This window comes from Schistocerca cancellata, chromosome 8 (assembly GCF_023864275.1).
Source record: "Schistocerca cancellata isolate TAMUIC-IGC-003103 chromosome 8, iqSchCanc2.1, whole genome shotgun sequence".
Lineage (NCBI taxonomy): Eukaryota > Metazoa > Arthropoda > Insecta > Orthoptera > Acrididae > Schistocerca > Schistocerca cancellata.
Window position 1 is genome coordinate 282,410,536 of NC_064633.1, and position 1,153,433 is coordinate 283,563,968.

Consider the following 1,153,433-nt stretch of genomic DNA (forward strand, 5'->3'; position numbering starts at 1 on the left):
TTTCAAAAATGACTGCCTTGTTGAAAGGCAGCAGCATGTTCCCACTAGTGAACTGTGTTTCTGGACATTGTCTGCCTTTTCCCCACCCAATTCAATGATTACAAAATCGCCAGACTATTAATTTCAGTTTTTCGTGGACATTCATAGCTGTGCGATCTGTGCCTGACAACACTACAGATTAAAATTTTGACCACCAGAGGGGAGAGCAGCAGGCTACAACAGAACAGTCTTTCTGCAGAGGGTTATATTTTTATACATAATCCAACTTCCACACTCAGCAGATGATCGTAACCACACTTCAGATTACTGTACATGTAACAGTAAAGCTCCTAGTGATGCATCATGCTGCCAAAACATGTTGTGCCAGTAAATATTAGTAAAAAGTCACTGAAACGATAAAAAAAGACAAGTGTGAGTAGGACTCTCACTCTAAGGGTTCCGCACAAACTTAATTATGTATGTAGATGATGATGATGATGATGATGATGATGATGATGATGATGATGATGATGATGTGGCTCAATGCTTGTACAAGTTTTCCAATTGAAGTCCACTTTGGCAACTTCATTGCCCCTAACTTACCTCAGTTATCCAACTGGGGAAAGGGGACCTACAGTTTAACATGGAATCCAAACTGTATGTTGTACCTGGAGAATTCTCACATCATCAGGATTTGAAGGCTGATGAGACTGAAAAAGTCCATGGCCCAACTGAGATTTGATTCTGCGACCTCTGTTTTCAGGCATGTGCTTTGCCTCGTAGACCACCAGGCCCAACACGCATGTAGATAGTTCATCGATAGTTCTTGATGAGTGTGTTTGAGAGTATCAAAATATGTGACGTTTATGGCGGTACCCTTTGATTGTGTTGACTTACAAGCTTAAATTACTTACACCACCAAGGGACTGTAGACTTTAGTATTTCACATAAACTTCAACATGGTACTGCTATGCTACCCCTTCCTAAAATTGTGTCCTGAAATGAGGTTCTTTCTGTAAAACATTTTGCCCACAACACCTAGAATAGATTTTTGTCGCCCTGCCAATTTTTGCGGTATCCTGAAAAAAAAAGGGGGGGGGGGGTGTCTTAACAGAGAGAAAACAAAGGGATCCTGTTAGGTTCTGTTTTCACCAGTTGAGGTATGGAGCATTAAAAATTATTTCATAAACATGTAATCTCTGGTGAAGCCCCGTTGGTAGATCATCTACTTGTAGAACAGATAGTTTTTTCATAGTGCCACATATTAAAGGCTTTTTATCTACTTTTACAACATGGTCTGTTTTTATTTAGTTCTTAATGATGTGGCACTTTTTGTGCCATCAAGATTTAGTACCTTCAAAAACTAGAAAAATTCATTCCTAGATTTATGATACTGCCCTCAGATTATATGTTATTAGAAAGTCAAGTAAAAGGTATGCAATATGTACTTATTTTTAACTGTCTTCTTCATTGTTCCTCTTTTTTAATGGAAAAAAAAACCTCTGCATGTTGAGGTTACTCGTACTACTTCTGGCCACAGTTCGTACCTATTTGGATTACATCAGTGACCTTACTTTTAAAATATGACATATCTGTTTGGATAAGTGAGCTTGACAACTGTGCAGTAGGGTAAAGGGGTGCTTATATTTTAAAATTGCACTTCATACCACACATTATCTATCATAGGAAAAGTATTTTGTAAATAATTCTTGAAGAATATTTTCATTATGTGCTGTGATTTTAGGATTGTGCAATTGCCTGATGATGTTACTTGGAACCGAAACTAGTTGTCATTAGATAAAACAAATTGCAAGTGCAGGACAAAGCAAATAATTATTTTCTGATGGAATATCTACTTACGATATCTTACATCATTAGGTTCTGCGGCCCCAATCCTTCTTGCCATGTCTAGAAGTATGGCAATATTATCTTGGAGAACAGCTTTCTCATGGTCCAAGTTATGATTTGGAGGTTATTCAGCTTGACTCTCAGCAAGAGGAGGAGGCTGAAGCTGCTGATGGAATTATCAACAAATCAGCTCGTAAAGTTGTCACTATGGGGTAAGTAGCATCTAGAACTTACTTTTTCAATAGTAGGTTCCAATTTTATGAGTTCTTCCTTAACTTGACTACTTCCTCATGCCTGAATTTCCTCCTTGGTGATTGAATCTGTAGAACATATCCGAAAGAATAATGTAATAACAATGGAAGTTCATGGATGGGGGGGAGGAAAGGTGACCACTTACAGGAGACTGGTGTATGGTGCACAGGAATACACAATATAAAACAATTAACTGTAGCTTTTGAGCTCTTGCGCGAACGCGCGCGTGCGCGCACACACACACACACACACACACACATACACACACACACACACACACACAGTTTACCTGGATTGATGGAAGTGGGAGAGGTGATGCATGAGGCAAGGTGGGGATGGCGGTGTATAGGCATGGGAGAAACCAAACAGTTAAAACTAATGATGATATTTTAGTTCCGAAATAGTGGTAATTTTAGTATTTGTTTGGTCTCAGTTATAAATGGTGGTTCTTATTTTTTACTAATAACAGAGTAAAAATAATCAATTAGCCATAGCAGAAGTGCTAAACTTGTTAATTTTTAAATAAGCATTTTTTTAAAAAAGAAGTTTGAAATATTGTGTCATTATAGGAAACAGGTTAGTGATCTGTGCTATTTTAATAACAATGCTGACAAAAAGGAGCAACAAGCCCATGACAAAAGAATTCATAGAGCATTGCTGAGACAATAAGGTCCCTGTTGCTGTGTGTCACGGCTCTAGGTTAGGTATGCATGTACATGCAGTGTGTAAGATTTGCTCCTACATGCTAGTTCCTTGCTGTTATCACTGAATATCTGTTGTATTGGAGAATGGCACCATTCCCAGTCTGGAAACCCCCTGCGGGTCAGGGGGTAATAATAGGCCCGAGACATTCTTGCCTGTCGTAAGAGGTGAAAGGAGTCTCACTTGTTTCAGCATTTATGTTGATGGTCTCCTGTAGGGTTTGACCTCCATTTTTCAAAATTTTCCCAAAGAGCGAGCCAATTGGGGAAGGGCGCCTTACACGGTGCATTGTTGTCCATCATGTGCTCAGACCTCTCACATCCTTCATCGACATGGATATGCACTTTTGCTCATTCTCCAACTGTTGGGTGAGGTCACCCTCCTGGGTGCGTATTTTTCCATCAATCTGTGCAGTATCGTTTTCTTCACTAACAGTGGTAATGGTCTTGTTTACTTGGTTGCACCTGATATCCAACATGGTAGCCAGTCTGTTGTGGTTGGGCCGCCATGTACCCTGTTGGTTGCAGCCCCCCCTAACCAACAAAGGGATCACTCTGCTGATGCCTGCGCCGTTAACTCCCCACGTATGCCAAGGAGTAGATGCCCGTCCCTGTGGGGCATCAGGACTCCTGGCAATGGCCATCCTGCCAGGTGGCCTTTACTGTGGCTGGGTGGTGCCCTTGGGGAGGGCCCCTGGTTGGAGTGGGTGGTATCAGGCAGATGACACACGATGAAGTGTAGTACATCGTCCCTTGCTGGTGGTCCAGCAAGCAGTCGAGTTCTACCTTCTAAGCTGTCGAGTTCTACCTTCAGTGCTAAGAAATACGACCCCAAATCGTTACCCCTCCCAGGCCACTCCATGGAGGAATGCCAGACTAAGAATGGTAGTGAAGGTTATTCGCCTCGGTACCTTCGTATGTACGAGAGTTGTTGGGGAATGTTTCACGTCCTGGAGCTCAGTTTTTATGGAGCAGTTAGAGGACAAGTTTGGGGAGGTGATGGGCTTGTCCAAAATGTGGTCAGGGTCAGTCTTGATAAAAATGGAATCCTCTGCACTACTCTTTTTGTGACAACCTGGGGGAATGTTTCTGTTACCATCACACCCCATAAGACCTTAAATATGGTCAAGGGTATCATATTTCACAGGGATCTTCTTTTGCAGTCTGACGATGAGCTGCACTCCAATTTAGAGCGGTGAGGTGGTCATTTTGTCCGGCGCGTCCCTCTGGGGTCTGAGGGATAATCAAGTTGCCACCTAGTGCCTTCATTTTGGCCTTCAAGAGTGACACATTACCCGAGGTCAAGGTGATGGTCTATCATTGTGATGTGAAGCCATATATCTGTCCCTCAATGCGGTGCTTAAAGTTTGGCCATGTGTCTCCCTGCTGTACTTCCAGAGACATCTGTCGGGATTGTGGACATCCATCACATCCCAATACGCCATGTGCCCCGCCTCCCATCTGTGGAGAGCACCATTTGCCTTGCTCGCCAGACTGCAGGATTCTCCAGAAAGAAATGAAAATAACGGAATACAAGACCCTGGATCAACTGACCTACACTGAGGCTAGGAGGAAATATGAGAGACTGCATCCTGCATGTATGACATCAACCTACATTGCCACTGCGACACCGGTTCTACCGTATTCCATTCCGCTGCATACAGTTGGCTCTCAGAGCTGCTAGACTCCATCTGCCCCCTTGATGGTGGGGGGGCACATCCCTCCCTGTTGTTCCTGCACCACCTACTTCAGGAGCAACACCCCTCTCCCCCAACCATTGGGGACGTCAGTCCCCACTTCTCAGCCGGAGAAGCGTACGTCTTCTTCGACTCCTCTCACTAGGAAGGGGTCCCTTGGGCCACTCCCTTCCCAGGTTCTACCAGTGGTAAAGCTGACACCTGCCAGTGGCTGAAACAACCGAAGGTAGCTGGTCGTTGGACTTCACGGTCCTCCTCACTCCGTGAGACTGAATCAGTGAAGCCCTCCCAGCCGGACAAACGTAAGGGGCAGTGAGGAAAACCAAAAAAGAAAAAGACCCCCAAAACCCAAGCCACTGTGGTGGCACCCACACCACCGCTACCTACAAGCTCTGCATCTGAGGATGAAATGGCAGATTCTGACATCTGCTGAGGACCTAGATCTCGCTGGGCCCTCAGACAAAATAGATGTTGATCGCACAGGTACTCGACTGGTGGCAGCAGGTGACCTCAGCTCATCCTCCAGTGGAATTACGGTGGTTTTTTCCATCACCTGGCTGAGCTATGGCAACTGTTAAGCTTTACACCTGCTTTCTGCATTGCCCTCCAGGAAACCTGGTTCCCGGAAATGCGGACCGCCGCCCTTCGTGACTACAGGAGGTATCACAAGAACCGTAGTGAATATAATAGTGTGTCAGATGGAGTTTGCGTCTATGTCCTGAACTCAGTACGTAGTGAACCTGTGTCCCTTCAAAGTCCTCTTGAATCTGTGGCTATCAGGATACGGACAACGCAGGAAATAACTGTCTGCAGTACCCCTGAACCGTATTGGCTGCACTGATTGATCAGCTCCCTAAACCTTCCCTACTTTTCGGAGATTTTAATGCCTATAACCCCATTTGGGTGGCACTGTGCGTACTGGTTGAGGTAGAGATGTCGAAAATTTACTGTCCCACCTCGATCTCTGCCTCTTAAATACAGGTGCCCCCACACATTTCAGTGTGGTACAGGACACATATTCGGCCATTGATCTCTCAGCCTGCACTCCTGGCCTTCTCCCTTGTATCCACTGGAGAGCTCATGACGACCTGTGTGGTAGTGACCATTTCCCCGTCTTCCTGTCACTACCCCGGCATCATGACCACGGATGCCTACCCAGATGGGTTTCAAACAAGGCAGACTGGGTAGCCTTCACCTCTGCTGTCACCATTGAATTTCCCTCACATGGTTCCATCGATGTTGTGGTTCAGCAGGTCACTACAATGATTGTTTCTGCGGCGAAAAATGCGATCCCTCTTTCTTTAGGGTGCCCCTGGCTAAAGACAGTCCCTTGGTGGTCGCTGGTAGTCGCTCAGGCAATTAGTGTGTTGGTGAGCTCTACAGCGATTTAAGTGGCACCCTTCCCTAGAGCACCTAATAGCCTTTAAACGGCTCTGTGCCCGCATTTGGCAGCTTATAAAACGACGGAAACTGTAGTGTTGGGAGCGGTACGTGTCGACCATGCTGTACATCACCTTCCCAAGTCTAGGCAAAGATCAGAAGTCTTTTTGGGTACCAGACCCCAGAAGGTGTCCCTGACGTTAACATGAAGGGCATGTTATGTACCAATGCAAACGTGATTGCCAAGCACTTCACTGAGCACTATGCTCGAGCCTATGCATTGGAGAACTACCCCCCCCCCCCCCCCCCCCACACACACACACACACACACACACACACACACACACACACACACACACACTCTCTCTAGCCTTTTGCACCCTCAAACGGCGGATGGAAAGGAAAGTCCTCTCGTTAACTACACGCCACAGTGAACCCTTTAATGCCCCATTTACAGAGTGGGAGCTCCTCAGCGCCCTTGCACATTGCCCTGACACTGCTCCTCGGCCCAATCGTATCCACAGTCAGATGATTAAACATCTTTTGTCTGTCTACAAGCGACATCTCCTCATCATCTTCAACCAGATCTGGTGCGATGGCATTTTCCATCGCAGTGGTGGGAGAGCATCGTCATCCCGGTACTTAAACCCGGTAAGAACCTACTTAATGTGGATAGCTATCGACCCATCAGCCTCACCAATGTCCTTTGTAAGCTGCTAGAATGTGTGGTCTGTCGGCGGTTGGGTTGGGTCCTGGAGCCACGTGGCCTATTGGCTCCATGTCGGGGCAGCTTCCACTTCCCTTGAGTCTGCCATCCAAACAGCCTTTTGCAGATGCCAACACATGGTTGCCGGCTTTTTTGACTTACGTAAAGCGTACGACACTACCTGGCGACATCATAACCTCGCCACATTGTATGAGTGGGGTCTCCGGGGCGCACTCCCGATTTTTTTTTATCCAAAACTTCCTGTCGCTCTGTACTTTGTGTGTCCACCTTCTTGCCTTCCATAGTTCCCCTGTATTCAGGGGAATGGCATTCCACAGGGCTCCGTATTGTGTGTCTATTTTTAGTGGCTATTAACAATCTAGCAGCAGCCGCGTAGTCTTGTGTCAAGCACTTCTGTCGATGTCGTACCATTCATCCAGAACCAGAACTTTATGCAGATGACTTCTGCATTTTGTATTGCTCCTCCAGTACTGGTGCTGCCAAGCGGCACTTACTGGGAGCCATTCACAAGGTGCAGTCATGGGCTCTAGCCCACGGCTTCCAGTTTTCAGCCGCGTAGTCTTGTGTCAAGCACTTCTGTCGGTGTCGTACCATTCATCCAGAACCAGAACTTTACCTTAATGACGATCCACTCACTGTAGTGGAGACATACTGATTCTTAGGATTGGTTTTTGACACCTGATTGACTTGGTTACCTTACCTTCATCAGCTTAAGTGGAAGTGCTGGCAGCACCTCAATCCCTCCACTGCCTGAGCAGCACCAAGTGGGGTGCAGATTTCTCTACGCTGCTGCAGCTCTACAGAGCCCTTGTTCAATCCCGCCTTGACACTGGGAGCCTGATATATGGTTCGGCGCTGCCCTCAGCGTTGCGTTTACTCAACCCAGTGCACCACCGTGGCGTTTGCCTAGCGATGGGAGCTTTTAGAATGAGTCCAGTGCCAGTGTCCTGGTGGAGACTGGAGTCCCTCCATTGCAGATCAGACATGCACAACTGCTCGTCATTTATGTTGTACACATTCATAGTTCTCCTGTGCATCCGAATTACTGTCTCCTTTTCCCCACCCATGGCGATTCATCTCCTGGATCTGTCGCCCAGGTCAGGGCTCACAATTGCTGATCGCGTCTGATACTTTCTCTTTGAACTGGAGTCCTTCCCTTTACCACCTCTCCTCAAGGTCCATTCATGTGCACCTCCATGGTGTAAACGTTGGCTTAAGCTTCGTCTGGACCTTTTACATGGCCCTAAGGACTCCGTTAACCCTGCGGCTCTCCGCTGTCACTTCCTCTCGATTCTCAACATGTACTGGTGCCATGAAGTAGTTTACACCACTGGCTCGGTGGCTGATGGTCATTTTGGCTTTTATGTTCATGGAGGACATATTGAACAGTACCCCTTGCCAGATGGCTGCAGTATTTTCACTGCAGAGGTGGTGGCCATATCTCGTGCTCTTGAGCACATCTGCTCATGCTCTGCCGACTCATTTCTCTTGTGTACTGACTCCTTGAGCAGCCTACAAGCTATTGCCCAGTCCTACCCTCACCATCCTTTGGTAGTGACCATCCAGGAGTCCCTGTGTGCCCTGGAACTGTCCGGTCGTTCTGTGGTGGTTGTGTGGATCCCAGGCCATGTCAGAATCCAAGGAAATGAACTTGCTGACTGGCTGGTGAAATAGGCTACACGGAAACTGCTTCTGGAGACCGGCATCCCTGTAACTGATGTGCAATCATTATTACACTGCAAGGTTTTTCAGCTTTGGGAGACAGAATGGCATGATCTCAGTATCCACAACAAACTGCATGCAGTTAAGGAGACCACGAATGTGTGGAAGTCCTCCAGTCAGGCCTCTCGCAGGGATTCTGTGCTTCTCTGTTGGCTCCTCATTGGCATCGCTTGGGCGTCTCACAGCTACCTGCTTCGCTGTGAAGACCCGCCTCATTGTCGGTGCGGTGTCCGGTTGACAGTGGCCCATATTCTGGTACGCTGTCCTACTTTGACTGCCCTGCAACGAAATCTTAGGTTACCAGACTCGTTGCCACTAATTTTATCTGACAACACCTCATCGGGCTGATTTAGTTTTACATTTTATTTGTGAGGGTGGGTTTTATCATTTGATCTAAGTTTTGGCACATGTCCTTTTCCCTGTGTGTCCTCCACCCTAGAGCTTTCAGGGTGGAGGTTTTAATGTGTTGCAGAGTGGCTGACTGGCTTCTTTTTATTCTTATGGTCAGCCAGCCATGGTAACCTGCTTTCTTGTTTTAATATCTTCTCCCTGTTTCTTGTATCTCTGTGGTTTTATTGTCCCCGTTTGTCCATTTAAGTGTTTGTTGCCTTTCTGTCATTCTTGTGGTTTTTTTCTTTCTTTTGTTTTGTGTTGTAAGTTTTGTTTGTTTTCTTCTCACACTTGTGGCATTGTTTTATTCGGAACAAGGGATCAATGAACTAGCAGTTTGGGGGGGAAAGTAAGGGAGTAAGAGAGAGGGCTGGAATAATGGGGGAGGACGACACACACACACACACACACACACACACACACACACACACACACACACACACACGGGAAACAGGTTAGCGGAGGTTTAGACCAGGAGAACTGAGAGAGTGCAGATGTGATTGAGAGACAGTTCCCATCTGCATAGTTCAAAGAAACTTGTGATGGAGAATCTAAATGGTCTACACAATGAAGCAGTCATTGAAGCAATTAATGTTGTGATGTGCAGCATGATCGGCAAGTAGATAGTCCAGTTTGGTCCACTTACAGAAAAGACCTCTGCCATTGTCATGCCCACACAGAATGCTGTATAGTAATTGCCTTATAGCTGATACAAGATGGCCTGCCTTTTATTGGATAGAGCATGCCTGTGACTGCACTGTTCTAGGAGGTCATGGGTGGATGTGTGAGACAGGTCTTGCACATCTGTCAACCATGGATGTGGAGTGCAGGATTGTGAGTAAGATTGGAGTACCGTATTTACTCGAATCTAAGCCGCACTTTTTTCTGGTTTTTGTAATCCAAAAAACCGCCTGCGGCTTAGAATCGAGTGCAAAGTAAGCGGAAGTTCTGAAAAATGTTGGCAGGTGCCACCACAACTAACTTCTACCGTCGAATATTTGTAGCGCTACACAGGCATGCTTTGCAGGCACAAAGATAAATACTGGTGCCAAAACCTCTGCGACAGTAAACAAATTAAAAAAAAAAAGGTGGAAGACGAGCTTTTTTCTCTGCCCCGAGTTTCGACCACTGCATTTTCATACATTATCCAACGAAGTAAATACAAATTCCGTATTGTTCATCTTCGAATGTAGCAGCCTTTCAATGTACTACGAAAATCCGACTGGCAAGACTGTTGGGGATGTTTGTCAATATGGACAACCCCACGTTCTGAATTTTTTCATACCTGTGACAAGAGATGGTTGCTAATAGGAACTTTTATGAATTGTGAATCACATGCAGTATTCTCTTCGCCATATGAATAATACGAATGTAAACATTTTGCCATGTATTCCTACGTGTTTCCTGCTATCTCATTTAAATCCTGTCTTCCTAATAAACTATGAAACTAGAGTGAGACAACAGCAAACGCGGAAGAATATACATATCATGTCATGTTTATATTCGTATTATTCCTATGCTGAATAGTGATACAGTCAGAAATGAAGCACGGCAACTGACTAGATTTTTAAACCTAAGATGACTCTAATTTATGTGCAGAATGTAATGTAATAAAGAGGCGTCTGCAAAAATTTTCGCTAAACTTTCGTTCAGAACATCTATCATACGCAGTCTATTATTTGGTCCTTGTTGATCATTATCAAAGAAAGTGGCAGTGTAAGTAACAACAAATAGCAGTATCTTGCCATTGTTTCACTAATGATGCGATTCCTCTCCTTTTTTTTTTTTTTAAGTGGCAGTAGCATGCACAAAAGCAAGCCGTGCCACGAGCGGCGACAGGCCGTAAACATGCATTATCAGAATGCGACAAACAATGCATGGCACAGTACAATAAGCAATTTGGGCGTAGAGTGACAGAAACACCTATAACAAAGATAACGGCACTTATTAGATCAAAGAAAAATAAGCAATCAATTCAAACCAGACGAAGCACGTGAAAAAGGCTCTCTAGTATAAATACGAACAGAGCGCCTGACACATAGCAATGACTACGTGGTAAAGCTTAACTGCTAAGTTTACCACACGCACCAAACTACTGTAGCTGTATCAGCATTCATTCGACCGAAATTGTCTCATATTACAATGGGCCAACTTTGTTTCGGTTTGGAGGTGCGGTCTAAAACATTTCTCCCCCTTGAATTTAGAGTCTCAAATTTCAGGTGCGGCTTAGATTCAGGAAATTTTTTTTCCCTTGATTTCAAGTCTCATTTTTCAGGTGCGGCTTAGATTAGAGTGCGGCTTAGATTCGGGTAAATACGGTAGGTATGAACAAGGATATTCTGTTGGTTGGGTGAGTGACAGAACACTACTTTGGGTGATTTTGGTGTGATATCTCTCTTCTCAGTGCATAATGAGATGTAGTTGAAGCTCTGATGAAGGGTATAGTTGAACCTTTCAAGATCAGGGTGATACTGAGTGATTAGAGGATTGCTAGTCGGTAGCTGGTTAACAAATTTATTGGTGTCAGAGGAGGAGATGCCATGGGAGACCTATTCATGGACAAGCTAGATAGGATATTTTCTGTCATGGTTCTGGTAAGGTTATCAGTATATTTCGACAACTCCTGCTTTCCATTACAGATGAGGTGTCCACAGCTTGTGAGGCAATGTGGAAGAGACTTTTTGACATGGAATGGGTGACAGCTGTCAAAGTGGAGATGGAGGTACTATTAGTGGTTGGTTGTGCTTGATATGAAGGGACACATTTATGGAGCCATATGAGAGGTGGAGATCAACATCTAGGAAGGTGGTTCATTGACTTGAGAAGGACCAGGTGAAGCTGATTTGAGAATAGGTGGTAAGTTTATGGAGGAAGGAGCACAAGTTGTCCTTTCATGAGTTTAGATCATGAAAATGCTGTCAATGAATCTGAACCAGACAAGGAGTCTCAGATTTTGAGTGGAGCGGAAGGATTCCTCTAGATGGCCCATAAATAATTTGGCATAAGAAGGTGCGATACAAGTACCCATGGGAGGACAACAGATTTGATGTGGCTTTCGAAAGTGAAAAAATTGTGGGTGTGGATGTGGTTGGCAAGGAGGATAAGGAAAGAGGTGCTAGGTTTGATATCAGGAGGACATTAGGAAAGGGATCACATCCTCAATGATCAACAAGAAATGTGATGGCAACAGGACAGGAACAGTGAAAGGCAGTGAGGGAATTGTTTCTTGAATGTTGTATGGGAGATTAAAGACAATGGTCTATAGCTGTTGGTCAACAAAGACAGAGGCTCTTTCAGTGGCAGCATTGTACCCAACCATACTGGAACAACCAGTGGGAGGACTTATTGGCCTGGGTTTGCGTAATTTGGGGAGTAGAAAAATGTTAGGAGTGTGGTTGGGGGGGGGGATTGCTGGTGTGAGGAGGGAGCTGGATTCAGATGTCAAGTTTTCGGCTGGACCTAAGGCTCTGAGGAGCTGCTTGAGGTCCTGTTGGACTTCTGGTATGGGATAATGGTCACAGGGTTTGTATGCTAGGTATTGGGAAGTTGGCAGAGACCGCCAGTTACATAGTATCTATGGGTCTGGACCATTGTAGTGGAGCCTTGTCTGTGGGGAGAATGATGAGATCTGGATTAGTTTTCTGGTTACGGCCATGACTTTAGACTCAGTGGGGAGGGATTTAGAAAAGGAAGATCAGCCATGTTAGAAGTGAGGAGTTCCTGAAAGAAAACCAGGCAATGACTAGGTGGAAGGAGAAGAAGATCAGGGTTGAAGAGAGATTGAAATTGTTTCACACAAGGCTCTATGTTGGGTTTTGGTTGCCTGTTGTCAGTGGGATGTGTGACAAAGAAATGTTCCCTCTACAACAGGTAAAGGAAAGAAGATCCTTCCCTGGTTATTGTAAACCCATGTGGACATATGGCAGCAATAGGTGGGGCAGCTTCTTCAGATGGTGCTGGGATTGCTGTTCCAAACTCTGAAGGCCAAGAGTCTCAATTGCAATAATAGAATTAAGAAAGCTGTGGTCAAAGAATAAAAGAATTTTGTAAAAGGTGTAGCAGTCATCAGATATAGTTTTAAATAGGATTGTATGATTACGAAGGACCAGATGGGTGAGGGAATGATGGAATGGGAAAAGATGAGGACATTGTTAGCTGTAACATGCAGAAGACGAGCTTTGTTGGTGTTGCACTGTTTAGCGATTTTGATTACGATAAACTTACATTGCAGTATTCCTCCTTGGTGCACCAGTGTAGAAGTGTGCATAAAATCAGCTAAGTGAAAAATCCATGCAATACGCATGTTTGTTTATTTGTAACAGCTGACTTAGGAATTTTCCCTTATGTGAGACTGCGTGTACAAGATCGGGTGCCGATTTTAAAGTTCTAGATTCTCATATTTTTCTGCTCATGTCACTTCTGTGTAATCTTTAATTGATTGTATCAATATCCGTTTGTATTGTGATATATTGTGAAATTTTGAACAGTCACGAGTGTTGCGATAAACTAATCCTGTCATCATCAGTACTAAAATGTGCTCTTTAAAAATATTTTCAGAACAGTAGGTGTATCTTTGTTCAAAACAATTGTTCTCTCATTTCACTTTACAGTTTCATGAGAAATATTTTAGTTTGAGAATTCTAGGATGCTTACAAAGCTATATTTTTGTAAGTTACCAGTGTGTGTGTGTTTTGGATATGTAATTTATTTGGTAGCAAATCAGCATTCTGGATTACGTTTCAGCCAAAGAATATATCACCCTCGAATTTCATTGTGTATCTACACAAATAAATGTGCTTTCTTGAGAATTTTTGGAACCTACCATTGTCCTTTGCATAATCTACAAGCAATTTGTAGCAAATTGGCATTTGTGATTTAGTAACTGTAGCAGATTTTCCAATTAACATATTGTGTTACATCTGCACTCATGCTCATAAATTGAGGATAATTGCAGAATGTGGTGCCACACAACGTGGCAGTGCACAAAACTGTTGCTAATAGCATAGGCACATAGGGAACACACACGACACAGATCTGTAAGTCCACAGTATTGGTGATAAGTTGAGAAAACTGTCTCGAAACACATGTGCTACAAAATGCCACTGTTTCCTGCGCATGTACGCCAACATCAATATGGAATATGATGACCATGCGCGCGCGCGCACACACACACACACACACACACACACACACACACAGGCCGCAGAACAGGTTGGCATACTCTGGATCAGGTGGTCGAGCAGCTGCTGGGGTATAGCCTCCCATTCTTGCACCAGTGCCTGTCGGAGCTCCTGAAGTGTCATAGGGGTTTGAAGACTTCAGCGATACGTTGACCAAGAGCATCCCAGATGTGCTTGATGAGGTTTAGATCTGGAGAACAGGCAGACCACTATATTCACCTGATACTTTCTGTTTCAAGGTACTCCTCCACGATGGCAGCTCGGTGGGGCCATGCGTTAGCATCCATCAGGAGGAAGGTGGGACTTACTGGTGCAAAATGATGTCCTGATAAACCGACCTGTTACAGTTCCTCTGTCAAAGATATGCAGGGGTGTACGTGCACCAATCATGATCCCACCCCACACCATCAAACCACGACCTCCATACAGGTCCCTCCCTTTCAAGGACATTAAGGGGTTGGTATCTGGTTCCTGGTTCACACCAGATGAAAACACGGTGAAAACCACTGTTCAGACTATACCTGGACTCGTCCGTGAACATAACCTGAGACCACTGTTTCAATGACCGTGTACTGTATTCTTGACACCAGACTTTACAGGCTCTCCTGTGACCAGGGGTCAGTGGAATGCACCTTGTAGGTCTTCGGGCAAATAATCCATGTCTGTTCAGTTGTCTGTAGACTGTGTGTCTGGAGACAACCGTTCCAGTGGCTGCAGTAAGATCCCGAGCAAGGCTACCTGCAGTACTCCGTGGCCATCTGCGGTCGCTGATGGAGAGATATCAGTCTTCTTGTGGTGTTGTACACTGTGGACGTCCCATACTGTAGCGCTTGGACATGTTTCCTGACTGCTGGAATCGTTGCCATAATTTTGAGATCACACTTTGTGGCACATGGAAGTCCCGTGCTACGACCTGCTGTGTTTGACCAGCTTCCAGTCGCCCGAGCATTTTACCCCTCATAATGTCATCAATATGTTTTCTTTGAGCCTTTTTGATCACACAGTCACCATTAGCACATCTGAAAACATCTACACACTTACTCGCTGCACCGTACTCTGACATGCACCAACACACCTCTGCATATGTGGACTGCTGTCAGTGCCATCGTGTGACGACTACAGGTCAAATGCACCACATGGTCATACCCCAAGGTGATTTAAACCTGCAAACCGTCCACCAGACTGTTGTTTCACCATGTATCAGCATTATCCTTAATTTATGAGCATGAGTGTAGTTTGCCTTTAAAGAGGAGTAGCCCCATATATTATCTGCGTTTATCATAAATTAACTGTGTTTTTGAGTTCACTAACAGCTATAATTAACAGAAAAATGTTTTAGGAAACTAGTAATTTTTCCCACAGGTTTTTGCACTGCCTTAATAGAAATCTCTTTTTTTTTTGTATATCTGCTTCAGTTCGAAAAGGGAATTAGCAACTTTTCAGCTAACAGATTAAATTAAGCCTGTTGATTATCTTTTAAAGATATTTGTTCAGTGCCTTGTAATATATTGCACCAGCCAAAATGCAGCCCCACTGTGACTGCTGTTCTCAAATGCAGGATGAGTTGGTTAATGTTCTTAAGCAGCTGGAATTCACCCTGACTGCTGTTAAATGATCAGCAGCTGCTGCAAATCAGTGTGTTGGAAGAGCTTCCAAGAGTCGTGTACTTCTGATAACTATACCAGAGATATGTCTAGTACTATCCTCCCAGTGGATCCTGTCTCCTCTCAAGAATGTACAGGATCTGTCATTACCCATCCACTTAACCGTGAGTGGCGTGGCAAAGGTAGGTGCACTCAGTGTGTATGCTTGGGGGCCTCATACAGCATGTTGAAGAGGCTATTCCAGCAACAATTGAGGGAACAGGGTGCAACAAACTGCATATTGTGGCACACATTGGAACAAATTATGCATGTCGTCTGGCCTCCGAGGTCATTCTTGGGTCATTTCAGTGACTGGCAAAGTTGACAAGACCAGCCTTGTGCATGGAGTTTCAACGAAGCTCACAATTTGCAGCATTGTCCCCAGAACTGATCATGGCCCTTTGGTTCTGAGTCTGATGGAAGGAAAGAACCAGAGACTTCAAATGTACAACAACAAGCTAGGCTGCAACTTCCTGGGCATGCGCCATAGGATTGAGAACTGTAGGGTTCCTCTAAATAGGTCAGGTGTACACTGCGCATCAGAGGTTGCTACTCAGGTAGCTGACTGTGTTTGGGGTGCATACAAGGGTATTTTACATTAGGCAACTCTCCATCCAATCCAGATAACGAAAGCTGTAGGAAACCCAGAAGTGCGGATGGGGATGGGCCCAGTTCTTGGAAAAAGCCACAGGTCACACCTGTCTATAAGAAGGGCACTAGAAGTGATCCATAAAACTAACATCCAGTATCCTTGCTATCGATTTGTTGTTGAATCATAGAACTTATTCTGAGCTCAAACATAAAGAGATACCTTGAACACAACGACCCTCTAAATGCCAACCAACATGGATTTCAAAAAAAAAAATCAATAATGTGAAACCCAACTCACGCTTCTATCACATGACATACTGAAGCTATGTATCAAGGCAAGCAGGTAGGTGAAATGTTTCTTGATTTCAGAAAAGCATTTGACTTGGTACTATATGTACACTTATTGTCAAAAGTAGGATCATATGGGGGTATCAAGTGAAATTTGTGACTGGATTGAGGACTTTCTGGTAGGAAGGCCAGTCTGTTAACTTGAATGGAGAGTCATTGTTAAATGTAGAAGTAACTTTGGGTATGCCCCAGGGAGGTGTGTTGGGGCTCTTACTGTTGATATTGTATAGTAATGACCTTGCAGGCTGTATTAATAGTAAAATTAGGCTTTTTGCAGATCATACATTTATCTGTAATGAAGTACTATCTGAAAGAAGCTGCATAAATATGCAGTCAAATCTTGATAAACTTTTCTTCTCGTAATATTGTATCCTATGACTGTAATATCAGTGAGTCACTGTTGGAATCAGCCAACTCTTACAAATGCCTGGTTGTAACACTTTTTAGGGATATGAAATGGAATGATCACATAGGTTCAGTCGTGGGTAAAGCAGGTGGTAGACTTTGGTTTATTGGTAGAATACTGGGGAAGTTTAATCAGTCTACAGAGGAGATTGCTTACAAATCACTCTTGTGACCTGTTCTAGAATATTGTTATAGTGTGTGGGACTTGTACCAAATAGGACTAATGGGGGGAAATTGAACATATACAGAGGAGGTCAGCACAAATGGTCACAGGTTTGTTTAATCCATGGGAGAGTATCACAGAGATACTGAAGGAGCTGAACTGGAAGACTCATGAAGGTAGACGTAAACTGTCCCGAGAAAGTCTATTAATAAAGTCTCAGGAACCGGCTTTAAATGATGATTCTAGGAATATACTCCAATCCTCTACATATCACTCACATAGGGATTGTGGGGATAAGAGAATAATAATTACTGCATGCACAGAGGTATTAAGTCAGTCATTCTTCCAGCACCCCATATTTGAATGGTGAGTGGAACAGAAAGAAACCCTAATAACTGGTACAACGGGATGTATGCTCTGCCAAGCACCTCATGGTGGTTTGCAGAGTATAGATGCAGATGTGGATGTAGATGTTCTTGTGGGAGGATGGGTGACAGCCCAAGATGCTCATTTTAATGGTAAGCCCATTCGGTGGGATACCTAAGAGCTGATGAAAGACCTACCTCACACCAGCATGCTACCCCATCTTTGCCTCTTGTTTTTGGAATACATTTTTGTGTTTCTGCATCTTATTTATGCTGTTTATGATATAATGCCAACATTTAAGAACCAAGCAACATGTCTATAACCTGTCAACATTTGTTAATACCAAAACCCTTTTTAAAAACTGTTATTACTTGCTTTCTTGTGTATGTATATGTCTAGTGTATACATTAACTTGTATACATGTATTACAGGCCATGGAAGATGTTTCATGAGTAAAAAAACATTAAAAACTGGATGACTAACACCCAGATCTTTTATTTATCATGTATCTGGACAGGTAAAAAAATCTAATCATCAAGTGGCAGCAAGAGAGGACATGTAAAAAGGTACTGAAATTTGCAAGCTTTCAGCGTCATTTGGTCTTTCTTCCGGCAGGATGATTGAAGGGGAGGGAAGAGGGTTGGAGCAAACACTCTGACGAGATTTAAAAAATTGGGATAATTTGAAAAAGTTGCTGAGAATTGGGGATCAGGGGAGTCTTACCAGACGGGATGAGAAGGAAAGAGTGATTGTTGGAGACTGGTCTGAACTAGATTTGGAAACCTGAGAGCTCAGAGGGTGGAAATAGCATAATGTGCAAGACATTGATTACTGACTAAACATCATGCACATTTTGACAGTTGCCATCCTTTCCATGTCAGACTTTCCCTCCCATATAGTTTCGGCATTAGAGGCAAACATATTTGTTGAGATGCAGACTCTTTATAGCAATACACCACCAATCTCACCTCAGCCTTCACAGGACTTAAGTACCCCACCAGCCTAGTTCAAAAACCTATTTCCTGAGGCATCACATCCAACCCTGCTACAGCTGCCCCCTCCACCCCCCCCAAATCGCCCCCCCTCTCCCCCCTGCCCCAGAAAAAAGAGAGAAAAAACAGCTGAGGAGTAAACATCTTGTCACTCACAAGGAGCACCTTGACTGTGATGTCATAAAAACCAATGAGTTTTACAGCATTTAACACGGTACATATTGTTTACCAAGCAACCACAGTATTGGGTGCTGATGGCAACAGGGACGGGACTGGAGGTATCCATTGGTGAGCACAGCAAATAGTTGAATTGCTTAGTAGACAAGTAACTCACTACAGTGCTAGTGGTATTGATACAAAGCAGAGAAATGGAAACGATAAACAAAGCAAACATTGCATTATATCTAAAATAACCGTATCTTAAACAACTGTTGACAGAAAGGAACCCAAGGAATTCCACAGATTGAGAAAGAAGTGGCAGATAAAATATTAACGTTTCTGCAAGATGAGTCAGTGGAATGTGTGGTGTCATATACGTTAGACTGTGTGAACAGTGTACATGAAGATATGTGTTTAACAAGTGAAAGTGATATTGAAACAGCTACGTAGTTAATCTACAGCTTAGTAAAAAAACAATTACGAACAGATTTCAAATAAGTCTGCAGCAATTTCGCTATATAATACGTAGAAAAAACTACAGGCATTCAAAGGAGGACAAGGCACAGTGGTTATAAATACTGGTGTTTGCACATTTCGAGGATGTGTGATACAATTTACAGGATGTGCATGATAGTGACTGGCTACAAAATGCACATCAAACTACATGTGGCATTAATTTCAGTAATTTCAGTGGAAGCTGTGGATGGTTGCGTAAGTTCAAAAGTGCTATGATATTGGAAGACGTAAGATACTGAAATTTCAAACACGGCATCAACTTGACGATGCACAGCAAACTGTGGAATCGGTCCGAAAATTTCTAGATGAGATAAACAAACTTATTCCATTTTTCAGTAAGGAATTTGTTTTCATCTTTGACCAATTGGGATTCGAAGAGGAAATGCGTGTGAAAGGATTCCTGTAAATTAGAAGTACCAAGGTAGTTGTATCAAGATCAACTAACATCAGTGCTTTAACGCATTCGTATACAATTATGCCAACTGTTTATCTGGATGGTAAATTGGCTGGAAAGTTATTTTTATCATGCTGCAAGAAGTTGGAGGTGCTGTGCCCCATGCGATTCTGTCTCATGGGCGCAGTTGTGCGAGGACAGTAGGGAATATTTTGCCACAGCAAGCAAGAGTGGGAAAATGGGTGTAAGAGAAAAACTACTGGAGTATGAGCACAGCTTTTGGCCAGTAGTTGGTCAAAATAACATATTTTTGCTTGATTCCTGGTCTGTGTACTCCTTTAGAGCAAACTATCTGTCCTGAAAAGTGTGTGACATTACAGTTCATACCACCTCTGGACAAATTCTGCCTCTGGATGTTTACTTTTTCTATACCTATAAAACATGTTGTCACACTACCTACAGCTACGCCTTAAAAGATAGCCAGTTTCACGTTAACCTCCCCACAGACTTGCGCATTCAGTTGCATGCCATCTCATCCAGTTCTCATCACCCCTTTACACCAATATGATAGTGTATTTCTGAAGAGTGGATACCCAACTGAATGTCCTACATTGTTTGTTACTCCCAAGGCGTTTGCCTTCAATCTTGATGGTGTGAACTTTGTGCTCATGGTGCAAGTTCATGGTTTGTGTGGAATATTTCTTGAATGTAGAAGTTGTCTATTTTGTGACATGTAATAGATACATCGCATGGAAGGTTGATCTCTGCACCTTCCAGACATCCATTTTTTGTCACCCTCCTAATGCACGTGGTGAATCATTAGCAACTAATATTTTTCCTATCGTAATTGTTAATACAACAGTCTCAAATGAGCTTTACTAAAGATTGAACTTGTGACCTTGCACTTAAGGGGTTCCTTGTCAGTACTATCCAGATCTAGAATATGTTAATCAGTTACTTCAACAAGGCTGTGGTGTCCTAAAATCGTGCTTTGAAATGAGGTCCATTGTGTCCAACATTTTGCCATAAACACCTAGAACAGTTCTTTGTCAACACCAATCTCCGCAGTACCCTTGTCGGACACTATGCCGCCTTTGAACATGTTTCTGTACCCTATGGCTCCTAGCACTGTGACAGTCTCTGCTGTAAGACTTGCCTAGGCGCCATCCTGCCACCACTTGTACCAGCATTTACGTAAACGCTTTTTTTATATTGACATGGATACCCCCAACTTATCAATTAGGATGAATGGGCATAGGCAGAGGGTGTTAAGTGGCAACACACAATACCCTGTTGCAGAGTGTGCCCTACAACTTGACAGTCATGAGCTCAATGCCTTTTTCACCACACATGCCATCTGGATTCTTCCCCCAGACACCAATTTCTCAGAACTCCGCAGGTGCGAACTGGTGTCAAAACATGTCTTTTGTTCTCTCCACCCACGTGGCCTTAATTTACATTAATTTCTTCGATTGACAGTATTTCTCCTCGGTAAGAGTTCAATTCTTCATTCCGTTTTAGATTTTTGTACCTTTTATTTTCCGACCTATCTACTTTTCCCTGCCCCCACCTCTACAGTGTATAACACACTTAGCTTTCTGCTCTTAATAACTTTTGCACAATGTTTTATCAGTGTTCTCTGTCTTGCTTATTGCCCTGTCTTCCATCTTTAAGCTCTCAGGTTTCTCTGACCTTGGGTTCTGGGTGATTTTTCTGAACTCACCACACTTCCAAAACCTCACCAGTGCTTTTCCTTCCCCCTTCAACGCTTCTGCCAGGAGGAGGAGCCACTGGCTCCAAAAGCTTGCAGATTTCAGTGCCTTTGTATGTGGTTTCTCCTGTTGCCATTTGATGAGAAGATTTTTTAATTTATTCAATTACATTTTATTTTCAAAAACTGATTATTTTCATTGATAAATTAAATCTTTTGTTTAGTCACAGAGAGAACTTAAAAAAGTGAGTTGCAGCAGCATCAGAACTGATCTCACGACACTCCCTCCCCCCCACACACACACCAAAGCATTTTGTTAATGAATTAAAGGTTCTTTAGGTGCCTTTCATGCTAGCTTTCCTATGTGAAATAGGAATTTGATTTTACAAGGATTACCAAGATAAATCTGCAATGTAATTAATTGCTAATGTTATATTTTGGTTGTTTTCAATTATAGGTATGAAGATGTAGAAGTAAGTGTTCCAGATGCATTTTCCCATTTGTTGGAAGAGATACACAGGTTAGAAACAGAGCTTGGCCACTTACCACAGAAATGGAGGGTTTTGTGGGATAAACTTGAATTACCAACAACTGACTCCCTCACGGTAAGTTTTTATGCCACTGGAATTTTTAAGAACCAAATATGTTAAATAATCTTTTTATTATTGGAAAGTGTATCTGTTTCTTTATAGAGACATGCATCCTTCAGTACTCAATTGGTTCGTTACCATGGCCGGTTACTACATAAGCGTTCAACTCTAGAAATACTTATGCGTGGAAAGATGGTGGGTGCCTCAGAGGCTGCACACGTTTATTCTCATCCGCACAGATTTGAGCGGTACAACTATACGACACCCACATATTGTGATATGTGCACAAATGTTCTTTGGGGGCCTGTGAAGGTAATTTTATCAGATAACTAGCACCTTTTTCTGATTAATTTGAATAAAAGTTTAGATGGATTTATTTGATAATGTGTTTCACATTTCTCATTTTTATTATTTCATATTTTTGCAGACAGGTATGCGTTGTGTGGATTGTGGATATAGCTGCCATGAGAAGTGTGTTGAAAGTGTTCCTAAGAATTGCACAAAGTACAAAGCTGTTGCGGATGGTACATTAACGTCGCAAACCTTAAGCAGGACTGGTGGAGACAGTGGTTCCGGGAGCTCAAGTAAGAAGTAGCTCCTCATGTTTAATGCTTATTTGAGTTACTGTAGGCATTCACTGCAATTTTGCCAACCAAAGGGATTGGATTTTGCGGTAGAATGTTATTTTCTGCTCTGGATTGGTGACTGTGAGTACATGTTGTTAGGTTAGCTTGAATTTTATTTTGAAGTTAGTAACCTGCATACTGTCCAAAAGACAAGAAAAAATGCTGTTGTATGAGACACATTACCAACACTTAGGGTATAATTTAACTGTTTAAGTTATTTCAGAATTTCATTAATGTCATGTGGTGGAAATGTTATACACCACCTTCCATTGCTCAGGTTTCTGTTGTCTCTGAGAAAGATGGTGAATAGCTTAAAACTCGGAAGTCTTGTATGAGAGGAATAGGGTACAGATCCCTTTCCCACCATCGAGATTTAGATGTTCTGTGGTTTCCTTAAGTCAAATATTATATTGCCTTAGATGTTGATTCCCTTCCTCATCATTGACCAAACCAAGCTTGTGCTCTGTCTTTCAGTGCTTCGGCCCTGTCGTGATGTTAATTCCTAACGTTCCTTCTCCTCTTCCCTTTTTTTGTCATCCCTGAATGCAATGCAGATATGGCAAACACATGAGGTGTGTGGCATTCATATTCTGTGCTGAGGGATCTCGTGCTGTGCTGAGGGATCTAGTATGTGGAATGAAGAGAGTGGATGTGCTCTTGAGATCAGCAGTTTATAACTTATTAATGCATTATCGGGCACAGCTCAGTTGACTGCAGGCTTGGTGCTTTCGTGAACCATCCCTTCTTCGTGTGTCATTGATTACTTATCTGTAAACTGACTCATCAGTTAGACAAGGAATTTTCCAGTTGGGCAGTGAAGAATAACTTGTGATGATGAAAATGCCTGAGAGATAACAATAAAAACAAGTAATTAGTAAAACTATTATTGTTGGCAATTTCATAGGTTTGCCAGAAATATTTGCTAGCTGACCTCTTTTCTGTTACCGTTGTTGTGATACGCATGAAAGGGGGCGAGGGGGTTGGGGATTTCAGAAGGAAATGGGAGGCAAGTAGGAGGAGATATAATATCTCTTCTGCCTAACAGGGTTGCATTTAGCAAAAAGGATAAGCATTGGATAGTAGTTTGGATTTACCAAGAATTGTGTAGTCACTCTGTCCCCAAGAAGTGCACAATACCCAGCTGAAATTGAATATGGAAACAGTGCTGGTTGTGCTCACCCACCCATCTCTCTATACACACACACACACACACACACACACACACACACACACACACACACGAGGGGGGGGGGGAGAGAGAGAGAGAGAGAATATTTCCCTCAAGTGTTCAGATTTCTGCTGATATCAAAGAAAACATCAAGGTGGTATAATGTCGTAGCTGGAGATACATATAAATTTTGAAGCAAAAGGTTTCAGTGTGAAGCATTTAATGGGTGTGATGGGAGCTATTGAAGATTAATTTGTATCAAAAGTCATTCCTCTTTAGAAGTGTGGTTGTACAAGAGTGATAAGTATTAATACATTTATTTGAAACACTTCTGAAAGTACATTATGGTGAATTGTTCAGGTTGAAGCACATAACACAGAACACAGAGCCCATTTCTTTCCCTGCCTCCTCCCCACCCCCATCTACACAGGCAACTGCTTTTGATAATATATATATATGTGTGTGTGTGTGTGTGTGTGTGTGTGTGTGTGTGTGTGTGTGTGTGTGTCACACATCAATTAGCTTCAAGTGAGTGGTTGCTTTTCCTTATTTTCATTTATTCTTACTATATCCTGGTATTTCTGTTACTGTAACAACCAATCATTTTGTTAGACAATGAAATTATATTTTGGGTAAGAGTGCTTTATTAATTCAGGGTATTTGCATTTCACATCTTTTTACCTCTGGTTCAGTGACCTTATTTGAGTTGTCTATCATTTTCCTAAATTTTCAGCTTTCTTGGTCTTTCAGTTGAGTTTATGAATGTTCAACTTGTTTCCAAGATTCCCTCTCTGCTCTCAGTATCCTCATTTTACTACTTATGTCAAATGAAATCTTATCTGGGCAAATCCATTGATTTATCCTTTTAATTTGTAAGATTGCTTTTTGAATATTTCTTAAGGATGAATTTCCCATTCACCTTTGCTCTGTCCACTAATTTAACATTCCTTGCATTCAGTTCAGACAGTCACCGAAAGAGAACAGAAATTAGTTTATTATTATTAAACAAAGAAATACATTTACTGGCTTTCATTTTAATGAGTGTATCCTTTTATGCAAAATGCTGTCACTTTTCAATTTCCAGGTGTAACCACTATTCAGACATCAAGTCAGCAGTACTACGAGCAGTTCTCCTCCAATGTAGCAGAAAATCGAACACATGAGGGATACTTGTATAAACGTGGTGCTCTGTTGAAAGGATGGAAACAGCGTTGGTTTGTGTTAGATTCAATTAAGCACCAACTGCGTTATTATGATGCTATGGAGGATTCACACTGCAAGGGTTATATTGGTAAGATAATTGTGCTGATTTTCCTGCCCCTGTTTAATATCAAATACAGTCCCTTTTGTTCAATGTGCAACTTGTCATGTAGAGAAGAAGTAGTGTTTATCCAGTTTTTTATTTTTAGTCCCATAAGATTAGACAGAGTTTTTGTCCTGTGTAGAAATAAATGAAACATTAATCTGACATTTTCAGCTCTTTTTGTACTAAATTGCAACAGCTGTGCCCATCATATTGGCCATGTATCTTACTGGCAACTTCTGTAGGGAATGGTGTGCGTTACATATTCTTACAGTAAGTTAAGAATTGTGGTTGCAAGCTTATGCTTCCTCATTTGAACTCTTTAAAAATACTGACATGTTGAAACACATTGATATGAAACTTGCCCTTTACTTCTAACTCGAAAGTTGTGAATGATTATAGGATATGAGAGATTCATCCATAAAGCACTTTTGTCACTATTTGATGTAGCTGTATATGTGGATCACCCATGCTCCCAAAAAGGATTGTTGTTGAAAATGGAATGTGTTAGGATGTGCAGGATAATGAATTGTAGATTGACTGTAAACCACATTAAAGAGAGCTTTATAATTTATAGTTCGGACATATGGCTCAGATGGATAGAGCGTCTGCTATGTAAGCAGGAGATCCCGGGTTCGAGTCCTGGACGGGGCACACATTTTCATCTGTCCCCATTGACATATGTCAACGCTTATAAGCAGCTAAGGGTGTTCATTTCATTATAATTTCAGTCTACATCTTATTCTTCATGTGTACACATTTGCAGTCCTCTACCGCTAGAGGGGTCCAAATTTTAACTTGTAACATGGTGGTGTGTAATGTAATTATGACGGCACATGAGAAATAGCATGCTGTAATAAAATTTAGAATTTGAAGAGTTTGTACCCACATGGAGCACCCTATCCTTCAGTATGACGATACCAGACCACATATGAGTGAGTGCTGCAACAATCCGATATCTTGGATTCACTCTCATTGACCATCCTCCTTACAGTCCCAGTTTGGCTCCATCTGATTTTCAGTTGTTTCCAAAAGTTAAAGAACACCTTTGAGGACTTCACTTTGATGGTGATGGTAGCAGTGCAAGCAGAGGTGAGGTTGTGGCTCCATCAACAAAGTCAAACATTCTACAGTGACGGTATCAATAAACTGGTCTCTTGTTGGGAGACTGTGTTGAGAAATAAATATGTAGACATGAGCAATAAAGATGTAGACTATAAATCAATGTATGCATGTGAAGAAAACCATACATAAGAAGACATAAATGGTCCGCGTGTTTCTATATTTTTCATTGAGAAAGTATACTATAATGGTAAAACTGACTTGTTCCACTTCATAACTAGAGGTCACCATTGTGATCCACGAAACATGCAAATAACCAATGAAAATGTATTAATAGAGATCGTGTTCACTTCTGTGACAGAACAGTGCTAGTAGTACCATCACTAACATTAGAAACTGAACCACTCAATATGTTTCCGTGTAGCAGAGTGCCTGCTTTACGTGCTGCTAAGGATGTAGCTGCTGCTGTTACACATTATCATTTCACCATCATGCTAAATGGCAGAGTCCCACTAGATCAATTCAGGAATAAATTTCCTGTTTCATTAAACATGTTACATGCTTGTTTTTGAAGATCTGGTGAGCAACTCTTAACGTATACAAAACTGAATTATGAATGTGCCATTGATGTTCTGCTCAACATTCTGTAGCTGTGTGTGTAGATGATACAATAAGCTGCTGCTTCACTCCTAAAGAATATAATGAAGTTCGAGAATTCTGAGGTCAATTCAGAAAATCAGTCTACACATTGTCTGTCAGTGATCTTGTCTGTTTTACTAGGTGTAGTCCCATAAATTGGGAGAAGCATTAAAGGTAGATAACTTAGTAGTAATTGAGCAAATGTGCATTTTTTAGTGTGTCTTTCATGGAAAAATTTCCTTAAGCAGGCATTCTTCAGATGTTGAATCTCTGAATCTAAGTTGGCCTCTCCAGAAATTGTTATAGCTCTGTGTAGCAATGTTTTTAAAACTGCTTTCATCGTACACAGAATGGCCAAGTCACCAATCTGGTGCATGTAAAGTGTATAAAAATGGCAGATTTCCTTCTCCTTTTTCGTCAGCTGCGAACCTCGTATGATGATACATGTTATTCATATGATCAGTAGCTGCTAATCAGTCAAGATGCCATGTGGCCAGTATGAGAATTTGTCAACACAATGAAAGACAGAAGGCAGATAAGTGGAGTCATATTTAAAGCAAGAGAGTGATTTTCTGTTACAAAAAAGAGAAAAACCTATGATAAAATTTACTGATTACATGCAGCTAATTTTATGTTTAGAACTTCTGTTTTGTTGAGGTTGCTCTCACTAACATTCATGTAACAAATTCGAAATTTGTAGTAATTTGTGACAAATAAAGGTAATACACAAGGTGGTCAGAAACAGTCTGAAAAGCTTGTAAGGGTGTTGGGAGGGTAGGGTGTGCTGAGAAATAATTGTTAAGAAAAAAATTCAATATGTTGTGCCATTTCCAAGTTATTTGGCATTGTATCTTAGATAAATCTCGCAACACATGTCAGTAAGCTACATCACATTGTGTGGTATCACATATATATTCCTGAAAACAGAAAAATTGTGGGTACAATACTGGATTTTGGAAGGGATTATATTTTAGGCTGAAACACTCATGAACCATAAAATTTTGATTACTAATAATGTCCTAAATAGTAAGTTTTGAGAATGAGGGATTTCAGTTAAGCTATGTCAGTCTTCCAACAAACAAGCTCTGGTGGGGTTAAATTTGGATGAGCACAAAAGAAAAACTGGAAGTCTGCTTATAAATAGTAATTTTTTATGTATAATAATCTCTAAAATATAAGAACTTATTTCTGATGCTAATGTTGATTATAGTTCTGTTCTTAATCTTTTTATTCATATTTGTTACAGACTTGGCAGAAGTTGTCTCAGTAACACCTGCAGCTCCTACTCCTGGTCCGCCCAAGAAGACTGATGACAAATCATTTTTTGATGTGAGTTAATTGACATGAAAGTCCTTTTATTTTTTAGTTGAAAATATTTGTTCTAAATTCTACCATTATTTGATGCTTATCCACTTCTTAATGCTGCGCAATTTAAAATAAGTATTAGGTAGTGCATAAGTTTGTAGCATTTTTTCCATAAGTTTAATGAACATTACACACACAACACAGAGTTTAGTTGTCAGTAATATATTCTTCACTATTTGCAACAATCTGCCAGTGCTTGGGTAACTTTTTGATTCTGCAACTGTAGAAATCCCGTAATTTTGAGATGAAGAACTCATTGAGCCATTTTGAAGTGCATCTTCATCGGAAAGAAAGTTCTATGAAGATTGTTTGATAAAGAGCGGAAACGATTGAAAATCTGAGGGTGTTAAACCAGGTGGTAAGGTGGGTGTGGAATGGCTTCCCAACTGAAATCCTTTATATTGGTCTTTATTAGTCTGGCAGAATACAGGTGAGCATTATTGTAGAGTAGCTTCACTTCACGCAGTCTTCCTAGTCTTTGTTCTTGAATTGTGTCTACAAGACGTCTCAGTTGCTGACAATAAATGCAAGCAGTTATTTGTTTTGTAAATAAAACTGCCTTTTCTTGCTGCCACTTAATTTATTTATCCCAGATGCATTTAGCCTTTTTCTTGTTCTAAGACATCATCAGTAGGATCTATAATGATACAGTTTTGTTAGTTTTAGATTATTAAACAGTTCACGTTGCAATTTTTTATGTCAAAAAAGTAATTACTTACGATTTGCTGATCGTCGTTTCCTCTCATTTGGTCTGGAGGTCGCACTACCACTTTATTACTGACATATAACCACAACTTTGCATTCTGACCTCCTTCACTGTTCACCATGTTTCTCTTTCTTTTTGTGGTGTTCTGTTGTTCTTTTGCCACTCAATATAACTATTTCATTGCACATTGCTTTTCACAACGTAAATATTGCAACTCCATTACGTGTTTCCTCCTCTTTGGCGTGTTTACCTACTTGTTGCTAACTTAATGAAGTATATGTTCAAGACTTACTTCTATTCATGATGTTTATCCCTTGTGTGTGTATGAGAGAGAGAGAGAGAGAGAGAGAGAGAGAGAGAGAGAGAGAGAGAGAGAGAGAGAGAGAGCGCGCTGAGGACCATTCCAGGCATTTCCATGTGGTCTCTTCCAGAAATTCAGAAGACTTCGTCTGAACATCCATAAAACCATACAACACATAAAATTCAACAACATATGCAAATGTAACAATCTTGTACCTAAATATATCAATGTAAAGATTAAAAACAGTTCACCCAGTGCCCAAAAAGAAACGCAGGCTGCTCAAAAAATGTGGTTAAAATATGAAATTAAATCCCTGTACTCTAAATAACAAGAGCTAAATTACGTGTTGTATAAGACACTTTCACAACTCGCACACACAATTAATAATATGACAGTTTTCTCCCATCTGGTCAACAAGGTCGCAAAGCACACAAAAACTGCTCTACAAAGAATGGTAACAGTTCATGGAAGAAAGATCAACCAACTCAAAAAAACTCCAGTCACAACACAATACCTTTACACACAGCCAAGAAAAACACACACACACACACACACAAATTCTACCCAAGATTAGTGAACCTTACTGACATGCAGCTAAACAGTAAAGAAAGACAGCTGTTGGAGAAAGGATTAAAATACAATGTAAATTCAGAAATAGATGAAGATTACTTAGAAACTTTAATTATAGGAGCAGAAAGTGTTTTGTCAAGGGAAGATAGGAGTGAAAACAGCAGTGTCAACATTGGACTAACTAGAAAACTCGTAAAAAAAGAAATCCAGAATATAATAACCAGTTTAAAAACACAACACAAAAACACAGAATCTGCAACACTCAGAAAACTTAGGAGAAAACTTCAAAATGAAAATGTTATCATTTCAAAAGCAGATAAGGGGAACAAGTAGTACTGAGAGACGAAGAACAATACATTGAAAAAACACAAGAATTGGTCTCACAAAATAACATTACAAAATTAAAATCGGACCAATAAACAGATTCCACACAAAAGTACAAAAACACTCTGAAAAATATTGACATTGTACTGGATAACACAGAGAAAAGAAAGTTGACTCAGACCAATCCCACTGCACCTGTCCTCTGAAGCCAACCAAAAATCCACAAACCAAATCTTCCTGTTAGGCCAATACTGGATTTCAGAAAATCCCCCACTTAATAGATTGCAGGATACATGTTAAAATTACTGTCTGAAAATTTCAAAGTACAAGAAGACATAACCATTAAAAACACTACACAGCTAATACAACAAATAAGATATAAAAATCACAGACACAGCAACACTCCTCTCATTTGATGTAGAGAGCATGTTTTCCAACATACCAGTACCAGAAACAATAGAAATCGTAGATCAGAACCGGAAAACTTAGTCAACTCTCTGATAAACATATTAATGAAATACACACATTAATAAAGATCATAACAGAACAAAATTACTTCCAATTCAGTAATGAATTTTATTTACAAGAAGATGGATTACCAATGAGATCCCCAGTTTCAGGAGCCCTAGCAAATATTTTTGTAAACCACATTGAAAAGATCATTTTCAAAAAAACAGTAGCAGAAGAATATGACATATTATACTGGTTCAGGGATAGGGACGACATCCTTTGCGTAGTAGATGAACTACAAACAAAAATTGAAAAACTGCATACTGACATCAAAAAAATACATAAAAATATAAAATTTACAATTGAAAGAGAACAGAATAACCAAATTAACTTTCTGGATATAACAATCAAAAACCAAAGCAATAAGCATACGTTTGAAACTTACCATAAACCAACAGAAATGGACATTATCAACACATGCTGCATAGACTCAACATAGTTCCATTCACCAAAGAAAGCTACTAAAAAGAACTGGACAGAATAATGTAGATAGCACAAAATAATGGCTACAATAATAACAGTCACAAAGCTAAACCATAGACAACAACACAACAGAACCAAACACAAACATGCAATTCTATAACAACTTCGCACGATAATCAGAAAAAGATGAGAGAGAACACAAGATGGTATACAGTGACATACAAGCACAAACTCACCCATAAAATCACCAACATTTTCAAAAGACAGGGAATAAACATAGCATTCATGTGCTCCCTGTGCTCCCTGCCGCCATTGGATAAGCAGCTGCAGCAGCAAGTCGTATACTCCTAGCTCACTCATTTGTTACATAGTTTAATTCTTAATTTCTTTGCGTGTTTTTGGTACTTGCATTGTTTAATTCATAAATTTCGGGCGTGTTATAGTATTTGAGAGTTGTAGCATCGCGTTTTAGTACCTGAATAGTGTAAATTCGCGTAGTCGTCTGTCATCTGTTTTAGTTTTGAACGGCCAGTGTCGGTTGGTCACAGTCAGTGTGCTCCCTGCCGCCGTTGGATAAGCAGCTGCAGCAGCAAGTCGTATACTCCTAGCTCACTCATTTGTTACATAGTTTAATTCTTAATTTCTTTGCGTGTTTTTGGTACTTGCATTGTTTAATTCATAAATTTCGGGCGTGTTATAGTATTTGAGAGTTGTAGCATCGCGTTTTAGTACTCAAATAGTGTTAAATCGCGTAGTCTCCTTCCGCCGCCGAGCAGTGTGTCAGCAGTGCACAAGTGGCAGCATTACTGCATTTACTAGGCAATCTTGTATTTTAATAACCGTTTCAATTTTGTGTCGTTTTGTTTGCGCTCTCTGTAGATTAGTTCAGACGTTCTTTGCACAACAGTTTTTAGCATGGATAGGGACTGCAACTGCTGTGTTCGGATGCAGGCTGAGTTGGCATCCCTTCGCTCCCAGCTTCAGGCAGTGTTGGCTTCGGTCACACAGCTTGAGGCTGTTGCCAATGGGCATCACTGTGGGGGACCGGATGGGGGTTTGTCAGGGACGGCCAGCTCGTCCCACGCATCCCCCGATCGGACTACGACTGTGGTTGCCCGGGATACTGCCCGCATTGAGGCTGATCCCTCACCTGTGGTAGAGTGGGAGGTCGTCTCAAGGTGTGGCAGGGGGCGAAAGACATCCCGGAGGGCTGAACGGAAGGCCTCTCCAGTTTGTCTGACGAACCGGTTTCAGGCTCTGTCTCAGGCTGATACTGATCTTCGGCCTGACATGGCTGCTTGTCCTGTTCCAGAGGTTGCCCCTCAGTCTGCAAGATCCGGGCAGTCGCAGAGGGTGGGCTTACTGGTAGTTGGGAGCTCCAACGTCAGGCGCGTAATGGGGCCCCTTAGGGATATGGCAGCAAGGGAGGGGAAGAAAACCAAAGTGCACTCTGTGTGCATACCGGGGGGAGTCATTCCAGATGTGGAAAGGGTCCTTCCGGATGCCATGAAGGGTACAGGGTGCACCCATCTGCAGGTGGTCGCTCATGTCGGCACCAATGATGTGTGTCGCTATGGATCGGAGGAAATCCTCTCTGGCTTCCAGCGGCTATCTGATTTGGTGAAGACTGCCAGTCTCGCTAGCGGGATGAAAGCAGAGCTCACCATCTGCAGCATCGTCGACAGGACTGACTGCGGACCTTTGGTACAGAGCCGAGTGGAGGGTCTGAATCAGAGGCTGAGACGGTTCTGCGACCATGTGGGCTGCAGATTCCTCGACTTGCGCCATAGGGTGGTGGGGTTTCGGGTTCCGCTGGATAGGTCAGGAGTCCACTACATGCAACAAGCGGCTACACGGGTAGCAGGGGTTGTGTGGCGTGGGCTGGGCGGTTTTTTAGGTTAGATGGCCTCGGGCAAGTGCAGAAAGGGCAACAGCCTCAACGGGTGCGGGGCAAAGTCAGGACATGCGGGGACCAAGCAGCAATCGGTATTGTAATTGTAAACTGTCGAAGCTGCGTTGGTAAAGTACCGGAACTTCAAGTGCTGATAGAAAGCACCGAAGCTGAAATCGTTATAGGTACAGAAAGCTGGCTGAAGCCAGAGATAAATTCTGCCGAAATTTTTACAAAGGCACAGACGGTGTTTAGAAAGGATAGACTGCATGCAACCGGTGGTGGAGTGTTCGTCGCTGTTAGTAGTAGTTTATCCTGTAGTGAAGTAGAAGTGGATAGTTCCTGTGAATTATTATGGGTGGAGGTTACACTCAACAACCGAGCTAGGTTAATAATTGGCTCCTTTTACCGACTCCCCGACTCAGCAGCATTAGTGGCAGAACAACTGAGAGAAAATTTGGAATACATTTCACATAAATTTTCTCAGCATGTTATGGTCTTAGGTGGAGATTTCAATTTAGCAGATATAGACTGGGACACTCAGATGTTTAGGACGGGTGGTAGGGACAGAGCATCGAGTGACATTATACTGAGTGCACTTTCCGAAAATTACCTAGAGCAATTAAACAGAGAACCGACTCGTGGAGATAACATCTTGGACCTACTGATAACAAACAGACCCGAACTTTCTGACTCTGTAAGTGCAGAACAGGGAATCAGTGATCATAAGGCCGTTGCAGCATCCCTGAATATGGAAGTTAATAGGAATATAAAAAAAGGGAGGAAGGTTTATCTGTTTAGCAAGAGTAATAGAAGGCAGATTTCAGACTACCTAACAGATCAAAACGAAAATTTCTGTTCCGACACTGACAATGTTGAGTGTTTATGGAAAAAGTTCAAGGCAATCGTAAAATGCGTTTTAGACAGGTACGTGCCGAGTAAAACTGTGAGGGACGGGAAAAACCCACTGTGGTACAACAACAAAGTTAGGAAACTACTGCGAAAGCAAAGAGAGCTTCACTCCAAGTTTAAACGCAGCCAAAACCTCTCAGACAAACAGAAGCTAAACGATGTCAAAGTTAGCGTAAGGAGGGCTATGCGTGAAGCGTTCAGTGAATTCGAAAGTAAAATACTAGGTACCGACTTGACAGAAAATCCTAGGAAGTTCTGGTCTTACGTTAAATCAGTAAGTGGCTCGAAACATTATGTCCAGACACTCCGGGATGATGATGGCATTGAAACAGAGGATGACAAGCGTAAAGCTGAAATACTAAACACCTTTTTCCAAAGCTGTTTCACAGAGGAAGACCGCACTGCAGTTCCTTCTCTAAATCCTCGCACCAACGAAAAAATGGCTGACATCGAAATAAGTGTCCAAGGAATAGAAAAGCAACTGGAATCACTCAACAGAGGAAAGTCCACTGGACCTGACGGGATACCAATTCGATTCTACACAGAGTACGCGAAAGAACTTGCCCCCCTTCTAACAGCCGTGTACCGCAAGTCTCTAGAGGAACAGAAGGTTCCAAATGATTGGAAAAGAGCACAGGTAGTCCCAGTCTTCAAGAAGGGTCGTCGAGCAGATGCGCAAAACTATAGACCTATATCTCTGACGTCGATCTGTTGTAGAATTTTAGAACATGTCTTTTGCTCGAGTATCATGACGTTTTTGGAAACTCAGAATCTACTATGTAGGAATCAACATGGATTCCGGAAACAGCGATCGTGTGAAACCCAACTCGCTTTATTTGTTCATGAGACCCAGAAAATATTAGATACGGGCTCCCAGGTAGATGCTATTTTTCTTGACTTCCGGAAGGCGTTCGATACAGTTCCGCACTGTCGCCTGATAAACAAAGTAAGAGCCTACGGAATATCAGACCAGCTGTGTGGCTGGATTGAAGAGTTTTTAGCAAACAGAACACAGCATGTTGTTATCAACGGAGAGACGTCTACAGACGTTAAAGTAACCTCTGGCGTGCCACAGGGGAGTGTTATGGGACCATTGCTTTTCACAATATATATAAATGACCTAGTAGATAGTGTCGGAAGTTCCATGCGGCTTTTCGCGGATGATGCTGTAGTATACAGAGAAGTTGCAGCATTAGAAAATTTTAGCGAAATGCAGGAAGATCTGCAGCGGATAGGCACTTGGTGCAGGGAGTGGCAACTGACCCTTAATATAGACAAATGTAATGTATTGCGAATACATAGAAAGAAGGATCCTTTATTGTATGATTATATGATAGCGGAACAAACACTGGTAGCAGTTACTTCTGTAAAATATCTGGGAGTATGCGTGCGGAACGATTTGAAGTGGAATGATCATATAAAATTAATTGTTAGTAAGGCGGGTACCACGTTGAGATTCATTGGGAGAGTCCTTAGAAAATGTAGTCCATCAACAAAGGAGGTGGCTTACAAAACACTCGTTCGACCTATACTTGAGTATTGCTCATCAGTGTGGGATCCGTACCAGATCAGGTTGACGGAGGAGATAGAGAAGATCCAAAGAAGAGCGGCGCGTTTCGTCACAGGGTTATTTGGTAACCGTGATAGCGTTACGGAGATGTTTAACAAACTCAAGTGGCAGACTCTGCAAGAGAGGCGCTCTGCATCGCGGTGTAGCTTGCTCGCCAGGTTTCGAGAGGGTGCGTTTCTGGATGAGGTTTCGAATATATTGCTTCCCCCTACTTATACCTCCCGAGGAGATCACGAATGTAAAATTAGAGAGATTAGAGCGCGCACAGAGGCTTTCAGACAGTCGTTCTTCCCGCGAACCATACGCGACTGGAACAGGAAAGGGAGATAATGACAGTGGCACGTAAAGAGCCCTCCGCCACACACCGTTGGGTGGCTTGCGGAGTATAAATGTAGATGTAGACAATTCTGTACAAAAATACACCCCAAAATCGACAAAAAACAGGGACATATACCAGAAAGCAGTTATATATCAATTACAGTGTAACACTTCTGAAGGCAGATACAAAGGACAAACAGAACATTTGATATCAGATACAAAGAATACATGAGAGCCTGGAAGTCTGGGACAAACCACTCCACATTTGCAGAACACCTAAGAGAACATGATCACAAACCAACCACTAGAGAAGATGACATGAAAATAATTAGAATGAACAATGAAAAACACCTCCTAACCCTACAAAAAAATCACCACATATAGAAAACCAATGCAGAAAGGAAAACCCTGTTGAATGATCAAGTACACATGCCAAGCAATTCATTATTTACACTTATAAATAAAATAATAGAATAATGCACCCAAAGAGGATTAATATAATAATACTATTTAATATAATAATAATAATAATAATAATAATAATAATACCACCCAATATATTTTCACTCGGTTATCCATGAACCCTTCCACAGAATATTAAAATGAGAAATCAAATCAGCTGTCACCAAAACTTTCAACCACTCGTTAACAGATAGTACAGCACCATAAAATTCAAACCACCAACCGCCTCCCCCCCCCCCCCCCCCCCCCAAAAAAAAAAAAGACCCTCATCTTCTCTCTCTCTCTCTCTCTCTCTCTCTCTCTCTCTCTCTCTCACACACACACACACACACACACACACACACACACACACACACACACACAGGTATAAACGTCATGAATAGAAGTAAGTCCTGTTAGGTTGCAACAAGTAGGTAAACATGCCAAAGAGAAGCAAACATGTAATGGAATTGCAATATTTACGTTGTTAAAAGCAGCATGTGACAAAACAGTTATATTGAGTGGCAAAAGAACAATAATACACCACAAAAAGAAAGAGAAACATGGTGAACAGTGTGAAGGTCAGAATGTAAAGTCGTGCTTTTATGTCAGTAATAAAGTGGTAGTGCGACCTCCAGACCAGTTGGGAGGAAACAAAGGCCAGCAAATTGTAAGCCATTAATTTTTGGCATAAAAATCATGACATGAACTGTTTAATAATGTAATACTAACAAAACTGTGTCATTATAGATCCCACTGATGATGCTTTAGAAAACAAAACAGGGCAAAACGCATCTGGGATAAATAAAGTGGCAGCAGGAAAATACTGTTTTATTTACAAAACAAGTATTTCTATGATTGCTGTGGAGGATGGCCATGCAAACAAACTTGGAAGCAGTTACGGTTACACCTCGGGGAAGCCGTTCATAGTGCACGACACTGTCACTGTTCCATCAGATGCATAACATTATCTTTTGTGGCTGCGCACAGGGCTTTATGTGGGGAGTTGCTGCTTTGTTTGGGCTCAGCCATTCTTTTCTTTTCCTTACATTAGCATAAAGAGACCATTTCTCACCATCAGTAATGATACGGGATAGGAATGGTTGATGTTGTTAATGGACCAGTTGATGCTGAACAAGCAGACATGGACATATGGCCACCCACGGATTTTTGTGATTTTGATTAGAGCCTGTGGTATCCATACGCCTGATTATTGAACCTTCCCTATTGCATGCAAATGTTACGTGATGGTGGATTAATCACAGTTCATAATACTTGCCAGTTCTTGAGTACACTGATGTGGATCATTGTGGATTAATGTGTTTCAATGATCTTCGTCAAACTACGAAGGTCTTCCTGAACATGGATAGTCACTAATGTCAAAATGATCCTCCTTAAAATGAGAGAACCATTTTCTTGCCATGCTCTGTCCAGTAGCACTATCCCTACACACAGCACAAATGTCTCTGCCTGCCTTCACTGCTGTCACTCATCCATTGAACTCAAACAGAAGAGTATGTCAGAAATATTCTGATTTTTCCTTTTGGCTTTTCAGTTACTAGTGCCAACAGCTCCACTCACTGTATTTAAACTCAAATAGCAACAGTTGACTACAAATAAAAATGACAATCTGTAAATAAACCCGTAGAAAATGGAATACCAATATGCAAAACAAAAATGATACAAACTTGTGCACCGACCTAATTGTGTATCTAAAATAATTTTATCTGAATTTTAAATCTCTTCCTTTTCAGTTGAGAACCAACCGAAGGACATACAATTTTTGTGCAAGTGATGCAGCTACAGCACAAGAATGGATTGAAAAAATTCAGGCCTGCCTTCAGTGAAACTCGAGCAAATCTCACTAAACTTAACATTTGCTGTGATTTAAATTGATATTACTGTTGTTCTGTTTTGCTTTTCTCAGAGCTTACGTTCTCGTGTGAGCTTACTTGTGCTCATTTTTTGTATATTTGATGTATTATACTGTGAATAATGGCATAATTTTTCAGAAAACTTCATAAAATCCTAAAGATAATTGCATACTGTTTATTGTTAGAATTATGTTCAGCACTGAAATACAGTTTTCTGCCGATAATTAGGATGAACAAACTTTGTGTAGTGCACAATATGTGTAACAGCTCTAAATGCATGCAGAAACAATATGCAAGTAATGTATAACATTGTGTTGTGACATTGTGATTTTATTTGTTTTGCGAAAGCAAAAAGTTAGTTGCTAAATGTGTGTGTATATCTTGAACCAATTGTAGCTGCTTTTGACAAAAGAAATAGTGGGGGACCATAAATGAAGAATTCTGTTTGTCAGATTTTAGATTTTTTTAAAGTATTTGTACATACAAAGTATGTTTTGTGATAGCTTGAAATCCAGCAGGAATGCTTATTAGAATTTTAAAGTAAGAAAATAATGTTTATTGATAGTTGAAGCAAACTTGTTTATTTTACAGAGTATGCAGTTGTGAAGAGTGAATTTACAGTTGTGTTTCTTACATTTAAGTATCATTGTATAGGAAAGAAGTTGAATTCAACTGCCAAGTGTGTGTGTGTGTGTGTGTGTGTGTGTGTGTGTGTGTGTGTCCATGCGCATATCAGATATCTGTGAAATAAATGCTGCGTGTCTACCGGCAGTGGATAGCAATGTCGTGATTATTGTACTGTAGATAACTGTGCACAAAGTATAGTTTTTATCTGAAACTAATTCCTGTAAACAATCAGTGGCATTTAGGAAAGGTTTAGTGAATGCCACATAGAGACCCTCAGTAGACTCTAGAGTTTACAGTGAATATGACTAAAGTGTTGTGTGTGACTCCTTGTGAGTTATTGAATGCTTCCTCTTTTGCTCTGAAGAGCATTTTAAAAAAAGACTGCCATTACACAGCAGTGGTGGAGATTGTTAAAAATTATATTAGCTCTGCTAGTATTAGGTATCTGGATCAGTCAGTGCTCTTTTCATCTATTTTCTTTGATATGTTTAGAGATGCGTGTTTTTTTTTAAACTTGTTCCCTATGTTATGTGTTAGAGCAAAGGCCGGAATATATTTGACAAATAGGGCTGTCGTCTAAAAAGTTCTGCATTTCTCCCACCTCTTTTCAGTATTGAACATTTTTCTTTCCACTTAACAATTGCCTGTGGTAATGAGGCATATTTTACTTATGAGAATCTCATAAGAGGCACTATTTCTAAAATTGTTATATTTATTATCCATGATAATATTTATAAAAGTTGTATTTCTAATGCTTGTTATTGTTTTGTTATCTATGCAAAATGCATTATTGTGATTGTTCTGACATAAAATTGATGTTTCTCTGTACACATTTTGCAGTATTTGTTTAATTATCTGTCATTGTGATAGTGGTGATAATGTAACTCATAAAATAGTGTGCTGATGTTTCATTACACCCCCTTATAAAGACATACTCCGGCCATTTTTGGATAATTACAAAATATGTTGAAAAATCATTTAAATTACATTTTGTATTGCTACCGTTTTGTAGCGTCAACTGTTATGTTCATTGTGTCAAATAATGCAACTGCGGAATATGAAACCCATCACTTGTTTTCATGGTTTCACACTCTCTGTTACAAATACCATTTATTATTTGTTTGACACCAACTGCTTCTGTTTTCCATTATTTATAGATACTTAGCATGTGCTAATATTTAACTTGCAGAGTTAACGATCTCCAGGTATGTGGTTAAAGTGAGAATGATTGACTGATAAATATTTTTCAACTTGTAAATTGGTCCTTAGTGCAATTAAACATTTTAAGTACCTCATATTGTAAATTGCCAGTGATATTGCTGTTTACATCATATGAAATGTTCATTATGGAGCACATCACTGATATCTTCCTAAAGAGTTGGGGGAAGGGGGGCATAATCATTGTTAATAGAAACTGATGGTACAAAACTACCTTAATTTTCAGTGAATTGTGAACATAATTGGCTCATATATTGTTTTATTGTTGTAGCATAAAACATTTAACAAAAGTTGCATTGTCTATGTGAGACTGCTTGAGTAGTGCTTATGCAGCTTGTTAATGGCTGTCTGTTATCGTAATATTCATACTAAAACTCTAAATAATCACATTTATTTTCACATTTTCTGCACTCAGACATGGTAATCCTTATTTGACTTTACAATTTTCTTCCACATATTAAAATACATAAAGTTCCTATGTATTATTGTATTGCTACTTGATTCCCCTTGTTCTGTTTCAGTTTTTTAAATATACGACAGCACTAAAATGTATAAGTATTATGTTTTTATATGGGTAACAATATTTATGAATGCAAGAATTCATTCGAAATTGTGAAAATGTTAAGGCTTGATGTTATATGAGAACAGTTTATGTAATATTTATTGCCAGAAAGTGTGATGAAAGGAGGGGCCAATTTCAGTTTAATGACTGCTGGAGCAAATACATCTCTCTCTCTCTCTCTCTCTCTCTCTCTCTCCTCCTCCTCCCCCTCCCCCTCTTCTCCAACATTTTTTATCATTCAACATTGTACCTGTAACTCAAATATTTTATATTATAGTGGAGACAGAAAAGAAGAGTAGTGGCTTCTGTACCCTTTCTTAAGGGAAAAATCTATTTTATTGTTCACATAAATTGGTTGTAGAATACACTTGTTCTTTAGCCTCTGGAAAGAGAGTACCACTTTATTCATTTAGGTACAGCCTAAAAGTTAGTACTGAGCTCAAAGTGAACAAATGTGAATTTTGTGGTGCATTTTTATATTCAGGGATAGGAATTTCTTACAGTGAACAATATTTGTTTGTTCGTTACTACTGCAATAAGAAACAGGAAAGTTTACTATATTTTTAAGGAGTTTTCTGCTCTTGCAGCACTGTAGTCAATTTTATTTGTAAATACAGAGTGGCATTTTACAACTACATTTGAGAATGAACATGCACATACTAACCCCATTAAGTGCATTAAAGTGAGAAAGGTAGAAGTATTGTGTCTGTAAATCTGTTTACCCTTCGTTTGCATTCTTCTCATAGCTTTGTAGTGTTCTTCTGCATTGCTACATGGTGTTTCACATCATGGTGCATCTGATGATCATTTTGCATTTCTTTACCATGTTGCTCATTATCATATTCATAGAGTATTAATGAGGCAAATTATTCAGTGAGTGTGAAATATCTTCTCTCTCGAAACTCAATCCCACTGTTTCCTAGTCAGTAACAACTAAAACTGGCCCTCAGTCCTCTTTTCAAGCCATAAATTTGATAATTTACCTTTGCAGGAAGGGGTCCTTTTCAATTTTAATTCTGTTACAGGCAAACTGAATAACTATTAAAGAATTATTTGATAATTATGGTAACTTTATGTTGTTACGCATTGTAAACATTATATTGAGAATGAAACACACAGTGTGACCATTTTGTGTAATAAGTAAGGGTTTCAGAGAGATTGAATGGGGGGGGGGGGGGGGGGAGACACAAGACACATGTAAAAGATGATCCAATTTCTAAAAAAATGTAATACGTATTCATGTTGATTGAAGACATGGTGAAAATTCTCCATGAAAACATCCTTAATATTTTAACGTCTGCTCTCTCTCTCTCTCTCTCTCTCTCTCTCTCTCTCTCTCTCTCTCTCTCTCTCTGCATCACACTCAAACAGGAAATTATAAGACAAAGCAATATCTACTTTCTTTCTTTTTGGACTGTGTTTGTGTGCAGAAAATAATTTAAAACGGATGGCAGAGTTCAAATAAGAATGTAATTTATTTCTGTTGTCTGAGTACTATATGCATGCTCTAATAAAAATAGAAATTGTTACAATATTGAAGAAACTTTATTGTTTTAATACATTGTAATGTAGTTGTTGTCATTTTGTTGTGAGGGTATTGCCACATTTTATGATTGTAGCTTGAGATGTAACTATCTGAACCAGCTGGCCACAGCATATTGGATTCATTCATGAAGTGATGGATGAGCAGACAGCAGTTGGATGAGAATATGTAGCAGTTCTCTTGACAAAGTGTAGTTTTATCTTTTGTTAATCATATATGAAGCATAAAATTCATTTTAAATATTTTTGTACTAATGTGATAATTTTATAGGTTCCTGATGACCATATGCAATTAATGTTTTAAACTGATTATTTGATCGAATTTCTGTTTTCTTTACTAAGAAACAGTTTTAGTATCAGACCCGGTGTATTAATTTGCAATGGCACACAATAATGACTCTATTTGAGATATATCAGTTTAAGACAGAAAAAATCTCAGACATTTCTTGAAGTTTTCAGCATATTCTTCACAAAAGAAATTTGATCATATAATTTTTTGCAAGATTTTTAAAATTGTTTTAGCTTTTTATATACACAGTTATATTTGTACAGCCAATTTAATTATAGTTACCCTTAAGGGGTAAAAACTGCCAAAGGATACAGTGCCCATTTGTAAATCAATGTGAGTTGCACCAATGTTTTAGTTCTATTGAAATATATATATATATGTTGTTGAAATTCCTGTAAATAAAACATTTAAGATAAACTATTTGTACTTCTTAAGCATAATTTAACTTCTCATATACTTGACTCCTGTCAGGAATTGAATCTTTTTTAACTTCTGTGAGATACCCAGAGCCCTAGAAAACTTTTTTCATACGTCTGTTTTGATCCACACCCAATTATTAAAAGTAGCTTCCGATCATAATAGTACTACCCGTGTCACCTGTTTGCCAATAAGTATTCGTTGGACAGCTTTCTGCACTCACCAAAGTGGGACAATGCAATGGATACAGGTGAACTGTCTGCTGTGGAATGTCTAGTACACACTATCTGATAATGTTATACAGTAGGGCTGAGCACGAAAGTTGCCCACCTGGCAGCTGAGTTAGGCCAGTCGACATGAGAGTGCAATGTGTGGGCAGCATGTCTTCAGAGAAAGGTACCCCACCGACTGCAGCTGTTGCAAGTGGAAAACGTGTATCAATTTCAGCTCATAACCTTCATCCAGTCACTTTTGAAAGACTTAATACATGTTTAATATTATGTCTACAGACAAGCTCACACAAAGTAATAATAAAAAAACACACCCTATTTATTACGCATATATTAACATATTTAATTTATTTTTAAGTAATTCCATTCCACCTTGAATAGGTATGTGGAAATGGATATGGATTAATAATTGCTTGAATAATTGGAAAATATGATTGGAAAGAATAGTTGAGAAAATTTTGAAGATAATTTATGAATCTGTGTACAATTTGGGTGAACTTTAATTGATACCAATATCAACAGACCTTGAATATAATTACGTTCAAGGTCAATAAACATAATTTGCATTACGTACTGCTGCTTCCAGTAGTGTGCAGTACCAAATAATCACCCCAACCATTGAAATTGTCAATCTGTCTAAAAGTTCTTAAATGTACGAAGCACAATATTTTTAGTATAAGTAAACAAAGTTCAGTAGGTGCCTATCAATTCTTAGTCATTACCTTCACATTAATTCCATTGTGTTTAGTCTTGAGTGTGACAATGTCAATGCAGGAACGCTCCTCCTGATACGTCGTTAATTATTATTGTCTACACCAAATCTCTTGATGCAAGATCTCGGCGGTGAGTGAAATGATTCACAGATAGGAATTGAAATTATAACCGTGCGAATAAGTATTCATTTTATAATAACTTTTCATAATACTTTTAATGAACGGTTAAAATACACATTTTTAATAATGCTGGTACGATTGATCCAAGCATACGTTCATACACTAACATTTCTCGAAACAAAAGGGGTGAACTACATGAATTAATAAATTGAAGAGCGTGTTTCTTACTTTTCATATGGATATTTAACGATGTATCAAAACATTATCCTTGCCACATAACAACTCTTTAATTTACTTTTGGCAGTGTCTCTGGTTTATAGCTCATTCAGTTTACATATAGCTTATATATAAGAAAAAGAAATAATATGATTCGATACAATTTCCCCCCACTGTGCACTGACGTCATATGGAGTTTGCACAGTGCCTGAGCTTATATCCCTTTTTGTGGTTTCATAGTCCTGACCTGTATGGACATAGCTTTTATTTTCGGCCATTGGAGTTGTCCTGAATGGTTATCAATTTATTTGGGCATGTTAGCTTCTGTTAACACTTATAAGGTTTCACTCCTAACAAAGTGCATTCTGTAATCGCATAGTCCAATTATTGTCAGTCAGCATCTGCACAGTGTTTAGCTTTCAAAGTATGTGTGTGCAGCCCAACGTCCGTTATCATGACTATTCACGCTCACATGTCCAGTGTGAGGCCAGTGTGTCCATGTTGTGCATTTACAGTTGCTTTCAGTGCACAAATTTGTGAAGCTCCTGTTCAGTGGTGTGATCCTTTGTGAAATCTTCAGTGCGGTGATAACTGGTTTCCATACCAGCAGCCCGAGGAATGTACTTCACCTCGTCGCTCTCAGTTATTCGGTGGGGAGACCAGCCGTACATCCGATTTCCGTCGACAAGTAAGTTCCTTGCTTGTTTTATGACGTTGTCGAGCATAGAAAAATTAATGTTTCAGGAAGTATTGGCATTTTAGTTTACCACGTGCACACCCACGTTTTGTTTTAACACATGTACACTTAACACTTCGCAGCCATTTTCATATGTTTTTCACCGTCTTACACAGTTGCATTACATAAAGTTTCTGCAGTGTCCTTTCCACATACTGTACACATAACATAATAAAATTCAAATACAACTACAAAATACATTTGCTGACATGCAATTATCATCACTCATAAACATTGTAGTCTGTAACATTTTCTCTCCCATTTTTATATACAGGGTCATTACTTGTCATTTGGTTTTAGTACATTTTGTCAGATTTCATTTTTGTTACATTATTTGATTCCAATTATATGAGTACACTCTCATTTGGTTATACATGCTTCCTATAACATTCATACAATAACAGATTCTGTTTTCATTTATGGTATATATTGACATACATTTGATTTCAATTTACAGTGACTTCTTGTTGGAGCATATTTATCAATTCAAAAAGAATCGAAGAAGTAAACAATAGTCACTACAATAGATACTACATGCCACTCGGATAACTACGCATTACCTTGCCTGTTTAGCATTCTCCAGGAAGGATCTATGCACTACAAGGTTGTGGAAATTCCACATAAAGGCATTTATGTGCTCAGTTATGTCTCGTTAATGGATGTAACTCTGATCCCAAGAACAAAATATTTTGTTGTTTCTAAGAACAATTAAAATCTGACGATACCAGTCGTACCAAATATTTATTCGGAATTTAAAAGTGCAGCTCAATTTTATTTGTCATGTTCATTGTATAAAGGATAAGCATTTCATGTGCTGATGTTAACATAGTTGTATCATCAATATGATGTGTGTAATGAGCATAAAACATTGTTTACATAAGTAACAAATGATCATAAAAATTTCAATGTAATCCAGCTACACTTTCATGGGTAATCAATGCTTACAGTAGTTAGGTTTCGACCCCTTGATTATTTGGTAGTATTCAACCTTAGTTCATTTCTCACTATCACATACATACGTATCATAAACTTATAACCATATTTATCTCATGATGTGATCCTTTCTTATGTTTATACGGTAACTAACACTCTACAAGCATTTTATTTTTCTTCACTTTAGAATGTGTTGATGCATCGTTCCCTGGAAGAAAAAACAGCACTAACTTAAAACTAAATCTTCATAGTTACGTGTTTAGTGGCTCGATGGCTGCTAATACTTTCTCCATATATTCAACCACATACTCATTCACTTCAGTGTGCACTCGTAAAACTTATTTAATGTCACGTGTGCTTCTCTACTCACCTTATAAACCTGAAAGATGAAGTGTATTAGAGGTGTGGTGCGGTCTCTTATTCAGTTTTAATTTAGCATCCCTTTTCAGTGTATATAATCCCTTAGCTGTGTGTGTGTGTGTGTGTGTGTGTGTGTGTGTGTGTGTGTGTGTGTGTGTGTGTGTGTGTGTAGATAGTTGTAGTATACGCTCTTAAATTTTCTTTGTCTCTGTTTATTCAGTAGGCTTTACAAATGCTAGTGGTTTGTTTGTTTTGGGCACTCCAACACTTCCAGCTGTGCCTATCTGGCATGCAAGTGCTTGTGGTTTGTTGACTAGCTTGCTCCTCAATGTGCATGCGCTGCATCACTCTGATACCACTTGGGTTGCGGCGAGTTGTGTATTGCATTGCATGCTACCGTGTGTTCCACAAGTTCATTTATTTATTTCCAACTGGGTTATGCGCAAGGCAAAGCACTGCATTTAGAGTGTCGTCGTCTCTAGACACACAAAAGTAAAATTCTTCCTTGTTACAACCATCCATCTTATCATTTACACATCTGACATATAATTTTCCTTAACAACTAACAACATAAATTCTGGAATTTGACTTTCCAGCAGCCTAAATCTAATGTTACACGTATTTACAACTTAGAGGGTATAAGTCCTCCTTTCAATACATAAATGATTTTAGGTCTTTGTGTGTTCGTATCTTCCAATCTGTATGCTCCTGGATAGGCGATTTTAGTGATAATGTACGATCCGTGTATAGTAATTGCCACTTATGGTTCAGTTTTCCAGTTTTTATGGATTTGGGATGTGTTCTAAGCAACACCTCTTGTCCTATATGAAATTGTGTTATATGTTTCATCTTTCTGTCATAAATTCCGTTTCTGTATTTAGCCCAGGTTTCAAGGTTGATTACTGCTTGTCATATTTTATCATCCAGAGATAATTTCTATATTGGTATCTTGGGAAAGGTTTCTCCCACTTGTCTACTTGTTTGCAACTGAACATCAGTTTATTTGGTGTAAAGCCAGTTGATATATGGGGAAGGTTGTTAACAACTTGTGAGAAGGGAATGACATATTCGCTCCACTTGGTACGTTTACGAGATGATAGGTTCTTATGAATCTGTTGAATTCCTTAAACACCCTTTCTATGGAAGATGCTTCGGAATGAATTTTGGATACTAAAATATGTTTGATTTGGTTGGAATCCACAAACTCTTTCCATTTACATCCAGTAAAATATGATGCATTATCTGTTAACGTTACTTCTGGTTTTCCTGCTCTAACAAAATAGTCCTCTTTAATTCATTTTCTAATTGAACTGGCTGTAGTGTTCTGTATAGCATACAATTTTATGTATTTGGTGGAAATATCATACAGAGCTACTCAATACTTTATGCCATTCTTACCTCTGGGATATGGTCCAGCCACATCCAAAGACACCTTTTCTAGAGGTCTTTTTAGCCACAATGAGATGTAGTTCAATCTGTTTGGAGATGTTAGAATGTTTTGTTTCCTGGCAGACAATACGCTTTCTTACAACTCTTTGTTTAAAGTTGGGAAAATAATAATATTTACCTATTTTGTCAGTGCACTTTGCAGTGCCATGATGGCCCCAAGTATTGTGTGTGTACAAGATAAAATCATCCACATAGTCCTCTGGCAAACACACAAGCCATTGTTGTTGTTTGGGATGGTTCCTACAGAACAGAACACCTTTGCGATTAATGAAAAGTTTTTTTAACTTTTCATCACCATTTTGCATTAGTTTTGCTCTTACCTTACTCCAGTGTGTCTCTTCCAGCATTAGCTTTTACGTTCTGGTTTCCTTTGATGTACACTACTTCAAAATTGAATTCTTGAAGATACATACACCACCCGGCTCTCCGTTGGTGTAACAATGTACAAGTTAACAAAAGCGATAGAGACTGATGAGAACGGTATACTTTTGTGTGTTTACTCCAAAGAAAGTATTGAAATTTTTTAGGGGACCAAATTACAGCCAAACCCTCCAGCTGTGTAACTGAATATGAATGTTCAGCTTCAGATAAGGTGTGGCTGGCGAAGCTAATTACTTTAGGGATGAGTTTTCCCTCTTCTTCTACCATTTGAAAAAGGCATGCACCCAAACCTTGAAAAGACGCATTGGTGCATAAACAAAAATCCTCATCTATGTCTGGTTGAGATAAAATATTAGCATTTAATAAGGCTTACTTGATGTTCTCGAAATCAGTTTGACATTGCTTGTCCCATAACCAAGGTCTGTTTTTCCAGAGCAGATTGAGTAAGGCATCACTGTTCATAAATTGGTTAGGGATGAATTTCCTGTAAAGTGAGACTAGACCTAAGTATGGCTTTAATTGCCTCTTGTTCTGAGGAACAGGACAGTTCCTAATAGCATCAAGTTTTTTTATGATCTGGCAGTATGCCTTCTGAAGAGATTGTGTGTCCTAAAAGTTTTACCTTTTCTTGTCCAAAATTAGATTTCTTGAGATTTGCTGTTACTCCATGTTCGGAAAAGTGGTTCAATACTTGTTCAATTAATCTTAAGTGTTCTACCCAAGTGAGTGTGTTGACTGAAAGGTCGTCCACATATACTGTTACCTTGCTCAAAAGGTCCGATCCTAGCACTTCGTCCAGAGCAGATACAAATACACATGCACTTAAGTTCAAGAGCAGATACAAATACACCTGCACTTATGTTAAATCCAAACAGTAATACTTGAAATTTGAATCTCCTGCCCCCACGTACGAAGCCGGTATATTCCAACTTCCTTTATGTAGATTTATTTGCCAATAAGAGTACTGGTGATCGATTACAGTAAGAAATTTGGCATCATGGAATTTCATAAGCTGTTCCACTAAATTGTCTGGGTGTGTTTGCACTGGTTCAGTGATCTCATTAATGTTGTGTGTGTTGAGGATCAAGTGCACCTTGCCATCTGGCTTACTCAGAGTCAAAATAGGACTACAAGAAGGGGAAAATGATGGTTGTATTATGCCCCATTCAAGCATCCTGTTAATTTCTCTTCTTACTGCTTCCCCTCTTTGTCCATTGTATAGGGTATGAAGTAAAACAAAAAGTTTCGTGTGGATATACTTCCATTTTGCACACACAATCCTTAGTGATACCTGGTCATTTTTCAAATACATGTATATAAGCAAGTATCAGTTCCCTAAGTTCTGCTTGCTGTTCTTGAGACAAGCTCTTGGATTCACTTATCTTCGTGTTTATTGTGTCGAGGTTTATCTCTTCTAGCGCCGACTGTTCGTTGTTGTATGTGCTGATAAACATGACTGTGGGATTTACCAATTGAACCTCAAAGTCATGACTAACTTCAGTTTTACGTCTGTCAGTACTTCCCCTGATTAGGTCTATTGCAAATAATTTGTTATTTACTGCGAAATGAGATTAGCCCTTGCCTATATCAATTTGTACTTGGTATGTCCTAAATGTATCCATACCATTAAACAATCAACTATTAGTTTCTCTACTATCAAAAAATTGCACTATACAGAAAACTGTCCTAATTGGATGGGAATTAAAGCTTGAATTTTTACTCCTTTCGATCTCTGACCAGTCACAGTTTGTACCTTGCAATTTTGCACTGGCAAGGTGGGTATATACGCCCACATTTCTTCAGTTCTTGAAAGAATCCCTGTGACATCAAATTAATCGTAGCACCTGTATCAAGCATGACTGGTACATCAAGGTCAAATATTTTGTCTTTAGTAGTAGCTTGTACGTTGCCCTCTGTCAAGTTTTCATGTATATCCTCACTACTTTGATACAGATCATCTTTCACATAACTACCTTGATCGTATCTGATGAAGCAACTGTCGATCAAGCTCGCGCCCCCACTCTCCTCCCAGGTCACAGTATGGGGGCCTACCATGACTGGTTCAAGTTTTCCGGCATCGCGGTGTGATCGGTCTCTGGGTTAGGTGTAACTTCTACTATATGGACTGTTAAGTGTTTGATTACTCCAGTGTTGGTTTTAGATTACGCCAGTATCCTGTGAGGCTCTCGAATCAAATTCTCTCTGTTTTTGCGTGTTATTCGGCATATGTGCGTTACTTTGCTGGCCGAATTCTGCTATCTGTGGCTTATTCGGGTGTCTGGTATTATTTTGTGTTTGCCAAGCGATGGGCTGATTATTGCTGGGAGCTCGTGTCTGTATATGTTGTACAGGCTGGCCATACTCTAATTGCCCATTGTAGTTGTTTTTGTTAAATTTTTTCCCATTTCTTTTATATCCGCCCTTGAATTTACGGCTTTTGCCATTGCCGTTGTGATTAGCATTAACGGCAGTATAGATCTGTGTGGGGTAATGTTGCCATCTGTGTTGTACTACGAAATCGTTGTTCACTTATTGGGCCGAGCGGTTCTAGGCGCTACAGTGTGGAACCGCGCGACCGCACCTGCTTCGGGCATGGATGTATGTGACGTCCTTAGGTTAGTTAGGTTTAAGTAGTTCTAAGGTCTAGGGGACTGATGATCTCTGAAGTTAAGTCCCATAGTGCTCAGAACCATTTTTTCACTTATTGGTCCTTAAATCCCTGTGGCACTACTTGTGTATTAACAGGTTTGGATAGTACTGGTCTCTTTTCGTATATCAAATCTATTGAATCCAGTACAGATAGAAAGTATTCAGTGTCGTGTCCCGGAATGGTAATGAGTTTTACCCTAATGTGGGCGGGTAGACGGATTATTAAAATTTTCAGCACATCTACTTGAGATATTGGGTTTGTCCAGTATCAAGATTTATTAAAATATTTTTCAAAACAACCTCTTAAGCTTTCATGTTTGCTATTGAATGGAGCTGGGTTGTATACTTCACGTCTGAGCCTCACTTGTACGGCCTCAGACCAATATTTATCCAGAAAGGCTCTCTGATGATGATGTCTGTTTTGTGGGTCATCAGTGCCCGTACAAAGCCCCAATGTTTTCACAGTCCAATTTTTTTTCACAGTCCAATCCAGCCACTGTCACGAATGATGAGGATGATGATGAAATTATGAGGACAACACAAACATTCAGTCCTCGGGGAGAGAGAATCCCGAAGCCAGCCGGGAATCGAACTCCGGACCCCGTGATCCAGAAAGACTCTCTCAGACTGTTCATAGTATGGCAACGTTCCGACATGTCCGTAGCCCATAGCAGAACATCACCCTGTATGTTGTTGTTGTTGTTGTTGTTGTTGTTGTTGTGGTCTTCAGTCCTGAGACTGGTTTGATGCAGCTCTCCATGATACTCGATCCTGTGCAAGCTTCTTCATCTCCCAGTACCTACTGCAACCTACATCCTTCTGAATCTGTTTAGTGTATTTATCTCTTGGTCTCCCTCTACGATTTTTACCCTCCACGCTGCCCTCCAATACTAAATTGGTGATCCCTCGATGTCTCAGAACATGTCCTACCAGCTGATCCCTTCTTCTAGTCAAGTTGTGCCACAAGCTCGTATTCTTCTCCCCAATTCTATTCAATACCTCCTCATTAATTATGTGATCAACCCATCTAATCTTCAGCATTCTTCTGTAGCACCACATTTCGAAAGCTTCTATTCTCTTCTTGTCTAAGCTATGTATCGTCCACATTCCACTTCCATACATGGCTACACTCCATACAAATACTTTCAGAAACGACTTCCTGACACTTAAATCTATACTCAATGTTAACAAATTTCTCTTCTTCAGAAACGCTTTCCTTGCCATTGCCAGTCTACATTTTATATCCTCTCTACTTCGACCATCATCAGTTATTTTGCTCCCCTAATAGCAAAACTCCTTTACTACTTTAAGTGTGTCATTTCCTAATCTAATTCCCTCAGCACCACCTGACTTAATTCGACTACATTCCATTGTCCTCATTTTGCTTTTGTTGATGTTCATCTTATACCCTCCTTTCAAGACACTGTCCATTCCGTTCAACTGCTCTTCCAAGTCCTTTGCTGTCTCTGACAGAATTACAATGTCATCGGAGAACCTCAACGTTTTTATTTCTTCTCCATGGATATTAATACCTACTCTGAACTTTTCTTTTGTTTCCTTTACTGCTTGCTCAATATACAGATTGAATAACATCGGGGGTAGGCTACAACCCTGTCTCACTCCCTTCCCAACCACTGCTTCCCTTTCATGTCCCTCGACTCTTATAACTGCCATGTGGTTTCTGTACAAATTGTAAATAGCCTTTCGCTCTCTGTATTTTACCCCTACCACCTTCAGAATTTGAAAGAGAGTATTCCAATCAACATTGTCAAAAGCTTTCTCTAAGTCTACAAATGCTAGAAACGTAGGTTTGCCTTTCCTTAATCTATCTTCTAAGATAACTCATAGGGTCAGTATTGCCTCACGTGTTCCAACATTTCTACGGAATCCAAACTGATCTTCTTTGAAGTCGGCTTCTATCAGTTTTTCCATTCGTCTGTAAAGAATTCACGTTAGTATTTTGCAGCTGTGACTTATTAAACTGATAGTTTGGTAATTTTCACATCTGTCAACACCTGCTTTCTTTGGGATTGGGATTATTATATTCTTCTTGAAGTCTGAGGGTATTTCGCCTGTCTCATACATGTTGCTCACCAGATGGTAGTGTTTTGTCAGGACTGGCTCTCCCAAGGTTGTCAGTAGTTCTAATGGAATGTTGTCTACTCCGGGGGCCTTGTTTTGACTCAGGTCTTTCAGTGCTCTGTCAAACTCTTCACACAATATCATATCTCCCATTTCACCCTTGTATGTATCCAACAACAAATCTAATTTTCTGGGCTTCGGTCCAGGTACAAGGTAAAACATTTCAAAATGGTCTGATAAAGAACATGGGATTTGTTCTCTTCTCTTCGCAAGTAAATACCAAAAATTGTCGATGCCTTAGTAATCCTCATCTGCAAGTATTATTGACCAACATGCCACGCTGTCAGTGACAGGCGTGTTTATGTTCGTTTGTGGCGTAGCGCATGGCAACTGCGCTTGCTCTACAGGTATAGCTACCGGCAACCTACTATGGGTAACTAGTGAAAGTATGTAACTTCTCTAAAAGCATGGGTTTGTTTACTGTCAGATGTCTAGGTATGTCAGTAGTTTTAGCAAGACTGCATCATAACCTTTCTTCTGCTTCGTTTAAACCTGAATCTAGTTTAGCTAGAAATTGAGTTTCATTTTCTTTTAGAGCTTCTACTGTGTCTACATAAATCTTGCACTCTGATACTACCTTTTCAGGAAGAGTGCTGCCCTTATCCAGCATCCTGGCTTAAGATTTTTCAGTTACCGTATTTCCTTTACATCTGCACATATCTTATCTCTCTGTTTTTTGGCAAATTTTGACTCTAAACTTAACTGGTTCACTCTTAGACTTAAGTTTTGTACTTCTGTAGATAAGTTTTTGCACACGTCTTGCAGCTCGCTGACTGCGTCTGTCACTTTCTTACCGACACATCCATTTGGGAATGAGTCTCATGAATTTGAGAGTATGCTTCAGTAAGGTTTTGTAATGCACCTGCAAGTTGTTCCTGTTCATCGTCTACGGATGATACTCTTTCCGTTAACATATTTACATTGCGGGATATGTCGGTAATTATTTCTTGTTTTAGTTGTTTACCTTGTTCAGTCAGTTTCCAGCCGAGCGGTTCTAGGCGTGCAGTCTGGAACCGCGCGACCTCTACGGTCGCAGGTTCGAATCCTGCCTCGAGCATGGATGTTTGTGATGTCCTTAGGTTAGTTAGGTTTAAGTAATTCTAAGTTCTCTGGGACGGATGACCTTAGAAGTTAACTCCCATAGTGCTCAGAGCCATTTGAACCATTTTTTTGTGTTTCCCGGATAGTTCATCAGATAATTCAATGCGTATAGTTTTGCCCATCTCACTGAACTGTTGATTAATATTATTCTTGTAATCATTAAGTGCCTGATTTTGCTGTGTAAAATGTTGTCCTACTTTTTCTTGATATTTTGTCAAAAATGGCTCTGAGCACTACGGGACTTAACATCTATGGGCATCAGTCCCCTAGAACTTAGAACTACTTAAACCTAACCAACCTAAGGACATCACACACGTCCACGCCCGAGGCAGGATTCGAACCTGCGACTGTAGCGGTCACACAGTTCCACACTGAAGCGCCTAGAACCGCACGGATATTTTGTCAACTGGTAAGCTGTTGTGTTATTTGTTGCATGAGTTGTGTCAAATTATGTCTCTCACTAGTATTTAAATTGTTTTTACAAACTTTTTCCTATTCTTGTGTTCGCCATGTTGTGAGCAAGTAATCAAAGGAATTTTCGCTGTCGTGCCCTTCAGTTTCAGTGTTTGAGGAAATGTTTCCCGGTGAGAACTGAGAAATTGTCTCATTGAGCATCACAAAAATGGCATGGGGATTAGTTATGTTACCGGTGTCATCATTTCTTGATAGTGGGACGCTAACCTTGTTGTCTTGGTTGCCATCGACCAGCTCACGAGTTGGCGCATTACCTTCAACTGTTGCCAAGTTTGGATTTCTAACATCTTGGCATATTGCATTTTGTAATGAATATTCAATAATGGCCATTTCCTTTGACTCCATTGTGAATAGTTTTTAACAAAATTATGAATAAATTTTTTCAGAAATTATATTTTGTCTGTATCGGTACTTTTCAATTAAAGTAGGTTCAGCTGCGTATTCACTAATGAACCTGGTTATTACCTGATACAGTGTCCGCCTCTGGTAGCTAAGTGGCCCCTGGCACAGTAGCTCAACGTGTTCGGTCAGAGGGTTAGCTACCCTTTGCAATAAAAAAACTGAGCAAAAGGATCACCGAATAAACTGAATGGGTGTCATCGGATGTCCGCCCTGAACAAATTCTGCGGACTGGAAAGAGATAGAAACATGCGCATTGTTTTAAAATGAGCCCGCATTCATTGTCAATACGTCCCAGAGATGGCAGCACCGTACGGCAGATGGAACTGTTTTAAATACTTAAAATGGCGACGTTTTCCTTACTTGAACAGCGTGCAATCATTCGTTTTCTGAATTTGCGTGGTGTGAAACCAATTGAAATTCACCGACAGTTGAAGGAGACATGTGGTGATGGAATTATGGATGTGTCGAAAGTGCGTTCGTGGGTGCGACAGTTTAATGAAGGCAGAACATCATGTGACAAAAAACCGAAACAACCTAGGGCTCGCACAAGCCGGTCTGACGACATGATCGAGAAAGTGGAGAGAATTGTTTTGGGGGATCGCCGAATGACTGTTGAACAGATCGCCTCCAGAGTTGGCATTTCTGTGGGTTCTATGCACACAATCCTGCATGATGACCTGAAAATGCGAAAAGTGTCATCCAGGTGGGTGCCACGAATGCTGACGGACGACCACATGGCTGCCCGTGTGGCATGTTGCCAAGCAATGTTGACGCGCAACGACAGCATGAATGGGACTTTCTTTTCGTCGGTTGTGACAATGGATGAGACGTGGATGACATTTTTCAATCCAGAAACAAAGCGCCAGTCACCTCAATGGAAGCACACAGATTCACCGCCACCAAAAAAATTTCGGGTAACCGCTAGTGCTGAAAAAATGGTGGTGTCCATGTTCTGGGACAGCGAGGGCGTAATCCTTACCCATTGCGTTCCAAAGGGCATTACAGTAACAGGTGAATCCTACGAAAATGTTTTGAAGAACAAATTCCTTCCTGCACTGCAACAAAAACGTCCGGGAAGGGCTGCGCGTGTGCTGTTTCACCAAGACAACGCACCCACACATCGAGCTAACGTTACGCAACAGTTTCCTCGTGATAACAACTTTGAAGTGATTCCTCATGCTCCCTACTCACCTCACCTGGCTCCTAGCGACTTTTGGCATTTTCCAACAATGAAAGACACTCTCCGTGGCCGCACATTCACCAGCCGTGCTGCTATCGCCTCAGCGATTTTCCAGTGATCAAAACAGGCTCCTAAAGAAGCCTTCGCCGCTGCCATGGAATCATGGCGTCAGCGTTGTGAAAAACGTGTACGTCTGCAGGGCGATTACGTCGAGAAGTAACGCCAGTTTCATCGATTTCGGGTGAGTAGTTAATTATAAAAAAAATCGGAGGCCTTAGAACTTGAATGCACCTAGTAATTCGCAGAAACTATCTATTTCAACTTCACTAAAGAGCAAACTACTACCAACAGACACAAACACACTACCACCTACTTTATTTAATCTATCCTTTCTGAACACTGTTTTCGCATCTGTAAAAATTTCGGCAGAATTTATCTCCGGCTTTAGCCAGCTTTCTGTTCCTATAACGATTTCAGCTTCAGAGCTTTCCATCAGCGCTTGATGCTCTGGTACTTTTCCAACACAGCTACGACAATTTACAACTACAGTACCGACTGTTGCTTGGTCGATTCCCAAGACTGTCAACCTAAAAAACCGCCCAGTCCACATCACACAGCCCCTGCCGGGATGATTCCTTTGAAAGGGAACGACCGACTTCCTTCCCTAATTCGATGAGACCGATGACCTCACTCTTTGACTCCTCCTCCCCCCCAAGTCAACCCAACCCAATCCCAGAATTTGGAAGTCTGTGCCAAGATCCTAGTACGTTAACACTCTATAAGCATCAGTTGAGTGTGCCTCTAATGTTCACGGCAGCTATCTCCAACGGTGCGCATTGTTTGTCCATCCAGTAGAGGCCATAAGCGTAAAGATTCACTAGAATTTCGTTTCAAGCAACGTGACTACTAGTGAGCCGTTTTATCCGTAGTAGTTGTGTTTAGTACCACAAAGAAGACCTTACTCTGACGAACCAAAACATTATGACCACCTGCTTAATAGCTTGTTGGGAGATCTTTGTAATGTAATATGTCACCAATTCTGTCTGTCATCGATTCTACAGTTCACTGGTAAATTTGTGGAGTTACATGGCACCAGGCGTCTATGCACAAGTCATTTAATTCCCGTAAATAACTAGGCGGTGGTTTGTGTATGCGGTGATGGAACTAGATAGCAACACATGTGGGAAGCATTGGATTCCAATCAGGCGAATTTGGTGGCCAAACATTAATCGATTTCGCTATCATGCTCCTCAAACCATTGTAGCATGATTCTAGACTCATGCTTATAAATTAAGGATAATGCTGATACATGGTGAAACAACGCTCTGGTGGGCAGTTTGTGGGTTTAAATCACCTCAGGGTATGACCATGCGGTGCATTTGACCTGTGGTCGTCGCATGGTGGCGCTGGTAGCAGTCTTCATACTCAGAGGTGTGTCTGTGCACGTCAGAGTACGGTGCAGCGAGTAAGTGTGCAGACGTTCTCAGATGTGCTGATCAAAGAACACATATTGATGACGTTATGAAGGGTAGAATACTAGGGCGACTGGAGGCTGGTCAAACACAGGTCTTAGCACAGGCCCTCCATGTGCCACAAAGTGTAATCTCAAGATTATGGCAACGATTCCAGCAGACAGGAAACGTGCCCAGGCGCTACAGTACGGGACATCCACAGTGTACAACACCACAAGAAGACTGATATATCATCATCAGTGTCCGCAGATGGCCACGGAGTACTGCAGGTAGCCTTGCTCGGGACCTTACTGCAGCCACTAGAACAGTTGTCTCCAGACACACAGTCTACCTACGACTGAACAGACATGGTTTATTCGCCTGGAGACCTGCAAGGTGCATTCCACTGATCCCTGGTCACAGGAGAGCCTGTAAAGCCTGGTGTCAAGAACACAGTAAATAGTCATTGGAACAGTGGTCGCAGGTTATGTTCACAGAAGAGTCCAGGTATACTCTGAACAGTGGTTCTCGCCGGGTTTTCATCTGTCGTGAACCAGGAACCAGATACCAACCTCTTAATGTCCTTGAAAGGGAGCTGTATGGAGGTCGTGGTTCGATGGTGTGGGGTGGGATTATGATTGGTGCTCGTACACCCCTGCATGTCTTTGACAGAGGAACTGTTAACAGGCCAGGTGTATTGGGACGTCATTTGCACCAGTATGTCCGCCTTTTCAAGGTTGCAGTGGGTCCCATCTTCCTCTTGATGGATGATAACGCACAGCGCCACTGAGCTGCCATCGTGAATGAGTACCTTGAAACAGAAGATATCAGGCTAATGTAGTGGCCTGCCTGTTCTCCACACCTAAACGTCTGGGATGCTCTCGGTCGATGTATTGCTGCACGTCTTCAGACACCCAGGACACTTCAGGAGCTCCGACAGGCACTGGTGCAAGAACGGGAGGCTATACCCCAGCAGCCGTTCGGCCACCTGATCCAGAGTATGCCAACCCGTTGTGCGGCCTGTGTGCGTGTGCATGGTGATCATATCCCATATTGATGTCTGGGTACATGTGCAGGAAACATTGGAGTTTTGTAGCACCTGTGTTTCGGGACGTTTTTCTCAACGTATCACCAATACTGTGGACTTACAGATCTGTGTCATGTGTGTTCCCTATGTGCTTATGCTATTAGTGACCGTTTTGTGTAGTGCCACGTTGTGTGGCACCACATTCTGCAATTATCCTTAATTTATAAGCATGAGTTAGCTTGCAGATGTGAAAAATTATACTACTGAAAGATGACATCGTCATCAGGGAAGACATAAAGCATGAAGGAATGCAGGTGGTTCGCAGCGGACGTGATGTCTTCAGTTACCACCAAACGTCCCATGCAAGCACAAAAGAATGTCTGCCACAGCATAACAGTGCTCCCACCAGCCTACGTCCATGACACGCTGTACGTTCTGAGCAGCTGTTCGCCTAGTTGACAGCGTTTGTAGAGATGACCATCGATCTGGTGTAGCAAAAATGTGATTCATCCACGGCACCAACACGTTTCTAGTGATACACGGTCCAATCTCAGTGATCAATTGTAATGGACAATGTCATTGGACCAACATGTGATCACTTAGGGGTCGTCTGCTGCGAAGCCCCTTGTTCGACAATGTTCACTGAATGGTGTGCTCCGAAACACATGTGCATCTACCGGCATTGTGCTCTTTCTCCAGAGGTGCCACATTCGCCATGTATCCTACTTTACAGAGCAGACAAGCCTCCTAAACCCCACGTTCTTTGAAGTGTCGTGGACGTCCAACTCCTTAGCGCCTAGTAGTCGTTTCACTGCCCTTCTAACACTTTCAGCAGATGCTCACGACACAAGCACATGAATATTCGACAGGCTTCACTGTTTTTGAGATACTCCCTCACAGGCTCTTTGTAATAATAATCTGCATATTGCAAAGTCACTAATCTTAGTGGATTTCTCCATTTGCAGTGCATATCTTCGCTATGGTAGTCCCCCATCCGTCTCCGCTCAACTTACATACTTTTCTTACTACGTCACTTGCCCACTATGCCAACAGGAGGCATTCAACCATGGAGTAGTCAATGGTCATAATGATTTGGCTGATCGGTGTAATATGGACAAGGCTGTCGAAGCATCCTGGGAGGAAAGATGAAAGTGTTGACATGGCTATGTCAGCGTAATGGAACATATGGTATGAGAAGACACCACATGGGAAGAAGACTGATCTGCAGGAACATGCTTCAGTAAATGAAGAGTGGAAATGTCAAACATTCTAAGCGCAATTTTTGTCGCAAACGTGCTCTCCGTGCTATTATATTCTCAGTACTCTGTTGCATGTCCCTAGACTTTTTCCAAGTGTCGAATTGTGGAGGCAATGTTTCAAAAATCCATTACTAGATGGCTCATGGCCTTCCAGTGCCAAGAGTGCTTCCATCTGGAGGTTCAATTGCCATCTTCCATTTAGCTGGTGCACAGTTTGTGTGGTAAAGCAGAGTACAAGTAAGCTTTTGATTGAATCAATAAAAAATGTTTGTAATGAAAGGAGATACTTTGGGTTAGGAAAAAGCTATAGTCTTTTTCGAGTGCGCACAGTATTTTGAGCTGCACAGACATTTTGCAGTTATTGAGAAATGAGTGAACCCGGCAATGTTTCGCAATTAGTTAAATATGTGTGAGAACTGAATATATGTCCTAATCTCACACACACACCCCCCTCCCCCCTCCCCTCTCACCTTGAGCCTTGTTTACTTTTATTGCAACAAAATGTTGAGTGGGAACTGAAGTCGCTTAAAATTGACAGGTAACATGGTTGAGACCACTGGTATACAGGGTATGAGAGACGTCTCCTGCTGATGTATCTGTGAGAATAGTAGCCTCAATGCCAGTATTTTGCTTAGTTTCAAGCTAGAAGCGGGGAGGATTACAAAGTTTTGGATGATTCCGATTCAGCAGTAGTATTCTAGTCACAAACCAATAAGCCATAAATACAACTTTACTATTTTCTGTTAACACCGGCTGTGAGGAAGAAAACAAAACAGCACATAGCTGTGTGTAAATGTTTGGTTTAAAATTATGTGTGAGGGGAGAGAATATACATGCGACAGACACAATTTTTCCATTTGTTTAAATGCTTTGTTGTCGTAGTTAAAATTGACAGCGAGAAAGATGATGATTTCACACATTTTTACAGCACAGTATTTTCTTGTTCTCATTTGGTTGTATCAGAAACCTGTACAATGTTGTTTAAAAAATGTACAGCAAATGTCCGACTGTATGTTTATTTCAGCATCATGTAAAACATTTGAAGCAGTGGCAGCTCGTGAGCATGCATCCTGGGTATTCACAAATTTTTGGATTCAGAAAAATACGAGAATGTGAAATTAATAGCATCTCCTTTAGAATAGTTACACTTGTCAACATACTTACACAACTACAGCCATAATAATAATAATAATAATAATAATAATAATAATAATAATAATAATAATAATTTGTCTGCCAAAAAGAAAGAATTGCTTTTGGGTAATTTTTTTCTTTAGACATAATTAAGTACAGTTTAGGGCAAGGACGAAATAACGTGTAAGCTTTCGTTATTCTCCGTTTCGCATTTTTGTGTAAATGTGAATTTTCATCCTTTTTTTTTTATTTGTTCGGATGAATGTACAAAATCCCTAACCCAAGTATTCGTTTACGAATTAACTTGCAGGCTGAAAGCTGAACATTCTTACGTTCACCCACATGACAACTTATGTTTATTATAAGCTTCCTTGTTCGCTTGTAGTCATGCTTATTTGATTTTGTCACTTCCTCAGTCAATGGATCTGGTATGGGAGCTAATGCCTTTGCAGCTAACTTTCCCTGGTAATTTTCTTTTCTGCGAGTGATTAAAACTGACTGAACAGAGTTCATGTTGACACTACACACGAAAGCAGATTCCAGCACAGTAAACAACCAACCCCAAATACAAACTGCCGTTTGTGGAAGTAATTAAATTCAAGTAGCACTGTCTACCAACATGATCACTTGACTAGGATAGAAATGAGACGCTGAGAATCATAGAGGCCAAGAGCACACCGTCGTCTATCCCACATTTAACTGAATATCAAAGAAACCAGTGAGACAGCTATTCATAAATGTTCATATATACAATGTGGTCCTACAGCACAGGTAAACCTGACCCACCATAAGCTATACCGATATCAAAAGCATGAATAAATGCTACAGTCCCACAATCGATGATGATGTACTTTTTTATGGGTCCCGGTGTCTCAGATGGATTACTATATGATAAAATACAAAACGTAAATATATTATATCTCATTCATAATCCCACAAAATAGATTTTTCTGTCGGTAAAACTGTAACTTGTACTGATGATGTCTGGTCTAATTCTACTATGTAGTGAGTGAACTGGCATGTCTGAGAAGTGTGCTATTGTCTAGCGGAATTTATGCGAAGCGATAAGGAATAAAAGTCTGCTGCAGTGTGCTACCACCTGGTGATATTGACGTAAACCTGTAGTGGATTGGTATGGGCCGACCTGTGCACGTTGTTTATCAAACCTGTTACGTATTTGGCCCACAAGGCAATTACATCACACCAGTTGTGCATGCGCAGAAGCTCCTTAAAACTTAACAACTGAAGGCGTGCTCGCGACCCTGATGCCAAGTTTCGTGAAATCTAGAGGAGTAGTTATGTAGTATAACGCGGTAGATTTAGCGCCATGTACATATTACCGCTTCTACATTTTGTTTAGCAGCAGCGCTGATAACCACGCAGTTGAGCGCCCCACAAACCAAACCAAACTGTTTAGCAGCATTCAAAGAAAAATAACCAGTAACTCCGAAAGGTGTCAAAAGTTACGATGTTCACGTTCTCTTGTGCTCTTACACAACAGACGCCACTGATTTGATTCACACGTCACTATTTTTTAACACAAACAAAAAACCTTTTAATTGTTCTCGATTCACAATTTATGTGACGTTCCGTCACAGTGGGTTAATGATGCCATGGCACTAAAATTCTGCCCAACGCTACCATGTACGTGTCACACGATGAGAATGTTGTCACAGCCCCTCTTACCAACATTTCACCCGTTCTTTTGGTGTCGCTGCGATGTAATTCAGGACACGATACTCAACACTGAAATCGCGCCGTTTTCTTTTGAGTCGGCAGGAGGCAAGAGACAATAAAAAAATGCAGCAAATGAAGCAGGCAAAAGAGAATACAAAAGTCTAAAAACTAAGATTGACAGAAATTGAAAAATGGCTAAGTAGGAATGGCTAGAGGATAAGTGAAAGGATTTAGAAGCATGTTTCACAGAGGAAAGATAGATACTGCCAACTGGAAAATTAGATGTTTCCGAGATATCATATTTTGAGAAATTTCCACACCGGCACTTGTATACTAACCACGGTAGCACACACCAAAGAACAACACAAGTGCATACATTAGCTATGTGGATTCTGACCAGTAACGAGACAACTGACCATCACAGGTCGTGTTTAAAATGACCGCTGGGAGCGGCTTTACATGCTTCCAGTCCGATATGGAACGACTGCTGCACACGTGCTAGCATTTCAGTGGAGATGTCCGAGTAGGCTGCAGTAAAATGTCGTTGCATATCACTGAGTGTAATTGGTATGTCCTTGTAGACAGCATCTTTCAGCTTTACTCACAGAAAAAAGTCTACAGGTGTCAAATCTGGGGAATGGGTTAGTCAAGGTACAGGTCCTGTACGTCCAATCCAACGATTTGGAAACAGTTCGCGAAGGAGCTGTAATACTTCGCGCACTGCGGACTGGACAGCCATCATGTTGGTACCACAGGTTCCTCCTAGTCTGCAGAGGAATGTCTTCCAGCATCTGTGGAGGATGGTCTCCTAGAGGGTGCTATACTTGTGCGCATTCAGTGTTCCGTCTATGAAAAACACATATTTACACTTCATGGATGCTGACGCTCCAATGGACGAAACCAATGGGAATTGTCAACAGACCAGTAGTGCCTGCCTCGGCTGTTTACCTTATCATGATAGGTATATGTGGTTTCTCCACTAAACAGCATACATGATACACCTGGAGTATCCTGTATTAATGCTCATGTACAGAAGTTAACATGATTTCATAATCATTTCCATGCAGCTCTTGGTGGAGAAATGTGTGATAGGGATGGATCCTATGTCAAAGGAGAAAACGTAGGACACTTTCCTGACTCATGCCACTTCCTCGTGCGCTTGTACACACTTCAACAGCAGCAAGAACATTAACTTCCCCCTCTTCTGTCGTCACTTGCTTCGTTCTATTATGTTGTGTAGGTGCTTCACGACAGCTTTCACGTAGCTCGTTGAAGAGGTTGATAACTAATTGCCGAGATGGTTGACGTCTATTGGGGTATCTTGCCGCATACACCGTACAAGAACGACCTGCTTTCTTCCTACACTCTCCATACACCATGAACAGGTCGGATTTCCCTGCATTGGTAAATTCCATTATACTCTCACAACCTACTGCTTGGACTGTCACACACTGACTGGCAAGTCGCAATGCATTCAAGGAACACACAAGCACACTGTAAACACACAGAACAACATCGTACGGTACCTAAAAGGTACGCAGGTCGAACGGTACAAACAAATGACGGTGGGGAAACTCTTCAAAATACGATATCTCGTAAACGACTCGCACTACCAGCAACATCCACTACTGAGACGGCCGCTGTGACCGAGCGGTTCTACGCGCTTCAGTCTGGAACCGCGCTGCTGCTACGGTCGTAGGTTCGAATCCTGCCTCGAGCATGGATGTGTGTGATGTCCTTAGGCTAGTTAGGTTTAAGTAGTTCTAAGTCTAGGGGACTGATGATCTCAGATGTGAAGTCTCATAGTGCTTAGAGCCATTCGAAAACAATTTTTTGAACACTACTGATATTCTAATTTATCCTACCTATGGTTTGTTAATGTCAATAGGTAATGTTCCATTCAAAAAATGTACGTTTGCACAAAAAATACACTTTCTAAATATTATTAAAATCTATTTATTGGCTAACATTACGAGCGCGTGATTACCAATCCATTCTGTGAAAACCGCACGTCAGTAGCACTTTCCATTTCCACAATGTTTGCGGTGTAAGTTTCAGGTGATTCACCCTGTATATAATGGTGTTTCACAAATCACGTTACACACATCCAGAGGTTGAAGAGGGGACTTAGTAGATCAAGTTTTGCATAGGAACCCACGTCCGGAAACGCCATCCAACGACGCTACAGACTGTGGAAGATATAGAAGCCGACGCCCGTAAATGTATGCATATACGGGGTGATTCCGTGATGATGTTACAGCCTTTCAAGGATGATGGTGATGGATAAGTGTATCAGTTTGAGGTAAGGATACCTGGTTCGGAAACGAACGAGTCGAAAATTACAAGCGAAATCTTTCTGATACCTCTGACAGTCGGATACTGTTGTTGCCAAGAATGTAGGATATGTAACATTCAGAGACGAGAAAAAAAGTGAAGTGAACATAGGATCTAAAATACATATCTAAGAAGGTATGAGCACTTTATTTTCGCTAGTATGAAACACATCTATTCTATTGAACATGTGCTCATAGCCCCGCAGGTTTGCATTTTAGAGTCTATGTTTACCAGACATTTTTTCTTGTTTTGATCCATACTACCACCTCTGAAAGTTACCTACCCTACAATCATAACAACAACAGTACACCGAGCGAGGTGGCGCACTGGTTAGCGCACTGGGCTCGGATTCGGGAGGTCGACGGTTCAGACCCGTGTCCAGCCATCCAGATTTAGGTTTTCCGTGATTTACCTAAATCACTTCAGGCAAATGCCAGGATTTTTACTTTGAAAGGGTACGGCTGATTTCCTTCCCTATCCTTCCCTAATCCGCGCTTACACTTCGTCTCTAATTACCACATTGTCGACGGAACATTAAATACTAATCTTCTCTTCCTCTTCCTCCTTCTCCTTCTCCTCCTCTTTCTCCACCTCCTCCTCCTCCACTGTCAGAGGTATAAGAACGGTTTTTGCTTATAACTTCCGACTCGTTCGTTTCCGGCACAGGGACTCTTACCTCAAATTGATGTATTTATCTTTCTCCATCATCCTTGAGAATTTATAACATCGTCAAGGTATCACCACGTATACAGAGTGTTACAAAAAGGTACGGCCAAACTTTCAGGAAACATTCCTCACACACAAAGAAAGAAAATATGTTATGTGAACATGTGTCCGGAAACGCTTACTTTCCATGTTAGAGCTCATTTTATTACTTCTCTTCAAATCACATTAATCATGGAATGGAAACACACAGCAACAGAACGTACCAGCGTGACTTCAAACACTTTGTTACAGGAAATGTTCAAAATGTCCTCCGTTAGCGAGGATACATGCATCCACCCTCCGTCGCACGGAATCACTGATGCGCTGATGCAGCCCTGGAGAATTGCGTATTGTATCACAGCCGTCCACAGTACGAGCACGAAGAGTCTCTACATTTGGTACCGGGGTTGCGTAGACAAGAGCTTTCAAATGCCCCCATAAATGAAAGTCAAGAGGGTTGAGGTCAGGAGAGCGTGGAGGCCATGGAATTGGTCCGCCTCTTCCAATCCATCGGTCACCGAATCTGTTGTTGAGAAGCGTACGAACACTTCGACTGAAATGTGCAGGAGCTCCATCGTGCATGAACCACATGTGTCGTACTTGTAAAGGTACATGGTCTAGCAGCACAGGTAGAGTATCCCGTTTGAAATCATGATAACGTGCTCCATTGAGCGTAGGTGGAAGAACATGGGGCCCAATCAAGACATCACCAACAATGCCTGCCCAAACTTTCACAGAAAATTTGTGTTGATGACGTGATTGCACAATTACGTGCGAATTCTCGTCAGCCCACACATGTTGATTGTGAAAATTTACAATTTGATCACGTTGGAATGAAGCCTCATCCGTAAAGAGAACATTTGCGCTGAAATGAGGATCAACACATTGTTGGATGAATCATTCGCAGAAGTGTACCCGTGGAGGCCAATCAGCTGCTGATAGTGCCTGCACACGCTGTACATGGTACGGAAACAATTGGTTCTCCCGTAGCACTCTCCATACAGTGACGTGGTCAACGTTACCTTGTACAGTAGCAACTTCTCTGACGCTGACATTAGGGTTATCGTCAACTGCACGAAGAATTGCCTCGTCCATTGCAGGTGTCCTCGTCGTTCTAGGTCTTCCCCGGTCGCGAGTCATAGGCTGGAATGTTCCGTGCTACCTAAGACTCCGATCAATTGCTTCGAACGTCTTCCTGTCGGGACACCTTCGTTCTGGAAATCTGTCTCGATACAAACGTACCGCGCCACGGCTATTGCCCCGTGCTAATCCATACGTCAAATGGGCATCTGCCAACTCCGCATTTGTAAACATTGCACTGACTGCAAAACTACGTTCGTGATAAACACTAACCTATTGATGCTACGTACTGATGTGCTTGATGCTAGTACTGTAGAGCAATGAGTCGCATGTCAACACAAGCACCTAAGTCAACATTACCTTCCTTCAATTGGGCCAACTGGCGGTGAATCGAGGAAGTACAGTACATACTGACGAAACTAAAATGAGCTCTAACATGGAAATTAAGCGTTTACGGACACATGTCTACATAACATCTTTTCTTTATTTGTGTGTGAGGAATGTTTCCTGAAAGTTTGGCCGTACCTTTTTGTAACACCCTGTATATGTAACTGTAAAAGTAAGATAATTGGTAAATTCTAGAATTAACCGGTGAAACCTAAGATTTACCAGCGCTGTGTGGTAAAAGTCCGAAATTTCTCATTATATGCGTAGATTTCGAACTTTTAACAAGAGACTGCAAACTGGTAAAAGGTGGATCGAAGACTCCTGCCTCCGTCGTGCAGGTTCAGACAGGTTTCATTGTTGCCAATTTTGTGTTCAGATAATTTTCTTTGTTGGCAATTATGAGTTCTTAGCCCGTTCACCACTGCGTAGTTTCATTCAGTGTCGAGCATCGTGCGTGCGGTCACCTTTGCAATTCGTTTTAGTGTTGTTTCTTCTGCAGCTTTATATCAGAATAAGTGATGTTATGCGTAACAGATTTTAAGAAATTTTAATTGAATCAGTGAATGAGAAGAAGGACAACAATTTTTAGTCACTGCTGAGCAAAATAATATTCTGTTAAGTGAAGCGAAAATGCAAAAATCGTTTCCAATAAAAAAAATCTGTTCACTACAGACGTTTGAAGCGATATGATGTTCTCAACATCAGAGGTGAAGAGAATCTGGTAGCACTGGTGTCTGCTGGAAATGAAGAAATTCGTTATTACGTTCATTTTGATGAACTGTTTCACGTACTACATGAGACCTACATTTCTATAGGCCATGGCGGCCGGACACGGATGATTGTGGAACTGAATCGTAAGTACAAGAATGTGACTGTTAAAACAGTTATTACTTATTTTTAGATTACGTGACCCATGTCAGAAAAAGCAAAAAACATTGAAAAGGGGTGTTGTAGTGCAACCTGTCATACACAACGAAATGAATGCACAATGCCAAATTGACTTAAGCGACATGCAGGCAAAGCCAGACAATAAGTCGAAGTTCATACTTGTATACCAAGATCATTTCACAAAATTTGTTTTCTTTCACGTACCAACTTCGAAAAGGGCTGATGAAGTAGCTTATCATCATTTTTGCTTGTAACTTCGGACTCGATCGTTTCCGGCACAGGGACTCTTACCTCAAATTGATGTATGTATCTTTCTCTATCATCAAGGTAACACCGCCTTTGGTGCCCCGAGTATTCTTCATTCTGATGATGGCAAAGAGTTTTGTAACCGAATCATTCAACGATTATGTGGGTTTTGGAGTGATATAAAGATAATCCACGGGAAGCCTAGGCACAACCAGTCTCAGGGATCAGTCGAAAGAGCAAATCAAGATATCGAAAATATGTCATCAACTTGGATGGAAACAAGTGAAACTTCAAAATGGCCTGAAGGGCTGAGGTTTGGCAAACAATGAAAGATAGGGCTTATCATGAAGGGATCAGATGTTCACCATATGAAGCCATATTTGGGGTTCCAATGAAAATGGGCATTGCAACCTCAGTTGTTCCACATGATTTAATAGAAAATATAAACACTGAAGAAGACTTGGAAACAATGTTAAACACCACTTCCACTGACTCACAGGAAATTGAAAATGATGGCCAAGGAATTGATGCCAGTGAATCAATTACTGGAACAGAAGGAACGAAGGTAGAAAGAGCGGCTGCAGCAGGCGAGGAAGCACCAGAGACAGGATTTGAAAACAGTTAAGGACGAGACACCGGCACGAGCTGATGGTTGTGACGAGACGCTGACGACTTCTAACAGTATTAATAAAGTGAAACGGATCCGAGAAGCTGCCAAAAAAGGTCTTCAATTGCGGGCAAAGAAAATGAAAGCAGTCCCATGTAACAAAATTCCTAAACATTCAGCTTGACAGTATGTGAGAATTAAAGTACCGGATATAGACAAGGCAAAAATTGATGCAAAATCTATAATAGCAGTAGTGATAAATTTCAGGATGAAGAATTTTATCAACTTGGTACCAAAGCTGGTAAACTGAAGTCATTGTACACTAGGAACCAATTTACATTGTGCAAGGAAAATCTTATTAACATCGAAGAAGTGGCAAGAGAAGAAATTAGTGTACGGGAAGTGGTTGCCAAACAGTCTTTTGTTGGAGGACAAGTGTTCAAAAAGCGCAATTGCTTAAAAAAGTGCTCAACTAAAAAATGCTTGTGTAAATCGTCTTCCATATTATGTGATTCGAAATGCCACAATAGTCAGCCTTGTTGTAACAAAAATTAACGTTCACAAGGTAACATTTTTTACAACATTTTTCACTAATATGGAATATTGCTCATTATAATCACATTGGAATGCAGGAATGTTTAAAATACACAAATTTACAATAAATACAAGCTATTTCAATAAATTGCTGAGCTGATTTTTTTAAATGAATACCGTTTTACCAGTTGGTATGGCGGCCGCGGTGGTCGTGCGGTTCTAGGCGATGCAGTCCGGAACCGCGGGACTGCTACGGTCACAGGTTCGAATCCTGCCTCGGGCATGGATGTGTGTGATGTCCTTAGGTTAGTTAGGTTTAAGTAGTTCTAAGTTCTAGGGGACTGATGACCTAAGATGTTAAGTCCCATAGTGCTCAGAGCCATTTGAACCAGTTGGTATGGGTACATCCTAAGATTTACCAACGTCTCTTAGTAAAAGTTCGAAATCTGTGCATATAATAAGAAAGCAATATGTCTGCTTTCCTTAGCTCTAGGCATCGTTGAAACAGCGTCGTGTGCCGCCAAATGGGTAGACACACAACATGCTAGCCGAACTATCATGGTAGCAGGTCTGCAGGGCGACGTATTAAATGTTTTTGTGGCCTCAAGATAAATGAGAAGCCGAGGTGAAGTATTATAACCTTTATTTGAAAACAGTTACAAAAAGTGCCCGTAATTACACGCTCCTGCTTCAATGCAAGCCGTGCAACGACGCTGCATTGACTGTCGCATTCCTGTAAACGTGGAGATTGCATCAGAGGCTGCCATAATGCGTGCTATCAACTCTTCATCAGTCTCAATGGGTGTTTCACAGAAAACATACTTCAGGTGGGCCCAGAAGATCCGTGGGTGTCAATTGATGGGGATGTGCAAGCCCTGCCACCAGCCCACTGCGTCCTATCCAGTTCTCACCAAAGGTTTCATCCAAATGCTTTCGCACTGCATGTGGGAAGTGCGCAAGGGCACCATCATGTCGGGACCACATTCACTGTCACACCTTGAGTGGAACATGTACCAACAACTCTGGCAGAGTTTCTCATGAGTATCTGTTTGCGTTCAGTCGCCAGGGAACATGTATGGACTGACCAGATTATCGCCTACCTAGCTGGCCCACGATACAAAGGCAGTGTGTGGATTCTCCAGAACCTACATGTGTTGTTCGTGGCTGTTGAACATACCCACTAGTGTAAAGGATGCTTCATCTGTGAAAAGTATTCGGTTCGGAAAGTCCCGTTGAATGGAACACCTGACAAGACACTGCAGAATTCAATTTGACGTGGAAAATGGTCTGGGTTAAGGGCGTGCACCTTCTGAAGGCGGTTGGGGTGCAAATCTTCTTCATACCACACGTGCCAAATTGTGGAATGTTTTATACCCATTTCCCTTCAACACGCCGCGAGCTTGTTGAGGGCGTGTTTTCCAGCAGTGCTAACGCCTTCACTTCAAGCCCTGGTGTATGCACTAGGAGTTGACGACCGCTTCTGTAAGGCCTTCGTACCTGTAACACAAAACGAATACACCGGCTTTCGAAGTAGGTCTTAAATGCACATGCGGAAAACGTACCTTAAGTGAACCTCTCTCTTGTAGGGACCTGTGGATGGCAATAAATATGCGTTGATCTGGCACTCGAGGATTCGGAAATCTTCAAATATACAAACGTTGGGCAGCTTCAGCATTTCCATCCGCCGCTCCGTAAGCACAGTACATGCCTGCCTTGCCTCCCAAGAACAGCCCTCCACATCCTGTCGGTTCCACACAGTAACAAACACAAAAGTGTCTCCGTCTGGTGACAAACTGACGCAGGGCGAACCAGACTCCGCAGTGTGCACAGGTGCTGCCCTCTATGCAACACCTATCAGACATCTGCAGAGCCAAAAGCAACGCGTTTACGTCCCAGTAAGAGGCGGAAAACGCGTAGTGTTGTCCTGTTTGGGATATCTGCAACTATGTCAACTACAGCGTTTGCAAATAAAGGTCATAAAACTTCAACCTGACTTCTCTTTTACCTTGATGTAACAAATATGTTGAAATCGTTGCTCAGCAGACCTGGTACCATGATGACTCGGATGATGTGTTATGCGCCTACCTGCTTGGCGGACTGCGACGCTTTTCGACACTTAGAACCATACACTAAGGGGTGCGGATATGGGAGGGGCGTTTGAAAAGTCCGTGCAAAGTCCGAGAGATGGCACCATCGGCGCGTATCGAAGTCATGTTCAGTTAGTAGCATCTTTGGAAAGAACGCACACCAAGTTTTAGCCATATTGGTCGATTTCTTTGTGTTTGGCATTCGTGTGAATCAAGGAAGTCGAGTGATTGTCAAAAAATGGACGAAAAAGAGTTTTGTGTGGTGATTAAAGGTTAGTTTATGAACGACAAAACGCCTCAGGAGCCTAAAGAAAAGCTTGATAAACATTACAGTGACTCTGAACCTTCGATTAGAACAGTTTATAAATGGTTTAAAAATTTTCGGAGTGGCCGTATGGGCACAAGTGATGCTGAACGTTCTGGACGACCTATAGAGGTTACGACTCCAGAAATCATTGATAAAATCCATGGTATGGTGATGGATGACAGAAGAGTTAAGGTGCGTGATATTGCTAGTGCTGTGGTTATCTCGAATGAACGGGTACATAATATTTTGCATAAACATTTGGACATGAGAAAGCTATCCGCAAGATGGGTTCCGTGATTGCTCATGCTTGACCAAAAACAGAATCGTGTGAAGTGTTGCAAGGATGGTTTGCAGCTGTTCAGGAAGAATCTGCAGGACTTTAAGCGTCGTTTCGTCACTGTGGATGAAACATGGATACATTACTATACGCCTGAGACCAAACAAAAATGTAAACAATGGGTTACCAAGGGAGAATCGGCACTAAAAAAAGGCGAAGACCATTTCTTCGGCCGAAAGGTTCTGGCGACTGCCTTTTGGGATTCGCAAGGGATAATCCTCATCGACTATCTGGAAAAGCGTAAAACTATTACAGGTGCACATTATTCATCGTTATTGGACCGTTTGAAAACCGAGCTGCAAGAAAAATGCCGGCGATTGGACCGCAAAAAGGTCCTTTTCCATCACGACAACGCACCAGCACATACCTCAGCAGTTGTGGTCGCAAAATTATTGGAAATAGGATTCCAACTCGTTTCACATCCCTCCTATTCTCCAGACTCGGCTTCCTCGAACTACTATTTGTTCCCTAATTTGAAGAAATGGCTGGTGGCACAAAGATTTTATTCAAACGAGGAGGTGATTGCATCAACTAATAGCTGTTTTGCAGATTTGGACAATTCCTACTATTCGGAAGGGATCAACAAATTAGAACAGCGTTGGACGAAGTGTATAAATCTAAAAGGAGACTATGACGAAAAATAAAAAATAAAACTTTACCCCAAACACGTAAGCAGTTTTTATTTTTGCACGGATTTTTCAAACGCCCCTCGTACAAAGAGTGTAACAAAAATGTACAGCACAAATTACAGGACAGATTCCTCACACGTAGACAAAGAAATTATGTTTTGTGAACGTGGGTCTGAAAACGCTCCGTTTCCGTGTTACAACTCATTTTCTCCAACTCATTGATCATGGGAAAAACAAGAACAGAACGCACCAGCATACTATATGCAATTCATTCTCATAGGAGATGTTCAATATGCCTCTGTGGGCGTTGATACATGTTTCAAACTGCAATTGTAGTGAATCTCAGATGAGCTGATGTATCCCGGGAGTATTGCTTATGGTTCCGCAGCCTTCCATAACACGGGCGCGGAGACTCTGAACATCTTGTATTGGGGTTCCATACACAAGAGCTTTCAAATGCTCGCACAAATAAAAGTCCCGTGGGTTTAGGTCTGGAGAGCGTGGAGGCCAGGTAATTGGTCCATCGCTACCTATCCGTGTCCGCCCCCGGTAGCTGCGTGGTCAGCGCGACAGAATGTCAATCCTAAGGGCCCGGGTTCGATTCCCGGCTGGGTCGGAGATTTTTCCACTCAGGGACTGGGTGTTGTGTTGTCCTAATCATCATCGTTTCATCTCCATCGACGCGCAAGTCGCCGAAGTGGCGTCAAATCGAAAGACTTGCACCCGGCGAACGGTCTACCCGACGGGAGGCCCCAGTCACACGACAGTTGTAGTTGTTTTACCTATCCGTCACCGAATCTGTTACTTAGAAGTCAACGGACATTAACAATAAGATGGGATGGTGCTCCATCGTGAGCTTTGTGTACTTCAAGTACACGTTTTGTCACACAGCTAAAGACACGTCTACTAACAGATCAGGTACATCACTCTCTACAAAAGTGTGATAACTTTGTCCGTTGAGCCTCGGTGGAAGAAACTGAGGCCCTGCCAGTCACCAACAATGTCGGCCCAAACACTAACAAAAAATCTTTGTTGATGACATGCTTCAACAGTTGCGTGAGTATATGTGGCGATTGTGAAAAATTACTGTCTGATCTCGCTGAAACGACGCCTCATCTGCAAATAGCACCGTTGCACTAAAATTAGGTTGACACTTTGTTGAATAAATCGTTCGCAGAAGAGTACCTGTGCAGGAAAATCGGCTGCTAATAGTGCCTACACACGCTGTAAGTGGTGTTGATACAGCTGGTCCTCGTGTAACACTCGCCAGACAGTCATGTGGTCAACATTCAATGTTACAGCTACATGCCTTTGTATGGACACTAGGGTCCACAACAACCGCATGAAGAATTGCCGCCTCCCGTTGTGGTGTCCTCTTCCTACTAGGTCTTCCCCGGTCGCGAGTGTCAGGCTTAAATGCCCCATGTTCCCTATGACGACGATCAGTGGTTTCAAACGTTTCTCTGTTGCGGCACCTCCGTCCTGGAAATCTCGCCCAGTACAAATGTTGAGCGCGAGCGCCATGCCGTCAGCTAATCTATACATCAAATGGGCATCTGCCATCTCTGCGTTTGTGGTACACTGCCATTGCATGAGCCAAGTCTGTGATTCATTCTACGTGCTACTCAGTGTCCTTGTAACAGTCGTACTGATCGCTGAAACAGTTGATGTTACCTATAAACAAACAATGACGTACGTCGCATGACAACAGTGACATGTAAAACAAAACACTAGTGCTGCACAACTTAACCAAACGTCACCAAGAGTGCTTGTTCCCCACGCTTCTAATGTTTCGTTCTTGTTCGTTTCCCATGATTAATGAGCTGGAGAAAGGAGCTGTGTCATGGAAGGAAAGCGTTTCCACACCCATGTTCATACACTCCTGGAAATGGAAAAAAGAAAACATTGACACCGGTGTGTCAGACCCACCATACTTGCTCCGGACACTGCGAGAGGGCTGTACAAGCAATGATCACACGCACGGCACAGCGGACACACCAGGAACCGCGGTGTTGGCCGTCGAATGGCGCTAGCTGCGCAGCATTTGTGCACCGCCGCCGTCAGTGTCAGCCAGTTTGCCGTGGCATACGGAGCTCCATCGAAGTCTTTAACACTGGTAGCATGCCGCGACAGCGTGGACGTGAACCGTATGTGCAGTTGACGGACTTTGAGCGAGGGCGTATAGAGGGCATGCGGGAGGCCGGGTGGACGTACCGCCGAATTGCTCAACACGTGGGGCGTGAGGTCTCCACAGTACATCGATGTTGTCGCCAGTGGTCGGCGGAAGGTGCACGTTCCCGTCGACCTGGGACCGGACCGCAGCGACGCACGGATGCACGCCAAGACCGTAGGATCCTACGCAGTGCCGTAGGGGACCGCACCGCCACTTCCCAGCAAATTAGGGACACTGTTGCTCCTGGGGTATCGGCGAGGACCATTCGCAACCGTCTCCATGAAGCTGGGCTACGGTCCCGCACACCGTTAGGCCGTCTTCCGCTCACGCCCCAACATCGTGCAGCCCGCCTCCAGTGGTGTCGCGACAGGCGTGAATGGAGGGACGAATGGAGACGTGTCGTCTTCAGCGATGAGAGTCGCTTCTGCCTTGGTGGCAATGATGGTCGTATGCGTGTTTGGCGCCGTGCAGGTGAGCGTCACAATCAGGACTGCATACGACCGAGGCACACAGGGCCAACACCCGGCATCATGGTGTGGGGAGCGATCTCCTACACTGGCCGTACACCACTGGTGATCGTCGAGGGGACACTGAATAGTGCACGGTACATCCAAACCGTCATCGAACCCATCGTTCTACCATTCCTAGACCGGCAAGGGAACTTGCTGTTCCAACAGGACAATGCACGTCCGCATGTATCCCGTGCCACCCAACGTACTCTAGAAGGTGTAAGTCAACTACCCTGGCCAGCAAGATCTCCGGATCTGTCCCCCATTGAGCATGTTTGGGACTGGATGAAGCGTCGTCTCACGCGGTCTGCACGTCCAGCACGAACGCTGGTCCAACTGAGGCGCCAGGTGGAAATGGCATGGCAAGCCGTTCCACAGGACTACATCCAGCATCTCTACGATCGTCTCCATGGGAGAATAGCAGCCTGCATTGCTGCGAAAGGTGGATATATACTGTACTAGTGCCGACATTGTGCATGCTCTGTTGCCTGTGTCTATTTGCCTGTGGTTCTGTCAGTGTGATCATGTGATGTATCTGACCCCAGGAATGTGTCAATAAAGTTTCCCCTTCCTGGGACAATGAATTCACGGTGTTCTTATTTCAATTTCCAGGAGTGTATATAGAGGGCGAAGAAAAATTTGTGTACTCGAACTTCGCAGCGCAATTCCTCATATACTGGCGATACAAAAATGTCTGTCACAAAATTTCGTCCTGCGCGCATATTTCGGGCAGCAAATGGACGTTAAAGATCGACAATCTGGCAACACTGTAATCATGTGTACGAAGACTGTCTCTGTTAAAATATAGTAGTAGTCCTGTGCAGTTGGTGGAGTGGGTACCATTTTGGGCTATCATGCATGAGGTCGAGGGTTCGATTCTTGGTCGTGGATTATTTGTTTGTATTTGCTAAAGGTTGTCTGCGTGGTACGGCATCTGGCGTCTTAACCGTCATAAAGCGCCTACAGTGGGTCTTCTGCAAAACATTTGCAGTTACGTATTACGAACACAGAAATAAAAATACAATCGTTTTCATTGGTCAGCTTTTAAAGACGCCTTTTGTATATCGTGGACGCGAATTGTTTCGCACCACTGGATCTACTCAATTCGAAACCTATTTTCTGTGTACCCTCCCCCAGTGCTCCTATCGATTAATACCAACTATTATTCTTGCCACGTTCCGGTCCATTACAGTCCGTTAGAGCCCTACGTCACCAGTAGGGCTAGCAACATGCTTAGCAAGTAATTTCGATGGGACCGCTGGGGGAAGGGACACAGAAAACAGGTTTGGAAACTAGAAGATGCAGTATGCGAAAAAATTCGCATCCACGATGAGCCAAAGGCTTCTTTAAAAGCTGACCAAAGAAAACGATTGTACTTCTATTTCTGTGTTCGTAGTACGTAATTGCAAATGCTTGGCAGAAGACACAGTCCGCAGCTCGTGGTCGTGCGGCAGCGTTCTCGCTTCCCACGCCCGGGTTCCCGGGTTCGATTCCCGGCGGGGTCAGGGATTTTCTCTGCCTCGTGATGACTGGGTGTTGTGTGATGTCCTTAGGTTAGTTAGGTTTAAGTAGTTCTAAGTTCTAGGGGACTGATGACCGTAGATGTGAAGTCCCATAGTGCTCAGAGCCAGAAGACACACTGTAATCACTGTATGACGATTAAGATGTCAGATATCTTACCACACACATTACTTCTAGCAAATAAAAACAAATATACCCGAACCCAGATTCGAACCCCTGACCTCCTACCTGCCAACTCCCCTCCACCCCCCCAAAAAAAAATGTTCAAATGGGTCTAAGCATATGGGACTTAACATCTGAGGTCATCAGTCCCCTAGCGCCTAGAACCGCTCGGTCACAGCGGCCGGCATGACAGTATCATCAGCAAACAATCTAAAGGAGCTACTAAGATTGTCTCCTACGTCGTTAATATAGATCAGGAATAGTAGAGGGCATATAACAGCTCCTCGTCGAACGCCGGATATTACTTCTGCATTACTTGAGACAGGACAGTGAATAAATGAAATGTTCTCTTTTACACCATATGGATGGTGGTGTCCAGAAGCGTCGTCATACCCCACGGACGGTTGCTCGACGTATGTACAGCGCCACGGTCGCAGGTATGTGGGGCCAATATTAGGCTAAAGGGAACATTCATCTGGCCTTCCACGCGATCTGTGGTTGTAATCGAAGGCTGTGAGCTATGCGAACATTATTGCGGAACACTTGCATCCCTTCAGACTTGACATTTTCCCCGTCGGCAATGGCATCTTTCAGCAAGGTAACTTACCATTTCACAAAGCTTGAATCGTGCTACAGTGGTTTGACGAGCACGATACTGAACCGACGTTGATGTGTTGGACACCAAATTCGCCTTTTCTGAAACTGATGGAACATATCTTGTGCTGTATCGGACGTCAATCCGGCTTCCACAAATCACCCGTCCGTATTTTACGGAAATTGCGTGACCTAAGTGTTATTAAGTAGGGGACTAGAATTTTTGGCCCATCGTATATTTATGTAAGCACTTTCATTGGTCGCGCCTTGGTTAAGAATTTCAGTAGGAACACTATCTAGCAACACTGAATTGCGTGACTTTCAAGCTCTTGGTTTACAACCAATATTCGTCTATAGTGTACATCAATAACTCTCAGAGACTACTGGCTGCTATAGAATCTTTCAAACAGTTTGACTAAACAGCAGAGAACACCAGTTGAGAGAAATTTTTTGAATACTATGAAACGAATTTTCAAATGTTGTCATAAAATATATGTCACTCTTAATAACTGGAACAACATAAATTAGGATTTAATTAAAGTGTCGTATGTTATTGTACAGAAATACAACTTCCCTTACTTGCTGTTTTGTTGCATGTGACTGTTGACCCACTTGGTAACAGTAATGGCTGTTACATTTACAAAGGGAGTCAATTTCGGTTGAAAAAACTGGTGTATTTGTCATGAGACATTGTGGAATATTCTCTCTTCAGCCCCCATAATTTATATATATATATATATATATATATATACAGGGCTATTACAAATGATTGAAGCGATTTCATAAATTCACTGTATATATATATATATATATATATATATATATATATATATATTATACAAATTTGGCCGTTAAAGACCGTGAAAACAGTTATTTCTTGCGCTTCTGGGAAGTCTTCTTTCTCTCAGTCCACACTTCTTTCATTCTTGCGCTGAAGGCGGCTTTTCTCTCTTCAGACCATTTAGTTCCACAAGTCTTCTTAATTTTCACACCGAAACCCGTGAATGAATTCAGTTTTTTTCTAGAAAGGTTTCTGTTAAATATTGTTTCCTGATCTATGTCCATTTCTTTTAGATCTCTTTCTGTGTTGATAAACCATAAATTTTTATTTTTTAGATTTGCGATGTACGAAAATATTTGTTTTGTAAGCCTATTCGGGTTCATCCTCATGATGTGAGCATAAAAGGAGCATCTTCTTTTTCTAATTTCGTCTGTAATTTTGCTGCACTTCGTATACACTTCTTTGTTGCTTTTTAGTCTGTATACAGGCTTGCCTTGATCATCTGTTATTTTCCTGTGTCCAAGAATTGTCCTCACAATTCTTCTTTCACGATTTTCTATCTGTTCTGCATATGTAAAATTTGCCAGTGTTTCTGATGCATATAGTATCTGCGGTCTAATGACAGTCTGGTAGTGTCTGAGTTTAATGTTTTTGGATATACATTTTTTTGAATACATTTGTCTGCAGTAGTGAGTTGCTGTCTCTAGTTTTTGTATTCTAGCCCTGCAGGCTGGATGACCTTTTGCCACAGGCTGAATTAGTTCACCAAGATATTTAAAATGTTTAGATACCTGTATTTTCCCATATTTCGTAATTATTTTCTTTGGTGGATTTTTGATATTTGTAATGATTTCTGTCTTTTCAAATGAAATTTGCAAGCCTGCTTTTTCAGCAGTTTCTTTAAGTAATTCTATTTGTTTTATTGTGTCTTTTTGTGTGTAAGCTAAACAGGCGAGATCGTCAGCGAAGGCAAAACAGTTGGTTTCAATGACTTTGTAGCACTTCCCTCCAATTTGGACTTTCTCAACTCCATGTTTTTGCGTGAGTTTTCTCCATTCTGCTATGACTTTATCAAGAACACAGTTGAAGAGTACCGGGGACAGCGCATCTCCTTGTCTGACGCCGGTTTTGACCTCGAAATGCCGTGAAATTTCTCCTTGGAATTTTACTTTTGATGTTGTATTTGTTAATGTTTCTTTGATTATGGTGATTGTTGTTTCATCTATTTCATATTCTCGAAGTGTTTTGATGAGTGTGTCCCTATCTATTGAGTGATAAGCTTTTTTGAAATCAATTAATGTTATGAAATATTTCTTGCTCCTTGTAGATAAATAGTTCATTGTTGTTTTGAGGTTAAAAATTTGTTCGGCACAGGATCTTCCTGGTCTGAAGCCAGCTTGATATTCTCCAAGTTTTCTCTCTATAATTGGTGATACACGATTGAGCAGGGCTTTTGATAGAATTTTGTATGGGACTGGGAGAAGCGATATTCCACGATAGTTGTTAACATCCCTTTTGTCACCTTTTTTAAACAAAGGGTGAATTAGGGCAGTTTTCCAGTGACTTGGGATTTTCTTGGTTTCCCATACTTGTTCAAGTTCTTTGTGTAGTGCTTCTACTGATGTTTCTCCCCCAAGCTTGAGCATTTCTGCTGTAATTGTGTCTTCTCCACATGCTTTCCTGTTTTTGAGATTTTTGATTATGTTTGTGATTTCCTCTCGTGTCGGAGGTGTTGAAAGTGTTGGTAATGTTTCTGGTTGCGTAAAACTGAGAGTCTGGATGGGTGTTTGGCAGTTTAGGAGTGTCTCAAAATATTCAGCCAGGATTTCACAGTTTTCAGTATTGTTGGTGGCGAGAGTCTTATTATTTCTCATAAGGTTTAGGCAAGAGGACTGGTATCCTCGGAGTTTCTGGTTGAATGTTTTGTACCAAGCTGCCGTGTTGCAATTCTTGAAATTCTCTTCGATTGAGTCCAGTTGTTGTTTTTCATATTGTCTCTTGGTGTTGCGAATAGTTTTCGAGGCATTCTTTCTGGCTTGCTTAAATTCATCAAAGTTGTTTTCAGTTTTATGTGAGTTCCACTTTTTCCAGGCTTTAAGTCTTTCATGCAGAACTTCATTACAGTTGCTGTCCCACCACGGGTGTCTCGGTTTGCTCTTTTTTGGAAAGATTGTTTCTGTTGCCTCAATCAAGTTGTTCTGAAATTCTTGGAGGTTTTGTGAAGGGGAGAATGTCTTTAGTTTTTTCTGAAAATCCTTGAGGTTAGAGTTGGGCTTAAGGTTGTAATTTCTCAGGGTTGTAAGATCAAAATTTATTTTATTTCTGTTTTTATATTCACCGTTTCTGCTTTTCTGTTTGTTTTGTGGGATCAGTTTAGTTTTTATTTTCGTGAGATAGTGGTCGGAGTCGAGGTTTAGAGATTTTCGGACACGTGTGTTCAATATTTCTTTTTCACATTTGGAGGAGATGGCAACGTGATCTATTTGAAATTCTCCGATACTCTTTATCGGAGATACCCAGGTTTTTTGTTTTCTGGGAAGATGTTTAAAACGAGTTGACATTAGCTTGAGTTTAAACTGCTTACAGAGCATAATTAACCTTTCTCCATTTTTGTTGGTTCGTTTGTGTGCGGGAAAGTTGCCGACAATATCGCGGAATTTCTTTTCTTTTCCAATCTGAGCGTTAAAATCTCCTAGAAGTATTTTTGCGTTGTTTTCTGGGATTTCTGATATATGATCCTTAAGGTTTTCCCAGAATTCATCTGTTTCTTCCCTATTTTTAGCATTATTTTTGTCATTTGTGGGAGCGTGAACATTGATTAATGTGTATTTTTTATTCGCACATCGAAAAGTGAGGAAAGATGTTCTCGATGATGTTGACCAAAAATGTTCGACAGAGTTCAGAATTTTTGTGTTTACAGCAAAAGCTGTGCCAAGCTGAGGGCATTTCTTCATTACAATTTTTCCAGGTTTTCCTTTAAATATTCTGAATTTATTTGATTCAAATGTGTTTTCATCAGTGAAGCGAGTTTCTTGTAGCGCCACAATTCGTATATCTTCCGTGTGTAACTGGTCTGTAAGGTGCTTAAGTTTTCCCACTTTGAGAAGGGAGTTTATGTTGAGAGTTGCTATGTTCAAGATTTTTCTGGGTTTAATCTTGTTGGATTTGCATGGTGTTGCAGACTCCCCAGAATCCATGGGTCTGCTTGCGTCGTTGCCAACGGTGGATTGGCCACCTGGGGTAGTTTCGTTATTGAAAGACATTTCCATCATGCGTTAAGATTGTAACTGTTGAAATTCTTCAAAGTTGGGGAGATTACTTGCGTAACCTACCAGGAATACGACTAACGTTGTTAGCGTTAGAAGGTTTTCTTGAAACAGCCGCCTCTAACATGAGGAACAGACGCTGCCCACAAGCCGCCCAATCTGGGTACAGACGCTTGCAGTTATAGATTTTTGGTTCCTCCGCTCTCTCAGCCGTTGGGAGTTGAAAATTCCTCATCCGCCTATGAGACCGTTGACCGGTTTTCACCCGTAACCCTAGGCAGGGGCCCTCACAGGGTGCTACCATCCGGAGCCAGATGGACCCAGGTTTTTTTACGAGGTTGTTACTCCTCCCCCTCCTCCTCCCTCATCACTTGTAAGATGAGGATCCGGGCTTGGGACTGGCAATGGCGGAGTTATATATATATATATATATATATATATATATATATGGCTATTACAAATGATTGAAGCGATTTCATAAATTCACTGTAGCCCCATTCATTGACATATGGTCACGACACACTACAGATACGTAGAAAAACTCAAAGTTTTGTTCGGCTGAAGCCGCACTTCAGGTTTCTGCCGCCAGAGCGCTCGAGAGCGCAGTGAGACAAAAATGGCGACAGGAACCGAGAAAGCATATGTCGTGCTTGAAATGCACTCACATCAGTCAGTCATAACAGTGCAACGACACTTCAGGACGAAGTTCAACAAAGATCCACCAACTGCTAACTCCATTCGGCGATGGTATGCGCAGTTTAAAGCTTCTGGATGCCTCTGTAAGGGGAAATCAACGGGTCGGCCTGGAGTGAGCGAAGAAACGGTTGAACGCGTGCGAGCAAGTTTCACGTATAGCCCGTGGAAGTCGACGAATAAAGCAAGCAGGGAGCTAAACGTACCACAGCCGACGGTTTGGAAAATATTACGGAAAAGGCTAAAGCAGAATGCCAGGTCGGCATTTCTTAAACAGGAGATTGGAAAAACCGATGGATCGGTCGTGGTGGAGATCATGATCAGCAATTAATGTCATGGCCTCCACGCTCTCCCGACTTAACCCCATGCGATTTCTTTCTGTGGGGTTATGTGAAAGATTCAGTGTTTAAACCTCCTCTACCAAGAAACGTGCCAGAACTGCGAGCTCGCATCAACGATGCTTTCGAACTCATTGATGGGGACATGCTGCGCCGAGTGTGGGAGGAACTTGATTATCGGCTTGATGTCCGCCGAATCACTAAAGGGGCACATATCGAACATTTGTGAATGCCTAAAAAAACTTTTTGAGTTTTTGTATGTGTGTGCAAAGCATTGTGAAAATATCTCAAATAATAAAGTTATCGTAGAGCTGTGAAATCGCTTCAATCATTTGTAATAACCCTGTATGTATATATATATATATATATATATATATATATATATATATATATATATATATATATATATATATATATATGTGTGTGTGTGTGTGCACTGATTACTTCTGTGGACTCTGAATAATAATAGAATAGAGACACTTACTTTATATTTTGTATTTTTAAAGGATTAAGTACTGGATTTGTGAAATAATATCTATGTCGGCGAGTTCTGAAACCGCTACAGAAAAGAATTAGTAAAGAAAAACTCAAGAGATTTCATGACAATCAGCCATTGTATAAATAGTAGCGTAAGAATAATATTGTCGTTGTCGTCTTCTTGGAGTCACGTAGAGAGGAGGAACCTGTGACACTGTGTTTAACGCATAGGTAGCTTTCATTTGTCATGATTGTAAGCTGGACGCCATTATGCGCTGATTATAGAGAAAGTTGTGTGAACTTATTATTCGAGTTTTAAATATAGTTATTTAATGAGGATTCGTATGGTATTATTAGAAAGCTTGCCTGATGTTTTACCCATTTATTTAAGACATTTTCAGCTTTTTAAGTAGTGTTCGTGGTGCAGAGCTGCGACACGGCGGAACGAGCCGCCGCAGCGGCAGATTCAAATCTGATAATAAGGGCAATCATACCGCAATAAGCGGTCAGGTAAAAAGTGAATTTGAAATCATTTCTTACAGCAGTTCGAGATCGGAGTACAAAGCAGCAGATTTTACGTTGTGTTTCACAGGCGGACGCGGGCTGCTAATATTGTAAACTTTAACTGTGTCAAAGTTAAAATACTTTCATGTTTCAAAAGGAAATCTTGCTAAGCAAAAATTATGGACTGGTAAAAGTTACAGAAAAATAATTTTCTGGTTAATAACGATAGTCTCATGCTCTAGTGTTAGCCGTGGCACTGATTAATAATTAATGTTGACGAAAAATCCACTGCAAGGTTTGAGGTTCTTTAAGCATTGCGTCGGAAACTTCATTATTTTTGATAACAGAGATAATTTCAGAACATTTTTACGATAGTTGTAGCAGAGATGGAAATGTTGTGTATTCTACTGAGCTATAATAACAAAACTATTCATTTAATAAGAAGCCAGTTCCATTATACACTCCTGGAAATGGAAAAAAGAACACATTGACACCGGTGTGTCAGACCCACCATACTTGCTCCGGACACTGCGAGAGGGCTGTACAAGCAATGATCACACGCACGACACAGCGGACACACCAGGAACCGCGGTGTTGGCCGTCGAATGGCGCTAGCTGCGCAGCATTTGTGCACCGCCGCCGTCAGTGTCAGCCAGTTTGCCGTGGCATACGGAGCTCCATCGCAGTCTTTAACACTGGTAGCATGCCGCGACAGCGTGGACGTGAACCGTATGTGCAGTTGACGGACTTTGAGCGAGGGCGTATAGAGGGCATGCGGGAGGCCGGGTGGACGTACCGCCGAATTGCTCAACACGTGGGGCGTGAGGTCTCCACAGTACATCGATGTTGTCGCCAGTGGTCGGCGGAAGGTGCACGTTCCCGTCGACCTGGGACCGGACCGCAGCGACGCACGGATGCACGCCAAGACCGTAGGATCCTACGCAGTGCCGTAGGGGACCGCACCGCCACTTCCCAGCAAATTAGGGACACTGTTGCTCCTGGGGTATCGGCGAGGACCATTCGCAACCGTCTCCATGAAGCTGGGCTACGGTCCCGCACACCGTTAGGCCGTCTTCCGCTCACGCCCCAACATCGTGCAGCCCGCCTCCAGTGGTGTCGCGACAGGCGTGAATGGAGGGACGAATGGAGACGTGTCGTCTTCAGCGATGAGAGTCGCTTCTGCCTTGGTGCCAATGATGGTCGTATGCGTGTTTGGCGCCGTGCAGGTGAGCGCCACAATCAGGACTGCATACGACCGAGGCACACAGGGCCAACACCCGGCATCATGGTGTGGGGAGCGATCTCCTACACTGGCCGTACACCACTGGTGATCGTCGAGGGGACACTGAATAGTGCACGGTACATCCAAACCGTCATCGAACCCATCGTTCTACCATTCCTAGACCGGCAAGGGAACTTGCTGTTCCAACAGGACAATGCACGTCCGCATGTATCCCGTGCCACCCAACGTGCTCTAGAAGGTGTAAGTCAACTACCCTGGCCAGCAAGATCTCCGGATCTGTCCCCCATTGAGCATGTTTGGGACTGGATGAAGCGTCGTCTCACGCGGTCTGCACGTCCAGCACGAACGCTGGTCCAACTGAGGCGCCAGGTGGAAATGGCATGGCAAGCCGTTCCACAGGACTACATCCAGCATCTCTACGATCGTCTCCATGGGAGAATAGCAGCCTGCATTGCTGCGAAAGGTGGATATACACTGTACTAGTGCCGACATTGTGCATGCTCTGTTGCCTGTGTCTATATGCCTGTGGTTCTGTCAGTGTGATCATGTGATGTATCTGACCCCAGGAATGTGTCAATAAAGTTTCCCCTTCCTGGGACAATGAATTCACGGTGTTCTTATTTCAATTTCCAGGAGTGTAATAATAATTAATCTCACTTGTTCGCAACATACAATTAACCAAAGTAAACCAATGTACAGAAAAAATAGTGGAGCGCGAAACGCTTTACATAGCCTTCAAAATGGCCTCCGTAAACGAGGCGTGTTCCAAGCAGAGCTGTCACAGTTTCTTTTGGCAGAAAACTAGAGCATCAAAGATATTCTAAGGTGCTTGCAGAATGTCTACGGATACCCGGCAGTGAGCAAAAGCGCGGTGAACCGTACGAGGCGTCTGCCATCATCGCAAGGTCGCGCAAATCTGTCCGACCCCCGAGTGCCAACCGGCTCCACACAATAACGAATTCCGCAGTTGCGGACACACTCATTCGAGGTATCAATGGATCTCAATCAAACATTTCGCTGCATAACTGGAAGTCTCTGTTGGTAGTTCTGAGGTTCTGATGCAGCGAGACATTGGCTCCGAAGTCGACCAAGCGGGCGTACAGACCCTCGCAGTAACGTGGCTTAAAGCCGTCACATTGAACGGAGATTATATTGAGAAACAGTGTTTTGTAGCCAAAAGAATGAGAAATAATATTCCGTGTTGAAATCCTGAATAAAACAACCTGCTTCCAGAAGAAAAGGTGTGGCATTACTTACTAAACGCCACTCGTAGGTGTGGTCGTAACAGAACCATTTGTAACATTTTCACTTCACCCAAAACACGCTTTAATTGGCTATGATTGCGAAAAGACATCGATTCCGAAGTAATCTAATTAAAACTATATGGAAAAGGGTGCAACTAATCACCAAAACGACAACTGAATAGGACTACATTTTCCTAATAAAGACTTAGCGCAAAGTATTATAATTAAAATGTAAGTAAACTGTTTATTATTTCAGAAGTAATCGCCGTAACTGTAAGTGGGCTGTTTATGTTTTCTTATTGGCAACGCTACGTAGCGCTCTGTATGAAAATCACTGGCTGTGCGGTGTGCAGTCTGTGGCTAGTTTGCATTGTTGTCTGCCATTGTAGTGTTGGGCAGCGGCAGCTGGATGTGAACAGCGCGTAGCGTTGCGCAGTTGGAGGTGAGCCGCCAGCAGTGGTGGATGTGGGGAGAGAGATGGCGGAGTTTTGAAATTTGTTATACTGGATATTATGAACTGCTATGTATATTATGGTTTTTCAACACTATTAAGGTAAATACATTGTTTGTTCTCTATTAAAATCTTTCATTTGCTACGTATGCCTATCAGTAGTTAGTGCCTTCAGTAGTTAGAATCTTTTATTTAGCTGGCAGTAGTGGCGCTCGCTGTATTGCAGTAGTTCGAGTAACGAAGATTTTTGTGAGGTAAGTGATTTGTGAAAGGTATAGGTTAATGTTAGTCAGGGCCATTCTTTTGTAGGGATTTTTGAAAGTCAGATTGCGTTGCGCTAAAAATATTGTGTGTCAGTTCAAGAACAGTCGTGTACAATTTTTCTAAGGGGATGTTTCATATGTCGACCCTTAGCTGAGGATACCTCACTGGAATCTTCTGATTTTTTCTTGTAGTTTGTGTAATTAGTGTAGCTTTTGTTTATTGCTAGCACGTAATTGTAGAGAGAATCTCCTTTGTAGTTGCAGTCTTTCATTGCTGTACAGTAAAACAGTTGTGGCATGCATGTAGATTTGCACCAAGTATTTCGCAGCTGCGCTTGCAATTAACTAGATATTATTTTCAGTGCTATGTTAATGTGTTCCCCTATTTTTGCTCTTCAAATTGTGTTTTTATGTGTTGTCGTGTGAAATATTGTGACAATAATGGCGTGTGAAAAACGTAACACTAGGCTCCAAAGTAAACTGAGAAATAATAGTGACGACGAGCGTAGCTTATCAACACCACTGTGTAATGAATTAACAGACATTCGAAGTAGTAATTTGGTAATTGTGCATAGGGAAATGGAGCGGGCGGCAAACAATGGCGTAGGCATTGAAACAATTAGTGAACAGGGAAGCATTATCGATCGATCGCTTGGCAACAGCTCGCCTCAGGAATCCGAAATGACAGGACACAATTTTGCAAATACTGTAGATTCAGGTTTTGCGTCCTCACCGTTTTCTCAAATAAGTCAAGACACATTTTCTGCTTGTCAAAATGTGAATGTTGCCGGTGCAAATGCACTGCCGAAAAGCGTAGAGGAACAGATTCCAGACACTAATGCATTGTTATTACAACTAATGCAACAAATGGAACAAAATGAGGACAAACACAGCAAAGGCTTCAAAAGTTAGACACAATGGAACAAAATCAGAGACAAACACAGCAAAAGCTTCACAAGTTAGACACAATGGAACAAAATCTTCGGAAGTTAGACACCACGCTTGAACAAACACGTGAAGATTTAACTACTGAGTTACATAACATTGAATCGAAATGTCAAAAAGTCTGTAATGACGTAAAAACACAAATTTGTGAGCATTTTCAACCTATTTTTTCGCGGCATGAAAATGCATTACAGAATCACGAAGCAGCCATAAAAGAACTGCAAACCATTGTTCATGAAAATCATGAGACCTTGTGGGCTAAAATTGACTCAGTTGCATCTACCGATTCAGTTACGCAACTTGCAAAAACTCAGGAAAACTTGAAGGACACAGTAGATTCGATTTCAACACAAATGGACACTCTGAAACTTGGTTCAGAAAATCACACTGCGGAAATGTGTTCACTATCGGAGAAAGTAGCCGAACTTTCGGATCAGGTCACTAACTTATCTACAAAGGTAGATGATGATCTGAATGACACAAGACCCGTAGCCTTCACTGACACAGAAGAGTATGAACAAAATAGAAAATTCAAACAAAATCAAAATCAAATCAATACACAGTACAAAAGAGAAATCCGGGAACTACAAGATCAGTTGACGCAGGTAATACAGGAATTACATATTTCAGAGGACACTCGCGCTCCAGTACGGGAAGAGGAACATAGAAATACGGAACAACCACAAAATAATAACACAGGACACTTCGGAAATTATGAAAGAAATTGGCAAGGCGCATTGGATTTTGAGATGGAAACCGCCGAAACGAAGTAACAATGAGCGATGTGCGACTCGCCGACACGATGATTTCGACTATAAGCTGTTCATTACTACATGTAAATTCAAAACATTCAAGAATTCTGACAACGACATTCATCCACAAGCATGGCTTCATCAATTTTCTCATTGTTTTCCTCCCAACTGGTCATTGGAGCACAGGTTAGAATTTATGTGTGGCTACTTGGAGAATGAACCAGCTGTAAGAATGCGATCGGTCATTCACGATTGCCACAGTGAAGGAGAATTTTATCATGCCTTCCTCTCAGCGTATTGGTCTCAAACTACACAAGACCGAGTAAAACATAGCATCATAATGATGAAACATTTCGAACAATCTGAATTTTCCAGTCTTGTCAAATATTTTGAAGACATGTTGCATAAGAATCAGTATCTTTCAAACCCATACAGCCCCTCAGAACTCATCCGCATTTGCTTAATCAAGCTGCCTGAACATTTATGACATATTATTTTAGCAGGACGTTGCAAAGACGACATTGAAGCTTTTCAGGGACTGTTACAAGAACTGGAAATTGACACTGACAATCGCGGAACGCGAAAACAGGAATACAACAATTACAGGTCACATCTGTCACATTCCGTGATGACAGAAATAATAAATGGACACGACAAGACTATTCTTACAATGTAAATCGTGACCAAAACAGACACCACCCATATGACAACCATTGGCAGAGTAGTAATAATTACAGGGAAAGATCACCTCTCCGCGGTAATGACTATCACAGAGACAATCAGAGAAACAGACAATATGGGAACCAGAACTATTATTATCACGGAAGACAGAATAACTTCAGACGCAATGGTCCACCGTGCAGTGATAAATCAGGGAGAAATTCTCCAGCACTTAACCGACAAGAAAGAAACTACATGAACTACCGACATGATGACAGACGATATAATCATAACGACAGACCTGAATTGCATCAGAACTGATGAGCTTCAAACAGGGCAGGACCTTCTCGGCAAGGCGAATTTTTAGAAGTTAGGTCTCCTAATCCCAGTAACGACGCGCGCCAACAAAGGAACAGACAATGACTCGCACTGCAGGCTGCCGCGTGCGCCGGCTGGCTCAGAGAAAAATAACATAGACGCTAACCTTGAGAAAAATTCCAAGATTCCTTACCGACGTATACCACGTGATAATTGCGTTAAAGTAGAAATTCTGCGTACTAGGAAGAGCAAAGGGTTACACCACATTTCACAAGTAAAACCATTTATTGAGAGGTAATCTGTTTTTTTATTTAGTCTTTGCTATAAAATTTTTTACTTCACGTTACTAGTACTCTTTGTCACACTTACAAACTGTTAACATGCAACTATGTTTGAAAGCTAACTAACTATCCAGTCAAGAACATAGGTAACTTAGACAAGTAAATGCGAATGCATTGTTATAGTGAACAGACGACACAATGTTGTTATTTGTACATTGTTGCTTGTTAGTTGCACGATTACGTAACGACTATAAGGCTCACATACTTAGAACATTTACCAGTACTGCTAATGAGATTTTAATGCAACATTTTGGTTTACTTGAAAATACATTCTGGATTTAAAGTACTTTCTGTGAGATACCAGATGAGACCGTGGTTAGTTTATGTGACAGCTACACGATTTTATCACGACGCTACTAATGAGTGACAATTTACAATGTTGCTTTTGCGGTGTTTCTGTTTCATATCTGCACAGTTTTTCTGTATTATTCTGGAAAGTAAAACATGTTTTAGTAGTAACTTTTGTGGTATAGCTACAATGAGACAGCCTTTTCCGTAGCACAACAATACGTTACAGCACAGTACTTTCTTCATCACGGCAATAAGCATAATAACTAAGACATCTATACGCAAAGCATTTCACTTTTGTTTATTGCTGTGGCGTATGAAGACAGCCACGCCACTCGGAAGTAGCCGAAATGCATGCGTTAAATTCAAGCAGGCTTGCTGAGGTCTGAAACAGGATACACAATGAATGCTATAAAGAAAAGTACGTAGCTTCTTTAATACTTAACTTTAATCCATCATTTGTATACAGCATTCTTGATGATACAAGTGAGACTCTCTCTAGATATGGTTAATGGCGCCTTGCTAGGTCATAGCCATGGACTTAGCTGCCGGCTATTCTAACTATCTGCTCTGCAAATGAGCGAAAGGCTTCGTCAGTGTAGTCGCTAGCAAAGTCGTCGTACAACTGGGGCGAGTGCTAGTCCGTCTCTCTAGACCTGCCGTGTGGTGGCGCTCGGTGTGCAATTACTGACAGTGGCGACACGCGGGTCCGACATGTACTAATGGGCCGCGGCCGATTTAAAGCTACCACCTAGCAAGTGTGGTGTCTGGCGGTAACACCACATTTATCATGAGGTAAGTACATTGGCTTCTGCAGAACTTAGCTTTCCGAGGATAATAACTACGACACTTCCACAGAGATTATCTTACAGCAAGATGCACATTTAGCGCTACAGTACATGTATTTGAGTGATTAATTTTGTACTTAAAACATTTATTTTTAAAGATATTTGAAGTACAATGATACGAAGGTTTTCCGTGATACATTTCATTCCATTGTTGTAACCTGAGGGTATAATCACATTAATCCTCAGGGGGGTACATGCCTACTTTGTGTACCATGTGTGTGGCAAGCACAAGGAGCCCTAGCTAATATGGTATTTGCTTATACAACTTTACACATCGGTACCATATTTCTCTAACACAAATTACACTGCTATCTGAATATTTAACTGATAGAGACAAACTTTTTTACTATGGCAGTGACAGATGTTTACGTAATTACACCGTTGGATAACTTCACACTTATGAAATTGTATTTTCTTTGTGAACTGTTCATATTTTTTCGGGCCCATTGTGATATTATGAGAGCTTTGAATGATATATTTGGTATGGGATCACGATTTTTAAAGTACATTTGAGGCAGATGACACTTTTGACGTGAGCAGAGAATTTTTTTAATTATTGGAGGAAGCTACGACGATTGTGAGAGTTGACTGAGGTATTATGATGTTATTATTACGATGACTATGTGTATTATGCTGTTGCGGTAAGTTTATGATCAATAAGCTGATGCTATATGAGTTATTTGATTGAGCTACGTATCTGTTATGATTAAATATTGAAGAAGTGTCAACGAATAAGGTAAGGAATAATGAGTAGTGTTTAGGGACTCTGGTTTGTGAAAAAGCTTGTTGGAAACCAAGAATCGTACTTTAAGAGTTATGAAATGTGTGTAAATGCGTGAATGTATCACAATGCCAGCGAAAATTTTTTGGACACTGTTATTTATAGGATTTTATTTCTACAGATTTGTAACGCAAATTCTTGACCTGTGAAATATTTTTATATGAGACTGTCACTGTAGCGGAAACTGCTGTCGTAAATATTTCCGTAAGAAAGTTAAGTGACCACCTGCACGTAATGCGTCGTGGGCACCCAGCTGTGTCAGACGCCTGGAGAAAAAGCCATTAGGTTGTGCCTTTCCAGAGGCACAGGTAGAAAAAAAAAGGGAGGCCATTATCCTCGCTATTGACATTCCTTTGTAGAAAGCACCGCAAATACAACACGCTCATTACTTGGAAAGATGCTTACATCTGCACACCTGATTATGACAAGCGTCTTTCTCGAGAATTGAGAGAATTTTTACTGCCTTATGAAATGCCATATGGCTAATGAATGATGTTTCATGCCGTCCTTTGTACATATTTGCTCATTTTCTTTAATATCTAGTTTCTAGCTGCACTGCAGCATTGGTTAAAATAAAATTTTATGAATGTACTAATATAGATATTTTATGCCTACAGATCCAGTAAACAATAACTTAAAAAAAAACGAAGGAGCACAAAAAGACATTTCCCTTCACAGGACTTGCATACATAATTTTCTTTTCAACTACTTGGTAATATTTTTCGTAGAATAAGTTGTGTTGCACCACTTTAATTACATAGACATTAAGATGTATATATACATTTTTGCATTATTGTCTTTACTGTAATATTTTTTCTGCTTGAGCTATGTCATGTTTAGGTATAAGTTACTGCTGTTTGCCAGGCATAGTGCTACTGAATTTTAATTTGTGTTACTCTTCTAAGCTAGTTTTACTACTGATATATTTTTCTTGTTGCTGCACATTGGCTCATATTAGTTGTAATGTTGCATTGCTTGGTAATTTAGATTTATTGCAGCTTGCTTTGACAATTTGTATTTTTTTTGTCCTTGCTGTTTGTGTTAATTTGTTATGTGCTGCTGCATTGTCTCGTCCCTTGGTATATATATCTGAACTCAGTAGATTTAAGTTAGCTTAAGAGGGGGTAGACTATATAAGAAACTAACTATGATGAATTGGAAGAAATGAATTAAGAAGCTATAAGAAAATAGTTTGGCCAAAAAAGTAGTGCACAGTAGAAAAAAAGTATTTTGAAAGAGGATATGAACAAAAAAGTAGGGTTTATGGACAACAGGTTTAGGTAGGATTTTCTTGGAAATAAATGTTGAGGTAAGATAATGGTAAATAAATAATGAGGTAAGAAATATGTGAACATATAAACACAGAAAGCATGCTTGGATAGGATTTTTTTAATGGAAACAAATGTTGAAATAAGACAAAAGATCTATGGAATGAAGTTTTGGGTTGGACTGCAGTACCAAACGTTACACTGATAACAAACCCTGTCCTTTCCTTTTGTGTTATCCCACTATGTGTTTGTGTACCCTTGTGTATTTGTTTTCTTCCTGTCTCTGCGTAGTTTCATAGATTTTTTCCTTCTTCTAATACTAAGCTACATTCACTATGATGAGGAATACTGTTATCCTCAAATATAATTGGCATTAATAATATGTTATTTACCTTGTAAATATGCTTAGACATTATTTATTCTGTTTTGTTTTAATGCTCATGTGTGAAGTTGATGTTTCATTAATTATTCTGATCTTTTATGTATTTACTTATGTCATAATTCCTGTAACACTGATGTATATGTTTATTTCTATTCTGTTGTACTACAAATGTTATCTGTGTTGTTATGTTTTTAATGATGTATTTTGTACCTTTGTAATTGTATTCTCATGTTATAATATTGTAATTGACACCAGTTCATCAAATTAAGTAACTTGTAAGCATTCATTTCACTGCACACATTTCTGTTGGTCATAGCAATGCACAATATGTGAGAAGTTGGGACTGTTAGTGTTTGCACGTGTGTTACTAATTCAGCAAGGGACTGGATAACAGCATTGCTGGTTCTAAGGACAATTCCAAAAACTTTGTATGTGCACAAGTGGTGGTTTATGGACTTGCTATCTTCTCTGCAAGACTCTTCGATGGTGATTGTGCACCTGCACAGTCGCAGCAGATGGCTGCTGGCCATCTCTACAAGGACTACAGTGGGTCTACACCTTTGATGACCCACCAATACCATTATTTCTACAAGGACTGCAGTGGGTCTGCACCTCTGGTGGCCCACCAATACCATACTCTCTACCAGGACTACAGTGGGTCTGCTCTGTGATGACCTACCTACCAGTTCAAGAACAGTCATGTATAATTGTTATAAGGGGACGTTTCATAACTTACGACATTTATCCCATTGTGAGAGAAGAGGGTCAAGGCATTGACCGTCTTGTCTCACAATACCTCTACATCTACATCTACATCCATACTCCGCAAGCCACCTGACGGTGTGTGGCGGAGGGTACCTTGAGCACCTCTATCGTTTCTCCCTTCTATTCCAGTCTCGTATTGTTCGTGGAAAGAAAGATTGTCGGTATGCCTCTGTGTGGGCTCTAATCTCTCTGATTTTATCCTCATGGTCTCTTCGCGAGATATACGTAGGAGGGAGAAATATACTGCTCGACTCCTTGGTGAAGGTATGTTCTCGAAACTTCAACAAAAGCCCGTACCGAGCTACTGAGCGTCTCTCCTGCAAAGTCTTCCACTGGAGTTTATCTATCGTCTCCGTAACGCTTTCGCGATTACTAAATGATCCTGTAACGAAGCGCGCTGCGCTCCGTTGGATCATCTCTATCTCTTCTATCAACCCTATCTAGTACGGATCCCACACTGGTGGGCAATATTCAAGCAGTGGGCGAACAAGTGTACTGTAACCTACTTCCTTTGTTTTCGGATTGCATTTCCTTAGGATTCTTCCAATGAATCTCAGTCTGGCATCTGCTTTACCGACGATCAACTTTATATGATCATTCCATTTTAAATCACTCCTAATGCGTAGTCCCAGATAATTTATGGAATTAACTGCTTCCAGTTGCTGACCTGCTATATTGTAGCTAAATGATCAAGGCTCTTTCTTTCTATGTATCCGCAGCACATTACACTTGTCTACATTGAGATTCAATTGCCATTCCCTGCACCATGCGTCAATTTGCTGCAGATCCTCCTGCATTTCACTACAATTTTCCATTGTTACAACCTCTCGCTATACCACAGCATCATCCGCAAAAAGCCTCAGTGAACTTCCGATGTTATCCACAAGGTAACATATGTATATTGTGTATAGCAACGGTCCTACGACACTAGCCTGCGGCACACCTGAAATCACTCTTACTTCGGAAGACTTCTCTCCACTGAGAATGACATGCTGCGTTCTGTTATCTAGGAACTCTTCAATCCAATCACACAATTGGTCTGATAGTCCATATGCTCTTACTTTGTTCATTAAACGACTGTGGGGATCTGGATCGAACGCCTTGCGGAAGTCAAGAAACACGGCATCTACCTGTGAACCCGTGTCTATGGCCCTCTGAGTCTCGTGGACGAATAGCGCGAGCTGGGTTTCACACGATCGTCTTTTTCGAAACCCATGCTGATTCCTATAGAGTAGATTGAAAAATGTTTGATGTTTCCTGCGAAACTATGATGGTACCCAGGTGCGTACTTCTTCTTCCAAAGGAAATCGACGGCCACGAATGTCTTTCCCTGGGGCTCCAAAAATACGAAAATCGCGTGGGAAGTGATCGAAACTGTATGGAGGACGTGTAAGGACTTCCCAGCGAAACTTCTGCAGCTTACTCGAAACAACCTAGGCAACTTGAGGGCGGGGATTATCCTGCAACAGGATGATGCTGTCCGTCAACATTCTTGGGCGTTTGGACTGCATGCTACACTTTAACTTTTGCAAAATGTCCACATGGACGGTCAATGTGCTGCTGAGCCCACATGTTGCAAAGTTTGTTTCGACGACTACACTGCAGAAGATTCGCTGGGAAACCCTTACACATGTTCCCTACAGTTCCGATCACTCCCCACGCATTTTCCATATTTCTGGAGCCCTGAGCAAAGATATTTGTGGCCATTGATTTACCAGGGCGTGCAGAAAATTAATACATCCGAATTTTTGATTCTGTTCCCAATATCGTTTGAGGCATTACATATCATACTTTCCCGCTTCTACCCTTCAACAGTCCCAACACACCCTCCAAACCCACCTTAACCAGTTCACCACTTGGTGTAACCAGTGGTTCCTCCTTCTCAAACCCTCCAAAACCCAGGCAATCATCATAGGCCGCACCATCCGCTCCTTCCATCTCCACGATTTCTACTTCACTCTTTATGGTCGTCCCATCCAGCTCATCCCCACCCTGAGATACCTTGGCCTCACCCTTGACCGTCACCTCACCTGGACCCCTCACCTCCATACCATCCAGCAGAAAGCCCATTCTCGCCTCCTCCTCCTGAAACTCCTGTCTGGCCGGACATGGGGATTGCATCCTTCCACCACCCTCCACATCTACAAATCCCTCATCTGTCCTAGCCTCTGTGATGCCAGTGTTGCCTGGATCTCCGCACCCAACCACTTTTACAAGGCCCTCCAAATCCTTGAATGCCATGTGCTCCGCTTTGCCTTCCGTATCCGCCTTCCTTCCCCCACACGGCTCCTGTATGAACTCATCCCCTTCCCCCACCTCTTCCAGTTCCTCCCACATCTTCGCATTCTTTACATTCCCTGCAGGCTTGATTCCCCCCCCCCCCCACTCCCTGGTTTCCTGCTTCCTCTCCACCCCCGCCCATTGCCGCGCCTCTATCGCTGTATCACTCCCTCTCTCCAACTCCACACCCTCCATCTCCTTTATCAGGACAATTTCCAGTTACTCCCCCTCCCAGATGATGAACTTTGCCGCGACATATACCCTTCCTTCCAACTATAACCTGGCCTTGTTCACCCCCACCCCAGGGCCCCCTTTTTCCTCTCCCCTCCTTCTACCAGAGCGGATTTTCCTCCTTCCACCCCTTCCACCCCCCCCCCCCCCCGAGACCCTGCACCCGTCCTCACGTTTTTCCCTCCCACATCCCTCCCTACCTGGCCCTCTTCGGCGCGCCCCCCATCCATCTTCCCTCCCTCTCTTCCCCTCCCACCCTTCTTCCCTTCTCCCTCATCTCCTTGCACCTGTCAGATTCCCCATTTTGATCATCGTCATCAGTGTGCCACATCAGTGTTGTGTTTAGTGCTGTTCGCCTGTGCATCGAGAGGTGTGATTTTAATTGTGTGCAGGCCTTGTATATAGTGTTACTGTCAGTGATAGTTTTATGCTCCGATCATACTGCGCCTTGTGTTCTTTCAATTGTCCCAGTGTGTGGCTTTTTGTGAACGCTACTGTTTTACGGTTTTTATCTCCATTTTCCAGTCGCCCCTTTTTTGTCTATTGTCTTCCATGATGTTCACCCTTTTTTATATCTATGTACACCATGTTTTCTCCTTTATGTTATTTTTAAATGTCTTCTGTTGTTCGTTCCATGTCTTTCGGCTGCAGAGCAGCGCATATTCTGCTGCCAGCCCGCTCCGCAATAAAAAAAAAAGTTCCCTTTTCGCAGATGCAAGTTGCCAATAGTGGCTCCAAATTATAGCGTGTAACATGGCGGTGTGTATCGTAACTATGTCGGTGCGTGAGAAACAGCGAGCTGTAATGGAAATCCTAATCGCAGAAGAGTACTTTCACGTGTGAAGCACCCTGTCCTTCAGCATGACGATGCCATATCAGGCGCTATACTCTGTTCATCATAAGAATAAACCTGATGTAAACATTACGCCATGTATTCTTCCGCATTTGCTTGAAACTCATTGGATTTCGTTTCACGTGGAGCGGAAGCCAAGTTGTGACCAGTACAGTCACGTCCGATCATAAGGATACGCTTTATTCTGTGTTACACGCACATAGACTGAGCGATAATGTGTGGGCCAACAGCTTTACTAGTGCACTAAACTTGGACAGCACTGGCCAGCCAGTGGTCCAACTAACCTGAAATGACGTGAGGAGTTGCAGTTCAGACGGAAAAAGAGACGGGCAGAGGAACAATATAGCTTCGAATGTCATTTAATTTTTAAAGAGAATGATATACAGGGTGTTACAAAAAGGTACGGCCAAACTTTCAGGAAACATTCCTCACACACAGATAAAGAAAAGATGTTATGTGGACATGTGTCCAGAAACGCTTAATTTCCATGTTAGAGCTCATTTTAGTTTCGTCAGTATGTACTGTACTTCCTCGATTCACCGCCAGTTGGCCCAATTGAAGGAAGGTAATCTTGACTTCGGTGCTTGTGTCAACATGCGACTCATTGCTCTACAATACTAGCATCAAGCACATCAGTACGTAGCATCAACAGGTTAGTGTTCATCACGAACATGGTTTTGCAGTTAGTGCAATGTTTACAAAAGCGGACTTGGCAGATGCCCATTTGATGTACGGATTAGCACGGGGCAATAGCCGTGGCGCGGTACGTTTGTATCGAGACAGATTTCCAGAACGAAGGTGTCCCGACAGGAAGACGTTCGAAGCAATTGATCGGAGTCTTAGGGAGCACAGAACATTCCAGCCTATGACTCGCGACTGGGGAAGACCTAGAACGACGAGGACACCTGCAATGGACGAGGAAATTATTCGTGCAGTTGACGATAACCCTAATGTCAGCGTCAGAGAAGTTGCTGCTGTATAAGGTAACGTTGACCACGTCACTGTATGGAGAGTGCTACGGGAGAACCAGCTGTTTCCGTACCATGTACAGCGAGTGCAGGCACTATCAGCAGCTGATTGGCCTCAACGGGTACACTTCTGCAAATGGTTCATCCAACAATGCGTCAATCCTCATTTCAGTGCAAATGTTCTCTTTACGGACGAGGCTTCATTCCAACGTGATCAAATTGTAAATTTTCACAATCAACATGTGTGGGCTGACGAGAATCCGCACGCAATTGTGCAATCACGTCATCAACACAGATTTTCTGTGAAAGTTTAGGCAGGCATTGTTGGTGATGTCTTGATTGGGCCCCATGTTCTTCTACCTACGCTCAATGGAGCACGTTACCATGATTTCATACGGGATACTCTACCTGTGCTGCTAGAACATGTGCCGTTACACGTACGACACACATGTGGTTTATGCACGATGGAGCTCCTGCACATTTCAGTCGAAGTGTTCGTACGCTTCTCAACAACAGATTCGGTGACCGATGGATTGGAAGAGGCGGACCAATTCCATGGCCTCCACGCTCTCCTGACCTCAACCCTCTTGACTTTCACTTCTGGGGCCATTTGAAAGCTCTTGTCTACGCAACCCCGGTACCAAATGTAGAGACTCTTCGTGCTCGTATTATGGACGGTTGTGATACAATACGCCATTCTCCAGGGCTGCATCAACGCATCAGGGATTCCATGCGACGGAGGGTGGATGCATGTATCCTCGCTAACGGAGGACATTTTCAACATTTCCTGTAACAAAGTGTTTGAAGTCACGCTGGTACGTTCTGTTGCTGTGTGTTTCCATTGCATGATTAATGTGATTTGAAGAGAAGTAATAAAATGAGCTCTAACATGGAAAGTAAGCGTTTCCGGACACATGTCCACATAACATATTTTCTTTCTTTGTGTGTGAGGAATGTTTCCTGAAAGTTTGGCCGTACTTTTTTGTAACACCCTGTAATATACGGTAAAGCTCCAGCACTACCGCGCGCTTCTTAGGTGACTAGACGGACAGCATAAAATGCTCGCGTTCTCACCCGACATAGTATTCTAAATACAAACCAGAGTGATGCAAATTCCTAACTTAAACACAGGGTAATGGGATGATAATGAGATAGCGTAATCTCACTATAATCTGTACTGTTACCATTTCTGACAGACAAAGTTTTCCAAATAATTAAAATTCATTTCCAGTGCAGTTCACTTAAACGTTTATACTTCAAATCAGCAGTAAAATAAAATATCATGATGACGCTGGAATACGGCGGTCAAGACATCGGTAAAGAGAAATACCAAAATCACAGGAAATTAATAAATATGGTGAGATAAGGAGTAAAATTTACTATTATTTGCCTGATTCAATGGTTTGAATACTTCTTTTAAATGTTAATTTCAAAGTTCATCGGTAATTTGTTGCTCAAACGTTAGTTACTCCAATTAGTTAGTTACACTATGAGATTTCAAATTCAAGAAAAAAATTAGTTTTAGGCTCTAACAAAGCCATTGTCCTCAGCATTCATACTGGGACACTTTGAATACAGGACATGGGTCCTGTTCCAGGTACTAGTGACTTAGGTTAACGATGACTGTGAAGTTGTGATTAACGTTCACAAAAAATTATATTGTCCCACTCACTCAAAACACAGGCAGGACTTTTACAAAGCTAAAAGTCTCGAGTGGTTCTATCTGTTGGAGTCCCAAAGTAATAGCATGGGTGGTGGTAATGTTTCGTAATGATAATATCTCGTCTTCACATGCGGCTATTCCTTATACTTACTGTGGCCAAACAGTAATCTTTCTCTCATTCCTCTTGAAGCATGATTATAAGTAATCAAAGTTCTGCGACCATTGTAATTTCTAGTGCCTCTCTGAACCACAAGATTATGCGGGTGACTGTGAGTGAGGCTGAGAGAGAGTGAGTGTAATTGCATAACGCTTACTCTTACTTGTTTTATGGCACTTCACGCGTTTGCAACCACAAACAATTGCTGCACACATATTCGCAAAGCTACAGCCACTCACACTTGCGTTCTTACTCACTCGCGGCTCACTACTTCCCTGTTACGGCCTGTTGTCAACGACCGTCTGACTGTCTGCACTCCAAAGATTTCGTGTTAACCACTCAGTTTCATTAACTCCATGTAACACTAAGTTTTGAGAATGAAAACATAGTCAAAGTAGGCTGTAATCTGTTTATTATCCGTGCAATTGGCCAATTTCAACCGTGGGTCATTTTCAAACACATATTTTAAGCTTCACGCTTCATTTCACATTCTAATGCATACATGTGCTGGATAAGTCACCCACGATTGAAATTGGCCAATTGCAGGATAATAAAGAGATTACGGCCTGCTTGGACAATCTTTTCATTCTCAGATCACGTAGAAGGAGTAGACCTCCAAAAAGAATAAAAGTTTAAAAACACTACTAAGTCTCTCTCATTGCCGTTGTTTCTGCTGTACATATTTTACAGAATTGTGTCGATCACTTCAAAAAGATTTTATAGAAGAAGGAAAAATCTTCCTGCAGCATAAACCATCTGTGTATTTACTGTTATTTCGAAGTCAGTAGTTACTGAGTCTACAAGGATTGTGTAGCGTTCTGTATTTTTGTTTTGTAATTTATAGCTTAGCATAAAAGTAAATTTAAAATATTGCTGCCTAGGCCTTTTTTGCAATGAACAACTATTCGTTACAATAAATGAAAGCTATAATTGGGAAAACATGTTAATCTCTTTACCAAAATCAGCAAATATGGTGAACTTCGAATTCAGATGAGACTATTACTTCTTATTGACATTTTGAGCTGTAGCTGCACTTCTTATAACAATGTTGAAGCAAAGAACTTAAAACATGTTAGATTGCACGCAGGTTTGGTGACCGATGTGCAGTGACCAGTTTTCGTCCAAATCGCTCGGAGAGTTCATTCATTTGTTCGGAAGGGGAGGCTGACAGTGTTCGCCCCTTTTCGGCCGGTCGGCGATGGCAGAATCGAGGCGCAAGACCTGCAATCTGTATCAAACGATTTTGCAGAAACTATTTGCTAAAAAGTTTCATTTTTACGTTACTTATAGTTTTTTTAAGTTAGCTTCATGATGATCTACCCATCATTTCATAATTATTGTGATATCTGTATGTAAGTAAGACAGTGCGCAAAAGTTTGCAATGAAAACTAGAGGACGCTATGATTTTGCGTTTGGTGTGTATTACATAATATGTTGCTGCATGTGAAATGTAGCTCACATATTGAATTTTACTTTAGACTTGGGTGGAGTCTCCTTCTGTCACCAATTTCGAAAAAATTGTTCTCATGTTGTTGTTGTCTTCAGTCCTGAGACTGGTTTGATGCAGCTCTCCATGCTACTCTATCCTGTGCAAGCTTCTTCATCTCCCAGTACTTACTGCAACCTACATACTTCTGAATCTGCTTAGTGTATTCATCTCTTGGTCTCCCTCTACAATTTTTACCCTCCATGCTGCCTTCCAGTACTAAATTGGTGATCCCTTGATGCCTCAGAACATGTCCTACCAACCGATCCCTTCTTCTAGTCAAGTTGTGCCACAAACTTCTCTTCTCCCCAATTCTATTCAATACCTCCTCATTAGTTATGTGATCTACCCATCTAATCTTCAGCATCCTTCTGTAACACCACATTTCGAAAGCTTCTATTCTCTTCTTATCCAAACTATTTATCGTCCATGTTTCACTTCCATACATCGCTACACTCCATACAAATACTTTCAGAAATGACTTCCTCACACTAAAATCAATTCTCGATGTTAACAAATTTCTCTTGTTCAGAAACGCTTTCCTTGCCATTGCCAGTCTACATTTTATATCCTCTCTACTTCGACCATCATTAGTTATTTTGCTCCCCAAATAGCAAAACTCCTTTACTACTTTAAATGTCTCATTTCCTAATCTAATTCCCTCAGCATCACCCGACTTAATTCGACTACATTCCATTATCCTCGTTTTGCTTTTGTTGATGTTCATCTTATATCCTGCTTTCAAGACACTGTCCATTCCGTTCAGATGTTCTTCCAAGTCCTTTGCTGTCTCTGACAGAATTACAATGTCATCGGCGAACCTCAACGTTTTTATTTCTTCTCCATGGACTTTAATACCTACTCCGAATTTTTCTTTTGTTTCCTTTACTGCTTGCTCAATATACAGATTGAATAATATCGGGGACTGGCTACAACCCTGTCTCACTCCCTTCCCAACCGCTGCTTCCCTTTCATGCCCCTCGACTCTTATAACTGCCATCTGGTTCCTGTACAAATTGTAAATAGCCTTTCGCTCCCTATATTTTACCCCTGCCACCTTTAGAATTTGAAAGAGAGTATTCCAGTCAACATTGTCAAAAGCTTTCTCTAAGTCTACAAATGCTAGAAATGTAGGTTTGCCTTTCCTTAATCTATTTTCTAAGATAAGTCGTAGGGTCAGTATTGCCTCACGTGTTCCAACATTTCTACGGAATCCAAACTGATCTTCGCCGAGGTCGGCTTCTACCAGCTTTTCCATTCGTCTGTAAAGAATTCGCGTTAGTATTTTGCAGCTGTGACTTATTAAACTGATAGTTCGGTAATTTTCACATCTGTCAACACCTGCTTTCTTTGGGATTGGAATTATTATATTCTTCTTGAAGTCTGAGGGTATTTCGCCTGTCTCATACATCTTGCTCACCAGATGGTAGAGTTTTGTCAGGACTGGCTCTCCCAAGGCCGTCAGTAGTTCCAATGGAATGTTGTCTACTCCTGGGGCCTTGTTTCGACTCAGGTCTTTCAGTGCTCTGGCAAACTCTTCACGCAGTATCGTATCTCCCATTTCATCTTCATCTACATCCTCTTCCATTTTCATAATATTGTCCTCAAGTACATCGCCCTTGTATAGTCCCTCTCTATACTCATGTAGCACAATCATTTGCAATCGCGCTCTCCATCGATAAAGCCAAACTGAAGTATACACAACATTCCTCATATTTCATAAACGGTTTGAGATATCGAAATGAGATTTTGGAAAATGATGACATGCAAAGAGGAGTGTATTTTGCCATATAGTTATCAAGCAAAACTTCATTATTCCACTAACCACAGACTTTTTCGATGAAAGTATGTAATTTTTAAGGGCCATCTATAGCTGGTGAAACGAGAAATGCTGTGGGTTTTGGAACAGCATAAGTGAAGACATTACATGTTCATTTTCGTTCCGGGAATGTGCTTTTTCATAAGCCATTGACCTCAAAAATGGTTCAAATGGCTCTGAGCACTACGGGACTTAACATCTATGGTCATCAGTCCCCTAGAACTTAGAACTACTTAAACCTAACTAACCTAAGGACAGCACACAACACCCAGTCATCACGAGGCAGAGAACAATTACCTCACTTTCCCTCACTTAATAAACTTAATAAACCACCATTTCAGAATTCTCTCACAATTGTGTCTGCACAACATGTTAGCGAGGTGATGCTATGTAAACTCCGCTGTGTTTTGGCAAAAGAAGAAAATTTTAACAAGACAAGAAGAAGTATGTGTAGATTTTATTTAAAATTCGCCACTCATGATGCTTCTCTGAAAGTTTCACGTGATTAACAAGTCAGGCGAAAATAAATCGCTGCTTTAGTTGCATTTTCAGCAGAATTCTTTTTAGATACTAACCAAAGCAGAAGTGACAGTAGATCTTTTTGAATTGTCACCATGCAAATGTAGGTGTGGAGGGGCTTCACTTAATATTTACAAAAAAGTGAACATAGGCTTCAGTTTAGAATGGCACTTCCCCTCCAGTTCTTGGCATTTCCCCTGCACCGCCTGCCCGTAACCCCCACCACTGCCACTCTCTCCACGTGTGTCCTGCCGATTGTGCCTCTATTGGCCACGGTGTTCTGCACGCACTCTAATCTTCTATATCATCATCGTCATTGTTTGTTCCCCCTGCTATTGGCCATTCTTGCAATTGCTACACTCAGGTAGCGTATACCTTTTCCCTTTCAATATATCTTGTATTTTTTTTGTCAATGGTGATCACCTATTATTCGGGATATGCTACCTAACTGGGAAGTACGGGATACTTAGTGAAACTTTAAGAGAGCTGAAATGTGTCTGAGACAGCACCATCAATGAACTGTTCCGTTTTCAATTGCTCAGCATAATGTCCATCATACTCAAACCTTATCAGGTGAAAAAGAAATTTTATGTCCTGTAGGAAATTTTCCCGTTCTAGATTCTCAGAGGCAAGGCTTTTTATATGCAGACTACCAATTTTTAATTGCATCATCGTCAACAGTTTCAACTGTTAATTTACTTGAGGCTGTTTCCATTGTTATGGCATACTCTTCAAGAAGATACTGTCATGATGGCTCACCAACATATTTATAGTGTCTTCTCTGTCTTTTGGTAGAAAATTATACCTGTGTATGGGGAAATAATGTTTCATCTTCTTAAATCTCCCTGTTGATAAAAGTGTTAAACTAAAGTGAATCACTGTGTTATTCTTATTGGTTGTTGGAGAATAAGTGAAATTCATTTACAACTGTTGGGATAAGTTTCTGGATGTAACGATATAGAAATGAGCAGACTTCATTTTCACCTTTCTTGATTTGTTAAAAACATCGACCTGTAAATTTTCCAAGTAAAAGATAACCTGAACAGCAATATCTGACACAGTGAATTTTGCATGTAATCTAACTTAGTTTCCTTTTCACTGCATTCAGAAACGTCATTAATTTTACTGTAAAATATTTTGGATCTGCTACAATGAACCACTAACTGGACTGTTATAGTTTGTCAAATTTAACAAGAAAAAATTCACGTTAAAATAGCAACAAGCCACTAGTGTCGTTTGGTTACAATTGCAGACACTTCTACATAGTCCGCGCAAAATGGTCATGAGTCAATGACTACTGGAGTCACATGCAGTGACGATTTCGAACTCCCATAGTGATGCCATTTGATGATTGAGTACTGCTCTTATAGTATGTATTAATCTTTCCACCCCACATCGTCCAGTTCCAATATTTAACTCATTTTTGTAAAAAAAAGTTGACTCGTCGCCTTTCTGCAATGAATGATTCAACTGTTTTTAATCGTTTTATACCATACTACATTATAACAAGTGAATTTATCACATTGAGTCTACATTGTTATACAATAGTGAAACTGATTATACATCACAAAGAAATTAAAACAAATCATATTCGTGAAAAAGAATAACATTAAATATTTAAGTACTAATTCTGTGTTATGGTGTGGCATACTGTGTCGTAGTGTCACATGTTGTTTTGCAGTATATCACTGATAAAGATAAATGACTATACGAAGAAGGCAAAATTGCCATATCATGCGTTGGGTGCTTACGTCATTGAGGAGTCTGCAAAGGCCATAGCTGTATAGAATAACCTTGACCGTAGCCAGTCGTGGCCGCAGGAAGCGTGACCAGATCTCGCACCGGACGTTAGTGCAAAGCGAATCGGAGATGCCTGCGCACCACACATTCCGGGAACTGGGGGAAATCCTCGTCAGAAGAGGGCTGGGTGCGGTATATAAGCCGCCAAGGATGCCCGAAGCACGTATTAGACGCAGGACTTGTGAAAATGGCGAGGCTTGTAGCTGTTGTGGCGATTCTTGCCAGCGTTGGACATTCACAAGGTAGTAAAAATTAGAGATGTGTCTCTTTTAGGCCTATAAAAGGCTATAATCTAGACAAACACCATCAGAAAAGACTTACTAACACTTAAGTGTATTTTCGGTGTTAAAGTGTTTATTTCAGAAACGTTTTGCTTGATACTGTCATTCTACGTTGTATATCCTCCCTACTTCGACTTCATTAGTTATTTTGCTGTCCAAATATCAAATTCACCGGCTACTTTTAGTGTCTCATTTCCCACTCTAATTCCCTCACCATCACTTGATTTAATTCGACTACATTCCATTGCACTTACTTTACTTTTGCTGCTGTTTACCTTATAACCTGTTTTCAAGACATTGTACATTCTGTTCAGCTGCTCGTCCAAGACTCTTGCCGTCTTGTAGAATTACAATTTCATCAGCAAACGTCAACCCAAGCTCACCTTCCTTAACGTCGGCCTCTACCATATTTTCCATTTCTCTGAAACTAATTCGTGTCAGTATTTATCGCTGCCAATAATTACACCAAATGGAAATTTTGTCACCTCTTTCTACATCAAACGGCGATACGTTCCTATTGACAACAACATCGTCAGCGAACAATCTTGTAGTGCAGTGTACCGTTAAGAAGTTTAGTATTCCCTGTTTCTATTGAAAACTACTGCCCTTCTTCCCAAAACAAATTTTAATTACTGTGCGTACAGGTAATCTTAGGCATCCAAACATCTGATCTATACGTACATGGAAGAAATTCCAGATTACTTTAAAGAGATTGCTTGTACGTATATTATTTTATCTAGTCCTACTAAATACAAAAAACTTCGAAGTGTGTAGATTCTCTGTCTACCGTGAGCAATGATGTAATATGGTCTAACACTAATTACGCAAATTTGGTAAACCCTATAAACATATACTGCATATATTAATGTTCACCGGCATTGATATTTTAATACTGTAACGTCTGCTATACTAGCTGATAACTGCGATGAATCAGTAGGTTACTACAACTCTGAAGCACGCTGTGTGAACATCTATATAGTTCAAGAGATTGCAACCTTGACTTAATTGCTCTACACTTCGAGTATAAAAGTAAATTAAGTAGGCTCACTAATACGTATGGCTCACTATGAGTTTGGAATTATAACCATTCCTTGTAATGGGTAAATAAATAAATTTTTACATCATTTATAGCTCATAATGCAGACAAAAAAATGAAATGAAATGATCCTATGGCATTGTTGGCCGGGAGGCCCCATTCGGGGGAGTTCGGCCGCCGCGTTGCAAGTCCTTTTTAGTTGACGCCTCTTCGGCAACTTGCGAGTGAATGATGATGAAAATAATGATGAAGGACACACAACACCCAGTGCCCTGCTGGGAATCGAACCCGGGCCACCAGCGTGATAGGCGGTAACGCTACTGCTACGCTAAGGAGGCGGACAGTGCAGACAAATTACGTAGCTTCAGAGTAACCAAAACAACAATTACATTTCTGACATTGACTGGTATTTGCTTTTTACGCAGTCTTTCCGTGATAAGGACTTTATCTTGTCAAATGATATTATTAGCCTAGACAGAAGTCTGATATAGTAATTAATTTTTTATTTGCTTCCCTCGTTTACTTATATTAAAACGCGTTATTCTCTACGTTATGTTGTACGATTTTGCTATCAAGATAGCAACGACCTACCTAATCGTAAAATCAGCGATATAATTTCTATACTTCTTTAGTGTCTTTAACTACGATAAATATTTTTGCTTTGTGTTTCCTTCTTTCTTTTGTTTACTTATTTTTTCTAAAGACTACTTTTACACGGAAAAGGCTCAAACTATTCAGTATTTTCCTTTCTTTGAGATTTTGTTGAAACTCAATTACGTTAGTATGAACTAACTTGAAGATAAGGTTAAATACTATGCTGTGCTATAGATACTCTCTACAGATATTGCTAATACCTTTTCCTTCTAACCACTTTACGTCGTAGGTGAACTGACGAAATTTACATTTTTATCTATATTTCTTTTGCTATGCTATTATGATATTTCCTTCACTATTGCCTACAAATCGGTGGGACTAAGTACCAATATGAATAGATAAGTCGGGAGCTTAATTTGACTTTAACGTAGAGAGGTTTTATTCATGAAATTTTAATTTTCTTTACACACCACAGTTGCTGTGAACGGGTGCCAGTTTAACCCAAACTAACAAATCTGACATGCAAAGAGAGGTCTTCCTCGTTAAGCGTTGACGGCTATCTCTCTTTCCAACTACATTTTACAGTATGTATTGAGAATAAGAGTTCTGGAACATATGCATAATCATTTGTTGATTATTCTATAATATTGATTCTACTTTAGATCGTAATGAAGGTGATAAATCGTGACTGCTGAGACCTTATCCTACCGTTTGACACTCTATTTGCCATTGTGACTGTATGGATCTGCGTGATATTAATTTTTCTAGGTATTTTGTATAAGCACTGGTTTATGCACGCTCTTATTTTCTGAGCCATCAGCCTTCTGACTGGTTTGATGGTACACTTCGTGATATACTTATGGCAACCTCTTCTCCTCAAGGTAGCTCCTACACCCGAGGTACTCAATTATTGATTGCTGATATTCCAGTCTCTGTCTTCCGTTACAGTTTCTACCCTCTACTGCTCCCTCAAGCACAGTGGAGTTACTCCTTGATGTCTCAACACATGTTCTGTCATCCTGTCTCTTGTCTTGTCAGTGTTGTTTTCCTTCTCGGTTCTTGTTTATCAGTCCTCTTAAGTTTCGACATCCTTCCATAGCACCACATCTCAAAAGCTTTGATTCCCTTCTGTTCCAGTCTTCCCACAGTCCATGATTCATTTCCACGCAGTCCTGTGCTTCAGATATTTCTTCTTGAGATTAAGGTCGATTTTGGTACTAATAGACCTCTTTTGGCTAGGAATACCCTCTTTGTTTGAGCAAGTCTGGCTTTCCATGTCTTCCTTGCTTCGTCTGTTAAGTGTTATTTTGCCCTCAAGGTAGCAAAATAGTTCAAATAGCTCTGAGCACTATGGAACTTAACATCTGAGGTCATCAGTCCCCTAGAACTTAGAACTACTTAAACCTAACTAACCTAAGGACATCACACACATCCATGCCCGAGGCAGGATTCGAACCTGCGATCGTAGCAGTCGCGCGGTTCCGGACTGAAGCGCCTAGAACCGCTCGGCTACAACGGACGGCCGTAAGGTGGCAGAATTCCTTCAAATGGTTCAAATGACTATGGGACTTAACTTCAGAGGTCTCAGGCCCCTAGAACTTAGAACTACTGAAACCTAACTAACCTAAGGACATCACAAACATCCATGCCCGGACTGAAGCGCCTAGAACCGCTCGGCTACCACGGCCGGCCGCAAGGTGGCAGAATTCCTTCAAATGGTTCAAATGACTATGGGACTTAACTTCAGAGATCATCAGTCCCCTAGAACTTAGAACTACTGAAACCTAACTAACCTAAAGACATCACACACATCCATGCCCGAGGCAGGGTTCGAACCTGCGACAGTAGCGGTCGCGCGGCTCCAGACTGTAGCGCCTAGAACCGCTCGGCGACTCCAGCCGGCGAATTCCTTCACTTCGTCTACTTAGTGCTCCCGAGTTTTGATGTTAAGCTTATCGCTGATCTCATTTCCCTACTCTTGATTACTTTTTTTTTATTTGCTCTCATCCATCCTCTACGCTCTCTACAGCTCTCGCAATTCTTCCTCAGCTTTACTGAGGATAGCAACGTCAACAGCGAATATGATTGATATACTTTTACTCTGAATTTTAACCCCGCTCCTGGTCGTTCTTTTATTACCATCATTACCCCTTCGATGTACAGATTGACTAGTAGGACGGAACAGTACATCCTTGTCTTACACCCTTTTTAATTTGCACACTTATTTTATGGTGTTCCCATTTTATTCTACATACACCTAACCATATACAAAGTTCTCATGCCACGGTACGGTGCATGGTGGAGGGTACCCTGTACAAATACTAGTAATTTCCTTTGCTGTTCCACGAGGGAAAAACGATTATCTACACTACTGGCCACTAAAATTGCTACACAACGAAGATGACGTGCTACAGACGCGAAATATAACCGACAGGAAGAAGATACTGTGATATGCAAATGATCAACTTTTCAGAGCATTCACACATGGTTGGCGCCAGTGGCGACACCTACAACGTGCTGACATGAGGAAAGTTTCCAACCGATTTCTCATACACAAACAGCAGTTGACCGGCGTTGCCTGGTGAAACGTTGTTGTGATGCCTCCTGTAAGGAGGAGAAATGCGTACCATCAAGTTACCGACTTTGATAAAGGTCGGATTGTAACCTATCGCGATTGCGATTTATCGTATCGCGACATTGCTGCTCGCGTTGGTAGAGATCCAGTGACTGTTAGCAGAATATGGAATCGGTGGGTTCAGGAGGGCAATACGGAACGCCGTGGTGGATCCCAACGACTTCGTATCACTAGCAGTCGAGATGACAGGCATCTTATCCGCATGGCTGTAACGGATCGTGCAGCCACGTCTCGATCCCTGAGTCAACAGATGGGGACGTTTGCAAGACCACAACCATCTGCACGAACATTTCGACGACGTATGCAGCAGCATGGACTATCAGCTCGGAGACCATGCCTGCGGTTACCCTTGACGCTGCATCACAGACAGGAGCGCCTGCGACGGTATACTCAACGACGAACCTGGGTGCACGAATGGCAAAACGTCATTTTTTTGGATGAATCCAGGTTCTGTTTACAGCATCATATTGGTCGCATCCGTGTTTGGCGACATCGCAGTGAACGCACATTGGAAGCGTGTATTCGTCATCGCTATACTGGCGTATCACCCGGCGTGATGGTATGGGGCGCCATTGGTTACACGTCTCGGTCACCTCTTGTTCGCATCGATGGCACTTTGAACAGTGGACGTTACATTTCAGATGTGTTACGACCCGTGTCTCTACCCTTCATTCAATCCCTGCGAAACCCTACATTTCAGCAGGATAACGCACGACCGCACGTTGCAGGTCCTGTACGGGCCTTTCTGGGTCAGAAAATGTTCAACGGCTGGCCAGCAGATTCTCTAGTTCTCTCACCAATTGAAAACGTCTGGTCAATGGTGGCCGAGCAACTGGCTCGACACAATACGCCAGTCACTACTCTTGATGAACTGTGATATCGAGTTGAAGCTGCATGGGCAGCTGTACCTGTACACGCCATCCAAGCTTTGTTTGACTCAATGCCCAGTCGTTTCAAGGCCGTTTCAAGACCTGATTTCTCAGGATCTATGCACCCAAATTGCGTGAAAATGTAATGACATGTCAGTTCTAGTGTAATATATTTGTCCAATGAATGCCCGTATATCATCTGCATTTCTTCTTGGTGTATCAATTTTAATGGCCAGTAGTGTATATGCCTCCGCACGATCCTCAATTTCTCTTATATTTGTGGTTTTTACGCGAAATGTATGTTGGTGGCAATAGAATCGTTCTGCGATCAGTTTCAAATGCCGGTTCTCTAAATTTTCTCAATAGTGTTCCTCGAAAAGGACGTCACCTTCCCTGTAGGGATTTCCATTTGAATCCCCGAAGCATCTCCGCAATTCGTGCATATTACTCGAACCTACCGGTAACAAATCTAGCAGTCTGCCTGTGAAGTGCTTCGATGTCTTCCTTTAAGCCGATCTGGTGCGGCAACTAACATTTTTAGGTGGGAAAAAATGTGATTTCTGCGTAATAGTGAGTATTACAACATACTATACTCTTATGTGAGAAACGTCATGGGATACCTCCTAATATCGTGTCGGACATTCTTTTTCCGAGCATAGTGCAGCAACTCGCCGTGGCATGGACTCAACAAATTGTTAGAAGTCGCCTGCAGAAGGAATGAGCCATGCTACCTCTATAGCTGTCCGTAATTGCGGAAATGTTACCGGTGCAGGATTTTGTGCACAAACTGACCTCTCTATTATGACCCTTAGATTTTCGTCGGCAATCATGTCCAGCGGTCAGGCTGGCTGAACCATTTGCTCGTATTGTCCAGAATGTTCTTCAAACCAATCGCGAACAACTGTGACCCGGTGACATGGCGTATTGTCATCCATAACATGAAGCTCATGAATGGCGCTAAACGGTATCCAAGTAGTCGAACATAACCATTTCCAATCAATCATGGGTTCATTTGGACTAGAGGACTGAGTCCATTCCATGCAACCACAGCCCACACCATTATGGAACCAACGCCAGCTTGCACAGTGCCTTATTGACAACCTCGGTCCACGGCTTTTTGTAGCCCGACCCACACTCGAGCCCTACCGTCAGCTCTTACCAACTGAACCCGGGACTCATCTGACGAGGCCACTGCTGTCCAGTCGTCTAGGGCCCAAGCGATATGGTCACGAGCCCAGGAGAGGGGCTGCAGGCGATGTCGTACTGCTAGCAAAGGCACTTACGTCGGTCGTCTGCTGCCATAGCCCATCAACGCATGATTTCGCCATACTGTCGTAACGGATACGCCCGTCGTACGACCCTCATTGATCTCTGCGGCTATTTCACGCGGTGTTGCTTCTGTTAGCACTGAAAATTCTACGCAGACTCCCGCTGCTATCGGACGTTAACTGAAAGCCGGCAGCCACTGCGTTGACCATGCTTGGCAATGCCTGAGAAATTGGGTATCCTCGGCACACTTTTGACACTGTAGGTCTGGGAATATTGAATTCCCTAACGGTTTACGAAATGGAATGTTCCATGGGTCTATCTTCAACTACCATTTCGCGTTCAGGTTAAACCCGTCGTACGGCCATAATCACGTCGCAAACCTTTTCACATGTATCACCTGAGTACAAATGACAGTGACGCCAATGTACCGCCCGTTTATACCTTGTATACACTACACTACCGCCATCTCTATATGTGCATATCGCTATCCCACGCCTTTTGTCTCCTCAGTGTATATTGCACACAAAAATCCAGTTTTCATTACAAACAAAAATCATTAAATAGCGATTATGCTTATAAAATTGTATCAAGATTATATAATTTAAAAAATTACAAATTTTGTATTTTATACTTCATTTAATCTGATAGAACATGTATCTCGTTCAAAAATTTGATTCTACCAGCATTCGAATCCAGACCACCACGGCCTTTTCCCCTCCACCCTCCCCTTTAGAACTCAGCTAGCAAGCACACTACCACAGACCTATACTACTCATTGAAAAGTTTATACCATATTTTAGCATACTTATCGAGGTTGGGAAACTTCAAAGTCGATTTTCTCGAGAATTTTTGAGAGCTTTAGGAGAGGTATATTTTGAGTTCAGAACTTCACGTACCATAAATATAAAAAATTACGAAAATCCGATTGCCGCGTGGTCCCCTTGTTAGCTGAATTTGTGACAACACCCGTCTTTGCCGCAGGAACGAGCGTCTCGCTGCAGTCGATCTTCAGGAAAGCCACGAGCGGCGTGGCTCCTCCGGAGTTGGATACTGCCGACCTCACGAGGAACTTCACGGCGGAGGCCGTGCTGGCGTACATGAAGGAGCTGCAGTCGCGCCTTGACTTCAACGAGTACAACTCCGTCAAGGCCACGTCCCAGCCCACAACCAACCTTTTCAAGGGCGTCCAACACATAGCCCAGAACCTGGACGACTCTGCCTCGGCGACGGTGTTTGACGACATACTGAAGGGCTATGCAACTATCTATAGACGTCTTGCAGCTCTTGTCAAGGGCGGTGAGGACTCTGGCATGGCGCCCATCACACAGCAGGTACTAGGCTGGTAGATTGTTTACCAGAACATGGAAACATACCTGTAACTTATATGCTATTATTTTCCTACATTTTGAGCGTGATCGTGTTACTAATGGTTTCCTTAGGCAATTGGACTCAAAGTTATTTACTCGTGTCCAGAACACACCATAATCAGTATAGAGAAAAATGCAGAATTTGATATCATACAATGGAGGCTTTCACGACCGGATGTTTCAGCTGCCGAGAATTCTTCCGGGCTGTATGGCCGTGGTCCATGGAACTCTTCTATCCCAGATGTTTCGTCCAAAGGTACGTTGGACGTCTTCGGAGGTGCTCCTCGCTGTGCTGAGGCTTGCCGGCAAGACTCAGCACAACCAGGAGCACCTCCTAAGATGTCGAACGTAGCTTTGGACGAAACATCAGGGATAGAAGCGTTCCATGGACCACGGCCATACAACCCGGAAAAATTCTCGGCAGTAGAATTTGATATGATTTGTTTGGTCATAGACAGCAGTCACCACTAGTTGTTGAAATATAATATTATGTTCGCTAGTCCAAATCGAACATATATTTTAATTAATCCAGGCAGCTGTAAACTTTAAACTCAAACCTTCAATAAGCAAATTAAATTTCTTCACTGACGCCTTCACGAGAGAATATTTCGTGGAATGAAATCTTCTACATGTACACGGATAATCTGTAAATCACACTTAAGTACCTCGCAGAGGGTTCTTCGAACCACCTTCACAATAATTCTCTATTATTCCACTCTCAAACAGCGCGCGGGCTCTGATTTCCCATATTTTATTACGATTAGCGTTTCTCCCTATGCAGGTAGACGCTAGCAAAATCTTTTCGCATTCGGAGGAGAAAGTTGGTGATCGAAATTTTGTGATAAGATCCCGCCGCAACGAAAAACGCCCTTGTTTTAATGGTGTCCGTCCCATATCCTGTATCATGTCTGTAACACTCTCTTCCCTATTGCGCGATAGTACAAAACGTGCTGCTCTTCTTTGAACTTCGCTGCAGTGTTAATTTTGCTCTTTATTTTGAGTTACTAATTAATAAGGTAGCACTATCTGACGTTAACGATCATGTATTCAAATAACCTTGGTGATCCTGAATAAACCAACTTTTTAAGTTATCATGGAAGTTAACCTGCAGACCTACTACCTTTAAACATACAGGGTGTTCAGAAACAGTCTGGAAAGCATGCAGGGGTGGCACAGGGTAGGTTGTACTGAGATATAATTGTTAAGGAAAAATTCGATACGTTGCGCCGTTACCGTGTTAATTAGCACTGAAGTTATCCAGTCAGGCCGTTGAGTGCGCAAACTCAAAGGACTCGCCAGATACAATTAGAATCAGCAGTTCTCAGAGCGTAGATGACAGCGCACGAGACTGCTGAGCCATTGGCTCGGGTCCGATCCTTACTGCCGTCCCATGTCCAGTTTGTGCATCGCTCTCTTGTTCAGTTTTAGGAAACCAAACGAAGGACACGTTTGGCGACGCTGTCTCTGCCGGGCAGCTTGAATTTGGGCGCGCATCGGTTTGATTCGCTAACCTCATTCCTACACTACTGGCCATTAAAACTGCTACACCACGAAGATGACGTGCTACAGACGCGAAATTTAACCGACAGGAAGAAGATGCTGTTATATGCAAATGATTAGCTTCTCAGAGCATTCACACAAGGTTGGCGCCAGTGGCGACACCTACAACGTGCTGACATGAGGAAAGTCTCCAACCGATTTCTCATACACAGACAGTAGTTGACCGGCGTTGCCTGGTGAACGTTGTTGTGATGCCTCGTGTAAGGAGGAGAAATGCATACCATCACGTTTCCAACTTTGATAAAGGTCGGATTTATCGTATCACGACATTGCTGCTAGCGTTGGTCGAGATCCAATGACTATTAGCAGAATATGGAATCGGTGGGTTCAGGAGGGAAATACGGAACGCCGTGCTGGATCCCAACGGCCTCGTATCACTAGCAGTCGAGATGACAGGCATCTTATCCGCAAGGCTGTATCAGATCGTGCAGCCACGTCTCGATCCCTGAGTCAACAGATGGGGACGTTTGCAAGACAACAACCATCTGCACGAACATTTCGACGACGTTTGCAGCAGCATGGACTATCACCTCGGAGACCATGGCTGCGGTTATCCTTGACGCTGCATCACAGACAGGAGCGCCTGCGATGGTGTACTCAACGGCGAACATGGTTGCACGAATGGCAAAAAGTCATTTTTTCGGATGAATCCAGATTGTGTTTACAGCATCATATTGGTCGCATCCGTGTTTGCCGACATCGCTGTGAACGCACATTGGAAGCGTGTATTCGTCATCACCATACTGGCGTATTACCCGGTATGGTGGTATGGGGTGCCATTAGTTACCCGTCTCGGTCCCCTATTGTTCACACTGACGGCACTTTGAACAGTGGACGTTACATTTCAGATGTGTTACGACCCGTGGCTCTACCCTTCATTCGATCCCTGCGAAACCCTACATTTCAGCAGGATAATGCATGATCTCATGTTGCAGGTCCTGTACAGGCCTTTCTGGATGCAGAAAATGTTCGACTGCTGCCCTGGACAGCACATTCTCCAGATCTCTCACCAATTGAAAACATCTGGTCAATGGTGCCCGAGCAACTGGTTCGTCAAAATACGCCAGTCGTTACTCTTGATGAACTGTGGTATCGTGTTGAAGCTGCATGGGCAGCTGTACCTGTAGACGCCATCCAAGCTCTGTTTGACTCAATGTCCAGGCGTATCAAGGCCACCATTACGGCCAGAGGTGGTTGTTCTGGGTACTGATTTCTCAGGATCTATGCACCCAAATTGTGTGAAAAAGTAATCACATGTCAGTTCTAGTATAATATGTTTGTCCAATGAATACCCGTTTATCATCTGCATTTCTTCTTGGTGTAGAAATTTTAATGGCCAGTAGTGTAATTAACTCGGAAACGGCGCAACGTATCGAATTTTTTCCTTAACAATTATATCTCAGTACAACCTACCCTGCGCCACCCCTGCATGCTTATCAGAATGTTTCTGACCAGCCTGTATACGTAAAGGTAGTAGATCTGCAGGTTGACTTCCATCATTACTTACGAAGTTTGTTTATTAAAAAACATCAAGGGTATTTTCATACGTAAGCGTTAACGTGAGGGAGTAATACGTTGTTAATTAGTATCTCGTATTACAGAGCAAAATTAAACCTGCAGCGAAGATTTCAGTCCACGAAATATTCTCTCGTGGAGATGTCAGTGAAGAAATTTAATTTGCTTACTGAAGGTTTGAGTTTAAAGATTACAACTGCCTTGATGAATTTTCTTATCGATGTATCAACGTATAATTTTTTTCTTACCCTGCGACACCCTTACAACTTTTTAAGATTGTTTCTGATCATCCTGTATGTCCCATTAGTACAAAAGCACCTGAGTGGATATTTCTTATCACACACCAACAGCAAAATTATCAATAAATTTGAACATTTATCTCAAATTTGCCAACGGCCTTGTTACAGGCATGATATCACCGTAATTAAGCGCTGTTGGGCTTGGCTAGCTCTTGGATGGATGTCCGTCCGGTCTGCCTAGCGCTGTTGGCAAGCGGGGTGCACTCAGCCCTTGTGAGGTAAACTGAGGAGCTACTTGTTTGAGAAGTAGCGGCTCTGGTCACAAAAATTGCCAACGGGATAGCGGTGTGCTGACCACACGCCCCTCCATATCCACATTCAGTGACACCATTAGGCTGAGGATGACACGGCAGTCGGTCAGTACCGTTGAGCCTTCAGAGGCCTGTTCTGAGGGAGTTCAGTTTGTATTAAATTTATGGATAGTACTGACAGAATCACCTTATTCTCAGATTAATGCCTTTTTTATGGAATTCAAATTTGAGTTCACTATCGCGCAATAACTCACTTGAAATCTTTTTACCTTTACTCAATCGTTAAATTATTTCTTAGTCAATTGCTAATGTCTTAAAGTCTTCGTTATGATAAATTTTACGGTTTATCATTTTGATTATGGTGCTAAGATATGTTTTAAGATTCGAACAGGATCTGGTCAAAGGTAACAAGACCTGGATCAATAAAAGACTAGCAATACACGTAAATCAGTTATATCAATATGACACACTGACAAACTGACACACAATAAATACTGACTCATGCGTTTTTCCGATACTTATGAAAACAGTATACTGCGTGAAGGCGATGATATGAATCCATGCGTCGGCGTCGGCAAGTTTTACGTAGAAACGGTCTCAGCATTTACATGCCTCATATATGACTCTTCTCTCAGTTATCAGTTGCGATGAAGCCCAATACTAGCATTACATATCCGTAAATGCCGAACCAACATTTATCCGAGGCTCTAATTCCTTGAATTTGCTGAGACTTTGGCCTCGCATCCACACCGGGTGTTAAACAACTGAAAATTTCGAGTGTCTCAGGTTTTGGTGTTATGCGTGGTGAAAGACGGCTGTAAATTTTTAATGGAATTATAGTTGACTTATACATCATTTGTCATGTCTGTGACTGGATCTGATAGTGATAGACGATTGGCCACCCACGAGTTTGCTACCATTTTTATTTCAGTTCTGTGGCCCGATGGCTGTCCTGTACCTTTGCACAGTGAGAGTATCGTAACGAATGAGATGTATCCGAGGTGCTATTATTGCTAGTTGACAAATTTTGCTCGCCACTGCAAGGCAGGAAAGTCATGTATGCCATCTATCCGAGCCGTGTAAATTCTGTTCAGCGCATACTCGTATTTTAACTGTGAGCGCATTTCTCTACTCAGGCGGAGATGTGTAACCAGAACTGCAATTACCTAAAACAGTGTGGAAATTCGCTTAACAAACACTCTCATGCCGTCGGATGTACCAGGCTAACTCATCCCTGTTTCTATCACTTCCATGCACTCAAGACAGCATTCTGCGTGTTGTATCGTGCAAGCACATACGTCGTATATTATCACCACGTAGGGTAGCTTCCAAATCATCCCTGAAAATCTTGAAGCAAGCAGAAACTCTTTCATGTTTAGAAAGGTAAAATCTCACACAATTTACAGTGACTGGCGCATGAAATCTTTTCTTTCCTTACCGTATAACTCTCTCTCTGTGACCTACAATCAACAGAAAGATAAAATCATTGAATAGGGAATTAATTTACTTTTGCACATGCTGGAACATTATGGGATTTATTGAGACAGTAAAAATTATTCACTCGTTGTTTGATTTCTACGTTTATTTCAGGAAGTAACAGGAACAAAAAACGGGAAATCGGTTATTTCGGAAACCGGTTATTTTGATCTGTTTTAACCATCAGGTTAAACTGGCGTGAAGAAAGTTGATATAACTGAAAATCGGTTGTTTCAGAGATAACTGCCATCCCTGTGTTGCGTCTGTGACACTACATTTTAACACAGAAAATCGTCCACTTTGGTCACATATGTCTCATTGGTAGGAAACAAAATTACAGGCTTACTTACACTAATTAACATGATAAATTACAAAAAAAATTATTGATAATAAAGAAATTTTTTGAAGAATCTCCATCTCTTAGCTTAATATGGCCTATATAGAAGTTCGAATTTTAATCAAAGGCCTGTTCTCCGAATTGCAGTTTATTTAGACGAAGATAATGTGTTTTCTGTAGCACAGCCATCATGAACCCACCTTTTATATTCAAGACAGTGGACCCATTCCTTATTTCTTTTTATTGTTTTTATCGTTTTAAGCACTAAATACAAAGGCAATTTTAAAGTTCTTCATCAGACTACTGATGGTTATAAGAGAAAGGAGGAAGAAGTAGTTGGGACAATCGTTGCGATGGTGACTGCTTTCTAACAGAAGTTTAAAAAGGAATCATTTGTAAGAGGAGATTGGGAGGAAGGAACGGACACAAGATGATAGACGACGCAAAGGGAAGCGGAAATTACGTGGACCTGAAGATGACGGAAGAAGACAGGAGAGGATAGAGAGTAACCTTTGGGCAAAAGAGCAGTGATAACGTCAGACGTATGCTTATCCACATTTTTCCTTGTTCTTGCTTGTGGCAGCTTCTTGCTGTCAGTCCTTGCTCTCACAGAATTGATTTTTTATGCATGAGATTCAAAGGGTTCAAATATCTTTTTTTAGCAATTTCGGCCCTTTAACCTCCTGCACCTTCATTTTTTGGGTCCCATGCATCAGTCTGTAAAAACGGAACCCCTATAGAACCGCTTTGTTGTTCTTCTGCCCGAGTGTTAGTGAACCATTTTCTCAGGAACGGGTAGACGTATCCAAATTTATCTCACATACACTCCTGGAAATTGAAATAAGAACACCGTGAATTCATTGTCCCAGGAAGGGGAAACTTTATTGACACATTCCTGGGGTCAGATACATCACATGATCACACTGACAGAACCACAGGCACATAGACACAGGCACAATGTCGGCACTAGTACAGTGTATATCCACCTTTCGCAGCAATGCAGGCTGCTATTCTCCCATGGAGACGATCGTAGAGATGCTGGATGTAGTCCTGTGGAACGGCTTGCCATGCCATTTCCACCTGGCGCCTCAGTTGGACCAGCGTTCGTGCTGGACGTGCAGACCGCGTGAGACGACGCTTCATCCAGTCCCAAACATGCTCAATGGGGGACAGATCCGGAGATCTTGCTGGCCAGGGTAGTTGACTTACACCTTCTAGAGCATGTTGGGTGGCACGGGATACATGCGGACGTGCATTGTCCTGTTGGAACAGCAAGTTCCCTTGCCGGTCTAGGAATGGTAGAACGATGGGTTCGATGACGGTTTGGATGTACCGTGCACTATTCAGTGTCCCCTCGACGATCACCAGTGGTGTACGGCCAGTGTAGGAGATCGCTCCCCACACCATGATGCCGGGTGTTGGCCCTGTGTGCCTCGGTCGTATGCAGTCCTGATTGTGGCGCTCACCTGCACGGCGCCAAACACGCATACGACCATCGTTGGCACCAAGGCAGAAGCGACTCTCATCGCTGAAGACGACACGTCTCCATTCGTCCCTCCATTCACGCCTGTCGCGACACCACTGGAGGCGGGCTGCACGATGTTGGGGCGTGAGCGGAAGACGGCCTAACGGTGTGCGGGACCGTAGCCCAGCTTCATGGAGACGGTTGCGAATGGTCCTCGCCGATACCCCAGGAGCAACAGTGTCCCTAATTTGCTGGGAAGTGGCGGTGCGGTCCCCTACGGCACTGCGTAGGATCCTACGGTCTTGGCGTGCATCCGTGCGTCGCTGCGGTCCGGTCCCAGGTCGACGGGCACGTGCACCTTCCGCCGACCACTGGCGACAACATCGATGTACTGTGGAGACCTCACGCCCCACGTGTTGAGCAATTCGGCGGTACGTCCACCCGGCCTCCCGCATGCCCACTATACGCCCTCGCTCAAAGTCCGTCAACTGCACATACGGTTCACGTCCACGCTGTCGCGGCATGCTACCAGTGTTAAAGACTGCGATGGAGCTCCGTATGCCACGGCAAACTGGCTGACACTGACGGCGGCGGTGCACAAATGCTGCGCAGCTAGCGCCATTCGACGGCCAACACCGCGGTTCCTGGTGTGTCCGCTGTGCCGTGCGTGTGATCATTGCTTGTACAGCCCTCTCGCAGTGTCCGGAGCAAGTATGGTGGGTCTGACACACCGGTGTCAATGTGTTCTTTTTTCCATTTCCAGGAGTGTATTAAGGTTTATGGACCCTTGGCGGTGTAAGTCTTTTAAGCTTCTCAGTCAGTTAAGTCAGAAGACACGGCCATTTATGTCACGTGTTCTGATACTCGAGAACACAGGGTACCTTCCGTTGATCTAGAATCATGAATTTTGGTTAGAAGCAATGTTTCAAAGTACAAGTGAAGGGAAACATCCGAAACAGCTGATTTGTCACTATATCACACGCAAAGTATATCTTTTGTCATTTGTTATCAGACTTCGCACTTGAAAATAAAACATTCTCGAAAATCTTGGTATCCCTGGGACTGATACCTTGCTGGTATCAATGTTGATAACTGGGGTATCTCTGCTCTGTCAGTGCAAAAAGTGCATAAACGTGCTACAACAGAACTGCACAAATATGCTCCGTCGCCATGTTTGAATTAGTTTAGAAACTACAGCAGTAACTTTCTGGCTTTCAAATTATACATTTGTTCTTTGTAAAGAAGAATAATCTGCTGTTAATGAACATACATATATCTATTCTCAGTTATAAAAGGTAGGAGCTCAGATATTTGAGTAACAAAATTTACTCACCTTGCTCAAAAACACAAATATATTCTTGACGCTAAGACGTTGACTCATCTGGTGCCGTGAAGTTTATATGACCCCTCAGTAAGTGGCTACATTATATACTCCTGGAAATGGAAAAAAGAACACATTGACACCGGTGTGTCAGACCCACCATACTTGCTCCGGACACTGCGAGAGGGCTGTACAAGCAATGATCACACGCACGGCACAGCGGACACACCAGGAACCGCGGTGTTGGCCGTCGAATGGCGCTAGCTGCGCAGCATTTGTGCACCGCCGCCGTCAGTGTCAGCTAGTTTGCCGTGGCATACGGAGCTCCATCGCAGTCTTTAACACTGGTAGCATGCCGCGACAGCGTGGACGTGAACCGTATGTGCAGTTGACGGACTTTGAGCGAGGGCGTATAGTGGGCATGCGGGAGGCCGGGTGGACGTACCGCCGAATTGCTCAACACTTGGGGCGTGAGGTCTCCACAGTACATCGATGTTGTCGCCAGTGGTCGGCGGAAGGTGCACGTGCCCGTCGACCTGGGACCGGACCGCAGCGACGCACGGATGCACGCCAAGACCGTAGGATCCTACGCAGTGCCGTAGGGGACCGCACCGCCACTTCCCAGCAAATTAGGGACACTGCTGCTCCTGGGGTATCGGCGAGGACCATTCGCAACCGTCTCCATGAAGCTGGGCTACGGTCCCGCACACCGTTAGGCCGTCTTCCGCTCACGCCCCAACATCGTGCAGCCCGCCTCCAGTGGTGTCGCGACAGGCGTGAATGGAGGTACGAATGGAGACGTGTCGTCTTCAGCGATGAGAGTCGCTTCTGCCTTGGTGCCAATGATGGTCGTATGCGTGTTTGGCGCCGTGCAGGTGAGCGCCACAATCAGGACTGCATACGACCGAGGCACACAGGGCCAACACCCGGCATCATGGTGTGGGGAGCGATCTCCTACACTGGCCGTACACCACTGGTGATCGTCGAGGGGACACTGAATAGTGCACGGTACATCCAAACCGTCATCGAACCCATCGTTCTACCATTTCTAGACCGGCAAGGGAACTTGCTGTTCCAACAGGACAATGCACGTCCGCATGTATCCCGTGCCACCCAACGTGCTCTAGAAGGTGTAAGTTAACTACCCTGGCCAGCAAGATCTCCGGATCTGTCCCCCATTGAGCATGTTTGGGACTGGATGAAGCGTCGTCTCACGCGGTCTGCACGTCCAGCACGAACGCTGGTCCAACTGAGGCGCCAGGTGGAAATGGCATGGCAAGCCGTTCCACAGGACTACATCCAGCATCTCTACGATCGTCTCCATGGGAGAATAGCAGCCTGCATTGCTGCGAAAGGTAGATATACACTGTACTAGTGCCGACATTGTGCCTGTGTCTATGTGCCTGTGGTTCTGTCAGTGTGATCATGTGATGTATCTGACCCCAGGAATGTGTCAATAAAGTTTCCCCTTCCTGGGACAATGAATTCACGGTGTTCTTATTTCAATTTCCAGGAGTGTATTATATTAGATTAGATTTACTCTCATCCATAGTGAGGAGGTTCTCCAGGATGCAGAACATGTCAGAAAAACAATAATACATGACAAATATCTACAACTGAAACAAATAAACTGATGTACCTTCCACAGGTCCCAAGTGGAATGATCGTCTTTTTTTTTAATGAACACTGTATGAAAGAATCATTTTACAAACACTCATTTACTTAGATAGCTTTAACGCTCAAAATTTAAAATTAAAAAAGAATGTTTTTGTATTTATAAGGTAATAAACATATAATAGAACTACTACAACATTTATTTGCAATGAACACATTACTGCACTGAAATGATGCAGAAGTCAGATTGTAGTTACACACACATACACAAATCAGCTGATTCTACTGAGAAATTCATCAATGGAGTAGGAGGAGTTGGCCTCCAACAAATCTTTTAGGATTCTCTTAAACTGAATTTCATTGGCTGTTAAGCTTTTTATGGCTGCTGGCAAATTATTGAAAATGTGAGTAACTGAACAATGCACACCTTTTTGTGCAAGATTAAGTGGCTTTAAATCCTTGTGAAGATTATTCTTATTTCTAGTACTGATTCCATGAATTGAGCTGTTGGTTTGAAAAAGTAATATATTTTTAATGACAAATTTCATTAAGGAATAAATATATTGGGAAGCTTTAGTTAGTATCTCTAGTTCCCTAAACAGGCTTCTGCAGGATGTTCTTGAGTTGACACAACATATCACTCTTATTACACGTATTTGTGGCCAGAAAACTTAAGCCTCGCTTGATGAATTACCCCAAAAAATAATCCCAGATGACATTATGGAATGAAAGTAAGCTTAATATGACAGCTTTTTCATTTTTATTTCTCGTATGTCTGACACAATTCGCATTGCAAATAGAGATTTGTTAAGACACTTCAGCAGTTCTGCGGTGTGCTCCTCCCAGTTGAATTTATTATCTAGCTGTAACCCAAAGAATTTAACACTGTCCACTTCTTCTCTCTGCTTGTCATTGTATGTTAGGCATATACTCGTGGGACACCCCTTACAAGTTCTGAACTGCATGTAGTGTGTTTTTCAAAGTGTAGTGACAAAGAACTGGCTAGGAATCAGTGATTAATGTCCACAAATATTTTATCAGCCGATCTTTCTAAGACTACACTTGATTTGCTATTTATTGCAATGTTTGTATCATCGGCAAACAAAACAAACTTGGCATCTGGTAATGTTACTGATGAAAAGTCATTGATATACACAAGAAAATGTAAGGGCCCTAAGATGGAACCTTATGGGATCCCACATGTAATTAGTCCCCAGTTGGATGATGCCTGATAGCTTAATACATGTCTCTTTCCTAATAACACCCTTTGTTTCCTGCCAGAGATATAAGATTTGGACCATTTTGCAGCATTTCCTGTTACACCATAATATTCTAATTTACTTAAAAGGATATTGTGATTTACACAGTCAAATACCTTTGACAGGTCACAAAATATGCCAGTTGCCTGAAATTTTTTGTCTAATGGATTAAGTACATTTTCACTGTAAGCGTAGATAGCCTTCTCAATATCACAACCCTTTAGAAATTCGAACTGAGACTTTGACAGTATGTTATTTGTGATAAGATGATTATAAAGTCGATTGTACATTACCTTTTTTAAAATTTTTGAGAATGCTGGCAAAAGTGAAATTGGACGGAAATTTGATGCTATTTCTTTACCTTCCTTCTTAAACAGTGGCTTAACTTCAGCTTATTTCAACCATTCAGGAAATATTCCACTAATAAACGACTGGTTACACAGATAGCTTAATATGATACTTAACTCAGAATCATATTCTTTAATTGTCTTTGTCGATATTTCATCATACCCACTAGATGTTTTTGATTTTAAAAATTTTATGATGGACTTACTTCTGCTGGGGTAGTAAGGATCAAACTCATATTGTGGAAGTTACTTGAAATGTCCGATCTGAAGAATTCCAAAGCAGCATCTACACAATCTGACAACCCCATCTTTTCAGTACAGTTATAAAATGTTTGTTAAAAAGTTCTGCAACACGATACACATCTGTCATCAATGTATCATTTACTCTTAATGCTATTTGTCCCTCTTCATGTCTGGTTCTACCGGTCTCCTCCTTCACTATATCCCATATTGTCTTTATTTTGTTACCTTATATGTCTATCTTTTCCTTGTAAAATTTTGCTTTAATGCTCGTATTACAGTTTTTAATATTTTGCAATATTTCTTGTAATGTACTACAGCATCAACATCAGAACTGTTTTGGACTGACAAATACAGTTTTCTTTTTGTTTTACAAGATACCTCTATTCCTTGTGTAATCATTATCAGTAGCTCTCTAGCAAGAATGGTTCCTGAGAAAAGACTGTGCAAACGTCCACTATGGCTTTCCTAAGCATCGCCAGACGCCATTTTTCTGAAATTTCTAGAGATATTTTCGGTTCGACTTCTGTTTTATGTACTTGGAGTCAGTCCAAACAAATAATGGTCATCCGATGTTCATGTGAGTCTCATTGTCAATAGAAAACATAAAACTTCGTTACTAACGATTAATTTTCTGTACAGCTCCTGAAAAATTTGGTAGCACTAGCGCAGAAACGCGATGTATAGTCCGATTAAAATTTCTTGATAGTAGAAATCTGTAACTTGCTACTACAGTTTTGTCACATCGTCTGTCGGGTACCGCTCGGTCTTGGGTGACACAAAAAAACGGCGGGTCATTTCGCAAATGCTGTTAATGTGTAACGCGAAGTAATGTTGGAAACGCCGCCGCGGGGTATGACGGAGATGCGAGATGCTCTGTTGGCAGCTGATTTTAAGTGACCAATGACTGAGCTGTGGCAAACCGCAACCTCATGATGTGCGATGTATCCGAGAAAACGATCAACAGTCCACGGCAGAATTAAAATCACGATCGCTTTGATCATGGTGTTTACGGCTAAACTATACTAGCAAACTCAAGACAGAAAAATTTCATAATGTTTGTTTGCATACCCATCTTCCGCAGCAAACTTTAAGTTACAGAGATAAAACCAAACTATAGTGTCATCGGTTACCTGAAACTATCCTAACACTGGCAACACGACATATCGTGTTAGCAACAGATGAGCAATCCTCGTCGGCATTTTGTTGCAGATTATAGGCGACGTTAACGAATTCCAAACGAAAAAAATGATAGAAAGAAAAATAAGAGCAAATATAAAAGTCAATACGATGATGGAACTGGTGGGACAAAGTATTAGCAACAAAGAAATTACATTCAAACCAATTAATTGAATAAAAATGGTAATCAAAGTCTTAGTGTTAGATAAACAAAAAATTTAGTTGCATGTAATGAGAACTGAACCCTCTAACTCCTGCAGGTCAGGTTTATATTCTAACACTACGCCTCGTGTCCTAACACTGCAACAGGCTGTTGTATTTATTATTCGTGTGCCCCATTAATTCACAGTCTCCAAACATTCAGCTTGCAGAATCGCGTCTTGTGCAGAAGAAGCTAGTGTGTTTGTTTAGTGCCGTGTATGAAGCATTTATACTTCGTTAGCATCGTTGTATGTGTGTGTGTGTGTGTGTGTGTGTGTGCATCTGCGTGTGCGTGTGCGTGTGTGGGTGTGAGTGTTTTGATGCTGTTATCATGTGTGGTGAAATATGGAATATAAGGGCCGGACCCAGGATTGAGGATCCAAACCATCAAGAAAGAAAGCTGGACAAGGGATTGGAATTAAAGTTATTGTTGTGGCAGTTTGGCAATGACGAACGGTTAGAGGTGACATTGAGCGCCGTGATTGAAGGGAACCGGCTACAACACTTGAAGTAATTTTAACCAGTCTATAGTCGTGAGCACTGGGCGAGTCCATCCCAGTGTTCTTAAGGGGCGGCCACCCCAGTTGTCTGTCGCTTGCCAACCTGCACACTTCTAACATTCTCACTTCTGTCTCTTTACTACACAGCATGGCACCGCAGTCTTCACGTTCCATAGGTGCGGGGAAAGCTCTTCATAATCTGCATGTGTGGTTACATGCAATGCCATTAAACTTTTGCCAGAAGAGGCAAAGGGGTAACTTGAAATCTGATTAAAACCGCAGGCTACTACCGCCTTTGGAAAACTGCCCTCAGTGCCTAGTTAAACCAGAAGCCCCGCGCATGCATGCGGAAGCACATACACGAAGTACAGTGCCATGGCGCGGAAGACTACGTAATTCCGGTGGCGACTCGCAGAGAGCGCGGGGGTGATTCACACAGTGCCCTGGGAGATACAAAATTAAGTAGAATCGCTTCTCAGATTTTGACAAAATGAACGTGTTCTTTTTAGAGGGAAAGGCATATTTATTTTTGAAAATACGAAGTCAAATTACCAACAAAATTTACATTTTCACACACACCATGACCCTTACCTTCAGAGGGTGGAGGTAGCTGTTCCATTCACTCAATAAAAATAATTGATAAGGAAGGGGAATTGCAACTGTCCTATCCAGTTAACTAACACACTAGAATATCTTGGACTACGCCTCGACTGGCAACTACCGTGGAAACTTCACCTACTAACCCCAGCAGAAAGATCACAATAGACAAACTACTAACAGGCCATAGTTGGGGATTACATCCCTCCACTATTCTCGGCACTTACAAAAGGCTGATCCGACCCTCCTCTGCTATACAAATGTTGCATGAATCACAGCCCCACAAAATTTCTGTAAGTCCAGCCATATCCTCGAACGCCATGCACACCGTCTTGCTTTCTGCATCCGTTTTACCTTGCCTCACATGGACACTCTACCATCTCATCAAATTCCACCTCTCCTCACTCAAATCTAACGCCTCCACATCTCCTATACCATCCGCAAATTAGTTTCCAATCACCCCACTGTTTCCCCTCTGATCACCAACCGTGGTATGCTGGCACGCCTTCACAAACACATCCCTCCGTCGCTACACTTACACACACTCCACCTCATGTCCCAAGGCAACTTCGAACAACGCCCTTTCCCAGACAATGAGATCCGCCCCGACATACATCCTTTCTATCAACTATAACGCTTCCCAGCCTACCCCATTCCACATCAGGGCTCCTCTCTCCTTTTCCCTCTCCATACATCCATATCCTTTTCCTCTTCTAACCACTGCTCTACCCACACAACAAAGTACTCCTCACCTTCTGTCTTTCCCACCGACTGTGTTTACCACTATCCATCTCAGCTCTTACCTATCACCTCGACAGTTTTTCCACTTGACAGCCCTATCTACCTTCATCTCTTAACCCTATGGAACATACTCTCACCTCCGACTATAATTCTCACGCTGTGTAAGTCCAGTTTTTAAAACTACAGTGCTTCAGTAGTTCTACCTGAAGACTTTCACCTTGCTGCGAGGTGTTTTTAAAATCTACAAATTTTCGCTTTGTTAACTGTCCGTATTTGATTTTTAATTTGAAAGAGAAAAACAGCCCCAAAATTTGTTTTCTGTTTCTCATTATTTTTTTTTTAAGTTTCTTGACTGAAGAGCAGAGAATTTTACCTCTAACAGCCCATCTGCACCCATATGGGGTGAGATGAATGAAATGACAATAAAGGGAAAAATAGGAATGGGAAAACATAGTGTAAGTACTTCCCAACGCAACGTCAACCAACGCCCTTTATTTTGCATTCTCAGCATCGTAGTAAGTGCCTTCTGCTTTGCTACACTTTTTTACCCCTTTTTTATAAGATTTCGTCCTGGCAGCAGGTGGTCGATCTTGTTTTGTTATGGTTGATATTTTGTTTACACTGCTAGTTGTCTTTCACTATTCGAGTGAGAAATTATTGACTTCGGATTCTATGTTTGTGGAGATGTGGGCCATAAAATGACATAACCTTTTTGCAGACTAGCTAACTGTAGCTTACAAGTTATGTGAGATATACAGGGTGATTATAATTTAACTTTCGCTATTTGAGAGGGTCCCCATGAAAAACAAATGATAGTAGGACAATGACAACTTTCGGAAAAATTGGTAAGGACACACGGAAGAGAAATAACGAGTAAACCACTGAAAGATACACATTTAAATTTTCACGTGAGAGGGTAACATTTGTAAATTGCTTACCACGTTCATGTTCCAGGTTACAAACGTGGCTCAATATGACCACTATCTGCATCAACGACAACCTGGAAATTTGTACGGATACAGCGATCCAATTGTACGCAGCATTTTCCGAACGCTGAACCATTGAATATTCAGATATCGTGACACAGCCCGTACGCTGTTAAAAAATCGCACATTGCCTCTGGCATTCTCAGCCATGGCAACAATAACTGCTTCAACAATTTGTGGCGCAATTGAACGTCGGCCTCTCCCAGGAGCAATTCTCATATCGCCAGTTAATTCTAACTTGGGGAATCATGTTGATCAACCCCAGTGTAAAAAGAGGACCTCTCCGTTTTCCTTCAATGCACCGATACTCGCGAAAAGGAGCAACACTCTTTATGTTGTTTTGATAAAATAGATTTACGAGTAATGCCCTGCTCACCTTGTCCAGATCCATGTTGACTGCCTACTGTAATGTAGTCTACATTATGCTTGTGTTTCAACACTACGTCTCCGTACTAGTACCGGCGCCTAACGGGAAGTCATGACAGTAACACTTCTGACAAGCACTAACATTTCTAACAACGCAGATCTTGCAGTTCACAGTCTGAACGTCATTCCTAAAAAGTTGGGAACCCATACGGTAAATAGTTTTCCGTCTAAACAGGCTCAAGGTTTAATTATAACCACCCTTCACGTCTGTGCAGAGATATCAGCTGTCAAGCGCACCTCTCCTACAACGTGTTGGTCGTTTACAACATAGCATCCACCACTACCATTGTTCCTTCTCTCATCACAGCATCTGCGGTGGTATGGGGCCAAGTTATTTTGGGCGTACCTTGTGCAATTTACAGAGCAGCACAAAATACCGTAGGTTGTTTCTGTTATGCAGACAGAGACGAACATTCTTCTGCTTCTTCCAGCCATTGTTCAGATGTTTCATGATTTCATAATTATATATTTCTGAAAATTTGTGACCGGATGCTCTTCTTGTCACCATAGTCGTCTTTTAACCTACTGGAGGATACTCGTTTGATTGTGCATTATGTAGACTTTATACTGTGTGTTACCGTACTTCAAACTGGTTGTTTTCTGTAACTTTTTGGAACTAGTCTAATATTTACCAAAACGACCGAGCGATACTGCCTAAGAGCCATATTAGCAGTGGTTGCTGTGCCAGACTCAGTATCATTAAACTATCTCGTGCGTTCTTTATAGGTTTCGCTTACCTCCCTGTTTTTCAAGCCAGCGAGCAACGAATTAAGTTATAAGTCCCCACCTTCATAAAATTACGATATGATGTTGCATTTTTGAGAGTGTCACCTTGGTCTCACAAAAATCTTCCGCTGTCTGCAAGTGGTATCAAAATACAAAATACAAAATGGTAGATATCGAAATAGACGACAGAGGGATAGAGAAACAATTAAAATCGCTCAAAAGAGGAAAGGCCTCTGGACCTGATGGGATACCAGTTCAATTTTACACAGAGTACGCGAAGGAACTTGCCCCCCTTCTTGCAGCGGTGTACCGTAGGTCTCTAGAAGAGCGTAGGGTTCCAAAGGATTGGAAAAGGGCACAGGTCATCCCCGTTTTCAAGAAGGGACGTCGAACAGATGTGCAGAACTATAGACCTATATCTCTAACGTCGATCAGTTGCAGAATTTTGGAACACGTATTGTGTTCGAGTATAATGACTTTTCTGGAGACTAGAAATCTACTCTGTAGGAATCAGCATGGGTTTCGAAAAAGACGGTCATGTGAAACCCAGCTCGCGCTATTCGTCCACGAGACTCAGAGGGCCATAGACACGGGTTCACAGGTAGATGCCGTGTTTCTTGACTTCCGCAAGGCATTCGATACAGTTCCCCACAGTCGTTTAATGAACAAAGTAAGAGCATATCGACTATCAGACCAATTGTGTGATTGGATTGAGGAGTTCCTAGATAACAGGACGCAGCATGTTATTCTCAATGGAGAGAAGTCTTCCGAAGTAAGAGTGATTTCAGGTGTGCCGCAGGCTAGTGTCATAGGACCGTTGCTATTCACAATATACATAAATGACCTGGTGGATGACATCGGAAGTTCACTGAGGCTTTTTGCTGATGATGCTGTGGTGTACCGAGAGGTTGTAACAATGGAAAATTGTACTGAAATGCAGGAGGATCTGCAGCGAATTGACGCATGGTGCAGGGAATGGCAATTGAATCTCAATGTAGACAAGTGTAATGTGCTGCGAATATACAGAAAGATAGATCCTTTATCATTTAGCTACAAAATAGCAGGTCAGCAACTGGAAGCAGTTAATACCATAAATTATCTGGGAGTACGCATTAGGAGTGATTTAAAATGGAATGATCATATAATGTTGATCGTCGGTAAAGCAGACGCCAGACTGAGATTCATTGGAAGAATCATAAGGAAATGCAATCCGAAAACAAAGGAAGTAGGTTACAGTACGCTTGTTCGCCCACTGCTTGAATATTGCCCACCAGTGTGGGATCCGTACCAGATAGGGTTGATAGAAGAGATAGAGAAGATCCAACGGAGAGCAGCGCGCTTCGTTACAGGATCATTTAGTAATCGCGAAAGCGTTACGGAGATGATAGATAAACTCCAGTGGAAGACTCTGCAGGAGAGACGCTCAGTAGCTCGGTACGGGCTTTTATTGAAGTTTCGAGAACATACCTTCACCGAAGAGTCAAGCAGTATATTGCTCCCTCCTACGTATATCTCGCGAAGAGACCATGAGGATAAAATCAGAGAGATTAGAGCCCACACAGAGGCATACCGACAATCCTTCTTTCCACGAACAATACGAGACTGGAACAGAAGGGAGAACCGATGGAGGTACTGAAGGTACCCTCCGCCACACACCGTCAGGTGGCTTGCGGAGTATGGATGTAGATGTAGATGTAGATACTTCAATTTTTAAACTGATGTCTTGAATGAAATGCATTCAAAGCATTTAAAAACAATGTCCTGTTAAATGTCTCCTACCCTATCTGAAAGAAGAGAATAAGGAAAAATACGAGGAAAACCAGCTCTGGATGGTTGGATTGAGAGGGTTAGCTGATCCTGTCGATGTTTGACGTCGGCTTCTCCCGTGATCCAATAATAACTTGATGTGTGGCGTCATACATGTGCAAACAGGAAGAGATCACCACAGTGACTATCTTTTTGTTGCGTCTATAATTTTTGGAATGTAGGTTGTGGTGACAGACTTTTCTGTAGCGTAGCCCGATATTTAGGTTAGGTTGAAACGCGACAGTTTGGTTATGACGAGGTGAAGCGGTATCAGATGTTTCCTTTAATCGGCTCGTAAGATCCTTCTGAACCATGATGCGGGAGAAGACTCATCTGATTTGTTTTTATTTCCAGACGGCGCCTACAAATGAGTCGGCTTGGAAAACACTCTGGACGCCAGAAGACGCCTACATCAGGATGCCAGAAATCGTCACAGCCGAGTTGCACCGACTGCGCGACTGGATCGTCGCCTTCGTCGATGTCGGCATCGAGGCGGCCATTAGAGAGCTCCCTGCCATGCTCAGCGAGTACCGGAAGGAGGTGAGTCCACAACCGGCCATTATGTCTGTTTTTACCGTACAAATAAACCGGCAAGTTACTGAACGAAATATATATATGACGGTAGTATTTGTTCCCGAAAGAACAGTTACCGTTGATGACCATGCAGCTTTGCTAGAAATGAAATGATAATTAAATGGACATCCTAGCTGCAAATGGGCGTTGATGTACTTCATTGGGGACATGTTGAAAATGTGTGCCCGGACTGGGACTCGAACCCGTGATCTCCTGCTTACATGGCAGACGCTCTAGCCATCTGAGCCACCGCGGGCACAGAGGGTAGTGCGTCTGCAGGGACTTATCCCTTGCACGCTCCCCGTGAGATCCACATTCCCAACATGTCCGCAACACTACATTCGTAGTGCGCCTAATAGATGTTTGCCCATCATACTCATTACTCGTGGCAGATTAATCTACCAAGTCCCGTACGAGTTCGGGCATAGTGTGTGCGTTCGCACATGAAGGTCAATGGCCAGGAAGTCATATTTTAACTATATATGACGGTAGTATCTGTTCCCGAAAGAACAGTTACCGTGGATGACCATGCAGCTTTGCTAGAAATGAAATGATAATTAAATGGACATCCTAGCTGCAGCTAGGCAGGGTTCGTTTTTTGAAGGTGTTAAGTCAGTGTTAGGGAATTCTGTACCGTGCACTGCCGCTCGTTCGTCGCCACTTTCGTACCATATTCTGTGCTTGTATTGTTTCTTCGAGAAGGACGACGGCAGATTCATAACTCTAAAACAGTATGGGTTTCTGATGTGGCATGCAGTTGTTTCAAACTCTGCAGGATGCATAGGTGCTCAAGAATGACTTCATCTTAAGAAAACACTGTCGTATTGATTTCGTGACTAGTAATTCCGGCGAGCAATCTGGAAATGCAATTATCATTTTTTTCTGAATGTTGGGTTTTAATTTACTGTCGTACGACCAACAATCGTTACTTTTTTTAAAATCTTATTTTTATACTTATAATTCAGTATTTGATAATTAATATTTCCGTTTATTAATAAATATGGGCTTAACATAAAAATAAAAAAAAGTTGCTACTAGTAAGATTCGAACAGGGCCTTTAGCCGATCAGAGTAGTATGCAACTCAATTTTTTTTCAGACACGGTTGGAAATCATTTATAAGTTATTCAATACCATCCGGAAAACTGTAGTGTTCAGTTGATTTTCTCGGGGACGAAAGAAATGAATGGTCAGAAATGAGTATTTCAAGCCGCATGACGTGTTGAATGATTAAAGACTATGAGGCTTGTGTTCGTGAACTTTTTATATTTGCCGGTTTGACAGCGAAAACTCGATCGTCGATCACAATGGAGCTGACCATCCATCGTTTACCGCAGTTCGTGTCTCTTATTATCGACTATGGACTACTGCTGGTTAGAGGAACTTGTAGACACGCGTTAAATGTTTTGCCTAGAAAGGCATACCAAAGACCAAAGGAAAGTTCCTTAATAAGTGTTATCGTAATTGAAAGAAATTAACCATCATTGGTAGAAACGAACGTCCTTCAAGCTAAAGAGAGCTGACCAAGATGACAACAAAGGACTGTGAGCACAGTACAATTGTAGAGATCGTGTTGCAGGTAGTAGGAGAAGATTCATCAACAAGCAGTTAAGCACCATCAACTGGCCTGTGAAATGCTCACACTCAAGATTGCAGTGTGACGAGGGGGAGGGGCGGTGGGGAGCGGGGGACTGATGATGTAGAAATTAGACCCCTGAAACAAAGTGTGCGAGCAATGGAACCATTCTATCATAGTATTGTAGTGCTCACTCTGAGACCAGCGGCCGTCCTTTGAACAGTTGCTGTAACCTATGTTGTTGAAAACAGACATTGTGAGAACCGTGACAGCAGTATAATTATAAGGTTGAAGCAGAAACCAGCAACAAGCATGCTTAAAAAAAGTTTATCGAGATCGAATTTCTTAGAAATCCGTCTCCAGATGGCTCTAGCAGATTATCTAGTATCTCTTCCGGGGCTTCGTTTTGTAGTCGTTACTATGTTTTTGTTTTATTCGTTGGTATATGTTTTTGTGCGACACTTTTAAAACATTTTGGCACTTGCACTACATGAGTGCTGCTAAATGCAGGAAAATGTTTTTCTTACTTATGTGAATCTGGACCTTGTTTTGCAATTGCTGAACGTGTGTGCTACCGTAAAAAGTATGATGGTGAGTATTACAGCAGTTTTCCGAAATTTAACAGCACTCATATTGTACATGTGCCAAAGCGTGGAAATTTCGGAACACACGTCGAATGCGTGGTTCAGGAATATACACACTGCGCAAAATCGATAACGGCTACAAAACGAGGCTCCAGCAGGAAAGCAAGGAAGTCTGGAAGAGCCGTCTGAAGATTGTTTTGTAAGAAATTCGAAACCAGATATGTTTACATTTACAGAGCGTCCATAATTAAAGTTTCAAAACGCTGTAGAAAGAGAACCACTGCTCAGAATGACGTCTAATTTCATGTTATTAACGCAGGGCGAAAAGTCACGGAGGAAAAAAAAATTACCAATAGATGCCGCTGTGAGCATCTTCACGTAAATGGGGTCGGGTGCAAACGACAGATCGACCGCAATATTACGGCCACGGATTCAGTTCCACTTTACATCATCCGTACTGGTCAATGTGTATGACTGCTCAAGTTTGGCAGTCGACAGCTGCGGCCCTGTTAGTTACCTAAGCCCACCCACCACGGCTAGGTCGTACTACATCGGATGGTATAATCGGGTTTTAGTTGTCCTGAGACGGAGAAACAGCATAAAAAGCAAAATGGCATCGGTTTTTAATCATCGTGGCTCCGAAAACCGCTTTAAATCAAAACAACATCGGTTTCTAATTGTCATGAGACGGGCGCAAGACGTATTCAGTATGCTGTCCACCGTTTTCTGCCACAAGATGACATTGAGAAGCAGCATGTTCCACAACAGATCGGGATGTCTCGGGGATCACGTTCAGAATGCGTTGCGCAGTGTGTGCCTTCATTTCAGCTACTTTCATAATTGGAACACTGAACACAACATCTTTCAGATAACCCCACGGCCAGAAGTCACAAGGATTAAGTTCAGATGATTTAGGCCGCCAGTCTGCAGGAAAATGACGGCTGATAATGGTAGCATTTCCGAAATAATTCTGCAGCAGCGGCTTCACTGGCTGTGCAATGTGCGGGGGAGCACCATCTTGCATAAAAATGATCCTACCCCAACATCCACGCTGTCGAAAGTTTGGAATGACTCGCACAAAGTTTACCAGTGACGGTACAGGTAACAGGGTCCGAAGGAATCAAGTCCTCGAAAAAATACAGCCCAACAATAAAAGACGTCGTCAAACAGCACCACACAGTCACCTTTGCAGAATGTAGCGATACTGGATGATGTGCGTGCAGATTTTCCACTGCACGTATTTTGCAATTCTACGTATTGACGTGTCACTGCAAATAGGCTCGTCTGTCCATTCACTGTCCACTTTTGCGAGCCAGGAATTCCAAAACGAACTTTTGCCTTGCTGGCAGATCAGCGGAAGCAACTCCTGAACATAGGTTATTTTGTAAAGATAGTAATGCAGGGTGTTTTGCAGGATTTTGTGCATAGTGCTGGCAGGCATGTCCAACGTTCGGGCAATTCCCTGTGCACTGCATGTTAGCACACCACCGCTCGACCCCTCTTGCAATGGTGTGGCCACATCTTAAGACAGACGTCGTATCGTCTGCTTTCCTCCACACAGCACTTTAAATGAATCTGTCTTTTCGAATTTTGTATTCCTTTCCTCCAGACTTTCGCAGACATCTGACCACTGCTTTTTCATCACCCGGAGTCTCCAGAACTTTTGCAGGGGTCGCCGATCTTGCAAAAGATCCTTACCAGGAGCTCGCGATTCTTTATCGATATACACTACTGGCCATTAAAATTGCTACCCCAAGAAGAAACGCAGATGATAAACGGGTATTCATTGCACAAATATATTATACTAGAACTGACATGTCATTACATTTTCACGCAATTTGGGTGCATAGGTCCTGAGAAATCAGTACCCAGAACAACGACCTATGGCCGTAATAACGGCCTTGATACGCCTGGGCATTGGGTCAAACAGAGCTTGGATGGCGTCTACAGGTACAGCTGCCCATGCAGCTTCAACACGATACCACAGTTCATCAAGAGTAGTGACCGGCGTATTGTGACGAGCCTGTTGCTCGGCCACCATTGACCAGACATTTTCAATTGGTGAGAGATCTGGAGAATGTGCTGGCCAGTGCAGCAGTCGAACATTTTCTGTATCCAGAAAGGCCCGTACAGGACTTGCAAAATACGGTCGTGCATTATCCTCCTGAAATGTAGGCTTTCGCAGAGATCGAATGAAGGGTAGAGCCACGGGTCGTAACACATCTGAAATGTAACGTCCACCGTTCAAAGTGCCGTCAATGCGAACAAGAGTGACCGAGACGTGTAACCAATGGCACCCCATACCGTCACGTCAAATGATACGCCAGTATGGCGATGACGAATACACGCTTCCAATGTGCGTTCACCGCGATGTCGCCAAACACGGATGCGACCATCATGATGCTGTAAACAGAACCTGGATTCACCCGAAAAAATGACGTTTTGCCATTCGTGCACCCAGGTTCGTCGTTGAGTACACCATCGCAGGCGCTTCTGTCTGTGATGCAGCGGCAAGGGTAACCGCAGTCACGGTCTACGAGCTAATAGTCCATGCTGCTGCAAACGTCGTCGAACTGTTCGTGCAGATGGTTGTTGTCTTGCAAACGTCCCAATCTGTTGACTCAGGTATCGAGACGTTGCTATACGATCCGTTACAGCCATGCGGATAAGATGCCTGTCATGGTTCAATTGGCTCTGAGCACTATGTGACTTAAGTGCTGAGGTCATCAGTCCCCTAGAACTTAGAACTACTTAAACCTAACTAACCTAAGGACATCACACACATCCATGCCCGAGGCAGGATTCGAACCTGCGACCGTAGCGGTCTCTCGGTTCCAGATTGTAGCACCTAGAACCGCTCGGCCACCTAGACCGGCCATGCCTGTCATCTCGACTGCTAGTGATACGAGGCCGTTGGGATCCAGCACGGCGTTCCGTATTACCCTCCTGAACCCACCGATTCCATATTCTGCTAACAGTCATTGGATCTCGAGCAACGCGAGCAGCAATGTCGCGATACGATAAACCGCAATCGCAATAGGCTACAATCCGACCTTTATCAAAGTCGGAAACGTGATGGTACGCATTTCTCCTCCTTACACGAGGCATCACAACGTTTCTCCAGGCAACGCCTGACAACTGCTGTTTGTGTATGAGAAATCGTTGGAAACTTTCTTCGTGTCAGCACGTTTTAGGTGTCGCCAGCGGCGCCAACCTTGTGTGAATGCTCTGAAAAGCTAATCATTTGCATATCACAGCATCTGCTTCCTGTCGGTTAAATTTCGCGTCTGTACCACGTCATATTCGTGGTTTAGCAATTTTAATGGCCAGTAGTGTTGTCATGTTGGGCGCCTAGGACGCAAACTGAAAAGAGACTTGAGCCGCGCGTCTGTCGGTGTGCACATTCTGACGCTTACAATGCCATCTATTGGTCAAATTTTCGTTTTCTTTCTGTGCCCTGACGCTATCTCTTGCGACAATAACAGGGTGTTCAAATTTGACCTCATTCTGAGCAGTGCTTCTTCTACAACGTTTGGAAACTGGAAACTTAATTATAGACACTCTGTAAATAAACTTTTCTAAACCATACTTTGGGCTGGTTGCTGTTTCAAATTACATATATTTTACGTAGCTTTGACTTTAAGTTGCTGCCATAAGCAGTAAACTCAAGTGCCAATAGAGAAGAAAACATACATTTCGAACTATTTGTTCCTTATCTCAAAGTGCACTGTTTGGATTCGTCTACTATCTTCATAATTTTGACTCTAAAACCTCGGAACAGTCTATGGATACTCTAGGGCGAGAGAACCAAAAGTTTATATTAACTACTGTATTGGAGTGGACGGTGCCTCAGTAATACAGCGATTAAATTGCAACACCAGATAGGATACATCTAACTGAAATGAACTGCATGCCACTCATTAAGCACAGGACAATACGTAAATAACCATTATTAGCATTACGGACTTGTACAAGATTTCTAACTCTAGAAAATCAGTAGGGCATGAAGTCCACATGTGCTGATATCAGAAGCTCTGATCCTCACAGTGTGGAATCTCAAGTGGCATAGACACATTCCTGGAAAATCCCCCTCCATGTGGCTTATATGTAAGTCCGCAAAGCATTGACATTGGTTTTTGGGCGACCGTGGCGAATAAATTACCGAACCATCATAGCACAGACAATTTTGATGGACTGTGAGTAATGTTAAGGTGCAGTTCAGGGAAGCAGCCGTGCCCGTTGTGCTCTGACGAAAGCTTGCATAATGAGCCAATGTAGCCGAGCATTGTCCTGTTGAAATACAGTGTTCTAAAAAAAAAAACAATTTTCGGGCAGATAGCCATCGCTACATAAGAATCGAGATCTCATGCTGTATCGAGATCTCATGCTGTATCACTCCAAACCATCGCACTTGTTATTTGTCCTCAATGCAGCTCAACATTGTAGGTTGTCAGCTAATGGTCAGCGTGTTAGCTAACTTCCAAAATGCTGGGTGTATCAGCTGCCCCTACCGCTGTCGTTTTATGTAGCCTGCAGTTTTATAGATGATCTTCATAAGTTACATGCGGGATTTTCATATTCTCTCGCTCGCTTTGCGCAGACCATTAGTCAGACATCAAAACGAACAGGATTTTTTTGTAGGAAATTTAGTGTAGTTAAGTTTTGTACTGGGATACATTTTCGCAAGAATTTTACTGGGTCATGACAGGAGTCGCTAATCTGAAAGAAATATATTTTGATACATGAAGAGAACAATATTGTGTACGTCCTACAGGATTAATTTATTTAGTTAACCAGTCTAACTTGAGCGTCACATACCGCTGTGCAATATTTGACTATTTTTCTGCTTATTTATTGGCTGCTTTTGAGGAAAGTACCTGGCTTACTAGGTCAGGAAGAAGGCTCCGCATTTTCTGTTAGAAGCGAGCGGGCACAGGTATTCGTCCTGTCGTCCTGTCTGACGACAGGAGGGCAGTCACAAAAACACTAGAAAAGGGGCGTGAGTCCTCAGGGCACCGCAGTTTACGAAAGTTCTTTTGCGGTAAGGTCTGCTCCGCGCTTTGTCGGCAAATGCGGTTTTCTCCCTTGAAGACAGTCTGTGTGGAGCCATTGCATGAGAAAATTCGTAGCTCCACACTCCAGATTTTATTCCCCAATGAAAGGCATCTTACCCACTGTATTGGCGCTAAGAGATCAACCAATGAGTGGCATATAGTTAGCAGCTGATACCAACTCTTGCATTAAAGTACGTTCCATAAGCTAAGAATTGGAAATTTCTGCTTTCACATAAATAAAACACCGTTTCGGTGGTCACGTTGGCAGTAGCACTGAGTTACCCCTTTCACGCGGAGTTTTGTAAAAAGTGGGGAATTAGGTTTAGACGATAATAATTTCCCTGCCGTGAATGGAAAGAGACGTCTTGTCCTGGTATCGAGTGGAGCGCATGCTTGCTGACGCCGATTAGGTCAACCTTTATCCGATGGCGATACATGCGGTCTTGCGCATGTTTGCCAAGTGTGTAGTATTTCACGATAGCGCTATCCTATTTTTGAGCAGCTCAAAAGCTGCAGGATTTGATACGCAACTCGTGTTGCCTGAGTAATTGTAATATTTTGTGGCCTTGGACTCGTTTACTTTGCATTTACGAGCTGCACTGCTTAAGAAATCTTGTAGCGTTTCCCAAGTCTTCCGCGCAAATAAAGGTACCCTCCCATATTGATAGCGGGACATTCTTGATTAAATTGAGCTAGAGCGCTTGGTGTTTCAGTATTTTAGGTGGCTTTGTGCTCGTGGTTTTGGAAAAATTTCTGAGTCAATTTTATGACTTTACGTTCATTTCATTGAAAACTATTGTCTGTCACTTCAAAGTGGTACGTGTCGAGATCCTAGAGTAAATAAATAACTTATTAAACTCAGACTCGGTTTGAATCTCAGAACCAAACTTTTGTCCTACAACTGTTCTTGGTTAGGCGACTCTTAAAAAAAAAAGTAGTCACGTTATCTGCAGTTCTAATTTGTTTCTCCCATTGTGAAGCGGTCCCATTTCAATATGTGGTCAAAACTTTTGCTCATTCGGCATGTACACGGATGTTGTGATCAGTTGTTTGAATTAAGTATAACGACTATTACACTCACTTGCCTGGCACGCTTTTGATGACGTAAATAAAGACTGATTGCATAACTTATGCACCAGAGGGAAAGAGACGAACGATCATTTCATGTTGAGAACGATCCAGGATAGCGTTATGATATGATTTCTGTCGCGCGCATCTTTGGAAATGCCAAACGTCAGCAAACGGGTGCACGAAATAACTGTATCGTAATAACGAACCTAGGCTAACAACCACGTTTCAAGGTAATATAAGGACTCATCCCAAAACGCTACACTTTGTCAGTCATGAGCCCATTTGTGGCTTTCTTGTGTCCATTGTAGTGTCGGACGCTTCAGAGTTTGAAAAACAGAAGCCAACGCTGTGAGTTGCTTGGCTTCCACCCTACAACAAGTAACATCGAAAAAAGGTAAATACACCCGTTGCTGCGCCTCAGAGTCAATTTAGCGCAGCGTTACTCAGTGAGGTCCAGAACCCGCCTGTCGCTACATGCGGTCTTCTTCTGTGCAATGATTCTGCTCAAGTGTGACTGTTGTAAAAACATCCTCTATCCAACTCAAAATCTCCAGGTCTGAATGCAGCCACATGGTGACATTAAGCCCTGTGACGTCGACGAGACGTACTGGCGTTTGCTTTCACGTTCCCATTTTCTTTTACTGTTCTTCACCGCTTCAGTCTATAGAATCACTGACACCCAATCACACAGCAGAGACTATTACTGACTGTATTTGCACGCCATTAGTCTGCACTATTACACAGCCTCCGCGTTTAGATTCATTCGTGACGTTTGACGTTGTTTCTGGGCTCTGCAATTTTCACAGATCACTGTGCAGTCCCCTTTTTTTTCCAAGGAGATACCGCGCCAAAACTATTCCACATGGTACGGAAAATGTATGAGACAGGCAATATACCCTCACACTTCAAGAAGAGTGTAATAATTCTAGTTCCAAAAAAGACAGGTGCTGACAGGTATGCATATTATAGAACCACCTGTTTAATAAGTCGCGAGTGCAAAATATTATCACGAATTATTTTATTTACAGTAGGATGGAAAGATACTGAATCTGGCCTCGGGGTAGACCAGTTTATGTTTCTTTAGTTATACAGGCATACGCAAGGCAATACCAACTCTGCTACTTGTCTTAAAAGACAGAAGTTGAGCTCGGGGAAGATCAGCTTGGGTTTCTCTAGATACATAGGCACATGCAAGCATTTATAGCTTTTGTAGATTCAGAGAAAGCTGTTGACAAAAAATGGTTCAAATGGCTCTGAGCACTATGGGACTTAACATCTATGGTCATCAGTCCGCTAGAACTTAGAACTACTTAAACCTAACTAACCTAAGGACAGCACATAACACCCAGTCATCACGAGGCAGAGAAAATCCCTGACCCCGCCGGGAATCGAACCCGGGAACCCGGGTGCGGGAAGCGAGAACGCTACCGCACGACCACGAGCTGCGGACAGCTGTTGACAATGCTGACTGGAAAAAGCTCCTAGAAATTATGGATGTTCTGGGGATAAAATATTTGTACAGAACCATATTGCACTTGTAACAACGGAAAGGCATGATAAGGATTCAACAGTTGAGAAAGGAGTGAGACAGGGTTGTAGCATATCCAGGAAGGTATTCATTATGTACTTAGACCAAGTAGTAAACGAAACTAAGAATAAACGTTTTAAATGGAACTAAATTTCAGGGAGAAGGAGTTAAAAGTTTTAAACTGAATGGCAACGGAAATAGAACAAGGTGATGGAATGCAGTCATATTAAATCAGGGGATGCTGAGGGAATTTGATTTTTTTGATTTTTTTTTAACTTTGTGTTCCGCCTTGTCTTGGGGGAAGCTTCGTCAGAGAGGTCCACTACATGAGCGTCTAGGGAAGTGATTCCAATGGTGGTTTCCCATTGCCTTCCACTGATGATGATGAAATGATAATGAGGACTACACAACACTCAGTCTCTGAGCGGAGAAAATCTCCGACCCAGCCGCGAATCGAATTGGGGCCCCTTGGCGTGCCAGAACGCCACGCTGACCTCTCGGCTATCGGGGCGGACATTTGATTATTAAATGAGACTAAAAGAGTCGATGAGTTTTGCTATAAATGATTATGGCAGAATTAGAAGTGACATGAAATGCAGACTAGTAAAAACAACAAAAGAATATCCGAAGAAGAGAAATATGCTAACATCGAATATTAACTGACGCGTTTGCACGGATTTTCTAGAGATATTTGTTGGGCCAGTAGCCCTGTATGTAAGTGAAACGTGGACGATAAGCAGTTCAGACAAGAAGACAATGGAAGCTAGCTTTTACAACGTGGTGTGACAGAAGAAGATTAGATGGGTAGATCACATCACTAATGAGGAGTACTGAACCCATCTGCGGAAAAAATAAATTTAAGGCACAACGTGAATAAAAAAAGGGACCGGGTGATAGAACACATCGTGCGCATCAAGGCATCATCAGGTCGGTAATTAAGGAAAGAGAGTGTGTGTGTGTGTGTGTGTGTGTGTCTGTGTTTGTGTGTGGACGGAGGGGGGGGGGGTTGAGGATAGAGTAAAATTATAGAGGGAGACTAAAAAATGAATTCAGCAATCAGATTCAAATGAATGGAGGCTGTAGTTGTTATGCAGAGGTGAAGAAGGTTGCACAGGATAGATTAGCGTAGACAGCTTCTAACAACCCTACCACAACAAAGGTCAGCATTTAATAACGATTGTGGTGTTGCTCACGCTGCTAAATACTACATTTTCGGGCAACAACAGTCATATTATGTGGCAGGTGTCACTCATCTTTTTGTGTTTCCCACGCTGGTCTCGTTGTATTATCATGGCTCAATCGTTGAAAATCTAGGTGGTTATGATTCCAAGCGCGGATGCAAAGAGGCCTAGGTTTTATCCTGCTATATTCAAAGTTTTGTAGATGCGCTTCACAAAACATTCTTGAAGATTACACTTTTGCTGGACAATGGTGACGTAAAAACAATAATCAGCACTCCGAAATTAAGTTACACTTCCTTTTAATTGCTTTTATTGCAATATCACGTGACACACAAACATCACTTCACAATACAAAACATGCCTGAAAACATCTTCCTCACAGTCACTGTTAAAGTTCACATTTTATAAGCTGACGACAATATTCGTCTTTCCAACACGACGTCCAAGACTTGACTTTCTCAAGGTCCGACTCTCTAACAAGTTAACAACTAACTAACAATCGCTTACGCGCCCAAAAATCAGAGTTACAAGTACGTCAAAGATCATAGTGACAAAAGAAAGAATACACATAAGAATAATATCATTGCAATGTAAACATATCGATGTATCAAAAGTGAAATCAAATCTGAATGTTGTCTCAGAAATATGTTAAGTAGTTAACAGAAATACAGTAGAATATTACTGGTATCGAGAGGTTCAGGTGAGGTACCATAACGGTTACGTAATTCAAGTACCATTACAAGCTGCATCAGACCAGTTTTCGGACTGAAGTGCAGAATACAACACTATGCATAGAGACACGTCGACCATGCAGTCAGCAGACCAGATCAATTGCGTTTCCCTGCTAAGAGTAAATCAGTGACAAAAAAGGACAGCTCACGCTCTGTGGCCGCTGGCCGTACTACTCGGATGTTCATCTACATCTACATCTATACTCCGCGAGCCACCTTACGGTGTGTGGCGGAGGGTACTTATTGTACCACTATCTGATCCCCCCATCCCTGTTCCATTCACGAATTGTGCGTGGGAAGAACGACTGCTTGTAAGTCTCCGTATTTGCTCTAATTTCTCGGATCTTTTCGTTGTGATCATTACGCGAGATATATGTGGGCGGTAGTAATATGTTGCCCATCTCTTCCCGGAATGTGCTCTCTCGTAATTTCGATAATAAACCTCTCCGTATTGCGTAACGCCTTTCTTGAAGTGTCCGCCACTGGAGCTTGTTCAGCATCTCCGTAACGCTCTCGCGCTGACTAAATGTCCCCATGACGAATCGCGCTGCTTTTCGCTGGATCATGTCTATCTCTTCTATTAATCCAACCTGGTAAGGGTCCCATACTGATGAGCAATACTCAAGAATCGGACGAACAAGCGTTTTGTAAGCTACTTCTTTCGTCGATGAGTCACATTTTCTTAGAATTCTTCCTATGAATCTCAACCTGGCGCCTGCTTTTCCCACTATTTGTTTTATGTGATCATTCCACTTCAGATCGCTCCGGATAGTAACTCCTAAGTATTTTAAGGTCGTTACCGCTTCCAATGATTTACCACCTATGGCATAATCGTACTGGAATGGATTTCTGCCCCTATGTATACGCATTATATTACATTTATCTACGTTTAGGGAAAGCTGCCAGCTGTCGCACCATGCATTAATCCTCTGCAGGTCTTCCTGGAGTACGTACGAGTCTTCTGATGTTGCTATTTTCTTGTAGACAACCGTGTCATCTGCAAATAGCCTCACGGAGCTACCGATGTTGTCAACTAAGTCATTTATGTATATTGTAAACAATAAAGGTCCTATCACGCTTCCTTGCGGTACTCCCGAAATTACCTCTACATCTGCAGATTTTGAACCGTTAAGAATGACATGTTGTGTTCTTTCTTCTAGGAAATCCTGAATCCAATCACAAACCTGGTCCGATATTCTGTAAGCTCGTATTTTTTTCACTAAACGTAAGTGCGGAACCGTATCAAATGCCTTCCTGAAGTCCAGGAATACGGCATCAATCTGCTCGCCAGTGTCTACGGCACTGTGAATTTCTTGGGCAAATAGGGCGAGCTGAGTTTCACATGATCTCTGTTTGCGGAATCCATGTTGGTTATGATGAAGGAGATTTGTATTATCTAAGAACGTCATAATACGAGAACACAAAACATGTTCCATTATTCTACAACAGATTGACGTAAGCGAAATAGGCCTATAATTATTCGCATCTGATTTATGACCCTTCTTGAAAATGGGAACGACCTGCGCTTTCTTCCAGTCGCTAGGTACTTTACGTTCTTCCAGCGATCTACGATAAATTGCTGATAGAAAGGGGGCAAGTTCTTTAGCATAATCACTGTAGAATCTTAAGGGTATCTCGTCTGGTCCGGATGCTTTTCCGCTACTAAGTGATAGCAGTTGTTTTTCAATTCCGATATCGTTTATTTCAATATTTTCCATTTTGGCGTCCGTGCGACGGCTGAAGTCAGGGACCGTGTTACGATTTTCCGCAGTGAAACAGTTTCGGAACACTGAATTCAGTATTTCTGCCTTTCTTCGGTCGTCCTCTGTTTCGGTGCCATCGTGGTCAACGAGTGACTGAATAGGGGATTTAGATCCGCTTATCGATTTTACATATGACCAAAACTTTTTAGGGTTCTTGTTTAGATTGTTTGCCAATGTTTTATGTTCGAATTCGTTGAATGCTTCTCTCATTGCTCTCTTTACGCTCTTTTTCGCTTCGTTCAGCTTTTCTTATCAGCTATGATTCGACTACTCATAAACCTATGATGAAGCTTTCTTTGTTTCCGTAGTACCTTTCGTACATGATTGTTATACCACGGTGGATCTTTCCCCTCGCTTTGGACCTTAGTCGGTACGAACTTATCTAAGGCGTACTGGACGATGTTTCTGAATTTTTTCCATTTTTGTTCCACATCCTCTTCCTCAGAAATGAACGTTTGTTGGTGGTCACTCAGATATTCTGCGATTTGTGCCCTATCACTCTTGTTAAGCAAATATATTTTCCTTCCTTTCTTGGCATTTCTTATTACACTTGTAGTCATTGATGCAACCACTGACTTATGATCACTGATACCCTCTTCTACATTCACGGAGTCGAAAAGTTCCGGTCTATTTGTTGCTATGAGGTCTAAAACGTTAGCTTCACGAGTTGGTTCTCTAACTATCTGCTCGAAGTAATTCTCGGACAAGGCAGTCAGGATAATGTCACAAGAGTCTCTGTCTCTGGCTCCAGTTCTGATTGTGTGACTGTCCCATTCTATACCTGGTAGATTGAAGTCTCCCCCTATTACAATAGTATGATCACGAAACTTCTTCACGACGTTCTGCAGGTTCTCTCTGAGGCGCTCAACTACTACGGTTGCTGATGCAGGTGGTCTATAGAAGCATCCGACTATCATATCTGACCCACCTTTGATACTTAGCTTAACCCAGATTATTTCACATTCGCATTCGCTAATAACTTCACTGGATATTATTGAATTCTTTACTGCTATAAATACTCCTCCACCATTGGCGTTTATCCTATCCTTGCGGTATATATTCCATTCTGTGTCTAGGATTTCGTTACTGTTCACTTCCGGTTTTAACCAACTTTCCGTTCCTAATACTATATGCGCACTATTTCCTTCAATAAGAGATACTAATTCAGGAACCTTGCCCTGGATACTCCTGCAGTTTACCAATATTACGTTAACTTTTCCTGTTTTTGGTCTCTGAGGACGGACGTTCTTTATCAACGATGATAATGTCCTCTCTGGTAAGCCGTCAGGTATTTTATCGTTTCGCCCAAGGGGGGGTCCCTCTAACCTAAAAAACCCCCGTGTGCACGCCACACGTACTCTGCTACCCTAGTAGCTGCTTCCGGTGTGTAGTGCACGCCTGACCTGTCTAGGGGGGCCCTACAGTTCTCCACCCAATAACGGAGGTCGATGAATTTGCAACCATTATAGTCGCAGTGTCGTCTGAGCCTCTGGTTTAGACCCTCCACACGGCTCCAAACCAGAGGACCGCGATCGACTCTGGGCACTATGCTGCAGATATTAAGCTCATCATGTCATTTACATAACCGTTCTCCGAGTATGAGAGCTTCCAGCCCACGTCCCGAACGAATTCCTATAAAAGACTCTGTACTACCACCTCAACTATCCCAGTAGTCAAAGCACCACACCACAAACATGTAATCACCAAACCCATGGATACGACTATCACCGCCGAAACATCCACCCCGTCACGTTGATTTTTTTCTAACCTAGCCTGAACCCTCTGACCCCTTTCCAATAATTAGTAAAAACGTACAGAAATTTCGAATCTAAATACATCTATTAGGGGGCTAGGCACCGCAGGAAATAGTGGCCCTAAATGTGCTATGCAAAGTTACGATGCTGCTTTATACAGACAGACGTTCAAAAGGCACATTAGCACGCACTAGGCATTACGGAGACTACAAAGATATCAGGGGATATCGGTTAACACAACGTGCACAAGAGTGATGCGGGCTGTCTAACACGTAGGCAACCCCTACTTCGATCTCAATAGATAGAACGTGTTTTCTTCGATTACTATGAACGCTACCTTTCTTTCTTGTCTTCCGCAAGTCGTTTCATAGCACGTCATGTAAATTTCTTTGAAGGATTACACAGTTATCAGTAATTTGAACTGCGAAGCTTGTTGTGTGGTGACTTCGTAAGGTGACGAAGTGCTCGGAGGCGCCATGTCACGGACTGCGCGGCTCCTCCTGCCGGAGGTTCGAGTCCTTCCTCCGGCATGGGTGTGTGTGTTGTTCTTAGCGTAAGTTAGTTTAAGTATTGTGTAAGTCTAGGGGCCGATGACCTCAGCAGTTTGGTCCCTTAGGAACTCATACACATTTGAACGTGCTCGGACACCTCAGTATTTTTATTGACAAGGATTTATTTTAAATTTTTAACATGTAAAATAATACCTGAATTTGCCTCGTCGGTTTCATTCGTTGGCTGTAAATGTACAGTGGTTCAGAAACATTGTAATACGTAATCTCACCCACTATTGTGAACCTACGTAGGAATGAGAGTCAAGATTTAGTTGCTCACTTAGATGATTTAACTACTTTCGCATACCAAATCTATGATTACATGATTGAGGACGCTATCAACAGAAAGGTAACACATATGCGATGTAGTTCATTGCCATTACAAACCAATATACTCTGTGCAATATACAAGTATTAGATACACAGAGAGGCGCTGAATTTATGGAAGTGTGTGTGCATGTGGCTATTTTTATTCGATTTACGAATCAGATAGGGTTTCAAAATTGTATTTTAGAGCACTGCAGTTATATACTGACGGGAACAAATCGCAAATCCAAAATATAATAACTGTAGAAAAATGAAATTTCGGAAATAAATTTGTCTAGATGAAATATTTAAGTGATTATCATTGTAAGAGCACTGATTAAATGTAAGCACGGGATGAGACTTTGCAAATATGAAATGTTTGCGCATTAATAACCGGTGCAAACACCACAATGCTGAATTCAAGCATGCAAACATAGAAGCATTGTGTTGTACTGGTGCCGGATGTCATTTTGTGTGATGGAGTTCCATGCCTGCTGCACTTCGTTGGTCAGTACAGGGACGGTTAACGCTGCTTGTGGATGAGGCTGGAGTTGTGGTCCGATGATGTTCCTTATATACTCGATTGGAGGCAGAACCGGTGATTTAGCAGGTCAACGCAACAAGTCGACACCTTGCAGAGTATGTTAGCTTACAACAGCGGTATGTGGGTGAGCGTTATCCTGTTGGAAAACACCTCCTGGAGTGCTGTTCATGAATGGCAGCACAACAGGTCGAATCACGAGGTTGACTAAAAATTTTCAATCAGGATGCATGGGCTAACAAGAAGCATGCTTCTCCTGTCGTACGAAATCGCATTCCACACCATAACTCCAGGTGTAGGTCCAGCATGTCTAACACGCACACAGGTTGGTTGCAGGCCCTCAGGTAGTCTCCTTTTAACCAACACGTGACCTTCACTGGCAACGAGGCAGAACTAAGCATAGGCAGAAAAAACACAACAAACCTCCACATTGCCCTCCAATGAGCTCTCGCTTGACACCACTGAAGTAGCAAATGGCAGTGATTTGGGGTCAGTGGAGTGCAGGCTACAGGGCATCTGGCTCGGAGCTGTCCTTGAACTAACCGTTTTGTAATGCTTCGTTGTGTCACTTTGGTGCCAAGTGCTGCTCGAATTGCTGTTGTAGATGCAGCACGATGCGCCAAGCCGTACGCCGAACACTATGGTCTTTCCTCTCGGTAGTGCCATGTTGCCATCCGGAGCGTCTTCTTGCGACTGTATATATTCGCGACCACCGTTGCCAGCAATCACGTGCAGTGGCTACATTCCTGTAGTCGAATTAAGTCGGGTGATGCTGAGGGAATCAGATTAGGAAATGAGACACTTCAAGTAGTAAAGGAGTTTTGCTATTTGGGGAGCAAAATAACTGATGATGGTCGAAGTAGAGAGGATATAAAATGTAGACTGGCAATGGCAAGAAAAGCGTTTCTGAAGAAAAGAAATTTGTTAACATCGAGTATAGATTTAAGTATCTGGAAGTCGTTTCTGAAAGTATTTGTATGGAGTGTAGCCATGTATGGCAGTGAAACATGTACGATAAATAGTTTGGACAAGAAGAGAATAGAAGCTTTCTAAATGTGGTGCTACAGAAGAATGCTGAAGATTAGGTGGGTAGATCACATAACTAATGAGGAGGTATTGAATAGAATTGGGGAGAAGAGGAGTTTGTGGCACAACTTGACAAGAAGAAGGGACCGGTTGGTAGGACATGTTCTGAGGCATCAGGGGATCACCAATTTAGCATTGGAGGGCAGCGTGGAGGGTAAAAATCGTATAGGGAGACCAAGAGATGAATATACTAAGCAGATTCAGAAGGATGTAGGTTGCAGTAAGTACTGGGAGATGAAGAAGCTTGCACAGGGTAGAGTAGCATGGAGAGCTGCATCAAACCAGTCTCAGGACTTAAGACCACAACAACAACAACATTTCTGCAGTATGACTGCAAGAACATCCATTTTGCGTAGCCCTATCACACGACCTCGTTTCAAAAAAATGGTTCAAATGGTTCTGAGCACTATGGGACTCAACTGCTGAGGTCATTAGTCCCCTAGAACTTAGAACTAGATAAACCTAACTAACCTAAGGACATCACAAACATCCATGCCCGAGGCAGGATTCGAACCTGCGACCGTAGCGGTCTTGCGGTTCCAGACTGCAGCGCCTTTAACCGCACGGCCACTTCGGCCGGCCCCTCGTTTCAAGTCACTGAGTGTTCGTAATGGCGTCTTTGTCGCCTTAAAGGCATTCTTGACTAAAATCAGCTCGCCACGTCCAATCTCAAAGGTAACTAAGGCTTACGACCGTTACAGAGCGTATTTAAAGCGAACCTGATGTCCGTTTCATAGAGGCGCTACTAAGCCACTCTTATGCGACTGGCGCGAAAATTGAATAGAAATCAGTTTTAAGGTGTAGAAAAACGCCTACCAACTGTCATATATGTCGCGCAAACCTTCTTGGTGTTGCGATTTTTTTTCCTTCAGTGTACATTTTGCATATCCTGAAAGTATTATGGCTTAATTATCACTGCTTACGGGAATAGTCAATGCCATTTAGACACACACACACACACACACACACAAACACACACACACACACACACACACACACACACACACACACACACCTTTCAGCAAAGTCAGCCTTCTTTGAGATGTTTTGCGCTCCCAAATTTAATGTTGTAACTCGTATATCTGTTTCGCTAATTATTTGAAGAAGTCAGCTGTCTATGGGTTAGCGCATAAGAGTGAGACTCCCTGTACAGGGAAGTTACAATCCTAAAAACCTGTAGCTAAATACAGAAACACCTGCAAAAGACCTGCAGTGAGTCGACAGAATTAACTACGAAACGTAGTGAAGTGAGCATAAACGCTGGGAAAGACCCATTATTGTACGATTACAGGAACGGCCATCATTCACTGCGAACAGTCACAACACTCATGTGCGTTTCAACGAGTACTTGTACGAAGGTAGATGGAAGAATGAGATCACTGAAAAAATCCCAAAACAATGTAAATCACTCACCAAGTCGCAACCTTACGGAAGTTTCGTTTGACAGACTCTTTTGTATTTCTCATCTTTCCACAGTCAAATGCATACAGCCACGACACACTCTGGTGCAAAAATTGTCAGCGTTTGACAGCTGGAGCCACACTAGGGTTCCAAGCGGTCAGAAAGCAGACAGTCACGTGTATCGTAAGGATAATGTTTGTTTTTAATTACCTTCTATTTAATTAAAGAAATATTATTATATTTTTGCGTTCCATGCTTTAGTAAATCAGCAAGAGATATGAACTGTCGTGAAATACATGTAAAAGCAGCTGAACCACACTGACTCAATAACAAATTACAACTTATTCACGAAGAAATACTTTCGAATATGTGTATATTTGCAGCTTATTCCGCTGAAAGAAAGAGAATATAAAGATATAGTTAAAGCATGAGCAGAATATATTTCTGTTGTCTGTTTATTATTACCGAAGGCCCTTTCCTTGATACTTAAAACTTCTTTATGGAGTCTAATGAGTTGCCAATTTAGTATTTTATCCATCTTCAGCAACTTTCAGGGTGTATCATAATTAATGGCGTAAACGCATGCAGTTGAAAGTACACGCTACTAGAAGCAAAAGCGTCTCAGTAAACATAGGGTCAAAAATGCATACCTTAAGGGCTACGAACAATTCTTCATCTTCGATACTATGAAGCAAACCTCTTCTAATGAAAGCTCATTGCTTTCCATATTTTGGGAAGTGGCAGCATGGACCAAAACGAGAAAAAATATCGAGTAAACATGTGCTCTAAAATACATACCTTAAGAGCTATGAGCACGTGCTCATCTTCGCTACTTGGAAACACAACCCCTTCTAATGAACAATTGTTCATAACTTTTAAGGTAAGCATTTTAGAGCAAATGTTTACTGGGCATTTTTTCTTGATTTGGTCCATACTACTACTTCCAAAAATGTGGAAAGCAAAGGGCTTGCAGTAGAAATGATTTGCTTCACAGTATCGAAGATGAAAAATTGCTCGTAGGTCTATAGGTATGCATTTTCGACCCTATGTTTAGTGAGACTTTTTTGCTTCTAGTACCGTGTACTTTCAATTGTATGAGTTTATGCCATTAGTTATGATACAGCCCATATAATGAAATAATAAGCAACCAGTTGCATAAAAGAAATTTAATTTCTTTCTTTAAAGTCAGTACCGCCATTAGACTGTTGTTTATTTACAGTGTTACATTTACACTTACACAATCATGATTTCGGCTTCAAAGTGTCATTATCAAATGTTTTAAGTGTTATAAATTACCTAAGATGGCATACTATCGTATTAAAATACACTATTAGACACAATGTCTAAGAGTCGATATTTCGGGGAGAGTCTACTGATTTGTTTCATTACTGAGTACACCACGTAACACAGTAAATAAACATCAGTCTAATGGCGGTACTGACTTTAAAGAAATATATTATGACTGTAGCCCCGCATTATGAAAAAATTAGTGAATTTCTTTACCGATTTCGGACACTTAGTGCTCTTCTTCAGTAGGTTTTAACTACCGTAGACCGGCAAAGAAATTAAATTTCTTTTATGCAACTGGTTGCTTATTATTTCACTATGTTGTTGTTGTTGTGGTCTTCAGTCCTGAGACTGGTTTGATGCAGCTCTCCATGCTACTCTATCCTGTGCAAGCTTCTTCATCTCCCAGTACCTACTGCAACCTACATCTTTCTGAATCTGCTTAGTGTATTCATCTCTTGGTCTCCCCCTACGATTTTTACCCTCCACGCTGCCCTCCAATACTAAATTGGTGATCCCTTGATGCCTCAGAACATGTCCTACCAACCGATCCCTTCTTCTGGTCAAGTTGTAGATTCGCCAATTCTTACATTTCACTCGACTTTCTAATACATGATTTTTTTTAAATACAATTACTTTTGCTTCAAAAGCGAGTATGTTAAATATTCTTGCCGTTTGTGGATCGGATTTAGTAACAGTTATAGTACTGATTTCTTTCTGTGTTGGAAAAAGAGTTTTATTTCGTTTGACGATTTACTATGACGTTTGTGTGGTTTACCCTTACGCTGCATTTATGATAGAATATTTGTAATATTAAATAATGTAGGTATTACATTCTATTTAAGTTTCTTACATTCCACTTTCACTGATTTAGCTGAAAATGTAGCGATCACTACTCTGCTTTGTTGGGTAGATGTACAACGTCTTTCTGCAAAAGGTCAGGTCTTCTAGTGTTTGCTCGCAATTTTTTGTTATTAGAGGAAAACAGCATCATTCTGTAAATGTCTGTACATTACAAGAGATTCATAAAAAAATCTGTCAAAACTAAATAATGACAAATTGTAGATTTTTACGGGGTTACTTACACTCCAAATTGGAACAAATGTGTTACAAATCACTGTAAATGTTAATATTCGCAATCATCCGATATCGTTTTCAGTAGTGTCGCTTGCTGGCCGCTTGGAGCGCTGCTATCGCTATGGGTGACAAAACGAGATGGAGCGTCGAGACTGTTTGTTAGACTGTGGTCGTCCTACGGTCCTTACTAGGTGCAATTTGTAGAGGAGGTAGACAAGATCCGAGGAAGAGCAACGCGGTTAGTTTTGGGTTTGCTTAGCAAATGTGAAAGTAACACGGTGTGGTGTACTGGTAACATTCCGAGATCGCACGTTCCAAGGAGAGCGATGCAAGGCATTACTTCCCCCTGGATGCTTCTTGCAAAATGACCATGACGGTAAAGTTCGTGGCTACAGTGAGGTAAACCGGGAGTCATTCTTCTCGCGCACGGCGCGCGAAGGGAGCAGGAAAGAGGGAGATGATATACGGAAAGCACACGTCGCCATTTACAATACGGTTCCTTGCAGAGTATAATAATTCTGTATGAGATCGTGGTGGCGCACTGTACGCCAACTTGCTTCATAACCTGGACAGAATAGACACAGAAAAAGTCGCGCATTCCGACTTCAGTTCCGCGAAATCTCGTGTCGATTGCACTGGTGCAACGATGCTGCGGTTACATTCCAGTCACAAGTCGATGTAGTAGGTGCCATGATAATTGGCGGCAAACAGTGAATTGGACAACAACATATTTTTCAGATTTTGTTTCTGTGGCCTGCTTAAAATATAATAGCGATCCTGCCCAGTTTCCACGATAAAATAAGATGGTTAGGACTCCAGGAAGTATCTTTATGATATTTTTAACCGGTGGAATAACAAATATGACTTAAAACTAAAATATTACCGATATTATCCGAAATCGTTGGTTACAAAATTTCCTTTATGTGGCTCCACTTTCGTAAATGGCTCTCCTACCATCTTAAAAACATAGTTAACGCCTTCAAATGTATTTGCGTGAGCATTTTTGCGCATGTTTTGTGGACGGTCATTTTTCTGCCATGCGGCAGTGCCACACGGTAGACAATTTTGTGCTGCAGAGCAAAGTATTGTGCATCATACTCCGCAAGCCATCTAAAGGTGTATGGCGGAGGGTACTTCCGGTACAACTAACTAATCCCATTTCCCTGTTCCAATCACAAATGGCGCGTCGCAAAAGTGAGTCGGTAAGCCTCCGTATTAGCTCTAAGTTTTCGAAGTTTTTCACCGTAGTCATTTAGCGAGGTGTATGAGGGAGGAAGTAACACGTTATCCGACTCCACACGGAAAGTGCTCACGAAATTTCAGTAGCAAACCTCTCGGTGACGCACAACGCTTCTCGTGCGTCGTCTGCCACTGGAGTCTGTTGAGCATCTCGGCAACGCTCTCGCGCCGACTACACGATCCTGCAACGGAACGCGCAACTCTTCGTTGGATCTTCTCTATTTCTTCTATCGGTCCTACCTAATAAGGGTCCCAGATTGATGATCAATACTCAAGAATTGAACAAGCTCCTTGTGAGCCACTTCTTTCGTGGATGTGTTACATTCCCTTAAGACTCTTCCTGTGAATCTCACTCTGGCATCTGCTTTTCCTACTGTTTGTTTTATGTGGTCATTCCACTTAAGGGGCTCCGGAACGCCCTATACTTGCAATGTTAAAATAACGCTTATAAATTACATCTTTCCTCACAAAGTATTTGAGGTAGGAAGTTGAACTTTTTACAGATTATTTATTGGAATATGGGCTACAACTTAACACAGGAATTTTACAAAATTTTAGTTCAGTTATTAAAGATGATTTTTTTCAATTGTAATGAAAATTCACAACATTTTTTTGCAATTTTTTATTTATATATTCAAAAATATACAGTTTTTTGGAAAAAGGCTATGTTAAATTATGCAGAAGGTACTGTGTAACATTTACTGAAAGTTTGAAACAAATATGTTAGGAAGATCCTTAGAAAACATGTAATTAGTATGAGAAAATAAAAGTTTTGGGATTCGAGCGACAAAGATTGGATTAACTTTTTAGTGCATTCCAGGTCCATAGGATGGATTATCTTCATCCTCTGCAAACTCCTCCTCCAGCTTCCTCTTGTTCCTCCTCCTGTTTACTCTTGCTTGTATTTCTAGACTCTTTACAGCCCTGTCTGCAGCCCGAAGGCGTTCCTTGTCTAAAGCAAGCATCGCTCGTACCATGTTAGAATGTTATTATTTACAGTAATAACACATACCTTTGGCTTTCCAACATTTCTCCTTTTCTTAAAAGCCTTCAGAGGATTTCTAATAACTTTACTTTTACTCATTATTATACTTCAACAAAACAGAGACTCAAGAAACAGAATTAATTACGAATATTTTCGAGATAACGACAGAGTAAATAAACATGAAACAATCGACAATCACACCAGCGATATATATTGAACCATCACAGGTTAGCCACAACACATACTTTATCTCACATCACTAAAATGTACCTGATGAACACGGACGTTAATAATAACACCATTTGACAGCAGTTTAACAGCGCCACAGTGGGTCACGCCCATGTAGAACACATTTCAAAAAAAATTTAAAAATAGTTGTAATCTTCGGAATTGAATAAATTATATATATATTAAAAGGTAATAGTTTGCAGATTCAGAAAACGCAAAAAAGTAAAAATTGAACTTTTCATTCATTCTTCTTGTCTACATATTTGCAGCCCTCTGTCGCTAGAGAGCTCCCAGTTCTAGCCTTTCCGGAGCCCCTTAAAGGTCGCTCTGGATAGTTACTCCTAGATGTTTCACGGTATAGACTGTCTCCATCAATTTGTCATCAATAGTTAATTGATGGAGCGACAACTTCACCTCTTCTTGCACCACTTCATCACTATCAAAGTGAAGTCCTCGAAGGTGTGCTTTAAGTTTAGGAAACAGATGAAAATCGGATGGGGCCAAGTCGGGACTGTATGGAGGATAATCCATGACAATAAATCCAAGGCATCGCATCGTTACAGATACCGTATCGCTCGTGTGTGTTCTGGCATTGCTCTGCTGAAGTGGAGGGTATTCCATGTGTGGACGAACTCTTCGTATTCGAAAATCGATTACAGCACGCTGTTACTCACGCACCGACATAGTTACATTATACAACACCATGTTCCACGCTAGAATTGGGAGCTCTCTAGCGACAGAGGGCTGCAAATATGTAGACAATAAGAATAAGATGTAGAATGTTAATAGCATTTGTTTTTGAAAAAGCTTCAAGAGTTTTCACATAAAAAATTCGGAGACATTACGTTTCAGCACGCCCTCGTATATTACCAAACGGATAAGACGATGGCTGCTTATCTAATGATCTGTACAGGCAACAAAAATTTCATTTCCAATATTTTATATTATTATTGACCTATTTAAAAATTTAAAATACTGTGGTATTCTACTCATTAAAAATTATAATGTTACATTAAAAGTTTTAACAAAATGATCCAAGTATTAAAGCTAGAAACTGAGTTGTACGTCTTGAGACAGCAGAGCTCACGGGACGCAAATTATTCAGATTATATTCATCCAATATTTGGCAATGAGGGGCCTTAATAGTATCCAAAAAACTTTACATATAATTTCAAATCTTTTCGAAACTTTCTCTCTCTGCACTCCCCGCCCTCTGCCTCAAATAATAAAAGGAAACAGTTAATAACTTACTGCAATTTCATTGTTCATGCAATAAAAACTTAAGCATCAGGCATGGCGTTTTAATTTATTACTTTATTACTACCAACTCTAATCGTAACACAGACTGGAGACAGTATCCACACTGAATGTATATGCAAAAGTATACAGGTTTATTACAAATGATTGAAGCGATTTCACAGCTCTACAATAACTTTATTATTTGAGATATTTTCACAATGCTTTGCACACACATACAAAAACTCAAAACGTTTTTTTAGGCATTCACAAATGTTCGATATGTGCCCCTTTAGTGATTCGGCAGACATCAAGCCGATAATCAAATTCCTCCCACACTCGGCGCAGCATGTCCCCAGCAATGAGTTCGAAACGGTAAGGCTTCTGCTTTAGCCTTTTCCGTAAGATTTTCCAAACCGTCGGCTGTGGTACGTTTAGCTCCCTGCTTACTTTATTCGTCGACTTCCGCGGGCTACGCGTGAAACTTGACCGCACGCGTTTAACCGTTTCTTCGCTCACTGCAGGCCGACCCGTTGATTTCCCCTTACAGAGGCATCCAGAAGCTTTAAACTGCGCATACCATCGCCGAATTGAGTTAGCAGTTGGTGGATCTTTGTTGAACTTCGTCCTGAAGTGTCGTTGCACTGTTATGACTGACTGATGTGAGTGCATTTCAAGCACGACATACGCTTTCTCGGCTCCTGTCGCCATTTTGTCTCACTGCGCTCTCGAGCGCTCTGGCGGCAGAAACCTGAAGTGCGGCTTCAGCCGAACTAAACTTTATGAGTTTTTCTACGTATGTGTAGTTTGTCGTGACCATATGTCAATGAATGGAGCTACAGTGAATTTATGAAATCGCTTCAATCATTTGTAATAGCCCTGTATCATTGTATGGCTCATAGTTCAGGAAATAAGACGTCATAGACATTGAGATGTGTGGAACTGATGTTTTAAAAAGGTGAGTACGACTTTTTAAAGAATCGAGAATGGGGTATTACTGGTGGAAGATGATTTGCGAACACAGGAAGTCTGGTATCACGCGGTTAAGTTGTGATGAGAAACCCACACAGAATTGCTATGAGTGAGGTATAAATCAGAGCGACCGTTGTGTCGGGATTTTGCTATGTACGGAGAGTGTGTTGCATAGTGCATCTGTCAATGTCTTTCTTTCTCCGAGTTTTAACGTAGTAGTATCGCTCTCATTTCCTGCCCCCAGCAGTGGCCTATGTGCGAAATCGTCCCGACACGCGTTCAAGGACTCCGCGTCGCCGGCCGTGCGCCAGGCTGCTACTCCGTCATTCACTCGCTCACACCATTGCCATTGACCGCTTTAAGATTATTTAACCCTTTGACTACTATATTATTTGCGGAGTGAAAGACACTAATGTATGGTTATTTTAATGCGAAAATCAGAAGTCACAACTTGAAACAGGTTCTTCCCGCTCTTTCGTTTTCCAGCATGTGGGTGGGGTGGGACTTGCAACGTTATTCATAAATATAGTGCGCGCAGTATACCGTGGCCGGTAGATGGGCAGACAGCAGTGTACGTTTGGGGAGGGCTGTAGTGGTGGGGGTTATGTGCAGTTTCTGTACGGGAAATGCCGAGCTCTGGAGGCGGAGTGCCGTTCTAAACAGAAGCCTACGCTCATTTTTTATTTTTTTATTATTTTTTTGTAAATATTAAGTGAGGTCCATTCATGCACACACTTCCATATTGGTCATTTATAACGGTGTGTGACCTCTGCTTTGGATGGTATCTAAAAAGAATGCCGCCGAAATTGTAGCGATTTATTTTCGCCGGGCTTTTTGACCATTTGTAACTTTCAGAGAACCGTCATGAGTGGCGAATTTTGAGTAAAACCTACACATTTCTCTGGTTGTCATGTTACAATTTACTTCTGTTGCCAAAACACAGCGGAGTTTACAGTCTCACCTCACTAACATGTTGTGCAGATGCGGTTGCAAAAGAATTCTGAAAAAGTGGTTTAAGTTTATTAATCGAGGATCTGAAGAAAAGTAAGGTCAGCATCTTATGAAAAAGCACACCGTTGGTACAAAATAAACGTATAATGACATCACATATGTTGTTCCAAAACCCAGAGAATTTCTCGTTTCACCAACTGTGGATGGTCCTTAAAATTTACATTCTTTCAGCGGAAAAGTCTGTAATTAGTGAAATAATATTGTAGATAATGATGTTTTGCATAATAACTGTACGGAAAAATACTCTCCTCTTTGTGTGCTATTATTTGCCAAAATCTCATTTTGATAACTCAAACGGTTTATGAAATATGAGGAATGTTGTGGATATGTCACTCTAGCTTTATCGCTAGCGCAGCGCGATAACAAATGAGTGTGTTACTTCAGATCAATTTCCTCTGATTGATGACAGATAGTGGCCTCCACCCAAGTCTAAAGAAAATTTAAACATGTTAGCTAAATTTCATACACTGTAACGTTTTACGTAATATGCACCAAACGCAAAATCATAACGGCCCCTAGTTTTCATTGTAAACGTTTTCGAATTTCGCGTATTGCCTTACTTACAAGCAAATCGCCGACCGGCGGAGAGGTTTCAGACACAGTCGGCCTCCCTTTCCGAGCAAACAAATGAACTCGCCCACCATTTAGGACGACCAATGGTCACCGCGCATCGGCCATTGTATCCTTTGTGGGCTATACCTGCGGGATTTCGAAAGACAATTGCACAAAAACTACAAGTCATTCGCGAAGCTGCCACGCATTACTGGATAGAGCATATCTCCAAGCTTTTAACTCATATTGCAGGTGCTCAATACGGGAACCTTTGTGAAGCGGCAAACGTCAATAAGTACGTGCAATTCGTTGTCATGAATTATCGGGGAAGGCGAGACTGCAGCCCGCTTTGCAAATCTGTTTATTGGGTTGCCTATATCTGTAGGCGCGCGCTAATGCGATGCAATGATAAGGAGCGGAGCGGAACAGAGGGTTAACAATGAAACCTGAAGACAGTACAGCCTACAGGTGAACACTGTGATTATAAGAAATCTGCAAAACATTATCAGGCTCCCCATTGCTAATGAGACATTGATACGCAGCAATAACGTGCAGCAAATTTCCATTTGTTCTCCTATAGATTATCAGCGGATACATGCGTCAAAATCGTAGTCAACGGCTTAAATACAAATTACTGCCTACTTAACACCCTTTTATCTGTGTGATCATGAATCAAAATGTTCGTATTAATACAATGTAAATCATACAAAACGTGTCTGAAATGCAGCGAGAAAATTGAGTGCAGCGTTCGTCACCAAAGACTCCTCCCGACTCCCTCACAATTCTTGAGACCGACCACCGATGGATTTCTTGAATCATCTCATTGATGTAATACGTAGTTATCAAAATGAATGATAGTTGCTAAGTAAGATATTTTTGTCGCTACTGCTGTCATTAATACCCCCACTAGTTGCCTCATAATTCTTTAACTTGTTTTGTAGCTATCCCGACATCAAAAGGCACATTAGGTAGATTAACTCGCGACAACTGCATTGCTACGCTGTGCTGTTTGAAAGGATTGTGGTAGCACAAGAGTGCAATAATAGCTTAAAATCAAATTTATATGAAAGGTAATTAACGATTACTCCAAGGAAATGAAGATGCCTGCTTACTTAGGGAACAAAATAAATATTTGTGCAGGAAGTACAAATAATAGTAGTTTTCAGCTACATGGTAATCAGTATGCAACCAAAAACTGACAAAAAATGGTCGAAAATATAGACAATGTTTACGTCTCTGCAAATACGAATTTGAAATACCTCAATTAATCATCCAGCAGTTATGAACACAATGGTCACACAAATGAAGAATTTACTAACATTTTTTGTGTGCATATTAGAAAATAGATAGTTCTGTGAGAATGCTTTAGCAAGTGGCCCAGACTGAAGCACTGTTGTAGAAAGAATAGGACTGAATAGAATATATTTCGGTCGTACGTACCCTAACTTCTTTCTCGTCTGAAAATTACTTCAGGAGTTAGTTAAGGAATCAACCACGCGAGGAGTGTCTTACGTTTACTATTAATGTCTTAGGCTTCCTATTAATTAACGACGAGGAGGGAATCGGTGGTCAGAAGACCGCTACTATTTAGAAAGCATCAATGACTAACTTAGCTTTGAGGATCAGGATGTGGAACACAAATGGGTAAAAGCAAAAAGCATTGTACGATATGCCTTAGACGTGTGCCAATAAGGTTAATGATGGCTAGAAAAGAATCACTGTAGTTTAATGGTAGTGTTAGAAAGATGCTGCGATAGATAGAGACCTTTAGATCCGATTTAAGCGAAGTCAAAGCCTGGTACAGAAACAGATGCTGAATGAAACCAAAATGAGCGTGCGTAGAGCGATGCGGGAAGCATTCAATGAATTTTGTAGTAAATTATGTCAAACGATCTTAGTACAAATCCTAAGACGCTTTGGACTTAGGTTAAGGGGAGTACGTATGACGGAATTGGTCAAAAAGTGACATTTTTTGATTATCATCTCTTATTAATATTTGATCTCTCCTGAATAATTTGATGCATTATTTGTCGAAAAATTCCAATTGGAAGTGTAGTTTTTATCATTTCAAAGTTAATAGTGCGTGTGTAAAATTATCCGGTCGTTCTGCACTGACTTGCCTTAGTATCTCTATCTTTTGAACTATTCAATCTAGAAGACTGTGGTTTTCAGCTATTTATTACTTGAAATCATGCTAATGTTCGTGTTAAGAGGTTGGATGCACTGTGTAAACATAAATGGCGGTATAGCACATGCATTTTGTTTATTTACTTTGTAGTTGTCGTGTTTCATAAGTTTTGAACTGAAAGCATAGTGGCTTGGTGTGTTATTATACGCTCTTATACCTCTCTTCAACATGACGAAAAGAAAGGGTTGTTTTAAGAAGCGACATTTCCATGGAAATCAGCATATCACAAAATCTGAATCCAGTGTGGATCCTGAAATAGATTTTTCACAGACCCGTGATAAGAACACGCCTACTAGTGCTTCGAAGAGGAAACTTGGCGACCATGAGGATTTATTTATTGGCAAAGATCAAAATAGTTTAGGTTATGTTCTTTTAGATTTGAGTGTGTTAGGACAAGTTTTGCAAGATGCTGTGTCATGTAAGGTTTGTGGTGGGCAAATTAGCATCTCTGAGGACTCATCTGCAAGGACTGGACTGGCTAACAAACTTGATATTCAGTGCGAAGTTTGCAGGCTCTCGACATCATTTTAGACTTCTGAAAAGTGCAAGAATGACTTGTTTGAGAGCAATGTTAGATTCCTGTATGGAATGAGGTTTATTGGGAAAGGATTGACTGCAGCTGAAGTATTAGGTGCAACGCTGAACTTCCCAAACCCACCAACCAGATCAAGTAAGTACACAGAAGTAATTGGTGAATGTGTCAGCCGCTCGGAGTGGCCGAGCGGTTAAAGGCGCTACAGTCTGGAACCGCACGACCGCTGCGGTCGCAGGTTCGAATCCTGCCTCGGGCATGGATGTGTGTGATGTCCTTAAGTTAGTTAGGTTTAAGTAGTTCTAAGTTCTAGGGGACTGATGACCTCAGAAGTTAAGTCCCATAGTTCTCAGAGCCATTTTTGAATGTGTCAAATCTGTTGCTGTTGCTTCTATGAAAGCTGCTGCTGAAGAAGCAGTAGAATTAAATAACACTACAGACTTATCTGTGGCAGTTGATGGCACATGGCAGAAGAGAGGTCACACTAGTGTTGACACAGGTAAAGTTATAGACATTGAAGTGCTAACTAAATACTGTCATCAGTGTAAATCAGTTGATGAAACAAGTGAAAGCCATATAGTGGCTCTGAGCACTATGGGACTTAACTTCTAAGGTCATCAGTCCCCTAGAACTTAGAACTACTTAAACCTAACTAACCTAAGGACACCACACACATCCATGCCCGAGTCAGGATTCGAACCTGCGACCGTAGCGGAAAGCCATAAAACAAATTGTGCTAAGAATTATGAGGCAACTAGTGGGGGTATGGAGGCTACTGCAGTTGTTTCTATGTTCAGACGTTCACAACAGGAGAGAGGTGTGTGTTACACTGAGTACTTGGGGAATGGTGATTCAAAAGCTTACTAATCAGTAGTGGAACGCCAACCTTATGGTAATAAGCAGATTGTTAAGATTGAATGTGTGGGCCACGTTCAAAAACGGAAGGGAACACGTCTCCGAAAATTGAAGCAGACTAAAGGAAAAGAGAAGTTATCGGATGGAAAGACTCTAAATGGTAAAGGAAAACTTACAGACAGAAACATTGATGAACTCCAGCTTTATTATGGAATAGCAATAAGAAACAATACACATGACCTACAAGGGATGAAACGAGCAGTGTGGGCTACATTCTCCCACAAATCTTCCGCTGATGATACACCTATACATGGTCTTTGTCCACCTGATGCTGATTCATGGTGCAAGTACCGCAAAGCTCAGGCAGCGGGTAGCGAGGAACAATTTAGGCACAAAAATAGCACACCATCTGCAGTGATGGAAGCTATTAAACCAATATATAGAGAATTAGCTCATCCTGACCTTCTTTCCAAATGTCTCCATGGTCGAACGCAAAACCCGAATTAGTCTTTCAATAATGTAATTTGGACCCGCATAACAAAAATGTCTTTGTAGGAAGGAAAACTCTATGCTTGGGTGTTTGTGATGCTGTGAGAACGTTTAATGATGGTATAAAGGGAAGACTTGGGGTAGTAGAGGAACTTGGTATCACTCCAGGTGTCAACACGCTGCAAGCCTTTCAGGGAATGGATTGACTTAGGATCATGAAAGCCCAGCGTGCAGCAGAGGAAATGACTAAAGAAGCAAGAGGCAGGAAAAGAAGGAAGCTTCTAGGTTTGCAGGATAGTCAAGTACAGGATCCAGATAATGCTGATTATGGGCCTGGCTGTTTCTAGAAGCTGGCATGCCTCCATGTGTAAGTTAATATCAAATAAAATGTTTGAACTTGATTTGCCGGAAACGATATTTTGAAAATTATTTGACCCATTATCTCAGGAACTATTACAGATACATATCTCTAATTTTACACTATGTTACCACTTAGTATACTGCAGCTATTGAACCTCTCAAAAAATCCTTACCTCTAACAGTTTTTTACTTACAGAAGAAGAAGTGGACTTTTAAAAGAAAATATTGAACAACATTTTTTAAAAATCATAACTAGCTAATTATTTCTCTGTACATTTTGATTCTGGTTCAGCAATCAGAAAAGGAGTGATACTATACATCTCAAATATTTCACATCTCTATCTGTGACAGGTTCTGAGATAATGAGTCATCAATATTGCAGATTTAACCCTGTGGGTATAGGACGTACGTACTCCCCTTAAGTCAGTAAGCGGATGGAACTCATCTATTCAGTCGCTCAGTGACTATACTGACAGCGTAGCAGAAGAAGACAGAAAGAAGGACAAAATATTGATAGGGTATTCCGAAATTGTTTCACCGGTGAAGACCGTAATATGGTTCCTCCTTTCAACCTTTGGACAAATGCCGAAAAAGGAGATATTGAGATAAGCGATCCCAGAATAGAAAATCAACTAAAATTGGTCGGCAACTGAAGGCAACTTGACCAGATGAGATACCTGTGAGGTTCTGCAGAGAGTATGCGAAAGAACTTGATCCCCTTCTAGCAGTAGTTTATCGTATGTATTGAGGCAACGATAGTTTCCCGGTGATTTGTAAAAGAAAAAAAAGGCCAGGTCATTGTTGTTTTCAAGAAACTCGTCGGAGACACGTGCATAATTATAGATGTACAAGCTGGCAAACCCAGCCATTGCCCGGTTATTCATTTTGACAATTTTCTGTTAGAAATGAAACCAAAAAAAATGAACTGTGTTTCTTGTGTAATATAAGAAAAGTTTCATTTCCATGTATTCGTGAAAACATCTTCGGAATTATTAAACAGTCGTACAAAGAAATATGCATATTGTACAAATGGGTAATGACAACTGTTTCGCACGTCTAAATGCGATTGCATAAACGTCTCTATGGCAACTCGCCTTCATAGATCTATAGACGGTTATTGTTTTCCCCTGCAGTTGTTGGTGCTTCGTAATTGAAAGCTGTCAAAAGAGCTGTCAGATGTCAGAGATTTCCTGAAGTTGATTCGAATGCAAGAGTGTCTTAGTAGTAAAGAATAAATGTATTAAAATTTAATGTATGATGGGGCATTTTTCACGCAGCTTCGTGTTTTTGACGTCATATCTCCTGAACTATATGTCTTAAAATGGTAAGCACTAAAGGAAAAAAATCGCAACACCAAGAAGGAGTTTTGCGACATTAACGATAGTTGGTAGGTGTGTTTCTACATCTGAAAGATGATGCCTTTTAAATTTCACAGCTGTCGCATAGGAGTGACGCTAGCTGCGTCACAATGAGGATGAAAATCAGGTTTACTTTAAATATACGCTGTACCGCTCATGAGCGTTACCTTTGAAACTGGAGCTGGTGAGTTGATGTTGGTAAATAATGCCCTTAAGGGAACAAAGACACCATTATTAACACCTCATTGAGTTTTAACGAGGTCGTGTAATAGGGCTACGTGAAACTGGATATTCGTTCTGCTATACTGCTGAAAGACTTGGCAGGAATGTAGCCACTATACATGATTGCTGGCAGCGGTGGCCACTAAAATGTACTGTCGCAAGAAAACCGGGCTCCGGAAGGCTACGTGGCACTATCGAGAGGAAACACCATCGTGTACGGCGTGTGGCTGTGGCGCATCGTACTGTACCTGCAGCAGCAATCTGAGCAGTGGTTGGCACTACAATGGCACAGCGAACTGTTACAAATCGGTTATTTCAAGGACAGCTCCGAGCCAGACGCCCTGTGGCGTGGATTCCAGTGACCCCAAATGACTGCCATTTGCGACTTCTGAGGTGTCAAGTGAGAGCTCATTGGAGGGGAGCTGGAGGTCTGTTGTGTTATGTGATGAAAGACAGATCTGCCTCGGCGCCAGTCACGGTCGTATGTTGGTTGGAAGAAGGCCACTTGAGGACCTGCACTCAACCTGTCTGCGCACTAGACGTATTGGACCTACACTTGGAGTTCGTGATTTCACGCACCTTTACTGCAAAATAGTATGTCAGTCTGATAATTCGACCTGTTGTGCTGCCATTCGTGAACATCATTCCAGAGGATGTTTTCCAACAGAGTAACGCTCACCCACATAACGCTGTTGTAACCTAACATGGTCTACAGAGTGTCGGCATGTTGCCTTGGCCTGATCGATCGTCCGATATGTCTCCAGTCGAGCACATCATGGACATCATCGGACGGCAACTCCAGCGTCATCCACAAACGGCGTTAACTGTCCTTGCATCGACCGACCAAGTGCAACGGGTATAGAACTCCGTCCAATAAACTGACATCCGGCAGTTGTACAGCACGATGTATGCACATTTGCATGACTGCATTCAACATTTAGGCAGTTACATCAGTTATTAACGTACCAGCCTTTCACATCCCCATTGGCTTACCTCTCGCTTACATTAACCTATGATCTTACAATGTTAATCACTTAAATACGTTACCTAGACAAATGCATTCCCGAAATTTCATTACATTAATTATTTTTTGCTGATAAGATTTTTTCCGTCAGTGTACTGATGTAGGTACATTCAGCAGCGTAAGTTGCCATTATCTGTGACATTTTTTATGAAGAAAGTAAGTAGCAAAGAAGTAATAAATTTAAACGTCGTGCATGATGCGGTGATACGGCAGTTTTTCACGTGTCTCATTTTTCACGTATCTCATTGTACACTCCTGGAAATGGAAAAAAGAACACATTGACACCGGTGTGTCAGACCCACCATACTTGCTCCGGACACTGCGAGAGGGCTGTACAAGCAATGATCACACGCACGGCACAGCGGACACACCAGGAACCGCGGTGTTGGCCGTCGAATGGCGCTAGCTGCGCAGCATTTGTGCACCGCCGCCGTCAGTGTCAGCCAGTTTGCCGTGGCATACGGAGCTCCATCGCAGTCTTTAACACTGGTAGCATGCCGCGACAGCGTGGACGTGAACCGTATGTGCAGTTGACGGACTTTGAGCGAGGGCGTATAGTGGGCATGCGGGAGGCCGGGTGGACGTACCGCCGAATTGCTCAACACGTGGGGCGTGAGGTCTCCACAGTACATCGATGTTGTCGCCAGTGGTCGGCGGAAGGTGCACGTGCCCGTCGACCTGGGACCGGACCGCAGCGACGCACGGATGCACGCCAAGACCGTAGGATACTACGCAGTGCCGTAGGTGACCGCACCGCCACTTCCCAGCAAATTAGGGACACTGTTGCTCCTGGGGTATCGGCGAGGACCATTCGTAACCGTCTCCATGAAGCTGGGCTACGGTCCCGCACACCGTTAGGCCGTCTTCCGCTCACGCCCCAACATCGTGCAGCCCGCGTCCAGTGGTGTCGCGACAGGCGTGAATGGAGGGACGAATGGAGACGTGTCGTCTTCAGCGATGAGAGTCGCTTCTGCCTTGGTGCCAATGATGGTCGTATGCGTGTTTGGCGCCGTGCAGGTGAGCGCCACAATCAGGACTGCATACGACCGAGGCACACAGGGCCAACACCCGGCATCATGGTGTGGGGAGCGATCTCCTACACTGGCCGTACACCACTGGTGATCGTCGAGGGGACACTGAATAGTGCACGGTACATCCAAACCGTCATCGAACCCATCGTTCTACCATTCCTAGACCGGCAAGGGAACTTGCTGTTCCAACAGGACAATGCACGTCCGCATGTATCCCGTGCCACCCAACGTGCTCTAGAAGGTGTAAGTCAACTACCCTGGCCAGCAAGATCGCCGGATCTGTCCCCCATTGAGCATGTTTGGGACTGGATGAAGCGTCGTCTCACGCGGTCTGCACGTCCAGCACGAACGCTGGTCCAACTGAGGCGCCAGGTGGAAATGGCATGGCAAGCCGTTCCACAGGATACATCCAGCATCTCTACGATCGTCTCCATGGGAGAATAGCAGCCTGCATTGCTGCGAAAGTTGGATATACACTGTACTAGTGCCGACTTTGTGCATGCTCTGTTGCCTGTGTCTATGTGCCTGTGGTTCTGTCAGTGTGATCATGTGATGTATCTGACCCCAGGAATGTGTCAATAAAGTTTCCCCTTCCTGGGACAATGAATTCACGGTGTTCTTATTTCAATTTCCAGGAGTGTATATGACAGCACATCTCCCGATCTATGTGTCATACACTGATATTATTTTGTGGCGGCATGTGTTGATACTGTTTGCTAAATGTGCTGCGAATAGAGTTAGTAGCAAGGAAGTAATAAATTTAAATGTCATGCACGATGCAGCAGTTTTTCACGCATCTCAATGTTTGTGACGTCATATCTCCTGAACCGAGGCCTACGAGAAAGACAGGCTGCGGCGCGTACGTCATTAAGGTAGGCCGAGCTCGCTCACTTGCTGCCCCACTCGGCAGAAAAACTTCATTGCTACACCTGTTATGATAGAAAGTGCATAGGCCTACTAATAATTTGTTACGGCTATACTGGGGTACAATAAAATTAAAACCATGTCAAAATAATTATCAATTGCATGTTGTTGTTGTGGTCTTCAGTCCTGAGACTGGTTTGATGCAGTTCTTCATGCAACTCTATCCTGTGCAAGCTTCTTCAACTCCCAGTACCTACTACAACCTACATCCTTCTGAATCTGTTTAGTGTATTCATCTCTTGGTCTCCCTCTACGATTTTTACCCTCCACGCTGCCCTCCAATACTAAATTGGTGATCCCTTGATGCCTCAGAATATGCCCTACCAGCCGATCCCTTCTTCTAGTCAAGTTGTGCCACAAATTTATCTTCTCCCCAATTCCGTTCAATACCTCCTCGTTAGTTATGTGATCAACCCATCTAATCTTCAGCATTCTTCTGTCGCACCACATGTCTCTCTTGTCTAAACTATTTATCGTCCACGTTTCACTTCCATACATGGCTACACTCCATACAAATACTTTCAGAAACGACTTCCAGATACTTGAATCTACACTCGATGTTAACAAATTTCTCTTCTTCACAAACTCTTTCATTGCCGTTGCCAGACTACATTTTATACCCTCTCTACTTCGACCATCATCAGTTATTTTGCTCCCCAAATAGCAAAACTCCTTTACTACTTTAAGTGTCTCATTTCCTAATCTAATGCCCTCAGCATCACCCGACTTAATTCGACTACATTCCATTATCCTCGTTTTGCTTTTGTTGATGTTCATCTTATACCCTCCTTTCAAGACTCTGTCCATTCCGTTCAGCTGCTCTTCCAGGTCCTTTGCTGTCTCTGACAGAATTACAATGTCGTCGGCGAACCTCAAAGTTTTTATTTCTTCACCACGGATTTTAATTCCTACTCCGATTTTTTTTGTTTCCTTTACTGCTTGCTCAATATACAGATTGAATAACATCGGGGATAGGCTACAACCCTGTCTCACTCCCTTCCCAACCACTGCTTCCCTTTCATGCCCCTCGACTCTTATAACTGCCATCTGGTTTCTGTACAAATTGTAAATAGCCTTTCGCTCCCTGTGTTTTACCCCTGCCACTTTCAGAATTTGAAAGACAGTATTCCAGTCAACATTGTCAAAAGCTTTCTCTAAGTCTACAAATGCTAGAAACGTAGGTTTGCCTTTCCGTAATCTTTCTTCTAAGATAAGTCGTAAGGTCAGTATTGCCTCACGTATTCCAACATTTCTACGGAATCCAAACTGATCTTCCCCGAGGTCGGCTTCTACCAGTTTTTCCATTCGTCTGTAAAGAATAGCAGTTGCATAAGGCACCACATATTGTATGAAATGAGGACTGTTACGCAGAACAGACTAAAAACTACAAACAAGCCGTTATACCATTTATGTCGAGAATTGATCTTAAATTTTGTTGTACGTCTAGTAATCAGTAGGACTTCAAAATACCAGCTTCCGGCAGAAGATGCAGTTCTCGTTAGTACGTACACATCCAGTTGCGAGTTAACAGATTGAGAAACGCATTTTGTCTACTGAGTTAAGCGAGCGAGTAAGCTCAGGCCTACCTCCGTGACGCACGTGCCGCGGCCTATCTTTCTCGTGGGCCTCGTTCTAAACTGTGCTAAGTAGGTTTTTCTTTCCACCACAGCGATTTTTGTCTGACAGCAAGCGATGTGTGTACCAAGCAAATCGGTTTAGGAGGAGAAGTGGAACATACACACATAAACATACATACATCCATTTTTACAATATGAGTGGGTGTCTCCAGTATCAGCCTATTGTAGAATGCCTTCGCACTATGATATTCTTGTAGAACGAAAATCTACAAAAATCAGAATGGGTTCCGCAAATAGGAATCCTGCAAAAAAAAAAAAAAAAAAAAAAAAAAAAAACAGTCGCCTTGTTCGTCAATGAGGTCTGTAAACAAAGGATTTCGGATAGATTCCGTATTCTTTTTTTTTTGGAGTAAGACATTCGGTACAGTTCTGCACTGTCTTTCAGTGAACAAAATACTAGCTTACCGAGTATCGGAACAGATTTGTTATTGGATGAAGTACATCCTTGCAAAGGGAAGTCAACATGCCCTTTGTAGTGCAGCAAAATCGGGAAATGTAAAGGTAATTTTAGGAGTGCCCCGAGGGAGTTTTATAGGGCCGCTACTGTTCGCAGTTATGTTAGTGATTTAGTGGATAACGTTGGAAAGTTAATGTCGCTGGTCGAGGACGATTCTGTCCCAGCAGGACGTCTGCTAAGCCAGTAGGCTGTAGCGAAATGCGGAGAGCCTGCAGAAAGTCGATGATTGATGCAGAGACTGGCACTTCAGGTTGTACGTAAATAAATGTAGCGAATTGCGCATAAATAGGAGAAGAAGTCCATTATTGTTCGATTACACTGTCCGGGCCAAAGCAGTGAAAACAATGGCTACCGTAAAATACCTAGGAGTAACCATCCGTATCGACTTAAAGTGAAATGATGGCGTGAAACCAATAATGGGAAAATCAGTTGTCCGGAAGTGATTCATTGAAATTATTTGAAGCAAGTGTAATACTTCTTCTGTAACCTCTGTGTAATAATTTGTTACGTCAATATCGCTTAGATAGATAAAAAATATTCACATTACCGGTTTCGGCAAGTAGTTCCCATCTTCGGATATTCTTGAGCCACAAAAAGATTCGTACAGACTAACAAATAGGTAGGCGCTTTGAACGTAATAAAGTAATTTAAAACTGCAATGAGTGTGTATTAACGTCCTGCGATGTAATATATAGATATGAAGAGTGAGGGAGGGGGCGGGGTTGTACGAAGGTTAGGCGGGAAAAACATATTCGAAGTGGGAGAACAACAGCGCACTATGCAAACAGTTATATTTTCTCTGGTCAATCAAGTGAAAATGGTATTTATAAAAAACAACGCCAAGAACTCAAATTAAAGTTAAAATGCAATGTTTTATAAAAATGTTTTTAAGTAATATGAATAATTAAAAACACATGCAAACGTCGACTGTCATATCTTCAAATCATACAAGTGTATAGATTTCGCACGCCTAATTTAGCGATTAAGGCCAAGTTTCTAAAATGTGGGCTCATAAAAACGTCTGTGTATAACCAAATGATTAACAGAACCACGATGAACATTTTATAAAAATATTTATCATCAACGAATAAAATAATGAAATAAAGTTCATTAGAATAAAAATTACAAACTTCCTGGTAAACTAAGTATATGTAAATGTTCTTATGACTGTACAGTTTAGAAATTTGGCTCTAATTGCTAAATTAGGCGCGCAAAGTATATACATTTGTATGATTTTATATCACACTCGTTGACGTTTGCATGTGTTTTAATTTTTCATATTACGCTTAAATATTTTTAAAACAATTATCTTTTAATCTTAATTTGCGTTCTTTGCATTATTTTTTAAAATACTAGTTTCCGTTGATTGACCGCAGAAAACATAATTGGTTACTGAGTGGGCTATTGTTCTCCCACTTCGAATACGTTTTGCCTATCTACCCCTCCTACAACCCCCCCCCCTTTCTCTCTTCCGTACCCATATACAATGCATGTCGTTATTGTAATCTCCGTCTTTCAATACGTGACGATAGTCCATTCGTTGAAAAGATAAACGAATTTCTGATGTTCAAAACACCTAACTATTTCTTTGTCTGAATACAGAAACTACTTGCCGAAACCGGTAAAGCAAATATTTTTTTTATCTAAGTGATAGTTGACGTGATAAATTATGATACAAATTTGATACATTCACGAAAGCAGCGACCTACAAAACACTCTTTCGACCGATTTCGTTTGCTCGGTGGGAGATAATTCTGGACATGTTCAGCAAACTCTAGTGGCAGACTCTGCGAGACACCCTCTGTGCCTCACGGAGAGGTTTACTGTTAGCATTTTGAAATCTTAAGTTCCAAGAAGAGTCGGGCAACGTATTACTTCCTTCCTCCTGATACATCTCGAGAAATGATCACACCGAGAAAAATGAAGAAATTAGATGTCACACGGAGCTTTACCAACATTCGCCATTCGTAAATGGAACAGCGAAGGTGCTAGTAGGCAGTGGTATCATTAGTACCCTCCGCCGTGCATCGTAAGGTGGCTTGCAGAGTGTAGACGTGGATGTGGATGTATGTTTTGCTACTGAGTCACACCCTTACGTAACGCGAAATTGACCACTAGATGTCACCAGTAGCGGACCCGCCAGTATAAAAGTAGGTGTGGAGTATTTTGTTGTCAGTAGAGAAGGAGTAACGGCAGAACTGGTCGGTCAGGTGTACTCAGTGACTTCGAACATGGACTAGTCACTGTTTGTCACCTGAGTAATAAACCTGTCAAGGACATCTAACACATTTATAACTGCCTAAGTCGACTGTCAGTGGTGTCCTTGTGAAGTGAAAAGATGAAGGAACAACCATAATTAACCCTTCCCTCCCCGGTCCTCCTTCAGAGCACCCCCCACCTCATCCCCCTTTCTCTCCCCTCCTCCACGCCTCCTTTTCCCCTATCCCCATTTCCCTGTCCCCCTCCCCCCTCCTCCCCCCCTCACCCCCCCCCCCCCCCCCGGCAGATCCTCCCAGGTTTTTATAGTTATCAGTGTGATGCGTTAGATTGTGTTTCGGTGCCATTATACAGTATCCTCTAGTCACTTGGTTTTAATTATGTGCTCGACCTCTTTTTCGTCTATGACTGTTCCATGTTACGCCGTCCGTCACGTGGCTGTTTTCATCATTCCAGCGACTTTATGGTCTGGCCTTATTTTGCCTGGTGCTTTGAATCTAGTGTGTGTTTTTTGTGTAGCTTACTTTTAGATTTTTATCTCCGATTTACAGTCACCGCTTCGTATGCCTTCTTTTCTTCTGTTCCGCCTTTTTTGTTTCTGTATTCCGCCATGTTTTCTTCTTTATATTGTTTTAAATGTCTTCCTGTCTACTGTCTATTTATGTCTCTCGGCTGAAGAGCAGCGCTTATGCTGCTGCCAGCCCACCCCTGATGGGGAATGGAAATAACAACAAAGGAAAAAAAACACAACTAAACCAAGACAGCGCAGAACTCATCTACTGACGAAGAGGTGCCATCGAACAACGCAGAGCATGGTTGTACAAAATTGGATGTAATTAGGAGAAGGAAACACTCGTGAGGACGCTATCATTAGTCCAGCTAGCACAATGACTGTGCATATGGAGTTAAAAAGAATGGGTTACAACGGTCGAGGGGCTCCTATAAGCCATCCATTTCTCTAGTCAGTTTTGAGTGACGCTTGAGGTGGTGTAATCAGCGACGCCACTGGACAATGAATGACTAGAAACGAGTGATTTGAAATTATGAATCATTCTGTACCCTGTGACAATCCGATGGAAAGATTTGGGTTTGGCGAATGCCTGGGGAATGTCACCTGCCATCATGTGCAGTGGCAATACTAAAGTACGGAGGTGTTGTTGCAGTATGTGGATATTTTTCCGTGCTTAAGGTATGGACCCCTTACAGAGGTTAAGAGAATGTTAAATGCCGAAGGTTATGAACATATTTTCCATCACTGTGTGATGCGTACAGTAGAGGAACAGTTCTGGAACGATAACTGTTTCAGCATGATAACGCACCCTACCATAAAGTGGCATCTGTGAGGCAATGGTTTGTGGACAGTTACATTCCTGAAATAGATTGGTCTACCCAGTGTTCCGACCTGAACCCAGTGGAACACCTTTGCGATGAGATAGAAAGTCGATTTCGCCTGAGGCCCCAGCCTCCAGCATCACTACCTTCTCTGGTTTCGGCTTGTGAGTAAAAATGAGCTGCCATTCCTCCACAGACATTCAGATACATCATTGAAAGTGTACCCACTAGAGTTCAAACTGTCATAAAGCCAAACCGTGTACATACTCCATATGAATGTTCATTAATAGGTGTCTGGATAATTTTGATCATATAGTGTAGATCTATATTTTGTTATTGGATATGTCTAACATTTGAAGCGAAATCTTATTCTCAAAGGAAATAATTGACATGATAAATATATACCAACCCATAACTCGTTTGTTTCAGATTTTGTACCCCGAGGTGAAATCCGCCCAGCACACGGCCTCGACGTTGGAAGAGCGTTATGGGGAGGCTCTGAAGAGTTACTCCAGTCCCGGTGTGTGGTCTGACTACGAAGAAGCACGCAAAATCCTCTCAGCCATTCACCTAATGTCGCGGAGATAAGGCTACTTGTACTTATACCAGAAATAACAATAAAGTAATTTAATAAAGCACGCGTACTTGACTTCTACTATTTCCTGTGTACTTCATAACCATTACGTAATGCTTGAATGCAACGTCTGGTATTGGAATGTAATGAAGGATGATGAGGCATCAAAAAGTCCCATGAATATCATAGAAGAAAGAAGAAATAGGATGCAAACGAAATACCTTTATTCAACTTCATGGTAATCTCTATTACTTATTGTAAACTTGCGGCAACATTTATACAACCGCTTGAAATTACAAGCGAAACATTCTGGAAATGATCGAAGCATTAAAGTTAGCATACTTTGGATTTTCTTTGAAAAGTTATGCAGACAGATGTACACAGCGACTGTGACGGTTGCCTAATGTACAAGGGGCTGACAGGTGTTGCAAAGTACTTATACGAATTAGTTACAGAAGAAGGGAAACATTGTTAGACTTACTTTAGAAACTCAGATTGAAAAAAGACAAAACTACATTTATAGCTTTTGTGGAGTTAGAGAAAGCTTTTGATAATATTAATTGAAATACACTCTTTGAAATGCTAGAGCTAGGGTTAATAAGATAAGGGGAGTGAAAAGTTTTCATCGACTTGTTCAGAAACCAGACTGCAGTTATTAGTTCTTGAAGGACATGAAGGGAAAGCAACAGTTGAGAAGGGAGTGAGAGAAGGCAGTAGCCTATCTGTATACTGAACAAGCAATAAAGTCAGGAAAAGATAAATTTGGAGAAGAAATTAGAATTTAGTGAGAAGAAATTAAAAAAATGTTTTGAGATTGGTCGATGATGTAGTAGTTCTGCCAGATACTCCAAAGGACTTAGAAAATCAACTGAACAGAGTAGAAAATTTTTTTAAGAAGCACTTATAAGATTAACAACAAAAGTAAAAAAGAAGAGTAACGAAATATAGTCAAAATAAATCAGGCAATGTTGAGGGCTTTTGATTAGGACTCTAAAATAGTGGCTGATATCTGCTTTTTGGAGAGCAAACTAGCCAATGTGGCCGAAGCAGAGAGAACATGAAATGTACCCTGGCAATAACAAAAAAGGTTTTAGGAAGTAGAGAAATATACACTAGTGGCAATTAAAATTGCTACACCACGAAGATGACGTGCTACAGACGCGAAATTTAACCGACAGGAATAAGATGCTGTGATACGCAAATGATTAGCTTTTTAGAGCATTCACACAAGGTTGGCGCCGGTGGTGACACCTACAACGTGCTGACATGAGGAAAGCTTCCAACCGATTACTCATACACAAACAGCAGTTGACCGACGTTGCCTGGTGAAACGTTGTTGTGATGCCTCGTGTAAGGAGGAGAAATGCGTACCATCACGTTTCCGACTTTGATAAAGGTCGGATTGCAGCCTATCGCCATTAACGTTTTTCGTATCACGACATTGCTACTCGCGTTGGTCGAGATCCAATGACTGTTAGCAGAATATGGAATCGGTGGGTTCAGGAAGGTAATATGGAACGCCGTGCTGGATCCCAACGGCCTCGTATCATTAGCAGTCGAGATGACAGGCATCTTATCCGCATGGCTGTAACGGATCGTGCAGCCACGTCTCGATCCCTGAGTCAACAGATGGGGACGTTTGCAAGACAACAACCATCTGCACGAACAGTTCGACGACGTTTGCAGCAGCATGGACTATCAGCTCGCAGACCCTGGCTGCGGTTACCCTTGACGTTGCATCACAGACAGGAGCACCTGCGATGGTGTACTCAACTGTACTCAACGACGAACCTGAGTGCACGAATGGCAAAACGTCTTTTTACGGATGAATCCAGGTTTTGTTTACAGCATCATAATGGTCGCATCCGTGTTTGGCGACATCGCGGTGAACGCACATTGGAAGCGTGTATTCGTTATCGCCATACTGGCCTATACCCGGCGTGATGGTATGGGGTGCCATTGGTTACACGTCTCGGTCACCTCTTGTTCGCATTGACGGCACTTTGAACAGTGGACGTTACATTTCAGATGTGTTACGACCCGTGGCTCTACCCTTCATTCGATCTCTGCGAAAGCCTACATTTCAGGAGGATAATGCACGACCGCATGTTGCAGGTCCTGTACGGGCCTTTCTGGATACAGAAAATGTTCGACTGCTGCCCTGGCCAGCACATTCTCCAGATCTCTCACCAACTGAAAACGTTTGGTCAATGATGGCCGAGCAACTGGCTCGTCACAATACACCAGTCACTACTCTTTATGAACTGTGGTATCGTGTTGAAGCTGAATGGGCAGCTGTACCTGTACACGCCATCCAAGCTCTGCTTGACTCAATGCCCAGACGTATCAAGGCCGTTATTACGGCCAGAGGTGGTTGTTTTGGGTACTGATTTCTCAGGATCTATGCACCCAAATTGCTTGAAAATGTAATCACATGTCAGTTCTAGTATAATATATTTGTCCAATGAATACCCGTTTATCATCTGCATTTCTTCTTGGTGTAGAAATTTTAAAGGCCAGTAGTATATTAAGATCGAGTATATATTTAAGTGTTATGAAGTCTTTTCTGTGGATTTCGATGATTAACACCTCTGACAAGAAGAGAATAGGTTTTTTAAATGTGGTGCTATGGAAAAACGTTGGAGAAAGTAAATTTATGGCACAAGTTGACTAAAAAAGGTATCGGTTGATAGGACATATAGTGAGATATAGAGGATTAGTCAGTTTGATAATGAAGGGAAGTAGGCGGGGATTGGGGTAGGGGGAAAGTTGCAGGGACGACAAAGATTTGAGTGCAGTAAGCAGGCTCAAGTGGAAGTAAGGTATGGTAGTTACGCGGTGTTGACGGGATTATTTGCGTGTTTTCAGTCCGAAGACAAGAAAAACACTGCAGCATGAAAAATGAAATAAATATTCTTTTTACTAATTTCTTTTTTCTCCATTATCAATCCATTTTAGACAGCATCTGTCACAGTTACGGGAGCAACTCCCTGGTAAGAAAGAACTATTGTGCCATTATATGTATGTAGGCGAGTTATTCGGTAACTTAGAATTGATAGGAGGTTGTTGGCCAAGTGCTAACCGGCGGGCCAAGGGTGTGGCGTCTCCAGCCCAGCCGAGCAGGTCAGTCCATGTACAAAGGCGTCAGCGTGTAGCCCGAAGTGGGCAAATCCCAGAGCACGGAATTTGGACGGCGGGGTCTCTTATGGCCTCTGTGCAGTAGACGCCCCAAAAACAGCGGAGTTTAAGACAGTCTGACATATAGCTACTTAAAGTTGTCAGAAATTCAATAATAAATCACAGTTTTTCATAAAAAAGAAAATCTGAAAGATCTGCAATCTCAGAAAATTGAGTCATATCCAATGAGACAATAATGTTTTCAATATCTTAAAACTACGAAAGTAAATGTATTACAGTGACTGAATATTTTTACAGTGAACGTTATAATTAATAACTCTAAAATGCCTTATATGATTTCAACTAACAATATCTCAGATGATAGCTCTGCACTATAGCTACCACTCCTGAAAACTACTCATCTCTATCTAATTTATTTGTTGATTTATTACGTACCTATATCTTTTTCATTATGCGAATGTTATAACTTCGTATCTTTCACAATAACACTGCAGCTAAATGCAGTATGAATACCTCGTATCTTGACATTCTAGTGTAGTTATTTAATGAATAATTTACTATTTTCTCAGAAGCTTTGTTTAAATATAATTACAATCGATATTGAAAACTATTGCAATTTAAAAGCGTCAATCGCATGTGTTATGTGACACCACCATTGAAAAGAGTGCCAAAAGACTCTTCTATCGAGCGGACATAAGTAATTGTTTAAACAATATTTTGTGCTGATATCGATGAGGAAATGTAGCACATCTTTTGCCAGCACTGTCTTCCTTCAGTGCTGCGGTTCGATGCATGGTATGTGGTACGAACCCTCGATGTACAAAGTATGTAATATTCATGTCAAACGAAACCTAGTTAAGCTGTGTAGGGCCATAATATCGAAAATGAGTATATTTTTTAATATGTGTACTTTTATGTTAGTAATAGTGTGTTCTGTGCGTTGTTGTTTCCTTACGTTACATGAGTTCAAGGACGGTGGAGTAACGGTGGCGGACTTTCTGCAACAAGGTACGACGTCATTTCAAGCTGTTTATTATATACACGAAGCCGACTGCCGTGCCAAGCTGAAAGTCGTCGTCGTTTGGATAGTGGCCTTTGATTATTATTTTTAAAAATGCTACTATATAGTATTGTAGAAAGAAAAAGCTTTGTATGGTCTTAATTGATGTATCAGTTGTTGCCTGGTGGCCTTCACAGCATTAAGTTGCACTCACACGTGTGAGCAATCAGAGTTCCTGTTATTACATTGAGGATACAATCAAGAACGAATCAAAACTGAACAGAAGATTTCATTAAGGAAATTTAAAACCTGTGTTGGGAAGTTATTTGTTGCAAGAGTGTTTTTGCTAGATGCTCGTCGTATTAAATCTTATCCAGACATGTTATTGAACAGAAGACGAATCATTAACTGAGATAAAGGAAAGTGGACTCTTATCGAGGCTGAAGATTTTGGTGAAGTGACATTGTGTGTTGAAGGTAGAATTAACGCCCATGACCAATACTGGAAGGCTGTTACATGCTCTTTAAGTGGTCTAGAGTTTTAGAAAGTGAAAAGGGCCATGATTCTTTACATTGGCGTAACGCTTGCTCAGATATAAGAGTTACATAGTTGCGCTCGTGATTGATTAGATGAACCTGCTAGGATAGTGTACGTCTTCGGAGGAGGTGATATCGACCCAAACCGTATAAGTGGAAAGTTTGCAACATTCTCGCCAAGTTAAGGCCTTAGCAGGATGATCTTATTCGCCACAGTGAAGACTAGTAAACTGTGTAGACAATTGAAAGATCACTCTGGTCAACATATAGCATCAGAGTTGATAATATAGCTGGAAACGTATTGTTATTAGCGAGTTACACGGTCACGTCGATTGTCGACCACAGTGAAGAAATATCGTGTGCACGTCGACCCGCCAAAACTTAACATTTCGTTTTCATTTAACGTCAGCGCACATGCACAACAACGCTGGCTTATTTATTTATAAACAAACTGTTATTTATATTTGTTGTAAATGGGCTGACTGTTACTGTATGTTTATAACATTTCTTTATTAAATGTTGTTATAATATATTAATTTAGTATGGAAACTGGTCAAGCTGAGTTAAATCATGTCTGTAGAACATAATAATGATTTATTTTTGGATGGTCTTCAGCCAGTGGTGAAGCAGACAGTGGTGGAACACTACTGGAGTCAACTGGAAACACTTTGTAAGACGTCGTGGTCTCCTGACCTTCATTGCTTACATATTCCGCCCCCATAATCATATTCCACACATCAAGAAGCTTCATTCGAACCCAAACTCGAGAAGATAAAGTCTATGTTGTATGAATTCATGTAAATGATATGCAAATAACACGTAAATCGCAAGTGCGCACCGAGGTTGAAATACTCGAGGCTTGCGTACACACACACATTCAACACAAGACGGTCACAAAAGCTTTTATTTCTGGAGAGGCAAACCGCACACCAGGAGGCCGGTCCCTTCAGAGGACGAGTCAACCTATCTACGTCGGCCAGCGACCGCACTTAAAGCAGACAGAGTTTGCCCGAGTGGAAGGGAGAACGACCCCGTGTTCGGCTTAAAAGCAAATTCCACTACATTGTGTGGGAGCGCCCAGCCCATGCATTCTTTACAAACATAGCACACAGTTTCAGAGGTTTTCACAGGGAGACAGCAAACGGCAAATGCAGATGCTACAGATTTCCGGATTGGTCGCCTTAAACGAAACGTCATTCTCCAGTTTTAGAAGAGCAATGCTGATTGGCAGACGATATTCCTGACGCCTTGAGCTGAAGGAGTAATGGAAGAGACCAAAAGATATACCCCTTCACGTCTGGCGCGACAGGGGCCGTTCCGTTGGCGCTCTTGGAGCGAGAACACGTAACGAGAGCGTGTGCGCTTGTACGTGTACTCAAAGAGCGAGGAACAAGTCTCTCCTCAGTACTTCACTGGGAGAGCACCTCTGTCGAGAGTGAATCGGAGTGCGACTCTATATGAGTCCTTGCGATTAAGCGTTGTTCACTGTGTTGGCCGCCACACTTATTGTGCGGTGTGAACGGACAGAGCTACAGTTACACGCCTGCGAGCGAATTTTTGAGTGGCATCGTGGTGGACTGGTTATCTGACTGCTGTACCATGCCAATAGTTAGACTAGGGGCGAATAGGAGTCCTTGACTTCATCAAGGCATAGGGAGAGTTTGATTGGCGAAGGTCAATCCAGATAGAACGAGAGTTATCTTATTTGCCAGCAGCAAGCGGCGCAGACAGCAGTCATCTCAGCTTACGGTATTGTGCGCTACAGCTCTTGCGAGCCCCATATTTCCTCCACAACAGTACACTTCACTGCATTTCACACACGACAGCCTCGACCGTACCTAGCAACATTCTAACAGATAATTATTCAAGTTGAGTAGGCGCGGCTCTCAGCCATTCTGCCAAGTCAATAACAATCTTAAACTTTGTATAGAAATTTCATTGGCGAATCCTATCATTAAGAGGTAACTTCACATTCCGAAAAGAACCCAGATATAACTTGTTCAGTTCATAACTAAAAGTGCCATTGTGATTTCTCAGAATTTTTGCAAAAAAATAATAAATTTCGTTAGTTTCATGTTTTCCTTACACTAACTAGCACTACTCCAGTACCCAAGTATCCCACTAATTACGTAAGGAATTTTGTGAATTTTTGTGTCATTTCCTTACAGTGGACGACTCCAGAAGATATTTATTGCTGAAAGTTTTTCAGGCATTTCTCTTTAGAAAATTAGGAGCGTCTGTCTGACTTCTGTAGTAGTGTGGGGGTGGAAATTGTATCTTGCAGGAGCCACAGGGTAAAGGGTACATCTCAGATAAATCCGTTGCGCAGAATGACAGAATAGCACCCACACGTTCACCACAGAACTTTTTGAGTGGAATGTTCAAGGGAGCGATTCAGGATACTTTTACATTTGATCTGGAAGAGAGCAGACCTGCTAAAGGTAACGGATGAAATTCGGTCATATGGGTGATAGATTCTGGGTGGTGGAACGACCGCTAAAGTACTTTAGCTTTTGAAGGGACTTTAACTTTCGTGAAGTCTGATTGTGGTACAGTTCAGAACTAAAACTTTTCCGTTTGCATCACTACATTGAGAACAGAGTATGAATTCCTACTTGCTGTATCTCGTGAGTTAATGTATAAATCGTCATGCTGAACTCTGTATTATTTTGGCGAATAATTCGTGTGTTCTGATCAGACAATGGACTTGGATTCTCGCACATTTTGGATGACTACGTAGTAAGGGGATTCTGCTGCTGTTCTTGCTACGCACGTAACGCAGCTTTATTGCATTTTAATGTTACCTTTCTGTCTTTTTTTAATTGATAATTATAGGACCACTTTCAGTTTATTCCAGTATTACTTTCGTGAGTAAAACACTATTCAACAGATTATTCTAATGTCATCTACATCGATTTCAGACGTTATAGTAGAACCCAATATTTAATTATTTTTAATTATTCATTTAGCCTTTATTTAATATTTCTGTTTATTTTATCAAGTCGCAGTTCTAGCCAATGCACAGAATATTTTCTTGCAGGATCACAGCTACAACACGAGTTAGCTGCTGGGTATTGAAGCAGAAATGTTGTGATCACCTTTCGACTTCGCCGAGCCATTCCTTTGAACAGAGGCGTGCTTAACCCACTTACATAAAGTACAAGTAACTGCGGGTAAAGTCACAGCAATAACATTTTATGTTTTTGTTTGAGCTTCGTTTGGAAGAAGCTTATTTCGGTAACAATATTGTCGGTCGTATCCCTTTCCTAATACAGGCGGAAAATTATGTTGACAATGTTCACTGATGAATGAAAACTTTATGAGCAACTCCTACTGCGAAACTGAATCGTACATGGAGGCTATGCGGTCACATGGCGCGGCAAAGAAAGTATATAAACAGAGCAGAGGCAATGGGGGCTCTTTATAGTTACGATAAGGTTTGCATATAGGGAAATCTACGGACATGAGCGACTTCGGGAAAGGAGAGATTGTTATGAGCCGGCGCTTGGGAACGAGCATCTCGAAAACGGTATGCTGATCGGCTGTTGGCGTGCTACTGTTCTCAACATCTATGGTAAGTAGTTGAAGGACGGTGGAGTGACGAGTGGGTGATAACGTGTTGGACGTTACAGCTTCATCATAGAACAGGGTTGTCGGAGGTTTGCAGATCTGTAAAACATACCAGGCGACGATCTGACGACATAATGCAATGCTGGTGCAATCAAAAGTGTTTCACAGCACACCGTACAGCGTACGTGGTTGAACATGTTGAACGACGGTGCTCAAGTGCACTTTCAATGTCGGGCCAGGGCTTATCTCTCAGACAGCTTCAGGCAGAGAGTCACTGAAAGGAGATGCACAGCCCCTTGCCCTTTGTTCTCCCATGATCTCACCCCTCTTGACTTTTACCTCTGAGTTTATGTAGACTCCCTTATGTATTCATCACCAGCAAGAACAATACCTGAACTCATTAAGCGGATCTTTACAGCGTTTGATACCATCAGAGGGGAGCGTGGAAACTTACAGAGAATCAGACAAAGCAAGGCTCGTCGTTGCGCATTATGTACCGAGGTTGATGCTTCTCACATTGAACATTTACTCTGCAGTAGTGAAGCCCCAGACTCTGTTTACAGTATTTGATCGTATTCAACTGTGAATAAAAACTACAGTATTCTGGTGTTTCACTTAGTCAATCGAATTCGAAAAAAGATTGGCGATGCCACTATGGCTGCGGTACATTAGGTCATGTTTTTATAAAACAGATCTGAAGATGGTCATTATAGACCGAAACCGGTAGTCTGATGACAAAAAATTTGTGACCATAGACTTAAAGTAAAGTAAATATATTCGAAGAAAGTGCACAATGCTGTCGAAACATACTTCATATTTCCAGCTGTAGGTTCCTGATAGCAAAATATTCTGCAATTCATCCTCTACAGTCTCACAAATTTTTGATAGTTCGTGCTGTAACACGCTGTATAGACATCACTTTACTGACATATGACACTAGAAACCTAAAGAGTTCATCCTGCTAATGTTTGATTAAGGAAAAGTATTACACCATAAGTGGAAGTAGCGGTACTACTTTGAGGGATTAACAGAACTGATTCTGACGCCGTGTTAACTTCCTTGAGCTTCCTTTTCTTTTGTATTGTTTGAGACTGCTGTGTTCATGCACTCGTCGATAGTTTTATAGGTATGGCGCTTTGGAGAACAAATGCAGCAATAGGTTGTTCGATTCCTGAGTTTTCGCTTTTAAGGACAGTACTTACGACATCCAACTTTCAAATGCAGCCTTGAATATGTAAATTCATACGGCATCCTTTACCTTGGGTTATCGTTTGCATGGGTAGAATGTCTTAATAGGAATGTACGGTGTGCTTAGCAGACTATTATCCCGAACAATGACAGGGCACATTTTCATTGTTCAGTGTATGGTCCTGCTGTTCTGTGTACTGTTTGTGGCAGTACTTTGATCCATTTACGCGAAACAGGGGAATTAAATAGCAACCACATACGTATCAATATCTGACCTTCCCAGAGAGTCGCGCTTATGGGTTTCGGGATGAAGCGCATGCCCCAGCTCATATCCGCCCAGTGGATTAACGACGAGGGCCAAAGTGTCGTCCAACCTGGTAGTGGTTTTTAGGCAGTTTTTCACATCTGAGTACCTGAATGCTGGTTCAAAACTCCTGCCCCAGTTACACGATTTGCAAAGATTTCAGTAAACGTTCTCAAACTTTCACATGCGACAAGACTAGCCGCAGACAGGTGGGACGCACAAATTCATCTGGGACACTCTTACCACTAGCATTATCAAATCCAGATTAAAACGCCCACCACGTAAAGATACGGGCTAAGACCAGGAGGAAGAAGAATAAGACTCATCTTTATACAGGACGGGCAAAATAAGACTAACCCAGAATATATTTCATGCAAACCAACTCACATCATCTGCCCTGGGTAAGGTTGACGTAAGATGCGTGGTCTGTCTTAACAGACATGAAATATTTTTTGCGCCACTTGCACACTGTCCAGTCACGTTAACGCAAAATATTCTTGTCAAAAGTTTGAATAACCATCTTTTGGAGCGCGGACCGTTGCGATACGTGCAGGAAAAGAGTCATTATTGTTCTGAAAGGTACCGACAGGGATGCGGAGCCTCGCCGACTCCACTGCTTGCCCAGCTGCACTGGGTCTCTCGGTTGATCCATGGCGCGAACAACCCCATTTACGTCTCCTACAGACTCTGGATTGGATTTAAATCCTGGGAGTTTTGTGATGAGGGGAGCACTGTAAACTCATTCTGAAGCTCTTCGAACCACACACGTACACTGCGAGTTGTGTAACGCATTTCATTATCCTGTTGGTAGATGCCGAGGAAAAACAAACTGCATGAAAGGGTGGACATCATCCCAAACGATAGATGCTTCTTGTATTGATCCATTGTGTCTTCCAGAATGACGAGATCATCCAGGGATTGTCACGAAGACATTCCCCAGCCTATAACGCTCCCTACCCCCTGTAGGACGATTCACTCGATTGTTGCAGTGTAGTTGCTTTGAGACTTTTCACGCCGTAAAAGCCAACAGTCCGATGGAGTACAGAATGTGATTCATCTGAAAAGGTCACCTGTCACCACTCACTGGACGTCCAGTTTGCGGTGTTGGCGTGTGAATTCCAGCCTTCGTCACCGATGAAGAGCAGCCAGTATGGGTGTGTGGACCAGGCGCCTTCTGAAAGGTCGCTAAGGAGACACTGTTGGTAGCCACTTGATTCATCTTGGCGGTCAATTGCTCGAAAGTCGCACGTCTATTCGCCAGTATATATATCCACAGCCTTCGTTCATCACAGTGGTGGAGCGTGCAGTAGTGCAACAGAGTTATCTCGGCGCCTTTTTTGGATAGCGCCGTTTTGCCATGCGCTGTACACTATAAACACAGAGGTACGCGAACTATTTACAAATTTAAGTGTTTCGGAAATGCTTCCACCCCTGGCCCGAAAGGCAATAATCATGCCCTCTTGGAAGTCAGATAAATCGCTCCGTTTCAACATTACGATAGCGACGACACTGTCTCTCCGCGTCCCTACCCTCCCCCTTCCCACTCCCCCCACCCCTGACGTGCTTTATATACCCTCTATTGCTAATGCTGCCACCTGCTGTCTGTGCACGTTGACGTGCATGTGGCTGGAGCGTGTAGTCTGCCCACTTTGTAGTTATTTTCAGCTGCCCCAGAACTTACATATTCATCTGCATAAATGTTGATCAGTGGCGTACGTCTTACCTGCTCATCACTACTCTGAAATACGTGTTGTACAACACGCCACTGTAGTGAGTGTAGATCTGCAAACTGTAAACGACTACAAGAGACCTTCTATTGCAAGAACAACATATATCCTACTCTCCTAATTGGCTCAGTCCAGACCAATTTGCGTTATGTACTATAAACATCTAAATATAGACCTTTTAAATACCTTCCAGAAGAAGCAAGGTATAAGCATTCAGTGCTGGCAACAAAGGAAAATACCATTGGAAGGAAGCAATAGTAACACAAAGTTTCAGAAGTGTATCAAGAATGGAATTTGCAAACTGTAGAGGTATAAATTACTTAAATATGGCACACAAAATATATACGACAACAATAGTAAATAGAATGAGAAACATTGAGAGAGCGTCTTTCTCGAAGAACAAAGAGGTCTTTGGAAAGGAACATCCTGATGAGACTATACTTTCTCAATAAAACAAACAATAGAAAAAGGAGAATACAAATTAAAAACCTATGTAGTCTTTATAGGCTACAGTAAAGCTTCTGTTAATTTTGGCAGAGAAAACTATGGAATATTATGGAAAAACGTCGAACTCTACTATATCTGAGATAAGTTATTCGAAGTATATATACAGGAACACAGACCAATGTAAAGCTAAAATCTGGAAATACTGTCCAAGGAAATATTAATAAAGAGGTCAGTCATGGGTGTTGTATTTCACAGATACTTTTCAATTTATATTTAAACGACGTTGTGAGACGATAGAAACGATTGATTATAAAATTTAATAGAGAGAGCGACTTCAAAGGAAGAAATTTTATCAAAAGTTTTATGTTCGTTGAGGCCCAGATTCTAGTTGCCGATAACGAAGACAATGTACAGAGTGCTTTATGAACTATATAAAACAGCAAAGCAACATAATTTAAGCATGTCGACCAAATAAAACGAAGTCCATGGAATTCCAAGGCTCACAAGCATTGAGAAGTAAATTCGTATTATATGACAAAATGGTTAGCTATTTAAAACTGCTGATTCTTCGGATGTGACATATCATATCTCAGTGAACTTGATACTGGATGAAAGACTGAGACATTCAATGTGACGTGTGGTATCATCAAAAGAAAGCTCAGTACGGAAGCTGAGATGAGATTCTTGAGAACTGCTCAGGGAATAATAAGAAGAGACATTAAAAATGAGAGCATCCGGAAAAATGTAGGAATTTACGACTTAAATGAATAGATTAAGAAATAAAGAATAGAATGGAAAGAACATGTAGAAAGAATGGGCGATGAACGTATCCCAAACTGCTGTAATAAATCCATAAAATAATGAGAAACATTGGTGGACCTAAGAGAAAATGGATGGATTAAGAAATCGCAATGGACCATCTGGTCTAATGCTTGAGTGAGAAGATCAACATATACGTAAAATCGCAATTTGCTCCTGAATTTTCTCTGCGATCACCTTATTACGTCTCGTCAAGTTCTTTAATAATGATATGTCTTACAAGGGAATGGTCAGACTTATCATGTCGAAAGATGTGTCCACTTTTTCCCGCTGTGAGTCAACTTCGGAAAGACACCGTATTCAAATTTTTAACCGCTGACATGAACTAAAAGTCAGAAAAAAGTTAGGAAATGTGACATTTTTCGCACGATTACCGTGCTTGGAACTGCTCGGTGCACAGGTCTGGATTCTTATGCTACGAGATGCGCCACTCCGTGGTCACTGCTTCCATTACTTAAAAGATGCGAGTGCTTATTCGCCGATTGAAAGCCATCGAAACTTAACTTAATATTAAAGCGAAATACAATTTGTATTTTTTTATATAGCTTTTTTTCCAAATTGGTATGAAGAACACACACATAAATACGAAAATTCAAACACACTCACATTAATTTTTCTTCTAACTATAGGAAAAACGCGAAATATTGATGCTGTGATATAAACATACATTTTTTTCTGTGTACCATGGACATAAATTAAGGACTAAAGTATACAGTCGTTATAGTAATAGATAGGATTTGACGTTTTTGCGGAAAAGTGGGCGTTGTTGAGAACGAGTTCTGCTTAATATCGATATATTTTGAGGAATGCTGTGCAAATTTTACCAGATTTTGAAAATGAGGAGAGGAAAAACTAGTGTACGAGCGACTGCCATTTAAAGATGTTGTATTCTGAAAACTGCAGTGGTCCATCCGTAATAATTTTCAGTGTTAATGTTCTATAAAATGCTTTACTCTGACAAGAAAATTTCGATCGAACTGTTGAAGTTCATTCGTGACACCAGGTGGAAACTAAAATATCTCTAGGCTACATCTTTATCAGTGAGAGCTCGAAATGAGGCTGATAATTATTCAGAATATTTATGATCTGACCAAGAATGCAGAAGAAGGGATCTGTTTTCACGAAACGGAAGAAAAGCTTGACTCGTTAAATATGTGATATTTTCCTTTCCCATTTCTCCAGACCTTGATGTGTCCACCAGAGGACTTTCTGTGCAGAACATTGCTTTTTCCACATGTGGAGCAATTTTCCGGTCGTTTCTTGATGACAAACAAATAACAAAGGTAACACAGAACCATCCAGACGGTTCACGGGTATTATAATGTATGAGTATGGAGATGCAGACGAGGATTTCGCAGGTGCCCCGGAATGGTTTTCGCCTCAAACGAAGTTATTTTACCCCGTGTTTTGTTTTCAGAATTAGAATGATCGGCATTTTAAACGCAAAAATTAGTAACCCAACGATGTAATGCTTTGCAACTGTAACAACAATCTTAAGTCATTTAATAAAACATCCCTTTAATTTCGTCTAACGAGGTAATTTTAATTCCTGACTTTTCTCTCAGAGATAACTGTAATGAAATGTAACACTATCACTCACAAATTTTACAGGATTACAGCTACAGTTCTCTCTCTTTCTCTTTTTTTTTCTTCCGTTGGTGGATTTTCAGTACGTAACATCTCGTTTGTATCTACATGTCTATGCTATTTGAACGTTCATCTACAGGTTCAGCCAGCTTTTTGGACATGATTCTGTTAACATTTACTCATTTTCGCTAATTTTTAGAAGGTTCGGATCCTGAGTTATCAGTGCTAAAAAATCGTAAATAAATGTAGTTAGTTGTCTTTGTATAACCTTCACGCTTTTTCTGTTGGTGGCGTCTGTTCTACACCTCCATAGCAAGCGGTAAAAGATTCACAGGATTCTCATCACCTGCAAGACGAGATTCATAGTTTGGGGTTGAAAATGTGATTAGAACAATATGACTCCAAATTTTATCAGCAATTTAAAAAAGTCCTGCAAAGAAACAAATATTAGCTTCGGTATTTAACAAAGTGACATTGTAATTCTGTCAGAAACAGCAAAGGACTTGGAAGAGCAGTTGAACGGAATGGATGGTGTCTTGAAGGGAGGATATAAGATGAACATCAACAAAAGCAAAACGAGGATAATGGAATGTAGTCGAATTAAGTCGGGTGATGTTGAGGGTATTAGATTAGGAAATGAGACACTTAAAGTAGTAAAGGAGTTTTGCTATTTGGGGAGCAAAGTAACTGATGATGGTCGAAGTAGAGAGGATATAAAATGTAGACTGGCAATGACAAGGAAAGCGTTTCTGAAGAAGAGAAATTTGTTAACATCGAGTATAGATTTAAGTGTCAGGAAGTCATTTCTGAAAGTATTTGTATGGAGTGTAGCCATGTATGGAAGTGAAACATGGACGGTAAATAGTTTGGACAAGAAGAGAATAGAAGCTTTCGAAATGTGGTGCTACAGAAGAATATTGAAGATTAGATGGGTAGATCACATAACTAATGAGGTGGTAGTGAATAGAATTGGGGAGAAGAGTAGTTTGTGGCACGACTTGAGAAGAGAAGAGACCGGTTGGTAAGTCATGTTCTGAGGCATCAGGGGATCACAAATTTAGCATTGGAGTGCAGCGTGGAGGGTAAAAAATCGTAGAGGGAGACCAAGAGATCAATACACTAAGCAGATTCAGAAGGATTTAGGTTGCAGTAGGGAGATGAAGAAGCTTGCACAGGATAGAGTAGCATGGAGAGCTGCATCAAACCAGTCTCAGGACTGAAGACCACAACAACAACAACATTTAACAAAGCCTTGAAGCGATATTTCTGTTCAGCGAGCGGAGGCACCAAGCCACAAAATCTCGGTTTTCGTGGTTGTTTAAAGAAACTTCCAACATTTATCGGCAGTTAAAATTTGGCTTGCGTATTTCAACTGACGTTAACGTCGAGTGACAAAAAAATATAGCACGTTTTTACATAACAAGTCTGATAATTCCATTGTAAGTTGGCCTGTGTAGATCTTTCACAGCCGTCTTATAGTGTTACAAACTTATTTGTGACACTTTTCCGTAGGAACAACAGTCCAAATGTAGGCCCCCATGTACTATGCATTTTAACAGGATTTAAGATGTATGTTTCTTTTGTAACAACAAAAAGAGTGTTCTGTTTCTTTTTCATGTAACTGGCGATCACCGGAAGAATACGTGACGCTTCCGAAGGCCGAGATGTGCCGTGTGCCTGGTCACCACCTGCAAATGGGCCGAAGAACATCGCTCCTCGCAGAAGATGGTTCAAATGGCTCTGAGCACTATGCGACTTAACTTCTGAGGTCATCAGTCGCCTAGAACTTAGAACTAATTAAACCTAACTAACCTAAGGACATCACACACATCCATGCCCGAGGCAGGATTCGAACCTGCGACCGTAGCGGTCACGCGGTTCCAGACTGAAGCGCCTTTAACCGCACGGCCACACCGGCCGGCTCCTCGCAGAAGCCTCTGCGTAATGGATAACACTCATTTCACAACACTTCCGGCAGACGTGAAGTCATTTTGACGTCACACGCAATACTGACAACTGCAGAATTGCTATCAACTTTGTGGAAAGGAAGAACATGAATTTTATTGCTGCTCTTTTCAGTCATAGCAGTTAAAGCTGTCCTCTTAGCTTCCTGCCTAGCCACACACTTTGAAATGGCCACATATTCGGAAATAAACGGCGAAATATATGTGGCAAGGAAGAATATGAAGTCAGAATTTTCGGTCAAATGTCTATATTAGTGACAGAAGACTGATAGTGCATCACAACAACAAGGTCAAACAAAATGAAAAGTGGGAAGGAAAATGTTCGAAATATAAAAACACGCCTGTGTTTCGTAAATAGGGCGGTAGTGCGACCTCCAGCATGTGATCAGACAAGAGGAAACGCAGATGCCAAGCAAAAACGCTAAGAACGTATTTACCTAAAAAGCGAGAAGTGAACTGTTTTATAATCCGCGAATGAACAAATATCAAAACAAAAGTGTATCGTAACTGTATCATTATATTATCCCACTGATGATACCCTAAAGTGGAAAAAGGTGAAACGCGTCCGGAAGAATAAAGTACAGTGCAGCAAGAGAAGGCGTTTTACACTCCTGGAAATGGAAAAAAGAACACATTGACACCGGTGTGTCAGACCCACCATACTTGCTCCGGACACTGCGAGAGGGCTGTACAAGCAATGATCACACGCACGGCACAGCGGACACACCAGGAACCGCGGTGTTGGCCGTCGAATGGCGCTAGCTGCGCAGCATTTGTGCACCGCCGCCGTCAGTGTCAGCCAGTTTGCCGTGACATACGGAGCTCCATCGCAGTCTTTAACACTGGTAGCATGCCGCGACAGCGTGGACGTGAACCGTATGTGCAGTTGACGGACTTTGAGCGAGGGCGTATAGTGGGCGTGCGGGAGGCCGGGTGGACGTACCGCCGAATTGCTCAACACGTGGGGCGTGAGGTCTCCACAGTACATCGATGTTGTCGCCAGTGGTCGGCGGAAGGTGCACGTACCCGTCGACCTGGGACCGGACCGCAGCGACGCACGGATGCACGCCAAGACCGTAGGATCCTACGCAGTGCCGTAGGGGACCGCTCCGCCACTTCCCAGCAAATTAGGGACACTGTTGCTCCTGGGGTATCGGCGAGGACCATTCGCAACCGTCTCCATGAAGCTGGGCTACGGTCCCGCACACCGTTAGGCCGTCTTCCGCTCACGCCCCAACATCGTGCAGCCCGCCTCCAGTGGTGTCGCGACAGGCGTGAATGGAGGGACGAATGGAGACGTGTCGTCTTCAGCGATGAGAGTCGCTTCTGCCTTGGTGCCAATGATGGTCGTATGCGTGTTTGGCGCCGTGCAGGTGAGCGCCACAATCAGGACTGCATACGACCGAGGCACACAGGGCCAACACCCGGCATCATGGTGTGGAGAGCGATCTCCTACACTGTCCGTACACCACTGGTGATCGTCGAGGGGACACTGAATAGTGCACGGTACATCCAAACCGTCATCGAACCCATCGTTCTACCATTCCTAGACCGGCAAGGGAACTTGCTGTTCCAACAGGACAATGCACGTCCGCATGTATCCCGTGCCACCCAACGTGCTCTAGAAGGTGTAAGTCAACTACCCTGGCCAGCAAGATCTCCGGATCTGTCCCCCATTGAGCATGTTTGGGACTGGATGAAGCGTCGTCTCACGCGGTCTGCACGTCCAGCACGAACGCTGGTCCAACTGAGGCGCCAGGTGGAAATGGCATGGCAAGCCGTTCCACAGGACTACATCCAGCATCTCTACGATCGTCTCCATGGGAGAATAGCAGCCTGCATTGCTGCGAAAGGTGGATATACACTGTACTAATGCCGACATTGTGCATGCTCTGTTGCCTGTGTCTATGTGCCTGTGGTTCTGTCAGTGTGATCATGTGATGTATCTGACCCCAGGAATGTGTCAATAAAGTTTCCCCTTCCTGGGACAATGAATTCACGGTGTTCTTATTTCAATTTCCAGGAGCGTATATTTACAAAACAAATGTGAATGTTGTTGGTCCTCGTTTCACTCGTGGTAACTTTCCTTGTGCCGTTAATTTGAAATGGCATGTTGTTGTTGTGGTCTTTAGTCCAGAGACTGTTTTGATGCAGCTCTCCATGCTACTCTATCCTGTGCAAGCTTCTTCATCTCCCAGTATCTACCGCAACCTACATCCTTCTGAAATGGCATACTGCAAGTTATAATACTAAGGTGTTTAATGCTTGTTAACGATAACAGTTCACTTCTGAGAAAGCACTTTCAAACAAAAGCATACCGTCGATAAATCATTATGTGACGTTTTATTATAACAATTATTATAATAAATCATACAAAGAACGGCGTGTTTTTATATATCTCAGATCAGTGCGCATGAAGTTTTATGAGAGGTCCTTATCGAATGCTAACGAATGTCAATACCAGTTTTTGGGGTTGTCGATATTGCTCCTAACGTCAATATGACGTCACGTGTGCAGAAAGTCTTGTGAAATGATTGTTACCAGCCCATAATGTCCTCGGGTGTTCCGTTCGCGTTAAAAAAGCTGAACTATTATTTTATAATGACGATATTATATACATTTGATTGTCCTTTTATGTAGGAAAGTTATTTAGTAGTTATTGTTGAGATTTTGGGAAGAAATGATCAGATCTGCTTCAGAGTGAATGTAACTTAATGTTAATTGCGTATGGTGATATTTATTTCTGTGCAGCTAAATATTATCGCAGATCGGTTGATTAACATTACGAAGAATAAAATTAACAGATGATTTATTTCATTTATTCGTCTGCTGGGAGATTAAGTGAAGCCTTACCGAATATTACGACAGGAAGTGATTTTGGCGAAGTGTTTGATCGTATTTCATTGAGGGAGTGGATTTGCTTGCGGAGAATTTTTGGAAGATTTTGCAGATATACATTTTCTACCGATCTGAGGCACATACTGGTATTTCAACTAACTGACGACAGTATGCGTTGAAGAATTTAATCAACGTTGTCATTCCTGTTTTTCTCCTACGGATATTCTCTCTCGTGTTGACAAACTAACATGCAATAATAATTTGAAATTAATTTCCATACCAGAGAATCGCGTTTGGATAGGAGCTGAGAGCTTACATACAATGAAATTATTGACCTTCCTTGACGGACTGATTAATTTTCATGTGGGTTACAAAACACGGTCACTAAATAATTAAATAAATAACATACCGCAGTCTCCATGCGTCACGTACGCGGTGTCGACCTTGTTCGGAATTAACTATCGTCATATCACCGCTATGCACCGTACAAGGTACTAGAAGTTTTCACCTGTGAAAATTATTTGTTAGTGTGAAATATGCTAACCTGTACCGTGGTTCTAAATCACGTTAAAGTATGCATCTCATTATAACTGGCTGAATAAGTCCGATCAGAAGTAGGAGGAAGAAACGGGCATACCACTTCCAGTACGAACGTACTCACTGTGGTATGCAAACTACTCTTCTGGTAGACGAGAGCTTTAACTATTTTTAACCAAGTTTAGAATACCATTTATACCGTGTATGCATTATGCTCCCCACGGACGCTAGCTTAACGAAGCACTGTCCGTGCAGGCGGAGAGGTCTGCGTGCTCCGATGAAGCTGGGGGCTATGTAGGTGGTGACTTAGATGCTGGTAAGTCACTCTTGCCCGACAGACCCTGGCTGAGGAACCAGACGAAGCGTGTCCTGCAACGACCTGTCATTCCCTGCGCCTTTCTTCATCCTTGGTTATCCCTTTCCCATCTTCTTATTAAAGGGAATGAAGGACTATGAGGCGTGGTGAAGCCATAAGTGAAGAAAACCCTGTTGACAAATCCTGGTCCTGCTGTTTGGGAGTTGTGCAATGATCCAGCGTCAGTCCATAGAAAAAGACAGCCGGCTAAAATTCCCAGTAACATGCCTCGATTTTTGGGTGGTTTCGATGAAATTCCACAGCGGAAACGAAAATGGTCTCGGCATTTTGGTATCTGGAACGTAAAGGAAATCCTTAAGAAAAAAAAGAAGCTCTAATGGATAGAAAACAGCACAATATTGATGTAGCTGTGCTTTACGAAACAAAAAAGAAATGTGCTTGGTGTAAATATCTGCAGGAGTTCGCGCATTGTAGCAGTAAGGCGAGAGACCTTAATAGCACAGTAGGGAAAGAGAGGAATAGTAAGGCTATTGGGATATATGGGGAAGATGTCAGGAATGGGAATGGGAAAAGGTTGGTGGATTCATTAGAACTGTGTGGTTTACGAGTACAACATACATTTTAATTTAATCAACTGTGGGTTCTTGGTGAAACATTGTAAATTAACTGAACAAACACAGTTTCTAATCATGTTTCACAATTTATTATTCTTATTGCACAATCTAAGTTTTGGGTTAAAAGCCTATCTTCAAGTACATTACTGATTCCCAAAGAGGATAATGCACAGATAAACATGGTGATAAGGCAAAGATAATGATCTCAACTTAATGTACAGTTACATCAATGATGACCATTTTTAACAAATTACATACATTATTACACATTCACCAATTATACTACGACGACCGGACTAAAGTTATGCATCAGCCAAGTTTTTTTTTAACTACTATGGAATGGGGCGAAATGTTTTGCTTCTATCCCGGGGTTGTGATCTCATCTAGTAGAGGTGAATAATTGGATTGGATTTGCTCGTTTAATAATAGGTGTGGGGATATACACACCTGTTTTTTAATTTCTAAAATTTCTATTTTGTTCAGTTTGCCCCCCCTTTTCCTCTGTGTGTAGAATTTTTACATCTTTTGCGTATTTGTGGTTATTGTTCAGGCGGTGTTCTGCAAAGGCTGAATCCGGCTTCCTCAATCTCCAGCTTCTGTGGTGTTTTTTAAGTCAGGTACAGATTGGTCTCCCCGTCTGTCCAATGTAGCAAGACTGACACTCACGGCAGGTGATTTTATAAACCCCACTTTTTGTGATAGCTAGTTGTTTGTCTTTTGCATTGAACAAAAAACTACCTATTGTCTGAGGGGCATAGAAAAACACAGAGAAACCGTTTGCCTTCAAGGTGTTACTTATGCTATTTGATGTTTTCGCTATAAAAGGTAATCTACACCATTTTTTCCTGTTTATCTGTGTTTTTCATTGGAGACAGTAGTGACCTGGCTTGCTTCTTCGTATTTTTACCTAAAAATATCTTGGTAGTTAAAAATGTCTTGGCTGAGGCATAACTTAAGTCTGGTCATTGTAATATAATTAGTGAATGTGTAATAATGTATGTAATTTGTTAAACATGGTCATTGATTTAATTGCACATTAAGCTATGGATCGATACCTTAAGAAGTTGAGATGATTATCTTTGCCTTGTCATCATGTTTATTTGTGCATTATAAAATGGCTCTGAGCACTATGGGACTCAACTGCTGTGGTCATCAGTCCCCTAGAACTTAGAACTACTTAAACCTAACTAACCTAAGAGCATCACACACACCCATGCCCGAGGCAGGATTCGAACCTGCGACCGTAGCAGCTGCGCGGCTCCGGACTGGAGCGCCTAGAACCGCACGGCCACCGCGGCCGGCTTGTGCATTATCATCTTTGGGAATCAGTAATGTACTTGAAAATGGGCTTATAATTCGAAACCTAGGTTGTGCAATAAGAATAACAAATTGTGAAACAAGGCTAAAAACAGTGTTTGTTTAGTTGAGAAAATACATTCTTTGCTCACGAGGATATACACAAATTTACATCGTATGATCGTATAAGAGGGGTGAAATAAATTATTGATTGTGCAATCTTGAGGGAAAAGACTAATTTAAAAATTCAGGATGTCAGAGTTAAAAAAGAGACTGACTGTGGAAGTGACCATCATCTGGTGAAATGTAAAATTTTTATTCCCTACACTTTCAGAAGAAGTCACAAAATGCTGACTAGCTTGAGATCATAAAGTGTAACTTAGAAAGTTACCCGGTAACGGTATTTCTTCTCCTTTATCTTCGTCCTTAATAAGTTGTGTTGTTTCGCTGACGTGGTGTTAAAGTTGTTCTGTAATAGGTTTAAATGTTTTATTGAGTAGCTTTGCACTGTTCGCCCCAATCTTTGTTAGAATATTTGGTGGACGGTCTTTCAAGATTATATAACGGAACACAATGCTGCCACTGTTATAGCAGATATAGAGATCGGGATACTAAGCAGGAATGCATATTGCGTGCAATTTCATTTTGGTTTTTCTGAACGGATACTAAATCTAACAGGAAAGCGATTATTTTACACACGTCAATTTCGAGTACAGTTATTCGATCGTTGACTTTACTTATGTTCGAAAGGTATCTGCAGAATTTCTTTTTGTAGCTGCACTACTAAGATGATGACCTACAAAACAGATTAAAACAAACAGAATCTGTTACTCTGAAAGGAACAAACACCAGAGCACTCGAGACAGCAAGGCATTGCAGCAAACGGATACACGGATAATGTGTAAATTAGGGTCCTGGAACTTATTGATAAGGGTGTAGAAATTCTTTGGTTCTCGTCTGTAACCAACGTCATTCAAACTTTGTTTTGCCAATAAGTATGAAGTTTAATCTCAACCCTGTGTACAGATACATTTATTGATGAACAACTGACGGAGTCGCTAAGGGAAGTCCGTTAGCCCCTATACTAGCCAATTAGTTTATGGAAGATTTTGAAGACAATGGATGGCGCTTTTAAAAACTGACTGTCTCTGGAGACATGTAGGCAATACACATGAGATAGCAGCTGTCAACCGTTTCCTGGATTACTTTAATTGACTTCACCCCAGCACCAAGCTCACAATAGAGGTCTAAATGGGTGAAAATCTTTCGTCTTTGGACGTACTGGTGAACAGGAAGGACGATAGGACTTTGGGACACAGTGTTTATAGAAAATCAACTCATACGGGCCGGTAACTACATGCAAAGAATTGTCATCCACCGCACCACGCGTAGGGGCTCTCGGACGTTCGAAGGGAGGGTTTACACCATCTCGGATGCGGGAGGTTTGATACAAGAGGCACAAAACGTTAAGCTCGTGTTCAAGCAGAATGGCTACACTGACAGACAGATCCTCCGTGAGTTCGTCGGTACCAGAAGAAGTAGCATGTAGACCGGCTATTTTCCTTCCCCGTATTGGGGGCGTTTCTTCAAAGATTGGAAGGGTTTTAAAAAGACATAATATCAAAAGTGTATTTCGTTCACCACCCAAGATTAGAGCGCCCCTTAGGTCTATGAAAGATGATCTACAATTGAGTAAGTCCAACGTTTGCAAAATCCCTTGCCATTTTGCGGAAACGTATATTGGACAAACAGTTTGCATCATTCACAACAGATGTGTTGAGCACCATCACTACACACGATTACTACATACAACTTCAGAAAAGGGACACAGAATAATGTACACTGAGACACAAACAGTTGTCCCTGCATCTCGCTATTGAGACTGTGTCGTAAGGGAATCAGTCGAAGTTAGACTGACAGCAAACGTTGTAAACAGAAACAAGCGCTACCTTTTAAGTAAAATTTTGAATCCTGTTTTATACAAGGAGGTTTAATATGGTGAGGTGATGCTACAAATTTACGCTGTACTTCGCTTTGAAGTCTCCGCGCCATGTTAGTAGTATAATTCCTCTTCTGTCTTGGGAAAATGATTAAATGTTTACCGATCGAGGTGGCGCAGTGGCTAGCACACTGCACTCGCATTCGGGAGGACGACGGTTCAATCCCGCGTCCGGCCATCCTGATTTAGGTTTCCGTGGTTTCCCTAAATCGCTCCAGGCAAATGTCGTGATGGTTCCTTTGAAAGGGCACGGCCGAATTCCTTCCCCGTCCTTCCCTAATCCGATGAGACCGATCACCTCGCTGTCTGGTCTCCTCCCCCAAATAACCCATTAATTGTTATTTGTTCCATATTATTAGGAAAAAGAGAGAACACCATTACAGATTAGCACAATCTGTAATGGTTCGTTCGTTAGCAATTGAGTGCGCCAAGACCATGGAGAGAAATGTATTTCAACTATTAGCGTGAAAGAGCGGTGTTCCTTTAATGGATCAGAATTCGAAAATAAAATTCTGGAAATAGCTCGAGTTCTTTTATTGATCATGCAGTTTGCTTTTAAGGCGTTAGCAATGGCTGCCGACCAACAACATCATCCTTTTAGTAATATTAGCGTCGTTTTCTCTCCCAATAACAGTTCTGTGAAATACATTCAAGAAAAGCTTATGACAGGATTTATTAATAACGTTACAAGACGTTAATTCATGATTAAATGAAATGCTTTCTATACAGATAGATGATGCGCCAAGAGACAAGTGACGCAAGAAGAAATAATTCGAGAGTGTCAAGTGCTTCAGACAAAAACACAGCGAAACAATCACAGAGAATATAAAGTCTATGGTATCTGAGATTTTGGGAGGCTGTGGGTTCATTCTTCTTAATTTTTAACATCATCTTACGTAGTCCACTTGATTTCCGTGCCGGCCGAAGTGGGCGTGCGCTTAAAGGCGCTGGAGTCTGGAACCGCAAGACCGCTACGGTCGCAGGTTCGAATCCTGCCTCGGGCATGGATGTTTGTGATGGTCTTAGGTTAGTTAGGTTTAACTAGTTCTAAGTTCTAGGGGACTAATGACCTCAGCAGTTGAGTCCCATAGTGCTCAGAGCCATTTGAACCATTTTGAATTCCGTTGGCACAGTTTGTTGTAGCTGACTTGACGACACCATTCAACTAATCACCACTCAGCACATACACTTACGTAGAGGCGATCATTACTTTCTATGGTCTGTTACCATCACGGTTCATTTGTAGTCATAAGTAGTTTCGTTCAACATACAGGGTGACAATTATGAAACTATATGGAATAAAACTGTTATAACTTCTGAACGGTTGGCGTTAGAACCTTCAAACTGCATGGTTAGCCACGGGGCATGATGGGAATTAGTATGGTTTGGTTTAGCGATGAAGCCCACTTTCATTTGGATGGGTTCGTTAATAAGCAAAACTGACGTATTTGGGGGACTGAGAATCCGAATTTCGCGATCGAGATGTCTCTTCACCCTCAACGGATGATTGTGTGGTATGCAATGTTCGGTCACGGAATAATCGGTGCGATTTTCCTTGATGGTACGGTGACTATCGAGCGGTAGGTGAAAGTTTTGGAAGATGATTTCATCCTCATTATCCAAAGTGACCCTGATTTCGACAAGATGTGGTTCATGCAAGATGGAGCTCGACCCCATCGAAGCAGCAGAGTGTTTGATGTCCTGGAGGAACACTTTGGGGATCGCATTCTGGCTCTGGGGTATGCAGAGGCCTCTGGCACGGCCCTTGATTGACCGCCATATTCTCCGCATCTGAACACATGCAACTCCTTTTCGTGAGGCTATATTAAAGACAAGGTGTACGCCAATTTCCTACTAACGAGTCCTCAAGACTTTTTGCACTTCTCTTACACTGTTCCCGAGCCCTGGTTATATCAGGATGTAAAGTTACGTTTATTTTCATGTCAGCGTTTGACCGGTGTTGTGACCTCAAGTTGGTCGTTTTCTGTTAACATTCTAATAAACAGCTGTTGCACCTAAATAGTGTATAAGTGCCATCCTTTGTGTTTTATGTTGATTGCTTACCAGAAGCAACAACTCTATGTTTCGGGTATTACTACCCAGATGTTCTTCTTTGTTAAAGCATTATAAAGGCCACATCGACGATTGATGTTTTGTTAAAAACCCGAAGTAGCCATTTGACAGTTGGGCTTGTACCTGTGTCTTATTAATTGCAGCTAGGCTCTTAAATTAAGCATTTTGGGTTTTGGTTTGTCATGCTGTAAGCTAGTCAATATTTTAATATGTCATGGTGTAAATTAACTGTGATGTGCGTACTGTAAGACCTTCGGTACACACACCGTCAGATTATTTGACTTGTCGCTCTAACGAAGTAGGCGAGTGTCAGCAATATGTCTTGTGGTCTTATCGTGGCGTGTTTATCTTCTGCCGTCAGGTCGGACGATAGAAATGCCACTTGCACACTTAGAGTAGCAGATTGACGGTGACCAACTTTAAACAGATCTTGATTAATTTTCACACACATTTATTAAAATAATAACAAGAATAAAAATTACTTTAACTTGGTTGTGGATGCTATTTACAATTGACAATCTGAACTTCCTTTGATATTGGTACGTTAAACTTATTCTCACATATATCTCTGATACTTGACAAAAGTGTCTATACATTTATCTTCATGGCTATGTACAGGAATATGGTAATCTTATTAGGCGCAGACTGAAACTTGACTATATACTGGTACAGACAAATGTAGAACTCGTACAGACTAGAGATGGGCAAAACTGTTCTTTTCAGAGATTGGATCAGAACTGTTCACTCCCTGAAATGAAGTAGCTCTTTTTCATGACTCACCACTCATTTACAATAGAAAATAAATGGAAGGCACATTGCCCTTTAAACTTGGTTTATTCCAGTACTATACCTGTATTTTGATCTTATTTGATCCTATTTTGAAGTAACACAGATAATGAGTAAGAATTTTGTATTGTTTATTGAAATTTCCACGATATGACAAAGTTTTTGATTATTGATTTATTTTGCACTATCGTGGTTTTTTGGGTGATCGGAAAATGTTGTAACTTGAGATTTACATTAACAATATATTTGGCTATAATGTATTAAAATTTCATTAACCTCATACAAATACATCACAAGCCATATATTTTTAAAGGGAACGTTTCCTTCCGAAGACGCCTAAAATCGCGAAATCCGTACCAGAATAAGAAAAAAATATATAAATTTGACTGTAAAACGAAAGTGCTGCATATAGCCTTACGCAGAATAAAACAAGGAAAATATTGGTGTATCACATTTTGCGATACGTTTATCGGTTCGCTAGTAATTAAAGCGTAAATTCGAGTGTCCATAATAAAAATCCTATAGTAAGAGGAGTCGTCAGGAACCTAATCTAATCAGTTTAAACAAAGAAAAATAAAATAAAAACAATTGATGTATACATAACATAATAATGTAATATACATAGCGGTATTACTACGAAGAACAATATCCAGTAGAGATGAACTCCAATGCAGAGGCGCTGAGTCGAGCAGGTCGAGCCGCGAGCTGTATTACCGCGTGAGCTGAGACCGCAGAGACCAGAGTGACACCTGAGTCGCTTTTCTCAACGCTCTGGCTAGAGTCGAGATGGTGGGGCGAGCGTTGAGCTGGCGAGTTCCGAGGGTGGGGGGGAGCGGTGAACTCACCCGCTCCGAGACAAATCGTCCGTTCCCTTGCGAGCAGGTTGTTGCAAGTAGTTCCTATGTTATCCGCTAGGTGGCTCTCTGTCCTGTTGCTCGCATCAACTGCCCAGAGGGCAGGACGTGCGACTGAAACGACAATATATTTGGCTATAATGTATTAAAATTTCATTAACCTCATACAAATACATCGCAAGCCATATATTTTTAAAGGGAACGTTTCCTTCCGAAGACGCCTAAAATCGCGAAATCCGTACCAGAATAAGAAAAAAATATATAAATTTGACTGTAAAACGAAAGTGCTGCATATAGCCTTACGCAGAATAAAACAAGGAAAATATTGGTGTATCACATTTTGCGATACGTTTATCGGTTCGCTAGTAATTAAAGCGTAAATTCGAGTGTCCATAATAAAAATCCTATAGTAAGAGGAGTCGTCAGGAACCTAATCTAATCAGTTTAAACAAAGAAAAATAAAATAAAAACAATTGATGTATACATAACATAATAATGTAATATACATAGCGGTATTACTACGAAGAACAATATCCAGTAGAGATGAACTCCGATGCAGAGGCGCTGAGTCGAGTAGGTCGAGCCGCGAGCTGTATTACCGCGTGAGCTGAGACCGCAGAGACCAGAGTGACACCTGAGTCGCTTTTCTCAACGCTCTGGCTAGAGTCGAGATGGTGGGGCGAGCGTTGAGCTGGCGAGTTCCGAGGGTGGGGGGGAGCGGTGAACTCACCCGCTCCGAGACAAATCGTCCGTTCCCTTGCGAGCAGGTTGTTGCAAGTAGTTCCTATGTTATCCGCTAGGTGGCTCTCTGTCCTGTTGCTCGCATCAACTGCCCAGAGGGCAGGACGTGCGACTGAAACGATCGCCGACAGAGTGCGATGCGAAGTTACGCTGCGCCAGACACTGCAGGCGGCAGACGACGCACAGAGACGGCACGGCATATGTGAAACACAAAATCCAATGGGGCACTGCACAATGCAGGCAGCCAAGGTAGAAGCAGGGCAGAGGCTGGCGCTGGCTGTGTTGTGTGGCGTGCACTGTGCTCTGACAAGCAGAGGCGCTGCTGATATGCTCCGTCTCTCTCTCTCTCTCTCTCTCTCTGCCGTGGGAAACGTTTGGAGCTACCGTTCTTTTTTTCTGAATCACTGATTGTTCACTCCTTTGAAAGATGCAACTCTATGCATTAGTTCAAGAGCGGATCCCCCATCTCTAGTACAGACTGGTACAGACTGGTGCAGACAAATGCAGACTGAATAATCGGAGGTCTTATCACCGTGCGAGTGTGATCCGCGAGGAGAAAAGGTTCTACGTTAGCAGCAATCTCATTGACTGCATTACATATTAATACGCGGATCGGCGGAAGCAGAATTTGGTCCGTCTCTAAGGCAGCGCCATCTCGTAGTGCGGAGACCTACACCTGCGCTGTTGTGCTTAGTGGGATGCGCTCTAGTGGGAAAATTGTGTACACGCTGACTACGCGGAACTATGTACACAACCTTAACCAATGGTAATTATTACTGTGTGTTAGTTATAGAAAGTAGCAATTTCATTCTAAGTTGTCTCCACTGTTTTCTTGGAACTACCACTGTTTCTAATGAGATGTATCGGCTCGTGTAGGTAGATACTGTTTGAAAAGTCTGTGTGCCTGAGATTTGCGTTATTTGGTATTTGTGTATTTAATCTTTAGATTTTAAAGTGTTCACTAGGTGAAGTTATGTAATTATAGTTGCTCCTTTTAAAATCTGTCTACTGCAGTAACTTAACTATAGCGCCTTTTACAGGTTCTAATAATTCATGTAGTAATTACAAATCCATTCTTCTGGAATTGAACCACGCGAAAGCGGAACTCAGGTTTTTAACTCAGGTTTTAACTTGTATCAGAAGGATGTAGGTTGCAGTAGGTACTGGGAGATGAAGAAACTTGCACAGGATAGGGTAGCATGGAGAGCTGCATCAAACCAGTCTCAGGACTGAAGACCACAACAACAACAACAACAATAACCTAAGCTCTATGAAACTGATTTTACTTTTGAATTCTTCCTTTTCTAAGCTATAGTTAACGTTTCAGATCTGTAGTTTCAGCTTGGTTTCATGTGGATCACCATCAGACTGTCAAACAGTTATTTCTTGTAGCACAATGTCATCATGAATTGTAATATGAAGTACATAGCATGTGTTTTTCACCCTGTGAAAGTTAAAACAAGGTTTTTAGCTTTTAATGCTGAAGTTCGAATTTATGTGTAATAAGGTACTTTAAGCATAATGTGTAATGTAATTTCATCCTAGCACCTTATCACTTCCTCCCTACTCCTGCCACTACATTAGAAACATGTTTTAAATAAAAGCTGACAGATACAAACACAATATTTTTCCATCAACACTTCTACTTAAATAAAGACATATGAATCTCCTGCACATGTACTTGATACAACACAGCAACAATTACGATAGAATGAATGTAATAATCTATATAATAAAACCAATACTGCTTCATTGTGTTGTGCGAATGTGGAGGTCTTTTCTTGTTCTTCTCATTATGCAGGAACTAAAGAATGTGTTGTGATTTTGCTTGTTTTGATAATAGCTATGGTGCTATGCTATTATTCAGCACCTGGCTGATCATATTTGACTACATCATTTAACTTTTAATACTTGAAATGTTTGTAGAAATGTTATTACTTTTGCTGCAAAGTTTATTAGACGTGTCACGTTCCAGTGATTGTTTTGATATGCTTGGACTTGATCTACCACTTTTTCTTGGATCATTACAGATAATAAATGTTTGTAAGGATATCCATTTTTGTAAGTCTTAAATTCTTGCTGGTGTCCAGATTCACTCACTGCTGGCACATCTTCTACAGCTATTAAGGTACACCCCGCTAAATTCCCGTGTTAATCCCCCCTTTGTCGCCAAATGCATGATCCTTGCCAGTCGAAAACCTGGCCTCCAAACTGGTCCCAAAGCTTCTCCAACCTGACGAACACTTAAGTCGAACTTCGAAATATTTTCATCAATTGTAATTTATCTAGTAAATGCTTTAAGTTGTACACCTCCACTTAACGTGGCAGTTAGATGACTAAATAGACACATTCTGTAGCATCTTATACTGTCTTATGTAACATTAAGTACACTGTACATTGGTGTCAGACCAGTGGCCTAAAACAACTTTGCAGTTCTGTATGAAGCAGCATGAACTCAATTGAATTATCTAAAGAGAATTAAATATAAAATTAATGAAAATGATATTTATTAAGTGTCAAAATTAGCATAAACAATTTGAATTTGGACAAAACGTAGCCTTAAAGTTCCATTAAATGAGTGTCTGTTGCGCATCTGCAGTTATTTGAAATGCAGTCTAAGATATAAAAAAAAGGGTACACCACGAAGCAATTATCCGAATGGGACGGAAATAGGTAAATGTGATGTTACATGTAAAGACAAACAAATGATTACAATATCAGAAGTATCTACACTCATTCCAAATTAATAATATAAGTGTAGACCATATGTGGCTTAAATTCAAAGAAATAGTATCGGCAGCAATTGAGAGATTTATACCAAATAAATTAACAAACGACGGAGCTGATCCTCCTTGGTACACAAAACGGGTTATAACACTGTTGCAGGAGCAACGAAACAAACATGCCAAACTTAAACAGAGGCAAAATCCCCAAGATTGGCGATCTTTTACAGAAGCTCAAAATTTAGCGCGGACTTCAATGCGAGATGCTTATAACAGTTTCCACAACGAAACTTTGTCTCGAAACCTGGCTGAAAATCCAAAGAGATTCTGGTCGTATGTGAAGTACGTTAGCGGCAAGAAATAATCAATGCCTTCTCTGCGCGATAGCAATGGAGATTCTATCGAAGACAGTTTTGCCAAAGCAGAGTTACTAAACACAGCCTTCCGAAATGCCTTCACAAAAGAAGACGAAGTAAATATTCCAGAATTCGATTAGAGAACAGCTGCCAACATGAGTAACGTAGTGAAGCAACTTAATTCACTTAATAAAAGCAGGTCTTCTGGTCCAGGCTATATACCAATTAGTTTCCTTTCGGAGTATGCTGATGAATTAGCTCCATACTTTACAATCATATACAACCGTTCGCTAGACGAACGATCCGTACCCAAAGACTGGAAAGTTGCACAGGTCACACCAATATTCAAGAAAGGTAGTAGGAGTAATCCACTAAATTACATGTCCATTTCATTAATGTCGATATGCAGTAGGATTTTGGAACATATATTGTGTTCGAACATTATGAATTACACCGAAGTAAACGGTCCAATGACACACAGTCAATGTGGGTTTAGAAAACATCGTTCCTGTGAAACACAACTAGCTCTTTATTCACATGAAGTGTTGAATGCTATTGACAAGGGATTTCAGATCGATTCCGTATTTCTGGATTTCCGGAAGGCTTTTGACACGGTACCACACAAGCGGCTCGTAGTGAAATTGCGTCCTTATGAAATATCGTCTTAGTTACGTGACTGGATTTGTGATTTCCTGTCAGAGAGGTCACAGTTCGTAGTAACTGACGGAAAGTCATCGAGTAAAACAGAAGTGATTTCTGGCGTTCCCCAAGGTAGTGTTATAGGCCCATTGCTGTTCCTTATCTATATAAACGATCTAGGAGGCAATCTGAGCAGCCGTCTACGGTTGTTTGCAGATGACGCTGTCGTTTATCGACTAATAAAGTCATCAGAAGATCAAAACAAACTGCAAAACGATTTAGAAAAGATATCTGAATGGTGCGAAAATTGTCATTTGACCGTAAATAACGAAAAGTGTGAGGTCATCCACATAAGTGCTGAAAGGAATTCGTTAAACTTCGGTTACACGATAAATCAGTCTAATCTAAAAGCCGTAAATGCAACTGAATACCTAGATAGATATTACAATTACGAACATAGAAAATGTTGTGGGGAAGGCTACCCAACGACTGCGTTTTATTAGCAGGACACTTAGAAAATGTAACAGATCGACTGAGGAGACTGCCTACACTACACTTATCCATCCTCTTTTAGAATACTGCTGCTCGATGGGGGTCCTTAGCAGATAGGACTGACAGAGTACATCGAAAAAGTTCAAAGGAAAGCAGCACGTTTTGTATTACCGCGAAATATGGGAGAGAGTGTCACATAAATGATACAGGATTTGGGCTGGACATCATTAAAAGAAAGGCGTTTTTTGCTGCGACGGAATATTCACATGAAATTCCAATCAACAACTTTCTTCTCTGAATGAGAAAATATTTTGTTGACACCGACCTACATAGGGAGGAACGATCACGACGATAAAATAAGGGAAATCAGAGCTCGTACGGATAGGTATAGGCGTTCATTCTTTCCGCGCGCTATATGAGATTGGAATAATAGAGAATTGTGAAGGTGGTTCGATGAACCCTCTGCCAGGCACTTAAATATGATTTGCAGAGTATCCATGTAGATGTAGATTTATTCCAGCGAAAGAGTTTCACAAACTGGGCAAGTCTTTAATGCGTTGATGCACCTCTGGCCCTTATGCAAATTGTTAGGAGACTTTACATCGATGACAGAGTTGTTAGATGTCCTCCTGAAGGTTATCGTGCCAAATTCTGTCCAGTTGGTGCGTTAGATCTTCAATATCCCGAATTGGTTGGAGGGCCCTGCCCATAATGCTCCAAACGTTCCCAAATGGAGAGTGAGCCAGTGACTTTGCCGGTCAAGGTAGGATTTGGCAAGCGCGAAGACAAGCATTAGAAACTCTCATCGTGTGTGGGCGGGCATTATCTTGTTGAATTGTAAACCTAGGATGGTTTGCCATGAAGGGCAACGAACCGGGCGTAGAATACCGTCGATATACTGCTGTGCTGTCAGGGTGCCGCAGATGACAACCAAAGACGTCCTGCTATGGAAAGAAATTGCACCCCAGACCATTAGCCCTGGTTGTCGGGCCGTATAGCGGGTGATAGGTTGGTACCTCACCACTGTCCAGGGAGCCTCTAGACACGTCTTCGCTGGTCGTCGGGGCTCAATTCGAAGCGAGACCCATCACTCAAGACAGTTCTACTCTAGTCAATAAGATTCCAGGCTGAAAACGTGTCTGGAGACGCCGTGGACAGCGGTGGAATAACAACCTGGTTGTCGCCCCCCATGCGGCCCGACAACCGGGAATGATGATGTGGGGTGCTATTCCTTTTTTCCATTCTCGTTATCATGCATGGCTTCAATTGCCAAGTACTGCGCCCTTGCAGCTGTTAATCTGCAGCCACCACCAACGTTGAAGAAATGAAATTTGTCGACATACGACCAAGGTATAGTTTCCATTAAAATCATACTAAATATAACGAGTCTTCAGAGATCAAGTTTTGAACGCCCTTCCCAGCAGAACTGACACATAAACAAGGCAAGATAGCAATGCAGGCTAACTTTAAGCTTCGCCAAAAGATCCTTGATGTAGTGAGCAGGTCGAACACTCCTTCCATGTTTCCACAAGAAAACATGACTTTCGTGTTAAAAGATCCGTTAAATACAGTAACCAACAATTTTTCCACAATCACTAATAAAATCTGCGTAAATCCAAAACTTTAATTCAAATATCTCTGTCTAGAATTCTCCTCACTAAACTTTCCACATTACACAAATCTAAATCTTAGCTCCACAGCGAAATTAATATTTTACTCACAAAATAAAGTTTTGCTAAATGAATCACTTGTGCATGTCAACACATTAATAGTACATGATCGAATAATGTTAACCCAACAAAATTATCCACAAATATTTTTTCTCGACGCAGCATTGAAAATTAGCTTTATGCCCAACAGAATTCACGATCATCTTGAATCAGATTCCCTACATCCACGCACTTAAGAGACTAATTCCTCATTCATTTACCAAATGTTACAAATACCATTGAGTAGTACAATACATAAATATCTCATCTGACATGTCCGTAGCTCGTGGTTTCGCGATAGCGTTCTAGCTTCCTGAGCACAGGGTCACGGTTTCTATTCCCGGCGGGGTCAGGGATTTTCACCTGCCCCGAGATGACTGGATGTTGTGTCATCTTCAACATCATCATTCATCCCCATTACGGTCGAAGGAAGGCAACGGCAAACCACCTCCATTAGGACCTTGCCTAGTACGGCGGTGTGGGTCTCCCGCTTTCCCCTACGCTCTGTCAAAAAGCATGAGACTTCATTTCCATTTCCATGCCTAAAATACACTTTCATGCTTATATTTATTCATGTATCACTGTCTTATTTCACAATGTGCAACTCTGCCACCGTTTTCTCTCACAGCACTTTTTCTACAGTGTAAGTATCTTTTGAATATCACTTTTTTGCGCTTTTTGATGTGCTCAAATTCTAAATCTCTTTCTTCTCTGAAGAACAGACTCATACTTTTACACATAAAATTTTTAACTGCCGCTAGAACCCCACATTTCTTTCTTCATAAACATCGATCTTTGTACTTGTAGGTTGCACAGTACTGATTTTTGTCCCCTTTCTTTGTCGAGAGCCTGCGGCTCAGCCACTTCAACAGAAATAAAAGACCTGATACTTTCTTTCATCATACCCTTTCCAATAACGTCCAGCTCCACAAATAAAACTTCGTCATTTAAATTAACATCTCCGTCTCTCTCGATCAGCAGTTCACTTACTTCCGTCGACATAATCCACGTAGGAACATTTCTTCACCTACACCAGTTACTGCAAAGTACTCTCTCGGAATTCTCTGTACCTTCCGCTTCCATCAGTTTCCGACTGTCTTTCTAACACAAGACTTTCTAAACAAATCGTCACCGCGCCATCCTTCTTTTCTTTCACACTTACATCAAATACACTGAAGTGCCAAAGAAACTGGTATAGGCATGCGTATTCAAATACAGATACAAATACAAATACAGGCAGAATACGGTGCTGCGGTCGGTAACGCCTTTATAAGACAACAAGTGTCTGGCGCAGTTGTTCATCGGTTACTGCTGCTACAATGGCAGATTATCAAGATTTAAGTGAGTTTGAACGTGTTGTTATATTCGGCACACGAGTGATGGGGCACAGCATCTCCGAGGTAGCGTTGAAGTGGGGATTTTCCCGTGAGACCATTTTACGAGTGTACCGTGAATATCGGGAATCCGCTAAAACATCAAATATTCAACGTCGTGGAGAAGATCCTGCAAGAGCGGGACGAACTACGACTGAAGAGAATTGTTCAACGTGACAGAAGTGCAACCCTTCCGCAAATTTCTGCAGATTTCAATGCTGGGCCATCAACAACTGTCAGCGTGCAAACCACTCAACGAAACATTATCGATATGGGCTTTCACAACCGAAGACTCACTCATGTACCCTTGATAACTGCAAGACACAAAACTTTATGCCCCGGTTGGGCCCGTCAACACCGACAGTGGACTGTTGATGACTGGAAACATGTTGCCTGGTCAGACGAGTCTCGTTCGAAATTGTGTCAAGCGGATGGACGTGTACGGGTATGGAGACAACATCAGGAATCCATGGACTGTGCATGTCAGCAGGGGACTGGTCAGGCTGGTGGAGGCTCTGTAATGGTGTGGGGCGTGTGCAGTTGGAGTGATATGGGACCCTTGATACGTCTAGATACGACTCTGACAGGTAACATGTACGTAAGTATCCTGTCTGATCACCTGCATCCATTCAAGTCCATTGTGCATTTCGACGGACTTGGGCAATTCCAGCAGGACAATGGGACACCACACATGTCCATAATTGGTACAGAGTGGCTCCAGGAACACTCTTCTGAGTTTAAATACTTCCGCTGGCCACCAAAGTCCCCAGGCATGAGCATTATAACATTATTGAGCATATTTGGGATGCCTCGCAACGTGCTGTTCGGAAGAGATCTCCACCCTCGCGCACTCTTACGGATTTATGGACAGTCCTACAGGGTTCATTGTTCCAATTCCCTCCGGCACTACTTCAGACATTAGTCGAGCCAATGACACGTCTTGCTGCGGCACGTCTGTGTGCTCATGGGGGTTCTACACGATATTAGGCAAATGTACCAGTTCCTTTGGCTCTTCAGAGTATGTTAACTACAGATAAACTTTCAATCTCGTCATCGCCATCAAATAAATCAACATATGCTTCCATCCATTGTTTTTCTTTTTCCTTTTAAAGTTCTCTTGCCACTTTAATTTTCTCTCTTGCCCACAACTGATGTAACAACGCTCGCAATGTCTTCCCATGTGATCTCCAATCATTAATACCATGATCAAGTTTCTCCTTCACGTAGCATTCAGTATTAATACCTAACGATAGCTCGACTGTTTCCCTGTAGTCTCTCACAATATTTCCATGATCAGTCTCTAACATAAGCATCGAAATCTTCTCATCGACAACAGTCAGCTCTCTTCCATCTACATAAATGATTGCACTGATCACATTTTCTGAAGTATCGAATCCAGTAGCAACACTATCCATGTACTGTTTCATCCACGTCATAGTCACATGCCTTTAACACATAAAACCCACTTTCACCGACGCGCTATCAACTTCTTCAAAAACATGATCTCAATCCGCCGATACATTATTTGATTTTTCATAAAAATTGTTACCAACATCTGGCTATGTATTATAACACTCACCATTTAAATTAACATCACAAGAATTGTTGCTACTCACGCACGTGTCAACTGAGTTCAGTCAACACTCCAAATCCTCCACATTTTGATTTATTTTAGGTTCCGCATCCAATTCCAGTCCTCCCCTCCCCCCAATTTTTGCGATCATTAACACTTCTTCCCCTCAATAAAATAAACTTTGCTGTTCCATTTCATCGTCATCTAATATCTTATTACCTTTTCTCATTTTCATCACATTGCTTCTTATCTCTCCATATTTTATTCTAACTTTTTACCGCATGCATTTCCATTACGTACATCCTGTTTACCGATTTCCCTAATACTCTTTGATATGTTATACAGGGTTTATCAAAAAGAATCATCCGATTTGGCACATCTATATTTCTGAAACTAATAATCATATGCAATGAATTTTGTTTATGGGTGAACAGGAAACTCAAAAAGTTTTTTTCATGCCTTTGCATAGGTGTTCAATATGCTTCTCTTGAGATGCACAGCATATGTCAACGCGGTATTCAGATTGTTCCCAAACTGCAGCGAGCACGTCTTGAGTTACAGATTCCACAGCTACCGTTGTACAATGTCTCAGTTCATTCATTCATTCTTGTTGCTAACGGAAGCACATAAACAAAGTCTTTTATAAAGCCCACAAGAAATAATCACATACAGTCAGGTCTAGTCACTCTGGAGACCAGTAATGTAATGCTGAATCATTTGGTCCAGTGCGACCGATCCATCGTTCGTTGATTTAAAAATTCCAGCACTTCCAGATGCCAGTGGTGCGGTGGCCCATCCTCTAGGTAAGTGTAGTGGTTGCAGTCTCCAACAGTGGGAAAAGAAAGTTCTCAAGCATATTGATATATGTGCTTCCTGTAACAGTGTTCACGCCAAAGAAAAATGGACCATACACCTTTTTCCGTGAAACTGCACAAAACATATTAAATTTTGGTGAGTCCATCTCATGTTGTACAACTTCATGTTGTTCCGTACCCCATATCCTGATATTATGATGGTTCACCTTTCCATTTAAATGGAATGTTGCCTCATCACTAAACACTACGTATGGAAGAAAACTGTCATCCTCCACTTTCCAGAAACAAAATTACAGAACTCCACACGTTGTTGTTTGTCGCCTTCAAAAAAATGGTACAAATGGCTCTGAGCACTATGGGACTTAACTTCTGAGGTCATCAGTCCCCCAGAACTTAGAACTTCTTAAACTTAACTAACCCAAGGACATCACATACATCCATGCCCGAGACAGGATCCGAACCTGCGACCGTAGCGGTCGCGTGGTTACAGACTGCAGCGCCTAGAACCGCTCGGCCATTTCGGCCGGCTGTCACCTTCACGAAGAGCTTGCAGCAGCTGAATTTTGTATGGTTTCATGTGTAAGCGTCAACGCAACACGAAAATCGGGGGCATGTTGAGCTGTCGAGCTGCACCGAAAAATGGATTTTTGCGGACTCCTAGTGAAACTATGGTTCATGCGTTTGACTTCTGTGTCAGACGTCTAATGCTCTGTGTTGTAGGAGGATCCACACTACACCTACTACAAAAGTCACTCTGAACAATTATTACTTACCAGCACTGCGCAAAATGTAGAACACGAAATGCTTATTGTTGTCACGACACCATTTTTACTAGAACTGAAGTGGGCGCACGCTACTGCTACCTAGCGGAAATCATGTAAAACTTGAGAGTTTGCTCTTTCGAACAGTACATTTGAAACGCCCCCTTTGAAAAATTTATGAATTACTGTGCTGATAAACCTCTCACATTATTTGCTTTTCAAACAGCTGAGCAAAACTGAACGTACTCAAACATTCACTAAAGCGACACACAATACTTTTAGCGCAACGCAATCTGACTTTCAGTAATCGCTACAAGGAATGGCCCTGACTAACATTAACCTATACCTTTCACAAATCACTTACCTCACAAAAATCTTCGTTACTCGAACTACTGCAATACAGCGAGCGCCACTACTGAGCTAAATAAAAGATTCAAACTACTGAAGGCACTAACTACTGATAGGCATAGTTAGCAAATGAAAGATTTTAATAGAGAACAAACAATGTATTTACCTTAATAGTCATAATATATATAGCAGTTCATGACATCCATTCTGTACTCAAAAATCCGCCATCTCATTTCCCACATCCACCACTGCTGGCGGCTCACCTCCAACTGCTATGCGCTGTTCACATCCAGCTGCCCAACGCATTTCTATTCTTTTGTAAAGCCTGTATTACTACAAATGTTATCTGTATTATTATGTTTTTAATGATGTTTTCTGTATCCTTGTTATTGTATTCTCATGTTATAATATTGTAATTGACACCAGTTCATCAAATTCAGTAACTTGTAAGCATTCATTTCACTGCACACGTTTCTGTTGGTCATACTATATGGACAATATGTGAGAAGTAGGGACTGTTAGTGTTTGCACGTGTGTTAATAATTCAGCAAGGGACTGGATAACAGCATTGCTGGTTCTAAGGACAATTCCAAAAAGTTCGTGAGTGTACAAGTGGTGGTTTATGGACTTGCTATATTGTCTGCAAGACTTCTAAGGACAATTCCAAAAACTTTGTGAGTGCACAAGTGGTGGTTATGGAAATGCTATATTGTCCGCAAGACTCTTCGATGGTGATTGTGCTCCTACACAGTCGCAGCAGATGGCTGCTGGCCATCTCTACAAGGACTACAGTGGGTCTACACCTTTGCTGACTCACCAGTACCATTATTTCTACAAGGACTGCAGTGGGTCTGCACCTCTGGTAGCCCACCAATACCATAATCTCTACCAGGACTACAGTGGGTCTGCTCTGTGATGACCTACCTGCCAATACTCTTCAAAATTTCGACTGACTCTGCTGTGGGTTTGCTCTGTTGTGGACCAATACCTGTCTGCAAGTCAAGAGTCAGCACTGTCTTTCTGTTGAAAGGACAACACTACTTCTTCAAGACTGCATGGAAATCCACTACTTCCGTGTGCATTGTCTTTTACTGCTCAGACTATTAGAAAAGAAACGGCAGTTTCACTGTGATGAATGATCAGGACTGTCTTTATGGACTGTGAGAAAATTTTAGCTTTTGACCAACATTGTATCAGTAAGTGTGTGCATTTGATATCTTTGTTATTGCAATTATGAAAAATTTTATGAAATCATTATTGGCCACTGCCCAAAACAATTTGTAAAACTTTTTGTGGGGAGCGTGGGGGCTATGTAAGTAGGTTGTTCAGGTTTTTATATTGGTAACGCCACGTAGCGCTCTGTACGAAAATTACTGGCTGTGCTGTGTGCAGTCTGTGACTAGTTTGCATTGTTGTCTGCTATTGTAGCGTTGGGCAGCTGGATGTGAACAGCACATAGCGTTGGGCAGTTGGAGGTGAGCCGCCAGCAGTGGTGGATGTGGGAAATGAGATGGCGGATTTTTGAGTACAGAATGGATGTCATGAACTGCTATATATATTATGACTATTAAGGTAAATACATTGTTTGTTCTCTATTAAAATCTTTCATTTGCTAACTATGCCTATCAGTAGTTAGTGCCTTCAGTAGTATGAATCTTTTATGGGAAGGCATACATTTTCAATGTGACTCCCAGCTGGTACACACCAGCAGAAACATTGACAATGACCCTTAAATAAATATACAGTCCCCAAAAATACAAGAAAATCTGCGAAACACACAAGCGGAGACATTGACAATGACCCTTAAATAAATATACAGTCCCCTAAAATACATGACGAGCTGGGAAGGCATACATTTTAAATGTGACTCCCAGCTGGTACACACCAGCAGAAACATTGACATTGACCCTTAAATAAATATACAATTCCCCAAAATATAAGAAAAGCTGGGAAGGCATACATTTTAAATGTGACTCCCAGCTGGTACACACCAGCAGAAACATTGACAATGACCCTTAAATAAATATACAGTCCCCAAAAATACAAGAAAATCTGCGAAACACACAAGCGGAAAAATTGACAATGACCCTTAAATAAATATACAGTCCCCTAAAATACATGACGAGCTGGGAAGGCATACATTTTAAATGTGACTCCCAGCTGGTACACACCAGCAGAAACATTGACATTGACCCTTAAATAAATATACAATTCCCCAAAATATAAGAAAAGCTGGGAAGGCATACATTTTAAATGTGACTCCCAGCTGGTACACACCAGCAGAAACATTGACAATGACCCTTAAATAAATATACAGTCCCCAAAAATACAAGAAAATCTGCGAAACACACAAGCGGAAACATTGACAATGACCCTTAAATAAATATACAGTCCCCTAAAATACATGACGAGCTGGGAAGGCATACATTTTAAATGTGACTCCCAGCTGGTACACACCAGCAGAAACATTGACAGTGACCCTTAAATAAATATAAAATCCCCTGAAGTACAAGATAAGCTGAGAAACATACAATTCAAATGTGACTCAACTGGTACACACCAGCAGAAACATTTCCAATAAGCCTTAAATAGATATACAATTTCCCTGAAATACAAGAAAAGCTGGCAAATACAGCAGGCGGCTATCACAGCCAACAGACAACAACCAGGCAAGTTTTACAATGAGTGGAATTAGCTGTGACTGTGGATAAGAAGGAAAACCTCAACAGTTCAAATTGATATGTAGGTTAAAGATTTTAAAACTGAAGACGCTCCAGAAAACAATAAGGGTGTAAGGTTTAAACGAGTAGTTAAAGAACTTTGGGCTTGCAGAACACGCTTTAAAGCTTATGTGCTTGGTGAATCCACAATATTGATTGTAAGTGCTGCTGCTCCTGTGGCTGAGCTACAACCTAGACGAATGACACCAGGCCAAGAAGACATCCTGTGAACAGTGACTGGTGCCGCTGTGGTGCAGGCAGGAACTTCTGTAAGTCCTTGTCTGTAACAATAACAACAAAAACCAAAGTTAATTTATCACAATCGGTCAGAGTATCTGTAAAATGCAAATGAACCGAAGCAATAAACTGAGCTGACAAGAGTCATGGGATACAGCAGTATCGCGTACACGAGCTATAAAGGGCCAATGCATTGGCGGATCTGTCATTTGTACTCAGGTGATTCATGTGAAAAAGTTACCGACGTGATTATGGCTGCACGACGGGAACTAACACACTTTGAACGCGGGGTGATAGTTGGAGCTAGACGCATGTGACATTCCATTTCGGAAATCGTAAGGGAATTCAGTGTTCCGAGATCCGCAGTGTCAAGAGTGTGCCGAGAATACCAAATTTCTGACATTACCGCTCACCACGGACAACTCAGTGGGCGACGGCATTCACTTAACGACCGAGAGCAGCAGCCTTTGCGTCGAGTTGTCACTGCTTAATAGTGTGTGAAATAACTGCAGAATTCAATGTGAGTCGTGCGATGAACGTATCCGTTAGCACAGTGCGATGAAATATGACGTTAATGGACTATGTCAGCAGACGACCGACGCGAATGCCTTTGCTAACAGCACGACATCGCTTGCAGCGATTCTCCTCGGCATGTAACCATCTCAGTTGGACCCTAGACGACTGGAAAATCGTGGCCTTGTCAGATGAGTTCTGAGTTCAGTTGGTAAGAGGTGATGGTAGGGTTCGAGTGTGGCACAGATCCCACGAAACCATGGACCCAAGTTGTCAAAAGGCACTGTGCAAGCTGGTGGTGGTTCCATAATGGTGTGGACTGTGTTTACATGGAACGGACTGCGTCCTCTTGTCCAACCGCAAGATTCTATTAAATAAATTAGAAGCATTAGGAATAAGAGGGGTAGCTAATGACTGGTTTCGATCATACCTAACAGATAGGGTACAAAGAGTAGAAATAACACATACTTCAAATAGATCTAAACATTTAGTAAAACACGTATCAGAACCAAAATACATTAATATAGGGGGTCCCGCAAGGTAGCAATTTAGGACAAATACTGTTCCTGATATACGTCAATGACTTTCCCAGTAGTGTTACTCATGGTGAAAAAATTCTCTTCGCCGATGACAGCAATACTATAGTCACTGAGAAAACAAGAGAACTCCTTGCCGAGAAAGCAAATGAAACTCTCAAGGAAGTTTATGATTGTTCAATAAGCAATAAACTGACATTGAACATCAAGTAAACTAATGCCATGAATTTCAGTTCGAAGAGGAAAAATGAGAATGTTACATTAAATGTAGATGGCACCTCTATAGACTGTGTAACAAATGCAAAATTTCTAGGAATGAATATTGATTCTCAGTTGAAGTGGTGTGAGCACACAAAGGTACTTGCAAACAGAATGTCATCGGCATGTTATGCCCTTAGAATTCTGTCATCAGTGTGTAACATACAGTGTCTTTAAGTTACATATTATTCATATGTACACTCAATTCTTAGCTATGGCATTCTTTTTTGGGGTACAAATGCACAACATATGAACACAATTTTTAAAAAATGGTTCAAATTGGTCTGAGCACTATGGGACTTAGCATCTATGGTCATCAGTCCCCTAGAACTTAGAACTACTTAAACCTAACTAACCTAAGGACAGCACACAACACGCAGCCATCACGAGGCAGAGAAAATCCCTGACCCCGCCGGGAATCGAACCCGGGAACCCGGGCGTGGGAAGCGAGAACGCTACCGCACGACCACGAGATGCGGGCACAATTTTTAAACTCCAGAAAAGAGCCATAAGAGTAATAACTAAAAATACTAGACCAGCTCATTGCAAAGATCTGTTCAGAACACTGGGGATTTTAACTGCTCCATGTGAATACATTTACCAGTCAGTTGTACACATCAAAATCAACATTGGTAATTACTGCACAAACAGCTCTGTCCATGACCATGGAACAAGAGATAGACTCAACTTACATTTACCAAGAAAAAAAGAAACATAAAACGCAAAACAGCATTTTCTACCAAGGAATAAAACTGTACAATCAGTTACCAAAAGAGGTTAAAGAAATTGCAAAAATACACTTATTTAAAAAGGCAGCTAAAAAGTACGTGTAATGCAATACATTTTATACATTGAAGGATCACTTAGCTAAAACAGAGTAGGAGTTTGATAAAAAATGTTGGACAAATAAATAATACTACTACTACTAATAATAATGATTCTAAAATACCCAACATTCCACATAACACCTTCACTTTATGTTTTTTCTTTCTCTTTTTCCTTTCTAGAAATACTTACCCCCAAGCTATGTATAGGACAATACTAACACCTCTTCCTCTTTCTGAGCTCAACATCTCACTCATTGTGGAGAGATGCTTACTCAGTTTTTCAGGATAGCAAATGGGAAGTTGTGGTACAGAAAATGGCCCAGATACCACCAGTGTTTGTGTGTGTGTGTGTGTGTGTGTGTGTGTGTGTGTGTGTGTGTGTGAGTAGTGAGTGAAGTGTTATGAAACAATGTGTGTATAGTTTGCAGTGACTGATAGTGAAATATGAGTGAACAGTGTGGCATTACATTATTTAATAAGTTACCTGTAAAAAAGTATTGAAACTTCCTGGCAGATTAAAACTGTGTGTCGGACCGAGACTCGAAATCGGGACCTTTGCCTTTCGCGGGCAAGTGCTCTACCAACTGAGCTAGCCAAGCACGACTCACGCCCCGTCCTCACAGCTTTACTTCTGCCAGTACCTCCTAGGCAAAGGTCCCGAGTTCGAGTCTCAGTCCGGTACACAGTTTTAATCTGCCAGGAAGTTTCATAACAGCGCACACTCCACTGCAGAGTGAAAATCTCATTCTGGAAAAGAAGTATTGTATTCCAGGAATAAATCTAATGATTGTCTCTAACTAGAAGTCTGTAAATATATGTGTATACGAATTAGCTTATTTTAAATTAATCTAAATTTGTAAATACTTTGACATGTCCTATACCGTTGTGAAAAGAGATCTACGGATGACTAAAGCTGCTACTACTACTACTACTACTACTACTACTACTATTACTACTTCAACTACAACTGATCCGATCACTGACTGGAAATGGTTGCGTTCGGACTTCATGTTCGGACTTCATGTTCCCAAACAAACGATGAAATTTTTATGGATGACAGTGTGCCACGATATTAGGCCACAATTGTTCGAGATTGATATGAAGAACATTCTGGTTAATTGGAGCGAATTATTTGGCCACCCAGATCTTCCTACATGTGACATAATCGAGACCTTGTACCGGCAATACTTTCACATTTATGGACGGCAATAGAGGCAGCATGGCTCAATATTTCTGCAGGGGACTTCCCACGACTTGATGATTCTTGGCCAAGTCGGGTTGCTGCACTACGGCAGGCAAAAGCAGGTCCGACACGATAGTGTGAGATATCCCACAGTTTTCGTCACTACAGTGTATAACGTTATCACTACTTTAGAGCGATGTGACCCAAACACACGCAAAAGTTACGGGTTTTATACTAACAATAGCTATTTTATTATTGCAAAACAAATTGACACATACATACTGAGAGATTTCTTTTTCCCAGCTGATCGCTGCCGCTGCTGCTGTTCTAGTTAATGTCGGCACTTCACACCGGATGAACGTACAGACGGAAAAATGATGCTGCTTGCACACTCCAACTATCATCATCATCATCATCATCATCATCATTATTTAAGACTGATTATGCCTTTCAGCGTTCAGTCTGGAGCATAGCCCCCCTTATACAGTTCCTCCATGATCCCCTATTCAGTGCTAACATTGATGCCTCTTCTGATGTTAAACCTATTACTTCAAAATCATTCTTAACCGAATCCAGGTACCTTCTCCTTGGTCTGCCCCGACTCCTCCTACCCTCTACTGCTGAATCCATGAGTCTCTTGGGTAACCTTGCTTCTCCCATGCGTGTAACATGACCCCACCATCTAAGCCTGTTCGCCCTGACTGCTACATCTATAGAGTTCATTCCCAGTTTTTCTTTGATTTCCTCATTGTGGACACCCTCCTGCCATTGTTCCCATCTTCTAGTACCTGCAATCATCCTAGCTACTTTCATATCTGTAACTTCAACCTTGTTGATAAGGTAACCTGAATCCACCCAGCTTTCGCTCCCATACAACAAAGTTGGTCGAAAGATTGAACGGTGCACAGATAACTTAGTCTTGGTACTGACTTCCTTCTTGCAGAAGAGAGTAGATCGTAGCTGAGCGCTCACTACATTAGCTTTGCTACACCTCGCTTCCAGTTCTTTCACTATGTTACCATCCTGTGAGAATATGCATCCTAAGTACTTGAAACCGTCCACCTGTTCTAACTTTGTTCCTCCTATTTGGCACTCAATCCGTTTATATCTCTTTCTCACTGACATTACTTTCGTTTTGGAGATGCTAATCTTCACACCATAGTCCTTACATTTCTGATCTAGCTCTGAAATATTACTTTGCAAACTTTCAATAGAGTCTGCGATCACAACTAAGTCATTCGCATATGCAAGACTGCTTATTTTGTGTCCACATATCTTAATCTCACCCAGCCAGTCTATTGTTTTCAACGTATGATCCATAAATAATATGAACAACAGTGGAGACAGGTTGCAGCCTTGTCTTACCCCTGAAACTACTCTGAACCATGAACTCAATTTACCGTCAACTCTAACTGCTGCCTGACTATCCATGTAAAGACCTTTAATTGCTTGCAAAAGTTTGCCTCCTATTCCATAATCTTGTAGAACAGACAATAACTTCCTCCTAGGAACCCAGTCATGTGCCTTTTCTAGATCTATAAAGTATAGATAAATTCCCTGTTCCACTCATAACACTACTCTATTATTTGCCGTAAGCTAAAAATCTGGTCCTGACAACCTCTAAGAGGCCTAAACCCACACTGATTTTCATCCAATTGGTACTCAACTAATACTCGCACTTTCCTTTCAACAATACCTGAGAAGATTTTACCCACAACGCTGATTAAAGAGATACCTCTGTAGTTGTTACAATCTTTTCTGTTTCCATGTTTAAAGATTGGTGTGATTACTGCTTTTGTCCAGTCTGATGGAACCTGTCCCGACTCCCAGGCCATTTCAATTATCCTGTGCAGCCATTTAAAACCTGACATTCCACTGTATTTGATGAGTTCCGACTTAATTTCATCCACCCCAGCCGCTTTATTGCACTGCAATCTATTGACCATTTTTTCCACTTCCTCAAATGTGATCCTATTTCCATCATCATTCCTATCCCATTCTACCTCGAAATCTGAAACATTACTGATCGCATTTTCACCTACATTGAGTAACCCTTCAAAATATTCCCTCCATCTTCCCAAGGCATCCACAGGATTCACCAGCAGTTTTCCTGACCTGTCCAAAATACTTGTCATTTCCTTCTTATCTCCCTTTCGAAGACTGCTAATTACACTCCAGAATGGTTTTCCAGCAGCTTGACCCATAGTCTCCAACCTGTTTCCAAAGTCTTCCCACGATTTCTTCTTGGATGCTGCAATTATCTGTTTGGCTTTGTTTCTTTCTTCAACATAACTTTCTCTGTCTACCTGGGTTCTGGTATGTAGCCATTATTGATACGCCTTCTTTTTCCTTTTCCAAGACATTCTTTAGCCACTTCTAGTACTGTGTCCCTGTACCTTGTCCATTCCTTTTCCAATGACTGTAATTGGCTACATTCAACTAACTGGTACCTTTCTGAGATCGCTGTTATGTACTTGTGCCTGATTTCCTTATCCTGAAGTTTCCCCACTCTTATCCTCCTACATATGGACCTGACCTCCTGCACTTTCGGCCTCACAATCCCAATTTCACTGCAGATTAAATAATGATCAGTGTCATCAAAGAATCCCCTGAATACACGTGTGTCCCTCACAGCCTTCCTGAATTCCTGATTTGTTATTGTATAGTCAATGACAGATCTGGTTCCCCTGCCTTCCCAAGTATACCGGTGAATGTTCTTATGTTTAAAAAAGGAGTTTGTGATTACTAAGCCCATACTGGCACAGAAATCCAAGAGTTGTTTTCCGTTCCTGTTGGCCTCCATATCCTCTCCAAATTTACCCATAACCTTTTCATACCCTTCTGTTCGATTTCCAATCCTGGCGTTAAAATCACCCATGAGCAGAACACTGTCCTTGTCCTTTACTCTAACAACTACATCACTGAGTGCCTCATAAAAACTATCCATCTTATCTTGATCTGTCCCTTCACAATGCGAATATACAGACACAATCCTAATTTTTTGCTAGACACTGTCAAATCTATCCACATCAGTCGTTCGTTTACATACCTTATTGCAACTACGCTGGGTTCCATTTCTTTCCTGATGTAAAGCCCTACACCCCATTGTGCTATTCCTGCTTTGACTCCTGACAGGTAGACCTTGTATTCTCCCACTTCCTCTTCTTTCTCACCCCTTACCCGAATGTCACTAACAGCGAAAACGTCCAGTCCCATCTTACTTGCAGCCTCTGCCAGCTCTACCTTCTTCCCAGAGTAGCCCCCATTGATATTAATAGCTCCCCATCTCATTACCATTTGTTTGTCAAGTCGTATCTTAGCAGTCCCTGGTTTGTCAGTTAGAGGTGGGACTCCGTCACCTCCAAAGGTCCGAGGCATTTTTCTCTGATTGTTGCCAGCATCATATTTAAAGTACCAGGGAAGCAGGTTTAAAATTGTTTTTAGGGTGGGGACCGAATTTCCACGCCTTTGGGCTCTCTGTGTTTCCGTTAAACGCATAACACCATTGTTTACGAGGGGGGGGGGAGGGAAGAGTGGGGGGAGGAATAATTCTGGGAATAATGTAATTGCCCAAGCTCTGGATACTGACGTCGACGATTCTGGGAAAAGTCGATGCTGGTGTCAGTGGTTCCAGGAATGCTGATGTCAACAACTTTTGGTTCTGCAACAGCAGTGCCTATCTACTTACCAGCTACTCTCTTTTTATGTTTTGTTATAGTGATTAACAGGTCTCGATCCTCATTGCACAGTGATCGACTACAAGTTGTTTACTGCTAGACATTTGTAGCTTTGATAGGATCATACAAATGATTTTCACATTCATTGATGTTCTGTTATTCATACTATGCCTGTCATTTATTAAGTTGCGTGGTTTATGTAACCATCAGCTGCTCATTTAACATCGTTTTTACCATCGTAATCAGGTAACATTAATTAATTGATTATTTGGGCCATACATACATGCCTTGTTTATAAAAGGCCTAGTTTCATTACGACATGTCTTACATTAGCAGCTCAGTTACATATAGAGCAATCACCTTGCAACTGCGCGTTTTTTTTAAATGTGTTGATTGTGTGTGTTTGCTGTTCATAATATTGTCTATATGCAGTTTTTGGTGCTTATTTGTTTGGTGTGTAGGGATTTAACCTTACAGAGGCCACTTATATGTGCTCGTCTACGAAATTAAGTATCATTAGTAGCTATACCCATTATATATCACGTGATTGTTGACGAAACATTGCGTGTTCGATTCCCGATTGGTATTATACTTATTTCTCGTAATAACAAAATATTCCATGCAGGTAAAAAAAGTGTATCTTTCCATCGTCCTCATTCCACGCTATAGGTTTCTGGAAATGATGTATCTCGAACAGAATGACCTTTTCCGTGTCAGACAGGTAGGACCTCAAAAACACCAATCATGCGCTTTTCTTACACGACACCTTCAAAGCCATTGATAAAGGCAGTTAGGTGGATCTGGTATTTTTTGACACTCGAAAAACGTTAGACTAGGCACCACATCAAAATTTATTAACAAAAATAGAGTTATATGGGGTATCAAATAAAATTTGTACCTGGGTTGAGGATTTATTTGTAGTAAGGACGCAACATATTATCTTGCATGGAGAGTCATCGCAAAACGCAGAACTAAACGCAGGCGTGCTCCAGGAAACTGTGTTAGGACTGTTGGCATGGATATTAATGACCTGAAAGACAATATTTATGGTAACCTCAAACCTTTTGCATATGATGGAGTTATCTAACCGAAGTACTATCTGACAGCAGTTGCACAAATACCGGATAATAATTTAACCTGCGGAAAAATGCTTCTATCTAACACAAAATAGGCGAATATGTTTCAGTTTATTGCAAGACTCTACTGAAAAGGGAGTATCAGCCGCCTCATTCTACCTTCCAAAGCACCTTTAAAAAGTTTTCCAAAAATATTCGCCATTTCTTAACATGCTATCTTCCAATATGTGTCAGTTTTTCTTCTCCTTGCCACTACCACTATCTTCTTCTCTCTCAGGATAAAAAAAGCTTAAATATGTACTCACGCCAAAATTCTTGGGAAAATTTTTAAATGTGCTGAGGAAGGTAGAACGAGGCAGCTAGTACCCCATTTTTTAGGCACGATCTTTTTATAAAAGAGAGCATATTCGCCTTTTTTTGTGCTCAGAAAGGAGCATTTTCCCACTGGTACTCTTCTTTTCCATGATACAGCAGGACATGTCACTCATACGAAAACAGTTTTATTACTTTACTTATGAGAAATTGAAATAACGCCTAACTATATAATTTTACACCTCAGTCTGGATTTTATGTGGACAAAAATTTTGAATATACTTCAGTACTACAGCAACATGGGGTTTCCAGTACCCTTCAGCTGATAAGGGAGGCACATTACGGCATATTTCTGCGTACTGCGTCGTTTTATAAACTACGTTTCTGCCTTACACCGGATTTTACTTGTGCAAGTAGGGTAAATTTCGACCCCTATACCTAGGAAATGGATAAAGATGTCAAGAAAATTTTCAAGGTTATTCGAGATCGTAATTTTAGGAACATATCGTTAACATTTCAGCCGTTTGCTCTGCACAGTCGTCTTGGAATCTCCGGTTCGGTTTAGGTACCCAAAAATCATGTTTTTCGGGTCTTCTCAGGAACTGCCCATGAACTAAATGGTACTTCCTTAAGCTCCTTAAGGCGCACCGTAGACCACTTCTAATGCAAAGAGAACCAACCGATTTGCTCTTGGAAATGCTTAATATTCAAACTTTGACCCTGTGCTGTAGAATAGCTACAGTAAGACGATCCTTCTGTTGGGTTCACAAATGGTCCCTAGTCCAAGGGTTGTTCATTTTTGTAACACAACCTACGACCAGCTTAGAGACAGAAGTGAGGACACTTTCTGCAGGACCTGACCATCATTTTGCAGGACAGTGCTCAAGCACGTACAGTGCAAGCTGATTTGTTTGACTGATGTTGCTGCTAAGTGCTATACCATCGAGTGCACTCCTTTGACTTAAGCCCTCGTGACTTCAACTCGGTTTATAAACTGAAGAAAACACTTCACGGCATTCCCTTCAGAACTCCTACAAATTCATCGGGAAATAGATCGCGCCGCTCGAACTGTCAACACAACTGGCACTGCTAAGAATATCCTATGACTTCCACATCGCTGGCAACGGGTTATACACAATGCTGGTGACTACGTTCAAGGTCAGTAAAACTTTGAAACACATACGAGCTGTAAATAAATAGTTGTCACTATTAAAGTTCCAACCCTCGTATATTGCTGAGGACGAGCTGGAAAATTTACAACTGAAATTAGATTTAAATAGTCAAATAATGTTCCCAGTTCATTCTTCCCGTCTGTATCTTATGAAATCTACATTGAACTCTCCGCAAATTACTATTTCTTTTTGTTTAACAAATAGCTCAATAATTCACACAGATTTCTCATGAAAAGATGAAAGTTTCCTAGAGGGGATCTGTAGACCGCACACTTACCAGAGAAGTATTCTGCAGTAACAGTTCATCAGCACATGCTTCTAGGGTCTGATCTGATAGTTTGTTTCACATAATATTGTCGCAACTCCTCTGTTTTCCAAGTTAACTCTACATGAGAATGGTGCTAATCTATAATTCATTAGATTTCATTTTTCCGTCCTTATGGTTACATTGTGTTCAGAGAGGCATAGAGCATCTGTCACTTCAGGATTTTCCACATCTTCTAGGCATGCCTGAACTGCATCTATCTTTTACTCAACACCCTAATCTTCTGATGAAACAAATTCGATTTGCTGACGGAACAGTAATTTTTGATGATCTATTTCATCTAACTTGTGCACGTGGAGGCCAGTATCTGCTTTTAGTACATTGATGCATGGATAGAAGTGATTTACTATCTCTCTCTCTCTTCCTCGACCTCAGGTAAAATAAGGTAATTTGCTTTCTAATACTATTTTGAATATCTCTTGTGTGCCAATACAGATCTGCGACGTTGAATACCATGAACCGGATTTATTTCATCAGCCCATAAAGAGTAATTCATTCTGCATAATCATTTGCATCATTACAATGCCTATTGAGTACTTTTGACGTTCGCGAATTCATTATTTTATGTGCTTTCGTTTGTCCGTGGTTCCGGTCACGTGTCCCTCACCTGATCATTTTTATATCATAGTTGCTTACGGAAATGGGTCTAATTCTCGTACTTGTGTTACTTTCATGGGTAACAACACTTATTCATGAAGCGCATTTGCTAACGCCTTCCTTAGGATTTTGACAGCATTACAGGTAAGACTACGTGATGCAGATCTCCGAGGCACGCAGTTGCAAAAACATCGTCACAGTCTCTTCGCCACGCCAGCTCATAGATTACCTGATTTGTCATGCCTTGAGGGTTATAGATAGCAAGCACATTTGCTCTGCACGAATTGAGTCTATAAGTCAAGGCTTAATAGACGACGATACTTAGTTCTGCAGTGTTTGCAGTCAGTATTCAAACCTGAATCTACTTAACGTTTCACAATAGCTCTTTTGAAACATGTTCCACTTACGAAATATTATCTGAGTCAAGGTGCGGTTCAAGGGGCCCGTGTTCAATAATTTTGGAGTAGATTTCAGAGCAAGCCACGGTCAGACTTTTCATTAACGGCGATCTTTAAATTTTTGACATATGATAGAGTGTCAACTGCTTAGAAAACGCTAGTGTACTCCACCTTAAAATATGGGCTACTGAACATTAACAGAGTTTGTCCAATAAGGTGTTGCCACTAATATGGTAGTTCACAATTTTAAATTTTCTTTTGTTGCAGACTAGAGATGCCACCAGACTTACTTTGGAACCATCTTGGATGGAAGTGTTTGGGCCACCCTCAGTTGTTGTTGTTGTTGTTGTTGTTGTTGTGGTCTTCACTCCTGAGACTGGTTTGATGCAGCTCGCCATGCTACTCTATCCTGTACAAGTTTCTTCATCTCTCAGTACCTACTGCAACCTACATCCTTCTGAATCTGCTTAGTATATTCATCTCTTGGTCTCCCTCTACGATTTTTACCCTCCACGCTGCCCTCCAATACTAAATTGGTGATCCCTTGATGCCTCAGAACATGTCCTACCAACCGATCCCTTCTTCTGGTCAAGTTGTGCCACAAACTCCTGTTCTCCCCAATTCTGTTCAATACCTTCTCATTAGTTATGTGATCTACCCATCTAATCTTCAGCATTCTTCTGTAACACCACATTTCGAAAGCTTCTATTCTCTTCTTGTCTAAACTATTTATCGTCCATGCTTCACTTCCATACATGGCTACACTCCATACAAATACTTTCAGAAACGACTTCCTGACACTTAAATCTATATTCGATGTTAACAAATTTCTCTTCTTCAGAAACACTTTCCTTGCCATTGCCAGTCTACATTTTATATCCTCTCTACTTCGACCATCATCAGTTATTTTGCTCCCCAAATAGCAAAACTCCTTTACTACATTACTCCTTTACTACATTAAGTGTCTCACTTCCTAATCTAATTCCCTCAGCATCACCCGACTTAATTCGACTACATTCCATTATCCTCGTTTCGCTTTTGTTGATGTTCATCTTATACCCTCCTTTCAAGATACTGTCAATTCCGTTCAACTGCTCTTCCAAGTCCTTTGCTGTCTCTGACAGAATTACAATGTCATCGGCAAACCTCAAAGTCTTTATTTCTTCTCCATAGATTTTAATACCTACTCCGAACTTTTCTTTTGTTTCATTTACTGCTTGCTCAATATACAGATTGAATAGCATCGGGGAGAGGCTACAACCCTGTCTCACTCCCTTCCCAACCACTGCTTCCCTTTCATGCCCCTCGACTCTTATAACTGCCATCTGGTTTCTGTACAAATTGTAAATAGCCTTTCACTCCCCTCGCACCCTCAGTACCAAGAAAAATATTTCAACTATGGTTTCATAAGGATCCTACAACCCGTTTAACATTTCTGTGCCGGCAGGTGTGGCCGTGCGGTTAAAGGCGCTTCAGTCTGGAACCGCGTGACCGCTACGGTCGCAGGTTCGAATCCTGCCTCGGGCATGGATGTGTGTGATGTCCTTAGGTTAGTTAGGTTTAATTAGTTCTAAGTTCTAGGCGACTGATGACCTCAGAAGCTAAGTCGCATAGTGCTCAGAGCCATTTGCACCATTTAACATTTCTGCGCACCTGGCCTGTGACCAATGACTAAACAACCAGCGGACATTCAAGAAATAGTCGAACAGAAGATAATATCATAAACATTCAAAAAGCCAAGGAAAGTCAAGTACGAGATTAGCACTGTGAAACCGGAATCAGGGGGACAAAGTCTCAAGAGTTCTCCAGCTCGAGCTGGGAGTAAAGCCGCATCACATTTCGATGATGCGGACCCTACCTGGTGTTGATGAAATTGCTCATGTAAGAGCTACAGAAGTGTTATCAGATATGACGCACATAGACCCTAATGTTATGTTCTTTATGTCGAACGAAACCATACTTCATGTCAGCGGCTACGTGAATAAGCACAGTTGCGTCGTTTGGAGTACAGACAAGCCCCATGAACTAAGAGAGCACGCTCGATCCTCTCCGAAAGTTAATGTATGAAGCGGTATTTCGAAATGTTGAGTACTTAATCCATATTTTTTTTCAATTATCAGACTGTAACGGGAGATAACTACCTTCATATGTTGCAGAATTTTTTGTTGATAATCTTCCCCTCCGTAATATAAAATCAGCTTACTTCCAGCAGGATGGTGCACCACCACATTATTCCTTAAAGATTCGACATTACCTGTATGAAACATTTGGTGGATCTTTGGCTTTGCCACCAGGCTCACTTGATTTGATTCCATGTGATTTCTGGCTGTGGGGAATAGTGAAAGAACGCGTGTATGTTACAAGACGTACTGACATTAACGACACTGCAGAACACATAATACAGATTGCGCGCTCTATAGCTATGAAAATGGGTGAACGAGCTGTGGCCTGTATGGTGGAAAAGCTCTGCACGTGCTCTGAGAACCAACGAGTACAGGCCGAAGAAGCGCACTGGCTTCACTTGGACTTGTGTACATACCGTTCTTTATATTAAATAAATAAAATAAAACTAAGAAATGATAACATCTTTTTGGGCAACCCAGTAAAAAGAACGCTATCACGGAAAGACATGGAAATGCTCAAGAATCTGAATTGGCTGTCGCTTGAGGAAGAGACCAATTATCCCCCAAAAACCTACTTACAATATACTGGCAAGGGAACCGTGCGATCTTCCCCTCACCGGTTTGATTCATATTGACAGGGTGTGTAGGGCAGGACTAGGACTACAACATACGTAAACAGCAAGGCACAACTCTTAACCGTTTTTGAGAAAATACGGTTTGAAAATTTCAAGCCCGGTTATATATTCTGTTTGGTCGCAATTGTTCAAACAGTCGGCAACCGAGCGAGTAAGCGCGTAGTTTCATAACCGTATTGTCTCTGAATCGAATACCGCTGCTGGTACTTTTTTAAAAAGACTCCCACGTAATTCTCACAATAGATTCATTATCACTGTGCAGGTTATCAGTATTTGATGATTCATTTATTATTCACATGATATTTATCACGAAAAAAGGAGATAAAAATTTTTCGTAAGGAAAAAGGATACACAAGAACTTTCAACTGTATTCAAAAAGGATACACAAGAACTTTCAACCAAATCAGTATTAATCAGTTTTGTTTGTTTATTTGACTTCAATTCAATAGTCAAGCCATAGTGGCAGTAAATTACAGAAAGATTACATGACTAGTTTCGGCGAAGCTCTGTCACCATTATCAAATGTAACAAGCATGAAATAAGTCTGCTATTAATTATGTAAACCTGAAATACACAAATCAAAAAAAAGTTTGGCATCATATCGGTTCCGAGAGTTCCGGAACCTGTACAGAAAATTGGAATAGAGATCAACATAAACATCATTTCCGCACTGTAGGTCCAGATCGTCCCACTCCAACGGCGATTCGGCGTAGATTCCTCAGAGTGGTTGTTGGGTCACGTCGTCCTTAAACAGCCCTTTTCAGTCTATCCCAGGCATGTTCGATGGGGTTCATGTCTGAAGAATATGCTGGCTACTCTAGTCGAGTGATGTCGTTATCCTGAAGGAAGTCATTCACAATATGTGCACGATGAGGGCGCTAATTGTCGTCCATGAAAACGAATGACTCGCCAATATGCTGCCGATATGGTTGCACTATCGGTCGGAGGATGGCATTCACGTATTGTACAGCCGTTACGGCACCTCCCATGACCAGCACCGGTGTACGTCGGACCCACATTTAAGCCACACCAAAACAGCAGGGAACCTCCACCTTGCTACACTCGCTGTACAGTGTGTCTAAGATGTTCATCCTAACCGGGTTGCCTCCAAACACGTCTCCGACGATTATCTGGTTGAAGGCATATGCAACGCTCATACGTGAAGAAAACATTATGCCAATCCTGAGCGGTCCATTCGGCATGTTGTTGGGCCCATCTGTACCGCGCTGCATGGTGTCGTGGTTGCAAAGATGGGCCTCGCCATAGACGGCGGGAGTCAAGCTGCGCATCATGCAGCCTGTTGTGCACAGTTTGAGTCGTAACACGACGTCCTGTGGCTGCACAAAAAGCATTATTCAACATGGTGGCGTTGCTGTCAGGGTTCCTCCGAGCCATAATCCGTAGGTAGCGGTCATCCACTGCAGTAGTAGCCCTTGGACGGCCTGAGCGAGGCATGCCATCGACAGTTCCTGTCTCTCCTCCATGTCCGAACAACATCGCTTTGGTTCACTACGAGACGTCTGGAAACTTACCTTGTTGAGAGCCCTTCCTGGCACAAAATAACAATGCGGACGCGATCGAACCGCGGTATTGACCGTCTAGGCTTGGTTGAACTACAGACAACACGAGCCGTGTACCTCCTTCCTGGTGGAATGACGAACTGATCGGCTGTCGGACCCCCTCCGTCTAATAGGCGCTTCTCATGCATGGTTGTTTACATCTTTGGGAGGGTATGGTGACATCTCTGAACAGTCAAAGGGACTGTGTCTGTGATACAATATCCACAGTCAGCGTCTATCTCCAGGAGTTCTGGGAACTGGGGTGATGCAAAACTTTTTTTAATGTGTGTATAAGTAACATCTAACCGCAATACCTTTGCCATAACAAACAATACTGTGAAATTATCGTGTTTAATTAAACTCGTTATGTAGGAATGGCAAAGAAGTAACATCATTGCAATTGATCGTTGTGAAGCCTTTATCTATACAGAACATTAAAATTGTAACGTCGTATATGTTGGATTAAGATCGGCGTTGTACAACTACCTGCATAGCGAACCTGACAAGTGTAAAACTTGGTTTATTAATCTTAGCAATTTGTCGTTATTCTGAAACATACATCGCTTGAGTATGAGGTGGGATGGCTAATAGAAGTATGAAATGCACCTTATAATGAAATAAAAACATTCATGCATGAACACGGTATATTATTATCTGGATATATTGTTTCGCAACCAACTGGTCAACTATGAGACAAGATCTCCACATCTCAATGTCTTAAAGCTGAAAATACTCAGCTTGTAATCTTGAACACAGCGCTTTATAGTACTCATCATACGACTCATATGGTAACCTCGGCTGCGTATGTGTCGTCCAAGCAAACAGTTGTTTCTTGGACACAGTGCTACTGAGTACTGCAAAAGCTGTGTCCATCGTATTGATCAGTTGTGTGTTATGTCGGCTGTACATGTAGCAGCGTTACTCTTGGAGGACGAAAATAAAAAGAATTGCTACTTTTTTTTAATGTCGAAAAAGTGAATATTTTGGTGGGCCACTTGGCAACAGAATCAGGGATTGATTACACTATTATAATAATACACGTTGAGCGTTAAATACCTGAATAAGAGCAGCATATTGATATATATATTTGAGATCATTCGGAAGAAACATTATCATTTCTGTGCATTTTTATAGTCGCGATGTAGTCATTCTCGGATCAACACTAAGGGACCAGAAGATTTATAGACTTTAAAAGAAATGCAACACTACACAAAAAAGTTGGTTCAGAGATAATAGGAAAACGATAATGTTCCTTCTGCCACATGCTGCGTTCGGCCCATCAGCGTGATCGTAATTTCTGGTGATGAAGTAACACAAAATAATTATCCTTCAGGTAAATAAGGAGATGGAAATCATCAAGGTTAATTTACTAAAATAAGCACACTTATCTGTAACACGCGTTTTTTTAATGCTACGTACCTTTTCATATTAAATTAGAATAGATGACCATTGTGGTTAAATACTTTATACATAAATGTCAAAATGTCCTCTTGATGCTGTCTTTTCGTAATCAGTTACAAGAAACTACATGTTTTCTGGTTGGAAAAAATAACAATTAGCATATTCACTCAATATTTTCACATAAAATATAAAATACAGTTGCGGAACGCAGCAAGTCCGCGTCCGCCTTTCATAGACTACAAACAGTAAAAGGTGAGGCTCCAAATGCCTCATTTGTCTTGAAACAACAGAATTCTTTTTTTATATAATTAATCGATACATGTACGTACATAGAGATTTATAGGCACCGCGCAAGAACGGCAAAGATAAAGAATAATATACTCTGTCGCCGCTATGCGACGGTTCATTTCTTTTACTTTACAATTGTTCGATAACTTTAGGCCCTCAGGCGTTTACTGTTGTTGTTGTTGTTGTGGTCTTCACTCCTGAGACTGGTTTGATGCAGCTCTCCATGCTACTCTATCCTGTGCAAGCTTCTTCATCTCCCAGTACCTACTGCAACCTACATCCTTCTGAATCTGCTTAGTGTATTCATCTCTTGGTCTCCCTCTACGATTTTTACCCTCCACGCTGCCCTCCAATACTAAATTGGTGATCCCTTGATGCCTCAGAACATGTCCTACCAAAGGGTTCCTTCTTCTGGTCAAGTTGTGCGACAAACTCCTCTTCTCCCCAATCCTATTCAGTACCTCCTCATTAGTTATGTGATCTACCCACCTAATCTTCAGCATTCTTCTGTAGCACCACATTTCGAAAGCTTCTATTCTCTTCTTGTCCAAACTATTTATCGTCCATGTTTCACTTCCATACATGGCTACACTCCATATTTTATTATATTATTATATTATATTATATTCCATACATGGCTACACTCCATATTTTGCTCCCCAAATAGCAAAACTCCTTTACTACTTTAAGTGTCTCATTTCCTAATCTAATACCCTCAACATCACCCGACTTAATTCGACTACATTCCATTATCCTTGTTTTGCTTTTGTTGATGTTCATCTTATATCCTCCCTTCAAGACACCATCCATTCCGTTCAACTGCTCTTCCAAGTCCTTTGCTGTCTCTGACAGAATTACAATGTCATCGGCGAACCTCAAAGTTTTTATTTCTTCTCCATGGATTTTAATACCTACTCCGAATTTTTCTTTTGTTTCCTTTACTGCTTGCTCAATATACAGATTGAATAACATCGGGGAGAGGCTACAACCCTGTCTTACTCCCTTCCCAACCACTGCTTCCCTTTCATGTCCCTCGACTCTTATAACTGCCATCTGCTTTCTGTACAAATTGTAAATAGCCTTTCGCTCCCTGTATTTTACCCCTGCCACCTTTAGAATTTGAAAGAGAGTATTCCAGTCAACATTGTCAAAAGCTTTCTCTAAGTCTACAAATGCTAGAAACGTAGGTTTGCCTTTCCTTAATCTTTCTTCTAAGATAAGTCGTAAGGTCAGTATTGCCTCACGTGTTCCAGTATTTCTACGGAATCCAAACTGATCTTCCCCGAGGTCGGCTTCTACTAGTTTTTCCATTCGTCTGTAAAGAATTCGTGTTAGTATTTTGCAGCTGTGGCTTATTAAACTGATTGTTCGGTAATTCTCACATCTGTCAACACCTGCCTTCTTTGGGATTGGAATTATTATATTCTTCTTGAAGTCTGAGGGTATTTCGCCTGTCTCATACATCTTGCTCACCAGATGGTAGAGTTTTGTCAGGACTGGCACTCCCAAGGCCGTCAGTAGTTCCAATGGAATGTTGTCTACTCCGGGGGCCTTGTTTCGACTCAGGTCTTTCAGTGCTCTGTCAAACTCTTCACGCAGTATCGTATCTCCCATTTCATTCTCATCTACATCCTCTTCGATTTCCATAATATTGTCCTCAAGTACATCGCCCTTGTATAGACCCTCTATATACTCCTTCCACCTTTCTGCTTTCCCTTCTTTGCTTAGAACTGGGTTTCCATCTGAGCTCTTGATGTTCATACAAGTGGTTCTCTTATCTCCAAAGGTCTCTTTAATTTTCCTGTAGGCAGTATCTATCTTACCCCTAGTGAGATAAGCCTCTACATCCTTACATTTGTCCTCTAGCCATCCCTGTTTAGCCATTTTGCACTTCCTGTCGAACTCATTTTTAAGACGTTTGTATTCCTTTTTGCCTGCTTCATTTACTGCATTTTTATATTTTCTCCTTTCATCAATTAAATTCAGTATTTCTTCTGTTACCCAAGGATTTCTACTAGCCCTCGTCTTTTTACCTACTTGATCCTCTGCTGCCTTCACTACTTCATCCCTCAAAGCTACCCATTCTTTTTCTACTGTATTTCTTTCCCCCATTCCTGTCAATTGTTCCCTTATGCTCTCCCTGAAACTCTGTACAACCTCTGGTTCTTTCAGTTTATCCAGGTCCCATCTCCTTAAATTTCCACCTTTTTGCAGTTTCTTCAGTTTTAATCTACAGGTCATAACCAACAGATTGTGGTCAGAGTCCACATCTGCCCCTGGAAATGTCTTACAATTTAAAACCTGGTTCCTAAATCTCTGTCTTACCATTATATAATCTATCTGATACCTTTTAGTATCTCCAGGGTTCTTCCATGTATACAACCTTCTATCATGATTCTTAAACCAAGTGTTAGCTATGATTAAGTTGTGCTCTGTGCAAAATTCTACCAGGCGGCTTCCTCTTTCATTTCTTAGCCCCAGTCCATATTCACCTACTACGTTTCCTTCTCTCCCTTTTCCTACACTCGAATTCCAGTCACCCATGACTATCAAATTTTCGTCTCCCTTCACTATCTGAACAATTTCTTTTATTTCGTCATACATTTCTTCAATTTCTTCGTCATCTGCAGAGCTAGTTGGCATATAAACTTGTACTACTTTAGTAGGTGTGGGCTTCGTATCTATCTCGGCCACAATAATGCGTTCACTATGCTGTTTGTAGTAGTTTACCCGCGTTCCTATTTTCCTATTCATTATTAAACCTACTCCTGCATTACCCCCTATTTGACTTTGTGTTTATAACCCTGTAGTCACCTGACCAGAAGTCTTGTTCCTCCTGCCACCCAACTTCACTAATTCCCACTATATCTAACTGTAACCTATCCATTTCCCTTTTCAAATTTTCTAACCTACCTGCCCGATTAAGGGATCTGACATTCCACGCTCCGATCCGTAGAACGCCAGTTTTCTTTCTCCTGATAACAACGTCCTCCTGAGTAGTCCCCACCCGGCGATCCGAATGGGGGACTATTTTACCTCCGGAATATTTTACCCAAGAGGACGCCATCATCATTTAATCATACAGTAAAGCTGCATGCCCTCAGGAAAAATTGCGGCCGTAGTTTCCCCTTGCTTTCAGCCGTTCGCAGTACCAGCACAGCAAGGCCGTTTTGGTTATTGTTACAAGGCCAGATCAGTCAATCATCCAGACTGTTGCCCTTGCAACTACTGAAAAGGCTGCTGCCCCTCTTCAGGAACCACACGTTTGTCTGGCCTCTCAACAGATACCCCTCCGTTGTGGTTGAACCTACGGTACAGCTATCTGTATCGCTGAGGCACGCAAGCCTCCCCACCAACGGCAAGGTCCATGATTCATGGGGGGGAGGCGTTTACTATTGAGCATATATTAATGTTTGTGAGGCGAAAATTACTAATATTACACTGCCTCCCATGAGGAGGGAAGGAATACCGAAGGTATTATTTTCATCCTCATGCCCATTGGAATATTTGTAATTTTCGTGTGTAACATACAAGTTATTAAAAGTTTCATTTCACATTCATTCCATAATAAAAGAATTAACGTTTCAATTTGTAATTACTGACGGTGGGTCATTGTGAATTTGTTCTGTGTTTCTACACTCCTGGAATTGGAAAAAACAACACATTGACACCGGTGTGTCAGACCCACCATACTTGCTCCGGACGCTGCGAGAGGGCTGTACAAGCAATGATCACACGCACGGCACAGCGGACACACCAGGAACCGCGGTGTTGGCCGTCGAATGGCGCTAGCTGCGCAGCATTTGTGCACCGCCGCCGTCAGTGTCAGCCAGTTTGCCGTGGCATACAGAGCTCCATCGCAGTCTTTAACACTGGTAGCATGCCGCGACAGCGTGGACGTGAACCGTATGTGGAGTTGACGGACTTTGAGCGAGGGCGTATAGTGGGCATGCGGGAGGCCGGGTGGACGTACCGCCGAATTGCTCAACACGTGGGGCGTGAGGTCTCCACAGTACATCGATGTTGTCGCCAGTGGTCGGCGGAAGGTGCACGTGCCCGTCGACCTGGGACCGGACAGCAGCGACGCACGGATGCACGCCAAGACCGTAGGATCCTACGCAGTGCCATAGGGGACCGCTCCGCCACTTCCCAGCAAATTAGGGACACTGTTGCTCCTGGGGTATCGGCGAGGACCATTCGCAACCGTCTCCATGAAGCTGGGCTACGGTCCCGCACACCGTTAGGCCGTCTTCCGCTCACGCCCCAACATCGTGCAGCCCGCCTCCAGTGGTGTCGCGACAGGCGTGAATGGAGGGACGAATGGAGACGTGTCGTCTTCAGCGATGAGAGTCGCTTCTGCCTTGGTGCCAATGATGGTCGTATGCGTGTTTGGCGCCGTGCAGGTGAGCGCCACAATCAGGACTGCATACGACCGAGGCACACAGGGCCAACACCCGGCATCATGGCGTGGGGAGCGATCTCCTACACTGGCCGTACACCACTGGTGATCGTCGAGGGGACACTGAATAGTGTACGGTGCATCCAAACCGTCATCGAACCCATCGTTCTACCATTCCTAGACCGACAAGAGAACTTGCTGTTCCAACAGGACAATGCACGTCCGCATGTATCCCGTGCCACCCAACGTGATCTAGAAGGTGTAAGTCAACTACCCTGGCCAGCAAGATCTCCGGATCTGTCCCCCATTGAGCATGTTTGGGACTGGATGAAGCGTCGTCTCACGCGGTCTGCACGTCCATCACGAACGCTGGTCCAACTGAGGCGCCAGGTGGAAATGGCATGGCAAGCCGTTCCACAGGACTACATCCAGCATCTCTACGATCGTCTCCATGGGAGAAAAGCAGCCTGCATTGCTGCGAAAGGTGGATATACACTGTACTAGTGCCGACATTGTGCATGCTCTGTTGCCTGTGTCTATGTGCCTGTGGTTCTGTCAGTGTGATCATGTGATGTATCTGACCCCAGGAATGTGTCAATAAAGTTTCCCCTTCCTGGGACAATGAATTCACGGTGTTCTTATTTCAATTTCCAGGAGTGTATCAGTGTTTGCATGGATTCAGTCTTTCTTGATGATTCTTAAAATTAAGGCTATAAGTACACATATTTACAAATTTTATAAGGAAATAGTCACACTTCAATTTTCATTGTTGCAAAAGTAATTTGACTATCACAACTGGTACACAACTTTCTGTTTTGACTGTATTCATTATATTGTCATCGTCTTGTCAATTGATTAGCTTGTCCGTTATCGCACTTAATTATACATTTATTTTCGTCGCACATACACTATTTATGATACACTTGGATTGTAGAGCGGCCACTGGTGATGGCTTCGACAAGGAAGTCCATATCTTTCACTTTCAGGGCTCGAGTGTGGCTCTCCGAATTATTTCACATATGAAACAGAAAAAAATATCTTAGAATAGCTTACAAAACTAATTTTATATACATGTGGGATGGGATATAGGAAGGATCGGATCCTTTGACGTATTTTAGTGTGCTTATTTTCATTCGTATCGTGACTTCTCGTTAAAGTTTACATTTCAACAGTGTTCAGAGGTGACCTTGTGACTTATCTCTGTGTACAATCAGTCATTATACTTCAAAAATGGTTCAAATGGCTCTGAGCACTATGGGACTCAACTTCTGAGGTCATTAGTCCCCTCGAACTTAGAACTAGTTAAACCTAACTAACCTAAGGACGTCACAAACATCCATGCCCGAGACAGGATTCGAACCTGCGACCGTAGCGGTCTTGCGGTTCCAGACTGCAGCGCCTTTAACCGCACGGCCACTTCGGCCGGCAGTCATTATACTACTTACGCTAACTTTTCTATCTTAGAGTCTCTCAGAAGGTTTATGATACATACAGAAATGTCTTCAGTACTGGGTGTGAATGTTTTTGCTACAGAATGTAGCGCACAGCAACTGTGTTGGCGGTGGAATGTTTACATTATTTCGTCACATGGTGGCCGTCCGCCTCCACTGTTGCGAGCAATCTTGAAATTCATTCTGTTCGCGCGCACGTGACCAGAGCTTTCTTGCAGAGCGTTGATTTCGCGTTTGAGATGCCGTGCGTCGCTTTTGTTCGGCGGATCGTGGCTTTGTGCTTTTGGATTGCTGGAGGGAGCTTCTGCCACCGAAACTGCCTCACATCACTTCCTGTCCAGTATCCAATTACGGATTCACAGGTAAGTGGTAGCTACCGCTGCAACTGCATGTGTGGAATGACACTGATTATTACACACTGCACACATCAATGAATTTTTTTACACATATGGTGCAGTGGAATACTGCCACTGAAAATCGTCGAACTTTAAAACTTCACTTGCACTGTGGTGAGCGTCTGCGTGAACGGTGTATTTAAAGAAATTCTCGCTTCATAACATCACACGGTGTTTACAAGTTTGATTTACATACTAATATTTACAAGAGTTCATTTAAATCGAGAAATAATCTAATTGACCACTTTAAATTAGAACAATTGTTTCTTTATTAATCTTTTTTTTATTTTACTATTTATGCCTACGGTCACAGGTAAGCTATTATAAGTCCTTTTTCTTTGACCAAATTCATTCCAATCTCCTATACAAATTAATTTCATTCATAGTAATCTTTATCACGCTTGCTTATTCATTTTATAGGCCCGATACATTTTTTTAATGCTCATCTTATGTAGTGACTTGTGAGGGGAGCTTCATTTATGTCAAAGTTCCTCTCGTATGTGCTTGTCTTTAAAGAAAGTTCGAGGACAGATTTGAAAATAGCAATTCCGCCTCTGGGTTTCGTGTAGAAATACAAACAGACGAAAAAGAAAAGTGGGCAAAGCGGGCCTACTCGCGGATCGTCGACAGAATTTAAATTACTCCTCAACGAGGTCGAAAATTCAATTTACATTGCGCATTACAAAAGCAATTTGCGCGTCGCGAACTTACTCATTTTTATACGTAGTGCCTCACTTCCCAAGCACATGTGCATCTTTACAAGTTGATCCTGGGGAGTGGATAGGATCAAGGATCTTAAAGGATTTGCACTTAGGAAAGGGGTTCAATAATCACATAATCACAGAGAAAACAATAAATATTTCAGTACGCACTTAAAATGAAAGCTATCACTTCAAGCATGTATATCTAATACGTATTGCTGCAGCTTGCTTACTACTCTTTGTTCATTTCTTAGACTAAGTCAAGTTTATGCATTACGCATATGGGTATTAATTATCATTTGTATATATAAGCCTCTCACTAGAGTGTTGTTTGCTGCTGTGGCGACCTGTGAAGCTTGGGCGAGATTCTTATTCTATTTGTGAATTTGCAGTATCGCTAATGCTCAATAGTACCGTGAAATTGCCATAATAAACCATGTTACTCATATGTTCCTTTACTCAGCTTGTTTATAGTCTGGACTCGTCTTACTTTGCGTTATATAATAACTTCCATTTTATCCCGTCACGCTTTTACTTAAGGTTAACATCAGGTCTTTTTAGAACAATTGCACTGCGTTATCAATCTGTTCATGCTTAATCCTAGGTATCTGTTTACTTCAAAGAGATGTTATTTTATTGCTGGCACAGCACTGTGCTGGAACTTACAAGTTAAATCTACTGACTGTTTTGCGCTAACAGGTGGTGCCTTATTTACGTCACATTTGAAAATAGGGAATAACCTCATGGAATCGAATCTTTTCACACTACTTTCCTCTTTTGTCTGGACGTTTAAGTACTTCCTTTTAAAACAGGCCATTAATTTGTTCTCGATTAAATTTCACTTACTAATACTAAGCACATATAATCATCATTTTCATACTACTATTTAGCGAGAGAAGTGGATTATTCGCTCCTTCCTGCTCATTTTCAAATTGCTATTTAGCGAGAGAAGTGCATTATTCGCTCCTTCCTCTTTCCTCCTTTTAGTACCTCGGGGCTAATTAATACCTCTCGAGTACATCATTTTTCTTACATACCAACTTATAACTAAAGCTGAAAATCGCCTCTAGGACATGCCCTCCTGTTTACATAAAGATTATTCATGTAAATACTTGTCTACAACTTATTCTGTATTTTATCTTCCAGACGCGTTGTTTTAATACATAAGGTTTCCTTTTAGCACCGTTTAACGTCCGTAGTCAGTTCAGTTCAGTTCTTCTCACTCATTGGTTAATCCTGACCTCCAATACCTTAGAATTTTCTTACAGCTTAAATTAACTTAATTCCTGGCGTTATAAAATTTTCTTAAATCATGATGGTGGAACAATCCTTTGATTTTATTCGTGGCAGGGTCAGATCACAAATAGCTACCAATGTGTGGTTTCCTCATTTTCACAAAGGGACCTTCATAAATGTGTTGCCACTTACGATTCTTCTTTAACAACAGGGATGGTTTAAAGTGAGTCCTGACTAATACCTTTTCTCCTTCTTTGAAATCGATAACTCTGTTTACCTTCTTATCAAATGCCTTTTTTCGGAGGTTAGCACACGTTGTCAATAATATGAGAGCTTGCCTGATTTTTGCGTCTAGGTCCAATTCGTTGTCTTGTAACTTTGGAAGGGGGTCTATCCATTCATTCCTTTCTTTTGATCTTGACATTAACTCATGTGGCGGTTATCCGGTCGACATATGAGGAAGGTGGTTTACAATCTGTTCGAAAGGTGTTACGAAGTCTACCCACTTAGATTGCTTATTCGGAATGTACGTCCTTATAAATTTGTTAAATTCTTTGAAGATTCTTTCTGTCGGATTCGATTGCGGTCGAAACAGGGATATCAAAATTTGTTTGATTCCATGGCGAGCAAGAAATGCACGCCACGGGCGTGATGTGAAATTTGAAGCATTATCGGACAAGATTGATTCTGGAACCCCGAATCGTGGGAAATAATCATTTTCAATGCGACGAATTATCGGATTTGCACAAGAAGATTTCACTGTGTACAGTCTTACGTGCTTAGAAAAATTGTCCAGGATTGCTACTAAGTATTTAGCGCCTCCCCTACCGATGGATAGTGGACCTGCCAAATCAATACTAAGAAGCTGGTTTGGCCTTTCAGCAATTGTTGGATTTAGTGGGATTGAAGTGGAACTGTTTAAGGATTTTGCCTTTTGACAGATGACACAGTTTCTCAATAATTTATGGATTCTCTGATGTAGATTCAGAACATAACAGTAAGTCGAGATTTTCCTTTTACATTTTTCTGGTCCGTAGTGACCCCATGAAATGTGAGTGTACCACAGAAGATGTTCAATGAAATTTCGAGGGATGCAAACATACCACCTCTCAGATGACTCAGACGTCTTATGAAATAGCACTTGGTTATGAACTTTATAAAACTTGGACAACTTGTGGGCTGGATTTTCGTGAAGAATTTGTCTAACCTTTTCCCATTTTGGATCTGTATTTTGAAGAATCTGAATCTGCCTACACAACTGAGGAAAATACTTTCTGTGAATTGGATATTTCATTAACAAAACTTTATAATTATACATTTGTTCCACCAGTTCGCTGGTTTCTGGTAAGCCCTCAGGTGAGCGAGAAAGTGCGTCTGCTATAACATTATCTTTACCTTTTATATAAACAATGTCAAATTCATATTCCTTCAGGAATAAGCACCATCGAGTAAGACGAGGATGTTGCAACTTGCATGTAAGGGGGAATGACAAGGCTTGATGGTCTGAATAGACTTTAATTTTTCTTCCATAGATATAATAGTTAAATCGCCTATAAGCCCATACTACGGCGAGTGCCTCCAACTCCGTAATCGAATAAGACCTTTCACACTCAGATAACACTCGACTCGCAAAGCTGATCACTTGGATTTGCTCGTGTCCATTTACTAATTGAATATGGAAAAGACAAGCGCTGATACCCACAAAGGAAGCGTCTGCAGTAATATAAAATTCCTTATCCATCTGAGGATGATGGAGAATGTTACTGTTAACCAGACTGTCTTCAATTTTCTGAAATCCGTCTTGGCATTCCGGCGTCCAATTCCAATATGAATTCTTTTTTAAAAGGTTGTGAAGAGCGGGATTGTTCAATACCTGATTGGGAACAAAACGTCTGAAAAATGACGTAAGACCGATAAATCCTTTCAGTTGCCTTTTTGTAACAGGGGTTGAAAAGTTTTTTTTATAGCAGACAATTTTTCCGGGTCAGGTTTAATTCCTTCAGGGGTGATGATGTGTCCTAAAAATTTAATTTCACTTCTTCCAAACTTGGATTTCTTAAGATTTGCTGTAACACCATACTCTCTGAATCGTTGAAATACCTTTTGCAGAAGGGCCACATGATCTTCCCAATTTTTCGATGCTACAAGAACGTCATCCACATATACTGTTACCTCATCTAAAAGTTCAGGACCTAGTACATAGTCAAGGGCAGAAATAAAAATTCCGGAACTCACATTTAGTCCAAACGGTACAACTTTGAAATGGTAAGATCTACCTGCAAATATAAACGCAGTGTACTTCCCAGACTCCTGCGCAAGTTTTACTTGCCAGTAACTGCTTTTCAAATCAAGGGTGCTCAAATACATAACTCCATGAAACTTCTGCAGATGCTCTTCAAGAGCCTCTGGTCTCGTTCTTATGGGTACTATAATTTTATTGATTAATCTTGCATCTAGGACTAGCCTTACACTACCATCTGATTTTAGTACAGACAATAAAGGACTCGAATAAAGTGAATGAGATACTTCTATCACATTCCAGCGTAACATTTTCCTGAGCTAGCACTTGACAGCTTCGCGTCTCGCGTATGGAATGGAATAGCTTGTTCTACAGTAGGTTGAATGGGGCAGGACATCCATTCAATATTCAAAGCCTTTTGTTAGTCCAGGTTTCTTAGAAAATACTTGAACGTAATCTGTTAACAAATTGTAAAGCTCATTCTTGTGTTGTTTGGATAATTCAGTGGACTCACTAGCTTTACCGTGTAATTCATTCTGACCGGGAATTAGGTCTTTATACTCATCGTCATTAACACTTTCAAGATCTGTCATGTCTTCCGTCTGCCGTACTGTTGTCTTTTAGTCCATGGCCGTACTGCTATTTGAAGCACCCCAAAGTTTGTCTTCACCTTACTTCTTAACAAATTTACAGTTACTTGTTGCTGGCTCGCTACTAGAGTACAGATTCTACACTCGATGTCAATTTTAGCTTTCGTCTGCCTCAAGAATTCCATACTCAGGATACATGGCACTGATAGGTTTTTAACAATAAGAAAAATGCACGTTACTGAAATAGACTCTATCTGGATTTGAAGCTGAGACTGAAGATTTACACGTTGTGTTAGTGGACCAATTGCTCCCGAAACGGTGCAACCTTGAATTAGAAGTGATAAAACTTTGCATACAGAGGATATTTGCTTAAATAAACACAAAGATAAGACATTTATATTAGCTCCTGTATCTAAAATGGCTGTTACTGGTATGTTGGCAATTGATACTCTTAAGGCGGGTCCACACTGAGCGCGCCGCGCCGTGCTGCGCCGCGCTGCTGCTGCCCGCGCACAGCTGTAGCAGAGAGGAGAGCGCCGTCCGCGCCCCGCCGCGCCGCTCCGAGGCGCGCACTGTGAAGTTTGCCTCTTTGTCATACCTAATTGCTTTAATTTCGTGTGGACTAAGGGACAGGGTGCCCCAATTCAAACCTGCAGCATCCTCTAGGAGGCTCAAAGGTGCAGCTTTTAATTTTCCGCTCGACGCTTATCCTGCTGATTTATATTTCTTAAAGTTTCTTCCGTCTGGAACTGGTGTTGGTTTTGTGGTACGAACTCGGTTGGAAATGGATCTTGTTGTCCTGGCGTATTCGCTTGCGCATAATTAATTTGCGTATTATGCGGGCGTTTAGGCTTCAGACTTCCCGAAGGTCCGTTCGCTTGTTGCGTGAAGTGTGTATTTTGTGGCTGAAAGGTATTTTGCTGTGGCTTGTGTTGATTGTAACCGTTACTGAAAGGTGTACGTTGGTCTCCACCTTGATTATGCCATTTATTTCCTTTCCACTGACGATTTGAATCGTAAGACTGATCGTTTTGATAATTACCGTTGATCGGTTGCGTGTTTCCATATTGCTGGGGCTGTGTGTTATAAAGTGCATTTCCGTACTGAGGTGGTGACGAATTATATATTGGATTGTATCTCTGGCCGTTATTGTACTTATTTTTGTATTTACTGTTGGAGTATGTAGTGTGTTTATTTTTTAAACCGTTGTGGGGTTGGTACTGGCCGTCGCTGTGACGCGCTTTCGCTCGGCCACCATTGTTGCCTGCGTATACTGTATTGTGCTGGCCGCCTGCACTGAAGTGGGCGTTGCCAACATCAACTCTAGCGTCCTCGTAAACCAGATCTAACGAGCCTAACACAGATAGGAAGGTGTCCGTATCGTCCTCAGACACGTTTACTAACTTTTCTCTGATCGCAATCGGCAGCTTAGTTTTTAGAATCATAATAACGTCTTTGGCGGTGATCGGCGAATCCCAGAACTTGATTTTCGCTAAATACTTTTCAAAATATCTTCTCGAACTACCGCGCTTACTGTTAAACACTTCGACGTTGTAAACCTCTTTTCTCAGGCGCTGCTGCACACCAGAACTCCAGAATTTAGCTAAAAACATCTGTTCAAACTCTTTGTAACTTTTACAAGGGTCTACCATTTCGGTTCCCCATAAGGCAGCATCGCTTACGATAAATCCAGTAACGAATTGAATTCGCTGGCGGTCACTCCAGCTATTCGGGAAAATTCCTGAAAAATTTCGAAGGAACACTATAGGATGAATTTCTCTTTTCTGTGTGTGAAAGGTCGGAAAAACACTATGTTTGATCACGCTTTCCTCCTGCATCAAACTGACAAAAGTGGGTGGGCTGGTACTCTGCTTAAATTGTGCTTCTATAGAACTATGAGTTTGAGCGTTATCAAATGGTGAACGGTAATGTACCTGCTGTTGTTCATTACATCGTGGTGAATTATTCCGCTCTCCTGAGACGGGAGGTGGGGAATTTTCAACTTGACATTTTAGTGTACGGACTTCATCAACTATCTGTTGACGCCATTCAGGTAAATCTTGAGCTAACGTTCGTCTTCTCTGGCCTAATTCTGACATCACCGTGTCTCCTGTTTTTCCAGGGGCTGCCAATATTTCAAAGGTCACGTTTCTGACAGTTTGCCTGAGTTCGTTCTTGACCTTGTTTTCTATGAATCCGTCTTTGTTTTTAATCCACTCTTGGTAGTGGTCGGACAATGCTTCAGCATGTGCCTTAACAGTATTCTTTATTTGATCCTCTACATTAAGAGTCTCAATCTGTTTGGAAAGATCATCAAAAACATTCTCGATCGTGTCTACTGCGGTTTTAACTCCTTTGACCTCATCAGAGATTGCAGTATAATCTTCTTTTAAGGTCGCAGCTTATTTTTGATATTCCATCACTTTTGAATTTATCTCTTCCTTGGCTGCTTCGATTTTTTCATCTAACCGTTTTGAAATATCCTCTATTTTTGACTCTACTTGTGTGTCAATTTCTAGCCTCATGGTCGTGATCTGACTACTGATTTGGCTTTGGACATTACCCAACAGGGTATTTAAATCAGCTGTTATGTCTGCCTTTAGTTCGGCCTTTACCGAATTTAACCGTGTATTTAGGTCATTTATCTCCGTTTGCAGATCTGTTTTTACTAAATTTATGTCTGTTTTTACTGAATTTATTTCTGTTTTTACTGAATTTATGTCTGCTTTTACTGAGTTGCACAGATTTGTAAGGACCTGATTTTTATTATGCCGTCTTTCGGCCTTCTCTTTTTCTTCGCGGGCCTTTTCATCTAATTTTTCCTGCTTTTCACGTTCCTGTCTTTGCGCTTCTTTCTGTCTTTGACTTTCGAACTTCCGTTCCATTATTGCTTCGATCATTGCGGCCAAGTCATTTTTGTCAAAAGCGGGAATAGTTTGCACATTAGGACCAGCTTCTAAAACTTCGGTCGAGGCTGCTTCTGCCTCCGCTCGTGTACCTATCGCGCGTGATCGTAATGGATAGTGAGGTCCATTCGCATCACCGCTGTCGTCTGCTTTTGTTTGTGTCCGCTGTTTACCGTCAGCCATGTTCATGATTTATTTGTCAAACGTCAAAATGCTACAGATATTGTTTGTCACTGTCGTCAGTTGTTTGTCTGTGACGTAGTGCTATGGCTTACTGGGACCTAAGGTGAAATTTTAACTCTGGATAACATCTGACGTTCATGTACGCCAAGAAGACAAGATAGTTCATACTAATTACAAACAAATGAAATATCATACGTTTTACCAGTTTTCAGTGTAATTATCCGCCTTATTGTAAATTTTTGTTTTTTAATGCACTGACAACAATGGTACACTTTCACTGAATTTGACTACATAAGAATGGACTATGGACAAATTGAAATAAAGCTGTTTCAAGGCTAGGAAAGACAGGTTTACGTTCTGATCAACTCGAAAGATGCAACGTCACTACGAAAGCTTGGCTACTGCGTATAAAAATTTCACTTACTATGGCTGTCTTCATGGTGATATGGCTGGATACTCGCGTTTTTTGGTGATTTCATCAATCGTTCTTCTGAATTAACTAAAAGGTTTTCCCACTTCTCTTTCTCGGTTGAATTGCATCCACATGAAAAAATGAAACAATTATTAGAACAAGCACTGAAAAATTTTTAAACACATACATGAAATGATTTTTGATCAGGTCCCTATTCGGGCGCCAAGTGTAGCGTTGCTCTTGGGGGACGAAAATAAAAAGAATTGCTACTTCTTTTTAATGTCGGAAAAGTGAATATTTTGGTGGGCCACTTGGCAACAGAATCAGGGATTGATTACACTATTATAATAACATACGTTGAGCATTAAACACCAGAATAAAAGCAGCATATTGATATATACATTTGAGATCGTTCGGAAGAAACATTATCATTTCTGTGCATTTTTATAGTCGCGATGTAGTCATACCCGGATCAACACTAAGGGACCAGAAGATTTATAGACTTTAAAAGAAATGCAACACTACACAAAAAAGTTGGTTCAGAAATAATAGGAAAACGATAATGTTCCTTCTGCCTCAGGCTGCGTTCGGCCCATCAGCGTGATCGTAATTTCTGGTGATGAAGTAACACAAAATAATTATCCTTCAGGTAAATAAGGAGATGGAAATCATCAAGGTTAATTTACTAAAATAAGCACACTTATCTGTAACACGTGTTTTCTTAATGCTACGTACCTTTTCATATTAAATTACAATAGATGACCATTGTGGTTAAATACTTTATGCATAACTGTCAAAATGTCCTCTTGATGCTGTCTTTTCGTAATCAGTTACAAGAAACTACATGTTTTCTGGTTGGAAAAAATAACAATTAGCATATTCACTCAATATTTTCGCATAAAATATAAAATACAGTTGCGGAACGCAGCAAGTCCGCGTCCGCCTTTCATAGACTTCAAACAGTAAAAGGTGAGGCGCCAAATGCTTCATTTGTCTTGAAACAACAGAATTCTTTTTTATATCATTAATCGATACATGTACATAGAGATTTACAGGCACCGCGCAAGAACGGCAAAGATAAAGAATAATATACTCTGTCGCCGCTATGCGATGGTTCATTTCTTTTACTTTACAATTGTTCGATAACTTTAGGCCATCAGGCGTTTACTATTGAGCGTATATTAATGTTTGTGAGGCGAAAATTACTAATATTACATTGTGTTGTCCAAGAAAACAGTCGTTTCTTGGACGCAGTGCTATTAAGTGCTGTTCATGATTACAAGCTGAGTATTTTCAATTTTAAGATCTTGAGATGTGATGTTTTTGTCTCAGAGTTGACCAATTGGTTTGGAGTCAATATATACAGATAATAATATACAGTATTCATGCATGGATGTTGTTATTTCGTTAATTTCATCAAGGTTCATTCTGATACTTTAATTAGCCATGCCACCCATACTTGAGCGTTGTATGTTTCAGAATAACAGTAGAATTGCTAAGACTAATAACACAATATTTTCACTTGTTAGGTTTGCTATGCAGGTAGTTGGACAACGCCGAACCTAACCCAACATGTACGACGTTAAAATTTTAATGTTCTGTGTAGCTAAAGGCCTCTCAGCTATCAATTGCAATGACGTTGCTTCTCTGCCATTACTGCATAACGAGGTTTAAGTTAACATGATAATTTCACTGTTTTGTTTCCTAAGACAATGATTTTCTCATAATTAATAGCAGATTTATTTCATACTTGATGATGGTTGATCGAAACTAGTCATGTAAACTTTTTGTAATTTACTACGACTATACCTCGACTGCTGTACTGAAGTCAAATAAATTTGAAAAGAATTACATTTAGTCGCACTCTTTAAGACAGCCATTTCTAATTACAGACCAGTATAGTTATTTCATTTATGTTGTTGTATCTACATTTGTGACAAGTATAATTTGTAACCTATGGAACGCTGCACGAATCAGGATGATACTGATCGTAGAAATATGGTAAACAATAATTATAGCGACATACATCACGTGCGACAGTAGAGTCTCTATTATCCGACCTAAATCGGGCGCGGCAAGGTCGGATAAGCGGGAAGGTCGGATAACACGGAAAATAATATCAAAAACCACAAAAATTAAACTAAAGTAGGCCAAATGAGTTAAACATTTAATAGGATACATATCAAATTAGACTGAACAGATATTCTTGTATGAAGAAGGTAGTAACTGTCTTTTGTTTGCCTGCTGTTTGCCGTTTTTTTGCCGCTAAATCACGTAGTCTCTTAAGAATAAAACCTCGGTAGATGAGGTTTCCAAGTTGTTCTACATATTTTATAGCAGTTTTTAAGGCCTTGTGTCCTCCGTTGTGAGAAATCTTGGGCGCACTTTCCTCCAATACATCCACTTGTTCGTCCTCTTCTTTTTCGTTTAACATGTTGACTATTTCTTCATCTGTCACTTCAAATTCTTCAACTTGGACAATCCATCCATTTATGTCATCGTATGTGGCGTCACCACATTCCGGAACTTTTCGTAAGAATGAAAGCAGGATAGTATTTTCTGATTCGGTCCACTGGTGTAGATTTTCATCATCTGGAGAATTTTCTTGATTTTCCTGTAGCAAAATTTTCCAGGATTTTGCAATTGTATTTGCTCCAACACTCTCCCAAGATTGGGCTTCGTCATAAGCTACGTCTTTCAAATTAATACGGCGCAACTGCTCTAGCATGTCTTCTCCCTTGTCCATAGCATTAATTAAAGAGGAAAGCAAGTTTCTGCGGTAGTTTCTCTTCAGTGTCTCTAAGGTCCCTTGGTCCATAGGCTGACATAAGGATGTGACATTTGGAGGCAAAAAAAATGGCATTTATATCTTGATCTTGAAGTTCATCTTCATTAGGATGACAAGTGGCATTGTCTAGAAGCAACAGGCCGGCCGGTATGGCCTAGCGGTTCTAGGCGCTTCAGTCTGGAACCGCGCGACCGCTACGCTCGCAGGTTCGAATTCTGCCTCGGGCATGGATGTGTGTGATGTCCTTAGGTTGGTTAGGTTTAACTACGAGTTCTAAGTTCTATGGGACTGATGACCTCAGATGTTAAGTCCCATAGTGGTTCAAATGGCTCTGAGCACTATGGGACTTAACATCTGTGGTCATCAGTCCCCTAGAACTTAGAACTACTTAAACCTAACTAACCTAAGGACATGACACACATCCATGCCCGAGGCAGGATTCGAACCTGCGAACGTAGCAGTCGCGCGGTTCCGGACTGAGCGCCTAGAACCGCTAGACCACCGCGGCCGGCAAGTCCCATAGCGCTCAGAGCCATTTTTTTTTTTTTTTCTAGAAGCAACAGTGCTTTCCGGGGCAGTTGTTGGCTTTGAAAAACCTTTCAGTTTGTGGCATGAACTCGTTAAAAAACCATTCTTTAAAATTGTCTGAGCTCATCCAAGCATTGTTTTGGTTGTAATATTTCACCGGTAAAGCATTTTTAGATACATTTTTAAATGCTCTCGGTTTTTTTGGTTTACCTATCATAGAGAGTTTCATTTTCAAATTTGCTGTGGCGTTACTGCATGCAAGAATTGTCACTCTTTCTTTGCTACGTTTGTAGCCTGGCGCTGCCTTATCGGCCTTTGACGCTAATGTTTTTTCCGGTAATTTTTTGTAATTGAGACCAGTCTCGCCGCAGTTAAAAATTTGATCGTCTGTTACGTATTCCTTGTCCAATACCTTGTGAAGTTTATTCCTAAACAATTGAACAGCTTCAGAATTTGCTGAAAGCTTTTCACCACAGACATTAAGTTGCCGAATTCCGTATCTTTTCTTCCATCTATCGAGCCAGCCTACACTAGATGTGAAATAAGGTTCACCTTCGTTTAGTCCGTTACGGAAATTTAAGGCTTTTTCCTGCAAAATAGGTCCTGACATGGGTACACCTTTATCTGTATGTTGAGTAAACCATAGAACAAGCTTCACTTACTTTTTCATAATCACATTTTTTTCGTGGTTTTCCTATCTTCCAAAACAGCCGAGGTTGCTCACTGAGAACACCACTTCTTAATTTCAGTGCGGTACCTTTCCCAGTCTCCAACTGTTGTTTTCCCGACGTTATAATCTTGCGACACTTTTAATAAAGTTTCACCATTGTCTGTTCTTTGTAAAGCTTTATTTTTTTTCTTCCATTGACACGACCACCTTTTTCCGTTTTGAAGCCATCACCACAAATTTTTACAATAAACAAAGTGCAATACGCCCACTCCACTACAGATTTAAGTTATCACTGAGGAGTGAGGAGTAGCAGACGGCTACAATGAACTGAGTATCAACAAACAACACGTTAGTCACTGACCTGTCGTAGGCTGGAGCACCGCCGGCGCGGTGAAAGGGTCGGATAAAAAAAATGGTTCAAATGGCTCTGAGCACTATGGGACTTAACATCTGAGATCATCAGTCCCCTAGAGCTTAGAACTACTTAATCCTAACTAACCTAAGGACATAACACACATCCATGCCCGAGGCAGGACTCGAACCTGCGACTGCAGCAGTCGCGCGGTTACGGACTACAGCGGATAGAACCGCATAGGGTCGGATAACACAGAAGATCGGGTAAACAAAGATCGGATAATCGAGACTCTACTGTATTATTTTTTGAGGAATTTCATAATGTAGGAACAAAGTATATATTCCAAAATCTTACTGCAAATTGATATCATTGATTTGGGTCTATGATTCATTGAATCCCATTTCTTTCCTTTCTCGTGTATTGGTGTGATTTGTGCACCTTTTCCAGTCACTAAGAACGGATTTTCCAACTAGCAACCTGTTGTACATGTGTAAGGTGGCAGAATAAATGAAGATCAGATTCGCACCTTACATGGGAGCTTTATACATCGCAATGGGAAGTTGAATATGACACTTAACTTAATTTGGCGGTAATGAGCAAATGTGCCTAGCAGTATGCAAAGCAAAAAGAGATGACATTCAATCGACAGTAATTAACACACCGTTCCTATAATGCATATTAGAGCGGAAGGTGAAACAAGCAGCGAGAGATGTTTTAGTTTGGAATTCATAGGGACGATGCAGAGGCAAGGCCGCACTACAGGGGGTACCACGGAAAGCAATTAAAGGGGTGTCCCAGGTGGAAAGTCAACGACTGACCAGGTGACTCAGACGGGGAGAGCGAATGTAACGGCCCATCTGAGGGAGGACAGGAAAGACTGCTTTTAGAGAACTGCATTTCAGAATTCCAAATGGATACGAAACAAGACCAGTGACGCATTTTCGATCATGAGTCCAGCGAATGGTACACACGTGAGAGAGTCAATGTACGCATTTAGGCGTCTGGAACGGGCACAAAACGTCCAATTGGTGGAAACGCGCTAAGAAGGAGAAAAGAGCCAAAGTTTCGATGCAATTTAATGGTAGGGACCTTGCAATTAGTAGAGAGAGTTTCCACAAGTAAGAGGAATGCTCCTATTGGTCGAAAAAAGCCGTGACATGAAGAACGATAGAACCCAGGTTGGGAGACAGTTCGGCTATGAGTAAGACAAGACGGAAATTTTTGGGGACTCTTCTCTGAACTGGCGTCAAGTGCAGAATGGAGCGCATAATGCTCCGTACGACGCAGAGGAGTAATTTGTGTGAACACTGCGTTCACAGCGGCTGATATCCAGCTAGAAATTAGCCGTAGCACCGTTTAGCTCCAACTGTGGAGAAACGAACCAGCCAGTTAGTTACCTGTTCTTACGAGAACTGAGAGGGCATTATAATATGCACGCTGCTCCAACCATGCGCGTGTATATCGCCACAAACTAAGACAAGGGATGAGTACATGTTCTCTCGCATAACGAGAAACAGGGAAAGTTTCTGCTGAAAAATTCAGCAAAGGTGTAATTAGTTTTATAGGAATTTCAGCGGAAGAGAGCGGCCTAACAGACGACAGCTCATCACAGCTTAAGGTAAATAGCGCGTGCAGAGGCGTAAACTTGTTGGTTCACCAGCTTGGATCCATTGTGAACTCGAGCGACCATGGGTAATCTTTTGCTCAATTTGTCACATAACTAACCGTCCACCATAGACTTGATTGTCACCCTAAAAATAGTACCGGACATTGAACCGCAATCGGACGATTTTCCTAGTACTGACCTACATCATAAGATAAGTGTAGGAACAATTTTGTAAAGAAACTTCTAGTTAAACTTTGATATTGTCGTGTGTAGGATAATTTAACCTTCTGAGAGTTAATATTTAATATTAATATTGTTGTGTTTAGGATTATTTAACTTTTTGATATTGACGAGATGCGTTATCCTGGCAACTGTTTTTTGTTGTCACATGTAAAAACTGTGTAAAAGCGTGTATTTTGTGCTAATATTGCGACATTAAACATGTCATTTCAACTTATACAGTTGTCTTCAATCCTAGAATAAGTAAACCACAAATATTGCACCATACACACGATTACGAAAAAAAAAGGTTTCATCAGCACACTTCGAAAATAATGAGCCCTGTTCGTATTACGCTCTCCATCGGGAACCATTCTCTGGCTGTAATAAACGAAATAAATGAAGTAAATGAATAAAATCCATCTTGGAAAAGACAACCAGGCAGCAGAGATCACCGAGCGAATTGGTCTCACCTGGAGGGCAATTGGGAAACTTAGTTACATTCCCTGTAAGCAGACTATCTCTGTAAATCGGAAGATGTATAAAATACATATCCTGGCAGTAAAAACATGCGAGCTGGAAATAATGACACGACAAGCAGCGCAAATCGACTCCGGGTCTGTCAGAGGGCAGTAGAGACAGCAGTGCTTGGAGTTAATCTGACAAGGAACCCCTTGAGTGCGAGGTTGCATAAGGCCAGTGATGTTAACGGCATCCGATGCCCCACGTGTTGTCTGCCACGCAACCACAATGTTGGCTTCTATTGGGAACAGGGAACGGGACACGAGGCACGCAACGTTGAGCACAGCATGACGCTACGGAGCGTAGTTGAACTGTTTAGTCGACGAGTAACACCAGTGCCACCGTGTTAGTGGTGTTGATAAAAAGCAGAGCTATGGCAACGATAAACAAAGCAAATATTGCATTATATCTGCAACAATTGCCGAAGTTGACATTCCGTGAGAAAGGAACCCAAGGAATTTCGTAGAGTGATGAAGAAGTGGCAGATGAAGTATTACCGTTTCTGCAAGATGCGTCAGTGGAATGTGTGGTGTCGCGAAAGCTCGACTGTGTGAACAATGTCATGAGGAGTGCAATGATGACACGTGCTTAAGAAGTGAAAGTGATACTGAAACAGGTGTGGAGCCACGTAGTTCAACAACCACGTCGGATAGGGAGCCACAAATCCCGTCTCCAGGAGAACATCTACCTTTACATCTACATGGATACTCTGCAAATCACATTTAAGTGCCTGGCAGAGGGTTCATCGAACCACCGTCACAATTCTCTATTATTCCAGTCTCGTATAGTGCGCGGAAAGAATGAACACCTATACCTTTCCGTGCGAGCTCTGATTTCCCTTATTTTATCGTGGTGATCGTTCCTCCCTATGTACGTCGGTGTCAACAAAATATTTTCGCATTCGGAGTAGCAAGTTGGTGATTGGAATTTCGTGAGAAGATTCCGTCCCAACGAAAAACACCTTCCTTTTAATGATGTCCACTCCAAATCCTGTATCATTTCTATGACACTCTCTCCCATATTTCACGATAATACAAAACGTGCTGCCTTTCTTTGAACTTTTTCGATGTACTCCGTCACTCCTATCTGGTAAGGATCCCACAGCGCACTGCAATTTTGTAAACGAGGACGGACAATCGTAGTATAGGCAGTCTCCTTAGTAGATCTGTTACATTTTCTAAGTGTCCTGCCAATAAAACGCACCCTTTGGTTAGCCTTCCCCACAACATTTTCTATGTGTTCCTTCCAATTTAAGTTGTTCGTAATTGTAATACCTACGTATTTAGTTGAATTTACGACTTTTAGATTAGACTGATTTATCGTGGAACCGAAGATTAACGAGTTCCTTTTAGTACTCATGTAGATGGCCTCACACTTTTCGTTATGTAGGGTCAACTGCCACTTTTCGCACCATTCAGATATCTTTTCTAAATCGTTTTGCAGTTTGTTTTGATCTTCTGATGACTTTATTAGTCGATAAACGACAACGTCATCTGCAAACAATCGAAGACGGCTGCTCAGATTGTCTCCCAAGTCGTTTATATAGATAAGGAACAGCAAAGGGCTGAACGATGTTTTCTAAACCAATGTTGACTGTGTGTCAATATACCGTTTTCTTCGAGGTAAAAAAAAAAAAAAAAAAAATTCAGATGTCTCTGAGCACTATGGGACTTAACTTGTGAGGTCATCAGTCCCCTAGAACTTGAACTACTTAAACCTAACTAACCTAAGGACATCACACACATCCATGCCCGAGGCAGGATTCGAACCTGCGAACGTAGCGGTCGCGCGGTTCCAGACTGTAGCGCCTAGAACCGCTTGTCCACTCCGGCCGGCTATTCGAGGTAATTCATAATGTTCGAACACAATATATGTTCCAAAATCCTGCCGCATATCGACGTTAACGATATTGGCCTGTAATTTAGTGGATTACTCCTACTACCCTTCTTGAACATTGGTGTGACCTGTGCAGCTTTCCAGTCTTTGGGTACGGATCTTTCGTCGAGCGAACGGTTGTATATGATTGTTAAGTATGGAGCTAATGCATCAGCATACTCCGAAAGGAACATGCTGACGTAGTAAACGACAATCGTTATCCAAGGAGCGGGTACTAAACATAATTATGTAAATCGAAGATCATCCACATCATAATTAAAAAAAATTATGGACTCATTCCGAATAAGTCCGCAACAATATGACCGTTTAGTGCACAAGGAAAGCTACGGATATTCAAGGGAAGACTAGGAACAATTGTTACAAAAACTGGTGTTTGCGTTTTTCAAGGTCGTTCGATGCAATTTAGATGATGTATATGACAGTGACCGATGCAATTTAGATGATGTATATGACAGTGACATACTATGTAATGCGCATCAAATTGTGCGCGACATAGATCACAGGGATTTCAAGGGAAGCAGTGGATGGTTGCATAAATTTCAATAGTGCTACCGAATTGGAAGACGTAGTCTATCGAAATTTCAAATAAAGCGTCAACTTCACGATGCACAGCAAACTACGGAATCGGTCTGAAAATTCCAGCACTATTTGTATCTCCCAAGGAGTTCGCCTTCGATCTTGATGGTGCGAACTTATCTGATCACTGTGGCGCGTCACTTTTCATTCATGGTGCAAGTTAATGGTTTCTTCTGAACATTTCTTGAATATAGAAGTAGATTTTATGATGTGTAATACGTACGTCCCATAGAAGGTTGATCTCTGCACTTCCCAGACATTCATTTTGTGTCGCCCTCTTGGTGCACATGGCGAGTCATTAGCAGCTAACAATTTTCCTGTCGTAATTGTTAAGACAACACTTTCAAGTGAGCTTTACTAAAAATTGAACTTGTAACCTCGCACTCATGGGTCTCTTTTTGAGAGATAGGATAAAAAATGAAGAGATAAGGACAAGACTTCGTCGGGCAGATAGTGAGACAGAAGTAGCGTTAGACAGGATACTTGCTCAGGGACAACTTCAAATGGACCAAAACACTGATGCAGTAAAAGATGACCATTGGACGGACTTTGGCGAGATAGAGAAACGACAACGAACGACTTGAGGAAAAATACGAGATCGAGACCGCGATCAAGGACAGATAAGTAAATCTTTGGAAGAAACCTATGTCCAGTTGTGAATATCTAAAGGCTGAGGAAGAACAAGACCCCGAAAGAAACGTGATTGGTGTACAGAGTGGTTATAATTAAACTTCCTCTACTTGAGCCAGTTTAGGCGGAAAACTATTTACCCCATGGATACGCAACTCTATAGGAATGGTGTTCAGACTTCGCGCTGCAGGATTTGCGCTGTTAGGAGTGCTGGTTGAAAATGGTTCAAATGACTCTGAGCACTATGGGACTTAACTTCTGAGGTCATCAGTCGCCTAGAACTTAGAACTACTTAAACCTAACTAACCTAAGGACATCACATACATCCATGCCCGAGGCAGGATTCGTACCTGCGACCGTAGCGGTCGCGCGGTGCCAGACAGTAGCGCCTAGAACCGCTCGGCCACCCCGGCCGGCTAGGAGTGCTGGTGTTACGACTTGCCGTTTGGTGCCGGTGCTGGTACGGTGACGTAGGGTCGAAGGGCAGGCATCGTTCTTCATTACAATTGCAGTCAGTCAACGCGCGGCTGGACAAGGTGAGCAGAGCTTTGCTTGTGAAGTTGTTTTATCAAAACAGCAGTTGCTGCTCTTCGCGAGTATCGGCGCATTGAAGGAATCTGGAGATGTATCGGCGCATTGAAGGAATCTGGAGAGATCCTCTTTCCCCACTGGGGTCGAAGAACATGATTCGGAAGTTGGAATTAACTGGCGGTTTGGGAATTGCTCCTGCGAGAAGTCGACCGCCAATTGCGCCGCACGTTTTTGTTGCAGTTGCCACGGCTGAAATGCTGGACGTAATGTGCAACCTTCAAGTAGCGCACTTGCTGTGTCACGACAGTTGTACCCTCCATGGCCCACCGTTCGAAACGTTGTGCGAATAATTTGTGAAACTGTGTCTTTATTGCGGTTCCAGACTGTCGTGGGTGCAGATGGTCGTCACGATGCACAACGTTTGTAACACAACGGCCGCGCGGTCTGAGGCGCTGCAGTCATGGACTGTGCGGCTGGTCCCGGCGGAGGTCCGAGTCCTCCCTCGGGCATGGGTGTGTCTGTTTGTCCTTAGGATAATTTAGGCTAAGTAGTGTGTAAGCTTAGGGACTGATGACCTTAGCAGTTAAGTCCCATAAGATTTCACACACATTTGAACATTTTTTTTTTTTGTAACACAACGTAAACGTGGTACGTAATTAACAAATGCTACCCTGAAACTTCCTGGCATGTTAAAACTGTGTGCCGGAGCGAGACTCGAACTTGAGTCCTTTGCCTATTGCGGGCATTTGCTCTATCGATTAAGCTATCCAAGCACGATTGACCACCAATCCCCACCGCTTTAGTTCCACCATTTCGAGTCTCGCTCTGGCACACAGTTTTGCTCTGCAAGGAAGTTTCGTATCGGCGCAGACTTCGCTGCAGACTGAAAATTTCATTCTCGGAACGTTAATCTCTAATGTGGGAATTAAAGTGTGTTTCACTCAATTATTTGTTCGTAATTTCTCTCCCGCATGTCCTTAAAAATGTTTCCACACGCTCTCATTCTCCTATGATCACTGGTTTTTTCGTGGGGGCCCACTTAAGAATCGTCTAAAGGATTACAGAGAGCAGTCGAACAGTGCTGAACTTATTACAGTTTGTATTGTCCACAGACGAGGCCTCATTCAACCGCGATGGCATTCTCAGCTGCCTCAATAGCCCTGTCCATAAAAACGCTATTGGAAATTTTCTTCCGCGAGGTTCTTGACGTTATGTGCCAACTCCGCCACTTTTGAAGTGCGCAGTGGAATGATTGGAAGTTCGGTTCCTGGGCGCGGCGTGCCCACCTGTGGCTCCGCCTGCGTGCCGCAGACTGGTGGCTCAGCAGCCATCGCCGGCGGTTGCGCCAGGCTGCGCTGCCCCTTCCAGTTTCCAGTCTGCGCTGGGAAAGTGGCGGCCGTGACGTCACAGCCCACCTGGCCTCGTCAGCGCCAGTCGCGACCGAGCCGCTGCCGTGTGCGGCCATGACACGCACTCCCTGACGTCCCGCGCACGTTTCACTGCTGACTTCTGCTACAGCGTCGTCCTGCGGAACACTTGTGCGTCGCCGGTGCTTTCTGTTCTCCGAGACAAAGACACGTGTTTAGTTGCTGGAGGCGCCATGGCTAGCGTGTCGTCCGCTGTGCTTCGTCTCGCCGCGGCAGTGCTGCTCAACGCCTGCTTCATAAAGGTAAGGCGGCGACGGCAAAGTAGTGCGTTTTTCTCGTGCTAGACAGACCACTGCCCAGCACTATACAGATGAAGCGTCAGCTGTGTGCCGACTACGATCACAGCTGCTCTGCCGCGAGCCCACGTTGGCTTGTATCCACCACACTCCCAGTCCCACAGAAAGGACGCCAATGGCAGTTTCAAGACGAATGTGTGCTCTCCCTAGCACTGACGACGTAATTTATATTACGACGTGATGGCAGTGTGGTATTCAGGGTTTTATCACCTGAAGAGAACGATTTTATATCTCGCCTAACATGATGCTGTGAGTACTTTTATGAATATGATGACGGTCAGATGACTGAAACTGGTTGTATAAATATTTTACCAGCATCTCAGGGCGGTAATATGACATTTTTCAAACATGTAAGAGCTCTGGGGCACCACCTCATGAAAATATATTGCGCGAGTCTGCATTTATACCAGTCCAAGATAAATCTAACGTCATTATTCAACGCAAAACACAAATTGATTCATCTTTTTTTCTGTTTTGATACTATTATGAATGATTTAGTGTGTCTCTAACTTCCTTATATTGCGAAAGATCGCTCTCTAAAGTTAACATCACCAAGCCTTTTTTTGTGTGTAATAGGGGTATAACCTTTATTTGTATTTATAGTTCTTATTTATTTTGTAATCAATTGCTTGTTGAGGTGCTGCCGCGGGCAGACCATAGCAGGATAGAAGATGCAGCATAGCGGACAGACGTTTTTGTATCATAATTGAGATGCATAACGATGATTGCCCAGTTTCCACGTGATCGTATGGTATTGTAGAGGACTGAAATAGTGTAATGTAGAACTGTAATCGATTGCAAATGAAGTAAGACCTATAAACACAGCTACAGGAGCAATCCCTGCTACATAAAGATACAGCAGCAGCTGTAGTCCCGTGGTCTGTTATTGTAATCTGGTGTACGGAGATAAGAATTTCTTGTACGCTTTGTACAACATATCCTCCAGGGAGAGGGGAATGTGAATTAGTGCGTTTTTCTGTGAACTTCAGTACCCGCGATTAGCCACATAATATAAGCTATTCTCTATAACATTGTTTATCTTCACGAGATTAACTAATCTAGGATACCTCTCATGCTAAACGTATTTCCAGCAGTGAAGTTTTTTCACGTTAGTTTCCTATTTTTTTCGATGCAATTTCTCTTCTTTGTTTCTTTCGTTGTCTTTCAGGTGATAAAAATATCACACTATTTTAATTGTCTATCCTCCTTTCCCCGTTGGTGTGACGTCGCTTTCGAAAATTCTTAGCTAAACACACAAAGATGCATCTCTTGCCTCGGTTTATGCTTAGCACATATCGCTATGGAATAAAATACAGGGTGAGTAAGAAGGATAGGTACACGCTTAAAATAATTCTAAGCAAAAAACTTCATATGGACATACACCCTATTCCGAGTGGTTTCCGAGACAGAACAAATTTAATATCACATTTGTACGTTTTTCTTGAATCACGCGTAAACCGCACCCTCCAGCGAAAACGTGTCGCAGTACACAATTAAACTACGTTAAATTTCCTCCAAAATAGCTTATATTTCTCGCGCGATGCGCGTACTCTGTAGCTTAGGTAGATTTTATAGGCCAGTTTGAGAGAGTTTCCCGACTTGATGGACCAAAAGCCTCCTGTATCAAAATTTTCGCCTTAGCTTCTTCTACACTACTGTGGTACCTTGTAAACAATGACAATATTTGAATAATGCAGAAAATAAATAACAATGTATATATTTGTTCTATCTATCTTACAATTTAGAATAGGGCATATGTTCAACTGTTTTTTTTTTCTTTTCTTTGGTTCAGTCACTAATAATATCAGCCCTCAAAGCGTGTACTTCCTCCAGACTCATCCTGTATAACCTATGTGTATGGATCCAACCATGTACCTTCGCTTTCCCTTTAATTTCTTGGTCCATTTGGGACTTTCCCACCTTCAGGGTCCTATACAACACATGGTATATTTCTCTTTTCTGCTCTAAAGTGATTGTAACGTTAGTGTCAACTTACCACAATGTTGACCTGTTATTACGGTGGAGTACCCTGCCATTGGTTCAGATGGCTCTGAGTACTATGGGACTTAACTGCAGTGGTCATCAGTCCCCTAGAACTTAGGACTACTTAAACCTAACTAACCTAAGGACATCACACACACCCATGCCCGAGGCAGGATTCGAACCTGCGACCGTAGCGGTCGCGCGGTTCCAGACTGTAGTGCGTAGAACCGCTCGGTCACTCCGGCCGGCCATTTAATAAGAGTCTTACCTTGTGATGAGGTGTGTCATATTAACTATGAATTGCCTGCTCGCGTCTTATAAAGCAAAAATACCAAATAATGTTTATCTGAGGCACTACTTACGACTGATTGTATGGAAAAGAAACATACATAAGCAGTCAGTTTTTTGTCTATGTAAGCAGTTTGGGCGAGGTGTTTCAGTTTCCTTCCCATATCGCTGTTGTTATGTCAGCGACATTCACCACACTAACTTGTTCATCCATCTTAACATCGTTCTATCAAACGTGTATACAGCAGCCAACGTATATTACGACCTTCCGGCTTTTCACACTGGAGTGCTCGTGTGCCTGGTTCGAATTGTCGCTATCCTTCCGGGAACTGCAGCGATTCACACCTCGCGTGACAGGAATGTGAATGAGCGCATGGTTCTGTGAACTTCTGACTAATGCCCGTCGCAGACAACTCAATAGTTGCTCTCTAGAATAGTCGTCTCTTCCTAGGCGCAGGTATCAAATGTTTTCTTTCCCTTAATTCAATTTGTTTCGACGAGAAAATATTAATATTGCGATTTATTTGTTAGGGAAGGTTGCTTAAGGTTTTACGTCATTTTATCGTCGAGTACTATTACCGCCTCGGCTCATGGTGATACGCTACAACCAACGTTCTCTACATAAATTTTACTGTAACGGTGCCACTTTGGTGGAAAAGACTAGCGAAAAGAAAAACGGAAAAGTGCAAGTAAGACTCACGCTCGAGTGTTTCATAAAAACTGAATTATGTACATAGCTCATCTATAGGTTTTGACGCATGAGTTTGCGAGCATCAAAATATTTGACATATGGCCGTATCTTAGAGTGCACTTAGCTAAAAGATCAAATTTTTTGCACGGTCAAGGGACAGTAAATTTTAACTTCATAACTCTATCCGTTCCTGAGAGAGAAAAAATAATATCTTAACAGACTGATAAACTGACAACGAAGTGATCGTATAGGAGAAGCATTTCATTTTTTATCGATCTAGCCACGGAAAATTTGGCTTTAGGAATTTAAGAATTTCTTGTCACTTACTGTGCCTTTGATCTCTACAATACTATTCGCAAGTACCAGATGGTACCGTGTTTACGATTACAAGGTAACCTGTGTCCCTTACTCGAATTCCCTGAGCGAATGAGTATACAGGTAGGAGCAGACTATAACAAGTCATAGCTAGTAAAACGTGGCGGTGTTCAAGACATGCTTCGGACTCATGAGTGATCGACTTGTTACTATTACCGTCTTTAGTTTTAATAGCCGTCATTGTAACTGTTTAGTATGATTGCAACAGAGGAACGGTATTGCCAGACAAAAATTCTTTCCGAGTTTTAGTGCCCAATACGCAATGTAGATTATGCGAGGAAAAAAAGTTAGCTGTCATCTGTTCAAATGGCTCTGAGCACTATGGGACTGAACATCTGAGGTCATCAGTCCCTTAGAACTACTTAAACCTAACTAACCTAAGGACATCACACACATCCATGCCCGAGGCAGGATTCGAACCTGCGACCGTAGCAATCACGCGGTTCCGGACCGAAGTGCCTAGAACCGCACGGCCACCACGGCCGGCAGCTGTCATCTGTACTCCCGATCAGTTTTGTTTCAGAAGAATTCCTCGAATCGACGTTCACCATGGGACGCTGGTGGCAGTTCTATATATGACGCAATAATGTGCAAGTTTCGGATGAATTTCGTTTCACTGTTGCTTTGCCCGTGGCAAAAGTTGTGAATGTCTTCCATCACTGGCCTTTCAGCTTAGGAATAAGCCCTTCCCTCCCTCCTCCTAGCTCACGCTTCTGAATCATTGCAAAGCATAATAAAGTGCTCTTGTGATGTGTCATCTGGAGTGATGGGCCTTACTGACTCATCGTAGATGAGACTCATTGCGGTGCTGAGGTATGTCACATACGACACTAGCTGAGACATCGCACCATTCTTTTCGTATCTGCTCTGTAATACACCCATACAAATTTTACTTGGAATGACTTCGGGCGCGAAAGCTTGAGCACAAACGACACTTGTTTGACTACCACCCAGCAACAAGGGGCTTTGAAACAACTGAATAACATGTTCGTTTTGTGCTCTGCTATTTTTGCTGAAACTTACTTTGATATTTACCACTGTCCATGAAAAATGTCTGATTTAAAGGTTCAGATTCCATATTAGCTAAGTGTACCTCCTCTTCGATTGAATGAAACATTTTGTAGTCAAAATAGTACTACCTCTAGTAGCACTTCGTCGTGTTCAGACAAACTTTACACTCAACGAACACCGGTACAGATTTACCTCTAGTTGATGTCTTCACTTTGCTTTCTTTTCATACATTGTCGTCCGTGGTGAACACACTATATTAAGAGCAATATACCGCCTTTTGTAATGTCCAAGATCATAAATCGTGATGAGTTCAGTGTAATTATTGTCTTCAAATAACAGTGTCATTTCTGTTCGTCTCATTGCGTATTTCTTTCAGTTACCTTCTGTGGCATATGTTGCAGTTCTTTGTACGTATGGTCCAAGCTTCATCGAACTGTGTTACTTAGCAGTGACACACATGCCAAATATACTTTCGCCCGTATTTTTACACACCAGTGTGTAAAAGGCAGTTTCCTGGTTTTTAGTCCAGAAGGGCAAATGCGCTTGAAGAGCCAGAGAAACTGGTATAGGCTGCGTATTCAAATACAGAGATATGTAAACAGGCAGAATACGGCGCTACGGTCTGCAACGCCTATGTAAGACAACAAGTGTCTGGCGCAGTTGCTAGATCGGTTACTGCTGCTACACTAACAGGTTAACAAAATTTAAGTGCGTTTGAACGTGGTGTTCTGGTCGTTGCACGAACGATGGGACACAGCATCTCCGAGGTAGCGATGAAGTGGGGATTTTCCCGTGCGACCATTTCACGAGTGCACCCGGAATAACAGGAATCCGGTAAAACATCAAATCTCCGACATCGCTGCGGCCGGGAAGACATCCTCCAAGAACGGGATCAACGACGACTGAAGTCAATCGTTTAACGTGACAGAAGTGCAACCCTTCCGCAGATTACAACGCGGGGCCACCAACAAGTGTCAGCGTGCGAACTATCATCGATATGGCCTTTCGGAGCCAAAAGCCTATTCGTGTACCCTTGATGACTGCACTACACAAAGATTTACGCCTTGCCTGGATCCGTCGACACGACATTGGATTGTTGATGACTGGAAACATGTTGCCTGGTCGGACGAGTCTCGTTTCAAATTGTATCGAGCGGATTTACGTGCACGGGTATGGGGACAACCTCGTGAATCCATGCGCCCTACATGTCAGCAGAGGACTGTTCAAGCTGGTGGAGGATCTGTAATGGTGCTGCGCGTGTGCAGTTGGAGTGATATGGATCTGACAGGTGACACGTACGTAAGCATCCTGTCTGATCACCTGCATCCATTCGAGTCCATTGAGCCTTCCGACGGACTTGCAATTCCAGCAGAACAATGCGACACTCCACACGTTCAGAATTGCTACAGAATGACTCCAGGAACACTCTTCTGAGTTTAAACAGTACCGCTGGCCACCAGACTCCCCAGACATGAACATTATTGAGCATATCTGGCATGGTTTGCAACGTGGTGTTCAGAAGAGATATCCACCCTGTGGTATTCTTACGGATTTATGGACAGCCCTGCAGAACGTATGTTATCAGTTCCCTCGAGCACTACTCCAGACATTAGTCGAGTCCATGCTACGTCGTGTTGCGACGCTTCTGCGTGCTCGCGGGAGCCATACACGATATTAGGCAGGTGTACCAGTTTATTTGGCTCTTCAGTGTAGAACAGCCAACGGACATATGTGGAACAGCGAAAATATTAAAACTCATTAACACCTGAATCAGTTAGGCAAAGGTGTGTGGTTATGAAACGAAATACACTCCTGGAAATTGAAATAAGAACACCGTGAATTCATTGTCCCAGGAAGGGGAAACTTTATTGACACATTCCTGGGGTCAGATACATCACATGATCACACTGACAGAACCACAGGCACATAGACACAGGCAACAGAGCATGCACAATGTCGGCACTAGTACAGTGTATATCCACCTTTCGCAGCAATGCAGGCTGCTATTCTCCCATGGAGACGATCGTAGAGATGCTGGATGTAGTCCTGTGGAACGGCTTACCATGCCATTTCCACCTGGCGCCTCAGTTGGACCAGCGTTCGTGCTGGACGTGCAGACCGCGTGAGACGACGCTTCATCCAGTCCCAAACATGCTCAATGGGGGACAGATCCGGAGATCTTGCTGGCCAGGGTAGTTGACTTACACCTTCTAGAGCACGTTGGGTGGCACGGGATACATGCGGACGTGCATTGTCCTGTTGGAACAGCAAGTTCCCTTGCCGGTCTAGGAATGGTAGAACGAGGGGTTCGATGACGGTTTGGATGTACCGTGCACTATTCAGTGTCCCCTCGACGATCACCAGTGGTGTACGGCCAGTATAGGAGATCGCTCCCCACACCATGATGCCGGGTGTTGGCCCTGTGTGCCTCGGTCGTATGCAGTCCTGATTGTGGCGCTCACCTGCACGGCGCCAAACACGCATACGACCATCATTGGCACCAAGGCAGAAGCGACTCTCATCGCTGAAGACGACACGTTTCCATTCGTCCCTCCATTCACGCCTGTCGCGACACCACTGGAGGCGGGCTGCACGATGTTGGGGCGTGAGCGGAAGACGGCCTAACGGTGTGCGGGACCGTAGCCCAGCTTCATGGAGACGGTTGCGAATGGTCCTCGCCGATACCCCAGGAGCAACAGTGTCCCTAATTTGCTGGGAAGTGGCGGTGCGGTCCCCTACGGCACTGCGTAGGATCCTACGGTCTTGGCGTGCATCCGTGCGTCGCTGCGGTCCGGTCCCAGGTCGACGGGCACGTGCACCTTCCGCCGACCACTGGCGACAACATCGATGTACTGTGGAGACCTCACGCCCCACGTGTTGAGCAATTCGGCGGTACGTCCACCCGGCCTCCCGCATGCCCACTATACGCCCTCGCTCAAAGTCCGTCAACTGCACATACGGTTCACGTCCACGCTGTCGCGGCATGCTACCAGTGTTAAAGACTGCGATGGAGCTCCGTATGCCACGGCAAACTGGCTGACACTGACGGCGGCAGTGCACAAATGCTGCGCAGCTAGCGCCATTCGACGGCCAACACCGCGGTTCCTGGTGTGTCCGCTGTGCCGTGCGTGTGATCATTGCTTGTACAGCCCTCTCGCAGTGTCCGGAGCAAGTATGGTGGGTCTGACACACCGGTGTCAATGTGTTCTTTTTTCCATTTCCAGGAGTGTATATCTCAGTTACGATATGTGATAGTTATTTTTATCCGCAAGACTAACCGTATTAGTCTTCCGTTCCACTTCATGAGACCGTCGGGAGAAACTGACGACATTAAGTTATCTTCTTATTGTGTCGGTATAGAACGCGTTTCTCGTGAATGAAGTAGCGCTGTTTTGCTACAGAAAACACTTTCGCCCCAAACGCGACGTCCGTGTCAAGGTGCGCTGCCAGATCGCTTGCGTAACGCGGCAGTGCCGAAGGAAGGACGCACTGCTCTTGGTCCCGCCCAAGCCTGCTACACAGTAGTGCCACAGACAATATAGCGCAGTACTGTGCTGGAGTGCAACGCTCTACTTCAAAGTAGCATGCGCTCTAAAAGGTGCTTCGAATGTGTACACTGCTATCAGATTGCAACTACTATGACATGTTTCAGGGATCCCACCTATTGGTCCTGTATCAGCTGTGGGGATGGACAAATTTTTGTGCTTGATTATACACGGTATTTAAGGAAGAACAATATTTTTGAAAGTTGCAACAGTATGAAGCGGTCGTCTTAATTAAATAACCTCCGAATGAAACACCTAATTCGCAAACAGGATGGCACAGTGGTTTTTCTGCCACAGAATATGCTACTTAGTGTATTATATATCATCTCATGCCAGACTTGTAGATGCAGACCTCAACCTAACCTGTAGGCAGATTATAGGTATAAAAAATTAACAAACACCGTCTCAAACACAATTCTGTATTACCGACTACCAGTTCCAATCTGTGCTGCAGATCATCTTCCGGTACAATTTATAACACAAAGTTAGGCAGCAACAATAAAAAGTTAAAAAAGTGTGCTATTACAAACCACCATCAAACTGAAGATAACTGCCATTTATTGTTCCACCTCCGTTGTACATGTTTAATTAGATTACTATGTTTCGATCACACTGGATCATCTTCAGATCTAAGTAGATGCGTCAACAATGGATCAAAAAAGTACTGTCAAATCTATTTTGAACAGACAGGTTTTTTCTTTTTTTTCTCACAAGTGACATGAATGGACAAAATGCAAGAAATATTCTCTGTGGAAATACCGGATGCACTCAAGTTTTCCCGCGGCGGGGATACGTCACCAAGCTTCCTGCAGGGCCGGCTCGTGCTTACGTCATGAGCTGCACTTGACTTTCGTGTTGTTACCCTTCGTATCGTCTGTCGCATTCAGCGCAGGGCATGCTGACAATCCGTCTGTTTAGTTAGATGACCATTTGAGTCGTGCTGGTCTGTATGAAAGTCCATTGTCTTAACCACTAAGCCTCCTCTCGGTTGTACTAGCTTTCTGACACTGCGATTCAACGACGGCGGATTTTCCTCGTTTCTCGACCTTTCTCGGTGCTGACATCATATCTAAGACCAAGTATGTAATCACCTCATCGTCTGTAGGACCTGAAGCCATTATTCTCTCTTCATTTAAAAAATTGCTTCGAAACAAAGATAGTTCCATCAGAGATTTAAAAGAAACTAAAGAGCCTTATGGATGTGAACCATAAGTAAACAGACAAAGATCGACATAAAATTCCTTAAAAGCAGCAACCGCCTTCCACATAATCTTATAACAAAAGTAAAATACCATACACAAAAAGCCGTAGTAGAAGGAAAAGAAATAATAATTATACAGACCTACGCAAAGGAACGCACAGGGAAAACAAAAGAAAATTTTAATAAGTACCGTTTACCTAGGGACATGACGACTTGCAAACAACAAAAACTAAGTACAGACAAATTACATACACCCTTCTCACAGCACTCACCGACCTGCAAATCCTATCACAAGTAATATCCCTTCACAACATTTTCGAAAGCTGTTAACGCAGCAAACAACAGCTAAAAAGTTATTAACAGATCAATGTTGACAGCTGAACGTAATAAATAATTGTAGTAATAAAACATTACAAATCTAGAACATAAATAATAGTTTCCTTTTTTATAGCATTTCGGGATATGTATATAATATATCATTGAGGAATCCTGAGTAATTACAGATGACACACTATAGCAAAATATCAGCTGTTCAAAAATGGTTCTAATGGCTCTGAGCACTACGGGACTTAACTTCTGAGGTCATCAATCCCCTAGAACTTAGAACTACTTAAACCTAACCTAAGGACATCACACACATCCATGCCCGAGGCAGGATTCGAACCTGCGACCGTAGCGGTCGCGCGGTTCCGGACTGTGAGCCTAGAACCGCTCGGCCACTCCGGCCGGCTTATCAGCTGTACTACAGACGACAGACAGCTACAAAATAAGTATTTTATCATCATCATCATCATCAGTCATTTCTATCACTAAATGATGATGCCTCTCTAAGTACTAAGCTCAGGTGTCTGCAACTTCTTTTTACAAAATTAAAGGTCTTGGACGATATTCAACCAGTTGACTCCAGCGATCTTCCTATCGGTCTGATGATCGTCGTTTTGGACCCTCTCTATCTCTGACTCCATTCGAGCACCGCCTTTGTCTATTGGTCATTTATTGTGGCGACATGGCCGGCCCATTGGCGTTTCGTAGCGGATTTTCTCTCCAGGATATGCTTGACATCGGTAATTGATCTTACTTCTTCCCTTTTTTTATCTTTCCTTGTAAATCCCAACATAAATCTCTCCGTGTCTCGCTGTGTCGTTCTAAGTACCCATCTTGTATATTCATGAAGTGTTAAGGTTTCACAGCCGTAAATCAAAACAGGTACTGTCGTGCAAGCGTTAGTTGAGCAAAAGGCAAAGGTTGCCTGTGTCGTTTGTACGAAACTTCTACTGATTTTGCTAGTGTTTTTACGGACAAACTCAAGAGTTTTCAATTCACACAGGAGTAAACAAGGTGGTCCCAACTATCTCAAACTGATATGTACTGTCGGAAATGGCAGTGTCAAAACTGAAGTGAGAAGAAAACGGAATTAGAATCTATTATGTCTCCGTGCTCGTCATCAAATATGTGGAGTCTAGGAAGCCTGCTTACTCAGTTCGACAGACATACAATCCAAACAAGTCGTATTAATGAGTTCTATTACAAAAGGGAAAGATACAATACTTAACTGTGCAATTATACTGGTGTGTCGCAAGCAAAGGGCGACGTACGAAATATTAAATCTTCTTCAGTATAAACAATTCCAAGTATGTGCCACATAGAGTGGACAAGCGAAGTAACGAGCACTGACGATTCTGTCAGAGTCGCTAGTCTTGAAGCCGCTATTCAACTGGGGCGTCGCCAGTCTGTTGCGGCGCTTATGTCCTCTTCGCATAGGGGCCGCTGCTGTCTCGTTGTCGTCCTGGAGAGTGGTCGGTCAGCGTGCTATTGGCTGACGTCTTTTCACAGCCATCTCTTCTCTATCGTTCCCGAATGGCCTGTCGGCACTTGACTTTGCGCCGTAACAGAATCAACGGGAAGAGACTTAGGAACCATAGATTTACAGATGATATTGAACTACTGGCAAATGACTTTGAAGAACTACAGACGTTCGTATCGGATCTCGTCTTGGAATGTCAGGTTGCGGGACAGAACATAAGCCATCCTAATTCAAAAGTTACGTCTAATAAGTAGAGCACGATAGGAAACGTAGGACTCAATGTAAGAGAATACATCATCATGGCCGGCTTTTAGATGTGACGGGAGACATAAGATTGGAGATCTTTCCAACACATCAAGCTAGGCTGGCAAGCTTTCGAAAGACTTTCAGTTATTTTCAGGTCAAACATGGCGGTAAAACGGAAAAAAATAATTTTTAGTTAGTATTTAATATTACGGTATATGTTTTGTCAACAACGTTATACAGTAATCCCAAAACTCTATAAAGACCTGTTGTTACGAAAAACTTTTACCTGTTATTAGAGAGAAAATAAAATGAACTCACTGATGATGGTGAAACTTGACCGAAACATGGGAAGACAATTATGTATACTCTAGGCAGAACCCTGTTTCCGCAATTATGTATTGGAAATGAAACACGGACAGAAAGCGAGCCTCAATCACAAGGCGCCTAAGACTTCTTGATAAAGAAGCCATAATGAAGGTGAAATGAGCGTAAGAAAAGCAATGGTAAAAGTATTTCATGATTTCGAAAATAGAATTTTGTCAATCGATCTGATCGAAATACTGAGAAGTTTTGGTCTTACGTAAAGGCAGTAGAAGACCCATAATACTATCCGTCAAGCATCACAAAGTGATTTTCGGAGTTTGGAGGAGTTGACTCTAAGATAACTCTGCCTTTCAGCAGGATATCAGCTTCGTCACAGATATGTGTGGCCAGTAACACACCGTCAAACCTACCGCTTTAGAAGTCCCGTCTTTGGCGTTGGTTTGGAATTTAAATCGTCTATTACTGTGTGCCCTGTAGATGAAGGACTGAGAGACATGTATGCTGATAAGTGAAGAAAATAAGTGATACATAAAAACAAAGATGACCGATTTGAAAGAGTGGGTGGACTGTTCGTTCTAGAACCCTAACGGTAAAAATATTAAGCTTCCTCCACTGCTTCGATGATTTGTGTTTCCATCTGACAGAGGTACAGAATTCCGGAAAGTCCGCAGCTCGTGGTCGTGCGGTAGCGTTCTCGCTTCCCGCGCCCGGGTTCCCGGGTTCGATTCCCGGCGGGGTCAGGGATTTTCTCTGCCTCGTGATGACTGGGTGTTGTGTGATGTCCTTAGGTTAGTTAGGTTTAAGTAGTTCTAAGTTCTAGGGGAGTGATGACCATAGATGTTAAGTCCCATAGTGCTTAGAGCCATTTGAACCATTTGAATTCCGGAAAATGTGTGTTTCCGCTATTCCGATAAACGCCAAAAGTACAGATATTTAGTGATTGTGACGCACGCATGTCAGTATTTTACAGCCATTATATTCAGACAACAGAAAATGCTTAGCTACCTTAAAAACGAAGTACTTTAAGTTACTTATATTCACACTTCTACTCTTAATTGGTTATTATTGTTTTTCCCCCTTGAGCTTGTAGAGAATTACACCAGACGCGTTTCTACTCTTATAAATAAAAGCGAACAGCGTTTGGTGTAATTCTCTTTAATTAAGTTGCAGTAAGCTCATGACGGAAAACCAATAATAACTGATTTCAACAGCTGCTGCAGAAGATGGCCTTGCAGACAAACGTACTACTCTTAATTGTTTTGTAATACAATTGGATGGCCGGCCGTGGTGGCCAAGCGGTTAAAGGCGCTACAGTCTGGAACCGCGCGGCCGCTACGGTCGCAGGTTCGAATCCTGCCTCGGGCATGGATGTGTGTGATGTCCTTAGGTTAGTTAGGTTTAAGTAGTTCTAAGTTCTAGGGGACTGATGACCTTAGAAGTTAAGTCCCATAGTGCTCAGAGCCATTTGAACAATTTTTTACAATTGGATGTTCCTTTGGTTTTCTGAATGAGTTTCATGAATCCTTTTGTGTATGTCAACAGATTTGTAGAAGAATGGGATTCTAAAAGAACCAACACGATGGACTTGGGAAGGAATAACGTTATCAAACATTTCTTTTGTGTTCGACCAGGTTCTCCTAAACACACAGTGAAAGCGATTTAAGAGAAAATGTGGAGGGATTGAATAATATTTTACAATTTGCAAGAAAAAAAACTAGTAATAAAAGTAATGGAATAAGTAAATTCGTTTAAATATTTCGGGGCAAATACATCGATACATAATATTAACTCGGATGTGATGCAAAATATACAGAAACAAAGCGCTATAAATGGTTGTATAGGAAGGCACGTTGGCGGAGCTATAACACTAAGACTGCACAACGCGGTGGCTGAGCCTGTTCTTATGTATATTACGAAAACTGGATTCTAAGAAAAGGAAAAGAACAAGGACTTGAAGCACCTGGGATGAAGACCCTGAGGTCACTTCATGGATTAACGTCAAGAGACAGAGTGCGAAGTGTAGATATAAGACTGCAACTAGGTATGAACACGACAATGGTTCAAATGGCTCTGAGCACTATGGGACTTAACATCTGAGGTCATCAGCCCCCTAGACTTAGAACTACGTAAACCTAACTAACCTAAGGACATTACACACATCCATGCCCGAGGCAGGATTCGAACCTGCGACCGTAGCAGCAGCGCGGTTCCGGACTGAAGCGCCTGGAATACGACAATGACAGAAGAGATTAGGCACTACCCCCCAAAAAAAAGAAATCGTATGGCCACATCAGAAGAATGCCACCCGAGCGCCTGCCATGCTGAGTATTACATTTTAAGCAAACTGGACGGAGACAAAAGTTCTGTTAAATTCCTTCGGTTTCTGAACGGGTCAACGCCAAGCCCTTGAAATGAAAGATGAAGAAGAAGAAGAAGAAGTGGATGTTCATCTTCAGGCATTTATAAGTCCTTCGTATCACGACGTGTAATGTAATACGTGACAATTGCTTTGTAACTGCCTTTCAAGAGTTCTTTTTTTACCACATGGGGCTAATATCTTTACTCACAATAATTTTCAGAAAACGCTGTCGGGAAGTACGAGCGGTCCAGTCACGCAGTGAGAGTGTGAGGAGTTAGTATATAGGTGCTAAGAACTTCGGGGTAGTGCGGTTGCCTGCAGGCCTTGAAGGCGTTCTCGAAAGGTACTGTACGCCACGCAGACCTGAGAGGTGAGCATTAATTTGCGCACCGCGAAGTTGACCGACGGTGATACAAGAAAGTCATGCAATTGTTCGTGGGCATGCGCTGGAGATGGACAGGGATCGGTCAGATATGGGCTACAACCATTTTTTAGATATTACCTACAGTTACACACTACGAAGCTGACCGATAGTATTACAAGGAAATAATGTTTTTCATGTGCCGTCGACATCGAGATCATTAGAGACAATGAAAGAATGCAAATTTAATTCTGCATCGGGAGTTGTGTCGGTATAAATCATTCTGGCAGATCAAAAGTGTGCACCTGGCTGGGACTCGAGCCCGGAACGATACGTTCGCGGGCAGTGCTTTCACCGGCTGAACTATGCATGCACGATCCACGACCCGCATTTACGCCTCTCCTACCACTGATTTTATTTATTTATTTTGGCTTTAGGCAACAATAGGCTTACAGCCAGCAGTATTTATAACGGTACAAAGTTAGCATAAAAACTTTGAGTTAAGGCAAAATGAAGGAGTAACCTTAGCTTTGGGGATAACCAAAACGCTAAGGTAATTACATTACGTACAAGTATGGTCTTCAAATGTTTTCAGATGGAGTGACTAATTCAAGATACTTTGAGTCTACATATACAGAGATACCACTTCGTAATGTATAAATTATACAAGGGAACAATAGTTGGAATTCTTATATAAAATTCAAACCAGGCTGTCTTCTTAACAGTACTCGAGACACATGGTCTTATACACTCCTGGAAATGGAAAAAAGAACACATTGACACAGGTGTGTCAGACCCACCATACTTGCTCCGGACACTGCAAGAGGGCTGTACAAGCAATGATCACACGCATGGCACAGCGGACACACCAGGAACCGCGGTGTTGGCCGTCGAATGGCGCTAGCTGCGCAGCATTTGTGCACCGCCGCCGTCAGTGTCAGCCAGTTTGCCGTGGCATACGGAGCTCCATCGCAGTCTTTAACACTGGTAGCATGCCGCGACAGCGTGGACGTGAACCGTATGTGCAGTTGACGGACTTTGAGCGAGGGCGTATACTGGGCATGCGGGAGGCCGGGTGGACGTACCGCCGAATTGCTCAACACGTGGGGCGTGAGGTCTCCACAGTACATCGATGTTGTCGCCAGTGGTCGGCGGAAGGTGCACGTGCCCGTCGACCTGGGACCGGACCGCAGCGACGCACGGATGCACGCCAAGACCGTAGGATCCTACGCAGTGCCGTAGGGGACCGCACCGCCACTTCCCAGCAAATTAGGGACACTGTTGCTCCTGGGGTATCGGCGAGGACCATTCGCAACCGTCTCCATGAAGCTGGGCTACGGTCCCGCACACTGATAGGCCGTCTTCCGCTCACGCCCTAACATCGTGCAGCCCGCCTCCAGTGGTGTCGCGACAGGCGTGAATGGAGGGACGAATGGAGACGTGTCGTCTTCAGCGATGAGAGTCGCTCCTGCCTTGGTGCCAATGATGGTCGTATGCGTGTTTGGCGCCGTGCAGGTGAGCGCCACAATCAGGACTGCATACGACCGAGGCACACAGGGCCAACACCCGTCATCATGGTGTGGGGAGCGATCTCTTACACTGGCCGTACACCACTGGTGATCGTCGAGGGGACACTGAATAGTGCACGGTACATCCAAACCGTCATCGAACCCATCGTTCTACCATTCCTAGACCGGCAAGGGAACTTGCTGTTCCAACAGGACAATGCACGTCCGCATGTATCCCGTGCCACCCAACGTGCTCTAGAAGGTGTAAGTCAACTACCCTGGCCAGCAAGATCTCCGGATCTGTCCCCCATTGAGCATGTTTGGGACTGGATGAAGCGTCGTCTCACGCGGTCTGCACGTCCAGCACGAACGCTGGTCCAACTGAGGCGCCAGGTGGAAATGGCACGGCAAGCCGTTCCACAGGACTACATCCAGCATCTCTACGATCGTCTCCATGGGAGAATAGCAGCCTGCATTGCTGCGAAAGGTGAATATACACTGTACTAGTGCCGACATTGTGCATGCTCTGTTGCCTGTGTCTATGTGCCTGTGGTTCTGTCAGTGTGATCATGTGATGTATCTGACCCCAGGAATGTGTCAATAAAGTTTCCCCTTCCTGGAACAATGAATTCACGGTGTTCTTATTTCAATTTCCAGGAGTGTAGTATTAAATTTACATCTGTATGTTAGCTTGTTCCTGATATCAAACTGTACTTATTAGGGCGAATCGATACAGGTAGGAGGTAACACAGGTAGTAGGCAATTAGTTTCCTGTTCAGTATTTCTCGTGCTTCCTTGTTCTTGGTGCATGCCAGTATTACATACTTCACATCTGCCACGTCAGTTTGATCCTCGTCACAGTGTCTAGAGACCAGAACTTTTATAAAATATGTGGGGTAACACCTATGTCCCAGCCTTATGCGAAGGATTGACGTCACATGACGTTTACGTACTTAGTTTTACATAGTTGAACCACGGTATAAACGGTGCTGAGATAAAAGCCAATTGCGGTTCCATTTAAGGTAAGCAGCTTTCTTGATCGTAGGTTTGAAGTCAGTAGAGGTTCTAATAGATGCAATGATTTTTATTATATTTCTATAATCTTAATCAGTTTATTATTCGATGCAGATGCCCACCTGAAGCTGCTGAAGAGGCAAGGAATTGGCTGTACACAGTAATACACGGAACATTTTGATAGCCGGCCGGAGTGGCCGTGCGGTTCTAGGTGCTACAGTCTGGAACCGCGCGACCGCTACGGTCGCAGGTTCGCATCCTGCCTCGGGCATGGATGTGTGTGATGTCCTTAGGTTAGTTAGGTTTAAGTAGTTCTAAGTTCTAGGGGACTGATGACCTCAGAAGTTGTCCCATAGTGCTCAGAGCCATTTGAACCATTTTTGAGCCAACATTTTGATAACTAGTCATAAGAGGGATTGAGAAGAAGAAAGAAATGTAGAGATGAACAAAATGTGCAGGTTACCTCCCTTCTATTTAATTTTTTCGTACTTGTTAGAATTTCAAAACTTCGAGAACATGATCTGAGCACTGCAGCTGAAATCCCCCATTTGTTTTTAAGTTCTCTGTGGTTTCTGAGACAAGCTCAGGGGAAGTGCTCGATTGAAAAGAACATATTCGACTTCGACTTCCTTGCACATTCTACCCCAATCCACCTTGTACTGCATCTGATGATGATGATTGTTGTGTCAGCTACTGTGCGAGTCAGCATCGACACAAATAAGGAAGGAGAGAAGTTGGCGATGGCCGGTATCAGGAATCGAAAATGATTTGTACGTATCACATGTTGATTAATATAACATTTTATTTCTACAAAGAAAAGAGACTTAACTTCTTGATTCCTTTGTTTCCTGTGCCTCCCACATGCAAGTACTTTGACTATCCGTTTGCAACTACTTTAGGAATCTATTACTACTCGCAGAACGCAGGCTAAGAAACATATTCCTCTTACCCAGTGCTAATGCTCTAGAAGTCTGCTGTCGAACTGGGTCGACGAGCAATGGGCGCCTGGTTACATCAACGTTGACAGAGGGCGCTGAACTCTGTCTTGCTGGGGTTGTGGCCGTGCCTGCTCTTTCCATGACATGCGTGTCAGCGCCTTCTTAATGCCGTTTAGCGGCGCTGCGCTGGTCGGTGTGCAGTCGACGCTTTAGGAATGCACAGTGATTTAAAGAGATTAAAAACATATGATCATTAGTTCCTTATTCACTTCGCAGGACGGAACGTGAGTCGCCTCTGAGTATAGAGTAAGTCCCAAGTGCAAGAGTGAGACGTTTTTCTCACTGTTTGCGAAGCATGTATCTGAGACAGAACGAGGATACCAGCTCGGTATTTATCTAGTGGGATGTGGGAAAGAGCATAAAAACCAAACCCAGGCTGTACCATCTTACCAGGTAACGTTGTTTATCTGCGAGGCGGATTCGATCCGGATCAGGCGACGGGACGATAAGTTCTAAACTGACATACTGCTGTATTTGAAGGGCAATACTGGTTATCTTACAAGGAACGCCTTGAGTGGGAGGTTGCAAGTAATGTCTTTAGTAAGGCTCATTTGCTAGCCCACCCGGCTAGCCACGGGGTCTAACGCGCTGTTTCCCGAGCGAGCAGGCGTGCCGATCCCCGGCACGAATCCGCTCGGCGGATTAGTGTCGAGGTCCGGTGTGCAGCCAGTCTGTGAATGGTTTTTAAGGCGGTCTTCCATCTGCCTCGGCGAATGAGGGCTGGTTCCCCTTATTCCGGGTCAGTTACACTATGCTGGCGATTGCTGCGCAAACACTGTCTCCACGTAGGCGTACACCGTAATTACTCTGCCACGCAAACATTTGGGGTTATACTCGTCTGGTATGGGACGTTCCCGGGGGGGGGGGGGGGGGGCTGTTCCACTGGGGGCCGAACTGAACAATAGCCCTGGGTTCGGTGTGGGACGGCGGTGAGGTGGGTGGACTGCTGTGGCCTGTTGTGGAGTTGTGCACCACTGAGGGCTGCGGCGGGACGAAGCATCTCCGTCGTTTCTAAGTCCCCGGTACAATACACACAAAGCTCATTTGAAACTGTTGTGTTAATAATTGCCGGCCAGGGTGGCCGAGCGATTCTAGGCGCTACAGTCCGGAACCGCGCGACCTCTACGGTCGCAGGTTCGCATCCTGCCTCGGGCATGGATGTGTGTGATGTCCTTAGGTTAGTTAGGTTTAAGTAGTTCCAAGTTCTAGGGGACTGATGACCTCAGAAGTTAAGTCCCATAGTGCTCAGAGCCATTTGAACCATTTTATTTGTTAATAATTATGACAGGCAAAAATATTAGCTGCTAATGACTCACCATGTGCATCAGGAGGGCGACAGGAAATGAATGTCCGGGAGGGGCAGAGATCACTCTTCTATGGCATGCATGTGTTACGCTTCAACAAAATGCCCATCGCCGACTTCAAAGAAATGTTCAGAAGAAACCATTAACTTGCACCATGAACACCGAATGAATAATGGCGCGCGGTCTAGCGGTTCTAGGCGCTCAGTCCGGAACCGCGCGACCGCTACGGTCACAGGTTCGCATCCTGCCTCGGGCATGGATGTGTGTGATGTCCTTAGGTTAGTTAGGTTTAAGTAGTTCTAAGTTCTAGGGGACTGATGACCACAGATGTTAAGTCCCGTAGTGCTCAGAGCCATTTGAATAATGGCGCGTCACAGTGATCCGAAAGGTTTGCACCATCAAAATGTTAGGCGAACTTCTTGGGAGATACAAATAATGCAGGCCGTTTTGTTACGTATCCACTCTTAAAGAATGCGTACAGACTCATATTAGTGTAACTGGGCGATGAGAACTGATGGAATGTGATGGCATGCAGCCCAATGCGAAAGAGTCTGTCGTAGTGCTTATTGCGAAACAGTATCGTTTAAGGCGTAGCTGCAGGTAGTGCGATAATATGTTTTATAGGCAGGGAAAAAACAAATATCCAGAGGGCGAATTTAGTCAGTGGTTCTAGGTGATATGAAGTGCAACGTCATACACTTTTCGTAAGGAATACTTTGCTCTCCAGTAGTATGATTTTTATACGCAAACCAGGAGCCAAGCAAAAGCAAGTTATTTAGACCAGCTTTTGGGTAAAAGCAGTGCTTATACCACAGCTGTAGTGCTCTATGCCCGTATTCCCACTCTTGCTTGCTGTTACGTAAATATTTCCTACTGCCCTTTGCAAGATTACTCACACGAGAAAAAATCGTATTAGGTAGAGCACCTCCAACTTCTCGCAGTACAATACATAACTTTCCAGCCAATTTACAATACAGATTAACAGTGGGCGGAATTGTATGCGAATGCGTTAAGGCATTTAGGTTTGTTGATCCTGATAGAGCTATCTTGGTACATCTGATTTCCTGCGTTCCTTTCAAATGAATTTCCTCTTCAAATCCTGATCGGTCAGAGTTGAAAATGAATTTCTTACTGAACGTTGGGCTAAATTTTTTTGCCTCATTTTCAGGCCGATTCCGCAGTTTGCTGTGCATCGTCATGTTGACCCTTTGTTTGAAATTTAGTTATTTTACGCCTTCCAATTCTGTAGCAGTGTTGGAAGTTACGCAATCAGCTGCTGGTTCGCTTGAAATTACTGTAATCTATGTCGCGCACAATTTGATGTGCATTACGTAGTAGGTTACTATCATGCACATCCTCTAAATTGTATCGAGCATCCTTGAAAAGCGCAAACACCAGTTTTTGTAACAAGTGCGTTGTGTCCTCACTTGAATATCCGTAGTTTTTCTTATGCACTGTACGGTCATATTGATGTAGACTTGTTCGAAATCTGTTCATAATTGGTTTTTTTTTTTTTTACTATGCTGCTGAAGAGGACTTCCTGCTAGCAACTCCAGATGCTGTGCGCTGGATTGACGCACTGGATATTCAGTTATAAAGACAAACTTAAGTTTCTTGTGTGTCAGTATGTACATATGTATATGTAATTTAATTTTATGATATGTCTGTATTAGGCAAACGCTAAATAAAATAAAATACTATGCTGCAGATTATGTTTAGTACCTGCTCCTTGGACAACGATTGTTCTTTACTGCGTTTCACTGGAAATGGGATTTGAGGCTCCCTATCGGATGATGAACTACGTGGCTCGACACTTGTTTCAATATCAGTTTCACTTGTCAAGCATGTATTGTTATCGTTGTAATCATCATGTACATTGTCCGCACAGACGAGCTTATACATTCCATGTTCCACTGACTCATCTTGCAGAAACGCTGATATTTCATCCGCCACTTCTTTCTCAGTCTGTTAAATCCCTCGAATTCCATTCTGGCGAAATTTTAACTTCGGCAACTGTTGTTGTAGATACAATGCAATGGTTGCTTTGTTTATCGTTGCCACTGATCTGCTTTTTATCAGCATCACTGTTTATACCACTTTAGCACTACTGTAAGTTACTCGTCGACTAACAAGGGAACCTCCCCATCGCACCCCCCTCAGATTTAGTTATAAGTTGGCACAGTGGATAGGCCTTGAAAAACTGAACACAGATCAATCGAGAAAACAGGAAGAAGTTGTGTGGAACTATGAAAAGATAAGCAAAATATACAAAGTGAGTAGTCCATGTACAACATAGGCAACATCAAGGAAAGCGTGATCCCAGGCGCTCCGTGGTCCCGTGGTCAGCGTGAGCAGCTGCGAAACGAGAGGTCCTTGGTTCAAATCTTCCCTCGAATGAAAAATTTATTTTCTTTATTTTCGCAAAGTTATGATCTGTCCATTCGTTCATTGACGTCTCTGTTCACTGTAATACGTTTAGTGTCTGTGTTTTGCGACCGCGCCGCAAAACAGTGCGATTAGTAGACGAAAGGACGTGCTCTCCAATGGGAGCCGAAAACATTTGATCGCAAGGTCATAGGTCAACCGATTCCTCCACAGGAAAACATGTCTGATATATTCTATACGACACTGATGACAGATAATAATTGTATGAAAATAAAAAAGTAAACTCTTCACTCAATGGAAGACTTGAACCCAGGACCTCTCGTTCAACAACTGCTCACGCTAACCACGGGACCACGGCGTTCCTGTGAGCTCGCACGTTCCTTGATGTTGCCTATCTTGCACCTGAACTACTCAGTTTGTATATTTTGCTTATTTCTTTCATAGTTCCGCACAACTTCTTCCTGTTTTCTCTATAGATCTGTGTTCAGTTTTTCAAGGCCTATCCACTGTGCCAACTTATAACTAAATCTGAGGGGGGTGCGATGGGCAGGTTCCCTTGTAAGTAGTTCCACTACGCTCCGTAGCTTCATGCTGTGCTCAAATGGCTCTGAGCACTATGGGACTCAACATCTTAGGTCATAAGTCCCCTAGAACTTAGAACTACTTAAACCTAACTAACCTACGGACATCACACACACCCATGCCCGAGGCAGGATTCGAACCTGCGACCGTAGCAGTGCCGCGGTTCCGGACTGCAGCGCCAGAACCGCACGGCCACCGCGGCCGGCTGCTGTGCTCACCATTGAATACCCTCAGTCCCGCGCCCTGTTGCCATTAGCAGCCAATGTAGTGATTGCAGCACAGACAATATGTGGGGCTTCGAATGCCGTAAACATAATTGGCGACCTCGCTCTCACTGGTTTCCTTGTTATTAGCGTATACGTGCTATTACCGCTTCGCAGTTAAGTACTTGACTAAGGTGGAATTACACAGTTTGATGCGTTGATCGTCTGTATCACAGTTTTATAGCCCGCCTGAGTTGTAGTTCAGCGGAGTTATGATCTGCAAGGAATGTCAGACAACACTTGTGGCCTTGGCGCTGGTATGTGCCACGCTTGGTTTCCTGTTCACGCATCTGTCATAGCATCTACGCTGTGGCGGCTTCCGGAAATTGCTCAACTGTTTGCACAAGGCTGCGCGCTTTGTATGACTGGCTTCAGCAGAAATCACCTTTCCACGACTTTGTATCCAGAAATCAGTCGATAAATCCGCACTGTGCAGCATTTCATGCGATTTCTAGAAACTACAAGTAAGGGTTCCTCTGCCACTGGGGTTTGGCTTCCGTGATTAGCGCTATTTCAGCACCTACAAATGATTTACACATTTACATATAGCACACTTTTTTTGTAGTATTTATTGATTTAGAAAATTTTTGCAACGTACATTGGTCTAAAATAATGCAAAATTCTGGCGCGGTAAGTTGGATCACCCAGACGGGAAAATAAACCAGCGGCTATACATGAATTAGGCGGCAACTGTCAAAATAAAAGATAATGGCACAAAATTTGCAAGAGTAAATGAAACGCAGCCTTTCCTCATTACTCCTCACCATTTGCACTGAGGATGCGATATTAACGAATTCAAAGATGCATTTGTAGAATGGATAACTGTACTCTGTTAAAACATAAAAATTCTTTAATATGTAGCTAATGTGGCAGCGTAATCCACATCTGAAAACAGTATACAAAAGACCATAGAAGGAATGAACAAGGTATTTTCAGAAAATAAATGAGGAGAAAACTGAAATCCTCTTTCAAGACTTTAACCAACATGGTTTGGAGTGTCAGCAATCTTACTGTTGATAGTTAATTATGAAGAAACAGTCACGATCGCAAACTAATATTTATTTGAAATGACTGGTTTCAGCACATACAGTAGGCCAGCTTCAGATTGTATGCACTGTAAAGATTATAAAAGTCAATGCAATTAGGGAAGTCAGTCTTGCATAAAATGCACGAAGATTAGACTAAAAAGGCGTGATGTTTTATCCATTTGCTGTAGCTGGTGACGTGTTGAGAAAATAGGCAAAACATCGCGCCGTTTTAGTTTAATCTTGTACATTTTATGCAGGACTGACTTCCCTAATTATTATCCGCTTATATAATCTTTACAGTGCAATCAATCTGAAGATGGCCTTCTGTATGTGCCGAAACCGGTCATTTCAAATATTTGATATTTTGCGATCGTGACTGTTTCTTTGTGAGTAAGAAATCCTGTTTTTTGTTAAGTTCCAATAACAGCAAACCTACTTCTTGATGGAGACAATCTGAAATAAGTGACCAGCTTTATGCATTTGGGTAGTAAAGTAACAGAGGATAGCCAGACCATGCCAGGAGATTAAATGCAGAACTGCACAAGTTAAAACATCATTCAACAGAAGAAGCGTCTACGCATATCTAATAACATTAAATGTCAGGAAACAGTGTGTACAAACTTTTGCTTCGAGCGTTGTCCTATATGGCTCGGGAACACGAGCAGTAGGGGGACCAGAACGGAAAAGACTATGATTTTGAGGCATGATATCGTAGAAGAGTCCTAAAGATTTCAAAGACAGAGAGAATGACCACTGAAGAATTTTTCAACACCGATGGGTTGGGCACCTACAGACAAATTGTCTATCGATTCTGAAGTTAATAAAAGGAAAAGTGACTGGGAAGAATGCACGAGAATTGCTGCTGACCAAACTACAGATTGAGAACAATAGAAGAATATGCTTACGTTTAAAATTTTTCCCGCTTCATCATACACACAGAAATTAGAACATATGAATCAAATAATAATAATAATAATAATAATAATAATAATAAGTTTGGATGTAGCATACAGCTACATCCAAACGTATATATACAACTACAGAAATCTGTAATTATTGATACATGTTCAATTACCCGAAAGTTCCTAAATGCAATGTAACATATACCGTACAGTTAGAAGGAAGTCACGCTTGATCAAGGTCCGCGTCACTTTCCATTTTTAACCAGACATAACGTCTGAGAAAGGAGAGAAATAATAATAATAATTTAAGACTGATTATGCCTTTAGCGTTCAGTCTGGAGCATAGTCCCCCTTATAAAATTCCTCCATGATCCCGTATTCAGTGCTAACATTGGTGCCTCTTCTGGTGTTAAGCCTATTACTTCAAAATCATTCTTAACCGAATCCAGGTACCTTCTCCTTGGTATACCCCGACTCCTCATACCCTCTACTGCTGAACCCATGAGTCTCTTGGCTAACCTTGCTTCTCCCATGCGTGTAACATAACCCCACCATCTAAGCCTGTTCGCCCTGACTGCTACATCTATAGAGTTCATTCCCAGTTTTTCTTTGATTTCCTCATTGTGGACACCCTCCTGCCATTGTTCCCATCTACTAGTACCTGCAATCATCCTAGCTACTTTCATATCCGTAACCTCAACCTTATTGATAAGGTAACCTGAATCCACCCAGCTTTCGCTCCCATACAACAAAGTTGGTCGAAAAATTGAACATAAGTACTTGGAGACTGTCCACCTGTTCTAGCTTTGTTCCTCCTATTTGGCACTCAGTCCGTTTATATCTCTTTCCCACTGACATTACTTTCGTTTTGGAGATGCTAATCTTCATACCATAGTCCTTACATTTCTGATCTAGCTCTGAAATATTACTTTGCAAACTTTCAATCGAATCTGCCATCACAACTAAGACATCCGCATATGCGAGACTGCTTATTTTGTGTTCACATATCTTAATCTCACCCAGACAGTCTATTGTTTTCAACATATGATCCATAAATAATATGAACAACAGTGGAGACAGGTTGCAGCCTTGTCTTACCCCTGAAACTACTCTGAACCATGAACTCAATTTACCGTCAACTCTAACTGCTGCCTGACTATCTATGTAAAGACCTTTAATTGCTTGCAAAAGTTTGCCTCCTATTCCATAATCTCGTAGAACAGACAATAACTTCCTCCTAGGAACCCGGTCATATGCCTTTTCTAGATCTATAAAGCATATATACAATTCCCTGTTCCACCCGTAACACTTCTCCATTATTTGCCGTAAGCTAAAGATCTGGTCCTGACAACCTCTAAGAGGCCTAAACCCACACTGAATTTCATTCAATTTGTCCTCAACTAATACTCGCACTTTCCATTCAACAATACCTGAGAAGGTTTTACCCACAACGCTGGTTAAAGAGATACCTCTGTAGTCGTTACAATCTTTTCTGTAATAATAATAATAATAATAATAATAATAATAATATGATAAAATAAATATGTCAGATGAAATTCACAGTGTGACCATATTTTTCGCCGGAATCGTGGTCAACGTGAATCTGACAAGCGACTTCGTCCCACTGACTGATTTTTGCATAAGACCAAACTGTTTTGGTTTTTTTACTACTCAGCTGATCTTGCTGTAGAATTTATTGGTCGCTTCCCACATAGTTGTCCTTCCGATTTTTTCGAATCTGTTCAGCTTTTGTTTCTCTGTGACAGCTCGACTTTATTTAAATCTACTGTTCGGTTCTCTTCACCTTCTCAGTTATTATTTTTACTGAATGGTGGCGAGGCCTTACTATCCTCACTATCTTCCTGGACTTCAAAATATTTAGCACGTGGCTTAAAATACGACTGAATTTATCGTAGAGATCTCCACATTCTATTCCTGAGACCTGAATGTTCCCTGCTGACTACCAAGATAACTTCTAATCATTTCTGGGGCTGTATTCGGTAGACAGAAATTTCTACTTCCCTGTTCCCATTGCACTAGTGAGCAATAATTGTTTAATAGTTTTATGGTCACTGATTCCTACCTGCGTTTGAAAAGATCAGGCGTTATAGTTGCCTGCAGATCTGCCAACAGAGCCGCCGCCTCTTCACTAGACACAAACTACTTCTACTACTTCTAGCCACTAAGTTCTTTAAATGTGGGAAGAAGATGTAGTCAGAAGGTGTCGAATCTGGTGATAGCGTCATGTTCCAACGATTTGTGCCTCTAAACCAGGGCCGCACAAGGTGCATGCACCGGTGCATCGCACAGTGCAGAGTGCAGAAGACGGCTGCGCTATGTTGACGACGGTGCAGACCCCCCACTCCTCGGCTTTGCGCTCTCTCACTTCCTTAGCTTGTGTCGCTCGTGCCGCCTGTCTCGACCTGTTTCAAAGCTTTTACCCTGTTGTCTTCGTCATTGCCAAATACTAATGTACACTAGGTGGAGAGCTTAGTTTGGTGTACCGGAACAAGAGATTTATATAATAACTGTAATGGTAACAATTTTAAACTTGGTTTCAACACAAATGTATCTTCCTATGTGCTCTTTATTTTATTTGCAATTATGCTACTAAGATCTGGAACAAGAGATTGGCTGACAGCAATTCTGAGAGAATTTTTTAAATTACAATTAGAAATACTCGCACGCAATCTAGTTTTTGTACAAGACAAAACAGAAAAAAACCTTTCACATACACAAGTGGAACCAAACATAGAAATAATCTTCGCTGCTTCTCTGTGTAACTTGGGAAAGTCTTCCTTCGGCAAATTCTGGTAGAATTGCAGCAAACCTTTTGTATTGTAAAACACATCCTTTTGGTGAACATCGCTTTGCAAATCAATTAGTTCGAAATGTAAATCTGAAGGCGCACTTTCAATATCCATCGAAAAAGGTTTCACAAAAACATCGAGAATTGGCTGCAGGTAGGTAATTTCCTGAAACAACAACAAAGCCAATGTTAATAAATGAAAGTAATGTAAGCCGTTGTTTCGAAGTACTAAAATGCGATCGATTTTAATAAACATGTAATGTGTATATTGGTTTTAATGTAATGTTACACTTGCATATGTAACGCAATCTCCTTTATTTAGCTGTACGTCATATACCGGCACATTACCTGGAATCGGTCGTTAAACGCATTTTCAAGGGATTGTAGCACCTTGACATATTTTTCAAAGCGCGCTCCTTCCTGCACAGATGCTGTCAAACAAAAACATAGTGCCGGTTCGATTAGAGCGGTTATCAGGCTGTTTTAATAAAGGTACAATTTATATCTCGCTTACCTAGTTCAGGAAAGTGTTGCGTATTTTTCTCTGAAAGGTTGTTTTTGAGGAGCTTCAGTTTATACTGGAAAGCATTTATTTTGCTGATCATATCGTTGATGAGATTGTTTTCTTTTTGGAGTTTCAGACTTAAAGCATTTAGAAGAGCCATAATGTCTGCTAAAAATCCTAAATCAGCTACCCATTCAGGGTCATGAAAAAGTGGCTCCGGACGTCCTTTGCTCTCCAAAAACTGAGCCACAGTGTGGCGTAGTCGAAAAATTCGGGAAATCACTTTCCCTTTGCTCAGCCAACGCACCTCAGCGTGGTAGGGAATATCTGGATACTCCTCTTCAAAGGAAATCAAAAATTCTTTGAATTGACGATGAGTGAGTCCATGAGAACGAATGTAGTTCACGATACGCACCACTACCTTCATCACATCTTGAAGACCGATAACTTTCGCACAAAGAGCCTCTTGGTGTGCAAAACAATGAACGGAAGGTAAATTCGGCATGTTAAGTTTTTTCCGCAGCAGGCCAATAAACCCTTTAGCTTTACCGCACATTGCTGGTGCCCCGTCTGTGGTTACGGAAAACAGCTTTTCCCAAGGAAGTCCTATTACTTCAGCTGCCATTTCAACAGCTGCTAAAATATCCGCCCCTGTAACAGTGTCCTTCAACGAAATCATATCCAGGAGCTCTTCCGTTACATGTGGGTCGTCGTCCACGCCACGCAAAAATATTGCTAACTGAGCCGTGTCGTTAATATCCGTGGACTCATCAAGTGCGATGGAGTACGCTAGGAAGTTTTCAGTTTTGGCTGCCAGTTGTTCATGCAAATTCTCAGCAATGTCATTGATTCTCCGATGTATTGTCATTCTGGAAAGTGTTATTCTGCTGTACGCGGGAGCTAATGTGGGATTCATAGTCTCTACTACGTCCAACATAATGTTTTTTATTAATGGCCCGTCCATAAATGGCCTCCCAGCTCTTGCTAAACGTAGAGCAACTTTGTAACTAGCTCTGAGAGTCCTTTCGCAACACCCCTCATCTTCTTCACCCTAAAGTAGAGAAAAAAAGATATGTTAGAAATAATTTATGCGAAAACGAAAACTAAGGAATCTAAACAAATGTTATTTCGTTTCGCATGACCTTTAACCAAAATATACATGCTATAGTACTTGCAACAGACCTCATTTGTAGATACAGAATTCTCTTCTGCAAGACTTTGCAACTTCCGTAATTCTTCCTCTCTGGCATCCCCTGTTATATCACAATACTTTTCTGAATGCAATTTGCTGTAGTGCCTTTCAATAGACGATTTTCTGACACACGTAATTAGTGTACCGCAGATTAGACATTTGGCTTTATCGTCACAACGCACAAAAAAGTAGGAGAGTTCCCATTCCGGTTTAAATTGACTTTCGGCAATTTTCCCCTTTTTTGGAGCAGATGGTTCCGTTATTCCGGTAATTGTCTTGCGCTTACGTATTCTAATGCTGACTAAGCCGTCTGGCAGCGCATTCGGCAGCGCACAGCGTCGGCCCCACCTAGCAAGCCGAGTTGAGGCGAAGGATGCCGAGTTGATCCGATGCACTGTGCAGGCACTCGCTGCACCTCGCGCTGCACGCGTGCGGTTTTCCCTGTTTGTGCGGCCCTGCTCTAAACCCTCAGTTTCCCCATAATGCCGCGTTTGAAAGTCCGTAACGTCCACTCCTGTTGTTCATCGGAACAGCGTCGCAACGATCGCAGAAGTATTGGCGACCATAACACGAGACAGAATGGTCCTTACACTGTAGAAACACACGAATTATTTACAGAAAAATTGCTACAACCCGACCTCGGGGAAGATAAATTTTGGTTCCGAAAAATGTAGAAACATGCGAGGCAGTAGTGAGTCTACGGTGTATTCTAGAAGATAGGTTGAAAAAAGGGAAACCTATGTTTATAGCGTTTATAGACTTACAGAAAGCTGGTTCCGATGTTGACTGGACTTCTCTTTTTGAAATTTTGAAGGTAGCGGGGTTAAAATATAGCGAACGCAAGATTATTTAAAACTTGCACAGGAACCAGTTCTAAGAGTCGAAGGACATGGAAGAGAAACCTTTGTTGAGGTGACGAGGCATGGTTGTTGTAGATCCCCAATATTATTCGAATTATACATTGAGCAAGCAATGAAGAAAACCAAGGGAATTTTGGAGAGCTGACCGCTGTGGTCGAGCGGTTCTAGGCACTTCGGTCTGGAACCGCGCGACCGCTACGGTCGCAGGTTCGAATCCTGCCTCGGGGATGGATGTGTGTGATGTCCTTTGGTTAGTTAGGTTTAAGTAGTTCTAAGTTCTAGGGGACTGATGACCTAGATGTTAAGTCCCATAGTGCTCAGAGCCAAATTTGGACAGCGAATTAAAGTTCAGGGTGAAGAAATATAAATTTTAAGCTTTTCAGAAGAAACTGTAGTTCTGTCAGAGATGGTAAAGTACTGGCAACAACAACTGAATGAAATGGATAGTGTCTGGGAAAGGGATTTTAAGATGAACATTAGCTGGAGATTTTAGGATGAACACGAGATAGAGGATAGCTGAATTAAATCAGGCGGTGCTGAGGATTTACTTTAGGAAATGAGACTCTAAAAGTAGTAGATGAGTTTTGCTTTTTGGGCAGCAAAATAATTGATGTTGGCCGAAGTACAGAGGATATAAAATGCAAACTAATAGCAATAAAACCATTTCTGTCAAAGAGGAAGTTGTTAACATCTAATACAAATTTAAGTATTAGCAAGTCTTTTCCGAAGATATTTGTCTCGAGTGTAGCCTCATATAGATGATGACCATAAACAGTTCAGACACTAGGAGAATGAACTCTTTTTAAATGGTGCTATGAAAAAAAAATCTTAAGACTGGAAGGGTAGATTGAACAACTAATAAGGAGGTATTGAATCGAACTGGGGGCAAAAATAAATCTACAGCATAACTCGATTAAAGGAAGGAATCGTTGGAGAGAGCATATCCTGAGGCATCAAGGAATTGTCAATTTGGTGAAGGAATGAAGTGTGGGGAGTAAGCCAGTTCAGATTTATGTAGGTTGCAGTAGTTATGTACGCATGAAGGGGCTTGCACAGGATGGAATAGTGTGAAAAGCTGCATCAAACCAGTCTTCGGACTAATAGTGGTACATGGCGCTATAAAGCATAGCGACACGGCTCACTTTCTTTTTGTTAAACTGATGAAAAATGTGCGTGTGAGAAACGTGACTTTAATTAGCAGTAGAGTAAAGGGCATCTACTGTGCCTGGGTTTGTTGGAATTTATGTGCAGATGTGAGAAAGAAAAGTACAGTGTAGAAAGCGACGACGGATGAATAATTTGGACTGGCCAGTGACGGGTCACTTGCACTTTGCAGTCGGTCTATAGGGTGCTATGAACCCCCAAGAAAAAAGAGGCCTGACAGCGATCAAGCGCTAACGAAAAATGAAAGTTGTTATACCATGCCACACCGTGCTATCTGGAGTTAAATACGAACTTATAGCTTTGGTGAAGCATGGAAGCATGCATGAACATGTCTGAAAGGCTTGTTAATTATCACTTGTTGTGAGTTCATAACTTATCTGAATATAGAAGAATTATGGAAACAGTGTTTTGTGATTTCGTTGCGAGTTATTTAAATGTAGAAGCTCTCTTATAGTCCTCGCCTCTCTGCGATCGGAAACGAAGCCCGCGGTTAACATCAAGAGAGAACAGGAGAACAGGACGGCGATCGGGAAATTCGGGAAAGAAGGTAACTGTTATTACATGGAAACGAGTACAGACTTGGCATATCGCAATATATCGGTCACTTAAAGTCAACAAACAACAAGGAAAGCACCTCAGGCTGAAGACCACAATAACAAAAACGCAACAGCAGAAGCTCAGAGGACATTTTTCTCTCCTGACCGTTGTAGACGATAAGAAAAATGAAGAAGCATGATGTGTAAATCCCTAAAGCGTCGTTGTAGGGTGGTCTTTGTGTGGTGTCACCGCCAGACACCACAGTTGTTAGGTGGTAGCCTTTAAATCGGCCGCGGTCCGTTAGTATACGTCGGACCCGCGTGTCGTCACTGTCAGTGATTGCAGACCGAGCGCCGCCACACGGCAGGTCTAGAGCGTCTTCCTAGCACTCGCCCCAGTTGTACAGCCGACTTTGCTAGCGATGGTTCACTGACAAATTACGCTCTCATTTGCCGAGACGATAGTTAGCATAGCCTTCAGCTACGTCATTTGCTACGACCTAGCAAGGCGCCATTATCATTTGCTATTTATCTTGTGATGCATGTACCGTCAGACCGATGTTCACTAATTATGAATTAAAGTTAAGTATTCCAGTAGTTACTTACGTTCTTTGCTACTATAAATTCCCTTAACTGTTCCAGACCTCACGCCAGCCTGCGTGAGCTTAAACGCGTGCCTTTCGGCTTCCTCTCCTAGTGGCTTGGCTGTCTTGCCAAGTCACAACACTTTGGTCTTTTTTGAAACGAATTTTGGGATTCTTGGCCTGAGGAATTTGTAAGATTATGGGCGCAAAAAATTTGTTTTCGATAATATTTAATGGAAGGCAGGAGGGAATCGTATACAAATGATCACTTGACGAATACTTTAGTAAATTAATGGTTGCTTTAAGCGTTGCCTAACGAAAATGTTGAGATTATAGCGGGGAGCGTTTGCTGTAACCCGAAATACCGTGGTTTTGAAGGGTTTGCAGTCGTTTCAGATTAATGTCGAAGGTCATTGATTGATTCGAACCATACAAGATCGCCCTTTTTATCTTCTGACAGTCACTCTTAAAAGAGCAGGTACAATTGATAATGTAGACTGCAACCTTTGTTAGCTAAACTGGATACGTGCGAACCCCAAGTCAGTCCATAGTAAGTCCTAGGTATGTAACTGAACTAGAACAATGCAAGTCTGTCTCACCAATTACAAGCGTGAAAATAACCTTTCGAGTACGGTACCAATGAGAACAAAAGTTCAGAACTTGGAGCACGGATATGGTATGGCGGATACCAAACTAAATATAAAAAGAATTGTTAGAAATAAGCAAACCCGTCATACCAATGACTCGGCCGGCCGGTGTGGCCGTGCGGTTCTAGTCGCTTCAGTCTGGAACCGCGTACCCGCTACGGTCGCAGGTTCGAATCCTGCCTCGGGCATGGATGTGTGTGATGTCCTTAGGTTAGTTAGGTTTAAGTAGTTCTAAGTTCTAGGGGACTGATGGCCTCAGATGTTAAGTCCCATAGTGCTCAGAGCCGTTTGAACCATTTGAACCATTGACTCGTTATTTCTTGTTTTAGTGAATTACATAGAAAACGCATGAGTTTCAGGTTTTGAACATTAACGAAGCGCCGGCCGGTGTGGCCGAGCGGTTCTAAGCGCTTCAGTCTGGAACCGCGCGATCGGTACGGTCGCAGGTTCGGATCCTGCCTCCGGCATGGATGTGTGTGATTTCCTTAGGTTAGTTAGGTTTAAGTAGTTAAGTAGTTGTAAGTTCTAGGGGACTGATGACCTCAGATGTTAAGTCCCATAGTGCTCAGAGCCATTTGAACCATTAACGAAGCACTACACTGAGGTGAGAAAGTCATGGGATAGCGTAATGCACACATATGGATGGCGGTAGTATCGTGTGCGCAAGCTATAAACGGGCAGTGCATTGACGGAGCTGTCATTTGTACTCAGGCGAGTCATGTAAAAAGGTTTCCGACGTCATTATGGCCGCACTACAGAAACTAACAGACTCTGAACGCGGAGTGGTAGTTGGAGCTAGGCTCATGGCACATACCATTTCGGAAATCGTTAGGGAATTCAATATTCTGAGATCCACACTGTCAAGAGTGTGCTGCGAATATCAAATTTCAGACATTAACCTCTCACCACGGACAAGGCAGTGGCAGACGGTGCTCACTTGGCGACCGAGAGCATAGAGTTTTCAGTACCAACAGACAAGCAACACTGCGTGAAATAACCGCAGAAATCAATGTGGGACGTATGGTGAACGTATTCGTTAGCACAGTGCAGCGACATTTGGCGTTAATGGGCTATGGAAGCAAACGACCAATGTGAGTGTCTTTGCTAACAGCACGACATCGCCTGCAGCGCCTCTTCTGGGTTCGTAACCATGTCGGTTGGACTCTAGTTGACTAGAAAACCGTGGCCTGGTCAGATGAGTCCCGATTCCGATTGTCAAGAGCTGATTGTAATGTTAGAGTGTGGCGCAGACCCCACGGAGCCATGGACTGAAATGGTCAACAAGTCACTCTACAAGCTGGTGGTGGCTCCATGCTGATATGGATGTGTTTCACGAAATGGACTGAGTCTTCTGGCTCAGTTGAACAAAACACTGACTTACCATTTGAAGTCATTCATGGACTTCATGTTTCCGAACAACGATGGAATTTTTATAGATGACAGTGCGCCATTATCACCGGGTCACAGTTGATCGCGGTTGGTTTGAAGAACATTCTGGATTCGAGCGAATGATTTGGCCAACGGGATCACCCGACATGAATCTAGTCGAACATCTGTGGGACATAATACACTCCTGGAAATGGAAAAAAGAACACATTGACACTGGTGTGTCAGACCCACCATACTTGCTCCGGACACTGCGAGAGGGCTGTACAAGCAATGATCACACGCACGGCACAGCGGACACACCAGGAACCGCGGTGTTGGCCGTCGAATGGCGCTAGCTGCGCAGCATTTGTGCACCGCCGCCGTCAGTGTCAGCCAGTTTGCCGTGGCATACGGAGCTCCATCGCAGTCTTTAACATTGGTAGCATGCCGCGACAGCGTGGACGTGAACCGTATGTGCAGTTGACGGACTTTGAGCGAGGGCGTATAGTGGGCATGCGGGAGGCCGGGTGGACGTACCGCCGAATTGCTCAACACGTGGGGCGTGAGGTCTCCACAGTACATCGATGTTGTCGCCAGTGGTCGGCGGAAGGTGCTCGTGCCCGTCGACCTGGGACCGGACCGCAGCGACGCACGGATGCACGCCAAGACCGTAGGATCCTACGCAGTGCCGTAGGGGACCGCACCGCCACTTCCCAGCAAATTAGGCACACTGTTGCTCCTGGGGTATCGGCGAGGACCATGAAGCTGGGCTACGGTCCCGCACACCGTTAGGCCGTCTTCCGCTCACGCCCCAACATCGTGCAGCCCGCCTCCAGTGGTGTCGCGACAGGCGTGAATGGAGGGACGAATGGAGACGTGTCGTCTTCAGCGATGAGAGTCGCTTCTGCCTTGGTGCCAATGATGGTCGTATGCGTGTTTGGCGCCGTGCAGGTGAGCGCCACAATCAGGACTGCATACGACCGAGGCACACAGGGCCAACACCCGGCATCATGGTGTGGGGAGCGATCTCCTATACTGGCCGTACACCACTGGTGATCGTCGAGGGGACACTGAATAGTGCACGGTACATCCAAACCGTCATCGAACCCATCGTTCTACCATCCCTAGACCGGCAAGGGAACTTGCTGTTCCAACAGGACAATGCACGTCCGCATGTATCCCGTGCCACCCAACGTGCTCTAGAAGGTGTAAGTCAACTACCCTGGCCAGCAAGATCTCCGGATCTGTCCCCTATTGAGCATGTTTGGGACTGGATGAAGCGTCGTCTCACGCGATCTGCACGTCCAGCACGAACGCTGGTCCAACTGAGGCGCCAGGTGGAAATGGCATGGCAAGCCGTTCCACAGGACTACATCCAGCATCTCTACGATCGTCTCCATGGGAGAATAGCAGCCTGCATTGCTGCGAAAGGTGGATATACACTGTACTATGCCGACATTGTGCATGCTCTGTTGCCTGTGTCTATGTGCCTGTGGTTCTGTCAGTGTGATCATGTGATGTATCTGACCCCAGGAATGTGTCAATAAAGTTTCCCCTTCCTGGGACAATGAATTCACGGTGTTCTTATTTCAATTTCCAGGAGTGTAGAAAGGTCAGTTCGTGCATAAAATCCTGCACTGGCAACACTTTCGCAGTTATAGAGGTAGCATGGCCCAGTATATCTCCAGGAGGCTTCCAACGACTTGTTGACTCCATGCCAAGTCGAGTTGATGCACTACGCTGGGAAAAAGGAGATCCGACGCGGTATTCGGAGGTATCGCATGGCTTTAATCACCTCAGTGCGTAAATGACGTGTCACTTCAAAAATAGGAGGACTGGTTTTAAAGAATCTAATGACTAATAACGCCTCAAACTGTATTCAGTGTGTTGGTCGACGTCTCATCTCGTTCAGGGGTGATGGTCTGAAAGACGTTGGGAATCATTGTTGCGGAGGGGCCTGTGTTTTCCGGACAGACGTCATTACGATGTGGCTGGAACTGCGCCGCAGGCAGTGCGGACGTCCTCGGTGGTGCCCTCCGGAGGACAATCCGCGAGCGTGTGCGCTGGAGCGGCTTGCTTTCCGACAACCGGCGCGCTTCCGGGCTGTGGAAATCACCTGCTGATTCGCAGCGGCCGGCGGCGTGCTGTTGGCCCGAAGCCTCGATCTTTTCACATCAGGGGAACCAGAAGCAGATTCACACAGGATGATATTTTTCCACCGTGTATAAACTCTGGGGATTCATCGATGGGAGTATACGGAACAAAAAATGTCTAATGAACTTATGTCCGGAAATGCAAGGTTTCCATGCTAGAGACCATTTATTCAATCATACTTGGTTACATAGACTGTGGTCTAATACGCGGTGTACCATGCAGCCACGGATACAGTATGTGTTAAAAACCGTTTCCGTGTGCCTATGCACATGCATGAACGCGCCGTAGCGCGTTCTGTCACACACGTTCACATCGGCTAGGCTGCTTCCGAACAGTGTCAAAGGTAACACAAATACACTGGTCCAGTGTCTCAACATATGGAATGGGCTCTGCATATACGATACTTCTGAGATGGCTCCATAGCCAGAAATCTCACGGGTTGAGATCTGTTGAACGAGCATGCCATGGAACTGGACCCCCTCTTCCGATCCATCGAACAAGGAGCACACGATTGAGATGCGTCCGGACGTTGACGGCGACGTGGGCTGGAGCACCAAAGGACATCACACACGTCCATGCCCGAGACAGGATTCGAACCTCCGACCGTAGCGGTCGCTCGGTTTCAGACTGTAGCGCCTACAACCGCACGGCCACTCCGGCCGGCTCGAATCGTCAACGGCACTTCTTCCAGCAGGGGAGGCAAAGTCACCCACAAGAAACGTTGATAGTTCCAGGCTGTTAGGCAACGTGGAAGGAAGACTGAATACGGCCGCCAATTATCCCGGCCCACACATTCCGGCTGCACTGCTGCTGATGATTCGCTGTCACCACACCGTGGGGTTGTGCATACAATTTCACAGATGACTTATGAAAGTTGAAGATACCACTCCGCGTAAAGCAAGCCTCGTCTGTGAATAGGATGCATGACACAAATCCCGGAATGGTGGTAGCCTGGCGAAGAAATCAGTGATAAAACTGCTCCCGATGTGGAAAGTCTGTAGCTAGCAAGCCCTGCACACGCTGTACGTGATTTGAGTAGTAACAGTTGTCATGGAGAATGTTCCACACGGTCGTCTGGCTTACCCTGTACTGGCGAGCTAACTGCCTGGTACTGCACGGCGGTCGTCTTCCACAGTGCTAATCACATTTTCCTCCAAGTGTGGTGTCCGAACATTTCGGGTACGTCCATGATTTTCTGGTTCCTGAAACGTCCCTGTCTCAAACGGCGAAACACTGTTGCAAATATTCAATGCTGTGGTTGTTGTCGAGCCGCGCGGGATTAGCCGAGCGGTCTAGGCGCTGCAGTCGTGGACTGTGCGGCTGATCCCGGCGGAGGTTCGAGTCCTCCCTCGGGCATGAGTGTGTGTATTTGTCCTGAGGATAATTGTATTGTGTAAGCTTAGGGACTGATTACCTCAGCAGTTAAGTTCCATAAGATTTCACACACATTTGAACATTTTGTTGTTGTCGGCGGGGATAGATCTCCTGCTACAATCTTGCTGCCCGCCGCCTGTTGCCGTTTGCCTTTTCGTAAGCAAACACCATGTCGGCAAGCTCTCGATTCAAATACGGAACCATCGTGTACAACGCTGTATCACGTCCACTACAAGGTGAGTCAGGGAGAGAAGTGAATCGGACAGATTACGAATTATTATGGCGATAGAGGACGCTAGGGTATGACGTATAAGGAACAGTGCCACCCTCTAGGATGAAACTATGCATACTGTAACCGTGGATGCATGGTACGGCGTGTGTTAGATCGCAATATCTGTAACAAAGTATGATTGAATAAATGGTCTCTAGCACGGAAACCCTTCATTTCCAGTCGTAAGTTGATTAGACCTTTTCTGTCCCTTATCCTCTCAGCGATCATTCCCTAGAGTTTTTACACGGTGGAAAAAATAACTCTGTATAATGGAAGCGGCGTGCTACGTTACCCACTCACATTGTTACCATCTCTCAAAAGCCTCAATAACGACTTTCTGTAGCTCGGGCCACTGTGGGACACACAGGAGCCGGCCGCTGTGGCCGAGCGGTTCTAGGCGCTTCAGTCTGGAACCGCGCGACCGCTACAAGTCGCAGGTTCGAGTCCTGTCTCGGGCATGGATGTGTGTTGATGTCCTTAGGTTGGTTAGGTTTAAGTAGTTCCAAGTTCTAGGGGACTGATGACCTCAGATGTTAAGTCCCATAGTGCTCAGAGTCATTTGAACCATTTTGCTCAGAACCATCTGAACCATTTGACACACAGGAAGAGTGTCAATAAGGTTCTGGAACGTACCGACAGGGATGTGGATCCATACCGACTCCATTGCCTTGGCCAACTGCGCTAGGTTTCTCGGTTGATGATGAAGGTGGTCCCATATATTCTCTACTGGGTTTAAATCCGGGGAGTCTGGTGGCCAGGGGAGTACGGCAAACTCATCCTGGTGGTCTTCGAACCACGCACGTACACTGCGAGCTACGTGATATGTTGCATTATACCGCTGGTAGATGGCATCGTGCAGAGGTCAAACAAACTGCTTTGAACTGCCCATGATCCCCAAGGATAGCCGCATACCTGTGTTGGCCTATTGTGCCTTCCAGAGTGACGATATCAGCCACGGAAGGCCAGGAAAACATTCCACAGACCATATTGCATAGAGTGTGATTCCTTTCAGCCGGTTCACTCCATACACGCCAAAGCAATCTGTCCCATGGAGCTTAAAACGTGAGTCATTTGAAAAGGCCAGCAGTCGCCACGCAGCGGAGTCCAGCTGCGGTATTGGTGTGCAAATTCCAGCCTCGGTCGCCGATGAACAACAGTCAGCATGGGTACATGGACCAGGCGCCGTGCTGCGGAGGCGCAAAACGCTGCAACTGTTGGTAGTCCTTGGTTCATCTGAGCTGTCAGTAGGTCAACAGTTGCACATCTATTCTCCCGTACACATCTCTGAAGTCGTCCTTCACCTCTATCATCTATAGTCAGTGGTTCTCCACAGTTGCCTCGGCGCTGGTTTTGAAAAGCGCCATTTCGCCATGCTTGGTATACTATAACCACGGCGTCATGGGAACAGTTTACAGATTTTCGGAAATACTTCCACCATTGGCCAGAAATTCAATAAATACGCCCTTCTGGAGGTCAGATAAATCGCTCCGTTTCCGCATTACTACAACGACTGCATTATTCCCCCCCTTCTCTCTCTCTCTCTCTCTCTCTCTCTCTCTCTCTCTCTCTCTCTCACACACACACACACACACACACACATATACGCACTCTTATATGCCCAACATTCTTAGTGCTGCCACTTGCCTTCCGTGCGTTGTTATTGCACGTCTACGTCGAACACAGGCGGTGGTTCAAATGGCTCTGAGCACTATGGGACTTAACTTATGAGGTCATCAGTCCCCTAGAACTTAGAACTACTTAGACCTAACTAACCTAAGGACATCACACACATCCATGCCCGAGGCAGGATTCGAACCTGCGACCGTACCGGTCGCGTGATTCCAGACTGAAGCTCCTAGAACCGCTCGGCCACACCAACTGGCTCAGGCGGTGGTCACGTTAATATAATTGGACCGTGTACCTATGCTACACAAAACAACGTTTATCGTGCTAGCACAGAAGGCAGTAGGGAATAATACGCAACCACTCGCTCGACGACTGATCTCTACACATTCAGAGTGAGAAGTCTCATTGGTCACATCAGTACACAAGCAACGAAGGAGAAGCAGTCCGTTAAATTATAGACCCATGTAACTGACATAGATTTGTTGTAGGATTTTGGAACATACCCCGCCATGTAGGTTATGTTGTCAATCCGTTGACCCATAAGTGAATTTTTGCACTTTTTGGTTTTGCAGTAAGTTCATGTTGATAACACCACGTCTCGTCACTAGTGATATTTTTGTCCGAAAATAATTCTCAGCGTTTTGCGTTCGGCTTCCACCTGTTGTTTTTGTTCGGCAGTCAAGGTGTGCGGACAAACATTACACATACATTTATCTTCTTCCATTCTCGAGAATGTGTTCAACATTTGATGTGGTATTTGTAACACAGCTACTTTGGTACATAACGGTCGCGCGTTCACTACTCTACCTGCTCACAGCTGACTGGTCGGATGCACATCTGTTATTTACAGTTGTTAGTTCAAGCTGCTGTCGTAGTTAGCGCGCTAAGGATAAAATCAGTGTGTTCCAGCATTATGAAATACCTCTAACAAAATGTTCTAGTGATAAATAACCTACACAGATTCAGGAAGTATATAAAATCGGCGTGTTCTAGCAATGAGAAATACCTCTAAGAAAACGGTTTAGTGACAAATAACCAAACACGGTTTCAGAAAACATCGTCCTTGTCAAACACAACTGGCTTCTTACTCAAACGTAATAATGACTGGTATCGGCCAGGGAGCTCAATATTTCTACATTATCAGAAAACTTTTGATACAGTTCCGCACAAATGGCTTCCAAGCAAATAGCGTACCTGTGGAGTAGCGTCTCAGTTGTACGACTGGACTCGTGATTTCTTGTCAGGAAGGTCACAGTTCGCAGTAATTGACGGGAGGCATCTACCAAGACAGAACTGACGCTTGGCTTTTTCCAGGGAAGTGTTATAGGTCCTGTTATATACTTAATGTATGTAAACGATTTAGGAGACACCTTGAGCAGTCTTCTTTGATTGTTTTACTGTTTACTAAAGTCACCAGAAGATCAAAACGAATTGGAAAATGGTTTAAACAAAATACCTGTATGGTGCGAAAAGTGGCAATTGGTCTTAAATAATAAAAAGTGTGAAGTCCTCCGCATTAGTAAAAAAGTTTGTTATATTTCGGCTACATGAAGAATGACAAATTTAAAGGTTGCCGATTCAACTAAATATCGAGAGGTTACAATTACAAACAACTTAAATTGGAGTGATAAAGTAGACAATGTTATGGGGAAGGCGAACCAAAGACAGCGTTTCATTGGCAAAACCCATAGAATGTGCAACAAATGTATAAGAGGGACTGCTTACAGTACGCTTGTCCGTCCTGTTCTGGAGTACTGTTACACAGGATGGGGTCCTTATCAGATAAGATTGACGGAGAGCATCGAAAAAAAATTTGAAAAATGGCAGTTCGTTTTGTATTACCGCTAAATAGGCGATATAAAATGACTTTTTTTTAATATTATGAAATTTATATATATGTTTGGAGAGAGAGAGAGAGACTGATTTTTGATTGAGATTTTTACTGTTAAGTCGTAACTGGTAACTGAATTTTGGTTTCTGCCTACTTGAATGATCAGCTTCTGCACCAGTTGGTGACGTGTTACTATTGGGGGGAAGTTATGGTTCTTTAAGGTTTAAAATACGACTCTGTTAGTTACTTGGCCGTATTGCGGATAGCTTTGAGTCCAAGTTTTCGTTGCTTTTCATACCTAAGGGACCACTGTTATAAGTAAATAAGATCAAACAACAATCTGCTTTTCGTCAGTAAAGGAGATTGCTTAGCACACAAACTTCCTTCAAACTACACGCCCTGCTACATCAAAATTGGTCAGTGGAGTTCAGCACCATACTATTGCACAAGAACGTAATCCAATTACTGTAATTAAGAAATTATGAGAGGTTGTTACTTATTGAATGAAAACTATAGAGAATGCATTTCTTTTCCTGTATTTAAGTGAACTTTGTACACTTTCAATTCTGTCGATTGATAGACAGCGACGACAATGAAGTTCACCTCCTTTTCCAAAAACAAGATATTTCTGTGTTTCACTTCCAGAAAATTTGTATACGTAAATGTTTGGCAACTCTTATACATACTTTACTCGGTTTTATCACTAAAATATCAATTTTCATTCAATGTAACAATACGTTATGAGCGACGGCCTAGCAACACGTCCTCTTTCAACAAGATACAGATTAACAGTTCTCTTTTTTTTTATAAATCAATTGTCTTTCTTTTTTAGAGTCCATACTCAAAGATTCACAACTTCTATCGTTGCAGGGATTGCGCGCTAAAGAGTTTGTTGCTGTCCAGCTGCGCGTTACTTCGCTTCACGTACTTTCTGAATCAAATTTACATACATTACTGAGCTTCTCAGAATAAAATCAGGCACAAATTAGATAAAAAAGAAAAGCAGTGAGGCACACATAACATTGCAGGGAGAGTGTGTCATGGATATAATAAACGCGTTGGGGTGGCTGTTACTAAAACAAAGGCATCTCTTCATGAAATTTCAATCACCAACATTCTCCTCCGAATACCGAAATATTTTTTTTTGAATGCCACCTACATAAGGGGAAATGACCATCACAATAAAATAAGTGGAATCAGAACACACACAGAAAGATTTAGGTGTTCATATTTCAACATGCTATTCGTGCGTGGCCGGTAAAGAAACTGAAAGTGGTTCCATGTACCCCCTGCCAAAGACTTAAGTGTGAATTTTGTACAGTAACCGTATAGATTTATATGTAGAAGAAAGATTGAGGTTTAATGTCCTGTCGACAAGGAGGAAATTACAGGCGCAGCACGTAGCCGGATGTGACTAGGATAGTGCGACATGCAGGCTGTAATATTTTCAAAGGAAACAGTTTGGTTCAAATGGCTGTGAGCACTGAGAAAGAAAATCTATGCAGATTTCATTCCAGCAACAAGAAGCAGTGCGTATCGCTCTTTTTGATGTGAAACATCTCTACTAACATACCACGAACCGTACATACCGGCTTTGCGACGAACCGCAGCTGTACTCTGGGATGGAGGCGATCGGACGCATCTCCAGCGGCCACGCGCCTGTGACTCGTCAGTTCCAGAGAAAAAGCCGTGCCCGAGGTGAACAGCAGATTCGCGTGGCCAGCAGCGTTAGGTGAGGAGGATGTTGCGCTTTCTCCGTCTGTTGCGTAACCAGTGGTGTCCTGTGAGGTGGCTGTGCTTCCTTACTCTTCTGCCAGAATGCGGAACACGCGCTGGCGCTTCTGGCGGACGCAGAGCTGGTCTCGCACGCTTGTTCAGCTGTGGAGGAAGAGCGGTTTCACTTTTCCGTAGATTATGACACAATTTCTGCCAAAGTATACTGTACCTGTGCTACCTAGGTCCCCAAGAAGGCACGGAAGAAAGCCCCTTTCTGTTTATGGGGTGCATTCGACGCAGTAAGCGGTTGCACGATGAAGAGCAAATTAGTGTGACACTTGTAGTTAAATATTGCTAGTCACAGTCATCGGGAAAGGCTAAATTATCGCAGTTTGTACATATTAGGCTAACTATGAGACTTGGATGAAAACTATAATATGTGCATATGTCCGAGTACATCTTTATCCAGCAGCGAATATCTAATGACTGGCAGTATGGTATACTTCGTTATAATCTAACTTGTATTCATTACTGATTTGGAACTGATATATCCGAGAGAGAGAGAGAGAGAGAGAGAGAGAGAGATTGTCTCCGGGTGTTCCTGAATTCATCTCCAATCAGACATGAAATTTCATGCTTGTTTTCTTCGCATTGGCTGAGACTAATGTCTGATATCTAAGCTTCAGATTTTTAATGCGGTATTAACTCTCTTTGAGCTAGAGTCTTGAAACACTCAACATAGCTCAGAACAGGGTGACAATGCTAACCCACTTTCCTGCCTGATGTGTGGCAGAGGGTATTTTTTGTATCACTACTTTTTGCTCCTTTTCCTGTTCCACTTCCGAATGTTACGTTATAAGAACGGTTCCTGGTAAGCCCCCCTGGGAGCTCGATTTTCTATAATTTTTACCTTAGATGTCTTTTCGTGAGAACTGTAGGAGAAAGCAATGTATTGTTTGAGTTAGGTGAAGAGAAAGTGAAATAATTATGAAATTTATCACAAGTTTCTGTTGTACGCTCATCAAAGTGTTTGATGCTGATTGAAAAATTTGACACACACAAGACTAAATAGCAGAAAATAATTGTTTAAATAAAAAGTTTTTAATATGACACGTTTTGAAAATGGACTAAAAAGTATAAAATATCTCTTAGCCCCATACAGAATCCTGACTCCATACAGGTTTGAAAATTTCTGCTTCTCAGTTTTTAAAAGCCATGAAAATACTTTTAGATTTTAAAACAAAAAGGTGAGGCGCATGCAGTACATAATTGATGCATGAATAGTTCACCTACTTGCTATTGTCCATTGCGTGTGCCCCACGTTTCTAGTTTTAAATTCTACAGGTATTTCCATAGCTATCAAAAATTCAAAAGCGCAAATTTTCAGAAGTATCTGTATGGTGTTAGAAGACTGTATGGGGTAGGAGAAATTGTTTTATACCTTTTACAGTTTTAATCCTGGCTGTCAGACAGCAACCTTGCAAGAATATAATAGGTATAAATGTATATATGTAGCATCTGAAGGTGAGCTGCTAGGCAGCTCGAAACCGGTCATGGTTTACTGAAATACATCTATTTAAAAAGGCAACTGTTTGTGTTAATTTTTGAAAACTTTTTTATATTACAGTCGCAGTGTTCGACATCCAATATGGATAAAAGTTTTATTTTGAAATTTTGATGCAACAAAACATAAAAACAGAAAATAATTATTTACTTAAAAAACTTTTTAATGTAACACGTTCTTAAAACGGACTAAAAAGTATACAATAATTTCTCTTAGGCCCATAGAGATTCATAACCCAATACAGATAGTGCTGAAAATTTGTGCTTGTGAATTTTTAATATCCATGAAAACACTTGCAAAAATCAAAACGAAATACTTGGGGCTCATGCAGTACATAATTAATGCAGGAATAGTTCACCTCATTGTTATCTATTGCATGGGCACCACATTTTTCGTTTTATATTCTACAAGTATTTTCATCGCTATTAAAAATTCAAAAGCACAATGTTTCAAGACTATCTGTATGGGGTTTGGAAAGTGTATGGGGCTGGGAGAAATTGTTTTATACTTTTACAGTTCTAAACTTGGCTGTGAGACAGCAACCTTGCAAAAATATGATGACTATAAAACAGCCAACGGGTTCCAACAAAAGTTTTCTATTATCAAGTTTCGACACCGAATATGGATGTGTCTTCATGAGAAAACTTCACGATTACGTATAGTAACTGACGAACAAATTTAAGGGCAGTAATGCTTTCATCACATAAAATACTTCATTAAGAAGTTAATATGAAAACCACATAAAATTAAAGGCACTGAAACTGACAAAGCTGGTAACCGCAAGTAGAACTACAGTCGTAAGTCGTTGGAGGTGGCATCAGACTACATCTTCTAGTCCATTCTAAAATCACGTTACATCAGAAAGGTTTTTATTTAAATAAATACTGTGTCAGTTCAGTTGTTGTCTTGAATAACACTAATCGTAATATCTCGTCATCTTGCTGTGTAACATCGTTGTTAATTTGTACTCTTACAATTTTCTTTCCGACAAGTTGATAATACCGGGTGATCAAAAAGTCAGTATAAATTTGAAAACGTAATAAACCACGGAATAATGTAGATAGAGGGGTAAAAATTGACACACATGCTTGGAATGACATAGGATTTTATTAGAACCACCCCATATTGCTAGACGCGTGAAAGATCTCTCGCGCGCGTCGTTTGGTGATGATCGTGTGCACAGCCGCCACTTTGGTCATGCTTGGCCTCCCAGGTTCCCAGACCTCAGTCCGTGCGATTATTGGCTTTGGGGTTACCTGAAGTCGCAAGTGTATCGTGATTGACCGACATCTCTAGGGATGCTGAAAGACAAAATCTGACGGCAATGCCTCACCATAACTCCGGACATGTTTTACAGTGCTGTTCACATTATTATTCCTCGATTACAGCTATTGTTGAGGAATGATGGTGGACATATTGAGCATTTCCTGTAAAGAACATCTTTGCTTTGTCTTACTTTGTTATGCTAATTATTGCTATTCTGATCAGATGAAGCGCTATCTGTCGGACATTTTTTGAACTTTTGTATTTTTTTGGTCCTAATAAAACCCCATATCATTCCAAGCATGTGTGTCATTTTGTACCTCTCTATCTACATTATTCCGTGATTTATTCAGTTTTCAAATTTATACTGACTTTTTGATCACCCGATACATTGTGTTAGTTTTCTTGCAACGATTGCCAAACCTAATTTCAAGCTTGTGTCAGGTAAATTAAATAGATAGTTTTCACAATCTGCGGTTTGTATCCGATCAACAGTGTTGGGCATTTTTCCCACACGCGTACAAAGGGCCGCACAGAATGCTTGCCGCCGCCACCTGCCGACCCAATTCGCTGGCCCGGCTCGCAGACACCTGACAACAGGAGCAAAAACCACTCCACGGTGGCGTCCGGGCCGCCCCGAGACGGAATTGCCAATTTCTGCGACGTCCGACGCGCGTGGCGAATCCCGAGGCGACGGCGGACGGCACAGGCGGCAGATGAAGGGACGGAGTGAATGGCGGGCGGCGGAATGCTTGCGCAGTCCGGCGGTGGTCAGTGCAGCTCCCGCCGCCTTTGTCGCCGCCTGCGCGACCGTGGGAGTGCCGGCCTCCGCAGATTGCGTGGTCTCGCCTGTGGCCCCCCATCATTCCCTCGGAATGATCCCATCGCGGGCAGACGCGTCTGGGGAGGCTGGGCGAGCGGCTCTTCACGCCGGTACATGACGCAGCAATGTCTGGGAGTGAGCGCAGACGCCCAGCGTTATCCACTGGTAGCTCTCTTTACACGTCGGTTTTGTAGACGCATCACACCGATTATAGCCTCATAACATGAACTCAAACGGTTTTTTGGTTCTAAAACCTTGTAGGAGGCTTGCCCAGGAAGTAATGCACCGCATTTTTATTTTATTTTATTTTATTTTTTTGTCAGCCGAAAACAATGCTAGGAATGCGAACCGTTACGCATGTGTTATTTGAAATCTCTTCAGTGAGTACGCCAAGATTCCGTGACTTTGGACAGATAGCGTACCTGCAGGACAGTTTCAAACTGGCTGTGAGCACTATGGGACTTAACTTCTAAGATCGTCAGTCCCCTAGAACTTAGAACTACTTAAACCTAACTAACCTAAGAACATCACACACATCCATGCCCGAGGTAGGATTCGAACCTGCGACCGTAGCGGTCGAGCGGTTCCAGACTGTAGTGCCTAGAACCGCTCGGCCACCCCGGCCGGCAGGACAGTTTCAAAATGGCGTCTGTAAGTGATCTACGTTATAAGCAACGCACCGTCATTGAATTTCTCACTGCAGAGAAAGAAACTGTGCCGGCCGCGGTGGTCGTGCGGTTCTAGGCGCTCCAATCCGGAGCCGCGCTGCTGCTACGGTCGCAGGTTCGAATCCTGCCTCGGGCATGGATGTGTGTGATGTCCTTAGGTTAGTTAGGTTTAATTAGTTCTAAGTTCTAGGGGACTGATGACCACAGCAGTTGAGTCCCATAGTGCTCAGTCATTTGAACCATTTTTGAACCAAAGAAACTGTGGGGAATATTCACAAACGCTTATGCAAAGTCTATGGAGCATCTTCTTTCGACAGAAATACAGGCACGGCACAGAGGATGAGCTGATCAGAAGGCAGTTATGCGGAGCTCCACAGTTTGCAGCGGTCGGGGAGACCATCCACGGCCGTCATAACTGACATATTGCAGCGAGCTGATGTTGCCATTCGGAGGACAGACGCTTTATGACTCGGCAGTTGGCACTGCATCTGTCAATCAGCATCAGCATACGAAATGTGGATGCAATTATCCGCACTCTTGGATATTCAAAATTTTGTGCAAGATGGGTCCCGCGCTGTCTAGCGGTGGATCACAAATCGGATAGAAAAAGTATTTGTCTTGATTTTTTTGCAACGTTTTGAAGCTGAGGGGGAGGCCTTCTTGTCCCGGATTGTGATAGGTGATGAAACTTGGGTTCTCCATTTTGAGCCCGAAGCAAAACGACAGTCGATGGAATGGCATCATTCCCATTCCCCACGAAAGAAAAAATTCAAAGCAATTTCTTCCGCTGGTAAGGTTATGATCACTGTGTTCCTGGTCTGTGAAGGTGTGATTCTCATTGATGTGACGCCAAGAGGCGGCACCATCAATTCAGAAGCGTATGTTAACACATTAACAAAATCCAAGAATTCGGTGCCACAGCAACCCAGCAGATGTTTTACTGCGACACGACAATGCATGGCCCTACATAAGTCTGAGGACTGCTGAACACATCACAAAACTGTCTGTTACCCTATCCCCCCTACAGCTCTGACCTAGCCCCCTCGGACATCCACGTGCTTGCGCCACTATAGGAACCCATTCCTGGAAGACATTTCTAGGACGATGAGGAGGTGATTCACACAGTGAAACACTGGCTCCGCCACCAGGACAAGGATTCGTATCGACAGGGCATAAACGCCCTCGTTTCGCGCTGGAGGAAGGCCCATAGAACGGGATTGAGATAACGTGGAGAAATGGGGTGTGTAGATAAAACACAATTCTTTCGTGTGTGTAATTCTCATTATATTCAATAAAGAATTGCTGAAGAAAAAAATGCGGTGCGTTACTTTCTGGGCAATCGTTGTATCATTAATAAAAGGTCTTTATACTGTCGTACTACAACCATAAACGCAGATGAGGAATACTCGTGAGCTTTTCCCACATGAGAAATGGAGTCCGACTACTTCTTGGCGTATTAAGTGTGTGTCGGACCGAGACTCGAACTCGCACCTTTCCCTTTTGCGGGCAAGTGGTCTACCAACTGAGTTACCCACGTTCCACGAGCCGTCCTCACAGCTTTACTTCCACCGGTACCTCATCACCTACCCTCACAGAAGATCTTCTACGAAACTTGCAAGACTAGCGCTCCTGGAAGTGAGGATACTGTGGAGACAAAGCTTAGCCACACCATGAGGGATGATTCCAGAAGGAAAGTACCAAAGATTCATTCTGGAAACATCCCCCAGGCTGTTGCTAAGCCATCTCTCTGCAGTATCCTTTTATTCCAGGAGTGTTAGTTCTGCAACTTTCGTAGGAGAGGTTCTGCGAAGTTTGGAAAGTAGGCGATAAGGCACTGAAGGAAGTAAAGCTGTGAGGACAGGCCGTGATAAGGTAGCTCAGTCGGTAGAGAGCTTGATCGCGGCAAAGGCCACGTGTTCGAGTCTCGGTCCGGCACACAGTTTTAATCTGCCAGGAATTTTATATCTGCGCGCTTCCGAAGCAGAATGAAAAATACATTCATGAGTAAGGCAGGTTGTACATTGTCACCTCAGTTCTATAACATCTATGCAGTGCGCTGTATGGCTGAGATGATAGAACTTCAATTGGAGGCCCTAAAATCAAACGACACTAACCTCATTGCAGAAGCTGAGGAACAATTAAGTGATCAGTTCTGCAGAATGAACACTATTAGTTCAAATTTCGGTGTAAGGCAAGAAAAAGCCCACTCTAATGATTATTGATTAACAAGATGCAGAAATATCCAAATTTCTGATTGTTTAACCCACCTTCCAGGTTTTTTGTGTTTCAGTGATTATCACTGTACACTGCGCAACAGAATTAAAGGATCACTTTTTCGGAATGTCGTGATTCCCATCCATTGCGGCGCTTAAATTTGAAATTTGTCTCAAAGATGGGTGCAACTTTCTTCTGTAATGGTGTAAATGCATAGCGCTCTGCGACGTCACCCACAGGCTCGACGACGCTCCAGACAGCATGGCGTCGACACTTTCGAAAAACAAGGCCGCAGCTCAGGAGTTCATGTGACGTGTAAGGGTGGCTAATGATATCACGTTGCCACCAAATTTCACCACAATTGTACAAAACGCCACTGTCGACGTGTCACACGGTGGGGTGGTCGTCACAGCCCTTCTTACCTACATGTTACCCCAACTTTTAGACGCCTCTGAGATGGACAAACCACAGAACCCAGCTTTAAAATCACGATTTTTTTATAACTGGCCGAGAAACCATTCCAGACACACCTCCGCTCAGAAATAGCACGAAAAGGTCGCAAGGGGTTGCAAAAAGACCGTCAATGAGAGAACTCCTTCCCCCGGGGGAAGATGACAGTTAGCAGTGCGATGTGTAGCGGGAAGATGTTTTTCACATTCTTCGATCCTGCTGACGCCCTCGGGCATTTCAACCCTTCTCTAAGCAGATTGTGGGACAGCATCCGCAACGAACGTGATCACATCCATTCGGAGCGTAACGCGACCACAGCTTTTGCTCTCGTGTACAGGTTGGACCATAAGAGACCGTTCAATCCCATTCGATGAAATCTGAACGTGATCCAAAGCAGGTAAGGGTGCTTAGGCTTTTTCAGCACGAAGCAGTTTCATCATGGGGCCAAATAGCTGATCGCTGAAAACATGGGGGAACACAGATTAGCAACAATTTATAATAATTTATTAATAGAAGTGTTACACTAATTAACTTTACTCTGAGGGTGGTGCGTAGCAATAGTTAAACTGCACTGATCTAATCCGATCTGTATTTAGCTCTGGTGTACTCCTGAACCCAACGAACGACAACTGCGACCACTTGGAGATTGTCCAGTTTGGTTTTTAGTGACGCCTATAGACGGATGATACAGCGCGTACACTCTCTCCATCTGCTTATACACGCGTTTGGCGGATGGATGTTCCCTTGGGAACTATTAGTGTGAAATATTGTGAAGCATGAATGGCGCCCTCTCTGTGGACTGTCGTTTACTCAGTGGCACCTGAGTACATGGATACTTGGTGCTCTTCCGGAGGAAACTGCAGTAACTCATTATTCTCTATATATTTTTATGTAAAGAGTAGCTGAGTACCTGGCGTTGCCCAAGTATGTGTTTATTATTCCAATCGTTTGTTAGTCTCTCTCCTTCTTCCCCTCTTTCTGTCCACCTCATCCTTTCCCCTCTCTCTCTCCCCATCTCATTCTTCACCCCCTCTCTGTCCCTCTCTTCCTCCCCCTCTATCTGCCCACCTCCTCATCTTCCTTGTCTGTGTCCACCCCTCCTTCCTCTCTCTCCACGTTAGCACGCCCACTCCAATAGGGGGCTGGTGGTTCTTAAGACCGCAGTATTTGTTTCCAGATCGTAACTAATATGTCTACCAATTTTGATCGATATCGTTCCAGGGGTTTATGATGAGCTTTTAACCACCCCACCCACCTCCCCCCGACTCTGCCTGCGCACGCACGTGCCAAATATATTTCACATATATTTAACCCATTTCACTCACATTTCACCTGTTTCTTTACTGAATTTCGCACTGAAATTTCATTTTCACTCAGCTTAATTTCTATGACGTCGTATCCCATGATGTATGTGCTTCACAGTGATACAATTTTGCGGGTACATCTAGTAGTATTGTGTCTACTGTCTGCGAAATGTCTTATAATAGAGCTAGTAGTAAAGAATAATACATTAAAACGTAAGGCATGATGCTGCAGTTTCTCACGAATGTCATTGTTTATGACGTCATCTCCTGAATAATGTATCGGTGGGGTTGTCAGTGAGAAAAACTTTTCTAAAGGTTTGAAATTACGCTAAAATTTGTTACAAGTCACTATGTGCTCTTATTCTCAAATACTGGGGAAATGAAATATGGCTTTTAGCGCATAGTTGTCTTCACTGCTTTTCCACCCCCACCACTTTGATAGGTACGTGGTTCTTACGGGCTTCTTTCCAGACTGGAACATACATACATACATACATACATACATAATCTCCATTCTTATTATACACGGTGAAGATTAATAAAACCGACAAACTTCAGGAACGGATTCCTGACCGTAAATGGAGGAAACAAAGGGCTTATGGACATGTGAACAGAAATGAACGGTGTGCTTGCAACGACAACAAATGGTCCCGAAACAGAATACAGAGCTGCATCTCGTCCACGTTACAACAGATTTTCAAAGCGGCCTCCACGTAATGCAGTACACGCGTTCACACGTCACATCATGGATTGCCACTCTCTTTCGCATGTTCCGGCCTCTCTCCGAACAGCGTCACCGGCGTCGTGAACACGCTGTTGAAGGGTGTGCCCATTAGGGACCGGTTCAGCTTACACCACTCTTTTCAGACGCCCCCAGAGGTAAAAATCCAGGGGGACTTAAGCCCAGAGATCCAGCAGGCCATGATAACAGGGCCTCCGCGTCCTATACAACGCCTGGAGAGCATGATGTTGAGGTATCGGCGGACTGTAATGCGGAAGTGGGGTGCTGCTCCATAGTGCAAAAACCACATAATCTGTAGTATTGCTAAAGGCATGTAATGCCGGAAATGCATATCCTCCTATTTCCATCTATTGTACTATAATTTTTTCCTATTTTTGTTACCTGAATATATGACATTTCTGTGTCTTTACATATTGTAATTGTTTTACTATTTGTATATATATATTTATGCATTTATGTCGATGTTAATTGGTCTGTTTCGTAAATATTATTTGTATTTTTACGCTGGGTCTTGCCTAGGGAAAACTGCTATCGAACGATTACATCGACAGGTCGTGTGAAGAATCAAAGTGTGTAGGATCTTGGGTAGTGTTAACTCTGCCGCGTGGAGCGCGGGCAGAGAGGGTCTGGCTGGAGTAGCGAGTGGAGCAGGTGTGTTGTGAGAAGCTCCCGCGAGTTGCCGCGCTTTCGGGGTTTGGCAGCATGTAATTGCGCTCGACTTGCGATGATAGTTTCTGACATGGTGTCGCGGACGGGAAGCATTAGCTGGCGCACATCAAGAGCCCGTTTCGCTTGGTGACCGGGTCGAGAAGGAGGCGCGCCAACATCCAGCTTCTGCAACAGCGACGGCCGACAATGAGTGACTGTCGCCACCTCCTCGATCGACGGCTTCAAACCTTCAATCAACCAACAAGGAAGACTGGAAGCACGTAAAGTTTTAGAACTGTATGGCAGACCTCAGCTTTTAAAATTGTTCCATTTGCCTCGCGAAATTACAGCAACTTAGCACGAACCTTTGTTGCTCATTGTCCCAATTGCATTACCAAGCAGGGTCCCTTCCTTTCCCAGAACGAACCCGAGTGTCGTTGAAATTCAAATTCGATTTCACTGCTTTAATTTCAAAGTTCAGTTAAGGTATTCATAGCTGGCTGTAATATTTAGATTACACAAGCACAAATTAAGAGTGCGAGTTTTGTTACCGTATTTTAGCTTACCTGTGACTGCAGCTCAGCTTGGTACGTACTAAATTTTACTACTGTTAATTGTTCAGAATCATTTAATTCAAGTTCAAAGTTAAATCTCTTATTTCTAAATTGCGTAGATTCAAGTAGCTTTTGAAATGATTGTTGAGGTAGTCCAAGACTAACCGTATTTTACTGAATTTCGATGGGCTTCATAAAGAAAGCTCACTGTTAACTTCAGTCACTAAATTAACTTTCGATTATCCGGTTTTATTAATTCTTTTGCTAAATTAAGTCAGAGTGTAGCGAAATTTATTACTTCTGACAAACTTTCAGTTTTCACACTACACGTGTCAACCTCCAGTTGCCACGCTTCTAGTGCTAATTATATGTGTAATAACCTTTCTCTTTCAGTTACTATAGTAATTGTCCTTAGGACTGGCGACCGTAATTTCCCCCAAATCTCAAATATCTAATTACCGCTAGTTGATTGTTAACGTAACGGCCGCACATTTACTTTCTCTATTAACTTTACCCCTTTTCAAAATTAATTTCGACCAGTTTCATTAGCATTTTTCCTTTCATTCAGATGTAACCCTTTCCTCCCTCTTTACCGACAGATTAACTTCGGTAACGATTGCTTTTCCCAAATTTCCATTAGGTACACGCGGTTTAATTTTTCACTGTCGTTAAGGTCGATAAGTGAGGGGGAGGTTACAGGCACATTCTCAAGCAGCTCAGGAAGAATATTTCGCAGGAAGTCCAGGTACTTTCCTCCGTCGAGGTGTTGTGGAACAATAACTGATGCGATCATCTGTTCACCAAGAATCCGTATCCACACACTGACGCTGAATCGATGCATCGATGCTGGTGAGACGCCTCAACCATTCCCCGAGGATTGCCTGTAGCCCACAGATGGCGATTATGCAGATTGGTGATGCCAGTTTTGGTAATGGTTGCTTCGTCGGTAAAGACGAATGATGACAGAATCCCATAATTGCAATGGTCTTGAACAAAAACCATCGACAGAATCCTTTCCATGGAGGGAAATCCACTGCTGATACTGCTTGCACTGGTTCCTGGTAATAGAGATAGTGGCGGTTGTCACGCAAGGTACACATAGTCGTACTTTGGCTTACATTTTGTTGGCGGGCCACTTGTCTGGAGCTTGTACTAGGATTTGTCTCAATATCCTGTGCAACCCGGTCCTCCAAATGTGTACGCAGTCCGCCGGCTCCACTCACGTTCGTCTGTCTGAACTGACCCATGGTCACACAAACACCCGAAAAGGGCCTGAAATGTTGTGTGATGTGGTTGATGTCTGTTGGGGTATTTGTTGTAGCATAGCAATGTTGCCTCTCGACCATTTCCATCTGCTTGGCCCTACACAAACACCATCTCAGCTTGTTTTCGACATGAATATCGGACCATTCTGGTGCTTACAATATTCTGCGTCAATCACACAGCCTCCACAATACGAGGAACACACGGCAGGTGGTCACAGGGGCTTTCATTTGTCAGCGCCATCTACCGTGGCAACGATGCATTTCCGGACACATGTTCATAGAACCTATTTTCCTCGGTTTCCAGTCAGTAATCCGTCCCTGCAGTTTGTCGGTTTTATTAATGTTCACCTTGCATGAATGGATTATACAGGGTGTTTCACAATTCATGTTCGACGCTTCTACAGATTGCAGAGGGGACTTTGCAGATGAAGATTTACCTAGGAACACCTGTCCGGAAACGTCATCCAACGACGGTACGGACTGTCAGAGTTAAAGGCTCTGGGGTCTGTAAATGTATGTATATACAGGGTGATTCCGTGATGATGATACAGATTTTCAAGGATGATGGAGAAGAACAAATATATCAATTCGAGGAGATGGTCCTTGTACCGGAAACGAACGAGTCGAAAGTTATAAGCGAAAACTGTTGTGATACCTCTGACAGTGGAGTGCGAATACATGTACTGGTACTTTGTTGTTGCTAATATTGTAGGGTAAGCAACTTTCGGAGGTGGTAGTATGGACCAAAAACAAGAAAAAAATACCTGGTAAACGTGAACTGTAAAATGCATTCCTTAAAAGCTATGAGCTCTTGTTCAGTAGAGGAGAATGTGTTTCATAGTAGCGAAGATGAAAAGTGCTCATAACTCCTCAAGTATGCATTTTAGAGTCTGTGTTTAGTAGACAGTTTTTCTCGTCTTGGTCCATACTATCACCTCTGAATGTAACAGATCCTACAGTCTCAGCAACAACAGTACCGGTACATGTATTTACTGTCAGAGGTATCAGAAAGATTTTTGCTTGTAATTTTCGACTCGGTCGTTTCCGAACCAGGTACCCTTACCTCAAACTGATACTTTTATCCGTCTCCATCATCCTAGAAAATTTTTAAAATCACCATATATATATATATATATATATATATATATATATATATATATATATATATATATATATACCCCGGCGCCTATAGCTTCGACGCTCCGTAGTGTCGTTGGATGACGTTTCAGGATATGGGTTCCTAGATAAAACTTGACCTATTAAGTCACCTCTACAGCCTCTAAAAGTGTGTAAGATGAACTGTGAAACACCTTGTATTATGTTTGTGAATGCAACAGTGCCAACTTACTGTGAAAAAGAGCTGAAGCTATGGCAGATTAATTCCGGAGAAGGAAAGATGCAGAACGGTGACAATTTTCTGTCTCCATGTTAACGCACCATTAAGTATTGAAGAAGTAAGATTAGATTTTAACGTACCGTCTACAGCGAGATCAACAGAGACTGAGATTGGATGGGGAAGGAAATCGGCCGTGCCCTTTTCAAAGGCACCATCCCGACATTTTCCTTGAGTGATTTAGGGAAATCACAGAAAACATAGATTAGGATGACGGGCCGCGTCCTACCGAATGCGAGTCCCGTGTGCTAACCACTGCGCCACCTCGCTCAATGTACCACAAGTCACTCATTCGTAGCTCAGTGTTTATGTACGGTGCAAATCAGGATTGAAACATATTTGGCCGCGGCGTACCCACAACAAAGAATGTGGGATATCTCGTCAAATGGCACAGATTTGTCCGAGCTGAGTGCTGTGCAAGTAGGAGCGAATTGCAAGATCTGACGGCATGACTACTCCCAAAACGAAGCCGATTTTGTCTGGGCATCTGACGAGAAAAGGAAAGAGAAAACGAGGCCGGAGCGAAGTCACAGCAGGATGTGCTGAGAGCAACAATCTCGAGAAGAATTCCTTTCTTCTGGACGGGCAGGAACGAATGTGACTGCATTCCTTGTCTCAGGGCATACCATTAGCCGACATTCTCTCCAAACAGGAACACTCCCCCGTTGGGCCTTTTAGAAAACAAGCTCTCCGCTGCGATACGGCCATTCGTGCCTATCTCGTTCTCTGAGGCAGCTGCTCGTAAAACACCGTGGCTCTTGGTATCACAAAGAATTCTGCGTTGAATTCGGTACATTCTTTCACCATTTAGCTGATGGGATCAACCCCTGTTCATTGACACGCATTAATGTTGTGTACCTCCACTTTTCTTGCTGCTTACCAACACAATGGGAGAAATAAATGTTTAACTCCACGCAGTCCTTTCTCACTAATAATGCTCAATATTGCCGGCCGGTGTGGCCGAGCAGTTCTAGGCGCTACAGTCTAGAACCGCGCGACCGCTACGGTCGCAGGTTCGAATCCTGCCTCGGGCATTGATGTGTGTGATGTCCTTAGGTTAGTTAGGTTCAAGTAGTTCCAAGTTCTAGGGGAGTCCCATAGTGCTCAGAGCCATTTGAATTTGCTCAATATAAAAAAATGACACTGATGAGATGTCTCTGCAAACGGAAAACAGCTGTTGGCTTCTCATTTTCAGAAATCACGATACATTAATGAGACAATAAACTAGTTAGTAGCACTTCAAATTTGCCTTTTTTGTTTCATTAGCTACGAACTTTCGTGTCAGTACAGTACGAAGGCAATTTTTTCAATCTGTCGGTCGTGAAAGTAAAATTACATTGAAAATCCGATGACGTTTTGTACAGTGTTCCTGGTATGCCTGTCGATCGCGTGAAGTCACACTTTTCAGTTCTGAGTGCACAGTGAGTACGTAAAAATGCCGAGAAGAATAAATAAGTATTCCGCCAAGTGTGAAGTGTTTGCTGAGAGGTTGTGCCTGATAGCATGCAGTCCACATAACGTAACTGTCATGCGTCTCCTTCATGACAGTGCTCGGACGCTCAGTGCAGGCGCAACATCGACGATCCTGCAGCGTTTTCAGTGGGACGTGTTTGACCACCCACAATACAGCCCGAACTTGACTGCCTCTTAGTTTCATCTCTTTGCTTACATGAACTGCTGGCTATGAGGAAAGTATTTTGGCACAGATAGCTAACTGGAGACCAGCTAAGGGAACTGGCAGAAAGAACAGACGGCTGACTTTTATGACGCGGGTGTTCGAAAGCTGGTACCATCCTATGACAAATGTCTAAGTCAGAGCGACGGCTATGTAGATAAGTAGCTGGGAGGTGTAGGTAACTGCTGAAAATAAAAAATAAAAAAAATTGATTTTCAATGTGGTTTCCATTTCGCAACTGATCGGAGGTTGGGGAAAAAGAAAAAGCCCTCGTAGTTGCGTGATACTGCAAGGAACATTCTGATAGAGTAATTCCAAGGGGAAAAAGAAGAAGTCCTCGTAGTTGCGTGATACTGCAAGGAACATTCTGATAGAGTAATTCCAATAAATCTTCGTCATTTTCTCAAAAAGAAAACTGCCCATCCGCAATGAACAAAGCGTTCAGCGATGTCATGATACGAGATGTAAAATCTACAGGTTACTTATCGCCATTTCAACAATTTTGGTGTATTCTTCACCGAAAGTCTACTCCGCCGTTTTTGCTTTTGATGGAGCCCAAGAACACGTCTGTTATAGTCTCTTCGTGTGCTGTCACGGGGACGAACGCAAATGATGGAACGTGTCACTGCGTATTAGTATATTAGAAGGTCGAAATCTTTCGAGTAGCAGAACTTTACGAGAAAGAGTTTTTCAGTAACTCGAGTAAGCTCGTTTCTGTGGCGTCGATGTAGTACTAGGGCGTATCTTCTACTAGGAATAATTATAAAGTTTTAGGTATCACCCTAAAAAAAAGCAGCGGCCATGACGCCTGGTGACTGTGTCGGTCCACTTATTCACTCTTAAAAAAAAAAAAAGTGGTTCAAATGGCTCTGAGCACTATGGGACTTAACTGCTGAGGTCATCAGTCCCCTAGAACTTAGAACTACATAAACCTAACTAACCTAAGGACACCACACACATCCATGCCCGAGGCAGGATTCGAACCTGCGACCGTAGCGGTCGCGCGGTTCCAGATGTAGCGCCTGAACCGCTCGGCCACTCCGGCCGGCTATTCACTCTTCCATGCGACACATTTTTCGCAGCAACTGATACCTTCGCAGATACTTTTGTTGTAGAAGTCTGAAATTTGGCTGTTCAGGAAACGAACCACCTGAAAATCACGTCATCGTCATGCTTAACGTGGTTTCCACACATGGATTTGGCCGTCCAAGGGAAGAGGAATAAATCATTGGGCGCCATATCAGGTAAACACGAGGGGTGGGGCAAAATTTGATAGCCCAGAGAAGCAGCATGTGTAACTGAGTGCTGTGGAAAATGAACCGAGGGCTCACCGTGAAGCAAAAACACCACTTTGGACAGAACACCGTCACTCTTCATCTTGACAGCCACCCGTAAGTCGGAAGATTTCGGTAGTACGCTACTGGCGGTTGACCCATACGAACATAAAAATGCTCCGAAAGACGTTCTGCCTGATGATGTTTGAGTGTTCACCGTTCATGGTACGTTCCACATCATTACGAAATGTCGTATTCATGACCTATGGAACAAGGATTAATGTATGTATGTATGGTGAATCCACATGTTTCAGCTTCGGAGAAGGTTATTTGAGACGCTGTGGAAGTAGCCCTGCTTGCTCTAGCGAATAACTGCGAGAAACCTCATATTGAAGGTGAAACAGCATTTGAGCCTTACATACTGGAAGACTAATGGTGTGAAGTGTGCAACACCAAGCATCCTTGCGTGGGAGTAGGACTGTTGTGAATATCAACAGGGTTTTACATAGTGAGGTGGTTTCTTTTTACTATTCTACCGACAGGTCTGATGCGACCTGCTACAACAGTTCCTCTCAGAGACCCATTCCACAGTAGCACTTGCACATAAAGTTCTCAATTATTTGTTGGATATAGTCCAATCTCTGTCATCCCCTAGAGTTTTAACACTGTGTGGCTCCCTCAAATACCGCGGAAGTTATTTCTTGCTGGCTTAACGCATTTTCTATCATCCTCTCCTTTTTCTTGTCAGTGTTTTCTACGTACCCTTCTCCTAGTCGACTCCGCGGAGAACCTCCTCATTTCTTATAAGTCAAGCTAATTTCCAACATTCTTCTGTAGCACCATATCTCAAACGCTTTGATCCTCTTTTCCCTTTTCCCCACTGTTCATACAACACTCTGCTCCAAATATAATTTCTTAGAAACTCCTTCTTCAAATTAAGGCCAGTTTTTTTGAACTAGTAGACTTCTTTTGGCCAGGAATGCCCTCTTTGCCTGGGTTAGTCTATTTTTTGTCCTCTTTGTTCCGTTCGTCATTTGTTATTTCGCTTCAGTAGAATTTCTTCGCTTCATCTACTTCGCGGTCCCTATTTTTGACGTTACATTTATAACATATCTCATTCCCGCTACTCCTTAGTACTTTCAACTTCCGTTTACTTTCAGTCGGCAGTGTGTGCTCATCAGAGTGTTTATTCCATTCAACAGGTTCAGCAAGTGTTCTTCAGTTTCACTGTGGGTAGAAAATTTCATCAACGAATCAATCATCGATATCCTTTCATCCCGATTTTTACCCTCCTTCTGAACCTTTCTTTTGTTTACGACATTGCTTCTTCGATTGTAGATTGAACAGTACTGGTAAAACATTACATCCGTGTCTTTACACTCTTTCTAATCCGAGCACTTCGTTCTTTGTCTTCCGTTCTTATTTTCCCCTCTTGGAGCTTTTACATATTAACTATCTTTTCCCGTAGCCTACACCAATTTTCCTGAGAATTGTGAAAGTCTTATAGCCTAGGTCGAAAAAGTCCTATGAGAGTCTCTTGATCTTTCTTAAGTTCGTTTTCGTTATGAAGCACAACGTCAGAACTGCCTCTCTGTTGACCTTAACTTTCCTAATGCTAAACCAATCACCATCTAACATGTTCTCAATTTCCTTTTCCATTCCTCTGTAGCCGGCCGTTGTGGCCGAGCGGTTCTAGGCGCTTCAGTCTGGAACCGCGCGACCGCTACGGTCGCAGGTTCGAGTCCTGCCTCGGGCATGGATGTGTGTGATGTGCTTAAGTTAGTTAGGTTTAAGTAGTTATAAGTTCTGCGGGACTGATGACCTCAGATGTTAAGTCCCATAGTGCTCAGAGCCATTTGAACCATTCCTCTGTATGTTATTCGTATCAGTAACTTGTATGCGTAAGCTGTTAAGATTATTGTGTGATAGTTCTCGCACATATTTGCCCTTACTATCTCCGGGACTGTGCGCATAGTATTTTTCCGAAAGTTGCATGGGGGCTTAATTTAAAAGAAAGGACTAATATTAATGAATAAATGCAATAATTTTAGTAGCTGTGTGACCGGTTACGAAGTCTCGTAACCGGTTGGCCCTGACTAGTATTAGCACGCAATCTGACTGCATAAAATAAAAATAAAGAATGACAAGGAATTTCCATTAACACAATTGATTAATTAAGTCCCTTGCAACTATAAAAGCTACGAAACAACAAAGCACAGCTGTAACTGTTCTGTGTGTGGTAGTGTGACTCAACGTATATGTATCTGGCTCGGTTCTTTCTCAATACGATAAAATATTTTAAACCCCATTTACAATGAACTAGTTGAAAAACCAGAAATACGATAATTGCACATAGAAACCAGAATTAGAAATGTAATAAATGAACACGAGCCAGATGCTTTGTTGACTGTACCTGTGAGCAAGAGGTATTGTCATTAAAGAAAACTGTAATACCTTTTTACCTCATTATATATTGACGAAAATATTCCATTACACCAGCATCATAAATCAAAAGCCCATCTCCTTTCTCAAATATATTCTGACAATTGCAACTTCTTCCACCTATACATTACACCAACCGAACAGCGTCTGCTCTCTGGCCCAACAGAACAACAATTGCCCTCGACATCCTCTGAACTACTTCTGCCCGGTGGAGGCGGCGGAATAATAATCTTTGGCGCAATCTCTGGCGCTGTGACTCAGTGTAGCCACCTTTCAAAGTCTGGTGGTTTATCTCCAAAGTCATAGATTCCACAAACCAAACTGAATTACCATTTGGTTGCCACTTCCCACAGTGATTTTAGAAATTCCTAAAGAATATTTGCTATGCGTTTCGCCTATCTTGTAGCAAGCTTTGCAAAGCTCTGTTAAATTCAGACTTTAGTACTGCAACCTCCAGGTCTTGCATACTGACTTTCTTTACGTCTTGCATCAGAAATTTCTCCTTATCGTAGAGGCCTTCATGCGTAGCTATTTGAACTCTCCTCTGCGTTTAACTGTGGAATTTCTCTTGCACTCTTAATGTTGACATCTTGCCTTTTAATTTTATCGAAGATTGTTTTAACATTGCTACGTGCTTGAATCAGCCCTTCCGATGGGTATTTCATTTTCGATTTTTCACAGTTTTCCTGCAGTCATTTCGCCGTGGCTTCTCATTTGTTTCGCTCCTACGTGACTTACTGTATTCTTGGCTTTTCTTGCACATATTTGTACGTCCTTCTATCGTCGATGAAATGCAGCCTCTCTTCTGTTAGCCAGTGTGAGACTCACTGGCGTTTTTTGAGGCCATGTGGTATTATCACTCAACTCTGACGGCCCTTGTCCTCCGCAAGCGCTGCTACGGTCAGTCGCCTGAGAAAGCGCTCTTGACAGAAGAGCCGGTGCCCGCTGCACACGTCCTCGCCGAACACCTGCTCGAAACTCGTTCCGCGGCGCGGCGGTCCACCTCGAGTGAGTCAGCTGTAGCTGGCGTGCCTGCCCTCATTTGCGCCGTGACGGATTGCAAACTGCTGTGACTCGGACAAGGTGCTGCTCCCGTACAATCAGGGACGGCGAACGCTGTCACATAGAAAGAACTCCGACGGTCACCTCCAAAAGGTATGATTTTGGAGGATTTAACGTGACGCTATGTGTATATTGCGTTCTCGTTAACAGTTAATTTACAGTGCTCACCGGTAGTTCCTGAAAAATAAAATACACACTCGGAGGACGGGTATCATATGTGTTATATCCTCGTCGGACAAAATATTTGTGGGGTGTGCGTACTGTAAGACCTTCGGTGCACACACGATCAGATTAGTTGACTTGTCGCTCTAATGAAGTAGGCGAGTGTCAGCAATATGTCCTGAAAAATAAAATACACACTCGGAGGACGGGTATCATATGTGTTATATCCTCGTTGGACAAAATATTTGTGGGGTGTGCATACTGTAAGACCTTCGGTGCACACACGATCAGATTATTTGACTTGTCACTCTAATGAAGTAGGCGAGTGTCAGCAATATGTCTTGTGGTCTTCTTGTGGCGTGTTTATCTTCTGCCGTTAGGTCAGACGATAGACTTGCCACTTGCACGTTTAGAGTAGCAGATTGATGGTGACCAACTTTAAACAGAACCTGATTAATTTTCACACACATTTATTAAAATAATAAAAAGTATAGACATTACGTAACTTCATTCTGGATGCTGTTTACAATTGACAATCTGAAGTTCCTTTGGTCTTGGTACGTTAATCTTATTCTCACATATCTCTGATACTTGACAAAGTGTCTATTCATTTATCTTCAGGGCTATGTACAGGAATATGATAATCTTTTTACCAGCAGACTGAAACTTGACTGTAGACTGGTACAGACAAATGCAGACAAATGCACTCTGAATAATCGGAGGTCTTATCACTGCGCGAGTGTGATCCGCGAGGAGAAAAGGTTCTACGTTAGCAGCAATCCCATTGGCTGCGTTACATATTAATACGCGGATCGGCGGAAGCAGAATTTGGTCCGTCTCTAAGGCAGCGCCATCTCGTGCGGAGACGGACGAGCGCTGCGCCTGCGCTGTTGTGCTTAGCGGGGCGCGCTCTAGTGGGAAAGTTGTGTACGCGCTGACTACGCGGAACTGTGTACACAACAATTTGTCACCCATTAAAAGAGCCCACTGGTCGCTATGGAGCGCTGTAGATGGTTAGAACTAGTAGCAGGTGGTCGTCTGACCCTCCACAGTTGACATATATAGTCGAAGTGAAGAAATGCGTATGTTCCAGTAGGCTATGTGGAATAAAAGCAGTAGAATGGATCCACGTGGAAACGTGACAGAATGGCGTAAAGGAACTATCGTGTTTGGACTTGCGCGTGACCACAAAGTGAATTAAGTTGCCCCCGTTGTCAGTTTATCGACGCGGTCTGTCCAGCGCGTTACAAGGAATGGTGTAGCAACTGCGGTTACGTAACACGCCCTAAGATCAGTGGTCGTAGAAAGACAAGGACTGGACAAGAGTGTCACACCTTGCCAGTGACAGCTGTTTCAAATCCGACAGAAATTGCTGTTGTCCATGAATACAGGCCCATCTCAACTAGTTTGCGAGCGACCATTGCGAATGGGAGTCCATGTAACGGACATTTGGTTTTGGGTACTTCACAGAGGTACATTGCTCGCAATGGCTTGTAAAACTGCACGTGTTTAGTGCACCAAACAACACAGAAATTGGGCAGTAGTTGACTGGGAACATATAATGTGGGTCAATGAGTCGCAATTTCCCAATTTTCCAGATTACGGAAGGTGTCGAGTTCCCCCAAGGGCCCAATGAGACGCTTAACTCGCAGTATGGGAAAGGCGTACTTCAGGCTGGAGGTGGAGCTGTGATGTTTCGGTGGTGCTTCTCGTTCACTGATGTGGGGCCAGTCTTTAGAGTTACTGTGAAAAAGAATGTTTATGTTTATTTCAATATTCTCGTTACCTAGTGTTGTCCTTTTTCCATAATCTTCATGATAAGTATGTTGTGGTCACTCCTATCTTCGAAGTTGACGACGGCAGTCGTGTTCACAGAGTGAGCGCATACTTCACTGGAGTGACGAATTCTGAGGCACCGCTTCACACTTCGGCTGTGTTCATAGGAAGCATCTGGGCCTGTTTGGAGCAGAAGGTGAGTGTAGCAAGCAATATCCCCGCACGATTAATCATCAGTCAATGGCTTCAGCTGGTTGTGGCGTACAAGGGTTGGGAAAGATATGGAAACACTAAAAACACTATACAGGGTGGTCCATTGATAGTGACCGGGCCAAATATCTCACGAAATAAGCGTGAAACGAAAAAACTACAAAGAACGAAACTTGTCTAGCTTGAAGGGGGAAACCAGATGGCACTATGGTTAGCCCGCTAGATGGCGCTGCCATAGGTCAAACAGATATCAACTTCGTTTCTTTAAATAGGAACTCCCATTTTTTATTATATATTCGTGTAGTACGTAAGGAAATATGAATGTTTTAGTTGGACCACTTTTTTCGCTTTGTGAAAGATGGCGCTGTAATAGTCACAAACATATGGCTCATAATTTTAGACGAACAAATGGTAACAGGTAGGTTTTTTAAATTAAAATACAGAACGTAGGCACGTTTGAACATTTTATTTCAATTGTTCCAATGTGATACAGGTACATTTGTGAACTTATCATTTCTGAGAACGCATGCTGTTACAGCGTGATTACATGTAAATACCACATTAATGCAATAAATGCTCAAAATGATGTCCCTCAACCTCAGTGCATTTGTGCAATATGTGTAACGACATTCATTTCAACAGCGAGTAGTTCGCCTTCCGTAATGTTCGCACATGCATTGACGATGCGCTGACGCATGTTGTCAGGCGTTGTCGGTGGATCACGATAGCAAATATCCTTCAACTTTCCCCACAGAAGGAAATCTGGGGACGTCAGATCCGGTGAACGTGCGGCCGATGGTGTGGTGCTTCGACGACCAATCCACCTGTCATGAAATATGCTATTCAATACCGCTTCAACCGCACGTGAGCTATGTGCCGGACATCCATCATGTTGGAAGTACATCGCCATTCTGTCATGCAGTGAAACATCTTGTAGTAACATCGGTAGAACATTACGTAGGAAATCAGCATAAATTGCACCATTTAGATTGCCATCGATTAAATGGGGGCCACTTATCCTTCCTCCCATAATGCCGCACCATACGTTAACCCCCCAAGGTCACTGATGTTCCACTTGTCGCAGCCATCGTGGATATTCCGTTGCCCAATAGTGCATATTATGCCGGTTTACGTTATTGCTGTTGGTGAATGACGCTTCGTCGCTAAATAGAACGCGTGCAAAAAATCTGTCATCGTCCTGTAATTTCTCTTGTGCCCAGTGGCAGAACTGTACACGACGTTCAAAGTCGTCGACATGCAATTCCTGGTGCATAGAAATATGATACGGGTGCAATCGATGTTGATGTAGCATTCTCAACACCGACGTTTTTGACATTCTCGAATCTCGCGCAATTTTTCTGCTACTGATGTGCGGATTAGCCGTGACAGCAGCTAAAACACCTACTTGGGCATCATCATTTGTTGCAGGTCGTGGATGACGTTTCACATGTGGCTGAACACTTCCTGTTTCCTTAAGGGGCTCCGAAAAGGCTCAAAATCATGAAAAGTTCAATTTTTACTTTTTTGCGTTTTCTGAATCTGCAGACTATTACCTTTTAATAGATATATAATTTATTCAATTCCGAAGACTACAACTATTTTTAATTTTTTTTTTTGAAATGTGTTCTACATGGACGTGACCCACTGTGGCTCTGTTAAACTGCTGTCAAATGGTGTTATTATTAACGTCCGTGTTCATCAGGTACATTTTAGTGATGTGAGATAAAGTATGTGTTGTGGCTAACCTGTGATGGTTCAATATACACTCCTGGAAATTGAAATAAGAACACCGAGAATTCATTGTCCCAGGAAGGGGAAACTTTATTGACACATTCCTGGGGTCAGATACATCACATGATCACACTGACAGAACCACAGGCACATAGACACAGGCAACAGAGCATGCACAATGTCGGCACTAGTACAGTGTATATCCACCTTTCGCAGCAATGCAGGCTGCTATTCCCCCATGGAGACGATCGTAGAGATGCTGGATGTAGTCCTGTGGAACGGCTTGCCATGCCATTTCCACCTGGCGCCTCAGTTGGACCAGCGTTCGTGCTGGACGTGCAGACCGCGTGAGACGACGCTTCATCCAGTCCCAAACATGCTCAATGGGGGACAGATCCGGAGATCTTGCTGGCCAGGGTAGTTGACTTACACCTTCTAGAGCACGTTGGGTGGCACGGGATACATGCGGACGTGCATTGTCCTGTTGGAACAGCAAGTTCCCTTGCCGGTCTAGGAATGGTAGAACGATGGGTTCGATGACGGTTTGGATGTACCGTGCACTATTCAGTGTCCCCTCGACGATCACCAGTGGTGTACGGCCAGTGTAGGAGATCGCTCCCCACACCGTGATGCCGGGTGTTGGCCCTGTGTGCCTCGGTCGTATGCAGTCCTGATTGTGGCGCTCACCTGCACGGCGCCAAACACGCATACGACCATCACTGGCACCAAGGCAGAAGCGACTCTCATCGCTGAAGACGACACGTCTCCATTCGTCCCTCCATTCACGCCTGTCGCGACACCACTGGAGGCGGGCTGCACGATGTTGGGGCGTGAGCGGAAGACGGCCTAACGGTGTGCGGGACCGTAGCCCAGCTTCATGGAGACGGTTGCGAATGGTCCTCGCCGATACCCCAGGAGCAACAGTGTCCCTAATTTGCTGGGAAGTGGCGGTGCGGTCCCCTACGGCACTGCGTAGGATCCTACGGTCTTGGCGTGCATCCGTGCGTCGCTGCGGTCCGGTCCCAGGTCGACGGGCACGTGCACCTTCCGCCGACCACTGGCGACAACATCGATGTACTGTGGAGACCTCACGCCCCACGTGTTGAGCAATTCGGCGGTACGTCCACCCGGCCTCCCGCATGCCCACTATACGCCCTCGCTCAAAGTCCGTCAACTGCACATACGGTTCACGTCCACGCTGTCGCGGCATGCTACCAGTGTTAAAGACTGCGATGGAGCTCCGTATGCCACGGCAAACTGGCTGACACTGACGGCGGCGGTGCACAAATGCTGCGCAGCTAGCGCCATTCGACGGCCAACACCGCGGTTCCTGGTGTGTCCGTTGTGCCGTGCGTGTGATCATTGCTTGTACAGCCCTCTCGCAGTGTCCGGAGCAAGTATGGTGGGTCTGTCACAGCGGTGTCAATGTGTTCTTTTTTCCATTTCCAGGAGTGTATATCGCTGGTGTGATTGTCGATTGTTTCATGTTTATTTACTCTGTCGTTATCTCGAAAATATTCGTAATTAATTCTGTTTCTTGAGTCTCTGTTTTGTTGAAGTATAATAACGAGTAAAAGTAAAGTTATTAGAAATCCTCTGAAGGCTTTTAAGAAAAGGAGAAATGGAAATCCTCTGAAGGCTTTTAAGAAAAGGAGAAATGTTGGAAAGCCGAAGGTATGTGTTATTACTGTAAACAATAAAGACGATAACCAAGTGAGTGAACCTAACCTCTCAAGTACACCTGCCCATAGCAGTCAAAGTGGGAAAGAAAATACTTCACAGAAGAAGCTTGGTTCAATGAGTGAAAACTATGAATGTTTTATGGGCGAATCGGATGTGAATGAAATATTTGATATGTCGGTTCTCAAAGGAATTTTTTCAAACTGTGTAAGATGTATTCATTGTAGTGAAGTTGGTCTGGAACTCTCCATGATAAAGCACGTAGGACTTGCTAGTGAAATACAACTGAAATGTGATAAGTGTTCATACATGACCACCTTTTGGAACAGTGTTGCAGTAACTGCAACTGAAGAAAATGGTAGCAAAATCTACGAACACAACATTAGATTTGTTTATTCCTTGCGTTCAGTTGGTAAGGGTACTACTGCAGGTGCAATTTTCTGTGGCATCATGAATCTTCCAAATCCCCCAACCAAGTTTACGACCTATAATAAATCAATAGGGTGTAAAGTAGAAGATGTCTGTATAGAATCTATGAAGAACGCTGTGGAAGAGGCAGTAATGGAAAATAATGGTAACAGAGATTTGACTGCAGCGTTCGATGGTACCTGGCATAAACGGGGACACACATCTCTTCATGGTGTAGTATCTGCCACCAGTATGTATACAGGGAAAGTTTTAGATGTAGCAGTAATATCAAAGTATTGTAGATGTCCACAAAAATGTAAAGGTACACATGAAAATAATTGCAAAGCCAACTATAGTGGCAGTAGTGGAGGAATGGAAGTGGCTGGTGTTGCCAGTATATTCCAGCGTTCTGAGGCGTGTGATAAAGTGCGATATGTTAATTACCTTGGTGACGGTGATTCTAAAAGTTTCAAACATGTTCAAGGACTGAAGCCCTATGGTGATGATGTTGTAGTGCAGAAATTTGAGTGTGTTGGACACGTACAGAAGCGAATGGGAACAAGACTTCGGCGACTGAAAGCTTCGTACAAAAAACAAAAACTCAGTGATGGTAAAGGGTTGGATGGGAAGGGAAGGTTAACTGACAGTGTAATTGACAAAATACAGAACTATTATGGAATGGCTATTAGGCAAAATACACAAAGTGTCGACGAAATGAAGAAGGCTGTTTGGGCTCTTTTTTTTTTCATACTTCTTCAACCGATGAAAATCCCCAACATAGCTTGTGTCCCAAAGAAGAAGACAGTTGGTGTAAATATAACAAAGGATTGCTAACTGGTGAAGTGTACACTCATAAGCATAGTCTGCCTCATGCAATAATGGAGGTGATAAAACCTATTTTCAGAGACTTAGCAGCACCTGAACTGTTGAAAAAGTGTATTCAAGGAAAAACTCAAAACCCCAATGAAAGTGTAAATAGTGTTATATGGTCGAGAATCCCCAAGACTGTATTTGTTGGAATAGAAACACTTCACTTTGGTGTGTATGATGCTGTTGCGACTTTCAATGATGGCAACATTGTAAGGTGCAAGGTATTTAGAAATATGGGAATGAAGATAGGTTCTAACATGGTACGAACGATGCTTGCTTTAGACAAGGAACGCCTTCGGGCTGCAGACAGGGCTGTAAAGAGTCTAGAAATACAAGCCAGAGTAAACAGGAGGCGGAACAAGAGAAAGCTGGAGGAGGAGTTTGCAGAGGATGAAGATAATCCATCCTATGGACCTGGAATGCACTAAAAAGTTAATCCAATCTTTGTCGCTCGATTCCCAAAACTTTTATTTTCTCATACTAATTACATGTTTTCTAAGGATCTTCCAAACATATTTGTTTCAAACTTTCCGTAAATGTTACACAGTACCTTCTGCATAATTTAACACAGCCTTTTTCCAAAAAACTGTATATTTTTGAATATATAAATAAAAAATTGCAAAAAACTGTTGTGAATTTTCATTACAATTGAAAAAAAATCATCTTTAATAACTGAACTAAAATTTTGTGAAATCCCTGTGTTAAGTTGTAGCCCATATTCCAATAAATAATCTGTAAAAAGTTCAACTTCCTACCTCAAATACTTTGTAAGGAAAGATGTAATTTATAAGCGTTATTTTAACATTGCAAGTATAGGGCGTTCCGGAGCCCCTTAAATAACGTAACTATCCGGCGAACGGTCCGGACACTTGGATGATGTCGTCCAGGATACCGAGCAGCATACATAGCACACGGCCGTTGGGCATTTTGATCACAATAGCCATACATCAACACGATATCGACCTTTTCCGCAATTGGTAAACGGTCCATTTTAACACGGGTAATGTATCACGAAGAAAATACCGTCCGCACTGGCGGAATGTTACGTGATACCACGTACTTATACGTTTGTGACTATTACAGCGCCATCTATCACAAAGCGAAAAAAGTGGTCCAACTAAAACATTAATATTTCTTTACGTACTACACGAATATGTAATAAAAAAGGGGGTTCCTGTTAAAAAAAAAAGCCGTTGATATCCGTTTGACCTATGGTAGCACCATCTAGCGCGCCAACCATAGCGCCATCTGGTTTTCCCCTTCAAGCTAGACAAGTTTCGTTCTTTGTTGTTTTTTCGTTTGACGCTTATTTCGTGAAATATTTGGCCCGGTCACTATCAATGGACCACCCTGTATATTACCATCCCTAATACAGCGTTGACACTCGAAACAGTTTCCAGTCGTCTCAGAATGGATAAATAAAGGCCCTGTATGGTTTTCAAGGGAATCTTTACCACGCCTCCTGGAAAATATTGGCAAGTTCAGGAAACAATGCTCCAAAGTAGACCACACAGGGTCACTAATATTGAGTTCTGATGATATTGAGTTGTGGTGACCATAGTATTTGCAAAAATGTACCTCGTGTTCACAAAACCAGTCCTGGACGATGAGAGTTGTCTGAACAGTGATCTTGTCGTCTTGCAATACAATATCACCATTGGGGAACAAACACTGTACCATGAGGTGCATCTGATCAGACAAAATGAATGGTCACACAAACCTTGGTAGTAATAAGACCTTGCACAGTAACCTAGGCCCCATGGAGAACCACGATATGGCTGCCCAAACCATCACCAAATCGGCGCCAGGTTTCACTCTTGCGACGTAAACTCTGTCAGAAGTTGGTAGAAGCAGTATGAAACAAGACTCATCCGACCAAATGACTTTCTCCCATTGCTCAATGGTTCAGGTTTTATCTATACGGCTCCACATTTTTCTGTTGCGGGCATTTGTATCGCTGACTGATTTGAAATTCCAGCTCGCCCCGCAATTGCCTGCTTATGGATCTCCCTTCGCGTTGTTTTGATGCTGGCAGGGTTCGTGAGCGCGACCTTTGCAGTTATTTTTCCTCACAATCCTCTTAATGCCCATCCGACACGGTCGCTCAACGCACACCTTCATTAACCGATAATGTTTTTCCTCTTTCCTAGTACGCGGTGCAAATCTTCTATGCGGCGCTTCTTGAAATAACAAACACTTCAGATACCATGGTTACGGAAACACCCAAAATACGACCACCAACAATTTGCCCACGTTCGAATTCACTTAGCTGCGAGGTAATGGACTCACAACTACACGGAATACGTTCCTCCTGACCACGACTGACATTTGCAATGCCGTTCTCGGTCAAATACAAGAGCACGACATGCAGGCTTGGCTAACATCTGTATTTATGTTCAAGAATGCATTCAATGTTTTGTCCAGCCTATGCACCTGAAGAAGCTTGTGGACACTCTTATTCGCCGAACTGAAGCCATTATCAACGATTGGGCGGTGTTACGTGGTATTAGCGTGATCGTCTTCTGGTGGTAACAAATTTTTTTGTCCAGTGTGCGTATTACTAAATGAAACGGCAGGACTAATGCAATAAAATAGCGCAAATGAAACAAGTGAATTGATAAGAAAAGATATCTTCTAACACAAGCCCTTTCCATTTCATGCATTAATTGCCCCTTCCGCCGGTACTGTACTAACCTGTTTAATTATACAGTCGACCATTCTTCCTCTACAAAATTCGAACTAATTCTGGATAAGCCGCCGAAGATACGTGTAAGGCAACTAAAAGCGCTCGCAGGAGTCGTTCCTATACCTACGCCAAAGCGTTGAGCAGGTAAAGTTGCCCCTAACTTTTTGACTCTGTAAGGTCCTTATCCTCTCCACTCCGGAACATATCTTTCCGTGCTTGTAGGGATGAGCTGTTACATGAGTAATTATTCGGTCCAGAGAGTAATTACCTAGAGCGTCAGACTACACCTTTCGCTGAGATGAGAGAGCTCCTTATCGGGGATTTTGGGAGGCACTGCGAACTGCATGGGCGCTGGGGTACATCACGAGGTGTAGTCGGAAGTTTCATCACCCCTAAAACTTCTAGCTGCGACCAAAGAAATTTGGTGTTCGTCGTTCTCTACATATCCACTATTCGATACTACATATTCATCCCTAGAGTGATCGGCTTGGCAGAGATCTTGGTTGCAGAAGTCTGCATTTTTGTTGTTCAGAAAAATTCCATCTTGGAAATTACCTCGTCGACATTGCGTAAATGTCTGGCACGTAATGGTTTCTTCACCTGAGGAAAGTGGAAGAAGGTTTTGATGTCATGTCAGTAGAGTATGGGGAGTGAGACAAAATTTGATAGCCGAAAGTAGCAGTATATGAGACTGGGTCCTTCAAAGACTGAACGACGGTGCTAACGTGGAGCAAAAACACCTTGGACAGTTTCTCTGCAAGGCTTCGTCTGACGACCTTCCATCAGTAGATTTCGGTATTATGCTCCCTTGTCAGTTTGCCCCTTTACGAGCATTATTTGTCATCACCTCACCAAGGCAGTCCCAAAAAGCCACTCAGCATCACCTAGCCTAATGGCTGGATCTTCACATTATATGGCTCTGGAGAATCAACATGTTTTCACTTCTTGCATAGCTCCTTGTCGGGGATCATGGCGACACACTCAGCACACGTCTACAGTGATTAGATGGCTACAGAAGTCATCTGGACTGGCCTGACGAAATTTCAGTAGTAAATATCTCCGTGATGCACAACGCCCCTCTTGTAACGTCCGCTAGTGGAGTTTGTTTAGCATCTCTGTAACGCCCTCTCGCCGCTATACGAGAAAATGAGGCCGCGTTCATTGTCAATACGTCCCAGAGATGGCAGCACCGTACGGCAGATGGAATTTTACCGCCAGCGGCGAGAATGAGAACTGTTTTAAATACTTAAAATGGCGACGTTTTCCTTACTTGAACAGCGTGCAATCATTCGTTTTCTGAATTTGCGTGGTGTGAAACCAATTGAAATTCACCGACAGTTGAAGGAGACATGTGGTGATGGAGCTATGGATGTGTCGAAAGTGCGTTCATGGGTGCGACAGTTTAATGAAGGCAGAACATCGTGTGACAACAAACCGAAACAACCTCGGGCTTGCACAAGCCGGTCTGACGACATGATCGAGAAAGTGGAGAGAATTTTGGGGGATCGCCGAATGACTGTTGAACAGATCGCCTCCAGAGTTGGCATTTCTGTGGGTTCTGTGCACACAATCCTGCATGACGACCTGAAAATCCGAAAAGTGTCATCCAGGTGGGTGCCACGAATGCTGACGGACGACCACATGGCTGCCCGTGTGGCATGTTGCCAAACAATGTTGATGCACAACGACAGCATGAATGGGACTTTCTTTGTGACAATGGATGAGACGTGGATGCCATTTTTCAATCCAGAAACAAAGCGCCAGTCAGCTCAATGGAAGCACACAGATTCATCGCCACCAAAAAAATTTCGGGTAACCGCCAGTGCTGAAAAAATGATGGCGTCCATGTTCTGGGACAGCGAGGGCGTAATCCTTACCCATTGCGTTCCAAAGGGCAATACGGTAACAGGTGCATCCTACGAAAATGTTTTGAAGAACAAATTCCTTCCTTCACTGCAACAAAAACGTCCGGGAAGGGCAGCGCGTGTGCTGTTTCACCAAGATAACGCACCCGCACATCGAGCTAACGTTACGCAACAGTTTCTTCGTGATAACAGCTTTGAAGTGATTCCTCATGCTCCCTACTCACCTGACCTGGCTCCTAGTGACTTTTGGCTTTTTCCAACAATGAAAGACACTCTCTGTGGCCGCACATTCACCAGCCGTGCTGCTATTGCCTCAGCGATTTTCCAGTGGTCAAAACGGCCGCTGGCATGGAATCACGGCGTCAGCGTTGTGAAAAATGTGTACGTCTGCAGGGCGATTACGTCGAGAAGTAACTCCAGTTTCATCGATTTCGGGTGAGTAGTTAATTAGAAAAAAAAATCGGAGGCCGTAGAACTTGAATGCACCTCGTACGATCCCGCGACAAAACGCGCCGCTCTTCGTTGGATCTTCTCTATCTCCTCTATCCGTCCTACCTGATAGGTATGACAGATCGATGAACAGTACTCAAGAATCGGGCGAACAAGCGCCTTATAAGCCACTTCCTTCGTGGGTGAGTTACATTTCCTTAAGATTCTTCCGATGAATCTGAGTCTTGTGTCTGCTTTTCCCACTATCTGTTTTATATGATCATTCCACTTAAGATCGGTCTGGATAGTTACGCCTAGATATTTTACGACAGTCGCTGTCTCCAGCAGTTTGTCATCAATAGTGTAGCTGTACAGTAGTGGATTTCTTTTCCTATGTAAGCGCAATATGGTACATTTATTTACGTTCAGGGTCAACTGCCAGAGTCTGCACCAATCATCAGTTCGCTGCATGTCGTTCTGCAAATTCTTACTATCTTCTGGCCTTGCTACTTCGCTTTCTACTAGATCATTTATATTCATTGTAAATAGCATCGGTCTTATGACACTTCCCTTAGATGCTCCGGATATTACCTTTACATTTGTCGATTTTGTTCCTTTAAGAGCGACGTGTTGAGCTCTATCTGCGAGAAAGCCGTGAACCCGGTTGCAAGTCTGCTCCGATACTCTGTAAGCTCGTATTTTTTTCATTAACGGGCAAGAGGGGCTGTGTCAAATGCCTTACTGAAATAAAGGAACACGGCATCAACCTGAGCGCCTTTGTCCACTGCACTGTGGGTCTCATGGAGGAACAGAGCGCGCTGAATTTCGCAGGATCTCTGTTTCCGAAATCCATCTTGATTTTTATAGCGGAAATGTTCATTTTCCAAAAACGTCATAATTCTTGAGCATAAAACATGTTCCATAATTCTACAACAGATTGACGTCAACGTTATAGGCCTATAATTGAGTGTATCTGTCTTTCAGCCTTTCTTAAAAACGGGAATGACCTGCGCTTTTTTTCCAGTCGTTAGGTACTTTTCGTTGCTCAAGTGATTTCCGATAAATTACTGCTAGAAGGAAGCGAGTTATTTCGCATAATATTTATAGAATCTTATAGGTTCTTCATCTGGTTCTGACGCCTTTCCACTACTAAGCGATTGTAGCTGCTTTTCAATTCCGCTAGCGGTTATCTCAATGTCTGCCATTTCGACGTTCATTTGTCACAAACAGCTGATGTCATTCCAGATTCGCGAATTTGCGAATCCATTTCATAGTAATTGACTGTCTTATTTCGCAATGGGATAAATGTATTAGTGGTTATAGCGATTGCTTTTGAAATAATAAACAGTTTACCCATTTCTTCTTCCATCCGTCTCATTTTCATTTTGCTGCCCCTTATACTTGCCTGGTCCTTCCGATTTAGTGATGTGCACTTGCGCAGTATTCAAAGCATTTGGGCAAGGTTGCTTCTATTATTGGCAGATACAATACGCGCGCCTCTATCTGTGTATCATTTATGCCGTTAAAATTCTGATGTTCAAGTCTTTCGTTGTGTTGATGCTTGCCTGTAGGGCGTCGTACGCCGCCTCAGTTTTGTAACGATGCAGGTTGTGTGAAGGCGAGTATAAGATGAGTTTATTTGACAGTCCTTGAGAGGATGTAACTCTTTGCAGGACTTTCACAGTGTACGCGCTGTCCGGTTTCCAACGGAATGCCGCCACAGCTAAAGGTCAGCGCGCACGCAAAGTAGCGAGGCCTTCCGACCCTGGCGGCAGCAGTTTGAGTAACAGCCAGGGCAGAGATTACTGCATTACTCTGCCGCAGGGAGGCAGCGCTCATTTCACGGTAGCGTAGCTTTCGAAATGATTCCGTCTGGATAATGGCGGCAACCAACTGAAATGGAACGAGGCGCTGGCCCACGGCAGATGCGAACTGTCCGGATGCGACTGAGTAAATACTCTCTCAGGAGGCACTGCTGCTACTCACGTAACGGCTAAAAACCCACAGTGGATAGCGAGGCAGCTGGTTCGTTCTGACCATTTCACGCAGCACCATCTCACTCCTCTGCTACCTAAAGGGATGAGTTAGCTAACGTTGACGTGACTCTCTACGAGTTTTGTGACGTCACTTCCTCTTATTTCACGTAGAAGAGTCACTTCGTCAAGTGAGACACAAAATAAGTTCTGCTGTGTTTTGGCGACGTGTCACGTAAAGCAGATCCAATAAGAAGTGAGAACGCCCCCCAACGTCACAAGCAGAATATTCGAGACCTGCAGAAAACAAGACGCCATATTGTATTTGTCGTGTTCAACAGAAGCCCATATTCGGTGGGTTTTATCTTTCTCCCCGTGAATATGTGTTGTTTTTAAGCATCATCACACTGAATGACTCGCGAACGAATCATTATTGGTACTATTTACTGTAACAAAACTACGGGAAATGTCATATTCGTGGTTAAAGAATTTTCGGTTGTAGTTGTTATCGCATTATAACTCGCGTGTTATTAAAGTAAGCCGTTTTAAGGCAACGGCCCGTTGAAGATTCACGAAAAACTTGTCGTTCTTTTTAGGATTTGTTATAATTAAATGCAAATTAATAACATAGAAGGCTACAACATAAAATACATGGTCACTAATTACGAAGGTAGAGCCTAACTAGTATTCTGGAATAATTGACACTGGCATACAGCGAATAGTAAGTTGCTCAAGAAATATAGATTTATGGATGTGGATGAAGTTTAAAGCAGTAACTTTGCTGTCAAGCACTGTTAACGAAATAAACAGCAAGAGAATAACGTATAGGGACGTAGTACCGGCCGCGGCGGCCGAGCGGTTCTAGGCGCTTCACTCCGGAACCGCGCGACTGCTGCGGTCGCAGGTTCGAATCCTGTCTCCGGCATGGTTGTGTGTGATGTTCTTAGGTTAGTTAGGTTTAAGTGGTTCTAAGTTCGAGGGGACTGATGGCCTCAGATGTTTAGTCCCATAGTGCTCAGAGCCATTTCAACCACATAAGGACGTAAAAGCGTTTCCAGCATCCATGACAAAAACAGTCACATGGCAAATATATTGTTTTATGAACTACATCTTGAACGAGGGAGGAGAGTCTATATAGTAGAGACGAAAAACAAGAACTTTTCAACAATAAATGGAAAGAAGAAAAGTTCATGTCATTTATACATCTTATTTAAATGTTGTATTTAAAGTCAATGTAAAAGCTTTGTGATACCTTTTGCTGAATAAATTCATTAGAAAAAAGAAAGAGCGTAGTGAGTACAATGCGACGTTGGTGATCGCAGGTTACATCGCTAGAATGTTCGAGTCATTCTGTGTGTAATTTTTTTCCACCTTCGTGCTTTCTAACAGGTTGTGAGACTTTCTTACCAAATTAATAGAAATAAATGTTCAAATGTGTGTGAATTCCTAAGGGACCAAACAGATGAGGTCATCGGTCCTTAGACTTACACACTACTCGAGGGAGGACTCGAACCTCCGGCAGGAGGGGCCGCGCAGTCCGTGATTTGGCGCCTCTAACCGCGCGGCCACTCCGCGCGGCTAATAAAAAAAATTTCTGTATTAGTTGACGTTATGTAAGCATAAATGCGTTCTCTGTCAGGAGGGAGTTTGTTCGACTTGGTAAGTGGATGACCTTACTGGCTCGACAGATACGTGTACTTTGCTTTTTGTCTTATTACGTGTTCACGGATATTGAAGCTTTTATTTATCTGTTCCACAGACAGAACAACATGACTATCATATGGACAAGAGAGGAAATGTGCGTTTCAGTAGAGCTAACGTAGTAATTTGGCGCGCATCCATTTTCGTGAACGAATTGTACTGTTTGTAGGCCAAATAAAGCTGACAAATGCCGTTGGAGAACGCTGAAAGTGCAGAATCACGTTAAGCAGTTGCCATGTAAATATTCGCACTTACGAGTAAATACAAATTGTAAAGGCTAAGGCCCGATGCAGCCAGTCTCTTTCGCCTAAGGCTGTTCGTTTCAGTTCCATTTAACTGTCATAGCCTATCCTGTTCTCAATTCATACGAAAAACTTCATCCTCGCCGTCCTTTCCCAACACTTTCCCTTCAAGAATATTAATGATGAAATTGTTGTGTCTGATGACATGTCCAATAAATTTTATATTCTCTTTCCGGTTTCCTTTAATAATCTTTTGTCCTGGTTGACTTCCTCAAGGCTTCCTTCCATCCAACTCGTTCTTGTGACTTTCGCCACATCCACATCTCAGCAGCTTCAAGTCCATTCCTTTCAAATCCATCCAGAGCCGAACTTTCACTTCCATAGAGCGGTGTAATTCATAAACATTTTGTAAAGGATATTGTGACATCTGCGTTCATACGTTAACCGGTTAAAATGTTTTTCTAAGTCATAAATTCCCGCTTTGCAAATGCTATCCTTCTCTTCACTCCCATTAAGGATCTGTTGTCCTCTGAGATTATACTAAGGAGATAACAAAATTGTTTTACCTGCTCAATTCTGACGTCATCAGTTTTTATATTGGTTTTAATTCTCCCATACTACCATTACTATTGTATTCCGTTTGTTCACTTTTAATTTGCATAGTCGCAGAGTATCTGATTCGACTTACAACATTATGTTCATTTCTTTTTGAATTCTGCAACTATCACGATATCATCAGCAAATCTTAATACAATGTATTCTTTCACCATTGCCTTTTATTCCCTTTGTTGTCACCTTCATGATCTGAATAGCTTCCTCAACGTACACACGAAATAAATATTTTTTTCTTTTTTTTTTGTGGTTTGGTTCTGATACAGTCGGTTAATCGTAAACCAGTAAAGTCCTATTCTCTTATAGTCCTAAGAGTAGCTTCTCGTTCACATTCTCAAAAGCTTTTTCTAAGTCAGTGAAGGTAACGTAAGTTGTTGTTTCCATATCCGTCCTTCTATCTAATAGCATGCCCAAGACCAAAGTACTTGTCTTGTTCCTCTGCCTTCTGTAAATCCAAGTTGGTCTTCTTCATTACACTCCTGCACATATCCTTTTATCCTGCTTTTAAATATATTAATGGGTATATTGGAGGCATGTGATAACAGTGACGTGTTCTATAATTGGTGAAAATATTCCTACAGGGTCCGCCCCGACAGCCGAATAGTCAGCGTGACGGACTGCTGTCCTAAGGGGCCCGGGTTCGATTCCCGGCTGGATCGGGGATTTTCTCCGGTCAGGGACTGGGTGTTGCGTTGTCTTCATCATCATTTCATCCCCTTCCGGCGCGCAAGTCGCCCAATGTGGCGTCGAATGTAAAAAGGCCTGCACCAAGGCGGCCGGACCTGCCCCGTAATGGGCTTCCCGGCCAATGACAGGAAAAGCTGCATATAGGAGGAGGTAATATTTGTACAGTAAGACCTCGTTTTGACGGACTGGTTCGGATCTTAAGTCATCCAGGTATAAGTAAGACTTCGCAACCGGGTAAACTGTGCAATTCAGTGTTAACTTTTTTAACTGGCGCCGTACCAGGATCTGTGTGACGAGCGGGCAACTTTAAATTAAATTATTGTCTCGTCGATTGTTGACGCTACAGCACAATCTGATCAAAAGTATCTGGACATCCCTACTTGCACTCCATCCTAAGAGGCCTCGAAGACCCAACGGTACATACCGACCGCCGTATCATGCTCAGCCAGATAAGCGTCAGATGCTGCCGGTATGGAGGGGCTTGTAATCAGCACACCGCTCTCACGGCCGTTGTCAGTTTTCGTGACAGGGGCCACTACTTCGTAGTCAATTATTTCCTCAATTGCCCTCACAAGGGCTGAGTGCAACCCGCTTGCCATCAGCGTTCGGCAGACCCGGACACTTAACAGTCCAAGTGCTAACCAAGCCGGACAGCGCTTGAATTAGGTGATCTTACGAGAACCGGGGTTGACACTGAGGTAAGGCCGTTGGCGCAGAACTCCCCCCCCCCTCCCCTCCCCTCCCCTCCCCGCCCCTTCAGTGTAAAGCAGAATTGGTCATTAGACGTCACGAAAGACGGACCCACCAGTATAAAATGAGGCATATAGTAATGCTTTGTAGTAGTGCGTTGTCTGTAGAGAAACAGTAACAACCCAGTAAGAACAGAATAGATCCGTCAGGAGAGCTCAGTGTCATCGAAAGATATCTGGGTCATTGGATGACATCTGAGTAACAAATCCATCAGAAACATTTCAACCCTTCTAAAGTTGTTAAAGTCCCTTCTCTACGATTTTGTCTTCGTTACCAATGTGTAGCGGTTTCCTCTGTCGTGCCGAGGATGGAAGCACGCAGCAGGACTAGTAACCCCAAACGATGGCGGTTGCTCGGGTTCCGCAATGCCGCAGAATTGAAAGTCACGCGTGGCAAGAATGCTCCTTCGAGAGTAACGGCGTGCGTTATTAGCGGCTGCGGAGGAGGTCACGTGGACACGAGTACTTCTTGATAACTCGCTAACTCCCACCGCGCGTGAGAATCCTCTAGGAACTGGCTGCCCCAGTTTTGACGCCGCTTCTGCCACGCTCTGGTACTCAACGTAATGTAGAGATAGCATCTCGCGCGAAGAAAACCCTTTCCTTTCCTCGGGCACCATTCTGGCCGCGCTGACGCGCCACTTCCGTCAGAGTGTCAGGGGTCGGGTCAGCTTCAAATGGCTCTGAGCCCTATGGGACTTAACATCTACGGCCATCAGTCCCCTAGAACTTAGAACTACTTAAACCTAACTAACCTACGGACATCACTCAACACCCAGTCATCACGAGGCAGAGAAAATACCTGATCCCGCCGGGAATCGAACCCGGGCGCGGGAAGCGAGAACGCTACCGCACGACCACGAGCTGCGGACCGGGTCAGCTTCCCTCGCTCTGCGTCCCAAGACCCATCTCCTCACATTTGCCCCGCATTTTGGTGTCCTACAATAAACTAGTAATTTCTTTTTGTTCCCCGCCCTTGAAATGCAAAATATAGGGGAGAGTGCTGTACATTGGACAGATGTCATACCATCGCCTCTAGTCAACTCTGTAATAGAAGTTTAACGTATTTTCTTATTTCATTTTGAAATGATGGCGTTCACTCTTTGTGAGCTGCAACTTTTTTATGAAATTACAAAAATTACTTAGGAAAAGTAAGGTTCTTCCAAACGTGAAAACATGTTCCAAGGTGCAGCATAATTCTGTAGGAGCTTAATCGAGAAAATTTCGTCATTGCTGTATTTAATCGACTGTTTGTTGCATTATTCCTGTACTACTCATCAGTAACGAGTAAATGAAATCAAATTAGGTTAAAATTATTATCATGCACCAGTTATAAATTAAATACATTTCGAAAGAGAAGCTATTGGTAATTAACACAAACTTTCATTTTCAAACAGGGAAAATTGTTAAGACATTAAAGAAATTCAGTTCATTTGCAAGTGCCACATGTTACATGGTAAAAGACATTCTTATGCTTAACGGTACAAGATGGTGCAGACCGACAAAGTATGGCTTTCCTGTTCACATGTTACACAGGGTCATTACAACAAACTGAAATGTTTGTAAGGGTGTTGTTGCAGGGTAGGTTGGCCTGAGAAATAGTTCTTAAACAAAAAAATTCTATCCGTTGCGCCGTTCCCGAGTTTATTAGCATCAAAGTTAGCCAGTTATGCCATTGCCCGCGTAAATTCAAGCGCCCCGCCAGAGAGGATGTTGCCAAATGTTTTCCTGAAATCTGACAAGAGAACGGTACAAAAATTGAACATAGGACGATAGCAAGGATCGAACCCAAGCCAAAGGCTGAGCAGTCTCGTGCGCTGTCATTTACGCTGTGAGCACTTCTGACACTAATTATAACTGGCGGGCCACTTGAATTTGCCCGCAAAGGCCTGATTGGCTAACGTCAAAGCTAATTAATTCGGAAACGGTACAACGTACCGAATTTTTTTCTTAGCATGTATGTCTCAGCACAACCTACCCTGCTACGCCGTCACAAGCTTATCACAATGTTTTTGACCACCCTGTATAACTAGTTGTAAAAATATATGGAATTTCACTTGCCATAGAATTCTATAACAGAAAAATTAACAATATCTTCGAAACAGCTTTAATATACAAAGGGCGTTCAAAAAGTTTTGCACAGTCGTCTCTAATTTTTTTATTTTTTGCAGGAGGAGCATGAAATTTTTTGTGAACTTACTTGGAACATTTAGCTATAAGTTAGTGTATAAAAGTATTTTATTTTATTTACAGGTGAGCCATAATGGACCGCGAAGTAGATGTCAGGTTGTGGCAACGATCGGTAATGGAGTTCCTTTTCAAGAAAGGCGATGACTCTGCCACATCGATTCACAAGAAGTTGCTCCCTGTTTATGGGGAGGACACAGTGGATCGCAGCAGTGTCCAGAGGTTGTTGCAGATTCAAATGGTTCAAATGGCTCTGAGCACTATGGGACTTAACATCTATGGTCATCAGTCCCCTAGAACTTAGAACTACTTAAACCTAACTAACCTAAGGACATCACACAACACCCAGTCAGCACGAGGCAGAGAAAGGTTGTTGCAGAGGTTTAAAGAAGGTGATTTCTCTCTACTGGACAATCCACGATGCGGTAGACCATCGACGGCAGTGAGTGATGTGAATAAGGAGACCATTGATCAAATCATCCAAAATGACAGATGTGTGACGACACGACAGCTTGCTGAAATTACTCGTTTGCCATTGGGTAGTGTGGTATCACTGGTACAGAAAAATCTGTGCACGTTGGGTGCCTAGATTATTGACAAGAGAAATGAAAAGGATGAGGAAGAATGTGTGCCAGGGTCTCATGAAGACCTTTACTGAAGAGTTCAAATGGCTCTAAGCACTATCGGACTTAATATCTGAGATCATCAATCCTCTAGACTTAGAACTACTTAAACTTAACTAAGGACATCACACACATCCTTGCCCGAGGCAGGATTCGAACCTGCGACCGTAGCAGCAGTGCGGTTCCGGACTGAAGCGCCTAGAACCGCTCGGTCACAGCGGCCAGCTATACTGAAGAGTGGAAACAGTGTTTTGACGGCGTCATTACCCGGGATGAAACATGGTTGTTTTTGTCCGAACCTGAGAGCAAAACCCAATCCATGGAGCGGCGTCATCCGAGTTCCCCTCGGAAGAACAAACCAAGACTTTCACGAACAGCAGGCGAAAAGGGAGGGTCTCCTTCTTCTGGGATTAGTGTGGTGTCATTTTCATTGACTTTTTGGAACCTGGCTCCACAATTAACTGGGATAGTTACTGTTTGTCATTGGACAATCTGCGACGTGCCATCATGACCTACAGACCACAGCTTCAGAGTCAGCTCATCAGACTACACCATGACAATGCCAAACCCCATACAGCCCTTATGACGTAGGAGAAAATCAGGAAAATGAGTTGGAAAATTGTTCCTCATCCTCCCTACAATCCGGACTTGGTTCCGTCTGATTTTTACCTCTTTGGTAGTCTGAAGGCCCACCTGCGGTAAAACGTTTGATAGTGAGAAAGACCTATTTCCTGTGTCAAGCGATGATGTAGAAGTCAATCCCCAGAATTTTACCAAAGTGCATTTACATCATGAGAAGAACGTTGGGCCAGATGCGTCACAGCTGATGGAGGCTACATTGAGTAGGGTTCAATGTATAGCTGAATGTTCCAAGTATGTCAACAAAAAATTTCATTCTTCTCCTGCACAAAATAAAAAAAATTAGAGACGACTGTGCAAAACTGTTTGAACGCCCTTTGTATTATACAGCCGTTGCATGTGTAGAATTCCAAATATTGACAACTGCTGCTCAATACGCAGCCTCATGTCTCACAACAACGGAAACTGCCTATGGCCGTCTGAAGTATGCATTACTCCATGTGATTCTAAAGTCGGTCATTTGGTTGAAACACCGATCAGGAAACATCATGTTTCCCCAGGTAGATCATTCTCAGGAACAGTGCTCTCCCTATAATTTTTTTAAACCTGCTTGACCACTGCGAGGGAAAATCCAACGCTATGCGCACAATACTACAGCAAGGAGAGGCACGGAGAAGAAGAAGAAGAAGTAATTTTGTATGTCAGTACGAACGTACAGATAACGATGATTAATGCTGATTACCTTGTAGACTAAGATATCTGTTATTCGTGTTTTGCAACTGAATTTTAGTTTGATACTCAAACAATCAAGTTTCGCCAAATTGTTTTAGGTATCTAGAATGGGCTGCAAGAGATATAATCATTATAATTATTTTCCCATTATAACGCAAAGACAGAAAATTATACCAATTAGCACACACTTTTAATCCACATAAATGAATCTATAACGAAACAAAAGACACCACATAGTGTTAGGTATCGTAACAAGTGCACACAATAATTAAGATCAATAAATAACAAGTACGTGAAACACCCTTTAAAACAAATAATGCACTTTACAAGCGACTGAACTCAACAACAGAAGAAAAAAACCAGCTCAATACTTCAGGAATACATGAAAGAAAGTATAACAGCAGCAACTCTCATTGTATTGGAATGACTGCCAGAGACGTTAGTATCAATTAATAAGCGCATCTGAGAATACTCTACAGTACGAACACGTATTCTACACGTGCCTAGCACCCAGTATAGGAAAATCACGAAAACACTGAAAAAAGATGATGTCGATTACCGTAAAAATAGCAGCAAAACGAGGGCCTCCTTACTTTTCACCAAAACTGTTACACACAGAGTGTCCAGTGACTCAAATAGCATCAACAGAAAACTGTGCTGAAGATTTGATGAGTAAATTGCATAACTATTGACGAGGTGCTGAAACGAATTGGGGAAACAAGAAATTCATGGCACAGCTTGACTAATAAATGGCAGGGTACATAGATGAGCTATTGCTGCTTTGGTAATCGAAGTAAGTGTTTCGGGGAACGGGGCTTGCCTACAGCAAGGTGGGTTTACAGTACTCGTACCGAGACGGAGAAACTCACAGAGGGTAGACTGGAGTGGAGAGCTGTATCAGACCAGTCTCGGACTAAGGACCACAATAGCAGCAACAACACTGTTTACCGAAGACGGGAACAGAAGTTAACGGGAGTGCTCTTAATGCGCCACCACTTCTATCATCGGAACTTCTCTATTTTTCACAACAGATCGCTTTACCTGTTACGTCATCTGGCCTCGCAAAAAGCTAAAGCACGATACCGTGAAAAAATATGTATAAGAACAGTGTCTTATCTCGAGTTCACAAAGGCAAAGTAGCCAATAGACGCACGTAGTTGCAGAACGGAGAGATTCCAGTAGATGATTAACACACTCTAAGACAAAAGAAGACAAACCGTTACCCGAATAGGACGGAAATTGGTATATACATGTACAGAGAAACAAATTATTACAATTTCAGAAAAAAATAGACGATTTATTCAAGAGGAAGAGCATCACAAGTAGAGGAAGCCAATAACGTGTTGGTACACCTATAGCCCCTATACAAGCAGTTATTCCGCTTGGCATTGGCTGATGGTTGTCCTCCTGAGGGATACAGTGCCAAATTCTAACTGGCGTCAATATCCAGGTCAAGTAGGAGGGCCCTGCCCAGAAAGGTCCAAACGTTCTCAACTGGGAAGAGATCGGGCGAGCACGACGACAGGCAATAGAAACTCTCAGAGTGTGGACGGCCATTATCTTGTTGAAATGTAAGCCCAGGATGGCTTGCTATGGAGGGAAACAAAACGGAGCGGACAATATCGTCGATGTACCAGTGTACTGGAAGACAACCGAAGGGGTCCTGCAGTGAAAAGAATTGGTAGTCGACACCATCACTCGCGGTTGTTGGACGGTATGACGGGCGACAGACAGGTTGGTAGCCCAACTCTGTGTAGGACATCTCCAGACACGTGTTCTGCAGCAGAATGTCTTCAGTGTTGAGTCTCGCTTCCATGAGCACCGAAGACCACGGAAAACGCGTCTGGAGATGCCCCGGGCAGTAGTGGGATAGCCACAGCACTGCCGCCCGCCATACGGCCGGGGAACCAGGAGTGATGGTCTGGGATGCCATTTCTTTTCATAGCGGCTGCCTCACAGCACCGCGGTACTCGACGGCATTCGACGCCCCGTTTTGTTGCCCTCCATGGAAAACTATGCTGGTCTTCCATATCAGCAAGATAATGCCGCCTGCACACGACAAGAGTTTCTACTGTTTGTCTTCGTGCTTGTCAAACCCTACCTTGGCCAACAAGGTCGCCGGATCTCTCCCCAACTGGGAACATTTGGAGCATTATGATCAGGGTCCTTGAACCACGCATCAATTGGACAGAATTTGACACGATATCCCTCAGGAGGACATCCTACAACAAAGTCAATCAAAGCCAAGCGGAATAACTGCTAGCATAAGGGCTATAGATGGACCAATGCGTTATTGACTTGCTCAGTTTGAGAAGCTCTTTTTCTTGAATAAATCTATGTTTTTTAACTGTAATCATTTGTTTCTCTGTACATGTTCGTCGTATCTACCAATTTCTGTCCCGTTCAGATAATACCTTCGTGGTGCGTCGTTTTTTTTCTTGTCTTAGAGTGTGTTTATACTTTATTTATAACACATGCAAATAAGGAGTTATCCATAAGAGCTGATAAGTAATTTCAACACGTAATCAAACTATTCACTATAAAATAACTGAGGCAAGAAGTGTAACAATGAGTTGTGCTGTAGATGAAGGTAAATTCCAAACTATGTTATGCGAAAAGTATTTGGTTACCACGCAAAATTAAAATCAGCTGTAGAATACAATATATATGTAAATTTAGACTTGCGCGACAGTTGCCACAGTCTGTAAAATTCTTCAGGGTATGTGACCGCATTGTCAGGGTGAAAGTTAGCAAAAACAACCTGAGAAAGCCATTGCAACAATGACCGAAACGTCGGAGAATTTTAGACATTGACAATGCGGTCACAACCCTGAAGAATTTTATTGATAATGTTTATCATGATGTGCAAGATAAACAACACTGAACTAGCAGCCTCCTGTGTAGGGTTTACTCGACCTGATAAATTTTTGTCGTTGTAACGCTCGTGACTTGTGTGATGGGGTCGTGGAGAGGATGCAGCTTCTGACGGTAGAGCACCTGCCGCGATGTGGAAAGCTCAGAGGTTTCCGCTTCCGGTAAGACGATCCCCACCAACCAACCGCACGCCACGCCGGCACAAAAAATGCCGCCGCCACGCCACGCCGTGCCAGTCGAGACCACCTGACCCGCCGGCTCTCGACAATGAAATCCATCCCACATATTTGTGGTTCCCTATAGGACTTCGGTGAAACGAGCTACTAAACATAATCGTGCATAGAGAGAGAGAGAGAGAGAGAGAGAGAGAGAGAGCGCATCGAAAACTAGACACGATCACTCGCTCCTATAGAATACAATTTCATTCCGACGTCTTGGCTTCATCAATGACGTTTTGGTTTCACTAGTCTTACAGCGTTATCTGTTACCTATAATGAATACGTCAATAGTCTCTGTACGTAGTCGTACCTCTATTCAGGTTTGGATATAAGCAGTGAGGGGAGGGGAGGGGGGGCGGTCGGATTGGGCGTCATGAGATATTGACCTCACACTCTAAAATTTTAGTAAATAAAACTTGGAAGCTACTATCGTTTGCGGTTGCAATAAAGTCTTATTTGGACCAGACGTGTTTTGATTTTGTTACAATGTCATAAGCGGTTAGTGTAGCAGTAATCGTTCTGCTTTACACATCGATTTAGCAAGACAATATCAGTTTCCATGTTTAAAATTAATTACCCGCATCCTTCTGATCCTACATTATTTCGATGCATTATTCTACCAACAGGTGTTCAATTTTCATTTTTAGCATACAGCACTGCAGTGGCACACAATATCTTCTCATTTTCATATTGCTATCTATCCATATTGACCTCGTGTAATTTGTCTTGCTCGCACGGAATGCCATTGTCTTATCTTTTTGTAGCTGTTGCAGCGTCTATTTTGTCAGTGCAGTGCAGTGTAGTGTGCTAAAAACCGTACTTAGGGAGCGTAGAAGAACGCGTCGAAGTAATGTAAGAGACAGAAAACGTGAGCAATACAAGTAATTTTAAACATGGGAACTGATATTATCTCGCCACATCGATCTGGAAGCAAAACTATAATTAGTGTCTGCTGGAGATGTTTTAAATGAAAAGGGCAATGCATCTCATCCAAGTAAGACTTCGTTACAGTCGCAAATACGGAATAATAAAAACTGCGACTGCAGGAGACAGATCTATAAACAAAAACGAAAAAGTGCTTAGTAAAATTGCTTATATTTTTACATACATAAACCTCCAAATTTCTCAGCTAATTTCGGAGAATAGAGAAGCACAAAATTAAATCTCTCGGCAATAGCAATGTCTTCCGGAAATTACAAACCAAGGTTAAAAAAAAATGGTTCAAATGGCTCTGAGCACTATGGGACTTAACAGCTATGGTCATCAGTCCCCTAGAACTTAGAACTACTTAAACCTAACTAACCTAAGGACATCACACAACACCCAGTCATCACGAGGCAGAGAAAATCCCTGACCCCGCCGGGAATCGAACCTGGGAACCCGGGCGCAGGAAGCGAGAACGCTACCGCACGACCACGAGCTGCGGAGAAACTACGTTTAATACAATATACTTTCCTCCTATGGGGGCCTGCAAATGTAGACAATAATACGTTCAAAAACGTTAGCACATGTATACAAAGAAGACACAAAAGTCATGGGATAGCGATATCCACGTATACAGATGGCGGTAATATCGCTTACACAAGGTGTAAAAGGGCAGTGCATTGGCGGAGCTGTCATTTGTACTCAAGTGATTCATGTGAAAAGGTTTCCGACGTGGTTATGGCCGCACTACATGAATTAACAGCTTTGAACACGGAATGGAGCTACACGCATATGACAGTCCATTTCGGGCATCTTTAGGGAATTTAATATTCCGAGATCCACAGTGTCAACAGTGTGCAGAGAATATCAAATTTCGTGCATCGCCATTCATCACGGACAAGGCAGTGGTCGGCGGTGTTCACTTCACGACCGAGAGCAGCGGCGTTTGCATAAAGTTGTCAGTGCTAACAGACAAGCAACACTGCGTGAAATAACCGCAGACATCAATATGGCACGTATGACGAACGTATCCGTTAGGACAGTGCGGCGAAATTTGGCGTTAATGGGCTATAGCAGCGGACGAACAATGCGAGTGCCTTTGCTAACAGAACGACATCGCCTGCAGCGCCTCTCCTGGGCTCGTGGCCGAATCGGTTGGACCCTAGACGACTGTCAATCCGTGACTTGATCAGAGGAATCTCGATTTTCATAGGTAAGATCTGATAGTGGGTTTCGAGTGTGGCGCAGACCCCGCGAAGGCATGAAGTCAGGTTGTCAACAAGGTACTGTGCATGCTGGTGGGCCGGCCATGTGGTCGAGCGGTTCTAGGCGCTTCAGTCCGGAACCACGCTGCTGCTGCGGTCGCAGGTTCGAATCCTCCCTCGGGCATGGATGTGTGTGATGTCCTTAGGTTAGTTAGGTTTGCGTAGTTCTAAGACTAGGGGACTGATGACCTCCGATGTTAAGTCCAATACTGCTTAGAGCCATTTGAACCATGCTGCTCCATACTGGTGTCACTGTGTTTACATAGAATGGGCTCGGTTCTCTGATCCAGCTGTTACTTGGAGACCATTTGCAACCTTTCATGATGTTTATGCTCCCAAACAACGATGAAATTTTTATGGATGACAATGCGCCGTGTCATCGGGCAGCGATTGTTCACGATTGGTTTGAAGATCTTTCTGTACAGTTCGTGCGAATGACTTGGCCACCCAAGTTCGCCCAACATGAATCTCATTGGACATTTATGGGATGTAATCGAGAGGTCTGTTCGTGCACAATATCTTGCACCGACAACACTTCCGCCATTGTGGATGGCTATAGAGCCAACATGACTCATTATTTCTGCAGAATACTTCCAACGACTTGTTGAGTCCATGCCACATCGAGTTGCTACACTACGCCGGGCAAAACGAAGCCTGACATGGTATTAGGAGGTATCGCATGACTTTTGTCACCTCAGTGTACCTTTTAGTTTATTGCCTGGGGCTATCCACGTGGATAATAATGTGTTCATCAATGTGAAACTAATCATGTATACATATCTTATAAACTTACCCCTCCACATCATTTCGATAAAAGAATCATTCAAATGAACTGTAGAAAATTTAACTAACTAACTAATGGGCTTGCTGCCTAGCCAGGTGAAGAGAATATTCCAGTCATAAAATGGCGCACATTCAGAAAATGACCGTATTGCTGCCATCAACAAATCCGACATGCTTTGTGAGTTTACAGTGAACTCAAAACTCTCTTCTCTGGCATGACATGGCATGCAAATTACTAATGCGATCACTGTCCCTGGGAGCCAGTAATTAACGACGACGATCGAACACTGAAAGAAAACAGCAAAACGTTATAAGATTAAGTGATTGATATGTAAGTGGAGCAGATTAATTAGAGGATTAAAATACGAAATACTTGCCTTTATTACAGTACCCTTTACAAAAATTTCAAATCTCATGGCCGATTTGCCTGGGCGTGGGCACGATTCAGTTATTAAGGAGAAGGGGGGGGGGGGAATGAATCACCTCACCAGTCTTCGTAATCATTTGTCGTCGTGTGGTGACGCGGCAGACGCTAGGTCGGTGTGGCGCGTCACCTCGTAGTGAGAAGGGCTCACTTCGGTACAGCAGAGGGGGATGTCTTCGCTTTAGAGCCGACCACAGTGGCCGTGGCTGAACTTACAATACTCAACCACTACTGCAGTCATCCTCTGTAGCTGAAAATCAGCAGAGTGGTGGTTATTTGTTTCACGTCAGTGTTTCGTTCTTCTGAATTATTTCACACAGCCAGCTAGCTGCACCCAGAATGCGCTTACGCGAAAGAACCGGTTCATGTTCTTTCTTTTATGGGTCTTTTCTTTATGGTATCAACTTATTCAACAATCATTGGGGTATTTTGTGGACATAGTTCTCGTATCATTCTACCTCGAATCCACCCAACTGTATTAAGGTCTTTAGTACACGTTTTTTGCATCCTTCTACCCTTTTATAATTATCTGTATTATTTATTCCGTGACTAATATCACATTAATGCATATAGCACAAATCTGATTGTTACAGATATCTTTAGTTTCATTTACTATACTGATGGAAACCTCTATCAGTATTTCTGTGTGATTTGCAGTGCCCGTCTTTTATGTTTAATTGGGCTACCCCTCTTAGATTCACATGTGTAGTTAGTTGTCCGTTGCGCGACTTTGCTTCTTCATATAATATGGGAAGCGAATGGTCCCTGTATAGGTCACCGGCTTCCGATCTTGTAGCATCTCAGGTGTACGCTAAATGCTCATCCGACACAATATCACTTCAGTTCCAAAAATGGCGATGCTGAATTTCTAAATATTTATTATTAGAAAAAAGCAGCTGTTCTTTTTTTAAATTCTTTATTCTTAACAATGTTCATCATACCTCAATAACCTACCACCTACCCAATTGGTGGGTCCAACAATTTACTAGAATGTCACATGCAGCTAAATATACAGTAGTGTTTCATTATTTCTAATGGGCAAGCTAACTACATTATTTACTCTACTGGGAACTAAAAGTTATACTGCTATCCTACTACACTACACTACTGCAGAGTTACAGGTGTTCCAGCACCTGCTTTTGTGGCCGTGCCCACGGAGCTAACCCCAGTGAGCATGCCCCTGACACTGGGCTGGCCCCAGAAACTGTACTATCGCTGCAGGATCCTAAAATATTAGTTTCAAGAAATCTATTTCTACTAAACTACATCTATGGCTAACTATCTTAATAACCTAGTGCAATTTCCTTCATTGTTGTGAAACGCACCTCTTTCCTAGCCCGCGACATGGTGGATTCCGACCGTAACGGCGGTCGGCCAGTCCACGTCGCGGCGGTACAGGGTGGGTGCGTAATTACTTAGTTTGCAATCCTCTACTTTTATTGATTATCCCTCAGATATTTCCTTAAAATCTTGGTGGAAACCTCGTTTGCTAAGCTGTTGATGATCTCAAAGGTATTCTGCTGTCTTAATAAGTGATAAGTGTCATTATTTGGTAGTTGTCGCTGCGAGTCAGCGGCAACGTCATCACGTATGGGACACTCATAGACCACGTGGTCTGGTGTGCCCTTCAAGGCGCCACAGTCGCACGAAGGCACTGCCCGCTTCCAAAACCCACATAGATAAGCCGGATAGGGCCAATGTGCTGTGAGGAAGTGCGACAGACCTCTGCTAGACTGAAAATACACTACTGGCCATTAAAATTGCTACATCAAGAAGAAATTCAGATGATAAACGGGTATTCATTGGACAAATATATTATACTAGAACTGACATGTTATTACATTATCACGCAATTTGGGTGCATAGATACTGAGAAATCAGTACCCAGAACAACCACCACTGGCCGTAATAACGGCCTTGATACGCCTGGGCATTGAGTCAAACAGAGCTTGGATGGCGTGTACAGGTACAGCTGCCCATGCAGCTTCAACACGATACCACAGTTCATTAATAGTTGTGACTGGCGTATTGCGACGAGCCAGTTGCTCGGCCACCGTTGACTAGACGTTTTCAATTGGTGAGAGATCTGGAGAATGTGCTTGCCAGGGCAGCAGTCGAACATTTTCTGTATCCAGAAAGGCCCGTACAGGACCTGCAACAAGCGGACGTGCATTATCCTGCTGAAATGTAGGGTTTCGCAGGGATCGAATGAAGGGTAGAGCCACGGGTCGTAACACATCTGAAATGTAACGTCCACTGTTCAAGGTGGCGTCAATGCGAACAAGAGGTGACCGAGACGTGTAACCAATGACATCCCATACCATCACGCCGGGTGATACGCCAGTATGGTGATGACGAATACACGCTTCCAACGTGAGTTCACCGTGATGTCGATGCGACCATCATGATGCTGTAAACAGAACCTGGATTCATCCGAAAAAATGACGTTTTGCCATTCGTGCACCCAGGTTCGTCGTTGAGTACACCATCGCAGGCGCTCCTGTCTGTGATGCAGCGTCAAGGGTAATCGCAGCCATGGTCTCCGAGCTGATAGTCCATGCTGCTGCAAACGTCGTCGAACTGTTCGTGCAGATGGTTGTTGTCTTGCAAACGTCCCCATCTCTTGACTCAGGGATCGAGACGTGGCTGCACGATTCGTTACAGCCAAGCGGATAAGATGCCTGTCATCTCGACTGCTAGTGATACGAGGCCGTTGGGATCCAGCACGGCGTTCCGTATTACCCTCCTGAACCCACGGATTCCATATTCTGCTAACAGTCATTGGATCTCGACCAACGCGAGCAGCAATGTCGCGATACGATAAACCGCAATCGCGATAGGCTACAATCCGACCTTTATCAAAGTCGGAAACGTGATGGTACGCATTTCTCCTCCTTACACGAGGCATCACAACAACGTTTCACCAGGCAATGCCGGTCAACTGCTGTTTGTGTATGAGAAATCGGTTGGAAACTTTCCTCTTGTCAGCAGTTTGTAGGTGTCGCCACTGGCGCCAACGTTGTGTGAATGCTCTGAAAAGCTAATAATTTGCATATCATAGCATCTTCTTCCTGTCGGTTAAATTTCGCGTCTGTAGCACGTCATATTCGTGGTGTAGCAATTTTAATGGCCAGTAGTGTACGTAAGTTTCAGTCGTTCCGAAATGCTTGGTAAAAATTGAGATGTCCTGCGCCCAGTCCCGTCAGTCCCCCAGGCCTCCTGCTGTTTTTTTTTTAATTCTTTATTAACATAACCATTATAATTATACAAAATTAACCCACTTCTTTATCTCCTGCTGTTTGCTGAAGCAGTTTCCTTGCAAGAGGTGACGTATCTGCCACGCCCTCTGGGCACTGTGCTAGTCAACGCACGTGGCACTCGAGGTCGCGGACCATTGTTCTGATCGCCGACACATTCGCGCTGACGCACGCCCGGTCCCAGCGCGGACGTAGCTCTCCAGGGCTTGTACTGTACCTCGGCCTCACAAGGCGCGCACCATTCAGCCGTCTATGCGAATGGGGTCGTCATGAGCCCTAGAGGGGACAGCGGAACCTCTCCACCGTCTGAGCGACAATTCGTACCGGGAACTGGTCTGCATACGTTCACGCTGGACAGGCTATCAGAGTGATATCAAAGTATCCCCGACAATAGCCGCCAGCACGACGAAACAAGTGTCTGGGAAGGTAGTTTGACTGCAGATATTCAGAACGCTACGGAACACTTGGTTTTGGAACTGGTAATAACATATACAGTGAAGGAAAAAAATTGCAACACCAAAAGATAATTAATGTAGAGTAGTGAAATTTGGGGAATACATTTGTCTAGGTAAGGTATCCAAGTGATTAATATTGCAAGATCATAGGTTAATGTAAGCGCGATATAGGCCATTGTAAATGCGAAATACTGGTACTTTAATAACTGGTGTAACCGCCACAATGTTGAATGTAAACATGCAAACGTGGATGTATTGTCTTGAACAGGTACCGGATGTCAGTTTGTAGGATGGAGTTCTATGCCTACTGCACGTGGTTGTTCAATACAGGGACGGTTAATGCTGGTTGCGGATGACACTGAAGTATCTAGGCGAGCGTTAGCCTGTTGGAAAACCTCTTTGGAACGTTCTTCATGAATGGCTGCAGAACAGGTCGAACACCAGATTGACGTACGAACTTTTAGTCAGGGTACGTGGTATAACCACGAGAGTGCTCCTATTGTCATACGAAATAGCACCCTAGACCGTAACTCTAGGCATAGGTACAGTGCGTCTAGTGCGTAGACAGACTGGTTCAAATAGCTCTGAGCACTATGGGACTTAACATCTGAGGTCATCAGCCCCCTAGAACTTAGAACTAATTAAACCTAACTAATCTAAGGACATCACACACATCCATTCCCCAGGCAGGATTCGAACCTGCGACCGTAGCGGCCGCGCTGTTCCAGACTGTAGCGCCTAGAACCGCGCGGCCACGCCGGCCGGCACAGACAGACTAGTTGTAGACCCTCAACTATCCTTCCAACCAGCACACAGCAACCACTGGTGGAACCAGCTTTCATCAGAAACAACAGACCTACACCCTGCTCTCGAGTAAGCTCTCGCTTGCAAATGGGGATGGTCTGGGTTCACTAGAATGCACGCTATAGGGCATCTGACTCGGAGCTCTCCTTGAAGTAACCGTTCTGTAACATTTCTTAAAAGACACCATAGTCGCCGTTGACTGTATGAAATATTTGTTATTATGATCGCGATTTCGGCCTTAGGGCCATTTTCAAGTAACGTAAAATAAGGACGGACGGAGGGGAGCCGAATTTAGTGCACGTTCTTCAAAATTCTCCATAAAAAAGTTAGCCAATGATGGAGACAACGGAGAGCCCATTGCCATACCGTCTGTCATTTCATAAAATTTATTACCATATTTTATTATTTTATCGTTACGTTGACGATACATTTATGATCTGGCCACACGGCGAAGAAGCTCTTAAAGAATTCATTGAACACATGAACAACATCCATTCGAACATCCAGTTCACTGTCGAGATGGAGAAGGAAGGGAGACTGCCTTTCTTAGACGTTTTAGTACAACGACAGACGGACGGGCGTCTTGGCCACTCTGTATACCGTAAGCCGACGCATACCGATTTATACCTGAACGCACAGAGTTTCCATCACCCTGCTCAGAAGAGAGCCGTTTTGAACACGTTGGTATATAGAGCCAAAACTGTTTCTGACGAGGACCACTTAAGGTTCGAGATTAATCACCTAAAGAACGTGTTCCGAAAGAACGGCTATAGTGCACGCGATATAAAGGCAGCGTTCTCCAAAAGAAGGAAACGTGATAATGCTGCAACCTCACAGGATGAAACACCGATTGCGGTTCTTCCTTTTTGTGGCGCAATTTCCAGCAAAATAGGAAGAGTCCTGCGTAGACGTGGTATTAGACCGATTTTTCGTCCTCCTAAGAAAATTAAGGAGATGATGCGCCCTGTTAAGGACAATCTCGACCTCAGGGTCCCTGGTGTTTATAATATACCCTGTGAGTGTGGAAGCAATTATATAGGTCAGACTATTCGTACCGTTTCCGACCGCTGTGCAGAACACCAACGCCACATTAAAAATAGAGAGCTTGAGAAATCGGCAATTGCGGAGCACAGCCTCACGAACAAACACAAAATATTGTTCGATGAAACTAAAATTCTGTCCCATGCCTCCACGTACTGGGATTCTGTTATTAAGGAGGCTGTTGAAATCAGAATGAGCCAAAAGAACTTTAACCGCGATAGCGGATACCATCTGAGCTGTGCGTGGAAACGAGCGCTTTATGCAGAGAAGCAGCAGAGACGTTCCTTCCAAGGTTTACGTTTAAACGGAAGCGGTGGCGCCACCGGCGCACACAGTGACACGGTCTGAGACAGCAGCACACAATCGCCGACCAAAAGCCGACCAATCAGAAGCCGTCTTCGGGCTATATAGAGGCTACCATAGCAGCAGTGGAGACAGTCAGCTCCTGACGATGACGATGGAGGTAATCGTCGAAAGCTCGAGTTTTTATCTAGAACTGACGCGGCAAGAATACCGAGAATATTTTATACATAAGTGCCGCCGCGAAAAACTTCGTTCTCAGAATGTAAGACTACCTGACAATTTCGATGGAATAGTGTAACGTATTTACTTAGTCTTGTTTGCTATGATAGAGCCTGGTTGAAGGATGCATCCTGTATTTGTGCTGAGGCATTGGGATGTTTTGTGCCGATCTGTGGTGCTGCACAGTGAACTGAATTGCTGGCGAGTGTTTTACGCCATTCATATTCGTAAAATGTATACGCACACGAAGTATTATACATCAGATCCATATCTTCATCTCATTTACGAGCACTTAAGTCAATGTGAGAGCTTTTTGACAGATAACACATGTATTGTCCTCTATTATGTTATAAATAAATATTTCCATCCTATCATACTCCCCTTACAATCAAAGCACTATTTAGAAAGCTGTATGATGTCGATAGACGAAAAGACTTCACGATATAAAGCTTATAAGTTGTATCCTTGGTGTGCACTATCTTTGCTACGTGCACAGGCAGTATCTTTAGTAAATGTATTTTCGCGCCAACAGACTTAGCTCCACATGTCAGTGCACCTGAGCTTTTATTTGTGATAGATAATTAGAACGATGGTAACATTGACAACACAGCACATATTTAACAATATTTTACGATTTAATAAGTGTCGTACTCTTCGGATCTTGTGGGACTCTCGCAGTCAAAAGGCTGCATTTTGACGACAACGAGTACTCATGTCAGGTAGTCTTATGTTCTGACAGAACGTAAGTTATGTATATTTCTCACCAATTTTTATAATTACGCTAGTACCTTAATGAAATGTTTGTTTAATTATGTGTATACACCCTGTGCTTCATTTTTGTGTTTTTTGCGTTTTGGTAACTTTTGCAGTGTTACTTGAATTTCTGCAGTGTTACTTGAAAATGGCCCTAAGGACGAAATTGCAATCGTAATAATAAATATTTCATACAGTCAACGGTGACTGTGATGTCTTTTAAGAAATATTATATGACTGTGAATCCCAACAGTGAGAAGTTAATCGTTCTGTAACTGTTCGTTGTCACTGTGGTGCTACTGCTGCTCAAATTGCTGCTGCAGTTGCAGTAAGATGCGACACAGCCGTATGCCGAACACGATGGTCTTCCCTCTCGGTAGTGCCACGTGGCCATCCGGAGGCCGATCTTCTTGCAACCGTATATTCCCGCAACCACCACTGGCAGCAGTCATGTACACTGGCTACATTTCTGTCATGGCCGGCCGCGGTGGTCTCGCGGTTCTAGGCGCGCAGTCCGGAACCGCGCGACTGCTATGGTCGCAGGTTCGAATCCTGCCTCGGGCATGGATGTGTGTGATGTCCTTAGGTTAGTTAGGTTTAAGTAGTTCTAACTTCTAGGGGACTGATGACCACAGCTGTTAAGTCCCATAGTGATCAGAGCCATTTGAACCATTTTTTGAACCATTTCTGTCAAGTTCAAAAATGGTTCAAATGGCTCTGAGCACTATGGGACTCAACATCTTAGGTCATAAGTCCCCTAGAACTTAGAACTACTTAAACTTAACTAACCTAAGGACATCACACACACCCACGCCCGAGGCAGGATTTCTGTCATGTCTTCCAGCAGTATCGCAGTTGGAACATCCAGCTTCTCGTTGCCCTATTACACGACCTCGTTCAAACTTAGTGAGGTGTTGATAATGGCGTCGTTGTCGCCTTAAAGGCATTATTGACTAACAACTCACCACGTCCAGTCTCAAGGGTAACTGACGCTCATGATCGTTACAGCGTGTAATTAAAGCTAACCTGATCTGCAACCTCATAGTGGCGCTACTAGTACTACTCCTATACTTCCAGCGTGAAATTTCAATGGACGTCAGCTTTCGGATGTACAAACACGCCAACCAACTTTCGTTTATGTCTCAAAACTCTTGGTGCTGCAATTTTTTTTCCATCAGTGTAGTTTAGACATGGCTCTATTTAATAATACAGCAAATTATTGAATCGTTAACCATCGATTATTTCTTGTTTCTTTTTAAAGTATAACTTCGTTTATACGATCATTATTAATCCGGATCTCCGGTTCATCTGCATGACATATTTTGGTTTTACAGCTTGACATGTTTTCCCACAGCATAAAGCTTATATTTTGTTATGTTAGAAATAAGTAGACGGCTAAGAAAAATAATAACTGGTTTATTACAAACCTAGCTATCTGTTTCGCGGAGGTCTCGCGGTTCTAGGCGCTTCAGTCCGAAACCGCGCGACTGCTACAGTCGTAGGTTCGAATCCTGCCTCGGCATTGATGTGCGTGATGCCCTTAGTTTAGTTAGGTTTAAGTAGCTCTGAGTTTTAGGGGACTGATGACCTCAGATGTTAAGTCCCATAGTGCTCAGATCCATTTGAACCATTTTTAAAACTCTGGCGGAGTTCCCGTTTGGAATTGGTGTTCATGTCATGTAATCTTAAGATTTTGTTTGCATAATTCGTCCACTTAACTTCAGTAACAATAGTTTCCCGGATGTCGAAAATTTGGTAACATCGTAAGAAAATGCATTTTCGTAAACTGTCTGTAATCCTCGTAATACTTTGTTTCGGCACATAAAATTAAAATCTAAACGTAGTGCAACTCTTTCAGATGGTAGTTCTATATTTGTACACTGAATATGATTACGTAATAAGCCTTGAAAGTCTCTTCGGGTTTGCTGTCGGATTCTAAAATCAACTTGACTCAATATTTCGGCGATCCAACTGTTCGCCATCTTCAGGAAAATGCTGCTTCTGCTGATGAGTCCCGCTGAGAACTGACGCCAGGCTGCAAATCGACGTCCTATATAGGCCACCGTTCAGTACACGGCGCATGCGTCGCCAATCACGGTTGCTGCCCTCCAAAAATGGGAGGTGGCGCCGCCCTTGGTGGAACACGGCTGGCAACTATATATCGCACTCACGGCCGCACCGAAGAACGTTCAGTTTTGATGCGAGATAATACAGGATTCCACGTCTTGCTAAGAGGAAACCCATTGTCTCTGTTGATTAAATTATCCGCCAACCTAATTTCAATCGCCTCTTTATAGACACTGTTCCAGAAACCGGAAATGTTGGCAACTACCACAGTTTCATCAAATTTCATACTGTGTCCCTCATTTAAGCAGTGCTCTGCTACTGCCGATTTTTCCGGATGTTGTAGCCTCGTATGGCGGCGATGTTCCTCACACCTGTCATGCACTGTGCGAATCGAACGGCCAATGTAAGCTTTCCCACATTGACACGGAATTATGTGCACACCGGGTTTCCTAAGCCTCAAATCATCTTTCACAGAGCCGAGCAGTGCCTTAATCTTAGAAGGTGGACGGAACACATTCTTAATGTTAAAATGCCTTACTATTCGTCCAGTCTTAAACGATAAGCCTCCAGCATAAGGAAGAAAGGCCACCGATCTATGTTCCTCTTCATACACCTCCGGAGATGGTCCAAACTCCATAACCCGACGAATCTGCTTCTCGGAGTACCCATTTTCCTTAAAAACAGCCATCAAATGCGCAAGTTTTTGGGTTAAGCTGTCCGCGTCGGAAATAGCATATGCTCTTCGTACCGAAGTCTTAAGGACGCCACTGCGTTGGTGTGGGGGATGATTTTCCTGAAGATGGCGAACAGTTGGATCGCCGAAATATCGAGTCAAGTTGATTTTAGGATCCAGCAGCAAACCCGAAGAGACTTTCATGTACACTGAATAGTTTGCCTGTTTGAGCGAGCTGAATGAAATGTAACATTACGAGTGGCCGACAGCACACACCGAGAACCTTCTCAAGGATGAGGGGAAGTAGCGAGAAGGAACTCTCTCGTCAGAGAATATGCTTCGAAATTTGTTGTTGTTGTAGTCTTCAGTCCTGAGACTGGTTTGATGCAGCTCTCCATGCTACTCTATCCTGTGCAAGCCTCTTCATCTCCCAGTACCTACTGCAGCCTACATCCTTCTGAATCTGCTTAGTGTATTCATCTCTTGGTCTCCCTCTACGATTTTTACCCTCCACGCTGCCCTCCAATACTAAATTGGTGATCCCTTGATGCCTCAAAACATGTCCTACCAACCGATCCCTTCTTCTAGTAAAGTTGTGCCACAAACTTCTCTTCTCCCCAATCCCATTCAATACTTCCTCATTAGTTATGTGATCTACCCATCTAATCTTGAGCATTCTTCTGTAGCACCGCATTTCGAAAGCTTCTATTCTCTTCTTGTCTAAACTATTTATCGTCCATGTTTCACTTCCATACATGGCTACACTCCATACAAATACTTTCAGAAACGACTTCCTGACACTTAAATAAATACTCGATGTTAACAAATTTCTCTTCTTGAGAAACGCTTTCCTTGCCATTGCCAGTCTACATTTTATATCCTCTCTACTTCGACCAACATCAGTTATTTTGCTCCCCAAATAGCAAAACTCCTTTACTACTTTAAGTGTCTCATTTCCTAATCTAATTCCCGCAGCATCACCGGACTTAATTCGACTACATTCCATTATACTCGTTTTGCTTTTGTTGATGTTCATCTTATACCCTCCTTTCAAGACACTGTCCATTCCGTTCAACTGCTCTTCCAAGTCCTTTGCTGTCTCTGACAGAATTACAATGTCATCGGCGAACCTCAATGTTTTTATTTCTTCTCCATGGATTTTAATACCTAATCCGAATTTTTCGTTTGTTTCCTTTACCGCTTGCTCAATATACAGATTGAATAACATTGGGGAGAGGCTACAACTCTGTCTCACCCCATTCCCAACCATTGCTTCCCTTTCATGACCCTCGACTCTCTAAGTCTACAAATGCTAGAAACGTAGGTTTGCCTTTCCTTAATCTATTTTCTAAGATAAATCGTAGGGTCAGTATTGCCTGACGTGTTCCAGCATTTCTACGGGATCCAAACTGATCTTCCCCGAGGTCGGCTTCTATCAGTTTTTCCATTCGTCTGTAAAGAATTCGCGTTAGTATTTTGCAGCCGTGACTTATTAAACTGATAGTTCGGTAATTTTCACATCTGTCAACACCTGCTTTCTTTGGGATTGGAATTATTATATTCTTCTTGAAGTCTGAGGGAATTTCGCCTGTCTCATACATCTTGCTCACCAGATGGTAGAGTTTTGTCAGGACTGGCTCTCCCAAGGCTGTCAGTAGTTGTAATAGAATGTTGTCTACTGCCGAGGCCTTGTTTCGACTTAGGTCTTTCAGTGCTCTGTCAAACTCTTCACGCAGTATCATATCTCCCATTTCATCTTCATCTACATCCTCTTCCATTTCCATAATATTGTCCTCAAGTACATCGCCCTTGTATAGACCCTCTATATACTCCTTCCACCTTTCTGCCTTCCCTTCTTTGCTTAGTACTGGGTTTCCGTCAAAGCGTTTGATATTCATGCAAGTGATTCTCCTTTCTCCAAAGGTCTCTTTAATTTTCCTGTAGGCAGTATCTATCTTACCCCTAGTGAGATAAGCCTCTACATCCTTACATGTGTCCTCTAGCCATCCCTGCTTAGCCATTTTGCACTTCCTGTCGATATCATTTTTGAGACGTTTGTATTCCTTTTTGCCTGCTTCATTTACTGCATTTTTATATTTTCTCCTTTCATCAATTAAATTCAATATTTCTTCTGTTACCCAAGGGTTTCTACTAGCCCTTGTTTTTTACCTATTTGATCCTCTGCTGCCTTCACTATTTCATCCGTCAAAGTTACCCATTCGTCTTTTACTGTATTTCTTTCCCCCATTCCTGTCAATTGTTCTTTTATGCTCTCCCTGAAACTCTGTACAACTTCTGGTTCTTTCAGTTTACCCAGGTCCCATCTCCTTAAATTCCCACCTTTTTGCAGTTTCTTCAGTTTTAATCTACAGTTCATAACCAATAGATTGTGGTCAGAGTCCACATCTGCCCCTGGAAATGTCTTACAATTTAAAATCTGGTTCCTAAATCTCTGTCTTACCATTATATAATCTATCTGATACCTTTTAGTATCTCCAGGGTTCTTCCATGTATACAGTCTTCTTTCATGATTCTTAAACCAAGTGTTAGCTATGATTAAGTTATGCTCTGCACAAAATTCTACCAGGCGGCTTCCTCTTTCATTTCTTAACCCCAATTCATATTCACCTACTATGTTTCCTTCTCTCCCTTTTCCTACTACCGAATTCCAGTCACCCATGACTATCAAATTTTCCTCTCCCTTCACTACCTGAATAATTTCTTTTATCTCATCATACATTTCATCAATTTCTTCGTCATCTGCAGAGCTAGTTGGCTTATAAACTTGTACTACTGTAGTAGGTGTGGCCTTCGTGTCTATCTTGGCCACAATAATGCGTTCACTATGCTGTTTGTAGTAGCTTACCCGTACTCCTATTTTTTTTATTCATTATTGAACCTACTTCTGCATTACCCCTAGTTGATTTTGTATTTATAACCCTGTATTCACCTGACCAAAAGTCTTGTTCCTCCTGCCACCGAACTTCACTAATTCCCACTATATCTAACTTAAACCTATCCATTTCCCTTTTTAAATTTTCTAACCTATCTTCCCGATTAAGGGATCTGACATTCCACGCTCCGATCCGTAAAACGCCAGTTTTCTTTCTCCTGATAACAACGTCCTCTTGAGTAGTCCCTGCCCGGAGATCCGAATTGGGGACTATTTTACCTCCGGAATATTTTACGCAAGAGGACGCCATCATCATTTAATCATACAGTAAAGCTGCATGGCCTCGGGAAAATTTACGGCCGTAGTTTCCCCTTGCTTTCAGCCGTTCGCAGTAGCGAAACAGCAAGGCCGTTTTGGTTAGTGTTACAAGGCCAGATCAGTCAATCATCCAGACTATTGCCCCGGCAACTACTGAAAAGGCTGCTGCCCCTCTTCAGGAACCACACGTTGGTCTGGCCTCTCGACAGATACCCCTCCGTTGTGGTTGCACCTACGGTACGGCTATCTGTATCGCTGAGGCACGCAAGCCTCCCCACCAACGGCAAGGTCCATGGTTCATTCGCAGATAATTTCGTTTTGCTCTGAGAGTTCAAAAAATGGTTCAAATGGCTCTGAGCACTATGGGACTTAACATCTGTGGTCATCAGTCCCCTAGAACTTAGAACTACTTTAACCTAACTAACCTAAGGACATCACATACATCCATTCCCGAGGCAGGATTCGAACCAGCGACCGCAGCAGTCGCGCGGTTCCGGACTGCGCGCCTAGAACCGCGAGACCACCGCGGCCGGCTGCTCTAAGAGTCTTCTCCGGAGAATGTTGTTCTTTTTATTCATAAGACCGATTGGCATTGTCTGGAGGTAATGGTGAAAATATTGTTACTAGCGCTCTATACTCGCGACCGGCGTGGGTCAGGTTATCTGACGGGGAAACAGCAGCAGAGTGGAGGGCCGCATAGCGACACGGCGCCCCTCCCAAGTCGGCGTCTGAGGCGAAGGTCGCCGGCCACGCCCTGCACGGCTGCCGCTGCGGGTAAACAGGGGGCCGTAACCTAACCAGCGTGGAACGCGCCGGGGTCAGGGGCTGCTTTCGCCGCCGTCTGCGCGGCAGCGAAAGCCGCGCTCCGGATCGCCGGCCACAATAGCGCCGGCCCGCGGCGCGACGCCCCCAGCGAGAAAGGGAAGTGGCGAAGGAGAGTTACGGCGGCGCGGCGAGACGCGGCTGCCGGCTCGGTGAAGGGCGGTGTCTCGCGTGGGCGGAATGGGTGCGCCGGCCGAGCCGCTGACCGGAGCGCGGCTTTCACCGTGCATAGCTGCAGCTGCTGGTAACACCTCCGTATCTGTCTCCAACCTGTGTTGTACTGCTGCGCACGGCATTGCGTCAGCTCGAACAAAGAAACTACGAGGGGAAGACAATCAGTTTCCTTTATCCGCTCGTAAGAACAGTTTCGTAATTATTAGGTTGGTGCATAAGCTCGTAGCGTTTTTGTTTTAATGTTGGTATTCTGGCTGCTATATGTATCGATATCATTTTTTATCTGTAGTTCACTGCTGCTGTTTGAGTTTACATATTGTCATTTCGTCATTTTGAGACAGTGAGTGGAGCTGTAGACGCTAGGAAATGGAGTGCCAAGTGGAGAAATCTAAACATTTCCGACATATTCTTCTGTCTGATTTCAGAAGAGGTGACACGAGCGGAGACAGCCAGAAACATTTGCGCGCATATGGAGATAATCCCATTGAACAGAGCACTAGTTTCATCGTTTAATGGGGAATCGTTTTGATATTAGTGACCCTCCACCTTCAGGAGAACCTTCGGGTTTCGACGAAGGTCGTTTAAAGGCATTAATCCACAGTGATCCACGTCAGTGTACTCGAGGACTGGGAAATGTGATGAACTTGATCATTCCATCACCGTGCGACATTTTGCATACGATGGGGAAGGTTAAAAAAATCGGGTGTATGTGTGCCGCATAGTCTAAGCCAAAATCACAAAAATCATCACGTGGCCGTATGTGCGTCTTTGCTTGCTCGTCATCAATTGGCCAGTGAACAACACCGACATTACAATCATGTATTGTTACTGGAAACGTAAATTAGTGTCTTTATGCTAACATAAGGAAAAGAAAGGAATGGCTGAGCCCAAACAATTAAGCAACTCCCTGTACAAAGACCTGCCCGCATCCACCAAAGATAATGTTACACAGCGACCGTGTGATGCAGTACGTATTGCGAGGCTGGGAGCAGACAATCTTGTGCACCGCGAGTACTTGCCATATTGCTATACCAGAATTAATTCACCGCCTTTGCGCTTGCAGATTCGCAAACGAGCTTCTCTTGCACGCATGAACTGATTAATGCATCCCTAGTGCTCGTTATTATGTTAATGACGTCTTTAAAAATTTTGAATCCTTGGTGCTCCGCAGCTTTTAGGTAAGTTCGTAGCGTTTCTATTTTGCGTGTTGGTATTCTGCTTGCTATGGGTCTATTTATCGAGTGTCTTTTTCTTTGTAGTTCCTTGTTGCTATTTGAGTTTACATATTGTCCTTATGTTATTTGCCGATAGTGAGTGAAGCTATGCACGGTAGAAAATGGAGTGCCAAATGGATAAATTGGAACATTTTCGACATTCTTTTGTTTGAGTTCAATAGATGGGTGACAGCAGTGGAAGCAGTCGGAAACATTCGCACCGTCTATGGTGATAATGCCATTGGACAGAGCACGGCAAGAAAGTGACTCTCTTACTTTAAGGAGGATCGTTTTGACATTAGTGACTGTAATGGAAGACCGTAGGGGTTTTATGAAGTGCACTCGAGAACTCGCATATGTTATGAACTCTGATCATTCTGTCATGGTGCGAAGTTTCCATGCAGTGGGGAAGTTTGGAAAAATGGGTGTATGGGTACCGCATGCTCTAAGCAAAATCACAGTAACCAGCGGGTGGCCATATGTATAACTGCTTGCTCGCTATCAACTGGCTCGTGAACAACGCCGACCAATTCCATTCCTGTATCGTTACTGGAGACGACAAATGGTGTCTTTATGCTGACATACGGAAAAGAAGGGAATGGTTGAGTGTAAATAAAGCAGCAACTCCCCATATACAAAGACCTGTGAGCATTCACAAAAGATAATGTTACGCATCTGGTGGAACAGCGCCGGTGTAGTGTGCTACGAATTGCTTGCCCGAAGTGTAACCTTCACTGCTAACATCTATCGTTTACAGACGTAGTGCAAGAACAACGACCAGGCAGATTGCATGAAGTGATGTTACTCCACGATAACGCCCACCCGTATTCTGCTACACTGACAAAGAACATTATACAGGAGTCGGATTGGGAAGTCATTCCACGCCAAATTATTCAGCTAATGTTGTGCCCTCGGATTTTCACCTCTTCCGCTCCCTATCGAACAACCTTCAAGGAAATTCCTTTCCGCATGAAAATGGGCTCCTACCTCAACATTGGCAGATTGTTGTAAATAGCGAAGGGGACTATGTAATCGATGAGTCACGCCTCTGTTATGTATATCTGTTTATTAAACACATCGAGAAACGCAACGAACTTATGCACTAACCTAACAATTTTTCGTTTTATCCGCTACATTTCTGCGTCAAATGGCTGAAATCATTATTTTTTCACCTGATATTTCGGCTGTGTAACTTTCGCTCATCTTGCGTGCGAGCTGCAGTGGTATATCCCTCTTTTTTCCCACTTTTCATTTCCCATCCAGCTGGCTGATGTGGCCGAGCGGTTCTAGGCACTTCAGTCTGGAACCGCGCGACCGCTACGGTCGCAGGTTCGAACCCTGCCTCGGGCATGGATGTGTGTGATGTCCTTAGGTTAGTTAGGTTTACGTAGTTCTAAGTCTAGGGGAATGATGACCTCAGATGTTAAGTCCCAAAGTGCTCAGATCCATTTCCCATCCTGATGGGATGGAGCGGGCTGCTTGAAGGCACGCAATACGGCCTCTTCAGCCACGTGTTATCTAAGTACAATTTTTTTATTCATTTCTTAGCTGCTACCGACCGGATCCGGCTTTGCACGGGTAGCATTAAGTTACCTATGGCTAGATGACTAGCTTGTAACATGCAGTGAGGAGCGAGATAATGCACGATGGTCTGTCCGATTTACGGAGTATCTAACATTCGAAACGATTTTCCAAAGAGCGAGTTCAGGCCTGATGATCTTAAGCTGCACCATGTCTCACCGCATGACCTTCACTGGATTCTTGAGACCACATAATCCTCAGTATTTTAGCTGGTCTTTTATAATGAGGGAGAGAACCATTTTCTAGGCATTTTTATTTGTACACAGAACGAAATCAAAATGTAGTAAGTAGCACACAAATCACAAAGGTAACGCAAAAAATTCATTTTTCCTAGCCAAACTGTGAAGAATAAATAAAACTTATCGAAAGAAGAAAAGGAACTTCGTTAAGTTTTAATACACAAAGTGACATCAGTAAATCCGTATTCTTCTCTGCGTCATCAGTATTCTGACTGGTTAACTCCCCCCCCCCCCCCGCCCCCGCCCCTCCCTCACATGAATTACACTGCTCACCTGTACCAACCTTTCCATCTCAGACAAGCACTTGCAACCTACTGTCCTCATGTATTTGCTGGATGTATTCCAATCTCTGCCTTCCTCTATAGATTTTACCTTCAACAACTTTGTCTTAACAAATGTCCTATCATACTGTCCCTCCTTTTCAGTGTTTGCCATATATTCCTTTCGTCAACGATTCTGTGGAGAACCTCCTCATATCTTTCCTGATTAGTCCACTTAATTTTCAACATTCTACTGTAGCACTACATCTCAAATGCTTCGATTCTCTTCTGTTCCGGTTTCCCCACATGCTGTGTTTTCCGACCATACAATGCTGTGTTGGAAACGTACATTGTCAGAAATTTCTTCTTCAAATTAAATTATATGTTTGATACTAGTAGGCCTCTTGGCCGTATATCCTAGCCAAGTAAATTCAATGTTAGTTTGTGTTCGTAAAGATAACGTTGTGGTGCTTTAAAGTTGTCAGTGAGGTAAAAAGAACTAGCAACGCCATCTATTGGTTCTGTGGTGTATTCGGAAACTAACGCTGCCATCTATTGGTTCTTTAGTGTATGACACCATGATGATTGAATATCCGAAGTACTAAACCAAGCAGACGATTTTAGATACAACTTCAGATTACGATATATTTTCTTCCATGGTCCGATTTTGATGAAATAAACCCTTGTAGATTCGGAGATTAACGTGTTCAGACAGACGGGTAAAGTTTATTGTAATCTATTACCCTTCCTACATCACCCCCCCCCCCCCCATCAGTTTGTGGCAAATATGTTCGGTGTACAGGCACGACGGTTTTAAGTTTTATTATTAGCATAAATGTAGATGCAAGGTTCGATGAATGGTCTCAGAAAATAAAGGAAATAAGTTACAAACAAAATACTTTTATTGCTCTTCGAAGTATCCGCCATTAGCCACTACGCACGTTTGATATCGCTTGTAAAGCTGTTGGGAATTGTCACCAAACACTGCTGTGGCATCGTTCGAAGTACTATGCTCAGGCGGTGTTGGATATTTGCATCATTACGGTACATGAGAGCTGGCGCTACAGTACGATCCGGAGACCAGGAGACAGTCAATAGCCTGACGTTAATCGTCTTCCCCACCTCCCTCAGGTACAAACTGGTGAAGGATCAAGTCCTTGTTCTCAAATACGGCGATCAGTATCGTCTGAATCTTGTATTTTGTCAGCCGACTTTTTTTGCGAGTCGGGGAAGACGGTGAACACCATGCCATCGGCCGTTGCTTAGTCTCCGGATTGTATTATGAATGAAACACACCCAACACTGGTGTATTATTATACAAAATATTCTTCAGGTGTTACACAAACTGGTTTTCGGCTGTTACGTCATTATCAGGCACAAAGACAATAAGTATGTGGTGCAGCGAAATGTTGTTGGATCACAGATTTTAAACTAGTTCTTCTACAGAGTATCTGCATTTCCAGAGATGAGAATGTTAATGTTAGAATAGGAATAAAACAAACGAGGTAAGATGATTTAACTGAGATATAATATGTGACAGTAACTGATGAACTATAGACAAATTACAACAGGAGTACACAGAAGAACACTATTGAGCAATACGTTTTGGTGACATATTATAAAGATGTGGGTAAATAAAATAACGTTATCTTTGATACATCAAATGTTTCAAATAGTTTAGGTATAATAGTGATATTAACCAGAGATATAATAGTGATATTGAGCAGGTAAGTGAGTGATGCAGCCAAGTAAAATTTTTAACCCAACAAGAGAAATTATAGTAACTGAAGTATAGAAAATGGAGCATTTGAGTAAGAGGGGTAATTTACAACTTGGCCTGGATGGTATTGTGAGTAGTATTTGCAGTTAGAAGTGGTGAGTAAGAGAACTGTGTCTGGTCATTCAGTAGTAGGCTTGGGTTGATGCACATTTTTTAAATTAATTTCCATAATTTCAAAACTCATCTTCCTTTCTTTGTGGACATGATTTAATATTTCATGTTTCACCTTGTAACTACGGCTTTCTTTAAGCAGGTGGTCTGCAAAAGTAGTATCCTTTCCTAAATTTCCAACGTCAGTGGTGTTCCTTCAAGCTAGTATGTATTGCCCAGCCATACCGACCTATTCTAACATTAACATTTACATCTCTGGAAATGGAGATGCTGTGTCATGCACTAGTTTAAAATCATTGGTTCAACAAAATTTCACTGCCTCACATGTCTTTGTACCTGATGATGGTGTAACAGCCGAAAACCAGTTCGCATTACAAATAATAAATATTGCAGAACATTACGCCAGAGGTGTGTGTGTTTCATTCGTAACGTACATAATATTCTATCAAGAATTGACGGAACAATCATTCAATGTGAAGGTGATATTCTTTGAAGGCCAGTAATTTTTTTTTCCCAACTCTTCTTTCCCATATGTTCTGAGACCATTCACCGATGGTTTCACGTTGGACTTGCATTCGGCACGACGACGGTTCAAACACGCGTCCGGCCATTCTGATTTAAGTTTTCCGTGATTTTCCAAAATTTCTTCAGGCAAATGCCGGGATGGTTCCTTTAAAAAGGGCACGGCCGACCTCCTTCCCCAACCTTCTCTAATCCGATGGGCCGATGACCTCGCTGTTGGTCCCCTCCCCCCCCCCCCCCCCCCCCAACCAACCAACCAACCGAACTGTTCAGGCGCACCTTGTATCTTGCAAATGTGCAATTTCCCATATTTTCAGACTAATAAAAATGAACATTTCCACATTTACATTTCCAAAAAAGGAGTTTTATATTTGCATATACATAAAAAGAAATTTCACACTTACCTATTGGTAAGAAGGAAGAACTGCATTGTATGAAGAAGGATTTAATTTAAAGTGGGTCAGACCTTCGAGATGTTTGCCCATTGTTGTGGTGTTCTACACTGTCCTGTCAAAACGTTCTGAAACACTTTTTCTGGCGTAGAAGTTACCAAGGGCAACGGTAACGGTGGCAGCTTGAACTAACAACTATAAACAACGGATGTACATTCGACCAGTCAGTTGTGAGCAGGTACGAGCGACCGTATTCTGCCAACGTTGCTGTGTTACAAAGCGCGATGGAGTAACATCTCTAAATCAAATGTTAGAGACATTCTCCAGAATGCTTTGAAGAAGGGAAAAATGTGTGCAATTTCTCCTGCACGCCTCGACTACAAGAAGGCGATTAACGGTCTCCGTGCTGCAGGGCGTCGAAATAATGTGTGCGTTACAGGGGGTTTACGTCGACAGACTTTGCGGAACTCATTTATCAGCCGCAGTTCGCCCAACACGCTTACCAGTCCTATATACTGAGGTGCCGACTTCATAGTATGAACAGTTGTCTAATTGGAAAGTGCCTTGCCTGGTGGGATGATGCAAATGGTTCTCAATAATGTTAACGTAATTCACAGGTCTCATAGTGTGTTTTCTAAGAATGTTTATGAGACAGAATAAGGCAATGCGCCTGTGAAATGTTAGGTAAACGATCTCAGAAAATAAGGGAAGCAACAGTTTGAAACAAAATACTTTTACTGGCCTTCAAAGTAATCACCAATAACTACAAACACTTCTAGTATCGGTTTTGAAGCTGTTAGAATCTACCATCAAACGCTTGTTGTGGAATAGTTCTAAGTTTGGCGCCAGCAGACTTCCTATTGTCCCTCCTGCCCCTTAAATTTGTCCTGAAAGTCAAGCTTGGCAGACGTTACGGATATCCGACAACGCGTGAGCACAGTGCTACGAGTGAGGAAGTAGTGTTTGATGACAGTTTCAAATAGCTTCACAACTGACTTCAGAAGTCCGTTGCAGCTAATAGTTGTTGCTATGAAGGAATGTTGCTTGTAACTCTTGTTTGCTTTATTTTCTGAGACCATTTACCGGGCTTTTCAGACGCACCTTGTACTTTCCCACTGATCTGTGGACATTCTGCGATCATGCACGAAGCAGGCGTTCTGTTGCTAGACTAAGTATCCTGGCACGACCACGCAATACAAAACGCGAGCCCACTGACAAGGCAGCTCGTAAAGATCAAATCACAACGTTCCCCGTTCACTGAAGTCGTAACTGTCAATGTCGCGGAGCCAACAATGGTATACATATCTGCAGCGGAATCTCATTCTAAACGGCGGCAAAGTAACAGTCTTCTCGTAAACAATTTTGTCTTCGCCAGAATTATTCCTACCTGTTGTACAACAGTCCTTTACTTTGCTTTACGCAATATGAAAGCGTACGACACTCGGTTTAAATGATGGGATATTGCGTTCAGCGCCTTAAATGATGGTGGTTTCGTATACTTCCAGTTGCGGTAGATATTACTCCCAGAAGCACATTTAACTAAGGACAGACTTTGTCATTTCAACGATATTCTCTGCTAGCCATCAGCCTGCCCAATCATCAACTTCTTGAAGATGCTTAAGTCAGCAGATTCTTTGGATACAAAGTTGACCAATACCTGCACGTATATTACACTGTAGTACCATATACAAGCCCAGCTCATGAGCTCGAGATGCTTTTAGTGTTACAGTTTATTGGAACATCAAAAAATAGCATTAATGAACGCAGGCATTACTAGCTATTTAAAATGTAACTATCATAATTAATTTTATTATGATAACATGTTGCATGTTTACAGCTGAGCATACGCAATAGCGAAACTATTTTTGCTTAGTAACTAATAATAATTTCGTGTGGCTCAGTGGCCTGTTGCAAATCTGTCAGTTGTATAAGCAGACTGACGTTACGAATGAAAATTTGTACTGAGGCCAGGATTCGAATTTTGGTCACCTACTCATTTGGCGGATGTACTAACCACTATGCCATCCTGGCACAGTGGCTTCGCACAAGTGAATGGACTACCATAGTACTACTCCTTCCTCAATCCAAATTCCCATTCACAGTTTAGCGCACTTGGTATTCCCCTAAACTCGAATCTAGACCTTGGTACAAATTTTTATTCCCCACTTCGGTCTGCATGTATAAATTAGAGGTCAAACTTGAAAAGGATTCTGGAAACATATAGTTTATTTGATTAAAGCACCTATGCCTGGGTTTCAGGCAGGATACCATATTTAGTTCGATGCTGAGATGTTATTCTAATATAGCTGGTGGGCTTCTGCACTGCTGTTCGTGTTTAAGCACTACAAATTTTCATTCGTCGCTTCAGTCCGTACATGTGAAAAAAGTTGCTACTAGGGAGATTCGAACTGTCGACATTATGATTACAAGAATTTTACGCTACGCAATTTTTTGGATACCGGCGTCTATACTAACTCCTTCAAAATGTTTTGTACTTAACTCGACAATATATTTTCCTCTTTTTTTTATGAAATTGCGTCCTGCTACTTTAGGGAACTGATGTTCGGGTACTGAGCTACATATTCGAGAAGTATGCAGAACATCGAAGAGGTCTGGTCCATAAGGCGCCCTTGTCGCTGGTAATACCATACTACAAATACAATGGTTCGCAGTTCTAACTACAGTCGCTCCTAAGATTTTTCTGTCACTTTTTTCGCCTCTGATAAAGATTTGGTAATGTGGATAATGCCAAGCTGCACTGTCGTTCGGATTCTGCGCTGGACTGTAAGTGACTCGATACGTCAGCTCGAAGGGCGAAGAAAACGATGGCATACCACCTCCAGTAGGACGAAAATTACGTAGTAAAGCTTTGTGTTTGTACAAAACAAACAAGAAATTGTGGACAGCGTTACTTTACGTTAACCTACCGCCCTCTTATCTCCAGAAGATAGTGTAACATTCCTTGCTGTAGTTGCTAAACTTAATATCTGTCAGACAGCCAGTGCGAGAGCTGAAGACAACGTTCTGACATGCCGCGACGTGTTGTCCGCTTTACAGGGTTGGCAGAAGCGCCACCTAATCCTGCACCACAAGACAGCTGTCCTAGAAAATATTGTTCTGTGGTTCACAACCTGGCGACACTTTGACATCTTGCACGGTGAAGTCGCTGCTTCTGTATTCAAGAAGCGGATACGTTGAGCAACACGGGACTGAAGACAGGCAGTTCCTGAACTGTAGTTGGTTTACTTTAAGCTTTACAACCACCTTACGTTGTGCTTTGACTACAATATCTACTCAGATTACTTACTTACGCTAATTAATGACTACCTCAACAAAAATTACTTAATGGAAAGAGTAAACACACAAACAGAAACACAGAATTAATCAGAAAAGAACCACAGGAATAAATGCTCAGGCTTCGGTTGTGTAAGGTGCTTAAACAGACCATGCATAGGAAGCGAACTTTGAACTGAAAAATTGATTACATAAAAAATTTACAAAATTAATTCAAAATGGAAACTCGTGAAATTAAATCATTACAGCACTGCATTCAACAAATGATTATAGTTCCAGAAGCATCCAGCTACAGTCTCTCACTGAACGCCAGCACTGGCCGTCTGATTACAGCTTCACACAACGGTTTAGAAAAGTATGGACAGGCATTTATAAAACACGCGCAAAATAAGGCACTTATCGCACGACATATTTCAAGGAACCGCTAAGTTATTATAAAACGCCCCTTAAAGGAAAACCCATCCGACTCGGGACTATATGTGACTTTCACGTAACACTCCGTTGTCAGACCACGAGTGGCCTATCGGGACCATCCGACCGCCGTGCCATCCTCAGGGGAGGATGCGGATAGGAGGGGCGTGGGGTCAGCACACCGCTCTCCCGGTCGTAAGATGGTATTCTTGACCGAAGCCGCTACTATTCGGTCGAGTAGCTCCTCAATTGGCATCACGAGGCTGAGTGGACCTCGAAAAATGGCAACAGCGCATGGCGGCCTGAATGGTCACCCATCCAAGTGCCGACCACGCCCGACAGCGCTTAACTTCGGTGATCTCAGACTTTTACGTAACAAATGAACAAATAATTAACATCACTTAAACGTGATAAAACTCACAGATTGCGCAAAAGTTCAGGCATTGGCATGAGCTTAAAAAATTATCTATAAAATAAATGAATCTTAAAACCAAGACGGCGACTACACCAATTAAAATTACTAGCTCAGATCCAAAGTTTCAAATAGCTGCACTGTTATCTGTTCTATTCTCAAACAAATTACAAGCGAGGGCAGTTGTGAATTGAATCATCCAGAATATTCTTAAACTTAACAACGGACAAATAAAGCTGCACGTGGCTTGCCACTGCTACTTTACAATTTCAGAAGAACAATAAACATTTTCAAAACCACAAGCAAGCAGCACAAAGTGCCGTAACATTACACGGAAGCAGGTTCCTCACAGGTCATTGCGATTAAAGCGTAACACTGACGACGTCAAGGGAGAGCACCACTTTCAACCAGTTATCTCACGGTGAAAGCAAGAAAGCATTTAGGTGTAAACTGGTCGACGCTCACAGTTTTCAAAATGCAGTGTTGCAGACCCTGTACAAATAGGTTCCCTGAGCAAGTTATCCATCCACCGTGAGTGAATGATAAACTTGAGGACAGGATTTAGCAGACGCCTCCATTTACCTAAATTCAATATTCCAAGCTTCTTTTATTTTGAACCGTAAACGCCACCGCACTCCGCGGCTAATCCGGCCGACCCCTTCTGAAATTCAATGTGGCAATGTATACACAGTACACCGCGCCCCAGCACAGGCCCCACACCATCAGGGGCCTGGTACGACTTCATCCGCTCAAAACGAAAGCACTCAAAACTGGTTAACACTTCGGCTAAGACACAAGGCAGAATGCGACGACAGATAGTCCTCGAGCCACCATGCATTCCAGCCTATCTAAGGATGGCACCACTCGCCTGCCTCCTAGCGGGCAGCGATACCATGCATCCACGAGATGGAAGCAAATCACGTCGGCTCAGTTTCTATAACAGCAAAATTTAGGTTGGCCGTTAGAAGTCTGATCTCTGACTATATCAGTAGCTAACGATGCTACCCACTAGTTACTGTTACACTAATGATACCTCCATTATCGTAAAAGAGGACTACGTATAAAAATGTTTCTCTTCCCTTTTAAATTTCATTTTATTTATTGTGGGTTATTACTCTTCTGACTGGTTTGATGAGGTCTGCCGCGAATTTATATCCTGTGCCAACCTGTTCATCTCAGAGCAGCACTTGCATCCAAAGTTCTCAACTATTTGTTGGATATATTTCAGTCTCTGTCTTCCCCAAGAGTTCCTACACTCTACAACTTCTAGTACCATGGTAGTTATACCTTTATGTCTTAACACGTGTAAGATCATTCCATTCCTCCCTCTGGTAAATATTTTCCACATATTCGTCTCCTTGCCGATTATGCGGAGAAGCTTCTCATCTCTTATCTTATTAGTTTAATTTTCAACATATTACTGTAGCACCACATATCAAACATTTCAATTCCCTTCTTTCCCGATTTTCCCGGGTTCATCATTAACTTCCATACATTGCTGTGCTCTAAACGTAAACCTTACGAATTTCTTCCTCAAACTGAGTACGGTGCTTGATACTAGTAGACTTCTTTTGGCCAGCAATGTCCACTTTGCCTCTGCCAGTCTGCTTTTTATGACTTCCTTACTTCGTCCTTCATTTTGCTTCCAAAGCAGCAGAATTCCCTGATTTCGCCTACTTCGTGCTCCCCGAATTCGAAGTTACGTTTATCGCTGATCTCATTTCTGCTGCTCCTCGTTGGTTTCATATTCCTTCGTTTACATAACAAACCGAAAATTAATGTAAAAGAGTTATTTACGAAGGCTATTCACAAAGTAAAATCCGTCTTAATGCTGGCCTAGCGTGCGTAATAGTACGGATAGTGGTGCTGCTCTTGCGGTGGAAAGGAACAAGTACACTGTGCGTAGCAGAGAATCAAGGTCGTGTCTTTGTTCGTCTACGAGCCACGTCTTTTCAAAATTTATACCGCAGTCACATTTTCTACCAATTGCGAGATACGTCTGCAGTAAGGTTTCTTGTGCCAAAAAACTGTAAGGCTAGCGAAATGTATAGCTAACTTTGCGTATTTAATGGGCCAAACATAATGAGTGAAGATGTCGTTAAGACAGTGGTGCCATATGTTCAAAAAAAGTGATCCAGTGAGCTTGATGAAGAGAAAAGTCATCGACCGAGTACCGCGAAGGCGGACATTATTCCTTTGTTTGAGGAAAGAAAACCGCTGAGTGATCTCTTAGTTGTGTGTTCATTTTCCATAGATTAGTCATACTCTTCAGCACAAAGTGATTACCGAGGATTTGGGCTACCGGAAAATTAAATGCCAGATGGGTGCCTGAACTCCTTTCTGAAGAACAATAGCCTCATCTTATGGCAGCAGCCTTGTCCTTTCTTATGCGTTAAGAAACAGAAGGCGATGCTTTTCTCGACCAGATTGTGACAGGAGAGGAGACGTGAGAGCGGTACTTGAATGCTGAAACAGGACTTCAATCAATGCAGTGGGGCCGTACTGGGTCACCAGAAAAACCCACACCACAAAGCGTCGTCACGCTTTTCAGCAGGAACCTCATGGCAACTGTCTTCCGGAAGAGGAGGAGATTGGTGACAATCGTTGGTCGACAACGAGGTCATTAGAGACGGAGCACAAGCTGGGTCGAGGGGAGGATGGAGAAGGAAAGCGGCCGTGTCCCTTCGAATGAACCATCCCGTCATTTGTCTGAAGCGATTTAGGGAAATGACTGAAAACCAAATTCACGATGGCCGGACACGGGTTAAAACCGTCGTCCACCGGAATGCGAATCCATTGTTTTAACCAGTACGCTACCGCGCTCGTAACTGTCTTCTGGGACAGGAAAGTAATTTTGCTTTTGGAGTTCTTGGAGAGAAATGCCACAGTTAACGCTGAAAGTTAGTGTATCACACGAACAAACTTTGAGAAGGTCCTTTCGAAATAAACTTCGTGGCATGTTGAGCTCTGGCGTGATTATCCAGCGACACAACGCGCGTCAGCCTACAGAACCACGTGTTGCAACCATACTGCTTAAGTTCAAACAGGAAGTATTGGATCACACTTCCTTCAGTACTGATCTGCGCCTGGCGATTATCATCTCTTCAGGCATACGAAGAAGTGGCGTGGCTCGAAGCTCTTGGCGATGACGAACAGTTGAATCCAGCGACTTAGGTTGACGTTAGTCGCAGGCGGCAGCATTCTGCGATTGGTGATCTTTAGAGTTCTTCAAATACTACGGCAGACGTCTGAATTTCGCTTTAAACTGTCTCGAAAAAATAGCTTGTACAGTACTTTCACAGTATCGTAAAATAAATTCTGTAACTTCGTTCACATTTTTTTAAAAAAATAGGCGGATCTCTATGGCGTATTTTATAGACCTTTCTCCACGTCCCTGTTTTTAGCTGTCTTATCTTCCGTCGATTGGGATTGATGTGTAGTCGTTTTTAACTCCTCTGTTTGTCTTCGTGTTCTTCAGTTCTGACATGGGCGTCTATAACCCTAGTTGTTTTTGCGCCCAAAAACAAAACAAAACGGACCTTAAATTAGGTCGATTTTCACTTTCAACTGTGACTTAGGTTCATCATATGGAAGTAGAGTTGCCGCCATGCGTTATTTCGTCGTGTCGAAAGACAATTACTAGGCGTAGGACTCTCCGTTCGTACGCGACGAGCGCGCCGACCTTAACACAGATACAGTATACGGCGCGCTCCCTACCGCGCCGCCCTGGCGTTCTTTCGAAACAGTGCCGGCGCCCAGCTGTCGGCGTGTTTTGTGCCAGTAATACTAACTGCTGGCCGCAGTACGCGTCGTCCATGCCCAACATTGAGTCTCGAACACTTTCCTTTCCTCCAGAAGGCACGGTGTCCTTTTTGCGGATTATTTTGCATCTATCTCTGCGCAGTGGGCGTTTAGAAAAAGACTTTACAATCGCTTTTAACTTGGATAGTTCTACATAACGTTTTAATCAATATAAGAAACTAGACTCTGTCATCTACGTTTCTGGCACACAATGATTAAAATAGCAAACTAAGGAATCTCTGCAGCGACAAGTGTGCTGAAAAAGCCACTGTAGAGTGAGATTTTCACTCTGCAGCTAAGTGTGCGTTGATATGAAACTTTCTGACGGATTAAAACTGTCTGCCCGACCGAGACTCGAACTCCGGACCTTTGCCTTTCGCGGGAAAGTGAGCTACCCAAGTACGACTCACGACCCGTCCTCACAGCTTCAATTCTTCCAGTACCTCGTCTCTCTCCTTCCAAACTTCACAGAAGCTCTTCTGCGAACCATGCAGAACTAACACTCCTGGAAGAAATGATATTGCGGAGACATAGCTTAGGCACAGCCTAGGGGATGTTTCCAGAATTGCCCACGAAAGGCAAAGGTCCCGACTTCGAATCGCGGTCCGGCACACAGTTTTAATCTGCCAGGAAGTTTCATATTAGCGCACACTCCGCTGCAGAGTGGAAATCTCATTCTGGAAGCATCCCCCAGGCTGTGGCTGAGCCATGTCTCCGCAATATCCTTTCTTCCAGGTGTGCTAGTTCTACAAGGTTCGCAGGAGGGCTTCTGTGAAGTTTGGAAGGTAGGAGACGAGGTACTGGCAGAATTGAAGCTGTGAGGACGGGTCGTGAGTCGTGCTTGGGTAGCTCAGTTGGTAGAGCACTTGCCCATGAAAGGCAAAGGTCCCGAGTTTGAGTCTCGATCCAGCACACAGTTTTAATCTGTCAGGAAGTTTCAAGCCACTGTCCATTGCAAAGCTGAGGGTACTTCGTACCTCATATTACCTACAGGGGATGGACGAAAATATGGAAACACCACAAACACAACTCGTTTCAATGCCCGATGTGATGTGGGAAAACAGTTACCATTTAAAACAGCTTCCAGTCGTCTCGGAATGAATAAATAAGGGTCCTGTATGGTTTTCAACGCAATTTTTTATCATTATTTCTGCAAAATATTGGCAAGTTCTGGCGATATTAATGGAGATGGTTGGCGTTCACCCACCATTCTCTCCAAATTAGATCAAAAAGGAACAATAATATTGAGAGCTGGTTACTGTGGTGACCAAATGATAATAGAGAATTCATCCTCGTGCTCATAAAACCAGTTCTGGACGATGCGAACTGCGCGAACAGGGGCACTGTCGTCTTGGATCACATTATCACCACTGGGAAACAAATGCTGTACCACGACATAGACATCGTCAACCAAAATGGCCTCATAATCGTTGACAGAAATGCGATCTTGCAGAATAACCATGATCTCTCAAATCATCACAGAGCCCCTGCCATGTTTCACTCTTGGCACATAAACTGAGCCAGAAGTTGGAAACAGTATGCAGCAAGGCTCATCCGGCCAAATGACTTCGTTCCATTCTTCGATAGTCCAGATTTTATAGCGTTTTGCAAGACGTTTCTTTGTTACGGCATCACTAATGGATGCTTCCGTGACAAAGGTAGTTGAAGTATGTCATGCTTCAAGAGTTACCGTATAGAAGATTTATGTCGCATACGGGGAAAGCGGAAAAACATAATCTGGTATATCACAACACGGATGAAAGTTTTCATTTTCTAATTCCAGCTCGCCCTACCGTTCCCTGCTTATGGAAGTCCCTTCGTGTTGTTTTGCTGCTGACAGGGTTCGCGAGAGCGGCATTCAACTGAGCAGTGACTTTTGCAGCTGGCGTCTCCTTGTTTTCCTTCACAAACCTCTTCAGTTGCCGTCTGCCACATCCACTCAACATTCATTTTCATCCGTGTGTGACTTAGCGGATGATGTTTTTCAGTTTTCCCTACATGAGGTATAAATCTTCTATATGGCACCTCTTGAAGCAACAAACACTTCGGATACCTTGGTTACGGAAGCATCAACAGTTTGCCCACGTTCGAATGCACTGAGATCCAATATAATGAGCCAAAAGTACAGATAACACTGTTATGACCATGACTGAGACTTGCAACGTATTTGGTCAAGAAATCTAGGTGAATTCGTTGGTGGTCAAGAAATCAACGTGGGATCGCTATCACTTTCCTGAAACCATTACTGCACGATTCTGTTCTTGTGGCGGTGTCGTGGAAGGCATCAGACATGAAGGGGCGCTGGTGGTGTGCAATAACATTCACATAGTCCAGAGCTGTCGTGACCCGCCAGGGTAGCCGAGAGCGCTAACGCGCTGCTTCCTGGACTCGGGTAGGCGCGCCGGCCCCGGATCGAATCCGCCCGGCCCGAAGAGGGCCGGTGTGCCGGTCAGTCTGGATGTGGTTTTTAGGCGGTTTTCCACATCCCGCTAGGTGAATACCGGGCTGGTTCCGCCTCAGTTACACGACTCGCAGACATCTGAAACGCTCGCACTATTCCATTAATTACACTCGACGCAGACAGTAGTGGTACACTAATTCCGTTCTGGGGGGTACGGGGTGGCGGCAGGAAGGGCATCCGGCCACCCCTTTCCACTATCCTTGCCAAATCCGTTCCTAACAATGCCGACCCTGCGCCAGCGCGGGACATGGCACTAGTGAAAGAAAGAAAGAAAGAAAGAAAGTCCAGAGCTGTCGTGGTGCCTTCGATAACTGTCAAGGGTCCAATGCAAGGTTTTTGATTTTCCTCCATAGCATAATTTATCCCACACAGGTCTGCGTGACCTTGGTCACGGAAACACCCATTAGAGATGCCGTAACAAAGAAATGTCTTGCAAGTATTAAGGAGTCGTAATCTGGATGACGGCGTATCCGGACACGAACGTTTACCTGGTGTAGCAAAAAAAGCGTCGTCCAGACGACTCGTTCCCAGCGATCCGTGGTCCAGTCTCAATGATCCCGTGCCCGCTGAGGACGTCATTGGGTCAACAAGGGAACACGTAGGGAGTCGTCTGCTGTCGAGATCCGTATTTAACAGTGTGCGGTGAACGTGTGTTCCGAAACGCTTCTGAGTGCACCTACTTTATATTCTATGGTCAGTTCTGTCACGTATTGCTGCCCAACCTGCTTTAGAGAGAGGTTCAACCTCCAACGTATGCGTTGTACGATGAGGCTTCAAATCCAACATCTTGTCGCCTTCAGCTAATTTCCATAATTGCTCGACGACATTAGCAAGCGAACAGCCGACCAGCTTCGCCGAGATGCTCTTTCGCAGGCGCAGGGCCTCAACAATCTGCCCTTTGTCAAAGTCTCTTATATCGGCGGATTTCGCCGTTTGCGGCCTTTATCGTCAGCAGAATGATTCTGCATTCGTCTCTGCTCCACTTATATACCGGATGGTTATAATTAAAGTGTAGCTACTCACGGAGTTCTATTGTGGGCTGTAATTGTCGTATGGTACTGAACTTGGTAGATATACTCATTCCTTAAAGTGGGACCGATTTACGCTGGAAAAAAGTTAGTTCAAATTTTGGCCATTACGCGCAAATCTGGCGCTGTACAGCATCTCGTCGACGACTCTGGTGCTCGTATTTAACAAATTGTGTAGGCAGCTGTTTGTAATAAAATCATTACGCCTTTCTTACTTGTTTCTGCCCATGACCCGTTCCTAATCCATTACATTTGGAAACATTGCTAAGCGTCTTTCTTGCATTCACAGCGTCAGATTTGCGCCTGGTGGCGAAAATTGGAAGTATTTTTTTCCAATGAATTAGGACACCTGCCATGTTCCGCTGCTGTACAACAATTATAGCCCACACTGGACCTATGTGAGTAGCTGCATGTTTATTGTAGCCACCCAGTACTTTCCTTAATACGTCACGTGCCGGTAAAGTCACAGGAGGCATTCAATCTCGTGGTGCGCAGTAGTCATAATGTTTTGGTGCACCCGTGTAAGTTGGCTTCAGTATGGTACTAGTCAGTTTAGAGCACGATTCCAGTTAAGAACCCTCACCTGTAACGTCTTCCCTTCGCAGCCTTAACGAAACGTTCCAAGTAAAAGGAAGCGAAATGAAGGAAAGTAAGAAAGTTGTAACTTTCGATTGTAAGAGACATAAAAGGCGGCAGAACTATCGGGCGGTGGATAATCACCAGCCAGTATGAATCCCTTTGACCAGAATGAGAAGTGCTGTTCCGCTTTCAGGAGACGACCAACGCGACTAATTACAGGCTCAGCGTCCCGTCGCGATGGGCGTAGAAAGCCGCTTCAGTGCGCATGCGCGCGCGCCACACACACACACACACACACACACACTCACTCACTCACTCACTCTGCTTTCCACTTTCGGAAGGGAGAAAGTCACGCACTGTAAGGTGCAACATGTGGCTTCAAGTTCAGTACTCTTACGCACCAATCCGTGCACGGCGACGCCTCAGATTTTACTTTCAAGTATGCAGGAACATTCTGCTTTCTTGGTGCCCCTCCTCTATCTATTCTCATCGTTCCGTACGAGTGCATAAGATAGTTTCTTTCACTCACTGCTTATGAACTGACGAGGCTATAGAACCTTCGCTATAGTTTGTTCTCTGTGGTCAAAATAGATTTCGAACAGTCAGCAAGGATACCTCTGTTGGATACCTAGGAGACAGCACATCGATGGAACACCGTAGCTGTGGTATATTATACAACTGTAACCTTAAGAAAGCGAACATAACGACTGAAGGAATCCAGCTTAACCGCCTTCTAATGACGACCGTTCTGTTTATCCATATGCGAAGCCTTCTATGAAGCCACTCCTAAATTCCTTCTGTGTACTGTTCTGAGAGCAGGGGTTCCTAGAAGCATCAACAAACCTATGCCTTCTTCCTACAAACAACTTACTTTACTTTTTCGTGTCGGGAACTACAATTTGTTTGCCCAGTATTGGGCAATGTCCAGTGCTTCTTCTTTAGCCAGCCATAGATCGTCGAGGGTGCATCTGTGGGGGCTGGCAGGGCATTATAGGAGATGTTCCATGTCCTGTCGAGTGCCGGAGTCGCATTTGTCGTCATTTTCGTCCAACAAACCACATTTGATCAGATTAGATTTCATAGGAGCCACCCCAGTTCTGATGCGGTTAAGCATTCTCCAGGTTTTCCAATCACCAGAAACGCCGCTTGGTGGGTCCTCTCTTAGTGGATAGTACATGGGGGGGGGGGGCTCATCTAAGGCGCAACTTAGGAAACGGCTTCTGGATTTGAGTCTGCTGGAGCCACACTCTAGGCCAAATATTGAGTGACGGGCATCAAAGGTTTGTTCTAGCTTCTCGGTATGTTCATGGGCTTTCCTACGTGAGTCAGGGTTTGTGAAACCTGCGGCTCTGTGAAGATTTTCTATGGGGGTTGGTTTCATGCAGCCTGTCACTATCCTGCATGTTTCATTCAAGCTAATATCTACCTTTTTTGCGTGGCCGGATCTGCACCATACCGGGCAGGCATATTCGGCAGTTGACAAGCACAAAGCTTGGGCTGAAATTCTGACCACGGTAGGTTTGGCACCCCATTTGCTGTTGGACAGCTTTCTTATTAGGGAATTTCGTGCTTCTACTTTTTTGCGTGTTTTTTCGCAATGATATTTGTGTGTCAATGGTCTGTCCAGCACGACGCCAAGGTAGGTGGGAGTATCTGTGTGTCCTAGTAATGTCCCATCCCAGGTAACACTGAGCCTGCTGTACTCTGCCTGCCTCGAGTTCAGATGAAATGCACTCACTTGAGTTTTGGAGGGATTAGGTTTTAGAGAATTCTCTTTGTAGTAGTTTGACATTGTAGAAAGGGCGGTTTCTAGTTTCTCCTCGATGGCTTCAAATCTGTTGCCTTGAACTGTTATTGCCAGGTCGTCTGCATAGACAAAAGTTTTGGTTTTGTCTGGAGTTGGTAGGTCATTTGTATATATTTTGAATAGGGTTGGCGCCAACACGCTCCCTTGGGCGAGCCTATTTTTCTGATTCCACCATCGACTCTTTTTCCTCTCAAGCACCGGGAACCAATGCAATCAAAAGCCTACGAACAACATATTGCATTATGTTGACCAAACAACATGGTCAATTAAGATTGCAGTGGGAACGTGATCATCGAGATGGGACCGAAGATCAATGGAAACGAATCACCTGGACGGATGAATCACGATTCTTTTTTTGCACCAAGTCAGTTGTCGAGTCCGGACCCCATCATCCAAACTAATGACTGCTCGAAACATGTACCGCGCCACTCCCGCAGACTGGTTGCAGCGATGTTATTTCACGGGAGACATGCACCTGGGTTTTTATGGGACCTGTGTTAATAATGGAAGACACCATGACAGCTGTCGACTACGTGGACATTATTGTGGATCATGTGTACCCCTTGTGTTTGTTGTCTTGCCCGGTAGCGATGGCATCTTCTAGCAAGAAAAGTGCCCCTGTCAAAAGGCCAGAATCGTTTCTAAAAGTTAACTGGTGATACCAGGTCTGGCGTTGAAGTGAAGGCGACGAAAACTAAGCACAGAAAAAAAATTATTCAGCTTGACGGGGTGTAACTTATTTATCTTGGAAAAAGGTCAGAGTAGGAAACTTAAAAACAGTCTTTCGATCGAATGAATTACTGTCTAGCCATATTGGTATAATAGTGGGAGCTTAGCACCTATAATTCGCGCGTAGCGAGCGACAGAATCTGAAAATGTCGCATGTATTTTTGAAGACCGGATATACACTCCTGGAAATTGAAATAAGAACACCATGAATTCATTGTCCCAGGAAGGGGAAACTTTATTGACACATTCCTGGGGTCAGATACATCACATGATCACACTGACAGAACCATAGGCACATAGACACAGGCAACAGAGCATGCACAATGTCGGCACTAGTACAGTGTATATCCACCTTTCGCAGCAATGCAGGCTGCTATTCTCCCATGGAGACGATCGTAGAGATGCTGGATGTAGTCCTGTGGAACGGCTTGCCATGCCATTTCCACCTGGCGCCTCAGTTGGACCAGCGTTCGTGCTGGACGTGCAGACCGCGTGAGACGACGCTTCATCCAGTCCCAAACATGCTCAATGGGGGACAGATCCGGAGATCTTGCTGGCCAGGGTAGTTGACTTACACCTTCTAGAGCACGTTGGGTGGTACGGGATACATGCGGACGTGCATTGTCCTGTTGGAACAGCAAGTTCCCTTGCCGGTCTAGGAATGGTAGAACGATGGGTTCGATGACGGTTTGGATGTACCGTGCACTATTCAGTGTCCCCTCGACGATCACCAGTGTTGTACGGCCAGTGTAGGAGATCGCTCCCCACACGATGATGCCGGGTGTTGGCCCTGTGTGCCTCGGTCGTGTGCAGTCCTGATTGTGGCGCTCACCTGCACGGCGCCAAACACGCATACGACCATCATTGGCACCAAGGCAGAAGCGACTCTCATCGCTGAAGACGACACGTCTCCATTCGTCCCTCCATTCACGCCTGTCGCGACACCACTGGAGGCGGGCTGCACGATGTTGGGGCGTGAGCGGAAGACGGCCTAACGGTGTGCGGGACCGTAGCCCAGCTTCATGGAGACGGTTGCCAATGGTCCTCGCCGATACCCCAGGAGCAACAGTGTCCCTAATTTACTGGGAAGTGGCGGTGCGGTCCCCTACGGCACTGCGTAGGATCCTACGGTCTTGGCGTGCATCCGTGCGTCGCTGCGGTCCGGTCCCAGGTGGACGGGCACGTGCACCTTTCGCCGACCACTGGCGACAACATTGATGTACTGTGGAGACCTCACGCCCCACGTGTTGAGCAATTCGGCGGTACGTCCACCCAGCCTCCCGCATGCCCACTATACGCCCTCGCTCAAAGTCCGTCAACTGCACATACGGTTCACGTCCACGCTGTCGCGGCATGCTACCAGTGTTAAAGACTGCGATGGAGCTCCGTATGCCACGGCAAACTGGCTGACACTGACGGCGGCGGTGCACAAATGCTGCGCAGCTAGCGCCATTCGACGGCCAACACCGCGGTTCCTGGTGTGTCCGCTGTGCCGTGCGTGTGATCATTGCTTGTACAGCCCTCTGGCAGTGTCCGGAGCAAGTATGGTGGGTCTGACATACTGGTGTCAATGTGTTCTTTTTTCCATTTCCAGGAGTGTACATTGCGGGGTGCATTAAACGACATCGATAGTCTCAGCTGAGTCATCCTGTGTCATGTCGTAGAAAATGATGTACTGGGGTGGTGCATAATTTCGTAGCTTTTTTCAATATTCTTCATAAACACAACAGATACTTTAGTCATCAACAATGTATTCATCTTCACTATTTAGAACAGTCTTCCAACGCTGGGGTAACCTTTAGATTTCGCGACTGTAAAAATCGAGGTAATATCCTGAGTACCACAGGGAAGTGTGATAGGACCGTTGCTGTTCACAGTATATATAAATGATCTAGTAGAAAGCGTCGGATGCTCTTTAAGGCTATTCGCAGATGATGAAGCTGTTTATACCAAAGTAGCAAGATAGTAAGAATTTTCAGAGCGACCTGCAGAGAATTGATGAATATGCAGGCTCTGGCAGTTGACCCTGAACATAAATAAATGTAACATATTGCCCATACACAGGAAAAGAAATCCACTACTGTACAGCTACACTATTGATGACAAACAGCTGGAGACAGCGTCTGCCGTAAAATATCTACGCGTAACTATCCAGAGCGATCTTAAGTGGAATGACCATATAAAACAGATAGTGGGAAAAGCAGACACAAGACTCAGATTCATCGGAAGAATCTTAAGGAAATGTAACTCGCCCACGAAGGAAGTGGCTTATAAGGCGGTTGTTCGCCCGATTCTTGAGTATTGTTCATCTATCTGGTGTCCCTATCAGGTAGAACTGATAGAGGAGATGGAGAAGTGCAACGAAGAGCGGCGCGTTTCGTCACGGGATCTTTTAGCTGGCGAGCGGGCGTTACAGAGATGCTAAACAAATTCCACTATCAGACGTTAAAAGAGAGGCGTTGTGCATCACGGAGAGATTTACTACTGAAATTTCAGGACAGCACTTTACAGGAGGAGTCAGACAACATATTACTTCCCCCCACATACATCTATCGTATTGACCACGAGGAGAAAATTCGAGAAATTAGAGCCAATACAGAGGCTTACCGACAATCATTCTTCCCACGCACTGTTCGCGAGTGGAACAGGGTTGGAGGGATCAATAGTGGTACCGAAAGTACCCTCTGCCACACAACATTAGGTGGCTTGCGCAGTATGATGTAGAGGAATCGCGTGGTTTTGATGCGAAGAACTCGCCGAGTCACGGTCGGAGCGCATTCTCATCCGAAAAGTTAGTTCCTTGAAGATTGTTGGACAGAGAGCGGAAAAGGTGAAAGTCCGATGGCGCAAAATCAGGCGAATAAGGTGGGTCCTAATGACTTCCCAACTAAACTCCTGGATAGTGTTTTTTTGTCGGTGTAGCAAAATGCGGGCGAGCGTTGTCGTGGAATAGCGTCACTTCACGCAATCTACCTGGTCGTTGTTCTTGGACTACGTTACACCTCGGTGAAGCAGTTCGTAGTACACCATACCGATGCTACTCCACCAGTTGCATAACATTATCTTTTGTGGATGCTCACAGGTCTTTGTATACGGGGAGTTGCTGCTTTATTTGGACTCAAACCTTCCTTTCTTTAACTTTGTCAGCATAAAGACACTATTTGTCGTCTCCAGTAACGATACAGGACGGAAATGGTCAGTGTTGTTGACGAGAAAGCAGAGATACACATATGGCCACCTGCTAGTTTTTGCGGTTTTGGCTTAGAGCATGCGGTACCCATACACCCATTTTTCGAAACTTCCTCACTGGAAACGTCGCACGATGGTAGAATGATCACAGTTCATCACACATGCGAGTTCTCGAGTGCACTTCATCAAATCCCTACGGTCTTCCGTTAGAGTCATTATTGTCAAAACGATCCTCTTTATAGTAAGAGAGTCGCTTTCTTGCCGTGCTCTGTCCAATGGCATTATCACCACACATGGCTCGAATGTTTCTGGCTGCTTCCACTGCTGTCTTCCCTCTATTGAACTCAAACAGAAGAATGTCGGAAATGTTTCAATCTCTCTATTTGGCACTTCATTTTCTAGCGTGCACAGTTTCACTCACTATCGCCAAATAACACAATGACAGTATGTAAAACCAAATAGCAACAGTGAACTACAATGAAAAAGTCACTCGGTAAATAAACCCTAAACAACCAGAATACCACCGAGCGAGGTGGCGCAGTGGTTAGACACTGGACTCGCATTCGGGAGGACGACGGTTCAATCCCGCGTCCGGCCATCCTGATTTAGGTTTTCCGTGATTTTCCTAAATCGCTCCAGGCAAATGCCGGGATGGTTCCTTTCAAAGGGCACGGCCGACTTCCTTCCCCGTCCTTCCCTAATCCGATGAGACCGATGACCTCGCTGTCTGGTCTCCTTCCCCGAACCAACCAACCAACCAACCAACCAGAATACCAACATGCAAAACAAAAGCGCTACGAACTTATCTGAAAGCTGCGGTGAACCGAGTATCCAAAATTTTTAAGGAGGGCATTAACATAATAACGAGCACTAGGGATGCCTTAATCAGTTCACGCGTGCGACACGAGCTCCTCAGCGAATCTGCAAACACAAAGGCGGTGAATTAATTCTGGAATCGCAATACGGCAAACGGTCGCGGTGCGCAAGATTGTCTGCTCCCAGGCTGGCAGCGCGATGTATATCGGCGGGACGTCGTAATTCATCTCGGTTATCAGCGGCCGCATCTCGCGCGCGTGGCCGACTGCAGGCTCCAGAGATCTCAAGCAGTAAACGAGCGCTGCGCTCTCGTGAGTTATATACTGCCTGTCGCAGCGAGGCGCTGCGTGACCCATGACGGTGGAGCAACCAGCGCAGCCGCGGGCCTGCTGCAGTTCGCTACCGGCTCAGGGAGCGGGAAAACAACTTGCACAGTATCCCTCTCCAATCGGCATTTTAGGTATTTAGGGTAGTTGAAATGCCGAATTTCCTCTGTATTTTATAGTCTGCACTAAAGCAGTGGTTGTCAAACTACCGAGCGAGATTGCGCAGTGGTTAGCACACTGGAATCGCATTCGGGAGGACAACGGTTCAAACCCACCTTCTTCCATCCCGATTTAGGTTTTCCATGATTTCTCTAAATCGCTTCAGGCAAATGCCGGACTCGTTCCTTTGAAAGGGCACGGCCGACTTCCTTCCCCATCCTTCCCTAATTCAAAAATGGTTCAAATGGCTCTGAGCACTACGGGACTTAACTTCTGAGGTCACCAGTCTCCTAGAACTTAGAACTACTTAAACCTAACCAACCTAAGGACATCACACACATCCATGCCCCAGGCAGGATTCGAACCTGCGACCGTAGCGGTCGCGCAGCTCCACACTGTAGCGCCTAGAACCACTCGGCCACTCCGGCCGGCTTCCCTAATTCGATGGGACCCATAAGCTCGCAGTTTGGTACCCTGCCCTCAAATCAAAAATGGTTGAAATGGCTCTAAGCGCCATGGGACTTAACATCTGAGGTCATCAATCTCTTAGACTTAGAACTACTTAAACCTAACTAACCTAAGGACATCACACACATCCATGCCCGAGGCAGGATTCGAACCTGCGACCGTAGCAGCAGCGCGGTTCCGGACTGAAGCGCCTAGAACCGCTCGTCACAGCGGCCGGCTATCGCACCAAATATTTGTGACTGAAAAGAAAATAATATATTGAAGCTACATGCTTCAGAAGGCTTACATAGTGACATTTTGACGTCCAGTGAGAGGACGGCTTAATGGTTGGCTGCATCTCTGAGTTACAGGTAAGCGGTTAATCCCCATACACGGGGAATTCTGTACCCAGCAGGATTGGTGACCAGCCCCAGACAGTTTTCAGCGAAGCGGCCGACACGTTTCACGCGCCTACAAGTGCACACCAAGACTGTACGCATGAGACGACAGTTTTTTTTAATACTTTGCGATCAGTTTTTGAATTTAGTAAAAGTGATGTCTCATAACCAGACAGAGTGTCCGACGCAGGTAGGCTAAATTAACATTTGGTATTAGTAAATAATAAAATTCCTAAACCACAATGAGAGAACCTTGCTCTCTACATGGTTCGCTGGTAGTCGGACTTCGAACAGTTCCCTGCAAATTTACAGCTGGTATTGTTCCAAATCTGCACGGTTCTTCTGCGTACCTTAGAGATAATGACCTCTAACTAGGTCCACACCTACATACGTACTGCAGAATGTACAATTTAGAGTAAACCAAAAAAGCAACGAGCCTTTTGGATCCGATGTTCGTCTTAAGGCCCGCGTAAACTATCAAATATTTTGTCAGACTTAGCTGTGCTTGTCAAATATTTGACCGTGCACGGTGCTGTTGGACGTGCTTGTCAACTATAGAGAGTGTTTGACGTTTTTGCGAGAAATTTTGATTGACGTAAAGTTTGACATGATGGCGGACTTTGCTTATGTCGATGATTCGCTGCACATGTATAGTTATTACAATTTATCACACTGTATCACGAGTTTCCACAACTGTGGTAACTACGATTAAGGATAAAAACAAACTAGCATCGACAACAGCCAAAGTGGTAGGGGTATTACAACTTTCCCAGCCATACATTACGCAGGAAGAAATTATGAACAAAATCGCTATTTTATGCTTAATGTATGTACAAGCAGGAGTACAATGAACTAAAAGAAATCTAAATTCTTCCGTTCTTCTACATCTACATTTATACTCCGCAAGCCACCCAACGGTGTGTGGCGGAGGGCACTTTACGTGCCACTGTCATTATCTCCCTTTCCTGTTCCAGTCGCGTATGGTTCGCGGGAAGAACGACTGTCTGAAAGCCTCTGTGCGCGCTCTAATCTCTCTAATTTTACATTCGTGATCTCCTCGGGAGGTATAAGTAGGGGGAAGCAATATATTCGATACCTCATCCAGAAACGCACCCTCTCGAAACCTGGCGAGCAAGCTACACCGCGATGCAGAGCGCCTCTCTTGCAGAGTCTGCCACTTGAGTTTGTTAAACATCTCCGGAACGCTATCACGGTTACCAAATAACCCTGTGACGAAACGCGCCGCTCTTCTTTGGATCTTCTCTATCTCCTCCGTCAACCCGATCTGGTACGGATCCCACACTGATGAGCAATACTCAAGTATAGGTCGAACGAGTGTTTTGTAAGCCACCTCCTTTGTTGATGGACTACATTTTCTAAGGACTCTCCCAATGAATCTCAACCTGGTACCCGCCTTACCAACAATTAATTTTATATGATCATTCCACTTCAAATCGTTCCGCACGCATACTCCCAGATATTTTACAGAAGTAACTGCTACCAGTGTTTGTTCCGCTATCATATAATCATACAATAAAGGATCCTTCTTTCTATGTATTCGCAATACATTACATTTGTCTATGTTAAGGGTCACTTGCCACTCCCTGCACCAAGTGCCTATCCGCTGCAGATCTTCCTGCATTTCGCTACAATTTTCTAATGGTGCAACTTCTCTGTATACTACAGCATCATCCGCGAAAAGCCGCATGGAACTTCCGACACTATCTACTAGGTCATTTATATATATTGTGAAAAGCAATGGTCCCATAACACTCCCCTGTGGCACGCCAGAGGTTACTTTAACGTCTGTAGATGTCTCTCCATTGAGAACAACATGCTGTGTTCTGTTTGCTAAAAACTCTTCAATCCAGCCACACAGCTGGTCTGATATTCCGTAGGCTCTGACTTTATCAGGCGACAGTGCGGAACTGTATCGAACGCCTTCCGGAAGTCAAGGAAAATGGCATCTACCTGGGAGCCTGTATCTAATATTTTCTGGGTCTCATGAACAAATAAAGCGAGTTGGGTTTCACACGATCGCTGTTTCCGGAATCCATGTTGATTCCTACATAGTAGATTCTGAGTTTCCAAAAACGTCATGATACTCGAGCAAAAGACATGTTCTAAAATTCTACAATAGATCGACGTCAGAGAGATAGGTCTATAGTTTTGCGCATCTGCTCGACGACCCTTCTTGAAGACTGGGACTACCTGTGCTCTTTTCCAATCATTTGGAACCTTCTGTTCCTCTAGAGACTTGCGGTACACGGCTGTTAGAAGGGGGGCAAGTTCTTTCGCGTACTCTGTGTAGAATCGAATTGGTATCCCGTCAGGTCCAGTGAACTTTCCTCTGTTGAGTGATTCCAGTTGCTTTTCTATTCCTTGGACACTTATTTCAATGTCAGCCATTTTTTCGTTGGTGCGAGGATTTAGAGAAGGAACTGCAGTGCGGTCTTCCTCTGTGAAACAGCTTTGGAAAAAGGTGTTTAGTATTTCAGCTTTACGCTTGTCATCCTCTGTTTCAATGCCATCATCATCCCGGAGTGTCTGGACATGATGTTTCGAGCCACTTACTGATTTAACGTAAGACCAGAACTTCCTAGGATTTTCTGTCAAGTCGGTACCTAGTATTTTACTTTCGAATTCACTGAACGCTTCACGCATAGCCCTCCTTACGCTAACTTTGACATCGTTTAGCTTCTGTTTGTCTGAGAGGTTTTGGCTGCGTTTAAACTTGGAGTGAAGCTCTCTTTGCTTTCGCAGTAGTTTCCTAACTTTGTTGTTGTACCACGGTGGGTTTTTCCCGTCCCTCACAGTTTTGCTCGGCACGTACCTGTCTAAAACGCATTTTACGATTGCCTTGAACTTTTTCCATTAACACTCAACATTGTCAGTGTCGGAACAGAAATTTTCGTTTTGATCTGTTAGGTAGTCTGAAATCTGCCTTCTATTACTCTTGCTAAACAGATAAACCTTCCTCCCTTTTTTTATATTCCTATTAACTTCCATATTCAGGGATGCTGCAACGGCCTTATGATCACTGATTCCCTGTTCTGCACTTACAGAGTCGAAAAGTTCGGGTCTGTTTGTTATCAGTAGGTCCAAGATGTTATCTCCACGAGTCGGTTCTCTGTTTAATTGCTCGAGGTAATTTTCGGATAGTGCACTCAGTATAGTGTCACTCGATGCTCTGTCCCTACCACCCGTCCTAAACATCTGAGTGTCCCAGTCTTCCACGAACGGTGTGGGCTGTGTGTTCCTATGTCGTGGTATTTTAATGAACTGTCATTAGAGTAACAAGCGTAAGAGAATAAATTTTTCCACGCATGCCTCTTCTCGTTCAATATGAGGGCGAAGCAACTCTAAACAATTTCCCATTAAAGGTTTCGTTGCCCATTCGCAGAAAGTTGTTGTGATTATCAGATTCTGAGTGTAGCTTTCCCGTAAACATGTTTTCATGTATATATTTCTTTCTCATTTAAAATCATTTTCTGGACCATCACCTTGTTTTCTTTAAACACAGTGTCAAAGTAAATGTTTGAAATGCTGTATGTGCATTTGTAGCCATTCCCACTAGTCCCAAAATACAGCGTACACGAAAAGCCAAATGTAAGGTTAAATTGACAAGATTTCTTGGTAAGTGCGCTTGCTTGTTTGACACATCCGTGGCTAGATATTAGCGAATTTGACGGATAAATTTCGTTTTTTACGAGGGCCTTGACAAGTTTCTAAAAAAGTCATTGTCCATTCGAAGGAAGTTATCATCATCGTCGGGTTCTGAGAATGATACTTCCTTTAGCAGACTTTCATGGGTAAGTCTCTCTCTCTCTCTCTCTCTCTCTCTCTCTCTCTCTCTCTCATGTTAAACCATTCCGTGGGCCAGAGTCAAATTTTCTTCTTCTTCTTCTTCAAACAAAGTACAGAAGTCAATGCCAGGGCCGCTTTGTCAATATTCGTGGCCAATCTCGAAACTGTGAAAAGACTCACAAACACGAACAGCGTCTGCTTCAAAGTGAGTGTAAACTGTTGGTTTGTTTGACAAATCCGTGACTAGACAGAGGCTCGTTTGACAAACGGGTTTGATCGTTTACGGGGACCTTTAAGGTGCATTTACACATGTGCGCCTCATGGCTAACAGCCGTGCGGCTGTAGCATGCCCCACACCAAAGCTCAAAATAGTTCAAATGGCTCTGAACACTGTGGGACTTAACATCTGAGGTCATCAATCCCCTAGAACTTAGAACTACTTTAAACCTAACTAACCTAAGGACATCACACACATCCATGCCCGAGGCAGGATTTGAACCTGCGACCGTAGCGGTCGCGCGGTTCCAGACTGAAGCGCCTAGAACCACTCGGCCACAACAGCCGGCACACCAAAGCAGAGGCGCCCAGTTTGAACACATGCGAGTAGAATCATTCGCACGCACATATTGAGGAAGGGGCACCTACACGCGTGCCTTTATTTGCGTGTGGGGCAAGCAATGTCGCGCGGCTACTAGGCGCAAAGCGCACAGGTATAAACGCACCTTTCCGAAAAACAGAAAACGGTTAACATCGAATATGTATTTAAGCGATAGGAGGCCTTTCCTGCAGATATTTGTCTGGAGTTTACCATTGTTTGGGAGTGGAATACGGACGACAAACAGTTCAAACAAGTTGACGAGCCACATCAGAAGGGAAGTGTTTCGTGTATCTGTGTGTGTGGGAGGGAGGGGGGGGGGGAGGGAGAGGGGAGAGGAGTAATGTAGTAGCGGGAGACCGAAAGCTAGGAGCTTCATATGTATAGAGATTGGCGTAGTCATGCTGCAGACCAGGGTGGAGATAGAGTTACATCAAACCAAACTGAATACCACAACAATTACTTTATCAAAAATTATGATGATATTAATAACCACACTTCATCGATCTGACGAAATAGAAACAACTGGTTTACCGAACCATTTGTGTAGACCAACTGACGTTTGAAAAACCAATATTAGTTCCAGCTAGCGAAATCGATTAGCGCTTAACATGTAAACACGATATCGGAAATCGCTTTCGTCTTCAGAAAGTTGTATGGCATGTATGGGTGGTGTGTGGGGCTGGGTTGCTTTGTAGTGCTGAACACAGGCCTGCTACCGCGCGGTTGGCAGGCCTGCAGCGTGGGCCTCTCCAGCAGAACTGGTCCAGCTGCAGCAGGGCGGAGGCGCTGCTGGAGGCTGGAACCACGCCAGCGCATAACTTACCCTGGACAGCGGCACAGCTGCGCTCAGGGTCGTCGTCACACGCGGATACTCGGTGCACGCAACTCCCATCAGACCTTCAAGTCAACGTTTTAAACTGAGAGATGAGAAAACTGATCAACGAAATAATACGTACTCATTTGCGGTCCTGACCTGGCAATTCATCCACCAATGGAGCGTATCATTTGTGTTGATTTCCCAAACGACAAACATTCTACAAGAATTAATGCCGTCACTGAAGAGTGCCATATACAGTCTCGGTTAGCGGATCGCTGTGTATAGGAAGCTGAAGAAAGAAATGCGACTGAAAACGTATTTCCCAATCCTTAACTCGTGGTGGTCACAGCAAACGAATTCAACTCACCAGCACTCAAAATTAAAAACAGATGTGAGTGGCGCATCATGTTAACGAGCGAGGTGGCTCAGTGGTTAGCACACTGGACTCGCATTAGGGAGGACGACGGTTCAAACCCGCGTCCTGCCATCCTGATTTAGGTTTCCCGTGATTTCCTTAAATCCCTTCAGGTAAATGTCGGGTAGGTTCCTGCGAAAGGGCCGGCTGACTTCCTTCCCCATCCTTCTCTAATCCGATGGTCACCCCCCCCCCCCCCCGAGTCATCTATCTGTACCTGGTGGTGAACGAAAAATATGTTGTGTGATCTCTAAAGAAATTTTTTCAAACTTATTTTTTTCTTGTGACAATCCCCAGAAAAAGATGAAAACTACAGAATCAGTCGTCATGTGCTGGTTAACTGCTTCCTCCGTCTGAGGTTCGAGTCCTCCCTCGGGCATGTGTGTGTGTGTGTTGTCCTTTTAGTTTGATTAAGTAGTGTGTAAACCTAAGGAACGATGACCTCAGCAGTTTGGTCCCATTGGAACGTACCATAAATTTTCAAAGTTTTTCTACTTAAGGTTCTAAATACGAAATGGGCAAGGAAAATCTCTTTTCATGTGTAGCGCAGCTGAAAGGGCAAGCTCGCAATCACTTGCAGCAAAATGCAGGAAGATCTGCAGCGGATAGGCACTTGAACCTCTAACGAATAGATACGACGGAGAGAATAGAAAGCACGCTATGAGGAAAATGGTATTTAACTCGATTGTAACTTTCTTGTGCTAAGATATTACCACTGCTACTACAACTACCACCTCCGCTTATTATTGAACAAATTGATCTTCTCTGTAAATAGTTACGAACGTTAAGCAAAATTAATAATTTTTGTGAGTAGTGATGCTTATAGGAGTATGCCTCCGAAAGAGATGGTAATAAAAAACGTGTAATTTTTTTGTAATATACCTGTTATGAATTACCTGCAGCCACTTACTTTGTGAGGTGTGCTATACATGTCAACAGAGAGAACGCAGAGACAATGGTTATTTACAAATTATCAACGTGAGAGAAGAACAAAACAGTCAGCTAACAGCCACAGACTTCTGCCAATTATGTTGAAATCTCAGCGGATTTCAGTTTCCCGGTTAACTCGTGTCATTCCACAATTTGCATTTCTCGACGCCAAATTTCCGTTTCCCCTATTCGATCCTAGCTTGTTGCTCCGCAGTGAAGGAATCTAAAGTGAAAGCAGATTCTTTACTAATTGTTTGCCTCAGTTATCTCTCTTCTGATTTGTGGAAAACAATTCTTGGCACGCAACTCTTACACCGAGTGCAGTTCGAATTTCGCAGTTCGATAGTCACAAGTATGAATTTCATGCCACCGTAAGATTCGCCAGTATAAAAGCATCCGGGGAGAACTGTGTTGCCAGTAATGAAGCAGGAACAGCAGAACAGATCTGTGAGGAGAGCTCACTGGCTTCGAACGTGGACTAGTCATTGGACGTCAGCCATCAGCGGCTTGTCAACCTTCCTAAGACTGACAAAGTCGATTGTTGGTGACGTGACTGAAGCGAAAACAGCTACATCAAGACCAAGCAGTATAACAAAAAGGGACCGTCGAACACTGCGGGAGGTGGTTGTAAAAAATAGCGTGAAATTAGTGGAAGAAATCACCCGATGCATCTACATCTACATCTACATTTACATTTATACTCCGCAAGCCACCCAACGGTGTGTGGCGGAGGGCACTTTACGTGCCACTGTCATTACCTCCCTTTCCTGTTCCACTCGCGTATGGTTCGCGGGAAGAACGACTGCCGGAAAGCCTCCGTGCGCGCTCGAATCTCTCTAATTTTACATTCGTGATCTCCTCGGGAGGTATAAGTAGGGGGAAGCAATATATTCGATACCTCATCCAGAAAGCTACACCAAGCAATCTACACCGTGATGCAGAGTGCCTCTCTTGCAGAGTCTGCCACTTGGGTTTGCTAAACATCTCCGTAACGCTATCACGCTTACCAAAGAACCCTGTGACGAAACGTGTCGCTATTCTTTGGATCTTCTGCATCTCCTCTGTCAACCCGACCTGGTGCGGATCCCACACGGATGAGCAGTACTCAAGTATAGGTCGAACGAGTGTTTTGTAAGCCACCTCCTTTGTTGATGGACTACATTTTCTAAGGACTCTCCCAATGAATCTCAACCTGGCACCCGCCTTACCAACAATTAAATTTATATGATCACTCCACTTCCATACGTATACTCCCAGATATTTTACAGAAGTAACTGCTACCAGTGTTTGTTCTGCTATCATATAATCATACAGTAAAGGATCCTTCTTTCTATGTACTCGCAATACATTACATTTGTCTATGTTAAGGGTCAGTTGCCACTCCCTGCACCAAGTGCCTATCCGCTGCAGATCTTCCTGCACTTTGCTGCAATTTTCTAATGCTGCAACTTCTCTTTATACTACAGCATCATCCGCGAAAAGCCGCATGGAACTTCCGACACTATCTACTAGATCATTTATATATATTGTGAAAAGCAATGGTCCCATAACACTCCCCTGTGGCTCGCCAGAGGCTACTTTAACGTCTGTAGACGTCTCTCCATTGAGAACAACGTGAAACTCTTCAATCCAGCCACGCAGCTGGTCTGATATTCCGTAGGCTCTTACTTTGTTTATCAGGCAATAGTGGGGAACTGTATCGAACGCCTTCCGGAAGTCAAGGAAAATGGCATCTACCTGGGAGCCTGTATCTAATATTTTCTGGGTCTCATGAAGAAATAAAGCGAGTTGGGTCACACACGATCGCTGTTTCCGGAATTCATGTTGATTCCTACAGAGTACATTCTGGGTTTCCAGAAATGACATGATACGCGAGCAAAAAACATGTTCTAAAATTCTACACTTCCAAAGTGCTACCAATAGTTCAGCAAGCTTGATGACTGTGGGTACGGAGTTTAAACGAAGGCAGTAAAATGGTCGATGAGTTCCTATAAGCCACAAACTTGTATAGTCAGTGCCGAGCGACACTTGCATTGGACTTTAGATCACCGGAAACGAGTCATTTGGAGTGAAAAATCACGCTATACCCCGTGGTAATCCGATAAAGAGTTAGGGTTCTGCGAATGCGTGGAGAACGTTACTTGCTATCATGCATAGTACCAAGAGTGCAGAGGCGGTGGTGTTGCGGCATAGGGGTGTTTTTCTTGATTAGTACGTAGTCCCCATATTGCGCTTAAGGAAACGGTAAATGCGGAAGGATATGTAAACATTTTAGAGCATTATGTACTGCATGTTGTAGACAAACGGTTCAGAGACTATGACTTTTTCAGCATGACAATGCACCCTGTTACAAAGCAGCATCTGTGAGGCAATGGTTTGTGAACAGTAACGTTCTTGAAATGGACTAGCCTGCCCAAAGACCCGATCTGAACCCAATGGAACACCACTGTGGAGAGTTACAACGTTGACCTCGCTGCAGACCGCAGTGTCCAACATCACTATCTTCTCTGAAGAATGAGCTGCCATTCCTCGACAGATATTGAGACACGTCATGGAAAGTACCCTCAGCATAGTCCAAGCGGTCATAAAGGCGACGGGTTGACACAACCAATATTAATGTCGAATAGTAACTTGTAATGTTACCTTCCCACACACGCTACGGTCGCAAGTTCGAATCCTGCCTCGGACATGGATGTGTGGGATGTCCTTAGGTTTAAGTAGTTCTAAGTTCTGGGGAACTGATGACCTCAGATATTAAGTCCCATAGTGCTCAGAGCCATTTGAACAGCCGGAGCGGACTGGAAGGAAGGGGGAAATTCCGTATGTGTCGTTATGCAAGGGAAATGCATTTATCACGGTGGTAAATGGTCGTTTGCGAGGTGCCCGACTCCTTATGACCATTACCTGCAGTTCCGATCGGAATGTTATCTCGCAAATTGTTTGAGGTGTAGCTTCGTTCATTAACAGCAGCAATTACTGTGGAGTTTGAAAGTGATTGTCGTTGACAAGGCGTGACACCCGCCCGCCTCCAGTGTATGTTGAATAGGATGTTTTTACGAGCGATTTTCTTACCTCGTGTTGCATGGCGGCGAGTGGCATATCGTGCCTTCTACACGCTTCGCACAGTCCAAACTGATTCAAACAAAAAGTCGAACAACTTCATTTACGGCATGTTCATGAGCACGTCCAAACGCAGTGGCTTCTTCTCTCATTTTGTCACGTCTTCATATGTCGATCCATGCGATCTTCCAGATTTAACGTTTCCGTGATTACCTTAAATTGCTTAAGGCTAATGTGCCGCTAATGACTTCGTCGTCGACGGGACATTAAACCCTACTATTCCTTTTTTTTCTAAAGCGGTTTGTATGTGTGTTTTAATGGAGTAACTAACCTTCAATTTAGTGAGGTTACGTGTAATATTTCGCAACAGCCCACCACTCTGAAATCTCTGTTCTCGTTACCGCTGGAATTGAAGGATAGTGTGAACTTGATTTCTTTCACTTACACGGTACGTTACCTATATCACGACCCTTACATCGCCCTCCTTTTCTTTATCTTGTATCTGCACGTGAGCAGACTCCAAGCGTTCGTCCACTCTCTGTAGTTGTAATTAGATAACAATGGAGATATTAATGTACATTACAACGAGTTATGCGTTTCTTCTGATCACGGTCATCCTCAGTTACGTGCTTCCTCTTTCAAGGCCACAGATGATCGTTACCGAGAGCTCTAAATGCATATTAAATTGAAAATTAATTTATCTCGCTGATCTCTTAACACTAGGTGTCTGGGAAGTCACTGTGTAGCTATAAAAATGAGAGGAAAGAAGTGTACAAATCAACTAGGTTTTTTTCCATATTACGTGGACTTTTTTTAATTCAGCCTTTCTTATTGCTGCTTGTTGTAGTCACTGCAAGTGTAATAACATTAAAATAAAATTTTGTATGATGCATGTGTATGACTCAGTGGTAACGTGCCAGACTAAAAGTCTAAAGGTCTCGGATTCGATCCCCAGTCAATCCCAGGATTTTTTTTAACGGGCTGATTAAGTCAGTTCAGTGGTCGGAGGAAGGCAACGGCATGTCTCCTCCAACAGGACCATGTCTAGTGAAGCTCCGTCGTTTCCAAAACAGTCTGGTTATTGATGACTGCATTACTTATAATCCTAAGTATATTGTGAACAGTATTAATGTTAAAGATCCGAAAAGGATAAAAAAGAAACGTGCGCGCACACACGCACACACACTAATCTACGTACACGCACCTACAAATACAAAACACTTAAAACTACAAAATTCAATTGCAGTTTTACATTATAATGATAACATTGGATAGCGATAAAATTTCGGTATGAAATTTTGTAGCTATATATGGCCCCATGATACAGGTAGACTAAAGTTGAATGTTGTAGTTGTAACTGTTTTAAATGTGAGCGTAAGAACACGTATGTGTGGATATTTGTACAAAGTGTGAGTAAATTACTTGATGTATCTTTACTATTACGCAATTTCAAGACATTAGTTTCAGATGGCTGCGGAGTACTGACGTAGATTTAGTAACTGACACTGAAGCGTATCATATTCTTTCTTATTTCTCATGGACACTGTGTTTGAAACCACTAAACAGTCCATTTTTTTTTTCAATTTATTAGCGTTTGGGACGTGCCCCTACAGCCATCTCAATACTGGAATGTCAATCATGACGATACGAACCTAACGACAACACCCAGTCCCCGAGCGGAGAAAATCTCCACCCGGCCGGGAATCGAACCTGGGCCCTTCGCTTAGGAATCTGTCGTGCTGTCCAAATAATTACAGTGATAACAGGATGTAGTTCCATCTTTGATACATTCTATGTAAAAAGTCTGCCATTTAAGCAATAATTACTGTCCTTGGTTGTCTGCTTCGACGTTCGTCAAATGGCCTTCGTCAGACTTGAAATGAATGTCTGTCCATCTTGAAACCGGAAACATTTAGGGGGCACTGCGCTGTACAACCAAGCGTAATGCAAATTAAATAGCTCGGATACGCCGCTGGGGAAGTTCCAAGGTAAGCGACAGTTAGCCGGATGTGTTCTGAATAGCGTCTGTCCGCTTCTGTCTTAGAAACGCCCAATCACCGAACTTTCACGATGCTGTTTTAATTTATTTAACATTGTTGATGTCACAAAGCGATATGAATAATGTGTGTCGAATTCAGCATATGGATAATTACACGCAGAAAAGTGAATGAGGGACTGAACGCAGTGGGCCACAAGGACCGTACATACTTGAGTGCGATAAATGAGCGAATTTTGTTTGGTTGTACATCTCCAACATAAGTTCTGACGGTGACGTTTTGCTGTTGTAACAAACTTCCCCGTTTTATTCATAGGGTACAATCTGACTTGACTATCTGGTAACACTGTTCGTGCGTTGTCAGTGACGCAAGCTCCAGTCACGCCACGGGCATCGATGTGGACTTTTGTATGTGAAAGTTTGCGTAGAGCCCTCTGTTATCTCCCAATAATAATAACCGCAGAGGTCTACTATTGTGTCCATGGCCATGTCTCTAGCGAAAAACATCGCCATGGCACCGAAAGGTACGAGAGGACTTTAAAAAGTAAGTTACACATTATTATGGCAGGCCAAGTAATTTCAATGAATACTACGCTACTCATCTAAGTGCCGCAAAAACATGACACTATTTTTCAGCATATTCACCGAGGCTCTGTAAACTACGGTTGGAACCTCCTTGCAATCATTTAGTTCCTCAACAGTGGAAATCCGTTCCTTGGCCACGAAACCATTCTACATCTACATCCATACATACTACGCAAGCCACCTGACGGTGTGTGGCGGAGGGTACCTTGAGTACCTCTATCGGTTCTCCCTTCCATTCCAGTCTCGTATTATTCGTGGAAAGAAGGATTGTCGGTATGCCTCTGTGTGGGCTCTAATCTCTCTGATTGTATCCTCATGCTCTCTTCGCGAGATATACGTAGGAGGGAGCAATATACTGCTTGACTCCTCGGTGAAGGTGTGTTCTCGAAACTTCAACAAAAGCCCGTACCGAGCTACTGAGCGTCTCTCCTGCAGAGTCTTCCACTGGAGTTTATCTAACATCTCCGTAACGCTTTCGCGATTACTAAATGATCCTGTAATGAAGCGCGCTGCTCTCCGTTGGATCTTCTCTATGTCTTCTATCAACCCTATCTGTTACGGATCCCACACTGCTGAGCAGTATTCAAGCAGTGGGCGAACAAGTGTACTGTAACTTACTTCCTTTGTTTCCGGATTGCATTTCCTTAGGATTTTTCCAATGAATCTCAGTCTGGCATCTGCTTTACCGACGATCAACTTCATATGATCATTCCATTTTAAATCACTCCTAATGCGTACTCCCAGATACTTTATGGTATTAACTGCTTCCAGTTGCTGACCTGCTATTTTGTAGCTAAATGATAAAGGATCTATCTTTCTGTGTATTCGCAGCACATTAACTTGTCTACATTGAGATTCAATTGACATTCCGGGCACGATGCGTCAATTCGCTGCAGATCCTCCTGCATTTCAGTACAATTTTCCATTGGTACAACCTCTCGATATACCACCGCATCATCGCAAAAAGCCTCAGTGAACTTCCGATGTTATCCACAAGGTCATTTATTTATATTGTGAATAGCAACGGTCCTACGACACTCCCCTGTGGCACACCTGAAATCACTCTTACTTCGGAAGACTTCTCTCCATTGAAAATGACATGCTCCGATCTGTTATCTAGGAACTCTTCAATCCAATCACACAATTTGTCTGATAGTCCATATGCTCTTACTTTGTTCATTAAACGACTGTGGGGAACTGTATCGAACGCCTTGCGGAAGTCAAGAAACACGGCATCTACCTGTGAACCCGTGTCTATGGCCCTCTGAGTCTCGTGGACGAATAGCGCGAGCTGGGTTTCACACGATCGTCTTTTTCTAAATCCATGGTGATTCCTACAGAGTAGATTTCTAGTCTCCAGAAAAGTCGTTATACTCGAACATAATACGTGTTCCAAAATTCTACAACTGATCGACGTTAGAGATATAGATCTATAGTTCTGCATATCTGTTCGACGTCCCTTCTTGAAAACGGGGATGACCTGTGCCCTTTTCCAATCCTTCGACAACTGCTGTATGAATGTCCTCCTCATTGGAGAAACTGTTTCCCGTGGCCTTTGTCAAATTGTTGGCACCTTTTCACTACGGTTGGACGTGACACGGCGTTTGGACTATAAGGCACCAGAATTTAATTGTGAATGTATGTGAAATTTAAACGTTTTGCCTACAAGAACCGTACTGCCCTGCATATTTCAACTATGGAATCCGTTTCTAGTTGCTGTGCCACTTCAATTGCACACTGTGACACACCTGTTACTTCTAGTGCCGCAGAACTGTCTCTGCAGGAAACCATGAACATGCAGCCTCTTCTCACAATGCGCAACTCTTGTTGCGGAACAGTCTTAACGTGGGACGACATGAGTAACTTACTGTCTGAAGTCTGTAAGTACAAGAAAAAACGATTACAAAAGGAAACTTTAAGACTTACTATCAGCTACCCGCAGCTCTGCTCGCATATCAGTGGTTTTGTTATAATGGTGACGGTGAGTAAGTAAGCTACTGTACGTGCAGTAACATCAGCTGCCGTCGTGTGTTTGCCTGTTCCGGCAAGCATAGCCCGTGATGTGTGTCCCGCCTCCCCCCTCCTCGTCTGTCCCAACGCATGATGCGGTGACATGCGCAGCAGCCCTGCCACGCAGTGTGTCAGCTAGCATGGGCAGGAGTGCGCATCCATTCATTGTGCTACTGAAGTAGCTATTATTAAGACAACGTGTGCATAAAGCATCAAATTTAATAATTTGTTGTCCGTGAGTCCGACTGTTAAAAACTCTTTTCCACAGGAACGGGTAGACGTAAAAAAATTGAAACTTCCGTCAGATATTGGGGTCAATGGCCCCTTGACCGTGTAAAAAAGGGAAGCTTCTAAGTCAATACAGTCAAAAGGTTGGTCGTTTATGTCACACATTTTGATACTCGCAAACTCTCTCATCAAAGCCTATGTGGTACTTCTGCTGGCCTAGAATCATAAAATTTGGCATGAAACATGGTTCTACAGCCATAAGTAAAGGGGAAAAAAATCCGAAAATTGTTGATTTGTAATTACATCACGCAATAAATGTTTCTTTCGTCATTTATTATCTGACGTCAAACTTGAAATTAAAACAAGCAACAGCTCTGCATTCAGGTTGACTGGGTCGCAACGGTAAAAATCAAACATCAGGCAAGGAATGACTTTAATGCTTACATGACACGTTTCGGAATTTATCCATCATCAGATACCAAAACTAATCTGCGAATAACTACTCGGTGAATGTTTGTTTCACATGTTGTTGTTGTTGTCTTCAGTCCTGAGACTGGTTTGATGCAGCTCTCCATGCTACTCTATCCTGTGCAAGCTTCTTCATCTCCCAGTACCTACTGCAACCTACATCCTTCTGAATCTGCTTAGTGTATTCATCTCTTGGTCTCCCCCTACGATTTTTACCCTCCACGCTGCCTTCCAATACTAAATTGGTGATCCCTTGATGCCTCAGAACATGTCCTACCAACCGATCCCTTCTTCTGGTCAAGTTGTGCCACAAACTTCTCTTCTCCCCAATCCTATTCAATACTTCCTCATTAGTTATGTGATCTACCCATCTAATCTTCAGCATTCTTCTGTAGCACCACATTTCAAAAGCTTCTATTCTCTTCTTGTCCAAACTACACTCCTGGAAATTGAAATAAGAACACCGTGAATTCATTGTCCCAGGAAGGGGAAACTTTATTGACACATTCCTGGGGTCAGACACATCACATGATCACACTGACAGAACCACAGGCACATAGACACAGGCAACAGAGCATGCACAATGTCGGCACTAGTACAGTGTATATCCACCTTTCGCAGCAATGCAGGCTGCTATTCTCCCATGGAGACGATCGTAGAGATGCTGGATGTAGTCCTGTGGAACGGCTTGCCATGCCATTTCCACCTGGCGCCTCAGTTGGACCAGCGTTCGTGCTGGACGTGCAGACCGCGTGAGACGACGCTTCATCCAGTCCCAAACATGCTCAATGGGGGACAGATCCGGAGATCTTGCTGGCCAGGGTAGTTGACTTACGCCTTCTAGAGCACGTTGGGTGGCACGGGATACATGCGGACGTGCATTGTCCTGTTGGAACAGCAAGTTCCCTTGCCAGTCTAGGAATGGTAGAACGATGGGTTCGATGACGGTTTGGATGTACCGTGCACTATTCAGTGTCCCCTCGACGATCACCAGTGGTGTACGGCCAGTGTAGGAGATCGCTCCCCACACCATGATGCCGGGTGTTGGCCCTGTGTGCCTCGGTCGTATGCAGTACTGATTGTGGCGCTCACCTGCACGGCGCCAAACACGCATACGACCATCATTGGCACCAAGGCAGAAGCGACTCTCATCGCTGAAGACGACACGTGTCCATTCGTCCCTCCATTCACGCCTGTCGCGACACCACTGGAGGCGGGCTGCACGATGTTGGGGCGTGAGCGGAAGACGGCCTAACGGTGTGCGGGACCGTAGCCCAGCTTCATGGAGACGGTTGCGAATGGTCCTCGCCGATACCCCAGGAGCAACAGTGTCCCTAATTTGCTGGGAAGTGGCGGTGCGGTCCCCTACGGCACTGCGTACGATCCTACGGTCTTGGCGTGCATCCGTGCGTCGCTGCGGTCCGGTCCCAGGTCGACGGGCACGTGCACCTTCCGCCGACCACTGGCGACAACATCGATGTACTGTGGAGACCTCACGCCCCACGTGTTGAGCAATTCGGCGGTACGTCCACCCGGCCTCCCGCATGCCCATTATACGCCCTCGCTCAAAGTCCGTCAACTGCACATACGGTTCACGTCCACGCTGTCGCGGCATGCTACCAGTGTTAAAGACTGCGATGGAGCTCCGTATGCCACGGCAAACTGGCTGACACTGACGGCGGCGGTGCACAAATGCTGCGCAGCTAGCGCCATTCGACGGCCAACACCGCGGTTCCTGGTGTGTCCGCTGTGCCGTGCGTGTGATCATTGCTTGTACAGCCCTCTCGCAGTGTCCGGAGCAAGTATGGTGGGTCTGACACACCGGTGTCAATGCGTTCTTTTTTCCATTTCCAGGAGTGTATTTACCGTCCATGTTTCACTTCCATACATGGCTACACTCCATACAAATACTTTCTGAAACGACTTCCTGACACTTAAATCTATACTCGATGTTAACAAATTTCTCTTCTTCAGAAACGCTTTCCTTGCCATTGCCAGTCTACATTTTATATCCTCTCTACTTCGACCATCATCAGTTATTTTGCTCCCCAAATAGCAAAACTCCTTTACTACTTCAAGTGTCTCATTTCCTAATCTAATACCCTCAGCATCACCCGACTTAATTCGACTGCATTCCATTATCCTCGTTTTGTTTTTGTTGATGTTCATCTTATATCCTCCCTTCAAGACACCATCCATTCCGTTCAACTGCTCTTCCAAGTCCTTTGCTGTCTCTGACAGAATTACAATGTCACCGGCGAACCTCAAAGTTTTTATTTCTTCTCCATGGATTTTAATACCTACTCCAAATTTTTCTTTTGTTTCCTTTACTGCTTGCTCAATATACAGATTGAATAACATTGGGGAGAGGTTGCAACCCTGTCTCACTCCCTTCCCAACCGCTGCTTCCCTCTCATGCCCCTCGACTCTTATAACTGCCATTTGGTTTCTGTACAAATTGTAAATAGCCTTTCGCTCCCTGTATTTTACCCCTGCCACCTTTAGAATTTGAAAGAGAGTATTCCAGTCAACATTGTCAAAAGCTTTCTCTAAGTCTACAAATGCTAGAAACGTAGGTTTTCCGTTCCTTAATCTTTCTTCCAAGATAAGTCGTAAGGTCAGTATTGCCTCACGTGTTTCAGTATTTCTACGGAATCCAAACTGATCTTCCCCGAGGTCGGCTTCTACTAGTTTTTCCATTCCTCTGTAAAGAATTCGTGTTAGTATTTTGCAGCTGTGGCTTATTAAACTGATTGTTCGGTAATTTTCACATCTGTCAACACCTGCTTTCTTTGGGATTGGAATGATTATATTCTTCTTGAAGTCTGAGGGTATTTCGACTGTTTCATACATCTTCCTCACCAGATGGTAGAGTTTTGTCAGGACTGGCTCTCCCAAGGCCGTCAGTAGTTCTACTGGAATGTTGTCTACTCCGGGGGCCTTGTTTCGACTCAGGTCTTTCAGTGCTCTGTCAAACTCTTCACGCAGTATCGTATCTCCCATTTCATCTTCATCTACATCCTCTTCCATTTCCATAATATTATCCTCAAGTACATCGCCCTTGTATAGACCCTCTATATACTCCTTCCACCTTTCTGTTTTCCCTTCTTTGCTTAGAACTGGGTTTCCATCTGAGCTCTTGATGTTCATACAAGTGGTTCTCTTATCTCCAAAGGTCTCTCTAATTTTCCTGTAGGCAGTATCTATCTTACCCCTAGTGAAATAAGCCTCTACATCCTTACATTTGTCCTCTAGCCATCCCTGCTTAGCCATTCTGCACTTCCTGTCGATCTCATTTTTGAGACTTTTGTATTCCTTTTTGCCTGCTTCATTTACTGCATTTTTATATTTTCTCCGTTCATCAATTAAATTCAATATTTCTTCTGTTACCCAAGGATTTCTACTAGCCCTCGTCTTTTTACCTACTTGATTCTCTGCTGCCTTCACTACTTCATCCCTCAAAGCTACCCATTCTTCTTCTACTGTATTTCTTTCCCCCATTCCTGTCAATTGTTCCCTTATGCTCTCCCTGAAACTCTGTACAACCTCTGGTTCTTTCAGTTTATCCAGGTCCCATCTCCTTAAATTCCCACCTTTTTGCAGTTTCTTCAGTTTTAATCTACAGTTCATAACCAATAGATTGTGGTCAGAGTCCACATCTGCCCCTGGAAATGTCTTACAATTTAAAATCTGGTTCCTAAATCTCTGTCTTACCATTATATAATCTATCTGATACCTTTTAGTATCTCCAGGGTTCTTCCATGTATACAACCTTCTATCATGATTCTTAAACCAAGTGTTAGCTATGATTAAGTTGTGCTCTGTGCAAAATTCTACCAAGCGGCTTCCTCTTTCATTTCTTAGCCCCAATCCATATTCACCTACTACGCTTCCTTCTCTCCCTTTTCCTACACTCGAATTCCAGTCACCCATGACTATTAAATTTTCGTCTCCATTCACTATCTGAATAATTTCTTTTATCTCATCATACATTTCTTCAATTTCTTCGTCATCTGCAGTGCTAGTTGGCATATAAACTTGTACTACTGTAGTAGGTGTGGGCTTCGTATCTATCTTGGCCACAATAATGCGTTCACTATGCTGTTTGTAGTAGCTTACCCGCATTCCTATTTTCCTATTCATTATTAAACCTACTCCTGCATTACCCCTATTTGACTTTGTGTTTATAACCCTGTAGTCACCTGACCAGAAGTCTTGTTCCTCCTGCCACCGAACTTCACTAATTCCCACTATATCTAACTTTAACCTATCCATTTCCCTTTTTAAATTTTCTAACCTACCTGCCCGATTAAGGGATCTGACATTCCACGCTCCGATCCGTAGAACGCCAGTTTTCTTTCTCCTGATAACGACATCCTCTTGAGTAGTCCCCGCCCGGAGATCCGAATGGGGGACTATTTTACCTCCGGAATATTTTACCCAAGAAGACGCCATCATCATTTAATCATACAGTAAAGCTACATGCCCTCGGGAAAAATTACGGCCGTAGTTTCCCCTTGCTTTCAGCCGTTCGCAGTAGCAAAACAGCAAGGCCGTTTTGGTTATTGTTACAAGGCCAGATCAGTCAATCATCCAGACTGTTGCCCCTGCAACTACTGAAAAGGCTGCTGCCCCTCTTCAGGAACCACACGTTTGTCTGGCCTCTCAACAGATACCCCTCCGTTGTGGTTGTACCTACGGTACGGCTATCTGTATCGCTGAGGCACGCAAGCCTCCCCACCAACGGCAAGGTCCATGGTTCATGTTTCACATACAACGCCGTATCTACATCCAGCAATCGCTTCCGGATGTCTGGTGAACGATGAATTCCGAAACACGTCATATAAGCAATACAGCATGATTTTATGTCACATATTATTGAAATTAGAACATTCTCGCAAATCTTGAAATACTTGGGACTTGTATCTTACCAGTATCAGTCTCGATAACAGGCAAAAATAGTCGACATTGTCGATTCGCGGAATAGATAAACTGGCTATATACATAATTAAGTTTGACGGACTGTGTATAATCTTTCTGTTGTTCCCATCTATGTTTGGAAAAGTCAATCTTTCTGTTATTTTTTTTTCACGTTGGAGCATCCTTACCCTCCCGTCTTGCCTTCCCTCAGCTTCCTGTGGCTCTTAGGTGTTCCGTCTGTGGGCTGACGAACTGTGGCATACCTGTTGTTGGCGACAGGCGTGGTCAGCCTGTGAAGGGGAACGTTTTCCTGGCTGTATTGTTATCTGCAACCAGTCAGGTCACAACTCAACCCACGCGGGCTGAAAAGTAATTTGTATTTAACGAGAGTTGTATTTTTTATTTTTTAGAACTTCTTTTTATATACGAGAATTTTAATTGTCACTAGATAGGTACCCAGCATCCCCAGATTTCACTTGTATTATTAGTCAGTCTCCTCCTTCCCCCTCTGTGAGCCTCCCCCCCCCCCCCCTCTGCCGGCCGGAGTGGCCATGCGGTTCTAGGCGCTACAGTCTGGGGCCGAACGAACGCTACGGTCGCAGGTTCGAATCCTGCCTCGGGCATGGATGTGTGTGATGTCCTTAGGTTAGTTAGGTTTAATTAGTTCTAAGTTCTAGGCGACTGATGACCTCAGAAGTTAAGTCGCATAGTGCTCAGAGCCATTTGAACCCCCCCCCCCACCCTCTCTCTGTGTTCATCGTTTTCTCCACGTTTTCTCTATCCACTTCCTCTATCCCCCATTCTCTGTCCATCCCCTCCTCCTCCTTTGTCCACCACCTGCTCCTTTCTTTACACGTGAAACTTCTCTTCCCCCCTGTCCCTGTACATCTTCTTCTCTTTCGTTTCTCTATCCATCTGCTCCTCCCCCTCTGCTGTACAATGATATAATTTGGTAGGTACATTCAGCAGCGGATGTGAATACTGTCTGCTAAATCTGTCGTGAATATAACTAGTATCAAAGAAGAAATAAATTCAAACGTCATGCACGATGTAGCAGTTTTTCGCGAATCTCTTTGTTTATAATGTCTCCTGAACTAGGTGCCGTACAACGATGTAATTTGTCGCTTTCAGTGGAATATTTGAAGATTGTCTGCAGAATACGACGCGAATACAGTTACTAGTAGAGAAGTAATAAATTAAAACGTCATACCTGATGCGAAAATGAACAGCGAAACTGTATTAAGTGATAAATTTGTAACCTTTCACCATTAAATGGGGGCTGTCAGCGAGAAGTGGTTTCGTAAAGGTTTGAAATTACGTGTAGAGTTTGTTGCAAGTCACAAAGTGCTCGCGTTCTCGAATACTGGATTAATAAAATCGGGGTGTTCACGCGTCATGGCCTACACTACTTTTTCACCTCACCCTTACCCCTTTTGATAGATCCGTGGTTCTTGCCCCACGACGATTATTTTCAGACAGTACGCGGTATCTGTACGAAGTTTGGTTGAAATCGGTTCAGTGGTTTCAGCGCAGACGTGGAACATACATAAATTTTTAGTAAGTATGAATAGCCTATCTTTATTGTCGTGATCAGATTTTGATTAAGTATAGCCTAAAAGGTGCCCTTAGCTACACTGAAGTTGCCCGCTGAAATCGCATAAAAATTCGTTCATTAGTTTTGGAGATTAGCTTGTTCAGGCGGACAAGAAGTTTAAATCGCGATATCTTTTTTTCCCTTGATCCAATTTTGATGAACTAAAGCCTATACAGTGCTCCAAACCACGCTAAAATTACTTACTAAGACCCATGAAAATTCGTTCAGTAGTTTTCGAGATTAGAGCGTTCAAAGACACGCAGACAGACGCAACAGTCTGTCGATTGCAGAATGAGATTTTCACTCTGCAGCTGAGTGTGCGCTGATATGAAACTTCCTGGCAGATTAAAACTGTGTGCCCGACCAGACTCGAACTCGAGACCTTTGCCTTTCGCGGGCAAGTGCTCTACCAATTGAGCTACCGAAGCACGACTCACGCCCGGTACTCACAGCTTTGCTTCTGCCAGTATCTCGTCTCCTACCTTCCAAACTTTACACAAGCTCTCCTGCGAACCTTGCAGAACTAGCACTCCTGAAAGAAAGGATATAGTGGAGACATGGCTTAGCCACAGCCTGGGGGATGTTTCCAGAATGAGATTTTCACTCTGCAGCGGAGTGTGCGCTGATATGAAACTTCCTGGCAGATTAAAACTTTGTGCCCGACCGAGACTCGAACTCGGGACCTTTGCCTTTCGCGGACAAGTGCTCTACCAACTGAGCTACCGAAGCACGACTCACGCCCGGTACTCAAGGCTTTGCTTCTGCCAGTATCTCGTCTCCTACCTTCCAAACTTTACAGAAGCTCTCCGCAGAAACACAGCTCTGCTGCAAATGTAGAGCACTTGCCCGCGAAAGGCAAAGGTCCCGAGTTCGAGTCTTGGTCGGGCACACAGTTTTAATCTGCCAGGAAGTTTCAGTCTGTCGATTGTTAGAGAGGGGGGCGCCTCTGTAACACGGGCTTCAGCATTTGTTTACCATATTAGCAACCGTGTTGGCGGTTGGTGTGGCACAGTGCAACAGCGAAGTGGTGATCAGTGGTTCGGTCAGCGCACCAGTAGCAGCAGCAGCCGGCGGGCGCTGCTGGGAAGAACAAAGGGGCCGCCACGCAAGCCGCCTGCAGCGCTCCAGTTAGCCCAGGGCTGGCGCCGGCCGGCCGCAGAAACACAGCACTGCTGCAAATGTACCGTACCCTACCAAAGAGCAGACAGCAAGCCAGGCCAATCCACATTACACACGATATCCACCGCGCTTTGTTTACAAGCGTGTGTTACGTGGTGCCATTTTCTGATCTCCTGTTCTCGTAACATGGTTCCTATTATCATAACATGGCTGCTAAGATGCGAGGGTAGCGGTTTTGATGGCTCGCGCTGTGCACTAATTTTGGATTTTATGTGAACAGGGTCCAATTACATAAATGAGATCACCCTCTATGTTCGACGTCAGCGTGAAATAATCTCACTGATGGCAGGTTGGTCCGCAGCTCGTGGTCGTGCGGTAGCGTTCTCGCTTCCCGCGCCCGGGTTCCCGGGGTCAGGGATTTTCTCTGCCTCGTGATGACTGGGTGTTGTGTGACGTCCTTAGGTTAGTTAGGTTTAAGTAGTTCTAAGTTCTAGGGGACTGATGACCATAGATGTTAAGTCCCATAGTGCTCAGAGCCATTTTTTTGATGGCAGGTGGCAGCATTAACTGTGGAGGATATATAAAGCATGTCGGGGGGCACGGAAAACAGTGGAGGAGGACGGAGCGATTTATCTGACGTCCAAAAGAGCATGATTATTGGCTTTCGAGCCAAGGGTGGAAGCATTTCCTAAACGTCTAAGGCTGTAAACTGTTCGCGGGCCGCCATAGGTTAAAGTACGCCGTGGACAGCAAAATGGCGATATCCAAAAATGGCGCCGAGGAAATTGGGTGAATAGACGTACCACTGTAGAGCAACTGAACGTCCAGATGAACCAAGCGGCTAGTAATAATGTCTCCACAATAACCGTTCAGCGAACGTTGTTGCTTATGGGCCTCTGCATCAGGCGTCTGGTTCATTCATCAACGCTACTGCTATTCATGGCCAACGAATGGCTGGAATTTGCACACCAATACCGCAGCTGTACGTCCACAGAGCGGCGAGTGGCCTTTTCAGATGAATCACGTTTTATGTTCCATCGTACAGATAGCCGTTGGAGTGTTGGGGACCATCTCCTCACCCACATGCAGTTTGTTTATCTTCGGTACGATGGCATCTGCCAGCGTAACAATGCAACATGTCACACAACTCGCAGTGTACGTGCATGGATCGAACACAAGGATGAGTTTACCGTACTCTCCTGGTCACATGACTCCCTAATCGAGAATCGAGGGAAGCACTTCGATCGGACTGTTCGCGCCATGGATCCTCAACCGAGAATCCTGGTGCAGCTGGACGCAGCACTGGAATCGGCATGGCGCCACATCACTGTTGGTACCTTCCAGAACCTCACTGACACTCTTCCTGCTCGTCTGACAATAGTCCGTGCTGCTAACAGCGGTTGTTCAGTTTTATAACAGGTGATCACATTAACGTGACTTGGCGGTGTATGAGGGGTATCAATTAGTTGCGAAAACTGGCACACTTATCAGCCAAAACAGGTGACCACTGCCCACTTCGAAACTAAATGCCGCCTGGCTGTGTTGTAGATATTTCACGTGCTAAGGAAAGTATATAAGTGGAGCAGAGACGAATGGGGAGAGGCACGGCCGCAGATGGCGAAATCCACTGACAAAATCAACTTTGACAATACACAGATTTTTATGGTCCAGCGCCTGGAAATGATTTCGGAAACAACGAAGGTGGTTGGATGTGCTACTGTCATGAGCATCTTTGGATAATGCTGGAAGGGCTGCTCGTATCACGCACTGCGCCACAGACGCAGGGTGGTGGGTGCAGTATTATGCTGTGGGGGACACTAAACTTGGTTTCCATGTGATCTGCAGTAGCAGTGCTAGACATGATGACAGCTGAAGCCTACGTGAACATTATTGCGGACCAACATTCTTTCGCGCTTGATGCCTCCCGTCGACGGTGAAGTTATCTTACAGCAGTACATCTCAAAAGACCAAAAACTTAATGTAGTGATTTGAGGAGGACGACCTTCAAATTTGCCTGATCTGAAACCGAAGGAAAACATTTAAGACGGTATCTGGCGCCAGTTGCGCCTACACAAGCTACCGGCCCGTAATTTGCGGGAATTGGGTGACTTGTACGTATACATCCAAAGTCACATACTTCAGGAACCCTACCCAGGAGTTAGTCGAATCCATGCCACTCAGAATCGCCGTATGTTGCCTTCCAAAAGTGAACCAACACGTCACTAAGCGGGTGGTCATATGTTTTTGCCCATCAGAGTGCATCTGCTTCTTTCCGTTAGCGTTGAGTGTGGATCTTTACATAGAGCAACATCTTGTTGCTGCACGAACTAGCGGGGTGTCAGTGCCATGTGATTGGGCGAATAAATAAAGTTTCGTTCGAAAAAGAAACAGCCTTTAAACAATGTTAGCCGAATCAATGCCACTCAGAATCGCGATATGTTGCCTTCCAAAAGTGAACCAACATGTCATTAAGCGGATGGTCATATATTTTGGCCCATCAGAGTGCGTCTGCTTCTTTTCCTTACAAGGGAACATCCCCATCGCACCCCCCTCAGATTTAGTTATAAGTTGTCACAGTGGATAGGCCTTGAAAAACTGAACACAGATCAATCGAGAAAACAGGAAGAAGTTGTGTGGAACTATGAAAAAAATAAGAAAAATATACAAACTGAGTAGTCCATGCGCAAGATAGGCAACATCAAGGAGAATGTGAGCTCAGCAGCGCCGTGGTCCCGTGATTAGCGTAGCTGCGGAACGAGAGGTCCTTGGTTCAAGTCTTCCCTCGACTGAAAATTTTACTTTCTTTATTTCGCAAAGTTATGATCTGTCCGTTCGTTCATTGACGTCTCTGTTCACTGTAATAAGTTTAGTGTCTGTGTTTTGAGACCGCACCGTAAAACAGTGCGATTAGTAGACGAAAGGACGTTCCTCTCTAATGGGAACCGAAAACATTTGATCGCAAGGTCATGGGTCAACCGTTTCCTCCACAGGAAAACACGCCTGATATATTCTATACGACACTGGTGACGGCATGTGCGTCACATGACAGGAATATGTTGTCGACCCACTTAACTTGTACAGTTAGCGAATGATTAAAAAGAGTCTTCTGCCTTGCCCGATTTAGGTTTTCTTGTGGATGTGATAATCACTCCCAAAAAGTGATGAAGACATAAGAGTTTGTCACACAAACTAAAAATAAAAAATTAAACTTTTCACTCGAGGAAAGACTTGAACCTTTTTTTTTCTTCTTTTTATCTTATTTTGTTCGCCTTTTGTTCGTTGCATCTACTCGGGGCGGACGTCGTAAGACAACTTTTTTAAGTTCGTTATTCATCGATTAACTCTTCTTTTTATTACAGAGCAAAAGAATAACCTCAAAAATAGATAGGAAAGGCATGGCCATCTTGTACGAGCTATAAGGCAATTACTATACAGCATTCTATGTGGGAATGACAATGGCAGAGGCCTTTTATGTAAGTGGACCAAACTGGACTATAACCTAGGACCTCTCGTTCCGTAGCTTCTCTCGCTAAACACGGGACCACCGCGCTCCTTAACTTTAATTGTCCTTGATGTTGCCTATCTTCGCATGGACTACTCAGTTTGTATATTTTACTTATTTTTTTCATAGTTCCACGCAACTTCTTCCTGTTTTCTCGATTGATCTGTGTTCAGTTTTTCAAGGCCTATCCTCTGTGACAACTTATAACTAAATCTGAAGGGGGTGCGATGGGGAAGTTTCCTTGTTAGTATTGTGTGTGGATCTTTACATAAAGCAACATCTTGCCGCTGTACGTACTAGAGGATGTCAGTACCATGTAAGTGCGCGAATAAACAAAGTTTCGTTCAAAAAAGGAACAGTCTTGAAACAGACGTAACGTGCATGAGTGATAGTATACACCTACACAGTTCAAATCGCCTTGAGTACACTTTTCAGTTTGATGATTGTGAAATTTACGATAGAGGTGTGTGCATGCTGTGTGATCAGCTGCCTTTCCTATCTGTTTTTGAAATTATTCTTTTGTATGTCACTGTGATTATGATTGTTATTTTCTTTGTTCCAGGTAAGAGATTGAACATGGGAGAGAAAACCAACATGAACATGGGAGAGAAAACCAACATCAGTGTTTCGAGGAGCATAATTGGTGAGCAACTCGACTTTCTCTCTGCACGATGTAGTTTGTTATATTCAGTGTTGTTTTGAATGGGACATTCGACGCCTTTTCTTTCTGTATGCAGTAACCATGTAACCATGGCACTGAGATGCACTCGTGTTTTCTATAGCCAACTGAGCTAGTTTGAAAAGGGTCAATTGTGGCCTTCTGAATGGCGGGGTGATCCTTTAGGAGAAGTGCCATACAAGTTGGACGTCCTGTGTCAGTTGTGCAACCATGCTGGTATCAGTAATCACGTGACTATTTCGCACCTGTAGACGAGGTTCTGGACGTTCAAACGGCACAGCCGCCCGCCAGGGCAGCAGTGCGGATCGCACAGCTACCACAGCTCACATGAGGGATTGTGAGCCCAGAAAAGTCAACACGAACTGTTGTGAAACGCTTATTAACTGTGGACCTACGGGCATGGACACCTGTAGCCCGTCTTCCACTCACGCCACAGCATCGACGTGCACGGCCCTATTGGTGCCGTCAAAGGCCCACCTCGAAGTTGGAATTACGCGCCGTGGTATTAAGCGACGAAAGCAGATTCTGCCTCCTCACAAGTGGTGGTCGTTTGCACGTACGAAGTAGACCAGGCGAGCGCTGTCTCGTAGAGTGCATTCGTTACACTGGCCCAATCCCAGGCCTTATGGTTTGGAATGCGATAAGCTACCTCTCTCGTGCACCTTTGTTGTTTTTGGAGGGGACGCTAAGCAACACTCGGTACGTGCAGAATGGTGTCGGACTCGTTCTTTTGCAGTTATTTCAAAAGGTAAATGATGTTTTATTCCAACAGGATAATGCTCCACACGCTGCCCACGAACTCAAGTTGCTCTGCTAGACGTGTTGCAACTTCCCTAGTCAGCACGATGTCCAATTGAGAACGTGAGTGATACTATGGGACGAAAAGTGGTTCATGCGACTCGTCAACCAACAACTCTTACCGAACTACGTGAACAGGTCGAGCAGGCGTGGAATAACGCATTCCAGGACAGTAGTCGTCATCTGTACGATCGACTGGATGCCCGAGTTAGAGCCTGCATTGCCGCCATGTACTTTTATATGGGTGGTTCAGCATGGATCATACCTGGTACCTCAGAACCGCTTGTGCTGTTGATCTGTAAATCTAATCATTTCATATACTCCGCATGCACTGTTGCAGCAATAAATCTTGAGTGAACTGGAAACCTCTAAAAAGATGTACTAATTTTTTTCCGGCAGTGTATTTCCAATAGTGTCATCCTTCTACTTTTCTTAACAGTATGTGAAACTTCATATTGGTGGTTTTCTGTGAAGATAAGTTCGGCAGGGGTTGAATCTGCCATTCTTAAACTCCAGTTTCTCTCATGTTCAGCTAACCTAATTACTGCGGCTCTGCCTGAAAGAGCAACATATACTTTTACACAATGCTTGTAGTATTTAACGCACACCACTCTGACCCGAAGGTTGCAATTTGCGTCACCAAATAAATATAACTTTGTAGAAAATTGGGGAAGTGTTTCCTATTTAACTTTAGTAACATATTGTTTCAGAAATAAATCAACTTATGGTTCAACAAATAATTATGATATCAAAGATACTGAAAATTTCCTCCTAATTCTGGAAGAGTGAATGATGAAATCGACTGTATTAGTAGGAATAGTATGGTGTCAGGTTTGAAGTAAATTTACTTTTCAGATAAGAAATTTAAAAAAAGTTTGGGTAACATCATGAAAGCGTGTAAAATAAGTCATTGGAGCGAGAAAAATAACTATAAACACTACTGTATTTATTAACACAGGGAAGTAACTAAGAGCACCAGTATAAACAAAGGAGTTAGACAATGTTGCTGTCTCTTCCCAACACTTTCTAATATCTATGATGACGAGATCATAGTAAGTTGGAAACAAATTTTCAAGTCTCGTATATTGCTCTCACACCAGGAAAGATTTACTACTAGTTGATATACAGACGATGCTGTTGTGCAACAGATAGAAGATAGATTAAAATTGTGTGCCGGACCGAGACTCGAACTCGGGACCTTTGCCTTTCGCGGGCAAGTGCTCCACCAACTGCCCGCGAAAGGCAAAGGTCTCGAGTTCGAGTCTCGGTCCGGCACACAGTTTTAATCTGCCAGGAAGTTTCATATCAGCGCACACTCCGCTGCAGAGTGAAAATCTCATTCTGGAAACATCCCCCAAGCTGTGGCTAAGCTATGTCTCCGCAATATCCTTTCTTTCAGGAGTGCTAGTTCTGCAAGGTTCGCAGGAGAGCTTCTGTAAAGTTTGGAAGGTAGGAGACGAGGTACTGGCAGAAGTAAAGCTGTAAGGACGGGGCGTGAGTCGTGCTTGGGTAGCTCACTTGCCCGCGAAAGGCAAAGGTCCCGAGTTCGAGTCTCGGTCCGGCACACAGTTTTAATCTGCCAGGAAGTTTCATATCAGCGCACACTCCGCTGCAGAGTGAAAATCTCATTCTAGATAGAAAATAGTTTGCAAAGCGGGCTATACATCTTAAGAAATATAGCAGAAGGACATGGACTGATAAATATCTCCACTTTAGTCGAAAATAATAGTACTTCTGGGGAAAAAAACGATAACATCAAAAATTGAGGTTAATGAAAAATATTGGGGCAAGTATTCATTTTGGATGCCAAATATCCTCAACAACAGGTCGCAACATAGAAACAATGCTTTTCAAATTTAAACATACCAGCTGTCTCTGCCAAGAGTCTTCAGCCGAATTTTGTTTGGTGTTTCGGCAGATATTTGAAGTTTCGTTTTTGCAATGTGTGGCTGGAGTCAGGCCAAACAAAGCTGGTCATCACGTCTTTCATGCGAACTCAGTGTGGATGGAAAGCATCGGTTTCTTCCCGGTTGCAAACCAAATAATTTTTAAATCAGAATTTTACATGCACTCTCAATAGAACAGTCTCAAATTAGTCTAGTGCGATATTTGTTTCATCGGTATGATTTAACAGGGGCAGTAAAACACGAAGAATAACCAGTACTCCGGCAGCGAAAGCACCGCCCTGACCCACGCCAACTGCAACTACCATACAGCAGCGCTATTCAGTTCGCTACCTCCGGAGTACCGATTATTCTTCTTATTTTACTGTGCCTAATAACACGTACCGATAAAAAAGTATCGCACTAGACTAATCTGGGGCCGCACTATTGGATGGACATGTAAAATTCTGGTTTAAAAATGATTTTGCTTGTAACGGGAAACAAACGACGCTTTGCATCAGCATCGAACATCGCATGGAAGACGTGATGATCAGAATTTGTTTGGGCTGGCTCAAGCTGCACCTTGCAAAAATGAAATTACAAATATCTGTTCACAGAAAATTCGGCTGAAGACTCTTAGGAGAGGCAACCTGTGTAGGTGCGAAAATGCATAGAACTCTGAAATAGAAAACCAGAAAGGAAACTAAACTGAAACTTCTCTAAACAGTGGTGGAAATGGTATTACTATATGGAGGTGGGCCAGCCGGAGTGGCCGAGCGGTTCTAGGCGCTACAGTCTGGAACCGCGCGACCGCTAGGGTCGCAGGTTCGAATCCTGCCTCGAGCATGGATGTGTGTGATGTCCTTAGGTTAGTTAGGTTTCAGTAGTTCTAAGTTCTAGGGGACTGATGACCACAGAAGTTAAGTCCCATAGTGCTCAGAGCCATTTGAACCATATGGAAGTGGGACATGAGTGCTCTCAAAGAAAGAACGAAGGAAAATTAAATTAGCTGAGATGAAATTTCTCGGGGCAGTCAAAGGCCGCACACTGATGGTCAGACTATGAAACACGGAAATAAGACAAGAGCTACAGATTTCCGATATGGAAAGCAAAACAAAAAATGTGAAGTCAACTGGGGTAACTATTAGGAGATTAGCGAGATCATCTGCGTAGATTCGCCATGAACTACAAACAAACTGGACAGCGAAGTGGCGGACGTACGAGATATTTCCGAAATAGGCTGTACAGCCTACTCCTTGATGTGAAGATGTGGTGGTGATCATGGTGATGGTGAATCATTCTTAATAAAATGTGGTAGTGAAGTGGGCGCCGTCGGTTGCGCAACGTTGCTCGGCGCCCGCTGCAGAGTGCAGAGGTTGAACCACCGCCGAGGGCGTCGACTGCAGAACTCGCCCGATCGTCCCACGACTGCAGCAAGTAAGGGCAACGGCCCCTTACACTAGAGGAGCGTTTCCGCGTTCACTCTTCGCATCACTGAGATACGCTCACCAAACAGAAATTTCTTTTCCACCGTACCATATACGCTGCTAGGAAACAAAATTACGAAACCACGACGGCGGCATGCACCAAGCGTCAAAATTGGTGTCAAGTGTGCCACGTGTTTGGAAATGCAAACGTTTGCAATTCAGCGCAGCCACACAAAGTCAATGTAACTCCACCTACAATCTGTATACAAAGAAAGATTATGCAACGGGTTTCTCGTTCAGAAACCGCACTTGCTAATTTGTGAGAAGGTGGTATTGCCGGCCGTTGTGGCCGAGAGGTTCTAGGCGCTTCAGTCCAGAACCGCGCTGCTGCTACGGTCGTAGGTTCGAATCCTGCCTCGGGCATGGATGTGTGTGATGTCCTTAGGTTAGTTAGGTTTAAGTAGTTCTAAGTCTAAGGGACTAATGACCTCAGATGTTAAGTCCTATAGTGCTTAGAGCCATTTGAACCATTTGAAGGTGGTATTGTGCCACATGTAAGAAGGAGAAACTGTACCAACAACACGACGGTCGACGATTTTCGGAAGACAGATATCCAAGTGCCGAACATTTACGGAATAATTTTATTACGCTACCGGTTTCGGTGTCTCAATGGGGCCTGAAGACGATGCCAACGAGCCACGGAAACCGGTATCATAATAAAATTATTCCGTAAATTTACGGCAGTTTGTTATCTGTTCTTTGCAAGTCTACCAACACGTGTCGGAATTTGACAACGAAAATGCGGTGCATCGCTAAGTGAAATTGCTGCTCGCTTTGGTCGAGCCTGCTTAAAACCATGATTGAGCTTGCATACCAAAGAGATTGGTGGACTTGTAGAGATATCCTTAAGTGACACGACACCTCAGATTAAGATAGGCAATAAAATGACATAAAGTTTCCAGGATGTATAAGGGGCAGCCAAATGAAAACGAAACTGATGGAAAAATTATGTAAACTGTTCATAATTTCAAAAGTTATCACCATAACAATTAATGCATTTATCCCACTGTGAGACAATGCGGTCAATGCCTTCGTGGAAAAATTTTGCGGTTTCCTGTGGAACCATAATTGTACCCAGGCGTGGACCTCTTCGTCCGAAGGACATCGGCGGCCATGAATGTCTTTTTTCAGGGCTCCAGCAGTATGGAAATCTCATGAGGAGAGATAGGGACTTAGTGAAGATGTGTAAGGGCTTCCCAGCGAAGCTTCTGCAGCGTAGTCGAAAGAACCTGCCAACAAAATGCCCGCCTAAATGTTGCCAAGATTATTTCGTCTACACTGGAGAAATTTGACTGGGAAGCCATTACACAACTTCCGTACACTTTCGATCTCCCTCCCCTCTACTATTTTTCGAGCCCTGGAGAAAGACATTCATAGCCGTCGATGTCCTTCGGACAAAGAGGCCCACACCTAGGTACAATCATGGTTCCGTAGGCAACGGCAAAGATTTTTCCGGGAAGACATTGGCAGTCGCATCTCACAGAGGTATAAATGTATTATGTTAACAATTGCTGTATAAACTTTAGAAATAATGAACCGTTTCCTTACTTTTTTCCGTCTGTGTCGTTTTCATATGACTGCAGTAATAAACAGAGCTGAGATAAGATGGATTATCAGCTGTCCTTTACAATCTGACAGGCGAAAAGGTAATGCCGGAGTTCAACGAAGAGAACTTTCAGGGTGCTCAAGTTGGCAATGAACATATTAGCCTATCTATCTGGCGCATGCAGATGACATTTGACTAGTATGTACGGGAGCCAGACTGGGAAGAAGTATTCAGACCCTGGAACTGGTGGCATCGTGGTTCTGGATACAAATTACTATGAATTATATTAGTACGAGAACACTGACAAGGAGAACGCGGCAAGTGCCATCACAAGATAACACAAGATCGCATGTTGCCAGTACTGTCCTACCTCGCTACAGGGAGTATTGCCCTCGTCAACAAGTTTTGCAGCCCTCTCGCTCATTGAGAACATATGCTCATGGATTGTTGAGAGCACATTACTTCACTTGCCATCATTCATGTAATTTGGCATAGAGTTGTAGCAGTGTGGAATGACATACCCATGTCTGTCATACAAGCTTAGTGTGACTCTGTGCCCAGTGGTGATAGAGCCGTTGTTGCTGCCTGTGGTAACAAATCTGAATCACAAATTTCACACCCTGTAGATACCCATGAATCACCTACAAATTTAATATGTTGTTCCTGCTCTGCTGTATATCCACAAAAAGTTTCGGTACTTACCATCCTTTACAATTTTAATGGCCGGTTGTGTAGCATTATCTCCACTTAGCACTGAAGGATGATACAAATATGATACGGATGTCAGCTTGAATGCCTCCGAAGACATTGTTGTTCCTTTTGCACTAGTTGAGGAACATATAAATGTGTATGGGTTTATAATGGGTTCCGTGTGTTCAGCCGAGTTGTTGTTTCTGCTTTCGGCGTAGTATTTTGGCGAGTGGGAAAACCGGAAAAGAAGAGAGTAGAACTATCTGAGAGGTGGTGCTGCAGAAGAATGTTGAAAATTAGGTGGACTGATAAGGTTCTCCGCAGAATCGGCGAGGAAAATAATATATGGAAAACACTGACAAGAAGAGGGGACAAGATGATTGGACATCTGTTAAAGGGAATAACTTCCTTGGTACTAAGAGGAAACCGCAGAGAATAAACCTGTAGAGGAAGAGAAGGATTGGAATACGGCAGCAAATAACTGAGGATGTAGGTTGGAAGTACTAGTCTGAGATTAAAAGGATGGCACAAGAGAGAAATTACAGGCGGGCTGCATCAGATTATGAGCTATTGTTGATCTGGCGCCGCTTTTTGTAGACAAGTTCGATTCCCGACGACCACTGCACCGTTTGATTCAACAAATTTTACATAATTAATACTAACTACTGCAATGACTGAAGTTTTTTTAGGAAACATGTATTGTGGCTGATGAACCGTAACTTAATTTTTATTTTTTAATTTTTAATTTTTTTAGAGTACGTTTGAATTTGTGGTCGTGGCATTGTAGTGGATAGAGCACTGGATTATGGTCTTACAGGTCGCAGATTCACTCTGTAGGGGTGACGGCGATCGAGAAAAATATTTTATCAGACTTCAGTTACACATCTTGAAAGCATTGACCACGCGAGGCCGACACCCCCCATGACAGCTTGGACAGCTTGGCAAGCTGGCGATGGCCAGCAGACGGTTGGCTGGCACCATGGCCCTCCGATCCTGATGTCAGGCTGGCAGCAGCCCAGAGGCCCATTCTTCGGCCAAGGTCCTGAAGTCATTGGCGCTGTGCTGCAACGGCATTCTGCTGCAGAACGCCTGCTGTCAGGTGACTCAGACCCTACTTGGATCTATCGCAGTGACCAGAAGAGACTACTGTGCACTAGAGATGGGGGATCCGCTCTTGAACTGATTCATAGAGTTGAATCTTTCAAAGGAGTGAACAATCAGTAATTCAGAAAAAAAGAACGGTAGCTCCAAACGTTTCCCACGGCAGAGAGAGAGAGAGAGAGAGAGAGAGAGAGAGAGAGAGAGAGACGGAGCATATCAGTAGCGCCTCTGCTGGTCAGAGCACAGTGCATGCCACACAACACAGCCAGCGCCGGCCTCTGCCCTGCTTCTACCTTGGCTGCCTGCATTGTGCAGTGCCCCATTGGATTTTGTGTTTCACATATGCCGTGCCGTCTCTGTGCGTCGTCTGCCGCTTGCAGTGTCTGGCGCAGCTTAACTTCGCATCGCACTCTGTCGGCGATCGTTTCAGTCGCACGTCCTGCCCTCTGGGCAGTTGATGCGAGCAACAGGACAGAGAGCCACCTAGCGGATAACATAGGAACTACTTGCAACAACCTGCTCGCAAGGGAACGGACGATTTGTCTCGGAGCGGGTGAGTTCACCGCTCCCCCCACCCTCGGAACTCGCCCGCTCAACGCTCACCCCACCGTCTCGACTCTAGCCAGAGCGTTGAGCAAAGCGACTCAGGTGTCACTCTGGTCTCTGCGGTCTCAGCTCACGCAGTAATACAGCTCGCGGCTCGATCTGCTCGACTCAGTGCCTCTGCATCGGAGTTGGTCCCTACTGGATATTGTTCTTCGTAGTAATACCGCTATGTATATTACATTATTATGTTATGTATACATCAATTGTTTTTATTTTATTTTTATTTGTTTAAACTGATTAGATTAGGTTCCTGATGACTCCTCTTACTATAGGATTTTTATTATGGACACTCGAATTTACGCTTGAATTACGAGCGAACCGATAAACGTATTGCAAAATGTTATACACCAATATTTTCCTTGTTTTATTCTGCGTAAGGCTATATGCAGCACTTTCGTTTTACAGTCAAATTTATATTTTTTTTTTCTTATTCTGGTACGGATTTTGCGATTTTAGGCGTCTTCGGAAGGAAACATTCACTTTAAAAATATATGGCTTGCGATGTATTTGTATGAGGTTAATGAAATTTTAATACATTATAGCCAAATATATTGTTAATGTAAATCTCAAGTTACAACATTTTCCGATCACCCAGAAAACCACGATAGTGCAAAATAAATCAATAATCAAAAACTTTGTCATATAGTGGAAATTTTAATAAACAATACAATATTCTTACTCATTATCTGTGTTACTTCAAAATAGGATCATATAAGATCAAAATACAGGTATAGTACTGGAATAAACCAAGTTTAAAGGGCATGTGCCTTCCATTTATTTTCTATTGTAAATGAGTGGTGAGTCATGAAAAAGAGCTAATTCATTTCAGGGAGTGAACAGTTCTGATCCAATCTCTGAAAAGAACAGTTTTGCCCATCTCTACTGTGCACGGGCATCACCCGCTGCCTCGTGACATGAGTTTTGCAGCGGCAGTCACGGACGGCATGTCGGGGCCACAGTGGCACCAAGTCTCACAGGCGGAATTTAGTACGAATGACGGCTGTCCCGACTCGTGTCTCAAACCCATGGCTGCAGCTGGCAGTGCCCAGTTGTCTCATCGTTTAGCGTAGCCTTGTCATCATGATGGTGCTGCCGGACTCTGAATGAATTTGCCTCAAAATTCATAGATATTAACATTGAAACGCCAAAGAAATTGGTGTAGGCATTCGTATGCAAATATAGAAATAAGCAAACAGGCAGAATACGGCGCCGTGGTCGGCAACACCTATAAAAGACAAGTGTCTGGGGCAGTTGTTATATCGGTTACTGCTGCTACAATGGCAGGTTATCACGATTTAAGTGAGTTTGAACATGGTGTTATAGTCAGCGCACGAGCGGTGGGACACAGCATACTCGAGGTAGCGACGAGAGTACCGTGTATATCAGGAATCCGGAAAAAAATCAAATCTCCGAAATCGCTGCTGCCGGAAAAAGATCCTGCAAGAACGGGACGAACGACGACTGAAGAGAATCGTTCAACGAGACAGAAGTGCAACCCTGCCGCTAATAGGTGCTGATTTCAATGCTGGGCCACCAGCAAGTGTCAGCAAGCGAACCATTCAACGAAACGTCAGCGATATGGGCTTTCGGAGCCGCAGGACCACTTGTTTGCCGTTGATGACTGCACGACACAAAACTTTACGCCTCGCCTGGGCCCGTCAACACCGACATTGGACTGTTGACGACTGGAAACATGTTGCCTGGTCGGACGAGTCTCGTTTCAAATTGTATCGAGTGGATGAACACGTACGGGTATGGAGACAAACTCATGGACCCTGCTTGTCAGCAGGGGACTGTTCAAGCTAGTGGAGGCTCTGTAATGGTGTGGGGTGGGTGCAGTTGCAGTGATACGGGACCCCTGATATGTCTAGACACGACTCTAACAGGTGACACGTACGTAAGCATCCATTTGTGTCCATTGTGCATTTCGACGGATGGGGAAATCCCAGCAGGACAATGCGACGCTCCACACGTCCGGAACTGCTACAGAGTGGCTCCAGGAGCACGTTTCTGAGTTTAAACACTTCCATTGGCCACCAAACTCCCCAGACATGAACATTATTGTGTATATCTGGGATGCCTTGCAACGTATTGTTCAGAAGAGATCTCCACCCCCTCGTACTCTTACGGATTTATGGACACCCCTACAGGATTCATGGTGTCATTTGCCTCCAGCACTACTTCAGACATTAGTCGAGTCCATGCCGCGTAATTTGCGGCACTTGTGCGTGCTCGCTGATGTCCTACACGATATTATGCAGGTGTACCAGTTTCTTTGGCTCTTCAGCGCATATGGCTCCAGGGCGCATTTGTCACACTATTACCCAGCCCTCAGTTATCTAGCTCATAACATGGCTGTTGCCCTGGCGTTGTGACACCACCCAGCCTGTTGTGGCTATTACCGCTGCTCGGTGCATGTTTCGCCGAGCATAGCTAACCCGCCTCTCAATCCTGTTGCTACATGTTGCTACACTGTGCTTACCAGCTAGTGGTAACTAACGCAACGCCCCATGGCGGTTTTCTTACAAATTCCTACAAGTTTTTCTTCAAACTAGCTAGCGACACTACACTGCTACATCTACATCTACGTGATTACTGTGCTATTCACAATAAAGTGCCTGGCAGAGGGTTCAGTGAACCACCTTCAAGCTGTCTCTCTTCCGTTCCACTCTCGAAAGGCGCGCGGGAAAAACGAGCACTTAAATTTTTCTGTGCGAGCCCTGATTTTTCTTATTTTATCGTGATGATCATTTCTCCCTATGTAGTTGGGTGCCAACATAATGTTTTTGTAAACGGAGCAGAAAACTGATGATTGAAGTTTCATGAGAAGATCCCATCGCAACGAAAAACGCCTTTGTTTGAATGATTGCTACTCCAATTCACGTATAATGTCTGTGGCACTATCTCCCCTATTTTGCGATAGTACAAAACGAGCTGCTCCTTCTTTGAACTTTTTCGATGTCATCCGTAACTCCCACCTGATGCGGATCCCATACCGCATAGCAACACTCCAGAATAGGGCGGACAAGCGTGGTGTAAGCAGTTTCTTTAGTAGACCTGTTGCACCTTCTAAGTGTTCTGCCAATGAATCGCACTCTTTGGTTTGCTCTACCAACAACATTATCTATGTGATGGTTCCAATTTAGGTTACTTGTAATAATAATCCCTAATTATTTAGTTGAATTTACAGCCTTCAGATTTGTGTGACTTACCGCGTAATCGAAATTTAGCGGAATTCTTTTAGTACTCATGTGAATAACTTCACACTTTTATTTCTTCAGGGTCAGTTGCCACTTTTCGCACCATACAGATATCTTATCTAAATCATTTTGGAATTCGTTTTGGTCATCTGACGACTTTACAAGACGGTAAATGTCAGCATCATCTGCAAACAATCTAAGACGGCTACTCAGATTGTCTCCTATGTCGTTAATATAGATCAGGAACAATAGAGGGCCTATAACACTTCCTTGGGGAACGCCGGATATTACTTCTGTTTTACTCGATGACTTTCCGTCTATTATTACGAACTGTGACCTTTCTGACAGGAAATCACGAATCCAGTCGCCAACTGAGGCGATACTCCGTAGGCACGCAGTTTGGTTAGAAGACGCATGTGAGGAACGGTGTCGAAAGCCTTCTGGAAATCTAAAAATATGGAATCAATTTGACATCCCCTGTCGATAGCACTTATTACTTCATGAGTATAAAGAGCTAGTTGTGTTTCACAAGAACGATATTTTCTGAATCCGTGCTGACTACGTGTCACTTAATCGTTTTATTTTAGGTAATTCATAATGTTCGAACACAGTATATGTTCCAAAACCCTACTGCAAATCGACGTTAGTGATATGGGCCTGTAATTCAACGGATTATTCCTATTTACCTTTTTGGGTATTGGTGTGACCTGAGAAATTTTCCAGTCTTAAAGTACGGAACTTTCTGTGAGCGAGCAGTTGTACGTAACTGCTAAATATGGAGCTATTGTATCAATATAGCATACTCTGAAAGGAACCTGCCTGGTATACAATCTGGACCGGAGGCCTTGCCTATACTGATTTAAGCTGTTTTGCTACAGCGAAGATATCTACTTCTATGTTTCTCATCTTGTCAGTTGTTCTTGCTTGGAATTCAGGAGTATTTACTTGGTCTTCTTTTGTGAAGGGCCGGTCGGAGTGGCCGAGCGGTTCTAGGTGCTACAGTCTGGAACCGCGCGAGCGCTACGGTCGCAGGTTTGAATCCTGCCTCGGGCATGAATGTGTGTGATGTCCTTAGATTAGTTAGGTTTCAGTAGTTCTAAGTTCTAGGGGGCTGATGACCTCAGCAGTTAAGTCCCATAGTGCTCAGAGCCATTTGAACCATTTTTTTGTGAAGGAGTTTCGGAAAACCGTGTTTAGTAACTCTGCTTTAGTGGCACTGTATCTGAAGACTTGAGATGTCACCATGAGGTGAAAATTCGAATTGCCATAGCGAAGGAGGCGTTCAACAGAAAGAGGAGACAATTATGTGGCAAATTAGATGAAGGACTAAGGAAAAGGCTAGGCAAATGTTTTGTCTGGAGTGTGGCACTATTTGGGACAGAAACATGGACGGTTAGACGAGAGGATGAAAAAAGGTTAGAAGCGTTTGGGATGTGGATGTGGAGGTCAATGGAGAGAATAAGCTGGTTGGAAAGAGTGAGTAATGAAAGAGTATTGGAAAGTATTACAATGAAATGAATACCCTTAGCTCCTTACAGGCGTTGTCATACGTCAACGGGGACAGATGAAAATGTGTGCCCCGACCAGGACTCGAACCCGGGATCTCCTGCTTACATGGCAGACGCTCTATCCATCTTTTTTTTCACATTTTTTTAATTCCACAAAAACAGTAACAAAAATGGCTACAATGAAATGACATAAATAAGGGGACAGATAATTGCAGTCATAAATTACAGCATTCAAAGAATGAGTCTTTAGCAGTAGCACAATTTAGCACCTTCACTCTCACCTTCAACTGGTGGCAGTTCAGCATGCACATTTTCTTCTTCTGCAGCCGGTTCCTCATCATCATTTCCTAGAGCCAAATTAATCATTCAGTAAATCCTTGATGTGTGTTCCTTCCAGGGTAAGTTACGTGGACAGAAGAGCAGTCCCGAACAGCGACATCGCAAAATACTTCACTGCCTTGTTATTTTTGTTCCAGCATTCTAAACGCGTCCATAGGGAGTTCAAGAGCCACCGAGGACACAGAGGATAGCGCGACTGCAGGGATTTATCTCTGTCACGCCTCCCGCGAAACCCAAATTCTTGACGTATTGTCCCGCACTACATTCGAAGTGCCCCCGCCCATTATACTCGATACTCGCGGCGCTTTGCCGATTCCCATAAGAGTTCGGGCACTGTGCATTCACACAGAAGAAGAAGATGGTCAAGTGGCCTGTGAGCCGTAACTATATATATATATATATATATATATATATATATATATATATATATATATATATATATATACACACTAAGATGGTAGAACAGATACCATCTTAGTATATATATATAGTATTGGAAAGGGTTGGTGAGAGAAGATGTCTGCTGAAGGTTGTAAGGAAAAAGAACCGGTTGGGACATTCATTGAGAAGGGAGTACTTGCTAGCAGATGCTTTGGAAGGATTGGTTTGTGGGAGAAGACTGAGAGGAAGAAGGAGATACAAGATGATAGACGACATAGAGGGAAGAGGAAATTATGCAGACCTGAAGAGGATGGCAGAAGACTGGACAGCCTGGAGAACTACCATGTGAAAACCTGCCATTTGGCAGAACACTGATGATAATGAGTGGCACTGGGATCAGTGACTTCACCGTTGTTATCCCGCAGTGAAGGTATTGATTGTGTCTTGCCGCTAGTATGCTTTATGTATGACGAGAATCTCTTTGAGTTTTCTGCCATCAACTGAATACCACCATTCTCCTCCTCTTAGTGCCACGGCGAAGGGCAGTACTCCGCCTACAATCGCCAATAGTTCTGGTCACGGGCTTGAACCACAGACTTTTTTTACGTTTCGCATTTTGGACTAGTGTGTGTGTGTTTGGGAGGGGGGAGTGAGGGCAGGGTAAAAACTGTAGAGAAAGACGAAGCCTTTAATGCATCGAGTAGATTTAAATGGACTGGCTACGAAAAGATGAAAAGACTTGCAGAGGATCGGCTAGCACGGAGAACTGCGTCAGAGCATTCATCTGACAGATGACTGCTACGACAACAACAGAGTTCGTTTTTGTGTAGCGCTCATAAACAAGCGCAAATATCCAGTAGCAGGATTGGCCCTCCGAGGAGCACCTCAATAAAACCAAACCGATGCTGCGAGAGCAGCCGTGGGAACTCTTCAGAATGCACACAAAGAACGAGGAGTGAGGTGGGAGGGCAGCGATTAGAGTCGTTGGCTTCGTTTTTCCGCCCCTCCATCTCTCTCCAGATCGCCGGCCGCAACCCTGTTATTCCCTGTCCACTTCTTACCCGCCGACATCAAACACGTACGCACGCCGCCGCAGACGGCTGTGAGCCCCGGAACGGACCGTCACCGGCGAGTCGGAACAGCGGCCGCCTGGCGCCTCGCAGCGGCCACGGCGTAACCGCGTTAGTGCCGGCTGACGTCACGTGGGGAGCCCGCGTATCCCGTGCCCCCTCCTGGACTTCACGCTCCGGCGCTCGTCGCCGGTGTTATTGTCGGCAAACATTTTGGATGCTAAGTACATAGCCAGCGGCGGCCCCCGCCTCACGCGTGTACTTGTGATGGTGGTAGCTTGCATCGCTCCCTGAGAAGCATCGTACAACAAAGGCTGACACAGGCTGAATTACAGGCCTATATCACTAACGTCGATTTGCAGTAAGGTTTTGGAACATATACTGTATTCGAACATTATGAAGTACCTCGGAAAAAAAAACGATTTATTGACATGTAGTCAGTGTTGTGTTGGCAGAGGAGCCAACGCCGTGGAGGCCAAAATGCAAGCGTTTTAGCTCACGCAGGCTGGCGTGAGGAGGGAAGGACTATACTGACGTGAGGTCTGGAACATGACAACAAATGAGAATTCAGAAAGTGGACGTAATTAGTTTGATACTTAACTTCAATCCATCAATGATGAACGTCGCTCTTGAAGGTACATGATTCACAATATCAATAGTAACTGAATATGGCGCCTTGCTAGGTCGTAGCAAATGATGTAGCTGAAGGCTATGCTAAACTGTCGTCTCTGCAAGTGAGAGCGTATGCAGACAGTGAACCATCGCTAGCAAAGTCGGCTGTACAACTTTGGCGAGTGCTAGGGAGTTTCTAGACTAGACCTGCCGTGTGGCGGCGCTCGGTCTGCAATCACTGATAGTGGCGACACGCGGGTCCGACGTATACTAACGGACCGCGGCCGATTTAAAGGCTACCACCTAGAAAGTGTGGTGTTTGGCGGTGACACCACAGATTTCCAGAAGGCTTTCGACACCGTTGCTCACAAGCGTCTTCTAACCAAACTGCGTGCCTACGAAGTATCGCCTCAGTTGTGCGACTGGATTCGTGATTTCCTGCCAAAAACGTCCCAGTTTGAAGTAATAGACGGAAAGTCATATAGTAAAACAGAAGTAATATCCGGCGTTCCCCAAGGAAGTGTTTGTTATAGGCCCTCTATTGTTCCTGATCTATATTAACGACATAGGAGACAATCTGAGTAGCCGTCTTCGATTGTTTGCAGATGATGCTGTCATTTACCGTCTTGTAAATTCATGAGATGATCAAAACGACGTGCAAAATGATTTAGATAAGATATGTGTATGGTGCGAAAAGTGGCAATTGACCCTGAATAAAGAAAAGTGCGAGTTATTCACAAGAGTACTAAAAGAAATCAGCTACATTTCGATTGCGCGATAAGTAACACAAATCTGAAGGCTGTAAATTCAACTAAATACTTAGGGATTACCATTACAAATAACCTAAATTGGAACGGTCACACAGATAATATTGTGAGTAGAGCAAACAAAAGAGGGCGATTCATTGGCAGAACACTTAGAAGGTGCAAGAGGTCTACCAAAGAGACTGCTTATACTACGCTTGTCCGCCATATTCTGGAGTACTGCTATGCGGTGTGGGATCCGCATCAGGTGGGACTGACGGATGACATCGAAAAAGTACAAATAAGGGCAGCTCGTTTTGTATTATCGTGAAATACGGGAGATAGTGTCACAGACATTATACGTGAATTGGAGTGGCAATCATTAAAACAAAGGCGTTTTTCGTTGCAACGGGATCTTCTCATGAAATTTCAATCACCAGTCTTGTCCTCCGATTGCGAAAACATTCTGTTGGCGCCCACCTACATAGGGAGAAATGATCATCACAATAAAAAAAAGAAAAATCGGGGCTCGCACGGAAAAATTTAGGTGCTCATTTTTCCCGCGTGCCGTTCGAGAGTGGAACGGTAGAGAGACAGCATGAAGGTGGTTCATTGAACCCTCTGCCAGGCACTTAATTGTGAATAGCAGAGTAATCACGTAGACGTAGATGTAGACACAGAATGTACACATATTACACTTGCGGTGTTTCCCATGGCCGTTTGTAACTTGATATCTACTTCTACATACATACTACAAATACGTGCTTGACGGGGAGTACCTTGTACCACTGTTAGTCCTTCCACTTGCAAATGGATTTAAGGAAAAAAACTTTCTCTATGCTGCTCTGATTTTTCTTATTTCATCTTTGCGGATCTTAAGCGAGATGTTCGCTGACGGAAGCAGCATCGTAGTCAAACTTATAATGCCTGTTGCCAAAACTCTCTCAACTCTCTTGAAAATAAAGTCTTATTCCGTCTAGAGATTCCCATTTGACTTCACCTGACATTTTCGTAATACTCGCCTGTTAACCGGGCCTACGGGTAAAAGCAATCCTCCTCTGAGTGCTTCGATGTCTTCCTGTAATCCGTCGTGGTAGCAATGCCAAACAACCGAACAGTACTCAAGAATGGGTCGCACCAGTTTTCCATACACGATGTCATTTACAGATGAACCACATTTTCCTACAATTCTCCCAATAAACTGAGGTCGACCATTCGTTTTTCCTATACTATCTTAACGTGGTCGTTCACTTCATATCACTTTGCAACGTCACGCGTAGATTTTTAACTGACGTGACTTTGTCAAACAGCACACCACTAATACTGTTTTCGAACTTTATAAGATTGTTTTCCTATTCAACTGCTTTAATTTACATTCGTCTACACTTCGGCACGCTACCGAACAGCTATCTAAGTCATCCTGTATCCTGATACAGTTACTTAAAAATTGCACTGGCCCGAACACTACAGCAAATATTCGCAGATGCTTGCTCACCCTAAGCACCAGGTTGCCTATGTATATACAGACCAAGAATGGTCCCGCGACATTTCCGTATTTTTTCTCAGATGAACACTCGCCAGCCAGGACGACATACCAGGTCCGAGAAAGTCACATACCTGAGAACTTATTCTGTATGCTGGAAAAGGACAATCTGGGGTTCGCACGAGCCATGTTGTCTACATCCGTGTTGATTTGTGGACAGAAGCTTTTCTCTCTCTCAAAGAAATTTATAATTTTCGTGGTGCCCTCAAGAATTCTACAGCAAAATTATGTATTACGCTTCTCATATAGAGCGCTTTTTTCCAATCGCTTGCGACTTTGCGCTGGTCGGTAGATTCGTTATTAATACAACTTAAATATGGGGCCAATGCCGAAAAGTACGGTCTATAAAACTGAATTGAGATTCCATCTGGATCTGGTCTATTTCTGTACCCCTCACACACGTGTGACTGTCAGACGATCGTATGTCTGGACGATCCTCCTGTGGGAATGATATTTTAAGCGCGGAACTAAAAGAATCAACTTTCCATTTTGCAGTTTTCTACTGCTACTCCAAAATGTTTTAGGCTATACCTGTGCAATAAGGCAAAAATAATACTTTAAGCATAACGATAAATTTTGTTATTACTACATGTTTGGGAACGGAATTGTCCAATATCAAAATACACATAAAAATTGCGAACAGAATTCTTGTGAAAGTCTGCTCTCCCTGTTCGTCTAAGAAATCCAGAGCGCCGCAGACAACGCCAACCAGGTTGACATGATGTTCCTTGACTTCAGGATGGCGTCCGATAAACGTAGGCACAATTGCTTAGTGAACAAAATACCAGCATGATGGACCAGTGGCAAAAACGCTCCTATCAGAGCACGAGAAAGCATAATATGCTCCTGTTTTAGAAGGGCCTGACTGTAAAGTGGGGTACCAGCTGCCTCCTTCTACGTTCCTCAGCTCCTTTCCAAATTTTCTCACAAATTTTGGCATACGAACATATTCGCGCTCTGTTTAACATGAAACTCACATCTCAGTTCCACAGGCTCCCCTAACTTTAATTCGTTCATACCCATTAATGCCGGTCGCAGTGGCAGACGGTTCTAGGCGCTTCAGTCCTGGAACCGCGCGACCGCTACGGTCGCAGGTTCGAATCCTACCTCGGGCATGGATGTGTGTGATCTCCATATGTTAGTAAGGTTTGAGTAGTTCTGAGTTCTAGGGGCCTGATGACCTCAGATGTTAAGTCCCATAGTGCTCAGAGCCATTTGAACCATCTGAACACCCATTAATCTATCGCTGTAAGTCGCTCATGCCCATCCACTTCCACCTTCCCAATCTTACCAACTCATTCATCCCAACCCATTCTCATTATCTCTTTGTGTCTCTGTAACTGTAACTGTCTGTTGTTTCAAAACCATAGTGTCCTTCGTTCTGTCCTCCTACCACTGTCTCCTCTCACTTTCACTATAATTGTCTCCCTATTGCTCTTTCTCATTGATACTATCTCATTCATTCCTTCCCACTGCTTCTGTCTTTCTTCACTGTCACTTTCTTCCTCGTTGTCGTTCTTATAGCCTCTCTCTTATTGTCACTCTCTCTCACCCACTACCACTTTCTCCTTCTCTTTATTCCTCTCCCACTATCTGTTTCACTCTTTTCCTAGCACTGTCAACTATATTTTACTGCCACTGTCTCACTATCTTTCTGTCGCACTGCTATGGCATTCTTCGCCTTTTCTTCGCCACAACCACTGTCTACTATCTTCAAGAATTTATCATTTTTCCGTTTCTTTCCCAGCGCTACTACCTCCTCTCTCAGCATAAAAAAGCGCGAATATGTTCGCAAGCCAAAATTTTTGAGAACATTTTTAATGGTGCTGAGCAAGGGAGAATAAGGCTGCTGGTGTCCATCTTTTCAGTCAGTCTTTCAGAAAACCGGATCATGTTCGTGGTTTCTTTGCTCCGACAGGAGCATTTTTCCTCTAGTTTCCTTCTTTTTCGTGACTCATCAGGGCATGCCACGTAAAAAGAACTTTATGGGTCAGTAAAATTTTGACGGTTTATTTATGGTTCAAAATGGTTCAAATGGCTCTGAGCACTATGCGACTTAACTTCTGAGGTCATCAGTCGCCTAGAACTTAGAACTAATTAAACCTAACTAACCTAAGGACATCACACACATCCATGCCCGAGGCAGGATTCAAACCTGCGACCGTAGCGGTAGCTCGGTTCCAGACTGTAGCGCCTAGAACCGCACGGCCACTCCGGCCGGCTTTATTTATGCGAAATTGCAATAACGCCAGAATAACTTCAGAATGGATTTTATATACACAAAAATTTTGCAGGTGCTACAGTACTGCAACATACAGTTCTCAGAACCCTTCTAATGATAATAGACACTTTACAGCATTTTTGTCCGTGCTATGTCACTTTATGTACTACGTGTTGACCTTACACCGGATATTACATGCGTATTTTGCCTGTACATGTAAGGTAACTTTCAATCTCTGTATCTCGGAAACCAGTAGAGATATCAAGAAAATCTTTGAGGCTGTTCGAAATCAGGAATTTACGAATATCTCATAAAAATTATACCCAATTTCTGTGCAGGCCGTCTTAGAATCCGCGGCTTGGTTTTGTCAGGAACTGTCCGTGAACTAAACGGTGCTTCCGTGAAGACTTTGAGGCGCACCGTGTACCACATATAATGCAAAAAGATCCAACCGATTTGCTCCATTTGCCTAAGCTGGAAGAGTGTGAATATTTAAACTTTGATCCGGGGTCGGCCGGAGTGGCCGAGCGGTTCTAGGCGCTACGGTCTGTAACCGCGCGGCCGCTACGGTCGCAGGTTCGAATCCTGCTTCGGGCTTGGATGTGTGTGTGATGTCCTTAGGTTAGTTAGGTTTAAGTAGTTCTAAGTTCTATGGGACTGATGACCTTAGCAGTTAAGTCCCGTAGTGCTCAGAGCCATTTGAACCATTTGTTCTGTGGGATAGTTACACTAAGACGACCCTTCTGTTGGGTATGCAAATGGTCCCAAGCCAAGGGCTACACAAAACACTTGACACCCTCCTTTCTGTCACCAACAGAACACGAGGTACGAGCCTCAGAAAAATCCCGTTTTTATTTGCGGTATTTTGGAATATGTTAGGTAGCAGAGTGTTACAGGTTGAATGAACAATCACGCAGTCACGTCAACAGTGACTCTTTCAACAGTATCTATTAGACGGTATGAAGTACTGCAATGCTGAGAAACTTGTTTGAACAGCAGTACCGGCGCGCTCCGCTGTATTGGGCTGGAAGCTGAGGTGTCACCTGTATGTACACACTCGCGTCCGTCGACGCGTGTGGTGAGATATGCGTCGTTATTGCTGTCGCTGCTCGTTGCCACGAGTCCGCGGGCAACGCATTATGGAGTTTTACAGCCGTTAAAGCAACACAATGCTTATTGTGGAAAATTTCAGTGTTGTAAGCTCGCTACGGGGTATGGAAATCTACGAACCTACACTTTTCCTAAATGGCTTTCTTTTGTAATATCGTCTAAATATTTTGACTTTGTTGTATGCCATTCGATATATTTCTTACGTCTACTCCAACTCCTATTATAATATCTAGGAAATACGTAGCATGTACATATTCTTCTTGTTTGAACTTGAAATTATTTGTAAGAATTTGCCTCATTCTCCAAACAGTTATATTAATGCTACAGGGAAACTACAATTTTCGTTATGGTACGTCTCTTTCTATTTTTTTAGCTATGCCAAAGCCTTTGGAATTCCAATTCTGTCCTCTCTATATGAGTTGATGAACTGACAAATAATTCAGTCTTTACCTGGGCATTTTGGTCAATTAAACCACTAATTCGAGAGCTGAGCCAGAGATTTCGGTTCCGTCTGAATCATTATTTAGCTCTAAAACATTAAATCTTATTGTAGCGTCTGAAATTTGTTTATGTATCTTCGTCAATTCCTGCTCAGTAAGCTGTTTGATTTGTTTTGTATCTTCACTAGCTGACAAACTCGGCATTTCCCGGGTATTAATTTTGCCAATTTTTTATTAGAAACGAAACCTTGTATGAGCTTTTGCAGTAGGCTAGGTGTGAGATGATCCCGGAAAGTTTCTGACTTTCCGTACGCTGCAAGCAGCTGCTTCGTGTGTTTACAACGCAATTTTGTGAAAGTCTCTATGGCAACGCCTCTTCATAGCTCTGTAGACGGCTACTGTTTCCGCCTAAATCCGTTTGCGCTTGACAGTCGAAAGCTGTCAAAAGCGCTACAAGGTGACAGGAATTTCCTTAAGGGGACATTGTACGTGAAATTCGTTGAAATTTGACATTTTCTGTTTTCTACTCCATAATGCACCTCGGACTTCCCTGAACATTTCGGTATATAATACATTAAAATCAGACATCTGTGAGACCTTCAAATAATATTTTGAATGTTAACGTGTGACTGTCACGTTTAGCAGCTACGCATATACTGCCACAGTTGAGCAGTCATATCTTGGGAAGTACACTGTCTAGAAGGCTGTGACTTTGTTTTGTGCCTACTGCTACGTCTCAGAAGTTGGCATTACGAATGAACAAATCAGTCCTTTGTTTATGATACTAGTTTTCGTTGAGAGTAGTGTGATTATCGTCTGTTCTTGTAGTAAGCTAACTACTATTGATTTTTATACCTAAATAAAAGACTAAGCATAAAAGTAACTTTAAGAAACGCAAATTTGCGGGTAACAGATATATGAGACTTCCTTTTATCGAATCTCAATCTATGAAAGCCATGTCGTGCTTTGTGTCAACCTCCACCAAACACTTGGTGTAAATACAGGCAAGCTGAATTTTCTGGCACCCTGCATGAATTTACAGATAAACATTCTCTTCCTTTGGCAGTAATGGAGGCAATCGAACCTATTTACAGAGATCTGGCAAATCCTGAGCTACAGAAGAAGTGTTTACATGCGAAGACTCAGAATGTGAAAGAGTTCTTTAATAATATTGTGTGGTGCTGTGTGCCTAAAAATGTATTTGTTGGCCTTATGATTCAAAGGTTAGCAGTGTCTGATGCTGTAATAACTTTTAATAATGGTGGGAGCTATAGAAGACTTAAGGTTCTGGAGAAGTTAGGAGTAAGATTTGGACAGAACACAGCTAAAGGACTGCGGGAACTGGATGAGCTTCGTTTACGTAAAGCAGAGTTAGCTGCTCAGCAAATGACACAAGAAGCAAGAAAGAAAAGGAGGAGGCAAGCACTAGGCTGTTGTGTCACTGAAGAAGACACAGACTATGGTCCAGGGCAATTCTAGTGCATAAAAGGCGCAAAAATGTAAGTCTGTATAAGAATTTGCAATAAAAAATGTTTTAAACCTCAGTATCTCTGAACTACATTGTTCATAATAAATGACCCGTTTTCTAAAAAAGTTCTGATGGTAGAGACGTGAAATTTTCACAGCATGCCAGGTGTGAGATTCGACACGTATGGAACTACAATAATTGAAATATCCTGATTTGTTTTGTTTTTATGTTCATTTATTTACAAAATTCTGTCAAAAAATTGAGTGTTTGAAAAAAAATAGATAACATGCCCCAGAATACAATTTTAGTAATAATTCTAGTCCAATGTATCTACAAAGGTGCATTCAATAATTATGGAAAATTGTAAGTTGGTGTCCTAAAAATTTTCCAAGATAATGGTTCACAAAATTCGATAATTTAACATTGGCGGCATAGCACATACAATGTCCCCTTAAGCTGATTCGACTACAGGGGTGTCTTAGAAGTAAAGAGTAAATGTATGAAAACTTCATGCTTTTTCACACATCTCAGTGTATATGACATCATATCTCTTGAACTGTGTGTCATACGGTGATATATTTGTGTAGGTACATTCACTAGCATACACTCAGGTGACAAAAGTTACGGGAGAGCGATGTGCATATATACAGATGGCGGTGCTATCGCGTACACAAGATATAAAGCGGCAGCGCAATGGCGGACCTGTGATTTGCACTGAGGCGAGTAGCGCGAAAAGATGTCCGACGTGGTTACGGTCGTACGACTGGAATTAACAGGCTTTGAATACGGAACGGTAATTGGAGCTAGACATATGGGAGCTAGACACATTTCGGAAATCGTTAGGGAATTCAATATTCCGAGATCCACAGTGTCAAGAGCGTGTCGAGAATACCGAATTTCAGGCATTACCTCTCACCCCGGACAACGCAGCGGCCGACGGCCTTCACTTGACGGCCGAGAGCAGCGGCGTTTGCGTAGAGCTGCCAGTCCTAACAGGCAAGTAACACTACGTAAAATAACCGCGAAATCAATGTGGGACGTATGTCGAAGGTATCCGTTAGGACAGAGAGGCGAAATTTGGCGTTGATGGGTTATGGCAGCAGACGACGGACGAGAATGCCTTCGGTAACAGCTCGACATCGCCTGCAGCGCCTCGCCTAGGCTGGCGACCGTATCTGTTGGACCCTAGACGTGAAAAACCGTGACATTGTCAGATGAATCACGATTTCAGTTGGTAAGAGCTGATGGTAGCGTTCGAGTGCGGTGCAGACCCCACGAAGTCATGGACGCAGAGTGTCTACTAGGCGCTGTGTACCTGGTACTGGCCTCATAATAGTGTGGGCTGTATTGACATGGACTGGAGTGAGTCCCTCTAGTGCAACTAAACCGATCATTGACTGAAATGGTTATGTTCGGCTACTTGGAGACCATTTACAGCCATTTATGGACTTCCTGTTCGCAAACAACAATGGAATTTTTATGGCTGGCAGTGCGCCATGTCACCAGGCCACAACTGTTCAGGACTGGTTTGAAGAACATTTTGGACAATTCGAGCGAATGATTTGAGGTCGCCCGGCATGAATCCCATAATCGAGAGGTCAGTTCGTGCACAAAATCCTGCACCGACAACGCTTTCGCAATTACGGACTGCTATAGAGGCAGCATGGCTCAGTAATTATGCATGGGACTTCCGACGACTTCTTCAGTCCATGCCACAAAAATGGTTCAAATGGCTCTGAGCACTATGGGACTTAACATCTATGGTCATCAGTCCCCTAGAACTTAGAACTACTTAAACCTAACTAACCTAAGGTCATCACACAACACCCAGTCATCACGTGACGTCATATCTCTTGAGCTATGATAGGTGGATTGTTCTTACTCCCACAACGATTGGTGCTTGCCTGACAATAAGGGATATACAGGAATGTACCAAGTTTGGTTGAAATGAGTCCGTGATTTGACAATAGATGTGGAAAACACACACACACACACACACACACACACACACACACACACACACACACACACACACATATATATATATATATATATATATATATATATATATATATATATATTTATATTTATATGCTACTGGCCATTAAAATTGCTACACCACGAAGATGACGTGCTATAGACGCGAAATTTAACCGACAGGAAGAAGATGTTGTGATATGCAAATGATTAGCTTTTCAGAGCATTCACACAAAGTTGGCGCCAGTGGCGACACCTACAACCTGCTGACAAGAGGAAAGTTTCCAACCGATTTCTCATACACAAACAGCAGTTGACCGGCATTGCCTGGTGAAACGTTGTTGTGATGTCTCGTGTAAGGAGGAGAAATGCGTACCATCACGTTTCCGACTTTGATAAAGGTCGGATTGTAGCCTATCGCGATTGCGGTTTATCGTATCGCGACAATGCCGCTCGCGTTGGTCGAGATCCAATGACTGTTAGCAGAATATAGAATCGATGGGTTCAGGAGGGTAATACGGAACGCCGTGCTGGATCCTAACGGTCTCGTATCACTAGCAGTCGAGATGACAGGCGCCTTATCCGCATGGCTGTAATGGACCGTGCAGCCACGTCTCGATCCCTAAGTCAGCAGACGGGGACGTTTGCAAGACAACAACCATGTGCATGAACAGTTCGATGACGTTTGCAGCAGCATGGACTATCAGCTCCGAGACTATGGCTGCAGTTACCCTTGACGCTGCTTCACAGACAGGAGCGCCTGCGATGGTGTACTCAACGACGAACCTGGGTGCACGAATGGCAAAACGTCATTTTTTCGGATGAATCCAGGTTCTGTTTACAGCATCATGATGGTCGCATCCGTGTTTGGCGACATCGCGGTGAACGCACATTGGAAGCGTGTATTCGTCATCGCCATACTGGCGTATCACCCGCCGTGATGGTATGGGGTGTAATTGGTTACACGTCTCGGTCACCTCTTTTTCGTATTGACGGCACTTTGAACAATGGACGTTACATTTCAGATGTGTTACGAGCAACGTTTGATGGCCTAAAATGTTGAAATAAAGATATTTGCTGTATGTCGAGTGAGTTCTAGTCATGTTACGAAAAACGGCCCAAAACATTAGAAACACATACGACCACGACTGCACATGCCACACACTGCCAGTGAAACGTCTTATTAGACCGCTCGAGCGCTCCACGCACCGCATCACTTTAAAAGAGGCAGAATCGTACCACGATACCCGACTCTTCGGTCAGCTAACGCCCAGTTTCCATGTTGTTTTGGCAACTGAAGACTTGTCCCTTCGAGCATTGGTCTTCTGCGAGGTGCCACACTCCAAGTGTCCATTGTAAGCAGGTCCCTTTGCGATGTTCGCTCGGAAATTGGTTGAGTTCGACCTGCATTGAGTGACAGCAGCAATTCCCTTTCGGGTTTAAAACCAGTTGTTACTGACAAAACGGGGCGGTCGTCCCCAGTTCGTACTGGTAAGGATTTTTGTACGAGTACTGTTATTACGCTAGTTCCACGGCTGTGAGAGGAACGCCATTCGATATAAAAACGTTGGACAGTCCTCGTTGATACACTAAGAAAATTCATCCATAATGTGCTAAGTCCAGTCACGATAGATCTTTTCTATCATTCTGTCTCCACATAGACTAAATTGCGGTGATTGCATATAAACATCTGGCCCACACACAGTGAAACGTGTCTCGTAAAATATGTACTATTTCATTTTTTTTTTATTTTTATTATCCTTGCGACGAAATCATGAGTCTATAATAAATCTATGTCACGAATGTGCATATTACGCCAAAGATTAGATAGTAAGTATGTGCATAAGAAGTGTCAAAGGAACCCTGTAATTAAAATCGTTATTAAAAAAAAATGCAGAAGTGAAGACTTCTTCTTCTTGTTAACTTAATTCTAGCAGGTAGGGGTTCTGAGCTCTGTAAATTATCTGATTTATCGAATAATAATCATCATACTAACAACAGTATCTGAATTTATTATAGAAACACTATTTCTACCATTATTTTTATTTGATGAGGTCTTATTTTTTAGATGGATGTGTCAGGAATTTTGCACACATTGTTTGAAAGTACCGGTTGCTTATCGCGTCGTGTCTTTTTAAATATTGTATTCTTAAAAAGTCGGACCTGCAGAGCTATTTCTGTGAAGTCCTAACTAATTAGCACTTTTTGAGTGGAAGTCAGTACAGTATGATATACAATAGTTAGGGCAGGGCCTGATACATCAAAAGAACATAATGGCGATCCCCTGAAGATATCATTCAGCTGATTGCTTTTTGATGTGTGTTACAGTAAGAACCACATCGAGCCATTGCATTTGCGACGTGTCGTTCCCGAGGCAAACCTTTACTCAGGCACTGCATACTTTTTCAAAATTTAAATATTTCTCTCACTTTGCTATTCGCCAGGCAGGGAAGATACGTTGCAACACCACTTTGTTGCCCTCTATACATTGCTATTCGCCAGGTAGGGAAGATACGTTGCAACACCACTTTGCTGCCCTCTATACATTTAAGTGCCTGGCAGAGGATTCATCGAACCACCTTCGCAATTCTTTATTATTCGAATCTCGTTTTAGGCGCTTCAGTCCGGAACCGCACTGCTGCTACGGTCGCAGGTTGGAATCTTGCCTCAGGCATGGATGTATGTGATGTCCTTAGATTAGTTAGGTTTAAGTAGTTCTATGTCTGGGGGACTGATGGCCTCAGAAGTTAAGTCCCATAGTGCTCAGAGCCATTTGAACCATCCAATCTCGTATAGCGCGCAGAAAGAAGGAATATCTATATCTTTCCCTGCGAGCTCTGATTTCCTTTATTTTATCATGGTGATCGTTTCTCCGTATGTAGGTCGGCATCCGGATGTCTTTACTGATGTCCTGTCATCCTGTCCCTTCTTCTTGCCGATTGTATATAGAACCTCCTTTTCCTTTACCGTACCAACATTCTGTAGCACCACATGTCAATTACTTCTATCCTCTTCTGTTCTGGTTTTCCCACAGTGACTGTCTCCCTACGATATCTGTGTTCCAAACCTCAAATTAAGGCCTATGTTTGATACTAATATACTTCTCTTGTCCATGAATGCCCTTTCTGCCAGTGCTAATGTGCTTTATATGCCTGCCTTGCTCCACCCGTTTGGGTTATTTTAAATGTATTCGCAATTACGAATATGGATAACTATCAGTTGTAGAATGGAATGACGACAATGAAAATTTGTGCCGGACTGGGCCTCGAATCTGGATTTTCCACTTAACGCGAGCGGTCGCCTTACCATTTGGCTATCCGTGCACGGCTCACGGCCAAATCCAAACTTCCATATGTAGTCAACCACGCGTCTACGAGTTGTACTCATACACTCATTATGTATATTCCCGTGCACTTGAATCATTTTACTTGAAAGTCTCGTACGCAGTGTTGGCGGATAAATACGATGCTGTATGCCCAAAGGGACTTGGATTCGTAATTCAGAATAACACAGGCACTGCAATATCGTATGGATTATTTTGCTACCTAGGAAGCAGAATTCCTTAATTTCATCTACTTCGTGACCATCCATTATGATGTTAAATTTATCGCTATTCTCATTTCTGCCACTTCTCATTGCTCTAGTCTTTCTTCGACTTATTCTCAGTCCACATTCTGTACTCATTAGACTGCATTCCATTCAACAAGTCCTGTAATCCTCCTTCAAATAACTGAGAATAGCAATGTCATCAGCGAATCTTAATACTGGTATCCTTTCATCTTGAATTTCAGTTCCCCTCATGAACCTTTCTTTAATTTCTGTTGTTGCTTCTTCGACGTACAGATTGAACAGTAGGAGCGAAAGACTGCTTCTCTGTCTTACACCCTATTTAATCCGAGCACTTCGTTGTTGGTCTTCCATTTTATTGTTCCCCCTTGGTTCTTGTCATTTAAGGTGATGACCGGTGACCAGTGTTTCGTCTGGTGAACTTGGACGGGATGTTGTGCTTGCAAGAGTTCAGGAAATGTGCCGGAGACAGCCAGTTAACGAGCGCTCGCGGCGGAGTGTGTTCCGCGGCTGGTTTGGTAAATCCAGAGCCAGACCTGTCACCGCCCCCAGCGGCGTACAGCTGCAGGAACAGGTTCTGGGCCCGCCGGTCCGCTCGGCGGGATTCACAGCGTCCGCCCGGAACGCAGCAACGAGCATTTTTTTGCCACCCGCTCACTGTCCGTTCGCACCTGTTAATGACGCCCTTATAACGGAACAGAAATTACGCCGTTGCAGAAGTTTCCCCGGGGCGGGTCTAACAGGTCTGGGGTTGAGACAGGGCCTCGGGACGCACTTCCTATACTCGAGTATCCGATCTGGTCAATGGTCAAGATTCTTGATTTCACGTTGGTGTCAGTACGCCGAAAGGTGCACCATGTATCCTCGCTTTGTTGATACACAACCAGGCAATGCTTCGCAATTGTTTAATATTTATGGGAACTGGATATACGTCCTGGTTTCCTTCCCCTCCCTCTCTCTGTCACCCCTCTATTCATCTCCTCTTCCTCCCTCTCACTCTGATCTTAGGCTTTGTTCATTGTTATTGCAAATTAAAGCTAGCGTAGTAGTATTCTAATAATATGCCGATAAGCTATAAATAAAACCTTCCTGTTGTCTGTGGAAACTGACAGTGAGAAAGGAAGCAAAACTGCACATTTTCACGATAGAGTACAGCACAACACAGTAATAACAGAAAACCTGTGCACTGTTGTTTCAAACAATTTATAGCCCGTGTCTTTCCGAATGTTTATCACAGTATGGTGCAATTTTTTTTTTTAAAAAAAAGGAGCCTGTGTCTGTTCTAACGTTTATTAGGGTATATTATAAAAAACCGAAATTAAGCGGTTAAAAACTTATCCAGGTTTTTGCTAACTAAGTTCTCTCCATATATATATATATATATATATATATATATATATATATATATATATATATATATTAAAAAGGTATGTAGCCTATGTCCGGCCGAAAATTTGTAAGAGTACCTTGTAAAAAGTTGAAGTAATTCTGTCAAGAACCTGTCGAGATTTTTGGTAACAACGTTAAACAAAGACTTGTCTTTATAGAGTAGTATAGATTTTATATATATTTACATACCATATGTACTAAAAAATATGTAGCCCATGTCTGACCGGACCTTTATTGGAGTGTCGTCTAAAAATTTGTAGTAAAGTGATCGAGCGTTTTGCTAATAAAACACACACATACACACACACATACACACAAACCAAATGTAGTAAATATGTGTAGCCTACGTCCATCCGAATGTTTATTAGTGTATCGTGTAAAAATGTGAAGTAATTATAGTAGTATGTATCGCCGGCTTTACCTATGTAACTAAGCGGCTATCCCGGTTCATGGCTAACAGTTGCAGGCTGCCTGTGTAACCACTTCCAGGGCCAAGAAACATTCGATTTTCAATTTCGCGCAATTATGGACCAAATTTAAAAATGTGAGATGCTGTCATAATCTCTTCACTAAGACATTTAATCTTATGTGAAAGATGCAACACAAGTATTACAGTTATGAACTGTGTATATATCTTGAGGCAACATAACTCACGCTCGCAAGTGCCCAGATTATATTAATCCAATATTTAGGAAAGAACACTTAGCGAGTTGCTCTGAATTTTAAACATACTTTCAAAACCTTACGAGACTTTTTGTAGATGACACCCGTGGAAAAAAGTTTATTGCTTACTACATTTTCGCTCTTTATGCAGTAAAACTGCCACATTACGTATGTCGTTCTAATTTATTACTTGATTAACACTGACTGTATTCGGAACACACTTTGCAGGCAATATCCGTATACACACCATTGAGTCTACGTGAAAAATTGTTATTATACGACTAGTAATTCAGGAGATATGGCGTCATAAACGTGATGAGTGAAAGACCAGCTTCTGCTTAAAACGGAACGCAAATTACCCACACTGTACTCACCGTTGTTTGATAACGACATCCGACGATCTTTAAATATGACTTCAGTTCTCTTCTAAACTTTTTCTCGGTCACATTTTTAACGTCAAATGTTTAACACGTTACCTGTTCTGTAAAGTAATCAAAATTCGGAAGCTGTTTTATACCTGGATTTTCGATTCTTTAAAGAATCTAGGGTTTGCTGGTTGATTTGGAGAGGTCTTCCGACAATGCAGACTGATCTAAAATTAAGTAGATTTTAATGCGCATTCAGTTGGAACACCGAGGCAGGAAAATAAGCCAGCAGCGTTACAGGAATCAGACAGCAGTTTTCAAAATAAAAGACAGTGATACAGTATCTTCAAGATTAAATAGAGGTGTACAGGTGTGTTCCATTACTCTTCAGCATATACACCAAGGATGCAATTGTGTGTGTGAATAAGAAATGTGAACACTCGTTCATCCTCGCTTCGTGAAGCACATCTCCTCCCCTGAAAAAGTGCCCATAGCTCTTAAGGTACGCATTTTAGGACCCATGTTTACTAGACTTTTTTTTTGCTTCGACTGATTGTGTCTGTCATATCCCTGAATACTAATCGTTACGCCTGGGACACCCTGTATCACAAGAAAATAAATACGAAGTGAATGGATGTGGAGAATCCGAAGCACGTAATCAGCTTTAAGCAGCAGGATAAGACAGTAACAGAGGATAGTGAACCATGCATGGAGATTAAATGTGAAATTCCACAAGCTAAAACAACATTCAACAAGAAGACGCTACTAACATCGAAAAACCACAGTCTAAAAATCAGGAAACAGTATGTAAATATTTTTGAGGCGTTGCCCATATGGCTCGGAGACTTGAACAGTAAGCGAGAGCTAGAACGGAGAAGTAACATGGTCCGTTTATGCTGTAATGCGATTTTTATTTAATCGTACGATTAAATAAAAATCGCATTACAGTTTGCTATGGACCACGTTTACGTTTATTAGACATCTGGAGGCTGTGTGTCCATATAAATACAAAAAAAAATTAAGAACGGAGAAGATTACAGGCTTTTGGGGCATGGTATTGTAGATAGTCTTAAAGATTTCACGGACAGAGAAATGTTCAGTAAGTAAGTTTTCAACAACATTGGGGAGAAAAGATCGTCGTGGAGAACTATCACGGAACGGGGGGACCTATGAGTTATGTACCTATATATAGACATTGCTCAATCACTGTGAAATTTATAGAAGGAAAAATGCCTGGGAAGAACGCACGAGGAAGACCAGGGCTTCAGTAGATCAGGCAAACGAAACAAGATACGAAACTGAGAACATACTCAGACAAGAAAAGCGTTGAAGAAAACAGAGAAAATACAGATACGAGAATTGTTGCCGAGCAATCTACAGGTAGAGAACAAAATAAGAAATAATGATAATAATAAGAAGAGGAAGAAAAATAGGGAAGGAAGCAACATTAGGGTTTAGCGTACTGTCGACAAAGATGTCATTATACGGAGCACTAGCTAGGAGTGAGCAAGAGTGGGGAAGGGAACAGGCCTTTCCAATGGAACCATACCGGCTTTTACCAGATGCAGTTTAAGAAAACCACGGGAAACCGGAATATGGACGACTGGACGGGGATTTGAACTACTGTTCGCTCGAATGCGAATCCAGTGCCGTACAACTGCCCCAATCTGTATGAGAACAGGGACATGTGACGAGTCGTCAGATCAAGAATTAAAAAAATTGTACATTTCCATTCTCCGAGATAAATGAATGGTTAAGACATACGCGAAGAGCAGTGTTAAAATCCTCATCTGACGAAGGATTCAGGTTTTCAGTGGTTTTCCTAAATTACTTGAGGAGAACGACAAGGTCATTACTCGAAAAGCTCACGACAGGTTTCTTCCGATAACCTCCTCTGCAATTAAGATAATGTCACGTCAATAACGACGGAGACCTTGACGAGACGTACTGCTCTGTCCTGCCTTAGCAAGATCTTTAATTACATCGACGCTGACATTGCGGTGAGGCCGCGCGGGTTAGCCGCGTAGTCTAAGGGGTCTTGTCACGGTCTGCGCGGCCCCCCCCCTCCCCCGTCGGAGGTTCGAGTCCTCCCTCGGGCATGGGTGTGTGTGTTGTCCATAGCGTAAGTTAGTCTAAGTTAGATTAAGTAGTGTGTAAGCTTAGGGACCGATGACCTAAGCAGTTTGGTCCCATAAGATCTTACCACAAATTTACAAAAAACTGCGATGAGGATGAGTTTTAAAATAATTCCCTTATCAAATGTCATTTATATGAGCCGTAGTCTACTTTGCTAAATTAGAATTTTCAATATTAGAAGTATTTTACAACTGGAATTTATTCGTAAAATGAAGACTGAGAGCCGCACGGGATTAGCCGAACGGCCTAAGGCGCTGCAGTCATGGACTGTGCGGCTGGTCCCGGCGGAGGCAGGTTCGAATCCTCCCTCGGACGTGTGTGTGTGTGTGTTTGTACTTAGGATAATTTAGGTTAAGTAGTGTGTAAGCTTAGGAACTGATGACGTTAGCAGTTAAGTCCCATAAGATATCACTCACACTTGAACATTTGAAGACCGAGAAAATTGTCCACTGTGTTTACTAATATGTCGTTGAAAATGTATCGTAATTAATAGTGTCTCTATTATCTTCACAGAGAAATTATTTCAAATCCTTTACTGAAACTCTATCATATTAAACTGTTTTATCTTATTTTGCAGTGACCACCATCATTTTTTCTCTTTAGTATTTGTCACTACAGATCGTACAATATCTTCATAATATTAACAGGTATAAGGAGCAGTCAAATGAAAACGAGGCAGATGTAAAAAAAAAAGTAAATAAATTGTTTAATATTTGAAAGTAACTGCCATAACTCTTAATACATTTATTCCATTGCGAGACAGTTCGATCAACGCCTTCGTGGAAAAATGTTTGCGGTTGACTACGGAACCATGCCTGTATCCGAAGCAAGTAGACGGCCACGAATGACTTCCTTCAGTGCTCTGAAAATACGGAAATCGCATGAAAGATCGTGACTGTATGGCGGATGTGTAAGAGCTTCCCAGAGAGACTTTTGACAACGTGTGGGCAAACCCACAGCGAATAGCCTTTTTATGTCTTCCTCATTTCCTCTCCTGGGCATGTTGAAGACGTGTGTCTCCCACGGTAATAGTCTCTCGGGCTGTTCCCCAGTGCCTCTGGACACACAGACTCCCTGAGACCAAACAAAGACGAGTGCAGTAGGTTGTCGAAAGCGCCAGTAATGTCGATCATTCTTCCCAGAGCATAACTCGTAGATTACACGTTACGTAGGGGAAATTTAAAGAGCGACAACAGGGAAATCGCTCAGCCAGTGTGGATTCCCTTTCGGCTGAGATAATCCGCGGCCAGTCGAATGTCGGGCTATTAGCGACGTGGCAACAGAGCGGCGGGCCGGCGGTAAAAGTGAGCAGCAGAACCCGTCCTGCCGCCCACCGGCCCACCGGTCCAGAGGCGGCCGCCCCAAGTACGGAGGGCGGCGGCACGTCGCGCCTGCCCACGCCGCCGGCCAAGCCTTATACAGCGCCAGCGCCGCCACGCCCACGCCGCTGACGTCACGAGACCTCGCGCTCCACGTGGGCTCCGCTACGGCGCTCGGCCTTTGGATTTCTGCACGGGCGGGGAGCCGGCCGATGAGGACTCGCTCGCGACCACCACGTTCATATTGCGGCAAGAAACAATGCCTTCTCTGCGCGATAACAATGAAGATGCTATCGAAGACAGTGCTGTCAAAGCAGATTTACTAAACACAGCCTCCGAAATGCCTTCACAAAAGAAGATGAAGTAAATATTGCGGAATTCGAATCGAGAACAGCTGCCAACATGAGTAATGTAGAAATAAATATCCTCGGAGTAGTGAAGCAACTCAAAACACTCAATAAAAGCAAGTCTTCTGGTCCAGACTGTATACCAATTAGGTTCCTTTCGGAGTATGCTGATGCATTAGCTCCATACTTAACAATCATATACAACCATTCGCTCGAAGAATGATCCGTACCCAACGACTGGAAAGTTGCACAGGTCACACCAATATTCAAGAAACGTTGTTGTTGTTGTTGTTGTTGTTGTTGGTGTTGTGGTCTTCAGCCCTGAGACTGGTTTGATGCAGCTCTCCATGCTACTCTATCCTGTGCAAGCTTCTTCATCTCCCAGTACCTACTGCAGCCTACGCCCTTCTGAATCTGCTTAGTGTATTCATCTCTTGGTCTCCCTCTACGATTTTTACCCTCCACGCTGCCCTCCAATACTAAATTGGTGATCCTTCCATGTCTCAGAACATGTCCTACCAACCGATCCCTTCTTCTAGTCAAGTTGTGCCACAAGCTCCTCTTCTCCCCAATTCTATTCAATACCTCCTCATTAGTCATGTGATCTACCCATCTAATCTTCAGCATTTTTTTGTAGCACCACATTTCGAAAGCTTCTATTCTCTTCTTGTCCAAACTATTTATCGTCCATGTTTCACTTCCATACATGGCTACACTCAATACAAATACTTTCAGAAACGACTTCCTGACATTTAAATCTATACTCGATGTTAACAAATTTTTCTTCTTCAGAAACGCTTTCCTTGTCATTGCCAGTCTACATTTTATATCCTCTCTACTTCGACCATCATCAGTTATTTTGCTCCCCAAATAGCAAAATTCCTTTACTACTTTAAGTGTCTCATTTCCTAATCTAATTCCCTCAGCATCACCCGACTTAATTCGACTACATTCCATTATCCTCGTTTTGGTTTTGTTGATGTTCATCTTATACCTTCCTTTCAAGACACTATCCATTCCGCTCAACTGCTCTTCCAAGTCCTGTCTCTGACAGAATTACGGTGTCATTGGCGAACCTGAAAGTTTTTATTTCTTCTCCATGGATTTTAATACCTACTCCGAACTTTTCTTTTGTTTGCTTTACTGCTTGCTCAATATACAGATTGAATAACATCAGGGATAGGCTACAACCCTGTCTCACTCCCTTCCCAACCACTGCTTCCCTTTCATACCCCTCGACTCTTATAACTGCCATCTGGTTTCTGTACAAATTGTAAATAGCCTTTCCCTCCCTGCATTTTACCCCTGCCACCTTCAGAATTTGAAAAAGAGTATTCCAGTCAACATTGTCAAAAGCTTTCTCTAAGTCTACAAATGCTAGAAACGTAGGTTTGCCTTTCCTTAATCTTTCTTCTAAAATAAGTCGTAGGGTCAGTATTGCTTCACGTATTCCAACATGTCTACGGAATCCAAACTGATCTTCCCCGAGGTCGGCTTCTATCAGTTTTTCCATTCGTCTGTAAAGAATTCGCGTTAGTATTTTGCAGCTGTGACTTATTAAACTGATAGTTCGGTAATTTTCACATCTGTCAACACCTGCTTTCTTTGGAATTGGAATTATTATATTTTTCTTGAAGTCTGAGGGTATTTCGCCTGTCTCATACATCTTGCTCACCATATGGTAGAGTTTTGTCAGGACTGGCTCTCCCAAGGCTGTCAGTAGTTCTAATAGAATGTTGTCTACTCCGGGGGCCTTGTTTCACATGATTCAAATGGCTCTGAGCACTATGCGACTTAACTTCTGAGGTCATCAGTCGCCTAGAACTTAGAACTAATTAAACCGAACTAACCTAAGGACATGACACATATCCATGCCCGAGGCAGGATTCGAACCTGCGACCGTACCGGTCGCTCGGCTCCAGACTGTAGCGCCTAGAACCGCACGGCCACTCCGGCCGGTCGCCTTGTTTCGACTCCGGTCTCTCAGTGATCTGTCAAACTCTTCACGCAGTATCAGATCTCCCATTTCACCTTCATCTACATCCTCTTCCATTTTCATAATATTGTCTTCAAGTACATCGCCCTTGTGTAGACCCTCTATATACTCCTTCCACCTTTCTGCTTTCCCTTCTTTGCTTAGAACTGGGTTTCCATCAAAGCTCTTGACATTCATGCAAGTGGTTCTCCTTTCTCCAAAGGTCTCTTTAATTTTCCTGTAGGTAGTAGGAGTAGTAGGAGTAATCCACTAAATTACAGGCCCATATCGTTTACGTCTATATGCAGCAGGGTTTTAGAACATATATTGTGTTCGAACATTATGAATTACCTCGAAGGAAACTCTCTATTGACACACACTCAACATGGGTTTAGAAAACATTCTTCCTGTGAAACACAACTAGCTCTTTATTCACATCAAGTGTTGAGTGCTATTGACAAGGGATTACAGATCGATTCCGTATTCCTGGATTTCCGGAAGGCTTTTGACACTGTACCACACAAGCGGCTCGTAGTAAAATTGGATGCTTATGGAATATCGTCTCAGTTATGTGACTGGATTTGCGATTTCCTGTCAGAGAGGTCTCAGTTCGTAGTAACTGACGGAAAGTCATCGAGTAAAACAGAAGTGATTTCAAGCGTTCCCCAAGGTAGTGTTATAGGCCCTTTGCTGTTCCTTATCTATGTAAACGATTTGGGAGACAATCTGAGCAGCCGTCTTCGGTTGTTTGCAGATGACGCTGTCGTTTATTGACTAATAAAGTCATCAGAAGATCAAAACAAACTGCAAAACGATTTAGAGAAAATATCTGAATGGTGCGAAAAGTGGCAGTTGACCATAAATAACGAAAAGTGTGAGATCATTCACATCAGTACGAAAAGGAACTCGTTAAACTTCGGTTACACGATAAATCAGTCTAATCTAAAAGTCGTAAATTCAACTAAATACCTATGTATTACAATTACGAACACCTTATATTGAAAAAAACACATTCTACGTTTTATTGGCAGGACACTTAGAAAATGTAACAGACCTACTAAGGAGACTGCCTACACTACGCTAGTCCGTCCTCTTTTAGAATACTGCTGTGCGCTGTGGGATCCTTACCAGATAGGACTGACGGAGCACATCGAAAAAGTTCAAAGAAAGGCAGCACATTTTGTATCATCGCGAAATATGGGAGAGAGTGTCACAGAAATGAAACAGAATTTGGGCTGGACATCATTAAAAGGTAGGCGTTTTTCGTTGCAACGGAATCTTCTCACAAAATTCCAATCACCAACTTTCTGCTCCGAATGCGAAAATATTTTGTTGACACCGACCTACATAGGGCGGAACGATCACCACGATAAAATAAGGGAAATCAGAGCTCGTACGGAAAGATATAGGTGTTCATTCTTTCCGCACGGTATACGACTTTGGAATAACAGAGAATTGTGAAGGTGGTTCGATGAACCCTCTGCGAGGCACTTTAGTGTGATTTGCAGAGTATCAATGTAGATGTAGAAACTGAAGTGACAATAGTCATGGGATAGCGATATGTACTTACACAAATGGCGGTACTATCGCATACACAAGGTATTAAAGGGCATTGAATTGGCGGAGTTGTCATTCGTACTCAGGTGATTCGTGTGAAAAGGTTTTATAGGTGATAAAGGCCGCGAGACGGGGATTAACAGAGTTTGAACGCGGAGTGGTAGTTGGTGCTGGACGCATGGGACATTCCATTTCGGAAAGTCAACAATCCGAAATCCAAAGTGTAAAGAGCGTGCTGATAACAAATTTCAGGCATTACCTCTCACCACGGACAAGGCAGTGGCGACTGTCTTCGCTTTACGACCGAGGAGCGTTTGCGTGGAATTATCAGTGCTAACGGACAAGGAACACTGCTCGAAATAACTGCAAAAGTCAATATAGGAAGCATGACGAACGTATCCGTTAGAACAATTCGGCGAAATTTCGTGTTAATGGACTAAGACAGCAGACGATCGACTTCAGCGCCAGTGCAAACAGCACGACATCATCTGCACCCTCTCTCTTGCGCTCGTGACCGTACCGATTGGAATCTAGACTACTGGAAAATCGTGGCCTGGTCATATGAGTCCCGATTTCAGCTGGTAAGAGCTGATGACAGGGCTCGAGTCCGGAGCAGACCTTCGAAGCCATGAACCCAAGTTGTCAACAAGGCACTTTGCAAGCAGGTGATGGCTCCCTAATGGTGTGGGCTGTGTTTACGTGGAATGGAGTGGGTCCTCTGGTCCATCCGAACCGATCATTGATTGAAATGGTTATGTCCGCATACTTGGAGACCAATTGCAGCCATTCAAACAGCGATGGAATTTTTGTGGATGATAGTGCGCCATTGGCTGGCCGCGGTGGTCTAGCGGTTCTAGGCGCTCAGTCCGGAACCGCGTGACTGCTACGGTCGCAGGTTCGAATCCTGTCTCGGGCATGGACGTGTGTGATGTCCTTAGGTTAGTTAGGTTTAAGTAGTTCTAAGTTCTAGGGGGACTGATGACCACAGATGTTAAGTCCCATAGTGCTCAGAGCCATTTGAACCATTTTTTTAGTGCGTCATTTCACCGGGCCACAATTGTTCGTGATTCGTTTGAAAAACATTCTAGACAATTCGAGCGAATGGTTTGGCCACCTAGATCGCCCAACATGAATCCCATGGACCAAGGCTTCCCAACCTTTTCAGCTGGCGGACCCCTTCTTCAGTCGAAAATCCATGGCGGACCCCTAGTCAGTTAAGAGCACAGTAACTTTAAACTTCGGAGCGAAACCCATGGGAACTGAAAGCTGCTTAATGAAAGTGCCATGTACCCAGTGACCCCCCCCCCCCCCCCCCGAAGTGCCGGCCGCGGTGGTCTAGCGGTTCTGGCGCTGCAGTCCGGAACCGCGGGACTGCTGCGGTCGCAAGTTCGAATCCTGCCTCGGGCATGGGTGTGTGTGGTGTCCTTAGGTTAGTTAGGTTTAAGTAGTTCTAAGTTCTAGGGGACTTATGACCTAAGATGTTGAGTCCCATAGTGCTCAGAGCCAGAGCCCCCCGAAGTATCAACAGCCTTTGGTTTAGAGATGAATGAAAACAACTTGAAATTAACGATCCAATTTGAATTCCCACTGTATCCAGACACTTGCTATTGGATTTACTCCCTTAGTTCAACACACTATAGGCTGATTAAAATTACTTGGTAGTTGAAATTTCACACGATGGAGCTGTCTTCCTGCAAGAGCAATCAACGTCACGTCCAAACTGTTCGCTGTTGACAAGCTTCCGCTTATGGTCTGTTCACTTCCACTGTTTGGCTACTGTTGTGTAAGGAGCATGCATGTTTCGTAACAGTCGTGTGTGTGTGTGTGTGTGTGTGTGTGTGTGTGTGTGTGTGGGTTTTCGTGAAATCCGAAGAAAAATGTTCAAATGTATGTAAAGTCTTCCTTTGATCGTCCTCCCTCCTCATTCATTTCAACTAGAAACGTCCCTTGTTGTGAAGGCTATGGAGAAACTGCACCCTTCTTCAATGATCCTGACTCCAGCCACCGATCCATGTTAGAAGTAATAAACTGGTCAAAAATCGACTTATGAAATAGGTAGTGCAATGACAAAGCAAGTTTAACATTTAATGATGCCTGGGGCCGCATACGTGCCAGCGAGTGCTGTGATTGGTCAACAAAGATCGCTCCGCGCATGCGTAAAGCGTTTCAGCGCATCTAGCGCCGTGAGCCGGCGCACAAACGACCCCCGTATTGTTGCGAAACAGTCGATCAGAGAAGCCGCGTTCTCCGGCACTAAACTGTGAATACGTTCTCGCTTAGGAACCACAAAGGTTGCTTGGGGATACGACCTGAAGTAAAAGTACACGTTTTTCTCACGAAAAAAAATAGTGATGAATTTCATTTTCACATTTTTATTCAATAATTTTACTCATTATTTTACAATATTTGGTGAAAGGTGGCCGCGGACCCCCTAGAAAGAGCCGGCGGACCCCTAAGGGGTCCGCGGACCACACGTTGGGAAGCCCTGCCATGGACCATTCATGGGACATAATCGAGAGGTTAATTCGTTAATGCGTGCACAAAATCCCGCACCGGTAACGCTTTCACAATTATTGCCGGCTATAGAGGCAGCCTGGCTCAAAATTTCTGCAGGGAACTTCCAGGACATGTTGACATCGTGCCACGTTGTAGCGTTGCTCTTGGGGGGCGAAAATAAAAATGCCGAAAAAGTGAATATTTTGGTGGGCCACTTGGCAACAGAATCAGGGACTGATTACACTATTATAATAACATATGTTGAGCATTAAATACCTGAATGAGAGCAGCAGATTGATTTGTTTGAGATCGTTCGGAAGAGACATTATAATTTCTGTGCATTTTCATAGTCGCGATGTAGTCATACCCGGAACAACACTAATGGACCAGAAGATTTATAGACTTTAAAAGAAATGCAACACTACACAATTAAAAAAAAAAGAGTTGATTTAGATATAATTGGAAACCGCCTCATGCTACGTTCGGTCCATCAGCTTGATCATAATTTCTGGTGATGAACTAACACAAAATAGTTATCATTCAGGTAAATGAGGAGATGGAAATCATAAAGATTAATTTACTAAAATAAGCACACTTATCTTTAACACACGTTTTTTTTAATGCCACGTACCTTTTCATATTAAATTACAATAGATGACCATTGTGGTTAAATACTTTATACATAACGGTCAAAATATCCTCTTGATGCTGTCTGTTCGTAATGAGTTACAAAAAATTACATGTTTTCTGATTGTAAAAATAACAATTAACATATTTACTGAGTATTTTCACATAAAATATACAATACCGATGCGGAACGCAGCAAGTCCGCGTCCGCCTTTCATGGAATACAAACAGTAAAAGGTGAGGCGACCAATGCCTCATTTGTCTTCAAACAACAGAATTCTTTTTTATATCATTAATCGATACATGTACATGAAGGTTTACAGGCACCGCGCAAGAACGTCAAAGATAAAGAATAATAGATTCTGTCGCTGCTATGCGATGGTTCATTTCTTTTACTTTACAGTTGTTCTATAACTTTAGGCCATCAGGCGTTTACTATTGAACGTACATTAATGTTTGTGAGGCGAAAATTACTAATATTACAACGTCGAGTTGCTATGCCGGGCAAAAGGAAGTCCAACACGAGATTAGCAAGATTCTCACGACTACTGTCATCTCAGTGTAATTCGAGGAAGATGAAATGTTGTTAAAATATTTATTATGACAATCTCAGATGCAATTAGTCATAGTTGATAACTAGTTTCGATCATATTTAATGATCATATTCAGACCTAAAAATAAAGTAAAATATTAATTAAGAACTATTTAACTAGACAACATAAATCGAAAACATTTTAACAAATAAATTTTTAAAGATGTACTGGAATAAGTACGGGGTGGTTAAAATGAAAGTGCAGCTACTCATGAAGGTCTAGAGTGGGCTGTAAGTATCACGTGGCAGCGAAACTTGGTGGATATGCGGAACCGATTTACGCTGAAAACAAAGTGGATCCAATTGTGGCCACCAGGCGCAAAACTGTCGCTGTACACTATTTATATGACGATATGACATCAAAACTGTCGTTTGACAATTCGTAACTATAGCCAACGGTATGGCTATGGAGAAGACAAAACGTACGCATTTAGTGAAACTATTTTATGTGAACGGCAGCAGTAATAATGTATGGCACACCAGCGTGGTGCAAGTCTTCCAACTGTACGCCACTTCGGCTTGCGAGACCGTCAGCCAATAGTACCCGGATTTCCCTGGGCGGTGACCTATCTAAGTACTAGCCGAGCCCAACGTTGCTTACCTTCGGTGATCGGGTGGGAACCAGTGTTACCAATGTGGTAAGGCCGTTGGCAACGGCAGCAATTACAGTGCTGCATCAAGAGAGTATCGCCGACTGAAATGTCGGAGGAGAGGTTTAAAGGAGATGATAATGAAATTCGAAAACACATGTGGGTTTGGGGAGGTACCTGGAGGAGGAAGATGGTCTGTCACCGTGGAACCTGCTGCTGAGGTTGTTATTGCTGTAAGTGATCACGTTGCACGTGCCCGGGGAGAGGGGGGGGGGGGGCGCTAGTGCTCGTGCAGCGTCACTAGAATTGTCTATCCCATGAACAATAGTGCGGGAAGCTTTGCTGTGGATATTAAACTGACAAGGGCAGGCCACGACGTTTGGAACGCGGATTTCGCGCAAACTTCGTACAATCGTAGTACTCCATGACGACAACAAAATGTGTAAGCAGTAGCGCGATATGTATATCTGTGTGTGTGTGTGTGTGTGTGTGTGTGTGTGTGTGTGTGTAATGTGCGTGGCCATTTTAACCATGAAGCGGCTGCAGCCAGTGGTGCAGGCACGGTAGCTCAGCGTGTTCGGTCAGAGCGTTAGCTACCCTTTATAATAAAATAACTTAGCGAACGGGTCATCGACAAACTGAATGGGTGTCATTGGACGTCCGCCCTGAACAAATTGAACGAACAATATGGAACAATTTTTTGTAAAAAAAAAAAATAGTATTTGGCGTTCAAGCCGCTGGATCGAGTTGCATTCGTCAGTTTTTTTTATTTTCAATTCAGTCATTTTCTTTATTATTTATATTGCAACTGATATAATGGAGAAAGTAAGTGTAATCGGATGAAATTTTATTAAATTTATGTTATTTGGCAGTCTACTAATTTTTATTATCACAAATAATGTAATATTCATAACTATCGACTAGTAAACGACCAAATGCATGAAGTCATATTGAAAATGTATGTTTGTCCGTGATTTGAGAAATCTCTTATATATGGAAGGAGCCCGAAACGACTTGTTACCTCCCAAGGTTTGACCGGCACAGACGGCTTTCGAAAGATGTACAATTAATCGTCGCTTTCGACATTACAAGTTGCAGGATGATATTTTTCGTAAAAACATGGAAAACATAAAGTTAAACGGCACCAGCTCCATTGAATAAATGCTATGTTTGCGCATACGCAAGGTCCTTTGACGTTTTCTGTGGAAAGACAAACCTTGTTAACATTTTCAAAAACCTCTCTTTCAGACGATAGTTTGGAAGCAAACCATGCATAACGCAGTATTTCCTTAAAAATCGGCGCTGATAACTGGTTATGCAGTATCGAGTGTATTTTAATAGCGTCTTAAAAAAAATGTTCTATATTGTTCGCTGAATTTGTTGAGGGCGGATGTCCGATGACACCCGTTCAGTTTGTTCGTTCAGTTTTTTTATTAGAAAGGAAAGCTAACGCTCTGACCGAACACGCTGAGCTACCATGCCGTCACCACTCGGCTGCAGTCGCTTCATGGCTAAAATAGCCACGCACAGATATACACTCCTGGAAATGGAAAAAAGAACACATTGACACCGGTGTGTCAGACCCACCATACTTGCTCCGGACACTGCGAGAGGGCTGTACAAGCAATGATCACACGCACGGCACAGCGGACACACCAGGAACCGCGGTGTTGGCCGTCGAATTGCGCTAGCTGCGCAGCATTTGTGCACCGCCGCCGTCAGTGTCAGCCAGTTTGCCGTGGCATACGGAGCTCCATCGCAGTCTTTAACACTGGTAGCATGCCGCGACAGCGTGGACGTGAACCGTATGTGCAGTTGACGGACTTTGAGCGAGGGCGTATAGTGGGCATGCGGGAGGCCGGGTGGACGTACCGCCGAATTGTTCAACACGTGGGGCGTGAGGTCTCCACAGTACATCGATGTTGTCGCCAGTGGTCGGCGGAAGGTGCACGTGCCCGTCGACCTGGGACCGGACCGCAGCGACGCACGGATGCACGCCAAGACCGTAGGATCCTACGCAGTGCCGTAGGGGACCGCACCGCCACTTCCCAGCAAATTAGGGACACTGTTGCTCCTGGGGTATCGGCGAGGACCATTCGCAACCGTCTCGATGAAGCTGGGCTACGGTCCCGCACACCGTTAGGCCGTCTTCCGCTCACGCCCCAACATCGTGCAGCCCGCCTCCAGTGGTGTCGCGACAGGCGTGAATGGAGGGACGAATGGAGACGTGTCGTCTTCAGCGATGAGAGTCGCTTCTGACTTCGTACCAATGATGGTCGTATGCGTGTTTGGCGCCGTGCAGGTGAGCGCCACAATCAGGACTGCATACGACCGAGGCACACAGGGCCAACACCCGGCATCATGGTGTGGGGAGCGGTCTTATACACTGGCCGTACACCACAGGACCATGCACGTACGCATGTATCCCGTGCCACCCAAAGTGCTCTAGAAGGTGTAAGTCAACTACCCTGGCCAGCAAGATCTCCGGATCTGTCCCCCCTTGTGCATGTTTGGGACTGGATGAAGAGTCGTCTCACGCGGTCTGCACGTCCAGCACGAACGCTGGTCCAACTGAGGCGCCAGGTGGAAATGGCATGGCAAGCCGTTCCACAGGACTACATCCAGCATCTCTACGATCGTCTCCATGGGAGAATAGCAGCCTGCATTGCTGCGAAAGGTGGATATACACTGTACTAGTGCCGACATTGTGCATGCTCTGTTTCCTGTGTCTATGTGCCTGTGGTTCTGTCAGTGTGATCGTGTGATGTATCTGACCCCAGGAATGTGTCAATAAAGTTTCCCCTTCCTGGGACAATGAATTCACGATGTTCTTATTTCAATTTCCAGGAGTGTATATTCGACGACCGAAATTATCTTGAGATTTTCTCAGTAACGCTTGAGAAGTACGCGCTACTGCTTACACATTGTGTTGTCCTCATGGAGTACTACGAGTGTACGAAGTTTACAGTAAATCCACGTTCCGAACGTCGTGGCCTCCGCTTGTGGGACTACTGCAAGATGCAGACGGTGAAGCAACGGCAACCTTGCGATCCGCAGCAACGTTCTGAATTTGCTCTTCGTTATGCGGCACGGATCGAAGTTGATGACATGTGGCCGCTCAGTATTCTGTAGGGTGGCGAGGCACATTTTACACTACAGAGTACAGTGAATACGCAGAACTGCCTTACTTAGGGACTGTTAAACCGCTTGCATGCACGAAGAGCCATTGCACTCGCCGTATGCGGCTGCGTGGTGTGAATTCACAAACACATTTATTCTCAGTCCGTTCTTCTTTGAAGCGAATACACCCAGATGCCTGGTCACGTGTAGCGTGACGTTTGCACTTTATCGAGGCCTCCTTCAGCGGCGTGTGATCTCCGCTTTTGAAGAGTGCAGCTGTGTGGAAACCACTGTTGTCAAGCAAGATGAGACAACACCACATGTCGCTCGCCCAGTGAAAGATCTTGCAACCTTCCGCAGACTTAGTTTTCCAGATGCGTGGCCTGCAAGATCACCTAACCTCAATCCGTGTGACTTCCGTCTCTGGGGATATTTAAAAGAACTTGTTTACCAAGGTCTCGTTCGGTCTCTACCTGATCTTATGGCCAGTTTACGGGAAAACGTTGCTCAGGTTCCATCGGAACTGGAGTCAATATGTCGTCGAGTACCTCGGTGCTCAGATTGAACCATTTGTGTACGCAACGGTTAATCGTAAAATCAACATTACGCTTTTCTGACTTGTCTGACCTTCTCTTCCCACGTCAGTTTGTAATCTGTTACATACGGAAATTTTTCTGCACGTCTTTCTTGCACTCACAGCGCCATATTTGCATAAGCCGCCCAAAATTGGAAATAATTTTTCCAGTGTAAATCGGTTCCGCATTAACGCATTAGAATATCAACCAAGTCTCGCTGCCATACGATAACTGCAGCCCGCACTGGACTTTCAGGAGCTGCACTTTAATTGTAACTAGCCGGTAGCTAGCATAGACTGACAAAATTTAAAATTGTACCTGATTCGTTACGAGTTATGAAAAGAACGTAGTTATAAGCTGTAAAATAAATGGAACAGCATTGTAGCACACTTGTCACCACGTTTATTTACATACATCTTTATAGCTACCAATTTTAACAAGATATCTCATGTATCTATCTCATGTATCCACATTAGATGCATTACGCAAACTGCTTCCTAGTTAAATTAATTGCATAACGTCTTTTAGATGATATCTTTGTCACATTTACGACTGCATAGTAGCAGTGCCTTTCCTTTACCTCTTCCGCCTTCCTCCCTCCTATACCTGTCACAACTTGTGGATGCAACGTGGGTTTAGTAAAATGCTGGATACCATTGAATATGTATAGCAGAACTGTTCCTTTTGGCTTACAACTATGTTCTTTTAAAGAAATTTGACTTTACACAACACAGAATTTCAAGAATTTCTTCTTCTACTCCTATTTAGGAATTAGGCGAAATTGCCTGTTACGGTACCCATCGTTGCTTGGGTCCTCTATTTCGTCTTCCTTGGTACTTATAATTTCTAGCCTCTAAGCGGAGTCTGTCACTCTCCATTCTTTATAGTTATTCGTTCCATGTTTTCTCTGTACTCCTGAATTTTATCATTTAGACTAAAAAATTTTATTTCTTATGTAATACCTCGATCCCTTAGTCTGTCTTCTCTTGTCCAACCCCTAATTCGCCTGAAGAATTTCATTGCTTGGGCCTAAAGGCGGCTTTCTTGCTTTTTCGTTATCAGCCATATCTCGCTTCCATAAAGCATTTTTGTAGAATTTAATTTGAGTATCTTTCCTAATTTTGCTTTTAAGGTTTCTGTTAATTGTTTCACATATATGGCTAAATTTACTAATCTGTGTTTCTGTATGATAGCTGGAGCCAATTTTTACCTCACATCCCAGGTAACTGATTTAGTTTACTTGCTGTAAAATCTTTTGATATAACACTATTTTGGTTTTAATGTGTTCTTTCCCCATGAAGGCCCTTGTCTTAGTTGAGATCTCCATGTCAAATTTCGTGTTTATTTGTCTCAGTAATTAAATTTCTTTCTGAAGGTCCTCCTCTTCATACACGTTTTTGAAATTCTGTTTTCCATTTTTGCATTATTTCATGTATGTAAATGTTAAAGTTGGGGAAATACAGCGGCCTTGTAGTACTCCTCTGTTAGTTTTTATCTCATTAGACATTTTTCCGTTGAGATCTAGAGTTAGTCGTATTCTAGTACAAACTTTTTATCGCACTTATTGTATGTTTCGTATATACGTGATTCGTCATTATCTTCCAAAGTTTCTGTCTGTTGACATTGTCAAAAGCTTTTTAAAATGTATGTTTCTTTATTATATTGTATTATCTGTTGTAAAACAAAAACTGCATTATCAGAGAGCGTTCCCTCCTAAAACCCATTTGTTCCTCATGCAGTACTACTTCGGGTATGTTTTTTAAGTAGTGTGTTTAAAATTTTGGCATATATCTTGCATACTGAGTCGAGTGAACTTACTCCTCTGTAGTTAGTGCATATACTTTTGACCCCTTTATAAAACTGAAATCACTTTAGCAATTTTCCAATCCTTGGATGGATACTCTTGCTCTACCAATATTCGTTTAAGGGATGTAGCAGTCGTAGACGTTGCATTCGTTCCTCCGCGTTTTAGCAGTTCAGAATTAGTACCATATCTTCCTGCCGCTTTCCCGTTCTTGAGTGATTTTAATGGCAGATTTCATTTCATCAGACTGTATTTTAGTCCAATATTACTCTTTCTTGTGTCATATCGTCATATCATAATACGCTGTAATAATTTACCTATTGTTCTTAAAGTTTTACTAACTTTATAGGCTATTTGCTGTCTTATGCGAACATCACTCTCCATATTAGAAATAAATCCATCCCAATGTTCTTAGTGTGCTTTTCGTACTACACATTTAGCAATATTTCTTCTCTTCTTATGCGACTGCATCTCTTCAGCTGTGGGGTTGCTTCAGTATTTTATACCTGCATCTTGTTTTTCTTTAACAGCTTTTCTTATACCATCACTTCAAATTTTTATGCTCTTTCTTTCCCTCATTTGTTTCCTTTTTACCGGAAGCTTCTCCTGTTACTCTGTATATCACATTCTTCAGATTTTGTCTTTCTTGCCGGCTGCTGTGGCCGAGCGGTTCCAGGCGCTTCAGTCTGGAACCGCGCGACCGCAACGCTCGCAGGTTCGAATCCTGCCTCAGGCATAGATGTGTGTGATGTCCTTAGGTTAGTTAGGTTTAAGTAGTTCTAAGTTCTAGGGGACTGATGACCTCAGATGTTAAGTCCCATAGCGCTCGGAGCCATTTGAACCATTTGTCTTTCTTCTTCTACATTATCTCTAGTTTCCAAATTTGCTAGCTCTTTATTTCTTCTGCTTTGGTGAAGATGTTTGATGCTGTCCTCTTGAAGAAAGTATACTTTGCACACGATTTGATTTTGTTAGTTACTTATTTGTTTTGTCTTTTTCTTCCATTTCGCTAAAAGATCTATTCTGGAGATTAGTGAAAAATGATCTGATCCTACCTCTTGTTCTGTATAAACTCTTGTATTGACTCGCTAGTGTATCGTTTACTAAAATGTAGTCAGTTATTGAGCTAAGACCTCTACTTGTCCAATTATACTAAATTTTAAAAAAATGAGAGTGTTATTTTTAGGTTATTGTAAGTGGTAAAATCTCATAGTATTTTTCCATTTTCATTACATATCGGTTCTCCAGAAGGCCCTATAATATTCGTTACTGGGCTATTTCCTAGTCTGGCACTGAAATCACCCATCATAATAATGTGATCAATAGCATAACATTTATTCAGTCTTCTGTAGTTCTCCATATTTACTTATAATGGTGACGTTACCTCTTGTCACTTGTCATTCGCTTATGTAAGTGCAATCTTCGATCTCTTTTTCTCATCGCTTATGCAGGTGTAATGCCACACATTTGCTTGCCCTTTCATTTTGTTCGACCACACTATAAAACATAATATAATCGTGTACATAATTATTACATCTCATTTTTATTTCCGTTTCTGTGATTGCTACAGCATGTATATTCATGTCTTTTAGTATACTTGTTAGCTGTATCTCTTTTTGGGAAATTCCTCTGACGTTCCAGGTTGTTACTTCCATATATCCGTTGATCCATTTTCGTTTTTCCTTTATCATAGATCTGCATTGATCTTTGAGACCATTGTTTTTCGGAGGCTTCTTGGGCTACTAGGAGTAGTGTGTATTTTCCTAGAGCTGGTTTCCAGTCATCTGCTCAAGCCACTTTCGACGAGGATCAGGATTTTCTTGTGGAGTTATCTCCCTTAGCCGGTATATTCTGACTGTTTAAAGGCGCCGGAAAACGCCTTTCATCCTTTACCGATGACTACATAATGTACAGCCACTGTATGGCATACATTAGGCAAAGGTCACGCACTGATGTCTTCTTGGACGTGGGAGTAGGGTATGCTGGCAGAGCTGTCTTGAATTCTTGAAGGTCTGATTCATTCAGCAAATTTCATAATTTTGACTCTCTATTGGGTATCGGCAGCCTGAACGGACTCAGGGGTCCTTTACAGCCAAAAGGAAGAGGGAAATGAAAGATACCCTCAGGCGTACGGTTGGGGTCGAAGGAAACAAGAGTTGACCAAGGGAGGCCGGAAAAAACAGCTTGATGCAAAGTAAGTGGAAGAAGTAATGTCAGGTAAGGGATTTTGTGGTTGCCACCCACATACTCCGAAGAATTCTATGTTATCTTCTTATTCACGTATTATTTCAACAACTATAAATGTTTTTATGACGTAGCAATGGGTTTTGGTGTTGGGTTTTACAGGGATACGTAATGACATTCCAGTGAACAAGGTTTCATACTTTTATTACACACAAATGCGTAAACAGAAAACTCAAGAGGAAATCTTAGTTAGCCTTACAAGAGAATCGGTAAAACAATTTTATCACACAATAGTTTACTTAAAACCACTTTTAAGATCAATGAGTAACCAAATGTTTGAATTTTAACTACCATTCCCCTTTTATCTTTAAGAAACAACTAATATTACGACAGCAGATAATGAATCAACATGACGTAAGGGTACTTGGAATCGCTCTAAATAACTTTCAAACTGTGTGCTGGATTCACCTTCCTGCATTTAGAATAAACAATTTCAAAAGAGCCCACAGATAATTTGTACATTAAAAAAACTAACTAAATCCTAGCAGCTAAAGTGGCAGACAAGTCGCACAAATCTCACTAGCAATTAACAAGAAAGCAGCATAAATAAGCGTTTTTGAAATCAACCAGAACAGCTTTCAAATTATGTTCCAGGTTCGCCTTCCTGATTTAGAATGAACAATATAACCTTTGCATAAGGAACAAATTAATTGACATGGCAAAAAGAAATCACATAGATCTCACAAGCAGTTAACAAGACAAATTTAAATTTACGTACTGAGTTCACTCTGCGTATCAGAATAAATAATACTAAAATGACCACAGGTAATCCTTACACAATAGACAAGTCCATTACTACATTGAATTGATAGCTCACACGTTAACATTACTCATATACAGCCCTCCTTCCAAAATGTGAACATCTTTTTCACTAAAAAGGAGTAACAGAATACTTAGTACTCATCGTAATGTAACAAATTTGGTTCTTCTCAAGACAAGCACGCGAATTTAAAACCACGCGGGCTCAATACAGTAACCACGATGCGCACTAGTAACGTACTTCACTACAGCCAAGTCATTCAATCGTATGAGCAGCAAATGTGCCTTTACAACCTGTCAGGGCCACGTTTATAGCTTTGGAGGGATGGCGGAGGCGATAAAAGATAATAGATTTTTGATTTTTCGAGTGACAGTAACTTCGTAGATTTATTATGTAGTGCCTGTAATTCGATGAGGTAGGTTACTTGTCGATCTATCTTCGCTGTAGCTCCTGAGAAATTTCACTCCTTTTGTGTTTGTGAAATAAAAGTTGATCAGCTGACTTGTTTCGCTTCCAAGGCAATCAGCTTTGGAGATCAATCTGTTTCACTTTCAAGGCGATCAGCAACTTGTGTTTGCCAACAGACCGGCATAAAGGAATGTACGCTGGCGTATTCTACTGTAAAGTTCGCTACAAGACGCGTTCGCTGTGTCGTATTCACTATGTCTGTTTTATACAGAGCTAGCGAAGATTTCCAAAAAGTAAGTGCGGTACTATTTATATTCATGACAGCTGCCCGACTGGCGTACTTGTATCTCTCAAAGTTTTTTGCTGTGCTCTTTACTTTTTAGGACGCCTCATCTAGCAACAGTACTGTAAAACGCTTATGCGGCAAGGTGTCATCTGATATCTCGCAATAGGAATCGCGCTGATAGTAAAAAACAGATGGTTTTTTCGCTTATTATGGTATTTTTAGGCGAGTAAGAGGACAACAGGCACTGTGTGAGCGTAAGATATTTCCAAACCCGCCAGTATCTACAGAGAAAGACATCAAAATATGTTACAGTAAAATCATCATAATAGCACGCAGCAGCTCACACACAACAAACATCAGTCCTGAAATTGTCATCATACACGAAAAACGAACTTGTTAATGCGTAATACAGAAAACAAATGAGGGAAAATCGTTATTGGCTGCGTCAGATGCTATAGACACTGAATGAAGTGAAGTTTGGAAGGTAGGAAATGAGGTACTGGTGGAGTCGGATAGCTCGTGCTTGGGTAGCTCGATCGATCGCAGTTCCAGTATTTGCATCATTCAGATATAAAATTCATCTAATATATGGTTACTAACACAGATCTAATCGTCATTTTTATGAAAAATGCACGTCTTCTTGTTTCTAATTACACATCGCATGCAAAATTCCTGTTCTCATTGCAAATACAAATTCTTATTTATCGATATTTTATAAAAGATTGTTATTAAATTTGTGATGTCTTTTTTTAATTTAAGGGATCATTATTAACAATCTTTTATAAACTGTTGATAATTAGGAATATATATTTGCAAATGCGTATGGTATGTGATGAGAAACAAGAATTTTTTTGTAAATAATGATAAACAGATATTTGTTAGTTAGCATGTATTTCATGAATTAAATATTTAAATTACGCAGGTCTTCGAACTGAAAGAACAAAATAAAACGAAAGAAAGGATCGCTATGAGATTCGAATCAGCGACCAATTGATTAGCCATTTACAATTGTCAGACACTACCGAGAGAACCACGCGAACTGCCATGAAATTTGCCTGAACTTTGATGAGTTAAGGTTTCTGGGAAGTTTGCAGAGTCGATTTTCTCGATAATTTTAGAGATTTACTTTGACGGCTTCGTGTAATTCATATTTATATTCTAAATCTCACGTGCCAAATATATATACCGGGTGATCAAGAAACCAGTATAAATTTGAAAACTTAATAAACCACGGAATAATGTAGATAGAGAGTTAAAAATTGACACACATGCTTGGAATGACATGGGGTTTTATTAGACCCACCCTATTTTGCTAGACGCGCGAAAGATCTCTTCCGCGCGTCGTTTGGTGATGGTCGTGTGCTCAGCCGCCACTTTCGTCATGCTTGGCCTCTCAGGTCCCCAGACCTCAGTCCGTGCGATTATTGGCTTTGGGGTAACTCGAAGTCGCAAGTGTATCGTGACCGACCGACATCTGTAGGGATGCTGAAAGACAACATCCGACACCAATGCCTCACCATAACTCCGGACATGCTTTACAGTGCTGTTCACAACATTATTCCTCGACTACAACTATTATTGAGGAATGATGGTGGACATATTGAGCATTTCCTGTAAATAACTTCATCTTTGCTTTGTCTTACTTTGTTATGCTAATTATTGCTATTCTGTTCAGATGAAACGCCACCTGTCGGACATTTTTTGAACACTTGTTTTTTTTTTTTTGGTTCTAATAAAATCCCATGTCATTCCAAGCATGTGTGTCAATTTGTACCTATCTATCTACATTATTCCGTGATTTATTCAATTTTCAAATTTATACTGACATTTTGATCACCCGGTCGGTATATACATTCCTGGAAATTGAAATATGAACACCGTGAATTCATTGTCCCAGGAAGGGGAAACTTTATTGACACATTCCTGGGGTCAGATACATCACATGATCACACTGACAGAACCACAGGCACATAGACACAGGCAACAGAGCATGCACAATGTCGGCACTAGTACAGTGTATATCCACCTTTCGCAGCAATGCAGGCTGCTATTCTCCCATGGAGACGATCGTAGAGATGCTGGATGTAGTCCTATGGAACGGCTTGCCATGCCATTTCCACCTGGCGCCTCAGTTGGAGCAGCGTTCGTGCTGGACGTGCAGACCGCGTGAGACGACGCTTCATCCAGTCCCAAACATGCTCAATGGGGGACAGATCCGGAGATCTTGCTGGCCAGGGTAGTTGACTTACACCTTCTAGAGCACGTTGGGTGGCACGGGATACATGCGGACGTGCATTGTCCTGTTGGAACAGCAAGTTCCCTTGCCGGTCTAGGAATGGTAGAACGATGGGTTCGATGACGGTTTGGATGTACCGTGCACTACTCAGTGTCCCCTCGACGATCACCAGTGGTATACGGCCAGTGTAGGAGATCGCTCCCCACACCATGATGCCGGGTGTTGGCCCTGTGTGCCTCGGTCGTATGCAGTCCTGATTGTGGCGCTCACCTGCACGGCGCCAAACACGCATACGACCATCATTGGCACCAAGGCAGAAGCGACTCTCATCGCTGAAGACGACACGTCTCCATTCGTCCCTCCATTCACGCCTGTCGCGACACCACTGGAGGCGGGCTGCACGATGTTGGGGCGTGAGCGGAAGACGGCCTAACGGTGTGCGGGACCGTAGCCCAGCTTCATGGAGACGGTTGCGAATGGTCCTCGCCGATACCCCAGGAGCAACAGTGTCCCTAATTTGCTGGGAAGTGGCGGTGCGGTCCCCTACGGCACTGCGTAGGATCCTACGGTCTTGGCGTGCATCCGTGCGTCGCTGCGGTCCGGTCCCAGGTCGACGGGCACGTGCACCTTCCGCCGACCACTGGCGACAACATCGATGTACTGTGGAGACCTCACGCCCCACGTGTTGAGCAATTCGGCGGTACGTCCACCCGGCCTCCCGCATGCCCACTATACGCCCTCGCTCAAAGTCCGTCAACTGCACATACGGTTCACGTCCACGCTGTCGCGGCATGCTACCAGTGTTAAAGACTGCGATGGAGCTCCGTATGCCACGGCAAACTGGCTGACACTGACGGCGGCGGTGCACAAATGCTGCGCAGCTAGCGCCATTCGACGGCCAACACCGCGGTTCCTGGTGTGTCCGCTGTGCCGTGCGTGTGATCATTGCTTGTACAGCCCTCTCGCAGTGTCCGGAGCAAGTATGGTGGGTCTGACACACCGGTGTCAATGTGTTCTTTTTTCCATTTCCAGGAGTTTATATTGCCAGGAGGTCTCCTTGTTAGTCATATTTGCTTAATATTCTCAAGTGCATTTCATGTAGTTTATGGTGGCACAAATACAATATCAACAAAAAATGTAAGTTTTTTAAAACCCCTTCAAAATCGCGTTTTGTTGTGCCCCAGCTTACAGATCATGCCCCCTCCCATCCGCCCCCTACCACCCTCTTAGCCCTCGCTCTCTTACGTCTTTTCACACACACACACACACACACACACACACACACTTGGAATCACGCGCCTGTTTCTCAGGACAGTCCTTCATGCTCTTTGGCCAGAGGGCCAGCCCTAATAGCAGCGCCGAGTCGTGCCCGCATGCTCCGCCCCCGCTAGAGCGCCCCGATGACGGACCGTACGCCGTACAGCCGGCGATCACGGCGGGCAGGCACGAGCCGTGGGAAGCGCGGCCAGTAAATCAGAGGAACAAAGGCCGACACCCCAGGCTGGGCCCCAGCAGCCGGCAGCCGCCTGCCGCGGCCACTGGGCCGTGCACGTCCCTCACGGACCACCGCCTGGCGACCGCACATTAGTTCCGTCACTTGGCCGGAAACTGCGAAGTCTGGCCGGCAAGTGGCCGGAGAAACTCGCCCCCGGTTGCTGCTATTCTGGTGCGTGAGTAAGAAAGTGGGTCCGCGATGCTTTCTGCGCAGACAGAGGCAGAGAATACTATGCGGCGTCACCAGCGTGCGCTGTAATTCCACTTCATCTATCCTCCCCCGGAAGGACAATAGAACGGCACGGGTATATACTAGGGCAGCGCCTGCTGCTTCGCTCGCATAGACTGCATAGCCTGCACGTATTTTTTATCGAGTTTTTATGCTGTTCACAAATTGCAAAATCTTCTAAGCTTTTCACGCTAATTAAGGCCAAATAAGCATGGTCTTTTCGAAATGTTCTTCTGACCAAAAAGTGATTCTGATAGCTGGAGTCCAAAGTTTTTTTTAATGATTCCATTTGCGTTCTTACGGAGATATTTCCGTAGCAACTTTCATCCCCTAACCAATATTTCTTTATATCTAACTTCGAAGTGAAATACCAGTTTTCATAAATTTAGCTTTGAAATTTTTTTAAAATAAGAAAATATTTTCTTAAAAATTTTCATCATCTGTTGCACTCCCTTAGGGGTCGAATTACCAGAAACATTGAAATGCTTTTTTTTATTTCTAACAGAGAAGCCGAATACTCATTGTCATAGCTGTAGCCTTAAAATCCTTTAATAGTTCTTGAGTAGTCATTTATTTTCACAACATCTTTCACCCACTATTTTACCCTCTTAGTGGTTGAATTTCCAAAAGTGCTGAAACATGTATTTTTTCTGAGAAACCAAATCCCAGTTTTCGTAGTTCTAGAATCAAAATTCCGTTAATAGCGACATACTTTCAAAAAGCGCTCCATCCGCTATTTCACCCTTTTAGGAGTGTAATTTCGGACAATCTCTTTATGAACGATCCTTCCAGTCCAAGACCCACATTCCCTCCAAATTTCAAGTTTCTATTCTTAGCGGTTTCGTCTGGGCGATGATGAGTCAATAAATCAGCCTCACCCTATTTCAACCCCTTGGGTGTTGAATTTCCAAAAACAGTGAAACGCGTATTTTTTTCATCTCTAGCCGAGGAGCCAAAAACTAATTTTCAAGGATTTAGTTTCAAAATTGCTTTCAAAATGAAATATTTTCATTATTCGTTTCATCCTCCCCTCTTTCACCCCCCTTAGGGGGTATATTTTAATTTTTGAGAGAACCCAGATACAAATTTTCATAATTTAGCTTCAAAAATGCATGCACAAAGAAATATTTCATTAAAAACTTTCATCACCAACTTCATCCACATAGGGATTGAATTTCCAAAAGCAGTGAAACACGTATTTTTTATTTGTAACCGAGAGGTCAAATGCTAATGTTCATCGATTTAACTTTAAAAATACGTTACTAGTTCTCTAATAATATTTCCAGAAACAGCTTTCGTCCACTATTTCTCACCTCATAGGGTTAAATTTCCAAAAATGCTGAAACACGTATTTCTTGATTTCTGACGGACAAACCAAATAGCAATTTTCGTAGGTCTGTCTTCAAAATTGCCTTAATGGCGACATTTTTCAAAAAACCCTTCATCTCCTATTTCACCCCCGTAAGGTTGGAATATCGACAAATCCGTTCCTAAACGACGCCTACAGTACAAGATCCACTCTTTCTCCAAACTTCAAGTTTCTGTCCGTAGCAGAGTGGGTTAGGCGAAGATCAGTCAGTCAGGACATTTCCTTTCATATATAAGGAAAAAGACAACAAACAATACATAAACCAACAGCTGTAGTTTCATCTCTGATTTATTTCAGAGGCATCCGGTTTCGGCTTTCCATTTTACTATCGTCAGGCCCTCTATGGTAACATAGTGGGTGAGTTTACACTGCCAGATAGAATATGATACAAAAGCTAGGCAGTATCTACACAAGCGCATATAACACGTCGGTAGAATCGTAAAACAATATGAGCGTGTACGATCATACGCTGGTCGTGTTACATATGCTGGTGCGGATACTGGTTAGCTTCTGCATGATATTCTGTCTGGCAATATAAGCTCACCCACTATATTACCACAGAGGGGCTGATGATGTCATAATGGTATGTCGAAACCGGTTGCCTCTGGAATAAATCGGAGACGAAATTACATCTGTTGGTTTATTTATTGCTAGCTATAGCGCTCACTGTCTCTTTCCAACAACACACGCCAAGTTGGTTCCTATCCAGATGTCTTCCAATGTTTGGGTAGGTGCCACATTGGGCTACTGTTTCTGCTTCTGAACACATAGAAAAATTTGTAGGCACGCGGAACTACCGTTTCTTAACGTAATATTTGTCGTATTTGCTTTATGCTACCCAAAATGAAGACAGGAAGGCCAAGAATTATCGCAAAACACTGAGAAGAAGAACTGAAAAGAAAATTGAGGATCTGATAGAATACTATCAGACTGGCATTAGGTAAACTGTAGGGAAAGACGAGTAACAAACAGAGTGTCCCTCCTAACAGTCGTCAGGCACATCTTCCCTGGCATTTCGGCAGATATTTGCAGTTTAGTTTTTGCAATGTGTAGATGGAGTCGGCCCAAATCAAACTGCTCATCAAGTCTTTAATACGACGCACATTGCCGACAGAAAGCGTCGGTTTGTTTCCTGTTATGAGCAAAATTATTTTTAAAGGGGAAATTCACATGCCCACTGGATTGAGCGGCCCCAAATTGGTCTAGTGCTATAATTGTTCTCTCAATCTGTATTAACGGCGTTACTAAAACAGGAACAACAACTAGTACTCCAGCAGCTCCTGAACAGCGTGCTGCACGGTGGTAACAGTCAGTGCGGGCCTGACTGGTTCTGTCGCAGCTGCAGTACTCGTCATTCCTCTTGTTTTAGTGTCCCCGATAATACAAATCGAGAAAACGAATGTAGCACTGGACTAATTTGGGTACGACTGTTCAAACCCGCGCCCGGCCGTTCTGATTATGTTTTCATGATTTCCCTAAATCACTTCAGGCAAATGCCGGGATGGATCCTTTGAAAGGTCACGGCCGATTAGCCGGCCGAAGTGGCCGAGCGGTTCTAGGCGCTTCAGTCCGGAACCGCGCTACTGCTACGTTCGCAGGTTCGAATCCTGCCTCGGGCATGGATGTGTGTCATGTCCTTAGGGTAGTTAGGTTTAAGTAGTTCTAAGGCTAGGGGACTGATGACCTCAGATGTTAAGTCCCATAGTGCTCAGAGCCATTTGAACCATCACGGCCGATCTTCTTCCCTAATCCGATGAGCTCGCTCTTTGGTCCCCTCCCCCAAACTAACCAACCAACCAACTAATTTGGAACCGCTGAGTCCAGTGGGCACGTAAGTGTCCGCTTTAAAAATCATTTTTCTTGTAATGGAAAAGAAACCGTCGCTTTCGTCGGCCCTGGGATACGCAAGAAAAACGTGATGATCAATATTTATTTGGGGTGACTCCAGCAAAACCTAAACTGATAATATCTGCAGAAACACCAGAGAAATTACGCCTGACCCATGAGAGAGACGCTGCACAATATGTACGAGAAGCAATAGGTAACAATAAGAATGGAAAACCGAGAATTAAGTGCTCAGTTTAAAAATGTAAAATACAGGGATGTAAAGCTTCGCCCCTTCTCCTCAGTTTATACATCGAAGAAGCAATGACAGAAATAACGGAAGTTCCAAGAGTGGGATTAAAATTCGTGGTGAAAGGATATCATTGACAAGATTCAGTGATGACATTGCGGTCTTCGGTGGCAATGAGGAAGAACTGCAAGATTTGCTGAACACAGCGAACAGTCTGTTGATCACACACTACGGACTGGGAGCAAACAGAAGAACAGCGAAAGAAACGAGGAGTACCAGAAATTAGATTAGCGTTAGACTTGCAAGGGGAACTCCTCGTAAGTCGCTCTCTGATACAGTCGAAACTTCGCACGGTAAAAGGACGACGAGAATAAAGGGATATCTGTGTTGGTTTAGGTGGCAACACTCTAGAGTTTTAGAGAAAATTACGGTCAAAGTTTCGATGCAACTTTATCTGCACCCTCGCGCAAGAGTGTTGTAGAGCAGTGGTCAGAAGCACATCTTTGGATTATTGCCCCCCTTTTTAAAATCCAGCCTTGTTTTTGTCTCTCTGTCATTTGTTTTCGCGGAGGTATGTGATATTATTATTTTCTGTGACATCGTGAAATACAAGGGAGTTATTAACAAAGTAAGTAAGTATTTCAAACATTATTAAAAATAATTTTTATCACCACAATTGATGCGGATTAACACTTTCCAGAAAAATGTTACCAGTGGTATTCGTTTGTCTCTAATAAGTCAATGTCTAATTTGCTCTTCGTGAAACATTTACGAAATCGGGAATGCTCAGAAAAGAAACCTGTCATCAGTGTTTTGACCAATTTTTGCGACCTTACTTAAAAATGGAGCCTTTTCTGTACATTATTGTCTCGAGAGATGGGCAAAGCGATCATTCCTTATACGATGGGCTGTTTGTCTATGATATCGGATTATCGACGTTTTCATTGAAAGTAATTGCGCCAAATTGTGTGCGTTTATGTTAATCCTGCTGAGGCGAAATAAGCCCTGTATCACTGTAGGATGGGCTTATACGATGGGCTGTTTGTCTGTGATATCGGATTATCGACGTTTTCATTGAAAGTAATTGCGCCAAATTGTGTGCGTTTATGTTAAACTTGCTGAGGCGAAATAAGCCCTGTATCACTGTAGGAGTAACAGAGCCGAGCGAGTGTGCGCGGTTTACGCCAGTTCACTACTACAGGTGCCACGTCGTCTGAACCACCGGCGCTTAACGTACAAAGGATTGCACCACAATGTAAGAGTGAAATTAAAAGTTAAAATTAACTTTTCCAAACTTCATCAACGAATGCTTAAGTACCATGTTAACGTTTTAAAGTCTCAGAATGATCAAATGAATATATCTGACAAAATATAGGATGTTAAGAAAAAATAAATGGCGCTGAATAGTAAGACTATAAAACTAAAAATTGTGTAAATGTATCTCACAATTAAAAGTTGCCAGTTTCAACTTGGTCGGAGCAAATTATTTGGTCAAAATCTACGTTTTTCGAATAAACTAAAGACGCTAAAAATTAGTCTGAGAAAGATGAAAATTCTCATCTAACCTCAGCTACATGTAAAAACCTTATATCTATGACACCAATAAGCTACCTCTATTAGTTTTAAAGTTATTTTCTAAATATCAAATTTGGAATGAAAGAATCCTTATTCATAACAAATTAAGTATCATTTGTATTTTTAACAAAGTTTCTAATTACAGCATTCGATTACATTCAGACGACAATACAACCGTACCAAGTTTCAAGACTATTGCGAATGTAAATAATTACAAGGAATCTTAAAAAGAGCCATTCAGAGGTCATGTTCTATGGTCGGTTTCGTTCTAAAAATTCTAGCTGGCAAAATTAAAATACAGTCGAGAGAAAACTTTTTCAGTAACTAAAACAAACTTAACCTTACTTATAAAAAAAAAGAATATTTTAAATTGTTGAACGACAGAGATATTAATTTGCAAATTTGTGGTAAGGTCTTATGGGACGAAACTGCTGAGGCCATCGGTCCCTAAGCTTAGACACTACGTTATCTAACTTAAGCTAACTTACGTTAAGACACACACACACACACACACATATCCATGCCCTAGGGAGGACACGAACCTCCGACGGGGGGAGCCGCGCGGGCCGTGAAAAGACACCACAGACCTCGCGGCTACCCCGCGCGGCCGATATTAATTAATACGTGTCCGAGAAAGGGGCCATTTAGGGCGGTTGAAAGCAGACGGTCTGTTTGGCGGTCCGCTGCGCCCGTGTATAAATACGGCCAGAGAGGCAGCTGAAGAGAGACCCCGCACAGGGATATCAATCTGTCCGCTTCAGTCAGACGACTAATTGCACTGTGCTTCTGATGACGTCAGAGCTGGGCAGCTACCAAAAGCGTTTCCGGTAAAAGTAGGAAGTGAACACGCGAGGACTGTACACCGTCCTGGATCGCTTAGATTTCACGCAAGTTCCTGTCTGTGTGCTGCCCGTAATGTTAACAAAACGGCGTGGCAAGATTTTTTTTCCGCTTTTAAGGCGAGTAATTAACTTTTGGTTATCAGCAATCGGGGTGATAGACCATTTTACTTGGAAATTTCCGTAGACTTCGCCTATGAACTGTTAACCGTGCTGTTGTCGATAGGTATATTATTGTTATCATCATCATCATCATCATCATCATCATCATCATCAGGGATATTATTATATCTTGTAGTTACGATCTTTTACTGAATATATCAATCAGATAAAACTCAGAACTTTTACTTGTAGTCATAGTTCCTGATCCCCCTTTGTAAATACGAGGGTCGTTCAATAAGTAATGTCCTATATTTTTAAGAAAGCCATTAATATACATAGACAAACGTCCTTGTTGGTGCTTCACATTTGATGCTTCTTCTGTGCGCCGCTGAAGTTTCGAGCCGTTCTGGCAGACGGCAGAACCGTAGTACAGCGTCAAAATGGCGTCTACATACGACTGACGTTGCAAGCAGCGTGCTGTTATTGAATTCTTGTGTGCAGAAAAAGAAACCGTGGTGAACATCCATAAACGTTTGTGTGCAACGTATGGCGATGCTGCAGTTGATGGGTACCCCAGGAAATGCAGAAACAGAGCTGCATGATCAGCCACCCTCGGGACGTCCTGTCACAGCCACTGCTCCAGATGTGCTGTATCGTGCGGATGCCATTATTCGTGCCGACCGGCGCATCGCAACTCGACAGTTGTCGGTCAGCATTGGAAGTGCGTCTGCAATGATAGAGACTCTCGGTTATTCAAAGAGGTGCTCACTATACGTTCCACGAATGCTCACAGCGGACCAAAATATTCAAAGAAAGACCATTTCATCCTAATTGTTGGAGTGTTTTGAGACCAACGGAGAGGCCTTTCTGTCATCGATCGTTATGGGGGACGAAAGCTGGGTGCACCACTTTGCGCCGGAAACAAAAAGGCAGTCTATGGAGTGGCTTCATCCTCATTCACCACAAAAGTAGAAATTCAAGGCAAATTCGGTTGGACATCATTGCTCATCCACCCTACAGTCCAGACCTGGTACCTGCGAACTTCCATCTCTTTAGGCCGCTTAAGGATTCTCTTCGAGGAACGGGGAACACACTTTGAGAGGACGAGAGTGTCAGTCATGTAGTGAGAACATGGCTACGCCTACAGGACAAGAGCTTTTACCAGCAGGGAATACATGCTCTTCCCCAACGTTAGCGTATGGCCATAGAAAATGATGGAGACTACGTTGAGAAATAGGACATGTACATGATACGTTGTTGTATATTGTCACAAAATTATGACTTTTGACAATAAATATGTTCTGAGAAAAAAGAAAGTGGGGCGTTACGACCCTCGTAATAAGTAGAAACAGTTTCTTTCAGTGAGCACAAAGAGTAATATGGACTTACAGACTGGAAATAATGGTCAGTATGTCGTATCATAACGACATAACAAAGTAACGACCATTTGGATATTATTACCCTCCTGCCCACATTGCAACATACACTTTTAGTGACAGTTGAAGAATGACTTTCGCCTTCATCGGAGCACATAGATGGCAGCTACAAACGTTACTTTACATTCGTGGCGAGGAGATGAGGAGGAACAGTAGATGTGGGTAGGAAAAGTTTTAGGCATCGCGTCATAGTTGTTTCGACGCAATTTTCTTGCTACGCGCCGCTGCTGGAATCCTCCAGCGATGCGGCGAGTTGGTTGCAACGCAGGAGCAATCGGCTGCATCTGGAGTGTGTCGGCGTGTCGCTACAAGCTGACTAAGAATAGCAGCGGGGCGGGGAAGGCGGCAGGAGCGGGGGGTTGGGTGCTGGAGCCGGGGGCTAGCGGTGCCGTCTGAGGTCGGCCAGCGGCATTCCAGCTCCAGCCAGCCGTAGCGCTACCTCTCCAGCGCTCTTCTCCAGTAGGCCGCTACCCTCCAAAGCCGGCTGCAGACGCTGCTCAACTATCTGGCCTCACGCTCTATACTTACTTGCAGTCATATCTTACAACCATCATCAGCGCTATAATGGGCTTCGCTGCGAGCAACTGGGCGCATCGCTTTCGACTGGAGTGCTTCGTAAGAATACTACGACGGCGGATCGTATTCCTGAGGCTCACTGACGCCTTTCGCACTACACCTGTCGAAGATTAATTTTCGGACATCCTGGTACGCCTCAGGCCTGAGGCGTATTGGTTGGGGCGTGAACCGTATGATCGAGTACACATCACAAGAGCTCATATTTATAATAGAAAACACCTACAAGCTAGAGAGTAGGCAAGCTAGAGAGTAGGCAAATGACGGTCCGGTTGTGACTAGAAGCGCTGCAAGATGGGTATACGGCATATTCCCAAGCATTAGAATAGGCTCACTATGCGCGACGTTCACTCTACTCGAGCTAAGGTGCATCTATTTAGAGGTCACGACCTATACCCCAAACGTCTGCATCGAGTGGGTTATAGTAACTGTGAATGCGCAGAAGAAAGTTCCGCTAATCATGTCATTTCTTGTTGTCTTCCATTTTCAGTTATAGGGACAATGCAGATAATTATATTTTTATTTGCAAACAGTCGCAAGATATCAAAATTTATGCATTACAATTAATTTAACTGCAAATCATACATGAGAAAAACTTCTAAAATGGCAAGTTTTAAGATCAGGTACACGCTGTGAGTATCAAACTAACGTCAATAGATCCAAAGCGCAAAGAAAATTTTATGTGTATAGAATGCAGTGGCGAGCGAAATTTGTATCAAGGCTGGGAATCGAACCCGCGTCCCCTGCTTACTAGGCAGGTGCGTTAGCCACTAAGCCACCTTTTCACAGCGGTTCACACAACTGTACGGATTACCTTGGTATGCCAGTAAAGTGTCTGAAACTGTGTCACTTCATTTGTATGAGTAACTGCTCCTGGGTTTCAGGCTGGGTCTCCACTTACGTTCGATACAGGAGTGCTATTCCAGAAAACGGAGAGCAATTTTGTTCGTGTGTAAGGGGAAATTTAAAGTAGACTGGGGGGGGGGGGGGCAGTCAGAATTTGGATCGACGAGGAAGGCGTGCCAGGGTAATTCATGGAGTTTTCTGAACTATTGTGCCAACGTGGCTTAGTGGCTAACGCACCTGCCTAGTAGGTAAGAGACCCAGGTTCGACTTCTGGCACTGGTACAAATTTTCACTCGCCGCATCAGTCTATATATATAAATCATGTCCGTGTGAGATCAGTAAAGTCTCTTAAACTGTCTCATTTCATTTGCAAAGTAAAAGAATAATGAGAAGTTACCATTCTGTTGGAAAATGGTAGGCATGACTGAAATGTAACTTAAAAAAATGGAAAATCGGGTCTCCAGTTTTTTAAATTTTAATTAATATTTTAAATGTCTAGCAAAGTAAAGGCAGTATCACAATTTCAGGAGAGTGAGAGGCTTGTTTCTCAAGAGGGGCACGACACCATTCTTCCCACAGTTGAGCTGATGTTCCATGTCAAATGCCCTCTGTTGAGAAGACTGCCCTCTGTTGAGAAGAATGCGCGTGACAGGAATGCGGTAACCACGCCCGTATTTTTCGCGGACTAGAGTAGGGAATGTTTTTACGTCAATACTGTGCGTGTGACGGTGAGATTCGAGAGACGGAAATACACGATCCAGTCACATTAATATGCAATAACAATTCATAGACGGCAGGTGGCCAGGACATGATCATTGGCTTTCGGGCCGAGGGTGGAAGCATTTTAGAAACGGCTAAGTTTGTAAACTGTCCGCGTGCCGCCGTGCTTAAAATACACCAGAGTACGGCAAAAATGCACTGTCGCAAACGGACGCCGAGGCAGCGATGGCGCACCACAGTCCATAGGTGACAGGGGTGAACGACGGCTGCTGCTGTGTGTACGGGCGAACAGACGTGCAACTGTTGAGCAACTGACCACTCAGATGAACCGAGGGGCTACCAACAGTGTCTCCTCAACGACCGTTCAGAGAACGTTGGCTCCGCAGTAAGCGATTGGTTCATGCAGCCATGCCGACTGCTATTCACCGGCGACGAAGACTGGAATCTGCATGCCAGTACCGCAGTAGGACGTCAGCTGAGTGACGACATGTGGCCTTTCCAGACGAATCACGTGTTACACTCCACCGGACTGATGGCCTTTAGCGTGCACTCACACATTTGTCACTAAGAGCTCCTCAATAGGATAACTGTGCTCACAACTGCCTTGGCTACAAATTAAAACGTGACTATGATTGTTACTGTAAAACGTGTAAACATGAATTCCAAAAATTGATTCCAACGACTGTTGAGAAGTAACATAGCTACGGTGGGCAGTGGTCATAATGTTTTCAGGCGTCAGTGCTTTTTCAGCTTAAAGTCGACAATAGAATTCAGAAATAACTTTAAAAGTGATAAAAGGTCGTAGGCTTCCATGCCAGCGTCAGTTTGGATAAAATAACTTTTGCTGTTGGGCTACGTCATTGTAAGCTACTGAAACAACTAAACGACCGACGTGCCGACCACCTTGCTGCCGTTCTCCTCTGTGAACTGCCCTAAATAGGACCGCAGCAAGTCTGTCGAAACGTCGGCGGTTCAAAAAAATGTTCAAATATGTGTGAAATGTTATGGGACTTAACCGCTATGGCCATCAGTCCCTAATCTTAAACACTACTTAACCTACATTATCCTAAGGACAAACACACACACACACACCCATGCCCGAGGGATGACACGAACCTCCGCCGGGACCAGCCGCACAGTCCATGACTGTCGGCAGTTCAATTGTTTTAATAGTTTACTACAGTGCGGCCCAGTACCCAAATTTATTTTATCCAAAAATGGATTAAAACCTATCTTGACCGAAAAAAATATGTATCTGCAGTCTTTACTGGTTTTGGTCAGAACAGACCATCTTCAGTCCATTTATACCAGCTGACTGAGCAACGGATGTTCATCTACGTCATACTCCGCATATCACCTAATTCTGTGTGGCAGAGGACTTTTTGTACCACTAATCTGTCCGCAGCTAGTGGTCGTGCGGTAGCGTTCTCGCTTCCCACGCCCGGGTTCCCGGGTTCGATTCCCGGCTCGGTCAGGGACTTTCTCTGCCTCGTGATGACTGGGTGTTGTGTGATGTCCTTAGGTTAGTTAGGTTTAAGTAGTTATAAGTTCTAGGGGACTGATGAGCATAGATGTTAAGTCCCATAGTGCTCAGAGCTATTTGAACCATTTTGTACCACTAATCGAACCCTCCAACCCTGTTTCACTCGCGAATAGCGCGTGGGGTGAATGATTGTCGGTAATCCTCTGCACTGGCTCTTCTCGAATTTTCTCCTCATAACTGCTACGCGAGACGTATGTGGGGGGAAGTAATTTTTTGTCCAACTCTTCCCGGAAAGTGCTGTCTCAAAATTTCAGTAGTAAATCTCTCCGTGATGCACAACACTTCTGTTGTAACGTCCGGCAGTGGAGTTTGGTGGGCATTACCGTAACGCTCTCGTGCCGACTAAACGATGCCGTGACGGAACGTGCCAATCTTCATTGGATCTTCTCTCTCTCTCTCTCTCTCTCTCTCTCTCTCTCTCTCTCTCTCTCTCTCTCTCCCTATCAGTCCTATCTGGTGGGGATCCCAGATAGATGAACAGTACTAAGAATCGATCGAACAAGCACCTTATAAACCACTTCCTTCGTAGATGAGTTACATTTGCTGAAGACTCTCCTATATATCTGAGTCTGGCATCTGCTTTTCGCACTATTTGTTTTTGTGGTCATTCCACTTAAGATCACTCTGGATAGTTACTCCTAATATTTTACGGTAGATACTATTTCCAGCGGTTAATCATCAATAGTATAGCTGTACAGTAGTGGATTTCTTTTCCTATGTATGCGCAATATGTTACATTTATTTACGTTGAGTGTCGACTGTCAGAGCCTGCACCATTCATCAATTCTGTGGAGGTCATTCTGCAAATCGTTACTATCTTCTGGCGTTTCCACTGTGTTGTAGACAGCCGCATCATCTACGAACAGCCGTAGAGAGCTGTTTGCGGAGCCACCTTTACCATCATGCTATGAACTGTCTGCGGATGGTCACATTCCGGCCGAAACCGGTAACCATTGCAAATAAATATTTTATTGCGGTCAATACTGTTTTAAATCTATTTTTAAACTATTTTAACAGACCGCTGTTTTTTCTCTACGAGAAATATTCTCAAAAATTACTCGAAATAACAGTTGAGTGACAGAAAAAGGACAAGCTGCTTTTTACCGTGACGAAAGAGGTGTTACTAAGGATGATACGTGTCCCCTTGTAATTCGTGAAGGTTGTGGAAGCTCCGAGTCGGGAGACGGGCCCCTGGGTCCTGGCCATGTATGGTGAGGCTAGGCGGGAGCGCCTGCATTCCAGGCGCACCACACACAGGAGTCTGTCAGCCCGCGCCGCCTGAAACCGTCCCCGGCCACAACACACGGGTAGGTACGTGCCGCGAATACAAGTGCAGCCGCCGGACGAACGCGTACTTGACGCGAGTATTCGCTTCCCGATACGGTGTCGCCAGAAATAGCGCCTGCTCTCGAACAAGGGATAACCTTGTCGACTGAGCGAGAGCAATAAGTTACAGCCGCACGACGAGGAAGAAAAAGCGACCCACAATTACTTACAACCATTTATGGGCGTAAGTTCTGCTTGCTCCTGGATGATAAACGAACAAAGATGGATCCCTGTACTCCACCACTGAATCAGACCGAGATTAATTGCAATGTCTTTATTTAGTTGCTCGAGGCAAAAAAAAGGAAGAATATTCAGTGCTTCGTCAACGTCCATAGATTTTCATTTGAGCAAGGGCGAGAAATGGAATTGACAGTGGTCTCTTTCTGCCATTCATTTTATGTTTGTTATATGGATGAGCAGAACACAGATCTTTAACCACTACGTCACTTTTCAGGATCGCTTTGCAGGTTGGCGTTTTTCCATTATTAATTTAAACCAGGTTGTTGCTGCACGGCGCTTCAGAAAAGCGATTCGTGCACTGAAATGAACAGCAGCACTTCAGAAGCAATTCATTGATGAACGACAGTCATGTTTACGCTCGAGAAACGGACAGAGGAGGTAAAACAGCGAACACTCCAGTATTGTTGACAAGCAGAACGCTGCCGCACGCCACACGTCTGCATGACAGTCCCTTGCTCAGCACTGACCTACACTTTTGTTTGACCATACTATTCGCATATTGCCACTGTGAAAACATTTACTTATAATGTAGTGCGTCTGAATAAAACACTTGCCATTCTATTTCTAATGCATCATTTTTTCCTAAAAACCTAACATAGCTTATCTTCTTTTGAAACCATGTCGTCTCGTTCGCAGATGATGACTTGTTTACTTATGCACTTTTTAAAGCCAAATGCCATGAGCAGAATAATTATTGTCAAAGTTTCCGTGTTAGCCATGACGTCCAGTTCCGCACAATAACAACAGCTGTAAACCACTCGCGAAGTTTATGTTTCTTTCTGTTTTTCATAATATCTCAGACATTATTACCTAATAACACATCCATAACCCCCAACTGGATATTTGTTTGTGCATTTTGCTTCTTCTTCGGCTTAGATAAGTATCTGATCGCTTAATCTCATTAATCCACAATGATCAACGCTAGTGTGAAACAACGATGGTCTGGTGTTCTACGAATTGCTTCACCGTGGTGTAACCATGACTGCTAATATTTATTGTCAACAACTGAGACATATTGCAGACGCTGTCCAAGAAGCCGGCCGCTGTGGCCTTGCGGGTCTAGGCGCTTCAGTCCGGAACCGCGCTGCTGCTAAGGTCGTAGGTTGGAATCCTGCCTGGGGATGGATATTTGTGACGTCCTTAGGTTAGTTAGGTTTAAGTAGTTGTGTTGTATTATATTGTATTATCTTGTATGTTAACCGGGGACCTAGAAACGACGGAGAAACTCTGTTCCCGCCGCAGCCTCAGTGGTCCACAACCCCACGACGACTACCGCAGTCCACTTCACCCCTCCGGTGGTTTTCACGCGAAGAAAAACCACAGTTAAACCAACAACAGGCATCGTCATGTACGGACAGGGACCATCGAGCATTGCGAGGGTGGTTGTAAAAAATCGCATAAAATCGGCGAAAGGAATGACTCGTGAGCTCCAAAGTATTACCAGCAGTCCATCTAGCTCGATGACTGCGGGTGGAGAGATAAAAAGAATGGAGCACAATAGTCGAACAGTTTCTCATAAGCCACGCATTTTTTCGAAGGTTGTGGTGGTGTAAAGTGCGACGTCATAGACAGTGGATGACCGGAAACTAATGATTTGGAGTGATGATTCATCGTGGCAGTGCGATGGGTTTGTCTTTGGCAAATGCCTGGAGAATAATACCTGCCATCGTGGGTAGTGCCAACAGTGAAATGTGGAGGAGGTGATGTTTCAGTATGGTACCGTTTTTCGTGGCTAAGGCGTGGGTCCCCTTATTGCACTTAAGAAAACGCTAAATACGGAAGGATTTTAACACACTTTATAGGGTTGTGTTCGCGTACAGTAGAGGAATAGTTCTGAGGCGATGATTGTGTTAGCATGACAGTACACCTAGTGATGAAGCAACATTTGTGAGGCAATGGTTTGTGAACAAAAACATCCCTGAAATGGGCTGGCACACCTAGAGTCCCAGTGCAACGCCTTTTTATCCAAGTTAAAAGGTAGGTCACACAAATGTCTCGAAAACTGCGTCTCCAATAACATTCGACCAGAATCCCCTCAACTAATGACAAAAATATTTTTCATTGTGATACAGCCAGATACCTGATCATATTTTGCGAAACAACGCCATGTGTAATTATGACCATCGACATATACATTGACTGTCCGTTTCTTGTTTTCTTACGCCCATGGAGAACGCCTGTTCCACGCTGCCCGGGGGGCTCTGAGCACTACGGGACTTAACATCTGAGGTCATCAGTCCCCTGTCCGCCCCAGTAGCTGAGTGGTCAGCGTGACGGATTGCCGTCCTCCGGGCCCGGGTTCGATTCCCGGCTGGGTCGGAGATTTTCTCCGCTCAGGGACTGGGTGTTGTGTTGTGTTCATCATCATTTCATCCCCATCCGGCGTGCAGGTCGCCCAATGTGGCGCCGAACGTAATAAGACCTGCGCCAAGGCGGCCGGACCTGCCCCGCGAGGGGCCTCCCGGCCAATGACGCCAAACGCTCATTTCCATTTCCATCAGTCCCCTAGAACTTAGAACTACTTAAACCTAACTAACCTAAGGTCATCACACACATCCTTGCCCGAGGCAGGATTCGAAGCTGCGACCGTAGCGGTCGCGCGGTTCCAGACTGAAGCGCCTAGAACCGCTCGTCCACACCGGCCGGCCACACGCTGCCCGGGATTTATTCAATGGTTTTACCTGTTACAAATTGGTTTCATTCTCCTATTTTGAAAGCTGTGACCCGAAATTTGTCAGATCAACGTACATGTAGGCGTGATGAATTTCTTTACACTCTTCTAGCACGTAGCATGTGATATGGGTTTCACTATACGCGGCTTACATCTCTGTTTCCGCAGTGTCGCCACGGGACAAAAGGGAGCATAAAAATAATATGTATGATAGTAATTCCTGTGTGCTTGGATTCTTATGCTCCCTATATTATTTCATACAAACACACCGATGTGTAGTGACATACATTCCAAAGACGAGAGGTGCTGACAGGGGTGAAAATTACCGAACCACCAGTTAAAAAGTCATGCTTGCAAGACACTGATACGAATTATTTACCGAAGAAAGAAAAGACTGGTAAAAGCCGACCTCGGTGGAAGAGCAGTTTTGGTTCCAGAGAAATGTAACTTCAGGCAAACAAACTCTCATCCTCGACATAGAAGATAGATAAAGAAATATAAACCTAGCATTTGCTGATTTATGGGAAGCTTTTGAGAATGCTGACTAGACTGCACTCTTTGAAATTTTTAAGGTAACAGGGATAAGATGCAGAGAGCGAATGATTGTTTACTAATTGTACAGAAAGCAGAACGCACTTATACTAGTCGAAGTACATGAAAGGGAAGCCGTGGTTGAAAATGGAGTGAGACACGGTCGTAACCTGTCCCAGACACGATTCAGTCTGCACATCGTGGAAGCAGGAAAGGAAACCAAGGAGAAATTTGGACTGGGTGTTCAGGGAGAAGAAGAAAATCTTTTTGGTTTGGCGGTTGTGTTGTATTGAGTTGGTGCATAAGCTCGTAGCGTTTTTCCATGAGTTTAATAAACACAACAGGTACACCTAACAGAGACTTCAGTCATCATTATTTACAAGTCTGCCAACACCGGGGTAACTTTTCGATTCCGCAACTGTAGAAATCACAAGGTTTTCAGGCTAAGAGCTCGTCGAGCCATGTTTTGAGCACATTTTCATCCGGAAAGGAAGTTTCTTGAGGCTGTTCGATAGAAAGTGGAAGAGCTGAAAATGTGAGGATGCAAGATCAGGTGAACAAGGAAGGTGCGGAATGACTTCCCAACGCAACTCCTGCATAGCGCTTTTTGTCAGTCTAGCAGAATGTGGTCGGGCGTTATCGTGAGCAGCATCACTTCACGCAGTCTTCCTGGTCGTTGTTCGTGGACAGCGTGTGCGAGACGTCTCAGTCGTCGGCAACAAATGTCAGCAGTGATGGTTACACCTCGGGGAAGCAATTCGTAGTACACCACACCGTCGCTCTCTCACCAGATGCATAACATTATCTTTCGTGGATGCACGCAGGTCTTTCTTTGGGCTCCGCCATTCCTTCCTTTTCCTTATGTAAGTATAAAGACTACCATTTCTCGTCACCAGTAGCGATACAGCACAGGAATGGTCATTGTTGTACACGAGCCAATTAATGACAAGCTAGCAGGGGACACCTTTTGTGATGCGGTAGTCATACACCCGGTATTTGAAGCTTCTTCATTACATGAAAGTATCACACGATAGTGGTACGAACTCAATTCATCACATTTACCACATCTCGAGTGCACTGACGTGGATCACTGTGGATTAATACGTTTAAACAATCTTCATCAGACAACGAAGGTCTTCCTGAACGCCGGCCGTTGTGGCAGAGCGGTTCTAGGCGCTTCAATCTGGAACCGCGCGACCGCTACGGTCGCAGGTTCGAATCCTGCCTCGGGCATGGATGTGTGTGATGTCCTTAGGTCAGTTAGGTTTAAGCAGTTCTAAGTTCTAGGGGACTGATGACCTCAGATGTTAAGTCCCATAGTGCTTAGAGCCATCTGAACCATCTTCCTGAACGTGAAGAGTCGCTAATGCCAAAACGGTCCTCCTTAAAACGTGAAAACCATTTTCTTGTCGTGCTCTGTCCAGCGGCTTTATCCTCATACATGGCGCAAACGTTTCTGTCTGCCTCTTCTGCTGTCACCACTTTATTGAATTCAAACAGAAGAATATGTCGAAAATGTTCCGATTGCTCCATTTGGAACTCCATTTTCTAGTGTTCACAGTTCCACTCACTATCTCCAAAGGACAAAATGAGAACATGCAAACTCAAATAGCAAAGTGAACTAGATCTATACAATGGCAATAGACAACTAAACCAACAGCAACCGAAATAACAACATGCAAAACTAACCAACAGCAACCGAAAACATAAACGCTACGAACTTACGTACTGACCTAATAATTCTGTCAGAGAAGGCAAAGGACTTGAAAGAGCAGTTGGACGGCACAGAGAGTACCTTCAAAAGAGGTGAAAATCCACAAAAATAAAAGGCGGTAATGGAATGGAATAGAATTTCATCTGCCAGTGCTGAGGGGATTAGGAAAGGATGTACTAAAAGTAGTAGATAAGTTACTTGGGCAGCAACATAACTCATGATAGGCGAAATAGTGCGGATATAAACTGCAGACTGGCAACAGCAAAACAAGCGTTTTTTAAAAAAGAGGAATTTGTTAACATCTAACAATAAATTGAGGTCTGATAACTGAAGTGAAGTTAAACGTCTGGAGTGTAGCCTCGTACATAAGTTAAACGTGGGCGATAAGCAGTTCAGATTAAAGGAGAATAAAAGCTTTAGAGGTGTGGTGCTACAGAAAATGCTAAAAACTATATGGCGAGAGCGAATAACTGATAAGGAAGTACTGAATCCAATTGGGGGAAAAAATTGTGGTTCAACTTGATTAAAAGGTGGAATCAGCTGGTAGAACACGTCCTGAGACATAACAAAAAAAAATGGTTCAAATGGCTCAGAGCACTGACTTAACATCTATGGTCATCAGTCCCCTAGAACTTAGAACTACTTAAACCTAACTAATCTAAGGACATCACACAACACCCAGTCATCACGAGGCAGAGAAAATCCCTGACCCCGCCGGGAATCGAACCCGGGAACCCGGGCGTGGGAAGCGAGAACGCTACCGCACGACCACGAGCTGCGGACCCTGAAACATCAAGTTATAGCCCATTTGGTAATGAAGTATGGGGGGTAAATATTGTTGAGGAAAATCTAGGCATGAATATAGTAAGTAGTTTCAAATGGATGGAGATTGCATTAATTATTCAGGGATGAAGAAATCTTCACAGGATAGGCTGGCGTAAAGAGCTGCATCAAAACTGTTTACGAACTGAAGACCACAACAACAACAGCAACAACAACGACAGCATACCTTATATTGAAATCTACATGCATCTCGCGTGATTAATTACGAGATATGTCGCCTGTACGTTGTTTACTCGACATAAGCCATCAAAAAGGGAACACCTCATTAACAGACTAACGGTATGCCTGATTGATGACGCAGCCAGACGAGTTGGAACGTCTTGTTTAACGAGCGCCTGAGGAGTTGTGATAGCCCACAGAGAACGGACAGGCTGACTTGCGAACTCTTCTGGCCTTTCCTCGCCCCGTGAGAGCATTGTCTGGTGTCGGGTCCCAAACCGCCCGAATGCTTTCCGCGAATCAGCCGTGTCCGCGAGCGATTTATGGCGCCATTAGCGAATGTCTCTGGCAAACGAGGCCTTGCAGCAGATTGGGCGATTACCCCTCCGTACGGAGAACTGATCGTATGTCGGTGGCTACACAGTGTTTCGTAGAAGCGCTTCTTGAATTTTGTCTTAAGAGCTTTCCGATTAAATCCCCCGAAAGACGGATCCTGGATTGCCGTCTTCTTTAAAATGGCAGATTCGACTCCGCTTTTGCAATCTCTCTCTCTTCAGGAGGACTGGGATTCAAATACCCGTTGGACCATCCAGAGCTCTCCCTCCCTCGCCCCTCCCCCTCTATCTGTGTGTGTGGGGGGGGGGGGGGGGAGGGGGCGCTCGCATGTCGAAGGGAGATAGAGAAGAAACAGACAAATAAAATTTTGTTTAATATTTAATATAAAAAACATATTTTTGAAAGTTTAGTTAATAGCTCTTTCAGCCTGTTGTATTTATATGGATTTTCTGAGTTAGATGCAACTTTACAAGTCTCGTTAATTTCACGTTGTTTCCTCGATGTGCTGATGTTAGTTTACCTTTATGTGTCTCACCTGACGTGACTATTCATCTTGTCACGATGAGCCGCAGATTCGTAATCAGGGCTAAAGCCGTTCAAAATCAGCAAATATTCTCGTTTAATTACTCAGCTATTTAGAGTTTACGCCGGAATATTTCCTTCATACCGGCCATTGCAGCAGCCACCAGATCCTTGACAAATCTCAGCGATCTGCCTCCAAGGAGTGTACTGGCGACGGGATTGTAAACCATAAAACGGAAGTATATAAATGCTGCTGTAACGGAGATACGTGGTACGCTAAAGGAGAACATAAGAACACGTGTTAACACAGTGTCTTTATGCGTAGACACAGTGAAAGAGTGAAGTTATGAAAGGACATGGTGTTCATTTTTTTGCCTAGGCGCAAAGCAGAGATCAGCATTCGAAGAAGAATGCGAAAACTTGCACCAAAGTGTCAGTTACACAACATTTCTGTGCATGCCAGTACTACATTAGTGCAGTAAGCCGTACAACAAAGGATCCATTATCACCCATGTGTCCACGCATCTAATACGACCAGCACAGCTTGCAACATTGTACCTAACACATTAAACAAAACCACCATCACAAAGATTACACAACATACAAATAATAATTACACAGAATATGAATGTCCAGTCTGTTACAATTAATCGTGCCAATTACTGACAGACAGTTCTTGGTTAAAAGATAACTTCATTTGTATGTCTTCCATAGCCGTTTGAAACGAGTGACTACTGCTTGAAACTCCTAGTAAAAGCTTATGGGTGTGACACAGTACCCTTTTACGCACATACAGTAAGTTCATTACTGTCAGTGTTAGTTATTGTGTCTTGATCTCACAGGCTTTGACTGAAGTGTAAGAAAATCAACACGCAAGTCGCCGAAGTGGCGTCCAATTGAAAGCGAGATTGAAATAATAGAGAATTGTGAAGGTGGTTCGATGAACCCTCTCTAGGCACTTAAATGTGATTTGCAGAGTATCCATGTAGATGTAGATGTAGATGTATCTGTACGCAAATTTCGCCCTGCAGTCTCATTTTCACGCAGCTCAATGTTTATGAAGTCTTCTCTCCTGAGCTATGTGTTGCACAGTGATATCTTTTTGCAGAAAATTCCAGTGGTATCTGTGGTTGCCGTCTGCGAAATGTGTTGCGAATACAGTAGTAAAGAAGCAATAGATTAAAACGTCATGTACGATGCGGGAGTTTTTCACGCGTCTCAGTGTTTATGATATCATATCTCCTGAACTATGTGTCGTGCAATAATACACTTTTCTAAGTACAATTAGCGGCATAAGCTGATACTGCCTGCGAAATATATTGCAAACAGAGTTAGTAGTAAAAATGTAATAAATGAAAACATCACACATGATGCAGTTTCTCAAGCTTTTAAGTATTTGACATCATGTCTTCTGACTTGTGTCGCACAATCATATAGTTTTGCTGATTCTTTCAGTGGTATATGTCAATACTGTCTGCAAAATGTTTCGCGAATACAGTCAGTAGAAAAGAAGTAACAAATTAAAACGCTTAATGCTTCATAAGACAGTTTTACTACACGAACAGCGAAAATGTAGTAAGCGATGAATTCTTTGGCTGTCATTATTTTGTTGCCATTGTCAGCGATAAAAAGGTTCGTAAAGTTTCGAAATTCTGTGTAAGGTTTGATGCAAATCACTAAGTGCTCTCATTCTCAAATACTGAACGAATAAAGTAGGTATCCGCGTGTCATGCGTAAACTTCATTTTGACCTGTTCCCAAACCCATATGAAAGATAGGTGTGTATAAGATAGCCTACATATTAATATGGGATACAAGCTAACTCCATTTCAAATTTCATCAAAATCTGTCCAGCCGTTTCAGCGTGATGGTGTAACAACAATACTAAATGCACACACACAAACTTTCGCATTTATAATATACCGGATGATCAAAAACTCAGTATAAATTTGAAAACTTAATAAACCACGGAATAATGTAGATAGAGAGGTAAAAACTCACACACATGCTTGGAATGACATGGGGTTTTATTACAACCAAAAAAAAAATAGAAACCAAAGTTCACAAAATGCCCGACAGATGGCAAAACGTAACTGCTACTGTGACGGGTGAGAGGTTACAGAATCGCATCATCCCCAGACTGGCTGATAAACACCTGCTAGAACGTAGGATGTTTATGCAGGTTGGCGCTCCACCCCATATTGCTAGACGCGTGAAAGATCTCTTGCGCCGGCCGGTGTGGCCTTGCGGTTCTAGGCGCTTCAGTCTGGAAACGCGTGACCGCTACGGTCGCAGGTTCGAATCCTGCCTCGGGCATAGATGTGTGTGATGTCCTTAGGTTAGCTAGGTTTAAGTAGTTCTAAGATCTAGGGGACTGACGACCTCAGAAGTTAAGTCCCATAGTGCTCAGAGCCATTTTCTGATCTCTTGCGCGCGTCGTTTGGTGATGATCGTGTGCTCAGCCGCCACTTTCGTCATGCTTGGTCTCCCAGGTCCACAGACCTCAGTCCGTGCGATTATTGGCTTTGGGATTACCTGAAGTCGCAAGTGTATCGTGATCGACCGAAATCTCTAGGGATGCTAAAGGACAACATCCGACGCCAATGCCTCACCATAACTCCGGACATGCTTTACAGTGCTGTTCACAACATTATTCCTCGACTACAGCTATTGTTGAGGAATGATGGTGGGCGTATTGAGCATTTCTTGTAAAGAATATCATCTTTGCTTTGTCTTACTTTGTTATGCTAATTATTGCTATTCTTATCAGCTGAAGCGCCATCTGTCGGACATTTGTATTTTTTTGGTTCTAATAAAACCCCATGTCGTTCCAAGCATGTGTGTCAATTTGTACCTCTCTATCTACATTATTCCATGATTTATTCTGCCCGCATCTCGTGGTCGTGCGGTAGCGTTCTCGCTTCCCACGCCCGGGTTCCCGGGTTCGATTCCCGGCGGGGTCAGGGATTTTCTCTGCCTCGTGATGGCTGGGTGTTGTGTGCTGTCCTTAGGTTAGTTAGGTTTAAGTAGTTCTAAGTTCTAGGGGACTTATGACCACAGCAGTTGAGTCCCATAGTGCTCAGAGCCATTTGACCCATTTTGATTTATTCAGTTTTCAAATTTATACTGACTTTTTGATCTCCCGGTAGATAAGAGATGAAGAATAAAGCTGTAGAATGTTAGTAAGGTTTATTTTATTTAAAAAGCTTTAAGAATTTATACTTAAAAATCGGAGGAATTACTTTTCAGCACGCCCTCGTAATTCTCTGTATGTAGTGTGGACGGAATCTTAGACTGAGAAGTCGTTCTCCAAAAAAATTAGAAGTGAAGAGGATAAATCAGGAGATAGACTAATCGATTCTGTGTGGCGAAGAAGAGGAATGTGTGCTGTGTCAGTAAGCCGACTCGTAATCTGACAGTGCAGTAAACGACAGTTGTGCGACGTCTCAGCACGCAGGCTGTGCACAGTGTGTGACGTCAGAATATGGGATGTGAAAACTAACTCTCCACCGACGGATGACACCGGTGAGTGAGGAGCGAAATTAGGAAAGCCCGTGACGGCGCAGTCCAGTGCAGAACTAACAGGTCTGCCGTGAGAGTTTCCAGCTGGGGACCGCGGAGGACTTTCTCCCGTGCGCATGGACGGGCGGCGGCCCTTCTTTGTGGCATTCGCTTTAGTCGCTCGGAACGACTCGCTGCTTCAAAAACTAGTGGAGGGGTTGAAAGAAAACCGAATGAAATTGCCCATTCTTCTTCAATGTTGGCATCCGGCAGCGTGAGCGTTCTGTTAAAGGCAGACGGCGGCGTAACTGAAAAGACTGCAGACGCGTTTGTCTGCCCAGGCAATGTGGCGGAGAAAGCGGCGGCAGTACATATGTATGCAGAAAGTTTTAATTATCACCTCGAAAAACTGAAGTTACTTAATTAATTTGTATTTTTGGCAAGTATAGAAACTGAAACAATGAATTACAATTCGTGCCACAGCCAGGACTTGAACGTGGGTCTCCTGCTTATTAGGCAGATGTGCTAACCACCACGTCACCGTAGCATTGCGGCTGTCACAACTGAACAGAGTACTCTGCACGTGGGTCTAATAAGCAGGGAGACCTGGGTACAACCCTGGCCGTGGCACAGATTTTAATTCATTGCTTCAGTTCCTGTCCTCATCGAAGATAAAGTTGAGACTCACATGTCTCCAGGAAAATATAATTCCATTAAATCAATAATTTGTTTTTGTTTACAGCTACATTTCTGCAGTGATAATGTTGGAGATGAAATGAAATGACCGTATGGCATTGTTGGCCGGGAGGCTCCATTGACTGCGCCATATTGGTTTGGTTCCCCTAGCGGTGTGCTACGGTATTGCAGTATTGTGGAGTGGGGATTTCATTGTGTATTACGGTTGCAGACACGTAGCTGCAAACAGACAAAACCTTTATTATGTAACTTTATTTTTCGGATTGATGGTTAAAACCGCAGTCTTAACATATACAGTCGCGACACTCATTGCTGCGAAAATTCTTAGCGTCTGACAGCACTAACGTCAGTAGCGTTCCTGGTGACAAGACAGCCAGCCATAAGGTTAATGGTTGTTTTGTTTTCCTACTTAGCGAAATAGTTATTATATTTTTGCGTTTCAAGCGGTAGTACATCATCAGCAGACGTGAATGACCATGAAATAAGTGAAAAAACAGCCTAATTTTGCTGATTCAGTGACAAAAATTAAAATTTATTCAAATACTTTCGAATGTGCGTATAATTGCAGCTTACTCCACTGAAAACGAGAGAATATAAAGACATATTTCATGCAAGAGAAGCATAGAATTCTTTTATATATTTTTTCAATTAAGGCAATCTCGGTTTGCAGCCGAGACTGCCTTTATATTAAGAATAATAATATCATAACCGGTTGTTATACTAGACAGTCAGTATTGGAATGGAACCACTATTGCTTAATTTCTGTTGCTTTCTGTTCTTATTATGATAGGCATTTTCCTTGACATGTAACAATTTTGTATGGCGTCTGTTGATTCGCACATTCTTACACATCATTAGACATGCTAATATACAAATATTTTTTTGCAAATGCAACAATTTTTGTTTCAAAAGCGAATGTGTTGGAGATTGTTGCAGTGCATGTTCGAAGGAACATGACACACAGTTCTTAATAAAACAGGCACTAGTATTTTGTATTTATTAGCCATTGCCAGGCCTTTGCCTCTCAATAAATCTGTTCTTCCTGGATGGGAATATACGAGGGTGAGTCAAATGAAAACCTTAAATATTTTTTTAAATATTATTTGTTGTGCAGAAGTGGCACAAAGCTGTATCATTTTTCAACATAATCACCCCCACGCTCAATGCAAGTCCTCTAGCGCTTACGAAGTGAATAAATTCCTTTAGAAAGAAATTCTTTTGGCAGTCTGCGCAACCACTTATGCACCATGACCAAACTGTAAACATGCTGCAGTGTCATTCAATGTCACTCGGCGGTTTTCCTTTACTATGGCTTCAATTGGTGCAATGTTCTGTGGAGTCACAACGCGTTGTGCCCGACTTGGAAGAGGAGCATCTTCCACTGAAGTCGCACCATTTGTGTCCGCCGCTCGTGGTCTCGCGGTAGCGTTCTCGCTTCCCGCGCACGGGGTCCCGGGTTCGATTCCCGGCGGGGTCAGGGATTTTCACCTGCCTCGAGATGACTGGGTGTTTGTGTTGTCCTCATCATTTCATCATCATCCAGGAAAGTGGCGAAATTGGACTGAGCAAAGATTGGGTAATTGTACGGGCGCTGATAACCACGCAGTTGAGCGCCCCACAAACCAAACATCATCATCATCATCGCACCATTTGTAACTTCCTACTTCTTTCGTAGACTTGCTGCAGGGACAAACATGCAGCACCGTACTGAGCCTTCATTCGTCGATGAATTTCAATAGGTTTCACACCGTCACTACGCAAAAACCGAATAACAGAACGCTGTTCTTCCCTGGTGCAAGTCGCAAGTGGGGCGGCCATCTTTATACTGATACTGTGACGGTATGTGTGTATCTGCACTATGCTGCCCCCTACAATCCGTTCTGTAGCACGCTTACCAACTTAAAGGATAACGGCGCGAAATTTCGATTTGTTATTACAAATTTAAGGTTTTCATTTGACTCACCCTCGTATATAATGTACGAGTACAGATTGTGAGACATGGACGGCGACATACGGAAGTTTGGGTGTGGGCGTGATTTGTGCCCGATGAACGAAGTGGTAAATGCGATAGTTCGCGTAAAGCGGGAAAGCCGGGCTCAACTCCCGGTCCACCACAAATTTTCATTGACGTCATTCCAATATAGAGGCGGAGGTGGCTCACATTCGCAACTGTGAATACATTTCCTGTAATTGTGGAATTCTTTCTTCTATGTTGGGAAACCATTTTAGTGCTTTTGACGTTGTATTATCACTTCTGTATGCTTTAACGACACTAATCTTACGCATCGTGTATCGTATTCAGAAGTGTAGCTTTCTGTCCGCATGGAGCGCTGCTATTGCAGTGTATAACACAAATGGTAGGAGAGTCGTGCCTCTATGCGTTAAAGTGTGGTTAAAACTTTCGACTTCTCCTAATATGTACAGGCAAAGAAATCCTGTACACTCCTTTTTAAGAACGGCGTAGGGTTAGTCACGTGATTTGGACACAGCTTGGAGAAGTCGATGGAAACTTACGTGCGATGGCAGTTCGGAAAGTAAGGTCGCGAAATGGATCACAGCGAAAATCAAAAATGTTTTACTTGCTACATTTAACAGCACCTTCTAACTACTACTCTACACTGTCGCCTCTCCGACTTATATATCTGTCGTAGCGTTGTACCAGCTTTCCGATACCCTTTTCATATAAGGCAGCCGCCTGTGCTTCCCACTAATTATCTACTTTGGTCTACAAGTCGTTGTCTTTGGCAAAAATTTGGTTTCATAGCCAGCGGTTCATGTGAAAAGAGATAAATATCAAAAGGTGCCAAGTCTGACCTGTTTATGGGTGATCAAACACTTCCCACCGAGAATGCTGCAGTAGGGTCTTTACTGGCGCCAGCTGCGTGCGGCCGAGAAGTGTGATGAAGAAAGAAATGCATGAAGTTATATTATGTGGGATTGCCTGAAATTAGGCGAAATCTCTCACTAGACACTCATACCTGGTGGGAGGCACTGTTTTCTAGTTTTCTAGGCATCTTTACGTCCTCACCGTGCGCTTAGAATTGAAAAGCACGACCTGACGCGATCGACAGGCGTACTAGAGACATGGTCCGACACCTCTGTGCAAAGCTTCATCAGATTTTCACTGTTTTTTCCATTTCGCGACCGATCGAACATTACTTTCCGAATAACTCCCGTGTATTTCACCATCCTGTGTTGCAGCGCAAAAGAATATTCCAGACCCTTAGCGTCACAGTTATGCAGAATATCCTAAATTGTTTTGGGATGAGGAACCAATGGCTCGAGGTAAATATTTCTGGATGAGGAATGCATGTGAGGCACGTGTTTGTAAACTGTTTGTTTCATAACAGTCAAACAACAGAACTGTATGGCACAAACTGCAGAATACATTCCTCACGCGTAGACGAAGAAATTATGTTATCTGAACCCGGGTCTGGAAACGTTTTGTTTCCGTGTTACAACTCATTTTATCCAACTCATTAATCATGGGAAACACACACGAATAGAAGGGAGCTGCGTACCACATGCAATGCTTCCCCACAGCAGAAATTCAACCTGCTCTCCCTGAGCACCGATATATGTATCAACGCACCGTCACAGCGAATCTTGGATGCGTTGCTGTATCACTGTAGTATTGGGTATGGTTTCTGCTGCCTTCCACAATACGGACACGGAGCCTCTGAACATTTCGTACTAGGGTTCCATACACAAGAGCTTTCAAAAGCCCCCACAAATAAAAGTCCAGGAGGTTTAGGTCCGGAGAGCGTGGAGGCCAGGCAGTTGGTCCATCTTTACCTATCCATCTGTCTCCGAGTCTGTTATTTACAATCCGAGGGCATTAACGCTAAAATGAGAAGAAGCTTCATCGTGTATGAAAAGTACGTGTTTTGTCTCACAGTTAAAGACACATCTGCTAAAAGATAGGGTGGAACATTCTCTACGAAATTACGATAAGTTTGTCCATTGAGTCGGCGCAGAAGTAAGTGAGGCTCTACCAGTCACCAACAACGTCGGCGTGAATACTGAACGTTTGCTCATACGTGCCAGTTGTGAAAACGTACAATGAGTTGTAACATGGAAACAAAGCGTTTCGATTCTTGCCTCGGGAATGAATGTGTGTGATGTCTTTAGGTTAGTTAGGTTTAAGTAGTTCTAAGTTCTAGGGGACTGATGACCTCAGATGTTAAGTCCCATAGTGCTCAGAGCCATTTGAACCATTTGAACAAAACGTTTCCAGATCCATGTTCACATAACGTAATTTGGTTCACATGGCTCTGAGCACTATGGGACTTAACATCTGTGGTCATCAGTCTCCTTGAACTTAGAACTACTTAAACCTAACTAACCTAAGGACATCACACACATCCATGCCCGAGGCAGGATTCGAACCTGCGACCGTAGCGGTCGCGCGGTTCCGGACTGAAGCGCCTAGAACCGCTCGACCATAGCGGCCTGCTAACATAATTTCTTCGTCTACTTGTTAGGAATGTGTACGGCAATTTGTGCCGTACATTTTTGTTACTCCTTGTATAATATGGCCGCTGTATCAAAAATGGTATCTGCGCACATATAATTACGTTCAATGTGATTTCTGAAAGAGAACCATCTGCATAATGTCCATGGTGTAATTTTAATCACAGCTGTGTACTTTCTCTAGTGCATTCATCATGGTCACGATGTACTCAATTCTCATTTAACATTTTTCCTGCGTTTAAAGTTGTTTATGTATTTCATTTGTCGTTTTATTTGTAACTACTTCCTGTATACGTTTATATTACTAGTAATGACACTAATCAAAACATGTCTCAGATATAATTTATTAGTTCGAGTATCTATGTAAAGTTTCGCACCATATCATCCTATACAGTCGACTGTTCAAATCATAGATCACCTCTACTTAGTACTTTTAAGTGTCTGATTCATTAACATCCTCATTAAAGCAAAATGAGTAGACGCTGTGTGGTTCTGGGATAACTGATAGTTTAGTGTGGTTTTCTTGTATAGGGAGCATGTTTACGCAGAAGTTTGTCCTTGTCCGTAATTGTTGTCATGTCTGGCGCTTCCGAAGTCATGCGCCACGTTCTAATCTTAAAGTACGATTGTCAGTTGTTACCCACGGACGCCACTGTGAAAAGATTTTTAAGACAGCAGTATGAAAAGTTAGTTTTTGTTTGTGACATAAACTACAATGCTGCCTCGTTAGTGTAACATTACCATGCGGGAATCGATTTGCGTTAACTGGCCATCAGTCAGAAATTTCTTCCCAATGATGAGGCTATTGCATACCTAACGATCTACATGTTTGTCTGCTCTAATAACTGCTATCAAATTTAAGAACACATAAGATGTTGATGCCGACATCTCCGTTCCGCGTTCTGCTTAGATCGATAAGAAGACGTTTTCCGCGCTAATAGCTGAAACGGGATACCTGGCTGCACGTGTTTCAGTCGCGCTGGAACCAGTTCTGACAGAGGAGAGCTAGTTTAGCTCCCGAGCCGCAACGCAATCGCTTCTATCCAGCGACGCATCGCAACGCAGGTGGCCTATTAACAACGGTTTACGAACGGACCGGGAACGGAGTTGCTGTTCTGCGCGTGCGTTTAAGTCTCCAACATTAGCGCTCGACAAGCATTTCTTAGCCGACCCCTAGACGGTCAATAATATTGACAATATTTCCCGAATGCACAATAATAATGACCTCCTAGGAATGAGATTGATAGGTCGCGCAGTAACATCCAGAACTTCAAAAACTTTGGAAATATGTTGCGCTGCCTAGAAATATTGTTCCGTCTATGGGCAGTATTGACAATATCCTTAACAGTCTCTTGTGTCCTACACAGAATACGGAGGTTAGGTTTGGTTTATTGTCGTTGCGTGGAAAATGAGTTTAGAATAACATGAAAGTGCATTGAAATGTATAAATCATTCCATGCATTGTAGGATTTTAGGGCACATGGCTACAAAAACGGAAGTGTTAAGAATGATGAATGGCATTATTTGTTGCTCAGAAAATGTAGAGAACGGTCAGGAAGGAAGATGTTTTTAAAAAATTTACTGAATGCAAAGTTGTGAATAAAAGTGTATATAGATGTATATCTGCGTATAGATTACTTAACTCGGATATAATCCTTTAGTGCTTGTAATATTGCATGAAACGTTTCAATAACTTTCCCTCAAGCATTTTGAGGTTAAACTGCTCTTGTAAATTTCAAACCTTCGAAAGAATTGCCAGTAGCAAGGTATAGGTATCGTGATGTGACACGTAAGCGCTGACTTGACAGAACTGCGTCTTTCATTGTATTGATTTGTTTTATGATGACGGGGATGTGGGCTCCGCAGAAATTTATCCGGGGGGGGGGGGGACAGGGGGCGGCAAGTGCTTATGTATGGGGATAACCATTTCCAATAATGCATCAAATGTTGCACGATCAACACACAAAAAGTTACAAAATCTTTTTTTTCTCGTTGAACCTCAGGTGTCTCAACAAGTTTCAGTGAGTGATCTTTTACGCTCCTTGAGCCAATTTTTGATCCACCTTTTCTTCTACTTGCAAGAAAGTAGAGGAATTATCACAGTACCAATATCTTATCGTCCAACATTCTGCACCACAGTATTATTGCACAATATTATTGACAATATTTTGAACAGTCTAGGGCTACGTAAAAGTATTGCGGAATATTATTGTGCAGAATTATTGGCCATCTTGGTACCTCTTAATACAAACGGACCGAGAACGGAGTTGCTCTTCTGTGCATGCGTTTAAGTCTCCGTCATAAGCTATCTAGACCAGCGTTTGTTCAACTACGTTCTGCGGAACCCTGGGGTTCCCGTGGAGATCACTGAATGATTCTGCGAACAAGCAGCTTCTTCCATAACATTCTAGAAAGTAAGTGAAAAAAAACAACAAAACTTCTACGAGATTGAAATTGTGGAATAATAACTAACTTTCGCCTCCACGTGCTAATTTATCTGGTCGGTACGGATGCGACGCCGGCAGCGGATAAGGCTCTATTTATCAGAGAGACAGACTGTAAACTTTCAGACAGCAAACTTAACAGTGAGAGAACAAGGCATCATTACCGAAGGTCATTCTAACCCTGCAGACGGCAAACTAAACAATGAGGGAACGACAGCACAAAGTGTTACTGTAGCAGGCCATTTAAACCATCACCTTCCTCCGTTCACAGCACACCCGCATCCTCAGCAGCCTGAATCGCCCTGTCGTCTACTGTTAGTATTTTGTAAATGAACATCAGATTAAATATCAAAATCAACTGCGAATTAAAAACCCGTTTATTGTCAATGCACGATCTTCAATCATCTCAACAAAAATACGAAACTTCAGTTGAACTGACATCAATTCATCGCCTCGTGAAAAATTTAAATTAAAGCTGTCAGCGGAATTTTGGTGCAGATTAAAAGACGAATATCCCCAGAAGCCCATGTGGAACTTCTACCATTTGACAACTACATGTCTGTGCAAAACAGGGTTCTCAGCTTATAAGCAAATACTTCAGCTTGTAAAATAAATACGGCAAGAGACTTGCCGTCGTAAGGGTGCTGTCCGTTCATTAAGGCCAGATCGGTCGCGAAATGGGATTCACAGTGAAAATCCGATGAAGCTTTTCACATATATGGTGGGCAGTGTCTCTCATATGCCGGTCAACCGGGTCAAGTCGTTCTTTTTAGTTTTGAGCACACAGTGAGCACGTAAAAGATGCGTACAGTATAGTTTGTCACGCCAAGTGGAAGGGTCTGCTGAGAGATTTCACCTGATTCCATGCAGCCCACGTAAAGTAACTCTCATGCATTTCTTTCTTCATGACAATTCTCGGCCGCACAGTGCAAGAGCAATAAAGACGCTCCTGCAGCGTGCTTGTTGGGAAGTGTGGGGCCCGAACTTCGCTCCCTTCGCGTTTCGTCTCTCCTCACGTGAACCACTGGCTGTTAAGACTTCTTGGCACAGACAACGAGCTGAGACCAGCTTAGAGAACCAGTGGAAAACACAGGCGGCTGTCTTCTATGATGAGAGTACAACTCTACGATAGAGGTCGAAGTTGAAAAGGCCACTATGCGGAAGGTGTGGCCAGCTGGTCCGAATAAAACATTTTTGATTTTCACTGTGATTTCCATTTCGCGACCGATCGGACCTTAATAAACTATGTACGTGTCATAAGAATTCACCTTTCCTCGCAAAGCCTAATATACCGGGTGATCAAAAAGACAGTACAAATCTGAAAACTTAATAAACCACGGAATAATGTAGATAGAGAGGTAAAAATTGACACACATGCTTGGAATGATATGGTGTTTTATTAGAATAATAAAAAAACCTCATATTGCTAGACGCGTGAAAAGATCTCTTGCGCGCGTCGTTTGGTGATGATCGTGTGCTCAGTCGCCACTTTCGTCATGCTTGGCCTCCCAGGTCCCCAGACCCCAGTCCGTGCGATTATTAGCTTTGGGGTTACCTGAAGTCGCAAGTGTATCGTGATCGACCGACATCTCTAGGGATGCTGAAAGACAACAATCGACGCCAATGCCTCACCATAACTCCGGACATGCTTTACAGTGCTGTTCACAACATTATTCCTCGACTACAGCTATTGTTGAGGAATGATGGTGGACATATTGAGCATTTCCTGTAAAGAACATCATCTTTGCTTTGTCTTACTTTGTTATGCCAATTATTGCTATTCTGATCAGATGAAGCGTCATCTGGTGGACATTTTTTGAACTTTTGTCTTTTTTTTTGGTTCTAATAAAACCCCATGTCATTCCAAGCATGTGTGTCAATTTGTACCTCTTTATGTACATTATTACGTGATTTATTCAGTTTTAAAATTTATACTGACTTTTTGATCACCCGGTAAAGCACCATATTTGCGAAAATAAGAAGCAGTACCACTTATCTCATTACAATTTAATTTCAAAAGTCTTGTTCGATTGTGTTATGTGAAATTTAAATTACTTCAGAACTTTTGTCTTAATTTTGAAGTTATTGTTTGAAACAAATAAATTTTATTTGGAAAATTTGTCATTTCTCTTGGAAATACTCCACTTACAGAATGTTGCACTGTAATCTTTTATAAAAAGAAATCGCGACTTCACGATAAACCTGGACATTAAAAAAGGTTCCACGTAGAGATGAGGAAGGAGGATATGGGCAGAGCGAATAAGATGCGGTCAGAGGGAGTGGGCTGAGGAGATGGCCAAAGAGAGAACCGAGGAGGAGATGGAGAGAGGGAGAGTAGGGTAGAGGAGATGGGAGGATGATGTGGACAAACGGTTCAAATGGCTTCAAGCACTATGAGACTTAACATCTGAGGTCATCAGTCCCCTAGAACTTAGAACTACTTAAACCTAACTAACCTAAGGACATCACACACATCCATACCGGAGGCAAGATTCGAACCTGCGACCGTAGCAGCCACGCGGTTCCGGATTAAAGCGCCTAGAACCGCTCGGCCACAGCGGCCGGCTGAGGTGGACAGAGATGGGGGCAGAATAAGCGGACACAGAGAGGAAGGAGGTGGATATGTGTGCAATATATGTGTTGAGCGCGTACGCAAGCGAAACAAACTTTGTTCTTGTCACTGGCACGTGTTGTTGTAGCGGGAGAAATGTGTGCCATCATACACATTTTGTGACACCAAAAAAACTAATCTAAAATACGACTGTTGCTAGGAAAAAAATATCATTTGCATTTGTTTCATCAGTCAGCTAGTGATAGTTAAAGAACTAATAGTTATAATAAACTGGAGAGACTTGTTGGTGGGGGGGGGGGGGGGGTGGGGGGGGGGGAGAGAACTACGAGAAGCGATAGATCGGAGTTGCGTGTCTAATGAAGGTCCGCTATTCCGCAGAAATCGCCTCGGCGCTTCCGCGTCCGCAGGATTCCGGTGGCGTTACAGTGCAGGGAGCGCAAGAAACAAACGGCGCCCGGGGCGAGGCAAATCGCCCCTCACGCCGCTGCCCTGCGGGGAACCTGTGCCTGCCTCCACAGCTGGCGCCGCCCATCTGGGGCGTACGGCGCTCCGAGGCACTGCGGCGAGGGCAGCCAGTTGCTTGCTCTACGGCCTGGACGTGTCAGCCTATTCACAGACAGAAAAAATTTCAAGGTTGCATCAGTGCTATATTGGACGCTATAAAAATACATGGAGGTTACAGATTGTGTAGTGACTACTTTCATGAGTTACGCGTTTCGATTTATACATCGTCATCAGAGTCATCAGGGTTCGTGTGAATACGTTATACTTATTATTGTATTGGCAGAAGAGCCAACACCGTGTTACTAGAGGAGGCCAAAATGCACGCGTTTTAGCTCACGCAGGCTGGCGTGAGGAGGGAAGGACTATACTGACGTAAGGTCTGGAACATGACAAGGAATTAGAATTCAGAAAGCGGACATAATTAGTTTGATACTTAACTTTAATCCATTAATGATGAACGTCGCTCTTAGCGGTACATGAGTCACAATATTATCTGTTCAGAAGACATAGTAACTGAATATAGTGCCTTGCTAGGTCGTAGCAAATGACGTAGCTGAAGGCTATGCTAAACTGTCGTCTCCGCAAATGAGAGCGTATGTAGACAGGGAACCATCGCTAGCAAAGTCGGCTGTACAACTGAGGCGAGTGCTAGTGACTCTCTCTAGACTTGCCGTGCGACGGCTCTCGGTCTGCAATCACTGACAGTGGCGACACGCGGGTCCGACGTATACTAACGGACCGCGGCCGATTTGAAGGCTACCACCTAGCAAATGTGGTGTCTCGCGGTGACACCACACTTATGTGTAGAGTTATCACTCTTATCCATGGGGAGGTGAGTCCATACATACATAAGTGATCGTACAGGCGTTCCGTTTTTGCCGATAAAGGTAGGGAATTCTAAAACGTGTAGAACAAACAAACGCCATGCCATGGAACCCCTTTCTGCTTCCTACAGCCGACTGAGCGACTTTGGGGCTCAAATTGTCGTCTTTCGAGTGACGGAGGGTACTTTTGAGGATTTGCTATGCAAATTTGACGGGCAGTGGTGCTGGCAACAGCGAACAAGATAACGTTCGCACACTCGTAGTTGAGATTCTGTATTTTAAATGCAATACTGACACCTGCTTAGTCAGTATGTAAAGGTAGCATTGGCAGACCTTACAGCCCCTACAACACACTTACGAACAAATGTGACGTCAGAAGCGTCAGTGCGAACTGGTACTAGCAGTGCGTCTGTGGCCGCGCACAACTTTAGCCATTCTTCCATCCACGCTACACAGTCTACATCCACTGCTAGGATTGTGCCGTCGGAGCCTCAGCTGGTCAATGGAATGTCACGCAGTGGACTTTGCCGATAAAAGGAGATTTTGTCCGCATGCAAGTTGCAACACATCGAAATGGCAGTGCCACATTAACCCTCTTTTCTGTCCCGTACCTATATTATGCTTTCGCAAACTGGGGTCATAAGTTTATATTCTGCTAGATATAATTCATGTGTTTAGCACACTAACGGAGCACAATAGCCCGTTACGTAGGCGTCGCAGTGAGACAGAAGACTAACGAAAAATTGGAAATTTGTGGTAAGGTCTTATGGGACCAAACTGCTGAGGTCATCGGTCCCTAAGCCTACACACTACTTAATCTAACTTAAACTAACTTACGCTACGGACAACACACACACCCATGCCCGAGGGAGGACTCGAACCTCCGACAGGGGGAGTCGCACGGACCGTGTCAAGGCGCCTCAGACTGCGTGGCTACCCCGTGCGGCGAAGACTAACGTGACAACAATACATCAGAGAACTTCACTGCAAAGATCTGGGATGAAAGAGGGGTCTCTACTGAGTCCTCGACCCAGCTTCTTTACTACTGAATCGTTTAGAAAAAAAATGGCTCTGAGCCCTATGGGACTTAACTTTTGAGGTCATCAGTCCCCTAGAACTTAGAACTACTTAAACTTAACTAACCTAAGGACATCACACACATCCATGCCCGGGGCAGGATTCGAACCTGCAACCGTAGCGGTCGCGCGGTTCCAGATTGAAGCGCCTAGAACCGCTCGTGTCTCGTTTAGAACTGACCATCTTTAAATGCCTCATCAGACAACTGCTGGAGTATGCGGCGGGCGTGTGGGGCAATACCGCTCATTCACACATTCGTACTCTTTAGCGTCTTCGTAGCAGGACCCTCAGGGCGGCCCGAACCTGCCAAGAGACTCTCCATCACGTGAGCTTGCTGGTCGTTTTCGAACAACGGCACGGTTATCCTACGCCAAGAACGCGTGCTGCCCCAGTGGCAACACACGCGGCTTGGACAAAGAGTCCACTGGCGTCCTGCTGAGACAGTGAAAACTTTCATCACAGGTCAGCAGACCAGTGTATGCAAACGTTAATAGGCGAGCTACTGCCGGCTTAACGGCGTCATAGCTTACACACATCATTCGAGACATACAACAAGCTGCAGATTCGATGGAGCTGGAAACAAATGGCGATAGTAGATAGACAAACCAATCGACTCAATGGGAAAGCCCTTCGCGCTGGAACTTCAGCTCTCTCAGAAGCACATACGTGTCCTGTGTGTTGATAATTACTTTGCATAGAAAAAAAACAACTCAGGATCGGATGACGTTGAGGACCATGAAGGCTGTGCGCTAGACTGGTCAGTTACGAGTAACAAACTGTTTACTATCTCCTTTGTCGCACGAACACCAGTAATCACGAAAACGTCATGTCTGAAAAATGTCTGTATGCCACGACTTACGAGAAGTGTGTGAATTTCTAAGGGACCAAACTGCTTAGGTCATCGGTCCCTAGACTTACACTCTACTTAAACAAACCTATGCTAAGAACAAATTACACAGCCATGCCCGAGCGAGGACTCGAACCTTCGGCGGGAGGGGCCGCCGGAAGTCCTACGACTAATTAATCACATCTCGGACATCTTATCTGAAACAGTAATTAACATACTGTGGCACGAACACATATTGACGCTCTCATCAATGCTACCGAAAGGCTCGCGCATTGATTGGACGATTCAAATTTTTATTTTTTATTTCCTTTTGTGTAATATATCATGTGTAGGGCTTTGACCATGCAGTTCAGATAGTCTCTGAACGTCAGCGTTTACAGATGTTATTGCGCTGTTCTCCTGCTACTTCTATACTCCGAAAACCATTTTAAGAATGTGGCGGAGGGTACTTTGTGTACCAGCTCCGCTTCTCCGTTTTCCTGTTCAAGTCGCGAATAGATTGCGGAAAGAACCATTATATGTAAGACTCCGTGTGAGCTCCAATATCTCATTTAACCTTCAGAGTCTTTTCGCGACATATACGTAGGAGGAAGCAATATATTGATTGGCTCTTCTAGGAATGTAAGCTCCCGGAACTTTAAACAGTAAATCACACCGTGACGCAGAAAGCGTCTCTTCCAGCGTCTGTCCCCTGCCTGAGCGTCTCTACAACGCATTCTAGCGTACTAAATGAACCTGTAACCAAACGCGCTACTCTTCTTTCGATCTTTTCTATATTCCATACCAGACCTGTCTGGTACGGATCCCATACTGACGAGCAGCATTCATGTATCGGTAAATGTAAATGACTAGGGCCTCCCGTCCGGTAGACCGTTCACCGGGTGCAAATCTTTCGATTTGACGCCAGATCGGCGACTTGCGTGTCGGTGGGGATGAAATGATGGTGATTAGGACAACACAACACCCAGTCCCTGAGCGGAGAAAACCTCCGACCCAGCCGGGAATCGAACCCGGGCCCTTAGGATTGACATTCTTTCGCACTGACCACTCAGCTAATGGGGGCTGACATGTATCGTTCGAACGAGTGTTTTGTAAGATACCTCCTTTGTGAGTGGACTATATAGCTCGATGGTTCTTGTAATGAATCTCAGTCTTGCATCTGCCTTACCTGGGGTTTGGATTATGTAATCGCTCCACTTTAAATCGCTCCTTACACACTGTACCAGATATTTTGTAACTGGACTGCCTCCAATGTTTCTGCAATCGTGTAATCATACAGTATTGGGTCTTTATGACTATTTGTATGCAATACATTGTTCAGAGTCAACTGCGAATCCTCCACGAAGCGCAGAGCCTCGGCAGGCCTTTGTGAATTACACTACAATTTTCTAGGTATGTGAATTCTCTATTGCAGTAGGATAATATTTAAAAAGCCTCATGGAACTTTCAACGTTATCCGCAAGGTCATACACGGGATGTCCCAGAAATATAGCGATAAATGTCCGGGGGTTGTAGAAGTTGTCTTGAGGAATAAATCCAGAATGTGAACTCGACTCATCCAACGACGCTACTAGCGTCGACGTTATAGGCGACGACGCCTGCCACTATGTCACCCCTTCGGCAGAAAACGTGTCATTGTACGCTGAAGGACGGTAGGCGGGACGTCTCGCAATGTTGTCTGTTATTCAGTGTTCGCGACTGATTTCCGGTATCGCCAGTGGAGCAGACGGAGCTAGCTGCTCCTTACATGGGCCTTGTCGCCTGTGAATGCGATGCTCTGTTGCCTCGGCGAATGACGGTTTCGGACACTGGTTCCTATCCTCGATTTGTTCCTCAAGACATGCTAAACATCCCTCGAAGTTTGTCGCAACATTTCTGGGACACGCTGTATATGCAGTATAAAAATCAGTAGTTCAACAAAACTCTCTTGAGGTACGCCACAATTTTGTTTTACGCTTGAAGATGCCTCTGTTGAGAACAACTATTTGTTTTCTGTTTCCTAACAACTCGTCAGTCCACTCTAACAGTTGGTGTGGTACGAGGGTAATCCCAAAAGTAAGTTCTCCTATTTTTTTATAAGTACATAGACCTCTTTATTTCTACAGTGGTTTACATCAGTTTACAGCTTGAACATTTAGCTATTTTTCAACACAATCACCATTTCTGTCGATGCATTTTTGTAGACGCTGTAGCAGTTTTTGTATGCCCATGTCATACCAGCTCGCCACCGCGTTGTTCAGAAAGTTATGAACCTCTTCTTTCACCTCGTCGTCTGAGCTGAATCGCTTTCCGGCCAAATATTCTTTTAACCTAGGGAACAGGCGATAGTCACTGGGCGCCAAGTCAGGACTATAGGGTGGGTGGGTGATTATGTTCCACTGAAACTGTTGCAGGGGAGCAACAGTTCTCCGAGCGATGTGTGGGCGAGCGTTGTCATGGAGACTTCGTACACTCTTGCTCAACATTCCTCTTCTCCGGTTCTGAATTGCCCGTTTGAGTTTTTTCAGACTCTCACAATACCTGTCAGCGTTAATTGTGGTCCCAGTGGGCATAAAGTCGACTAACAATATCCCTTTCCGAACCCAAAAAACGGTTGTCATGACTTTACCGGCAGACTGTGTTTGAATTTCCGCGGCTTTGGCGAAGAAAGATGCCGCCACTGCCGTGATTGTTGCTTGGTCTCAGGTGTAAAGTGGTATGCCCAGGTTTCGTCACCCGTGACAATTGAATCCAGAAAGTTGGCCTGTTCGGCTGCAAGGTGGTGAAGAAATGCGCGGGAAGCATCAACTCGTTGCCGCATGTGGTCCTCAGTCAGCATGCGTGGCACCCATCTTGCACACACCTTCTGGTAGTTCAATGTTTCCGTTAAAATTGTGTGAGCGGTGCTTCGGGAAACCTCAGGAACCAACGTGTAGAGATCATCCAGGGTGATCCGCCGATCTTAACGCATGCTTTGCTCAACCTTTAACACTGACACCTCAGAAATCGACGGTCTCCCGCTCCTTTGTTCGTCGTGAATTTCGGTCCGACCAGCTGCAAACTCTCTACACCACTTACGAACATTTTTGACATCCATGCACGACTTACCACACACTTACGTCAATTGGCGATGGATTTCAATCGGTGCAGTGCCCTTTGCGTTCAAATCCGAATAACTGTGCGCAATTCGCACTTGGCGGTAACATCCAACGGGAGCTCCATTCTCAACGGCTGCCAGGCCAAGAATGAATGCCTCAGCGCGGCGTGCGCATGTTTACACACAGCGCGTGAAGCATCGTTCATAACAGTGTGACCAACTGCCACCTAACAGAGTTCTGTACTTATAAAAAAAAAAATAGGAGACCTTACTTTGGGATTTCGTACTCTCGCATTTTGTTCATTAGACGACTCTAGAAAACGTGCACAGTGAACATGGAAGAGTACCACAACACCGACACAATGGAAACTGTGTGGTCTCGTAAACTTCCGGCGTAATGGTTCGTTGTATTCATATCGGGTCTCCAGCTGGAACATCTCGTCATCTGGACACAATATTTCGGCTGTCCACCTGGTCGCCATTTTCAGGTGAGTAGACCTCGCACAAACTGTTCCGGCCAGGTAATGCGACGGCCTATTCACCTGAAAATGGCGACCAGGTGGACCTCCGAAATATTGTCTCCAGATTACGAGATGTTCCGGCAGGAGACCTGATATGAATACAGCCGGAAACTGTGTGGTCTCTGAAAATCGAGAACATTCGAATTTTGAGTTCTACGTACGTGGAAAGTGACAGTGAGGACCGAGCGTTTTGCGTGGAAACCAAATCAGTTTCTGTGAAATAACGCATCCGAGTGCACTGCGACAGGTCTTTGGGCGTGGTGAGGCAGTGCCGGTCCAGGCGAGGTAAGAGTGAGCTCATCACGGGCGTGGGGAGGCGGAGGTGGTGCAGGAGAGCACGCGGCCGCCTCATTAGGACCGTTACAGAGTCCGCGGCCGGCCCGCTAACGGGACCCACTCGGACCTCCGCGGCCCGCGGCGGGCCAGCGAGGGCAGGGCTCGCGTAATCACGGCCGATCACCTCTGACGTCACGCGGTGCTCCACTGGCGCGAGACCGCGCAGCGTCCGCCGCGGCTGCGGTTTGCGCGGGCGACAGTTATGGAATTCGTACCAGTGCGAGGCCGCAGCGCACATTATAAGCCAAAGTGCGTGACTTGGCGCCGGAGCGTTATAGAAATGACACGTTACCTTGTAAGTTGTTGCTAAAAGTGTTCTTTAGTAAGCGACCGATTCCGATCAAATACATTTTATGAGGGCCGCTTGGGTTAACAGCTTGAGCACCGTGATGACAAGAAAGGAACACACTGTCGAAAAGTCCACTGGAAACTCTGCCGGAGTTTATACTGTTAAGAATACGTAAATGGAAACGTAATTAAATGGCAGGCATGGTTTGAAATATTAACAGTAGAATGTAGTTGTAGTTCATAGATATACAGGGTCGTCCATTGATTGTGACCGAGCCCGATATCTCACGAAATAAGCGTCAAACGAAAAAACTACAAAGAACGAAACTTGTCTAGCTTGAAGGGGGAAACCACATGGCGCTATGGTTGGCCCGCTAGATGGCGCTGCCATAGGTCAAACTGATATCAACTGCGGTTACAAACACACACACACACACACACACACACACACACACACACACACATTCACACATTTTTATTACATATTCGTGTAGTACGTAAAGAAATATTAATGTTTTAGTTGGACCACTTTTTTCGCTTTGTGATAGATGGCGCTGGGACCTTTACCAGGTAGGACTGGTAAAAGAGGTAGAGAAAAAACAACGACGAGCGTTGCGTTTCGTCGCGGGATCGATTAGCTGGTGCGAGACGTTCCAGAGACGCTTTACGGGAGACCCGCACCCCTGTACTAGGCAGGTTCCTAGTGGACGTGGTTCCCCATTGCCTTTCTCCGACCGTAATGAGGCTGAGTGATTATGATGAAGACGACACAACAACACATATTCATCTCGAGGCAGGAAAAATCCCTGACCCCGCCGGGAATCGAACCCGGGACCCCGTGCGCGGGAAGCGAGAACACTACCGCGAGACCACGAGCTGCAGACAGACGCTACACGCGAGGCGTTGTGAATTGAGGAGCGGCATACTATCGAAATTTCGAGAGAGCACTTTCCAGGAAGAGTCAGACAACATATTACTTCGTCCCACATACGTCTTCCGGAATGGCGGTGACGAGAAAATTCGAGAAATTATATTTAATCACTTGTTATAATGACAATGCATTTCTGCAAGCAAACAATTAAGATACGCTTCAGAAACTTTTAAATATATTTAACGTGGCAGGCAGAAACCTAAATATGGTTATATCTACTCTAAAAACCATATGTGTGGCCATATCAATGGAACCAATTACACGCAAATTGGAGATGGATGGAAAAATTATTCAACAGGTAATGCATGTAAATATCTTGCCACTGAACTGTCCGGTAGCGGAAATGTCGAAAAGGAAAGGGAAACAAAGTGGCGGACTGTTTAAATGATACAAAATGATGATGCAAAAACAAACATACAGGAAAAGATGCGAAGGCAGTAATGAGACCAATAATGACATACACAGCTGACACAAGGCCTGACACATCAGAACGTGGAAGACTTCTGGAAACCACAGAAATGCAAATTCTGCAAAGGATTATAGGGAAGACACAGAGATAGGGAGAGAGAAGTAAAAGCATTAGAACAGAATGTAGACTCAATTAATGAGTGGGTACGTCAGACAACGCATGAATGGAACCACAGATAGGCTGGATGAATAGAAGATTGTGAAAATTGTTAGAAATAAGTCACAAGCTGGTAAAAGAAATAAAGGCCGTCCAAGGAAAAATGGAGTGTGAGTTAGGGGTACTGAAGGAAACATGCTTTAGTCTAGGAAGAAAGGAACAAGAAGAAGAACCAAAAGAAGAGCTAATGCAGAGGATTACCGACAATCATTCTCCCCACGCACCATTCGCAAGAGGAACGGGGAAGAGAGGATCAGTTAGCGGTACTAGATGCCACAAGTCAGTTGACTTGCGGAATATTGATGTAGATGAGCTGTAGATTAAAAAAGAACACTTTCACAAATGCCAATTTCTCTTTTGTCGTTAACGTTTTGAGCCATACTGTGGCCCTTGTAAATGTGTTACCGCAATCACTGCCCGTGTCTAGATAATATTCCTTTATCTATTTCTAGCCTATGAAAACGGACAATTTAACACGAAAAACATTGTTCAGCCTCAGTGTTGACCGTTTAGCACTAACTATTCGTCACATCCAAATAGTGCTTTGATCACAGATGTGCGCCCCCGGTAGCTGAGTGGAGCCGGCACGGTATCTCAGCGTGCTCGGTCAGAGGGTTAGCTACCCTCTTCAATAAAAAACTGAGTGAACGAATCAACAAAGAACCTGAACGGGTGTCGTCGGACGACCGCCCCGACCAAATTCAACGAACAATGTAGAGCCAAATAAGATTAAAAAAAAAAAAAAAGTGGTCCGCGCGACAGACTGTCAATCCTAAGGGCCCAGGTTCGATTCCGGCTGGGTCGGAAATTTTCTCCGCACAGGACTGGGTGTTGTGTTGTCCTAATCATCATCATTTCATACCCATCGACGCGCAAGTCGCCGAAGTGGCGTCACATCGAAAGACTTGCACCGGGCGAGCGGTCTACCCGACGGGAGGCCCTCGTCACACGCCATTATATCAAAGATTACAACATGATTTTAGAGCAGAGTTTCAAGAAATAATTAGGAGAATATTGTGATTTCTTTGTCGTAGTCAAACACTTATCAGTTTTCGAGAACAGCAGCGAACTATGGACTGACTAAGTTTTCTTTTATTTGCCTATTTAATTTAATATTTTGATTCTATGTCTCTTGAAACTAGAGTCAACATTTTTTAGTCTTCGTTCGGTTTCTACGCTTATTACAGGAAATAGTAGAAATAAAACACCGAACATCGCTTATTTGAAAAAGCGATTATTTTGAGCGTTTCAACACTCCAATAAACGGATGTAACGAAAACCTGTTGTTTCAGCGACAACCGCCATCCATAGGAAGTGCCACTAGTGCGCGAGAATCGATCGCTTATAGGGCAGCCCTCTGCAGGAGTTCTGGTCAGTTACTCTACAGTTGCTCTTCACGGCCCTAGTCAGTCCAGTGCAGGACGACACCAGCGGGACCACTTACCAGTGCTGTGGCGTACATCACTATCCAGTATTTACTCGGCCTCAGAGACGTCAGCTCATGGCTAGGTCAGTTAGCGTCGTTGAACTCTGACATCAGTCAGACACAACAGATCTGCTTGTCGGAGACTTACAGTTATGCATGTCAACGCCGTCGTTAGACAAAGGACTGCATCGCATACAGATCTTAAACGTATCAGTTGAGTATTGACAATATATGTTTTACAGTGACGTACGGTTATTCATTCCATGTTTGATTTATGCATCAGTTCCCGTGCACCTTCCTGAACTGAACTACACTTACTGGCCATTAAAATTTCTACACCACGAAGATGACGAGCTACAGAAATTTAACCGACAGGAAGAAGATGCTGTGATATGCAAATGGTTAGCTTTTCAGAGCATTCACACAAGTTTAAAGCAGGTGGCGACACCTACAACATGCTGACATGAACTCATACACAAACAGCAGTTGACCGGCGTTGTCTGGTGAAACGTTGGTGTGATGCCTCGTGTAAGGAGGAAAAATGGGTGCCATCACGTTCCGACTTTGATGAAGGTCGTATTGTAGCCTATCGCGATTGCGGTTTATCGTAACGCGACATTGCTGCTCGCGTTGGTCGAGATCCAATGACTGTTAGCAGGATATGGAATCGGTGGGTTCAGGAGGGTAATACGGAAAGCCTTGCTGGATCTCAACGGCCTCGTATCACTCGCAGTGAGATGACAGGCATCCTATCCGCATGGCTGTAACGGATCGTGCAGCCACGTCTCGATCCGTGAGTCAACACATGGGGACGTTTGCCAGACAACAACCATCTGCACGAACAGTTAAGACGACATTTGCAGCAGCATGGACTATCAGCTCGGAGACCATGGCTGCGGTTACCCTTGACGCTGCATCACAGAAAGGAGCGCCTGCGATGGTGTACTCAACGAACCTGGGTGCACGAATGGCAAAACGTTTAGTGCATATCTGTTTACAGCATCATGATGGTCGCATGCGTGTTTGGCGACATCGCGGTGAACGCACGTTGGAAGCGTGTATTCGTCGTCGCCATACTGGCGTTATCATCCGGCGTACCATTGGTTACACGTCTCGGTCACCTCTTGTTCGCATTGACGGCACTTTGAAGAGTGGACGTTACATTTCAGATGTGTTACGACCCGTGGCTCTACCCTTCATTCGATCCCTGCGAAACCCTACATTTCAGCAGGATAATGCACGACCGCATGTTGCAGGTCCTGTACGGGCCTTTCTGGATACAGAAAATGTTCGACTGCTGCCCTGGCCATCACATTCTACAGATCTCTCACCAATTGAAAACGTCTGGTCGATGGTGGCGGAGCAACTCTTTATGAACTGTGGTATCGTGTTGAAGCTGCATGGGCAGCTGTACCTGTACACGCCATGCAAGCTCTGTTTGACTCTATGGCCAGGCGTATCAAGGCCGTTATTACTGCCAGAGGCGATTGTTCTGGGTACTGATTTCACAGGATCTATGCACCCAAACTGCGTGAAAATGTAATGACATGTCAGTTCTAGTATAATATATTTGTCCAATGAATACCCGTTTATGATCTGCATTTCTTCTTGGTGTAGCAATTTTAATGGCCAGTAGTGTACATTTTGTGCGCGTACGCGTGTCTACCACTCGGACACACATCTTTCGGCACCGACGCCAAGCGCCATAACAGTTACTAACGAAAATTGTCAGACATTTGTAACTCTGCGTTCCATTCTGGCGTCTGACATTGTTTCGAAGTGCGCATCAACGTATCTGCAGCCTGAGCCAGCAGCAGCAGCAGCAGCAGCAGAAGTCGCGGCTGTAGATGTGACAGTTTTTCTCGGGCACGGGAGCGTTCGGCTCTTCAAACAGCGGCCGGCGCGCCTTTGTGCGGAGGCAGCGCGCCCCCGGGACCCGGCGTCCTTTTTCTGGGCGCCGGCCTCTGCATTCGCCACGCCGCCGCTGCCACCTCTGCGGCCCTTGTCGCTGCAGTCGCCGCCCGGCGGACGACTTAACGAACTGGCGCCGAACAGCAAGTCATTGTTTGTAATTAACCACCGGCCGCCGTCTTTCACAGGACTAGCTGCGCCGTTTGCAAAAATTCCAAGCGCTATGTATTTTTTTTTTTTTTTCCAGTTGCGCCTTCAGTTCTTGGACTCTTTGACACTTAACAGATGGTCTCCGGTGAAAGAGGTGAAGGGTGCACAATAAGGGGCATTTACACTGAGGTGACGTCATGGGACAGCGATATGGTCATATGTAGACGACGGTGGTAACGCGTAACACAAGGTATAAAAAGGGCAGTGCACTGGTGGAGCTGTCGTTTGTACTCAGGTGATTCGTGCGAAAAGGACTGCGACGTGACTGTGGCCGCGTGACGGCAATTAACAGATTTTGAAGGCGGAGTAGTAGTTGGATAGACACTTGGGTCATTCTGTTTCGGAAAATCATTAAGGAATTCAATGTCCCGAAATCCACAGTGTCAAGAGTGTGCCGACAGTACCAAATTTCAGGCATTACCTCTCACCACGGACAACGGCCTTCTCTTAACTACCGAGAGGTCTTTCCGTAGAGTTTCCAGTGCCGACAGACAAGAAACACTGCGTGAAATAACCGCAGAAATCAATGTGGGACGCACGACGGACGTATCTGTTAAGACAATGCGGCGAAATCTGGCGCTAATGGGCTATGCCAGTAGGTGACCGAAACAAATGACTTAGTAACAGCACGACATCGCCTGCTCCGCTTCTCCTGGGCTTGTGGCCATATTGGCTGGACACTAGACGACTGGAAAACCGTGGCCTGGTCAAATAAATCCCGATTTCAGTTGGTAAGAGCTGATGGTACGAGTATGGCGCACACCCCTCGAAGCAATGGACCAAAGTTGTCAACAAAGCACTGTGCAAGCTGGTACTGGCGCTGTAGTCCGGAACCGCGCGACTGCTACGGTCGCAGATTCGAATCCTGCCTCGGGCATGGATGTGTGTGATGTCCTTAGGTTAGTTAGGTTTAAGTAGTTCTAAGTTTTAGGGGACTGATGACCTCAGATGTTAAGTCCCATACTGCTCAGAGCCATTTGAACCTTTGTATTTGTTTACACGGAATGAATTGGGTCCTCTGATCCAACTGAACCGATCAGTGACTGGAAATAATTGTTTGGCTACTTGGAGACCATTTGTAGCTGTGCATGGACGCCGGCCGCGGTGGTCTCGCGGTTCTAGGCGCGCAGTCCGGAACCGTGCGACTGCTACGGTCGCAGGTTCGAATCCTGCCTCGGGCATGGATGTGTGTGATGTCCTTAGGTTAGTTAGGTTTAAGTAGTTCTAAGTTCTAGGGGACTGATAACCACAGCAGTTGAGTCCCATAGTGCTCAGAGCCATTTTTTTTTTTGTGCATGGACTTGTGTTAACAAACAACGATGGGAATTTTATGAATGACATGTATCATGTCACCGGGACACAGTGGTTCGAAATTGGTTTGAGGAACATTCCGAACATCCCGAAAAAATGATTTGGCCATCCAACGAATGTTTATGGGTCATAATCGAGATGTCAGTTCGTGCACAGAATCCTGCATCGGCAACACTTCCACAATTATGGGGAGCTATAGTGGCAGCATGGCTCAATATTTCTGCAGGGGACTTCGAATGAGCAGTTGAGACTATGCCACGTCAGTTGCTGCACTTCATAGGGCTAAAGAAGGTCCGACACGATATTAGGAGATATCCCATGACTTTTGTCACGTCAGTGTATATCTGAAACGTTGTAGAGAGATAATGGCTGTCAAGGCTCTAACACAAGCCCTAAATACTGCAGTACAATTTCAGCAGTGGTTTGTTCGCGTCGGTAGCTAACGACGCGATGATCATTTCCCGATGACGTGTTCGGGTCTATGTATGTATGAAAGAACGAACAGAAGAAAAAAAAAACCGACATCCAGTGACACTTTTAGGCTATTGTAGCGGAGACCGGGGCTAGTTATTATTACAAGGGACAGCTCGACATGTAATTGTATCATAAGTTGACGAAATGGATTGCGGGCACACTAATAAAACTGTCTTTCTGAAATTTTGCTGAATTACTCCTCGAGCATGTCTGCAAGGAGTAATAGTCCAATTTTTTTCCATTTTAATTTATTCAGTAGTTATTGCAAGAAACGTCACCAAAACACATAAAAAACTTTGTTTCAGACGCCCGTCATTTTATTATTTTTTCAATTTAAAAAAAAACTGAGCTGTTACTCCGTGAGCAATATCCTCTAGATTAAGAAAATTGCTTTCTTGATTTCAGGTAAGATTTGCAGACTGCAGGACTTCCATTATGGACACACCACATTTTGAAAGGAGGAGCTTAAGCTCCTCCCATTTGGGGGGGGGGGGGGGGGGTTGGGGGTTAATTACTGATTTTCTTGGAGAAAAAAAAAACGTTTTCCGAGAATCAATAAATAATGTGCAGAAATATTTACTTTGGTTGTTTCATTACCTTTTGAAATAATCGTAATAATTGCTTATTTTGTAGGCTCTTTGAGGATAATTGATCCATACTATAAAGTTAATAAATTTTGATAACGTAATATTCAGCATATATAAAAAATAGAAGGCACTGCTTATCTTTGTAGCTGATACATCGTTATTTTTAATCTTGATTGTTAGTACTGTGTGCTCAGGTACCTGTAATTCAGAAGCCGCTTCATAATCGTGTAGCCGACCGTTGTGGCCGAGCGATTCTAGGCGCTTCAGTCCGGAACCGCGCTGCTGCTACGGTCGCAGGTTCGAATCCTGCCTCGGGCATGGATGTGTGTGATGTCCTTAGGTTAGTTAGGTTTAAGTAGTTCTAAGTTCTAGGGGACTGATGACCTCAGATGTTAAGTCCCATAGTGCTTAGAGCCATCTGAACCATTTTTTTCATAATCGAGTGAACATTTCATTTCCAAAGAAACGATAGAAGTTGGTGCCGACTCTGAACTGTCCATTGCAGCTTCTTCAAAACTTGACAGTGTCCATTAGCATTGCTGGTTGCTTTTCGTATCAGAAAAACGATAAACGACAGACCATTTTGGTTCCAGAAGGCGGCAATTGTTAATGAACGATTAGGCTATTCCAACTTGGATCTCTTTTTGCTCTTTGACCGCCGTGTTCTGTGAATAGCAGAGTAGAATACTAATGTTTCATTATTAAATGTTAAATGGGGGATGGGTCTTATTCATTAGAGTAATGGCTGAAAAACTTGAAGACTACATCTAGTCGCTTCTGTTTGTTTTCAGCTGTAAAAATATGGAAAATTCACCGTGCACACATTTTCCTGCATCACAGTGCATACTTCATAATTTCTTAAAAGTGGTAACCTACTCTGCGCCAACCACCTTACGGCACTTCGGATGCCACTATATCATCTCCCTTTCCTCTTCTATTCAAGGGCAGAGACGATTTTCGGGAAACCTCCGTATGAGTTCTCATTTGTCGTCATGGTCATCTAGCTAGATGTGTGTGCGAGGAAGTAAATGTTGCCCGATGTTAGCCTCGAAATTTTAGCAGTAAACTTCTCTATGAAGTACTACACAACTCGCAGCATTGGTTTCGATCTTCTCTGTCTCTCCTATTAATTCTGTCTGGTAAAATAGTGACTATCGACCAATGCTTAAGAGTCGCTCGAGGGAAGGTTTTATAAGCTTGAGAAACTAATGAACTTTGTAAGTTACAATAAACAAAAAAATAAATAAATAAATAAGCGTCATAAATAAATAAGCATAATCTATATTAAAAAATGAAGATTTCGTTTTTATCCTCTACGAACTGAACATTTTAAATTCAGAACGATTTTTTGTGTCATCTGTGGCTAAAAAGCATTCAGTGTTTCAATTGGGAGGGGATTATAAACCTGTTGTTTCAGTCTCGTGTGGCAAGCTGGCTCGCAACTGCTGCAGTTGATGATGATGATGATGATGATGATGACGATGACGATAACAATGATATTTGGTTAGTGGGGCGTTCAACTACGTGGTTATCAGCGCCATACAAGTTGCCAATCTTTTCACTGTCCAGTCTCGCCATTTTTCCCGAATGATGGTTAATTGATGAGCACAACACAAACGTCCAGTTCCCGGGAGGAGAAAATCCCCGACTCGGCCGGATATCGAAATTGGGACCCCGCGATTCAGAGGCAACAACGCTAGCCACCAGATCAGAAGCGGCGGACTGCTCAACTGGTTCTCTATATCCTGGCACTGGGACGAAGTTGACGGTCGGGGACAAATGTGGGGATCTTGCTGGCGAAGGGAGTATCTCAGCGTCACGCACACTGTTCAGAGAGACAAGTGCCATCTTTGGCCGAGTATGGTCCTGTTGAAAAATGGCTTCAGGATACTGTCTCATGAGAGGTAACACATGAGGACGCAGGATGTCGTGACGTACCGTTGTGCCCTCAGATTTCACTCATTCGCTCGCCCAACATCGGGCAACTATCACATCTAAATGCTCCACAAACCTGCATAATGTACATTACTACCAGTAGGCCAAAGGGAGATGCACAAGAAGGCCCCTTTGAAATTCTGTCAGGTGCTGGTAACGCCATCTGACATGAGTAAGCGGCATTAGTGTCCTTCACAGTGATCATTCAACATTTGACGCCGTTCACGGCCTTTATATGACCTGCATTCCTGGTAAACAACGTAAACCAGAACAACACTAATGCACTTTGGCGGGTGTTCTTTCTGCCAGAGAGAAGTGTTGCAGTAATCATTTACATACCAGCTGCTGCTGTGCATGTGTACGAAATTTCATTAGCATCTGACCATGTTTTCTGGGTGCTTTCTTTCTTTCCAGGCAGTGCAGAATAATATCGACACATGTTAAAATAACAACGCATAGAAATAAGTCTCAAATCGTCAACATTTTTAGCTAACGATCTGTGTCTTTCATTATGTATATGAATATCTGTTCACTTGGTATTTTCTCTGTTTACAGGTAAGACTGAGAATGGAAACCACTATTGAAGGCACACGTCGTGTCCAGAGCGGGTAAGACTCCGTATAACTGTTCTTTGCTTCTTCTTTGTGTGCGCGCGTGCACACACACACACACACACACACACACACACACACAAATGCGCGCGTGATGGCGCGCCAGCAGCCATACTCAAAAGAGTTTCTGAGTCATATCGAGAATCTCAGTAACTGAGTAAAGATACGACAAAAAATGATGTTTAATATGGAATAAAGGAAATTTCCTCTCTCTCCCCCCCCCTCTCTCTCTCCCTCTCTCTCTCCCTTCCTCCCTCCCCTCGATTCCGACTCTCCGTGGACTCATGAACTAAAAGCTCTCTAGTTTCTTCTATCCTACACTATCTCCCGGTCATTTTCCGGGCTATAATCCATTATGCTGTGACGCTATCACTCCATCTCTTCCTTTGTCGCCCTCTTCTCATTGTGCTTTCGATCTTCGGCAACATTAAGATCTTTTCCAGAATGATGTATGCCATTATCAAAGCAGGTCAATGTAGATCAGTTTATGGTTCAGTATCAGACTTCCCAAGAAGCAGTGTGGTTTTTTTGCTTTATTGATGACCTATTCCTTCTTCCTTCAGTCCACGGCACTCGAAGGAGTTTCTCCCAACACCAAAATTAAAAGAAGTCTATTTTACGACGTTCAACCTTTCTTGCGGTCCAAGTCTCACATTTATACATTAAAACTAGAAAGACCATGGCCCTTAAAATGTGGGCTTTGTTGTTAAACTCATGTCTCTAATCCTCAAATCATTGTCAAGGCTGGACAGTGCCTTTGTGCCAAGTCACAATCGTCTCTTGATTTCGCGGTTGCAGCCACCATCAGCAGAAATCTGGGCGCCGAGATAGTTGAAAATATACATTACCCTAATTGTTTCTTCACCTACAAGTCATGAAGTGTTAGACGTAGTTGCCATTATGTTCGTTGCCTTTTTTATTTCACCTTCAGTAGGAGAATGTTTAACTTAATACTAAATACACACTTTCTGAACTTTGGTGTCTCCTATATCTTGTGTACCGAAGAGATATTGAAGAAAGGTAAAAAAACAGGGTGGATGTATCTCAAAAAGAGTATGTGGATTTATTGAAACAAAAGTTGACCTAAGTGATGAAGGAAGGGAGTAACAGTTCTATCTGGGCTTATCTCAGGAACTGCTAATGGACTGGTTGGTCCAAGAGGAAGGTTTGTGCATATAACTTATTATTGCTAAATAATAAAGAGTGTATAGTATTTTTTTTTACCTGTTGCATTTTTATTGACTTTTGGAGTGACATCTCGTGGCAATCATAGGAGCAGAGGCCTGATCAGCTATAGAGGAACCTATGTCTGGAGTAGAAACAGTGAAGCAAACAGCTGCTAGAAATACATATCGAGCAACGAAAGATGACTGGAGTATGTGTAGCGCGAGGAAACGAAATGTCGAGGGATGCCGGCCGCGGTGGCCGTGCGGTTCTGGCGCTGCAGTCCGGAACCGCGTGACTGCTACGGTCGCAGGTTCGAATCCTGCCTCGGGCATGGATGTGTGTGATGTCCTTAGGTTAGTTAGGTTTAAGTAGTTCTAAGTTCTAGGGGACTTATGACCTAAGATGTTGAGTCCCATAGTGCTCAGAGCTACTTTTGTCGAGGGATCGAATCCTGGTCAGACCACGAATTTTTCCTTCTCCCTTTAAATCCAGTTTTCCCCTTTTAGTGACGTGGAGACCGTCCAGATTTTATGTTAAACTGTGTGTCCTCTTTCCGCGGTCGGATAGATAGGGTAGGTTACGGATACGGCAGTCGCGGAGGTGGCGTCAAATAGAAAGACTTGCAGCAAGCCATTCAGCCAAACTAAATAACTGTTGTTATCAGAATCTTCACAGCTGTACATACTTCCTTCTTCTATACATATTATGAAGTCCTCCGTCGCGTTTCTCTGTCTCTACGTGGAGGCTAATTTCAGGAACCATTGTAGGGATTCTGACAGTTTTCCTTAACAGATAGATTGATTCATGAGCTACGCTAGACATGTCGTCCGGCTCTAGCTACCAGTGCGAAGCTGATATGACTCAAAACTTGAGTTAGAGGCATCCGTGACCACATCTAACACTCGCATAACGAAGGAAGACCTTTTTTACAAGTTACTTTCTGATCCAGATCTAATTACTTTGAACTGCAGTTTGTCAGCATCGAAGAGGCAGTTAAACTTCACTGTGTTGAGGAACTGCGGTTTGCAGTAATTAGATATGGATTTTAAGATGAGTTGTAACAGAGGTCGAAATCGATAATTCTAATAAACCGAGAATGAGTCCAGGCGCCGTCTGTCTTTTCACATAAAGATTACAGTAACATATTGAAAGGATCATAGAACAACGGAAGATAGCAACAGTACAGTACAAAATCGTAGACCCGCTGCTACGTGCAGAGACATGTATCAATCTGTCTACGACAGTGCAATATGTTCCAAAAAGTCACCCGCAAAAATTCGATTTTTCAATCGGTCGGGTTCTGTTGATCACAGAGAGAAGGGGTCAAATGATTAGGATAGCCCTTGTCTTAGCGACCATACATATATGTATCGGAAGAAGGGGCATACTTTTAGCTGTCCTGCAGTACAGTGTCAAAATTTAAACATTACACCCGTCCTCCTGCCCAGGTAAATTGAGCAACGCAGTTTGCAGACAATATAAACTTATGCCACTGAATGTACGTGCAAAACTATATAATTGTACGGCACAGTTCAGGAGATATGACTCTTATAACTTGATATGCCTGATACTTATACTTGTGAGATCGATTCTTTAAGTAATCAGATGTGGGGGAGTGAGAAACTAGTGTCACTGGTGGCTGACTAAAGCAAGAACGCTGAGTCTCGGCTCAGGGACCACTTCTAGTGCGATTTTTTCATTAGGTTTGATCTAGGGTGGACCTTAGGCGGCTTATAAAGGCAACATGGGTTCATGGGCGGTTCCTAAGAAAATCGCAAAAACCGGTTTTTAAGCTTTTTTGCACCATGGGCCGCAATTATCTAAATAAATAACCACAGCAAATGGCTCAAATTTAAACTGCATATTCTTTAGAGATTTATCTAGAAAGACATTTCCACGTTTTCGAACCCAGTATGGCGATGGCCTTTTCTATAACTTCTGTTCATGGAAAATCGTCGTAATTTGCCCTATATGTTCTTAAGATGATTTTCTCGGGAATTCTTGAAATAGTTTCGATGTAATTATCCGTTACCAAGTTCCAGAGTTTTAAAGTTACTTTGCTTATGCACGCCAGATAATATCCGGTATAGGGGTCAAACCCATAGCAAGCCCTCCTCAACGAAATTTGTGGAGAGGAGACAGTGGTGGTTGAAGAGAGAGACAGCAGATGCAAGAGAGAAAGTAAGGTCAGTAGCCGTCGGAGAGAAAAGCCTGGCCTGTCGGAGAGAAAAGAATGGCATGGTGTGGTGGTTCGGGTGGGTAGAGAGAGAGAGAGAGAGAGAGAGAGAGAGAGACAGTGACAGTGGTAAGGTGGTCGGCACATTCGAGTGCCAGGCGCCGAAACGCTTAGCTTCTCTTATAAATTATTTATATACTTTTCATTGTGTTTAACTCACTTTTTAGTATGACAAGCTCTCATGGTTACCATACGAGTCTATCGTTTTTGTTTATTAAATTTCGCCAGTTTTGAGAAAAATAAAAGTAACGATATTGCAACCGAAGTACTTCGGGTCGCTTTGGCGCGCCTAGGGAGACGAAGTACTTCGGCTGGCCTAGTCACTGTGTTTCGGGCGTTCTTAAGAGCCGGACACGTATCTCTGGTTCGGGCGGACATGTCGTACTTTATATCGGAAATGGATAGAAAAGTTACCGTACAGTTGAGAAAGCTATGTCGAGTGTTGCAAAAGACAGTGTAAAATATGTGAATATTTAAATAATAACCAAACAGGAAACGCTAATGAGAAGTGTCGCCTGACATCATCGTCAGTACTACAGATCTTGCCCTCTGTGGATACAGAGACTAACCTGGGCAAGTGGCACCCCATGAAAAGCACAATCACAGGTTCAAGTTAACAGCGGAGCAGCCTCCGCCGAAGAAGAACCCACAACCGACGAGCTGTCTTCTCCGCTGGGGACACAACTTTAGAAGACGACATGTTGTTGGAAAGAACGGTTAGAGACTCTTATTCAATCTCTCCAGCTTGCAGATTTGACTTCCAAAGCACACATAATCTATAAAGAGTGTCAGAAAGAATGAAGACAGTGATAGTGGGAGTCAACTACGAAGGTAGACTGGGTAAAAGTGTAAGAATGTTCTTTGCTAAAAGTTATGAAACGTCCCCTTAGAACAATTGTATACGAGACTGTGGTTAAACTGACACACAATATTTTTAGCGCAACGCAATCTGACTATCAAAGATCCCTGCAAAAGAATGGCCCTGAGTAACTTTAACCTATACCTTTCACAAATCACTTACCTCACAAAAATCTTCGTTACTCGAACTACTGCAATACAGCGAGCGCCACTATTGCCAGCTAAAATAAAAGATTCAAACTACTGAAGGCACTAACTACTGATAGGGATAGTTAGCAAATGAAAGATTTTAATAGAAAACAAACACTGTATTTACCTTAATATCATCAAAAGTCATAATATATGTAATTTCAAAACTCCGCCATTTCCTTCCACACATCCACCACTGCTGGCGGCTCACCTCTAACTGTGCAACGCTACGTGCTGTTCACATCCAGCTGCCGCTGCCCAACACTACAATGGCACACAACAATGCAAACTAGCCACAGACTGCACACAGCACAGCCAGTGATTTTTATACAGAGCGCTACTAACGTTGCCAATAAGAAAACATAAACAGCCTACTTACATATAGAAAACATAAACAGCCTACTTACAAAGTGAGCGAGGACTGAGGCAGCTGGTTCCCACGTTACTGTCAGAGTCTTTTGAAGAGGAACACATTCACCTTTTTTCAGTTTGTTATCTATGTATTACTAAAGGCCTAAATCGGACACACGATCCTAGATGCAAGTTTAATGCAACAGAACAAGTATTACAGTTAGAAACTGTGTATATATCTTGAGGCAGCGTAACACACGATCAATCGTGGCGGCGCTGTGGTTAGCACACTTGATTCTAGAGATGGGCAAACTGAAACACGTAACTGTTTCGAAACAAATGAAACAGTACAATGTAATGTTTCGATACGCTGTTTCGAAACAGTGAAACAGTTTGTGTTTTGTTATTTAATAAACCTACACATTTTATCATCTTGAATGTCTACTGTATACGTTTGTCCATATAAACACAAATGAGGTGCGAGAGCGCTAATCATATCGCAGAAAGTATGAAACTATCACTTAGGCGTCTTGGCAGTTTCGTATTTCCTGCAGCAAATGCGCTGCTTTCGTGTCGTGTGACTTTCATACTTTTCAATTGGCTGAGGACAGCCATAGCCTAAGACAGAAGAACCACCACGAACGGAATTGGAGGTGGGAGCAAACTGCAGACACAACGGATATGCTACTGGGATTCCCACTTTCCGTTAGTATGGGTAATATACCCATCCTGCTAATTTCCATGCACACTAAGGGAATCATTGTGGATAATAGGCACAGTGACTATAGTCTCACAAATAATGCCAAATAATTCGAATAAATAACAAAATATAACAGAAAAAATTTTGTCTCTCAAGGTGTTTCGAACCGAGGCACAGTGACTATAGTCTCACAAATAATGCCAAATAATTCGAATAAATAACAAAATATAACAGAAAAAATTTTGTCTCTCAAGGTGTTTCGAACCGTTACTATAAATTCACCATGCTTGCCAGCCCTTCCCGTTCACCATTACACTATCAGTGATGTGTCAGACAGATTGCTTGCAATTATACCTACATCAAATTTATGTATATGTCTAATGACTGTCACTCTATGCCTTTTTTTATTCGAAATGTTGTAGGCTTACTTGCGTTTCTTAATGTGATTACTGTACATAAACAGAGAAGCGTATGTTATAAAAAAAGTGTAATTTAACTGAATGATTTTCACCTATTTATTATTTTGAATGTGAATAGTATGCGTTGTTTTATTGTTTGGTTAGTGTTTATAAAGCAGATGTTACGCCATTTCGGCATAGGACAGTCAGCTAGAAACGAAGCTTTATTTTCGGATATCTTAAGCTTCATGCTATTGCTTGTCAAAAAGATTTCGACACTCTTGAAACTGTTTCACGAAGTGGTATGTTGTGTTTCAGTACCTGTGCCGAGCCCGAATCTCGCCCGACACAGAGCGGAATGAAACATCACTGTTTCGATACAATTAGTCCGTTCCAAGCACAGGTGGACTAAAACAGCCTTATTTTGAAACAACGATACAGTTTCTGTGTATGGCTCGAGATCGAATCTGGTCCGGTTATCCGAGACAGGGGCGGAATGAACCACCACTGTTTCGAAACAGTGAACCACAGCCGTTCCGAAACACTGAAACAGTTCCACGTATCGATACACTGTACCGAAACATAGAAACAGTGGCCAAGTCTACTTGATTCGCATTCGGGAGGACGACGGTTCAAGCCCGCGTCCGGCCATCCTGATTTACGTGTCCCATGATTTCCCCAAAATTGCTTCAGGCAAATGCCGGGATGGTTTCTTCGTAAGGGCACGGCCGACTTCATTCTACATCCTTCCAAAACACGACGGGAATGATGATCTTGCTGTTTGGTCGCCTCCCTCAAACCATCTACACGTCCGTAGCTCACGGCACACAAATAACCCAGACTATATTCGTCCAGTAATTGGGAATGAGAGCACTTTGAAAATTATAACCATCTATAACATACTTTCAAACGTTTTCTAAACGTTTGTCACTGACACTTCTCACAGAATAATGAAAGGAAAAATTTATCGTTTACTTCACGGAGTAAAACTTCAGCACCAGGCATTTTAATTTGTTACATCTTTACTACTAACTACACTACTGGCCATTAAAATTGCTACACCAAGAGGAAATGCAGATGATAAATGGGCATTCATTGGACAGATATGCTATACTAGAACTGACATGTGATTACATTTTAACGCAATTTGGATGCATAAATCCTGAGAAATAGTATCCAGAACAACCACCTCTGGCCGTAATAACGGCCTTGATACGCCTGGGCATTGAGTCAAACAGAGCTTGGACGGCGTCTACAGGTACAGCTGCCCATGCAACTTCAACACGATACGACAGTTCATCAAGACTAGTGACTGGCGTATTGTGACGAGCCAGTTGCTCGGCCACCGTTGACCAGACGTTTTCAATTGGTGAGAGATCTTGAGAATGTGCTAGCCATGGCAGCAGCCGAACATTTTCTGTATCCAGAAAGGCCCGTGCAGGACCTGCAACATGCGGTCGTGCATTATCCTGCTGAAATGTAGGGTTTCTCAGGGATCGAATGAAGGGTAGAGCCACAGGTCGTAACACATCTGAAATGTAGCGTCCACTGTTCAAAGTGCCGTTAGTGCGAACATGAGGTGACCGAGACGTGTAACCAATGGCACCCCATACCATCACACCGGGTGATACGCCAGTATGGCGATGACGAATACACGCTTCCAATTTGCGTTCACAGCGACGTCGCCAAACACGGGTGCGACCATCATGATGCTGTAAACAGAACCTAGATTCATCCGAAAAAATGACGTTTTGCCATTCGTGCACCCAGGTTCGTCGTTGAGTAGGCCTACACCATCTCAGGCGCTCCTGTCTGTGATGCAGCATCAAGGGTAACCGTAGCCATGGTCTCCGAGCTGATAGTCCATGCTGCTGCAAACGTCGTCGAACTGTTCGTGCAGCTGGTTGTTGTCTGGCAAACGTCCCCATCTGTTGACTCAGGGATCGAGACGTGGCTGCACGATCCGATACAGCCATGCGGATAAGATGCCTGTCATCTCGACTGCTAGTGATACGAGGCCGTTAGGATCCAGCACGGCGTTCCGTATTACCCTCCTGAACCCACCAATTCCATATTCTGCTAACAGTCATTGGATCTCGACCCACGCGAGCGGTAGTGTCACGATACGATAAACCTCAATCGCGATAGGCTACAATCCGATCTTTGTCAAAGCCGGAAACGTGATGGAACGCAATTCTCCTCCTTACACGAGGCATCACAACAACGTTTCACCAGGCAACGCCGGTCAACTACTGTTTGTGTATGAGAAATCGGTTGGAAACTTTTCTCATGTCAGCACGTTGTAGGTGTCGCCACTGGCGCCAACCTTGTGTGAATGCTCTGAAAAGCTAATCATTTGCGTATCACAGCATCTTCTTCCTGTCGGTTAAATTTCGCGTCTGTAGCACGTCATTCTCGTGGTGTTGCAATTTTAATGGCCAGTAGTGTATTTGCTGACAATATTGACATATGCCACTGAAGGTAACTACAGAACTATATCATTGTACGGCACATAGTGCAGAAGAGATGACTCGTATACCTTAACATACGTGAAACCCATCTTTTATACATGTGAGTTCAATTCTTTAAGGAATTGGTTGTGGTAGAAGTGAAGGAGTGGGGCTGCTGGTGACTTCCCAAAGCAGACGCAGAGTTTTGGCTCTTGGACGACACCTATGCGTTACCAAGATTCGTCGCCACTGACCTCAGCGGGCAGAGGTAAGGCCGCGTTCCACTTGGCTGTCGTCATCGGAAGGCACCGCGTGTACTGACACACTACGTGGCCTTCTACCGGGAAAACTGTGGACAGCTACCTGTCCCAGCGTGCACATCGACCGGAGAGAAGTATCGCCCAATCAGTTTAACGTCTAATGTGTGCAAGCTGCTGACAAGAATAATATAAAGATGAATCGAAAAGGAAATTTAGGGTCAGTCAGATGACCGTTACCTTGGATTTAGGAAAGGTAAAGGTGAACAGAGGCAGTTCTCACTTTGCGCTCGACAGTGGTAGCAAGATTTAAGAAACATCAATAGACATTCATAGGAGTCTTCGACATAGGAAAATGGCTTGGCAAAGTAAAATGGTGTAAGGTGTTGGAAATTATCAGGAAAATAGGTGAACACTGTGGGGAAATGTGGGTAATATACAAGAAAAAAGAGGAAAAATAAGAATGATGGACCAAGAACGAAGTGCTCGGATTAGAAAAGATATAACACAAGGGTGCAGTCTTTTGGTCCTGTTCGATCTGTACATCGAAGTAGCAATAACGGAAAGTTTGCAAAATCTTGAACATGGCAGCAGTCAGCAACTGTAGAATTATGGATATAATGGGGATCTTAAAGCCAGACAGCTGTACGTCGAACGCGCAACCGTTGGCTGTATGATTCCCATTGCATCCAAATATTATAAAGGTTCAGGAGTGGGATTAAAATTAGGGGCGAAAAGTTATAAACAACAATTGTGTGTGTGTATTGGGGGGGGACGCCTGTGTGCGTGCGTTTGTACTGTGCCAGAAGAGGAGGTGACTGGTCAGTCTTCCCTCCTGTGCCATCTTCTTCATGCACTCAACGTCCTCCGTTACTTATTGGGTATATTCCAATCTTTTGTCTTTTCCTACAGTTTTTACCCACCTATAGCTCTCTCTAGTACCGTCGAAGTTTTTCCCGGGTCTCTTAACAAATAATCTAACATCCTGCCGTTCTTCATGCCAGTGTTGTCCACATTCTCCTCACCAGTTCTGCGGAGGACAACCTCCTTTCAGTCCGCCTACTTTTCAGTGTGAGTGTATTGTGTATTAAACTGGATACCCAATGCAACCACCACCCCCCCCCCCCCCCCCCCCCCCGGAACATCTCATACCAGACGAGTGTAACCCCAAGTACTTCAATAGCTATAGTGACCAGTTATTCTATTAGAGTAAAGACATTTTTATTTAGAATTCTGACTGTTGGAAGTCCACGTTGTGTTTAATTTTCTTGTATGTCAGCAAGCTCCAGATGCTCTTTCAGAATGTACTGAGGTGAAGTGAGGGTGTGAATATACATTATTTCTTCTAGGGGGTCAATTTTGTTGCCTGTGCTAGTTGCATGTAATATCCCTAAGTTACCTTTAATTTTTGAAACGCCGGGACTGTCTTGAGCTATGTGAATGGCAACTGCAAATTCACTAAAGTTTTTTTAGTCTAAAAACATTCATGTGTTCACGGTACCTGTCTGTTAGGGTAAGACAGGAAGTGAGGCAACTGTCACAGTTTTATATATTCCTGATTTTTCAAGACGAAGACCAGTGGTTTGGGAGCTGCTTTATGTTATGTTGCACAGGGTTGTTGGTGCAGAAACGCATTTGAACTCCCATCCTTCGGAATAGTTTTACAACTTGGCATGAGATTGCACCTAGAAAAGGAATGCTTGAAAATGCTTACTATTGTGTTAATGGTTGTGAATTTACTGGAGGTGATTCTATAGCTTTAATTTTATTATAAAGGCAGTCAATTATATGTGTTGCGTATGTATTATTTTTAGCTACTGTTTTAATCATCTTGATGTAGCATGGGTAAAATAACACTTTTAATGACCTTGCCGTACAGAAGACGTAAAGGTAAATGTAAACACAACTCACGGATTTGGCCTGTGATCGGTCTGGCTGACTGCTGCGTACTAGGCAGAACGAGGAGGAATCTACGCTTGCGGGACATTTGGACAGCATGTTCCCAAACCCAGCAGCCGTTACTGACGGTAGATGGATCATGATGATGCCGCTGCTTCTTTATTCAGTCAGCTCCAGACATAGTGAGGCTGAAAGGACCACGTTACAGCCCTCCTTACGTCTATAAAAATCCGAGGAGGTGCAGGGAATCGAACCATGGTTCCTCATACCAAATGTGGCGCTAACCATTTTTCCTTTTGTTTACGTTTACCAACACTTTTAACATCACTGTCAGCTAACAAGCATGCAAAAAACAAAAAGAAATATGTATACGGCAAATTTTTGACGATGGGTGATGGCCATGTGTGCGCCACGTATGCACATCACCCACTGTCAAAAAAATCGCCTGGCTCGACTGCAGGTAGTGGTGGAGTGGGCAGATGTCGACCACACGAGGCCTCGCCGTGGCGTCCAGCAACCAACCGTTAGTCGACAAGAAGGGGCATTCAAAGAAGGAGATGCTCAAATGTAATAGTGTGCAACAGTAGTGGTAGGCAGGTGAGAAGGGGAACGGGAAACAAAGACAACGCGGTGCGCCCGCCGAGGTTTTGAAGTAAGGCGAGGCGGTGTCAGAAGTGCCCTTGACAGCAATCGGGCCAGCCGCGACAGGCGCGTTCCAGCTGACCTGGGCAACGCGCAGAACCCCACGGAGGTAAGTGGCGAAAAAGACGTCTTTCAGTCTCGACGTGTGAATTCTGTAGGAGGCTCCAAAGACAGAGTTGCGATTTGACCTCTACTCCATAATGGTAGGCGACCGTCCGCACTTTGACGCTCACTACCGTATGAGTCTCGGCTGGAAGGAAACACACGTTCTCTGGGCGAATGAAAGGGTACGGTTCGACCACGGATGGAGGGCGCAGAATAAACTGGCGACCATTTGCCGCCATAGCGTCTGGTCTTCACCAACACCGGCGCAGGTCAGGTGATGGGCATATACTCCATCGAGTGACAGGTGCAGGAAAGGTCCCGTGAAACCTGTCGCATGTAAACGCTGGTCAGTGGCGAATTTTCCGCAGACAACGTGGTACGACGTCGGCCGGACTGAAATCGGGAATTACAGCTGATGAAGGTCGCGCCGTAATTTTGCTTCCTTCTGTTCCGTTCACCACGGAAATGCTGGTGATGATCAGCTTTGTAAACAGGTCAGGGGACTGGTGAGCCTCTCGTGCATACAGCCTGACGCATTACTCCTGTCATTCCCCCACCGGGTGCTCACATCGAGTAACAGCGCCCATATTTCTACAGCCTGCCACGTTTCCATAACAAAGAGCTCCGTCGCCATTTTGAGATGGGAGGGCGCTGGGAAGGACTCTGCATGTGGTGGGGTCTGTGTCCCACCTGACGCGAGCGCACATCTGCATTTGAAGCGCTCCCTAATTTGCATGTCACCGACTCTGCCACACACGACATGCGGTCAGCCAATCTGGCAAGAGGCATCCCATAAGCTATTATGCACATAAGCTATTATGCACATAAGCTATTATGCACTCGCGGCAACTGCCAAGACGCGACGTGTGCAGGTATCGAAGAAAGGAAGCATTTATTGCGAATCTCTCGTCCAGTGCAAAGTCCCAGCGACTGGGAAAAGCCGCAAGTGGCTCTCGTATATAAGGAGGGTAAAATTACAGATCAATGTCATTAACGTTGGTTTCATGCAGAATTCATGAGCATATTGTAAGTCCGAATGTAATAAATTTCCTTGAGAGAAAAAAGCTTCTGTCCATAAATCAGCACGGATATAGAAAGGATCGGTCGTGCAAAACACAGCTTGCCCTGGTTTCGCCTGTTAGCCTACGAACGCATGAAGAGAACCTTTCATATTCCAAATTCCTAGATTTCCGGAAAACGTTTGCACAGCGCCAGATTACAATCTGTTAACGAAGGTCCGAGCGAACGGGAAAGGATTCTTACATGTGTGTGTGTGTGTGTGTGTGTGTGTGTGTGTGTGTGTGTGTGTGTGGGTGTGTGTGTGTGTATGGAAGAATTTTGAAGTACTGTAATTAAATTAGGTTTCCTGGACTACGGGTGTTCATGAGAGGCATAGATAACATCAGGAGTGCCCCAGGGAAGTGTGAATGAACCCCTTGTGTTCTCTCTCTCTCTCTCTCTCTCTCTCTCTCTCTCTCTCTCTCTGTCTCGTTTTGATACAGATTGACTCGGATAGAACTTGTATTTCCTTTGAAGAGTGGCAGCTAGCTCTAGACGAGCAAAAATTTAAGGTAACACAAATGAGTAGGAAAAACGAATAATGTTCGAATACATTAATATCGATGTGCTGCTTGAAAGAGTGAGGTGGATTATTGTCAGTTCGAATTTAAAAATTTTCTTGAGAGGGAGAAGCTTCTGTTCACGAATCAGCTCTATTTCAGAAAGCGTCGCTCGTGTGAAAACCCTTCCTGCCGTTTTCTAAAATGATATAGTACGAACTATGGGTGAAGGGCAACAGACAGATTCCATATTTCTAGATTAAAGAACAGCATGTGACACCGTGCCTCACTATTGACTGTACTAGCATATGGAATAAGTTTCCAGATATGTCAGTGGCTTGAAGACTTCTAAACTGATAGGACCAAGTACGTTGTTCTCGACGGCGAGAGTCCACCAGAGACAAATATGTTGCCGGGCGTGCCCCAGGGAAGTGATATACATACATATGTATATGATAGGGTCGACGGCAATTTACGGACCATCCTGTAACGTTTGAATACACCATATGTAGTATGCTACCACCCGTCACATAGATTAAATATTTAGGCGTAACGATGCTGATTCAGAGCGATATGAAATGGAATGAGCGCGTCACGTTGGTGGCGGGAAAGGCGAATGTTCGACGTCGTTTTATTGAGAGAGTTTTGGGGATGTGTGGCTCATCTGTAGAAGAGACGGTATGTAGAACTCTAGTGCGACCTATTCTTGAGCAGTGTTAGAGTGTATGGGATCCTCACAAGGTCGGATCAAAGAATGACATCGAAGCAATTCAGAGTCGTGCTGCTAGATTTGTTACCGGTCGGTTCGATTAACACGCATTGAGGAAATGCTTAGCGAACTCAAATTAGAACCCTGTAGGGAAGACGAAGCCCTTTTTACGAGACACTACTGTGGAAATTTAGAGAACCAGTATTCAGTTCGGACTGCGTACGTTTCTCATTGAGTCGTCCTCTCACAGGACGTGAAAACGCATATGGAAGTGGAGATGGTAACGCTACAGCGTGGAATTCCACATTTCACAACAATGCTGAGCGTGAAATGAAGAATATGCCATGTCAGAGTTTTGCCTCGTGGAGAGGGACGTGGACAATGAGATGAGACATCGTTTTCACCTCCCGAGCAGAACGTCGTCCGCCCCCCGGTAGCTGAGTTGTCAGCGCGACAAAATGTCAATCCTAAGGACCCGGTTTCGATTCCCGACTGTGTCGGAGATTTTCTCCACTCAGGGACTGGGTGTTGTGTTGTCCTAATCATCATCATTTTATCTCCATCGACGCGCAAGTCACAGAAGTGGCGTCAAATCGAAAGAGCTGCGCTCGGCGAACGGTCTACCCGACGGGAGGCCCTAGTCACACGACATTTATTTATGTAGCAGAACGTAGGAGCTGCCATGTCGTACTGAGTTAAACTACGTATTCGGTGGGTTACCTTTATCGTAGATTACTTGGTATGAATGTAAGCTGTTTCGAAGCATCCGTAAATTGAGGATCTCTCAAAAAAGCGTCATTTTAGCATCAGCTTTTTGCAATAAAAAGACTACAAACTATATATCGTCAGAAAAAGGCTTCCTTAATTTGATGTGTTTCAGTGCTACTGAATAATTATGATCCATCAAAAACACGACGTTCTAATGCAATTTGTCATAGTTACATATCAAGTAAAGGCACTTGTAGATACAGTCTTTTAGACAGCGTGTACTGTACATGGAGGCTTGGCTGCGATGTCGATGCCATAGCTTAGTTGACAGCGTCATGAACTGAGCAGATAAAGGTAGCAGCTTCGCGTCCATGAATTTCCAGATCTTTTACGCCTTTTTTTGTCTAAAAGATTCTGGATCTTTACTACTTTCACATTGGATTTTTGTTGTGTGCGCCGTTGAAGTTTCGAACCGTTCTGGCAGACGGCAGAGCCGTAGTACAGCGTCAAAATGGCGTCTACGTACGACCCACGTTACAAGCAGCGTGCTGTTATTGAATTGTTGTGTGCAGAGAAAGAAACCGCGGTGAACATTCATAAACGTTTGTGTGCAGTGTATGGCGATGCTGCAGTTGATAAGAGTACAGTTGGGCGATGGGTAAAGAAAGTCACAGCTTCAGGAAATACAGAAACAGAGCTCCAGGATCAGCAAGGCTCGGGTCGTCCTGTCACGGCCACTGCTCTAGAGATGCTGAATCGTGCGGATGCCATTACTCGTGCCGACCGGCGCATCACAACTCGACAGTTGGGGAACACACTTTGAAGATGACGAGAGAGTCAGTCATGCAGTGAAAACATGGCTACGCCTACAGGACAAGAGCTTTTACCAGCACGGAATTCTCTTCCACAACGTTGGCGTATGTCCAAAGAAAGTGCTGAAGACTGCGTAGAAAAATAGTACATGGACAAGACATGTTGATCTATTTGTCACCAAATTATGACTCGTAACAATAAATATCTTTCCAGAAGAAATGTGGTGCATTACGTATTGAACGACCCTCGTATTTGCACCAATTCTTGTTGCAAAGGCCAACGACTAGAATGTTTCCACAGTGACCAGAAATCTTAACTAATTGCCCATCTGTTCGAAAGTAAACACGAGCTACGCACTGGAAGTTTTTGCTATTATGGAATTTTGTGTTAAATATATTTTTTGGATTTATGGACTGCGTCGGATTTGTATCTTGCCAGTAAATATCTTTTTTAGTGATGATGAGCAGATTCGAAAAAATCTTCTCTTCCTTTCAAATGAAATTACAAAACGAATCTCTGCCTTGAAATCTATGTATTGCAGTACATACTTCAGAGTGATGGTAGTTAATGCAACATCGAGAAAGCGGATATGATGCAAAAACAAACTGACATTAGACTTTAAATATATTCAATTTAAAACCAAAAATGGGATGAAGATTGAATTGAGTTAACGAATAACTTCTCGTAGTATCTATGTCAGATCGTAGTGCAGCATTATTCGCTGTCGAAGCCATCGACGAGTTGAGAATCTTCGCGATTTCCTTCGACGGTCGCTAACATAGTTGACACAGCTATTTTACGCTCGTCTATTTTCCCAAAGAAACTTTGTGATTTGCGCGCCAGATGCCGCTGACTGCCGCTGAAGATCATTGAGGTCGCGAATCGGGACGAGGACACGTTCCGTGAGATTAGCAGGTCGTTTCAGAGCGTCCAACAACCATAACGGACTTCACGTCTGGCGTGCTTTGCAAAGAGAAACACGTCCTGTGTGAAGACGGCTACAGTAGCATAAAGATAAGATGCGAGAAATTAGCGCCTTTAAGGACGTTTTTAGACAGTGCCTTTTCCCGCTCTCTATTTGCGAATGCAACAGGAAAGGAAATGTCTGGTTGTGGTATCTTCCTGCATGCACCGTACTGTGGCTTGCGGTGTATGTATCCGTGTAGGCGGTTGTGGTAAGTTCCTGTGGGACCAGACTGCTGAGATCATAGGTCCCTAGGCTTACACACCACTTAATTTAATTTAAACTAACTTACGCTAAGGACAATACACACACTCTTGGCCGAGGGAGGGCTCGAACCTCGAACGGGGGAAGCCGCGTGAACCGTGGCTAGGCGCCCTTAGACCGCGCGGCTACCCAGTGCGGCTACCGTGTGTAGATGTAGGTAGCAGGCTGCAGAAAGGCGTCGTGCCAATAATTGTTAAAGATAATAAAAAACTTCAAATAGGTAAAATATAAAACTCGTTGTACATTATACGCCACTTAAAGTGGATTCGCATTGTTTAGAATGCGTCCAGCATATGTAAACAGATGTGTGATTGTGTACCGTGATTGTTTGATGTAACAAGCATATGTGAGCAATACGTATATGGACATAGCCTTTTGCACAAGGTTTTGAAATATTTTAGGTGACAAACCTTTTATAATGTGATGATTTCTATCCATTTGACATCTTGTGTAAAATGAACATGTTTTACAACAAAAAGATTTTAAGACGTGAAGATGGCAGCAAAGTCTGTTGAAATTAGTTATATTTCATGCGATCTTGGCTGTCGAATGGTTTTTTACAATTGAAACACATCGCCCTTCACTACTCTCAACACGAGAAAATTAAATCAAATGTTAGAAAACCTTTTTTAGGTTTCCGTTCCTCAATCTGTGAAAAAGGAACCGTTATAGGATTGCTTTGTTGTCTGTCTATCTGTGTAAGTGTTAAGAATCTTTTTTTTTTCTCAGGAATAAGGAGACGTATCATGTTCATATTCGTTACATACTGAGATCTATTGTCACTTGTCGGTGTAACAGTTTTAAGCTTCTAAGCCAATGTAATTAAAAGGTTCGGGCGTTTACGTCACATATTTTGATGCTTGAAAAGTCACTCATCAAAACCTTTAGGGTACTTCCCGTTAACCTAGGATCATGAAATTTGGCAAGAAGCAAGGTTTCACAGTACAGGTAAAAGAAAAAACTCAAAAATCGTTAATCTGTAATTACATAACACAAAAGTATTTTTTCGTCACTTTTTTATCCTTTTGTCTGTTTGTCCGTCAGAAATACTTTTTTTGTGATTTTTAACCAGCTGTTTGTCTGTCCATCTGTAAAGACCTTTTATTCTCTGGAACAGTTAGGCATATAAAGTTGAAATTTGTGTCTCACGCTAAGGTGTATTGTCCCTTGGTGGTGTACAAATTTTAAGCTTGGAAACCAATGCAATGAAAATATACGGCCGTTTATCTCACATATTTCGCTACTCATAAACTCACTCATCAAAGGCTGTAGGATACCTTCCATTGATCCATAATCATGAAATTTGGCAAGAAGGAAGGTTGCACAGTACAAGTAAAGGAAAGAAATACAGAATTGTTAATTTGTAGCCGCACGGGATTAGGCGAGCGGTCTAAGGCGCTGCAGTCATGGACTGTGCGGCTGATCCCGGCGGAGGTTCGAGTCCTCCCTCGGGCATGGATGTGTGTGTTTGTCCTTAGGATAATTTAGGGTAAATAGTGTGTAAGCTTAGGGACTGATGACCTTAGAAGTTAAGTCCCATAAGATTTCACACACATTTGAACATTTTTTAGATGTCTTTTGATGATTACAGCCACTAGTGTATCATATTTGTGGCACTCTCATCTCTCAAAACGAGCCATGTTTTTAGAAGCTATCTGCTACAGCAAAACTCCAGTGTGGTCTTAGACTGCACCTATCCATCTTGTAACTGTTCCTCAGTGTCTGCTCTGCCCTCCCTGCAGCTTTGTCCATGTGATCATTACAGTTTAACTTGGAACTGAGCAGAAGTCAGAGAGCACTATATCTGAGACCTTCTGCAACCCGTGAAGAAACAGGGTGAGCTGAGTTAATGCGACAGGACCAGTTTTTGACCACTCGATGGAAATTGGTACATGTTGTAGATCCACCAACTGTTTATGATGTGTAAGACTAACGCCAAACAAAGCTTTCTCCTGCAACACAAGGTAGCAGAAAAGACAGTTCAAGCAGTTACAGGAACTGGAAGAAGGATGAGAATTTTGCTACTGCATTGCGTTTCATCTCCAAACTACATACTGCTACTGCAGTCCAAAGGAGATCTGTGTCCCTCAGGGTGCATACATGTCTGTAACCCAAACATTCTCTCTATCATCATTATTTTGTATCGTCTAACAGAGACAAACTACAAACTATAAAACAATTTTTTGTTAATTTGTAGTTATATCACACTAGAAAACTGTTTCTTTTGTCATTTGTTATGCTACTTCAAACTTGAAATTAAAACATTCTCCAAAGTCTTAGAATCCTTTGGACCGATATCTTGCCAATATCATTGTCGATAACAGGCAAAAATTGGCAATATCCTAGATTTCCGGGCTGGATGAACTGTCTACATACATGATTAAGTTTGTACGGAATGCGCAGTGCGCGAGTCCTTCTCGCATCCGGCCACTTTTTCCCTGCGACACGGCTAGCTTGCTCGGGAAGACGGCCTGTAGCACAGGCAGCGGACCTCCCAGGTGGCGAGCGGCTCGGCAGAAGAGCGCGCCTCCGGCGTCGCGCCGCGGCGTGGCGTTACGTGACGTGAGGGTAGGGCAGCCGCCATTACCGTCGGAGGGCCTCGTTAGGAGGCAAGCAGGGCCGCAGGGGCCCTCGTAAATTACCGCCGGCACGCCGGACTGTTCTCTGCCAACACACCCCGCTGACGCGGCTGCCCACCCAAAAAGTTCAGGGAGTCACAAGTGAGGCGTTCTCCCTGAAGTGGTCGACACGGAACTGTAGTCGAGTAAGATGATCCCTCGCAGTTCTTAGCAGTGTTGTCAGCTTTCAACTGTGAAGCTCTAATGGCTGTGCACGAAAAGAGTCCGTCTACAGTGCTGTGACAACACTGAGGCGTTACGTTGTTGCTTGAGGCTGCCACTTCCATCGCTTGAGCCTTGTCCCGCAGTTGCGCAGGGTCAGCCATCGTTAATCAGATTTGGCTTGTAAATGGTTAAGGGGTGGCCGGGTGCCCTTCCTGCCGCCACCCCGTAGCCCCCGCGACGGAATTAGTGTACCCCAACTGTCTGCGTCGAGTGTAATCCATGGAACAGATGTCTACGAGCTGTGTAACTGAGGCGGAACATGGGGACCAGCCCGGTATTCACCTAGCGGGATGTTGAAAACCGCCTAAAAACCACATCCAGGCTGTCCGGCACATCGGCCGTCGTCGTTAATTCGCCGGGCGGATTCGATCCGGGCCGGCGCGCCTACCCCAGTCCAGGAAGCAGCGCGTTAGCGCTCTCGGCTACCCAGGCGGGTTTGCTTGCGGCTGCCACTGTCAGGGATCAACTTATGCCGACCCACCTTGAGGTGGATTTAGGCCATCTCGCCTACGTACAGCATTGCCAGTTAACTTATCGTACCGCACATGTGCCTCGTTGCGTCCTATCAATTGCAGGAAACTTGGTTTCGATATTCTGAATCGTTTACGAGATATGAATATCGTTATGACCACATGATTCGCGATGCGCAACGACGTCAATAGGCGCGTCGCGCGCGACCGTCGCTTCCTCGTAAAACCCATAACTCGAGAACGAAATGAGATATCTTCCTGTTTTCAATTTTAGATAAAATTTCGATATCTTATCTATATTTCATTCACTGCAATGCACGAGCTAAACTTAACCTTACCCAAAGTTCCCGCAATGCGTTTTTACCTCTACGAACTCTCTTAATATTTGGTGCAATGTTTTACTTAATTTGATGCAGCACAGTAAGTATGACAGATAACGAAAAGAAGTTCAGTTCTTTACCGATGGAAGATATCAGACTGTAACATTTGCAAAAATAAAATTTTTTCACCTAATAGTTTTCGAAAAATCGTATGATAAGTATTCATTCAGTACAGCCACCAACATTTGGCGTGCAGTACAGACGTAACAAAAGCCGCCTCAGCATGGAATGAAAAGGTTACGTCTGCAGCAGCGAAAGGGCGATTCATTCGTTTTCAACGTACTGTTTTTCCCATTGAATTATACGTACAAATATGACTGATGCATGAATAGAACAATAAATTCACAGAGTTATCATTGTGTCCAGTAGTTGGCGTCATCAGCCGGCAGCTGTGGCCGAGAGGTTCTAGGCGTTTCAGTCCGGAACCGCGCTGCTGCTACGGTCGCAGGTTCGAATCCTGCCTCGGGCATGGGCGTGTGTGATGTCCTTAGGTTAGTTAGCTTTAAGTAGTTCTAAAGTCTAGGGGACTGATGACCTCAGATGTTAAGTCCCATAGTGCTCAGAGCCATTTGAGTCGGCGTCACCAGTGCAGTGGCTTTACGAAATGGTGTCAAAGCAAGAAAAGAGTTTTTATGTGTTGGAATATGCGAGATGTATACCTGTTACAGCAGTGCAGCGTGTATTCAGAAGCAATTACGGAAGAGAACCGCCATGTAAGCAGATCACTGAGCCTTGATGTCGACAATTTAAGGACACTGCTTGCTTTTGAAATCAGGAAAGTAGTGGTAGACAAAGTGTGCCAAATGCAAATTATGGGAGGGTGAGTTAAAGTTCCGTACGCAGTCCAAAAAAACCAACGGTCCGCGCAAGCCACAAACTTCCAATACTGCAGCGAACAGTGTGAAAGTTTTGCGACGGAGTTTGTATTTCAGACCGTACCGTCTGCATATCGTGCAACAATTAAAACTGGAATACTGTGGCTGGCTGCAGGAGTCACTTCATGATGAACATTTCACTTCCAAGTTGATATTCAGAGACGAAGGAACATTTCATTTATATGCAAAGGATAACTGCTACAATGTGAGAGTGTGGGACGCTCAAAATCATCTTGAAATTGTGGTACATCAACACAGAATCGCCGAAGGTTTTTCTGAGCAATGTCACAAACGAAGCTGTATGAGCCGTTTTTCTTCTGTGATAAATCTGTGACGGGTACTTCTTACTTTGATAAGTTCCATTTGCGATCGTGTCCACAACTGACTACTGATTCAGAGGACTTCATCTTCTATCAAGTTGAGGCATGGATGTCCGTCGCTCTGAAAGCGACGAACTTCCACATCACTGGATCGGCGTTGTGGTGAAGATGGTGTGGCTCCGTTCCCTTGACCCCTAGGTAGACTGACGTAAAGACTTGTAACTCTTTCCATTGGGGATACATTAACCCTAGATCATTATAGGGAGGGAAATGCTACATTTCTACTAAAACACCTGTAAAGTCCACAATTCCAATTTCATTCAAAGGAAGTTATAATTTATAGATTATTCAATAATTAATTATCATTATTAGGTCTCTAATGATATTCTACATACCAAATTAAGTGCAAAATGTCATATTTCATACCCTACTGCAATCACAAATTTTACGAAGGTTTAGTAATATAGGATTAAGGACAGTGTTTTACGTACCCTGAAACGTTCCCTTAGAAAAATTTATGAATGATTGTGCTGATAAACCCCTTACGTTATTTCATTTTCAAACAGCTGAGCAGAACTGAACGTACTCAGACATTTCGCTCTTTACTTACTCTGATCAACACTAGACTGACACAATATTTTTAGCGCAACGCAGTCTGACTTTCAATAATCTCTACAAAAGAATGGCCCTGACTAACAATAATCTATACCTTTCATGAATCACTTACCTCACAAAAATCTTCGTTACTCGAACTGCTGCAATACAGCGAGCGCTAATACTGCCAGCTAAATAAAAGATTCTAACTACTGAAGGCACTAACTATTGATAGGCATACTTAGCAAATGAAAGATTTTGATAGAGAACAAACAATGTATTTACCTTAATAGTGTTCAAAAGTCAGTTCATGACATCCAGTCTTACAAATTTACTGTCTCTGATGGATACACGCCCAGATCATTCGCTCTCAAAACTGCGCCATCTCTCTCCCCACATCCACCATTGCTGGCGGCTCACCTCCAACTGTGCAACGCTACGCGCTGTTAACAGCCAACTGCTCAACACTACAATAGCAAATTCCAACAATGAAAACCAGCCACAGACTGCACACAGCACAGTCAGTGATTTTCATATAGAGCGCTAGGTGACATTACCAACATAAAAACCTAAACAGCCTGCTTACAACTCCCATTGCCAAAAACACTGGAGCAGCTCAGAGAAAGCATCCCTGGTACTATGATGACCATTGACATGATGTTGCTGCTTAAGGTATGGAATGAACTAGAACGTGTGTCGTGTGTCAAGAGGGGGCACTCATCGAACATTTATAGGTTGCAAAATGCAGACTTAGCGAGCTCGCTGCTTTATTCCCTCATCAATCTTATTTGTATGTGCCCGTAATATTTTGCAAAATATAGAGTTTTGAAAACAGATGAAACTAGCTGCATATAATTTTTCTTCGAGTTGTGGAAAAAGCCAGAAGCACTAACACAATTGAAATGAAAAACATGCATGAACATTCTTAAAGTTTATACAAGCATGTGAAACATTTTTAATATGAAAACATAAACCTACTCTGAGACGAAAACATAAAATAGCTTAGGAGGTGAGAAGTTGTTTCGCATGAGTAATGGAAAATATCGTCGATAAGCAGCCATTATTGTCTAGTGTCAGCTACGAACGCGATCTGTTAACGAGAGACTGTGCGTGGCAGTGCGCCAGGTCTTGCGTGCCGCCGCCAGTTATCTTGTACCTACGTCTCACATTAATAAAGATAAAATTTGTGGCGCATATCCCGTGACCGGGCTACTACTGATCTGACATTGAGCTATACAGCACAGTGTTGAGCACAATGGACGCGCATTCGGGAGGATGACGCTTCGAATCCCTGTACGGTCATCGAGGTGTAAATTTTCCATGATTTCCCTAAATTGCATAAGGCAAATGGTGGGGTGGTCCCTTTGAAATGGCATGACCGATTTCCTTCGTCATCCTTTATTAATCCGAGCTTGTGCCCCTTGTCGCACCAATTTTCGCTTTTCTTTTACTAGCCTAGCTGTAGGTAGACCACTAGGCACACGCTTTCTTCGTCGCGGCACTAGGAAACGGAGGTTGGCGGATCCATCGTTCTAGCCGCCGTTAATCCCGGGAAAGATCCCGTCTTATTTGATAGCAGTCTGAGTGGACCTGAAGCCGCCATGGTGGGACTGAAACGCGGAAAAATCCTCCTCTCTATTTGGGTCTGAACCCGGGATGTACATCGCCCGAGCCTCGTGCTCTGCCTGCTACGCCACCACGGCCATGGCTCGCATTAATAGGACTGCGCTGTTACAGACTCTTCGTCATTGCACCCACAGCCAAAACAACGATATTGGCTACACAAAAGTACTTATAGATTTCTTTAGGCCACCATTTCGCTTTACCAAACATGTTTGTTCGTATCATTTTATGAAACTCAAGTTCGCCAAGCTAAACCGCAGGCATATTGTCCTCTGTGTGCAATATATGTGTGGTGTCACCGCCAGACACCACACTTGCTAGGTGGTAGCCTTTAAATCGGCCGCGGTCCGTTAGTATAGGTCGGACCCGCGTGTCGCCACTATCAGTGATTGCAGACCGAGCGCCGCCACACGGCATGTCTAGAGAGACTTCCTAGCACTCGCCCCAGTGGTACAACCGACTTTGCTAGCGATGGTTCACTGACAAAATACGCTCTCATTTGCCGAGACGATAGTTAGCATAGCCTTCAGCTACGTCATTTGCTACGACCTAGCAAGGCGCCATTACCAGTTACTATTGAGATTATGAATAATGTACCATCAAGAGCGATGTTCACCATTTATGGATTAAAGTTAAGTATTCCAGCAGCAACGTACGTTTTTTGCTAAAGTCTAATTTCCTTGACCTGTTCCAGACCTCACGCCAGTCTGCGTGAGCTAAAACGCGTGCCTTTCGGCTTCCTCTAGAATACCGGGTTGGCTCTCTTGCCAATCCACAACAATATGCACAGTCCGCGTAGCTCTCGAGGCTACATTATCCCTTCGTTCCATGAGAAATTTGCGTCTATGCTTTAGAAGGCGAATAACGGTCGTTTCCGAGCCCTCACACTCTTCAACATCATCACGGATATGCTTTAGAAGGCGATAACGGTCGTCTCCGAGCCCTCACATTCAACCTTGCGTTGGACTTCTCTGGCAGCAGGGCACTGTCTTGCAGTGCACTGCTCCAACAATTCCTGCGTACCTGCTTCTTATTGAAATCGTCAGTTTGAGTAAATCTACTCTTACCGTTTATATACCTGAAGTGGCGAATCGAATACGGCATTCACGCCTACAGACTCTGAAGAAGTTACGATGCAGCTAACACGTTGCACTATTCCTTCTGAGACTCAACGTTGTAACCTCCCAACAAAAAAATAATTATAGATCATTGACATTCAATGTAACCTCGCAACAGAAAAAATATGTATAACATTCCATAACCTCGCAATAGTTAATTATTCCGTAATCTCGCAATAATAACGTGAGTAATCTCTCAATAAAATTGTGGTTCACATATAACCTTTCAATAGTTAACTGACTGTGAATCTAAACTGGTAAATTTGGACGTCAGCAGCGCTCCGTCACGGCCCTGAAAGATCATTCTGAATAAATTGAATATTCTTACCTCAATGAAGTCTCCGGATAACGGACTTATGACCTAAGATGTTGAGTCCCATAGTGCTCAGAGCCATTTGCTCTCCGGATAACGCGTATATATCTGCTCCTATAAGAAATTTTTCTGGCACAGCCCAGTGCAGTGCTGGCCGCTAGATTTGTCACGTATAAAGAGAAACAACTGATTTTTCCTTACGATGATCGGGATGACCATGGATTGGAAAAATTAGCAAATTCTTTAAATTCAGATGAATGATTGTCAAAAAGATAATTATATAGAAAAGATTATTATTAAAAGATTTTTTTGACACGTTTACATGGGACTTGATATAACAATATTACAAATTTAGTTTAACAAACTACATATGCGCCCGACTGCTTTTACGTTATACTACATCGCTCAGGCACCGCCATAGCTCCCCACGACCGGCCCAGCCAACTCCATACACCCGACGGCTAGCTACTACTTACTCCTACTGCTTTTACTGCAGCCAACACCGCTCTCTGGTCTGAGATTCTCTTATAGCTTACATATCGCAGGCAGCGCGTGTGCAGTCCATCGAAATTACATCTGCTCGAGTGCGCTAGCAATAAATTCCCTAGTCATGGACCTCTTACAACGTGCTTCTGCCGTCATTTTTTTGTGTTTGGGCGAAGTTATTGTCCCGTCTTCATCATAAGAAAGTGTAATTGAAAATTTTAATATATTGTATGTTACATATTTAGTTTCTTGACTAATGGCCATTTAGTCCCGGCATACACCAAGAAGAAGTAGCCGAGAAGCTATGCTAAGCACTTGACGTTAATCTTCAGCAACGCTCATAGCTATACGCAAGGCAGAACTAGTTTATGGAACAGAGCGAAACCAAACACACGGAAGTAGCCGACTGACAAGCTGGTACCTTAGATGAACATTGCAGGGCCGGGGGCGGGCAGGTTTAGACGTAACGGGCTGGTACATACGACATAGAACTGCGTGGTTTCGGTTTCGTGACGGCGACTACGAATCCAGTGGAGGTGGGGGCGTTTCTTCGGGACAATGACCTCCCCCCCCCCTTGCCCTTCCCTCCTCCGACAAAGAAAAAAAAGGAACAGTTTCGCTAAAGCCATAATATTTTTGCGTATTGACGTATTAATTTCCAAAGCTTACAGCTTACTTTCGGAGAAAAACTGCTGTGAAAACTAAGTTTCGAAAATGGCAAAGAATTCTAGAAATAACAAGCTATTGCAACGTAAGGAGAAAAAAAACTATCCTTCCGTAGAGAGCTAGTATTAGCATTCGCAACCGTCGCTAGGCTCCGTTGGTCGTGGCGGAATTCCAGGTAGGTGACCAGTCAGTTCGTTCTGCCGACCTCTAAAAAAAAAAAAAAAAAAAAAAAAAAAAAAAAAAAAAAAAAAAAAAAAAAAACACACACACACACACACACACACAGTGTGACATAGTTTCTGATGGGCGACCAGTTACTCTGTGACACTTTAATGAATTCACGCACAGGAGCAAGTAAACGACATTGCGCGACTTGCAGAGACCGATCAACTGGCACCTAAACGATTTGTTACGCCAACGACTGGACACCCTGGAAATGAATGCAAGTCCTGAAGTACAAGAAATGTGAGACGCTCCCATGGCACATTGACGACGATAACGAAGCAGGAAATTGATAACGGAAAGGAGAAAGGGGAATGAGGGACACTCGTGGTAGAATGGCGGGTACTGGGAGGGCAGAACCGTTAACTGTGCCAATCGTGACGATGCTAAGCAAAGCCCTGGTTCTACGCGAAGAATGGGAAGAAAAAAAGTTTACATGGACGTGAAAATCGCTTCGTTCACTTTAACTCATAGTCTATATACAAGTTGTCAACACAACAACCCGATTACGAGTGAAATGCGGTACAGTGTTTAAATGTCGTGAATTACGAATTTCGAAGCTGAAATCCTAGGGTCCAACCTATATTTTCAGAATCAACAATGGAATGTTTACTTGACGAACGAAAAGCTGTATTGGGAAATCGGTTTACACGAGACATGATTTGGGACCTCTTGTAAGTGTAGTCATAAAGAGTAAAACTAAGATATATGAAGACAGTAATTGTTCTCGAAAGAGCAGATACTATTGATGACCGTGCAGCTTTCTCTAGAATAAATGATAATTAATTGAAATCCTCAGCTGCCGACAGGCGTTGTTGACAAAACTCGATGGGGACAGCTGAAAATGTGTGCCCCGACTGGGACTCGAACCTGGGATCTCCTGCTTACATGGCGGACGCTCTATCCATTTTTTTTTTAAATTTCATTTTGTTCGCTATCGTTCGTTGCCTCTGCTCGGGGCGGACATCGTGAGACACCCGTTTAGGTTCGTCGTTGATCGATTAACTCAGTTCTTTTATTACAGAGGGCAGCTAACTCTCTGACTGAACACGCTAAGGTACCGGCTGAGCCAACGAGGACACACATAATAGCGCGACTGCAGGGACTTATCTCTTGCACGCTTCCCGTGAGACCCACATTCCCAACCGCCAACAATTCTACATATGTAGAATATGTAGTAGCATACGCATGCATGCCTAGACCAGTTTCTTTGGCGCTTCAGCGTATAATTGATATACGTCAGTGTTTTTGGAAAGCCTGTAGTATACAAACATGCTGTGTATGAGAATATTGGGCAGAATCTAGTAGTATTTTGCGTGTACTGGTCAATAAATGCTTGTACTGCCCAGTGACTCAATTTTCTGCAGAGAGGGCTTTGTCCAAGGTAGGAGAAATAATTAATGAAAAACGCAACATAATAAAGGACAAGAATTAACACTACTGGCCATTAAAATTGCTACACCACGAAGATGACGTGCTACAGACGCGAAACTTAACCGACAGGTAGAATATACTGTGATATGCAAATAATTAGCTTTTCAGATCATTCACACAAGGTTGGCGCCGATGGCGACACCTACAACGTGCTGACATGAGGAAAGTTTCCAACATATTTCTCATACACAAACAGCAGTTGACCGGCGTTACCTGGTGAAACGTTGTTGTGATGCCTCGTGTAAGGAGAAGAAATGGGCACCATCACGTTTCCGACTTTGATAAAGGTCGGATTGTAGCCTGTCGCGATTGCGGTTTATCGTATCGCGACATTGCTGCTGGCGTTGGTCGAGATCCAATGACTGTTAGCAGAATATGGAATCGGTGGGTTCAGGAGGGTAATACGGACCGCCGTGCTGGATCCCAACGGCCTCGTATCACTAGCAGTCGAGGTGACAGGCATCTTATCCGCTGGCTGTAACGGATCGTGCAGCCACGTCTCGATCTCTGAGTCAACAGATGGGGAAGTTTGCAAGACAACAACCATCTGCACGAACAGTTCGACGACGTTTGCAGCAGCATGGACTATCAGCTCGGAGACCATGGCTGCAGTTACCCTTCACGCTGCATCACAGACAGGAGCGCCTGAGATGGTGTACTCAACGGCGAGCCTGGGTGCACGAATGGCAAAACGTCATTTTGTCTGATGAATCCAGGTTCTGTTTACAGCATCATGATTTCGCATCCGACTTTGGGACATCGCGGTGAACGCACATTGGAAGCGTGTGTTCGTCATCGCCATACTGGCGTATCACCCGGCATGATGGTATGGGGTGCCATTGGTTACACGTATCGGTCACCTCTCTTGTTCGCATTGACGGCACTTTGAAAAGTGGACGTTACATTTCAGATGTGTTACGACCCGTGGTTCTACCCTTCTTTCGATCCCTGCAAAACGCTACAATTCAGCAGGACAACGCACGACCGCTTGTTGCAGGTCCTGTACGGGCCTTTCTGGATACAGAAAATGTTAGACTGCTGCCCTGGCCAGCACATTCTGCAGATCTCTCACCAACTGATAACGTCTGGTCAATGGTGGCCGAGCAATTGGCTCGTCAGAATACGCCAGTCACTACTCTTTATGGCCGGCCGGAGTGGCCGTGCGGTTCTGGGCGCTACAGAGTGGAACCGAGCGACCGTACGATCGCAGGTTCGAATCCTGCCTCGGGCATGGATGTGTGTGATGTCCTTAGGTTAGTTAGGTTTAATTAGTTCTAAGTTCTAGGCGACTGATGACCTGAGAAGTTAAGTCCCATAGTGTTCAGAGCCATTTGAACCAGTTGAACTACTCTTTATGAACTGCGGTGTCGTGTTGAAGCTGCATGAGCAGCTGTACCTGTACACGCCATCCAAGCTCTGTTTGACTCAATGCCCAGGCGTATCAAGGCCGTTATTACGGCAAGGGATGATTGTTCTGCGTACTGATTTCTCAGGATCTATGCACCCAAATTGCGTGAAAATGTAATCACAGGTCAGTTCTAGTATAATATATTTGTCCAATGAATACCCGTTTATCATCTGCATTTCTTCTTGGTGTAGCAATTTTAATGTCCAGTAGTGTAAATACCTTACTTTCTAAAAAACAAGATATCCATATCTTATATTGCAACTCATTATTTTAAACAATGATAAATTATTATAGAGTTATATTTAATTTGAAATTTCTGCCAAAAATAAATGATAGTATACCTATATGTCGATATTTTTAAATATACAATCGATGCTATGTTAAAGCAACATTACATCACATCCCCAATATCGGTCCACGCTGCAGAGAGGTACCAGTCGGCCATTGTTCATGGTGGACGCCGTGTATGGCGTCACTGCTGCATAACGTACGTGAGCGCCCGTGGCCAGCCCGTTACAGGGAGTGCCTCGCCCGACCGAGGCGTGACCTCGCACGCCAGCGCGCTGTGTCAAGCTGCGCACGTGTGTGGCGAGGCCGTGTGTTGCGAAACTGTTTGCGTCCGCCACCTCGAGTCGGCTCGCTTGACAGTCTGTTCTTACTGGAAACGGGCCAGTTAAACCCACCGATACTGTATATCGGCTTCGTGCCGTAGTGTGACGGTGATATGGTGTGCCACATCAGAAGTGCGTAAATCGAGGGAGAATAGATTACTGACACAATTTCTTAATTGTGTGTATCCGTCTTTTGAATGTAGGTTCATGCTACTGCCTGATCTGTAGCGTAGTCTGAGGTCTAGGTTAGGTTGAATGCTGATTGTTTGGTTGTGAGTAGAGAAGCGGTATCGAAAACTTCAGTTAATCGGCGGAAATTTCATGTGGATCTGAATTCGTTGTGGCATATTACGAGCAGGTTTAAAACTCAATAGAAATTCTAGAAAACTGGCGGAGTAGTAAGCTCAAGGTTCATTATTTAGACGACTATAAAAATAAATTTGCGAAGTTTATGTCCATGTGTTTCAGGGACTGCTACCAGACACATTTTTGTTAATTTGCTTAAATTTTTTAAAATTTCAACATGTTTCGAGGTATAATTTCTTCATCAGGTACAGTTTGCAACACGAAGATATTTAACATCAATACACTTAAATTATGGTTCAAAATGGCTCTGAGCACTATGGGACTCAACTTCTGAGGTCATCAGTCCCCTAGAAATTAGAACTACTTAAACCTAACTAACCTAAGGACATCACACACATCCATGCCCGAGGTAGGATTCGAACCTGCGACCGTAGCGGTAGCCCGGCTCCAGACTGTAGCGCCTAGAACCACTCGGCCACTCTGGCCGGCCCATAAATTATGGCTTACGTTTACTTAGATCTGCCTTTTGAGCTGTAGTCTATATTTATGTAAGAAGTCTTGTTTACTACATTGTGAGATATTGATAGTGTTGTAATTGATTTGTTGGTTGGTTGGTTGTTTGTGGGGAAGGAGACCAGACAGCGAGGTCATCGGTCTCATTGGATTAGGGAAGGACGGGGAAGGAAGTCGGCCGTGCCCTTTGAAAGGAACCATCCCGGCATTTACCTGGAGCGATTTAGGGAAATCACGGAAAACCTAAATCAGGATGGCCGGACGCGGGATTGAACCATCGTCCTCCCGAATGCGAGTCCAGTGTGTAACCACTGCGCCACCTCGCTCGGTTTGTAATTGATCACCACCTTGTGTTTCAGCATATTAACAATGATCAACTAGTAGGAAAAAGTTTTGTATGTCGTAGGAGAAATATTAATTGAGTGAATGCTGATATATGTATTGGCTAGAAATAAAGAACAGGAAAATTTCAAAAGAAGAATTAATACTAGACAGATAAAATTTAGCAGTAATACGCATTTTAAACACGGTTATAATCGAAGGGCTAGAGGTGGAAACGAATAGCTAGTCAAAGAAGGTATGTGTTCTCCTTTTGGTTGACTCTAACCATTTTATTTTTATTTTAGAAAATAGGACAAACACACACACCCATGCCCGAGGGAGGACTCGAACCTCCGCCGAGACCAGCCGCACAATCTATGACTGCAGCGCCTAGACCGCTCGGCTAATCCTGCGCGGCTATTATATAACCAATGTATAGTATGACAACTGCCAAGACTACAGCAAGAGAAAAACAATTTCAGTGACCGGATGGACACACTATAATGTTGTGGAAACAGAAGTTAATGGCATGGGGGAGTTATGACACAGATGGTCCGCTTGGCAGTCGAACAAAAAAATAGTTCAAATGGCTCTAAGCACTATGGGACTTAACATCTGTGGTCATCAGTCCCCTAGAACCTAGAACTACTTAAACCTAACTAACCTAAGGACATCACACAACACCCAGTCATCACGGCAGTCGAACACCATGACCACTTACCCACTACGACGATGCTGTTTCAGGTTGCTGTTTATTGCACTTCTAGTTCTTGGACCGTTCAGTTTCTATTTTGCTTTTCTTTTCACAGCTCAGTACGCCTTCTTCATGTTTTCATGCTTGATCTGTGTTTAGCTTTTGGCGGGCTATCCACTGCGCCATCTTACCACTAAATTTGAGGGGCGTGCGACGGGGAGTTTCCCTTGTAAGCATTATTACAATCTGTTGATTGGGGAACAATACAAGATCCCGACCACCAATCCGTTCTATGAAAGACACATACCAATAGCACTTTCTATATCCACTGTATTTGCGGTGCAAGTTTAGGCTATTTACTCTGTATAATGACAGCAGACGTGTATCGCGAGGCCCTTGCCGAGTCTGGTGCTACATACGTGACGTAGGTCAGCGTGGTGCCTGCAGACTCAGATATGAGAAGCAGAGGGCGGCTGCGTCCCTGGTCGCTCCTTAGCGACGTGCGCCGTGGGCAGCCCCGACTCCTGTGGGAGGAAGCGCGTGCCACGCTTGCCAACCTCCCAGCAGTGTTGCCAGCACACCGGCCGTGTTCTGTCGGGCTAGTGCCAGTCTCCTATGGCTTGTTCCTTCCCCACGCCCTCTCCAGCCCCTCCGTGACGTCCGAACCTAACGGCACGCCGGGGGCTCTTCGATATGCGCGCTGTGTCTGCCGAACTGAATGCCCCTTTGTTGTACAGAGGGACGGCCATTGTCTCAGAGACCCGGAGTCTGGGAAGGTGCAGCAAAGCCACCACATTGCACTGTGGCCTTCGACTGGAACGAGCAGCTCGTGACTGCGCCAGGCGCAGTGCTGCCTTAGCGTGACCGTTCTGCAATCTACTGCTGACCAGTCTGAATTGCATGCTCTAATTTCAGTTACACAGTTCAGCGTATGGAAAAAGTTGGACATTAAGAGCTATAAGCGATTCTGGCAACTCACCTGTTCATGAAATACCACGTACATTAAGTCTCTAGGCTCTTTCTATCTTTTGATGTCCCAGAACACATGAAATGACGACTGTGTATTATCCGGACTTGATGAGTCTTCAGAATGAGATTTTTCACTCTGCAGCGGAGTGAGTGCTGATATGAAACTTCTTGGCAGATTAAAACTGTGTGCGGGACCGAGACTCGAACTCGGGACCTTTGCCTTTCGCGGGCAAGTGCTCTACCAACTTAGCTACCCAAGCACAACTCACGACCCGTCTTCACAGCTTCAATTCTGCCAGTACCTCGTCTCCTTACCTTCCAAACTACACAGAAGCTCTTCTGCGAACCTTACAGAACTAATGTGCAAGGAAGTTTCATATCAGCGCACACTCCGCTGCCGAGTGAAAATCTCATTCTGGAAACAACCCACAGGCTGTGGCTAAGCCATGTCTCCGCAATATCCTTTCTTCCACGAGTGCTAGTTCTGCAAGGTTCGCAGAAGAGCTTCTGCCAAATTTGAAAGATAGGAGACGAGGTACTGGCAGAACTGAAGCACTGAGCACGGGTCGTGAGTCGTGCTTGGGTAGCTCAGTTGGTAGAGCACTTGCCTGCGAAAGGCAGAGGTCCAGAGTTCGAGTCTCGGTCCGGCACACAGAGTCAATCTGCCAGGAAGTTTCGTGTCACCCACTGTCCAATGGGGTTGCTCGTCGTACTCCATTCTTTTCACCTCCTTTCGCATATTCATTGTGCTGGCTGGACTGGAACTCACGAGTGATTCCTCCCTCTGATTTATTGCGACATTTTACAGCCACCCTCCGCAATGGTCGACGGTCCCTATCCGTCAGTACATGAGGTTTTGATTTAGCTGTAGTTGTTTCTTAGCGTTCCCACTGCACCAACAGTCGTCTTGGACGCCTCTAGATGGATTTGTTACTCAGGTGAAAACTAAGAACCAGCCAGTTTGAAGTCGCTAAGCTTTCCTGAGCTACCCATTCTGATATCACGGCGTCTCTACTGACAACACAATACCCTCGCCTACTTGTGTGCTGGTAGATCCGACTCTCGTGGCATCTGGCAGTCAGTTCCGAATTACATAGGGGCTTCAGGTTAGTGTGTATGTCATAATTGCCAGGTTGCACCGAAGTTGTAAGTTGATTTGATGTCCACCCGTGTATCCGGATTGCTTAGTTTAGACGTTGCAACAAGGCGAGGGCACCTCCTATACGATAATGCCTCGTTTAGAACTGTGATGTTCATGTCTGAGGTTGAAGACAACTGTACCTTAGGGAACTGTTGACGGTGGTTTATTGTAAGTGAACACCTAATGCCTTTACCAGCTGACGGTTAACTGTCACGGTCAATAACATAGCACAGAGATCACTATTCATAACGGAAACTGTATCCTCAATTGCTTGAAGCTCTGCTATGATTTACCGAGCCAGGTGGCGTAGTGGTTAGCACATTGGACTCGCATTCGGGTGGACGACGTTCCAAACCGGCGTCCGGCCATCCTGATTTAGGTTTTCCGTGATTTCCCTAAATCGCTTGAGGCAAATGCCGGGATGGTTCCTTCGAAACGGCACGGCCGACTTCCTTCCCCATCCTTCCCTAATCTGATGGGACCATTGACCTCGCTGGTTGGTCCCCTTCCCCCCAAATCAATCAATCAGTGCCATGATTTTCTGCACGTCGTAAACTTACTAGGACGATGAACACCTACTTCCACGCTCGTGCCACTTGACGACTCCTTCCCATGATGTGGAAACGAAACAGACTCAAGAATAAACTCATGATGAACTGTTTCACTAACAACCGAAACAACCTTTAGGTTGCATTGCAGTTATTTTCTACATGATCTCTCAAGTATTACAATTGACTGCGTGTTCAATAATCGCAGCACTATGCGCAGAATTATTCTGAAACCGAATCTCTGACCATTAGGCATAACATGATACGGAGAGTACCGGCAACACAACTATAATGCAAACGAGCTTGAAAACTGGAGGAGCGCAGGTCACTGTCTGGGCGTGTACTGAACCCAGTTAGGAGGTCTGAGTGTCAACGTCGCTGTTTCATTATTCAAGCGTCTCTAGCTGTCCCATTTAAGAGGTTGTGTGGGCCTCGTTCATTGCCACCAACCCACAGGAAAATCTAAAATGGAGAAGGATAACTTACTTTACGAGCTGAAGCTCTCCGTTATTCATCTGATTTATGTTGTGCAGAAGAAACCTTGCCTGCAACTCACCGATACGTACATAAATTGTACGTACAAGTCATTTATGCTGGGAACTGCACACTCCTTCCTTTACCCAAGGACATAAGCACGTGATTTTTCCTTCTTCCTTTTATCTGTGTTTGCAGTTTTTCAGCCGTACTGAAGTACTGAACGTGAAAACTAGAGCCAAACGTTTCAACAACCTTAACGATAAATAACAAGTTGGGTTAAAACAGTACGTGCAGGAACAGTTTTTCGTTTAAGACGGCCGGGCAAAGTTTTTCGTTTAAGGCGTATTCCATATGCTGTGACGATAAAACTGCAACGGCATTATTACAGAAGGTTTCCAGAAGATTTGATAATGTTTTATAGGCACGGAAAAAAGAAATATCCAGAGGATGAATTTGTCCAGTGGTTCCAAGCAGAATGAACTGCAATGTCACACACTTTTCACGAGGCATAGTTTGCTCTAAAGGAGTATGATTTTTATACACAGACCAAGAATGAAGCAATAGCAAGTTATTTTGACCAGGTATTGGCCAAAAGCAGTGCTCATATCGTAGTCGTACTTCTCTTACGCCCATTTTCCCACTCTTGCTTTCTGTAGCGTAAATATTCCCTACTGCTCTTGGGAGATCACGCACACGAGAAAGAATCGTAGGGGGCAGAGCACCTCCAACTTCTTGCAGCACAATAAATTACTTTCCAACCAATTTACCATCCAGATTAACAATCAGCATAATTTTATATGAATGCGTTAGGCAGTGATGTTAGTTGACCTTGATACAACTCCTTGATACATCTAATTTCCAGGATTCCTTTCATATGCATTTCCGATTGGTCGGAGTTGAAAAGAGATTCCATACTGAATGATGGGATAAGGTTGTTTATCTCATCTACAACTTTTCGGGCCGATTCCGCAGCTTGCCCTGCGTCGTCAAGTTGACACATTGTTTGAAATTTCGTTGCCTTACGTCTTCCAATTCTATAGCATTGTTTCAAGTTAGTGCAACCTTCTACCTCTTCCGTTGAAACCACTGCAATCTATATCGTGCGCAGTTTAATGTGCACGATGTAGTAGGTCACTACCAAGCACATCCTGCAAACTATATTGAGCATCCTTGAAACGCGCGAACACTAGTTTTTATAACAAAATTGTTCAAATGGCTCTGAGTACTATGGGACTTAACTTCTGAGATCATCAGTCCCCTAGAACTTAGAACTAGTTAAACCTAACTAACATAAGGACATCACACACATCCATGCCCGAGGCAGGATTCGAACCTGCGACCGTAGCGGTCGCGCGGTTCCAGACTGTAGCGCCTAGAACCGCTCGGCCACCCCGGCCGGCTTTTTTGTAACAAGTATGCCTTGTCCTCCCTTGAATACCCGTAGTTTTTCTTATGCACTATGCGGTCATATTTCTGCGGACTTATTCGAAATCTGTTCATAATATTTCTTTTGCTATGCTTCGGATGATATTTCATGTACGTGATTACGTTGAGTACCTACCCCTTGGACAACGATTGTTCTTTTATAGTTTCACTGGAGACAGAATTTGTGACTGCCTGTCCGACAGCCGGCCGGAGTGGCCGTACGGTTCTAGGCGCTACAGTCTGGAGCCGAGCGACCGCTACGGTCGCAGGTTCGAATCCTGCCTCGGGCATGGATGTGTGTGATGTCGTTAAGTTTAATTAGTTCTAAGTTCTAGGCGACTGATACCTCAGAAGTTAAGTCGCATAGTGCTCAGAGCCATTTGAACCAACCTGTCCGACAAGGATGATACACTACATGGTTCGACACCTGTTTCAGTATCATCTCCACTTGTTAAGCACGTGTCTTTGTATTCCTCATGTACATTGTCCGCAAAGTTGAGTGTATACGACAGCACATTCCACAGACTCATCCTGCAGAAACGTTAATATTTGAAGTGTCACTTCTTTTTCATGCTGCGGTATTACTAGGGTTCCTTTCTGACGAAATGTCGACTTCGACAACTGTTGTTGACGGTATAATGTTTGCTTTGTTTATCATTGCCATTGCTCTGGATTGTATCAACACCTCTAGCACTGTAGCATTGTTGTGAGTTACTTGTCGGCTAATCAGTTAAACAACGCTCCGTAGCCACATGCTGTGCTTACCAGTACCGCCCCCTTTTGTCATTAGCAGCCAGTGTTGTGGTTGCATGGTAGACAATATGTGGGGCATTGAACGTCGTCAACATCATTGGACTTCTGCGTCCTCGCACTCAGTGGGGTTTCTTGTAAGTGAATTCGAACGTGGGCCGGTTGTTAGTCTCGTCTGTTGTGTACTTCCGTAAACAAGATACCGAAGTTTTCTACATTTCAAGAGGCACTGTACCGAAAATTTATACAGCATATAGGGAAAGCGGAAATGCGGCATCCACTAAGTTACAACGTAGACGAAAGTGCAAGTGGAATGAACGTGACTCGCGGTCATTGGAGAGGACTGTGACGAAAAATAAGATGACAACCGCTGCTAACGTCACTGAAGAACTGAACGTCGCACTCGCGTACCCTGTCAGCACCAAAACAACACGAAGGGAGATCCATAAGCACAGAGTTGTAGGGCGAGCCGTAACTCTGAAGCCACTGAGTGTTGCAAATACTCGTGATAGGAATATTTGGTGCCGAAAAAATGTTTAAATGCGTGTGTAATCTTATGGGGCTTAACTGCTAAGGCCATCAGTCCCTAAGCTTACACACTACTTAACCTAAATTATCCTAAAGACAAACACACACACCCATGCCCGAGGGAGGAGTCGAACCTCCGCCGGGACCCGCCGCACAGTCCATGACTGCAGCGCCTTTGGTGCCGAAGCTATAAAACCTGGACTATGGGGCAATGGAAGAATGTCTTTTATTCGGATGTCTTGTATCACACTGTTTCCAACTTCTGGCTGAGTTTATGCCCCAATATGGCGGTCGTTCGGTGATGATTCGGGCAGCCACATCGTGATATTCTACGAGCCTTATGGTTACTGCGCAAGGTCGATTTACTGCCAAGCATTATGTGACAATTTTGGCTGATCAGGTCCATTCCGTAGTGCAGTGTCTGTTCCCCAGTGGTGTTGCTTCGGTCCAAGACGATGGAGCTCCTGTTCGGGCAGCTCGCATCAGCAACGATTGGTTTTGTGAGGTCGAGGATGCATTGTCACGTCTCCCTTGGCCACCACAGTCAGCTGATGTCACTATTATTGAGCCTTTGTGGTCTACTTTGGAGAGAAGTGTGCATGACCTCCATTCTCGTTACTGATCTTACCATTATTTTGCAAGAAGTGTGCTATAAGACTCCCTTAAAAACCACACAGGGCCTGTATTTATCCAATGAGACGACTGCAAGCTGGTTTGAATGGCAACGGGCTTAAAACAGCTTATCAGTTGTGATAATGTGTTGTGTTTATGGTGTTTCCATATTTATGTCCACAGGGTGATTCACGAAGATATGCAAATATTTTAATATGTTATTCTGCAAGTAAAACTTAAGAAAAAAATTCATGTAAACATAGGTCCGCAAATATTTAGTTACGGAGTTACGTCCAATAAATGATTTTGCCTGAAATTTAGCAACTTCACTAATATGGAGCCGCCGCAAAACTGGACGAGGTTAAAGTAAAGCACGATTTCCATTTATTTTGTTTTTACTGGTCTGGCGAATGTAATAAAACATGTCCCAAACGACACAAAGTCAGTAAACGTGAGGCATTACTTGAAAAAAAAAAAAAATACATCCGACGGGGGGAGCCGGATTACTTGCTCGCAAAAAATGGTTCAAATGGCTCTGAGCACTATGGGACTTAACGTCTAAGGTCATCAGTCCCCTAGAACTTAGAACTACTTAAACCTAACTAACCTAAGGACATCACACACATCCATGCCCGAGGCAGGATTCGAACCTGCGACCGTAGCGGCCGCGCGGTTCCAGACTGTAGCGCCTTTAACCGCTTGGCCACCACGGCCGGCTACTTGCTCGCATTATGAATGCAATACACGAAATTAAGAACAACCCTGTGAAACCGAAACGAGCAACAAAATTTGTTCATACACGTGCAGCTAAATGTATTGAACTCGGTGCAGACATTTTTGAACATTTATTGTGAATGTATTGTGGAATTGTATGCACGCTGTGCAATTTCCTTAACGCTGAGCTTTGTTTTTTCCGGTTTAAAATGGATTCACGTGTGCTATGGTATTAATAAAAGCAGATTATCTGACACATTCATACTGTTTGGGTTAACGTTATTACCATTATTTTTTCAAAATTAAATTCTCTACAACTTCTGTTGAAAACTTGGTGGAATTGTCTGGAATTTGAGAAACAAATTGGGCCAAGTAGATAATAAATTAAAAATTTTACGAAATTACTTCTTTGCTTCTCAGGATGATCTGGAAAACTAGTGCAGATACACGTCTGGGACATGTTTTATTAGATTCACCAGATTAACAACAACAACAAAATAAACGGAAATCGTCCTTTACTTTAATCTCGTACAGTTTTGTGATGGCTTCATATTAGCGAAGATGCTAAATTTCAGGCAAAATATTTTATTAGCCGTAACTCCGTAATTAAACATTTGCGGACCTATGTTTATATGAACTCTTTTCTTTAGACTAACTTGTAGAATAACATATTAAAATATTTGCATATCTTAGTGAATCACCCTGTATATATCGCGAAGAGACCGTGATCATAAAATTAGAGAGATTGGATTTCATACGAAAGCTTACCAACCATTCGCCACCGGAATACAAGAGGAAGGAGGGAGGGGGGGGGGGGTTAATGTCAAAGGTATCTACCGCCACATTCCGTAAGATGGCTTGCGGAGTACAAATGTAGGTGTAGATTCACTCTCCTGATACATCGTAAATAAGCCGCGGATAGCAAGTATAAACTACATGGGTCTGCAGACAACCACGCAGATAGGGCAACCACATCTGGTGTGTTAATAAACCGCTTCAGCTGTACTTAGTCCTTTCTAGGTCTAATGTTTTACGTATATGTTCAACTGAAGATGTGGCTCGTAGTGCCATGAAAGCAGTAGTTATCTAAAAATAAAGGACTAAATACGGCTGATGCGGTTTATTAATACCCAAGACTTCCATGAATGCCTTACTAAGAAAACAAGGAGGGGTTCTATGCAGAGTTGTTTGGAGACTGAAACTTCGTGGCAGATTAGAAATGTGCGCCGGACCGCAACTCTTACGAGGAACTTAAACTTTCGCCAACAATATTCTTACCGGCTGACATGTCCAAGAATGACCAACGACCCGTTCTCACAGCCCTACTTCCGCCAGTACACCATCTGCTACATTCCAAACTTCACAACAGCTCCTCGGCATACCTTCCTTCACTGAAGCAGATGAGGTACTGGCGGAAGTAGAGCTGAGTCCCGGGTCTTGCATGGATATCTAAGCCGATAACAGTTCTGCAAAGTTCCGGATTGTAATCGCGGTGCGGCTAATCTGCAACAGAGTGTAAGATTAATTCGAAAATGACAGTAAAAGAATAACGAAGAGAACCGTGATACGGACTTTTTTTCGTTTTCCTGCTAGAAATGCGTTGTTGGTGTGCTTGTTGTATTGTAGTAGAGAAATACAATTCCAGCTCCAATTTCGCCGTCCTAATTGCTCTTCCCAATGTTGCTAAGAAAAACAGTTCAGAAGAAGCTACATTCCACATTTGTTATCCTTCCACATCTGAGGCCTTCTTGGTAATTCGCACGGCTGCACTAACGTCCCACGGTCGTCAAGGCTACCCTAATTGACGCCAAGGTCTCTGGGCCAGTGTCGTTCACACCCAGTTCAAAGTCGAGTCTTTCTTACTAGCGATTCTGACCTTGATTTCGTTCTGTTTGTGTTACATTCACCACATCCTGTTAATCGGGAGTTCAGCTGCTATTACGGTGCTTATCAATGGGGAGCCAGCACACACGGAAGGTTTCCTCGCAATCATTTGTCTACGAAATCTGTTATCAAGCAACAAATCATTTTTTTAAATTTGATGAAGGTACCGGTTTCTCAAAAATAGGGCTTCAATTTTACAGCAATAAATCTCATCGTCTTGTAGTGGTCTCTTTCGTGATTTTTCGTTCGTAAAGGCAGTAACTTGAATTTCCTCGAACACTTCGCAAAATATTCAGCGTTATTCGCAAACCATAATCAGTTAGAGATGTATAAAGACAACTTGTTATTACTTAACAAAACCAATAACTCATTAGCAGAGTTGTAAGTGGACCTACTTCATGCACGAGGGAACAATTCTCTCTAGTGAAATTCTTGGTTAGAACTGGATCGATTGCTCTAATTTAACTTCTATTTTATTAAATCAAAATAGTTGCCGCGAGTGACCTGATCGACAAGTTTAAACAATCTTGACAGGTCTATACATTCGAATGCCTTCGAAATATATATATTGGTGGCGCTGTTACTTGGTGGCTGTTCGTTAGCTGTGTGAGTATTGCCTCGCATTCATCATAAACTTTAGAACAGTATCATACTTGGGACGGAGTGTCTTCTTTCTGATACTGCCAAGAACTTTATTAAACGACGTGACTGTATTATTTTCAGTCTTTTTGTCTCACGGCGCTACTCGTTAGTGTTAGCGATTTCAGTACTGCATTGTCAGTACTGGATGTCCCAAACCTGTAGAGTCAGGCATATACAGAAGGCAGACATACTAAATTGAGCATTTACAGTTAAGGAACCAACGGCCGAAAATTAACATTTAACACAGTAAGAGGTGTTGAATGCCTGTAAAGCACGCATATGTAAACTCCTTGTGTTTCTGTAAACGACTGCTTACCTCATTGAATTTGGTGACGCTATCCTGAAAAACAGTTCACAGTATCATGGAGGCGTTATGACTGATAACAATTTATGACTGGCTGCCGAAGATAGTGCATTCTTTTTTGCTGGAAATTGGAGGCATGCATTTAATGTTTGACGCAGCAGGATAAAGGCGAATGAAGAAAGAAACGCTTCGCAGCACGCGGTATCCTAACAGGAAAAAAATTATGGCTGCGGACAGAAACCATCGAGAAATAATCGGTCAAGTCACAGGGGGCTGGTAAAGGTTTTCGAGAAAAAAGTTTGAGGCACAGCTGAATTTGAGCAGTGTTGGATCGGGTGGTAGAAGATTCTCTGTGAAATGCATACGCTGGAGATTTCAGTGTTGAGAATACCAGTGAAGTGTTGAAGAATACAGTTGAAGTGTTGAGAATACCAGTAAAACAGAAAATACGCTCCTCCCTTCCAACCACCGCGAAATGGTTTTGAACCAAGGGCTTAGTTTTATTAGTGGATTATCCAGTGCAGTTAGTACTGTGATTGTCGAACTCCCTGTTATTTGTATTGTTTATGGGTGATTAAGTTCTCAGCCGGCCGGAGTGGCCGTGTGGTTCTGGGCGCTACAGTCTGGAGCCGAGTGACCGCTACGGTCGCAGGTTCGAATCCTGCCTCGGGCATGGATGTGTGTGATGTCCTTAGGTCAGTTAGGTTTAACTAGTTCTAAGTTCTAGGCGGCTGATGACCTCAGAAGTTAAGTCGCATAGTGCTCAGAGCCATTTGAACCATTTGATTAAGTTCTCAACTACTATAATAGTCATGTCCGGAGTGATAAAAATCCTTACACCACTCTCATCTCAGTTCACCGGCAACAATTCTCTGTCAACTGTATAGCACGCCACAGTCGCACTTGAAGATGAGATCATCTGCCTTGTTGACACATTATACAGTTTCCACAAAAGCATGCTGCGCAATGACCAAGAACCTTCCGAACACTGAGCTCTAAGTTTTATACCAGAAGTCTGATAAAAGAATATAATCTACAGAAACGACGGTTTTTTGCGATTTTGTCCTAAGTACGGAGGAGAAACGAGGACATAGAACAGCAGATAAACTACTGTAGTCTATAACTATAGACTTCAGATTAGACACATATAGATAGAATACAAACTATCGGATTTATCAGTTCTCTATAAAGCAACAGAACGAAGAATAAATTTTGATAAGTGAGTGACAATAATCAAGCACAAGATTGAGTCCTCAACGGTTAGGACGTGCTAGGTATCTTCTGCATTACTGAAGAAGACAGATTTTAATTTCGGGCTCAGTAACGGCCTGCTGTAATTGCTTCTTAATGTTGCATTAATGGCACACCGCAGACTAGGTGCAATGATAAACGTGACCGTTAAGTTTCGTGAGAGCCAGTTAGAAGGTAACAGTCACTAACGGCGGATCGCTGCAAATAAAATCACTGAGTTGAATTTGACGTTCGAAGTCCCAGTGCGACGTCAGAAGCCAAGTGCAAGAACTTCAAAAACAAGAATATCAGTTAGTTACTGCGCCATTATCTCTTTGAATCCTTAACCCCTAGAACAAACACTGTGTATAACAAATTCGAAAGCTCTGCTTTTCTAAGAATGTATATTGTTTACCGACTGTTTAAATATTTGCTAAAGTGGCAGTCTTCTTGCTTATGTTGATTTCATGTCACCTCTACTGCCCTGAACTTCGTCACCTAGGATTATTAAATATTGATAACAGAACGTATCACGTACTGTAATGAACTTAACACTTATTTTATCCACAGTGGTGGACAATTTTAGTCACTGCTAAACTGCTCGTAACATACGTAACTATATCTCTCACTTCTTTTTCTTTCCCATCTTGAAAACATGATCTAAAATGAGTCGACATTAGTATAAACTTGTTATTTCTTCTTAGAAATCAGCGCTCTTCCGATTTCCGGCGTCGCGCTCCAAGGAAAAATGCGAGAGCTACATTTTTAAGCTCTGGTCTGTTGGGAAATTATACCACAGTAAAAATCCTTTAAAGCCTTGCGCTGATGTGCGGCGCAATGTCTCTAGTGTGTCCAACGATTGCGTCACATGGCACTTTTCAGTTCTGAATTCACAGTGAGCATGTAAAGTTGCCTAAACCAATAGTGTCAAATAGTGTCTCCCGCCAAGTACTGTCATTCGATTTATTCATGCCGGAGGTTGCGCCTGAATTCACGCAGCCCATATAACGCAACTTACATGCGTGACCTTCATGGCAACGCTGAACCAAACATTGCAAATTCAACAAAGACGCGATCAGCGTTTTCGATGGGAAGTGTTTGATCACCCACCTGTTTGATCACCCACCATGCAGCCCGGACTTGGCTCCCACTGATTTTCGTCACTTCGCTCATATGAACCGCTGGCTACTAGGACAGCGCTTTGGAACAGACAATGAACTGCAGACCAGCGTAGAGAACTGGCACAAAGTACAAGCGGCTACGTGCTGTGACGAGGATATTTGAAAGTTGGGACAACTCTACGACAAATGTCTAAGTCGGAGTGGCGACAATGTGGCGACGCAGCTGAAAGGGTTGGGTTGTTTGGAGGAGGAGACCAGACAGCGAGGTCATCGGATTAGGGAAGGACGGGGAATGAAGCCGGCCGTGCCCTTTCAAAGGGACCATCCCGGCAGTTGCCTGGAGCGATTTAGGGAAATCACGGAAAACCTAAATCAGGATGGCCGGACGCGAGATTGAACCGTCGTCCTCCCGAATGCGAGTCCAGTGAGCTAACCTCTGCGCCACCTCGCTCTGTGCAGCTGGAAGGTACAACTAAATGTAGCACATAAAACATTTTTGAGTTTCACTCTTTTTCTTCTTCTTCGGCTGCTTTTCACAGATTAGGCGTTTCGAGGTGGTCTGGCTTCAGTTCCATCTTTTAACTTCCCGTCCTACGTCCTATCTTTTGGGTTTGTACTGTAAGGGCATCTTTGGAATTCTTGTTTCTACCACTCGTTGCAGGTGTTCCTTCTAGTTTTGTTAATGTTCTTCTATTTCGCGATTTATTGCAAAAATATTCAGTATTTATTAGGAATCCTGTCCAACCTTTCACATCCTTTGACTTGTCTTAAATATTTCATTTCAGGCGCTCTAATATGGCTCAAATTTTTCAATGTCATAACCCAGGATTTACTGCAGAAAAAGTACAACCATCACCTTATGGAATATCAGTTTTCTCTCTCTTCACATATTTTTAACTTTCTATTGACAGTGGCACATATACTCTGAAATCTCTGTAATTTAATATGTACATCCTCTGTTTTGTGAAAAGTAATATAGCTCCTTAGGTAATTGAAGTACTGAACTTGCTTCAAAATCTGATCTTAGATTACAGTTTTGCTTCACACTGGGTACGTCCTATGGAACGTTTTATTTACTGATATCCTTAAAATTATAATTCTTTCTAATTAAGTTTAGAAGATGTATTTACTTTTATAGTTCGTCTTCAGCATATTATAGTATGTTGATATATTATTCTTGTTTATGTGGAGTCCTTTCCATTTTCGTATGACATCGTCTATATAAAATTAAAAAGAGCAGGACATAAAGTAAACCCCTGCCTCACACTTTGGTTTATTAAAATCTTTTCTCTTGTGTAATGGGGGACGTCACATTTAAGTTCCATTATACAGACTCTCTGATATATTTTATTAAGTGATTAGGGTATATAAGTTTTGCCATACTCTAGTTTCCTTTTCTCGACCGATCGGAACTTAACAAAGCCTTCGTGTAACTATGTGGACCACTGCAGGTGCTGACGATGTGGAACTTTTTTTTCTTTTTTAGTCGTGGTCGACGTTGACGACAGATGACACGTCTCGTTTCCGTTTAGGCAGCGTGTACATGAAGAAAAAAGAGCATTTTTTCAGTAACATTGTTTCGAAATGCCGGTTTTTAGCATATCTTTTGCTATCGAGTATTAGTTTGTCTGATTGTAAAAACGCAAGTGCTTCACATCACCCGCTCACCCTCATAGGGGTGGCGCGATAAAGTACAGTCGTGTGATAAGAAAAATGCAATTGTGAGGAGTATTTCTCGGTCCTCAATGGACCGTTGCGTTCCTGTTTGTTGAAGGTTAACTGTTCGTCTTCGGTGAATTGAATTATCGACTGACGGTGCGCGATGTCTGCAGTTCTCCAAGGTCGCATTTCATTATAAAGCGAGTCGGGCCTGGTGGTTTGACGGGTGGCTTTGTGGACACGCAGCTCCCTGCATTTACATCAACATCTACACTCCGCAAGCCACCCAACGGTGTGTGGCTGAGGGCACCTTACGTGCCACTGTCATTACCTCCCTTTCCTGTTCCAGTCGCGTATGGTTCGCGGGAAGAACGACTGCCGGAAAGCCTCCGTGCGCGCTCGAATCTCTCTAATGTTACATTCGTGATCTCGTCGGTAGGTATAAATAGGGGGAAGCAATATATTCGGTACCTCGTCCAGAAACGCCCCCTCTCGAAACCTGGACAGCAAGATACACCGCAATGCAGAGCGCCTCTCTTGCAGAGTCTGCCACTTGAGTTTCCAAACATCTCCGTAACGCTATCACGCTTACCAAATAATCCTGTGACGAAACGCGCCGCTCTTCTTTGGATCTTCTCTATCTCCTCTTTCAAACCGACCTGGTACGGATCCCACACCGATGAGCAATACTCAAGTATAGGTCGAACGAGTGTTTTGTAAGCTACCTCCTTTGTTGATGGACTACATTTTCTAAGGACTCTCCCAATGAATCACAACCTGGCACCCGCCTTGTTTGTTTGCCAATGGCGAGAAAAATATCCTTGATTTTTGGCACTTCCTTAATTAACGCCGTTGTGCAGTTTGCAATCCCAAATGCAGAAAATTTTTATCCAATTTCCTTTGCAGTGTGTTTCTTAACCAACCCCAGAGCTGAAGTGTTACTGCAATGAGTTGATCCACGCCTTTTCCATTCTTAGGACCGATTATTCTCCATTGATGGGAATGTTCTTCTCCGCATAATTATGCGGTGTCACCGAATCTAGAAACTTGCCGCTCCCTCATTCTCGCGATATCGGTTTCCTGCTATTCTCGGTGGTATTAATAATGATTTACAAAAATAAATAAAAAAATAATTGATGTCTTTTGTAGAGAATGAGACATGGTAGCCAGGCTTCGGGTTCCGACTCCTGCCCACTTTGCCCTCACCCTTTGGGCGCTATAAAAAAACAGGATGTGAGCAATCGCCAGAAAGGACACATGGTTTCGATTCCACGTTAAACTGCAGGTGCCCTTTCACCGATTGGGGTGGGTTAGGGTCAGGCAAGTCGCCCAAGCGACATCCACCTGAAAGACTTGCGCGAGGCTACTGGGCCACACGAAATTATTATCGTAAAGCGAGAGAGGTGCCGTGACCTCTGTGATTCTATGACTGCATGTTTAGAAATAGTATATTATTGTTGCTCTGTGGTCATTGATCAGTCTCATTTGAGTGGCGGGGACGTGTATGTAAATATACTCCGTATCTATTTACGAGTCTTGTGGTAGCATCGCACACTCATTATACGAGAGTTACAGGTCATCTTATTCTGCCTCGGAGCACTGGTAGAGCTCGCCCAGTGTGATCTAGTGTAGGGGTGGGGAAAGTAGCAGCTGCACCACTCTTAACTCACGTTTGAAGGATACACCACACTAACCTTACCAATGTGATGGACACAGAAGCATTGGTACTTGTTGTGGCTTGGCAAGACAGACAAGCCACTATGACCGGTAGCCGAAAGGCACGCGTTTAAGCTCACGCAGGCTGGCGTGAGGTCTGGAACAGTTAAGGGAATTTATAATAGCAAATAAAGTACATAGTTGATGAATACTTAACTTTAATCCATAATTGGTGAACATCGGTCTGACGGTACAGGCGTCACAAGATAAATAGCAAATGATAATGGCGCCTTGCTAGGTCGTAGCAAATGACGTAGCTGAAGGCTAGGCTAACTATCGTCTCGGCAGATGAGAGCGTAATTTGTCAGTGAACCATCTCTAGCAAAGTCGGCTGTACAACTGGGGCGAGTGCTAGGAAGTCTCTCTAGACCTGCCGTGTGGCGGCGCTCGGTCTGCAATCACTGACAGTGGCGACACGCGGGTCCGACGTATACTAGCGGACCGCGGCCGATTTAAGGCTACCACATATCAAGTGTGGTGTCTGGCGGTGACACCACAGTACTCTCCTACTAGAATTTCAATGTGTCTTCTAGCGATGTCGCACACTGTCTGATAATAATAATAATAATAATAATAATAATGAAATAGGTAATTCATGTTACGTGTCTTCATTCGACCTAGGAGCTCTGGCCGGTCCCTAATGCTGGTGTTTCACGATGATCCACTCCCTACGGTGAGGAGAACAACAAAGATACCATCCACGCAGAGGCTCTAGCATTAAAAACGGGATATTCGGGGAGGAGGGGAAACTTACTAGTTCAGAGCGAAAGAGAGAGGGGAGCGCTTGGCACTTAAACTGTTAGCTACGTTTATTCAAAAGTCGCCCCCAGATTTCCGCAGACGAACGTGTAGGCTTCGGCAAGCTTCGACTGGTTTGCTGTGGCGGGATGCTCCATCCGTGAATGATTGATTTCATAGCAGTGGGCTCGATCATTCTTGGGGATATGATCGTGATCTGGTGTAGCCGAGTGTTCACCAAAAAAGTAAGTACGATGTCGTGTGCCCCAAGAAAACGGGGATACGCTCATTAATGCGACAATCATGATTATTTAATGATCACCTCAAAAAATATATAGTCACGGAATTAATTTTGTGTTTATTAGAAGGCAGTTGCCTTCCTCAGTTCTTTGCTGGATGTATTCCAATCTCTGTCTTCCTCTTCCTCTACAGTTTTTACCCTCTACTGCTACACACCGAAATGCCGGCGCCACAGTAGCGCAGCACGGCGCCAGAAGAACAAAAACAAAACGGCACAGTCCATCAGTAAAGCTGAATATCGTGCGGTAATTCGTTTTCGGCAGCATAAGAAATGTTGCGTCCGTGGCCGGCTACTCTGGACGGCTGGAGATTTTAACTTTGTCAATGGGCTGTGCTGTTTTGCTTCGTCTCCTCAAGCGGTGTGATGATAATGGTACTGCGGCCAGGGCTTTTCGGTATGTACCACGGCTATAGCAAACAAACAAAAAATTTATCATAGAAGTATGTTATTTTGAAGTGGTAATTAAAATTTCCTTACTACCCCTCATATGTATAAGGGCTTGTCAGGCAGAATGAGCACCGGTCTCAAATAATTCTGACGCTAGTAACTGTCACATCGATTTAATAACTAGATGTAACGCTACGAAGTGATGTGCTGTGGACTGAACACATAAAAGTAGAAGTTTCGGGAATTTTGGCGCATCTGTGAAGGAGGCTGGATATCAACCGCGTGTGACTGTTCGACAATAGTGTGTGTGGGATACCCGTCTAGTCAGTTCAAACCATCCAGGACACGCCTTCTGTGATTCCTGTGCACGGGGAGACAATACCTAAACGATAATAACATTTCCTCGCCCTGTGTGGGAATTACAGAAAGTGTGCAAGTTGTGAGTCGGTCCGGGAGCCGTACACGGCTAGCCGAAGTTGTTAAGGCGGCCACTCCAGATAAACGGGATATCCAGGTTTCGGTTCTGGTCCGGCACAAATTATCATTTATTAGAAATAAATTTTACAGCTGCTGGCTAATCGTATTTGAAATTACGAATACATTTCGTCTATTTAATACGGCTGCAGGTCGTCGAGCAATGTCATTGCGTAGTACTATTCACTGACGTGACAAAATCGGGGGATAGCGATAGGCATATATACAGATGACGGTAGTACCGCGTATACATAGTACAAAAAAGAGTCAAATACATGGGTACTCATATATTAAATAACTTACCAGAATATATCAAAGTTCTTTAAGTGATAAAAGATCGGTTTCAGAGCGAATTAAAGACCTTCCTGTTGGCCAACTCCTACTCGATCGATGAATATCTCCACAAGGATTATAGCTCAAAACTCTGTCTGCATTAGAATTGTGCAATATCCATGTATATCAGTAAAAAAAAATAACCTTTGACTCTTTCCACTTCCCAGAGAGCAGAGACTTCTCTCCAAGGGATCCATGCAAAACGATAAATGTAATGGGCTGTGACAGCAGAAGGTGGAAGCGAGTGCCTTTGCTAACAGCGCGACTTCGTCTTTAGTGTCTCTCCTGGGCTCGTGACCGTATCGATTGGACCCTAGACGACTGGCAAATTGTCACCTGGACAGATGATCCCGATTTCAATTGTTAACAGCTGATGGTAGTGTTCGAATGTGGCGCAGACCTCACGAAGCCACGGACCCAAACCGTCAAGAAGGCACATTGCACGCTGGTGGCGGCTGCATAACGGTGTGGGCTGTGTTTACATGCTATAGACCGGGCCCTCTGGTCAATATGAACCGGCCTTTGTCTGGAAACGGTTTTTGCAGCCGTTCATGGACTTCATGTTCTCAAACAACGATGTCTTGTCACCGGGCCACAACTGTCGCGGCTGGTGTGAAGAACATTCTAGACAATTCGAGCGAATGATTTGGCCACCCAGATCCCCCGTCATGAATCCTATCAAATATTTATGAGACATAATCGAGAGGTCAGTTCGTGCCTGAAATCATGCTAAGGCAATACTTTCGCCGTTGTGGACGGCTGTAGAGACAGCATGACTCAGTCTTTCTGCAGGGGACTTCCAACGAATTGTTGAATCTATGTCACTTCGAGTTTCTGCACTTCGCCGGGCAAAAGGAGGTCCGACACGCTATTGGTATGTATCCCATGACTTTTTCCCTTCGGTGTACAGACACTGAAAAATACACAAGTAAAATATCGTTACTTGCCATCCTTCCTGGTGGTGCATTTTCAGCCGGCCGCTGTGGCCGAGCGGTTCTAGGCGCTTCCGTCCGGAACCGCGCTGCTGCTCCGGTCGAAGGTTCGAATCCTGCCTCGGGCATGGATGTGTGTGTTGTCCTTAGGCTAGTTAGGTTTAAGTAGTTCTAGGGGACTGATGACCTCAGATGTTAAGTCCCATAGTGCTCAGAGCCATTTGAACCATTTGCATTTTTAATGTACGATATGTTCAATGTGCATATTTAATCGATTCCTGTCTGTTTGGAAGATGAGCTGGCGAGTGTGGTAAATTGGTGGTGTGTCGTTAACTAGTACACAGGAGTATCGAGATGCTTTTTTTTTTTTTTTTTTTAAGCGAGTCAGGGAACGCCAGTTTGAACGAGCAACCGTTACCTCGTAACGGTGTCGGAAGCACGCCCGAAAACGCACACTTCTGGTGGTAGCTCAAACCAAATGGCTACTGTTTGCCGGAAACGTTATTCGTTCTTACGTAATTCGACAAAGAGATTACATGAACAGTATTCGCGCTTATTTTGGTGGCAATGATAGTCCTAATAGAAAATTAAGTAGGAAATCTTCTGCAGGGCCCGTAATAAGAGAACTATGTAGGATACTTTTCCCCCTTCACTTGTATGTCTGAAAGGCAGACACTAATCACGATTCACTGTTGTAAGAAATATTCTCGAAACTAGGTACATATCTACTACCCAACAATGGGGATGAAAATCTGTGCCAGACTCCTACTCGAACGTGGATAACGTCATGGGGACCTCGAAGATTCGACACGGTGATCGGCATTTTTTTTATAGTCATCAGTCTTCTTCCTGGTTCGATAGGGCCTTACGAATTCCTCTCCTGTGCCGATTTTTTCACAACAGCGTAGCACTTGCAACCTACGTCCTCTGTTATTTGCTGAATGTATTCCAATCTCTGTCTTCTTCTACAGTTTTTACCCTCTTCAGCTTCCTCTAGTACCATGGAATTATTCCATGATGTCTTAACAGCTGTCCTACCATCCTGTCCCCTTTTCTTGTCAGTGTTTTCCATAGAATCCTTTCCTCGCCGATTCTGCGGAAAACCATCTCATTCCTTACCTTCCACATAATTTTCAGCATTCTTCTGTAGCACGTCATCTCAGATGCTTCTATTCTCTTTCACTACGGTTATCCCACGGTCCATGTCTCACTGCCATACACTACTGCACACTCTCAGAAATTTCTTCCTCAAATTACGACTTATGTTTGATACTAGTAAACATCTCTTTGCGAGGAATACCCTTTCTGCCAGTGTAAGTCTGCCTTTATCTCCTCCTTGCTCCGTCCGCCACGGGTTATTTTGCTGCCTAGGTAGCAGAATTCCTTAACTTTATCTACTTCGTAATCACCAATTCTGATGTTAAGTTTCTCGCTGTTTTCATTTCTGCTACTTCTCGTTACTCTAGACTTTCTTTGCTTTACGTTCCGTCCATATTCTGTACTCATTAGACTGTTCATGCCAATGAGTAGGTCCTATAATTCATGTACAGTTTTACTGAGGATAGCAATGTCATCAGCGAATCTTATTATTGATGCCCGTTCAGCTTTAATTGTAATCCCATTCTTGAACCTTCCTTTATTTCCCTCATTGCTTCTTCGACTGAAAAGCAGGGGCAAAAAACCACATCCCTGTCTTACACCCTTTTAAATCGGTGCACTTCTTTCTTGGTTTACCACTGTTACTGTTCTTCTTTGCTTCTTGCATATACTGAATGTTACCCGTCATTCCATATAGCTTACTCTTATTTTTCTCAGAGTTTCGGATATGCTGCACCATTTTAGATTGTCCAACGTCTTTTCCAGGTCGAGAAATCGTATGAACTATCATAATTTTTCGTCATTTTCCTTTATCCGTCGCACCGTCAGAACTTCCACTCCGGTTCGTTTACCTTTCCTAAAGCCAAGCTGATCGTCCCCTAACAGATCCGCAGTTTTCTTTTCCATTCTTCTGTTTATTGTTCTTGTCAACAACTTTGATGCAGGAACTGTGAAGCTGATTGAGCGATAATTCTCGAACTTGTTGGCCCTTGCAGTCTTGGGAATTGTGTGGATGACGTTTTTCCGAAATTTTCGCACATCGCAAATAAATTGTACAGCTGATGTATAACCGTAGTTGAACTACGAATACTTTTCGTCTCTTTAATACGGCTGTAGATCGTCAAGCAATGTCACTGCATAGTACTATACAGACAGTGCAAGCATATAAGCAAAATATCGTTACTTGCCGTCCTTCATTGTGTTCAATTTTCACTGCCCAACAGTTTTGTGCATATTTAATCGGTGCCAATATGTATGCCTGATGACCTGGCGAGCGTGATAAATCGGTGGTGTGTCGTTAGCTAGCATACACGGGTATCGAGATGCCTTCTTGTTTTTTAGGCGTGCCGGAGTGTCGCAAGTTTGAACGAGCAACCGTTACCAATGTCAGCAGCACGCCCTAAAACTCACATTTCTGCTAGCAATTTAGACCTAATGGCTACTGTGTGCCGGAAACGACTCTCGTAATCCGGAAAAATATTACCTGAACCGCATTCTCGGTTACTTTGGTGTCAATGATAGCCCTAATAGCGAATTAAGTAGGAAAGCTCATCCAGCAGCTACTAGCCCGCCATGAGAAAACTTCGTAAGACCGTTTTTCCAATTTTAATGCGTGTCTGAAAGAACGGTCGCTGTTGACGGTCCACAGCTGTAGGAAATGTGTTCGAAATTAATTCGCTGACTGCGAATCCCTTGATATCTGCTCTGTTAGTCTGTATCTACTACCCAATAGTGACACATAAAAATATGTGCTGTACTGGGACTCGAACCCGGATAACGTCATGGGGACCTCGAAGATACGGGACGCTCACCGGCCTTAGCACGTCAGAAACGTAACGGCTGTTGCTCAGTTTATTAGCTACGTGAACCAGAGGTGGTCACCTCGTGTACCCAACGGCACCCCATACCATCACGCCAAATTGCTTACTAGACTCGGCGAAATGCAGTGAGTAATGAGAGTCATTAGATCAGTAGTGTGTGGGTAGGCTGAGAATTTGGATCTGACGGGAGGCGTCCTAGGTAGTCCGAGCAGTTGCGATGAACAGTCCGTCCGGATGGCGCAATGGTGAGCGCATCTGCTTAGCGAGCAGGAGACCCAGGTTCGAATCCCGGTCCGGCACAAATTTGCAACTATCCCCATTGATTTAAATCAGTGTCCACTGTGTCATTAATTCCTTTGTGTCTTGAGTATTTTCGATGGAAGCACCACTGACAACGCGCCGTCTGTGCTACCGCGTCAAGAAAGACGCAGAAATGGTCGTAAGTCAGTCAGGGGCGCTCTAGGCGACGTCAAAAAAAAAAAAAAAAAAAAATGGTTCAAATGGCTCTGAGCACTATGGGACTTAACATCTGAGGTCATCAGTCCCCTAGAACTTATAACTACTTAAACCGAACTAACCTAAGGACATCACACACATCCATGCCCGAGGCAGGATTCGAACCTGCGACCGTAGCGGTCGCGCGGTTCCAGACTGACGCGCCTAGAACCGCTCGGCCACTCCGGCCGGCTCTAGACGACGTCGCCCTATCATTATGAGATAGTATGAGTCTATTTGCAAGTGTCTGCCAGGTCAGTTCCTTGAGCATCTCCGTGACACGCTTCCATAAATCAACCAAACCTGTGGTGATTCGTGCTGCTCTACTCCGTGTACCTTCAATATCCCCTCCTTACTCATATTTGCTACAGATCCGAAACACACGAGCAGTGTTGTAGAGTGTATGTTTGGAAACAATGTTCTTTGTAGGCCGATTGTATTTCCCTAATATTACGCGAATAACCGAAGTCTTCCATCAGCTTTACCTATGAATGAGACTACGAGAGCGTTCCAATTGAAATGCCTACAGAGTGTTACATCCAGATATTTGTATAAGTTGATCGATTCCAGATGTGAGTCGTTCGTATTATCGGATATAACGTTTTGGCTCCTGCAGCAGTATCCTATTATACTGCAACACTTTCAGTGTGTAACCTGAAACAAACAAAAATTACTTAAGTTTAGTTTCTCGAGGTTATAATTTATGAGTAGTGTGTGTGTGTGTGTGTGTGTGTGTGTGTGTGTGTGTGTGTGTGTGTGTGTGAAATCTTATGGGACTTAACTGCTAAGGTCATCAGTCCCTGAGCTTACACACTACTTAACCTAAATTATCCTAAGGACAAACACACACACCCACGCCCGAGGGAGGACTCGAACCTCCGCCGGGATCAGCCGCACAGTCCATGACTGCAGCGCCTGAGACCGCTCGGCTAATCCCGCCCGGCATTTATGAGTAGGGGAACCGGGACATATATATGCTGATTTCTTTTCGGATTTAAAAAAAAGTGGTTAGATTTATCTTGTTTAAAGTTGTTTAGGCTTATAACATTGTTACTGAAGATAACTTGGTATATACAGGATGTATCATAATTAATGGCGTAAACGCATAGAGTTGAAAGTAAACGATAGTAGAAGCAAAAAAGTCTCAGTAAACACAGGGTCGAAAATGCATACCCTAAGAGCTACTAGCAATTTTTGATCTTCGATACTGTGAAATAAATCTCTTCTACTGTAAGCTCTTTGCTTTCCATATTTTGGAAAGTGGCAGTACCGACCAAAACAATAAAAAAATGTTCAGTAAACATGTGCTTTAAAATGCATACCTTAAAAATTATGAGCATTTGTTCATTAGAAGAGTTACTGTATATTTCAAAGTAAAATATGAATTTTATTCTCTTCATCAGACTACTGCAAGTTATAAGAGGAAGTAAGAGCTGGATGGAACATTCGTTGAGACCGGAATGCTTGCTAACAGACACTTTGAACGGGCTGTTTTGTGAGAGGAGATTGAGAGGAAAGAGGAAATACAAGATGATAGGGAAGGGGAAATTACGCGCACCAGAAGAGAGTGGCTGAAGCCGGAAAGCATGAACAGTTACCTTGTGAAAACCTTCCTCTGGGCAGATCACCAATGATGGCATCGAAAGTAGGGCGATCAACATTTTTCCTTCCTCTTGCTTTTAAAAATTTCTTGCCCGTATCAGCCCATGCTCTAAGAAAAATAATTATTTCTCTTTGATTCATTAGGTTCAAATAGCTTTTTTCTTTAGCAATTTCTATCCTTTCTTGTCCTGTGCCTTGTTGTTTTAGATCGCATTTCCGGCTGCCTCTGTCTTTAAATTTCCTTGTCTGGGGTGTCACTTAGCGTAGCAACGTGAAATAGTGCGTAGACGTACCCCGACAGAACTGTGCAAAGGTGTTGCCATGTTTGAAATAGTTTCGGAACTACTGCAGAAACTTTCAAGTTTTCAAATTATACAAATGTACATTTTAAAGTTGAATAAATTCCTGTAAACGAACATACCTTTATCTACTCTCAATTCTAAAAGATTCGCTGCCTAGGAGCTTCGATATTTGTGTAACAAAATTTACTCATGTCGCACAAAAACAGAAGTATTTTCTCCACGATAAGACGTTCACCCAACTAGTGCCTTAAAGTTTGTGAGAGAGATCTCTAGATGGCAGCACTAATCTTCCATTACTGGTAGCCCTCTAGCAAGAAGAGTTGCCGAGAGAAGTGTTCTGCATAAACGTGCCATGGACTGCCCAACCCCTCGTACACTGAAGAGCCAAAGAAAGTGGTACACCTTCCTAATATCGTATAGGGCCCCCGCCAGCACGCAGAAATACCGCAACACGACGTGGCTGCAGTGCTACAGGGAATTGAAACTGTGGTGTCACCGCCAGACACCACACTTGCTAGGTGGTAGCTTTAAATCGGCCGCGGTCCATTAGTACATGTCGGACCCGCGTGTCGCCACTATCAGTAATTGCAGACCGAGCGCCACCACACGGCAGGTCTAGAGAGACGTACTAGCACTCGCCCCAGTTGTACGACGACTTTGCTAGCGACTACACTGACGAAGCCTTTCTCTCATTTGCCGAGAGATAGTTAGAATAGCCTTCAGCTAAGTCCGTGGCTACGACCTAGCAAGGCGCCATTAACCATATCTGAGAGTCTCACTTGTATTATCAAGAGCGATGTACCACAAGGATGAATTAAAGTTAAGTAAACAGAAGCTCCGTACTTTTCTTTATAGCATTCATTAAGTATCCTGTTTCAGACCTCACGCCAGCCGGCGTGTGTGTCCGTGTGCATTTCGGCTACTTCCGAGTGGCGTGGCTGTCTTGCTACGCCACAACAGAAACCATGAATCCTGCAGGGCTGTCTACAAATCCGTAAGTGTACGAGCGGGTGGAGATCTCTTCTGAACAGCACGTTACAAGGCGTCCCAGATATGCTCAATAACGTTCATGTCTGGGGAGTTTGGTGGCCAGCCGAATTGTCTAATCTCAGAAGAGTGTTCCTGGAGCCACTCTGGAGCAATTCTGGACGTGTGGGGTATTGCATTGTCCTGTTGGAATCGCCCAAGTCCGTCGGAATACACAATGGACATGAAAGGCTGCAGGTATCAGACAGGAAGCTTACGTACGTGTCATCTGTCAGAGTCGTATCTAGACGTATTAGCGGTTCCACATCATTCCAACTGCATTCGCCCCACACCATTAAAGAGCCTCCACGATTTTGAACAGTCCCCTGCAGATATGCAGGGTCCATGGATTCATGAGATTGTCTCTACACCCACACACATCCATCCGAGTGATACAATTTGAAACGAGACACGTCCGACCGGGCAACATGTTTCCAGTCATCAACAGTTCAATGTCGATGTTGACAGGCCCAGGCGAGGCATAAAGTTTTGTGTCGTGCAGTCATCTAGAGTATACGAGTGGGCCTTCGGCTCCAAAAGCCCATATCGATGGTGTCTCGTTGAATGGTTCGCACGCTGACACTTTTTGATGGCTCAGCATTGAAATCTGCAGCAGTTTGGGGAAGGGTTACACCTCTGTCATGTTGAACGATTCTCTTCAGTCGTCGTTGGTTCCATTCTTGCAGGATCTTTTTCCGGCCTCAGCGATGTCGGAGACTTGATATTTTACCGGATTCCTGATATTCAGGTACACTCGTGAAATGGTCATACGGGAAAATACCCGCTTCATCGCTACCTCGGAGAAGCTGTGTCCCATCGCTCATGCGTCGACTTTAACACCACTTTCAAACTCAATTAACTCTTGATAACCTGCCATTGTAGCAGCAGTGACAACTGCACCAGACTTTTGTTGACTTACGTAGGCTATGCCGACCGCGGCGCCGTTCTCTGCCTGTTCACATACCTCTGTATTTGAATACGCATGCCTTCTTTGGCGCTTCAGTGTTATGCGGCTGTGCTCCATGGAATAAATTGGGCAAAATCCATAGTACGTAGATGAATTTATAAGATTTGTTGCATTTGTGAGTAATAATAGTCCTATGCTCAAACTTGTGCAATTTCAATAATTTAATTCTGTGACGAAAATTTTACTTGTTTTCTCTGTTAAGTTCAGGCTGTCATGGTTGCCTATCACACACTATCCGATCAAAATTATGCTGTTACCCCTGCGTAATACGGAAATGTGTATGTCACGAGAGAAAGACCAGCGACTAGAAAACGAGGCGGGCAATACTGTGTTGTCAGTAGAGTGGCATTAGCAGCAGAATTCATCAGTCAGGAGACTTCAGTGAATTCGTACGCAGATTAGTCATGGGAGAACACGTAAATAACAAATGTATCAGGAGCATTTCAACCCTTCCAAAGCTCCCAAAGTTTACTGCTGGTGATGTGATTGTGAAGTGGATACCCAATTGAAGAACCTCAGCTAAACTGACACAAGGAATACCTCATGTAATGACGAACAGGGATAGTCGAGGACTGTGTAGGGAAATTTTTTAGAATTCAATGAAATGACTTGTCCGTTCCAGTGGAGTACGACCAGCATTCCAGCTAGCACAATGACTGCATATAGGGAGTTTAAAAGTTTGGGGTGTAATGGTCAAACAGCTCCTCATACCCCAAAGTTTCTGTGGAGTATGGAGTAGCATGGGGCGGTATAAAAAGAGTCGCTTCTGGAAAGTGGACGACTGGAAGAAAGTGAGCTGGAGTGATGAATCACGCTACACACTGTGGCAATCCGGTCGAAGGCGAATGCCTGGAGTACGTTTCCTCCCATCGTGTGTGGTAGCAACAGTGCAGTGCGTAGGAAGCGGTGTTGTAACTGGGCGGCGTTTTTCGTGGTTAGTGTGTAGTCCCGAGATTCCGCTTAAAAAACGCAAAATCTGTGGAAATAGGAACATCTTCATACATAGTGAGACAGTTTGGTAACATTTGCAAATACCGGCTGTTGGGGAAGATGGACTGTTCTGTCATATGTCTTGGATTTATGTTATTTTACTGACAGCCTCAATTGGTTCTGGCCACTATTTGGTATTTTATTTGTTTGACACACACTGATCAACGTTTATGGGTATTTTATTGATCTGTCATGTGGCACTTTGCTGGTTCTTGTGTTGCCATCATGGTGTAATTTGGATACATTACATCGGTATGTCAAAGCATATGACATTTCAGATATTGTGGTTTACAGTTTTCGAATTAAGTAATGGGTGTTTTAGAATGGGTTGTACCACATTTTTTTAAATTGGCGTTACACCTTATCTGATGGAGTATTGGTCTACATCGTTATGTGTTGTGTGTGATTAGAGATCAGAGGGTACCAGATTGTCTTAGGTTCCCGGGCCCAACTCTGAGACAATGCAGTTGTAGCAGTTAGGTTGCAGATATTTAAATGTGCTTTCGGGTTCCTAGGTCTTATTTCTAGGATGGTTTTATTATGGAGGAAGAGACTGTTTGAAATGGGTATTCTAGCTTTGTTTCTCATGGTTAGGTCTTTGTGTTTACCACACAAAGGTGTAATTGTGAACATAATATTTGAAGCGTGGTGTATTTGGATATTTAAGGGTACATACTTATCAAGGATTTTGAGAGGAGGGCCTTTTCAGTTTGTGGAGATAGGCTGTCACAAAATTATGTGGTTCATGTACGATTACAACGGGTCCGTGGTTAGCCTGTACCAGATTGGTTTCACTTTTGCCGTTAGGTTCTTACACCACGTATACACCTTTGGCATACGTCTTTGAACAGTAATGAACATTTTTAGTTGGACCATGTCTGATATTTGGGACCATTCGTTAAATTTATACTGTGGCACAAGGTGTTTTAATTATTTGTTTTGAACTGAGTGAATGTTGCCTTTACGATGTCCAGTGCTTTTACATATGGCGACAGCCATGAGTTTCGTGACAGTGATTCGGGTTTATTCTGTGTTTATGTCTTACATGATTGTATATTTCTGGACTAGAGAAAAAATATAAAAAATAAAAGGTCTTGACATATGGGTTCTATTGGTACTTCATAGAATATTATCTTAAGGTTACGTCTACTAATACATTAGAGTACAATAATTTTATGTGTTCGTTGTTTTATAGCTGTTTAGTTTTCAAATATTGGCATTGTGTTATTGTTCTTTGGTAAACAGGGCCTGTGGATGGGGGTAATACGCCGCTGAAACTAGTCGTGTGAGACCAAAAAGGCATTCTCAAGGAACAGCTGTGATGGTCCTTTTTCTCATATGAATATGAACACATTTTTAGCTTTGTATAGTGAGTACAGTAGACCAACACTTTGGAGAAAATGACTGATTCTGAAACTGCCTGGCAAATTAAAACTGCGTGCCGGACCTTTGCCTTTCGCCAGCAATTGCTCTACCAACTGAGGTACTCAAGCACGACTCACGAGCCGTCCTCACAGCTTTACTTCCGCCAATACTTCGTCTCCTATCTTCCAAACTTCACAGAAGCTCTCCTACGAACCTTGCAAGAGTAGCACTTCTTGAAGAAAATATATTGCGGATATATGGGTTAGCCACAGCCTGGGGGATGTTTCCAAAATGAACTTTTCACTCTGCAGCGGAGTGTGCGCTGATATGAAACTTCCTGGCGGATTAAAACTGTGTGCCGGACCGAGAGTCGAACTCGGGAACTTTACCTTTCGCGGGCAAGTTTCATATCAGCACACACTCCGCTGTAGAGGGAAAATTTCATTCTACGATTTATTCTATCAGCATGACAATGCACCCTCTCTTTAAAGCAGCGTCTGTGAGGCAATGGTTTGTAGACAATAACATTACTTTAATGGACTGGCCTGCCCATAGTCCCTACCTGAACCCAGTGAAACACGTTTGGGATGAGTTAGAACGTCGACTACTCTCCAGACCGCAGCGTCCAACGTGACTACGTTCTCTGCTCTTGGCTCTTGAGCAAGAATGGGCTGCCTCTCCTCCACAGACACCGTACCAAAAGTGTGGAAAACACCTCTTATTAATGTCCACTAATAGTTGTCTGGGTAGTTTTGATCAGATAGTGTATGATATGTCTGATAATGCTTGATAAAGGATAAATATAATTTCTGCTCTGTCGTAAAGACATTAATATTTTCACCTGAGGTACAAATGCATTGTAAAATGGACGCATAACGGAGAGAGAGGAGAATTTCCCGACTCGGGCTGGCAGGTTCGCTCGAGGGCCCTGGCGACTCCATGAATATGCAGCGAGCGCCGCGCCGCGCCTTGGTCCAGGCAATGCGTGTCGCGCCGTCCCGTGGAAACCTGCTGCGCTCTTTGTGGCAGCCGCTTTTGTGCTGCGTGTAAATGCTGAGTGCGTGTCCGTTCGCTCCGCTGCACTGGCCTGTAGCGCGACCTGGGGGTCCGCAGGGAACGGCGACAGTCCCACAGTGGCGGAGAAGCCTGCCACTTTGCCGGCGGGCGGAGATTCAGTCGCGCGGTCCCATCAACAGGACGGCTCCAACATGCTTGCACTTATCGCGAGTCCGGCGCCCAGGACAAATTCCCAAGCGACTGGCAAAAAGCGCAGGTGACTCCTAAGAAAAGTAAAAGAACGGACCCGCATAATTACAGACCAATATCCTTAACGTAGGTTTGCTGCGGAATTCCTGAACACATACTGATTTCGAATACAATAACTTTCCGTGAGACAAGAAAGCTTCTGCCCACAAATCTGCAAGGATTTAGAAAGCATCGCTCGTGCGAAATTCTGTTTGTCCTTTTCTTACATGACACCCTGAAAACCATGGTTGGAAGGTAACAGGCAGGTTCCGTATTCCTAGATTTCCGGAAAGCGTTTGACACGGTGCCCCACTGGAGACTGTTTACGAAGGTATCGCACTCCCCCCCCCCACCCCCAAATTCAGTGTTAAGATGGTCCAAGGGATAGCCCGTCGGAAACTGGACACAGGTTAAACAAGAAAACAGGAAGAAGGTATAGTGAGCTGTGAAAACAGAAGCAAAATCGAAAAAGTGAACGGTCTACGCTCAAGATGTGAAACATCAAGCCAATCGGAATAGCTACGGCGTCGCGGTTATGTGTTGGACTGCGAAGAGAGAGACCCGTTTTCAAATGTTCCTCGTGCCCCACTTTCTTCTCGACAAAACTATGAACCGGCCGTCCATTCACTGACGAGTCCCTTCCCTGTCTCCAAATTTGTGTCTGTGTCGCGATGTAACGTCCGTTTGCAACACCGAGGTTAAGAAAGAGACCTCCAAACGTACGTACCTTCTATTTGTTGTACACGTGTTATGGCTCTTGCGTTCCGTTTTGAAAGTTTTGACTTTTGTACTCCTTTGTTGTAACATAGTCCATATCCGTTTATTAGTTGCTTTCATTTGTGAGAGTTCTATGCGGCTTCTCGCCTGCCCTCACTGTTCATGACATTTACTTGCGACAGTAATATATTCTTACCACATGACTCATATTCTGTAACCAATATGAAGTATGACAATTGCCAAGACTACACAGTCACGACACCGTCGTTTTTGGAGTTCCCTGGATGTTGCACATCTTGAGCGTGGACCGTTCACTGTTTCTATTTTGTTTCTTTTCTCACAGTTCAGTACACCTTCCTGTCTTCATGCTTTACCTGTGTTCAGTTTCTGACGGGCTATTCACTGGGCCATTTTACTGGTCTTCAGTCAAGAGACTGGTTTGATGCAGCTCTCCATGCTACTCTATCCTGTGAAAGCTACTTAATCTCCAAGTAACTACTGCAACATACATCCTTCTGAATCTGCTTAGTGTATTCATCTCTTTGTCTTCCTCAACGATTTTTACTCTCTACGTTGCCCTACAGTACTAAATTGGTGATCTCTTGATGCCTCAGAACATGTCCTACCAACCGATCCCTTCTTCTAGTCAAGTTGTGCCACAAATTCTTCTCCTCGATTCTGTTCAGTACTTTCTCATTAGTTACATGATCTACACATCTAATCTTTAGCATTCTCCTGTAGCACCACATTTCGAAAGCTTCTATTCTCTTCTTGTCCAAACTATTTATTACCCATGTTTCACTATCAGGCTACAATCCATACAAATACTTTCAGAAAAGACTTCCAGACACTTAAATCTATACACGATGTTAACAAATTTCTCTTCTTCAGGAACGCTTTCATTGCCATTGCCAGTCTACATTTTATATCCTCTCTACTTCGACCATCCTCAGTTATTTTGCTCCCCAAATAGCAAAACTCCTTTACTACTTTAAGCTTCTCATTTCCTAATCTAATTCCCTCAGCATAACCCGACTTAATTCGACTACATTTCATTATCCTCGGTTTGCTTTTGTTGATGTTCATCTTATATCCTCCTTTCAAGACACTGTCCATTCCGTTCAACTGCTCTTCCAGGTCCTTTGCTGTCTCCGATAGAATTACAATGTCATCGGCAAACCACAAAGTTTTTATTTCTTCTCCATGGATTTTAATTCCTACTCCGAATTTTCGTTTGTTTGCTTTACTGCTCGCTCAATATACCGATTGAATAACACCGGGTATAGGCTTCACCCCTGTCTCACTCCGCCGGCCGGAGTGGCCGTGCGGTTCTGGGCGCTACAGTCTGGAACCGAGCGACCGCTACGGTCGCAGGTTCGAATCCTGCCTCGGGCATGGATGTGTGTGATGTCCTTAGGTTAGTTAGGTTTAATTAGTTCTAAGTTCTAGGCGACTAATGACCTCAGAAGTTGAGTCGCATAGTGCTAAGAGCCATTTGAACCATTTCTGTCTCACTCCCTTACCAACCACTGCTTCCCTTTCATGCCCCTCGACTCTTAAACTGCCATCTAAACAGTCTTTCGCTCCCTGTATTTGACCCCTGCCACCTTCAGAATTTGAAAGGGAGTATTCCTGTCAACATAGTCAAAAGCTTTCTCTAAGTCTACAAATGCTAGAAACGAATGTTTGTCTTACCTTAATCTACTTTCTAAGACAATTCGTAGGGTCAGTATTGCCCCTCGTGTTCCAAAATTTCTCGGAATCCAAACTGACCTTCCCCGAGGTCGTCTTCTACTAGTTTTTCCAATCGTCTGTAAAAAATTCATGTTAGCATTTTGCAGCCGTGACTTCTTAAACTGATAATTCGGCAATTTTCACATCTCTCAACACCTGCTTTCTGTGGGATTGGAATTATTATATTCTTCTTGAAGTCTGAGGCTATTTCACCTGTCTCATACATCTTGCTCATGAGATGGTAGAGTTTTGTCAGGGCTGGCTCTCCCAAAGCTATCAGTAATTCTAATGGAATGTTGTCTACTTTCGGTGCCTTTTTTCGACTTAGGTCTTTCAGTGCTCTCAAATTCTTCACGCAGTATATCATATCTCCTATTTCATCTTCATCTACGTCCTCTTCCATCTCCACAATATTGCCCTCAAGTACATCGCCCTCGTGTAGACCCACTATATACTCCTTCCACCTTTATGCTTTCCCTTCTTAGGACTGGTTTTCCATCTGAGCTGCTGATATTCATACAAATGGTTCTCTTTTCTCCAAAGGTCTCTTTAATTTCGTTGTAGACAGTATCTATCTTACCCCTAGTGATATATGCCTCTACATCCTTACATTTCTTCTCTAGCCGTCCCAGCTTAGCCATTTTGAACTTCCTGTTGATCTCATTTTCGAGATGTTTGTATTCCTTTTTGCCTACTTCATTTACTGCATTTTTATATTTTCTCCTTTCATCAATTAAATTCAGTATCTCTTCTGTTACCCAAGGATTCCTGCTAGCTCTCGTCTTTTTTACCTACTTGATCCTCTGCCGCCTTCACTATTTCATTTCTCAAAGCGACCCACAAACGCAGTATATTCTTGACTGGACGGGAATTGTTATAGCTGTTTAAATCCGGCTGCGCAACTATAAGAAAATATGTTTTTATATCATACGTTTCGTTTTACTTGTGTAGGAATCACCAGTGGTGTGTAGTTGCAAAAACGGATTTCAAATATCTTTAATAACTGTAAAGCAACTACGGACACTATGGCCACACAAATGAAGACTAAATGTCTTAATTGGGTTACACTTTTTAGTTCTGAGTATAGAAGCTATTACCTGCGAATTTCCGGTATTAGGCCATAGATGGGTAATATGAGACGCCGTTCTATGTCGATACATTCCATATGGTTGTGTGCTGTCATGGCTAACTTGTTTCCATAGCAGCTCGCTATTTTGTGAGGCACTGAGGGGAGCCATACCTGAACCAAATCCACGCGGAAGATTAATGTCCATTTGTTTGGAACAGCGGCCAGGAAAAGCGTGCTTCTAGGCGGTTTCCCACGCTCGTTTAGGCAAATATTGGCCTGGTTCCCAACCGCCCTCTCAAAAAATACAATACGCAAACAATTGAAATACGTTAACACGCAGAGCAAAGTTGACGCGATTCACAGAGGGCGCATACGAGTTTCTTCTATTACAAGATCCGATTAGAAAGTTTCTGTCTGAAGACGTTGCTGCAGCGTATATGCAACGTGGAGAGACTCCGTTGCGGGTGTGTAATCGCCCTGATATAGGCAAGGGATTAGTGGGGCATTCGTGGCTTTCCGATGTGCTTGCGGTGAGTAAGGAGACTTGAACTATGGCGACGTTATAACAAAATGGTCCTAAACAGGACAAAAGTGCTGTTATTCTTTTCTTGGATGCCGAAAGACGAACTCCGGTAGACATCCATCGGAGAGCGAAGAATGTATATGAGGAGCATGTCTGTCGAGAACCAATGTTGTGGAATGGTGTTGCTGCTTGACGGTAACGCACATCCCTTTCGTAACGCGGAAGTTACGCCAACTTGAGAGGCACTCGAGCATCCGCTCTGTAGTCCTGATCTCTCCCCATCCGATTATCACGCCTTCGGTTCCGTAAAAAAGGACTTGAAGGGTCGACGATTCCTATCGGACGAGGATTTGCAGCAAGCAGTTACGGACTTCTTCGCACAGCAGGACACGGTCTTTTACCAAACGGGTGTCTTTTGATCGCCCTTTATCGTTTAAGTGACGACTGCGGAGCAGGATGGAGCTCGGCCACAAAGTTACAAAATAAAATAAATTTGCCAAATCATGGAAAGAACGAACCCCGTTCGACGGAATAAACGCTAGGGAAGAGCCGCGTGGATCGGATCATGTTAAGTCTGAGACAAATGGACGCTTATAATTTTGTTTAACGGTGCTTGGTAATTCCAAGGGCATGAAATTTGGCGAATACGAATGAATTAAAGTGTTTGTTTCAAATACGAACAAGTGATCCGGGAAAAATGACTTTGCATAATGTAATATGGCTGTTAATCAGAGCGTAAAAAAATACTTCGTGATTAATTACTATGCGTGCCTCACGAGTGCAGCATGAATAATTGGACGGAAATTATCCGCTACTGACTAATCAGTCGCGGTAAGCTGAGCCGTATTGGCGATAATCTGTTACCTGGACGCACCTCGAAACGAGAGCATTATACAGGAGTGGATGTGTTACAGTATCTCGCTGATCAATGTGCGGTCAATTACAGGGTCTTGCATAAAACAGTAGTAGGATGATGTTCCTGCAGTGATTAGCTGAATTAAGCAGCATTACGTTGACGGGTGCGGAGCTGAAATTGTGTATTTATAAGTTTCACTTATTTCGGTTGAGGTGAATTGAAACATTTCTCTATTGACAATTCTCCGAGACATATGCTAGAATTAGGTCAACTGAATTTCGTGTTTTATTCACATTCTATGGGTAGTTGTCTGTTTTACGATATTTTTTCAGTTCACAAAGAGTATGACAACTGAAAATTTTCTCCTTTTAATTTAACTGTTTCAGATATCCTACTTCTTTCACACACAAACGAACACAGCGGTTGTAGGCACTACAGTCTGGAAGCGCGCGACCCCTACGGTCGCAGGTTCGAAGCCTGCTGCGGGCATGGGTGTGTGTGATGTCCTTAGGTTAGTTAGGTTTAAGTAGTTCTAAGGTCTAGGGGACTGATGACCTCAGAAGTTAAGTACCATAGTGCTCAGAGCCTTTAGAACCATTTGAACACAGCGCGTGAGGACTCCAAATTAAGGTTGTGCCCGCCCGGTTAGCTGTGCGGTCTAACTTGCTGCTTCGCGAATCCACTCGGTGGATTAGTGTTGAAGTCTGGTGTGCTGGCCGGCCTGTGGGTGGTTTTTAAGGTGATTTTCCTTCTACCTCGGCGAATGCTGGCTGGTTCTCCTTATCCCCCCTCAGTTACACTGTGTCGACGATTGCTGCGCACACGCCGTTTCCAAGTACGCGTAGCTCATAATTATTCTACCACGCAAACAGTTGGGATTACACTCGTCTGGTATGAGACGTTCCCGGGGGGCCCACTCGGGGTCGACCCGCACAATAACCCTGGGTTCGGTGTGGGGCGGCGGTGGGGTGAGTGGACTGCTGTGGCCTATTGTGGGTTTGTGTACCACTGAGGGCTACGGCGGGACGAAGCCTCTCCGTCGTTTCTAGGCCTCCGGTTTAATACAACACAATACAAATTAATGTTGACAAAATTGGTTACTGTCGCTGGGCACGGAATACCCGAGGAAGGGAATGAGGAACAGAAATGTGTTGGTTGGCAAAAGGCGTAGAATTTTAAATCTGACCCATTTCGATATCTTCTGGGCCAGAGATGAAGCAAACAAACTGACGAGAAGTGTATCGAGGTGTCTGCACAGTAAGATTTAAAAGTTAACATCTGACAGCTCCCAGCTGTAGAAGCTAACACTGTCTTGACAATTCACGCAAAATGTCGCCTACGACTAGAATCAGTATGTATGCGTTGGTGTGTACTGAGATGACAATTACACACAACGGTCATTTTATTCTGCACTTCAGTGCAAATGTGGACTGTTGTGCCAAGAACGCAGATTTCGCTTCGCAACTCTGCGGAGGTTTCGCGTTATGACAGCGACAGCATACTTTAGAGCAGACCACGCTCTAGCGACTTTTAACTCGGCGACAGTATCGGCTGACGCAATCTCTAGCCTAGCTGGCGCCGTCGCCTCGGCCACCACAGGCGTTGAGTATTGTTACACGGGTTGAGTCAGCAGAAAAGGTACATGCTTCGAGAGGTGGTAGTACTGGTCATTCTGAACAAAAAACTTCAAATAAACATACGACCTTTTCTTAACCGTATCTGATGTACAACTGTAACAGGCGTCAGCCACATGTCCTCCTTCACCAGGTTTCAAATGCGAAGACAACCAAAGCGACATTAAGCTACGTAGTGTTTGTCACGACAGACCATTTCGATGCGCACTTAACTTGCGTATGGCGTGGCGACGAATCCTGCAAGTGTGTTCAAGAAAGGACCGTACGAATGAGCTCACGTCAGCAAAACAGCAGCCGTCTACAAGAGCTCGGCTGGTCCTGGCGGAGGTTCGAGTCCTCCCTCGGGCATGGGTGTGTGTGTTTGTCCTTAGGATAATTTTGATTAAGTAGTGTGTAAGCTTAGGGACTGATGACCTTAGCAGTTAAGTCCCATAAGATTTCACACACATTTGAACATTTTTTTTACAAGAGCTGCAAAATGCATTTCAGTTGACGGTGGAATTTTTGATCATCTTTTGTGAGGACATATACGCTGTTATACAAAACACTAGATCAGAATGTGTCATTTACTAGCACTTGCATTTTTGCTGTACCCCATTGTCTTCATTAGTTTCCTCGGAAACTTTTACGAACAGGATATATAGTCATATGGCTTTTTTGTTCAGAATCACCAGTATTGTCACATCTGAAAGAATGTAACTTTCCTCATGACTCACTCTGTATACTTTGCTCTCCTTCCCGGTATATACGAAAATCAAGCTTACTACTCACCTACGTATCACAAATACGACAAGGTTCACCGGTCCACAACTCATGCCGACTATTTTACCTGCAGAAGAACCATAAATCACAGAATTTTGAAAATTAATTTTGGTTGCTGAATCGATGTTCGGGCGTGTATCTGTCTTACCGGACGTTGCTCGTTGGACTGGATATTTTGGGCAACTGACATTTCCATAAGCCGCGCACTGTAAAGCATTTTCACATTTCATTCGCGTCACCTGCGTATGCACCGTTTACGTTTTCTAAGGCTTTTTACTAATGTGCGTTTTTCGTCCTTGAAACAAAAAACCACCATATTGTTTTTCTAAGATGTCACTTTCATTGCATCGAAATTTGGTTCCATATCTCAATTTCGAAGGCTCAAATGGCTCTGAGCACTATGGGACTCAACATCTTAGGTCATAAGTCCCCTAGAACTTAGAACTACGTAAACCTACCTAACCTAAGGACATCACACACACCCATGCCCGAGGCAGGATTCGAACCTGCGACCGTAGCAGTCCCGCGGTTCCGGACTGCAGCGCCAGAACCGCTAGACCACCGCGGCCGGCCAATTTCGAAGGCATAAACGCAACGGGCCCTACCTTCCTCTTCTCTCTTTTATGAAAAAGTTATGGCCTAACTCCCCCATTTTAGTGAGCGTTCCTGGTCGCGGAGTTCTCTTCTAGCCCGTTCTGCTATTTCGTGATTTGGCGATTTATTTCTATTTGAAGTTTGTGGCCCTATGCCCTTCCTGCCGCCACGCACGTCAGTTTGCCTAACGGAACAAAGTTGTGTGCGCCATCTGTATGTGAATGCTGCAAACTGTTACTCAGTCCATTATCTTATTATACCTGTTTTCTAGGAGGAGATTGAGAACCAGCAAGGCACTTGCCAAGATGAGTGGTTATAACCGCTAGGAATCACACTTGGGTTAGCCGGCGCGTCAGACGAAAGGTGTCAATTCGCTGAGCAAATTCGAGTTCAGTCTGGGTCACCTTCCTATGTCGTAGGGCAGCGCGCTGCGCGTGAGCCTATACAAGCAGGTTGTGTCCTAGCTTACTAAGATGCTGTGAAACGCTCCTTTTCGTCCTCGATATTCCGTAGCGTCTGGTGAAGTCCCAGTTGCGGAAGCGGCCAGAGGCCATGCACCCTGAAACTTATGTTCGCATACCAATTGAAGGCATGAAGCTTGTAATTGAGTCCGCGATCAAATTATGGCACTTTATTTGTATATTTCCATTTTAATCACGTAAGTTGTATAATTCATAATTACCGGTTTCGGCCATTGCTATCTTCAGATCTGTTTCCGACAGAAAAACAGTGGTGTGACAAGTCCATCGAGCTGACGGTAAATCCACAACGGGCATAGTCATACATATGAACAACAAATAAAAATGTTAAAATGATTAAAAGTCATACATACCAGCCAAATATACAATAAAAGTATTGTGGTAAAAGTATCAACGTCAGCACCTTTATAATACTGGTGATGGCCTGGTTTCATCCTGTTCGTATACAAATAACTGAGGCAAGTAGAGAGCAGTAATGCTAATTTGACATTAATAATCTCTATACTAAATTCAGCATTTAAAATTTCCGCCTCCGGTAGCTGAGTTGTCAGCGCGACAGAATGTCAATCCTAAGGGCCCGGCTTCGGTTCCCGGCTGGGTCGGAGATTTTCTCCGCTCAAAGACTGGGTGTTGTGTTGTCCTAATCATCATCATCATCATCATTTCATCCCCATCGACGCGCAAGTCGCCGAAGTGGCGTCAAATCGAAAGACTTGAACCCGGCGAACGGTCTATCCAACGGGAGGCCCTAGTCATACGACATTTACATTTTTATCAGTTAAAATGCAGCAGGTACCGTCTTTAATTAAAATCCTTTCATATGTAAAAAATAAGCGACTGAGAATAAAAAATTAACTGACATAAGTACGGATTGTATTTCCACATTTATTGTCAGAGGCTCATTTTGCCATATGAAATAATTTTAATTAATGGCTGCGCATATTACATTTCAGCTATTGGATTTACGATACTGGTTACTCATGTACCCTAGCATTACTGCCCTCTACTGGCCTCAGTTATTTGTGCAAGTACAGGTCGCCACCAGGCCATTAGCAGCGCTCACTATGTATCTAGGAATATTTATAATTACGTTGACACTAGTATCAGAATATTGTTGTAGTATATATGGCTGGTACGGCCTTGCCGCAGTGGATACACCGGTTCCCGTAAGATCACCGAAGTTAAGCACTGTCGGGCGTGGCCGGCGCTTGAATGGGTGACCATCCAGCCGCCATGCGCTGTTGCCATTTTTCGGGGTGCACTCAGCCTCGTGATGCCAATTGAGGAGGTACTCGACCGAATAGCTCTGGTCAAAGAAAACCATTTTAACGACCGGGAGAGCGGTCATCTGAGGATGACACAGCGGTCGGATGGTCCCGATGGGCCACTTGTGGCCTGAAGACGGAGTGCTATATATATGGCTGGTGTGCAATGTAATATTTGTGTTTGTTATTCTTATGTTACTGGGGTTTTTGTAGATTTAGCTCCAGGTAATTGAACATAATTTGTCACACCGCTGTTTGACTATTTCTAACAGATTTGAAGATGGTAGTGTCTGAAACCGGTAATCATGAATTGCACAACTTACATGGCGGACCTTCCAAATGATGTCTGTTGGCGTACCTGGATAATATCTATGCATACAGTGTCAAGCTAAATTAGGGCCGCCAACCTCGCTATAACCCGCGAGAAAGGGTCAAAATAGTCACTTCTTCTGTACCACTACTCAATGCCCTGAATACAACTGACTGCATTAAAAAAAATACTCCCAAATCTGATCTCTGGAGTGGACAACGAACAACGTAGTCAGTCACTTCACCATTAACCTCTGTAAACAACACAGGATCACAGTTTGAAGTGAAAGGGGACAAGGACGTACGTAACAGCTGCACATTTCAAATTTCTGTTCGAGCGAAACGCAATTTGTTGTCTTCTAGTACCCCTTCCGAGTGGTCCTATCTTTCTTAAAATTTCTTGAACTTTGATTCTGGCGGGAGTCGGACAAGACTTCAGCAAATGCCAGAAAGACTTCTTAGAATAAAATTCTGCCTGCGAAGTGAAAGCCGAAATGCCGAACACTGCCTGGATTTATTATCCAGAGAATAATTACACTACACTTTACAGTCTGGTAGCTTTGTACAGACACTCTATGCAGAATGTCTTATTGATTGAGATGTACTTCAAAGACGTGTTGATTATCGCTGGGAAGCCCAAACCACGGAACATCACAAGGAAGGTCTCCATTGCGCAACGCCCGGCGTTGCAGACTGCGAGGAAATACTGCTGATGATGCAAGCACGTCGAATGGAGACCTTGCTTCAAGGCACGGCACCCCAGGAGTACCTCAGACATAAAAAATACGACCAACCGGAACCAGAATTTCAACTAATAAACAGTAACTTCATTTTGGTGAATCGTAATTTGAGATGATTAAGCTTGCCCAGTTATAAAAGCCGATGAGGCTACTAAGACTTCTGCGTAAGGGAACGCACTTCCGAAAGCTTTCCACGCGGAGAGAACTACTTTCGCAACACACCTCCGCACCAACTCCGTCCCAGAGGCCTCCACAAAAGGCTGCCGTCCGACTCCCCAACTTCGTCCGCCCCCAACCGCTCCACTAAATTATTTTGGTCATGCAGGCCTTCCGGACAATCAGCGTCCAAAGCGAAGAAGGCATTCGATTGGCCAATTCCTGATAACGCTCATAGTGCTACAATCAATTGCTGCTGCTTGCTGACGCTTTCACGGGTTTGTTTCTCCAAGGTCATGAGGAGATGCCAGCCATCCTTTGAAAGCAGCCATGTCTGGCCAGGTCACTAGCCTTTAGCTGGGTTAAGCAAAGACAGTACACTTACCTACCGGCGGGGGGAACACTCCCCGTCCCCCAGAAGCCGGTAAACTGACACTATTGTTTGCAACAACGACGAGTACTTGCTGACGATCGCGGAACGGCATTCATACGTTGCGACCGCGCGAAATTGAAATTGTATACCTGTCCGGAAGTCGAATGTAAACTAGTGGATCAAACATCGCAGACATCGGAAAACCACAACGTCCCTTTGGTTTCTCCTAATACCAACCAATCTCCTGTGTGGCTACAGCATGCAAATACGTCGGATCAGTAACAACCTTGAGGCTACCGTTTAGGCAAACACACGGCTGTATCCTTTCTCCAGGGGTGATACGCTGTAGCATTGTAGAAGAGCCTTTGTGAGTTTGGAACGTATGGAGAGAAAATAGAGGCGAAGTTGGGTTCTGAATGAGTCCGTTAGGGATTTGAAGATCACTTCCCCTGAGGGATAAGGTCAGGGAGGAATTCAGGCTCTGACCGTAGTTTTAATTTCTCTCAAATCTACATTACGAAGCAGTTCGTACAATCACCGAGTCACGCGGTTGCTGTAGCAGGTTTTCTGTCTAACGGTTTCCAGGGACAGCAAAAATATCATTTTCAGTATTTTATGTAATTATTGACCGGATTTAAATTTTAAAATACTGTATTAATCTACTCATTAAGAGTTATAATGTTACGTTACAGGTATAACACAATAAGAAATGTATTAAAGTTAAAAACTGTTTTTATGTCTTGAGACAGAGCACTTACTGAGTTCCAAAAACTTTCTATGTAATTTCAAACCGTATAGACACTTTTTCTCGCAGGGAGACCCAGCAAAATAAAGAAAGGAAAAGGTTTATCGCTTACTACGTTTTCGCGCCGTTTATCTGGTAAATCTTCAGCATCAGATGTGACATTTTAATATGTTAGTTCTTTACTACTAACTTCGTTCGCAATACATTTTGCGACCAGTGTGCACATATACCACTGAATGTACTGCAAAATTATATTGCTGTACGAGACAAAGTTCAGGAACGACGTCATAAACATTTAAACGCATCAAAAACTAGCTTCTTCTGAAATCGGAGTGCAAATTACCAAACTGCTCTCATCCAAAATCTGATTGTTGAAACCAGGGTGACCGTGGATAATGGGGATGAAATCGTCATCCAGAACCTCCACGTATCGTTCGCTAGCTACCGTGCCAGCAAGAAATGTCGCACCGATTATTCCGTGACTGGACATTGCACATCACACAGTCAAACGTTGAGGGTGAAGAGACTTCTCGATCGCGAAATGCGGATTCACAGTCACCCAGATGCACAAATTTTGCCTATTGACGAAGCCATCAAAATGAAATTGGGCTTCGTCGCTAAAGCAAACCATACCTAATTCCCGTCATGCCTCGCGGCAGAATAAGATGAAATTTTATGGCCGTGTCTTTCTCGATGCTAGTGCTGCTTCGGTTCGGCAGCTGGAAACTTGTTTGCAGTGGACAAAATCCGCGCAGGTGCGAGGGAGGACAGTAACCCCTGCCCACGTGCTGCTCCGTCGCCAGATGGCTAGCGTAGGGGCGGCGTCAGACTGCGTGGTGAACGGAGGGCCCAAGGACTCCGCCTGGCACCTGCGAGGACACCGGCAGACTGACGTCCTTGTCCTTTCCTTGCTTTCGGTGCTATGTCCCTCCACAAAAATACAGATCACAATCCTCTAGCGTAGCCAAATGGCGACCTGTTGCGAAGCTCACGCGACGCTGTAATAAGTTCCCCCGTAACTGGCGAGGTAAGTCGGCTCGAAGATCAGAGCAAGGCAACAACATAGCACCTCATAGAAAGTGAAAATGCCGAAGCTTATGAGCAGCTGCGTTTCGAGCTTGCGGCCCTGTGGGTAGGCTCGCTGGAGAAGAGGCAGCTGACGAGAGCAGTCATACCTTTTGAAGCTATTGTCATTGTGACTGCAAATGAAGTTGTTCTATAACCGACCCTTTGATGCAATACGGTGCCTACGCCAGCCAAAGAAATTAATTTCGTGCCAGTCTTCTGATTGAAGACTACAACAACAACAATAATGATATCGAGTATGATCTGCGACTGTATTGTGTTTTGATAGAACGCTTAATTTTATTCGGGAACGTAAGTTTCGGATGCGCTCCAGGAAAGTGTGTTATATTCTAATCACTTAGAGATAATTTTATATGATCTGTAAGCTCAGTGGTTATGTTAATGTCACAGTTAACTAAGAGGACGTATTATTTCAAAAATGCACTGGTACCCAGCAGATCTTTCAGCTGGATACAAACTAAGAGAAAAGTGAAGTTCCGTATTTGATAAAATATAACAAGGATAATGGATTTTCGCTAGTTTATAATTGAGTGACAGATAGTCACCCATTCCAGATCAATATCTAGGTTGACAATGCAGGGTAATGTGAAATGAATCGTTTACATAGATTTAGTTGTGCGCAATGTTTTTTTTTTCGATCCTTCTGTAGGTTACTGAAGAACCCAATTTTTCTACGAAATAAATGTTTCGGAAGACCTCTGTACCAACTTCGTTGAGAATATGCCACGCACAATACGTTGACCGTACGTAAATAAGGGACTTGTTTCGACTGTCGGGGGTCACTGAAGACTGAAAAATCAAAGAAGCCGTACTAAGGAAAACTAGAAGAATACTTCCTTTTCTTCGAAGACAAAATAAATATTATTGCGTAAACAAGAGCTCTCTCTAATAAATACATCTAATAAATACACACACACAGGCGCACACACACACACACACACACACACACACACACACACACACACACACGTTGACGACAAAACCGTATCAGGAAAGGCTTTAACAATGATCTTTTTAAGCCAGGGAACGGCTTTGTATTTCAGATTTGGCTCATCTCCCACGGAAAGAGATATTCTGCTAAGGCAGTTCTTTAGAAGCAAAAATATGACATCTTTGGAAAACCAACATCAATCTTACTACACGACTGGCCATTAAAACTGCAACATCTTGAGGGACAGCAAATAACGATAGGCCAGCCTGGGTGGCCGAGCGGTTCTAGGCGCTACAGTCTAGAACCGCGCGACCGCTACGGTCGCAGGTTCGAATCCTGCCTCGGGCATGGATGTGTGTGCTGTCCTTAGGTTAGTTAGGTTTAAGTAGTTCTAAGTTCTAGGGACTGATGACCTTAGAAGTTAAGTCCCGTAGTGCTCCGAGCCAAATAACGATATTTTACTTGTTGTGCTTGTACAGTAAGGTGGAAAGAAATCATGACCACATTTGTTTGTTATACAAGGTTGTCAGAAACAGTCTGAAAAGCTTGCAAGGGTGTTGCAGCGTAGAGTCTGCTTAGAAATAATTGTTAACAAAAAAAATTCTATACATTGTGCCGTTTCCACGTTAAATAGCGTTGCAGTTAACCAATCAAGCCGTTGCTCGCACAAATTCAAGCGGCCCACCAGAGACGGTGTAACCAAATGTGTTCTTCGTTTGGTTTCTTATAACCGAACATGAGAGCAATAGAAAAAGGTGGACATGGGACGCTAATAAGTATCGAATTCAAACTAAAGGCTGAGCAGTCTCGTGCACAATCACCTACGCTGTGGGAACAACTGACATAGATTGTATATGGGAGGGCGCTTGAATTTGTGCGCGCGACGTCCTGATTGGCTGACTTCAGCACCAATTAGCTTCGGAACTGCGCAACATATCGAATTTTTTCTTAACAATTACTTCTCAGCACAATGCACTCTGCAACACCCTTAAATGCTTTTCAGACTTTTCGACCGTCCTGTACATGCTTGGCATCACTCAAGTATGGTGATGATCTAGAGTAATTACGAAATACGGTAGCAAGAACTTCAACAGCCAAGATCACTAATTATAATTGTATTTATGATGACCGGTTTCGGCGAATATAAGCTGTCATCATCGGATCTTATGCAAATACGCTTCGTAAGATCGGATGATGGCAACTTAGATTTCCGCCGAAATCGGTTCAAAAATGGCTCTGAGCACTAACCGAGCAAGGTGGCGCATTGGTTAGCACACTGGACTCGCATTCGGAAGGACGATGGTTCAATCCCGCGTCCGGCCATCCTGATTTAGGTTTTCCGTGATTTCCCTAAATCGCTCCTGGCAAATGCCGGGATGGTTCCTTTGAAAGGGCACGGCCGGCTTCCTTCCCTAATCCTATGAGACCGATAACCTCGCTGTTTGGTCTATTCCCCCAAACAACCAACCAAACCAAATCTGAGCACTATGGGACCTAACATCTGAGGTCATCAGTCCCCTAGAACTTAGAACTACTTAAACCTAACCAACCTAAGGACATCACACACATCCATGCCCGAAGCAGGATTCGAACCTGCGACCGTAGCGGTTACGCGGTTCCAGACTGAAAAAAGCGCCTAGAACCGCTCGGCCACACCGGCCGGCTGCCGAATCGGGTCATCATAAATAAAATTGTACCTAGCGATCGTGGTTGCTGAAATTTTTACTTTTAGAGTTCAAATTTGTTTGTGATTCGGACTGATACAGAGTACGAAATTCAGTGCACAGAGCGGACTCCTACGGCAGCGACAATGACTCCAAATGTTGGACTGTGCAGTCTTCTCATGTCGTATTGCTAGTTTCCTGGCAATTCATGACCAGATGTTTTGATTGGATGAGAAATCTGGAGAACGTGCTGCCCGGGCCAACCACGATGTAGAACAGGTCAACGCGAGCAACATTTGGTTGTTGAAAGATGACGTCACGGAGATGTCAAAAGTAGGGTACAGCTGCCGGACTTGATACGTCAGAAAGGTAATGAGTGCTGTCTACTTAACCGTCTACGTGAACCAGGGCACCCCATGACATTACACCAGTTTCTACGCCCGTAAGGCGGCGACGAATCTAGCCTGACGTTCGTTCTCCCTACAGCCTCAACATCAGCGCTGCTCATGAAAGATCGATATATCGATATTTTTGCAAAGTGTAAACATTGTACGTGGGCGGTATTTTCCCAACGATATATCGCTATATCGATACCAGAATGGCAACATAGTGTACAGATATTTTTATATGTGCCATTTACATCCAGTTACCATAGTTAGCAAAGTCGTTATCGCTTAGCGCAAACGTGCATCGTTTTCCTTTCAATTCTTACTCTAAGGGGGATAGGCAGGCTGCTAGGTTCTAGATGTATAGAATATCTAATAATAAATGAATACTTAAAAACACAGCTCTAAAAACCGCCGGTATATTTACAGTGGGCATTCTTTTATAGGCCGGCACATCGATATTTTTACTTCGAAATATCGATATCTTTTTTCGGTACATAGAGAGCTTATAATGTTATTTTGAAAAATCGATATGTCGGCTCCAGATATTTTTAAAAATATCAATAGTCCTACTCCACACACGGATTGTCACTAGTGATAGGTAGATCAGCGACTAGTATGAACACACGAGGTGGTGCCACTTTCGCGTCTACTGTCGTCGGCAGAAGCATCGATGTCGACGCTCTTGTCGCTATTGCCACGACAAGTGAAGCCGCAACAGGTGTTGCGCTGTCCTTGTGGATACTTGTCTTGCAGTGAATAAGTGCACGTTCTGACCAAGGTATGTCATGTGACTCCTCGATCATGCACGGCCGAGCTAACAATACAAGAGTCAGTTACAAATTCTTAATTTTCACATCTAAAAAATAAAGTTACGTACTTATTTTGTTGTTTTGTGGTGCATGTTTGCAATACTGGTAGTATCTGAAATCACCACACCACCATATAGTAGCACGCCACCAGAGGTTCCGAAACAAAATAGCGCAGCCATTGAGAGAAATTGCCGTGTATACAAATGTATGTGTCCGGGCGCTAGTCGCACGGAGGCTTCTGACACTTCGCACGGCGTTACATGTGACTGTCCTAGGGGCATTGATTTCGTATTTGGTTGACGATCATAAGATCCTGACCAACGCCAGTAGCAGTAACATGGAACGATAAACCGCAGTCTTCACAGGTCACGATATCTGGATAGGATACGCGTTGTGGAATCTTTCCTTATACAGAGGCTTAACTAACATGTGGAAAACCTCTGGTGAACAGACAGAGCATTTAAAAGAAGCAAAAAATTTCATATATAAATATAGTCAATTATTATTTTCTTAGTTGCAGACACGTTTTTGTTGCTACCACCATGTTTGCTTCGTATCTGTCTCTCTTTTTTTTCTCAAATTTTCAGTTTGATTCTACAGGTACTTATTCATTTCAAATGTTTGTCTTGGGAAATGTTAAGTAAGAGCATTCTTATATTTATTTTAGTTGCAGCGGTGCTAGTAAATAAACAAATGCTTTTAGTATTGAGAACACAATCAGTAGTGAAAGCTTACGCCACAGTTCTTATTTAACTAGTGTTTAGTATATTTCTTCCCTCGCCTGGAATCGAATAGGTAATTTCAGGTCGCCAACCACCAAGCGTGCGTTAGCGACCTCAGCTGGAGACCAACATGCTGTGTCTGACTTGCAGTCGCGGCCGTGACTCCTGCTGGGCTGTATTCTTCTCGGATTTGTATGTGCTGTACATTGCTGGCTACATCCACTTGATATATGGACTGGCAAATTGCAATACGTTTGAAGCTAGACGTTTGTATACTGAAAGATCTCCTAATAGACAGTTACCGTACAATAAGAACCTTCAAAAAATGCGTAAATATGTTGTGGACACAGGCTCTTTTCAGAAAAGGTCATTTCACTGTCGAAAACCAAATAGTGAGACCAAATAGTGGTAGAATACCTGATTTTGCGGATCGAGTACTACTGCATACTACGGAAAATAATGACAGCAGTAGCAGAGAAATAGCAGAAACTGAGAATGTGAGTCATGTGACGGTGTGGAAAGTGCTGCGAGAGCAACTCCGTTACCCATACCATCTTGAGAGAGTGCAATGTGTAATTGAAACAGATTTTCAATCAGGGAAAACATTTTGTACTTAGTTACTGGTGTTACGTGCTCAAGACCAACACTTTTTGTCTACCGTACAACAGTATTCACTGATGAAGCAAAGTTTAGCAGGAATGGAGTGCAGAATTTTCATAAATCACGTATATGGGCAGATGAGATTCTTTTTGCAGTTTTGGAAAGAAGACATAAACAACATTATAGCATTAATGTCTAGGCTCACACTGTTGGGCAGAGATTAATTGGACATTTCATTTTCAATGGAAAACTGGCTGCAGTATCTGACACTGAATTTTTAATGGAGAGTTTAAACTTCAGCATACATGGTTCATGCAAGATGAAACACCACTACATTTTGTTCTGCAAGCAAGAACAATTTTAAATTATCGTTTCCTGAATAAATGGCCGGGCAGCAACATATTGGGCAACATATTGGGCTTCTTAATCTCCTTATCTCAATCCACTGGATTTTTATTTTCGGGGGCATTTAAAGGATATAGTATTTTGAAGATCTATTGCCAATGTTGACATTCTTCTCCAACGTGTTCAAGAAAGATTTCAACAGATACATAACATACATAGAATATGGGAGCCAGGAAGACAAACCATGAACCGTCGTTTCGAAGCTTGTGTTAGAGCAGATGGTAACATTTTGAACATTTCATGTAGCCATCAGAAGACAACATTCTGAAAATGAATCATAACTATAGAACCAACCAAAAATTTTGAATACAAAAAGACAGAAATAAAGGAAACATGTAACAATAAAAAGGCTGTGTAGCTAAAAAAATGAAACGACCATGTGTGCATATGACATTTTTCCTTCTTTTTAAGTTCTCTATACATTCCCCAGAGGTTTCGCACATACATTGAAGAGTCAAAGAAACTGGTACACCTGCCTAATATCGTGTAGGGCCCGCGTGAGCACGCAGAAGTGCCGCAACACGATGTGGCATTGAGTCGACTAATGTCTGAAGTAGTGTTGGAGGGAACTGACACCATGAATCCCACAGGGCTGACCATAAATCGGTAAGAATACGAGAGGGTGGAGACTTCTTCTGAACACCACTTTGCAAGGCATCCCAGATATGCTCAATAATGTTCACGTCTGAAGTGTTTGGTGGCCAGCGGAAGTGTTTAAACTCTGAAGAGTATTCCTGGAGCCACTCTGTAGCAAATCTGCACGTGTGGGGTGTCGCATTGTCTTGTTGGAATCGCCCAAGTCTGTCGGAATGCACAATGGACATGAGTGGACGCAGGTAATGAGACAGGATGCTTACGTACGTGTTACCTGTCAGAGTCGTATCTAAAAGTATCAGGCCTCCCATATCTCTCCGACTGAACACGCCCCACAGCTTTTCAGAGCCTCCACCAGCTTGAACAGTATCTATGTTGCTGACATCCAGAAATCCTCCGCAGCCTAATAAACACAATATGTAACAGACGCCGCCTGTAGTTTCCGTACTGGGGAAGGGAAGGTTGTGAATCTATCACTAATGTTGTCAGATACTCGAGGGTCTTTGCCGATTTTTCTATTATGGGCACTAGACACTGGTCCAAGACAAATTTTTATACCTAACGTTTTGCCTTCCAGTGCTTGGTACTCTTGTACGCAGCAGATAAAGTTGTCCAGCATGTACAGGGCGCTCTCCTGCACGTACAATGGCTGCGTGAAGGAGGTGGCTTTTGCTACGTGCCAGGTAAGCGGGTATTAACGCGAAGGGTGGATGTAGCAGTCAAGGAGGCGTGTCCATGGATTAATGGTGTTATCTCCATACCCGTACACGTCCATTCGCTCGATACAATTTGAAACGAGACTCGCCCGACCAGGCAACACGTTTCCAGTCATCAACAGTGCAATGTCGATGTTGACGGGCCCACGCGAGGCGTAAAGCTTTGTGTCGTGCGGTCATCAAAGGTACACGAGTGGTCCTTCGACTCCGAAAGCGCATATCGATTATTGTTGCGTTGAATGGTTCGCACGCTGACACTCGTTGATGGCCCAGCATCGAAATCTGTAGCAGTTTGCGGAAGGGTGCACTTATGTCTCTTTGAACGATTCTCTCCAGTCGTCGTTGGTCCCTTTCTTGCAGGATCTTTTTCTGGCCGCAGTGATCCCGGAGATTTGATGTTTTACCGGATTCCTCATATTCACGGTGCACTCATGAAACGGTCATAAGGAAAACGGCCACTTCATCGCTACCTCGGAGGTTCTGTCCGACCGTCGCTCATGCGCCGACTGTAACACCACGTTTAAACTCACTTAAATCTCGATAACATGCCATTGTAGCAGCAGTAACCGATCTAAGAACTGCGCAGACTCTTGTTGTCTTGTATAGGCGTTGCCGACCGCAGTGCCGTATTCTGCTTGTTTACATATCTCTGTATTTGAATACGCATGCCTATATCAGTGTCTAAGCGCTTCAATGTATTACGGTTATTGTGTATTGCGGTATAGTAGTTAACATCATGTATATAAGATGTAGATGGCGGTATTGCTACTTGTGCGGTTCTACTGAAATGCTAATCATGTTCGCATCCAAGTATGTAGTACACTTCATGCTCATTTCACGTTCGTGGCAGGTCAGCTTCATCCAGGCGCATGAAACACTGCGTTTTTCATTGCACTTCTACGTTTAACGTAGATTGACAGACGGTTGAGTTGCCCCGTGAGTTCATGATGTGTGGCCACCGCTGGCGGCGTGTAGCGCACCCATGTTGTGCCACATAGCGGCGACCGTTACGTGATTGTGCGGGCGTCACGAGCCGTGTCTGCCAACTCGACCAGAGCGTGCGCGGACGCTGATGGCGGCCGATAGCGGGCCAGCTGTGCGCCGCCGTGCAGGCCGTCCCCGAGAGACACGCCTGCCCTGGAATGTCCCGGCTGATCATTGCGTTCCAACGGAATCGAGCCAGCTGCCGGAATAGCAAGCGCACACCGCGCGCGCATCGAGAATCAACACGGCCAGGTCTCCAGTTATACGGTCGCTCAGGTCCAATTGTGTCATCTCGACACACATAGCACGCCGAGGCCGGCGTTGGCGACCAGGTACCAGAGACACGTATCTGTGTTTCTGACATCCAGAAACCCTCCGCTGCCTAGTAAACACAATGTGTAACAGACGCCACCTGTAGTTTCCGTACTGGGGAGGGTTGTGAATCTGTCACTGATGTTGTCAGATACTCGAGAGACTTCGCCGATTTTTCCTTTATGGGCCGTAGGCAGTGGTCTAAGACATACGACGAGAGAGGTGGTGCAGTGGCTAGCACATTGGACTCGCATTTGGGAGGAGGACGGTTCAATCCCGCGTCCAGCCTTCCTGATTTAGGTTTTCCGTGATTTCCCTAAATCGCTCCAGGCAAATGCCGGGATGGTTACTGTGAAAGGGCACGGCCGACTTCTTTCCCCGTCCTTCGCTAATCCGATGAGACCCATGACCTCGCATTTTGGTCTCCTCCCCCAAATAACCCAACCAAAGACAATTTTTTCTACCTAAACTTTCGCCTTGCAGTGCTTGGTACTCTTGTACCCAGCAGATAAAGTTGTCCACCATGTACAGGGCGCTCTCCTGCATGTAGAAAGGCTGCGGGAAGGAGGTGCCTTTCGCTGGGTGCCCGGTAAGCGGGTATTAACGTGAAGGGTGAATGAAGCAGCCAAGGAGGTGTGTCGTGATCCTCAAACATTTCTGTGTGCCTTCCCTCTACATGCTGTCGCCTCGCTGTTGAGTTACGGAGTCATGTGTCGATGGGAAGAAGATTGGTTGGAAGTGACAGACAATAATTTAGTGAAGTCCACAACGCGGCCATGGCATGCCACGTTCCGGATGATGTCTTCCTTTCTCGTCTTCGCATAGGCCACAGACGTATAACGCTTGGCTTCTTGCTCCGCCGAGAGGATCCTCCAACGGGTGGTGCTAGTGGCGTACTGACCACAGTGCGATACATTTTACCAGATATTGTTTCATTTTCAGACCAAAGGGCGGCAGTTCATTTGCGGACAGATTTGCTTTCTATTTTAATTGAGAATCACATGAATGTGGTACTGCTATTGAGGCTTTGTGAATTGTTCGACTTGTTCCTGAAAATTTTAGGGCGACGTTGTCAATGTGTTATCAAGGTGGCAGGCTCATCCCAGTGGTTTATAAGCGATCAGCCAGCCACCTATTACTGTTAATCTGTTTCAGATTTCCTCTTCCTTTACTCCGATTTACTGACGTTTTAGAGCATCTGAACAATTTTAATTTTATCTTTCATGAAGTGAGATAGTGAGATCGTGCATGTGATCTCCGATAACCACGTCGTCGTTGAGCCCCCCCCCCCCCCCCCACACACACAAACACACATACACAGCAATGCTGGAGACATCATGAGAGGCTGTAACGCCTTGAAAGCAGTTACGAGCTCAGAAAGACTAACTGTCTATATGTACCCGCGCAACGGTCCGTTGACTCCATCAGACCACTGCATACGATCGAGGACTCGCGCTGAAGTGTGTTATGCAGAGTGCAGTGGGAAGATTTGGCGCTGTTGGCTTCATTTAGCACTAAGGTCCACTTTCAATTCTCCTTTTTTGCAGTAGTTGTTTTTGCGCTTTTGAATAGCTATGACTTCTTTGTACATCCTAACACAGTAATATTTGGATTCTGACAAAATCATAGTGTCGGAGTAACGAATTAGTTGGTTCCCTGTTCCGAGCACATGATCTGCTACTGCCGAATTATCCGTTTTGCCAAGACGACAGTTGCGCTTGTGAAAAAATGGTTGGAAAACCGTCGTAAGTTCAATAAGAAGGCTTATTTATTGTCAGCGACTAGTTTCGGACTTGCGTCCATTCTCAACCCATTCGTTTTCGTAAGTGACTGAATACAGTTATGTATGCGTGCGTGGCACAACCATAGCAAATAATCCAAGTCACAATGAGCAGTTCTCTTTCATTGCTCATTGTAACTTTCTGCTGTATGCTAAAACAACTGTATTACCATTTGGATTGTTTGCAACGGTTCTTCCACGCACGCATAGGCTTACATGACTGTACTCAGCCACTTACGAAAACGGTTGGTTTCAGAATGAACGTACGTCCGAAAGTAGTCACCATCAATATATAAAGCATGCTTCTTAATACAACCTACAACGGTATTACAGCCGTTTTCTTCAAAAAATATAAACTTGCGGATCCACTTCACCTCTGGCATGCTGTAGATCGGTAAATTGCTCCTATGTTCCGTAGTACTCCTTTTGGTAGTTCCTACTACACTGCACTGTATGTGCAAGTTGATTCAGTCACGGTGTCCCAGGAGGAGCGGTCAATATCAGGGATATAACAGGAATAATCAGACGAAACGAAAAAGGCTAGAAAACCTGGACTCTAAAACGCATACATTAAGAGCTATGAGCACTTTTTCAGTAGAAGAGAGGTTTCACAATAGCGAAGATGAACAAGCGTTTATAGGTATGTACTTTAGAGCCCGTTTTACTAGGCGTTCTTTCTTGTTTTGGTCCCTACTACTATCTCTCGGAATATCTGTAGCAAAGCGCTTGCAATAGAACAGGCGGCCGGAGTGGCCGAGCGGTTCTAGGTGCTACAGTCTGGAACCGCGCGACCGCTACGGTCGCAGGTTCGAATCCTGCCTCGGGCATGGATGTGTGTGATGTCCTTAGGTTAGTTAGGTTTAAGTAGTTCTAAGTTCTACGGGACTGATGACCTCAGAAGTTAACTCCCGTAGTGCTCAGAGCCATTTGAACCATTTTGCAATAGAACGGATTTGTTTCGCCGTTATGGAAGATGAAGTAGTGTTCAGAGATCTTAAGGTGTGCATTTTAGAGCCCATGTTTGCTAGTTTTTTTGTTTCGAGTGATCGTTCCTGTCATATCTCGCAATAATGAGCATTCCTTCTGGGAAACCCTGTACCCTTCTGCTATGGCAAGCGGCCAGTGTAGGTCCCTTGCAGTGTCCAAATATTTGCACATACCGGGTGATCAAAAAGTCAGTATAAATTTGAAAACTTAATAAACCACGGAATAATGTAGATAGAGAGGTAAAAATTAACACACATGTTTGAAATGACATGGGGTTTTATTAGAACAAAAAAAAACAAAGGTCACAAAATGTCCGATAGATGGCGCTGGACAGCAAAACGTCAGTGACTGCGCATGACAATCGTGTATAAAAGGAGCTGTAATGAGAGAGAGAATCAGTTGCGCCAGCAGTCGCAGCATGTTGACGTTACCTGAAAAGGCGCTTTTAGTGAAGCTGTATTATCAGAACGGGGAATGTGCTAGTTCAGCGTTACGATCCAATCACCATAGGAAGGGGATTCGAACGGGTAAAGGTCCGTTGACAAATGCAGCTGTGGCGAGAATGATTTCGAAGTTCTAAGCCACGAGTTGTTTAGACGATAGACCCCGTAGTGGCCGACCTAGCACAAGGCATAATGCTGCTGAGACGGTTCAGGAAGAAATGGAGACTGTAGCGGGTTCGTCTATGCACGGGAAAGTCAGCGCTCGTGCATTCCATACACTACTGTTTGGTTGGCACTGAGACGTACCCTCCGATGCTATCAGTACAAAATCCATCGGCGGTTTAGTGAAGCGGAGGGCATTTGCGGTGCGGACGTTTCAAAAGATGGCGGAAGATGACGATTGGTTGAGTAACGTGTTGTGAACCGACGGAACTCATTTCACGCTCCGAGGGTCTGTCAACGCCCACAACTGCAGAATTTGGGCTACCGAAAATCCTAGAACTGTCATGGAAACTCCATTGCACGACGAAAAAGACACGGTATGTGTTGGATGTACCACATCTACAGTTATCGGGCCTTTTTTCTTCTTCGAGGAAATGCGTGATTCTGGTTTTGTAACTGCTATCGTGACGGTTAAGAGGTACGTCGAAATGTTACAGAATCGCATCATCCCCAGCCTGGCTGATAAACACCTGCTGGAACGTACGATGTTTATGCAGGATGGCGCTCCACCCCATATTGCTAGACGCGTGAAAGATCTCTTGCGCGCGTCGTTTGGTGATAATCGTGTGCTCAGCCGCCACTTTCGCCATGCTTGGCCTCCCAGGTCCCCAGACCTCAGTCCGTGCGATTATTGGCTTTGGAGTTACCTGAAGTCGCAAGTTTATCGTGATCAACCGACATCTCTAGGAATGCTGAAAGACAACATCCTACGCCAATGCCTCACCATCACTCCGGACATGTTTTACAGTGCTGTTCACAACATTATTCCCCGACTACAGCTATTGTTGAGGAATGATGGTGGACATATTGAGCATTACCTGTAAAGAACATCATCTTTGCTTTGTCTTACTTTATTATGCTAATTATTGCTATTCTGATCAGATGAAGCGCCATCTGTCGGACATTGTTTGAACGTTTGTATTTTTTTGGTTCTAATAAAACCCCATGTCATTCCAAGCACGTGTGTCAATTTGTACCTCTCTATCTACATTACTGCTGATCTGTGACAGTTTTTACGACTGGCTATGCATTGGGGCATCTTACAACTAAATCTGAGGGGGTTGCGATGGGGAGTTGTCCTTGTCAGTAACTAGTGCCTGCGACATCCAGCTGCTCTGTGCCTTAGTGTGAGCGGCGCCGTAGCGGCCAGTGTGAAGTCAGGGCGTGGCGGACACGAGGCGGTGTGCTCTTGTGCAACGGCGCATGTCCTTCGCGCCGACACCGGCACGGCCCGCGCTACGCCCTGTCGGAAGCGGCGCGTCGCCCCTACTGCATTCCTAATGGCAGCCCAGTAGGCCCACGTACCGGGCACACCTGTTGCCCAAGCGTCGCCAGTACGCGTGTGTGGGCTCTGCTCCGTGTCTTAACTGCTGTCGGTACCAAGGGAACACCTACATCCCTATGAGAACCATACAGAAATGTACCAGAATGAAAAATGTTTCTATCGCAGCACAAAAAAGGCGAATTCGTCCCGGATGGAGTTACATATGTAAAAGAAGGGAAATAAGTTTCTGACTTATTTTGCAGTCAAGAAAACAAGTCCACCTGCAGAAATTTTATGTACCAAGAACTTTTTTTTAGCTATTACATGTACGCTTTTCAGCCTATGATATACAGTTTTTACTATAGCTGGCAAATATTCTGGATATTGGGCGCAGGATCAGCGATGTCAACCTACAAATTCTAAGATGGAAGTGTGCCAATACGTTGCAGCTAAGAGAGCTGGGGAAGTAGGGCAACTCGGAAAAAAGCGTGAATATGTCAAGATGTTTTGATTTAAATGTCCTTCAAGCTGCCAGATAAGTCGAAAACCTACATCCATAACTCTACCCAGGATATATCTGCCTTTTTTGTGCTATGATGGTAGCATTTTTCATTCTAGTTCTCTGGCCGCTGTGGCCGAGCGGTTCTAGGCGTTTCAGCCTGGAACCGCGCTGCTGCTACCGTCCCAGGTTCGAATCCTGCCTCGGGCATGGATGTGTGTGATGTCCTTAGGTTAGTTAGGTTTAAGTAGTTCTAAGTCTATGGGACTGATGACCTCAGATGTGAAGTCCCATAGTGCTTAGAGCCATTTGAACCATTCTGATACTCAACTTTTACTCTATCGTAAATTTGACATCAGGCTGCTTTAGCTCGGCAACCGATGTAAATTTTTATTGACTCGGAAGAAAACTGCTACGGTATAGGTTTCTTTTATTGTCTTTAGAACCATGTTTCTTATATCGTGGCAATGGGCAAAACTTTAACGAGTCAACAGAACGACTTCAGTTACAAGGATTTGTCTACCCTGTACAGAATTTAAACCGATTCGCACAACTTTGAGACACAGAAGTGACACGCGCAAAAAAAGCTCACAAAACATCTTTTTTGTACGTAAAATCCGAATTAAGCTAGGTTTTTGACAGAGTTTTCAATTTTATCGTAAGAATGCATTTTTTATTCATCCGATTCACTTTCCGCGCATTCAGTTCACGTAAGGACGAATTTTACGTGCAACATTTAGCTCGACTTCAGACCATCGTATCGCGACAGCGGATAAACATACTGGTAAAAAAAAAATCGTTTTGACATAATCCATTTATCTACCTTGGAGCAAAGTTCGAACAGATTCGTACGAGATTAAAGTATAGAAGCGGCGCTTCAAAAACCTCCGAGAAAAATGTTTTTCTGTTCGTAAAATTCAAAAGAAGCAAGATTTTTTTAAACAGGTAAGTTTTCTCTTAGACCAAGGTCTGATATACCAGTGGGCCAAATTTGAATCATCGGTCTCGCTCCAGTCCGGAATTACTTAAGTTTGACTATTTTTGCACGTAGAATGTGAACGTTACATGTAAAAATGGTGCCATTAATTTCAGCCCAATTAAAATCTTTTGCAAAAGGAATTAATCGATTCGAACAATTTGCCTGGGCACCAGGACCTGTTCGTCGTTCAGACTTTGCTTAATATTCTGTGACATAGATAGATGTTCGGATGGCTATACGAATGGCTGCTGGTCCAGGCTAAACAGAAAACTTTTCACCCCATGTTCCTAGCTCAAATAGGAACCAAACACCAAGACAAACCGCGATTCTGCGTGCGCTCTTTCCATACGTATTTGTTACTGAGCTTCCACACTTTAACGGTAGAGGATTTCCCACGCCTTTAGGGCCATATTGTGCAAGCGGTAGAGGACTACGGCCATTTTCTTTAGTACTCATTTCCGCCGCAATATAGGATGGCCAGTGGCAGCGACACACCCCACTCGCACTTGGAGCCTCTTAGTTACATGACTTTACGCAGACGCCGCCTGCTCACTGCTCCGACTTCATCGTTCATGCTTTACTTCAAAGAGCCTAAAATCTGGTTGCTTTTGTATGAGCTGGGCTTTACGCCTTGCTGTAATATTTGTAATCAGTCTTCGTGCACTTTACGGCTAGAAAGGAAGAATGAATTGATTGTTGGTGTTAATAACGATCATCCTCCTTTACCTTCTCGTATTACTGCAGATGACGTGTCACTCAGCACATTTGTTCTGTGCATGCAGTACACGTGAGGCGCCTAGTTGTTTCCACTGCACTGTGTGGAATACGAAGGTTCTGTTATAGTTCACTGACCTGCTGTCTTCAAGTTGATGTCACCAGCGCAGAAAACAGCACGCAGGTCGTAGGTTCTGTATCTTGAGGCTGAAACTGACTTTCAGCGAGGTTCTGTTCTGAAATAACGTATCACTTCTTTGGGATGCCACTCGCGTATTTTAATATAGCCACACGAGAAGACTACATGATCATAATACAATACCTTCTGATACAGCAAAGTACATGATCAAATACAAAGTTTACGAAAATGTATCTCAACACTATTTGTAGCACCTGTCTGTGTCTCATGACTACCGGAGTGAATCTTTTAATACTAAATAATGGCAAACACATCCTGCCACAGACAACAGGACTGTACATCTCGACTGCGTAATCCAGAGTGACGAACAGGAACTTAAATAAAAATTGTAAACACATCCTACGACAGACAACATGTCTGTTCTTCTCAATTGCCTAATCCAGAGTGACGAACAGCCCGAAAGACTTCGCGCGCCATACCAGAAAAGGCGTGACCCGAACGCTTCCGAAGTGCTACGTCTACAGTTTCGTCAGTCTTTTGTTTTTGATTTAAATTGTTTTTAATAATTCTAAAATGACTGATTGATAGTCAGCTGTTCAGCGATATTTATATTAAAAAGTGAAGTCATTCGAATGAGTAGTTTAACTAATAACTATACTTTTACGTTTTGGCGCTCTTGCTCCGAACACAGCAGCCAATCACAGAGCAGTAGCATTATGCAGGCGGTCTTTCTCACGGGAATGGTACCGAATCTAACATCTGTCGCAGGTACCTCACACCGTTTCGTCATCTATATACTTTTTTTGCATCTCCACTGCTCTGGGAACAGCTTCTTGGAGCCTAATATGATGGCTGACTAAGCCAGAAATATTACAACTTGGAGGTATGCAAGTTAAGTACATCTTCTGTTTACTGTATTAACTTCTTTGCTATGCGTTTCTGCTCCTGTCCAGCTTTCTTACGACGACAGTTGCAGTACCACTCTGTAACCCATCTCTCCTTACCGTTGTGTATGAAGTCGTTCACAACACATGTCTCAGTCTCACTTTTAGGTATTTGGAAGACGACCTGCAATTTAGGAAACCATTAGAAACAGATCATTGTGGTTTGTCGTGCAACCTTTAGCAGCTCAAAAAAATTTTTTCCTATTATGCCAGAATTTTAGTGTGTGTCTCACTCGTCAATCGTAAAATATAAGGCGATACTCGAGTTCTGGCCATGTATGACTCAGCGTTGCAGCATCGACAGTTCTGATTGTTCCACTGACTCGTGTTGGAAGGGTCTCAATGTCTTTGACTGGGTGTTGTTGAACGCACGCGACCCTTGACGTAACCTCACAGAAAGAAGTCTAATGGCGTGACATTGGTTAAGAGCCGGGGCAATGCGTTGGGAGCATCACGACCCATTCGACACTCAGGAAATTGTGAGACCTGAATTTCCCCTGGCGTATACAACTTTCAAACAACTTACGGGTATTCAGCCAGGTAATATTACCAGCGACCGCCGATATTTCGGCGGGAGTACACCCTGCCATTTTCAAGGCAAACTGCAACGGACAGGCGATGTGCAGGCAAATTTAAAATTTAAAATCTCGATTCTTAGACTGATGCAGGAAAGAGAACACACACTGAACACTAGTGCCACCAAAGATGACCAAAGTCAGAGATATCGATAGTGAGACTACAAACTAGCAGGTGAGGTATCATTGATTCTATCCCTCTGTTTTTTGACAAGGGAAAGAGCAGGATTCCAAACAGAGCTTAAACAAATATCTCCATCCCTGTTTACAAGGTTGCTCGCTAATTTAATCTCAACTGCCTCCTTAATAACACTGTCCCAATAGCTGGACTTGCATGTCAATATCTCGGTGTTGTTATACACCGGGTGATCAAAAAGTCAGTATAAATTTGAAAACTGATAAATCACGGAATAGTGTAGATAGAGAGGTACAAATTGACACACGTGCTTGGAATGACGTGGGGTTTTATTAGAACCAAAAAAATACAAAAGTTCAAAAAATGTCCGACAGATAGCGCTTCATCCGATCAGAATAGCAATAATTAGCATAACAAAGTAAGACAAAGCAAAGATGATGTTCTTTACAGGAAATGCTCAATATGTCCACCATCATTCCTCAACAATAGCTGTAGTCGAGGAATAATGTTGTGAACAGCACTGTAAAGAATGTCCGGAGTTATGGTGAGGCATTGGCGTCGGATGTTGTCTTTCAGCATTCCTAGAGATGTCGGTCGATCACGATACACTTGCGACTTCAGGTAACCCCAAAGCCAATAATCGCACGGACTGAGGTCTGGGGACCTGGGAGGCCAAGCATGACGAAAGTGGCGGCTGAGCACACGATCATCACCAAACGACGCGCGCAAGAGATCTTTCACGCGTCTAGCAATATGTTTTTTTTTGTTCTAATAAAACCCCATGTCATTCCAAGCATGTGTGTCAATTTTTACCTCTATCTACATTATTCCGTTGTTTATTAAGTTTTCAAATTTATACTGACTTTTTGATCACCCGGTAGCATGGAGTGAGCAGTATCCAAGCAATGTTCGGCAATAGCAGACCTACTTGGCTGCTGTAATCGTGTGTGCCGTTTATGCTCAGTTTATCGGTCGTCCACGGTCCTGATAGTTTGACCAATATATGCCATACTACAGCTACAAGGAATGCGATATACACCCACCTTACGCAAACCAACCCAGAACCCAAAAGCACTTTAATTTTAGATGGAGGTCGGAAAACACATTTCACATCGTATTTCCGTAAAATACGACCAATCTTGTTGGAAGTGCGTCCTACGTAGGCAAAAAGGCAGTAGACTTAGGTGTCGACTCAGAATTATCATCAATCACCCGATGCACAGTTGGTCAATACCGCAGCGCAGTTCACTCTATCTATCACTATAACCATTTTGACAAAACGTAACTTCAAGATGGGACAGATTAGCTGGACTGCGGTTGAATGACTGTGATATAAGTTTCGATGTGGTCTCTCTCTTCACTCGTGCTCCTCTGTCTGACTCATTGCGGTTAACTGAGGTTAGGTTTGGTGCTGAATTAACTAATCTCTTTCGGCATCTCTTGACATGCACTTTTTTTATTCAGTGACCAGTATTACCGAGCAGACAGATGGAGTTGCGATGGGTAGTCCGTTGTCTCCTGTGATCGCAAATTTGTTTATGGAAGACTTCAAAGAACGTGCATTGGAATCGGCGCCTTTAAAACTCGCCTTTTTCTTCAGATATGTTGTTATTTGGCCTCATGGTAGGGAGAATTTGAATGTCTTTCTAGAACATCTGAACTCGATCCACCCGAACATTCGTTTTACGTTGGAGGTAAAGGAGGATGGTTGCCTTCCCTTTCTTGACATTTTGGTTAGGAGAAAGGGTGATGGATCATTGGGACATGCAGTTTACAGGAAACGTACTCACACCGACTTGTATTTACAGGCTAATAGTTGTCACCATCCGGCTCAGCGTGAAGGGATACTTCGTACCTTGTTACACAAGGCACATCTCGTTTCGGACGCTGAGACTTTGCCAGCAACTAGATCGGTCGTATTTTACGGAAATACGATGTGAAATGTGTTTTCCGACATTGGTCGTGATCGTGGTGAGTCTCCAGATCATCGGAATGCTTGATTTCGGTGGCCGTCCTCGAACTCAGCTATCAGCGTGCCTGATTTCTGTGTCTGTTTCCATCAAACGCCCTAACTCTCGCGATGGCCGACAGGCGGTGTACAAACCACAACCATTTTAATAAGGTAAAATGTCCATGATGTGATAGTGGCAGGTTGACCTGCCATACATCAAGCAAACCAATGGCCAGAGGCAGAGGGTCTCGCCGAAACCAAGAGCCACAGTGGTGAGAGGCAACGCGACTCACTGGTATCGAGCATCCTGATGGGAACATAAAACTATTACATCCACGTTGCGTCCCTGAATCATGCTAAAACGCAATTTGTAGCCAGGAAACGGCTAACCATATCGTACAGTAAAATCAAATCTGCAGTAAATGTCAACCGTTAGAACTCAAAGGCTTACATTTACATCGTAAATGAAATGTAGAATCAAATGCGTCGGTTCTTAATTCCAAAAACAGGCACAGTTGCTATTTGTGGATTACAGCGCCATCTACCACGTATAGAAAAAGATGGTTTCTGTAAACTGTTCGTATTTTTTAGCACAAAATCTAAATATGCAGTAAAAGTGTGGGGTTCCCATCCTAAAATGCAAAGTTGACCCCGCCCAAGCAGGCGGTGTAGGAGGTCGCCAGTTATAGCACAGACAGTTGTCCGCTTCACTAACATTAACTATTCACCTAGAACATTCTTTTCGTATGATGTGTCGTTTTCTCAAGTTAAAACAAATGCCTTGAACACTTAATGTGGATGCAGGATTGACAATTCTCGTTTCTTATTTCGTAATAACCAGACCCACTTTTCTTGCATCTTTTCTTTTACATTTTACAGACACAAGACAAATTTACAAATATTGTCACAACATAGTAACACTGCCAAGCAATACACAGACTCCGATTCTCATGTCGTCTACAGTAACAACTGCTCACAGCTGCTTCAGCTGCTAAATTTTTTAATAATACAGAAGCCAATGCTACTTTTAGCATGTCAGAAAGCAATCAAATTATTAATTTATGTAGTGTTACAAAACTTTTCGTGGCTTTTTTCTGTGATTTAAATTCAATTTGAACGTTCAAAACCATTTGTGGAGGTCCAAAAATAACTAATGAATTTTATAAAGGTTTGTAAATTTAGAGGTCCATTTTTTGTTGTGATATTTACTTCACAAGGAATTTACGAAATTCTTTGCATGTCGGCCTCTACTGTTGATGAAATTTGTTTTTGTGGTCCCTAAAAGTTTATCCAGAAGCTGCTGGCCCTGGTGGCCGAGCGGTTCTAGGCGCTACAGTCCGGAACCACGCGACTGCTACGGTCGCAAGCTCGAATCCTGCCCGGCATGGATATGTGTGATGTCCTTAGGTTAGTTAGGTTTAATTAGTTCTATGTTCTAGGGGACTGATGACCTCAGATGTTAAGTCTCATAGTGCTCAGAGCCATTTGAAACATTTTATCCAGAATCTATTGACACAGTGCGTATCTGTTATTTGTGAGCAACTATTAATGAAATGGTTCAAATGGCTCTGAGCACTATGGGACTTAACCTCTGAGGTCATCAGTCCCCTAGAACGTAGAACTACTTAAACCTAACTAACCTAAGGACATCATACACATCTATGCCCGAGGCAGGATTCGAACCTGCGACCGTAGCGGTCAAGCGGTTCCAGACTGTAGTGCCTAGAACCGCTCGGCCACTACTATTAATAAAACTTAAGATTTTACAAGAACCGAGACTAACAGAAAATAAATATAAAAGATATAGAGTAATTTCAGTTCATAGGAGTGAAATGAAACTACTACTGTTTGTAAAGTTCTGTAAGTACGAAAAAAAACACACATTCGGTATCTGGTCACTCGAATATGATAACTGTGCATCGTGTTCTAAAATAGTATGGCTCTGAGCACTATGGGACTTAACATCTATGGTCATCAGTCCACTAGAACTTAGAACTACTTAAACCTAACTAACCTAAGGACATCACACAACACCCAGTCATCACGAGGCAGAGAAAATCCTTGACCCCGCCGCGAATCGAACCCGGGGACCCGGACGTGGGAAGCGAGAACGCTACCGCACGACCACGAGCTGCGGACTCTAAAATAGTACTTGACGTTGGCAGTTACATTAAAACTGACTTATAGGTGGCCAAAGGACGTAGCGCGTAGTAATAATACGCCAAGATTTTTAAATTGATGTCGTCAAACTAAGTGAATATCTTTTGTATTTATAGCATTTGACGGCAATGACTAGGTGAATACCAAAAGCAACGTACACAAGAGTAAAAATTGTTTTGAGTAATTTTCGTAATATGTCCAAATCTAAGCTTCCAGTGTGTCTGAAAACTGAGATTTGGAATCAATACCTATCGCCGTTTTTGACGAACGGCAGTGAGACGTGGACTTTTAATGCTAAAAACGTTCAAAAGCTGTGTTCTTCAGCGAACAGCGGAGATATATATGTCGAGAATTGCTATAAGAACAGGAAACCAAACCAGTGGGTTAAGTAACAGATGGTGGAAAGTGTAATAATAGCTGCAATGAATATTACATGGAGTTTCCAGGACACATGGACAGTGGAGGGACTGTAGGTGGATGATGGACATACGGAAATACCGACATTGTAACATGTCATTTAGCAGCCGTCCATGTGTGCTAGCCCTGTTTGCTAATTGTAGCAGTCTCTGCCAGTTTCCGGTTACAGGGTTAGAACTGTTTTTGTCCGGTCTGATGATGACAGACCACTCTTTCACTAATCCTCGTAAATCGCTGGTGGTCGAAGACGACTATGCTGTTTTTAAGGGCCAGTAATCACCCCGTCACAACCGGTGTTTTCCAACATCTGTGACAGAGAAACTTTTACGAGTGATCACCCCCGGACAGCCGGAGTCTTCAAACATCTGTGACAGAGAAACTTTGAAAAGCCCTGCAGGAGGCAGCACCTTACACAAGCGCTATTGGCGGTAACAGCAAATGGCCAATCAGCGTGGGTACATTCTGCTCCTAATTCGGATTGGCTTGAAGGCCTAAATCTGTATCTGCACTAATAACAAAAACCGTCGTGTCTGTCTGTTTGGACACGTTAATCTCCAAAACTATTACACGAATTTTCATTTTCATCAGGTTTTCGAAGGTAACTCGAGGGGAGCTTGGGACAAAGTATAGGCTTTATTTTATGAAAATCAGAACACAAAAAAAGGAATATCGTAATTTAAAGTTTTATCTAAAATAGCCTACTCAGCTTAGTAGCTCGGATGTGTACACCAAAGACCAGTAGATGGCGCTGTCTATTTTTTTAAAACTCCGCAATCTTATCTCTATGAATAGAAACTAATAACGAATTTACTTGGCTAACATAGGCGGGTTTACTCATTTTCCTTTCTGTATTCAAAACTTAACGCCGTTGCTATGCTTCTTTTGATAGGGTTTTATTTATATTCTTTGTTAGGAAATACGATTTTATTAAGTTTGCTTTGTGATTTGGGTGCCTGTTTATTAAATTATGATTTTGTTTCATTAATGAATACATTACCTAGAAAACAGCCAAGTCTTTCTTAATATAACAGAACGGCTAAAAGGCAGAGCGTTAAGCAGTCTCCAGAATCCGATGGAGATCGTGATTCAAGGCTTGCTGCGGCTTCAACATCAGGTTTTAACATGCTCTTTGGGAACTCCTTCCGAATGCAAGGGCCGATTTAAATCTGATCGAGAGCATAAAGTATTATCTCGCTCCTCAGAACGCTTCACTCGCAGAGGCTTGAAGTTACTTCTCTCAGCGTAAGATCATAGAAGCGGAAATCTTGACTAGAAATTGCCCAGGTGAGCAAGATTTTATGACCCGAATCCCGTTTATTCCTAATCTTGAACATTTCGCTTTAAAAGTGTAAAATTCCCGGTGAGCTTATGTTATGACCTGATCGTAAACAAAGCGCAAGGCCAGTGGGTGTGTATTGCGGGAGTGGACCTTAGTGTCAGTTGCTTTTCGCACGGCCAGGTGTAGGTCGCTCTCCGGCGAGATAATGAAGCAAACAAGTTTTTCGTTGTGTCCCCAACAACGTACTACAACAAACGTTGTATGCAAAGAAGTTTTATAAGTCAAAAACAAATTCTATGCGTATGAAGCCTCGGGCACAGCTATAAACAAATACCTGGGTAACGCCGGATTTCTCATCTAGTGCTAAATAATTTCGTGTGTGTGTGGGGAAGGGGGGGGGGGGGTTGCGTGCTCGCGAAATTAGGGAGTCGGCTTGCGGTCCTCATGGACTGTAGAAGTCGGGTGCCCTCTGGGATGGAGGTCGTGTGTTTTCGTAGTATATTTCAGAAGCCGGAAAAAGGCGATCCTTCATGATCAATCGATTTATTTCTTGCGATATGTACATCTACATCTACATTTATACTCCGCAAGCCACCCAACGGTGTGTGGCGGTAAACTTAAGAGAATCCGAAAGTTGGTTCCCGTGTGTGCTTTCCCGTGCACGGATGTGGATCACGGGTGGAGTGATTCCAGTTTTTTATGCAAGTGTTGCCGTAGCGAGTGTGTCGGCGTTTAGTAAGCAGAGATATGATAGTAGGTTATGGAGCGAAGTAGTGTGCTGGACGGTGACGTTTATTAGACGAGACATTGCACGTATCCCATGTCAGTGGTAATTTTCCTGTGAGTCGTTGGATAGCTGCGGGACTCTGAGTCATTAACTTCGGAATAGTGAGAAGTTTAACCTTGTCCCACGGGCCAAAGCGAGGCTAGTGACCCTTGTTTCGACTGATCTGACATGTGGTAATGCAGAAGTTTACTCCGACACTATTAGTGAACGTTTCCGATTAAATACGTGAGGCAGTACGTCGCGTAATTTGCCTTTCGCGTCCACGCTACTAACAGTGCCTGACTTCTGGCCGTAGCCGCAAGTGGAAGTAAGTGCGACACCACGGATGTCCCACGAAGAGACGAAAGGACCGTTTCGCGATTATGTAAGGCAATGGTGCCCAGCCTGGGGGTTATTACAACCTGACGGCAAAATACAATTTTCTGAGGACTAAAAACAAGAATGACCCTTCTTGTGGTTTGATCGCGAAACTGTAATACTGATTAGATATGTTACCATTAATTACATTTTTTTTTCAAATTGGCATTTACTATGACGCAATGTGATAGAGGTTACGGCTTGTAAAACGAATGTGTGAACAACAGCTTCCTCACTTAGTCCACCCATTCCACACGTACTTTTTACTGTTTACCGTGCATCTGTGGGAGTAAAACTGAGACTTATATGTTTAAGTACCTCACGAAAATGTCGTCTTCCAGTTGTGGGTAGTTCGTAAAATAGACCAGTAATTGCTCCATTATTCACTTCAACAATGTACGAACTAGTTGATAGCACAACGCAAAAGTGACTATGTAATGTCTACAAGACAGCTGTAGGGCCTACACTATATTATTATTTACTATTACCAGTGGCAATGGTCAGAATACTGGCAGCGTGAAATCTTCCAATTTCCGCCAGTTCTGAATTAAGGAGACAACTGAACAAGTGATTTACAAACAGTAGGCCGAAGTATAGTGCATGAAATTTGTGTTTATTTTAAAAGGGGGTGGATGAATCAAGTCTGGCTAGGGAGAGGTATAGTGCAGAAGAAAAATATTTTATAACAAGTGTGTATCCTCAATGTGGATAGGTAGCGTTATTTTCCGTGAAGAGATTGTAGGTAGCACTCGCGATGTACTGTCAATTACTTCATCGTTAAAAAAAATATTGTTTGAATAAGCAGGACCAGTGTCTCACTGCCTCATTAGTTCAGGGGTTAACGAAACACATACAGAAACTAAATGTCATTTATCTTTCCTGATTTTAAAATGAAAGTGTTCAAAACATATTCTTTCGATTCTAAATCTTAGATGGGCATTAATGTTGATGATGGAGGGAGAGGGGGAGGTGTACTATGTAATATCCTATTGCTCTCAAGGGCAATAGTATGAGGAAGATTGAAAATCACTGAGCCAAGGGAAGGTGAGTAGAACACATGTCCGAGCAACATAGTTGACAAGAGATTCTAAATCCTCCACTGCTGTTGAGCAATTACTAATAATCAATTGTGACGAAGAATCATTAGCATTGCACATCAAGTGTAAACAACATTTATTGCAATGATATGAATCTTGAAATTCAAGTTACCTTTTTTATGGCATCTGTGTCCAGGGGCAGGTAAATTCGTTCAGATATTCCATAAATGTGGTCTGGGCTTTTTTACGCAATTTCAGAGACTTTATTGGTCACATACAGACATGATTTTATGCATATAGACAGAAGCGGCGAGTGAAAATTTGTACCAGTAAATTCTCTGGAATTGTGTCATTTCATTTTTATAAGTATCTGCTCCCGCGTTTTGAGCCGTATCCCCCATTTACGTTCGATGTTGAGGTGCTATTCCAGAACAAGCAGAGCCTCGGCAATTCTGTTCGTGTGTAAAGGGGAGTTTAAGGTAGACTGGGACGGCAGTGGGAATTTGGACCGAGGAGGGAGGAGTGCCATAGTAATCCGTGCAATTGAGTGGACAGCTGACTTAATGGCTAACGCACCTGCCTAGTGGGCCGGAGACCGGGGTTCGATTCCCGGGCTTCGTACAAATTTTCACTTGCCACTTCAGTCTATATACATAAAATCATCTCTGTATGGGACCGGGTCTCCGAAATTACGTTATTTAATTTGTATAAAAATACTACTTCTGTTTCTTTCCTGTTGATCGAGCTATACATGGAATAATATCGCGGCGATAATTTTAGTTTGACAAAATAGTGTTTCAAAATGTTCTTTGACAGGTGGCAGTTTATGGATTTAATGGACATAAAGGTTGTTAAGTTCCAAAAACGGATCAAGAACTTAGTGAGAATTGGAGATGACGATAGACTTAGAACAGAGAGACACAATCAGTATCCCGTAATAAGTTCTGAAATTTTTTTTGCTAGAGTACAGTTTCAGTAGGTATGCCTAGGTAACTCAAAATCCTACAGGAGAAGGAACAAGACCGACGCTAGACACCAGGGCTGTAAAAGTAACTACTAAATTTTCTGCCATGTGTATTTGGTATCGTCGAGAGCATACTCGTTATGAAGCATTCGCCACTCGTTACTGAACGTCATTACTGATGTAGTCATTACACAGGCATGTCTTTTTGCCCCTCTACAAAGTTTTGGATATAATCGTGGTCGTGGACCATTTGAGTGGAATCTCTTCGCTGAACAGACTTTTCTCTTCTACTCACTGACCAGCAGTGACCCTGGCTGTACTAACGTCAATGGTAACAGCTGAAGCTGCAAGAATACTACTCGCAATCATATCAAAACACATGTTGTCCCAAAACGTACGTTACAACTTCAGTGTCATGTAAATCTAATTGTAATTAACTTAGAGAAGAAAGTATATTTTGTCTGATGCAACAAGTCAAAAATTTTTAGTTCATGTAAGATATTGAATAAATGGTTGCCATTTCTAGGTGACAAGAACAACATAAGTGAAGGAATCCTTTTATTTGTTGTTGTAGAGCGAATACAGTACCCTAAATGAATCGAAAAATGGGGTCTGCCTAGCAAAAGGCACAGTATTTGGTGTGGTTTATTGAAACTACGTCAGACACTCAAGTTCAGAGAAACAGATGACACTTTCTGAGCACCCAGTGCACTGTCGTACGGGGGATTGGTAATTCTTTTGATGCATTGTGGACAGAACACTGGGAAACATATCGAATTCCGTCTTGTATCACCACCCTAGCCAGCCCACATGTAGCTTCACATCTACACTCCCTGTTTCTATAAAGTTGCTGTGCTACTTTCTTATGGATGGCTGAGAGGATGGTGGTTTCCCGCACCGTGTTCTGAAATTTCTCTGAACTTGGCTGTCTCACTTTGTTTCAATAAACCAAGCCACACACTGTGCCTTTTCAAGTGCACACTCCATTTTTCTATTCATTTGTGGTGCTCCAGCCAGCGTACAACAAGAAATTTCTTTTTTTTCTGTTATGTTGCTCTTAACACTTGAAAAGGCAAAACATTTATTCATTGGATAGAATTGGAAGGAAAATCAGCATTGGCCGTATTTTGTTGCTTTATTGTCAGCTGTAATATTGCTGTAATATACAATTAAAATTGGTAGGCACTGGCATCAAGCTATAACCACAAGCTTAGAGCGATCACATAAACTATGTTTATAGCTTGATACCAGTGGCTACCAATTTTAATTGTATATTACAGCACTGAGGATGGTCACTAAGTGACAGAAAATAGATTTTGCTGACAATAAAACAACAAAATACGGCCAATGCTGATTTTCCTTCCAATTCTATCCACTATTTGGTCGTGGTGCACACAACACGCCATGGAGTCGCCAGTCAATTAATCATTGTGTTTCATAAAGTTTTTGTTTTGATTTGGTGAATCACTTAAACTTTACTTTTTTTCTCTAAGTTAATTACAAGTTGAGTTATACGTCACTTAAGTTGTAACGTGCCTTTTGGGGCACCCTTTAATTCCAAACTGAATGACCACGGAACTGCCTGACAAACGGCGCTACAGGCAGACACGGCAATTCTGTCGTATGGCGGATAGCTTCTCTTAAAGCCCACATTTAACGCTGTACTTTAACGGAAAGCTGGCGATTTGCCGTATCGCAGAATCCGTAATATGCGCGAAAAGAAAGAAATGGAGGATTAGGAATACTGCCGACTCTGCCCGAGTCGGATGCCAATTGCAGGCAGGGAAATGAAACATTGCGAGTGACAAAATTTATTCGTTACCGGGCACCACGAGAAATACGGGGCCCATGATGAACTTGTGGCGTCACAAAAGTCACCGTGTGCACCTCACTTCGCGATCGCTCGTCTTCATGCAGGACCCATGGGAAATCAGTATGTGATTGAAGAGGTACCCAAAAAGGTCGTAACTTTGTCGTGTGCTATCTAGAGCGTGCATGCATTTAAAAGCCCAGTTAATAATTATTAAACGCGTCTGAATCAGTTACACGCTCCCCTCCGACTCCTGGAAATCCTAAGAGCTAAAGTGTCGCATGCTGTGACGTACGCGCCGCGACCTGTCTTTCTCGTGGGCTTCGTTCGTTAGACAGTATCATTAAACACTTGCTCTATTGAAATAAGAAATTGGTGGAATACGAAATCTATCGAGTCGCCACGAATCTGCGGGAAGAAGACAAGGCCTTTCAGGCAGTTACGAAACGGTACTTCGAGTAAAGCGGAACATTCTTTACTCAGTAACGAATACATACGACACGCAACAGTCCTACTGGACACCCAAAGAGCGATTATCTCGCAGCTACGGAGGCTGCAGGGTCGCTGCAAGGTACGTTGTTTACCTTCCATTAGGCATCCGTAACGACCAGCCAGCTAACGAACAACCGAAAACACTATGCAAATTAGTTACAGTCCAAACTGCCGATGGCCGGAGAACCATTTGAGAGACGGTTACTTTACTCCTCGGCCATCTGTTTATGGACCACCACATTCCTCCGCCATGTTTACGCAAGAACTGCCGTGTTTGTGTGTCGTTTTAAAGGTTGTTAACCCAACATTAAGGATTTCGTGAGAAGTTAAACTACCAGAATTCTTTTCGTTCTTGATCCGGTCAGAAGCCGTTATTGGCCTTGGCAGTTTTCAACGCCAGACGAAGACTGAACTATAAATGCTTACGAGCATTCGCTTTAGGGAGCTGCATTAATAATCACTCGATGAATCAATCCGCCTAGTAGCCCCTACTGCAGCGCTGTTATTCAAAATCGTTGACATTTTCATCGGCAAATTTGTTAAAGACGGCCAACGTCCCTGATGTCGCGGTCACGTGCTTCCTGGTTTCTTCCGCATATCAGGGTTACTCTTCCACTGGCGACGCCGCCTGTCAGCCGCCGAGAACGTGGGCGCGTGCAAATACTGCCGGCAAACACCCGTGTCCGCCGGCGCTGCTCTGTTTGCCTTCTGCCCGAGCTGAGCCGTCTCACAGACAATGCTGAGTGGACGATGCGGCCGACACGGAGTGGTTACCAAAGTACACTTCTGGCTATTAATATGACATCACCATAAACACGTCATGCAACAACGCCAGATTGGCACGAATTGAACTGCATGGTTCGCTACGGAAATCATTAGATAGTACTGACATCTAGAATATACGAGAGTGAGTCAAATGAAAATCTTAAATATTTTTTAAATATTATGCAGAAGTGTTAAAAAGCTGTATCACTTTTCAACATAATCTCCCCCACGCTCAATGCAAGTCCTCCAGCGCTTACAAAGTGCATAAATTCCTTTAGAAAAAAATTCTTTTGGTAGTCCGCACAACCAGTCATACACCGTGTGGCGTACCTCTTCATCAGAACGGAACTTCTTTCCTCCCAATGCGTCTTTGAGTGGTCCAAACATATGGAAATCACTTGGGGCAAGGTCTGGTAGTATGGTGGATGAGGAAGACACTCGAAATGCAGGTCTGTGATTGTTGCAACTGTTGTAGGGGCAGTGTGGGGCCTTGCATTGTCATGTTGCAAAAGGACACCTGCTGACAGCAATCCACGTCCCTTTGATTTGATTTTTGCAGGTCGCAGATGATTTTTTAGGAGATCTATGTATGATGCACTGGTGACAGTGGTCCCTCTAGGCATATAATGTTCCAAAATGACGCCTTTTCGTCCCAAAAGAGAGTTAGCATAACCTTCCCTGCTGATGGTTCTGTTCGAAACTTCTTTGGTTTTGGTGATGAGGGATGGCGCCATTCCTTGCTCGCTCTCTTCGTTTCCGGTTGGTGGAAGTGAAACCAGGTTTCGTCCCCAGTAACGATTCTTGCAAGGAAGCCATCACCTTCTCGTTCAAAGCGCCGAAAAAGTTCTTCACAAGCATCAACACGTCGTTCTCGCATTTCAGGAGTCAGCTGCCGTGGCACCCATCTTGCAGACACTTTGTCAAACTGGAGCACGTCATGCACAATGTGGTGTGCTGACCCATGACTAATCTGTAAACATGCTGCAATGTCATTCAATGTCACTCGGCGGTTTTCCCTCACTATGGCTTCAACTGCTGAAATGTTTTGTGGAGCCACAACTTGTTATGCCTGACCTAGATGAGAAGCATCTTCTACTGAAGTCACACCATTTGCGAATTTCCTACTTCATTCGTAGACTTGCTGCTGTGACAAACATGCATCAACATACTGAACCTTCATTCGTCGATGATTTTCAGTAGGTTTCACATCTTCTCTACGCGAAAACCGAATCTTCTCTGGTGCAAGTCGCAAGTGGGGCGGCCATCTTTATACTGATACTACGACGGTATGTGTGCATCTGCACTAAGCTGCCACCTACAGGCCATTATGCACGCTGTTTGTAGGACGCTCACCAACTTACAGGATAACGACGCGAAATTTCGATTTGTTATTACAAATTTAAGGTTTTCATTTGACTCACCCTCGTATATAAAAGGCAGGATTACGCAACAGGTTTCTCATTCAAAAGTCGCATTTGAATTTTTGTTGTTCGTGAGAAGTTGATTTTATTAGTTTCTCCCTGTTCAGAGAGTGTTTTTATTCCGCGGCTCAGTATTCAGCTAATAAAAGGCCGCTCCATTTACTGATTTATACTTTATTTAACAACCACTTTCGGCCTTCACATCCGGGCCATTTTCAAGCGAATCTGAAACTCCCATTGTTAATGCATAATATTATGGATATACGAATATTTCACATAACGGGAGATGAATAGCAAAGCTTCCACATGTAAAAGTATAAGTACAGTAAGTACATATGTGTCTTATGTATTGCATTTGTGATGCAGTGTCAAATGATGGCAGTCCGATGGATTTAAAAGCTATGTGCCCATGTCGTAAGGAAAGTGGGCGCATCATGATTGCGAAAACTACAGTTACATACATTAAGGTTATTGGCATGCTTTAGCTGTAAAAGGAATTATTTTATGTCATATTCAGTGGTCTGCGAACCTTAAGGACAAAAATAACTCTCGCATGACTTATCACTGCCAAGAAACGCACCTCAGAAAAGCTGGGCCATACGTAGAAACGACTGCTGCAGTACAGCACAGATATTAACTGAAGGAAATACGAAATGAGATGAACATTAATGACATTTTTATTCAAAGACAATTATTGCTTTCAAGTAGGCCGCGATTCATGATGGTCCGCTGGACGTTACAAACGGAGGGACCTGGTCCTCAATAGGGCGTGACGTCACCATGGACAGATCTGCAAGGTGCTGCCGTATTGGCCTCAAGGTTGGCAAGCAGTTCTTGTGCTTGGAGATTCCAGTCCTCCAGCAACGCGGTTGACAACTATTTAATGACCGTTGGTGCCATTTAGACGTGCTTCAATACGCCTCCCCAACGCATTCCACAAGTACTCCATGGAATTTACGTCGGGGAAACTAACAGCCAATCCATTCGCTGAATATCCTCTCGTTCCAAGAGCTCTTGCCTCCTACGCGGTCGCGCACTGTCATCCACAACAATGAAGTCAGGACCGAATTCACATCTGGAAAAGCACACGTGTGGAAGAGTTCATACTAATTAGCGTTTCTTCTTTCATTTATATCTTATATTTAGGTGTTGTGGTTAAGACACTAATCAGCATTGATATAGTCTTACACATGATTGAAAACAGTTTTTCAATTTCACGCCTGTGCGTAGTATGTTGGTAGCACTTCGTCGCCTTGCCTGCTATGCTGTGTAGCAGACTTGAAAGCTGTGCGGATCAGTATAACGAAACGGCGAGGGGTCTCGCTCGTTTTGTCCACGACTGTACGTTCTTTCAGGAACGCATTCGGCACTGACTTCATTTTTACGGATAACAATGAGCTTCAGCATCGAACACCGCAGATGAAAGAGCTCAAGGAATGAAAGGATATTGGGCGAATGGACTGGCCTGCCCCTTTCGCAGATTTAAATACCTTCGAGTACGTGTGGGATCCATTGAGGAGACGTATTGCGGCACGTCCACATGATCCAACGACGTTGCAACAGTTGTCAACTGTGCTGGTAGAGGAATGGAACGCCGTGCCACAGGAAGTCCTTATCAGTCTTGTGGCCAGCATTGGAGCGCGTTGCAGAGCGTGCGTTGCCGTCATGGTGATCGTACGCACTATTAAGAGTTAAAATCAGCTCATATTTTAAGATGCATCATTTTGTGAGCTAATGTTTACTTGATAATATACGCTGTTTTGCTTTTTATCTGTTAACATAAAAACACTCTAGCCCAGTAACATGTCCTAGCTGACTTATTTTTCGGCAATTACGATGTTTTGTAATATAAACTACTGGTCATTAAAATTGCTACACCAAGAAGAAATGCAGATGATAAACGGGTATTCATTGGACAAATATATTATACTACAACTGACATGTGATTACATTATCACCCAATTTGGGTGCATAGATCCTGAGAAATCAGTACCCAGAACAATCACCTCTGGCCGTAATAACGGCCTTTATACGCCTGGGCATTGAGTCAAACAGAGCTTGTATGGCGTGTACAGGTACAGCTGCCCATGCAGCTTCAACACGATACCACAGTTCATCAAGAGTAGTGACTGGCGTATTGTGACAAGCCAGTTGCTCGGCCACCATTGACTAGACGTTTTCAGTTGGTGAGAGATCTGGAGAATGTGCTGGCCAGGGCAGCAGTCGAACATTTTCTGTATCCAGAAAGGCCCGTACAGGACCTGAAACATGCGGTTGTGCATTATCCTGCTGAAATGTAGGGTTTCGCAGGGATCGAATGAAGGGTAGAGCCACGGGTCGTAACACATCTGAAATGTAACGTCCACTGTTCAAAGTGGCGTCAATGCGAACAAGAGGTGACCGAGACGTCTAACCAATGGCACCCCATACCATCACTCCAGGTGATATGCCATTACGGCGATGACGAATGCACGCTTCCAATGTGCGTCCACCGCGATGTCGCCAAACAGGTATGCGACCATGATGATGCTGTAAACAGAACCTGGATTCATCCGAAAAAATGACATTTTGCCATTCGTGCACCCAGGTCCGTTGTTCAGTAAACCATCGCAGCCGACCGCGGTGGCCACGCGGTTATAGGCGCTGGAGTCCGGGATCGCGCAACTGCTACGGTGGCAGGTTCGAATCCTGCCTCGGGCATGAATGTGTGTGATGTCCTTAGGTTAGTTAGGTTTAAGTAGTTCTAAGTTCTAGGGGACTGATGACCTCAGATGTTAAGTCCCACAGTGCTCAGAGCCATTTTGAACACCATCGCAGGCGGTCCTGTCTGTGATGCAGCTTCAAGGGTAACCGGAACCACGGTCTCCGAGCTGATAGTCCATGCTGCTGCAAACGTCGTCGAACTGTTCGTGCAGATGGTTGTTGCCTTGCAAACGTCCCCATCTGTTGACTCAGGGATCGAGACGTGGCTGCACGATCCGTTACAGCTATGCGGATAAGATGCTTGTCATCTCGACTGCTAGTGATACGAGGCCGTTGGGATCCAGCACGGCGTTCCGTATTACCCTCCTGAACCCATCGAGTCCATATTCTGCTAACAGTCATTGGATCTCGACCAACGCGAGCAGAAATTTCACGATACGATAAACCGCAATCGCGATAGGCTACAATTCGACCTTTATCAAAGTCGGAAACGTGCTGGTACGCATTTCTCCTCCTTACACGACGCATCGCAACAACGTTTCACCAGGCAACGCCGATCAGCTGCTGTTTGTGTATGAGAAATCCGTTGGAAACTTTCCTCATGTGAGCACGTTGTAGGTGTCGCCACCGGCGCCAACCATGTGTGAATGGCTCTGAGCACTATGGGACTAAACATCTGTGGTCATCAGTCCCCTAGAACTTAGAACTACTTAAACCTAACTAACCTAAGGACATCACACACATCCATGCCCGAGGTAGGATTCGAACCTGCGACCGTAGCAGTCGCGCGATTCCGGACTGAGCGCCTAGACCATGTGTGAATGCTACGAAAAGCTAATCATTTGCATATCACAGCATCTTCTTCCTGACGGTTAAATTTCGCGTTTGTAGCACGTCATCTTCGTGGTTTAGCAATTTTAATGGCCAGTAGTGCACAAAATTTCGCCATTGTGGCTTTATTGGTCTACTGATGTCATTAAATGGTGTTGTGTGGTTTAAGCTGATTTATTTTCGGCAGTTACGGTTATTTTAGATTACAAAGGTCGCCAGTGTGGTATTTCTTGGTGTATTATTTGTATGTATGGAATCAAAGACTATAATATACCTCTTAGTAAACTTATACTGCAATTGCTAGCATTTACTATAGAATTTTTAACATGTTGCAGCCCTGTCAGCAACTGTGATAAATTAAGATGTCAAAAATCCGCCTCAGTTGCATAATGTTACTGGTCTTTACCCAGGTTTCAGCTAGAGTAATCTAGCCTTCTTCAGAAGCATAAAATAAACTAGTACAGGCCAGAATAACGCACGGTCAAACATAAAAAGCTAAAGTGCTACGTTACTTAGCTGAAGAACAGCCCCGGCGGTCGGGTAGCCGCGGACGCTACGTTGGGGTTCCAACGACATAGAGATACGGAATGTCGCATTTTGAAGATATGGTCAGCAATCTTTGTGGCTGCTCGGTGGATTCTCGTCACCGAAGTATTCTGAAGGAGCTTGGCGGAAGGACACAATTATTTTCATCTTTCTCGCGCGCCCGTTTCCACACGGTCGCCGGATAGAAAGCTCGCTATTCTATACTGGTGCTTGTGAACGCGGACGAATAACAGAAAGTTTGCGACCGCCACGATAAAGACGTCGCAGTGGTCGCCGTGGGATCTCGGGCAACGCCTTTCACCGCAGCCGGCAGGAACCGCCCGTGGTGTTCGTCAGAGTTCCGCCCTCGCTGAGAAATCAACGAGAGCGTGAGCGACGAAAAGTCATCAGTGAAAAATGACGGCGTAGGCCAGCTGCAGGAGGAATGACCCATCAGGAACTGATATCCTGAAACACCAGTAGTCAGGGTGAAAGGGGGAAACTTAAAGCTGTACAGTGCATCGACATTGAGACTGTTCGCCTTTGGACACTGGTTCACGGGGAAAAGTATTGGGAATATAGCAGGCCATACTGCCTGTGGTCTTATTGAAGAAATCATCTCGCATTAGCATGAAGTGATTTACGGAGACCATTGAAAATCTCAATCAGAATGACCCGCCAACGATTTCCGATTCGTTCTTTCTCAATACGAATCTAGCAATGACACCGGGAAAACAGTAATATCTACAACCGTAAACATAACCATAAAATATTAGTGGCCCACAGGAGACACCGCGTTAAAACAGTGAAAACAACGTCTAGCGTTGATAATGGCACAATTTGGCAAGAGAGAGCCCACAAGGTCCTTCAGGTACGTCGTATCTAGCTGAAGACAGTCACTGATGATAAAACTACTGAGCTACCAACTTCGTGGAAGAAGCTCCAAATACGAGACACTACGCAGTTCATATCAATGATTGAACCACAATTAAAGCTGTGACGAACATACCTCTGCGAGAAATTCCTCTTGTGGCTCTATTTCGACGAATATGGCCCCATGCCAAAAACTCCGGAATTATCATCCTACCGCGTGTACGGAAGATGCTGAATAAATAAGCAGAGATGCAAGCCTTAAAGTACAAGGTGTGGAAAAGTCCTCTATACCGTATTAGGCCATACGCAACGTCGACACTGTAGAGCGATGCCACAACCAGTTTAACTCACAACCAAGACCGAATTAACGCAACGGGAACGCAATTCCCGTCTCACTATCATGATCCGTGCATGTTGTAAACAAATGGGTTCAAGTTTAGTGACGATGCTGGTAGTGCCTATTGGGTACCCAGATAGAAACAATGCTGACTATATCAGCTGGATCCACACTCCACTATTATGAATGCTGAACTGATTGCCATTTTGATAATCCAGCTATTCGCACCGACAGTCGCAGCAGATGCAATAGTCATACTGGACTCGCTTTCGGGAGGACGACGGTTCAAGCCCGCGTCTGGCCACCCTGATTTTGGTTTTCCGTGGTTTCCCTAAATCGCGTCAGGCAAATACTGGGATGGTTCCTTTAAAAGGGCACGGCCGACTTCCTTCCCCATCCTTCCCTAATCTGATAGGACCGATAACCTCGCTATTTGGTCCCCTCCTCCCAGCCAAACAACAAATAATCGTAATCTCTGATAGTATGGCTGCCATACAACCGATTAGAAACCATCATAATAGTCGTTCTAGTCCCCATAGTTGTAGAAATTATCAACGTTGTGTTTCGGGTGCAGATGAATTATCGCAACATCTATAAGGTACATAAACTTTAAAAACGTAAGTTTCAAGAGAAGCAATTTAAAATTCAATCTAACATTTTTTTTCTTATGTCACATCTTCAGGAGACCCCATACTTGTAGTCACTGTCGTCTTTCCCTTCAAAGCTTCTCTTCTGGTTCATGGTTTTTTATTTCTGTCTTCTTTCCTTTACCAGGTCTTCAACTGATTTTTCAGCTGGAGAGAAGCGCTCAAAATCTGTTTTTCACAAGATGCCTTGAGCGAAACTTTGTCTTAAAGCCAATTCGCACTGATAACTTCAGTCTCCCTATGTTCTCATTATTAAAAACAAGAACGCATCATAATTTGCAAAACTGACAATTGCAGCATATGAAAATTTGGTTTTACGGCATCTTTTCCGTATGAGTGAATTTTGAGACACAGAGATACGGAACAGAGTCGCAGTTGATTGTAAAGCCATAGTGTATAAATCACAGCCTTTTAGATATATACTGTACAAATTTGCTTGAAAGTAATCCACGGAATCGTCGTTCAATAAACTGGTGTTGAAGAGTTGCTTCAAAATGTGAGCATGGTACAAAACTTGCATCACATATTTCGTTACTTTTCGGGCAGTTCGGATGCCATTTCAGCATTACAACTCGGAGAACTTGTTTTCCATTAATTCTACTAAAAAAATTAAAAAATCGAAAATAGATGTTTTCAGCCAATTTGGTGAGCGTCCTCCGCCCACCTTAACCCTATGTAACTTTGTACCAGGATACGACTTCAACTAATGTACGCTCCGAATGGTCAGACTGTCCTTTAGTATTTCCACTGATGAGATGGCTGTATGGGCACGTAAAGAAAGGCATTCAACTAAAAGACGTGTCGAGGTGTGAACTGGTACGTTTCACCTCTTGTTACATATTTTGTTGTTGTTGTTGTTGTCGTCTTCAGTCCAAAGACTGGTTTGATGCAGCTCTCCATGCTCCTCTACCCTATGCAAGCCTCCGAGTAGCTACTGCAATCTACATCCTTCTGAATCTGCTTACTGTATTGACCTCTTTGCCTCCCTCTACGGTTTTTACCCCCCACGTTTCTCCTCCCCTCCCCCCCTCCCCCGTACTAAATTGGTGATGCCTTGATGCCTCAGAATGTGGCCTACCAACCGACCCCTTCTTCTAGTCAGGTTGTGCCACAAATTTCTCTACTCCCTAATTCTGTTCAGTACCTGTTCCATATAGTCCCAGACATTTTCTATAGGATTATCGCTAAGTGACTTAGCGGGCGGGTCGACGTGCGACAGGCTGCCTGAGTGTTTGTCAAATTAGCTAGTATACTTTCAGCCCTGTGAACACTGATGTTATCGTCTGCTAAGCATACTCAACATGAAGATGTAGAAGATAGGTTTCTAGTTTCTTTATTGTTCGCCGGCCGCTGTGGCCGAGCGATTCTAGGCGCTTCAATCCGGAACTGCACTGCTGCTACGGTCGCAGGTTCGAATCCTGCCTCGGGCATGGATGTGTGTGATGTCCTTAGGTTAGTTAGGTTTAAGTAGTTCTGAGTCTAGGGGACTGATGACCTCAGATGTTAAGTCCCATAGTGCTTAGAGCCATCAGGCTCAGGAACGTCTAGAAAACCAAAACTTATCACAAAACAGATTTGGTGGCCAATAAAAAATAGCTTGTGATTGATGTCGGTAGCAGATGATTTAATTGTGACCCCAATAGTACGTATTGCTGACTCTTAGATGACCTGATGTTGAAACACGTCAGATGAGTATCTTGGCAATTGGTGGAGTATTGGGTGGGAAAGTGGCTCGCTTTCTACCTGTCTCAAATATATCCGTTTCGCTGAAACATTGGTTATTCTTCTATTGAGCATATAAGAATAGATTTTTTATCGCTATTACGTCATGCAGATGCAATCTCAATCGAAATACGAGAGAGCCTCAACCTAGCCTTAAGATGAAGGTGCAGTTATCACCTGGACTTATTATCAGAAATAAAATAATTTGCGTCCCTATTACATCACAGTGATGCACAATATAGTACGAGAGAGCACCAACTTCCAAATACTAAACGAAACCCCCCTTTCTAATGGATAAATGAAGTTTTACTCTTTTAATCTTAAAAATCTAGACTATATACTAACAATGCTATTTGCAGATGAACAGGTAATTAGTAGCAATAGTGAAATTCTACAAAGAGTTGCATCATCTGTAAAGAAAAACATACATACAACTTGCAGACAAAACAAAAGTGATGACATAAACAAAATCGGATTTAGAACAGCAATAATTGTAGAGCAAGCAACAAATTTTAAATACTTAGGACGCAATATAACACAAGGACACGAAACTGATTTTCAACATAATTTAACTTGGTAAATGGTATTATCACATGAACCTCCACGCGGAAACCAAGGAAAGGAACGATTTCAGTATTTTATAAAATATGGCCACTCACAGTTTTATGTATGGAAGCGAAACCTGAATAATAACGAAGTACGATACACTACGACTTCAGAGGGCAGAAATGAGACTCTCAGACATGTAGCAGGATGCACAAGACAAGATCGAAAGCGAAATACAAAAACAAGGCTAATATTAGGATTGATGTCTCTGAATGAAAAAAATAGAAGATTACGGAAGGAAATGGAAAGAGCACTCAATAGGATGGAGCATTACTGACTACGAAAAATACTGTATAAATACAAACCAACAGTACGAAAAAACATAGGGAGACTCTAAACCAGACAGAAAGACAGACTAATTTCTGTATGTAGCGTACCTGGCAAAGCCTAAGACGTGCTGAAGATGATGATCCAATCTGTTGGTTCTGATAGAAACTGCGAATCCTTTGCCATTGGATCGCGACACAGGTAAAAAAAAAAAAAAAAAAAAGCATTTATAGTCTCATCTGACAGCAGGGTATCGTGTCGCGATTAGTAATTTACTGGATACCGCGGTAGCTGAAGGCTTCGAACACCATTACTCGCTGCCGGCGGAGCAAGCGTGCGTGTTGGAAGATTGACATATCAGTCTGAGGTACGTCCCGCGGCTTTGTTGGTCGTGAAATGTCTCTCGTCAAACGACTCTAGTAATGAGGATCGCTTGTTACCTGTATTCTATAGTTCTATTGTCCATGTCGGAGTATCCTGCCGTCCCATTCTGCTACGCGTGACAATGCTGCGAGAATCCGTTAAGCGCTGAATTGTCTCTGCGAGGCGGAGCGAAACATTTCTCTCGACAAAAGTTTGAGTCGAATGTTAATGTCAATTGGTGTACCAGCCTTTCGTTGGTCTTTTCTTCTCGTGAGACCTGAAGGATCAGCATTGTGAAACGTTGTGGACTGCGAATCGAAGAGAGATTTTTTTATCTGCTGTCACTTGATACGTGGGACTGACAGTGGATTGCACTTTTACGCACATGAGACCATCTTGAACCAATTTATTTTCACGTGTATGATGTGCTATTATTGTTATTATTAATTCATTAGGTACTTTAAAGACATACAGCCATTAGTTAGCTTTACTCATCTTTTTATTCTCAGCTTCCCAAAACCTTTTGATACTTCGCTTATTTCGCTACATAAAAATACGTTCCACTCCAAAGATAAAAGCTCCACAGTCCAGTCACGCAATGTGGATATATGTTTGGATGTTACGACCAGTCGATGAAAGCGTTTGACACGAAACGATTTGTCAGATTCGAATACGAACGGTGAATGTATCCACCGTGGATGACCTGAAACTTAAAACATTTTACGTTGTTCTGTTTAACTATGGATCAGTGTCAAACGTTGTGCGATATGTGTGCGAATAGTTTCATCCACAGGCAGGACTTGTGGAAGCGTATGCCCGTTTCAAATTTTCGAAAACCTTCTGGTAAAACAGCGATCAATTTCACAACTTTAGTTAGAAAAACAGTATAGATCGCACAAATCGTATTTACTAGTGATCGGTTTCAGTCCAAAGGCGAACCGTCTTCAGACCTTACGCCAAAGTTGATGTGTGAAGACGGATCCACGAAGCAGGAACTGCAGAAGTCTCCTGATGATTTCAACACCGCAGCAGAGCAGTTGGATCCATCTCCATACAGCAGATTTCGAGTACGGTCTGAAGATAGTACGCCTTTGGGTTCAATCCGGTCACAAGTAAATGTAATTTGTGCGATCTAGACTGTTATTCTTAGTACAGTACGCACGTTTGCCACAGTAAAGCCAAAACATTGAAAAAGCAATGTTGTTGCTATTGTTGTGGTCTTCATTCCAGACACTGGTTTGACGCAGCTCTCCGTGCTACTCTATCCTATGCAAGCTTCTTCATCTCCCAGTACCTTCTGCAACCTACATCCTTCTGAATCTGTTTAGTGTATTCATCTCTTGGTCTCCCTCTATGATTTTTACCCTCCACGCTACCCACCAATACGAAATTGGTGATCCCTTGATGCCTCAGAATATGTCCTACCAAGCGATCCCTTCTTCTAGTCAAGTTGTGCCACGAATTTCTCTTCTCCCCAATTCTATTCAATACCTCCTCATTAATTATGTGATCTACCCATCTAATCTTCAGCATTCTTCTGTATGTTATATTGTGATAAATGTGTAACTGCTGTTGACGTACTTATAAAACAACACAGTTGTACAGGAGAACAGGGAAGAAAAGTATTGAGCATAACATAATCACACGCGCGCTCGCGTCTGTGTGTGTGTATGTGTGCGCGCGCACGAGCACGCGCCCGCGCGCGCTCCCATTCGTTGGCACGTGGTGGAATGCCTATTTCTGATTTACAGACGCTCAGACGTTAACTAATCTCCAAGAGTTAATTTGCACTCGATTCACGCCGAATGTTTTTTCGTTGGTAACTCCCACAGATAACTGTCAAATAATAATCCGGTCAGCCGGCCGTTGTGGCCGTGCGGTTCTAGGCACTTCAATCTGGAACCGCGCGACCGCTACGGTCGCAGGTTCGAATGCTGCCTCGGGCATGGATGTGTGTGATGTCCTTAGGTTAGTTAGGTTTAAGTAGTTCTAACTTCTAGGGGACTGATGAGCTCAGATGTTAAGTCCCATAGTTATCAGAGCCAATAATCCGCTCAGAGTATTTAAATGCCCAAATCTGCTGAGTTGCAGTTGCGGTACAATCACAGTCTCTCTCTCTCTCTCTCTCTCTCTCTCTCTCTCTCTCTCACACACACACACACACACACACACACACACACACACTCACTCACTCACATTTTTTGGATTAAATGTGCCTCGTTTCCCAGCCTAAACGCTTAAATAATATCACCCGAGACTGAAATAAACAGCGCCACACATTAGTCACAGCTTCTTTCTAACAGTTGTAGGTAATAATTTTCACATACTTCCAACAGTTTTCAGATTTGGAAACAAAATTCGTGTCGAGAAGTTGCTGGTATTCTTCTGGAAAGCAAACGTCGTCCTAAATAAAGTTGTGTGTCGGAAGGTGATTCTGTAAGGGGGCGATCAAAAAGTCTCCGTACGAAGACTGTACAGTCCAAAATCGGCATGCCAATCAGTCAAAATCGCCGTAGACATTGAGGCAATCAGTGAACCGACGCACCAGGTTGAAGATACCCGTTTGGTGAAACACCGTGTCCTGTTGCGTGAAGAAGTCCGTAACTGCCTGCTGTAGGCTACTTTCTAGTCCGACAGGAATCGTCGGCCCTTCAAGGTATTTTTTTAAGGGACCGAAAGCATGACAGTCTCGTGGGGAGACGTCAGATGTGTAGGGCGGGTGCCCGAGTCCTTCCCACTTGAGTTGGCGTAGCTTCTGCGTTACATTTGCTATATGCGGGCGCGCTTTATGAAGCAGCAACACAAGCGTGGTTTTGGACAGACATTCTGCATCCATGCACCTTCATTCTCCGATGAATGTCTAGCGCGGTTTGTCCTTCAGCGTCCAAGAAAAGAATAACAGCACGTTACTCCTGGTCGGACGCATTTGGAAATAACGTCGTCGCAGTTCACCTTTCCGCATTTATCCCATGCACGTCGGAAAGACGCGAATGCCACACTAACCCCTCACCTACATGTCGGGGTTTATATACGCGCATCGGAGTCGCGCTACGTTGCATATACGCTGTAGCAACGCCCTCAAACGGAAACTTTTCGAACGCCCCTTATTTGTATAAATCATTGCATGCTCACGAGAAATACTCCCGCATTAACAACTGCTGTTTGCCATTCGATTTTCAGTGTGTACAAGGAGTCTTGCCATTCGATTCGCAGTATGTACAAGCAGTCGTAAGCATGTAGTGAAATGGAAATTAATAATGCATGTAAATGACAGGACACCACGCAGGACGCCAAAAATGTAACAAAATGTCGATCTGGAACTATATGGTTCCGTTTTGGACACCAAACTGTAATACATCCAAATTGATAATGTAGAGAAATTGACATTTATTACAATTACGCAAAAATTATCAGGACAAGAATCTCGACGGCCGGTTTGACTGGATGTAGACACAGCAATTTGTCCTGTAAGGGGGAGATTACGGTGCATGAAGTTGTTCTCGTGTGGCATAATTTTGGCGCAACTTGTCAGTCTCCATGCAAATCGACATGGTGTTAAGTGACCGTTGATTGGCAGCTTACGTCATTTACGTCCATCCATTGCAGCCTTAGGGCTCAGCTCAGAACAGTTTAGTCCATTTCTTATTCCTCGCTTCCGCCCAAGCGCTCCAGGTGAAGCCACTACCCGGCAATCGTATTGGCCAGGTCGCTAGCCGGCTACCAAAACACGTCGAGATGAAGACACAAATCTAACTTGAAGTATGAGCTCTCTGTGCGAAACAGCAGTCGATTAACTTAGCAAAATGTTGTTTAAAAGTATCTCCAGAAATTACCCTAGTAAGAAGACACTCTCAATGAAAACTCGAATCACTTCTCCAAAGTACCAAAAAAGACATGCAAAGGCTATCAGAGTGTTCGTCGAATGATGTCAGAAAAAAATCACAGGCTGCTTGTGGTCTATACTGTTGTTGTCATACCCTCTGCTCTTGTGCTTCAAGGGGCTGAATGCGCATCGGTATCATCTTATTATTGGTGGGCTCAATTTACGCTGTCACCCAGCGAGTAATCGACATTGCTTAATTCGCCCTTGTAAGTGTTGGTTACAGGGTGCCAACCCTTTCTTATCTTCTTTCGAAAAGTCCATGGCCAGTGGCCGGCCTGGATCATGGGAATACAGGCGCCGTTCTCACTCCGTGTTCCGTTGATGTGCCCGCCACTTGTTCGTGGTCAATTCCCTAAACCACTGAGAACGCCTCCAGGTGCGTCTCTATCTGCCTGACTCGTAAGAAGGCCGTGGCTTAACAGTAGGCCTGTATTCGCAGCAGGAAAGACTTTGGATCTCTCTCCCCCCCCCCCCCCCCCTTCCTACTCAAGTGTCTCAGGTCCTCGAAACTCGACGGCATCCCTAGGATGTCAGTCCGCCTTTTTTCGCGGCATTCTTTCAGAACGAAGCACAACACCTGCAAACCGTGCTTGTCCGTCTTCCGTAGCTTTTGTGAAGGTTTCACGATAACTAGGCAATGGTTGAACTGGAAGACGTTTTGTGCAGTGCATTGGGCTGCGTTGTATTACAAGCTTTTTTGGGCCCAAGTTATATAGATGGAAGTGTATCCTAAACTGATGTGAGATGACGAACAAATCGTTGTAAGTAGATACATGTCTACTTTTTTATTTATGCGAACAATTAATCTCTTATTCCAACAAGTGAAGGTCCTATTAGTCGTTGTTATACAATTTTAGCTCAGAAGCTGAAAGAGAATCATTGGTGTTAGTGCGAGGCGATCGTGGCCTATGAATTGTCATTACCCCAGGCACAGTGCAAGTATAAGTAAACCTCGTGAAAAATAATATACTGTTCCTTTGAGAGTGAATGTAAGATTCACTTGAATGGTTTTCGTGCTTGACTGTTTAATTTTTAGACAGTTAATGCTTCTCGTAATAGTCTTTTGCAGCAATGAAATGAGTTATCCTTTGGAACTAGAACTATTATTCTGTGAGTTGGATCTTTAAATTGATAGTAGTAAATTATGTTGAGGCATATAAATTGTTTCTTTCTTTTTTATGCTCTTGTATCCTCTGAGATACCAGTCACGTCCAAATCCATTTTTATCTTCCGAACCTTGAGCTAAGTTTAATTTCATAAAGAACTAAATAATCTGGGAAAGTTCTTTTTCCAGTAACATCTCAGCGGTTTTTATAAGCTTTATCATTTGGATCGTGACGCCATCGCGTAAAGTGAATGATGATGTGAAATGCATGAGGGATTTTTGACTCTATTGCCAGTAGCATGTTTAACAGGAAATAACCAGTTAGCAACATCGACCTTCCGTATAATTTCGACTAACAAATGTTCGAGGCATCTGTTGAACTGACGACATATCATTCGCGTAAAGGCGGCATTGTTGCTCTTGTGAACGATTGTACTGAGTGCGTAATATTTAGAGTTATCGCCCGACGATGTGCTTGAGATACTGCCTGCCAGCTGGCGCCGTTGTCAGCGCTGCCGGTTGACTCATGCTCTTGCTTGTGTTGCAGGGTGCGGCGGCGCTGCTGGACCAGGAGTTCTCGCCGGTGGTGACGGCCAGCTGCAAGGCGGGCTACATGACAATCAGGGTCAACACCAACCAGTCCTTCCACGGTGAGTCACCGCCCCCTCATCTCTCACACCCGTAACAAAAGTTGTACTCAACACTGCTCAGTTTGCCTTCTAGTCTAACGAGAAATAATGAAAAATACAATGGATCATTATACATAGTGGACAGGCACCTAACTGTAAATCAGACGTAGGTAGTTGTTGATGCAGTCTTCACTTTGATGACTGGTTTTGATGCAGTTCTCCACGCTAGTCTATTCTGTGAAAGCCTCTTCACCTCCTGATAACTATCGCAGCATATATCCTTCCTATTCTTCCAATTACCTTCCGTGCTATGTGGTTTCCGGACATTTGCGACCCTGCAAATTGATGACAGTCCGGCACCTAGAATTCCCCTGGACGGTATCCAAGCACTTATGGTTTTACCTGCTCCGATCGGATAACGCCACACAGCTCAAACCCTCATGCTTACTTTGTTTTCAGAGTTCTTATTGTGATAATCAGTTGTTACAACGACGTGATGGGGATCAACCTTCATTAGTTGTAAAAATTAGAGTGTTTAAAGCCTTACAACAACCGTGCTAACTAGCTTAATGCTGAAACTAGCTGGTCACAGCTCGGTTTACTAGTGTTTATTCTATAAGTAGTGGGATTTGGCTGAAGAAAGTCAACTCAAACGACCCTCCTGTCACTAGAAATAGCAGTTACATCTATCATTTTTCAAGTGTAATATCCTACTTAGCTACCACATTTTCTTTCCCTCTTTTGGGCGTTATCCAGCGATACATTGATTAATAATGTTTCGCCACAAGGGATATAGGATTTTAGTGAGTAAATTAACTTCTTTTCAACTATTCACATTTCTCCTTTCCTTATTGTTTTCTGGACTGTCAGTCACAGTAAATAAAATAGCCACAAACGCAGCGTTTGATTATGGCACTATGGGACTTAACTTCTGAGGTCATCAGTCCCCTAGAACTTAGAACTACTTAAACCTAACTCACCTAAGGACACCATACACATCCATGCCCGAGGCAGGATTCTAACTCTTTCCTCCCGATACATCGAAATCAAAATGGCAAATTTCGAGTGCCTATAATTGTATTTTATAGTTTTTTCACAATTTTCGGTAAGTATTTAAAATTGTTCTTTATAAAATGGTAGTAGAACATAAGTTTACTTTCGCTGTGTGTGAAGCAGTCGTACTACGATTAGAGCTTTCATAACGTCCAGACTTGCTCTTTAACTGTGTGAAGCAAGTATAGGTGACCTTTAGAAGAAGTCCGATTGCACCGAGGGATGTCAGTATGAATGAAATAACAAGTTTTCCGATATGAAGAAACAGCACACCAGGTGCGTTAAAAAAACAATTTTTAATGCAACTAGTCTGCTATTTCATCAAATCGGCATTCTTCAAAAACAGTTGCTGAAATTGATGATCAAAATCTAAATGACACGATTGGTTTTTGCGGTGGGCGTGGATGTGACACACTAAATGCTGACATAATCGGTGCTCGGCGTTATCAACAGAAACTACAGTTTTGACTCTACATCCGCTAGATCGCTGGCATTGGCAGAAACGAAGAAACACAGGGAAGTCGATATGAAGTTTTCCGGACAAATTCGATATGTGACGAAACCGAACTACGGACCCATTGGACATCGTTTATTGTGCCACTACATGCTGTTACCATTGTTGGCGAAGTGGTTATCAGCAACCGTGAACATGCATCGTTTTCCATTCAGTTCTTGCTCTAACGGGGATAAGCAGGCTGCTAGCTTGTTGATGTGCAGAATATCTAATAATAAATCAATATTTAAATATACAGCTCTAAAACCGGCAGTGTATTTACAATGTGCAGCCAATGTTTTTATAGGCTGGTGCATCGATATTCGTCAGTCGATACGACGATGCATCGATACTTTCTCTCAATGTATCTAACGCTGATATTGACGCTTTTTTTTAAAAAAAAATATATATCGCTTATCGGAATTCAAATGTTTTTAAAAATATCAACAGTCAGTAAGCGTGGAAAGAAGCTACCGTACAGACCGAGGGATAAAAGGGCTATATTTATGTTTGGAAGAACTAATTACATATTGAAATAGTCGATGGTATTGCCTTTGTTTCCCAAAAGGTGAAAATATTTCGTTTTCCGGATAATAAAAAGAACCTCTGTATTCTGGTACTATAGAAAGGTAGTTGGAAATACTTTGGTATTAGATGTAGTTACTTTACCTAAAATCCATCTGTACAGCAGCGTCAGTAATTATATCAGTATTTTCAATTGGCAACGTGATTTCAAGAAGCCAATATGTCGGACAAATGTCGGAGACGGCGGCTTGAAAGCGGACAAGGCGCGTACGAGGAAGGCCTCCCTTGCCTGAAGGTTCGCTGCTTAAACTTCCTGGCGAAGGGGCTGACCGCCGATGGCCAGTGAACCCTGCCGATTGCAAATGTCCGCGGTCGCAACCGTCCGGAATTCGTGCTATACTGTCAAGCAGTTGTTTCTTTGTATAGCTTAAGTTTCATCGAGCTGTGTTTCTTGGCAATGACACATCGTGCGAAACTTGCTTTCTCTCTTAAGTTTTGCACACCAGTCTGTACATAAGGTTTGATGCTAACTGATCGCCGTTCATCATCTGACAATGGCGTCAGATTCATGCGGTATGCATTAGCCTGGGATCAGCGCACCGCTCTTCAGCCGTTATAAGCTTTCCAGATTCATCACGAGGCTACGTGCAGAATGTTCCAGTACTCCCACCATGAAAAAAATCCGTAACAGTACCGGGCATTGAACGTTGTCGTCGGCCTGGCAGTCAGAATCGCTGGGGACAGTGAGCAAGATATTCACCAAAATTCACAACAAACAAATTGGCTGTTAGCTTATGTCTCCGCTTCTTTGGCCGACGTTTGTTTGATGATTTTTCTGACATTTCGCTAGCACGAGTGGCCAGCATTGTCAAAGTTTCACCTTCAAATGGTTCAAATGGCTCTGAGCACTATGCGACTTAACTTATGAGGTCATCAGTCCCCTAGAACTTAGAACTAATTAAACCTAACTAACCTAAGGACATCACACACATCCATGCCCGAGGCAGGATTCGAACCTGCGATCGTAGCGGTCACGCGGCTACAGACTGGAGCGCCTAGAACCGCACGGCAACACTGGTCGGCGTTTCACCTTCCATTGGTGATGGTGGTGGTGGTGGTGGTGGTGGTGGCAGTGGTGGCAGTCCACCGTCAGCAATGGAGGGTGACATTTTGACAATGCTTGACACTAGTACTGGCGAAACGTCTGAAAAATCATCAAACGTCGACCGAAAACCTGACACAGAAGCCAACAGGCAATATGTCAACAAATGGCCACGAAAGACGTAAAAATTTTGTAAATCAAGCAAAGATACAATCAGGGTTTAGAAGTGTATCTTTAATAATGCAGTATTTGCTAATAGTGCACGTAATTACAGTACGAACAATGAATACGAATTCTATTTCATTGTAACTCAATCGTCAGAGAAATCTAACGCGATTATAACAAGTTCTGCCCTTTAAAAATACAGTATTAATTTCAAGTGAGTTAGTATGCGAGGGCAAATACATTCATCAGTGCTTCAACTTCTATTACACCTCGTTTCGGGTAATTCGGAATTGGATGAGGAATCAGGCAAGAAGATTTCGTGGCATATGAAGCATTCCCAAGAGCCTTAGAAGAAGTCGTCAGTTCTTTCAACTGGGGCCATGAAGAAGGAATACGTATTAATGGTACACCGCCAGTGGCTTTTACACTGTTTGTCTGTAATATACTGTAGATGAATTTTGGTATAGAATACAGGAGCTTGATGAAACAATTGAAAAGTAGGCTGAAAATCAATGGTAATAAGACTGGACTGGACTGATTTGGGGGAAGAGACCAAACAGCGAGCTCATCGGTCTCATTCGATTAAGAAGGGAAGTCGGCCGTGCCCTGTCAGAGGAACCATCCCGGTCTTTGCCTGAAGCGATTTAGGGAAATCACGGAAAACGTAAATCAGGATGGCCGGACGCGTGATTGAACCGTCGTCCTCCCGAATGCGAGTCCTGTGTGCTAACCAATGCGCCATCTCGCTCGTTTGTAATAAGAATAAAGTAACGTATAATCTATAGATCCAACAGAAAACAGTACAAATTAATAATAAATTCACAGAACCACTCGTACATTATGGTAAGCTAAGAACATTACTGAGCAGTGTCATAATATAGATAGACTGGAAAGTTAGCAGATATACCTGACTTAATGAAGTTAACAGGGGAAGCAATTAAAATACGTAGCTATAAATGTGACTGTCACGTGGTGTAGAATCACAATAAAATAATAACCACACACGCCCCGTAACACCGGGTCGTCGCTCGCGTACTTTGCTTACAACGTTGGTGCAAACAACTGAAGGTGGCGTGGCCACTGCACGTCAGTGGCCGAATATAGTTTGCAACAGCGTAATACAAAGTTAGAAATGCAATCTGAGACTACGTATGCATACAACTAAATTGAATACAAAAAGTGCAGTTGAAAGGGAGCTACAATTATGAGTCGAAAGAGAAATATTTAGTTTCAGTTTTGGAGGGTTTCTGTAAATAAGTTTATTTGCCAAAGGCATTACAATAAAGTTAACGGACAGAAACTTGTGAATCAAAGTCACGGGCTTAGCAGCATACCAAACAAAGATCTGAGGAACTGCTAGAGGCACGGAACCAATAGATAATTAAAATAACCACAATGAGGAATAAAATTATTAAAAGCTCCAAGGCTAAACAAAAGTATGGTAATACTTATCGTTAAGATTATAAAAGCTAGTGCCTAGAGGTAGTCTGTGACATGTACAATAGACAAGTAAGCGAATTGAAAGCAGCATATCTAAACACGATAAAAAGACTGTGGGCGCAACAGATTCGCCGAAAAAAAAATACTTATAACAGCTCAGCTTTTAATACAATGAAAAACACGAATTGGCCGCTAATTCATTTTATTTATTGAGAAGTGTAGAGAGATGATGTTTCCTGTTCTCACAAATCACTGTTCCTTCTAAAACATCGGGGAGGCGTCTGTTGAATCTTTGGTTATTATTTTGTCATCATTTTACTCCATGCAACAATGCCATTTGTGGCAACATATTTTAACCGCTTTCTCTCTTAACTTCATGAAGACCGGTATATTTGCTAATTTTCCAGTCCGTGTATATTACGACACTGGTTATTACATTTGTTAGCTTACCTTTACGTTTTTTTTTTTTTAAGCACTTGCACATTTCTGTGGGCCATTCTGTCGAAACCGGTAACTAAATAAACTAATATTTTAGATCGGTGACTGGTGTGGCTTAAAAAAAAATTGTTGGATCGCTGTCATATTTACAGTGAATATTGTCGCCCCTCCTAAAGACGTAATGCAAATGAGAGGAGATTGGTGGGGCATGTAGCTAAGAGAACATGTGGTACATGGGGCAAGAAAATACTTTGCTGCTGTGTAACGTATATGAAAGGATAGAAAGGACGAACCAATAGGAGGTAGGTAGATGACATTATGAAACATGCAACGACAGTATGGATGCGTACAAATGGTGACAACAACAAGAGGAGGCAAATATATACAACGGGGAACCATAACATTATGGCCGCTGTACAGCGCGGGATTCAAAGTCACTTGGTGACTTTGAGAGCACGTGATGCAATAAGTAATGTATGCCGGTGACAACAGCAAAAGGGGCATGTAGAGGTAATTGTAAGAAGCAAATAATGCTAATAAACATAGGTCGGGAAACCAATGGTTTCCCTATACGACGTTCTAAGTCTGAGTACATGAACGTTTCATAACTGCATAACGTTTCATAGCTGCATTTATTCGCCTGAGGACAAACACATTACAGCAAGTGTTTCACACGCCCTCCGTTCACATGAAGGCAGGCTTCAATACTTCATCGATGTCCGTACACATTCGAAAACCTCAGGCCTGTCCCGAATGCTTTGGCAACCATCCAAAGTGCGTTCTCGGAGTTCTTCGACGCTGTGAACAGGGTTGGAATACATAAAAGCTCCTAAATATCCCCATACAAAATATCCAACGGGTTCAGGTCCGGGGACTTGGGAGGCCATGGTATTAGTCAGCCACGATCGATACATTTGCTGTCAAAACATTATTTACCAGTGCTTAGGCATCCGGAATAATCATTAACCCAAACAAGAGCAGTTTATCACTTTTTAGTTTGCGCATCACTTGCGGTGTTTGGAAAAAAAAACATAGCCTTAGTCATTAACAGTGTTTTAACGCTGGCATGGCTCCACTTATGTGGACGTTGTATTGGGAACAGCGTTGGTTCCAGAGCTATGTTTATTACTATTATTTGCTTTTTCCACTGTTCTCTATTCGGCTGTTTCGTTTGTACCGAAAAAAAACACTATGTACAAAAGGAGCAGAGAAACGGAGAATCATTTCCACGATACGCGCCGCAAACTGGGAAATCCAGTGACATGAATGGCTTGTACGAAGATTGCTATGGCTTGGCGCCTGGAATTGAGCATTTCGCAAACGGCAAAACTTATCGGCTGTTCGCGTCCTTCTGTCATGAATATACACTCCTGGAAATTGAAATAAGAACACCGTGAATTCATTGTCCCAGGAAGGGGAAACTTTATTGACACATTCCTGGGGTCAGATACATCACATGATCACACTGACAGAACCACAGGCACATAGACACAGGCAACAGAGCATGCACAATGTCGGCACTAGTACAGTGTATATCCACCTTTCGCAGCAATGCAGGCTGCTATTCTCCCATGGAGACGATCGTAGAGATGCTGGATGTAGTCCTGTGGAACGGCTTGCCATGCCATTTCCTACCTGGCGCCTCAGTTGGACCAGCGTTCGTGCTGGACGTGCAGACCGCGTGAGACGACGCTTCATCCAGTCCCAAACATGCTCAATGGGGGACAGATCCGGAGATCTTGCTGGCCAGGGTAGTTGACTTACACCTTCTAGAGCACGTTGGGTGGCACGGGATACATGCGGACGTGCATTGTCCTGTTGGAACAGCAAGTTCCCTTGCCGGTCTAGGAATGGTAGAACGATGGGTTCGATGACGGTTTGGATGTACCGTGCACTATTCAGTGTCCCCTAGACGATCACCAGTGGTGTACGGCCAGTGTAGGAGATCGCTCCCCACACCATGATGCCGGGTGTTGGCCCTGTGTGCCTCGGTCGTATGCAGTCCTGATTGTGGCGCTCACCAGCACGGCGCCAAAAACGCATACGACCATCATTGGCACCAAGGCAGAAGCGACTCTCATCGCTGAAGACGACACGTCTCCATTCGTCCCTCCATTCACGCCTTTCGCGACACCACTGGAGGCGGGCTGCACGATGTTGGGGCGTGAGCGGAAGACGGCCTAACGGTGTGCGGGACCGTAGCCCAGCTTCATGGAGACGGTTGCGAATGGTCGTCACCGATACCCCAGGAGCAACAGTGTCCCTAATTTGCTGGGAAGTGGCGGTGCGGTCCCCTACGGCACTGCGTAGGATCCTACGGTCTTGGCGTGCATCCGTGCGTCGCTGCGGTCCGGTCCCAGGTCGACGGGCACGTGCACCTTCCGCCGACCACTGGCGACAACATCGATGTACTGTGGAGACCTCACGCCCCACGTGTTGAGCAATTCGTCCACCCGGCCTCCCGCATGCCCACTATACGCCCTCGCTCAAAGTCCGTCAACTGCACATACGGTTCACGTCCACGCTGTCGCGGCATGCTACCAGTGTTAAAGACTGCGATGGAGCTCCGTATGCCACGGCAAACTGGCTGACACTGACGGCGGCGGTGCACAAATGCTGCGCAGCTAGCGCCATTCGACGGCCAACACCGCGGTTCCTGGTGTGTCCACTGTGCCGTGCGTGTGATCATTGCTTGTACAGCCCTCTCGCAGTGTCCGGAGCAAGTATGGTGGGTCTGACACACCGGTGTCAATGTGTTCTTTTTTCCATTTCCAGGAGTGTATATAGAAAGTGGTTTGGTGAGGTTCACCAGCCCCGTAAACAAGTATAAGGAAAACCAAAGTGGAAGGCATGGGCTCCAGATACAACTTTATTTGCAAAACCTTTCACTCTTTTTAACTTCTCAAAGCACATATAATTTATTCAAACAATCTTAAGATTTTAAAAAAAAAAAGAAAAAAAAGATATACAAAATTAGCCCGGTTAATATAAAACCAAGAGTGTTAAACAGGCGTTTAGGTTAAATTTTTAAAAACGAGATGTTCTCTACATAATTAAAAAGTTGTTAAAGTCAATTTTACAGGAAGTTTAAAATAATGAATAATCAGTCCGATCAGAGACTCCAGCCTAGAAACACTAGAGTACACAGAACCTCCAAGACGGTAAGATCTGACGTAGAGCGACTTACGAACAGACAAGAAGTAAGCCAGAGACTGAACAGTACAAATTTCAACAGCTGGGACCAACTGAAGGAGACTCTTGTGAAGACGGCCAATAAACTCGCTCCCCTCACGAGAAAAAGGAAGCATCCTTGGTGGAATGAAGAAAGTGCAACAGCCCAAAGATAGACACTCAGGGAGAAATTTAATTGTAAGAAAACCAATAAAAATTGAGAGGACTTTTTGGAATAAAGAAGGCTTACAGCTAAGATAATTCGAGGAACCAAACGGACCTTCACACAAAACCAACTAACCAAAATCGAAGCGCGCTTCGCTAAGAATAACTCAAGAGATTTCTACAGAACCTTCAAGCAGACACTCAGAAAATACAATCCGCCAAGCCCCGACTTCAGAGACTCGCAGGGCAAACAGACTTTTAACGACAACTGCTACCTCTTAGCTCAGTACTTTAGAAACCTACTCAACTGTGATCCACCCAGTGAAGACATCGACTACAAACAAACCACACCAAACCCGGACTCACTGCCTCCTTTATTGGAGGAAGTTGTACAAATCATTCAACTTCTAAAGAATAATAAGGCAGCTGGAGAAAACTATCGTTGCTGAACTCTGGAAGCAATGCCGTGGGCAAGCTCACCGAGATCATCCAGGACATCTGGGAAACAGAGAAATTACAACCTGATTGGAACACGGCTCTGATCCATCCGCTTCACATTTTACCGATCTGAACACCTGTCATGGAATTTCTCTTGTCCTGGTAACATGAAAGATTCTCTCCAAGGCGTTATTAACAAGGGCAGAAGATCAACTGGACAGTCAACTGGGAGGCTTCAGGAAGACCAGATCCTTTGCTGAACAGATCCTCAATCTTAAAATTGTACTGGCATACACCAAGATGAGAAACCGCGAGGTCGTCGACACCCTTGTTGAATTCAGGAAGGCATACGACTCTGTTGATAGAGAAACGCTTAACAAAATACTTCAGGAACTAGGACTAGACAACAAAACATGCAGACTCATTCGAGAAACCTTGACCAACACCGATTCCAAGGTCAGATTTAGAGGTGAGATCTCAGAAAACTTAGAGATAAAAATTGTAGTGGGACAAGCTGATGAACTCTCCCCACTTCTCTTCAACTGTGTCTTTGAGAAGGTTGTGATAGAATGGTGCAAGGAACTGACCAATTTGGGTGTTCAGAGTGGTGTTTACCTGGGCTGCAAGAACGAAGGACTGATTGTAGATTGCTTGGCTTTTGCAGATGACATGGCACTGATCGCTGATTCTCTTGAAATGGCAACAATGCAGGTACACTGCCTCAGAAAACAGGCAGCCAAAGTGAGTCTTCAAGAGCCACTGAAGAAAACAGAGTTCTTCACCAACATCAAAGAAGCTAGCAAAGAGGTGTTACTAGACCAGGGAAACATCAAAAGGACTCAGAAGTTTAAGTATCTCGGCGAGTGGATAGAACCCAACTTATCAGAAAAAACGTCATTATCCATGAGAGTCAATAAGTTGGAACTAGCCTGTCTACTGGCTATGAACTCCTACAACAAAAAATGTCTGTCACGCAACCTGAAACTTAAGCACTACACATCAGTCATAGACCAAAAGCCCTGTATTCCATAGAATGCCTTTTCATGAACCGGCGAGGTCTGATGGAGAAATTGGAAGTCAGAGAGAGAATAATCCCCAGGAAAATCCTAGACCTGATAGAAGAAGATCGGGAATTCAGAAGGCGACATAACTCGCAGCTCTACAAACATATCGAGAGGCGCTCTGATTGCAAGAAAAATAAGGGTGGCTTTCTATAGCCATGTTGCAAGATTGTCTCCAAACAGATAGACCAACCGTCTGTTCACCTTCTGGCAAAACAAGAAGGTTCGCACCAGTTGGGTGACAGAAACTGAAAAGGACGTTAAAGAACTGGGAACAACTATTCTCCAGAACAGACAGTCTGTGAGACATACCCCGAAGGAAGTCCGAGGATTTCAGGAAAAGCCCAGAAGGAAAGGTAACCCCTGGACAGAAGATATAAAGGAGTTACATCGGAAGAGGATACGACAATACTGAGCAAAAATCAAAGCTCAACAGTTGAACAAGCGTGGTCCAGAGTAGGCCCATTCGAAACAAGAAGGAGAATCAGTCTGATAGTCTGATCAATAATTAAACTAAGATTCTTCAGAGTGGGCATCCAGGTTAGATTTTCAGCACAAAGTTCTTTACTAAATTCAAAATTTGTTAACTTCAGTTTACCAAAAATTCTAAAACGATGGATCATCAGTCGATTAATATTAAATAGAAAAAATTCGCAGGGTGGGAATATAATTTACTTTTTCAGAAACAAAGAAGTACGCAATCCATGTACAGTGCAATACATCGAAAGTTTACAACATTTTCCACCTTGAATCATTACGCGTGGAGGCCTTTAACCTTGAACTGAGGGAGGCCTCAGTATAGATTAGGGTCCCACAGGAATAGTTCTAAACAGTTAAAATTAAACCCAGAACCCTGAAGTGGGACAACTCTAAAGAACAAGCAACGTTTAACTACGGCACACAAGTGCAGGCATTATAATTTACTGTAGTAAATGATGCTTACTGGAACACAACTTGGGTATAAATGCTGCGAGCGGAACAGTATCTCGGCTACAAGCTATCGCGCCACGTTCCTCGCCCGCACGGCTGGACTGCCAAGAGGAAACAGCACAGTCTAAATACCGGTATGTAGACGCAACGACACTGTCAGTTAATAAAATGGTTCAAATGGCTCTAAGCACCATGGGACTTAACATCTGAGATCATCAGTCCCCTAGACTTAGAACTACTTAAACCTACCTATGGATATCACACACATCCATGCCCGGGGCAGGATTCGAACCTGCGACCGTAGCAGCCGCGCGGTTCTGGACTGAAGCGCCTAGAACCGTTCGACCACAGCCGCCGGCTGTCAGATAAGACTGGAGCGAGCATAGAATTACGGATTATGGACCGTGGATTAATGTAAACTTGTCGCGTGGTCGGATGAATTCTTGTTACACCAGATTGACGGCCATTTTCGGATACGCCGTTCTCCAGGCGAATAGCAACACGAACGTGCACCGCGTCACGGATGCGCTGTAATGATCGTTGAGAACTAAACGAGATTTTTTTCGATCGATTTCACATCTTCACATGTAGTCAACCTAGCTTTATTGATCCCTTGAGTAAGAGGAAAATGGAGGCGATAAGAAAACAGCAAGCACTATGACTGTCAACTCAACTTTAACTCCAGACAAGAGAATCCTAGGTAATGGCAGAACTGGCTGCCGTCCAAGTAGGGAATTTCTCAGATGCTAGTGGCAAGAACACTGGCACACAGTACCAAAGTCGATACTGACGCACTTACACTCACCACAAAGATTAGACTAATACCAGAGAGGAGACGTGCACGACTCTCAAAATGGGGGGGCGTAACCATTAAAGATTGCATCCGAATTCGATATATAAAAGAAACGCTTCGTATGCATCGGTTTTGAATGGCTAAGGGGAAGCCTCTGTGCACCAGTGTCACCACGTAAAAGACAATGACGAGAACTGCTACTGAATACGTGATACGAGATGGGAAATCAGGCTATAGACAGCTGATAATTATAGAAGTCCACAATACACTGTTGTATGTGAATGCATTTGAATAGTAGTTAGCATCCTATAAAAGATCGAAGTTAATTACTTTAATTTCATATCATTGAGAATTTCTGTTTTCTATTCAGATCGAGTTGACAGCCATCCCTTGATTCTGAAGAGATAACCCTGTTTCTATAGAATGCACTTCTGTAATAAAGCTTGATTCGTCTGAGAAGTCGAGAAATATAATGCAGAGAAGTGATTACCCCTCCTGTCCAATAAAACCAAGCACTTCAGTGAAAAACGAGACTCTACGCCCTCTCGTCTCCAAAGGCTTCATTGAAATTTTACCTTGGAGAACACTGCTGCCCAATCTTAAATCTATGTTAAGGTGCAGCATAAAGCCGCCGGCTCACGGACCATTCATTCGAAACGTTGAGCGTCGCGAGTTCCTGACTTCGTAGCGTGGAAAAAGCAGGCTGGCGGTGTATTTTCGAACGTGCAGAGCAATATCTACCATGTCGTATATTCTGAAAATGGGTCTGAACGTAGACCAATGAGTTGAGAGAACGCCACCTATGTCACTTTACGACATTCCTCTTCCGTACAGTGTCGCAAGATGCCGTATTGGCTTTCAGTTAAAGCCCATATGTATAGATACACCGTTTCTAAGCACCAGAAAGTTGAGGGTCTCCCGAAAACCTGTCCTTAACTGTACGAATTGGTGTAATAAAATTAAGGAAACCTCTTATTTATGATTAAAACTTACAGCAAAAGTGGAAAAACATCAACCGGTATGTCACAACGCGGACTAAGGTGTGTGTTGAGTGGTCGTGACAGACGATCATCGAAGTGGATTCTGACGAAAAATACGAAGACGACTGCGAAAGACACTGCAGAACTGAATGTGGCACTCGCGAACCCTGTCGACGTCGAAATAACACGCAGGGAGCTCCTTAAGCAGGGAACTGCAGGACGAGCTGTAAGAAGAAACGAAAGTGTGGTGTCGATACCATAACACCCGGAATATAGAGAATTGGAGGAATGCCATTTGTTCGGATGAGTCTTGTTTCACACGGTTTCCGACTTCCGACCGAGTTTACGTGGCAAGTGTGCCACATGGCAGGGATTCGGTAATGATTGGGCAGCCATATCGTGATATTCAATGGGTCCCATGGTTGCTCTGAAAAGTCTTATTACTGCCAAGGATTACGTGACTATTTTGACTGAACAAGTCCGTCCTATGGTACAGTGTTTGCTACCCGTTAATGACGCCGTGTTCCAAGAAGGCCCTTATTCACGCAGCTAGCGTCGTCCAGGATTGGTTTTGTGTGCACAAGAATGGACTGTCGCATCTCCGCTGCCCACCACGGTCACTATATATCAACATTATTGAGCCTTTGTGGTCTGCTTTGAGGAGGATCCGTGGTTTCTATCCACCTCCAACATCGTTACCTGGATTGGCCAATATTTTGTTGGAAGGATGGCATAAGATTCTCTTGAAAACGACACAGAACCTTTATTTATCTATTCCGAGACGAATGGGAACTGTTTTGAATGCCAACGAGGTTCCTGCACCTTATTAGGCATGGTAATTTGCTGTGTTTTCGTTGTTTCCATTTTTCTGTCAGATCCCTGTACGTCTGGTTACTTACCAATGACTTGTCGAAGTGCCATTGCGCTCTAAAGGTGGACCAACACACTATTGAACAAATGTTTGTTTGTGTGTATGTGTGTGTGTGTGTCTGTGTGTGTGTGTGCGCGCCAGCGTGTAAGAGGGGTGTTGATTCGACTAAGTGCGATCCAAATGGACATCATGATCACAGCCTTGAGACTTTACCGCAGAGACGGCGGTTGGATGTCAGACCCGCCAGGGTAGCCGAGAGCGCTAACGGAATGCTTCCTGGATCGAATCCGCCCGGTGTGCCGGCCAGCCTGGATATGGTTTTTAGGCGGTTTTCCACATTCTACTAGGTGAATACCGGGCTGGTCTCCATGTCCTGCCTCAGTTACGCGACTCGCAGATATTTGAAACACATGTACGCTATTTCACGATGTACACTAGACGCAGACAGCTGGGGTACACTAATTCTGTATGGGGTGGCGGCAGGAAGGGCATCTGCCCACCCCTTAATATTAACATGCCAAATCCGTTTAACCATGACCGACCCTGCGTCACTGCGGGACAAGGCGCAAGCGATAGCATAGAATAGAATAGAACGGCGGTTGGTTGTCAGTGTTTGGCAGAGGCTGTGTGTCCTGTTTGCAGGTGCAATCCAGGCCCGGGACACGCGGCAGGCGCCTTGCATCGCGCTGGGCGACGGCGGCCACGTCACCACGCTCACCGTCAACCTCATGGCGACGCCCGGCGCGCCCGACTACTGCGGCGTCATCGTCAACAACGTGAGTACTCGTCAAATATGAATCACAAAATTACTGCGACGACAACGACGATCTTTCGGTTTAGACGTCCCCACAGGCTTCTGGCGTAGGTTCCTGGCCAGACCCTGCGTACGGCGCAGCGCCTGCACAAGAACAAAGTCCTTCCTTTTGGGTCCTTGTGTCCTGTTTGTGGTTCAGGAATCCGTGTGCCTGAGTGGGGAGTGAGACGTAGTGCAAGCGGTGCGTTAACCCGCGCAACCAGACAAATCATAAATAGCGCTTTGTGGGCTCACTTTGGGATGCTTGCACCTTGAGGAGTAGCCATGAATAAACGTCCCCAGACCATGTGGCACTAACTTGAAATCAGTTTCTCTGCCCCAGTAACTTGCTTCACAATTCCGAATTGTAACTCTCCTCCGTAGCCGAGGTCCTAAACGCCAGCCTGTGCTGTGGCGCTCGACTCAAGTGTGATTGGAGCGCTATTATTCCCTATATAGATAACTGGTCTGGCGGACAGGGAGGCAGCAATATGCAGTTGTTTGCTGACGATTCTGTGGTGTGCGGGAAGGTGTCGAAGTTGAGCGACTGTTGGAGGTTACGACTTAGACAAAATTTCTAGTTGGCGTGATGAATGACAGCTAGCTCTAAATGCAGAAAAATGTAAGCTAATGCTGGTGATTACGAAATACAGACCAAGAATTTTCGGATACAGCATTACAGTGTCCTGCTTGATTAAATATCTAGGCGTTATGTTGCAAAGCAGTATGAAATGGAACGCGCATGTGAGGGTGGTTGTGGGGAATTCGACTGGCCGACTTCGGTTTATTGGGAGAATGTTAAAAAAAACGTGGTTCATCTGTGGAGGAGACCGCACTAGTGCGACCCATTCGTGAGTACTACTCGAGTGCTTGGGATCCGTACCAGATAGGACTACAGTAATACTTCGAAGCAATTGAAAACGAGGTGCAGGATTTGTTACAGATAAATTTGAACGACACAGAAGTGTTAGGCGATGTGCTTTGTGAACTCAAATGAGTATCGCTGGAGTTAAGGCGACGTTCGAGGTAAAACAAAAATGAAAAAAATTAGAGAGCCGGCGTCTGAAGCTGCCTGCAAAACGATTCTAATGCTGCCAACATATACATATTTCGCGTAAGGACCACGAAGGTAAGGTACAAGAAATTAGTGCTCATGCGGGGACTTCCCCTCGCTCTATTTGCGAGTGAAACGGGTAAGGAAATGACTAGTAGTCGTACATGGTACCCCTTTCCACATGCCGTACGGTGACTTGCGGAGTATGTATATAGATTTAAATGAGGAATCGAAGGTAAGTGGAGTCATGATGGTGAATGAACTTTTAATCGCCAGTATTTTGCCCCCAAGGAGAGGAGAAGTGGTGGCGTAAAGTTCCTGATGACCATCTTTGCGCCAGTGTTTTGCATTAAGTCGTGTTCACATACGTAACTAATTTGACGCTACAGCCTTTAGCTTCCTGTAGCGGCACCGGAAGCTACTATTCACATATGATACCAGAAATTCTACGTAGATGCACAGCCTTCAGCATGGCATCGATTGAAATCATATCGACGGGATTAATGTTATAGTACAGGTTACGGCGTTAGAGCTGTGACAAGGAAGACGAAACCCAATGTTCGATCCGAAAATATATTTCGCGAAGGCATAAATCAAGGGGCAAAAGCACATTTATAGAAGAAATAGTGCCCGAAGCCGAAAATATTGTCTGCTATGGCAAACTTAACCAACATCTGGCATGCGAATATCATCTGAAGATACGCATCGCTTCCAAGATATTAGAATCTTATTTTATTCGTTGATTTGGGCATTTCGAGTAACTAATTTTTTGAAACTACCTGGCAGATTAAAACTGTGTGCCGGACCGAGACTCGATCTTGGGACCATTGCCTTCCCCGGGCAAGTGCTCTACCGACTGTTCTGCAAGGTTCGCAGGAGAGCTTCTGTAAAGTTTGGAAGGTAGGAGACGAGGTACTGGCAGAAGTAAAGCTGTGAGTCATGCTTGGGTAGCTCAATCGGTAAAGCACTTGCCCGCGAAAGTCAAAGGTCCCGAGTTCGAGTCTCGGTCCGGCACACAGTTTTAATCTGCCAGGAAGTTTCAAATCAGCGCACACTCCGCTGCAGAGTGAAAAACGTATTCTGGAACTAATTTTTTAGTTTAACAGCTGTGACATTACACTCGAGGGCTATTTCGTACACAGGAACCCCCCCCCCCCCCCCAGACACACACTACTACAGAAAATTGTACCTTCCGACAACTGCTAAGACTGTTTTCAGTAACAAAATGAAGACACACTGATATCGAGTGAAGTACAGCATAAATTACTCCACGATAACTGCGATAGAATGATCGTGTTTCGTAATGCAGCACCAGGGAGCAGTGATGGAAGGATAGCGGAGTAATAAAGTACAACTACTCTGAACTTTCTGTGGCATGACAAAAGTTGTGTCTGTGAAGTTGTGCCACTGAAAACTGGGAGTTCGCACTTGCAATTGAATTGCAACTGCAGTATGCCACTAACTGCAACTAACTGTGAACCGAGATTTAAGTTCCGAACCTTTCCACGGCGATCCGCCCGTCGGATGGGAACGTTAACCCACACGGTCCCCTTGGACGCTGTTCGAGGTAAGGAGGATAGGTGACAGCACCGGGTTTCAGCATCTCTCTTCTGTTAACCTCGTCACACAACGCAAAACATAACGCCACACTACACATATCCACTACACCCACTGACACTCAACAGATAGACGTAGGACATACAAGGTGACAATTATTGAACTAAACTGAAAAAAAAAACGTAAATTAGTTACAAACTACGGCGTGCACACACGTTATTTAACATGTAAACATCACTACAGATATTCGGATTTTGGTTATGACATGTTCGATATGCCTGCCATCATTGGCGATGATTGGCACAGACGAATACCGAAATTCTGCTTGACCCGCTGAGGTGTGGGAACATCGATGCTGTCGATGACCTCCTGGATGGCTGTTTTCAGCTCAACAGTGGTTTTGGGGGTTATTTCTGTACACCTTGTCTTTAATATAGGCCCACGAAAAGGGGTCGCATGTATTCAGATCCGGAGAATATGGTGGCCAATCGAGGCCCATGCCAGTGGCCTCAGAGCTCCAAAATGTTCCTCCAGGACATTAAACACTCTCCTGCCTCGATGGGTCGAGCTCCGTCTTGCATGAACCACACCTTTCTCGAAATCAGGGTCACTTTTGATAACGGGGGTGAAGTCATCTTCCAAATCTTTCACGTACCGTTCGGTAGTCACTGTGCTTTCAAGGAATATCGCACCGATTTTTCCGTGACTGGAGATTGCACTCTACACAGTCACCCGTTGAGTATGAAGTGATTTCTCGATCGCGAAATGTATGTGGATTCTCAGTCCCCCCCCCAAATGCGCCACTTTTGCTTATTGACAAACCCATCCAAATGAAAGTGGGCTTCGTCGCTAAACCGAGCAATACTAATTCTCTCATGCTCCACGGCTAATCGTTCAGTTTGAACGTCCTAACTCAAACGGTTCAGAAGTTATGACGATTTTATTTCATATAGTTCAATAATTGTCACCCTGTACGTCTCACCTATCCGCAGTGAAACGAGCCATTGTGTGCGGCGGAAGTAATTCCTTTCCGGCTGTGCGGCTGAAGCTACATCTTGTGCTCTCCCTGCAACAGTGTCAAACTAACTTACTTTTTTTTTCAATTGCAAGGTTACTAATACCCCTTCTGTGCTGGATAGAAGTGATGCAGGAATTTATACAGATTTATTATGTCTACTGTTGACGATAAGCAGGGAAACCGGTTTGAGTCACGACCTCGCACAAATTTTCGATTGTCCTGACATATTCATTATGTTCCAGGTTTAGCAGTTCTTACCGTTCTGTACTGATATCGTTTTATGTCACTGCATCTACACCGATCTCAATCCAACTAATGCATTCATTTAATTGCAGTACATTTAGGAAGGAAGATTAGAGTTTAAGGTCCTATCGACAACGAAGTCGTTGGAGACGGAGCACAAACTCGGATTAGGGAAACATGCGGAACGAAATCGGCCGCGAGTCTTTTAAAACGAACCATCCTGGTATCTGCATTAAGTGATTGAAGGAAATCACGGAAAATCTAAATGTGGATGCCGGTATGGCAGCGCTAAACGCTGTGTGAGATGTCGGCTAAGTTATCTAGCATACCCCTGGGATCAGTGGTGGCATACAGGGAAGGGAAGCTCGCCATAGGTCATGCAATTTTAAGAGACACAATTTCTCACTATGGATAACCCTTTATTGAATGAGAGTTACTGGGGTTGACCCTATTAAGCATGAAAATACGAGTACCATACCTCACACGGGTGTCCTAATGCAAACACACATCTAACTGAAGAAGGAAACTTGCAGTCAGTATAATAATTTAGTTTATTGCCGTAAGACGTAAAATAAAATGATTTATCCACTGAATCAAACTTATAAACATTTACTAAATGTACCAAAGGTTGTAATTATGACTGTAAACTAAGTACAAGTGGGTGGACATATGAAATCATAATATGAAACCATCACAGATATTGCCACTGACTGTGCAAAGGCTTAGTGGTTTGAAGAAAGAACCCCAGAAAGTACGACCTCCGAGAGAGTCATCAAAGCACATGACAGGTGCAACTGGCTGGCGGTCAATGCTAAAACTGTGCTATTAAACCCTGATGCAATTTAACTAGCTTTGCGTCCCGCTCGCCACAGTGGTTACTGTGGTGTCACCGCCAGACACCACACTTGCTAGGTGGTAGCCTTTAAATCGGCCGCGGTCCTCTAGTATACGTCGGACCCGCGTGTCGCCACTGTCAGTGATTGCAGACCGAGCGCCGCCACACGGCAGGTCTAGAGAGACGTCCTAGCACTCGCCCCAGTTGTACAGACGACTTTGCTAGCGATGCTACACTGACAACTACGCTCTCATTTGCCGAGACGATAGTTAGCATAGCCTTCAGCTACGTCATTTGCTACGACCTAGCAAGGCGCCATTACCAGTTAATATTGAGATTGTGAAGCATGTACAGTCAAGAGAGATGTTCACCAATTGTGGATTAAAGTTAAGTATTGTACCAGTTACCTCCTTTTTTTACTAGACTCAACTCCTATAACTGTTCCAGACCTCACGCCAGCCTGCGTGAGCTTAAAAGCGTGCATTTCGGCCTCCTCTAGCAACACGGTGTTGGCTCTTCTGCCAACACAATAGTTACATCGACGGCTCATCCTTACCAGGTGTGTGTGTGTGTGTGTGTGGTGTGTGTGGGAGAGAGAGAGAGAGAGAGAGAGAGAGAGAGAGAGAGGGGGGGGGGGGGGAGTTGGAAGACGGTTGCGGTAGCAAATGGAAATTCTCAGTCCAGCTCGAGCCCTGTTGTCTGCTCTAAAGCCGCCTATTCACAGGCCAACCAGCCGGCCGACACCACCTCCCTGCGAAGCTGGTCTGCCCCGACATGTCCACCTTTGTAGTGTACGATATTACAGCGGTCGGGTCCAGGGTCACGGTGCGTTCGGCTCTGCTGGCGCACCGCTACCTGCCAGCCTGCATCCTTTACCCTTCTGTTTTGGCATGCTGAAAACTGCTACGCGACAGTGCGCAAGCAAGGTCCCGCACATGGTCACAGTTTGCTCACACATGGTGACACGGGTTGTCTACCAACTGAGCTGGGAAGGGGTGTGGGGAACAAATTGACCGACTTGTCTGTCAGTGAATGGGTGGCCTAAGTTGGTGACATCTCTCTCTCTCTCTCTCTCTCTCTCTCTCTCTCTCTCTCTCTCTGGTTGACTAAAGTGGAGTGCATTCTCGCTCGATGGCACTCCTGAGTCGAATGTATCTTTGACAGCTCAGCAGCAAGTGTCTTCACTTCAATCTCTGTACCGCCAGTGTGTTCTGGCTTTACTCTCTGAAACCTGGCTATTATTTCCCACGTAGGAATGTCGCCACCCAATTGCAGTAGGCCGTGTGAGTGCTGACCAATAATAACAAGTTTAATTAATTCGTATTCTCACGGATTTTGTCATGGTTAATCAGTAATGGCTTGGCATGTGGAGGAAGGCAGAGAATCTCTTCTACTACAAGACAGATTTCCAGCATCGGAAAGTGGAAAACCTTGGACATTGACACGTCCAGGTGAACGGTCCTTCTACTACACTGAAGCGCCAGAGAAACTGGTATAGTATGCGTATTCAAATACAGAGATATGTAAACGGGCAGAATACGGCGCTGCGGTCGGTAATGCCTGTATATGACAAGTGTGTGCTACAATGACAGGCCGTCAAGATTTAAGTGAGTTTGAACGTGGAGTTAAGTCGGCGCACGAGCGAGGGACGCAGTATCTCATAGGTAGCGATGAAGTGGGGATTTCCGTACGACCATTTCACAAAGAGTGTACTGTCAATATCAGGAATCAGGTAAAACATCAAATCTCCGATATCACTGCCGCCGGCAAAAAATCCCGCAATAATGGGGCCAAAGACGACTGAAGAGAATCGTTCAAAGTGACAGAAGTGCAACCCTTCCTCAAATTGCTGCAGATTTCAATGCTGGGCCATCAACAAAAGTCAGCGTGAGAAACCATTCAACGAAACGCCATCGATATGGCCTTTCAGAGCCGAAAGTCCACTCGTGTGCCTTGTCTACTGCACAATACAAAGCTTTACGCCTCACCTGGGCCCGTCAACACCGACATTGGACTGTTGATGACTGGAAATATGTTACCTAGTCGGGCGAGTCTCGTTTCAAATTGTATCGAGCAGATGGATGTGTACGGGTATGGAGATAACCTCACGAATCCATGGACCTTGAATTTCAACAAGGGATTGTTCAAGCTGGTGGAGACTCTGTAATGATGTGGGACGTGTGCAGCTGGTGTGGTATGTGACCCCTGATACGTCTAGTTACGACTCTGACAATTGGCACATACGTAAGTATCCTGTCTGATCATCTGCATCCATTTATATCTAATGTGCATTCCGACGGACTTTGGCAGTTCCAGCAGGACAATGCGTCACGCCATACGTCCAGAATTGCAGATTGGCTGCACTCTTCTGAGTTTAATCACTATCGCTGGCACCCAACTTCCCAGAGACAAACATTATTGACCATATCTGGGATGCCTTCCAACGTGCTGTTCAGAAGAGATCTCCACCCCCATGTACTCTTACAAATATATGGACAGCCCTGCAGGATTCAGGGTGTCAATTCCCTTTAACACTACTTCAGACATTAGTCGAGTCCATGCCACGTCGTGTTGCGGCACTTCTGTATGCTCGCGCGGGTCATACACGATATTAGTCAGGTGTAACAGTTTCTTTGGCTCTTCAATGTAAAATAATTACTGTGAACCCGACCCTCTTACTCGGATTTAGGCGAACATCGCGAGCAGTCGCGAGCGACAGCCACTTCCGTGACCTCAAGCTCTGAGTTTTCCACCTGCCTTTCAGATTTTATTTTGTCAAAAGGATTCCTTCTATCTTCTCGCACAATGCACGGTGAATAAGTTTACGACACCCTGGTTCGTCTAAGTTACGAGCTTGCTAAAGAATACTGCCAGCGCGGGAGAAAATAACAGATTTCCCTCACTGTAATAAAAGGAGAGGGGAAGAAGAAGTAATTAGCTGTGAAACCAGTGGCAGTAATGAATATTGTTTGCAGTTTTCATACATCATTAAGGAAACGACTATACTACTATTGGGGTGAGCATATTACGTTATGTATTATTATGTAATAATTCGATCAAAAGCTGCCACACGACAACTGCCTCGAAACTTTCGGCTCAGTGTGTTTAATTCAATTCAAATGTTTGGTAACTATCTCATGGCATCCATGCTGTAAGTAAAAGTGTTAACTAGACGCTTCAGATAAGCAGAAATAGTATTAAAAAAAAAAGTGAGCACCCTCGTTAAGGAGGTTTGCATTCTTTCAGACGCCGTCGAGAGAAGCCCGTCATGATATTTGCGTAGTTAGTACAATGAACTACGACCTTGTCATCATAAAACCGATGTGAAATATTTTTTGCTCGAGGAAGGAAACTGCGAAGAACACATTGTAGGGCGTTTGATCTGCCTTGGGTATCAATTTAATATTCACTTCGTCTTCAGGGATTGGCTCATCAGCCATTCAGCGAACCTTGGACGAAGCGAGCGTAAGAGCAACGATGCTAATGGAAACTGCTTAGGTTACAAGGTCAGCTGACATTGCAATTCTGTAGTTACTGCAGTCGAGGGAGCTCCCGAGAGGAGAACGGTGAATCCTGAAAGGCCGCTATTGTTGGCTCACCTTGGAAACTATTGCAGGCCCTCTTATGCAGTGAATCTACCCTCCCATACACACATCCGATGAACACACCGCATTACTCCAGGCGCAACTAGCGGTGTCAGTTCATTTCAAGTCTGAAGAGCACTTGACACTCTAGTTCCTGAACCTAGTTTCTTTTCTTGGTAATAGAAACGTTTACGGCAATGTTGCATCCTTAGGTAACAAAACATCCAGGACAGTTTCTGTAAGTGTTACACACAGATATTTCATGCGAGTGTAGATTCTATACTATAAATATTATAGTCTTTCAGATATCGCCTTGTTCCAAGTAGCATAGCTGTTTGGATTTTCAGGGGAAATAAGAGCCAAAGGTTTACTATGTGTAGGAAATGCTGATTGAAAGCAATCGTGACTGGATGACAGTTGTAGGTTCGACATCATAGCGGACTGTAACTACACCTTCCATTCTTTTCTTCTTCTTTTCACTCGTCGCTGCGTTTAATAGCAATCTCTGCAAATATTTCCTTAACTCAACTAAAAAGTTAAAATTATATAATAGAATAGAGGAGAAATATCCGAAGAGTCTCCAAACTGTATAATGCAATGCCTGAAAAAGACAAGAAAATAATAATTACAGTAGCACCTACATTTTAATAGAGGACAATATACATACATGCTGCGAGAAAATAAAATCAAATCCAAGTTGAGTTCTGCCTTCGATAAAATGATTGTGTAGATATTGTACGGAATAATTAATGCTAGCCTCCATAACACGTATTTTCTATAATTTTATCAAAATACTTACAGAAAGCAGTGAAACTTCATTTATGTTGTTACGGACATACGTAGCAATTCCATACACCTCGTCGTAAGTTACAGCAAGTGCCGAATATCCAGGAATTCGACCTTGGGTTCGGAATATTTCTTCCCTGGAAACACGAGTTTCCTGAGTGGCGACGACATCGGTATTGTTGTGCACCAAAAGTTTTGACAGGTAGTCACACTTTGCCCTGCTAATGCTTTCGATATTCAGTTGGAGTTTGATATAGTTGGTCCAATGTTTCTTGTTAATGGGCTCTGAAAAGAACTGTTTCTGCTGTTTAGTTGATATGTCTTTCCCAGTAGATCCTATGGATAGTCTGGCTGCCTGTAATCACTGTTGCTCAATTGGCACCACCCAGGAGGCACGTGTAGGGTATTTTAAAGTTAAACCTACGGACGGTTGGCGAACGTAAAACTGGAAGTAAGTTTCAGAGACAGAATTCTTCGTCATAATTGGAACCCAAAATATCTTGGTGTCATCCTGGGCCGTACACTATGCTTCAAACAACATCTTCTTAACTTATCTCAAGAGTTGAGGACTCGAAACAACATCCTCCGTAAGCTACGCGGAACTACCTGAGGGTCTTCAGCAACCACTCTGTGATCTTCAGCTCTGGGCTTCGTGTACTCAAGTGCTGAGTATTGTGCACCTGTTTGGATGAACAGTCATCATACAAGGCTTGTTGACACCCAGCTGAATACGACAATGCGCATAATATCTGGCGCAATCAGATCTACCCCAGTTTATTGGCTTCCACTGTTAACTGGCATAATGCCTCCTGCTCTACGCAGATGTACTGCCCCTATGAGGGAATTCCTCAAGATCTCCAGGAATTCTCCCCTACCCGTGCATAGCGACCTGCCACTTTTAAATCGTAAGAGACTGAAATCACCACATACAACTAAAACTGGTTCAAATGGCTCTGAGCACTATGGGATTTAACATCTTAGATCATCAGTCCGCTAGACTTAGAACTACTTGAACGTAACTAATCTAAAGACAACACACACATCCATGTCCGAGGCACGATTCGAACCTGCGACCGTAGCAGCAGCGCGGCTCCGGACTGAAGCGCCTAGAACCGCTCGGTCACAGCGGCCGGCTCCATCCAGCTCTGTGCGCTGCTGCTGACATGGTTGCTAAGGATTTCAAACCCCTTGAAAAATGGAAATGTCGGTGGGAAGCAGTGACAGATGTGCACCTGCATAACATCTTCTCAGGTGCTAAACTTCCAAGTCGATTCGACCTACCACGCAAGGGTGCGGGGGACGACAGGTTGGCCGACTCGTCGGCCAGTAAATGGGTGGCTTAAGTTGGTGGCCTCTCTCTCTCTCTCTCTCTCTCTCTCTCTCTCTCTCTCTCTCTGGTTGACTAAAGTGAAGTACATTCTCGATAGCACTCCTGAAGCGAATGTATCTTTGACATCTCAGCAGCAAGTGTGTTCACTTCAATCTCTGTACCGCCAGTGTGTTCTGGCTTTACTCTCTGAAACCTGGCTATTATTGCCGACGTAGGAATGTCGCCAGCCAATTGCAGTATGCCCTGTGAGTGCTGACCAATAATAACAAGTTTAATTAATTCCTATTCTCACGTGTTTTGTCATGGTTAATCAGTAATGGCTTGGCATGTGGAGGAAGGCAGAGAATCTCTTCTAATACAAGACAGATTTCCAGCATCGGCCAATGGAAACTCTTGCACATTGACACGACCAGGTGAACGGTCCTTCTGCTAGACTGAAGCGCCAGAGAAACTGGTATAGGAAAGCGTATTCAAATACAGAGATATGATGTAAACAGGCAGAATACGGCGCTGCGGTGGCAACGCCTGTACATGACAAGTGTCTGCTACAATGACAGATTGTCAAGACTTAAGTGAGTTTGAACGTGGAGTTAAGTCGGCGCACCAGCGTGGTACACAGTATCTCATAGGTAGCGATAAAGTGGGGATTTTTCCGTATGACCATTTCACGAGTGTACTGTCAATATCAGGAATCAGGTAAAACATAAAATCTCCGTCATCGCTGCCGCCGGAAAAAGATCCCGCAAGAATGGGGTCAAAGACGACTGAAGAGAATCGTTCAACGTGACAGAAGTGGAACCCTTCCGCAAATTGCTGCAGATTTCATTGCTGGACCATCAACAAATGTCAGCGTACGAACCATCCAATGAAACATAATCGATACGGGCTTTCGGAGCCGAAGGCCGACTTGTATACCCTTGATGACTGCACGACACAAAGCTTTACGCCTCGGCTGGGCCTGTCAACACCGACATTGGACTGTTGATGACTTTAAATATGTTGCCTGGTCGGACGAGTCTCGTTTCAAATTGTATCGAGCGGATGGACGCGTACGTGTATGGAGACAACTTTATGAATCCATGGACTCTATATGTCAGTAAGGGACTGTTCAAGCTAGTGGAGGCTCTGTAATGTTGTGGGGCGTGTGCAGTTGGCGTGGTATATGACCCCTGCCACGTCTTGATACGGCTGTGACAGGCGACACGTACGTAAGCATCCTGTATGATCACCAGCATCCATTCATGTCCATTGTGCATTCCAACAGGACAATGCTACACTCCACACATCCAGAATGGCTACACAGTGCCTCCAGGAACACTCTTCTGAGTGTAAACACTTCCGCTGGCCACCAAACTCCCCAGGTATGAACATTATTGAGCGTATCTCGGATGCCTTGCAACGTGCTGCTCAGAAGTGATCTCCACCTCCTCGTAGTCTTACGGATTTATAGACAGCCTCCTGCAGGATTCGTGGTGTCGATTCCCTCCAGCACTACTTCAGACATTTATCGAGTCCATGCCACGTCTGGTTGCGGCACCTCTGCGTGCTCGTCGGGGCCCTACACGATATTAAGGAGGTATACTAGTTTCTTTGGCTCTTCAGTGTATGTCTCCATCTTGCCGGTCGTTCGAATCGTGCCATATTCAAATTTGTAGGGTGTTCAGATATGACAGTGGCCCAGTCTTGGACTGGATGAGAACGTGAGAGCAGACATACTCGTCGTCAAGGTTCCAGTCAACCACATCTGACCACCACGATGGGGCACTACTGTATTGTGCACCACACATCCCGCAACCCCTACACGTCTGCACCTGCCATCCGAGAACAAGTAATGGGTTCTGTGCAACGTTATGCACCATCCCAAACGCCTGGTCGGAAAGTAGCAGCAGTAAAACTATGGAATCGTCTCATGTGCGGCCTGCCGTTAACACCAAAACACAAACGGCTGTGTTTTGTGTGGCGCACTGCCCAGGAAGCGTGGGCCGCTAATGAAAGGCGTCGCATTGTGCTCAAACACGAATCGCCATTCTGCACTAGTTACATTCTTCCAATATTTTGGAGATGCACACCTGTCATGGCGCCGGAGAACCATCGGGTTTGACTTGGGTCACGGCCGGTAGTGATAGAGTGAACTGTGACAGCATAACAGTTCGTAACAGATATCCTGGCCCTCGTGTGTTTCCTCTCATGCGACAGAACATGGTATCCCAAAAAGAATGACCCCATTTTAACGTTTAATAATACTGAGACAAATATCACAAGGTAACTGAAACAGCGCTAGATGTAATCGGCATGGTCTAGGGTTTCAGAAAAAATCCACTAGATGTCGCTACGAGCGCTGACCTGGAGCGTGCAGCCAGTCTCGAGCAATATGGCGTCCGCGCAACAGAAGGCGTATTGTGTTATCGAATTTAGTCCTACTCAGTCAGTGATCGAAGTTCAGTGGGGTTTCATATACGATTTCGTGCTGAACCACCATCACCAAAGAACATTCGACAGTGGTATAAACAGTTTGAAGAAACAGTGTGTCACTATAAAGGCAAAAGTCCTGACCGGCCCCGCATTCGAGGACATACAGGACCATCATATCTTGCAGTGCTACGGAACTGGTTATTCCCACAACCTGACTCTGACAATTTCATCTATGAGCAAGATGGAGCACCACCGCACTGGCACAACAACGTGCGCAGTTTCCTCAATGCCAACGTGATTTAACGTTGGATAGGGCACACACGAGGCCTCCGAGAAAGACAGGTCGCGGCGCGTACGTCACGGAGGCAGTCCTGCGCTCCGTTGCTCGCTCAAATCAGCAGAAAAACGACGTTTCTACACCTGTTAACTCGTAGCTAGGAGTATCCGTACAAACGAATATGGCTGTAATGGCGTACAATAAAATAAAATCATGCGAAAATGATTTTCAGTTGGATAAGGCACCACTTCCAGCATGTAATGAGTACTGTTAATCAGAAGAGACTAAAAGCTATAAACAAGCCGTTATACCATTTAAATCGAGTATTGATCTTAAATTAAATTTTGCTGTAGTAATGTTAATCAGTAAGACTTCATAATAGGATATTTCAGTGGAAGATGCAATTCTAGTTAGTACTTACACGCCCAGCTGCAAGTTAACAGGTTCAGAAACGCATTTTGTCTTTTGAGCTGAGCGAGCGACTGAGTTCATGGCTACCTTCGTGACGTACGCGCCGCGGCCTGTCTTTCTCATGGGACTCGGGGCGTACAGGACTGCGAGACCAGGCTTTACGCTCTTGGCCTCCTAGGTCCCTGACTTAATACCATGTGATTTCTTCTTATGGGGATATGTTAAACAATATGTTTACGTTCCTCCCTTACCTCGTGACATTGATAAACTAAAACCCAGAATATCAGCTGCTGTGGCTTCAGTGACAGAAGACACGTTACGCTCAGTTTGGGATGAATTCGGCTGTCGGCTAGATGTCGTCCGTGCAGCCAATGGAGGACATATTGAACATTTATGATGGATTTTTATAAACTTCTGTCTTTTCTGACAAGGGAACCTCCCCATCGCACCCCCCTCAGATTTAGTTATGAGTTGGCACAGTGGATAGGCCTTGAAAAACTGAACGCAGATCAATCTAGAAAACAGGAAGAAGTTCTGTGGAACTACGAAAAAATATGCAAAATATACAAACTGAGTAGTCCATGTGCAAGATAGGCAACATCAAGGAGAATGTGAGCTCAGTAGTGCCTTGGTCTCGTGGTTAGCGTGAGCAGCTACCGACGAGAGGTCCTTGGTTCAAGTCTTCCCTCGAGTGAAAAGTTTATTTTCTTTATTTTCGCAAAGTTATGATCCTTCCGTTCGTTCATTGACGTCTCTGATCACTCTAATAAGTTTAGTGTCTGTGTTTTACGACCGCATCGCAAAACCGTGTGATTAGTAGACGAAAGCACGTGCCTCTCCAACGGGAACCGAAAATATTTGATCGCAAGGTCATGGGTCAACCGATTCCTCCACAGGAAATCACGTCTGATATATTCTATACGACACCGGTGACGGCATGTGCTTCACATGACAGGAATATGTTGTCGACCCACCTAACTTGTACACTTGGCGAATGGGTAAAAAGATTCTTCTACCTTGCCCGATTTAGGTTTTCTTGTGGATGTGATAATCACTCCCAAACAAGTGATGAAAACATAAGAGTCTGTCACATAAACTGAAAATAAAAAAATTAAACTTTTCACTAGAGGGAAGACTTGAATCAAGGACCTCTCGTTCGGCAGCTGCTCACGCTAACCACGGCACTACTGAGCTCAGAGTCACCTTGATGTTGCCTATCTTGCGCGTGGGCTACTCAGTTTGTATATTTTGATTATTTTTTTCATAGTTCCACACAACGTCTTCCTGTTTTCTCGATTGATCCGTGTTCAGTTTTTCAGGGCCTATCCACTGCGCCATTTTATAACTAAATCTGAGGGGGGTGCGATGGGGAGATTCCCTTGTGAGTAATTTAGTATCAATTTGTTGGTGTTAAGCCCTTCTTCCTAATACATCTACATCTACATTTACATGATTACTCTGCAATTCACATTTAAGTGCTTGGCAGAGGGTTCATCGAACCACAAGCATATTATCTCTCTACCATTCCACTCCCGAACAGCGCGCGGGAAAAACGAACACCTAAACCTTTCTGTTCGAGCTCTGATTTCTCTTATTTTGTTTTGATGATCATTCCTACCTATGTAGGTTGGGCTCAAAAAATATTTTCGCATTCGGAAGAGAAAGTTGGTTACTGAAATTTCGTAAATAGATCTCGCCGCGACGAAAAACGTCTTTGCTTTAATGGCTTCCATCCCAACACGCGTATCATATCTGCCACACTCTCTCCCCTATTACGTGATAATACAAAACGAACTGCTCTTTTTTGCACCCTTTCGATGTCCTCCGTCAATCCCACCTGGTAAGGATCCCACACCGCGCAGCAATATTCTAACAGAGGACGGACGAGTGTAGTGTAAACTGTCTCTTTAGTGGACTTGTTGCATCTTCTAAGTGGCCTGCCAATGAAACGCAACCTTTGGCTCGCCTTCCCCACAATATTATCTATGTGGTCTTTCCAACTGAAGTTGTTCGTAATTTTAACACCCAGGTACTTAGTTGAATTGACAGCCTTGAGAATTGTACTATTTATCGAGTAATCGAATTCCAACGCATTTCTTTTGGAATTCATGTGGATCACCTCACACCTTTCGTTATTTAGCGTCAACTGCCACCTGCCACACCATACAGCAATCTTTTCTAAATCGCTTTGCAACTGATACTGGTCTTCGGATGACCTTACTAGACGGTAAATTACAGCATCATCTGCGAACAACCTAAGAGAACTGCTCAGATTGTCACCCAGGTCATCTATATAGATCAGGAACAGCAGAGGTCCCAGGACGCTTCCCTGGGGAACACCTGATATTACTTCAGTTTTACTCGATGATTTGCCGTCTATTACTACGAACTGCGACCTTCCTGACACGAAATCACGAATCCAGTCGCACAACTGAGACGATACTCCATAGGCCCGTAGCTTGATTAGAAGTCGCTTGTGAGGAACGGTGTCAAAAGCTTTCCGGAAATCCAGAAATACGGAATCAACTTGAGATCCCCTGTCGATAGCGGCCATTACTTCGTGCGAATAAAGAGCTAGTTGCGTTGCACAAGAACGATGTTTTCTGAAACCATGCTGATCACGTATCAATAGATCGTTCCCTTCGAGGTGATTCATAATGTTTGAATACAGTATATGCTCCAAAACCCTACTGCAAACCGACGTCAATGATATAGGTCTGTAGTTCGATGGATTACTCCTACTACCCTTCTTAAACACTGGTGTGACCTGCGCAATTTTCCAATCTGTAGGTACAGATCTATCGGTGAGCGAGCGGTTGTGTATGATTGCTAATTAGGTAGCTATTATATCAGCGTAATCTGAAAGGAACCTAATCGGTATACAATCTGGACCTGAAGACTTGCCCGTATCAAGCGATTTGAGTTGCTTCGCAACCCCTAAGGTATCTACTTCTAAGAAACTCATGCTAGCAGCTGTTCGTGTTTCAAATTCTGGAATATTCCATTCGTCTTCCCTGGTGAAGGAATTTCGGAAAACTGCGTTCAATAACTCCGCTTTAGCGACACAGTCGCCGGTAACAGTACCATCGGCACTGCGCAGCGAAGGTATTGACTGCGTCTTGCCGCTTGTGTACTTTACATACGACCAGAATTTCTTCGGATTTTCTACCAAATTTCGAGACAATGTTTCGTTGTGGAACCTATTAAAGGCATCTCGCTTTGAAGTCCGTGCCAAATTTCGCGCGTCTGTAAATTTTAGCCAATCTTCGGGATTTCGCGTTCTTCTGAACTTCGCATGCTTTTTCCATTGCCTCTGCAACAGCGTTCGGACCTGTTTCGTGTACCATGGGGGATCAGTTCCATCACTTGCCAATTTATGAGGTGTGAATCTCTCAATTGCTGTTGCTACTATATCCTTGAATTTGAGCCACATCTCGTCTACATTTGCATAGTCAGTTCGGAAGGAATGGAGATTGTCTCTTAGGAAGGTTTCTAGTGACATTTTATCCGCTTTTTTAAATAAAATTATTTTCGTTTGTTTCTGGTGCATTTGGAAGAAACGGCATTGAGCCTAGCTACAACGACCTTGTGATCACTAATCCATGTATCAGTCATGATGCTCTGTATTAGCTCTGGATTGTTTGTGGCTAAGAGTTCAAGCGTGTTTTCGCAACCATTTACAATTCGCGTGGGTTCGTGGACTAACTGCTCGAAATAATTTTCGGAGAAAGCATTTAGGACAATCTCGGAAGATGTTTTCTGCCTACCACCGGTTTTGAACAAGTATTTTTGCCAACATATCGAGGGAAGGTTGAAGTCCCTACCAACTATAGCCGTATGAGTGGGGTATTTATTTGTTACGAGACTCAAATTTTCTCTGAACTGTTCAGCAACTATATCATTGGAGTCTGGGGGTCGGTAGAAGGAGCCAATTATTAACTTCGTTCGGCTGTTAAGTATAACCTCCACCCATACCAATTCGCACGGAGTATCTACTTCGACTTCACTACAAGATAAACCACTACTGATAGACATAAACACTCCACCACCAGTTCTGCCTAATCTATCTTTCCTGAACACCGTCTGAGACTTCGTAAAAATTTCTGCTGAACTTATTTCAGGCTTTAGCCAGCTTTCTGTACCTATAACGATTTCAGCTTCTGTGCTTTCTGTTAGCGCTTGAAGCTCAGGGACTTTCCCAGCACAAGTACTACAATTCCGACTGTTCCTTGATCCAACCACGTCCTGTATTTGCCATGCACCCTTTGAGACTGCAGCCCACCCCGTACTTTCCCGAGGCCTTCTAACATAAAAAAACCGCCCACTCCACGCCACACAGCCTCCTCCGCTACCCGTGTAGCCGCCAGCTGAGTGTAGTGAACTCCTGACCTATTCAGCGGAACCCGAAACCCCACCACCCTATGGCGCAAGTCAAGAAATCTGCAGCCAACACGGTCGCAAAATCGTCTGAGCATCTGATCCAGACCCTCAACCCGGCTCTGCACCAAAGGTCCGCAGTCGGTTCTGTCAACGATGCTGCAGATGGCGAGATCTGCCTTCATCTCGTAAGCAAGACCGGCAGCCTTCACCAAATCAGATAGCCGCTGGAATCCAGAGAGAATTTCCTCAGATCCAAAGCGACACACGTCCTTAGTGCCGACATGTGCCACCACCTGCAGCTGGCTGAACCCTGTGCTCTTCATGGCATCCGGAAGGACCCTTTCCACATCAGGAATGACTCCACCCGGAATGCACATGGAGTGCAGACTGGATTTCTTCCCCTCCTTAGCCGCCATATCCCTAAGGGGCCCCATTACGCGCCTAACATTGGAGCTCCCAATTACCAATAAGCCCACCCTCTGCGATTGCCTGGACCTTGAAGGCTGAGAAATCCTCTGAAACAGGGCAGGCAGCTGCATCTGGCTCAGCCAGAGACAGTACCTGAAACCTGTTTGTCAGACGCACCGGGGAGGCTTTCTGATCAGTCTCCGGGGACGTCTTTCGCTGCCTGCCACGCCTTGGAACGACCTCCCAATCAACCACAGGCGAGGGCTCAGCTCCACTGCGGGCAGCAACCGGGGCAACCACAGCAGCAGACCGATGTGGGGACAGATGGGACGAGGTTGACATCCCCGTGATACCCAAGTCCGGCTCCCCACAGTGGTGCCCATTGGCAACAGCCTCAAGCTGCGCGACCGAAGTCAGCGCCGCCTGCAGCTGTGAGCGAAGGGATGCCAACTCAGCCCTCATCCGAACACAGCAATCACAGTCCCCGTCCATTCTAATCGATGCTGAACAACAGTTACTGAAACACGAGTCCATGCCTAGATAATGCAAGGGAAACACGCAATGAATGTATGAACTAACCTGTACAAATGCCTAACGACTGCGCTACAGTCTGCCTGAATTTACGATTACAGTAACTAAAACTCGAAATCACACCCCCTATACGAAACTATGTAACAAATAAGTGAGCTAGAAGTATACGACTTGCTGCTGGCAGCTGCTTATCCAACGGCGGGAGGGAGCACACTGGCTGTGACCAACCGACACTGGCCGTTCAAAACAAAAACAGAAGACAATTGACTACGCAAGTTTATACTATTCAGGTACTAAAACGCAATGCTACAACTCTCAAATACTATAATACGCCCGATATCTATGAATTAAACAATTCAAGTACCGAAAAACACGCAAATAAATTAAGAATTAAACTATGTAACAAATAAGTCAGCTAGGAGTATACGACTTGCTGCTGGCAGCTGCTTATAACGGCGGCAGGGAACACACTGGCTGTGACCAACCGACACTGGCCGTTCAAAAATAATTCTGTTTAAAATAGGGTCATTCTTTTTGGGACGCCCTGTACTGTGGTGTAATTTTTCAACAGTCCACACACGGCACGTACGTCCATGAAGTCTGCTTGATGTTGAGGTCCCTATGTGGGCAGTGAGATCCCAGATTTTTAACCGATAGAACATATAAGCTCTGATATCAACTCCATCTCAGTAGCCAGTATCCAGGGCATCTAGGACTGGTTATAACAGCTGTGGAACAGCTTGCTGCAGCAGAGGTTAAAACGACTGGATGGCACTCTTCCCAACCGAATCACTGCATGTATGCATGCATCCAGGCCAGAGAGGGTGAAACACCATAGTGATTCATGAGCTCATATTGACAAGTTCTTTGGATATTTGTCTTTCGTTGTAATCGCTAGGCAACGGCCTTGCCGCAGTGGATACACCGGTTCCCGTGAGATCAACGAAGTTAAGCGCTGTCGGGGGTGGACGGCACATGGATGGGTGACCATCCAGGCCGCCATGCGCTGTTGCCATTTTTCAGGGTGCACTCAGCCTCGTGATGCCAATTGAAGAGGTACTCGACCTAATAGTAGCGGCTTCGGTCAAGAGTACCATCATAACGACCGGGAGAGCGGTGTGCTGACCCCACGCCCCTCCTATCCGCATCCTCCACTGGGGATGACACGGCGGTCGGATGGTCTCGGTAGGCCACTCGTGGCCTGAAGACGGAGCGCTTTTTTTTTCTCAAATAACGTCACCTACCCTCTCAACCTGTGAAGTTTCATTTCGTTTCCTCCTCCACTTCTAGGTGCGATATATAGCGCATAGTTAGAGGAATTCATTTCCATATTTGAGGAAGCAAATGTATTGTAGATACGATAAGATTGTCCGCTCCATGTCGTTTATTGTTACCCGACCGCTGTGGCCGAGTGGTTCTAGATTCTTTAGTCCGGAACCGCGCCGCTGCTACAGTCGCAGGTTTTAATTCTGCCTCGAGTATGGATGTGTGTGATGTCCTTAGGTTAGTTACGTTTAACTAGTTCTAAGTCTAGTGGACTGATGGCCTCAGATGTTAAGTCCCATAGTGCTTAGAGCCATTTGAACCAATTTTTCGTTTATTGTTCTAATTTGCAATAGACCAAAGAAAGTTATTGTTACGTATAGCTTTGCCGATGTGCGGAATAAACAAAGAGCACAATAGTCTGTAAGAAATTGAATTGGATTTTTCATTTCTTCTCCTGAAATCTATAAGAGACGGCCAAATGAGAACGAGACATATGAAAAGTTCGTAATTAAACTGTTTATTATCTCAAAAGTACTCGGCGTAAATGCTAATACATGTGTCCCACAGTGAGAAAAGAAGGTCATTATCGTAATGGAAGGAATGATTGCAGTTGCCGATCGGACCATGACTATTCCCAAGGGTGCACCATTTCGTTCGAAGCAAACCGACGGCCATGAATGTCCTTCACTGCACCAAAAATGTGAAACTCGAGTGGGGAGTGATCAGGACTGTATGGAGGGTGTGTAAGGGCTTCCCAGCGAAACTTCTGCAGCATAGTCGAAACAACTTTGGCAATATGTGGGGCCCATCCGCACATTGGCCGACTTGTCTCATAGCGGGATAAATTCTCACAGCGGGATAAATGAATTAACAGTGCTGCCAATTACTTTTGAAATAAGACAGTGTACTTTATTTTTCTCATTTGTCTCGTTTTCTTTTGTCTGCCATTTATACAGCTGGTCTACAAAAGATCAGGAAAAACAACAACTCGCATTAAAGCTTTAAACGGAGAAACACAAGTAGAATAAAAAAGAATGAAACTTTATAACGTAAGACAGGTCGATGCACAGCTATTTAAAATATCTGACTAACTTTAGATTCATTCAGGTTTTTTATATTCACTACTGTGTTTTGAAAGAAGTACATATTCTATAAACTGCTTACCGTCGTATTTCCAGTGAGTGAATGAACTGAGAGCGTCGACGGGTGTTGTGCGCACATCTAAAGTCGCCGGCTCTCCGCATTTTGTTTCTCACTATAAACGCAAGCACGAAACGAACAAGTGGGCAGTCACCGCATGGACTGGAAATACAGTAATAAATGGTGCGCGATAAGAAGCTGCAGCCAGCCAGTTAGCGATGAGATGGAAGTACGTGTGCAGGGAGGGAGGCGGGGGAAGTTACAATGTTTTTCTAAGCTTTTTTGTCACGTGACACAAGTTTTTACGAACCAGTATTGTACCATGTCGGCTCCTGTGCTCCTAACCAGCTTTTCACTGTTGATCTGAATTCATCATCGATGTTGAAGTGCTTACTTCCAAGATGAACTTTGAGCTGGAGCAAGATGTAAAAATCACTCGGGGGCAAGATTGGTGAACATGGAGGATGCGGGAACACCTCCCAGTTGAATCTTCCGAACTTCGCCTGGGCCATTCGAGCTGCAGAGCGGTATATACGTAGATGTAAAGTCATGCACATGTAGATATGTTGGAAAATAGTGTATCTGCATTCCCACCCTGTCTGTGTCAACAATCACAAGCCCCCTCACAGCCCAGCGGTAAAGTTACGTCAGACAAGTAACTCTTTTTTGATAGCAAAAAGTACTCTAGTAACAAGCCCGCTGGGCTAGCCGCGCGGTCTAAGGCGCTGCTTCACGAGCGGGAAGGCGGATTAGTGTCGAGGTCCAGTGTGCCGGCCAACCTGTGGATGGTTTTTGAGGCGGTTTTCCATGTGCCTCGGCGAATGCTGGCTGGTACCCCTACACTATGTCGGCGATTGCGGTCTAGGCGCTACAGTCTGGAACCGTGCGACCGCTACGGTCACAGGTTCGAATCCTGACTCGGGCATGGATGTATGCGATGTCCTTAGGTTAGTTAGGTTTAATAAGTTCTAGGGGACTGATGACCTTAGAAGTTAAGCCCATAGTGCTCAGAGCCATTTGAACCATTTTGTACACACACTGTAGTAACAGCAGAGGTGGTACTAATTGTTGTTTATATTTAGGGCGTTCAACGCGATGAACATTCAGCTGGTGGTGACAGTGTTAATCAGCACTGTTTTGCATTACTGACCGAGCGCTGGCGCGGTGTTGCAGAAGACGGAGGAGCGGAAGGTTCCGGTGGCGGTGCGCATCCACCGCACGCTGGAGCTGGCCAACGACAAGTTCTACGTCATCACGTGCGGCAAGGCGGGCTTCCGGAACGCCAACAACCAGACGTCGCTGGTGTCGCTCAAGCTGCTCGACCACGACCGCAAGGTCACCGAGGTCGTCTACGGCCGCCCTTACACGCTGCGCGCCGACATCTCACGCCCCGATGGTGAGCTACTAATTATTATAACTACTTCTTTTGGCTCTTTAAAGACTACGTAGAACCAATGATTAGCGTAAGCCTTATTTTTATTTCCTCAAAACTTTTTCGGCCTATCGTTATAGGTCTGTCGTCGTTCTAGTGCCCATGCGTTACTTTCATCTTTTTGTCAGCTGTTTCGGCGTGAACTTATAAATGTCTATCGTTTGCCTCACGTCCGTGTCGTTGCTAGTCTCCTTTACCCGTATGCGTCTTCAGGCGCACATCCAGTGTGCGTCTAAAAAGCTTGTGTGAACCAAAAAAAAAAAAAAAAAAGCCAAGTGCGAGTAGGACTAGCGCACTAAGGGCACCTTACACACTTAATTACGTATACAGCTCATCCATTCCAGGAGCCGAGAATCTAAATGATTTTTGCCTGTTATCGACATTGATCTTCGCAAGATATCTGTCCCAGAGATTCCAACACTTTCAAATGTGTGAATTCCTAAGGAACCAAACTGCTGAGATCATCGGTCCCTAGACTTACACACTACTTAAGCTAACTTATGCTAAGAACAACACACACCCATGCCCGTGGTAAGGCTCGAACCTCCGGCGCGCAGTTCGTTACGTGGCGCCTCAAACCGCGCGGCCACTCCGCGCGGCTCCTACACTTTCGAGAAAGTTTTAATTTCAAGTTTGAAAACAGATAACAAATGACAAACATTTTCTCTTGTAATATAATTACAAATTTACCATTGTCGGATTTTTCCTTTATTTGTACACTTACCTTGCTTTTTGCCAAATTCCATGCTTTTAGACCAACGGGTCGTACCCTATATGTTTCGATGAGTGAGTCTGAATCAAAATACGTGACATAAATGGCCGTATCTTTTGATTGCATTGACTTAGAAGCTAACGTTTATTACATCGAATGACCATAACCCTTAGTGTGTGACATAGGTTTCAACTTCATAAGTCTGTCCTTTCTCGAGGAAAACGGTGTTCTAGATGGACAGTCCGATAAGAAATGACAAAAGAAATTCTTGCGTTCGATATAATTGCAAATTAACAATGTTTGCGTTTTTTTCCTTAGTTGTAGTATGAAACCTTGCTTGTTGCCAAATTTCAGGATCCTATGTCAACGAGAAGTGTCTTATAGGTTTTGACGAGTGTCAAAATATGTGACGTAAATGACCATATCATTTGATTGCGTTGTCATAGAGGCTACAATTTTTTACGCCGCCAACGGACCGTAGACCTCAGTAAGTGACGTAAATTTCAGTTCGATACGTGTACCCGACCATTAGAAAAAGGGTTTTAACAATCGGACAAAGTGGCAGACAGAAAACATAGTGATCGTACAGGGGTTCCGTTTTTACCGATTGTGCTACAGAACCCTAAAAATACGAAATGCCATCGAAATACATTTATTTTTTCCTCCAAAATAATGTTGTTACTATTATCCCTACCCGTCTTGATTCTTTGACAACCGAATAACGTTATACACGGCGAAAACCGTTCGAAAATATAGTTTACAGAACCAGTCACAAAGCATTTTTCGTATGTTGCAGCGCCGACGTCAGAAACTTGGGTATTCGAAATACACTGTCATATTTGTCGCAGTGGTGATCCATCACAACTGGCAGATGTAAATCACTGAATGCTAGGCTGTTCCCCAGACACCAGTGAACACGCCAAACTCTCTAAGGCAACTGACCAACTGTGTATGACCCCCAACCATAAGGTCGCACCGGCTTTCGCAGCACAGATGAACTTCGGGGCCACTATTCACCAGTCCGTTCCATGTGGTTCTTGAGCGTATTATTTCATTCCCATATAAAAAAGTAGTGAAAAACAACAGAGCACCACGTGTAGACGGGATATCAGCTGAGATCTGGAAACTGGAAGGGAAGCGGGCAGTTGAAACTACTTAAGAGGTTATTAAAGATTGCTGGGAGAGGGGAAGAATACAGAAAGATGGAAAAAACCGTAATCCATCCGCTACATAAGAAGCGAGACAGAACAGACACCAACAATTATCGAGGCACATCCTTACTCCCAGTCACCTACAAAATTATATCCAGAGTTCTACTGAACAAGAGGGCTAAGCAGAACACACAACAAGCGAGTGCTATGCGGGGTTAAAAAAGAAGAAAATAGATCGTGCCCAGAGCAAATATTTAACATGAAAACGATCCTCAGGATAAGAACAACACGGAATCTTAATACGGTCGTTACTTTCATTGAATTTAGAAACAGCCTACGATTCCGTAGGCAGACAGTAATTCTAACACTGGAAGAAGGGGGCGTCGACAAAACCACCAGATAGCTAGTCGAACAGACACTCACAGACAGCATGGGCGGCAAGCATAATCCTCATATATCAGTGTCTAATTTTAAGCCATCCAACCAACAAATTGCAGCATGTAGACCTGTTTTTGGTCCTGGGTACTCTCTGGCGTTGCACTCACTCACAACATAGTCGCTTGTCAGACACACAGCGCCACACTCACACTGAGGACTTGAGGAGTTGCTCCATTTAAAAGCAGGGAAAATATTCAGAAACATTTTAGGACCACAAAACTGGGCAAAGGGGAGAAATGAAGATTTGTACAGAAACATACAGACAATAACCGACACAATAAGGAAGAGGAGATTAAAGTTTTACCGTCATATTCACAGAATGAGTGCCAGTAGGCTAACCAAGAAAATTTTCAGTTTAATTTACAAATTTGAAAACTCCAAGCTACGGCTGGAAGGCACAAAAAGGAATCTGAGTGCACTAAACATTACAGAAGACACCAGACAGGACACAGAAAATTTTAGTCTGCAATATAAATATTGCAACCTGTCTTTCTTTTCAACAACAAAAACCACAAACTATGAGAGGCTTGTCAGATGAGCAGAGGCAGACCATCAGCCAGCGCGTGAAGTAATTCTGGAAAGATAAGAAGTAAAATATTGCATAATCTTGGGTTCTAAGCGGTCTACAATTGGCCAAATTATATCATAAAAAGTTAACATTAAATGAAATTTTATTTCAATAATAACAGTTGCTATGAACTATGATTTTTGGACCATTTTCTGACTAATACAATAAACATAAGTCAAGATAATTAAACTATCCGTCTCAGGTGGCTTTTACTAGCTCGCTTCACATAGAGAGGAAAAAACACTATTTAATCGCGTAAATAGTTAAGTTACCATGTCATAATTTCAGATTACATTATGGGAAGCAACGCTCTGTCAGTTGAGCAACATTAGTAAGCAGCAGTCTCGATCGCACAGTCTTTTATTAAAAATGTGACCGGTTTCGGGCTTTAGTAGTAGGCCATCTTCAGATAATGCATCATCTGGCTGACGTTGATGACGTCTGGAACATCTGTGCTGTCGCAAAACTGCTGCTCAAAGGAAATCATGGCATGTCTGCAATAAGCAACATAGTTCACAAACATATAGTTTACTTCAGTTACATTTAATAGCAGGCCGCATGACGTCACTCAGGATGTCATGGGTCAAAGCAGACGAGTGGAATCGGACCTTGCACTTGACTCAAATTTTGGGCTTGGGCGTTTCTGGCACCCGTCTCAGGCTTGGTGCCCCGAGCGGCTGCTTGTGTTCTTTCGACCTTAAACTGGCTTCAAAAAACCAAACACAATCCGACCGGTGGGTAAGAGAATCGTTATCAGTATTCTTGCAGCATTTCGGCTGCGAAAGAAACCATTCGGAGTTTATTGAGTACGTGATATCCGGCCCGCACTCTCTAGAAACCATACACGTGCATCTGATGAGCACAATAAGATAAGCACACAGCGTCCATTCCGTTATGTGGAGAAAAGGTGGATGATCTGTAACAAAGAATAAATTAAAACAGTTTCTCGTAACTGAAGAGATGCTACGCCTTGGGAAGATAGATTCCCAGATTATATTTCAACATCACTTCTCGTGTTGCTCTAACTGGTAGCATGCTGTTTATCTCTTGTCTGATTACAATAGAAGCAGCTTAGGTGTATATCATATTGGGTAGTTAGTAGAAATCAGGATTTACATATCATGTTTCAAGACGACTTTTGCTATCAGATATAGTCTCCCGTTTCCCAGCTTCTCCATAACTCTTGGTTCTGCCACAAACTGTTCTATCTCCTACACTACATTTCCAGCTCACGCTCCAAACCAAACTGACACACACAGTGCCTTTTCATAACCTCACAGAAAATCCATACTTACTTCCTGCTATATTACTTCACTGCTCACGTTTTCACCAATCGGTAGTTACCAATAGGAGCTATTCATTCGCTAGCCGTGCACAACCATCAAATCATGAAATCGCCATATTCATAAACGTGTTTTATTTATGTGTGACCTTAAATTTACACGGAAAATCAACTGTTTGTATTTGTTGGAGTCATTTACGAAGTACGATATTTTGGCAACATAGCTTCAGTTGAGTCCTGTAGAATGAGCGTCTTTGCTACATCCCATTATTTTTACGTTAAACGAAATTTTATTTCTCTAATTTAAGGCCTGACAGTTGCTATGCACTATAACTTTTGGACCACTTCCTGTACGGTTTAACAAACATACACTGGTCAGCCAGAACGCTATGACCACCGAGCTACTGTAGATATAAACCCGTCCAGGCGATAGCAGCGTCACCTGGCAAGAAATGACTGCTAGCCAGACACAAGCACGGCCAATGTAGTATCAGTGAGAATGCTGTCCGTGTATAGGATGGGGAAGGCGCGCGGTCCATCTAAGTTTGACAGAGGGCAGATTGTGAGGCTCGCCACTAGCATTTCGGAAACTGCACGAATAGTCGGGTGTTCGAGGAGTGCTGTGATGAGTTCCTCAACACGTGGAGAAAACAAGGTGATACCACATCCAAGTGTCGTGGGGTTGGGCGGTTACCCTTCATTTCAGATGTCGACGTCATAGGCTGGGCAGACTGGAAAACTGGAAAGGCGGAGAACTTCGGCGGAACTAACATCAGACTTTAGTGCTGGTCAAAGTGTGTCTGAACAAACAGTACACCGCAACTCTCCTAACGAAGGTCGTCCGCAGCCGACGACCAATTCATGTGCCAATGGTAACACCACGACATCGGCAACTACGACTGAAATTGCCATGTGAACTTTCGGCAATGGACGTTGGCGCAGTGCCAGAGCGTTGCATGGTTTGATGAATACCGGTACTTTCTTCATCATGCAGGCAACGGCCTTGCCGCTGTGGATACACCGGTTCCCGTTAGATAACCGAAGTTAAGCGCTGTCGGACGTGGTCGGCACTTGGCAGGGTGACCATCCGGGACGCCATGCACTGTTGCCATTTTTCGGGGTGCACTCAGCCTCGTGATGCCAATTGAGGAGCTACTCGGTCGAATAGTAGCGGATCCGGTCAAAGAAAACCACCATGACGACCGGGAGAGCGGTGTGCTGACCACATGCCCCTCCTATCCGCATCCTCAGCTAAGGATGACACGGCGGTCGGATGGTCCCGATGGGCCACTTGTGGTCTGAAGACGGAGTGATTCAACATACCGATGAGAGGGCGCGAATCCGTCGTCTTCCAGGGTAACAGCTCCTTAACACCTGTACTGCGGGACGGACACAAGCTGGCGGCGGCTCCATTATGCTCTGGGAAACATTTACGTGGGCCTCCATGGGTCCAGTGGAGCTCGTGCAAGGCACCGTGACGGCCAAGAAGTACCATACACTGGTTACAGACCACGTACACCCCTGTATGTCGATCATGTTTCCTGACGGCAGAGGCATTTTTCACCAAGATAACGCGCCATGTCACAGGCGTGTGATGGACTGGTTCGAGTAACACCTTGACGAGTTCCCATCAAAGTGCTGCCCCCTAAAATCGTCAGATCTGAACCCGATCGGCCGGCCGGAGTGGCCGTGCGGTTCTAGGCGCTAGTCTGGAACCGCGAGACCGCTACGGTCGCAGGTTCGATTCCTGCCTCGGGCATGGATGTGTGTGATATCCTTAGGTTAGTTAGGTTTAAGTAGTTCTAAGTCCTAAGGGACTGATGACCTCAGAAGTTGAGTCCCATAGTGCTCAGAGCCATTTGAACCTTTTTTTTTAACCCGATCGAACACATCGGGGAAGTCATTGAACGTGGCATCAAACTCATTGCACCCGTCCCAGAAATTTACGGAAACTGCGGGACGTGTGTGTGTGTGTGTGTGTGTGTGTGTGTGTGTGTGTGTGTGTGTGTGTAGATGTGGTGCCCGCTCCCTCCAGCGACCTACCAAGGCCTCATTGGTTCCACGCCACGACGCGTCGCCACTGTTATCCGAGCCAAAAGTAGACATACCGGATATTAGGTAGGTGGTCGTAATGTTCTGGCTGATCAGTGTAAGTCAAGAAAATTAAACTACCCGTTTCGACTTTTACAAGCTCGTTCTACATAGTACGGAAAAATCTCTGAATAATCGAGTAAGTAGTTAATTCACCATGTAATAATTGTAGATAACCTTATGAGAACCAGCAATCTGCGATACACTTAGGTACATATACGAATGTAATGCACTGTGGCAGTCATTTACAGCGTTCACAGTAACATTCAGCATGAAATTGGTGCCAAATGACTGTAATAAATGTGATAGCGAAAGTAAGTATATATACTTCATTGTAACGTAAATTTGAGTTTGTATTACTGCTTTTATGAGCGGTTTAGGCGTGAAAGATCAGGAGCAACATGTACTTTTGACATAGATTTGTTACATTATAGTCACACTTTTGCTTGTTATTTAGGACTATAATTTGTTTTAGGTATTATGAGTTCATGAGAGTTTCGAGGTGTGGGGCTGCGTAGGAAAAATAATGCGAAATTGTTTTCAAATATATCACACAAATGATGAGTGGCTGAAAACGGTGTGTTCCAGTGGTTCCAAAGTGAAACCACCTCCTTGCTTACTTTTTGCATATTTTTACTTTATTGATTGCCTACTATGATAACGAAATTGAAAAATTTTAATTTTATATAATATTTTTTATATTGTTGGAACTAATAGAGTTAAGGAACATCACATTTTCACGATTTGCAGAATTTTAAGTGATGTCAATGTGTTTGTCGTATCTATTCATCCATCAAAGCCTTCAGAAGCTAAATCAACTAAATTTTCTTTCTTGTCACACATAAACCCTTCCGAACATTAAATATGGACTGACTCGTATTTGTGTTTCTTATGTGAAATCAAGACGAGTAAAATTTTTTGTGTCTTCAATGCGGCCATACTTCACAATTCAAGTGTCTGTTGTGCATCCCTGTTTGGCAGGCATGTACGGCATCCGAGTGAGGTCCTGCTTCGCCTTCAGCAAGCAGAACGCCAACGTATCGCTGATCGACGACAGAGGGTAAGTGCGCAGCTACTCTCTTCTCAGTTTGTCTTTGCTGACGGCGTACACTCGTAGTGCGATAATGTTTCCCAGTCTTCCAGTTTACGCTGGGTTCCTTTCATACGTAACTCCAAAGCCAAGCAAAGCAAGTTGTCTTTAAATCACTAACATACTGGAAGTTCCAAAGTGAAGTCTGGGGCTATGTGCCCAGTAAAGGTAGACAATGGAGCTGTAAATCAAAAGCACAATGTTGTGGACGTTCTACGATAAATAGCATTTGATTTACAATCGTGACTCGACAGAAGAATCAATTAACTTAAGACAGTGGAGATTGGTATAGATTTAAACTGTGTGTCAGGTTGAAGCTCGAACCTACATCCGTAACTTCCAGGATATAACATAATTTTCAACTTATCGAAACCCTAGGAATGTTAATGATGTGACGAATTTTTACTCCATGTCCTTGACGGGCCCAGAACTTAGTTGTAACGTCACAAATATTCACTGCAGTGTTTACTCTGCTAAAGAGTAGAGATATGCTTTATTAGTAACAGTTGTGTGAAAGTCAAACTGTATTCCGTCTCCTTATGGTGTTTCCTCTTCCCGGTAGCATACAGGAAAAGTCTCTGTGGAGATAGGAAGCGTACGGTAGAACTAGTGGCTCATCGAAACTTTTGCTGGTCCACTAATGGCGAAATGGCCACGAAAGGTAATGCTCTAATTGTGATTCACAATTTTAATTCGGTGATATGCGACCGTTTTTATCAAAACTGCCACGCATCATATTCACACTCTATTAAACTGAAGAGCCCAGCTCATCTGAATTAATTTCCGACGACAAATGAGACTACGAATATTGATAAAGTTAATGTCAGTGATTGCCATACCTAAGCACTAAAATCTGCATTACTTTCTTTTTCTGGAGGATTACTGAAATGAGTGGTTGATAGTCTGAGTGAATACTTGTTGAGTGAAGCTTCACAGAGTGGAGATAGGAGGACCGACGTCGAGCCATTAGTCGCGAGGGGATACGGATCGTTTTCAAAGAGCACGGGCCGTCACCGCCGTGGGAGGCGACACAGCAGGTTGCAAGCCACTAGGCCCGGTGTACCCCGAGTGAGCAGTATTTGCGTTTCTCAGATGGCAACGGAGCTTGCGCCCTAAGTGACAGGAAGATATTGAGTAATAGAAGACTATTTTAACGTAGCGTGTCCGACAGCGCAGGGGGCGCATAGCGACTTTCTCCCCCCCCCCCCCCCCCCCACATGCTAACGCCAACAGAGCGTCAGAATTGTAAAGAACTGGGTCAGCCAGGTGTCCCGCATTCTGGGAAACGCTGGGCGAGGGACAGTTTAGAGATAGTACCTTAGAAGTGGAATGTGAAGAGGCCATCCTATCCCTTCGTACTTGAGAGTGTGGCACTAGTAGCCATCAGGCAGGTGTCAAGCTAGTTGAGACTGTTAATTTTGGCTAAGAAACTGTAAGAGCAGCAACCATTGGTTAACATAAATAAATTCAGGACTGGGAGAACAGAGCTCGCGTGTGCGTACGTGGAGAAGGCCTTATTGGCTGGAACAAAAAATAGGAAAGATCCTGGGACTCGCAAGACGCCTGAGTTCGAGCACTAAATGCCCCACTATTGGTAAGTCACACTAAAGTTAAATATGGGCCTGGTGCTCTATTACAATGAGGAGACAAAAGTCATGGGATATCTCCCAATAACGCGTCGGACTTGCTTTTCCCCGGCATAGTGCAGCAACTAGACATGGCATGGGCTCAATGAATCGTTGGAAGCGTCCTGCAGAAATACTGAGCCATGCTTCCTCTATAGCCATCCATAATTGCGAAATTGTTGGATGTGCAGGATTTTGTGCACTAACAGATCTCTCGGTTGTGTCCCCTAAATATCCGATGGGACTCATGTCGGGCTATTGGGTGGCCAAATTATTCGCTCGAATTGCCCAGAGTGTTCTTCAAACCACTCGAAAGCAATTGTGGGCCGCTACATGGCGGATTGTCATTCAAAAAAATGCCATTCGTGAATGTTTACAAGTGGTCTCTAAGTAGCAGAACATAACCATTTCCAGTCGATGATGGTTTCAGCTGGACAAGAAGACCCAGTCGATTCCACGTAAACGCAGCCCACACCATTATGGAGCCACCACCAGCGTGCACGGTGCATTGTTGAGAGCCTGGGTTCATGGCTTCGTGGTGCCTGCGCCACACTCGAACCCTACCATCAGCTCGTGCCAACTGAAATGGAGACTCATCTGACCTGACCACGGTTTTCTGATCATCTAAGGGCCAACCGACGTGGTCGCGAGCCCAGGAGATGCGCTGCAGGCGATGTCGTGCTGTTAGCAAAGGCACTCGCGTCGCTCGTCTGCTGCCGTAGTCCGTTAACGCCATATTTCGCCGCACTGCCCTAACTCATATGTTCGTCGTACGTTCCACTTTGACTTCTGCGGTTATTTCATGCAGTGTTACTTTTCTGTTAGCACCGACAACTCTACGCAAACGCCGCTGCTCTCGGATGTTAAGTGAAGGCCGTAGGCCACAGCGTTGAGATGTAATGCCTAAATGTGGTATTGTCGGCACACTCTTGACGCCCAGGATCTCGGAATATTGAATTACGTAACGACTCAGGAAATGCGGTGTCCCATGCGTCTAGCTCCGACTACTATTCCGCGTACAAAGTCTGTTATTTCCCGTCGTGCGACCATAATCACTACGGAAACCTTTTCACATATGTCACCTGAGTACAAATACCAGCTCTGCCAATGCACTGCCCTTTTATACCTCATAAGCGATACTATCGCCGTATGCTTATGTGGATATCGGCACCTCAGTGTAGAACGTATCTGATAGTGTGGCAGTCGGTAGAATCATTGTCATTTCCGATAAGAGACATGCCCAAGGCTCACATTCATAAAGTTGAAAAAAATGCTAAAGTTTTTGTGGGGCATCGCGGAATATTCCCGTTCCAGCCCCTATACTTCCTTGTAGTTTCGATAAGCGGCGGCGCTATACGTAACATTCAAAATGACGTCTGTAATGGAGGTGCGTTCTAAGCAGAGAGCTGTCTTTGAGTTTCTTTTGGCAGAAAACCAGAGCATCGCAGATATTCAAAGGCGCTTGTAGAATGTCTACTGAGGCCTGACAGTGGGGAAAAAAAAAAACCAACTGCAAGTCGTTGCGCGAGACGTCTGTCATCATCGCAACAAGGTCGTGTAAAAGCTGTCTGATCTTCGTGCCGTCCGCTGCACGCAAATGTGCCCCCCTCTCCCCCTCTAATGTTGGAACGTGCGGACAGTCTCATTCGAGGTGATCGACGGATCGCAAACAAACACTTCGCTGCACAACTGGTTAATTCTGTTGGTAGTACTGAGACACTCGTCCACCAGTTGGGGTGTTCAAAGGTGTGTGCCCGCTGCGTTCCTCACCGCCTAAAGCACACCATAAAGAGCACCAAAGGACCATATGTGCGGAATTGCTTGCGCGTTACGAGACTTGTCGTGACAATTTTTTGTCGAACTTCGTCACAGGCGATGAAACGTGGGTTCATCACTTCGAACTGAAAAAAAATGGCAATCCATGAAGTGGTGCCACAGCACCTCTCTTCTGAAGAAGTAGTTCAAAGCCGCACCCTCATCCGGTAAAGTCATGGTGACCATCCTCTGGGGCTCTGAAGGATTGATGTCCTCCCTCATGTCCAACGAACAACTCTGAAGTGCCTCACAGAACTTCATCCACCCTACAGAAATTGATGCTGAATCACAGTAAGACTCAGTTTTTACAGTTTCTAACTCACAATTCAACAAGAGCTGATATTTTGATCAGACAGAATGGGCATATTATAAGCGAGAAGGAACAGTTCAAGTTCCTAGGCGTTCGGATATATAGTAAGCTGTTGTGGAAAGCCCATGTTCAGGATCTTGTTCAGAAACTAAATGCTGCTTTATTTACCATTAGAACAGTATCTGAAATCCGTGACAGTTCAACACGAAAAGTAGTCTACTTCGCATATTTTCATACGCTTATGTCGTATGGTATTATTTTTTGGGGTAATTCATCTGATTCAAAAAGGGTATTTTTGGCTCAAAAACGGGCTGTTCGAGCTATATGTGGTGTAAGTTCGAGAACCTCTTGTCGACCCCTATTCAATAGTCTGGGAATTCTGACATTGCCCTCACAGTATATACACTCCTGGAAATTGAAATAAGAACACCGTGAATTCATTGTCCCAGGAAGGGGAAACTTTATTGACACATTCCTGGGGTCAGATACATCACATGATCACACTGACAGAACCACAGGCACATAGACACAGGCAACAGAGCATGCACAATGTCGGCACTAGTACAGTGTATATCCACCTTTCGCAGCAATGCAGGCTGCTATTCTCCCATGGAGACGATCGTAGAGATGCTGGATGTAGTCCTGTGGAACGGCTTGCCATGCCATTTCCACCTGGCGCCTCAGTTGGACCAGCGTTCGTGCTGGACGTGCAGACCGCGTGAGACGACGCTTCATCCAGTCCCAAACATGCTCAATGGGGGACAGATCCGGAGATCTTGCTGGCAAGGGTAGTTGACTTACACCTTCTAGAGCACGTTGGGTGGCACGGGATACATGCGGACGTGCATTGTCCTGTTGGAACAGCAAGTTCCCTTGCCGGTCTAGGAATGGTAGAACGATGGGTTCGATGACGGTTTGGATGTACCGTGCACTATTCAGTGTCCCCTCGACGATCACCAGTGGTGTACGGCCAGTGTAGGAGATCGCTCCCCACACCATGATGCCGGGTGTTGGCCCTGTGTGCCTCGGTCGTATGCAGTCCTGATTGTTCAAATGGCTCTGAGCACTATGGGACTTAACATCTATGGTCAGCAGTCCCCTAGAACTTAGAACTACTTAAACCTAACTAACCTAAAGACAGCACACAACACCCAGCCATCACGAGGCAGAGAAAATCCCTGACCCCGCCGGGAATCGAACCCGGGAACCCGGGCGTGGGAAGCGAGAACGCTACCGCACGACCACGAGATGCGGGCAAAGTCCTGATTGTGGCGCTCACCTGCACGGCGCCAAACACGCATACGACCATCATTGGCACCAAGGCAGAAGCGACTCTCATCGCTGAAGACGACACGTCTCCATTCGTCCCTCCATTCACGCCTGTCGCGACACCACTGGAGGCGGGCTGCACGATGTTGGGGCGTGAGCGGAAGACGGCCTAACGGTGTGCGGGACCGTAGCCCAGCTTCATGGAGACGGTCCTCGCCGATACCCCAGGAGCAACAGTGTCCCTAATTTGCTGGGAAGTGGCGGTGCGGTCCCCTACGGCATTGCGTAGGATCCTACGGTCTTGGTGTGCATCCGTGCGTCGCTGCGGTCCGGTCCCAGGTCGACGGGCACGTGCACCTTCCGCCGACCACTGGCGACAACATCGATGTACTGTGGAGACCTCACGCCCCACGTGTTGAGCAATTCGGCGGTACGTCCACCCGGCCTCCCGCATGCCCACTATACGCCCTCGCTCAAAGTCTGTCAACTGCACATACGGTTCACGTCCACGCTGTCGCGGCATGCTACCAGTGTTAAAGACTGCGATGGAGCTCCGTATGCCACGGCAAACTGGCTGACACTGACGGCGGCGGTGCACAAATGCTGCGCAGCTAGCGCCATTCGACGGCCAACACCGCGGTTCCTGGTGTGTCCGCTGTGCCGTGCGTGTGATCATTGCTTGTACAGCCCTCTCGCAGTGTCCGGAGCAAGTATGGTGGGTCTGACACACCGGTGTCAATGTGTTCTTTTTTCCATTTCCAGGAGTGTATTTTCTTTAATGTCGTTTGTTGTTAGCAATATTAGCTTATTCCCAAGAGTTAGCAGCTTTAACTCAGTTAATACTAGGCAGAAATCAAATCTGCGTGTGGAATGCAGTACCTTGACTCTTGTGCAGAAAGGAGTGCACTATTCTGCTGCATCCATTTTCAATAAGCTACCACAAGAACTCAAAAATCTTAGCAGTAGCCCAAACACTTCCAAACACTTTTAAGTCTAAACTGAAGAGTTTCCTCATGGCTCACTCCTTCTATTCTGTCGATGAGCTCCTGGAAGAGCTGAAAAATTAAGCAAATTCCAGTGTTACATTGTTGATTTTCTTTATTTCAACTTACGAATTGTCGCCTGAACACGTTTCTTGTATTTCATTTTATCTGTTTCTACTATCGTGTTATAATTTCATGTATTGACTCGTTCCATGACCATGGAGACTTCTCCTTAATTTGGTCCCACGGAACAATAAATAAATAAATAAATAAATCAGTGTGGTCCAATTAAAGATGCACTCCGCGGGAAGCAGTACGTGGATGATGGGGAGGTTATTGATGCAGGACGACGTTGGTTCCAACGTAGACCAGTAGAGTGGAGGCATTCGGGCATACAGGCCCTCCGAGTAAGGTGACATAAGACCATCGAACTGAACAGATATTATGTTGGAAAATAGTGTTTTGTAGCCAGAAGTGTTGGGAATTGTCTGATGTACTGGAATCCTGAATAAAACCAACCTGCTTTGCTTTCAGGAAAAAAAAGTGTTACATTACTTATTGAACGACCCTCGTAAATAGAACTTCATAGTGACCATTATTTCAGTCAGTAGTTTGATTACTATCTTACCTCTGCCAGCTTTGTGAGTTACAGCACCCATGTTTCAAGGTTGGTAGGGCCACCCCTGCCGGCCGGTGTGGCCAAGCGGTTAAAGGCGCTAGAGTCTGCAACCGCGTGACCGCTACGGTCGTAGGTTCGAATCCTGCCTCGGGCATGGGTGTGTGAGATGTCCTTAGGTTAGTTAGGTTTAAGTAGTTCTAAGTTCTAGGGGACTGATGACCTTAGAAGTTAAGTCCCATAGTGCTCAGAGCCATTTGTACCACTTGGGCCACCCCTGTTAAATTCATTCAGTTTACTAAGTTATTCATTGCACGACACCTGGAATTAAATTTACGTGATCATATGGGGAGCGATATGGTTATCAGTATCCTCCTATGCACGTCATTCTGACACCCACAGAGGTATGTCGATTGCTCAACCGTAACCTCACATCGGTCAGGTATGTTAATCGCACTGTATATTCCACTCAACTGTAAGAATTTGTCATAACAGTCCAAAATTTTCTGTTAGTATTTGAAGGAAGCCACACATAGTGACATACAAATAGTTAGAAAACAGTGATAAGTGAAAGCAGAAAAACTACTTCCATGGAAGTCATTATTTCCAGTGATTGTTTGGCAATCGTGTGTTCAGATCTTTCGTCCTATTTGTGTGTTGTAAGTTATATTTGTTTATGCTCAGCAACTGTCAGTCCTTGTATTAACTGTCGAATCTCTGCTGCTACAATTTTCTAGTGTAGTGTCTGCTCTATACACACAAGCTTCAGCTGCGAAGAGCCTCATGGAACTTCCATCATAAGTCATTTATATAACTGCTAGATGACAAACCCTGCATTCTCCGAATATTCTGTTTGCCAATTTTATATTAGAAACGAAAACAAAAAATGAACTGTTTGTATTGAAGTTTCGAAAAAGAAATCCATGTATTCGTGGAAACATCTGCGCAATTATGAAACAGACTTACAAAGAAATATGCGTAATGCACAAATGTATAAGTACAGCATACAAATTAAGATACATGACCCCACACGGTTTCTGTACGCGCATGTACAACGTGATTTTGTAAACGTCTCTATGGCAACGCCTCATCGTACGAGGTTGGAATCGGTCCACTTGTTTAGGAGGAGATCTGGAAAACACACACACACACACACACACACACACACACACACACACATACACATACACATACACACACACACACCACACCACACCACACCACACTCTCGCACACATATATCCATTTTTATAATATGTATGGATATTGTATGGATATTGTGAATAGTAATGGTCCTATAACATTCCCATGGGGTACACCCGAAGCTACATTTACGTCTAAAGATTTCTCTCCGTTGCCCTGTGGATGCTAGCTTTTGGTCTAAAATCTTTATTTCTCCATACTTTTTTCTACATTTTTTCAACACAATTTATCAGCCTTTGCTGGAACTTCCGAAAATAAATTATTTCGTTTGTATGTGCGTAAACAAGTTTACTTGAGTACTGTATTCTATTTAATTAATTAGTCCCACGTGGAGAAGCTAATTATGTGGCGATGGATTTATTATGTTATCCAGCTTCGAATCTCATTTACGTTAATTACTATTTAATAATTACAAACAATACGGTCAATAAAAATAAACTGATTGCGTGTGATAGCTGCAGGAAGATAACTGAAGTACTTTATAACTGATTTTAATTCCATTTTTTTTGTGCCTGCGGCTACACTGACGGCAGTTCCTAACAAAACTACTCAATAACTTAGTCTAACCAGAGTCGCACCGAGGGATGGCGGATATATCTCCACCAAGGGCACACGCACAAAGGGGGACCAAAAACAGACCGGGAAATAAAGCTAAGATAGAAAGACAGTTTAAGAAATAACCGAGAGAGATGCAAGAGTTCCTCTACTCTTAGTGTTCCCAGAGTATCATCTGACTACGGGAAGAAGCCCTTTATTCGCTCCGTGACTGAAAACGCACGAGGATCTCATACTGCCATTTCAGTAGCGTCGTCTCGTCCAGGTATGTGTGATACGCATTAAATTTAATTCCCGGGAAAGAAATATTTTTAAATGTAAATCATGCCTGTTTTCCGCCAAATCTTCGGAAGCAACGATTTAGTAGCGTGAAGATAGCATTAATTAGGTGAGTTGAGGTCAACGGGAAGTACCCTATAGCTCTTGACGAGTGCGTTTGCTAGTATACAAATGTGGCCATATCTTTTGGTTGATTCAGAAGCTTCAATTTTTTAAACTGTCAAGGAATCGTAGACTTTGTACGTGACATAAATTTCATCTTGATATGTCTATTCTTTCCCGAGAAAAAGCGTATTTAACAGTCGGACACACAGCCAGCTCCATAGGCGAACGGACGGGCGGACGACAAAGTAATCCCATAGGGGTTCCGTTTTTTACCGCTTGAGGTGCGGAACCCTAAAAATAGCATTTTTGGTGCAGGTAGGGCGAGGCATGAGCGACTTAACTTAGTGTAGTTTCCAGTCAGCGGTTGGTGCAGCAGAAAGCGTACAGAATGATAAGCTGAGGGTTGTGGAATCGAGTTGCCTGTGGGAAAACTTCAAAAATGATCAAATGTGTGTAAAGTCCTAAGGGACCAAACTTCTTAGGTCATCGGTCTCTAGACTTACACACTACGTAAACTAACTTAGCTAAGAACAACACACACCCATGCCCGAAGGAGGACTCGAATCCGTGACATGGCGCCTCTAACCGCGCGGCCACTCCGACCGGCAAACTTCATTTTCAATGTTTACTTTAGTTACACTAAGAACAAAGCGAAATAACGGTCAAGATATTCCGTTTATTGATATTTTTATAAATTGCACGAAAAGAAAAGGCAAAGAAAAATTTCGAATTGCAAACAAATTTACGGGAAGGGATTGTAAGGTGTGTATGAAAGCTTCATTTACAAAATTAGATACTTTGATTATTTTACATTATTGCACATGCTGGAATGACATTCATCGCAAAAACAGTTGTTGAATCGTCTTGCACACGTTACACACTGCATTTTTACAATTACATGGTGGTTTTAAAGTATATGTAAAGAATACAGACTTGGTTTACATTCAGAAAAGGTGCACAGTTTGGGAGCAAACCACGAATAACTGCATCATTTCACCAAATATTTGCGATGGTAGTTGGTGATGTGCAATAGAATGTATTTTGATGCAGTCTTCGCGGGATTTCCTTTTCTATCTCTATGGGCCGCTTTACCTGCACCGGGAACCTGCGATTCGCGTACAGCTGCCGTGGGCCACCCGAAGGTCACAATCATACTAACGGCATACGACGTCCTGTACGCTTTAATTACAATTCATTCTTGTAAAGTTACACTACTGGCCATTAAAATTGCTACACCACGAAAGTGACGTGCTACAGACGCGAAATTTAACCGACAGGAAGAAGATGCTGTGATATGCAAATGATTAGCTTTTCATAGCATTCACACAAGGTTGGCGCCGGTGGCGACACCTACAACTTGCTGACATGAGGAAAGTTTCCAACCGATTTCTCATACACAAACAGCAGTTGACCGGCGTTGCCTGGTGAAACGTTGTTGTGATGCCTCGGGTAAGGAGGAAAAATGCGTGCCATCACGTTTCCGACTTTGATAAAGGTCGGATTGTAGTCCAACGCGATTGCGGTTTATCGTATCGCGACATTGCTGCTCGCGTTGTTCGAGATCCAATGACTGTTAGCAGAATATGGAATCGGTGGGTTCAGGAGGGTAATACGGAACGCCGTGCTGGATCCCAACGGCCTCGTATCACTAGCAGTCGAGATGACAGGCATATTATCCGCATGGCTGTAACGAATCGTGCAACCACGTCTCGATCCCTGAGTCAACAGATGGGGACATTTGCAAGACAACAACCATCTGCAGGAACAGTTCGACGACGTTTGCAGCAGCATGGACTATCAGCTCGGAGACCATGGATGCGGCTACCCTTCACTCTGCATCACACACAGGAGCGCCTGCTATGGTGTACTCAACGACGAACCTGGGTGCACGAATGGCAAAACGTAATTTTTTCGGATGAATCCAAGTTCTGTTTACAGCATTATGATGGTCGCGTGGGTGTTTGGCGACTCGCGGTGAACGTACATTGGAAGCGTGTATTCGTTATCGTCATACTGGCGTATCACCCGGCGTGATGGTTTGTGGTGCCATTGGCTACACGTCTCGGCCACCTCTTGTTCGCATTGACGGCACTTTGAACAGTGGACGTTACATTTCAGATGTGTTACGACCCGTGACTCTACCCTTCATTCGATCCTTGTGAAGCCCTACATTTCAGCAGGATAATGCACGACCGCATGTTGCAGGTCCTGTACGGGCCTTTCTGGATACAGAAAATGTTCGACTGCTGCCCAGGCCAGCACATTCTCCAGATCTCTCACTAATTGAAAACGTCTGGTTAATGGTGGCCGAGCAACTGGCTCGTCACAATACGCTAGTCACTACTCTTGTTGAACTGTGGTATTGTGTTGAAGCTGCATGGGCAGCTGTACCTGCACACGCCATCCAAGCTCTGTTTGACTCAATGCCCAGGCGTATCAAAGCCGTTATTACGGCCAGAGGTGGTTGTTCTGGTTACTGATTTCTCAGGATCTATGCACCCAAATTGCGTGAAAATGTAATCACATGTCAGTTGTAGTATAATATATTTGTCCAATGAATACCCGTTTATTATCTACATTTCTTCTTGGTGTAGCAATTTTAATGGTCAGTAGTGTATTTGCAGAGTCCTCCTGGGCACTGTAAATACAATCCATTATTGGAACTTCGTTTGCAATCCCAAATTTTCCCTTGCCTTTCTTTTTCATGCCATGAAAATATTAGTAAATACAATATAATAGCATTTTAGGTGTATTTGCAGTGAAGTAATGTAAAAATGGAAAACCAAAATTTATTCCACAGGGAGTCGACCCCACGATCCTCCGATTGCCGTTCTGAACTCTTTCTGCTGCGCCAAACGCTGTTTGAAAACTATGCTTAAATACATGGCTAATGCCTCGCTAGACCCGCGTCAAAAACGCAACCTTTTTTTCTATCTACCAAAATTTTTAGTTTCACAAACAGCACTATTACCCCCTCAAAGTAATTACCTCCCGCAGCTATACATCGGCGGAGTCGTTGTTCCATGTATTGGTAGCACCGCCCAAAGGTCACCTGGTAGGGTCTTCAACATGTCGATCAGATTATTTTGAATGTTCTCCAGAGTCCCAAAATGACGCCCTTTAAGACAATTTCCAGTTCCTGAAAAGAAAGTGTGAAGGATTCAGATCAGGTGAATTGGGGTGTCGGGAGGGTGGGGGGTGGCTGTTGAACAACTGGAATGCGTTTTGAGGTCAAAATTCCGTGGTGATGAAAGTGGCCATGTGACATGGACCGTTGTTGTGATGCAGCATCCAGTTGTCTCCAGATTCCGGTCTCAGTCGATTCACCCTTTTGCTGAACCTCTCAAGGACATCTTTGTAAAACACTTGCTTGACAGTTTGCCCTGGAGGAACTAATTCTGTATGCCTGATATCCCTACATTCAAAAAAGCGGATCAGCGTTGTTTTGATTTTTGATTTGCTCATTCGAGCTTTCCTCGATCAAGGAGATGTCTGAGTGTGCGAGTCCTCACTTTGTCGCAGGATTGTACTTAAAAATACAGGATTCATCACCTCTGATCTCACGACTGAACCATTTGTGGTCATTGGCATCCCTCTCAAGAACATCAGCGTACACGTTTCTTCGATTGTCCTTCTGCTCTGTTGTGAAATCTTTTCGGCACCATTTTGACACATAAATTCCCGTTTCAGTGACCAGTTTTGTGAAAGATGATAAGAAATCCCGCCATATGCAAATATTCCGTCAAAATATGATGTACGTTGAAAGTGTTTAACAGATCACTCATCATCCTTATTGTTGAACGTCACTCTGATCTCACAAGAGCACGCACAAATTTGGCGTTTTCGTCTGTTTTTGAAGTTGGAGGTCTCCTTGGGCGAGGTTCAAGAGCACGCACACGTTTGGCGTTTTGAAGTTGGAGGTCTCCTTGGGCGAGGTTCAAGAACACGCACACGTTTGGCGTTTTCGTCGGTTTTTTAAGTTGGAGGTGTCCCTTCTCATAGGCTTGTTTCAACTTTTCATAGGCCACACTCGTGGATTCCCCAAGTCTAATACAAAACTTGGCGGCACAACGTTGCTGTAAATTCCGCTATTCCATTTTCGTAACACACCACAAAAAACAGAACTACACTGATAGCTCTCTCAAAGCCCACGTGATGTACAGAGCTGACACTCAGACTGAGCATCTGGAGGGGATGAACACACCGGTCTACACAAGTAGAACAACACAGCGTTGCCAGATCGCTCGCATAGTTTTCAGTCCCATTACTTTCCTCTCACATCTCGTATACCACAAATTTTGATGAAATCGGTAATTATGAATAGGTGCGTGTTTCTAAAACTACAGCGTAGAGGCCTGCAACCCTCTAGTCACTTGTGAGAGACTCCCGGTTAGTAGTTTGAAGCTAGTGTCCTCGTGATAGAGCGAAACTCAGAAGCCTTGAGAGCGTTGGTGAAGAAGTCGCTTACTGGCAGTGGATGGCACGGGCGAGTGCAGAGCGGACCTTCAGACGTTGTTAACACGGCCGCGTGGGCCGTGCGGCCGCCACCGACCCATCCAGCAGAACAATGGAGCGCCGCGGCCTTCTGTGGGCGTCTCGCATGGTTAACGAAAACGTCACGCCAACACTGTGATCGTTAAAGTCGTGGCGGACCCAGAACCATCCTTTACTGACTCCGATGGAGGTTACTATCTGTTAACCTAAATAATTGCATCCTGCCATTCGTATACGAAGCGTGTTCGGAAAGTAAGTGTACTGTGACCATAACGGGCTATGTTTTTGCTTTTTGAGGGTTAGCAACAGTCAGTGGTAGAGGGCCATCCATCGTAGGAATAAGGTAGCACGTAAATTCCCGTTTTAATGACCACTTCTGTGAAAGACGATAAGAAATACCACCAAGTGCGAGTCACCTGCTGTGGTCCGCTTCCTGCTCGCGAAAGGAATAACATCTACCGGAATTTTTTCATCAATCACAATGATTTATGGCGAAGGTGTTTAAATACAGTGAGTGTGTTTAAGCGACGTTGGGAATTTAGTGGAGGCAGAACAAATGTTTGCGATGCATGGAGGAGTGGAAGACTTTCAATTTTGATTCATGAATTGGTGCGAAAAATCAGGAAACTATTCTTGAAGACTGTTGATTACCAATGGCTGTTTACTAAGATAACGAACTGGACGGAGGATAACCTGATGAGCGTCAATTTTCCTCTAAAATTTGTTTCACAAGTTCATCAAATACCGGACCATTATTTGAATACTTCACAGTTTTTTGATACTGACTTATTGGGCGTTATAATTGAAAGCTCGAATACCTAAATAAATCTGTATGTCGGTAGAATGAGAAGAACATACGAAAGAAGAGTAAGTGGGCAATGTCCGGGAAAGCAATCCTTAATTGAAGGGACAGCTGAAGTTGTGAAAAGTAAATCAGGAGTAAATTATACAGCAAATAAATAAATAAAAAGAGCCAAATATGAGAAGAAACATGAGGGAAGATGGTAGAACGGTATGCGAAGAGATAGAACATAGGTTTTTCATAAAGGTTGAAATTCAGTCTACTATTGTAGTAAGGTGTATTACAGTTTGAAGGATTGAGTCCTGCATGCGTTGCAGTAAAGAAACTGTTCACAGCGGCGCAATATTGTTGACACATAGCAGGTTTTTATTCCAAGTCACCAATTTTTTATTATTAGTTTTCGAAGACATCCAAACTTAACACAACTGAAAAATTAATATTAGTTGCTATTGTTATCTTAATTCGTCGTCGTAGGCAATACTGTTAATCAGCTTACCACGCGTTGCACTTTTCTTGTGACAACTGCAATTTTTTAGTCCCAAACACGAAATTAATTTCTTTTGATACTACTGTAAACCAGACTATTGTAAGGAAATTCTATAGAATCTAGCCCTCAGTAACAAACATAAAGATCAGCAAAATTATCCAATGCTTAAGTTCGCTACCTAACACAACTTCCTCGTACTTTGGATGAATAAGCGTTGACATGTTCTAATATAATAAAAACACGCTGATATCACAATGGTTGTTATTAATTGTATATAGAAAAATATTTTATTGTTCACTTTCCTCATTTCATAGTGCCGTCTCAGGAAGGTTGGTTGGTTGGTTGTTTGACGGGAAGAGACCAAACTGCGAGGTCATCGGTCTCATCGGATTAGGGAAGGAGGGGGGAAGGAAGTCGGCCGTGCCCTTTCAAAGGAACCATCGCGGCATTTGCCTGGAGCGATTTAGGGAAATCACGGAAAGCCTAAATCAGGATGGCCGGACGCGGGATTGAACCGTCGTCCTCCAGAAGTCTCAGAAAGGAAGATGTTACAGTGTGTGCCTGTTTCTTATTACAACTACTATTTTTACAAAATCTGCTAGCAAGACCTAGTGGCTGCTGTACAAAATTTGCGGCACAGATAACTTACAACTAACATTCTGATCTCAAACTTGAGCGCAGCATTTTTTTGTGAGCTTAGATGGTGTGGTAAGTAGTGTTTTGTTACGGTCGGCATAGGTTAGTCTCCCGTAGATGTAAAAGCAAAGCTCCTACTCTTCATCAACAACAGTTGGATATTAGAAATTTACCTTTCGATCTGTTTCATGCAGAACACCGCTCTCAAAATACATAACTCATCACATAACATGTTGCACTCAGATCAGTATTTTAAAGAGCACGCTCATTGCCATGAAAATGGAAGGCACTCACGCAAGAAATTAACACTATTAAAATAGCTGCAATAAACACTTAATATTTATCAAAAGGAATTGACAGAATGAGCAACAGAAAACACTTCAGTACTAAAAATATGCAGAAAAAACTACCTAACAGTGCAAATCTCTAACACCTTGTCATATATCATCACCGAATCGCACAAAAACTGCCCCCATATTAATATGTACTAATGTAATGTTATCCTTCTCCAAGAACAACAAAGTGAGTCGTCACTTGCAATGGATACAAATAGTCGTCTGTGATATAACATAGCGAAGTAATGTGATACACTGGGAAAGGAAGGCACAGACAGATAAAGATAGATAAATAAATACAGATGTTACAATATTCAGCTGACATACCAATTGTTTCCCAGCTTACATCAAGGGTAATCAGGAAGAACTTTTCAAAAACGCTACACAGGGCACATGGATGCTCTCATGTTTATCCGCTACGAAAAATCTCCCAAAAGGAGATCCTCCTGCATCTTCTTCGCAGCCATGATGATCCTGCGGGCCCTTTTGGCAGCTTCTGTCATCCGGCGCTCTGATCGCTCGACACGTTTTTCGTCCGCTTTTGTGCAGTAGTCGCAACAGATTGGTCCGGTCTCAAGTTGGAGCACGTTCATAATTTCCATAATGCCTATTTTCTCCTGTTGTGAATGGTTTTCGAGGTATTTTTTCACAAATCACTTTGAAACCCCATAACGGAGGTTCTAGCGAACTTGGGATGAACACTACAATAAAGCAGACATAGCAGAGAACATTTTAAACAAAACAAAAAGATTTTTTTTGGAAGTTTCAAAGAGAATTACCCCTTAAGCCAGTGTCTGTATCACTGGACGAAAGCATTTGCTGCAAGAGTTTGTCTTGTTATTCTATCATCTGTGTCTCGTGGCCTAAAATGTCTGTAAAGGTCCTCAAGTTTTGCACAGCATCAACAGATGCTTTTGTGTGATTTCCGCAGTGTATAAATACTGTTTTGGTTACTAATATACTTTAAGGTAAGCTGACGTGTGTCTCATTTGCGAGTTGGAATCTGTGTAAAGCATTTCTATTTTCTCGGAAAGTGTGATGCTATCATTTCTATTCTCAACCTACGTAAATTAGTTCATGGATAATATCCAACGTATCCTAAGCTGTTTTCCGGAAACTAATTCATTAATAAATATCCACTGCCTGTAAAATTAACTGCAGAATCCAAGTACCAGTACATGGTGCAGTGACTAGTAAATAATCTTAACATATGCAATACAGTGTCCATAATCGGACTTGAAGAAAATGTATAATTCAGTAAAGGCACTAATTTATTAGGATCACTGACGTTCGTTATATGAAACACTTATAATAATAATGGAACGATTATATGTCGTAGTAGGCAAGTACCAGACTCCTGTTTAAAGGCAAAATGTATTAATACGCATATTCAAACGAACTCACTTGCAAGTACACGTCTGAAACATGTTAAATACACTCCTGGAAATGGAAAAAAGAACACATTGACACCGGTGTGTCAGACCCACCATACTTGCTCCGGACACTGCGAGAGGGCTGTACAAGCAATGATCACACGCACGGCACAGCGGACACACCAGGAACCGCGGTGTTGGCCGTCGAATGGCGCTAGCTGCGCAGCATTTGTGCACCGCCGCCGTCAGTGTCAGCCAGTTTGCCGTGGCATACGGAGCTCCATCGCAGTCTTTAACACTGGTAGCATGCCGCGACAGCGTGGACGTGAACCGTATGTGCAGTTGACGGACTTTGAGCGAGGGCGTATAGTGGGCATGCGGGAGGCCGGGTGGACGTACCGCCGAATTGCTCAACACGTGGGGCGTGAGGTCTCCACAGTACATCGATGTTGTCGCCAGTGGTCGGCGAAAGGTGCACGTGCCCGTCGACCTGGGACCGGACCGCAGCGACGCACGGATGCACGCCAAGACCGTAGGATCCTACGCAGTGCCGTAGGGGACCGCACCGCCACTTCCCAGCAAATTAGCGACACTGTTGCTCCTGGGGTATCGGCGAGGACCATTCGCAACCGTCTCCATGAAGCTGGGCTACGGTCCCGCACACCGTTAGGCCGTCTTTCGCTCACGCCCCAACATCGTGCAGCCCGCCTCCAGTGGTGTCGCGACAGGCGTGAATGGAGGGACGAATGGAGACGTGTCGTCTTCAGCGATGAGAGTCGCTTCTGCCTTGGTGCCAATGATGGTCGTATGCGTGTTTGGCGCCGTGCAGGTGAGCGCCACAATCAGGACTGCATACGACCGAGGCACACAGGGCCAACACCCGGCATCATGGTGTGGGGAGCGATCTCCTACACTGGCCGTACACCACTGGTGATCGTCGAGGGGACACTGAATAGTGCACGGTACATCCAAACCGTCATCGAACCCATCGTTCTACCATTCCTAGACCGGCAAGGGAACTTGCTGTTCCAACAGGACAATGCACGTCCGCATGTATCCCGTGCCACCCAACGTGCTCTAGAAGGTGTAAGTCAACTACCCTGGCCAGCAAGATCTCCGGATCTGTCCCCCATTGAGCATGTTTGGGACTGGATGAAGCGTCGTCTCACGCGGTCTGCACGTCCAGCACGAACGCTGGTCCAACTGAGGCGCCAAGTGGAAATGGCATGGCAAGCCGTTCCACAGGACTACATCCAGCATCTCTACGATCGTCTCCATGGGAGAATAGCAGCCTGCATTGCTGCGAAAGGTGGATATACACTGTACAAGTGCCGACATTGTGCATGCTCTGTTGCCTGTGTCTATGTGCCTGAGGTTCTGTCAGTGTGATCATGTGATGTATCTGACCCCAGGAATGTGTCAATAAAGTTTCCCCTTCCTGGGACGATGAATTCACGGTGTTCTTATTTCAATTTCCAGGAGTGTAGATCCTATCAAATGTTCAAATGGCTCTGAGCACTATGAGACTTAACTTCTGAGGTCATGAGTCCCCTAGAACTTAGAACTACTTAAACCTAACTAACCTAAGGACACCACACACATCCATGTCCGAGGCAGGATTCGAACCTGCGATCATAGCGGTCGCGCGTTTCCAGACTGAAGCGCTTAGAATCGCTCGGCCGCTCCTGCCGGCTGCCGTGTTCAAATCCCGATCCGTCTAATCAGGATTTCCCGCGGTCTCCTGAAAATTTCTTGTGGCGAATACCATAATGGCTATACACGGTTGTAATTAAACTTTCGCTAATTGAGAAGGCCACAGAGTAAAACGAGTGATCGTAGGACAATTAAAATTTCCTGGCAACGTCTGCGAGGACATACGGAACAGAAATAAACCATTGAAAGTAGCACATGAGAAAGTAACATTTGTTAATTGCGTACTATGTTTACGTTCCTGGTTACGAACTTTGCTCAATGTGACGAAGATCTGCACCCATGACAGCCTGGAATTGCAGTAGAGATACCATTTCACAATTCTTCACAGCTCTTTTTGATCGGTGCACCATGAAATGTGCAGCTGTCGTGGCACTGTTTCAAGATCGTACATTGCGTCCACATTCTCAGCAATGACAACAGTAACTTATTCAACAGTTTGTGGCGCAACTGACCGTCGGCCTCTCCCAGAAGCAATTCCAAAATCGCCAGTGAATTAGATCTTTCAAACCATGTTCCTTAATCCCGCTGCAGAAAGTGGACCTCTCCGTATTGCTTTAATGCACCTAGACTCGTGAAGAGTACCAGCATTATTGCTGTTGTTTTGGTAAAATAACTTACGAGTAAGGCCCTGCTCACTTTGTCCAGATCCATGTTGATTGTCTGCAAGCGTATTGCACACAGGTGCTTCTGTTTCAATCCTACGTCGCCGTACCAGTACCGGCGCTTAACGGAAAATCATAACACTAACACTTCTATCAACGCAAATCCAACAGAAGACAGTCTGAACGTGATTCCTAAAAAGTCCGGTCCCCATACGGTAAATACATTGACGGAAAAAAAATCGCAACACCCAGATGGAGTTGTGGGAAATAAACGAAAGTTGGTAGGCGTGTTTCTACATCTGAAAGATTATGTCTACTCGTACTTCGAGCCAGTCGCGTAAGAGTGGCGCTAATAGAGCCATTATGATTATGCAAATCAGATTTGCATTAAATACACTCTGTAACGGTCGTGAACGTTAGTTACCTTTGAGATTGGGCGTGGTGAGTTGATGTTAGTCAAGAACGCCTTTAAGGCGATAAAGACGCCACTATCAACACGTCACTAATGAGGTCGTGTAATAGGGCTACGAGAGGCTGGATGTTCCTTTTGCGATATTGCAGAAAGACTTGGCAGGAATGTAGCCACTGTTAATGGTTGCTGCCGGCGGTGGTCACGAAAATGTACGGTCGCAAGAAGACCGGGCTCCGGACGGCCACGTGGCACTACCGAGAGGTAAGACCATCGTGTTCGATGTATGGCTCTTCCACGTTGTACTGCATCTGCAGCAGCAGTTTGGGCAGCAGTTGACATCACAGTGACACAACGAACTTTTACAAATCGGTTACTTCAAGGACAGCTCCGAGCCAGACTCCCTGCAGCGTGCATCCCTCTGACCCCAAACCATTGCCATTGCGACTTCCATTGTATCAAGCGAGAGCTTATTGGAGGGCAGTGTGGAGGTTTATTGTCTTTTCTGATGAAAGCTGGATTGACCTCGGTGCCAGTGAACTACGTGTAGGTTACGACGAGGCCAGTTGAAGACCTGCAAACAATCTTTGAGTGCTAGACACAGAGGACCTACACGTGGAGTTACACCTACACCTACATCCATACTCCGCAAGCCACCTCAGGTGCGTGCCGGAGTGTACCTTGAGTACCTCTATCGGTTCTCACTTCTATTCCAGTCTCGTACTGTCCGTGGAAAGAAAGATTGTCGGTATGCTTCTGTGGGGGCTCTGATCTCTCTGAATTTATCCTCATGGTCTCTTCGCGAGATATACGTAGGAGGCAGCAATATACTGCTCGACTCCTCGGTGAAGGTATGTTCTCGAAACTTCAATAAAAGCCCGTACAGAGCTACTGAGCGTCTCTCTTGCAGATTCTTCCACTGGAGTTTACCTATCATCTCCGTAACGCCCTCGCGATCACTAAACTATCCTGTAACGAAGCGCGCCACTCTCCGTTGGATCCTCTCCATCTCCTCCATCAACCCTACCTGGCACGGATCCCACACCGGCGAGCAGTATTCAAGCAGTGGGTGAACAAGTGTACTGTGACCTACTTCCTTTGTTTTCGGACTGGATTTCCTTAGGATTCCTCCAATGAATCTCAGTGTGGCATCCACCCTACCGACGATTAATTTTATATGGTTATTCCATTTTAAATCACTCCTAATGCCTACTCCCAGATAATTTATGGAATTAACTGCTTCCAGTTGCTGACCTGCTATATTGTAGCTAAATGATAAAGGATCTTTCTTTCTACGTATTCGCAGCACCTTACACTTGTCTACATTGAGATTCAATTACCATTCCCTGCTCCGTGCGTCAATTCGGTGCAGATCCTCCTGCATGTCAGTAAATTTTCTATTGTTACAACCTCTCGATATACTACAGCTTCATCCACAAAAAGCCTCAGTGAACTTCCGATGTTATCCACTAGGTCATTTATATATATTGTGAATAGCAACGGTCCTACCTGAAATCACTCTTACTTCAGAAGACTTCTCTCCATTGGGAATGACATGCTGCGTTCTGTTATCTAGAAACTCTTCAATCCAATCACACACCTGGTCTGATAGTCCATATGCTCTTACTTTGTTCATTAAACGACTATGGGGAACTGTATCGAACGCCTTGCGGAAGTCAAGAAACACGGCATCTACCTGAGAACCCGTGTCTATGGCCCCCTGAGTCTCGTGGAGGAATAGCGCGAGTTGGGTTTCACACGATGCCTGAGATTCCGACACGTCCTAGGGTCCACACAAACGCCACTGAACGACGCGACCGTTCCAGGGCATAGATAGACTCCTGAATGGACGCTACCAAAGGATGGCGAGGGTTGCACTGGTCGATAGCTTGTAGGCTGCTCAAGGTTCAAATGGTTCAAATGGCTCTGAGCACTATGGGACTCAACTGCTGAGGTCATTAGTCCCCTAGAACTTAGAACTAGTTAAACCTAACTAACCTAAGGACATCACACACATCCATGCCCGAGGCAGGATTCGAACCTGCGACTGTAGCGGTCTCGCGGTTCCAGACTGCAGCGCCAGAACCGCGCGGCCACTTCGGCCGGCGCTGTTCAAGTAGTCAGTACACAAGAGAAATGACTCGCCAGGGCATGAGTGGATGAACTCAAGAGAACGAGATATGGCCGACAGCTCTGCAGTGAAAACACTGCAGCCATCTGGCAAGGAGTGCTGTTCAATATGTCCTCCATGAACATAAGCAAAACCTACGTGACCATCAGCCATCGAACCATTGGTGTAAACCACTTCGTGGTCCCGGTACATATCGAGAATCGAAAGGAAGTGATAGTGGAGAGCCTGATCCTTAGGGCCATGCAAAAGATCCAGAAGAATCTGCGGCCTAGGTGTACACCATGGAGGTGTAAGGGAATGGACCTCGAGGAGAGGTGGTCTCAGGTGTCTTTTCGTGGGATAGCAGGAACCCTCTCGTGCTTATCCCACGCACCCTTATTGCAAATTTATACGTCAATCTGATGATGAGACCTGTTGTGCTGCAATAGCATTCCAGGGGGTGTTTTCCAACAAGATAACGCTCGGTCACAAACCGCTTTGATAAACCAACAAGCTATACAGTGTGTCAACATGTTGCCTTAGCCTGCTCAGTCAGCAGATCTTCCTGCAATCGAGCACATAATTGCACCCGTGGTCTAGGGAAAGCATCTTTGATCAGTAAGCAAATCATTAGCTTTGGCGGCCGAAGACTTCCGGCATAAGATGTAACCCTCGTACTGCCAACGGCCTTGTCAAAGAGGGCGGAGGAGTGGACAGAGGTTCAGGGCACACTCTTGCCCTTGGGGTGGGGAACTGCCCCTAAAGGCGGAAGAATCAACAATGACCAACGGCATGAGGATGCAGAACGCAATGGAAGCCCCTGCATTAAAGACACATAATGCGTATCCACAAGACATGTGGCCTGTAATTGAAAAAGTGTCATGATGATCTCTCCATTGGCAAACGATTCCGGAATAGTCCCCATTCGGATATCGTGGAGGGTACTGACAAGGGGAGGTGACCGTAAGAAAGAGGCTGACTAGCCAACAAAAGGATAACGTTCTACGAGTCGGGGCGTGGAATTTCAGAAGTTTGAACGTGCTAGGGAAGCTAGGAAATCTGAAAAAGGGAAATGCTAAGGCTCAACTGTATATACTAGGGGTCAGTGAAGTGAAATGGAAAGAAGGCAAGGGTTTCTGGTCAGATGAGTCTAGGGTAATGCCAACAGAAACAGTGAATGGTATAACGGGAGTATGATTCGTTATGAATAGGAAGTACGACACAGAGTGTGTTACTGCGAACAGTTCATTGATGTGCTTGTTCTCATCACAATCGACAGCTAACCATCACTGACAAGGATAGTTCAGGTGTACACGCCGCCGACGCAAGCTGAAGATGAAGAGATAGAGAAAGTATATGTGGATATTGAAAGGGTAATACAGTGCGTAAAGAGAGATGAAAATCTAGTACTCACATGGGAGTGGAATGCAGTTGTTGGGGTAAGAGTAGTAGAAAGGATTACAGGAGAATATGGACTTGGCAATAGGAATGAGAGAGGAGAAAGACTAATTGAGTTCAGCAATAAATTTCAGCTAGTCATAGCGAATACTCTGTTCAACAGTCACAAGAGGAGAAGGTATACTTGGAAAAGGCTGGGAGGTACAGGAATATTTCGGTTGGATTACATCATGATCAGGCAGAAATAAGAAACTGGATTGTAAGGCGTACCCAGGAGCACATACAGACTAGGCTCACAATTTAGTAGTAATGAATGAAGATCTCTAAGGCTATAGATACTGCGATAAGGAATAACTCAGTAGGCAGTACAGTTGAAGAGGAATGGACATCTCTAAAAGAGTAATCACAGAAGTTGGAAAGAAAAACATCGGTACAAAGAAGGTAGCTGCTAAGAAACCAGAGTTATAGAAGAAATACTTCAGTTGATCGATTAAAGAAGAAAGTAAAAATATGTTCAGCAAAATTCAGGAGTACAGAAATAAAAGTCGCTGAGGAAGTGCAGGGAAGCTAAGACGAAATGGCTGCATGAAAAAGTGAAGAAATCGAAAAATAAATGGTTGTCGGAAGGACTGACTCACCATTTAGGAAAGTCAAAATAACCATCAGTGAAATTAAAAGCAAGGGTGTTAACAATAAGAGTGCACCGGGAATTCCACTGTTAAATGCCCAGGAGAGAGCGCATGGATGGAAGGAATACATTGAAGGCCTCTGAGGTGGGAGATTTGTCTGATGTAATGGAAGAAGAACCAGTAGTCGATTTAGAATAGATAAGGATCCAGTATTAGAACCAGAATTTAAGAGAACTTTGGAGGACTTAAGATAAAATAAGGCAGAAGTGATAGATAACATTCCATCCGAATTTCTAAAATAACGGGGGGAAGTGGCAACAAAACGTCTATTCATGTTGGTGTGTAGAATGTATGAGTCTGGCGACATAGCATCTGACGTTCGGAAAAATATCATCCACACAGTCCCTAAGACTCCAAGGCTGACAAGTGCGAGAATTATCGCACAATCAGCTTAACAGCTCATGCATCCAAGTTGCTGGCAGAATGATATACAGAAGAATGGAAAAGATAATTAAGGATGTGTTAGACGACGACCAATTCGACTTTAGCAAAGGTAAAGACACCAGAGAGGCAAGTCTGACATTGCGGTTGATAACGGAAGCAAGATTATAGAAAAATCAATACAGGTTCATAGGATTTGTCTACCTGAAAAAAGCGTCCGTCAATGTCAAATGGTGCAAGATTTTCGAAATTCTGGGTAAAATAGGGGTAAGCTATCGGGTAATATTCAATATGTACAAGAGCCAAGAGGGAATAATAAGAGTGGAAGACCAAAAACGAAGTGCTCGGATAAAAAGGGTGTAAAATAGGAATGTAGTCTTTCGCCCCTTCAGGAGTGGAATTAAATTCAACGTGAAAGGATTCAGTGATACGATTCGCTGATGACATTGCTATCCCGAGTGAAAGAGAAGAAGAATTAATGATCTGCTGAATAAATGAACAGTCTAATGAGTACAGAATATGGACTGAGAGTAAATCGAAGGGACGGCCGGTGTGGCCGAGCGGTTCTAGGCGGTTCAGTCCGGAACCGCGGGACCGCTATGGTCGCAGGTTCGAATCCTGCCTCGGGGATGGATGTGTGTGATGTCCTTAGGTTGGTTAGGTTTAGGTAGTTCTAAGTTCTAGGGGACTGGTGACCTCAGATGTTAAGTCTCATAGTGCTCAGAGCCATTTGAACCATTTTTTAAAGTAAATCGAAGAAAAACGAAAATAATGAGAAACAGCAGAAATGGGAACAGCGAGAAACTTAAAGTTAGGGCTGAAGGCCATGAAGTCGATGAAGTTAAGGAATTTTACTACCCATGGAGCAAAATAATCAATGTCGGACGCAGCAACGAATACATAAAAAGCAGTCTAACACTGGCAAAAAGGCATTACTGGCCAAGAGAAGTCTACTAGTATCAAACATAGGCCTTACTTTCCGGAAGAAATTTCTGAGAATGTACGTTTGGAGCATAGCATTGTATGGATATGAAACATGTACTGTTGGAAAACCAGAACACATGAGAATCGAAGCATTTGAGATGTGGGGCTACAGTCGAACGTTGAAAATTACTTAGACATACAAGGTAACGAATGAGGAGGTCCTGTGTAGAGTGGAAGCAAAATGTGGGAAACACTAACAAGAAGAAGTGACGGGACGATAGGACATCAGTTAAGACTTCGGGGAATAACTTCCACCGTTACAGAGCAGCAAATAATTGAGGACAGGTTGGAAGTGCTACTCTGAGATGAAGGGGCTGGCACAGGAGAGAAATTCGTAGGGGGCCGCATCACACCAAGCGGAAGACTGGTGACTCATAAAAAAAGGGACATCATCGGACGACAACTGCAGCGTCATCCACAAACAGCATTAAGCATCCCTGTATTGATCGACCAAGTGCAACAGGCAGGAACTCCATCCAACTAACTGGCATCTGGCACCTGTACAACACAATGCATGCACGTTTGCATGCTTGCACTCGACATTCTGACGGTTACGCCGGTTATTAATGTACAATCATTTCGCATTTACGATGGCTTATCCAAAATTTCACTACTCTACAATAATTATTTTTTGGTTGCGATTTTTTCCGTCTCTGTAGTTTTCCATCTACACTGGCTCACGTAACGAAAGCTTAATTGTAACAATCTTGTTTATGAATGTAGACTTCCGCGGCGTATAGTGCTGTCGAAATCTTCCCAGTTTACTATAAGGGTGGAGCGTTGAAATTTCAACATCAATGGTTACTTTATCGAAACAGTATCACGAATATTTGCTCCCCTGTCATTGACAGAGTGAGGTTATGCTCTTCTCGTAATGACCCCCATGTCGACGGGTCGTTAAACTTGTAACCTTACTTCTTACGATTCCAAGAACCGTGCGTAAATTACTAAGCGATCAAAGAGGCAAAACATTTGACATCAAGAAATTCGCGGAAGCTTCTTGCAATTGCTTAGTGGAGAGCAAAGCAAATGCGAACACTGGCAGCGATCATAAAAAAAGGCACCTTCAGCGCTATCGTGGACAACGCGTCGCAAATGCGCATCTATACGGCGAATGGCGAAGGTGTCAGCGCAAGGAAAACGGGACGCTAGTGTGTAAACAATCCCCGTATCGTGTTCGCAGCCGGCGGGAAGACTAGCAAGAAAAAGCAACACAATATAGCAGCCCCTCTCGTCGCGTTCCCCGTCTCGCTTCTCAGTTAATAGCCCGAGACTCATCCCGCCGTATTATTGATTCTCTGCCGCTCTCTTCCCATCTTTGCTTCTTCCCCGCCACAACATCGAGATAATGGCGACCGCCCGATGAGGGCCGTCGGGGTATGATTGATCGCTGTAATAGCCGTTTGTATCGACCGGTCGTTTTCGACGGTGATTCGACGCGTATCCGAACCGCCGTTCTGATTGGCCGGCTGCACATACGTGTGGAAAGTGAAAGTCAAGGCCAAGGGAGCCGTTGACACGTGGCCAGCCCACCTCATTGGTTCCTTTTGTGCTGCTCGCCGTGCTTCCTTTATGCGCACTTCCACAACCCAACCGGTTACTAATTTACCTCCCGTCAATAGTCTGCCGCCTCTGCAGTATCAGTTAATTGAAATCGTCACGTACCTCCATTAAACCCTAAACCGCCCACGTACAGACAAGAAGCAACTTTTCGGCTGGCTAATCTGGGCGGCCAATCGCGTTATAGAGACGAACGAGAAAGAACAGCGTTCCCTTTATCCGAAATTGAAACCAGCTTGCGAAACAAAGATGATGGCTCACGTGTGGAATGAAGAGCTCCATTCGACCTGCTGTGTTAAGAACCTGTACAGCGTGTTTCTATGTTGCCGTTACGACCAGTGTAGAAGAGTAACGTAATTGGCGATCTTTCTGCTATCCCCGCCCCCCTTTCCAAATGGGCACATTCGTAAACCACTGCCACAACAAAACAAATCCAAACGTTGTACGTTATTTAGATGGATAATGTAAGATAAGTACACTGTCGAGTCACATTAATCTGACTACCTGTCAAAAGCCGCATATGGTCCGTAAGGATAGATGCATACTTGTCTTGATGCATTGTGCCTTCCACGATGACAAGATCAGCCAGGGAATGCCAAGAAAACATTTCCAAGACCATAACGCAGCCCTCCTCCAGTCTGGACCCTTCCGACGATTGTTACAGGGCGTTTGCTTTCAGACGTTTTAAGCCTTATACCCCAGCGGCCATCTGTCCAATGGAGCATGAAACATGATTCATCCGGAAAGACCACCTGTCGCCACTCATTATACATCCAGTTGCAGTATTGGTGTGAAAATTCCAGCCTTCGACGCCGATGAACCCCTGAGCATGACTGCACGAACCAGGCGCCTTCTGCGGAGGTCCATAGCACACCAACCTTCGCTAAGAGGTCGTTGAGGAGACGCTGTTGGTAGCCCATTCGTTCGTGTGGGCCATAAATTGTTCAACAGTTGCACTTCAGCTCGCCTGTACGAATCTCTGCAGCCTTCATTCTCCCCTGTCATCTATGGCTCGTGGTGTACCACAGTTCCCTCGACACTAGTTTTAGATAGCGCCATTTTGCCATGCACGGTATACATTAACCACGGCGGCATGCGCACAGCTTAAAAACGTAGCCACTTCGGAAATGACTCCACTCTTGGCCCAGAAGCCAATGATCAAGCGTCAGATAAATCGCTCCGTTTCCGCATTACGACGACGGCACTGTTTTTCCGGGGCTCAGATATCACGGTGAGCTAAGACATAGTTTCGTTATTCACCAGGGTGCTTCTACGTGAGTCACTAGAATTCACTGCTAAGAAATTTCTCAAGAAGAGCACCGATCTTTTCAGGCGTACCCTAATCTCCATATATCATGGAGAATACTATGAGCAAACCGAGGGAGTCACAACGGTCAGCCTATTCTCGTCAGTGGTCGTGACTTTGTATATGGAGCACGCCGAGAAAGAGGCCCTGGCGTCATGCAAATGAAACCCACCTGCTTTTTCCCCTTAAGTTGATGACACTTTTTTCATTGGCCCCATGGAAGGGGCAAACTCCTTGACTAACTTGTACATACAACCCAACATCAAATTCGCTGTGGAGACCGAAGAAGCAAGAACACTACCATTCCTGGACTTCGCAGTCAAGAGAAGAGCTGGTGGCATCCTGGGCCACAGTGTGTATCGGAAGAAAACACACAATGATCTGTATTTTCACCGAGATAGCTGCTGCAGTACTAAAAATACTAGTACAAAGGGTGGGCGCATGTCATCTGACACAGAGTGTATGGGCCAGGAACTGGAACGCCTTAGAACTGTCTTGCGAGAAAAAAAATAAAAGATACTCAGAATGGCAGATTAAGTGCGCTCTTCGCTCCACCACTACAGTACAATCCGTGGAGACGGAAGAGATCACGGAGGAAGAGATAGCCACAGTCTTTATACCGTACACTGGCGCGCTATCAGGGAAAGTCAGGCGCATACTGAAAAAGCACAGCGTACGAACTGTCTTTTGCCCATTCACTAAACACAGGCGTTATTGGGGAGTGTCAAAGATGACATCGGTTTGCGGAAGGTCGGGGTATATCACATTTCTTGCCAATGTGGCAAGACATATATGTTGGGCAAACAGTGCTGAGAACACCAGCGAGCGACTAATGTACTCCAACTTGGCGATAGCAGAACACTGTTTGTCAGAGGGTCATGCTATGGAACACGAACGTCTAGGATTTTGGCGCAGATTCCCAAATATTTGTACAGTGTCGTTCGAGAAGCCACTAAAATTCGCGCCAGAAACAGTCTTATCAGTCGGAAATACGGCTTAATGCCAACAGGGCTTGGAAACCAGCACTGGGTCTAAAAAGAAAGACGCTCAATGAACTCAACGATCTGGCGATCAAGGCGGACATAGAAACTACGTCGACGCTATCATAGGCGCCAAGGCAAGTGTCCTCGAGCGCAGATCGCGGAGGAAACGGCTCTCTATAGGAGGGGATGTACACTGATCAGCCAGAACATAATGACCACTGACCTACTGTCGAAATAAAACCGTTCAAGCGATAGCTGCGTCAGCTGGCGAGGAATGATATTAGCCAGACACACTCGCGGTGCATGTAGTATCAGTGAGAGTGCTGTCCGTGTGCAGAGCTGAGTAGGCGCGCGCGATCTATCTGAATTTGACCGCGGGCAGGTTGTAATGGCCCGGAGATTCTGCACGAGCATTTGGGAAACGGCACGAATTTTCGGATGGTCGAGGAGAGCTGTGGTGAAGGTCTTCAACACGTGGAGAAATCACGTCCAGACGTCGTGGGGTTGGGCGCGCACCCCTCATTACAGATGGCGGACATCGTAGGCTGGGCATACTGGTAAAACAGGACAGGCAGCCAACTGTGGATGAACTAACAGCAGACTTTAATGCTGGGCTGAGTACAAGTGTGTGTATGTGAACACTTAGTGCACCGAACACTCCTAAAGATGGGCCTCGGCAGCTGACGACCCACTCATTTGCCAATGATGACACCCCAACATCGGCTACTACGACTGAAATGAGCACGTGATCATCGACACTGGACGTTGGCGGAGTGGCAGAGCGTTGTATCGTATGATGAATCCCGATACCCTCTTCATCATGCCAATCGAGGTTGCGAATCCGTCGTCTTCCATGGGAACAGCTCCTTGAGACCTGTACAGTGGGATGGATACAATATGATGGCGGCTCCTTTATACTCTGGGGAACATTCACGTGGGTGTCCAGGGGCCTAGTGGAGCTCATGCAAGGCACCATGATGGCCAAGGAGTGTCACACACTGGTTGCAGACCACGTACGAGGTGCGACAATAAAGTAATGAGACTGATGTGAAAAAAAAGTTGCTTATCGCTTTAGTCAAGTTTAGTGTTGTCTCCTTCAAAGTAGTTACCTTCTGATTGCATGCACTTTTTCCAGCGCTTCTGCCATTGATGGTAACATTTTTGGAACTCATCTTTTGTAATATCCTTAAAGACCCTCGTCACAGCTTTTTGGACAGCTTGTGTTGTTTGAAAATGGTGTCCCTTGACTGCCGTTTTGACGCTTGGAAATAGAAAAAAGTCGCACAGAGTGTTATCTGGTGAATAAGGTGGCTCTGGTAGTGCTGAAATTTGTTTTGAGGTTAAAAATTGCTGTACTAACAGACCAGTGTGGGATGGCACATTACCGTGATGCAGAATCCAGTTATCAGAAATGTTGGCATGGACACAATTGATGTTCAGTTCTTCTGCAATCATTCTCAAGTATAATCTTCGATCAGATTGTACGTTCACGCACCCTGGCCAAGTTGACATCCGTCCGTGAGGTTGGTGGTCGTCCACTGCGGTCTTCATCTTCAACATTCGTTCTGCCTTCACTAAACATTTTATGCCAACGAAAAACTTGAGCTCTTGACATAACCTGCTCTCCATAAGCCTTCTGAGGCTTACCAGAAGTTGTCGTCGCGTTTTCACCCAATTTAACGCAAAAAGAAATGGCATACCGTTGCGCAATGTTATGCACTTCCATTTCCGTGACGAGAGACACGAACACATGTTGACTTATTACAGCACAACTCACGACTGAGAAGTTGCATCGATGTGCCACTTGGACTAGAAGCAGCTTATAGATCAAGGTCAAAGATATTGTGCCTAGACAAGCCTGCAGGGTTGCCACATCTTGCAAAGAAAATCAATCTCATTACTTTATTGTCGCCCTTCGTACACCCCTTCACGACAATCATATTTCCCGTCGGTAGTGGCATTTTTCAGCAAGATAATGCGTCATGTCACAACGCCAGGAGTGTGATGGAGTGGTTCGAGGAACACAGTGGCGAGTTCCATTTGATGCGCTGGGCCCCCAACTCGCCAGATCTCCACCTGATGGAACACATATGGGATGTAATTGAACGTGGTGTGAGAGCTCATTACCCCATTCCCCAGAATTTACGGGAATTAGTTGACTTGCGTGTACAGATGTGGTGCCAACTCCCTGAAGATACCTATCTAGGCGGCATTGCTTCCATGTCACGATTTTTCGCCGTTGTTATCCGTGCCAAAGATGAACATACCGGCTATTAGGCAGGTGGTCACAATGATCAGTTGAAGTCGGCAACGGGCCCCCAGGAGCTCAGTTCGTCAGCGCACGTAACGATGGCGACATGTTTCATCGCCAAACATTGTGTCCGTTAGGCGCTGTGGATTGGCAGTACAAAGATGTACTGCTCGACTAATAAATACGCTGAAAGAAACTGACGAATCCAACAATATAACTTGACTGGCCCTCGCTTACCCAAGTCTACATCTGTATCTACACTCTGTAAACCATTGCAAGTCCTTGGCAGAGGATACATAGCACTGTATTGCGTCTTAAGGTTTCATTCCTTTCCAATCGATTATGGAGTGCAGGAAAAATTACTGTTTAAGTGCCTGTGTGCGCACTGTACCTGGCGTAATTTTGTCTTTGTATACTCTACGGTACGAGTACGTAATGGCTGAAGAATATTTTAAGATTCTTCTCTTAATACGGCTTCTGCAGGATAATTGGCATCTTTGTTAAATGCCTGCCCAATTGGGTCCACTCGGCGGGTAGATTGGGCGCTACAAAAATATCAGAATTTTATGAAATTTTAGTATGTTGTATGTGGGTGGTCTGTAGTGTATAATCAAAGTTCTTGACTTAGGAAATCCTTTGTTAACCTGATGGGAGCCCAAAAATCGCGAAATTGTGGCATTTACTCCCCACCCCTCTTATATCGCAGGCCACTTGTGTAATCTACAAAATGGTGTGAAATTCAAAAATCCAGGATAAGCATTTGTCCTATTGCTGGAAAATCAAAGAGGTCGGATCTGAGGATACTGGTGCAGCTTGCACGGTTGCCAGGTCACGTAAATCAAAGATGGTGATGCACGATGATGGCTGCCAGGTTTCATAAGATTTCCCAAGCCCTATAACATCACAATCCAAGATGGTGAACCTAAGGGTACTGTCACAGACTTCCAGGGTTCCAATGATGTCCGAATCCACGATGGCATATCTGTGGGTAATGGCGCAGCCTGCATGGTTGCCAGGTTTACCAGCTCACTAGCATCACCTGCATTGTTGCTGGGCCTTTTCTGCTAAGTTTGGAATCCTATTCTAAGCTTAAAATGGTGGGAAATTCAGAAACCCCTCTGGATTTCCCAAAGCCAGGCTGTCCTGAGGTTAAAACTATGTAGATCAGTTGTTCTGTGGTTTGTGTGTGTGTGTATTTTTGTGTGCGTGCACGCGTCCGTGGCAAGATTTTGAAAGGAACAATTGCGTCTTTATTTAAACAAATGCAGTGACAGGAGTGCCTCTTCAGCACCACTGTACCTGTCTGCAAGCTGCTGCTGCAGCCAATTTCATCTGTGCTGAACATGTCCGGGACACTATTGGACACATTCAATCACTCTCACATCTGCAATGTTAGCATATGAATACTGTTAGCTTGCTGATTATTGTCCAAGTCCTTCCAGTGACAGATGACATCAACCCCCCCCCCCCACACACACACACACATGCAATAAGACTTAATTTTTCGCTCTGTTGCTGAGACCTTGAGATTTTCTGTGAGGTACAGACACCTTGATGAATGCTGCTTGATGAATGGGTGCTGTCAATCATCTTTGATGGCAAACCTGTGACACTTGTCGCTGGTCATATAGTATATAGCAATCCACAACTGCCACAAAAAAAAAAAAGGGGGTTTCTCTATCACAAACAGAAAAATTTACGTCACTTGAAAATACAAGACTTCCATGATAATTCTGTCAAGTTACACACTGTGGCCTTAGAAAGGCGACTTTGTGGACCGCTTCGACAACTAATTTTGGCTGGAAAAATCTCTGTCCGCAATCGAATTTGCAGACTGTTGCAAATGCATGTTATCTTAATTTTCTCAACAGTATTTAAAAAAAAAAAAAAAAAAAAAAAACACCAGTCTGCATGCCTCTGAATTACTCTAATGTATTCCTTCTCTCCCAGTGAATCGCTATTAAGCCTATACATTATATTTGCATTTGGGTAGGTGTAGAATTGTTGCTTGGTTGTCACTTTTTATCATTTTCTGTCTTTTTTCCCTAAAATTTTCATTGCAGAAAATATTAACAAACCATTATATCACTACATCCCCACCCACCCCCCCACCCCCCTGAATAGTGGATGCAACTAGGCTGTTGACCACTACTCTCATAAAAAAAAAATTCCCACAAATCGATATTTGCAGTGTTCTTCACGGTCATGATTCAACTTAACATTTTATATAAACGTATTTAGCTTTCAAAAGAAGTTAATACATTCCCGATGCGTGTAAGTTCCCATATTATGATGGCACTGTGCTGCCTGGCTATTGACTAGGCTATCTTATTTACTAGCTGCCACCCATCTCGCACAAGTTTTTTTTTTTGTGATGTATTTTAAAAAACACAGTACATGGAGCTTTCAACTCTTGAACCATTTCATAAATCCTATCCTGAGAGCGAGTGTGCATCTCCCAATTTTTGAAATTCCCTCCCAGGCACTTGAAATAATGCAGTGCTGAAGGATGTATGGTATGTGTGCCACCATCAATGTGTGCCATTACACAGCTGCTGACATTTTAAAATTAGGACAATTTTGTATTTCCCTGTATTTTCCAATATGGGTTGAAGCATAAGTGTTCTTTGTGTATTTTCAAATTTCCCTGCCAATTTAATTTAGAACACATCTTTTGTGGCATCAGAGGGCCAGTGGGGTGACTCTGGCACCATCACAAATAACAAGCTAGTGCTAGAGATTGAAGCTACAGTCTTGGATTTTTTGAATTTTGCTGCAACGTTTAACTTAGGGCAGCTGTGCTCTTTGGTGATGTAGGAGACAGATAGATAAGCACTTTCAACTCTCCTCGTCAGACAGTCTACTGGAGTTGGCAAGGCTACTGGAGGCTTGCATTCACGTGGGATCCCATCGATGGTCGCACACAGACAGGTATGATGGCACTGAAGAAGTCGTCCTGTTACTGCATTTGTTTAAAGAAAGATGAAGTTGCTCCTATCCTATTCCTATTGTGCGCGTGCGGGCGCGCTCTCTCTCTCTCTCTCTCTCTCTCTCACACACACACACACACACACACACACAATATATATATATATATATATATATATATATATATATATATATATATATATATATATATATATATAAAAAGAAAGATGATGAGACTTACCAAACAAAAGCGCTGGCAGGTCGATAGACACACAAACAAACACAAACATACACACAAAATTCTAGCTTTCGCAACCAACGGTTGCCTCGTCAGGAAAGAGGGAAGGAGAAGGAAAGACAAAAGGATATGGGTTTTAAGGGAGAGGGTAAGGAGTCATTCCAATCCCGGGAGCGGAAAGACTTACCTTAGGGGGAAAAAAGGACAGGTATACTTTGCACACACACACATATCCATCCACACATACACAGACACAAGCAGACATTTTTTTTTTTTTCCGCTTTCAACACTACCGCTGCTATAAAATCCACCGTTTCCAGTTCACAAACAGTTCCTTTCAGCTTTTAAACAACCTTTTCGGCTAGTTTTAATATCTTTTGCTTTATTTCCATTTCCGTTTTTCTCACATCATCGATCATTTTTAGCCGCTTCCCACAGGTTTTAACGTCATTATTTCTTCATCAGACAATTGTTAGCTTCATTTCCATAATCTGCCACCACCAAACCACCCTTTTAATACATCCTCACGTAGTTTTTTCGAAATTTTCCCGTATTTCTCCACCCTTTAACGTGTTTTGGCGGCAACACAACCACCTAACCTTATGCACATCATTATCTACCTACACAAGTTCACCACAGGATCAACATAGCCCAGCTCTAACCAACCCTTTTTCGCCTTTTTTCACACCAGATCTCCATTTGCTTTCTAGTTTTACCTTTATCTCTCCCCATATATTTTTATATTTATTTTCATTTTCATTTCAGCCTCGTGTTCCACTTTCCACCTTCTAGTACCATGTCACCCTCACAACACCTCCACAACGACCCCATCAAGTTTTATTTACATTCCCTCCGCAAACATGCCTTCGCCCTAGCCAGATTACGCTCCCATATTTTATTTTCTCAGGCTTGTCTGACATTTGGCATCACCCCCAAAGGCCTCACACTTAAAGTTCCCATCTCTGGCTGCAACCCTTCTTTCCATCAGTCCCTATACCAGTTCCAAACCGAACAATCCATTGCCCTCACCCACCTAATCGAAAATGTCTGCTTGTGTCTGTGTATGTGTGGATGGATATGTGTGTGTGTGTGCGAGTGTATACCTGTCCTTTTTACCCCCTAAGGTAAGTCTTTCCGCTCCCGGGATTGGAATGACTCCTTACCCTCTCCCTTAAAACCCATATCCTTTTGTCTTTCCTTCTCCTTCCCTCTTTCCTGACGAGGCAACCGTTGGTTGCGAAAGCTAGAATTTTGTGTGTATGTTTGTGTTTGTTTGTGTGTCTATCGACCTGCCAGCGCTTTTGTTTGGTAAGTCTCATCATCTTTCTTTTTAAATATATTTTTCCCACGTGGATTGTTTCCCTCTATTATATATATATATATATATATATATATATATATATATATATATATATATATATAGATGGCATAATTGTTTTATCTCAGGACAATCCAATGCGGGGAAATCCAGAGGGGTATTTCAATCTTCCACATTTTAAATTTAGGCCAGGATTCCAGACTTTGCGTTATTGACCTGGCAACCAAACAGGTTGTGCCAGTGAATGGAAAATCTGACAACCATGCAAGTTGTGTCAGTGTCAACAGAGGATTCCATATTGGATCACCATCTTGAATTGTCACATCATTGGGATGTCATCAAAAATTTGGCAGCCTGTGCTATTTGCCTGAGGTCCACTGTCTTTGGTTGTGACGGTATAGGATGTGGGAAACCTGGCAACCATGCAGGCTGTGCCAGTATCCCCAGATTTGCACAAATAGGAAAATTGCCCATATTAGGTTTTTGTGTTTCCTGATTAACAGAAATGGCATGGGGCATCAGAAGTGTGGGTGAAATACTGCAGCATAGTGTGGTTATTTTGAATTCCCTACATTTTTTTGTTTCCCTCATTTTCTATGCAGGGACTTAGCAGGTCCGACATGATGTCTGAGAGGTGGAGGAAATAGTTGAGGGATAAAATTTGCAACAGTGCATGGTGACATCATCTACGGTGTTATTAGAAATCTGGCAACAACACAGACTTCGCCAGAAAACGTCCAGCCACCCTACTATTATTATGCATTTATTTGTGAGACTGTGCTCAGCAACTGCTGAATTTGCAAGTTATTGATTTTTTATGTACCTCTCATGTTCTGCATAGTAGTACCAGTAAGGATAGACTACTTGATGCAGTTCCTTCCACATTCATGAAGAATCTTATAAATTCCAGTTATCCTCAGTCCAGAACTACGCTTAACCAGGTGCAACATCTGCTTCATCTTTTTAGATGTTCAAAAATAGGTCTTGTGCCTCTTCCTACCAGAATCCTACCTATTTTGCTAGTTATAGCTCTGTAGAAAGTAAGAAGTACAATAAGCATATCATCATATGATCATTCAAAATTTTTGTGTTTTCAGTTTTTCAGTTCTTGGAGAACAGTATCTTTCTATTTCGAGCCCCATAACTGTAGTTTCAGAACACATGCTTCAGCTGATTAATCTCAGAATCCAGGTGGTCCTTTTTACAGACAGCTGCAGCTATATATATTAATATAATTAAAATAGTTCTCTTCTGGACTGGGTGGGGAAGGATCAAGCCTCCATTCAATATGCTGCAAGTCTTAGAGAACACTGATGGATCTTGTTTTTCTTATCGTGACTTGGGCTCGGTCATTCAAGTTATGACAAAAATGGACACACATATTTATTTAAACATAACTTTTTTCTATACCTCCATGATGTGTTTGCTGTGGACTCTCCTGGCTTCCAAGGTGACAATAGCTGTGTCAATAGGGAAGCAAACATATGTTCCTGGTTTGTTGAACACTCAGGCACTCTATCAGATCTCATCTTTTGTGCATTAAATCACCCAGTCTTCTCCCTGTGGAAAAACAGTGTGACTGTTTGGAGCAACATGTGAAACACAGGCGTCAACATCCCCTCTGCTTAGTAGCTTAACAGGGTCTGATCATGAGTGATAGCTTCAGCTGTATACGACATTCCTAACAAACTTGTGAATTGAGGTAATTATCAAGGCTAGATGTGGTGTTATGCAGTATTTGTGTGCTTATACTTCTAATGTCCTTATTATGAATAAAATTATAACCAGATGAGTCTACTGTTTATGGTGTCACTTTCCATTTTACACAAGTGAGCCTAACTTCTTCAGTATGATATCATCACTGATATTTTTAAATTTCTGTACCATGAAGACAATTTTTTGTGAGATTTAAGCACTCAACTTTAATTCATCACATATAATGAGAATCAAAGGAACTTTTAATAATGGAAGTACGTTACTGTCTAGGCTCTAAAGACTAATTTGTATGGCTTATGTCAGTTGTAATCTTTTTCTGCAGGTGTCCTGTGTCACGTCAGGTGATATCGCCACTCAAGTACAACCAAAAGGAAGGATGGGCAGAGGCCACCATTTACTCCATGTTCAGGTTCCCAGACAGCACACAGGTCAATTTGCAATGTGACATTGCCGTCTGCAAAGGTATGTAGCACATGCACAACATGAGAAAAAAGTAGGATCCTAATACTTATAATGTGTATATATCTCTCCAAAAATCTATTTACAGTGTTTGTATCAGAGTATGTGATCCAAAGGAGCTACTCTTCTTGATAAATGTAAAAGAAAATCTGCACCACTTTATTCCAAGACTCGTAAATGTGAAAAAGGCATACCTGTAGATAGTTGTGATCAAGGACAGAACTGTGAGCCTACTGTTACAAACCATAGCATAGTGTGTCAATCAACAGTTCAAAGTCCACCCTGTGTGAAATTTACAAGTTACCACATTAATGTACATCACTAGAATGAAAAGACATTTTTGGTCATTTTAATAGGTCCACCAGAGGGGGGGGGGGGGGGGGGGGGAGGGTTTGGGAAACATTGTATTTTATATAAACTAAATGATAACCTTTTTGCCTTGTATCACAAAACTTTATTATTTTTATACAAAATAATAAAGTTTTGTGAAACAAGGCAAAAATTCATAATACAAATTTTGATCAAAGCCCATCCAACAGCACTCAAACTGAGTGACCAGGTGCATCCCTTAGGAAGGGGACCAATGAAAAGAACACTAAATTATTAGTTTTGTTTCACTTTCTCACTGCCAAAAGTGATAAGACTCCTAAGGTCATCTTGGGCTCTTTGTATGGATTCTGATCAGTTTCCTGACCCTGTCTGTTTTGTCATAAACCATGTTTTTGATGATACTGGTATCAGGTCCAGAAGAAGACCAGTGTAGGTGTTCATATTTATTGTGTTAAGCACCAATTTTGGCACCTTTATTAATACTTGTATTGGAGGGTAGTCCTGCTTGAAACAGATGGTTAGACAGTAGCACTAGTAACAATATGTGTAGACTGAACAACATCAGCATGTAACTGTCCTACTAACTTATTAAAGACTGTAAGATGTCAATTGCAATAGTGGTCACAGATTGTGATTACAGTAAGGTGAGTTCTGAGTAACTTTTGGGTCATAACAGACACACAATCTTCTATATATTTGTACCAGAGCAATACTTAGTGAGAAAGACATAGACTATTGGAAAGTATTTTGCAAATGTGACACTTTTTTAGCTACAAATTGTATTGTTCTCAGCAGAGATTAGTTTGTTGATTGCTGTTTTATTTCTCTGTTTTCAGAAACTAGCCTTTGTTAGAATAGTGAGGCATTTTTAACAGCCAAACCTTTTAACCATCACTCAAATTGGCTTTTGCAAATGATACACTACAAAGAAACCCTTCAGAACAAAACAACAATTACTTTGCCTAGAGTGAAAAAAGATCCTCAATTCCAATCCTGAAGCTGTGGATAAGCCAAACAGACTGCTGTTCTTTCTCTTGGAAGTCCTGGCCCCACAGCGTTGTGGGAGTCTCTGCAGATTTTAAAAAGAAAGTGGGCAAGCCCATGACTCCTGCAGGAATTGTGGGAAGTCATGCTAGAATAATATAATGATAATGCACTGTCCACAAAGGCCAAGGACCCAAGATTGAATTCCTGTCTGGACCACAGTTTTAACTTTCACCATGAACAATCATGACAGCAAATGCTGTTCTAAGAGGAAAATAATTAATCAACAACTATTCTGTTGGTATGTTCTGTCACCTCACCAAAGCCTTTGTCTGTATGGCCTACTAAATTGTACTTGGGAAAACAGTGTATATTACAGGATTAATCCTAACCCTCTTGCATGGAAGGAATCTGCAACAGAAAGCAATGGCTCACACTAACTAAATGTGTCATAGCTAAGAAACTAAACTTGAAATCAGGGCACATAAAATATTCCCACAAAGTATGGTACTCTTTCTTGTCCTGTTCCTAATTTATGTAAATTAGGTTTCAGGGATTTGAAAGTGTCATTCAGAACATGTCATGTTTGCTGATCATGCAGCTGCGTCAGACTTGGCACAGATGATAGCTAAAGAGGACTACAGCTGTTTTGATAGATAAAGAGGACTGCAGCTGTTTCGCAGCTACTGTTCTGAATATTAATGTCACAAAGTCCTATATTATGTCATTTCAGACAAATAAAAATGATTTACTTTTCATGGATGGGATTCACAGTCATGTAGAACTTCTTGAAATATATCATAGTCAACAGTCAATGGCGAATATGGTGTCTTTTAAAAAATATAAACAACTTGCTGATACTTCAGATAGACATCAGTGGTATACATTGAATGAAAAAATGTGTAAAATTCCTTGCAGTCCAACTGGCTAGCGATTTAAAATAGATTCAACACATAAAAAAGTAAATTTTGGTCAGTTCTGCATTTTTACACTTAAAAGTATCTGTAACTGTGTTGAAGTCTAATGTGCTGCCTCATGTTGCTTATTTTCAATTCCTGTTGCTTATGTAATTATGTTCTGAGATAATTTAGCAGAATTAAGTTAAGTATCCATTTAGCAGAAGTGAGCACTGAAAGTACTGTGTAAAGTACAAAATCAATATCTTGCAGAGACATCTTCAAAACTCTTGGAATTTTGTCAGTCAGTTCACTGTGCATTTTCTCCTTTATAACAAGTGGTTGCCAATAATACAAATTTGTTTCTTTTTAATTGTCATTACCACTGTCATAAGACAGTTTTTAAGAGATTTTAGAGATGTAATATTGCACACGTGTACCTGCAAGCATTTTTGTTTATTTAATTAATTCATCCATTGTGTTCTACTGATTCATCATAAAGGAGAAAATTTGCAGATGTGGAAGAGTAAATGGTTACATTAAAAGAATAACATAACTATGTATGAATAAGTAAAATTATGACTGACTGCAAATGTTCTACTATTCTCTTGATTTTCTGAAAAAGAGCTAAGATAAAATAAAATCCTGTAGGAGTCTTCATTCATAAAACATATGGCTTAACTACTTTTGTAAACTTATTGTTATGCCTCTTGATGTTGATTTAGATACTCCTGTAAATTAGACAATAGATACTTTTATTGCATTCGAAATATAATTATCAAATAAATTTTCACATTGTAATTATTATGTTACAGCTGGTACATGTTCTGAACCAGCATGTCCAGATGATCTGGAACCACTCGCAAGAACTGTGACAAAGGATATCTATACAGAAGCAGCTCCTGAGGATGGTGTCTTGATGGCTAGTACCAGTGTCTTTGTACTGGATGCCGGAGACGCTCCCCGTACGTGTTGTAGACACTTATTCATTACTATCAAACAGTAATGGACATAGATATAACCCAGTAGCTAGAGTTCTAATGAAAGCTATCCAGTTATATCTATGGTATTGTTTCATTAGATATTGACCCTCAATCATGGTTGCAGTTTAATTATTTGTTGTAGTAAACATAGCTACATCAGTAATTGATGAAGCCAAATGGATAACATTTTCCTTCTTTTTGTCTATTTTAATGTTATCATAACTTGATATTTTTTCATTTAACTGTTAAGCATTCTTGTAACTAAATAATACCACAAGTTAAATTATGAGGAAAAGTTACACTTACACTTAGGCTCCCCTTTACAGTTCACAAGCTTACTAGATTATGATCAATGCATTATAAAACTTCAAAATGATTTTATATACTGAGACCATAAATGAAAATATCAAAAGCACTTTGCTCTCTAAGGTTGCCATCAAAAAGTGTCTCTGAGTCTTCATAAAAGTTTCAGTTTCAACTTATACTTACACAGGAGAGGATTAGTGAAGTTAAAGATACAGTCACATTGAGATACAGTAAAAAACTGTGTAGTTGGTAGACTGCCTGTGAGGTCCCTTGTGAGACCTTCAGCATACTGTGCAAGGTAGTTCTTGTCAGTGCAGATATGCTGCCCATGAGGGGCCACACTGTATGATAGGGATTTTTTTGTGTAAGTGATGACACCTGTCCAAATTTAGGTACCGCTGATGATAAGTGGTTTAATACTGACAGAAGTGTGGTGGGTGGTGGGGTTTCGGGTACCCCTAGATAGGTCATGAGTCCACTACACACAGCAGGCAGCTACACGGGTAGCAGGGGTTGTGTCGTGTGGACTGGACAGTTTTTTAGGTTAGATGGCCTCGGGCAAGTACAGAAAGGGCAGCAGCCTCAAAGGGTGTGGGGCAAAGTCAGGACATGCGGTTACCAAGCAGCAATCGGTATTGTAATTGTAAACTGTCGAAGCTGCATTGGCAAAGTACTGGAACTTCAAGCGCTGATAGAAAGCACCAAAGCTAAAATTGTTGTAGGTATGGAAAGCTGGCTGAAGCCAGAGATAAATTCTGCCAAAATTTTTACAGGGCACAGATGGTGTTTAGAAAGGATAGATTGCATGCAACCAGTGGTGGCATGTTTGTCGCTGTTAGTTTATCCTGTAGTGAAATAGAAGTGGATAGTTCCTGTGAATTATTATGGATGGAGGCTACACTCAACAACTGAGCTAGGTTAATAATTGGCTCCTTTTACCGACCTCCTGACTCAGCAGCATTAGTGGCAGAACAACTGAGAGAAAATCTGGAATACATTTCACATAAATTTCCTCAGCATGTTATAGTCTTAGGTGGAGATTTCAATTTACCAGATATAGACTGGGACACTCAGATGTTTAGGACGGGTGGTAGGGACAGAGCATCGAGTGACATTATACTGAGTGCACTATCTGAAAATTACCCCAAGCAATTAAACAGAGAACCGACTAGTGGAGATAACATCTTGGACCTACTGACAACAAACAGACCCAAACTTTCCAACTCTGTAATCACAGAACAGGGAATCAGTGATCATAAAGCCATTGCAGCATCCCTGAATATGGAAGTAAGTAGGAATATAAAAAAAGGGAGGAAGGTTTATCTGTTTAGCAAGAGTAATAGAAACAGATTTCAGACTACCTAACAGATCAAAATGAAAATTTCTGTTCTGACACTGACAATGTTGAGTGTTTATGGAAAAAGTTCAAGGCAATCATAAAATGCATTTTAGACAGGTACGTGACGAGTAAAACTGTGAGGGATGGGAAAAACCCACCGTGGTTCAACAACAAAGTTAGGAGACTACTGCGAAAGCAAAGAGAGCTTTACTGCAAATTTAAATGCAGCCAAAACCTCTCAGACAAACAGAAGCTAAACGATGTCAAAGTTAGCGTAGGGAGGACTATGCATGAAGTGTTCAGTGAATTCGAAAGTAAAATTCTATGTACCGACTTGACAGAAAATCCTAGGAAGTTCTGTTCTTACGTTAAATCAGTAAGTGGATCGAAACAGTATATCCAGACACTCTGGGATGATAATGTCATTGAAACAGAGGATGACACACATAAAGCTGAAATACTAAACACCTTTTTCCAAAGCTGTTTCACAGAGGAAGACCGCACTGCAGTTCCTTCTCTAAATCCTTGCACGAATGAAAAAATGGCTGACATTGAAATAAGTGTCCAAGGAATAGAAAAGCAACTGAAATCACTCAACAGGGGAAAGTCCACTGGACCTGACAGGATACCAGTTCGATTGTACACAGAGTACACAAAAGAACTTCCCCTCCTTCTAACAGCTGTGTACCACAAGTCTCTAGAGGAATGGAAGGTTCCAAATGATTGGAAAAGAGCACAGGTAGTTCCAGTTTTCAAGAAGGGTCATTGAGGACATACGCAAAACTGTAGGCCTGTATCTCTGACATCGATCTGTTCTAGAATTTTAGAACATGTTTTTTGCTCCTGTATCATGTCATTTCTGGAAACCCAGAATCTACTCTGTAGGAATCAACATGGAAACATGGAAACAGCGATCGTGTGAGACCCAACTTGCTTTATTTGTTCATGAGATCCAGAAAATATTAGATACAGGCTCCCAGGTAGATGCCATTTTCCTTGACTTGCGGAAGGCATTCGATACAGTTCCCCACTATTGCCTGATAAACAAAGTAAGAGCCTATGGAATATCAGACCAGCTGTGTGGCTGGATTGAAGAGTTTTTAGCAAACAGAACACAGCATGTTGTTCTCAATGGATAAATGTCTACAGACGTTAAAGTAACCTGTGGTGTGCCACAGGGGAGTGTTATGGGACCATTGCTTTTCACAATATATATAAATGACCTAATAGATAGTGTCGTAAGTTCCATGTGGCTTTTTGCGGATGATGCTGTAGTATACAGAGAAGTTGCAGCATTAGAAAATTGCAGCGAAATGTAGGAAGATCTGGAGCGGATAGGCACTTGATGCAGGGAGTGGCAACTGACGCTTAACATAGACAAATGTAATGTATTGCGAATACATAGAAAGAAGGATCCTTTATTGTACGATTATATGATAGCGGAACAAACACTGGTAGCAGTTACTTCCGTAAAATATCTGGGAGTATGCGTACAGAACGATTTGAAGTTGAATGATTATATAAAATTAATTGTTGGTAAGGCAGGTGCCAGGTTGAGATTCATTGGGAGAGTCCTTAGAAAATGTAGTCCATCAACAAAGGAGGTGGCTTACAAAACACCCGTTTGACCTATACTTGAGTGTTGCTCATTAGTGTGGGATCCGTACCAGATCGGGTTGATGGAGGAGATAAAGAAGATCTAAAGAAGAGCAGCACATTTTGTCACAGGGTTATTTGCCAAGCGTGATAGCGTTATGGAGATGTTTAGCAAACTCAAGTGGCGGACTCCGCAAGAGAGGCGCTCTGCATTGTGGTGTAGCTTGCTGTCCAGCTTTTGAGAGGGTGCGTTTCTGGAGGAGGTATTGAATATATTGCTTCCCCCTATTTTTACCTCCCGAGGAGATCACGAATGTAATATTAGAGAGATTCAAGCATGCACGAAGGCTTTCCGGCAGTCGTTCTTCCTGTGAACCATACGCGACTGGAACAGGAAAGGGAGGTAATGACAGTGGCACTTAAGGTGCCCTCTGCTACACACCGTTGGGTGGCTTGCGGAGTATAAATGTAGATTTAGATGTAGAGGTGGAGCTTAATGTCCGTGAAGGTGGCACATTGGGTTGAGGAGGACCAGCTGAAGTGGATGGGAGAGAAGGTGTTGAGGTTGTGGAGCAATGAGGATAGGATGTCTATACACTGAATCCATATCATAAAGATCTCAGCAATGGAACTGAACCAGGCAGGGGGTCTGGGGTTTGGGAGGCTAGGAAGGTTTTGTATACTTTCAAATCAAATGAGGAGTATCTGTCAGGATATAGTTAGTGAGATGTGTGGGGAATGAGTTAATGGTTTTGGAATCCAATGAATGTCAGGAAAGATAGTTTTCAACAGGGGCAAAGCTGTGGTTGAGAGATGTCGGCGTATAAGAATGTGGTGTCAACAGTGATGAAAAGGGATCGTGGAGGTAAATGGGTGGGGATGATGGGAAGTTGGTAAAGGAAGTGGTTAGTCTCTTTGATGTGAGAGGCTACGTTTCGGGCAATAGATTGGAGGCATTTGTCAACAGGAGCTGAAATTCTTTCAGTAGGAGCACAACAAACAACAGCAATGGGTCATCCAGGATTGGTGGCTTTGTGGATTTTGGGAAACATTTAGAAGATGGATGTACAGGATATTGTTAGGATAAGAGTGGAGATGGACTCAAGGGAGAGGTTCTGGGATGGGCCTACGGATTTCAGTAGGGTTGGGAACTTATTTGGACCTCTGGTATGGCATTACTATGGCAATACTTCTAGAAGGAGTTAGACAACTGGGGAAGAATGGGGAGGCCAAGTCGGCCTAGCCAGCACTTTAGGAACAGAGTGTGATACTGGGTTTTAGCTAAGGAATGGAATACTTTCCTTTACTCCTAAATTATTTACATTCTGCCATAGCTTTCCTGCATATTTATGGCATATTCTGTGTTGTCCATAGAGCTCCAGTTACAGTTGTGATGATAACTGCAGATGGAAAATAAAGTTTACTTTGGGATGTCAGTTAACAGCACAAAAAAATATCATTTCCATAGACGTATGCTGCTTTGGTAATAAACTGTTGCTGAAAGATTTGTAACCAACAGTGGGGATAATGATGCCTCACAATAATTAGGAGTTCAGTCTGTGTGCCATTACAAGACTATGTGCTTTATACCTACCCAATTGTCTGCCCCTCGGTAGCTGAGTGGTCAGTGTGACAGAATGTCAATCCTAAAGGCCTGGGTTCGATTCCAAACTGGTCTTAGATTTTCTCCACTCAGGGACTGGGTGTTGTGTTGTCCTAATTATCATCATTTCATCCCCATCAACACGCAAGTCACTGAAGTGGCGTCAAATCGAAAGACTTGCACGCGGCGAATGGTCTACACGACGGCAGGCCCTAGTCGCACAACATTTACATTTACCTACCCAATTTATTTAGGTAATTTCAATTTTGATGCATATTTTTTAACACTATACCAAACTTCCTTAACAATTCACATTAACATATATGCAAATCATATGAGATCCTTTATGTCTGGAATAGATACCTATAATATGTCATTCCTATAATTGTAGAGTGTTGTGCTGTAATTTGAAATAGCCAGAAAAGTAACTCATTTCTTTCTTTTTTTTCAGAACTGGAGAGTATTTGTGACAATTCAATAAATCCTCCTTGGCTGCTGTATCTCTGTATAGCATTTGGAATAATGTTTCTAATAATGTTGATTATCAACGTCTTCCTTTGCTCTGCCATGACCTGCAGCTGTGCTCGAACTGAAGTTATTGAGAAAGAACCAAGTATCATAGAAGAGTACGATCCATACCGCAGTTGGCATGGATCACAGTATGGATCAAGGTAAGTCTGTAATGATGACTGAGATGGGGGTTGGGGAAGGTACATAAGTGCCTACTTAAAGCCTTGCCTGAGCTACATTCTTGGAAAATTCAACAGTAATATAACTGAAAGAAACTGCTCACATTTTTGTAGATATTTAACATGGCCCAGGTTATAGCTTTGGACTCTCATTCAAACAGAGTGAGGATCACATATGTGTCTGGTCACTGGGATTTATGTTTTTGTCATTTGCTTAACAGTTTAATGCAATGCAGGGATGACAAGTAATTCCGTTGAATGAGGAATGGCTAATTTATTTCCCCAGTCTTGCATACTCTGAGTTTGTGCCTGTCCCTAATATCCGCATATCACTGACATGATGTTAAACCCTAACCTTTCTTCTTTTACAACACTAGATGTATAAATGGACCATGTAATTTATAGATAAACAGCACACATCACATCTTATAGAAGTTAGTAGCAGTAGTGAGATAGACAGACACAGACAATTACTTAGTGTGGATGAGATATAGACACAACATGGACACAGCAAGAAACAAAGAGTAGCACAAAAGTGAAACACGATATGGAAAGTCACCAAGTTAATGAAATGTGAGAAGGCATTAGATGAATTCTCAAGAATTGAAAGAACACAGGAAAGGAAGGGGATGTGGAGACTAAATGGGAGATACTGAAAACAGCTATCAGTGTAGCTGCAGATTGGTTATTGCAGAGAGAAGAATACAAAAGAGCAAGTTTGACAAGGAGTGCTCACTGGCAATCCGAGAGAGAAATGAAGCATGCAAAGAATGCTGCAAAGGAAAGCAAGATTTGCAGTGGACGACAACATAGAGAAGAAAAGAGTGGATCATGTAGGGTGAAGAAAAGGCAGCATGGAAGGAGGAAGATGGAGCAATTGGATGAAATGAGGGACAGTCATGAGATACAACAGTTCTAGGAAAGATCTAGAGAACTGAAGAGAGGACAACAACCAAGAGCAGAGTTCAATAAGGATGAAGATGGAAACCTAATTGGAGATCAAAGTAAAGCTTTGAAGAGGTGGCAAGAGTATTTTATTGAGTTACTTGATGGAAATTAGGAAAGTAGCAAAAAGTAAATATTGAATGAAGAAGTCTCAGTCCGGCACACGGTTTTAATCTGCCAGGACGTTTCATATCAGTGCACACTCCACTGCAGAGTGAAAATCTCATTCTGGAAGTGCTAGAGAAATTTTATGAAGATGACAACAAACTGCATGAGCTGAATATTGATTTTAAACAAGCATACATTAGTCTAGACAGGAAAAATATTCTCCAAATTATGAAAGAGCTTAGAATCATGCTAAAATTAGTGAGGCTGATCGAAATTACAATGAAAACAACAGTCTGCTGATAGCTGTCATGAGAGTTCCCTGTAAAGAGGGGACTGTGACTATGACTACTTTTGAGTTGAACACTGGGGAACGTAATTCAGCAAATGACAACAATCCTAGGGAGAACAGTTTTAGCTGGCAGGTCCAGGTGGTCACATAAGCTGATGATGTGGCATTAACTGCAAGGAATGTCAGAGCTTTGAAGACTAGTTATGCTGCACTAGAGTGTGTGTTGTAGAAGTTAGGACTTGAAGTGAATATAAGCAAAACAAAGAACATGATGATGGGAGATCCTAGTAAGGATAGAGGAGACATTTTAATAAAAAGAAATGGGAAAGAATATCAAAGGAAGCAAAAGTTTAAATGCCTAGGTTTGATAATGACAGAAGATAACAGGACAGCAATAAAAATTCAGGAAAGGCTAGCAAGCAGAAACAGATACCATTATTCTTTGCAGAATACAGTGAAGTCCAGGAATGTTAGTAGGAATACAGAAATCAAAATATATTTGACTATGTTAATATCTTAGAAGATGTATGGATTGAAAGGCTGTGTGATGTCTACAAATGAAGGAGGTTGGTTCTTGAGATGGGAAAGGGTGAATTTGAGAAAGATATGTGGGGCAGTGAGAAAGCAAGAAAGGTGGAGAATAAGGACAGACACAGAACTACAGACACTTTTTGGACAGATGAATACCACAGCGAAAAATCAAGCAAGGAATAATGAAATAAGCTGGTCATGAACAGAAAATCCCAGAAACTCAAAATTCTGAAAAAGGTTTTATAGGGAAACCTGAAGAGAGAAGGAGATGAGAAAGACCAAGGGAAAGGTAAAAGAGGACCTCAAAGCAATGGAGAAGGAAAGTAATGAACAGAGAAGAATGGAGACAGATGACAAAAGAGGCCATTGTTCTACAAGGATTGGAGTGCTGATGAGTAAGTACATGTACAAGGCTTAGAGTAACATCTTCTAGTTGATGAAGATCTCAGTCATATTTTTAGAACAAGGATAAATGAATGAGCCTTTACACTGATCAGTGATATGAACATCTGGTATCAATACATTTCCTTTCTTTTGCACACAAATCTAAAGAGAAACAAATCCAGCTTAAAAACACCTTTGTGTAGGTACATTTAGTCTGAAATGAATGTTATAGTTATTAAATGGATGATTATCTTTTTTAAAATTTGTTCTTCACATTTTTGTTGCTATATTAGATTGATGCCACTTATTTTCTTTTTTCAAAGTTAATATCCTATGTGTTATGTCAAAGAATTAGCTCTGTTAGATGATGATTGGAAAAGGAATCCACCATGGCCATGATGAAAGGCCACTACTACACAAAATGCTAAGTAGTTAGGATGTATGTGAGAGAAATGACGTTTGCCTTTTAGTCACTATCTATTTTCCAGTTCTGTATATAAAAATTCGCATGTACATAAGCTTATAGAATAACATATTGTAGAGCTGATCATATTAAAAAGAACTTTTAACTTTTGCAGGTACTCTCTCAATGGTGGCAAACAAGGATACACCTCAGGAGGTTCAACCATGAATTCAACAAGATCAATGTCAACAAACAGTGACCACTATGCAATTGTGCATTCCCGGCCAGGTTCACGGTTCTCCCAGAAGGCTGCAACTCTGTCACACCCACAACACCGTGGCCCTCCCTCCCATATGGATTCTCACTATTCAGGAAAGATGTAATGCCCTGACCGACTCTTTCATGGAAATTATTTGAGTGGAACATTACAGATTACAAGGAGTCATAAAAGTTGAGCCCTTAAGGAGCACTGAATTAGAGCATGTGATGTTACATTAGTCTTTCTTCACCAAATGTTGAAACATTTGAGTATCACCACAGTCATAAGAACTTGCATTTAGTAACATCCAGTGCTGCGTGTATGCTATGAACATTGATTCACATGGATTTTGAGTATGGCTGGAGTACTAAAAACTTCTGCATTTACAGTTCTTCCCCTTTACAAATCCTTTGACATTCAAAGGCTTAAAACAAAAGAACTGTTATATGCAAAAGTGAAATGTGTTTGACTTTTCCCACCCATGTTATTATACATTTGGAAATAAATGCAGAGATCATTTATTTCTAAACAATAAGTAATATATGGAGTGTTGAAAAGAGGCACTAAAGTGATAACAGTGCAAACCCCGAGTACACTGTTGATCACTAAAAACCTAATTAACAATTGATAAGCATCTTAGGTCTCTAACAGAATGAATTAATGTTAGACATATAAGGATATACCATTTACTGTTCCCCATTGTAACTATATACTGAAGAGGATGTAAATATTTTATATTTTTATGTGATAAATCTCCTAGGAGCACAGAGATGTATTGATATTTTAATACCGTTACAGTGTGAAAACACACAAAAAATATTGTATACCTAACTTCTCTCGCAGAAAAACATTTTTCATTACTTTTCTAAATTATGTACTGCTTTGAGAAAACAGACATCATGAAATATGAATAACAAAAAAAGTCTGTGATTGCTTAAAAAAACTGTGGACATTTGTGATAAATCATAATTTACCAGAAAAGAATTCTGTATTTCTTTGCTATCTACTTTTGATAGTGTGAATCTGTTGAGAAATATATTTGTAGTTTTTAAAATGCCCTAACATTGTTTCTTTTCACCATTTAACACTTAAAGTTTAAGAACATGGAGTTAAAAAATAAATTGTTCAATCAGTCAGCTTAAATCACAAAGTTTTGTAGATGGAAGATGCAGACTTTTAGCTATGAACTTAACAGATTTTGTATTTCACATTCAAGTTTTAAACACAATGTCACAGACATACCCATAGCAGAAATTGTACATAAGAACATTGAAAATTTGAAAATAAAGTTATCTTTAAAAATTAACACTTGAACCATTAATATGAACACATGGAAACGTCTGTTCAGGACTTTGCTGTACTGGCTTTTCAAAAAATTTTTCATCCCATAACTAAATCTATAAAGATGTATGTGAAGTATTGCCCTTCCCCTCATGTTCACACTTTCTGACTCCCACACCAATTCCCAGTTCAGCCCTTAACCCATTCTGGGATGTGTGGAATGGTGGTTCATATCTTCATTGGTGTTGAATTGCATTTCTTTCAGTATGGATTTAAATTTAAGAAGCAAAAAGAAGTCAAAATGCTCCAAGATATCAGAGATTTGGAGAAAGGAAGCAGAAGAGTAACTGAGTGGGATTCATGAAAATTTGATTTTCAATGAAATATGTCAGACCTGCTTACATAATATTGCATAGGATATAAAGTGGCACTGTTACACAACAGCATACACACACAACATGATCATTACCCTTGCACAAAAATACAAAACCCCAATATTTATAAGGACAGGGCAATGAAGAGTTACGAATCAATGAGGGTGGTCTTCAGATACAAATTGAATATCTTTACATACAATGAAAACTGTGGCTCCTTAAAATGAATTTTAGTGTCAGTCATTGTAACATGAGAGTGTCTACTCAGTATTTATATTCACCATTTTGCAAAATTTGTAAAAAATATATTCTCAACTTTCAGCAGTTAAAATTTCACAGTTACTAAATAATCACTGATGTCTTTATCAAAGCAATCTGAACTGACTTCACACAAAATTACTATTACTTTTAGCCACCTTTCCTGGATGAGCATTTTCTTGTAAAACAATCTTGTTACTTGTTTGTCTGTAATGAAACTGTTCATTAAAATTTACTTTTTAGCAATAGATTCATTATTTTGGTATGCACTGAACACTCTTGCTCTTTTTCTGCAAAATTATGGATGGAAACAGGAAGATTCAACTGCATATAACAACAATGTAAAATGCCAGGTTTATGTTGGCAAACTGTCAGATGACTCTCTCACAGCATTATCAACAGTTCTGCAGTTATTAACAATCCATGCAAATAAGTAGCTTCCTCCATGCAAGACAATTAAGACAATGTCAGTCCAAGGCACATCATAACACTCCCGTACAAAATCTAGACCACCACAGGTCCCCCTCATAGACTGACTGACTGTCTCTCAATCATCACCGATGCACAACAACAAAATTAAGCTTTGGCACACACACCAGTTCAAGTGCAGATGCCACAAATGTTTGTACAATTACAGACAATATTGGATAGTTTTTCATGCCATTCACAGTGACTCTTGATTGCTAATTTGACTGTATCTTGACATTTATACTATGATAGTTCAATCCAAAGTTTTCAGTAAATTACTTATCAGTAATGAGAATTTACTGTGTTCTTACAACACCCTTAGGATCATAAGTACTATGTGCTGAGGTCATAAACTGTAGAAGAAGAACATCTACATCTATATTCTGCAAACTACTGTGAGGTGCATGGCAGAGGGTGCATCCCATTGTACCGATTATGAGGGTTTCTTTCTGTTCCATTCATGTATGGAGTGCAGGAAGAATGATTGTTTGAATGCCTCTGTGAATTCAGTAATAATTCCAATCTTATCCTCAAGATCCTTGTGTGAGCGGTATGTAGGGGATTGTTGTAGTATATCCCTGAAGTAATCATGTAAAGCTGGCTTTTTAAAACTTCGTTAATAGACTTTCTTGAGATAGTTTATGCCTGTCTTCAAGAGTCTGCCATTTCAGTTCCTTCAGTATCTCTGTGACACTGTCCCATGGATTACACAAACTTGTGACTATTCGTGCTGCCATCCATTGCATACGTCCAATATCCCCTGTTAGTCCTATCTGGTATGGATCCCACACACTTCAGCAGCATTCTAAGGTGGATTGCATGAGTGATTTTTAAGCAATCTCTTTTGTAGACTGATTGCACTTCCCCAGTATTCTACCAATAAACCAAACTCTACTACATGCTTAACCCATGAATGAAACTATGTTATCATTCAATTCCATATCTCTATAAAGTGTATATCCAGGTATTTGTATGAGTTGGCCAATTCCAACAGTAGCTCATGATGATGTAGTCATAGGATACTACATTTTTTTGTCTTGTGAACTGCGCAATTTTACATTTCTGAATATTTACAGTAAGTTTCCAATCTCTGCACCATGTTGAAATCTTATCACGATCTAAATGAATATTTATGCAGCTTCTCTCAGGTAGTACTTCATTATAGATAATTGTGTCGTCTGCAAAAACCATGATTTTACCATTAATATTGTTTTCAAGGTAATTAATTTACAACATGAACAGTAAGGGTCCCAAAATACTTGAAGTTACTTCCATATTTGACAATGGCTCTCCATCTAAGATAACATGCTGTACTCAGTCAAATGCTTTTAGGAAATTAAGAAACACTGTATCTACAGGTTGCCTTGATTCAAAGCCTTCAGTATGTCACGTGAGAAAAGTGTGAGTTGCATTTCACATGATCGATGTTTTCAAAAACCATGCTGGCTGGCATTGAGGAGGTCATTCTGTTCAAGATACCTCATTATGTTTGAGTCAGAATAGGTTCTAAAATTCTACAACAAATGGATGGCAAGGATACTGGATGGTAGTTTTGCGAATCACTTCTACTGCCCTTGTTACAGACGGATGTGACCTGTGCCTTTTTCCAAGAACAGGGCACAGTTTTTTTGTTTGAGGTATCAATGATAGATTATAGTGAGAAGAGGGACTACCTCAACTGCAAATTCATTATAGAATCTGATAGGGATTCCATTGGGGCCTGGATCTTTGTTCACTTTTAATGATTTCAACTGTTTTTCAAGACTACTGACATTATTAATTATTTCATGCATCTTTTCAGTGGTATGAGGATTGAATCTCCTGCATTTTCCTTTGCAAAGGAACATTTGAAAATGGAGTTACGCATTTCAGCTTTTGCTTTACTACCATCAATTACAATTCCTGTCTCATTTGCTAGGGACTGGACACTAACTTTGATCCTTCTAACAGCCTTTCCGTATGACCAGAATTTCTTTGTGTTCTGTGAAAGATCATTTGACAATATTCTGCTATGGCATCTGCACCGTTCTCTTGACAGCCAAATGCATTTCATACAGTATCTCTCTACCTATAGCCCTACACTTTGTTTTGCACCTATTATGCAGTAATCTCTGTTTCTTTAGAAGTTTTTTTACAGTGACAATATACCATGGAAGTTCCCTCCCATTATAAACTGTTCTACTGGCTACATTTCTATCCAGTGTGTGGTCAATTATTCTTTTAAACTTAAGCCAGAGTTCCTCTACATGCTCCTGACCTGTGTTGAAAGTTTCAAGTTCCTCACTATCTACATTACTGATTTTTATCTAGTTCACTGAACATGTATATCTTTCCACTTGTTTCAGTTGTCCTTTTTGCTTTTGGTAATCATTGTTATCACAACCACATCACAGTAATTTCTACCAGTTTCGATGTGGACATCCTCAAAGAGGTCAGGTCTGTTTGTTGCCATTAGATCCAATATCTTTTCATCATGAGTGGGGTTCCTAACTATCTGTTCTTGGTAGTTTTCAGAGAAGGCAATTGGTAAAGTTTCACAGGATGTTTTATTATGCCCACCACTAACAAAATTGTAATTTTCCCACGTACCACCTCCATTTCCCATTTGGATGTCCTTTCAATATACACTTATACTTTCCGAAAAAGTCTCATTGCTATAAATTTCAGGTTGCAACCAGCTTTCCCTACAAAGTATTATGTGGTAGGTTCAAGTTGTCACTCTGGCTTTCATGATGCCCATATAGTACACACTTGGCCAGTCTAGGCAAATTGAAACAATTTTAATGAACAATGAATTTCTGTGGTCATTTGTGACAAGTTGCAACTGTGTAATTCAAACCTGGGCACAAGCCCTGCAAGTGATAATTCCATAGCAGCAAGCAAGAAACTCTGCGGAGTTCAGAAGGATTGGAAAGGGCAATGGCAAGTTGAATCAATAAGGACCACACAGCACGCTCCTGTGGTTCAACGAGTAGAACACAGACCGTGTATAATGCTGCAGCTTTGGGGCACACAGGCTCAAGGCATTACAGTAGAGCCAGCAAGGTTGCCTGCACAGCAGGCACATGTGGTGGGATGACACATTAGTTCTGACCCAGCTTACAGAGGGCACAGTGGAGAGGTAGAGGGCACCACGTTTGCCAAACCTATTTTGCTCCACTGGGAAGAACAAGAGTTTTGCTCAGTATCCTTCTGCCTGCTGAGTTTTAGGAGGCCACACAGAGTCCAATGACAGTAGAGAACAGTGGAAAGCCCACTGGAGTTCAGCTGAGAGTTAGTGGGTCTAGTTTGGTGGCAGATGTTCTGCCAGCTAGCAGTGTGTGTGGTGGCGGGAGGAACATTATTTCTATTGTTGCTGTTCTCAACACAGGCTCTCTAACTACACTGTTGGCAACCAGAAAGTGATTAGCAAAAACTTGATGCCTGTAATTAAAGTTCACTGTGCCCACTCTGATGGAGAAATAAAATTATTGATCATTGACATTCATTATGCTGAGGATTTAGGATAGAAAATGCAGTTTACTATAACAATTTTCTCTATATTCTGAAAAAGATAATGCGTTAAGTTCCAGATAAATGTTTACCCAGGCAATGCTACAATCAGCTATTGCACTATCAGAGCTGTTCAGAGTCTATTGTGTGGATCCTATTATTCCTAGATAACAAAACTGTTCAATAATCGTTATCGATGTAAATGTTCAAAGTGAATGCTCACCAAAATTTGATGTTAATACTCATCAAATGCCATGCTAGTAATGGTAGAAGGTCTGTCCTGCTGTCACACATGAAAATACAACATACGCAAACTGAGAATAAAACACTAAAGTTGTTCCACAATTAACACTTTACCACAATGCGAACTCATTGTTACGTGCATACCGAGTTACGTAATACAGCATCCAAGGCTGTTCCTTGCAACCGCACAGACGCGGCGCGGCTTCCAACACGGACTGCACGCAGTTATGAATCTAGAAGAGAACTGGGGCCTGACTCTAGCTCGCAGTGCTCTTATTTATATAGTCGTGGCGCAGACCGCCGAAGGTGCAGCCAACTACATTTGCCTTCCTGACTAACCGCTGGCGCTGGCAGAACACCATGTCAATTTACTAAATAATTAATTGCTTCATTTGCTGAAGTCCAATGAAGCTCTCAATTTAATTGTGTTATCAGCTGATGTGGCTAGGTTAAATACTTTTGGCGAGAGAATTATTTTAGTTGCACTACACGCAATAGATCAGATCTGAACTTGCCCTTTGGAGAGACAGTACAGCTATAGTTATATAGCTACCTTTTGGAAACTTCTCACACCTTTGTTATTATAGCGTATCTCCATTATACCCAAATCTAAACATCCTAGCTTTATCTAATCACTTACTTAATCTATCTTGCTTTCGTACTTTTAGGACACAAAACAGAAAATCATGAATTTCAAACAAAATATTACTTTGTGAGATCCATCATGCTGTTTCCATTAAATTACAATGAAAACGGAAACCAAATATAAATTTTGAAGTTTCTAGCTCCTTCCTGTTGCAGCGATGATTTTTACATGAAACATCCAAATTTCGAAAACTGTTAAAGTTACTAAACTGAAACTTAACACATTATTATTTTAGCATCACTCCTGACATGCTATTAACTTTTCTGATTATTTACTTTACTTTTAAGGTATTGTGCAACATTTGTGACGCCACAGTTAGGTAGAGTGGACTAGACTGGCACACAATGGAAAGCATATGAATTCTATATCGTGTGAATAGGCTGCTTCCCTACAAGTGGCATATTTCTTTAGAGGGGGGAGGGGGGGAGGGAGCAAACACAGTCATTTATTGATTTTGTCTTTCAGCAAAACTGTTAAGAATACATACAAACCAACAGTGTGGGAAGTGTGTTAGGTAATAAGTGGTTGGTTGATTGGTTGGTTGTTTTGGGGAAGGAGACCAGACAGCGTGGTCATCGGTCTCATCGGATTAGGAAAGGATGGGGAGGGAAGTCGGCCGTGCCCTTTCAGAGGAACCATCCCGGCATTTGCCTGGAGTGATTTTAGGGAAATCACGGAAAACCTAAATCAGGATGGCCGGACACGGGATTGAACCGTTGTCCTTCCGAATGTGAGTCTAGTGTCTAACCACTGCGCCACCTCGCTCGGTCGGTAATCAGTGCTATGTTCTTCTACAGAGAGAAACAACTAATTAATGCTAATATGGACCCAATTTTAAAGGTTGCACTCTTGAAGACAATTCCATTGCTTTAAATTTTAAGAAGACATCATTTATCTGGGAAGACTGTGGTCCTACTTTGTTTTCAGACCATTTATCAAAAGCAGTGGACTGCAATGTCTATCGGGGAGAGATAAACGTTTTGTTGTTATTACTATTTTACAAACACCGCACATTACATCATAACAAAAAAAGAAAAACATTATTTGTTTGAAAAAGGAGGCTTTTTTTTTTTATATAGACTAAAAAAATTTACGTACAGTTTCCAAATGTAGTTTTCCTTTTGTCAGTTCAGGAAACAAATTCTTTCATGACATACATAAGATTAATTTTTCCAGCCTTGTCTTGATGATCATGGAGGAGGAGTAGATGTGTGAGTCTTGACTGAATCATTGTTGGTCTGAGGCAAGTTTTAGGTTGTCTCAAGGCACTGAATGATCTCTCAGAGGATGCTGGTGATACTGGAACTGTCAGAATCAGAATGATGAGGTGAATAACTTTCTTAATCAGTTCTTGACTCCTACCAGTTCAGCAATAAGTTTTCTTCCATCAGAGTATACATTACATGGTTGTCCACCAGTCATAATGGTTCACAGCATTTTCAGCTGTGCATTTAGTCTGCCTAGGTTAGAGTTTGTTGTATGTGCTCCTAGCAATTCTTTCAAATGTTGTGTGGATGGAGGATGTGCTTGGGAGGATGTAGTGAGTATCTCTTCAACATGTTATGGTCCCTTTACATCCTCTTGGTAGATCAATCTCATTCAGAAGGAGATCAAGAATTTCAAACAAATCTTTCTTAAACTTTTATTCTGGAGACAAATCTTTGGGAACAGAAGGTGTTTCTGCATGTTGCAATTTTGCTGGTATTTTTCTTGGATGTGAGATATTTGGGTCTTTCATATTTAGGTTTTTAGAACAATCTTTGGATTTCTCTAACAGCATATCAAATGCATCCATAGTCCTAAGATTTGCAAGAGCTACTTTTAGAACCTCTACAGATAGTTTCACTCTGGCTGCACTAAAATTTAGATTCTGCCGGAATCTAGCCAGATTCTCACATGGTCCAAACACTTCAGTTGCTTTTGTTATATAAAAAATAATTTCAAACTTTTTGAGGCGCTTCACTTAGCCCTGCAGGACTGACTTTCTTTCGTCTCTAACTGAACTTGGTACAATTAATATTTTGCTCAGGGTCAACATAAGCACACAAAGAGTGAACTGCTCCTGGCCAGCCACATCCATCATTGAATCTGCTATAATTCTGTAAAATGGGGAACTTTTTTTGCTGCCACAATTTCTTGCTGGATCATGTGAGCCATAATTTCCAGTACTTCATTTTGTATCACTGGTGCCAACCAGCTGGTGCCAACCAAGTGTTCGGTGTTTCAGCCATATCTTCAGTTCTGACACATCATTATTCCTCTCACCAAGAAGTGTTGTGAGGTTCCCAGAGACCATTTCTTGACCTCACAGTGCATTTCCCATTTGACCCAGAAACCTGAGTGAACTGACAATTACGAGTAAAGTGGCTCTAGTTTACTCCTGACCTGTCAGCAGAAGTCAAGTGACTTGGGAAAATACAGGTGTGCTATTTTCCTGTTGCTGAATGATTGTGAGAGATTCTCAATGGAAAAGACTCTTCTTGTGTATCTTGAACTTTTCTGTAGCTTTTTTCCAGTTACAGAAGCCTTCTTTAAGGAAAGCCGTCTCTCTCTGTGGTCTTTTATTGTTCACTAAGTGAATGGAATGAATTCAGACATAGCAGAAAACACTGCCACTCCTTTCTTCATAATGTAGCCATAGAAAAGCCACAAACCTCTCCAATTTACAAGATCTTCCACTCCTTCATGGAAACTTATGCTCTCTGATGGGTGAAATTTTGTTCCAAAAACAGGTATACTTGAAGTAGAGCCCATTTTGTTTTCATGTGGGAATGGGGAGTCTGCATGCTTTGACAGTCCTATGGCACAACTTTTATGTCCATAGTCTCTAACTGAAATTGTTACTGATAAAAATGTATGATGTATCTCACACATATCACACTAACATAAAAATAGCTTTCAGCAAGCAAAGTATTTTAATGGTGAGCACATAGTATAATAGAACAAGCATAAGAACAAACTTTCATAGTTGACCATGAAATATTTAGCCTACCAGTATCAATGCTTGTGCTTTCTTGTAAGCATCTTTGACTAGCATTACTGCTGTCAGACTGAGACTGCCCAATGTCATGGGTAATGCTAATACAAATGATCTGAGATTTTTTAGTGCTACTACCACCTCCAAAAATTCCTTGGTAGATTTCTGTGACATTGTGCATACCACATAATAAAATAGTAGATAACAAAATAGTAATAATCATATCTAAATATCAGCCATGACCCATGGATCGATGCACACGTAAAAAGGGAACGAAAAGTTAGATACTGAAATTTAAAAATGATGTTATAACTCACCAATTGTGTGTGCCACAAGTGAGAGAAATCCCTGTAAATATTATTGAACATCTATATAGTGAATTACAAAAGAGCATGCAAATAAGACCTTAAAGCAATACTGCAGTGCAAATGGAAGAACATTAACATCATACATAGCAAACAAACTTGCACAGTCCATACCAAATAGATTGCAGCTGATGATTTATTAGAAGGGAACTCATATGGCAAATAAAATATTTTCAGCTGTAAAGATAATGAGTAGTACCATATTTGATCAGTTATGAACTTTGGTGTAAAGCACTGTGTTTTGGTGTTTATTTGACATTCAACTTTCAGTTGTTAAATAAATTTATGTAGATTGAACAATGTTTGTACCATTACATGTAATATTTGCGATGGAACTGATAGGAAATACAAGGAACTCAAACCTTGTTTTCTGTGTATGAATGCTTTTCTCAATGACTGTATAACAGGCAAGAATGAAGCCATACCCACAGTATACTAAAACTTCTTGCCAAAAGCAACTGTATATTTTTAATTGCTGCTATTTTTGTGACAAGTTTTATTGTAAACATTGACTAGCATTTTAACACTGTACTTTTCCTTTTATAAGGTAACTACTGGCATTAATATATTTCCACATTATGCTAGATAAAAACATCTCAATATTTATTGTACAGAGAACTACTCACCTCTTTGGTCACTGTTACTTACTGAAAACCTTGTTTCAGTATCTTGAACTGTTTATGTATAGTGATTTGTCACACTGTACTTAGCATGGCGTGCAGAAACTTATCATGTGCAATTTATCACCAACACATACAATTCATTTACTCATCACTGGAAAGATACAGCTTTTCTACCACAATAAATAATTACTTCAGTTCATTAGCTCCAGTTGGTACATTGCAATACATGACCTAAAGTGCACAAAACATGAAATACCCAGTGAGATCATTCTTCACTGCAAATTCTTCAAATTAGATTCAATGAGTTACGGTACTTCATTTGTAAACATCATAAAAACTGTGATTAATAACAAAAAGGTAGCCACTTCACTGCCAAGCATGAATGTCCAGCTATAATACACTGAATGGCATGACAAACATAACACCCAATAAATGATGTGTAATCTTTGTGCACCTACCTGTTTGATCAAAGTGACGCACTTCAACCAGTTTTTTGAGACAGAGTATGTTATTGGTATTGCTTTGCGAGCAAACAACGAAGTATTGATTGTTTATTTCACTATCCTCAATTGTTGTTTCCCATGCAACATGGAAAACACATCACTGAATGTGGGCAAATGATGTTTTCCTGCTCTCGTGGCACTTATTGTTGTGCCCTGGTTTGTTCCCCTTTCAATTACATGTGTTTGTGGGACCTCTCTGTGATTGTTGTAATCAGCTTTCTGAAGTAATCATGCGATTAAGCCCTGAACATTCTGCGAAAGCTGTTGCCTTGGTGGAAGATGGCTGCAGCATGCATTACATTGCAGAAGTGTTGAGGACTACACTTTCCACTATTTCCAGACCTGTATGAAGGCATAGGAAACTGGAGGCTTTGCAAGGAGACCAGGAATAGGCCCGATAAAAGCAACGTAAGAGAGATGACCGCTTCTTAAAATTCAAGTTCTCTGCTATTGGAGCACAAAATTGACTCCACCAGGTTCGAGGGTTCAATGTTAGTGAGAGAACTATTTGAAGAAGACTGGAAGATGCCAATATTCAGTCCAGAAGACCTTCTAGAGGTCCAGAACTCACCAGAGAGCATTGCCCTTCTTGACTACATTTTGTATAAGGGAACACCTTGGCTGGACAGTACAACAATCGGATCAAGTATTGTTCACCGATGAGTTGTGATTTGGCCTCTGATCACCTGATGGAAGAGAGAGGGTCTGGAGAAGGCCAGGAATAGGTGTTCTCCTTGAACATTCTAATCCAGGATGCCTTTTCAGTGTGGTTCTGTGATGGTGTGGGAAGGGATCAATACAGCTGTAAGGACGGATTTGGTCTTCGTGGAGCATGAGAGCTTCACCTCTCATTGGTATGTGATGCATGATGATGCACACCACATGTCGCGCGAATTGTGCAAGAGTTCTTGGATGAAAGAGGGATTCATGCTATGGGTTGACATGCTTGAAGCTCTGATCTGAATTATATTCAGCATATTTAGGACCAACTGGGGACAAGAGCCCATTAGCACTATCCAGAGACCCTAGGACCTACAGAATACCCTCCTGGAAAAATTGGATATCATTCATCATCAGGACATATCTGCATTAATTAAGAACATGCCTGAAAGGTTGAATGCCATCATTGGTGCAAGAAGTGGCAATACACGCTTTTAAAGATGTGAACAGAGGCGTCCAAGATCACCTCCGAGATCTGTGAAGTAAAGTGTGAAGAGTATAACATCAAAACAGATGTGGATTACCTTTATGAGCTTACTCAATTTCCTTGAAGTGTGCATCTCTGGCTTAATTTGTTAAATTTGTTTATAATGTTCTTTGTTTTCTCATTGTTGGATGCTTAGATGGGACCATAACACAATATTCCATCGTAAAATAGTGGATTAGCATCATAAAAGTGAAATAAATTTAAAATAAATTTCAATTTTTGTAAGATATTGAAATGTTGTTTCATTCATGCCAGTCAGTGTATATAAAATTTTTTATGAAGCCACATGAGAATATTTGCATAAAAAAAAAAAAAAAAATGAAAATCCAGAAACAGCATTTTCTAAATTTTTGTGTGCAAAAAGTAAAAAGTTTTCTGAACAAACTAATTTCAGAAAAGGATGTTGCATTGCCTCATTTGTGTAAAACAATTGTCTTTGTGACAGGAAATTTGGTTCCTGATTCAGTTCTTTTATGTTGCAGAGTGAGAAAGAATTTTCTACAAACAGTCTGCAACAATAATACTGCATCTATGAGCCAGGGCCAACGAATTGCAATAATGAGTTCGGATAATAAATCAGTGCTTACTAGACTGAGGATAAAATTATCTATAATGCCTTAATAAACGAAGGGCTGTTTTTAGCAGGAAAGACATTTCCTAAGCAATAATTGCCACAACTGATTGACTGCATTGCTTAACTACTATCACAGGGGTTGACTGTGAGTAATGTGGCCCCTAAACAAAGCAGATATTTGTAACTAGTCAAATTAATTGAAATTTTCGTACTGAAATGTGAATGTAGCGCGTGTCACGAACTATGAACTTACCTTGATATACAGTAATGTTTTGGGACATAATTCTCACTTTCCTGAACCTGTAACTTTCCCTTGCTGTGAAATGATCTTAGTACACTGTCATGATACCTAAATTCAGGACAAGCTACAATGGGTTATGGAGGGATTGTCTTACAGTACTACACTTAGCTCAAACGCATGCGTCCAAATACTAGCTTTATTGCAACTTACAAGCATTCTTCTGTCTTAGCTCTTTATATGATGTTATATGTATGTAACTCGTGCCTTTCTGTATGAGTTTAACTTATATTGTTACATAGTTATTATTGACACCTTTATTGATTGAACCTGTACTTGCTTTGTTTTAGTGGTAATGGAAGGCTTATTCACAGTCCATTGTTGAAGTTGCTGGGCCGTTCTCGTGCTTGAATCCTTGGGTCTGACCTGTTTGCTACTGATACAGATAGTCAAGAGAGTTCTGAGTATTCCAGTGTAGATCCAGACACTCTTTTGTTGCTTTTGCCTTGAGATTTAGTGTCCCCTTTAACTCAAAAGTATTTCAATTCTGTCGTGACATCTTTTGGGTATGCCACAACTCCTCCCCCCCCCCCCCCCCCCTCTCTTCCCATCTTCCCATAAAAGTCTCACTGAGAAGTATGGGAACATAATTACATTTACGTTCTTCAAAGAGCAACTGAGAACAATCAATACTGAGCAAGGAGATTTATCACAAATCAATGACATAAAATAATTATGTACCTTTCACCATGAGGGTTCATTCATATCATCTCAAAACTGCAAATGAAATGTGTGTGTGTCTTTATCTACGTATAGAAAACCGGAGAAAAATCACAGGCTGCAGTGTATGTGTTTCACATTGGTTACCTAGCAAACAATGCTACCATGTGAAGGTATGGTGGTCAAGAAGGAAGGAACAAGGGGGGAGTGTTAGAATACTGCCTCTCCTCACATTTAGGTTATCATGTTGTTTTTACTTTCTTAAATGTTCAGTTGCCTGTAGAATGTGGTGGACATTGTCATAGTGATGAGCTAGGTCAGGCGTACTGACTGCTGCTTGGACACTGTTGGCCGGTGTTCGTCACTTTCGAAAGGACAGCACATGGTTTGTGCTTGCATGACTGCAAGACTAAACTCAAAAGTTTTGCACCACCTGCAGATCTGCGAATGTGTGTGTACTTAGGTTCAAGGGGAACCGAACAGTAATTAATGATGGTGGTGGCAATACTTGTTTTGAGCAGTATATTATCAAGCAGGTGCAGAGGGTAACTGTTAACAACGTAAAGGGACAGCAAAACCAATTTTTTACAGTCAAGATTTTTACCTTAAGTCTGGCACCCCTGCCCCAAATTCGGCACACTGGCTACTCTGTAGTTTGCCTATATGACATAGCTGGCCATGAGGGACCGATCAGTCTCAACTACTGTTCGAAAGTGCTATTGCTATGCAGAATTTGTTACACATGCATACAGAGGCTGTCCCCTATTAGGAGTCACAGACTGAAAAATGGGACAAAGGGAGAGGACAGAATGTAGTAGGTGTTATAAGACGCTTCAGTCAAAAGCAAAAATCACTGCTAACAAAAGTACTGATCCCAAATTTCTTGACGGCAGCACAGTTTATCCACTGGCGCTGCATATAGACCAAATAAAACTCCAAGTGAATGTGGGAGGGGGGGGGGGGAATCATATCTCGCCCTGCCCCCCCCCCCCCCCCCCCCCCCCCCAGTTGATATGCCATTACCAGCTAGTATGACAAGTGCCACTCATCCACGATGTTCGTAACTCAGTGAATGGATAGAACCTGATTAGGACTTTGATACGTGGTGATTAGTCAAATAGTGTGTCTAATGCTGGTGCACTTCGGAAGAGAGTCAAGTACTGTATATACTGGACTCAGTAATAAATGTTCTGAACTTTTACTTAGAACTGATGCAATATTTTATACATGTTCAATACCTCAAGAAACATGCTCAACTTAAGAGTCCCAGTCTACCATATAATTTTAAGCCATCAAATGATTAACAGAAAAGAACAGAATAATTTCATCTCACTTTTTTGCTCAACCCAAACATTAGAGATGAAACGTCCTGGCAGATTTAAACTATGGGCCAAATGGTGACACAAACCTGAACTCTTGCCTTTCATGGGGAATTATTTTTACCAAATGAGCCCCCCAGGCGTGATCCATGACATGCTCTAAAAACTTTATTTCTGTGATTGTTTCCACAATGGGTTTTTCACTATGCTCAAAAAATTAAATATTTAATGAAGCAATCAGACAACCATGAATATTATACTTTGAAATGCCAAGATATCAAGACTACACAACGATGTCTTTCATTAAGTATGAGCAACTACAGTACCTGCCAGAAAGCCATATATAACATTGTGTACATAATAGAAGCAATGTTGCTGCTGTTGTGCATTCTGCATTTTATCAAATATGAGAACCACAGGACATATATAACAAGATCCCAAAATCTTCCCAAATTCCACTACACAAATATATATATATATCCACTGGAGTCGATCACTTCCATTGACATATATAGGTCAACAGAAACAACCGATACCACACTATAAAACTCAAAAATTTCACCACCACCACACTTAATCCTACGACACACACACACACACACACACACACACACACACACACACACACACACACACACACACAAAAACAACCTAGAAAACCAAAATTGGAATCGTACACTCTTGACCTATATAGATCAACAGCAACTACCGATACCACACTATAAATCTCAAAACTTTCACCACCACACTGAATTCTACTACAAAAAACCTAGAAAATCAAAATTGGAATCGAACACTTCCTTTCACCTATAATAGTCAACAGCAACTACCGATACCACACTATAAATCTCAAAACTTTCACGACCACCACACTTAATCCTACCACAAAAAAAAAACACCGAGAAAATCAAAATTGGAATCGAACACTTCCCTTGACCCCATCTTTTAATAGCAAAAGCAGCACTACAGCTCTCATCATCTCCAAGCACAGAAGAATCGTGGTATCCATCCCATCCTTGGAGGATAAAATACAACCTACTTCATACATAAAATAGATTCTAATCCAACCTAAGTTCCTTGAGCTCATAAAAAATTGACGAATGAAATTGGACGCACAGTGATCAAGCTGTTGGCTGATGTTATAGGTCAATCTTTGGCGATGGCGCCTGACGACCATTGCCGGAGCCACTGTGAACACAGACTAAATATCCCCCGTGCTTCAATTGCGTAATGTGCTGGTCATTGTTCAAGTCACATACATTGTCTAACGTCTAACATCCTGCAGTAGTACTGGTAGTTCCTGTTCCAAATGTCCGATATTTGCGTCCATTCAATGTGCCGTCGATAAAATACGGACCAATGAGTTTGTTCCCAATGGTGCCCCACAATACGTCAACTGACCAAGGACGCTGATGGTCAACTTGCCGTAACCATGGGGGATTGTCTACACTCCAGTAATGCCTGTTATACCATTTAACACAACCATGGTTTGTGAATGTAGATTCCTCGGAAAACAGTACCTGGGCAAAGAATGTGGGGATTGTTTGCATTTGTTGACATGCCCATTCACAATACACTGATTATGAAAATCGGTGGCATGAAGTTCTTGATGCAGTGATACGTGGTATGGATGACACTTGTTGCGATGCAGTATTGTGACAATACACACACCGGAATGACCGTGCAATTGCCGGACACTTATCCGCGGGTTGTGGTGCACTGCCTATAGTACTGTATTTCATTAGCTTCTCCTGTACGAGAGCGAATTTCGAACTTCCTCTGGAAAACGTTCGGCATACAACACAACAGCAGCCTCAACATTTCTGTTACACTCTCCGTAAATCAGGGTCATTTCAGTTTTATCTTCTGTGGTTGCAACATCCATTGTCCACTTGCACGACTGTTATCCAAATGATAGGAAAGTGTGCAAACAATAAACGCTGTGCGACAGGGCAGGATCTGGGGGGGGGGGGGGGAGTCAAACCGGGGTATCTGCCCCGGGCGCCAATTTCATATTCTTGAAGAAAAAAACTCTTGTTTCACAAAGCACCTAGCATCCAGTGGACGTTGGTCTATCGATTATTCATATGATTTTGAAACGCATTCCTACTGGGTTTTGAACATTCTTGAACACATTCTAAATTGATTTCTGAGCGAATCGTAAGTTGGTTTTTGAATGCGTGCATAGTATAAGTGATGTCTCTGCCAGGGGAATCCCCATCGTATCAAGAAATTAACTGCAGACAAAAGGGTACGGGGCTATACGAGCTGAGCCGAATAAACCAGAATGAGTGAATACCAATCGTTGTTTCTTTATGTAGTTGTTTGAGTGTGTGAATCATAAGTGTTGTTATAATTATTAGCGAAATCCACAGATTCAGACCAACAGAATGGAAATAGAGGATTAACAGGAATAACAGGTAAGAAAGATTACATATATCTTCTCAGAGTATCCAAGAAAATGAAATTTTGAAAGAATATTTTTGCCAAATGGCTATACTACTAAGGCCAGTTGTACAATCACTGGTTAACAGCCGGTTATGTTCTGTTCTCGGAATAGCGCGGAAATCGTGTTGTACGAAAGCGTAAAAACGCCTAACCAGAGAATAAATGCGAGAACCGGTGAATTAGTGATGAGAAGAATGTTTGTTAGAACGAGGAAAGAGAAGAAACGGGGACGTCACATAAATTATATGGAAGAATATGTCGATTACAAATTTATATAACAATTTCGTACTACTACTGCGATTACTTTTCGATCTCATGCTTGAGAAACGGGGTCACACGAATGAAATGAGAAACTATTTCCTAACATAAAACTTTTTACTTATAATAGGCCTAATGAGTATGTGATGCTATTGGTACTTCGTGAATTATTTTCTGTCGTGTTAGTTTTGTGAATGAGGTAGATAAAAATGAACATTTGTGCCAAAACAGTCTCGCTTATTCGGCGTGTGTTACAACTACTGCAATGTTAGAAAGGCCTGTTTTATTTTACCTAGCACATAGTGACAAAACAGATGTAATCAAATCGAGAAACCAGACCACTCTTGGTTACTATTTGTCTTAATAGCTTTTTCAGTATTAGACAATGACATTTTGATTTTGCCTGTAGCAAAACGGAACTTTGATGAGGTAATAGATTCTTTGGACAGAAAGGAAGGCACGGCACGCCTTGTAAGGCTGTAGCAAGATTAGAGAAAAAAAAAATGCTGGGACCTAAGGATTGAAAGAAATGTGAAACTGTCTTGATTGTCTCTTGTCTTTACTGGTTTTATGCTTTCTGTATTTAATTTTGTGTCACACAAAAGAGAAAGTTATTAGCTAATAAATAAAAGATAATAAATAGTACAGACCACGGTGGCGCGTTCAGTATTCCCCTGTTCGATATGTCGGAGGTATAAAACGTTGCGAATGGGGTTTTGCAATTAGAAGTTATGAAATACTGGTCTGTCTTACCCTCGCAGCATGGAGGTGAGGCTCCATGCGCCATTGAATATTGGAGAGGAATTGAGTAGCATATCGTTAATTACAACTGTGTACCATTTCTATTCCTCCGATCACAGCGCCATCTGTGGCGAAACGAAGGAAATGCTTCAGACAAAACGTATGTAGATTTTGCCGTAGAATCGTAATCTGCATAAAAAAGGGGGCCTCCCATTGAATATTTCAAAGTTGCCACCCACGCACAGGGTGGGGTGGCAGGTCGAGTGTGGTATCATTGGATGTCCCCCTCAAAGACAAACAAATAGAAATTATAACTTTTTTGATCCAGTATGTAGTTTTCGAGATATTTCAATGTATTCAGTTAAAATGAACACTCTGTATGTTTATAAACTTGCACAACAGGGTGGTTGTTCCTCATCAATGTACAGCTAGTGCACTAGCGTCACATATGAACCGCTTGCTTTAAGGAAAGTTTCTGACATGACGAGGGCACTAGTAGCATGCGAAGGAGGGTGCGCGACTTTATCATGCTAAAACTTGCTTCAAAGTTTAAATTAAAATTATGTCATTAAAAACGAGCTCGTATTTAGCTGTGTACATATTTAAAATTAACAAAATGTCAACAGGTAATAATTTATCATCTAAGAATTGTCATTGTGGTAAAAAAAATTTGTAAAACTGTGAATAGTGCAAGTAGAAGGGACTAGCAAAAAGAACCAGGGTGCCGCGCGGGATTAGCCGAGCGGTTGGGCGCTGCAGTCGTGGACTGTGCGGCTGATCCCGTCGGCGGTTCGAGTCCTCCCTCGGGCATAGGTATGTGTGTTTGTCCCTAGGGTAATTTAGGTAAAGTAGTGTGTAAGCTTAGGACTGATAACCTTAGCAGTTAAGTCCCATAACACTTTCACACATTTGAACATTTTTGAACCAGGGAGGGGCAGGTGGGAGGGGGGGGGCGGCGGTAGGGGGGGGGGGAAAGGGAGAAAATGGGGATAGAAGAAAATTTTTTCAAGAGTATGATTTCTTTCTACGCTCATTACGTTGACGACATACTTATTTAAAGGGTTTTAACGGCAGTGACCAAGACCTACAATAAATGTTCCATGCTTTTAACACCTATCATGAGAAAAATCAGATTCACAAAATAAATACAAAATGGTACTAGAGAACTTAATTTTTTCGATTAGTAACTAAGGTTACTTAACAACAAAATCAGCTTTGACATTTTCTGTAAACCTAATTTTGCAGATAATATCATTCCAGTTGACTCATCTCATCCACAAACCCATAAAACCACTTTTTTCCATTCTGCAACACGTCGCCCAGTGCTCTGGCTTCAGAACCGCTTTGTTTCCAAAAAGAAATATCTGTAATTAAATCGACTTCAGTGAACAACGGATATGACCATAGGATGGTTGACCATATCGTTAAGATACAAACAGTTGTTAAGAGTTGTTCAACTTTGGGCAACAGCATATTTGACAGAAAGTAGGAGTAATGAGTTTATTTATTTCTATACCTTTTCTAGGAGATATATCAAAGGTAAATATAGCAGAAAAGTTGCTTTCTCTGTAAACACTAGCCTAAAACAAAAATTAGCCCATTCTATCAGAACACTAGAAGATCTTTTCACAAACTCTGACGTTTATAAAATTACATGTAATGACTTCCCTAACTATTACATAGAACACACAGGGAGACCGTTTAATGTAACACATAAAGATCACCTGCTAAGTAAATATGGGAGAAATGCTGAACATCTGCCTCTTCTGCAACACACACCACGGCGACCAGAAGATTTAGAATATTTGCGTAAGGAAATTAAATGTTACAGTCTTGACCTGCTAAAAGAATGAGAGATTTTTAAATATTTTGCTCACAGAGATCGATCCATTTTAAATGAACAAGTGCAACTCAAAAATAGAAATTTTCTAGATAGTTTCAGAGCCCTACTTCCATTAAAGTAGGAGAGACATGTCATTTTCCTCGCTTGATCTTCCATATGACAATAGGATATGTCATTTTCCTCGCTTTTTAATGCTAGTGAGACTTTGTTTCTTGTTCGTTATGATATAACATATACACCTAGAGGTTTTATGTTCATAGTTTTTTTCAGATACGTTGTATTTGGGAGTTGTACACGTTTTACCATAAACAAAATGATGTATAAAATTCAGCTTACTGTCAAATTCCCGTTCATCAGGCCCCCTATCATTTGTCTCATAAAATGAATGAACTACGTGAGGTCATGGGCCAACTTTTGGCTGATGGGGCGATAAGGCTGTCAGTTTCACCGTAAGCTTCACCTATTTCTCTTTTAGCGCCCAAACGTAATGGTATGGGTTATCGGCCTTTGGTGTATTACCAGGCACTAAACTAAAAGGTGGTATTTGAATCGATCCCCTTGCCCGATTCCCCAAATGTTTTATTTTATGTACCATTCTTGATATTTGTCAGGCCTATCATCTGGCGGTAGTGATCCAAGATTTTAAACCTCTCACAGCATTGATCGTATATAATTGTATCCTTTTCGGTTTGTCCACCAAGATAGCCTTGTTATCACGTTTACTCGATTCTGGTTTAGATGAAAAGTTAGGTGCATTTACAACTATGATATTGCAATGCCTGTGTTATTCCGATTTACAATTACAATATTCCTTCGATTAGGCAAGCACGCACGTCCAGAGGAAACTTGCATCGTAATTAGGAATTTCGGAATAATACTGGCACTGCAATATCGTATTTATCTGCCGACACCGGGCAAGCGACTTTCACTTAAAATGTCTTCCCTGTGTGGGAATGTACATAATGGGTGTACGAGTACAGTTTGTTGACACATGGTTGATGACATTTGCAAGTCACAAGTTAGAGTCTGGCCGGGAGTCTTGCTCAGATAGCCTAATGTTGTCGGCACGGTAGCTAAGCGTGTTCGGTCAGAGGGTTGAGTACCCTTTGTAATAAAAAACTGAGTGAACGGATCAACGAACAACCTGAATGAGTGTCATAGGACGTCCGCCACGAGAAAATTCAAGAAAATGAGATAAAAAAAAGTGGTTAGCAAAAAAAAAAAAAAAAAAAAAAAAAAAAAAAAAAAAAAAAAGTCAAGACGCCCGCTCGCCATAAGCAGGAAATCCGGGTTCGAGTCTCGCGGCCCGAACAAATTTTTACTGTAGTCAATCCATTATACAGCTTATGGTTGTTCCTACGCCCTACTGCGAATACGTTTCCTGCATTTACAACTATGTGGATGTTGTTGTATGCGGTACAGTCGTTCCTCAACTAGTTGATGGTCTTGGCCAGAGTTTGCGCTTTTCGCGACGAGCCGGGCTACCTGTCAAACTTTTTAGTTTAATTTAGCTCGTACTGATATCTCCGTTTTGTGACACATTGTCTCGTCTGATGGTATGGGATTGATCACTATAGTACTAAGGCTACGTATCAATTTCCTCCGCCTAAGTACACTGATCAGCCAGAGCATTATGACCACCAACATACTATAGATATAAACCCGTCCAGTCGATAGCAGCGTCACCTGACGAGGAGTGACAGCTACTCAGAAACACGCACGGTGCATGTAGTATCAGCGAGCGCGCTGTCAGTTTGTAGAACGGGGAAGGCGCGCGATCTATCTGAGTTTGACCGAGGGTAGATTGTGAGGGCCTGGAGGCTTGGCATGAGCATTTCAGAACATGTACGACTTGTCGGGTACTCGAGGAATGCTATGATATCTTCAGTACATGGCGAAAGCAAGGTGAAACCGTGTCCAGTAGTCGTGGGCTTGGGCAACCACCCCTTATGACAGACGTCGGACGTCGTAGGTTGAGCATACTGGTAAAATGGGACAGGCGGCGAACTGTGGCCGAACTAAAATCAGACTTTAATGTTGAGGAGAGTATGAGTGAGTCTGAATACATAGCGCACCGAACACTCCTAACGATGTGGTTCAAATGGCTCTCAGCACTATGGGACTTAACATCTGAGGTCATCAGTCCCCTAGAACTTAGAACTACTTAAACGCATTCGGGAGGACGACGGTTCAATCCCGCGTCCAGTCATCCTGATTTAGGTTTTCCGTGATTCCCCTAAATCGCTCTAGGCGAATACCGGGATGGTATCTTTGAAGGAGCACGGCCGACTTCCTTCCCCGTCCTTCCCTAATCCGATGAGACTGATGGCCTCGCTGTCTGGCCTTCTCGCCGAAACAACCCAACCCCAACTACTTAAACCTAACTAACCTAAGGACGTCACACACATCCATGCCCGAGGCAGGATTCGAACGTGCGACCGTAGCGGCCGCGCAGTTCAAGACTGTAGCGCCTAGAACCGCTCGGCCACACCGGCCGGCTCCTAACGATGTGCATTCGGAGCCGACGACCCATGCATGTGCCAATGTTAACACCACAACGTCGGCAACTAGGACTAAAATGGGCGCGTGACTATCGGCACTGGGCGTTGGCGCAGTGGCAGAGCGTTGCACGGTCTGATGAATCCCGATACCTTCTCCACTATGCCGACGGGAGGGCGCGAATCCATCGTGTTCTAGGGAACAGCTCCTTGACACCTGTACTGCGGGACGGAGACAAGCTGGGGGCGCCTCCATTGTGCTCTAGAAACATTCACGTGGACATCCACTGGTCCAGTGGAGCTCATGCAAGGCACTATGACTCCCAAGACGTATCATACACAGAGCACGTACATCCCTGGGACGTGAGTGAACGGGTATCAGAGCTTATCGCCATCTCCCCGTAATTTACGGGCATTAGGTGTCTTGTATATGCAGATTTGCTCCCTCCAGCGAGCTACCAAGGCCTCATTGCATCCACGCCACGACGTGTGGCCGCTATTATCCGTGTCAAAGGTGGTTATAATTTTCTGGATGATCAGTGTAGAAGAAAAGTATGGCTAGGTTTACAAGTACGGTAAATTCTGTTAGAAAATTAATTTCTAACTTTGCCCCATTGGCTGCTTCTTTAAATCAATTCCGTCTGAAGGGAGAAAAATTACGGTGGACTGACGCCCAGCAACCTGCCTTCGATGCCTTGTAAATGGCTTTAAATAGCACTCCTATCTGGGCTGTTCCTGATTTTTAGCATGAGTTTGTTCTTCGGACTGACGTACCTAATTCCAGAATAGCCACAGTGTTACTTTGGGACTGTAATGGTGAACGGAAAGCCTATCCATCAAAGGACTTTTCATTTGCGGTAATTAAATATTCAGTGTACTGGCTCACAGCCTTGGTTGTCCTGTTCACTACTGAGAAATTTAAGTTCTACCTAGAGCATAAGCAATTCCAACTAGAAACGGATAACCAGCCACTGAGCTGGCTATAGGCCAGGCCCGCAAAATGGGTGGGACTATCCGGTAGCACGTCAGGGGTTCTGCTTTCTGTTTTCGAGTTACAAATATTAAGGGTACCGATAATCAATTCGCTGATGCTCTTAGTCGTATGTTTCAGTGTGAGCCAAAAATGATCGAACAGCCACAAGTCATCCACGAACCTGCATGTTTTTCTAAAATCCTGAGTGAAATGCCATCGTTATTTGGTAACTTGAAGAAAAGACAGAATCAAGATGCTAAGTTAAGTAACATCAAACAGCAACTAAATGACAGTCAACTTATTTCAGGATATTCTACTAACAAAGGTCTTTTGTATTACCATACCTGCTATGATGGCAAATTTAAGGTATGTCTCCCTAAAAAACTGGTTCCAGCTATTCTTAAGTATTTTCACGAATCCTTATTTGGGGGCAGTTTGGGTGCATACGCAACAAACATGAAAATTAAGGAGCATCCAACTTGAGAGAATTTGAAAAATGGCGTAAGGAAATAAGGTGACTAGTGTCAGGACTGTACAACGGCTAAGACTAATTCAAATACCCATGAAGCTTTCTTGCATTCCAGCCGAGAAGACAAGCCGAAGGACAAGTTCTTTGGCGATTTTCTGGGGCCTCTTCCACATACAAAAGACGTTAACAGGTATACGTTTGTTGTGGTTGGCTCATTTACTCCTTTTTTTCGGCTAGTTTCTAGTAAAGTAATGACAACCACAGTTACAGTCAGGCGTGTGGCAAAATTGTTTTCTGTTTTTAGGATGCCGAAGGTTCTGGTAAGTGACAATGCGCACACATTTTTGTCACAGGAATTTAACAATGTTTGCTTTAATAATGCAGTTTCTCAAATTGCGACCACACGTTGCACAGAGCTGACAAACGTCATGGTGTACTTCCTAATATCGTGTCGGACCTCCTTTAGCCCGGAGAAGGGCAGCAGCTCGACGAGGCGTGCATTCGACAAGTCGTTGGAAGTACTCTGCAGAAATAGTGAGCCATGCTGCCTCTATAGCCGTCCATAATTGCGAAAGCGTTGTCGGTGCAGGATTTTTTACACGAACTGACGTCTCGGTTATGTCCCATTAATGTTTGATAGCATTCATTGTCGGGCGATTCGGGTGTCCAGATCATTCTCTCGAACTGTCAGAGTGTTCTTCAAACCAATCGCAAACAATTGTGGCCTGGTGACATGGCGCATTGTCACCCATAAAAATTCCATTGTAGTTTGGGGACATAAAGTCCATGTAAGGCTGGAAATTGCCTCCATGTAGCCGAACATAACTATTTCCAGCCCATGATCGGTTCAGTTGGAACAGAGAACGCAGTTCATTCCCGTAAACACTTCCTACACCGTTATGGAGTCACCACCAGCTTGTACAGTACCCAGTTGACATCTTGGATGGATGGATGGATGTGGTGTCATGGGCGCTAAACAGTGTAGTCTATAGCACCCGGTAGTTGACATCTTGGGTCCATGGCTTCGTGGGGTCTGCGCCACACTCGAACCCTATCATCAGCTCTTACTAACGGAAATCGAGACTCATCTGACAAGGCTACGGTTTCCCATTCGTCTAGGGTCCTACCGATATGGTCACGAGCCCAATAGAGGCCCTGTAGGCGATGTCCTGCTGTTAGCAGAGGCACTTGCGTCGGTCGTCTGTTGCCATAGCCCATTAACGCCGAATTTGACCGCACTGTCCTAACGGATATGTTCGTCGTACGCTCCACACTGATATCTGCGGTTATTTCACGCAGTCTCGCTTGTCTGTTGGCACCGACAACGCTATGCGAACGCAGCTGCTCTCGGTCACTAAGCGAAAGCCGTCGGCCACTGCGTTGTCCGTGGTTAAAGGTAATGTCTAAAATTTGGTATTCTCCACACTCTCTTGACGCTATGAATCTCGGAATATTGAATTCCCTAACGGTATCCGAAATGGAATGCCCCATGCGTCTAGCTCCAACTACCATTCCGCGTTCAAAGTCTTAATTCCCTTCGCGCTGCTATAATCAAGTCCGAAACCCTTCCTCATGAATACGAATCACCTGAGTACAAATGACAGCTCCACCAGTGCACTGCCCTTTTGTACCTTGTGTACACGATACTACCACCATCTGTATAAGTACATATCGCAAGCCAACGACTTTTGTTGCGTCAGTGTAGTACCCCATCCACTGCCGAATGCGTCCACTGTAATTTGAATTTTTTTATTATTATTGCTACACTCCTGGAAATTGAAATAAGAACACTGTGAATTCATTGTCCCAGGAAGGAGAAACTTTATTGACACATTCCTGGGGTCAGATACATCACATGATCACACTGACAGAACCACAGGCACATAGACACAGGCAACAGAGCATGCACAATGTCGGCACTAGTACAGTGTATATCCACCTTTCGCAGCAATGCAGGCTGCTATTCTCCCATGGAGACGATCGTAGAGATGCTGGATGTAGTCCTGTGGAACGGCTTGCCATGCCATTTCCACCTGGCGCCTCAGTTGGACCAGCGTTCGTGCTGGACGTGCAGACCGCGTGAGACGACGCTTCATCCAGTCCCAAACATGCTCAATGGGGGAGGAGGAGGAGGAGGATATTAGTGTTTAACGTCCCGTCGACAACGAGGTCATTAGAGACGGAGCGCAAGTTCGGGTGAGGGAAGGATGGGGAAGGAAATCGGCCGTGCCCTTTCAAAGGAACCATCCCGGCATTTGCCTGAAGCGATTTAGGGAAATCACGGAAAACCTAAATCAGGATGGCCGGAGACGGGATTGAACCGTCGTCCTCCCGAATGCGAGTCCAGTGTGCTAACCACTGCGCCACCTCGCTCGGTCAATGGGGGACAGATCCGGAGATCTTGCTGGCCAGGGTAGTTGACTTACACCTTCTAGAGCACGTTGGGTGGCACGGGATACATGCGGACGTGCATTGTCCTGTTGGAACAGCAAGTTCCCTTGCCGGTCTAGGAATGGTAGAACGATGGGTTCGATGACGGTTTGGATGTACCGTGCACTATTCAGTGTCCCCTCGACGATCACCAGTGGTGTACGGCCAGTGTAGGAGATCGCTCCCCACACCATGATGCCGGGTGTTGGCCCTGTGTGCCTCGGTCGTATGTAGTTCTGATTGTGGCGCTCACCTGCACGGTGCCAAACACGCATACGACCATCATTGGCACCAAGGCAGAAGCGACTCTCATCGCTGAAGACGACACGTCTCCATTCGTCCCTCCATTCACGCCTGTCGCGACACCACTGGAGGCGGGCTGCACGATGTTGGGGCGTGAGCGGAAGACGGCCTAACGGTGTGCGGGACCGTAGCCCAGCTTCATGGAGACGGTTGCGAATGGTCATCGCCGATCCCCCTGGAGCAACAGTGTCCCTAATTTGCTGGGAAGTGGCGGTGCGGTCCCCTACGGCACTGCGTAGGATCCTACGGTCTTGGCGTGCATCCGTGCGTCGCTGCGGTCCGGTCCCACGTCGACGGGCACGTGCACCTTCCGCCGACCACTGGCGACAACATCGATGTACTGTGGAGACCTCACGCCCCACGTGTTGAGCAATTCGGCGGTACGTCCACCCGGCCTCCCGCATGCCCACTATACGCCTTCGCTCAAAGTCCGTCAACTGCACATACGGTTCACGTCCACGCTGTCGCGGCATGCTACCAGTGTTAAAGACTGCGATGGAGCTCCGTATGCCACGGCAAACTGGCTGACACTGACGGCGGCGGTGCACAAATGCTGCGCAGCTAGCGCCATTCGACGGCCAACACCGCGGTTCCTGGTGTGTCCGCTGTGCCGTGCGTGTGATCATTGCTTGTACAGCCCTCTCGCAGTGTCCGGAGCAAGTATGGTGGGTCTGACACACCGGTGTCAATGTGTTCTTTTTTCCATTTCCAGGAGTGTATTTTTCACACTGATTCTCATGTGAAGTGAGACCACTGACTTAGTTTTGCCTTTAACGCAGCAGTTCGTGAAACCTGTAGAATAACACCCGCTATGTTGATGTTTACATATCCTGCTCTATCTTGTTAAAAGTCGGTGGTGTGGCCTTTTTAAAAAAAATTATGGGCACATAGTAAGGGTGATCAGATGATTTCAGCCAAGATGCTCCCATAATTTGTTGATCAATTCGATTCCATCAAGGTTACATTGCCAGTCAGCTTTCATGTCCAGGAATGAGCCACCAAGAAAAAAGTTGGGACATATATAAGTCAGCTTAAGGTTGGGCCTGATAACTGTGATGCTGAACCACAATCTATACCTTAATCATATTAGTGCGTATCCCCTACGCTTCCTTTTAAGGGAAGGGCAATGGAGACTTGCATGCGCTAGTATCGATACCTGACGCTCATAAAACTTCTCTGTACTTCATGTTACAGCGATGGGTTCGTCGGTCTACCATCAGAGGCAGCATAAGCGCTCGCTGAGCAGATTTAATTGCAAGTGCGCCCTCTCCTGCTCTCAATGTTTACCTGTTCTTCTCCGTGATGACTAGCGTTGTTCACCGAGGACAGGTCCAGTTTGTTATGTTAAGAATGGTGATCTTGAACAGTGAAAAGTGGGCCTATGACATTCGAGGAATTACTGCTTCCCATTGCCTTTGTGCTTGCAGGTTCACAACTCCGTAGTGGGCACGTTTGTCATTTCTACTGCTTCGGCTTGTGGATGCTGAACTGCCAGTATTTTTCAGGGACGACCAAAAAGTTTCCGTTTGACGGCGTTGCTGGAACCCTGCGCAACTCCGATCCGGGTATGTAAGTACCGTCAGGATGGCAAGAGGTTGGTGTGGGTTCCGAACGGAAGTTTTTTGATTGCCCCTTATACTGTACAACCAAGGACTGACACAGAAATAAATCTGTGATCCTCTTTCGTTAAGTATGACAAAAGTACTTGTTGTGATTAGCGAAAACGCTTTTTCTTTGAGCGAGGCCTTGTTATAGAAATTTTACTTGGGTACTGTCCAGCTTTGATTAGTGACTTTCATATTTGTCTAAGGTCTCAGTGTTGATCAACATTCCGAATGCCCAGAAAATGCTTAAGTTATGCTAATGCCCACTTGTAAAATGTAGTACCTTGGTAAACTGAGACTCTTATTATTTGGTACAATATGGCTGGGCATGAAAAAAATCAGTCATTTTTAAATTTAGTCTTTCCTTTTAAAGACACATGAGTTAAAATTGCCGTGAAAAATTAATCTTTTGAATTGTTTGTTCCCTTTTAAATGCTCACGTGTTAAGCTGCCACAATTGTTTTCAAGATTACTGAGCCGAAATATGAAAACCTATTTTGTTGACAGTCAAGGTCTGAAGGGGCCTTATGAGACCTTTCGGCGTGCGATCTGTAATTAATTTCTGTTGTTAAGCTTATGTCTATGCTTTTTAACCAAGTGTATTTGTTTTCAGCTTCTTGGCTCTAAGCACTATGGGACTGAACATCTGAGGTCATGACTCCCCTAGACTTAGAACTACTTAAAGCTAACTAACCTAAGGACATCACACACATCCATGCCCGAAGCAGGATTCGAACCTGCGACCGTAGCAGCAGCGCGGTTCCGGACTGAAGAGCCTAGAACCGCTCTGCCATAGCGACCGACTCAGCTTCTTGAATTGTGATTTAATACTGCTAATATTTTCATTGTTTACGTATGAGTTGGACATTTTGTTATCTCACCTGTTTAATAACGGTAAATAGTCGTGAAACTTGTAAATTCTATTGTTACTGATTCTGTAATTTTTTGCGGGATTTAAAATCCGATAGTGCACTATTTTAAAATTGTCTTTCATTGTTTAAGAGAATATCTTGAAGTGTCATTCTCATTGTGTTATTCATTAACATCTTTATGGTGGTTCCTGTAACACCTCTTTTGGAAGAAGGCAAAATAATTGTGTGTTTCCTGAAATATTATCTTCCTCAGTATTCAGAATGAATGGTAGGAGACGAAGTACTGGCAGAAGTGAAGCTGTGAGGACGGGGTGTGAGTCGTGCTTGGGTAGCTCATTTGTTAGAGCACTTGCCTGCGAAAGGTAAAGGTCCCGAGTTCGAGGCTCGGCCTGGCACACAGTTTTAATCTGCCAGGAAGTTTCTTTCTCAGTATTGTCTGAATTCCGATGAGGCGATTAACAGTTGTAATAAAGTCTCTCTTCTTTCTTGATTTGTTGAGTTCAGAAGTTTACCACTCCTAGCTCCGAGCTACAGGCCATTTCACTAGTATTTCGAAGAAATTATAAATTAAACTGACGTATACAGATCATTGATCTATAAGTCTGGTCTAATTAGGATTTTGTACTATGCTATATCGGTACTGAAAGGAGAATAAATGAAATATATAAAAGCTACGTCAGTGCCTCATAAATATATCGGATGAGCATTGTACGTCAGTTTCTTGACTTTTTTCCCAGGATATGATTTTATCAAATTTCCTTTATAACTATTTTTTGGATCCACCAAAATTTTGCAAATCAATCCCATAAATTATTTAAAAGTAGATACGATATGTGTTTTCTCTTGTACAAAATGAACTAGTTCGTACAGCTTCCTTAACTGAAATATAGTACTTCTGCTAGTTCTTGTTCGAACAACAGACTAAAAACGTATTACTCACTTAATCCGGAGTTGCACTTAAAGGGGCGAAGAAGAGCCCCCATAGTAAGTGCACACATTGATTGGAAAAGTTTCTGTAGTGCCTTTTTGGTGTGCAAGTCTGTGTAAAAGAAGACCTTCTTTATTTTTGACAAATATTTATTTTAACATCATACAATAACACTTACAAAACAGTTGATATCACATGAAATGGCAAATTCTGACAGATATCCGACAGTTAGAATCATTGTTCCCATATAACGGACGGTGAAACGTGCAATGGTGGAGGAATTAGCGGCGAGAAAGAGATATCAACCTTCATGACGCCCAGAGGAGGGCCAATGGCTCGTCAGCGGTTGCAACTCAGTCTCCACGCTTTCCTTCCCTGACTACACAATCTCACTAAGATCTTGGCCTCCGCTGGCTGGAGGACTACAGCGAGAGGTCATTGGCGGTTAACAAAATCATCAGTCCTGCCCAGAGGTGAACTGTTGAAACTCGATCTGACGGATTCCTGCACAACAGCCCTTCGATTGCGGCATCGAAATAGAGCATTAGGACTTAAAAGAACAGAAATTGGTTTAACTTGAGACACAATGTCGCGAAGGAGGCACAGCATCCCTTTAAGATTGTCTCGTTTCTCTAAATAGCAAATATCCACTTGTTACGAGTAGAAATGCTTTTTTGACAGAAACAGAAACAGACCTTGTTCATAGTATTGTGTAAAGTGATAAAGCTACTAACAAACAAAGTAGCATCAGCACTTGACACGATACGTTGTATGAAGTTTGATCTTGATATCACTGAGATGGCCCATGCTCGGACCGCGTCAACAAAGCATTTACGAGTATAACAAGTGTATACTTGTTATTTAGTGACATTAGACTATATTAAGTATGTGTACCTAGTATAAAACTTTTATTTCTTACTCTTTATACTTTATATTTGCGATCCTACTAATGGCTATATGCTACGAAACTGACAAGTAAGTTTCAAGTGCAGATTCTTTGTATGATGAAAGTGATGCTGTTGTGCCCAGCACCAAGCATAAATTCGTAGCATCTGATGATCTAACATCCACAGAATTTTGGCGCAGTTAAGCTGTTCAGTACATATCTATTACGTCGATGGTTCTATGAATTAATGTGTGATAAATATTCACCTACTAAACCACTACACATTATCCATATGATTTGCTAAATACAGTTGTTATCAGCCTAAGCATGCCTAAGGATACTGTATTTGCGAAGTGAATTCGTCCATCAGCCGTAAACTTAATTACAGTGAAACTCTGCGACGCTGTAACATATTCACAAGCAACCTGATATCTGCCAACCCCAAGCGCCGTTGTGCATTCACGGCGACCACATAGCCAGCTCCCCCTAATGTGTACAGTGGATCGTCACCTAGATCGGCAGATCCAAAATACAGTAGGGAAAGCTCCTCCAAAGGTGGTCCGAGGACAACGGGTCACCGTTGGTGGACTGCATGCACTTCCCCAAGTCTTGACGTGTGCTCTGCATTCAACCACCTGGAAGTCAGCTCTCTGTGTACAGTGGATCCTGAATACAGAAGTGTAACCTCCTCCAAAGTGGACCTGAGGGCAGTGGTTGATCGTCGGGGGGCTGTAAGTAGTTCTCCAACTCCAGATGCGTGGGAAGTGCCCAGCCTAAGCCAGCTTTCCCTCCTGTGTACCATGGATCATCACCCGGCGCGTCACATCCAGAACACAGAGGAGGGATATCCTCTGAAGAGGGCCCAGGGATAGCAGGCCACCGTCGGTGATCTGTACGCAGTTTCCCAAGTGCGGACGCGCTCTCAGCTCCCATGCGTTCGAGCGCCTACGCAGCGTCAGGTGCGCGCTTGAAACAGAGCGGGATCCCGCCCACTGTTCCAGTCATGAAGGAGTACTTGTTGAAGCTCAGCGGCGGCGTGGGCGTATCCTCGGCCGGCACCACCTGCACTCCGCTGGATATGATCTTCACTAGTGCCAGACGCATCACCATTTGAGCGAACCGGGTGCCTGCAATCAATAAATCCGCCACTGTGACGAGGAATACTGCACTTGGCAGAAGCTCACGATGCCTACAGAAAGTAAACTTCAAAATGAATGAAAACTCACGTAGCACTAATGTAATATTCTATAATATTTATTATTTATTTCACAAAACGATTTTTGGCTGTTACGCCATCATCAGGTATAAAGATAAGTAGGTGTTGACAGATGTGAAAATTACCGAACAATCAGTTTAATAAGTCACAGCTGCAAAATACTAACGCGAATTCTTTACAGACGAATGGAAAAACTGGTAGAAGCCGACCTCGGGGAAAATCAGTTTGGATTCCGTAGAAATCTTAGAAGAAAGATTAAGGAAAGATTAAGGAAAGGCAAACCTACGTTTCTAGCATTTGTAGACTTAAAGAAAGCTTCTGACAGTGTTGACTGGAATACTCTCTTTCAAATTCAAAAGGTGGCAGGGATAAAAACAGGGAGCAAGAGGCTACTTACAATTTTTACAGAAACCAGATGGCAGTTATAAGAGTCGAGGGGCACGAAAGGTAAGCAGTGGTTGGGAACGGAGTGAGAGAATTGTAGCCTATCCCCGATGCTATTCAATCTGTATATTGAGCAAGCAGTAAAGGAAACAAAAGAAAAATTCGGAGTAGGTATTACAATCCATGGAGAAGAAATAAAAACTTTGAGGTTCGCCGATGACATTGTAATTCAGAGGCAGCAAAGGACTTGGAAGAGCAGTTGAACGGAATGGATAGCGTCTTGAAAGGAGGATATAAGATGAACATCAACAAAAGCAAAACGAGGATAATGGAATATAGTCGAATTAAGACAGGTGATGCTGAGGGAATTAGATTAGGAAATGAGACACTTAAAGTAGTAAAGGAGTTTTACTATTTGAGGAGCAAAATAACTGATGACGGTCGAAGTAGAGAGGATATAAAATGTAGACTGACAATGGCAAGGAAAGCGTTTCTGAAGAAGAGAAATTTGTTAACATCGAACATAGATTTAAGTGTCAAGAAGTCGTTTCTGAAAGTATTTGTATGGAGTGTAGCCATGTATGGAAGTGAAACATGGACGATAAATAGTTTGGACAAGAAGAGAATAGAAGCTTTCGAAATGTGGTGCTACAGAAGAATGCTGAAGATTAGCTGGGTAGATCACATAACTAATGAGGAGGTATTGAATAGAATTGGGGAGAAGAGAAGTTTGTGGCACAACTTGACAAGAAGAAGGGACCAGTTGGTAGGACATGTTCTGAGGCATCAGGGGATCACAAATTTAACATTGGAGGACAGCGTGGAGGGTAAAAATCGTAGAGGGAGACCAAGAGATGAATACACTAAGCAGATTCAGAAGGATGTAGGTTGCAGTAAGTACTAGGAGACGAAGAAGCTTGCACAGGATAGAGTAACATGGAGAGCTGCATCAAACCAGTCTCAGGACTGAAGACCACAACAACAACAACAACAACAACATATAGTGCAATGAAATTTTGTTGGATCAATGATTTTAAACCAGTGCATCTACAGAGTATCTCCATATCCAGAGATAAAAAAATGTTAACATTGGGTTTAGGAATGAAACAAGAGGGATTATTTCAATGTAAAAGCGGTGTAAGATTGGTTAACTAAGATAAAATATGTGAAACATTAACTAATGAACTATATACAAATTACAACTGTTGTTCATAGAAGAAAATAAATTGAATAATAAACTCTGGTTATGTGTTCCAAAAATATGGCTAAACAAAATAATCTTGCCTTTAATAGTTCCTAAATTACATGCAGATAATGACTGAAGCAGCTGTGATTATACAAATTAATTTTTTTTAACACAATAAGAGAATTTAAAGTAAATACAATAAAGCAAAATGAGACTTGTGAATAAGAGGGGTAATTTACAACATGACCTGGATGGGATTATGAATAGTACCTGCAGTTAGAATTGGCGAGTAAGAGAACTGTGTCTGGCCATTCAGGACCAAGGTTCAGTTGACGGCCATATGTTTATTAATTTCCATTACTTCAAGATAGCCCATCTTCGTTCCTTTATGGGTGTGATGTAATACTTCATGTATCACCTTGCAATTGTAGCCTTCTTTAAGCAAGTGGTCTGTAATAGTAGTCTCTCATTTCCTAAGTGTCTAACTTCTGTTGTGTTCCTTAAAGTAAAGATTATTTTTTTCAGCCAGATCTTTGGAACATGACACCAAAGTTTATTATTCCATTTATTTTCTTCTATGAGCAACTGTTGTAATTTGTATATAGTTCATTAGTTAGTATGCCATATCTTTCCTCTTTGTTAAATAATCTTACATAGGATTCATCATCATCATCATCAGTTATCTGCTATATTAGCAGGTCCTTTGCCTCTCCATTTTCTGCGATCCATTGCTTCCTTCTTAAGGCTGCTGTATGTTGTACCGTCCATCATGTCATCCAGTATCTGGAATCTCTTCCTTCCTCGCTTCCTTTTCCCTTCTACATAACCTTCTAAAACTGTTTTTATCAGTCCGTCATTCTTTCTTAATATATGCCCAATCCAATTTCTTTTTCTTCTCTTTATTACATCTAGTAACTGTCTTTTCTCTCGCACTCTTCTCAGTACCTCTTCATTTTTTACTCTGTCCATCTAACTTATTCTTTCCATCTTCCGCCATGTCCAGATCTCAAAAGCCTCCAGCCTTTCTCTGTCTTTTTTCCTCATAGTCCATGTTTCAGCGCCATATAGAAGAACACTCCATACAAGACATTTTATGAGTCTCTTTCTGAGTTCTCTGTCCAGACCGCTGCAGAAGATTCTCCTTTTCTTATAAAACGCCTCTTTTGCCATTGCTATCCTTGTTTTAATTTCTGTGGTGCACTTCCAGTCGGTGTCTATCCTGCATCCAAGATACTTAAAATTTTGCACCTGTTCTAGTGTTTCTCCATTCAGCACAATTTTTATTTCCTTATTTCCTCCTATTGCCAATACTTTTGTTTTATTTGTGTTAATTTTCATTCCATATTTTCTTCCGTTAGTTGCAATGGTGTCCACCAAATCCTGTAATTCTTTTTCCCCTGTGGCTAGAAGGACCATGTCATCAGCAAATCTCAAGCACCCTACTCTTCTTCCTCCAATTTCTACTCCTTTGTCATCTAATGAGCATTGGTCAATCATATTTTCCACGTACAGGTTGAAAAGAGTAGGTGATAAACAACATCCTTGTCTTACTCCTTTCCCTAGTCTGATCCAGTTTGTACTTTCTCCTCTCACTTTAACTGAAACTTTTTGATTAAGGTATAATGAGTTTATAAGTCTTCTGGTTTTCCAGTCCACTCTCTTTTCCCTCATAATAGTCGCCAGCTTGTCCCAAACCACATTGTCAAATGCCTTTTCTAAATCGATGAAGCACATATATAGGTCTCTTCCTTTTTCAATAAACCTTTCTCCCAAGATTCGTAGGAGCCCTATTGCATCTCTGGTGCCAGTATTCCTTCTAAAGCCAAACTGCTCCTCGCGGAGATTCTCCTCTATTACTTTTTCAAGTATTTTATTAATTATTCTTAACATCACTTTGGCTGCATGTGAAATGAGGCTGATTGTCCTGTGCTCGCTGCATTTCTTGGTTCCTTGTTTTTTCGGTAATGGAATCATTACTGTTGTCAAAAAGTCCTCAGGCCATTCACCACTGTCATATATATTATATTACATAACCTCAATATTTCTCTTATTCCATTGTGGTTCAAGCATTTTAGTATTTCTCCCGGTATTGTATCTGTACTTACTGCTTTGCCATTTTTCATTGCAGCAATGGCAGACTTTACTTCTTCCATTATGATGGTCGGTCCTTTCTCTTCATCACTTACACTGTTGTGTGATTCAAGTTCCAGAGTTTCTGGTTTGCTATTTGTGTCATATAGCTCGTTTATATATTCTTCCCATCTCTGGAGGACATCGTCACGATCTTTGTACACTACCTCTTCGTCTTTACTCAAAATTTCCATAGTAGCAATTCCTGCTCTGTTTTGTTCCCATGTCATAGTCTTTACTCTGTTGTTTAGTAAGTCGTATCTTCCCTTCCTGACCAGTTCTTCAATTTCATCACATTCCTCTTTTAGCCATTTTTTCCTAGCCTGCACTGTTTCTCTTCGCAGTTCGTTATTTAACCTTCGGTATATCTTTCTTGCATCTTCAATGTTCTTGTTTTTCAATTTTCTTCTCTCCTCCATCTTGGAAATCATTTCTTGTGTGACCCATGGTTTTTTTGACCTTTTCCCTTTTACATATCCTGTATTTTGCTGTCCTGCTTTAATGATTCCTTCTTTCAGCATATTCCAGTACTCGTTGGCATTATCAGGTGCTTCTTTGTCTCGTAATGTGTTTAGAAAATCCCGGGACAGCATTGCTGTAATTTGTTCTTTGTTGGACCTTATCTTCTCTAGATCCCACTTCTTCACCATTGTCGCCTTTTTCTGCCTTTTCTGCTATAAGTAAGTTGTGGTCACTATTAATATCTGCACCTGGTAATGTGTGCACCTTCTTGATTCCATTCCTGTATCTTTCTTCTACCAGTATAAAATCGATTTGGTTTCTGTATTTATCCCCTGGTGATTTCCAAGTGTAGAGCCTCCTCTTATGGTTCTTGAACCATGTGTTTGCCGCTATCAGCTGCCTTTCCCTGCAGAAGTCAATTAACCATTCACCTCTGACATTTCTCTTTCCAAGACCATGACTGCCTACTATGTTTCCCTCTTTCCCTTCTCCCACAATGGCGTTCCAGTCTCCCATTACTATTTTGCAGCATTTTTTATTTTCGTCCATTATTCTCTCTATTACATTGTACGTTTCCTCTACAATTTGGTCATAATGTTCTGAAGTTGGCATATACACCTGGACAATCAGTAAATCTTTTTGTGCTCCTTTCAGCCTTACACCAATAACCCGGTCATTTGCATAGTCTACATATTCCACACATTTAGCCAATTCCTTTGTCATAATCATTCCTACTCCATTAATTCCTTTTACTTCTCCTCCTGAGTAGTAGAATACATATTCATCTGACTGCAACTCTCCATGTCCATTACATCGTACCTCAGCAACACCTACGAGGTCCATATGATTCTTTTCCATCTCTCTTTTAAGGTTTTCTAGTTTTCCTGCTTCTAGCAAAGTTCTGACATTCCAGGTACCAATTCTCGTTTTGATTTTTTGCCTCCTTTCAAGTTGTCCCCCCCGGAGATCCGAATGGGGGACTATTTTACCTCCGGACACTGATTTAACATGAGAGGAAGCCATATTTTGTGCATAAAATGGAGACTGCATTATGCAGGGAAGATAATCTGCGGTGGTATTTCGTTGCCTTCCGCAGTTCCGGAGGCCGCCCCTAACGTCGGATACAGACGCCCTTTGCAGCCGCCCGCTCCGGGTCAGACGCTGCATGAGAAGTATGGGTTGGAAAATGAAAGACCCCTAGCCCTCGAAACCTAATAGCGTCAGGGTCGGAAAAGAACAAGAGCTGGCCGAGGGTGGCCAGATAGGAAAGATAAAAGTGAGGAGCCTGGCATAAGTAAGTGGAAGCCATGCCAGGACTCAGCTCGGGGCCCCGTGGCCGCCAGCCACGCATCACTAGGTGTGACTCCATGAGGATCTTACATAGGATTAACGGTGAAATTACCCCACTTGTTTTATTCCAAAACCTAACGTTAACATTTTCCATCTCTGGAAATGGAGATACTCTGTAGATGCACTAGTTTAAAATCTTTGAGCTAATAAAATTTCATCGCACCATGTAAGTACCTTTGTACCTGATGATTGTGAAGTAGCCAAAAACAGCTTTGTGAAACAAAAAACAAATATTGTAGACTATTGCATCAGGTTGTGTGTGTTTTCATTCATAATGTGTAAAATATTCCACCAATAATTGAGAGAACAGTCAATCAATACAAATAAGCTTCAAAACATGGAAAAGTAATTCCATGGAGAAATTATAGAGAGAGGTTACCCCCACATTAGCTGTCAAGGAAAGTTAAAACTAGTAAAGCAAACACCCATGTAGAGCAGCATGTACAAACCTAGGAAGTAATAAGTTGGACCATTCTCTTTTATTGAAGGTAAAAAGTGCCAGAACTGTTTATAACCTGGAAGTACAATGTCTAGTATGTAGCACCAAAAAGTATACAAAAAATATGTATACTGTTAATATTTGCAGTAACTTCTCTTCAGTTGCTACTTCAGCTAAGCTTCTCACAGGTGGACAGTAAACGCTTAACGCAGATGCTATATATTTCTGGATTGGTCGGCTTAAACGGAGCGCCATTCTCCCGTTTGTAAGAGTAACGCTGACTGGCGGACTATTTCTGACGCAATGAGATGGAGGAGTGAGTGAAAGACAGCGGGTGATATACCCTTTCGCTGTTTGCGTGGAGAGGGGCCGTTGCAGTGACGCTCTTGAAGCGGGAACACGTAGCGGGAGCGAGTGCACTCTTGCGTGTACACAGAGAGCGAGGAACAAAGTCTCTACTCGGTACTGCACTGAGAGAGTACCTCTGTCGCTAGCGAATCGGAATGATACCCTATAGTGAATTCAAAAATGTTCAAATGTGTGTGAAATCTTATGGGACTTAACTGCTAAGGTCATCAGTCCCTAAGCTTACACACTACTTAACCTAAATTATCCTAAGGACAAACACACACACCCATGCCCGAGGGAGGACTCGAACCTCCGCCGGGACCAGCCGCACAGTCCATGACTGCAGCGGCTTAGACCGCTCGGCTAATCCCACGCGGCTATAGTGAATTGCTCGACATTAAGCGTTTGTTCACTGTGTTGACCGCGACACTTAATGTGGGGTGTGAACACAGACATAGTATTAGTTAGCGCCTGCGAGCGAACATTGAGTGGCATCGCAGTGGACTGGTTATCTGACCGGTGTACCAATAGTTAGACTAGGGGCAGACAGGAGTCCTTGACTTCATCAAGGCGTAGTGAGAGTTCGATTGGTGAAGGTCAGTCCAGATAGAAAGAGATAGTTTTGTTATTTTTCAGCGACGAACGACGCAGGCAGCAGTCTTCGCAGCTCACGGTACTGTGCGCTACAGCGTAGGTGAGCCCCGTCTTTCCTCCATTAGAAATAAAATACTTCATTCACGTCACTCCATTACATTTCTCACGCGACAGCCTCGACCGTACTTAGAAAAATTCAATCGGATAATTATTCAAGTTGAGTAGGCATAGCTTTCAGCCATTCTGCCGAGAAGATAACATTCTTAAAGAAAAGGGATAAAACAGCTTTCCCACACTTTGTATATAAAATTCCATTAACAGGATTCCGAAAAAACCCAGAAATTTGTGTATCAGTTTATAAATAAAAGTTTCACTTGATTTTCTCAGATTTTGCAATAAATAATATTTTCCATACGTTTAATGTTTTTCTTACACTAACTAGCAATACTTCAGTACCCAAGTATCCCACTAGTTACGTAAGAAAATAGAATATTTTTGTGTCTTTTCCTTACAGCGGTCGACTCCAGAAAATATTAATTGCTGAAAGTTTTTCAGGCATTTCTTTTTGGTACGTTAGGAGCGTCGAGCGTCTGTCTGACTACTGTAGTTGTGTGGGGTGGAAATTACTTCTTGCAGGAGCCAAAGGCTACTTGCCAGATCAATCCGTTGCGAAACTCGTCAACAAAATAACACACACACACACACACACACACACACACACACACACACACAGTGAACAAAAGGCGAACGACTTTTATGATCAAGTCTACGGCGAGGCCGTAGATTTGAACACATTTCTTTGACGAAAGGCGAGATTTGCCAAAGTTCCCTATTACAATGTCAAATTTCTTTGACATAATTATTTGACATATCAACTTTGACAAAGAAACATAGTGTAATAGCGGCCTAAGGTGCTGTTGTTATGTTTGTTGTTTTGGATCGTATGAAAAATTTTGACTTTCCTTAACTAAACAAGTGAAAAGAGAGTAGAATGCTTACCAATGCAGATGCGAGGTCCGTCGCCGAAGGGCAGGTAGCCCTTGGGTCCCTTGCCGACCACCTCCGGAGCGAACCTCTCCGGGTCGTAGCGGTCGGGCTCTGGGAAGAGCTCGGGGTCGTAGTGCATGGCCATGACGGGCACCACGATCGGCGTGCCCTTCTCGATGCGTAGTCCGGGCACCAGCGAGTCGCACGTTCGCACGCACTCGCGGTCCAGCTGCGGCAGCGGCGGGTACTTGCGCAGCGTCTCTGCAACACCGACCACGGCACCGTGACGCTCTGGCCAGCTAACGGCGGCCGACCACCAGAGGCAGTGTCCGCCTTATTAGCTGCCTTACCCCCTACTGACAGCGTGAAGACAGAGACTAGCTAAACGTACATCTACACCTGTACTCTGCGGTGTGTGGCAGACGTTATCTCCAGTACATCTACCAAGTGTACCGGTATGAAATGAGCGTTAAGATACAAATGTGTCGATAGGGAACATTTGTTGTGAACGAGCCTTAATTTTTTTTTGTTACGTTCGTATGACATCTATCAAAGATGTCATGGAACAAACAACATCTTATGTTTTCATCGTATTAACAACGTAGAATTTTGTACCAGAAAGTGATGATTTGCGGAAATAATTAATTTTTTGTTTTCATTTGAAAAAAAAAGTGCTGCAGAGTCGCATCGAATGCTTGTCGAGGCATATGGTGATCATGCTCTATCAGAAGCAACGTGCATAAGATGGTTTCAACGGTTCAGAAATAATGATTTTGATGTAAGAAATGAAGAACGTGGAAGACCACCAAAAAAGTTCGAAGACGCCGAATTGCAAGCAATATTGGATGAAGATGATGCTTTGAGTCAGAAGCAAATGGCAGCAATGCTAAATGTTGCACAACAAACAATTTCTGACCGTTTGAAAGCTATGGGAAAGATCCAAAAGTGTGGAAAAAGGGTGCCACATGAATGGAATGAAAGACAGATGGAAAACCGAAAAACCATTTGTCAAATTTTGCTTCAAAGACATGAAAGAAAATCAATTTTGCATCGAATTGTTACTGGCGATGAAAAATGGATTTATTTTAAGAATCATAAACGGGAAAAATAATGGGTTAATCCGGGACAACCATCAACATCGACTGCAAAACCAGATCGATTTGGCAAGAAGACAATGCTCTGCGTTTGGTGGGATCAGAAAGGTGTGGTGTATCATGAGCTAAACCCGGTGAAACTGTGAATACTAATTGCTACAGACAACAAATGATCAATTTGAACTATGCATTGATCGAAAAGAGACCAGAATGGGCCAGAAGACATGGCAAAGTAATTTTTTTACACGACAATGCACCCGCAAACAAAGCAAAACTGGTCCAGGATACAATCAAAACACTTGACTGGGAGCTGCTACCCCACCCGCCGTATTCACCAGACTTGGTCCCTTCCGACTACCATTTGTTTTCATCAATGGGACACGCATTGGCTCAGGAACACTTCGATTCCTACGAAGAAGTCAAAACTTGGGTGTCTGATTTGTTTGCTTCAAAAGACGAACATTTCTATTGGTGTGGTGTCCACAAGTTGCCAGAAAGGTGGTCAAAATGTATAGAAAGCAATGGTCAGTATTTTGAATAAAATGTTTCTACTTTTCAATTCAAAATTAGTGTTTCATTTTCACAAAAAAAAAACGCTCATTTCATACCGGTTCACCTGGTACATCTACATGGATACTCTGCAAATCACATCCAAGTGCCTGGCAGAAGGTTCATCTAACCATCTTCACAATAATTCTCTATTATTTCAATCTCGTACAGCACGCGGAAAAAACGAACACCTATATCTTTCCGTGGGAGCTCTGATTTCCCTATTTTATTGTGATGATCGTTTCTACCTATGCTAGTCGGCGTTAACAAAATATTTTCGTATTCGGAGGAGAAAATTGGTGATTCAGATTTCCTGAGAAGATCCTGCCGCAACGAAAAACGCCTTCATTTAATGAATCCACCCCAAATCCTGTAACATTTCAGTCACACTCCTCTATTTCGCGATAATACAAAACGTGCTGCCCTTCTTTGAACTTTCTCGATGCACTCAATCGATCCCATCTGGTAAGGATCTCACAACACGCAGCAGAACAGTAAAAGAGGACGGACAAGCGTAGTGTACGCAATCTCTTTAGTAGATTTGTTACATTTCTTGAGTATCCTGCCAATAAAAAGCAGTCTTTGATCAGTCGTCCACACAACATTTTGTATGTGTTCCTTCCAATTTAAGTTGTTCGTAATTGTAATGCCTAGGTATTTAGTTGAATTTTCGGCCTTTAGATTAAACTAATTTATCGTGTTACCCAAGTTTAACGGATTTCTTTTAGCACTTACATGGATGACCTCACACTTTTCGGTATTTAGGGTAAATTTCCAATTTTTGCACCTTACACATTTCTTTTCTAAAACGTTTTGCAATTTATTTTGATCTTCTGATGACTTTAATAGGCACGTTAATAAATATCGATAGAGCACATATCGCAACAGACTAATTTGGGACCGCCCAAACAAGTAGGCACGTAAAATTCCTATTTAAAAATCATTTTGCTCATAACGGGATACAAACCGACACTTTCTGTCGGCACTGGACGTCTCGTGGAAGACGTGCTGAGCAGTATTTGTGTGGACTGACTAGCTACACATTGCAAAAAATAAATTGTAAGTATCTGCCGAAACACGAGAGAAAATGCGCCTGACGACTCTTAGGAGTGACACCCTGTATATACAGGGCTATTCAAAAAGAAGGAACGCATTTCAAACATTTATTGCTGTGAACACAATTCCAACGTTTCTGGAAAGAGGAAAGTTCAAATTTTTATGCATTCAGTGTAAACACCATGTATCAATACAAAGGCTCATTTCCTGCCACACACGAAGCAGCTGATTCTCGTTATCGAATTCACAGCTTCAACAGTGCGATGTCGCCGACTTTCAAGTGTGTCAGGCATAGGGGGGGAGAGGGGGTAAGAACGCAGTCTTTTCCGTAACTAAACTAAACTAAACTAAACTAAACTCCTCCCGAACAGGCCACGAAGGCCCAACGGCACCGACCGCCCGCCGTGTCATTCTCATCATAGGTGTCACTGTATGCGGGTATGGAGGGGCATGTGGTCAGCACACCACTCTCCCGGCCGTTTCCGAGACCGGCTTTTACCTAACTCCACAGGTAAAAGTCACAACGTGTGAGGTTTGGAGAACTGGGATGCCACCGTAATGAAGTTCATCTTCTGCTCCTCCTCTTCCATTCCAACGTCCTGGAATGGTGTCATTCAGGTAACGCCGGACGTGCTTAGAGAACATCTCTAAGCACGTACAACGTTACCTGAATGCTTAGAGAATCTCACACCTCTGTACTTTTACCTCTGGGGTTACGTCAAGACGTTGGTGTACGAAAACCCGTAGAAAGAGATGAAGAATTGATTACTAGGGTCCAATCCGCCTGTCTCCTGGTACAACGGACACCAGGGACCTTTGAGAGAGTGCGGCAGAATTTCATGCGCCGTTGCATCACTGTGATCGTCACACTGAACAACTAATTTGCGCTGCGTTGTTGTTATGCGGGTACGCTGTATATGTCTGTAACACAATATTTATGCATTTCCGACCATTTCCCTGTCAAAATATAATCGGTTGTGGACCAACACTCACCTCTTTCAATTTGACCTAAAAGGTTTGAGACACACTGTAGATGTCTGCGTTATTGACGGATCTAAGTTTTCACAATTTAATCTGCTAACACGCCTGAAGTTGTGAGTTACGAAGATGGTGTAGGATCCTCCAGCATCTGTATTATTTATATTATCAGGGTTTGATGCACACTGTACGGATGAAAGTGAGGTGAGCGCGTGTACCGACCTGCGATGCACATGTTGAGGTATCGGATGTCGGCGACCGTGTCGTAGGTGAGCGGCCCCTGGGGCGCCTTGGCCAGCGCCTCCAGCACCTCCGCCCTGAGGCGCTCCTGCACCTCCGGGTTGTGCGCCAGCTCGTACAGCGTGAACGTCAGCGCAGAGCCCGTCGTCTCGAAGCCCGCCGAGAAGAACACCGACGCCTGCGCCACCAGGTCGTCGCCCTCGAAGTCTGTAGTGGAAAATACAACAAGTAAGGGCCGTCTCTTATTTGTGGTCCCACAGGTTGGTTGGTTGATTTGGGGAGGGGACCAAACAGCGAGGTTATCAGTCTCATCGATTAGGGAAGGAAGGATGGGGAAGGAAGTCGGCCGTACCCTTTCAAAGGAACCACAAGGCATTTGCGTGAGGCGATTTAGGGAAGTCACGGAAAATCTAAATCAGCATGGCCGGACGCGGGTTTTGAACCGTCGTGCTCCCGAATACGAGTCCAATGTGCCACCCGCTGCGCCACCTCACTCCGTGTCGTCCCACAGAAACTACAGTGTGTCCGAGAATTTCATATATCCCTAGATCAAAACAGTATATTCTATACCGGAGTATGTATATACAAGAACTCAGTCCCAGTGAATCTACAGGGCGTCTCAGGAAAATTAGTAAATACACTCCCGGAAATGGAAAAAAGAACACATTGACACCGGTGTGTCAGACCCACCATACTTGCTGCGGACACTGCGAGAGGGCTGTACAAGCAATGATCACACGCACGGCACAGCGGACACACCAGGAACCGCGGTGTTGGCCGTCGAATGGCGCTAGCTGCGCAGCATTTGTGCACCGCCGCCGTCAGTGTTAGCCAGTTTGCCGTGGCATACGGAGCTCCATCGCAGTCTTTAACACTGGTAGCATGCCGCGACAGCGTGGACGTGAACCGTATGTGCAGTTGACGGACTTTGAGCGAGGGCGTATAGTAGGCATGCGGGAAGCCGGGTGGACGTACCGCCGAATTGCTCAACACGTGGGGCGTGAGGTCTCCACAGTACATCGATGTTGTCGCCAGTGGTCGGCGGAAGGTGCACGTGCCCGTCGACCTGGGACCGGACCGCAGCGACGCACGGATGCACGCCAAGACCGTAGGATCCTACGCAGTGCCGTAGGGGACCGCTCCGCCACTTCCCAGCAAATTAGGGACACTGTTGCTCCTGGGGTATCGGCGAGGACCATTCGCAACCGTCTCCATGAAGCTGGGCTACGGTACCGCACACCGTTAGGCCGTCTTCCGCTCACGCCCCAACATCGTGCAGCCCGCCTCCAGTGGTGTCGCGACAGGCGTGAATGGAGGGACGAATGGAGACGTGTCGTCTTCAGCGATGAGAGTCGCTTCTGCCTTGGTGCCAATGATGGTCGTATGCGTGTTTGGCGCCGTGCAGGTGAGCGCCACAATCAGGACTGCATACGACCGAGGCACACAGGGCCAACACCCGGCATCATGGTGTGGGGAGCGATCTCCTACACTGGCCGTACACCACTGGTGATCGTCGAGGGGACACTGAATAGTGCACGGTACATACAAACCGTCATCGAACCCATCGTTCTACCATTCCTAGACCGGCAAGGGAACTTGCTGTTCCGACAGGACAATGCACGTCCGCATGTATCCCGTGCCACCCAACGTGCTCTAGAAGGTGTATGTCAACTACCCTGGCCAGCAAGATCTCCGGATCTGTCCCCCATTGAGCATGTTTGGGACTGGATGAAGCGTCGTCTCACGCGGTCTGCACGTCCAGCACGAACGCTGGTCCAACTGAGGCGCCAGGTGGAAATGGCATGGCAAGCCGTTCCACAGGACTACATCCAGCATCTCTACGATCGTCTCCGTGGGAGAATAGCAGCCTGCATTGCTGCGAAAGGTGGATATACACTGTACTAGTGCCCACATTGTGCATGCTCTGTTGCCTGTGTCTATGTGCCTGTGGTTCTGTCAGTGTGATCATGTGATGTATCTCACCCCAGGAATGTGTCAATAAAGTTTCCCCTTCCTGGGACAATGAATTCACGGTGTTCTTATTTCAATTTCCAGGAGTGTATTTCACGAGGCGGTAGCATAGCCTAATGAACAAAGTACAAGCGTTTTGAATACTAGACTAACTGGGTGATTGGACTGAAGAGTTTTTAGCATCAGAACGCAGTATTTTATGTATATAGACTGAACTGGAGAGTAAAAATTTGCACCATGGACGGGAACCGACCCGGATATCCTGCTTATTAGTCAGGTGCGCTAGCCACTATTTTTTATCTCTTTTTTTCTTAAATCTCATTTTGTTCGGTATTGTGCGTTGCATTTGTTCGTCGCGGATATCCCATGACACCCACTGAAGTTCATCATCGATACATTCACTCGGTTTTTTTTAAATTTCAGATGGCAACTAACCCTCGGACAGGACACGCTGAGCCACCGTGCCCGCTTTTTTATCTCATTTTGTTCGTAAGTGTTCGCTGTATTTGTTCGTGGCGGACGTCCCTTGATGCTTCCATTAACTCAGTTTTTTATGACAGAGGGCAGCTAACCTTCTGACCGAACACGCTGAGCTACCACGCCGGCACCACTAGGCCACCTCTGCACAGCTGTTCCAACAAACTGCACGTATTACCATGGCACGCCTCCCTCCTCGGTCCAAATTCTTACTGCCGCTCCAGTCTACTTTAAATTGCCCTTACACACGGGCAGAATTGTCGAGGCTCTCCATGTTCTGGAATAGCACCTCAACACCGAAAGTAAATGTGGGATCCAGCCTGAAACCCAGGTGAAGGTACTTAAGCAAATATTCAATCACCGCTTCAGTCTATACGCATAAAATCATATCTGTATGAGACCAGTAAAGTCTCTGAAATTTCAGAACACAGTATGCCATTCTGAACGCAAGGAAGTCTCAAGACGTAAAAGTAACTTTCGTGTGTCACAGGAGACTGTCATAGGACCATTAATTTTCACAAAATATATAAATGATCTACGAGATAATTTCGGAAGTTTCATGAGGCTTTTTGCGGATGGTGCTGTTGTATACAGAGAAGTCGCGACGCCAGACAATTGTAGCGAAATGCAGGAAGACCTGCAGAGGATCGACGCTTGGGTGAAGGAATGACAACTGACACTCAGCGTAAATAAATGTAACGTATTGTGAATACATAAACAGAAAGACTCTTTATTGTGTGGTTCCAAAATTGCAGAACAGTTATTTGAAGCAGTTAATTTCATAAAATATTTGGAAGTATGCGTACGGAGCGATTTGAAGTGGAATGACCACGCAAAATTAATAGTGAGTGAGGCAGATGCTAGACTGAGATTCAGTGGGGAAGAATTCTCAGGAAATGTAGTCCATCAGCATAGGAAACAACTTACAAAACACTCGTTCGACCAATACTTGAGTATTACTGGTCAGTATGGGATCCGTACCAGATAGGAATGATACAGGAAATAGAAAAGATCCAAAGAAGAGCATCACGTTTCGTTACAGGTTCATTTCGTGAGCGCGAAAGAGATGTTCAACCAGGTCTAGTGGCAGACGCTGAAAGAGAGGCCTTCTGCATCGTTCACAGCAGTCTTCTTACATTGTTTGCAGATGATGCTGTCATTTACCGTCCTGTTAAGTCATCAGATGATCAAAACGAATTTCAATGTGATGTAGACAAATATCCGTATGGCGCCAAAATTGGCAATTGACTATAAATCATTCAAAGTGTGAAGCCATCCACATGAGCACTAAAAAGAATCCACTGAATTTCCGTTGCACGACAAATCACACAAATCTAAAGTCTGAAAAATCAGCCAAATACTTAGGGTTTACAATTACGAATAACTTAAATTGGTACGATCACATAGATAATGTTGTAGAGAAAGCAAACCAAAGACTGTCATGTAGTGGCGGAACACTTAGAAAATATAACAGGTTTCCTAAGAAGGCTGCTAACAGTACGCTTGTCCGCTTTCTTCTGGGATCAGTATCAGACAGGATTCACGGAAGACATCGAAAAAATTTCCAAAAAGGGCAGTTCGTTTTGTATTATCGCTAAATAGAAGAGATAGTCTCGAATTTTTTGTTCCGGTAGAACCTTGACATGAAATTTCAATCACCACCTTTCTCCTCAAAGTCTGCAAATATTTTGTTGGCCCCAACCTACATGGGAAGAAGTGATCATCATAATAAAATAAGAGAAATCTGAACTCACACTGTAAGATTTAAATGTTCGTTTTTTCCGCGCGTTGTTCGAAAGTGGAACTGTAGGAAAGTAGCTTAAAGGTGATTCGATAAACCCTCTGTAAGGCACTTGATAGTGAATTACAGAGTAATCGCCGGCCAGTGTGGCCGAGCGGTTCTAGGCGCTTCATCTGGAACCGCGCGACCTCTACTGTCGCAGGTTCGAATCCTGCCTCGGGCATGGATGTGTGTGATGTCCTTATGTTAGTTAGGTTTCAGAAGTTCTAAGTTATAGGGAACTGATGACCTCAGATGTTAAGTCCCATAGTGCTCAGAGCCGTTTGCACCATTTGAACAGAGTAATCATGGGGTCGCAGATTTAGATTATGGTCTACTCTTAAAATACCAGGAGTGTACCTTCCTAGAAAAGTTAATCAATATGTTGCTTCCTCCTATGTATATCTTGCGAAAAGGCCATGGAGATAAAATTAGAGAGGTTCGAGCCCACAAGGAAGGTTACCGGGAGTCGTTCTTCCTGTGAACCGAATGCGACTGGAACAGGAAAAGGAGGAAGTGCACTGGTGCACAAAGTACTCTTCGCCCACACACCCTGAAGTGACTCGCGGAGTACAGATGTAGACGTAGACTAATACGAATGAAACGATTCATACTCGGTGAGGAAAGTGAAACTGGTCCATAAAATATTTCACGCACCTTAAGATAGACAACCCAACTTCTGCACTCTGGGCATATGCTGTAAGTGGAATTGCCTGTCTTCATGTGCATGAAATATTTTATGGAGCAGTTTTATTTTGCCAACTCTGTATACCGTTGAGTCCCATATATATTTGTAACAGTCACGGCTATTGGAATGTAAACTAAAAGGCGGCGTTGGTGACTAAGAACTATGAAAAATTCTACCGTTGCATCTTCTCGGGAATGTTTGCTTTAGACGATGTGTCACCTGATGACCAGAGTATACAGGGTCCCTATCATTGTTCTAAATGGTTCAAATTGCTCTAAGGACTATGGGATTTAACATCTGAGGTCATCAGTCCCCTAGACTTAGAACTACTTAAACCTAACTAACCTAAGGACATCACACACATCCATTCCCGAGGCAGAATTCGAACCTGCGACCGTAGCAGCAGTGCGATTCCGAACTGAAGCGCCTAGACCTGATCGGCCACAGCGGCGGGCCCCTATCATGATGGGAGAACTTACCTACCCGTGTATCCAAAGGAATCTCTTCCACCAATTCTCGAAGCTCGTTTTCAAGAGAGTTTAGATAATGGGGCGACTTATGACGATGCGGTAGCACAACACTCCCATTCAAGTGACTGTGTGTCATACCACACCACATATTTACAGAGAAGCTTTCTTCAAAATGTGTCCCCACAAAGTCATGCGGGTTTCCGTTGGACCACCGTTGTGAGAGTGTTACTGGCACTATCGCGATTGGAAATGGCTTCATCAGTAAACACTATTACACCTACATCTACATAATACTCCGCAAGCCCCCTACTGGTGTGTAGCAGAGGGCACTTTTGGTGCCACTAACTGACCGCTCCTTCACTGTTTCACTAGCGATTGGCGCTTGGGAAGAATGATGGATCGTAAGCGTCTTTATGAGCTCTAAATTCTCGAATTTTCTCGTCGTGGCCATATCACGAGATGTATGTGAGAGGAAGTGCTCTCTTGAAATTGAAAAATTAAGCCTCTCTCTCATGCAGAATGACTCTCTTATAGCGCCTGCCACTGCAGTTTGTTGAGCACCTCTGTAACGCTCTTGCGCCGCCTAAACAATCCCATGACGAAACTCGCTGCTCTTCTTTGGACCTTCTCTTTTATCAGTCCTACCTAGTGAGGATGAACAATATTCAAGAATCGGTCGAATAAGCGCCTTATATGCCACTTCCTTCGTGGATGAGTTACATTTCGTTAGGATTATTCCTATGAATCTTAATCTAGCATCTACTTTTAATACTATCTGCTTTATGTGGCCGTTCCACTCAATATCACTCTGGATAGTTATTCTTAGATATTTTACAGTAGATAATGTTTCCAGCAATTTTTCATCAATAGTTTAGTTCTACAGTAGAGGATTTCTTGCCTTATATATGCGCAGTATGTAACATTTATTTACGATCAGGGTCATCTGCCAGAACGTGCACGATACATCAGTCCTCTGCAGCTCAATCTACAAATCGATACTGTCTTCTGGCTTTCTTATAGACAACAGTACCATCTGCGAACACTCTTAAGATTTTCCGATGCTTTATTCTAATCATTTATATGTACTGTCAAGAGTAACGGTCCTATCAAACTTCCTTCGGGTACTCCGGTAATTATCTGTACATCTGTCGATTTTGTTCCGTTAAGAGTTCTGTCTGCAAGGAATTCTTGAATCCAGTCGCAAATCTGATCCAATACTCGATAAACTCGTGTTTTTTTCTTTCTTTCTTTCTTTATTTATTTCTTTTTTTTTTTTTTTTTTTTTTTTTTTTGACTAAACGACAGTGCGAGACGGTGTCAAATGCCTTCCTGAAATCGAGGAACACGGCATCAACCGGAGCGCTGTGGATCGCATGCAGGAAAAGGGCAAGCTGAGTTTTGCAAGATACCTGTTTGCGGAATCCATGGCGATTTTTATAGAGGAGATTGTCGTTCTCCAACAACGTCATAATAAATTAATGAATTACTCTACGATTTGCAACTAGCCAATGGCAAATTTCCAATCCTCTGCCTTCGTCTCCGTCTGGAATGTGCTGAATCTGCTGCAGTTGATTAGGATAGATACGTAACGTTCGCGCCACTCTCGTCTGTGGAGTACCAATACATGCAGAAATTCTACACGTGGAATATGCTCCACCAACTGAATAATGCCTTTCACTTCATTCACACCTTTTTTATATGCAAGTTCAGATGAAACAGCCCTGCTGCCCGCTGCAATAGTCCCGCGCAGTGTTCCGGAAACACCAGGTAACACCCTTCAATTTGGTTCTCTGCAGCTAGGAAATCGTACACTGTGTTCTCTTCAAGCTTTCGTGGACATCTCGAAAATCTCTAGTGTATTTCGGTATCCAGGAGAAAAATAAACTACACATGGAAACCTATGTCTGAAACCATCATCCAAAAAGGCAACAGAGCATCGCATTCATAGGAGACAAGGCCTGTTTATGCAGCAGCTAGCTGCATCTTCTCCACCGGCGCTCGTGGCAATCAGTCGCGATCACTCAATAACAAACAACATTGCGAGACGATTCACCAGCGATCCGTCAGCGAACACAGTAACGTTTGCTGCCGAGGGGGTGGCGTACTGGCAGGCGCCAGCACCTACCACTTCGACACTTTGTAGCGTCATTGGATGACGTTTCCGGACACGATTTTTCGAGGTCTCGATTTTTCCTCAAGAGACCCTATACAACTCCTCGAAGTTCGTCACAAAATTCCTGGGACGTTCTGTATAGAATACCAAAAAAGAAACGCTACCATTAACAAAGGATCAACCAAAGCAAAACAAGATCGACCACATCCTGTCTTATGGAAATGTCATAAAAAAGACGTAAGAAATTCAGTTACTGAACAACGCCAATTAGTGCGATAGTGATAACGCAAAGTAAAGGACATAAGGCACATGAAATTGTATGTTACTCCCCTGAAAATCTTTTCTTCAATATTATCCAAAAATAAAATTTTCTTCTAATTTTTACGCGTCTTCCTGATATAATGAAGTCTTCAAAAACACTTGTAGCTGTGTTTTCAACCTCCTTCCTTATTTTCTTTATCGAGCGATTGGAATAGCTATCGATTCCTGCAATCCTCTCAAGCACACATTTTAATGAAATTTTTGCTTCCTCGTTTGCCACTTGCATATAATCGTAGCTGTCTGATTAAGAAGAACTTTTCCTGCTCCCATGGAGCGCAATGATTACTGTGCCACGCTACGTGGCAAAATGATAGCAACTAAAATGTTCCAAGTGCGCGGGTCAGCAGGCGACAGACAGATCAGATGGGCCACCCTTTCGAACAATGGGATGGACTCGCCCCGCAGTCACAACAAGGATGCGTTTCTGCGCCGGCGACACCGTGTTTTGCGAGAAATCTCCTCGTAGGAATACGCAGGTAGAGGCTTACCGAATAATCCCTTGTCCTTGGCCTCCACATTGCTGCTGTCCTTCTCCTCCCCAGCTGGCGAGATGACGCCCTTGTTCTTCAGCTGGATCAGCAGCTCCACGAAGTCACTCCTTTTCTCGCCGCTCTGTTCCCTGTAACAGAGCAAACCGGTTGCTGACATTACATTTAAGCAGACACAAGGCACTGTGAGAAGGCTTTTGCGCAGGGTGATTTTTTTTCCACCGTGTACCAGCTCGAGGGATTGGTCGATGAGAGAATACGGAACAAAAAAGGTCTAATGGACTTATGTTAGGAAATGCATGGTTTCCATGTAGAGACCATTTATTCAACCATACTTTGTTATAGAGACTGCGGTCTAATACGATCTGTACCACGCAGCCACAGTTAAAGTATGCGTTGAGAAAATTTGGAAATTTGTGGTAAGTTCCTGTGGGACCAAACTGCGGAGGTCATCGGTCCCTAGGTTTACACACTACTTAATCTAACTTAAACTAACTTACGCTAGGGACAACACATACACCGATGCCCGAGGAAGGACGGACCTCCGACGGGGGGAGCCGCGCGAACCGGGGCAAGGCCCCCATAGACCACGCGGCTAACCAGCGCGGTCAGGATGTGTTGAATATGGTTGCCATGTGCCTCAATGCAAGCGTGTACGCGCCGTAGCATTTTCTGTCTCACACGTTCACATCAGCCAGGCTGCATCCGAATAGTGTCAAAGGTAGCACCAATACGCTGCTCAGTGTCTCAACATATGGATTGGGCTATGCATACACGATACTTTTGCGATGGCCCTATTACCAGAAAGAGCACGGGTTGAGATCCGATGAACGAGCAGGCCATGCAACTGGACCCGCTCGTCCGATCCATCGACCAGGGAAGACACAATTGAGATGCGTCCGGACGTTAATGGAGAAGTGGTCTGGAGCATCATCATGTCGCATCAACATAACTCTTCGAATCATCAATGGCACTTCTTCCAGCAGGCGAAGAAAGAAGACTGTTCCCAAATCACGGCCGTCAGTTATACCGGCCCACATATTACCGCTCCATCGTGTAATAACTAGTGACAATACTGCTCCCGATGTTGAAAGTCTGTCACTAGTAAGACCTGGACACGCTCAAAGTAATAAGGGTAGTAACAGTTGTCATGGGGAATGTTCCACACAGTCGTTTGGCTTACCCTTTACTGGAGGGCCAACTGCTTCGGACAGACACGGCGGTCGACTTCCACAATTTTGCTTCAAGTCTGATGTGCTCACATTTCGGGTACATCATTCACGATTTCTTGCTTCGTGAAACGACCTGTATTAGACAAACGGCGTGACACTGTTGCAAACATTGAATGCTGTGGTTGTTGTCGGCGGGGATAGGTCTCCATAATCAACCCCGCTTCTCACCGCCCACTGCCGTTTGCCTTTCCGTAAGTAAAGAAGCTCTCGATTTGAATAAGGAACCACTGTGTACAACGCTATATCATATCCACTACAAGGTGACTTAGCAAGAGAAGTGAATGGGAGACAACATTACCAATTACTATGGCAGGAGAGGGTGCTAATGGCATGACGTATAAGGAACAATACCACTCTCTAGGAGGAAACCATGCGTACTGTAACTGTGGCTGCATGGTACAGCGTGTATTATACAGCAGTCTCTGCAACAAAGTATGAGTGAATAAATGGTCCCTAGCATGGAAACCATGCATTTCCTGAGATCAGTTCTTTAGACCTTTTTTGTTCCATATCCTCTCATCGATCAATCCCTAGAGTCTGTACACGGTGGGCAATATCACCATGTATAGGTATGGCTCACATCCTATTCCATGATATGAGAAATGTCAGCTATGTACCAAACTCCTGGTCACTGTCCCATTGTTTTATGCTAGTAAGAAGATAAATACAATTCGCAGCAGAATTTATGACTGTGTACAATATTTGTTTCGGTTTACTGACCAGTAGGGTTACTCGACAGCTGAGTAGTGGGAACGAGGCTGATCATGTGACTAGATATAACCATGGCCATCAACAGAAATTTATCTCTCGGCGAGGGGTCAAGACTCTAAAACTGCCATTTTTGATACGAGTGTAAACGAGCTGGTCACTTTCAAGATATGTCATGTCACATGAACTGAATTTCATAGGTGACACAAAAGAGTTACCGATATTATATCTCTGACAATTGATGGTTACCCACACAATATTTGTTGCCTCGATACTTAAAGGGTAAGAATGATTTGTTAATTATCTTAAAAGTCCGCTTTTTTGTGTTACTAAAATGATCATGGACATGATACATTTTTGAAGTTGATCTGAAGTTATATCTTAATAGGATTAAATCTTACCTGTTTCGAATACAATGATCAGTAAGTTAGGAAATAAAATAGTAAAATATTTAGGAAAGCTATTTTTATTCCTATTGCAAAAACATTGGATTGGCACTGAATATAAAAAGTGTGAAGTATGAAGAAGTGAGAAATGAGAAAATACTGTTGGTCATAAACAAAAAAGATGCCTTTGACGAATCTTCCTCGAAAGTGAAGATGCACCCAACAAATTTAAAAAAGATAGGTTAAAAAACACCGCTATTATCCACTAAAAAATGCCTTGTTACGGTTGAAACAAACACCTGCAGTAAAGCACAGTTGCGTTCTTCGTGTAAAACTAAATGCAGTCTCAGCAAGCTACGACAAGCATGTTATGTTAACCGGAGACCTAGAAACGACGGAGAGGCTCCGTCCCCGCCGCAGCCGGAGTGGTCCACAACCCCACGACGACTACGGCAGTCCACTTCATCCCTCCGCCGGCCCCCACCGAACCCAGGGTTATTGTGCGGTTCGGCCCCCGGTGGACCCCCCCTCCCTCAGGGAACGTCTCACGTCGGACGAGTGTAGCCCTTATGTTTGTGTGGTAGAGTAATAGTGGTGTACGCGTACATGGAGAACTTGTTTGCGCAGCTATCGCCTACATAGTGTAGCTGAGGCGGAATTAGGGGAACCAGCCCGCATTCGCCGAGGCAGATGGAAAACCGCATAAAAACCATCCACAGACTGGCCGGCTCACCGGACCTCGACACAAATCCGCCGGGCGGTTTCTTGTCGGGGATCGGCGCTCCTTCCCTCCCGGAAAGCCGTGCGTTAGACAGCACGGACAAAAAAATGGTTCAAATGGCTCTGAGCACTATGGGACTTAACTTCTGAGGTCATCAGTCCCCTATAACTTAGAACTACTTAAACCTAACTAACCTAAGGACACCACACACATCTATGCCCTAGGCAGGATTCGAACCTGCGACCGTAGTGGTCGCGCGGTTCCAGACTGTAGCGCCAGAACCGCTCGGCCACCCCGGCCGGCTCAGCACGGACAACCGGTTGGGATACGATAAGCATAGTTTGTGCACAGGCGAAAGGTAAAGTGCTGCGTTGTCGGAGAGAGCGCCGGCCAAGTACGCTACTACCATCTTAACGTGGTGCAGTATTGAAAAGAGGAAGGTTTCATTCCAGAATTTCCTGGTAGCCTGACCATGTGTTGGACTGTTCCTTGTCTGTACCCTGACAAGGACAGGTAGGAGGAATCGACAGGAAATGGACTAGGAGGGGGGGGGGGGGGTGGTCAGCTTTAATCACCGTGAAAAAAGATATCGTGATTAATAGTTTTGCCGCAGGTTGTTGACTGCCATTTCTTCGCTTTCATTGCACACCACGAGGTTGTGGTTCGGTTAGGACATGAGTGCAAAGATGTTATTGCTTATCGCACATTTCAAGTAAACGAGGTGTAAAACCGGGACAAGGATCAGTCCTATTTCACGTCTAATATGCTATTTATTGTTAGGACCAGGTATCATCGTAAAATAAATGAGTGTGAGTCCGTCGCTGTATGGTTTAAAGGCCAAGGAAATTGTGTCGAAATAAAAGTGGATGGTGATCTTACCTTTCATTATAGAAACTGAAATAAAGTACCCTTCCTTCTGTAGAACGCGTCGTCTACCGCGGTGCGACACTGATCACTTAAAATCGGCTGTGGACTGAGCAGAGAAACCACTTCCAACACTGCTCCGCGTTACATGTAACAACACTTCAGCACTTGTGAAGTGACCCGCTGTGTTTGCGTGTCGCCTTCAGCAGAGCTGATATGCAACACTGTCAACAGACAAGTAATTTTAATCGGACTCTAACTACAGCGTGCGGCGCTTAAATCTGGACAAATTTCAATTTGAATATCCCACCATATCGTAGCTCCGCCGGAGGTCGCTACTGGCGTTCTTGAAAACGACAGGCATCTAGTAAACAGTCAGAACCTCCAAATGGCCGAGATGTTACGGACAAGTGCGGAGAACCAGCGAAGAGCAGCGATTATCTAAAGTCTTCGCGCTGGGCGTTCGCCCACTGAAATAGTTCCATTCTTCGGCTACCCGAGATCAACTGTTTACGATATTGTGGCGAAGTATAATGCTTCGGAGAAGTCTGGGGAAGATTCTGCTAACCCGGCGAGGAATCCTCATTCGAGGAAACGCGTGTCACGAACTACGGCATCATCGAAAAGGCTCAGGTGCTGATTTCGGAGGACCCGAGGCAATCGCTAAGGAAATTTGTGTCAGTGTCGAATGTCAGCGAGCGAACAATGCGTCGGAGGGCAGAGGAGGACCTCATACGAGCCGTTTAGTCTAAAACTGGCTCTCGGATAACATTCTCATGTTCGGCCAAATGAGCTCTGGCCCCCGGATTGTCCGGATTTGAACACCCTCCCCCCCCCCCCCCCCCCATCCCACGACTACTATGTTTGGAGCGTAGTCGAAAGAGTTACCAAACAGACGAAGCATCCCAATGTCGCATCTCTACGCACCGCTATCGAAGCAGCATTCGCGAATATGAACAGCGCTGTTTTAAAGAGTGCGTGCGATTGCTGCAGGACAAGATTGGAGGCTGTCATTGCTACTGAAGGTTGTTACATCGAGTAATGTTTTTCTTGAAAGGTACCACTATTTATATGTAAAAAGATCTGCATTTTCATTTGTATTTTCTTTTAATAAATTTGCTTAAAAAACCAAAGTTTCATTTGTCCTGATTTAAGCGTCGCACCCTGCATGTCCTACTCGACACTCGGCCGTAATGACCCCTCCAGAGGTAAGGCACCTTTCCTGGGTCTGCCTTGTGTATCCCTGAACAGATAATTAATCCGAAAACATGTTTAAGCCAATTCCTTCCTTACTACTGAAAAACCACAAACTCTAGATATCTGCTCCCTGGCCTGACCTCCGTACATCCTGCACAATATATTAATTTCGTGTGGCTTGATGGCCAGGTGTAAGTCTTTCGATTTGGCGCCATTTCGGAAACTTGAATGTTTCTAATCCACCCCATTTATCTACCCAGGAAAAGGAACAGTTTAATCTGGAAACTAAACTACGTGTCGTTTCTGGCGACTCCTCACATCGTGGAGAGCTGAAGGCCTGATTAAAAGGCAGACTGAAAATTTCCGTGCCCCAAGTGAGATTCGGTCCTGCGACCTTTCCGGTTCCACGCGTACGCTGCACCGTTAGACCACCTGTTTTGCGACACTGTAAAAATTATTATCCCTAAAAATTTAGTCATCTTATATTTAATAAAAAAATTCACGGAAAAATTTTACCTATCCCATTCTTCTGAAGCAAGCTGTTCTCTACCTTAAACTGCAATTGTTGTTGTGGTCTTGCAGTCCAGAGACTGGTTTGACGCAGCTTTCTGTGCTACTCTAACCTGTGCAAGCTTCTTCATCTCCCAGTACCTACTGCAACCCACATCCTTCTGAATCTGTTTAGTGTATCCATGCTTTGGTCTCCTTCTACGATTTTTACTCTCCGCGCATCCCTCCAATGCTAAATTGATGATCCCTTGATGCCTCAGAACGTATCCTACCAACCGATCCCTTCTTCTCGTCAAGTTGTGCAACAAATTCCTCTTCTCCCCAATTCTATTCAGTACTTCCTCATTAGTTACGTGATCTACCCATCTAATCTTCAGCCTTCTTCTGTAGCACCATATTTCGAAAGCTTCCGTTCTCTTCTTGTCTAATCTATTTATGTTCCATAAATGACTACATCCCATACAAATATATACATCAAAAAAAGTTTTGCACCACCCTGGTTCTCCTGAAGATAGACGTTGACTGTGGATATTGTATTACAGACACAGTCCCTTTGACTTTTCAGAGATGTCACTAAACCCGCCCAAAGATGTAAACAACCATGCGCGAGCAGCGCCTATTAGACGGAGGGGTTCGACAGCCGATCAGTTTTAGTCATTCCACCAGGAAGGAAGTACACGGCTCGTGTTGTCCGTAGTTCGACCATGCCTAGACGGTCAATACCGCGGTTCGATCGCGCCCGCATTGTTTGTGCCAGGAAGGGCTCTCAACAAGTGTAGTGTCCAGGCGTCTCGCAGTGAACCAAAGCGATGTTGTTCGGACGTGGAGGAGATACAGAGAGACATGCCTCATTCAGGCCGACCAGGGTCTACTGCTGCAGTGGATGACCGCTACCTACGGATTACGGCTCGGAGGAACCCTGACAGCAACGCCACCCTTTTGAACAATGCTTTTCGTGCAGCCACAGGACGACTCAAACTGTACGCAATAGCCTACACGATGCGTAAATTCACCCCCGACGTCCATGGCGAGGTCCATCTTTGCAGCCACGACACCATGCAGCCCGGTACAGATTGGTCCAACAACATGCCGAATGGACTGTTCAGGATTGGCATCACGTTCTCTTCACCGATGAGTGTCGCATATGCCTTCAACCCGACAATCGTCGGAAACGTGTTTGGAGGCAAACCGATCAGATTGAACGCCTTAGACACACTGTCCAGCGCGTGCATCAAGATGGAAGTTCCCTGCTGTTTTGAGGTGGCATTATGTGGGTCTGACGTACACCGCTGGTCGTCATGGAAGGTGCCGTAACGGCTGTACGATACTTGAATGCCATTCTCCGAGCGACAGTGCAACCATATCGGCAGCATATTGGGGAGGCTTTCTTCTTCATGGACGGCAATTCGCGCCCCCATCGTGCACATCTTGTAAATGACTTCCTTCAGGATAACGACATCGCTCGACTAGATGGCCAGCGTGTTCTCCAGACATGAACCCTATCGAACATCTTTGGGATGGATTGAAAAGGGTTGTTTATGGACGACATGACCCACCAACCAGCCGGCCGGAGTGGCCGAGCGGTTCTAGGCGCTACAGTCTGGAACTGCGCGACCGCTACGGTCGCAGGTTCGAACCCTTCCTCGGGCATGGATGTGTGTGATGTCCTTAGGCTAGTTAGGTTTAAGTAGTTCTAAGTTCTAGGGGACTGATGACCTCAGACGTTAAGTCCCATAGTGCTCAGATCATGACCCACCAATCACTCCGAGGGATTTACGCCGAATCGCCGTTGAGGAGTGGGACAATCTGGACCAACAGTGCCTTGATGAACTTATGGATATTATGCCACGACGAATAAAGGCTTGCATCAATGCAAGAGGACGTGCTACTGGGTATTAAAGGTACCGGTGCGTACAGCAATCTGGACCACCAACTCTTAAGGTCTCGCTGTATGGCTCTTACAACATGCAATGTGTGGTTTTCCTGAGCAACAAAAAGGGCGGAATGATGTTTATGTTGATCTCTATTCCAAATTTCTGTACAGGTTCCGGAACTCTCGGAGCCGAGGTGATGCAAAACGTTTTTTGATGTGTGTACTTTCAGAAAAGACTTCCTGACACTTAAATCTGTAATCGATGTTAACAAATTTCTCTTCGTCAGAACGCTTTCGTTGCCATTGCCAGTCTACATTTTATATCCTCTCTACGTCGACCATCATGTTATTTTGTTCCCAAAATGGCAAAACTCATCTACTACTTTCAGCGTCTCACTTCCTGATCTAATTGTCTCAGCATCATCTGATTTAATTCGACTACATTCCATTACCATCGTTTTGATTTTGTTGATGTACATCTTATATCCTCCTTTCAAGACACTGTCCATTATGTTCCGTTGCATTTCCAGGTCCTTTGATGTCTCTGACAGAATTACAATGTCGTCGGCAAACCTTAAAGTTTTTATTACTTTTCCACGAATTTTAATTGCTACTCCACATATTTATTTTGTTTCCTTTACTGCTTGGTCAGTATACAGATTGAATGACATCGGAAATAGTTTACAAGAATCCGAAGTTGACAGAGACATTAATAAACAATGTACATAAAAATTAATTGTTTTTTGACAAATCAATATTACCACAGTATTTACGTAAATTTTTTGAAACCCACTGAGCAGAAAAGTTTGATGTAACCAATCTCTAAAGTCCGAACATTTACAATAAATGTGACAGGTATATGCTATACTATTTGCCACAAAGCTGAAAAAGTGATAAATGTAGATATTAAATTAATTACCTGAGCCAATTGCAAACAGGCAAATCCATTTAAATAGTCATTACGAAGCAAAACAAAAATGTGTGTTTAGACAAAATTTTTCTATAAAATTTTCAATGAGCAGATGTACGAGATCTGTCCAGAGGGTAACAGACATTTTGGGCTATCACGGTGGTAGATGGGTTTACAACCGCTATTTTGGTGCCATAACCTTCCCACACTCAGTACGCACCCAGCGGTGTTAGCGTGTGGTCTGTCTATCTCATACTTTGCTTTTTGTGACGTTTTGAAATATGTGCTACAACAGAAAATCCTGCCACTTGTGGGGTGCGTTCTGTGGTTAGGTCTTTGTCGGCAAAAAACTACGATCCATTTTAAATTTAGCGCGATCTTTGTAATGATTATAGGAAAAGGAATAATGAGTGACAGCCGAGTGAGGTAACGGTGCAATGATTTTAAAAATGACCGTACCAATGTTCACGATGAAGATCTAAATGGTAGGCCTAACCTTGCGACTGACGAACTGGTGATGAAAATCAACGACAGAATTCGTGAAAATTATCGTTTTAAGGAACTTTCACAGCATTTTCCCCAAATTTCGCAGAGTTTGGTGCCTAAAATTGTGGCGGATTAGCTTGGTAACCACAAATTTTGTGTTAGATGGCTTCCCAAAATCCGAATGGAAGACCACAAAAAACGGAGAGTGACTGCAGCACTGATCTTCCTCGAAGATTACGAGAAAAATGGTAGCAAAGTTATCGATCGGATGGTAACTGGGAACCATACTTCGGTGAAATATGTCAACTCTGAAACAAAAAGGCAGTCGATGGGTTGGGGACACACAAATTCCCCAAGAAACCAAGGAAGTGTTTGCCAACGCTGTCAGCGAGAAAGATCGTGGCTACTTTGTTTTGGGTCTGCAAGGGAGTGATTCTCGTTGATTTTCTTGAATGTGCCACAACAATTAACTCAGGCGATACAGCCAAATACTGTTGAAGTTAAGGCAGGCGATACAAAACAAGCGTCAGGGAAAACCTAGCGAGCGCTTTGATACTGACGCCACACTGCATGCCGGTATAAACCAGTAGATTTCTACAAATATGGTATTGAAAAACTTGTGCCGCTGTTTGATAAGTGCTTCAACATGAATGGCTATTATGCCGAAAAATAGCTTAAGACTGTGCCTTTAAAATGTATATAATAACATTTAGTTCTTCCGTATTGTTAATTTTTTTATTTCAAAACGTTTGTTACTTTCTTGATATCTCTCGTATAGTTATGTGTAAACAGAACTACAAACGTAGCCATTTGAATACGGAAACCTGAAATACTTGTATACTAGGCCCGACTGTGAGAATAAGGAAATGTACTTCATTACTAGATCACCAACCAGATTCTGAGGCGTAAATACAAATGTGATCTAACTTGACTTTACCGAATAATACACTGGTGCTGGCGACTTACAAGCACGTGCTATGTTAGCTGTTGTTACTGACAATGTCTGCAATATTGTGAACTGTACGGTGCGGACGTGGCTTACCTGCCCCTGATGACTTGCCACAGTGAGTTTCTGAGGAACTTGCTGGTCTCCGACTGGAAGAAGCTGAAGCCCAGAATGTCACTGAGCCACGGCGTGTAGAAGATGCCGTATATCTCTGTGCCACGGGCCCTCGTAAACTCGAAGATCTTGCGGCCGAAGGCGCGGAAGGGGGACTTGGGGTCGCCCATAGCATTTGAGTTCACGCCTGTACATAAAAAATGGTTATAAGTGACACTGCGCTTTATACAAAGTTGAAGCGTTTTGCTACACTGAAATTTTAAGCAGTATCTATGCAACAATATATAGCTGTTTCTATGTACAAGATTATTCTTATTAATTTTTAAAACCCCCAAAGCGACGTGGATGATTTGGAGAAAAGTAATTAAACATAAGACACATGAGGCGGCAAATGTTGGGAAATAGTTCAAAAGTGGATAAGATATGTTGAACATGTGGCGAAACTCTGTCTAGAAATCTGGCAGAAAACCCAACGAGATTCTGCTCACATGTAGAGTGCACCAGCGGCAATCAACACCGGCATTGCGCAGTAGCAATGATAATGTCGCTGATGGCAGTGCCACTTAGGTAGTGTTACTAAACATGGTTTTCCGAAGTTCCTTCACCAAAGAAGATCAAGTAATTATTCCAGAATTCCGATTAGCAACAACTGCCAACATGACTAACATAGACGTAGATATCCTTGGTGTTGCGAAGCAGCTTCAATCACTCAATAAAGGCAAGCCATGACGTGATGACGTACCTCGCCGAACATTCAGCCGCTGGAGATATCGATCCTACCTTCGCCGGTAGATAGCAGTGCTACAAGTCATCGGCAGGGGATGTCAAATTGCTTCCATACTTTTAGATTTCCAGAGGGCTTTTTTTAAAAAAATGAAACTGCGTGACTACGGAGTGACCTCTCAGTTGTGATCGACATTTCATGAGAAGATCCTGTCGCAACGAAAAACGCCTTTGTTTTAATGATTGCCACCCCGATTCGCGTATCACATGCGTGGCACTCCCTCCTCCATTTCGCAACAGTACAAAAAGACGCGCCCTTCTTTGAACTTTCTCGAGGACGCACAAGCGAAGGGTAGGCAGCCTCTTTACCAGGCCTGCCCCATTTATAACTGTGTTGACAATAAATTCCATTCTTTGGTTCGCCTTTCCCACAACGTTATCTACGTGATCGTTCCAATTCTGAATCTGCTTTGTGTATTCATCTCTTGGTCTCCCTCTACGTGATAGTTCCAATTTACCTTATTCGTAACTGTACTCCATAACTATTTAATTGAACTGACAGGATTTAAATTTATGCGATTTATCATGTAACCGAAATTTAGCGCATTCCATTTGGTACGGTACTCATGTGGATGACTTCACAGTTTTCATTATTTAGAGTCAATTGCTACTTTTCGCTCAAGCTGTCATCTTGTCTAAATAATTTTACTATTGGTTTTGATTATCTGCCGGCCGAAGTGGCCGTGCGGTTAAAGGCGCTGCAGTCTGGAACCGCAAGACCGCTACGGTCGCAGGTTCGAATCCTGCCTCGGGCATGGATGTTTGTGATGTCCTTAGGTTAGTTAGGTTTAACTAGTTCTAAGTTCTAGGGGACTAATGACCTCAGCAGTTGAGTCCCATAGTGCTCAGAGCCATTTGAACCATTTTTTGTTTGATTATCTGATGTGTTTACTAGACGGTTTAGTAACACTACTTCAGTGGCACTGCCATCAGCGACATTATCATTGCTATTGCGCAATGGAGGTGTTGTCTGAGCACTATGGGACTTCACAGCTGTGGTCATCAGTCCCCTAGAACTTAGAACTACTTAAACCTAACTAACCTAAGGACATCACACACATCCATGCCCGAGGCAGGATTCGAACCTGCGACCGTAGCAGTCGCGCGGTTCCAGACTGCGCGCCTAGAACCGCGAGACCACCGCGGCCGGCCATCTCAGGTCATCAGTCCACTAGAACTTAGAACTACTTAAACCTAACTAACCTAAGGATATCACACATATCCATGCCCGAGGCAGGATTGGAACCTGCGACCGTAGCGGTCGCGCGGTTCCAGACTGAAGCACCTATAACCGCTCAGCCACTACGGCCGGCAATGGAGGTGTTTATTGCCGCTGGTGTACTCTACATGTGAGCAGAATCTCGTTGGGTTTTCTGCCAGGTTTCGAGACAGAGTTTCGTTGTGGAAACTATTAAAAGCATGTCGCATTGAATTTCACGCTAAATATCGAGATTCTTTAAAACTTCGCCAATCTTAGAAATTTTGCATTGTTTTAAATTTCGCACGCTTTTTTGTTGCTTGTACAACAGTATTCTGAGCTGGGGGATCAATACCACCTGTCATTAATCTCTCAATTGCCACCGATAGTATTTCTTTGGATTTAAACCACATGTGGTCTACCCTTACATAGTCAAATCGGAAGGAATGGAGACTGTCTCCTAGGAAGGCGTCAAACTAACTTTTATCTGCGTTACAGAGATATGAGAAGCAGTCAAATGAAAACTGAACTCCCCCACAACGGGACCATGGAACGGTTCCATTCAAAAGTAATTACCACACGCGTTAGATATTTATCCCTCTGGGAGATGAGACGATGAATTTCTGTTTCGTAGATGATAGATCCACAACTACACCCTTCTAGCAGTTCCTCGTCCGCAAAGATGTGAAGGTCACACGGTGAAAGATCTGCACACTACGGACGATGTTGCAGTGTTTGCCAATCAAATCGCTGAAGCATAGTCTTCGTCGGATTGGCTTTATCGTGCAACAGGATTATTTCATCAACAACCTTCCTACCGCCTGAGGACAAACGGCAGCAGTGAAAACATCCCACATCTCCCCGGCCGGCCGGAGTGGCCGAGCGGTTCTAGGCGCTTCAGTCTGGAACCGCACGACCGCTACGGTCGCAGGTTCAAATCCTGCCTCGGGCATGGATGTGTGTGATGTCCTTAGGTTAGTTAGGCTTAAGTAGTTCTAAGTTCTAGGGGACTGATGACCGCAGAAGTTAAGTCCCATAGGAAGCCATTTGAGCCACATCTCCCCCGCCAAATAAATCAAAACCAGTTCACACACGTTCCGGTGAGGTGATGATGACGTCCTCCTTCGCCTGCAGGTGCCCTCTTCTCGTCGAGTTCCTCCAGTGGGATCTCAATCAGTGAGCAGCACTATGAAGAACTGACGCGGCAAGAATAACGAGAATGTTTTACATACTATGAAGACACATTGTAGAAACTGAGACGTGTCATAAAGTGAATACCGCCAGGAATGCTGCCGGACGGAATCATCCTTTTTCACGATAACCCACGTCCCCAAGCACGAACGCGAAATATTCAAGTGCTGTCCATCCCTCGAAATCGCTCAGGGGTACACTGTAAATCTGATGCAGACTGCCAAGATAAGAGAAGTTCTTTCTACGGGCAGTGTCGTCCTTCGACAGAGTGTTTGGCGGCGAGGGGCATTGTGAGCAAGCACCATTTACAGAAGACGCCGTGGCTCGCGGTCGGCGACCTTCCGGGGCTATTGGTATCTACATGGAATTGCCAACCGGACGAAGGATACGCTTCAGCGATTTGGTTGGGAAACACTCCAACATCTTCTGCACAGCCCGGATCCTTCACTGTTGTATTTTCAGATCTTTGGCGATTTAAAATAAGACATGCTTGAAAGTCGGTTTGATTTGGATGAGGAAATTAATGAGTCGTTATGGTTGTGGATACGTCAGCGGCAGACTGCGTTCCACAAAAAGGAACTGATCGTCTCCTCTCCTTATGGGATAAAAATCTTAATGGTTGTTGGGTGATTGATCTCGGAAGGGGGACCAAACAGCGAGGTCACCGGTACCATCGGATTAGGGAGGGACGAGGGAGGAAGTCGGCCTTGCCCTTTCAAAAGGAACCATCCCGGCATTTGCCTGAAGCAGTTTAGGGAAATGACGGAAAACCAAAATCAGGATGGCCGGACGCGGGTTTGAACCGTCGTCTTCCCAAATGCGAGTCCAGTGCGCTAACCACTGCGCCATCTCACTCGGTAATATCTTAATGTATATGGTGATTACTTTTGAATGGAACAATTCCATGGTCCCGGTGTGGCGGGAGTTCGGTTTTCATCTGACTATCGGCTATATTTTTGCCTTTGTTTTTGGTTGATTGGATGTATCAGCAAAGCCCCAAATTGGCGCTGCACTGAGAGACACGAACTGCTTCTTTCTGGTAGTGTGAGAGTAGAGGCCGGAGCAGAAAGGTACTCACCGAAGGCGCAGTTGCTGATGACGTCGGTGGTGAAGCGGGCCATGGTCTCGCGGACGTCGACGGCGCCTTGCAGGAGTCCGAGCAGCTGGTCCGCGCAGCGGTCGACAATGGGTGCCATGCGGCGCAGGTGGCCAGAGGTGAAGGCGGGGCTCAGCTTGGAGCGCAGCACGCGCCAGCGCGGGCTCCTCATCAGGAAGAGGTTGGCGTGGCCCAGTGGGTCGCGGAACTGGCCCGTGCGCGCGTGCCGGTCAGAGAACGACGCGAATTCGGACACCAGCACGCGCTGCACCAGCTCGGGGTCGCGCACCATCAGCGCGGGCCTGCGGACAAAGTACAATTATTGAACTATATGAAAAAAACCTAAATTAGTTACAAACTTTATTCAGCATGTAAACATCACAACAGATATTCGGAGATAAGTTATGACATGTTCTACAGGGTGTTACAAAAATGTACGTCCAAACTTTCAGGAAATATTCCTCACACACAAATAAAAAAAAGATGTTATGTGGACATGTGTCCGTAAACGCTTAATTTCCATAATAGAGCTCATTTTAGTTTCGTCAGTATGTACTGTACTTCCTCGATTCACCGCCAGTTGGCCCAATTGAAGGAAGGTAATGTTGACTTCGGTGCTTGTGTTGACATGCGACTCATTTCTCTACAGTAGTAGAGTACGTAGCATCAACAGGTTAGTTAGTGTTCATCACGAACGTAGTTTTGCAGTCAGTGCAACGTTTACAAATGCGGAGTTGGCAGATGCCCATATGATGTATGGATTAGCACGGGGCAATAGCCGTGGCGCGGTACGTTTTTATCGAGACAGATTTCCAGAACGAAGGTGTCCCGACAGGAAGACGTTCGAAGCAATTGATCGGCGTCTTAGGGAGCACGGAACATTCCAGCCTATGACTCGCGACAGGAGAAGACCTAGAACGACGAGGACACCTGCAACGGACGGGGCAATTCTTCGAGCAGTTTACGATAACCCTAATGTCAGCGTCAGAGAAGTTGCTGCTGCACAAGGGAACGTTGACCACGTCACTGTATGGAGAGTGCTACGGGAGAACCAGTTGTTTCCGTACCATGTACAGCGTGTGCAGGCACTATCAGCAGCTGATTGGCCTCCACGAGTACACTTCTGCGAATGGTTCATCCAACAATGTGTCAATCCTCATTTCAGTGCAAATGTTCTCTTGGATGAGGCTTCATACCAACGCGATCAAATTGTAAATTTTCACAATCAACATGTGTGGGCTGACGAGAATCCGCCCGCAATTGTGCAATCACGTCATCAACACAGATTTTCCGTGAACGTTTGGGCAGGCATTGTTGGTGATGTCTTGATTGGGCCCCATGTTCTTCCACCTACGCTCAATGGAGCACGTTATCATGATTTCATACGGGATACTCTACCTGTGCTGCTAGAACATGTGCCTTTACAAGTACGACACAACATGTGGTTAATGCACGATGGAGCTCCTGCACATTTCAGTCGAAGTGTTCGTACGCTTCTCAACAACAGATTCGGTGACCGATGGATTGGTAGAGGCGGACCAATTCCATGGCCTCCACGCTCTCCTGACCTCAACCCTCTTGACTTTCATTTATGGGGGCATTTGAAAGCTCTTGTCTACGCAACCCCGGTACCAAATGTAGAGACTCTTCGTGCTCGTATTGTGGACGGCTGTGATACAATACGCCATTCTCCAGGGCTGCATCAGCGCATCAGGGATTCCATGCGACGGAGGGTGGACGCATGTATCCTCGCTAACGGAGGACATTTTGAACATTTCCTGTAACAAAGTGTTTGAAGTGGCGCTGGTACGTTCTGTTTCTGTGTGTTTCCAATTCATGATTAATGTTATTTGAAGAGAAGTAATAAAATGAGCTCTAACATGGAAAGTAAGCGTTTCCGGACACATGTCCACATAACATATTTTCTTTCCTTGTGTGTGAGGAATGTTTCCCGAAAGTTTGGCCATACCTTTTTGTAACACCCTTTATATGCCTCCCATCATTGGCGATGTGTGCATAAGACGAATAGCGAAATTCTGCATGACCTGCTGAAGCGTCGGAACATCGATGCTGTCGATGACCTCCTGAACGGCTGTTTTCAGCTCAGCAATGGTTTTGGGGTTAATCACTGTACACCTTGTCTTTAATATCGCCCCATAAAAAAGCGTCGCATGTGTTCAGATCCGGAGAATATGTCGGCCAATCGAGGCCTCTATCAGTGGTTTCTAGGTACCTTGGAGCCAGAATGTGGTCCCCACAGTCTTCCTCCAAACATCACACACTCTCCTACTTCGATGGTGTCGAGCTCCGTCTTACATGAACCATATCTTGTCGAAATCGGGATCACTTTGGATAATGGGGATGAATTCATCTTCCAAAACCTTCACGTATCATTCGGTAGCCATCGTGCCATCGAGGAACATCACATCGATTATTCCGTGACTGAACATTGCGCTGCACACAGTTACTTGTTGAGGGTGAAGAGGGTTCTCGATCGCGAAACGCGGATTCTCAGCCCCCCAAATGCGCCAATTTTGCCTATTGCCGAATCTATCCAAATGAACGTGTGCTTAGTTGCTAAACCAAACCATACTCACATCAAAGTCCTTTTCGTCACTTTTGCGTTGGCGAAACACAATCGCTGTTCCATGGCCCTGGGGCTTATTGGGTCATGGGTTTGAATTTTGTATGGGAAGAGACGCAGGTCTTCAACAAAAATTTGTCACAGTGTCTCCCAGTTGATCCCTACCTGTTGTGCAACTCGTCTGATCGATTTCACGGGGCTGGTTTTAAACACAGTGTCTCTGTTATTCATGTTTTCAGGCGTTGTCGCCATTTTTGGACGACTTCCATTGCCAACACTGTCATAACGAACACTATGCGTTCTCTCATATTTGCAAATCAAATTCTTCATCGTTAGCACAGCTGGACCGCTTGTCTTTAGCTTGAACTCGGTCGCAAACACAAACCGCAGTTGGGCTACTATTGCTCGCATAGTAGGCCTCCTACACAAGTGCTATACGCTCAGGCACTCTGTACTGTGACATTTTCACGTGCAACTGGCCGACAACAACAAGGCGCATGTGCATATTGATTCCCATCATGCCCCGTAGCCAACCGTGCAATTTGAACGTCCTGTCGCAAACTGTAAAAAGTTCTGACGCTTTTATTTCATATATTTAAGTAATTGCCGCACTGTAAGTCGCGTCATCTCGGACAATAAAGCACTCCCCTTTAGTCCCTTACAAAGATTGGGACACTCCGCTCGAGATATCCGAAAGTTTTGCGGTTGTTACAATTGCTTCGTTCGAGATGCGGTTGCAAACACTGTAACCACTGCAACCAATGCGAACAGACGCAGTCATTCTCGCAATACCTGTGGTTTGCGTCTGGGCGAAAGATGTTCAGGTGGCAGACAATGGACGGCTGCAAATGCTTTCGACTGACAAAAGGAAATTCTTCTGGCTCAAAAGCGTTTAATAAACCTGTTCCAAAGAGATCAGTGCGCGCATGCGATTAGCTTTTTGTGAACAGTCTCGTCGCCTTGTTGCTGAGCAAAATACACTAATGGCCATTAAAATTGCTACACCACGAAGATGACGTGAGACAGACGCGAAATTTAACCAACAGGAAGAAGATGCTGTGATGTGCAAATAATTAGCTTTTCAGAGCATTCACACAAGGTTGGCGCCGGTGGCGACACCTACAACGTGCTGACACGAGGAAAGTTTCCAACCGATTTCTCATACACAAACAGCAGTTGACCGGCGTTGCCTGGTGAAACGTTGTTGTGATGCCTCGTGTAAGGAGTAATGCGTACCGTCACGTTTCCGATTTTGATAAAGGTCGGATTGTCGCCTATCGCGATTGCGGTTTATCGTATCGCGACATTGCTGCTCGCGTTGGTCGAGATCCAATGACTGTTATCAGAATATGGAATCGGTGGGTTCAGGAGGGTAATACGGAACGCTGTACTGGATCCAACGTCCTCGTATCACTAGCAGTCGAGATGATAGGCATCTTATCCGCATGGCTGTAACGGATCGTGCAGCCACGTCTCGATCCCTGAGTCAACAGATGGGGACGTTTGCAAGAGAACAACCATCTGCAGGAACAGTTCGACGACTATCTGCTCGGAGACCATGGCTGCGGTTATCCTTGACGCTGCATCACAGACAGGAGCGCCTGCGATAATGTACTCAACGACGAACCTGGGTGCACGAATGGCAAAACGTCATTTTTAGGATGAATCCAGGTTCTGTTTACAGCATCATGATGGTCGCCTCCGTGTTTGGCGACATCGCGCTGAACGCACATTGGAAGCATGTATTCGTCATCGCCATACAGGCGTATCACCCGGCGTGATGGTATGGGGTGCCATTCGTTACACGTCTCGGTCACCAGTTATTCATATTGACGGCACTTTGAACAGTGGACGTTACATTTCAGATGTGTTACGGCCCGTGGCTCTACCCTTCATTCGATCCCTGCAAACCCTACATTTCAGCAGGATAATGCACGACCGCATGTATAAGGTCCTGCACAGGCCTTTCTGGACACAGAAAATGTTCGACTGTTGCCCTGGCCAGCACATTCTCCAGATCTCTCACCAACTGAAAACGTCTGGTCAATGGTGGGCGAGCAACTGGCTCGTCACAATACGCCAGTCACTACTCTTTATGAACTGTGGTATCGTGATGAAGCTGCATGTGCAGCTGTACTTGTACACGCCAGCCAAGCTCTGTTTGACTCAATGCCCAGGCGTATCGAGGCCGTAATTACGGCCAGAGGTGGTTGTTCTGGGTACTGCTTTCTGAGGATCTATGCACCCAAATTGCGTGAAAATATAATCACATGTCAGTTCTAGTATATTATATTTATCCAATGAATACCCGTTTATCATCTGCATTTCTTCCTGGGGTAGCAATTTTAATGGCCAGTAGTGTAAGTATTAGGTTCCTAATAGCCTCTGAAATAAACTACTCATCTAACTTTTTTGAAAATTTAAAACATCCTAGCGGCTCACATCAAACTGGATTGGCTTAGGTGACAAACAGACCCGAAATATTTGAAACAGTTAACGCAGAACAGGGAATCCGCGATCATAAAGCGGTTACTGCATCGAGGATTACAGCCGTAAATAGAAATATTAAAAAAGGTAGGAAGATTTTTCTGTTTAGCAAAAGTGACAAAAAGCAGATTACAGAGTACCTGACGGCTCAAAACAAAAGTTTTGTCTCAAGTACAGATAGTGTTGAGGATCCGTGGACAAAGTTCAAAACCATCATACAATATGCGTTAGATGAGTATTGCCAAGCAAGATCGTAAGAGATGGAAAAGAGCCACCGTGGTACAACAGCCGAGTTAGAAAACTGCTGCGGAAGCAAAGGGAGCTTCACAGCAAACATAAACATAGCCAAAGCCTTGCAGACAAACAAAAATTACGCGAAGTGAAATGTAGTGTGAGGAGGGCTATGCGAGAGGCGTTCAATGAATTCGAAAGTAAAGTTCTATGTACTGACTTGGCAGAAAATCATAAGAAATTTTGGTCTTATGTCAAATCGGTAGGTGGATCAAAACAAAATGTTCAGACACTCTCTGACCAAAATGGTACTGAAACAGAGGATGACAGACTAAAGGCCGAAATACTAAATGTCTTTTTCCAAAGCTGTTTCACAGAGGAAGACTGCACTGTAGTTCCTTCTCTAGATTGTCGTACAGATGACAAAATGGTAGATATCGAAATAGACGACAGAGAGATAGAGAAACAATTTAAATCGCTCAAAAGAGGAAAGGCCGCTGGACCTGATGGGATACCAGTTCGATTTTACACAGAGTACGCAAAGGAACTTGTCCCCCTTCTTGCAGCGGTGTACCGAAGGTCTCTAGAAGAGCGTAGCGTTCCAAGGGATTGGAAAAGAACACAGGTCATCCCCGTTTTCAAGAAGGGACGTCGAACAGATGTGCAGAACTATAGACCTATATCTCTAACGTCGATCAGTTGTAGAATTTTGGAACACTTATTATGTTCGAGTATAATGACTTTTCTGGAGACTAGAAATCTACTCTGTAGGAATCAGCATGGGTTTCGAAAAAGATGATCGTGTGAAACCCGGCTCACGCTATTCGTCCACGAGACTCAAAGGGCCATAGACACGGGTTCCCAGGTAGATGCCGTGTTTCTTGACTTCCGCAAGGCGTTCGATACAGTTCCCCACAGTCGTTCAATGAACAAAGTAAGAGCATATGGACTATCAGACCAACTGTGTGATTGGATTGAAGAGTTCCTAGATAACAGAACGCAGCATGTCATTCTCAATGGAGAGAAGTCTTCCGAAGTAAGAGTGATTTCAGGTGTGCCGCAGGAGAGTGTCATAGGACCGTTGCTATTCACAATATGCATAAATGACCTTGGATGACATCGAAAGTTCACTGAGGCTTTTTGCAGATGATGCTGTGGTGTACCAAGAGGTTGTAACAATGGAAAATTGTACTGAAATGCAGGAGGATCTGTAGCGAATTGACGCATGGTGCAGGGAATGCAATTGAATCTCAATGTAGACAAGTGTATTGTGCTGCGAATACATAGAAAGATAGATCCCTTATCATTTAGCTACAAAATAGCAGGTCAGCAACTGAAGCAGTTAATTCCATAAATTATCTGGGAGTACGCATTAGGAGTGATTTAAAATGGAATGATCATCGGTAAAGCAGATGCCAGACTGAGATTCATTGGAAGAATCCTAAGGAAATGCAATCCGAAAACAAAGGAAGTAGGTTACAGTACGCTTGTTCGCCCACTGCTTGAATACTGCTCAGCAGTGTGGGATCCGTACCAGATAGGGTTGATAGAAGAGATAGAGAAGATCCAACGGAGAGCAGCGCGCTTCGTTACAGGATCATTTAGCAATCGCGAAAGCGTTACGGAGATGATAGATAAACTCCAGAGGAAGACTCTGCAGGAGAGACGCTCAGCAGCTCGGTACGGCCTTTTGTTAAAGTTTCGAGAACATACCTTCACCGAAGAGTCAAGCAGTATATTGCTCCCTCCTACGTATATCTCGCGAAGAGACCATGAGGATAAAATCAGAGAGATTAGAGCCCACACAGGTGCATACCGACAATCCTTCTTTCCACGAACCATACGAGACTGGAATAGAAGGGAGACCCGATAGAGGTACTCAAGGTACCCTCCGCCACACACCGTCAGGTGGCTTGCGGAGTATGGTGTAGATGTAGTAGATGTAGAAACAAGCACGCTGTACTGTAACGCGTATGTTGGTGAAACTAAGCTGCGTACCAGATTCATAAACACTGGACACATTGCCGCCAGTGCCTACCATCTAAACCAGTGACAATTTTTCTTAAAATTAGGTAATTTCCAGCACTTTTAACGTTTGGCTACTTATTGCATTGTAATTTATTAACATTGGCATTAATTATTTGCAATTTATAGTCAATCAGCAACAAAATTTCTGTAACTAAAATCAATGAGACAAGTTTATTAAATTTGTCATCGTTTGTATATGACAAAAATAAGTAAAAGGAAACAGGATGTGTCAGGAATAATTCAGAACTCCTTCAGTTAATATTATCTACATCACTGCTTCTCCAAGAAGTGCCGATCACAAGTGGGAAGCAGAAACGTTTGACTCAATATCATTCATCGTAATCGATATTTGTGGAAAGCCTGCATCTGTACTTAATTATTTAACTAATGAAACATTGTACCACTTACGTATTTTTTCATGCTTAGCACGACGCGTTTCCGGAATTTCTCATTGTCATCATCAAATATTTACATTAGTATTTTGTGTGTTGTACTGCCTCCCTCCTTTTGAAGTTATAAGGTACTGTGCCTCTTCCATTATGCTGAAAACCACATACCCGCAAACAATTGTTCACACTGTTTGTTTGTGAAATTTCACACTATATGTGTGGTTTTCTGCATTATGGAGGAGGCACAGTATCTTATAACGTCAAAGTACATTCCAAATAGGCGTAACACACATTCAGACATTACACAAAACACTTATGTAAATAGTCGCACTTGACTGTGAAAATAAATTTTCGATACGCATAGCGCTAGGCATACGTACCAGATGCTGTGTTTCATCGCTTAAATCAAAAACGTTTGAGCAAAGGTGTCAACTAGCGTATAGGTGGCCAAACAACGGAACACGAGAGTTAGGCGCTCGAGTAAACGCAAAGGTTACTGACGGTCGGAGCTATCGCAAAGGAGCGCATGCGCAGTAGGTACAGTTTAAAAACCGTTGCACTCTTTTATGATAGCTTTCCTCGAACGAATCTAATGTAACTGCCACATGGACTGTTCAGCACTAACACAATGGTTTACCACGTGTGCCCGTTGTGAATACAGTAAAAGTTCGGTGGTTTTCCGAGTTTGTATTACTGGTGCACAGTACCTCCACACTGAAATTTTGGCGCCTATTAGTACTTCAAAACTGAAAGGCAGCAAACTGAGTAGTCGATCTCAGCAGACTGTACACAACGTTTTAATGCTTATGGAATGTGAGTCATCTCAGGGAAGGAACATTCCGGTGCAGCAAGTTCAGCTGAGAGCGCAAATGGTCGCAGGCGTTTCGCGTTGCATTATCCAGAAAATTAAAAGGGAAGGTAGGCTATGGACATCAGGCGGAGAAAGGAAGTTTGTAACTCCAGATATAAAACGGAAACTCAAAACATTTATAGACAGTGATAGTTTTGATGAGGCCATTGTTTAAAACTTTTATCTGATCGGAAACGAATGCCTACAGTGAAAGGAATTAAACAAGAGTTGAAAAACTGTAAACTTTGAAGAAACGCTAGTGTAAGGCAGTTGTGGAAGGAATCACAGAGAAGCGACATCCGCGAAAAAAGAATTGCGTATTTGAAGCAATTAAAAAAAAAACAGGGAGGAAATCACAGTACTTGTTTACCTTGACGAAACCTTCATTTATCATCTCACGTAAGTGGGACATCGTGGAGTGATAATACAACTCACCGTCTCAAAGATAGTGCCTAATAAAATCCCATGCAGGCGGTGAAAATTGCTTTATTCCTAACGCGCTTGTTACGTGGAAGTCAAATCAAGGAACGGAAGATTACCGCAACCACATGAACCAACAAAATTATGAAAAGTGGTTGACAGAAAAGATGATACCCAATTTAAAATCCAACTCTGTACTAGTTATCGTCAATTTTCCATATCACAACGTTAAAATAAACAAAGCTCCGACGTCTAATTGTACTAAAGACGATGTCAGAAACTGGTTAACGAAGGAACTTATCACTGAATACAATTCTACTCCAGTCAATGACATTCCAGGCCGAAGACGTTTCTGGAGACTTCCCGGACAGCAGTGGGACACCAACCTGACTGTCGCCCGCAGTGATAGTCCGATGTGTCATTCCTTATCCTAGCAGGACCCCTTTGGTTGTCATCCACGCACGCTTACAGAACTACCAGTTTTATTGCCCTTCACGCAAGCCATCCTATGCTCACATTTCAGCAAGATAATGCCCGTTCGCACACGGCGAGAGTCTCTATTGCTTGTCTTTTTGCTTGCTAAGCCCTACCTTGGCCAGCAATGTTGCCGGATCTCTTCCGAACTGAGAATGTCTGGAGAATTATGGACAGCGCCCTCCATCCAGCTAGGATTTTGACGATTCAACGGGCCAGTTGGACAGAATATCCCTCTGGAGGACATCCAATACCTCTGTCAATCAACGCCAATAACTGCTTGTTTAAGGGTCAGAAGTGAAGCAACACGTCACTGACTTACTTTATTTATAAATCTCTTTCTCTTGAATCAATCATCCAATTCTTCTGGTAGTATAATCATTTGTATGTATTTACATGTACATCACATCTACAGATTTCCGTCCCATTCGGATAATTCCTTCGTGGTGCATCTTTTTTTGTCTTAGAGTGTACGAGGGCTATTCATAAATTAATCTCTGACTGGTTATTAAAAATAAATGAATGCTAGCAGCTTCATGGCGCTTGAGCGGTTGAAAAATGAGACTTCGAAGGCCGTGTCGCGTCAGGCAAATCTTTGTTTTGTTCGTCATTGTGTAAGCAGCATGCGATTGAAATGGACTGTATTATTGTATCTCCCGCCAGTTGTGAGGTATGTTCTGTGATTCATCTCCTGCAAGCAGAAGGACTCATTGCGGACAAAATTCATCTTCGATTGTTTCGGATGTATGGGTGGGAATGGGGTTGTGAGTGATGGTGTTATGAGGGAGTGATACAGAAAATTAATGGCTGGTCGCACAGGTGTGCATGTCGAAAGTGGTCGAGGAAGAGATTCAGATATAACATGAATTTATGTAATATGTTTACGAAATTGTGCACTACAGACGTCTTTTCTCAGTTTTCGAACTTTCAGAAAATCTGACTATGATTTCAAGGACAACCCTTTTTAAGGCTGTCACAGTGGCTTTCGGTTACCACAAGTTTTATGCACGGTGGGTACCATAATCTCTAATCGATGTTCACAAAACCAAACAAATGGGTCGGGCCTCGATGGGCATCGAGCGAGGTGGCACAGTGGCTAGCACACTGGAGGATGGTTCAAATCTGCGTCCGACTGTACAGATTTAGGTTTTCCGTGATCTCCCTAAATGGTTTCAAGCAAATGCCGGTATGGTTCCTTTGAAAGGGAACGGTCGATTTCCTTCTTCATCCTTCATACAGTCCGAGCTTTTACTCCTTCCCTAATGACCTCGTTGTCAACGAGACGTTAAACCGAATCTTCCTTCCTTCCTCGATAACCTTCAGCGGTACAACGAAGAGAGGGAGAATGTTTTGAAGATGATCTTATGGGAATGCAGTACGTGATCTCTGAAACTAAGGAACAGTCCAAACAGTGGATGCACACTCATTCTCCCAATGAGCTCAATAAGGTCAAGTGGATGCTATCAAATCCCAAAATATTTGGTACAGTTTTCTGATATCGCAAACGATTTTTGACAACAGATTTCATGTAAATAGCGAGTGAGATTACTGTGATATCACAGATTTCTTGTGAGCCTCTTGCTAAACTCCGAAAGCTAATCCAAAAAATGTGGTGATTACCGAAGGAATGACAATGCGTGACGTGAATCGACTGAAGGAGAGACTCAAGACTTTTCAGCAGGTAGATTTTCGAACATCCCCCCTTCCGCCGCTTTATAGTCAGAACTTGGCACCAAACGACTATCGTCTCTTCCCCAAGATGAAGACCTGGCTAGCTGTTCAGCATTTCACTGCCAACGATGAGCTCAAGAATGCTTTCAACAACTGGCTGAAGCACTATGCAGCATCTGTTCTTGATAAAGGGGTAAAGAAGCTGGCGTCATGGTATGGCAAACGTAGTGCAGCATCTATTCTTGATAAAGGGGTAAAGAAGCTGGCGTCATGGTATGGCAAACGATTGAAATTGGATGGTGACTACGTGGAGAAGTACTGTCAACCTGTAAGTACAGATTGTATACAAATTTTTTTTTTCTTTTTTTAATCGGAAATCGGAGGCTAATTTATGACCATCGCTCATGCCTTCTTTGTAGGGTCTCCAAACAACAGAACAACACTCTATAATTGCTCGCACTAGTCTCTTGTGTGCGATTTCCATATACAGATGCACTACATTTCCCCAGACCCATTCCAAAAGAACTTATTCCTTTATTTGCCTTTCCTGTTACAGGTCTTACCTGATCATCCCACTTCATAGTGCTTCTTCGTGTTATCTGGAAATACTTATAGCACGTGAAATGGTCAATGTGTACATCACTGACCTTGAGAATAGATACTGCCGGGTGCAGCATCTGGTGGCTGGCTTATTTATTGCTCCGGTCAGTTATTACATTGTCTGCTCCGCTTGTTCCGGCCGGCACCTTCCTACTCGCACAGGAGGTAAACGGAAGAAGACCACTACTTGGAAACTCTGAGTTACTTGCCGGTGACCTGGGTTTGGTTTACAGCTCTAATATCATAATTAGAGCTCTCCAGAGACGTGACTCGCAGTGTTCACTTGGCTGTGGTGTGCGAGAAGGGGAATATGGATAAACTTCGCAGAGTTTGGCGCAAGGTGCCGAAGATAACAGACACTAAGGACACAGCCAACTTCGCGGCTTACTTAGCTACGCAGAAATAACGTAGATGCGCTTAGGTGGTGAACTTGCAATGTGTGCAGGCTTCATACTCCTGATCTACGCCTCGTGCTGCATTGTGACGTAGCTAACCACCAAGTTCGCTTAGGACAATTACTGGGAGGGACCATGGTCCGTTACGTACCGTTTTAGGCCCCTAGCAATTGAGCTGTCAGTTTCCGGTAACGTTCAAGTATTGCAGTGAATCTTCAAATGTTTTAACATTTGAAATAGCATTTTCCGTTAAAAATGTGTAGTATCGACTATCCATGTTTTTCAGTTATCAGGAAAGTCTGTGGTGCTTGCTGTAAACCCTGATTTAGGATGACATTTTCATTCACCTATCCTAACTTCATTTAGCAGCAACATCATCCCATCAACTGGCTATAACACATTCTGGGTGATACAAAAATTCATTTATACAGCAACAGCTCAGCACATACTGGGTATAACAGAAAAAATGTAAACAGAAAACATGTAATGTAGCAACTCCACGTACGCTAGGTATAAGTTAAAAGTTTATTTAATGCTCGACTACTACAACATAGTCTTGGTATAACACAAAACTTCATGTGACGTAACGACTATTACAACATAGAAAACTTCATGTGACGTATCGACTATTACAACATACGAAACTTCATGTGACGTATCGACTATTACAACATAGAAAACTTCATGTGACGTATCGACTATTACAACATAGAAAACTTCATGTGACGTATCGACTATTACAACATAGAAAACTTCATGTGACGTATCGACTATTACAACATAGAAAACTTCATGTGACGTAGCGACTATTACAACATAGTCTTAGTATAACACAAAACTGCATGTGATGTAGCAACGACGCACTCAACATCTTCGACGAAGACGTATTCTTGACATCAAACATCTTGACATCAAACACATGGGAGAATGATCACTTGTTTATTAGAGGCCACACAAAATTCTACTCGGCGTGTCTTCATTTTGTTCGTAAAGAGCTTCGGCATTATAAGTCAGCATTTCAAACAGCTTCGGCATTATCAGTCAGCATTTCGACTTCCCGTGAAGGGTCTGAAAAACGAGAAATTATGTGAGTACGGGGCTAGTGTGAAGCCCTGGGAGTTCCTAGCACGCGGTCTGTGGTCAGAACGTACCTCAGTGTCATTCTCCCAACTGCTTCGACGCCGCTACCTCCCCTGCCTCTGCGCTCCCCGTGACTTGGACACGACGGCGACTTCGCCGAAAACTCCAGTCTTCACAGTCTCAACTTTGGCCATCACAGCTTTTTACAGCTGCCGAGGTTTGTATGCAGCGGCGATGTCATCGGGAACTCCAGACTCCTTATTCTCCCACAGCCTCCTGTTACGAGTTGTGTGGCTTTCAAACTGTGTCACGAATGATTAGCGTTACTCCTTTTATATCTTTCCGACAATGTTAACTTAGGTTTCCGTGGAAATATCTCGTGACGTTTTAGCTTCGGCTATTGTTTTCAAAAACCACCTCATTACATATCAATTTTAGATGTTTAATAAAGGAAGGTCGATTGTGATAATAAGCAACGGGCCGTCTGTTCGTTATAAGTACTCCACTTACGTCGAAAATTGAGAGAACATGTTTGCAGATTATTATCCAAGTCGCATCCATTTGCCAGGAGGCTGCTGTCATGTTGCTTTCACAATTGCATCATGCAATGGAAGGCGTCACACGCCTGTTCAGTTGCGATTGGCGTGTAAAAGTCCACGTGAAAGCGAGTGCGACCGAACCGCATGGATAGCGAGTCTTAGAGAACGACTTCCGCTCACTCGGCTTCGGCACAAGGATGCAATGCTCTGGGTGTATGTAGTGCCTAAAAACCCCCACGAGCGTACGGAGAAAAGATAATGTGGAACAATCGTCCTCCAGTTGGAAGCAATTTTTCGCCGTGCACAGGCGCCTACGAGAGTATGGGTCATTCAAGTCGCAGTGAGATCGCAAAAGTCTTCGACAAAGAATTGTCCTCACAGAAGAAACAGAGTAGAAATTATTGGACCATGAGCGAAAAGAACGAATTTTCTCGGAGCGGAGGAGTGCGCGCTAATATGAAACTTCCTCGAAGACTAATACTGCGTATCGGATCAGCACCCGAAACCGAGACCTTTACCTTTCGCGGGCAAGTGCTCTACCAACTGAGCTGCCCGAGTACGACGCACGACACGTCCTCACAGATCTACTTTTACCAATACCTCGTCTCCTATCTTGCAAATTTCACGGATTTTTCCCTGCGAAACTTGTGGAGGTAGCTGTCCTGGAAGGAGGGATATCGTAAAGACATGGTTTAACCACAGCGTGGGCTTCGAGGAGTGATAGTCGCACAAGTTTCGCGTGAGAACTTCTGTGAAGTTTGCAGAGTAGGAGATGAGATACGGGCAGAAGTAAATTTGTGAGGAGGGCTCGTGTGTCATACTCGAGTAGCTCAGTTGGTAGAGAATTTGCCAGCGAAAAACAAAGGTCCTGACTTCGAATCCCGATCTGGCACAGAGTTTTAATATGTCAGGAAGTTTCGTGTGGGAGAAGATTCATCAGCACACACCCTAGCCTATGAAATGGTTATTCTACTTCTTCTCAGTGTAGCCTGCAGGTATTAGTTGACACAGGTGAGTTGTATTACGACTCTTAATCACGTAATAGTCGGAAGTTAGTACGAGGGGCTTTTAATAAGTATTGCGAAACATTTTTTCTCGCCCACTTTCGGTTGAAGACCATAAGGAGCAACGGCGGACCGTCTGTGCGGAATTGCTCGCGTGTTACGAGGCTGATAGTGAGAATTTTTTACAGAATATCGTCGCAGGCCACGGAAAAGTGGTTTATTGCTTCCAACAGGAAACAAAACGGCAATCCATGGAGTGACGCCACACCTCCTTGTAATATTTCTGGCTTAGTCAGCCATCATATTAGGCTCCAAGAAGCTGTTCCCAGAGCAGTGGAGATGCAAGAAGTATATAGATGATGAAATGTGGTGTGAGGTACCTGTGACAGATGTTAGATTCTGTACCTTTCCCGTGAGAAAGACCGCCTGCATAATGCTACTGCTCTGTGATTGCCTGCTGTGTTCGGAGCAAGGGCGCCAAAACGTTAAAGTATAGTTATTATTAGTTAAACCACTCATTGGAATGACTTCACTTTTTAATATAAATATCTCTCAACAGCTGACTATCAGTCAGTCATTTTAGAATTATTAAAAACAATTTAAATCAAAAACAAAACACTGACGAAATTGCAGACAAATCACTTCGGAAGCGTTCGGGTCACGCCTTTTCTGGTACGGCGCGCGAAGTGTTTCCGGTTGTTCGTCACTCTGGATTATGCAGTCGAGAAGAACAAAAATGTTGTCTGTCATAGGATGTGTTTCCAATTTTTATTTAAGTTCCTGTTCGTCACTCTGGATTAGGCAGTCGAGATGTACAGTCATGTTGTCTGTGGCAGGATGTGTTTGCCATTATTCAGTATTAAAAGATTCACTCCGGTGGTCATGAGGCACAGGCACGTGCCACAAATAGTATAAAGATACATTTTAGTACACATTGTGTTTGATCATGTACTTTGCTGTATGAGAAGGTGTTGTGTTAAGAACATTTAGTCTTCTCGTATGGCTATATTAAAATACGCGATTGGCATCCCAAAGAAGTGATACATTATTTTAGAACAGAACCTCGCTAAAAGTCAGTTTTAGCATCAAGATACAGAACCTACGACCTGCGTGCTGTTTTCTGCGCTGGGGACATCAACTTCAAGACAGCAGGTTAGTGAACTATAACAGAATCTTCGTATTCCACACAGTGCAGTGGAAACAACTAGGCGCCTCACGTGTACTGCATGCACAGAAGAAATGTACTCAGTGACACGTCAAATGGTTCAAATGGCTCTGAGCACTATGCGACTTAATTTCTAAGGTCATCAGTCGCCTAGAACTTAGAACTAATTAAACCTAACTAACCTAACGACATCACACACATCCACGTCCGAGGCAGGATTCGAACCTGCGACCGTAGCGGTCGCTCGGTTCCAGACTGTAGCGCCCATAACCGCACGGCCACTCCAGCCGGCAGTGACACGTCATCTGCAGTAACACAAAGGAGGTAAAGGAGGACGATCGTTATTAACACCAACAATCAATTCATTCTGTCAAAGTATAGTAGCCATTCGCAGCGGCAGGTGATAGCAGTAGCAGTGAGGGGTATATACGAGTAAAGTGTTGTGTTGGCAGAAGAGCCAACACCGTGTTACTAGAGGAGGCCGAAATGCACGCGTTTTATTTCACGCAGGCTGGCGTGAGGAGGGAAGAACTATACTGACGTGAGGTCTGGAACATGACAAGGAATGAGAATTCAGAAAGCGGACATAATTAGTTTGATACTTAACTTTAATCCATTAATGAGGAACGTCGCTCTTGACGGTACATGATTCACAATATTATCAGTTCAGAATACATGCTTGAAGAATATGGCGCCTTGCTAGGTCGTAGCAAATGACGTAGACGAAGGCTATGCTAAACTATCGTCTCTGCAAATGAGAGCGTAAGTAGTCAGTGAACCATGGCTAGCAAAGTCGGCTATACAACTGGGGCGAGTGCTAGGGAGTGTCTCTAGACTAGACCTGCCGTGTGGCGGCGCTCGGTCTGCAATCACTGATAGTGGCGACACGCGGGTCCGACGTATACTAACGGACCGCGGCCGATTTAAAGGCTACCACCTAGCAAGCGTGGTGTCTGGCAGTGACACCACATAAAGCATGTCGGAAAACAGTGCAGTATTTGTTGACTAATGCGGAAACGGAGGCATTTATCAGGTGTCCCAAAAGGTACATAATTGGCTTTTCGGCCAAAGGTGGAAGCTTACCGCAATGGCTAAGTTTGTAAAGTATTCGCGTGCCGCCACGGTTAAAGGGGTGTATCGTGCATGGCAAAATGGCGCTCTCCAATATCGGCGCAGAGTCAATTGTGGTGCACCAAGGGCCATAGATGGAAAGGGTGAACGACGGCTGTGGAAGTGTGAACTGGCGAACAGACGAGCAGCTGAAACTTCCTGGCAGATTAAAACTGTGTGCCGGACCGAGACTCGAACTCGGGACCTTTGCCTTTCGCGGGCAAGTGCTCTACCAACTGAGCTACCCAAGCACGACTCACGCCCCGTCCTCACAGCTTTACTTCTGCCAGTACCTCGTCTCCTACCTTCCAAACTTCACAGAAGCCCTTCTGCGAACCTTGCAGAACTAGCACTCCTGAAACGAAGGATATTGCAGAGACATGGCTTAACCACAGCCTGGGGGATGTTTCCAGATTTTCACTTTGCAGCGGAATGTGCGCTGATATGAAACTTCCTGGCAGATTAAAACTTTGTTCCAGGAGTGCTAGTTCTACACGGTTCGCAGATGAGCTTCTTTTAAGTTGGGAAGGTAGGAGACGAGGCACTGGCAGAAGTAAAGCTGTGAGGACGGGGCGTGAGTCGTGCTTGGGTAGCTCAGTTGGTAGAGCACTTGCCCACGAAAGGCAAAGGTCCCGAGTTCGAGTCTCGGTCCGGCACACAGTTTTAATCTGCCAGGAAGTTTCATATCAGCGCACACTCCGCTGCAGAGTGAAAATCTCATTCTGGAAACTAGCAGGTGTTGAGCAACTGACGGACCAGATGAACCAAGGAGTTACTTACAGCATCTCTTCAACGGCCGTTCAAAGAAAGTTGATGCGTAAGGGCCTCTGGAGCAGGCGCCTGTTTCATGCACCCATGCTAACTGCTGTTGATCGACGACGAAAGCTGGAATCTTTACGTCAGTGCCGCAACTGGACTCCGCTGGGTGGCGATAGGGGCAGCCTTTTCAGATGAAACACGTTTTATGCTCCATAGGGCAGATGACAATAATCGTCAGAAGGGTGTTGGCCGGAGAAAGGGAGCGTTATGATCTGGGGAATGTTTTCGGGGTGATCTAATTATTCTGGAAGTCACAATGGATCAACACAAATATGCATCTATCTTTGGAGACCATGAACACCTCTACATGCAGTTTATTTTCTCCTCGGCACAATGGCATCTATCAGCAGGACAATGCAACGTGTCAAGCAACTCTCAGTGTAAATGCGTGGCTCGAAGAGCACAAGAATGTGTCTGCCACGTTTCCCTAGCCATCGAACTCCTCGGATTTCAACCCAATCGAGAATCTGTTGGACCACCTCGTTCGGGCTGTTTACTCCGGCTCTGAAGTCGGCATGGCTTGACATCCTTGTCGGTTTCGTTCAGAATCAACTGATTCTTATGGTGCTTGTCCAAGCTGCAAACGTTGCTTATTCAGGCCTTTTGGCAGGTCGCCACTTTAATGTGAGTGGACTGTGTAATAGTACGAGTGTTAAGGCGTCAAAGAGTAGCTACCAATGTACTAGAAGGAGTTAAAGGGGTAAAAACTGCAGAGGAAGAGAGAGAGTCTGGGATATAAGGTGCGACAATAAAGTAATGAGACTGATGTGAAAAAAAAATGTTGCTTACCGTTTCAGTCAAGTTTAGTGTTGTCTCCTTCAAAGTAGTTCCCTTCTGATTGCAAACACTTTTTCCAGCGCTTCTGCCACTGATGGGAACATTTCTGGAACTCATTTTCTGTAATATCGTCCAAGACCTTCACAGCTTTTTGTACATCTAGTGTTGTTTGAAAATGGTGTCCCTTGACGGCCGTTTTGACTATTGGAAATAGAAAAAAGTCGCACGGAGCGATATCTGGTGAATTAGGTGGCTGTGGTAGTACTGAAATTTGTTTTGAGGTTAAAAATTGCTGTACTGACAGAGCAGCATGGGATGGTGCATTATCGTGATGCAGAATCAAATCATCAGCAATGTTGGCACGGACACAAAGAAATCTTTTACAAAGTCTTTCTAAAATTTCTTTGTAGTAGTATTGGTTAACTGTTTGTCCAGGAGGCATCCACTCTTTATGAAGAATTCCCTTGGAATCAAAGAAGCACACAAGCATGCATTTCAACTTTGACATGCGAGCTTTTTTTGGTCTGGGTGATCCCTTTGAGCCCCTTTTGGAAACTTTGGCGTTTTGTCTCTGGATCGTACTGAAAAACCTACTTTCATCGCCAGTGATAGCATAGCTCAACAACTCTGGATTGATTTCCGTTTGCTCTAACAAATCGGCTGCCACATTTTTCCGTGTTTCTAGCTGTTGTGGTGTGCGATTTTTGGGGACCATTTTTGCAGAAATCTTTCTCATACCAAGATCTTCAGTTATTATTAGACGAACCATTTCTCGATTGATGTTCAGTTCTTCTGCAATAGTTTTCACGGATAATCTTCGATCAGATTGTACGAGTTCATTCACCCTGGCCAAGTTGACATCTGTCTGTGAGGTTGATGGTCGTCCACTGCGGTCTTCATCTTCAACATTCGTTCTGTCGTCACTAAACATTTTATGCCAACGAAAAACTTGAGCTCTTGACATAACCTCCTCTCCAAAAGCCTTCTGAAGCTTACCGTAAGTTTTCGTCGCGTTTTCACCCAATTTAACGTAAAAAGAAATGGCATACCATTGCTCAATATTATGCAGTTTCATTTCTGTGACGAGAGACACAAACACATGTTAACTTATTACAGCACAACTCGCGACTGAGCAGTTGCATCAATGTGCCGCTTGGACTAGAAGCAGCTTATAGACCAAGATCAAAGATATTGAGCCTATGTAAGCCTGCAGGGTTGTCACATCTTGCAAAGAAAATCAGTCTCATCACTTTATTGTCGCACCTCGTATGTCATTGGGGCAAGCGCTACTCTGAGATGAAGAGACTGTCGATTGTCACAGTGGCGCGTGAGAGGAATTCGTGGCGGCTCGCATTAAAGAGCATATGGACTATCAGACCAATTATGTGATTGGATTGAAGAGTTCCTAGATAACAGAACGCAGCATGTCATTCTCAATGGAGAGAAGTCTTCCGAACTAAGAGTGATTTCAGGTGTGCCGCAGGGGAGTGTCGAGGGGTTGTAACAATGAAGGATTGTACTGAAATACAGGAGGATCTGCAGCGAATTGACGTATTGTGCAGGGAATGGCAATTGAATCTTAATGTAGAAAAGTGTAGTGTGCTGCGAATACATAGAAAGATAGATCCATTATCATTTAGCTACAAAATAGCAGGTCAGCAACTGGAAGCAGTTAATTCCATAAATTATCTGGGAGTACGCATTAGGAGTGATTTAAAATGGAATGATCATATAAAAGTAATCGTCGCTAAAGCAGATGCCAGACTGAGATTCATTGGAAGAATCCTAAGGAAATGCAATCCGAAAACAAAGGAAGTAGGTTACAGTACGCTTGTACGCCCACTGCTTGAATACTGCTCAGCAGTGTGGGATCCGTACCAGATAGGGTTGATAGTAGATGTAGAGAAAATCCAACGGAGAGCAGCGCGCTTCGTTACAGGATCATTTAGTAATCGCGAAAGCGTTACGGAGATGACAGATAAAATCCAGTGGAAGACTCTGCAGGAGAGACGCTCAGTAGCTCGGGACGGGCTTTTGTTGAAGTTTCGAGAACATACCTTCACCGAAGAGTCAAGCAGTTTATTGCTCCCTCCTACGTATATCTCGCGAAGAGACCACGAGGATAAAATCAGTGAGATTAGAGCCCACACAGAAGCATACCGACAATCCTTCTTTCCACGAACAATACGAGACTGGAATAGAAGGGAGAACCGATAGAAGTACTCAAGGTACCCTCCGCCACACACCGTCAGGTGGCTTACGGAGTATGGAGGTAGATGTAGATGTAGAAACCACTTAGAAGACTGATGGGAAAACAAATCACCCTACGGGTACCAGTACAGCCTGCAGCGTGGATGTGGCGACCTCACCCACTGGCAGCAATAAGCTACGGGATACATTAACTAGTGCTGAATAATTTTTATGCGTGTTGCGGAGGCATTACTCACTTGTGCATGAAGTACATGCCGACGTAGGGGATGCCCTGTCCCGCGTCGTAGACCCGCTGCAGCAGGTCCCTGGCGGACTCTCTCAGCAGCGCGAGGTTCTGCAGGTGGCCCAGCAGAGGGTGCGGCCGCAGCGGGCACGCCACGCCGCGCTGCTGCCAGTAGCTGTGCGACTGGCGCACCAGCCACCAGCACAGCAGCGCCGCCAGCGTCGCCGCCGACAACCACAAGCTCGTCATACCTGCCGCCTCCATGCCGACCTGTAAAACAAGCACCAACTGTTGTTGAGCCTAACACTGCCACGTCACTCCCACATACCTATGGTACATGTTGACCTGCAAAGAACACGCAAACCTGCATTTAGCTTCACAGTACCGTAATCATAGGATCTCGTATTAAGTGTTTTCGATGATAATATAAACAAAACGTAGATGTTGCGAATTTAAACAATAATATTTCAATATCGATACTCCCGGTAGCTAAGTGGCAGTTCCGCCCTCCCTTATGCCCTCACTGACGACGCAAGACATACCCCCACTCTTCTACTACTTCGGGAACTTTTACATTGAACACAGCTATGTCCGTATCGCAGAACCACCGACGAAACAGGCGTCGGCGCGGGATATGCAGGGTGTTACAAAAAGGTACGGCCAAACTTTCAGGACACATTCCTCACACACAAATAAAGAGAAGATGTTATGTGGACATGTGTCCGGAAACGCTTACTTTCCATGTTAGAGCTCATTTTATTACTTCTCTTCAAATCACATTAATCATGGAATGGAAACACAGCAACAGAACGTACCAGCATGACTTCAAACACTTTGTTACAGGAAATGTTCAAAATGTCCTCCGTTAGCGAGGATACATGCATCCACCCTCCGTCGCATGGAATCCCTGATGCGCTGATGCAGCCCTGGAGAATGGCGTATTGTATCACAGCCGTCCACAATACGAGCACGAAGAGTCTCTACGTTTGGTACCGGGGTTGCGTAGACAAGAGCTTTCAAATGCCCCCATAAATGAATGTCAAGAGGGTTGAGGTCAGGAGAGCGTGGAGGCCATGGAATTGGTCCGCCTCTACCAATCCATCGGTCACCGAATCTGTTGTTGAGAAGCGTACGAACACTTCGACTGAAATGTGCAGGAGCTCCATCGTGCATGAACCACATGTTCTGTCGTACTTGTAAAGGCACATGTTCTAGCAGCACGGGTAGAGTATCCCGTATGAAATCTTGATAACGTGCTCCATCGAGCGTACGTGGAAGAACATGGGGCCCAATCAAGACAACAATGCCTGCCCAAACGTTCACGGAAAATCTGTGTTGATGACGTGATTGCACAATTGCGTGCGGATTCTCGTCAGCCCACACATGTTGATTGTGAAAATTTACAATTTGATCACGTTGGAATGAAGCCTCATCCGTAAAGAGAACATTTGCACTGAAATGAGGATTGACACATTGTTGGATGAACCATTCACAGAAGTGTACCCGTGGAGGCCAATCAGCTGCTGATAGTGCCTGCACACGCTGTACATGGTACGGAAACAACTGGTTCTCCCGTAGCACTCTCCATACAGTGACGTGGTCAACGTTACCTTGTACAGCAGCAACTTCTCTTTCGCTGACATTAGGTTTATCGTCAACTGCACGAAGAACTGCCTCGTCCATTGCAGGTGTCCTCGTCGTTCTAGGTCTTCCCCAGTCGCGAGTCATATTCTGGAATGTTCCGTGCTCGCTAAGACGCCGATCAATTGCTTCGAACGTCTTCCTGTAGGGACATCTTCGTTCTGGAAATCTGTCTCGATACAAACGTACCGCGCGACGGCTATTGCCCCGTGCTAATCCATACATCAAATGGGCATCTGCCAACTCCGCATTTGTAAACATTGCACTGACTGCAAAACCAGGTTCGTGATGAACACTAACTTGTTGATGCTCCGTACTGATGTGCTTGATGCTAGTACTGTAGAGCAATGAGTCGCATGTCAACACAAGCACCGAAGTCAGCATTACCTTTTTTCAATTGGGCCAACTGGCGCTGAATCGAGGAAGTACAGTACATACTGACGAAACTAAAATGAGCTCTAACATGGAAATTAAGCGTTTCCGGACACATGTCCACATAACATCTTTTCTTTTTTTTGTGTGTGAGGAATATTTCCTGAAAGTTTGGTCGTACTTTTTTGTAACACCCTGTATATCATGTCCTACAGCAGAGGCGCCCACCAAACATCGTGGAGACCAAAAGCCGTCAGGTTAATTGGAAGGTGGTGTGGAAGACGATTCACGCGGTTACACTGGCCACAGACGTCCTATCCACATGGTACATCACAGTCAATGGTAAACAGATCACCCGATCACGCCTCCACAAGTTAAACATGGCGGAATCGCCTCTCTGCGTAGACAGCGGGATACCAGACACGGACGAACACCGTCTCACATGTGGCGCGGCAGAAGACGTATGGCGCTTGGTACGACAAATTTTGTCGTATTTTCTACGAGTGACTCCGGAACACATTACACCTCGGTTTCTACTATTTCCGGATTAACAGTGTTTTCCGCGCGCCAAGACCAACGCTGTCACGTGGATCCGTGCGCATACGGTACACTACTTATTTCACGATGGACCTAAAGATGTATTCGACTTTTGGAACTACCTACAAGAACATCTTTGCAAGATCGTACGGAACCCAAAATACAGACAGTATTTTTCTAATTACTTAGGGAGTGCCCTACGCGACCCTCCACGCAGCTGGATCATCAACAGGTAAGAGAAGACACCCCTTGAGTGAGCTGACAAGACTAAGTTCGATTCTCGGTGGAAAAACATACGACACACGTGAAGACGTACCTGGATGATGAAGCGTAAGGAGAGTAGCGACACGCCCTTCTGCGTCATGTACGCAGCACTTTTTTTTTTTCGTTTTCCCCATGTACATTACCTCGGTGCAGGAACGTGCCGAGATATTGTTTTCTTTACTCAGAGCACGATGCGGTGCGAGGTACATTTATTTTTGTTGTGGTATAAAGTAAAACTAAATTAACAATAAATTAAAAACAAAAAATAAAAAAATAAAAAGACGTGGTCAGCGCGACAGAATGTCAATTCCAAGGGCTCGAGTTCCATTCCCGGCTGGGTCGGAGATTTTCTACGCTCAGGGACTGGGTGTTGTGTTGTTCTAATCATCATCGTTTCATCCCCATCGACGCGCAAGTCGCCGAAGTGGCGTCAAATCGAAAGACTTGCACCCGGCGAATGGTCTACCCGATGGGAGGCCCTAGTCACACGACATTATTTTAATATCGATACTTCAGTCTGTAACATAAGCAATATGTAGAATGTTTGGTTATGTGCAAGAGAGGATCCGATGACCCTAATATTGCCAGGTTAAATTAATCTATAAATAAATAAATATAAATAAATAAAATAAAAACAAAGTCTTTGAAACATCATAAAGGTACCCTTACATGTGGGATTCGAATCAGCATTAGTAAGCGCAAAATGCATAGATGTACACATGTCTCCAGGACCTGTATCACGATCTATATGAGTTTGCTACTTGCAAGTCATACATGTTTGATCGTGCATTTACATCTGACAATTTGAATCATTGCCTTCGATGGTGCAGAGTTGTTCGGAATTCACGATGGCTTCTCAAAACGTTGTGCAAGATTTTACATTTTTTGCACTGATGCATTTGCCCTTTTGGGCGAAGAAAGGAAAACCCATGAAACACAATGAATAGAACTGACTCCACAGAACACTCAAGATAAAATAGGCATTTGTAAATAAACATGGCGGCATGATGCCAAGGAAGACTGGTACTGTGCGTGCGTGACTTCTGCAGCTTGTCGAGAATATCGCGAAAAAACTATATAAAAATGCATATGCGACTTGTATAAGCGGGAAGGTCTGCATAGTTGGGTGAACTTTAGTTTGAGATGAAGTATTGCAACATGTCAAATTAACATGACGCTGATACAAGTTGCGATACATGTATCTCAGTGTAAACGTGCCTTTACATGTAATAACAACTTCAGTGTATCTCAATGGCCTGGTAATAGACTTTTTATTATATGCTACTTCGGCGACTAGCGTGCCCCTAAGTACCCCAGTTATCCAACCGGGGAAAGAAGTGCTACAGTCTAGTGTGGAATTCGAACACGTTGCTGACGACTCCTTACTTCATTGAGAGGTGAAGGATAGGTTAAGTCGAAGACTGAAGAACCCGTGGAGATTCGGTTCCGCGACCTCTCTGTTTCCATGCTCACACTGTACCGCTAGACCGCCATGCCTGAGTTGAATACAAATAAATGACAATTAATCGAAACCCTCAGCTGCCAACTAGTGTTGTTGATATACCTCAATGGGGACAGCTATCTTCACATAGTTGAAGGCTATCCCGTTACTGACCTTCTTCTGTGCGAATGTGCACACTTTGCCCGAACTCTTACGGGAATCGTCACCTTAGTTGGCGCGAGTAATGAGTGAATGGGCACATATCCTTTAGGATCATTAGGAATGTGGGTTGTGGACAGTTGGGAATGTGAGTCTCACGGGAAGTGTGCAAAGGATAAGTCCCTGCAGACGCGCTGTCGTCTGTGCCCTCGGTGCTCAGATGGATAGAGCATCTGCCATGTAAGCAGGAGATGCCAGGTTCGAGTCCCAGTCGGGGCACACATTTCCAGCTGTCCCCATTGAGGTATATCAACAACACCTGTTGGCAGCTGAGGGTTTCGATTAGTTATCATTTCTTTCTAGAGAAGCTGTATGGTCATCAGTGGTATCTGTTCGTTCGGAACAGTTATTATCTTCATATGAAAACAAAGCGTTCATCTATAGGATCTGATGAATAAGTTTGCGAGTATCAAAATAGGAGATATATATGGCCGTATATTTTGGTTACATTGACTTAGAAGTTTAAACTTTTTGTATTGATAAGAGGCCGTAGATTTAGTAATTAACACAAATTTCAACTGTTGACAGAGGGACAACAAATGCCGAAAAATGTATATATTATACCATATAATTACAAATTACCAATTTCGGGTTTTTTTATTTCGTGTATTGTTAAACCTCGCTTCTTGTTAATTTTTGTGATTCTAGGTCAATGGGAAGTACACTATGGTTCTGATGATTGAGTTTGCGAGTATCGAAAGAAGTGACAGAAATGGCCGTATCGTTTGGTTACCTTGATACGGAACCTTAAATTTTTCGCATAGCCAAGGGAGCCTAGACCTTAGTATGTGACATAAGTTTCAACTCGACACCTCTATCTATTCCTGAGAAAAAGGGGTCTTAACAGTCGGACAAGACAGATAGACTGACAGACAGACGGACAACGGAGGGATCCTGTAGGGGCTCCGTTGCTACTGACTGAGGTGCGGAACCTTTAAAAAAAGTGCTACTTGTTACCACTAAAACAATTTTTTGTCGTTTTAGGTGAGTATGGTAGGTGGAAAAAGGAACATACGAGGAAGAGAACTGGTGACGTGACAGAAGAACTGGTGATCGATATGGAAGGCAGAACGGATCCAGTGTTAGAGTCAGAGTTTAACATGACTTTGGAAGATTTGTGATCAAATAATGCAAAAGCGAAAGCTAACATTCCTATAATATTAAAATCTCTAGGTGAAGTGCCAGTCAGATTACTCTTCAAGTCGGTATTTATGGGACTGGAAACATACCACCACTCTTTCGGAAAGGTATCATCCACAAAATCCCGCAAAGAGCAATGGCAGACTAATACGAGAGCTACCATACAGTCAGCTTAACAGCTCATGGATTCAAGTTGATGATAAGAATAATGTACAGAAGAATGGAAAAGAAAAATGAGGACCCGTTAGATGACGATTAGTTTTGCTTTCGTAAAGGTAAAGGCACCAGGCAGGCAGATCTGACGCGACGCTTGATGATGGAAGCAGTACAATGTTCACATGGTTCACACGGCTCTGAGCACTATGGGACTTAACATCTATGGTCATCAGTCCCCTAGAACTTAGAACTACTTAAACCTAACTAACCTAAGGACATCACACAACACCCAGTCATCACGAGGCAGAGAAAATCCCTGACCCCGCCGGGAATCGAACCCGGGAACCCGGGCGCGGGAAGCGAGAACGCTATCGCACGACCACGAACTGTGGACGCAGTACAAGGGGACCACACCGTGGTTCAAGCCGAAAAAAATTGATTTTCGGTTTTCATCATATGTCGATAATAGATGAAGGATTTATATAAGTACTCTGAAAAGGATTTTGCTGACAAATTTTTTTTCGAGCATTGAAAGAGCATTTTCCTACCACGTGTGTTAATGTGCCACGCCCACTTTACTGTCAACCACTTTTCTGTGTATATTTTAGATCTTTATATCCCTTACATTGCACATTAGGGATTTTTTTTACTCCCGAGTGTGTTGGCTATCCTTCGAATGCAACGGTCGGTATTCTTTTATTTCTGCTGTTTGTAAACAACACGCTTTCAAGCGCGCGGTTAGTTTTGTTCAAGTGTGATTGCTAGTAGTTGTTGTACCTACGTTTGCAGTGCTTGTTTACGTATGTTTTGTTGTGTTTATTGAAGATGACGAAACGTAAAGGCATTTTCAAGAAACGACAATTTAAAGGAAATAAGTTTAGAAAGTTTTCTGTACAAGACGTTATGTCGTCTGGCAACGATGTTTATAATTGTAATTCTTCAACAAGTGCATCATCAAAAGAGCTCTCACCATTTCTGCTCCTGCTGCTGTTATTACAGCAATTAAACCTATTTTCAGAGACTTGGCTCATCTTGACCTTCTAAGGAAATGTCTGCATTGGCAGACACAGAACCCAAATGAATGTTTCAACAGCATAACTTGGAACCGCCTTCCTAAAACTGTACTTGTAGGCATGCATACAATGAAAACAAGAGTTCATGATGCTGTTATTACATTCAATTGTGGTAATATTAGAAAGTGTTGGATACTGGAAAAGCTGAGAATTAATCCTGCAACACTGCGATAAAATGAGGATAGCCGATGCAGACAGGTCTGCATCTAATATGGCCAAGAAAGCAAGACAAACATCCAGGAAGGTGAAAAAGATGCTAGAAGACCTGCTAGAGGCCAAAGAAGGGCCATCATATGCAGCAGGACAGTTTTAATTAACTGTAAGTAACAAATTTCAAAAGTTTTTTCTTTAAAGCCAATTTCCTGCGAACTAAAATTTTCAGTCCATATGCCCCATTACATCAGAAACTATCATAGATAAATGAATGAAATTTTCAGAGACTCTGCACAACATAAAAAGCCACGTCTGGTACTACATTCATTAATATTCCCCCATTAGAAAGTTCACAAAAAATATTTTCTGCAGAAAAAACTTAATATTTTTTGTTAATAAGTTTAAAAAAGTATTTCTCAAAAACTATAAAATGGATAAAGTAGATTTTAGTACAGTTGACTCTATTAGCATTATGTAACATACAGAAAAGATATTAAGGTCCTGTATCAAATAGTTTTTTTCAGAAATGGGTCAAATACTTGCCTAAATTAACATGGGTTAGACAGGCAACATGTGGTCCCCTTAAGGGACACTTTCGTAGAATTTGTGCACCAGGAAAAAGCGTCCGACAGAGTGAAGTGGTTCGAAATTCTAAGAAAATATAGTACTAAGCTATAGGGGAAACGGGTAATATATGTATATGTACAAGAACCTAGAGGGTACACCAGTAATGGAACATCAAGAACGAAGTGCTCAGATCAAAAAGAGTATGAGGCGGGGATGCAATTTTTCATCCCTGCTGTTCAATCTATACACCGAAAAGGTGATGACCGAAATAAAAGAGACGTACAACAGTTGATTCAGGGTGACAGGATGTCAATGATAAGATTCGCTGATGATATTGCTATTCTCAATGGAAGTGAGGAAGAACCACGAGATCTGTTGAATGAAATGAACGGCCTAAGGAGTAAAGAATATGTGTTGAGAGCAAACTGAAGAAAGACGAAAGTAATGAGGAGTAGAAGAAATGACACTAGCCGTGAACGTAGCATCAAAATTGGTGCTCACTCAGTAGAGGAAATGTAGGAACTCTGCTACCTTTGAAGTAAAACAACGTATGACGGACGAAGCAAATGACATAAAAAGTGGATTAGCATAAGTTAAGAGGGCATTCTTGGCTAAAATAGATCTATTAGTACAAAATGTAGGACTTCATTTGAGGAAGAAATGCCTTAGGATGTATATTTGGAGCACCGCATTGTATGGCGGCTAATCACGGACAATGGGAAAACTTGAACGGAAGATAATCGAAACGTTTGAGATGTAATGCTACGGATGCCCGCCCGGTTGGCCGTGCGGTCTGCGCACGGCTTTCCGGGCGGGAAGGAGCGCCTGGTCCCTGGCACGAATCCGCCCGGCGGATTTGTGCCGAGGTCCGGTGAACCGGCCAGTCTGTGGATGGTTTTTAGGCGGTTTTCCATCTACCTCGGCGATACGGGTGTCCGTGGTATTTATGTCCGCGGGGTACGACTCGGGACCCCGCGGACATAAATACCACGGACACAGCGCAGACAGATTTCCATCAGCACCACCTGATGATGGCGGAACGGTTATCCGCCGAAATATCGTGGAACTTCGACGAACGGATCCGGCTGGACACCCGAGAACCTTGGATACACCAATCTTGTTATTTAGAATTTTGTTCATCATTTTCAGCAACTATTTTTGAATAATCACATTGGTAATATTGTCATTTTATTCCCACCACCAGCCCCCAGTGTAATCGAATTTCCTCTTTGTGCCATCTAAACTTGCTTCACACAACAAAGAGAAAGACTGGACGTGATGAAAGCTCAAAAAGTAGTAAGATTCCTTCACACAGTGAAAGTAAAATTATGTTCTACTACAATTTCAAAAGAACAGTTTCAAATAAATACCGAAAATTGGCGAAAAAAATATAATACAAAATAAAAATATCGGGACTTGATATTGTCATTGAGGTATCGATATATCTATACGTCGGTGAATAAAATATCGGCGATAAATATCGCTATCCTTTGAAAACAAATCCACATATCGATATATCGATATTGTATCAACAGCCCTAGTTGCTGCTGTCCCTCAGGCGCGTCTCACAGTTTATAAATCGAGCAGAGCGTTACATCGACGTCAACGGTGGCCATTTGCAGCACCTTCTGTGATGGTCATTAACAAGGGCCAATACCACGTCAGCCTTACTTTAAATGTTTTCTGGGCAAGTTTTGTTTTGTACCCTTTGGACTACTCTAAGAAACACAAGACCCAGCCAATCTGTGGTTGGTAGCTCTATTTCCTAATATAATGTACTTCTTTCAGTACCTTGTATATTTAACTTAGAGTTGCCGAGCATGCTTACAGGACGATAAACAGCATTAAAGGAGGAAAGAAGGAAGATTGGTGTTTAACGTCTCGTCGACAACGACGTCAAAAGAGACGCAGCACAAGTTCTGAATAGGGAAAGATGTGGAAGGAAATCGGCTTCGCTCTTTCAAAGAAACCATACCAGCATTTTTCTTATCGGTTTGGGAAAATCATAAAAAACCTAATTGGGGATGGCCGGACTGGGATGTGAACCCTTGTCCTCCCGAGCGCCATCTCGTGATGGATGTGTTCTGTAACAAGTGGTGCCTCTATTGGGTAACGTGTTACAGTGGGAGAATAATTCGTAACACATTATTTTCTAATTCGAAGTGACCTAATTTGACGACTTTATCCTCGACATTTGTGTTTACTTATGTAAATCTTTAAACGATTTAATGACATTGGAACTAAAAATCACCTCTATCAAAGAGTTTGATGACTAAAATTAATATCGTAATTTAAGTTTATATATAGACTTTACAGGGTGATCCACCAAAATCTGCCACCACATATATTTCCGAAACAAAACAAAATGTGAAACGTGGAATTGGCCAGGGATGCATCTATGTCAATGGCTCACACAATAGGCAGGAATGCACAACCCTTAAATGTAAACAAACATCATTTTCAACACAATGGTTTTTATGGCACTTTTGAAATGAAAACTTGACGTGCAATTAGTGACAGCAGACCTGTTTTCACTGTTCTAAGCTTTATACCTTCTGATATACGTAGACTTCAAATGATGGCAACGGTGCTACAGGTTTCTGCCCTAATGCACAGAACGAGGGTTGCCTACCGCAGGATACAAGACTGTGTAGGCAACCCGCTTTACGGCTCTATAGCATTGTCGCAGAAACTCAAGGTTCTCATTATTTACAGGTATTAGGTTTAGAGGAGTGCAACCAAGTCTGCCATTACTAATTGCACCTCCAGTTTTCATTTCGGTAGAAAAAAAACACGTGTCATTTAAAAAAAGTAATTTTGTGTTGAAAGTGATCTTTGTTTACTTGTAGGGATTGTGCATTCCTACCCATTGTGTGAGCTCCTGACATAGGAGCATCTCTGGCCAATTGCGGTTTTCATATTTTGTCTCATTTCGGAAATAGATGAGGTGATAAAGTTAGTTCGTATATCCAGTATATAAACTCAGGCTTCTCGTGAATGATGCTGATAAATGCCGAGAACAATAGTAACGAAATACAGAAAGACTTGTAGAGAATTGACATAGGTGCAGGGACTGTAAATTGACCCTCAACATAAACAAATGTGATGTACCGCGCATAAATAGGCAGCAAGACCCATTATTGTATGATTAAACGATTGCATAACAGTCACAAGAAGAAGTCACACGCATTAAACATCCGGGAGTATGCGTTCGGAGCAATGTTTAAGTGATAGGAACACATTAAACCAATGGCAGGTAAGGCAGATGCTGGACTATTTTATATATGATCTAGTAGATCATCGAAATTCTATGGGGCTTGTCACTGATGATATATCTAGTTCTAAAGTACGCTTCTTGACACACAAAAGCCTCATTTCCGGCACTGACAACGATGACATAAACTGACAGTAGCAATCTCATGCATCTGTGTATAGAGAGTTACTTATTTTCAACCATTAATCTATTGAGTCGATCGTGCAACCAGCTAAATAAAATGAGAAAATAAACCATAGCGCTCCGACCTAAAGCCCCCTCCCCCCTTCATCCCCCACCGCCACCCACTCACCCACCGTGCTGCTAAGTAGCTATCCAGGACGTAGAAAGCACGTTTAAAAGCAGTAAGCACACCTAAAGAACGCTACATTCACAACTCACTATATGATAGGCATGAAACCACTTCGGAGAGGCCAGACGAAGTGGCCGAGCGGTTCTAGGCGCTACAGTCTGGAACCGCGGGACCGCAACGGTCGCAGGTTCGAATCCTGCCTCGGGCATGGATGTGTGTGATGTCCTTAGGTTATCTAGGTTTAAATAGTTCTAAGTTCTAGGGGACTGATGACCTCAGCAGTTAAGTCCCATAGTGCTCAGAGCCATTTTTGAACTTCGAAGATGATAGCCTATTTGTAAGTAAAGCAGGGAAAAGAGAGAGTTTTATTTCGCCTAGGCTACTATTAATGTTGAATACGAAATGGGTTGATCAAATGGGCTCAGTCGTAGGTAAATGAAGCTGTAAAATTTGGCTCACAGGTACAATACTAGGAAAAGTGGTCAGTCTAAAAAATGGTTGGGTGGCTGTGAGCACTATGGGACTTAACATCTGAGGTCATCAGTCCCCTAGAACTTAGAACTACTTAAAGCTAACTAACCTGAGGACATCACTCACATCCATGCCCGAGGCAGGTTTCGAACCTACGACTGTAGTGGTCGCGCGGTTCTAGACCGAAGCGCCTAGAACCGCTTGGCCACACTGGTCAGTCTACGTAGGCCAAGTGCATGGGACCCATACCAAATGGGACTATCAGTAGATATTATCGTATACAAAGAAGAATGACACGAATGATCACAGGTTTGTTAGAGCAATGGGGGGACGTAGGAAATAGACACCAAGTATCTCACGAAACTCTGCTTACCAAATTTGCAAAGCCAATGTGAAGTGAGAAATCTACCCCTATGTATCTACGTGTCAGTTCCACAGGGATAGCGAAAGAAGAGTAAACTAATTACAACAAGCCCAGAGGCAGTTACACAAACATTCTCCATTCGCTCTATACGCGAATGGGACGGGAAGAAGCTGTAATAAGAGATGTAATGGGAATTACTCCCTGCCTTGCACTGTACAGTAGGTTTTAGGATGAAAACGATAATAACTTTGAAACGGAGGACTACACAGAAAATGCCGAAATATTAAACATCTTTTTACAAAACTGTTTCCGAGAGGGACGTCGCACTATAGTTCCTCCTTTAAATCACCACATTAACGACAAAATGGCTGATACCGAATTAAATGACTATGGGATAGAAAAGCAACTAAAACAGTTCAACAGAGGGAAGGCCGTTGGACCTGACGGGATAGCAACATGGTTATGCGACAGAACTTGCTCCTCTTCTAGCAGCAATATACCACGGGTTTTTGGAGTGAGGAGATGTTCCAGATGATCGAAAAAAAAACACAGGTCCTCCCTGTCGTTAAGAAAGGAAGTCGAACACACGCACAAAACTATAGGCCTATATATCTCTGACGTCTGTCTGTTGTAGAATTTTGGAACATGCTCGAGTATTACGACACTTCTGGAGACCGACAATCTCCTCTATAGGGATCAACGTGGGTTCCAAAATCAACGATCGTGTGAGACCCAGCTCACTCTGTTCGTCCACAGGACCCATAAGGCAGCAGATGCAGGTGCCCAGCTAGATCTTTTAATTCTTAATTTCCGTAAGATATTCGATACAGTTTCGGACCACCGTCTGATGAACAAAATACGAGTGTACGGAAAATAAGACCAAATGTGTGATTAAATTGAAGGGTTTCTGACAAACAGAACACAGCATATCATTCTCATTGTAGAGAAGTCATGAAGCTAGAAAACTGTAGCGAAATGTAGGGAGACCTGCAGAGGATCGACGCTTGGTGCAGGGAGTGGCAGTTGACTCTCATTGTAAGCAAAAGTAAAGTATTGCGTGTACATAAACAGAAAGACCCATTGTTATATGATTAGACGATTGCAAATCTATCACTGAAAGCAGTTACTTCCATACATGTCTACGAGTGTGCATACGTAGCGATTTAAAGTGCAACGACCACATAAGACTAATCACAGGAAAGGTCAGACTGACATTCATTGGAAGAAACCTCAGGAAATGAAGTCCTTCAACAGAGGAGGTAGCTTACAAAAGTTTAGTTCGATCAGTACTTGAATATTCCTCGTCAGTGTGGGATCCGTACAAGACAGAATTGATAGAGGAAACGGAGAAGATCAAAAGAAGAGCAACACGTTTCGTTACGGGTTAATTTAGTACACACGAAATAGTCACAGGGATAATTAAGCAACTCCAGTAGCAGGCGCTGCAAGAGAGGCGTTATGCATCACAGGGTGGTTTATTGTTACAGCACCGAGGGAATACGTTCCTAGAAGAGTCAACAAATACAATGCCTTCTCTTACGTATATCTCGCGAAAAGAATGTGAAGACAATATTACAGAGGTTCGAGCACACATGTAGACTTAGCGGCAATCGTCCTTCTCGTGAACTGTTCGCAACTGGAATAGGAAAGGGGCAGGGGTGAGAGCGGTATCCGAACTACCCTCCGCCACACGCTGCAAGATGTACCGTAGAAATATAGGAGAAGTCGAGACTGTCAATTTGTTATAAGACGCTTGCGTTCTATCAAGCCGCTAAACAACACCCAACTGGTTTACAGAAGCCACCTAAGCTACAACACATGCGTTCCAGGTGAGTTTTTTTAATGTCTTCCCACCCTGTTATGCCAACGGCTTTTGTTAACATTACTAAGTCAACCTTTCCTGTGACCGTAATGAAAGGAAAAGACTTTTCAACACATTATGCAAAAACCGATTACACTTTCAGTTTGATATGGACTTATAAGTGTAGTCGTCTCGTAGTAAGAAGGCCAGAGAAACAAAAAAAATTGTTAATTTTGTGCTGATAGTGAGATAAAACGTCAATTTTACATTTCATATTAAATCGGGTGATGCTGCGGAAATTATATTAGAAAATGAGACGCTTAAAGTAGTAAAGGAGTTTTGCTATTTGGGAGCAAAATAACACACGATGGTCGAAGTAGAAAGGATATAAAATGTAGACTGACAATGGCAAGGAAAACGTTTCTCAAGAAGAGAAATTTGATAACATCGAGTATAGATTTAAGTGTCAGGAAGTCGTTTCTGAAAGTATTTGTATGGAGTGTAGCCACGTATGGAAGTGAAAGGTGGACGATAAATAGTTTAGACAAGAAGAGAACAGAAGCTTTCGTAATGTGGTGCTACACAAGAATGCTGAAGATTAGATGGGTAGATCACATAACTAATGAGGAGGTATTGGATAGAATTGGGGAGAAGAGAAATTTGTGGCACAACTTGACTAGAAGAAGGGATCGGTTGGTAGGACATATTCTGAGGCATCAAGGGAGCACCAATTTAGTATTGGAGGGCAGCGTGGAGGGTAAAAATCGTGAATACACTAAACAGATTCAGAAGGATGTAGGTTGCAGTAGGTACTGGGAGATGAAGAAGCTTGCACAGGTTCGAGTAGCATGGAGAGCTGCAGCAAACCAGTCTCTGGACTGAAGACCACAACAACAACATTTGCACGAGTAAGCCGGTGACACAAGACTGTGAGAGGATATTAAAAACTTCGTGCGGCGCACATGCGCTGCCCCTTATGGGGTTTCGTAGGCCGTATTGAGGTTGTTTTCTCGGCTTGATAGACCACAAGTGTTTGGTGTCAAATTGTTCGCTCCGACTTCTTCTACGTCACTGTGGTATGCTGTAGACAGTTATCATTCACACCCTGTAGATGTAGAGGTAGCTGCAGAATACTCTTCAAACGTCTGTTATTAAGAAAAAAATATAATATCGCCTACGGATCGAACTTGGAACCATAGGTTTACACCCGAGAATCTGCGCCCACTATGCCAGAAATAAGGAAGAAATAAGTTGGTAAACGACGAGAACGTGAAGTTTTTCACTGTAACTGTGACTTGAAGTTACGCATCAAATCTCAGATTCCGTGTCAATCAGTCATTCTGCTGAACGTACTGTAGAGACCGTACTGTAGAGACCTTAAAACTTCTACACCATCACATCGTCGGATACACCCTGTGGTTTCCCGAAACACCTGTCACTCTTGAACACTCTTAGAAGCTACGTATCTTTGGCTACATAACATAACAGAACGTTTCGCTCTGCAACAAATTGTCATCGTCAGCGGCACTCACCTGCTGCTGAGATACCGGGCAACCGCGCTTACGCCAGTGGCGTCGCAGACGCCGGGCGCTGGCGGACACGCGTCTTTATACGAAACTTCAGGGTCGTGCTAGAGCTGTTGACTCTGGCACAAGGACGTCTAGACACGTGAGGTTACGCGGCGCTTCCGGCACGGCCAGAGCAGGGCAGTTCTTTCACCAGCTAGATAGGCCATCCCAACAAGGCATATAGCAGGTAGGCCCTGGCACAACTTCTGATGACGTAACATCGACCTCGCGCATGGTCACGTCTAGTTTCTTGTATCCTCTCTGCAGTAAATTACGATTTATCGTCTGGAGTGCTCTCCCAATACGCGCAAAAGGTTTCTAGCCTTTCATATAGAGAAGACTATGGCTTAATGCCCGTCGACGACGAGCTAATTAGAGACAGAGGATCTACACTGAAGCGACAAAAAGTCATCGGATAGCGATACGCATATATACACATGGAGGTAGTATCGCGTACACAAGGTATGAAAGGTCAGTGCATTGACGGAGCTGTCATCATGTGGACAGGTTTTCTACGTGATTATGGTCACACGAGGGGAATTAATAGACTTTGAAAGCGGCGTGGTAGTTGCAGCTAGATGCATGGGACATTCTATTTAGGGATTTCAGTATCTCGAGATCCACAGTCTCAAGAGAGTGCCGAAAATAACAAATTTCAGGCGTTACCTCTCACCACGGACAACAGAGTGGCTGACAGACTTCACTTAACGACCGAGCACAGCAGCGTTTGCTTAGAGTCGTCAGTGTAAACAGACAAGCATACTGCCTGAAATAACCGCGAAAACAATGTTGGACTTAAGAGAAACGTATTCGTTAGGAATCAACATGGATTCCGGAAACAGCGATCGTGTGAGACCCAACTCGCTTTATTTGTTCATGAGACCCAGAAAATATTAGATTCAGGCTCCCAGGTAGATGCTATTTTTCTTGACTTCCGGAAGGCGTTCGATACAGTTCCGCACTGTAAGAGCCTACGGAATATCAGACCAGCTGTGTGGCTGGATTGAAGAGTTCTTAGCAAACAGGACACAGCATGTTGTTCTCAATGGAGAGACGTCCACAGACGTTAAAGTAACCTCTGGCGTGCCAAAGGGGAGTGTTATGGGACCATTGCTTTTCACAATATATATAAATGACCTAGTAGAGAGTGTCGGAAGTTCCATGCGGCTTTTCGCGGATGATGCTGTAGTATACAGAGAAGTTGCAGCATTAGAAAATTGTAGCGAAATGCAGGAAGATCTGCAACGGATAGGCACTTGGTGCAGGGAGTGGCGACTGACCCTTAACATAGACAAATGTAACGTATTGCGAATACATAGAAAGAAGGTACCTTTATTGTATGATTATATGATAGCGGAACAAACACTGGTAGCAGTTACTTCTGTAAAATATCTGGGAGTATGCGTGCGGAACGATTTGAAGTGGAATGATCATATAAAATTAATTGTTGGTAAGGCGGGTACCAGATTGAGATTCATTGGGAGAGTCCTTAGAAAATGTAGTCCATCAACAAAGGAGGTGGCTTACAAAACACTCGTTCGACCTAAGCTTGAGTGTTGCTCATCAGTGTGGGATCCCTACCAGGAAGGGTTGACAGAGGAGATAAAGAAGATCCAAAGAAGAGCGGCGCGTTTCGTCACAGGGTTATTTGGTAAGCTTGATAGCGTTACGGAGATGTTTGGCAAGATCCAATGGCAGACTCTGCAAGAGAGGCGCTCTGCATCGCGGTGTAGAGAGGGTGCGTTTCTGGATGAGGTATCGAATATATTGCTTCCCCCTACTTATACCTCCCGAGGAGATCACGAATGTAAAATTAGAGAGATTCGAGCGCGCACGGAGGCTTTCCAGCAGTTGTTCTTCCCGCGAACCATAAGCGACTGGAACAGGAAAGGGAGGTAATGACAATGGCATGTAAAGTGTCCTTCCCCACACACCGTTGGGTGGCTTGCGGAGTATAAATGTAGATGTAGATGTGTAGTTGTAGAATGGTGAAATCCGGCATTAACGGGCTACGGCACAGACTACCGACGCGAGTGCCTTTGCAAACAGCGCGACACCGCCGGCAGCGCCTCTCCTGGACTCGAGACCACTTTAAAACCGCGACCTAATCAGATGAGTCCCGATCTTAGTTGGTAAGAGCTGATAACAGAGTTCGAGTGCGGCACAGACGCCACTAAACTTTGAACTCAAGTTGTCAACAGCGCATTGTGCAAGCTGGTGGTGGCTTCTTAGTGGTGTAGGCTGCGTCTGCGTGGAATGGACTGGGTCCTCTACTCCAAGTGAATCGTCCATTGACTGGAAATGGTTATATTCGACTTCTTGCAGACCAGTTGAAGCCGTTCTTGGACTTCATATTCCCAAACAACGATGGAATACTTATGGATGACAATGCGCCGTGTCGTCGGACCGCAAGTGTTCGCAATTGGTTTGAAGAACATTCCGGACAATTCGAGCGATAATTTGGTCACCCAGATCGCCACACATGAATCCCATCGAACATTTATGGGACGTAATTGAGAGGACAGTCCGTGCACAAAATCCTGCCAGGCAAAACACTCGCAATTGCGGACAGCTGTAGAGACATCATGGTTAATATTTCTGCACGGGTCTTCCAACGATTTGTTGCGTCCATGCCACGTTGAGTTGCTGCACTAGACAGGGAAAAAGGAGGTCCAACACAATATTAGGAGGTATCCCGTGACATTTGTCACTTCATAGTAGTATGCTACTTCCAGGATCCTGAGGAGCGAGTCTGAACCGGTATCGAATCCGCCATGTGGATCAACGACCAGCTAACCTGGATGTGGTTTTTCCCACATTCAACTGAGTACATGCTAGGCTGGTACCGACGCAACAAAACCATTTAGAATACGTTCTCACGTTTGAACAACAAAATTTTCTCTAGATGAAGAAAAAAAAGAAATGGTTCAAATGGCTCTGAGCACTATAGGACTTAACATCTGAGGTCATCAGCCCCATAGAACTTAGAACTACTTAAACCTAAGTAACCTAAGGGCATCACACACATCCATGCCCGAGGCAGGATCGAACCTGCGACCGTAGCAGTACCGCGGTTCTGGACTGTAGCGCCTAGAACCGCTCGGCCTCCGCGGCCGGCTTCTACATGAAGACAGACAGTGCACACAATGTCCGTCCCGGAGGGAGTGATGGTTCAGGAAGGTCTACCGACCACTGTCACTAACACTGAGAAAATATATAACAAATACCGGAAGAAGAATAAGATTGAAGACGTTTATACCTCAGTCTCTGAGTTATGCGAAACTCTTTGTTTAATTTCCAAATGAGTTTACTTTCGCTTAATTATACTCAGATTATTCATATAGCACCAATATTATGCTTTACACTGAACATAAAAATTGTTGGGCGCAAACAATGGCTTCATATTGGAAAGAGATTTTCACTCTGCAGCGGAGTGTGCGCTGATATGGAACTTCCTGGTAGATTAAAACTGTGTGCTGGACCGAGACACGAACTCGGGACCTTTGCCTTTCGCGGGCAAGTGCTCTACCAACTGAGCTACCCAAGCATGACTCACGCCCCATCCTGGCGGAAGTAAAGCTGTAAGGAGGCGCCGTGAGTCGTGCTTGGGTAGCTCAGTTGGTAGAGCACTTGCCCGCGAAAGGCAAAGGTCCTGAGTTCGACTCTCGGTCCGGCACGCAGTTTTAATCTGCCAGGAAGTTTCGGCTTCATATTCCATTGCTTAGAACTTTCGGTAAGTATTTCTGATTTTGAGAATAACATTCCCAGCAAATTTTACTGACCTTGTAGCCACAACGGAATTATAATTTCCTCCTTTTATATCCCTTTTTTCTTTAATATCTCGTACCTAATAATTCAAATTATCCCAAAGTTTTTGGCCTTTATCTTGTCCCTACACTTTTTTTAATCTCTCATTTTTGCCATTTGATGTAAAATAATGTCATCATTATTCATTTTGTAGATTTTGGAATGTGTCTGAGTTCCTTACTGTTCTTGAAACGGAAACTGAAAAGCACTAAAACAAAAGAGATAATTGCTCTCACTCAGAAATGATGGCATGAGTTCAGCTGAAACTAAAGAGCAAAACTGATTCGAAATTGCATTTGTATTGAAATTGTGTGAATAAGACTTTATAAATTTTTAATTAGACTCAACATTTTGAAAATACACTTAATAGTTTCAAAATATATTAGCAAAATTTGTAAATTGTGAAAGAATGAAATATTCAAGAGTAACGCCTTTTGGGCACACGCCACCTGTAATTTCTTTTAAAACTCAGTGTGTGGCAGAAGTGTGTGATTTGTACTCGTAAATAGTGCAAATTTAGTGACACTGCAGAGATTGCAGAAGGGTAGTTTTGTATAAAGATTAAGGAATATGACTTGGACAATACATAGGCACCTTTAAATGAAAATAACATAACCTGTACATCGATGTTTCTAGTGAAACTGATAAGCAGATTTTCCGAGAAATGTCGCGACAAATCTCGAGGGTTATAGAGGATATCTTGAGGAACAAATCAAGGGTAGAAAAGCAGTGTGCGGAAATTATGGTCGCTGGCGTCTGCAATGAGGCTACCCCTTCGTCAGAAAACATGACTTTGTACACTGCCGGACAGTGGGCGGAACGCCTCGCGAAGTGGTTTGTTATTCAGTGATCGCGACTTATTGCCACGATCGCCAGTCGAGAGGATGGAGCTAACTGCTAGCCTCCATAAACGCGATGCTCTGTTGCCTCGGTGGATGACGCTTTCGGACAAAAGTTTCGAGCCCCCAATTTATTTTTCTCTTGGAACCCTCTAAATTGTCCATTATTTTCTGAAATACAGCAAAAAAAAAAATGAACTGCGGATGGAAACCCGTGTCCGAAACCGTCATCCAGTGAGTCAACAGAGCATCGCAATAATGGGAGACAAGGCCTTTATATGCAGCGGCTAGCTCCTTCTTTTCCACTGACAATCGTCGCCATCAGTCGCGATCACCGAATAACAAACAACATTGCAAGACGTTCCGCCTTCAGTCTATCTGCGCACAAAGTCACGTTTGCTGCCGAAGGGTTGTTGTGGCGGCAGGCGCCGGCACCAATAGCTTCGATGGTCTGTAGCGTCGTTGGATGACGTTTCCGGGCACGTGTTCCTATCCTCGATTTGTTCCTCAAGACACCCTCTACAACTCCTCGAGGTTTGTCGCAAGAAAAGAAACACCTATGTATTCGAAATTTTAGAGTGTTATGGGAAAGATATTTCAATCTGTATATTGAGCAAGCAGTAAAGGAAACAATAGAAAAATTCGGAGTAGGTATTGAAATCCATGGAGAAGAAATAAAAACTTTGAGGTTCGCCGATGACATTGTAATTCTGTCAGAGACAGCAAAGGACTTGAAAGAGCAGTTGAACGGAATGGACAGTGTCTTGATAGGAGGATATAAGATGAACATCAACAAAAGCAAAACTAGGATAATGGAATGTAGTTGAATTAAGTTGGGTGATGCTGAGGGAATTAGACTAGGAAATGAGACACTTAAAGTAGTAAAGGAGTTTTGCTATTTGGGGAGCAAAATAATTGATAACGATCGAAGTAGAGAGGATATAAAATGTAGACTGGCAATGGCAAGGAAAGCGTTTCTGAAGAAGAGAAATTTGTTAACATCGAGTATAGGTTTAAGTGTCAGGAGGTCATTTCTGAAAGTATTTGTATGCAGTGTAGCCATTTATGGAAGTGAAACATGGACGATAAATAGTTTGGACAAGAAGTGAATAGAAGCTTTCGAAATGTGGTGCTACAGAAGAATGCTGAAGATTAGATTGGTAGATCGCATAACTAATGAGGAGGTATTGAATAGAATTGGGGAGGAGTTTGTGGCACAACTTAACTAGAAGAAGGGATCGGTTGGTAGGACATGTTCTGAGGCATCAAGGGATCACCAATTTAGTATTGGAGGGCAGCGTGGAGGGTAAAAATCGTAGAGGGAGACCAAGAGATGAATGCACTAAGCAGATTCGGAAGGATGTAGGTTGCAGTAGGTACTGGGAGATGAAGAAGCTTGCACAGGATAGAGTAGCATGGAGAGCTGCATCAAACCAGTCTCAGGACTGAAGACCACAACAACAACGATGGGAAAGATAAAAAGAAACAATTTTTTTGTGACAAAAATGTCACATGTGCACCGCTTTCTCGCCATGGGTCCTTGAAGGGTTCGACGCTATCCTAGGGGTTTATTTCTGTGGGGGAGATGAAGCTTTTGGTGTACGAGACGCATATACACATCCAGAAGAGCTGGTTGCCCGTTTGCCTGAGGATGCAGCCATTATTCGTGAAACACCCGATTTTTTACCGTATTAGACAGCCATTAGCATGTACGAGATCAGTTGTGCATTACTGTAAACGGACATTTTCAGTAACAGCTGTAAAACAACAGTCACACTAGGGCGTTCCAACATCGTCTCTGGACATTACTACCGTCAATATCTTGATGAATCCCTAGCGGGGAAAAGATGTACCAGTGACAGTTTTGTCATGTAAAAAAGGTTTTCCTTTTTACATCCTATAAACAAACTAAAACTTTGTTTACGTATTATACTGATATACATAGAGAATGTTTCACAGTTCCTATTACAGGCTTCTCTGGGTTGTCTAAGGAACTTAGTAGATTAAGTTTCTATAAGAAGCGCATGTCCGGAAACGTACCATTTTGATATGAAATAAGTTAGGAGATTGAATGACTTTGCTGTCTCCCGCTTCGTGGCACGGTACATAGTGGAAGATCAGCTCAACGCATTTATCAAGAACGTATTACCGGATCGCCTCCGTCTATCACATACGGTTTCTGTTGGGCTACAACGGCGACAGCGAAAAACTGGTACTTTAGCGGTACGGACGAGCGTCATAGATACAGCTTGTGCAACGAACAGCGAGGTCGTTACTTGGAGCACAAAGATCAGAGCCCATTGTCTCCGCTACCTAAGTACAGCGAAGAGGGTGATTTGAAGTGATTCCATCTTCACACTTGTTTTACTGCCAGACGGTACATTTCCGGACATGGGTTTCTTATCAAAACGTCATCTACTAAGTTCCCTATACAATCTGCGGAAGTCTATAATAGGAATTATGAAGCACTCCGTATCATGAGCCAAAATTTCAGTACCACTGACCACCACGAGACTGAATGCGAGCAGGTGACACGGTATTGGCAGTATATGGGAAGATTCTGTGATATGTTTCACAGTAGCTGTTAAGGTGTGTATTTTAGAGACAATGTTACTGGACATGTTATCTTGTTTTGATCCATAGTACCCGCTCTTCCAAAATATGGAAAGCAAAGATCCTGCAGTAAAAGAGGTCCTCTGTCAGAGACATAATAATAATTTTCGTTTAATACGAGGGCTATTCGGAAAGTAAGGAGCGATAGGTCGCGAAATGGGAACCACAATGAAAATCAAAACTGTTTTATTTGCAACGATTAGCTACACCTTCCAGCTACTTCTCTACGCAGTCGCCGCTCAGACTTAGACTTCTGTCATAGCGGTGTACCAACTTTTGAATTCCCTCGTTATAGAAGACGGCCAACAGTGCTTTCCGACAATTTTCTACTCTGGACTGCAGCTCATTGTCTGTGTCAAAATATTGTCTTCATAGTTTGCTGTTCATTTGAGCAGAGATGAACCTCAGGGGTATCCAGTTACAGGCTGTATTGTGGGTGATCAAACACTTCCAATCGAAAACGCTGCAGGAACATCTTCATTGCCCTGCAGAGTGCTGCCGAGAATTGTCGTGTAGAACGAACCGCATGACAGTTATGTTATGTGGATTGCGTAGCTTCAGGCGAAATCTTTCGCCAGACCCTCATACTTGGCGCCATCTTTACTCTCTCGCTGTGAGCTCAGAACTGAAAACAGCAACATGATGCGATCGACGGGCGCACTAAACACAGTGCCTAACGTATCTGTGCAGAGCTTCATCAGATTTTCACTGTATTTTCCATTTCGCGACCGATCGTCCCTTACTTTCCGAATAACCCTCGTAGTTTCGATTCGGAAGTTTCGGGACCAGGGTCCCTTCCTCAGCTTGATCCCTTTACCCTTGCGCACTATTCCTGAGAGTTTGTAACATATTCATGTGTTCATTCTGTGTTAGTGGAGCAGCGACGCTAATGGGGATGTCCACTCACATATATGTTTAAGAAGAGCTCGGAACGCTTGCTCGATTGAAACGCTCCACATTATAACTTTACCGTGATTGTGTCCTTTTGACATGTAAGTAAGCGATTATACTTGTGGAGTCATTGTGCTGCAGCTACACAACACTGGCCTGCTGACTAATGGCCACTTCATTCTCTGCTGAGGTGTTATTCGACACCAGCACTGCAGACGCATGTCAGTTCATGCTCTTCCAGATGCCAAAGTAAGCATTCATCCAGTCAGACATCAGACACAAAACGATTGACTTGTGCCTCAGAATCGGGCAATTTCTTTGGTTGTCTCCTCCTGCTGCTAATAACAAAATGGTTCAAATGGCTCTGAGCACTATGGGACTTAACATATGAGGTCATCAGTCCCCTAGAACTTGGAACTACTTAAACCTAACTAACCTAAGGATATCACACACATCCAAGCCCGAGGCAGGATTCGAACCTGCGACTGTAGCGGTCGCGCGCTTCCAGACTGAAGCGCCTAGAACCGCTCGGCCACATCGGCCGGCTGCTGCTAATAACACTTCTGTGAAAAGTACTACTTCCTGGAAGGAATTATAGCATTACAAAACTGCTCAAAAACGTTTGGTATCACTTGCCTGTCTGTTTGGACTTACACTCACTGGGATCAGAGAAAGAAAGAATGTCATAATTAAAGAAAAAAATAATATTATTCCGAATTAAAAACAAAATAGAGGCAGTATATTTGGACGCACAAATATTTGAATTTTTGTTATCAAAATCTGCTGCTGCATAACAATAGCATTCAGTGCCATGTGGTCCATTCTCTGCTTTACAGCGTGTTTGGATCATTCTTGGGATGCTGTCCACGAAGTGTGGGAGACATTGCTGCACAAGCTGTTCCATTCTTCGATGGCGGCCTTTCCTGAGTTCCTCCAATGTGCGAGGAAGCTCCCTAAGGGGACACACTCCAATTTTCAGCTGGTTCCAAGAATGCTTATTTGGGCTCATGTTAGCAGATACCGCCGGTCCATTCAGTTGATTCCTGCCTCCTGGAGGGAAGTGTTTACATTCTGCAGGGCGTGCTCGTAGATCATCATCTTGAAAGCCGATCCCATCGCCGAAATGTTCACTGTACGGTTGTACAATAAGTTGCAATATCTTGCCTCGATACTGTAGATGGCTCAGATTACCCTCGATAGTGACGAGAAGCGCCCAACATCCATAGATGTTCTTGGCTCAAAAGATGACTGACCAGCCTGTCTACTGTATCTGTGCGACTGACTGCCTCCCTGAGACGTGCGATGGCAGCGGCTCGACTTTTGATTCTTCTACGACTATCGTCATGTGCCAGACAAATCGTACACTGGTAGGTGAAGACCACCTGACGCTACTAAACCTGGTTTCATTGCTGTGTTCATCTGTCTAGTTTCTTGACGTACCGTGGCGCTGATTTATTCGTACTGTTATTCGCAATGGACTCCTTGAGGCCAAATTGATCACTTGGAGACTTAACCGTACTTTGACACAGCACTCTCATCTGTCTCCAAAGAGGTACAACGATTTTTAGGTAGCTTTCGTCAGCTGGTGTTGTTGCGTAGTTAGCCATTACGAGGAAGATCTCAACGCTTTGTGTCTGCAACATGGGCTACATGTTCGAATGCCGTCACTAAGGTGCTCGCCAATACTTCTGGTGCTGATTACCCTCCTTGTGCAAATTGACAGTGTACAGAAGGCCTAAGCTTGAGACGATCTTCTGGAAGATTGAAACTGTGCGTCTGACCGCGGCTCTAGCCCGGGATGCACAACTTACGACGCGCCACTGGTTAACTTCTACTGTTGTGTGTAGTGAAGCTGTGAGAGCGGGTCGTCATTCGTACCTGGATAGTTCAGTCAGTAAGAGCATTTCAAGGATTATAACATGACTGACAGCATAAAGGTGAAATGAAGCAGAATCTAGAGAGGACTTCAACCGACTGCACTGGTAAAACAGGTAACTTTTATCTTCTGCCAAGCATTGTTAGTTGTTTGAGAAAGTTAATGTAATAAGAAGTAATAATAATGATAATAAGTAATGAGTCTTCTTGAAAACGCAATAAGGATGGCCTACCTTTGGCGACGGCGATCGCTGCATCGGACGTACTACGTTTGCGCAGCCGGTTCCGCCTTTCTTTTATACCGTGAATCCTGACCGTCTGACAGGTATTTGCTACAAATAAGCAAGGTGAAAACAAATAAGCTCTTTGCCAATTATTTCAACATGACACCACCGTAACGAGTCGCGTGCATACCGGTTTGCCAGCAAGAGCAATGCAATCGTCCGCAAATGTAATTATAGAGTACGTTCAAGCTCCGTCACGTGAGGCGTGCCGTGTCCCAACAGGGTTGTTCGCTCTGGGTTATGCTCCAGAACATTCTGCTCTCCAGGCTGTTGTCAACTGGGCATCGCCCTCAGCCGCTGTGGTTTTAGTTTTATTGTTTACTAGCTTATTACCAAACGTCACTCTGTTACTTATTTATTCTCGATCTTCAATTAATCAGGAAAAGACTTGAAACCCCATTATATTTTCAACAATCCTTTTATCCCCTACCTCACCGCCTTAGGGGTGCCATTTCGTAAATCACTAACTGAACAACGCCCACAGTATAAGTTCAACGTCCTCTGCAGATTTCAAGTTTCTGTCCTTAACAGTTTGGATTACGCGATGATGAGACAGTAAATCAATGAGATTACATTGTAGCTCCTTAGGGGTTGAATTTCCAAAAACACTGATATGCGTATTTTTTTATTTCTAACTGAAAAGCCAAATACAAATTTTCATAGATATATCTTCAAAAAATGATTTATTATTGAAATATTTTCATAAAACATTTCATGCTCTATTTAATCTATAGAGGTTGAATTTCCAAAAACGCTGAAACACGTATTTTCTTAATGTAGATTAATTCTTACAAAGAAGAAAACAGCAACCAGCCACTATTAATACTGCTATTTATTTAGGTAGATAGCGCCGTTACCGGTTTCGATCTGGCAAGTTCATCATGAGACGGCTGTTCACATGATTTTCAAAATACACAGCCAAGGTATCACCATGTCAGTTTTAGACAGAATAGCACGTATTTTCTTATTTCTAACCGAGAAGTCAAATACCAAATTTCGGTGATACAGCTTTAAAAGTGCTTTAGGAGCGCTTTGATAATGACTTTCACACACTATTTTACCCCCCCCCCCCCCCCCCAGTGGCTGAATTTGCAAAAATTCTGAAAAATAAATTTCTTCATTTCTGACTGACAAACCAAATACGAACTGTCGTAGTTCTAGCTTTACAATTGTCTTAATAACGACATATTTTCAAAGAACCATTCATCCTTTCGTAAAATCCATTATTAAACGGTGCCAAAACTATGAGATCAACACCCTCTCCAAATTTCAAGTTTCTGGCCGTAGCAGTTTGGGCTGGGCGGCGAATGAGTCAGTCGAAATTAGAATCGTATATTAATACCTTCAGCTGCTGACGGGCGTTGATATATATCAACGGGGACAGGTGAAAATGTGTGCCCCGACTGGGACTCGAACCCAGGATCTCCTGCTTAGATGGCACACGCTCTATCCATCTGAGCACCGAGAGCACAGAGAATAGTACGAATGCAGGGAATATCTCGCGCACGCCTCCCGCGAGACCCACATTCTCACCTTATATGTCCACACACTACATATCCCACCCCAACACACTCATTACTCGTGGAAGACATTCTTACCAAGTCCCCCAAGAATTCGGGTAATATGTGTGAATCCGCACAGAGGAAGAAGGTTATGGCCGGTATTGCCAAATCTATATACTTATATGGATATACTTATATGGATATTATATATTTATATGGATTCAGACATGTCCGAAAGAACTGACACCATATCCATATACGAGTCAGTCAGTCAGGACATTTCCTTTTATATACGAGAAGACTGACGTGACGAGAGTCATGGGATACCTCTTAATGTCGTATCGGACCTCATTTCTCTCGATGTAGTCCAGGAAATCGACGTGGTACGGACTCAAGTCACTGCAAGTCCACTGCAGTGAATGTTGAGCCATGCTGCCTGTACAGCCGTCCGTAACTACGAAAGTTTTGCGGGTGCAGGATTTTGTGCACGAACTGAACTCCCGATTATGACCCGTAAATGTTCGATGGGATTCATGTCAGGCGATATGGGTGGCCAACTCACTCGTTTGAATCTTCTTCAAACTATTGTGAAACAATTGTGGCCTGGTTACATGGTGCATTGCCAAAAAATTCCATCGTTTTTGGCTACAAGTGATCTCCAAGTAGCCGAACATAACATTTTCCAGTCAATGATCGGTTCAGTTGGACCAGCAGACCCAGATAATTCCATTTAAACGCAAACTACACCCTTATGGAGCCATTACCAGCTTGAACAGTGCCATGTTGACAACTTCGGTGCATGGCTTCGTGGGGTGTTCGCCAACTCGAACCCAATCATCAGCTTTTATCAGCTTAAATCGTGACTCAACTGACCAGGACACGGTTCCCCACTCGTCTAGGATCCAACTGATATGGTCACGAGCCCAGGAGAGGCGCTGCAGGCGGTGTCGTGCTGTTAGCAAAGGCACTCGCGTCGGTCGTTTGCTGCCATAGTCCATTAATGCCGATTTTCACTACATTGTCCTATCGGATACGTTCTTCGTACGTTCCATTTCTGTGATTATTTCACGCAGTATTGCTTGTTTGTTAGCATTGATAACTCAACGCACACACCGCCGCTCGGTGGTTAAGTGGAGGCCGCCGGTCACTGCATTGTCCTTTGTGAGGGGTAATGCCTGAAATTTGGTATTCTCGGCACACTCTTGACGCTACGGATCTCAGAATATTGAATTCCCCAACGATTTTCGGTATGGAATACATCAAGCGTCTACCTCCAACTACCATTCCACATTCAGGGACTATTAATTCCCGCCGTGCGGCCACAGTCCCGTCGGATACCTTTCCACATGAGTAACCTGAGTACAAATGAGAGCTCCGTTAATGCAGTGCCCTTTTATACACGGTACTACCGCCACCTGTGTATTTGCATATTGCGAGTACATCAGCTTTGTCGCCTCAGTGTGCAGAAATAAACATGGTAGGTGTTGAGGTCCTTCAATCCGAATATTGGCTTGATGCATCTCTCCACGTTAGTTTATCCTGTGCGAGATGATAGGCATAATTATAGCAACCTAACTGCAGTCAGGCCTACTCAGGCCTACTGTAGTCAACTCTGGGTCTCGCTCTACAATTTTAACCTCTCCGTCACCGCACTTCCATTCATTACCAAAGTGACAATACCTTGATGCATGAGAAAGTGTCCTATCTTCTTTTTTATGTCCATCCTTTTGTCTGGAGGTCTGTGGCATCACGCCTACAGTCGTCCCTATGATCTTATTTATTGTGTAGCTATCAGTTTCGACGCTTCAGTGAGCCATCTTCAAGCCTTAGTTGATGCTGAAGGGCTTATCACGATCCATATATACGATGAATCAGTGGCCAACATAACTGGTTTACGCAGACTATCGGTAGCTGTGATGTCGACTCTCCAACCATCACGGTAGTCTGCGTAAACCAATAATGTTGGCCACTGATGTGTGATATATATGGATCGTGACAGCTATATGTATAGTTATAACCCCTTCGACATCATCTAAGGCCTGCAGATAGCGCATTGAAGCGCCGAATCTGGCAGCTACACAATAAATAACATCATAAGAACGGCTTTAGGCGTTTCACTCTCTTAAAACGTCCCTCCTTTAGTGAAGTTGTGGCATGAATATCATTCCCCTCCCCCCCCCCCCCCCAAATTACTCATTTAAATTTATATTCGCCGTTAGCAAATTTCTGTTTTATTGAAATGCCAGTCTGAAATTTATATTCTCTCTATTTCGGCCATCGTCAGCATTTTTACTGCCCAAATAGCAAAATTCACTTACTATTTTTAGCGTCTCATTTCCTAATCGAATTCCCTCAGCATTGCCTGTTTTGAATCTATTACATTCCCTTACACTTGTTTCACTGTTCTTGATATTTATAGTCTCTTTTCAAGACACCTCCCCTTCCATTCAACTGATCTTCAAAGTCCTTTGCCGTCCATGGCAGAATTACAACGTCATCGGCAAACATAAGAATTTTTATCCCCTTTCCAAACTTCTGCTTGGTTTCCTTTAGTGCTTGGTCAGTGTTCAATTTGAATAGAATCGAAGATAGGCTACAACCCTGTCTCATTCCCTTCATACCTTTCGTCTCTTTTAATACCAGCCTGGTTTTTGTATGACGTACATAATCTTTCGCTCTCAATATGTTATCCCTGTTACCTTCAGAATTTCTGAGACTGTATTCCGATCAATATTATTAAGAACTTTCTCTAAACGTGCGAATGCTGTAAACGTAGGTTTGCTTTCTTCAACCTATCTTCCAATATAAGTCATAAGGCCAGAACTACCTCAAGTGTTCTTGCATTTCTTTGGGACTCAAACTGATCTTCCACGAGGTCTGCTTCCTACCATCTTTCCATTCTTCTGCAAATGATTCGTATATAACGGGTGGTCAAACGAAAACGAGGCAGATGGAAAAAAGAAAGTAAACTGTTTATTATCTCAAAATTAATCGCCATAAATGATAATACATTTGTCCTACTGTGAGACAAGACGGTCGCTGTCTTCACAGAAAAATGTTTGCTGTTACTTGAGGAACATGATTGTACCCAGCACTCACCTCTTCGTCCGTTGAAAATCGACGGTCGTAACTCTCTACATCCAAATCTATATCTACATCTACATCGATACTCCGCAAGCCACCTATTCGTCCGTTGCAAATCGACGGTCGTAACTGTCTACATCAAAATCTACATCTACATCTACATAGATATTCCGCAAGCCATCCTACGGTGAGTGGCGGAGGGTACCCTGTACCACAACTAGTCATTTCCTTTCCTGTTCAACTCGCAAATAGAGCTAGGAAGAAATAACTGTCTAGATGCCTCCGTCTGAGCCCTAATTTCTCGCATCTTGTCCTCGTGATCCTTACGCCCAATTTATGTTGGTGGCAATAGAACCGTTCTGCAGTCAGCTTCAAATGGCGGTTCTCTAAATTTTCTCAACAGTGTTTCTCGAAAAGAACATCGCCTTCCCTCCATGGATTCCCATCTGAGTTCCCGAAGCATCTCCGTAACACGTGTTGTTCGAACCTACGGGTAACAAATCTAGCAGCCCGCCTCTGAATTGCTTCGATGTCTTCCTTCAAACCGACCTGGTACGGCTCCCAAACACTCGAGCAATAGTCAAGATAAGGTCACTCCAGCGTCATATATATTGCCTCCCTTACAGGTGAATCGTTCTTTCTTAAAAGTCTCACAATAAACCGAAGCTCGACCATTCGCCTTCCCTACAACACTTCTCACATGCTAGTTCCATCTCATAACGCTTTGCAACGTTATGCCCAGATATTTAAACGACTTGACTGTGTCAAGCAGGACACTAGTAATACTGCATCCAAATATTACAGTTCCACCTGCGCATTAACTTAATTTTTTCCTCATTTAGGGCTAGCTGCCATTCATTACACCAACTGGAAATTTTGTCTAAGTCGTCTTGCATCTTCCTACAGTCACTCAACTTCGACACCTTACCGTACACCATGGCACCATCAGCAAACAGCCGCAAATTGCTGTCCACCCTCTCTTCCAATTCTTTAATGTATATAGAGAACAATAGCGCTCGTTTCACGCTTCCCTGGGGCACTTCTTCAGTGCTCCAAAAATATGGAAATCACATGGCAAGAGTTCGGGACTCTATGGAGGATGTGTAAGGGCTTCCCAGCGGAACTTCTGCACCTTGGTAACAAGTGGGCCAGCATCCTCCATAGAGTCCCGGTCTCTCCCCCTGCGCTTTACCTATTTTTGGAGCCCTGAAGAAAGACTCTCGTGGCTGTGTATTTGCTTCGGACGAAGAAGTGCAAGCCTGTGTGCAATCATGGTTCCGTAGGCAACCACAAACATTTTTCCTTGAAGGCACCGGGCATCTTGTCTCACAGTGGACTAAATGTATTAATAGTTACGCCGATTACTTCTCAAATAATAGACAGTTTACTTACTTTTTTCCATGTGTCTCGTTTTTATTTGACTGTCCCTTATATGCTCTCATGACTTGTTAACCTATTGGTTCCGTAATATTCATACCACCCAGTATCTAATTCTTTTGGAATTGAGTTCCTGAAGCATCTCCGTAGCTCTTACGTCTTGATCGAACGTACTGGTAACAAATCTAGCCACCCGCCTCTGAATTGCTTCGATGTCTTCCTTTGAAGTCTATAGGGAAGATGGAAGTTTGTTTGTCTTATATTGGTCATGTATTCTTTTCACGTTTCAGCCTTCCCATCTTCGTTTAGTAATGGCTTGCCATCTGAGATCGTGACCTTCACACAGTTGTTTCTCTTTCCTCCAAAAATCTGTTTAACTTCTCTGTAAGCGACATCTATATTTCCTCTAGCCATGCCTGCTTCCACAACCTAGCATTTAACCTCTAGCCGTTCTTGATCACCTGTTTTGCATTTTCTGTCAGTCTCATTTTTTAGACATCTCTTTCCCTATGCTAGTATTATTTGATACATTTTTTGTATTTCCTTCTATCGTTGATTGAGTTCAATACCTCGTGAATTATCTAAAGATATTTACTGGGCGTAGCCGTTTTGCCTTTTTGATTCAGTGCTGCATTCACTATTTCATCTCATTAATTACCAGTTCGTCTTATATTGTATTAATCTCCCTTCTTTCATCTAATTCTTTCCCAGTGCTCCCTTTGAAATCCTAACCAGTCTCTGGTTCTTTCAGTCTACCGAGTTCTAATCTTAATTTCCTAGTTACCTCCAATTTCCTCAGTTTTATTCTGCAGTTCGTAACTAATAAATAATGGTCAGAGTATACAGTGGCGTTAGAAATGTTTTGCAGATTAGAATCTGGTATCGAAATCTCTCTCTTACCGTTATATAACCTACCTGAAACCTTCCGGTGTCTCCAAGTCTATTCCGCTTATGCAACCGTCTTTCATCACTTTTAAAACCAAGCGTTTTCAATGACTGAAATGTACTTCGTCCAAAATTCTGCGCAACAAGTTCACTGTCATTCCTTTTCTCAGTCCATGCCCTACTATTTTTCCTTCTCTTCCTTTTCCTGCTATCGAATTCCATTTCCCAAACACAATTAAGTTTTCATCTCCCATACGATTTAAGTAATACATTTTATCTCTTCAAACATTCTTTCAGTCTTTTCATCATCAGCGGTGATGATAGACATATAAACTTTCACCACTGTGGTGTATGTTGGCCTTGTGTCTAATTTGTCCTTGATAATGCGTTTGTCATGCTATTTATACTAGCTCGCCCGGATTTCTATTTTTTTTTTTTTACTCATTGTTTGATCTCCTTCTGCATTATCCGTACCCGACTTTGTTATGATCATCCTATACTGACCTGACCAAAAGCCCTGTTCTTCCTACAACCACCGCGCGGTGTAGCCGCGCGGTCTAGGGCGCCTTGTCACGGTCCGTGCGGCTGCCCCCGTCGGAGGCTCGAGCCCTCCCTCCGGCATGGGTGTGTGTGTTGTCCATAGCGTAGGTTTAGTTTAAGTTAGATTAAGTACCGTGTAGGCTTAGGGACCGATGACCTCAGCAATTTGGTCCCTTAACACCTTACCACAAATTTCCAGTTTCTTCCTTCAACCGCGCTTCACTGCTTTCTACTATATCTAACTTCACCCTGTGCAATTCACATTTTAAATTATCTAGGTAGTCCCGCCCAGATATAAGAATAGGGAACAATTTTGTCTTCGGAATATTCCACCGACAATTTTCCCACCACTGTTAAGCTGTACAAGTGGGCTACATATCTTAGGGAAACATAAAGTCTGTAGTTCCTCCTTGCTTTGAGCCATTCGCAGTACTAACATAGCCAAGTCATGATATCCGATACAACAATCAGTCAATGCTACAGATATGTCAATTATCCAACCTAATGAAAAGCTACTAGCCCTCTTCTGGAACCACAGGTTAGTCATATCTCTCCGGTACGTAAAGGGCACTACCTCGGCAAGGTTTATGGTTCACGGGAGGCCCCAGTACGAAATTAAATCGAATCTGTTTGCACGGTATTGCCGGATCCATGTGGTTTCCGTGAATTCGTTGGAGGTCACTACTAACAAGAACTACTATAGAAATTGTGAAAAATTTGTAATCTGCCGTTAGATATATTTATTGTGAACTGAAGGTAATTTATGAAGGGTCTGTCAATGTGGATATCTTTTCCCCTACCTCTCATTTTAGTAACATTATCTATTTTGTGCTGAAAATGGCACGGATATATACGAATAATGGTGTTTTTGGGCACTGGAGTGTAAAAGATATTGTTGTAGCAATAAAACATGTTAGAGAAATTTAAATTCTATTTTCCGGAGTTGCGAAACGATTTATTTGCCCAGGAAGCACACTACGTGCTGGGACAGTCGTTCCCAGCTTTTCTGAGACCGTTACCCCACATTTCAAACAGAGATCAGCTAGTATCCCCAGTGCCCGCTTCCACCATTAGCGCCCAGTTAAACATCAGGAAGCAAAAGAATTTTCTTTGAAGACTTTCATTTTTAAACGACGACGGATAAGGGATATTTGGTTTTTGTGGGTGATTTATTAAACCAAGAAATAATCAGTCAGTGAGACAGTTGGTGCCAGTTACTCCTAACAATATTTTTTTAAATAAAATGACGAAGGAATTCTCAATGCATCGTGAATGCTATCTACAACTCCTTCTCAGAAAAAAAACTGTCTACATTGGGAAAGGGGATAGACACTTGTTGCAGGATAACTTTCCTCTGCACCATTTCTCTCCCTAGCGACACTTGATTCACCTATACCCTAAGCTCCCACTAAAATCAACCTTATTAAAATGTATACGATATTTCAGTGCTTTTGGTGTTCAGAATTGCGATGGAACATGCATGCATGTCCGAAGAACGGGCACTGAGACGACTACAGCCATCATGAAATACATGAAATTTATCCGCAGTTGCGTGTATGGACAACCATCAGTCTTATAATTTAAAGACGACGTGTGGAGATTTGAGTGTGGCCGTGGCGCGTGCTCGGATGGCGTAATGCTGCTGGCACGATAGCTCAGCGTGCTTGGTTACTGGACTGGCTGTCCTTCGTAACAAAAAAACTGAGTGAAGTATTCAACAATGATGCTGACGAGGTGTCATGTGACGTCCGTACAGATCAAATACCGAGAACAATGACGGACAAGTGCGCTAAAAGAAGAAATGATAAGGCGACCGCTCGCAACAAGCGGGAATTCCAGGTTCGAGTCCCGTTCAGGCACAAATTTTCACTGTCTTCATTTCATTATACAGCTGATGCTTGCCCATATTCGTATATATCATTTATATTAATGTGTGTACGCCACACTTATGCCTAATGTTTGTTAACCACTTAATTGCTGGACTCCTTACTTCTGAACTATCAGAAATTGGAAGACTTAGGCTACTGGAACTACCCAAAATTCTGAGAACGCATTTTAATTAGCTATCTAAGCACGTTTGATGTATGTATCTCAATTTTACTGTCCTAGATGCATTCTACAATGCACAAAGTATATGCGTAGTGAGTCGACTATTTGAGGAAGATGATGTTTATACATTTGTTTAACTAACTGCAGTCTCCACCACACTGTGTCACTATTTGATGATAGTTGGAAAAATACGTAATTGGTGGTAACGTATGTAATCAGTCTTACAGTCCTACGAAATACTAAAAATAGTACGCTCTTTTGAAAATAATTTCGTTTCATAATCGGAACGCAATTGAACATTTTTGGTTTTAGCCCTCAGAAAATTATATTTTACCGCTCAGAAAGCAATTATCCACAGCTCGGAAACCACTGTGCTAGTATGATTGCAGGGATTTCACACAAAGGGCAAATTGGCGAATTTCCTACTCACGGAGGATCACTTTGTCGATTATCTTTTCCAGTCATCAGAAAGGCTTTGCTTCGCCAGTCACAGCCCTGAGTTCTCTATCGATAACGTCAGGCAGTCAGAGCTACGAACAATAGTGGGATCCTTGACACACCATAGCACATCAAACAGGGGGGGGGGGGGGGGAGGATCTTAACAACTGCTGTACAGAATGTACTGGTTTCTCTCAAGCAGATTAATCTCGTGAAAATGGCATGAAAAAAAAAGTTCGCAGTAACTGCAAAAGACTTGAAACTTTATGAACCCTTAGGTTTCAAATTAGCGACGAGATCAGCATCGTCAGGGAAAATCCAATGAAACTTTGTACAGATGCGTGGGGAAATTTCTGTAGTATGCCTGTCGATGGCCTCACGTCGGACCTTTCGGTTCTGAGCGCACGTTGGACACATAAACATGCTTAGAACAGTAGATTCTCCCGCAAGGTGTGAAGTGCTTGCTGAGGGGTTCCGCCTGATTTCATGCAGCCCACGTAACGTAACCGGAGGATGTCGTTATCAGGAGAAAGAAAACTGACGTTCTACGGATCGGAGCGTGGAATGTCAGATCCCTTAATCGGGCAGATAGGTTAGAAAATTTAAAAAGGGAAATGGATAGGTTAAAGTTAGATATAGTGGGAATTAGTGAAGTTCGGTGGCAGGAGGAACAAGACTTCTGGTCAGGTGACTACAGGGTTATAAACACAAAATCAAATAGGGGTAATGCAGGAGTAGGTTTAATAATGAATAGGAAAATAGGAATGCGGGTAAGCTACTACAAACAGCACAGTGAACGCATTGTTGTGGCCAGGATAGATACGAAGCCCACACCTACTACAGTAGTGCAAGTTTATATGCCAACTAGCTCTGCAGATGACGAAGAGATTGAAGAAATGTATGATGAAATAAAAGAAATTATTCAGACAGTGAAGGGAGACGAAAATTTAATAGTCATGGGTGACTGGAATTCGAGTGTAGGAAAAGGGAGAGAAGGAAACGTAGTAGGTGAATATGGATTGGCGTTAAGAAATGAAAGAGGAAGCCGCCTGGTAGAATTTTGCACAGAGCACAACTTAATCATAGCTAACACTTGGTTTAAGAATCATGAAAGAAGGCTGTATACATGGAAGAACCCTGGAGATACTAAAAGGTATCAGATAGATTGTATAATGGTAAGACAGAGATTTAGGAACCAGGTTTTAAATTGTAAGACATTTCCAGGGGCAGATGTGGACTCTGACCACAATCTAATGGTTATGGCCTGTAGATTAAAACTGAAGAAACTGCAAAAAGGTGGGAATTTAAGGAGATGGGACCTGAATAAACTGAAAGAACCAGAGGTTGTACAGAGTTTCAGGGAGAGCATAAGGGAACAATTGACTGGAATGGGGAAAGAAATACAGTAGAAAAAGAATGGGTAGCTTTGAGGGATGAAGTAGTGAAGGCAGCAGAGGATCAAGTAGGTAAAAAGACGAGGGCTAGTAGAAATCCTTGGGTAACAGAAGAAATATTGAATTTAATTTATGAAAGGAGAAAATATAAAAATGCAGTAAATGAAGCAGGTAAAAAGGAATACAAACGTCTCAAAAATGAGATCGACAGGAAGTGCAAAATGGCTAAGCAGGGATGGCTAGAGGACAAATGTAAGGATGTAGAGGCTTATCTCACTAGGGGTAAGATAGATACTGCCTACAGGAAAATTAATGAGACCTTTGGAGATAAGAGAACCACTTGTATGAACATCAAGAGCTCAGATGGAAACCCAGTTCTAAGCAAAGAAGGGAAAGGAGAAAGGTGGAAGGAGTATATAGAGGGTCTATACAAGGGCGACGTACTTGAGGACAATATTATGGAAATGGGAGAGAATGTAGATGAAGATGAAATGGGAGATATGATACTGCGTGAAGAGTTTGACAGAGCACTGAAAGACCTGAGTCGGAACAAGGCCCCCGGAGTAGACAACATTCCATTGGAACTACTGACGGCCTTGGGAGAGCCAGTCCTGTCAAAACTCTACCATCTGGTGAGCAAGATGTATGAAACAGGCGAAATACCCTCAGACTTCAAGAAGAATATAATAATTCCAATCCCAAAGAAAGCAGGTGTTGACAGATGTGAAAATTACCGAACAATCAGTTTAATAAGCCACAGCTGCAAAATACTAACACGAATTCTTTACAGACGAATGGAAAAGCTAGTAGAAGCCGGCCTCGGGGAAGATCAGTTTGGATTCCATAGAAACACTGGAACACGTGAGGCGATACTGACCTTACGACTTATCTTAGAAGAAAGATTAAGGAAAGGCAAACCTACGTTTCTAGCATTTGTAGACTTAGAGAAAGCTTTTGACAATGTTGACTGGAATACTCTCTTTCAAATTCTGAAGGTGGCAGGGGTAAAATATTTGTACAGAAACCAGATGGCAGTTATAAGAGTCGAGGGACATGAAAGGGAAGCAGTGGTTGGGAAGGGAGTAAGACAGGGTTGTAGCCTCTCCCCGATGTTATTCAATCTGTATATTGAGCAAGCAGTAAAGGAAACAAAAGAAAAATTCGGAGTAGGTATTAAAATCCATGGAGAAGAAATAAAAACTTTGAGGTTCGCCGATGACATTGTAATTCTGTCAGAGACAGCAAAGGATCTGGAAGAGCAGTTGAATGGAATGGACAGTGTCTTGAAAGGAGGATATAAGATGAACATCAACAAAAGCAAAACGAGGATAGTGGAATGTAGTCGAATTAAGTCGGGTGATGCTGAGGGAATTAGATTAGGAAATGAGACACTTAAAGTAGTAAAGGAGTTTTGCTATTTGGGGAGCAAAATAACTGATGATGGTCGAAGTAGAGAGGATATAAAATGTAGACTGGCAATGGCAAGGAAAGCGTTTCTGAAGAAGAGAAATTTGTTAACATCGAGTATAGATTTAAGTGTCAGGAAATCGTTTCTGAAAGTATTTGTATGGAGTGTAGCCATGTATGGAAGTGAAACATGGACGATAAATAGATTGGACAAAAAGAGAATAGAAGCTTTCGAAATGTGGTGCTACAGAAGAATGCTGAAGATTAGATGGGTAGATCACATAACTAATGAGGAAGTATTGAATAGGATTGGGAAGAAGAGAAGTTTGTGGCACAACTTGACCAGAAGAAGGGATCGGTTGGTAGGACATGTTCTGAGGCATCAAGGGATCACCAATTTAGTATTGGAGGACAGCGTGGAGGGTAAAAATCGTAGAGGGAGACCAAGAGATGAATACACTAAGCAGATTCAGAAGGATGTAGGTAGCAGTAGGTACTGGGAGATGAAGAAGCTTGCACAGGATAGAGTAGCATAGAGAGCTGCATCAAACCAGTCTCAGGACTGAAGACCACAACAACAACAACTCCTGCTGCGTTTCGAAAGGAAGTGTTTGACCACCCACAATGCAGCCCGGACTTGGCTCCCTCCCATTTTCATCTCTTTGCTCACATGAACCGCTGGCTATGAGGACAGCATGTTGGCACAGACAGTGAGCTGCAGACCGACATGGGGAACTAGCGGAAAGTACAGGTGCTTGCCTTCTGTGACGAGGATTTTGGAAAGCTCGTATCACGGTATGAAAAATATCTAAGTCGGAGCTGCGACTATGTAGAGAAGTAGCTGGAAGATTTAGCTAAATATTGCAAATAGAACATTTTCAATTTTGACTGTGGTTTCATTTCGTGACCAACCAGAGCTTTTTAAAAAGAGCTCTCACATTACAACTTAAAGAATATCAGAGTGTAATAATTATTATTTCTGTAACAAATAACTAAAATATCTTTTTCCGATTAAAGACAAATAAATTGTCAGAAATTATAATGAAATCTTTTATCTCATAACGTCTTGAGATGTCACCAAATGCCCACAATTTTAACATGTACAAAAATTAGCCATGTGAAGGCACTGAATGTAATGTTGACAGCAAGACTGTCCCCCGCTGCTGAAGATTGTGCGGTGCATTTGTCTCCCTGCAGTACTGGTAGAAATGGGATCCTGACGCCCCCACAGTTATATTAACTGACAGCATAGTGTCCATTACCCGTATGGCTTTAAGGAGGCGATGCGCCGTCTGTTCGCCAAATACTTGTGACAGCGATTGAAAATCGTCGCTGCGCTGTTGAAGATTCACACTTGGTACTTATGAGCTCGGAAAGACGAATTCTTGCGTAAACACCAGTACGTTATGACTCAGTCATCTAGCTCTAAGTATTACCTAACGCTCAAAGTTAGTTATCTCGTGCCGGCCAGTGTGGACGAGTGGTTCCAGGCGCTTCAGTCTGGAACCGCGTGACCGCTACGGTCGCAGGTTCGAATCCTGCCTTGGGCATGGATGTGTGTGATGTCCTTAGGTTAGTTAGGTTTAAGTAGTTCTAAGTTCTAGGGGACTGATGACCTCAGATGTTAAGTCCCATAGTGCTCAGAGTCATTTGAACCATTAGTTATATCATAACGTACTGACATGTTTATTACACATCTGCCTTTAACAGACTGGTAAGGTATCGTGTTTACACTGCTGCCATACACCGTATCTAGACGAGTCATTCTGATGTCATACATGACGCGTCTTCAAATGGGACAATCCTTTCCGTGGCTTTCAACCACTCAGCTTTAATTCTAAAGGAATGTCTTATGATTTGTATCTCTGGCATAAAATCTGCTTCACCCTTTTGCAAACACCATCAAGTGTCTGAAAATTAAAGAACTTACTAAGTAGTCTGACTATAACACTACTTCTCCTCCTTACACTCTGCACATCACCAGCGGTTCTAAGAAAATACCAGAAGAATCTATAGACTTCTGTTCGACTAAACTTCAACTTTATTTCATCATTGTGATGTACCGGTTGAACTGTTTAGTATACGCTTAAGGAACTACAGATCTGATCCCTGGTGACATACAGGGAAGGAAAGCTTCACATAAGAGCATGCAAATTTAAGAGAAACAATGTCACACAGTAAAATTACTAGTGGCGGCCAAATAAGCTTGAAAAGTATTGGTACCACACACACCTTACGCGGATATTTTAATGAAAACGAGAGATTTTCTGCCTTCTTTCCCACACGATGCCAGTATTGGTTAACCATGACAAAATCCGTGTGAAGCAACAAGCGGTTACTATAAAAAATTGGTTTATTGCCATAAGACATAAAAATGATTTATCCACTGAAACATGCAAATAAACTTTTAGTAAGTGGAAATAAATTGCAAATACGAACTATAGCTTTTGCACATGAAAACACAATACGAAACTATATCATGGATATGGCCAATGACTGTGAAAATGGTTAGTGATTTCAAGAAAAATCCCCGGAAAAGCAAGAACGAATACCAATACTCTCGCCAGAGTGCATGGTGGGCGCGGTTAGCTGGCTGTGAATGTTAAATCTGCACAGTGGAACACTGATTCAAATTAAGTAGCTTCGTGTCCCTTTGACTCAGTGGCAGAATATACGGTACAGGAATGAATTTTCACTCTGCAGCGGAGTGTGCGCTGAGGGCGAGTTGTGAATCGTGCTTTGGTAGCTCAGTTGGTAGAGCACTTGCCCACGAAAGGCAAAGGTCCCGAGTTCGAGTCTCGATCCGGCACACACTTTTAATCTGCCAGGAAGTTTCATATACGGTACATACTTACTACTCCTGAACAGTTCGAGTGTTGAAGACGGCTGTAATAGCCGCCGGAAACTCTGAGTCCAGCTCATCCTCTGTACTTTGTTCTAAGTTGGAGAAATCCCTCAACGCGAATGTCTTCTACAGTTGCCCCTGGAAAAGTGCATTCTCGACAGTGTCCCTGAAGCAAGTGCTTCTGACTTAACTTTATGAAACTTGGACGGTTCTGCCAGAATCAGAATCTCGTCTGCCAAACGCAGGACATCTTGCAAATTCCAGTCAATAATAATGTTATAAATTAGTGTCACAGTTTCCTACTCTCGCGGATTTTGTCATGGTTAACCAATGATGGTATGGTTTGGGACAGAAGACAGAAAATCTCTCCCATTACGTAACAGATTTGCAGCCACGACCAATAAAAAGCTGTAAATATGCAGGGGTAATCCCCCTACTACCAAAATAGAGGACTTGAGCTAACATTCCTGCACAGCACAACAGCGTCTAATGACTGGTTCTGTGATCCGAAGTCTGAGTTTTCATCTGGCCATCAGATCTTATAGTTAAAAAGTATTCTTTTCTGTTTCTCAAACAATGCAGTTTTTATGGAATGCAGTACAGCCTCTACTACACTCATGTGCAGACACAGGAGACCGCCGTTTCTTTGGTCTATATCTTCTTGGAGACAACTTTCAGCAACAAACAAGTTTATGATACTACAGTCCTTCTAATATAACTTCCCTGTCATGAGCTAGCTGATGAAAGCTCCCAATACTGCAAAAATAGCGGGTCTATCGTATCATATTAAAACAAAAGAGAAGAAGAAGTAGTCAGCAGTGCAACATTGGCAGTAGCAAATAGTACCTGCCGTTTTCTTGCAGTGTTAAGGAACTGACAATAACGACTGTTCGTATCTGCATAATACATTACAAAAATAGCATACATGGCAGTTTAGACATAAACTCATCCTCAACCCTACCAGTAGGCGTGCTTTTGGTGTGCTAGCCTCGTAGAATCTTTTCTTTGTAGCTAGTTATACGTACACCGAAATTGATTACTGATGGCGTCCAACTCTCAGTATTTTTTGTTTTTGCAAAATGGCAGATTGTAAGTGTGTCAAATGTTTCTAGTTCTGCAAGGTTCGCAGGAGAGCTTCTGTAAAGTTTGGAAGGTAGGAGACGAGGTACTGGCGGAAGTAAAGCTGTGAGCACGGGGCGTGAGTCGTGCTTGGTAGAGCACTTGCCCGCGAAAGGCAAAGGTCCCGAGTTCGAGTCTCGGTCCGGCACACAGTTTTAATCTGCCAGGAAGTTTGTGTCAAATGTGATTGAAATTACCCCAGATGTTCCAAAAAATATTTGGGTTTACACATTTTGCACCGTTGCAACCCCTTCCTACCCTTAGGGGATCTTGCGGAACACAGCTTGCTCTGTTCTTCCACGAGATCCACATTGCTGTAGACATCGGCGCTCAGGTTGATGCCGCGTTTCTTGAATTCAGGAAGGCTTTTGACATTGTCTCACAGAGTCGTTTAATGAAAAATATACGATCACAGCGAGTATAGGACCAGATTTGTGACTCGATTCAAGTGTTCCTTGGAGACAGAATTCAACACGTCACTTTTAACGAGGCAAAATCGACAGACGTAAAGGTGACTTCAGTATTACCTCTAGGACGTGCGATAGGATCGTTGCGGTTTACAGTGTATATTAATGATCTAGTAGAAAATGGTGGAATCTCCATGAGGTTATTCGTAGATTATGCGGTCGTCTATAAGAAAGTAGCAATGCCAGAAGACTGTAACAATTAGGACCTACAGAGAACTGGTGAATAGGCAGTGAATGGCAGGGGACTCTGAACGTAAATAAATGTAACACACTGTGAATACTTTACTATATTTTTTAATTAATTAATTTATTTAAGAAATTTATTTAAGGAGATTCTCTGCTTCTTATCTGATTTGGTATTTTTAGTTATGAATTCCAGTGGTTTTATTTAGGATTTAGCTTCAGTCTTTTAAAAGCTAAAGAATATGTCTTTGGTTTTAAATACCACAGGAGAGTTAGATATATGTCCCGCAGCGTCGATCTCACTGATACTCCTCGTCGGAACTGCTCCACCTGAAATCTCTAAAATGTATATTTCGCTACGAAAATCGTTCGACACAACTAGGTGCTGTGTTGTATGATTCGTATGGATTGATGTGTCTAACTTTTTTTATCAAAGAAAAGTTTATTACTTCTGAGACATTCTCTCGAAGAATATTGAACGTGAAAAGATGCAGGCTCGCACCATCATTCCACACTGCACCTCCGATCGATCTACGTCTCGTGATATCCGAAGAATATTTGTCAAATCTTTTATAATTTGATAAATACTCACCTTGAATGCGTATCATTTTCTTGAATTTGTTATTTTGCCATAGACTAACTAAACATTCACAATGGAGCTTACTGGTGTCTCACAACAATAGCAAAATCTTTCCAACATAAAACACGTCCGATCTCTGTAATCGCTTAACACCGAGTCCTCAAATATACATCTTTGGTTACTTATTCTAGAGATGCCTCCGTAGCACGGAACGTCCAATTCTCGCAGGCAGTTCATACTACTCTCGGGGTTAATAATTCGCCGCAGCCAAGTCAGAGCGTGTTTTTCGTTACAATCGATTCCAACACGAAGGGATAGGCTTGCAGTATTATTCCACTATTTTATTGACGACATGTTTCTGTTAATTATTGTTAAGTGTCTACCTGTAGGTGCTTTAAGTGTAATAAAATTAGTTGAATATGCATGAGTGTCTACCTGGAGCGGCCTTAAGGGTAATAAAATTAGTTGCAGTATTGACAAGGAAAGTACTTGGGCTCGAACAAAGAGATCTGTATGAACGTTTGGTTGCAGGACCATTATGTACCTCTGAATGTGCTGGTGGGTGTCGTTTTTCTGCAAAACTCCGTAGTCATGCTCTAGATATCACCGTAGATGTAATTGTAGACGCCATACGCAGTGCAGCAATCTGAACTATAAATGTAAATGCGGAATGTCAATAAAATGCTCCGAGCAATACGAATGACTGCAAAACGCACAGTGAAAAAATGCAAGTTGATCGCATGACGTATTTGCACATTCTATAATATCAGTGTTGAACGCCAATTCAATGACACTTTTGAAGTTGTTCACTGGTTCACCAATATCGTAGCCAGCGTTCTGCCACGCATAACGAAGCATTGGTCTGTATACTCCCGCAGATAACTGATTGTAAATGACAGAATGCATGTTCATGATAAAGAATCTGTCGTGCAATTTCGGCTGCATATTACTGGAACGTAGTTTAATGAAGTCTATTATTCTCTTGGCATATATTTTATATTGCCTGAAGAAATACACATCCAGAGATTGTGCATATTTAGTAGTTTTAGGCGGAATGATTTTTAAATCTACATGTTTTTCGCCAGATGCTTCCAGTAGTACTCGTTCACCCTTATGTCCAGACCAGGAGTCATAAAGTACTAATGACTTTCTCGACAAATGTGGATTCAAAACTGACAGAAAAAACGTCTTCAGATGTTTCGTCATCTTCCCACTCACACTTGCATCGACGACGACATTTGGAGGGCACCGAGTTTCTATTTCGCTTGACACGCGGGGTCCAAACTTTCCACTGGATTCTTGGAAGCAAGTATAGAGTTTGTCTGCCAATCGTCCGTCCATTGATATAGCAACATCGATCGTGTAACTATGTGTTGCACAGTTAACTGATTGCAACATCGCGACAGTGTTTCTCTCCTCTTTCATGGATAGTGTTCTGTCACAAGAAAGTTCATAGTTGAACTGACTCTGATCACAGTTCCATACAGAACTAATATCGATGTTTTCTCTCGTGATATGCTCATTGACGTCAGCAACAAACGTTTGAGCTCTTTCAATCAGCTCTTCTTCGTCATCCTTATCTTTTCGTGCTTGGAGCACAGTGATACGGCGTGATGTTATCCAAAACTCCTTTTTCAAATTAGTAATAAATCCTAGTGAAGCTGTAAAGTTTGTACACCCGAGATTTCTGGCTACGTCCAATGCCCAATGTTGTAAATGCCAATAATGAACGGCGGAACCGCAGTCTCGCGCTTCATCGAATTTCGCCGTTACACGCTCTTTGATGGTCTTGAACAGCAGTGTACGATTTCCTTTGAAAACTGTATTTCCTGCTCTTTTCTTTGCCACGTAATCCAGTATGTTTTTAATATTGCTTTTAGACTTCAGTTTAGGGTATCTTTTCAGAAGCTTGTCGTATGTGTCGAAACCTCTTACGTAATAATCATCGTACATGTTCTCCAGTGTGTTGTCATCAAAAACGCCGTGATGATACTTGCAACTTTAACCTTCTTCTTGGGAGACGGTTGGTATTCACTGTCACTGCTTCCATCGCCACTTGCCGTAGCACTACCGTTTTCAATGAGTTGTTCGTCATTATCATCCCTATCATCATCATTATGTGTTAGTGTTACAACAGTATCTGTTTCTAACTTATGCTCATATTTCTGCACTATAATAGATACCAAAAAACAAATGCGAATGATTCGTCTTCTACACCTGTACCATCTTGACGAAGAAGGGTTCTTCGTAACTACATCTCAACCAATCGCAATACATTAGCAGGATTGATTACCAATCGCCGAGCCATCTGACGCCTTCAGTACACAAATAATGTCACAAAACGCAACTTCAGAGGCACACTGCACCGTCCCTACTGGTCCCGACTGGCGTACCGGCAGGTCAGTGTGCAATGCGGCATGGCATACGCAGAGGCCTCTAACGGACGACTGCAGAGTTTTGCAGATGCAGGAGTATCACTAGTGCAATAAGAGACCTTTACATTATTTCTCACACGATTTTGGTGTATTTATGTTTGTTCGAGCCCAAGTACTTCCCTGGTGAGATTCGTATGAAGAATCTGAAGGAAATGTAAATCATCCACTAAATACTGGCTTACAAAGCGCTTGTTCGACCGATTGTTGAAAATAGCTCGTAATTCTGGGGCCCTTACCAGGTGGGACTGAGAGAATAGATAAAGCAGAGCAAATGAACAGCGGCGCGCTTTCTAAAGGGATAGTTTAGTCGGCGCGAGAAAGTTGCAGAGATACTCAACGAACTCCAGTGGCAGACACTCACGGAGAGGTTTATTATCGAAATTCCCAGAGAGTACGTTCCGCGAGGAGTCGTACAACGTTTTACTTCTTCCCACATACATCTCGCGAAAAGACCGCAACGAGAAATACGGAGAAATTAGAACTAATACAGAGGTTTACCAATAATATTTGTTCCCACTCATCATCTGCGAATGAATCAGGGACAGTGGGACCAGTTAGTGGTACCGAAAGTACCCTCTGCCACACACCTCCAAGTGGTTTGCGGGTGTATTGATGCAGATGTAGGGCTGTGTTATCATCACGGTACATTTCGCAGTTAGCAAGTGATATGTACATTAATACCGCTTGAAACTACTCTGAGATGTCACCTCTTTCCCACCGTCACCCCAGAGACACACTCCCATATTCAGCAGAAAATTTTACTTGTTGGACTCAGTTTCTCTATGATTTCAGTTGATCTGGAACCGCGCGACCGCTACGGTCGCAGGTTCGAATCCTGCCTCGGGCATGGATGTGTGTGATGTCCTTAGGTTAGTTAGGTTTAAGTAGTTCAAGGGGACTGATGACCTCAGATTTTAAGTCCCATAGTGCTCAGAGCCATTTGAACCATTTTTGATTTCAGTTGATTGACGATGGGAAAGAGAAAATTTGTGTCATTCGTGTTAATAGGAAACAACTGATCATTTGGAGGAATTGAGTTACTACCGGTATGTTACGTCAGTCACTTTGCTTCTCTTGCTTTTTATACTATTTTCGATTATATATTGTTCATTAAAACGAAGAAGATTGCGTGTGTTTTGTTCCAAGAATAAGATTTTCCGAACACCTCTGTCCTGGTGTGCGCTATATATATAATGAACGTATGTTCACTTATCTAAACATAATCCGAGTCTAAATCTGGGGCATGACAACTATGCACTCGTATTTTCCCTTTCTTCGACTATACTAATCTATATAGAAATCAATATCTTGTGCTCTTGCTGATCATATGCCTTCTATGGTCGCAGGTTCCATCCTAAATCTCAAAATGGGTTCTTCGTTTCAAAAGTAAGTCAACATCTCGGGAGAAAAATTAGAAAACTTATTGAAATTCATACTTAAATAGTTCATACATTAAATATTCAGATCGAACGATACAAATCTTTGAAACAACATGCTCAGGCGAAGCTAGTCCATCATTTTTGTTTCATTTTTCTGTTCCGGTCTAAAGCAGTGTACCAGCAAAGTTGCAGGTATGTGCCGAATTGCGCTCTACGCTACTAACATTGTGTCTTCCATGTTAACATGCCGATCCCGTGAAGATACGGGATAAAGAGCAGGAAAAAGGAGAAAGAAAATGGTCCCCAAGTAAGTAGAGCAGCCAACTTCTATAGCGACTTCTTAATGCCGTTGCTAGGCAACTACTTTTAGTTTTTGGATAAGTGGTGAGAACGTTTTTGTGACTAATCTCTACGTATTATTGTCATGATGGGTTTCTGTCCGCTTTCTTCACGTGGAACCGAAATTTGTGCATGTTGCCATTGATGTTCTGGAATTTGGACACATCTTCTGTAGGATTAATGTAATTGTATAAGAACCATGTAAACTGTCGCCAGTTTGTGAATTTTCCCAACTTCAACAGAAGCCCGTGCCGAGCTACTGAGCGTCTCTCCTGCAGAGTCTTCCACTGGAGTTTATCTATCATCTACGTAACGCTTTCGCGATTACTAAATGATCCAATGGTTTTATGATGTCCTTCCCAACCAAATCAGTTCGTGCATCCAGTCCAAAGTGGATGCAACGTTATACCGATAAGTGGACTCGTACTGCCAAGTTCTTTGTAAATATGACTCAGTTTTGAAGCCACTGAAGTAACATCACATATCCTCTCAACCCATGAAGTTTCATTCCGTTTCCTCCTCCCCTTTCTGGTGCTTCACTTTTTTTGTCAGACTGTGGATGTTTTTTCCTACACCGCGACGAGAACACCCTACTTCTTATCAGTGGCGTAGCGTGGTTGTAAAGGTTGGGGAGACTCTGCAGTTATTACAGGGAGACAAAATAGTATAATAAACAATAATTTAAACAAATGAAACAAAATGCATCAAATAAAACAACAACTACTACTACTACTACTACTACTACTACCACTACCACCGCCACTAATAATAATAATAATAATAATAATAATAATAATAATAACTAACTGTTTCAAGAAATGATGACAAATTTATAGAACTCCAGCAGCAAGAGAAAAAGCACTTATATTTTCTTGTACACAGGTGCAATGCGTCTGTCTTTTCTTTCCACGAGTAAGTCTATAACTCGGTCTACAAAGATCTGATCACTGGATAGCTCTCCAAACAGTGTCTTTTCTATTGCTAACGTGCCCAATCACGACTACCGGATGTTGGACATTGAATTCCTTAAATACTTTTTCACTCGTTTAAGAGTACTTATGATTCGTTCACTGCTTGCTGTAGTTGCGGGTAGGGTCAAAACAAAACGCAGGAACTTAGTTGTTTCTTCATAAACGGAGTCTAAAGCATTGTTGACAATGTACCTTAAGAGGATTCTTGGAGATGTTTTTTCTCATCAGTGTATATGTTACACAGTTCGTTTTCAAGTTGTTCTTGTTTGAAAAAAGGGTACTGTTCTAATAATTAAAGCAGTTTCAACTTTGGGAATTCTTTTTGATAGTTCGGGAAACACTTTTCGTTCAAAAGTTCAACAAACTGAATTTGGGGAATGTCTTGAAACCTTCTTTCCATCTGAACAATTTGCAAATGCAGTGTCTCAGTAAGTTAGTGCCCTGAGAGATGTCTTTTTGACTGTCAGAATGATAAGTTGCCATTCAAACACAAGCTGCATTTAATGCATTCATCAACGAATGTTTCCGTTCTTAATTGTCGTAAGTTTCTCAAAACAGTTCTTATTTCGTCGTGCAAGCAGTTATACTGACAGATTTTGACTGAAGAACATTAAAGAGATGATCAACATAAACAAAGCACCCTCGGTAGAAGCGAAGCAAGTAGACAAACGTAGGATCATCCATCCGTCGTTTCATTCCCACAGCACAGCTCAAAGATTCTGGGTCCCACTGAGAGTCTGTATCATCAAACAGATAATTAAAAACACTATATAGCCCTGAGAAATGACTAAATGTTGCTGAAACTGCCCTGGAACGAAAGTTCCAGCGAGTGTTGCTTGCATATGGCAGTTTAAATCCTTTCTCAATTAGCAATACAGTCCGTTTTGATGATTTGCTGAAAAACGAATGAAATGCAGTAAGATAACTTACAAACACGCGTACATGTCGTATGAGTTTGGAGGCATGTAACAGTACCAAATTCAGTTGGTGTGCGTAACAAAGAATAAACTGCGCATAGTGATAGAACTGCTTTACCAATTGTACCGTAGTCATCTTTCTCTGCCCGCCATTGCTGAAGCGCCATCATATGTTTGACTAACCACTTTTCCTTCCACATTCCATTCTTTCGATACTGCATGAATAATGTTTGACAAACCTTCAGCAGTTTTATCTCCAGAAACATAGTAAAATCCAACGAATCTTTCCCCAATTTTGTCTGCAATACAGCACCTGAATATTACACTCATTTGACTCTTGCATGACACGTCTAATGTTTCATCAGACTGAATCGAAATGAAATTGCAGTTCTGAATTTCAGATTTTATTTTCTCATTAACTGCGAGAGTTGTCATTTCTATTACATAATTCTGTATATCTGAAGAAGTTCCTTTGAAGGTTGAAGATGATGATAGATGGTCTCGGATTACCTGCTCTCCTTGAGCTAGTAAATCCAACAATTCCAGATAGTTACATTTGTTGCTCGAGGATTTGTCTTCTCGATGACCGCGAAAGGCTAGTTCTTCTTTACAAAGAAATATTATTGCCCGAATAAGACGAGTCAATACTCTCCTGCTGGATGCAACTTGTTTGTTGTATTTTATTGCTGTCAGACGAGCGGCTTCAGAAAGGGCGTGCTCAATTCTACTTTTGCCTAATAACTGAAATGATTCTTTGTTCTGCAGGTGACGTTTTGATATTTGATTCTTTTGAGCTTTCCTGTCAAATTTCTTTATTGTAAAAATGCCCTCATTGCATCATTCCTTTTCACCACCAAACAGAAGATATGTATAACAATAAAATCTGTTATGAACTGCATTCGCAGTCAGACAAGCATAGTTTTCGTACCAGGCTGTCTGAAAAGTGCGTTTTTGTTTGGCTTCACTTAAAACTACAGGAGGTCGTTTGTTCTTCAATTCGCACTTTTTTTCGTGCATTAATGTAGAAAAAGGCGTTTGTAATAAAAGTTCTATAAGGTGTTCAGTTGCTGGCTGACTCATGTTGGCGACACAACGCAAATATGCACTAAAATCACTCAAGAATGACTGTGAACACAAATCGCGCGACTGTTCACTTCCGTGTTAAAAAGCCAGCATAGAAGCGGCATAGACTAGTCTCGACACCTGCTAGCAAGTGCAGCGCACCGGCCTTCGTGGGAGAGGGGAAGTGGAGGGGGCGCAGGCGCACACAGCCAGGTAAAGGAAGGGAGGCAGAGTCTCAAGCAGGCAAATACACCAATATTCAGGGTGGGCTACAAAACTGATGTCTTCGCACATTTAGTGCTCTTAGTAGAAAGTTGTTAATATTTTTGTTATGAATTACTGTTGCATCTTTTTTAAGCACGAATATAGGGGAGACTAAGTCTCAAAGTCTCCCCTCACGCTACGCCACTGCTTCTTATTTACATTTAGGGTTGCCGTTTCTCATAGATATTTCAGTTAGGAATACTACTCGTAAATGTTCTTCGTTTTCAGTGATAAAGTACTAATACATTGTTTTTTGTTAGTGTAAAGCCATTTGCATTATTAATGCAGGTACTTCAGCTCTGTTTCCGTCAGGATGTGATGGTCCTCCCAGGTCTGAGATACCTTAGAGCAGATCCTTCAGGAGTGCAAAAATTTTGTCTTGTTCATTTGCTTGTAGTATCTTTGTTGCTGTTTTTTTCTGTAACTTGCATTATATTCGGTTTTGCGGTAAATTTAGCAGCATTTGCGACGCTGGTGCCTCAGTTTTGCTGCTTTCAGATTTTTCAAAGTGCGACGTGACTACGCTCTCGTATGATTACACCCTACTGGTTATCTGCTGTTTGCTAGCGCCCGCTTTTCCAGCTGTCGGTTGCGGTAGAACTCCTGCAGGTCTGTTCCTTATTTAGATAAGCTCTATGAAGTGGTATGTTTGGAGAATCCTCTCCGAAATAAATTATTGTTTCATTTGCTTAAATATGTTTTGATGTGCAGTGCGTCCTTTTCATGACGGGGTAACTGACTTTCCTGTGGGAATGCAGGCACGTTAAACGTTTGTATGGCTATGTCAGAAAGTAATACGACGTTGAGTAGTTTGCCCACAATAAACACTTTTGTAAGAAAAAGAAGAAAAATTGATTCACCTCATGTTAACCTCCATATTCTCAAACTTGTAGTTTAATAGCATCATTTTGTGGTATCTGATATCTCCCTTACTGCTAAATAAATTGGTCCTGTGTAACATTTGACTTATGGAACAGTGCACTGTTCACACAGTTCGACTTTGACAGCGGGAAAGATAAACCAGAGAGTATTTGAGAGCATGCCACTGTATAATGTCCCAGAATAACAGGGCATGCTAATTAGGCACAGTCAGGCAACTCTGATCCACCAGGTCTTCTATAAGGGTTCATTACCTATAATTTTTCTCCGCAAATGATGGTGGCTTATTCGACTGGCTAGGTTATGATACAGTATTATACTAAGAGTCTTCGGGATCGCTATTTACTACATAATTCAAGTCACAAGTTGCAAACTTTCAGCGCCAAATTAATCACACATAGGGAGAGCTATCCAGACACTGCTAATGATCCATCTTCCAGGAACCTGTTTTTGATTTTGTTCCAGTACCATAAATAAAGAAGATAAATAATCAAAGATCTGACACTTTAAATAAAATGCAATGACTATCAGTCACTTTAACTACAGGAGGTCTCCTTTAGCGAAGGTGAACAACAAACAATTCTGGAAGCTAAACATTTTTATTAAACGTAAACGTGAGCGAAGAAAGTTGAATACTTCTATTCACAAATTTAAAAATGTACCTCAGTCCACCAGTTACTTGTTATCGTACTTTGCAGTCAGTCACTTCTTGTTCTTCCATCCGCACGCTATGAGGGTCACTTACATTGTTCAGTAACAGGATCTTCAATGAGAAACGTTCCTACTCTGTAAGAGGAGCCTAACTTATCAGGGAATGGTGGCTCCATCAGTGTATTCTTCCAGACATATTTCGGGCTGATCGTGACAGTGAAATACGCCTGCAATTTCTATCACTGCTGCAAAGACGACACTTTGTCTCAAAGTGAGCTGATTATGAAAATGAGTCTTTCATTCCGTAGCGCTGTTCGCGTTGTTTTGAAACTTCCTGACAAATTTAGTCTGCGATCTGCATCAGTATTCGTATCAGAAATTGTATTCTTGCCGTCTTTGCTCTGATTTTGACTGAGTTGTAGCAGATCACAAGGACAAAGTAACAATGTCTCGTGCTGAAAATGGAAAATTATGTGCGTTACTATGAAAATATTTTTATTTTTCGACACAGTAGCCTTCTACCTAAATGTAATTTATCCAAGATTACAGTCTTATTCTGAAGAGCAATTTTGGAATAATCGCAGAATACAGTACCCATCTTTTTCTTCAGTAGAATCAAAACTTTTTGCAGCCACTGATTTCATTAGATAAGTTAACTGTATGGAGGGGCGTGGGAGAGAGAGCGTCTCACTTCAAATAACTCAGTTTTCTTCTAATCGAAGTACCTTTGTGGTTAGGTTGTCGTCTTGACAGAATTTTACAATTCAGACCTTATATCATATATTTTTCATCCAGATGTATCGTATTTCCCAGTTATTCCAAACTGTTTTCATCCTTTGCAAAGCAATCAATAAGAACAATTTTCATTGTATCCCAGAGTATACTGGCCAAGACTCTTATAACGGATGAAATCTACTTCGCGTTTCTGGTGAAGGGCTACGATTTTTCAGCTACTGCTTTGATTGCAGTTTCGTTCTGGACGTGAAATGGTGCTCCCTGGTCTAATTCGCACAACAAGACATCGCCGTGCAAACTCAATTGAATTACTTTTAAAGTAACATTGCTAAAAAATTTAGTTTTGCACTTAAAAAGCAATCAACAAAATGCAGCGTCCATCATGTACAAAGGTCTCTCGCAACTATTTCTTCATGTTAAACCTGCCGTATTCTTTCTATAACCGTATGGTGTCAGCTGTTTCATATATCCATAACCTATCTCTAATCACTGATCTACCTACGTCGTCTTGATAAATTAAACCTACAATTACACAGTTTTGCACTGTCTCCTAATCAACAAAATACGAACCTACAGAATATCAGATCTGCTGTGTGATTTGATAGAACAGTTTCTGTCAAACAGAACACAGCATGTGATACACAACGGACAGAATTCTTCAAACGTAAAAGTAACTTCTGTTCCAGTTGAAGGGAATGTTACAGGACCATTAATTTTCACAACACACGTAAATAACCTAGTGGATAACGTCGGCAGTACCATGAGGCTTTCCGCGGACGAAGCTATTGGATACAAAGAAATCGCAACGCTAGAAAATAGTAGCGAAATGCAGGAAGACGCTTGGTGTATGGATTGGCAAGTGACCATCAACACAAACAAATGTAACGTACTGCTCATATATGAACAGAAAAACTCTTTGTTGTTTGGTTACACGATTGCAGAACAATCACTGGAAACAGTCACACCCTTAAAACAGACGTATGTAGGATTATGAATACGGAACAGTTTAAAGTAGAGAGACCACATAAAATTACTGGCAGGTGCAACAGAAGCCAGACTGAAATTATTTGGAAGAATCCTCAGGAAATGTAGCCCATCCACGAAGAAGGTTGCTTAGTATGCGGAAGCATGGGTTGGTTTAGCGACAAAGCCTACTTTCATTTGGATGTATTCGTCAATAAGCAAAATTGACGCATTTGGGGGACTGAGAATCCGCTTTTCGCGATCGAGAAGTCTCTTCACACTCAACGGGCGACTGTATGGTGAGGGGCTATATTAAACGCAAGGTTTACAGCAATTACCCCAAAACAATTGCCGAACTGAAAACAGCCATTTAGGAGGTCATCGACAGAATCGATGTTCCGACACTTCAGCGAGTCATGCAGAATTTCCCTATTCGTGTGCGCTACATCATCGCCAATGATGGCAGCCATATCGAGCATATCATATCCAAATATCTGTAGTGACGTTTACATGTTGAATAAAGTGTGTGCAGGCCGTAGGTTATATCTAATTTACGTTTTTTTCCATATAGCTGAATAATTGTGACCCTGTTTATAAATAAGCCAATGGCCTTGCCGCGGTAGTACCACCGGTTCCCGTCAGATCACCGAAGTTAAGGACTGTCGGGCTGGGCTAGCACTTGGATGGGTGACCATCCGGTCTGACGAGAGCTGTTGGCAAGCGGGATGCACTCAGCCTTTGTGAGGCAAACTGAGGAGCTACTTGATTGTGAAGTAGCGGTTTCGGTCTCGTACATCTACATCTACATTTATACTCCGCAAGCCACCCAACGGTGTGTGGCGGAGGGCACTTTACGTGCCACTGTCATTACCTCCCCTTCCTGTTCCAGTCGCGTATGGTTCGCAGGAAGAACGAGTGTCTGAAAGCCTCCGTGCGCGCTCTAATCTGTCTAATTTTACATTCGTGATCTCCTCGGGAGCTATAAGTAGGGGGAAGCAATATATTCGATACCTCATCCAGAAACGCACCCTCTCGAAACCTGACGAGCAAGCTACAACGCGATGCTGAGCACCTCTCTTGCAGAGTCTGCCACTTGAGTTTGCTAAACATCTCCGTAACGCTATCACGGTTGCCAAATAACCCTGTGACGAAACGCGCCGCTCTTCTTTGGATCTTCTCTATCTCCTCCGTCAATCCGATCTGGTACGGATCCCACACTGATGAGCAATACTCAAGTATAGGTCGAACGAGTGTTTTGTAAGCCACCTCCTTTGTTGATGGACTACATTTTCTAAGGACTCTCCCAATGAATCTCAACCTGGTACCCGCCTTACCAACAATTAATTTTATATGATCGTTCCACTTCAAATCGTTCCGCACGCATACTCCCAGATATTTTACAGAAGTAACTGCTACCAGTGTTTGTTCCGCTATCATATAATCATACAATAAAGGATCCTTCTTCCTATGTATTCGCAATACATTACATTTGTCTATGTTAAAGGTCAGTTGCCACTCCCTGCACCAAGTGCCTATCCGCTACAGATCTTCCTGCATTTCGCTACAATTTTCTAATGCTGCAACTTCTCTGTATACTACAGCATCATCCGCGAAAAGCCGCATGGAACTTCCGACACTATCTACTAGTTCATTTATATATATTGTGAAAAGGAATGGTCCCATAACACTCCCTTGTGGCACGCCAGAGGTTACTTTAACGACTGTAGACGTCTCTCCATTGATAACAACATGCTGTGTTCTGTTTGCTAAAAACTCTTCAGTCCAGACACACAGCTGGTCTGATATTTCGTAGGCTCTTATTTTGTTTTTCAGGCGACAGTGCGGAACTGTATCGAACGCCTTCCGGAAGTCAAGAAAAATAGCATCTACCTGGGAGCCTGTATCTAATATTTTCTGGGTCTCATGAACAAATAAAGCGAGTTGGGTCTCACACGATCGCTGTTTCCGGAATCCATGTTGATTCCTACATAGTAGATTCTGGGTTTCCAAAAACGACATGATACTCGAGCAAAAAACATGTTCTAAAATTCTACAACAGATCGACGTCAGAGATATAGGTCTATAGTTTTGCGCATCTGCTCGACGACCCTTCTTGAAGACTGGGACTACCTGTGCTCTTTTCCAATCATTTGGAACCTTCCGTTCCTCTAGAGACTTGCGGTACACGGCTGTTAGAAGGGGGGCAAGTTCTTTCGCGTACTCTGTGTAGAATCGAATTGGTATCCCGTCAGGTCCAGTGGACTTTCCTCTGTTGAGTGATTCCAGTTGCTTTTCTATTCCTTGGACACTTATTTCGATGTCAGCCATTTTTTCGTTTGTGCGAGGATTTAGAGAAGGAACTGCAGTGCAGTCTTCCTCTGTGAAACAGCTTTGGAAAAAGACACATGGCCAGGAGAGCAGTGTGCTGACCACATGCCCCTCCCTATCAGCATCCAGTGACGCCTGTGGTCTGAGGGTGACACGGTGACCGGTCGGTACCTTTGAGCCTTCCAAGGCCTGTTCGTACGGAGTATATAACTAGGTATAGTTAGTTTGTAGGTCGTTGGTTTGTACACAGCTGTATATATTCGTAGATCGTAGTTGTTTATAGCTGTATATATTCATATATAGTTGTATACATCTTGTAGCTTAACAGAATGGTATCCATTTAACATATCCTAAAATAGAGCACACAATTAACACCATGTGATCAAAAGTGTCCGGACAACTGGGTGAAAATGACTTACAAGTTCTTGGCGCCCTCCATCGGTATTGCTGGAATTCAATATGGTGTTGGCCCACCCTTAGCCTTGATGACAGCTTCCACTCTCGCAGGCATACGTTCAATCAGGTGCTGGAAGGTTTCTTGGGGAATGGCAGCCCATTCTTCACGGAGTGCTGCACTGAGGAGAGGTATCGATGTCGGTCGGTAACACCTGGCACGATGTCGGCGTTCCAAAACGTCCCAAAGGTGCTCTGTAGGATTCAGGTCAGGACTCTGTGCAGACCAGTCCATTACAGGGATATTATTGTCGTATAACCACTCCTACACAGGCCGTGAATTATGAACAGGTGCTCGATCGTGTTGAAATATGCAATTGCCTTCCCCGATTTGCTCTTCAACAGCGGGAAGCAAGAAGCTGCTTAAAACATCAATGTAGGCCTGTGCTGTGACAGTGCCACGCAAAACAACAAGGGGTGCAAGCCCCCTCCATGAAAAACACGACCACAGCATAACACCACCATCTCTGAATTTTACTCTTGGCACTACACACGCTGGCAGATGACGTTCACCGGGCATTCACCATACCCACACTCGCCATCGGATCGCCACATTGTGCACCGTGATTCGTCACTCCACACGAAGTTTTAGCACTGTTCAATCGTCCAATGTTTACGTTCCTTACACCAAGCGGGACGTCGTTTGGCATTTACCGGCGTGATGTGTGACTTATGAGCAGCCGCTCGACCATGAAATCCAAGTTTTCTCATCTCCCCCTTAACTGTCATAGTACTTGCAGTGGGTCCTGATGCAGTTTGGAATTCCTGTATGATGGTCTAGATAGATGTCTGCCTATAACACATCTTCAACTCTCGGCGGTCTCTGTCAGTCAACAGACGAGGTCGGCCTGTACGCTTTTTTGCTGTACCTGCCCCTTCACGTTTCCACTTCACTATGTCATCGGAAACAGTGGATCCAGGGATGTTTAGGAGTGTACAGACGTATGACACAAGTGACACCCAGTCACCTGACCACATTCGAAGTCCGTGAGTTCTGCGGAGCACCCCATTCTGCTCTCTCACGGTGTCTAATGACTACAGAGGTCGCTGATATGGAGTACCTGGCAGTAGGTGGCAGCACAATGCACCTAATATGACAAATGTATGTATTTGGGGGTGTTCGGATACTTTTGATCACGTAGTGTATGTACTTCAATTGGCTCTCACAAAGTATTGCTATCACCATCTCACAACGTAATAGTGTCCTCTGTGTACATGTTTTCTATTTAGCACTCGCCCCCGGTAATGTAAGGTCATAGCAAAGTTATATACTACGTACATAATTTTCAGGTATGTCCCCTAGTAGTGATGCGAAATGGATCTTTATTCACGTGTCTTCCTTTAGGACAATGCTCGTAAGTTAAACTTTTTACTAACTATATTTAAACTTATTACTAACTATTTACATATTTACACTCTTCTACCTTTTATCCCAGGCATCGTGAAGTCACATGTTAACTGAATAATTTCTTCATATCTTTGTCTGTGTACAATCCTTTGAACTATCCCGATTTGGGTTATGCTAACAAATAGGATATGTGGAATTTCTGTTATCAGGAGAGGTCCTGAATATAATATTTTCCACTTCTTGTTTATTTTTTTAACTACTAGATTTTGGATGCGTTCACAGCAGCATCTGATCTCCTACCTGGAATGTGAAAATCCAGTCTAAATTCTTGTCATACGTGGCCTTCCTTTATTTGTACTTGTTCACTCAAAATAATCACAGCTCGTGTTAGTTTCTCTTTAAGTGAAATTTCACGCGCTATTTACGTGACAAAGGTTTTGTTCATTTGTCAAGTTCATTTTTTGCTAACCTTAGTTTATTGCGTGTAAATCCTGTAGATGGGTGTGATAATTTATTAATTGAGTTGAAATGGAGCAATGTACTATATAAAGCGATGAAACTCTTTGGATATAGGTTCAACTGGACTTGTTTCTGGGTGAAACAGGGCTACTAAAATGTGTTTTACTTGTTGTGCTACGAGGAAGGTTCTCCATTTAGGATTTGTAAAATATGATGCATTATCAGTTAATATGGCCTTAAGTGTACCTCTAGAAAAATATTCCTCTACCGTATTCCTAATAATTGTATCAGTTACAATGGTTTTCGTAGCATAAGCACAATAGATTTTGTGAAGACAATGTACTTAGGAATCAAATATTTGACAGCTTCTCTCCCTCAAGAACATGGTCCAGCTGTCAGGTGACAATAATTATAGTGGTTTCGTTGCAACGATAGGATGTAATTTATTCAGCCGATACCGATTGCAGTGTCTGACCTACTGTCATATCATACATGTTTTTATTGCATCTTCTGGAGCAAATTTGGAGAGTAACAAATGGTTCAAATGGCTCTGAGCACTATGCGACTCAACTTCTGAGGTCATCAGTCCCCTACAACTTAGAACTACTTAAACCGAACTAACCTAAGGACATCACACACATCCATGCCCGAGGCAGGATTCGAACCTGCGACCTTAGCGGTCTTGTGGCTCCAGATAGCGCCTAGAACCGCACGGCCACTCCGGCCGGCTGGAGAGTAATAGTATGACATAATTTTTCTCATTACACTTTTGTACTCGACAATGACCCCATGTTTGGTGTGTAAACTTAACATAATCTGTTACATAAACCTCAGGTACACAAATGTATACAGATGCACCAACAGTTCGATTCTGGCGCTCACCAATGAAGTAGCACTCCTTTGTATACTGTTTAATCTTAACTGGATTTCCATCTTCCTTGTTATTCAGTTTCTCTTTTACCTACCCCTCTAGAGGATCTTTTCCTTATAAATCTCCGATTTCTTGACACAGTTTAAAGTAAAAGGGTCTATAATTTTCGTCTTGTACTAATTAGATTTTGAAAGCTGAGGTCTGTTCATTTAGTGCTATAAATTCATTTAATCCTTGTGGGTGTCTATAAAGTGTATCGGTTATAATGTTTCATTCCCCTTTTACATATGTATTATTTCAAAACTGAATTCCTGTATTAATAAGGACCAACAAGCAATTCGCTTATGTAATAACTTGCAAGTCAACAAGTCAACATAATAATTTTTGTTTGTTTTACACACAAAGAGTATTCAGACTACCGAAAGCCTCACACTATGGCTAATGCTTCGAGTTTGGAAGACGAGTGTGATCTTTCGCACTCGGTGGGTCTTCGGCTAGCAAAATTAATTATACATCTTGTGCTCTTTCCATCTACTTCTCTAGTATGAAACAGACAAGCACCGAGACACTGAAACGATACATCTGTGCTTCAGAAAAACTCTTGTGTCATGTCTGGATGATGTAATGTATTTGCATTTACTAAAATTTAGTTTATGGCCTGGAAGTTTCTTTGGCTTCATCAGTCCATAATCATGTATTATTTTTCTTAACAGGTTCAGGAGGGGATCACTATTTAACAATTGTTTAGGTACGAATTTCCTAAGGAATAAAGTTAGTCCCAGAAAAACCTTCAATTGTTTTCTGTTCTGTGTTGTAGAAAAGTGTTTAATAGGATCAGGTAAAATGCCCGACTTTCCTATAATTGTAAAAATTAAATGCAAATATGCCTAGTATGATTCAGTTGATGTTAATTGAATTTTTACTCACGTGTTCCAAAGACGAGTACGTTCGTGAATGTCGTTCCCTGTAAATGTCTTGTTATATTTTTTAATTATTTATACTTTTACAAGATTCTTCTAATCACCATAAATATTTTCCATTTATATACAGGGTGTTACAAAAAGGTACGGCCAAACTTCCAGGAAACATTCTTCACACACAAATAAAGAAAAGATGTTATGTGGACATGTGTCCGTAAACGCTTAATTTCCATGTTAGAGCTCATTTTAGTTTCGTCAGTATGTACTGTACGTCCTCGAGTCACCGCCAGTTGGCCCAATTGAAGGAAGGTAATGTTGACTTCGGTGCTTGTGTTGACATGCGACAGATTTTCTGTGAACGTTTGGGCAGGCATTGTTGGTGATGTCTTGATTGGGCCCCATGTTCTTCCACTTACGCTCAATGGGGCACGTTATCATGATTTCATACGGGATACTCTACCCGTGCTGCTAGAAAATGTGCCTTTACAAGTACGACACAACATGTGGTTCATGCACGATGGAGCTCCTGCACATTTCAGTCGAAGTGTTCGTACGCTTCTCAACAACAGATTCGGTGACCCATGGACTGGTAGAGGCGGACCAATTCCATTGCCTCCACGCTCTCCTGACCTCAACCCTCTTGACTTTCATTTATGGGGGCATTTGATAGCTCTTGTCTACGCAACCCCGGCACCAAATGTACAGACTCTTCGTGATCGTATTGTGGACGGCTGTGATACAATACGCCATTCTCCAGGGCTGCATCAGCGCATCAGGGATTCCATGCGACGGAGGGTGGATGCATGTATCCTCGCTAACGGAGGACATTTTCAACATTTCCTGTAACAAAATGTTTGAAGTCACGCTGGCACGTTCTGTTGCTGTGTGTTTCCATTCCATGATTAATGTGATTTGAAGAGAAGAAATAAAATGAGCTCTAACATGGAAATTAAGCGTTTCCGGACACATGTCCACATAACATATTTTCTTTCTTTGTGTGTGAGGAATGTTTCCTGAAAGTTTGGCCGTACCTTTTTGTAACACCCTGTATAGAACCGTTTTTCCATGAAATGAAAAATTGTTGGCATTAATACATCTACATTTGGACAATTGTGGAAATTTATATTCACACAATGTTCATAGTTCTGTCTGTAAGAGGTCAAAACTCTCGCGTGATTAGAATAAAAGGCAAATAATTAGAAATTTATACAGGTCCTGTGACGCACAAGCACCACTACACTGAAATTATTCAGTATAGATAATGATACAATGATGTGACTGACCTAGGAAAGTTAGACGTATGTTACAAAAATCATTACAATTGATTCCTGAGTCAATTTTGGAAGCTGTGTATTTCGTTAAGCTGTGTAAAGCATCTTGTATTTTCTTACGAATATCTTGCGCAGTGATTTTACTGACGCGCATTAGGACAATTCTTCTGACGTCTTTTTGTAGCCGAGATGTAGTATCTCTTCTTTCTTGACCGCGTCGCCTGGAATTTGAAATAATGAACATTTCTTGTTAACAGTGCTTAATGAGAATAACCGAACTTAATTTTCTTTTATTTGCAACTGAACTATTGCTATAAGTATAGTTGTGATATATTACAGCTGATGTCTTTATCATTTCCGTGATACAATAACTTTTGTTTATTTTTCAGAAATGATTTTTGGTGTTGCAACATCACTATTGCTCACGAAAATAGCTGAAATACTGTAATATAGAATTCATAATACTTCATACGCTAACATCTTTAAGCGACTACAGTGTAATATATTGTCTCTAAATAATTGTTCTCAGACATAGAACGTTTACGCTCAAGGTACAGCAATTTTTTTTATTTTATAAAAGTAAAGAATAAAATACTTATTTGTTTTTGTTTCTCATTTGGGATCTTTTAGCCTCTGTTAGGATAAATTTCATAAATTTAAACATCAGCCTACAACACGTGTCGTATAGTGAAATTATAAGTGGCGAGTGCACATAAAGTAACCCTAATGATGCTTTTTTTCTCCAAGTAATGTGTGCATCCGCCATATGGATGACAATGCAGCCTTGGCTAATAAATATTGAAAACTGAGGAGAAGCACATACCGCCTATGGGAAGAGATGCTATAAATTCAATGAACGTAAACGTCAAAGCAAGTAATGGCAGGAGGGAAACTCGGGGGTGATGACGCGGGAGTATGGAAACGAAGGTCCTAAGATAAGGAAAATCATCTGATATTGGTTGTTGTCTACTACGTGGTTGGTCAGGCTGCTATGCGGATTTGCTTGACACCTACACCTGGAGCCATGAAGAAAACTGAAAAGAAAGATGGAAAATGGATTGTAGTAGAAGGGAGAACAAGAACAAGGAAATGGATCCGAGAATTGCTTGCCATTTTTAATAACATTTAGCAATATATGGCTAGAGTCTGCATTTTCTGCTTCCTTTTTTTCTTTGGTTTGTTTTTGTGATTTGGGTTGTTAGAAAGTATGAGCCGAGGCTGTAGTTTGTATACATTGTAAATGACCACTAACGAATCTCCTGCAAACAGATGGGTACGTGAATGAGATTTTCACTCTGCAGCGGAGTGTGCGCTGATATGAAACTTCCTGGCAGATTAAAACTGTGTGCCGGACCGAGACTCGAACTCGGGACCTTTGCCATTCGCGGGCAAGTGCTCTACCGACTGAGCTACCCAAGCACGACTCACGTCCCATCCTCACAGCTTCACTTCTGCCAGTACCTCGTCTCCTACGTTGCAAACTTTACAGAAGCTCTCTCCTGCGAGAGAGCTTCTGTAAAGTTTGGAACGTAGGAGACGAGGTATTGGCAGAAGTAGAGGTGTGAGGACGGGGCGTGAGTCGTGCTTGGGTAGCTCATTCGGTAGAGCACTTGCCCGCGAAAGGCAAAGGTCCCGAGTTCGAGTCTCGGTCCGGCACACAGTTTTAAACTGCCAGGAAGTTTCAGATGGGTACATATTCTAAGTCTTGGCACTGTTTTGCCATGGCCACTCAAACATTATGATAATTCTTGATCAGAATCCAAAATTGTAACTCCCAGTGTTTACGTCATTGTGTATCAACTGCTTAGGTCCATAAGTAGGCGAGACGAGTGGATTGATGACAGGGCTATGAGTTTGCTTCTCATTTTTATTCAGAAATTATTTCTTATGTGTACATAGACCTCGTTACAGACTGTTGTGTACTGCAAGTTGATCTTTATTTGACCGCGATTTACCTCCACCAGTAAGAAATTTTTTAGAGTTAATTGTTATCTTAGCATTGTCATAAAGATTGTTGAGTTGATACCACAGTTAGGTTCAATGTGGCTCCATGGGGAATCTGACTTTTTGGTTTCAATATGTAAAGTATCAGTGTTAGTGACCAGTAAGTTAAGTTCTTTACAGACGATGGAACATGGGCGATATGCACTGATAATCGCCGCACGTGGTAGCCTTGCTGTCTGAGGTGCCTTGCCACGGTTCGCGTGGCACCCACCGTCGGAGGTTAGAGACCTCCCTCGGACATGGGTGTGTGTGTGTTGTCCTTAGCGTAAGTTAGTTTAAGTAAGATTAAGTAGTGTGTAAGCCTAGGGACCGATGACCTCAGAAGTTTGGTCCCACAGGAACTTTCTACAAATTTCCAAAATTTCCACTGGTAATCGTGGCAGGCATACATCGTGCGCAGACACCTGCTGGGCAGCCCGGCACAACAGGGTGCCAGTCTACAACGGAGGACAAACACGTCTTTGAAGATACCCCGTGATGTGAGTCGGGTCGCTTTTCCTAACCTCCCGTGACCACAGAGAGCAGGCACGCTAGCTTATCACAGACAGAGTACGGAATGTGGACTACTGCGAACCCAAGAGTCATTCTAGCGCCCTCTTATCCATGTGGAATGTAATGGGCAGCTTACTTGTTCAGTAGCACTGTGTCACAAGCGACAGTCCCGTTTTCTCTTTATGAAAAATATGTCTCTCTCAACGCTGGTTAAGCAGTGGCAGCCGCGCGGGATTAGCCGAGCGGTCAGGGGCGCTGCAGTCATGGGCTGTGCGGCTGATTCCGGCGGAGGTTCGAGTCCTCCCTCGGGCATGGGTGTGTGTATTTGTCATTAGGATAATTTAGGTTAAGTAGTGTGTACGCTTAGGGACTGATGACCTTAGCAGTTAAGTCCCATAAGATTTCACACACTTCTTTTTTGAAGCAGTGGCAGAAGCATTCCCTCATCTACCAGTACGTCTGGATAGCCTACGGTGCTCAGTAATGCTGCTCCACAAGTGACTTTAGTTTTTTCTCTTTGTGAGAACCACGTTCCTCTCACTGATGATTGTACGATTGCAGGAGTTTTATCTCATTTGATGACGACTTTGAGACTTGGTAAAGCTGTAATTACGTGTTCACTAATCCCTTTTTGAGAACTACAAGCTCCAGACCGCTAACAAGAAAAATGGCCACATAACCCCTTTTGCTTCAGTCACAGCACCAACAACTCCGTTTTACCATGAAAACACGGCGACGAGATGCCTGGCCAGCCATGCCCAGACGGGCTTGCGCAAGATATAGACTTGAAGACGCCAAATACGTAACACTGTAGCAGCAGATGACACAAGATGTTAACGTGGATTGGTCTCTCTGAACTGAACCATGTCGCCTCCCTGTGTTCATGGTTGGATTGTCTGGTTTGGGGGTGGGGCCCAAACAGCGAGGTCATCGGTCCCTTCGGATTAGGGATGGATGGGGAAGCAAATCGGCAGAGCCCTTTCAAAGAAACCATCCAGGCATTTGCGTGAAACGATTTAAGGAATCACGGAAAACCAAAATCAGGATGGCTTGATGCGGCCTTGAACCGTCGTCGTCCCGAATGCGACTCCAGCGTACTAACCACTGCACCACATCGCTCGTTCATGTATCTGTGTTAGTGAACAACAGTGTGTGTCAAAACTAAGAACATTTGATGAGAGATAGATCGAGTAAATGTGAATTGTGTATACTGCTTCCTTTTCACCAGAACTACAACAAAAAAAGGAAAGAAAATGATTTGTAACCTGTATGCCTCGTTGCCCCTTTATTAGCTTTGACACGATTTTGTTTTGTGTGTACTTAAACTGTGACATTCTTTTTATTCATTACCTTAATAACGTGCTATGTTGAATTGCAGTTACTGTAAATACACACATTAAAAAAAGTTTTGCATCACCCCGGTTCCCAGAACTCCTGAAGATACACGTTGATTGTGAATATTGTATCACAGACACAGTCCCTTTGACTGTTCAGACATGTCACTAAACCCGCCCAAAGATTTAAACAACCATTCATGGGCACCGCTTGTTAGACGGAGGGGTCCGACAGTCGATCAGTTCCAGTCATTCCACCAGGAAGGAGGTACACGGCTCGTGTTGTCTGTAGTTCAGCCATGCCTAGACGGTCAATACTGCGGCCCCATCGCTTCCTCATTGTTACTTTATGCCAGGAAGGGCTCTCAACAAGAGAAGTGTCCAGACGTCTCGGAGTGATCCAAACCGATGTTGTTCGGACATGGAGGAGATACAGAGAGACAGGAACGGTCAATGACATGCCTCGCTCAGGCCGCCCAAGGGCTACTACTGCAGTGGATGACCGCTACCTACGGATTATGGCTCAGAGGAACTCTGACAGCAACGCCACCATGTTGAATAATGCTTTTCGTGCAGCTACAGGATGTCGCCGACTAAAACTGTGCCAAATAGGCTGTATGATGCGCAACTTCACTCCCGACGTCATGGCGAGGTCCATCTTTGCAACCACGACACCATGCAGCGCGGTACAGATGGGCCCAACAACATACCGAATGGACCGCTTAGGATTGGCATCACGTTCTCTTCACCGATGAGTGTCGCATATGCCTTCGGCCAGACAATCGTCGGAGACGTATTTGGAGGCAATCCGGTGAGGCTGAACGCCTTAGACACACTGTCCAGCGAGTGCAGCAAGGTGGAAGTTCCCTGCTGTTTTGGGTGGCATTATGTGGGTCCGTTGTGAATGCCATCCTCCGACCGATAGTGCAGCCATATCGGGAGCATATTGGCGAGGCATTCGTCTTCATGAACGACAATTCGCGCCCCCTTAGTACATATCTTTTGAATGGCTTCGTTCAGGATAACAACATCGCTCGACTAGTGGCCATCATGTTCTCCAGTCATGAACTCTATCGAACATGCCTGGCATAAATTAGAAAGGGCTGTTTATGGACGAAGTGACCCACCAACCACTCTTGAGGGATCTATGCCGAATCCCCGTTGAGGAGTGGGGAAATCTGGACCACTAGTGCCTTGATGAACTTGTGGATAGTATGCCACGATGAATACAGGCATGCATCAATGCAAAAGGACGTGCTACTGGGTATTAGAGGTACCGATGTGTACAGCAGTCCGGAGCACCCCTCTGAAGGTCTCGCTGTATGTTGGTAGAACATGAAATGTGTGATTTTCATGAGCACTAAAAAGGGCGGAGATGATTTTTATGTTGATCTCTATTCCAATTTTGTGTACTGGTTCCGGAACTCTCGGAACCGAGGTGACGCAGAACTTTTTTTGATGTGTGCAAGTTCCTTAAGAGTAACAGGGAAAACCAGAACAGTGCTTTCGGCACAAGAAATTCCAATCGTACGGTGCAGTTTATTAAAAATGCTCTATTACAGTGTTTGGTAATAGCAAAAGGTATTTAGATTTTCGATACAGCTAAGAAAGTGTTTCATTGTTGTTTAAGAACTCTGAATTTTGCTTATTTTTCGTATCAACTAATTCTTTGTTTTCAGTCATTGTATATGTGAATTTTTTCTGTTTTTTGAAAATTTGAATATTCAGGTTTAGTTTAAGACAAATGATGTATATCGTGTCAGAGATGGAATAGCATATTTTAGTTTACTGTAGCTTAACTGTGACTGCCCCATGCGGAAGGCCAAATTGTGCAACTAGTGGATGAATGTGGCCAATTGTAAGTTTTTAAGGGAATGAATGGAGTAAATCTAGAAGTTAGTGGAACCATCATCAGGGCAAGAGGGAGGGAGAGAGAGAGAGAGAGAGAGAGAGAGAGAGAGAGAGAGAGAGTTGTAGAACACGTATCTACGAAACTGTAAAATATAAAAAATATGAATGAGGATTAAAGTAACAACTACTTTTAAGTTTTACTTTTACTGACGTCACACTGTGAATTTACAGAGTGCGACACACACTGGTGTCAGATGTGATGAAATGCATCATCCAAGTGATGGGCTGACACATCTCATATATCCTTGCTTTTGATTCATTGAATCAAAATCCATATGCTGTTTCTACCGGTCGATGAATATCTGCTACTGATAACATAGGTGTCATCAGTGATTCGCGAAAATCGAGCCGCTAACACATCTCTTAATTTTGCTCTGTGTCTGTAGTTAATTCCATGTCCGGTATTGTTGAGCTGTGTGAGCTTGACAGATTCTTGGAGAGCCCTTCACGGCATCAGGGGCAATGGCTGCTACCAGCCAGCCCTCGGAGAATCCTAGGAGAATAGGCAGCTTCTTGGAAATGGACCATTGGAAGCAAGGACCATGACCCAGACACTGCGACATGAAGTAGGCAGTTCCGGGACCATGAATTGCCCAAACTGGAGCCAGTGCGGTACGAGACGTCAAGATTGCACTGACACAGTCACACTCTGTGGGATCCCAGAGCGTGTCTAAAAAAAATGAATTACGTGCAGAATAAATCATTTCTACAAGTCGATCTCACTGCTCAAAGAACACCTCGGTGGGACGTTATTTTTCGCCGATAACGCTTGTTTTAGAAAAATGGAGGATCCCAGTCTGGTCGTGATTTCTTACGCGAATGTCAGCGGTGTTTGTTGATAATATTTTTTTCTTCTCACTATGCGATGGTGGGTGTGAAATGGCCTGACGCCACTCCACAAGGAGAAAAGAATTCTCTCTCTTACAAGGCGGGGAGGTAGCCCACTGGTTGCTCTAAAAAATATCTGTAAGTTCTGAATGTCCTTTTCTAGAAATTTCTGCTACGGGAAAACAGCCCATTGGGCAAGGTAAAAGGATATCTGAAGTGGGGGAGCTCAGCTTTCTCAGAATTCCACGCATTGGAAGGGAGACAACTGGATCACCTATAAAACTTTTGCCAGATGGAGAATGCGATCACTGTTAAAAAAATATGGGCCTTTATTTAAGGAAGCCTTCTGACTGGCAGAGTATTCCTTTTTACGGGTTTTGTGCAGAGCAGAGAGAAAAAGTAAAATCTTTCAGACACTCGGGAGGAGAATGCTACGCGAACACTTTTGGATGAAGATGCAGAATCAGACGCTCTGGTTCTGGAGACACAGAGAAGCGGAAGTTCTGACTTTAGAGGTGCGATGGAGGCCGCACTTGTATTTCTGGGGGTCAACCGATCATATGGTGGCTAATGATCAGTATGTGACAGGAGACTCCTCCGCACGCAGGACTCGACACTCCAACTCATCAACTATGGTGAGTTATCTGGCGGCGTAGGCTAACAGGGAGGGAAAGCAAAGCAGTTAGGAGTTTTCCACACATCTGTTTAATTATCAAAGTTAAGTGTTGTCATTTACTTTTCGTAAAAAACTCATTAAAACGATTTGCTTCAATTGTTGTCTAGCGATCCAAGAAACCAGGATCCTGGACACCCCATATTCGACGACTAGGCAGGATTCAACTGTAATGTTCATAATTGATAGTCCCTGATACTTTTTAATTTATTGCTTTCTTGATTATTTGTGCATTTATGAGCAATGATTGTGTTCACTTATGAGCAATGACTGTATTAAAATAGGGTTATATTTGGTCAAGATTATTAATTCATTAGTTAGATGAAACCCCCTTTTAGTTATTAAACCTTGATACTTTTTGTAAGAACCAACACATCGGAGTCGTGTATGATAGTCATTCAATTCGTATTATTCAATCCATTGTAGGACCGAATAAACGCCCCTGAGTTCATCGTGTTCGATCTGTTTCTTGGTCAATCCAGACGGTGCAGTTCACTTTTGCAGCCGAAAGGCTTTCTAGCTGGGTTGGCGCCCTAGAGTGTACACAAAAAATCGTCAGAAGTAAAGTTTAAGAAAATAATAAGTTCGGCCAGATTGGCGATCAACGTCCAGTTTGTCAGTAGTCCGAAGATAGCGGCCCATCACTGTGTGACAGACGTGAAGCGCCTATTTCAGCAGCTTAATTATCTGCGCTTAATGATATGTGGCACATCACGGGACTATGGACAACTATCCTGTGTGTGACGAACGTTCATTCGATGAACAGTAAAAACCTATATCTAGGGACAGGATAACTTCCAAGACAAGACAACGCAAAAAATAAAGCTAAATGCCGGCCGGTGTGGTCGTGCGGTTCTAGGCGCTTCAGTCTGGAACCGCGTGACAGCTACGATCGCCGTTTCGAATCCTGCCTCGGGCATGGATGTGTGTGATGTTCTTAGGTTAGTTAGGTTTAAGTAGTTCTAAGTTCTAGGAGACTGATGGCCACAGATGTTACGTCCTATAGTGCTCAGAGCCATTTGAACCATTTTTTGAAAGCGAAATGGACGTTTTACGAAAAAAAGCAATTTCTCCGTTTCCGCGTATAAATTGTTTTACATTGAAGGGCAGCAGTTCACTAATAATGGTAACTGGCATTGTAAAATGTTATTAATAGCAATATGTTATACACACACACATACAAACATAAAGATAGAGAGAGAGAGAGAGAGCTATGACTTTCGGGCACTTATATAACAATAAATCTTTCTCATTTACCACAAATAGAAGAACGCACACGCATGTGATACAAATGACAATCATGGTCAGTGAACTGATTTTTTCGCTTTACATAAAGGGTACTCTCTGTCTACCCAGAGACTGACAATCATTCATTGAATGAAGATGGAAAAACATAACGTTATCGACATGTTGCTTACAACACCGTGAGCCGTTGTACGTGGGTTAAACAAAGTTAAACAAGAAATCCGTCTGTCAGATCTTATCTTGAACTTCTGAATCTGACATTTTATGGACGATTGTCTAAAAAATGGCTGTGAGCACTATGAGGCTTAACATCTGAGGTCATAAGTCCCCTAGAACTTAGAACTACTTAAACCTAACTAACCGGAGGACATCACACACATCCATGCCCGAGGCAGGATTTGAACCTGCGACCGTAGCAATCGTGCAGTTCCCGACTGAAGCGCCTAGAAACGCTCGGCCACCGAGGCCGGCTGGACGAGTGTCTAGAGTTTTTATCCGCTTCAAGGTTTTAACTCACTACCATAAGAAGAGTTCGTCGTAAAACTGTAGTAAATACGCTACTTTAACAGGCGTATTATGATAGCTCACTTTAGAGTAAAATACGCTTTTTTCAACTGAAGGCGTGTCAGACTGAGTAGTTCGCCTTGGTAGGGAGGAACACGCACAGTCGACGGAAAGTTCTTCAGGGTCAACGTCTGTGTGTCTCGAAGTGCAGCGACGCTAGAGAACACATCACACAGTCCTGTCGCGTAGGCCGGTATTGATGCACTGCGGACGCTGCATTGGAGGATGCAAGCGAGCCCGGCGGAAGTGACGCTACACAGGTAATCATGGGTTCGCGACCGATGTTTTGGAACAGCTCCGCACTACCGATTTGTAAATCAAATACCTGTAATGCCTGTACACGGAGCATAATACTAGGTGCGTATATTTCTGTATTCAGCTTTAGGCGAACAAAATTTGGTAGGTCTTTCCCAATGAGAAGACTTATGCACAAGCAAACGCAGCATCGAAGGTCCGCCATTGCTGCTAAATTTCGAGATTGTGTATTCCTAGAAGAGCCAACAAATGTATTGGTTCCTCCTATGTACACTACCAGTCCAAAATTTTCGATCTCCCATGAAAAAAGCCATACCCTTTATTTCAGTGTCCAAACACACCGTAAAAACTAAATTGACCAACAAAATAAACAGTTTCTCTCTCTGTTATTAACTATAACACAATATCGCTTAATTTTAGTCTCTTCATACTATCCAACCTTCACCCTCAGAACAGCTGCATAAACTCTTGGTATTCTGAAGATCAGGTTTTGTAATGATTTCGCAGATATTGCAGATCAACATGTCTGTAAATTATTCCACAGACCTTCAATATCAGATGACCTCTGTTTTCTCACTTGCCTGTCAAATTCATCCTAAGATTTCACTGGGATTTAAGTCAGATGTCAGAATTAACCAAAACTTATTATACTGTTTCTTTTCTAATGAAATATACTCTGCACAATTTAGAAGCATATTTGGGATCATTGTCCTGTTGCAGAACGAAGCCACGACTAACAAGCCACTTGCCAGATAGAATTGCATTGTTCACCAGTATTCTGTGACCTCCTTCCTTCTTTAAAGTTCCATTAATTCCCACAAGATCACTGACCTTATCAACCGCAAAACATTCCCATATCAGGACCGACCCTCCACCATGCTTCACCATTCGCGTATCACACTTTCTTTTCATACATTCTCCACGAAGTCGACGAGCAAACATTACACGACGGATTCGAAATACTTCAAATTTAGATTCTTCCGTGAATAATACCGTGAACCACTGCTGCAAACTCCAGTTTTTATGTTGCTCTGCTCATAGCATTTTGTTTGCATAAAAAAAGATTTTCGGGCCGATATGCAACACATTAAACCTTGTTCACGGAGATGCTGTTGCACTACTGAGACAGAGCTGGAGCTGCTCGTACACTACTTAGTTCCTCGCGAATTTCAAGTGCAGTACGAATCCTGTGACCTTTACTCTACACACATATGAACTGATCTTCCCTGGACAATGTGACTCGGGGTCCTCCAGATCGCGAAACATTTGCACTGTTATCAGTTTGTTTGAACCGCTGCAATATGTACACCAATGCAAATTGGGCTATGGCAACGTTCGTTGCTATTGTCTTACTACAGTGGTCAAACTGATGCAGAACTACAATTACATCACTTTTTTCAATTCCATTCTCCTGCTTCCGTCGCATTAGGAGATAATATGGTATGAACCTGATCAGTTATACAAAGACACAGCCAGATGCAAACTTTGTACTGTGAACCAATGCGAACTGACGGCTACTCAGACAGCATGCCGGCCGTTGTGGCCGAGTGGTTCTAGGCGCTTCAGTCCGGAACCACGCGGCTGCTACGGTCGCAGTTTCGAATCCTGCCTCGGGCATGGATGTGTGTGATGTCCTTAGGTTAGTTAGGTTTAAGTAGTTCTAAGTCTAGGGGACTGATGACCCCAGATGTTAAGTCCGATAGTGCTCAGAGTCATTTGAACCATTTTCAGACAGCAGAAGGAGTGAGGCCTGTTCGATTGGAACTGTGTTAGTTAAATGCACGTCAGTCTTATTGTAAATACTCATCAGAGCCTCTCTAGGCGAATAACCAGACAAATAAGCAGCGGAGGAGCTTAGTCTTTACATGTTTTGTTGTCAGTATGGAGATATTACAGAATATTCAAAACAAAATCCCTGTTTCAACAACAGATACATAGTTGTGATAGCTGATCGAAAACGTTTGACCAGTAGTGCATATCTCGAGAAGAGACCATAGGCGTAAAATCAGAGAGATTCGAGCTCACACGGAGACTTTCCAACAATCGTTCTCCCTTCGAACCATTCCCAACTGGAATAGGAAAGGGTGAAAAATCACAGTGATATGCATAGCACCCTTCGCCAGACACTGCAAGATGGGTTGCGGAGTATGCAGGGTGACACGAAAGAATCGTCATAACTTCTGAACGGTGTTTGTTAGAACGTTCAAACTGCACGATTGGCCTAGGGGCATGATGGGAATTAATATGGTTTGGTTTAGCGACGAAGCTTACTTTCATTTGGATGGATTCGTCTATAAGCAAAAGTGGCGCTTTTGAGGGACTGAGAATCCGCATTTCGCTATCGAGAAATCGCTTCACCATCAACAGGTGACTGTGTGGTGTGCAATGTCCAGCCACGGGTTAATCGGTGTGATATTCCTTGATGGCACTGTGACTACCGAGTGGTACGTAAAAGTTTTTGAAGATGATTTCATCCCCATTATCAAATGTGACCCCGATTTTGACAAGACGTAGTTCATGCAAGACAGTGCTCGACCCCGTAGTAGCAGGAGAATGTTTGATGTCCTAGAGGAGCACTTTGGGGACGGCATTCTGGCTCTGGGGTATCCAGAGACTACTGGCATGAGCCTCGAGTGGCCGCCATATTCTCTGTATCTGAACACATGCGACTCATTTTTGGGGGGAATATAGTAAAGACAAGATGTACAGCAATAATCCCAAAACCATTGCTGAGCTGAAAACAGCCGTTTAGGAGGTCACCGACAGCATCAACGTTCCGGCGCTTCAGCGGGTTATACAGAATTTTGCTATTCGTCTGCACCACATCATCGTCAATGATGGCAAGCATATCGAATATGTCATGACCTAAATCCGGATATCTGTAGTGACTTTTACATGTTGAATAAAGTGTGTGCACGCCGTAGTTTGTAACTAATTTACGTTTTCTTTTCATATAGTTCAATAATTGTCACCCTGCCAGATGTAGATGAAGATTTAGCCGAAGCGACAACATGTGTGACATGCTGTAACGGAAATGTCACTAGCACGTTGCAGGTCGAGACAACAAGTTACTTCTTAGTCGATGATGTTTCGAGAGTGCAGCTGGTCATCTACTAGTGCTCACGATATTTTGTTTGAGCACCTGCCAGACATCTTCAGGTGAGATGTCTAAGACTTACATCGGACACCCACGTTGTACAGTTTATTAGCACACTTTATATGAGTTTCGCCCATGCGTCATGATACTAACTGCACGACTAGGTTGTAAGAGAGCGACTAAATTTTCTGTTCCATGTATTTCTATTGTTGCGCCACGTAACCATTACAAAATATTCGCTACTCATTACTTTCGTTACTGGACTTCTTTCCTCTAAAACATGCTGTTACAGCCGAGCAATGAGGGCGCTGATGTTTGTTAGAAAATGAATGGTGTTACAGGAGCGGTATTGTTTATAGATAATGGGTGAAACACTGATTCTGTGATGTCAGATATCGCGGTTAAAGTTATTTTTTGATGTCAGATTTGATTTCATAGTTCTGAATGTAAAGTTTTATATGGGGTGGATTGTGTGTCACAGGTTGAGTGCAACGAAAAACAAGCATTTCTAACTGTCAATGCATTGAAAAGCTGACATGATACAATATGCTACTATAGTAGTAGGGGGGCACCAGGATAATTTGTTAGTGTGGGTAGCATACATTCAGGCGCAGACCTATGGTTCTCCTATGATTGAGATGTCCTTAACTTATTGTTCTGCTAAGAGGATGATGACTCCCTAGGGATAATCCTTCCTTTTGATTGACAGGTCCTTAATCTATTGCACCCAAACCCCTCCCCCTCCTCCCCCAACACCTCAGGAAACCTCCAACCCTCCCCCACACTGATACAGGTACACTTTCAGGCCTGAGTTATTCGAATAGCCCCCTCTCACTCCATTAATTTGATTGTCTACTTAATTAAATCAAGCTATTCTGGTAAACCCCCCAACCTTCCCCTCCCCTCCTCCTCTTCACCCCCATCCGATACCTGGAAATTCGCGGCTCTGTGCTGGAGAGGAAGTATCTAATGACAATAAATTCAATTACATAGCAGATGGTATATTGTTTATTTATACAAAACTCTCTCTCACTCATCATCCTCTGCTGTTTGGGAAGATGCTGGTCTTGTAAAGTCAATCGAAAAGAAGTAATTAAATCGATTACTTTTTTTTTAATCCCGATCATGCAAGGAATACCATCATGAAATATCCACCACAAGTAATTACACTGTTAGAAAACTTTCGATGGTGAAGCGTGCACCGACAGTCATTCACTGGCCTGCACAGAATGCCTGCTCGCACCACCCACACAGACTGCACAGAGTCACGCTGCATCGAACGCATCGGACGCCCCCATGCAGCCGTCGGTGACCGCACTGCGCGCCGGTGTCCAAGAGGAGGCTGCTCGGTCCCTATGACTGACCAGATGTCACGCTAATCCCCAAAGAAAAGCACCTGAGAAATGCCTGTCAAAACACGTACTGTCTCTCTATCTTTCTTCTCCTGTCCTGCTGGGCCTGCACGTGTCATCGATTGCAGTTCGACCAAACCACAAAAAAATAGGCATTTACCCGGTAACCCCTGCAGAATACCTATGCACGTGAGAACTCCTTCCAAGGAAAATGCCTGGCTGAGAATGAATTCTGCCATGGGCTCTGGGCTGCCACCTGTGCTGGAGAGTAAGGATCTCACGACAAGAAATTCAATTATATAGCATAGGAAATACTGTTTATTTAAATTCAATTCGCAAGGGCTGGATCTCACTTTTATTTGGTGGGAAAAGCTCACATCCAGCAACTACATGTCCGATTAGTTAATTCACTGCTGCAGATTGGAGGTGTCGTCTTACTGGAAAATTTTCATGTGTGCACATACCTTGACATGCAAGCATCGACTGAGCTGGTCCACAGTGCCACCACCAGAGAACATCCCACCCCCTACCCTTCGCCCTCTCCCTCCCCACCCCTCCCAGAAAAAATTGGTAGGAAAAACCCACTCTGTGCTGGAGAGGAAGGGTCTCACTACATGAAATTCAAATAAAAGTCAATAATATATTTATGCATATCCTTTATTTAATTAGCTTACAGCCAGCTCGTCCCACGCATCCCCCGATCGGACTACGGGGGTGGCTGCCCGGGATACTGCCCACATTAAGGCTGACCCCTCACCCGTGGTAGAGTGGGAGATCGTCTCGAGGTGTGGCAGGGGGCGAAAGACATTCCGGAGGGCTGAACGGAAGCACAGAGTAACATATCTGTGACGGAAGGCCTCTCCAGTTTGTCTGACGAACCGGTTTCAGGCTCTGTCTCCAGCTGATACCGATCTTCGGCCGCACATGGCTACTTGTCCTGTTCCAGAGGTTGCCCCTCAATCTGAAAGATACGGGCGGTCGCAGAGGGTGGGCTTACTGGTAGTTGGGAGCTCCAACGTCAGGCGCGTAATGGGGCCTCTTAAAGGCCAGTTCCCACTAGGGCTGCCGCGCGTCAAAACCGCGCGTCAGCGGCGTGGTTGCCATGGAAACGGCGTCAGCGGCACGGCGCGGCGGGCTCTGCGTCGCGGTTTGACCATGTCGAACCGCTTCCGCTGCCGCGTGACGCGCCCCAGGTGCGCGCCGCCAATCACAGAACGCGCTGAGCGTGACGTCAGGTATGCAACCCCGGGCCACAAGAACTTCCGCCGAACCGCTGGCGCGGACGCGGCGGCAGCTATGAAATACTTATCATCCGATTCCAAGGAAACTATTCGGTAGAAAATTTTGATTCTTGGGCATGTTACAGCCTGATATCTTCTCTCGATAAAGGGCCGAATTTCTTTTCGATATTCGTCGTGGTTACTTGCTGTATCGCATTTACGTAAACCTTTACACGAAATTTTAAGGAGTGTGCAGAGGTAAAAACGCATTGCGTGGACTTTGTGTACAGTTAATTTTAGGTAATACATTATTGCGTATGAAATTTAGTCAACATATCGAAATTGCTTTTAAAGCTGAGAGCAGAACGATAGCTATCACTGTTCTCGAGATATTGACTGATATGTCGGCGGACGGGCTGTGCGGTGACCGCGCGTTGATCGCTCGCGACGCGACCGATACTTCGTCCTGCTCGTTGTAAACCATGTGGTTGTATCAACCGCAAATTTCGTAAACGGTTCAAGAAATCTAAAAGCGTTTTTTTGCAAACGGTAACTTGTAAAAAGTCATGTATTTCGTCGCATGATAAATATCCAAAATCTGTTTATCTACCGAGATATGAAAGAAACTACAGTTTTTCAGAAGGGATAGATGATTTTTTTTAAATAGCATTTAATAGCGTGTGGAATGAGAAGTTAAACAGAAACTAATTTGCTGGTATGTCATAAGATGTAATTTGCTAAGTATCTACAGCTATTGATTACTTCCTTTGGTAAGTAACAAACCGTTTTTTTCTTTATCGAGTGTACTTTATTGGTTCAGGACGCATTTCGCCTTTTACTTTAAGGCATTTTCGGTGGAATCTAGAATGATTCAGTTTTGTTTTAAATGCATAACTGATTACTTACAGTGAATCGAGTTTTTGGCGGAAATATACGTTTCCCCTCATCTGGTCACATGCTGGAGGTTGAACTAAAACTTAGATTATGGAACATAAGCACATTTTCATGTTCGCTCTTTTTTCTTCTGTCACTAGCTGTAGACATTTTACCGAAAACACTGATTTGAAGTCGTAACTACAGTGTGTTCACCTCATGCCCTTTCCTGTTTGGTTTGTTTATGTACATGTTCCCAACCTAAAGAATTATATGAAATTGTTTGTTTATTTCTGTTCTCCTTATATCTGTATATGTGTGGGGCTAGCCAGTGATAGTTATAGAAAGTTGAAAGTGAATCCAGTAGTTGTCAGACAGTGGTTGAAAGGTTTGGTGTTCAGCTGATTTCAGTTTTGGTTTAAATGTTTTGTGGAGGAGTGCATGGAAGACTAAATTCACTGCTTACATTAACAGATAAAATAGTAGAATAGCATTTGAACAAATGATCATTATCAGAATACTATCACCCAACCCCTTTGTCCTCACTCTTTGACGCCTCATAATATGTCCTGTCAACTTACCCCTCTTGTAGTCAAAGTTGTGCCGTAATTTCATCTTACTACTCTATTTAATTCCGTACCTCTTCTTTAGTTACACGATCCTCATATCTAATCTTCAGCATTCTTATTGATCACCACGTTTTGAAAGCGTCCATTGTCTTCTCGACAGAACTGTTCATCGCCCACGTTTCACTTACAAGGCTGCACTCCACACAAATACCTTCGTAAAATAGTACCCAATCATTACAATTTATATTCCATGTGAACAAATTTTCTTTTTCAGAACGCTTTTCTTGTTATTCACAGTCTTCATTTTATATCCTCTCTACTTCTGCCTTCTCAATTACTGCTTCCCTTTCAAGTCATTGAAGTCTTAGAAATGCAGTTTGGTTTCTGTACAAGTTGTAGATAATCTTGTGTCCCTGTGTTTTATCGATGACATCTCCAGAGCTTCAAAGAATGTTTTAATTAAGATTGTCAAAACCTTTCTCTAAACATGCAAATGCTATAAACACAGTTTCGCTGTTCTTCAGTGTGTCTACTTAATTAAGTGGTAGGATCAGAATTGCCTTGCGTGTTCAGACATCTCACAGGAATCTATCATTGTACTTATGTTAGTTTGTACAACCCCTCCCCCTCTCCTGTCTACATGTTCCTTCCACTATGTAGCCTTGTCTTATTTGCTTAGTTCTGGCTTGCCAAATGAGTTCTTGACAGTTGCTTCTCCTTTGAGCAAAGTTTTCTTTGTTCTTCCTCATTTTCATTCCCTTATGTTTTCCAGGTGCAAAATCACGTTGCAATTTTGGACTTTCTGTCAACATCATGTTTAGACATTTCTATTTCCAATGGCCTACTTTATTTGCTGCATTTTTATATTTTTTCCTCTTGACAGATTTAATATTTCACGTTTTGTCTAACGATTTCTACTGTACCTTCTTCCCTTTCTCATACTCTGCTGCATTCACCATTTCTTCTCTCAAAGATATCCATTCGTATTCTAGCGGATTCCTTCCTCTGTTTCAGTCAGTCGTTGCATTATGCTAACTTTAAGATTATCGAATAACTGTGGGTCTTGACTTATTCAAGTTCCATTTCCTTAATTTGCTACCGTTTACTGTCTCTTTAGTTGTAAACTGCAGCTCGTAACTAATAAAGTATTGTAGGTTTGTGTCTGCACCGGGAAATGTCTTATATTTTAAAATCTGGTTTCGAAAATTTTTGCCAAATATGTATTATTCTTTCATGATTCTTAAGCAATGTGCTAGATAGTGAACAATGATGAACGGTAGTCATGAAATCTGTTTATGGTGAAATGAGAAAACATGCATAATGGAATGTGTGAAAGAGTACATTGTACAGAAAATGAAAAATTGGTATGTCTTCACGCAACTAGATATAGTTTTTCAAACGCACCGCGCGTTTCAGTGGGTCCTGACCCGTACCTCAGTGGCTGTCCGTCATTGGCTACCGCTAAAGTCTGCCGCTTCCAGATGGGAACGCCAATTCCGCGAGCAGCCGCGTCAACGCGGAAAATGCTTGCCGCTGCCGTTTCCGCTCGCCGCGCTGCCATGCTCTAGTGGGAACCGGCCTTAAGGCCGGTTCCCACTAGGGCTGCCGCGCGTCAAAACTGCGCGTCAGCGGCGTGGTTGCCATGGAAACGGCGTCAGCGGCACGGCGCGGCGGGCTCTGCGTCGCGGTTTGTCCATGTCGAACCGCTTCCGCTGCCGCGTGACGCGCTCCAGGTGCGCGCCGCCAATCACAGAACGCGCTGAGCGTGACGTCAGGTACGGCACCCCGGGCCACACAAACTTCCGCCGAACCGCTGGCGCGGACGCGGCGGCAGCTATGAAAAACATATCATCCGATTCCAAGGAAACTATTCGATAGAAAATTTTGATTCTTGGGCATGCTATAGCCTGATATCTTCTCTCGATAAAGGACCGAATTTCTTTTCGTTATTTGTCGTGGTTACTGGCTGTATCGCATTTACGTAAACCTTTACACGAAATTTTAATGAGTGTGCAGAGGTGAAAACGCATTGCGTGGACTTTGCGTACAGTTCATTTTAGGTAATACATTATTGCGTATGAAATTTAGTCAACATATCGAAATTGTTTTTAAAGCTGAGAGCAGGTTGATAGCTATCACCGTTCTCGAGATATTGACTGATATGTCGGCGGACGGGCTGTGCCGTGACCGCACGCGGGTTGCTCGCGACGTGACCGGTACTTCGTCCTGCTCGTCGTAAACCATGTGGTTGTATCAACCGCAAATTTCGTAAACGGTTCAAGAAATCGAAATGTGTTTTTTGCAAACGATAATTTGTGAAAAGTCATGTATTTCGTCGCATGATAAATATCCTAAATCTGTTTATCTACCGAGATATGAAAGTAACTACAGTATTTCAGAAGGGATAGATGAATTTTTTTAAATGGCATTAATAGCATATCGAATGAGAAGTTTAACCGAAACTAATTTTCTGGTATGTCATAAGATGTAATTTACTAAATATGTAGAGCTATAGATTATTTCCTTTCTTTTTTCTTTATCCAGTGTACTTTACTGATTCAAGACGCGTTTCGCCTTTTACTTTAAGGCATCTTCGGTGGAATCTCGAATGACTCAGTTTTGTTTTGATCTGTGATACTTGCAGATTATAAAACAGTTCACATCTTTTTTTACGTGAATGACTGATTACTTACAGTGAATTGAGTTTTTGGCGGACATATACGTTTTCCCTCACCTGGTCACATGCTGGAGGTTGAACTAAAACTTAGATTATGGAACATAAGCACATCTTCATGTTCGCTCTTTTTTCTTCTGTCACTAGCAGTAGACATTTTACTGAAAACTCTGATTTAAAGTCGTAACTACAGTGTGTTCACCTCATGTCCCTTCCTGTCTGGTTTGTTTATGTACATGTTCCCAACCTGCAGAATTATATGCTGAAAACTAATGTTTGTTTATTTTTGTTTTCCTTATATCTGTATGTGTGTGTGGCTAGCCAGTGATAGTTATAGAAAGTTGAAAGTGAATCCAGTAGTTGTCAGACAGTGGTTGAAAGATTTGGTGTTCAGCTGATTTCAGATTTGGTTTAAATGTTTTAAAGAGCGCATGGAAGAGTAAATTCACTGCTTACATTAATAGATAAAATAGTAGAATAGTATTTCAACAGATGATTATTATCAGAATACTATCAACCAACCCCTTTGTCCTCACTCTTTGACGCCCCATAATACGTCCTGTCAACTAACCCCTATTGTTGTCAAAGTTGTGCCGTAATTTCCTCTTCCTCCTCTATTTAATTCCGTACCTCTTCTTTAGTCACACTATCATCGTATCTAATGTTCAGCATTCTTATGAATCACCACGTTTTAAAAGCATCCATTGTCTTCTTGACGGAACTGTTCATCGTCCACGTTTCACTTACATACAAGGCTGCACTCCACACAAATTCCTTTGTAAAATAGTATCCAACCATTAGCATTTATATTCGGTGTGAACAAATTTTCTTTTTCAGAACGCTTTTCTTGCTATTGACAGTCTTCAGTCAGGTTTGCGTCTGCACCAGGAAATGCCTTACAATTTAAAATCTGGTTTCGAAAACTGTTCCAAATATATATTATTCTTTCGTGATTCTTAAGCAAGGTGCTGGCGATGATTACATTATGCTCTGTGGGAAATTCTATCAGGTGGCTTCCACTTTCATCCCTTCCACCTAGCCTTTGTGTTCTTACTGTTTTCGTGTACCTGCTACCGTACCATATTTTAAATTTTTGTCTCGCTTAACTATCTGAATAATCTCTCTTGTTGTACATTGTTTCAATGTGTTAGGAGATAGTGAACAATCATGAATGGTAGTCATGAAATCTGTTTATGGTGAAATGAGAAAACATGAATAATGAAATATGTGAAAGAGTACATTGTACAGAAAATGAAAAATTGGTATGTCTTCACCCAACTTCGTCTTTCCTTCATGTAGGTGTAAGATATAGTTAATCAAACGCACCGCGCGTTTCAGTGGGTCCTGCCCCGTACCTCAGTGGCTGTCTGTCATTGGCTACCGCTAACGTTTGCCGCTTCCAGATGGGAACGCCAATTCCGCGAGCCGCCGCGTCAACGCGGAAAACGCTTGCCGCTGCCGTTTCCGCACGCTGCGCTGCCGCGCTCTAGTGGGAACCGGCCTTTAGGGATATGGCAGCAAGAGAGGGAAAGAAAACCAATGTGCACTCCGTGTGCATACCGGGGGGAGTCATTCCAGATGTGAAAGGGTCCTTCCGGATGCCATGAAGGGTACAGGGTGCACCCATCTGCAGGTGGTCGCTCATGTCAGCACCAATGATGTGTGTCGCTATGGATCGGAGGAAATCCTCTCTGGCTTCCGGCGGCTATCTGATTTGGTGAAGACTGCCAGTCTCGCTAGCGGGATGAAAGCAGAGCTCACCATCTGCAGCATCGTCGACAGGACTGACTACGGACCTTTGGTACAGAGCCGAATGGAGGGTCTGAATCAGAGGCTGAGACGGTTTTGCGACCGTGTTGGCAACAGATTCCTCGACTTGCGCCAAAGGGTGGTGGGGTTTCGGGTTCCGCTGGATAGGTCAGGAGTCCACTACACGCAGCAGGCGGCTACACGGGTAGCAGCGGTTGTGTGGCGTGGACTGGGCGGTTTTTTTAGGTTAGATGGCCTCGGGCAAGTACAGAAAGGGCAACAGCCTCAAAGGGTGCGGGGCAAAGTCAGGATATGCGGGGACCAAGCAGCAAGCGGTATTGTAATTGTAAACTGTCGAAGCTGCATTGGTAAAGTACAGGAACTTCAGGCGCTGATAGAAAGCACCGAAGTTGAAATCGTTATAGGTGCAGAAAGCTGGCTGAATCCAGAGATAAATTCTGCCGAAATTTTTACAAAGGCACAGACGGTGTTTAGAAAGGATAGATTGCATGCAACCGGTGGTGGCGTGTTTGTCGCTGTTAGTAGTAGTTTATCCTGTAGTGAAGTAGAAGTGGATAGTTCCTGTGAATTATTATGGGTGGAGGTTACACTCAACAACAGAGCTAGGTTAATAATTGGCTCCTTTTACCGACCTCCCGACTCAGCAGCATTAGTTGCAGAACAACTGAGAGAAAATCTGGAATACATTTCACATAAATTTTCTCAGCATGTTATCGTCTTAGGTGGAGATCCCAATTTACCAGATATAGACTGGGACACTCAGATGTTTAGGACGGGTGGTAGGGACAGAGCATTGAGTGACATTATACTGAGTGCACTATCCGAAAATTACCTCGAGCAATTCAACAGAGAACCGACTCGTGGAGATAACATCTTGGACCTACTGATAACAAACAGACCCGAATTTTTCGACTCCGTAAGCGCAGAACAGGGAATATGGAAGTAAATAGGAATATAAAAAAAGGGAGCAAAGTTTATCTTCTTAGCAAGAGTAATAGAAGGCAGATTTCAGACTACCTAACAGATCAAAACGAAAATTTCTGTTCCGACACTGACAATGTTGAGTGTTTATGGAAAACGTTCAAGGCAATCGTAAAATGCGTTTTAGACAGGTACGTGCCGGGTAAAACTGTGAGGGACGGGAAAAACCCACCGTGGGTCAACAAGAAACTACTGCGAAAGCAAAGAGAGCTTCACTGCAAGTTTAAACGTAGTCAAAACCTCTCAGACAAACAGAAGCTAAACGATGTCAAAGTTAGCGTAAGGAGGGCTATGCGTGAAGCGTTCAGTGAATTCGAAAGTAAAATTTTATGTACCGACTTGACAGAAAATCCTAGGGAGTTCTGGTCTTACGTTAAACCAGTAAGTGGCTCGAAACAGCATGTCCAGACAGTCCGGGATGATGATGGCATTGAAACAGAGGATGACAAGCGAAAAGCTGAAATACTAAACACATTTTTCCAAAGCTGTTTCACAGAGGAAGACGCACTGCAGTTCCTTCTCTAAATCCTCGCACAAACGAAAAAATGGCTGCCATCGAAATAAGTGTCCCAGGAATAGAAAAGCAACTGGAATCACTCAACAGAGGAAAGTCCACTGGACGTGATGGGATACCAATTTGATTCTACACAGAGTACGCGAAAGAACTTGCCCCTCTTCTAACAGCCGAGTAACGCAAGTGTCTAGAGGAACGGAAGGTTCCAAATGATTGGAAAAGAGCACAGGTAGTCCCAGTCTTCAAGAAGGGTCGTCGAGCAGATGCACAAAACTATAGACCTATATCTCTGACATCGATCTGTTGTAGAATTTTAGAACGTTTTTTTGCTCGCGTATCATGTCGTTTCTGGAAACCCAGAATCTACTCTGTAGGAATCAACATGGATTCCGGAAACAGCGATCGTGTGAGACCCAACTCGCTTTATTTGTTCATGAGACCCAGAAAATATTAGATACAGGCTACCAGGTAGATGCTATTTTCCTTGACTTCCGGAAGGCGTTCGATACAGTTCCGCACTGTCGCCTGATAAACAAAGTAAGAGGCTACGGAATATCAGACCAGCTGTGTGGCTGAATTGAAGAGTTTTTAGCAAACAGAACACAGCATGTTGTTCTCAATGGAGAGACGTCTACAGACGTTAAAGTAACCTCTGGCGTGACGCAGGGGAGTGTTATGGGACCATTGCTTTTCACAATATTTATAAATGACCTAGTAGATAGTGTCGGAAGTTCTATGCAGCTTTTCGCGGATGATGCTGTAGTATACAGAGAAGTTGCAGCATTAGAAAATTGTACCGAATTGCAAGAAGATCTGCAGCGGATAGGCGCTTGGTGCAGGGAGTGGCACCTGACCCTCAACATAGACAAATGTAATGTATTGCGAATACATAGAAAGAAGGATCCTTTATTGTATGATTATATGATAGCGGAACAAACACTGGTAACAGTTACTTCTGTAAAATATCTGCGAGTATGCGTGCGGAACGATTTGAAGTGGAATGATCATGTAAAATTAATTGTTGGTAAGGCGGGTTTCAGGTTGAGATTCATTGGGAGAGTCCTTAGAAAATGTAGTCCATCAACAAAGGAGGTGGCTTACTAAACACCCCCGACCTATACTTGAGTGTTGCTCATCAGTGTGGGATCCGTACCAGATCGGGTTGACGGAGGAGATAGAGAAGATCCAAAGAAGAGCGGCGCGTTTCGTCACAGGGTTATTGGGCTCTAATGGCTCTGAGTACTATGCGACTTAACTTCTGAGGTCATCAGTCGCCTAGAACTTAGAACTAATTAAACCTAACTAACCTAAGGACATCACACACATCCATGCCCGAGGCAGGATTCGAACCTGCGACCGTAGCGGTCCCTCGGTTCCAGACTGTAGCGCCTAGAACCGCACGGCCACTCCGGCCGGCGGTTATTTGGTAAGCGTGATAGCGTTACGGAGATGTTTAACAAACTCAAGTGGCAGACTCTGCAAGAGAGGCGCTCTGCATCGCGGTGTAGCTTCCTGTCCAGGTTTCGAGAGGGTGCGTTTCTGGATGAGGTATCGAATATATTGCTTCCCCCTACTTATACCTTCCGAGGAGATCACGAATGTAAAATTAGAGAGATTCGAGCGCGCACGGAGGCTTTCCGGCAGTCATTCTTCCTGCGAACCATACGCGACTGGAACAGAAAAGAGAGGTAATGGCCTTGGCACGTAAATTGCCCTCCGCCACACACCGTTGGGTGGCTTGCGGAGTATCAATGTAGATGTAGACGTAGATGCAGAAATCATGACTGTACTGCCCCCCCCCCTCCGCCCCACCCTTGCTCCCCATGCCATAAGAACTGTAATCACAAATAAATTGAATGAATTGGGCTATAGAAGCCACCATTTGGGGTCTCCTGTGCGTGTGTCTATCGCCAGGGCGCCGCCACAAAGGTCAGAACAGCCCAATGTCCTAATTACAGATAACATTACTAAATACCACCGACCACAGACCTGATATTGACCTCCTTTGATCTTGCAGCCCCTAAACAAAGCATCAAGTGGCGGCATCGTGTTGATCAGCAGATTCCAAACACTTCCTGTCTCTGTTGCCCTCAAGAACTCACTCCCTGCTTCTTTGTGTGAACTAACGTCTTCGAACACGAGTATGGAGGTTTTCATCTCTCCTCAGAATACTGTATTCCTATTGGCCAATGCTGGAGACAAATTGAAAGCTGGCGCAATTTCGATATCAAAAATAGAGTTAAATAATCCATTTTCACTATCCTGTCAAGTTAATTGCTTAACAAGTTACAGAAGTCAAATACATCGTTTAAAACACTCACTTCCATCTACGGTGATCCTTCTTCACGGTAATACATATTTTCAACGTTTGAGTATCACACGCGAATATTATGCAAATCAAGTAATGAAATTTCCGTCAAAAATTGATCATAGAAATATACCCGAGGTGTTGCAGTCGTCCTCCTCCACCACAACGTTTCCACTAAACAGATCTGGTGAAAAAAAAATCCTGACGCTTCCACTAAACACATCCGGCGAAAAAAAAATTCTGACGCCATCCACCGACTGCAGGGTAGCCCCGTCTGCGACGACTGGGAGAGAGAGAGACCCACATCTGCGCCGGCCATGCTCGCCCGTACCAAACAAATAGGAAACAAAAAATTGGCCAATTGGGAATTTGACGCCGCGGTTGGGTTTTTGAAAGTATTATAGACTTCCTCAATTGGTTCAAAAATGGCTCTGAGCACTATGGGACTTTACGTACCGATATAGAGACTGGAGATTATTGTGTACTGAGCGAGAGGTGGACGCACAACTACCGTTATTTCAAAGGTAAGCCATTAGTTTACTTCTGAAACTTGCGGTTTGCTTTGTGCACGACTGCATGACTGTAGAGTTAAGAACTGTCTCTGCATCCCTGACGAATTCTACCGTGTTCTGCACGAGTTCGTATTGTACAAGAATGGGGAAAGTAAATGTATGTGGCCGTTTTAAAGGGACCGTTTTAAGCGATTAAGCAGTTTAGGCAAATCACTGGTATCCTACGTTGACATGACCGGACGTTTTAAGTTGATCTTGCTTGTCGCTAAAGTGTGTCCAGTCTCTCAGTCCTGCCGCGTCTCCCTTGGTGCTGTTCAAATGACATTCCCTATACACCTCACCGGAAGCTTCCTTAAATTCATCTACTCCGGTTTGTATGTGGAGGACAGTATAGCTCTTCTTAAGTAGCTGTTATATTCGTTGCTGTGGCAGATTATGCGCAACTCTTTTATTAGTTGATCTTGTGTTACCCACCTGGTGAGCTCGGGCGATAAGAATGTGCAGTACAGAATCCTTTTGAGTTGGGTGAACGTGGGTTTCGGTGTCAAGATACCTGAGGAGGTGGCTTGGTTTCCAATACGTTTTACGTCACGGTAAGCCACGGGGAGATTCATAGATCTCCTAGCCCAGAAAAGGAATAGGTGTTTCCTTTTTTTTTTCTTCCATAAACTGATCGATGTGTGCAGTTCTGTGAGGAAAAAGCTTATTTGCAGCTCGAGGAAACATACGCCGTCTTTTAAGACACAATTTTCGTAATTTTCTGTATTAAGCTATAAAGCATGGTTGCCGTGGAGGTAGCCCCATAGTCTGGGCTTAGAACTACTTAAACCTAACTAACCTAAGGACATCACACATATCCATGTCCGAGGCAGGATTCGAACCTGCGACCGTAGCGGTCGCGCGATTCCAGACTGTAGCGCCTAGAACCACTCGGCCACCATGGCCGGCTCAATTGGTTCCCTCCGCTGCATCCGGAAGGACGGAGGAAGGTTCTACTGTGTGACAGAATAGACACATCAACAGATACCACTGCAAGACAGAGTCCACTGCCATGTATTTAGAAGCACTAAATATGACACACTTAAACATGATCCAGTCCGAGGAAATTAGCTGTCATGGCTAGGAGTAGCTGAAAACACTCTCACATCCCGTGCACTCGTGTCCCGAGATCCACATTCAGTGCGCCCGCCCCACGTTCGCCGCCAGCGCCGACGTAAATTGGTCAGTAAAAATTACCGCCGAGTCCGCAGCCGCAGCCACGGACGCGCGTGTATGCCAGGGTGCACCATCCCCTGGCCATGGAGGGCATCCAGGGTTGATTAAAGTGGTAGGAATTCAGATATTATCAACACGTCCGGCGCAAACGTCCATCATTTTGAATCTTCTCTCACGCAAAGCACACGCATCCGCTTCTGTCGCGCTCACCCAGGACACTGGTCACCTCGCTAGCCCTCGCTGCCGTAGGCAAGATCAGACAGGTAGGAGCATTCTTTGTGCGCATCAAAGGCTGTGCTAACCCATTACTTCCGGTTGCTGGCTCGTCATGACCGCCCTTGCAGGCAGCTGTGGTGCACTGCAAAACAAGCAGCTGCTGCTTGGACGTATACAGTAGCTCTAAACAATTCCACTCCAAGATAGACCCATCAGTACAAAAAAAGTACTGTAGCCAATCCGAGACAGCGGCGTTGTTGACCATACACCTCGAATTTCTCGTGCGAAATGTATATTCTTCCAATTTATACAAGATTTCTGAAGACAGAAAAAATCAAACAATACCCACGTTTTGATGTCGATAAAGTATCGTTGCTTGTCGTGAAAATCCTGTACAGGACTATGGCATACCCTACAGTCCCTCTAAGCATTCTTTCATCAGTTAAAAAAATATCTTTTCTTCTCTGCCATGTCATGCATCACAGGACTAGAATATTGAACTCATTTTTGGTTCATAATGGAGTGCTAAGATCTACCACTGCCACAGGACACCCCATTTTCGAACTCTCTCTTAAAGTAACCAGATGTCTCGCCACATACAAAGTCTCTTAAGGTAACAGCACAGAGAAGTTGTAAACATAAGTTTTATTCGACGTATCACTTTATAAATTGGGCAACACATCTGATGTTATTACGATGGTTCTCTCTCCCTGTATAGGTCGACGACTGAAATAGCTTTAAAAGACATCGCCACAACGAAAAATACGGCAAGTGAAAAATCATATCCATGGTGCCCTAGCCATTTCCTGCAACCACCAGGCGGCATATCACTGCTGTCAAGCCGGTCTGTGTGGCCGAGCGGATCTTGGCACTACAGTCTGGAATCGCGCGGCCACTACAGTCGCAGGTTCGACTCCTGCCTCGGGTATGGATGTGTGTGATGTCCTCAGGTTAGTTAGGTTTAAGTAGTTCTAAGTTGTAGGGGACTGATGACCTCAGAAGTTAAGTACCATAGTGCTCAGAGCCATTTGAACTGACGTCAAATTGTTGTTTCTATCGCACTATCTTGTAGCATCCAACAGAGAAAAAGTATGAACTACAAAAGTTCTAGTAACTTCATCCGACAGAGAACTCGATAAGATTTTTACCGCATCTCTCCCTTCCGATATATCAGAAACAAATACCATCTACGTGGCAGCATAAAGCATATGCGCCGACCCTGTTAAATATACAGGTATTGATCCATTGGCGCACGTGGGCAGTGATCGAAGGCGCTTGCACAGACTGGTGTAAAGTTTCATTGCCTGTTATGTAGGAGGACCTTCTCCTGCACACCATCAGTCGCAAGAAAGGGTCCCTGTTTTGTTGTTTGATACATTGTTCAAATGGCTCTGAGCACTATGGGACTTAATATCTGAGGTCATCAGTCCCCTAGATCTTAGAACTACTTAAATCTAACTAAACTAAGGACATCACACACATCCATGCCTGAGGCAGGATTCGAATCTGCGACCGTAGCGGTCGCGCGGTTCCAGACTCTAACGCTGAGAACCGCTCGGCCACTCTGGCCGGCTGAGACATTGTTTTTTCTTGCTGTAACACGCTTCGTTCACTGCTATACATTTTGTTTTTTCTGCCACAGCTTGGATGTCTGTATCAGGTTCTCACTGACTTTAACACCCTTTGATCAATTGGCTTTCATAGAAAACTGGAAATCGCACATTGTAAATCATGTTGCTGATGCTCCCTCAACATGCTGATTGAAATAAAAGACATACAGCATGAGGAAACTGGAGGAGTTTTGTGGCATTGTGGAGCGTTTCCAAACTGCTGTTCAAATGTGACTCACGATCTCTACATTTAAACACATCTTTTCATAGTGACGGGATAGCTCATGGCTCCATGTTCCATTTCGACTGATTCTTCATTTTCCAGTCAGGTACGCAATTATTGTTTCAGTGTTAACCATTACCAGAAGATGTTGCTTCTCCACCAAGACTCTTTCTCCCTCTCCAATTAGTGATGTCAGTCAATCATTATGAGGTAATCAACAGCTTACCAGCTGAAGGATGGGGTGGAAAAGACATCACTGATGTACTGTAATAAGCATCACAGATAATAGTGCGTTCAATTTTAGCAGTTATACGAGTTTTTTACAATGCCAACCAGTGACACTGCAGCATACTTTCCTATTTCTGTATCATCTCGAAACCGCCCCTCCTCTACTTTGTGACTACCATTGCGAAAGCAGATACATGACTGTGCAGTACGTCCATTCATTGTTAATTCTCGAACATATACACCAAAGTATAACAGACAGAGATCTACATATTGCTAGCACTTCGATCACTGTGCGTAATTCACGATCTTATCCTATGCCCCTGGAAGTCACAGAGCATTCTCGCATTCTTAGGATCAAGTTAGAGAGGGAAAGATCTCCTTGCATTGTCTTGATGGGAGCCATGTGAGTCACATACACAGACACAGACATACAGACAGCAGAGCAAACGGACTTCAACTGTAGAATATGTGGTTGGAGGTGACTGGATGCCTTCGACTACAGTGCTATACTCCGCCACCCGACAAGAAAAATAGTGCATTTGCGCTAGGTGTTGCCAGCTGTACTACATTTACAAAAATGTATCTTCCATGATCTCCTCCATAAACGTGCATAACCTCTGCATCATCCATCTGGAGTCGCCACCACACATGCTGCTATAAGAGCCCAGCATTCCAGCATCACAACCACTGACCCTGCTGCATCACAAGTTACAGTGTGTCTGTGTGTGTGTGTGTGTGTGTGTGTGTGTGTGTGTGTGTGTGTGTGTGTACATGTGTTGTATCACAGTGGATGTGGCTTTGCATCTCAGGAGATAATGGCACCTCATTCAATGGCCACCAATAATGATCATGCCTGAAATAATAAAATTAAATGCTACACCTTCACACATGCCTGACGGTAGCAGCTGTATAGACAGAGATCTCATTGTGTGACCTGTTGCTTATTCCCTACATGCTGGCGAGCACCATGCAGCGGTGAAGATGAATTTAGGGAGCCACTGATGTGGATATAGTATGCAGGCTTAAATTCCAAGAATTTTGTAACTGAAATATTTCCAGAATGAGGTGTTATTGACGTTCCATCAACCGGACATATTTTTGTCCATAGCGATACATGCACAGTATGAATCTGAACATTTTATGTACTATAATTAAAGGAGTAATGATGGATATACCAATTTCATTGTGGTAGTGCACTTAACACAACCAGAAATGCTCTGGTTCCGAACACTGCCATGTGTAATTCAAATTTTATTAGTAAATCTATTAACTGCCCCATGTGTAATTCGTCTATTATTAACAAACCGAATATGAAGTGTGTATTAAACAAGGTTCTGTAGTATAGCTATCCACACAGGAACTTTGGTTGTAAACTTTTAAAAAAAGTAGGTGAAATTACAGTCCCATAATGACATAGGGACTGCACAGACCACTGCTAAAGTCATGGGTCTCCGATAGAGATGCTGCCTGGGCTTTCCCTAGCTGATTAAACATATCTTTCATTACACCCAAGTGTCGAAAAAAGTTGAATGAGCAAGTCCATTACTTACATTTAGATCTGTACATGGAACTTCTGTTACCACCATTATTTAACACCTGTCTCTTTTGCATTTGTGAATGGTACATGGAAAAAATACTTGTCAATAAACTTATGCATTGGCTCATATTTATCGTTGCAGTCATTTTGCGAGACATTTGTGGGAGAAAGTGATATATCGCCCACAAATTACCCCTTCCGATTTTTGCACTAGTAAACCATTTCTGGAAGACAGGTGTAGTTCATAATAAATAGGAGACTTTTATTAGATTTTGGCAGTGTAGGGAATAAGAAAATACTAAGCAATGTGTAATTCTAATTGCAGCTGATGTCGCACTAGTAACAGGAGGGTGTTTCAAATCTGACACAACTGAAACTACAAACAGATAAAAGCAAATTCCGATTACTCCCACTCAATAATGTTTCTCCCTTGTTAAAGTCCAGAGATACACTGTTGGTAATTCGACAGATCAGTCCTAAATTAGTCTAGTTCAGTATTCGTAAAATCGAAATGTATTAACAGAAACACTGAAATATGAAACATACCCAGCGCTCCGGTATAGCAGAGTGCAATACCCTAGCAATTTATCCACGTCAGCTGAGTCCCAAATGACACTAGAAGTGTAATAGAGACTCTATCCCATCAGTTAAAATTGGCTCTTCCTATAATCCTGCTGTTAACAAATGTTCCAGAGCCCCAATTTGATCCACATTATACATCGTCCCCCTACAACACTTTTTTTAAGTGTGCTTGGTTATGTAGTTACTCGGATGTCATGGCTGCCAGCGTGCTGCGTGAAATTTTGGGTAGCAAGCGCCCTCAACCACATGCAGGATGGGTATACTGTTCGAAGATTGCCAGATTGTTATGTAAAAATTACAGAAATCGAAGTCCTGACGACAATAAATAAACTGAATTTCAGAATTAGGAAGACGAATTTTGCTGCATATCTCGAAGACAATAATAATTCCTTAATGACAATATTGTAGGCGAAGGTAAATTATATATTCTCCACAGCAATCATGAAATAAGCCTTGGTACTGCACCTTCAATTATACCGGGTGATCAAAAAGTCAGTATAAATTTGAAAACTGAATAAATTACGGAATAATGTAGATAGCGAGGTACAAATTGACACACATGCTTGGAATGAGGTGGGGTTTTATTAGAACCAAAAAAATACAAGCGTTCAAAAAATGTCCGACAGATGGCGCTTCATCTGATCAGAACAGCAATAATTAGCACAGCAAAGTAAGACAAAGCAAAGATGATATTCTTTACAGGGAATGCTGAATATGTCCACCATCATTCCTCAACAATAGCTGTAGTCGAGGAATAATGTTGTTAACAGCACTGTAAAGCATGTCCGGAGTTATGGTGAGGCATTGGCGTCGGATGTTGTCTTTCAGCATCCCTAGAGATGTCGGTCGATTACGATACACTTGCGACTTCAGGTAACCTCAAAGCCAATAATCGCACGGACTGAGGTCTAGGGACCTGAGAGGCCAAGCATGACGAAAGTGGCGGCTGAGCACACGATCATCACCAAACGACGCGCGCAAGAGATCTTTCACGAGTCTAGCAATATGGGGTGGAGTGCCATCCTGCATAAACATCGTACGTTCCAGCAGCTGTTTATCAGCCAGGCTGGGGATGCGATTCTGTAACGTATCGGCGTACCTCTCACCCGTCATGGTGGCAGTTTCAAAACCAGAATCACCCATTTCCTCGAAGAAAAAAGGCCCGATAACGGTAGATGTGGTAAATCCAACCCATACCGTGACTTTCTCTTTGTGCAATGGAGTTTCCACGAGAGTTCGGTAGCCCAAATTCTGCAGTTGTGGGCGCTGACAGATCCTCGGAGCGTGAAATGAGCTTCGTCGGTCCACAACACGTTACTCAACCAATCGTCATCTTCCGCCATCTTTTGAAACGCCCACACCGCAAATGCCCTCAGCTTCACTAAATCGCCAGGTAACAGTTCATGATGCCGATGGATTTTGTACGGATAGCATCAGAGGTTACGCCTCAGTGCCAGCCAAACAGTAGTGTATGGAATGCCGGTGCGACGTGCGACTGCACGAACGCTGACTTCCCCCTGCATAGACGAACCCGCTACGGTCTCCATTTCTTCATGAACTGTCTCAGCAGCATTACGCCTTGTTCTCGGTCGGCCACTACGGGGTCTATCGTCTAAACAACCCGTGGTTTCGAACTTCGAAATCATTCTCGCCATAACTGCAATTGTCAACGGACCTTTACCCGTTCGAATCCCTTTCCTATGGCGACAGGATCGTAACGCTGAACTAGCACATTCCCCATTCTGATAATACAGCTTCACTAAAAGCGCCTTGTCAGGTAACGTCAACATGCTGCGACTGGTGGCGCATCTGATTCTCTCTCTCATTGCCTCCTTTTATACACGATTGTCATACGCAGTCATTGACGTTTTGATGTCCAGCGCCATGTGTCGGACATTTTGTGACCTTAGTTTTTTTTGTTCTAATAAACCCTCATGTCATTCCAAGCACGTGTGTCAATTTTTACCTCTCTATCTACATTACTCCGTGGTTTATTAAGTTTTCAAATTTACACTGACTTTTTGATCACCCGGTATATTGCTTAGTATAGCACGCACAGATCAACATCACTTCGTACAATAGCATTCAAGAGTGACTTTAGTACCAGAATTCGACTACGATAGAGTATATCTCACCCCAACATGCGCCAGATAGTCAATCATGGTTGCCTAATAGTACAATGTGTGATCTACATTACGCATACAGTATCTGATCAAAAGTATATGGACACATACTAGTGGACATTACTATCGGGTTGTCTTCCAGTTAAAACGTAGACCGCATTTGAAAGAGAAAATAGCGAAACACAATGCTCTGACACGTGTGCAGATTTCGCAACCGTTTGTCTGTTTCACAGGTTAGCCTGACGGTTGTTCAGACATATGCGTATGCCACTTCTGGCTGGTTTCTCATCTCCGCAATAAATGGGGTCCCATGGAAGAACAGCAGTGTAGTTCCCATGAAACTCTGGTCGGTAATTGTAGGGAACATGTGTGCGAAGTAGGCTGCGCAATAATTCTACACCCGCCATCGTACATATCATGAATTTAAGCCGTTATTGAACATGTAGTGCTGGAAACAGCTGAACACTCTCCAGGCATCTCGGCAAAGAGACTTGTCACACAAATTCATGGAATGAGCCACTGTAGTGTTTGCAGAATAATGCATCACAGTGCATTGTACCTGTATCACCCGCACCGAGTTCAGTGTCTTAGTAAAGTGCGCTTCGGTCCTAGACTAACGTCCTGTTTGTGGATGCGACAACACGCTGTAGAAAATTGTACGTTTGACAAAAAATTTTCATTTAGAGATGAAATAGGGTTCACTCGTGATGATGTGTTAATTATCACAATTGTCACATTTGGAGACACCTAGGCTCCAACCCAAACGCTGTGCATAAATCTCCACTCCAGCGACGTTTCTAATTGAATGTGTGGTTAGGCGTGCTAGGTGACCATCTCATTGGCTGTACATTTTACCAAAAAAACTCTGTGGGCGAAATTATCTTTGGTTTCTCGGCATCATTTGGCAGGATTGCTTGAGGACGTTCCGTTAGAGCAACGCCAATGGATGTGATACATGCTTGATGAAGCACTGGTACATTTTGGTGCTACAGTGAGACGACATGTAATGCGCCAGTTTGGCCAAAGATGGACTGGGCGAAGAGGACCTGTACCATGGCCTCCAAGATTACCTGATACTCCATAGATTTCTTTGTAGACGGCCATTCTGTTTAACATGGTTGAAGAATTGGAGCAGAGACTTGCCAATGTTTGTCAAGAGTTTCGAAACAATCTAGACATGTCTGAAGGGTTTGAAATTCATTGTGGTGATGGATACAGTCCTGATTCTGGGTACAAAGAAGACACTTGGAATGCCTCCATTGAATAAGAATGTTGATGTGCCTGTTCTCGTGTTCATTCAAAACACCTGTGCTTCTACCACAGTATCTGTGATACCTCTTCTTAATGTAGTGTGGGATGACACTTACACAGCATCAAGTAAGTGGTATTGGTGGCTGGTAATAACGAGGTCGAAATTATCTAACACATGGATCTCTTACAAACGAATGTTTACTCATACTTTTTTACTTCTAGTTTCGTGTACTTTCAGCTGTATGTGTTTGCACCATTAATTATGATACACTCTATGCACTGATGCAAAGTGGTCACACAATGGTATCCTTGCGGAATCATAATTAATTCGAGGGTGTTAACTACACTAGGGAATATAAGAAAAATCAGCCTAAAAACTTCTACTCCCATTTGGATCTCTTAAGAAAAGGTGATTGTATTGTACCAACAAGTGGTGGACTGGACATTGCACGTATTTTTATTTCACAGATCTTATGCACAAAAAGAAGTGTACCATATACACTAAGGTCAATGTCTATTAAATAAGTTACATCTTTAAGCGCAACTGTAAACTGCTACTTGAGGAAGAAAAATTTGTTTCCAATGTGCAAGAAAGGCTTAAACTAGAGACTGTAGTTTATGTATAAAGTCTGAATACGAATGGAGGGTACAAGACATACGCTTTTAAATTACCGTAAATGGTAATGGAGGGTGATCACACATTGGTGAACTTGTGAAAATTGATGACATTTATTACTGTGTTATGGGGCATATAAGAAACCTGTTTATAATCCTCCATTATCCTTTGGATCTGCTTAGAAAGGATGGTTACACTATATCAGTATGTGGTGGACCTGTCGATGAGTATCTTGTTATTCCACAGGTCTTAAGGAAAAAAAGAACTATAAACTGCTACTGTTCCCCACAAATATTATTATTCCATGTGAGATAAGTAGACTTGTTTGGATATCCTACATAGTTAACATTGGATTAGAGATACGAGTCACGAATCCTATGGTATAATTCGCAAAAAAATGCTGTGTAAATATGTACAACCAAAGCATATTGCTGTCTTTTTGTAAACGTGATGTAACATATATCAGCTCTCTATATCAAGACAGATGACAGATAAGACTCCTCTTAATACTATGGCTATGATTACAACATGATTGTAATACTACCTTCAAAAAACAGTGATCAGAATTGAAAAAATAATGATTTTTGTGTCAAAACGTAAAACTGATAGACAATATCACCGTTTGTTGATGTAGGCAATCGTCCATAGGGTCAAAAATATTTTATTTCTTCCACAGTACTATTTTTAAGTCCTGAACTGCACAGTTTCATATCAATATCATCTGATAACAAGGGTTTTGTGGTGTGAGAATAGCATACCAGAGGCCGCTTGTACATTCTGCTAACCCAGTAATATAGTAATGACCTGTGGTTTGCAATGGGAAATATGCTGTTACATAACAATTATAATTCCTTGCTTACACCAATATGTCGGACCTGTACGACATAGTTATGTATCATCTGCTAACAAGTGCGTTGTGATGTGGAAATAGAAGTCTAGAGGCAACCACTGAGCTAGTAGCAACTTGATACTCTATTAAGGTGTACATATTAGTCAGTTATACGTTCCATGGAACATATGAACGTTCTTTTATCGAAATTATGTGGAACGAGCCAGGTTCCAGGATATGTACGTATGATTAGTGTTAACATTAATGAGCACACTATTTTTTAGTTCTACTCATGTGAGCTACACTTTAAAAAAAGGCTATTTTTTCAGGATAAAAGTGATTACATAAAAATTCGTGCATCAAATAGAAGGAATTGTTTAGTAGAAATGCTTTTAAGTTAGATTCAAAATTTCTTTGTTATGTACGAGACATTTTATGTTACTGGGCAAATGATCAGTTTTTCTTGCTGCATACTGATCTCCTTTCTAAGCCACTGAAAGCTTTAAAAATGTGTAATAAAGGTAATTTTTTCCTCTAGTGTTGTAGATATGGACATTACTATTCTTCTCAAATTGTGATGGATTATTATTTATGAAGAGTTTCGTTAGTGAACATATGTATCGTGTTAGTGTAGTTCAAATGCATAACTCCTTGAAAAGGTACCTACATGACAACCATGGGTGAACATCACATATTGCTCTTATTACTCGGTTTCTGTACAATCGTTACTTCCTTTCTAAGTGGTAAGTTACACAAGGAAATTATTCCATAAGAAATTATTGAGTGGAAATATGCAAAATCCGTCAAGAGGTTGATTCGTTTGTTTCCAAGAGTAGTAATTACACTAACAGCCAACTAAGCTCCTCTTAACTGTTTGAACAGCTCAGTAACATGCTTCTTCCAGTTTAAGTTTTCATCAGTATGTACAACCAAAAAATCTCGATCACTCTACCCTGTTTACTGACCCCTGTTCATTGTTATGTAAGCTGTTGGTACGATTTTGCTTGTACAGAACTGAGTACAGTGTGATTTCTCAAAATTAAGGGAGAGTCCGTTTTCAGAGAGCAATTTAATTATACTTTAAAAACATCATTAACAATCCCTTCTGTCTTTTCTCACTAATAGGAATTGTCATAGCACTGGTGCTGTTGGCAAAAACTACCAATTCTTCCTCATGAACGTTAAATGGCAAGTAATTCACATACGTACAGAATAGGAGCAGACAGTTAATTGAACCATGGGGGACTCCTGTCATAATTTCTTCTCCACTGTTAGTAACATTATCTCTCTTTTCAATATTGTCTGAATTATTCACCACAAATTTTTGCATTCCGTTTGTTAATATGATTCAAACCAGTTGTGTGTAAAGCCATCAGTTCCAAAAAACTTAAGTTTTTCTAAGAGAAGAACACAATCTACGTAATCAGATGCCTTGGAAAGACCACAAAAATAACAACAGGTGGGTATATAAACTGCGTTCTCTGGCAGGTATCCTTTCTGGAATCCAAACTATGATATGGTAAGTAAATTGAAGAAAGTGGCCAATAATTATTTCAGTCTATCTTGTCACCTTTATTGCCAAGGGTTTAACAACTGCATATTTTAAACTGTCTGCAAACATTTCCTGTGCCAGTGATGCATTACATATTTCACTAAGGACATGACGCTGAGTTAGAACTACTTTTCAGAATGATATTTGAAATTCCATCAACACATTATGAACTTTTGGTTTTCGAATTTTTATAATTCTATTGCTATCAGTGAAGGCTGTTGGTGTTATTTACTTATGGTTTTGTGGTATTATATTTGTGATATATTCTCTTGTTTCCTCAACTGAACCATTTTATTCTATTTTTGCTGCTGCATTTAGAAAGTTACTATTAAAAGTACTCACAACTTGTGAATTATGAGTCACAAAATTGTCATTATTTTAGTTTAATTGCCGTGTCTCTTGTTTCACAGTACCCCATTTAGTCTTAATCTTATTATCTGCATTCTTTATTTCAGTCAGGATGTACATTCTTATTGATACATGCTTCTTGACATTTCAGTGACTTCCTTAGACATTTCAGTATTTTTGTAGTATGCAAGTAATGTCAGATTCAGAGTCATTCTGGCCTTTATATAAACGTCTTTCTCTTACATGAGATTTTTATCCCCTTAGTTATCTGTAGCTTACTTCCTTTTTTAGTGAATTTTCTGGATAACTACTTAGACCAGATATTTTCAAGTATTAACATTAATTTACAGTGGAATAAATTGAATTTGACATCAGCCTCGGGCGCGTCTGCTGCAGTTTTATAGGGCTTTCGTCCGGTCGCGTCTTGACTATGGATGCACTGTGTATGGGTCAGCGAGGCCTTCGTATCTGAAGATTCTTGATGCAGTACACCATGAGGGTATCAGGCTGGCTACTGGTGCCTTCCGTACCAGTCCCATCCCCAGCCTGTGTGCTGAGGCAGGGGAACCGCCGCTCGCCATCCGGCGGAAACTCCTCATGGTGCGACGGGTGTGTCAATTCCTTGCCTGTCCTACCTCCCCTGCATACCCTACTGTTGCCCGACCACCTATGGAACGTCTCTTTACCCGTCGCCCAAGGGCAACGAGACCATTTGGGATTCGTGCCAAGCATTTGCTTGAGTCCCTTGGTGTGGAGCGTGTGGCACCCCAACTTCAGGGTTTTACCCGCCTGCCATCCTGGTTGCTCCAGAGGCCCAGGTCCTTTTAGACTTGTCAGAGTACCGGAGGAGCTGCACTCCTGCGTTTGTTCTTACCTCCTTATTTTATGATATTTTAAACCAGCATGCCGACCATGTACCAGTATTTACGGATGGCTCTAAAAAGGGGGCTCTGTTGGTTGTGCTGTTGTTTTCCCTGATCGAGTCGTCAAGTTACGGCTTCTTGCAGCGTTTACCATCTTTGATGCCGAATTGTTTGCGATCTTGCGGGCATTGGAGCAGATGAGATGTGTTCCCAGTCTTAAGTTTCTGATCTGTTCTGACTCCCTGAGTGCCCTTCAGACCATGCAACACTTGTACCCAGCGGACACGGTCGTCCAGAACATCCATGATGCCCTACTCCACCTGCAACGGCAGGGGAAGGAGGTTTCTTTCTGCTGGGTGCCGGGGCACGTGGGTATTAGGGGAAACGAACTGGCGGATGTGGCTGCCAATGATGCATGTTCCCTCCCTCACGTTGTTGAATGTGCCGTCCCCCTCCACGCTGTTACCTCCCTTTTGCGTTTTCGAGTTATGCGTCAATGGGAAGAGGAGTGGCTGGCAGTCGGTGAAAATAAGCTGCGTCTGGTCAAGGCCACCACGCGGCCATGGCGTACGTCCTACCAGTCATGCAGGCGGGATGAGGTTCTCCTCACTCGCCTCCGCATCGGGCACAGTCCCTTAACGCACGGTTTTTTACTCCGGCGGGAGGACCCCCGAATCTGCAGTGCTTGTGGCGTCCAGATTACGGTCCGCCACATTTTACTTGACTGTCCTTTATTCTCTGACCAGAGGGCGGTGGTTTCCTTGCCACCGGATTTGCCCTCTATTTTGCAAGACGACGCAACGACTATGGTTAAGGTCTTACGGTTTTGTGTCCTGTCCAATTTGTTGCCTCGGATTTTATGGAGAGGATTTTAATGTGCTGCTGGGTGACTGGCTCACCCAGGCTTTAGGTAAGAGGTCCGCCAGTCACGATTACCTACTTGTTTCACTTCGATTTCTGTTCTCTTTTCCTTGTGTTTCCTTTCCTCTTTTAGTGCGTTTCTTCTCCTCTTGTTTTGCCTCTGTATGTGAGGATTTGTAACTGCGTCAGGTCTGTGTCTTTTAGCCGTTCTCCTTGTTCGCTGTCCGTCTTCGTCCCTTCACTGCATGTGTTCCTGTTTCTATGCGTTTGGGCGCTGATGACCACGCTGTTTAGCGCCCGAAAACATCAAACCACACACACACACACATCTTTCTTATATACTGCACCATGTACCAATTGTTCCTAATTTATTGTTGAAACATTGTATCCTGTTCTCTTTAATTAGCTCCCTGCTTTGTATGAACCTGCCGTAGGACTGTGAGGCGCTACATTGTCCATTAACTGTGCATCATGATCAGATAGTCCATTAACAATTGGGTACACATTATTGCTTCAGCTTGAATATTGTCGATAAAAATGTTTTCAATCAGTATCAAGCTGTCTTGCTGCACACAAGTGGAAACTCCACTACTGAAATTAGACTGCAACACCCACATAATGATTATATAAAATCCCAGATCATTATAATTTGCTTAGGGGCTAGGTACAGATTATAGCAGTTTTCTGGCGCATGTGTATATTGACAGTGGTATAGTGTTTTTTGCAGGTGCTATAACCTCTCTTATATTATTCCTAGGGCCTCTATGCGAGATTGGCAATGATTGTGATACAATTATCACGCATCCTATCCTAAATGCATGTTCCCTGAAATCAGCCAATGGAGTTTCTACGTTGTAATTCTTCTACAGAACCCCATTTACTGTTAGATGATAAAACAGCCCAGGGATTGCATATGCATAAGTGCAAACAACTATCAGGTCGATTTTTGTGAAACAGAGAAATGGTCACAGATCTTCCACATGTCCCAGCCTTGTGAGTCGCAGTTTTCTTTTTTTGAATATGGTCTATGTTCCGACTGGATCACACCCCATATTAATGCCCACTATGTGTGTCTGGATACTTTCTCAGATAGTTTATGCATAATGTAGATCACATAGCGACCTATTGGCCAACTAAAGGGTGACAAGTTTGTATGTATGTATGTATGTATGTATGGAGATGAGATATATTCTATATTCATCGAATTCCACTGTTGAATACTGTTGTACAAAGTTATGCTGGTCAGTGTGTCCTTTACAAAGCGATTTATAATTAAAGGCGCAGTTGTATGCCTAATTCCCTGGACAACTGTCAACCTGCCTCCCCCAGTGTTCTCGACATTAAAAATCTACTGTCCTGGAGATACACAGTGCACTTTGTTATCCTGATTTTGGAATACAATTTGTTTATTGTTGTCAGCACTTCTATTTCTGTAATTGTTACTTTACAATTTGGCAGTGTACCTGTCCTGTACATGGTGGAGAGTACTTGCTACATCAAAACTTCACACAGTGTGCTGGAAGCCATACCATTTGAGTTACTACAATGCCAAGCCTACTTGTAGGCTACAGGGAGAAGCTATGTAAGGTGGATCAAACTGGAGAGCTGGAACATTTTTTAATGTCAAGAATGTAGGGAGACTAAGTTTTAATGTACTAGATGCTGTCTCTATTACAATACTAAAATGTCTCCTACTTATAATTATCTCCATGTGTGTTTTGCATGGTAATGGTACACATCAAAAAGTGGTTTACTGTGCGAAAACCGGAAGGACTATGTCATATGCAATATATTACTTCTTCCTACGTAAGTCTCACAAAGCGACGGCTATAACAAATTAGAGCTAGTACAGAGGTTCGTCCAACAGATTGTCTTTCTACGTGCCATTCACAGCAGGAACAGGGACAGAGGTTAAATGCTCGTAGTAGCCTAAGTTCCATCTTCGGAACTAAATGTAAGTAATGGACTTGTTTATAAGATAACTCTTTAATATAACTTTTTTCGACCCTTGGGGTGTAGTAAAATAAGTGTTTAATCCGTGAGGGAAGCCCAGGTGGCTTTTCTATTGGAGACCTATGACTTTGGCGGTGGTTGTTGCAGTTGTTACTTCCAAGATTTTTTCCTTTGGTGTGATGTCACGTGTGCTGGACTGCTGTTGAAATTGCTCGTCAATATTTTATAAAGTTTTAGTCATCAGTTACTTATTTTAAAGTTTATTTGTGTTAATATTTGCTGTAAAAGTAACTTATTAGTGGATTTTCATTAATCTCAGTCTTTCTTTCTGTGTTATTGACTCGAGTGGTCTGTTATTCGTGAGTGTGCTTACATCATTCGTTCAAGCCTCGCGCCTCAGTAGTGGGTTTACATTTTGCGGCGTGCAGCTGCAACTGCAACTGCAGCGTTTATAAAGTTAAGTACTGACGAAGTTATTTTTGCACAGTTATTAAATTTAATAGTTTTCAGCGGTGTTTCGTGCTGTTTTTGGCGAAATAATGATTTAATAAACTTTTGGAAACGTTCGCTCGCTGTGTTTTTTTAGAGTTTTCTGTGCGTTGAAGTCGTTTAGTAAACTTCGTGCCTTAGTTTTCAGCTGACGTTTCTTATTGTTTCTAGTGAAATATTTCAGTAAAGTTTTCATTCAGTGTTTTAACTTCGTGTTACAGTGGTCGCTTGAATTTTTGGTTTTAGCTAGTAATTTTCTGAAGTTTCGTGCTATTGGTATTAGCTGTGGTGTAGTAGTATTAATACAAGTAGTTTCTTTCTTTGTAGACAGTGAATTTAGAAATCGTTATTGTTAGTTCTATAAAAAGTTATACTTGTGTAACTCAACTTACGTAACGTAGACGTATAGTTTTTTTCAGTAACTTTAAAATTTTAGCATGGGTGAGAAGTGTGGGCTCCATCGTAGGTTTGTGAGTAGTGGGTTACAGTGTGGGATTTGTTCAAACTATTTTCATTGGGGGGAATGCAGTGAGGAAACCAGTGGACATTCTAGTGAGATCCTCTCCTGGGAATGCAGAATCTGTAGTAGAAATAAGTTGATAGAGGAGAAGGAGCGTAAGATCTGTGCCCTTCATGCGCAAAGGAGGAACTAGATAGGCTGAGGAGGATGAAGGGTGGTGGGGAATGGGAACTGGGAGTTGGCAGGAAGGCAGCCAGGAGGAGAAGATATTCAGATAGTTTTACTTTGCGTATATGCAATAGATTGGACCAACAGAGTTGAGTGGAGAGGAGCCTCCTGTAGCTGTAAATGTACGAAACATGCTGTAGTCCTCAGCAGTTAGGAGACCTAGATCAGTTGCAAAGTCTACCAGAAAGAAGAAGATTCTGCTGCTAGGTAGGTCGCACAGTAGAAGTGTGGGCCAACAGGAAGTGTTGGGGAGTGAGTATGAGACCACCGGCATTGTGGAGCCTAGGGCAGGGTTGGCTCAGGTGACTGAAGCATAAGGGAATTATATAGGAATTTTACGAAGGAGGATCAGGTAGAGATGGTGGAGCAGGGAACAGTGTTGATAGGTACGAGGAATATGATGTAGTGGTGACCTTGTAAAGATAGCTACTCAAACTGGTGGCACTAATGGGCATTTCGTGCAACTGTTTCAGAGTCATGATTGGCGTCATCTTAATGTGGCTGTTAGGCGTGTTAACATGGGACTGGGGAGGGCGCTGATGGCAGAGGGCATGGGTCGCATTGCAGTGGTGTCAGTTGGGCTGTCAGTAGCAAAGGTTTCACTAGGCATGGCTTGCACCGCAATAGGTATGGGAAGGGGAGGCTGGCAAAGCTTACAGGTGACAGTGTAGTAGGTGGTGGTGGTGGGATCGCTCATGGAAAACTTCCTGTAGTAGTTGGTGTTAGAGATGCACCTTTTTTTCAGATTGAAGTCAGCTGATAGGTATATCTGTTTAAAGGAAGTCCCTCTTAACTAAGGACTCACCTTCAGAGGACGTCATGTTTCCAAGTGGAGAAGGAATTAGCATATTTCTTCAAAATATAAGAGGTATTAGAAATAAAGATAGTGAACTGCTTATAGATGCAGATCTAAAATAATTGCTACATCGGAAAATCACTTAAATAGCTTGACAGTTCAGAGGTTTCCTTTACCAGGATAAAGATTAGCTGTCTGTTTCTGAAGGAGTTCCTTGCGGGGTGGGGGAGTGGCTCTGTACGTAAAAAATAGTATTTCGTATGAGTCCATAGATGTATCACGACACTGCACTGAACAGATATTTGAAAGTTGTGCAGCATTAGTTGAATTTAGTGAAACTAAACTTCTAATTGCAGTTGTTTATAGGTCCCCTAACTCCGACTTCAGAGCATTTTTGCTTAAGCTAGAGAGGGTTCTTGATTCACTTTGTAGGAAGTACCAGGAAGTAGTTACATGTGGTGACTTCAATATTAATGTTGTATATGATTGTGCAAGAAAAAGGATGTTGGTAGATCTCCTAAATTCATATGATCTGATGCAAACTGTGTTTTTTTCCAACTAGGGTGCAGGAGAACAGTAGCACAGCCATAGCCAATATTTATATTCATTCTTCATTACTAGGTGAGCATTCTGTTAGTTAAAGGGTGAATGGCCTTTCAGACCATGATGCACAAATTTTAACACTAAAAGGCTTTTTTACTCAAACAAATGTCAATTGTAATTATAAGCTATGTAAGAAAGTTAATCCAACAGCAATAGAGAGTTTTTTTAAACCTTGTCAAGGAACAAGAGTGGCAGGATGTTTATAGTGCTGATAACATAGATGATAAATACAATACTTTCCCTAACACTTTTCCCATGCTCTTTTGGAGTTGCTTTCCTTTAGAGCGTTCTAAACGTGGTACTAGCAGTAGTAGACATCCTGGGTGGCTGACTAGTGGGATAAGGATATCGTGTAGAACAAAGCACGAATTGTATCAAAATGTTAGAAGTAGTCACAATCAAGCTTACAAACAGTACTGTAAGGCGCTTAAAAATGTTATTAGGAAGGCAAGGAGTATGTGGTATGCTAATAGAATGGCTAATTCACAGGATAAAATTAAAACCATATGGTCAGTTGTGAAGGAAGTATCTTGTTAGCAGCACAATGTCGACGATATAAAGTCAGTTTGTAGTAAAAATATTTCTGTTACTGATAAATCAGATATATATACAGTATTTAACATTTATGGGCATTGCTGGTGAATTAAATAAAAATTTAATTTCTTCAGGGAATCATAACTTTCTTTGCAACTGCCTTTCGAGATTGATGTCTGAAATAGTCTGTTATACAAACAAGGGAGAGATCGAGTCAATAATTAAATCACTGAAGACTAAGGACTCTCATGGATATAATGGAGTGCCGAGCAGACTATTTAAGTACTGTGCTATACATGTTAGCCCTGTATTTAGCCATATTTGTAGTTTTTCCTTTAGGAATGGTCAGTTTTCTGAACGATTAAAGTACTCAATAGTAAAGCCGCTTTATAAAAAGGGAGAAAGGGATAATACAGATAATTTTAGACCTATTTCTATGCCATCAGTGTTTGCTAAAGTTATTGAAAATGATGTGTATGGAAGGATAATTGAACAGTTTGTATCACACGATTTGGTATCAAATACAGAGTTCGGCTTTAGAAGTCGTTTAACAACTGAAAATGCTATATTCGTCTTCTCTGTGAGGTACTGGATCGGTTAAACAAAAGGTTTCGAACGCTAGGCATATTTTTTGATTTAACTAAGGTATTTGATTGCGTTGATCACAAAATATTTGCTCCAGAAGTTGGACCATTACGGAATACCCGGCGTTGCTCACAATTGGTTCACTTCTTACTTTAGCAACAGACAGCAAAAGGTCATTATTCACAATGTGGGGATTGGCTGTGATGTGGGGTTTGAGTGGGGTATGATCAAGTGAGGGGTGCCCCAGTGATCGCTGATGGGGCACTCCTGTTCCTTATTTATATAAATGATTTGCCCTCTAGTATTACGAGTAACTCTAAAATATTTCTGTTTGCTGATGACACTAGCTTGGTAGTAAAGGATGTTGTGTGCAACATTGGCTCGGCTTCAAAGAGTGCAGCACATGACTTAAGTTCATGGCTTGTAGAAAATAAACTAATGCTAAAACACAGTAAGACTCGGTTTTTACAGTTTCTAACACACAATTCAACAAAACATGACATTTTAATTTCACAGTATGGGCATATGATTACTGAAACTGAACAGTTCAAATTTCTAGGTGTTCAGATAGATAGTAAGCTGTCGTGGAAAGCCCACGTTCAGGATCTTGTACAAAGACTTAATGCCATTTTTACTATTCGAACGGTATCTGAAGTGAATTATTCTTCGACACAAAAATTAGTCTACTTTGCTTATTTTCATTCGCTTATGTCGTATGGTGTTATATTTTGGGGTTACTCTTTCCATTCTAAAAGCATATTTTTGACTCAGGAACGGGTAGTTCGGGCAAGAAGTGGTTCACGAACCTCTTGTCGACCCCTGTTCACGAGTCTGGACATTTTGACATTGTCCTCTCAATATATGTATTCCTTACTGTCATTTCTTGTTAACAATGTTAGCTTATTCCCAAGAATAAGCAGCTTTCACTCAGTTAACAGTCGGCAGAAATCAAACCTGCATTTGGATTGGACTTCTTTAACGCTTTTGCAGAAAGGTGTGCAGTATACTGCTGCATCCATTTTCAGTAAGCTACCATTCGAATTCAAAGATCTTGGCAGTAATCCACGCGCCTTCAAATCGAAACTGAAGAGTTTCCTCATGGATCACTTATATTCTGTCTAGGAGTTCCTTGAAAAATTAAGCTGATTCTTATTGTATTGTTGACTGCATTTACTTAAACTTATGGATTGACTTTTTCAGGTTCATAAACATTTTATTTTTATCTGTTATTACTTTTATGTAGTAATTTCATGTACTGACAAGTTCCATGACCTTGGAGATTTGCTCCTCAATTTGGTCCTACGGAACTTAATGTGTAAATAAAATTAAAAAAAATTACCTATGTCACTATGAGATTGGAGTTTCAACAACTTTTCAAAATTTTTTAACCAATGTGCTTGTTTGGAGAGGTGTACTACGGAATCTTGTTTAATACATATTATACGTTAGGTGTTTGATAAAAGGTGAATTGCACATGGCAGTATCCAGAGCCAGTGCATTCCTTGCTGTGTACAGTGCACTACCACAATGACATCGGTATAGCCATCATTATACCTTCAACTATAGTGCAGCAAATAAAATTGCTACTGTGCATGTCTTACTATCGTAAAAAATATGTAAGGTTGATGGAATGTTAATAACATCTCATAACACACACACACACACACACACACACACACACACACACACACTAGTGCAGTAGCAGTGGCTCTGGCAGTAGAAGCACAGCAGATTGTGGAAGATTGTTTTCGTTTACTTAAGAAAAACAGCATTTCTCTACCATTAGAATCCTATCTCCAAAGACGGTGGTAGCAATATAAGTGTGAGACGTTTGTGTAATTTAACGATATATTGTGTGTTTACATACATGCCTGCAAACACGTTCCTAGACGGGTCTTTTCATTTCTCGCTGCTTTCACATTTTCACAGCGATGTCGTGGTGTTAGACACTTCTTAGGTCACCTGATACCGACCTCTTGCCGTGTAGACTATCTAATTTTTTATGTTGAGAAATCGGAAGGAGTGATCTGTTTTACTTGGTAAAAGCTTTCTAATGCCAAGTTCACATAAACACATATTTATTTACAACAACCACTTTCAAGAGAGTTTTCTGTCATCTTTAGGTCTTAACAAAAAACGTTTAAGACCTGAAGATGACACCAAAGTCTGTCGAAATCGGTTATTGTAAATAAATAAATATTTATGTGATACTAGCTTTAGAAATTTTGTGCCATTTAGACCATTGTTTTAACACATTAATAACAGGTTTCCTTATATTGTAACGTGCATTTGGTAGTGTTTTTTTAAATACTGCACTATCGTTTTCCGTGTTAAACATTTAAAGTTCCGTATTTACGTGTGTTTTTGGATGACAATCTTGGGAAGTTGGTATTTGGAGTAGAGGGGAAAGAAACTGTAACAAATCCTCCTCCACCCATAAACTATCAATAGCGATGACAGCTCATAGAAAAATCCATTGGCCACAATATCCTCCTGCAAAAAATAAAAACGCAATTGCATATGTCACCTGAGTGTTGTCTGGGTCGGTGGCTAATATCTGCTGCTTCATGGTGATCGACCAACATTAGAGAACAAACGAAGAGCCCAACTTATGACGGTGGCTACCATACCGCAATGGTGGTGGGGGGAAGGGATTTGGTGGTGGGGGAAGGGATTAAATCCCACTACAGGATAAAGCCCCTAAACTAGAGAAAGATGGGTGGGCATTTTTTGGTTCATAAATTATGGTAATTAAAATTAGACTCTTGTAAATGTTAGAGCACACGTGGACTGTTCAGAGTGGGGTGGCACCCCTTTTGAATCATAAATTATGGTCCATAAGATGATGCTAAAAGCATGTTATTATAGAGGGGCAAAAATTATAGTCATGAAGATTAGACTAAAAGCATTTGGTCATAAATTAGACTTGTATAAATATAACTAAGAGCAAATGTCCCCACTTCGTTTGCCTTTGAATCGTAAAGTACAATCAGTTATTTACATAAGGATGCAAGAAGACGTGGCCTGTTTCTTTACATAAGGAGAACAAAGTACCAAAAATGGTTCAAATGGCTCTGAGCGTTATGGGACTTAACATCTGAGGTCATCAGTCCCTAGACTTAGAACTAGTTAAACCTAACTTACCTAAGGACATCACGTACATCCATGCCCCAGACAGGATTCGAACCTGCGACCGTAGCAGCCGCATGGTCCCGGACTGAAGCGCCTAGAACCGGTCGGACACAGCGGCCGGCAACAACGGACCATTTGAGCTCACTCTCTCACTGCTCCATAACTTATATGGTAGTCATATATTTATGTTATATTTCGTTTAAGATCAAAGAATAATTATAGAATAGCCCCCTTTTTCTGGACAGTGATTCGTGAAAGATCACCATTTCATGTATGTATCGTATCGTTCAAGCTGTGACCTACGCCCACGTGTAGGACAATAATATGGATTATTAGCCAAAATTTGAAAAGCTGAGATTTTTTCAGGCTGCTGTTTGATTCGAGATATTTGACTTCAGTTGTGGTGCTACCTCCTGTCTAGAAGATACAAGATGGCAATATCTACAGAGACTAACATTTAAGGTTCGTAGTTATAAGGTAAGAGATAAAATAACCCTCAACTCAAAACCTAGAGGGTTTAGTAGTTAGATTAGAGCAAAGCGCCACTCAGGATACGAAATCTTTAAAAGAAATTGCTTTGATCGTCAAATCATGTGAAGACATATGGTGTAATCGCAAGTGGCACAAATGACTTAGGGATGTAACCCACAGCGCAAGTCAGAAAGATATACCCCTATAGGTGACGCCAAGCAAGGTGAGAGAGAGAAAAGACAGATGCGGACAGGATGGGGCAGAGATGTAGACCCCTAGAGAAGTGACGTCGAATTATGTGAAGAACGAGATAATTAACCGTACTGAGACAGAATAATAAGGATGTGCTGAATATCGAATATAAAAATACTCCAACGAGTTTAATTTTGACACAGTGTAACTTAATGAGTATTGCCGTTGCAATAGGTAATCACACTGTAAGATAACAGCTGCTGTTCGTTACAGCAGTGGAAATAATAACAGATAATACTAAAGGAATGAGTGTTGGTCTCTCTTATTTCAGCAAACCATTTTCCTGCAAAATTACCTCTAGAAAGGATCGATGCATTCCGTCGCAGCGACACCACATCTCGAGATAACAGAGAACTGAATTTTATTGGACACGTGCAGTCTTCTTTTGCAGAGGAAGAAGATGGTTTAGGAATGTCAGTGCTTTTCATGTTGCAGAAGCTTTAAATAAATATTGTTACAGTCAGATTCAATAACAGGTACAGACAAATAAATTCCTATGCACATAAACGTTAACCTTTTAAAACCAGACAGCAGTAGGGATACTATACCTGTCGGTCTGTGCCAGTGTATGATAGCACACTATAAGGATTAGGCAAGGATAGTGTGGGAGAACATATTGGCCACTAGGATACACACATACCGTACTAAATTGAGTGACATTTGTATTTTTAGTTTTATCTTGTAACGCATCATTCATATTGACATCTATTAAGTTGAAATATTTTCGATTTTAATAATTTATTTTATATTGTAAGAATAATCTTTGCACTGAAACAATGTGCTGATTAATGGTGTGAGGGTGCTCATGACACGTGGCTGACTATGTAACCTTCCCCCTTGCTTTTTGTGTCTCTTTTATGTATTTTACATTCATTGCACGACTGACAAACTGCACCTTGTAGTGCAAGGTAGGAATATATTCGCGGTGGTTTTTTGTTATTTGTAGTATCATTCTCGATATCATTTATAGTGTTACACTCAGACAGCTGTCATATTAACACACCTTACTATTTCTTTTCCCAGTTTAGATCTGAAGAGGATCCGGTAGTCAGATCGAAACCAATCATCATTGATAACCAAAGATATTGCTGCAGACGGTGTTTCTCATTCATTATACCAACGGAGATCACAGTTTCCTGAGACGTACTGTCAATTATGAAAGTCAGAAAAGGTTTCCCCTGGGCTGTGAGCCAGGTGAGTCTGTCACCGACGCTGCCGGAATCGTCGGCGACGCCTCACGAGTGCTCTGCAGTCGCCGCAAAGTGTAGGTGGTGTGGCTGATGCCGCAGACTCCTGGAGGCGGTCAGGACTGGTCGCGGAGCGGCGTGAAGATCAGCGGCACGCCTCCCACTGGGGTGAGCAGGAGCGAGAGCGCACTGGTCCGCAGCTGCGGGGTGTCCGGCGCCAGCGAGACGCGCAGCGAGCTGACGACGCGCGCCACGCACAGCTTCACCGCCAGCAGGCCCAGCCGCATGCCTGCCGACACCAGAGGCCGTGCTCACACCGACAATACGACAAGCCATTCGTCTCAGCTTCAGTCTCTCCTCAGCACGCTCATGAGGATCAGACTTAGACTGACCTACCCAAAAGTAGAGAGGATACAAAATGCAGACTGGTAATAATCAGAAAAGCGTTTCTGAAGCAGAGAAATTTATTAACCCTAGGACGCCTAAGGAGGGGGTTTGTTGAACCCATAATTTTTTTATGTCCCCTGGTTTTGCCCAAGTAACTTTCATACTACATATTCCCTTTGAGTTATTGTTTGTTGGCTATTTTATGAAACGTTAGTGTCAATATATTTTATAGAAAATTCCTGCTTTGAAAGAAAAAATAAATAAACTTATTATGGGTCCAACAAAACCCCCCTTGGGCTTCCATGCTATAGAAAATTTCCCTTAGAAGGATTTCGTATTTGTCATCTCTACAACAATGGAAGTTAGTTTCTTGTTGGTTGGTATTCTTGATATTCACAACAATCAGTTTACTTTCAGAGGAAGTGATTGTTGATGTCAGTCAGCTGTTATTTATCTTGTAAACTTGCAGTGAGTTAGTGCAGGCCTCCAGTAACACGTAGGCCTCCAGTAACTTTGGTGTCCTACACAGCAAAAACGAAACCAAGTAAAAACTTACTGATGTTGTCAACAATGCACCAAGATAAAGGCACTGTTGGAGGAGAGAAGAATAAAACCGAGATAAATGCATAATATACTTCCACTAAAGGTGGAATTGATACCATTGATCAAATGGCGCGTATGTACACCTGCAAGAGGGGAACAAAGAGATGGCCTCTATCTGTATTTTACTCTCTCATCGACATTTGTGCTATCAATGCAACCACCATATTCATCCAGCAACATCCAAGATGGAATGAAAAGAAACACAACAAACGGAAACTTTATCTACTGCAAGATGGGATGCAACTAGTGAAATTGCAGGTAGAAGAAAGAAGTGCCAATGCAAGAGGGTTATCTAACCAAATTGTTCAATCAATGGAGACTATACTACAAAAGAAAATCAAAGAAGTGACGACAGAAGCACGTCAGCCTCCTGCAGGGAAAGGTCGGTGCCATATTTGTGTAAGAAAAGCTAAAACAAAGAAGCAGCAGTACAACAATCTAAGTAAACCAAAACAGTATTGTGGACAGTGTCATAAACATGTGTGTAACACACATTAAAAAAAATTATGAAGTGTGTCTCTTGCCTTGAAGTTGAGGACTCAGAGTAGTCTATTGTATATGAACACATCTGTATTTTGTATTGTAATATGTCAATTTTTTATTCACTCAATCCAATATTTATAACAATTAACAACATTTATAAACCGATGCCTTAGTTAAAATACATAAACCATTTTGAAAGTTGTAATTTTTCGTCAGTAAACTTATTTAATACGTGTGGGCTCGCCACATCCCCCCCCCTCCCCCCTTAGGCATCCAAGTTAGAAAAAACGGCTTGGGCGTCCTAGGGTTAACATGGAATACGATACAACTTTCAGGAAGTCTCTTCTGACCATATTAGATTCGTGCATAGGTACTGTAACGGGACGCGAAGTTAAAGCGTCACCCATCCACAAGGATCAGCTCAGTTTGAAGGTAAATATAAATATAATTTAATGTTTTGTTTATGAATTTGTAATATTTTGTTATGTTTGTAAAATATTTAAAGTTTTGTATTTTTGTTTTGTATGTTTCATGTTTGGAGAGAGCAGCGCAACTCGCGGAAACAGCATCTTCACTGCCGGAACCAGCAAGAAAAATTGCTGGCCACTAGACCTCGCGGGTCAACGGCCAAAGAGCGGCAGAAGATCCTGTGACCGGGTTGTTGCGTCGAACCTTCAACCTTCAAACAAATAAAAATTTGTAATTCTCCATTGTAATGATGTCACAGAATGTTTAGTTCATGTTGTATTTTGCTCAGTTCTGTTTTGTCGAGTCTGATGTTCATATCTGTATGTAGCATATACGAAGACAATAAAACAGTCTATGCTGTAAAGCTTAAATACGTGTTCGAGAATTATTTATGAAGCGTTATATTGAGGAAGAATTATTACTGAATTTTTCCAAGATATTAATTTTCAGAGGAGTTTGATTTCGATTTTTGAATCTTAAAAGTGATACAGTCTGATTTTAATATGGGAAAAATAAGATAACGTGCAAGATTATAATTTCCTAGAAGAAACAAACGACATCTAAATTTCAAAAGTTTGCACAAACCAGTTGGACTGAGTGACGTAATTTGGCACAAATGACTCAACTGAAGGTGTTTTAATTACAGTTTCGTTCAAGAATCTTTTATAGAGAACTTCAAAAGAACTTAAATAATTTTTTTGAAGTGTTTTGTAAACGACGTAGGTGACGAAGTCTGCACATGGTCATATTTCAAACAAAAATCATTGAGTCATACGCGTCGTTACACTACCGTACGTAGCGTTTTTGTTTTGCGTGTTGGTATTCTGACAGCTATGGGTTTATTTATCGATTGTCATTTTTTATTTGTAATTCACTATTGCTATTTGAGTTTATATATTGTCATTTTTTTCATTTCGAGATGGCGAGTAGAGCTTGGGTGCTGGAAAATGAAGTGTCAAGTGGAGAAATCGGAATATTTCCGACCTGTTCTCCAGTTTGACTTCAATACAGGTAGAGTGGTGACAGCAGCGGAGGCAACCAGGAACATTTCCGCCCTGTATGGGGACAATGCCTTTGGATAAAGCACGGCAAGCACGTTTTAAGGAGACAATAGTAACTCTCCCGTTTCAAGCAGACCTTCGCAGTTGGATGATTTTTCAAACGCATTAATCCACAATGATCCACGTCAGTGTAGTCGACACCTGGCAAATGGATGAACTCTGATCTTTCCACCAACGTACGACATTTGTATGCACTGAAGGTGTATGGATACCGCAACCGCTAAGCCAAAATGACAAAACTCAGCGGGTGGCCATATGTGCAGCTCTGCTTGCACGCGATCAATTGGCTCGTGAACAACACCGACCATTCCTATCCTGTATGGTTACTGGTGACGAGAAACACCCTCTTTATGCCAACTTAAGGAAAAGAATGGAGTGGCTGGGCCGAAAGAAAGCAGCAACTCCCCGTACAAAGAGCTGCACGCATCCATAAAAGATACTGTCATGCATTTGGTGGAACAGCGACGGCGTAGTGTAATGCGAACTGCTTCTCCGAGGTGTAACCATCACTGCTCACATTTATTGTCAACAACTAAGACGTCTTGCAGACGAACTCCAAGAACAATGAGCAGGAAGACTACGTGAAGTGATGTTACTTCACAATACGCGCTCCCTGCTTTCTGCTAGACTGACAAAAAACAACATACAGTAGTTGGGTTGGGAATTCATTCCACACCCACCTCATTCACCTGATCTTGCGCCCTCAGATTTTCATCTTTTCCGCTCCCTATAGAACAACCTTCCAGGAGCTTCCTTTCCGGATGAAAATGCGTTGCGAACATGGCTCGACAAGTTCTTCGTCTCAGAACTACGTGATTTCTACAATTGTGGCAGACTATTGTAAAAAGATAAGGAGAATATACCGGGTAATCAAAAAGTCAGTATAAATTTGAAAACTGAATAAATCACGGAATAATGTAGACAGAGAGGTACAAATTGACGCACATGCTTAGAATGACATGGGGTTTTATTAGAACCAAAAAAATACAAACGTTCAAAAAATGTCCGAGAGATGGCGCTTCATCTGATCAGAATAGCAATAATTAGCATAACAAAGTAAGACAAAGCAAAGATGATGTCCTTTACAGGAAATGCTCAATATGTCCACCATCATTCGTCAACAATAGCTGTAGTCGAGGAATAATGTTGTTAACAGCACTGTAAAGCATGTCCGGAGTTATGGTGAGGCATTGGCGTCGGATGTTGCCTTTCAGCATCCCTAGAGATGTCGGGCGATCACGATACACTTGCGACTTCAGGTAACCCCAAAGCCAATAATCACACGGACTGAGGTTTGGGGACCTGAGAGGCCAAGCATGACGAAAGTGGCGGCTGAGCACACGATCATCACCAAACGACGCGCGCAAGAGATCTTTCACGCCTCTAGCAATATGGAGTGGAGCGTCATCCTGCATAAACATCGTACGTTCCAGCAGGTGTTTATTAGCCTGGCTGGGGATGATGCGATTCTGTAACATATCGGCGTACCTCTCAATGGTCACGGTAGCAGTTTTGCTGTCCAGCGCCATCTGTCGGACATTTTGTGAACTTTGTTTTTTTTCTTTTTTTTTCTAATAAAACCCCATGTCATTCAAAGCATGTGTGTCAATTTTTACCTCTCTGTCTACATTATTCCGTGGTTTATTAATTTTTCAAATTTATACTGACTCTTTGATCACCCTGTATTATTGATGACGTCTCAGCTATGTGTACCTCTTGTGCTTATTAAACTTATGGAAAAAGCTACCAATTTATGCACCAACCCAGTATTTGTATGGAGTGTAGTCTTATATGGAAGTGAATTGAGCATGATAAGCAGTTGAGACAAGAAAAGAATGGAAGTTTACAAATGTGCTGCTAAGGAGGATGTTGCAAATTAGATGGAGATATCGCATAACTAATGAAGAGGCTCTGAATCAAACTGGGGAAAAAGTAAATTCCTGACAGAACTTGACTAAAAGAAGGGATCGGTTGATAGGACACATCCTGAGGCATCAAAGAATCGTCAGTTTGGTAACTGGAGGAAGTGTAGGGACTGAAAATTGTAGAGACAGGTAAGAAATATTCTAATGGATGTACACTGCCTGACAGAAAAGGGAAGTACACAGAAGGGAAGAAGGAAACGAAATTAAACTTACTGCTTTGACAGGGTATGTTATTTCAGTGATTACAAAATCAAGTCAGCTTTACAAAGAACTTGGCAGCATTAGCCCACTTATCAGTATGATGTTGCACTCTCTCCGGACTGCATCCATGCTCCGATTCGAATGGGAACGGTCTCATAAACACGTAGCATCCTCTATTGAAGCAAGCTGGCCTCCAAGTGTTGCAACTAGTCCTCGATCTGCTGAATACTGTTATTAAGATGGAGTTCATGTCCGAACTGGTCCCACACACAGTCTTGCTGATCACGAAAGTTGCTAGACAACACCATTCCATAGACACATGACACGTGTGGACGCCCTTGTCCTGTTGAAACATGGCTCCAACATACAGTTACTTGAGGTGTAACGCATGAGGAAGTCAGCGAGAAGACGATGTGCTCTCAGAGTTCCCTCATTTCCCTACGAGCCATGACATAAAATCATACCCGATGTCTTCCCAAACAATGACCCCAGGAGTGACACCACTGTGCCTCTCCAAACCATTGGAAGAGTGGGACCTCTCGAGAGTTCACCATCATAGTCACCAACGATGGTCATCCATGGTAATGCCGAATCAAAATTTGTCGCAGAACACAATTCGACGCCATTTGTCAGCGGTACCTGCTTCCCAGTCATGGTACCACTCCAAATGCAGCTGTTCCTCTTGGATGATAACGGCAGGCAGTGGATGGTGCGGTCATTCTGGCGGCTCTTAGTCTCTGACCAATGGTCAGGGATGGCACAGAATGCTGCAGAGAGTCCACTACTTCTTCTCGAATGGCAGGCTCGTACGCCAAGGGGCTGCGATGTACCTGGGGCACAATACGGCGATCCTCCCTTGCGAGGGGCAGACTTGATCGATCAGAATTCTGACGATGAGCATGCCCACCCTCATGTACCCATGCATTCCACCACCAGGACACTGTCACGTTCGAATGCCACTCAAAATCCTAATATTGCACGATTCGACCAGTTGGGCAAATGGATTCCCACAATGAGGCTCCTTCCAAACGCTGTCAGATGCTGATAACGTTGTCTCACATGAGCCACCTTCACAGTGATCACTCAACGTTTAATGCTGTTTGCGCCCCTTACACATCCGACCAGGTCTGGTAACAACACTAAATACGATCACCAGTAATGAAATCTAGTGACTTTTCGAGCTGTTCAAAAATGGTTCAAATGGCTGTGAGCACTATGGGACTTAACATCTGAGGTCATCAGTCCCCTGGAACTTAGAACTACTTAAACCTAACTAACCTAAGTACATCAGACACTTCCGTGCCCGAGGCAGGATTCGAACCTGCGACCATAGCGGTCGCGCGGTTCCAGACTGAAGGGCCTAGAATCGCTCGGCCACACCTTTCGAGCTATCATAGACAACTTTATCTCCAATCATTTACATACTCGCCGATAGTTTTTATGTCTAAGAAGTTACATTGACATCTTGCCAAGTCTTCTGGGTGCTTCAGGTTTTTTGTCAGGCATTTAAGTTGCAATAGCCATGCAGAGACGAAGACCCTTCGCAGTCTAGACTAGCGTGTAAAGCTGCATCAAATCAGTCTTCGGACTGAAGACGACAACACCAACAACATTCTAGAATAATAAGAGTGGTGGAAGTTGACCTCGGGAAAGATACGTTAGCGTTCCAGAATAAGACTCGAGGCAACACTGAGGCTACGATGTACCTCATTAATAGATAGGTAAATCTATGTTTGTCGCATCTGTAGCTTTACAACATTGACTCGACTTAAGTCTCTCTGAAGACAGCAGGGATAAAATACGACAGCAGAAAGTTACTCTCAATTTGGACAGGAACCAGATTGTAGCTACATTATGCGAACAGCATGAAAGATAAGCAGTAGTTGAGAAAGGAGTGAGATAGGGTTGCAGTATATCCTCAAGCTTATTCGATTTGTGTGTTCAATGAACACTGAAGGAATTCAAGAAGTTTGGAAAGGGAATGAAATTTCAGGCAGTACAAATTTATACTTAGGCGATGGCATTATAATTCTAGTAGAGTTGGTAAGGAACTTGGGAGATCAGTTGCATGGAATGGATATAGTATTATGTGAGGTTACAAGATTAATTCCAACAAAAGTAAAACAAAGTTAATGGCAAGAAGTCGAATAAATCAGGCGAAGCTGACGTAAGAAAATTAGTAAATGAGACACTGGAAATCATAAGTGAACTTTGCTATTTTGGCAGCAAAATGAAGCACTGCTTGTTGGAATGCAAAAAATCTTTGCAGTAAATAATTCTAGAATTTTCTAATACAACTTCAAGAATAATTTTAAAGGGTTATCAAGAACAATTTGTTTGATTCAAAGACAAGACAAGTGCGAGGGCCTTAATAATATTAAAAAATGTGAAATACTTGCACAAGAATTTGATAAACGCTCAGTTGGCCAGACACAACAATTACAATTCTGAAAAAAGCAAAGCCTTTTGTGAAGATTCTCTAACAGAGAAACTTTCGAAATGGTCGCAATCAAACATCACAAAATATCTGCAAATAGTTTCCAAAAGAATGTAGATATCAGAAAAGATCCTCGAAGAGTAAAAAGTCATCTTGGTACCCACATTGCACAAGAAAAGTTTATGGCAGAAATCTCTAAGATCTTTAAAACAGATACAGGTATAAGGTACGATGGCCACTTTTTCAAGTCCCACTCAACCGTATATTAGAAGCAATAGCAAGAATTTAGAATTAGAAATTAAAAGAATATCAAATGTCACCAATAAAACGAGGAAAAACAAAATAATATATTGAAGTAAATTACATGACATTTGTGAATGAGTTAGCGCCGTTACCTGAAAATCTAGCAGGTGCATTAAATACAAATCTATCTCTTGAAACAGATAGCCAATAGAATAGGTTTAAGAATTTCTGCCAGGAAAATTAAATTTTAGTAACATAAAAATACACAAAAGTTTTTAACGTTACACAATGTACAAATACATAGGGTTAAAATGTTATCCAGGAGGGAGCTAATTAAATATCTAAGAATATATTCCACATAATGAGGAATGAAAAGATTCTTCATTACAGTTTGATAGATGGAATTCCTCTACGCAAACAAATATCTAGCAAGGAATCCACAGCCATACCTATGAGAAAAATGGATGTACATATGTATATATGTTCCCTGTCTCCTCCAGAACCACGCGATCGATTTCAACCAAACTTGGTACACACATCACATACCGTTTCGAAAGAATCTCTGTGAGGGTAGCAACCACCTATCTATCAGATGGTTTAGGGTAAGGGTGAAAACGTAGGACAGCACATTAAGCGCGAATTCCCATGTTTACTCATCCAATATTTGAGTATGAGAGCATATAGTCACTTGCAACGAACTTTAGACGTAATTGCAAACCTTTACAAAACTTTTTCTCGGCGACAACCCTCACAAAATGATGAAATGAAAAACGTTTGTCGCTTGCTTCATTTTCATTGTCCACGAAGTACTCGTAAATTGCCACATCACGCATGACGTTTTAATGTATTACTTCTTTACTACGAATGGTATTCACGACACATTTTTCAGACTGTTGCCACATACCCCACAGACGTCACTGCAAGATGAAATCATTGTACGACACATAGTTCAGGAGAAACGTCATAAACAGTGAGATGCGTCAAAAAATTCCCGCATCGCGAATGACGTTTGATTTATTACTTTATTACTACTGACGCTATTCGCAACATATTTCTCAAACAGTATCTACGAATTCCTCTGTATGTACCTTAAAAAAATCATTTTATGACATTTCCGGAGGTGTGATGTCAAATATTGAGATTCTCGAAAAACTGCTGCGTTTTTCAGGACATCTTAATTTATTACTTCTTTACTACTAACTCGATTCGCAACAAATTTCGTAGACTGTATCCATATATGTCGCGGAATGTACTTCCAAAAATAGATCACTGTACGGGGCATAGTTCAGGAGATATGACGTCAAATACTGAGATGCATCAAAAACTACGACATTTAATTTAGTACATCTTTACTACTAAACCTATTCACAACACATTTCGCAGACAGTAGCCACATATACCCCTGGATGTACCTAAAAGCTATATCATTGTACAGCACATAGCTCGGGAGATACGACGTCAGAAATGGAGCTGGGTGAAAATGAAACTGCAAGGCGAAATTCGCTAGATATAAAGGTGAAATGTGTTAAATAATGTGAAATGTATGTTAAAATACAGGGAGAAAATGGCTACTTACAGTTGGTGCAGAAACGAGAGGGCAGTTATAAGAGTGGAGGGCATAAAGGGAAGCAGTGGTTCAGAAGGGAGTAAAACAGGGTTGTAACCTATCCCCTACGTTATTGAATCTGCACATTGTGCAAGCAGTAAAGGAAACATAAAAAAATTGGAGTAGGAACTAAAGTCCAGGGAGAACACTTTGAGGTTTGCCGATGACATTAAAATTTTGGCAGAGACAGCAAAGGACTTGGAAGAGCAGTTGAATGTAATGGACAGTATCTTGAAAGGAGGATATAAGATGAACATCAACAAAAGCAGTATGAACATAATAGAATGTAGTCGAATTAAATCAGGCGATGCTGAGGAAACTAAATTAGGAAATGAGACACTTAAAGTAGTAAATGAGTTTTACTATTTGGGAAGCAAAATAACTGATGATCGTCGAAGTACAGAGGATATAAAATGCAGACTGGCGATGGCAATAAAGGATTTTCTGACGAAGAGAAATTTGTTAACGTCAAATACAGATTTAAGTGTCAGGAAGTCCATTCTGAAAGTATTTGTAGCGAGTGAAACATGGACGATAAATAGTTTAGATCAGAAAAGAATAGAAACTTTTGATATGTGTTGCTACAGAAGAATGCGGAAGATTAGCTAGATAGATTACGTTGCTAATGAGGAGGTACTGAATAGAACTGGGGAAAAGAGAAATTTGTGGTTCAAATTTCTCTCTCTCAATTTCTCTCAGAATGTGAGACATTCTGAGACGTCAAGGGACCACCAATTTAGGAAGCGTGTGGAGTAAAAATCGTAGAGGGAGACCAACAGATGAATACAGTAAGCAGATTCAGAGGGATGTCGGTTGTAGTAGTTACTCGAAGATGTAAAGGCTTGCACAGGATAGAGTAGCATGGAGAGATGCATCATACCAGTCTTTGGACTGAAGACCACAACAATAACAACAACAACAACATGTGAGATGTATTTGAGATATATACGTAGGCAGATTCACAGGTAAGAAGCTCTTCCTAAGTCTCTGGAACGATTTCAACGAAATTTCTTACACATATTAGTTACGATTTGGAAAGAAATTCTGGGGGGCTATGAACCAGTAGCCTCCTACTGGGGTGAACATAGAGAGAGAAGAGGGAGAAGGAGATAGACAGACAGCGAGGGTAAAGGAGGAGATGAATACAGATAGGGGGAGGTAGAGACTGACAGACACTGAGGCAGAAAGAAGAGATTTACACAAATTGGGCGAGAAGGTAATGGACGGAGAAAGGGGGAAGAGGAAATGGGCTGAGAGAGGAAGGATATGGACACAGAGAGAAAGGAGATTGACAGAGAAGAGAAGAGCAAGAGATGGACAGGGAGGGAGGGGGAGAGAGAGAGAGAGAGAGAGAGAGAGAGAGAGAGAGAGAGAGAGAGAGAAAGGGGGAGGAGGAGATGGACAGGAGAAGGGAAGTGGAGGAGATGGACAGGAGAAGGGAAGTGGAGGAGATGGACAGAGAGGGGGAAGAGGAGGAGACGGACAGCAAGTGAGGGAGGAGGAGATAGTGAAAGAGAGAGATAGGAGGAGGTGGAATTAGAAGGAGGAGGAAGACATGGACAGAGGGGGAAGGAGCAGGTGGACAGAGAGAGGGGGAGGAGATGGATCGACATAGGGGCAGGCAGGTATGTACACAGAGTGGTGGAGGTGGAGGTGATGTATAGAGAGAGGGATGGAGGAAATTGACAGCGAAAGAGTGAAAGAGGAGATGGACAGAGAGAGGGTGGACTGATAGAAAACTGGAATAAATACATACCCAGTCAGTGTCGGGCACTCAGTTATAAGTAAGACAAACAGTAAGTGTTAGAGGAAGAGAGAGACAATACGAGGAAAAGATTGGGTCCAGTAACAACAGAATCCTGGAAATTAAAAAGTAATTGTGAAATACGTCAAAAAATAGATAAATCACTCAAAGAACAAACAGGAAAAAGACTGATATTTTTTAATCATTAATACAGAATGAATGAAGATATGACAACAGAGTAGCAAAACAGTTTTTAAAACCTCTCTGAGAAACTAAAATAACTGTAAGCTGGATTTGAGGAACTATACATACATTTAGAAAGACACATCATGAAAGTAGAAGCATCAGGAGAAGTAAATATCTTTTGGACAGAAGTATTAAAATTTAATAGGATTCCAAGTAATAAGAGGAAAGAAAACCGGTGAAATTGTCTGAGCAAAGATAAAAAGATACTTAGTAACGCCAGAAAAGAATGTTGGAGAAAAAGAAAACAGGAAAAATCTGCAGGGATTCAAAATTGACATGTGATTCCCAGCTAACCATAATGAACAGCAAAGAAAATCAAGAATAGTTGTAGTAGCCCAGTAACAGTAAATTATGTATTACTGTGTTAGCGGGCAGTATGATTCGTGATCTCAGATACTTCACAGAAGAACGTAAATATTTATGTGCATAAAATGAAATCAACAACTCGGCTCTCCTTGCCAAACCATACTACAAATCAATCATATCGAGAAGGCCACAGAGGCAACAATTACGGGGAACTGTTATGTGATATAAATTGTTGCAAAATGAAAATCTTAAGAAAATAGCCATCTGCGATGGTTGGAAAGCAATTTTTAATGTTGAAAAATGTGGAATTGTCTCTTTAATGAAATAAACGAAAATAAAAAAAATCGTATATGGAATAAAAGACTTTCTTTGGAAGATATTGTTTTAGGTTAAATTTAAAAAATTATTTTCTGTCTGTCAGACATTTAACGTTTTATGACGAATTTCACCAGCACAGTGAAGATGCCTAACTCCTTGAGGAGCTACCTACATGACGTCTATCGGTGAACACCACTTAACACGACTTGTTATTCTTATTGCTCATTGTCTTTTTTTTTTTCTTCAGTCAGCACTTCCTTTCTAACTGGTAAGTTACAGCAGAAAATTATTCTGTAAGACATTACTGAGTGGGAAATAGAAAGTATGTCAGGAGGTTCATTCGTTTGTATCCAAGACTAACAAAGTAGCTGAACTTAACTGTTTAAGCAGCTCAGTAATGTGTTTCTTCCAGTTCTACTTTTCTTCAATATAAACAAAACAAAAAAATTGGAGCATTTTACTGTTTACTGAACACGGTTCATTTACAACATTAATTGTTGGTATGGCGCTATTTGTTGTGTAGAACTGACTGTAGTGTGCTTTCTCAAAATTAAAAGAGAATCCATTTTCACAGGACCACTTAATAATATATATATATATATATATATATATATATATATATATATATATATATATATATATATATATATAGCATTTTCAGTTGATAAACCCTTCTGGAATCAAAACTGTGACATGCCAAGTAAACTGTTACTTTTAATGGTGAGATCACTCACGAGTACATTACTTTTTCGAGTATTTTGGAAAAAGACGTCAGTAAGGAAACTGGGCAATAATTATTTAAGTATTTATTGTCACCTCTCTTAAAAGGTCTGGAAAAATTTCCTTTGTTAGTGATGCATTTAATGTATCACTAACAACTTGATTTAATTGTTAAAACAACTTTTAAGAATTATGTTCGAAATTAAGTCAACAACCATAAGCTTAGTAACTCTATAATTTCAGTGAAAGATGTTGGTGCTACTTCTAGTTGCTTAAGGTTTTGTGGAATGGATTTTTAAATTTATTCTCTTGCTTCTTCAATGGAACATTAGAATTCCATTTTTGCTGCTGTATTTAGAAAGCGATTCTTAAAAAATTGTTGTGAATTGTCAGTCATAACATTGTCATTTAGTATAATACTGTTGTGCTATCTTGTAAACTGATTGGTTGTTCTGTCACCCATTAGACAATATCCCATATAGTTACCTGCAGTATTAATGTCTGTCAGGACATGCATATTTCTGGATGTTTCAATGAATTTCCTTAAAAAGTTTCAATATTTTTTGCAGAATTCAAGTAATGTCAAATCGTGACTTATTGTGGTGTCTATACCAATGTTTCCTTTCAGTCTTGCACTAAATTTTAATCTATCTAGTTATCCATAGCTTACTTTTTTAATGGACCTTGTGGATAAATTTTAGGGAAGTCACTTTCAAATACTGAGACAAATTTACAATGGAATATATTGAAGTTGACATTAACATCTCCTTCCATGTATACCTCATCCACTGCACTTAATCCTACTCTCACTACATTTTATCGTCTTCTCATTAATAAGCCTCCATGCCCTGCACCAGCATTCCTCAGTGCTGTCAGGTGCCACATTGTTTATTTTCATAAATTGTACATCTTGATCAGATAGTCCATTAACAACTCGTTACATATTAATCGTTTCATCCTGAAAACTGTCTTTAAGAATGTTATTAATCAGGGTTCTGCTATCTTGCTGCACAAGAGATGGAAAATTTACCGTCGGAATCAGATTAAAACAACCAAATAATTATTCCAATAACATCTTTCCCGTCAGAATGCTGTAAGAAATCTGTATTGAACTCTTGAAAACTACTAACTATTTCTTACGGTCTTACAGGTTGCTCAAAAATGGATCTAGGTTTCTCATAAATGGTTGAAAGCTCTCTACAGGAGCTCTGTAGACAATTACACCTACCAAAGATGTAATCTGCAGGTATAACTCACAGGCACATGATTCTAGGTTCTGATCTGCACAAAACCTGTTTGTTTAAATATTTTTCCTTGTGTTCAACTTATACTGTTGCAACACCTCCTTTTTTCATGTTCCTCCTACTGGAGAATGATGCTAAGCTATATCTCTGATATTTAACTTCTCTATCCCTGGTTACGCGTTACGGTACTGAGGAACTGAAATTTGTCCGTGGAAGACATTGCACATAAAACATTTGTACGACTAATGCTGGCTTACTTTTCCAGTATGCGGTATTCGAAATCTGTTGGTTTAACGAAAGACGTTATGATTATCGAGTAGATGCCAGCCGGAATTGTGAGAGACGCATTCGCTCAGGAGAGACTGTAACAGAAATGTTGAGAAATATTAGCGTGTCACAGTGCGTAGAAAAGTAGGAGAGCAGGGACTGATTAAGAGTAAAACCTCTGGAAGATACAGTGGAAGAACTGATATCCATCAAAGAAGCAAATGAGTATCAGGAACAGCTTGGCTCAGATCATTCACAACATGTAATTGAATCAGTTATTATGAAAATGCAGATTTCAGTATTTTTGCATTCGCCACCTGTAGACGCATGTATCTGTGTTGAGAACGTCATGAGTTTTTGCCTTTAAAGCCAATAAAATCGTTGCCAAAATATTTAGCTGGTACGAAAATGTCATGAGTCCAGAACTAATGACTTTTTCATAGTATATCTTATCATTAGTTTTATGTCATATTTTTTAAATCACCGGAAGTAGCCTACGGTTTATGTCCCTACATTACCAATAATGAGAATTTACCAGTACCGATTTCATGATCTATTGTTGGCACCACCTTGTAAGACAAATCTAGTTTGGTTGTTGTCTAATCTTTTTATTAGTAGTGGCAATTTCATCAGAAAAGAGAGCATGGACTCAAATGAAGAGGGTAACAGCCACAACAAGAGGAAAGGCATACGGCATTATGACATACACAAACCCATCATAATAAAAAAGGCTAGATTACGAGGAGAAGCGTACATTAATTACGAAGGCCAAAACGTTGCTGCAACTGTAATGGGGAAAAATTGCAAGTAAGTATGATTTAAAAAACTAAATGTTGAACACATGTTTTGTACATGTATAGTAAAACATAAAGCCTATGTTTCCCTTGTTTATTCTAAACATTGCTTTCTTCTATGCCAGTTGTAAGGCTGTTTTGATGTCATTGATGAGATCGACAGAGCCCAGGTCCTGGAAACGTTCAAGTAATTCGGGAGCAAGGATGCACAAGATGGGTATCTACAAGGTCTTGTGGAAGTTACGGAAATTGCCCGCAGACGCCCAAGGAAGGATAATCCAAAAAGTAGGTAGAAGAACTTCAAATATCATGTTCAGGTTCAGAGAAAGAGAATACTAATATGTAAAACTGCATTTATTAGTATTCATGGCCTGAAGAGTGACAGGAGGATTCGAAGATTAGGAGGTCTCCTGGTTTTAGGAAAATCTCCTGTAGCTAACGGGGGTAAGAGAATGGAACGCAGAGTCAGTGCTATAAAAGGTGATGTTATTGATAAAATAAAGAAACACATTGAATCGTTTGAGGCAAAAATTACTCACTATGCAAACAGAGATATTAACTATGTGAAGGCTAGTTTGAATGTAAAGATCATGGATTCGCTATTTCTAGAGACGTTCCCTGATTTGGATGTTAAATATGCATTTTATTTAAAGTTTTTCCACGAAAATTATAGTTACAGGTTTGGTAGACCACATAAAAATGTTCGTGGTTACTGCGAGGAACATAAAACTAACTAAAAAACAGTTATCTTTGCGATTCAGCTAAAAGCGTGAGTGTTACTGAGCAAATGGTTCACATTCGAAGGACCAAAGAGGTCTATAAAAAGATAAAAGTGCAAGCAAAACGGCGATGTCGAAGGCATATTTATGGATTTTATGCAGAACGTTCCACTTCCCTGCATTCCAGTACAGGAAGTGTTTTATTTATGTCATCTCTGGGTCTTTACTTTCTGTATTTATGACCTTAAGATTGGCAAACCTCATTTCGTTGTATTCCGAGAAGGAATAGCCAAAAAGGGAGCTAATGAGATGTGTAGTTTCTTGCTTGATTTTTCGAAGAACATTACTTTGGTAAAAATATTAAGGAGATGCACATTCTCTCTGATGGTTGCCCAGGACAAAACTGTAACAATACAGTAGTCCGATTCCTAATGGCATTAGTAGAGCTTCGTATGTTTGAAAAAAAATTTTCAATACTTTCCTATCAGGGGGCACTCTTTCCTACCTTGTGATAGGGTGTTTGCACGTATAAGAAGAAAGTTACGAAAAACTGGCAGAGTTTGCACTGTGAAAAAATATATTGAACGTATTCTTCATTCTGCCAATAAAAAGAACTCATTCATTGTCAACTATCTTGATGATAAAAACAATGTTAAGAACTATAAGGACTGGTGACCAGATCTTTTTAAACGCAATTTCCAGAGTTTGGAAACAATGGGAAAAGACAGTTCAAATAAAGTCAACTTCAGTGTTTCACAGTACAATATGTTTGAGTATGACAGCCATAACCCAGGGGTATTAGTAGCCCAATCATTCGTTGATGAACTGACTCAAAACTTTCAGACTTTTCAAACCTCTAGTAAATATCAGATTCCCAACAACCTTTGGACATGGAGTGAAATGTCCTACAAACAAAGTTAAGACAAACTATATAAAAAACTGGAATAGTACATCCCAGAGGAGCACGAAAACTTTTATATTGATTTATTCACTTGGCCTACAACAGCTGAAGAAGTTGAAAATGTGTGAAACCTACAGAAAATGTTGCAACAATGCTCATATGTAGTGCTGATTACGTTAAAATGCTATTTGTAATTTGTGGTTATTAATAAATTTTCTCACTGTTCTATAGCTGTACTATTATTTATTTTAATTTGGTTCGTTAAAGTCATGGGTCTAAGATAAAAAAATAATTTGAAGAATGTGAAAACAAAAATTGATGATTTGAAGATGTAGATTTAATGGTTTCCAGGTACATCAGAGTATCAAAATCCAAGTACTTCATATCCTCTACCATTGAAGCATAAAACAGTTTGCTTTGGCTATCTTTTATGGACTTATGTCCATTTCATAATAACCGATTCAATGGTCATAATTACTAAATCGTTGCCGTTATTACACTCTTCATACGTAAAATAACCAGAGCTGTCATTACCGACGTATCCTATAATTATAGTGGTTTAAAAATATTAGTTTTAGTATATCGACTATTAGGTTTTTCTACATAGCAACAACAGCTGATTCAAATTGTGCGCTAGGATGGCTTTGTTTGTTATGACGAGTGAAGCTGCGGGATTGAATAGAGAGAGAGACTCCTGATGTCAGTTTCGGTAATACAGGGGCTTCATGGCTTCTGTAACAAAGTGTTCACTGTTCATAACATGTATCAGGAAAGCACCACAGATAGGATGAACATTATGTTGTTCCAGAAGGACGTTAGTGGTTCAGCGTCCGGCCTATAGCCAGCTCATTAAAGACACAGTGCAACTTCAGTTAGACAATAATGCGAACAGAAAGCACAATTTATGAACGATTTATTGAACCCCACTCGTACGGAGTATGTCCAAAAATGTGTGTGAAATCTTATGGGACTTAACTGCTAATGTCATCAGTCCCTAAGCTCACACACTACTTAACCTAAATTATCATAGGGACAAACACACACAACCATGCCCTCCACGACTGCAGCGCTTTAGACCGCTCACGTACGGAGTATGAATCAAGTTGTTAACCTTCTATATAAATAAAAACGTAAATGTTCGTTTACACAAAATCGCAAATCTCTGAAAGTTTTTCACCAGTTCCTTTGAACTTTGACAGAAACTTGCAGTCGAATTCGCGCGTATTTTTAAGGGTATATGCCTACTTGAGCGGCATATGGTACATATGGGATACGTTGTAATTAAAAATCTCATGTTCGCTTGTACAGAGTCATAAATCTCTGAAACTTCTTCACCGAATCCTTTGAAATTTTAACAAAAAGTTGCGTTCGAAGACGCCCGTGTTTCTATATACCTGCTGGAGCGCCATATTGTATTTAACTATATACTTTAGATACACAAAAAATAAAAAAGTAATACATATAATATACATAGTTACATACCATATGGTACTCCAGTAGCTATATAACAACACACATGTTTTGGAATGCAACGTTGTGTAAAACTTTCAAAGGAATCAGTGAAGAATGTTCGGAAATACAAGACTTTGGAGAAACGAATATGAATTTTTGCTAACCGTGTTCCTCCTTCACATTATACATGTTTAAATCTACGAAAGTTCTTCACCAATTACAGTGAAATTTTCACACAGTGTTGCATTTGATTACATACATGTTTCTGTAAAACTTTTAAGTTTCCGAAAATTTTTCATGGATTGCTTAGAAATTTTCATTCGAGTACTCGCATCTTTTTATATACGAATTTTTAATATGTATAATTTATAAATAAATATGTAATATATAAAGAGAGAACGTTTTTACCAAAACTTTTGAAACATTCTTGAAGATTGCCTTCAATTTTTACACAATATTCTAATGAACCTTCGGATGGACAACAGCTATATATTTGAATATGTACAAAATATAAATATGTATAAAGTGTACAATAGTGAAACGTTATTAGCAAATAGGAATGCTGCATTTATGGCTTATCGGCTTGTGAATTCAATAATACTACAGAATTTGAATTTATAGCAACAATAAACAAGGCTCAAGATCACTGAGAGTGGTGATCAGGAGATGGACATAAGGGTGGGAGAAAATAGCCATGTAAGGCAGAAGGGAGGAGTGGTCAGAGAGAGGAGACAAGAGGAGATAAAGAGAGAAGGGGAGAGAAGATGGACATAGAAAGGGGAGGAGTTCATGGGCAAAGAGAGGGGGAGAGAGAGGGTAGGACGACATGAAGAGAGAGAAGGAGGAAAAGACGAAGAAAGGGATAGATTGTGATTGACAGAGACAGGGGGTAAAGGAGATTAGGGCTTATACCCAATTTTCACACATATTAGAATCGTGTGCTTTCTTTCTTCTTTCTTTTCCACTTAAACAGAATGAGTGACAGCAACGCGTGGCCAGGTACAGCTAGTTTAACCTTATTAAGACACGAGAGGTAGGATAGTTATCTTCAGAGAATAATTTCTTATCATCATTTTGATTGCATTTTTCATATGTAAGAAACTATAAAGCATCGGAGGAATTGAGAAAGCTGATTCCCCTAGAAGCGAGCGTTTTTCCAAGTTGTGAAAATTATTAGCATGTTTGTATCGAAAGAAGTGACATTAAGGTTGACCTGGTAAACAACTACGTAAGAGACAAACAAGCCGACATGGCCTGCAAAAGTCCTTCGCGTGCAGAGAGATCACACTTAACTTGTTTTTATTCAGATAAAGTCAGTATTCTTCCACACTCCAGACTATGTGAAAAAGACTTACATGAATGTAAATATGTCGCTAAATGTCTTTGTCTAGCAGACTGAACGTTCGCAGTGAAGTGGTTTCTTACACGCAACTGCTTAACTGACTAGTTCAACGGTATTGAGGCTTGCTGATACAGTAAATTTTTATGAAGAAAACTGTTTATTTTGTCTTGTGTCACATGGGATGAAGATAAAAATAAAAAGCATCTGTTAAGAGAGAACTATTACAATATCGCGGATATCGCTTCCGAAGGTGGTGTTGATAAGGAGGTATTACTTTGCAAACGGTCAGTGAGTCGAGGTTTACAAAAATAAAACAGGACTTATGAGAATATTACTTCTCTCTCACTGAGAAAAAAAAGGAAGAGCAATCTACTCTCCGAAACAGCAACCTGAAGCTGTAGAAGGGATGAAGAGTAGTCTGGCTACGAAGAACAATTTCGATAAAAGAATCATTCAGTTGACTTGCGGAACATTAACTAACTAACTAACTATTAGCATCCATATTAGGCATGTGTATATTACTACTGTCGCTTATCCTATTTCCATTAATTTGTCTTTTCAGGCTTTCATTAGCTCTTGGATTTCAGCAAGAAGTTTTTCGGTCCATCTAGCATCCATTAGCCTGACTTCATGTCCCACTCATCTCCATTTTATTAGATTAGATTAGATTTACTTTCATTCCAATTGATGCGTAGTGAGGAGGTCCTCCAGGATGTGGAACATGTCAGAAAAACAACAATACATGACAAATATTTATGACTAAAACAAATAAGCTAATGTACCACTCCACAGGTCCCAAGTGGAATGATCGTCATTTTTTAATGAACACTAAGAGTCATTTTACAAATATTAATGCACTGAATTTAAAATAAAAAAGTTTTTTATTTATTTATAAGGTAATAAACATGTAATACAACTACTGTAATACTTATTTACAATGAACACATTACTGCACTGAAATGGTGCAGAAGTTAGATTATACTTACACACACACACACACACACACACACACACACACACACATTTTCAATGAACACATTACTGCACTGAAATTGTGCAGAAGTTATGTTGTACTTATATACAAATCAGTTGGTTTTACTAAGAAATTCATCAATGGAGTAGAAGGAGTTGGCCACAAATAAATCCTTTAGGCTTCTCTTAAACTGAATTTCATTGGTTGTTAAGCTTTTTATGGCTGCTGGCAAGTTATTGAAAATGTGTGAGGCTGAATAATGCACACCTTTTTGTACAAGACTAAGTGACTTTAAATCCTTGTGAAGATTATTCTTATTTCTAGTATTGATTCCATGAATTGAGCTGTTGGTTTGAAAAAGTGATATATTTTAATGACAAATTTCATTAAGGAATAAATATATTGGGAAGCAGTAGTTAGTATCCCTAGTTCCCTAAACAGGCTTCTGCAGGATGTTCTTGAGTTCACACCACATATAATTCTTACTGCACGTTTTTGTGCCCGGAAAACTTTAGCTTGGCTTGATGAATTACCCCAAAAAATAATCCCATATGACATTATGGAATGAAAGTAAGCATAGTATGCCAGCTTTTTCATTTTTATATCCCCTATGTCTGACAAAATTCGCATTGCAAACAGAGATTTGTTAAGACGCTTCAGCAGTTCTGTGGTGTGCTCCTCCCAGTTGAATTTATTATCAAGCTATAATCCCAAGAATTTAACACTGTCCACTTCTTCTATCTTCTTGTCATCGTATGTTAGACATATACTCTTAGGACACCCTTTACAAGTTCTGAACTGCATGTAGAGTGTTTTTTCAGAGTTTAGTGACAAAGAATTGGCTAGGAACCAGTGATTAATGTCCACAAATATTTTATTGGCTGATATTTCTAAGACTACACTTGATTTGCTATTTATTGCAATGTTTGTATCATCGGTAAACAAAACAAACTTGGCATCTGGTAATGTTAGTGATGAAAGGTCATTGATATACACAAGGAAAAGTAAGGGCCCCAAAATGGAACCTTGTGGGACCCCACATGTAATTAGTTCCCAGTTGGATGATGCCTGATAGCTTGATACATGTCTCTTTCCTAATAACACCCTTTGTTTCCTGCCAAAGATATAAGATTTGAACCATTTTGCAGCATTTCCTGTTACACTTATAATATTCTAGTTTACTTAAAAGGATATTGTGATTTACACAGTCAAATGCCTTTGACAGATCACAAAATATACCAGTTGCCTGCAATTTTTTGTCTAATGAATTAAGCACGTTTTCACTGTAAGTGTAGATAGCCTTCTCAATATCAGAGCCTTTTAGAAATCCAAACTGTGACTTTGACAGTATGTTATTTGAGATAAGATGGTTATAAAGACGACTGTACATTACTTTTTCGAAAATTTTTCAGAATGCTGGCAACAGTGAAATTGGACGGAAATTTGATGCTATTTCTTTATCTCCCTTCTTAAACAGTGGCTTAACTTCAGCATATTTCAGCCATTCAGGAAATATTCCACTGATAAACGACTGGTTACACAGATAGCTTAATATGTTACTTAGCTCAGAATCATATTCTTTAATTAACTTTGTTGATATTTCATCATATCCACTAGATGTTTTTGGTTTTAAAGATTTTATGATGGACATTATTTCTGTTGGGGTAGTGAGGGTCAAATTCATATTATGGAAGTTACTTGAAATGTCTGGTCTAAGGTAATCCATAGCAGCATCTACTGAACCTGACAACCCCATCTTTTCAGTAACAGTTATAAAATGTTTGTTAAAAAGTTCTGCAATACTATACACATCTGTCACCAATGTATCATTTACTCTTAATGCTATTATTCCTCTTCATGTCTGGTTCTACCGGTCTCCTCCTTCACCATATCCCATATTGTCTTTATTTTGTTATCTGATATGACTATTTTTTCCTTGTAATATATTTGCTTTGACATCCGTATTAAAGTCTTTAATATTTTGCAGTATTTCTTATAATGTGCTATAGCATCAACATTGGAAATGTTTCGGATTGACAGATACAGTTTTCTTTTTGTTTTACAAGATACCCCTATTCCTCGAGTAATCCATGGCTTCTTTGTAGACTTTGCTCTGACCATGGTAAGTTTTGAGGGAAAGCAGTGTTCGAATGAGGTAAGCACTTTATTAGCAAAAATGTTATATTTTTCATTCATGCCATGAGCACTGTAAACATCAGTCCAGTGAATGTCTCTGAGGAGTGTCCTAAAATAATCAATTTTTGGCTTACTGATTACCCTCTTGAGCTCAGATTTAACACATTTTATATCCTGTTCAGTATTAACATTTAACAGAAGGAACTGCATGTCATGGTCTGAGAGGCCATTGACTTTGGTTTTGTAATATAATTTTGTTCATTGGACTTTTCTATAAAGATATTATCAATGGCTGTTTGTGAGCAAGTGGCTATCCTAGTGGGGAACTTTATTTGTATTGCTACCTTAATATTACGAAGGCGTGCGGAAAAGTACTGCCTCCGAGTTTTTATGTGAGAGCTCATATAGTGATTTAAATAAATCAAATGTTATTAACATTCTACATCTTTATTCTTCATGTTTACATTATTTGCAGCCCTCTGCCGCTAGAGGGTTCCGAATTGTAGCGTATTACATGGTGGTGTGTAATGTAACTATGTTGGTGCGTGAGAAACAGCGTGTTCTAATAGAGTTTCGAATTCGAAGAGTTAGTTCACACTGACGCTGAGAAATTTGCGAAAATCCGACGCCTTGTGTCCACTGTCATCGATTATCCTCCATAAGTCCCGGCTTGGCCCCATCTGATTTTCATCTGTTTCCAAAACTTAAAGAATACCTTCGAGGACTGGATTTTGATAATGATGAAGCGGTGCAAGCAGAGGTGAGGTAGTGGCTCCACCAACGAAGTCAATCATTGTCCAGTTAGGAATCAACAAACTGGTCGCTCGTTGGGAGAAATGTGCTCGTCGCCAGATGACTATGTTGTGAAACAAGTATGTGGGCATGACGAATAAAATTTTAGAATGTTAATGACGTTTGTTTCATGCAAAAGATCTCCAAGAGTTTTGATATAAAAAATCCGGACGCATTAGTTTCAGCAGGCTTTCGTACTTCTTTCACGTAACTCGTTGAATTGAGTTACCTGAACCAATGATTTGTTTGCCTAGATCTCCAGTAGTTCTCACCATGCATATCTCTGCTGGCAGCTGAGTAACGCTGAGCTCTTGGACGGTTTCTGCGGTGGATTCCATTTCCAGATGTCACAATTTAAACATCGTAACACACAGTAGGTGTTAACGTTCCGTTTCAGACACTTAGTTCTGAAATACGTAGTTTTACTCTTCTGTTAATTTACGAGTATTTTCCAGTCAGTCATCTGATTGTATGCAACGCCTCTAAATTCAGAAATTCAGTTGGTTTTATGACTTCGTACTTAATTTCTATAATTTTCTGTTGGATATACACTCCTGGAAATGGAAAAAAGAACACATTGACACCGGTGTGTCAGACCCACCATACTTGCTCCGGACACCGCGAGAGGGCTGTACAAGCAATGATCACACGCACGGCACAGCGGACACACCAGGAACCGCGGTGTTGGCCGTCGAATGGCGCTAGCTGCGCAGCATTTGTGCACCGCCGCCGTCAGTGTCAGCCAGTTTGCCGTGGCATACGGAGCTCCATCGCAGTCTTTAACACTGGTAGCATGCCGCGACAGCGTGGACGTGAACCGTATGTGCAGTTGACGGACTTTGAGCGAGGGCGTATAGTGGGCATGCGGGAGGCCGGGTGGACGTACCGCCGAATTGCTCAACACGTGGGGCGTGAGGTCTCCACAGTACATCGATGTTGTCGCCAGTGGTCGGCGGAAGGTGCACGTGCCCGTCGACCTGGGACCGGACCGCAGCGACGCACGGATGCACGCCAAGACCGTAGGATCCTACGCAGTGCCGTAGGGGACCGCACCGCCACTTCGCAGCAAATTAGGGACACTGTTGCTCCTGGGGTATCGGCGAGGACCATTCGCAACCGTCTCCATGAAGCTGGGCTACGGTCCCGCACACCGTTAGGCCGTCTTCCGCTCACGCCCCAACATCGTGCAGCCCGCCTCCAGTGGTGTCGCGACAGGCGTGAATGGAGGGACGAATGGAGACGTGTCGTCTTCAGCGATGAGAGTCGCTTCTGCCTTGGTGCCAATGATGGTCGTATGCGTGTTTGGCGCCGTGCAGGTGAGCGCCACAATCAGGACTGCATACGACCGAGGCACACAGGGCCAACACCCGGCATCATGGTGTGGGGAGCGATCTCCTACACTGGCCGTACACCACTGGTGATCGTCGAGGGGACACTGAATAGTGCACGGTACATCCAAACCGTCATCGAACCCATCGTTCTACCATTCCTAGACCGGCAAGGGAACTTGCTGTTCCAACAGGACAATGCACGTCCGCATGTATCCCGTGCCACCCAACGTGCTCTAGAAGGTGTAAGTCAACTTCCCTGGCCAGCAAGATCTCCGGATCTGTCCCCCATTGAGCATGTTTGGGACTGGATGAAGCGTCGTCTCACGCGGTCTGCACGTCCAGCACGAACGCTGGTCCAACTGAGGCGCCAGGTGGAAATGGCATGGCAAGCCATTCCACAGGACTACATCCAGCATCTCTACGATCGTCTCCATGGGAGAATAGCAGCCTGCATTGCTGCGAAAGGTGGATATACACTGTACTAGTGCCGACATTGTGCATGCTCTGTTGCCTGTGTCTATGTGCCTGTGGTTCTGTCAGTGTGATCATGTGATGTATCTGACCCCAGGAATGTGTCAATAAAGTTTCCCCTTCCTGGGACAATGAATTCACGGTGTTCTTATTTCAATTTCCAGGAGTGTATATCTTACATATTTTACTCGCCTTTTAATTAATTCTCAGGCTATCTCTCAAACTTTCTGTACCTAATTCTTCCACTAGCGTCAACTCTGATCTGTAGTAGAGATAAAATGTGCAACACTGTCGTAAAAAAACGCAACTGATCCAACTACGTTGAATTTACTCGAATTCCATCTCCAAAGTTTAAGAATCTGAAAGCTTTCTTCTAGTGCTTAAAGGAGCAGTATTTGTGATATGGAATCCTCGTGCCTGATTCCTTTATTTCGTTATTTATTGTTCTCATGATAAAGTTAAAGTAAATTGCATCATTCACGTATTTTTACATTTGGCAACTTATTAAGGAAATCTCTCTGTATAACTGCATAAAACCCTTCATGATTCAGACAACACAGGGCGAGTAAGATCTTGTCTATCAGTGCAACAAGTTTCCGCCACTAGGTACGATCCAAAAAGGAAACCGGAGACAGATGAGCAGATAAAAATAGAAACATAGAAGGAGCAGAGAGAGAGAGAGAGAGAGAGAGAGAGATCCTACACGACAAGAAAGCATTTTAAACTAGTGAAAAGACGTAGAAAATACTCCCATTGGCAGCGATTTTTCTATATATTAACAAAATCGTCAAGTTTAAGATCGAATAGATTTTTTTTACGAAACAGTTCGACCAATTTATTATGAGGTCGTTTCCATTGCATTTAGCATTTTAAATTTGTGTAACAACCACCACTGCATTCCCAACGAGCACATTTACTTTTATTCACGTTACTTTAAGGTAGTTTTATTCACAAACATATTTTTACCAATGTATAGAGTCAATCTGAAGAGGAATTCCGCATTATGCAGCGCCACGTTATATAGTTTCGTTATTACATAAAGATCTTCAGTGGAATTTTTGTACAGTTTGTTTCTCAAAAATTATTTTTACTTGTTGACACTACTGTCACATATTGCTGCGTGATATTGATTCATTTTTCCCACCAATTCATCGTTGATTTCATTTAGAGTGTACTGGCACATGTGCTAGGAGGAAAGCTTTGCACTTTTCTTAGTAGGAATGTGTTCTCTGAGTGACGTCTCTGGGTCCTCTTTGTCAGCAGAAGGCAGTCGTGAATCTCATTAGGAGGGACAAAGGTGCCCTGGGAGCTGGGAGTTTTTCACTGCAGTAGGGCCTCTGCCATCCCAGGGAATAACTGAGCGCAACATTTTTGCCTATTCTGTTCCGACATCAAAGGACGAGAAACCGAGGCGCCAAATGGCCAAGGTAGGAAGGTCCGTTGGTTTCGCTCCAAAATTTGATGTACCCAGATGATCTGAGTCGCCCCACGACCGTGCTAGGCGTGGAGACCAATCGAAGAAACACTGCTACATCCTAGTACCAACCACTTATTTGTTAGGGTACATTTTGCATGCTAAGAGTGGTACGTTTCTGCCAGAGTTTCCCCGTTTTTACATGAAATAAGCAATATTTCCGTCCATCACATTGGCAACAGCATTGAGTCATCCCCTCCATATAGACCTTTTGGATGGAGATCTATGTTTCGTGGTCATTCAGTCGACACTCAACATAAGAGTGACTCATCTCATGCCCGCTGTTTGCTGCTGACGAGCGCATGGTTTGCTGATTCTCGAGACTGTAAGTGTCGCAGTTGTGGTAGTGGAATCAATATTCTAAAGTGCTTGCTACTTGCTTACTTTGTCAAAATACTTGTTTACTTTGGTTTAATTTGTGACGTCTTGTCGTATCTTTTGCATTGGTGAGCTGCACAGATGAGCAGATATTGTTGTGCTTTTCCGTACAGTCTTCCACATTATTTGGCACCTCCCCACAGTGAAGGTATCACTTTGTAATTTCATTTGAGTTTCAGAGAACTTTGCTCTCTTTTAACTTAGACTGTGATTTTTGTCTGTTAAAGCAAATTGATATCTGTTAATCTCAGTCTTGATGTACATGATGATCCTTTATACTGTGTTACAATTTTTCCAAGGTTACGCGACCCACTAATAATAAGTATAAGGTGGTGCACACTTAAGCTTCTTGTTCTCACGGTGGCGGCGTTATCGTTATGCATGGTGACCAAGCTCAGTGATCAGTTATATTAAGAATTCAGAGAAAAGAACGAGAATTGCACTCGATATTCTTGCATGTTCAAAGATTTGTTTTATAAAGAACATTGCACTTTCGCTCTTCGAGTCCGATGCAGAACAGGGCGATCCTTTTGGTTTCTTCTGATATCGCGCTGTTAGGACGTTTAAGGAAGACATATCTTGTGAGTGCAAAAGTTGTAGCAACTACTTTTGTCCTATTTTGTAGCTTGCAGATTAATCTGCAAGTCTATCGTTCACGTTTCCCGTCTCTCTGTAATGTCTCCACACGTCAGACACACCAGTTTGAGTGGTTTGTGACCGATCGGCTTCATCTTGATTTGTATGACTAGCTGAAAGTAAAGCCCCTGTCCTTGCTCTATCAAAATGTTGTATGTCTCTACGTGGCATGCTACTGCAGTGCCGAACAGAAACTGAATGAAGCTGCTGTTGATACTGGACTACTCGCGGTGTTCTGCTGCGGCAGCGTTTTACGTTTACGTGACTGTAAAACGGCCACAAAGGATGCCAGTTGTAAACCACCGTCCGGTATATGGGCTCTAACTGGATAATGTAAGAAGTGTCTAGGTCAATGAGGCCTCTTGTATCGTAGACTACATTTTACGACAGTATTCCAAGCTTTTAATGAGCAGTGTAGTAGAAATTCGGCGTCCTATCCCAGACTGGAGTCAACAAGCATGACTCGACATTGTACAGAAAACGAGCATAGATGGAGGCCACGTCTACACTCTGAACGTATTAAAATATGACGATGTAGAGTCAACTTGTTGGCCACGATGGACAACACTGAAAGAGCAGTGTTTCCCAGCATAGATGGTAAAGTTCTTGTTCTCGGCAACACTGAAGTAGCAGTGTGTCTCAGTATAAATGGTAAAGTTCTTGTTCGTGTTTAGCAATAAGTCTTTATGTAATTTTTTTATCATGACTCCTGCGATTGCTACAGTTTGTTTATGTTTATTTGGAGGGGGGGGGGGGGGGGAGGAGAATGTCAGGGGTGTGGGTAGGTGATTGATACTAGACGCACTTCGCCGATCTCTTTTTTGCTGGACATGATTGTCTGTGTGCGCACGTTTGCCAGTCTCACAACTGCTTGATGCAATGATTCCACGTTACATGAGCATACTGCCTGTTTTGCAAATGTTTTAGATAACGAAGTGCAGCTACAATCAGCGCGAATCGTCAGCAGATCCTGATTTTTCACTTTCAGAAGCGTAAAACATGTAGTGTAAGAAACTGTATTGTGTCTTTCCCCTAAAATTTTCTCATGGCGCACTACCTCATTTTCTTTTGGCTTTCTGTCCACGAGGTGTGTAATAAATTTAGTTGCGAGTTTATGTCTCTATCATTAAGGAACCCAATAGTTTCTGCCAGCTATTTAAAGTTCCAAATGGTGTAGCGAATCATATTGTGAAGTGAGGTGTGATTTTTGTGTGTGGCATGAGAACGATTTAGGGATGTTGTCTTCTGCATAATCAGTGAACACACTGCAGAGGTTATTATGAAATTTTTGGCTTACAGTCAGGTGTGGATTATGTCCTTACGTATTTCCTGGATTGTTTTGAGGATTTGGCATATATCAGCTGCGCCAATTGAGTGCTGAGCTATCGTGACCATAATTATGTTACGAATTGTGTCCTCTTCTGTGTTATTCTCGCCGGCCGAAGTGGCCGCGCGGTTCTGGCGCTGCAGTCTGGAACCGCGAGACCGCTACGGTCGCAGGTTCGAATCCTGCCTCGGGCATGGATGTGTGTGATGTCCTTAGGTTAGTTAGGTTTAACTAGTTCTAAGTTCTAGGGGACTGATGACCTCAGCAGTTAAGTCCCATAGTACTCAGAGCCATTTTTGTGTTATTCTCGTACATTCATCAGCCTATATTGCTGATTCGTGTTGTCTAACTTTGATCATGCCTCCCACTCTGAACTTACTACGGATAGAGCACATCTTAACATCGACCATCACATGGACAGACCTAAGGTAGAGCACCAGTAATTCGTCTAACTTAAGATTTGGGGAGGTAACGAGATGCAAGATAATGAGTAACGAGTTTGACTCTCAGGATTGGCACATAGATTTTGATTTGTGAGTAAATAAATTGAACTAAGACATCAAGGTGAAGTACATTTATAATAAATTTTCCTTGGTCGCGCAGTCACTTCCATTCTAAGGTTTAATCATTGTGATACATCAAGACAAGATAATCTTGTGCTGGGATAATGTTGGGCATAGTAGCACAACTTTCCAGTTGATTTATACGCCTATTTTTGAAGCAGACAGCCTGCAGGAGACGCGAAGAGAGTCCAGAGCAGCGGGTGCAGAGGTGATCAGTGACCAACCTGAGCCGTAAGCCACAAAGAGGTCGCTGGCATGCGACTCGGGCCAACTCCGTGTTGGCCAACACAAAACACGTGTCGATGTAACCCGACCATCGCAGAGCTCTAAGCCACAGACGTGACCGTCCTTGTAAACGAATGTAGCCTTACGCGATGGCCGGCCGGTGTGGCAGTGCGGTTCTAGGCGCTTCAGTCTGGAACCGCGTGCCCGCTACGGTCGCAGGTTCGAATCCTGCCTCGGGCATGGATATGTGTGATGTCCTTAGGTTAGTTAGGTTTCAGTAGTTCTAAGTTCTAGGGGACTGATGACCACAGATGTTAAGTCCCATAGTGCTCAGAGCCATTTTTGAACCTTACGTGATCTGAGCTGTTTTCAGAAGAAGAAAATTTATTAAAGCTGAACGGAAACGACGACTGATTGCTGCTCTTTACCATTTTCAAAGTTATTAAGAATACTCTGAAAATCAAGCCCTTTTGAAACACTTTGTGGGGTTCATGTACAATTAATTTGTTTTAAAAATAATTTTTCATAGCCATTTATTTTTCAGTGTAAACAAGAAGCAGAACCCACTATTTAGTGGTGCAACGCATATCCGCATCTACTGTTCTCTAAGGCATACTTATTGAGTAACAATTACATCTGATCCATTGAGACTGAGCCGTGAAAGTCAGTTCCTCGATCTATTAACGCTCGGTTATTTTTGCCGATCGATACAGGGAATTTCTCTGCTCTGCCGAAAAGGAGCAGGATGAGCGGTTTTGAAAGAAGAGTCGCCGCGAGGGAGCTAAGACGAGGGCGCTACAATGAGTTGGGCCTTGGTCCTCGTACTGACGGTGCGGCGTGAACGAGGAAGCAAGGTCCGCTTGGCCACTATGTATATGGAACGTTAGTGTACCTGCTGCGGAAACTGAAGGGATCTGTACTTCAGCGAGGAAGGATCTAAAACTAATTCATATTGGCCGACTTTCGTCGACCTTACGGAATCTGTGGCGCTGACACCAGCCTTACGTAGCAGCCAGTGTCAAACGAATTTAGGATTGAAGCATCAGCACCACCTGATGATGGCGGAACGGTTATTCGCCGAAATGTCGTGAGCATTCCACGATCGTATCCAGCTGGACGCCGGAGAACCCTTCAAACAGTATTTTACTGATTTCATCCACGAAACTGAAAATTCCCTACCTGGATCTGGAGCTACGGTTGGTTAATTGCTGAACTACGTCTTTAGTTTAGTCTAATCTGACTACATTACTTCCAGTCTCATTACATTGAAGATTACATTCTATTCTACCGATATTTAATTTGGTTAAAGTTTTCTGCAGTGCTGGGTCTCCTTTTTTCCTACTCGGACCACTCTATGGATTTCTCATCAAACATTCTCAGGTTCACATATGTGACAATTTTCCGCACGTTATTCATGATCTCTACATTTTCCCGAAGTTGCTAATAAATCCCAGGTCAGTCTTCTATCTTTCAGATCTTCTCTGCATCTTCACAGCATTTGGTGCTCAACCATTCACTTAGCAGGATCAATGCCCATGAAATCAGTTTAGTTTGGACCATGGCTCCTAGGTTCTGTACAAAATATTTTCTTCATGCTACTGTCTCCTCTCGACTCTTCTTGTCATTCATGAGGTTTTCCTCTGGGTTTCAAGTACTTTCAACTGTCTATTTCTAGGCAAGTTAATTGTAAAATTGGATAGGTTACTGCCTCCACTTCGTATGCTTAAGGGTTGCCAAAACCAGTCTCGAGTGCTAAATGGTTCAACGATTTTTTCTGACTTCTTTCTAAGACCGTTCCTAAAACTAAAACCGACAAGCCACCTGCCAACCTTAAGGGGGAAGGGCTGGAATCGGTTCGCCCGTCGAAGCAGCCCTCCCCCTACGAAATTGGCAGGTCGGCACCTAGTAAGGGCGCTGATGACGGTGATGTTGAGCGCCCCATATCCAACATCTTCATCATCGAAAAAGAGTGATCGAATTAGAACATGTGACACATGCGTGGATTCATTCGTACGTACCGACACAGCTGCGTGGTCCGTGGCCGAAGGGCGCGTAGCAGTAGGGGTGTCGGGTGCGGCAGGCGTCCTCTGAGAAGCGCTCTGGGTCGAAGCGGTCGGGCTGCGGGAAGAAGCGCGGGTCGTGGTGCAGGCCTAGTGTGGAGACGAACAGCGGCGTGCCCGCCTCCAGGGGAACCCCCGCACCCGAACCTGCGCACGCGTCCAGGCTGCGCGGCCGCCGGCAACGCCGCTCCACGTACGGCAGCGCCGGGTACTTGCGCAGCGTCTCTGCCACAGATGATGTTTATCTGTTACTGATGCCTCAGCCTCGACAGCACAGCCTCACTGCAATAATATTTCCCCTGGAAATCACTTTTGAATTCTGCCCTTCTTGGTCATAATAACGTATCCACCGCACTCTGATACTGTAAAGGCGGTAGTTTGTTTTCATACTCCCTTACATCATACGGTCCATCCTTTACCGTGCTAAAGTTGAGTGGATCTCCGCCCCTCCCAAGTTCTATAATCCAGTCAGATCCTGGAACTCCACGCACTCCGCCCCGACTTCTGTTTCCGTTTACCTTCTCCCACCAGCATTCTTCACGAACTCGTCAAATTTACACCTCTCCTCACTCATATTGAACACCTCCAAACAATCTACACTATCCTCAAACTCGACTCGAATAATCCTACAGTTTCCCCTCTACTTTCCCGTCCTCATACGGTGCTGCGCCTTTACCAACACATCTCACCCACCCTGCACCTTACACCCTCCACGTACTCTCCCAAAGAAACTTCAATCATCCCCCCTCCCACATGATGAACTCCATTCTGATGTTTACCCATCCTACCAGCTATCAGTCTACTCCACCCATTCCATCTCATCAGGGCTACCTCTCCCTCCCTTACCCACATTTCTTTGCTCCTTTTTCCCCCCATCTGCCTTTCTTTCTCCACCAATACCCTTTCCCCAACCACCCCTACCCATCTCTACTCCATCCGCTCTTCTGAACCAACAACCACTCCTACCCCATCGATACTCTGCATCCGTCCTCCATCCTTATATCACCACATTCCTACCGTGCTCGCATATCAACCTTTTCTCCTTCAACAACAGACACCCTATCCTAAGGCAGGTCCTTACACATTTTAGTGCCAGGAAAGTGCTTCTTTTAGATATCAGTGTCTCGGCGTCATGCTCAAATATTTTTAAATGTGCTCTTAAAGTGTTTCATTTTACCTTTTATTCTTAGTGTTTTTAACTTAAAGTGCAAGAAGTTCTATCTCTTGCATATTCATAAAAATTTCCATTTCATTTTCACCTTTAAAAAGTTTAAAATTCATTGTAATATTTCACTTTTCTGTTTCTTGTTTTTTCGCCTCATTTAATTTCTGCTGTCAATTGGCTGCAGAGTGGGTTGACTGTACTGCTGAAAGTCCACCCCTCACCCACATGGGGCCGGGGGTGATGAAATACGAATACAGAAAAAAAATTTCTCTACATCTACGAGCTGGTCTGCTGGAACTTGATTCAGGCGAATCCAGAAAAATTTAAAACAACTGAATGTCTTCAAAATGTGAACTCGACACTTTACTTAGCACTCAAAACGCTCATACATCACAAAAATGTGCGCTGATGTCCGCATTGACTACGCAGTTTGACAACGTTCAAATGCGAAAATGGCGTGTTCATACATCGCCCCTACGCGGAAGCACTTTGTCATACAGTGCGCTGGGAGAATGTATCTCCGTACCTAATGGGTTGCTGTCTTAGTTGACTTTCGACAGCCGACCTGCACATTTCGATCGTTTTCGTTGTTATACACACATCAAAAAATGTTTTGCACAGAAAATTGGAATAGAGATCAATATAAACAGCATTTCCGCTCTTTATATTGCTCATGAAAACCACACATTGCATGTTGTACCACCATACAGCGAGACCTTCAAAGGTGGTGATCCAGATTGCTGTATACACCGGTACTTCTAATACCCACTAGCACGTCCTCTTGCATTGATGCATGGCTGAATTCGTCGTAGCATACTATCCACAAGTTCATAAAGGCATTGTTGGTCCAGATTCTCCCACTCCTCAACGACGTAGATCCCTCACAGTGGGTGGTGGGTCACGTCATCCATCAACAGCCCTTTTCAATATACCCCAGGCATGCTCGATAGTGTTCATGCTGGCCACTCTAGTTGAGCGATGTCGTTATCCTGTAGGAAGTCATTCACAAAATGCGCACGATGGAGGCGCGAATTGTCGTCCATGAAGGCGATGGCCTCGCCAATATACTGCCAATATGGTTGCACTATCGGTCGGAGGATGGCATTCACGTATCGCACAGCTGTTACGGCGCTTTCCATGACCACCAGCGGCGTACGTAGGCCTCACATAATGCCACCCCAAAACAGCAGGGAACCTCCACCTTGCTGCACCCGCTGGACAGTGTGTCTAAGGCTTTCAGCCTGACGTAGTTGCCTCCAAACACGTCTCTGACGATTGTGTGATTGAAGGCATATGCAACACCCATCGGTGAAGAGAGAGTGATGCCAATCCTGAGCGGTCCATTCGCCATGTTGTTGGGCCCATCTGTCCCGCGCTGCATGGTGTCGTGGTTGCAATGATGGATCTCGCCATGAACGTCGGGAGGGAAGTGGAGCATCATGCAGCCTATTGTGCACAGTTTGAGTCGTAACACGATGTGCTATGGCTGCACGAAAAGCATTATTCAACATGGAGGCGTTGCTGTCAGGGTTCCTCCGAGTCATAATCCGTAGGTAGCGGTTACCCACTACTTTGGGCGGCCTGAGCGAGGCATGCCATCGACAGTTCCTGTCTCTCTGTATCTCCTCCACGTTCGATCAACATCGCTTTGGTTCACTCCGAGACGCCTGGACACTTCCCTTGTTGAGAGCCCTTTATGGCGCAAAGTAACAATGCGGACGCGATCGAATCGCGGTATAGACCGTCTAGGCATGGCTGAACTACAGACAACACGAGCAGTGTACCTCCTTCCTGGTGGAATAACTGGAACTGATCGGCTGTCGGACCCCGTCCGTCTAATAGGCGCTGCTCATGCATGGTTGCTTACATTTTGGGCGGGTTTAATGACTTCTCTGTACAGACAAAGGTACTGGGTCTGTAATACAATATTCACAGTCAACGTCTATCTTCAGGAATTCTTGGAACCGGGGTGAAGCAAAACTCTTTTTGATGTGTGTATTTCTACTACTGTGGATTGGCATCACAGTTTCCGCTCTCCACTGATGCAGGAACCATTCTGCATAATCAGACACATGTGAAATCATCCATTGTCATTGCGCTTATGTCGGAAGAGGAAATGTTAAAAATTGTGCCTGAGAGGGCTGCAAGAACCGCTAGCTATTAGAGTTGCACAATAAGGGGAATGAAGAAAGAGGGCAACATCCAACAGCAAGAACCTCCTAGAGCTTCACCAACATTGTGGAACACACAGAAGAAGCACAACAAAGTTTTATATTTAGATAATAGTGATGAAAAGGTTGTAGGGGGCTGACACAAAATTTCCACAGGAGACATTCTTTACTTTATCTTGTAAGAAATATAGTAATCAAATTTTCTAATTTTTTGTTTATGACAGCGTACAGTCGGACTTGTTTTGCTTAGGTTGACCCTTTGTTAATGCGGCTGTTTATTTTTCAGTACTATAGTGAGAATGTATTAACTTAGGACATCTGTATTTGTCGAATTATTGATTATCTATGTTACTAACCGACAAATCCAATTCATGCTTCATGGTTCATAATTCATAGTCTTACATGCAGCTTGCCTGTCTAACGGCTTCTGGGGCCAATAAAAATTTGATTTTCAATATTTCATATACAGTAGTTATTGACCGAATGATAATATTTTAAATGCTATTATAGCCTACTAATTAAGATGTATAATTTTACATCTACATCTACATCTAGATACATCCTCAACAAGCCATCATAAGTTGTGTGGCGAAGGGCACCTTGTACCATTAGTAGACATTTCCTTTCCACTCGCAAATGCCTCCATACGAAACCTAATTTCTCTAATCTTGTCTTCGTGGTCTTTTCGTGAAATTTATGTTGGCGGCAGTAGAATCGTTCTCCAGTCAGCTTCAAATACCGCTTCTCTAAATTCTCTCAGCGGTGTCCCTTCAGAGATGCCCCTTCGAGTTCCCGAAGCATCTCTGTAATACTTCAGTGTTGACTAAACCACGGGTAATAAATCTAGCAGCCTGCTTCTGAATTGTTTCGATGTCTTTCTTCAATCCGCCCGGTGTGGATCGGAAACGCTTGACCAGTATTCGAAAATGGGTCGCACTAGTGTCCTATATGCGGCCTTCTTTACATTGAACCACACTTAAATTCCCCCAACTGAAGTTGGCCATTCTGTTTTCCCGCTATAATCGGTACATGCTGGTTCTATTTCATGTCGCTTGCACCTGGATATTAATCGACCTTACTGTGTCAAATAGCACACGACTGATGCTGCATTCGAACGGTACTGGATTATTTTTTCTACTTATCTCCATTAACTTACATTCTTCTACATTTTCAACAAGCTGCCATTCATCATACCAACTAGATATTCTACGTCATCTTATATTCTCGTATAGTCACTCAACGACGACACCTTCCCGTACACCACAGCGTCATCAGCAAACAGTCACAGATTGCTGCTAACCCTGCCCATTAGATCATTTGTGTGTATAGAGAGCAAATGGTTTAAAATACGGTATGACGAGAAATGGAAGAGAATGTAGATGAAGATGAAATAGGAGGTATGATACGGCGTGAAGAGTTTGACAGAGCACTGAAAGACCTAAGTCGAAACGAAACAAGGCCCCAGGAGTAGACAACATTCCATTAGAACTACTGAAAGCCTTGGGAGATCCAGCCGTAACAAAACTCTACCATCTGGTGAGCGAGATGTATGAGACAGGCGAAATTCCCTCAGACTTCAAGAAGAATATAATAATTCCAATCCCAAAGAAAGCAGGTGTTGACAGATGTGAAAATTACCGAACTATCAGTTTAATAAGCCATGGCTGCAAAATACTAACGCGAATTCTTTACAGACGAGTGGAAAAACTGGTAGAAGGCGACCTCGGGGAAGATAAGTTTGGATTCCGTAGAAATATCGGAACATGTGAGGCAATACTGACCCTACGACTTACCTTAGATGCTAGATTAAGGAAAGGCAAACCTACGTTTCTAGCATTTGTAGACTTAGAGAAAGCTTTTCACAATGTTGACTGGAATACTCTCTTTCAAGTTCTGAAGGTGGCAGGGGTAAAGTACAGGGAGCGAAAGGCTATTTACAATTTGTACAGAAACCAGATCGCAGTTATAAGAGTCGAGGGGTACGAAAGGGAAGCAGTGGTTGGGAAGGGAGTGAGACAGGATTGTAGCCTATCCCCGATGTTATTCAATCTGTATATTGAGCAAGCAGTAAAGGAAACCAAAGAAAAATTGGGAGTAGGAATTAAAATCCGTGGAGAAGAAATAAAAACTTTGAGGTTCGCCGATGACATTGTAATTCTGTCAGAGACAGCACAGGACCTGGAAGAGCAGCTGAACGGAATGGACAGTGTCTTGAAAGAAGGATATAAGATGAACATCAACAAAAGCAAAACGAGGATAATGGAATGTAGTAGAATTAAGTCGGGTAATGCTGAGGGAATTACATAAGGAAATGAGATGCTAAAAGTAGTAAATGAGTTTTGCTTTTTGGGGAGCAAAATAACTGATGATGGTCGAAGTAGAGAGGATATAAAATGTAGACTGGCAATGGCAAGGAAAGCGTTTCTGAAGAAGAGAAATTTGTTAACATCGAGTATAGATTTAAGTGGCAGGAAGTCGTTTGTGAAAGTATTTGTATGGAGTGTAGTCATGTATGGAAGTGAAACGTGGACGATAAATAGTTTAGACAAGAAGAGAATAGAAGCTTTCGAAATGTGGTGCTACAGAAGAATGCTGAAGATTAGATGGGTAGATCACATAACTAATGAGGAGGTATTGAATAGAATTGGAGAGAAGAGAAATTTGTGGCACAGCTTGACTAGGAGAAGGGATCGGTTGGTGGGGCAAATTCTGAGGCATCAAGGGATCACCAATTTAGTATTGGAGGGCAGCGTGGAGGGTAAACATCGTAGAGGGAGACCCAGAATGAATACACTAAGCAGATTCAGAAGGATGTAGGTTGCAGTAGGTACTGGGAGATGAAGAAGCTTGCACAGGATAGAGTAGCATGGAGAGCTGCATCAAACCAGTCTCTGGACTGAAGACCACAACAACTACATGACAAGTATTACATTTAGAAGTAGGCTGTATGTCTTGAGGAAACGTAGCTCAAACGCACAATTAACCCCAATTATACTAACCAATATTTGAGAATGACAGCACTTTTCGACTTCCAACAAACTGAAACATAATTTCACACATTTTCTAAACGTTTCCTCGCTTACATGCTTAACGCCAAATATTTAATACATAACCCATATGTAAGGTACTCAGATGTTGAAACTTCAAAGAACTGGGTACATACTGTTGGTGACCTAACCTGTTAAGGCGGTAATTTGGAGGCTGGCCACGTGTAGCTTACAATTTGTATGAGTTGTGTATTCGTGTGTAAGCGACAGGTGTCAAACCTCCCCTCCCCTCCCCTGTCGTGCAGTTGCCGTCCACACTGTAGAGCTCACCAGTACTACTGTCCCCTCCCTTACTGTGGCCTCTGCTCAGGTATGGGTCAAGTTATTCTGAGCCCACACTGACAACTTGCATGATCCTCTAACGGAACCAAATTACGCCTGTGGTCAACCTGTGATAAAAGTCGTTTGATCCGTCATCTCTTTTACAGTCCGAATCAGAATCTGTACTTGGCTTTAAAATTACTCACATATTTGATATACCTTTCTTTGAGAGAGTGAACGAAATTGTTTGAGCTTCTCAATTTTGGTGCATGTACGTGCTAGAAGTGTCTCCTATTTCCCTGAGGTCTGCTTCTACCAGTTTTTCCATTCTTAACATTAGTGTTGTCTGCAGAGAGTACCGGATCAAAACTTCCTCTCTTACATCGATCAGCACGCTGAAAACAATTCAAGAATCTGTGATGTGATCGTCACATATCGCTGAGCATTCTTTTATAATTTTTCTCTTCATTTCTTGACTGCCAACGGCCTTGCCGCAGTGGTAACACCGGTTCCCGTCAGATCACCGAAGTTAAGCGCTGTTGGGCTGGGCTAGCACTTGGGTGGGTGACCATCCGGTCTACCGAGCACTGTTGGCAAGCGGGTTGCACTCAGCCCTTGTTAGGCAAACTGAGGAGCTACTGGATTGAGAAGTAGCAGGTCCGGTCTCGTAAACTGACATACGGCCGGGAGAGCTATGTGCTGAACACATGCCCCTCCGCATCCGCATCCAATGACGACTGCGGGCTGAGGATGACACGGCGGCCGGCCGATACCGTTGGGCCTTCATGGCCTGTTCGGGCGGAGTTTAGTTTTTCATTTCTTGAGTATTTTTGAGGAAAGTACAAAGGTTGCTTTCTCTGGAGGAAGGTTCCAAATTATCTTGCTACGCATTGAGCGGGGCCATGTGTACCTTGACCACAGGAGGCTTGTCGCAAACGCCGTGTAGAAGGTGAGAGGGTCCTGAGGGCACTGCAGCTCGTGAAGAACTTGCAATAAACCCCTGGTCCTCGCTTTGCTGGTGAGTGCGGCTTTCTCCTTTGAAGGCAGCTGCCCCTAAGCTACTGCAGATCCTTAGTGTATGAGTGTGCATGACGAATTCACCTCTTTGTACGCAGATGTAAGAACAGGCCAACACGGTGCTGCTCAGCAAGCATGAGAAAATTCGTTGCCTTTCCCTTCAAATCTTGTTACCCAATCGACTCAGTCTTGGCTGACAAAGTGTTTGGGTGCGAAGGGCTCGATCAGTGAATGGAACATGACTAGCGGACGATCCCAACCTCTTGTATTTTGAGATGCTTTCTGTAAGCCAAGGAAGGAAATTTTATGCAAGATTTCTCTGTATTCACGTAAATTAATCGAAATTCCTACCAGTCACTGCGGCAATGGCTGGATGTACTCTCCTCCATACAGCGTTTTTTAAAAAGTCAGGAGTTAGATTTAGAGGAGAATTTCGGGCGCTTGTCGTGGGGTAGCCATCTGGGGCCCTCGTGGTCCAGAGATAAACGGATACTGCCTTTTACAGCTGCGCCATCACGGCTGTCTTTATTCGATACTAACTGGCACATTCCAGCACACATTTTCTAGATTTTAGTAAAAGTCGCATTTTGGATTCGTGCTGTGCACTTTCTAGGCAGCTCACAAGTTTCTGGCTTTGGTATGCAGCTTGAGTTGCCTGATTAGTTGTAATGGTTTGTGGGTCTTGGACTCGTTTACTTCCCATCAGCGAGCTGCGAAAATTACAGAGCTTGTAGCGTTTCCCAAGTAGTCTTCCACGTAGATTAGGTACCTCCTCACAGTGTCAGCGAAACATTCTTGATTAAACTGAGCTTCGAGAAAGCTTTGTGTTTCAATATTTGACGACTTTCTGCTCGTTGCATTAGATCATAATTCTCAGTCAGCTTTTGCGTGACTTTATCTCCATTTCATAGTAAGTTATTTCGAGATTTTGAACAAATAAATGACTTATTAAATTCAGACTAGATCTGAATGTCAGAACCAAAGTATTGTCCTATAACTGATCCTGGTCCTGCGACTGTCTAACAACCAATATAACCTCTGCATTCCTAATTTATTGTCCTCACTGTGACGATGTTTCATTGTAAAGCAGGCACCAACCTTCTTATTTAAACATGATATATGAGAGCATTTTGATCTGCTATTTAATTTCTGGTTCACGAACATTGAGCTGAGCTCGTCTTAGATTTAATAAACCAGTTATGGTTCAGAAATTATCCACTATTGGCATCAGTTCATGACAACTAGCCATGACAACTATTGTTATGAACTGCGTCGTGGTTCAAGTGTGTCGTGTTCAATGCTTCTCAACACTTTGCAGTGGACTCTGTCTTGCAGCGGTGTTTTCTGTTGTCTCTATCCTATCACACAACAGGTACTTCCTCCTCCTCCTTCCAAATGTAGCCGAAAGAACCAATTTAGAATTCTATAGCGCTTCAGAAACCCAGTCGCAACATTAAATTCCCGATTGATCAGTTTATTGTTTCAGAAAGTTGTACTGCAAACACGCATCTGTCAAACCCCTCCCGTAAATTCTTTAAGGAAACAGCATGCAGTTAAGCTGAAATCTGAAATTTTCAGCTACTTCGAACGTAATGAACTTCCTACCGAATGACCTAACTGTGCCAGTATCTACCAATAGCAGGTGAGGCAAAAAAAATCTGGAAAGGGGAAGAGTATGGTTTGGAAACTGGGTAGCAGAGTATCGAATCTCACAAAATATACCAGTCCTTGCATCCACCGACAGGATGCAAGAAAAAGACTGGCTGTGCACAAAGGGTACCGATTTAATTAATTAGTCAATCAGTCTTACAGAGTGAGGGGGTATTTCCAAGACATCCACAGCTGGGGAGGGGGGGGGGGGGCGCGCTTTACCAGGTATCCACTGCTTTGTTCAGGACAAAGGTGGGGCTGGTGTGCCACATGGCAGACACTACCTGTTTTTTTCTTGAATGTCTTTGTTTCATCCATTACAGATTCCCACAGCAGTGGAAGTACGAGAAGAAAGACATGTACTGACTACCAACGCTGGGCCTGCATGAGCGTCGAGGAGGGCAGGGGAGGGGGGACATCTTAATGTGGATGTATTTGCATACAATGGTTTACTCAAATAGGAAGCATCCACTTAGAGAGAGAGAGAGAGAGAGAGAGAGAGAGAGAGAGAGAGAGAGCGTGTGTTTCAGGAGGAATTTCTCAGCTATCAATATCAAAGGGTTGCCGCCACCTGATGCCTTGTTTGGCAATTAGCATGACAACCGGTCTGTGCATCACAGGAGACAGTTGGCTGTACACTATCTGGCAGTGGTCGCGGGGCCTGTACATACGGGAACACACGAAGCGGCCGCCCGGCAAATCAGTTTGGGCGTGGGCGCGCAATGCCTTGTGGTCAGTGTGACAGATTGTTAACAGTGTAATTATGTGTGGTGGATTATGTTGACAGTATTCCTTCTGTGGTTGGACACAAAAGCGCTGCAATTGTTTGAATATTCTACACTGCCTTGTCAGCTTCAACATCATTAAATAAACAGCAGTCCATACACTGCAGTCAATTTTCCGACAAATTCTTTAATTAAGTAAATAAACTATATTCCAAACACTGCCTTGTATCCCATAAATTGTTTAAATAGACAATATTCCACACGTTGCCTAGTCTATCAGAAACTGTTTAAACAATAATCCATAAACTGTAATCGATTTCCTGCCAAATACTTTAAATAAATACATAAATAAACTATATTCCGTACAATGTCACAATGTCCTTTATCCCATAAATTATTTAAATAGGCAATATTCCACTCATTGCTTTGTCTATCAAAAATTGTTTAAACAATATTCCATATGCTGCTATCGATTTCCCGCCAAATGCCGAACAACTGAGTCTTTTTCCGACCAATTTCTGGGTGGGGGAGGGGAGAAGGGTTGGGGATGGGAGGGGAGGAGTTAATTATTTGATAAATTTAATTAACTGGTCAATGAAACTGATGGTGTGGGAGGAGAGCTATTCAAATAACTTAGGCCTGAAAGTGTCCTTGTACTGGCGTGGGGATGTGGGGGGGGGGGGGGGAGTTTGGAGCTTCCCAGGGGGTTGAGGGAGGAGGAGTGGGAGGATGGGAGGATAATGGGTGGAGGGCGTTTCTAGGAAAGGTGGATTATCGCAAAGGGGTCACAAATCAACCCCTGGTGGTCATAATCCACTTATCAGAGCAATACGTAAGGATAGGGGTAGGTGGTCATAAATTTCCCCTTTTGTGTTAAAATTATTACAGTGTTTATAAATCTCAATAGTCTCTCCATACACACAGGCATAATAATGCGATGTTTTCGATATTGATACTCGTCTCAGTGAATTTTATTTCATGATCACCCTCTTGGTAAAGATATTCCACTACGGCCGAATTATCCGTATATCCACGCGGCAATTCCTCTTTTATTCAACCAGATAGGTGTTAACACTTCTTTTTCGGTACCTATATAGACCAGGGCCATCACAGAAGTTGGGAAGGAAAACACAGGTACAAAGAAGGTAGCTGCGAAGAAACCATGGGTAACAGAAGAAATACTTCAGTTGATTGATGAAAGGAGGAAGTACAAACATGTTCCGGGAAAATCAGGAATACAGAAATACAAGTCGCTGAGGAATGAAATAAATAGGAAGTGCAGGGAAGCTAAGACGAAATGGCTGCAGGAAAAATGTGAAGACATCGAAAAAGATATGACTGTCGGAAGGACAGACTCAGCATACAGGAAAGTCAAAACAACCTTTGGTGACATTAAAAGCAACGGTGGTCACATTAAGAGTGCAACGGGAATTCCACTGTTAAATGCAGAGGAGAGAGTAGATAGGTGGAAAGAATACATTGAAAGCCTCTATGAGGGTGAAGATTTGTCTGATGTGATAGAAGAAGAAACAGGAGTCGATTTAGAAGAGATAGGGGATCCAGTATTGGAATCGGAATTTAAAAGAGCTTTGGAGGACTTACGGTCAAATAAGGCAGAAGGGATAGATAACATTACATCAGAATTTCTAAAATCATTGGGGGGAGTGGCAACAAAACGACTATTCACGTTGGTGTGTAGAATATATGAGCCTGGCGATATACCATCTGACTTTCGGAAAAGCATCATCCACACAATTCCGAAGACGGCAAGAGCTGACAAGTACGAGAATTATCGCACAATCAGCTTAACAGCTCATGCATCGAAGCTGCTTACAAGAATAATATACAGAAGAATGGAAAAGAAAATTGAGAATGCGCTAGGTGACGATCAGTTTGGCTTTAGGAAAAGTAAAGGGACGAGAGAGGCAATTCTGACGTTATGGCTAATAATGGAAGCAAGGCTAAAGAAAAATCAAGACACTTTCATAGGATTTGTCGACCCGGAAAAAGCGTTCGACAATATAAAATGGTGCAAGCTGTTCGAGATTCTGAAAAAAGTAGGGGTAAGCTATAGGGAGAGACGGGTCATATACAATATGTACAACAACCAAGAGGGAATAATAAGAGTGGACGATCAAGAACGAAGTGCTCGTATTAAGAAGGGTGTAAGACAAGGCTGTAGCCTTTCGCCCCTAATCTTCAATCTGTACATCGAGGAAGCAATGATGGAAATAAAAAAAAGGTTCAGGAGTGGAATTAAAATACAAGGTGAAAGGATGTCAATGATACGATTCGCTGATGACATTGCTATCCTGAGTGAAAGTGAAGATGAATTAAATGATCTGCTGAACGGAATGAACAGTCTAATGAGTACACAGTATGGTTTGAGAGTAAATCGGAGAAAGACGAAGGTAATGAGAAGTAGTAGAAATGAGAACAGCGAGAAACTTAACATCAGGATTGATGGCCACGAAGTCAATGAAGTTAAGGCATTCTGCTACCTAGGCAGTAAAATAACCAATGACGGACGGAGCAAGGAGGACATCAAAAGCAGACTCGCTATGGCAAAAAAGGCATTTCTGGCCAAGAGAAGTCTACTAATATCAAATACCGGCCTTAATTTGAGGAAGAAATTTCTGAGGATGTACGTCTGGAGTACAGCATTGTATGGTAGTGAAACATGGACTGTGGGAAAACCGGAACAGAAGAGAATCGAAGCATTTGAGATGTGGTGCTATAGACGAATGTTGAAAATTAGGTGGACTGATAAGGTAAGGAATGAGGAGGTTCTACGCAGAATCGGAGAGGAAAGGAATATATGGAAAACACTGATAAGGAGAAGGGACAGGATGATAGGACATCTGCCAAGACATGAGGGAATGACTTCCATGGTACTAGAGGGAGCTGTAGAGGGCAAAAACTGTAGAGGAAGACAGAGATTGGAATACGTCAAGCAAATAATTGAGGACGTAGGTTGCAAGTGCTACTCTGAGATGAAGAGGTTAGCACAGGAAAGATATTCGTGGCGGGCCGCATCAAACCAGTCAGTAGACTGATGGCCAAAAAAAAAAAAAAAAAAAAAAAAATATATATATATATATATATATATATAGACCAGACCACAACTACAAAGAATTTTATATACACACAGTGTAGCCAAAGGATGTCATATAACTTTTGTCGATCTTACCTTCCTGGTGGGTCTGAAGGTAGTTTCCACGCCATACTTGCTCAAGGCTTTCCGAATGCGATACGTAATCGTACTAGTAAACGGAAGGAAAATTTTTCCTTTTCGCGGCCGTCGTTCCTCGTCGATCCTGATTGTCTCCCTATGGTGAGGTGCCGGATCTATCTCCTTGTTCAAACAAAGCTGCTTCTTGAATGTGACAATAGATGTAGAAGCTCGACTTTTAATTAAGTCGGTTCAAAAATTTTGTGCGTCCTGTCCACCAAAGTTTTAATCACGCCTCTTTTTTTGTCAGGGGTGGTGGTTAGAATCTTCGTGCAGGCAGTGGTCAGTATGTGTGGCTTTTCTGTAGCTTTTCTGTACACCCTAGGCCCCAATGTCCCGTCCCGTCACTTGATAACACACACATCCAAGAAATTCACTGGGCCATTTATTCTCTGTCTCCAAAGTATTCTTTTTTCATACTGTTGAAATGTATCAGGAACGCTTCCAATTCCTCTGCACTGTGCGTCCATACTACGAAAGTATCATCGACACAGCGGTAACACCTGGCTAGTCTTTTACTGGCAGTCTGCAATGACCATTGATCAAAGTTCTCCATAAACAAATTGGTTACAGCCGGACTAAGAGGCCTGCCCATAGCCACCCCGTCATTCTGTTCATAAAAATAATTATTGCATTGCAAATAGGTCGTCGTGAGGCAGTGTCTGAATGACTCCACAATATCTACTGGAAAAATATCCGCTATACCTGAGATAGTTTCGTTCACTAGGCAAAGTTTTATACATCGACCACGGCCTATTAGGCTGGTAGCTTTAAATGTCAGTACCAGCAGTGAAAACTTACATTGTAAGCTAACATTAATGGCTCATGAATCCCCCAACCAAAGGCAAAAAAGCTATTTTTTTCTAAACTTTGGCCATCTGGAACTCCCACTTCTGTCACTTTCATTTCCTGGAAAGCCCTGCATATACCAGAAATTTGCATGAAATCGATGATGACGAGTAGGCGCGGTCTCCTTGTAAGACTAAAACAAAACAAAAACAAAAAAATCCTCGACAGCTATAAAGTTCTCACACCATGGACATTTTTAAACGTATTATTTTTGTGGGATTCCACAGTCTCAACGTGTTTTTGGGATGACAACACGCTCCAAGTAGGCTGTAATCTGTTTATTATGCATGAAATTAGCCAATTTCAAACGTGGATAATTTTCAAGCGCCTGTTATGGGTTCAAAAATAATGAGATGGGTTTGTGCATCAGTAGTATACAAGCTCTCGCATACAGATATACCTTATAACCCAAGTTACTTACGTATTTTAAGCTTCGCGCTTCATTTCACATTTTACTGCACCGCTGATACATGTGGGCAGGTATACATTATACTTCTCTACGAATATGGCGCAAAAACAGTACAACAGCGTAGATGATTACGTCCATTAGCATACACCTACAGAAAGCTGTCATATCATAGTATAAGCACAGCTGTTATGGTATGACCTAGGATTTACATGATTTGTTACTGGGTCTAATGTACCACATGACGTATTCGTTACTACATCAGTACTGTTTTATTTCATAGACTAACTGGCACATCCCATTAAGAGGCCCGACATGATCTTTTGTAGTTCGGACTTTCTGCAGTAACTTCTAATAGTACATGTTGTATGACATGACATATGACGTATGAGATTCGATCCTCTACTTCTAATAAGATAGCACTTGTGAGAATAACGAGCATAATGTGCCAGTGAATATTGCGCTAGTAGTTTACATAATTTTATCGACCATCCGTAGCTACGAGGCGTATTCGGAAAGTAAGGTCAGATTAGGAGCGAAATGGAAACCACTGTGAAAATCCGAAGGAACTTTGCGTAGATGTGTTGAGCCGTGTCTTTAGTGTGCCTGTCGGTCGCTTCACGACGCTATTTTCAGTTCAGAGCGCAAAGTGATCACGTAGAAATGCCTAAAACAGCAGTGTCTCCCGCCAAATATATTTATCTGGTGAGAGATTTCGCTTGAAGCTATGCAGCGCACATAACATAAATGTCATGCGTTTCTTTTTTCAAGACAATTTTCAGCCGCATTCTGCAGAGGCAATGAAGCCTCTCCTGCAGCTTTTTCGACGGGAAGTGTTTGATCACCCACAATACAACCCTTAACTGACTTCCTGTGTTGTTCATCTCTGCTCACATGAACCGCTGGCTACGAAGACATCATTTTGGCACAAACAACGAAAGGCAGACCAGCGTAGAGAATTGGAGGAAAGCGCAGGCGGCTGCCTTCTGTGACGGAGGTCCGGGAAAGTCTGTACAACGCCACGACAAATGTCTAAGACGGAGCGGCGACTATTTACAGAGGTAGCTGGAAGGTGTGGCTAACTGTTTCGAATAAAAGATTTTTGATTTTCACTGTGGTTTTCATTTCGCGACCTATCGGATCTTACTTTCCGAACAGCCCTGGTAGAATTCTAAACGTCTTTGGTCCACCGTAACAACTGAACCTATACTATTGAGGTATCGAATATATTGCTTCCCCCTACTTATACCTCCCGAGGAGATCACGAATGTAAAATTAGAGAGATTCGAGCACGCACAGAGGCTTTCCGGCAGTCGTTCTTCCCGCGAACCATACGCGACTGGAACCGGAAAGGGAGGTAATGACAGTAGCACGTAAAGTGCCCTCCGCCACACACCGTTGGGTGGCTTGCGGAGTATAAATGTAGATGTAGATGTAGATATGGCAGCTTTCTGCATGTGTAGGCTAATGAATGTAATCATGTACACTATTTTATTGTTTTTGTGCCACATATACACAGAAATATGATGCACACCTTTACACATGTACCAGCAATGTAGTAAAATGTGAAATGACGGGTGAAGCTTAAAACATTTACGTAACTTGACTTATAAACTATGTGCGTATGCGATAGCTTGTGTACTATTGATGTATAAACCAATGTCACTATTTTGGAACGCATTACATATACTTGAAAATGACCTACAGTCGAAACTGGCCAATAGCACCGATAATAAACAGATTACAGCCCACTTGGAGCATGTTATCATTCTCTGGACATTTTTGCCATCCCAGACATGAACCTGGACAGCACTACAACACCAGGAGTGTCCGAGCTAATCCTGGACGTATGGTAAGTCCAGATAACGAGAGGTTGAATAGAAAAGAAAGTAAAGATAGGAAGCACAGGTTCTGTTCGTGTCGACGCAGATCGTAATACCGAAACGGCAAGTATTCAAATCCTATCGCTGAATCATTCGGCAAAACCCAAGCTTGAGGAGCAACAACACTCGCTAGATGTCATGAAAGTTCCTCTGTATTTTTTTTATATTTTTATATGTTGTCTACCGTAGGCTCAAATTGAGGACCATGTCTCCTATGGTCATGGAACGAGTCAGTACATGAAATTATAACAGAAAAGTAATAATAGATAAAATGAAACTTACATGAATCCTATGGAGATGACAAGCCATAAGTTTAAATAAACATAATCAGCAACGTAACAAAGGAGTTAGCTTAATTTTTTTAAATTTTTCCAGGAGTTCTCGACAGAGTAGAAGGAGTGAGCCATGAGGACACTTCTGCTTGGGCTTGACACTACTGCTAAGATCTTTGAATTCTTGTGGCAGGTTATTGAAAATGTGTGCAGCAGAATACTGTACGACTTTTCGACAAGAGTCAAGGAGGTGCGTTCCAAATGCAGATTGGATTTCTGCCTAGTATTAATTGACTGAAAGCTACTAAGTCATGGACAAAACCAGATCTCGTTAGTAAGAAACGACATTATAGAAAATATGTATTGACACGCCAATATCAGAATTCCCAGACTACCGAACAGGGATCGACAAGAGATTCGCTACCTTACACAACATATTTCTCGAACCGCCCGTTTCTGAGCCAAAATACCCTTTTTGAATCAGAAGAGTTTCTCAATAACTAGTACCATACGTCATAAGTGACGAGAATAGACAAAGTAGACTACTTTTCGTGTTGTACTGTCACTTACTTCAGATACTGTTCGAAGAGTAAATAAAGCAAAATAAAGTTTTTGAACAATATCCAGAACATGTTCTTTCCACGACAGCTTACTGACTATCTGGACGCCTTGGAATTTGAATTGTATGGTCTCACTAATCACATGTCCGTTCTGTGTAATCAAAATGTCAGCTTTTGTTGAACTGTGTGTTAGTAAGTGTAAAAACAGTTTTACTGTAATTTAGCATCAATTTATTTTCTACAAGCACTGCATTATTTGTTACTGTGTCAATATTGCACACATCCTTCACTACCGAGCTCGTGTGGTCAGCAAACAGAAATATTTTAGAATCGCCTGTAATACTAGAAGGCATATCACTCGTATAAAGAAGAAACAGTAGAGGCTTCAACAACGACCCCTGAGGCACTCCTAACTCAACTATGCCCCACTGGGACTGCACGTCGTGGAGAACAAGTTTCTGCTGTCTGCTCTTGAATAAGAGGTGAACCAGATGCGAGCTACTCCCCTTATTCCACAATGGCCCAACTTCTGGAGTCATATTTTGTCATCGACACAATGGAACGACTTAGTTAAATCAAAGAAGACACCTAGCGCTCGTAACCAATGATTTAATGCGTCCATGGTTCAGTTGCTAAGCCATTTCTAATACCAAACTGTATATTTGACAGCAGATTGTGTGAATAGAAATGGTCAAGTGGCTTTGTATATACAGCCTGTGTGTTACCCCAGTAGAAGTTTACGATACGAGCTGCGTTTACACAGCGTTTGAGCGGCTGGGAGGCTGCGCGCGCTCACCTGCGACGACCATGTGCAGGTAGGTCATGGCGGCGATCTGCTGGTAGGAGGGGAGCGGCCCGAGCCCTTCCCTGACCTCGTGCCGCAGGCGCTCCTGCAGCGCCGGGTTGGCGGCCAGCTCGTACAGGCAGCAGGTCAGCGTCGTCGCCGTCGTCTCGGAGCCCGCCGTCACCAGGATGGACGCCTGCGCTGTGCACAGCTCCAGACCGCCCTCTGCGGGAGGAAAGCGCAGCTAAAACCACGTCTCATAATAAACAACCACGTGCTGTATCCTAGAGGCAGCCCGTACGTTGATGCTACAGGTTTGTGTGGTTAAATCCCTGACACGTGGCAAAGACAATGCGAAAAAGTACAGTTTCTGAAAGATTCAATCCTTTAACCAGGTTGCATTGGTTGGCTGGTTGATTTGTGGGAGGGGACAAAAGGGCGGGGTCATAGTCCCATCGGATAATGGAAGGTCGGGGAAGGAAGTCGGCCGCGCGCTTTCGAAGGAACCATCCCGGCAGTTGCCTGAAGCGATTCAGGGAAATCACGGAAAACCTAAATCAAGATGGCCGGATGCGGGTATGAAGCGTCGTCCCCCCGAATATGAGTCCAGTGTGCCACCTCGCTCGCTGAGGTAGCACTGCGATGCTTTTAAAGGTCAAAAGAAAAAGAAAAAATCACACTGCCTGACAAAAGTGTGAAGCTCCCAGCACGGAAGGAGGAAACGAAATAAAACTTCGCAGGTTAAGATGGTGGTTGTTCTGCTCTTCAGTCCGAAGACTGGTTTGATGCAGCTCTCCATTCTACTCTATTCTTTTCAAGCCCTTTCATCTCCGAATAACTTTTTCAACCCACATTCTTCTGAATCTGTTTATTGCATTTATTTCTTGATCTCCATTTACAATTTTTACCTCTCCCCTCCCACTTCCAATACTAAATCGGTGATCCCTTAATGTCCCCAGTGTGTCCTACCGATCCATCCCTTCTTATAGCCAGATTGTGCCACAAATTTCTTTTCTTTCCAGTTCTTTTCAGTACCTCCTCATTAGTTACATGATCCACTCGTCTACGCTTCAACATTCTTCTGTAACAGAACATTTCAAAAGCTTCTATTCTCTTTTTGTCTTAACTGTTTAACGTCCATGTTTCACTTCCTTGCATAGTTACACTCCATACAGATACTTTCAGGAAAGACTTCCCAACACTTAAATGTATATTCTATCACGCTCTGATCCACAGAACGCCACTTTTGTTTCTCCTAGTGAGTATTCCCCCCCCCCCCCCCCCAGAGATCAAAATGGGGAACTGTTTTACGTCCTGAATATTTCACACCAAAGGATACCATCATCATTTAACCATAAAGAGAGCTTTGTGCCTTCTGAAAGAATTACGGCTGTAATTTCTCTAGCTTTCAGCCGTTCTCTGTATCAGCACAGCAAGGCTATTTTTGTTGATGTTACACGCCCAGATCAGTTAATCATACATACTGCTGCCCCTGCAACTACTGAAAAGGCTTCATACATACATACATTAATCCTTGTTCCATAGATCATGAATAAAACTTTTCGTAATGATGTGGAACGTCTCACTTTAACATAAGTTTTCTTAACACAAAATAATTAATTTTTTTTACGGTTACTACTTCGTACCTAAGAATTCATCTGCCCTTTTTCAGGAATCACAAGCTTGTCTGGCCTCTCAACAGGTAACCCTCCGTTGTGGTTACATCTGCCGTAGGGCTATCTCTATCGGTGAGGCACGCAAGCCTCCCCACAAACCGCAAGAGCCATGGTTCATGGAGGGTGGAATAAGACGGTATATGATGTTATTTCAGTGATTACAAAAATTCGCAAAGAATTTCGTGGTGGAGGCCCACTTATTAGTATGACGTTGCATCCCCCTCTGGCCCTTAGTCCATTGGGAACCGTGTCATAAAACAGTTGCATCCTCTCCTCAGTTGGCCCACAACTGCTGTAGCCAGTCCTCACGATCCTGGATACTGGTACTGGAACAGAGTTGACGTCCGAACTGGTCCCGCAAATGTTCTGTTTGGGTACTTTGCTTGTCATGGGTTCAGTGAGACATGTGCCGTGTGTGGACGAGCATTATCCTGTTGGAAAATGGCACCAAGATGTACTGTCAAATGATAAATAACGATCAGGACGTCAGTGATGTAGGGTTGTTCTGTTAGAGTTCCCTCTATCCGTACCAGTTATGATCCAAAATCTTACCCAAGGGCTCCCGTCACCACGACGCTACGAGTAACACCGCAGTGCTTCTCCAAAACAATGAAAGTATGTGCCTCTCCCCAGATTTTCATCATATTCACTGACGACGGTCATCCGGCGTATTGTATCGCCGCTATTCAACGATGAAGACGCTGTGACGCCGTTCATCAGCAGTCCATACTTCCGGCCACACCACTCCAGACGCAGCCGTTTGTGTTCTGGTGTTAATGACACCGTGCCCATAGGACTGTAAGTCCGGCTACGTCTAGTCTCTGACCAATAGTGACGGCAGGCACGGATGTGAAGCGATTACGATGTGTTTGGGGTACAATACGGTGATCCTCCCTCTTGGTGGTCAGATGTAGTTGACTGGAGCCTAGACGGCGAGTGTGTCTGCGTCCATGCTACCGTGCCGTCCAAAATCGGGCGACTGTCACATCCAAATGCCCAATAAATTTGGATATTACATGATCCGATAGGAACAGAGACTGGCAATCAGATCTCTTTCAAAGTTTTTCAAGTGCTGATAACGCTGTCTCACACGAGTACACTGCATCCTCGTGTCCTTTACAGTAATCATTCAACGTATGACACTCCTCGTACCATTTGTAATTATACCCTACCAGGCCTAGTAACACCACTGAACAGGAAGCAACACTAATGCACCCTGGTCACCATTATACTTCAGACAGAGAACTGCAATTCTAATTATTTACATATCTGCCGATTGTGTGTATGTATACGAAGCTGCATTAGCGTCCTACCATGTTCTTGGTGCGTGACGTTTTTTGGCAGGCAGTGTAATCGCTTGTTGTTGACTGAGCTGCGTACGAGTCTTGTCATCGTAAAAACATTTGTGCCCATCTCGCCAGTCTTTAATTCCACTTTCATAAAAATGCCCATTTATTACCAAATCGTAGTATTATCGTAATGTACTGAAACATATTTTAATAGAAATAACATCTTTTTGTTTTTAGTTACTGGTCGCATGAAGATAAATTAAAATTTGAGACAGACTTTCGAAATGCCTCATTGTTATACAAAAAAAAAAAAATACTTCAGCAATATTGGTCAATCTCCTAAAATAAAAATTATTTAATTTCATGTTTGATGTTTCTCATTTTTGTAACAAATTATAATTCATCGAGAATACACACATTTTCATGTGATTAGTAATTAAAATTAAAAAAATATGATTCAGTAATTCGTAACGAACATTTTCGTTTGATAAGAAATACAGAATTTTAATAAAATTATGGAAAAAAATAAAAGTTTCTACTGGTGATATTCGAACGAGCGGCTTATGATTACAAAACTTAACCTATGCATTTTTTTCAACTACCGGCGGCTAGTTAATAATATTTAAATGTCTTTTAGTTTACGGTGCTTTGAAATCTTTTAATATTCAGAGGTATTTTTTTGACAATTGCGTCGTACTGTATTAGTGAACCGATGTCTGGTGACTGACTTACAAAGTCTTCATATATGAAGAAAATCGAAGAGGGCCAGTTCGTAAGGCGCCTCGTAAAATTATATCTCGCCTGTTGGCTCAAAGCAAGGAATATGATGTATACTAGAGACATCTTGGACGTTGACGCTGCAGATTTGTGTGTTCAATTCCCTGGACCAAGACAATTCAGCTACGAGCTGTTTCTGAATGATTCACGCCTGCAAGTAGAATCGATAACTATGCTTTGAAGCACAAAATGAGAAAGAATACTAGGCTCAAAATATAGGGTGGCCTATAGGCATCGAACCGCACTTCTAAAGCAGAAACAGATGGATAAATCTTATAAATATAAATTATATAAATTTAATATCAAATGACATGAGACGGGAGAGAAAAAACGAAACGGAAAAATAATTACAGAAGGAAAAACTATAGCGCCTTTCGTCTGAGCATAGCTTTATTTTCCATTTGTGAAAGACGTTTCTTCCTGAAAGGTGAGAGAAACCTGAAGGCGTTAACAGAAGCCAAGCGCATCGAGATCCTCCTGGTAGAAAGAGAGTGGAGTACCTGTGTAATAGCAGAGAATTTCAGACTACACGTTATCCACAGTGCGGTGGAAAAAAATTGTCACGAAATGTCGTCAAACTGATTTTGTCGCAGGCAAGTGGAGAACTTGACATTTTAAAACAACCACTGATCAGTCATCGACCGCCGTTGTGGCATCAATCACTAAGAGTCCAGAGCTCTGTACCCATCACATCTCTCAGGAATTTGGGTTGAGCCGTATCTGAATAATGAGACTTTTGGCCACACACGAATAGCACCCCTACAAAATATTACAGTATCTCTCCTAAAACGATCCAAATCGTCGTTTTTAGTTTGCAGGATAGGTGACACGTAAGATGTACGAAAATCGTCATTTCCCTTATGATGTGCTGTTTACGAACAAAGCTAATTTCTATGTGAACAGACAGGTAAACAGAATCACAGATACTGATCAGATGAGAACCCTAACTGGTTAGATATATCGAAGATAGTTATGGCTTTTTGTGGAATATAGGGTCTTCGGACTGTTGGGCTCTTCTTCATTTGGGGTACACCAACAGTAACAGTCCATCATCTGCAGTTGTTAGAAGATGTGCTGTCATCGCTTCTATCTCAAGACGGGACATGACAACTTTCTTTCAGCACGATGGTGCCTCAACTCATGACAGGATAGCTGTCTGGAGGTAGCTGGATATCCAGTTCTCTTGGAGATGGATACGCCGTAGAGGTCCGTTGGAGCGGTCCCCCGTTTCTCGGATTTAAGTCCCAGAGATTTCTATCTGTGGCGAGATATGAAGGAAACTGTGTGCCGTGAAGATTAGAAACGTTGAACACTTCAGCGAGTAGCTTGTTAATGCCTGAGCTAGCATTCCGGTCCATATTATGTTGGTTTAAGTCCTTGAGGGATGGATGAAGCGGCTGACAACAACCTTACAACGTGCTTGAAACACCTGTAGGACATCCTGTGGCCCTTACGTGTTATCGTCAGCATTTAATTTGTTGCTTAAGAAGTGTGACATAATTATATTTTGCTCAAATGAAACACACCATTGCTTTTACTCGTGTAATTCTTTATGTGCCTGATATAACACATGACTTCTTTTTTTTTTTTTAAAAAAAAAGAGTTGCCTCCAAAGAGATCTGAGGAAAAGACTTGGCACTCTGTGGGGTGGAAACGGACACGCAAGGATGAAAAACGCAGGAAGCGTTTGGCATGTGTATTGGGGGAGAATGGAGGGCATAAGATGGGTGGAAAAAGTGAATAAGATGAGAGTGTTGGAAAGTGTTGGTGAGATGAGGTCTACTGCAGCTTATAAGAGCAAGGAAAAAGAACTGGATCGGAAATCCGTTGAGACGGAAGTGCTTGCCAAAATGCGCTTTGGAAGGTCTAGTTTATAGAAGGAGACTGAGGGGAAAGGGGAGGTACAAGGTGATAGACAACACAAAGGGAAGCGGAAATTACTCAGGGCTGAAGAGTATGGCAGAAGACAGGAAAGCATGGAGAGTTACCATGTAAGAACCTGTCTTTGGGCAGAATACTTTTGATGGTGCTGCTGATGATTTCGATCGAAGATGGCAACTTCCATAGTAGCCGCCATATTGGTAACATAAAGTCACATTTTTTCCCACTCTCACATCTCATACTACTTTCCTTTCAATTTGTGTTTCTCCACCTGTTTTGCTTTTAGAAGTTTGACTCCACACATATGGATCATCTTGTATATCGATCGATCCCGTTCTATTATTTGCCTTCCGTAAACGACGTCGTACAGGATTCCCGTGTAGCGACACAACATACAGCCTGTCGAGGCACTCTCACGACCGACACGTGGACCGCTTCTACCTTGACACACATGCATATATAAATGCCGGCTGCCAATCGAGTCACAGAATCCGGAAAGCGTCAGCACGATGAAGTAACAAAGTGAAATAACACTAGAGTACGTCCTTTTCCTGAAGGTAGTGTGTTCAAGTTGTATGTCAACCAAACATGGAGGTTTTTCAGCTGATAAACTGAAAATTGTATTCTACGAGGAGTTGTTCTTAGACTTCTGATTCACTTTTCTATATTTCCACTCATGCTCCGCAAATCAACGCATGGCTCATGATGGATGGTGTGTTGTACTATTTCAATTCTACATGTCGGAAACGCTCTTTAGTTATCGGTTTGGTCTCGCAGTAATACTAATAGGGCAAGTTAGCTAAACTGTTCACCTCAGATATTTCCTGAACCCTAAAGATACCGTAATCGTGTTTTCACCCAGATAGATAGTGAGAAAGTCCTCACTAGCCGACGCATTCTTTCTTTTCACAACTTTATTAATTACAGAGACATCATAACCAACTTTGCTTTTTTAAATGAAACTAAAGCAATGTCCTCTGCTAATATCGTAGTTATAAATGAGTGTCGCTTAAATGTTAAAAATCAGATTAGTAGTTCCGTAGTAATTACAATGTTTAGAACTTGGGATTTATCTGTTTGGAACATTAAACTGATTGCTGTCTTATACGGAAGTTCGTGTTGTTATATGGAATAATACCGTTAGGTAGATGGGCGCCCCGTTTCACGCAACTAAGACGATCTATTCACAAAAGTCGAGTATTGGAGAGAAAGTGCTGACATGTGTTCCTTGAATCTAATCTCAAATGATCTGCCTGTCTGGCCTATGTACAAGCAGTCACATTCCAAACATTCAATTTTGTACACACCTGTGTGATGAAGTGGGTTTCGTGTGCTGATGTTGTGGGGTAACTTCTGTCCGATCTCGTTGTCTGTTGTAAAGGATATGCTTATGCCTTTTCGTTTGAAGACATTGGCAGTCTGGTATGAAATGTTACCTAGAAAGGGGATTGTATGGAAATGTTATTTTCTTTTTGTGTTTTGTGTCGTAATTGCTTTGCCATTATTTAGGGTGTCTACTATGGAGCTGTAATAACCATTTCCAATAGCTGTTTGTTTTATTATTTCAATTTCTTGATAATATTTGTCTTCAGAGAGTGGCAGCACTAAAAAACAAAGAATACCACACATCAGCAATAGCAACCCACCTCCATGAAACAAAACACCATGTTAACAACACAAGTATTAGCATCCTACACATCCAACGAAAAGGCAGAAAACTATACATCCTCGAAACACTCCAAATATACAAACACCAAACGAAACAACCAGAATCCAACATAAATGACAAAAATGACAATATTTACAATAGTATCATCTCTGTGTTCAGCAACTGCCTACACTATAAAAATGCACACACACACACACACACACACACACACACACAGAAACACACACACACACACACACACACACACACACACTTGTGCACACATCTTAGTACTTACCATAAATATTGACAGCTGCCAAGAGTACAAGAGATTGACCTCATTTACAGATAATTCATCACACCAACAGCTTGTACCCCTTGTCAGCTTGAAACTGTATGTACATCAACTACTGGCACAAATTGTATATCTATCTGCATATTTTATAGCATTAACCAATGTATTACCCAACCCTTAGGCAGCTAATATATGCAACATGTAATCTTAAGACTCCTTGCCATGTAAATGTTTGCTCTCATATAGTCACTCTTTCCACCCTCTCTTTCTCTCTCTCTCTCTCTCTCTCTCTCTCTCTGTCTGTCTGTCTGTCTGTCTGTCTCTCTCTCTCTCCCCCCCTCTTCCTCTCCTCCTTCCTCCAGCCTCTCACATCTGTTTATCAATCCCAATCAAATAGTGTCATCTATGTAAGATTTTACTGCTGTAGCCAATATGATTATCGTACTTCAAGTCCATAACATTTCACTTTATTGTTATTAACAAGTATGAAGTTTAAGCCATTTTAACATTTCACCTGATTGTATAAACGAGTCCGAATGTTTAGCTGTTTTAACTTGTCAAAATTTGATTTATATACCACCTGAAGTACACACATACATATTCGACACCTCAAAACAAACACCTCAAAATGCTTTAAACAATTATTCTGTAATAATGTTTTACGATGTATATTCTTTGCACTTTGCGATTATGTCTTCTCTTCTGCTATACGAACCTTGCACCCAGCAGATTCCAGACGCCATATTTGTTTACAAATGTGACAGTATACATGTGATGTATTACGACAGCGAAAGGAACTTGTGACCACTAGAGGTACTCCAGTTTACTTATTTTATGTTCACCATTAGATATCAGCTTAAGTTTTTGTCAAAAGTAATCCTAAAGCATGTTCTGAAATAGTGACTTGTTTCTCCACTAGGCAGTGCCACAAGTTCCTCCAAAATCGTAACACAACACACACACAAATGTCATACTAACTAATGTAAATCCACCCGATGATGGGTGTCGTGGAAATAAATAAAACGGTGACTGGTAACAACAAACTTATTGTTTCATTTAAGGAAGATAACCTCCAAGACTTGGCACGTATACAGTGCACTGCAGCCGCGACGCAGTATTTACATTTTCGCAATGGTGCCAATTTGCAACAAGATATACTACATTGCATGGTGTGTCCCCCCCTCCCTGTATGTCATTAGATGTTCAAAATACTGCAATACTCGTTTGCAGTCGCTGGTGCAAGCATTCCTGGACAGACTAATGAGTTTCCTTCGACGTCATTGCACGTGCAATGTTTTTAAATCAGCTTGCTTCGCTGGAAATTGTGCACAGACTTCGTCTTCGAGCTTACCCAGAGGAAAAAATGGTTCAAATGGCTCTAAGCACTATGGGACTTAACTGCTGTGGTCATCAGTCCCCTAGACTTAGAACTACTTAAACCTAACTAACCTAAGGACATCACACACATCCATGCCCGAGGCAGGATTCGAATCTGCGACCGTAGCAGCAGCGCGGTTCCGGACTGAAGCGCCTAGAACCGCTCGACCACAACGGCCGGCTACCTAGAGGAAGAAGTTCAGTGGCGTCATATACGCAGACGTGCAGACAAGCTGAAAATCCCTTCAAGACCTATCCAGCGAGCAGGAAAAAGCTCGATAACCTCTTTCCTAGTCACAACCGAGTAGTGTGACAGGCACCCACCGTGCTGGTACAAAATGATGTTGTTTTGTAGTCTTCAGTCCAAAGACTGGTTTGACACAACTCTCCAAGCTACTCTGTGCATCTCCAAATAAGTACTGCAACTTACATCCGTTTGAACCTACTTACTGGATTCGTCTCTTGGTCTCCCTCTACGATCTACCCCCACCCACACACACATTTCCCTCCAACATTTTAGTCAAGTTTTGCAACCAATATCGTGTCTCCTCAGTTCTACTCAAAAGGCAAGGGAAAGTCCCCATCCCTCCCCCCTCCACCCCACCTTTAGATTTAGGGTGTCAGAGGGCCCAGTGGATACCCCATCAAAAACTGAACACAGATCAGGCATGAAAACAGGAAGAATGCCTACTGGACTGTGAAAAATAAAGCGAAATAGAAACAGCGAATGATCCAAGAGGAAGAAATGCAATATACAAGGGGTCCATTGATCGTGACCGGGCCAAATATCTCACGAAATAAGCGTCAAACGAAAAAACTACAAAGAACGAAACTTGTCTTGCTTGAAGATGGAAACCAGATGGCGCTATGGTTGGCCCACTAGATGTCACTGCCATAGGTCAAACGGATATCAACTGCGTTTTTCTAAATAGGAACCCTCATTTTTTATTACATATTCGTGTAGTACGTAAAGAAATATGAATGTTTTAGTTGGACCACATTTTTCGCTTTGTGATAGATGGCGCTGTAATAGTCACAAACATATGGCTCACAATTTTCGACGAACAGTTGGTAACAGGTAGATTTTGAAATTAAAATACAGAACGTAGGTACATGTGAACATTTATGTCGGTTGTTCCAATGTGATACATGTACCTTTTGTGAACTAATCATTTCTGAGAACGCGTGCTGTTACAGCGTGATTACTTGTAAATACCACATTAGTGCAATAAATGCTCAAAATGATGTCCGTCAACCTCAATGCATTTGGCAATACGTGTAATGACATTCCTCTCAACAGCGAGTAGTTCGCCATCTGTAATGTTTTCATATGCATTGACAGTGCGCTGACGCATGTTGTCACGCGTTGTCGGTGGATCACGATAGCAAACATCCTTCAACTTTCCCCACAAAAAGAAATCCGGGGACGTCAGATTCGGTGAACGTGCGGACCGTGGTATGGTTCTTCGACGACCAATCCACCTGTCATGAAATATGCTATTCAATACCGCTTCAACCGCAAGCGAACTATGTGCTGAACATCCATCATATTGGAAGTACATCGCAATTCTGTCATGCAGTGGTTCAAAAAGTGGTACAAATGGCTCGGAGCACTATGGGACTTAACTGCTGAGGTCATCAGTCCCCTAGAACTTGGAACTACTTAAACCTAACTAACCTAAGGACATCGCACACATCCATGTCCGAGGCAGGATTCGAACGTGCGACCGTAGCGGTCGCACGGTTTCAGATTTTATCGCCTACAACCGCTCGGCCACTTCGGCCGGCTTGTCATGCAGTGACACATCTTGTAGTAACATCGGTAGAACATTACGTAGGAAATCAGCATACATTGCACCGTTTAGATTGCCATCGATAAAATGGGGGCCAATTATCCTTCCTCCCATAATGCCACACCATACATTACCCGCCAAGGTCGCTGAGTGCCACTTGTCGCAGCCATCGTGGATTTTCCATTTGCCCAATAGTGCATTTTATGCTGGTTTACGTTGCTGTAGTGGGAGGATGACGCTTCGTCGCTAAATAGAACGTGTGCAAAGAAATCTGTCATCGTCACGTAATTTCTCTTGTGCCCAGTGGCAGAACTGTACACGACGTTCAAAGTCGTCGCCATGAAATGCCTGGTGCATAGAAATATGGTACGGGTGCAATCGATGTTGATGTAGCATTCTCAACACCTACATTTCTGAGATTCCCGATTCTTGCGCAATTTGTCTGCTACTGATGTGCGGATTAGCCGCGACAGCAGCTAAAACACCTACTTGGGCATCATCATTTGTTGCAGGTCGTGGTTGACGTTTCACATGTGGCTGAACACTTCCTGTTTCCTTAAATAACGTAACTATCCGTCGAACGGTCCGGACACTTGGATGATGTCGTCCAGGATACCGAGCAGCATACACAGCACACGCCCGTTGGGCTTTTTGATCACAATAGTCATACATCAACACGATATCGACCTTTTCCGCCATTGGTAAACGGTCCATTTTAACACGGGTAATGTATCATGAAGCAAATACCGTCCGCACTGGCGGAATGTTACGTGATACCACGTACTTATATATTTGTGACTATTAAGCGCCATCTTGTCCATTAATAATTATCCGGGCTGTTATGCCGTGGTCGGTTGATGAATGCTATGTCGATTCCCAACGTTTGGTCTCCGACTGCGGGAGACATCTTCAAGGGGGTCCGTAACTCGATGGAAGGTCCAACACACCCACTGGGGAAATTTTAACATTGGTTTCCTCCATCGCACATAACCGCGATGCCGTACCTATTCAAACTCGCTCCATGTTGGCAAACTTGAGCTTGGACCATTCACTGTTTCTATTTTCCTTCTTTTTTCACTGTTCAGTACACCTTCTGTTTCATGTTTTATCTGTGTTCAGTTTTTCACGGGCTATCCACTGGGCCACTTTACCACTAAATGTGAGGGGGTGCGACGGGGTTTCTCCCCTTGTTAGAACTAAATTGCCGGGCAGGATTAGCCGAGCGGTCTAGGACGCTGCAGTCATGGACTGTGCGGATGGTCGCGGTGGAGGTTCGAGCCCTCCCTCGGGCATAGGTGTGTGTGTTTGTCCTTAGGATAATTTAGGTTAAGTAGTGTGTAACCTTAGGGACTGACCTTAGCAGTTAAGTTCCATAAAAAAAGAACTAAATTACCAGCAGCAGAAATTACTACACAGTGAAGACTCGATTATCCGGATATCGGTTATACGGATTCGCAATTATCCAGTTTGTCAACTGCGAGTAAATATTTTTGTAGTCTACTCCGTGCGTCCACCGACATACCGCAGTGGCACTGTCCGACCGCGCCGTTTCATTATTGTTTGAGTTAAGACAGTTGCCAAACGCTACGCCTCTGAGGGTGAGTACCCGTGGTCTAGGGGTAGCGTCTTTGATTCATAATTAAAACGTCTTCGGTGCCGGGTTCGATCCCCGCCATTGCCTAAATTTTGATAAATAATCAGCATTGGCGGCCGAAGACTTCAAATGGTTCAAATGGTTCTGAGCACTATGAGACTCAACTTCTGAGGTCATTAGTCCCCTAGAACTTAGAACCAGTTAAACCTAACTAACCTAAGGACATCACACACATCCATGCCCGAGGCAGGATGCGAACCTGCGACTGTAGCGGTCTCGCGGTTCCAGACTGCAGCGCCTAGAACCACACGGCCACTTCGGCCGGCGGCCGAAGACTTCAGCCTCATTCTGCCAACGGCCTTGTCAAAGAGGGCGGAGGAGCGGATAGAGGTTCAGGGAACTCTCTTGTCCTAGGGGTGGGAAATTGCCCCTAAAGGCGGAAGAATCAGCAATGATCAACGACATGAAGATGCAGAGGGCAATGGAAACCACTGCATTAAAGACACGTAACGTGTATCCACAGGACATGTGGCCTGTAATTGAAGAAATGTCATGATGATCTCCCCATTGGCAGAAGATTCCGGAATATTCTCCCATTGGGATCTCCGGGAGGGGACTGCCAAGGGGGAGGTTACCATGAGAAAAAGATTGAATAATCAACGAAAGGATAACGTTCTTGGAGTCGGGGCGTGGAATGCCAGTAGCTTGAACGTGGTAGGGAAACTAGAAAATCTGAAAAGGGAAATGCAAAGGCTCAATCTAGATATAGTAGGAGTCAGTGAAGTGAAGTGGAAGGAAGACAAGTATTTCTGGTCAGATGAGTATCGGGTAATATCAACAGCAGCAGAAAATGGTATAACAGGTGTAGGATTCGTTATGAATAGGAAGGTAGGGCAGAGGGTGTGTTACTGTGAACAGTTCAGTGACCGGGTTGTTCTAATCAGAATTGACAGCAGACCAACACCGACAACGATAGTTCAGGTGTACATGCCGACGTCGCAAGCTGAAGAACAGATAGAGAAAGTGTATGAGGATATTGAAAGGGTAATGCAGTATGTAAAGGGGGACGAAAATCTAATAGTCATGGGCGACTGGAATGCAGTTGTAGGGGATGGAGTAGAAGAAAAGGTTACAGGAGAATATGGGCTTGGGACAAGGAATGAAAGAGGAGAAAGACTAATTGAGTTCTGTAACAAGTTTCAGCTAGTAATAGCGAATACCCTGTTCAAGAATCACAAGAGGAGGAGGTATATTTGGAAAAGGCCGGGAGATACGGGAAGATTTCAATTAGATTACATCATGGTCAGACAGAGATTCCGAAATCAGATACTGGATTGTAAGGCGTACCCAGGAGCAGATATAGACTCAGATCACAATATAGTAGTGATGAAGAGTAGGCTGAAGTTCAAGACATTAGTCAGGAAGAATCAATACGCAAAGAAGTGGGATACGGAAGTACTAAGGAATGACTAAATACGTTTGAAGTTCTCTAACGCTATAGATACAGCAATAAGGAATAACGCAGTAGGCAGTACAGTTGAAGAGGAATGGACATCTCTAAAAAGGGCCATCACAGAAGTTGGGAAGGAAAACATAGGTACAAAGAAGGTAGCTGCGAAGAAACCATGGGTAACAGAAGAAATACTTCAGTTGATTGATGAAAAGAGGAAGTACAAACATGTTCCGGGAAAATCAGGAATACAGAAATACAAGTCGCTGAGGAATGAAATAAATAGGAAGTGCAGGGAAGCTAAGACGAAATGGCTGCAGGAAAAATGTGAAGACATCGAAAAAGATATGATTGTCGGAAGGACAGACTCAGCATACAGGAAAGTCAAAACAACCTTTGGTGACATTAAAAGCAACGGTGGTAACATTAAAAGTGCAACGGGAATTCCACTGTTAAATGCAGAGGAGAGAGCAGATAGGTGGAAAGAATACATTGAAAGCCTCTATGAGGGTGAAGATTTGTCTGATGTGATAGAAGAAGAAACAGGAGTCGATTTAGAAGAGATAGGGGATCCAGTATTGGAATCGGAATTTAAAAGAGCTTTGGAGGACTTACGGTCAAATAAAGCAGAAGGGATAGATAACATTCCATCAGAATTTCTAAAATCATTGGGGGAAGTGGCAACAAAACGACTATTCACGTTGGTGTGTAGAATATATAAGTCTGGCGATATACCATCTGACTTTCGGAAAAGCATCATCCACACAATTCCGAAGACGGCAAGAGCTGACAAGTGCGAGAATTATCGCACCATCAGCTTAACAGCTCATGCATCGAAGCTGCTTACAAGAATAATATACAGAAGAATGGAAAAGAAAATTGAGAATGCGCTAGGTGACGATCAGTTTGGCTTTAGGAAAAGTAAAGGGACGAGAGAGGCAATTCTGACGTTACGGCTAATAATGGAAGCAAGGCTAAAGAAAAATCAAGACACTTTCATAGGATTTGTCGACCTGGAAAAAGCGTTCGACAATATAAAATGGTGCAAGCTGTTCGAGATTCTGAAAAAGTGGGGGTAAGGAGACGGGTCATATACAATATGTACAACAACCAAGAGGGAATAATAAGAGTGGACGAACGAAGTGCTCGTATTAAGAAGGATGTAAGACAAGGCTGTAGCCTTTCGCCCCTACTCTTCAATCTGTACATCGAGGAAGCAATGATGGAAATAAAAGAAAGGTTCAGGAGTGGAATTAAAATACAAGGTGAAAGGATATCAATTATACGATTCGCTGATGACATTGCTATTCTGAGTGAAAGTGAAGAAGAATTAAATGATCTGCTGAACGGAATGAACAGTCTAATGAGTACACAGTATAGTTTGAGAGTAAATCGGAGAAAGACGAAGGTAATGAGAAGTAGTAGGAACGAGAACAGCGAGAAACTTAACATCAGGATTGATGGTCACGAAGTCAATGAAGTTATGGAATTCTGCTACCTAGGCAGTAAAATAACCAATGACGGACGGAGCAAGGAGAACATCAAAAGCAGACTCGATATGGCAAAAAAGGCATTTCTGGCCAAGAGAAGTCTACTAATATCAAATACCGGCCTTAATTTGAGGAAGAAATTTCTGAGGATGTACGTCTGGAGTACAGCATTGTATGGTAGTGAAACGTGGACTGTGGGAAAACCGGAACAGAAGAGAATCGAAGCATTTGAGATATGGTGCTATAGACGAATGTTGAAAATTAGGTGGACTGATAAGGTAAGGAATGAAGAGGTTCTACGCAGAAAGGAATATGTGGAAAACACTGATAAGGAGAAGGGACAGGATGATAGGACATCTGCTAAGACATGAGGGAATGACTTCCATGGTACTGGAGGGAGCTGTAGAGGGCAAAAACTGTAGAGGAAGACAGAGATTGGAATACGTCAAGCAAATAATTGAGGACGTAGGTTGCAAGTGCTACTCTGACATGAAGAGGTTAGCACAGGAAAGGAATTCGTGGCGGGCCGCATCAAACCAGTCAGTAGAATGATGACCAAAGAAAAAAAAAAAAAAGAAAAAGAAAAAGAAGCCTCTGACAGTGAGTCGCGTCGCATCTGTGCTTAAAAACGTGAAAACGCGAGAGAGTAGTGGAGGCATAGATTAAAGAGTGGCAAAGTTGTGACAGTAATGATCAAGGTTTTCGGATCATGCCGGATGACGAAATGTTGTAAACATAATGCAGGCAAACGAACAGCAGGAAATTCAAGAAGATGAAACAGGAGAAAAAGTAGAAGCAGAAAATGATGCAGCATTTCAAGCCCTGGAAACAGCTTTCAAACAGTTCAAAAAAAAACCAACAGTGTGATTTAATTGAATTATAACGAATTCATGATGTAGCAGCAAGGAAGATAAAAAAGCGTTACAGTGTAATGACTATTACCAACAATACTAAACAAAATTACAGTGACTGTCCTATGCGGCTTTTGTCAGGTATTTCATTATTAAGGTTGTAATATTTTAGTAATTTTAAGAAAATATGCATGTACATACGAAAATGTAACATTATGAAATAACCATGTGACAACGTACCTGAAAGATTACCATACACGATCGACGGAGGTCATCTTCCTAGAGTGAACTATAAAAAATCGCTTTTCTTTAGACATTCTATTATTCAGATTTTCGATGATCAGAAAGAGTGACATCAACAATTAATCTGGTTAATCGAGTCTGCACTGTAGTTCCATTTGGAACGTGATGTTGATACGACACCTGCCGGCTGCTGTGGACGAGCGGTTCTAGGCGCTTCAGTCCGGAACCGCGCTGATGCTACGGTCGCAGGTTCGGATCCTGCCTCGGGCATGGATGTGTGTGATGTCCTTAGGTTAGTTAGGTTTAAGAAATTCTAAGTCTAGGGGACTGATGACCTCAGATGTTAAGTCCCATAGTGCTCAGAGCCATCTGAACCATTTTACCGACATCTTTGTAATTAATATAGTTACGAAGAGAGACTATGCATCATTTACTGTGGGCTGTCTCACAGTTCATCTGGACGAAAGCAGAATTGCTATACCTCAAACGGGTCCGGAAATAGCTAAGGCGGACAGCTTATCTGAATCACGATGTATAAGCATAAATGGGATACGTAATTACTATATTCTGTGGTGAAGACGTGTTTTCTAAATTTCAGTAGCTTCCTCTGACTTTAGCTTTCCTTAACGGAGGTCAAATATCTGCGTGATGTGCTCACTGCTTTTATTTATCACTAACAACCCGCCCCAACTTCGCACAGATAGTACTAAGTGTGCCGCGCGGGATTAGCCTAGCGGTCCAAGGCGCCGCAGTCATGGACTGTGCGGCTGGTCCCGGCGAAGGGTCGAGTCGTCCCTCGGGCATGGATGTGTGTGTTTGTCCTTAGGATGAGTTAGGTTAAGTAGTGTGTAAGGTTAGGGACTGATGACCTTAGCAGTTAAGTCCCATAAGATTTCACACACATTTGAACTAAGTATGTATGGCTGGATAACTTGCTTACAATAGGTAGAGACATGCACAAACCGTCCTCGTGTATATTGGTGAAAACCATATCAGTAATACCTGAGATTAACCTACACATATCACACCAATACCCAAGAAAGCAAAAGGAGTAATCCGCTGAATTACAGACCCATATCATTAACGTCTATTTGCAGTAGGATTTTGGAACACATACTGTGTTCGAACATAATGAATTATCTCGAAGAAAACGATTTACTGACAAACAGCCAACACGGATTCAGAAAATATCGTTCTTGTGCAACGTAACTAACTCTTTATCCTCACGAAGTAATGAGTGCTATCGATAGGGGATCTCAACTTGAATCCATATTTCTAGATTTACATAAGGCTTTTCATGTCGTTCTTCACAAGCTGCTTCTAATTAAATTGCGTGCCTGTTGAACATCGTCTCAGTTGTGCGACTGAATTTGTGAATTCCTGCCAGAAAGCTTATAGTTCGTAGGACTGACGAAAAGTCATTGAGTAAAACAGAAGTCATATCTGGCATTCCCCAAGGAAATGTTAAAGGCCCTCTGCTATTCCTAATCTACATAAACGACATAGGAGACAATCTGAGCAGCTCTCTTAGATTGTTTGCAGATGATGCTGCCATTCACCGTCTCGTAAAATCATCAAATGATCAAAATTAATTGCAAAATGATTTAGACAAGATAAATCACCAAAATCTAAAGACTGTAAACTCAACTCGACCAGAGGCCTTGCCTTTATTAAGCGATTTAAGCTATCGAGGGTATCTAATTCTACAGGGTGGCGCACGAAATGTGTTACCATTTTGTTTTTGAATATAAACTTTATTGTCAATACAAGCTGAAAGGAACATATACTACAATGAAGAGCCGTCCATGGATATTTGTTCTAACTCAGCATATGCTCAATATGTCCACCATTTCGTTTTCTAGCTTCCTTCAAACGAACACTGAAGTTAGTGATTACCCTACGGCACATGTCTTCCGTAATTTCACTGCAAGCTTGAAGAATAAATCTTCTGAGCTCCATTAAATCATGTGGACGTTTCGGGAAATTTTTTTCCTTTAGGTACCCCCAAAGAAAAAAGTCACATGGATGGAGGTCTGGACTATTGGGGGGCCAATTTTGTCCGTCATTGAAGCGACCTGGAAACCTGAGTGAAATGATTCGCTTGTCGAAATGCTCGTGTAAAAACTCCAGTATGTGGCCTTGCTCCATCGTGCATGAATCACTGCGTGTTGAAGGGCAAGGCAGTAGCAAGAAGCTGTGGAATGCAGCTATTGCGAAGCATGCTCAAATAACGCTCGCTGTTCACAGTTTCTTCAAAGAAAAATGGTCCAACAAGTCCGTGACTGGAAATTGCTGCCTACGCTGTAATCCTCGGAGCATAACGTTGTCGTTCATGAAGCACTTGTGGGTTTTCAGTGGCCCAAAGGCGTACATTTTGTTTGTTAACCACACCGTCTAAATGAAAATGCGCCTCGTCTGAAAACCAAACGTTGTTAAGAGTTTCTTCCCTATCCTCCGCCCACTGAGCAAACAGTAGCCTCTGCTGCTTATGTTCTTCAGTGAGCTTCTGTGCACAGGTCATCTTGTATGGGTACATATGGAGGTCACTTTTAAGAATGCGTTGAACGGAGCGTCTGGATATTCCCAGTTGCACTGCTGCCTTTCTACACGATTTCCCGGGACTTCTCCGTACAGCAACTCGTACTGCTTCAATATTCTTCGGCGAACAAACAGGCTTAGCCCGAGGTCGCTTCGCTTCCAATACTGTTCCTTCCTGTACAAATTTATCGTACAACCCGTGGATGGTCTTCTTGCAAGGGACCCATCGTGTGTTAAACTGTTGTCGAAAACGCCTCTGAGTCACAACAAAGCTTTTCGTTTCATGAAAAAGTAACACAATTGCCGATCGTTGCTGTGTCGTCAGTCTTCCATTGTCAGCCATTGCTGCTTACTAGTCTCCTAGCGGCAGTATCGTGAATTACACGTCATTTCGTAGCTCATTTGTTTTTCCAAGCTCTGCTGGTACTGGTGTAGAGATCCCAGCGGGATATCTAATGTAAATTGTGAAAGAAGCAATTGGTAACACATTTCGTGCGCCATCCTGTAGGTTACACATACTGGCAGCAGATATCAGATGAATCCCAGGACTGTAAGTCCCCTCCCAAAGATTCCCATTTGGGATTACCTCTGCCCCAGACCCAGCTTGCTGGGGCTATAGGCTAATGAGAACCGCTCAGGATCTCTAACAGCTCTGTCTGCTCCTTGTAATAGCGAATGAAAAGTGGAATAAAAATGGGGACGAGTAACAGGTTCAAATGGTTCAAATGGCTCTGAGCACTATGGGACTTAACAGCTGTGGTTATCAGTCCCCTATAACTTAGAACTACTTAAACCTAACTAACCTAAGGACATCACACACATCCATGCCCGAGGCAGGATTCGAACCTGCGACGTAGCAGTCGCACGGTTCCGGACTGCGCGCCTAGAACCGCGAGACCACCGCGGCCGGCCAAGTAACAGGCAAAACTTGCGTTTATGGTATTGCTTACCTGGACACGAAGCTACTTGAATATTGCAATTGTCAGCATCTCTACCTCTCTCTCTCTCTCTCTCTCTCTCTCTCTCTCTCTCTCTCACACACACACACGCACACACACACACACTTGCACGTGCGCATAAAGCCTAAACATTATGAGAGGAAGAAGTTGCCGTTGCCACTCCGGACTGCCGACCTCGACCTCGCATTCTGTGTAGCAGAGTGGGTCAAGTGTGGAGACACAAGGAGAGCGCCGCGCCTCACCTCTGCGAGCGAACGCCATCAGCATGTCTAACACGTGCGCCGGCTTGCCGGTTTCCGCCGCCGATCGCCGATGCTCGGAGAGCTCCGCGAAGGCGTGCCGGTAGAAGCTCTCGGGGGCGGCGCCGAAGAATCTCGGCGCGAACAGCCGCAGCGGGCGCAGCTGCGGAGCCACGAACACCGACAGCACCTCCAGAGCGCGCCGCGGCGAGAACCCGAACACGCCCCGCACCGCGTCGTTCCAGCCACGGCTCTCCCCCGACAGCGCGCCGCCCTCCACACCTGCACACCGTGCAGACCTCGTCAGCGAAGCACCTGACACCTCAACACTACACTAACTTAGAGGACAAAAGTCGTGGAATACCTCCTGATAATGTGCCGTACCTCCATTTGCCCAGCGCGGTACAGCAACTCGACGTGGCATGGCCTCAACAAATCGTTGGAAGTTCCCTGCAGAAATATTGAGCCACGCTGCCTCTACAGCCGTCCACAACTCCGAAAGCGTTGCCGGTGCAGGATTTGTGCACGAACTCACGTCTCGACTATGTACCATAAAGCGTCGATGGGATTCATGTCGGGCGATCTGGGTGGCCAGCTGTTTCGCTCGAATTGTCCAGACTGTTCTACAAACCAATCGCCAACAAATGTGGTCCGGTGACATGGCGCATTGTCTTAAAAAATTCTATCGTTGTTTGGGAATATGAAATTCATGAATGCCTGCCAATGGTCTTCAAGTAGCCGAACATAACCATTTCCAGTCAACAATGGCTTCGGTTGGACCTGAGGACCCAGTCCATTCCACGTAAAACAGACTACACCATTATGGAGCCACCAACAACTTGCATAGTGCCTCATTGACAACTAGAATCCATGACTTTGTGGGGTCTGCACCACACTCGAACCCTACCATCAGCTCTTACCAACTGAAATCGCGTCTCGTGTAACCAAACCAAGGTTTACGAGGGTAATCTCAAAAGTAAGGTCTCCTATTTTTCTTACCAACTGAAATCGCGCCTCTGTGTCTGTGGTGTCACCGCCAGACACCACACTTGCTAGGTGGTAGCCTTTAAATCGGCCGCGGTCCGTTAGTATACGTCGGACCCGCGTGTCTCCACTATCAGTGATTGCAGACCGAGCGTCGCCTCACGGTAGGTCTAGTCTAGAGAAACCCTAGCCCCAGTTGTACAGCCGACTTTGTTAGCGATGGTTCACTGTCTACATACGCTCTCATTTGCAGAGACGACAGTTTAGCATAGCCTCCAGCTACGTCATTTGCTACGACCTAGCAAGGCGCCATATTCAGTTACTACGAATGTATTCTGAACAGATAATATTGTGAATCATGTCCCGTCAAGAGCGACGTTCATCATTAATGGATTAAAGTTAAGTATTAAACTAATTACGCCCACTTTCTGAATTCTAATTCCTTGTCATGTTCCAGACCTGACGTCAGTATAGTTCTTCCCTCCTCACGCCAGCCTGCGTGAGCTAAAACGCGTGCATTTCGGCCTCCACTAGTAACACGGTGTTGGCTCTTCTGCCAACACGACAGTAACCAAGCCACGGCTTACGAGGGTAATCCCAAAAGCAAGGTTTTCTATTTTTTTATAAGTACATAGACCTGTTTACTTCTATAATGGTTTACATCAGTTTACAGCTTCAACATTTAGCTATTTTTCGACATAGTCACCATTTCTGTCGATGAATTTTTGTTGACGCTGTGGCACTTTTTGTATGCCTATGTCATACCATCTCGCCGCCATGCTGTTCATAAAGTTGTGAACCTCTTCTTTCACCTAGTTGTCGGAGCTGAATCGCTTTCCGGCCAAATTTTCTTTTAATCTAGGGAACAGGTGATAGTCCCTGAGCGCCAAGTCAGGACTATACGAAGGATGGGTGATTATGTTCCACGTAAACTGTTGCAGGAGAGCAACGGTTTATCGAGCGATGTTTGGGCGAGCGTTATCATGGAGAATGTGTACGCCCTTGTTCAACATTCCCCTTCTCCGGTTCTAAATTGCCCGTTTGAGTTTTTTCAGAGTCTTACAGTACCTGTCAGCGTTAATTGTGGTCCCAGCGATTCAGCTCCGACGACGAGGTGAAAGAAGAGGTTCATAACTTTCTGAACAGCATGGCGGCGAAATGGTATGACATGGGCATGTAAAAACTGCCACAGCGTCTGCAAAAATTCATGGACAGAAACGGTGATTATGTTGAAAACTAGCTAAATGTTCACACTGTAAACGGATGTAAACCATTGTAGAAATAAACATGTCTATGTACTTATAAAAAAAATTGGAGACCTTTCTGTTGGGATTACCTCGTACATGTCGTGTAGTGTCCAACCGATACGGTCACGAGCCGAGGAGAGGCGCTGCAGGCGATGTCGTGCTGTTAGCAAAGGCACTCGCGTCGCTCGTCTACTGCCATAGCCCATTAACGCCAAATTTCGCCGCATTCCTCTAACGGGTACGTTCGTCGTACGTCCTACATTGACTTCTGCGGTTATTTCATGCAACTCCACGCAAACGCCGCTGCTCTAGACCGTTAAGTGAAGGCCGTCGGCCCCTGCGTTGTCCACGGTGAGAGGTAATGCCTGAAAGTTGGTCTCCTCCGTACACTCTAGACACTGTGGGTCTCGGAATACGATTTCCGAAATGGAATATCCCACACGTCTAGCGCCAACTGACATTCCGCGTTCAATGTCTGTTAATTCCCGTCGTGTGGCTGTAGCCCTGTCGGATTTTTTTTTTTTACATGAATCACCTGAGTACAGATGACAGCTCCGTCAATGCGCTGTCCTTTTATACCTTGTGTACGCGATACAACCACCATCTGCATATGAGCATATCGCTATCCCATAATGTTTTGTCACATTAGTGTTTGTCGCCAAGCACCGCTGAGCACCCACTAAAAAATGGTTCAAATGGCTCTGAGCACTATGGGACTTAACATCTATGGTCATCAGTCCCCTAGAACTTAGAACTACTTAAACCGAACTAACCTAAGGGCATCACACAACACCCAGTCATCACGAGGCAGAGAAAATCCCTGACCTCGCCGGGAATCGAACCCGGGAACCCGGGCGTGGGAAGCGAGAACGCTACCGCACGACCACGAGCCGCGGACGAGCACCCACTCCTCAGCATTTCAAACACATCATACTAGTGGCACTCAGAATTTTGCCTGCGTCTACTTACATAGCCTGGAAACCATTGTGTAGAGGATACCTACCGTGGTACCACACAGTAGGATTTCTTCCCATTCCAAGCGTGTATCGAGAATAATTGCTTAAATACCTCTGTGCATGCTGCAGTTACCCCAATCTTGTCATGATGAAAATGGCCATTTCAGTTGTATGATAAAAAATATGATAAAAATTTAATTATGAATCTGTTACTTTCGTTTTTTATAAATTGCTTTACACTAGGCACGGTTGCCGCACCCCCCCACCCCCCTCTTCCCGGTCTTGTTTAGATAACAAAATTGCTATTGTACCTTAGGTTCTTCTACATTTCATTTGTAAAATCACTCGTAAAGATGCTACCCAAACTTCCCTACCACATTTTACGATTCTGTCCCATGTTGCCTCTCATTATATAAGTCCAAACGAACGTGCACCAGTCCCTTATCGACCCCGGCCCCGATAAACCTCGGTTGCAGTCCTGGCAGTTGCTGCGTGCCTCATTCTGTCACGATGATTTTATGCCTTTTGTATGTCTATATAATATTTTAAACTTTCTCTTTGCCTAATCCTTTCTTTATCTCGACGATGGCTATTTTGTAAGCAGCATTTTACACGGAAAGGCCAAGGAAGCTGATACACCTGTCTAATATAGTGTAGGGCCCCCGTGAGCACGCAGAAGTAACGCAACACTCGTGGCAAGAATTCGACTAATGTCTGAAGTAGTGCTGGAGGGAACTGATACCATGAATTCTGCAGGGCTGTCCATAAATCCGTAAGAGTACGAGCGGGTGGACATCTCTTCTGAATAGCATGTTGCAAGGCATCCCAGATATGCTCAATAATACCCATGTCTGGGGAGTTAGATGGCCAGCGGAAGTGTTTAAACTCGGAAGAGTGTTCCTGGAATCACTCTGTAACCGTTCTGGACGTGTGGTGTGTCGCATTGTCCGTGTGAATGCACAATGGACATGAATGGACGCAGGTGATCAGACAGGATGGTTACGTACGTGTCACCTGTCAAAGTCGTATCTAGACCTATCAGGGATCCAACATCACTCCAACTGCAGATGCCCAACACCATTACTCAGCCTCCACCAGCTTGAACAGTCCCCTGCTGACATGCAGGATCCATGGATTCATGAGATTGTCTCCATACCCTTACACGTCCATCAGCACGAAACAATTTGAAACGAGACTCGTCCGACAAGGCAACATTTTTCCAGTCATCAACAGTCCAATGTCGGTGTTGACGGGCCCAGGCGAGGCGTAAAGCCTTGTGCCGTGCAGTCATCAAGGGTACACGAGTAGACCATCGGCTCCGAAAGCCCATATCGATGATGTTTCGTTGAATGGTTCGCACGCTGACACTTGTTGATGGCCCAGTATCGAAATCTGCAGCAATTTGCGGAAGAGTTACACTTCTGTCACACTGAACGATTCTCTTCAGTCATCGTTGGTCTCGTTCTTGCAGGCTCTTTTCCTGGCCGAAGCGATGTCGGAGATTTGATGTTTTACCGGATTCCTGATATTCACGGTACACTCGTGAAATAGTCGAACGGAAAAATCCCCATTTCATCTCTACCTCTAAGATGCTGTGTCCCATCGCTCGTGCGCCGACTATAACACCACATACAGACTCACTTAAATCTTGGTAACCTGACACTGTAGTAGCAGTAACCGATCTAACAACTGCGCCAGACACTTGCGTTCTTATATAGTCGTTGCTGACCGCAGCGCCGTATTCTACCCGTTTACATGTCTCAGTATTTGAGTATGCCTATACCAGTTTCTTTGGGCTTCAGTGTTCTAATATACAGTTGTTGAATACGAGTTTTCCTTTAAATACTTCTCCAATAAACTTCAAAAATGTAAAATATGATCAACTGTTGCTTCAAGCTTATCATCACCAACAAGTGGCAGTGTTCACAGTTCGATCTTAGTAACGCACTTGGTTTAAGATAAAACAGAGCCTTAAATTAATTATTTTCACGTCTGCGATGATGGCAAGCGTCACAACGTTCTTTCCAAGGGTTGAATGTGTGCAGCAATGAATCAGCAACATAGAAAAGTGCGATGCTATTTTCCACATACACATACATTCTTCAGTTTAATACCTAAAACATGATTGTGAACTGTTAAGTACCCCGGTGTTATTTCCACATATAAATGATTACAAATAACATGCTAAGTTAACAGTTTACAAGTTTGCCCTGATAGATCGATGTGACGAAAGTAACATGACCAGGCTTGTAAATGTAGAAAATACCTGTTAGCTAGAATACTACACTGATCAGGCAACACACTTTTTTAATTCTGTGACGTATTTTTAATAAATAATTCAGTTCGTCTGTACGCTTTTGAGCACAGTTGAGATGGGGCTACATTGCAACTCGCACTTTCATTTTAATGTGACTAAAGTACTAGACCCCATTTGGTGTTTGTTTTTGTTTAAATTTACTGCCCACCACCATCTCTATTTTTTTAATTTACTGCTGATTTTTCAGGTTTTCCGCGTTCAACTCTTGATGATATCATCAATAAATGGGTGTGGCTTGTGATATCACTGTGACGTCATATATAAGGGAGATGTGCCTTACTACGTCATCAAAAGGCCAATGACCTGGGTCACTAGATGTAAACACAGTGGATCAGAGCATACAATGTAAACGAAGTGAGCTGGAGACGCTGTAGTTACACTACTTTCAGCAACAATGTGTCATCATATGAAACAGTTGTTACATGGCACAGACGTTTTCAGTGTCGTGTGACAAGTCTGAACGAAGAAGAATGAAGCGACAAACCATCTCTCTGTAGGAATCAGGAATTTCAAATGCAGTGGCGGTTCTGGTGCTCGAAGTCTGATGAATAACAATCAAGGAGATAGCAGCAAAAATGAAAATCAGTCCTTCCATTTTTTCAACATTTTGTATTGTGTTGTATTGTATGGAACTGGAGACCCAGAAACGACGGAGAGGACTCGTCTCCGCCTTAACCCTCCGTGGTTCACGATCCCACAACAGGCTACAGCAGTCCACTCACCCCACCACCGCCCCACACTGAAGCCAGGGTTATTATTCGGCCCCCAGGGGATCCCCCCTGGAACGTCTCATACCAGACGAGTGTAACCACAATGTTTGCGCGGTAGAGTAATTACGGTGCACGCGTACGTGGAGAAAGTGTTTGCGCAGCAATCGCCGATATAGTGTAACTGAGGCGGAATAAGGGGAACCAGCTCGCATTCACCGAGGCAGATTAAAAACTGCCTTAAAAACCATTCACAGAGTGGCCGGAACACCGGATCTCGACACTAATCCACCGGGCGGATTCGTGCCGGGGACCGGCACGCCTTCCCGCCCGCAAAGCAGTGCGTTAGACGGCATGGCTAACTGTGCGGACTTTTCACCATCTTACACGACATTTTGAACATAATAAGGATCGTTGCCTGCTGGGTTCAGTGACTGCTCCTGCCCACGTACAAAGCGCGCCGAACTGAGGCAGCAGTAAATCAGTTGGTTCTTTAACGGCCTAGTCTTCATGGAAGAGTACTGAGACTGTAACTACGTATGACCCCGAGACGTAGGACCAAAGCAAACAGCGTAAACATGTACACTGACAAAAAAAAAAGAAAAAAAATCGCAATATCAAGGAGGAGTTATGCGACATAAACAAAAGTTGGCAGGCGTGTTTATATATCTGAAAGATGATGTCTATTCAAATTTCGCAACAGTCGCACAAGAGTGGCGCTAGTAACTACACTATGGGAATGCAAATGTTTGCTTTAAATACACGTTTCAACGGTCGTGAGCGTTAATTACCTTTGAGATTGCTTATGATGAACTGATGTTAGTCAAGATCGCCTCGAAAGCGACAGACGTCATCATAAACACACTGAGCTTGAATGGGGTTGTGTTCAAAAATGGTTCAAATGGCTCTAAGCACTATGGGACTTAACATCTGAGGTCATCAGTCCCCTAGACTTAGAAACTACTTAAACCTAACTAACCTAAGGACATCACACACATCCATGCCCGAGGCAGGATTCGAACCTGCGACCGTAGCAGCAGCGCGGTTCCGGACTGAAGCGCCTAGAACCGCTCGGCCACAACGGCCGGCAATGGGGTTGTGTAATAGGGTTATAAGAAGCTGGATGTTCCTTACGTGATACTGCAGAAACACTTGGCAGGAATGTAGCCTCTGTACGTGATTGCCGGCAGCGGTGGTTACTAGAATGTACGGTGGCAGAACACTGGATTCTGGACGGCCAATTGGCACCACCGAGACGGAAGACAATCGTGGTCGGTGTATGGCTCTGCAGCACCGTACTGCATCTGCAGCAGCAATTTCAGCAGCAGTTGGCACAACAGTGACAACAAACTTTTTGAAATCTGTTACTTCAAGGACAGCTCCGAGCCACATCCCTTGTAGTGTGCATTACACTGATCCGAAACCACGCCATTTGCGACTTCAGTGGTGTCAAGCGAGACCTCATTGGACATCAGGTAGAAGGTCAGTGTGTTTTCTGATGAAAGCTGGTTCTGCCTTGGTGCCAGTAATGACCTTGTGTTGTTTAGGAAAAGGACAGGTGAATATCTGTTTAGGGCCTGCAACCAACCTGTCTGCTGTCTAGACACACTGGATCTAAGCATGGAGTTATGGTATGGGGCGCGATTTCGTATGACAGCAGGAGTACTCCGAGGTCATCCTACGTGCCCTGACTGCAAATCTGGACGTGATTCTGGTGATTCGACCTGTTGCGCTGTTGCTCACGAACAGCAATCCAGGGGATGTTTTCCAACAGGATAACGTTCGCCCACATAGCGCTTTTGTAACCCAACAATCTCTACAGAGTGTCGACATGTTTCCTTGGCCTGCTCTATCACCAGATCAGTCTCCAATCGAGCACTTATGGGACGTCATCTTATGACGACTACAGCGTCATCCACAAAAATCGTTAACCGTCCCTGTATTGACCAACCAGGTACAACAGTCGTGGAAACTCCAGCCCACAACGTGACAAATGGCACCTGTACAACGCAAAGCATGCACGTTTTTCTTGCTTGCATTCATCTTTCTGGCCATTACACTGGTTATTAATGTACCAGAATTTCACTTTCGCAATAGCTTATCTCGGCGTTCATTAACCTGTGATCTTGCAATGTTAATCATTTAAATAGATCAGGTAGACAAATGTATTCCCCAAATTTCATTACTTACATCATTTATTAATTGGTGTTGCGATTTCTTTTTCCGTCAGTGTAGATTCACTACTGCCAAAAAATTGAAGACCCTGCCATCATAATGGCAGGCGATGCTGACTTTTTTGGAATTGCCATGGTGCGTTGTTAACAGACTATGCTCGTAATGGGTAAACAGTCACAGCCATCCACTACCGAAATCTCCTGACGAGGTTACGGGGGCTGTCCAATCGTAGCGTTGCCGAAAACTGTCCAAAGTGCTGTTTTCTGCTCTATGACAATGCCTCACCTCATTCTACACATGACACAGTCACAGATGCTGCTTCTTTCGACTATCAAATTTTGTCTCACCCTCTACTTTCTTGACACGGTACCGGCTGACTTCTTCCTCTTTCTTCTAAGTAAGAAACTGCTCCACCGCAGTCGTTTTCAGAACGACGATGAGGTGATTTCCGAGGAGAATCATTTCCTGAACAGCCAAAATGCAGACTTCTGGAGACAAAGCTTTCCACAAGTAATTCATCGTTGGGATAAACGACTAGAATTGAAGAGCGATTACGTGGAAAAGGATTAACATTCTCACAAAGTTTCGGGGCCATAGCTTGATGTTTTTGATGTGATAATTGAAACTCTGTCACAGTTTGTTGTAGTGTCCTGTACGTACAGGATGGCCAGAAAGTCCCTTCATATGTGCAATTATTTCATTTTAAGTTCAATAAAACAGTTATTTGTCCAAAACGTCCTTATGTGCACCATCGTCACCCCTATACAGCTTAATATGCCACCATACTCTCCTGCTTATCCACTTCAGGAGCTACCGTGTACATTTTGGAAGGCTTCAAGCATACTTGCCTGCAGAGCTTCAGTGTTGACATACTGCCTCTTCCTGACATATGATTTGATGATCCGCCACTAGACAATGGTATCGTAAGTTCCAGACTTTGAGGCAACTAAGGATAAGGGCTTGTACATATTAAAGATGTGTTCTTCAGTCTCCCCCAGCCAAAGTAGAATATGTGGAGGATTGTTGTCAGATCCTCGGTAAAAATGTAGGTGTTGCCTGCTCATGTGTTCCACCCCTGAAACTAATTGGTCAGTGTGACTGACTGCCATGCAAGGGATCTAGTTTCGATTCCCAGTACTGCCAGAAATGTTTCCGTGGCGGGAGGACTGTAATGGGCTTGACTCAGCCTCGTGAGGCCAGGTGAGGATCTAGTCAACCGATCAGTAGCGGTTCCAACGTCAAGAAACCCGACAAAGACCGGCAGAGCTATGTTCTGACCACACACCTCTCCAGAACGCATCCGATGACGCCATTGGCAGACGATAACATGGTGGTCAATTGGGATCGATTAGACCGCCAAGGCCAGAGCGTGGAACTTTACCAACCTTACCCTATCCCGCAAAAACCAATAAATAGCACATCCACCAGGGAAAAGAATGCGCTTTAGAGACGGAATGGTGCAGAAGGTCTCCATGAATACTCTGCATGCTTCCTGTCGGTGGTTTAATAGTCCTTTAGTGTGATGACACTGACGGTACTGACGCTGTAACTTCAGTACATGTTTCTCTTTGGGTTGATGGACGACCAGAGAGGGGGTCATCTAAGCCCCTTACCAGGTGAAAAGCATCTTCGCTCAAGGGGTCAAATTCTGACGACTTGGTAACTCCTTACTAAACAAAATGAGAATTAGTTGTAACCCTCAGCTGCCGACAGGTGTTGTTGATATACCTCGATGGGAACAGCTGAAAATGTGTGCCCCGACCAGGACTCGAACCCGGGATGTCCTGCATACATGGCAAACGCTCTATCCATCTGAGCCACCGAGGACACAGATGAACAGCGCGAGTGCAGGGACTTATCCCTTGCAAGCTTCCCGTAAGACCCACATTCCCAACTGTCCCCAATCTACATACGTGATGTACCTAATAGATATTTGCCCATCCACTTATTACTAGCGCACACTAAGGTGACGATTCCCGTAAGAGTTCGGGAAACCTGTGTGCATTCGCACAGACGAAGGTCAATGGCTGGGTAGCCTTTAACTATAATTATATGAAGACAGTAACTGTTCTCGAAAGAACAGATACCATTGGTGACCGTGCAGCTTCTCTAGAATAATTGATGATTAATTGAAACCCTCATCTGCCGACGGGTGTTATTGATATACCTCGATGAGGACAGCTGAAAATGTGTGCCCCGACCGGGACTCGAGCATGGGATCTCCTGCTTACATGACAGACGCTCTATCCGTCTGAGCCACCGAGGACAGATGAATACCGCGACTGCAGGGACTTATCCCTTGCACGCTTCCCCTACTAAACTGTTCACGTTACGTATCCATCACCTGTGTCACATTTCCATCGTTATGCTTCCTTTCATGGACCCAGACACTTATCGCTAAGCTCTCCTCCAAAGTCAACTCGCTGGTTTCTGCCACTGTTCGTCACCAAACAACAATGAACTGCTAAACGACGGACTTTATTCTCTTCTCCGGGCATTCACGTGGCACTTACGCGGCAATCACGTGAGAAGCAGTGTTGGCATATCAATGATCAGGATGCGAGTTTAAAATCTTACGTATCTTACCGTCTTATACCGTTTCATGCACTTAGTCCAGGTGTGTAGGGACTTTCTGGCCATCATGTACAACGGATGGATTGTTGATAGGAACTACGAACCAAACAAGCAGCTGGTGAGTATGTCAGTGATGCATCTGCTGGCGACGTCCCGAACCTTGACGGGCTGCGTCCCGCCGGCTCCCGTCTCCAGGAGGCGCTGTACCATCGCACATGCGCACCGGTCCACCTGCGGCAACATCCCGCGCATGCGCGCTCCCGTGAAAGCGGGCGACGTGGCCGCGCGCAGCCGCCGCCAGAGCGCAGCACGCGCGCCGAACATGTTGAGGCAGCCCATCGAGTCCTCAGGCCGCGCCTCCGTGTGGCGGTCAGGGAAGTCAGCGAAGTCCTTGACCAGCAGCTGCCGCACCAGGTCGGGATCGCGCACTAGCAGAGCCGGCCTTGAAAGAGCCACAATGTCGCTCGATGTTACCGATAAAAGCCTGGACTGCAGGATATTGTAAGTTGACAATAAGCAGACATGGGTGAACTACAAGGTTCTATTTTAGGTCCTCTTGATTTTGATATACACCTGATGCAACTCCTAAGAGTTGTCAGGCGAATTTTCACTGATGTTTCAGCAGATCTTTGCAGTCTCATTCTTGCAGTGGTAGTGAAGTCTGCCCAACCAAATACAGTTCACCAGGTAGAAAGCGTCGGTTTGTTTCCAGTTACAAATAAAACGATTTTTAATGCTGAATTTCATGTGCATGCTCGAAAGAGCGCACCCAGATTAGTCTAGTGCGATATTTATTTTATCGATATCTATTAACAGGCCAGTAAAACACGAAGAATAATCAGTAGCCCAGCTACTCCAACAGCGACTGAGCAGCGCTGCTCCATGACAGTAGCAGTGAGCGCAAATCATGGCAGTGCTGTCGCTGCTTTGTCTTACCGACAAAACTAATACAGCATTACTTTCGAACCGCTATATCGAATGGGCCTGTAAAATTCTGCTTTAAAAATCATTTTGTTTGTAAAGGGGTACAAACCAACGCTTTCCTACGACATTGGGCTGACGCCCAGTGTCAAAGGAAAGCGTTGGGTTTTATCGCTTTACAAACAAAATGAAAGACAGGATGAGCAGTAGTTGGTTGGGCTGACTCTAGCCACTCATTGCAGTTATCTTCCGAAACACCAGAGAAAATGCGCCTGCCGACTCCTAGGAGGGAAATCCTTTTTACTGGGTGGTCAGAAACAGTCTTTTAAGCATGTTGTATGGTAGGTTGTGCTGAGAAATAATTGATAAGATAAAAATTCGATATCTTGCGCCGTTTCTGAGTTAATAGTTAGCCAATTATGCTGTTGAATGCGCAAATTCAAACACCCATCAGATACAATTCGTTGTTCTCACAGCATGATGATAGCGCACGAGACTGCCCAGCCTACGACTCAAGTTCGATCCTTACTACCGTCCCATGCCCAATTTTTGTATCGCTCTGTTGTTCGTCTTTAGGAATCCAAATGAAGTACACCTTTGGCGACACCGTCTCTGGCGGGCAGCCTGAATTTGTGTGCGCAATGGCCTCATTGGGCAACCTCAATGCTAAAACTCGGAAATGGAACAACGTATCGAACTTTTTTTTTCTTGACGAATATTTCTCAACACAACCTACCCTGCAACACCCTTACAAGCTTTTCAGACTGCTTCTGAGCACCATGTACATTAGTGATCTTCACAGAAGAAACAAGGCTATTATTATAAATGATTGAAGCGATTTCACAGATTTTCTGTAGCTATATTATTTGACGTATTACCACAGGACTTTGAGCACACATAGAAAAATTCAATTTTTTTTTTACATATTACAAGTGCTCCATATTTGTCAACCTACTGATTCTGCAGATATCAAGACGATAATTAGGTTCTTCCCACGTTTTGGCGTAGCATGTCCATACCAGTTTGTTCAACAGCACTGTTGATGTGAGCCCGCATTTCTTCTAGCTTTGTTGGTAAAGGAGGCGTACAAAAAAAAAAAAATCGTACGGTGTTAGATCGGGAGAGCGTGGAACCCATGATATGAATTGCTGATCGTCAACCTCACCATGATCGATCCATCGGTTTCTTTATTTATTGTTCAAGAGTTCACGAACGTCTTGATGAAGTGGTGTGGAGCACCATCCTATTGATAGATGAACTGATGTGCTTGATGCTAGTACTGTAGAGGAATGAGTCACATGTCAACACAAGCACCGAAGTCAACATTACCTTCCTTCAATTGGGCCAACTGGCGGTGAATCGAGGAAGTACAGTACAAACTGACGAAACTAAAATGAGCTCTAACATGGAAATTAAGCGTTTCCGGACACATGAACACATAACATCTTTTCTTTATTTGTGTGTGAGGAATGTTTCCTAAAAGTTTGGCCGCACCTTTTTGGCCTCCAATTGTGGCATGATGCAGTTTCCAGATACATACATCCTGGGACAGTCTTTTTGGACAACGAAAGGGACCGTAAACTTTAAACCGCGAGTCTACACAGAATACATTAACTTCTTACTGCCGGCACGGTAGCTCAGCGTGCTCGGTCAGAGAGCTGGTTGGCCTCTGTAATAAAAAAAGCTGAGTGGAATGATCAACAAACGAACTTGACCGGATGTTATGTGACTTCGCAATGACCAAACACAACGAACAAAAGTGAAAAAAATGCAAGAAGACCCGGGTTCGAGTCCCGGCCGCGGCAAAAATTTTAATTTCCTTTCGTCTGCTTCGATCATTATCGTACATTTCCTTCTGGTGAATCTCGAAGGAGTAGCACAGCAGTGTGGGGATTTCTGTTTCACAATTTCCACCGTTGTGTCTGTTCACCGTGTCGTTCAAAAACAGGTAGCTTCATCACTGAAGATTAGTTTCTCACAAAATCTCTCCTTTCCATAAGCTGTTGGAACTGTGCCGAAAATTCAAAAGGGTCTGTCTTTGTCATCATTAGTCAGGCCTTGGAGCCATTGCAAATGCTAAGGCATCAGCTTCAGTTATTTCCTTAAGGTCTTCCAAACGGTCGGTTGTGGTATGTTCAACGCGGTCTGCTTGCTCTGTTCGTCGATTTCTGTGCGCTACGTGTGAAACTCATCCACACGTGGTCAATCATTCTTCACTCACTGAAGGCCGACCCGTTGATTTCCACTTGCAAAGGCATCTTGAAGCTTTAAGGGGAGATGCTCATGAAAAACACACACTATTTAAATGATGCACCAGATCCGCAAACGTACAACCATATTGGCAAGGCATTCGTCTTCATTGACGACAATTCGCGCCCCCATCGTGAACATCTTGTGAATGACTTCCTTCGGGATAATGACATCGCTCGACTAGAGTGGCCAACATGTTCTCCAGATATGAACCTTATCGAACATGCCTGGTGTAGATTGAAAAGGGCTGTTTATGAACAACGTGTCCCACCAACCACTCTGAGGGATCTAAGTTGAATCATCGTTGAGGAGTGGGACATTCTGGACCAACAATGCCTTTAACTTGTGGATAGTATTACAGGCATGCATCAATGGAAGATAACGTGCTACTGGATATTGGAGATGCCAGTGTGTACAAAAATGATTCAAATGGCTCTAAGTACTATGGGACTTAACGTATGTGGTCATCAGTCCCCTAGACTTACAACTACTTAAACCTGACTAACCTAAGGACATCACACGCACCCATGCCCGAAGCAGGATTCGAACCTGCGACCGTATCAGCAGCGCGGGATATGGACTGAAGCGCCTAGAACCGCTCGGCCACAGTGGCCGGCCTGGTGTGTACAGTAATCTGGACCACCACCTCTGAAGATCTCGCTGTATGGTGGTTTTCATGAGCAATAAATAGGGCGGAAATGATTTTTATGTTGATCTCTATTCCAGTTTTCTCTACAGATTCCGGAACTCTCGGAATCGAGGTGATACAAAACTGTTTTTTATGTGTGTGTATTTAGGATAGCACTGGACCGCCCTGAGTCAGTTACACATTACACCTCAAGTCGGCAGTGCCAACAGCTCCATCCAGCTGCGTCAGCATTTCAGTCCCAGCACTACAGGTTGGCAGTATCAGTAATGTCGTCCTACTGCTCTGTGCCACCAGACCCTCCCCAGTTTGTCACAGTCTTCACCAGGAGTACAGCAGCCATCACATGCCAGCAGCACTGGCGCAGTAATGTCTTAGGTTTTCACGTCGCCGCCTACCACAAATGTGGTTTGTCATGGAGGCATATAACACAAAGTGTCACAGAAGAGAAATTACACTACTGGCCATTAAAATTGCTACACCACGAAGATGACATGGTACAGACGCGAAATTTAACCGACAGGAAGAATATGCTACGATATGCAAATGATTAGCTTTTCAGAGCATTCAAACAAGGTTGGCGCCGGTGGCGACACCTACAACGTGCTGACATGACGAAAGTTTCCAACCGAGTTCTCATACATAAACAACAGTTGACCGGCGTTGCCTGGTGAAAAGTTGTTGTGATGCCTCGTGTAAGGAGGAGAAATGCGTACCATCACGTTTCCGACTTTGATAAAGGTCGGATTGTAGACTATTGCGATTGCGCGACATTGCTGCTCGCGTTGGTCGAGATCCAATGACTGTTAGCAGAATATGGAATCGGTGGGTTCAGGAGGGTAATACGGAACGCCATGCTGGATCCCAACGTCCTCTTATCACTAGCAGTCGAGATGACAGGCATCTTATCCGCATGGCTGTAACGGCTCGTGCAGCCACGTCTCGAACCCTGAGTCAACAGATGGGGACGTCTGCAAGACAACAACCATCTGCACGAACAGTTTGACGACGTTTGCAGCAGCATGGACTATCAGCTCGGAGACCATGGCTGTGGTTACCCTTGACACTGTATCACAGACAGGAGCACCTGCGATGGTGTACTCAACGACGAACTTGGGTGCACGAATGGCAAAACGTCATTTTTTTTCGGATGAATCCAGGTTCTGTTTACATCATCATGATGGTCGCATCCGTGTTTGTCGGCATCGCGGTGAACGCACATTGGAAGCGTGTATTCGTCATCGCCATACTGGTGTATCACCCGGTGTGATGGTATGGGGTGCCATTGGTTACACGTCTCGGTCACCTCTTGTTCGCATTGACGCCACTTTGAACAGTGTACGTTACATTTCAGACGTGTTACGACCCGTGGCTCTACTCTTCATTCGATCCCTGCGAAACCATACATTTCAGCAGGATAATGCACGACCGCATGTTGCAGGTCCTGTACAGGCCTTTCTGGATACAGAAAATGTTCAACTGCTGCCGTGGCCAGCACATTCTCCAGATCTCTCACCAATTGGAAACGTTTGGTCAGAGTTGGCCGAGCAACTGGCTCGTCACAATACGCCAGTCACTACTCTTGATGAACTGTGGTATCGTGTTGAAGCTGCATGGGCAGCTGTACCTGTACACGCCTTCCAAGCTCTGTTTGACTCAATGGCCAGGCGTATCAAGGCCGTTGATACGGCCAGAGGTGGTTGTTCTGGATACTGATTTCTTAGGATCTATGCACCCAAATTGCGTGAATATGTAATCACCTGTCAGTTCCAGTACAACATATTTGTCCAATAAATACCCGTTTATCATCTGCATTTCTTCTTGGTGTAGCAAGTTTAATGGCCAGTAGTGTAGTATTTTATGAAGTGGTGTGGATATTCAGCCACGGACATTATAATTGAATCTTGTTCTGTTAATATACAGTTATTCTTTCGAAGTTTCTTCAGTCACTCTTCAGGAAGAGGATACTCCAAGAATACCTGTCGAAGATGTAGAAGCCGACGAGCGGGCAGTCGCGGTGGGCCGCAGGAGGGTTCAGGTGGAGGTCGGCCAGCAAGTGTGGCGGGGAGGTGGCGTGCAGCAGCAGTGGGCCCAGGCTTCCCACCAGCGGGAGTGGGCGGTGGTGGGGCACGCCGGCGCGCCGCCAGTGGCCGTGTGTGCACGACAGCAGCGCCGCGGCGGCCAGCACCAGAAGCAGCGTGGCGTGAAGTCCCAGCAGCAGCAGCGGCGCCGCCAGCAGCACCAACAGCAGCCTCGCCAGCACCGCCGAAGGCCTCAGCGGCGACACGGGCCGCAGCACCACGTCTGCGCACACACTACTCCTCACACCATTTTCCACGAGAGACTTCTCTAGTAACTAGTTGCATTCAACTGTATTTTTGTCCAACATACAGCTCAACAACGCGTTTCCGAAGAGAATGCTCTCACCATCAGGTTGTAAAACTTAGCTCACAAGGTTAAAACGCTAAGAAGTGGGAACCAAAATCATAGCCCAGATTTTTTTAAATATTATGATCAGAAGCGTGACGCTGTACTAACACCTAAACACAGTTAGTGGAGACTGAAGTGGAATGGAGTACTGGGGCATAACGGTGTAAGTACGCAGTTTAGGTTTTTATGTTGGTAACGTCACGTAGCGCTCTGTATGAAAATCACTGGCTGTGCTGTTTGCAGTCTGTGGCTGGTTGGCATTGTTGTAATATTCGCTTTTGCAGTGTTGGGCAGTTGGATGTGAACAGTGCGTAGCGTTGCACAGTTGGAGGTGAGCCTCCAGCAGTGGTGGATGTGGGGAGAGAGATGGCAGAATTTTGAGAGCGGACGATCTGGACGTGTGTCCATCAGAAAGAGTAAATTTGTAATATTGTATAACATGAACTTATATATAGGGTGTTACAAAAAGGTATCGCCAAACTTTCAGGAAACATTCCTCAGACACAAAGAAAGAAACTATGTTATGTGGACATGTGTCCGGAAACGCTTACTTTCCATGTTATAGCTCATTTTATTACTTCTCTTCAAATCACATTAATCATGGAATGGAAACACACAGCAACAGAACGTACCAGCGTGACTTCAAACACTTTGTTACAGGAAATGTTCAAAATGTCCTCCGTTAGCGAGGATACATGCATCCACCCTCCGTCGCATGGAATCCCTGATGCGCCGATGCAGCCCTGGAGAATGGCGTATTGTATCACAGCCGTCCACAATACGAGCACGAAGAGTCGCTACATTTGGTACCGGGGTTGCGTAGACAAGAGCTTTCAAATGCCCCCATAAATGAAAGTCAAGAGGGTTGAGATCAGGAGAGCGTGGAGGCCATGGAATTGGTCCGCCTCTACCAATCTATTGCTCACCGAATCTGTTGTTGAGAAGTGTACGAACACTTCGACTGAAATATGCTGGAGCTCCATCGTGCATGAACCACATGTTGTGTCGTACTTGTAAAGGCACATGTTCTAGCAGCACAGGTAGAGTATCCCGTATGCAATCATGATAACGTGCTCCATTGAGCGTAGGTGGAAGAACATGGGGCCCAATCAAGACATCACCAACAATGCCTGCCCAAACGTTCACGGAAAATCTGTGTTGATGACGTGATTGCACAATTGCGGGCGGATTCTCGTCAGCCCACACATGTTGATTGTGAAAATTTACAATTTGATCACGTTGGAATGAAGCCTCATCCGTAAAGAGAACATTTGCACTGAAATGAGGATTGACACATTGTTGGATGAACCATTCGCTGAAGTGTACCCGTGGAGGCCAATCAGCTGCTGATAGTGCCTGCACACGCTGTACATGGTACGGAAACAACTGGTTCTCCCGTAGCACTCTCCATACAGTGACGTGGTCAACGTTACCTTGTACAGCAGCAACTTCTCTGACGCTGACATTAGGGTTATCGTCAACAGCACGAAGAATTGCCTCGTCCATTGCAGGTGTCCTCGTCGTTCTAGGTCTTCCCCAGTCGCGAGTCATAGGCTGGAATGTTCCGTGCTCGCTAAGACGCCGATCAATTGCTTCGAACGTCTTCCTGTCGGGACACCATCGTTCTGGAAATCTGTCTCGATACAAACGTACCGCGCCACAGCTATTGCTCCGTGCTGATCCATACATCAAATGGGCATCTGCCAACTCCGCATTTGTAAACATTGCACTGACTGAAAAACCACGTTCGTGATGAACACTAACCTGTTGATGCTACGTACTGATGTACTTGATGCTAGTACTGTAGAGCAATGAGTCGCATGTCAACACAAGCACCGAAGTCAACATTACCTTCCTTCAATTGGGGCAACTGGCGGTGAATCGAGGAAGTACAGTGCATACTGACGAAACTAAAATGAGCTCTAACATGGAAATTAAGCGTTTCCGGACACATGTCCACATAACATCTTTTCTTTGTTTGTGTGTGAGGAATGTTTCCTGAAAGTTTGGCAGTACCTTTTTGTAACACCCTGTATATATATAACTTTTGAATATTATTAAGGGTCCGCAGCTCGTGGTCGTGCGGTAGCGTTCTCGCTTCCCGCGCCCGGGTTCCCGGGTTCGATTCCAGGCGGGGTCAGGGATTTTCTCTGCCTCGTGATGATGACTGGGTGTTGTGTGATGTCCTTAGGTTAGTTAGGTTTAAGCAGTTCTAAGTTCTAGGGGACTGATGACCATAGCTGTTAAGTCCCATAGTGCTCAGAGCCATATTATTAAGGTAAATACATTGTTTGTTCTCCATCAAAATCTTTCATTTGATAAGTATGCCTATCAGTAGTTAGTGCCTTCAGTAGTTAGAATCGCCACGCGGGATTAGCCGACCGGTACCTGGCACGGGTACTCAGCGTGTTCGGTCATGGGGTTCGCTGCCCTCTGTAATAAAAAAAAAAAAAAAACTGAGTTAATCGATCAACGACGAAAGGAAACGGGTGTCTTGCGACGTCCGCCCCGAGCAGATACAACGAACGAAAACGAACAAAATGAGATTAAAAAAAAAGAAGGCGGTCTAAGGCGCTGCAGTCATGGACTGTGCGGCTGGTCCCGGCGGAGGTTCGAGTCCTCCTTCGGGCATGGGTGTGTGTGCTTGTCCTTAGGATAATTTAGGTTAAGTAGTGTGTAACCTTGGGGACTGATGACCTCAGCAGTTAAGTCCCATTAGATTTCACACACATTTGAACATTTTTTAGTTAGAATTCTTTATTTAGCTGGAAGTATTGGCGCTCGCTGTATTGCAGTAGTTCGAGTAACGAAGATTTTTGTGAGGTAAGTGATTCATGAAAGGTATAGATTATTGTTAGTCAGGGCCATTCTTTTGTAGGGATTATTGAAAGTCAGATTGCGTTGCACTAAAAATATTGTGTGTCAGTTTAGTGTTGATCAGAATAAGTAAAGATCGAAATGTCTGAACGTTCCGTTTTGCTCAGCAGTTTGAAAATCAAATAACTTAAGGGTTTTACCAGCACAGTAATTCATGAATTTTTCCAAGGAGAGGTTTCAACGGTCTTGGTCGTCTAATTTCGTCCACAAGCGCTAGCGTGCGCTCAGATTGAAAGATGTTTAACAAACCAATGCCTGTTATGGTTTAGTGACGTTGCAGTTGTTGTCGAGCGGGAGCTGCGTAGTCTGCCCATAAAAATGAACGAATTTGCTGTTCTATTATAACTTTTCAGACCATTTCTAAGGTAAGTGTCATATTTTTTTCTTCACAATCAATATTTAATCCACTTAAATCAGCATGTCCTTAACTGTCTTTGTATACAATGCAGTCGGAAAAAAGTTTATGGTGGTTGCTTAATACTTTCACAGTAGATATGCGTTTGGGGTGGAATGGTCTACTGGTATAATTCGTTCCTCCCCTGACGCCTTTTATTCTTCATTTGACGAGTTCTACCACATGGTTTGCCTTTCTCATGTGCAGGTGGTACTTCATTACATACAGAAAACATAGAGACAATACTAGACCACAACAAGCATGGAACAAGCTGTTGAATAGGTAAATAATAAGACGATGACCCACAAAAAGCATCGAAACAATCTGTCGTGCGTTTTACTAATTTAAAATGATACGTGAAACTGAAAAAGGACAAGCCACTTCCAACAACTGACGAAACCTGCAGAAAATATCAGTGTATTTTCAATAAGGAGGGAGAGCTAGAACTTGTCAAATACCTTAAGGATCAGCAAAAGTGACGTTTTGGTATGAGTATGAAAGAACTGTGCAGATTCGCATATCAACTCGCAGGGTGATACAAATGCCTGCACCCGTTGCACAACGAAAAGAAAGTGGGTCCTTGGATCCCTGGCTTGCCATCTTGACTTAAGTTTCAGGAATCAATGCAAATAGTGGGCTCCTAACTCGTGTGCTGATGTACATATTTAGGACGATGAAGCCCAGCTTACCTGTAAGATGTGCTACCAAAAAATAAAAAAATGGAGTCCATTCTGCCCCGTATATATAACAAACGAAATATATTGCGTTATCTTCATTCGGAAATTTTATTACAAAAATGTTTGAATAAATGGTTCCTAAGTCTTCTAAATATTTTTTTCGTCAATGAGATCAAAATTTACTCCAAACTTTAGGCGGGCCATTCCGCCCCAGTCTCCACTAATTATTTATACCAACAAAATGATGACTTCCAAAGATCCTGTCTTTCAGTGCGGATGCACACAATGACCGATCTCTCGCAGGAATCAGGAATCGGTGAGAAAGGAGTTCATGGGTAGGTGATTCTACGCTGAGAATTTGGGTCAGACGAAAAGCGTGCTCGGATGGACGATGCAGTTAAGGCAGTCACTCCCGTGAAGGGGGAAATACAGGTTCGAGTCCTGGTCTGGCACAACTTTTCGCCTGTTAACATTGAAATGAATCAATATTCAGATGTGGTCAACGTCACTGAAACCTCTGAATTAAGTTAATTATTTGACTTCTGATGACGACCAAGTCCTGGGAGAGATCACGGAGGCTATGAACCACATACAATAACTATCAAAAATTATTACAAATTGAGCTCAAGTCGAGAGGTGGTTACAAAGCAGAGTTCATTCCACCAAAGAAGTCTCAAGTACACAGCTTTGACAAGCTTATGGAGAAAATCAAGAGAGCATACCGATAAGTGTCAGTCTCTATTACCTGCCTTCCACTGCACCACGAAGAACTTTCTCCGCTTATACGATACCTAAAAACCCTCAGGAACAGGGCCAGGCGCCGATGGCAAAGCTATCACAACCCGGACGACCAAAGGTAGATGAAGCGACTGTCATGCGAACTCCACCATCGAGCCTTGGACGATCAATCATGGACGTAGGAGGACAAAATGGCTTTATTCTTGCTCCAGTCTCGCAAAGAATAGAGCCTTGTCCGAACTCTATGGAAACCCAAGGTCTCCTAAACATACACGCCATGGCCCCACCGGACCACTAAGTAACGCCAAACTCTTTGCCTCAGCCTAACACAACTCGAAGCAGGCAGCTCAGAGTGGGGTGAAAAGGCCAAGGGCATTAGACGTCAAGCACGGAAGATCCGCGAAGCTGCTCAACAAACTGCACTGCTTTTAATGACACCTACAGGAGCTTGAAAATTATTCCCAACCTTTGCCTACGCTCCTCTCCAAGACCGGAACGAGTAGCCAATGTACACCTAACGCATATAAGACCAACGCCCTCGGTCCTACTTACACTCATGTTTAACAGGTGCATGTCATTGAGTTATTTCCCGAGTGCTTGAAAGATCGCTCTTGTGGTACTTGTACCAAACCAGGGAATGACAAGAACCAGCCAGCTAACTATTGGCCAGTTAGTCTCTTACATATAATATCAAAAATTGTTGAACGGCTTCTCCTCTTCAGATTTCGACCACCTATCTTCGACCAGCACGTGATCAGGCTAGACCAATTTGCCTTCCAGCCGAGACTGTCACTGGAACTCCAGTATATCAATGTTTCCAACTGCACCGCCGCCATATTACTGGACATTGAGAAGACGTACGACCGTGCTTGGTCAGGCAAGCTAATTACCAAACTTCAAGACCTTAACGTTCTCCCAGACTAATGCGCTAAGATGATACTCAGCTTTCTCCAAGACAGAAAGATAATGTTGAAGACTGATGGCCAACGATCAAGCCTGAAAAACCTCACAGAAGGCATTCCACAAGGCTCAGTCCTGTAGTCATGCTATTTGTCATATATGTCAATCACCACTCTGACCTACAACAAAAAATGTTGTACTAGCCCAATTTTCCGACAGTATGGTTTTGTTGACAAGCAGCAGACGTATTATCGCCGTCACAGGACGTCTCCAACGTCGGCTGACGTTAACAGAACAGTGTGCAGCACAAAACTGCATTAATAAACTCTGAAAAGACGAAAGATGTAACGTTCACGCACTAGTATCCGGATATCGAGGTTGGTTGTACACGACTGGCATTTAACTGGACAGATCGTGTAAATACCTCTGAGTCATTCTACACAGTAAGCCGTTTTTCAAATCATCTGTCAGTGAGAAGCAGGTGAAACTGCTACGGCTCCTGCGCCAGCCCTACCCACAGTCGCCAGCACGCAACTACACACCAGAACCGAGTTACGACCATACTCGGCAACAGTCTTACCTGCGCTACTATATGGCTGCTAAACGTGGGGCACTGTCAGCCCTTCATGCTTGAAACTTCTACAGCCTATCCAGAACAGGTGCTACCGCATCATTTTCCATGCACCCAGGTGGGCCAGAATCCTAGACCTCCATGGAGTACTCAACATGCCAGCCGTAAAGGAACAGATCCGAGCGTTAACCAGAAGACTTCTCGCCCAAGTTGAAGAACTTCGTCCCACATCACAGCACCTCGAATATGCTGGTTCTATGGTACAGAACGGTGGCACATAGTAAAGTATTATGCTCTGTCGTGAAGAGCCCTGAACCAAAGGCAATAAAATCAAGACAAAGTAACCACATTTATAGTAGGGCCCAAAGACCCCTGAGCCCAAGATTCTACTCAAGAGCAAATAAAGATGACCTTGAATCATTCGCCTACACATCCTAGAAGTCCAGCCACACAGATGGTAGAACTTTGGAGACACCCCCACCACACACACACACACACCCTCCACACACACACACACACACACACACACACACACACACACACACCACACACACACAGAGAGAGAGAGAGAGAGAGAGAGAGAGAGAGAGAGAGAACAATTGCGGCGTTCGTAAAATAAAACAAAATAAAAACTATGGATCCTCGTTTTACATTAATACATTAAAGTCGAGACTTTTGCAAGTGGCCTTCCCATCTCACACCGCACACGGCATTAGACCGCGTCCTGCTGATCTGGAGCCTACGAAGAATGTCAAGTCGACGCTTATGTAGAATTCCGGGGGTTGTTCTGAACTGACAAATCCGCGGTATTACTGCGTAAGCGCAGCTATTGGCTCAACCATAATGCAGTTTTATTGTTCACCTACATTTTCCTCATTTCCTATGTCTACCGTCAGCAGTTTATAATTGTTTCGTCAATGGAAATTTATAATTATGTGTGTGCCTTAAAATAATTCCACAAAGCCGTTATGACATCTCATTCCGTAGTCATTATATTGTGCATTCTGAATAATTGCCCTGTTTCATTTCATGAATGGTAATTTCCAATTCTTCCAGCAAGTCGAGTTCGTCCCTTTCTTTTATGTACGCAAGATTTCCAAGTCTTCCTTTTTTCCCTTAATTACTTGCCCTGTGATCGTGTATATGATTCGCAACAACTGACAACGGAATGAGATTTCTTAACGCATTTGCAGAATTCTCCACTACATCAGTTACCTCAGGTGAGTTGTTCGTAAAAGGACTTAACTTCCCAATAAAAAGTGGAGCTGCAAAATGCAGAATTAAAAATACATAATGCCGTACTCTTCTAAGACAACCTAAATATGAAAATAACAAAATAAGAGGAAAGTAATTTTTTCGTTTTCTGGGACAAATAAACTGCTCAAAATAATTTTTGCACCACCTCAAAAGTCTTGGATCCTCCTAGGCTTGTGTTCACAAGGTGATCGTTGCCTTGAGTGCTCTGCCCGACTCTTCGACAGCGGCCCTCCTGAGAGCCATCCAGTCTGTGAGGAGGCTTATTTATCCATTTCACTGGTTGTTGATCTCCGTGACTGTGCATTATAAAATGACGGAAATAAATCGAAACACCAGAACACAATCAATGTAGAGTAATTAAATTTTGGGATCACATTTGTCTAGTTAACATATTTAAGCGATTAACATGACAAGATTTACAGGTTAATCTAAACTCGATACAACCATTGCAAAAGTGCAATGCTGGTGCGTTAATAACCACCAGCATATTGAATGAAAACATGCAGACATGAATGCATTGTGTTGTACACGTGCCAGATGTCAGTTTGTGGGATGGACTTCATAGCTCTTGCACTTGGTCGGTAAATACAGAAAAGCTTAATGCTGGTTGTGGACGACGCTGGAGTCTTCGGATGATGTCCCATATGTGCTCAACTGGAGGCACATCTAGTGATCGAGCAGGCCAAGGCAACATGCCGACAGTCGAACATGTTGGGCTACAACAGCCGTATGTGGGCGAGCTTTATCCTCTTGGCAAACACTGTAAGTAGGCTGTTTAGATTTTATGTAAGTAGGCTGTTTAGATTTTTATATGGGTAATGCCACGTAGCGCTCTGTATGAAAATCACTGGCTGTGCTGTGTGCAGTCTGTGGCTAGTTTGCATTGTTGTCTGCCATTGTTGTCATGAACTGCTATAGCTGGATGTGAACAGCAGATAGCGTTAGGCAGTTGGAGGTGAGCCGCCAGCAGTGGTGGACGTGGGGAGAGAGATGGCCGAGTTTTGATAATCTGTAAGACTGGATGTCAATTATGAATATTAAGGTAAATACATTGTTTGTTCAAGTGTGGTGTCTAACTTCCGAAGATTTTGTTCCATTGTGTCTAACTTTTGCTGTGTTTGTCTCTGGTGTTGTTCCATTGTGTCTAACTTTTGAAGATTTTGTTCCACTGTGTCTAACTTTTTAAGATTTTGTTCCATTGTGTCTACCTTTTGAAGATTTTGTTCCACTGTGTCTAATTTTTTAAGATTTTGTTCCATTGTGTCTAACTTTTGAAGATTTTGTCCCATCTGTCTCTGATTTTGTTCCATTTGTTGCATTAATTGCAATAATAATGTATTAGTGTCTGGAATCTGTTTCTCTATGCTTTTTAGCAGTGCATTTTGACCGGCAACATTCACATTTTGACAAGCAGAAAATGTGTCTTGACTCATTTGAGAAAAAGGTGAGGACCCAAAACCTGAATCTACAGTATTTGCAAAATTGTGTCCTATCATTTCGGATTCCTGAGGCGAGCTGTTGCCGACCGATCGATCGATAATGCTTCCCTGTTCACTACCTGTTTGACTGTCTACGCCATTGTTTGACGCCCGCTCCATTTCCCTATGCACAGTTACCAAATTACTACTTTGAACATTAGTTAACTCATTACACAGTGGCGCTAACACATTGCTTTCGTCTTCACTGTCGTTTCTTAGTTTACTTTGGAGCCGAGTGTTACGTTTTTCACACGCCATTATTGAGACAATATTTCACACGATAACACACGAAAACACAATTTGAAGAGCAAAAATAAGAGAACACATTAACATAGCACTGAAAATAATATGTAGTTAATTACAAGCGCAGCTGCGAAATACTTGTTGCAAATCTACATGCATGCCACAACTGTTTTACATTACAACAATGAAAGACTGCAACTACAAAGGAGATTCTCTCTACAATTACGCGCTAGCAATAAACAAAAGCTACACTAAATACACAAACTACAAGAAAAAAATCAGAAGATTCCAGTGAGGTATCCTAGGCTAAGGGTCGACATATGAAACGTCCCCTTAGAACAATTGTACATATGAAACGTCCCCTTAGAACAATTGTACAAGACTGTGCTTAACCTGGCACACAATAATTTTTAGCGCAACGCAATCTGACTTTCAATAACCCCTACAAAACAATGGCCCTGACTAACTTTAACCTATACCTTTTACAAATCACTTACCTCACAAAAATCTTCGCTGCTCGAACTACTGCAATACAGCGAGTGCCACTGGAACGAGGTATAGGTAGGATTTTCTTGTAAATAAATGATGGGGTAAGCAATATGTGAACATATAAATACAGAAAGCATGCTTGGATAGGATTTTTTTGGTGGAAGCAAAGGTTGAAATAAGACGAACGATCTATGGAATGAAGGGAGATCTCCAAGCAAAATACTGCAGTAAACCAAACCCTGTCCTTTCCTCTTTGCTGCTTTTTCCAAATATGTAATTGTGTGTTGTCCTTTCCTTTTGGTGTTATCCCACTATGTGTTTGTGTACCCTTGTGTATTTGTGTTTTTTTCCTGTCTTTATGTGTTTAGCTGATGAGAGCTATGTTGTAGAATTTTTCTAATATTCTGTTATTTTCTTTGTAAAGATGCTTAGACTTTATTTATTCTGCTTTGTTTTAATGCTCATGTGTGAAGTTGACGTTTCAAAAGTTATTCTGATCTTTTATGTATGTACTCATGTCATCATTCCTGTAACACTGATGTATATGTTTATTTCTATTCTTTTGTAAAGCCCCTATTACTACAAATATTATCTGTATTGTTATGTTTTTAATGATGTATTTTGTATCTTTGTAATTGTATTCTTATGTTATATAATTGTAATTGACACCAGTTCATCATATTATTAACTTGTAAGCATTCATTTCACTGCACACATTCTGTTGGTCATAGTATATGGACAATATGTGAGAAGTAGGGACTGTTAGTGTTTGCACGTGTGTTACTAATTCAGCAAGGGACTGGATAACAGCATTGCTGGTTCTAAGGACAATTCCCAAAAACTTTGTGCGTGCACAAGTGGTGGTTTATGGACTTGCTATCTTCTCTGCAAGACTCTTCGATGGTGATTGTGCACCTGCACAGTCGCAGCAGATGGCTGCTGGCCATCTCTACCAGGACTACAGTGGGTCTACACCTTTGCTGACTCACCAGTACCACAGTTTCTACATGGACTACAGTGGGTCTACACCTTTGCTGACTCACCAGTACCACAGTTTCTACAAGGACTGCAGTGGGTCTGCACCTCTGGTGGCCCACCAATACCATACTCTCTACCAGGACTGCAGTTGGTCTGCTCTGTGATGACCTATCTACCAATATTCGTCAGAACTTCGAATGACTCTGCTGTGGGTTTGCTCCATTGTGGCCCATTACCTGTCAGCATTTCAAGAGTCAGCACTGTCTTTCCGTTGGAAGGACAACACTACTTCTTCAATACTACATGGAAATCCACTACTTCTGTGTGCAATTTCTTTAACTAATGAGACTTTGTGAAAAAAAAACTGTAATTACTATTATGATGAATGATCAGGACTGTCTCTATGGACTGTGAGAAAGTTTTAGCTTCTGACCAACATTGTATCAATAATTGTGTGCATTTGATTTCGATGTTCTTGTAATTGTAAAAAAAAAAAAAAAAAAAAAATTTAACAAATATGTATTGGCCACTGCCCAAAAATATTATGTAAAATTTTTTGTGGGGAGCATGGGGGCTATGTAAGTAGGCTGTTTAGATTTTTATATGGGTAATGCCACGTAGCGCTCTGTATGAAAATCACTGGCTGTGCTGTGTGCAGTCTGTGGCTAGTTTGCATTGTTGTCTGCCATTGTTGTCATGAACTGCTATAGCTGGATGTGAACAGCAGATAGCGTTAGGCAGTTGGAGGTGAGCCGCCAGCAGTGGTGGACGTGGGGAGAGAGATGGCCGAGTTTTGATAATCTGTAAGACTGGATGTCAATTATGAATATTAAGGTAAATACATTGTTTGTTCTCTAATAATATCTTTCATTTGCTAACTATCCCTATCAGTAGTTAGTGCCTCCAGTAGTTTGAATCTTTTATTTAGCTGGCAGTAGTGGCACTCGCTGTATTGCAGTAGTTCGAGCAGCGAAGATTTTTGTGAGGTAAGTGATTTGTAAAAGGTATAGGTTAAAGTTAGTCAGGGCCATTGTTTTGTAGGGGTTATTGAAAGTCAGATTGCGTTGCGCTAAAAATTATTGTGTGCCAGGTTAAGCACAGTCTTGTACAATTGTTCTAAGGGGACGTTTCAACACCACTTGGAACGCTATTAGTGAACGGCAGCAGAACAGGTAGAATCAGCAGACTAACGTACAAATTTGCAGTCAGGATGCGTGGTATAGCCACGAGAGTGCTCCCATTGTCGTACGAAATCGTACTCCAGACTATGGAGTAGGAGGTCCAGTGTATCTAGCACACAGACCCAGTGGTTGCTGGCCCTAAACTGGCCTCCTCCCAAACAAAACACGGTCATCACTGACACAGAGGCAGAACCAGCTTTCATCAGAAAAAACTACAGACTTCCACCCTGCACTCCAATGAGCTCACGTTTGTTACTACCAAGTCGTAAATGGCGGCAGTTTGAGGTCAGTGGGAAGCACACTACAGGGCGTATGGTTCGAAGCTGTCCTTGAAGTAACCGATTTGTAACAGTTCGTTGAGTCACTAAGGTGCCAACTGATGCACGAATTACTGCTGCAGATACAATACGATGAGCCAGAGACATACGTCGAACTCAATGGTCCTCCCTCTCGGTATTATCAGAGCCCAGTCTTCTTCCATTCTCGCGACCACCTCTGGCAGCAATCACACACATTGGCTACATTCCTGTCAAGTCTTTCTGCAGTATCGCAGAAGGAACTTCCAGCTCCTGCTAGCCCTATCAACGACCCCATTCAAACTCAGTGAGGTGTTCATAATGGCGTCTTTGTCGCTTCAAGGCATTCTTAACAGACATCAGCTCACCCTGTCCAGTCTCATACGTGACTAACGCTCACGACCGATACAACGTGTATTTAAAGGAAACCTGATCTGCATCCTCACAGTGGCGCTACGGGCGCGAAATTTGAACAGACATCTTTCAGATGTAGAAACACACTTACTAACTTTCGCTCATGTCGCACAACTCCTTCTTGGTGCTAAAATATTTTTCCGTCAGTGTAGTACTTCCAGAAGTGCAGCAACCAGCCATATATATATTACTCCTGGAAATTGAAATAAGAACACCGTGAATTCATTGTCCCAGGAAGGGGAAACTTTATTGACACATTCCTGGGGTCAGATACATCACATGATCACACTGACAGAACCACAGGCACATAGACACAGGCAACAGACCATGCACAATGTCGGCACTAGTACAGTGTATATCCACCTTTCGCAGCAATGCAGGCTGCTATTCTCCCATGGAGACGATCGTAGAGATGCTGGATGTAGTCCTGTGGAACGGCTTGCCATGCCATTTCCACCTGGCGCCTCAGTTGGACCAGCGTTCGTGCTGGACGTGCAGACCGCGTGAGACGACGCTTCATCCAGTCCCAAACATGCTCAATGGGGTCAGATCCGGAGATCTTGCTGGCCAGGGTAGTTGACTTACACCTTCTAGAGCACGTTGGGTGGCACGGGATACATGCGGACGTGCATTGTCCTGTTGGAACAGCAAGTTCCCTTGCCGGTCTAGGAATGGTAGAACGATGGGTTCGATGACGGTATGGGTGTACCGTGCACTATTCAGTGTCCCCTCGACGATCACCAGTGGTGTACGGCCAGTGTAGGAGATCGCTCCCCACACCATGATGCCGGGTGTTGGCCCTTTGTGCCTCGGTCGTATGCAGTCCTGATTGTGGCGCTCACCTGCACGGCGCCAAACACGCATACGACCATCATTGGCACCAAGGCAGAAGCGACTCTCATCGCTGAAGACGACACGTCTCCATTCGTCCCTCCATTCACGCCTGTCGCGATACCACTGGAGGCGGGCTGCACGATGTTGGGGCGTGAGCGGAAGACGGCCTAACGGTGTGCGGGACCGTAGCCCAGCTTCATGGAGACGGTTGCGAATGGTCCTCGCCGATACCCCAGGAGCAACAGTGTCCCTAATTTGCTGGGAAGTGGCGGTGCGGTCCCCTACGGCACTGCGTAGGATCCTACGGTCTTGGCGTGCATCCGTGCGTCGCTGCGGTCCGGTCCCAGGTCGACGGGCACGTGCACCTTCCGCCGACCACTGGCGACAACATCGATGTACTGTGGAGACCTCACGCTCCACGTGTTGAGCAATTCGGCGGTACGTCCACCCGGCCTCCCGCATGCCCACTATACGCCCTCGCTCAAAGTCCGTCAACTGCACATACGGTTCACGTGCACGCTGTCGCGGCATGCTACCAGTGTTAAAGACTGCGATGGAGCTCCGTATGCCACGGCAAAGTGGCTGACACTGACGGCGGCGGTGCACAAATGCTGCGCAGCTAGCGCCATTCGACGGCCAACACCGCGGTTCCTGGTGTGTCCGCTGTGCCGTGCGTGTGATCATTGCTTGTACAGCCCTCTCGCAGTGTCCGGAGCAAGTATGGTGGGTCTGACACACCGGTGTCAATGTGTTCTTTTTTCCATTTCCTGGAGTATATATATATATATATATATATATATACCAACATGCGTTTCGGACGTTCATCCATCTTCAGTTGGCGTAATACCTTATTGCAAAATGAAAAAGGAGCATCTACGAGGAAGTGAGTAGGGCATGCCATACTTCCACAGGACACTACGAGAGGGCAGTTAATGCGATTATCAGTGCTGCATAAAAACCAGGACCGCGTTACGAGCCGTCAAATGTTGCAAGCTTCGCAGTAGTTGTTCACCTCCAGAGCCAGTCGCAGCCAGTTTGCTGTGTCTGAAGCATTGTTACCGTGCCACGACAATGTGGACGTGAACCGTCTGTGCAACTGACTTTGAGCGATGACGTGTAGTGGGTCTGCGAGAGGCTGGGGTGATCATACTGCAGAAATATGCTACACATGGAAGCGACAGGTTTACAGAATGCATCGATGTGCTTACGAGTGGTCAGTGGAAGGTGCATCTGCCCGTCTGCCTGAGTCGGGGCAGGGCGACGCACAGGTGGACGCAAGGACCTTCGCATCCTTTGAAGTGCAGTGTCGGATCGCACAGCAGCTTCACAACAAATTAGGGACACTGCTGCTCTGAGGGTATCAGCGAGGACCATTCTCAGCCGCCTCCCTCGAGCAGGACCACGATCCAGAGTGCCGTTTAGAGCGCCTTGCGCTCACTACCCAATATCGTGCAGCTCGCCTCCAGTGGTGTCGCGATAGGCACTCAAGGAAGGACGAATGGAGACTTGACGTCTTCAGCAACGAGAGTCGCTTCTGTCTGTGCCAATAATGGTACTATGGAGGTGTAGCACAGCGCATGTGAGGGTCAACGTCTAGAGTGCATACAAAGAGGCATAGAGTGCCAACGCCCAGCATCGTGGTGTGGAGAGCCATACCTTGCAGTGGCCGTTCTTCTCTGGTGATGGTAGAGGGAACATTGAACAGTGCCTGGTACACCCAAAAAAATATGTTTCAATCCGTCATGCTCCAGTTCCTGCACCAACAACGCGACGTGCTTTTCCAGCAGGACAGTACACATTCACATACATCTCGAGCCACCCAGCTTTCTCTCCAAGGTGCACGTCAATGACTCTAGTCAGCACGATCCCCAGATCTGTCGTGCACTGAGTGTATTTGGGACTGAATAAAACATCTTGAGCAGCCTGTAAGGCCGACAAGAGATCTGACCCAATTCAGGCATCAGATAGTAACTGCATAGTACGCCATTCCGCAAGACTAAATTCGTCATCTCTACGATCGTCTCCTTGGGAAAAAGGAAGGAATATAGGGTACTAGCGGTGACATTTAGCATGACCTGTCGACTGCGCTCAGATGCGTGTGGTTCTGTCGGTGTGATCGTTTGTTGTATACATTCTCAAGTGTTGTCAGTGAAATTTCTCTCTGCTGGATCGATGAATTCTTGGCGTTCTTTTTTCATGTTTCAGTACTGTACATATTAAGATCTTCAGTTACCATATACCGAGCGAGGTGGCGCAGTGGATAGCATCTTGATTTAGGTTTTCCAAGATTTCCCTAAAAATCTGTTCAGCAAATGCATGGATGGTTCCTTTGAAAAGGGCACAGCCGACTTCCTTCCCCATCCTTCCCTAATCCGATGAGACCGATGACCTCGCTGTTTGGTCTCCTCCCCCAAAACAACCCAATCTAACTCCGTTAGCACATAGTTAATAACACGACTGCTGTTTGGATGCTGCGGCTGCTCTGTACAAGATAACAATTTCGTTTAACTACTACTCTTCACGAGTTTTATGTTTACAATATGTTGATGGTCAGATGCTCTTACTTTCTATCTGTTTGTTGTTGCTCCAATTTTCATATTTATAAATATGGCACAAGCACTTTGTCTTTGTATGTTGCACAAAAACAGCGCTGTTTTTTACGCCGTCTGAAGATGGCCGAAAGCTCGAAACGTGTTTTGGTATAAGTAAAAATACATAAAAAGGTAGCTTGTTGTTGTAGTTCTAAAAGTAATGTGAGGTGGGCGCCTGCGTTGTCACGCTGCAAATTTCAGCTGGTTCCAAGGTGCTCAGTGGGATTCATGTCAGCACACACCACAAGCGATTCTATTCAGCTGACTTCTGTTTTCTAGTGGAAGGCCACCACGAGAGGGGCGTTGTGTTCTATTTCATTTTCGTCCTGAAAGAGAAACTCGTCGACTAAATATTGAGTGTGGGGCTGGGCAATAGATTGGCGGGTCTTGTCCCGCTGCTATACAGCTCTTATATTTCCATCGATAGCTATGAGAGACGTCCGAAATCCGTACATTGTATCGGCCAAAACGTTACTGACTCAGCCTAGTGCTCAACACGTGGGATCACATGTCAGACTAGCGTTGATATCTGGATATCCCCACTCTTCTGGGATGATCATAAGGCGTCGAGAAAATCCTACAATCGTCGATGAAGAATACCCAAAGTCAGTGAACCAGATTTAGTTGCAGATGTTCACTTGACATCCTTTGCACATTACTGTGATGAGGCTGCGAGTGGACGTAGGACGTTTATGTCGTTAGTAGCTGAGTACGTGGCACGCCCAGATATGTATTTATTCCATTGTTCGAGTAGTCCATCTCCTCCTTCCGTCTCTGTCAGTCTCCTCCTCCACGCTCTGTCCATCTGCTCTTCTCTTTTTCCATCTACTCCTCCCCTCTTTCTGTCCATCTCCTCTTCTCCCTTCTCTCTGTCCTTCTCCTCCTCTTTCCTTCCTCTGTTGATATGCTCCTCTTTCCTTTCTCTGTGCATTTATTCCTCCTACCCATTCTGTCGATTTCCTCCTCCCCCTCTCTCTCTGCCATATTTTCATCTTCCCTCTCCCTATTCGTCTCCTCCTATTTCCTCTCTGTCCGTCTTCTCCTCCCTTTCTCTTTTCCCCCTCGCTCTCTCTTTGTCCATCTCCTCCCTCCTCTCTGTCCATCTCCTCCTACCCCCTTCTCTCTCCATGTTGTGACCCCTGTCCCAACAGCAGTTTGCTCGTTCTAACCCCTATAATATTACTTTCCAGGTAGTTGGTAGTATGTGTACCAAATATGGTTTAAATCTATCCAGGAGGAACTTTTTACCCGTGGCTTCGCCCGTATTCGAACGTGTCAACATATATTTAATATATTTTACACTTATTTGCACGCATAATTCATCTGCATCTCGACTGAATTTCGCCCTGCAATTTTTTCGCACCTCGATGTTTGTGACGTCATTTCTCGTGAACTATGTGTCGTACAATGACAATTTTGCAAGTACAGTACAGTCAGTGGTATACTGTGTGTGAATACTGTCTGCAACATGTGTCACGAATATAGCTAGTAGTAAACAAGAAATATATTAAAACGTCATGCCTGATTGAAAAAGGAACAGTGAAAATGTAGAAAGCAATAAACTTTATTTCTTTCATCATTTTGTGGGGGTTGTCAGCGAAAAAATTTTCTTAACTGTTTGAAATTATATGTAAAGTTTGTTGCAAGTCACTAAGTGCTCTCATTCTTAAATACAGGATGAATGAAGTCAGGGTATTCGTGCTCCATTTTCATCCCCATTTCCACCCCTTTGATAGTCTGGTAGGTGTTGTCGAGTGGTTTAGGAGGAGATGTGTAACATACATACATACATTACATACATATGTACATCTATTTTTATAATATGTATGGATCCGTAATGGACTCGTTATGAAAACTGTCTATTGTGGTAACATACTCGTAAAGAGGCTTCCTGCTAAAGAAAAGCCATTCACGTTTAGAAGAGGTGCGAAACATTTTTTGTGCAGTTTAGTCGAAAAATATAAAGGGTGGTCCATTGATAGTGACCGGGCCAAATATCTACGAAATAAGCATCAAACGAAAAAACTACAAAGAACGAAACTCGTCTAGCTTTAAGGGGGAAACCAGATGGCGCTATGGTTGGCCCGCTAGATGGCGCTGCCATAGGTCAAACGAATATCAACTGCGTTTTTTTTTAAATAGGAACCCACATTTTTTTTATTACATATTCGTGTAGTACGTAAAGAAATATGAATTTTTTAGTTGGACCACATTTTTCGCTTTGTGATAGATGGCGCTGTAATAGTCACAAACGTGTAAGTACGTGGTATCACGTAACATTCCGCCAGTGCGGACGGTATTTGCTTCGTGATACATTACCCGTGTTAAAATGGACTGTTTACCAATTTCGGAAAAGGTCGATATCGTGTTGATGTATGGCTATTGTGATCAAAATGCCCAACGGGCAAGTGCTATGTATGCTGCTCGGTATCCTGGACGACATCATTGAAGTGTCCGGACCGTTCGACGGATAGTTACGTTATTTAAGGAAACAGGAAGTGTTCAACCTCTTGTGAAACGTCAACCACGAGCTGCAACAAATGATGATGCCCAAGTAGGTGCTTTAGTTGCTGTCGCGGCTAATCCGCACATTAGTAACAGATAAATTGCGCGAGAATCGGGAATCTGAAAAACGTCGGTGTTGAGAATGCTACATAAACATCGATTGCACCCGTACCATATTTCTGTGCACCAGGAATTGCGTGACAACGTCTTTGAACGTCGTGTACAGTTCTGCCACTGGGCACGAGACAAATTACGGGACGATGACAGATTTTTTGCACGCGTTCTATTTAGCGAGGAAGCGCCCATTAACCAACAGCGGTAACGTAAATCGGCATAATGTGTACTACTGGGCAACGGAAAATCCACAATGGCTGCGAGAAGTGGAACATCAGAGACCTTGGCGGGTTAATGTGTGGTGCGGCATTATGGGAGGAAGGATAATTGGCCCCCATTTTATCGATGGCAATCTAAATGGTGCAATGTATGCTGATTTCGTACGAAATGTTCTACCGATGTTACTACAAGATGTTTCACTGCATGACAGAATGGCGATGTACTTCCAACATGATGGATGACCGGGACGTAGTTCGCGTGCGGTTGAAGTGATATTGAATAGCAAATTTCACGACAGGTGGATTGGTCGTCGAAGCACCATACCATGGCCTGCACGTTCACCGGATCTGATGTCCCCGGCTTTTTGTGGGGAAAGTTGAAGGATATTTGCTGTCGTGATCCACCGACTACGCCTGACAACATGCGCCAGCGCATTGTCAATGGATGTGCGAACATTACTGAAAGCGCACTACTCGCTGTTGAGAGGAATGTCGTTACACGTATTGCCAAATGCATTGAGGTTGACTCACATCATTTTGAGCATTTATTGCGTTAATGTGGTATTTACAGGTAATCACGCTGTAACAGCATGCGTTCTCAGAAATGATAATTTCACAAAGGAACATGTATCACATTGGAACACCCGAAATAAAATGTTCAAACGTACCTATGTTCTGTATTTTAATTTAAAAAACCTACCTGTTACCAACTGTTCGTCTAAAATTGTGAGCCATATGTCTGTGACTATTACAGCGGCATCTATCACAAAGCGAAAAATGTGATCCAACTAAAACATTCATATTTCTTTACGTACTACACGAATATGTAATAAATAATGGGGGTTCCTATTTAAATAAAAAAAACGCTGTTGATATTCGTTTGACCTATGGCAGCTCCATCTAGCGGGCCGACCAAAGCGCCATCTGGTTTCCCCCTTCAAGCTAAACAAGTTTCGTTCTTTGTAGTTTTTTTCGTTTGACGCTTATTTCGTGAGATATTTGGCTCGGTCACGATCAATGGACCACCCTGTATACATCTTTTAAAGAAGAATAACAAGAGTAGGTTATCGACGTACAGCCAGAACATGAAGATGGAAGAGAAGACATGTTTTACCACTGCCATAGATCGGGTTGCAAATTTACAAGTGAAGAGCTGTGGTAAACGTTGGTACTGCTAGTACCCTGAAACTGGCTCACCTCCTGATGAGCTGCCCACAGCTGGGGGCTCGCTTGACTGCCGCCCCATGGCCGTGCAGTGACCGCTCTGGGTGCCTGCGAACGACGTGCTGCGGCCCCGACGCTGCTGCGTGTGACGCCGATGAGCGTAGCCGTGCGTCTCCAGCAAAGGCACGCACCCTGACGACACAAGTAACTTACTAGCACTGCTGTTCTTGCTTTGTGTTAATGATCTACCGTTTTATTTGAGCCGGGAGGGAAAATTAATCCTGTCTGCACGTGCACAAGCATTGCTGTGGAGATGAGTGAAGAACCATCAACAGAAAATATACACTACTGGCCACTAAAATTGCTACACCAAGAAGAAATGCAGATGATAAACGGGTATTCATTGGACAAATCTATTATACTAGAACTGACATGTGGTTACATTTTCACGCACTTTGGGTGCATGGATGCTGAGAAATCAGTAGCCAGAACAACCACCTCTGGCCGTAACAACGGCCTTGATACGCCTGGCCATTGAGTCAAACAGAGCTTGGATGGCGTGTACAGGTACAACTGCCCATGCGGATTCAACACGATACCACACTTCATCAAGAGTAGTGACTGGCGTATTGTGACGAGCCAGTTGCTCGGTCACCATTGACCAGACGTTTGCAATTGGTGAGAGATCTGGAGAATGTGCTGGCCAGGGCAGTAGTCTAACATTTTCTGTATCCAGAAAGGCCCGTACAGGACCTGCAAGATGCGGTCGTGCATTATCCTGCTGAAGTGTAGGGTTTCGCAGGGATCGAATGCAGGGTAGAGCGACGTGTCGTAACACATCTGAAGTGTAACGTCCACTGTTAAAAGTGCCGTCAATGCGAACAAGAGGTCACCGACAACTGTAATCAAAGGCACCCCATACCATCACGCCGGGTGATACGCCAGTATGGCGATGACGAATACACGCTTCCAATGTGCTTTCACCGCGATGTCGTCAAACACGGATGCGACCAACATGATGCTGTAAACAGAACCTGGATTCATTCGAAAAAATGATGTTTTGCCATTCGTACACCCAGGTTCGTCGTTGAGTAAACCATCGCAGGCGCTCCTATCTGTGATGCAGCGTCAAGGGTAACCATAGCCATGGTCTCCGAGCTGATAGCCCACGCTGCTGCAAACGTCGTCGAACTGTTCGTGCAGGTGGTTGTTATCTTGCAAACGTCCCCATCTGTTGACTCAGGGATCGAGACGTGGTTGCACGACCCGTTACAGCCTTGCGGATAAGATACCTGTCATCTCGACTGCTAGTGATACGAGGCCGTTGGGATCCAGCACGGCTTTCCGTATTACCCTACTGAACCCACCGATTCCATATTCTGCTCACAGTCATTGGATCTCGACCAACGCGAGCCGTAATGTCGCGATACGGCAAATCGCAATCGTTAGAGGCTACAATCCGACCTTTATTAAAGTCGGAAACGTGATGGTACGCATTTCTCCTCCTTACACGAGGCATCACAACAACTTTTCACCAGGCAACGCCGGTCAACTGCTGTTTGTGTATGAGACATCGGTTGGAAACTTTCCTCATGTCAGCACGTTGTAGGTGTCGCCACCGGCGCCATCTTGTATGAATGCTCTGAAAAGCTAATCATTTGCATATCACAGCATCTTCTTCCTGTTGGTTAAATTTCGCGTCTCTAGCACATCATCTTCGTGGTGTAGCAATTTTAATGGCCAGTTGTGTAGTAAATGAGGTTTTTTCAAAAAGTTACTGACTAGTTTTTACACAAATTGGTTAGCTTTAAACTTGGCAAAAACACAGCTCATACAATTTTTACTGTCAAAAATAACCCACTTCGTATTAACGCAGTTCAATAAGAAATAATAAACAGGTGTAGGGGGTTATTCAGTGTACACATTGATGAAAACTTGATCTAGAAATACGACGTACAAGATCCATTCAATAAATATTCGGAAAAAATGTATAAAAATACAAAACTTTAACAAAATTTGTCCTTCTTGATTATTTTTAGTGATATTCTAGAAGTGGTTCATGGTGTGGGTTCCTGTAGTCATGTCCTAGTTCATGAACCACGGACAACGTATGAGTGGCCAAGTAAGTGGTCCCGACAGTCGGGATACCAGTTACTTTGGAATAAGGCTGGGCATCTCGGACATATTCTGAGTCGTGGTCACCTTTGTGCTCATACGGCAAAGACTACCAAATCCACCGGTTAGTCCCTCAGCCGTTAGGGGTAAAACCCAATGGGACACGGGGCAAGTAAGGCTAGCAACCTGCTTCCCTGGTACTTTAAATATGATGCTGGCAACAATCAGAGCAAAATGCCTCGGACCTTTGGAGGTGACGAAGTCCCACCTTTAACTGACAAACCAGGGACTCCTAAGATACGACTTGGCAAACAAATGGTAATGAGATGGGGAGCTATTAATATCAATGGGGGCTACTCTGGGAAGAAGGTAGAGCTGGCAGAGGCTGCAAGTAAGATGGGGCTGGACGTTTTAGCTGTTAGTGACATTCGGGTAAGGGGCGAGAAAGAAGAGGAAGTGGGAGAATACAAGGTCTACCTGTCAGGAGTCAAGGCAAGAATAGCACAATGGGGTGTAGGGCTTTACATCAGGAAGAAATGGAACCCAGCGTAGTTGCAATAAGGCATGTAAACGAACGACTGATGTGGATAGATTTGACAGTGTCTAGCAAGAAAATTAGGATTGTGTCAGTATATTCGCATTGTGAAGGGACAGATCAAGATAAGATGGATAGTTTTTATGAGGCACTCAGTGATGTAGTTGTTAGAGTAAAGGACAAGGACAGTGTTCTGCTCATGGATGATTTTAACGCCAGGATTGGAAATCGAACAGAAGGGTATGAAAAGGTTATGGGTAAATTTGGAGAGGATATGGAGGCCAACAGGAACGGGAAACAACTCTTGGATTTCTGTGCCAGTATGGGCTTAGTAATCACAAATTCCTTTTTTAAACATAAGAACATTCACCGGTATACCTGGGAAGGCAGGGGAACCAGATCTGTCACTGACTATATAATAACAGATCAGGAATTCAGGAAGGCTGTGAGGGACACACGTGTATTCAGGGGATTCTTTAACGCACTGATCATTATTTAATCTGCAGTGAAATTGGGATTGTGAGGCCGAAAGTGCAGGAAGTCAGGTCCATATGTAGGAGGATAAGAGTGGAGAAACTTCAGGATAAGGAAATCAGGCACAAGTACATAACAGCGATCTCAGAAAGGTACCAGTTAGTTGAATGTAGTCAATTACAGTCATTGGAAAAGGAATGGACAAGGTACAGGGACACAGTACTAGAGTGGCTAAAGAATGTCTTGGAACAGTAGTGTGTAAAAGTAGGATGAAGCAAACAGCTTGGTGGAATGATACAGTCAAGGCAGCCTGTAAAAGGAAAAAGAAGGCGTGTCAAAAATGGCTACATACCAGAACCCAGGTAGACAGAGAAAGTTATGTTGAAGAAAGAAACAAAGCCAAACAGATAATTGCAGCATCCAAGAAGAAATCATGGGAAGACTTTGGAAACAGGTTGGAGACTATGGGTCAAGCTGCTGGAAAACCATTCTGGAGTGTAATTAGCAGTCTTCGAAAGGGAGGTAAGAAGGAAATGACAAGTATTTTGGACAGGTCAGGAAAACTGCTGGTGAATCCTGTGGATGCCTTGGGCAGATGGAGGGAATATTTTGAAGAGTTGCTCAATGTAGGTGAAAATGCGATCAATAATGTTTCAGATTTCGAGGTAGAATGGGATAGGAATGATGATGGAAATAGGGTCACATTTGAGGAAGTGGAAAAAATGGTCAATAGATTGCAGTGCAATAAAGCGGCTGGGGTGGATGAAATTAAGTCGGAACTCATCAAATACAGTGGAATGTCAGGTCTTAAATGGCTACACAGGATAATTGAAATGGCCTGGGAGTCGGGACAGGTTCCATCAGACTGGACAAAAGCAGTAATCACACCAATCTTTAAACATGGAAACAGAAAAGATTGTAACAAGTACAGAGGTATCTCTTTAATCAGCGTTGTGGGTAAAATCTTCTCAGGTATTGTTGAAAGGAAACTGCGAGTATTAGTTGAGGACCAATTGGATGAAAATCAGTGTGGGTTTAGGCCTCTTAGAGGTTGTCAGGACCAGATCTTTAGCTTACGGCAAATAATGGAGAAGTGTTATGAATGGAACAGGGAATTGTATCTATGCTTTATAGATCTAGAAAAGGCATATGACCGGTTTCCTAGGAGGAAATTATTGTCTGTTCTACAATATTATGGAATAGGAGGCAAACTTTTGCAAGCAATTAAAGGTCTTTACATGGATAGTCAGGCAGCAGTTAGAGTTGATGGTAAATTGAGTTCATGGTTCAGAGTAGTTTCAGGGGTAAGACAAGGCTGCAACCTGTCTCCACTGTTGTTCATATTATTCATGGATCATATGTTGAAAACAATAGACTGGCTGGGTGAGATTAAGATATGTGAACACAAAATAAGCAGTCTTGCATATGCGGATGACTTAGTTGTGATGGCAGATTCGATTGAAAGTTTGCAAAGTAATATTTCAGAGCTAGATCAGAAATGTAAGGACTATGGTATGAAGATTAGCATCTCCAAAACGAAAGTAATGTCAGTGGGAAAGAAATATAAACGGATTGAGTGCCAAATAGGAGGAACAAAGTTAGAACAGGTGGACGGTTTCAAGTACTTAGGATGCATATTCTCAGGATGGCAACATAGTGAAAGAACTGGAAGCGAGGTGTAGCAAAGCTAATGCAGTGAGCGCTCAGCTACGATCTACTCTCTTCTGCAAGAAGGAAGTCAGTACCAAGACTAAGTTATCTGTTCACCGTTCAATCTTTCGACCAACTTTGTTGTATGGGAGCGAAAGCTGGGTGGATTCAGGTTACCTTATCAACAAGGTTGAGGTTACGGATATGAAGGTAGCTAGGATGATTGCAGGTACTAGTAGATGGGAACAATGGCAGGAGGGTGTCCACAATGAGGAAATCAAAGAAAAACTGGGAATGAACTCTATAGATGTAGCAGTCAGGGCGAACAGGCTTAGATGGTGGGGTCATGTTACACGCATGGGAGAAGCAAGGTTACCCAAGAGACTCATGGATTCAGCAGTAGAGGGTAGGAGGAGTCGGGGCAGACCGAGGAGAAGGTACCTGGATTCGGTTAAGAATGATTTTGAAGTAATAGGTTTAACATCAGAAGAGGCACCAATGTTAGCACTGAATAGGGGATCATGGAGGAACTGTATAAGGGGGGCTATGCTCCAGACTGAACGCTGAAAGGCATAATCAGTCTTAAATGATGATGATGCTGATGATGATGATGATGATGATGTCCTAGAACTGTTATCAGATAGGCCAGGCACGTCTGCCACGCAATTGGGATGCTCGGAATCAGTGAAATAAGATGGCGGCACCCTTGCAGATTTGCACCAAAGTGGAGCAGCCAAGTATCATTAGATTTCTGTTAGCCGAAGGATTGAAACAAATCGAAATTCGTCGTCAGATGGTAATGCAATATGGTGAAAGTTGTTTAAGTCGAACACAAGTTTACATATGGGCAGATACGGTCAAACTGGAAGTAACAAGTGTTGAAGATTCGCCATGCTCAGGATGCTGTGTCGGTGCAGTCACCAACTACAACATTGTAAGAATTGTAGCAGACCTCCTAAAACGTTTAGATTCGGCTACTTTTGCCATAAAAATAATTGCCAACTTTGTGGATCTGAAGTCAATAAGTTAACATACTTCTGCACGTTTTCATACACTGATTTCTTATAGGATAATATTAAGGGGTAACTTCTACCTTAGACTAAAATTATTGATTGTATAACAAGTACTTAGAATTCTGTGTAGGGTTCACACACGTACATCTTGGAACAGCTGAGAATATCAGTGACAGCTTCATAGTTCAATTATTCATTTATAAATTTGTTATACACAATCAGTCTGTTCGTTGGAAATATCCACAAGTACAGCAGCAAGAAGTTGAATGATCTGCACTACTCTTTAATGATTCCAGAATTCGGATCAAGAACAGCTGCCAACATGAGCAACTTAGGAAGTAGATACCCTCAGAGTAGCGCAGAAATTTAAATCGCTTAATAAAAGTAAATCTGCCGGTCCAAATTGTATACCATTTAGGTTCCTCCCAGAGTATGCTGATGCACTAGTTCCATTCTTAACAACCATACAACCGCTCGCTCGACGAAAAATTCGTACCCAAGAACTAGAAAGTTGAACAGGTCACACCAATACTCGAGAAAGGCAATAGGAATAATCCACTAAAGTAAAAGCCCACATCATTAACGTCGATATGCAGCAAGTTTTGGAGCATATACTGTTTTCGAACATTATGAGTTACCTCGAAGAGAATGTTCTATTGACACGTAGTCAACACACATCGCTCATGCGAAACTCAACTAACTCTTTACTCACACAAACCGTTGATTGCTGTGGATAAAGGATTTCAAACTGATTCCATACTTCTAGATTTCCATAAGGCTTTTGACGCCATATCTCACAAGGGGCTGATAATAAAATTGTTTGCTTGTGGAATATCGTCTCAGTTATGCGACTGGACTCGTGCTTTCCCGTCAGAGAGGTCACAGTTCGTAGTAACTGATGGAAAGTCATCGAGTAAGAGAAAAGTGATTTCTGGCGTTTCACAAGGTAGTGTTATAGGCCCTCTGTTGTTCCAGGAGACAATCTGAGCAGCCGTCCAAGGTTGTTTGTAGATGATGCTGTCGTTTATCGCCTAGTAAAGTCATCAGAATATCAAAACCAATTGCAAAACGGCTTAGATATCTGTATGCTGCGAAATTTGGCAGCTGATCTAAATAATGAAAAGTGTGAGGTCATCTACATGAATGCTCAAAGTACTTCTGCGCAGTCTGGGATCCTAACCAGACACGATTAATGGGGTACATCGAGAAAGTTCAAAGACGAGCAGACGTTTTGTATCATCGCGAAATAGGGGAGAGAGTGTCACTGACATGATAAGGATTTGGGGTGGATATGGTGTCACCGCCAGACACCACACTTGCTAGGTGGTAGCCTTTAAATCGGCCGCGGTCCGTTAGAATACGTCGGACCCGCGTGTCACTACTATCAGTGATTGCAGACCGAGAGCCGCCACACGGCAGGTCTAGAGAGACTTTCTAGCACTCGCCCCAGTTGTACAGCCGACTTTGCTAGCGATGGTTCACTGTCTACATACGCTCTCACTTGCAGAGACGACAGTTTAGCGTGGCCTTCAGCTACGTCATTTGCTACGACCTAGCAAGGTGCCCTATTCAGTTACTATAATTACTATCTTCAAGAATGTATTCTTAACAGATAATATTGTGAATTACGTACCGCCAAGAGCGACATTCATCATTAATGGATTAAAGTTAAGTATCAAACTAATTACGTCCGCATTCTGAATTCTCATTCCTTGTCATGTTCCAGACCTCACGTCAGTATAGTACTTCCCTCCTCACGCCAGCCTGCGTGAGCTAAAACGCGAGCATTTCGGCCTCCACTCGTAACACGGTGTTGGCTCTTCTGCTAACACAAAAGTGGACATCATTAAAACAAAAGCGGTTTTCGTTGCCGCGGAATCTTCTCACGAAATTTGTATGATCAACTTTCTCCTTCGAATGCGAAAATATTTTGTTGGCACCAATCTCTATAAGGAGAAACTACCATCATAATAAAATAAGGGAAATCAGAGCTCACACGGAAAGATATAGGTGTCCGTTTTTTCTGAGCGCTGTTAGAGAATGGAATAACAGAATTATTGTGAAGGTGGTTCGATGAACACTCTGCCAGGCACTTAAGTGCGATTTGCAGAGCAGCGATGAAAATGTAGATGAATCTAAAGTTAGCACAGAAAGGTATCAAATAGCCGACATAAAACTCTTTGACAATCTTACCGTGGAAATAAAATATCTGACAGCAGTAGCGTATGCGAAAGCATTTTAGATATGTTTCTCCTTAACAGCAACTTCAGTTCCAAATAAAAATTCTTGTAGATACATAATTAGTAATTTATAAAAAAGAAACTGAAATTGGCGAGCCTGCAGCCATATACAGGTTTTTCATATACACGATGTAACGTGTGTAAGTTCAGATACACTGAAGAGCCAAAGAAACTGATACACCTGCCTAACATCGTGTAGGGCCATCGCGAGCACACAAAAGTGCCACAACACGACGTGGCATGGACTCGACTAATGGTGAAATATTGCTGGAGGGAATTGACACTATGAATCCTGCAGGGCTATCCATAAATCCGTAAGAGTACGAGGGGGTGGAGATCTCTTCTGAACAGCACGTTTCAAGGCATCCCAGATATGCTCAAAAATATACATGTCTGTGAAGTCTGGTGGCCAACGAAAGTGTTTAAACTCAGAAGAGTGTTCCTGGAGCCACTCTGTAGCAATTCTGGATGTGCGAGGTGTCGCATTGCGCCTCTGGAATTGCCCAATTCCTTCGAAATGCACAAAGGATGCAGGTGATCAGATAGGATGCTTATGTACGTGTCACCTGGCAGAGACGTATCTATACGTATCAGGGCCCTATATCACTCCAACTGCACACGCTCCACACCATTACATAGCCTACACCAGCTTAAACAGTCCCCTGCTGACATGCAGGATCCATGAATTCATGAGATTGTCTCCATACCCTTACACGTCCATCCGCACGAAACAATTTGAAACGAGACTCGTCAGACCAGGCAACATGTTTCCAGTCATCAACAATCCAATGTCGGTGTTGACGGGGCCGGGCGAGGCGTAAAGCTTTGAGTCGTGCTGTCATCAAGGGTACACGAGTGAGTCGTCGGCTCGGAAAGCCCATACAAATGATGTTTCGTTGAATGGTTCGCACGTTGATACTTGTTGATGGCCCTCTGCAGCATTTGTGGAAGGGTTGCACATCTGTCACGTTGAACGACTCTCTTGAGTCGTCATGGGTCCCGTTCTTGCACGATGTTTTTCCGGCCGCAGCGTTGTCTGAGATTTGATGTTTTACCGGATTCCTGATATTCACGATACACTCGTGAAATGACCGTACGGGAAAAACCCCACTTCTTCGCTACTGTGGAGATACTGTGTCCCATCGCTCCTGCGCCCACTATAGCACCACGTTCAAACTCATTTAAATATTGATAACCTGCCATTGTAGCAGCAGTAACCGATCTAACAACTGCGCCAGCCATTCGTTGTCTTATATAGACGTTGCCGATCGCAGCGCCGTCTTCTGCCTGTTTACATAACTGCGTATTTGAATAGGCATGTATTGGCGCTTACATTTCGTTCTTTAATACGTACACACATCAATGCGTTAGTTGCTTTTTCTCTGCATCTTACAGTCTTCCTACAAACACCTCACAAACTTTACGGCTTGATGTTTTTTTGCAAGTACGCCCTGGTATCAGTAAGCGGAGTACGCCTGTCAGTATAGACTAACCGTTTTGCTTCCACCTGTTCACACTTCAACATCTGACCTGACGCCTGGAAGAAAACAAGCACTGGTGACTTGCTCTTGCCACTTGCACTTAGAGGTACTAACAACCTAAAAACATACGACATGTAATGGCTATAAAATCAAGTAAATACTGATGTCATTTTGTGCACCACACTGTGTTCAGTCACCAATGGAAGTACCTCCACTTACACCCATTACACCGTTTCTGAGTTAATTAGAACTAAAGTTAACCAATCGGCCTGTTGCGTGCGTTAATTCCAGCGGCCAGCTAGATACAGTTAGTGTCAGTGTTCTCATACTGCAGATGGTTTCACACGAGACCGCTCAGCATTTGGCTTGGATTCGATCCTTACTACCATCCCATATCCAGCTTCTATATCGTTCTTTTTTTCGATTTTAGAAAACGAAAGGAAGAACACATTTAGAACGTGTTGCTTGCGCCACGGCCTAATTAGCTGACTTCAATGTAAATTAACTCTAGAACGGCGCACCTTATCGAGTTTTTTCTTAACAGTTATTTCTAAGCACAATGTATCCTGCAACACCGTTACAAGCTTTTCATAAGTTCCTTTCCTGCCTATATGTGCAAAAGTGAAGCAGTCAGAAGACCTGATCGGATGTCAATGTAATTGTGTACACATTCACATCATCAGCAGATTTGTACTCGTCTATGATTAGAATTGTAATTCTCTGTGAGAGATAGAACAACCAACAGACTGCATTTGATTTGTTCGTATTCAGCGTTATTATCAGGGCTGGTAAAGTACGTAAGGGGTGTCAACAGCTTCAGCTCTACTGGGTGATTATAGTTAAACTTTCAAACCGCTGTAGAAATAACACCACTGCTCAGAATGACGTCAAATTGCTACGTAATATTATCGGAGAAGGGGGAAAACGCATGACAGACGGAAAATAAATAGTTACAAAATGTAGCAGCCAATGGCGCTGTAAGCATCATAATTTAATAGTGGTTGACTACAAATAACAAATGAATGATACAACAATGCCTAAGGTGTACATTTGACGTTAAACAAACTGTACTACCCAGTGTTCATGAGTGTTCAGGTGTGATACTGTTACTTACGCAAGCCCATCCACCACGGCAAGTTCATATTACATCGGATGGGAAAAATGGGTTTTTAATTGTCCTGAGGCCAAAAAACGCATAAAAAGCATCAGTCAATCTGTTTTTAACTGTCCTGAGGTCAAAAACCGCATAAAATGCAACAATCAAAATCAAATCGGATTATTAATTTCCGTGTGACTGGCGCAAAACTTGTTCAATATACTGTTCACCGTGTTCTGCAACAAGTTGCAATCGAGAAACAAATGTTTCACAACTGATGGAAGTGTTTACGGGGTCACGTTCAGAATGTGTTGCGCAATGCGTGACTTCAATGCTGCCAAGTTTGCAATCGGAACACTGAACACAACGTGTTTCAGATTATCCCACAGCCACACGGATTAAGAGCAGGTGATTGGGAAGGCCAAGCTGTAGGAAAATGGCGGCTCATAATGCTAGCATCTCCTAAACGGTGCTTCAGCAGCGGCTTAACTGGATTTACAATGTGCGGAGGTGCGCCATCTTGCATAGAAATGATCCCATCCACACATCTTCGCTCTCGGAGAGCTGGAATGACGTGGTTACGCAAAAGACACTCACAGCGCTTACCTGTGACGGTACAGGTAACAGGACTGGAAGCTCCTGTCTCTTCGAAAAGATATGGCCCTCTGATAAATGATACCGTAAACCCGCACCACACAGTGACCTTTTCAGGATGAAGTGCTATTGGTTGATTTGCGTATGGATTTTCCGTTGCCCATATTCGACAATTCTGAGTATTGATATATCCTGTCAGATGGAAGTGAGGTTCGTCTGTTCACAAAATCTTCCAATCACTGTCCATTTCCTTGCGAGTAAGAAATTCTAAAGCAGGTCAACAGGCAGGAAGCAACTGGTGCACATGGGTAATTTTGAATGGACAGCAAAGGAGGATGTTTCGTAGGATTTTACACACCGTGCTCACGGGTATGTCCACTGTTCGGGCAATTCTCCGTGCACTACACGTTTGCACACCACCACTCGTCTCCTCCTGCATTGCTGTGGCCACTGCTTTCACTGACGTCGAATCAATTCGTTTCCTCCCTCCACCAGGTTGCACACCAAAAGAACCCGTCGTTTCGAATTTCGGAATCTTTTTCTCCAGAACCATGGCAGTCGTCGGACCAACTCCTTTTTTTAACCCTCCAGTGTCCAGAACTTCTGCAGAGCGACGTGTGCACAGTCATCATTTTTGTAATACAGCTTTACAAGCAGAGCGCCATCCCGCATTGAGGCAGTCATGGCGAACGTCAGAGACGCGAAAGGAGGAAAAGCAGTGTACCGGCGTGTTAAACCAACTTCATTGGGTCGTGCACATGACAGGTGTTTTCATTTACGTATTCTGACACATGCATCGCCATCTAATGATCAATTTTCACACTATTTTTTTTCTTCTCGTGGTCCTGCGGTAGCGTTCTCGCTTCCTGCGCACGGAGTCCCGGGTTCGATTCCCGGCGGGGTCAGGGATTTTCACTGCCTCGAAATGTTCAAATGTGTGTGAAATCTTATGGGACTTAACTGCTGAGGTCATCAGTCCCCAAGCTTACACACTACTTGACCTAAATTATCTTAAGGACAACACACACACCCATGCCTGAGGGAGGACTCGAACCTCTGCCGGGACCAGCCGCACCGACCATGACTGCAGCGCCTTCGACCGCTCCGCTAATCCCGCGCGGCAAACTGCCTCGAGATGACTGTGTGTTCCGGGTTCCCGGGTTCGATTCCCGGCGGGGTCAGGGATTTTCTCTGCCTCGTGATGACTGGGTGTTGTGTGCTGTCCTTAGGTTAGTTAGGTTTAAGTAGTTCTAAGTTCTAGGGGACTGATGACCATAGATGTTAAGTCCCATAGTGCTCACAGCCATTTGAACCATTTGACTGTGTGTTGTTGTGTTGTCTTCATCATCATTCATCCTCATTACGATCGGAGGAAGGCAATGGCAAACGACCTTGCCTAGTCGGCGGTGAGGGTCTCCTGCATCGTTCTCTACGCTTCTCGGAGTATGGGACATCATCATCACCATCATCGTCATACGTTTTCCCCCTTCTCCGATAATATTCCGTTGCAATTTGACGTCATTCTAACCAGTGGTGTTATTTCTTCTGCATTTTGAAAGTTGAACTTTAATTATAATCAGCCTGTACATCTGCATGGCTACTCCACAAGCCCTTGTACAATGCTTGGCGGAGGGTACCCTGTACCACTACTAGTTATTTCCTATCATGTTTCACTCGCAAATAGAGCGAGGGAAAAACGACTATCTATATGCCTCTGTATGAGCCCTAATTTCTCGTACCTTTTCTTCACGGTCCTTACGCGCAATGTATGTTGGCGCCAGTAGAATCGTGTGGCAGTCACCTTCGAGTACGGGTTTTCTAAATTTTCTCAATAGTGTTTCTATTGAGTGGTCACTGCGATGGATATGGAGATTCAGCGTGCAGTAAATAACCAACGACTGAGTAGCGCTGCTGCATAGCAGTAGCAGCCACTCTGGAGTACTGGTTGCTCTTCGTGTTTTACTGTCCCTATTAATACAGGGTGGGGCAGAGGAAACGCATGTTTTTTGAACCGCCAGTACGCGGCGACGAGAGGGGGTATTGACTTGAATGAATGTTGGCAGACTGTCCATACAATGCAGTTTCAGTCGCTATGGAGTGTTGGAGCGTAGAGCATCGTGTGTTCGTTGTCGAGTAGTACTTTAGGAACAATGGTTCCGTAGTCACAGTGCAACGTCTTTTCTGTCAAAATTTTAGAGTTGGACGCCGAGGTGCAGTGCCTGATCGAAATACTGTACTCCGATGGGTTGCAGCGTTTAGAAGTACTGGATCTGTGATGAAAAAGAAACCACCTGCTCTTCCCCGTTCAGTTCGAATTCCGGAAAATGTAGACCGAGTGAGAACGGCAGTTGTTGCTAGTCCGAAACGATCGGCTAGACGACAGGCTGTAGCGCTGGGTATGTCACGTCGTTCGCTCCACCGCATCTTACATGATGGTCTTAAGTTTCACCCGTGCAAGATAATGATCGTCCAGCAGCTTAGTGAAGGGGATTTTGTGCAGCGCAGAGAGTTTTGTTGCGTAATGGACCAAATTTATACGGAAGATGCAGATACTACATTCTTCATGAGTGATGAAACACATTTTCATGTACACTCCTGGAAATTGAAATAAGAACACCGTGAATTCATTGTCCCAGGAAGGGGAAACTTTATTGACACATTCCTGGGGTCAGATACATCACATGATCACACTGACAGAACCACAGGCACATAGACACAGGCAACAGAGCATGCACAATGTCGGCACTAGTACAATGTATATCCACCTTTCGCAGCAATGCAGGCTGCTATTCTCCCATGGAGACGATCGTAGAGATGCTGGATGTAGTCCTGTGGAACGGCTTGCCATGCCATTTCCACCTGGCGCCTCAGTTGGACCAGCGTTCGTGCTGGACGTGCAGACCGCGTGAGACGACGCTTCATCCAGTCCCAAACATGCTCAATGGGGGACAGATCCGGAGATCTTGCTGGCCAGGGTAGTTGACTTACACCTTCTAGAGCACGTTGGGTGGCACGGGATACATGCGGACGTGCATTGTCCTGTTGGAACAGCAAGTTCCCTTGCCGGTCTAGGAATGGTAGAACGATGGGTTCGATGACGGTTTGGATGTACCGTGCACAATTCAGTGTCCCCTCGACGATCACCAGTGGTGTACGGCCAGTGTAGGAGATCGCTCCCCACACCATGATGCCGGGTGTTGGCCCTGTGTGCCTCGGTCGTATGCAGTCCTGATTGTGGCGCTCACCTGCACGGCGCCAAACACGCATACGACCATCATTGGCACCAAGGCAGAAGCGACTCTCATCGCTGAAGACGACACGTCTCCATTCGTCCCTCCATTCACGCCTGTCGCGACACCACTGGAGGCGGGCTGCACGATGTTGGGGCGTGAGCGGAAGACGGCCTAACGGTGTGCGGGACCGTAGCCCAGCTTCATGGAGACGGTTGCGAATGGCCCTCGCCGATACCCCAGGAGCAACAGTGTCCCTAATTTGCTGGGAAGTGGCGGTGCGGTCCCCTACGGCACTGCGTAGGATCCTACGGTCTTGGCGTGCATCCGTGCGTCGCTGCGGTCCGGTCCCAGGTCGACGGGCACGTGCACCTTCCGCCGACCACTGGCGACAACATCGATGTACTGTGGAGACCTCACGCCCCCCGTGTTGAGCAATTCGGCGGTACGTCCACCCGGCCTCCCGCATGCCCACTATACGCCCTCGCTCAAAGTCCGTCAACTGCACATACGGTTCACGTCCACGCTGTCGCGGCATGCTACCAGTGTTAAAGACTGCGATGGAGCTCCGTATGCCACGGCAAACTGGCTGACACTGACGGCGGCGGTGCACAAATGCTGCGCAGCTAGCACCGGTGTCAATGTGTTCTTTTTTCCATTTCCAGGAGTGTAGATGGTTACGTCAATGTTCAAAATTATCGGTATTGGCCGCCAGAGAACCCAATGAATTACATGAGAGACTTCTGCATAGTTTAAAAGTACAGTGTAGTGCTGCATTTCAGAATGGGGATTGTTGGACCCTTTTTTTTTTTTTTTTTTTTTGTGTGTGAGTAAGGAACAACAGTTACTGTCACATCAGCGCGTTACATTAAAATGTTCATCAACTTTCTTCTTCCAGAACTTGAAAGTCGTCAAGTGAACATGAGACAAATATGGATTCAGCAGGAAGGTGCCACAGATCACACGGCGAGCGCATCCATGGAAATGGTCCGACAAATGTTCCCAGGACATGTTATTTCGAGATAGGTGATGTTTACTGGCTCCCTCGCTCACCGTATTTGTCGATATGCGACTTCTTTTTGTAGAGATATTTAAAATCAAAAGTCTGCATGAACAAGCCTCGCACAATCAATGACCTGAAGAATTCCATTCGTCAGGAAATTGAAGCCGTGTCGAATGAAATGTTGGAGAGAGCCATGCGTAACTTTCGGCAGAGGATCCAAATTTGCATCCAGCAAGAAGGACGTCATCTCCAAGACATTATTTTTCGAACTTAATTAAAGTATGTATATTTCAAAACTGCATTAAAAAATCTATCACTTAATGCTTTTTTTTATTATTCAAACCATGCCCCAGTCATTCAATAGTGAAAAACATGCGTTTCCTCTGCTCCACCTTGTACCTCTGTGTCGAATAGGTATGTTGAATTCCACTTTAAAGATAATTTTGTTTGTAACAGGGACCAACTCGGCGCTTACCATCAGCGCTGGGCATCACACTAGAGGTGTGATTAGCGTCATCTATTTGGGATGACCCTAGCTACACACTGCAAAAACTGCAAATATCTGTCGAAACACCAGAGAAAATGCGCCTGACGACACTTAGAAGAGCTGTGTACTAACTGGTCTAAGCTATCTGGACATCGCTATGTAGGGGAGACCGGGGCTAGTTGTGACACGGGGCTAGTTGTTACTTGACAATAGAAATTTCCGCGCAAGAGCAGTTTACTCGTTGCTCCGTCAGATGGTAGCACTAAGAGACCCCCTCCTCCCACCCTACCTATATCAGCCGTCAGTTGGTAATAAGGCGCTTGTGACAGAAAACGTGTTTTTCCTGTGCTGGAGTAATTTTTTTACTCTGTGTGAATTTTTTCATAGTTCACAGGAAATTGCTGATTTCACTTTAAATTTTGCAACATATCAGCGTCCAACATTCAGGTACGTAGTAGTATACGTTAAAAGTCCAAACAAAAAGTTTATATTATTGATTTCGACAATAAGAGAAAATGGCGTAGCATGGGTCAATTGTTACAAAGGTGCATGGGCAAGTTGTTACGGTGTAACATCTTGCCCCAAAGAGTTTTTGTTTCTTTTAATGTAAGAAATTATGTCTATCTACAGGTATAATGCGTAATTATAAGAAGACTGACAGAGGCACTATTCCCAAGGAAACATATGCTGAAGCGGCAAATGAAGTTCTAAGTGGCTTTTCTTTACTGCAGAATAGCTGCCCAAAAGTACAATATAAATTTTATGACGCTGCAGAGGTTTTGTAAGCGAATGGAATCAACAAAGGGAGGTAGGCAGCTTATTTTTCATTGTCAGCGTTACCAACTGTGGCGTTGTAGATTATTGGTGTTATATAACGTGCAAATAAATCAACATATCTAAGCAAATTAATCTCTTCTGACATAACAGATACGCACACGAAAACGTAGCCTATAACAGCCTATTAAAATTTTTCTTCTCTGCTTACTTTCAGAATCGGGAGAAATGCTTGTGCCAAACGTTGGTTATAAGCGATCTCGGCAGGGTTTCTCAGACGAACAAGAAGCAGAGCTGTAAGAATACATTCAGAAAGCTGCTAAGCTCTACTATGGACTTTCTGCGAAGGAAGTGAGGAGTCTAGCATTTCAATATGCCGTGAACAATAATGTCAAGTTTACCGTTGGTTCGAGCGATGTACAACTAGCTTCCACTGACTGGTTTGGAGGATTCCTAAAACGAAAGAAAACGCTTTCCATCTGCACACCAGAAGCTACCAGCCTAAGCAGGGCTACAAGTTTCAATAAGCACAATGTAGGTAGATTTCTTACAAATCTAAGTGAAGTTTATGATCGATGCAAATTTCAATGTCAAGAAGTGTATAATGTGGACGAGACTGCCGTCACCACGGTGCAAACGCCTGCCAACATTGTAGCAAGGAAAGAATTAGACAAGTCGGTGCTATAACGTCTGCTGGAAGAGGAACTCTAGTTACTGTTGCTGGAAACTCAATGCCGCCTTTCTTTGTGTTTCCAGGAAAGAACTTCAGGGATTATTTCCTTCGAAATGGGCCAGAAGGTAGCGCAGGGTCTGCAAACAAGTCAGGGTGGATGACAGGGCAAGATTTTCGCTCGTTCATGCTTCATTTCATTCATCATTCCAGGGCTATAAGAGAGCGACCGGTTCTCCTTCTTTTGGACAACCATCAATCGCACCTTGATATTTCAGTGTTGGACGTTTCCAAAGAAAACGAGGTTGTCCTTCTCTCTTTTCCGCCACATACGCCTCATAAACTGCAACCTTTAGACAGAGCTGTGTTTGGCCCATTTAAGAAATATACTAACTCTGCATCAGATGCGTGGATGAAAAACAATGCTGGAAACGCTATGACAATATATGACATTCCATTTATAGTTAAACAATCTTTGCTTAGCGCTGCTACGCCAAGGAACATCAAGGCTGGATTTCAAGTGACTGGAATATGGCCATTTAACAGAGACATTTTTACAGACGATGAATTTTTGCCCTCTGCCATGACGGACCACCCATACAGGGAAGATGAAACTCTGCTTTCTGTGTCTCTTACGAACTCAGTAGGGGATGGCGTTCCCAGCAAATCAACAAGTGTGGAATCAAGTCCGACGCCTTGCACCTCAACAGTTGGTTCTGCAAACTCCATACACACACATGTGCCACCTGAAGAACTGAGGCCTTTCCCGAAAGCTCCTGCCCGCAAGAAAACAGTAAGAAGGAATAAATGAGTGAGTGCTATCCTGACTGATTCACCAGTAAAAGCAGCATTGACAGTTGAGGCAAATAGACAAAAGAAACCTGCAAGACGACGACTGGTGTTGGCGCCGAAAAATAAAAACAAGAAAGCAAGAACGGGGAAACGAAAATGTGAGGTCGTAGAATCATCTAATGAGGAAGACGACTGCGTGTGTATTGAGTGTATGGAACAATACTCTCTGTCAAGACCACCAACCACATGGCTACAGTGCACAAAATGTAGAAGGAGGGCACATGATAGGTGTGCCAAGCATGACAGTTTCTTTATTTGTAAAAACTAGAGCTCTGATAACGAGCCGGCCGCGGTGGTCTAGCGGTTCTAGGCGCTCAGTCCGGAACCGCGCGACTGCTACGGTCGCAGGTTCGAATCCTGCCTCGGGCATGGATGTGTGTGATGTCCTTAGGTTAGTTAGGTTTAAGTAGTTCTAAGTTCTAGGGGACTGATGACCACAGATGTTAAGTCCCTTAGTGCTCAGAGCCATTTGAACCATTTTTTTCTGATAATGAACTTGATATTTCTTCATCAGATTAATGATGACTGTATGCCAATACTAGTACTGTGTTTCAAGTTTTATGATTTGTTACCACCTTTTGCATTAGAACTAATGATTAAATAAATCTGTGTTATGGAACCAAAAATATATGTTTTCTTAAATTATTATGTAACAACTAACCCCATATAGTGTAACAAGATGCCCCACAGTGGAGTAGGTTGTTACATCATACAAGTTAGCAAAAAAGTTGATATAGAGCTTAACAATCTGAGCTTACATTTATGAAAAAAATTTCATTGTGAAGACTAAATAATGGGCTAACTTTTGGCATCTGTCCAGTCGATATATGTGTTTTGTGTCGAGATATAAGAGATTCCAAAAAAATTTGTAACAACTATCCCCGGTTTCCCCTAATGCAGAATTCACTGCAAGATGTCACGAGATGCAGACTCTCCACTTTAAAAGGAGACGGTGGTATTAGTTTGTCAGACGAGAAGCAGTAACAGCTTAATGGGTCAGTCAGGGGAGCACAGTGACTTCGGCTACGTGGATTTACCAACCGCGGCGTTTCCGAACATATCTTAGGTGGCACACACGAGGGCTGTCCAAAACGTATTCGACCTTCGACCAGAAAAAATATTTCGAATACCTGATGGGGTTGGGACCCCAATCCCCTTCAAAGCAGGCCCCTTGTGCTTGCACACACTTAGCCCACCGAGCCTTCTACTGCTGGAAACACCTCCGAAAGTCTTCCTTCGGAACGGTGCTCAGTTCCCTCGTCGTGTTCCGCATTATCTCTTCTCTACTTGCGAAACGGGATCCTTTCAGTGGCATCTTCAATTTTGGAAACAACCAGAAGTCGCAAGGAGCCAAGTCTGGAGAGTAGGGGGGTTGGCGAACAGTTGTAATTCCATGTTTGGCCAAGAAATTTTGGATCAAGTGAGATGGATGTGCAGGGACGTTGTGATGCAGTTGCCAGTTTTTTGCCGTCCACATGTCTGGTATTTTGCGACGAACTGCGTCACGAAGTCTCCGAAGAACATCTTGATAGTACTCCTTTGTCACTGTTTGTCCTTCCGGTGCGTATTCGTGATGCACAATTCCACGGACACCAAAGTAGACAGTCAGCATCACCTTGATTTTGCTTCGTACCTGCCGCACTTTTTTTCTTCGGCCTTGGAGACTTGGGATTTTTCCATTCGACGACCATCTTTTTGTTTCTGGTTCGTACCCGTACATCCATTACTCATCTCCAGTTATCACGGTCTTCAGAAGCCGAGGATCAGTGTTGGCGGTGTCCAGAAGGTTCTATGCAACGTCAAAATGGAGGTCTTTTTGTTCCGGCGACAACCTCTTGGGCAATCTCCTGCACGGTCAAACGACGACCTTCCATCACCAAATTTTGTACCCTCTGAACAACAGCTGCACTCCGAGCAGTTTGGGGCCTGCCAGAACGCTGGTCACTCTCCGCTGATGTGCGGCCATTTTTGAATCGGTTGAACCACTCCTTAATTTGTGTGAACGTTAAAGAATTAGTAATTCTCTCCGAGGTAAAAGAAATTATTCGTTATTCTCGTGATTTTGGCGTGGCAGTAGTTCCTTGGAGTGTTATTTCTTGTTTTTCCTGTCGTCTCTATGAGTCTTGGGAGGAATCGTTGGGAAAGGCTATATAAAATCGGCTGGGCAGTTTAGACTTAGAAAGAAAGTACTGATTGCGCAAAAGCGAGCAGTAAGAATAATACCTGGTGTTTACCTACATGTAGGTATCTCTTCAAGAAGCTAGGCATTTTTAGAAATACTCTATCACAATTTGAGAAGATCAGTGATGTCCATAAGTACTAGAGGGGAAAATGACCGTTGCTACCGATTGTTAAGGCTGTCAGTGACTCAAAAAGGAGTTCAACCTATTCAGCGATAAAATTTTCGATCATTCGACCAATAACGTAAATGTCTGACAGGTAGCGAAGCAAGTTTTAAATCTAATTTAAAATCATTTTTCCTGGATATCTCCCTCCATTCCACTGACGAATTTCTACTTAAAAGCTGATTGCCAGTAAAAACAATGTAGTGTACAGTGTAGTTGTATGGGTAGGACTAAAGATAATAATGTGTTGATTAATATTAACACCAGTCATGTATACATATCCTGTAAACTAACTCGTTCCACATCATTTCGATAAAAGAATCGTTCAAATAATCTATGGAAAATGTAGCTAGCTAACTAACTGACTATCTATTCGTGAAATCGTCCGACAGTCAGTGGTTACCGAGGAAGCTTGCGATGTTTACATGGCCTTGGCAGCAGCTCTGACCGCCAACGATGCGAAGCAGCTTGGAAGGACTGTCAGTCTATGCGCGTGCAGCCTCTGTCGTTAAACATGGCGGATATGCACTGATCGGAATATAAACTGACGTTTTATTCAAGTAAGCACTGCCCGTGTATCAGAATGAGGAGCTTATTGATCCGAGCCGAAAGAAACCACAATAAGACCGTCCCTGACCTAGACGCGCTCGTCATAACCGCTGCAGAGCTTTGTCCTCATATCGAGGACAAAGACCGCAAGAAATCTTAATTCTTGTCGTGCATCGAGCGATGATATCTTCCCTTCTGGAAGGCAGGTGCCACAGAGACAATGGCTGGGGCCTACAGAAAAATGCTCGACAGTACTAAAAGTTCTTTAGAAGACACGCTACAGGGATATTTAGGGTTTAACGGACAGTCGACGAGAAGGTCTTTGGAGACAGAGCACAAGGTTCGATTGGGGAGGTATAGGAAAGGAAGTCGGCCGTTATCCTCTCAAAGAAAACTTTGAGGCGTTTGTCTTAAATGATTTACGGAAAACTACATCTGGATGATCCTATGGGGTTTGAACCACTGTCCTCCTGAATTCGAGGCCAATGTCTTACCGTTGCACCACGTCATTTGGTAGAGGAGGAGTTTTATGTGTTTATTGGTAGTTATTTTGTGACAAATCGATGTGCCAGTTCATGTTTATTCACAGCAGTTTCTACCATTACTCTTGCGTCAGTTCTTTAGAATGCATCTGTATAGCTTTTCCGTATCAGTGGCTAACCCCGCCGCATCTCTTATTAGATCATTACTTTTTAAGGTCAAAGCTTAAGGTTGTTTTAGCGTTTTCAGAGCTATGTAAGACATCCTAACCACCATAGGCGCCAAGTATATCCTAAAGGGGCCCCAGGGCAGTACAAAAGTAAATGCTTCCCTAACGATCTGTAACAGGTATTTCAAAAGAAAAAAGGAGCAGCTGCGAGTAGGAGTCGCATTCTGAGGGTTCCGTACAAACTTAATTACATATAAAGACAGTTCATCAATTCCAGGAATCTCTATGATTTATGCCTGTTATAGACGTTGATACTAGCAAAGATATCAGTTCTGGAATTTCAAAGACTTTCGAGGAAGTTTTAATTTCAAGTCTAATGTCGGATAACAAATGACAAAAGAAATATTTCCTTCGTGTTATATAATTACAAATTAAAAGTTTTCGATTTTTTTCTTTACGTGTACTGTGAAACCTTGCTTCTTGCCAAATTTCATGATTCTAGATCAACGATAAGTAGCCTGTATGTTTTAACGAGGGAGTTTGAGAGCAGAGTATCAAAATACGTGACACAAATGATCGTCTCTTCTAATTACGTTGACTGAGGAGCTGAAGTTTACTACAACACCAAGCGGGCATAGACATCATCAGTATGTGATATCAATTTTAACTTGATACATGTACTCGTTCCTGCTAAAGGCATCCTAACAGACGGATGAATAGAGAGACAGTCCGATAACAAATGACAAAAAATTTCTTCTTATGATACAACTACAAATTAAGAATTTTCGGATTTTTTCCTTTACTTGTACTGTGAAACCCACTTTCTTCCCAAATTCCATGAATCCAGGTCAGCGGGAAGTACCCTATAGCTTTAGATGCGGTGAGTTTGCGAATATCAAAATATGTGACATAAATGGCCGTATCTTTTGATTACATTGAGTTAGTAGCTTTGATTGTTTACACCGCCAAGGGACCGTAGATCTTAGTATGTGACATAAATTTCAGCATACATCTATCCGCTCCTGGGAAAAAATGATCGTAAGAGTCGAACAAACTGTCTCCGCAATATCCTTTCTTCCAGGAGTGCTAGTTTTGCATGGTTCGCAGAAGTGCTTCTGTGAAGTTTGGAAGGTAAGAGACGAGGTATTGGCAGAATTGAAGCTGTGAGGATGCGTCGTGGGTCGTGCTTGGGTGGCTCAGTTGGTAGAGCACTTGCCAGAGAAAGGCAAAGGTTCCGATTTCGAGTCTCGGTCCGGCACACAGATTTAATCTGCCAGGAAGTTTCGCTTTCCTGTTCGTTTATAAATCTTAAATTCAGAATACATTCAAATTTGGGCTCGTACACTTGTGAAATGGTCGTACATGAAAATCCCCTCTTCATCGCTACATCAGAGATGCTGCGTCCCATCGCTCGTGCGCCGACTATAACGCCACGTTCAAACTCACTTAAATCTTCATAACCTGTCATTGTAGCAGCAGTAACCGATCTATCTGCGCCAGGCACTTATCTTATGCCGGCCGCTGTGGCCGAGCTTTTCTAGGAGCTTCAGTCTGGAACCGCGCTGCTGTAACGGTCGCAGGTTCGAATCCTGCCTCGGGCATGGATGTGTGTGATGTCCTTAGGTTCGTTAGGTTCTAATTCTAGGGGACTGATGACCTCAGATGTTAAGTCCCATTGTGCTCGGAGCCATCTGAACCATTTGAAATTGTCTTATATAGACGTTGCCGACCGTAGCGCCGTATTCTGCCTGTTTACATATCTCTGTATTTGAATACAGCTCTTAAGCGTATTTGTCCTTCTGGACTAGAAATGCGAAAAGATGGCAGCTGGATTCCAAGAATATGTGATTTGCCTATGGTATTTTGGCTGACAATTCCCTTCTGGGGAGTTCGGCCACCTGGCGCAAGTCGTTTTATTTCACGCCACTTCGGTGACTTGCACGTCGATGACAATATGATAACAGCACACCACCCAGTCCCAAGGGGACCCGGTTGGGAATCGAACCTAGGACTAGTCATATTCAGCAACCCTAACCCCAAAACCACGAGCTGCTGACTGGGATCAGGTAACCTGAAGGAAAGTGAGTAAATGACATAACATCCAGGAATAATATGTAGGGATATGGCGGAAAACTGTAATAAATGGGAATGCTTAGAGATAAAATGGCAACCGTCCGAATATTTGACAATTTTCTGACATTATGTAAGGACCACTACCGTCACTGATGCAGTGAATCAGACACCTTATATGTCACTGGTTTCTGAAACTTTTGCTCACGTACGTGAGTGCAGTGCATTGATGGGATATTGAAAGAGACACTGAAGTGCCGAAGAAACTGGTAAAGGGATGCGTATTCAATTACAGAGATATGTAAATAGCGAGAATACGGCGCTGCGGTCGGCAACTCTTACATAAGACAAGTGTATGGCGCTGTTGTTAGATCGGCTACTGCTGCAACAGTGGCAGGTTATCAAGATTTAAGAGAGTTGGAACGTGGTGTCATAGTCGGCGCACGAGCGATGGGACACAGCATCTCCGAGGTAGTGATGAAGTGGGGATTTTCTCGTACAACCATTTCACGAATGTACCGTGAATATCAGGAATCCGATAAAACATCAAATCTCCGACGTCGCTGCGGCCGGAAAAAGATCGTGCAGGAACGGGACCAATGACGACTGAAGAGAATCGTTCAACGTGACAGAAGTGCAACCCTTCCGCAAACTGCTGCAAATTTCAATGCTAGGCCATCAACAAGTGTCAGCGTGCGAACTGTTCAACGAAACATGATGGATATGGGATTTCGGAAGCGGAAGCCTACTTGTGTACCCTAGATGACTGCATGACACGAAGCTCCATGCCTCACCTGGGCCCGTATACACCGACATTGGACTGTTGATGACTGGAAACATGTTGCCTGGTCGGAGCATTCTCGTTTTCAGATTGTATCGAGTGGTTGACCGTGAACGGGTATGGAGACAACCTCATGAATCCAAGGACCCTACATCTCAGCAGGGCACTGTTCAAGCTGGTGGAGGCTCTGTAATGGTGTGGGGCGTGTGCAATTGGAGTGATATGGGACTTATGATACTTCTAGATACGACTCTGACAGGTGACACGTACCTAAGCATCCTGTCTGATCACTTGCATCCATTCGTGTCCATTGTGCATTCCGACGGACTTGGGCAATTCCAGCAGTACAATGCAACACCCCACACGTCCAGAATTGCTACGGAATGGCTCCAGGAACACTCTTCTGTGTTTAAACACTTCCGCCGGCCACCAAATTCCCCAGAGATAAGCATTATTGAGCATATCTGAGTTGGCCTGCAAAGCGCTGTTCAGAAGAAATCTCCACCCGCTCACACTCTTATGGATTTATGGACATCCCTGTAGGATTCGTGGTGTCAGTTCCCACTAGCACTACTTCAGACAATTGTCGAGTCCATGCCACGTTGTGTTTCTGCTTTAAGTGTCTGCCTGTTCTTAATAGCCATTAACGGGCTCGATTCGGCCGTGGGAAATTCTGTCTCTGCTTCCCTGTATGCTGACGACTTCTGCCTTTCTTACAGCTCTACTGGCATTGCAGCTGTTGAACGTCAGCTACAGTGTGCTATCCGCAAGGCGCAGTCTTGGGCTGTAGCTCATGGGTTCCAGTTTTCGGCAGCCAAGACCTGCGTTATGCATTTCTGCCGGCGACGCACTGTCCACCCGGAGCCGCGGCTTGATCTTGCCGGCGAACTTCTTTCAGTGGTGGAATCACACAGGTTTTTGGGTGTGGTTTTCGATGCCCGGTTGACTTGGCTGCCTCATATCCGGCAGCTTAAACAGGCGTGTTGGCGGCATCTAAACGCTCTGAGATGCTTGAGCCACACCCGCTGGGGCGCCGACCGATCTACCCTGTTGCGGCTCTACCAGGCGTTAATCCAATCCCCTTCTGGATTATGGGAGCCTGGCTTATGGCTCAGCATCCCCCTCTGCGTTGCGGGTGCTGGACCCAATACTACACAGCGGGATCCGACTTGCCACTGGTGCCTTCCGCACCAGCCCTGTGGACAGCATCCTTGTTGAGGCAGGTGTCCCTCCACTGCGGTTACGACGCCAACAATTACTGGCTGCTTATGATGCCCATGTTTTTAGCTTGCCCGGGCATCCAAATTACCGTGTCCTGTTCCCGCAGTCTGTCGTCCATCTGCCAGACCGTCAGCCCCAGTCGGGTTGTCCGATCGCCGTACGCGTCAAGGAGCTTCTCTGCGGGCTTGGGTTTTTCCCTGTTCCACCTCCTTTCCGGGCACCTCTGCGTACACCCCCGTGGTGTGTTCCTCGCCCTTGCCTTCGGCTCGACTTGGCACAGGGCTCGAAGGACTCAGTCCCTCCAGAGGCCTTCCGCCGCCGCTTTTATTCTATCCTGGCCACGTATCAGGGCTCTGGAATTGTTTACACCGACGGTTCGATGGTTGCTGGTCGTGACGGGTATGTGCTAACTCTAGGGGACCATTCCGAACAACGGTCCTTGGCGGCTGGCTGCAGCGTTTACACTGCTGAGCTGGTCGCCATCTTTCGAGCCCTAGAGTATATCCGCTCCTGCTCAGGTGAGTCCTTCGTTATCTGTAGCGATTCCCTGAGCGGTTTACGAGCTCTCGACCAGTGTTTTCCTCGTTCTCGTCTGGTGATGGCTATCCATGAGTCCCTGCATACTCTTGCGCGTTGCGGCCGCTCTGTGGTCTTTGTGTGGACCCCCGGTCACGCTGGTATCCCGGGCAATGAACATGTTGACCGCCTGGCCAAACAGGCCACCAGTGAACCCACCCTGGACATTGGCCTCCCGGAGACTGATTTGCGGGCAGTCTTCCGCCGCGAAGTTCTCTCGCTTTGGGACACTGAATGGCGCAATCTGCCCACGCCAAACAAACTCCGGTCTCTCAAGGCGACGACGCGTGTGTGGCAGTCATCCATGCGAGCCACTCGCAGAGATTCAGTTGTTCTTTGTCGGCTCCGCATTGGCCACACCCGACTGTCTCACAGTTATTTATTGCGTCGTGAGGACCCGCCTCTCTGTCGCTGTGGGGCGGTTTTGACAGTGGTGCACATTTTATTAACTTGTCCGCTTTTAACTGTGCTCAGGCAGACATTTGCGCTGCCTGATACGCTCCCTGCCCTTTTACTAGATGACTCTGCCATGGTGGACTTAGTTTTGCGTTTTATTCGGGCAGGGGGTTTATATCGTTTAATCTGAGTGTTCATGTTTTTTAGTGTTGAATCTGGCTTTTAGCCTCTGATTTTAACCTGAGTTTTTAATGTGTTCTTGGTGGTTGCCTTTTCCTCTTTTTTTCTCTATGGTCGGCCAACCACCGTCACTCTCTGTGTGTTTTAATTTGTTTTGTCTGATCTTTGTCGGAGTCTTTCTTGTCCCGTGTCGTCTGACGTCTTTCCTGCTGTTCGTTTTTCTTCTCTTTGGGCAGTTTTAATTTCTTTGGAAAAAGGGACCGATGACCATCGCAGTCTGGTGCCTTTATCCCGCAAACCAACCAAACAACCACGTTGTGTTGCAGCACTTCAGCGTGCCCACGGGGGCCCTACACAATATTAGGCAGGTTACAAGTTTCTTTGGCTCTTCAGCGTATATATCCACATTCTATTACTAGCGTACTGAATGTACACAGATGAGCCAAAACATTATGACTACCTGCTTTACAGCTTGTTGGGACATCTCTGTAACGCAATATATCATCGCTTCTGCGTATCATCGACTCTACAGTCCATTGGTAGATTTGGGAAGCTATGTGGCACCAGGTATCAACGCACAAGTCATGTGATTCCCATAAATGACTGGCCACTGATTTGTGTACGCGGTGATGGCGTCCGAAGGGAACCATTGGATTCACATCATGCGAATTTCGTGCCCAAGAGATTAACGTGATATCACTATCATGTTCCTCTAACGACTGTAGCAGTCTTCTGGCTCCGAAAGACGACATTTATACCGCTGAAAGATGACATCGCCGTCGGGGAAGACATCAAGCTTGATGAGATGCAGGTGGTCCGTAGCTGACACAGTATCTTCGATTACTACCTGAGGTCACATGCGAGCGGAGGAGAATGTCTTATCACACAGCGTAATACTGCTCCCACTAGCCCGCGGCTATGGCGCGGTGCACGTTTCGTAGCAGCCGTTCGTCAAGATGACGGCGTTCGTGGAGACGACCATTGACCTGGTGTAGCAAAAACATGATTCATCCGTCAAGCCGACACGGTCCAATCACGATGATCCCGAGCCCACTGCAATCGTAGTTGAAGCCGTCATTGGACCGACATGTGAACACGCAAGGGTGATCTGGTGCAAAGATCCTTGTGCAAGAATGTGCGCTGAATAGTGTGATCCAAAACACATGTGCGACCACCAGCATTGTGCTCTTTCGCCAGAGGTGCCACAGACGGCCATCTATCCTACTTTACAGAGCAGACAAGTCTCCTAACCCACCATTCTGCGAAGAGTCGTAGACGTCCAACCACTTAACGCCTAGTGGTAGTTTGCTGCCCTTCTACCGCTTTCTGTAGCTGCTCACTACAGTAGCGAGCGAACATTCGACCTGCTTAGCCGTTTTCGAGATACTCATTCACAGGCTCTGCAGAACAGTAATCCGCCCTTATCTCCTTGGTCCTGAAGCGCATGTCTGCCCTAGGGTAATCCCCCACCCATCTCTGCTCGGCTTACATATATTTCTTACTGCGTCAGGTGCCCGCAACGCCACTAGGAGCCGTCCAACCTTTCGGTGGGCAGTGGTCATAATGTTTTAGCTGATCAGTGTATAGCACCGATGGTAGGAATCGATATCACGATATATCGGTGTCAAAAATTTAGTTTTAAAATTCCGATTATGACTTATGATTGCATATGTTACTTAAAACTACGAGGAATTATTTTTAAGAATTAGTAAAAAATTAGGGAAAACCAGATTTAATTACACATTATTTTTCATATAAATAGAGAAACATAGTAACGCAGAAACCAGACTCGGAGCAGCTTACCACAATAATTGCACTGTCATTTAACCTAAAATGCTTCCACATCTCACTTTTGAGAAGCATTTCCTCTTTTTTTTCACACTGTAAGATAACTAATATAAAGACAAAAAGATCAAGGAGCAACAAAAATAGAAGAGGTTTCGAAAATTACGTTTCTGGCATTTCTACCAACCTTACTTTCGAGTGAGACGTGGTTACGAAAATACACAATTGGCAACAGCAAGATTTCTCCAAAAACTTCAAAGTAAAAAACTGTAGGTACCGTTCTTCAGTGTTAAAAAGAAAGTAGAGTTGAGTTTTCTGAATTTTGAGCTAGATAATAATAATAATAACTCTGCCTAATTCGGTTTCAAGCCCGGTTGAAAAAGGAGGAGGGGGAGGAGTAACACCTCATTAAAAAACCTTGGTTCACCTGACCCGCGTGATAGTACCTTGTAAGGTTTCTTGCCAGGATAACGGCGAAGACCTCAAGGGCAGTAAAATCGGAGATGCAGATCATCGGAACGGTGGAGCTGGCAGAAGAGGTAAGTTTTATAAAGAAGATAAAGCATATTTGAAAATCCGGACACGCCTATGTGGTAACCACCGGTAGTCTAGCCAGCGTCTATACACCATGTGAGGTGCGGCTGAACACTGAGCTCCAGGAACTAACAATCCCTGGTTCTATCCAACCAGCGTTAGCTGGAACCTAATTACAGGCAGAATGATTCATACACGTAATATTAAAATTATTCCAGGTGTCAATCCACTCGCCCTGTGGCGACAACCAGGCTATCGGATTCTGAGGAGCTTGGGCTAGTATGACAGAGAAAGTGGGAGTTTTCTCGTAAATTTCCTCGAAAATCTCACACATACATTGGAACTTTTAACATCCAGACACTTATTCAGGCTGACAAAATACAGAAACTTACTACAGAACTCAACAGACAGAAAATTCAAGTCCTTGCACTTCAAGAGGCTAGAGTCACCGATTCATAAACAACAGACTAGAACAACTACCGTACCTTTGAAAGCAAAATAGAGAAGAAAAGATGCAAAGGAGCTGCCGGCCGAGGTGGCCGAGCGGTTGTAGGCGCTACAGTCTGGAACCGCGCGACCGCTACGGTCGCAGGCTCGAATCCTGCCTTGGGCATGGATGTGTGTGATGTCCTTAGGTTAGTTAGGTTTAAGTAGTTCTAAGTTCTAGGGGACTGATGACCTCAGAAGTTAAGTCCCATAGTGCTCAGAGCCATTTGAACTTTTTTTTTTTTGCGCAAAGGAGCTGCGTTGTTCGGTATGGCCTTTATTTTGAATAAGGACGTCCTTGACTCTGTTACAGATGTTAATCAAATCAGCAACAGACTAATGACCATGCGAATTAAGTACACCAACAAAATGTATACAGTTATTAACGTTCACGTACCTATTGACATTTACAACAAAAAAGAACCTGAGAAGATAGAAAAAAATTGGGAAAAACTTGAAACTGAAATGTCCAAAATTCCGAAGGAGGATGTAAAAATTCTTCTCGGTGACTTCAACGCAAAAATTGGCAAAGAGAGGAAATGTAAAAAAAACAGTCGGCAGTTATCCTGCACACAAATTAACGAACAAGAATGGCGTGAGACTCATCGAGTTGTGCCAACAAAACAATATAAAAATCATGTTCACATCACTTCGAACGAACCATAAGAAGCAAAAAACGTGGCCATCCCCGATCCTTCAGCTAGGTGAATTTCAAATAGATCATGTTGCTATCTTCTAAGATTTCCGAAAAGAATACATGACGTTCAAGTCCGCAGAGGGGAAATATAGATTCTGAGCACTATCTTACCAGAGTCAAAATTAAATTCACACCAAAACGCAAATGCCGAAGGTAAACACCACTAATTCCCAAATTTGATTTGAAAAAATCCAAGATTCAAAAATTACATAAGTATGGGAAAAACAACCTACAAACAGCTGAAAAGATTTCCAAACGAAAATTATACAGGAGGCAAGGGAACTGACCCCATTAAAGAAAAAAATCCAAGCAACCATCGTGGAATTCAGATTGTGATGATGCAATAAAAGAGAGATAACGAGTCTTCTTAAACTACAGGGTGTCCCAAAAAGAATGACCCGATTTTAACTTGTAATAATATTGAGACAAATGTCACTAGGTAACTGAAACAGCGCTAGATGTAGTGGGTGTGATCTAGAGTTTCAGAAAAAATCTGCTAGATGTCGCTACGAGAGCTGACTTGGAGCGTGCAGCCAGTCTCGCGCAATATGGCGTCCGCCCAACAGAAGGGGTATTGTGTTATTGAATTCAGTCGTACTCAATCAGTGATCGCAGTTCAGTGGGCGTTTCATATTCGATTTCGTGCTAAACGTTCCTCCTTTACCTCTTGTCATTGATGAACTAAAAACCAGAATATCAGCTGCTGTAGCCTCAGTGACAGAAGACACCTTACACTAAGTTTGGGATGAATTCGGCTATCGGCTAGATGTCGTCCACGCAGCCAGTGGAGGACATATTGAATATCTGTGATGGATTTTTATAAGCTTCTGTATTTTCTGAATAATTTAGTATGTAATTTGTTGGTGTTAAGCCCTTCTTCCTAATAAATAATTCTATTTAAAATCGGGTCATTCTTTTTGGGACACCCTGTATAATAGTGACAAATCAGAAACCACACAAGAGAAATTTTTCGAAGTCAGGAAACAAACAGCTAAAACACATGAACAAAATAAATGAAAATAATTTGAATGAACAACGAAACGCAACTGAAGAAGACTTTAAGAACCACAGAACACACGACTTTTACAAAACGATTGCAAGTCTGATCAAAGGATACACTCCACGAAATCTCTGTTTCAGGAAACAAAATGAAGAATTGGCACTAACTATCAAAAAAAATTGTCAAGAATTAGCCAAATATTTCTGCAACTTCTAAATTGCTGACAACAAAGTACGGGATTCCTCAGATTACAACCAGAACACACGAACGAAACTTCACCACCGCCGACTCAAGAAGAAATTTCTGGTCACATTAAAAAGCTCAAAAATAGTAAGTAATCGGGAGAAGATCGAATTGTAGCTGAACTACTGAAGAACCTTGGTCCACATTCCTTAAAAGAGATCACTCAAATCATCCAAGAAATTTGGCAGACAGAAGAAATTCCAGAGCTTTGGGAATGTGCACTAATTCATTCATCGCACAGAAAGGAAGAGAGCTCAGATGTAAACAGCTACAGAGGCATTTCAATTTCGCCGGTCACTTGCAAATTTTATCCGCGTTTCTTCTAAAGAGAGCTCAAGAACAGCTACAGCATACAATTTCAGATCACCAAGCAGGGTTTCATCCTAAAAGATCGTGCACGGAACAGATCTTTAATCTTAAAGCTGTTTCAAAAATTAAAGCAATAAGGCTGAAACCAATAGTAATAGATTAAAAAAAAACCATACGAATCTATAGATAGTCTCTACGCAGTATTTTAGAAGAACGCGGACTAGACACCAAAATTCGAAAACTGATCGAACAAACACTGTCAGAAATCAAGTCAAAAATTAAATTCATAGATGAAATTTTGGAATCATTCTTAGTTCAAACAGGAGTAAGACAAGGCGATGGGATCTCGCCACTATTATCCAACATACTTTTAGACAAAGTAATGAAAGAATGGGAAATGGAACTAAGAAAACAAAACTTTGGAAGTCAATCGAATTATGAGGAGGTCAAGGAATATGGACGTTCTATACTTGGCTATTCTCACCAACAGTGAAGAAACAGCAGTAAAACAAATCGAGACCCTCAAAGAATGTGCAGAGAAGTTTGACCTGCAAATCTCTTTTGAGAAGACTGAATTCATGAGTTCTAGTCAGATATTCTGAAATTTAAAACAAATTACGGTGAAAGCAACAGAATCCAACAGTTTAAGTATCTCGGTGAAATTATTGAACCAACAGGACTTGAAAAAATAGCACAAAAAACAGACTGCAGAAAATCTCGAAAGCGTCCGGATTACACACAAGATGGGCAAACCATCCAGACAACAGAAAAAGTATCACACATCGAAATTGATATCAGAGAGAGACGAATGAAGTTCTATGTATACTTAGTTTACCTGGAAACAGACTGACTAAACGACCATTGGACTATGTGACATCCCTTAAAGCATCAGTACGTTGGGTAATGGAAGTTAAGAAGGATTTGAGAAAAGCAAAAATTGACGTAACAAACGCATCAGACAGTGATGTATTCAGAACAAAAATTGATAAGTGGAAGTTTATTTCAGACATGGAACAAAAACCATACCTACCAAAGTGGACCGAAGAAAGAAAGAAGACCTTCGGCGAGAAAATGAATAAATATTGGGAAAATAAGAAGAACCCTAAGAAAAATTGAAAATCTCCCGCTTATCGTTCTCCAATGGGGAAATTCACTAATAATAATAAATAATAATAATAATAATAATAATAATATCTGATTACACCGCCACAAACTATCGGTGTTATCAATGTAACTGGGCCAATATCGATTAAAAAATCGCGTAACTGTTTGCGATCTGTCCGATTTCCCAACCCTGGCGGAGAGTTGTTTGTCCCATAAGAGGCGGTCACGTGCAATCATGTCGCGCATGAATTGGCTGAAACGTTGCTACGAGATGATTGTGAGATTGAAACTTCAACGTTTGTTCATAGAGTAAAGATGATTTATGATTCTGTTTCTTCGAGGAAAAATTGCGCGCAATTATTAGTGAAATTAGTGGACGATATACCATCGTGGTTTTCAGTCAGTAACTTCCACTGACGGAACATATTGCTATTTGGACATAAATGAAAAGGCTTCCGTGAATAGTGACAATCTGGTAAATCAACGCGGATATGCGCTGCAGCAATAGCAACTCCTTAGAAGATGGCGCGACATTGCAGCTAAAGAACGACTCCTATATTAGAACAAAGGACTACGGACAATTTCTTTAAAATGTAACTTACATTTTGCGTATTGGAAATGTATGCCCATATATGTATATGCAACACAGGCATGTAATATATAGTTTTTATTCATTTTTTATCATTATTGTGATCATTAAACATTTGTTCATGATTTACCCATTGATTTAGTAATATTTCAGTATTATCCGAGTATTTTGTAATTCGAGGTAGCCTCAGCCCCGATTAGCTCAAATTTCCGGGGCTCGACTGCATTCTTTAGTTAGAAAGTTCTAAACCAGAGGCAGTCAACCTTTTTTACCTATCGCTTACTTTTTTATCTCTGTTAGTAGTAAAATTTCCTAAGTGCCCACCACCTTCACACTATTGGTAATTCATAAAGTAGGGAAGTAACTTATAAAGCAGACTTGCAGCAAGTTAAAGCAAGTAAAAATAATTAGCTCCCAAATTTTATGAAAACATAATGAAAACATCTTTTCACGTTAGCCGCCTATGGCCCACCATGAAAGCTGAAGAGGCCAGGATGAGTGCCACTGTTCTAAAGCTTGAAGCGACGTGAGTGTTGTTATTTAAGTACATTTTACATTTATTTTGAATGCAGCATACTACGTATCAGAAACGATATTCAGCTGCGCGGAAGTATTAATGGTCACTTTTGAAAATATATTCACGAATTATAAACAAAAAGTGCCAATGTTTGAAATTTCATGATATAATAGGCCCATGAGAATACAGCAGTTAAGCGTGATCTCTGGTCGGTACAGCAACAGGAAAATCAACGAGACCGATTGCAACTGATTTCAGAATTGGTTTAGAAAAACGACAGTATTAACCTGGCACATTATAGAACTAATGCCCATATTCAGAGAGCGAAAGCATACAGAAACCAGTCAGTAGTAAATAACCTTCGGGTTTATGTGAAATAGTGTCCGCACAGGATACGGCGGCCGACGCACAGTGAGCAGTTTTCGTTCAAAGTGCTAAGCGAGTACATTCGTTTGTTCGGAAGGGGAGGCCGTCAGTACTTGCCACCTCTCGACCTGTCAGTGTTGACAGAATCGAGACGCACGCTCTGCAATCTTTCTCAAACGATTGTACAGAATCTACTCGGAAACAATTTCATTTTTGCGTTACTCGTAGTTCTATGTCATGATATGCCCATCATATTGTTAATGGTAATAGTAGTTGTGATATTTACGTGGAAGAAAGACAAAAAATGGTTCAAAAGGCTCTGAGCACTATGGGACTTAACTTCTGAGGTCATCAGTCCCTTAGAACTTAGCACTACTTAAACCTAACTAATCTAAGGACATCACACACACCAATGCCCGAGGCAGGATTCGAACCTGCGACCGTAGCGGTCGCCCGGTTCCAGACTGTAGAAGAAAGACATTACGCGAAATTCGAAAAAGTTTGGGATGGAAAATAGGGGTCGCTACGATTTTGCGTTTGGTGCATATTACATAATATGTTGTTTATGTTTTAATATGAAATTTAGCTAATATACTGAACTTTTCTTTAGCCTTGGGTGGAGATCTCTATCTGCCACCAATCTTGAGAAAATTGATCTGATGTAGTGCACACATTTACCCATAGCGCCTTGCCAAAGATAAAGCCAGAGTGAAATATTCACAGCATTCCTAATAGTCCACAAACTGTTTGCGATATCGAGATGAGATTTTAGTAAATGATAGCTTGCAAAGAGGAGAATACTTCGCCGCATGGTTATTTTGCAAAATTTAAGTTAGAATGAATAGTCATGATCGCAATAATATTTGTTTATTTATTGGTTTCGACTTATGTAAAAGCCATCTTCAGAATTTTTGGCCCCCTATGGCTGATGCGGCGGCTCCTCGGTTATCACGAGGCAACCGAGAAACTGCCAGTACCAGTCACTGGGGGTCAAAAATTCTGAAGATGGCTTTTACATAAGCTGAAACTGGTAAATAAACAAATATTATTGTGGTCTTGACTGTTCATTCTAACTTAAACACAGCATTAGGTCGCTGTTCTCCGTAGACTATGTTGTTTAAATTTATATTCTGCAAAACTTAATTATATACTGTGTTACTCGACCAACTACAGACTTTTCCTACGAAAGAAGGTAAGGTTTAAGGGCCATCGATATCTGGTGAAACCAGAAACGCTGCAGGTTTTGGAACAACATAATGGAGACTTGCACGTTTAATTTATTTTTCCTCAGTTCCTCACTTAATAAACTTAATAAACCAGTGTTGCAGAGTTCTCTCGGAATTGTGTCTGAACAACTTTTTAGTGAGGTGACACTGTGTAATCTCCGCTGTCTATGACGAAAGAAGCAAATTGGAATATGGCAACAAAAGAAAGTGTAGGTTTTACCCATAATTCGCTACTTATGATGCTTCTCTGAACGTTACAAATGGTTAACAAGCCAGGCGAAAATAAATCTCTGCATTTTCATCGGAACTGTGTTTAGATACAAATCAAAGCAGTCATCATGCAAGTTTGGGCGTGTAGGGGCTCCACTTAATATTTAGAAACGATGCGAGCACCGGTTTCAGTTTAGAGTAGCTCTTCACCCCAAGTGATCGGCATTTCCCCTATGGCGCCTGCCGGTAACCCCCACCACTAACACTCTCCCCACACGTGCTCTGCCCACTGCGCATCGGTAGGTGCGATGATATTCTGTGCGGACTCTACGATCTTCGTGTTTGTTAACTCGCGATCTGAGAGTAGGTGCGTCACCGTAGAGACAGACTGGTAGCTGGATAACGAGGTTATCTCACATTAAGATCTAAGGCTGCAAGAGCTTGACCAGAAATGAAATTGTCTGAAGTGGGAGCTCCAGATGGCCAAGTGTTTAGAGGAAATGGTATTTTGTCGGATCAGGTGACGCATCAGCTATTTGTGTTGGTGTATCGGTTGGCGCAGCGGTAAGAGTACTAAACGGTAAAATAAGAGTCTCGGGGTTGAGGTCATATGCGGAAGCGCTGTTATTTTGAATTTTTACGTTACACTGCAAATAAACCGAAATGCGTATTTTTTGATATTTTCATAAAATGAACGAAGAAGAACAAGGAGAAATTTTAGATTGCAAATAAATGTCCAGAATGCGATTGTAAGGTGAACATGAGAACTTCATATACAAAATTATATACATTTAACATTTTACAATTGATGATATTCACTTGCTGGGGTGATATTCATCGTAAAAACAGGGGAAGTAATAATTTTCTCGCATCTTGCACACGTTGAAAACGCCACATTTTTTACAATTGTATGGTTCTATAAAGTTACTGTAGGAAGCAAATCGCTCAGTCTGGCAGCGAACGATGTGTAACGCATCGTTTCTCGAAAACATTGGCTGGTAATGTACAATGGGATGTATCTGGATGCAGTCTTCTTCAGATGAGAGCCTTTTGAAGCTTTTTGCTCAAATTATTTACCTGACGGTAAAAATAACCATTACAGGGCTGCACTAATGGAAGGCATTTGAGAGGAATCGCTTTAATAGTACACTATGGCAATCCTACTTTATCCTGAAAAATCTCGTCGTGTAATTCTGTATTTGTTTGTCTTCCAATGAGTCAATTAAAAGACGAAATTTGTTATCTTGCAAGCAGGACTTATCACATCAGTAAAAAAATTGTATAAGGATGTTGTAAGTTTCCCAAATTTTGACAAAGTAATGACTTTCCTATTTTTTGCCGCCTACTCATCCATTAGCTTTTGAACCTTTGGTCCAAAAGAGCCAGTACTGTCTTGTAGGCCTATTTAGACTGTTGACAATAGTAAAGTAAAGTAAAAAGTGAAAATAAAAAAAAGTTTCCGAAAAGGGACTCAACCCCACGACAATCGGACTGCCGTTCTGTACTGTTTCTGCTGCGCCAACCACTGGCTGGAAACTACGCAATAAATAAATAAATAAATAAATAAATAAATGGCTCATTCCTCGTGCGCTCCTCGCCAAAATTACTATTTCTTCTACACGCTTGGTCATCTGGAGCTCCCATTTCACTCACTTTCATTTCAGGCCAAGTCCTGCATATACCGTAAATATGGACGAAATCGCTGAGACGAGTGGGCACGGTCCCTTTGTATGTGAAATTCTGATTCCTGCGTCAGGCCCGTGGTCTAGCGGTAAAGCACATGCCTGAAAACCAAAAGGTCGCAGGACCGAATCTCTACCGGACAACAAAGTATTTCACTCTACCTTCCCCCCTCTGTTTTCCCAGAACATGTGGGGCGGATTTCACGTTAAACAGCAGGTGCCTCCCACCTCCCTCCCCCCCCCCCAAAAAAAAATCCCCGCAGCATGATTATCGGGGTCGTTGTTGTTGTTGTGGTTTACAGTCTGAAGATTTGTTTGATGCAAGTCTCCATGCTGGTTTATCCTGTGCAACCTCTTCATCTCTGAGTAATTACTGGAATCTACATCCTTCTGAACTGCTTACTGTATTCATCTCTTGCTCTCCCTCTACGATTCTTACCCTCCACTCTTGCCTCCGGCACTTAATTGGTAATCCCTTGATACCTCAGAATGAGTCCTACCAAATGACTCCTCCTTTTAGTCAAGTTGTGCCACAAATGTCTCTTCTCCTAAATTCTATTTATTACCTCCTCGTTAGTTATATAATCTACCCAAATAATCTTCAGCATTCTTCTGTAGCACCACATTTCAAAAGCTTCCATACTCTTCTTCTCTAAACTGTTTATCGTCCAAGTTTCACTTCCATACATAGCTACACTCCAGACAAATACTTTTAGAAAAGGCTTCCTGACACTTAAATCTATACTCGATGTTAAGAAATTTTTCTTCTCTAGAAACGCTAATCTTGCCATTACCAGTCTACATTTTATTTCTTCTCTACTTCGACCATCATCAGTTATTTTGCTTCCCACATAGCAAAACTCATTTACTACTTTAAGTGTCTCATATACTAATCAAATTCCCTCAGAATCACCTGATTTAATTCGACTACATTCAATTATCCTCGATTTTCTTTTGTTGATGTTCATCTTATATCCTCCTTCAAGACACTGTTCCATTCCATTCACCTGCTGTTACTGTCCTTTACTGTCCTGACATAATTACAATGTCAAAGGCAAACCTCAAAGTTTTTCTCTCTTCGCCCTGGACTTTAATTCCTACTCCAAATTTTTCTCTGGTTTCCTTTACTGCTTGCTCAATGTACAGACTGGATAACATCAGGGGTAGGCTACAACCCTGTCTCACCCCCTTCTCAACCATTGCTTCCTTCCCCACCCCTCGATTCTTGTAACTGCCATCTGTTTTCCATATAACCTGTAAATAGCCTTTTGTTCCCTGTATTTTAGCCCTGCCACCTTTATAATTTGGAAGAGAGTATTCCAGTCAACATCGTCAAAAGCTCTCTCCAAGTCTACAAATGCTGTAAACGTTGGTTAGCCTTTCCTTACACTATCTTCTATGAGAAGTCGTAGGGTTAGTATAGGCTCACATGTTCCTACATTTCTCTGGAACCCAAATTGATCTTCCCCGAGGTTGGTTTCTACCAGTTTTTCCATTCGTCTGCAAAGTATTCGTGTTAGTATTTTGCAACGGTGAGTTATTAAACTGATAGTTTGGCCATTTTCGCACTTTTCAGCACCTCCTTTCTTTGTTCTTCAAGTCTGAGGATATTTCAACTGTATCATACATATTCCTCACCAGATGGAAGAGTTTTGTCATGGCTGGATCTCCCAACGCTATCAGTAGTTCTATCAGAATGTTGTCTATTCCCAGTGCTCTGTCAAATTATCCATGCAGTATAATATCTGCTATCTCATCTTCATCTACATCCATTTCCATAATATTGCCCTCAACTAAATCTCCCTTATATAGATTCTGTATATACTCCTTCCACCTTTCTGCTTAGCTGGGTATGTTAGTCACCGAAGTGGAGTCCAGTTGAAAAGCTTGCATCAGCCTGTTGAGGCACATTATCATTATTATTACTGTCACTTGTAAGTGTGCACTTCGATGTTATGTCGTGTAAATTATGATACTGTGTAAGTAATTGAGTTCACTGCAATTAATAATTAAATTAAAAGTCGTATGACGTTGTTGACTGGAAAATCCCAACAGGCAAGACCAGCTGTCTTGCCGGAAAGAGCATCCTTCCTCCGCGCATATCGCCCCCTTTCCGTGTGGATGCATGAGAATGTGTTATACGAGAAGGTACAAAGAAACCGAAATAACATTGCCGTAGGCGGGGCTTGTGTAGTACGCATTTCTGCCACTAGGTGTATATAGCGCATCGCCAGTTCAGTGCCGCCTGTGTTTTCGGCCTGGCTTGTTCTCTTCATCTGCAGTGATTGTTTCTGCTATCGCCATTGTTCTTTTTTTTTAGTAGCAAGTTTAAGTGAACAACGTGTAGCTGTGAAATTTTGTTTTCTACTTGGTGAAAATTCTATTGAAACTGTTTTAATATTGAAAACAGCTTATCAAGATAATGAACTCAAGTGTACTAGTGGCTTGCTCGATTTAAAACTGGCGACATCTCAATTGACGACAAACCTCGTTCTGGACGTCCAACTGCCCGAATAGACGAAAATATTAAAAAAATTTCAGAGCTTGTGCTCACAGGCCGTCGACAGACAACTGAATAACTGTCAGACATTAGTGGGTTACCTTGGAGCTCGGTTCAGCGAATTTGTGGCAGACAGGAGGCTGGTTCTTGCACCAAAAGGACGCACCTGCACATACAGTCATGTCTGTTAGACATTTTTTGGCTAAAACTGGCACGATTCCGCTTCCCAACGCACCTTAAGGGCCTGACCTAGCCCCGCACGACTTTTTTTTACTTCCATGTATGAAAAGGCGCATGAAAGGACAACGACTGGCAACGTTGAAGAAGTCAAAGAAAACGAGGGAGGAGCTGACAGCCATTTCTAACGATGAGTACAAAAAATGTTTCGAACCGTGGAAACACCCATGAGTCTAATGTATTAGTTGTAATGGAGAGTTTTTTAAGGGTATAAGGTTGTTTTGTAAACAACAAGGCTTTTAAAAAATGATTCTGGGTTTTTATACCCCCTCGTATGCGTGTTTGCAGAGTGTAAGTGAGTGTAATCGGTGTATGTATAGTGCAATGTCATACTTCTGTTGTGTGACGAGGAGGAGGATGATGGAAGAAGGAAGAGGAAACCAGGAGCCAGCACATAGCCTGCTCCTCTCAAACAGCACCAAGGGAGCTGCCGATCTTAACATCCCCATGCAATGAATGGTTCACCAACAACTATATCACACACCCTCTTTTAATGAGAAATTGCAGAGAGCTTTGGAATTTAATCCAGGACGGTGCAAAGGCTGACGATCAGGAACTTTACACCACGAGCTGCGTCACGTTTTCGGCCAAAGAGGGGCGTGAAAATTACATCCACGATCAGTATTCGAACAGACGTACAGGGGAGCCGAGCGCCACTACACAAGCTTGCGTTACCACCCAGATGCTGCTACTATAGATCTCAACCGTGTGACAGATGTATATCTCCAGTGTTCGGACGAATGCTTTTCAGTTGACATATGTCTCTGAACTGCAAATTCATTAAATGTTATGCTAAAGCTATTTAGTAAACACTGGTGTAAATAAATTGTTATTACTATTTTAAAATATCTTACACATTTTATTACTTTATTATTTAAATCCTAGGGATTTGTGTCATGTTAAAACTGGGCTTGACGACATTATATTTGCAAGAGTAGTGGCGGGGGAAGAATAAAGGATCTGTGACTTCCTACCACTGAGACTTATATCGGCTCCTGATTGTAGAGTATGACCAATAAAACCCCTAGTGAGTAAAGTTGGCATGAAACATTCCTTCTCTCCTGTCGTATTAAAACTTCTGTAGCATCGAGCAAATTCCCACTCGTGGCTGCGGCCGGAGTCTATACACTCTCACAAGAAACCCCTTGAGGGCGACATCGCAAAAGGCCAATGATGTTTAGAGCATTCAGTGCCTCACATACTGTCTACCATGCAACCACAATTTTGGCTGCTGATGACAACAGGGGGCGGGACTAGAGCTATCTAATGATGAGCACAGCATCAAGTTACAGAGCGTAGTTGAACACATAGTCGATGAGTAGCTCACAACAGTACTGCAGTACTAGAGGTGTTACTACAAAGCAGATCGATGGCAGCAACAAACATTGTATTATATATACAACAATAGTTGCCAAAGTAGGCATTTCGTCAGAAAAGACCCAAGCAATTTCACTAAGTGCGACAGAAGTGGCAGATGAAATATAAGCATTTCTTCTAGATGAGTCGGTGGAATGTGTGGTGTCTTATAAGCTAGACTGTGCGGATAATGCACATGAGGAGTACAATGACGACGATACGTGCTTAACAGGTAAAAGTGATACTGAAAAAGGTGTCAAGCCATGTAGTTCATCATCTTGGTCGGACAGGAAGCCAGAAATCCCATCTCCAGTGAAACATACTGAAGGACAATCGTTGTACAAGGAGCAGGTACTAAACATAATTACATACACAGAGGATCATCTCCAGTACAGTAAAGAAAAATAATAATTATTATTATGACCAGACTATGATAGTGACCTATTATTTGCTGCGCATAAAACAGAGCACGACACAGAATACAGTGGTTTCAAGGGAAGCAATGGATGGTTTCCTGATTTCAAACAGTGCTACAGAACTGGAAGATGTAAGATAACGGAATTTCAAATAATGCGTCAGCTTGACGATACACAGCAAACTGCGGAATCGGCCCAAAAATTTGTGACGAGATAAACAAACGTATCCCATCGTTCAATAACAAACTTGTTTTCAACTCCAAACAGTCGGGATTTGAAGAGGAAATGCTTATGAAAGGAACCCTGGAAATTAGAGGTACCAAAAGGATTGTACCAAGATCAGCTAACATCAATGCCTTAACGCATTCCACTCCTTTAAAACAAACTACCTCTCCTGAAAAGTGTGTGACATTGCGATTCATACCACCTGAAGCCACTGGACAAATTTCGGCTTCTGAGTGTATGTTTTTTCCGTGCCTATAAAACATATTATCGCACTATCTGTAGCTACGCAAAGGACAGCCAGTTTCACGATAAGCTCTACGTCAAACTGTTTCACATTCGGTTGCATGCCATCACACTCCATCAGTTCTCGACACTACGTTACACCAATATGGTTCTGCACGCATTTTTTAAGAGTGGATATATAGCTGAACGTCCTGCATGCTTTGTAATTCCCAAGGAGTTCGTCTTCTATCTTGTGGTGCGAACCTTTCTGATCACTGTCACGCGCCATTTTTGTTCGGTTTCATAGTGCAAATTAATGGTTTGTTTTGGACATTTCTTGAATGCTGACGATGTCTACTTTGTGAAGTGTAATACATGCAACACATAGAAGATTTATCTCTGCACAATTATTTTCTGTCGCCCTGTTGATGTACATAGTGAGTCATTAGCAGTTAACATTTTTCCTGTCGTAATTGTTAACAGAAACTTAGAAATAAGCTTTAGTAAATATTGAACTTGCCACGTCGCACTCAAGGGGTTCCTTGTTAGCGCCCTGTGGTGCGCAAAACAAACAACCCGACGCGTTGCTCTTTTATCTATACTGCTAAACAATGGTAACCCGGCTTTTAAAGTTACGAAAACTCTCGAAAAGTTACTGACCTATTTGCTTCTAATTTTTACATATACTTTAACAATCGTTCAGTTGGGCACAAGCTACATATTTTTTTAATATATGTATTATACAGATTTGGCTATAACACATAGCAAAAATCTCGGCATCTTGGCCGGTTTTCTTCCGACATTTACACGATACTGTAATAAACATCGGGTCTGACGTAGGCTAAGATTCTTAGTAAAACCCTCAAACATTTCCTGAGTGGTTAACTTCACATTTTTACATGGTATTCTATCAAACTTCCAGATTAATAATGGCTGCTTATTTTTTAAACATGGTACACAAGTTTTCTGTTAAAACCGACTGCAAGAAAGAAAATACTGTGCTGTGAAATGTACGGTTTCGTTTCCTGTCCCACAGTAAGTTTTAACTACAATAGCAATGCATTTAAACAAATTGAATCAATAATCGAAAAAGGCTGATAATCACATTTTTTTCTGAAATCTAGCTAGACTTACTCCGAAAGTAATGCGTTCTCTGTTCAGACAGTAGTACCCAACAAGTATAATAACGTATAAATACTAAGTATGTGAAGTATTTCCATGACAGCTTCTCGTACAGGTTTGGAACGCCACAAATAGACATAAGTTGTAAATGTGAAGTTTTAGTGCACAAAAGGAGAAGCAAAAAATTTTACAGGGAGATCGCTGAAACTGAAAGAAGAAGCAAGAGTGCAGAACATGTAGCAACCATATTTTTTTGTTTTTTGTTTTATTGCAAGATCCCCCCACTGCCAAAAATTCCTGTCCAAGAAGTATTTTACAACAGATAACTTTGGGTAAACATCTGTAAATTCAAAACTGAAAATTCCCGTTTCTACGTTTATTTGGGGTTTGTTGATGACCTTGTAATTCTGTCAGAGACATAAAAAACTTGTAACAGCATTTGAACGAAATGGACAGCGTCTTGAAAGGAGGTTATAAGATGAAAACCAACAAAAGTATACAAGGGTAATGGGATATAGACGAATTAAATCAGGGGATGCTGAGGGAATTAGATTAGGAAATGAAACACTTAGAATAGTAGACAAGCTTTGCTACTTGGGCGGTAATGTAACTGATGATGACCGAAGTAGTGAGAACATAAAATGTAGACTGGCAACGGCAAGAAAAGCGTTTCTGATGAAAAGAAATTTGTTACCATCGAATGCAGATTTAAGTGTTTGGAAGCCTTTCCTGGAAGTATTTGCCTGGAGTGTAGCCATGTTTGGAAGTGAAACATGACGATCTTGAAGATCAACAGTTTAGACAACAACGGAATAGAAGCTTTTGAAACGTGGCGCTACAGAAGACTGCTGAAAATGGGTAGATCACATAATTAGTGAGAGGTACTGCACAGATTCTGGAGGAAAAGGAATTTGTTGTACAACTTGACTAAAAGAAGGGATCGATTGACAGGACACGTTCTTATACATCAAGAGATCACCAGTTTAGTATTGGAACGGACGTATGAGGATTTAAAATCGTCGAGAGAGACCAAGAGATGAATACAGTAAGAAGATTCAGAACGACGATTAGTTTGCACTAATTATTCGAAAATGAAGAGGCTTAAACAGAATATAGTAGCATGAAGAGCTGCATGAAACCAGTCTTCGGAATGAAGACCACAGCAACAACAATAACAACAACAACATTGACAATGAATGTCAAGGGAAAAAGGATTGTGCCGAAGTTTGCTTCTTTATAAAGGGCTGTACTGACAGTGAAATACCAGTTAAGGTAACAAAGCTACATTTGTTTTCAAATGCTTGCCGGGGCAGAATCATTCAGTGGTAAGATTCGTTCTGTCTTTTCTAGATGTTTCAGGTTTCAAACTAATACATCATTACTTGGCCTTAAAGGGTTACTTCTACCTAACATCTAACAGACAATATCGATTAATGAAGACGATAACCAGGAAATGCGACAGAGTTTACACTTTAAAAAAAGTAGAAATGATCCTTTCAGCACGTACTCAAGGAAAGCCTACAGCTACTATGGCGGATGCAAGGGCATTTCTGATTTCAAATTTCTGGTGGCCTTTCTACTATAAAAGACATACCTGTCATTATAAAGAGTTTCTAGAAGTGTACCTAACGACAGAAAAATCAGCTTCAACATTGCCTCATCTTCCTCATTTTATCAGAAAACCTAGAGCTGTCTTAAAAAGAGAAACATTGATAGATCATCTAGACATTTGTTTTCACTTCACTTGCCATCAGTCCTAAATATCTAGTTGCATATGGCACCAGCAAATGCACAAGGACGTGTACCGATAAATGCAAACAAACTAGAAGATATTAGGAAACTAATGAAGTATATTACGTAAAGTGTCTGACGTTTATGTTCTAGTATGGAATGGCCGACAACCTCGGACGACAATGCGTTATATACACTACTGGCCACTAAAATTGCTACACCAAGAAGAAATGCAGATGATAAACGGGTATTCATTGGACAAATATATTATAATAGAACTGACGTGATTACATTTTCATGCAGTTTGGGTGCATAGATCCTGAGAAATCAGTACACAGAACATTCACCTCTGGCCGTAATAACGGCCTTGATACGCCTGGGCATTGAGTCAAACAGAGCTTGGATGGCGTGTACAGGTACAGCTGCCCATGCAGCTTCAACACGATACCACAGTTCATCAAGAGTAGTGACTGGCGTATTGTGACGAGCCAGTTGCTCGGCCACCATTGACCAGACGTTTTCAATTGGTGAGAGATCTGGAGAATGTGTTGGCCAGGGCAGCAGTCGAACATTTTCCGTATCCAGAAAGACCCGTACAGGACCTGCAAGATGCGGTCGTGCATTATCCTGCTGAAATGTAGGGTATGGCAGGGATCGAATGAAGGGTAGAGCCACGGGCCGTAACACATCTGAAATGTAACGTCCACTGTTAAAAGTGCCGTCAATGCGAACAAGAGGTGACCGAGACGTGTAAGCAATGGCACCCCATACCATCACGCCGGGTAATACGCCAGTATGGCGATGACGAATACACGCTTCAAATCAAAATGGTTCAAATGGCTCTGAGCACTATGGGACTCAACTGCTGAGGTCATTAGTCCCCTAGAACTTAGAACTAGTTAAACCTAACTAACCTAAGGACATCACAAACATCCATGCCCGAGGCAGGATTCGAACCTGCGACCGTAGCGGTCTTGCGGTTCCAGACTGCAGCGCCTTTAACCGCACGGCCACTTCGGCCGGCCAATACACGCTTTCAATGTGCATTCACCGCAATGTCGCCAAACACGGATGCGACCATCATAGTGCTGTAAACAGAACCTGGATTCATCCGAAAAAATGACGTTTTGCCATTCGTGCACCCAGGTTCGTCGTTGAGTACACCATCGCAGGCGATCCTGTCTGTGATGCAGCGTCAAGGGTAACCTCAGCCATGGTCTCCGAGCTTATAGTCCATGCTGCTGCAAACGTCGTCGAACTGTTCCTGCAGATGGTTGTTGTCTTGCAAACGTCCCCCTGTGTTGACTCAGGGATCGACACGTGGCTCCACGACCCGTTATAGCCATGCGGATAAGATGCCTGTCATCTCGACTGCTAGTTATACGAGGCCGTTGGGATCCAGCACGGCGTTCCGTATTACCCTCCTGAACCCACAGATTCCATGTTATGCTAACAGTCATTGGATCTCGACCAACGCGAGCAGAAATGTCGCTATACGATAAACCGCAATCGCGATAGGCTACAATCCGACCTTTACCAAAGTCGGAAACGTGATGGTACGCATTTCTCCTCCCCACACGAGGCATCACAACAACGTTTCACCAGGCTACGCCGGTCAACTGCTGTTTGTGTATGAAACATCGGTTGGAAACTTTCCTCATGTCATCACGTTGTAGGTGTCGCCACCGGCGCCAACCTTGTGTGAATGCTCTGAAAAGCTAATCATTTGCATATCACAGTATCTTCTTCCTGTCGGTCAAATTTCGCGTCTGTAACACGTCATCTTTGTGTTGCAGCAATTTTAATGGCCAGTAGTGTATTACAGTGTTATATGCAAATACGGTATTTAAATATACTACACCATATAAAATCATATTTACAAATTGCCTGAAGTGTAGTTTCGTACACAAATAGTGCAATACATAAAATATTTGTCTTATTCACTTGAAGAAGGTGCTAAGCCCAAGAAATAAATTGAAGGTAATGTGTCACTCTTTAACTGAAAGCTTTTATATTTCTTGTATCCTTTATAAAATATGTTTAAATGGTACCAAAAGTTTACTAATTGACAAATAATGTAACAAATCATTATTGTGTCTTGTTCATTCAAAGAAGGGGATAAGTCTACCCAACAAATTGCAGGAAATATGACTCCCTTTGTTTGCAAACATTAATTTCTATTTTTATGCACAGTCATACCATAAACCCTTAGCGTTTAAAAAGCATTTCGAGTTACAATTGTTAATAAATATGAATATAAACAGTTTTATCTCATTATCTCAAAAGTAGCTCCAACTGATGTAACCCCCTTATCCAATTTCGATTCAGTTAGACAGAACTTTTCTCCCATATATATATATATATATATATATATATATATATATATATGGGAGAACCTACAGTTTTCTGTTGCAACCGACTATGAGGAAGAAAACAAAACAGATAATCGTTGTATATACAGTTTTTATTTATAATTATATGTATATGTGTGTAAAGAAGAGAGAAAAAATATATATATAAAATTTTAAATGAAAACTGTACAAACAACGATAATTATAAATAAAAACTGTATATACAACTATTTTCTGTTTTGTTTTCTTCCTCGTAGTCGGTTGCAACAGAGAACAGTAAAGTTTGTAATAACGGCTTATCGGGTTGTGATTAGAATACTACTACAGAATCTGAATCGTCGGAAACTTTGAAATCCTATCCGTTTAATGGTTAAAACTATGTTACATACTGTCACTGAAGGGACTATCATCACAAATCCAACAGGAGAACAGGTCTCTCATACCCCGTATACAAATGATCCGAACCAACTTATCCAGTCATTTTAAAGGACTTGAATTCCCAATCAAGATTTCGTTGGCAATAAAAATAAACAAGGCTCAAGGCCAGGGAGAGGGAGGAAGAGAATATGGACATAGAGAGGGGCAAGACGTGATGTACAGAGAGGGAGAGTAGGAGGAGATGAACAAAGAGAGGGTGGGGAGGAGATGGACAGAGAGGAGATGGGAAGGAGACTAGGACATATATTTAATCCCCATGTATATTTAGTAATTATTGCGAAACATCGCCGAGTTCGCTAGTGATATAATAATTTCATGTGGCTCAATGGTCTGGGGCGAGTCTTTGAACTAGACGCCAAATCGGTGACTTGCGTGTCCCTGATGTATGTCATTTATCCACCCGGTGAAAGGGGACCTACAGTTTAACGTGGAATCCGAGCTACGTGTCGTTTCTAGCGACTCCTCACATCGTTGAGAGGTGAAGGTTACGTTAAAACGAAGACTGAAAAAACTATGTTTCGATCGAGGTCTGATGCGCGACTTCGTGGTTTCCGGGCATGCACTTTATGACCGTACCACCAGGACCGACATATTTCTTCTTTGACGTACTATGAAACGTTTTCTGGTGGGCCCTGATTATTTCTATGCACTAATACACATGTACAATTATGCTAAATTAAGATCACCAACAGTGCTATGACCGGCGAGCCAGATTAAAATAGGCGCTTCTTCTATGCTACTAATCGGTGCCCTGTAGCACTGCAACTGCTTTCAAAACACTGTCAGATCCGACCACTGAATTGGAAAACGAGCACTGCAGGCACCTAATAAAATTTCTCCGACTAGTTTACAATATCTCCTTCTTGAACAAAAATGAGTAAGGCTAAAACTAAGAGGAAGGGGGGGGACACACAAAAACACGACAAGTTTCCGCTGGAACAACTGAATTTTTTTTTCTGCACTGTCCAGTCACATTAATGTGCCCACCTGTTAGTCAAAAGCCTGCATAACCACCTTTTACAGCGCAGACGGCTGCGAATCGTTCAGGAAGAGAGTCAAGAGGTTCTGGAAGGTGCCAACAGCGGTGCAGAGCCTTCCCGAGGCCAGCTGCGCTACAATTCTCGGTTGGCGACCACATAACAGCCCGATCAAGATGGTCCCACAGATTCTCGATTGAGTGACTCTTTTTCTTTTCCGAAACTGAAAAATGTCTTGAATAGGCTCCGGAGTACATTCGAAAGAATGTGACCGACATGTTAAAAGCTGTATAGCTGAAGCCTTTCAGCGCTCCTACGAAGACTCGGAACGGCGATTACATTGGTTTATAGTAGCCGAAGGGAACTACTTTGAAGGGGAAAAAAAACATTAAAAACTTCGGTAGATAAAAAAATCAGTCTCATTACTATTCTCACATACGTTATATTTCACTATAATTTCAGTGGTAGTTCTTGACTGTTGCAAAGTATGTTACTTGAGTTTGGCCAATCTGACCGAAGAAACTGCAGTTTTTGTGCTTTAGTAATTACCGGTTTTGTTCTCTTTTGTCCGAATGTTCCTTTATAACCTATTGCTAACGGACGCACTGCTCGTTGGATATTCCGATGTACAGTGCTTGGCACATGAATCACTGGCACGCAGCTTTAAGATATTAGTTTTCACAGCAGAGTAGCTACGAGGGGAATGACATGCAGTGTTAAGCGTACGGTGATAATGAATACGGAAAATACGCCTTACCGACTTCCGTGCGGGCGCTCCCTGAACCTCCAGCTAAACGCCAAGTGCCGGAAATTAGACAGGCACGCGACAGCCTAACGAGTAGAGTTATCATTTTCCAGCGAGCATGTAATGGGGAAATCGTCACCACTATTAACGGAAAATAACTGCGGAGGCAAATTCGACGAAATGTGATGGAGTTTCAAAAAGGTCAGAGGTATTGCCGCGTGCGAGATTCAATTTTACGGCCAATGAACTTCGCTATAGCCCTTCCGCGGCGTGCAGAGTGAGTCAGCTTACTGGCAAGTACTCCGATAGATGGAAAATGTTGGGGCCTCGCGGCGACCGTGCCCGAAACTCGGGGAGCGGTCGTGCTTAACCCACAAACTCGATTGCAGTGCTGTCGGCCAGGGGAGAATGGCAAACTCGTCCTGGTGCTCTTCGAACCAAGCACCTACACTGCGGGTTGTGTGACACGTTGCATTGTCCTGCTGGTAGATACCATCATACCGAGAAAAGAAGACTATATATAGGGGTGGACAAGGTCACCAAGGATTGATGCGTACTTGTGTTGATCGATAGTGCCTTACGACTATATATAGGGGTGGACAAGGTCACCAATTATTGATGCGTACTTGTGTTGATCGATAGTGCCTTACGACTATATATAGGGGTGGACAAGGTCACCAAGGATTGATGCGTACTTGTGTTGATCGATAGTGCCTTCCACAATGACGAAAACATTCCCCAGACCATAATGCTCCCCCCTCCTGCCTGGACCTTCGCGACGATTATTGCAAGATGTTTACTCTCAGTCGTTTCACGCCGTACACGCCAACGGCCATCTGTCCGATGGAGCCTAAATCGTGATTCATCTGAAAAGTCCACCTGTCGCCACTCAGAAAGACATCCAGCTGCGGTACTGGGGTGCAAATTCCAGCCTTCGTCGCCGATGCACAGCAGTCAGCATGAACGGATACACCATGCACGGTATACTTTAACCAGGACGACATGCGAACAGTTTACAAACTTAGCCATTTCGGAAATGCTTCCCTCAGTGTCTCTAAAGCCAATGATCATGCCCATGATCGCTCAGTTTTCGCAATGTGGCAACGACTGCACTGTTTTGCGCATCCCCCGACACGTTTTATGTACCTTCCACTGCTAATGCTTCCTCCTGCCGTCTGTGAGTGCTTGCTGCACGTCAACGTTGAACATGAGCGGTGGTTACATTAATGTGAATGGATCGTGTGTAACCCCTCGCGAAGGCCACCTTGTTCTTATCAAATACACTACTGGCCATTAAAATTGCTACACCACGAAGATGACGTGTTACAAACGGGAAATTTTACCGACAGGAAGAAGATGCTGTGATATGCAAATGATTAGCTTTTCAGAGCATTCACACATGGTTGGCGCCGGTGGCGACACCTACAACGTGCTGGCATGAGGAAAGTTTCCAACCCATTTGTCATACACAAACATCAGTTGACCGGCGTTGCCTGGTGAAACGTTGTTGTGATGCCTCGTGTAAGGAGGAGAAATGTGTACCATCACGTTTCCGACTTTGATAAAGGTCGGATTGTGACCTATCGCGATTGCGGTTTATCGTATCGCGACATTGCTGCCTGCGTTGGTCGAGATCCAATGACTATTAGCAGAATATGGAATCGGTGGGTTCAGGAGGATAATACGGAACGCCGTGCTGGATCCCAACGGCCTCGTATCACTGGCAGTCGAGATGACAGTCATCTTATCCGCATGGCTGTAGCGGATCGTGCAGCCACGTCTCGATCCCTGAGTCAGCAGATGGGGACGTTTGCAAGACAACAACCATCTGCACGAATCGTTCGACGACGTTTGCAGCAGCATGGACTATAAGCTCGGAGATCATGGCTGAGGTTACCCTTGACGCTGCATCACAGACAGGATCGCCTGCGATGGTGTACTCAACGACGAACCTGGGTGCACGAATGGCAAAACGCCATTTTTTCGGATGAATCCAGGTTCCGTTTACGGCACCATGATGGTCACATCTGTGTTTGGTGACATAGCGGTGAACGCACATCGGAAGCGTGTATACGTCATCGCCATACTGGCGTATCACCCGGTATGATGGTATGGGGTGCCGTTGGTTACACATCTCGGTCATCTCTTGTTCGCATTGACGGCACATTTAACAGTGGGCGTTACATTTCAGATGTGTTACGACCCGTGGCTCTACCCTTCATTCGATCCTTGCGAAGCCCTACATTTCAGCAGGATAACGAACGACCGCATGTTGCAGGTCCTGTACGGGCCTTTCTGGATACGGAAAATGTTCGATTGCTGCCCTAGCCAGCACATTCTTCAGATCTCTCACCAGTTGAAAACGTCTGGTCAATGGTGGGCGAGCAACTGGCTCGTTACAATACGACAGTCACTACTCTTGATGAACTGTGGTATCGTGTTGAAGCTGCATGGGCAGCTGTACCTGTACACGCCATCCAAGCTCTGTTTGACTCAATGCTGAGGCATATCAAGGCCGTTATTACGGCCAGAGGTGGTTGTTCTGGGTACTGATTTCTCAGGATCTATGCACCCAAACTGCGTGAAAATGTAATCACATGTCAGTTCTAGTATAATATATTTGTCCAATGAATACCCGTTTATCATCTGCATTTCTTCTTGATGTAGCAATTTTAATGGCCAGTAGTGTAATACCTACAGACACCTTCTGTCTCCATGTTCTGAGGTTTCAGTCCACCTAGGAAATGATCGCTCACAAAGTCGCTCCCTTTTCTCACAAAAACCGGGAAACAACTACCAGGTATTTCAAAATGAATATCGAGATTTTAGCGTTTACAAAATTTTGACATTCATAAATAAAACTTCAAATAAAAGACCAGTTCCAACAGTTGTATATCTGTGCATGTGCACTGTCTCCTGTCTCTTCCATTAGAAAGTGCAAATAGCAAAAATGGCGACTAATTATTAAAATAGGTTGCAAGGACTGAAGCTGTTGTTACACTGTAACGTCCCTTCCATATTAATTTCCATTGTAGTCCACCAAGTGATAATAATATACACTCCTGGAAATGGAAAAAAGAACACATTGACACTGGTGTGTCAGACCCACCATACTTGCTCCGGACACTGCGAGAGGGCTGTACAAGCAATGATCACACGCACGGCACAGCGGACACACCAGGAACCGCGGTGTTGGCCGTCGAATGGCGCTAGCTGCGCAGCATTTGTGCACCGCCGCCGTCAGTGTCAGCCAGTTTGCCGTGGCATACGGAGCTCCATCGCAGTCTTTAACACTGGTAGCATGCCGCGACAGCGTGGACGTGAACCGTATGTGCAGTTGACGGACTTTGAGCGAGGGCGTATAGTGGGCATGCGGGAGGCCGGGTGGACGTACCGCCGAATTGCTCAACACGTGGGGCGTGAGGTCTCCACAGTACATCGATGTTGTCGCCAGTGGTCGGCGGAAGGTGCACGTGCCCGTCGACCTGGGACCGGACCGCAGCGACGCACGGATGCACGCCAAGACCGTAGGATCCTACACAGTGCTGTAGGGGACCGCACCGCCACTTCCCAGCAAATTAGGGACACTGTTGCTCCTGGGGTATCGGCGAGGACCATTCGCAACCGTCTCCATGAAGCTGGGCTACGGTCCAGCACACCGTTAGGCCGACTTCCGCTCACGCCCCAACATCGTGCAGCCCGCCTCCAGTGGTGTCGCGACAGGCGTGAATGGAGGGACGAATGGAGACGTGTCGTCTTCAGCGATGAGAGTCGCTTCTGCCTTGGTGCCAATGATGGTCGTATGCGTGTTTGGCGCCGTGCAGGTGAGCGCCACAATCAGGACTGCATACGACCGAGGCACACAGGGCCAACACCCGGCATCATGGTGTGGGGAGCGATCTCCTACACTGGCCGTACACCACTGGTGATCATCGAGGGGACACTGAATAGTGCACGGTACATCCAAACCGTCATCGAACCCATCGTTCTACCATTCCTAGACCGGCAAGGGAACTTGCTGTTCCAACAGGACAATGCACGTCCGAATGCATCCCGTGCCACCCAACGTGCTCTAGAAGGTGTAAGTCAACTACCCTGGCCAGCAAGATCTCCGGATCTGTCCCCCATTGAGCATGTTTAGGATTCGATGGAGCGTCGTTTCACGCGGTCTGCACGTCCAGCACGAACGCTGGTCCAACTGAGGCGCCAGGTGGAAATGGCATGGCAAGCCGTTCCACAGGACTACGTCCAGCATCTCTACGATCGTCTCCATGGGAGAATAGCAGCCTGCATTGCTGCGAAAGGTGGATATACACTGTACTAGTGCCGACATTGTGCATGCTCTGTTGCCTGTGTCTATGTGCCTGTAGTTCTGTCAGTGTGATCATGTGATGTATCTGACCCCAGGAATGTGTCAATAAAGTTTCCCCTTCCTGGGACAATGAATTCACGGTGTTCTTATTTCAATTTCCAGGAGTGTATGTAGATGATATCATCAGTTTGAAGACGCCGGCTGTCGTTGTAAAGGGAAGAGTACAGGACGATCAAGGGTGACTGAAGAACGTGCCGAACGAGTGTGAGAGTCTGTCGCTCCTAGGCACAAGAAGTCTGTTCGCAAGGCTACACGTGAATTAACTATTCCATTGACGTCTGTGTCGAGACCTTTATAGAGACGCTTACAAGTACGTCCTTATCGTTTGCAGTTGTTACAAGTTCTACAGCCTAAAGACTACAGTGAAATGCCAATTATGCAAACGAAATGTTGGTGGATGATGATGGAGGTTTTGTGGATCGCGTCATCTTCAGTGATAAATCAATATTTCACCTATGTGAAAATGTGAACAAACACAATGTGCGCATCTGTGAGTCAGCAATCCCCACAAGATGGTACAGATGCAATGAGATTCTCCTAAATACGATGTTTTTTGTGCCACAATCCGGTAAAATGTTTATGGGCCTTTCTTTTTCGGTGAAACAACTGTAACTGGTGTTTCTTACAGTGTGACAATTATTGAACTATATGAAATAAAATCGTCATAACCTCTGACCGGTTTGCGTTAGGACGTTCAAACTGTACGATTGGCAGCGGGGCATGATGGGAATTAGCATGCGCATGCGAGACGAAGCCCACTTTCATTTGGACTGGCTCGTCAATAAGCAAAACCGGCGTATTTGGGAGACTGAGAATCCGCATTTCGCTATCAAGAAGTCTCTTCATCCTCAATGGGCGACTGTGTGATGTGCAGTGTCCAGTCACGGAATAATCGGTGCGATATTCACTGATGGCACAGTGACTACCGAACGAGGATGATTTCATCCCCATTCTTCAACGTAACCCTGATTTCGACAAGACGTGGTTCATGCAAGACGGAGCTTGACCACATCGAAGTAGGAAAGTGTTTGATGTCCTGGAGGAGCACTCTGGGGACCGCACTGTGGCTCTGGGACACCCAGAGGCCACTGGCATGCGCCTCGATTGGCCGCCATATTCTCCAGACCTGAAAACATGCGATTCCTTTTGTGAGGCTATATTAAAGATGTACAGCAATAACTCCAAAACCATTGCTGAGCCACTCAGCAGGTCATCGACGTTCCGACACTTCAGTGGCTCATTCAGAATTTCGCTATTTGTCTGAGCCACATCATCGCCGCTCATGGCACGCATATGGAACATGTTATAATCTAAATCCGAATATTTGTAGTGACGTTTACATATTGAATAAAGTGTGTGCACCTCGTAGTTTGTAACTATTTTACATTTTTCTTCATATAGTTCAATAATTGTCACCCTGTATATTGGTGCGTTACAACTATGGTTCTTTCCTCTACCGGAAGAGGATGAACCACAGAACTTTATTTGGCAGCATAGCATACAATAAATATCGAGAAGAAGAAGATGATCTTCAAAGAGAGGTTTATCATCATCTCTTGGCTTCTAAATCAGCATCTCCACTAATAAAGCAAAGGTCATGACATTCAAAGGAAAATCGTCCATAAGATCTAAAATTATAATATTTAATGTAATAATGGGAAAAGTAGCCTCTTTCAACATATCTAACTGTAACACAGAACGAAACTTCGACGTTGAAACTGATAAAAAGATCCTAAAATTTAAAGCAATCTGTGGAAGAATCAGAAACACGCTACAAAAAGCAGCCACGAAAGAGACAAAGATGGAGTTTTACAAAGTCATGGCAGTGCCCTCTAACTCTATGGATCTGAAGCCTGGGTTCCCACACAAAAAGATATGAGGAAGATCCAGGCTGTGGAAATGACATTTCTCTATAGTTTTAAAGACTGCATGTGTGTTTTTTGTGTGTGTGTGTGTGTGTGTGTGTGTGTGTATTGTGTATTAAACCGGGGATCTAGAAACGACGGAGAGGCTTTGTCCCGCCGTAGCCCTCTGTGGTTCACAACCCCACAACAAGCCACAGTAGTCCACCCACCCCACCGTCACCCCACACCGAACCCAGGGTTATTGTGCGGTTCGGCCCCCAGTGGACACCCCTTCCCCTCTCCCCTCCCCCTCCCACTGGAAACGCCTCATACCAGACGAGTGTAACCCCAAGTATTTGCATGGTAGAGTAATTATGCTGTACGCGTACGTGGATACTGTGTTTGTGCAACAATCGCCGACATAGTGTAACTGAGGCGGAATAAGGGGAACCAGCCCGCATTCGCCGAGGCAGATGGAAAACCGCCTTAAAAACCATCCTCAGGCTGGCCGGCACACCAGACTTTGACACCAGTCCGCCGGGCGGATTCGTGCCAGGGACTGGCTCCGCCTTCCGCTCGGGAAGCAGCGCGTTAGACAGCGTGACTGGCCGGGCGGGCAGTTACAAGGTGATTCAGTACTCAATAAAATAGATCTAAATAGGGCAGATGATGGGAACATGAAAACAGAATGCGTGAAAGTAGACTTCCAAAACCATTTCTTGACTGCAGACGTAGAGGGACATCTACATCAATACACCGGCAAGCCAGCTGACGGCGTGTGGCGGCAGATACTTCTGGTAGTGCCAACCTCCTCCTCTTCCCCCCCCCCCCCTCTTTCCCTTTCCAGTTCCATTTGCGAATCGAATTATGGTGCATAAGAAGAAGAGGCAAAAAAAAAGACAGCATGCATGGAAGAATGATTGTCGGTAAGCCTCTGTATGAGCTCTAATCTCTCTCTCTCTCTCTCTCTCTCTCTCTCTCTCTCTCTCTCTCTTTTTTCCTAGTACCTTGGAAGTCATTCCCTGATGTCTTAAGAGATATCATGTCATCGTGTCCCTTCTCCTTGTCAGTGTTTTCTACATATTCCTTTCCACTCAGATTCTGCGCAGAACCTCCACATTCCTTGCGTTATCAGTCCACCTAATTTTCAACATTCATATGTAGCAACCTCCCCTCAGATGCTTCTGTTCTCTTCTGCTCCGGTTTTCCCACAGTCCATGTTTCGCTGTCATACAATGCTGTGCTCAAAACGTACGTTCTCAGAAATTTCTTCCTCAAATTAAGGCCTATGTCTGATAATGGTAAACTTCTCTTGGCCAGGAATGCCCTTTTTGCCAGTGCTAGTCTGCTTTTGATGTCCTCCTTGCTCCGTCCGTCATGAGTTATTTTTCTGCCTATGTACCAGAATTCCTTAACTTCGTCTACTTCATGATGCCCATTTCTGATGTTAAGTTTCTTGTTGTTCTCATTCCTGCTATTTCTCATTCCTTTCATCTTTCTTCGATTTATTCTCAATACATATTCTGTACTCATTACACTGTTCATTCATTCACCAGATCCTGTAATTCTTCTTCACTTTCACTCAGGATAGCAATGTCATCAACAAATCGTATAGTTGATATCCTTTCACCTTGAATTTTAATTCCTCTCCTGAATCTTTATTTTATTTCCATCACTGCTTCTTCGATGTACAGATTGAACGTAGGAGCGGAAGACCACATCCCCGTCTTACACCCTTTTTAATCCGAGCGCTTCGTTCTTGGTCATCCACTCTTGTTAGACTAGGACACTTAGGGTAGAATAAGTACCCTAAGACAAAACTGAGGGGAAGACCACGAAAGAGGTGGCTGGATCTTGTTGACCGGAACAGGTTATATCCCCTAATCTATGAAAGGAGAAGAAGAAGAAGAAGAAGAAGATAATTTTAAAAAAATGGCATGATTACCGCCTCGAACTGCTGATAAAAATCTTTTAGCAACCAGTTTCGGTTCACAGACCAAAAGTTATTGAAATAATACATAAGTAACATTACAAGACTGAACTTCCATAGACCTGTTTCGTGATATAAATGCTAACGACATCACGCGCGTAATAAAATGTCACCAACTCACTTAAAGACATTTATAGCAACATGTTAGGCGAATATAAAATCAATGACATCAGATAATAAAACCGTGAATTTGTCACTGAAATTAAAATTATGACTTTCTCTCTCTCTCTCTCTCTCTCTCTCTCTCTCACACACACACACACACACACACACACACACACGCACACGCACAGTGATAGTCATATCATAAAAAGCAAATGTTTCATATTTATACAAAGTTAGCTGTTGTCACAGAGTAACATAAATTAAATTATCGTAGTATTAACTGTGGTAGTCAGTGCACTGTTTCGTGTAACGTCAGCAGTCGGGATTAACGCTATGAACTGATGCATTGCACATAGAGCCGACTGCACAGCTGATCACTGTAGTTGTAGGCCCAAAAATTGTCATAGAGGCGATCGATAGTGGCTGGTAACTTAAAGGTGCACCCACACGATGCCTTTGTGTTCAACTTCGCTCATCCGCATAAATTTACAACAACGCAACTACGCATGCACGTTTGTGCATACGTAATTTCCTGGAAATGAAGAGCCGTGCGTAAGGCGCTTTACTTCTCGGCTTTGGTGAGAATCTTTGCGCTTTTTTTGCAGATGATAGGCAGCTGGGAACCATGCGTGTTTGGTTGTCTAATGTGTTCAGGTTATGCTGTTGAGCGATTTATGTGCAACAATGTCTGCCGACTCCAAAGGAAGCGTGCTTAAGTTAATAGGTGATTACAGACAAAGGAAACTCGTGTCGAACGCCGCTTCTAATGATTATTTGAATAAAAACTTGAGAAATGATGCCCTCAGCGTCAAGTATTAGATAAAAAGTCTGATGATATTACTGTAAAGAATAAGATACCGTGTGTTTCGAAGTAAAAAAAATACAGAAAGGAGTAAGCCAGAAATTTATAAAAAGGGTATACGAAAACCGTGGGTGAATATCCGTGCTATGGCGACTTAATTGTACCACTGAACAGTCTGACTTCTGAACAAAGGAAATGATGAGGTTTGTATAGCTTCTCAGCGAACTACTAAAAATAAAAATTACATTCAAATGGATTCTGGCGTCTGTGAAATTCCCAAGTTTGCCGAGTCGGAGGATGTTAATCTATTATAATACTTTGTCATTAAAGTTGTGTAAACAACATTTTTATAAAGCAAAATACAAATGACGTGTTGCAAGTTAATTATCCTTCACATGAAGATTAAGAACCTCCCTTAAGAATCTCTCAGTTTCAGTAATAATCACTGAAATGCTTTGTTTTTAAATACGAAAGAAATAGTTCAAACTTCTATATAAGTAGCCGGTTACAACCAACGAAATTTTATTTCTAGCCTTATGATTGCAGTTTCCCTGACAGACAATGTAAAATCTCGCTGTGAAACCCTTCTGAAATTTGCAAACAAAACGCTGTCACTTTGTATTTCTCGTTCTCTCTTATTTAGACACTTCTTTACCTACAGTCGCTTTTGCGTTTTCTTTTTCTGACACCTTTTCATCGCAATAAACGTAGCACAAACTCCCAAGAAAAGAACTGAATCCACAGCACACTGCTTGTGCAATGTGGTAACTTGTGGACACGAAAACGCCATGCGTATATGTGTTCTTTCCACAAATTTTTGTGTTGCCCTTCTATTCCCAATGTGTCTGCTGTTACGCACGAGGAAAGAGGCATCATGTGGACATACCTTAAGATTAAAAAGTTGTGTGTCATATGCTACGATAAGTAAATCTGACAGTCATAACAGATAGTCTGTATATTGCATCTAATATCAACTTACACGTGACAGTCACAGGTGCCGTTACAGAAACAAAATGTATAAAAGTAACGACTTACATACTCTCATAGACGCTAGCGTGCAACAAACTACAGACATATTTCTCACGTGCAATGCTTCCGCCGTAAAGTAACTTTTAAGGCACAGGGCGTACACATACATGAAATATAGGCAGAACCGAATTGTCTGAGTATCATATCCGTTATTTCTCAACGGTGTTTTTTCGTCGGCACGTTATGTCTCCCGCATAAATTAATTACTATTAATGACTGGGAAATCATTTTCAACATTTTGTCCACCGCTAATGACGAAAAATACACAAATAGTTTAAAGTTAACGTTTTCGTTAAAAACTTAAGTTTGAAATTTTTTTTATAAAAACAATGTAGAAGGTGTAATCTCTTGACAATCTGTTTAACTAACGTGCATGACAGCAGTTGCAGTTGCTTAGACACTTTACACAAGCTTAGTGCCTCGAATGCGATTTCGATCGTACACGTCGATATAAAGAATTTAGAAGGTGCCATCTATTGACAATCTAATTTTTTTTAGCATGCATGTTTACTTTCTTTAAGCAAGTGTTGTATACTGTGCGAATAAACTGAATTACATCAAACCGTTAATCTGCATCACTAGCAAAGGTTAAACAAACTCATACGGCACGGAATATCCATTTATTGTTAATTTTTCTTAACAAATGAATAATTAAAAAAATTAAAACTGTCAGAAGTCTGCTAAGTTCTTCCTTCCTGTAATTCAGTCTTCCACATTCCCAATGACCGAGCGAGTTCGCGCAGTCGTTAGCACTCTGGACTCGCATTCGGGAGGAAGACGCTTCAAACCCGAGTTCGTCCATCCTGATTTAGGTTTTCTGTGATTGCCTTAAATCCTTTCAGGTAAATGCCGGGATGGTTCCTTTACAAGGGCACAGCCGACTTTCCGCCCCATCTTTCCCTAATCCGATGGGGCCGATGACCTGGCTGTTTGAATCTCTCCCCAAAATTAACCAACCAACCAATTCCCACGGGGCACAACATGCAGGCCGAGAGGGAGACCTCCGATTCAATGCTTAACGGCAACAATTAGTGCAAGACAACGACTCTGTGCCACCAACTTATTTACTTCACCTCTGTCAAAATGTCTGCGGTAGAAGACAGCTACATAAACTTGCAAAAACATTATCGTTCTGTCCGTCTTCTCCCTAAAGACAATGAAGCACAAACACATAATTCTGGTAACGTGGATCAAAAGTGCGTTCATTGCTCTGCAAGGCTGTATAAAAGAGAGCTCCACGACAATTCAGCTACCATGTGTTGCCACAATGGAAAGGTTAACTTGGAGCCCATTAAAGTTTGTGAAGAACTTCAAAAACTCACAGAACAAACTGACGACTATACTAAGAACTACCTTGGAAATATTAGACAGTTTAAAAATACTCTGGCATTTCTTTCGGTTTGACATTCCAGACGTGGACCATGCTTCTTAAAAATTCATCGGTGGGTTTGTCATACCGTAGGAAGTTTGCAACCTCCTGCAGGAGTTGCACCAACTTACGTTGACCTCTTCACTATACATTTTGATACTGCATTACGACGTACAAAAAATAAAACTAATCTGAAAAACACTTTTTTTAATATGTTTTACAATTAACCCTATTGTATATGATGACATCGATGTTTGACAGTGAGACTAATATTTGTTACTTCCGTTCAAAATATAATATGTTTTATTAATAAATACTTGCATTTACATATTTCTCCGTTATTACCTACTGGTGATTGATCAGAATACATTGCGAATTACTTGATCCCATAGACAAATAACTCGATCTCGCGTAACAAACTTCCGTGGCAGTTGCGTCTAGTGTATGAGCAGTTAAAATTTTACACAAGTTAATAGGTCGTGGATATTAGCTAGTGTTGGTGTTGGTTAGGTTGTAAGCCAGGAGCGGTACCCACCTGGCGGAAGTGTTGGCTCCAGCGGCGGCTGCGGTAGACTGCGCTGGCGGTCTAGTGCGCTGCCCGCACTGTTATTATCATCGGCATTGTCATTCGCCGGAGTACCTGCAGCGAGCGCGCACGCCCTGCAAACAGCCGCCTTAACCGGCCCAGGGGGACGCCACTCAAGGCGTGCCGACTAAATTCCTTTCTCCGCTCGTAATCGGCACATTTGCGAATTGGCGTCGAGTTCCGTGACAGCAGTCCTGACCACTGGACATCGAGGGACATTCGCGGGGCCCTCGACTATGCGACTACGATAGGCAGCCACTAGTATGCAGGGTGGCCCACTGATCGAGACCGGGCCAAATATCTCACGAAATAAGCGTCAAACGAAAAAACTACAAAGAACGAAACTTGCCTAGCTTGAAGGAGGAAACCAGATGGCGCTATAGTTGGCCCGCTAGATGGCGCTGCCATAGGTCAAACGGATATCAATTGCGATTTTTTTTAATAGGAACCCCCATTTTTATTACATATTCGTGTAGTACGTAAAGAAATATGAATGTTTTAGTTGGATCACTTTTTTCGCTTTGTGATAGATGGCGCTGTAATAGTCACAAACATATGGCTCACAATTTTAGACGAACAGTTGGTAACAGGTAGGTTTTTCAAATTAAAATACAGAACGTAGGTACGTTTGAACATTTTATTCCGGTTGTTCCAATGTGATACATGTACCTTTGTGAACTTATCATTTCTGAGAACGCTTGCTGTTACAGCGTGATTACCTGTAAATACCACATTAATGCAATAAATGCTCAAAATGATGTCCGTCAACCTCGATGCATTTGGCAATACGTGTAACGACATTCCTCTCAACAGCGAGTAGTTCGCCTTCCGTAATGTTCGCACATGCATTGACAATATGCTGACGAATTTTGTCAAACGTTGTCGGTGGATCACGTTAGCAAATGTCCTTCAACATTCCCCACAGAAAGAAATCCGAGGACATCAGATCCGGTGAACATGCGGGCCATGGTATGGTGCTTCGACGACCAAACCACCTGTCATGAAATATGCTACTCAATACCGCTTCAACCGCACGCGAGCTATGTGCCGGACATCGATCATGTTGGAAGTACATCGCCATTCTGTCATGCAGTGAAACATCTTGTAGTAACATCGGTAGAGCATTTCGTACGAAATCAGCTTACATTGCACCATTTATTTATTTTATTTATTTATGCATTTATTTTACCTGGCAAGATTAGGGCCTTCAGGCCCTCTCTTACACCTAACCAGGCATACTCAGATTCAACAAATTTCAGTTTATACAGAACATTAAGGACATATAACATGTTATACAGTATTAATGTTACAGAAAAAATTAGAGATTGTAAAAGTACTACAATGATAATTATAACAATCAAAAAGTAATTATAATAATCAAGAATAATAATAATAATAATGACTATGTATAGGAAAGTGAACATATGTTTTCTTTTATGAATGTCAGTCCTATTGCTAGTTGGGAATTTTCTCGTTATATTCTTGCAGTTTGTGAGTTATTCTCATCAAGCAGAGACATAAGATGATAGAATGGGGTGAAAGAGATATAGAAAAGGTAGATAAGTTAGAGGAGGAGAAATAGAATGGTAAAATTCGAAGCTATGATGGAGAGGAGAAAGAAAAAGATGAGAGGGGCACGACAATGGTGGCTATACCGTCCCTAATATGTAAGTCTTGAGTTCCCTCTTGAATGTTGAGTGGTTCTGGATAAGACGCAGATCACAGGGGAGCGCGTTCCATAGTCGTATGGCTGAGATGGAGAATGACACAGAGAAAGATTTTGTGTTATGTAAAGGTACAGCCAAGATGCTAGATGTATCCGATCTGGTATTGCGGTTGTGGAATGATGATAGGTGTTTAATGTGAGAAGATAAGTATTGGGGGCACCAGTGGCTAAGAAATCGTTGAAGTAAGCACATCGTGTGGAGATCGCGTGCCTTATGTGGGCGTATCCAACCTAGCTGGGAGTATGAAGGACTGATATGATTATACAACCGTATATTTCATACGTATCTAACGCAAGCATTCATCACTAGCTCGAGGCATCTCGAATTTTCACTATTTGTGCCGTGTTGAACTACATCACAGTAGTAAAGATTAGGCAAGACTAGTGTTTGGACTAATTTTTGTTTAACATGGGTTGGAAATATTTTTCTAAATTTTTGAATTGCATGTAGGGAGGAGAGCGATTTCCGGCAAGCTGTGACTGTTTGTTCTTCCCAGTTTAGGTGTTCATCCAAGATTATTCCAAGGTCTTTTACTGTTTTTTGGTATGGTAGTTGGGTACCATTGAGGAGTATTTGAGGGACTGTTTCGCGAAAGTACCGACTGATTAACTTTGGATGAGATATAAGTATGACCTGGGATTTCTTGGGGTTTAGTTTCAGACCTAGGTTCTGTGCCCATCGAGAAACAGAGCAAAGATCTGCGTTCATACTCGCTACTGCGTCAGCAATGTTCTTGGGGCTTGCACTTATGTACAGTTGGATGTCGTCGGCATATAGATGGTAGTTGCAGGAGTGAATCACTGAAGAAATATCATTAATGTACAGTGAGAAGAGTAATGGACCAAGGACGGAGCCTTGGGGAACTCCAGAGCGCACGTTTTTCCATGATGACTTTTCCGACCCACAAATGACTTGTTGACTTCTGTTTTTGAGGTAGCTGTCGAACCAGTGTATAGCACTGTTTGAGAAATTCAGCTGTTTCATTTTAATTAGTAATATATCAAAGTCAACTGTATCAAAAGCCTTGCTAAAGTCAAGCAGTGTTAGGATGGTAGCTTCACGTCTGTCCATAGCATGTTTAATGTCATCAGTTACTTTGATTAATGCAGTTGCTGTACTATGGTGCTTTCGAAAGCCTGACTGATATTTGTTGTGGATGTTATGAGTTTTGAGGTAATCCGTCAGCTGTTCATGGACGATGTATTCTAGGGCTTTAGATATTGCAGATAGTATGCTGATCGGCCTGTAATCACCTGGCGACTTAGGGTTGTCAGTCTTGGGTATAGGTTGAATTAAACTTTGCTTCCACTCAGTAGGACATGTACTACTGACAAGAGACAGGTTGAAGATGTCTGTGATAACTGGAGTAATAGTGTCTACGACGTTCTTAATCATGCCAATGCTCACTCCATCAATTCCTACTGCCTCGGAAGAGATTCTCATAATTGCCTTGTGTACTGTGCCAGTAGTTGCATGTTTTAGGTAAAACTTGTCTCTCGAGAGATTGATATCTTGGGGCTGCCATCGATAAAATGGGGGCCAATTACCCTTCCTCCCATAATGCCGCATCTTACATTAACCCGCCAAGGTCGCTGATGTTCGTTTTGTCACAGCCATCGTGGATTTTCCGTTGCCCACTAGTGCATATTCTGCCGGTTTACGTTACCGCTGTTGGTGAATGACGCTTCGTCGCTAAATAGAACGCGTGCAAAAAATCTGTCATCGTCCCGTAACTTCTCTTGTGCCCAGTGGCAGAACTGTACACGACGTTCAAAGTCGTCGCCATGCAATTCCTGGTGCATAGAAATATGGTACGGGTGCAATCGATGTTTTTGAGATTCCCGATTCTCGCGCAATTTGTCTGCTGCTGATGTGCGGATTGGACGCGACAGCAGCTAACACACCTACTTGGGCATCATCGTTTGTTGCAGGTCGTGGTTGACGTTTCACACGTGGCTGAACGCTTCCTCTTTCCTTAAATAACGTAACTATCCGGCGAACGGTCCGGACACTTGGATGATGTCGTCCAGGATACCGAGCAGCATACATAGCACACGCCTGTTGGGCATTTTGATCACAATAGCCATACATCAACACGATATCGACCTTTTCCGCAATTGGTGAACGGTCCATTTTTACACGGGTAATGTATCACGAAGCAAATACCGTCCGCACTGGCGGAATGTTACGTGATTCCACGTAGGCTACTTATACGTTTGTGACTATTACAGCGCCATCTGTCACAAAGCGAAAAAAGTGGTCCAACTAAAACATTCATATTTCTTTACGTACTACATGAATATGTAATAAAAAAATGGGGGTTCCTATTTAAAGCCGCGCGGGATTAGCCGAGCGGTCTGAGGCGCTGCAGTCATGGACTGTGCGGCTGGTCCCGGCGGAGGTTCGAGTCCTCCCTCGGGTACGGGTGTGTGTGTTTGTCCTTATGATAATTTAGGTTAAGTAGTGTGTCAGCTTAGGGACTGATGACCTTAGCAGTTAAGTTAATAAGATTTCACACACATCTGAACATCATCATCCTATTTTAAAAAACGCAGTTGATACCCGTTTGAACTATGGCAGCGCCATCTAGCGGGCCAACCATAGCGCCATCTGGTTTCCCCCTTCAAGCTACACGAGTTTCGTTCTTTGTAGTTCTTTCGTTTGATGCTTATTTCGTGAGATATTTGGCCCGGTCACTATCAATGGACCACCCTGTATATTTATTTATTGAGACGTTCCTCTGCTCGCCAACATAGCAATGCATTCGAAATTCAACAGCGTCTCTTCAAAATTCTCCTCCAATTACTTTGATCTTGTGCATCCCCTTCTTCTGCACCAAATGTTCTGACTGTCACTGGTCGACCCCTTCTTCTTCCCTCAGTTTCCCAAGCCAGTATCAGTTTTGGTATTTTTGTTTCCTTTACATGTACCTCATACTCAGCAAGCCACCCTGCGGTGTTTGGTGAAAGGTACTTCTGGTATCACTAACAGACACCCCCCCCCCTTTTCCTTATTCCGTTCGCAAATGGTGCGTGGGAGGAATGATTGTCGGTAAGTCTCTGTGTTGGCTCTAATTTCTCGAATTTTCTCCTGTAGTCTCTTCGGGAAAGATATGTTGGAAGAAGTAGTATGTTCTATAACTCTTCCCGGGAAGGACACACTCAAAATTTCTATAGTAAACATCTACGTGATGCACAAACCGTCTCTTGCAGGGTCTGCTACTGGAGTTGTGGAGCATCTCTGTGACACTCTCGCGCTTACTAAACGATCCCGTGACATAAAGAATCGCTCTTTGTTGGATCTTGTCTATTTCTTCTATCAGTCCTACCTGGCAAGTGTCCCAGATTGCTGAAGAATACTCAAGAAACGGTCTAACAATTGCCTCATGAGCCAGTTATTTAGTATATGAATTACATTTCCCTTTTTCCTATGAACCGGTCTTTGCATCTGCTCTTTCTACTACTCGTCTAATGTCGTCATACAATTTAAGGTCGTTCGGTATAGTTACTCCTAGATAATTCACGTTAGTTCCTGTTTCCAGCAAACTGTCATCAGTATTGTAGTTTGGGCGCTAATGACCGTTGAAGTTGTGCGCCCTAAAACCACAAAAAAAAGTATTGTAGTTGTGAACTGGTGGATTTGTTTTCCTGTGTGTGCGCAATGTTTTACATTTATTTGCGTTTAGGGAAAAGTGCCCCTACCCCCATCTTTCATCAATCCTTTAGAGGTCATTTTGCAAACCGTTATTGCCTTCTGATGTTGCTACCTTCTTATGGACAACCGCATCATCTGCTAACAGCCTTAAAGAGTTTCCGACACTTTCTTCTAGATCATCTGCATACACTGTAAACTGTAACAATTCTGTCCTACGTCCTTAGAGTACGCCTTAAATATGAAACGTCCCCTTTGAACAATTTTACATGTGAAACGTCCACTTAGAACAATTATACAAGCCTGTGCTTAACCTGACACACAATATTATTTAGCGCAACGCAATCTGACTTTCAATAACCCCTACAAAACAATGGCCCTGACTAACTTTAACCTATACCTTTTACAAATCACTTACCTCACAAAAATCTTCGCTACTCAAGCTACTGCAAAACAGCGAGCGCCACTATTGCCAGCTAAATAAAAGATTCAAACCACTGAAGGTACTGACTACTGATAGGGATAGTTAGCAAATGAAAGATATTAATAGAGAACAAACAATGTATTTACCTTAATATTCATAATTGACATTCAGTCTTACAGATTATCAAAACTCCGCCATCTCTCTCCCCACGTCCACCACTGCTGGCGGCTCACCTCCAACTGCCCAACGCTACGTGCTGTTCACATCCAGCTATAGCAGTTCATGACAACAATGGCAGGCAACAATGCAAACTAGCCACATACTGCACACAGCATAGCCAGTGATTTTCATATAGAGTGCTATGTAACGTTGCCAATAAAAAACATAAACAGCAAACTTACATAAAGAAAACATAAACAGCCTACTTACATAGCCCCCATGCTCCCCACAAAAAAATTTACAAATGTTTTGGCCAGTGGCCAATAATGATTTGATAAAATTTTTCATAATTACAATAACAAAGATATCAAATGCACACACTTATTGATACAATGTTGGTCAACAGCTAAAATTTTTTTCACAGTCAATAAAGACAGTCCAGATTGTTCATCATAATAGTAATTACAGTTTTTGTTTTTCACAAAGTCTCATTAGTAAAAGAAATTGCACATAGAAGTAGTGGATTTCCATGCAGTCTTGAAGAAGTAGTGTTGTCCTTCCAACGGAAAGACAGTGCTGACTCTTGAAATGCTGACAGGTAATGGGCCACAATGGAGCAAACCCACAGCAGAGTCATTCGAAGTTCTGACGAATATTGGTAGGTAGGTCATCACTGAGCAGACCCACTGCAGTCCTGGTAGAGAGTATGGTATTGATGGGCCACCAGAGATGCAGACCCACAGTAGTCCTTGTAGAGATAATTGTATTGGTGGGCCATCAAAGATGCAGACCCACTGTAGTCCTCGTAGAGATGGCCAGCAGCCATCTGTTGTGACTGTGCAGGTGCACAATCACCATTGAAGAGTCTTGCGGATAATAGAGCAAGTCCATAACCACCACTTGTGCATTCACAAAGTTTTTGGGAATTGTCCTTAGAACCAGCAATGCTGTTATCCAGTCCCTTGCTGAATTATTAACACACGTGCAAACACTAACAGTCCCTACTTCTCACATATTGTCCATATACTATGACCAACAGAAATGTGTGCAGTGAAATGAATGCTTACAAGTTACTGAATTTGAGTAACTGGTGTCAATTACAATTATATAACATAAGAATACAATTACAAAGATACAAAATACATCATTAAAAACATAACAATACAGATAATATTTGTAGTGCAGGCTTTACAAAACAATAGAAATAAACATATACATCAGTGTTACAGGAATGATGACATGAGTACATACATAAAAGATCAGAATCACTCTTAAAAATTCAACTTCACACATGAGCATTAAAACAACACAGAATAAATAATGTCTAAGCATCTTTACAAAGAAAATAACAGAGTATTAGAAAAATTCTACAACATAGCTCTCATCAGCTAAACACATAAAGACAGGAAAAACACAAATACACAAGGGTACACAAACACATAGCGGAATAACACCAAAAAGAAAGGACAACACACAATTACATATTGGGAAAAAGCAGCAAAGAGGAAAGGACAGGGTTTGTTTTACTGCAGTATTTTGCTTGGAGATCTCCCTTCATTCCATAGATCGTTCGTCTTATTTCAACCTTTGCTTCCACCAAAAAATCCTATCTAAGCATGCTTTCTGTATTTATATGTTCACACATTGCTTCCCTCATCATTTATTTCCAAGAAAATCCTACCTATACCTCGTTCCTGTATTCTATTCATATTTCTTTCAAAATAATTATTTCTGATTGTACAATACTCATTGGGGCCCAAATCTTTCTTCGCAATGCATTCTTTACCTATTCTCCATAGTCAGTTTCTTATATAGTCTACCCCCTCTTAAGCTAACTTAAATCTACTGAGTTCAGATATATATACCAAGGGACGAGGCAATGCAGCATCACAACAAATCAACACAAACAAAAATGACAAAAAATGCAAATTGGCAAAGCTAGCAGCATAAATTAGCAAAAGTCAAATTCAATAACACTATGCCTGGCAAACAGCAGCAACTTATACCTAAACATGACATAGCTCAAGCAGAAAAAATATTACAGTAAAAACAACAATGCAGACAAGGGAAATGCATATTCACATCTTAATGTCTATGTAATTAAAGTGGTCATCTTAATGTCTATGTAATTAAAGTGGTGCACCATAACAACTTATTGTAAAAAAATATTACCATGTACTTGAAAAGAAAATTTTGTTTTACTGTTGCTAGTTCCTTCTTATTGTTCTTTCCTTTCCAAGTGCTCCTTTTTTAAAGAATGTGGATCATAAAATAATTATTTAATAAATCTGTTGACAGAAAGAGTTCACATTAGCAAATGCATTTCATTTTATAAAAGCAATGCTGCAACACAGCTGGAAACCAGATATCAAATGAAATAAGCAATTACGCAAACCAAAGCATAAAAATGTCATTCAGTAGTCATGTGACATTTCATTTCATAAGTTAATTGCTCTCAACTCTCGTACAAAGACTCTTGTCATAATCAGGTGTGCAGATGTAAAAATATTTCTTGTCATTTTGTTAGGCATTTCAGTAAATATCATAAATTTTTTAAGTAACGAGGGTGTCGCATTAGCGATGAAAGGCACATCCTAATGGCTTATTCTCCAGGTGTTTGACACAGCTGTGTGCCCACAACGCATTACAAAAATCATATGTTTTCAAGTAGTGAGCGTGTCGCATTAGCGATGCCCTCTACAAAGGAATGTCATTAACAGGAGTATAGCCCTATCTTTGTCCTTCTCTTCCACCTGTGCCTCTGGCACACCCTAATGGCTTTCTTTTCTACCTGGGCGTCTGAAAAGGCTTGTTCTCCAGGTGTCTGACACACCTGGGTGCCCACGTCACATTATCTGCAGGTGGTCACTTAACTTTCTTACGGAAATATTTACGACAGCAGTTTCCGCTACAGTGACAGTCTCATATAAAAATATTTCACAGGTCAAGAGTCCCTAACCACTATTCATTACTCCTTACCTTATTCGTCGACACTTTTTCCATATTTCATCATAACAGATACATAGCATAATCAAATAACTCATATAGCATCAGCTTATGGATCATAAACTTACCGCAACAGCATAATACACATCGTCGTCGTAAAAATAACATCATAAAACCTCAGTCAAATCTCAAAATCGTCGTAGCTTCCTCCAATAATTTCAAAACCTAACAAAATTCTCTGCTCATGTCAAAAGTGTCATCTGCCTCCAACGTACTTTAAAATCATACTCCCTTACCAAATACATCATTCAAAGTTCTCATAGTATCACAATGGTTCCAAAAAAAAATATGAACAGTGCACAAAGTACAGACAAAGTACAATTTCTTAAGTGTGAAGTAATCCAACTCTGTAATGGCGTAAACATGTGTCACTGACGTAGTAAAAGGATGTTTGTTTCTCTGTTAAATGATCAGATAGGTGTGTAATTTATGTGTTAGAGAAATATGGTACCGATGTGTAAAGTTGTATAAGCAAATACCATATTAGCTAGGGCTCCTTGTGCTTGCCAAACACATGGTACACAAAGTAGGCGTGTACCCCCCTGAGGTTTATTGTAATTATACCCTCAGGTGTTACAGATTACAGCAATGGAATGAAATGTATCACGAAAAACTTTCTTTGTAATTCAAAAATCTTTAAAAATAAATGTTTTAAGTACAAAATTAATCACTCAAGTACGTGTCCTGTAGCGCTAAATGTGCGTTTTGCTCTAAGATAATCTCTGGGAAGTGTCGTAGTTATCGTCCTCCAAAAGCTAAGTTCAGCAGAAGCCAATGTACTTACCTCATGATAAACAAAAGTGAAATGCTTTGCGTATAGATAACTTAGTTATTACGCTTATTGCCGTGATGAGGAAAGTACTGTGCTGTAACGTATTGTTGTCCTACGGAAAAGGCTGTCTCCTTGTAGCAATAGCACAAAAGTTACTACTAAAACATGTTTTACTTTACAGAAGAATTCAGAAAAACTGTGCAGATATCAAACAGATACACCGCAAAAGCAACATTGTAAATTGTCACTCATTAGTAACGTCGTGATATAATCGTGTAGCTGTCACACAAACCAACCACTGTGTCATCTGGCATTTCACAGAAAGCACCTCAAATCCAGAATCCACTCGTAAGCAAACCAAAATGTTGCATGTTAACAGTTTCTTAAGTCTGACAAATTGTACAAGTAGCGTGAAGTGAAAATTGCAAAGACTAAGTTAAAAACAGATTATCTGTCAATAAATGGTTTTACATGAGAAATGTGGTGTAAACCTTTACTCTTCCTAGTACGCAGAGTTTCAACTTCAACGCAATTATCATGTGGTATACGTCGGATTCTGTAAGGTCCATTGTAAACTAGAAAGAATTTGTGACTCAAGTGTTTCTTCTTATGTGACAATGAATGAGCTTTAATGAGAACTTTCTGACCAATACATAATTTCTTTGCATTTGCTTTACCGTGTAGTTTTCTCCTTTTGTCTGCTGCAGATTTTATATTTTTAAGAGCCAAATCAATTATGTCTTTGTGTCGAAGTTTACGTGTATTCGGGAAAGGTACAAGCTCTCTGATTCTGTTCGGAGGTTCTACATTCTTCAGTACAAGAGTAGGTGGTAAAGCAGTGGAATCATGAGGCATTTCATTCAGCACATTTTGAAATAAGTGTAAATATCTGTCCCAATGCTGATGCTTTCTGTGACAATAAAGTCTGCAAAGCTTATTGATTTCTTTCATAATCCGTTCAGACGGGTTACAGTGTGGTGAATACAATGAAATAAAAACAGGTTTGATTTTATGATTCCGAAGCATGCGTGACCAAACAGCAGATCTGAATTGCGGTCCGTTATCTGAAATGACTTTACTAACGTGTCCCACTTCACGTAAGAAATTTTTAACAAAGGCGTTGGATACAGACCGTCCAGTGGCTTTACGTAACGGAGTGAAAGAAACAAATTTTGAAGTAAGTTCAACAGCGACTAGAACGTACGAAAATCCATTCGATGTTGTGACAAGGGGTCCCAAGAGATCAACAGCAGCAAATTCTTTTAATTTGGAAGGAATAATAGGAAACAACGGAGCACGATGTGAGATAGTAGATGGTTTCGCCTTTTGACAAAGTTTACAAATAGACAAGACTCTTCGAATTCGCTTTTCCATATTGTTAAAATAACAAGTCGTTCGAAGAATATGATAACATTTTCGTGGACCAAAATGTGCGTAGCTGAAATGAATGTACCAAATGAGCTTATTAACAAAATCGTCTGGAATGCAAAGTACCCATAGCTTGTCATCAACAGTGCAGCGTTTGAAGAGTATGTTGTTTCTAACCAGGTAATAATGCCGAATCTGAGTGTGTGTCTTTTCATGCCATTTACTTTTGATATCTTTCCAAATCGGATCTTTATCTTGTTCATGAGCAATGTCCTTTAAAGATGTGGTGATGAAGTTTTCAAAGGCGACTTTCTGAATGTAAAGAATACTGAAATTTTTCTCGAGGTTGCTTTCTGTGTTACTTTTCTCAAGCCCAGCCGGTGCGCGTGACAGCGCGTCCGCAACAATGTTCTCCTTGCCGGGAATGTAGACTATTGTGAAGCGGAATTCTTGCAGAAACAATGCCCAACGTTTTAACCCATCATGATTTAATTTTGAAGACATAAGAAACTGTAATGCACGATGATCACTGTATACTTTTACGTGCTTACCAGAAAGAAAGAAACGAAATTTGTTAAATGCCCAAACGATAGCTAAAGCTTCTAATTCAGTAACGGAATAATTTTTTTCAGATTTTGTTAGCACTCGGCTAGCAAAAGCAATGGTTTTCTGAACAGTAATGTCATCTTCTATGGCTTCTTGAAATAAATGGGCACCAAGACCAACTTTGGAAGAATCAGTGCTAAGGCAGAAATCTTGTGACAGATCTGGATGAGCTAGTATTGGCGCGTGAAGTAACGCTTCTTTCAAAGAATTGAATTCCAACTGTGCTTGTTCGTCCCAGTTCCAAATAGTATTTTTTCCAGTGAGAGAACAAAGTTTTGGTGTAACTAGAATTTGCATATTCAGAAAACGACGGTAAAAATTTACGAGACCTAGAAAACTGCGGACTTGTTTTTTTGTGGATGGAACTGGAATGGCTCTAATTGCTTCTAACTTTTCAGGATCCGGCTGAATGCCTTCAGAAGAAATAATATGTCCCAAAAACTTCACCTTCATCCTACCGAATTCAGACTTTTCCAAGTTAACTGTAATTCCAGATTCTGCAAAAATACGTAACAAACTGTTGAGTATGCGGTTATGTTGTTCCCATGAAGCTTCTGCTATTAGAATATCGTCCACATATAAGGTGATGTGACGTTTTAAGAACTCAGGTAATATGGAATTTAACCCGCGAATGAATGCTGCTGAAGAAATGTTCAAACCAAAAGGAAGTTTCCGAAACTGATAACAAACGCCGAAACAAAGGAAAGCTGTGTATTTTCTACATTCTGGATGAAGTTCGATCTGATAAAAGCTGGATCTGAGATCAATGGAAGACAACACTTTTACACCATTAAAATTTTGAAGAAGTTCTTCCATCGTCTGCGGCCTGTCTGTTTCAGGAATAATGATAGTATTGATTTGTCTCGAATCTAAGACAAGTCTGATCGATCCTATGAAACGTCCCCTTTGAACAATTTTACATGTGAAACGTCCACTTAGAACAATTATACAAGCCTGTGCTTAACCTGACACACAATATTATTTAGCGCAACGCAATCTGACTTTCAATAACCCCTACAAAACAATGGCCCTGACTAACTTTAACCTATACCTTTTACAAATCACTTACCTCACAAAAATCTTCGCTACTCAAGCTACTGCAAAACAGCGAGCGCCACTATTGCCAGCTAAATAAAAGATTCAAACCACTGAAGGTACTAACTACTGATAGGGATAGTTAGCAAATGAAAGATATTAATAGAGAACAAACAATGTATTTACCTTAATATTCATAATTGACATTCAGTCTTACAGATTATCAAAACTCCGCCATCTCTCTCCCCACGTCCACCACTGCTGGCGGCTCACCTCCAACTGCCCAACGCTACGTGCTGTTCACATCCAGCTATAGCAGTTCATGACAACAATGGCAGGCAACAATGCAAACTAGCCACATACTGCACACAGCATAGCCAGTGATTTTCATATAGAGTGCTATGTAACGTTGCCAATAAAAAACATAAACAGCAAACTTACATAAAGAAAACATAAACAGCCTACTTACAAATAACCTTTACATCTGACGATTTTGTTCCGTCAAGAGTGACGTGTTGAATTACCTTACTGAAGTCGAAGAATATACCACCAACCTGAGCGCAGATGTCTACAGCGCTGTAGATCTCGTGGAGGAACAGAGCGAGCTGAATTTCGCCAGAAGTCTGATTCCGGAACCCATGCGGAGTATTGCACACAAGATATTCGATCTCTAAAAACGTCATGAAACATGAGTGTAAAACATGTTCCGTAGTTCTACAATAGATATATAGGTCTATAATTATGTGCACCTGTACTACGACTCTTATAGAAAATGGAATAACCTGATCTTTTTACCAGTCGCTGGGTACCCTTCGTTGCTCCAGCGACCTACGATAAACTGTTGCTAGTAGGGGAGCAAGTTCTCCGTTCTTCTTACATGCCCGTAAAACTGTAATTTTCTTCGATCCATCACATCACACATTTCTTCCCCCACTTCCATTATCCTTATCACTCCGATGATCATTACGTAGTCTTTCCTTTAAATCTTTGCTGATCTCCAGAAATACATCTCTAACACTTTCAACTTATTTGTAAGTTTCTGATTTGTTGTCCAGATCTCTGCTCCACACATGAATGTACCCTCGTAACATTGACTTCGATATGAGTCTTTACGTTCTATTCTCCATATTCCTGCTCCATATAATTGAATTCAGCATCCCAACGACCAGATCATTACTAAGATATTGAAGTTTTTATAATTAATCTGTAAACCCAATTTTTATATCATTGCTAGCTGGTTACATATATAACTTGCAACCTTCAAAACTTGTTGTATGATGATATGGTTTGAACAAATAGTAAGCAGTGCAGACATGTTCCACCTGCACTCTCTAACCCCCACTGCCTTACATTTGCGAGACCATTTCCTAATAACTTTCTAGTATCCAGTCATCAAAACTGCCTAAGGAACAAACTATTTGTCTCTTAATGAAAAACCATAGAATGTCTGTTTGGAATATATCTATCATATACCGTACATATATTTAGTCGTATGTACATATTATTTTATAGCTTTGTAACAACGCTCAACCATTTCACTACATAACTTCGTAACAACGTTCAAACATTTTTTTTTTTCAGAATAAATAACGCAGCACGAGAATTGTAAAGAAACGATCACGTAATTCATAAGACATTATCAGTTTCAATTGTCAGTATTTTGGCATCGATAAATGGTAGCGCCTTCTCTTGAATTACATACAACTCGGCACGCCCTTGACATTGACGAAATGAAATGGAAGGACTCATCTTGAAGAATGTTCTGCCAGTCGTTTCCAAAGATATAATACATGGTTTCTATCAGAAGACTGTCAACTTAAATGTTGTGTCTTTTATACCATTCAGACACCGCTCACACAAAATGTGGTCGGGACTTTATCATTAAAGTAGAGGAATGCAGCGATCGGAAGCACCAAATATTGGTAAATGTTTTGAATATAAAGATTTGCTCCCTATGTTCCTCTTCCAAAACGGGGGTTCTTTTCCCTCTTGGTCAGTATTCCTCCGCAGATCATAACAGAAACTCCTTGAAATTTGTGGAGCTGCTGTACGTTTCTAAGCCTTTTCGTGTCATCTGGTCGCCTCCATATGGGAACTATTCTCGAATCTGGGAGAAAACCGAAGCGTGCTTCATCTGTAAAGAGGAGTTCTCCCATCGATCCACTGCCCAGTTTTGACACTGTTGGTACCACAGAACACTACGTGCACGATTTTCCATGATGAATAACTGAAAACCTTAAAGATTGATGGGCATAAAGGCATCTTTCATGCAGTCTATTTCTTATAGTTCGGGTTGAAATAATTACGTTACTTACATTTTGCAAGACATTTCTGAACATTATGGCAGTTAAAGTTCTTTCTCTCACGTTCTAAGGCACAGAAATCTTTCTTGGCCTTCAGTGGCAACCCTTGGTTTTCCTTAGTGCATTTCTTCTGTACTATCAAATTGTTGATAACGATTCCACCTTCTTGAAAGTACATCTCTTCCCATATTTACAGCCATTGGAGCACCAGCCTGTGTTCCGCGATTTTCAATTGTGCCAGTTGTCTTAAGTAAATCATCAAGCTTTAAATGACGGCATTCTTTCATAATTAAATCTATTTTTAACTGTTCTCAAGCGTTATTACAATGTTACGCCATTGTTAGTTTCTTATGTCTCCTGTTAAAAACACGCTTACTTACTTCTTTCCAGTTTGAAAATGGTAAACACAACGTTGGGTATTATGGTAACCTTGTAGCATGACAAGTGACTATTACTTTAATATTCAGTTCCATTCAGTAAGGGAACTTGGTAAATTCTTTAAGTATTTTATGTATCTGGGTATCACTCCTACGGGTCGTCAGGCGCATTTTCTGCGGTGTTTCGGGAGATATTTCTAATATCATTTTTGAAATGTGTAACTGGTGTCAGTCCAAACTAATCCTGCTAGTCGTGTCTGACATACAGATTGCCAGTTATTGAACTATATGAAAAAAAACGTAAAATAATTACAAAATACGGCGTGCTCACACTTTATTCAACATGTAAACGTCACTACAGATATTCAGATTTAGGTTATGAGGTTATGGCGTGTTCCACGTGCCTGCCATTATTGGCGATAATGTGACGCAGACGAATAGCGATATTCTGCATGACCTGATGAAGTGTCACAACACCATTGCTGTTGTTGACCTCCTGAATGGCTGTTTTCAGCTGAGCAATCGTTTTAGGATTATTGCTGTACACCTTGACTTTAATATAGCCCCACAAAAAGGAGTCGCATGTGTTCAGATCCGGAAAATATGGAGGCCAGCTGTGGCACATGCCAGTCGCCTCTGGGTACCGCAGAGCCAGAATGTGGTCCTCATAGTGCTACTCCTGCTTCAATGGGCTCGAGCCCTCGTCTTGCATGAACCACACCTTGTGGAAATCAGGGTCGACCTGGATAATGGGAATGAAATCATCTTCCATAACCTTCACGTACCGTTCGGTAGCCACCGTCCTATCGAGGGATATCGCACCGATTATTCTGCGACTGGGCATTGCACGCCGCACAGTGACCCGTCGAGGCTGAAGAGACTTCTCGATCGCGAAATGCGGATTCTCAGTCCCCTATATACACCAATTTTGCTTATTGAGGACATTTTGACCTGCATATGGGCAACAACAAGGCTCGTGCGCATGCGCATACTAATACCCATCTTGCCCCGCGGCCAACGGCGCAGTTTGAACGTCCTGACGCAAACCGTTTAGAAGTTCATTTCATACAAAAAAAATGGTTCAAATGGCTCTGAGCACTATGGGACTCAACTGCTGAGGTCATTAGTCCCCTAGAACTTAGAACTAGTTAAACCTAACTAACCTAAGGACATCACAAACATCCATGCCCGAGGCAGGATTCGAACCTGCGACCGTAGTGGTCTTGCGGTTCCAGACTGCAGCGCCTTTAACCGCACCATTTCATACAGTTCAGTGATTGTCACCATGTACGACGCCTAACGTCTATGGAAAGCATAGGTTTGTTTCCCGTTACAAACAAGATTATTTTTAAATCGTAATTTTAACTGTAAGACTTCAAGAATATACAGTGCTTCAGCAGCGACTGAGTAGCGCTGCTGCATGGAAGTAGCAGTCAGCGCGGGCCAGGGGGTACTGTCGCTGCTGCAGTAGGCTGGTTGTTCTTCGTGTTTTACTGTCCCTGTTGACACACGTCGACAGAACGACCATCACACGAGATTAATTTGGGGCCGATCTTTCGAATGGGCACCTAAAATTCCACATTAAAAATAATTTTGATTGTAGCGAGAAACAAACCGACGTATGTGATGAGCAGTATTTGTTTGGGCTGACCCCAGCAACACGTTGTAAAAACGGAATTTTTAATTGTTTCTTGAATAATTTTGATGTCAGTATACTTTAAATGGCGCAGATGACACGAGGCAGCCCTGTAACATGCCTTTGCGTGTTCTAAATTTCTGTGAAAGTATATTACCATGACGCATCGCCTGCTATCTATACTACAGACCAAACTAGAGTTTGAAAAATTAATTGAAAATAATTAAAGAAATAGCATACAGGAATGGTTAAAAACCTATCCTGATTGATAATGTAGTCACTAGAAAGAAGAGACAGAGGATAACAGCACTTCTTTACGCTCCTCAGACGGCATTAAACCACGCTCCCCATGCTATATGTAGGTACCTACCAGAAAACTGAAATCCAGGAAATATACTCCAGATTTTTACGCTACGAATGCTGTTTTCCACAGTCTCTTAAGCAGTAAAGATAAGATTCCACCTTTAGAACAGAGTAGAATCTGTGTGGCAAATCAATCAGGTAGCTGCTATAACTACTACACTGACTGGGCATGAAAGGTGTTTGGAGACGTAACCACCCAGATAAGCAAGCTGACTGCACCCTTTTAAGTATACCCGGTTCTTGTTGTACCTGCTGACCCGCATTGAAGATGCGACCGTACATGTCCGAAAGAACAGGTACCATCTTCATATAGTTAAGGCTAGCCGGCCATTGACCTTCTTCTTGTGTGCAGGATGCAGACGCATTGCCCGAACTTTTACAGGCCTCGGTAAGATTGCCTGCCGCGAGTAATGAGTGTAATGGGCAGGGGCACTACGAATGTAGTGTGTGGATATTAAGTTGGGAATGTGGGTCTCACCGGGAGCGTTCAAGGGATAAATCTCTGCAGTTGCACTGTCCTCAATACCCTCGGTGTCTCAGATGGATGGAGCGTCTGCCATGTAAGCAGAGGATCCCGGGTTCGAGTCCTGGTCGGGGCAAAGATTTTCAACTGTCCCCGTTGATGTACACCATCGCTTGTCGACAGCTTAGGACTTAGGGTCTTGATTTATTTGTCATTTAATTCCTTCAAGTGTTCTAGGGGATTGAGGGCTGGAGAGCGAGCAGGCCAAGGTTTGCCGCCCCCCCCCCCCCCCCCCGTCCCCTGTTCCTGGTTCCCAGACCAACCCAGCGATCCTGAAATGTCTGCGACAGATGTTCGCGCTCTTTGTGACGGAAGTGTGCCGGTACGCCATCATGCATGAACCACATTTACATTCGTTGCTGCAATGGCACAACCTCCAATAAGATAGGGAATACAGTAATGACAAAGTCCAGATAATGCGACCCAATCAAGCTTTGTGGTAGCACGCATTAATCTATCGTCAAGTACGCCTGTCCATACGTTGATTGAGAATCTGTGTTGATGACCTCTTCCCTGAACTTCTTGGGGGCTTACATCCGCCAATACACGCTGGTTATGGAAATTCACAATTGGATTTCGTGTGAACCCTGCCTCGTCGGCAAATAAAATCTTGGATCCGAACAGCGGATCTGCAGCACACTTCTGCAAGAGCCATTGACAGAACCGCCGTCTGCCATGATGATATTGTGGCCTTAGGGCCTGAACGCGCTGTAGTTGATATGGGTGCAGCACTTGTTCTGTAGTGCCCTCCAGATAAGGGAGTGAGACGCGCCCTCTGCTGCTGCTAATCGTCGCACACTGGTCTAAGGCTTTCTTCCACCGAACCTAGCACACGCTCCTCCATGTCAGGCGTGCGGGCTGTGCGGGGCCTTCCACCGTCAGTCTTCCGAGGTTCAAGGGCACCTGTGTCCCTCAGACGCTGGAAGAGTCTGCCGAACAGCTTATCAGAGGGCGCTCTGTGCTGTGGTTATTTTTCAGCGTAGAAGGCACAGGCTCTCAAGCTACGTCCATTTGCTACGCCATAGCAGAATATCATATCCGACATTTCACTTGTCGAGTAGTAGGCTTCCATTGCTAACAGTACTTTACAATAAGGCAAACAAAGACGACGAAGACCAACGTAGCCTACAAGACGACTCGACTCACACAACTGACTGCAGACCACGTAATGGTAGGTAGAGTATTGTGAGTAAGACATCATAATACACTGTCGACACATTTGACGGACCGCCAATGCAACGACTGCGTTAGCAACCGCGACCAAGCGTCGCGCAGCCCTTCCTATAAACACGTGTTCATCTCGGAAAGTATCTGTTTCCGGATGTACGTTTATTGGACTTATTTTTCTTGTTTCGATGAGTAATACCATGTCTCAAGAATTTGACACTTGTTTTTGAACAACCTGTATATGCCGTTTCTAAGCACCATCAGATTGAGGATCTCTCGAAATCCGTCGTTAATTCTGCGATTTGCTATACCAAAATGACGGGAAACGTCACATTGGTGGTTAAAGAATTACTGTAACTTGTGTATTATGAAAGTGTGTCATTTCAAGGCAACATCACATTGAGAAGCCGTCAAAATCGCATTGTTCTTGGTACAAATCTCAGTAGATCCATACTTTTCTTTTACTCATCTTCACGTTTTCTAATAGGTTCTGACATTTTCCTGTTAGTTTAATAGAAGTATATTCTGTAATGTTTGATGTTACGTGAAAACGTGTGCGCTCTTTCTGAGGAGTGAGTTTGCTCGATTGGCTATATGTACAACACAGGTTGTACTATTTGCAGTGCGACATTTTACACATTGTTTCAAGTATTGCATTTCACTTGTAAGATTCTGCTACTGAGTAGAAACAGCGAACGTGTAAGAAAGACATCAGGGTTTTACTAAAAAGTCAGGATGATGAAATAATTTTTTTCTTTGCGTGGAGAACTATCGTAAATTTGTGTCGCTCTATTTGCAATGGAACTTTTGTAATTCGATACCTTATTGACTGAACATCGTACTTTTCTTTTTGGTTTGTAACATGTCCATGGGTACTGAAGTTTTTATTACTAATGTGTGTTTGGTGCCTGTTCTTCCTGAAGGTATCTGCAAGAACAGACACCACTCATGTAGTAGTAATATCTATGCCTTGACAGCATTTCATGATATTGGGAATTTGGGTTGGATCAGAAACCTGCTCGGATAGCTGGACGGTTAAGGCGACTGCTTGCGTAAAGTGGGAAATCCGGTTTAGAGTACCGGTCCAGCACAAATTATCACTTGTCGCCGTTGAATCACTTCAGTGCCCGCATTGTACTGACGTCAGTATTTGTGTTTTACCATAAATATTTTATTTACATATATCACAGACAGAACAACGCGGCTAGCGTGTGGACAAGGGAGGAAATGTGCCTTTCCATAGAACTAACGTAGGAATTTTACGCCGGTCCGTTTCGTGAACAATGTGTTTTGCGAGCCAGATACAGCCGACGACTGCTGCTGGAGTGCGCTGCGATAGCGTATGCCACATGAAAGCCATGTTCTCAACGTTGATGTTCGAAAGCACAGTCCGTGTGCCGACAACTTTTACGGCATAATCTGTTTGCACCACACTGTGGCAGTCGCTAGAAGCACTCAGCATCACTGTGCCCGACAAAGGTTAACGCTGCTTGGCCCTTTTCGACGGTGATGAAACCTTGTTTCTGCTGCTTGCTTTGATTATTTGTGTCGTGATCTTAATGATACACCCAGCATCGCTCTTGCTGATTGGCAGCTGAAGAAATCAACTTGATTGGACTGACACAACTGAAATACACTCCTAGAAATTGAAATAAGAACACCGTGAATTCATTGTCCCAGGAAGGGGAAACTTTATTGACACATTCCTGGGGTCAGATACATCACATGATCACACTGACAGAACCACAGGCACATAGACACAGGCAACAGAGCATGCACAATGTCGGCACTAGTACAGTGTATATCCACCTTTCGCAGCAATGCAGGCTGCTATTCTCCCATGGAGACGATCGTAGAGATGCTGGATGTAGTCCTGTGGAACGGCTTGCCATGCCATTTCCAACTGGCTCCTCAGTTGGACCAGCGTTCGTGCTGGACGTGCAGACCGCGTGAGACGACGCTTCATCCAGTCCCAAACATGCTCAATGGGGGACAGATCCGGAGATCTTGCTGGCCAGGGTAGTTGACTTACACCTTCTAGAGCACGTTGGGTGGCACGGGATACATGCGGACGTGCATTGTCCTGTTGGAACAGCAAGTTCCCTTGCCGGTCTAGGAATGGTAGAACGATGGGTTCGATGACGGTTTGGATGTACCGTGCACTATTCAGTGTCCCCTCGACGATCACCAGTGGTGTACGGCCAGTGTAGGAGATCGCTCCCCACACCATGATGCCGGGTGTTGGCCCTGTGTGCCTCGGTCGTATGCAGTCCTGATTGTGGCGCTCACCTGCACGGCGCCAAACACGCATACGACCATCATTGGCACCAAGGCAGAAGCGACTCTCATCGCTGAAGACGACACGTCTCCATTCGTCCCTCCATTCACGCCTGTCGCGACACCACTGGAGGCGGGCTGCACGATGTTGGGGCGTGAGTGGAAGACGGCCTAACGGTGTGCGGGACCGTAGCCCAACTTCATGGAGACGGTTGCGAATGGTCCTCGCCGATACCCCAGGAGCAACAGTGTCCCTAATTTGCTGGGAAGTGGCGGTGCGGTCCCCTACGGCACTGCGTAGGATCCTACGGTCTTGGCGTGCATCCGTGCGTCGCTGCGGTCCGGTCCCAGGTCGACGGGCACGTGCACCTTCCGCCGACCACTGGCGACAACATCGATGTACTGTGGAGACCTCACGCCCCACGTGTTGAGCAATTCGGCGGTACGTCCACCCGGCCTCCCGCATGCCCACTATACGCCCTCGCTCAAAGTCCGTCAACTGCACATACGGTTCACGTCCACGCTGTCGCGGCATGCTACCAGTGTTAAAGACTGCGATGGAGATCCGTATGCCACGGCAAACTGGCTGACACTGACGGCGGCGGTGCACAAATGCTGCGCAGCTAGCGCCATTCGACGGCCAACACCGCGGTTCCTGGTGTGTCCGCTGTGCCGTGCGTGTGATCATTGCTTGTACAGCCCTCTCACAGTGTCCGGAGCAAGTATGGTGGGTCTGACACACCGGTGTCAATGTGTTCTTTTTTCCATTTCCAGGAGTGTATTTACGCTGGCGGACTTTTAGAAATGGTGTAAGCAGCAGCAGAATCCAGAGGGAAACCTTTATCATTTCAAAATGTTGAAAATTGATACATGACTGATTTTTACTTTTTTCACTATCTCCTTGATTGAGATACTCTGCTCTTCGAGCTCCAGAACCTCCATTTCTCTTGCGTTTCGCTTCTCTTCACATAGAGACAGTCCGCCACTTGATTCTGTGTCAGTCAGACTTGTTTGGGTACACTGGAAACAACGGCGCTGCTTAATCACTGTGGCATGTGATGGTGTCTTGTTACTGTGGACTTCACCCACTCATCAGGGACTGATGAAGTGTTGTTCCCTTCCAAAAACAGAAACTAATTATTGTGCGATAATCCATATATCAATGTGCTGCGCTGTTTTGTTTGGTTCCTCTAGCGGCGTGTTGCGGTACTGTGGTGCGACGATTTCGGTGTGTACCAGGACTGTGGACATGTTAAAAACTCTTCACTTAATTACTCAATTTTACTTTTTCGATGCGATTATTAAAAATTTATTACTGTCCCTCATATGCGTCCCCTAGTCAACTCCATGACTGCATAGATCTATCTATAGCTTATTTTAAATGGCGTTAATTCCAGTTACCGCTAATAACGTAGAATTACAAAGCCACAATTTCCTGCGGATAGCCAGTGTGGTTATACCTAAGCTCCCATGAAAACAAGAGTGATCGTAGGACAATGAAATTTGATAGACACATTTGTAAGCCCATGCAGAAGAGAAGTAACGAATAAACCAGGGACAATGTTGCTCATACTTGTTGCTTCAATACATATGTCATTAGCTGTCTTTTGAAACTGGAGATGTAATGCAGTTCTCTATTATAATGAGTTAGGTCATTTCAGTGTCACATGCCTTGCTACAAAAGAGGGGTCGAGAAAGTGCCTGAATGATGGAGAGGGACTGAAAGGATTTTGCCCTGGTGCCAACGGGTGTTCAGATAAGGGCTCTAAGGTCGAGGAGAGAAGTGACAGACAGTGTTCATTGTTACGACAGTAGAGGAATTAGAGAGTATGGAAATCTCTGCACTTGTCTGTATGCAGCCAAGATAGCTGAGCATTTGATGGTGAAATATGATGAAACAGACAAACGTCACAGATATATTAAACACAGGCGTTCGTAACCAGTTGCTTGCACTGTGACCTTTCCTGAGAAAGCCCTTACAGTATCACATCGCTGCAATCAATAATCTCAAATATAACTATGTGTACAAGTTTCTTTTTCAGGTCAAGTGAGAAGAGCTTTTTACATTTTTGTAGGGGATGGAGAGATGCTGATTCCTTCTTGTACACTGGAGTTAAATTCTCAGTGCAGTTTAGGTTTTCATCTACTATTACTCCTAGACTCTTTGCTGGAACAGAGAAGTTGATTCAGTACAAAACAATAGCATGAGCACTGTGAACTAAAATATCTCACTTCTTCATAGTTGCCATCCTCACCTTAGGCAAAAACAATATGGTACTAGTAAGTGGTTACATTGAGTGCACTAAAGGGGTACAGCATACTCATGACCCCCAAATAACCAGGGAGGCATCTGTCAAGAAAAGTTAAAATAAGGTAAATTTTGAAAATACAAATATAACTAGAAATTTCAGATCATGAATTTCATTTTCATTATTTTTAATTTTCTTCATTTGTTTATATCTCAGTTTATTACTTCCACCTTCAAAATACCAAAAATCCAAACCAGTAATTAATTTATATCTGTTTGACAAAATAATTTTAAAATTATTATTGAGCTCCATACAGTTTCCTCTCCATATCTAGTTTACAAATATTCACATTCTGGGAAAAAATATAATTCATTTATTTCTAGTTCACTAATCTAATTTATAAGGGAATTGATAGTATTATTGAACTTCTTGAACAGAGATCCCATTTATACAGAATAAAAGTTTGATAGGAAAAAATAATATGTTATAAAAATTTTAATCCTATAAATAAGTACAAATATGACTAATATATGGGATGAATTTAAATCTGACATTTTTGTTGAGAGAAATAATAAACCAAAAGAGAAACACGTTGAATATGATATTTGCAAAGATTATTTTAAACTGTCTCTAGTTATAGAACATTTGAGAAGTCTAGAAGATATTGATATATTAAAAATAAGTTATTGAGAAGAAGAATACAAAAGGGAATCTGATTGTTATGAAGAAACTCTTATAGAAATATGGGAACAAATAGATAACTCAATTACTCTTTTTTACTATAAAAATAGCGAATTATCAACATTATCATTATAATTTACCAACAAAAAATCTACTGAAAACATTAAAAGATTATAATTGTGTTTATATAACAACACTGTCTGAAAAAGACTTGAGAACCTAATGGTATCAACTGGCCATGGTGCCATCCTCAGCCATTAGGCATCACCGGATGCAGATACTGAGGGGCATGTGGTCAGCACACTGATCACCTGGCCGATGTCAGTTTTCGTGACTGGTGCTGCTATTTTGTAAGCAAACAGATCCTCAATTGACTTCACAAGGGCTGACTGCACGTTTCTCACTCAGAAACCATAACATCTAAATATCTAGATTTAGAAAACAATGAATTCAATAAGAAACAACTAATAAATTATGTAATTGTTTTAAAGAAGTTACAATGCAGATTTAATTTTAACATTAGAAGATATAGAAAACTTATTTTAATATCTATTCAATTTCAGACTATTCTTATAGTTTAAAGTGAAGCCCTTTATCTTTATCACTGTGCTTTTATCATTCTTCTGAAAATAGTAGCTCTTAGGTCAAGTTGAAGCCCAATTTGTACGCTATTTATTATTTCCTAACACATAAGTGCATTCACCAAATATACAACTTTTTTCTACCATCATCCTGCCCATATAAAAATATATAAAATTTTTCCTAGCTTATCTAACTTATTATACAACCTTAGCCTTGCATTTGATGTGGTGAACGTTGCTGTAAAAATATTTATAGACATGTTATTTTCTACACGATAATCCTTGAAATTGTACTTCAATTGTACCATATTATCATTAATAAAATTTATATCTATATTAGCTAATCGGTCACCCAGTAGAATCTCACAAAATTGTTGTAAATTTGTACCATACTCTGGTTTATTCACATATTTCATTGCCCAAATTTTCCTCTTAATGAATTCAGACATATCTTGGCATCAACACATTTTCTTGGATTTTCTTTTATTCTATCAGGATCTAAGTCAACAATCAATTTCTCTTTAACTGTATTGATATACAACATATTGATTTCAAAATGTTGAGGACAGTTTCTAATCTTATTATCATAAAGTCTTCTACATGATTTTTAAACAACATGTCATATTTATTTCTACAGTCCCATACTTTATAAACTTCTAAAATCTTATATAATTTTTCTACAGCTTTCTTTACTTCATCAGCTGTCCAAGCTCCAATAAACCCTCTTTCATCACCATTGTCATTATATTTATTTATTTTTCTCTTCAGCAAGCTTGACACACAAAGGAAACAATAGTTTTTCATTTTAATTGATCTTTATCCAGATGAGCAAAACTAAATGATAGAATCCTCTGGGAGCTGATACTTTATGCTTTATAGTACCAAACCATTTTTGGAATAATACCTTGGTCTACATTTTTTTGTCAGATGTTGCTCAGAATAATAAGCATAATATTATACAGTTTGATAAAGACTGTAAACAAAATCATATCTTATTTTTGTGTTAGCACCATCTGCTTTATCTCTCAATTTTATTATGTTTGTTTGACCAGCAAAAAAAAATTTCTTGGATTCAAAGGCTCAATAACATTACTTAATTGTTTCAATTTCTTAAGTTTTTTTTATATTCTGCTTAGTTGGTCCATTCACATTCCCAAATGTCTACTAAATTATATCCAAAATTTCTTATTTCCCTACTTCTTATTAGTCTTTTGAGATATATTTAACGAATTTCATCATATCATTAATTAAGTTTAATATGCTCATAATCCAAGCAAGATGAATATGTGAGCCACAGTACCTCAGATGAGAAATACAACAACTGTAAAGCATTCTGAGGAACGATGGGTAGTCCACCAGTTATATTACTCATAGAAGTGTAACAGAGTCAAACATTTGGCAAAGTGAAACATCGAAAAAAGAAACATTGGGTATGGCCTTCCTGCCATACATCCCCAGAGTGACAGACAGAATCGACCATATAAGACTATTTACAAACCGACAAAGACGATCAAAGAGTGTCTCATATCAGCAAATAAGAAAAGAGACCCACTTTCAATGTTGGGAATATATTGCATACAATGCACATGTGGAAAAGTTTATGTTGGAATCACTGGACGATCGATCAACACCATGATCACAGCACATAAGCAAAGTTTTAGGCTGGAGAAATCGACTGACCACATAGTAAAATTGGTTGACATGGAAGTTACGGCTGCGGAGAAGACCTATCAGACCCACTAGTTCAGAGAAGCTATAGATATACACAGACATGAGAATAGCTCCAACAGGAAAGAAGAAAGCTTCATGAAATTGATCCTGGATTCCTGTGCTACAGCGAATGGCCATTGCAGGTAGTAAGAGGAAATCACACCGGAAATGACCGTGGAAAAGTCCTTGGATGTTGGTGTGCCAGATACATACAGCCGCCAGTTCAACTCCATCCACAACCAGTAATGGAGGATGGAGCTTCTCATGCTGGCGAGACGTCAGAAACATCATCTGATAAATGTCAGCTGAACAACCCAAGACAAAAGCCAACAGGCAGATTGTGAGATTCTCGAGGATTATCTGATACTTTATATCCTGTAGAGCTTGGATAAGACATTGTTGGATTTGCTGCTATTATATTTAACTTATCTGCTTTTCTGAAGTTAGTTCTCTTTTTAGGTACTTGTACCATAGTATTAAGTGCTTTCATTATGTAATCCGTTTCTTCATTCATGGTATCGATTTTTCTAGTTTTGTCATTATAGACAGTTTTGTATTCAACAGACCATGCCTTAAATTTTTCATCCAATTTAGCCTCTATTATTAAAGAAAAATTTTTATCAGATTTGTGTAAAACTAGATTCTATTAAGAATTATAATTTAGAATATACAAAGATAATCCTGTTGCTTGAAATTTAGTGAATGTTTATTTAACAGGAGTTATATTTATCTTCCTTCTTTGTTTATTATGATCATAAAGTCAAATCTTACATCTACTTGAGAATTCTTAACCTTAGATGTTCTACATAAACATCTTCACGACTACCAATACATTTTACAACTTGATTGGTGGCCAGCATTATCCATTGTAGATAATATTTTAGAATTATCGACTCTCGAAATTCGTTTTAAATGTTTCTCATAATTATTTGGAGTAATATATTGTCCACATACACAAAGAACTTTAATACATCTATTTCTCTGATTGTTTCTAATATATTCTTTGCACATATGTAAATGCTTATCTTTTCTATATTTCTATGAGTGAAAGCTGTCAATTGGGTTCTCTACTTCACAGAATTTACACCTTTGGGTTTTAATAGCTTCCATTTATGTGGATTAAAACTCTGTTAAATTTCAGTAAAATTTAAAATTTATTTGTTAGCCTCAGGTAATTTAAAGTCATTCAATTTTGTTAGGAATATGCTTGACTTTGCTTCATTATCATAGAGTTCATTTAAAGCAAGCTACAACAATCCATACATAGAGAATAAATTTTTGTAATTAAATTTTAAATATAATAAATGGAGACTATTCCAAACACATCTAATGCCACTTACAGTTTAATGAATATGTTTAAATTTATTCAGAAGATATGTTTAAATTTATTCAGAAGAACGATAGAGTCGCTTATAAAAATAAGGATTGTTTGTGATAATTGATAAAGAGAATATTCCTTGATTTAAAACAAAACATGTTGCAGAGATATTAAAATATAAAGATATAAAACAAGTGAATAGAAAAATATCAATGTTGCTGATTGTATAGTACTAGAAAATTTGTTAATTGAATGTGGAGTCTCTGAACAGTAACTTCAAATAAACAAAAAGTAAAATATTTATGAATGAATTTGGTTTACATTCTTTAATTTTAAAGCAAAAAAGAAGGTAGCTAAGTTATTTATAAATGCATTACTAGTGAAATTTTACAATCAATTCATAAACATGAAGAATATATAATTAAAAAGAGAATAACTCACTTGGAAAATTTAAACAACATTAAAGATGATGGAATTAAAATTAGCGAGGAATGTATAGAACATTTCATTTTGTTGGTTGATAATGCTTTAGAAATAGTACAAGAGGGTAACAGACAAATAGGTAGATTATTACCTCATGTTATACCTCAAACAGTCGATCAGAATTTTAGATCAACTTCTGATCATATCAGATTATTTTACTGTGAATACAATTATGATGTCGTTAGATCACAAAGAAAGGATTACAAAAACAGTTAAACATTTTAAGGCATCTGGATTTTGAAGAAATGTTAAGATCTATTTATGACCTGAACTCAATAAACTTATACCACAGAATGAGAGAAAATTTACTCATTGTTTGCTATTATAATAAACTTAATTTTTTGAATATTTATACACAAGAGGTATTGATTAATGAGAGTGGAGAAGAAGAATGATCCGTTAACCATTTAACAACACATTGTTTATGAAATATATGATTACATATTGTTTTGACAAAGTGATGATTTTGATTGATTAAGCATGTAAAAGAACTGCTGCCTTCAGGCTGCTCCATTACTCCATAAGGTGGTGTTAATCTATGTTTTACGGATTCTGATACATTTTGATTTATCAAAATGATATTTCCATGTACTTTATGTAAATTCTGTTACAAAATCTTCAGATAATTCTTGATCCCTTGATATATTGTACCAATTTCATTTGTCTTTCTAAATGGCCTCGAAACTTCACACTACTATTGTGTTGTTGATACAGTATTCCAGTTCATTCTATCTTGAAATTCGCTTGTAAAATTGTTGTTCACTTGGAATATCGTTCTAATCTACTTTATCTTCAAGTTTACTGATAAATTTTTCCGATAAATTTTAATTAAAAGACATACTATCTCAAATCATATAATCCTGAAATTCTCTTATAAAAGCTTCAGATAATCCTAGATATTCATATCCAATCTAATTTATCTTGAAATTCTTTTATGAAATTTCTTGTTAAGTTTCGTTGAGATATCTTATTCCAATAAATGTTATCTCGAAAATCTTTTATAATATTTACCGATAAATTCCCTTTAGATAACATAAAATCCCTGTTTAATTTATTTTGAAATTCTCATATGAAAACTGGGCGCTAATGACCATAGAAGTTTTGCGCCCTAAAACCACAAACAAACAAAAAATCATATGAAATTTTAGTAAAGTGTTGATATGATATTACAATCCAATTTATTCTGTCTAGAAATACTTCATAAAATCCTCAGACAGATTTTGTGAAATTGATAGAACATTGCAATTAGTTTTATCTTGAACTTTAATAAAATCTTCAGATAAATTTGAAGGTATCATTAATATAACTTCCCAGTCTAATTTATCTTTAAATTTTCTCATAAATCTTCAGATAATACCAAACATTCTGATATACTCTTCCATTCAACTTTAATATATTTTTAATACAATATTTTATTATATTTTTAATATAGTCAGTATCTTATTTTCTGTACATTTCGATTGTTGTTGAATACAATTTATATAATGGCTCAAAATAAAAATATTTAAAATTTTAATCCATCAATGCAATAACTTTTTCCTTTTTTAATCTAGAACATTCTTTAATTCCTAGTTCCTTTTCTTCAGATTTCAGTTTCATCACTCCCATGTGACCAGACTGTGTCCTGTTGTTGTTGATATCATTTTCGATAAGATCAATAAGATTCTTTTAGGGCTTGCAGGCTTTCCATTTATAAGATTTATTTTTTAATAGGAGAATAGAAGATGAATTAAAGGCGATGCAAAACCAGTGGCTGGAAAATTTTATAAAAATAATTTCATTGGCTTACAGGCTTTCCATTTATAAGATTTATTTTTTTAAAAGGAGAATAGAAAATGAACTAAAAGCGATGCAGAACGAGTGGCTGGAAAATTTTATAAAAACAATTTTATTTTTATTTATCTATTATGTGAATTATCAAATCTGAACCATTTAACATACACGTTGTCTCCTTTCTTTCTCAAAATATTTCCAACAAGATATACATAAAGATGATTAGTTTTCTGTAAATCATGCTCATAAAAATTTATTTTCACTTCCTCTCCATTTAAATCTCTTGATCTGAATGAAATTAAATTAGTAAGAATACCCTCTTCAATATCAAAAATTTCTGTCAACCAATTAGCTGTGTCTCCTTTTTCGAAAATTCCTGTAAGCTTGCTGGTTCTCACTGTACCATCCACGTTATATCTGGGCTTATGATATGTCACAAAAATCACTTTGCACAAAGTTCTTTTCATTTCCTTTGATTACAACTTTTGATTTCATATTTATTGTTGAATGTTTTGTGTTGTTGTATTCATCAACTAGTTTCAAAACGGTATCTATCCACTTACAATTATGATATGTCACAAAAATCACTTTGCACAAAGTTCTTTTCATTTCCTTTGATTACAACTTTTGATTCCATATTTATTGTTGAATGTTTTGTGTTGTTGTATTCATCAACTAGTTTCAAAACGGCATCTATCCACTTACAATTTCCTTGAAGAGCAAATGTCATTCACATTTTTTTCTTCACTGTTCTGTGAAATCTTTCTATTACAGTTGTTTTTAATTTTATAAAAGGTGTGTAGTGGTTAATCTTGTGTTTCTTCACCAGTTCTTGACATTTTTATTGTAACATTGTTTACCATTACCTGTTTGTAAATATCTTTCAGTTCTTATTTTACTCATTTTTTTCAAAAGTATCATCTACCTTTTTACTAGTTCCATCTTTAACTGGTGTAGCAAAGCAAAGTTCGAAAACATCAATAACAGTAAATAAATATTTATATGCTTTATTTATTTTTGATATTCCTTCAGCCTGGCAGAAACCATTTCTATTAGATCAGCTTGCCATAAATCATTTATACCAAGAGAGACAACATGTCTTCTTTTAAAATATTCCTCATTGTTTTATGTAATTCATTAATTATTTCTTCACACATATTTGAAGGCTGGGGTGAGTCACCCGCCCCTATGCCTACAAATTTTCTTAACAAATTTAATCTTTTTAGTTTTATGTATCGTGCAGAGACTTTCAGCCCTCCATCTTCCATTTCTACTCTGTGAGGATTGTGTGTGTCAGGAAATGTCCTTTATCTTAAACACCAAATACGATTATCCATTTATATAATCTAAAGCTTATGAAGTTAAAAAATTATTGTTCCATTCTATCATCATAATTTGCTTCTAAAATCAGTTCACCAGACGAGAGTAGCTCATCAAAAATTGGTACAGTCTGAACAGATTGATTTAGAGAAACAAATATTTTATCTTTCATGTTCATTTCAAGTGATGGATTATATATAAAATTTGCAGTTTGTCGACCTTATTTCTTTTTATCCCATTTTAAAATCAATAGGTGAAGGTCACCATTAGCATCGGCCCCAAATAAAATAGTTCTCTTCATCTTTCCATCATACTCAAATGTGTAATTCAATATTTCTTCACCAGTAACAAACTAAATTTTCAGTTTATGATTGTCACAATTCTATACTGACTTTCACTTCATTGATTTAGGTATAGTGTCAAATCTTCCTTAGAGAAACAATTTGGAAAAGCTTTTTCACTTTGCTTCTTTGGAAAGTAGTTTCATAGAGTAATCTGTGATAGAATACTTGTTTATTCAGATTTTGTAACTTTTGCAAGTATTGTTTGGTACTGCATCAGAACCATTTATGGACTCTTTTACATCTACTAATCATCTAATTTTTGAAACAATTATACTTTTAGTTGCTTTAAAATGGTATGTAAATCTTTATGACACTGTTAAATTAACCTATCTGTTTTCAGATCAGTTCTTGTTTCTAATTCACTTAAGTTTATTTTCCTATTATTCATACTGCCTTTACACTGAGCTTATTTCCAAAAAGGTCCATTTATTTAATTCTAAATATAATTAAACTTATATTAGCTGAAAACAGTTTCAAAACAAAATAGACGCAAATGACCACATATTGCTTCATTCAATTTGCATTTGTTGACCACTGTAGTACAGCTCACTTGCACTGAGGTATTTAAACAATTCTTCAGATACATTTTCTCACAATGAATTGAATACGAATTTTTATCTTTATTCTTATAGTAACAAATCCAATGTGTGCTAACATGACTAGATGTTTCTAAATTTATCATTCCAGGTTCATATTCTCTAGGATGGTTAGGTAATTCATCAATCATATACACATGGTAAAGTGTTAAGTTCTTAATTTTTTAACAAGTTTTTACAGCAAAAATACTTATGCATTTGAGAACACATCAATTATTTCTACGAAATTCTTTTTACACCTTTGTTCCACTTTCTTCTTCATTGTTAAATTATGTCTTTTCTATTCTTCCAATTCTGTGCCATATTTTTGTTATTTATGATGCATTTGCAGTAGCTGCAGATATACCTGCTAGTGAAACAAAGCAATCATCATAACACCACCAACAACAAAGTAAGAAATTATCTTTCCTGTTTTGTTAATCCACAGCCTTCTCCTTTTTTGCTAGATATTCAATAATCGTTTTCACAAGTATACTTACTGTTATTAGTTTTTTATGCCTTTTTCTCTTTTGCACATCAGTTAAAAATTATCACTATTGTATAGTTGATCATTATTTAGTTCAATTTTAACTGGTGTAGTTTTTCCACTTGATAGAAAATATAATCAATGCTGAAGTTATTCACATAGTTATTTACATAGAAGTATCCATTATCATCAATCTCTAAACCCATACCTAATTTTTTCTCCCCATACATTATTCCTCTGATTGCTGTAACTGCTAACTTTTCACCATTTGAAGCATCAGAAGTATACATTCTTCCTTTTGCACCTAGTTGAAGTTGTTTATCTGCTTTGTGTCTTTTTTTCTAAAACTTTATTATCTCTATAAGCAACATCTTGTTGTTTACATACTTCTTCCTTGAGCTAATCTTTCTTCTAGCTCAGCAAAAGGTCCACAGTATAAAAGTCCTAATAGATGCATCTCTGGTAATGGTAAACCATTTAAAGCCCAATGTACTACACCATTTCCATGTTTTCACTTTTCCAAAATGTATGCAGTGAGTTATTCAAAAATCTAATCAAGTGCCGGATTTCTTTTGTATTGTTGATAATGAAGTCATTAAATTTATTTGTTAACATTTGTGTTATTCCTAATTTTATGTGATAATTTTTTAATTCCAGCTAATTCTTCTGCATGAATTACTGCTGATCTATTGGTTAATCAATAGACATCACTCATCAAAATATATTCAACCACTTTCTCTATATGCTTGTTCATGAAACCTTCACCTGCATTCTCATCTGCACTTCAGCCTAAATTTGCTGCTAATTATTTTGAAGCAGACATCAACAATTTTTATTATCAAACCATTATATTTTATACCTCTACTTGATTTCCTTTTATCTGGATTATTATCAGAATATAATGTTCTAAATTGCTACAATATAGCTGCATAATTTGGTAAATCAACAACAGAGAATTTTTCTCCATATCATCCATAGTAATCGGATTTTTAGTTACAAGATTCATTAATCCATCTCTACCTTCATATGTTCTTTCACTAAGTTTTAAATTATCCCCCAATTGAATTCAACTGGTAACTTACCAATAAATTTAAAATGTTTGACAGGTTTCAATCCTAGAAGTTTAACTTCACTATGCTTTACATATTCCAGCAATCTTTCACTTACATTTTTTTAACATCTTCTTTATATTTTTTGTTTTTAACCTCTTCTTCATATTTTGTCAATAAATTTTGTATTTCTGATTTGCCTAGCATACAGTCACATAGAAGACCTTTGTACTGTTTAATTAGTGATATATCATTAAAAATCCTCTACATAACAGTGAGTACAAGGAACCACTTGTTTTCTAACTTCTCTACTTCTTCTGTAGCTTTCAACACATCATCACCTAAACCTTCTATTTCTTCTTTTACCTTTTCTATTCCATCAATAACAGACTGATCTTCTTTTTTATATTTTTCATTATGTTTTGTAGGTCACTAGCTTCCATTCTTAAATTATCTTAATGCTTCCATTTTCTTTCTATTTTGCTTAGCTTTTTTAGCAATCTCTGGGTTGTACTTTGCAAACATTTATTATAGATAGAAACATTAGACAGTTATGTTTATGTTGTTAAACAAAATTTTATTCGATATCTGTATATACCTTCACTTTGCTCCCTGTCATATCTAATGTAAAAAAGCCAGACTGATCATTCCAACAGTTACTACATATTTCTTTAAAGTGATAAAATTTTAAATCACAACCAACAAACTCATGGTAACTATGATTTAAATTTATGTCACTTCAATGAAAATATTTAAAAAATTTTGATTATCTCTGACTAATTGTTTCAGTATTTTTTAATTTGTGTGATCTAAATAAAAACGATCTATTTCTTCATGTCCGCCTCTAGTAAAATATTCTCTAATGATGTCCTGATTTTCAGGAACAGAATCATCAAATACTACAAGCCAGTTTTCTTGCTGTTAATCTAGTGGTACGATTTAATCATTGTTTTCAATAAAACGCAGTCTTGTCATTATTTTTCTCCTGTATTTTCTTCCATATTTTTATAAATTCCAAGTATTTTGGCTGATCTAATCCTTTAAAGCAAACCTACAAAGGATTGATTTTATTCCATTTCAGTCATCCTGGAGCCAAAATATAATTGTCAATCATTAATTTTGTTTTTCTGCATCTACTATTGCACATTGAATAGAATTCAGGAGAAGTTTACCATTGTTCTTTCTCAGTTTCTTCTCTGGAAGTCTTATTTTTGGTTCTCAATCAGTTTTCATGTAATTAATAATATTTCATTATTAATAAATAATCAGATTATTTCAGTTGAGTGATACGTCATTTGTTCTCAAAAGCAGGTTGACTGTCTACACAAGACAGTTATAGTAATGTAGCAATAGTTGATTTTTATACAACATTTTTAACTCCAAATGTTACACAAAAAAAATTGTATTCTGGTGGGGAAACAGTAGAAATAACTGAGTTATTATTGAGAGTGATATTAAATTATATATGAATAAAAATGTTAGTACTGGAAGTGTGCTTGGAAGTAGTGGTCATACTGTTGAAGATAATAAAAACTGTTGCTAACAATTTTTCTAAAGTTATTCCATTTGAGTTAATTATTATAAATTTTAATTTAGCTAATGGAATGTTTGTGAAGCCTACTGATACTTTTCATTCAGAGACTAATATTATTTCTTTATTTAAGCCTAATGCTGAATTTGGTGGCCAGTAACCCATGAGCTCATTATTCTGTATATATTCCAATTTTTGACAGTATACAGGATTTAGAAATCACTATAACTAATAAAAATGATTAATTGATTGACTTTAACAGTGCTGTGTACCTGTTATTTTAGAAATGTCTTATAAAATTTTATCCTTTTTAAATGAATGAGGTCGAGAGCTATCGGTTTTACTCACTCCCTGTGAATAAGAAGGCTATAAACAACCTATATCTTCCCAACGAGGTATAGCACAGCCTCCAAAAAATAAAAAATAAAAATAAAAATAAAAGGAATACAAAATTAACTTACCGATATTCAACAATAAAGAAGCACTGTATGCGCTCTTAGAATCATACCAGTTGTTATCTCTGTCTCGTGGTATAAAAGGAAAGAACGGTTTTTTTTGTTTCATTGTCTTCTTGTCTTCTTGGTTCTGATGCTGTAGCATCATTGTCTTCTTGTCTTCTTGGTTCTGATGTTCTGGCAACACAATTTATTGATGATGTTAATGTAAATCCATACAGTTTTATCACAAATTATCCCATCTTGTGTTATAAATATGTCTAGTAGAAGAAATGTATTAACAACACAGAAAACAACAATGATCTGTGCACTACTTTCAGTGACAAAACTCCTAATGATACTTGATCTTATACAGTTTTCTATGGAAAAAAAGAATTTAACTTATGATGCCCAACACAGAATATTAACTGAAAAATTTTAAGTGTGTATATACATATATATATATATATATATATATATATATATATATGAATAAAAAATTATGAGATTGTTAACTTCATATTTTCATTTCCTTTACAAACAGTTCAAGAAAGATAGAAGAAATAAAAACTGAAAATTTATTGTGTCAGTTACAAGCTGATGTCCAATTTTATTCATCATATTTTCTCTGGATAGCTCTTTTTTGTAGATTATGTTAGCATTTTGATTTTTTTAAATCAGCTAATATTATGCTCAGAAATTAAGAACAAATATTTTGTCCTTCCCCGACTTATTTCCGTGTATTGTAGGTAGTGGCTCTTCAGGGCCATTGTTCCTGTTCAAAAATGCAACCAGAATTCGATTATCTCTAAAAATGAAAAAGTTATAACGGAAAACCTACATCTCATATATCTTTCAGGCTCAACAGTTCAGTTGATGCATCTTACATGTGTCAGAGTGAATGGTTGATGCATCTTACATTGGGCAAAATGTACACACAGTGGAGCAATCTAAATTAGTGGGAACTAACTTATTTAGAATATCTGTCAACAGATGGCAGTGAGGTAAGCTCCATTTAAATTAATAGGAGAAATTACCTTATTTTAAACACAAAATATTTTTTTAATATTAATTTGAGTGATCAAAATCAGATTTAAATGTTGTTTACAATTCATCTCTTCTAATAATTACTGTAATGGAAAGAATATCATCTATTTCCTTCCAAAATAATCGGAAAAATTAGCACAGGTTGGAATGTAAGTTTTTAATTCACTTAGTTACTATATAAACAAGCTGCAAACGGCTTCATTTGCTCCCAGTGTGCCTTAGGCCAGGAGAAGGCTAGCCAACCAAGCTGAGCTGAAGCTCATCATCACTCCATTACATCACTGCTGCCCAAGCTCTTCCTCATCAATTAAAGACGACAGGTGACAAATGCAAGAAGGATAACTTCTATCAAGATACTTGATCATCACGACACCATCATGCACCTGGACTTCAAGTTGGACTATGAAGAAGCCCTGGAGGGATGAGGGATGGGAAAGGTGAGAGAAATATGAAAATCCCTCTGGGGTTTCCTTCAGATGGTGCTGAAGGTATTCGACATTTTTATCCTGTTACAGCAGTATTCTATGTAAATGGAGACTCTACTCAAGAAGCTCAACAACACTAACACATCTAAAGGGTTTTAAAAACTTGGTGAGCTGGAATTAAATGAAACATATTATATTACAGGATGTGAATATTTGAAAACTACATACAGGGAGACAATTTGAATGGAGCTCAATCATAATTTTAAAATTATTTTTCCAAAAAGATCAAAATTAGTTACTGGTTGGCATATTCAATATTTTGAAGTTGGTGTACTAAACTGAGGTATAAAGGAAAAAAGAAACTTAAAAATAACAATAATAAATTTCATGATCTGCTATTTCTAATTAATTTTTTGTTTTCAAAATTTACCTTTTTAAAACTTTTTTGGCCACTGCAGCCTTGGTTTTTTGTTGTTGTAGGTGCATGGTACATTAATTACCCCCTAGTGCATTCAACATACCCACTTAACTACTGACAGTGCCAACTTGAAAATCTTCACATCTTTAGCTGTTAAAGACTCAGCTAGCATCCCTAATTGATACTGTGTGAAGACTGCAAGCACAACTGCCCAAGTCCCACCCTTCAAATGAGGCTCTTAGTTTTATTTGAGTGGCTTTTGACTTCATTTCAGTGATGTCAAACAAACCATATGTCAGAATTACGATTTCTTATACAAATCAAAGTTTGAAGTAATTTTAAGTTATATAGATGGCCCATTATACAGATAATTAGGAAAACCCAAATAACATTAGAAATCTCTCACAAATTGCCAGTTCTATTTTCCTGCAAATCGTTTTACACTACACTGATTGAACAGGGTTAAGTACGGGTGGCAGGGTTAAAAACAAACGGAAAAAATCATTAGGAAAATGTCAAATTAAAAATTACTGTTATTGTGATATACACTCTAAGAAAAAAAACAATGATGCACCATGGAGGTGTTAGGTAAACTAATCACAAATTGGTATCCATAGAGCTATAGATGGATGATGCAAAAATGTTAACTTTGGCGACTGATGCATGGATGTGTGACGCTGCAGTGGAATTTCAGCACTCTGGTGGCAAGGATAATAAACAGGAGATATGTCGATACCACAGTATAAAGTCTCTGCGAATTTCATACCATGTACTCAGTTTGACAGTAACTATGCATCACAGACAGGCACTTGAACAACATAAGCGGATGTCAGCATTTGAGAGAGGATGTGTATATGGGCTCAAAGAAGCTAATTGGCGTAATTGGTGATTCATTCAACATTGGATAGGAGCGATGCCACTACTCGGTGACAGTGGTAGGGGTGGGCTGGGTGAACCAAGGTTGAACACAGTGTCAGGAAGGAAGTGGTCGATCTAGAGAGACAACAGAACATGAGGACTGGACATTCTTCAGAGAGGCACTCAGAGTCCTGGGTCCACCAATATCATTGATCAAACGTGCAACTGTTGCTTCAGTGAGCACAAAAACCATTAATAGGCGGCTCATAGTGGCGGGGGGAAGGGCTGAGCTCAAGGTGACCCTTGCACCGACTACCATTTACCTCTGTACGCCAACAAGCTCATTTGCAAGAATAACATGTTGCAGCCCTGTCAGCAACTGTGATAAATTAACACATCAAGGATTAGCCTCAGTTGCGAAAAGTTACTGGTCTTTACCCAGGTTTCAGCTAGAGTAATATAGCCTTCTTCAGAGGCATAAAATAAACTAATACATGTCGGAAGAAAGCATGGTGAAACATAAAAAGCTAAAGTACCGTGGTACCATGTCAAGCTACGTTACTTAGCTTAAGACCAGTAACTTTTCGCAACTGAGGCGGATCTTTGACGTATTAAGCTCATTTGCAGTGGCGTCAGACTCATTTTACCTCAGATATTATTGAATGGAATAGAATTGTCTTCAGTGATAAGTCCCACTTCGAAAACTGGGCCGCATTGGCCAGTGAAGATGTGTCTGGAGACTCCCAGGATAGCAGTGGGACACCAACTTGACTGAGATACCAACCTGACTGTCTCCCGCAATATGGTCTGACAACCAAAAGTGATAGTCTGGAGTAGCATTTCATTCCATAGCTGCACCCTTTTCTGCAAAGCGGTGCGTCAACGCTGTTCTACGCCCCGTTTTCTTGCCCTTCATGGCAAACCATCCTGAGCTTATATTTCAGCGAATTAATGTCCTCCCATACATGGCGAGAGTTTCTACTGCATATCATTGTGCTTGCCAGACCCTACCTTGGCTCCCCTAATAGAGAATGTTTGCAGCATTATGGGTGGGGCCCCTCAGCCAGCTCGAGATTTTGAAGATGTAGCTTGCCAATTGGACAGAATTTGGCACGATATCCCTCAGGACATTCAACTACTCTATCAGTCAGTGCCAAGCATTGGATGGACACTGAATGGCAGGAGATTTAAAAGACCTACCAACACGCTGGTAGTCTCTCACTCCGTGTGTAGAGCAAATAGAAAAACTTTTAACCAATCAAATAATACTTCGTCTCGGAGGAATACAAACTAAAGGTACTCCGAGACTTTTTCGAAGATGAATCATCTTTGGCAACCTGGGCTTTGCATTGAACATTGGTGGTCATTTTGTCTCATTAAAGGCAAACTTTCAATATGATTATGCTTTTACATCAGACTTATGAACCAAACAAAGAAATGAAGATCAGTTATATGGCACTGCGGCATCCTCAGTAGCCTTGAAGTCTGTAAATGACGGGCGTGTCAGAACATTCAAAAGAGAAGCGACCAATTACTTCCAGCGTAGTATAGACTATCTTGACAGAAGTTTTGACTTTGCAGACAGGGTGTATAAATCTTTCATTAATAGGGAAATAGTGCTTAGTTTCAGAATTCATCAAAGCTACTTTTCAATATTAACTTCATGCGAACGAGGATTTGATGTTCGAAGAATGTGTGCAATTAACCACTAAAGGAAGAAGAGGACAACTTTTTTAGCTGCTGTCTGATGATAAGTCGATGAAATTTTTTCATCGTTTTGAAAACTCTGAGAACATGCTCAAAGTTGTCTGTTTAGTGATTTCTATACCCCATTCTAGTGCTGCTCCAGAAAGAATTTTCACCCTCATGAGGAATACTTAGCAAGCTGAGAGAAACCATTTATCAAGGCTACATTAGAAGCTCACTTAATGGTGAAGATGAATTACTCATTTACTTGCCTGCAGTTTCGACGGATTCTTGAAGAATGGAAATCCTACTCAGGAGGTTGAAAAGCATGCAGAAATATCAATAAGGTACAATGCAGTGCTTTGTTCTATTGCACTTCGAATTTTAGGCCAGTGTGTGTTTTGTCCAGGTTTCGCAAAAAATGTCGATTTTGTTCAGAGAAAACATGCCAACTCTGAGTGTAGTGGAATGTGAAATTTCACGCTGTGACATCACCAACTCTTCACCCACTTGCGTTTTCACGTCCTGTGAGAGGACGGTTTGAGCGAGTACTGCCGCTCTGCAGCACTAGTTGCAAATTATAAAAGGTCTTGCAATAGATACAAGTTATTCAAATATTGGAACCTATGTCTTTAAAGGCAAGATATTTATAAACGACGAGTTTTATGCACTTGTAGCACATGCTTGCTGCAAATACGAGTTTCCAATTAAATAACTTTCAACTCATAATTTTGGCTTCATATATAATTAAAATTTTCTTTGAAGACGAAAAACATGATAATCATGAACACTTGCAAAATATGTACTCTAAAATTAGCCGACAAATTAAAGCATTTATGGACATTTTTTCTTTTAAGCAGACAACAAAACAGGTACTGAGCATATTTCATATTGTCATTCACTGCATTACGTGTTCCCACCTTTCGCTATATTGTGGTACGTCCACCATTTTAGAATATGATTGTTTTGGTGGTCCAGGTGTTATGGTGTGGAGAAGCATAATTTTGTTTGGGTATACTGACCTCCAAATCTTTGAACACGGTACACTCACCAGTCAACTTTATTGTGGCACTGTAATCCTTCCACGAGTGAGACTTTTCAGGGCTGCATCTGGCACTGACTTTTTTTGTATGGATGACAATGCGCGACCGCATCGAAATGCGCAGGAGGAGGAGCTCTTAGAACGAGAGGATATTGAGACAGTGTATTCGGCTGCCCGTTCCCCCGACTTAAACCCAATCAAACACATGATTGGGATATTGCACATAAGTCATTGACTTTGGGCGGATCTCCTACATGTTCAATGGCTGCATGTGGGTTCTGTAGGCCCCAAATTCGAACACTGTGTTTGTTTACCTGAATACTAACATGGAAAGTCGCTTCATCACAATGTGTTGTGCGAAAGTGTTATCATCGTCAATAGCATCACGAATTTCGTTACAAAATGCCAAACGTTTGCATTTGTCATCAGGATACTCAGCCTGTAACAGCTGTAACGCGTACGGCTTTATAATCAACCGACGTCACACAACACGCCAAATTGTTGTTGTAGGCAGTTGTAACTCCCGAATGGCACGACGAGTTGATTTTGAAGGACTACGCTGGAAAACAGTTTGAATTCATGCAACATTTTCTTCAGGAACACGAGGGCGGCCTGGACTCCTTCCTTTACGTACACATCTTGTATCTAGAAACTGTCGTTACCATTTGCAAATGTTCCACCCATTTGGATCATCAGTTTGGTACCTCAACCTGAAACCTCTTTGCACTGTAATCACGGAACTGCACTTCGCAAACTCGAGAACACAAAATGATTTCTGCTGCGGAGTAGCAACATATTATGGTTACCATGCAAAACAAAGACAACTGATATCTAGCGGCTATTAATATAAACTAGGCTATGTATTTGTTTCTCCAATAGCCGAGCTCAGGCGCAGCGATCGATAGTTTGTACAAAATAATACTTTGTAATAAGTAATTCTTTTTGAAACACACTGTATAATAGCTGGTAGTTTCAACTGGCCAGTTTTCAACCTATTTCTCATCGTTAATCGTTCCACAACATTGCCATCATTTCCTGTTCTCTAACTAAAGGATCATTCACTTAATAAGCCGCCAAACTAATCGATCACCATAACACGAACCCTTATCCTACCTCTACAGCATAGGCTGAACGAGCGCAGCAGAAGAACGTGAACGGAATATATTATAGATCTGTTTGCTTGTCGACAGACACCGTCCCCCTTCATCCCGGAATCGAAGGAGACATTAGATGAACGCGCAACAGTAATACCATGTGCATTCTCCTGCGCTTGGAATACAAGAGTACATCGCAGCACTGTACATCAGGGTCACCTGCCTACTGTAACTAGTGACGATTCCTTTTCGCTTCCGGCAGTCTTCGGGTCGACTTACAGCCGAAAAATCACGCACATTTTCCACGTTGACTCAACCAATATTTTACTCCACTTCGCGACATAAAGTACGTAGATAGAGTTGGTACTCTGAGGAAGGGAATAGTCCATACACTGGAGAAAAGCCAAAACAGGCAACAAATAACACTTTATTTGAATTCTGTGTTTCTCGACTACTGGCATTAAAAAATGTTTTTCGTCTACACTCATGTTCGGTGTTACTGGAGAGAAAAGTTATCAGTCCTTGTATTTCCCGCGTTCACCTCATCTGTTTTGAGCTCATATCAGTGTCCATTGTCCCTGATTATTTTCGCAGAGTGACGCTTTCACGCTGCTGTGATTGATTCAGGGTAGGAGGGTGTATCGCCGTTTCTTACTGTCTCCCCCCCTCCCCCCCCCCACAAATATAGTTTGCTGTTACGGTCATTTTAATTTCTATTCGTGTTTTATTCGTCTCATACAGGATGGGGCGAATAAAAATGGCCTGAAGAATAGAGTTCCAGTGCACAAAGAAACACAGAAGAAGGAAGGAAATACAGCACTAACCTGACTTTAGTAGATGTTAAATGTGACCACCATTCATATCTTGGCATTCTTGGGCCCTGATCAGCAAGTTGCTGAAGGCAGATCGAAACTGGATTGCTGGAATTCCTGCAGTCTCATCCGAAATATTCTGCTGCATTTCTTGAAGACTATGAGGGTTGTTGCGATATGCCTTAGACTTGGCCCCCCACACGAAGTAATCGCACTCTGACAGATCAGGTGACCTAGTGGACCAGATAACGCCGCGACCAGAGTGCAGGACCGGGTACTGTATCGATCGCGTGATCGATCTGGAACGCCTGTCTCTTGCGACAGGCGTCGGGTTGATTTAGTAGGACTCTGAAGCATTTTCTGGTAAACTGCGGACATATTTTCTGGTATGCGGGCACGTTTCGGAATGTTTTTGACTTGTTCAAAACAGATCCTGTCTGACGCCATTTTCGGACTAAGTGTTGCTTGGCACTCTTTGCTGGCACTTTGACACCATTAAACTACGGAGGATGCTAAGTTCACCCAACCTGGATATGATGTGATGTCATTATGACGTATATACACTTTAGTCGATTAACACACCTATCGACTTTTACGAACGTTCGAGATTCTAAACTGTCGTCAGCTAGTGGTTTGTTTTGACACGTGCGATTCTGATAACAGCTCAGTGTGGCAGCGTATATGTATTTCGCCAAAATAAAAGTAAAAGAGCTGGATATTAATAGAAATATTCCTGACCGTGGCCTTGAAAACACCACAGACAACACGTTTCGTAAAAAAAGTGAAGTCTTCTTATGTCCCGACCAGATTAGATTGTGTGATTGTTGTATTGAACGCTTACGCCGAAAATAATATTTATTTATTATCAATATTTTAGTATGGTTTCATACAATTGGTCTTGTCAATACATATTAGATTGTAGCAGCATACTCTTGCTGACTTTTTTTTCTTAATTTATATAGCTGAAAGAGAACTCGTTCAAGTTAGTTAGCTAAGTAATTTATATGTCCATCCCAAGATAGTCTTTTATCAACCATAATTCCAAGTAATTTTACACTCGGACCGCGGAGACAGGTACCTTAGTGTCCAGTAATGACTGGTGTGTAGAATGATTGAATTTCGAACTTAAAAAGAAAAATATGAGGCATTGTTGAAGAAAAATCGTCGACCGGAGATGAAATACGAGGGGAAGTGGATTTCTCAATGTAATCTTAACCAAAGGTTAGTGTCTTGACGCATCTAAAGATTTTGGCTGCTGAGTGCTTCTTCTCACCGAGTACGAATAATCGACGCACTTCAGCTGGGTCAGAAGTACATCAATTTCTGCTTGAGATTCACAATAACCACGCAATTGCCCGTCGTCATCGATGCTGAACTCTTTCAGCTTTTCTCTCATTAGTCTCTCGAATGCTGAACACATAATTAGAGACGAGCAAACGTAAAACAACGCACAGGACACAAACACAGTACAATACACGATTTAAACGTAAGGAACGCAAAACACATCTAAACGAATGGCGCAGAGCACAGCGCTACCCTGTCACAACCTCTCGAAAGTTCACAAAAGTCGAATAGTCGATATACTGTTTCTATCGTTTTCGATGTAGCGTGTATACGTCATAATGACGTCACATCGTATCCAAGTCCGCCGTCCGGTGAACTTGGCATCCTCCTTAAACTACTCAGCGAATAACTGATCACACCGTTGCCACGACCTTGTTGTCGCGTAACCTTCCACAACGAACACCCGCTGCTCTACTGTGAGTACCATCGTCTCCTTTGCATTGCTCCACACACACTGAAACAGCCGGCACCACGCTCTGAATCGATGTGGACCACGTGGCGGGCGTAAATGTGATGTGCACGTCGCGGCGTGTGGCTATGTGCATTCATTCACGTCCTGTCGAGTCCTGTCCACTTTTATTTGACCACCCTGTATTTTACACATCATCTTATCTTACTGTACAGGAGACACGTAAAGTTTTCGAGAATGAAATGTTCACTCTGCAGCGGAGTGTGCACTGATATGAAACGCCCGCCTCTCGTGGTCGTGCGGTAGCGTTCTCGCTTCCCACGCCCGGGTTCCCGGGTTCGATTCCCGGCGGGGTCAGGGATTTTCTCTGCCTCGTGATGGCTGGGTGTTGTGTGCTGTCCTTAGGTTAGTTAGGTTTAAGTAGTTCTAAGTTCTAGGGGACTTATGACCACAGCAGTTGAGTCCCATAGTGCTCAGAGCCATTTGAACTGATATGAAACTTCCTGGCTTATTAAAATTGTGTGCCAGACAGAAACACGAACTCAGGACCTTTGCCTTAGCGAGCAAGTGCTCCACCAAGAGAGCTACCCACGCAGGACTCACGACCCTTCCTCACAGCTTTATTTCCGCCAGACTTCACAGTTCTCCTGTAAAACATACAAGACTAGCACTTCTGGGAGAAAGGATACTGCAGAGGTAGCCTCAGCCTGGGGATGTTTTCAAAATGAAATCTTCACTCTGCGGTGTAGTGTTCTCTGATATGGAACCTCGTGGTAGATTAAAACTGTGTCTCAAATTCGACACGTTTGCCTTTTGCAGGCAAGTGCTCCACAGACGAGCTACCCAAGTACGACTCACAACCCATCCTCACAGCTTTACTTCCGCCAGTAGCTCACCTACAGCCTTTCAAATTAAGCTAAGCCATGTCTCTGCAATATCCATTTTTCCCAGAGTGCTAGTCCTGCAAGCTTTGCAGTAGAACTTCTGTGAATTTTGGAAGGCAGAAGATGAGGTACTGGCGGAAGTAAAGCTGTAAGGAGAGGTCGTGAGGTGTGCTTTGGTAGATCAGCCGGTGATGCACTATTTTTGGATTTTTGATACAATGATCCCCTTTGGTATTTCCCTTTACTTTCGAGAAGACTTACACGCATTTCTCCATAGCTACGAGCGGATTCACCGGTTTCACGCAATGGTTAAAATAAATAAATAAAATAAAATTCTTCTCTGTTATACCCATTTGATACCCTCCCTTCCCCCTTTTCCTTTTCTTCTTTCTTAGGTTTATGAAGAACTATTGACATAGGCCAAATTAGGGGGCAACACCTGAAGTGGCACACACATTTTTTTGTTAGAGTCAAGGTGACAGTGGTATATAGACCTTTTTGTAGGTTTCTTTATTACCAGGAAAGTTAGAGGAAAAATCAAGAAAAACGTCGGTAGACCACTGGCCCGTGAAAGGCAAAGGTCCCAAGTTCGAGTCTTGCAAAAAAAAAAATGGCTCTGAGCACTATGGGACTTAACTTCTCAGGTCATCAGTCTCCTAGAACTTAGAACTACTTAAACCTAACCAACCTAAGGACATCACACACATCCATGCCCGAGACAGGATTCGAACCTGCGACCGTAGCGGCCTCGCTGTTCCAGACTGTAGCGCCTAGAACCGCTTGGCCATACGGGTCGGCTCGAGTCTTGCACTGGCCCATAGTTTTAATCTTCCAGGAAGTTTCATATTGCTGCATAACATAATTCTCCAACACTATTTTTACC

The 1,153,433-nt window shown here is 43.0% G+C and overlaps 5 protein-coding genes, 1 non-coding gene and 4 pseudogenes across 6 annotated transcripts in view; 7 read left to right on the forward strand and 3 right to left on the reverse strand.

Annotated features, from left to right (window-relative positions):
* LOC126094520 (myotubularin-related protein 13) overlaps positions 1-42,412 on the forward strand; it is a 223,730-nt gene extending 181,318 nt beyond the window's left edge. The window contains 7 exon segments of the mRNA XM_049908937.1: positions 1,858-2,039; positions 21,622-21,769; positions 21,857-22,066; positions 22,182-22,338; positions 24,633-24,839; positions 27,799-27,881; positions 37,638-42,412. Of these exon segments, the coding sequence (XP_049764894.1) occupies positions 1,858-2,039; positions 21,622-21,769; positions 21,857-22,066; positions 22,182-22,338; positions 24,633-24,839; positions 27,799-27,881; positions 37,638-37,730 (1,080 nt within the window). The 3' untranslated portion in view covers positions 37,731-42,412.
* Positions 42,413-105,627: 63,215 nt separating this feature from the next.
* On the forward strand, positions 105,628-175,974 carry LOC126094758 (uncharacterized). The gene is made up of 4 exons (XM_049909309.1): positions 105,628-105,772; positions 113,196-113,545; positions 132,782-132,967; positions 175,768-175,974. Exons 1-4 carry the CDS (start codon positions 105,718-105,720, stop codon positions 175,924-175,926), a joined length of 750 nt encoding a protein of 249 aa, XP_049765266.1. The 5' UTR covers positions 105,628-105,717; the 3' UTR covers positions 175,927-175,974.
* Positions 175,975-261,107: 85,133 nt separating this feature from the next.
* LOC126094700 (uncharacterized) lies at positions 261,108-738,870 on the forward strand. The gene is made up of 9 exons (XM_049909228.1): positions 261,108-261,374; positions 643,492-643,594; positions 657,841-657,974; positions 680,397-680,619; positions 687,879-687,957; positions 725,783-725,922; positions 728,945-729,094; positions 734,408-734,627; positions 737,481-738,870. The coding sequence occupies exons 1-9, from the start codon at positions 261,306-261,308 to the stop codon at positions 737,686-737,688; spliced, it is 1,326 nt and encodes a 441-aa protein (XP_049765185.1). The 5' UTR covers positions 261,108-261,305; the 3' UTR covers positions 737,689-738,870.
* Positions 460,720-460,839, reverse strand: LOC126095840 (5S ribosomal RNA; annotated as a pseudogene).
* On the forward strand, positions 578,029-578,101 carry Trnaa-agc (transfer RNA alanine (anticodon AGC)). The gene has a single exon. It is a non-coding gene; the product is annotated as a tRNA-Ala (tRNA).
* On the forward strand, positions 685,800-685,917 carry LOC126095958 (5S ribosomal RNA; annotated as a pseudogene).
* A 29,480-nt stretch (positions 738,871-768,350) lies between the features above and the next one.
* Positions 768,351-841,031, reverse strand: LOC126094907 (cytochrome P450 6k1-like). The gene is made up of 8 exons (XM_049909546.1): positions 840,996-841,031; positions 825,712-825,968; positions 804,624-804,943; positions 800,356-800,560; positions 790,427-790,557; positions 782,101-782,325; positions 778,214-778,462; positions 768,351-770,232 (listed from the first exon to the last, which is right to left on the reverse strand). Exons 2-8 carry the CDS (start codon positions 825,960-825,962, stop codon positions 770,051-770,053), a joined length of 1,563 nt encoding a protein of 520 aa, XP_049765503.1. The 5' UTR covers positions 825,963-825,968; positions 840,996-841,031; the 3' UTR covers positions 768,351-770,050.
* A 39,375-nt stretch (positions 841,032-880,406) lies between these two features.
* On the forward strand, positions 880,407-880,524 carry LOC126096085 (5S ribosomal RNA; annotated as a pseudogene).
* Positions 880,525-936,613: 56,089 nt separating this feature from the next.
* LOC126095515 (cytochrome P450 6k1-like) lies at positions 936,614-1,124,332 on the reverse strand. Its single transcript, XM_049910300.1, has 9 exons — positions 1,124,263-1,124,332; positions 1,106,552-1,106,656; positions 1,044,490-1,044,648; positions 1,024,087-1,024,411; positions 1,018,395-1,018,732; positions 1,007,334-1,007,612; positions 987,243-987,455; positions 969,167-969,433; positions 936,614-937,664 (listed from the first exon to the last, which is right to left on the reverse strand). Exons 1-9 carry the CDS (start codon positions 1,124,330-1,124,332, stop codon positions 937,492-937,494), a joined length of 1,929 nt encoding a protein of 642 aa, XP_049766257.1. The 3' UTR covers positions 936,614-937,491.
* LOC126095846 (5S ribosomal RNA) lies at positions 976,331-976,448 on the forward strand (annotated as a pseudogene).
* Positions 1,124,333-1,153,433: the final 29,101 nt, after the last annotated feature.

Coding starts and splice junctions, on each gene's coding strand:
- LOC126094758 (XM_049909309.1), top strand. CDS start 105,718: ATGGCGAGGCTTGTAGCTGTTGTGGCGATTCTTGCCAGCGTTGGACAT. Junction 105,773..113,195: donor CAGCGTTGGACATTCACAAG/GTAGTAAAAATT, acceptor TCTTTGCCGCAG/GAACGAGCGTCTCGCTGCAG. Junction 132,968..175,767: donor TCAGCGAGTACCGGAAGGAG/GTGAGTCCACAA, acceptor CGTTTGTTTCAG/ATTTTGTACCCCGAGGTGAA.
- LOC126094700 (XM_049909228.1), top strand. CDS start 261,306: ATGGCTAGCGTGTCGTCCGCTGTGCTTCGTCTCGCCGCGGCAGTGCTG. Junction 687,958..725,782: donor TCGCTGATCGACGACAGAGG/GTAAGTGCGCAG, acceptor CTTTTTCTGCAG/GTGTCCTGTGTCACGTCAGG. Junction 734,628..737,480: donor GGATCACAGTATGGATCAAG/GTAAGTCTGTAA, acceptor TAACTTTTGCAG/GTACTCTCTCAATGGTGGCA.
- LOC126094907 (XM_049909546.1), bottom strand. CDS start 825,962: ATGGAGGCGGCAGGTATGACGAGCTTGTGGTTGTCGGCGGCGACGCTG. Junction 804,944..825,711: donor GGCATGTACTTCATGCACAA/GTGAGTAATGCC, acceptor CTTTGTCCGCAG/GCCCGCGCTGATGGTGCGCG. Junction 778,463..782,100: donor CCTCAACATGTGCATCGCAG/GTCGGTACACGC, acceptor TCGGTGTTGCAG/AGACGCTGCGCAAGTACCCG.
- LOC126095515 (XM_049910300.1), bottom strand. CDS start 1,124,332: ATGGTACCTGTTCTTTCGGACATGTACGGTCGCATCTTCAATGCGGGT. Junction 1,044,649..1,106,551: donor GGAGCCAACACTTCCGCCAG/GTGGGTACCGCT, acceptor TTGTGTCGTCAG/GGTGCGTGCCTTTGCTGGAG. Junction 1,007,613..1,018,394: donor ACTCACCAGCTGCTTGTTTG/GTTCGTAGTTCC, acceptor CACGGTGTGCAG/GTGTGGAGGGCGGCGCGCTG.